Below are 1,068,930 nucleotides of genomic sequence, written 5' to 3' on the forward strand. Positions count from 1 at the left end.
GGGCTAGATCCAACACCGTTTTTTAGCTCATTGCACCATCCCAGTTTCAGAACCTGGCTGTATGCAAATTAGTCTGTTCCTGTCCCAGTGCATGATGGGAACAGGGCAAACCAAACTACAAAAGCCAATTCTTACACTGGGAAGGAAACAAGCTTCCGGGGACCGGTTTCTGGCATTACAGCCGTCTTCGGCCCGGCTTGCTTGAATCCTGATGGTGCAATGAGCAAGGGACTCATGTCTGAGTATACCCTTCCACGCTTAGGGTGGACAAAAATATTTACAACAAGGGGTGGTGAGGGACAGAGTCTCTGAATTAAGCAGAATACTCTCACCCAGTCAAAAGATCAGGGCTAGATCCAACACCGTTTTTTAGCTCATTGCACCATCCCAGTTTCAGAACCTGGCTGTATGCAAATTAGTCTGTTCCTGTCCCAGTGCATGATGGGAACAGGGCAAACCAAACTACAAAAGCCAATTCTTACACTGGGAAGGAAACAAGCTTCCGGGGACCGGTTTCTGGCATTACAGCCGTCTTCGGCCCGGCTTGCTTGAATCCTGATGGTGCAATGAGCAAGGGACTCATGTCTGAGTATACCCTTCCACGCTTAGGGTGGACAAAAATATTTACAACAAGGGGTGGTGAGGGACAGAGTCTCTGAATTAAGCAGAATACTCTCACCCAGTCAAAAGATCAGGGCTAGATCCAACACCGTTTTTTAGCTCATTGCACCATCCCAGTTTCAGAACCTGGCTGTATGCAAATTAGTCTGTTCCTGTCCCAGTGCATGATGGGAACAGGGCAAACCAAACTACAAAAGCCAATTCTTACACTGGGAAGGAAACAAGCTTCCGGGGACCGGTTTCTGGCATTACAGCCGTCTTCGGCCCGGCTTGCTTGAATCCTGATGGTGCAATGAGCAAGGGACTCATGTCTGAGTATACCCTTCCACGCTTAGGGTGGACAAAAATATTTACAACAAGGGGTGGTGAGGGACAGAGTCTCTGAATTAAGCAGAATACTCTCACCCAGTCAAAAGATCAGGGCTAGATCCAACACCGTTTTTTAGCTCATTGCACCATCCCAGTTTCAGAACCTGGCTGTATGCAAATTAGTCTGTTCCTGTCCCAGTGCATGATGGGAACAGGGCAAACCAAACTACAAAAGCCAATTCTTACACTGGGAAGGAAACAAGCTTCCGGGGACCGGTTTCTGGCATTACAGCCGTCTTCGGCCCGGCTTGCTTGAATCCTGATGGTGCAATGAGCAAGGGACTCATGTCTGAGTATACCCTTCCACGCTTAGGGTGGACAAAAATATTTACAACAAGGGGTGGTGAGGGACAGAGTCTCTGAATTAAGCAGAATACTCTCACCCAGTCAAAAGATCAGGGCTAGATCCAACACCGTTTTTTAGCTCATTGCACCATCCCAGTTTCAGAACCTGGCTGTATGCAAATTAGTCTGTTCCTGTCCCAGTGCATGATGGGAACAGGGCAAACCAAACTACAAAAGCCAATTCTTACACTGGGAAGGAAACAAGCTTTCGGGGACCGGTTTCTGGCATTACAGCCGTCTTCGGCCCGGCTTGCTTGAATCCTGATGGTGCAATGAGCAAGGGACTCATGTCTGAGTATACCCTTCCACGCTTAGGGTGGACAAAAATATTTACAACAAGGGGTGGTGAGGGACAGAGTCTCTGAATTAAGCAGAATACTCTCACCCAGTCAAAAGATCAGGGCTAGATCCAACACCGTTTTTTAGCTCATTGCACCATCCCAGTTTCAGAACCTGGCTGTATGCAAATTAGTCTGTTCCTGTCCCAGTGCATGATGGGAACAGGGCAAACCAAACTACAAAAGCCAATTCTTACACTGGGAAGGAAACAAGCTTCCGGGGACCGGTTTCTGGCATTACAGCCGTCTTCGGCCTGGCTTGCTTGAATCCTGATGGTGCAATGAGCAAGGGACTCATGTCTGAGTATACCCTTCCACGCTTAGGGTGGACAAAAATATTTACAACAAGGGGTGGTGAGGGACAGAGTCTCTGAATTAAGCAGAATACTCTCACCCAGTCAAAAGATCAGGGCTAGATCCAACACCGTTTTTTAGCTCATTGCACCATCCCAGTTTCAGAACCTGGCTGTATGCAAATTAGTCTGTTCCTGTCCCAGTGCATGATGGGAACAGGGCAAACCAAACTACAAAAGCCAATTCTTACACTGGGAAGGAAACAAGCTTCCGGGGACCGGTTTCTGGCATTACAGCCGTCTTCGGCCCGGCTTGCTTGAATCCTGATGGTGCAATGAGCAAGGGACTCATGTCTGAGTATACCCTTCCACGCTTAGGGTGGACAAAAATATTTACAACAAGGGGTGGTGAGGGACAGAGTCTCTGAATTAAGCAGAATACTCTCACCCAGTCAAAAGATCAGGGCTAGATCCAACACCGTTTTTTAGCTCATTGCACCATCCCAGTTTCAGAACCTGGCTGTATGCAAATTAGTCTGTTCCTGTCCCAGTGCATGATGGGAACAGGGCAAACCAAACTACAAAAGCCAATTCTTACACTGGGAAGGAAACAAGCTTCCGGGGACCGGTTTCTGGCATTACAGCCGTCTTCGGCCCGGCTTGCTTGAATCCTGATGGTGCAATGAGCAAGGGACTCATGTCTGAGTATACCCTTCCACGCTTAGGGTGGACAAAAATATTTACAACAAGGGGTGGTGAAGGAGTGGTGCTCCAAAGGTGGCTGTGCTAATGCATTTAGCATTGTATATCTTAATCATCTCGGCCGGTGGTCTTTTACCGAGACGTAGAGAGAAGGCCTTTAGTGCACCGACTGTTCTTATAAGGGCCAGTTTTCGGGAATTAACCGCTTCTTTCCAATTAAATGCCTCGTCAATGGTGATGCCTAAATAAGGGTACGTGTTTGTTCTTTCGAGCGGTAGGTTATCCACATAGATTTTCTTTACTTTTTTACCCTTGGTACCGGCGTGCATCACGTATGTTTTCTTTATGTTGACTTTTAGATTCAGGCTGGTCATAAAAGAGCAATAGTTATTTAAAGCCCGTTGAAGCTGGACTGGAGTTTGGACAAGAATTACCGCGTCGTCGGCGTATAATAATGCTGGAATCTGCCGACGACCGGCTTCTGGGAAATCTTTTACATCCTTTAACATTGCAGCCTCTAGACCGTTAGTGTAAAGCGTGAATAGGAAAGGGGCCAGCACGCAGCCTTGTCTGACCCCCTTCTGTATTGGAAAACTGTCAGTTAATTGTCCACCTATCCCAAATCTAACCCTACCCGTGGCTCCGGTGTATAATTCACGGAGAAAGTCGACTATAGGTGGTTCAATCCCCATTTGCAGCATTATAGACCAAAGTTTTGAGTGTTCTACACAGTCAAACGCTGCTGTGAGGTCAACGTAAACCATATGTAGGCAAGATCTTTTTGCATTTATGTATTTTCCAGCCAGTAATGTTAAATTTAGGACTTGGTCCACTGTGCTCAGTCCTGTCCTAAACCCATATTGTAGGTCTGAGAGTGCCCCATGTTCTTTTGACCACTCCTGGAGTCGATCAAGAAGTATGCGCCCTGCCATTTTTCCGATCGAGTCCAGGAGGGAGATGGGACGGTAACAGGAGGGGCTGTCTCTGTTACCCTTCTTAAATATGGGGACGAGTGTCGAGGTAGACCAAGAATCAGGGAGATCAGTCTCCTTCGCCGCGTTTAATACTTTGGTGAGAAGGGGGGACCATAGGTCGGGTAGGAATTTATATAAGTCCATCGGAACCGAGTCTGGTCCTGGTGCTTTGCCAGATTTAGCACTCTTTATAGCCTTCGTCGTTTCATTGATTGTGAAATGAATTGCGAGTGGGTATTTCACCAGCGGAAGGGGGTCCGGGGGAGTTGAGTCTGTAAGTTTGTTCTCTCTAAAGACCCCTGAGAAGTGGTGCACCCAGTCCTCTGCGTTTATGGCGACATCCAAAGAAGGATCGTCATTATTTTCTGTTAAAAAGGGAGTTTTTACTATCTGCCAAAAAGCAGCACTATCTTTTAAAGTACTGCTTTTTAATAGTTCGGTCCAAAGATTTGCTTGTAGTTCCTTTTTTCTTTGTCTGATTGCCAGCATATAAACCTTCCTTAATTTGATTACTTCTTCTCTATTTCTTTTTTTTTTGGCTAGAGCCCTCTTTAAGTCCGAATAGGCTTTTGTACAATCCGTGTTGAACCATCCCTTTCTTATAGTCTTGTTTTGTTTGTTGGGCTTGGTTAATTCGTTTCTTATATTTTTCACGATTTCATAATAATTGTTCATAATCTCTGTTGAAGTAGTGGAAGGGTCTAGGCACTTGTCTATTTCGTTTCTACATATTTTGATTATTCTTGAATTAATGATTTCCGGGTCTATTTTGCTCCATTTTAAGGTGTAGCCGTTTAATCTGTCCAGTGTTATTGCTTCCTGATGGAGCAAGCTAGAATGGGCCTTATCTGTTTTCTTTCGGTGATCGAGTTCTTGATAGGTCCGTCTGAGTGGAAAATGGTTGCTTAATGCGTGATTATGCACCTCAAAGGTCTTAATACGTTGAGCTTTATTATTGGATACTAGTATGTAGTCTATTAGAGTTTCAAAACCTCTGCCATGAAAGGTTGGAGTAAATTGGGTTATGGGCATCTTTATCATGTTGGCGAATCCTATATCTAGTTCAGTCATGATGGCCTGAATGTTGTTGCCTTCTGTGGTATGGGTAAAGTGAGTTAAGCAATTTCCTTCTTCGTCTGTAATCCCACAGATGGAGGTGTCGCTTCTATTACATAAGTGGAGGTTGAAGTCTCCTCCCCAAATTATTGTATGTGAGTCCTTAGCGTATTTTGTTTTAAGATCGTTGGTCTGATTAGAAATTTCGTTTATGACCTTGATCAACTCCGTCGGGCTCATGTTGTTGTAGAAATTTATGATAGTATAAACCTCTTGATTAGTTCTTCGAATGTTAAGGATCTGAAAGTTCTGATGTAATATTACAGGAGTTGTTTCACAGCAAGGCCAGAGGTTGGAAATGTATATTGTTAGGCCTCCTTTGCTTCTCCCTGAATTAGATCTTGTTGCTTGGGAGAAGTATGTTTTGTAACCCAGGAGATGAATTGGGTCATTAAGCCATGTCTCCTGGAGACAAATTACGTCATTCAAGTCAGACAGTTCACGGAAGCTTTTTTCAGAATATTTGGTCCCTAGCCCCGCGACATTCCAAAATAGCACCCTCTTGTCAGGGTTTTCTGCAGTAGCGGCTGATATCGTTTTCAGAACACTAGTTTCTTCGAATTGACTAGGTTGTAATTCAGATGTCGAATTTAGAGCGTTTACCTGCGCCCTTGGGGCGATTTGTAACTCTGTCGAGGGTCTAGTATGAGCCTTGAGAGGATATTTCGGCTCTTGTATCATGATGTGCTTCTGTGATGGTGGTCAATCGACCATCTCTAAGCAACTGTAGCTGTTGAAAGTTGGTATTCCTCCCCATGGTTCTCTGTATGGTAATTGCTGAGCCCTCCTGCCATAGGTATTCCAATCACCCCTGTCTTTGTGATCATGCCCCCATTCTCCCTGGGACCAGCCTCTTTGATTATTTCCATAACCCCAATCACCCTGGTTCCAGCTTCTCTGCCCATAATCAGATTGGTTCCAAGACCAGTTTGAGGGCCAGTTAGGGTCCTCAAAACGATGACCTTGTCGGGGGTAAAAAAAGGATAGGCGTTTTACGTTTATTCCTCCACTATTTCCCAGTGAGTCCCAAGCGCATATGTGATCCACAGCACGGGGATTTTCAAAGTTGACTATTATACAGTCACCTGGAATTGTTTTTGGTTGGTGACCTATCCATGAGGCCCTTCTCACCGTAGTGATTCTAGTAATATAGTTGTGCTGATTAGGTCTGTTAATGTTCAGCCAGTGACGGGTTTTATTTAGTAGGGACCAGGTTGGTTCGTCTGTGTCATTACTTAGTTCTGGGACCCCTGTTAGGATAGCTACGAAAGGGGCTGCCTCCGGTGGGAGGTTTACTGGTTTAGGCCATCTTTTTTTTAAACGTTCAGGTTTGTTGTTATACCTCTGTGACTGGTCATGTTGGGGACTGGTTAGTGCTAATGGTCTAGGGGGGACATTTACTGCGGGAGCATTTACTGGTGGTTGATTTTGTATGCCTGAAGCTAATTTGGGGGGTTCTTGGGGGTCTTAGTTTTTGGTAAGGAAGATGAATTATTTAAATTTTTCACGGGATCTCCAGTTTTTGCGATTAAAGTATTTGTTATAGCCTTATTGTTAGCTGGTTGTTTTGAGTTATTAGTAGAATTTGCGTTATTAAATGCTTTTTTTGGTCCTACCGGGTTTGGGAGAACTTGAGTTCTTAGATTTGGGGGTATTTTTGAGGTAGCAGTTAATATCGCTACTTGCTTCTCTATTATTTCTAGGCTTTTTTTAATAGGTTGTAGCTGGTATTTGACTATTTCAGCTATTTCTTTAAACAGTGAGGATTGTGTATCGACATTGTTGAAAGTTCTTACTGAGGGTGGAACTGAATTTTCATTATGGGTCTGGATGAAGTTAGCACCGTCATTATGGTTTTCAACTATGACTACGTCAGAGTTAGTATTACTGTTAATTTCAGTGACTTCGGTAAATTTGGTGTTGATCAGACTTTGCTCTTTATTTAACTCACAGGATTTTGAATGTAAATTAAATTCAGAGATTGCGGTATCTTTGTTGTCAGGATTTTTTGAGTGTGTTCCTTTATGTTGCGGCTGTTTCGGGATTGCTCCTTCCCTTATCCCTCTTATTTCACTCTGTGTGAGTTCATTTTGCAATAACTGCGGGCTTGCAAAGATGTCAGGGGTTTGCTCAAGACCCTGAGTCAATGGTGAGTCTGATAATTGTGAAGATACTGAGAGGTCAACTGAGTTAGGAATTGCATGAATGTCCCCGTGTGTTTCCAACATGGTTATATTTTGTGGTTGTGCATTTGGCGTTCGTGCCTGTGCTATCAGACCCATTGACGAGCGTCTTGCTTGGTCTAATTCGTAGGAGACTTGTCGGTCAATCAGCATTACTGTTTGATCGATGGTTTGATTCACTTTCGTAATGAATTGATCTATGGGGCCTACTGAGCACGCCATATTTTTAAGTGTTTTGCTCCGGGAGCCCCTTGAAGACATTGTGTGTAGATTGACAGGGCAAATGACAGATGTCGGTTTACTCAAAGTTATAGATCGTGAATACTGTGTAATCCCTCCCCGGGTGGCGTAATGTTCCTTTCTTGGGAGTTTACCTTATAGTAGTTGTTGGGGGGTGGGCCCAGCCCAGTCCTCTCCGGTCTGTGACGGGCTAGGACGGGCCCACCCTTGGCCCAGGCTTCGCCCCGGGCTACGACCCGCGCGCGTCCCACGGTGCGTGTTATTGGACTTGCTTAAATTCACAAAGGAAGAGTAGAGGCGTGGCACTGGGAGGGGGCGCGGCGCGGGCGGGAAGAGGAACCAGCTGTTGATGGTGAATGCTGGTCCTCGCAGTCCCGGGGGCCGCGCCTCTCACCTCCTCTGCGGCCACGGAGATGGTCTGTTACTCCTACAGGTTTCTGTGGTTGTAGAAAGGCTGGAAAGCTACTCCTGTAGCAAAGGGCGATATCTGGCAGATCAGGAACACCTCTGACGAGCGGCTCCCGCGCAGCGGGGGCCGCGAGAGGTAAAGAACGGTCAGCGAGAGGCGTGGCACTGGGAGGGGGCGCGGCTCGGGCGGGAAGAGGAACCAGCTGTTGATGGTGAATGCTGGTCCTCGCAGTCCCGGGGGCCGCGCCTCTCACCTCCTCTGCGGCCACGGAGATGGTCTGTTACACGCACAGGTTTCTGTGATTGTAGAAAGGCTGGAAAGCTACTCCTGTAGCAAAGGGCGATATCTGGCAGATCAGGAACACCTCTGACGAGCGGCACCCGCGCAGCGGGGGCCGCGAGAGGTAAAGAACGGTCAGCGAGAGGCGTGGCACTGGGAGGGGGCGCGGCTCGGGCTGGAAGAGGGACCAGCTGTTGATGGTGAATGCTGGTCCTCGCAGTCCCGGGGGCCGCGCCTCTCACCTCCTCTGCGGCCACGGAGATGGTCTGTTACTCGCACAGGTTTCTGTGGTTGTAGAAAGGCTGGAAAGCTACTCCTGTAGCAAAGGGCGATATCTGGCAGATCAGGAACACCTCTGACGAGCGGCACCGCTGTCAATAGCTCAGGTGTATTTGGCCATGAGTATAGCTTTTACTTCTTTCTTAAAGAGTGTGTTGGATGATATGAGTCTGGTTTCAGGAGGGAGTGAGTTCCAGATCCTGGGTGCCATTCCTGAGAAGGAGCGTTTGTAAGTTTTTTCCTTCCGGAATCTTCAAGGTTTTAGCAGAAGATTGTTTGAGCCTCTAGTGTTTCTCGAGCCGCCAGAGATTGTCAGCTTCTGGGTGAGGTATCCGGGTGAACTCAGGTGAACAGCCTTGTGTGTCATGCAGGCGATTTTCAAATGTATTCTGGCTTCAAAAGGCAGCCAGTTCAGGGATTTCAAGTCAGGGGAGATATGCGAGTGTTTTTTTGACCCAGTGATGAGTCTCGCTGCAGCGTTTAGAGAAGCTCTTAGGGGTGCAGTAGTGGTTAGAGGGAGACCGCAGAGAGCGGTGCTGCCGTATTCTATTCGAGGAATGACTAGTGCTTGTACTGCAGTTTGGAAGTCTTTGGCTGGGAGGAAGGGTTTAAGTCTCCTCAGGGTATTGATTTGGTAGTTCGCTCCCTTAGTTGCCTTGCTGATATGTTGCTGCATGTTGAGATTGGTGTCGAGTGTTATGCCTAAAGATTTTGCTGAGTCCACGATGGTGGGTTGGACATTGAGTGCAGTTAGGTGTTTAAGCCACAGTTGAGTGGTAGAGATCTTCGCGGGAGATCAGAAGGAATTCTGTTTTCAGGGCATTGAGTTTGAGATGATTATCGGCAAGCCAGGATTGGGTGCTTCTGATCGTTGAGTTCAGGAGTAGAATGTCTTTGGGGGATTGTAATTTGAGATATAGTTGGGTGTCATCGGCGTACATGTGAAAGAGTACATTGGATGCTTGTAACAAGGTGGTGAGAGGTTCCATAACTAGGTTGAACAAAGTTGGGGATAGGGATGATCCTTGTGGGACGCCTAACGATACCGGTATTGGCGAGGACATCAGGTTGTTGCTCTTGAATTTCTGCGACCTGTTGTGAAGGAAGGAAGTGAACCACTTGAGAACAGTTCCAGATAGACCCATTCTTGTGTTTAAAAGTTCGAGTAAATTCTCATGTTTGACAGTGTTGAATGCTGAAGATAGATCAAGAAGGATGAGGAGGCAGGTATCATTTTGATCTAGGATTTGAAGGGCGTTGTCTATTATGTGGGTCATGGCAGTTTCTGTACTGTGTCCTGCTCGGAAGCCTGATTGGTGAGGGTTGAGGAGATCAAACCGATCAATGTGTTTAGACAATTGTAGTTGTGCGCATTTTTCCAGGAGTTTGACGAGAGTGGGTATATTGGTAATGGGACGGTAATTGTTTAGATCAGAGGGATCGGCTGTAGGTTTCTTTAGTAGAGGTGTGACTTGACCAATTTTGAGGGAGTCAGGGATGGTTCCTTGTTGAAGTGAGCTGTTGATAATTTGAGTCCAGAGTGGAAGGAGCAAAGGGGTGAAGTCTTTGACAGCGTTAGCAGGGAGGGGGTCCGTGAGGTGATTGGAAGGTTTCAAGGTGCTGAGCAGTTTGCCAATTTCCTCTTCAGAGTAGGTGTCAAAGGATGACCATGTAGCATTGTTTTTTGGATCATTGGGTGCTATGCAGTGGGGTTTGGAGTAAAGGCTTGCGTCAATGAGGAGATCACTTTTTATGTTGTCAGTTTTTTGGATAAAGAAAGCAGCGAATTCTTCACAGGAGGGTGCTTCGCGCCTGGTGCTGAGTGGTTGAGGTTGTTCCTTGGTTTGAGTTCTGATTAGCTCAAACAGTTTTCTCGGGGCGGTTTTTTGCTCGGTCAAGCTGGAGGCTGAAGAAGTCTGATTTTGAGCGCTTTATTTACCTGAAGTAGGCGTTTCTCTTTTCTTTCAGGGTTTTTAGGTGCAGTGCAGAGGGAGCTGATCTCCAGGTGCGCTCTGCCATTCGCACGGCACGTCTATCCTCATTGAGACTCCCGTCGTACCAAGGATTGGAGATTTTAGCAGAGGCTCTTTTTAGCTGCAAGGGTGCAGCCTCAATAATTATTGATGTCATGGCGTTAATATAGTGGTCAGTCAAGGATTGGACGTCCGTGGCGCCGGTAGGAGGGCGTAGGAGGTCGCAGCTACTAGGGGGTAGGGAGTTTGGGTTGAGTTTTTTCAGATCTCTTTTCCAGACTTTAGGCTTGGAGGGGTGCACCGTGTTGAGTTTGACCTTTTCATTGATGAAGAAAGTGACAATATGATGATCTGACCAGTCACAGGGTTGGATAGACTCAAGTTGGATAGCGTCCTCATTGGAGATGATAAGGTCAAGGATAGAGCCTTTCTCGTGGGTCGGGCTGTTGCATAATTGTTTTAGGTCAAGAGCGTTGAGGAAATTTTTAAGGCTATTTACCACCGCATCATTGTGGTCGTTCCAGTGGAGGTTGAAGTCCCCAAGGTATATTTGGGTGTGCTGTCATCTGGAATTGGTTAAGATCATATCCATGATTTGTTGGGCGAAGGTGAGGTTGTCCCTGGGTGGGTGGTAAATGCCGTGAAGAGAGCATATCGGTTTGCCCTCACTGATAATATCGAGGCAGATGTATTCGCAGGAGGTTGGGGAGGGTAGGGAAGGTGCGGTGATTTTCAGAACAGAAAGGTTGTTCCTGTATATGCATGCGATTCCACCACCTATCTTGCCAGACCTGTCAAGTCTGATGATGTGGTAGTTGGGGGGAACCAGAATGTCCATTATAGGTGTAGAAGATTCGGATAGCCAGGTTTCAGTTAGAATGATTAGGTCAAGGTCCAATGTTAGGATGAGATCGGCGATGGCGGAGGAGTGTCTAGAGGCCGATCTGCAGTTGAGGAGAGTGCATTTGAGACGGGGTGTGTCAAGGGAAGTAGAGGGTACTAGTGAGAGGGGGACTTTTCTAAGGTTATTAGGGACGGAAATTCTGTTGTTTAGTGTGGGGGGTCTACGGGGATTAGAATGTATCGTGGGGATGGAGAGGTGTGTGGCGGTTGTGTTGTTTAGGGGAGCTGGGTCATAGGAGAGGAGGAGGGTGAGTGTGTCGAGGTCGGAAAGAGGGTTGCGTGAGCGACGAGGGCGGTTGTTGCGATTGTGGATAGGGATCGCGGTCCACTGTGGGGGGTGTAGGGTGGGAGAGTCGTCCGGAAGGGTGGGAGGCAAGTTGGGAGGGGGGGTGGTGGTGAGTGAGGGGTGTCTGGGGAGTGTGCAGAGTAGTTCTTTGATGGTGTGCATGTCTTCCTTGATGGTGTGAATGTCTTCTTCGAGCTGGAGGAGGGTGGACATAATCTTGTCCAGCGTGGGATAGGCCTTGGTGTTGGGGATGGGCATCAAGGGTGCATGACTGAACTGGGAATGATCGTTCGGGTGGGGGGGTGGGTTGGTGTTCGAGCAGGGCTCCGTGGTGTCAGTGTACGGGTTGGTGTTAGAGAGGGTGGCGGGTTTTGGAGGGATGGGTGTGGATGAAGTAGGGAGTAGGTTGGTGGTGCAGATGAAGGCGTTGGTGACAGGCGGAGAGAGCCGGGTGGAGGTTGAGTGTAAGTTAGTGGTGATGGGGGAGCAGATAGGGTAGTGGGGGCTGAGAGTGGGAGGGGAAATGGGATTGGTGATGGTTCTATTGTGGGGAGGGGGAGTTAAGTTAATAGATGTAGTGAGCTCTGCGTGATTAGTTAGAGGGTGGTAGTGAGGACTGAGAATGGGGGGGGATAAAGGGTTGGATTTGTCGTTATGCGTGTCGTTCTGATGCTGATCGTTCATTAGGTTGCGCTGGGCCAGGGCAAACTCAAAGTCTGGGCTGACCATGAAAGAGTGCCTGCTGGCTACATGACCCACGCAGGCCCCGGTGAACAAAGTACCTTTCCTGGTCGCAAGCAGCAAGATGCGTCGATGTTGAGACCCGCAGGTGCAGGATGCGTCCGTCTTCTCCACACAGTGAAGGTGATGCAACAATTTTGAAGATGGGTGCCGGAGTAAAGAGGCGTTGAGCATTGCGTCGGATTCTGCCACGCAGTCAAGGGGTTGCTTTGATCTCACCAAGCTGCAATGACTGTGTTGCACTGTCTGATGCATTGATCTCTGGAGGCAAAGCAGTGTTCCGAGGTGAAGTGCTAATTTTACTCCCGCAACTGTGATGCACCACTTCAATGCAGACAGGAGATTCGTGTTGCAAGTATCTGGGCTACTTCCAGTGAGCCAGGCACAGGAGCAGGGGTAGAAACTTTGATATCCAGGAGTCTCAAGCAACAGGAGTCAAGCCAACAAGCCTTGGATATCACTCGGAGTGAAGGCAGAGTCCAGGTCTCAGTCAGCAGAATCAGAGAGTAGCAGGCACAGGGCAACAAACAAAAAGCAGGCCTTCCAGATCAGCAGTCCAATTGAGTTCTTTAAGCAGCACAGCAGTTCTTCTGGCATACCTTCAGTTACAAGTCTATAGGTGTCGATTTCATGGGGGTCAGAGACCCAATACTTACACCCAAAAGTGCCTTTGAAGTGGAGGTGACTTCAAGGGGAAAGGCTTTGAAGTGCACCAGCATCCATTCAACCCACTTCTTTGTGCCAACCTATCTGAGCCGGTAAGTTAGTGCTTTGTGTGGACACTAACGATTGAAGTGTAGATGTCAGCTCCTCCCTTCTCTCCTACCCAGGAAAACCCATAGGTTTGCAGATAAATGCAGATGCCCTTAGGATTCCTGTGTTTGTGGCTGTTAAGAGGAAATACACAAAGTGTAGCTGTCACCCACCCCAGACAAGTATTGGAGACAGGCTGCAAGGTACACAGAGCAGAAAGGGTAGTGAAATGCCTACTTTCTAGAAGTGGGTTTTTAAAAACAGTAATGTTAAATCCAGTCTCACCAGTAAGAAGGATTTATCACTACCACTCCAAAGAGATGAAACATGAAGTAGCTACTCCTTTTTTTATCAGAAATTGCCACTAAAGGCGTATAAGGGAATTCCCAATGATAAACTATGTGAGGAGTAGGCCTCAAAGTAACTGGAATCAAATCTAGCTGTTTGTCACAACCAGGGCATGAAAAACATAAAAGCATATGGCTTCTTTTTCACTTACTGAGCACTCTGCCCTTAGTGCTACATAGGGCCTACCGTAAGGGTGACTTATATGTGACCCTGGGTGGTGAACTCAGCTCCGCTTTTAGAGTTTGCGGAGTTTTCTGCACTCCGCATTACATGGAGCTCGAGGAGTTTTTTTCTCGCTCACGTTCGTCAACGTCAAGTTGGCGACCACGAGCGTGGAAAATCCACCTCCCGGTGAGATTTTTCCTCATTTGTGATCTTCAACATCAAGTTGGCGAGCGCGAGTGTGGAAAATCAACATACCAGTGAGATTTCTCAATGTAGTGGTTCAGGTTTTTCATTGCGAGTGGTCGCGTATGCTTTCAACAGTTCGCATTGAGAAACTGCCCGTTCGCGTTGAGAAAGCTGCCGCTCAAGTAAAAATCTACTCGCAGGAAAGCAGGGACTGCTTGCACTGTGCATGGTGCCATTCACAATGATTGCACAGTGCAGACAAGCATCCGGCCCTGTGCAATTACCGCGAACTGCATTTTTCTATCGTACTCTGCCACTTGCGGAGCTCCGCTTAGTGCGGTAGAGTTTTTTTGCACTTCACGTGGTTCCGCGTAGTGCAACTCCGCAAACTTCGCCCAGGGTTACTTATATGTAGAAAAAAGGAAATTTAAGGCTTTGCAAATAGTATTAAATGCCAAGTCAAACTGGCAGTAAACTGCACACACAGGCTCTGCAATGGAAGGCAGGGGACAGGTTTGAATGGCTACTTAGGTGAGTGACACATTAGGTGAGTGACACGATCAGTGTTCCAGGCCCACTAGTAGCATTTGACTTACATGCCTTGGGTATATGATATACCAATATACAAGGGACTTACAAGTAAATTAATATGCCAAACAGGTGTAAACTAACTATACCATGTTTGGAGAAGAGAGCACATGCACTTTAGTACTGATCAGCTGTGGTAAAGTACTCAAAGTCCTAAAGCCAACAAAAACATGGTCAGAAAAAGAAGAGGAGGAGGGAAAAAAGTTTGGGGTGACCCTTCAGAGAGGGTCATTTTCTAACAATGCCCACCTCAGAAAAAAGCATCAAGTCAGATGCCTGGTGAGGTTTAGATATTACAGTTACGGTTATTTATATCCACTTTTGACCAGAAAGCAGCTGGCCTTTCTTACTAACATTTGAAGAGGGGAGAGGATGTGGCCAAACAGACTAGGGAGGTCGATCTCAAATCTGGGTAACCGAGTTCAAGTCTCAGCAATGAGGCTCAACATCCTGGGATTCTCGGCAAATCACTTAATCTCCCATGCCAAACAAAAATGAATGTGTCCTTGTGTAACGTAACTGGTGCTCATCTAAAGCGCTCTGATGCCTTCGGGTCAAGTTTGCGCTATATAAAACTCTGGGGAATAAACCCTTTGGTGCTATGCAAAAGCTCTATATTCACATATATTTCCTCAAGATTCCAGCTTGTTAAGAGCATGACAGCTACTATACTTTGGAATGTTGTCTGTCATGTGTGCTTTCGTTTGAAAAAAACAGCGTGAAAAGAGCACAGCTCCTTATTTGCTGTAGTACATTAACCTTTATTTATACATCAAGCTGAGGAGTTCATCTATTTGTTAGGCTATCATTATTCTTTGAGAAGCATCAGGAAGATGATGATGGGATCTCAGTGTGGGAGAAGTGTGGCTCACTGGTTAGAGCGGCAGACTCTGAAGCAGAGATCGGGCCCGGGACCAGGGTTCAAGTCCCGACGCGTTAGGGTCTTGGGCTCAATGTCCACGGACTCGATAATTCTCGCCTCAATGCCTACTCTAATCATGGGTCCCACGCTGCAACTCTGGGCAATAGCTTGCTCAATCTCCACAACGGCCCCTACAACACTGGGATGCCTGGCTTCACCTTGGGGGTGCCCAGGAGGGGCATCTCCACAGCGTTATACAGCGCCGGGACGCCCCGTAGGGGCTGCTGTGCGCTTTACAAAATACACTACATTTATAAAATACACTACACATCTCTACAGTTTGGTACCATTCACCAGGGTTTATGTTGGACAGCCGAACGAATTGGGCATAGTCCAATGACGTGAATGCCAGATCACTGACATCTACCTCTGTAAATGCTAAGGAGAAAGCAGGTCATATGGGAACAAGGTGGAGAGGGTGGGTGCTACAGGTAGTATCTCAGTATAAGGCATAAAACACCAAATTAAGAGATATAAAGACGTATAGAAAAACAGGCAATAGTCCACCAAAGAACAAAAAGCATCTACATTTATAGACATATGATGAAGTTGAAATCTATGGATGCATACATCCTCCTAGTGCAGTGGTCATCAAATTGTTTTTTGATTTCAAAATCTTTTATTTATAAAGAAGTGTCAAAGAAAATAAGGAGCAAAATACAATCAAAGTGATACAATTGAAGCAAGATAAATACCCAATCAGGGGCTAAAAATAAGATGTAAACAAAATAAGTGCGTATAAAAGTAAAGGTAACGTATTATATAAAACAGAAACCGATTAGGTAAAAGTTACCAGCAAAGCAATAAACAAAAGTATCACTATCAAATTTCGAAATAGAGACAGAGGAGGAAATAGAAGAGGAGAAAGAAGAAAGAAAGGAAGAGCAATAGGAAAGATGAAAAGGGATAGAGGAAGAACAGAGAAGAAGGAAGAAGGAGGATTCCCACAGGAGTAACCCATCATATAAACACATAGGACACCAAGGAGACAGACAAATCAAAAAGGAAACTGAGCAACCAACCCTTGTGATGACAGATCCATATAATCATCCAAAGCTTTCCAAACCCCACTAGAGATAGAAGGAGAGAGATGAGCATGGGCAATTGAAACGTGAGCGCTGCGCAAAAAGGAGACCCACACCCACCATGTATGATAGGAAATCGAAGAAAAGGATTTCCACTCCATAAGTATAATTTTCACCGCAACAGTCAGAAGAAGATCCATCAATTGTACTTCCATGGGATCCAAGGGCAGAGGAATAGGGGCAGCCAGTGGACCCAATAAAATTAAAGGGAAAGAGAGTTGGAACTCAATACCAAAGATAAGAGAGAGATGTTTATGGATGAGGTTCCAAAAAGGCTGAAGCAGGGAACAACCAAAAAACATATGTTGAAAATCGCCCGGCAGCAAACCACAACTCCAACATAAATTGTCATCTTTAAGATTGAGCGAATGTAGACGCACCGGCGTCCAATGAAGGAGATTGAGAGAAAAAAATTTAGACTGCATTAAAGATGGAGCGATTTTATTGCGAAGAGAGAGTTTACCAATCAATTGCCAAGTATCTGAGGGAATATGAGCCGTAATGTCGTGAGGAAAATGGTGTAACCATTTTTGTTGAGCAACCGTCTGTGCGGGTATTGAAGCAGATGATAAAAATTTATAAATCTTGGAGGCAACGTGACCAGATTTAGTCCATATATGAAAAAGGGAAATAGTAGAAGAGGTAGGATGAAGACGTACCTTAGCAAGAGCCACTTTAATTTTAAGAAAAGTATAAAAATCAAGATTTGTTAAAGAGTACTTCGTAGCCAAGGTGGAAAAAGGTAATGGCTCATCAGAAGCGCCATAAAGGTGATTAACAAGAGAGATCCCTTTAGTTGCCCAGTATGACATGTGGACAGGAGTAAGGTCGAGTTTAAATTTAGAATTCCGCCAAATAGACGTCCACCTAGTTTTATGTAAAGGAATTGCCACTTTCTTATCTATTTTCCTGACCGCAGCAATTGTATCTAAAATTATAGAACGAGAAAACAGGATATGTAAAGTAGATGTGGTGCAAAAAGAGGCAAGAGGCAAAGGAGATGCTAAGTCCTGTTCTATGAGCAGCCAAGAAGGAACATGAGGAGATGGAGGAGAGAACCACAAGGCACCTTGAGAGGCCAAAAAGGCAGTTTGGCATTTGTCCCAGTCAGGAAAATTGCACCCACCCATATCACAAGGCCGGCGCAATAATTTGTATGCAATTCTAGCACGTTTGTCGTTCCATAGAAATTTAGATGTCAAAACATCAATTTCGCGAAAAAAGGAATCTGACAACTTAACCGGAAGCATAGAGGAAACAAAATTTATAATAGGGGTGATCATCATTTTGAGAGTCTGGAGACGGCCCCACCAGGAAATATGTTTCGGAGACCATGTGTCCAAAAGACGACGCACTTTAAGGAGAGTCTGGGATTCATTATAGGCAGTAGTGGCAGAAAGGGTAGAACAAAAGTAAATCCCTAAGTATTTCAGGTGGGGAGACTGCCACTTAAAGCCCGCAGAACCCATATGAGAGGGGAAACAGTAGGCATTGAGAGGGAACATTTCCGTCTTATCTTTATTCAGGGTATAACCTGAAACCGATGAGAAGAGGGAAATGGTATCTGAAATAGCAGGTATTGCCAGGGGTATATTATCGGAAAAGATAAGCACATCATCTGCGTAAGCAGCAGTTTTAATACAGTGAGATCCGAATGAAAAACCTGTAATATCTGGGTGTAAGTCAATTAATCGAAGAAGAGGATCAATAGATAATAAAAATAAAAGAGGAGATAAAGGACAACCCTGTCGAGTGCCCTGACGAAGATTAAAAAATGACGATGTAGCCCCATTAACTCTAATGTTAGCTCTAGGTTGGGAATATAAGGACATTACCATGTTAATGAAAGAGTCACCAAGGTTGTGTGCGCATAAAACCGCCCGAAGAAACGGCCAAGAGACCTTGTCGAAGGCCTTTTCCGCGTCAAGGGCCAAGGCCGCGGCAGGGAGTCGAGATCGCTTAGCTGCACCAAGAATATGACAAAAGGTGCGTATATTGTCCCTCGCAAGCCGACCCTTTACAAAACCGGTTTGAGAAGGATGAACAAGATGAGGGATAAGGGCTTCCAATCTTTTGGCCAGGATTTTAGCAAAAATCTTAGCTTCCATGTTAAGAAGAGAGATAGGACGGAAATTTTTGGGATCCGAATGGTCTTTCCCTTCTTTTGGGATCACTACTATAGTTGCATCAGCAGCAGTACCAGAAACAGACCCATCCTGAAGAAAAGAATCAAACACAGATTGTAATTTGGGAACAAGTGTCTGGAGAAAAGTTTTATAAAATAAAATAGGATAACCATCAGGGCCGGGGGCCTTACCAGAACGAGTAGCTTTAATTGCGGTAACAATTTCCTCAGGGGAGATTGGTCTATTTAATAAAATGCGATCATCCTCAGAGACCGACTGAACCGGAACCGATTGTAAGAAATCCCGACACTGATCAAAAGAAGATTGATTAGAGGGAGTATATAATTTGTTATAAAAATCACGAAAGACTTCAAGTATTTCATCTGTTTGGAATTTTTTAGATCCCGAATGGTCAGTAATAGAAGAAATTTGCGAGGACTTAAAGGAGCCAACTTGGAATTTCAGTGTAGCAGCCAGAATTTTCCCAGCTCGATTTTTTAACAATACATTTTTGGATTTTTGCGCTTGTACACCAATATGGGCTCTTTTAGTAACAATAGTATTATGGGCCTCATTAGGATGGCGGTTTTTCCGCATCCTCCGGGCCGGCGGAAGTGTCCGCCGGCCTGGAGGATGCGGAAAAACCGCGGCGGAGACTCCAAAGACCCACCGCCAAATTAGGATGGCTGGTGGGTCTGGAATTCCGTCCGCCGCTTTTCCGCCGCGGTCGGCTTCCGACTGCGGCGGAAAAGCTATAACATGGCAGGCGGTGTCTATGAGACACCGTCCGCCATATTATGATGTTTGTGTAAATATGCTTTTCCGCCATGGAAAAGCATACGGACATTCACTTTGGGGGCCCGTTGCGGGCCCCCTGGGTGAATGGGGGGTGGGGGGTGCACATGGGGGGTACCTATGGTACCCCCCTGCATTTGCGTACACAAAGCAGCAGGCACCGTGCGGTGCCTGCCGCTTTGTGCATGTAAATGCAACACATGCATTTTTAACATTGCGGCGGGTGCAGCTTGAAGCTACACCCGCCGCAATGTTAAAAATAGAGGATGTGACCGCCACCCTGGCGGTCACATCCTAATTGCCATGGAGGGACCGCCGCTGCCCATGCGGACGGTCCCTCCTACTCAGGGGTGGCGGACGGACGTAAGTCCGTCCGCCATCCTAATCGGCCCCTATATTTGTATTTCAGTTGTTTTATTAGCTGTAAACAAGATGAATCCTTAGAAAGTCTAAAAGTGGCTTCCAGAGTTTTGATTTCAGAGGATAAATCTGTGAGCTCCTTTTTAATAGCAGGATTTCTTTTTGACATACAATTAATAACTTGACCACGGAAAGTGCATTTAAACGAATCCCAGAGGACTATTGGGGAAGAAACAGAGCCGTCGTTCTCATGGAAAAAAGTGTCTATAGCCTTAGAAAATTCAGTAACTTGGGAGACAACATGCAAAATTTCGGTATTCAATCTCCAGGAACGAGCATGTGATTTAGGGGCAAAGGATGATAACGTAAAAGTAACCGCCGCGTGATCAGAAATCAAAATAGGATGTATAAGGGGAGAGGAGGAAGATGAAACAAGAGAAGAATGAACAAGGAGATAATCAATACGAGAAAAGGAAGAATGAGGCGAAGAAAAGAAAGAAAAGTCACTACCAGTGGGATTGTGAAGGCGCCATATATCTTGAAGGTGAGTAAAGGAGCACATGTTAAGCATTTGTTTGTGGGATTTAGGGGGGCGAAACTGAAATGCAGAATTCCTATCTAAAAGAGGATCCATTGGTAAATTAAAATCTCCGCCAACAATCAGATTGCCAGAATGCGGGGTGTCATTCAATTTTTTGGTAACCGATTTCCAAAAGTACGGATCGTCAACATTAGGAGCATAGATATTGATCACATAGAGATCATGATGACCATCCGACAGTTTAGATAGCAACCAACGACCCTCAGAATCATGATCAGAAGAGATTATAGACAAGCCAGAATTTTTTGAAATTAATGTAACGACCCCATTCCGTTTGCCCAAGGCATCAGAACAACAAACATCCGAAACCCACTCTTTCTTCAAAAATACTGCCTCTCTGGCAGTGACCTTGGTCTCCTGAAAAAGGACCAGATCAGAAGAGAGAGATTTACAATAATCTAAGAGTTTCGACCTCTTCACCGGATGATTCAATCCCTTAACATTAAGGGATAAAACATTTAAACCCGGCATGGAAGTACATAAAGAAAGAGAAAAGACACCATGGACAACTGAGGAATGGCTGAGGAATTTCCTCGGCCATCGTAGACAGGTCACGGTGTTAGGAGATTACCGCTCTGAGGAAAAAGTCACACAAACAGGGGTACCGCAGGGCTCCAGTTTAAGCCCGGTACTGTTTAACGTATACATGATCCCCTTGATTGAGCTGATTTCGTCTTTTAACATCAGTACTATATCATACGCTGACGATACTCAGCTCATTCTAGTGCTAGACAGGGAAAATGGAAAAGCAGAGGAAAATCTAAAAGCCTGCCTCACCGCAATTTTCATTTGGATGCGGGACAATCATCTAAAATGTAATGCCGGGAAGACCGAAATCATACCCTTCGGCCCCCAAAACCCCTTTTCCCCTAGCCTATGGTGGCCACTGGGGGTGGAGTCCCCTCCGGATACCATCACCACGGCCCGCAACTTAGGGATCAGGTTTGACAGTGCCCTATCTTTCAAACAGCAAGCAGGGGCAGTGGCAGGGTCCTGTTTTAATATCATCAGAGGGCTTAGAAAGTTTTTTGATTTTCTCCCTCTGACAGCCAGGAAGACGGTGACAGTAGCACTTGTAACATCTCGCTTGGACTACTGCAACAGCTTATATGCAGGATTAAATCGATCCGTCCTGCATAGGTTGCAGGTTGTCCAAAATGCTGCTGCCCGTCTGGTCCTAAAATGGCCGAGGAGGTCATCTGCCTCGGCCGCTCTCAAGGCCCTACACTGGCTACCCATTCACAAACGCATACTGTTTAAAATCTTAGTGATTACCTTCAGGGCATATCACCAAAAAGGACCCAAATATTTCCTTCCCTGGTTTAAACAGTATGCACCAACACGCTCCCTAAGATCAGCCAACATGAATTTGTTGCAGACCCCCAAATTCAAACTCTCAACTAGAGGAGGGAAATCTCTCGCAACACTGGGCGCAAAAGCTTGGAATAGACTCCCTCCCAACTTGCGCTTGATCTCTGTTGAGAAGAATTTCCGTAAGGCTCTGAAAACTTGGATTTTCAACCTTTCAGACTTGGCCAGTATGACTCTGGTTTAGACACAGCGTTCTGTTTAGAGGAGATGGATGTGTGAGCTGACTTTTCCAGCCTTCCACCTAGGCTACGGGCTACAAGCGCCAAGATGCTCCTTGGAGTGACAGTCGCGCTATAAAAGTGCATACTTGCTTACTTACTTACTTACAACAGTGAAACAGTCAACCTCACAGAGACATAAAACCACCCAGATAACAGAAGGAACAAAGAAGGAGAAACCATGTGGGGAATCCGAAGAAGAAAAAAAGAAAGAGAAGAAGAAAAAAGAAAAGAGAGAAAGGAGAGAAGAAGCAGAAGCAGGAGGGGAGGCCTAAAAAAGACCAAATTCATACTAGGGAGAACGTGGAAAGGCGAGCAAGGGACCCGTACAAGGATAAGAAGGAATGAATAACAATAACCCCAATAATATACCACGCTGATGACAGGTAAATGAGAGCTGGGAACAAGCAAAAGTATCAACGAATATCAGATTAATATTATAAAGTATCATAGTGTATTTAAGAAAACAGTACAGTCTTAATGAGGCAGTACACCAATAGCAAGAGAAATATTTACACTAAGTAATAATACTAGACAATCTGATAAAGAAACAAAACCAGGTGATAAAGCATGAACAATATATGAATGCATGCAGATAATCATGTATATCCTAGACAAAAAGATGTAATTAAAGAACAAGCTATAACTGTATAAAGTTAAACTGTAGGTAACAGAAATTGAGAATGCCGGAATAGAAAAGCATCGAAGAGAAGAGAGGGAGAAAACAGGAGAATAAAAGCCCAGAAGATAGAAAATGACACGTATCAGGAAAAGAAAAAAAAAACAAGGTATCTATTAGGAATGGATAAAAATCAAGAAAAGAAAAAACCGACCTGAAAAGAAGATGGAGATGAAATAGAAACAACAAGGGCAGTAGACCGAAGAAAGAGAAGAGAAGCGGACATGTAGACATAGAATAAGTAACACGAGTAGGAAAGAAAAGAGAGTCTCGGAAAAGGAAAAATGGGAGAGAGAGGAGTAAAATAGAAGATCGGAACACTGATAGACAAATACATGAGAGCAATAATTGAAAGAGGAACAAAAGGAAAACGATAAAGGCCTAAATCCAAGAAAGAGGGATATTCAAAGAAGACATTGCGAGCACAAGGAGAACAGAGAAACTTCAGCAACAGAGTTGAAGGTCAAGATCAAAATAGAAGCTCAAGAGGAGAGAGGAGAAAACTCAGGCATATAGAAAACCATCACCAAGAAAAACAAATGGAGACATTTCAAGTGCCCGAGGCACCAGGAACATGCGATGTCGCTCTTTGAATCTCCATCTCTATCTCCAATTGGTTGTCCAGGAATGCAGCTAAGTCGGCTGGTTCATCGAAAATTCTAGAACGACCTTTGTAAGTAATGCGAAACTTCGACGGGCCAGAAAACGAAAAGGGAATGTTCATCTCAGAAAGACGTTTCCGAAGATTAAGGAAGCCCTTTCTTCTTATAACCGTATCTCTGGCAAAGTCCTGAGAAATTGAAATTCGATGACCTTCCCAGACGACCTGTTTAGCTTTCCGCATATGAGACAGAATCTGTTCAGTATGTTGATGTCGCAATGGCTTGAAAATTATTGCTCTTGGCTGGGTTGCTGATTTAGATCGAAACGTTGGAACACGATGTGCTCTTTCTATCTCAAAGTCTCTCTGGAATGAGATTTGTAAGGTGTCCGGAAGCCAATGAGATAAAAAGTCAATCATAGACGAAGATGATTTCTCTGTATCTTCCGGCAGACCAAAAATGCGTAGGTTAGATCTACGGTTACGGTCCTCCTGCTCAGTGAGATCTCGTCGCAATGCCGCCATTGAACGCTCTAAGTGGCTGAGGGATCTGGATTGTTTCTGCATACCATCCTCTGCACAGCTGATTCGTGATTCCGTAGCAGATACACGAAGAGAGAGGGCTTTGAAGTCAGATCTAATAGCAGACACCTCCACTTACAGTAAATCGGTATTAGTTTTAGTTGACTGCGCAATATCATGCACTTCATTAAGGCGCGTTAATATTGTGTCCAGAGTGGAGTTAGTATGTGACTGAACCGACTCAGGCGTAGGGGACAATGCCTTAAGCCTCTTAAGCGAAGTGCCAGCATCCTTTGAGTCTTTGTTGGTCGAGGAACGACCCATATTTGCAGCCATGTAGGAGCAGCCTCCAATAAAAAATGCGCAGCCACTTGAGAAGAAGAACAAAAACTACGCAATCTGTGCCCAAATAAAGAAATACAGCACACTGAGCGCACTGGGCTTTAAGTAAATACGAGCGGCGGACTTATATGCAGGGCAGGCAGACACCACAGTAATGCCAGACCCACAAATAGAGCAGCAATGACTTTTAAGACAGCAGCACTGAAGAAAAAAAAAACCAGCGCATGGGCAACTTAGTATCCAGCCAAGCAGCAAGAAAAGAGCAGGAAAAAGGAATAAATGTTACCAACTTGAGGCCTCTTAGAAGAAATGTCCTGGACCACCACCACAACCGGCAATAATGTATCCAAAGCGGCACTTCTGAGGAGAAAAATGCCAGCTGCGTCAGAAGCGGGAAAATGGCGGCCGCCCGTGAGAGAAACAGGCGTCACAGGCACTCAGCAAAGAAAGCATTCAGCTGATGACATGAAGCTCCGAAAACGCCGTCAAACAGCTCCCAGCATATTCCGCTGCAGAAGGCTGTCAGTTCCGCACCCAGGGGCAGTCAGGAAGCGGAGAAAACAATCCGACGGGACACCCTCGCTACGGAGCTCAAGCATGACACGCCATGCTTCAGCGGCGCGCAAGCCACGCCCCTAGGATGCATACATCCTCCTAGTGCAGTGGTCATCAAATTTTTTAATGCCGCGCCCCGTGTAAAAAAAAAAAAAAAAGAAATTCATCAGCCACTCAAACAAATTTTTCACAATTATTTTAATTAATTTAGCAATGTTTAAATAGTCTAAATGTATTTAAACATTAGAGTTGAGATAAGTTCTGTTAGTCCTTTCCCTTTTAAAAAAGTAGTTGAATGTAGAATTAACACCCATACTATTCTGGTCAGCGAGGTCTTACTAAAGTATAGAAGCATAAAAAGTGTGATTAACAGAAATAGAGAAGGGGGGTGGGTTTGAGGAATATTTGGAGACCTTTCCCCTCTGACACACTCCCAGCCAGGATATCAATGATAATAGATGTTAGTGATGAACATTATAGAGTGACTGACCAGCACTCATTTTCTACACTTAAAACAAAACACTGTTATCAGCCTGGCGCTTCTCTTGGCAAAACACGTATGCCCCCTGAGATCAAGTAAGGCTTGCCCCCAGTTTGAAAACCTCTGTCCTAGCGTAGTGTGTGAATAGTGTAAAACACTAACTTTCAAGTGGTCGCCAGGCTCATATGTTCCCTAGCCTCTCTGGGCTGCCAAATTAAGGCAGGCCCAGCCATGGAACCATTGTGAATATCCTCAAAGAACTAATAGCTTATATCTTGGCTATATCTTAATGGAGTCCAGGATGCCTCCATCCCCTAGAAACTTAGAAGAATCTCATATGCAACACTCTCAAAGAGTATCCCCCTCTAAGAGCATGGTGCCACTCCCCTTTCCATGGTGACTACACTAGCCCAGCTATGTATCTTTAATTTTTGCTTTTGCCCCTCCAGACCATCGTCTGGGTCACTTGTATATCTCAGACCCTGACAAGAAAGAGCCTTGGCAAGGCTTCATCTCCTTTGGACTTGATGGGCAGAGCACAGCTCAGATGAGCTTCTATTTTCTTCTCTCACAGTGGTGACATTTTCTTGGGTAATGTTTCACAATTGAATGGATGTACCCTTGTTAAGCTCCTCTTCAGGGTCTTCGGGAAGCTTGTCTGTTATACTCTTTCCTTCCTTGGGCCATGGGTTGTTTTACTTCTCCAGCCAAGCACAATGGCTGTGGAGGGAATCACAAAAGTGCTGTGTCCTCTCAGACCCAGATTTATTAAGGTTTTGTGTCACACTTTTGCCATGCAAGGGGACACAGAGTGAACAAACTTAGAATGAGATTTACCAAGCCCCTCAAAGCCACCTTGCATGGCCCTGCATGGATTGGTACATATGGAGTAATGTTAGGCAATGAAAGTTACTGCCTTGCATTCATCTGCATGGTGAGAGCGTCACCTGGGTGGAGCGTGGGTATTCCCATGCATCCACTCATGTATTGTTAAGCATTCCCAGATTTACCAACACTGGTAGACCTGCGAATGCTTCGGAGTTGTATGCCTTCCTACCAGAGGCTCAACGAGGAGAAATATCTTTGTTTCCCTTCGTGGATACCTCTTTCTAAATGTGCAGCATTCTTCAACACACTTAGAAAGAGGGAAATGCATCTACGGATTGTTTTGTGCAGGAATGTGTCCGTTCATGCACAAAAACAATCCTGCCTGTAATGCAGGAAAATGTGCTCCATGTTGCAAGGGTGCCTGCATTGGTTGTATATCACAGATTGTGTGCCAGCGCAGGCAGAGGGAAGGAATGCGCGATAGCTTGTTAGATATGGTGCAAATCTGCCTTTTTCCCTTTCATGCAGTGCAGTGCATCAGTCTGTAATGCCGTATTACATTGCATGAAAAAACTTAAAATCTGTCTCTCCATGTCTGTGCTCCATAATGATCTTGTCTAGCCCTCGGGTGGATCCTTAGCCAGGGAGTGTTTCTGTTTCGTTCCTAGAACTTTGTATTCTGGTGAATGTGATGAGTAATCACAAGGATGATGGCCACTGTCCTCACCCCTCCAGCACCTACAACTTACCTTCGCAAGAGAGGCCTTCTAAAGGTCTGCAAGTTCACCCACGTATCTCTGCCCATCCTAGCAGGAGAGGGCGCCGCTCACTTATGGTGGCTCCAGTCCTGCCAGTTCCCCCATGGCCTTTGCATTGGTGGGAGATGCTGAGCATCATGGGAATGTGGTACTCCCTCTGCTTTGTGCATGTATCCTCTCTGTCCAATGGCACCATGTATGTATTAGTGTTCATAAAGTGCAAAGAATATTGATATAACAGCACTAAAGACAGCCAGTTCGAGAGAAAAGAAGCAGCTGGCATGGCTTTACAGCAGGCGTGTCACCTAGGAGGAGATGAATGAATGTTTCCATTCTCCCCGCCCTCTGGGTTTCCATAATCACCTTCTAGTCTTAGCGACTAAGAGAGTTATGGTTAAGTAAGCATATCCGAGCACGTCTTTGTCAAATTTTGTGAATGTTTTTGGATGTGTTCTGATGATAATCCGCCTCACTCCCCTGAATGTGGCTCTGCCCATACCATGGAGACGGTACCAGGAAAAGTGAAACACATGGAGGAGTGAAGAGAGAGGGAGGGAGAGGGAGGGAGAGAGAGAGGGAGAGAGACCGACATCCAGGCCTTCTGACTCTCAGGGCTCTCTCAGGTGTTATGTCTCAGGATGCAGCTTGAATATGCAAAAACTCAGGTATTACAATTACCCAGTAATCAGGCATAGCAGGCAAATAGGTCATAATACAGAGGATCTGTAAAGGTGGAGGATGGGAAGCAGAGAACGAAATAAGCAGCATGCAGAGAGTCAATATATATATAACATGAAAGTTGCTAGGCAGCTGCCTAAAGCCTTCACAATGTTTAAAAAATACCATATTCAGAACTAAAATAAAAGTTAAATGTTTTGCAATCCACTTGTGGATTGTGCTGTTGTAGCCAGGAGGTTCCTAATATGATGTGACCAAAATGTCCTAAATCGGTAATCATGATTAAGTCTTCCACTTCTTTGTAAACTTCTCCTGAAGTAAGTGGAGTGCCCTCAATCTCTTCAATGGTTTATGTTTCATTTAAATAGGAATATGATGTCTTCAGCATCCCTAATATCCCGAAGAAGCCCGCTGCCCCAAAAGCTAACAGGGCTCAGCATTCTAATGACCCTATTGGAATGATCAAAGAAATCTACAACAGTCAATCAATGAATCAGAACATTTGTAGAGCGTGCTACTCACCCATGAGGGTCTCAAGGCGCTGAATCAATCAAGGCATGGGGGGGGGGGGGGGTGCTGCTACTGCTTGAACAGCCAGGTCTTGAGTCTGCTGTAGGAGGATGGGGAGGGCGTTCCAGGATTTGGCGACGCGGTAGGAGAACGATCTGCCGCCGCTGGTCATTCTTCAGATATGGGGGACGGTGGCGAGGGTGAGGTCAGTGGAGCGGAGCTGGCGGTTTGGGGTGTAGAAGGTGAGTCGACTGTTGAGGTATGTTGGTCCGGTGTTGTGGAGTGCTTTGAGTGCGTGGGTGAGGAGCTTGAATGTGATCCTTTTGTTGACAGGAAGCCCGTGCAGGTCTCTCTGGTGGGGTGTAATGTGGCTGTGGTGAGGGATGTCAAGGCATTCTGTATGCGTTGCAGTCATTTCAGTAGTTTGGCCGGGGCTCCTGCGTAGAGGGTGTTTCTGTAGTCCAGTCTGCTGCTGACGAGAGCCTGGGTGACCGTTCTTCTTGTGTCGGTGAGGATCCACCTGTCGATCTTCCGGAGCATCCCGAGGGTTTTGTTGAAACAGGAGGATGAGATGGCCTTGACTTGCTTGGTCATGGAGAGTGTTGAGGGCTTGGTCGGTGTGTGCCGGTGATGCACCCATGGCAGTCGACCACCAGGAGTCATCCCAGGCTGAGGAGGTGGAGCTGAGGATGAGGACCTCCGTCTTGTCTGAGTTCAGTTTCAGACGGCTGTTCTTCATCCATTCAGCGACGGCTTTTATTCCTTCGTGGAGGTTAATTTTGGGTGTGCGAGGGTCTTTGGTGAGGGAGAGGATCAGCTGTGTATCGTCGGCATAGGAGATGATGTTGAGATCATGCAGTCTGGTGACATGGGCGAGCAGGGCCATGTACATGTAGGAAAAAGTCGGGCTGAGGGATGATCCTTGGGGTACGGCGCAGATGATTTTGAATGCTTCCGATCGGAAGGGGGGGAGGCAGACGCTCTGTGTTCTGTCAGAGAGGAAGGAGGTGGTCCAGTCCAGTGCTTTTCTGCGGATTCCTGCGTTGAGGAGGTGAGTGCATAGGGTGCGGTGGCAGACCATGTCAAAAGCGGATGAGAGGTCCAGGAGGATGAGGGCCGTGGTATTGCCGTTGTCCAGCAAGGCCCTGATGTCGTCAGTGGCAGCAATGAGGGCCGTTCCGGTGCTGTAGTTGCTGCGGAACCCAGACTGTGATGGGTCCAGGATGTTGTTCTCCTCGAGGTAGTGGGTCAGCTGTTTGTTGACTGTCTACTCAATGACCGTAGCCCGGGTACAGGAGCAGGAAGATGGGCCGGATGTTCTTGAGGTCCCTTGGGTCTGCCTCGGGTTTCTTGAGCAAGGCGTGGATTTTGGCATGCTTCCAGCTCTCTGGGAAGGTCGCGGTCTCAAATGAGATGTTGATGGCCTTGCGGAGGTAGGGTGCGATGGTGGCGCTGGGTTTGTTGAAGATGTGGTGAGGGCATGGGTCTGACGGGGAGCAGGAGTGGATGGTGCTCATGATCTTGATGGTATCTTCGTTGTTGATGTTAGTCCATGCGAGCAGGGGGTTGCTGTGGGTGGTGGCCGTGGGGTCCGAGGTGTCGTTGGCTGCCGTAGTGGTCTGGATCTTGGAACTGTCGTGGATGTCTGCGATCTTGCGGTGGAAGAAGAAGGCAAGGGAGTTGCACAGGTCTTGCGGTGGTGGGATGTCGTTGGTGTTGGAGCTGGGGTTGGAGAGTTCTTTCCCAATGTTGAAGAGCTCTTTGCTGTTGTGTGCGTTGTTGTCGAGACGGTCTTTGAAGGAGGTTTTTTTGGCGGATCTGATGAGGTGATGGTGTTGGCGCATGGTCTTCTTGTGGGCTGCTTAGTTCTTCGGTGTCTGTTCGTGGCGCCATGTCCTCTTCAATTTTTGGCAGTTTTGTTTGGAGGCCTGCGGTGAACCAGCTGGCGTTCCTGTTGGAGGGGTTCTTGACCGGGACGAGGGTCTTGGCGCAGTCAACGATCCAGCATCTGAGGTTGCTGGCGGCAACGTCCGGGTCGCTGGGTATGCTCCGGGCAAGGTTGGTGGTTAGTTGGTCTTGGGTGACTTTGCTCCAGGAGCCGCGGGTGATCTGTTGGGTGTGGTGGTGCGTGGTGGGTTTCCGGAAGGTGAAGTGGATGCAGCGGTGGTCAGTCCAGTGGAGTTCCGAGGTATGGCTGAAGGAGACGTGGGAGCTTGGGGAGAAGATGGCATCCAGCATGTGGCCGGCGGAGTAGGTGGATGTTGTCCCGAGCTATCTGAGTCCGAGGTTGGCGAGGTTGTCAATCAGGGTGGTGGAGTTGGTATCGTTGTTTTCTTGGTGAAAGTTCAGGTCTCCTAGGAGGATGTATTCCGTTGAGGTGAGGGCGTGCGTGCTGATGAAGTCGGCAATGGAGTCTCTGAACTGTATTCGGGTCTGGGTGGTCTGTAGATCAGGGTTCCTCTGAGAGTGGTGTTAGGGTCTGTGTAGATCTGGAAGTGTAGGTGTTCGGCGGTGTTGAGGGTGTCGTCGGTGTTGGTAGAGACCTTGAGGGTGGACTTGTGGACGATGGTAATTCCTCCTCCCACTCCATTAGTGCGGTCTCTGCGGGTGATCTTGTAGCCATCTGGGATGGCTATGGCGATGTCGGGTGCCAAGGAGTTGTTCATCCAGGTCTCTGTCAGGAAGGCGACGTCTGGGGAGGATGTGTCAAGCAGGTCCCAGAGTTTGACGGTGTGTTTGCGTGTGGAGCGGGTGTTCAGGAGTATGAAACGGAGGTGGTTGGGTCCTGTCCTGGAGGGCGGATTGGCGGCTCTAGTGCTGGTGAAGCTACAGTGCCAGCAGGAGAAGGGTTCATGGGTGCTCTTTGGGGCGGCCTGAAAGCAGGTGTGTTCTCGTCTGCGGTTGATTGCGTGGAGGGTGCTGGCATCGTAGCAGAGTCGGGCGTCGTGGCGTTCGCAGGGGTCAGGGGTTCTGGCGCTGGGTGCGGTCCAGACGCGGACGGGCGCAGACAGGCTTGCCTTAGGTGCACCTTCGGCGTACCAGCGGCGCAGACGAATGGGTGAGCGGGGGGACAGGGCAGCAGGGGACGCAGCAGCGGGAAAACGGGAGGGAGGACCGACGAAAGGGAAAACAGAAGGCAAAGGGGCACAAGGAAGGGGAATGAAAAAAAGGATCACAGAGCCAATTACCAGAATATAGTGCAATTAGCAGGAAAGAACACAAAGGAAGGAGAATGAGAAAAACGATCACAGAAACCAAATACCAAAATACAGTGCAATTAGCAGACAGAAAAATTGAAGAAAAGTATAACAGAGTACGGTGCAGATATCAAAAGCAAACCTGTGGCCTACCACTGGCCACCAGGGATGAGGCGCAGGTGGTAGCCTGTGGCTGGTGAAGGGCCTCGAACTTCAGTCAGCAGAAGCGGAAGCTGAGCACGGAGCACGGGCACAGACAGGTGGAGATGCGCAGCATGGGGAGCGACCTGCCAGGAAACAGGGTCAAGGGTCGCTCCCTTAACCGCGCAGCAGCCGCCATAAGAAGGAGAGGTCGGGAGGGAGGAGCAGCTGGGAGGGGGGAGCAGGCGAATGGGTGAGCGAGGGGCGGAGCCGCATGGGATGCAGCGGTGGGAAAACGGGAGGGAGGAACAGCAAAGGAAGGGGAATGAGATAAACGATCACAGAAACCAAATACCAAAATACAGTGCAATTAGCAGACTGAAAAACAGAAGAGCAGTAAAACTGAGTATGGTGCAGATATCAAAAGCAAACCTGTGGCCTACCACTGGCCACCAGGGATGAGGCACAGGTGGTAGCCTGCGGGTGGAGGCGGGCCTTGAACTTCAATCAGCGGGAGTGGCAGCTGAGCACAGGCACGGCATAGGGAGCGACCTGCTACTGTTCGAACAACCAGGTCTTGAGAAGTCTCCTGAAAGTAAGCAGGTCCTGGGTATGTCGCAGGTGGATGGGGAGGGTGTCCCATGTTTTAGCGGCGAGATGGGAGAAGGATCTGCCGCCGGTGGTCATACGGTGGATGCGTGGGACAGTGGCGAGGGCGAGGCCAGCTGAGTAGAGCTAGCGGTTGAGGGTGTAGAAGGTGAGTTACTTGTTGAGATATGTTGGCCCGGTGTCGTGGAGTGCTTTGTGAGCGTGGGTGAGGAGTTTGAAGGTGATCCTCTTGTTGAGAGGGAGCCGGTGCAGGTCTCTCAGGTGGGCTGTGATGTGGCTGTGGCGGGGGATGTCGAGGATGAGGCGTTCTGTATGCGTTGGAGTCTCTTCTGGAGTTTGGCCGTGGTACCTGCGTAGAGGGCGTCGCTGTAGTCCAACCTGCTCGTGACAAGGGCCTGGGTGACCGTCCTTCTGGTTCCGGTGGGGATCCATTTGTAGATCTTGCGAAGCAAAAGGAGGGTGTTGAAACAGGAGGAGGAGACGGCGTTGACTTGCTGAATCATTGAAAGAGATGAGTCCAGGATGAACCCCAGGCTGCGTGCGGGGACGGTGGGTGTTGGAGCAGTTCCCAGCCAGGCCAGCCACCAGGAGTCATCCCAGGCAGAGGGGGTGGATCCGAGGATGAGGACCTCTGTCTTGTCTGAGTTCAGTTTCAGGCGACTGCTCTTCGTCCATTCGGCGACGGCCTTTATACCTTCGTGGAAGTAGGTTTTGGCGGTGGCGGGGTCTTTTATGAGGGAGAGGATCAGCTGGGTGTCGTCGGCATATGAGATGATGTTGAGGTTGTGTGATCGGGCGATGTTGGCGAGCGGTGTCATGTAGATGTTGAAGAGGGTCGGGCAACAGGAAATGTGCACGACTTTCTGCAGACACTTGAATTTCATTTTAGCTTGATCTTATTCTGAGGCGTAAGAGCCTTGGATTATGCATTCCCTTATAACTTAGGGCAGTTTAGCAGTAATTGACTGAGTTGCCCAAAGTACATGCAAGCCCTGGTCTTTCATTTTTTCTCTGTCTTTTCTCTTAAAAGAAGTTTGCATACAATTCTAATGTGCATCTGTTCTCCTGGAGCCATGGCAAAATGGGGCTCCCGTTGTTTTTCTTTCTAATCCTCCTTCTTTTATCGAAGATTAATTGGAAGCAGCAAATCAATCAGTGAATTGGTAATAGTAAGACGATTAGCGATTAGTAAAAGGGCGTCCTTTTAATCATCTTGATGTCTGTGATACAATGGGTTGCGGAAGCTTCATATCTCCACCCTGCCTCCATCTTTAGTTAGCCGAAGAAACTAATATAAAAGATGCTGATTGTAGGTGATGGTTTGTGTTATGTAACATCAATATAATGTTTTAATACTAAACTAAATAATCAATACATTATACGGATGTGGTCAGGGTTCAAGAACAATGGTGTTGCCCAGAAAAAAATGGTGCACAGACATAATATCGACTCCACAATATCGAATGGACAAAATATCGAGTTTTAAATATCGTTTGGAGAAAATATCGACAGGACAGAATATCGACAGCTAAAATATCGTTTTTAAGGTAAGTGAAGTAATATCGACTTTAAATAATATCGAAAGTAAAAAATATCTTTTTTTATATAATATGTAATTATTTATAGTGTTTTTATGTTATAATATGGGTGAAAAGTGTCATTTTATGTTATAATTATTTTTAATTAATGATTTTTTTTAAATTATTGTGTAATTTTATTCTGTAGCGGGTTGTGGGTTTATAGGGGAATAGGGTGGGAAATAATTTAATTATAATTAATTAAATATGTAAATTTATTAATTGGTAGTAATAATTAATTAATTGGTAATTAAATATTATATGTTAATTATTTAAAATTTAATTGGTAATTAATTTAATTTAACTGATTAATTGCTAATTATGTAAATAAAAATAATGTATTTCCTGTAGCGGGTTGTGGGTTTATAGGGGAATAGGGTGGGAAGTAATTTAATTTTTATTTATTAAATATGTAAATGTATTAATTGGTAGTAATATTTAATTAATTGGTAATTAAATATTATTTGTTAATTAATTAAAATGTAATTGGTAATTAATTAAATTTAATTGATTAATTGCTAATTATGTTAAATTAAAGGGGTATTTTTAGGGTTCAGGGTCAGTTTTTAGTTTTTGGGTAAAGGGGTATTTTTAGGGTTCAGGGTCAGTTTTTAGTTTTTGGGTAAAGGGGTATTTTTAGGGTTCAGGGTCAGTTTTTAGTTTTTGGGTAAAGGGGTATTTTTAGGGTTCTGGGTCAGTTTTTAGGTTTTTGGGTAAAGGGGTATTTTAAGGGTTCAGGGTCAGTTTTTATTTTTTTTTTTTTTTTTTTTTTTTAATCAAAAACTTTTATTGAGCAATAAAATAAGAGTTACAGAGATGGGCCTACAACCACATGGGCTGGCCGCTAGTAGCAACGCACAACATAAGTAGCGAACGTTCATTCCCGTGGCCGGGCACAAGGAAGGTACCAATTATTGCTCCAAGCATAGGACAGGACATGACAATTTTATAATAAACATAAAAACAACAAACTCTAAAACAAGGCGAATGCACAGTAATCAAGTCAGCCCTGGAGGCGGAGGGGAAAGCAACTAGTCAGGAAGACAAAAGCAAAGCAATGAGACTCGGCATGGCCGGGGGGGGGGGCCAGCGGGGAGATCAGGAAAATCCTAAAACCATATGAAAAATTTTCGGGAACGTCAGCCTAGGGAGATAGGGTCACATCTGGAGCGTCAACCAGGGGAGGGGCACAAATATCTCCACGATATGCATTCCACTGACCCCAAATCTTCGACCACACCCTGGGTCTGCCCCTAGCCACATAGACGGTCTTCTCTCGGAACATGGACCAGTCCATGTTATCCTCCCACACCGAAACTTCGGGAGGTCTGGATGCGCCCCAAAGTTGTGCAATGTCCCGCTTCGCGACCATGTATCCCAAGGTCGCCCATCTGGTCTGGGCCACAGAATAGTCGGTGGGTTCCCACACGTTCAACAGGCATCGTCGGGCCTCAGGCCGCAGGGTAATACCAGTCACAACAGTCATCACCGCAAGCACATCAATCCAGTAGGCTGCTACCACCGGGCACTCCCAAAGAATATGCAGAAATGTGGCACTCATCCCACAACCACGCTTACATAGACCATCCGGGGAAAAACCCATCACAACCAGACGCGGACCAGTTACATACACCCGGTGGAGGATCTTAAGTTGAACCAAACGGAGACGGGCGGGGATGGCGACCTCTTTCGGAGAAGAGAGTGCCGACTGCCAATCCTCGTCATCCAAGTCCAATCCGTCAGCGACCCAAACCTCCCGAAGTCGGACCAATAAGTCAGCGCGATTATTAATAAGTTTCTTGTAGATAAGGGAGATAGTGCTATCGGGCAGGTGTCCATCCAGTACACGATCCTCAAGGGGAGAGGACTCGGGCAGGGTCACATCAGGAGTCAGAACTGAGGCCAGAGCGTGCCGAACCTGCAAATACCGAAAAAACTCTCTATCACTCAAGTCATATTCTGCCTTAAGGGCCTGGAAAGACTTCACTCTACCCTACACACAGACGTCACCCACTTTACATATCCCAATCATATCCCAGCGGTCAAAGCCCTTAGTAGACCAGAGACACCCCAAACGTTCAGAAGCATAAAACGGGGTCGCCATTGTCAGTCGGTTCTCCCATCCCAAACTCACATTCGCGGCGCGCCACACATTGACTGCGATCCTGGACGGGCCCACAAGATGGCGCCCGGCCGATCTGGAATAAAGCACTCTATTAAAATCCCCTCCCGGCAGCTGGAGTCTATCCATCTCAAAGGCCGGATCTCGACCCGGGGAATACATTACGTGGTTAATGGCAGACAGCTGGGCAGCCCAATAATATCTCTTGATATCGGGGAGCGCCATGCCCCCGTCATACCAAGGAATAGTAAGTTTTGCAAGAGCGATACGTGGACGCCCGTCCCAGATCAGTTGCCTTTGAAGACTCTCGATCTCCCGGAAATAGGTAGCGGGAATGTCGACATAAGAATTTTGAAGCGCGTATAGGAATCGCGGCAAAGACATCATTTTAAAAAGGGCAGCCCTGCCCAGAGGAGACAGGGGTAGCTTACGCCAACGGGCCACATCCAGTCGCAGTCTAAGAAGCGGGGGAAGGAGGTTACGCTCGAACCGGAGTGAGGAGTCCAGCGTGATAAAAATCCCCAAATATTTGAAGCCAGAGTGGACAACCTGGATGGGAAACCTGTCCGGTAATGGGGGCAAAACACCCGAGAGAACATATACACAGGACTTAGCCCAATTAATAACCAGACCCGAGTTAGCACCAAACGAAGTAAGAACGTCGAATAGGACATTTAAAGATTTACGCGGGGAAGTAAGATACAGAAGAATGTCATCCGCGTAAAGCGAGACGCGGTCTTCAAAATCCGGTGACCAACGGATCCCTTTGAGTGAAGGTTCCCATCGAAGCCACGCAGCCAACGGTTCCAGAGCAAGCGCGAAAAGCAACGGAGACAGGGGGCACCCCTGACGGGTCCCCCTACCAAGAGAGAAGGAGACAGAAACTCGACCGTTTACTACTACCTGTGCCAAGGGTTCGGCGTATAACAACTTCACCCAACCAATAAACTCAGGCCCAAAACCGAATTTCTCAAGAGCTGCCCAAAGATAGGGCCACTCTACCGTGTCAAAGGCCATCGAGGCGTCCAGCGAAGCCAAAATGGCCGGCTCCGTCAGTAGCCCCGCCCTCGCAACAGCTCCGTGGAGACGGCGTAGATTGAGAGCCGTGTTGCGATGCAGGATAAATCCGGACTGATCCGGATGAACCAAGCCACTAATGACCGTCAAGAGGCGGGTTGGCAGGAGCTTAGCCATGACCTTGGGTTCAACATTCAAAAGGGAAATGGGCCTGTAAGACAAACAAAGGTCCCGAGGTTTACCTTCTTTGGGAATAACAACTATCGTAGCCAAACGCTGATCATATGGGAGAACACCCCGTTCGCGGGATTCCAAAAACATGGCACGAAGATAGGGTGCCACCACGTCAGGACGTAGCTTGCACAATTCAATTGGCAATCCATTTGGGCCCAAAGCCTTGCCCGAACGGAGTGAGCGAATGGCCGTCGCTATCTCGTCCGTAGTAAAAGGGGACTCCAAAGAGACTCGGTCTAAATCGGAGACACTGGGCAGAGCTATATCACGCAACAAAAGGCGAGAGTCATCAACATCCCGTTCAGACACAGGGGTATAAACCGTACGAAAATAATCCGCAAAACATTCAACTATTTCAACCGGGTCTGTCACTCCCACGCCACTCGAAGTCTGAATCACAGGCACCACACGATTCGCCCTCTCCGTCTTATCCAACCATGCCAGTAATTTACCCGCTTTGTCCCCACATCATACAAGCGACCCTGTTGCTCCCGAAACATAATTTTAGCCGCATCTGTGACCAAAGACTTATAAGCAAATTGCTTCAGACCCAGGGCGTGGAGTTTATCAGATGTAACGTTCGATTCTAGGTCAGCCTCTATATCAGCAATCTCCCTCTCAAGGTCTACCACCTCCCGATTCCTCGCCTTCTTGGATTCGGCAATAAGGGCGAGGGCCTGCCCGCGAATCACTGTCTTAAAGGCCTCCCACAGGGATACAGCAGAGGAGACGGAACCCTCGTTGTCCAAAAAATAATTGTCCAAGGACTTAATCAAGAGATTGCGGGTCTCGGGGGAGGTGAGGTACCATGGGTTGATAGGAGCCACCCGGCCCGCCGCCTCCACCCCCACCTCAAAACAAAGCCAGAGCGGGGAATGATCAGAGATGCCCCGGGGAAGGTGCCTAATCTCACGAACCGCTGGCGACTGCGCCGCAGGCATCAGGAAATAATCCAGTCTAGACAGACTCCTATGGGCCCCAGAGTGGAAAGTGTATTGAAGCTGAGTAGGATGCATAAGTCTCCAGCAATCCACCAAGCCGAACGTATCCAGAAACCCACCCAGCCATTGTTGGGACAAAGGGGTGTCCCTAGGGGGGTGACGATCATGTAGACCGGAGAGCACAGAATTAAAGTCACCTGCTATGAAGAGAGTACTATCAGGGAGGTTCAACAACACACGGCCCAAATCGGAAAAGGTAGAGGTCTGTAGACCGGGGGGCACATAAACGGCAAACAAGGAAAGAGTTCGACCCTCATAGCGACCCACGAGGACGGCGTATCGCCCCCGATCATCGAGGATCACATCATCAATAGCTAGGGGGAGGGAAGCCCGAACAAGGATACCCACCCCCCTGGAACCCGTGGTAAACCCCGAATGTGCGGCGAGGCGATAGCCCCACCTATTCATTGCACGACATGTATTGCCTACCAAGTGAGTCTCCTGCAGAAAAACAATATCTGGAGACAAACGTCGTATACATCGCAACACCACACCCCGCTTAATACGATCCCCCAGACCATTGACATTCCACGAAATAAACCTCAACCCGCTACCCCCCATCCCATAAAGTAACGCCGCAACCCCCCTCCAATGAGCATGACATCAAAAACATCATTAGCAAGATAGAATCGCCTTGAGAACATAACACACAAACATCAAACTTCCCATCCACCCACCCCCCAACAATCAAGAAAACACCCCCCACCCTGCACCCCTGCAAGAAGCTAAGAAGCCACCCCAACATGCAGTGTGCCTGTCGCCCAAGAACCCCCATTCTACAAAAAGACCCCGGAGGAGGAAAGGCTCTGACCCACCCGCCACCCCAACAAGAAAAATAACAAAGAGATCACTCAGACAGCAGAGGCACTTGGGCATAGAACCCCAGAAGAAGTTACTTGACACGAGGACCCGGGCAGAAACAAACAGTTCAGCTCTCTACACCACCCTCAGCACCACCCGGGTGGGCGGCGGACTCAGCCGCAGGAGGTCGGTCCGGCAGGGAGTCCAGCCAGTCATTCACAGAATCAGGCCGATCAAAGAAAAAGGTTCGATCATTGTACTCAACTCGCAGCCTGGTCGGAAAAAGCATAGCGTAGCGCAGTCCCATGTCCCGGAGACGCTTCTTGACTCCACGAAATCCCATACGCTGTTTCTGCACCTGTTGAGAAAAGTCCGGATAAAAGTTCACCGTGGCATTCTCAAAGGCCACCGGGCCCTTCACACGTGATGCCTGCAGGATAGCGTCCCGATCCCTATAGTGGAAGAGTTTCGCAACAATAGGCCTCGGCGGGGCGCCAGGCTTACCCTGGCCTCTATGGAACACGATGGGCACGCTCCACTGCGAAGAACTTACTCAGCCCAGACGGAGAGAGGTAGTTCTGGATCAGGTCCTCAACCAGGAGATCAACAGAGTGCGGTTCTGGATTTTCCGGAACGCCGACCACACGCACATTACAGCGACGTGCCCTGTTCTCAAAGTCCTCCAAGCGCCGGGTCATGAAATCGTTCACCCTACGGAGATTGCCAATCTCTGTCTGTATCTCCGAGACGTCTGCCGTGAGGCTGGATGACTTGAGATCCAATGACTTCACCTTCTCATTGGTTTTAGATAGGTCGGCCCGAATCAAGTTCACATCAATGGCCACGGTGTCGATTTTGTGGGCCAAAGCTTCATATTGTTGACCTATCGTTTCCTTTATGCCAGAAATGGCGCCCATGATGTCCTGCAAGGACGGTTCCGTTGATGCGTCCGCGATGTGATCAACCGCACTTGGGCCAGGCAGGGCGGCTCCGGGGGACCCCTTCGCATGGGTGTAACGGTCCATAACGTTAGACTGGACCGGGCCCCCACGCAGGGGCGTCTTGGTCTTTCGTGTCTCTCGGTCCCCTCTGCCCGCCATGTCGGAAACCGCGCCACCAGGAGACTCACTCGACCCGATGGAAATGGCCACAGGAAAGTAGGGTGTCGGGATCAGAAGGCCGCTGCAAGGGTACCACTAGGAGAGGACCAGCTTGAAAGGAGAATAAGCCAGCCAAAGGCCCGACAGCCGTACCGCGTGCCGGACCCAGCCCAGGCCAGACTCCCCTGCCAGATGTCTCAGTCTGAGGCAGAATCGAAACCGAAACTTAAGAGGGGGACCCACAAGTCCAATCCCCCTGCCGTTGTTGTTCAACTCCGAGTCGGCCAGAGAACCTCACCCAGTCCCGGGCACATCCCAAGGGCGGACCCCGAAAGTTCAAATCGCCATATCTTCGGCGCCCCGGGTCCAAATCAAATTCCAAAAATCACAGGAAGATCAGCCCAGCGTCCTCTACATAAATCCTCGTGAAGAATCAGGATATGTTCAGGATATCATGCCGGGAGTGGCGGGGGTCCGGAGAGCGCTGTGCTCACGCGGCCATCACGGATGCCCGCCAAGCTCCTCCTCCTCTCAGGGTCAGTTTTTAGTTTTTGGGTAAAGAGGTATTTTTAGGGTTCAGGGTCAGTTTTTAGTTTTTGGGTAAAGGGGTATTTTAAGGGTTCAGGGTCAGTTTTTAGTTTTTGGGTAAAGGGGTATTTTTAGGGTTCAGGGTCAGTTTTTAGTTTTTGGGTAAAGGGGTATTTTTAGGGTTTAGGGTCAGTTTTGGGTTTTTGGGTAAAGGGGTATTTTTAGGGTTCAGGGTCAGTTTTTAGTTTTTGGGTAAAGGGGTATTTTTAGGGTTCAGGGTCAGTTTTGGGTTTTTGGGTAAAGGGTTTTTTTTAGGGTTCAGGGTCAGTTTTGGGGTACAGGGGTACAGTGTAAAAATAAAGTAAAATTAAATTTACATTAATTTAATTTAATGAAATTAAATTAAATTAAAATATATTTAAATAATTTTAAATAATTTAAATTAAACAAAATTATTATATACTTACCAATACTTACGTTGTAATGGTAGTGCGTTGTAAAAGTTGCGTTGTAACGTCATATATCCACTGTTGCACTCTTTGCAGTGGGAATAGTAATTTTTTGTCTTTTGTATTTGTACGTTAATAATATTGGCTATTATTTAATTAAATTTTGTTACTATATATATATATGTTTTAAGAAATATGATTAAAAAAATATTATTTTATTACTTGCATTAATTATTTAATTATTAAAAGTTATTTTAAGTATTGTTAATTATATTTTAGTAATTAATTTTTTATATTAATGTAATTAAACATTGTTTTTATTAAAGTCGATATTTTTTACAACTATATTTTTGTTAACGATATTTTGTACTCGATATTTTTGTACTTACCTGTTTGTACATACAAACTCGATATTTTGGTTGTAGATATTTTCTCGTCGATATTTTGGGTAGTCGATATTTTGGTAGTCGATATTATTTCAGTGATCCGAAAAAAATATCCTTTGTTAACTATTGAGTGGGCGGGGAGCGTCAGCCAATGAACGTGCGCAGCACTATCGAGGTAGTGCTTACAACGGCCGTTGGCCGACGGGCGCACGCAAGGGGTTTGATAGAACAGAATGAAAGCAGTCTATGCAGGTTCCTTTAGAAAATGTAGGATACAATATGCTAGAAATGATTTAAAATATTGTGGATTCCTGCTAAACTTCTTAGGAGGAATCATTTCTTTCAGAGGAGGATCAGAACTCATGTCAGTTTGGGGTGGGCCTAGCAAACTGACAGGTTTTCCTTTATCTGACGAGCTCTTACCAGGGCCCTCTTAACAGAATTATAGGCTCCGGGCAAGGCAGTGCACTGGGCCCTGCCTACACAACACTCACAGGAATAAAAATATACATTATCGATAAAATAAACACATACATTCTGGTCCGTGCATAGATTAGCATGGGGCCCCTATGCTCGTAGGGCCCCCGGGCAACTACCCAGTTTTGCCATGTGTTAAGACAGCACTGGCTCTGATGACAATCCACCTCACTGCCCAGAGAGCGATTCCATCTGTACCAAGGAGGATGTATCAGACAAAGTAAAAGACTGGAGGGGAAGGGGAATGGGGTTGACAGAGAATAAGAGACACATACACAGCATGCCCAGGTCTTCCCTAGCACAACTCTCCCAGTCTCTGACGTAGTACAACAAGGTACAAGCAGCATTGTATTATGGATTCTATTATGGATGAAAAACACATAATAGTCACAATAAGAAACATAGTAAGCACATATACTCACCAGCTTTGGAAAGGCCGGCCACACAGACTTAAGCCAAGCTGGAGCAAAGCTAGTGAGTTCAAAACTCAGGAAATGGATCAGGGAAGGTAAAAAGGGAAACACAGCAATACAACAAAGCCAAAGCAGAATCCAGAAGACAATGTTAGCAAAACAGGCAAAGCAGTCATAACACAAAGGAACCATAAAGGAGCAAAATAACAGAGTTCGGGGACAGAAAATAGTAAATGAACTAGTGATGAGCAGAAAGTAAATGCAACATGGAAAGTTGCCAGGCAGCTTCCTAAAGCATCATGATGTTTAGATACAGTGCCTATCTGTTGTGACTCAGAGGTCCTACTATTGACCCTGACTGGTTGCCATTAATGATGTTCCAGCCACCACAGCCTTAGAGGAATACACCTCACTGGTGTTCCCAAATCCAACCTCAAACCCCAGATACCTTTTTGATTTCTGACAGTTCTTTCCATTTAAAGCTCTGTTTGTCATTTGAAAGGATTTCAGAGCAGAAATCCTATGTTTATTGGCATTGGCATATTTTGTTATTGCTTGCAGTGTGGGCTTTTGTTACAGAGAGTTTTTTCAGATCAAAGTAGACATCTGGACGTGTGATGTGGCCGTCTACTGAGCTACGTATTCTCTAATTTCTAAAATGTGAGTTGACCATCCTCTGCATGCAAGAAGGCATTACAATGATCCATCTGTACCATGATTGCTTTGGCCGCCATAAGTGTGGCAGGGTATGCTCAGACGTGAGTCCCTTGCTCACTTTGCCACTGGATTCAAGCAAGCCGGGCTGAAGACGGCTGGAATGCCAGAAACCAGTCCTCGGAAGCTTGTTTCCGGTCCAGGGAAGGCATGGCTTGGCAGTTCGGGCTGGACTGTTCCCATTAGGCACAGGGTCAGACTGATTTGCATATAGCCATGTCTGAACTGGGGTGGTAGAGTGGGCTAAAGAACGGTGATGGATCAAACCTAGATCTTTTGACTGGGTGTGAGTGTTTGATTGGTTCAGATGCTCCGTCCATCACCACCCCCTTTTGTACCGCTTTGGCCGCCATAAGTGTGGCAGGGTATGCTCAGACGTGAGTCCCTTGCTCACTTTGCCACTGGATTCAAGCAAGCCGGGCTGAAGACGGCTGGAATGCCAGAACCCGGTCCTCGGAAGCTTGTTTCCGGTCCAGGGAAGGCATGGCTTGGCAGTTCGGGCTGGACTGTTCCCATGAGGCACAGGGTCAGACTGATTTGCATATAGCCAAATATTTTGCTACGCATCTCTGCCACCTGCACGCATCTTAAAGTCAAGACTTTGGGATGCATGTTGGAGCACACCTGACCATGAAAAGTCAAGTAGAGGAAGTGGTCAGATATACCAGATGCCTCAAGCACATGCTAAGGCAATTTACACAGAGCCTCATCAACGATTTGCAAAAGTTCAACCTCCTTGCCTCAAAACTCAAGCAACTGTATTGGCTTTTACTTCCGGCCCGTATAATCTTTAAGACTAGCCTTATCACCTACAAGGCCACCAGAAACAACGCCCCACATACCTGTCCAAGAAACAAAACCCCTGGGGTGCACAGTGCCATACCAGGAGCCTGCCTGCTACCAAGGATCTGAAGCAATATTCCCACTGACATTAGAACTATGCCTACTCTCCTGCAATTCAGAAACCCTCACTATCAGAAACACTACCCCTACATGTACACCTTACCTGACACCTGCTTCGTAAATATTGATAAGACTCATGTTTCTAGACTCTCACCCAGTGACCAGAATTCCATTGTTTCCCAGCAACATTTCTTCTGTTAAAATAAGGGCATGTATATACATACATAAGATATCAGTTATATACAGCAATTATGGTTAGAGCAATCATGGTACAAAAGGGGGTGGTGATGGACGGAGCATCTGAACCAATCAAACACTCACACCCAGTCAAAAGATATGGGTTTGATCTGGGGTGGCAGAGTGGGCTAAAGAACGGTGATGGATCAAACCCAGATCTTTTGACTGGGTGTGAGTGTTTGATTGGTTCAGATGCTCCGTCCATCACCACCCCCTTTTGCACCGCTTTGGCCGCCATAAGTGGGGCAGGGTATGCTCAGACGTGAGTCCCTTGCTCACTTTGCCACTGGATTCAAGCAAGCCGGGCTGAAGACGGCTGGAATGCCAGAAACCGGTCCTCGGAAGCTTGTTTCCGGTCCAGGGAAGGCATGGCTTGGCAGTTCGGGCTGGACTGTTCCCATGAGGCACAGGGTCAGACTGATTTGCATATAGCCATGTCTGAACTGGGGTGGCAGAGTGGGCTACAGAACGGTGATGGATCAAACCCAGATCTTTTGACTGGGTGTGAGTGTTTGATTGTTTCAGATGCTCCGTCCATCACCACCCCCTTTTGTACCGCTTTGGCCGCCATAAGTGGGGCAGGGTATGCTCAGATGTGAGTCCCTTGCTCACTTTGCCACTGGATTCAAGCAAGCCGGGCTGAAGACGGCTGGAATGCCAGAAACCGGTCCTCGGAAGCTTGTTTCCGGTCCAGGGAAGGCATGGCTTGGCAGTTCGGGCTGGACTGTTCCCATGAGGCACAGGGTCAGACTGATTTGCATATAGCCATGTCTGAACTGGGGTGGCAGAGTGGCCTAAAGAACGGTGATGGATCAAACCCAGATCTTTTGACTGGGTGTGAGTGTTTGATTGGTTCAGATGCTCCGTCCATCACCACCCCCTTTTGTACCATGATTGCTCTAACCGTAATTGCTGTATATAACTGATCTCTTATGTATGTATATACATGCCCTTATTTTAACTGAAGAAATGTTGCTGGGAAACAATGGAATTCTAGTCACTGGGTGAGAGTCTAGAAACACGAGTCTTATAATTATTTACGAAGCAGGTGTCAGGTAGGGTGTACATGTAGGGGTAATGTTTCTTATAGGGAGGGCTTTAGATCTTTCTGAATTGCAGGAGAGTAGGCATAGTTCTAATGTCAGTGGGAATATTGCTTCAGATCCTTGGTAGCAGGCAGGCTCCTGGTATGGCACTGTGCACCCCAGGGGTTTCGTTTCTTGGACAGGTATGTCGGGCGTTGTTTCTGGTGGCCTTGTAGGTGATAAGGCTAGTCTTAAAGATTATACGGGCCGGAAGTAAAAGCCAATACAGTTCCTTGCGTTTTGAGGCAAGGAGGTTGAACTTTTTCAAACCATTGATGAGGCTCTGTGTAAATTGCCTTAGCATGTGCTTGAGGCATCCGGTATATCTGACCACTTCCTCTACTTGACTTTTCATGGTCAGGTGTGCTCCAACATGCATCCCAAAGTATTGACTTTAAGATGCGTGCAGGTGGGAGAGATGCGTAGCAAAATATTTGTTCTAAATATGACATGTTCTTGATGCCTGTCAAGTCATCTCCATTTTAGAGCTAACTAAACTGAGCCAATTAAGCTTCATCCGGTCTTTGTTGTACCAAAAGCAGAATTTAGCAAAGCAGTGTCTCTGCTGATACCACTTACAAATGTAATAAATAGTAGAGTGGCATTTGCAAAGCAGTAATACCCCATGTTGAGACCTCCACAGCAAAATTTATTGGGGTCTTACATAGTGTTTTCTCTAGGACCATCATGTCACTTTGCAGTCATTTAGGAGAGTATTGTTGTACAAGTCAACATGTATGTGTGGAGAAAAACTATGATGAGATATGCAAAACTCTCTGCATTGTTAATATTTTTAGGAAGATCCAATCATATGTCACATTTGAATGTTGGGCTACAATCCATCAAGAGAGTTGTGAGATTCTCAGTCTGGTTTTCAGCTGACAAGCATCGGACATCTGCTCACAATGTGGAAAAGCCACTGTTCAGCTTTACACAATCACTGCATTTTGTAGTCTCAGTTCTTGGTCAAATGCTTGTATGAAAAGTTCAATTTTTAGAAGCGTTCAGAAGAGGTACAGGATTGTCAGAGTTGTCAGAAACTGCATGAGGCATTCCAAAATCTTGTTAATCCCAGAGGTTGACCTGTATCTATTGACAGATGGCTTGTGGGTATATATAGTACCCCAAAGCCTTGTTCCATAACACCTTGTGTATTGTGCAGAGGATTTGAGTTCACACTGAGAGCCAGCGGAGCCTGTATGTAGCATCTTTCTTATGTTTAGGTTGAGTGTCTGCCTGTTTTTTGGGTTTTTTTTAAACATAATTTTTCTGTCAAATAACACGTATAGGGCGGAGCTCTGTGTCCCAGAGACTTCCACGGCATCAATATACATCATTTTGACTTCGACAATTTTCTCATGGACAAAGGAAAAATTCAAAGGCATTACAGATTAAACAAAACAGAAAAAGCATACCCCCCCCAACCTCCATCACACTGTCAACCGTTTAAGAGCAACATAACCAGTCAATACTACAGACCTATGCTCACTATGTGTCACTACCAATAGGCTTCTATCCCACCTCATGTGTATGAGAGGCACACCAGAGGAGAGGGGAGAAATTAAACCCGGTCTGGGCACTGGGTAGGGACAGGTTCTAGTTCCAGGCCACGATAGTCCGCCCAGCGCTTCCAGATTTTATAGTGCTTATGAGGACACCCCCTTGCCACGAAAATGGGAGCCTCCAAGCTCATACAAAAGTCCAGGCCGTTCTTCCATGCACAGACGGAGGGCTCAACTGTTGCCTTCCAGGCCCTGGCAATGTCTTGTTTGGCTAGGGTAAAGCCTAAAAGCATAAGATGGTGTCTATAAACATTGCCCCAATGCCTTCCATGATGTGCAGGAGGACCAATTTGGGCAAACAGGTAAGATACCAATACAGAACTCTGAAAGGCAGGCCATAACCCCCCTCCAAAACTGTGCTAGTGCGTAACAGTGCCACACTGTATGCAACACGGCACCCTCCTCATGCGCACAGCGAAGACACATCGGGGAAGCCACCAAGACTGCTCTCCACAGCCTGACCCTAGTATAATACACCCTAAATACAGGTATTTACACTGGATGAGCCGAAGGCTCATTGCGATGGCTGCCCCATGTGGGGAGGCCAAAGCCTCCATCCAATCTTCTTCCTCCTTTGGGCCCACATCTCCCTCCCACACCTCCCGGAGATGCTGCAGGGACGGGGAGCTATGCGTGAACAGGGACTGATAGATTTTGGAGATCTTGTGGCCCCGGTGATCCCCCATGAATACCTTTGCTTCCACCGGACTGAACCCTGCCAGTGCCTCCAGTCCCTCCAAGCTAGGGGAAATGGCATGTCGGCATTGCAAATATTAAAAACCAAAATTGGCATTATGGAATCTTTTTGCATTTCTTGACAGGATTTCAACACAGGTCCCCGCATAACATCCACATACCATCCGCGAAAGTAGAGATCCTGACGGTGTCTCAGTCGCGGAATCCAGGCAAGGCCACCAGCTGCGGCAGGCGTCCTTTGTGCCATGGAGGGTCTCGCGGGTCAACCTATTCCACCAACCTATCCTCCGTAACGCCTGCCTCCAGATCTGAAAGATAAGCTGTGTGGCAAATGGCAGGGAGCGCCGCAATGGCGAAGAGTATAGAATCGTATGTAGGGTATGGTCTCCCAAGCACCACCGTTCGACAGCATATGCTGGATCAGACCTATCCCCGTACCACCATTCGTTGAGGACCAGCAGATACAAGGCCATATAGTACGAAAGAATATCAGAGGTTGCCAAACCCCCACAGTATGTGGACTGGAAGAAGGTACGTAGGGCCACCCTGCCTCCCAAGAGGAACTGACCCAGGGCTGTGTTGACCTGATGGAACCATCTAGGGGGAATAGGATATGGATGGTTTTGCAACTGATAAAGTAGGCGCGGAGAGAAACTACCTTGAAGATGGCCAAACGACCATAGATAGACAAGGGCATGTGGGACCAAGTTCTAATGTCCTCACGTACCCGATCACACACCGGTGCCAAATTTTTGTCCCAAGATGTGGTGTGCAAATCTGATAGGAACACACCCAGGTATTTCATCCCCCCATACACCACCTGGCCGTGGATGCCCATGTGCCATGATCACCCTCCTCACCCAGGACCCAGAGGGTAGACTTCCACGGGTTCATGTAGAGGCCAGAGGTCTCCCCGAAGACCTGCATGATGCCTGTCCTGTCCAAGTTGGTAAGGAAAAACAACACATCATCTACGTATAGGGCTATACGATCTGACAATCCATCAGCCCATTCTAGACCGGTCACCTGAGGGTCAATTTGCACCTAGGCAGCCAGAGGCTCCATGACCAAAGCGAACAAGTACGGAGACAATGGGCACCCCTCTCTGGTGCCCCGACCGATGGAGAAAACCGATGAGACAGAACCCGCCACGCGTACAGATGCCGTTAGGTCAGTATATAATAGAGTTAGATAAGACAGAAAATGAGGCCCTATGTTCAATCTACGCAGAAGTGCAAATAAATACACCCAACTCAGAGAATCAAATGCACGGTCCATATCCGCAAGCAGATGCGCAGCACGCTCCCCCAAGCCCCTAACTGTCGCAATGGCAACATGAGCCCGGCGGATATTATGGCGGGTCGCCTGCTGGGGCATGAACCCGGCCTGATCGGGATGAACTAGGGAGGAAATTGACTGTTTGGTTTTGCACACATTAACATCCTAACATTTGCCAAGGAAATGGACAACTATACCCACAAGGTAATTTCAAGTATTACAAACAAAATAGGACACATCATTCCTGGTTTGGACTACAGATCATCCTACTACCTTACTCTTAATACAACACATTCATATGATGCTCCATTTTCTCAGTGCAAGCCACCAAGCTCTAGAATGATAAGATTCAAACCATTCAGGACCATTTACACTTCAGAAGAGCTGTGAAAAGACGGCTAGATAGAATGCAGAAGAATAACCGCTCCTTCCAGCACATTCTTCAGTCCAGAGATATGGAACAACCCAGCCAGCACACAACTTTCTATGTAAGGGCTTGCCTATGTTTACCCGAGGTCAGGGTTCTCCAAAGTCGGTCGTGGAGGGCCGAATCCAGGCCAGATTTTTAAGATAACTACATTTATCTAGATGGGGATATACTAAAAATCTGGCATGGATCCGGCCTTTCAGGACCGACTTTGGCGAACCCTGCCCTATGTTTTATATAGAAGTGTAATTAATATAAGTTTCTTTACCTGAAGTGTAATTCGTAGAAATCACCACTGACTAAAAATGAACCAATAATTATTTTATTTTTAATAAAAGTCGCACATGCTGTGGGAACACACCTGGGAGAAAGAAAGCAGGGTGAAAGAAGGAAGGCTGCGGGAGCGATACAGAGACAGGAGGGATATCACAGGGCGGGAGTCCGTGGTTATTAGTGACAGCAGGCGCGCCCGAGGGAGGCGGCAGATTGGTAAAGTGGCAGCCAGTGCGTCAGGCATTACACAACACCCCAGAAAGCAACTGCATAAAAACACGCTCAACGTGAAACTCCGGGAGTGCAGAACCAGTTTTAATAAGGAAAGCGTCGTATCATTGAGCAGTGGGTGGACTCCCTGTCGTGAGTTGAAATCACTCCCACGCCGCTGCGCGCTTCACGTGACTGCGATAATTGCTAACCAGGGAAAGAAAAGGGCGTGTTTTTTTGGAGGTACAATCTCTTGTTTTTGCACGTACAGAACATAACGTCTTGTGTGCGGGTTAAGGCTACTTATGTAATGCCAAATGATACCCAGAGGTAGCTCTGAGCTTTGAAGCGCTATAGATTGAAGACTGGAACTGGAACACACAGAGGCGTGAAACAGCCCCAGAATTAAGCATCACGAGGGCCCGAGTAACGTAAAATGAGGAGGATTCTGTACAAGCAAAATTAATTTGTTTTGTTGAAATGAGGATGGTATTGCATTCCAAAAATGAGACGCTGTCATCCAGCAGCCCAAATATCTATTCTCATGAGCAAGCTATAGTCTGGGACGTTGAAATGCTGGCTGGGCCTGAGGACCGAAGGAGTGTCGTGTCTAGGTACATGTTAGGGAGTTTGTGTGCCATTTTCCGATGCTCTTGATCCTAGGGGATACATTTTGAGAATTTTATGAGTGGAGATGTATCTAGGGATAGCAGATTTCATTAGTGTGAATTTGCACCATTTGAATTGACTTTATCGGTGTAAAATGTCATGTTTGCACTGGTCAGTGGTTACAAATGTGTTGTCAGGAAAGCAATGACATGAATGAACGCATATTACATAATATATTCCGCCCTACATTCAGGTCAGGTCCAGTCAGTTTGTGGTTTCCCATCAGCTACCGAACTACAGAGCAAATAGAAATGCTTTGTGGGATTAATACATGCCCAGAGCAGCAGCGAATCTGTCCAGGAGCTTGTCCCGAGCAGAACACTTTCTGATCAGAGGCGACCGGTGTTCTTATTAACACTACTTCCCTATTCCAAGGCCATGAACCTCTACTGAGCCTGTGGAAATGCTGTTCACATTAAAGGTAGGTGAGCAACTAAGGAGTGAGCCAGATGTCCACTGTGGTTCGGTCCAATGTCCTCAGAAAGCCTAAAGCCAAACGTTAGCTGAGTCGAGACGATGTAGCTTCTACCTCCCAACCTTTGTGCACTATTGCATCATACTCCAAGCCCCCATAGTAGAGAAGGGTCTGGCCAGCCCCTTCAGCTAATAATATTTCCACTATCAAAATACACAAGCATTGGCAAAGCTAATAAGCTCCACCTATGCAAGAGTTGTTGGTTTTGCCAATGTGTTTTAGGCATGTTGCATACCAGCGTGGATGAATGAATGAATGAGTACGCTCTTGTATAGCGCATGGCTACCCTGAGGCATCCCAGCGCTGCGAGACCATGGACAGAAGAAGACGCTCAGTAAAACAAAAATGTCTTCAATCGCTTCCTGAATGCAAGATGGTTCACTTCCAGCCTGATGTTATCTGGGAGTTTGTTCCAGCCCTTGGCGCCATGGAAGGAAAGCTGGCGGCCACCCATGCGGGCTCTCTTCACCCTGGGTACCACCAGCAAATTTTGCTGATTAGATCTCAGGGATCTAGAGGCAAGATGCCGGCGAAACAAGGGCTGGAGGATGGTAGGACCAACATTACTTATTGACTTGTGCGCCATACAGAATGTTTTAAACATGATCCTTTCCTGGATCGGAAGCCAGTGAAGTGACCGAAGTGCCGCCTTTGCCGAGCAGCGTCTGGGAAGATTCATAAGCAGCCGAGCTGCACAGTTCTGTACTGATTGGAGAATCCGGATAGAGCCAACTGGAGCTCCCAGATAGACGGCATTTGCATAATCCAGATGCGATAAAATCAGCGACTGGACCAGCAACCGTCTGGCCTCAAAAGGTAGGAGGGAAAGAACTTTCCTAAGGACCCTTAGCAGTCCATAACAAGTCGCCGCCACCTTCTTAGCCTGAACCTGAAACCCCAAGGTGGAATCTAGCCAGACCCCCAGACTCTTTATTTGGGTCCAGATGCTGTTCAGCATGGCTAAAAGCTATTGGCATAGAGGAGAGTGTTGTGAAGTGGAGTGTTGTAGAGTCGAGTGAAGTGTCTTGGAGTGGAAGAGAATAAAGTACAGTGGAGTAGAGTGGTACAGAGAGGAGTTGAGTAGAGTGTCATAGTGTGGAGGAGCATAGAGTTGAGGGGCATAACGTGGAAGGGCGTACAGTGGAGTAGAGTGGTTTTGAGAGGAGTGTCACAGAGTGGAGTGGCAGAGAGTTTTGTAGAGTGCAGTGGTGTACAGTTGAGTGGTATAGTGTAGAGTAGAGTTGAGTACTGTGGACTGGTGTAGAGTGGAGTAAAGTGGTGTAGAGGGAGTTGTGTGAAGTGTCATAGAGTGGAAAATGGGAGAAAGTGAGAGTATATTCACATGATGATTTTTACCAGCTTGTCTTTTGGGTCTCAGTGCCATGCCACACACCTGGCTCAGTTTTCTCTTTAATTCTCTGGCTTGCCCTGCCTTAGGTTACATGCACGTTGACCATTACTTGAAATGTCTATAATTTCAATCCATCTGCTTGCCGAGGATTTGTCATAGGTTGCTAAAGCACGCTTTTCCTGAATAGTCCAGGACAGGGTTTAGAATAGTAAATTATTGTGTTCTACAATATTCATTTTACATTGCATGTTTACAGCAGTGCTTCTAGACCTCCTCTCCATGTCTAATAAATTCGTAAGGCATTAAGATACGGGCGAGCAAAATAAGATAACATTCAACTCTATTTCTATGCCTGATCTTCCCTTGCAGGTGGAGAAGTGTAACTGAAACAGTTACCTATCAGTCACACTATGCAGTGGCATATCAAAACTTAAGGGGACTTGTCTGCAAAGTGTATTTAAGTCCCCAGCCGTGCTCCGGGCTAAGTCAGGAGCTCTCAGCCGTCACCCGTACATAGTGCTTGAAGAAGCCCCCAGGAGGTCGGGGGGGAGGGGATTGTGGAGTCTGGTGTTACTGATAAAATGGAGGTGAAGACATTTCCTCCAACGACCTCAAAACGCATCAAACACATCCTTACAAATCTGTCCTTTGGAGCCAGAGCAGGCCATTGAAGTGTGTAGACCCTGTCCCTGTATGACCCTATGTCTCCACCACTCATTTACAAACAGTTAGTTTGATTTGAGCTGTGGAAAATCAATTTTCTTTGGACATCCTCTCTAAACTTTTCAGCCACTAATAGCCATTTTGCATGGAGCGATCAGTGGACTTCTGGTTAACACATATTTGGTTGCCTTATTCACCTCTCACAACTTCTCTTTCTAAACAAACTGGCTCTGCATGGAAGAATCAATTGCATTTACAATCTGCTATTTGACTTTCAAAGTTTAATATAACAGCACGCTTCTTCTCTAGCCACTAATCTGGTAATTTCTAGAGCAATGCTAGCCACACATAGTAAAGATATTGATCAGCTTGATATCAAGAGGGCTGGGCTGGCAATCAGCCTAAGGGTCATTTTTTCCAGTGGATTGCAGGATAGGGGGCTGCTTCAGAAAAGGATTGGGCTGCCATAACTCTGTCGTACCCCCATGGCCCCATTCTAGTCATGGCTTCCGACAGTGCAGGCTGATTTGATCTTTTTTGCCAGGGTTGATTTTGGTTTCCAGGCCAGCCTTGGGGATTTCAGCGCATACTTTCCTGAAATGCCACTGGTGCATGGAATACAGCAGCTGTTAACATTTCACCAACCTCAGCCTTTCCTGTTATTAAACAACCTAACAAAACAGCTCATTCTGTGTCCTTTCCTTTCCAATTTGTATCATGTTTTATTTCAGGTTCTACAAGGATCTCACCTGTTGCCAATATGTATTCCTCTTCCTCTCCTGTCTACTTCACTATCCCTATTTTGGTGACACACAACTCAAATCTTTGTGTCAGCAAAAAGTAAAACCACTACCAGTCCCTAAACACCTGCATGTCTGCAGCAGAATAATGAATCACTGTGAAATTACTGGAGCTCATTGAAAGCAAAGAACAAGCATCGCACCAATTTCTAATCCTTCCAAAATAGGCCAGTTATAATGAGTCAGTGTATCTCTATCAGCACCAAGGTCAAATTCTCACGAGTCATCTCTGACTCAGGCATGACTTATACCACTTGGACTGGATCCGGGGTCAGGGCATGCCATCAATATTACTTCTTTCAATAGCGCTTCCTCATTTTCGTTCCCTCCACCCCCAAAGGTCTGTTCGTTAGTGATGGAAGTCATCACTAACTCATGTCTTGACTACACCAACTCTTAACTTGGTCTGACCTTAAAACGCCCCCGAACACTGATGAAAGAGTGTTGCTGGAAACAAGCCCACAAATGCTATCTTTATGACTTTGAAATCAGATCAATTTCTCCGTGTCAAGCTTCGGCTTCACCCACAAATAAATACACTTAAAACCCCCACTATACCTCAACAACGACATGAAATATTTCTGCAACAAAAAAACTATTTCAGATCCCTAAATGCGCAATAGCTTGAAATGTAGAGTACAGATTGCTGTTTAGGGTTCCCAGCTTTGGGAAATGCATCATTTGACATCCGCATCAAAGCTGTTCACCCTGCCTTTTAGGGAAAAAAATATTAAAATTCTCAATCCCTTTTCATTGAAAGAAAGTACCAGAAACTGCTTTGAGGCTATATTATGAAACTCATTCGCTCACTCATCATTTTCTTGAGCTGTTGTATTTCCTTTCATCTTCTTTTTTGTCAATGTTTATTATTTCTGCTGATTTTAAATGTTTTGAATTGTGTATAAACTGCTGTGTTTTGTCTATTGACATGTTAGGTGTTGTTTGTGGGACAAACATGCGCACACAGACACACTGTAGTGTGTATTTACTATTCTAAATCACTGCACTCCTTGATAAGTTCTAGAGAGAATCAAAGAAGAAATTTTTGAGTTTTTACTTTGTAAAATACTTTTTTTTTTATCCATAACTTATAAAAGAGTTAATCATTCTTTGAGGACTGGCCTCCAGAGCACTGTGGTTCTCTCACACCTGTGGTGTTTGACTATGTCAGGGTTTACCAATTCTGTGACTCCTGAGCAATGGCGGCCACAACACAACAAAAGTGGGGTGGTGGGGCGGGATAGGATATTTGAGGTAAAATAATATAAAATAAAAAACCGTACCTGTCGCTGCCCTGACACCCAAGTCCACATTGGTGCTTCTCTCCCGACAGAAGTTAGAAAAGCACAGGCTCACCACCCAATCCAAACGCTGCTATCATGCTATGAGAGTGATAGAGTGTGATGGTGCTCTAAAATTATAGGGGTGCATCATAATCATGGATAGTCCGCACCTGCATATATTCTTGTGTTGTATTAACATGTGATTATTAGAATGTGGTCTAATAATAATGTGATGTTAAATGATAGAAATGTATTTGTGCCATGCAAAGAGAAATGAATTAATATTCATGACTGAAAGTGTAGTCTTTAGTATGCTGCAATTGCTTAACGAAAAGTTTCTGTGTAATGAAATGCATTTTAATTTAAAGGTGCACCAAGATGAAGATTGCACGAAGAAATAATGGGAGGTGTTTAACATGCATTAATTGTAGATGCTATAGTGCAAAGCAATAATAACTCAATTGTATAATTTGATGTGTAAAGGCCTAAATGAATTGTTCACGTTGTAATATGAAAGGGCTATTTGTTTATTCTTACATTGGCCAAACAGTGTAGGCCCGAAAATGTATTTTCCCTGATGTGCTCTCGCATTTAGAAGTAGTCCGCAAATTTTATGTTTATGCAAGGATGCTCTGTTCTCACGTTTCAGTTGCAGGTGGAAGAAGCTGCCAACTAACGCCTTTTGTTTTAGGAGTTAGGCATGGAGGAGATGTACAACATTGTATAAGGAATGTCGATAATTGGGAACCAGTGTTCTTTCTCGCTGAGGAGGCCTGGGAATCAAGGTCAGCTGAAGCCCCACGGAGAAGACGGTGGAAAACTACCTAGGACAGGTATCTGTTAGTAAGGTGATCTGTGGGCTTGTTCTACATTCTCACATTTTGTATTAGGGAAAGTGCCCCAAGGGAGGAGAGCAGAAGGAGACAGGATGAGTTAGGATAAGGGGTTTGGAGATTGATCTGGAAAGGAGCATCTTAGAACAAACTCTGTAGCTTTGGCTACCTGATGTACTCTGTGAATGTTCTTCTTAGGAAGTCTTCACAAGCTGATACCTTTTACTGATTTGGCCTGGGAAATGCTAAGTAGGGATGTCACCTTAGAGATAGTGTAGGGTAAGTCTAATGTTTTTTTTTCTTTAAGATTTAATGATTTAAATGTTGGAGCAGTCCTAGCTTGTGTCCTATTTCTGGAGTTGTTCATTCTTTTTATGATCCACCAAAGCAGGTTGATCCACAGATTTGGTTTTGTATTAGTTCCTATGTATTTCTACAACCTCGTCTTGAGGTGCTTGTATATTCAGTTGTTTTTGGCCTTGTATTAAATCCCCTAAATTGAAATTCGGAATCTGTGATTTTTCTGAGTTACAGTTATTAGTTTTGATAACTAGTTGCCATGAATGATATTCCCTTTTACAATTCTCAGCAGGTAATAATAGATCTGTTGACCCAGACTTCCTAGTAAGTTTTGTTGGTGGAACCCGACTTTATCAAGAGCAGCACCAGGATTGATCTGAGCTGCCTGGTCTGTCGCTCACACAGTGCCTAGGAGCCTGCGGATTTTCTCCAACCCGGCTGTAGAACACAGCCGGGTTGGAGAAATAGAAGTGTGCATGTCACACAGCCGGATAAACTGACATGCGCATTTCTAAGTGCCCACCACTCTTCCCTGTCATGGCCCGGTCCCACCCAACCTGCAAGCACGCCTGAGCTAGAGCCAGTCACAGAAAAATTTCATTATATTATTGTTTTAATATCATTTCATTTTTTTGTGAGTGACTCACTCTAACCAGAGGGGCGAGGCTCTTCCGCCATTATGGTGGAGCCGCCTCTGCTCCTGAGGAAGAGCTTTCCTTATCCATCAGGAAAAGTATAGGGAGAAGTAAAAAAGTTTAATTAACTTGAAAAGAATCAGTAAATATATTTGTATGCTAAATATTATTGTAAATTATTGTTATATATTTTTAATGTAGAAGAAGATAAGCAAAATCCTACAGCACTGTGGGAGGGTGTAGCAGTGCCAATGGCTGACGATATGTGGGGATAGACTTACTCCAGTTCTGTTCTTGATTACATTTATTGATGTTTAGGGTCCTTATTGGCTATAGTAAGTTCAGAAGTCAGACCCCCCCCAGGATATAGCTGCATGGATTAGCAAATTTAGCGGCACAAATATGTAAATTAAGCGGCAATTTTGCGGCATTTTATTTGGCAGTTTTTCCTACAACAAACACAGATATCTTAATTTTTTTTGTTATTTAGCAACATGAAGCTAGGTATATTTGGATTATTTACAATGTAGACACTTTGTTTGGCTTCAAGGCTACATACAGGACATAAACATACTTTAAAATAGGTATGTTTAAGGTTCTGCCGCTCTACGGAAACACAGCTCCAATCCTAACCTTGTTTGAAGGGGTCTTGTTTCTCCCTGGGATGTTCTAGCACCCATGTACGCACCCCTGCTGGGGCACTGCTGCCTCCTGGACCCATGAGGCACAACAATTCTTTCTCAAGTGCCCTAGGGCACAGGATCGTAGTGGGTGGAGGTGCATTGCCACGGCTAATGTAAGGATGTTAAATATCGCTCTGCGCCATGGCAGACATACTGAGGCCTGTAGATGGGAAAATGTGTAATGTTTTGTTCACTGTTAGTTAATATCGCATTATTGTAATATGTTAGAGGATTGATTTGTTCTAACCTTAAAAAGAGATGGGAATGCAATGTACGTGATGTTTGTAAGTTCAGTAATCTTACGTACCAATAAAAAGATTATCAAAATAAAATAAAAAAATATTGCTCTACGCAGATCAGTGGCATGGGGGTGGGTGTGAGCCCTTATACAATACAGCCCCCACCTCAATGTGACTTATAGGTGATGTGTGTGCAGTTTACATCCCACCTGCTTACGGCTCTAACACTGGTACCACTGCACCTGTTGCACCAATGGTAGCTACCGCCCCTGTGTGAAAGCCTTTTCTGTGTTTTTGTGAACCTAGGAACTATTAGCTTCCTCTAGTCGCATGTTCTCATGCTGTAGGAAACCTGCAGGGTGATCTTTTCTTGAGTGTCTTGTCGGGGTTACAAGATTTTCTTAGTGTGACCTTCTACATGGTGTCTTAGAATCCCAGCTAGGATCCTGGGTAGTATCATAATTCCTCAGCAATGCCAGATGACCAGTTCGTAAATTATTGCTAATCTTTAAACTATTACTATTTTAAACAGTTTTCTTTTCTTTTTCACTTCAAACCTCGCGATTTTTCATTTTATGGTTGTTCATCAGGACTTCCAAATTTGAGATGTGTCGGTACTAACATCTCAAGTCTTTCCCCAGTGGTGCTGCAAAGTTGTCAAAGACCCTATAAATATAAGAAAAATAGGAGCCCACAACCTGTGTTACAGGTTGTGGGCTCCTAAAAATCAGCCATAACTGAGGTGCAAAGGGTACATCACAGATCTGGGCCCCTGTGCTACTGCACCTGTTGCACTGTTGACAGCTAAACCCCTGCTGTTCCTGTTTATCTCAAAGTAAGCAACAATCCAGACAGACCTTTCAGTTTTTTGTTTTACAGGTTTATCTAACTCAAACTCGACCGTAGCGCTTTACATGAGCACCAGCTTTTTTTGCTGGTGTATCTTTAAGACACAGCGAAATTGAGTGATTGGTGCAGAATCACAGGGTGTCGCTTGATGCCGAGATTCGAACCTGACATTCCAAACTCGTCAGCTCAGGTCATTCATCCACATACCCTCCCCGTTAATACGCATTAACCTGAGAGAGAGTGTAACCGCTTTTGAAAATGGCCCTGAAAAATCTATTAAATATTGTGAGAGATAATGCCATCAATCCGGTCATTACACTGCTTCGAGCATCTGCTTGCTCACCCCAAAGTTAAATTGTGCAGTGAAACCTCTCTATAAGCAGTCGGGCGGGTCTGGGTGAGGAGTAGGGGAGTGGGAGAGTAGCTGTTAGTGACAAGCGGTGGCAGTTCTTAAATTGCCATGCCTACCTGAGCAGCGGCCTGAAGTACATGCAGTCCGTCCAAGGAGGCCTAACACATCTTTCGTGGAAAACAAATCGCTCCGAGGAACGGCGTTGCCAGGGCTTGGTGGTCTGATGTAAAAGAACAACAAACATGTCTGATCTTGCACTGAGAGCTCACTACTGGTGCGGCGGCGTGGGGCTCAGAGGTTTTCAGGAAAAAAAGGGAGTGTTTAAAATGCTCATGGTTCACCCTCTGCAAGGACGAGATGAAAACAGCTACCATTTTTTTTTTTGCAGCTGGGACACCTTTTTTGCGGCTGACATAGTACATATCGTGGCCATCGCGCTTCTCAGCTGATTTCGCGATTTTTTCGTGAATCGCGAAATCGCGAAAAGCTGGAGGGTCTGAGAAGTGCAGTTTATGAATAGCAATGGCTTTTTCTTTTATTTGTGGGTGCACACCCTTCCTTAAACCCCTCCCATCTAGAAATAACATAAGTATGCTCCTTTTTTTAGCAACTTTCTCGGTCCCTCCCACATTTTCTAAGTAATAAACTTGCAGGTGTGAGGATCTCCCTATAAAAAACAGTAGGAGATGTGGAGGAGTAGATTGACATGCCAAAGTTTGGTCATTGCATTTTATAGTACGTAAATAATAGTAGTGTAGTACTATTTATGTACTATAAAATGCGGTTTGTGAATCGGACTTACATGTGAGTCAATCTGTGCATGTTTATTTACTTATGTGAATAGACTTAACAATTATGTTCTCTTAAACTTTAGTGAACGTCCTGCGGAAGACAAAAGTCCTGTTTTCCACTTTTGGGTTTTCCACCTATTAATTTGGCAGATGTTTCGCTTCTGTCAAGGTGGCAGAGAAAAATATGCCTTGTTTTGATTATTTACCAATGCAACAGGGCTTTCTCAGCCAAAAACTAAATTGTTCATTGGAGGAGCTTTTTGGGGATGAAAACTCTGGCAGAATATTTGCCAATATCTGTATTAGCTAAACATTTAATACCTATAAATATAAAACCGTGGAGATGTTCCCCTGTGGTGGGGTTAGACTGTTAAAGCCAACATGTCTGTGCTTCGATCAAGTTAGTAGGGTGCCCCTAATATGCTGGTGGTGTCTTTTGAATGTTAGGCATCACCTTTTCTCTGGTGGTCTTCCTGCAGGTTACTCTCACTGAAATGGTAATTGATCAATCACTCTAGAGGTAGTCACTAATCTGCCAGTATGGACAGTTTTTAGCTTGGCAAATTGGATAGCTGAGCTGAAGTAGGTTTCATCAGTGTGATATCCACCAATCCGCCAAGCTTATAATATGGAGTAATCATTCAAGCAGTGTAATACTGAGATATCTTCCTCCCAGAATTCAAATTCCAGGGTCAAAAGCTATAACTTTAGATCTTTTTAATAGTGATCCCTATGGATCCAACGTTTAAGGGAAAAGATTTCCACAGCACATATGCTTGAATTAGGATCCCTTGCCTCACATGACACTTCTGAAAACAGATTGTTTGAAAGAGAACAGTGGCAAAGAATTGATGTTAAGGTGACCGAGTAAAGCCTGTAAACTTTCCATTCAAGACGCGTGGGCCAATTTTATAGGCTAGGCGGGTGAACTCAGTGTATTTTACAGTACTGCCCCTTGTGAACTGGTAACAAATGCAGCGATGCAGCACCTTGCCAGGTTAGATTAAGTTTAATACTTTTTTCCAATAAAAATACAAATATTGATGAAATATGACATGGCAACACAAATATAAACATCTTCTGGGTGCTTAATGTGATTTATATTACATGTTTAGGTAACATGGGGTCCTTAGTAGATAGAGATTGCTTCCTGGTGCACCGATCTCTTTGATTTCATGAAACTGGCAGAGCTCAGTAAATTATCCTGGTATAGGTACCTAGAGGTTGGTGATCTTGGAGTGAAATTAAGAAAGTGACTAATGCTGTCCCTGTCATGTAGCTGACCATGCACTGCGAGAATGCAGACAGACTCATTGATGCTGTGACGTACAAAGACAGTTCACCCTGACGTGGTTAAGGAGGGTCATTGTTCTGTTACCATAGATTTATGGAACATGTGCTACAAGAAACTCATGAGCTAGAAAAAAACACTGGGGGTTATTCAATTCGAATTTCTGCAGGGCTTAATGATACGGAGGCATTTAGCCACAACGAGCCAGAGGCAGTGCCCTGAGGTCATCAATATTGTTATACAATCAAGTAAATGCCTCAAAACCATGTGCCGTATGGAATGTGTAACATTCATTATTAAAAAAATAAACAGCACTGAAGACAATCTTGACTAAAAAGACCGTACAGTTTCAAAAGGGAGAAAAGAAGAATTGGCTTTTCAGAAATTAAAGTCTGCATAAAATTGCAGCAATCTGATTGTTCTATGTAATACTGTCAAGCGATGGACAACTTACATATTGCTCAAAATTAACTTGATGTAAATGTGCATTCAGCGGTCTATTCATCAGGTACGTTACATCTTGCGGAGTATAATAATGCCATTTTTAAGGAAGTTATTTTGGGAGTAATACCCTCGTTGTCACTTAAGGGGATACTTAGAAGACCCAGTGATCCATTTGAGACCACCACTAATCACCAAAACATGATATATCTCCAATGGTGAAATAACTAACTGATGGGTACCCAAAACTCAACTCCCAGTGAAGAAGACAGAAAATAACTAAAATATAGAACACTGACCTGAGTTATTCTCCAGGAAATGCATCATGGATAAACCAACCTCATTCCAGTGAGTTACTACAACCAGATAGAGAGAGCTAAAAAAGTCGATAATAAGCAGATCACTGCAGTAAAACCCAAAACAAAAGACAGGAGGAGTTTAGAGAGAATACTAAAACAAAGGTCTCCCTAATGCGTGATAGAATGTTGAAAACATAGCAATTACCCATCATGGCGTAGAGTGGATTGGCATAGAGTGGATTGGCAGTAGAGGTTTGTAGAGTGGACTTGCATGGAGTGAATTAGAGTGCCATAGAGTGGAGTTGCGTAGAGTGTGTATGGTGTGGTATGGCACTGCCATTACAGATAACCCATTTTCAATTGAAATTACCAAAGAAATAAAAAGAGGCAGTATGGGAACACAGGGGGGGGGGGATATAAAAAGACAGTGAGGGAAAAGGAGGAGCAATAAACAGAGATCATGGGGAAAACAGGACATGGAAGAAGAAAATGAGACAGTGAGGTAACAGAGAAAGTGAAAAAATGAAATAAACAGCATGTGAGTGATCTAGAAGAGAAAAATTTAAGATAGACAGTGAGGGAACAGTGGGTTTGTACGGGTCACAGGAGCCCATGCAAGGAACATGTGTTCCTTATCTTCTAGTTTGGAAGTTCAAGTGGCTATAAATAGGGGCCAGGCAGATGGTGGAGAACTGCCCTGTCTGCCCAGGATTTTTGGGAGAGTGAGGACAGAGGGGTGATTACAAAGCAGCGAAGTGGTGCTTGTGTAGCATCACTACACATGCTCTTGCAGCAAGGTTCACTTTCCCACTGCACAGCAAAGTAGGAGGATGGTGGCCACACCCCTCCTTTGCAGGTAGAAATTGAGATCCAATTGTGCACCTGTGTGCTGCTGGAAACAGGTCCAGGGACCCCCCAAGGGACAATAAATCAGAAATAGGCCAGAAGGTTAGCCTTGCAGGGGGCCCCAGTGGCCATGTAGGCCTGCAGTTCTCCCCAGTGGCAGGTGAGGACCTCTACACTTGGGAGCTCTGCAAATAGTTCCTTAGTAAAGGAAGAACCACAGAGGAATACAGATTTCATTAACCAATGGGAATTTTTAGTGACATACTCCAATAATGACGGAGTAAAAGCAAAAGTGAGGATGAGGAAGTGCGGGGAAGGGTTGTAATTTAAAAGGTGGATATCAAGTCAGCATTCATGCTACTACTGGTACATCCTGAAGACATTTAAGGGCATATCTACAAAATAATAAGGAAGCGCGGCACCTCAAGCCATCTTGCAGCGCTGAGCTGCGCCGTCATATTTAAAGCAATACGACGCATCCTTGTGCTTTCCTCAGTGCTGGCACACAATAAGCTACCTAGCGACCACACAGGCATCCTTGTACCAAGGGACTAGGGCCTGCATGGTAGGAATGATTGTGTTTGTACAAGAAGGGACACCTTTCTGCACAAAAAACAATCATTAAGGGTGTTTTCCTGTTTATATGTGGCTGCAGAATGCAGCACACATTGAAAGAGGGAAAAGCGAGGAAAAATTAAGGTCTTTTTCCTCAGTGCACCACTTGCCCTGGGGTGGCGTTGACATTTGACGCATTCCCAGGTTTACAAATTCTTGTAAATCTGGGAATGCAGCTAAATCCATGGGCTCCGTGGGAAGATCTACTGCAACACCGATGAACGCCCCTTCTATGCAGAATAAGACATTGCCTTACTCAATATGTACCATGTCATGAAAAGCCCCAAAAGTGACACTCCAGCAGTGTAAATGTGCCACGGGGTATTGTAAATATGCCCCTTAGTTGTTGGGTCTTCAGGCCCGGAGTTTTAGTGTACAAAGCCATGCCAATGAGATGCTCACGTGCATGTGCTGTGTTTGAGAAATTTAGTACATTCCTGGAAAGGGTGCTGAGGCAGGTGCTGAGGTCTGAACACTACCTGTATGATTTCTTGTTTGTTTGCAAAATAGGTTTGACAGATTTATTTTCACCGCCAGGACTGTGTTGGACATTTTTAGTGTTCTGTTGGCACTGGAAAAGGCAGAATGTCCCAGCACCCGACTGACATTCATGGGAATTGAGCTGGACTCAGTGGTCATGATGTCCCTTCCGCCAAACAGACACACTGGACAAACTGAGGACTATTGTGGGAAGTGGTATGTATTGAGAAGTGTGAACTGAGAAGCATTCAGCACACGCTAAACTATTTGAACTTTCATTGCAAGGTAGCTGCACCAGGCAGGGCAACTGGCTTCTGATTTAAAAGTACTATTTAATCGCCATCACATGTGCAGGATAATCAAGGGGTGGAGTAAGGGCATGCAAGTGTGATTGTGTTTTTTGGAACAGGACAATGGTGTAACTTTTTAACATCTGAATGACCTGATGTTGTGAACAGTCAACATATTTTCTGACACATTTCGAGCTGGGGGATTAGGAGGGATTTGGAAAGGTCTGTGATGTGTTGAGTGGTGGCTGGAAGACTGCAGAGAGAAGAGGCATGCCGAGCCTTTTTGGAATTCTTCCCAGTAGTGCTGCCCATGAGAGTTTGGGAGAACTGATGGACAAGGGCGTGGCATCTGTGGTAGATAATGAAGCTGAGTTACGCATGATAATCAAGTTGTCGACAAAGGACAATATATGTTTCAATTGTTGAGAGAATTGGTGCGGCTTTATTTGCACTGGCATGTGTTGTTTTTTGCTAGACACATTCCCGACCTCAATGGTAAGGTAACTGATGAGCGGTCTCGTTCGCAGTGGGTGAGGTTCCATGGTTTGCCTTGGAAATGGTTCAGCTTCTGACTCTAGTGTCGCAGTATATGTGATTGTTTGGCTTGTAAGTGTGCTACAACTGGCTGAGAAGTTGTTAGCTGAGACACTAAAGAGGACACATCAAACAGCATGGGCCGTGTTTGTGGAGTCAGGGACAGGAAGAGAAAGGGACGAGGACAGGGACTGGTGAACAGAAGAGATGATCTGATTAATTTTCAAATGGGTCAAGTGGAGAGCGGTCTGGTACCAGCGACCACTTCAGGAAAGTTGGTGAGGATTGCTCTCTATGGAAAGTGTTTTTTGGGATGTGAGCCTTATTAGAGTGAGCTAGGAAAATGAAACCTGAAGGAGTGAGAACAGCAAAAAGGGTAAGAGATGTGACAAGAGAGATTGCTGATTACAGGTGATAGTTTGAAGAGAGTTATAGCCAAGAAGGGCTGTACCTGTGCCTCCGCTTCAGCATGTCGGTTGTTTAGGGCGATATTTGCAGTCATTTTTTTTGTGTGTTTAGAGTTTCAGAAGCGGTGGGGACAAAGGGCTATGATGGTTTGATGTGGAATTATGTGGCAGATAGGGTAGACAGGATGGATGTATGGGCACAACGGTGTAAAACTGATTAGAGAGTGAATGGGAAGAAATCTGGCTATGGTTGTCATGTGTGACATAGATTTGGCCAGTGCTTTGTGGGGGGGCGGGGGGTCAGTGGGCTGGCAAAGGTAGTTTGCTTGTAAATAGGATGACAAGTAGGTGACTGAGAGACAGAGTTTGGTGTTTTGAGAGTATTCCTGAGAGAGGGAGGTTTGGACAAGAGCACATCTGTCAGTCATTCCATCAATACTGGTGCAGCAACTGGAGGTGTCCAGTGGGATTTCAGTGAGGACAAGATGAAGAGAATGCAGAGATGGAGAAGTGAGACTGTTTGGGCTAATTTCCTTCCATCAATGAGGCCTTGATGGACAGGGGTAATGAGGTTCTTTGTCCCACAGGCTCGGTAGCACAGCACGTTAGATGGTAGAAGGTTTGGTTTTGTGAACACTCCATCATGCGCTAGGCAGGGCAAAGCTAGGAAGAGTGCTATGTTTGGCTTTGAAGAAGTGGCGGAGCAGTGGAATGGCACTGGAGGAATGAGATGGGGACAGTAGAGGCCTTCTTTGTTGGAAGTGAGAGAGAAAAATTGGAATTGGTGTTGAAATGCCCAGGGAAAATAACCTGGTTGAGTTTACGGGCCTGAAAACTATAAAAATGTTGACAAATATTTAAAGACTAGCAAGGAGATGGATTATGGCAGAAGGTGTTCTGGACACAATTGTTTCCAAGGAGGTTTTAGTGGAAGGCAAGGAAGCCTACAGCGATGAACAGAGTGCGGGGAAAGATCAACAGGGCTGCGCCATGCTGCTGTGAGGTGAAGTAGGTAGGAGTATCTGAGGATACAGACAGAATGACTGGTCCAGGTCAGGCGCGATGACGTTCACCTGCCCATACTTGGCAACATGCTGTATCTAGAGAATCTGATGGAGAGCCTGAGGGACTTCAGTAGTGGTCAGTAGTGAGGGAGAGGTATCAAAGAAAGAACCCCTGAGGGAAGGGTTTTCTGGCGGTGGCTCTGATAATAGAGAACTGGGTGACAGTTAAAGGAAGAGCAGGAGAAGTAGGGAAAGAGTGAAAAGGTGAGACAAGAAGTATGCCTCGTCCTGAGGCAGGCATTATAAATGACAGTGAAGCAGCATGAGAAAAAAAGGAGACTATAAGAGAAGAGGTACTTGTAATAGCCAGATGAGGATGTGAAACATTGGAAACCTAAAGTGCTCCCAAAGAAAGCAGCCTTTTTAGGTCTCACCTAGGCAGCGATTGCGTTGTCTCGTTGAGACATGCAGTATATACCATAATGTGGAAGCTTCATGTAAGCTATCACCCATCTTTTGTATGGCTTAGGTCCTAAATGCAGCCTTCTCATTGGTGTTAGGCTTGTTAGTCCCTCCTCCTGGCAGCCATGTCTATCGGCCCCTTTACTGTAAACACTATTTTGTTCCCATGCCTCCCCATCCCCATCCCCTCCAGCAGCCCATGACTTCTTGGGACACCCCCCCCCCCACTCACCAGTTTGTTCCTTTTTGCCCACCCGTACTCCATTTTAAAATGCAATAGGACTCGCATAAATGCGAGTTCTATTGCATTGCAAATGCTTATTTTTATAGTAGTGCGCATTAACATGTGCACAATGCCTAGATTCCCTGCATAGTCTGGAATCGTGGTGAGAGCCCACCCCGCATGTTGGTGCCTGCTTGGTACAGTGGGAGCCTACCCTGCATTTTTGTTTTATTAGGAGCCTACCCCACATTGCTGATGCCCCGGTGAGACCGCCCCGAGATCCACGAAAACCGGAAGTCAGGTAGACTGCCGGACCAAGGGCAGAGCGAGCCCCAGGAAATCTTACTGAGGGTGCCTGAGACAGCCAGTGGGAGGGCTCTAGTTTACATTTCCCCTCATCCCTCGGTTCCTTCTCTCATCTCCACGTCCCTCCTCAGTCTCCTCTGGGTTTCCCTCTCTTCTCTCTCCGCCGTCCTCTTCCCTCTCCTGTCTTCTCGCCTGCTCCCCTCCCCCGCCACAGTGATTATGAGTCAGAGGCTTCGGCTGTTAGCTCAGAGCCCAGCAGCCCCTGCTCCTCTGCCTGCATGGGAGAGAGGGGCGAGGGAAGCTTCTGAGGACAAATGGGAACCTGGGCTGCTGCACCTGCCGTGTCTGCAGAGGAGCCACAGAAGCAACAGGTACAGCCCCTCACAGGGACGGGAACGAGCCCCCCACACTGCCCTGCCAACACCTGAAAGGTTCACACGACCCTACCCCAGCAGGAGACCCCGCAACCCTCCAAGTCGCCGTCCCACCGAACCCCCAACAGGTACCAGGGATCTCCCTCAACGGGAGCTGGGCCCTCTCTCCTATGGAAGACACCAATGGAATCCATCAGCAGCACAGCAGAAGACCCAGCACCCACACGTGCTGCAGACTCCCTGCAGTTGACAGTACCCACCCCAGCAGGATCCCCAAAGACACCAGCACTCTGATCCCAGCGATCTGCAGCTCCTCACTTCGCCCTGTGACCCTCAACAAGGTGCAGCTCCACAGCTTAACAGGAGACCCCAAACAGGTACCAGTGCCTCACTCTCATAGGTGACAATAGTCACAAGACCCCCCAGCAATTATCCGCACCTTGCCGCAGTATGAAACCTGTAGCAGAAGCCAGCACCTCGTACCCCGCCCTATCAGAAGACCTCATAACAGGTGCCACCTACTGCACCTAACGGAAGTACCTCACTCAGCGGTACAGACCTGCAGATTCAGAGCTCAGTCTGCGCCCTCAATAGGGAAAGAGCACCCAAATGTCTCAGAAGGTGCTTCCTGTACTAACTGTACTACCCCATTGATAGCACCCCCAACACGCACGCCCCTAACTCTGGCAGGTACATCTCTCACCACGGTACCGGAGCAGCCCAGCGGGAGTACCTTGCGACCCCTACAGGTGCAAACTGGCAGGAGTACCTCGCTACACCTACAGAAGAAGGCCAGTGTAAGTACTTTACTGCTCCTACAGGAGCAGCCCATCGAGAGCACTTGACTACAATTACATTAGAAGCCCGCGGGAGTACCTAGCTATGCTTACAGAAGCAGCCCAGGAGGAATTAGCCCTACAGCTGCAAACCGGCAGGAATACCTCGCAACCCTATAGAAGCGGCCATTTGTAAGTGCTTTGCTAACTCTACAGGAGCAGTCCAGTGGGAGAACCTCGCTACGCCTAGAGGAACAGCTCAGCTGGAGTTCCTTGCTATCCCTACAGGAGCAGCCCAGAAGCAGTTCCTCGCTAACCCTAGCGTAGCAGCTCAGCAGGTTGCAGCCCACTGGAAGTACCTCGTTACCCCTGCAGTAGGAGCAGCCCAGCGTGAAAACCTCTCTACTCCTACGGGAGCCGCCCACATCATTACAACCAGAGTGGCTGTGACCATTCTGTATATTGTTATAGATACTATCTAGGTCCTGTCGGCTGAAATTGGTAATTTGAAAGTACCCTGGACGAGGTAATTACCCACACATTGGGATGAGGGGCTCTCATATGTGAGAACCTACAGTAGGGGCATGTTTGTTCTTTATGTGTTTGATGTTGTAAGGGAGAGCACAGATGTGTACCCCTGTAATTCCTCTCTCTTTCCCCCTACCATCCATTGAAAACTGCACAGTGTAATGCTACCTGTAAGAATGGCCATATTCTCAGATTGTGCTCCTGCCGGCAGTACAGGAACACTTTTGGAATAAATCGAAAGCAAGGAAGGCTGCCAGTTATGGGAGCATTTTGGTATTTTTTGTGTTTTACAGATAGAAACACCAGAAGTGGTGTTTGATTATGTCAAAACAAGTGCCCTAAATGAGCTAATGGTTTTCTTCTTGCAAATGGACATTTCTTTATCAAATGTTTCCGGTCTCTATGCAATACATGGTAATTGCAAATACAAAAATGATGCCTTGACAGTTCCACCCTAAAAAAGGCAGGTCTTTCAGCGCAATGCATCAAGCAGCATAGTTGTGGAGGATCTGTGGTCTAAATGTTTCTAACAAATCCACATAATTCCTCTCCACAGCACATACACCCACTCCAATCCAAAACACATGGGTAAAAGATTGTCATTTACATTGCCAATACCTCTATCTCTCACAAAAGCGAGACCAATTTGCATTGCAAATGCTTGTTTACCTCAGGCGTGGTGTCGTTCTGTTCATCTTCCATTGAGGGCCCCGGGTGGATGGGAGGGAACTGCGCTGTCCGCCCGAGTGATTGGGAGAATGAGGACAGAGTTGTTTGGGAATTACGTGGCAGCCAGGTAGCCACCATGGAGCGTCATTGTGCATGATGGTGCAGCAGCCTTCACTTTCCCACTGCACAGCAAAGCACACCCCACACCCTGGTACATGGCTATCCTTGGAAAGATTCTGCTCTCTCCTTATTAAAAATTAATGCAAAAGAAGGAAAGATGCCCACAAAATTGTTCTAGCCTGACGTAGAAGACATGTTGTTTAGTTTGCTCTTTCTAACTGAATTTAGAGAAGGCAGAATCAACCTGTCACTTGTCTCCCTAAGACCATAATATCTTGATAGGGCCAGGGATAGGGGTTCACAGCTTTAGTCAGGATAGGCTTTACCCTATGGGACACTTTTATACCTGCAGGTTCTTTCGCACTTAAGGTTCAAGACGTTTCTTTCTATGTGGTTCGAGCAGAAGAGTTGCATAAGGGAATTTCCAGACAGCAGTTTTTTACTCCACTCCTCAAAATCCAGCCCTCTCAGAATGATCAACTAGCAGGTATAAACACAGCTAAGATGTACATATATTGAAGCTGAAACTTTCTTTCTAAGGCACAAGCATTTCTCTCCACACCGCTGTGATCTACACAGGCGCCATCTCTGCATGTTAGATGCCATCCAGGGTTTCCACTTAGCTTTTTTGACATTCTTCTTCCCACTTTCTTTTCCTGGTGTTTGTCAGCAACTCGACTATTTCAATCTAGACGCTCGATTAATCCGTCATTTGTCGAGGCTCTGAGGCTTAGAGCAGATAGTGTATGATGCACAGAGAAAGTGTTTAAGGAAATTTCTCTGATGTGAAAAGCTACCTTTCAGTAACTTTGCTAGGATTCTCAGCTTGTCTTGAGCTCAATCTAAGCAATATTTTCTGATTCTCTACACTTCTGTTATGTTTGGGACCTTATACTAAGAGCATTAAAAATGGACTTCCCAAATGAAGGTATGGAGCTGGGCAGTTTTGGACTTCTATTTAAATTGATCATCAAATCAGATACAAATAAACAAGAACCGTATGCCTCCTGTATAGGGTCTCCGCCTGTGGTGTATGGCAGAGTAAGTTTAGCCTAAAAACCCTGTCACTTCTAGATCCATCACCATTCATAATCTAACAAGTGATAAAGCAGATATCTCTGCATTTCTCAAGGTGAACAACACATTAGCAGGCTTCGGTGTTAATCAGATGGGGGATTTATATCTTTAGACCCGTTTCATTTGGATATATCGTTTTTGGAACTTTGTCGAGCAAATTCGAATTTCTTTCAAGAATTATCCAGGTCTCGGGAGTACAATGGAACACGTTTTTGGTTTTCAAAACACAATTAGGATTTCAAAAAACTGGCTTTTTCATCTAATAGAAATCCATTTGTTAAAAATAGCAATATGTGTGTACATAAGCGGCGTTCATTTGTGTCCACAGTACCCCTTGGCGTAAACAGAATGGATATCGCTAAGACTCTGACTGTGTTGTCCCGCTGGCATAGCACACACGCACACGACAGCCATTTTAGGTACCACGGTCTCCCTGTCCACGATCGCTCATCAGCGCACTTCCCTGACCCTGCAAGCATCCCCCATGCACCCTGACTGCTCCCGCTCTCTCATGCGCGAGTCATGAGCCCTCCCCTCCCGCATGACTCTGTCCCTAAGAATCGCGTCCCGCGCCTCACCGACACCTCCTGCCCCCCCCCATGAATACCCCTCCTTTGATGACCTCTTCCTCTGAGCCTGAATGTCTGCACAGACCGCTGGTCATCCCTTAGCCCAAGGATACAGTTTATTGCCCATCACTGTACGCACTCGTCTCTCTCGAAAGAAGCCACTATTGACCACGACCGCCCCACCCCCTGAGATTCGATCAGGCACACACATTCCAATAGAATCAGCAGAACACTCAGCCGCATGACAGCCCCCTCCTATTGCATGGAGGATAAGGGCCCTACTGTAGCCACGTGTTGGAATACCTCCATACTATACAAAGTGTTGATTGTAATAAAGGTTGCCTGTGTGCCACCAACCTGTGTATAAAAGACGAAGTCTCAGAGAAACTTGTTAGAGCACCTCCCGAAGACACTATGCGAGTGTCCCAAAGGACAGGCTCTCCTCATGAGTAATAAACCCTGTTCTTGTTTTCCTACTTCCAGTGCCCGTCTCTTTGTTTGGTAATTATTCAAGATGAGAATGAAGAGTCGCCCTGCACCAGCAGCCTGGGCATCGGGTGCGATATGGGCTGACTTTTCCACAATTGGCGCCCAACGTGGGGCCATCAGCGACATAGGGTCCGGTAAGAGAGGTCCAGACGATGGGGTGAACATCTAAGTGATTGGAGTATACCTGCCTTGAGAGGGCCCTCGTCCGGCTGCCGATTGAATGAACTTCACCGATTCTGAACGGACCTCTCTCAAGTGACCTATTGTCCTGACTGGAATCCCCACAGAAATGCTGCGGTAAAAACATGGAGAAAGAGAACGATCGGGCGCTGGAAAAAGGAAGGTGAAGAACTGCCCACATGGTCCGGTCCGGGTAAGGTCGTGACACACGACAAATTGCGAAATTGATTGATTGATTGATTGTTTGATAATACTAGTATTTCCTATTGATTGCTTCTGGGAGATTCTCTATTTGCAAACAAACACAGAATCGCCATACTCTGTTTATTCTTTGCAGATAAGTGAAGGGTAGGCAACGCAAAACTTTAACACGTCGTGCCTATCTTTTTCTCCCCATTGATTGATTGATTGAATCGAGCATAGAATTGTTCGAAGTTGGTTCTCTTAAAGGATCTTCTCTGCCTGCAAACGGGGAAGAATAGGAATATTCTCTCTTCCTTTGCCGATAGTGAAGGGTGGGTAACGCAAACCTTTAACACGTCGTACCTATTCCATTCCTCATTGATTGATTGTTTATCCAAACGTTGACTGTTTGGGAATTGGTTCTTTTTGGAGGTATTCTCTATTTTGCAAACGAGCACAGAAGTCGCCATACTCTAGTCTTTGCAAGTAGTGAAGGGTAGGTAATGCGGACCTTTGTCCCCCGTTGTAATCTGTCATGCCTATCTACTCCCCACTGGTTGATACGCCAGTTTCGCCCGGACCATTTACTAGAGGAAGATCATCTGACCCGACCAGAAAGCACCCCTAGTGAAAAGGACATATGAGATAATAAAGTGATCACTGTAAACTGTTAACAGAAAACTTTAGCATGAAACAATCCGGAAAGAAAGGAATAGGGAAACGAAATCAGTAGGCCACTGATGAACATGAACTTTTATTTAAACAACGAACAAAGAAACAATAACAATACGTAATAATAAAACCTAGTAATGCCCTAGAAATAGGAAACGTTAGAAACGAGAACGGTAAACTGTAGAAAATGAAAGTCAGCAGAACATCTGCCCCCACTCAGGAAAATTCCAAAGTGGAGCAGGGTGCGGCTACGCCCAGCCGGAAGCAACCCATATAAGGCGGGTCCTGCTGCCAACAGTCGGCCAGGAGATCGTAAACGTAGGGTGTAGCCGGAGGAGAGACCGAGGCCAACGGGACCCGGCCAGGGGATTGCCTTGACAACGCTGGAGAGTTGCAGGGGGGGGAATGTCTATGTCCTCGACCCTCCCCTCTCTCTCCCAGTCCGGCCGCGGTGGCACGTGAGAGTTGCAGATAGTCCCGCCACATGCTCTCCCGGTCCGGCCACCAATGGCCGAGGACTGGGGCCGACGGGATCCGGCTGCAGCCGATGAGCCAAGGAACCCGTTCATGGGGCCAGAGCAAGGGGCGTCCGGCCGACATCCACCGGAAGCTCGGCCCAAAGACAGACAGGACGTTTTTTCCTTTTCTCCTTCGTAATGGCAGCGACAACACGCCAGGCGACACTTCTTTCTTTTCTCCTCCGTAATGGCAGCAGCAACACGCCAGGCACCACTTTTTCTTTTATAATGGCTGCGACAACACTGGGGGGATGTCTTGCACATGCCTCCGACCCCCCCCCGTCTTCATCGCCTGGTCCGGCCACAACAAATGTCAAACGAGATGCCGTGGGGTGCACTGGGAGGGAGAGACGGTGCGAACAGGCCTCTCCCGCCTCCCCAGGTGGAAGCTTCCCAGTTGCACCCTCAGCGCTCCAGGCGCCCGGAAAAGGGTTCTTCCACTGTGGCGATGCTGCAACGTCTCGCCCGGCAGGGTGGAGCCCGTCCGCTCATTTGACCCCGCGATCGCCGGTAGCTGCCGAACTTTCAAAATGGCGATCGACCTGGCAAGAGCGGGCCCAGCATGAAGGAATGGTCCGGTCACTTGTTGACTCCACCGTCATAGTTCTCCACAAACTTGAAGATTCTAGAGGAGCCGCGGGAGTCCCCGACTCCCGCAAATACCCCCGATGGGGAGTGACTGCCATGATTGCCCACGGAACGATGGAAATGTAGCCGCAGGACGTCGGCGCTCCCATGCTGTCGCCAGCCTCAGTCTGAATGACTAGAATCCTGCAGACCACAGTCGGATCAGTTCCGGTGAAAGCACAGTATGACCCGGTAGGAATATTGTTGCACCCCCCCTTTTTTTTTGACTAATGGTTCAAACCACCGATCCTTTCTTTTGCCCTTTAACGGAACTTTGGGACTGCCAAAGGAAGCCCTGGGCCCAACCACGAGTTAGTAGACATTTAGACTATGCCTGGTTCTGCCTGACTGCACCCAAAATGGCGCCGATGCAAATGAAACCCTCAACTCTTTATTGTACCCCGATTGCTCACCCTTGATGTCATAGGATATGTATGAAGTTTTTTAAACATATAGATTGATATAGAATGTGTACTGATTGAGAGTTCGAACAATGGATTGATATAGGATGTACACTAATAAATTCAGGAAATGAATTGATATGGGATGGGTACTGGTTATAGGTTCGGACAATGAATTGATATTGGATGGGTACTGATTATGTGTTCAGACGGTAAATTGACATCCGATGGGTATTAAATCGAACATTCGGACAATGAATTGTGTGAGTTTTGCACATCGTGATTATTGAAAGTTGGAAGCCCAACACTTATGACACTCACTCACACTGAAGTCTCGACATGATTTTATTGCGCTTTTTCGCACTTTTGTATGAAATAAACGACCACCGACTCCATTAAAGTTTTCTACTAATAAAGTATCCTCGCATCTACAGTTTCAGCCTGCTCCGTGGCTGGTCCACAGGATTGTAGGCCCGTATTTATGCACCGACATTCTTATTAAAGATTTTTTGAGAAAGCAACTATATTTGTCCGTGTAAATTGATAAAGTCTTGAATGAATAAAGCCTATTTTTCGATGTAACTGAAATATGGGCGGAATGACTAAGCTCGATTAGATAAAAAAGGGTTGAAAAGGTATAGCACATAGAAATATTGCAAATATGAAGGGGCAAATTTTGGTTGTGTATTTTTCCTTTTTATACAGCCAAAAGCAACCGCTGAAGATCCAGGTATTTAGCCCATACTTTATATGCTACCTATATAAGAAAAATCACACTAACGATCCACCTGGGCTTAAACGCCCCAGTTGGCAGTGATCACATCCTGTGGAAATAGGCCGAGTACGCAGTAAGTAAAAGCCTTTCTGGGGTTATGCACGCTAAATGTGTCTATCAATGTAGCCTGCCCTCCCTTCCCTCCTTTTTTCTCTCTCCCTGCAGGTCACCTCGGAATGCCCCTCCTTTTCTCTCTCTCTGCAGGTCACCTCGGAATGCCGATGAAAATAGTGATCCAACAGACGAAGAGACGGGAAAAGGGGTCTGATTATAGTACCTAACCACGACAAACCCCGAATAAAGCAAAAAGAATAATGTACACACATGATTAAGCATTCTTACGTTTAACTAAGTAGGAAAAAGTTTAGGGTATTTCGAGGTAGGGGTTACACAAGTATCCTCCGCCGAGAGGACTAGAGATATTGCCAATATTTGAAAACCTACTACCTCCTTTTCCGCATCCTCATAGGCTTAGAACCAAAAGCTGCCCCATTGCTCTCCAATTATCACCAACTGTTGTCTCAACCTGGAAACGCACTTGCTAAAAATGACTCGAATAAACCGCTGTGAGCATTAGCCCGACCAGGTTAGTTCATGACCAGTTGCCAAAGACGTAAGTGTGTACAATCAAAAAGCCACCAGTAAGAGGTAGCCAACGAATAAAAGGATAAGAAAAAGGTAAAAAGAGCGTAGGATGATAAAGATGCTCGGCATACAGAAAAGGATAATTGTGGCCAATAACTGTTTTATGTTTTGTCTTGGATTTTTTTGTGTATAATACATGTACTGTCTTCCCCGTCTGAGTTTGTGTGTACGTGATGCATGAATCTACGTCATCCCTCTGTCTGTGTTTCCGTGTTACTTAACCCCTGTTGTTCTGTGTTGCGCGCACTGAACGGTCCATTATTGTACCCGCCTCTCTTTCTCTCCCCATGTCATACGTGTACCGAATGGACCATTTAGGGTGCGGTCTCCCTCTCTCTCTCTCTCTCTCTCTCTCTCTCTCTCTCTCTCTCTCTCTCTCTTTCTCTTTCTCTCTCTCTCTCTCTCTCTCTCTCTTTTTCCTCTTTCCAAAAACCCCGTTTCCTCTTTTCAAGTATAAAGACGTTGTGCCCCTCCGGCACAAAACATTATTGGGTTTTCTCGAACACAAAGGTGTTCAGAAAAATTGACCAAAACCAAAGCGAATTGTGACTTGCCACATTACTACCTCTCCTTTCTGCACACGATAGAACCCGAGTTGGTAATGAAGGAAAGGACAGGTTAGACGACGGATGTTCCCTAATCTGGCCTTTTATAAGGGAACTATAGCGTCAATGGCCTTCTGTTTCTCAGTTCGTTAGAAATGCGATCCCCAAATGCCCCGATTGCCCCACCTCCTTGCATCTAAGTGCGGATGTCCAGAGCCACCCCACTTCCCCTGATCGACCCCAGCTCCCTGTTCAAAAGCACCCACGCGCCCCCGATCAACCCTACGATAACGACCCTGCTTGCAAAAATTAGCCGACCCCAAAAAGAGATGTAAGATCGTCGATACTTGGGTTAAAGGGAAGAACGAGTCTCTACATAAAGGACTCGATGTTTGATGTGATGTAATACATTGTGTACAAAAATCCAATTTCTCTTATCATATGTCGCGAATGTACGCCAAAACTAGTCTATGAATTCAATGTGCAATACCCTTCTCCAGACTCCATAAGTGACGACCTTTTGATTGTGACCGATGAACCTATCCCCCACCTACTCAGGCATGGGGATGGATTGAGATGTATATCTATTCTCTCGACCAGTTTTTCTAAAACTTGTTTTTCACCCATTCAAAGATACAATCACCAAAGGAGAGGAGCTGGACGTGACGCACAGCCTGGCCACAGATCATGGAGCACGTGTGACGACCAAAGGTGGAGCCACAGAGCAACGAGACGCGGGACGAGGCACTACTTCCAAGTTCAGCTGATGAAGAAATAAGGGGCTGCCTTGAAGCCCTCGACTTGCTGACCCACTCGTGCCTGAAGTCCCCGTCCCTTTTTTTAGTCCGACTGATGGGCCTGCCTGCTCATTGTCCTTTGCTCCCTTGGTCCCTTGGTGTGTTCAAAGATCTGGCCCCACTCCGCCCTCTCCTCCCTCGATTATTCAACAAACTCTTTCATATAAACTTTGACTATGGACTGGGATTTTGTCACGGAAAAAGAAAGACACGCAGGTGCCCAGCATAAGGCACCCCTAAGAAAATGAGTTAGGAAACAGGACTGTGATCTAACAGCAGAGGACTGATCGCACCCTGCAACCGCCGGTGCTCAGCAGCGCCAACAAAAGAAAACGGACTCTGTTAAAAGACATTGCGACAAAGACCCTCCCCCTTTCCAGAACTTTCTATTCGCTCCTTGACTAAATTACTTGTATTGAATTGAAGACCTCCCTCAACCATTTTGTATTGCCTTTTAAGAAATGTTTCATCGGTCACTCATGTGGTTAGTTGTCCAAAGACCCCCTATCGTACTGGCAAGCCGGAAGGTATCAGAGCGTTCTTTCTGTATATGATGTCACTAGAGAGAGAAATGTGAACTTGATTTTTATGTGTCGAAGCACTTTTTTTGATTCTACCCCGACAGAATATTATGCCGATTTCTAGGCTTATATAAAGAGCCTAACAGATGTAAATTAACATGCATCGTATTCTGCCTATCACATCGACTGTGTAGAAATTGAACGTGCTTATGTAAAAAGTGGCGACTGTTAAAAATAGCAATATGTATGTACATAAGCGGCGTTCATTTGTGTCCACAGTACCCCTTGGCGTAAACAGAATGGATATCGCTAAGACTCTGACTGTGTTGTCCCGCTGGCATAGCACACACGCACACGACAGCCATTTTAGGTACCACGGTCTCCCTGTCCACGATCGCTCATCAGCGCACTTCCCTGACCCTGCAAGCATCCCCCATGCACCCTGACTGCTCCCGCTCTCTCATGCGCGAGTCATGAGCCCTCCCCTCCCGCATGACTCTGTCCCTAAGAATCGCGTCCCGCGCCTCACCGACACCTCCTGCCCCCCCCCCATGAATACCCCTCCTTTGATGACCTCTTCCTCTGAGCCTGAATGTCTGCACAGACCGCTGGTCATCCCTTAGCCCAAGGATACAGTTTATTGCCCATCACTGTATGCACTCGTCTCTCTCGAAAGAAGCCACTATTGACCACGACCGCCCCACCCCCTGAGATTCGATCAGGCACACACATTCCAATAGAATCAGCAGAACACTCAGCCGCATGACAGCCCCCTCCTATTGCATGGAGGATAAGGGCCCTACTGTAGCCACGTGTTGGAATACCTCCATACTATACAAAGTGTTGATTGTAATAAAGGTTGCCTGTGTGCCACCAACCTGTGTATAAAAGACGAAGTCTCAGAGAAACTTGTTAGAGCACCTCCCGAAGACACTATGCGAGTGTCCCAAAGGACAGGCTCTCCTCATGAGTAATAAACCCTGTTCTTGTTTTCCTACTTCCAGTGCCCGTCTCTTTGTTTGGTAATTATTCAAGATGAGAATGAAGAGTCGCCCTGCACCAGCAGCCTGGGCATCGGGTGCGATATGGGCTGACTTTTCCACACATTAGATTAGGACGTGTCTGGACATGTCTATGTTTTACCTAGTATTAACACCTTGTTTACATTTTTCACTCTTCCACATTTGGAAACCGAAACCACACCTCTTAGCAAAGCGGTTGTACTGGTTTGTCTCGCTGCATTTTGGTTTCCTCTTCCACTTTCCTGTCTTATTTTAATCCGCATCTTCTCCTAAAATCTGAAAATCTTTTGACAGTCACAGAAGGCCTTAAAAATCCACTAATATGTGAAGGTACCCTAAATCTCAGTTTTCCCCAGCCCTCCCAGTCCTCCCGTCAGATGTTGGAGCTTTCCAACAAGACTCATGCATTCATGTGAGCATTTATGCTATTTGCAGAGCACAGACCTAGCACAGGGCTTTGGGTGGGAGCTAGCAGATACAAGTGTGCCACTTGGGTGAGGGCATTTGGCCTGAGAAACTATATCATTTCCATAATCATAGATGAGGTGATGCTTGTGGAGGTAATGCATTTTCTGAAGCGCTGGAATGTATATATAATGTGTAAACTGAAGTGGCGGCTGGTAGGGAACGGTGGCGGTGGGAGGTGGAGGGGGAGGGGGTGTAGAAAATAAAAAAATAAACAAAAAATCTTTCCTGCTGGTCACGCTGCCAGCCGCCGCCTCTCTGCCGCCTCTCCTCGTTGCTGGGGAAGCACCCGGGTTATGTTATGTTATGACAATTTATAAAGTGTGTGGATACCCAAAGGCTTCCTAGTGTTGGGCATGAGACATACTGAAAGTAAGAGAGGAGGAGATTAGTCGCACTCATTGAACAGCAAAGTTTTCAGTTTTTTTCTGAAGGTTGCTTCTGAGGCTATGAATCTAATCTCCCGCTGAAGTGTATTCCATAGCTTGGGCGCCAGGTGGGAAAAGGCACTTCCACCCCATCTGGCCCTTTTTATTCTGCCAGTTTTTAACAGGCGTTCAGGCATCTATTGGGAAGGTATAAGCACACCAGAATTCTGATCTTACTGGGCCCTTTGTTATTTATGGCTGAGGCTCTGTGGGTTAGGCAGAGTGCTTTGAAGTTGATTCTTGCCTCAATCAGGAGCCAGTGTAAGTTTCTGCGATGTTTACTCACTGATTCCTGCATTGGAATTTGACACAGAAGTCTGGCTGCTGCATTCCGGACTACCTGTAACTTGTTAATGACATATTTAGGTGTGCAATCTAAAAATCTGATCTACGGTTGAAGTTTTAGTGACGTGATCAAGGAATGTGTGGTTGTTTCCTTTCCCATATAGGGATTAGCTCGAGGATCTTGAGTAGCATTCTTAATAACCCATAGCATTTGCCTGCTAGCTTCCTTGCTTGGGTCTCCATGGTCAGCTCCTTATCCATCCAGAAGCCGAGATTCTTAATTGCAGTGCTCGGGACTGGAGCGATCCTTAGGCAATGTGGCCAACGGACTAGAGGCCTGGGTATACAAAGCGACACCAAAGGGGATGAGGCCTGGGCACCCCAGCGTTACCAAGGACCATCAGTTCAGTTTTGTCTCCATTTAACTTCAGACAGCTCCATGTAATTTTTTTAACCAGTTGTTCAATAGAAGGCGCCAGCTGGCCTGACTCACCATTAGTCCTGGAATCAAGTGACACCATCAGCTGGGTGTCGTCAGCGTACGAGATCACAAAGATGCCATATTCCTGAACCATGTCAGCCAATGGCCGCATATAAATATTAAACAACGTGGGACTTAGGGACGAGCCCTGTGGCACACCGCAAGTCAGTGGCTTTATGTCAGAGAAGAAGTTAGCCTCCATAACTTCGCCGGCAAAGCACAAGGCTTCCCAGGCTCCCTAAGCCAATGACAACTTTGCAATACAACATTGTGATAGGTTCACCTAAGCCAATCACAACGCTGCATTGCAGCATTGTGATTGGTCTGAGTGACATGGTTCAGTGCTCAGACGGGGACAGGGAGCCTGTGTAATGCAGCCTGGGTGTGTAATGCAGCCTGGTGGGGTACATGCAAAGTGCACATGAATGTTTGACCGGCCCTAGACGGCTGGTCAAACATTCATGAGCACTTTGAGGGGGCAAACCACTCCTCCTCTGGCCCGTGCTCTGGCCACCCCTGCTCATCCCCACACCTAGGAATGGAAAAAGAAAATGATAATAACATTTGGTTATTATCATTCTATTTTTCCTCTGCACTGCATTAAAGCAGTGGGCCGACGCTCATCCACCTTAGCGGAAAAGCCACCCCTGGTAACAGACAATGTGCCAGAACTTGCGGACAAAGATTGATATCCAAAGACTTCCATTTTAAACTTTTAGGCACTTATTAAACGTTAACATATCGTTAACATTCATAGACATGGTGTGCACATCTACAAAACATGGATACACTGATTCAAGTAGAAGAAAAGAGATAGAACAATAGTGCTGTGTCATTTTCAAAGCACAGGGATGCATCGCATTAACAACAATATGACGCAATGTTGGGCTTTCCCCTGCACTGGCACACAATTGACTGCCATGCACCAGCACCCTTGTGTTATTTTGCAAGAAGGCCTGCATTGCAGGGGTGATTGTTTTTGTGCAGGAAGGGACACCTTCTTGCACAAAGCAATAATTAATGTCATTTTCCTCTTTCTTACGCATAGAAAGAGGAATAATCGAGGAGAAATCAAAGTATTTCTCCCCGTTGTTCTCACCATTCTGACGCATTCCCCGTTTTTCAAAATGTTGTAAATCTGGGAATGCGTCAAGTTCCATGGAACTCATTGCAACACTCATAGAACCCCGCCTTTCATGTGGAGTAATGCGTGAAAGGGGGCCATATTTACAAGGCCATGAAAAGTCATGCAGGGTGACTTTACGTGGCCTTGTAAATATGGGCAAGCCTTGTTTTCAATATGTCTGGCGAGATGGAAAGTTTTCACTGCCAGCTAAGGTCCTGCATTGGTTGTTACTCCCCCAGTGTGATATATTGAGTTTAGAAGACGACAAGGGTCAGCAGCATTAGCCAATCTAGGTCATTTCAGACAGGTTGAAGTAATCACATTTCTTTATTGGTTTGATGAGGAGACACACAGCTGGCAGGACTGTCTGTGTGGCCAGGACTGGGTTGGTGACGTTGGGGAATAGGGTGTTGGTCTTTTTGGTTGGGAAGAATCAAAGCTTGAATTGCTGTTTTGAAGCCAGTTTAAGAGACAGAGGATTTTATTTCCTGCTGCAGTGCTGACACTCTACTGTCTCGGTCAGAAACAAGGCCAGATAATGTAGTCCAACTATGTAGTTGGGCTCTCGGAGTGTAAACCTTCTCATCAGAATTAACGAGTGAAAGGCTTTTTCTGGGGTTGAGGAGTAGAAGGTGGGCATTTTTCGTTTGTGCATTTATGTGTACAAATAAAGCATACACCTTGCTATCGGACAGTGGAGCATGAGAAATGGTTCACCATTGTGCACATGCAAAGAGATCACGAAGAGGGGGAGGAGCAGGTGGGAGCAAAGGCTCTCGTATCACTGGATGCTCATGGTCGCCGACTGGCTGCCGCCCCCCTCCCTCGAACTCACCATGCCAAACCCAGGACACAGGCTCATGAAACATGGTTAACTTTTGGAAGGCGGGGGTCACGAAACCCCCGGCAGTATTTATTAAGATATAAGATCATAAAAATTTTAATTGCATGATAAACGTTTTATACAAAAATCATCAAGACATTAGATACAATGTTGTCAACAAATGTGAAAGCCTAACCTTAACAGAGACTCTAATACATTTTGTTTCCTAACCGAATCTAACATCCTCATCTAGATTTTTGTATATTAAATTTCTGGCCATATGGCAAGGTCGCTAACCGGTGTCAGGTCCTACAAGCTGCGCCTTACCTAGCGATGTGCGCATGCGTAGCCAGGCCCGTTAAATTACCCGGTCCACGCCGTGAACTCCATTTACCCACTAAAGGAGGGCCCTTACTCTGCGCCATCCGGTGACGTCCTGAGTATGCGCGCGCGGGGTGGCTACCAGCCAAAGGAAAGCGTGACTACTCCAACCCGCGACCCTTTGAAGCACCAGTTACCTTGCCCCTGAAGTTCTAGGAGGTGCCAATGGCCCCTCCCCCTGGGCGGGAACCTCCATGGGATGATGCCCGCCCCCTCAGACCTTAAAAATTAGCTGCTCACCGGTCATGACCTTACCGCATGCCCCACACCTAATAAATACGACGACCTATGGGAAAAATTCTAATGAACAACTACTCTCCACTAAACACATAACGCATCAACATATCTACCAAAGGAAAAAAGGGCCTAAATACCATTGTCACAGCAAAACATAATTCAACACGTAACTATCAAAGGAAAAAATTGGCCTACACACAATTGAACAGCACAACATATTTCAACATTTCTCAGAACATAATAGCCTACAAATTTACAACTAAACCAAATTTATTACCGCACAATCATTTTTGTTCCAGGGATGGTGGGAGGGAAAAACAAGAGGCCCCCGAGCGCGGGGCACGACCGGCTGCGTGGGAGCGTCCAGGAACAAGAGGGTTTCCTGGGCGCTCCCTGCCTCTATATTCCTAAGGGGCCCGGGGGGGGGGGGGCGGCTACGCCCCCCACCCGGCCCCTCCTGCGGCCCGCCCCCCCAACCCGGAAGTCCCATGATGACATCTGGGTCGGGGAGGGCGCCACCCAATCGGTGATGAGGCGCGCCCAGAAGGGCACGCCCTCACCACCGAGAGGCCTGGAGAGGGGGCGGTCGCCGCGCCGCCATGCGGGCGGGGGGGCCAAGAGCCCCCCCTTTTCACATGGTCACCGACTGGCTGCCGCCCCCCTCCCTCGAACTCACCATGCCAAACCCAGGATACAGGCTCATGAAACATGGTTAACTTTTGGAAGGCGGGGGTCACGAAACCCCCGGCCGTATTTATTAAGATATAAGATCATAAAAATTTTAATTGCATGATAAACGTTTTATACAAAAATCATCAAGACATTAGATACAATGTTGTCAACAAATGTGAAAGCCTAACCTTAACAGAGACTCTAATACATTTTGTTTCCTAACCGAATCTAACATCCTCATCTAGATTTTTGTATATTACATTTCTGGCCATATGGCAAGGTCGCTAACCGGTGTCAGGTCCTACAAGCTGCGCCTTACCTAGCGATGTGCGCATGCGTAGCCAGGCCCGTTAAATTACCCGGTCCACGCCGTGAACTCCATTTACCCACTAAAGGAGGGCCCTTACTCTGCGCCATCCGGTGACGTCCTGAGTATGCGCGCGCGGGGTGGCTACCAGCCAAAGGAAAGCGTGACTACTCCAACCCGCGACCCTTTGAAGCACCAGTTTCCTTGCACCTGAAGTTCTAGGAGGTGCCAATGGCCCCTCCCCCTGGGCGGGAACCTCCATGGGATGATGCCCGCCCCCTCAGACCTTAAAAATTAGCTGCTCACCGGTCATGACCTTACCGCCACAGGCCAGCATTGTTAACCGACGATCTGGCCTCCCCTATTCAAGAATTCACCCACGAGCGTGTTCACCCAGTAAATCCTTCCAACCAAGCCCAGATATTATTAGACCACAGGACATTCCCTGCCTCCGTTAAATGGACCCCATCCTTCAGGTAGAACCTTTCGCCCCAGATACACCCATGTGGAATTGTCTGCAACCGGGGGGCTCGAAATAGTTTGTCCAACTGAGTGTTGATCCTCTTTACCGAGTGATTCAAAGCCCTGACCGAGTCCCCCCCTCACCACTGCCACCGAGGAATAAGTTGCGACCACACTACTGTGCAACCCGGGCAAGTCTTGGCCACCCACCCCGCAGTGGAGATGATCTCCTCAATAAGGATGCGCCTCCCTAGTTTTGCCAGGTCATTCTCCCCTAAGTGAAGTATCACCACTGACGGGGTGGTGGGCTGCTGAGTTAAAAGTCCCTGGAAAAAAACCCTAAACTGGCTGAGGCACAGACCCCCTCTCCCAAAGAATGAGATAACACACCCCTTACGCGCCGCCCTTTCCTTACGGTCTCCTGAAAGAAAAACGCGTTCAGCACGCCTCACATAAGAGTGTCCCACAATCCAGATAACCTTTGTCCTGTGTTCTTCATGTTGCTTGTGCTGTGATGGTGCCGATCGCTGACGCCCGGCGGCGAGTTCCTTCCCTGCGTCACAGGTTTGAGAAACTGCAAAACCAAAACATACCAAGCGTGAGCACCAGCTTGTTACAGCATGTCAATTCGTATATAACGTTTATAACATTCAGATGTCCATCTCCCAATACTCTTCACATTTTCAGCTGAGAGACCCCTCAACGCTGCTTCAGTTGCCGCCCCTATCCTAAAGGAGTGGGTGCCAAATTCTTTGGGATCCAAACCCGCCTGCCTGACTGTTAACTCCAGGACTCTCCTAAACTGGTACCTAGTTAATGGTGTCCATCAGCGTGACACAACAGTGCACCCCCCGCCGTGCCCCCCCGCTGCCTGTGGAAAATCTCTACGTGAGAGACCGGGCAGCAGGGGTTGACCCGGGCCCGGTGGAGCACTATGGTGTGACCCCGAGATTCCTGATCTGTTTTGGACCTCTGAATCGTCACCCACATAGTATCCTCCCTGATCTTGACACTAGTCCACTGCAGGCCGCCCAGCTTATCCTTTTTTGATCCTGCCACCAGTTCACCAATCCTCAGGGCCCCATAGAAAGCCAGGGAAAATGCAGCCTTGAACAAAAGGACCTCCCACTGTGAGCTGCAGACCTCGTGCAATGCTCCCAGTAAGGCTGCCAACCGAGCCAATCCTATGGGCCTTCTCGCATCTACAGAGTGTCCCTGTAACTGGCGCCACCCCCTCAAAGCCTTGCGCACTATAAAGGTATTCATGGGGTCTCGCATGCCCTTAGCCTGCGCAAAGAAGGAGACAGCTGCCCTATGCCTGCTTGCCGCTGCCACTGTGCGTCCTTCCGTGTGCATCCATTCTAAATAGGCCTCAAAACTGGCCTCCTGTGCCCATTTAGCTTCCCATTCCTGACCCAAGAAAACACAGTAAGACAAAAACGCCCCTTCGTATGCCGTCCTGGTCCTGGGGGCTAAGCTAGCAACCACGAGGTCCTGTAATCTGGGGCACCAATCTGCCAAAGTACTGCCGGGAAGTGTGCTGGCGAGGGGTCTGCTGCAGGAAGGTGTTCCCTGAAGACCTGCATTTTAAAACGAGAAAGGGAATCGGCTGCATTGTTGAGGATGCCTGGGACATGCTTGGCTCTGAAAACTACATTCCACTTTAAGCATTGCAGCACAATCTCTTTTATCAGACGTAGTATAAATGGACAGCGAGCCCCCTGTTGGTTTATACATTCCACCACTGTCATGTTATCTGACCAAAACACCACTGATTGGTTACATAGGTGTTCTGGCCAGACCTTTAAAGCCACCCATACTGGGAAAAGTTCTAGGAAGCCAATGTTGGTGGTCAGACCCCATGCTCTCCATTCCTCCGGCCACCGCTGGGCGACCCATTTGTTCCCAAGGATGGCACCAAAGCCCACACTCCCAGCAGCGTCTGTCCACAGGCCTAACTCTGCTGATGTAGCAGGGGGACCTGACCACACTACCCTGCCATTAAAGTCCTCCAGGAATGCCATCCATATATGCATATCCTGGCGCACCTCAGATGACAGCCTAGTGCGGTGATGTTTCTCCTGCAATCCCTTCATAGCCTGGGCAATAGAGCGTGAGAATGGGCGGGCCATAGGGATGACCCGCAGTGCAAAGTTCAGTTGCCCGACTACTTCCTGCAGCTGCTGCAAGGAAACCTTGCTCTTACTTAGGCATTGACGTAGAGCAGCCCCAAACTTAGACACCTTGTCCCTGGGTAACCTGAAGCATCCCTCAACAGAGTCAATTTCGATACCAAGGAATTCCAAGCAAGTGGCTGGTCCAACCGTCTTACCCGGTGCCAGTGGGACCCCAAAAGCCCGCATGAGCACGCAAAATTCCTGCAATGCCCAAGCACACTCCTGAGAGTCCGCCGCACCTAAGAAAAGGAAGTCATCCAAGTAATGCATGACCTGCTGGTGGCCCGTCGCCTGTCTCATAGCCCATTCTAGGAATGAGCTAAATGTCTCAAAGTATGCACATGATATGGAGCAGCCCATGGGCATACATTTGTCCATGTAAAACTTGCCCTTAAAAGTGAAACCTAAGAGGTGGTGGTCCAACGGATGTACTGGGAGAAGACGGAAAGCAGATTCAATGTCAGACTTCGCCATTAATGCTCCTCTACCCAGAGCACGCAATAAATCAACCGCCTGGTCAAATGAAGCATACTTCACACTACAAATCTCTTCATCAATCGCATCATTCAAGGATGCCCCCCTCGGGGCCGACAGGTTGTGGATCAGTCTAAACTGGCCTCTCTCTTTTTTGGGTACCACTCCCAGAGGAGAACACACAAAATTGGGGACAGGCACCTCCTGGAAGGGGCCCGCTATCCTGCCTAGCGACAGTTCTTTGGAAATCTTAGCGGCCACCACCTCTGGATTCTGTGCTACTGAAAGTTGATTTCTGCAGTGTGGGCTACCCGAGTAACCCATTGCTGGGATCCTAAAACCTTGAGAAAAACCTTCCTGAAGTAGAGTGGCCGCTGTGCGATCAGGGTATCTATTCAACCAAGGGATCATTGCAAAAATGTCTATTGGCGTTGGGGGGGCCGGCTGGACTGAATTACTCTGGCTTCCCCCTTCCCCTGTGACCGTGGTTACCCTGCTTGTTCCTACACGTTGTCTCGGGGTGGGACGGGTGACCACAGATTGCACATGCATGTCTAAATCTACAGGTGCCCTGAGGCCTTGTGCAGGAGCGTTTATTAAAGTCCCAACATACCCCTTTTCTCTCTGACCCCCCCCCTATTCTTCCCGGGGACCTCACTCCCCTGGTTTGACCGAAAGGGGTGTTGAGGTCTGGCGGAGAACACCCTGACAGCACTGGTAGCCTGTGTAGGGGCTGTGTCCCCTGAGAACTGCTTGTGCCATGACATAGAATCCACCCTGTCCCACGTTAATGATGTATCAAACTCTTTGGCCTTCCTCAAATTAACATCATACTCCTTCCAGGCATCCCCGGTATACTGATCGCTCCACCCCACAATCCTACTCATGTAGCAAGACATAGCTGCCTGCACATTTGGGGGGCGCACGGCCGTGATAGCGGAAAGGACGGCAAACGCCCTGATCCAATTCTTCAAGGTCTCCTCTACCTTGAACCTGGAGCACTGTGCCCTCCATTCACTTGGATGCATCCATTCCTTTAATAACTTAGCCTGTTCCATCTCCCTATTGTCTAATAACAAGGAAAAAATGTAGACATACTTTCCCGCCCAAATCAATTCCTTCACTGCCTGAGACACATGTTGCCCCAAGTTTTCACTCCTGGATGGCACTACGCCGTCCCCCAAAAGGGGCAGCGCCACCTCCTTACCATTTACGGGCACCTGTGTCGATGGCACACTATCTCCGTTCGGCTGGGCGGGACTGGAACCTGCATATGAAGAAGATACGGGCACCGCAGTACTATCAGCCGCCGTTGCAGCCTTAATCTTCTCTACCAATTTAATCGCTTCCGCCGCGTGATCAGATGAGTCAAGACACACACACCCTTTTCGCAGCCAAGGCAATAAGGCCGCTATCTGGGATTCCAACTCAACCGGGACTGGGTCCGGGTTACCAGCTGGCACATTTGGGACCCCAGGAGGGATATCTGATGGACCTGGCGTATTAGGCAATGGGGCCGGTGACGATGGCCCACCCGGGACTGGTACCGGTCCCCCGGGCGCAGGTGGGGTAGGCACTGCAGGTGGGGCCGGAGCTGCAGGGGGCACCGGTGCCACAGGCGCCGCAGGCGCTGGGATCGCTGGCAGAGGTGCAAGTGGAACCGGTATCGCGGGTACAGGCACCGTCGGGACCAGTACTAAAGGTACAGGGGCAGGGGTACTGAACCTCGGCTTTTTTGCCCTGTATTTTTTGGGTGGGGCAACGAAATCCCCCCTCGGCAAGGGTGCCGTTCTCTCCCGCACTGGCCTACCAGATGGGCCCGGGGGATCTGCAAATCTGTCATTCATGCGGGCCTCTAGTTCATCAACCTTCCCCAACTTTTTATTAATTTGAGCCATTTCACGCATCATGGCCTGCATCATCGCCTCCATGCTAGACCCCCTTTTACCACCCCTTTGCCCTGGCATGATTCGCACGCCACTGCCCTACACTCCTTATGTTGACAGACCGTGCACCTTGTACCTTCACCAGCTGGAGGATGTACAGGGGGCTGTAAGCACCATGCAACAGCAACCGCAACGCCCCGGCTTATCCGGTTTGTCAGGGGTGAGTAAACTCTAACGTAGACCCACCCGGCGGCAACTAGAAGCAATGGAATGCTAGCCCCCCGCTCTCCTCTTACCGATAAATCCTGCGTACACCCAGCCGGTATTGGATCAGCAACGACTTCTTATGTCCCCTTCTGTGAGCGAATTGCACCATTAATGTCTATAAATGCCTGGAATAGAAGATTGTATCAATACCGTGGAATATAAGGCAGGAGCAGATTGATGAACACCAAGATTGAAATTATTGGAGGCTTGATCCCCCCCTGTTAACTGTTTTGTGATTTCAAAAACACCAAATTCGTAGGATCATTAAATTGCACAATAACCATCATTTAAATCACGAAAATTTATGATAAAATAAATAACCCCTTCTTTGTAATGTCGATTCACTGATTTACACAAATATTGCCCACTTTCATTAAGGGTCTCCCATCCAGGTCCTGCCCTGGTCGACCCTGCTTCGCTTCCTCCCCGTGTAACTGCACTAAACCCAGCCCGATTGTGACACTATGCGCGGAGAAAAACAAAGCGCAAATGGGGTATTTTAAAAACCACCGATTTAATTCAAACAGTAATCCTTCCCGCGCCGCTGTGAAGGCGGGAAATCCCTCGTACTGCCCAACAAAGGAATTATTACACCGCCGATACCGCCCGGGTCCGCATGTGTACCCAAGCGCCGGTCTCTTCCAAAAATAGACTACCGGCTGGCTCCCAGGTCCCCGATGCGGCGCCCACCCCCGCAAAATACCTCTTCTCGGACCGACTAATCAATTGCTCTCCGACCCGCTCCCCAGCCGCTCCGTGTCACGGTGACCTCAGCTCCAGCGCGATGCCTCGGATGGACTCCGCCCGCGATGCTGCCACGAAGCGCGTGTACATCGGCAGCCCTGGAACCAGCTCCCGGATCGTGAAGCCTGCAAAACAAATCGACAAAAAATTAAAAAACAAGAGGCCCCCGAGCACGGGGCACGACCGGCTGCATGGAAGCGGCCAGGAACAAGAGGGTTTCCTGGGCGCTCCCTGCCTCTATATTCCTAAGGGGCCCGGGAGGGGGGGGGGCGGCTACGCCCCCCACCCGGCCCCTCCTGCGGCCCGCCCCCCCGACCCGGAAGTCCCATGATGACATCCGGGTCGGGAGGGCGCCACCCAATCGGTGATGAGGCGCGCCCAGAAGGGCACGCCCTCACCACCGAGAGGCCTGGAGAGGGGGGCGGTCGCCGCGCCGCCATGCGGGCGGGGGGGCCAAGAGCCCCCCCTTTGCATTAGCAGTGATGGATGAGGCACGACTTGGAAATCTTAGTTTTTAATTCTTTTCTGAAGTGCACGTGCCTGGACCGAGCTTGTGGTGTGGTAACAGGATGTTCCAGATGCTTGGCTCAAGCATGTAAACATCTTGTCCCAGGAACTTTTTGCTTCTCCCTCTATTTCCTTCTAACGCATTGGCTACTTCTTTGGCCTGGTACGGAGGGTCATTGCTTGGTACATGATTGTGGGCAATGGAGCAGGCCCTGGGTCACTGATAGGCTTGTAGGGCTATCCACTGAACAAACATAGCCATCAGACGTCCATCTGAGTGGAGGATGCTACGATGAAATATCTTTAAAAAGCAAAGGAAGCTTTCCCATTAGAGATGTGCAACGTTTTGAAACTTAGTAAGTCGCTGCAAATGTTCAGATTTCTTTATATATCAACTTTGCTAGATTTGCAGAGTGCAAAACTAGCAAGATTAAAAGGAACACATAAAAATGGAGACATTCCGTTGTCCTTCATTTTCTTGAAAAAGCCTTTCACAAGACATGTTTTATCAGTTCCCGATGAGCCACACACTTCAGATTACTCACTGATGAAAGTCTTAGGGCGGGACTTCCGGCAGTGCGAAACTGGAAGTGTGGAGCGCGTCGGGTGGTGTCAGTTGCGTTTCTTCACTGACATTCTGGGAGGACAGCCCTGAAAGACAGTGGGCTAAAAAAAAAGGCAAGAGTGGTGTGGGTTGTCAGTGTGCAGGGAACAGGATGGAGGCGAACCATAACGTTTCTTTTTGTAATATTGTAAAACTTGGCCTTTATTCATGAAAGGTCGAATATGCCAACTTTGCTTATTTACACACACCTGTACTAGTTCTGACACATTCTTCAATATGAGACTGATACCCACAGATGTTCAGGTGATGGGATGGTACTGCCGTCCGTTCACAGTGCTCTCATGGCTCTGGTGCCATTGAAGTGTAATCCAAACCTTAGCTTGTAGTGGCTGATCAAAGCAGTAGCTGCTGAACACATTGAAAAAATGTGAACACTAAGGGGCAGATTTTCAAGGAAATGATGCATCTGCATAGATGCATCAGTTTCCTTGCACCAGTGCCAAATGTCCTTGCACCATTTATTTTATTTATTTATTGAAGTTTTGTATAGCGCTAGCTGGACCCGAGGGTATCGGAGCGCTTCACAGCATGTACAGTTATTAACAAGAAATTTTGGGCGGTAAACAAGAGCAAAGAGCAGAAAGAGAAATAATAGTCTGCAGATCAACAACTTGAGAGCAATATGGAACAGAGTTCAAGAGTGCATCTTCAGGCATTGCTCCATGGCGCAAAGATTAACAGATTTGTCAGAAATACTGATGCATCTATTGACGCATCTGCTGGCACAAAAGTGACGCATTGCTGGAGTTGGTCATGAAAGTCTGCAATGTGCCACAATAGATAGGTGAGTCGCATACAAAAGGCCCTGCGTTATTCCTTACGCCTGATCTGAGCAGGCGTAGTGATTTTGACGCAGTGAAGTCGTAGAGTGATGCAGTGAAATGTTGTAAATTTCACTGCGTCAGTTCTACACGCCCACCCTGCATACATTATACCCGTTGCAGGTATAATGTGACGCAGGGCTTTACAACGTGATGCATCTCCCTAGATGCATCACGTTGTAAATTGGCCGCATTGTTTGCGCCACCGTTGCGACAAAAAAAGTGATAAAATGGTGGCGCAAGGGGTTTGTAAGAGGAAGGAATGTTGGACCGTTTTGGAGACCAATGATTTATCTACAAGGATTACTGACGCTACTTCCTGTTGTCGAATGAGTTGAAGTACAATTGTCTGATACCTGTCCAATAAAATGGGCCTGGTTTGGAACCAGAAACTAATTAAGCTCACATCACCTAGCTTACCGGCCCGAGTATGAATCTTGAACGGCACCAAAGGGGCCAGTAGTTTTAATCCCTCAGCCTTTGGGTCTTGTCCTGTTACTCTTTGTATTTTGCACTCAATGAAAACCTAGCGGTGCAAACATGTTGCACAGCATTAGCGGGCACAAGCACTATAAGTGTATGCCTATTCTCGCAATAATTCAATTGTAGCCTTCCACAACTTATTGCAAAGGCAATTTATTTACTAATATTTACTCCGTCTGACCTCTAAGAATCAATTGATGTCTATTATTGTCAATAAACAATATGACCTGCTTGTTCTGGTTTAGCAGAGAAAAGATGCTCGGGTTGAGCAGTTTGATGCTTCCAGCTGCCCTATCAGGGATCACGAGTAAAGTCCAGTAATGAGAAATATCAGGTGGCTGTGAATGCTATCCTCTCTTGTTGGCCCTCTGGTCATTAATGGAGGGCTTAATTTGAGCCCGTGGTTTCCAGTGCTCGGCACCAGCACGTAATTGTCAACACTGGAGCTTGTGACAGTCTGCCACAAGGTGGCGCTGTCTGGCTTATCTACAGATAAGCACAACAGCAGTTAATTATTAATGCAATATAAATTAAAAACAGTGGTCGAAATGGGGAAAAAAAGTAGGGGAACTGTGGGCAGAGCATCAGGGGGCAGGAATAACCAGAGGATTGGGTCAGTGGGCAGAGTCAGAGGTGTGGCTAGAAAGAGCAAAACATACCAATTTCTTGTATGTTTGGTATTTCACTGACCAGTTACAGCTTAGAACGTTATTTAATGTAACCAATAGATGCACATTTATTTGAGGTTTAATATATGAGTTATTGACAGTAAAATACATTTACAATGTGGGATTTTTTTTCAATCACAGAATGACCCAAATATGCCTATAACTGAAATCATAAGCCATTTGTATCCGAGGAATGCAGTTTCTTTCATCAGCACGTCTCCTCCCTTTTTCAAACCATTTCTGAACATAAAATTCGGGGTTACATTCTATGACTGGAGACCCCACGTTTTGGGGAGCACTATTGATTATATCATTCTGTGCCCTACGGTCAATGCAAAATTGTTGTCCTACATTTTTTATGTGCTTCACGCAACATGTCATGAAGCCAGTATTACATGCCTCTTATTGCCTGTTATTGTATTTAGACATAGCACATAGCACACAAAAGTGAATTTATACACCTAATACAACCCAGACATGTTGGTTTTGCAGATGCTTTAAGCCGTATCAGATGAATGAGATACAACTATTATAATAGTAGTTTGTGTAATTACTACTCAAGGTAGTTAGCATTGGGAATTGCAAATGTATCAACTCTGGAATTATGAGTGTAGGAAGCTGGCCCTGTGTAGACTATACCTTACTTTGCTGTAGTATATACAGAGTCCAGTGGTTCCCCAAAGGCTTACAAAGGTAATAGTAGCTAATACCTTACACTCTATTTGTAGTAGTGTGGGCGAGCAGTAATGCTTTATCGGAGAGTAGTGGTGAGCATTTATTGTACACACTCAGGCAAGAAATGATAGCACACACTCAAAGAAGGAACTCAGACCAATTGTTTGTATAAAAACACTTCTATTATTGTATTTTATTTTTAGAACCAAGCAGGACTTGGTAATGGTAAGTAAAATTGTGATGCCGACCCGAGGGAGGCAAGATGGTGGCTGCCTGAGCGGCCGGTGCAGAGAGCTTACGGCGAGGACGCCAGTCAGCCAGTATGGAATCCTGAATCCTTGACAAACAACGAGTAGCCTATTAGTAACCTACCAGTACCTGGCATCACGAAGGGAAGCAGAACTAAGGTGGAGTGAAGCGGAGAGATATGCGGCAGACCCTCGCTCGGATCGGGTCCTCGAGACGGCGTCTGTGGGCTGTACTGCGGGCGGTGGAGGCTGTCTTCCCTAGCTGCTTCGAGCCAAGAGGTGGGCGGAGTCAGTGGGAACAGCCGCGAAGCTCAACCCGGTGCAGGCAGAGGCGGGGGAGAAAGCAAGAATCCTGCTGTCCCGAGTGTGGTTGCAGTTGGGCAGAATTCAATCAGCAGAGGCAGCACGGAAGTGCAATGGCGCCCAAACAGAACCCCAGCTCTAAAACCGGCAACGCAAGAAAAAAAGCACAGAAAGACGAGGAGGAGGCGGAAATTACAGAACAGCAAAGAAAGAGACAGCAGGGCGCCCCCAAAACCCGTTTGGCTACAGCTACTGTTTTGGAGCTATTAGTAAAGGCCGGTAAGGAGAAGGGGCAGAGGGATCCAGATGAAAGTACACCTGAGGTTGATCATAATACATCAGAGAGCCCAGCTACATCCCTCCCAACGCAAGTATTGGGGGAAGGAGCTGTTTAAAAGAGTCATTGCCTAGCTGCATAGAAAACGCGGCGATATTGTGTGAAGTGGGGATTAGACCGGCCGGAATAGAAGAAATCCCTGGTATTGTAGAAATGCTGTCAGAACACCCAGAGTCTGGATTTGAAGATAAGGTTGATGGGGCAATGGCGGGAGGTACTGGTGATAAGGAGAGTGAGCCCAGTGAGGCTCTCTTCTCGGTCTCCGGGGGAGAGTGGTCTGAAGAGGATGAAGAGCATAGCTCATGCAAGGAGACAGATACTGACCCCGAGAACGATCTGCCAGCAACTGTTATGAAAGTTAAACAGTCTGCTAGGGGGCAAGAGCAGAAACAAAAAGAGCTAATTTGGGATCACTCCTCCGCCCAGCCCTTAATAGGAAGCCCCTTAATGGAACAGACACAACTGTCCCTGTTAGAATCTATTCATCAAGAAATATTGGCACACAGAGAGGAGACGCGGCAGGATAGCAGGAATTCACAGGCGGCAATGAGGAAGATGCAGGGAGTGGTGTGGAAACTCTCTAAAGCCATTGCTACTACTGGGGATAGAGTGACTAATCTCGAGGAGCGTGTAGTGGTAGCTGAAACCGAGGTCGCGGGGGCTGTTTCGAAGGTGGATGCTCAATGCGCGCAGGTGTCGGATATCCAGTGGAAGCTGGAAGAGATGGAAAACAGGCTTAGAAGAAACAATCTGAGAGTTCTGGGTGTTCCGGAGGGGGCCGAAGGAAACGACATAAGAGGTTACATGATCAAATTATTTCAGCAAGCCTTTCCAGAGCTATCTAGTTGGGATTGGCCAAAAGAGCTACAAAGAGTTAATCACTTTCCCTTCAATTTAGGAAGGAACACAAAAGAGGGCGATAAGCCCAGGGCAGTATTGATTTTCTGGGTAACTTTGTCCTTCGACAGGCAATTGCGGATAAGGCAAGACCTGATGCCAAGAGAAATGTAGACGGCGTGTCATTTTTTGTGCGCCCAGACTTTTGCCACGTGACGGTGGAAAGACGCTGGCGCCTTAGAGGGATGATAAAACCCTTTCAGGATAAGAAACTTCAAGCCTATTTGATCAATCATGCACAATTAAAAGTGATTAATGATGGGAAAACGCTGTACTTTTCCTCCGAAGTAAAAGCTAAAGAGTATCTAGATAGTTTGGGCAAATAGAACATTTAATTTGTCAATCTATAAAAAGGCTTAATGTGGTAACAGGGTTAACTCAATGTATCTCTAGATGTATCTCTTGAGTGCTGTTAAGGTTTCGTAGTGTGCAATGTATTTAATGTATTTTCTTTCTTCTTTTTTTTGGATTTCTTTGGCTTTGAAGTTAAAAGATGGTACACTTGAGGGGAGGAGCCAGGACGGCGGCCAAGATGGCCGCATAGACGCTTAGCTCCGCCGCTTGCCCTCGTCTCCCAAACATCCTGCCTGTTATCCTGCCTGCTATCCTGCGCCCGAGCCGCGGCCCCGCGCAGAGGAACAGCGGGGGAGCCCAACCGTCTGACTCCGGTCCACGCGCTGCCCGGGATGGCCGAGTACCGTCATCTTGAAGTCTCCGGCCTCCATCCCGTTTGAGCCGGGACTTCGGGTTGCGTCGCAGCCGCCTCACAAGCGATAAACAACGGCCACGGTCGGCCATGATGGTCCGGTCCCCCGAGTGTGGAACTGAAACCACTTCTTTCGCAGACATCGATTGCGTTGTGGCGCCGGATCTCTCAGCTGCTCCTTACAGACTTTTGGCTAATATCCTGCTACTTTTGGAAGGTATCGCTGTGAGGCGGAATTGATTGCCAGGGCCAGATTTCGGCTGAAATGCGGTGAGAGGTGCGTGATGCTGTAACTAAGTGAGGGCTTAAGTGTGACTCTCCGCGCTTCCTCTGCGAACAGGGCGTTAATTGTTGGAGCCGACCTGCTGCTTTGTTCATTGAGACCCGAGGTCCCGATACACTGACTAAGGGGAATATGGCACTTACGGTGAGAGAGGTTTGGCTGGCCGTCATTGACATGCGCACCGCCCTGGAAGGTGTGTGGACGGATGTGCATCCCACGCAGCTGGTACCTTCTCCTTCTATGGCGCATTTGGGTGCTGATGCACGCAACAAGGAGTGTATGCCTGATTTGTCCCTAGCTGTTGCAACAGTGGACTCCCTAGAGGGTGTTTTACCCTGGATGATGAGACTGGGAGACACAAGATCCGAGACAGTGCTCCAGTTACCCTCTTTGCTTTCCTATCGGCTCCTTTGATTACCAACTATGGACGCCCTGCACTACCGTGGCTGTACCCTGCAGATTACCGGTGGGGTGGTCAGCTGCTGATGGGTGAAGATGGCGACCGGATTCCGGAGCTGGTACACGTCCGTGAGCCCTGGATACAGAGAACTGCTGCGTCCTCACTTCCTGGGGAACCCCTGGGGCTCCGCGATATCCTGAGTGCTCTAGAAACTGTACGTGCCGCCTTGCAGGGCAATGCCCGGGATCTCGAGAGTCGGCTTGCTGCCATTATTCCAGTTGGCCGTGGTTGTCCTGCGGTGCTGGGCACTTCGCCACACCCTGCGCCGGACTGTGATGATTTGCTTACCCAGGTGCCTGCGGAAGCGGTGGAGGATCATGGTTCAGGGGCGGCCGATGTTCTGACCGCGATGGCCCGGAGGGGGGCTGGTGTTCGTGGTTTCGTGCTATGGTTGGGAGGTCGTCCCCGGGCGCCATGTTTGCCAACTCCTTTGTGTTCTGATGGTGTGGCTCTTTCTTCCTTTTTGGAGCTGGTGCTATCGCTCGGAACTGCTGCTTCCGGAGGTCTTCTTCACTACCTTGACCCTGTTTGCTTTGTTGTCGGACGTGCGGAGGTGGTATGGGCGGACTCTGGTGGACGTCTTCCCAATTTGGATTGTTCATACCGGGCGCCTCTGCCGTCCCTGATAGCGGCTGGACTGCCGGATTCTGTCGACCATCTTGATCGCAGGGGGCAAGGTTGAGGGTGCTTTCTGAATTGCTACAGCTCACAGTGCTGGGACTGGAGGGACTAGCGAGACATTGTTTGGAGTCGGATGTTGGTATCTTCTCATCTTTAATTGATCGTGTGGGCAGGACCGAGGATTCTTTTGGGTTTTTTTTTTGGTTTTTGTCTGACTGGTGACAAGGGGGGACACGTTTATAATGGTATCACGGCTAGCGTCCTGCGGCATTACATGCCTTGCATTACTATATATTAATTGTTTCTTATTCCCGAGTTTGATCCGTGTGGTAAATCGCGACAACTCATCCATGCTTGCAGGTGTCTTTTAGATGTAACGTGATGCTTTGAACTGAACTCGATTGGACATTGATGCAATATCTCCTTTGTCTTTGTTGGGTAATATCTGTGGGAGCGAGAGCTATTGTATGCGGGACGGGTTCGACGCTTCTGGGGTGCTGGGAATCGGGCGGGGTGTTCCTTTTCCTGTTTGCTATTCCCCTACGAAATGTATCTTGCTTCGCTATCACTTGCTTAACGTTTCGCCATGGGGTGTTTGCTCTTGCCGGGGGGCAGGGATTCGGGGAGCTGGTATTGATTTGTTGCATTCTCCTCCTCCATCTTTTTCCCTTCCTTGGGGTGTAGTTTAGGGGGCGACAGACACGCTGCTAGTGGGGCTAGGTCGTAGCCATCGGCAGGGGTGTAGGGTGGGGGGGGGGTATTTTTCTTTGTTATTTTCTATGACCATTCTATTTCCCCTTTCCTTTTTTCACAAGACCTGTGGCGTATTCTCCTGATTCTTATCCATAGCGTATTCGGGTGCCCATGTTTGCTCCATATATCCTGTACTTCTGGTGGGCGGGTGTCGGTGGGAGTGGATTGCTGTCATCACTATCTAATTGCTTGCTTTTGATTCATGCTGTATTTGAATCTTGGTGGCTTATGTTGTGCATTGTTTCGTCACTTATTTTGCCCGTCCACGGCTCTATTTTAGTTCGTCTATTGCCACCCGATATGTCTATGTATATTTCTCCTCTTGTGTTATAATAATAAAAAGTTTCAAAAAAAAAAACAAAAAAAACATCTTATTCCAATATGTTATGAAAAAGATAATAAATATATGATATATTACAAAAAAAAAAAAAAAAAAAAAAAAAAAAAGATGGTACACTTTAATTGTCCTCGCCGTAAACTTTGCATTTCCATCACATGCACAGACTAGCTCTGTGCCTCTCACAGCGTGGGGGGTGGGGGTGGAGGTTGTTGGGTTGGGGTGCAGGGGGGAGGGTTGGGTGGGCAGGGGTTGGTGGAGGGGTTGGTGTAGCAGGCTAAAAATTGAAAATGGGAATATAAAATGCACTATTGTTTTGATGGGTATGTCCGGACGAGAAAAGCAGACAACTAAAAACAGTAAGCGACAGGACTTACAGGGTAGTCAAACCAAAAAATATGATGGCATATTGCAGTATTTGTACAATAAACGTGGGAGGTCTAAACGACTGGAGAAAGAGACAAAGACTTGCCCACTTTGTTAAATTTAATAAGATTGATGTACTGTGTCTCCAGGAGACGCATCTTCCTTGGGCGAAGAGGCACCTTCTGTTCTTAAACGGCTTTGAGTTGGTCGCTTGTTCCTCACAAACTACAACGATTAGGGGGGTCGCTGTATTGGTTAGGAAATCTTTGGGCAAGGCTAAAAGAGTGAAGGCAGATAGTCATGGGAGATGGGTTATTTTAGAGCTGGAAATGGGTCTAACACTATGTGCAATTTACGGCTCTAATGGGGATGACCCGGAGATTTTCGACTTTTTGGAGATAGAGCTAGCTGGCTGGTCAGGACCTTTAATAGTTTGTGGTGACCTAAATATTTCGGCCTATTGGGATGATAACTCAAAATATGCAGGTCGGAAACCTAGAGTGTTCAGGGCGATTAAGGCACTTATGAGCTCACTGCATTAGTTGATTTTTGGGGCACTAAAAACCCACAAAATTCGGGTTTTACATACTTTTCGAATCCAGCCCAGAAACACTCTAAATTGGATTATATTTTTATCTCCTCATCCGAAATCAATAGAGCCACCATTACTAGGCTACCAATGGTGTTGTCTGACCACAATCCTTTGGTAATCCAGTATAAAATGAGCTGGTTCAAAAGATCAAAACCTTCTTGGACTTTTGAGAGAAGACTATTGGCAGATCATAGGTTTGTAGCCAACTTAAAGCTTTGGACTGATGCTTTTTTTGATGCCAATAGATTTAGTGCCTCTCGGAATATAGTTTGGGAATCCTTCAAATCAGCTTTGAGAGGTGAGACCATTAGTTTCTCAACTAAATTGAAAAAAGAGGACAGAGTGGAAGAATCCAAACTACTCGAGAGACTATCGGAAATAGAAGAAGATCATGTTAAGACTATAGCATCGGGTGGTGATGGAAGCATTAGTTATAATACCCTTTCTGCTACAAAGGCAGAATTACAGAAATTGATCGCACAAAAGGCATTAGGGGAGTATCAAGCTACAAGGGCCAAACGTTATGAAACAGGCGAACATGGGGGTAGAGCCCTCGCTCTCCGCCTGAGACAAGAGAGGTCCAAAAATGTAATCTCAAAGATTGTGGATAATGGCAACGAATATACAGAAACTAATGATATTTTACATGTCTTTAGAGACTTCTATCAAAGACTTTACGATGAGGAGAATAGAGATAGTGAACAACAGGATATTATTGAAGATCAAGGACCGCTTCTAGATACATTTTACAAGAAGAACTGGATAAAGACATCACCCAATTGGAGGTTATATCTGCTTTACATGAGCTGGCCTCGGGAAAGGCAGCAGGACCCGACGACATTCCTCTAGAAGTCTATAAGAGTATAGAATCCGAAATTATTATCCTACTTGTAGATCTCTTTAATGGGATAGTATGCTCAGGTCAAACCCCAGACTCATGGAAGGAGACGAATATTATCATTTTCCATAAAAAAGGGAAACCTAGTGAGAACCTGGGGTCATATAGACCTATCTCGCTGATTAACTCTGACACCAAGCTTTACTCGAAGATCTGGGCAAGGAGGTTGGGCAGGATCATAGGCGGTCTTGTTTCCCCTTGGCAGCATGGGTTTGTCCCCGGGCATGGCACGACATATCACACCAGCAGAGCTATACCTCTATTTGATGCCCATGCTGCTACGGGAGGGGAGATGGCCATGATCCTGCTCGACGCAGAGAAGGCATTTGACCGGGTGGTCTGGAGTTATCTGTGGGATATTTTAGCAGGAAGAGGGTTTGGACAGAAAATCATTAGGGCACTAAGGGCAATGTACCAAGATCCAGTCGCCAGTGTGACGGTAATGGGGGAGAAATCGACCTTGTTTCCTATAAAGAGGGGAACCCGTCAGGGATGCCCGTGCTCTCCGATCCTCTTCTCCCTATATATTGATCTGCTAATCCAGGCTATACTAGGATGTCCAAGGTTAAGACCTGTAATCTTTAATGGGTATGAAAACAAAGTTCTAGCTTACGCGGAGTACATCGCGGTGTTCTCCTCTGAGCCTCAGCAGGCAATAGAAGTCTTGTCAGATTTGACAAAAAAATTTGGCGCTAGGTCTGGATACTTATTAAATGAATCTAAGACCCAGATTATTTGCACAAAAAAGATCGTGAAGGTTGATCCCAGATTTGTAGAAGCAGCAGTTTATCTTGGGGTGACAATCAATGCCTCGGTTGAGAAAATTGTGGAGGAAAATTATACCCCACTTATCAAATCAATTAAATCTGAGCTGAAAAGGTGCGACAGGCTGCATTTGTCCTTGATTGGGAGGGTTAACGCAGTCAAAATGACAATGTTCCCTAAGATTTTGTATTTATTTCGAGCCATCCCTTTATGTCTGGAGGAGAAAATTATTGCAAATCTGGAATCAATTCTCTTTAAATTTATCTGGCAATTTGGGAAGATAAGACGATCCACCAATCTGCTGTCCCTCCCGAAAGATAGGGGAGGTCTGGCTCTGCCTAACTTAAAGATTTATCATTGGACTTGTCTGCTGACACAAATGACAATGCTCTTCCGGTCTGAGACATATGACAACGACCTAACTGTAGAAATAGAACGTCCTCCTCCCATTTTTGATTTACTGTTAGACAGAGAGGCCCAGGGGTTAATGTTATGTGAAACCAATCGTAAATTCTTCAAGAAGGCAAGATATAAGATTATTGATGGTGTCTGGAGAGTTTGGATGGCTTGTAGAAAGCACTGCAACATCCCAAAAAACAATTCATATTTACATATTTATAGATCCAGCCTCCTCTCAGCAATCGAAGCTGACAGGACCCTTAAAATATGGGGAGAGGTGGGTATTAAAACTCTGGGGCATTTAATGGATGGAGAGGGAGTAGTAAGTTTTGATATTATACAAAGCAGATATGGAATCCCTGATAATCACTGGTTTGTTTATACACAAATAATTCGTATAATGAAGGCTCAGAGACCAAAATTGTTACCTCCCGATGTCTGTCCCTTATTGGAGGCGCTTACTAGAGGGTGCTGCAAAATTAAGATCATATATAAACTTCTTATATCAGAGATCAAAGATGATGTTGATAAGACCGAGGTAGCCTGGGCAAGAAAATTGGGAAACCCAAATATAGATGTTGATAAGGCCCTATTACTGAATAAGAAGATCTTCAGAGCTACAAACTTAAGGGCCCAGCACTGTAAGACAGTATTTAATCTGTATTACACACCGGCGAAACTATTCGCATGGGGGGTCAGGACTGATGATTTGTGTCCAAGATGCGGGAATAGTCAAGCAGACCTACCTCATATGTTTTGTAATTGCAATCTCCTAACACCGATAAAGAAAGAGATCGAAAAATTTTGGGAGGGGCTGCTAGGTCTTAGGATCGACCTATCCCCTACCCTAATGATCCTGGGCACTGATTCTAACCTAAAACTTGGGAAAGAGGAAGAAGCTTTGATCTTTATTTCTGCGGCCGTGCTTAGGCTTTTGATTTCGGCTGGTTGGAAGGATAGTGTGGCCCCCTCTTTCCAAATGTGGCTCACTAGGTTGCTAGGAATCCATAATATTGAGTCTGTACTGTATGAACTAAAGGGAATAAGAACCTGTGACTTTGGAAGAAGACTCTGGGCCCCAGTCACAGACTGGAGGAAATCAAAGATGTAACAATATAATTTAAATATTGTCTTTTAGAGCCTATTAGCATTTGATTACCCGCAGAAGATCAATTTTTATGAATTGGCAATAAGATGTAATTATTATGAATTTGTTTCAGTCGTATTGTATAACCTGAGCTAATTTTTTTTTTAATGTCACATAACTTATTGTATTGTCTAGTCGCGATTTGTTAGTGTCTTTTTAAGAACTACTGCTTTTATCTTCGGATTTTATCAATAATGTTTTCTATTAATTGTAACTGCACTTATATTCCCACAATAAATAAAATAAATTTAAAAAAAAGTAAAATTGTAATTTCACAGACAGGTTGATAAGAATATGCAAGCTGAATGAATTTGACTTTGTTACAGGTTGGTACAATGCTTACAAACAGTTGTACTTACTTTTGGATTACTTTGTGATTAACTTTTAGGTTACTTTTTCTACTCAGTGTGATATGCCTAGATATCACACTGGGACATTTCCTAGACAAAGGTAAGTAAAACATTTGTACATTAAAACACAGTTACTTAGGTTTCCATACAAACACAACTCAACACAGAACTTTTTCAGAGAAAAACAGGCCATGCAATCCTATGGAGGAAAATGTGGTTATCGGTTTGCAGGTAAGTAATTGATCTTGAGGGTTGAGCTTTAGGGGTTAGAACACGGAATCCCCCAGGGTCAAGGATGAACTAAAAAATCACCCTCAGCGGCACTGGGGCAGCTGGGTGCAGAGTGCTCATGCCCAATGATAGCCTATGGGGCTAGGGGCGCCTTTGGTTGGTGGCTGCTCACGGGTAGGCTACTTGGTCTTGGGAGCCAAGCTCCTAGGGTTAAGGTCAGGGCAAAGGGGGTCCCAGGTCAGCACTAAGTCCACAACACGAGCGGTGCCGGGTCGAAGCCATTTGCAATCCTATAGATATTGCCTGTTTTGTTTTTTAGCTGCAGGCTTGGTCCAAGAAGTCTTCCAGGAGGGACCAACAGTTGGGCAGGTATATTTGAGGGCTGGGAGACGTAGATCCACCTCAGGTCCTCTTCTCCAGGGCGCAGGGTGGCCGGATGCAGGAGTGCCTTTTGAGGTCAGATTTCACCTTACTGGGCACTCAAGGTTGAGGGGTCTCTGTACAGAGGCTGCAGTCAATGTCAGGGAGTCCTTGAGGGGTCAACCCATGGAGGATTTGGGCTGTGGATCGCTGGGGGACCTCGCTGGGGCTAGAGGACCACTTGGACTTGGGCTGTAGGCGACGGGTGGACTGGTAGTTCCAGGCATCAGGTTTCTTTATCTTCAGCAGGCTCAGAGTGTTTCTTTGGGGATTCTTTTGAACAGAGCTGCTGTTCACAGGATATCCTTTGTTGAAGGCAGTCAGTCCTCCCAGGGGTTCTGGAAATCGCTGGCTCCAGGACAAGATGACTTCTGGCGCAGGACCTCTGGAAACTGCAGATGGGCTGGCAGGGCTGGGTGGGGCCAAGTCAGTTCTCCTCTGCTGTGCATCTTCTTTCGTCCTTCTTCGTAGGTTGTGGGAATCTCCCTTCTGGGTCCAGGGCAGCCCCCAAATCAAAGTATTTAGGGGGTGTTTTAGGGGTCTCGGATTAGTAACCAATAGGCTACTGACTGTAGGGTGACTGCACCCTTGGTGTGCTCACCCCACGTGGGGGAGTGGGCACAATCCCTAACCCTGATTGGAGAGGGCCTACCATCTGCAAGATGGAAGGCGCTGAAGAGTGGGCTTCACCTCGCCTCTCCCACCTGAGGGTTGGGGTTGGCAGAGGTGGGCACATCTTCTAGGCTGTCCTAATTTTGCCCACCTGTCTTCCTGCCAAAAAGGAGGTGAGGCAGGAAGGGGGCCTGCTCCTGATAGCAGGAGAGCCTGGGGGTGGTGTTGTAAAGACGGCAAGGCCTTTGAAGCTCCGCTGCCACAGATGGCTCTTCCTGACCTGGGGAAGGTGTGAACACCTCCGCCCAGGAATGGCTTTCTTTCTGGCCTCAGAGAGCGAAGGCTCCCACCCCAGGAGTCCAGAAACGTGTCTCGTGGTAGCAAGCTGGTGTATACCAGCCAGGGAACCCACCAGAGGCTGGTTGTTTTTCAGGTGGCATCTCTAAGATGTCCTCTAAGTGTAATCTACAATAAATCCCACACTGGCATCAGTGTACCTTTCTGCACAAAAACAATCTAGAGAGGCTTTTTTCTCCTTCTATGAATAGAAAGAGGAAAAAACAGGGAGAAATAAATATATTTCTCCTTGTTGTGCCTCCCTTGGGAAGGCATAAGATTTGGATGCATTCCCCGGTTATCAAGTCTTAGTGAATATGAAAATGTGTCAAAAACCATGGAAGTTGAGTGGGAATACACACTGCATTGCCTTCCTTGTGCAAAGCAGCGATTTTTGCTGTGTTGCATTACTCCATATTTATGAAATCATTCAACGCCATGCAAAGTGGTTTTGCATGGCTTCATAAATATGACGTTCCGTGGTGCAAGCATGACGCAAGGCCCTCGTAAATATGCCCATTAGTTTGGTGTGCATGCAAATCATGCATTGCTGATCCCTGGTGAGTTGCACTACTACTGCTGGAACCAGGCCAATGGAGACACCAATGGGTGAGGCGGACTGGCCTCAAGGGTCCTGTAACCTCAATGACAATGTCTCTGTTGATCTAGGGTGTGCTGCTTTGTAGGCCTGCCTGCAAGACTGGAGGTAAACCTCAGTATGGATTGCGGTAGACAGGGCTTAAAGGTTAACCCACACTGGGCTCTAGTAGGGTCCACCTGCTAGTGCTAAGAGACCAAGGCTTCTATGGTCTAATGGGGGCCTTCTACGGTCCAGTAGGGAAATGTGCTCCCTCAGGAAAGTGGCCTGTTATAAACGCCTAGATGTGATTACGTTCAAATCATGCACTGCCTGGAAAAAAAATAATATCCTGGAAAAAGCAAACACTCAGAGGGAATGCAAGATTTTGTAAAGCATGCAAAATATAAGTAGGAACAACATGGTTACCTTCACGCTTTAACACTCACTGTTCAGAAATCAATGAGTGTTTTTTGCCTCAAACATTGAGGACACAAATACAGGCCTCCTCCTGTACACAGGTGTGCCTTTGTTGCACTCGTGGACAGCAAGGAAGGGGTTAAGTAGGGCTCAGAAGATAAAGGGACTCTTCAGGAAAATCTAATTTGACTCATGGAAACCCACAAGGGCTTCTCCACATTCATGTCAGCCAGCTAACTGCTCAAACATCGACATTATGTATTCAAGTGTCCTGCAAAGGATACCTTTTGAAGTGTCCGGCTTGGCTAACTCTCCTTCCCACCAAAAACTTGAGTTCTTGAGAGTAAAAGGCAAAAATTATATTTTCACTTGTCAAGTGAAGGATACATCCAACTTTATTTTTTTGGGTGACACTATAGTATGTTAATGATGCTGAAAAGCGTCACTAAAACAATTCACAAACCTAAGAGGTCCCAAAGGTAAAACCCATTGGCTTTGCTAATGCTTGTTTAGATATCTCATTTGCTAAATGGGGCACTTTTAATTTGGTGCCAGACAGGGCTGAACTGGGAACCCAAAGCAGTCCTAGCAAAGAGGTCCCAAAGACAAGACCTATTGGCTTTGCCACTGCTTGTTTTTATATATCATTTGCTAAATAGGGCACTTCTAATTTGGTACCACACTAGGCTGAACTGGGAACCCAAAGCAGTCCTGGCACTTTGTCCATCCCCTGTACGGTGTGTTGCGAGCGAACGCAGTAAGCGTGCCAAACCACTACAAAAGGGACATGGGAGGAGGGTGTTTTCTATCCAAGAAAATTTAGAAAAAATTACATTAAGTGTGCATTCTACAACACATTTTATTATATATTCAATTGTATTGGCATTTAGAGCACAGTAAATGATGACTTTACAGTGCACCAGGATACGACAATCTTGTTGGAGCTCTTCAGTGTTTCCCTCACCATCACCCTACAACACTGCCCCTCATCTCTCCATAGCCTCTCTCACATGTATTTAAATTGTTTTATGTTGCGCCTCTCATACCAGTGTAGCTTTGCACGGCAGGGAGGGAGCAGGAGAGCACCATATTGTCAGAGATCTGGCTCACGTCTACCCTTTCCCTTGCGCCGGCTCTCATTACTGCTGCCGTTCGTCACACACACACCTTATCGCCATAGCATTAGGGTGTGTGAATGCGTCCAGCATAGGTTTTGTACAGGAAGGGTACCCTTACGCATTACTTTTCTGTTATTTCCAGCGCTAAACAAGTTTAGCGCTAGAAAGTAAATTGGGAAAAAAAGATTTTGTGCCAATTTGCGCCACTTTTGTGATGCAAACTCTTAGTAAATCTCCCCCTTAGTGTGCTGGACAGCCCTGCTGGTTTTGTTACTGGGGGATAGTTTTGCAGCCCCGAGTAACAAAACCAGCCTCCCACTCCTCCACCCTCCATCCCGATGTCCATTAAGCTAGTCCATCCTTGGTGCCTGGGCATATTTGTTTTCACAGTCCGACTCTGGATATGGTCCACAAGGGGCTCTGGTGCTCGGGTGTCTCAGAACTGGACACCTCGGGCTGCTTTTATGTTATATCCTTAAAAAAGGTAAACAGTATTTTTTAAATACCACATCCCTAAACACAGACAGAGCAGCAGCACATAATCTATAAAATAAGGAAGGCATTAAACGTTTTCTACAGCTTTTTTTTGTTTTAATGCGCCAAGGTTAGGGAACATTCTGCCACAAATTCCACACTGTAGTTCTCTTCCTCTTCTTGTGGCGTCCTCAGTCTGGGTGAGGGCGGCGCCGCCAATGCATCCTGCTGTGACAAATTATATTAGTCACAGTGGGGTGCAGGCAGGTATCATCGTCTTAATGAGATGTAAATCATTGCAGCAGCAGGGGCATCATTGGAAGCCACTTTCTCATGCTGCTGGATTGCTCTTACAGTGCAAAACGGCTCCTTTAGTGTTACTGGGCAGGCCCCTTCCCACAGACACAGCGGGGAAGGAGGTCCCGCAATTGCACAGGCCGTCCTCGATGGACACCAAACAGGGCTTATAATATTTTTCAAGTTCTGCCCATTCCTGCCGTCCTGGAACGCATTTTAAAAATAAAGAAGTAGGGGAACGGACTTTGTTACATTTAAAAAGTAGGGGCACGCCGTTCCCTTCCGATCCCGCCCATTTCTACCACTGATTAAAAATGACTATTAACTGCCGCCCAAGCCACTCTTATAGCTATGGAAGGGGCTGAAACAGTCCGAATTGTCACACTTGTAGGAGTGTGATGGTTGGTAGCTGTGTTGTTACTATCATTGGCAGTACTGCAGAGGCAACGGGCCCGATTCACAGAATGAACTTAAGACTCAATCCTAAACTTACTACTATTTTGGTATTCACAGAATGCACTTACTACTTTTGGTATTCACAGAATGAACTTACTACTTTTGGTATTCACAGAATGAACTTACTACTTTTGGTATTCACAGAAGTTAGGATTTTGTCTTAAGTTTGTTTTAGAACAAACTTAAGACAGACTTAAGACAGACTTAAGTTGGGATTTTGTCTTAAGTCTGTCTTAAGTCGGTCTTAAGTCTGTCTTAAGTTTGTCTTAAGTCTGTCTTAAGTCTGTCTTAAGTCTGTATCCTAACTTCTGTGAATACCAAAAGTAGTAAATTCATTCTGTGAATGCCAAAAGTAGTAAGTGCATTCTGTGAATACCAAAATAGTAGTAAATTTAGGATTGAGTCTTAAGTTCATTCTGTGAATCAGGCCCAACGTGTGGTGCACGCTGCAGTGGCCTCCCGAAGAGAGCCCTCGCACTTACTGTTTTTTTTTTTTACAAACTAAGCACTGATTCCTATTTCTAATCAAGCTCTATTCAACGCGAATAAAAGGGGTGTTAGGTGGGGGCACTGAGGGTTGTCATTATTCACGTCCAGGTTGCGGTGTCCCGAACGGGAGCTCACAGCACTCTGCGGGATTGAATCCGCCAGAGTGATCGTGTTGCTTTCTGCGCTGTTGATAATTTATTGCCGCAGAGGAAGTCCAACACTTTTTATTTGGCCTCTTGAGATGGACAGAGCGAGAGCGGCTGCTGCAGTAACACAGGTCTGTAAAGATGACATACGGCCGGTCAGGCGGCAGACCAGCAGGGAGAATGTCCCCTCTTCTGGCCGCCCGGAAGGTTTCTCAAGGAGATGTGAGTGAGGTGGTCCTTCATGTAAGAATACATCGGGGTCGGTAGCACCCGCATAATGCTGCTCCGTTTTGAAATTACAAGTGGGGTCTGTTTGATGTCACAACTCGCTTGTAATAGACAAAAAACCCACGAGTTGCCTTAGTAATTAATTGCTGTTGACTGGTGATGCCACATTAGACTCCAGTGCAGTGCTGAGTCACAGCTCTGTTCTGCTTTATATCTTAAGAATAAGCCCTGGTGAAATGTGTGTAATAACGGCGTGATTAGTGTAATTTTGGTAATTTCGCATTGCTCCTTTTTATGAGAAATTCCCGAAATTAGCCTACGAGGCTACTTCGCATCATTGCAAGCTGTTCATGGTAAAAAATGACCGGAAGTGCAATTTGTGGTAAAACAGTACCAGAGACGCACAGGAACCACTCGAAGAGTGGCTGTTGAATGCAGTGGGTTTTTGTGTGCACTTTTTAAAACCACAATGTATCCTCACTTCCAAAAAGCAGTTTTGCATTTCTCGTTATCATTCACAATTGCATGACATTTTGTTAAAATGTTGCTTTATGCTGCAAAAGCATATTACGTTAATTTTGCTCTCACCCCTACTCAAAAACTGTCAGTGAGATTAAAGCCTCGCAACAGACATCTGAATAGCGCATTTTTGAAAACGAATGGATCATTCTGCTCAAATGTCGCAAAAACATAAAACGGTGTTCAAGACAGGTCGGAAACTTCATTGCCTCATTAGGGATGGTCCCGTGCAAAACTCCTGTTGCCCCTTGCTAAACTCTGTTAGCTAGCTGCCCTGTCGTTATTTGTTCCCAGAAATCTTCTGTTTCCTTTTGCCACCTCTGAATTTCAAGCCCCAGTTCCCCCCATGTGCAGAGAGTTTGTGCAGGTGGGTTCAGACCAGGTTATGATTATGCACCTGTAAATATTATCCTTGTACTCGGTGTATAAACAGTCCAAGGAATGGGCAAAAGTTAGAGACACACAGTTTCATGCCTTTGCATTTCACGGACAGCTATGCAGAAACGTGATATTGTTATTTAACAATTTCAATTTGTAGAAAAAAATGCTTAACTTGACATTTTTAAGTGCATCCGTTCAAGTTATGGACATTAATTCAAAATGATGTATATTATTATTTTCTATCCGCAAATATCTTTTTCAAAAACAAATGATATTTTTTTCAGGCGCTTCACCTAATGACGTGCAAATTTGCGTAGTTATTACAATTTTAATAAATGGCTCTATACATAGAGAGTTAGCATAGTTCTTTTTTTGTTTATATATTTGTTCAACTCAAGTGACAGCATTTGAGAGGATATACATTGTAAGTAATACGGTACACCCACATGCACATCACGAGGATGCTTGCAAGTTCCATGGGTTCCATGAATTCTGCAGTACTGTGATCACGTGCAGTTAGGATAATGTTGTTTATACCTAGTGGGCCCTGCAGTATCATACCACTAGAGTACACACCACATCACACTAGCAAAATATACTCTTTGAACTTGCTCACGTTTATCCTCCTCTTTGACTTTTTTCAGCGCTTATTTAATCTCGTGGAGGGCGCATCACAGCCTAAAAACCCCTGAAGCAGTACCCGCTTTCACACTGCACACCACGGCAAGCTTCTCACACTGTCTACCAGTGCCAACATTTCAAATTTCCTACAACTTCGGGTTTTTCATCCAGCCCACTATATGGGCTTCTCATATTTCCTACCAGGGCCAGTTTTCTCATTGTGTCTGCCAGTAGTAGCTTCTTGCAATGCCTCCCAGTTGCAGCTCACTTATTGTTACCTATTAGTTGTAGACAGGAACATTTTCCTTGTTGCCCCTAAGAGCAGTCATGCTTCCCTTCCCACTAGTGACCAGTGGCATCTCATCACATTTGCTAAGAGTGCAAGTATGTGCATTGCTCATCAGTGCCAGCTCCTATTACCGTCTACTAGGACCAGCTTATCAGACTGCCACCAATGCCATATTTTTACATTAGCATAAATGCCATCTTTCTGTGCTGCCCTCCAGTGCCATCTCATCACCCTGCCCTTCAGCACCAACTGCCTATTTTATCTGCATGTACCAAGTCCTCCCACTAGGATCAGCTCTTAACACTGTCAGCCAGTGCCTCACTCTACATAGCAGTGCCAGCTCCACAGCCTAGACACCAGTGCCACCTACTCCCTTGAGCCACCGGTAGGCATCAGATCAGCTCTGGAGAGCGCATTTCACACTATGCGATAGAAACCATTCACCTTGCTACTGCGACTGTCAACAGGAGCGTCAACCAGACACCTACGCCTCAACTAGAGTGCATGGTACCGCGGTACACACAGACATAACTTTGCTTGGCACCAAGAAATCCACCAAATGAGAGCTAATGACACCTGCACCAAAAGGTGTAAAGCTCTGTAGCCTTGGACCAAACCATTGAGCACTCGTGCCCCCTTGTGCAGCCCGATCACAGGGACTTGAGGCTCATAACGTGAAGGACACGGAGTCTCCGCACTCAGGGACAGGGTCTCTGCACTTGTGGCGGAATTTCTGCACTAAGCACTTCAGTGCGGAGATTCCATCCGAGTGCGGAGACTCCGGCCTGAGAGCGGAGAATCCACACTCGTAACTTTACGAGTTGTATGTCCCTTTGTAAATCATGCCCCATAGTGTGCATGGTCACAGCCAGGCTGTTGCCTTCTTAACCCTTGAATGCTAGGTAGCAGAAGATGCTATTTATTGAGAGACTCAACAGCTGAGGGACAAAGGAGATGATACCCCACAAATTACCATTACCTTTGATGTACAACACTCACTGTGGGCACTAATTCAATTACCTACATGGGCACATTGTATACTTTGGTGGTAAGTATATGTAGCCTTGCACTGTGTGTGGGAACACCTGCTCTACTCTAGTGCTCAAGTAACTCTCCTCAGCACTGTGCCACATTCCAAATTCAACTTAGCACCCTAGCATTTTACATTCTAAGTTACTACGAATTTGGTTGACAAAGGCTGAAAGCAAACTTTGTAACAATCTTAACTTTCCTGCACAGTTGTCATTCTGCTATTTATTTGTTTGAAAGACATTCACAGGGATAGTGGAGGAGGGAGGAGTCCATTCTAGGAGGGGGCAGCAGTGGCGGCCGCCACAAGCAAAGGGTTGTGGGCAGTTGCAGGGAGCATGTGAGAGGGAGCTTGCAGGTGGTGCGGAGGTAATAATCATTTATATTTTAAAAATGAACATACCGTAAGCTGCCAGCCGCTTACCACATCGTGTTGCGCCTCCATCTTCTTCCACCCAGCATACACAGGGACAGAATCCCTGTGCAATCCCTGTGCTGCTCTCATGGTATGAGACAGCGTGGGAATAGGCCTGAGTGGGGTGAAAAGACGATCCGCTAGGGACAGGGAGCTGTTGTTTCTCTAGCCCGGCTGTTCAATAGAGCCGGGTTGGAGAAGTGCGCATGTGTGTTTGGCCAGCGTGAGATGGCCAGCCAAACACACATGCGCACTTAAAAGGGCACATAATACTCCTCCTCCCCCTCCTATGCCCGGCCTGTCCTCTTCCCCCATCCCAGCACTGGCTCAGAGATGGCAAACAAAATATAAAAAGATAATAGTACATTGCTTTTTTCATCTGCTGGTTCTGAGCCAAAGGGGCGACGATCCTCCGCCATTGTGGAGGAGCCGCCCCGGAGGGGGGGAGGGGGCAGCAAGCTTTTCATGGGGTCACATGTCAATACAATGTCAATTGCTAGTGAATGAATGAATGAATATTTCTTTATTTGGTTTTTTAAAATTTGAAAAAACCATAAAAGCATTATCAGAAGTTAAAAACCAGATAATTCAATTTTAAAAATGGTTACAGATCAGTATAAAACGCAATGTCCGAGGGGAACAACAGAGAACCCTAACCCTAGTGTCTAATACATAGTAAAACTGAATCTATCTAAAACAATTCATTAAGGGATTATCACAAATTCATTCGGTGGCTATAAATACATTTCAGAAATTTAACTATGTATTTAGAGATCCATTCCGTCTCTATACACTAAAGGCGTAGCAATGCTGGACGACATCTTCTAATACCCAACACTTTTAACAAATTGCTAGTGAAACTGCTACCATGGACTGAAAATCACTACTGGAGACTTGGACAGACATGCATATCTGAAAATCTTGTAGAGCTGGGGATAAGCCAGCACTATTACACACCACCCCTGCCTTTGAGATTTCAAAGCAACAGATCAGCTAGGAAACTAAGGTCGACTTTAAACTGCTGTCACTGTTAGTATGCTTAACTTCAGTGTAGCAGCTACATTTCAGGTATACTTTTTCACAAAAAGCATCATAATAATTGCAGCCATAGCCTAAAGCAGATCACCTGCACCCAAGCCTGTTTCCTCGATGCAAAGATTTCTCAAAGTATGGAGAATGGGAGGTCTACTAATGTGCTGGTCAAACAAGCATTTCACACATCCTTGGTATACTTAGCCCAAGCCACGCCACCGATGAGCACCACAAAAGCAGCAGAACAGAAAAGGCTGCAACAGCTTTAGTATTTATGACAAAGCCCAGGTCATTTTATCCCAGTACAAAGTTTATCCCATGCAAATCTTTTTTCTCTGAAGTTCCCCAAGTCCGCCGATGGCATCACTAGGAATGAACGTTTCAATGATGAGTACACTGGTGTGAATGGGGCGCCTCTTCTCCCATGCTACTCCCTCAAATCTTTATAGGTTCGTTTGAAGAAGCCGCACTGCAAGAAAGCGGAAAGAGAAACCAGAATGAACGAGGAGACATGCATGAAAGCCGTACAAATTGTTAATGCCCAAAGCCAGATGCTGTACATTTTCCATATTTCATTAAAACATTCTGATAACGTTTTGCTAAGGCACAGAGGTGACAGTTTCAAGTGTATTCTTCCTCATGCGGACTCAATCGATATTTACCATTGTTCATGACAAGGTCAGCTCGTCATAAGCACAGCTCCAGTGTACTGCATGATAAGCTGACCTTGTCATGAGCATGGAACAGGTTAAATGTAACACCATTACATGCGCTTAAAACAATATTATAAAAAATACAATACATTATTATTATACAGGTACAATAAAAACGGCAAGTGACTGCATCGTGATCAGAATCTGAACGGCTCACAGCTATGTCAAAGTGCCTAGCGGTGAGCTGCCTCACAATATTTGCCCAAACTTTTTGTCAGAAATAAGCATACATTTTGTAAATCTGGCTTGCACGCTTGTGTTGTTCGAATTCAGCCCCCCTATAACTGCTTGTCCGCTCGTGCGTAATGATAATTGATTATACAGCTGACGTCATGCATTTAATAAAGCCAGCAATATGAATAGACATGGAGTAACGCTTCCTTGTCTGTGACATAGAGCCTGCACATTTCATTGCTGTCAGTTTGGCCAATGTTGAATGCGCGCCAAATCTATGTAGTACAAATGTGCTCTTTACGGTTTTAGAACAGCAGGTGTCAAGGTACGGTTGAAGTTTTAAGCTGGTATAATACTAATGACTTGCCAGGCATGGCTCTTTTTTGGTAATGTGGCTTTATCCTCCAAAAAGAATCGATACCCGCATGACCTTCTTCAGAGCTCCTCTGAAGCATGTGGTCGTCAGTGGTGAGACCACACATTCTCCACCCGTGAAATGATGGAGCGATTCCTCCAAGTAGTGATGTTGAGAAGGACCCTTGCATTTGAAGATCCTCTCATGCCAAGTGAGTGAATCCAGGGTGTCTAATTGTGCTGGGGGTAGCCTGTGGCAAGCTTTTAAAAATGAGCTCCTACTCGCTAGGTCTTGTTTGGTCAAGCCAAAACTCAAGACGTACTTGAGCCGGAGATGTGCAGCTCGGGAGTCTGAAGATATATCTATAATAAACCTTGCCTATTTCCAAGTCTAGGAGTGTGGATAATTTCCCTCTCATGATTTCAATTCCATATGTAATAGCGGGACACAATTTGGCTCGCATAACTTTTAGGAGATAAGTGAATGAGGGGCTGCAATGGCTGGACTAGCCCTAGAGGGCACCAGGCGTTTCCCCGGTGGGCCGCAAGGGTGGGGGCCGGTTTTGGGCCCCTGGTGGGGTCATTTTTGTTACACGGCCATTTTTGCAGCATAGCTGAAATATCACCCCTATAACAAAATCGGCCAAAATCGGCCCTGGCAAACAGCTTGGCCGCACCTCCAAAGCCCCGGGGGGACGGCCTAGCACTTTGCCAGGGCCTGTTTTGTTTCCTAGTCCGGTGCACATTTGATAATGTGTGGAATGCTGTTCTCAGTGACAGTGCGTTGGATATCATTAATTGCCTGTGGGGTATAAAAGAGCCCCTAGTATAAAAAATGATTGCCAGGTACCTGTACTTTGATACGTTTTCCAATTTTTTACCGGTGAAGTTCCATGCACCAGCAATATTAGATTTCCTTGCTTTGTTGAGGGTCTTGTTTTTGCCAAGATTAACCGGTAGTTGGTATTTGATGATAAACGCATGCAGTGTACCGAGAAGCCTCTGGAGACTTAGCTGTGTTTTACTAAGTAGAGAAAGGTGTCAGGATAGAGTAGGTCTGAAAATGGCCGCCACCAAGCTTCGGGGGATGTGCATTGACCTGGTCGAGGTTGGTTGAAATGTGTGAGCTGTGAAGATTAAACAATACGGGGGTGAGCACACATCCCTGATCGAGGCCGAATCCAAAATAAGCTTTACATGACAGCTTAGAACCGGCTCCTAATTGTACATGAAGCCAGGTGTTTGTATACCGGGACACGGTCGCTCTTAGGAGGGTCAGTGGTATACCTAGGTTTTGTAACTTTCTCCATAGGAGATTTCTTGAAACTCCATCAAAGGCAGCCTTGAAGTCCACAAAGAAAGCAGATGAAGTTGATTTGGCTACGAAGGTCCTTTCTATGCAAGTGGTAAGTGCTAAAATGTTGGCAAGTGTACTAGATAATGGGTGGACACCTGCCTGGTTAAGAGGGACGATCTTCATTGTGCTTGCCCATTCAGCCAAGTTCTGGAGTAACAGGATTGAGTTGTATTTAGCCTCGTAAGGGCTATGAGTCGATATTATACAGGATAATTGCTTGCTCCTCTTTGTATATAGGATGAATTATGAAGCCTCTCCAGGACTCTGGTACTGTACCTAGGTGCTGAATTGTGGTGTATAGATTAGCCAGCACTGCAGACCAGAACTGAGGATTGGCTTTGAAAAGTGCCTGCAGCAAGCTGTTCGGGACTGGAGCGCCCCCCAGGTCGGCTTTCTTAATTACTTTCAGTATTGGTTGTTCACAGTAGGCTCTAGGGGGCCTCACTGCATGACCAGCCGGGGCTTTCTCATCTCATCTGACATCATACGTTTCGTTCCTCTGGCCAGAAACCCTCAAAGGGTGTTGTGTACTGACCTGGTAGGTAACAACTGACCCAGGCGTCCTCATTTATGTTCGAATTAAACTCCCTGGTTGTGCCTAATGGCTAAGGCGCTCGACCTCGGACCTGGGGATCTGGGTTCGAGTCTCGGTAACGACGCCAAAACCTCCTGTGATTCTGGGCAAATCACTTAAACTCCTGGGGCCTCAATTATGAGGCTATGCGTCACTTTTACGCCGCTGGTGTGTCATTTTCTGTGACGCACCAGTGGCGTAAAAAATGTGCCTTGTTGCACTATATTTACAAAATGATGCATCTAGGTAGATGCGTCACTTTGTAAACCCCTGTGCCACATTATACCTGCGCCAGGTATAATGTATGCAAGGGGGCGTATTGACGCAAGGAAGGGTCGTAGAAGTGACGCAGTGAAATCTATGAGATTCCACTGCACCACTTCTAGGACGCCGTTGCGTCAAAATCTTGCGCCTGCCTCACAGTAGGCGTAAAACTGACCCAGGCCCTTTCACATGGGGCTTGTCCCATGTGAAAGGACGCATTGCTGGAGTTGCGTCACTTTTGTGACACACTCCAGCAATGCGTCACTTTTGTGCTTACAGATACGTCAGAAATACTGACATATCTGTAACTCCTTGCACCATGATGCGTCATACTGTAAATATGACGCATCATTAGTGGTGAAAGGGGGGCGCAGTGAAAAGTGACGCATCGCTGTTTTCACGCAGCGATGCGTCACTTTTCATAAATGAGGCCCCCCCCCGTGCCTAAAAATGAAAGTGTGTGTCCTCATGTAAAAACGTAACTGGTGCTATGTAAAGCGCTCTCTGATACCTGATTCGGTTCGGGTCTAGTTCGCGCTATATAAAACTCTACATAAAAAAAAAATGTCATGAATCAGCTACCAAAAATCTTCTTTTATTGGCATGCAATATTTTTCTCTTGTACCTTTCTTGGAGCGCCTGCTTGGTTATCCAGACCTCTGTTTTATAGTTGTTCCTCATGCGTCCTACTTTGCACAATTGTGTTGTACTGAACGGATTTTTCTTCAACTCGAGGAACTGTTGAGGCGATTGTTTATCCACGTTTGTTTATAACCTGCTATCTTCCTGGTGTTTTCTGTGATGGGATCGGACACCAGTAGCAGACTGACAAGCTGCTCCCATACTGTGATGCAGTCACTCTTTGTGTGATTGCAGACTTCTGGCAATTTACCGTGCTAACGCGGGATTACTGGTTACTAATTATCTTACCAAATCCCATTTCCTGTCGACTGAATCGTTGGTACCTGTCTTGAGTAAAAGGTAATCTCGCAGTAAACAATCAATTTAAGAACTTACACCACTCTAAATGACCACTGACCAAAATTAAGTTTTAAAGATTTAATATAAAGTCAAAGATAACTGAAGATACAAACTTCTCAAAATGAGATTCAAGAGGTAGATCGGTATCACTATGAACATGAACTTTTTGAATAGTCTGAGTCTGAAAAACAGAATAATCAGTACAAGTTCGAAAACCATCAGGGTTGCCAAAATGGATACAAGTTGCAACCTCAAAGTCATTACAGAAAAGAAAAATTAAGGTTAGTCTGTCCCTACACTACACTAAATGACATCCCTACTTAGCAAGATCTTTACCCTCTAGGTGTCAGCCGTGGTGACTTCCTAAGAAGATCACGCACTTCTCTTTGTCTCTTCTCTGATAATGGGTCTCTCCTGATCAGCCTATCTGCCTACCCATCCGCTTCCTTAGGCTCCCAAAATCATCTGCTCTGCTCTCCTCCCGGGTCACTTTCCCTAATACCAAATCACATTTCCAATAGAAACGCCCCTTGGGACGCCCCTCACGTGGTACATCTTTCCGCGGCAAACTCCATGATGGTACTCTTGAAGACCCTCGTTATAGTTGACCTTGGTTCCCAGGCTCCTTCTTCCGTGCGCTGATACCCCCTGAAATTCCTGGAAACTCCTACAGGCCTGCGCAAGGCGCCACTGAACAAAGTCCCTTTCATTCGAGCTGATTAGGACCCTCGCACCTGCATACAGCTCGTCCTGCAGTGGGCCTCAAATTCCAGACTTCACCATATCTTAGGTCATAAAACACTCTCAGAGCTCCATACTGGACACCTCACGACCTCTCCTCTAACGAGCACATGACGATTTAAACTACATGACATTATCTGTTCTGGCCTACTTGATTTACATGCAGCAGGTTCCTGCACTCTTAAAACGTTAACTTGATTTAAACAGCAAACATTCTTAACTAGCATACGTTTCTAAAATAACACATCTATAAAGCATATACTTTTAACCCTAAGTTCAATAGTACATTTTGAAAGAACCATGTCAACTTTATCTCACATTATTTTAGCAGCACGTTCAGGTTTGCTGTGAATTGCCCTAAGGCCTACACAAAATACTGGAATCCAAAGTTACATTTAATTTGGACATGACTCTTTTTAACATGAGAACATGAGGTTTTCACATATATTCCAACATTTCTACATTTAATCTCACACCGTTATAATTATAGTTACTCTACTTAACATTCTATACGTTTCACTACTGAATATAAACCACTCTGTATATTTCACTCCTGGATATAAAATACTCGTGTGCAAAACATGTTTAAACTAACTACGTGCTTGTAAATATGGCGTACTTATACATTTTTTTTCAAACTCGTGCTCTCTCAGTCCCCCCTTTGATGACCTTCAGGGGTCATCATCACCATGACACTAAAATGTAGAACCTTTAAAGTGAAGACAGGGCAGTACCACTTCTTTTCATACTCTCTAATGCTTTCAGACTCTTATATTGAGTGTCCTGCATCGCTGTCAACTCTTCTTCCTGTTTCTTCATAGCTCTCTGTAACCTATTTGCTCTATACCATTGATACAAACGCACCAATCCCCACAAAGTGATTACACAAATCATTACTATGATGATGGGCTTCAATATGTACCAAACGATACCCTTTCCTAAGTTGGCAAACCAACTTCCAACTTTACCCATTCCATGACCTACTTTTTCCCACACATTTACCTTTGCTAGGTCCTCAATTTCGTAGTGTATGGCAGTGATGTTTTGTATATACTTCTCTAGAGGCTTTGAATTGTCTGGAATGTAAGTACAGCATTCCTGGACCTTCAAGGCCCTACAGACTCCTCCCTCTTTTGCTAACAGAACATCTAAAGCAAGTCGGTTCTGAAGAACCATTGCCCTAATCGATTGCATCTCCCCCTCTATCAGCATCAAGGATCTTGCAGTACTGGCAGACAGTCTATCTACGACTGTAGCTAACCTCCTGATCTTAATGTCATTCATTATCAATCCTAAGAAAGGGAATGCAGCACCTATTACATCTCCAACTACTTCTGCTGCACCCAGCCCTCGCTTCCATCTAGTTGATATTCCTTTCTTAGGCGTGTCTAAATTCTCAACATGATATATTTTAGGAAAGACAACAGCCAGATAGCATGATCCGTACCAATTATCTGGTAACTTCACATAGGCATATCTTCCACATACAAAATATACATTTGGTATTGCTTGCATCCCTTTCATGAAGTTCTTAGAGTAGTACTCCAATTGAAAGGCATGTTCACAATTTACTTGTCCTACATAAACGTTTTCATAATAGGAGTAACTCTTGTGAATGCACAGTTTCCCCCGTTTCTCCTTATCCAAAGCAATTGGACCAATACTACCTTTTCGTTGTTGTGCCCTTTCCTCCTTGGTCCAATCTGTTTCTCCTTGTCCTGATGCCTTCAATATCTTCTGCCTCCTGTATCTAGTATCTACCTGAGCTATAAACTTTTTCTCAACTTCTGATATTTGACAAGTCAGATTGTTGATTCGAGCATGTGAAGTATCTAACGTTCTCCATGGAATAAACCATTTGTGTAACCTGTCTTCGCTTTTGTAGTAGTCCCATTTGTTCAAATGCTTGAAATTCGGAACCTCTGGCAATGTCGAGTCGAAATTCGAGAAGTAATACTCAAATCCGTCTCGTCCATAAAACATACTTAACAATAAACTGCACGTTATCCCATAGGTCAACGGGAGATGATGATATTTGATACCCTCCTCCACCGAAATTGGTAATTGCATACAGACATAGCAATCCTTTACTTCCATGGCATCAACATATTCATAAAGCAACTTAGCATAAGCATTTGACTTGTAATTCCCCTGTGACTCATCCATGTGTAACCTTTTTACTTCTGCATCTAACAACGCTTTGTCTTTCTCATTGATGTTTCCCTTCTCCTTAATAATGGTAGTTCTCGGTGTTGACACTCCCTTATCCTCCTTAACTATGGTTCCATCCCCTTCGTGTCCCGCTAGGAATGAAACAGTTACCACTAAAATTATAAGAGAAACCACTACCCCTAAAAGTATAACAGCTATACATTTTGCCCTGCGGTTCGGGTTGCCAGCCTCCATGTTCTCAAACAGTGTAGTTTTCGACTATCTTCCAGCATTCACTTCCTCTTCTTTTCAAACAAAGTCTTTCTCTCTTGCAATGTCTTTCTTGGAACACTTGGAAGCTTGACAATTTGTTTCCGCAAAACAGTTCAAAGTCCAGTAAAATAGACAACCCTAGCCCTTCTCCATCCGCTAAAAGGAAACCCCTACCATTTTTTTTTTTCTTCTTCCACTCGGCGCTAGGTTATCTTGCAACAATTTACAATTTCTTTTCAAAAGTCTTATTTTCGTCTGAAGTTATGTATGACTCAAGGAGTGACACTACTTCTTCATAAACGTCCATCCGAAGTATCATTCCCTCAGGTTCTGGACAGTTCGTACCACACCATGGAAAGTCAACCTTTTCTAGGATTATTCTCCTTATTTCGCTCAAGACCAGTGGACGGACGAAATTGAGAGTTAGCGTTTTTTCAATTTCCAATCCTGGTACTATCAGTTCTATATCCACAATTACAAAGGGGTCCGTTCTAATCAAGATCACTTTCTTCACCTTTCCAGTTCTGCGCCCCTTTGAAGACATTCACAATATGGTATTAGTCCACAACAATAAGCGCTCCTAGCATTTCTACTACTCGCTCAAGCATTTCCAAACGAAGAAGAGTTCCCTCCAATATTGGATATCGTGAACAGCAAACTGGAAACTCAACTGTCTCTAAAAGCAATTTTCTTATTCCACTCAGAAGAGCAGGATGAACGATGTTGAGTGTCAGCAACCTTTCGGTTTCCGCTCCTGGCAGTAGAAACTTTATTTGCACTGTGATGATCGGGTCAGTTCTGATCAGTTCCACTTCCCTGATCCTCCCTGTTCTGTGTCTCCCAGACATCTGCAACGAGGTAGGTCCAATCGGGAGTAGAGTATCTTCTGCTAGGCACTCGCACCCTACTTGATCTTCTAAGACCCTCCTCGGCTTGATCCTGGATATCTTCTTCTGGATCTGAGTCTTCGGATATAGGAGTAAGCGTTTCTTCTTGGGCCGACCTCAAACTTAGCCTTCTTCTTCTTGCTGGCCAAGTGGCAGCTCCAAGCCTTATTCTCCTATTCCTTGTCCTCCCACTTGGTTCTTGGTCGCTCCGATACGGATCTGAGTCTGAGTCGTATTCACTTCTGCTCTCTCCTTCAGTTGCGTCTTCTGTCTCACTGCCGTCCTGCCTTCGCTCTTCTTCTGAATCCGATGCGTTCCCAACTTCTTCCGACACCTCCTCAGCTGCCCCAATCCCTTCTTGCGACTCTTCTTCCACTTCCGGGCTTTCGTCTGGGATGGGAGCTGTTCCTTCTAGAGGTGCTGGAACTCTTCTAGTATGGGATGCATGGATCCAATTTGGCAGCCCCCCGCACTTCACCGCGGTGTTCGTGATCAGGATTACCTGAAAGGGCCCACGCCAGCGAACATCTAGGCAGTTCTTCCGGACGTGCTTTTTAACCAAGACCCAGTCCCCTGGGTTCAGGTCATGACACAGGTTCCTCGCTGCTGGAACTTCAGCCGCATGCACCTGAAGGGACACAGAATGGATGGCGTCAGACAGTCCTTTACAATAATCCAAGATCAGATCATCTGTAATATTCAATAGAGCAGTAGTTGGAACTGTAGGAAGTCTCATGGCCCTCCCCATCAGGATCTCGTGGGGAGAGAGACCTGTCCTCCTATCAGGTGTGCTGCGCATGCTCATGAGCACCAATGGAAGAGCATCTGGCCAACTCAAAGGTGTGGATGCCACTACTTTAGCCAACCTATTCTTCAAAGTGCCATTCACTTGTTCCACAATTCCTGAAGCTTCTGGTCGATAACTACAATGCAGCTTTTGATCGATATTCAGTGTGGAGCACAACATCTTCACTATTTCGCTGTTAAAATGTTTTCCTCTGTCCGATTCCAAAGAGGCAGGCACCCCGAAGCGCGGTATCAACTCCCTGAGCAACAATTTAGCCACTGTGAGTGTATCGCACCTACGTGTAGGGTACGCTTCAACCCATCTGGAAAATACGCATACAATCACCAACACATACCGAAGGCGATTGACTCTTGGCATCTCGATGAAGTCTAGTTGCATTCTATTGAAAGGCCCCCCCGACCTCCCAATGTGACTCAGTGTGACTGGTGTTCGTTTGCCTACGTTCAGTTGTTGGCAGGTAACACATCGCTTACATACTGATTCTGCTGCTATTCTGAATTTCGGGCAATACCAAGTCTGCCTAAAAACTCTCATCATAGCATCCCTTCCTAGATGTACTGGACCATGTATTTCTCTCGCCATGGGATTAGCTAATTCTTCAGGTAACACAGCTCTCCCATCTGCTGAAACCCAGAAATCCATTTCACTTCGCACACAACCTGCTATTTCCCATGCCTTTTTCTCTGTTTCAGGTGCGTTCTCCTGCATTATTCTTAAATCCTCCCAAGTGTCTACAGTTTCTAACATCATACTTAATTCAGTCTTTTCTTCTGCACCTTCTATTTCCACCTTTGAGAAAGAATAACTTTGTTCCGCACAATAGCGTGCGACTTCATCAGCATATCTATTACCTTGTGACACAAAATCTGTATTCTTAGTATGAGCTACACACTTCACTACTGCAATGTCAACAGGACCTTGTAATGCTTCTATCAGCAATCGCACAAATTCTCCATTTCGAATGGGCGAACCAGAGGAGGTCATGTAACCCCTCTGAGACCACAACTGCCCGAAATCATGAACCACACCGAAACCATATTGGCTGTCCGTGTAGATGGTGACTCTCTTTCCATTTCCTGCTATGCAGGCACGAGTTAGGGCAATAATCTCTGCTACCTGTGCGGAATGTACTCCTTCCAGGCAAGCGGCTTCTACAACTCCAGTAATGGTACAAACAGCATAAGCTGCTCTCAACCGACCAGTATCGTCTCTTAAACATGAGCCATCAACAAAGTAAATTTCATCGGGGTCAGACAATGGCTCATCCACTATATCTGGTCTGGGTTTCGTGCATAGTTCAGTCACATCAAGGCAATCGTGGTCTTCACATCCTTCGCCTTCTATTACCGAAGGTAATGGCATCAAAGTAGCAGGATTCAAGACAGAGCATCTCCTGAGAGTCACGTTTTCTGCGGCAAGTATAACTTGCTCATAACGCGTGAGCCTGCTATTGGTCAGATGCTGCGTCTTCGTCCTGGTCATTAACAATTCAACTGAATGCGGTACATACACCACCACTGGATGTCCCATTACAATACTTTCGCTCCTTTCAATGCTGACACCCGTTGCAGCAACGGATTTGAGACATCCGGGCAACGCTGCGGCTACTGGATCTAATGTAGCCGAAAAGTATGCAACTGGTCTACGGGCATTACCGTGGGTCTGTGCCAAGACTGACAAAGCACATCCCTCTCTCTCACAGCAATAGAGTGAAAATGACTTTTCGTAATCTGGCATTCCCAGAGCCGGAGCACGACATAAATCGTCTCTCAGCTGTAAAAACGCCACCAGACATTCTTCATCCCATGGTACCGGATCACTCACCTCCTTGTGCGTCAGTTTCTGTAAGGGCTTTGCTTTCAGTGAAAAGTTAACTATCCACTGTCGGCAGTAACCCACCATTCCTAGGAACATTCTAACCTCTCTCTGAGTTGTAGGCACATTCATTTTCATTATCGCCTCAATCCTCTCTGGGGACACCTTACGTTTCCCTTTTTCCAACCTGTGCCCTAGATACTGTACCTCTGTCAGACAATACTGCAACTTGCTCGGAGATACCTTATGTCCATTTTCAGCTAAATGATTCAGTAAGGCAATTGAATCTACTTTACAAGCTTCCTCTGTTTCTGACGCAACAAGTAGGTCATCTATGTACTGTACCAGAACCGAGTTCTGTGGCAGTACTAGATTCTCAAGATTCTTTTTCAACAACTGATTAAAGATGGATGGACTGTCTGTGAATCCTTGTGGGATTCGACACCATGTTAAAACGCGATCTTCCATTTTAAACGCAAAAAGGTACCTGCTCTCTTCATCCAATGGGATTGAAAAGAAAGCCTGACAAAGATCTATCACTGTGAACCATTCTGCTTGACATGGTATTTGAAACAATATTACTGATGGATTCGGTACCACGGGACAACATGAAACGACTATGTTGTTAATTTTTCGTAAATCCTGAACTATCCTAAACTTCCCGCTAGGTTTCTGCAAACCCATAATCGGGGAGTTACAAGGACTGCCCACGATTTCCTTCAGTATTCCCTGCTGTATCATTGACTCGATCACAGGCTTTATTCCCGCAATCGTTTCCTGGGACAATTTGTATTGAGGCGTTCTTGGAAACTCAACATTTGGTTTTACCAGAATTTTTACCGGTTCTACCCCTTTAATCAATCCTATATCTTCTCCTGTGAAATCCCACACCTCTGACGCCACTGCATCTCTTAAGTCTTGTGGAAGATCTTCTACAGTCAGAGTAGGATATAGTTCTACACAGAATTTTGAATTGGCCACCTTAAAGGTAGCATCATCGTCGGTAGTCTGTACCTCCACTCCTTGTGGGGTGCAGTATATGGTGCAATTCAATTTGCATAACAAATCCCTACCTAACAGACATACCGGACTCGAGTCACAAACCACAAACTGATGTTCGTTCATGTGGTTTCCAATTTTCACAGACACTGGTTCTGTCAAGGGACTAGTCATTCTTTTATTTGCGACTCCTACCACTTGAATTGTTTCCCCTGACATTGGCAAGTCTGGAACTACCGCTGATCTCAGAGTCGAACGAGTAGCCCCAGTGTCCACTAAGAACGTAGTGGGACACCCTGCCACTTCTGCCTCAACAAATGGCCCTCTCTGATCCACTTCTAGAACTGCCCCGAGGGTACAGTCTTCTTCACTGCTCACCCGTTGTCCTGTCAATGGATCAATGTAATAACATTTTTCTTCCTCGATAAACAGAGGCATTTGTTTAAAGACCTTTCCTCCAGCTGCTATCTTCGGTGGCTGTGGGAATTGGGCCCGTGGAGCCGAAGTCCCCCCTTTGGCCACCTTACTGCTTGGGACTGTCACTTTTTGCACTGGGTCTTCTTGGACCTGCTCTTCTACTTCTAGCTCTCCGTTTTCAGGGTTAAAGGGACACTCGCGTCGCCAATGCCCCACCTGATGACACAGATGACACTTTGTCGTTTTCTTTAAAGTGGCAAAGTCTATCTTAGGTCTCTGCCCTTCTTCATTATCTTTGTTCTGACCATTTGGTTTTCGTCCCATCCCCTGCTTCTGCTGGCCACCCTTCCCAGCGGACTGCATTTGCACCACCATCAATTTCTCCTTTAGATTCTTGGCTTTAGAATCTATCTCGTCACTGCAGTACCTCGCATATCGTAAAATCTCATCTAGTGGTTTGTTCTGCCAACAGATTAAATGTTGCTGTATCATCAAACAAATATCAGGTCTCAACCCCAAGACAAACTTTGACACGAACTGCCCTATGTCTTTGGGATCCATTACATCTAGTCCACTGTATTGCTTGAATGTTTTCAACAATCTTTCATAAAACTCGTGAACTGTCTCCTTGGGTTCCTGCCTTGTTCGGTCTATTTTTACCCAATCTATGTCCTGTGGTGGTACCTTATCTTTCAGCCATGCTATTACCCTTTCATACTTTCGCATGACAATCTCAGATGGTCCATTTGTTCGAGCATCCCTCAATGGTTCAGCATTTGGCCATTCGACACTAGTCTTACAAGGGGTCCATAGATCAGATGGGACCACGATGTCAAACAACGTGTTCAAATCTATCCACAGTACTTTCGAGATTTTAACGAACCTCTCTACCTGCTTATACCATTCGACTGGATTGTCCCGCAACTTCGGAAATGAGTTGGTAAATGCGGCTAAGTCTCCTCTACTCCAGGGCACATGTACATAATTTCCATTTGATATTTCTCGCAAAGGGAATGCCTCCATCTGCATTACCCTTCCCTCAGGGGTCATCACATTTGTACTTCGCCTAACTGTGCCCTTTTTCGACCACCTTTCTTCCCATTTATCCAGTTCTCTCCACACTCTTATCCCTGTTACCAACTCTCTTATGTGTGTTTTTAATCCAGTAGTTCTCTTCTCATCTAGATCTTGGTCTGCGTACTGTAATCTGTGGTTGCTCTGCAATGCCCTTGTCCTAGACAAATCCACGGCATACTTGTCTGCCAAATCAGTCAGTTTTTCATGAAACGCTCTAGCTTTCCTAGTAATATCCTTTGCCATGAACAATAACTCATCCTGTTCATACAATTCTATCCTTTCCAAAGGCAATGTTCCATCTATTATCTCATCAACATCTGATTTTAAACTGGTAACATCAAGCCTTTTTGCCTTTATTTCAGCTTTCAAGACACTCAATTTAGCTCCTTCATCCGCATCTCTCCCATCCCAGCTCCGAGATCTACGTTTAGGTATTGGTGAATTATAGGGAGTCCTCCCCTGTTCCCATCTCTCTAAGTCCCATGCCTTTCCATCTTCTCGGGGTGGGTGGTGAAACACTCCTTCATGCCTCCCAGCCTCTCTCTCTCCATCCTGGCTAGTTTCACGGGATAGAGGGTAAGAGGTTCTATTACTCCCTCTTTCTTCCCTACTTCCCTGTGATTCCTGATTATTCGAGGCGTGGCGGGACCTATCGCTGTTCTCCTTTCTCCAATGTTGAACGTCTTCCCCAAGTGTATGATGAAGGCACCTAAACCTATTCTGAAAAGCCCGTACCGCCTCATCTCCTCCGTTCCCCCAGAGACGGGACATTTCCTCACATTCTACAATCTTAGTATTTTGTTCCGGCTGTTCTCTCTGATTTGTAGGACATGCATCCCCTCTATTCTCTTGACTTTGGCCTTCCCGGCTCTGACTACTCTCGCTGGCCCCACAATGAGATACTGTCCCGTTTCCCCTGCTTTCCCACTCTGGTTCCGTTCTTGTCCTGTTACTCGGAGATACTATGGACCCGTCCCATTCCCTCAAATCAGCTCTTAACTCTGAAAAAGATCTTGGCCGCGGTCCCCTTAGATCCATTGGTCCTCTCGGACCTCCCTGTTCTGAATTGGGACCGACAGTTGTGTCTAATGGGGTGTTCCACGTTACCGAACCTGGTAATTGTTTCCATGCATTCGTCACATTATTCCTCCTTTCCATCTCAATCCTTTCCCTATCCAATTGCCTTTGTTGTTCCCCTCTATCTCTCTCAGAATTATAGATCGAAACTATGGGTCCTATGGTAACAGGCACTTGAAGAGCGTCTGGCAATCCCACAGACTCAACCCTTTCTGTGGTTGGCGTTTTCTGCACCACAAACCTTCCCACTACACTCTGTACAGTGTTGTTTGGAGGTGTTTCTCCGCCTTTGCTAGGTGTCCATTCCGATATAGGGAGTGGTGTATATCCCTCTATCTCATTCCCATCTTCCCTTGCGAGCCCTCTATCTTCTATCAATCCCACTCTCGGAGGTGGTCTATCCATTAACAATCTGTTTATCAGATTGTCCTCCGTCTCGCTTTCCTCGTCTTCTTCCATGAGGTTTCCTCCTCCTGACACCTCCCTCATCGGATACATTTTCTCCACCTCAATAGTCTGTACCCTCCAACGCTTTTCCTCCTCATCCCATTTGGAATCTCGCACTGCCCTTACCGATCGCGTCAGCCTTTGTTGACGCCTGTTCAAATTTCGGTCGTGTGCAGCCTTAATCCATGCATTAAGAGCCTCAAACTGTGTTGGTCTAGGTGAGGGTTTCAATGAGGACATGGTTGCTTTTAGCCGATGTAACACCTCTAACTTAAACGTTCCATACTTCGGGAACTGCATTTCCTCATTTCCTTCCGTAAGCTTATTCCAAGCCCCAATCCACAATATCGTATGCAGCCCTACATTCGTTGCCATATAATGAGCTGGCGTACCCTCTGGGGGAGCCTCTTCCCCGTAATAATGTTCACTTCGTTTACGTTTAAAAATCCCTTTCAAACACTTAAAACACTTCATGATTTCTCTTTTCTCCGCGTTTGTTTACTTCCTGATGATATTCCACCAATCTCAGCCCCGTTCTTACTAACTGGCCTATCCGTACGCGGCTTTCCTCCGACGTCACTCTAGCCGCCCAACCAGAGCGCGGCTCTAGCTAACGTCACACCAACCGCTCAATCAGAGCGCGGCTCTAGCCGACGTCACCCGTCCCCCTTCGCAGCAGTTCCCCTCCTTTCTCAGCTCGTCTCCTCGGTCATGCACGCATCCCATTCATACTCTGAAAAATGATTACTTCCGTCCAAGCGATCACCTTTCTTTGACTGTACGCCCACAGTCTTTCTGTAGTTGTCACCCTAACTTGGCGAAATGTCTTTCCGATTACTTCCAGACAATCGCCTTCTCCGATAGGTTACTCACACACAGTAACTTTCGACCAGCGTCCGTTACTCATACACACACTCTTACACTCCCCCTATCTTGGATCCACGGCGGTCAATGGTACCTCGTGACCTCCGTACTATGGTCGACAACTACCCTGGATGTTCGATACACCCAAAACCACTTAAGCTCTGGCCTGAACTTAAGATTTCACCAGTTAACCCGTTTACCAGGTTACCAGTTTACCAGGTTGCGCGCGCTCACAACCTTCTCTCTTTCACACTACAGGCATTCAACTCCGCAAGACATTACAATACAAATACAACACAAAACACCGCAATCTGTTCACGCATGACCCTTTTTATACTCACTCTCCGATACTGCTGCTTTTCTCGCACCGCCTGCACCTTTCGGCACACGATTCTTCCGCTGCTCGTCTCTCGGCGTCTCGGGCCTTGGGGTAAACTAACCTCTCTAGATTACCTTCCTCAAGAAGATAACCATCCTCACTACCAACTGCTAACGCGGGATTACTGGTTACTAATTATCTTACCAAATCCCATTTCCTGTCGACTGAATCGTTGGTACCTGTCTTGAGTAAAAGGTAATCTCGCAGTAAACAATCAATTTAAGAACTTACACCACTCTAAATGACCACTGACCAAAATTAAGTTTTAAAGATTTAATATAAAGTCAAAGATAACTGAAGATACAAACTTCTCAAAATGAGATTCAAGAGGTAGATCGGTATCACTATGAACATGAACTTTTTGAATAGTCTGAGTCTGAAAAACAGAATAATCAGTACAAGTTCGAAAACCATCAGGGTTGCCAAAATGGATACAAGTTGCAACCTCAAAGTCATTACAGAAAAGAAAAATTAAGGTTAGTCTGTCCCTACACTACACTAAATGACATCCCTACTTAGCAAGATCTTTACCCTCTAGGTGTCAGCCGTGGTGACTTCCTAAGAAGATCACGCACTTCTCTTTGTCTCTTCTCTGATAATGGGTCTCTCCTGATCAGCCTATCTGCCTACCCATCCGCTTCCTTAGGCTCCCAAAATCATCTGCTCTGCTCTCCTCCCGGGTCACTTTCCCTAATACCAAATCACATTTCCAATAGAAACGCCCCTTGGGACGCCCCTCACGTGGTACATCTTTCCGCGGCAAACTCCATGATGGTACTCTTGAAGACCCTCGTTATAGTTGACCTTGGTTCCCAGGCTCCTTCTTCCGTGCGCTGATACCCCCTGAAATTCCTGGAAACTCCTACAGGCCTGCGCAAGGCGCCACTGAACAAAGTCCCTTTCATTCGAGCTGATTAGGACCCTCGCACCTGCATACAGCTCGTCCTGCAGTGGGCCTCAAATTCCAGACTTCACCATATCTTAGGTCATAAAACACTCTCAGAGCTCCATACTGGACACCTCACGACCTCTCCTCTAACGAGCACATGACGATTTAAACTACATGACATTATCTGTTCTGGCCTACTTGATTTACATGCAGCAGGTTCCTGCACTCTTAAAACGTTAACTTGATTTAAACAGCAAACATTCTTAACTAGCATACGTTTCTAAAATAACACATCTATAAAGCATATACTTTTAACCCTAAGTTCAATAGTACATTTTGAAAGAACCATGTCAACTTTATCTCACATTATTTTAGCAGCACGTTCAGGTTTGCTGTGAATTGCCCTAAGGCCTACACAAAATACTGGAATCCAAAGTTACATTTAATTTGGACATGACTCTTTTTAACATGAGAACATGAGGTTTTCACATATATTCCAACATTTCTACATTTAATCTCACACCGTTATAATTATAGTTACTCTACTTAACATTCTATACGTTTCACTACTGAATATAAACCACTCTGTATATTTCACTCCTGGATATAAAATACTCGTGTGCAAAACATGTTTAAACTAACTACGTGCTTGTAAATATGGCGTACTTATACATTTTTTTTCAAACTCGTGCTCTCTCAACCGCATCGTACCATTATCTCAGAAAAGATTCAGGTATTCCATATTACCCTCTTTAGGTTATCCAAGTGGGCATCTTCCATCGGTGAGTTTGCCACACTAAAGGTCTTTGTAGTTATCCGGAGATCAATTATTTGGGGCAAATTACCATACTCTGGCTGATAGTCTGCACTGTAGCTAGCAATTTATTTGAATAAAGCGAGGTTCGATATTGTATAATCAGTGATTGTATTTATAGTTGAGCTAAGGTACATGCAGACTTGTGGCTGATCATCCTTAAAGTGCCCATTTAACACTCTTAAACCAAGTGACATACATGATTCGGCCATCTTTTCTCCCGTAGCATCCCTGTGAGTTCTCTTTAGAGTTGCCTGTTCCGCGATGCCACTCACCGCGACTTTCATAGAGACGCTTTCGTCGTGGCTTTACTGGGGAAGCACATTTAAGTTGGTCACCTCTAATTAGAAGATGGGAGTCATGATGATCGCTTATTAGGTTGGAATAAAGTACTCCAATTTGGCGACTTGTACTGTATTCACTACGGCTTGGGTGTATATATACGTTGACTCCTACAAGAGGCGTGTTTTGTGGATATGGCCAGCCAGTAAATTTTACTGCTTGCATCCAGTTTTCTTCAAGGTCCACTTTTGTGACAGTTATCTCGAGTTTTAAACTTACATAGATTTCCAAGCCTCCTTTCAGCCTCCCCTTAGGGTTTGCACTAAAGGCAGGGTAGTGAAATTACAAAAAGTAATGTAATGGCCAAGCCTCCTACAGTACAAGTACTTGGAAGCTGTGCTAGCAAGTGATAATGTTGCGGTCAGTCAGATAGGAGGATAGTCCTCCCACATTCCATGAGCAGATGTTCAATGACTCTAGGAGGTCCAACTGTGCGACAGCGGTGATTGTTGGGGCTATCCATGCTTTGGGTGCATTTGATAATGCTGCTGCGAGCCAAGACCAGTCAACATTGTATGTCATGCGTTCCCCTTGTGGTTTTTACTGTGAAGACATCAAGTGAAGCTCTTCATTGTCTCCTTGCTGCGTTTCACAATTAAAAGCTGGTTACTACCGTTCCTAAGGGTTTTGTAGACTTTAATATGGCCCTCCTACTCTTGGAGATAGTGTGGCAACATTCAGATTTGATGTGTCCTCTCCTTTTTATTCATTCCTTACATCATCCCTTTTTGTTCTCTCCAGTATGCCACATTCCTACACTCCCATTGAGGTGATATCTTAATTGAGTGTAGTCCATGGGCTGCCACAGTGAAATTATTAGCATGAATAACTCAGGGGCGGCCCATGCAGGGAAGAACGGTGGGGCGAGGTGGGGGACTCGACAGACAACGATGAGGGAAAAATCATTATTTATTTAATTTTCCCTCATCGTCGTATGTTGAGTCCCCACTTACCCCACCACACCGCTGTTACCTGCACGGGCCAATCCTGGAACAACTAACCTGTGATTTTATACCATAATGGCTTAACTGATCTCTGTGACAGCCTGTGCCATGTCAGGGGATGAGAATGTGACCAATGTTGGTTTTGTTTGCTCTAGGCTTGAATAATTCTATGGATATGAGGTCTGTGGACCACATGGCATTCAAGTTGTCTTTCTAGTTGTAAATCCTTGACTATTAAAGGGCTCCCTTGTATTTGTCGCTTCTTGCAGTAGACCTAATGAGTCCCATGTTTTGTGGTCTACTATGGGTTCAAGGCCACACATGTAAAACTTGGTGTCACCTACTGGTATCCCCTCTTCCATCATGAGCAATTTTCCTAGTACCACACCCATTTCAAACATGTTTGGAGCTTTTACTTGAATCATTTAGGGTTTTACCCACTGGGCAGTTAGATCCAGCTCTTGAGTTGTTGTAGAAGCCGCCCTAGTTTCACAGGGGGTAGCTTCTCCACCCTGTGAAGGACTTGGGTGTTTGTCATATGATAGTTGACAGGGGTGTGATCGATATTCCTGACAAATGCTTATTGAATCTCTGCTCAATGACTTTTTGTGCTGGAAGCATGGTTCTAGAGTGGCTACCTATGCATATGTAAGCCTGAGACACTTGGGCCCTGCAGTTTTTCCATCCTGGGGGAGTAAAGCAACTGATCCTTTGTCCCAAGCATGATCCGGCTGTGTTGTGCTCTTATGATGATCATGGGTGGCTGCTTCTGTTGGCCCTACCGGGTCTCCTTGAGATGATATAGTTTTCATTTCAGCCATAAGGGTATTTAGGACCTCCGGGAGAGTACTCAGTTTTTCCACAATGAGAGAAACAGGGCCTGATGGACGGTCCTTATGGTGTCGATTGGGAGCCACCTGCAAATCTTACAGAGCATGCATACGATGTGAGAACAGGCGGACAAGACTGCGTTTACCTGTTTCTGCATAGATGGTGACAAAGTTCCAGGCGTGGTCTGTTGGGGCAGGGGAAGGGCTGAGTTCAGCAGGCCACCAAGTATCATCCCATGGCGAGGTTTTGTTCCCAAAGATGAGGACTTAAGTCTTGTCTGTGTTAAGCTTGAGACAGTTGTCCTTCATCCAGTCGGTGATGTACATCATACATCTATGGAAGTTGGCTCTGGTGGTGGAGGGGTCTTCTGACAGTGAGAGGGTAAGCTTGGTATCGTTGGCATAGGAGATGTTGGTGAGTCTGTGCAATCTGATGGTGTTGGCCCGGGGGTCATGTAAGTGTTTAAGAGGGTAGAACTGAGGGATGATCCTTGGAGAACAGAGCAGATAATCTTCTTGGGTTCCGAGGTAAATGGTGGGAGACGGATTCTCTAGGTTCTTCTGGTGAGGTTTGAGGCGATAATTTTGAGGGTGTATCCCTAGATTCCTATTGGTTGGAATCTGTTGATCAAGATATGGTGGGAGATGGTATTGAAGGTGGCTCACAGATTCAGAAGGTTGAGGGCTGCTGTTTCACCGAGGTCCAGTAGTTGCATCCCTGATGTCGTCAGTGGCTGCAATTAGGGCAATCTCAGTGCTGTGGTTTGCTCTGAATCCAGATGGGGAGGAGTCCGGGAGGTTGCAGTGTTCCAGGTGTTCAGTGAGTTGCTGGTTGAGTGCCTTTTTTAGAATCTTTGCTGGTAAGAAGAGCAGGGAAATGGGACGGTAGTTCTTCAGATCTTCTGGGTGAATGGATAGTTTCTTCTGGAGGGGCCTCACTTTAGGAATTTCTTGAGCTCGTCACTAATTGTCCTGCTCCCCAGGTTGAAGATGTTGTGAGTTCATGGGTCCGTGGGTGCTCCGGAGTGTACGGAGTTCATAATGGAGATTGTGGCTTGAGTTGTGAGAGGGTCCAAACGAGTGAGCAGGTGTTTGGGATTTGTTTTCCTGGGTGTGAGTAGGCTGATGCTGTTGGCAGTGGGAGTTGGGGTTTGAAGTAAATGTAAATGTAGGTGTACTTATATAGCGCAAACCTGTCACCCAAAGGGCATCCTGGCGCTTGCTTAGGGAACCCGTCCTGGTATTCCCCTGTGAGAAACCCCGGCAGGGTGTCCACAAGGTGAAAGCCAGGCATCCCGCCGCGAGGGGCCGTAGTGGAGATTAAGCAAGCTATTGCCCAGAGTTGCAGAGTGTGACCCCGTGATTCGAGTAGGCACCGGAGCGAGAATTGTCGAGTCCGTGGAATTTTGAGCCCGAGACCCGCCGAGGCGGGGAATCGAACCCTGGTCCACGGTCGATCTCAGCTTCCGGGTCTGCCGCCTCTAACCACTGAGCCACGCTTCTCCATAGATGGCTGTGAGCTTGTCATGGAAGAAGTCCACCAGGTTGTCACACATTCTTGGATGGTGAGGAGCTCTTTGCTGTGTTTTGTGCTAGCTTCTAGACAGTCTGCTAGAGCATTTTTCTTTGTTTCTCTCACAAGACGGTGGTCCTTGTTAAGTGGTGTTTTGAAGGTGGTATGATCTCCTGTCTTTTGGCTAGTGCGCCACTACCTTTAAAGTTATTGGCAGTTGTGTTTGGAGGATTTCAGCTCTGCGGTGAACAAGCTGGCTCTTCTGGCCAGTACTTTGGATTTTCCTGGCTTGTCGGGGTTAATTATGTTGGCATATTCTGTGATCCACTGGGAGAACTTGTTCCCAGCCTGTTCTGGGTCAGATGGTGTGTTTTGGAGGTGGGAATCAAGAACGTTGTTCCACTTGTCTTCTGACATCCTTTTCCAGATGCTGGGTGTCGAGGTGGGGGGTGTGGTGCCAGTGTTGGTACATCCTGAGATGGTGAAGTGGACACTGTAGTGGTCAATCCAGGAGAGTTGGAAGACGTGGCTGTACTCGTGGGCCCTGCGATGTGGCTGAGATTGACAACAAGTTGTTGGAAGCTGATGTTGCTCATGCTTTTCAGGAGGTCGATTGTGTTGGTGTCATCGGGGTCATTGAGGTGGAAGTTGAGATCTCCTAGGAAGATGTAATGCTTGGAGTCGATGGCCATCGGGATGATATGGTAAGGGATGGCATTGCAGGATCTTGTGCATGTGATTGCGGTGGTGTTTATGGGAGAGTTCCTCTGATGGTGCTTTTTCAATCTATGTGAAGTTGGAAATTGAGAAGCTCCATTATCAGGTTTGTGTCATCTGGGAATTTTGTGCAGCGGATGGTGTCCTTGTAGATGATGGCAATTCCACCTTCATGTTTGTTGATTTGGTCCTTGGTGTGCTAACTTGTAGCCTTCAGGTGTGGCGATAGTGATATCTGGCAAGGAGGTGGGGTTCAGCCAGGTCTCTGTGAGAAAGTTGATGTCCAGGGTGAGGGATGAGATAGTATCCAAGATCTCCATGGCATGTTTGCAGAGCGATTGTTCGTTGAGTAGAATGCACTGGAGTTGTGCTATGGCAGTCATGGTCAGTATGAAAAGAAGGAGAAAGCAGTTGAAAACGAGGAAAAAGCAAGGAGAAAGCACTCATAAAATGGGGAACAAATAAGGGGAAGACAGGAGCAAGAGCAATGCAGCATCACCGGAAGAGCTGGGCCTGGGACCTGGTGATTTGGTGGTGTTTTATATTTTTAAATAGTTTTTTTGCTTTTAAAGTTAGGCTCCAGTAAATCCTAGGTGAGCTAAACAGAAGCATTAAAAGTACAGGGTTTGTAGAAACATGACACACTTTCTCCTCTTCCAGCAGCGGCACTTTCCTGAAGTCCACCATTGGGTTTGACGACGGTTTCTGACGCCACTTCACACCTATGCACCTGGCTTTGCTGAGATACATAACTTATGTACCATGGTATCTACAGGTGGCGTGGCTCGCCATCCTCTGTCTGCCATGGGGTTTCTTCAGGGTCCACTGGGAAGGGTCCTTAATCTTTAAAACTCTAATAGCGACTTACACATAGAGTTGTAGGGAGCCTGGGGCCGTGTTCCCACCCTGCATGCGTCCTCCATGGGGTCCCTATCTACTCACCTTGGGTGGTTCCTTGGGTTTCCAGTGATTCTACGTCATCTCAACATTGACCTGACTCAAGTCGTAGTTCTTATACCACTTTCTTAGTATATGGTTTGGTCACCCCCCTGGGACCCTCTGTAGCGCTTGCCAGGGGTGCTAGGTTCAGAAAGGGACAAACAGTGTTGGTCAGACGATGTGGTAACCGCATATCGCCACTGGAGGGAGCCTGGCGGTTGCGGAACTACATTCCCCAGAGGCCCAGCAGACACGGAAGCGGAAGCGTTGTGTCGACAAAAGCCTTCGAGGTAACGGCTCGGGGCTTGTCAATCAGGACCTTGAGTGAGAACGGGACGGAGCCCTTGCCTGCTCAGTCGGAGTGGATTTCCAGGTACATTGTTTTACTTGAGCAGAACGAAGTCTGCTTTTCCGCACTTCTAGAGACTGTTTTCTGCATCCAGTTACGTTCGCGAGTCCCCGCATCTATAAGACGGGCGGCTTCGCTATTTTTGAGTGGCGTTTGTGAGACCCGCGCAGGAGCGCGTTGTCGTCTCCGTCACTGGTGCTCTTCATGGGACATTACCTTTAGTGAATCCTGGCGTGCCGGTACCGGTACGTGCTGCACGAAGAGACTCCTTGCTGATTTTGTTTGTTCTTTGTTTATTATTCCTTGCTGATTTTGTCTACGTTAAGAAACCCTTGCTGATTTTGTACTGCCGCCATTTGTCCGGCTGCTCCTGAGGAGGCTATTGTTTCCACTCGGATAACTGCTGTTTCGTGGTTTATTTTCCTGAGGGTTTTTCAGGCGCTCCAGTCCACCACATCAGTTAGTAATTACCCTTATAGAGATGTTATGTTTCTTTGATGCCTGTGCAGTGCTGGGTTTCTAATTGATGGTTCTTGTTCTTTCCTTACCTGCAGTAAACCACCGGGGGTTCTTAGAGACCGGCGAGAGAGTGGGTGGACGGCATACTGACATTCCTTCAGAAGCCCCTCTGGACAACCTTTATTATTTTATCCACTTCCCTTTTCCCCGGGAGGCATATATACATAGTTGTGTTACCCTTACACTGTGTGTTGTGCGTTCTGGAGAGGAGGGGGGATATTCATCTATCCATCGTTCCTGCTGACATCTCTCAGAGGTTAGTGGTATATCACCATTGACGTCGTGACAGATTGACAAGCCCACGAAATTCGTCGGCCTGAGCGATGGATACGAATACTGTGTTGGCTTCCTTGTTGGAGAGTTTATCTGCTCTCCAGCAGGAGGTACATGCCACATGACAGGAGAACGTGGATCTCCGAACGGAAGTGAGTTCACTTAGACGTGAGGTGGCTGGCATCGCTCGGAAAGGGAGGAGTTATATCAGAGAGGGAACGCTTCCCCCCCCCTACTCAAAACCCGGATGGGGCGTCTATAGGGGGTGGGTTCTTTGCTTCTCAACCCTCTAATCCCACTCCTTTAGGTCCCGGTCCCACTGTCCATGTCCTTCAAAATCCAGGTATACCATTAGCGCCTCCTGAGCGATTCTATGGGGACACCAAGAAGTTTGAAACATTTTTAAATCAGTGTAGGCTCCATTTCCTCTGTAAACCAACCGTTTTCGTGGATGATGCATCAAAAACATCGTTCATGATGTCATACATGGGGGGCAATGCTGCCAGTTGGACTATACCATTGATGGAAAGGAATGACCCAGTGCTACACAACTTCCAGGATTTTTGTAGTGAGATGAGGAAGTTGTTTGATGGGAAAACACACATGCTGTCTCTAGACCGTGAACTGATGACTCTTCGTCAAGGATCACAGGATTTGTTGACATATATCACCACCTTTTAATCGGCTAATAGTGGAAACAGAATGGCCCCCTGAGAAGAGAACCTCTTTGTTTTATCAAGGATTACGTGGGGAGTTAAAAGACGTGCTCTCCCAAGTTGTACAATTACCCAAGACATGTGATGAAATGATAGATCTTGCTGTTCAGCTTGACCACAGAGTGCAAGATAGAAAAGGTGATAAGAATAGAGGGGAAATACGTTCATATTTTCCGAAGTCTCGCCCTCCTCCAGAGGATTATTCCAAACCTGGGATGGGAGTAGAACCCATGCAAATCGGAGGGGTTAGGGGTCCTTTGACTCCTGAAGAAAGAGAGAAAAGACGCCTACAAAAGCTGTGTCACTATTGTGGGAAAAGTGGCCATTTCATCAGAGAATGTCGGGCTCGAGGAAAAACGTCAAATCCTAGTATGGGTCCCCGGAAACAAGTCGCCGTAACACAGGAGTCGGAAAACTGAAGAGCCCAAGTACGGACGGGGTCTCCGTCTTGGGTTTGGAAGAAGAGGAAAGGATCCCATTATACCTTGCAAATACCATGCAACCTTCAGTGGCTCATATGAACATTACCATTTCTTTGAGAATAACTGAGGATAATTCGCTTACAGTGTCTGCCTTATTGGATTCAGGGGCCACAGGGAATTTTATTGATCAACAGTATGCCTGGAGGATGGGCATTCCTTATGAGAAGAAAAAAATCCCTGAAATGGTGAAAGCCATGGATGGAAAGGCACTGACCTCTGGGCCTGTTCGATTTCACACAGTACCCCTTGTAATGTACGTAGGTGCGAAGCATCAGGAGATCATACAATTCGACATCATTGACGCTCCCCAGTTCCGCCTGATCCTCGGCATGCCCTGGTTGACCTTACATGATCCAGTTGTGAAATGGGCTGCACGCTCGGTGTCTTTGACATCCCAGTACTGTCGAGAACATTGCTGCCCTCCGGAGGTATCCGGTGAAATCACTGAAACACAGGCTACTCTTCTTGCCCAGGGATGCATAGAAGGAAGGTACTGCTGTGCTACCTCTCTTCCAGGAGAGTACTCGAATTATCAAGATGTCTTCGACAAAAGGAAAGCAACACAGCTACCACCACACAGACCCTATGATTGTCGTATAGATCTTGTTCCGGGGGCGGATATACCCTGCAGTCGAGTGTATGCCCTCACTGAGCCTGAAACGCGTTACTTGAAGACATATTTGGAGGAACACCTTGCTTCGGGGTTTATTCGCCATTCTACCTCCCCGGCTTCTTCTCCACTCTTCTTCATATCAAAAAAAGACTGTGATGAACTCCGAACGTGTATAGACTATAGGTCTATCAACAAAGTGACCATAAAAAATAGATACCCGTTGCCCCTCATACCCGTCCTCTTGGACCAGCTTCGAGGGGCACAGGTGTTTACCAAATTGGACCTCCGTGGTGCTTATCACTTGGTACGAGTGAAGCCAGGTGATGAATGGAAAACTGCCTTTCGTACGAAGTTTGGTTTATTCGAGTACCAAGTGATGCCTTTTGGGCTATGCAACGCCCCTGCCGCTTTTCAGTACTTCATGGATGAAGTATTAAGAGGACTATTGGAAACAATCTGCATCGTATATATCGATGATATTTTGGTCTATTCTCGTAACATCTCAGAACACATTTGCCATGTGAAAACAGTACTGGATCGCCTTCGTGTCCATTCCCTGTTCGCCAAGCTGGACAAGTGCCTCTTTCATGTTAGCGAGGTGGCTTTCTTGGGATATGTCATTAACGCCCAGGGGTTCCAAATGGACATGAGCAAAGTAGAAGCGATAACCCAGTGGGCAGCCCCTATTCATGTTAAATCTGTACAGAGTTTCCTTGGGTTTGCTAATTATTACAGACGGTTTATCAAAGATTTCTCTCGCATTATCACTCCAATATCCAGACTGCTGAGAAAGAATGTACCCTTTGAGTGGACTCCAGAAGCAGATCAAGCATTTGAAACGTTAAAAAGGCGATTCACTCAAGCTCCTATCCTGCGGCATCCGGATCCCAATCTGCCGTTTGTGGTTGAAACGGACGCCTCACAGTATGCATTGGGTGGGGTGTTGTCCCAGCGACATCCAGACACGGGACAATTACATCCGGTGGCCTTTTATTCCAGCAAACTTACACCATGTGAGGTGAATTATTCTATCACAGACAAAGAACTGCTGGCCATTAAACGGGCATGTGAGGAATGGATGCATCACTTGTTAGGGGCTCTACATACAGTCGAGATGTATACGGATCATCGGAATCTGTTATTTCTGAAAACTGCAAGAGCACTGACGCCCAGGCAGCTAAGGTGGTCGCTCTTTTTCTCGGACTATGATTTTATCATTAAATATAGACCTGGACCCCAGAATGGTAAAGCAGACGCTCTATCCCGTAGGGTCGACCTCACAGGACCCCCTCAGGATGACGATACAGTGCCTCCTACCATCCTTTCTCCCTCGGCTTTTCCGGAATCGACGCTGGCTTTTGTGATATCACATGACTTCTTGGAAGATCTTAAAGTAGCTGTGTCTGGAATTGATGGCGCTTCATGGATACAGGAAGATCCGGCACATAGAAGCTCCAAGGATGATCTGCTGTACCATTATCACGCTTTATACGTTCCCTTGAGTACACTCCAGGAACAGATCATGCCTTGGTGTCATGATTCTACGTTGGGAGGTCATCTGGGAGAATACAAGACCATCGCCAATATTGAACGATCCTTTTGGTGGCCCTCGCTGCGAAAAGATGTCAAAGACTATGTACAGAAATGTGCTGTTTGTGCTCAGAGTAAATCCAGCCATTCCAGACCTGTGGGGTTGCTACGCCCCATCCCAATTCCTCCTTCTCCTTGGCATACTGTATCGATGGATTTTATAGTTGAATTGCCCCCTTGTGAGACCTATACCACGATTCTAGTCTTGATTGATCATTTGACGAAAATGGGTCATTTCATTCCCCTGAAAAAGCTGCCTACCTCTTCCGAATTGGCCTTGGTGTTTCTCCAGCATGTAGTGAGAGCTCATGGTATACCTAGAGTCCTAATCACTGACAGGGGATCTCAATTTACCTCTCGCTTTTGGAAAGCTCTCTGTCAGGCATTGCATATTGAAGCTCGGTTATCGACCAGTTTCCATCCCCAGACAGATGGTAAAACCGAGCGGCTTAACCAGTCCCTGGAACAATACTTACGTTGCTTCACACTGCAGAACTCGGGTGACTGGTTCCCTCTGGTATGGATGGCGGAATTCGCCTACAATAACGCAGAACACTCCACATTAGGGTGCTCACCTTTCTTTTGTTCATATGGGTTCCATCCGGATATGCTCCCCTTTGAATGGCCAGTCACCTCCACTCACCCTTCCATTCAGGAGCATCATGCTCACCTCAGGGCTGTATTGATTGACGCTAGAAGCCAATTGGCTCTATCTCAAGCAGCCCAAAAACAATGTGCAGATCGGAAGCGGGTCCCTGAACCCGAGTACAAGGTTGGGGATAAGGTTTGGTTATCAACTAAGAACCTGCGTCTGAAAGGGAGGGGTAAGTTGGCGCCTAGGTACATAGGGCCCTATGGTATTGAGGGGCTGGTTAACCCTGTGGCGGTCCGTTTGTCTCTCCCCCGTTCTTGGCGTCTCCACCCTGTGTTTCATGTGTCTCTGCTTCGTCCCTGTCGGGTGGGTATGCGTCTTCCTTCGCGTCCTGGCCCCGTTGAGGTGGACGGTGATGAGGAGTACGAGGTGGAGGAGATTCTAGATTCCTGTTTGACCCGTGGGAGGTTGCAGTACCTTGTAGCGTGGAAAGGGTATGGGGTGGAGGATAGGACCTGGGAACCTTCCGCCAACGTGCATTGTCCCTTGTTGGTGGAACGGTTTCATGTAGCAAATCCTGGCAAGCCTGGTCGACCGCCGGGACGTCGGTCCTCGAGAGGGGGCTCTGTAGCGCTTGCCAGGGGTGCTAGGTTCAGAAAGGGACAAACAGTGTTGGTCAGACGATGTGGTAACCGCATATCGCCACTGGAGGGAGCCTGGCGGTTGCGGAAGTACATTCCCCAGAGGCCCAGCAGACACGGAAGCGGAAGCGTTGTGTCGACAAAAGCCTTCCGAGGTAACGGCTCGGGGCTTGTCAATCAGGACCTTGAGTGAGAACGGGACGGAGCCCTTGCCTGCTCAGTCGGAGTGGATTTCCAGGTACATTGTTTGCCTTGAGCAGAACGAAGTCTGCTTTTCCGCACTTCTAGAGACTGTTTTCTGCATCCAGTTACGTTCGCGAGTCCCCGCATCTATAAGACGGGCGGCTTCGCTATTTTTGAGTGGCGTTTGTGAGACCCGCGCAGGAGCGCGTTGTCGTCTCCGTCACTGGTGTTCTTCATGGGACATTACCTTTAGTGAATCCTGGCGTGCCGGTACCGGTACGTGCTGCACGAAGAGACTCCTTGCTGATTTTGTTTGTTCTTTGTTTATTATTCCTTGCTGATTTTGTCTACGTTAAGAAACCCTTGCTGATTTTGTACTGCCGCCATTTGTCCGGCTGCTCCTGAGGAGGCTATTGTTTCCACTCGGATAACTGCTGTTTCGTGGTTTATTTTCCTGAGGGTTTTTCAGGCGCTCCAGTCCACCACATCAGTTAGTAATTACCCTTATAGAGATGTTATGTTTCTTTGATGCCTGTGCAGTGCTGGGTTTCTAACTGATGGTTCTTGTTCTTTCCTTACCTGCAGTAAACCACCGGGGGTTCTTAGAGACCGGCGAGAGAGTGGGTGGACGGCATACTGACATTCCTTCAGAAGCCCCTCTGGACAACCTTTATTATTTTATCCACTTCCCTTTTCCCCGGGAGGCATATATACATAGTTGTGTTACCCTTACACTGTGTGTTGTGCGTTCTGGAGAGGAGGGGGGATATTCATCTATCCATCGTTCCTGCTGACATCTCTCAGAGGTTAGTGGTATATCACCATTGACGTCGTGACACCCACTATGTATTAGTGTTATTTACTATGATTTCTTTGCTGAAGTATTGTGTGCTTTGTGCCGATTTCCATGTAGGAGATACTGTAACATAGTAGATAGTGTTATATAATAAATACATATTTTTATAAGTACATTGTGTGGTTCTTTTTTATTTAATCTATACTTTAATATTGCATTCTGGTAAAACAAGCTACTTCACACTCCTTCAAGACTAAGCCTGAAGGCTGCTGTCTCCACATCTACCACTTGGATAGCTTTCTAAGGTTGTCTGAGACCTCCTAAATCACCATAAGGGTTGTCTGGACTTGTGCATGGTGCCCACTTACATTAGTGGACAGCATATAACAGGCCGGCTTCTCACAAGTGTGTTGTCATCCTATGATACAGAACTCTTTTCTACTAAAACTGATAGCTGGCTGAAGTGAAAACCTCCATTGATGTATTCAAAAACTGATAACAGAGCAGAAAACTGGATGCTTCCATTAGCACACAAACACTCACCTTCCACATGATGATGACAATCAGGGCCAGCAGCAGCAGGCCACCAGCTGTGCTACCTATGATTAGTGGCAGGGTGATAAATACGCGGTCTTTCAACAGGATCACTGTGATCTACAAAGATAGAAGTTTCTTTTATTCATAGAAAATTTAAAATTACATATATATAGTTAAAAAAATCTTCAATTGTTAACTAGGCCTGGGCGGTGAACTCCGCTCCATTGGTGGAGTTTGCCTAGTTTTCCGCACTCCGCGGAGCATGAGGAGTTCGCAGAGTGGAGCTTATTTCCTCTCTCGCGCTCTCCAACCTCAAGTTGGCAAGATAAGAAAATCCATCTCCTGGTGAGATTTCTCAACGCGAGTGGTCTTGCAACCGCTCACATTGAGAAACTTTCCGTTTGCGTTGAGAAAGCTGCGGCTCAAGTTGAAATCTACCTAAGTGGTAGAAAAGAAGCAGTGCCCTCTTGCACTGTGCATGGTACCTTTCACACTTATTTTGCAGCGTGGGACAAATACCCAGCACTGAAAATCAATGTGAACGGCATAACCAAGTGCACTCTGTCGCTTGCGGAAGTTCGCATACCACAGCTGAGTTTTTTGGTCACTTTGCTGATTTCCGAATAGCAAAACTTTATGAACTCCGCCCAAGCCTATTATTAACTTAGTGGCCACACTGAGGTACTCTGGCAATTGATACAGAATTGTGCCATTCTAGTATGCAAATTGTGATTCCTTAAATGCAATGTAAAGCACAGAAAAAGTGTAATTTGGGCGTAAGGAACTGCAAATTACCACCAACTTCCAGTTGGTGGTAATTTGCGATTTCTTTGAAAAATGCACTTTTTTGCATTTTTCAAAGTGCCTTGTGGCTCACAAACATGCCCTTTGGGCATGCATGTGCGCCACATGTACACACATGCACATTTCAGGGGTGCAACAAAGTGTCCTTTTGACACCCAGGCACCCTTGAAATTGCATTCTCAATTTTTGATTCTCTAATTGAGAATCGCAAATTGAGAATGTCTTCCCATTCATTCCTATGGGCCTTAAGGCCCATAGGAATGAATGGGGAGAAATTCCTCAATTGCAAATCGCAATTTGCGATTCGTAATTAAGGAATATGTAGGATTCGCAAAATTATTTTCAAGTCCTACATACATAGCGTTTTGCGATTCTCAAAAAGCGATTCGCAAAAAATCGCTATTTGAGAATCGCTAAAGAACATTGTGATACACATGGCCCCAAATTTGAGTTACTTATTTAACTTTGTAGAGCGTGATGTATCATCCAAAAGCCATCCAAGCACTGGAGTAGGTGTGCAGTGTAGGAAAAGGCCCTTTTTTTATAGTCAACCTACATTTCCCCCCAGTACTGATGGTTATGACTCTGAAAGTGCCTGCTGTCCAGACCCCAGGGTTCTCTTCCTAAAAATGATGCAAGTAAATTTGTAACCCTAATTGGCAAGGACGTTAACTCCTTTATAAGTCCCTGGTAAGTGGTACTAAGGTTATCCAGAGAATGGGTGTTAAAGGGGTCACCAGGGCATGGAGCTCTGTTTGTGCCACCCTGCTTGACCCAAGTAAACAGATAACAGCAGGCCTGCCACTGCAGACAGCAGGAACAGTGCAAACTGCTCTAATTCGAATTCGCCCTCACCATAATTGGCAAGGCCAAAGCAAATATCTTTGATTCAACTTGATTCCCATGTCAAGTTTGATGTGACATACACACAGGTGGCTATCTTATAGGTTACCCACCTGGTGCCCCCAGCCTTTCCTGTGCCCTGGCTGACAGCCTGCAGCTGCCGCTGACCTAGACAGCAATCTGACCCCCTGCCAGGAGATGTGAACACTACCAGGTATCAGAAAGAAAGGCCTGTCTGGGAAGGAGGTGAAACCTCCCTCCCTTACAGAATGGCTAGTGAAGTGAGCTAGTGAGCATACACCATCTCTGATATGCAATCAGACTGCCTCCCAAAAGAGGAAAAAGCCCTCACCCTACCTCCAGGCACATTAGCACCCGAGCAGCCAGAAAATTAGATAGGAGGTGTACACCCTCAGAAAGCTAGCCACAACCCTAGGGTTTGCTACCTAGTATGTACAGCTAAAGAAGATTTCTGCCATTTTTAGAAGTGGCAGAATAAAGGGTTCTGGAAAGCAAAGTTTACACCCCCACACCCCAGGTTGTGGTCACTTCAGGGGCGAATTAGCCACAGTGACCTGTAGCCCATTGGCTACTTGCACCCACATTCCTAACACCCCTAAATATACCCCACCCTTAGCACCAGAACCTCAACCCTAGCACCAGAACCTCAGATCTGATTCAATTAGTAACAAAGGACTAAGTCAAAACCTAAGTCTGTACTGCCAGGACCTGCTCAAAACAAAGGTGCGATACTCCGCACCTGTGGCAACCACCCAGCAACAGCATGACTGTGACTACCGCATGGCCAAAGACTGGTTCCCCCAGACAAAGGGACCCCTTTGAGAGCCAAAGTTAACTCCAGACCTCCCTTGGGCTAACTGCATGAGTCTCCTGCAATCCCCAGTTAAAGCACGCTACAGGAACCAAAGAATTGCTGTTCATCAGGCCCTCTGAAGGATCATTCGAATGTAGATGGCTCAGTACATTGTGGGAAGTGTAGTCTTAACCACCAGAAAGTTTCAGGTGGCTACCGTTTTCTCCCAGAGCTCCGCATGCCTTAATATCTTCATGCTGACCTTACTGGTGCTAAGACTTGTTGGTGGCCAGTCAGGCTACCTCCATCTTTGCTCGATGCTGTAACTCAAGGGAACTTCATAGCACCTTCGACCAACCACCTCCGTTGCCCTGTTGTTTACTTTTTACATCTATTTCCTCACCAACACTGTGTAAGTGGTAAAACCAGCTTTCTCTCGCACAACAGCACCAAGGACAGCCAGGCCAACTCTGTAACCGGGCCTCTCATGCCAGGTAAAATTAAGCGGAATACCATGGCTTGGTCCTAGTAACTGCATCACCTTAACCTTCAGTGGGTTCCACGCAACTCAACCTGCAAGTGACTGAATGTTACTAGTGCTTTTTACCATTGACCACAAAGTTCATGTTCTGCAATATATTCAAGTGTTTTAATTTTCCTTCTAAAATCCATAACTCCGTTTATACTCATCCGATTATGTTCATTTTGGTGTCTTAATTTATAGAAAAATCTGCTTTGTTTTTATAAGTTAGGTTCAGATTTCATTCGAATCGTGTCAATTAATAGTCATCCATGTTGGTACTCTAAAATGCTTAACACATTCCGCTAGGAAAGCCTGACTGCTGTGTGCCACTCTATCAATCATGAGCTAGGGATTTATTAGTGTGAGTAGAAAGAACCTATTTTAGGGGCATTGTGAGAGTATTACATAGTGAAGTCTAACCAGACTCCCTGTATAATATCCCACGTTCCTACATGTAGGTCACCTGCTGGGGTTAGTTGAAGAGCCAGGTCTACAGCCTCTTGTGGCATTCAAGAAGCAAGGAGGAGCGCTTGATGTGTGGAGGGAGGTTGTCTGATGGTTTGGATGCAGTGTAGGAGCAGGCTAGGCCACATGTTCTGCTTTTGCGGATACATGGGGTGTGTGCAAGGGAGAGAGAGGCTGAGCATAGGAGTCTGGGGGAATGGTAGAAATGTAGGCAGCAGTTGAGGTATGCTGGTCCTATGTTGTGCTGTGCTTTGTAAACATGAGTGGAGCATCTGTTCATCGGCAGCCAGTGGAGTTCTCTGAAGTGTGGGCTTATTTGTGTGCGACATTAGAGGTCCAGGATGAGTCTTGCTGTTGCTTTCTGGATGGTCTGAAGTCGGAGGAAGAGGTGGTTGGAGATTCCGGCATAGAGTGCGTTGCCGTAGTCTAATCTTTTCGTGGCCAGGGCTTGAGTGACGGTACGCCTGGTGTTCATGGGGATCCATTTGAAGATTTTTCTGAAAAGGCGTAGTATGTGGAAGCAGGGGAATCTGCTTTGACTTGTGAGGCCATGTTGAGTTTGTCGTCTACGATGATTCCCAGGTTTCTTGTGTGGTTAGAGGGTATAAGTGTTGGTCCAAGCTCTGATGGTCACCAGGTGGAGTCCCATGGGGCATTCTTGTTCTCAAAAATCAGCCCTTCCCTCTTTTCCAAGTTGAGTTCCAGGCAGTTGGTTTTTATCCATTCTTCTACGCAGATCATGCGTTTAGTGAAGTTGGATCTAGTCGTGGATGACTTGGACATTGAGAGGATGAGGTAGGTGTCATTGGCATAGAAAATAATAGAGATGCCATGAAATCTGATGGCATTGGTGAGTGCTGTGATCTAAATGCTGAATAGGGTAGGGCTGAGCAATGTTCCTTTTGGGACTGTGAAATTCACATCCTTGGGATCTGATGTCTAGGGTGGAAGTCGTTGGATGCAATAGTGCTGATGCACTTTCAGATGCAAGACTAAGGTATGACTCAACCTGTATTAACCAGCATTTCAGACGTGACCGTGATTATCTCTCCTAATCTTTCAGTGACATGTGAACAATCGGCAACCAGCTCTATCAGCCTATCTGAACCAGATTTTCAACATGATTGACCCTCAGGCACTTACCCACCCCTGCTGGCATTGTACAGGTTTCCCTGCCATGTGATGACTCTTCCTCAGTTCTGCCAGCCTGTCAAAAATGATGTTGACATGTGATAGACCCCGGTAAAATGCTGCTCAGCTTTCAGAGGTACCTTCAGTCAGGCTTTCAGCCAGCAGTCCATTTCCTCTTGCGACTTCTTATTTTGCTGTTTTACTTCATAACTATGAGCGCCCACCTTTCAGCAAGTGACCTGCTGCTTGCCTATAAGCCAGAACTGGTTGTGGGTTTAACATTTCAATGGGTCCATTAGGCAGATGAGTGACTGATAGTTTCCCAAGAACCAAAGACATTGCAGAGGAAGGTTCGGGTGAGACAGTCATCCAATAAAGCAGAATTCGTTTTAGCAAAACAGGTCATACAAATGTTGGCTTGACAAACACAAGGAGTATTAAAAGTATACACACATGGCAGCTGGAGAGATGTGATTCCTTATGAACACATTCAAAATAAACAGAGAGATAAAGGTCCGAACCAGGTCAATGACTGCTGGCTATCAAAATCAGGTATGCAGATGTTCTACCAGTTCAATGGAACACTGACTAGGAAACTGATTCACTTGCCATTTTTGTGATTTAGTGAGGTCACAGCATTACACCTCAATAAACGTTCCTCGCCACTGTGACTGAGGGAGCAGACATAAAGTGAACGCGGTGCAGAGGTTTGCTGACTTTTTATGGATTAACATATTACAATTGACCAAAAAATCAAATGTGCCCCACTTGTCATTTTTATCCAGCATAAAAGATAAAAAGGATGGAGAAAGCTATCAAAACCTGCAATCCTATAGGAAAATCCGCTTGCTTTAAACAAGGAAACTAGGAAAGCTGCATCTGCCCGAATCTTAGCTCTCCAGGACTTGATTTCATAGTAACATTTGGACCAATCCTGCCAGGCACGCCTGCTTGGGAGAGTACCTCTGGAGAGCCTGCAATTCAGAAGAATAACACTAGATGTGGGAGCCTGGGAGTCCATTAAAACGGATTTAAGATGAGTGGAGTCTCGGGAAAACTCCTGAATTACCAACCTAAACAAACGTGTTAGTGAAACTAACCTGAACATTGAGAAGCTACTTCTTCCCAGCAACAGTATACACATCTGGATTACAATTTTAATAATGATAGGCAGTGTACAGCTCTCAAGTAACTGATGACACTCACTCCTAATTGCCTCTGAGAAGCCCTATGTGCTTCCATTCCCTATTAAATATACTTGGACCATTGCTGCCCTCTAGTGGACACATGATTCAAGAATTCTCTACATTGTTGCTTTTATTAAAGGACTACTTCTGGAAATGGTTGCTAACCTTTTACCTTCGTATCCATTTCCCTTCATTTTTGCAGTTTTTCTCCTTTTAATTTTAGATGGAGTGGGCTCTTAAGTTCTTTATTCTTTAATTTTTCTTTTGTGTTTGCTTTTTGCTTACTCAAAACATCTTACAGAATTTCTTTTACTATTACCGTTCTGTGTGGGGTAAACTAACAAAGGTCACATTTATTACAGTTTGCCTCTGTAGAATTCTCAGCTCACAACACAACTGTGACCTTGCCCTCTGATGGCGTACCTACCTGTGGATTTCCCTATGATGTTTAATTACATTTAAATAAACCTTGACTCATAAATATTTACATTCATTTACGTTTTGTATCAATCAAATGCCCAACAAGAAGATTACGATTTCCATCTTCTGTGACATAGTTTAATGGCCTGAAACTGAGGTACCAACTTAATAGCCATAACCTAGGATGCATATGTATAAATATTTTCACGAAAAGCCTGTTTAAGAAATGAATGCTTAACATAGGGCCTGATTACGATGGCGGTGGGACCACCACCGCACCGTCATCCGGCGCATTGGTTATGACCGCTGCATTGGGATACGGGCGTCGGATCTCGGCTGGCGAGGGAAAGACTTTGGGCCTCTTCCCTGGCCCTCCGCTATGGGCCCTGCCCCTAAAACATCTCTGCACCATGTGAGAGAAACTGCATGGTGCCTGCCACATAGGGCAGGGATGTTTGGAATAATTATATTTTATACTGCGGCATGTGCTGCGGCCCGCAGCACACACCTGAATGCAAAGTATACACAGCGTGACCGCCGTGAAGGCGGTCGCATCCTAATGCAGGCAGCAGGACCACCGACATTTATAGCCAGATTCATCAAGCTAAATTGCACTTGCAAAGGGCAAGATTCTCAGAATCTTGCCTTTTGCGAGTGCAATTTTTGCATTTGGGATTCATCATCCCAAATGCAAAATTCGCTATTAAAGAATTCGCACATTTGCGAAGAATTGCATTTAAGGAATCTCTATTTGAGATTCCTTAAATGCAATTCATGAATCATTTTAAAATTGCGAAATTGCAATTTTGGGCCGCTATTTACCGAGAGGTCAGACCGCGTGGTAAATAGCAAAAACTTAGAAAAATACATTTTAATGCATTTTTCTAAGTTGCATGTTACACACACACATGTCCTTTGGACATGTGTGTGCGCAACACCAATGTAGATTACATTTCAGGGGTGCTACAGGGTGTCCTTTGGACACCCCTGCACCCTTGAAATCGCATCCTTATTTGCGATTAGCTAATTGCTAATCGCAAATAAGGAATAACTCCCCATTCATTCCTATGGGCCTGTAGGCCCATAGGAATGCATGGGGAGTTATTCCTTATTTGCGATTAGCAATTTGCTAATCGCAAATAAGGAACATGTAGGAATCGCAATTTTTTTGCAATTCCTACATGAATCCCGTTTTGCAAGTCCTTAATAGCGATTCCTTATGAATCGCTATTAAAGACTCGCAAAACGGGTCTTTGATGAATCTGGCAGTTAGTCAGGTGGTCCTGCTTCGGCATTGTAATCAGGCCCTTATTTCCCATTGTCATCAGTAACACCCATTCAAATAAACGCATTAACAACAGAGGCTTACGTATAGTCGGTCTTTAAAACGCAGTGAATTAAAAAAACTTGCTTATTTTTCTCGTTCTCAGGAATAAGCCATTTGCAGAATAAACAGATGCCCTCTGACTCTCTGGCTCTTTGTAGGTGGCAATAAAATAGGCAAGATAAGCGCAAAGAGACCATTCATGCCTGGAACATTAGATATGCTGTTTCAGATTTGTTAGCATCATCTCGACACACAAAAGCTAAAACTTCACGACAAATGCACAGGTGTTTCCTCAAGCACAGACTCCAACAGTGATTTTACTAAATATGGGATGTAGGAAACTGGCTCTATATATACTACACCAAAATGAGGTATAGTGTGTATAAAGTCCAGGTGACCCCAGAGGTAGGCAGAGGTTAAAGTTAGATAGAACCTTACTCTCTATTTGTGGTAGAGTGGTGGGGCAGTAAGGCAGTATCAGAGGACAGTGTTAAGCATTTGATGTACACACTCAGTCAGCAAATGAATTCACACACTCAAGAACTGAATTCTAGGCCAATTGTTTTTGTATAAAAATATATACTGTTTTATTTTTAGGACCAAGCAAGCCTGGCACAGGTAAGCATTACATACTTTACAGTAATAAGTTGCTGAATGTAGAACAGTTTGAAAATGGAATAGGAATTGTACTTTGATTTACAGGGGATGCAGTAGGTTTCAATACTTAGCAAAAAAAAGCATTGAAATGAATAGGCTTTTTCAGTAAATTACAGGTAACTTACTTTTTACGTTACTTTTCTAACTCAGTGCTGAATACCTAGATTCAGCACTGGGACATTTCCTGCAAACAGGTAAGTAAATAAGTTTTGGTTATTCCTTCGATTTTTAAAGAATATATTTAGATTTCAAAACTTTTTGGAAGAAAATTGTCAATGTTATCCTATGGAGGAAAAACAGGTTATCGGTTCTCAGGTAAATTATCGACTGTGGGAGTTAAGGTTCTGGGGTTAGACTCAGGGGTCCCCCAGGGTCAGTGATGCACTCTGTTTGCACCCTCAGCGGCAATAGGGCGGGTGGGTGCAGGGTGTTGAGGTCCAATGTTATCCAATAGGGAACAGGGGCCTCCGGTTGCTGGCTGCTGACAAGCAAACCCCTGGGTTGTGGGAGCAAAGCTCCTAGGGTTTAGGTCAGGGCAAATGGGGAAACAAAGTAGCACAAAAGGTGCACCCTCAGCTGCACTAGGGCAGCCGGGTGCAGGGTGCTTTTTCGAGGTCGGGTGCCCTGTTGTTTTCAATGGAGAACCTCTGGTTTGCAAAAGCACTGCAGGCAGGGAGATGAAGGACTTCTGGGTGCGACCACCACTTCGAGAGGTAAGTTGGGAAGTTAGGGTTTGGCGAGGCGCTGTCGGTTTGGGCACAGAAGGCTGTGGGGCGTCAGGTGCAGGGGTGCCTTTTGGGGTTGGATCTTCTTACCAGCTCCGGGTCGCGGTTAGGGGGGCCTTCTGGATTTAGGTTGCAGGCGTTGGCTGGAGGCTTGAGGCAAGTCAGGGGTCGCTGGATCTTGGGTCAAAATAGCCACGGTGACCTCCTCATGGTGTTTTTCCACTCATGCTCAGGCCGGGTTCGGTGGGTACAGAGTGGGCTGGATTCGGGGTCTGCGGCTGCTACCAGAGGTTGCAATTGAACAAATCTGGTGTTCATGGGAGAAGCAGTCTTTGGAAGTAAAGGCAGGCAGGTCCTCCAGGGTTTTTGAAGTTGCTGGCTGCAGGCCACACAGGGATCTCACAGGAGCAGGTTCGAGGAGAGACAGGCCTGTAGGGCTGGGGCCAACCAAGTCAGTGGGTGTCTTCCTCTCGTTAGCTGGCTGCACAGCAGTGTAGTCCTTCTTCTTCTTTTCTTCTTGTTGTTTCTGGATCTGAGGAAGCAAGGTTCAGGGTGCCTCTTAATACTAGATTTAGGGGTGTTACAGGTAGGTAAAGGGCAGGGACCAATTGGCCCCTTCCCTGGGGTGGGTACACCCCATATTGTACACTTAAACATAAAGAGAGTAAGGGAAGCTTATTCACACAAGGGTGTGAATGGAGAGTACTCCTGGTCCCCTGGACTAGTATTAGTAAACAAGAAAGGAGTACCACCTCAAGGGATTACTCGAAAGGTGATCTGAATGAGGACAGATGATGAAGCTGGACAAAGGGAGACGGGAGTCTTCCTTAGATTATAATAAACCCCTCACTCACCACCTAGTGGTGACATGCTTCATCATCGGGGCCACCCCGAAGGCCGAGTGCCAACAGGGTGTGCTGCAACACCTGGAATACAGTGGAGCGGGTTCTTGTGAGTGGTGCAGAAAAAATGTTAAAAAATGTCCTGGTATATCTATGACAAATGGATTTTATTTTAAGATTACTGGACATTAAATAAAAATGTGTTGCGATACAATTACAGTGAGTTATGACTGTGTGTATCAGTATGTGCAAGGTCTACATGTTTCAACCCATACTTAGCAGTTAGCCGGGTTTTCTTCAGGACCGAAAGGAAAATGGGGGGTCAGAGTACACTAACACCCTGCCAGCCCTAGATTCCTGAGCCTTATCTACAAAATCTGTAGTAGGCTGATGCTTCAAGACCATAAAATAGGGTATGAAGAAAATATAAATAGACCTGTGGAGAGAAAAGGATAATTAAAATGAGATCACTAAAAGCCTGTAACGTCGTGCAGTGCTCATCACGTGTGTCTCGTGGTTTCCTCACACAGTACTCATTCAGACCTTATCGCATTGTAATGTGAGCTAATTGGGGAGAATTTATTACCCCATGTCAGGAATGCTCCGGGGAGATAGCACACTAAGTCAAAGAAGTGCAGTTTTGGCTCATACACCGGAGTCTTTTTTGATACAACACACCTATCAAAAATTGTGATGTGCTGAGAAATACATTATGCGCACACTCATCGATTTTAAAGTGTGTGAATCGGCCCTTTTCAAAGGTACACTCAAGTCGGAAAAGCGGCGTGAATTATCAAAAATCAAACAACCTTTCTGGTGTGGTTTTATAGATTAAACACAACAAATACGAACAGACACACATAAGAAGACGTACTCCTCACGGGGGTCTTAAGGCATCACGGGATGGAGGGAGGGTGGCCTCCGATTTAGAAACATATTCTGGCGAGGAAAGTAAGGCGAGATTTAGGACGCTGCAGTCACGCGTCTGGAAAAGAACTCCATCATGTAGATGCGAGTAAAGGCAAATGAGTGATGACAGGGAGCCTCGTTGCCAAGGAATAGAGGTATTACTTACAGTTATCCATGAGGAAAAAGGCCCGTCACCTATACAGCTTTCCGTATGCCCGCAATGGAGGGTGCCGGCAGGCTCGTATACATTGACCCTTCCTGGAGGCGGAGTCGCGTCTGTGCACAGCACGTGACTGACTACGGGAGGCGCGGGGGGACAGTGTGCTGCCTCGGTTGCTAGGCAACTACGCAGGGAGTCGGGGTTCGGTTCCTGCTAAATGAAGTAAAATCCTTGACAAGTTTTTCAATTATATTAAATGCCAGAAGTTAAAAGGATATTCAAGGTGTGATAAGCACCGGCATCTGCACAACACAGTGCCAGCTGTAGGAGATGCGAAGGGGCATGGTGCTGGAAGGCATGGGAATGACTGAGCTGGGGACCGAGGTGCGATCCTTACTCATGGGATTGTGTGAAGGTGCCAATGCCAATTGGGATTACAAATGGGAGGTAATGACAGTGTCGAATTCATAGGGACATACATAATAGAGAGTTACTGCCAGAAGCGACTCAAGTAGCGGACAAATAGGAAACAATCAATATATGAATGTGATTGACTAGATTAAGGGTTATAGGCTATAAAACAGTTGCCCAGGGGATATTATCGTTCAGCCCCAGTATGTGGGTAGAAAGTCTATAGACCCATCTTTGTTCTTTTTCGTAAAGACGCTTCTGTAAATTAGGGCCTGGAGTGACTTGTTCGATGACCGTCCAGGTCATGTCATTAGGAGTGTGATTGTTTGAGATGAAATGATCGGTCAATCTCGTTGCGCTTTTCTTGCAGCGAATGGTGCTGCGGTGCTCACATATACGTTGTTTAATTTTTCGTGTTGTCATTCCAATGTATCTTTTTTTATATCTGCATTCGATCAAATAAACAACGTTGCAGCTATTGCAGTTGGTGTGTGTCTCTTGCTTCCACACCTTCCCTGGTTCAATCTCGAGCTCCTTGGTATCCGATGTCAGGTGACACACACTACAGTTTCCACAGCGATAGTGACCTATGACGTCAGGCAGCCCCCATGCTTGAGTGATGGTTTGGTCTCCTGGAGGTCGTTTTATGATTGGTCTGGTGTTTACTAGACTGTCTTTTAGGCTACGTGATCTCTTGAAGGAGAACAGTGGTTTCTCCCAATGGAGATTCCCAGTGTTTATTATCGACCAATGTTGATTTATGCTCTTCGTCACTTGGTTGGAGATGGTGTTATATGTGGTTACACAGGTTAACAGTATGTCTTTATTCTTGGGCACATTTTTCTCCAAAAGTGCCGCTCTAGGCTGGTTCCGAGCCCTCTTCTGGCATTTCCTGATGGTTTTGGCTGGGTAACCACGGATAGTCAGTTTGTTACTTAGGTCAGTAGCCTCTTCTTTATATTCGCTCAATTTGCTACAGTTGCGTCGCAATCTTAAAAACTAACCATAAGGGAGGTTTTCTCTAAGAGGGCGGGGGTGAAAACTCTCGTATCTCAGGAGGTTGTTCTTTGCCGTTGGTTTGTAGTGCATCCGAGTTGATAAATGGTCAGTTTCTTTTGTGATAACGACATCCAAGAACACCAACTCTTTGTTGTCAAAGCAATGTGTGAACTTTAAATGTTGGTCACAGGTGTTAATCCAATTGATGAAGTCATTTAGTAGTGTGACAGGTCCCTGCCAAATTGCCAACACGTCATCAATGTAACGTTTCCAGAACTTAAGATTCTCAAAGAAGGGATTGTGGTTGCTCAGAATGAATTTTTGTTCAAAGTTGAATACGTAGAGACCCGCTACGCTCGGCGCGAAAACACTGCCCATGGATGTACCACCTGTTTGTAAAAACAGGTCTCCTTCAAACTCAAAGAAATTGCGTTTTAATGCCAAACTGACACATTCAAGGATGAAGGCTCTGGGTGTGTTGAAATTCCAGTCGGTGTTATTCAGGGTTTCTTCCAGGACTCTGATAGTGTCGTCCTGAGGTATGCTTGTATACAAGCTCTCTATGTCAAAGCTTAACAAGATGGTTTCATTGTTTATAGTAAGGTCCTGTAACATTCCGAGTAGACTTTTGGTATCCTGTAGGTAGGTCGAGGTACCCTGAACAATGGTTTTTAGAAAAAAATCACAAAACCTAGATAATGGTTCCAGCAGTGAACCAATACCTGAGACGATTGGGCGTCCTGGCGGTGGCAATTTTCCTTTGTGCATTTTTGGCAGGATATACAAATAGGGTATCTTGCCTTCAGACGCACATAGGTAATCTGCTTCTTGTTTTGAGATACCTCCCAAGCTCTCAGCACTTTCCACAAGTTGAAATATTTCTGCCTACAGGTCCTGTGAGGGGTCGGATGGCAACCTTTGGTAGTTCCTGTCATCATTGAGAAGACGTGTGCATTCTGTTCGATATGTATCCATGTCCATGATTACTACCCCACCACCCTTATCAGCTGGTTTGATTATAATGCTGTCACATGATCGGAGATTTTTTAATGCCAGGTTCTCTGCATGGCTCAAGTTGTAGAATGTTGATTTAGTCTCCATTTTTTCAACATCATTATAAACCGCTTGTTCGAAGGTAAATAGTTCTACTGGGATGGTGTGGGAGGGTGGAATGAAACTTGATTTGTTCCTTAATCCACTTTCATTAGGGATTTCTTGTTCCACAGTAGTTCCTTGTTTTTCGAAAAAAGCTTTTAATTTAAGCTTTCTAAAGAAACCTACCAATTCACAGTGTAATTGGAATTTATCCAGGCGAGCTGTGGGGACGAAACCTAGTCCTTTGTTGAGTACACTCTCTTCTAGGGTTGACAGAGGTCTGCTGGAAAGGTTGGTAACTAGGTTCTCGTGTTGCTTGTCCCTGCCTTGTTCCTGGTGTGATCGCTCAATGGGTCCGGTTGCTCCCAGTGTACTTGATTCGGTTGTCTTCTTCTTCCCTTTCCGCGCCCGCCCCTGGATAAAAAAGGAGGCCGGAATTGATTTTGTTGGTAGGATTGTGGTGGGAAGTTTGGTTGGAATGGTGGTTGCCATCCATACATAGGAAAATGGGGAGGTGGTAGGTTAAAGTTGCCATGGAACATAGGTTGATTGTACTGTGGCCATTGGTTTTGAGGTCTACGGCCGCCCCTAGACTTCTGTTGGCCGCTCCCTGTACTTGAGCCACTACTGTGGCTGGAAGCATTGCTTGATGCATCAGAGTCTAAGCCTTGTTTTGCGTGGGTCACATAGTCAGGGTCGGAGTAAGGGTATGTCTTTACGAAGGAGAACCGTTTCAGGTCTTTCTGAAATTTGGTGACCTTCTGTTGCGTTAGATTGTCCTTGTATTCGTTTATTTCCTTGTTAACTTCATCTAGTCTTTTCTTGTATCCAGATATGGTTGTTTTGATATGCGCCTCTGTAGCTAGGAATTCAATCCGTATTTTTTCGGAAAGTCTAAGGGCAGTCTTGAGTATTAACATAATCCAGTCATGAGTGCAATGCCAGGCTATTAACGCCCAGTCCTTCCTGAATGTTGGGTCATCCAGAAAGATTCGTGGGGCATTGGTCACTAGCAGGCCCTTGGGTGCCATGTTGTTCGTTACATATTCTTTCAGAATAGTCCCGTGTAGTATAGTTCTTATTCTGTTTCTTTTCATTTCTGAGAGTTTCTCCCATTCGCTCGTCTGTGATATGGTCTGGGAGATGCCAGCATCTGCGAACCCAGAGGTCTCGCCCATGATGGCGTCAATTTCATTGGTTGTAAAAGTGAGGCCTTGGTTCTCCCCCATCGTGTGCCTTGTGTGTGTGCGAGTAGGTTATGTAGTATGAATAGAAAGGATGCAGAAAATCCTCTCACAGCTGTGCGCTGCCAATATACACTTAAACAAAAAGAGAGTAAGGGAAGCTTATTCACACAAGGGTGTGAATGGAGAGTACTCCTGGTCCCCTGGACTAGTATTAGTAAACAAGAAAGGAGTACCACCTCAAGGGATTACTCGAAAGGTGATCTGAATGAGGACGGATGATGAAGCTGGACAAAGGGAGACGGGAGTCTTCCTTAGGTTATAATAAACCCCTCACTCACCACCTAGTGGTGACATGCTTCATCATCGGGGCCACCCCGAAGGCCGAGTGCCAACAGGGTGAATGTGTGACATTGATCCACATTCTGTCCATCATTGTTGTGTTTGCAGTTACCGCTCTAAGTGTACTGGGGATGCTCAGACGTGAGTCCCAGGCACTCCACACCACTGGAATCAAGCTAGCCGGGCTGAAGAGAGGTGTTACCTCGAAACCGGGCCGGTCCTCGGATGCTTGTTTCCGTTCTGGGAAGGACATGGCTTTTGTAGTTCGGACTGGACTGTTCCCATGGGGCACAGGGTCAGCGCTGATTTGCATATCGCCATTGTCTAACCCAGGGTGGTGTGGAGTGGAAAAACGATGGATTTGGGCCCAGATCTTTGGACTGGGGTGAATGTGTGACATTGATCCACATTCTGTCCATCATTGTTGTGTTTGCAGTTACCACAATAAGTGCTGCAGCACTTAGAGGTCTTCCCTGGTCACAATGCCCTCGGTACCTGCGGTACCATATACCAGGGGTGGACCTGTGGCCAGAGATGCCAATTGGGTTAGTTTTGAGGAAAGGACACAGGCCCTGGGAACCTGATTGACAGAGACCCAGGGCACACCAAGAAAAAGTGCATCAGTAGCCTGGCAAAAAGTAGGGGGGGTTACTGCAACTGAAACACACTTTCCTATATGGAAGAAGCTTGTTTTATGTGAAGAAGTGTAGAACCTAAAATGTTATACAGTGTGTGAGGCTACTAAATATTACAATTCAGACATAGGGGCTGATTTAGTATGGTTATAACTCTGTTACGGTGATGGAGTAAAACATTCCTGCGCCCTGACAGATTAACACACTCTGAATTTAGATGTCCGCTGCCCCTGTGGACATCTCACTGGCAGGAACCACTGTCTAGGCAGTTCCTGTCAATGTATTTAAATTTTGATGGACTGCTTAGTCAAAATGACAGTACTATTGGCCTTGGTCCTTTCTAAAGGGTCATTTCCTAATTTTTTGGCTTCCAGACTTCTGTTTTGCTGACTTCGTTTTTGCTGAATTTAGAACTCTGCACACTTTACCAGTGCTATCCAGTGCTAAAGTGCTTGTGCTTTCTCCTTAAAATATACTAGAAATGGATTATATCCAATTGGCGTATTTGATTTACTTGTAAGTTCCCAGTAGAATGGTACTAGTTGTGGCGGTAAATTAAATTATACGAGTGGAAATGAAGCACTAATTGTGCCACCCACTTAAATAGCCCTTTCAAACTTGTATCAGGTGTGCCACTACACCCTGTGTGTGCAGTTTTTAACTTCCATGTCGACCTTGCAAAAAAACGTTTGCCAGGCCCAAACCTTACTTTTTAATACATGTAAGTCACCAATAGGCCAGGTTAAGCATTGGACAGCCCAGAGGGAAGGTATAGTGTACTTAAAAAATATTACCTGCTTTTTTAGGTTTTACATGTCCTGGTTGTAAAAAACTCTAAAATTCATTTTTCAATACTGCAAGGCCTACCATAGGATAACTTTGGAGTTACCTTATTAGTGATAATTTCTAAATGGGAGCAGGTAACTAGTTCATGTTTGATGTATTTGGAATTATAACAATAATGCCTCTCTCATTGTGAAGTCAGATTTTGAATTTAAAAAATGTAAATGCCACTTGGCATTTTTCTGCCTTAGAATTTTAGTGCCTCCAGTCTGTCTCTGGGTCACATGACTGGGTGTAGCTGACAATTGTGCTTCGTGTATTCCTCCTAGACAGCCTGGTTGGGCCATCACTGACAGGATGGGGGGAGCTCAACGTACACATAGACTAACTTACACATTAATAGTCTATGCCCTTCCTCCACACAAATGGCAACATACTCCCTGTAGTTTGTCTTGGGCCAGGCCAGAGAAGACAGGAAACCCGTGTCTTTCACATGTAAAACTCCAGAAGCTTCTCCCACTTCAAAAAAAAGATCTAGGTATAAATATTGGAACCCAGGCACCAACTTTTCAGTCAACATCTGTACCTGTGGAGACTCTGCTAGAAAGAAAGGCTGCTGTGCTGCTGAAAAGGACTACCGCTCTGCTGAACTGCTGCTCTGAAGGACTGCTGCCCTGCTATGCTGACCTGATGCTCTCTTGTCTGGGTTCGAAGGACTAGACCGGCATCTATTGAACCCAGGACTCCAGAGTAACTCGAAGGGCTAGTTGGCTGGCCGCTGGCTAGAGCCATCAGGACTTAAGGCTCCAACAACCTTAAACCCAACACACGGACTCCACCATCTGTGAGGCCTACCAGGGCAAGCTTTAGGGCTGGTTGTGTGACAATATTTTTTGGCACCCCCACAACCTATGACCGCCTCCTCGGATTCACTCACTACCACCGGGCAAAATAACCCTCATCTCTTTAACCATGAGTTATTACTAAACACAGTGCCCCCCTGAGGTCGGCGCCCCCTCCACAGGTCAGCGCCCAGTGCGGTCGCACATGCCACACTGCCCTAAAGCCAGCCCTGGGACCTACCCTGACAACTGGTGATTACAAAGTCCTGGTCCCATGAAAGTGGGCCTGAAGGTGCTCTGCCTGCCCCTTTGTGGATCTGTGGATCTCCTCTGCTGTGCATTATGAAGCAGAGCAGAACTGATGCATTGCCTCTGCTGCAAGGATTCTCTCAACCCAAGAACTCTGCATCAACCTTGCAGCCTGCATCGGAACCGCCGCTGTGAGAAGCTGCCTCACTTCAGGCCTTCTTATCACAAATCCATCATCGACGGCATGCTCGACGGCGACAGAGGTTCTTGCATCAGAGCCCAGCAGCTCTTCGGAACCAATGCATCACCTCAGCTGCGAGACACATCTTCCACGCTGGACTTTGCAGCAAAAACCCTCATTGATGGGATCCTCAACGATGATGCAGGACTTCTCATCAGAATTTTACAGCTCCTCGTAACAAAACACATTGATTTGGCTACATGACGCATTTTCAGCATGGGACCTTGCAAAGATCTGCAAGCAGGATTTAAGTTAATCTTGTTTAGTGGGTCTAACTGGGTCCCTGTAGCTGGCCGCACTTCAACACAGTTGGCCTGAACTTGTGACTTTGTCACGGTCCAGTGTGACCAGTTGGCGCTTTGTTCTCTTTGGCACTATTTACACATAAATCTTTAAAATTGCAGATCTCCAGGACTACTGATTGGATTTTTTGGTCTTGTTTTATTTACTAAAATACTCTAATGTTTTACATTTTGGGGGGATTTTTCCTGTGTTCCGTTTTTGCTTTATTATTGTTTGATGTTCTGCATAAATTCATTACCCATTGCCTCCAAGTTAAGCCTGACTGCTCTGTACAAAGCTCTTAAAATGCTCAGCCCAGGTTAATTTAGGGGTTGCTCGTGGCTCACCCTGACAAGGATTGTGGTTCCAGCTTGGTTAGGGCTTCACTCCTGGTACCAATTACCCAATTTCTCACAGGTATCATCCATCAAACTTCTGATATGTTTCTATATTTTCAAAAACAAAATTCCAAGGCAGAATTTTGTTTTTGAAAATAGAAAAACTAATGCCCCCACACCATCTGAGTTTTATCCCATAGTTTGGGGGCCACTTTAAAGTTTTGACTGCCCCTTATTGCCAGGATTTACCTGGCAGTGATGAGAAGTGAAAAGTGGACATTTGACTGCCCAATCTAAATCAGGCATGCATTCAAATGGCCAAACCACCAGTGGCCCTCACTCCGTCGTTCATCATGGGAGTAGGTCAGCGATGGAGATGTAGTAGTCCGCTGTCACTGCTGCATTGAAGGTCCACATTCATTCTAAGTGAGGCGAGTGGACCTTCAGTTCAATAGAGAGGGTACTATGTTTCAAAGTACCCTCTCTGCCAAATTCTAAATCAGGCCAATACTTCTTAATAAGAAGGCTTTTGTGTTGATATTTTCCTGCAAAACTACCGCCTTGCAAATCAAGGTACTGGAAACATCTACATTAAAATACATTCACTATTGCTTCATTCAATATTTGAAAAGAACACAATAACTTTGCAGAGATAAAAAATATGCTGCAATGCTTATGCATGTTTTTGTTATTTAACTCTGTTTGTACAGTTCAATACACTTGTGGGTATTTCGAATTTTACAGGCAGGCGGGGAAAATCATAGTGGCAGATATCTCATGAATTTTCCTTACCGTTTCTTTGAGGTTGCTTAACTTTAAGGCTGCATAGAGAGATTGGTTGTAGTTTATTTCAGCGTTGACCACCAAATCTATTTTATCTTCTACCACCTTAGAAACAAGACAGATAGACCATTTAGAAAGCAGGCATTCTGCCAATGGCAATGGAAGAAACAGAAAGACACTGTATAATTAAGTAGCAACCATCTTGACTGAAGAGCCTCTATTGTTCACTTTAATAGAAACCTTTAGTAGCAATTGTAGTGGAATTTCACCATCTCCCTCTGACGCAATTGGAAATATATGCACTTTATTTCAGTGTTTCCTTTAGGATGAACTTTTACATACTCAAGCACCAAGAATAACAAAAAGTGAAAGTGTTACTATAGAATAATTACACTACATATATGTATACACTGTATACATATAAATATATTTATATATATACGTATATATATATATGTATGTATGTATGTATATGTATGATTTAATTTAATAAAGACAATACCTTGACAAGTAACCTACAGCGTATCCAAGAGTCCGTTCTCTCTATGTGGTGCCTGCATGCATCTTGGAGTGTAAACTGATATATATATATATATATATATATATATCACACTCGGCTTCAAAAATTAATTACTTTTCCAAAGAACCGCACTCGTAAATCCAGTTAGGTACTCACACCATCAAGTTTATTTCATCAGAGACAACAGACGCGTTTCAGCCTAAAGCCTTCGTCAGTGTTGATAGCACTGCTTACGCTGACTCGATTTTACATGCATTCCTTCCTGTCACTAAACATTAAAGATGGACTGCAGCGGTGTGGCAAGTTTAAGCGCCATCTTAGAACATGTCTATGTACATACTATTTACATTCTATATGTTCTTTTGCAGTATATCCTGCACATTGCGGCGCTGTGCTTGCTAACACGTTTGTTGGGAAGTGTTTGATGATCTCGCCGTGTATCGGCATTGCTCCAGCTCGAGGGGAGATATTTGGAGTGTGAAGCCTCGCACCCCCGATTTCCCATCAGTCCATCCTGCCATAGATTGGCTAGTGTAGCATGTGAGGCCCTGAATGTAGCAGTGAGTGCCCGGTGTATGCCATGTATCTGTGCGTACAATCCCCTTAGGTTATGTGGTAGTGTTATAACGCGTCATATTTGCTTTGGACATATTTGCATATCCACATTGTGTGCACTTATTACCTTAATTCACCAATACTACAAATTATACCAATATTATACATTATTTACAAAGTTAAACAGGGATCTTCCATCTTCCACATTACTCTTACAGGTTTACAAAGATTCATATGTTTCCGTCATCTCAATTCAATTCAAATTGTCCCATAATACTCGGAGTCCCAGACACAGTTATGATCCCTTATTATTCCGGTGTTCCAATTTTGTCTAGCATTTCATATTCGAGAGGCAGTTAGTGAACTTACTAGAGAGACAATTTCTTTTCTGCAGTTACCTACCTAGATGGACTGCCAGCTCTTCTCCGCTATTAAGCCCCATCGGTACCTTGGTCATTAGGTCTATAATATACCTAGATTCCAGGCGTCTTAGCTTTTTAAGCCTGTCTCCTCCTCTTATACTGTCTGGTACACAATCCAACCCAAAGTACTGTACTTTGGGTTGGATTGTGACCAAGGTAATGTGGAAGATGGAAGATCCATGTTTAACTTTGTAAATAATGTATAATATTGGTATAATTTGTAGTATTGGTGAATTAAGGTAATAAGTGCACACAATGTGGATATGCAAATATGTCCTAAGCAAATATGACGCGTTATAACACTACCACATAACCTAAGGGGATTGTACGCAGAGATACATGGCATACACCGGGCACTCACTGCTACATTCAGGGCCTCACATGCTACACTAGCCAATCTATGGCAGGATGGACTGATAGGAAATCGGGGGTGCGAGGCTTCACACTCCAAATATCTCCCCTCGAAGCTCGAGGGGAGCAATGCCGATACACGGCGAGATCATCAAACACTTCCCAACAAACGTGTTAGCAAGCACAGCGCCGCAATGTGCAAGATATACTGCAAAAGAACATATAGAATGTAAATAGTATGTACATAGACATGTTCTAAGATGGCGCTTAAACTTGCCACACCGCTGCAGTCCATCTTTAATGTTTAGTGACAGGAAGGAATGCATGTAAAATCGAGTCAGCGTAAGCAGTGCTATCAACACTGACGAAGGCTTTAGGCTGAAACACGTCTGTTGTCTCTGATGAAATAAACTTGATGGTGTGAGTACCTAACTGGATTTACGAGTGCGGTTCTTTGGAAAAGTAATTAATTTTTGAAGCCGAGCGTGGTATTAGTGCGGGAGCCCTCAACCGCAAGCTGCACCCGCCCGCGAGTGCCCGTAACTTCTAGTGGGACTTGGAGCGAACATTGGTAAACAATCAAACCATGGAGTACGTTATTTATTGGGTGAGATAAACTATACCTATTACAGGTGTTCCCCCAAAATGGGGCATACCCCACAAATATCCGTACGTCATTGTATTTTTTGGTTTTTTTTTACCTTTAAATTCCAGCAGGTTTAAAATGCTAACATTTACTGTTGTGGTTGTTCTTGCACCCAGTTATGTAGTGAGTGAGATTCAAAAAAAGAATTCTGATAAGTGCGATACTAGAAGTTATCACAGATATCGCAAGTTATTGAACTGATAGCTATGATTGCTCTAGAAAAGCTTTTGAAGGGGAAGGTAATTGCTCCCATGGTGGTTCAAAAAAGGAGTTCTTCTACTTTTAGAGCCAAAGAAAATACCCAAAACCAGAGCATAAAACTACAAATGTTAGATATATTGGAAACAGTGGAGTGAAAGCCTTTGTTGTAAGACATAAACTTAACACAACTATTTTATGGTAAACTCCACCTTTACAAGGTAATATTGTCATATAGTATCACTTCAATAAGTCAATTGCTCTTCTTTTTAAATGCAAATCAAGAGTACTTAAGTTTTAAAGTGTTCACTTTTTCCCCATCATTTGAAACAACTCTATTATTAATAAATAATAATAATAATAATTATTATTATTATTATTATAATAATCGTAATAATAATAATAATAATAATAATAATAATCTGATTTATAAAGTGCCTGGTTATGCTCAAAGGTGTGTCCCTGCACTAGGGAAAAGCCAGGAAGCCAACAGCCCAACAATCCTCACCTTCTAACAGTGACGAAGCCTGAAAGCTTCCACCACCCTATCTTACCCAATACAACCTTGTTCTAGAGCAGACTGAAAAAAACGTGTTTTAAGCCTCTAACGAAAAACTTTTTCCGAAGGTTCCATTCTCAGCTGTAGAGGCAGACAATTCCATTTATTTGCCACAAGGAAACCAAAAGAGCAACTGCCCATCCTAGCTTTGGTTCGTATGGTGGCATTGCACAAGTGAGGCCAAATATCGTGGGACCGGCCATTGAACATTCTATGAAAGAAGCCCCTGGCTTTAAACTAAGTTCTCTTACTGAGTGGCAGCCAATGTAAGGTGGCAAGAGCTGGACCTGCAAATGACCAACAAATGGCGTGCCTCCGCATTTTGACTCCTCTGCAATTTCTGCAGTTTTCCCTTGGTTGCTCCCCAGTAGAGGACATTACAGTAATCTAATTGCGTGATCACCAATGCCTGCACAATGGTTTTCCAAGCAGTTAAAAGGAGAAGGTCCGGGGGGCGTGGCTTGCACGCTGAAAGAAGATGGCGAACCCTGCTTGAGCTCCCCAACATCGCTGGACTCTTCGATGATTTTTTTACCTCTAATGCTGCGTTTGGGATCTGGAGCAGCTGCGGCGTCCCACTATAAGTGTGTGGCATCTGATGGCTGCAATTTTGAGGAGGTTCTACCTTCCCTGACGAATATACCAGGTAGCGCTCTTTTCTAGTATCGGAGACGAGGGCGGCCGCCATTTCAGGTCGCGGCACCCGCGTTATTTTCCGCACCGTACTTCCATGATGCCTGGCTCACCTCTTTGGCTCTTGGGACTGCTTACATGCTCTTTCCTCCTCAGTTGTTGACTTTTTTGTGTTGAGTGGTGCATTTATCATTAATTTAGTCGCAGTGTTTTTTTAAAATTCTTTTCTCCATTGCACTAGCGCGAGCGGCCGCCATTTTAGGTGCTGAGCTCGCGTTGTGCTTCTGTCACGATCTTCATACCGCTGACTGGCCATTCATGCTTATTTTGGTGATTGAGCTCATTGAGGTTATTGGAGTTTGATACTCCCTCTACATGCTCTTGCTACGATTTTATGCCTAAACTTTGGTGCCGCCTGCAATTACCATGCATAAACATTCTGGCTCACTTCACACCAGTGTTCTTCTAATCGGATAATAAAGTGTCTATCTCTTTTCTGGTGTCTGCACCTAGACAGCAAGTATGCTCCACCATGTTGATAACATTGTTTTTGCCTCATTTTTATTTGCTTTTTTGGCCCTTTCCTATGCTATAACTACTATCAGCATTTACCTTATGAGGAATCTTCTTGCAGTTTGACTGTTTCCTTTCACTTTTTGGAGGATTACTTTTGGTCGTAATTTGTCATATTTCGTCTTATATTGGTGTCCAAGTCCATTTTGATCTACATCTTTTTCGCTTTTTCTACAATATAGTGATTTTTTGTGCATTCAACCATGGCCCATGATATTCATAATGCAAAAGCAGCTATATCGGGGACAAAACAGAAGAGACATAAAAATGACCCGCCTTCTCCTATTCACTCTTCTCAAAACCCTATCTTAGACTCTATTTTGGATGAAGTTTGTGGGCTCCAACCTTTCATGACTGCGACCAACGAAAAACTAAAACAAATTGAGGAAAGATGGATGATTGTGGAAGGCAAAGTTCTGGACCTGGAACAGAGGGTTAGTAATCTACAGGACGTAGCTTCAAAAATCCCTCTTCTAGAGCAGGAAATACATAACCTAAAGCTCCATACTGAGGACCCTGAAAATCGTAGAAACAACCTACGCCTTTATGGTCTTCCAGAAAATGTTGAGGGTTCAGATATGGTATAATTTTTACAGAAATTCCTTCCAGAACTTTTAGAACTCCAATCGATGACAATCTCCTCAACATTCAAAGAGCTCACCGCTTGGGTCAATTAAACCCCAATGCCACTAAACCACGGGGCATCATAATGTTATTTCTAGAATTTTCTGAACTGATGCATGTTCTGAAGGCTGTCAAGCTTAAGCGTCGTCTCATCTGGTCTGGCCATAACATTTTCATTTCTCAAGATCTTTCAAATGCAACTAATGCACGTCGCAAAGAATTCCTGGCTCTACGTCCTCAAATGAGTCAACTTAATATTCAACATGGAATCCTCCATCCTTGTCTCTGCAAGATTAATTACAATGGTCGCTCACGCTCCTTTGATGACCCAGGGAAACTTAGACTATATCTGCAAACTGTCTCTACTACTGGAATGGATACTACTAATTGACCTTTCTTTTTCTAGGATCGTTCCTCCAATATCTATTTTATATGTTTGCTTCATGTACCCCATATCTTTTATTTTTTCCCTCACTACATGAGGTTATTTCTACCTACCTTTCTATCTATCACTGAGGTCCATGTTCTTTTGGTGCCACTGTGCTCCTACTGATCCGTCTTCTCTTCCTTTTACAGACCTGGCTGCTATGCCTTGATCTGTTCACTTGCTTTTTCTTCTTCCCTCTTTTCTCTCTTCTATTTTTCCCCCTTTTTCCCCTTTTCTCTTATATCCCTTCTATTGCTATACCTTTTGCTTCTTCTTGTCTTCTTCATATTTTTTATGACTGTTCTGTATTGTTAATTGTATTTGCATTATTTCAGTTGTTTGTTGGTATACTGTACCTTTATATTCCACTTTTCACATATACATTTTTGATGTGGTGTGTTTTTTTTCTGTAGATATACTCCTGATGTGTACTACTCCCGTTCGTGTACTACCCTCCTCTCCCTCCATTATGTGTAAGTTTGTTACGTGGAACGTCCGTGGTCTTGGGAATCCAGTCAAAAGACCAAAGGTACTGTGCCATTTCTCTAAACTTGGTTCTCAAATATCTTTTCTCCAAGAAACACATTGCACTGATGCAAAATCTATTAAGTTAAAAAGACATTGGGTGGGTCAGGTCGTTTATTCTTCTGCCTCTAGTAAGAAGGGGGGTGTAGCTATTCTATTCCATAAATCACTATCAGTCCAAATTTTATCTACACAAAGTGATGATGATGGACGTTGGGTAATGGCAAAGATTGTAATGCAATATAAAACTCTGGTTTTACTAAATATTTATGGCCCTGTAAAACCGGTTCCTGAATTTTGGAACAACATTAAAATGTTACTTTCTTCTGTAGATTGTCCAAATATTATTGTTGCTCGTGATTTTAACCAATGGTTAGATCCCTTTTCTGATCGTTTATCCACATGCAAATGTAATCCAGATAAATCTCACAAAGCATTCCAGTCAGCCATTGCCTCTCGCTCCTTATATGATGTTTGAAAAACATGTAACCCTGATTTGCTTGAATATACTTTTTTTCCCAATCTACATCACACTAGATCTAGGATTGATTACATTTTGGTCAGTAAATCTCTACTCCCTTCTATTCAATCTTCTGACATTGGTTCCATTTTTATATCCGACCATGCACCAGTTCATGCTGTATTAGATCTCTCACTTACCTCCTCTCAATTTAGTCGATGGAAACTCAATAATTTTTTACTATCTGACCCTGTTTGTATTAAAGAGTCTACCTCCTTTATTAATGAATTTTTTAGTTTCAATAATCCAGCTGACACATCTGTTCCTAACAATTGGGATGCTTTTAAGGCCTCATTTCGTGCCTTTACCATTTCAGATGTGTCGAAAAAAAAGAAAAACACGAGGACAAAATATGAAGATCAATTACTACACATTAAACAATTAGAGCATACATATTTCTCCTCTAGACCACCCTCTGCTTTTCATGATTTGATTAGGGCAAAATCTGACCTTAATAAATTAGCTACAATTGACGCTTGTAATGTTTTGCTTAAAATAAAATCCAAATATCATGGAGGTCAAAACAAAGCGGGTAAGATGCTAGCCAACAACTTGAAAATTAAGTCAGAACGTAAAAATGTTGGCCCTATCCTCAATGAATCTATTAACAAATTAGTGTCATCTGATGAAGATATTGCTGAAGTTTTTCATAATTACTATCAGTCTCTATATTCTGATGACACTTTTCCCAATAAACATAATTTGGATTCTTTTTTCTCTGGTCTCCCCTCCCCTCCCTCTACCTGATGAATTTAATGCATTAGAGAGAGACATCTCATCTACAGAGATAACTAATGCTATTAAATCCTTAAAAAAATCCAAAGCACTGGGACCTGATGGTCTCTCTGTTAAATTTTACAATACCTTCCTATCCATTTTTGTGCCCAAACTTTTGACACTTTTCAATTCTTTTATTACAGATGCCAAAGCCTCCGGTTCCTTCATGGATGCCTTAATTTTTATAATTCCTAAACCAGATAAAGATCATTCCCAATGTAAAAATTATCGTCCCATATCTTTAATAAACTATGATTGCAGCAAAATTTTTGCCAAGATTCTTGCGTCCCGACTTGAAACAGTAATCCCTCTATTGATTAAAACTGACCAAGTTGGCTTTGTGAAAGGCAGATTAGCATCTGATAATGCCCGAATGTTCGCTAATGTTATTTCATATGGCAAAAAATACAAGTTACCTCTTGAATGAATGAATGAATTGGGAATTTATATGGCGCAACTTAACCCGGAGGCATCAAGGCGCATCAGATGGAAAAACAACGGAGTGGTCGGAGGCATCTGAAAGAAGCAGATTTTACAGGTAGGATTCTGCGAATAGCCAGGTTTTTAGATTTTTCCAGAAAAGGGGCAAGAGATGGCTGGCCCTTAAGGTCAGCTGGAAGCGTGTTCCACAGTTTAGGGGCGAGGGAGAAAAAAGCCCTCCCTCCCCACCTGGCCTTGACGATCCGGGGGGTCGCCAGAAGATTTTTGTGAGCCGATCTTGCAGCTCTGTCTTTAGATGCCGAGAAGGCCTTTGACAGTATTAACTGGCAGTTTATGTTTACTACTCTTCAATGGTTTGGTTTTGGACCCTCCTTTATTTCTTTTATTAAGCTATTATATCCAGGTCCTCGGGCTAGTATTTTTGTTAATAATCACTTTTCAAAATATTTTTCCCTTTCCAGAGGTGCAAGACAGGGTTGTCCATTATCACCTTTATTATTTATCCTGTGCCTAGAACCATTCCTGGAGCGTATTCGTGCTAATTCACTAATCAATGGCTTCAAACATAATGTTATAGAAACTAAAATATCTGCCTATGCAGATGATATATTAATTTGTATGTCTAGCCCTGTTGAATCACTACCCCATTTTCTCAACGAAGTCCGCTTGTATTCTAGTATTTCTGGATATAAGCTCAACCTCTCTAAAACTGAAGTTTTACCCCTGAATTCTATATGTTACCAATTCATGTTCGCTGATACCAATTTTGCCTGGTGCCCCTCAAAAATCAAGTACCTTGGTATTTGGTTCTCCTCTTCTCCTAATGCTACACTTAAACATACATTTCGTGCATTACTCACGAAAATTCAATCACTTCTCCTTACTTGGTCACCCTTATTCCTCTCTTGGTGGGGCAGATTGGATACTATCAAAATGATGATCGTCCCTCATGTCCTTTACACATTTTCTATGCTACCCATTCGGATACCCCACTCTTATTTCTCTCAAATTAATTCAGCATGTATAACGTTTTTGTGGAATAAGAAACACCCACGAATTGCTCTTAATAAATTCATTCGCCCCAAGGGTGAAGGTGGTGTTCGTTTTCCAAACTTTAAAGTATATCACTCGGCTTTCTTGATTAAGCAATCTTTTGCTCTATCTTTTGATTTTGCCGACATTCCTATTCCTAGGTGGATTGTTTTTGAACGTTCCTTGCTTAAAGACTTTTCATTTCAAAATGTCATTTTTATGTCTAATAGTAATTTTTTATCAAATAACCCTATTCTGAAATATTCTCAAAATCTTTTATACAGCACAATTTCTAATGGTTTTACTCCGTTTCAATGTTTTTTATCCTCTAGTATATGGTTTAATAAATTTCTTAAATATAAAGGTAAATCTGTCTATTACAAACACTGGAAGAAAAAGGGAATTAACTATGTGCACCAACTACTGTCCCACACAATTATTATCCCTTTTTCTGAACCTACAAGTTCAATACCACTTGTCTGACTCTTGCCTCAATTAATATACTTTACTTTCTACTGCCCTACAATTACATTTAGCTACTTTTGCTCTTCCAGTGGATTCTCCATCTCTTATTCCCACCACACCGTTATATCTATTCTTTCCAACACACAGACCTAAAGCTGCTCTTGTATTTAAGCTGTTATTATCAAGTGTTAATGAAAGACACAAATCCCCTGTTGAGATTGCTTGGGAAGTTGATTTGTTGACTTCTTTTTCTATTTCTACATGGGATAAGATCTGGTCTTAGCTATTCAAAGTTTCTGTTGCTGCTCGAGTTACCCAATCTTTGTATTTCATTTATAATAGAGCTATTATTACACCTGTTTGTAATTCTAAATTCTCTTCCTCCTCATCTTCGTTGTGCTGGTCTTGTTCCAATGCTACGGGTACACTGAAACATCAACTTTATGAATGTTCTAATGTTTTATCTTTTTGGAAATCTGTTTGGAATATTTGCATGTCCATTTTTAAATGCAATATTACATTATCGCTACAAAATGTATTTCTAGGTTCTTACTCTCCTGATGTTCCAGAGTTATCACCTGTTTCTATATTATTTGACCTTTATTAGCTTTTAAAGTAATATTATCCTCTTGGAAAGATAATTCTAAAATTTCTTTACTAATTTGGTGGAATTTTATCTGTGATGAACACAGGATTGCTTCTGTTTCTTCTATGTCCCTTTCTCAAAAAATTAAATCTGATCTTTTATGGCTTCCTTTTACGTCTTATCTTTCTACTCATGCTCCTGTACTCTATTTTCTTTCTCTTTTTCTATATGCTTCTTTTCTTTTTACATTTTTGGATATTCTTTCCCCTTCTTTTCCTTCCTTTTTCTCTATCTTTTCTTTTTTCCTTCTTTTTCTTTTTCCTCTTTTCTTTTCTCATCTGTCTGACTCTCATTACTCTCTTCACATTTTGATTATTATTTGCTTATTTGCTTACAGATTTTTGTTATATTGTAATGTGTTTATTTCATGTGTACTTTTTCCTTTTGTATTGTTTTGTTCTGAAAAACTTGATAAAAACTTCTTAAACAAAAAAAAAGGAGAAGGTCCATAATCTTTCTTAGCAGTTTAAGGATGTTAAAACATTTTCCTGTAACACAGGCTATCTGATGTTCAAAGACAACTTAGGATCAAACCAGACTCCCAAGTTCTTAGCCTTTCTCCTTAGGAGCTCGTACAGGGCCCAATACATCAGGCCATATTTTTGCGGTGACACCCACTACCAAGCCCCAACCTGACAGGCTGGGCAACCTCAAGCATTACTTGTCAGGGGAATACATATATATATATATATATATTCACTGAAATAAACAAAAGTAACAGAGACGTTATAGTAAGGCTCACATTTCACTCGCATACAAAACCAGTGAAATTCAGCAGTAATTCACCTGAGCTAACTATAACTTCGGCAGTTTTTGCTATAACTTTTCTCAAATAAGTCTATGGAAAAAAGAAACACAGGCAGTGAATTTACAAAGTGACATTTAGGATTCCGATTATGGCCGAGGAGTGGGTTAAAGAACGGGAAGAGGCAGCTCTGGACATTTTTTTTTTATGATACAGACACAACTGAATCAGCCGCAACGAAATCGACAACCCAGAGTGCTGAGACTGCACAGGATGATGTGAAAATATTAACGATGGAACTAGAAAAACTCCGCAAAAGGGAAGTCTCTAAATGGTGGGAGTGCAAATCATTGAAAAGGTATCTAGATGTGGGGTGAGTGCCGAGAGGATTCAGGATCCTGGTAGCTCCCACATATGAAAACCCGGACCCGGCAATGTTACAGGACTGGGCAGATAACAGCGCGCAGTCGTCGCAAAATATGTTGAATATTTTAATCAAATATGCGGCTAGTGACAGAGATTTTTTTTTACAGAGAATATCAGAAATTTACAAAGAACTAGAATCACGAGAAAATTAGGAAGAGATACAAAAAATTATGAAAGAAATTCAAGCAAAGGTAACAAAAATGAAGGTGGAATAAAACAGATAAAAGCGATAAAATTCCAAAGAGACAGAGATGATTATTTAAATGGAAGAATATATACCATTTAGAAGAAATGTGAGAACATAAGACGCCAACAATTGTCAGCAACGGCGAGCACTCAAACTACAAATGTGGAACAGAGCGAATCAGAATGGAGCTCTGAGATGGAATCAGATGTGGAAAGCAATGCGAGTGGCAACAAGAAAGGCCCAGTACCCACCCCAGTGCAGGAGTTTGTTTGTTTACTAATGGAGCGTATGATGAGCCTGCACCCACGGCGGCCGCGCCAGGAGTGGGTAAAAGGAAAACAACAGATTTGAAAACAAAAAGCAGACGCAGAAAAAACAGACGCTAGGGAAAAGACAGTATAAAAACAAACAAAGAGACAATACAGGCAAAACAGACGACGATAATCAATCTGACCAACATGGAATTAACGACAAAAGAAAGAGATATTTTATCGCTTGGACTTACATATTGCACACAAATTAACTTTGACTACGCACAAACAAGGATCGACCTTTTCCAAATTGTGCGTAAACTGAAATTGCAAAAATACTTTATCAATACGAACAAAAGGAGTACAGAGACACCATCGGGTATGGAACAATTTGGGGCATTGACCACAGCTGACATGGGGTTACTTAGAGACATAAAAGCTTTGAAACAAGAGGATCTAACAAGCCAAATCTCTCCAAATGAAACAGCGTCGAGATCGGAATTGGACATATACCAAACCATACGCACAGCATTCAAGCCCAAATCGATTTTCATGCCCATGTTACCAAAGGATGACCTTGATCTTTTCGCTGACAACGTGATTAAAGACTTAAAAACACTGTCACTCCTAAGCACCAGGGAATTTACCACTCATAACCATAACCAAAGAACCGAGTACAACAACCTAATTAAAAAAATTCAAGCACGACCAGATATCGTGGTGTGGTGGTCGGACAAAGGTGGCAACATAGTCCTGTGGCCACTCACCATGTACAATGACGAGGCACTCTCACAACTACAGGACCAGGAATGCTACAATCGAATCAGCCCAACACATATAGTGGGGATACAAGAGAAGTATCACAATGAACTATATCGCTGGATAGGAATGGAACTGATCAGCAAGCCAGAATTTGACTTTCTCAAAAATGACAATTGTACTTGATACCCAAGGTGTACAAGAAGGCAGAAAAGCCTCCAGGGAGACCAATAATTTCGGCCATAGGAAGCTTATTTGAAAATACGAGTGTTTTTATTAACCCTGGGCGGAGAACTACGCTCCGTTCGCGGAGTTTGCGAATTTTCGGCAACTTCGCAGCGAGCGCGAAGTTGTCGACTACTTCGCAATCTACACCGTAGCGTAGTAGTTTTTCTTCCTCGCGTGCTCAATAGCATTCTCGCGTGCGCGGTAATGACTTACCGTGGTTCTGCGTTCGCTTTCTCGCTTTTCTCTCCCGGCCGCGTTCACTACGATGTTTGGAATCCGGCCGCACAATCCCATGCAACTGTGAGAACGCGATAACGTCATTCGGACGCGCGAACAGGTCATTAGGACGCGCGATCCTCCTTGTAGTGCCATGTTGGTAAGATCGCGTTTCCGAACACGCAGAAACTGCAATCTGGCACAGAATATCTCTCGAGCATGTTAAAATCTTCTCAAAAATGTTCATTTAACCCCTCAGATTGTGATTTGGCTGTATTTATTTGGGTTAGGAGTCCTCTTTTTGTTTCTACTCTTTTTCTCAAGAGAAAGGAAGAGCCCCTGAGTCTCCAACTTCCTGTTCCTGTCCACCAGGCTCCTCCCAGTGCTTTGTCCATGTGGTGTTCACTTTCATTTGGATTCGGAGCTAGAAGGATCACTCTTTGTGTATGTCTGCTGCATCATAGCATTTAATTGGATTTATTGAGGAATTTTGGATTTGAACTTTTCTTTTACAAGTAAGTTTGAGAATTGAGAATTGGTGTACTGTAAATGTTTGTTTGGTTTGTTTTTTTTTAACTACAGTTTTCTGTGCTTCTCAATCTTTCTTAAACATTATTATTGTGGGAGGCCTGTACTTTCATGAGGGGCCAAGTTGTATGTGTTTTATTAAGCTATTATATCCAGGTCCTCGGGCTAGTATTTTTGTTAATAATCACTTTATCATAATATTTTTCCCTTTCCAGAGGTGCAAGACAGGGTTGTCCATTATCCCCTTTATTATTTATCCTGTGCCTAGAACCATTCCTGGAGCGTATTCGTGCTAATTCACTAATCAATGGCTTCAAACATAATGTTATAGAAACTAAAATATCTGCCTATGCAGATGATATATTAATTTGTATGTCTAGCCCTGTTGAATCACTACCCCATTTTCTCAATGAAGTCCGCTTGTATTCTAGTATTTCTGGATATAAGCTCAACCTCTCTAAAACTGAAGTTTTACCCCTGAATTCTATATGTTACCAATTCATGTTCGCTGATACCAATTTTGCCTGGTGCCCCTCAAAAATCAAGTACCTTGGTATTTGGTTCTCCTCTTCTCCTAATGCTACACTTAAACATACATTTCGTGCATTACTCACGAAAATTCAATCACTTCTCCTTACTTGGTCACCCTTATTCCTCTCTTGGTGGGGCAGATTGGATACTATCAAAATGATGATCGTCCCTCATGTCCTTTACACATTGTCTATGCTACCCATTCGGATACCCCACTCTTATTTCTCTCAAATTAATTCAGCATGTATAACGTTTTTGTGGAATAAGAAACACCCACGAATTGCTCTTAATAAATTCATTCGCCCCAAGGGTGAAGGTGGTGTTCGTTTTCCAAACTTTAAAGTATATCACTCGGCTTTCTTGATTAAGCAATCTTTTGCTCTATCTTTTGATTTTGCCGACATTCCTATTCCTAGATGGATTGTTTTTGAACGTTCCTTGCTTAAAGACTTTTCATTTCAAAATGTCATTTTTATGTCTAATAGTAATTTTTTATCAAATAACCCTATTCTGAAATATTCTCAAAATCTTTTATACAGCACTATTTCTAATGGTTTTACTCCGTTTCAATGTTTTTTATCCTCTAGTATATGGTTTAATAAATTTCTTAAATATAAAGGTAAATCTGTCTATTACAAACACTGGAAGAAAAAGGGAATTAACTATGTGCACCAACTACTGTCCCACACAATTATTATCCCTTTTTCTGAACCTACAAGTTCAATACCACTTGTCTGACTCTTGCCTCAATTAATATACTTTACTTTCTACTGCCCTACAATTACATTTAGCTACTTTTGCTCTTCCAGTGGATTCTCCATCTCTTATTCCCACCACACCGTTATATCTATTCTTTCCAACACACAGACCTAAAGTTGCTCTTGTATTTAAGCTGTTATTATCAAGTGTTAATGAAAGACACAAATCCCCTGTTGAGATTGCTTGGGAAGTTGATTTGTTGACTTCTTTTTCTATTTCTACATGGGATAAGATCTGGTCTTAGTTATTCAAAGTTTCTGTTGCTGCTCGAGTTACCCAATCTTTGTATTTCATTTATAATAGAGCTATTATTACACCTGTTTGTATTTCTAAATTCTCTTCCTCCTCATCTTTGTTGTGCTGGTCTTGTTCCAATGCTACGGGTACACTGAAACATCAACTTTATGAATGTTCTAATGTTTTATCTTTTTGGAAATCTGTTTGGAATATTTGCATGTCCATTTTTAAATGCAATATTACATTATCGCTACAAAATGTATTTCTAGGTTCTTACTCTCCTGATGTTCCAGAGTTATCACCTGTTTCTATATTATTTGACCTTTATTAGCTTTTAAAGTAATATTATCCTCTTGGAAAGATAATTCTAAAATTTCTTTACTAATTTGGTGGAATTTTATCTGTGATGAACACAGGATTGCTTCTGTTTCTTCTATGTCCCTTTCTCAAAAAATTAAATCTGATCTTTTATGGCTTCCTTTTACGTCTTATCTTTCTACTCATGCTCCTGTACTCTATTTTCTTTCTCTTTTTCTATATGCTTCTTTTCTTTTTACATTTTTGGATATTCTTTCCCCTTCTTTTCCTTCCTTTTTCTCTATCTTTTCTTTTTTCCTTCTTTTTCTTTTTCCTCTTTTCTTTTCTCATCTGTCTGACTCTCATTACTCTCATTACTCTCTTCACATTTTGATTATTATTTGCTTATTTGCTTACAGATTTTTGTTATATTGTAATGTGTTTATTTCATGTGTACTTTTTCCTTTTGTATTGTTTTGTTCTGAAAAACTTGATAAAAACTTCTTAAACAAAAAAAAGGAGAAGGTCCATAATCTTTCTTAGCAGTTTAAGGATGTTAAAACATTTTCCTGTAACACAGGCTATCTGATGTTCAAAGACAACTTAGGATCAAACCAGACTCCCAAGTTCTTAGCCTTTCTCCTTAGGAGCTCGTACAGGGCCCAATACATCAGGCCATATTTTTGCGGTGACACCCACTACCAAGCCCCAACCTGACAGGCTGGGCAACCTCAAGCATTACTTGTCAGGGGAATACATATATATATATATATATATATTCACTGAAATAAACAAAAGTAACAGAGACGTTATAGTAAGGCTCACATTTCACTCGCATACAAAACCAGTGAAATTCAGCAGTAATTCACCTGAGCTAACTATAACTTCAGCAGTTTTTGCTATAACCTTTCTCAAATAAGTCTATGGAAAAAAGAAACACAGGCACTGAATTTACAAAGTGACATTTAGGATTCCGATTATGGCCGAGGAGTGGGTTAAAGAACGGGAAGAGGCAGCTCTGGACATTTTTTTTTTATGATACAGACACAACTGAATCAGCCGCAACGAAATCGACAACCCAGAGTGCTGAGACTGCACAGGATGATGTGAAAATATTAACGATGGAACTAGAAAAACTCCGCAAAAGGGAAGTCTCTAAATGGTGGGAGTGCAAATCATTGAAAAGGTATCTAGATGTGGGGTGAGTGCCGAGAGGATTCAGGATCCTGGTAGCTCCCACATATGAAAACCCGGACCCGGCAATGTTACAGGACTGGGCAGATAACAGCGCGCAGTCGTCACAAAATATGTTGAATATTTTAATCAAATATGCGGCTAGTGACAGAGAATTTTTTTTACAGAGAATATCAGAAATTTACAAAGAACTAGAATCACGAGAAAATTAGGAAGAGATACAAAAAATTATGAAAGAAATTCAAGCAAAGGTAACAAAAATGAAGATGGAATAAAACAGATAAAAGCGATAAAATTCCAAAGAGACAGAGATGATTATTTAAATGGAAGAATATATACCATTTAGAAGAAATTTGAGAACATAAGACGCCAACAATTGTCAGCAACGGCGAGCACTCAAACTACAAATGTGGAACAGAGCGAATCAGAATGGAGCTCTGAGATGGAATCAGATGTGGAAAGCAATGCGAGTGGCAACAAGAAAGGCCCAGTACCCACCCCAGTGCAGGAGTTTGTTTGTTTACTAATGGAGCGTATGATGAGCCTGCACCCACGGCGGCCGCGCCAGGAGTGGGTAAAAGGAAAACAACAGATTTGAAAACAAAAAGCAGACGCAGAAAAAACAGACGCTAGGGAAAAGACAGTACAAAAACAAACAAAGAGACAATACAGGCAAAACAGACGACGATAATCAATCTGACCAACATGGAATTAACGACAAAAGAAAGAGATATTTTATCGCTTGGACTTACATATTGCACACAAATTAACTTTGACTACGCACAAACAAGGATCGACCTTTTCCAAATTGTGCGTAAACTGAAATTGCAAAAATACTTTATCAATACGAACAAAAGGAGTACAGAGACACCATCGGGTATGGAACAATTTGGGGCATTGACCACAGCTGACATGGGGTTACTTAGAGACATAAAAGCTTTGAAACAAGAGGATCTAACAAGCCAAATCTCTCCAAATGAAACAGCGTCGAGATCGGAATTGGACATATACCAAACCATACGCACAGCATTCAAGCCCAAATCGATTTTCATGCCCATGTTACCAAAGGATGACCTTGATCTTTTCGCTGACAACGTGATTAAAGACTTAAAAACACTGTCACTCCTAAGCACCAGGGAATTTACCACTCATAACCATAACCAAAGAACCGAGTACAACAACCTAATTAAAAAAATTCAAGCACGACCAGATATCGTGGTGTGGTGGTCGGACAAAGGTGGCAACATAGTCCTGTGGCCACTCACCATGTACAATGACGAGGCACTCTCACAACTACAGGACCAGGAATGCTACAATCGAATCAGCCCAACACATATAGTGGGGATACAAGAGAAGTATCACAATGAACTATATCGCTGGATAGGAATGGAACTGATCAGCAAGCCAGAATTTGACTTTCTCAAAAATGACAATTGTACTTGATACCCAAGGTGTACAAGAAGGCAGAAAAGCCTCCAGGGAGACCAATAATTTCGGCCATAGGAAGCTTATTTGAAAATACGAGTGTTTTTATTAACCCTGGGCGGAGAACTACGCTCCGTTCGCGGAGTTTGCGAATTTTCGGCAACTTCGCAGCGAGCGCGAAGTTGTCGACTACTTCGCAATCTACACCGTAGCGTAGTAGTTTTTCTTCCTCGCGTGCTCAATAGCATTCTCGCGTGCGCGGTAATGACTTACCGTGGTTCTGCGTTCGCTTTCTCGCTTTTCTCTCCCGGCCGCGTTCACTACGATGTTTGGAATCCGGCCGCACAATCCCATGCAACTGTGAGAACGCGATAACGTCATTCGGACGCGCGAACAGGTCATTAGGACGCGCGATCCTCCTTGTAGTGCCATGTTGGTAAGATCGCGTTTCCGAACACGCAGAAACTGCAATCTGGCACAGAATATCTCTCGAGCATGTTAAAATCTTCTCAAAAATGTTCATTTAACCCCTCAGATTGTGATTTGGCTGTATTTATTTGGGTTAGGAGTCCTCTTTTTGTTTCTACTCTTTTTTTCAAGAGAAAGGAAGTGCCCCTGAGTCTCCAACTTCCTGTTCCTGTCCACCAGGCTCCTCCCAGTGCTTTGTCCATGTGGTGTTCACTTTCATTTGGATTTGGAGCTAGAAGGATCACTCTTTGTGTATGTCTGCTGCATCATAGCATTTAATTGGATTTATTGAGGAATTTTGGATTTGAACTTTTCTTTTACAAGTAAGTTTGAGAATTGAGAATTGGTGTACTGTAAATGTTTGTTTGGTTTGTTTTTTTTTGACTACAGTTTTCTGTGCTTCTCAATCTTTCTTAAACATTATTATTGTGGGAGGCCTGTACTTTCATGAGGGGCCAAGTTGTATGTGTTTGAAATTTCATCCAGTAGTCCTAGAGGTACCCACGGGTCCACCCATGTTTCTGTGGTGTCTGTAAAACATCATGGATGGCATTGGATTTAATTGCATACTCTGTTGTAGTGGAATTTAATTTTTTTTAGTAAAATTAGGGAGTCCTAATAGTTCATGTAGTTAGTGTAGGCCTGCTTGAGTTCATTTACTTTCTGTGGGTGGCTTGGCCAGGTGGTGGCGGCCATTTTGTGTTTGTAGCCACTGTGTTTTTGCCATAGGCCTCCAAGCTTGTAGCCTACTCTGCCAGTAGACCCAAGGGTACTACTAGAGGCTTCATCATGGGTGCATGAAAGTTGTTCAACTGTTATTGGGGTGTTTAAGTTGTAAGTGTAACATCATGTAGGTCATGGATGGCTTTGGATTAATTAGCAAAATGTGTTTTTGGTGTTGAATTGCAGGTTTTGGGTGTGTGTTGAATAATATGGCTTTTTCTGCGCACTAGGTAACCCTAGAATTCAGCTTGCGTAGTTTTGATAACTTTGCACAGTGCTACAACGTGACCTTACAGTTTTTGTCTTCTTCGCGCGCTCAATGTGCGTGCTCGGGCACGCGATAACGACGTTTTGTACAGTTCGCGCTGCCGAACACGCCGAATTTGCATTCTCGCATGCAATATCTCTCGAGTTGCCTAAAACCTTCCCGAAAATGGTGATGCTGTTCGTTTTGCTAAAGAAACTCCTCAGGTTGTCATTTGCTTGTTGTTTTTGGAGCATGGACCACTTACTGTTTCTGTACTCTATGTACTTTGTTGTTTGAGGGTGGCCTGACCATGTGGGCAGCGGGGCGGCCATTTTGTCAAGCCAAGCATTGTCCTTTTGCCATAGGCATGTAATGTCTGTCTTCTCTTTCTTTTCATGTTGTTGGGGGTGGCCAGGCCATGTGGGGGCGGCCATTTTGTGTGACCTTCCATCTTGCATCAGTTTTTTTGTCGCAGGCCTACAAACTCGTGATTTTTTCTGCCAGTAGGCCTAGAGTCCCAGAGGTAGTCAGCGGGGATGCTTGATGTAGCGGTTTCCATTTTGTCTGTTGAATTTAACATCATTTAGGGCATGGTTGGCAATGCATTGAATTTTCAAATGTGGTGTTTGGGGTGTATTTAACTGTTTGGGTGTAAACGGTAAATGCCTTTGTTGTTTGTGTTGTTGTGTAACTTTCAAACCTTTTAGCCATGGGGATTTTCTTTTTTGCATTAAGCTTTGATGTGTAACAGGCATCCTCCTTTTTCTGGCCATATAGGGATATAGGCCTGCTTGAGTTTATTGTTTTCTGGCCTTTACCCATGTACCTGTGATGAGAGTGCCCATGTGGAGCTGTGGTGGTAGTAGTAGTGTGTTGTTTTGTTTTTGACAAATTGGCCTGTCTCTTGCCATTGTTCCTGTTGGCTTACTACTGTTCACATCCCCATTTCTATCTGCTGCAGGTCACTGATGCTGCATCCATCCGAAATGATGCACAAATTGAGGATAAACAAGTTCCACTTCCGCTACATTCGCATTTGAGTTCTTTGCTATTCTTACTCTTACTGAGTGTACTAATACTTCTAGTAGTAATTAAAATTAAAGCTAACAAAAATCCACATTCGACTGATGTTATTCTGCCTTCTTTGCTTGTAGGTGCACAAAATACTGAAGAAGAGGTGTCTGTCATCATTCATCGCCTGTTCTACTGCCAGACAGACGTCCTTCTGTACTACGTCCCGTGTGGTGTGACTAACCTGACCAGACATCATTCTCAGCAACTTGCGCAACTAAGTGCTGCTGCTGACATCTGAAGAAGATGGGCCCAAAGAAAGCAGGTACCAGGTCCTCCAAGACCAAGAAAGTTGCTGAGAAGAAGAAGGAAGAACAGAAGAAGGAAGTGACACTTAAGTCTGGTGTTGACCCGAAAACCTTTTTTGGGAAAAAAAAGTATGCCTGCAGCAGCAGTGACCGGGGTCCAAGCTGGGGCAAGCACCTCCGCATTAGTGGGCCCAAGCCACCAACCCAGGCCCAAGCAGATGAGTGGGGAAGAGGTAGCCAGCCTAATGGTGGAAAGCAGTGATACTGAGCCTGACGTGAACTTATCGCTATCTCAAAGTAGTACACATTCCATGCAAGAAGGAACACAGTAGAAAAGTGGTGAACAACAACCACCGCCCGCAATAGTAGATGTTCGACCTGAGCCACCGGCCGCAATAGTAGTTGTTCAACAACCACCACCCGCAATAGTAGATGCTCAACGAAAAGAACAACCACAACCACCGCCTGCAATAGTAGTTGTTCCACAACCACCGCCCGCAATAGTAGATGTTCAACGAAAACAACAACCACAACCACCACCTGCAATAGTTGTTGTTCAAGAACCACCACCGGCAATAGTAGTTGTTGTTCCTCCCGAAGTCGGGGCAGTTCAGGAAATTGAGCCTGATGCAGAGCAAGAAGAGGAAGCACCTCATGCAGGAGATCGATTATTTTCCAAATCCCCACCAAGGAAACGGAGGGTTAGTCCATCGAGTTCTTCGCCAAGCATCCCTTCTGATGATCTTGATCTCAATTGGAAGCCACAACAATCTGAGCATGAGAGGGAGAGACATCCCAAGAAGACCAGGCTAGGGAAAAGGAAGGTTCCAGGAAGCCTACCACTTATGGAGTGCGATGTTGAACAGCCGGATAGTGATGGTGATGACGAGTCAGACCCAGTCATCACAAGCATTACTCCTGGCCCTGAGGACATGGAGACCAACATTTTAACCCTAGCGAGAATGGCTGCAACTAGGGATGTAGCACGCATACCACCAACACAGGTCACACCAAAACTACCTCCAGCTTCCATTTTTACATTTGCACAGAGCCGGCAGCGTCCTACATCCAGCACAAGTTCCACCTCAGCAGAAGTAGGTAGTGGTACTACTGCGCAGCCACATAGTGAAATTCAACACACAACCTCCAGTTCATCCGGCATTGGAAGTGGCACCTCTAGCTGGAGACAAAAGTTAAGCTCCCCAGTGTGGGACTTCTTTACAGTTAGCGCAGATGAGGAGAACATTGCTATATGCTCCATTTGTCATTCCTCTGTTAGTCGTGGTAAGCTTGGTACAAACTATGGTACCGGAGGCCAAATAACCCATATGAAAAAACACCACGCAATCAAGTGGGAGGACCACCTACGTAGCATAAAAGCAGGAACCATTAATGTTGGTGGGGAAGCAGTAGAAGGTCCACGGGTCGAACAGGAAGAAGAGGGAGACATTCTATTTGGTAGTGGTACGCTAAGTACCACTGTCCCCAGCACTGCAGTGGTAGATCCCACATCCTCCGCATCAGCAACATCTCAGTGGCACCAGAGTAAGAGTAACCCGCAGACACCAAGGAGTACGGGTGCGAAGTCTGCGACGCGAAGTACTGCATCGGGCATAACTGAAAGAAATACCGAGCAGCGTACCATTGTTAGCATGTTTAGGCAGGAGGGAAAGTACGAGCGCAACCACCCAATAGCACGTTTGTACAATGCAAAGCTTGCTAAAATGTTAGCTCTGGACCTTCTCCCTTTTTCTTTTGTTGAAGGGGTGGATATCCTGGAATTTGTGACAACCCACAGCCCAAAATGGATTGCTCCCAGCCGCTACTATTTTGCCAGAGTTGCTGTTCCAGCACTACACCACGACGTGCTGGAATTGCTTGGACAAGCCTTACAGCAGAGTGCTGTGCATAGTATCCACCTGACAACAGACATGTGGACCAGTTGCCAAGCCACTGATTACATGTGCATCACTGCACACTGGATCTCTTTTTCAGGTGTTAGAGACAAGATATCTGCAGGCATTGACTCTACTGAGATTTTTAATGCTCCTCGCAGACATGCTACTGTAGCCATGTTTGCTATGGAGAAATCCCATACTGCTGCAAACATTTTGGATGAGTTTAACAGCAAGGTCTTTGAATGGCTGCGACCAAGAGGCCTTAACATTGGTTTTGTTGCCACCGACAATGGCAGTGATGTAGTTAAGTCCATGGAAAATGGTCGCTATTTCAGGGTCCCGTGCTTGGCACACTGCATCAACATTGTGGTTCAAGACTTTCTGAAAAATGAAAGCAAAGTCAGCAACTTACTGACCATTTGCAGAAGAATCTGCACGCATTTCAACCATTCTTTTAAAGCCCGGAAGCAGCTACGGGTTATTCAACGTGAGTATAAAATGCCAGTCAAAGCACTCATCCAGGAGGTACCAACACGTTGGAACTCTACTTATTACATGCTTGATCGGCTGTTTGAGCAGTACATACCACTTAATGCGTATGTCATGACAATGACAAGAAAATCAGGGGATCCAACTGTTATTAAAGCCATGACAGTTGAGATGTCGAAATGGGACCTCATTAGATGCCTGACAGAGATGCTACTTCCTTTTGAGGTCTTCACACGTGCAGTCAGCAGGGAGGACTGTACTATGGGCCAAGCTATCCCATTGTACATGCTAGAGCAAGAGCTGAAGGAGGTGTCTGAAACATACGAAGGTGTTGAAGGAAAACTTGAAGCATGTAATTTGGCGAAGGCCTTAGCCGGACGCTTATCTGAGAATACAAGGATTCAAAATAAGATTGTGTCACATCAACATTACATTACTGCCACAATTTTGGATCCACGGTACAAATTATTTGTGAACAGTAATGCAGTAATTCCTTTTTCATAAGGGGATGTTGCCAAGTACAAAACTGTAATAGCCGAGGAAGCCACTGATTTAGAAAACGAACGGCTCTTAATTAGAGGCCTGCCAGTGCCAGCCCAGGACAGTGCAAGTACTACTGAGCTTCCTACATAGTCAAGTTCTTCTTCACAGCATGCGAGCAGTGCGTTTGCTTCCCAGCAGTCACCAACACAACCAATAACAACAACCGCACCAACAGGATCTGATCCATCAGACACAAGCAAAATAATAGCTGCTTGGTTTCTACAGAAAGGGATGGGTAAGTCCGTTGCTGTCGCAAAGCAAAAAGAGGGCGAGCAAACCCGAGCACCAATGAACATTGAGCGGTTGGTCCGGGCCTATCTGGATGACACAACAGAGGTGTTCATGGAGCAAAGCCCATTGGTGTATTGGTATAGGACAAGAAGCCAATGGCCAGTGCTCAGCAGGCTGGCGATAAAGTATCTAGCTTGCCCTGTTGCAAGTGTCTCTTCTGAGCGTGTTTTCAGTGCTGCTGGTGCTATTGTAACTGTGAAAAGGACCAGTCTCTCGCCCAAAAGCGTGGAGAGGTTAACCATGATCAAAATGAATCAGCACTTCATACCACCAGACTACAAAATAGGTGAATCAGAGCTGAAAGAGGAGAGCGAGTCGGAAGACATAACTAGTGGGTTACATGACCTACTTCTGTCAGAAGAACCACCAGACGAGCTGCTCTTCCCTGACAACTAGGCTTTTAAATTGTTACATTCTCCCTTCCTTTATTTCTCCCTTCCTTATTTGTGTGTATCTGTCTTTCTGGCTCAAACTTCAAAACCAACACCATCTTCCTTTCTCTTTTAATTACCTATTGGAGTTGCACATCTGAGCATTTACTGTGCACTCCACTCATCAGAGTCATGTTCCATCTTCCTGACTCACCCTAAATACATTTCCATCTTGCCATACATTGGATGGAGATGGACAATAGTGCAATACTGTAGCCTCTAACAGTCCCTCCATAACAAGTGAAACATACGTGACTATAGCCTTCTTCTGTATTGTTTCCAATCTGAAATGCATCACTGTCTTAAGGCTACACCTCTGTCTGCAGGCATACACAACTCTTCAATGTCAGAACTTGAGCAGGGCTCCAAAATTAAAGTAAACTCGTCATCACTTTCAGAAGGCTCTGCTGCATCTGTGATCTGACAGCCACAAAGAAGAGAAAGACAGGTATATGAAATGAATGATGCCATACATTGCATTGGCTGCTTGCTGACTCAGAGCAAATGTGCATGAAGTAGAACTATACTAGTAGTTTAATATAATAACAAAGTACTTGTGTCTCAAGTGATGGTCAATGTTTCCATGTTGTTTAATAATATGTATCCAATTGTACTCCTACTACTGCAGGTGCAGTCTGGACTTAATCTTAGTCACTCACTACAGACTGAGTTGCTGTTGGTGGTCTGTTGGAGAACACGTACACGTGCCACACTGGATGATGATGATGACCACCATACCATCTTTGCACGCTGTCAGTCAGTTTGATCTGAGATGATTGATGGAATATGTTCAGGAAGTGGAATACAAGGTAAACACACAACCAATCAACAAGAACCACAGCAGTCCTAGGCTACATGTGTGTGCAGTGGTGGAATAGAATAGTGGTATGATTGACTGACATTGACGCATTGATTTAATCACTTGTTTTGGAAAATGCTAGGTTGATGTATATGCCTTTTGTCTGAAACTGTGAAAAATGTAGGTAAATGGAGTTTGGGCCACAGACTCACGGCCCGGTGTTGTGGTATGGCCCTGTAAATGTTCTGTGCTGGCTCCTATCTTGTTGTTCTTTTCGATGACTGCTGTGCAACTAGAAGAGTAGAGTTAATCAATGTATCCAAGCAGCCTCAGTCTGAAAATCTTCTCGCTCACGAGTCTTGTCTTTTTTGCACTGCACCGTAATTGATTTTTATGTTTTCATTCAGTTAACTTATTTTGTAATACCCCATTTCTTCTTTCATCAACACTTACAGGCCGGCCTTTCACCCAGCGCTATTATACGTGGAGCAACAACTCACACTTACCTTACCAATCCCTGGATAATACATTAACATTAGTATAATTTTCATATTTTTCTTTGATTCCTTTTTCCTCTTCATTTATTTTACGCTTGTGTTTGGTAATTGATTATTCACTTAAACTATCTCTTAATTTTCTTTGCTAGCTTTCAGCCCGCTACATCAGGTATTACGGTTTCTCAGAGGGCATACAGCCTAGGCAAATGTCATATTCATAATATCATATATAAAAAATACTTCCTTTGAATTGTGTAATAGTAGTTAAGTAATTACCACTTATTATTAACCATCAAGTTAATAATAAACCTTCATCATGCATCCATTTCGTTTTTCTTACTTGACTTTACATTTATTGGGTAGTAGTGGATCAGCAATCATCGTCTTTATTGTTTTGCTTTTGTTGTCTCCATGCGTACTGTTTTTCTTTGTCAAAACTTTCCCCAAACCCCCGTTCCCATCCATCCATCAAACCCTAACCCTCTTCCACCGGGCTGTGTGGTTTTATATTGAGGTGTGATGTTACTACATTAAATCTACACCAACAATTTATCACACGCTTGCTGGGGCAGATGTGGTGAAAGCAACACTAATGAAATCAAATGTCAACGAGGCAGGGCGAGGATATTCTTCTGCTTGCCCACCCAAGCTCACTTTATGTACTAGTGTACAAGGCAATTAATTTCCCAAAGTGACCCAACGAATAAATCTAAATAATTGCTGGCATTGTTTGAATTTAATTTTAGAGCATTTAAGTTTACGATTTGTATTGTGTTTTAATGACTCCAACGCAACTACAGTTATCTTCTTGTACTTGCCGTCCCCGACACCATTGATTTCTTCGAGTTCGTTTAGCAGTTGCAATATTGTTTGTATTTTTTGGGCAGTATTATGTACTGTAATTTTCTACTTCTCCCACACTCTCTCTCAGGCAAATGACTGTCTCTTTGTTTTTGTTTGCCAATGCTAGTGCCAGTGTCTAGTCTACTACTACCATCACACAACCACGGCATATTCTCCGTTGTCTTGGGAAACCATGCAGCCCTTGCGGTACCAAACTTAATCATCATCAATCACAGGTAAGAAGAGAAGTTTGCTGGGAGGTTTAATGGAGGAGAGGCTGGTAGTACTAATAGGACAAATATAACTGAGTGAGGGGTACCGCATCTATCTGTTTGCATGTTACACATGTGGTCAATTAATAAAGTATTTCAATCAAACACTGGCCGCTGCACTGCATCTAGAGTCAACCTTGTGACGTACCACAGTAACCCCACCACAAAACAACATCATATGTGTAAGTTGGAAATAAATAACATTTATTCATGTACAAAAATATCCTCCTAGTCCTCCTATCCCACCCCTATCCCCACCCTAACCCCAACCAATGTCCAAGTCTAAAGAATGTCCCACAAAAATAACCCCAACACCCAATTCCCACCCACAACAAAAGTATTAAAAAAGGGGCAAATCAACAGGGTCCATTACAATTGGCGGGCTTTGAGGTGTTTGTCCACTATTATCTTGACGCGCTCCTCTAATTGGTCCTCCAGCTTGGCCACCCGGAGGAGAAGTTGTTGCCGAAATGCACGGCACCTGCATTTGCATCCAGGCTGTGAGGGGGTGGCAGATGTTAAATGCCGGCGGTGAGCGGCTGCCTGGCCGCGGCGCCGTACTCCTGCAGGTGGGGCCTTGTTGGGGCTAGGCGCATTGGAAGAGGCAGCAGCTGCTGCCGCCGCCTCTTCCTCCTCCTCCTTGGCCTCAGCCACCAGCTGGCGGTACTCCTCCACTATGGCCTGCAGTTTCCTTTGGCAAGCCCTGGCTGCCAACTCCTTCTGTGATGGTTTTTGAGAAGGAGTATGAGTATCTATAAAAAAAGAAACAGAATTGTAACTGAAACTCTTCAAAATTAATTCAACAGTACATTGTGGCATAGTAGCACTACCAAGCGCAGTACATACAATTGGTGTAAACTTTTAGTATCTATCTAATCTATCCTCCTGCTTCCCCTGCTTGTAGCATTTGTTGAAGTTTTTTCCGGCATTATACTTGACCTAGTACTATGGGTGGACTTGAGTACACAGAACAACACCAGTCTTTTTTGTATCTCCTTTTATAATTTCAAAGTAAGACTCTGCTTCCAGTGACAGTCTCCACCTATGATGAATACAATACATTTAGGGGGCATCCACCCATTAAAAGTAAATGTCTATCATTCTTTATTATCGCCTTAGCTGGTTTCACTTTCACCAGCAACCACCCATGCGTCTACTCCTTCCTTGCCTTGGGTTTCATTGACACAAACTCTGCTCATGATTCTTGCTATCCACTATATCCATGCACCCATATTGTTTTGCCCAACCAGGCCTGCATTTTCTTTCACCTTCCAGTTCTACCCATCCTTCAACAACCCATGCATCGGATTCATATCAGCCACGTGCATGAACCTTCCAAAGTATCCTTCTATGGTAGTCTTATTATTACATCTCTTTAGTCCTTCCTCCTTCCACCCTAGTTCACTTCTTTCCCTTTTTGTTCAACACATCCCTCAAGGTCATCTGATCTGACTTTTAGTCTTCTCCATAACTTTCACAGCTGAGTTGGAGTCTGATAGAAGAGGCCTTGTTTACTCAACTCATACTGGTAATGCTGCAAAGGGTGTCTTCTTCAACCATTGTATATTGTCGAGTACAACTTCAAATTCATACTTTCTTAATAAGTCTCATAGCACAGTGAGGGAAATGTTCCCCTTCCACCTAGTTATGCAAATAAGTAATGAATATAACTTACCACCGCCCACCGCTGAGGTTTCCTCCCCCACTGATGCTCCTGCAGGTGCCGCAGCCACTGTCCCCTCCTAGATGGCAATCGCATTGCCGCTGGCCCCGTCGGTACTGGTGGTTGGTAGTGATTGTGCACCTATAAAAGCAAGTACACCTTTTTAGATGCCTGCACACCTCCCCTATTGTACTTGTTTTACTTTTTTCACCAGGAAGGATGATTGAAAAAACAGTTACGTACAACATAAATCGTTGTAACTAGTCCAAATTGCGTCCTACTGTACAGCAGTCACATTAGACAGAGTTTAGTTTTAATTTTATTAGATGGTCCCTAGGGTCATCTAATCTCTACTCCTACTCTAGTCTTTGGAAAGTTAGCCTGAGCCATATAACCATTTTAGATCCGGGTCTACTGCTTTGCCCATGTTACCTCGCAGCTTGTTGCACAGTAAGAAAGACACCTTTGAGGCCACATGAGTGTTGCATACAACTAAAGAGGTTGACAAACCAGTATTGTTAGTCCCTTTTGCTTATCCATAATGTTGCACTTTTTGCCATGACTGCTAAAAACTGGCATAGTTGTATTCACTGTCTAACATGCAAAATTTTTCTCATAGGCAGATGAGAAGATTGCCTTCTACGAACCAGAGATTTGCAGAGCTTTCGAAAGATGCATCTGTAGCCAGTATACGTTCAACGGTGAGGGGTCTCCCACAATTCACACATTTCTCTATCGTGCACTAGATGTACAAAATGTTTAGTCTTCATTTTGCATGGTAGAGCAGGATATTTTTCATGGAAATACTTACAAGTTACAACAATACAAAGCTTGTTATTAAAAAAATAAAGTTGTTGAACTTGCACATAGACTCTGTGGTATATTTTGAGTGTCTGGGTTGTTGTGGACTGAAACGAGTGAGTGAGCGAAAGGGTGTTCTTCTGTTCTGGGTTGTGTAATAAAATCATTGGGTATATATATCTAACTATCTTTGTGTGGGGGTCGGGAGTGGGACAAATGACCATGACCGAGACACTTAGGTAGGTAGACGGTCATTGGATTGTGGGTTCTTCTGACTGAGTTCTGTGACTAGGTTGTAAGGTGTAAGGTCCAACCTCCCTATCACTAACATCAACATCCTATTTTCTTGTGCATAGTTCTGTATGTGCATGTGCACAGAATAATAACCACAACAGTAGTAGTAGTATACTAACCGAACAAAAATTAGTAGGCAAACATCTGGTTGTGCATTTTGTTGGTGGGAATTGACAAAGACTGGAGATTACAGAGGACAACGCAAAAGACAGGAGTGGACCCAGTGGCTACAGCTATTCTATCACAGCTTTATTAAAAAGAATACCTTAACTAAAGAGTGGCCAACAGGGCAAGCTTAGCTACACACAGTCTAATAGTAGTAGCACAGAGAGTCATAGGGCAGAGGCAGTTTGAAGGAACTGAAAGTCAGGGATGGCATTGGATACCCAAAATTTGGAAAACAAATTTAAGACCAAAGAAGGTTTTGCTAACATTGAATTAGGAAGGAGGCTTAATAGGTTGGAAACAATAAGGTGCGTTAAAAAGTTAGGGAAATATAATTGTTAATAATATAAGCACTGTAGGACTTACTGGGGCCAGCAGCAGGATCCTCGGTAGAGGAGCGCTCCTCTTGTGGTTGTCCCGCCAACTCGGACCCCGTCTTCTTGCCCCTGGGTGGTGCTGATCATGTAAGAAATAATAAAGAAAGAGAAACATTAAGTGCTGTGAAACAAAGACATAATTCAAAAATCCTCTCAAACATTTTAGGAAACAATAATTCCAATAAAATTGACTTTGAAGTATAAATGACTACTGGCTTGCAGGATTCACAGACCGTCTACTTATAGAACACTAATCAAATGTTCCATAAACATTCTGATTGCAGAATATACTAACGAAGCCAGTACCACCTGACCTACACCACCTATTTCAGAATCCAGACGGGCCAATTGTTCAGTAAGTCGGCATTTCCATTTTATATTTTGCCCGCAAACATGCATAGATGAGATGGAGGACACATACATAAATTTGTGCATACACGGAATTGTTGGTTGCTTGCGTCATATGAACTGCTACTGACTGACGTGACCATGCTATTGCTGCTAAGCCTACCACTCAGTAAACAAACTTCAAACCGGTTCTATGGAGGGGTGGGGTAAATAAGAACTAAGCATTCAGTGACAGAGGAGGCGTCATGCAGACCGTTAAAAAAATACGAACTAATACTATCCATCCACCACTATTTCACTAAAGGACAATGTAAGGACTAGACTCCAGCAATAGCATTAACTAACTTCCGTTCTCTAAAAACTCTAACATCAATAATCACCAGCCCAAGCTAGCGCAAAGTTACAAACCAGTAAGAGAAGTGGCGAGCAGCACCTGTGTCATACAATAACAGAAGATTTTGAGACGGAATTGATCTGCAATGTAACTAAGCGCACCAGTAATCGTGTTACTTATTCGTCCAAGAATTATACACAATACTTATACTACTATATTATATATTACATTTTTAATATTACTAGCTACTCACCAAGCCCCACGACCTCGACACCTAGCAGCTCCAACAGGTCCTGCTCCCTGTCCAGAATGTCTGCCCACCGGTGGGCCAGCTGCTGGTGGGTGCGCCGGATATCCGAGCGACGGTAGACTGCCCGGCGCACCTTCCCCCACCGGCGGTGACGCTCCTCTGGGAGGTTACCGAGCCTGGCCTGCCGCCTGCTGCCAAGGTCAAGGGGAGGTGGCGCTGGATGAAAAAAAACAGGGCGGCCACCTCCGCCTCCCCGAAAAGATTCCGGGCATGCACCCCTGCAGGTCTCATTCTGCTGCAAGGCAGCCGGCTCTTAGGCGCAGGCGCCTTGCCCTTCGAGCCGGTTCTGCTGCTCCCCTTTGCCATGGTTCTGGGGTGGAGGTGGAGGTGGAAAAGAAAAGTTAGAACAAAAGGAAAAAAAGTTAGGGGGAAGAAGTAGGAGCTTAAATAAAGAAGTAAAATAAAACAGTAGAAAAGTTTTAAAAAAGGTTGAAAAGTTGAAATAAAATGCAAAATATAAACTTAGGGAGAGAGATAGATGATAAGTAAAAAAAGTAAGAAAAACTGTGAAAATAGGTAAAGATTGCACAGATATAAGGTGGATAGAAAACTAGGACCAGAACCATAGCATAGAGTGTGAAAAACAAGAGGGCCGCGCCTATCGCGACCACGTGGGTAAGTTTGCGTGCGATTTCACGCGAACACGCACTTTGTCAGCGTGAACAAGTAGTTGTGTTCCCGAACAAGACGTGCACCACGCGAACACGTTATACGCGACCCGGAAGAGGTAATAGGGGACGCGAGCGGGCGGGACAATTGAAAAAACAAGATGGCCACGCCCATAGCCCACCACATGGGTAAGGTCGCACGCTACAATCCCCCGAACACGCAGACAGCGCCCCGAACACACACAACGCGCTCCCGAGCAAGAAAAACGGCTCGTGAACGGGTCCAGCAAGCTATTACGCACGCTTGCGAAGCTCGCGTAGTGCAAGAACGTCTTCGCTTAGCTTCGCGTAGCGCGACTACGCATACTACGCCCAGGGTTAGTTTTTATTGACCACTTCCTACAACCACATGTGCGTGAACTACCAGCCTTTATAAAAGACACTGGGGATTTTTTGAGTAAAATGTATGACTATGATTGGAGTGAAGAATATATGTTCATGACACTTGATGTGCAATCATTATATACCAGCATCAGGCATAACGATGGTCTAAGGGCCCTGCAGCACTATCTAGGCAGAAGACCCATATCCCTATACCAACACACATGTATGTTGTTAGAGATGACCGAATGGTGTCTTAAGAATAACACATTCATTTTCAATAGGCTACATTATAAACAAACACAAGGTTCAGCCATGGGTACTTGCTTCTCCCCCAGCTATGCTAATTTGCATATGGGCTGGTTGGAGGAGCAGGTATTGGGGGGTCAAACACCAATAACAAATGACGGACAATGTAGTAGTATACAAAAGGTTCATAGACTATATTTTTATTCTATGGAGAGGGTCTAGTGAGAGTGCAAAAACCTTTGTATCAGAGATCAATGAAAACTGCTTGAATCTTAGTTTCACCTGCACCACAAGTACTACATCAATCCAATTTCTAGACTTAGAACTCTTCATAGCGGACAATAAGATTCAGACACGGACATACAGGAAGCCCACAGCGGGAAATGCAATACTACATGCCCAGAGTTTTCATCCAACCAAACTCAAGGAGTCAATACCATATGCAGAGTGCCTCAGAATGACATGCAATTGTAGCAGGAAGAAAGATCTAAAAGATGCGAAGGAAAACTTATTTTCGAGATTAAGAAATAGAGGTTATAGCAAGAGGACACTGGACAAAGCACAGAAAAAAGTGGGGAAAAGAACAGGAAAGACCTCCTTTTTCCAGAACAGAATAGTCAGAGTAACACCAAGGAAAAAACCACACAAAACACCCCGAGACTCATTACAGGCTACAACACGTACCATGCTAACCTGCGTAAGATTCTAAATAGGCACTGGCCACTGGTATGCAATGACCCAAGTCTAGGTCCTTTCTGCGACAAATCACCGTCAGTCACCTTTAGAAAGGCCAAATCTATGAGGAGCCAACTAGTGTGCAACGCCCCAACAAACATTAAAGGAACCACTTGGCTTCAGGCCCATAAGGGATTTAGAAAGTGTGCCAAATGCAAAGCCTGCAAACATGGGATTAACATCAACGCTGTCAGGCTACCTTTCAGACAAACACCTTACACAATAAGAGGGAGCTTCACATGCAAGACTGAATTCGCAGTCTACGTGCTTGAGTGCACTTGTGGAAAAAGATATGTGGGCAGCACCATCCATCAGGCACATGTGAGAATACTGCAACACCTTAGGGCAATCACCAACGACGACCAGGAATACCCTGTGGCCAGACACATAAACTCGCATCACGCAGGGAACTCACAGGATTTGACATATTTTGTGATTGACCGCATACCCAAGAACATCAAGGTTGGGAATCGGCAACTGGCATTAAGACACCTTGAGTCAGGATACATAATCCTGCTTGACTCAAAGATTTCCAATGGGTTAAACGTGGATGAGGCGCTTAATGTGCACTTCTAGTCCATTAGCTGCTTGGCCCGGTTTTCTTTAACTACTTCGTAAAACATCTGAAACTCACCTACTTTATAATTATTTTTAGAAATATTTGTAACATCACACAGAACACACACCTAGTTTGTTTTCAAACAACACGTTACAAATACATAGCAATTCACAACACAAACAATCATCGCGGTAGTCAGCACCCCATGTACATGGTAACACCCACTGTTATGAACAATACACCGCAACCATGGGACAGGAGATCGCTACTTCCACTGGGAGAAGATTTTCTGCCATTTCTCTGCCATTGCAGGGCCTGTGCGTGCAGTGTTACTGCCGCTGTGACGTGACACCTAAAGTGTGTGCCATGTCTGTGACCCGCCTTATACTGCATGTCAGTCACCGCTAAGCTAGGTCCTAGCTGGTCCTATGGGCCGGGTGCATTGTAGGTAAAAGGTAGGGCATGTACCTTAAGTGTGTGACATGTCCAGGTAGTGACAAGCAGCCATTTTGGTTTCTCTCTGCTGTGAGGCTGCCCTCCCATAGGAATGCATTGGGGATTCCCTGATAAGTGTTTCAGTGGTAATTCCTGATGGGAGAGGAGCGGCGTGGTCAAGTTTGGTATGTTTGGAATAGTAATAATAATTGCTGCGCACTGGTGTGCGCAGATGTATTATCACTATTTTAGAAATGCCACTTTCAGAAGTTGGCATTTCTGTGTGCTATGTGGTGGCCTGCCTGATCTGTATTGCAAGTCTGGCTCTGGAGTAACAAGGGCTGGTGAGGTGTGTGTGGCTCCAGGGAGGGTAGGGTGAGTCAGCGCTAGGATGAATGGGAGATCTGCATTTGGAGTAGTCCCCTGACCCTGAATAGGTCTGTGTCTGCCTAGGTGAATGCTGGCTCTGCCCCCCGTGGTGTGTCTGATGACCGAGCCCCATCTACCAAAGGAGGGTGGAAGCCAGGTAAACAGATTTCTTGAACACCCCCAAGAACCAGTTGAGGCTGGTTCCCCCGAGCCCTGTACCAGTGCAGACAAAGTAAAATGTTGTATACATCTTGGGGCTGTGACCCCATGTAGGTGTGCTGTTTTTGGTGTCCCTGCTGTACTTGCTGGCCCCCAACAGGAACCACCAAGAGGGATTGCCCCTCTGCCTAGAGGGCCCTGTGAGCTGGCCTGCCTGGGCTCTACTCTGCACCTGAGGACTTTGGGGGCTGGACTTGTGGGAAGCGCTCTGGACTTTTGCGCTGCTGAAATCCGTGCTCCTGGACCGGAGGAGTGCTTGTGGCCCTGCAGCGTGAGGCTGCAACGTGTCTGAAGGGAATCCCGGTATGGGCATTCCCACGTGGTTCCAGGAGTAAGGCGAGATCCCACCCTGCATTTATACATTTCAGTGAGGCGGGAGCCCACCCCGCATTTGTGTTTTTTGAAAGCAGGAGCCCATAAAACATTGCGGATGCCAGGTTGAGTGTAAGCCCACCTCACAATTGTGTTACTTAAAGGCAGGAGCCTACCCCGCACTTTTGCACAGGAGAAGAAGAGCGCAGCTGGACCGGAAGTCAGGCATCTTGCCTGGTTGTGGGCGGGGCTAGAAGAGGCATGCCGTGGAGCCAGGAAGGGAGCCGGGTCGACGGAGACCTTGCTCCGTGTGCGCTCCAGGTCAGGGCTGGGTCGAGTGGTAGGCGGGAGCCTACCCCGTATTGGACATCCAAAGCCCAGAGGGAGCACTAGTCGGAAGTCAGGCAAGTCTGCCTGACCAGGGGCGGAGCTTCCGCACCAAGAACGGAGCCTGCCAGGCACACAGCCGGTGCCAAAAAGCTGCTATTTCTGTCTGCGAGGAGGCCCGGTGAGGGGGGCTCCCCCAAAAACGCTCTGTTGTGCCTGTTGCACCAGTTGGCGCAGAAGAGTCCTGGGAATGGGGGCCTGTCGAGGCACGTTGTCGGTGCCTGCCCCCACCTAAGGAGGACCAGAGGTGTCTATGAGGAGCCCCGGTGAGTGGGGGCTGTACCAAGAGCATTGTTAGTGCTCCCAGAGTACGCTTAGTACCGAGAGTGGTACAGGGAAGACCCCCGTGAATGGGGCTCCCTAGGCACGGAGAGTGCCAGTGCTGATTTCTTGTTGGGGAATTTTGGTTCCCCGAGTGGGACCTGAGAGGCACAGTAGTGAGAGATCTAATTTCCCCAGCTGCACCGCGAGAGCGCGGGCAGCGGCAACGTGGGGCATTTCCTTTTGCTTCATGATGAGGAGGGGGTGAGTTGCACCCCACACCCCCAGTGCCTTGCGCACAGTGGTTTTTGCTGCATTGTCAGCCAAGGGGCCAGTGGAAGGCCCCCGTTACGGTGAACAGCGTTTACAACGCAACTTTTACAACAAACTACCTTTACCACGCAACTTTTACAACACAAGTCGTTACAACGACTTGCGCTGGGGGGCGCTCTAGGATAGGGAATAGTTTAATTTACTATCCAACACCTTCCCTACTATCCACGGGGACTGGAGTTGGAATAGTAAAGCGCCCCCCAACGCAAGTCGTTGTAACGACTTGCGTTGTAAAAGTTGCGTGGTAAAGGCTTGCGTTGTAAAAGCATGCGTGCTAACCACATACATCCCCCGTTACACCCTGACATTTTGGACAAAGGGTATTGGGCCCCAGAGGAAGGTCAGTTGGCCAGGGGTCAGTGTTGGTAAGGTGCAAGGCCCTAAGGAGAGGCCTACAGAGGTTGCATAATGTGTTTATTCTTACGAGGTTTGGGCATAACGCGTTTTATGCCTAATGTTATTGCCTAATGTGGTGATGCCTAATGCAAATGTCATGCTATGATGTGTTTGGCCCAAAGTGATGCAGACATAAAGCGTTTATGTTGTAGGTGATAATGTACAGTATTGTGCCAGTAGTAACTGGTTGTGTTATTTGTACTACTTGTGCTTTGTGATGTTCTGACAGTGGCCTGATTTGCCTTGTCGTGTATATAATCTCCTGTAAATTATTACCTGGTGCCTGTTGGCACAGTGTATATGTGTGATAATGATTCTAATAATTTTTGGATAATATAAAGTTTTTTTTAATTATATAACCTTGTGTGGAGTTTCTTTTGTGGTATTCCTAGTGTGTTGCTGCTGTGTGTGTGTTGCGCACACGCCTTACACATTGCCTTTGGGATAAGCCTGACTGCTCGTGCCAAGCTACCTGGGGGGTGAGCAGGGGTTATCTTCACCGTGTAACTTCCTTGCCCTGACTAGGGGGTTGGTTTCTGCCTGGCTTAAGCGCAAGCCCTAGCCAACCAGAAATGATATTTCTAACACATAACTTTAACCTTATGTATTTTTAGTACATTTCTGAGTTTTTTTAATGTAACATAAGATATTATTACCACCAGATTGCCAGACCTAACTATAAATATATATATAGTTGTATATGTATGTGTGTATATATATATATGTATATATTTAGACATGTGTATATAGTTACATACACACACACATATATATATATATATATATATATATATATATATATATATATATATATATATATATATATATATATATATATATATATATATTACCTACTGGCGATAGCCAGTAGGTATATATAGTTAATATTGTTTTCCATAGGGAAATCGCAACATTCTATTGGGAATAACTTTGGCTCCGGTTGAGGAATCTTCCTGAAATTTTCCTTAACTTTGCCTCGCGGCGCTACGGTCCTTCCCTGAAAGTTTGGGGGGGATTCGTGAAGCGGGGGCCGAGATAAAAGGGGGTCCCAAAACGTGTTTTCCCCATGTTAATTTCCATAGGGCGGTTGGACTCACTTTTAGCCCGAACGGCTGAATGGTTTTCCACCAAACTTGGCAAAATTGTAGGGACTGGTAGCCCGATGTGCCTTTGCTATGTCTCAAGATATGTGCTCCAGTGGTTTTTACGAAAATTTACTTTGAAAAAATATATATTGGACTACATTGGGCTATATATATGTTAGAGCCCAAATGTAGCCCAATGTAGCCCAATGTAGCCCAATGTAGCCCAATGTAGACCAAAGATGGCCACCAGAGACAAAAAAAAACAAATGTAGCCCAAATATCAGCCAGATGTAGCCCAACTATAGCCCAATGACAGAATGTCCCAGAGTGTTCTAAAGAACAACTAGAGCGCTAACAGTTTTACTTATGACAAAAGTATGGCACACCTGAAGTCATCTTGATTGGAATAAAGTGTTAACACTTAAAACATTTAATTTGCAAAGGAACAAAATGAGGGGGTTCATTTTGCCATCGAAATTATGATTAGTGCTGAAGAAAGAAAAATTAGGGCACATTTTGAGTGACTTCTCAAATACTCTTATATTTCATTAAATAAATTCTGATATGCAGTCTCCCATGATGGCCACCAGAGACAAAAGAGCCTGTGCTTAAAAACTCTGTTCGCAAAGCAGGCATTTGAGATTTAAAAAACGTTTTAATATAAAAAAACGTTATCCGCTAATAGAATTAGCATTTAAAAAACCTTGCGAATTCAATGAAAAAACCATAGGTTTCAGGCCTTATATAGTTAGGAATTAGCATTTAAAAAACCTTGCAAATTCACTGAAACAACCAAAGGTTTCAGGCCTTATATAGTTAGGAATTAGCATTTAAAAAACCTTTGAAATTCACTGAAAAAACCATAGGTTTCAGGCCTTATATAGTTAGGAATTAGCATTTAAAAAAACCTTGCAAATTCACTGAAAAAACCATAGGTTTCAGGCCTTATATAGTTAGGAATTAGCATTTAAAAAACCTTTGAAATTCACTGAAAAAACCATAGGTTTCAGGCCTTATATAGTTAGGAATTAGCATTTAAAAAACCTTGCAAATTCAATGAAAAAACCATAGGTTTCAGGCCTTATATAGTTAGGAATTAGCATTTAAAAAACCTTTGAAATTCACTGAAAAAACCATAGGTTTCAGGAGTTATATATTTAGGAATTAGCTTTTAAAAAACCTTTGAAATTCACTCAAAAAACTATAAGTTTTAGTGGTGTTATAGTTAGCTGGACATTTTACTCATACAAAACCATTGAAATTGCTCCTATATAGTTAGTTGTACTAACTATATTTCACGCACCCGCAATCCACTGCTGATGATGTCACATATTAGATCATTCATGACATGGTCAGTGACATCACTGATGACATCTCAAATGACATCACTGATGACATCACTGATGACATCATCCACGTGACAATCACATACACCTTTTCATACACTATTACAATTTTTCATCACTCTTTGTAAAATACAGAGTATCATATTTAAATCCATTGTCACAGCAATACAAGTATCTACAAATCTACTCAGTGATTCATAGATGTATACACACATCTAATCACTTACCTATGGATTCACTCATACATGCTGTCAATGAACAATAGAACACTATCAAAAATACTTATACATCTATATCGACATTAAACAACAGCACGCATCCTATTCACATATGAAGTCATCCTACTCACTTATGCAAACAATGGATCATACTTACATATTTACTTAGCAAAACACTTATACAAACACCACTTCTTCTATTCATTTAGATAGTAAGTCATACTTAGTGAATTATAAAATCATTATTACAAGCATACAGTTATCCATACAGTCACTCACACAATCATTGTGTCTTATGTATACTTATTTATATACAACAACTGACACATACACTGCCTTTTATTTTTCTAGTTTGTTGGACCTGTACCATTGAGAAATATATTTGCTCATCACCACACCCATAAAGATATTCACTCACCCAAACAACTGTTAAAACATGTAGTTTTAACTTCATATATCTACTGAATCAACTATTCACACATCTTTGGACAGTCACACCCCCCCACCGAACCACACACACTTTCACACTCCCATACAAATACTCAGTTAACTAATCAATAACTAATATAGACTTTCACATAGCTAGTAACCAACTGTAGAATCAGTTTACACAACAACTGACAAAGTGATACAGATATTCACACAGTTTAGTCACTATCCACTATATTTAGTGAGACATTATAAATTGGTCAAGTAAACAGTCAATTACACTGCTACCAAATCCTCCATCCAAATATCTATTTATATATATCCACTTATTCTTCAATGCAAATTGCTATATATATAATGCATATTTAAATAACGAAGCAAACCACATTCACTGGATGATGTCATCAGTGATGTCATCAGTGATGTCATTTGAGATGTCATCAGTGATTTCACTGACCATGTCATGAATGATCTAATATGTGACATCATCAGCAGTGGATTGCGGGTGCGCGAAATATAGTTAGTACAACTAACTATATAGGAGCAATTTCAATGGTTTTGTATGAGTAAAATGTCCAGCTAACTATAACACCACTAAAACATATAGTTTTTTGAGTGAATTTCAAAGGTTTTTTAAAAGCTAATTCCTAACTATATAACTCCTGAAACCTATGGTTTTTTCAGTGAATTTCAAAGGTTTTTTAAATGCTAATTCCTAACTATATAAGGCCTGAAACCTATGGTTTTTTCAGTGAATTTGCAAGGTTTTTAAAATGCTAATTCCTAACTATATAAGGCCTGAAACCTATGGTTTTTTCAGTGAATTTCAAAGGTTTTTTAAATGCTAATTCCTAACTATATAAGGCCTGAAACCTATGGTTTTTTCAGTGAATATATATATATATATATGTATATGTATGTATATATCTATATTGTCCCAAACTGCCGTGTTTTTCAGTTCGCCAATCCCACGATGTAGCCACAGCAACCACAATGTATTTCCAAAGACCTTAGCAACACTCCAGCCAGAGATAGTAAAGCAAAGAGCGGCACACAAGGAGAATGCACAATTACTTTATTGAGCACCAAGGACAAGACTTGCCCTTGGTGCAAAATAAAGTAATTGTGCATTCTCCTGGTGTGACGCTCTTTGTTTTACTATCTCCGGCTGGAGTGTTGTCAAGGTCTTTGGAGATATATATATATACATATACACATACATATTTGTATAGTTTCTCTGTAAACACAAACGTTAAAAGGATTCAACAGGATACACCTAGGGAATGTTTTGACACATGCTAAGTGGTGTCAACATACTTGTTTCATGTTTCACTTGATCAGTAGTGTGAGCAGGCGTTTTCACATGAATCATGGGCCAACTCATGTAAAGTTCTGTGGCTATATACTTAGCTCACTCTGGGCCTACATGGATTGAGTATAGTGCCAGACAATGCATGATACTTGAATGTGAGTGCTGCTATTTGTGTTCCTGTGTATGGTATATAACATGGAGGCCAGAGTGTTCCATTTTGGAAACACGGGGCCTGGAGAGGTTAGGAAAGGTGCGGACTGCAACCCTCAGACAGGTGTGTTTTTCATACATTGCTAAGGGATGGGGTGGTAACATTAGCTGAAATAAAGGGAGCAGAGCATCCTCTGTGCACATAAAATGCCTATTTCATTTAAGAAAGAGTTGCTAGTCAGTGGGGCCTGGGCACATTGTCGGGGAAATGTTGAGACTGACAAGGTTGGCACTGTGTACCAGGCAAACATAATACAGAGGAAGGCTTATGCTTTTCCTACGAACCTTCATAAGAAATATTTCAGTGTAGGATGACAGCCAGGTGTGATCCCTGCTTACTCCTGTGACCTCTGTTGTGGGTCAATTAGAGTCAGAGCCACTGAAATAAAATGGAGAAGCATGGCATTAAGCAAACTTTGCTAACGCCACGCTCCTCCATTATGAAAACGCAGGGATGCGCCGTATTCGTAAGAATGCAGGGTACCCCTGTGTTTCACCCAACGCTGGTGCTGAGTTCAGCTGCCTAGCGCCAATGCATACCCCCTTGTACCAAAGTGCACGGGTGTCTAAGTTGGGGGTGAGGGGGAAATGATTGCTTATGTGCAGTAAGGTATCCCTTCCTGCACATAAACAATCATTCATGGCATTTTGAAACTTCTTTGTGTTCTGCTTAATGCAGCACACATAGAAGTTATAAAACGTAATTTTTTCTTTTTTTGATTGTTTATGTGCAGAAACTGTCACCTTCCTGCACATAAACAATCAATGGCAATTTGCTGTTTCTTTGTGTGCTGCACAAAGCAGCACACATGGAAACAGCAAAAACAAGGTCTTAATTTTGGCACTGTTACCTATTCATGTTGCAGTGGAACGCCTACCACGATACCCATTGCCCTCCCCTTTCACGCTAAGTACAGCGTGAAAGGGGGCCTTATTTACAGGGCAGTGTTAAGCCACGCTGAGTGGCTTAACATTGCCTTGTAAATGAGGTGAAGCCCCTATCGCCACTACAACGTCACTAAAAGTGACGCCATGGTGGCGATAGAGGCTTGTAAATATGCCCCCTTGAATCTTCTGAAACCTACATTATTTTGACGAATTGCAGCGTTATTCTGAATTTACAAGTAAGGGTAAAAGAAATGCCAAAGAGTCAGGTGGAGGCAACAGCTATGAATATACATTGGTGCATAATATCAGATATATTATAAAACGAGATGTCCGCACTTTACCTGCTGAAGAGCCTCTAAATCCATCTCGGCAAACAAGATAATGTCTTCCTTGCTGGTCACGATGGCGCACTTCACGGCTTGACAGGTACCTGTGTTGCAGGGCTGGAATGAAAACACTGGACAGATTACCAACTGACCTGCAGACACGGCACGCGCCACTCAAACTGCATTTATCTGTCTCGTCGGAGATCAGTTCTACAGAGGCAGCTAACCTAAGGCTAAGTGTCGGCATGGAAATGTCCTCTTGTGGGGATATACGTCCCTTACACCATTTGTAAATATGAGGGTGTTTCCCAAATAACTGACTCACATATTCCAGTACTGTTAGTACTAACTTAAATGTCAAAAATGAGTGTGAAAACCCAATGGGAATAACAATAGTAGGACTTTCCCAAAATTCCCCCTACCTGTTCCCTTACCTCGGACCACCCATGTTCCCACTCTTGAACCCAATGTTATGGGTTGTAACATAATATCTGCCATAATAGCAGATTGTCTGCAGTAGTTAGGCCGGCCTGAAGTAGACACAAATGTTGCAGAGTTTGATTGTATGAACAAACCTTCAAACGTCAGTTGCATATACATCCTTTATAAAATGTCAAGGCAAGTCCAGACAGTGCCAGCTTTTTTAAGGAGAAAACTACATTTATTGAAGATGGCTTCCTTGATTTCCCATAGAGGCACTTTCACAGCCAAAGATTCAAGAAAAATATATAGCACGCAATATACTGTGCATCTTGGCAGACAGTGAAATAGCATTATATATTTTTGTGATCCTCGTCCTCTAGATCACTGTTGTCTCACAACACCACGGGTCTGATTGCAAGTGCCCTTGTAATTTGGGATCACGGCACAAGCAGATGTTTGTTCACATTCAATGCCAGATTTACTAATTTCTCACGCAGCGCTGCGCAGTGCAGTGCAACAACCGCGAATGTGGTGCGAGGAGAGAGCAGGAGAGCGCAAAATGTATTGAAATATGGCACTCTCCTCCCCTTTCCCTAGCGCCGGCGCCACGGAGACACCTATGCGCCATAGTGCAAGGATATCCTACCAGTACAAAATAATATGGGGCAGACTTATGAAGGCCTTGCGCCGCTGGTGCGTCATTTTTAACATGGGAAAAAGTGACGCTCCGGCGGCGGGAGGCCTTCATAAATCTGCCCCTATGTTTAGACTAATTTTAAACGTTTGCCACTTTGTATGGGTGCTGTACAGTACAGCGTTTCTCATTGATAGCGCCTGTTGAAGGGTGTGCTATTTTCTGACGCTAAACCCTGCCTAATTTCTTTAGTGAATTGGGTTTAGCATCAGAAACTTTGGGTGGTTGCATGGGAAAGCCCATGCTCCACCCATGGTACGCCCCTTGGCGCTAAGTAATACAAAGCAGCGCATATGCAGATTCGTCTTACTTTAAGATTAAAATCAGACAAAATGATTTTGCATCGATTTGAGTGACGCACACAGTGTAAAATCTTACTAAATCTGTCCCCAAGTTTAAATGTCAGGATGGCAAACCTCCCAAAATTTAATAGAGGAAAAAGGTCTGGTATTTACAAACACATGCAGATTTTGGTGAAGTTAGCATCAAAATCCGCATGTTATTACCCATTAAAGTGAAAATGCTAGGATCGGTGTTATTTATTGCACCTGAAACATTTCAAACCCAGGACATCAGAGTTTATCAGAAATGCTAAATACCACCTGTTCCACCAAGGCACTTATAAGGTGGTTCTAAATTTAACTATTCAGCAGTGTACCCAAAGAGTAAACCCAAAGTCATCTAAATTGAAAATCTGTGCCTGAGGAGGCCTAGCTCCACAAAATGATGCTTTGTATGGCAAAAGTTATTTATTTAGCCTCCCAACAATTGGCGCAATAAATCACTTTCCTCGTTCTTTCATAGTTTGATTTGGCACATCAAGTATATTTTTGGAAGGTTTTCTTCAATTGGGGCAGAACGAAGCAGCCAATCCCGGAAGCTTCCCAGGTGCCACAACCACTCCCATACTGCATACAAACGCTCCTGTTATATGTCTGTTGAAATGATCTAATACCAACATAGTGAGAAATTGTCAAAAAACTTCCATCAATGCCATTGAATTTAAGTGCGCCATTCTGTGGGCGAGCTCCAGTTCAGAGTTCAGCACGTTGCTGGGGAGCAGGACCCTGCACACACCATAAACGTCGAGCTAGCCCTCCTATGGGTTCGAGGAAAGACGCAAAAATAGTTCAGCATGGCACAGCAGCTTTCGGCAGAAGCAGCAATTTCCATATTTATCTGCCCCCTAGTCTCTACGGCCATATTATCAAGAACAGGCGATAAAATTATCACCGCTTTATCGGCAGGAAACTGCCGCTGGTGTTAACCTGTGCTGCTATGGGAATTCATAAGGGCATATTATCAAGCCCATTATCGCCGCTAACAAGGGATATGAAAGTTGTATCATGAGTTTAATGAAGGCGCTTATATATTTTTTTGTTTCATTAATATGAAGCCAGGTTGACTAACATATCCGATGTTTTTATGTTTTATGGTATTTTGCACGCAGAAGGATGTACTATTAACAAAGATTAATATACATTTTGCGTGATGGTGAGCATATGTCCTCGTGCTTTCCAGAGACCGTAAGTCATTCACAGTCTGTGCCTGCTTCAGCTCGCAATCTCTGCCTGCTTCTGCTCACCAGCTTTAAAATTGCTCCAGCCACAACCCAGTCCCCTTTCTTGCCCCCCTCCCACCAAACTTCGTTCCTGTACTTCCTTAAATCACCACTGACAAGCATGCTTTGGTGTCATAACAGGTCGCAGTTTATTAATAATCACATGTTTATACATTTCCAATGTTCATGGTCATAACCTCTTCTTGTTTAGTATCCTTGCTACACATTTACATGTACTGGTCTTTGCTCTTGTTTTGCTCGCTGTATGAACCCAGCCTCCTCAATTTCCCGGGAGGGGAGGGGAGGGACCCTGTGTCTGGGCCTCTGATTTATGAGTCTAGGCCTCAACTTGCTACTGACTTGGAGGGTGTTCGTCTGGACCTACCTGGGCTGCATGTGCCATCCCGCTCGCCCTGTACCATTTCAAGGGCCCTCCCTGCTCTCAGGGGTCCCTGCCGTGCGCAATCCCAAGGACCTTACTTGAGCATCTACTCTCTTTCCTGAGGCTGAGTCCCTGCATATTTCTCCCCTGGTAACACTGCCTACCCAAGGCCGCCAAGTCATTTCCTCCCAGGTGGACCACCTTGACTTGAAGCTTCCCGCGCCGCGGGTACAGTTGATCCCATTTAATTCTCGAGCGCCCCAACCAGATTATTTGGGTGTTCCGCAGACATATCCCACTGAATTTGCATCTGGACGTTGCCCACTGTTGGGCCCATGTCACATAGGAATGCCCTATGATCCATGACTTCTTGCGCGAATTGTTCAGACCTAAATGGGTGTGGGGGGAGAAATCAGACTCAGTAAAATGTGGGGCGTACGTAACGCTTGAACGCGCTAGATGCCCAGCACCCTATCCCCTCAATCTGCTCACCATCCAAACCCAGTCCAGCCGCAGTGGTGCGCACCCCTATCCTGAAAGAGTGGGATCCAAACTCTTTTGCTGAGAGGCCCATCGAATCCAGAGTCATTCGCATCACTGCTATGAACTGGAAGCGGCTGAGGAATGACCCCTCTCAATGCTTGAAGAGCAGCCCTTCGCTGTCTTCCCCAGGTCCCAAATATTCTTGTAGCTAGCAGACTGGGCAGCAAGCTGCGTCTTTAATGCAGTGTATTCTAGTCCATGTTCCCCTTGCCCGTCTTGGACCATCACAGCAGTATGTCAAGGCTTCCACTGCCTTCCTCTATGTCCCCTCTGTGGATGCTTGCTGACCCTGGCTCAGTTACTGATGCGGCTACCAGTTGGCTGACCCTGTAGGCCCCAAAGAATTCTAGTGTGAATGCTGCGCTAAAAAGCGTTGTTTCATGCCTCGAGGTGCATAACCCTGCCAGGGCCCCCAACATCCCCTGCAACACGCTAAAATGGATGGGGCGCCTGGCGCCTTTCTTTGCCTGTTGTAACCTGCCCCAACCTCTCATTGCCATTTTGCATTGGAAAGACCTAGTTGGGTCTTCCTTTGCATCCATCTTCATGTTGTAGGCCACCACATTTAAGTGTACCTGGGCCCAGGTTTTTATTTTGCCTGACGTGAAAGCCCACTTAATGAACCTTAGGACTTCTTCGCGCGTAACCCTCCGGCCCCCTTCTATTCCTGCCCAGGCCATGAAGGTCTCCCAACATGTACGAAAATGTTTGCAGTTCTTGGGGGCCAGTGCATTGTTCAGAAGAGTCTTCAACAAAGGTCCACCCATGACCACGCTTCCGCTGGCACTGGGGTCCTCACTCTGTCTGGGGCAAGCTCTCGGAATTTCTCCCACTGAAAACGAGAAATGCCAACCGCCACTTAGTTGTCAATCCCTGGGATGTGTCTTGCCCTATGCGCCATGTTGCCCCTTAGCTGGCAGCTGACTAGTTTCCGTAGCAGAGTTGCCGCCGCCAGGCATTTTGCTGATCCTGTGTTAATTGTCTGCACCACTTCGAGGTTGTCAGACCATAGCATTATCTGCCTGTTCGCTAGCTTCTGCGGCCAAATGTGGAAAGCCAACACTATTGGGAGCCACTCCAATAGGGATATGTTCTTGGTGAGCCCGGCCCTCTGCCATGCCGCTGGTCAGACCCACGGTACAAAAGGGGGTGGTGATGGACCAATCAAACACTCACACCCAGTCAAAAGATCTGGGTTTGATCCATCACCGTTCTTTAGCCCACTCTGCCACCCTCGGAAACAAGCTTCCAAGGACCGGTTTCTGGCATTCCAGCCGTCTTCAGCCCTTCTTGCTTGATTCCAGTGGCAAAGTGAGCAAGGACTCACGTCTGAGCATACCCTGCCACACTTATGGCGGCCAAAGCGGTACAAAAGGGGGTGGTGATGGACGGAGCATCTGAACTAATCAAACACTCACACCCAGTCAAAAGATCTGGGTTTGATCCATCACCGTTCTTTAGCCCACTCTGCCACCCCAGTTCAGACATGGCTATATGCAAATCAGTCTGACCCTGTGCCTCATGGGAACAGTCCAGCCCGAACTGCCAAGCTATGCCTTCCCTGGACCGGAAACAAGCTTCCGAGTTTCTGGCATTCCAGACGTCTTCAGCCCGGTTTGCTTGAATCCAGTGGCAAAGTGAGCAAGGGACTCACGTCTGAGCATACCCTGCCACACTTATGGCGGCCAAAGTGGTATAAAAGGGGGTGGTGATGGACGGAGCATCTGAACCAATCAAACACTCACACCCAGTCAAAAGATCTGGGTTTGATCCATCACTGTTCTTTAGCCCACTCTGCCACCCCAGTTCAGACATGGCTATATGCAAATCAGTCTGACCCTGTGCCTCATGGGAACAGTCCAGCCCGAACTGCCAAGCTATGCCTTCCCTGGACCGGAAACAAGCTTCCGAGGAGCGGTTTCTGGCATTCCAGCCGTCTTCAGCCCGGCTTGCTTGAATACAGTGGCAAAGTGAGCAAGGGACTCACGTCTAAGCATACCCTGCCACACTTTGCCGCTTTGGCCGCCATAAGTCATGAAACCGGTGCCAGAAACAATGCCAGAAACCGGTCCTCGGAAGCTTGTTTCCGGTCCAGGGAAGGCATGGCTTGGCCGTTCGGGCTGGGCTGTTCCCACGAGGCACAGGGTCAGACTGATTTGCATATAGCCATGTCTGAACTGGGGTGGCAGAGTGGGCTAAAGAATGGTGATGGATCAAACCCAGATCTTTTGACTAGGTGTGAGTGTTTGATTGGTTCTAATGCTCCGTCCATCACCACCCCCTTTTGTACCGCTCAGACCCACGCCACCCTTCGTTCTCAAGGATTGCTCCGAACCCGAAACCCCCGGCCGAGTCTGTGTAGAGCTCTAGCTCATCTGCCTCCACCCACGGGTCTCGCCATATGTCAAAGGGTAGAGTGTTCTTTTTCACGACTTGCACAGGAACAAATGGCTGCCTTTTTCCCAACTCCTCCTCCAGGATACTCAGAGTCAGTTATGTTAAAAACTTGACCCTCAAGGACCCCAAAGGGGGAAAGGGGAATTGGATAAAATAATACACAAAAAGAGAATGCTCTGGATCTGTTCTTATCTCCTTCTTCAACTCGCCTGGTTAGCTTCCTTCCTAAACTCTCCTAATTCTAATTCTGTAGACTATGACCCTTACCAAACAATCCAAAGACTAGTGCTACTCTTCTGTCTTTTCTTCTCTTGTGTCTTTCTACTCTCGAGCCCCTGGAGTTCAACCTGAAAACATATTTTGCATTTTAACCTTTGCCTTTTAAACTTCTTTATTTCTAATTTATCTTCTCTCTTTTTATCTGGCCTTACCTCCTAATGAAACTCTTAATTCTTTTGATGTAATTACTTCTTTATTTATTTCCTGAGACGAATGCTTGCCTCTTGTTATGTATGTCTTTCTTTTGTTTAATATTTCTTTCTTGTTTTTCAGATACTGTTCCAGTATATCTTTTACTTATACAAGTTAAGTGTTTAGTCTCTATTTCTTCTTATTTATTTCCTTAAGACTGTAAGATAATTTCACTCTTTGCCGCTATTTATAAGTATATCTTTTGATCTCTACAATCCTTGCTCAGATATCTCATTGGTATCTCTCTCACTCGAAGGAATATCAGCATTGACTTATCTGAATTTCTTCTTTGCTTGCAGATTCATACGGAACCGCTGCTTCTGCGCCGACAGCTGCCCAAGTTCTAACTCCAACTCCTGCGGAGAGCCAGACTTCCACAGCTCTTCAATTCCGGAGCCGACAGGTGAGGTCTCCGCTAAACTCCTGAAAATTAGGTCTAAACTACAATACTATAGTTAGCTTAATTTCCTACTCGGATATAACTCTAAACCTCACAGAGCTAATACCCTAGATGGTCTTAAACTACTAAGTTGACAGGAACGTTGAACGCCATCAACCGTCCTTCGTCGGTACTCAGGTGAAGTGCGCATTAGCTTGGGTTTGCGCGCTTCACCTCGATTCTGCACCTGAAACGGGAACACAACACTAGACCGCCGACACGGTTTCCATCTTAAGATTCCGATCGTGAACCGCGACACTCCAGTAGCGGTTCAGGGTTCCTTTCCTTTTGTGTGGCCATTCAATTCCATTCTTTATGATACAACCAATTATCTTTTGCTTGGTTTTAAGAGGTTTGACACCATATTAGGGTGCCATTGAATTCTGACCGGAAATTCTCCTATTGCCCCAAGTACTCCCTCACTCCTTGCGTGATGCGGACCCTGTGGTGCTTTTGTGTCATGCCTCTGGTCAACCATGCCAGTCATCTTGCAAAGGTGTGCCGTGCAGGGATCACCCGCATGGCAAAATTTAATTTTCCTAACAGCTGTTGTATTTCGCCCAGTGTTGCTTTCGTCTGCTGCCTCGAACCTTCCTATGGTGTCCCGCAATTTGGCTACTTTTTCTAGTGCAAACTTTACGTTCCAGCTATGGAGTCCAGTTCTATCCCTAGGAGGGACAGTTTTGTGGTTGGGCCCTCTGTTTTATCCTGTTCTAATGGGATGCTTAGCTCTTGGGTCAGAGTTATGAAATTGTTTAGAAGATTGCCGCACTCACCTGTGCCTGCTCTCCCAATAAAGAGGAAATCATCTAGTTAGTGGACCCGTCCCCCTTTTGGAGTGCGCGCCCCCAGATCCCACTCCAGAAAGCTACTGAAGGCATCGAAGTGCGCGCATGATATCGAGCACACCATTGGTAAGCATTTGTCATAGTAGTATTGACCTTCTAGCTTGAAAACCCAATAGGTGGTAGCTGTCTGGGTGGACTGGCAATAACCTGAATGCTGATTCTACGTCTGATTTTGCCATTAGGGAGAACTTCCCTTCCTGCCTGATTAGAGCTACTGCATAGTCCACTGATGCATAGGCTACTGTGCATGCCCCTTGCTTTAACCAGTCATTGATGGACTCTCCCTCAGGGTATGACACGTGATGGATCAGCCAGTACTTTCCCGGCTCCTTTTTGGGCACCATGCCGAGAGGTGATACCACCATATCTTTCATTGGGGGAAAGTGAACGGGCCAGCCACCCTCCCCAGCTGTACTTCTTTCTCCACTTTCTGATTTGCCACCTCAGGCTTGTCTGACAGTGATTTCAGATTCAGGCGCTCCCAGGCGCCCCTGGGTCCTTTGTAAGGGATTGGGAAGCCTTGTGTGAAGCTTTCGGCTAGCAGCTGTCTGTCTTCTTATTATAGTCTTTTACCAAGTGTAATAGCCTGCCTTCGTTTATGGGTGTCGGTAGCGTCTGTCCCCCGCCCCACGCAACGTTACCCCCAATTAGCAGGGGCTCTGCCTCATTTCTTTGCACCTGTCTTATCCTTGGTGGCCCCTGCGGCCCGTCTACGGTGTATGCTGGGATAGTTTCCCCTGCATGACCCACACGCGTGTTTGAATCTGCATGACGCCGCCCATTTGCACTCGTCTTTATCAAATTTCCAACAGGGCTTACCTGCTTTGCTACTGGCCTGGCTCTTCCCCTTGAAGTCTTTGCCTTGCCCCTCAATCTGCCCTTACTCCCATAGGAACGAAAATTACTCTCTTTTGTGCTGACCCCTTCCCTGGCCACTACCATGTGTTTCGTGAAACCTTCCTTGTCCTGACAGTCCCAACTCATGATTGGCCATATCTGCATCTTCACCCTAAAACCCTCGTCGTATTTTAGCCATGCCTCGCCCTGATACTGCTGCTGCGCCTTGTGTACTTTTGCTTGTATAAGATCAGTGCTGCTGAGCTCTGTGGGAGTTTTTTGATGAATACGCGTGCTAGTGTTCTGAATGCTTTTAGCCAATTCTCTATTGATCTTTGTACCCTGGGTTTACAGGTGGCCGTCTTATCATCGTCCTTCTTGTCCTGTGATGTTAGGTCTAGGCCTGCCTGGTGCACTTCCAACAGTGAAAAGATGTCTATGAACTCCTTTCTCTATATCCTCTCCTTCCGTTAGTGGGATGACGTTGGCCAGCCCTAACAGCTTTGTGGTTGACGGGGGGTCACTTGGGGAAGGGGGCAGTACTTGCTGGCTGGCTTAACGTTAGTGTCTGGCCCCTTGGCCGTCTTGCTCGTACTTGAATTGTCCTACGCCCCTGCTGCACCTGGTTTGCTGCCCCTGACTCCTTGTTTGTCGCCTTTTTTGCATGGCTTCCCTTTTGTGCCCCTTGCTCAGGCATCGGGCCACCTCCTTGCCCCCCTGCATCTCACTTGGTGTTCCCCGGGAATGGAGCTCCTACCCCTGGCTATTGTCACCATGGCATCCATGCTGTAGGATGGGCTGCCCCCGCAGTCTAGGCCTCGCCCTGGAACTCCTGCCACTCTTGCCCTAGCCCTGTCTGCCACGGGGCTGCATAGGCCATGATCCTTGCATTGCTACGTTGCTCACCCCTAGCTGCGTGCCCATATTTACGTTTTGCCCTTGGCTGTTCTCTGCCCTTTGCCCGCTTTGCTTGCTTGTTGCGCCATGCTTACCATTGTCTTTGCCGCCCCTGCTTTCTCGTCTCCTTTGTCCCTCCTGAGGGGCCGCCGTGGTGGTTACTGACCCCTCATTGTCACTGCTCCCATCCGTCTCCGAATTGGACTCCTGCTCCGGTGACGCAGCCCTCCTGCTCCTGACCTTCAGGGGGTTTCCGACCCCTTTGTCTGCTCCCTACCTGGCCTTCGCAAGGGCCGCCATTTTGGCTGTAGGCCCTTTGCCCCTGGCCTTCGCTGGGAATGCCCGCCTTTGCCTCTTCCCCTTTCCTTGGGCCCAATCCTTGATTTGCTGGTCCACCCAGCTCTGATCCTTCAGGGCAACCAGAGACCTGGCCTAATCCAATGTGACTTGCAAGTCATCGTCCAGTTCAGGCCCTGAACCAACTCCACACCTCTTATGGCCTTTTTTCTTCGTCTCCGGTTGCACTTGGTTTTCCCTGAAGTGAGCTGGGGGCTGTGTTTTTCTCCCTGTTGCTCCAGCTTGCTAGCCATTCCTGCCCACCTCTTGTGAGGCACTCTGTTCTGTTGCTAGTTTGATGCTTTGCGGCTCAGCTAGCTTGTTACTGCTGAGCCCCAGGTGCTCTGCTGTTTGGGTCCAATCCCTTGTCTTGTGTGCCAACTAAAACCGCAAACCGAGCACAATAGCCCTAGAATGCTAAAAATCACCCAGGTGCTCTGTTGTTTGGTTCCAGACTTTGGTCTTGTGTGACAAATAAAACCAAATCAAGCAAATTGCCCAGAGTGCTTGCGATCACCAAAGTACACACCAAAAGGTTCCACGCGCTGCTGTCCTCTTCGTTATCCCTCCCGACTTTTAAATCCAGTGGAGATCGTACCCCTGGCGCTGTTCGCGTCTTTTTTCTACTTTCGGGCAGCCACCGGGGCTCAGCTGAGAGCCACGACCAATTCCCCACAGCTGTCCACAGTCTTCCACCGCAGCGTGTGCTCACAGCTGCTCCTTATGCTGCCCAGGGTCGTGGACACTCCTCTAGGCTGCCTGGCCGTGCGATGTCAATTACCTCGGGCTCCTGTGCCTTTAACCAGATCCATGCTGGTGACGGAACCACTCCGTCACCAGCCACGGACGTGCTGTGCTGGTGACGGAGTGTTCCGTCACGGTCCGGCCGCCGCGCCTGCACTGCAGTGATTTTGCGCCTGCGCGGCACGTTCTATTGAACGGGTGGGGCCGTGACGGAACCACTCCGTCACAAGCACAGCGCGCCCGTGGCTCGTGACGGAGTGGTTCCGTCACGAGCATGGTGGCGCTGCGCGGCTCTCCCTCCCCCCAGCACCGTGGCGGAATTACCGCCGCGGCCAGGGGTTAAGGCCTCGCGTTCCTCTGCCCCCCCACGCCGCCCATGCCGCAGCAGTCCTCTCTCGGCCTGGCTCAGCTGCTGGTTGTTCTTCTCCTTCCTCCCACAAAAAGGGCGCAAAAAACTGTTGGCGGCCCATCACTCTTGTTGTCCTCTGCCTGCGCTTCCGCCTTGTGCTGCTCTGGATGCCTTGATGAATGAGTGCAGTCCCGGCTCTGGCTTAGTAGTCCTCAGCAGCAGGGCTCGAGTCGGGGTACCACGTGGGTGGACGGCGCCCCCCCACTTATTTTACTAGGTGGACGCCGTCCCCCTGCCCAGAAGCTGGACTTTCAATTATGGCTTTACTTGCCCGCACGGCCGCCCCCTCGATCTCCCAAGCGCAAATCAGTTTGATTTTACCACTAAAGATCCTTGTGCGTTTGATGTATGCGTGGGGGCACCGAAGGCCTTTGCTGTGATTCTGTGAAGGCCCCCTTGGCTCACCTCACCAGAGAGCTCAGGGGAGTCACTACATGAAGAGCGGAGCTGTGTCTGAAGCCCACTGATGTGTAGCGCGGCCTGTAACAAGAGGTGACTCCCTTCCGTGCCCCCTGTAATGAGAGGTGACTCCCTTCCTTGACATCACTTCCTGTCGTGACGTCACATCCGGTGACACCACCTAACTTTGAGCGTCCCCCCACTTTTTTTTGTAGGACTTGTACCCTGCTCAGCAGTCCTCCAGCTTAGTAGTCCTCAGCAGTCCTCTGACGTGGCAATCCAAGCTCCTAGTATGTGTGGCACGAATATTCTTCCATTCTCTCCGCTGCGATGGGGGGGTTGATGTGCCTTTACTGGGTCCTAGTGGCCCCTTTTAACTCCCCCCTTGCCCTTGCCTACTTGCCCGCTGATTGAGGGGGCCTGTGCTTCTACTTTGGGGACAAATCCTGGCTCCTCCTGCCTAGCTGTAATGTAAACGAGTGGGGGGGGCAGGGCAGGCTTCCCGCCCCCGGTGTTCCACCCTGGCCCCCATCGGGTCCAGCTTCGCCTCCCGGTCCAGGGTTACAAGGTCTTGAAACCTGGGTGCACCCCAGTAGCCCTTTCCACCACCTAGCTAAGGACACAAACTTAGTTTCTAATTATACTGTGTATTATTTTACGCTGTAAACAAGGTGTCTTATGTATTTCTTGTACATGAATGCCATCCTCAGTGTAAGATTTGTGCATTCAAATTATGTGTACATTGTTCTTACCAATGAATCAATACTTTTGTCTGAACGGGAAATACTTGCATCGGTAATGTTGCACTGCGTAGAATTCTGGAAAAGGAAATAAAAAAAAGCATTCTGAGCGCCCTGGGTAACAATAAACATCCCCAAAACATCTTGTAATGGGATTACAAAAAGGTCCTGCTGAAAAGGGATTATTGATAATAATAATATAACATTACAGTAAAGTTTTCTTTTCTATTTTAGCAGACATTTGTTGATTTTGATAGAGATCTCTAGTCCTCATGAGAATGAGAATCATATCATGTATCTACATTCCTGGTTCCCCCTACAAGAACCAGATATCACATAGGTGATGACCTTATTGGTTTGAACAGACAAGATCCAGGACAACATATAATAACAATAATGTCTTCATTTTTCAATGTACTGTGCTGATTTGACGTTACATTTTTTGTTGGAATTCGCAATAGAAATCTGACAAGGAAAGACCGCATAAAATTAGGGGGAAATTTACAAAGGTGGCGCAAACGCAGCATGAAGTGTGTTTCCATTAATTTTTTAATGCAAACCTTGATTTGTGTTGGAACATTGCATAAAGTAAATCAAAATAGTGCTATGGACTACTTTGCTCTACTTTGCTTCAAGAGGCCTGGGTGGTTCATGAGCTGTCAAATAAAACCACCAATAGTTATTATTGCAAACCGTTATCTACTAATATTTGTAGATCGGGATTTGTGCCCAAAAATTACGCCTCCTTAATGTCAAAGCATAGCCTCTGTACTGGAAGGGTATCCATCTAGTACAAAAACTACGCTGGACAGAACGCATACACCCTTGTGCAATGGAGCAATGGTGTGGGCATTAGTATATGGCAGCCTAAAGAGCCCCAACCCCATGGGAGATAAAAATAGCACTCTGTGTTAGTAGATACACCACTGTTTTTCTCTGTCCCTCAGACACAATGCAACACTGCACCTTTGGTTGATGATGGTTTGCGTTGCACCAAAAGTTAGTAAATTTTACACTGTGGCCCAGATGCACATGTCTTCCCGTTTGCATTTCTCATATAGCGACTCCATAGGAATCGCTGTTTAAGAAATGCAAAAGGATATGTAGTAAATGTGCGATTTCCTAATAGCGATTCCTACAAAGTAGGAATCGTTATTAGGGACCCACAAATAGGAAATGCCATTGCATTCTGGCCAATGAGCAAAATAGGAAATGCTTTGCATTTCCTAAATTGAGACTTCCTAAAAGGAAATTGCAATTTAAGAAATGCAAAGCCAAGGGTGCTTCTGGTTTTAAGAACCACCTGGAGGCACCCCAAATTTCCTAGCACTCATATGCCCTAGGGGCATGGTTACCATCGACATCAAGTCAATGGTAATAGCATTGACTAAATGTCCTATTCTCATTTAGAAAATGCTACATACATGTGCTATAGGAATCGCAAATAGGTCATCCCTATTTGCGATTTGAGTGGAAATCGCAAATTGCAAGTGGTTTTGGCACTTTGTACATCTAAAATGACCATTTAGCATTTCTTAACGGTCTGAAATAGCGATTCGGCCTGTTAAGAAACTATTTCGGCTCATCAAGAAGTGCTAAATGGCTTCGTACATGTGGGCTCGCTCGAGTACAAATCTACTCGAGCGGCAGAAAACGACCTCTTGCACTGTGCAAACTGCCGTTTGCAATGATTGCACAGTGCGACAAGCATCTGGTACTGTGCAATCAGTGCGAACTGCATTTTCTCTTAAACACTACACAGTTCGTGTAGCTACACGTAGCGTGTGTAGTGCGCAGTGCACTTCACGTAGCTACGCGTAGCGCTACTATGAAAACTACGCCCAGGGTTATTGCGAACCCGTTGGAATCGCTATCTGAAACTCACTGAGTTTCATACATTGGAAATTGCGATTACCTAATTGCGATTCTCAGGAATTCGCAATTAGGTTTTCACAATTTACAATTTTGATATATGTAGCCCACTATCATCAGCAAAAAGTAGAAGGGCCTCCATATTGGCTACTGATGCCAACTCTTGAGTGACATATCTTAAAGCCCAATTCCATTGGTGTTCTATTTATCATGATAGTAAACCCTTCTCCCAGCAGTACCTAACCAGGGGATGCTGCAATATATAAGCCAACATCGTGTTTCGGCAACAGAGAATGGAAATCTGTACCTGTGTAGACTGCACCTTCTTTAGTACTGTGACTTTGATGCCTTTTATCATAACAGGAATCCAAAGTGTTAATTCCAATTGAGCGCCGTACTGGTTCTCTCCATTTATCTACAATAGAAAACAAGCTTATGAGGACAGACCCACCTTCACATAAGAGAACAGGAAGACCCTATTGTTTGAGGGCACCTACGTTAAACTCGTATTGGATCTCTCTGCTCTTGTTCATCGCTTGGCTGATGTTCACCTCAATGACTGGCCTTGGCCTGCAGACAGGAGCACAAAACATGCTTAACCTAAAATTCTCTCATTCTACTTAATACAATTTCTTAGACTTTGTGACAGAAGCATCACCTAATAAAACAGCACAGTAGGATACAAAAATCAATCAACCTATATATTTAGCAAATAATAGTATACACGTTTGAACGGTAAACAACATTTGCAGCATTGGGGTGTGGTAAGAGGGGAATAAAGGAGTACAGAAAGTTTGTAAAAGAAAAAAACTTGTCATAGTATTAAGACAGTCCAATTGATAACAGTGTGAATTAGGTAAATGCATGACATGCAGCAGGCCCCACTTGTATGTCAAACAAAAGTCAGGGACATTCAATTTATAAAAGTCATAAATGACGTATGTGGTGTGCACTCCGTACCTAGTCCTGCGCTCCTGGTCTCCTAAAGAAATGGACCAAGTATCTCCAGCACTTCCATTTGTAAATTGCTTCTGTAAATCATTAAGTAATGCTATGTCTGTGGGACATTGTATTTTCAGGTACACCTTGGTGACATTTCTTGAGGTGGGAAAGGATCTCAGGGTCCCTTCAGTGGTGTAGCAAGGGTGGCAAGAGTACATTACCCCTAAATGCAAGCAAGGAAATTGAGCCCCCTCGCACCTGGTCTGGGAGCAAAAAACAGCTATTAACTGCCTCCTCATGCCCATTGGGCTTTGGTGCCACTGCACCTTCTGCACTATTGACAACTACCCCTGTGGGTCCCCTGCCCACAGGTTATGAGTATTGTTCATGCTGCCGTATATGAGTGGGGGTTTGGTGGTCTAATTTCACAGCAGGTTAAAAAGGAGGGAAAGGCGAGAGTGGCAGCAGTGGATAGAAAGGAGGTATAAACTCTTAGGAATATCTCCAGCTGGTCTTGTAGTTTGTAGGTTATCTTTTCATATGAAGCTATCTCAAACAGTTCAGTCATCCATTCATTGTACGTTGGGAAAATTGAAGGTCGTTAATGTCTAGGTATGCACTTGTGCTGTGGTTAATGTAATTGACAACCATCTCTTCTGGTGTCAAGAGCTTCCAGGAATCTCAGCAGATTCTAGTAGCATTGCAAGGCTGTCTGATGGCTTGAGAATGATCTCATCATTGCTGTGCAATGTACTCCATGTTTTTAATTCGGAACAGGACCTCAGGATACGTAGTAGGTTGCAGGCAGTTTCAGGCACTTTCAACAAAAGTAGTTATTGATAAGGCCTGGCCGGTGTCCAGTGCCAGTTTTGATTCATTTTGAAAGAACAAAATTTTAGGCTTGCATCTTGTAAACCAGAGTTGTGAAAATCAATGAATATTGACTATTCCTCCTTTCCATAATCATGTTGGGGTATCATCACCTGCATGGCTTCGAGAAACATAGCCTTCATGACTTTGGAGAAGGCATCGGCGATTATGAGCGCATGGAGGCCTGAAATCACTGCTCGGTGACTGTCCCATCAGGAAAAGTAGCCTAAGATTATGGATAGTGCTATTTCCAGGGGAGGAGTTTGAAGTTTGCATTTTCAACAATGGGACATTTAAAACAAATTTTAAACAATGGGAAATGTGACTGTATTTACAGATTTGATAGCTACTCAGCTTAAAATCCTTCCATAGGGTACCAAAGAAGCTGGGTGTGAGTAAGTGATCCAGGGTGTATATGACTTATATCTCTCTCTTGTCCCATATATTTACTTTTGCACTCATATGGACTGTGGCATTTCACCACATAGGGATCCCTTGGTGAATGAAACTGTTCAATCTTTAACCGTTAACTTGTTATACAGATAGATAGATAGATATATATTGTTAGACCTGGCATCTTTGGCGTGGTTTCCCCTGACTTTTTGCCTCTACCTCCTGTATTTTTGACGCTGTGCTGGAATTCGTTTTTGCTGATTTAGATGCTTTGGGCACTTTGCCACCGCTGATCAGTGTCAAAGTGCAAGTGCCTTCAGTAAATTGTAATTGTGATTGGTTATCCATGATTGGCATATTTGTATTACCAGGAAGACTCTAGTAAAGTGCACTGAGTGTGCCAGGGCAGGTGATTCAAATGCTACTCGTGGGCCTGCAGCACTGATTCTGCCTCCCACATGAGTAGCCCTAAAATGGTGTCTCAGGCCTGCCACCGCAGTGCCTGGGTGCAGTTGCTAACTGCTATGCTGCCCTGGCCAGTGTCCACACTGGCCAGGCCTAACCCTTCCCTTTCTGTACACATTGGACACCCCAATAGAAGGCCCTAGATACCCCCCTGGGCAGGGTTAAGTGTATATGAAAGGTAGAGCATGTACTGATGTGTGTGACATGCTCTGGCAGTGAATTACAGCCATTTTCGTTTTTCACTATTGAGAGGGCTATCTTGCCCATAGGCTATAATGGGGAATTCTGAGTATAATGTTTACCCGCATATCTTCCCATAGGAGCAAGATAGAAAATTAAAGTCTGGTATCCCTGAACTCAGAATTTAATAACATATCCTTTAGGAAGGATGGTTTTTAAATACTGTGTTTGAGAACAGCACTTTTAGAAAGTGGCTGTTCTCTTGTCTAACCTTTCTGTGTGCCTTGGCCTGTTTGTGAATTGACTGTCTGGTTTGTGAGTGACAGGGGCTAGGGAGCCCCCAGGAGGGTGGATGAGTCAGCCCTAGGCTGAATGACTGCATCTGCATCTTGAGTGGTGGGAGGGGATAGCACCTGGGCCGGAATAGGGCTGTGCCTGCCTTCCACAATGCTGGCTCCACCTCCTGCTGTGTGGCTGACGACCCTGCTCCTTTCTCTGAAAGGAGAGGAGAAGACAGAAAAACAAAGTGCTCAGGAACTGAGCTGAACTGGTTCTGACCAAGCAAAGGCCTCTCTGCCCGTAAAGAACAAATGAAAGACTGGTATAAAAGGGGCTATCCAAACTACAGAAAATTAAATCATCCTGGAATCAAGAAGGAACCTCTGCCAATGAGAAAGCTAGAAGACTGAAGAGGAAGGACTGTCCTCCTGTGTGTTTGTCGGCTGACCTGCAGCTGCATTGCTGCCAAGGAGAGGGGAAGGACTTTGCTGTTGCTGTGTCCCCTTGCTTGAAGAGATCTCCAAGGGCCTGAGAAGAGCTGGCCTCCTGTTAAGAAGTTCCAGGAACAAAATGACTTCACCCCCAGCTTTCTCCTGAACTCTGCTGTATGAGTACTGCCCTTTCTCGAGTGCTTGATCCAATTGTGGGGCCTCTGGAAGCTGTGCCTGTTGTTTGGGGAACTGGACAAGAAGAAAAGAAGAATATCTGCAATTTTCACACATCGCTCGCTTGCGGAGCGCATCGTCGACAGTGCGAGAAAATTCCAGTCGCCACGAAGATCGTCGCAGCGCCTGTTGCTGCTGCAAGAACCAACGCATCGTTCGCTTGCGGAGCGCATCGCCCCGGTGCGGGAAGATTCCTGTTGCTGAGAGTATTGTCGCAGAGCCTGTAGTCTCTGGGTGAGATCGTCGCACCGCTTGCTTGCGGACCGCATCACGTCGCTGCGAACATCGTTATAGAGCCATCGCATCGAGGGGCCGCGAGAGGAGAAGATCGATGCTGCACTGCGCATCGCCGCCGCACCTGAGACCAATCGCCGTCCCGAAGATCATCGCATCGTGCCTGTGCGAGACGCTTCCTACCGAACCCGCGCACCGGAATCCATACCGGTATCGCATCCCTCCCTATACAGACCTGATTCATTGTAACACGCCCGCTGCGTCCAGCGGGGCTGTTGCATTGCCTCCCCAGGGTCTCAGGAGTGACGCATCGCTTGTTTTTCAATGCTACAGCTTCCATTTGGAACTTTTGTCGCATCCACAGGTACTTTGGGCTAAACGTGAAGCAACTGTGGATTATTTTTACGCAAACCCTAGAACTCTTTTAAAGTCATATTCTTGAACTGTGTATATTGGATTTTTGTCCCTTGTGTAGTTTAGATAAAGATACTTTATTTTTCTAAACTGGTGTGGAGTCCATTTGTGGTGTTTTTCACTGTGTTACTGTGAGTGTTGGTACAAATACTTTACACATTGCCTTTGATAAGCCGGTCTGCTATGCCAAGCTACCAAGGGGGTGAGCAGGGGTTATCCAAAGAGTGTATCCCCCTTACTCTGACTAGAAGAAAGGGTCCCTATTTGGACATTGGTACCTACCTCTGCCAACTAGAGACCCCCAGATCTAATATATATATTTATATATATATATATATATATATATATATATATATATATATATATATATATATATATATATATATATATATATATATATATTTATTTCTGGTTTGCCACACCTCCTGAGAGCTTTACAAAGTTCTTTACTCTGAATGTGGGAATACAGCCAGGGAATGAGAGTACACAAGGCTAGAAAAATCTGGAAAATGGTACTAGTCCTGCAGGTCTAGTACCTTGAAAAATCTCCTCGACCTAACAGTAACCTACTTGACCTCCGTCTCTGAAAGCGGAGCAAATGTGACAAGATAACAAGATTTAAAGGCATCTTTATTGCTCATTTGCTTTGTGAGCAATAAAAAGGCCTTTAAATCTTGTTATCTTGTCACATTAGCTCAGTTTTCAAAGACAAAAGTTAGTATGTTTTCCTACTCGCCAGAAAGGGCGAGTAGGACCTAAAAATAGCTCGACCTCATAAAATTTACCTCGCAAATGCGAGCGGTCGAGTGGATTTGTCGAGCCCTGGTTCAGCCAGGCAACTCAAACATAATTTATAGACATTTCTGTAGATCTGCTCACCTCCCCGAGCTGACGGCAACACCGGCGACCTCAACACCTGGGGCACAGAGCATTAATTAAAGGGAGGGGGACACATGACCCCCTTTCCGAGTCTTATTAGGCCCCGCCAACCCCATCCCCCAGGGCTAAAAAGGGGGGGAGGGACTGCATGGCCATCCTCGTAGAGCCTTAAAAGGCACAAGGACCCCAATCTTCCATGGCTGAACTAAATTTTAGAGGGTGGGGGACTGCAACTAAGCTATTAAGGCCCTGGGGACCCCATTACCCGGGGCCAGCTCAATTACTGAGTCCTGTGGACCCCACTGCAGGGACAAAGTAGTTTCCCTGCCTGTAGAAGCATGGGCAGGAAAACATATGTTTGCTCCTGCCTGATGGGAAAAGTTTTAAAACTCCCACCGGGTGGGTGCAAACATGCCTTCCCTTCTTCCAAAAGCGCAACAGTGAAGACATATCTTCTCTCACTCGACAGGACCTTTAAAAATGCTCCTTCCAGGTGGTAGCAGACACCCTGGTGGGAGCATGCAGAAATACCTGCTCCTGTTGGGCAGAAGCAGTGACTGCTCCTGCACTATGCAGGGAGCTGGCTGGGGCCTTGGGGGCCATGGGGTCCACCTGTTGCCCTCAAATTGCTTCTTGGAGGGTGCCCTGAGAGGGCACAGGGACACCCACCTACAAAAAAAACCCACAAGCCGGAGATGGGTTCCCCAAAGCCTCAATAGACTTGGGAGAAGAGGTGCTCCTGCCCCTCCCCCTTAAGTTAGCTGGTGCCCCAGGACCTATGAAGGCTTGGAGAAGGGGGCTGCGTGGCCAGCTCCCTTTTGCAAAGGAATTCAATGCCAGGGGATGGGATGCATGGGCCTATTAAGGCTTAGGACGAGGCAACAAAACCCACCTCCCCTTTTCAAAGGAATTCAGGCCCAAGGGATAGGGTCTCCATGGTCTATTACAGCCCGGGTTGGGGGAGGGATGCCCCCTCCCCTTTGAGTTAACTGCGGCCCTGAGGGTTGCGGTGCCCAGGGCCTATTGAGGCTTAAGGATTGTGGGGTGTGCACCCCCTAAACTTAACATATGTTTTGGTCCCATTGATGCGGTCCCGGGAGTCACTATTGGCTAGGGAGGGGAGCTGTGTGCCCCTTCCCCTTAATTACAAAGAAAGCCCAGGGGGATGGGTCACCTGGGGCCACTTTTGGCTTGGGGAGGGGGGCCATGTCCCCTCCCCTACAATTAGACTTTGCCCCTGGAGAATGGGGTTCCTGGAGTCCACTTGGGCTTGGGGAGGGGAGCCACAACATAAATATTTTTGGCCCTGGGTGATGGGGTCCCCTTGTCCTCTTGAGGCTTGGGAGGGGAGAACCATGCACCCCACTCCCCATAATTAGTGTATGGCCCCAGGGAATGGGGTCTTTGTGAAGCCCTACCATTCGTACAGCTTGTTATGCCCATTTCTCACTTGGCTCCTATGCTTGCCATCGTCAGGGACTCTATTAATTGACAAGCCCATGAAGCCCAGGGGTAAAGGATATGGTTCCACCTTCTTCCAGGTGTTTCTGGGTTGTGATTCTCATCACCTTTGGTCAGGAGAGCCAGTGGGTCAGGATTGGGTTGGGAACTGGAAATGAGAATGAGCCAGCTTTGATTTCCAGACAGAGCAGGTGTGTGTGTGTTGTTGTATACACTTCCAGGCTATATCTTATATGGAGTCATTAGCAAGGTTGTGTAGAGGCAATTGTGCGGACACTGGACTCCCAGCTGGGACTCATTACTTTGCCCTTTTGAGGGTCAGGTCCTGTCATTCAGGGATCACGTGTCTCCTCTGATACCTCCTCCAAGATAATGACAAAAATGCAGCATGGGGACGCAGCATTTCCCAATCATGGAACATGCAGCTTCAGACGACTAGCCTGATACCCTGCCATTGCAGCACTCCCCAGGTAGGCTTCAGTTCCCCTTTATGCGTACTTCACCATTCCTATCCACCCAGCTCCCAGGGCCAACTTCGAGCGCACATCTTGGCAGGTCATGGCCAGCCCATAGTCCTCAGGTGAGGCAAACCGGTACATTATGTTTTCCACCTGGTGTGTGAGACTTGATTTCTTCACCTTGTGCCTTTCGCCTGTCCCAGATTACTAGGATCCACAGGGGCAGAGGCACTGCTTTCCACTCTTCTTGCCAGCCTGATCCATGGGTCTTTCTCCCAGGTCATCTCCTGGTGGCCTCTTGCCAGCTCTAGCTTGCAGCGGTAACAAAGCCATCTTACATAGGGCAGACTATCTCAGGCTACTAACATTCTAATGTCCAAGAACAATGGTGGGATAGGTTTCACTTCCTGTAGTCAGTTTTGAGGTTCAACTGCAATCTTGGCGGTGCTTAATTTGCGGCGGTGGTTGCCAGTGCAGCCCACAGGCAGTCATCATTGGGGACCTGCACTTATTTTTTCTTATGAGAACTGAGAACAAGAAGGGTAAAACCATAAAAACGCAATGTAAAATATATTTTTACTAAACCAAACCATACAAAGCAATGTAAAATATATTTTTACTAAACCAAACCATTACAAAATCCAAAATAAATTTCAGGACTGTGCAACTATCAATTCCATCCTTCAAATGTTTGTAAACACCTGACAATGGAGAGAAACATAAGAGTAAAGAGTGAGGAAGGGGAAGAAGAGAGTGAATTATTCAATGAGAGATTGGAGGAACACATGATAGGAAAGATAGTGTAGAGGCGAAAGGGAATAAAGGCAGGAGAACAGGGAAAAAGAGTGGTGGGAAATGGCAAAGGTCGTAAAAGAGAGAAAGAAGAAGGTGAAAAAGGAAGTGAATGATATGACAAGAAATTAGGGGGAGAAAGAAAGTGATTGATGGCCTGAGCATGAGAAAAAAGAGGCCGGAAGTTAGAGGGGCTTGAATGATAGAAGCAAGTGATGACGGGGAAGAAGGCACATACATGATTAGAGAGTCTAGGTGAGAAATATAGCAGATTATAGGAGGAGTGAGAGGGATGGGGACAAGTGAGATGAAGGGAGTAGGACAAAGAAATGGACAAGAGAAGAAGGATGGAGTAGAAAACTGAATGATAAAATAGAGAATGGGAAGAAGGGGCCAGATGTAAGCAGTAACGACTAAGCCAGGTGTAGTAGGGAGCTCATGATAGGAGTTCCGAGTACAAGGCAGTGAAGGATAGGATAGAATGTATGTTTATAAAGTGCTCGAATTCCGAAGCGTCTTGGCGCTGATGTAAGTATAAATGGTCCGTCCAGCGTTAAAGAAACTGTGTTGAGGCAAACAGCCAGGTCTTCAGGTCTTTCCTGAAGGATTGTCTGCTTGACTGAAGTCGCACGTCTGAGGGCATTTTGTTCCAAAGTTTTGCTGCACAGTGAGAAAAGGTTCTACCACCCCATCTGCAACATTGTGAAGAGCTTGCGACTTTTTTTGTGGAAAAAGTCCCAAAAATCTATCAATCCTTTCCACATGTGACCCCTGACATCATCTCCACATTTGTTAGAGATGAGTCATGTCCAGCGCTATCTGCTATTCCTGTGAAATTTCTGGAAAAGACCTTATCAGATTGGGTGGCAAAATAAAATCTGGCTCCCCGGCTGACCCTATGAGGCCGCCTCAATTTATTGAATCTTTTGCGTTACTGCAGCAGCTGCTATGCCAAATTGTGAACCTATCTTTTCGAAGTGCCATTGTTCCAGCTGCTTGGAAAGAGGCTTGGGTGTCTCCTGTTATTAAGAAGCCTACTTTAGACCCCTTAAAACCTGTGAATTTTAGACCAATCTCACTCCTCCCTTGGGTTGCCAAGATCGCAGAAGCCCATGTTAACAACACCCTATCTCAATTCCTGAGCTCCCATAATATTCTGGACCCATCTCAGAACGGCTTTCGGCCTGGCCATAGCACGGAAATGGCCCTGCTAGCCACCACTGAACATCTGCGGAGTGTCTTTGATGCCTGTCAAAGTGCAGCGCTGATTTTGTTAGATCTCAGCGCTGCCTTTGACACGGTGTCACACAACATCCTTCTTCGTCGTCTGGAGGCAGCAGGGGTTACCGGTATGGCGCTGGAATGGTTTAGGTCATTCCTTACAGAAAGATCCTTCCGGGTGTCGGCCCCTCCATTCCTTTCGCAACCTTATTCCATCAGAAAGGGGGTCCCACAGGGTTCAGCATTGAGCCCCTCTCTGTTTATTCTGTATGTACAGCCTTTGGCTGCTGTTGCTAGAAGATGGGATCTTACGATGGTGTCCTATGCGGACGATACCCAGCTGGTTATTACCTTGGCTCAGGGACCATCAGTAGCAGCCACCAGATTCAGAGAGGGGATGACAGCAGTGGCACACTGGATGACAGAAAACTGTCTACAACTCAATGCGAAAAAAACAGAGGTTCTATTGGTAGGAAAGAAGGCTGCTCTTTGGAACGAGCACTGGTGGCAAGCGCCCCTTGGTCCTCTGCCATTGCCTAAATCAGTGGTAAAAAATCTTGGGGTCTGGATGGACTCCACGCTTAGCTTCCAGACCCATACTAAGAGAGTTGCTGCCACCTGCGTTGGACTACTAAAGGGCCTTAATCCTATCCTGAAATTGTTCGACCCTGCGGTGCGTCAACTTCTTGTGCAGTCCACGATATTGTCTCGCTTAGATGATGCCAGTTCTCTGCTTTTAGGGGCTAATAAAGCAGAGATACGGCGATTACAACAAGTTCAGAACTCCGCAGCCAGAGCGCTGGTGGGTCTCCCCCGCTACTGCTCGGCCGGGGCTACTATACAAGGGCTACACTGGCTACGTATTGATAAACGGATCCAGTTTAAAGCCTTGTTCTTATCATTTAATGCTCCTGTGCGGTCTTCTGAGCCCGTATGTCCCACACCGACAGTTGCGTTCCTGTGGACAGCACATGGCGACTGTCCCACGGTTCACACGTTGTCGGGCGGGAGGGTCTTCATTTCGGTACCTAGCCGCCAAGCTGTGGAATTCTTTGCCACTACATATTCGGGCTTTGGTGGACCTGTTGGCATTTCGGAAAGCCATTAAAACTTTTCTGTTTTCTTCAGTATAGGAAATGGACTTGATCGCCTGTGCTGTAACCTCTCTGGACTGCCCTGTTTCAGGTCTGACAGCGCCGGGACGCCCCTTTGCTGGGGCAGCTGTGCGCTCTAGAAAGCTTTTAACATTAACATTAACATTAACATTAACATCTCACTCTCCTAATCCTATCAGTGTGGAGAAGACCCCGGTTACTGGATCTTAACTCACGTGCCAGAGAATAGAGCTTGAACATTTTCTGAATGTCGTTGGCTCCTCCTCCATAGAGTGCTTTATGGACAAGGCATAACGTAAGTAAGAGAATGAAAGTAGAGAATGAATGAAAGGAGCAGAGAGAAGGAGGTGGGTAACAACGATCAACAACAACGATCTTGATGTTTCTTACCTAGAGAGGACGGCTGTGAAGGAGTGTTTAACAGGGAGCCTCTTCTCTTGGGTCACAGGAATAGCACCTTCATTGACACTAGAATAAAAAACAGAGAAACGTTGGTCACAGTTCTGTTGGCTGGCTGTTCTACCTTATAGAGCGCCTGGGCATTATTTATTGTAAAGGATATGACTGAGGGTAATTACAGGCTACCAGGGGCTTCTCAAATGTGAGGAACCTGTTTCTGACGTCAAAAAGGATGGTATGGCTGTTCCTCTGGAAGGGGTTGTGAAAGTCACTCAAGAACTGGGACCCACTGTGTCTCACTGGGACCTACAGGGGTAATCCATCTGTGGGCACTTTATCGGAGATCTTTTATCCAACAGAAAAGTGGAGACATGATAGTGAGTCTAAAATGGGGCTGGGAGTACCTGAAGAAAACTTTATTCCGGTTGTCTCCTGCCACAATTAAAAGCAGTGTAACCCGCAATTTACAAAACGGATCTCCGATAAAGTGCCCCTCTTTGAGATGAGCCCGTTGGGTATTGCACCGCCGACCCGACGAGGAGCAGCCCAGATGATGAAGCATGACACCTGAAAGGGTGTGTGAGGGCATTACAATCCAAGAAATGGATTCCCCCTGTAGATCCCAGTGAGTCCCAGTTTTTGAGTGACTTTCACAACCCCTTCCAGAGGAACAGCCATACAATCCTTTTTGACGTCTAGTTCGGGGCACCTGTTTGTGCTGGACCTCCCACTTCTGGCAAGTGGAAATAGCCCCCCACCCAATTTATCCCCTACTTTGAATATAATGAACCTGTTTCTGAGTCATTTCATGGAGATAGACCGTTCATGTTCAAGGTAACCTCTCAGCCTCTGAGTATCCAGACAGCCCCAGACACAAATCATTCCCCTCCTAGTGGCCAACAATTTGGAATAGCTACTAGAAAACTGGAGTGCAAGCCGCTCCAGAGTTACGCTTTCTCCCAAAATTGCCCCCCCCTGTCTGATACTTCTTTCCACTCAGACATCGCACCTCCCACCGTCCATGTAAACCCCTCAGACATGCCACCGACCAACCCCTAACTGCGGCCAGACGCATAATCATCTAACACTAGTGCCAGCATTGATATTAAAGCAGCCGCTGCATCCCCCCACTGCAGCTCAGTTCTCTTCCACTCACCTATCAAAGGCTGGTGGTGCCCTTAATTTCAGACTCCAACGTCAGAAACCAGATCATCCTATGCCTCTCCATTCCCTCTCTCCCTACCCCCTCAGGCCTCATATTGAGCATCCACCCAACACAACCCTTACAGAAGCGGTCCGACCTCGCTAGTAGTCCCGTCCCCCACTACAACCACTTGTCCCAGGTACTACCATAACGCACCTAGTCCGCAAAGACCCCGACAATAATCAGCCCAACCGACGTCTTAAACGACACACCTTTCACCATGTCATTCTCCCCCAACCCCCTCACCTCACCCTACGTTAAACCGTACGGCCCGAACTCCTTTCTGATCAGTCTCCCCCCCAACCTCTCTCCCAAAGTGAAAAAAAACCTCAAACACAAACTGATCAGGCAATTCCCCGAATCACTCTTTGCTGACCTTTACCATTGTTCCACCAAAGGCCAAGTAAAAATGGACCTCATCTTTCACACGGAAAGCCCCGACAGGTGGAATTCCATCCTGAGAGCACAACTCCACATCTCCAAAACCATCAGTACTCCCCATAGCTGCAAACTATCTTTCTCCACCCCTAACCGGAAGGCGCGCTGTGGGAACACCTTTGTGACCATTTACTCCAATGGCACAGTCTTGATTCAAGCCAACAATATCAACCTGGAGTCATTCGATCTCCTCTTTCCCTCTCTGAGGACTACCCTCACCCGCACGCAGCCTCCCCTCCCATCGGTCCCCCCCTTCCTCGACAACCAGTCCCCCCACCAGAACATCCACGCCATACCCCCACCCGCCCCCACCAACACTCACGCTCCGTCTCGACTTCGAGCATTACCGGGCGACCACAACACCCAAGCTAAGTCTCCCAAGCACCCCCCCACCCTTATAAGAAACCAACCACCACATCATGACCCCACCCACCCTCCCTCCAATACCACAACCCCGACCGACAACACAACAACCACCAAAAGTAAGCCAAACACTCTCAGATCTTCGCCCCTCCGTGAAGACCTCACCAAAATCCCCCCCACTCCTCCCCAAGAAGAGACAGGGCGCCGACTTTCCCTGATTGAAAGCCAAGTGGCTACTATAATACAGGACCTGAAAGTCATCCTAAGCAACCTCGCCACATGTCATATGCCGTCCTTAAACCCCCACTTGACCCCTATCACCCCCAACCTCTCTCACCAAACCACTCCGAAGGTTCCGCGGCCCAGCTGTACCTCACCCCCCCTCTCGAACCGAACTACAAGACCCAATAGAACTATGGAAGCCATGTCACCTGTCGAAGCGACCGAGCTGGCCTCTTCGTACACCACCCCATCTTCGCACCCCCCCCAGTCCTCGATCCAAGTAATCACTGGACTCAGAAGTGATCACCCCATCCGGAAACCCCCTAGACCCCCACCCTCCCTCATCAACATCCCAACTATCCCCCTCATGAACGAACCAAAAGAAGAGTCACCCCTGACCAACTGCATGCTCATTAACTGCAGGTCAGCTACTAAACATGCCACGGAGTTAGCGGAATCCATCCTCAAACATGGCATTGATATAGCCTTCATCACAGAGACTTGGCTGAACACCTCTCCTCCAATCATGGATATGCTTGTACCCCCGGGCTTCTCTATAATCAACAAAGATAGGCCAGACCAGAAAGGTGGGGGACTAGCAATCATTCACAACAACAACCTATCTGTGACGGAAATTGACACGTTCAAGTACAACTCCTTCGAATGCCTAGCCACCAACATTATCACCAGTAACAATAATTCACTACTCTGTCATCTCCTATACCACCCTCCTGGCAACACCCCCTCGTTCATGGAACACTTCTCAGACCTGGTCGCCCACTGCTCTCTACGAGACAGCAACAACCTAATTCTCGGAGACCTCAACATGCACTGGAATGATTTAAACAGCGCACCAATACAAAACCTGAACGAACTATTACAGAGCAACGACCTCACCCAGTACTGCTCAGAAGAAACCCACAACAAAGGTGCAATTCTGGATGCCATCATCGCCCAACATAACGTAATCACATTAGACCGCATCCTACCTGTCGACTGGTCAGACCACCACTTAATCTTATTCCGCATCTCCCAACCGATCATGCGCCAACCTCCCATCCAAGACCCTCCCACATGGACAAGAAACCTAACACAGATCAACATGGATGACCTGGAAGAAAAAATAACCACTCTCCTCCCCACCCCCCAGGTTGGTCTCTCCACAACAGACCTCACATCCCACTACAACACAACCATGTTCTCTATCCTAGACCAACTTGCCCCCCTGAAACTGAAAAAATCCAGGAACATCCCCTCCAGATCCTGGTTCAACAAGGACATTAACGACGAAAGGAGGCAGCTTAGATCCACAGAACGTCTATGGAGAAAGGATCCCTCTGCTAACCTCTGCGAAAAACTCAAAACTGCAAGAAGAGTGTACAAAAAACATATCATTAAGGAAAAAACCAGTTTCTTCTGCACCGCCCTCGAAAATGCGAAAAACAGGCCAAAAGAACTCTTTAACATCATCAAGCAGCAAACCTCCAAACCCTCTTCAACCCCAGTGCAGGCCTCCAAAGTTCTATGCGACAACTTCGCAACCTTCTTCAACGAAAAAATCAACAAGATCGAGCAATCACTCGGCACCATCCTCAATCACGCCTCTAAAAACTCAGCCCCAGCAATTGAAACCACCTCTAGCTTGCGTCCCACTAAAACCTGGAGAACCTTCGACCTCGTACCTGTAGCTGAGATTCTCAATCTAATCTCCTCCTCCAAACCCTCTTCACACATCCTCGACCCTGTACCCTCTCAACTGACCAAAAAGCTGAAACTCTCCCTCGCACCACGATGGTGCGAAATCATAAACAGTTCCTTAAAAACTGGCATCATACCAGATTGTCTCAAAGTCGGACAAGTCACACCTTTACTCAAAAAGTCTGGCCTAGACCCCAACGACCTGAACAACTTCAGACCGGTTTCCAATCTCCCCTTCCTAGCCAAACTCCTCGAAAAATGCGTTCTCCAGCAACTGAATCGGCACCTGGACAATATCAACCTGCTAGACCAACACCAATCAGGCTTCAGAAAAGGATGTAGCACTGAAACTGCGATCCTTAACATCGTGGATGACATCCTCAAATCCCTTGACTCTGACCAATGTTGCCTACTCATTCTCCTAGACCTCTCGGCAGCCTTCGACACTGTGGATCACAATCTTCTCATCAAGGCTCTCAAAGACCGAGTAGGTGCAGACGAGGTGGTCCTTCAATGGTTCTCTTCCTTCTTTCATGGTCGCTCCCAAAGGATAAAAATCAAATCCTTTACGTCCGACCCACTCCCCGTCAACAGAGGCGTCCCCCAAGGCTCAGTACTCTCTCCTCAACTGTTCAACATATACATGAAACCCCTCACAACCATCCTACAAAAAGCCAACATACCCTTCCACCTATATGCTGACGACACCCAGATCTACCTGGAAACCTCCTCCATTAATGACATCCTAAGACTCAACAACACTCTCAAAGAAGTTCAACAATGGCTTGCCACAAACCACCTTAAACTTAATCATGAAAAAAACGAAATCCTCCTTATCTCCAACAAAGATGAAAACCCGCAAATCAGAGAGTGGCTGAAAGCTATAGATGCTCTCAATGGCAATCTCACCCTGGCTAACTCAGTAAAATCTCTAGGAATCACCCTCGACCAAAAACTAACCATGACAAATCACATCATGACCTCTGCCAAGAGTGCCTTCCTTAATTTGAAGCTCCTCAACAAAATCAAACCTTTCATCCCACCCACGGACCTCAAGCAAGCCACCCAATCACTGGTGTTATCTAGACTGGACTATGGGAATGCAGTTCTCTCCGGTACAGCTCTCTCCCGCCTAGCCCCACTCAAAACAACTCTCAACGCGGCTGCCAGAATGGTCACCGGAGTAAAAAAGTACGACCACTTATCTCCCGCACTCAGAGAACTAAAATGGCTCCCAGTGGAATTGCGTGCCAACTTCAGAACCGCCTGCCTTACTCACAAAGCCTTACACACAGGGAAACCAGAATACCTGGCCTCCAAGCTCAAGAAAGCCGGCCAGTCAAGAAACCTTAGGAGTTCCAACACCCTCCTACTAATCCCTCTGAAAACACGCAAGCAAAAAACTGCAGCTCGTTCTTTCGCAGGAAACGCACCCAAAATATGGAACTCCATCCCGGTTGACATCAGGACTACTCCCTCCTTCATAAAATTCAAAAGACTCCTAAAAGACTTATACCTCAACCGTACCTTCCCAAACTGAAATCCGAAGTGCACAAGCTGACACCTTGCTGCCAACAGACAATTGCTCCAACATTCCCATCCTCATCCACGCCCCTTAACCCCCTACTCTCCTCCACTCACGGAGGGAAACGGAGCTCAGGACTTTACCCTCGGATCGAAACTACATCGGAACCACTCTACCTCAATGTGCTCCGAGGGACGCACAGCACACTGGAACTTTTGATCACTTACGCTTTCTTGTTCCTCTTTTATGTGTTTTTTCTACTCGCTGTAAAGCGCTCTGATACCTTCGGGTCTGGCTAGCGCTATATAAAACCTCTTAAATAATAAATAAAATGTATGTGAGGGAACTGTGTCCGACTCATTACATGGATCTGGGCCCCTATTAGAATGTGAAGGGCCTGTCTATAAGTTATCTCACGGAGGTACATGGAGAAAGACCCTTCTTGTATGTTGGGAGCCTATCTCAGACCCATTTCTTGGGTCAGGCACATTTGGAATGTGAGGGACCTGTCTCTGACTCATTCCATGGAGCCGAGCCCTTCTTCAATGTGAGAAACCTGTCTCTGATGCATACCATGGAGCTTGACCCTTCTTGAATGTGAGAGACCTGCTTCTGATGCATTCGATGGAGCTTGCCCCTTCTTGAAGTGTGAGACCTGCCTCTGATACATTCCATGGAGATGGGCCCTTCTTGAATGTGAGGGACCCGTCTTTGATGCATTTCATGGCGCTTGACCCTTCTTGAATGTGTGTTACCTGTCTTTGGTGCATTCCATGGAGCTTGACCATTCTTAATGTGCGGGACCTGTCTTTGATGTATTCCATGGTGCTTGACCCTTCCTGAATGTGCGGGACCTACCTCTGATGCATTCCATGGAGCTGGGCCCTTCTTGAATGTGAGAGACCTGCCGCTGGTGCATTCCATGGAGCCGGGCCCTTCTTGAATGTGAGAGACCTGCCTCTGATGCATTCCATGGAGCCGGGCCCTTCTTGAATGTGAGAGACCTGCCTCTGATGCATTCCATTGAGCTTAACCATTCTTGAATGTGAGAGATCTGCCTCTGATGCATTCCATGGAGCTGGGCCCTTCTTGAATGTGAGGGACCCGTCTTTGATGCATTCCATGGAGCTAAACCCTTCTGAATGTGCGGAACCTGTCTTTGATGCATTCCATGGAGATGGGCCCTTCTTGAATGTGAGAGACCTGCCTCTGTTGCATTCCATGGAGCTTGACCCTTCTTGAATGTGAGAGACCTGCCTCTGGTGCATTCCACGGAGATGGGCCCTTTTTGAATGTGAGGGACCTGTCTTTGATGCATTGTGTGGGGCTTGACCCTTCTTGAATGTGCAAGACCTGTCTTTGATGCATTCCATGGTGCTTGACCCTGCTTGAATGTGCGGGACCTGTCTTTGATGCATTCCATGGTGCTTGACCCTTCTTGAATGTGAAGGACCTGCCTATGACGCATTCCATGGAGCTTAACCCTTCTTGAATGTGCGGGACCTGTCCCTAAATCATTTCACGGAGCTTGGCCCTTGTTGAATGTGAGGGTCTCCAAGTTATTTCATGGAGCTGGGCCCTTCTTGCATGAGGGGGAACCTGTCTCTTAGTTCATACAGACAGCTAGATCCTTACTGACTGTGAAAGACCAATTCTTTTACTAAGCAAGAATTGACCACGTACGAAACGCACTATTCTCACAAATAAATAAATTCATGACAGTAGTTTATAAAACCATTTGCCGTGCACCTTAATATCTACACCTTAAAAATAGATCTAATTACTTCTACCCAAAGGAATCTTACATCTTCTTTTGATTAAAGAGTATCTGGTATTTGCATTAGAAACCCTAAATTGTGCATTTCCACCTATTAGATTAATTACTTTTAGCACCCAAATTTTGTCTATATGAGTGAAATCTGTCTAGTAAACAGCACTATTCACTGTCATAACTTGAAATGCAACACATCACACCAGGAAGTCTATGAACTACGTATTACAGACTATTAACCTAAAGAAATCTCCCCCTTCATTCAAGTAGAAACTATTTTCCCTACCTTGCTCATGCCATCAGTGTTGTTTGCAGACCTTATAGCCTTTGAGCAGTGGAAATACGTTTTTGATATAGTGCATTATAGAGCACTTCTGATAATTCCAAGCAGAATAAATGAATTATGTTAATATTATCCAGTTTAAAAGTCATCTGTTTATCACTTTCAAAAGGGAGGACAGCTAGCATTGCCAGCTTTCCAATTCAGACACTGCTTATCCGTGCAATGTTAACAGAAAGCATTTAACTCACTCTGCACACATACCTGATTACTGTTGCTATCTAGGAATCTGCACTTTGCTTTCGTTGCATTCAAAGATTGATAGATACACTATCAAAATGTGGCAGCTATCCTGCCCGCCTGATTACAAGTACCCTTGGCTATAAAGCACTTGTAATGTGGTAGACGGGACACATTTGTGATGGATTATCCCATCCACCAAACTCTAAATAAGTCCCTTGGTCTGAAAATCAGTATCATGTGCTACAGTGGAATTACAAATTTTCGACAGAAAATGTTGCACGAAGGGAAACAAGGATTTCTATCATAATTGTGGCAGTACACTCTCTCAGATGGTGTATTTTAATTATCCACTGCTTGGTATCATGTGCCTTGACAGTGAGGTGTAAAGACACAATAGAGTTTCAAATAATAGTTGGTAAATGTAATTAATAGAAATGAGCTGGCAAGAGTTATATCCTGTAACGTAACATCGGTCTAGATTTTCAGATTTTTATGACAACACGTCTTTTGCATTATAATCATTTTTAAAGATGTCCCTTCTTCATGGCATAAAATATCACCAATTTGACATTTTAAAAGATAAACCTGATTATAAATTCAACAGTTGAAGCTGAGGGTTTCTCATACATATTTCGGTAAAATAAAGTGGTGGTAACAAATTACAGAATCAGATCAAGTCAAAAGTATTCAATGGCAGTAGTGCAAGTAACGTGGTCAGTGTCATGGTGTATTTATGCAAGCATTAGACCCTGAACGATACAAAAGTCCTATTCACATCAAAGGTGCCAATGGCTGCTTGCCAGTAAGGCAAATTATGTTAATATGAAGCTGTCTAAACGACTCTTACATTGGCCTGAATTTGAGGGAAAATAGTCAATACCCTATTTCTTGTAACCACGGTGAGGCTTACCCCCTTGTATTAAATATCTAACAGCTTAATTAAAAATGTATCATTCTCCTGAGAGTGAATTTAAAACATCTGTGTGTTGGCTTGAGTTAAATATCAAGCAAGGAATTGGTTCATTTCAATGTGTATTTCGAACAGTTGCCCTAACATGCTCAGAATAAAAAAACTACGGAGATAGAACATCTCAGAATTTGAAACTAAAATGTATTTCGGTGAGTGGCAGCTGCTAAAATAATTATGTGTGTAGATGACTCAGATATTGGAGGACACATACTTGAAAATGAAACGAGAGCGTCTATAACTTTCAAGGGCAGAGGGATACTCTACTCATCAGGCGTCAGCTGCATTAGTATAGAGGTGAGAGTAAGCTGATTGGGCATGAACCAGTGCTGCTTGAATTTTATCCCAAAAACTCTTTGGAATCATCGTAGGGGAAGCAACTTTTTACTAAAGGTATGATCGGATGGAAATATACCAGAAATGTTGTCCAAACACCCACCCTTTGTCATAGAAAGGTTAGACATGTAAATGAGAAAATGCAACAAGGTTAGTTATTCTTTCTATCATCAAACCCACATTTATATGAACCGGTACAGTATGCTTGGGGAACAAATATGGTTTAGGTGACCAACGGCAAATATTCAGTAAGGCAGCCAGCCTTGTGTGAAACGTTATACTTTGAGTCTGGTAATCCAAAATACACTTTCCTCACACAAAAATGACCACCCTACCCAGCATGCTAAAATTAACATAGAAACATTACATTGTTCCTAGCTTCTAAACGTGTGTTGCTATTCTCTGAGGCGGAAAGCCGGAGAACTGTATTTCTATTCTGTGTTTTTAAAAATTGCACTTGTGTCACTTTACCTTGATTTTTAAACCTCGCCGAGCTCACCTGAAAAAGCCCGATCTAAAGGCGCTTCACAGCCTGACACGACCACTCCTGAGACAGCGACCCCGCGCTGAACAGGGAAACGCCCAAAGGCGGTAGCCACGCCCTCTGCGAGGCCACGCCCCCTCCCAACGAGTATAAAACGCTGACTGAAAGCGGAACTCACTCGTGTGTTGCTATTCTCTGAGGCGGAAAGCCGGAGAACTGTATTTCTATTCTGTGTTTTTAAAAATTGCACTTGTGTCACTTTACCTTGATTTTTAAACCTCGCCGAGCTCACCTGAAAAAGCCCGATCTAAAGGCGCTTCACAGCCTGACACGACCACTCCTGAGACAGCGACCCCGCGCTGAACAGGGAAACGCCCAAAGGCGGTAGCCACGCCCTCTGCGAGGCCACGCCCCCTCCCAACGAGTACTAATGTGCCGGCCATACCAGCGCAGCGGACGAGCGCAGCGGGAGCGCCGTTTGCGCGCCGAGGCGCGCCCAAGGTAAGCCCGTCTGCGCCCGTCCGCGCTCGACCGGGCACAGGGCCAGAACCCCTGCCCAAAGCAGCCAACCCCAAAGTAAAGTACTCACGCAGAGAGCTCCTATGTCTCAGACCACCTACGCCATCTTGCGAGTACACACACGACCTAAATGGACCTTTTAATCGCTGCTCTCTATGTAAGCCAGTTCAGCTTTCGCTCCCCACAAAACCTCACAACCCCGCAGCCCTCAAACTGGCCTCACTAAACTGCCGCTCACTTCCTAAACATTCAACACAAATCAACCACCTAATAGAAGACCTTGAGATAGATGTCCTCTTTCTCACGGAAACGTGGATTACCCCCCAATCACAATCTGACATGGCACTAGCAACTCCACCGGGCTACTGTATTCAGTCCCTACCCCGCCCGCTAGGCAGAGGCGGAGGCGTCGCTATTATCCATCGAGACCACCTCCACTGTAAAACCAGTGAGGCGCAGATTACGGACTCAGAAAGCCTCCACTTCACCATTAAACTGAACCCCACTAACTCACTAATAGGTATACTTGTGTACCGCCCTCCCGGTCCCCCAGGTCCCTTCGCTAGCTCCCTCCTGGACTCTGTCACAACCCAGGCTAACTCCCTATCTAACTTCATGATAGTAGGTGATCTAAATATACATCTGGAAGACCCGGTAGACACGATAGCTAACGACCTGATCCTTGATCTGGCGGCACTCGACATCCACCTACTCAACTCCGGAGCCACCCACATCAGGGGTCACCTACTGGACCCGGTGTTCACCAGCTCCCCCGCGATGCAAGCGAAGGAGGCCCTTCCCCTCCCTTGGACAGACCATTTTCTAGTCCTCTTCCAATTACCTGTTACTCTTAGGAAACCCCAAAAACTTCCCACTTATAGCAAGGATAGGACCTGGTCCAGACTTCCCACGGAAAAATGGGCAAACATTCTCGAAAAGACTACTCCTACTCATACAGAAGACCCGGCTATTGCAGACAAAAAATTCAGGGACTGGATTACTTCCTCCCTGGACCTAGTACTCCCACTTAGAACTAGGGAAAACAAAAATGGCAAACCTGGATCAGCCCCATGGTTCACTGCGGACCTCCGCATACTACGCAAGAACTGCAAAAAAGCCGAGCGGCTCTGGAGAAGAAACTGGCAGCATGCCGACAAAAAAGCCTATCAGACCACAGTTAGACTCTATAAAGAGGCCATCAGACAAGCTAAAACCGCGCACTACGACACGCGGATACAGGAATCTGCTAACTCAGCCAGGGAATCCTTTTTAATTGTAAAGGAGCTGCTTAAAGTCCCCATCACACCCGCTCCCACTACCCCCATAGTCGACAGAAGTAATGAGCTAGCGACTTACTTTAAAGACAAAATCTCTCGTATCATAACATCCCTTCCTCCCTCTGGTGCCACCAGTCACATGGAAAGCCGCTTATACCAGGCGGAAAGTCACCCTCGATCCATACTATCTACCTTCCGGCCAGTAACCAGCTCAGAGGTTGAACAAACCTTTACGAAAATAAAAAGCGGATCACCTCTGGACCCAGCACCACTCAGGTTCCTTAAAACCGTAACCTCAGTCATTATACCCACTGTCACGGAAATCATCAACAGCTCGCTCGCCCACGGATCTGTCCCTGACAACTGGAAGAAAGCTGTGGTAAAAGCACTTCTAAAAAAACCTCAGCTGGACCCAGCGGATTTGTCTAACTACCGTCCAATATCCTTACTCCCGGGTATTAGCAAAATAACCGAGAAACTGGTAAATACACAACTATCCCAGTTTCTTGAAACTAACAATGTGCTCAGACAATCCCAAACCGGTTTCCGTCCGGGCCATGGGACAGACACTGCACTTCTCGCCGTCATTGAAGAAACAAGGCACATATTGGATTCAGGAGGATCAGTGGCAGTGATCCTCCTGGACCTAAGTGCAGCCTTCGACACGGTTAACCACCGTGTCCTTCTCAATAGACTGGCGAATGCAGGGATCACCGGGACGGCACTCAGTTGGATCAAATCCTTCCTTACAGGGCGTACATTCCAAGTGTGGGATGAAAACCATCATTCAGCCATCCTTCCACTGACAAGCGGTGTCCCTCACGGCTCCTCCCTGAGCCCGACGCTTTTCAATGTATACATGGCCCCTCTTGAGGACGTGGTAACACCATTCAACATAAAAATGGTAAACTATGCCGACGACACCCAGCTGGTCGTCTCTTTGTCCCAACTGACCGACCACCCAGAAAACCTGACCAACTGTCTTACAGGGATCCATAACTGGATGAATCACTCATCCTTAAAACTAAATGGGTCAAAAACGGAGGTGATGCTCCTAGGAAAACAATGGACGACCATCCCTCCAGCACTTTGGCCCGACGTGTTTGGGGAAATTCCTCCCCCGAAACGTGAAATTAAGACACTCGGTGTGTGGCTCGAGCCAGAACTTACCATGAAAACACAAGCAATCAAAACCTCGGGTACCTGCTTCGGGCTGATGCGCACGACCCGCAAGATTCTCCCACTACTGCCACCCACCTCCAGGAAACTACTTATCCAGGGACTGGTACTGTCCCGCCTGGACTATAGCAACCTGGTCTACCTAGGAGCCCCCGAGGCCACACTGACGAAGCTCCAGCGGACACAGAACGCGGCGGCGCGCCTGCTTACCAATACCCCTTCTAGAATGTCCGCCAAACCGGCCCTCAAGGCCCTGCACTGGCTCCCTGTGCGCCAAAGGGTGCAATTTAAAGCGATGTGTACTACACATAAGCTGATCAACGGATCTGGCCCTGCGATCCTCAGAAAAATGATCACTCCCTACACAGCAGCCAGACCCTTACGATCCCAAAATGAAAACATGGCTAGCGTTCCTAGATTCAAACGATTTCGGACAGGAGGACGACAATTCTCCGTCCAAGCTGCCACCGGATGGAATGCTCTTCCCCGCTCCCTCAGATTGGAACCCAACTACTTGCCATTTCGTAAGAAATTAAAGGCACATCTATTCCCTAAATAGATGCCCCTCTAAATATCTCTCCCCTTGCCCTCCCCCTCATCAGGATTACAACTCTCACAGCGCGGGGATGCCCTTGGGTCACCAGGCGCTTTAGAAATCGCTAAATAAATAAATAAATAAATAAATAATCTTCATCCGTGCACACATGCCGTTAATCCCTGAATGGTTTATGTGAGTTTACAGTATATACTGCATGGTTGTACTCACTGTTTCCTGGGGTCAATCAATAAGGTGAGTGAAATCATATGATTACACTTGTCGATCTATGTCCCAAAAACACAGGCCTAAAACATCAAGCTGTCATAGCACAATCTTTTTTTTACACAACCATGTTGAGCAGCATCTGATGAGCTGATGCAAGCTTCGGCTAACACAACTCAACACTGCTATGGGAGCAGGATTATGACTATTTTGCATTTGGGAGGCCTCTGTCTAAAGTGGCATAATAGTAGGTGAAAAACAAGGCAACAAATGCTTCAGAGGCATCGCCTGTGACTGAGATTAGTGCCAGCTTCCTTCCATCTCTTTGTTGCCAGTTGCACTCTGTTGCAATAGATACATAAACTGTTCAAGCAGTATAACATTTAACAGACTACATGTTTATTATCATTTATGCAGACCTCACAGTTATATTTCCATAAATTGGCAGCTGTAGAAAGATGTGATTCATTACCTGGACTCGAATTCACACATTTAAGGCCTCATTGCATATTCTCAGCTAACTCTGCTGGGAGAAATAATGGGTCCCTAACCACACGTACTTACCACCTGTTCTAAGGTATTTTGTGTGCTTTGTTTCGTACCTACCACCATGGTGAAGTATAATGGAAGGCACTGAGTTTGGGACCAGACAATTCCAGGCCAGGAGAAGTGTTTTACATTTGTTCAATAGAAATGGGTGCTGAATCTGAGCATTTAAATATTGTATGAAGGGTCCCAAGTCAGGATTAGCTATCGTGAAGGTCTCATGTACAGTCACTTATTCATTGATCTGTTAGCCTGACAATGTATGAACAATGTTTGCCTCTGCACGTGCAATAAAATTGTTCCTTGTAAAGTGCACCACTGTTTCTCATGCTAGCTTCATACCATAGCCTAATAGCCTGTTGTATAGCAGTATACTGGCCATTAAGGGCCTGATCTTTCAGCTCGGACTTGTAGCGAGAGCAGGACTTTAATGTCCAGCATGACATGCTACAATGGGTTACATTGTGATAGAACAGTGGTGGCTCTTCCACAATGGCGTTGCCCCACTGCCTGGCGCAGAGCTAGCAAACAAAACAAGCATTTGCAATGCAATTGGTCTCTCCTTTGGGACCTTATAGTTTTTTTTATCTGTGCAGCATATTATCCTGAGTGATAAAAAACGTAAGAAAGAAAAATGGATTTTTGAGCCCATGATGAAACTATTAAAAGGCCAAACTACATGGCCCACAATGCAGCGAACACATGGTTGAAGAAATCTAAATAGAAGATGGTATCGTCTGTCCTCCAACCAACAAAATGGGGTTGTGAAATGCTAAATAAATGTTTGTTCGTTCCTTGCTTTCTTACCTTTTTTTCTTGTAGGCAATGACGGGTTAAACGGCCCACTGGGGGAGAGGGCCGAGAGGCCTTTCAGATTTAATCAGCTACATTAACACTCCCTAGAAAATATGAGGTGGACATTCTTTCCAGAACACTGCAAGCAGCAACAGTTAGAAGTGTCCAGACTTGACACTCTGAAATAAAGATTTAATTGACTGCTTACACCACTACTGTGAAGTGCCCTGTGTGAGCAAGTGCAGCCCAGATGGCACTGCTACCCCGCGACGGCCGTCAGGGAAGTCAGAAAGGGGTTTATAAGTATGTACATTCCTCTAGAACGAATTTGCTTATTGCTAAACCTTTATGCACAACAGCAGGAACTTCAGCTGCAGTGGGGCTCCTAGGGCTCAGAGTTTTTCAAACTTGGCTTTTGTAGTTGGCAGTGTTTAAACTAGAAGTCAGGGTAAGTGACGCAGGAAGGCACTTTGGAAAATAACAGATTTTTTTTGGGGTGGGGGGTTCTTGGGTACTCCTCAGACTCATCCCATGCCTGGCAGTTTACCCCATCTGTGCCTTTGCATAGGAAAGAGTACAGAAGGTAACACCCCCCCGATGACCAGCTTTAAAGACACACTGTACAGAAATACAGGTCACTGACAAACTACAGGCAGATCACTGGCAGCCTGTAAGATCGTTGGGTCCTGCTGCAACAATGTTTATATTACTCATATTCTGTCCATAATAAGCTAGCTTGGTGGGTTTTTGGCTTGTGTCAGAGAAGTGCAATGACCTGCTCACAGCGAGATAGACCTGTGGGTGGGAATCTCATTGCACCTTACAACTCCCAGGCTCTGCTTACTGTACAAAAGAAAGCACAGTGGGTTCAGCGCCTGTTGCAAGGTCCCGTTTGTACCCTTCGGTTTCCAGGTTCCATCTGCATTAGGTAAGACTCCTGCCACAGGAATGAAATGAATGAATGAATGAATGAATGAAATAATATTTATATAGCGCGTTTCTACCCTAAGGCCTCGTAGTGCTTGAGGACTGCTAGAGAAAGACAAATCAATTAGGGCATATTGCAGAATAGGTGAGTTTTGAGGAGCTTGCGGAAGGCTAGTGTGTTGGGTTCACTGCGCAAGGTGGGGGACAGGCAGTTCAATAGATTCTAGGCGTTCAAGGAGAAGGATCGACCACCCCACTTAGCATGACAGACTTTCATGGTGGTGGCAAGGAAGGCTGAGCTGGAACGGAGGTTTCTTGAGGGCTGATAAGGCGTGATCAGGGAGTGTGAAAAGGCAGGACCAGTTTTCCACATGGCTCTATGAGCCAGGCACATGGATTTAAACTGGATTCTGGCCCAGATAGGGAGCCAGTGCAGCGTCCTTAAGGCGGGTTTAGCCGATTGTCTCCGGGGGATTTGGAGCAGGAGGCGAGCTGCGCTGTTCTGGATCACCTGGAGTCTTTGTAGGGTTGCCTGTGGGCGCCCAGGTACAGTGCATTTCCGTAGTCGAGGCGTGAAAGAATTAAGGCCTGTACCATGATCCTTCTAGCCTTGAAGGGAAGCAGGGGAAGAACTTTCCTGAGCATCCTCAGCAGGACAAAGCAGGTAGCCTCTAGCTTAGCGGCCTGATGGTCAAAGCACAGGGAGCTGTCAAGCCATATGCCTAGGCTCTTAATCTGATGTTTTGGAGCGGGCATTGGGTTGAGGCAGGTGGGCCATAGATGTGCAGTCAGGGGGGATGGCAGTTTACCCAAGAACATGAGCTTGGTCTTGTCGCCATTTAGTTTGAGGTGGGAGAGTCTTATCCAATCGGCTACAGCTTCTAGGCAGCTGCTGAGGGAGCAAGATGAGCCCTCTTGGTGGTTCAGTGAGACCACCAGCTGGGTGTCGTCGGCGTATGTTATCATTTGCATGCCGAAAGGGAGAACTATCTCAGCTAAGGGTGCCATATAAGTATTAAAAAGTGTGGGGCTCAGAGAGGAGCCCTGAGGGACCCCACAACTGAGTGGCCAGCAGTCGGAGGAGGCATTACCTTCAAAGACCTGAAAGACCCGGTCTTTGAAGAATGATTGTAGCCAGGAGAGAGCTGAGTGGGTTACACCTATGCTTTTTAGCCGGCTCAGCGGGATCTTGTGATCTACAGTGTCGAAGGCGGCACTGAGGTCTAACAGGATGATAGCTGCTGAGCCGCCCTGGTCCATGAGTCTTCGAGCCTTTTCGGTTATGGCCAGGAGGGCCGTCTCCGTCCCTAGTCAGGGCCGGAAACCTGTGTGTGATACATGAAGCAGGTTGTTATGCTCTAGGTACTGCACTAGGACGGAGTTAATATGTTTCTCTGTTAGCTTACTTAGCCAGGGGAGAAGGGATATAGGTCGGTAGTTGGCCAGGTTGTAGGGTTCCAGGCTTGGTTTTTTCAGAAGGGCCTTTACCGGGGCGCACTTCCAGGCACGGGGGACTATGCCTGCTAAGATAGAGGCATTGATAATAGCCAGGATGACTGGGCATATGATGTTGGCAACTTGGGGAAGGTATCGGGGGGGACGGGGTCTAGTGGAGAACCCGAGGTCACTCTAGGCATGATTGCCTTTAGGAAATCTTTGTCTAATAGGGGGAACTCTGCAAGGGAGCAACGGGGGATGGGAGGAAGGCCCCTTGTGTCGGACTCAGAGGTGTCGTTCTGAGACAGAGGGAAGGAGTGTGCAATTAGTTAGATTTTTTGGTGGAAGAATTCTGCAAGATTGTTGCATCGGGCAGGTGCATCGTCTGGATTGGGGTTTTCCTGGGGTATGGTGACCAGGGATTTAGCGATGCGAAAGATCTCCTTAGGGGAGTTTGCGGCTGCGCTGATCTTCTCCTCATAGAAGGAGGATTGTGCAGTTTTTATTACTTCCTTATATTTCCTTATTGCCTCTCTGTAGAATGATTTCCCTTCTTCTGTAGAGTTTTGTCTCCAGCTCCTTTCTAACTTCCTACAGGTTTGTTTGAGCTCTCTCAGTTTTGTGGAGAACCAGGGTGCTGTTTTACGGTTAGATCTCTTTTGATGGATCTTTTGGGGATTAGCGTGTCTAATGAGCTTTGGATCCAGAGGTTGAAGTTGTTGTTCGCCCTCTCTGGGTCTGAGCTAGGGGGTGGTAAGGTGTTCTCTAAAAGTTCAGACCACTGGCTAGCGGAGAGGTTTGACCAATTCCTATCTTGTGTCTTAGTGGTGCTCTTGGGGGGGGATGTTAACTGGGATTTTCCAGTTAAAAGGGATTAGTGTGTGGTCGGTCCAAGGGAGGGGGATAGGTGTGTCAATCTGGAGATACCGTGAGTTGCTGAACACGGGGTCCAGGAGGTGACCTTTTATGTGTGTTGGTGTGGAGCCTTTCTGGGTGAATTGTAGGGCAGATAGACTGGATACGAGTTCTTTGGCCATGTTATCAGCGGAGTCATCAAGGTGGATGTTGAGATCCCCTAGAATTGGGTAGTTGGATGGGGAGAGCGCTAAGTTAGCGACCGTGGATGGGAGTGCACTAAGAAATTGACCAGAGGGTCCTGGGGAGTGGTAAAGCAATAGGCCGGAGAACGTAATGGTGGGCGAAAAGTTCAGGGAGAAATTCATGTTCTCACAGTCTGGCAGCTCCTCTATAGAGGAGCGGCACTGCAGATGATCCTTGAATATTATCGCTAACCCTCCCCCTCTGCCGGTTTTGCGATCCGCTCTTTGGATCAAGTAGCCGGGTGGTAGGGTTTGAGTGACGGCTAGGTCTGCTTCAGCCTGAAGCCAGGTCTCGGTGAGGAATAATGCATCCGGGTTAAGGTCTTCTATTAACAGAGGGAGTTCAGTAGAGTGTTTGGGCAAGGAACGACAATTCAGTAGATAACATTTTATGGGAGGGCAAAGGGCGGGAGCTAACACATCTCCTGGTTTGAACCTGAAGTAACAATGGGAGCAGCCGGGGGGGCTGTTAGCAGTGTCTATTGAATGCCAGCATTTTAGGTTCATGGGCCCTGCCAAGCTCCGCAGTGTTTGAACACTGTAAGTAGGGACGCCTCTCAACGAACTGCCAGGGTTCGTGGCCCCTGGTCCCGGTCGGGCGCGGACGGGCGCAGACGGGCTTGCCTTTGGCGCGCCCGCTGCGCGACTTGCATGTTTTGAAGTGTGTGGGTTGCCAGCTGCAAGTATCTGATTGGTGGTTGGGCCCGGAAGTTGTGATTCACTTCCGGAGCCCAAAATCTGGTCCCGCGTCCCTCCACTCAAACCAAATTATTGGCGGTGGACCGGGGAGCAGGGACAGGTAAGAGCAGTGCAAATAACAAAATAGTGCAACACACAATGTTAAAAGATCGAGTTTGGTATTTAAAAGTTATTTAAAAGTAAGAGCGAGCCCTTCTCCGGCTGCTGGTGACGGTGGCAGTGGTGGATTGTGGTGAAAGTCACATTAACAGAAAGTACAGGAGAGGCAGCCTCTAAAGTGAGACGGAGTGTATTTTGGGACATAGAGTAGTACTTCAAGCATACAGTTGCGATCGAAAGTTCAGGTAGCTCAGTGGACTGAACACCAGCTGTGCAGATTTGTCACGAGTTTAAGTCGGTAACTGCAGGTCACCGGTTTGAGTCCTCTAAAGGCTGACAGGCCTTCAGTTTTCCTGGAATCAGAGTAACATCTGGTGAATTGACTGTATTATTTTGTGGGCCATTAACGCCATATAAACAGCAGATTTACCCTTCTGACTTTCTTTACTGAGACGACCCCGGGCTCCGGGTGCAAATCAGCAGCAGAACGTGTGTCCGCTGCTCTGGCTGGGGGCATGCAGGGCATCCCCATGCTGCGGAGAGGCCTTGTCCTCTCTCCAGAGCCACACACTGCTCACGTCACTGAAGAACATTACTGTTGAGTAATGGGTATGTAATTCTCGCAAGTAAATCACTGCGAAGCCTGTCAAGTAGGCGGCTTGAGACAGCAGTCCATGGCTCATCTACCGTGAAGGGGATTAGAACCTTGTATCACTCAGGCCAATTCCACCAGGGAGACGGAGAGCCAAGTGCAGGAGCGTGGACAGGGCTTTAGTGGCACCATACTTCTCGTCCTCGTACAGGACCATCTGCGGAGGGATGGGGAAGGAGGAAGGGAGGGAGGGCTGTCTTGCTTTCAAGGTGACACGACCCTCTCTGCTAATCTGCTGTAACTGCTGCTGACCGATCACTGCCACCCTCCCACCAGTGTCTTCATGTAATGCAACTGGTTCTATGTAAAGCGCTGATACCCGATTCGGGTGAGGCTCGTGCTATATAAAACTTTGTAAAAAAAAGAAAAAATAGGCAATTTGTAATAAACAATGAAGTAAATAGTGAATCCAACAACTGATTGCACATGTAGGCTTCTGGGAAATATGGCACAAATCTGTGTCGGGTTTCAAAATGCCAGAAAAGGGAGTTCTAGTTAATAACCCCGCAGACTGTGTCAATTTAAGAGGACTAGCAATGCACCATTTCTTCCGTCATGGAATACTGAGAGCTTCGCCGCCGTCGGCATGAGGAACCATGAAGAGAAGGGGGAGTGGCAATGTGTGATAACAGGGAAAGCCCCAAAAAACAAGCCTGAAGGCACGGACAACAGGAAGGAGAGTAAACAAGCAGCTCCGACCGGTGACTGGCCAGGTCGGCCGCCGCTTCTCAGCCTGTGCTGTCCCTGCCTCCCACAGTGAATCATCACTGTTTTGTCACGCATGTGTACGATGTAAAGCATCGCACACATGCGAGACAAAGAGTGCAAATACAGCCTCCAATCAAAAAACAAACAAGCACTGAAAATGCAATATGACTCGTACTTACGCGAGCCCTATTGCATTTTAAACAGAAGTGTGGCCATTAAATAAGGCACAAATGGGAGGGGGGAGGGGTTGTGGTAAAAAAAAAAATACCGACTGCGGGAGGGAATAGGGAGCACTAGGGGAACAAGACAATTTTTGAAGTAAAGGGGCTGATAGCCTCGGAAGAACAAAACTGAGGACATGGCCACAAGGAGGCGGGACTAAGAAGCCAATAACCAATCACAAGGCTGAATTTATGATTGCAGCCAATGAAAATTATGGATGGAAAGTGGTCGGAGCTTCCCTCAGCTATAGTGTATACTGCATGCCTCGCAAGGCGATGGCAGTGTGTTGCACTACAACGCTATGCGAGACCTAAAAATAAAATGATGCTTGAGTTCCTGTGCATATGCACCGGGCATGCAGCAGGCCCAAGGGGATGTATTTTTTTAAGATGATTAGGCCTACTGCACAGGGGACATTTGGCAGTCCCAGGGGGGCATTTATTTTTTACCAAGTTCCCCAAAACTAGATACAAATAAATACAAGTAGCAAAAAAAAGTACCGCAAACATGCCTTACAAGTTCCATATTTGTAATGCAAAATGTGCTAATCCATGCTGCTTTATTCTGGGGGATGTGATTGGAAAGTTGACAGCAGTAGTTTTTAAAGCCGGTTGCTGCTCCAATGTCTTCAATGGAGCGGCCAACATTCCAACGTTCTAATAGAGCAAGTGCATTAAATTATCCAAACAAATTTACATCACAACAACAGAAAATGACTTCCGGAAGCAGCTCCTTCATGTGGGTCAAGTTACTGACCAACACTAACTTGAGATACCTCAAATGTTAATTGTAATAAATACCGCAAATTGATGTTTTCTACCTCCTTACGATTTTACAACTTTGTTTGCTGACAATTTCTACAGGAAAGAGGCATGCCCTAGGACAAGTGCAATAGCAGGATGCAGTAGATGGCATTGAAATTATAAGGCCTGATTAGGATGTCGGGCAGACCGCCACCTATAGGCCATCGGTAGCAGTCCACCTGACATCCAGGACATTGTTCCGACCGGCATTATGATACCCGCAGTCAGATCACAGAGGTCAAGGGGAAAGACCACCACCTCCGACAGGATACAAGCTCCCGTTGGGGCGGCGATCGGAAACGTATCTCTACCATGTCGACGGGAGAACTTTTAACTTTCCACAAAAGAATCTAGGACTGGAGTTACAATGAAAATTTTGTATTCCCAGCACCCACAAAAACCTCTGCTGCCTTGAGGGCACAAATGAAGAAACTAAATTGTGCAAAATGCTTTCCACATGGGGTCACATGCACCGAAAACTGCGCCTTTTTTCACTTGGCCTTTTTCAGTTATTTGGCCTTCCAACAGGTGGCGCCCTATAGCTGCTGCCCTAGTTAACCTAATGAAGACACTGGCCCTACTCCATCCTGCGTCTCAACCCCAGAGCAGGGTAAACATTAATGGGTACAATGGCCTTCAAGAAACTAAGGATCCCAGGCAAAAAAGTAATAAAAGGACCTGTAGAACCTCAAGTACCGAGAACAAATGAGCAAACATTTTTATCACTGAGCACGATTCTGCTTCGATATGCATGGCCTTCTCGTCAGCAACATCTGCTGGTGCATCAAGTATATTGCAATTAGAGACTGCTGCCTGGGGTTCCATAGCATTATTTTCTTACCTAGTCACATTGACATCAAATGTTGCTGAAGTCCCTGGAAACATAGCTTCGTCTAATTGCCATGTTATGGCAAAATGGACCTGCAGGTGGAGGTAACAATGGAAATAGTTTAATCATAGTGAGAAAACAATAAAATCACAGAATTTATCCTCATAATCATTGTTTCATTCCCATACTTTACCTTGCAACTCGTTTAACTTTCCTGGCCAGATGCAATGTTATCATTATTTGATTTCAGCAAGAACATACACTTTCTGCAAGGTTTTGCTTAAGACTGTCATTAAAACATTGGCTCTCTTCCTCCCACATGTTTTTACAGTTGAGGCTTGCCTCAACTGTAAAACACTGTGGTGTTCGGCAGTGGTTAATTTGTAATAAACTATAAGTGCCAACCAAGTTATTCCACAGCAGCTGGCACCTCCTGTCACTACTGCTGAATGGCAGTGCCAACCTTACCTACTAACTGTTACACCTGGCATTTCTTGGCGTGATTACCCCAGACGTTTTGCCCCTACCTCCTCTACTTTTGATGCTGGGATGGATTTTGTTTTACTGGTTTAGATGCTTTGGGCACTTTGCCACTGCTGATCAGTGTCAAAGTGCAAGTGCTCCCTGTGTAAAGTGTAATGGTAATTGGTTGAACATGGTATGTTTGCCTTACTAGTAAAGTGCACTATGTGTGCCCGGGCTGGTAATGCAAATGCTACTAGTGGACCTGCAGCACTAATTGTGCCACCCACACAAGTAGCCTTAAAGAGAGAACTCAGGCCTGCCACTGCAGTGCATGCACACAGTTTGTTAAACTGCCATGTTGTCCTGAAAAGTGCACCCACTTATTAGACCTTGCCCATCAGACACCCCTATGGTAGGTCCAAGGTACCCACCGGGCAGGGTGCAGTGTATGTGGAAGGTAGGACATGTACGGAGGTGTCTACCATGTCCTGACAGTGAAATACTCTTCATTTTATTTTTCACTGTTGAAAGGCCATCTTGCCCATAGGACAGAATGGGTAGGCTGTGTAATATGTTTCCAGCCTATCTTCCCAAAGGCTTAAGATGGAGAGGTGAAGTTTAGTGTACCTTAACTCACAATTCACTAACATCTTTTTGTGAAGGTGGTTTTTGCATTGTGTGTTTAGGAACCAATCTTTTAGAAGTGGCTGGGTTTTTGTGCTCTAACATTTCTGTGTCTGTGCCTGGTTGTGGATTGACTGTCTGGATTTGAAAGTGATAGGATCTGGGGAATGTCTTGACCCAGGGGAGGAGATGAGACAACAACAGGCCGACCTGCATCTGGAGTGTAGGGGGCGGGAGTAGCCCCTGGAGGTGAAGAGGCATGGGTTGCTGCCATAAAACAATGGCTCCATCTACTGCTGAGTTATTAAGGACCAAGACCCCACTATCAAAGGAAGAAGGTGTCACTGGCAGGGAAACACCTAGAACTGGTTTGGACAGGGGTCAGTGCCCCCCTAAATACAAAGACTTCAAAGACATTTAGGGGAATAACTATGAGAGCTGAAACCCCTGAACGTTGGAATTGGATTGATCAAGACTGAAAAGGATTGAAACTACTTCATGGTCAAGAGGAACCTCTGCCAAGGAAGACACAGCTGTAGAGACTGAAGGAAAGGACTGACCCTTACTGTGTGTTCTGGGGCTGGCCTACAGTTTGCTGATTTAACCAAGGAGAGGCTAAGGGACTTTGCTGTGTGCTGTGTCCCCCTGCTTGAAAGGACTTTGCTGTGTGCTGTGTCCTGAAGTAACTTGTCCCCGAAGGCCCGAGGTGAGCTGGCTCCCTGTTGTGGAAACTCAGGAACACAAAAGTTTCCAGGTGTGTCTCAGCGATGCTGTGTGCATGTACTTTAAGCAGCCTGAGACCCTCATAAGAATTGCCCTGTGATTGTGGGCACCTGGAGTCCAAGCGAGTCTCACCGACGCTGTGTGTGTGTGTGTGTGCTTCGTGCAGCCTGATCCCTTTGTGAGGATTGTCCTATTATCGTGCACCTGGAGTCCAAGTGAATCCCAGAGACTCTGTGTGCGTGTGCTTTGTGCAGCCTGAGACCCTCCTAAGAATTGCCCAGTGATCGTGGGCACCTGGAGTCCAAGCGAGTCTCACTGATGCTGTGTGCGTGTGCTTCATGCAGCCTGAGCCCTTCATGAGGATTATCCTGTTATCGTGCACCTGGGGTCCAAGTGAGTTTCAGTGACGCTGTGTGCTTGTGCTTTTGGCAGCCTGAGACCCTCCTACGAATTGCCCAGTGATCGTGGGCACCTGGAGTCCAAGCGAGTCTCAGTGACGCTGTGTGCGTGTGCTTTGTGCAGCCTGAGACCTTCGTGAGGATTGCCCTGTTATCGTGCACACCTGGGGGTAGATGTATCAAGATTCCATTTTGCGATTTCTAAATAGCGATTTTTAAGGAATCGCTATTTAGAAATCGCAAAATGGAATGTATGTTGAAAATCGCTATTTTTTAGCGATTTCTTAATCTTCCTTATTTGCGAATTTGCAATTTGCAAATTCGCAATTAAGGAATAATTTCCCATCCATTCCTATGGGCCATTTGCGAATCGCAATTTGCGAATTCGCAAATTGAGAATAATTTCAAGGGTGCAGGGGTGTCTCAAAGACACCCTGCTGCACCCCTGAAATTTACATGTGTGTGCATATGGCGCACATACATGCCCTATGGGCATGTATGTTTGTCACATGCCACCTTCACAGATGCCAAATAAGGAATTTTTAAATGAAATCGCAAATTACCACCAACTACAAGTTGGTGGTAATTTGCGATTTCTTAACCCAAATGCGCAATTTCTAAAACCCACATACATCGCATTTAAGGAATCGTAAAATTTGCGATTACTTAAATGCTTAAGCAAAATAAGGAATCACAAATCGCAAAAAATGCAAATAAGCCTTTTGCGATTCACAAAGGCCCAAATTCGCGAAAGGCTTGATACATCTACCCCCTGGAGTCCTAGTGAGTTTCAGTGACAGTGTGTACGTGTGCTTTTGGCAGCCTGAGACCCTCCTAAGAATTGCCCAGTGATCGTGGGAACCTGGAGTCCAAGCAAATCTCAGTGAGGCTGTGTACGTGTGCTTCATGCAGCCTGAGCCCTTCGTGAGGATTATCCTGTTATCGTGCACCTGGGGTCCAAGTGAGTCTCAGCGACGCTGTGTGCGTGTGCTTTGTGCAGCCTGAGACCTTCGTGAGGATTGCCCTGTTATCGTGCACACCTGGGGGTAGATGTATCAAGATTCCATTTTGCGATTTCTAAATAGCGATTTTTAAGGAATCGCTATTTATTTTATTTTATTTTATTTATTTTATTTTTGGCATTTAATATAGCGCGAACAATTGCCCGCAGGCGTCTCGGCGCTGTACTCTGTAGACTCTCCTAACTTTGGCTTCTTGACTTTAGAGATTAAACAACCATGTTTTCAGCTGTTTTCTGAATGACAGAAGATTTGGCCTGGATCTGATGGATTGCGGAAGTGTGTTCCACAATTTAGGGGCAGCCACCAGAAAGCGTCTATCTCCCCAGTTAACTAATTTAGTACGTGGTACTACCAGATCGTTCATCTTGGCAGAACGAAGTGGCCGGGGAGGCTGATATGGCGTGAGGTCGTCTCTCAGAAATTGTGGGGCTTGTTGGTGCAAGGATTTATACACAATACACAAGGTCTTAAACTTTATTCGGTTCCTTACTGGGAGCCAGTGAAGATCTCTCAAGGTGTTAGTTATTGGTCTAAATCTGGGGACACCCGAGAGAAGCCTGGCCGCAGCGTTCTGTACTAACTGCATTTTTTTGATGACCCTGATTTGGGCATTGGCAAACAAGCCGTTGCAATAGTCTAGTGCCGACAGGACAAGGGCGCTTACCAAGGTCCTGCCTACAGATTCGGGGAGAAATGGCAGAATCTTTTTTACCAGGCGTAGTTTGTAGAAAGCCACCGAGGTCGTCTGGTTGGCATGAGCCATAAAATTCAAGTTATCGTCAAAGGTGACACCTAGGTTCCTCACCTTCGAAGTTGGTTTAGGCAAGGCTCCAAAAGATGATGGCCACCATGCCGAGGACCAGCTGGGGCTAAGGTGACCAAAAATTACCACTTCGGTTTTTTCAGAATTCAGTTTTAAGCGGCTTCCGGACATCCACCGTCCGATAGCCAGCATTCCTGCCTTAAAACTCTCCGCTACTGTTTCCCCATCATTTCTGACGGTCAGAATCAACTGAGTGTCGTCCGCATATGAGGTAAGGTTCATCCCATGCGCTTTGATGGTTTTAGCGAGGTCCGACACGTAGATATTAAAAAGTGTCGGACTCAGGGATGAACCTTGAGGTACCCCACATGGCAAGGACAACTCTGTTGACTCGAATTGTCCCAAGGCGACTGCCTGAGATCTATCCGCCAGAAACGATGCCAGTAGATTCTTGACTAGGCCCCGTACGCCCATCCCCTCGACACGGTCGACCAAAATCTTGTGGTCGACCGTGTCGAAAGCGGCCGATAGGTCTAGAAGCACCAGTAGTGCTGAACCCCCTTGATCTCGGATTAGTCGGATGTCATCCGCTGCCTTAATAAGCGTCGTTTCTGTTCCATGAAACTTACGGAATCCAAATTGAGTTTCATCGAGCAGCTGGTTTTGCTCGATGAATTCCGCAAGTTGAGTGTTCATGGCTTTTTCTGCCACTTTGGCTAGAAATGGAAGGTTAGCTATGGGCCTGTAGTTTTTTAATTCCGTTTTATCTAGGCCAGATTTTTTCAGGAGTGGCTTCAATAAGGTTTTTTTTAGAGGAGTGGGAAAGATTCCAGTTCGGAACATAAAGTTGCAGATCTGGGTTATAACTGGAATCAGGATATCCATTAATGGGCGTAGGGTTTTCAAGGGACAAGGGTCCAGTGCTGAGCCGGATTTAATGGATTTGATGATATCCTGGGTTTGATTTTCTGAGATTTCCGCAAACTGCAAGAACGTTTTGTCAGTATGTGGCCTAATTATATCGTCATTTGTTTATCAGAGGAGGTAAATGAAGAGAATATATCATTTACTTTAGTAAAAAAGTAGGAGGCTATTGAGTCACAAAAATGTTGTGAGGCTGGGGGATTCAGATCAGGAGTTGCTCCTGCAAGTTGTTTAGTTATGTCGTAGAGCATTTTATTAGAGTTACTGCAGTTCTCAATTTGCTCCCTGTAATATTTTTTTTGGGCTTCCATGATCAGAAGTTTATACTGAGTTAAAAGCTTCTTATACTTATCTTTGCTTTCCTCATCATAATTTTTCCTCCAATGCCTCTCCCTATTTCTACAGAGCTGTTTATGTATTCTAAGTTCCTCTGTGTACCAGGGTGCTGAAGGAGAATTTCTGTTTTTAGACATATGTTTGATTGGTACTAGTTCATTGGTAGCATGGACCAGCCAGTCTTGGTATTGTGTTATTGCTGTCTCTGGGTCAGTAGACAGAATGGGTTTAGAATTATCAAGTGATACTCTGAGATTAGGGATGCTAATATCTTTCCATACTTTGAAAGATTCCTGCCTCAAGGGGGAAGGTTTAGGGCAAGGTGCCTCGTTGATTTTTATAGTGCCTAGTATCAAGTGATGGTCTGTCCAAGTCATAGGGAGGACGTCAGTTATTGATAAATTTTGTAGATTGGTAAATATACCGTCTAAAGTATGCCCTGCATTATGGGTAGGTCCCATCACCAACTGTGATAGGCCACAAACCTCCATTTCTGACTGAAGGGCCAAGGTGTCTTTATCTTCAGAACTGTCTAGGTGGAAGTTATAGTCTCCTAACAGTGTTATTGATTTCTCGGTTGCAAGGGATTCTAAGATAGTGGCAATTTCTATGAGAAATCCCGACCGAGTCTCTGGTCGTCTATATAGTAGAACACCTCTGAAGTTATAAGTAGGGGACAGGTAAATATCATACTGAAACGACTCACATGTCGTGGTAGGTATTGTCGTAGTGCGTATTTTAAAAATGTCCGAGCTATTATAGCTATTCCACCTCCTCTTTTGCCTATTCTGTCCTGTCTGTAGGCTTTAAATCCTTTTGGAACGGCTATCACAAGATCTGGATCCGATGTTTTATCCATCCAGGTCTCTGTCAGGAACATTACATCAATATTTCTATCTAATATTAGATCAGCAATTTCTTGCCTGTGTTTAGCCAAGGAGCAGACATTAATAAGAGCAATAATGGGTTTCTGTATTGTCTGATTTTGAATGTCGCTTCCCACCAGTTTGTTTAGGAGGGGGATGGCCGCCTGACAGTGTTTGCAGTTTAAAATAGTGGTAGAGGATAAGGAGTCCAAACTGTGTTTGATACATCCTTCCTTTGGTTGTGGACACAAGTCAATTAGCATAGAGTGTGTATAGGGTGGGAGGCGGGTAAGCTTGGCAAAGCCAGGGGGGTGGCCCTAGGCCCGTGTCCGGCGCGGATGGGCGCAGACGGGCTTGCCTTTGGCGCGCCGCCGGCGCGCCCGCTGCGCCCGCCCGCTGCGCGGACGGAATGACCCCATTATTTTATATCCTGCCGAGGAGGGTGGGAGGCGTCCTGCCACTGGACCGCCAACCCTTTCTCCCTCCAAGATGGCGCCCCTGTCCCGCGTCGTCAGCCCGCAATCGGCCACGCCGGGATGAGGGGGTGAGTGAAGCACGCCTCGGTGCAAAGTAAATCTTGCACTCAAGAGAACTGATTGTGCACAAGTAATTTAAAATTGCAGCCGTTAAAATATATACAACTCTTTAAAATTACCGCAATCGCAAAATGGAATGTATTTAGAAAATCGCTATTTTTTAGCGATTTCTTAAACTTCCTTATTTGCGAATTTGCAATTTGCAAATTCGCAAATAAGGAATAATTTCCCATGCATTCCTATGGGCCAGGAGGCCCATGGGAATGATTGTGAAATATTTCTTAATTTGCGAATCGCAATTTGCGAATTCGCAAATTGAGAATAATTTCAAGGATGCTGGGGTGTCTCAAAGACACCCTGCTGCACCCCTGAAATTTACATGTGTGTGCATATGGCGCACATACAAGCCCTATGGGCATGTATGTGCGTCACATGCCACTTTCACAAATGCCAAATAGGGCATTTTTAAATGAAATTTCAAATTACCACCAACTACAAGTTGGTGGTAATTTGCGATTTCTTAACCCAAATGCGCAATTTCTAAAACCCACATACATCGCATTTAAGGAATCGCAAAAATTGCGATTCCTTAAATGCTTAAGCCAAATAAGGAATCGCAAATCGCAAAAAATGCAAAAAAGCCTTTTGCGATTCACAAAGGCCCAAATTTGCAGAATTTCGGCCTTTGCGATTCGCAAAAGGCTTGATACATCTACCCCCTGGAGTCCTAGTGAGTCTCAGTGACAGTGTGTGCGTGTGCTTTTGGCAGCCTGAGACCCTCCTAAGAATTGCCCAGTGATCGTGGGCACTTGGAGTCCAAGCAAGTCTCAGTGACGCTGTGTGCGTGTGCTTCATGCAGCCTGAGCCCTTCGTGAGGATTATCCTGTTATCGTGCACCTGGGGTCCAAGTGAGTCTCAGCGACGCTGTGTGCGTGTGCTTAGTGCAGCCTGAGACCTTCGTGAGGATTGCCCTGTTATCGTGCACCCCTGGAGTCCAAGTGAGTCTCAGCGACGCTGTGTGCTTGTGCAGCCTGAGACCTTTGTGAGGATTGGCCTGAGATTGTGTGCACCTGGAAGTCAAGTGAGTCTCAGCGACACTGTGTGCCTTTGCTTCTTGCAGCCTGAGACCTTTGTGATGATTGCCCTGCGATTGTGCACACTCGAAGCTCAAGTGAGTCTCAGCGATGCTGTGTGCGTGTGCTTCTTGCAACTTGAGACCTTCGTGAGGATTGCCCTGCGGGCATGTACACCCGAAGCTCAAGGGAGTCTCAGCAATGCTGTGTGCGTGTGCCCTGTTGCAGCCTGAGATCTTCATTATCGCCACTGCCTGGAATCCACAAAGTCGCATCGGAGGCCCAAGTCGTGAGAACAGGAGAGGAGAGCAAGGTCACATCCCCCAAGTAACGTGTGTCACCACCTGGACCGGGGTGCGGGCTCGGAGAGAAACACTCTCCGCCTCTCCCATTCTTGCTGTGCAAGCCTCTGCTTCAGCACATTTTGGGGCTGTACTTGCCGAGGAGTGGCAGTGCCAGGACTGGAGTGCGTAGCTGCACTTTGGTTTACACCATACGCATGTTGGGGGCATATGTTGGCGGAAGCTACGAGTACAGTACGAGTGGAGGAGAGACCGTCTAAAGCACCGTGATCCGTGCTGGAATGTATTACGCATTGCATTATTTCTGCATTACGAACTAGCTGATTGGTGTATTACACATTGCATTATTTCTGCATTACGAACTACCTGATTGTTGCATTACGCATTGCATTGTTTCTGCATTACAAAGTACCTGATTGTTGCATTACGCATTGCATTATTTCTGCATTATGAACTACCTAATGGTTGTATTACGCGTTGCATTATTTCGGCATTACAAACTACCTGATTGTTGTATTACACATTGAATTATCTCTGCATTATGAACCCCACAGGGTTGAGGTATTGTGTATGTTAATGTACAACACCTAATGTGTGCGTCGACATGTTTCGCAGCTAGGCTTCTTCTTCTGGACGGGGTGCACAGATCCCCAACTTACTCACGTCCCTCGAAAATTTCGGATTGTTTACAGAAAAGTGATATTAAACTAGAAAGGCTAGTATGTGCCTACTTGTTTATTCATAAGTATCTGCATTGAGAACCCGAAAGAAAGAGGACAAAAAGAACACAGGAAAAAGCATCTTGTTATTACTGAAGTAATATCCAAAAGCGCAGGTTCAGTGACCTAAACAATTGTGAGGGCAGCAACTGCTAGACATAATTTATCATTCTATTGTAGTGGTGTGCCCTGTAAAAAAGGAACAGAGACAAGACATACACAACACTTAACATAAAACACACGCTCTAATTGATTAACCTGTATAGATACATGGACAGGAATCTAATCTTGTTTAGCAAAATTGGGGAATAAAACAAACAACAATTGTGTGCATACTTGCTGCCAAAGTCATGGTTGGCACCATTAGCCTCCAGAACGGTGGGGTAGTAGTGCTATTTAGCACCCTGTAAAAACAAGGTAGAGTGCTCAGTCAACATGAATGATTAGTATTCTCTTAATTCTTGTGGTTTTGGTGACCAAAGTAACTCAGAGGCTAGTTATACTCACTGCTACACGGGAATTCCTGCGCCTTACTTCCCCCAGCCGCGGCTCCGATGATAGTGAAAAGAGCCCGGTTCCTATGCTTTAAGTACACCCACCAATCACTGTTAATTATTGTTAATTGGCCAAAACTGGGAAACTTGCGAGCCAAATAAGGCATTTCCGGACTCCCGTTAAAGCCGTACTTGCTTCAAGAGTAGTTTGTCTAAAGCGGCACATGCGCATATGCTAGCTCATGGCAGTGTGTCTCGTTTATTGCGCGCGGGTGTACAGCAACCGCGGATGGTGTTGGCGGTGTGCTTTCAGGCAGCAGTATTAAGCCAGTATTAAGCGTGGTCCATATGGAACTTGTTTTCTTTAGTTACAATGCGATTTAATGATTAAGAATATCAATGGGTATTATTTATCATGACAAAAATTACGAAGGCATCATGATGGCTCATATTCAAAGAGACTCACTCTAACTCATGTCAAGATATGCACAGTAATTGCGAATGATGGTGCTAGTACAATTCTTGATTTTAGTCTGGTATCCCTGCGCCTAATGAATAGTCTTGCAGATATGTAGATGCGTCAGGGATAATTTCAAACTGGTCTCTAAAGTTATTTTTTAACTGATTTTTTAACAGGCAGCTCGAGCCCATGTGCGTGGTTTTAGGGGAGTATAAGATTCCTTGTAATTGAGTGGATCACGGACCGAAGCCCCCAAACTAACAGCAGACCTAAAGTGGCCTTTCACCTCCATCGACCCAAGACACCATGGGATGGTAGTGCCGGTGTCATATTGCTGGGGACATAGTTAAATCAGCTGACCTCATGGAATATCATTGTTGAGGCCAATCACGTGGGTGCCCAGCTGTAACACCCATCGTTGCTCTTTTTCAAAAAGGCTTTTCTCGGAGGGTAGTTGTTCAATGATGGTCCAAGTCAGGTCGTTCACACAATGCATTTCATTCAAAAAGTGTGTTGACATTTTTGTTGTGCTCTTCTTGCACCTCACATTTGCTTGTGCTCACTGATTCTGGTTTTGACAGGTCTTGTTGTCATCCCTATATACTCAAGGCCACATGGGCACGTAATCATATATATGACATGTTTACTATTGCAGTTTGCAAACTTTCTTTGATCACATGTTGTCCCATTCCAAAAGGTCAGATGTCTCCTTTACTTTTTTTAAGTGGCAACTGCTGTATTTGCCGCACGGATGGTGCCCCTGTATGCCATGGAGTGTAGGTTGTTCTGGTTGCTTTTTTTGTGGGCGAGTGTGGACTAGGATATCCTTGAGGTTTCAATGTAATTAAGACACTTTCCAAATAAAGTATTAAGATTATTTAATTAACAACCTCGGGACAGCGATGCAGTGAGGTGATAACGAGTCTTCATCTGTCTCTTCACTAAACTCTATATTTCATCTTACGTGTACAAGAAGAGAACATAGAACATACTACACATTCTTGGATCTATTAAAGGCACATCACTACACATCCCCTTTCTTTAATCAAATGAAACCCCTTCTCCCCTTTGTAAGAAGAAAGAAAGAAAAAAAGCAAAAACAAAAAAAATACATAAAAATTGAAATTAATAAAGCTTAAATATATGTTGTACAAACATAATCATCAAATTTCTTTGGTCTAATAATTTTTCTACCACAACTACTTATCTTATCAAAACAATTTTGATGACTTGGCAAATTAGGATTTGTGGTATTATCATCTGAATCATTAGCGTGCTCACTGTCAGGAAACACATGACTAGGGGTTTTAGTATTGACACTATCACCATGATCCAATGTGATCCACCAATATTTGTCATAACATGAATCATCATTGGTGCACAGATTATTGGTGTCATGCTTATTAGAATCATGTGTCTTGACTAAAGCTAATTTACTCATACGATAAATCGATCCATCTCCCAACTGAACAGTGTTCCTAAACACTTTGACAATTTTTTGTGGTTCACTAAATCGGTTTTCACCTTTCACAACTTTCCTACTGGATTTTACTTTTACCCATTGACCAACCTGACCATTTACATCCTTGACTCCATGTTTGTTGTCAAAATATAATTTGTTCTTTTGTTGAGAACTACTTATGCACTCTTTGGTATGATTGATATCCCAATCAATGTTTCCACCTTTGTTCATCCAACCTGGATTTACTTTAGAATGAGGGACTCTACCTCTCATAATGGTAAACGGACTGTTATCAATAGAGTCATGTACAGTGACTCTATGACTTCACACCATTTTCATCAATTCTACTTTTATATCTTTTTTGTTATTAATGGCAAGTTGAATGATACCCTTAATTACTCTATTCATTCTTTCAACAACAGCATTACCTCTTGGATGATATAAAGCTGTAAATGTTTGTTCAATCCCAGCATATTCCATAAATGTTCTCATTTCTAAAGATTTGAATTGAACGCCGTTATCCGTGAGTAGCGTTTTAGGAAAACCTTCCCTCAAAAATATATTCTCCAGGAATTTAATGACCGAACGAGTGTCAACTTTAGAAACTATATCAAATTCAAGCCATTTTGAAAACAAATCCACTAATACAATAATACATTTCTGTGAACCTTCTTCCCATAATATGGGTCCCATTATGTCAAGAGACACATCTTCCTATGGTAAATTTGGACAAGTTAAAGGACACAATGGAGGGTTTAAAGTTTTCATAGATTTGTCTGCTGAAATACATTCCCCACAAGGTCTAACAAAACGTTTGGTTTCAATATCACCTTTAGGCCACCAATAAAGTGATTTAACACACCGTTTGGTACGGGCAATACCTGGATGACCCTCATGACAAAGAGCAATAATTTTACTTGTTAAATAAATAATCTTAATACTTTATTTGGAAAGTGTCTTCATTACATTTTGGCGACGAGGATGGGATACGAACCCACGCGTGCCTTCATCTGTCTCTTCACTAAACTCTATATTCCATCTTACGTGTACAAAAAGAGAACAAGAGAACACATTCTTGGATCTATTAAAGGCACACCACTACATTCTACCTCGCCTATGTGCAAAGAGGGGTTTCTCAAAGTCCAGATCTCCACACACCAAGGTACGCCAATGTTTATTTATGATTTTTGAGATCTCATTGGAATGTGTATTATAGTTAGTCACACAGATGGGTCTTTTATTATTAGGCTCCTTCTGTACTTTTTCTTCCAGGAGAGCCTCTCTGTTGTTGTTCCGGGCTCTTTTCATGGCTTTGTTGATTACAGGGGCAGGATATTTTCTCTGTTTGAGTTTCCATTTGAGGTCTGCTGCTTGTGTTTTATATTCACCTACATCAGTACAATTCCTTCTGAGGCGGAGGGATTGGCCATACGGAATGTTGTCACGAAGGTGTCGTGGGTGAAAGTTGTCATACCGTAGGAGACAGTTTCTAGCGGTAGGTTTAAAGTCAGTAGTTGTCTTTAGAAATCCGCCCTCAGGATAGATCTTTAGATCCAGGAACACCATCACTTCATGCGAGACAGAGCTAGTAAATTTCAGAAATGCATTTTGCATATTGAGCCACTCCATAAACTGTGTCACAGAGTGCAGGTCACCCTCCCAGATGACAAAAATATCATCTATGTAGTGCCTCCATGTTAGTATGTTATTCCTGAAGGGGTTACTTGAGTCAAGCATTTTATGTGTCTCCAAGTAGTGGACATAGAGGCCAGCCAGGTTTGGAGCAAAGGTGCTCCCCATGCTGGTACCTTGGCTCTGTAAGTATAGTGTGTTTTCATATTCAAAAAAGTTGTTCGTTAGAGCAAGGGAAATGCACTCGAGAACCACACCCCTGGGTGTTTGATATTTCCATGGAGTGGAGAACAACATTTTCTCAATGATGTAGAGTGTTTCATCATGTGATAAGCTTGTGTGGAGGCTCTCCTCATCCAAACTCAGTAACAGCTGAGTTGAGGGGTCAAAAGGTAAGTCCTGTAACAGCTGGAGTACCGCTTTTGTGTCTTTCAGGTGGTATGTGTTAGTGGCCTGTACCAGGGGCGCAAAAAGGCGTCAGCAAATCTGGGATAAAGGTTCCAAAATGGAACCGATACCCGAGACAATCGGCCTACCTGGGGGTTTGGCTAGGTCTTTATGTATCTTGGGAATGGTGTAAAAGTACAGGATCTTGGGTGCCTTCTGAATCAGGAAATCTGCCTCTTTTATTGATAGCCTGTTGTGGGCCAAGGCTTCTTCCACCATTCCCAATATCCTGATACATAGTGTCTCTGTAGGGTCCACCTGTAAGACAGTGTAATTCCTCCTATCCGCCAAGAGTCTCAGACATTCATGGTTGTAGGTAGTAGCTGTCTGCACGACAATTGATCCCCCTTTATCAGCAGGTTTTATGATGATCTCTTTGTTGCCTGCGAGTTGCTTGATGGCTTCTTGTTCTAGACTACTGGTATTGTGAAACACATTCATATTGGCTGTGTTCAGTTTCTTCAAATCAGTCATTACTGCTTTTTCAAAATCGAGTACTTTGACGGGCAACACTGCATCAGGTGGAGTGAAAGTTGATTTAGGTTTTAGCCCTGTGTCAGTGAGAATAGAGGTATCTTCTTTGTTTTGAAAGAAGGTTTGAAGTTCTATTTTCCTTACAAAATCCTGCATTTCAGCATGCAGTTTGAAAGCATCCAATTTATTTGTAGGTACGAAACCTAGGCCTTTGTTAAGGACTGTCCTCTGGATGTCGTACAGTGCCCAAGGGGTTATATTGACCACTAGGTCCCCCTTCTGCTGGTGGACGGTTGGTTCTGGAGGGCGCCTGTCATGCTCCTGGTTGCTACTCGGGGGTCCTCTTGGTCCCCTTCTTGCCAATTTACATTGCTCCCCCTCTTGTTCCTGCCCCTTCGGGGTCCCGGGCGCGGTCCTAAAAAAGGTTGTGGCCCGTAGAAACCTCCATCAAATTCTGGGTCCCATTGTTGGTAGTGGGGTCCTGTGGGTGGTGGTCCATACTGATATTGTTGGAATGTAGGTGGGCCTTGGTATGGTTGGTACATCGGAGGGCCTTGATAGCCTCTCCATCCCCTTTGTCTAGGGTAGAATGTTTTTTGTTGTCTTTGGCCCCCTTTTTAATACCTGTAAGGTTGATGCCCACTTGTGTTTGATCCATTTGCGCTGCTATCTGATGCATCACTATCCTGGTCACTCATGGTGTCTTTTGAGAGGTAACCTTCTCTTATGTAGGGAAAAGCTCTCTCATGTGAAAAACGATCTTTGTCTTTCTTTAATTTATTGAATTTGCTCTGTTTAAGAGTAAGTTTAAAATCTGTCATCTGCTGGTTGTTCCTCTAAGCGTTTTTTGAGGACACTATGCGATTGGTAAGACTTGAGCTGTATCTCTAGTTTTTGGATATCAATTTTCAGTTCTTGGGTGATTCTTGTGGCAGTTTTTATAATGAGGACTAGCCAGTTCCTGGTGCAGTGCCACGATATGAGCGACCAGTCTTTTTTGAATTACATATCAATTTGAAAGATGAAGGGCTCGTTTTTAACTATGAGACCCTGTGGGGCCACTTTACCCCTCAGATAATCAGTCATCAATAAGCCATGGAGTTTTAATAAAATAAATAAATAAAAACAAAAAATCAATAAGCCATGGAGTGCCGCTTTTATTTGGGTTCTCCTGAGATTGGTCAGTTCGTCCCAATCTGCTACCTTTAGACCTGGTTAGGTGTTGCTCAGGCCTTCAAAGGGATTTACTGCCGCTAGAATTCAGTCAATCTCATCTTCTCTGAACATGAGGCCGTTTTCATCCACCATGTTCGCAAACTTATTCGTGTAGACTGATAGGTAAGGTGTAGGTGACCTAGGCGCGTGTTATATGAAAACTATGTGTGTAGGTTATGTTCACTAGGTATACTCCCACAGCTATGCACTGTCTGAATAACAAATATAACAACAGTGGAGAAGAGAGAAAAAGTGGATTCATTCTCCCTCTACAGACTTAATTAAACAAAAAGAATCCACATCTAGATTTTATTAGAGTGGCCCCTACAATGGTGGGGAGCACATAGTGTTCTTTAAATACCCCTCACACACCAAAAAGACCCTTGGTGTCGTGCTTTATCATTGGGGTCTTCGCACCCCTCTACGGGATGCGGCGTGCTGCTAACCAGCAACTACGCTTACTCTTAAACAGAGCAAATTCAATAAATTAAAGAAAGACAAAGATCGTTTTTCACATGAGAGAGCGTATCCCTACATAAGAGAAGGATACCTCTCGAAAGACACCATGAGTGAAAAGGATAGTGATGCATCAGATTGCAGCTCAAATGGGTCAAACACAAGTGGGCATCAACCTTACAGGTATCAAAGAGGGGGCCAAAGACAACAAAAACCATTCTAGCCTAGACAAAGGGGATGGAGAGGCTATCAAGGCCCTCCAATGTACCAACCATACCAAGACCCACCTACATTCCAACAAAATCAGTATGGACCACCACCCACAAGACCCCACTACCAACAATGGGCCCCTGAATTTGATGGAGGTTTCTATGGGCCCCAACATTTTTAGGACTGCTCCCTGGACCCGGAAGGGGCAGGAACAAGAGGGGGAACAATGTAAATTGGCAAGAAGGGGACCAAGAGAACCCCGAGTAGCAACCAGGAGCATGACAGGCGCCCTCCAGAACCAACAGTCAACCAGCAGGAGGGGGACCTAGTGGTCAATATAACCCCTTGGGCACTGTCTGACATACAGAAGACAGTCCTTAACAAAGGCGTAGGTTTCGTACCTACAAATAAATTGGATGCTTTCAAACTGCATGCTGAAATGCAGGATTTTGTAAGAAAAATAAAACTTTAAACCTTCTTTCAAAACAAAGAAGATACCTCTATACCCACTGACACAGGGCTAAAACCTAAATCAACTTTCACTCCACCTGATGCAGTCTTGCCAGTCGAAGTACTCGCTTTTGAAAAAGCAGTAATGACTGATTTGAAGAAACTGAACACAGCCAATATGAATGTGTTTCACAATACCAGTAGTCTAGAACAAGAAGCCATCAAGCAACTCGCAGGCAACAAAGAGTTTATCATAAAACCTGCTGATAAAGGGGGAACAATTGTTGTGCAGACAGCTACGGCCTACAACCATGAATGTCTGAGACTCTTGGCGGATAGGAGGAATTACACTGTCCTACAGGTGGACCCTACAGAGACACTACGTATCAGGATATTGGGAATGGTGGAAGAAGCCTTGGCCCACAACTGGCTATCAAAAAAGTGGCAGATTTTCTGATTCAGAAGGCACCCAAGATCCCGTACTTTTACACCATTCCCAAGATACATAAAGAACTAGCCAAACCCCCAGGGAGGCCGATTGTCTTGGGTATCGGTTCCATTTTGGAACCTTTATCCCAGATTTGCAGACGTATATTTGCGCCCCCTGGTACAGGCCACTAACACATACCTGAAATACAGAAAAGCGGTACTCCAGCTGTTACAGGACTTACCTTTTGACCCCTCAACTCAGCTGTTACTGAGTTTGGATGTGGAGAGCCTCTACACAAGCTTACTACATGATGAAACACTCTACATCATTGAGGAAGTTTTATTCTCCACTCCATGGAAATATCAAACACCCAGGGGTGTGGTTCTCGAGTGCATTTCCCTTGCTCTAACGAACAACTTTTTTTAATATGAAAACACACTATACTTACCAAGCCACGGTACCAGCATGGGGAGCACCTTTTCTCCAAGCCTGGCCGGCCTCTACGTCCACCACTTGGAGACACATAAAATCCTTGACTCAAGTAACCCCTCCAGGAATAACATACTAACATTGAGGCGCAACATAGATGTTATTTTTGTCATCTGGGAGGGCGACCTGCACTCTGTGACTCAGTTTATGGAGTGGCTCAATATACAAAATGCATTTCTGAAATTTACTAGCTCTGTCTGGCATGAAGTGCTGGTGTTCCTGGATCTAAAGATCTATCCTGAGGGCGGATTTCTAAAGACAACTACTCACTTTAAACCTACCGCTAGAAACTGTCTCCTACGGTATGACAGCTTTCACCCACGACACCTTCGTGGCAACCTTCCGTATGGCCAATTCCTCCGCCTCTGAAGGAATAGTACTGATGTGGGTGAATATAAAACACATGCAGCAGACCTCAAATGGAAACTCCAACAGAGAAAATATCCTGCCTCTGTAATCAACAAAGCCATGAAAAGAGCCCGGAACAACAACAGAGAGGCTCTCCTGGAAGAAAAAGTACAGAAGGAGCCTAATAATAAAATACCCATCTGTGTGACTACCTATAATACACATTCTAATGAGATCTCAAAAATCATAAATAAACATTGGCGTACCTTGGTGTGTGGAGATCTGGACTTTGAGAAACCCCTCTTTGCGCATAGGCGAGGTAGAAACCTCAAAGATATCCTAGTCCACACTCGCCCACAAAAAAAGCAACCAGAACAACCTACACTCCATGGGATACAGGGTCACCATACCTGCGGCAATTGCAGCAGCTGCCGCTTAACAAAGAAAAGCAGACATCCGACTTTTAGGAATGGAACAACATGGGATCAAAGAAAGTTTACGAACTACAATAGTAAACATGTCATATATATGATTACGTGCCCATGTGGCCTTGAGTATACTGGGATGACAACAAGACCAGTCAAAACTAGAATCAGTGAGCACAAGAGCAATGTGAAGTGCAAGAAAAGCACAACAAAAATGTCAACACACTTTTTGAATGAAATGCATTGTGTGAACGACCTGACTTGGACCTTCATTGAACAACTACCCTCCGAGAAAGGCCTTTTTGAAAAAGAGCAACGATGGGTGTTCCGGCTGAGCACCAAAGTGATTTGCCTCAACGATGATATTCCATGGGGTCAGCTGATTTAACTATGTCCCCAGCAATATGACACCGGCACTACCATCCCATGGTGTCTTGGGTCGATGGAGGTGAAAGGCTACTTTAGGTCTGCTGTTAGTTTGAGGGCTTCGGTCCGTGTTCCACTCAATTACACGGAATCTTATACTCCCCTAAAACCACGCACATGGGTTTGAGCTGCCTGTTAAAAAATCTGTCAAAAAATGACTATGGAGACCAGTTTGAAATTATCCCTGATGCCTCTACAGGACTATTCATTAGGCGCAGTGATACCAGACTAAAATCAAGAATTGTACTAGCACCACCATTCACAATTACTTGTGTGCATATCTTGACATGAGTTAGAGTGAGTCTCTTTGAATATGAGCCATGATGATGCCTTCGATATATTTAGTCATGATAAATAATACCCATTGAAATTCTTAATCATTAAATCGCATTGTAACTAAAGAAAACAAGTCCCATATGGACCACGCTTATCACTGGCTTTTACTGCTGACTGAAAGCACACCGCTAACACCATCCACGGTTGCTGTACACGCGCGCATGCCCAACAACCGAGACACACTGCCATGAGCTAGCACATGCGCAGTAGCCTCACCACGCTTTGTGCATGGGCCACTTTAGACAAACTACTCTTGAAGCCACTACGGCTTTAACGGGAGTCCGGAAATGCCTTATTATGCTCGCAAGTTTCCCGGTTTTGGTCAATTAACAATAATTAACGGTGATTTGCGGGTGTACTTAAAGCATAGGAACCGGGCTCTTTTCACTATCATTGGAGCCGCGGCTGGGGGAAGTAAGGCGCAGGAATTCCCGTGTAGCAGTGAGTTATTGGATGTATGACGTTACAACGCATACTTTTAGATCGCATGCCTTTACAACACGGTATTTACAACGAATACCATTACAACGCATAGTGCTTTTAGGCGCTGGATAGTGATTTATTTAATTTACTATTCCAACTCCAGTCCCCGTGGATAGTAGGGAAGGTGTTGGATAGTAAATTAAATATATTCCCTATCCTAGAGTGCCCCCCAGCGCAATGCGTTGTAATGGTTTGCGTTGTAAAAGTTGCGTCGTAAAGGGACTGCGTGGTAAAAGTTGCGTTGTAAAGGTTGTACACCGTGAGTACGACTAGCCACTGAGTTACTATGGTCACCAAAACCACAAGACCTAAGTAAATACCAAGCATTCATGTAGACTGAGCACTCTACCTTGTTTTTACAGGGTGCTAAATAGCACTACTACCCCACTGTTCTGGAGGCTCATGGTGCCAACCATGACTTTGGCAACAAGAATGCACACAATTGTTGTTTGTTTTATTCCCCAATTTTGCTAAACAAGATTAGATTTCTGTCCATATATCTATACATGTTAATCGACTAGAGCGTGTGTTTTATGTTAAGTGTTGTGTATGTCTTGTCTCTGTTCCTTTTTTACAGGGCACACCACTACAATAGAATGACAAATTATGTCTAGCAGTTGCTGCCCTCACAATTTCTTAGGTCACTGAACCTGCGCTTTTGGATATTACTTCAATAATACCAAAATGCTTTTTCCTGTGTTCTTTTTGTCCTCTTTCTTTCAGGTTCTCAATGCAGATACTTATGAATAAACAAGTAGGCACATACTAGCCTTTCTAGTTTAATATCACTTTTCTGTAAACGATCCGAAATTTTCGAGGGACGTGAGTACGGTGGAGATCTGTGCACCCCGTCCTGAAGAAGAAGCCTAGCTTCGAAACATGTTGGCGCACACATGAAGTGTTGTACATTAACATATAAAATACCTCAAAATCACCCTTTTACCAGTACCAGCACGGGGGCCCATTGCAGTTTTTGTGGAGCTCACGTGCCAGGTACCTTTTTAACTTCACTTTATCTCTCTTTGGAACCCACCACTCACTTATACACACAAACACCCCACATGCACCACACATGCACCAAATAAAAGTGCTCCCATGTAGTCGCTGGTTAGCAGCACGCCGCATCCTGTAGAGGAGTGCGAAGACCCCAATGATGAAGCATGACACCAAGGGGCCTTTTGGTGTGGGACCACTCTAATAAAATCTAGATGTGGATTATTTTTGTTTAATAAAGTTGTTGGATACCCTGGGGACCCTTACGAAGATCCTTGACATAGTGGAGGAGATGAAATCCTCCGGGTCCCTCATCGCCCCAGGCACCTTGTCATCCTGGGCGCAACACGCAGTGGTATTCCTTGGCAACGCCAACTGCGCCATGTCTACAGAGCGACGCAGGTCACTGCTTATTAAGGTGGAACCCAAGCTCAGAGATCTGGCGGATTCCGAGACAGGCCCGGTGGCGCAGATAGGCCTCTTCGAGGAGCCTTTTATTAAAGAACTGGACAGGTTTGTCTATGCCCTCACCTCATTGGACAAGGCGCAGTCCTCCATAAAAAATGTATTTCACACATGTGTTTTCAGAGGGGCCGGCCGAGGAAGTGGCACCAACCAATTTACTCAAAAACAAGGCTCCCACCAAGGCCAGTACCAACACCAGGCAAAATTCGGAAATTTCTATCCTACCAGAGGAAGACGTGGCACGCACAGAGGCAGCCAGGGAGGTGGCGCCCCCAACAATGCCAGAAAGTGTCCTACCTTCTTCCCTAATAAGGGTAGGGGGTCATCTGGCGAATTTCTTCCAGGCTTGGATGTCTATCACAGGAGATGCCTGGGTTCTTTAGACTATTCAGGGATTCCAAATAGAGTTCTACGGGAACCCCTCACAGCCCGTTCCACTGAAACCTATCACCTTTTCTGCGGCGGACGCCTTTTTGGTGGAACAGGAAGTGCAGTCTCTCCTAGTCTAAGGGGCAATTGCCTGGACCCTCTCCCACCCCCGAGGTTTAATCTGCTACCTCGTCTTGGTGGATGGTGGGCATCGCCCAGTGATAATCCCTCCGTGAGTTCAACAAGTGGGTTATCTATCACCACTTCAAGAATGAAGGAATTCACCTTACGAGTTCGCCTACCTCTCGTTTCCTATTTTTCCTCCTCACAGAAGGTTCCTACAATTCTTCTGGGGAGACAAGACCTACTAGTTCACCACTCTGACCTTCGGCCTATCCTCGGGCAGTGGTGCTTCTTGAAGGTCCTCAGGCCGGTGGTGGAACGCCTTTGGGCGTTGGGCATCAGGCTCATCGTATACCTTGATGACATCCTGTTAATGGCTCAGTTTCCTCAAGCTCTTTCTCAGCAGCTTCAGACTGCGGTCAGCCGCTTGCAGATTGGGATTTGGGATCAATGAAGCCAAATTCACCCTGGTTCCCTCCCAGAAGATTTTTTTCTGGGTTTCTTGATCGAATCTATCAAATCTTCCCTCAGTCTCCCCTATAGGAAAGTGACAAAGATCCACCACGAGATTCGGTGGGCACTCATAAAACCGTGCATCTCTCTCAGGCAGGTAGCCGGCATTGTGGGTCTCCTGTTCTCTTCAATACAAGCGATCTTCCCAGGGCCCTTACACTACTGGGCCCTCCAACACCTGAAAGCTGTGCACCTCCACAGAGGTCTTTTGCATTCCCATCAGGTCTCGCTAACTCTGGAGGCCTTGGCGGAGCTTACCTGGTGGCTAGCCAACATGGAAGCTTGGAATGGGAGATCGATTTTTGGTTCAGCGTCAGATATGGTCATCTACTCGGGCGCCAGCAGGGTCAGCTGGGGTGCAAGATGTGGCAAGTTTACCACCAGAGATATATGGTTGTCGCAAGAGCAAAGGCTTCATATAAATTGTTTAGAAATCCTCGCGGGATCCTTCATAATCCATTGTTGGACCAAGCACTCCATCCAGTCCTGCATGCTCCTCAAGATGGACAACGTATCTGCAGTCAGGTACATAAACCATCTCGGAGGCACTCGGTCCAAGGCCCTCTCCGATCTGGCCGCAAACGTTTGTCAGTATTGTCTTGACCGCCAGGTTCCGGTCACGTCGGAATACCTACCCGGTCAGGACAATCATGCGGCAGATTACCAGTCACGTCACTTCTGCGATGTGAGTCTGTGGAAACTTCATCCCCGAGTGCTCAAGAATTTGAACCGCAAATGGGGCCCCTTCTCAGTGGACCTCTTTGCCTCTCTCCTGGATCGTAAACTGCCCAGGTTTTTCAGTTGGAAGCCAGACCCACAAGTGCAGAAGACATATGCATTCCTCAAGACTGGCAGGGGGAACAGGACTATGCCTTTCCCCCTTTTGCCATGATAACCATGGCCTCGGCCCAGGTCCGGCGGCAGAGAGTAAGTGTGGTAATGATCTCACCGATTTGGAGATCGCAACCCTGGTTTCCAGTTTTTCTGGAACTTTCTTGGGATTCTCCAATCCCTCTCCCCCGATTTCCAGCGCTACTCCTCAATCAAGCGCTGCAACCTCATCCACTCATAATGTAGGAGTCTCTGACTCTCATGGCGTGGCGGATTACAGGTGACGATGGGCGGTTCCAGGCCTTTCGGGCACGGCTGAGAAGTTTATGTCCAAAGCCTGGGCGGACGGTGCGGTCAAGCGGTATAGATCCACCTGGAGGAGATGGTAACTTTGGTGTTTGCGACGGAACTGCAATCCCGTGGTAGCAGATGTAACGCACATCCTGAATTTTTTGGTGACCCTGGGGATGAAGGCTTGGCCTACAGGACGATCAACACCTTTCGGTAAGACATCTCTGCAGGTCACTCGGTAGTGGACTGCTCCCCGGTGGGTGAACACCCTTTTGTTTGCCACCTCATGTCGGGAATACGTCTCTCTCTTCCCCCAGAACGCAGGTACTCAGCGCTCTGGGATGTGAACCAGGTGCTGAACCTCTTCCTCTCCTGGCAACCAAACAGGTTCCTTTCCAGGAAGGAGCTCTCGGTAAGTTAGCCATTTTACTGTGCTTGTTCTCCTGTAGACGGGTGTCGGATGTTTGTGAGTTACTTTCACAATTCGCAGATGAACCAAATGCGAGATAAAGTCTATCTCGTACCCGGCCTTTCCAGATTGTCCCAAGTTGTGTGTGGTGTCGTGCCTTAAAGCCTATGAGGAAATGTAAGAGGACTTCCGCCCCCCGGGGAAGCAGCAACTTCTCATTGCTTTGGGGAAGCCACATAGAACTGTCTCTTCACCCACGATTGCCCGCTGGGTAAGGTGGGTGATGCACGAAGCGGGAATTGACCTCTGGGACTTTGGAGCCCACTCGACTATGGAGGCGATGGCCTCTAAGGCATTTACCCTGGGGGCCCGTCTGGAGGACACATTCAACGCTGTGGACTAGTCCTTGGACCCTGTGTTCAAATGGATTTAATTCAAACCGGTTCTGCCAATGGCCCACTTGGTGGTCAGTAAGCTTTAAACAAGCATAATCCTTGCCTCAGGTCCTGACATAGAATGAAACATTTCCTAGCTAGCGTAACAGAAAGTTTCAATTCTATTAAGGACTTGAGGATTATTCCACCCAGAGTACAGCGATTGGCTTCGATTCTTCCCACCCTCGTTCTGGAGTAAGTAACCTCTAAGTTCAATTTCATATGGACTAAAAATCTTACCTGTTTGCAAGTACAGGTTCTGTGATGCTCTTGCATGTCTACTTTCCTTTCAAGGCTAATCCTTAGCCATGGTCGTCCCTTAAAATATGTTATCTGGTTTCAGGTTTGGACACAAATAAACATGACGCTTGAGGGGTCGATGACAGCTGATCTCGCGAGATGAAAGAGGAGGAATGGCCAGGGATGAAGGACTATGAGCAGGCTGAGCTACCCTGATTGGTGGAGCCAAACTCTGGCCAAAAAGTGCATTATGACGATAACAGTGCTTGGTTTTAAATGGAAAAAATGAGTGGCAGTGATTTATATCCTGGCTGGGAGTAGGTGTCAGAGGGGAAGAGACTTCAAATGTTCCTCAAACCTCTCCCTCCCAAACAATAATCACAAAGTGGATACATTTAGGGCCTCATTTATGAGCCCTTGCATCACTTTACGCCGCCGGTGCGCCACTTTTTGTGACGCACCAGTGGCGTCAACAATGCGCCTTGTTGCGCCATATTTACAAAGTGACGCATCTAGGTAGCTGCGTCACTTTGTAAACCCCTGCGCCACATTATACCTGCACCAGGTATAATGTATGCAAAGGGGGCATATTGACGCAAGAAAGGGTCGTAGAAGGGACGCAATGAAATCTATGAGATTTCACTGCGTCACTTCTAGGACACCGTTGCGTCAAAATCTTGCGCCTGCCTCACAGCAGGCGTAAGACTGACGCAAGCCCTTTCACATGGGGCTTGCCCCATGTGAAAGGAAGCATTGCTGGAGTTGCGTCACTTTTGTGACACACTCCAGCAATGCGTTACTTTTGCGCTTACAGATACGTCAGAAATACTGACGTATCTGTTACTCCTTGCGACATGATGCGGCATACGTTAAATATGACGCATCGGGTATGTCGCAAGGAGTGCGCACTGAGAAGTGACGCATCGCTGCTTTCACGCAGCGATGCGTCATTACTCATAAATGAGGCCCTTACACTTTAGTTACACCTGGCCTATCAGAATAGTAGGTATCGCAATGACTTATTTGATTGCTTCTTTAAAAGGGATAAAAAAAACTTTAGTGCAATTTTTAAATATGGTAATACTATTAAACTTTGCCAATTTAACAACATAATTGTGAAACATTGTGGGACAGCGATGATATTTTTTTTTCTTTTACATGAGGGGAGGGAGGCATTAAACAGTTTGAAGATCACTGCCTTAGGGTAAGAAATGCAATGGAACCTCTTTAACTAAGGCACACCTTTGTCTCGCCTCTCACTGTTCTCTATGACTTGGTTATAATAATCCCAGAGATCAGTATATGAACGTTCCAAATCTGGAGCAGCAAAAGTTACTAACCTTTAATTACACTTCTTCATTAGTGATACATTCCAAAGATTCATCTGCCATCCTACCTTCCCTATTTTTAATGAGGCTCTTGTGATTACCTTTCACCATGGGGAGTGAAGCTCTGAGCCTCTTCACTTTATTGGTTTCCTGAAGTGTAGCAGCGGTTTCTTGTCTAGGGAGTGGGGGTTCCGCCCACCCTATTTACATAACCGTGGATTTTAATTGCAAACAGCAAACATGGCCTGCACATTTCTTTTAGAATGCTAAGAAACACAAGCAGCATTACTTAGCATTCTTAAAGAAACCTGGATGCTTTGTAAACAAATGCATGTTTATTGTGGTGAACATCTGTTCACGTGGCCAGTAGGCCCATGTTGAATCTTTGCACTGGGGAAAAGCATCAAAATAACGCCTTGGTAATACTTGCTAATATTGAAGCTAGTTTGTAATCAGGCAGTGACTATCCTTGCAGTTCTATTGCTTTCTAGAAGGAAAAGTCAGTTACAAATATATCATAGATCGCCATTTTACAATATCACGTGAGATTTTTGCAAAAGTATTCAGAGTGGGACCTATAGATGAAGTGAAATAGACATACAAAATGCTCAAAATTATGGGGATTCGTAGCATAAGGATCTTGCCAGATCCTGTTGGAAACAGGAGCGTAGCTAGAGGTGTGCGAATTTTTAAAATGCTTTTGTGTAATTACAGGACGTTTTGGCAAAATTACACAGAATTACAAGTACCTCCGTGAAACGAAAATCCAGCATTTCTGCTGTACATTTTACTCAAAATATGCTCTTGTGTCAATTTTTAAAGCAAGGACTCATTTTATGCTAAAGAATAGTGCAAAAACAAAAGGCCCATGTACAGCTGCTAACGTTGTGATGTTCCTATGTGTGCACTGTAAAGTTTTATTATGAATGGTGCCTAAACATTCCAAAAATGAAAAAATCAGTTGGCTGTACGTCAGGATGGCAGTCCTTTACAGCAGCTAGATACCTAGAGTTTAGCACTGTATGTATGTGTCCACGTAACTAAACTAAAAAGCATCATGATTTCCCACGGCATAAGTAAGGACTCAACATCATCTCCTACGCTGACAACACCCAGCTTATCCTCTCCCTCACCAATGAACCCATAGTCGCCAGAACCAACTCCCACAGTGGGGTGAAGGCCGTGGCCATCTGGGTGACAGATAGCTTCCTCAAGCTCAACTCGGACGAGACCGAAGTATTCCCTCTGGGATTCGCCCCCTCAGCCTGGGTCGACTCCTGGTGGCCCGCCGCACAAGGAACCCCTCTTACCCCCAAGGACCACGCAAGTAACCTCTGCATCATACTGAACTCCTTGCTCACAGTGAACCACCAAATGAATGCCGAATCCTCACCTTGCTTCCACCCGCTCTGCCTGCTACGAAATACATTAAGATGGATCCCCACAGACTCCAGAAAGATGGTTACCCACATACTCATCACAGGCATACTTGATTCCGGCAACGCACTCTATGCCGACGTCACCCAGTAATAGATCAGGAAACTTCAGAACGTTCAAAACGCAGCAGTCATACTGGTTGTGGGCATCCCCTGCGCAGTCACATCACACAACACCTTCCACAACTCCACTGTATCCCAGTCAACAAGAGAATCACCTTCAAGCTCCTCACACATGCCTACAAAGTTCTGCACAACACAGGACCAGCATATCTGAACCACCACCTCTCATTCCACGTACACGCCAGACAACTTTGCTCTGCCCAATTTGCCTCGGCCACCATCCCACAGATTCATAAGAACAGAACCGGAGAAAGTTCCTTCTCCTACCTCCCCATCAAGACCTGCAACACCCTGGCCCTCTACTTCAGACAATCCCTGTCTGTTGCCAAATTCAGGAAGGATCTCAAAACCTAGCTCTTTCAATGAACCTCCACGCCAAGATGGACTTGCAGCCCCCGCACCTTCAGCTCCCCTCTGGTGAGTAACCATGCTATACAAGTCCTGATTGATTGACTGATTGATAAATTGATACATTTAAATGAGGCCCTAAGATGCCAATAGGGAAAATGCAGTATCTTTCACTCAACACTGAATCTCACTGGCTGCACAGGCCTTGTGATTTACTGACTTACCTCTGATTTTCTGAAAATTGGGTAGCCAATCTTGCAGCTCACAGACGACAGCAAGGATGTTGCTGGAGTGGGCTCTGCACACTTCACACTGGGCGAGATGGCAGAAGACGGCTGGAGAAACAATAATATATTTATTGTTAGTACAGAACACAAGAGAATCCCTATCCTCAGTGCTACTAGAATAACCATCTTCCAAACACACCACCAAGTTTTTCTGCAGGAGGCCTGAGGGCCTTATTAATAATGTGAAGCGGGGAAGTGTGAAGTTCTGCTGCTGGCTTGTATTGATGTTGGACTAATGCAATTGTACAGCATCATTTCCAGATTATGGGGCAGATTTATGTCGGGAATGCGCCACTTTTGCGTCACGCAACTGCGGCGTAAACGTGGCGCATCCCTACGACCCATTTACAACGTGACGCATCTAGGCAGATGCGTCACGTTGTAAAGCCCTGCGCCACTTGTGGGCGTTCCGGCGCAGGGTGGGCGTTCCGGGGCAGGTGCTTCTCGCAAAAGTGGCTGAGTGAAATCTACAAGATTTCACTCAGTCACTTTCAGGCCAATGCAGCGTCAAAACCCTGCGCCTGCTTGAAGCAGGCGTAGGTCTTGACGCAGCATTGTAAAGATGGGGCACCCCCGAGCCTTGCTGGAGCTGCATCGCGCTTGCGACGCAACTCCAGCAATGCGCCACCTTTACGGCACAGATGCGTCACGCATCTGTGCGGTTTTTGCCCCATGGTGGATGCGCCAGTTATCATAAATCTGCCCCTATGTATCTTGTACTGGTACAATTTTAGAGTAGCAGTTAGGGTAACAATACAGTGCAAAATTATGATTGTACTCAGGTTCATCCTAGCCTACAAGGCACTCTGACAGGGCTGGTCTGACTGCTCATTGAGTGGGGTGTGTTTAGTTTGTGCCGTTAGTGGACCTGTAGTATAGCCTGGTAGCCAGTTTTTCACTATTGATTTCCCTAATGTTACCATAAACATTGACTGCTGCAATCATGGGCCAGTTGTACTACGGATTACATAGTCGCAAACCAGTCACAAATTGTTTTGCGGATACCAAAAATGGCTGTACGCGATGTAAGACAAGCATTCGCAAAGCAAAAATAGCAATGCGTACGTTTTGCGACCAGTTAAATATTGCACCCAGATTTTGTGAGTCCCAGTTAGGCAATCCCTAATTGCGAGTTGCAAACTGCATTTATAAACGAGTCGCAAATTGCACAAAACAACCCATTTACACATGCAATTTACCACCAAGTCAGAACAGTTGGTAACCAGGCCCAAGCTAAATGAACAACGACATAATGCATCTGGGACTTCTACTATGTCTTCCCTGTACATGATTGTGAAGAGGATTTATATACTGGCTGCTCAGCAGAGGAGGTGGAGACAGGAGCGGATAATCAGAGTCAGGAAGACCATGTTTGAGAAGACAGAGGAAAAGATATACAAACCATACAGAGTAACAATGTGATCTTGGAGCTAATAGCCACCTTAAAGCCACACCTTGAAAGCAGTACGAAGCGCAGCATTGCAATCCCCACCCATGTTTAGGTGTTGTGCTCCCTCCACCTATTAGCCGGTGGCAATTACCAAGATGTGATAGTAGTGGCTGGAGGCGTATCGGAGAGTGCACTTTTGCATTTTTTTAACATAATTTCCTAGATGCCCTGCTCCTCTACATACACCAACACACCCACCTGCCCAGGAATGATATGGAAATGCAAACTGTGAAAATGTAATTCTACTTAATAGCCAGATTCCCACAGGTCATCAGGTGCATAGACCTATGTGTCCACATGTCCCCCATCCCATTCTCATGAATTGTAAGAACACCCATTCCCTGAACATCCAAGTTGTCTGCAATGCAAACAATATCAGAACAGAAATCGTGGCAAAATATCCTGGGAGCACCCATGACTCCTACATGTTCAGGCACAGTGGCATATACCAGTGATTAGAAAGAGGACATTTTGATGAAGGGTATGTACTAGGTACTAAAATGCAATGTCAAAAATGTAAAGGTTCTTCCCCTGCTTCCCTTCAAGGCGAGAAGGATTATGGTGCAAGCTCTCATACTCTCCCGCCTTGACTACGGGAATGCGCTGTACCTGTGTGCCCCGCAGGCAACCATGCAAAAACGTCAAGTAATCCAGAACTGCGCGGCCCGTCTACTGCTCCAAATTCCCCAGAGACAATCTGCAAAATCCACTCTGAGGTCTCTGCACTGGCTCCCTATCCGGGCCAGGATTCAGCTCAAGGCCATGTGCCTGGATCATAGAGCCATGTGGAAATCGGATCCGGCCATCTTGCATTCCCTGGTTACCCCTTACCATCCCTCCAGAAATCTTCGTTCCAGCTCAGCCTTCCTCGCCACGTCCAGGAAAGTCCGTCGCTCCAAGTGGGGTGGACGCTCTTTCTCCTTGAATGCCTCAAACCTTTGGAACTCTCTCCTCTCCACTCTGCGCGACAAACCAAACATACTGGCCTTTTGCACGCTTCTTAAAACTCACCTGTTCAGTTATGTGCCCTAAAACTGATGTGCTTTCTCTGTGTGGTTCATAAGCGCTACTAGGCCTCAGGGTAGCTACGCGCTATATAAATATAATTTCATTCAATTAGCTGGATACACCAAGGCGAGTTAGGAGTATTTTTAGATCCTAACGCTAATCCAACTATACAACTGAGAGATAAAGTTCAATCTGTTGAAAGGAACAGTGAATACAAGTTTGTATCTGATTTAAAGATTGAGTTCCCTAATGTTTTTAAAGAAACTTTAGGATGTCTAAAGGGGTTTAAACATAAAATTCAATAAAAAAATGATGCTGTTCTGGTGTGTTGTAAAGTTTGGAGTGTACCTCTCTCTGTTAAAGAAGATATGAAGAAGGAAATTGAAAAGTTTGAAAGATTGTGGAATAATTGAGGAGATTGAAGGATGTGAATGGATGGCTCCGGTCGTTGCAGTGCGAAAACCTAATGGGGATCTGCGCCTCTGCATTGACCTGAGACAACTCAATAGGTGTGTGGTGGTGGATAGATATCCTTTGCCAAATATTGCTGAGTTATTGGTATTACTTGATGGAGCGAAAATATTTAGCACGATAGATCTCACTTCTGCATATCATCAGATTGAGTTTACATCTTTTATCACACCATTTGGCATGTTTAGATTAAAGAAGATGTCCTTTGGGTTGGTGTCTGCCTCTTCGATATTTCAACACGTTATGGAAAGAGTATTGAAAGATCTTCCTGGTGTATGTATATACCAGGATGATATTCTAGTTTTTGCCAAAATGAGTGTGAGCATGATTCAAGACTTAAAAGTGTTTTGGAAAATCTTAGCAAACATAATCTCGCTGTCAAAGTGGGAAAGCGCAGATTTAAGTCAAGCTCTATCATTTACTTGAGACATAATATTTCGGGTGATGGAGTGAAACCGAAGTCAGACTTGATTGACACAATTTTCAAAAATGTGTTCTCCTAAGAACTAGCTTGAGTTGATGAAATTCTTAGGAATGATTGAGTACTATGCCAAATTTGTGATGGGTTTTGCCTATTCTACAGTCAAAATGAGACAATTGTTACGCAAAGGGGAAGATCTTTTGTGGTCTAGTCTTTGTGAAGAAGAATTTGTTATCATCAAGGAGAAACTAAGTTAAGCTCCTTCTCTAAAAAGTTTTAACCCTGCATATAAATCCATTTTAGTTACCGATGCTAGTGAAAAAGGGTTAGGAGCTGTTCTAAAACAAAGTGGTCGGAATGGCATGCAAACCATAATGTTTTTGTCAAGAAGTTTAAGAGATCCAGAAACTCGTTACTCTTTTTCGAGAGGGAGGCCTTTGCAGTTTTTTGGGCAATATTGAAACTTAAAACATTTCTTTGGGGTTTAGATTTTGAAGTGCACACAGATTATAAACCTTTGATAGAGATCTTTAGCAAGAAAGGATTGGATTTGGTTTCTGGTAGAATAACCAAATAGATTATTAGGTTACAGGAATATAATTTTGGGATCAAATATATTCCTGGAATAGAGAATGGTGTGGCAGATGTGCTGTCACGTTTGGTCTCAAAGGATCATATGGAAGAGGTTGATTATGACGTTGATGATGAGTTGGTATGTGTTGTGGATTATGATATTATATCAGAAAAAAGATGGTCTGAAGAATTGAGGAGTGATGATATCCTGTGTGAAGTGATGTCTTTGGTTAAGAAAGGATGGGTTAATAACAAAGAAGATTCTGAATTGACTAAATCATTTTGGGTCATACGTAATGAACTGTCGGTGGAAAATGATTTCTTATTTTACGGGACAAGATTGGTTCCTCCTATTAGTCTTAGAAAGGAATTAATTGATCTGGTAAATGTTTCACACTCAGGCTTATCAAAAAGCAAAGAAAGGCTTCGTATGTCTTATTGGTGGCCTTGAATGGACAAAATGGTGGAGTGTGTTATAAGAGATTGTATTCCTTGTAACCTGAGTGATAAGTCTAAATGCACGCATGTTCAGCCTATGGTTTCAAGAAGACGTCCTAATGGTCCTTGGCAAGATATAGCTCTTGACATAGTTGGCCCTATACATGTCAAGGAGTCACACATGTTTTTGTTGGTGGTTATTGACATGTATTCAAGGTGGCCAGAAGTTTTCTTTTTATCTGGGATTGATTCTAATAATGTAATCCAATGTTTAAGAAAGTTATTTACTAGGGAAGGATTTCCAGCTACAATCTTAACTGACAATGGGGTTCAGCTTATTTCTAAGGATATGGGACAATTTTTATCTTCTAGAGGGATTGTATATAAGACTTCTTCTCTTTACCACCCAGAGGCCAATGGTATAGTCGAGAGATTTACCAAAGTGATTAAATAAACCATTAAGTTAGCTAAAAGTATGTCTCTTGACTGGAAAAAGGAAGTAATGGGAAAAGTAGAAGAATATAGGTTAACTCCTCATGCAACACCAGGAAAAACTAAATTTTTGTTTTTTCGTGGTAGTATACCGAATACGTGTGTGGAACCATTTTGGGATAACAAGTATGAATTGATAAAGGGGACGGAGAGTGTATGTGATAATAATGAGATAATAAGAAATGAAGAAGAAAAGCTAAACAAAGGAAAATATATTTTGATGCCAAGAAAGTGGTAAAGAATACCCAAGTAAAAATAGGTGATTGGGTTATGATTAAGCGTCCTGGAATGTTGGATAGCTCAGTATCGAAGTTCATTAAACCTATCAAGGTTATCAAGCTTTTTAATAATGCTATTCAAACACAAGACTGTCGTATTTGGAATTTGAATAGAGTAGTTGTAGTTAACGGAAATTTACAAAATGATACAAATGTGAATCTATCAAAGGAGAATCATACTTTCAGTCAAACTAGATCTAATGTAGACAATGATTCTAAAATTGTTAGATGCTCTTCAAGAACAACTAGGTGTCCTGGTTATCTTTCAGATTTTGTTTGAGATTTCTCTTAAGTTTTGTTTTTATTTAGTTCAAGTTTGAGGAAGAGAGATGTGTGGTATTTTACTCATTGTACTGTACCTTTAATGTTATGTTAGTAAGGATTCATGTTATGTTGGTATGGAATCTTAGCTATGTAATTGTAGTACTTTGCATGAAAACATTCCATTTACTGTCAGTTACTTTCATGCCTGTTTGCTGATGGATGGGATCTTATTCTCTTCTCTTGGGTTAAACTACTTGAAATGGAATTCCTGTGTCCTGGATTTACTATACAGAATGCTTCACAGCGCTTCCTGATTTCCTCAATGAAACAGTCGGCCACTCCCAGGGCATTGATTCTCTGTTAGATGTCCCTCATATTTCTGTTTTTTCAGACTCAGGCACAGTCATGGAGACACGACCGAATAGCTGGTTGTGGTTGTTACAGTATTCCTCTGTTAGGATTTTGAGTTCCCTCTCAGAGAACTACAATTTTCTGCATCCAAAGGTCTATTTGGCAGCTGTATGGGCTCATTTGCTCAGTTGGTGTGTGCTGCTGGACTATACACTGCACTCTGACTGCCCTCCAGGGTTATCCAGGGCCACCATTTCTCATCTTGGGGTCCTTTACCTGAATTAGGAAGTTGAAAGGCTCTTTTCAGACCTTGCATTTGCTAATAGAGACCTCTATCGCAAATTGCAACTACAGTCGCTATTTGCAATCTGATACTGACTCGCTAATGGTAATTTTGGTATTTAAGATGCGACTAGTTAGTGAGTCGCTATTTCTGCCCCAGTTTTGTGCGTAGATCAGATTTTGTGACTCTCTAATTGCGAGTCGCTAATAATCGCTATTTGCGAGTCTCAAAATCTATCCCTATTTCTTGATGAATAAAAAACTGCCCTGATTTGCAACATGTGGGGGACTTTTTATCTATCTGGTTTGCTAGTGGGGATCACTTTTAATTTGGTGCCACGGCCGATTTTTTGTCCCAGTGGGATCCTGTTTTTACACTTCAATCTGTGCAAATATTCTGTGGATCTAGCAGAACTGGCGCATCTCCTTTGCTACGCAGCAAAAATCAGAACAGAACCAAGGAATTACCTCTGCTTCAAGGATTCCCTCAGCGAAAGGACTCCACATCAACCCTGTAGCTCACACCAGAACCACCACTGTGCGAAGTTTCATTGACGCAAGCCCTTGCATTGCAAATCTGTAATTGACACCAACCTTGACGACATCGCAGGTTCTCGCATTCCAGCAATGCACCTCTGGAACAGCATGACACATCCATGACGCTAGTCTTTGTATCATAACTCCGTAAGCCCTCTTCGACGGGATGCTTGATGATGACACAGGAGCTCGCACCACAACTTTGCTGCTCCTTGCAACTGATGCATCGCCTCAGCTGCGTAACGCCTCCCTGGAGAGGAACTTTGCAATACTTGGTCACCAGGATTTAAGGTACTCTTTTTCAGCGGGCCTAACTAGGCCCCTATAGCCCATGCTGCATTGTGGTCAGGTGCAACCAGATAGCCATACTTGGCGCTTTCTGCTCTCTGACGCTATTTTTGCTGAAATCTTTTTAAATTGCATCTATTCGGCTCTACTGATTGGATTTTTGTTGTTTTAGTCTTGTCTTATTTATTAAAAACAACTCTATTCTCTAATCTGGTCTGGTGTGGGATCAGCTTATGGTGGGTATTCACTGTGTTACTGTTTAAAGGGTTGCTCAAATACTTTGCCTCTGAGTTAATACTGACTGCTCTGTGCAAAGGTTGAGCACAGGTTTATTTTAGGGTTTGCTTGTGCCTCACCCTGACAAGGATTGGGGGTGCTGCTTGAGTAGGGTTTAACCCCCCCTCAATTTACTTAACTGCTTCCCTCACAGCTTTATGTCAAAGTTAACACATTTAAATGTTATTTAAATGTAATAGGCATATATTATGTATTATGAAATGTAATGAAGAGGCAATCTTGGCAAAGTGTTCTTATACTAAAAGTGTCAACACATATTCCGCTATACTTAGAACCCACTCTATTTGCTATTGATCCTGCACATATTCTTCCTTGATTCAGGAGAAACATTTCTAAAACTATTATTAGTAAACAGCCTTTGCACGTCATCATAAATGAATGCTCTTCTCCCTTCCAGCTTGGAAAGTAAGAATATTTCTGTTTAGATAACAATGGTATTGATAATCTTTCAATACTTGTAAAGCCACTGCACATAGGTTTCTGAATCATATCATTCATTAACACCACATACTTCACAAACGTACATGCAAGACGCAGTCTATTCAGCCCATCAATTTGTCAACCCTTAGTTTCCCATACAGATTTTATCAGTGTAATTACATTTCCAGATCACAAAACCTTTAACCGTATACTCAACTTAAAATCAATAGAGTAAATAATTTTGTGTCTGCGCATGAATTTATTTCATTTGAATATTAAAGTATGTTTCAGGATAATTTAGATTTTTTTGCTGGGGTTTTATAATGAGGGAAGTTTACAGCAAACTCTGGCTTAGTCCACCCAATCGGATCATGGTAGTTATCTCATTGATGGTGTTGGAAGACAGTATTTGTTGCCCTTCATATAGGTAGATGCCAATCTGCATCTATGCTGTAGCAGACAAGTAGCTTATTATTTTGTATTGTGAGATGTGGATCAGTATCATACTTCGAAGCATGTGACTGTTGATCTGCAAGCAAATTCTTTGTTGGATATTATCCTGATCACTGGTGAAGGGACTTGGAGGTAAGATCTCATCTAAGTGTAAGCAACAGATGAGTGGAACTTGATCAGTCTCTGAATTTGATATCCTAAGTACTCCCAGTAGACAACATATTACAGTGAGATGACTAATACATTTCCTTGAAACAAATCATAGTGATTCTATGTATTTATTTTGCTCCTTCAGCATTCAGACTGCTACATCTGGATCTTCACTTTTTTATTGGATTCTCCATGCACCATCTTTTCTAGGAATACCACCACGATGAGCCAAAACAGTGAAATAAATATTGACACTAACCATGACATAGGTCTATGGTGGCTTTATGTATTATCCTATGTTGCACTTAAATTGTGCCCATCTAGTTTGTGATGGTATTTCTAGCATAGATTCTCCTGATTCACAATCATCAATCAATAAAATATCCAATTTCATAGATTGATGCTTCATTCATAGGAACAATCTCATATTCTTCTAACTCTGTATCTAAGTCTTCAAAGTTATTTTCAAAAAGAAGATATTTCCCAAAAGGTGGTGCTATTGGTAAGACAAGTTCATTATTAGTCATCTTAGTGATTACCACTTATTGATCTGTGCTTGGAACTGGTTGCTGTTTATTTTTGGGGGCTTCTAACTGCGACAAATTCTACCACATTGTTGACAGTACTGTCAGCAGTGGCAATGGAAGTTGCACTGTTCGGCTGTAAAGGATGGGCCAAGTGAAGCATGTTTATTATATCAACTGAAAAAAATTGAGTTTGTGTCTTTTCCCTAGTTGCGGTGGTAGAATAACATTTTTGTTCCTTTCATGGCCAAGAATGGCACAATCTCTCAAAATGGTGGGACTAAATGACCTTAATGAACTCAGTAATCTCTAGATAGCCTGTCCACAGCGATTGCTTGCCTGCGCTGTCTGCTGCTCATGTGTCTGTGCAACCACGCATTAACACACAGTACGTCTGCTAATTGCTAAACCCTCTTTTGGGGTCTTCCTTGAGGTGTCCCCCCAGTCTCTGAGCCCCCCGTAACACCTTAGTAAAATTGTGCCTGATCTTTTAACAGAGACCAGAAATTCCAATTTGACTGCCTTTATATTGCCTTCGATCCTCCCTTGTAAATATATTATTCCCATTGATTGCGCCATTTCACTGTACCTAGCGGGCATTTGTGTAACTGGACTACGTGTTCCATCAGGCCGTTTACACGCCTTGCGCATTAAATACATTTGGACACGCCCCCTCCTGCACTCGCGTTGTCAGTCTCTTGCCGTCTGGAGCCCGAAGCACATCGCCGATTCATTAGTCTCAAAATGTGAGTTTGTTCTAAACATTTCTCAACACATTTTAACAGCTAGTGCGTGTGCGTTTCAAGAATCGTGCTAATCCCCGCATCTCCTCTTGATTTCTAGTTGCCGAACCCGCGGCGGCTGCCGCCTGTGTTCGTGCTGTAAATCAATCATTGGCACAGAAAGGTAGGACTTAGTTGGCTTCCCAGTCGCGAGTAATTTAAAACACGAACAGTTTTGTGTCAAGAGACAAAATTTGAATACTTCGTGTTATTTATTTTCTTTAGGCGCACCTCCCGACCTTAGTTACATCAGCAACCCTCATTTGTGCGTTGCACATTAAACATCAAGGTATGTGCCTCTAAATGGGATAACCTTTTTTATCGTTACATAGTGGCTCAGAGCATTTCCTACACAACAGGGACTAACTAGGGTTTATATCACCTTCTTCACAGGTAGCATCCTGATATTCCCAGAATAAGGTATTTATCCATTAATTCACAGTGTTTGAGTTGAAGTGAGGTAGTAGTCAGCTTTCCATTGACACCATGTTTTTAACTCAATTCACAGCGACAACGACCTCTCCAATCCTTGTCCTGAGGAGAACCCTTAGAACTACTCAACGGGTTCGAAACGCGTCGGCGTCCTGTTCCACCCAGATACTGAACTGTTAGGGCACAATAGGAATATAACCCATACACAACTCTACATTGTTGCATAGTTTTGTGTCTTCCTATGTTGTGCATCATATGTTGAACCGCTTTATGTGTATCTAGTGGTGGTCATAACAAGTAGGCTAGTTTGTCATCTTAGTTGTCAACTTGTTTAATTGCATTCAGGATTGGTGCCTCTACAAAGGAATTTTTTTGAGGCATTCTACAGTTGTCTTTATTTATGTTAACACAATTGTTATATGTGTATGTTTTGACTTAATGTATTCTTTATGGTTTTTTCAATGCATTTGTGAACCTTTGTAAATGTGATGTGAATCCTTGTTGTTGCCATAAACATCTTCTCATAATCTTTCTTTATAAAAATACAAGTGACCAAAACACAGATGGTTTGTCAGCCTAGCAATTCATTATACTAGGTGCGGACTTGTTAATCAACTAACACTGCCCGGCAATCTGGTTTGTTTATTCTATAAGAGTGGTCCGGCCGGTCAGAGACAGGACCCAGCCTTTCTTCTTTTTCCCCTACAATCTCTCAAAAGGCAGGACCAAATTATTCCTTCAATCCCAATCCCTTCCCTTTATCACAACTTTGCCAAGTGTCTAAATCTAGCCAATTATGGCATGCGACTTTGTAAATACTTGTGATCTGGTGCATATATTTCACACCAAACAGCATTAAAAATTAATAAGGTTCAAGAAAACATGTTTTGACATGCTGTTTAAAGCTCTTTGTTTTCTGTGAAGGTTTAGCAATTGTGTTGTGCCCTTGTCTAGAACACTCACAGTCAAGAATTATTTTAACATAATGTTCACTCTCTCAACTGATAATTGGGGAATTACTCCCACCTCAGCAGCTGCTCACCAGTGAAAGCCTACTCCTGATTGGAGTAAAATGAATGAACTCCACTTATTGCTACTAAGTATAACTTTTTGGACTGCATGAGCTGTAGTGTGGTACTGTGACCACACCATCATAAAACGTGCAAGAAGTTAACCGCTACTAATATCTATGCATATTTATCTATCATCTGAAATGGGCCCACACGGTCCTGATATTTGATTTAGAGCAAATGCACTGCTTTCGCTAGTCTGCGGTGGTCTCACAATGGTAAATTGCTGCATTTGTTGACAAACATTACACTGTTAAATGTACTCTCTCATTATTTTAGACGTTAAAGGTCCCCAATAATGCTCTTTCATAATGTGTAATGTAGCAGACATTTTCGTATGTGCCCAACCTATTCCCTTATGAGCTGCATCAAATGGGCTCAGTATGCTGCGATCCCTTATCTTGGGAATGTTGACAGTGTAACAGGGATTCTGCGCAAAACACAGAACTGTGCACAGAGACTTAGGACCTCAGTGAATTAGGGTGTGCCAAAACTCACCTTAGTACCCAAAATCCCCAACCAGACTAGCAATCAATGACACATTAGCTCTTCGTCCTATAGCAAAGAAACCAATGATTAAACAACCTAGAACATGCAACTTAGAACCAACTCAGGAATGGTGGGAAGTGAGAATACGTTCATACCAGTCCACAACAAGAGTAAAATAGAGACACGGTTAGATTAAAATGTTTATTTTAATGACGTGATCTCAAGCGCAGTATTTTAATCAACATCAGCATACATATGGATAATAATAATATGGACAGCATGGTTACAATTCCATTAAATACAAAGCGAGGAATCACATTACAATGATAGTGTAAACAGGTGATAAAAGCGCCTATTTAAAGCACCCTCCCTATCTAGGAACTATGTATTATAAAACTATAGAAGGTCTCTGGTGTTTTCTTAGGGGGATCCTATTTACCTGTCCGCTCAGTAAGTGTAAATTACATCAGGATCGGTTAGTCTCTCTGCATGCCTGGAATCTTCCAAGTGTGTTCAATTCTGGCAAGTGTGCTATGATAAAGCATTTTAACCCTGAACTGTTGTTCCTTAGTTAAACATTATGCTGATGTCCATGACTTATTAGAGGAATCCGCCCGATGTTCTCTTTCTCACAGAGACATGGCTCTCGAATGACATGACGGCAGAGCCAGTTCCTGCCCTTCCCCCAGGCTATTGCATCCTTACTGCGAACAGGGAATCTAGAGGAGGGGGAATGGCAATGATTTTTAAATCTTGTTACCCCTGTACTTTTGTTAAACAAGCTATCACAGGTTATGAATGCGCTCATTTTAAGATTTCCCTGAGCCCTAATTACAGGATGTCTGGTCTCCTGGTATATCGGCCCACTGGCCCTTTTAGGGACTTTAGGACTGCCCTCGCAGAGACAATCAGTGCACTTGCACTTAATACGGCTAATTTTACTGTTACTGGAGATCTGAACCTGTATCTGGATAATTGTTAAGACATAGATATGGTTAACTTTATAGCAGACTTAACGGCCTGCCAGCTTGTTCAACTGGTGTCAGGCCCTACGCACATTGCTGGCCAACTCCTGGACCCAGTCTTCACGACCATTCGTTCACTACTAGTGCACACGCCCATCCCCATGGGGTGGTCAGATCACTATCTCGTCTCCATGTCACTCCAGAGTTTATCTCCTTCACAAAGTGAGGTTTGGTCGACCGCCCTCAGATGCCCATGGTATAAATTGAACTGGGAACAATTTGATGCTTGCCTTACCACTACCTGCCCTGGTCTCCCGGCAGATACCAATGAGGCCTATTGAGTGTTCTCTGAGTGGATTCGAAAGCCAATTAGATAGATTAATCCCAGAGAAATGGTCCGCCAGTCGTAAATCCAAATCCAAATCCAAATCCAGTCCTTGGTATAAAGATGAGCTAGCAGTGACCCGTAAAAACTGTAAAAGGTTGGAGCGCGTCTGGAGGCAAAAGTCATCTACCGGACGGCAATTAAGAAATATCACAGGGCCTTCCAATCGGCCCGTGTGGCTTATTTCGCCAAACAAATCCGTGAAAGCGACAACCCCACAAAAAAAGTGTTTTCACTACTGTCTAGCCTTCAAACCCAGCAGACCGCGGGTCCAACTATCAAATCTAATGAGCAGTGCGAGGACCTGGCCACCTTCTTTATCAGTAAGGTGGATACCTTTTACAGGTCCTTTCCCTTGTCTCCCAGCAACACACACACGGTCCAAGGTTCTCCTATTGTCAAAACCCTTGATACCTTCCCACCTATTCCCGCCGAAAAAATGCAAATATTTTGTAATAAAGTCAAGTCTGGCTCCCCTTTGGACCCGCTCAGACCGGACCAATTTAGGAAGCTGTCCCCTACCATTCTTCCAGTCATGGGTCAAGTGATAAGCGGGTCGCTTGCCACGGGCACTTTGCCCAATGCCTGGAAACAGGCCATGGTGGTACCCTTGTTAAAATAAAAAACTCTCTCGATCCGGCCAAGGCAGAGAATTATCGCGCTATTTCACTGCTCCCCTGGGTGGCAAAGATTACTGAGGCCTATGTCAACTCCCTCCTGTCGAATTTTCTGATGAGGAATAATCTGCTTGACCCCGCCCAGAATGGCTTTCGACCGGGTCACAGCACGGAATTGCCCTCCAGATCTCTGGTCTGCTCTGGACGCCGGCCAAACGTTGGCGCTGATCCTATTTGACACGGTGTCCCATGCCATTCTACTGCACCGTCTGGAGGCGGTCAGCATCACCGGACTGCCTTTGGAGTGGCTTGCCTCCTTCCTCCGGGAAAGGTCATTTGTGGTGGCCGTTCCCCCGTTCGCCTCGGGCACCACCCTATTAAGCAAAGGGTGCCACAGGGTTCTTCCCTCAGTCCTCTGCTTTTTAATCTCTATGTGCAACCTCTAGCCACGGTAACCAAGAGCAGAGGACTGACTATGGTCTCCAATGCTGATGATACCCAGTTGGTGGTAGCACTCTCCAATAACGCCGAGCAGGACGCCCATAAGTTTCAGGGCGACCTGCAGGCAGTCGCCGAGTGGATGACCGCCAACTGCCTTCAACTTAATGCCAGCAAGTCAGAGGTACTACTGGTGGGGAAGGACCATGGTCAGTGGTGGCCGGGAAGCCTTGGCCGCGCCCCCCTTCCTAAGGAAGCTGTAAAAAATCTGGGAGTATGGCTTGACTCATCTCTCGACTTTCGAGTCCAAACTAAAAAAATGGCAGGCACCTGCTTTGGACTCTTATTGGGGCTTCGTCCTCTTCTGGGGTTTTTTGACGCCCCAACTCGGCAGATCATCATTCAAGCCTCTGTTCTGTCTAGACTCGACTATGCCTCATCGTTATACTTAGGGTCTAATAAGGCAGACATTTTGAGGCTTCAAAGGGTTCAGATCGGGGCTGTAAGAACCCTTTTGGGTCTGCGCAGGTCTTGCTTGGCGTCTGGTGCCATCCGGCGACTGCATTGGCTGCTGGTGGCCAGGCGCATTGAATTTAAGGCTCTATGTATCGCCTTTAAAGCCCTGAAATTGTCTTCTCCTGACATCCTGGCACAGCTTATTCTGCCCTATGTTCCCTCACGCCATCTTCGTTCCCAGAGCCAACACCTGGTAGTTGTCCCCCGAACACAGAGAGCTCGTGCTGGTGGCTGTTCATTCCGCTGCAGAGCCACCCTCCTTTGGAATTCACTTCCAGCTCAGATCTGGGGCCTTAACAGCTACCTGGAGTTTAGGAAGGCCATTAAAACCTACCTGTTTCCTACACCATAGTCTCTCCCTCTCGCCTTTCCATCTTGTCAGTTGTGTTGCTGCTAGCGTCGGGATGCCCCTTTGCTGGGGCAGCTGTTTTGTGCTTTACAAGTAATGCTAACATAACATAACATAACATAATCCTACTTGGCTTGCAGCTGCCAAATTGTTGTGTCTAGAATGTGTTACACGGAAACGCCGATAAACAGGCTAGCACGTTATGATAACCTTGGCGGCTCAGCACTCACTGTACAGACTGGGGACACGATGTATGTCTAGAGATATCGAAACAACCCTTTTCTCATGCATAGACCTTCGTGAAAGCTAATTCAGCAAAAAACAGCTAAGCAGTGTTGTGTGCAAAAAGCAGCAAAAAGGAAAAATGGTGTTTTAACTTCTAATAAGCCATGCTAACTTAACATGCACGCAGAAAGAGGCCCATAAACCACACTACAACAGTAGAGAGTCCATCTTGTACCAGGAGAAAGTTGCACTTCTACAACAAACTAGAATTCAGGTCTTCTTTGTTGTGTGTTGATTCGACTCCTGAGTGTACATCCTGGGGTTGATCTTAGTTCACAACCAAGTCATTTCTGCTACTATGCATAAAGCAGTAACATGGCAGCTTTAGCATCCCGATTAGTGGCAGAATTGTCTTAGAAGTGTTTTCCCTCCCTCTACTGTGCATTGGACAGCCACCAATGTAACCTACCTTTGGAAGGCAGCTATTCAAGCCCAAAGTGATTTAGCTTTTATCATCTTTCTCTGTGAGTTTTTGTAATAATTATTTTCTAATTATTCAAATTCACATTGTACTCTTGTACACACAATGATGAATTTTTCTCTATGAGTCTGGGAACTGAGTTATAAGGTGTTGCAAGACTACGAGGAGAGCTATTCAATAGTTTAGTCACCTTAGGGCTTCATGTGTACACATTTCATTTTAAATTCTGAATCCTCAAATGTTCCCTGCACAGCTACACAGGCTATGGTGTACTGGTGCTTTGCACCTATAGTAATGAATGTGTGTGCTGACTCATCAGTATAAAACATCATGCTTATGCAACAGTCTCACATAGGAATTACTTGTTGGTATTGAAAGAATTCCTGTGCTTGTAGAGTAAAATTATACTGAAATTGCACATCTGAACCGGCCTGACTCACAGCCTATTACTCTCAGTACACATGTAGTGCTCAGGTATTTAAAATGTGTGCTTTCATAGCAGCTTTTAGTGATGGTATAGGTGTTATCACTATTTATTTCATACCCATTGTAAGGGGCCATTCTTAAGGTTTGCACTGCAGTGAATCTTCTCTCTACTGGTGCACAATACTCTTGCTGAAGAATACAAATATGATGTATATGCAATTGGTATGGTCTGTCTTTCATTACTCAAAAGGTAAGCAAATATCTATCAACTGGGAACTATCCTAAATAATAAATTGCATGAAATGTATTGTCTTCACAAATGTACAACAACAATCATATCTCTCTGCAAGTCTATAAGGATTTTAATGTGCTTCCCTTTTTCAATCTTTCACTATGTAGGAGTGATCATTTGGTATAATAGTATAACGATCTTTGCATAGTGTGGAGATACAATCGACTGAATAACATCTAAAATGATTGTAGTTTCTTAAGAGAATTAGGGTCTCTAGAGTCCCACATTTTCTTAGAGACTCAGATGCATATAATTCAACTTGCAACACACTTCAGCGAGTATTATCCCTATTCTGTTTACAAGTTTTCATGTAAATTATCATAAGTGAAATATTCGTCAACAACATAAGAGACTACGTTCTTATTGTTTTGCAGTAACTCAATATTTTGTGCTAAACATTCTTAAGTGTCAATCTTGTAAAGCCATATTATGTTCCCACTCTTGTGAAGGAAGTTGAATAATATGGTTAAGGGTTTGTACATTAAGTGGAAAATCTCTTTGGTTTGTCTAGTGTGGATTTGTGTATCTTGCATGTCATTTGCATAATTAATCTAGTACTGTGTGTATTTTGTACATCATATGTTTTATAATATTGACGACAGCCTCAGAGGTTTGGTTTGCAAGAGGAATTTGTGTTTGCAAAACAAGATTTTGTTACTGGTTAGGAATGTTCAAAACTAAAGCTAACACATATTTCACAACGTTCATAATTATAAGGTGTTTCATCACGGCTAATATAGAATTTTTAATAAATACCAAAAAAGGAAACAAAAAATTATAAAAAAATACATGTGTGGGAATGGACCATTAACAAGGAGATATCAACAACAGCGAAAAATACAAGGGGGGATTTGGAGAAAAAAAGGGAGAGCACATGTAAAATGTGATACATTTAGGGCAACATACTAGAAATTAACAATTTAGAAAGATTGATTACAATACATGTGTACTAAATATTTTGTAATTTATAAATGATGATGGTCCTGAACAGTCTTAAATAACCACATCTATTTTTGTGGATTAGATTCAGAATTAGGTTATAGGTTAAGTAAAGGAAGCATCGGAGGCAGACTTAGAGATATTTAGAAAAAACAAAAAAGTGGTTAAACAGGTTGATCTTGAAGTTGAAATTAATAATATTACATAAAAAAGAAAAAGGGTTGGTCCCTTAGTGGCCAATACTCCAGCTCTCTTCACATAAGAGGAAATGGCAGTCTGTGGGGCGAGTAAACGTAATTAGATGAAATCAATGTAGAAAAGATATTATAAAAAAAAGTTATTTATCAACTTGGATAATTAAAATCATCTGTGCTCTGAGAGTCTTTACAATGATAAGAGCAAAAAGGACATAATAAGGAAAGTATTGAAATGAATGGCCACTTTTTACATGATTCACAAAAAAAGACGCGGTCCCAAGATAAATGTGCCATCTGTCTTACCAATCATAGTGGTTCAATAGATCAGCAGTTTAGGTGTACTAAAGCTGTGCAAATATTTTCTGGAGGAGTTTGTAAAAGGAAAAAAGAAAAGAGCACTGTGAATAAAAAAGTTGTATCAACTTGAGAAAACTTAAAGTTTAGTCAAACACTCACAAAATACAATGGTAAGCCTACTGTGTAGTTATAGCACCTCAACTCATTGCTGGAAAGTTTTTGGGGTGAAACATCAGATGGGGCTGGGAAAATTGGTGATCCCAAAGCACTTTTTCCCTGTTCAATTTCCACAGCGAATTTTGAACACTGATACAGAAATAATGGCTGAACAGAATTGTACCAAATTTGGCCTAACGCTAGATCTTTACGCAGAAAGTGTACTTTTTGTGTTTTGGAGTAAATCTGTTCAGCCATTTTAAAGAAATTAAGGTAAAAAAATTAAGATATCTAACGCCGCAAAACTTCAGTGGGAGTCCCCAAGTACCAGAATATATAAATAAATCATTCTGATTGACAGAGAGGGGTTTCCCATTAAAGCCTTCGGTCCCATGGGACCACTTCAGATCGTGTAGGACTGAGCAATCTTATTGGCTGGCTGCAACAAATATTGTGATGGCCATTTCAAGACTCTGGGACTCAGTTTCATGAACTGAAATATTCAATTGAACAGCCTATACAGGGCAGGTGAAGGCAGCCCTGTGCCCTTTATAGTTATAGGGGGTACTACTTCATACTTTACCTTCTAAAGATTTGGATAAGAGGGGAGGGTGCATTTCTTCTCAGCACATGTGTTGCTACTTCTGTGCTGACTTGCAGAAATGCACACACAGAGTCTCAAATTAACAACTTTGCTTCCTTCTAAGCTAATACTGTACAAAACAAGATGGCCTTGTGGCTGGAAGCATCATACACAGCGGAAAGTTCCTTCGCTGTCTTGTTTTTCTTAACCCTGTCAAAATTAGGTTTCAACAATAAAAACTTGGTGATTGTGCACACATTTATGAGAATTACCATTCAAACAGTTACCATTCCAAACTATTTTTTAATAATATATTAGTGTGGCCATTTTGTTACAATAAAGTCTGGCTTGTATGTAACATGTATGTATTAGCCGGATTCCCTGTCAAACACGTCAGTAGACCATTGCAATCACTTTTTCATGCCTCAAAGAATCCGCAAGAATCAGGAAATATATGAAGCCACCTTCTACAAAATCACTGTGAATATAGCCTAAAACAGAAGCAAACTTAGAAAATAGTGAATGTTTGAGTATGTTTAAAAGATGGTCCTGGGTTTAGGATGTCATCTCTTCCAATCAGAGAGGGAGTACAAGGGGGGCAGTCATAATTATGAGATCGGGTAGTGGTTTTAAATTGGAAAGTCACCATACAGACACATCTGGGAGGTGGATATTGGCTACTATCCAGATACAGAATAGGGTGTTTGCCTGTGCTAGCTATTATGGTCAGAACCAGGATAACCCAGATTCGTTAATTAAATTGGAGGCCGCCCTAAAGTAAAATATGTTACTCCTTCAAATTCAATGGCAACACTCAAGACGATGATTCAGGAACTAAACTTAGTGGATGTTTGGAGACTTAAGAGGGGAGATAAGAAGGGATATACCTTCTTTAGCAAGAAATTTGGACATCACTCCCGAATTGATTATTTTTTAATAGATCAATCTTTACTTGAGTGAGTCGAAAAGGTTAAACATCTCCCTGCCACCTCATGATCATTCTGCGGTCTGTCTCAGGAAAAGAGGGCAATAATAAGATGGACCCTCGATCGGACGATTTTATTAGATGAGGATGTTCAATCTAAAATGCGGGGGGAGGTCTCAACCTTTTTATTAATGAATCGGCAAAGATCCAGGTAATTTGGGAGGCCTTTAAGGCTTGTTTGAGAGCTCTAGGCACTTCTATTATGGTAGGAAAAAATCGTAGTTCTAGGCAGCGAGAGAATGACCTTCTGAAAAACATCCAAATAAAGGAGTCAGAACTTCAAAAGGTGTCTGTAGAAGCTTTTAGTAAACTTACCCTTCTCACTAAAGAGTTAGAACCTCTCCAACAAGAACATCAGGTTTCTTGGATAAAATCATATTAAATAGATGGAGGGTCAGTAAACTCCAGTATTTTTCATATGGTGGACAGAGTGGTAGGCTTCTTGCTTGGAAAGCTAAAACTGATAAAGCTCGAAACCAAATAAGTAGCTTAAAGGAGAGCGCAACTAGTCATATAGTAGATACTAATACAAAGATAGTGGCTGAAGTGCGTAGTTATATGGCCAAGTTATATAAAGACGATATTATGCCAGGGTTGGAAAAAAATGAGGAATTCCCTCCTTGAATGCACAACAAAGAGATTTGCTTGCTTCGGAGATAAGCGAAGAGGAGACGGATGGCAAGAGGGAAGGCCGCTGGGCCAGATGGCCTCCCGATAGAAATATACTTTTCTCTCGAAGATAGTACGGTATCTGTATTTAAAAACCTTTTTAACATTATATTGAGGGATGGGGAGGATCCCCCGACATCTTGGGCCGAGGCAACAATAGTTTTAATTCTAAAACCAAATAAGGACCCTGTTGAACACGGATTATAAAGTGTTCACTTGGATATTGGTAGCCAGGGTCGCCAAGACTATCAAGAGTATAGTTCATAGTGATCAGAGGGGTTTTGTTCCTGGAAGGCAATTCAATGAATTAACTTATACAATGCTCAGTGTAATTGATCTGGCTGAATCCTTTAATCTTCCTATGACAGTAGTGGCAGTTGATGCCGCTAAGGCGTTCGATCAGGTCCACTGGTCTTATCTTTGGGAGACTCTAAAAACCTTTGGATTCCCTAAGAATCTAATAAAAGTTGTTCAGTCATTATACAGTGCACATACAGCTAGAGCCTTAGTTATGGGGAGCTAGCAGATTGGTTTACCCTTATGGAGGAACTAGACAGGGATGCCCTTTGTCCTCCCTTTTATTTAATATCTATATTGAACCTTTTCCAGCTCTAATTAGATAAGATACCTCTATTCTTCCTTTTAGATATAAAGATCTCGAGGTTAAATTAGCTTTATATGCGGATGACCTCATCTTGTATGCCCTTAATCCTAAGGAGGCTATCTCTAGTTTGATGATCAAGGCAGAATTATTCGGGAATGTTTCGGGGTATAGTGTAAATAGAGATAAAACCAAAATGTTGGAATTGGAATCAACCTTCTCAGAGCCCTGGGATATAAAACCAAACGAGATATCTCAGTATTATAATTACCCAGAAGTTACTTGATGTCCCTATGGTTAATCGGAGGCGGATCCCTCAGGAGGTGGGGAAATTATTGATCAGATGAGCAAATCTCCCTCTTAACCTATATGGCAGGGTCAACTTGATCAAAATGATCGTACTTCCAAAAGTCACCTTCCTCTTTAATACTAGACCCCTCCCATTTGATAAGGGTGAGGTGGAAAATGTACAGGGTAAGATTGGCAGTTTTACTTGGGCCTCTAAGGGTTCTCATATATCCTGGAAAAGGTTAAGGAGAAAGCTGGAGAAGGGGGGATTGGCTCGTCCGGATTTGTGGGTAAATGTACATGTTTTTCATTTTAAGAACTGTCGGGTTAAATAGACCGGATGACTCTGTATTAGGTATCTTTTATGGGGCAATGCTCAGCGATCTAGGGAATGAACAAGGGCAGTCCCTTTTTAAGTTTGGGGACCCACAATTTTTCAAAAACGTTAGATTGAAGATCCTATTGCAGGCAGTGAAGAACTGGGTTTATATTTGAAAAAAACTTGGAATAACTTATTATTCGGATCACGGTCCAATTCGGGGTAATCCTGGTACCCCTGTTTGTTTAGACGATATTCTTAGTTTACCATTCAAGCAAGCAGGTATCTACGATGGGGAGATTTGAGAACAGGCACGGATCTGGTTGCTTGGGAAAGTTTGATGTCAAGCTTCGGGGACAACTAACCAGATTTAAAATCTGCCTGATGGCATAGGCAAAATTGGGTGGAACAGATGGATGACTCTTGGTTAATTCAAGCGATGAAACTTGATGGTATTAAAAAAGAAATTGCCTTGTGGTATTGAACCGTTATTGAAGCGGAAGAGGATATAGATCAGGATATTCAAAAGATCTGGAGTGATGATATTACTAATACTAACCTGTGTGAGGCTTGGATGGCCTCATTTGCACTGCTTCGAGAGATAGTCAAACCTGCCTTTTTAAAAAGTAATCACCTTTTTACCTTGTATCAAGTATATTGGTCCCCAGCAACATTAACAAAAGTTACTGCAACTAGTATGTTTGTTCAAGGTGTCAAGATCCCTTAGCAGATGATTACCATATGTTTTTAACTTGCCCAGAGATTACTAAATATTGATTGGACGTTTGTGAATTTTTGTCGGATGTTACTGAAATTCAGATAGAAGTAACCCCCTTACTTATATTTTTCGGAACAGGCCAAGACAATACTTTTTCTTCAAATAAAAGGGTTGCAAGATTAATATTTTATGTTATCTTATTGGGAAGATGAGAGATTTTTAGATCTTTGAAATCAGCAATTACACCCCTTTTCTCTGAGTGTAAAAGCAAAATAAGACATTTCAGCCAACAGGATATGGCATGTGATTCAAGAAGTCGGAAGAACGTTTGGGATATGTTGGTCGATTGGTGTCAGAGGGTCCAATGATTAAATCAATAAATAGCTGTTGGTCTGGGTCCCCTTCTTCTGTATGTCATGTTTGAGAAGGGTTGGAGTGGAAGCAGCTAGATTTCTTGTGTGGAATGACTCTATTCCCGTTTGGCTGTTGCTAAGGCAAAGGGATTATTGCCAACAAGTAAATTGGCAGAATGAGGACCAAAAAAAAAAAAAAAAAAACTGATGCAAAGCACAATTCAAGCAGGCAATGCTGGTCCAGCTTCCTGCTGAACTTTCACTGTAGCATTCAATTGTTCCCTGTTCTGGCATTCGATTGACAAGCAACACTTCTTCAAAAGAGATGAAAAGATCATCGCATGAAACTACAACACTAAATATACAACTTAGAATCCCTCATGAATATTGTCAATGCTTCGGAATCTCCCACCTACAAAATTCGATTGTCATCCATTGAAAAGTCTCTATATGGAGATGCCTTCATACACCTCATCGTCAGAGTTAAAGTCTTGCTAAATTAATGAACTTTTCAAGGCATCATCATAACAGGATCCTCACACTGCGAAAAAATCTCAACGTGAACCCAGCCAATTTTCCCAATTTGCCCCCTGATCCCTCTTAATCAAAAACATTGAGAAAGCAAGAGCCATTCAACTCAAAAACAATCTATTACAAAACTACCAATTGGGATTCAGACCATCCTGAAGGAAAGACCACTACATTGCACATAGTTGGCCATGCTATCTTGATCATTGTCAAGTATGATCCAAGGTGGGCAATGTGCTGGTTACCAACACTAAGGTGGATTATGGCCTTTAACCTTTTACTCTATAAATGTTTGCACCTTTGACCACAGCTAAATTATAACTAGCTCCTCTGGACTTACGATTTTAATTTAAAGTGGCAAAGTTTGAAGCCCAGATTTCAAAATGGCTATTTTTGTTGTAAGACATTCAATTTGTAACTTGCCACCCATGTGAATGTGAAAGCCCCCAAGACCTTACGCAGAACAGATCTACACAGCTGCTTTTTCAGCAGAAATGAATGCACCCCTGTTTAGTTATTACTACTGTACTGACTTTTCGTAATACTTCCCCAAATGTGAGATAAATGAGGTAGCTAATACCTACAATTCCATCTCAATGATTCAGTGGGCCCCACGCAAGGCATATTTTTAGGGCCACCTGCTTAGAAGTATTTTTAATTGATTACCCATTTTCCTTTGAGTCAAACCCTAATATGTTATGTTAAACGCTCTGAAAATGGGCTACAACCAAACAACTGCTTAGTGCCAGCTGTCCAAATAATGCCAAAAGAAAGCTTGTACAAGAATTAATAGTCATTTCTTTTTGCGTTTGGATCTATATTTTTTGGTCATGCAACAACTAACTATATTTCATTAGACATTTAGTCAGCCTGTTATTCCCATTGTAGGAAAGAGTTTAGTAGACAAGTGCATAATAATGAAAATGTCATATGCACATAGCGCTTTATTTGTAATCAAATACAAATCCCACTTCACAATTGGTATTCACATAGCAGCAGAGAAAAGCTAAGCACTGCTTTGTGGATTTTCAACTTTCCATCAGGTAACATTTGATAATTTTTCTCGTAATGCTCTTTCTCTACCTTGCCCGCCTCTATTCTTTTAAAGTTTGCCCTTTTCTAGTTAGACAGTGTTGGACTTGGCCCTTCTGGCAGGTTCACCCCTAAACCTTTTGCTTTTAATTGTGACCTGGTGTTAGTTGTTTTTGGCTTCTGGCACTTTCACTGTGTTCCAGTGTAAAGTGAGTGCACACTCTGAGTGCGTGTGGTGAGATTGGCCTTCCCTCCCATAGGAATGCATGGGGAATGTATGTGTCATGTTAGTTCCTGATGCGTGGGGAGTGCAGGGTCGAGTCTGGTATGTGAGTACTCGTGAAAGTGAATGCTGCGCGATGATGTGTGCGGCGTTCAGGTGTCTAGTGTGGAAGTGCCACTTCTAGAAGTTGGCATGTCTTTGTAATAAAGGTGAAATGACTGTCTGGCTTGTGATTGGCTGGAGATGGCTGGTGTGCCTGGCTCCAGGAGTCAGGATGGGTCTGCCCCGGTGGTGAATAGGGAGATTGACAGCCAGATGGGTGGGAGGAGTGCACCTGAGACCTGAATAGGGCTGGGCTTTCCCTACACAATTCTGGCTCTGCCCCCTGTGGTGTGTCTGATGTCCCTAGCCTGGCCAGTGAATGGGGGGAGGGGCTGAGCATAACAGAGTGCTCCAAAACCAGCTGTGACTGGTTTTTCCCCCACCCTGCACCCTCAGACAAAGGAAAATGTGTATATAAAAAGTGGCTGTGACCCCTTACAAAATGTTCTTTCCTGATCCTACCTTGAGGGGGGCCTGCTGCAGCTGCTGGGCGCCAGGAGGACTGCCACTGGGGACTGCCTCCCTGCCTGGAGAGCCCTGTGAGCTGGCCCTGGGCCCAGCCTTTGCCCCCCCTTTTTCTGCCTAAGGATTTTGTTCCTAAACGTTGCCTGCCAGCCCCTGGGATTGTTCCCCCAGAGCAGGGCTGCTGTGTTCCCCTGCAGCACGGAGCTGCGAGCGTGTTAAGGGTGCCCCGACGTAGGTATTCCCTTTGTCTTGGTGATTTACAGCGCGGGTGCCTACCCCGCTTATCTGCCGCCTTAGCCCACGAGCGGGAGCCTACCCCGCATATTTATACGTTGTCCTAACCCCTGGAGGGTGCCCACCCCGCCAGGGACCTTTTCATTTAGGCGGGGGCCTACCCCGCATTGCCCCCGTTAAGAGAAGAAGGTCCGCGACCCGCCTGCTTGTAGGCGGGACCTCGCGGACAGAAGCGGAAGGAAGTGCCGCATTGAGAGAGCCCGTCTCCTGAAGCCGAGAGCATCGGTCGCGAGAGCAGCGAGGCTCCCCGAGTGAAGGGAGAGCCCCACAGCCCAGGATGAGAGGCCTGCAGGTTTCCGACGCGAGAGTCACCGGACACCGCCCGGTGAGTGAAGGAGGGCTGGTGGGGGTTCCGCGAGGGTGCGAGTGGAGCCGGGTCCAAGCCGACTTCTGTCCTGAGATAGAGCAGCCCCGTTGCCAGTGGGCCGCTCCTACAAGCCCAGAGTTGTTGAGAGAGGCTCCCAGGCACAGTGGGGCCTGTACTTCCTTTGGGGCTGCAGCATCTGGGCATTTCCTTTGTTTTCCGAGTCCCCAGAGGGGGGACCCCAACGACGGGGGCAGCCTGTATTTCGAGCCCGAGAGGCTCCAACGTTAATACCTACATTTGGGGGGCATTTCGGGAGGTAGAGCGGCCCGGCTGGCAGCGGGCCACTCCCCCCACCGTGGGCAGCATTTTCTTTCAAGCCACGAGGCCCGGGCATTTTGTGCATAGAGCCCACGAGGCTCCCACGTGGTTTTTGGCCCCTACAATTCTTTAGAGCCCCAGAAGGAGAGACAGGAGGCACGCTAGTGCCAGGCTCAGTTCTCAAGCTGCCCAGCACTTAGTGGGCAGCTGCTTCATTTAGGCCTGATCTTTTGCGCAATCTTCTGTGGCTGCCTGCACAGCCTGCCCTGACTTTGCTGGACACAGGGAGTTTCAGCCCCTGAGAGGCCAGTTGGCCTGGGGACAGTTTACGTGTTGTGCCCTTGCGTGTGGTACATGGTTTTGCCCCATGTGATCATTGCGCAATTGTGATTACCTGCCTAATGTGATTATGTCATATGCAATGCTTTTATGCCTATACCCCTAAATGTATTTTTATGCTTAGGAGGGTGTTTTCCTAATTTAGGTGAAGCTAGTGAGTTCATGGTTCCCTGCGTGATATTTGCCTAAGTTGTTTAGGATTGCGTAGGTGGTACTTACCTTTTACCAGTGGTTACTAGTTGTGTGCTAAATTTGCTATTTGGTGCTACAGTTATTATATGTGCTATGTTCTAAGTGCTATTCCTACAAAGTGCTATTTCTACAAAGTGCTATTTCTACCAAGTGCTTATTTCGGACAGTGGTCCATGTGGCCCTGTCCTGTGTACATAATCCCCTGTAAATTCTGCCCGTGCCTATGGCACATTGTAAAGTGTGTGTTTATTATCTAATGTGTTTGGTATAATACAAAGGCTATTTTTATATATAACCTTGTGTGGAGTTTCCTTTGTGGTGGGCCTTGGGTGTTGTCGCTGGTGGGTGCGTGCGTAAATACTTAACCTACATTGCCTCCGGGATAAGCCTTACTGCTCGTGTCACGTTGCCTAGAGGGTGAGCAGGGGTTATCTTTGGCGTGTAACTCCCTTGCCCTGACTAGAGTGGTGGTTTCTGCCTGGCTTTGTTGCAAGCCTTAGCCAACCAGAAATCCCATTTCTAACAGAAAGTTACATCCCAATCTGCTTATGTGGAGAAATGGGAGGGGCAGGAGACAGGAAAAGGAGCAGTCAAGGGACTGATGTAGTGAGAGAGGTGAAGTGGAGGGAGAAGGGAGTCAAACAAATCAGAGGTAGAGAGATTGGTGAAGTACAAAGAGACATACAGTGGAAAATCTGAGATAGCAAAAAGAAAGATACAGAGATCTAGAAACAGTAGTGAGTAGATAAAGATATTTATTATTAATATTAAGGAAACTTGTAATGTGCACAGCTACCCAGAAGGTTTTTCCCTGCGTAGGGCAGATGCAGGTATGGTGTCCAAGTGCATAAGAATAAAATAGCCAGGTCTTCAAGATTTTGTGGAAGATAAATAATGAATTGCAGTTTCTTAAAGTTTCAGGAAGAGAATTCCAAAGTTTTAGACCAAGATAAGCAAAGGAGCGACTTTGTTTTAAAAGGGCATGTCCAGTAATCTAACCTTATTTGGTGGTGGGGATCTAGCAGAGATACTGATTTAATAGATTGTAAGGCAGCTGGAAAAGATGCAAAATCCAAAAGGGACCACTCAATCAATTTGTTGCCACACCTTGCCTTAGTTGCCGTATAATTTGCCTCCACCAAAGGCAATTCAGAGTATGCTTGTGGAAGTTAGAATCTACATTCAAAGAGTCTTTAGCCAACTGTGAGTGAATATTTTCCACCTTCTGAATAAAAACAAAGCTAACTCATCACATTGGCGCTGGGAAAGAAGGGGAGCAGGAGAGATAGTACTAGCATCTGATTATTCCTTTACTACCTTAAAGAGAGTTTGATGGCATTATATGTGGCATGAGTGGACTTACAGAGGGCATGATAACATTTTAATGACTCCCTATATTTGATCTTGGCCTCTTCAGCGCACAACTTCCTTCAGCATCTTTCATGCTCCTTGCAGTGTTTCCTTTCTTTTTTGTGTTCAAAATAGTTTATTACTTTTTATAATAAACAATGACAATACAAAAAATGGCACTATAAAAAGTACTCAATCGGAATGCATAGATATAAAGAACATTTAAATTTAAACAGGTACAATATAATATAGAATTAGTATTACAAAAAATTAAAAGGGAAGGAGAAGAAACAGGTATAAATATGCTACTAATAATCATTTACTACTATCAATTAAAGACTAAAGCAATTATAATATCAATAAATAAGTAGAGAACAATATATTTTAAGATAATGAATAATAATCAATAGGTTTCCAAACTAAATGATAGGAATTACAATTATGATTCATACCATTTAAAGATAACTGGGCTCCTCTTCTAGTAAAAATAACCCACAACTACCAAACATGAACAGATAATAACGAAACATCTTTCCAACATGTTGTAATGGATTTTAAAGCAGCTGATAACAATTTTTTTTAAAGTTTACCTTCTAAGTAGGGTAATTTTTGAGAAAGATCAACAGATTTACAAATTAACAATTTAAATGAAAAATCTTCATGGATATTAGTTATATTTTTTTCATAACATCCCAAACTTCTGTCCAGAATTTAGAAACAGAAGGACAATCAACACACATATGTTTTAACAAACCAGGATGTAAATTACAATGCCAACAATTTGAAGTCGGAAGAAGTTTAGCTTGAAACAATCTTAATGGAGACCATAGACAATCATATAAACTATAGGAATTAGTTTGATGAAGCGAAACAGGTAACCATCTTGAAATATTATTAGGCCAAATTATTTTCCATGTATCATGAGAGAGAGAGGTTGAAAGTTCATTTTTCCAAAAAGTTGAAATCACATTAATGTTGTTACCTTGAAATGCAATCATTTTTTTTTACATTAATGAACACCATGAGATAAAGTGGATACAGTTTGAATATAAAATAATAGCTCTAATTTAGTATTTGAAGGTATATTTTGAGGAATTGAATCTAATATAGAATTACAAAAAAAGTTCAAATTTGAGGAAATCAGAAAAAGGTAAATGACATTTTGCCTGTAAAACGTCAAAGGATATAAAAGTATTATTATTGCAGACATCTTTGAGACAAAAAACACCAGCTTTAATCCATGAATGTCAAAATCTGACATTTCTAGAATTTTTTTGTCGTGGGTTATACCATAATGACATATCTTCAGTAATTTACAACAAGGGCTGGTGATGGACAGAGTCTCTGAATTAAGCAGAGTACTCTCACCCAGTCAAGAGATCAGGGCTAGATCCAACACCGTTTTTTAGCTCATTGCACCATCCCAGTTTCAGAACCTGGCTGTATGCAAATTAGTCTGTCCCTGGCCCAGTGCATCATGGGAACAGGGCAGACCAGACTACAAAAGCCAATTCTTACACTGGGAAGGAAACAAGCTTCCGGGCACCGGTTTCTGGCATTACAGCCGTCTTCGGCCCGGCTTGCTTGAATCCTGATGGTGCAATGAGCAAGGGGCTCACATCTGAGTATACCCTTCCACGCTTAGGGTGGACAAAATAATTTACAACAAGGGGTGGTGATGGACAGAGTCTCTGAATTAAGCAGAGTACTCTCACCCAGTCAAGAGATCAGGGCTAGATCCAACACCGTTTTTTAGCTCATTGCACCATCCCAGTTTCAGAACCTGGCTGTATGCAAATTAGTCTGTCCCTGGCCCAGTGCATCATGGGAACAGGGCAGACCAGACTACAAAAGCCAATTCTTACACTGGGAAGGAAACAAGCTTCCGGGGAAGGGTATACTCAGACATGAGTCCCTTGCTCATTGCACCATCAGGATTCAAGCAAGCCGGGCCGAAGACGGCTGTAATGCCAGAAACCGGTCCCCGGAAGCTTGTTTCCTTCCCAGTGTAAGAATTGGCTTTTGTAGCTTGGTTTGCCCTGTTCCCATCATGCACTGGGACAGGAACAGACTAATTTGCATACAGCCAGGTTCTGAAACTGGGATGGTGCAATGAGCTAAAAAACGGTGTTGGATCTAGCCCCTATGAATCAAGGAGAAAGAAGGACAAAAGAGAAGACAAACAAGCATAGAAAAGACAACAACAAATAAACATTACCAACAAGTTTGAAACGCACACACACTTTGCAAGCATGACCGAACCGTAGGAGCCCTGTGTGGAAATAAACAGTAAATTAGTCAGACTTCTCAATCGTGGACGAATGTCTGTGAATACCTTGCGAGTCTTAACAGTATCCTTAGCAAAATCTTGGTGAATTAATGTTTTATTACCATTGACCAATAAGGAAGGAATTTCCTGTGCTGCTTTCCTTATCAAAATCAAATGATGGTGACGTAAAACCTTGAAAATCATTTGTCTTGGTTTTGTGTGGTGAGGATTATGATGAGACGGAATCCTGGGTGCTTTATCTATTTCAAATTTCACCGGAAATTTGATATTCAAAAGACGAAGTATCACATTTTCCAAATATAATCTGCTATTGGAACCTTCTACATCTTCTTGCAAATTAAAAATACGTAAGTTGTGGGGGGGGGGGGGGGGCGTGGCCAACAGCCGACAGGAATGGTCGCCTGCTAGTGCGGCTCCCGGACCCTCGCTTGAATATCCGGCTAATTGATCCGTATCTGAGCACAAGACTCCCTGCAGAAGGGGAGTATTGACACTGGCACCTGGTGAACGCCCTGGCATCTCCAAATAGTACTCTTTGTCGGAGCTGAGGCAGTTTGGACGGCGGTGGAGTCTCTTCCTCGGAAGGCTCCAGGTAAAATGGCGGCCTAACAGCGCGGCCGGACTCCACACAGCGGCACTCCGGGAACCCTCCTTGCTCATCGGGCCTTCAGTCTGCAATCGGGGGACCGCCGGAGGTGGCGGAGCGCCCTTCCCGACTGCTGGGACCAGCGCGACAGGTGCTAGAGGGCCGCACCGAGGCACCGGAGGGAGTGCTGTGGGTGGCCGCCTGCTTCGGACGCTCCAATCACGGTGCACCCCGGCTTTGCGGCCTACTCCCTGGCCGCCGGACTTCACCATTCGGAGCTCAGCTCCTTTAGCGCAACACCCAGGTTGCTTCCTCTAACGGCCCCAGACCCTTGGTCTTGCCTCACGAAGGTGCTGAAGGCGCAGACTATGACATAGTGACCTGCCGACCTCCCTTAAGCTGGTGGACTCTGCTCTCGGGCCTGTGCTCACGCCGCCGCAGCGCTCCCGGCCCCTACATTACAGCCGCACTGCTGACCCCCGGAACCTCAAGCTAGGGGGCCAGCCTCTGATACGACCTAACACCACTGCATAGCTTGTGGCCCCCATTGCGGGTGTGGAGGGTGAAGGACTCGGGCCCAGAAGGTACGTGGGGCATGTGTGAGTGTGCCCCTGGGAGCTCCCATATCGGCGCTTCGTGGGGGGCCCTTCCCGACCTCCATCACTGTTGTGTCTCACCGGCAGGAACCCCAGGGACCGCACAATGTTGCATGAAAGGTGTGGGACGTGCAGTGATCTCCTCAGCGGGACAGAAGTGTTGACTCGAGGGCCGCCCCCATACCGGACGGGCATTTGATGCCCCATCGACTGGAGCCATTTCCCCTCTGTTGCCGCTGCAGTGCTTCTTGGGGGATTGCGGCTGTCTCCTCTAGTCTCTTTACACGTGGGCTCGGCTCTCACCGTCCCTCCTGTGGCTCTTTGGTTGCGTTCCGTGGGGGGGTTCCGTGGCTACAGCACCGATGGCTACTGGGAGGAGCAGCAAAGCCTCCACGCAGAGACAGATAAATAAACTTTCGTGGGGGGCTAAGGGAGATGGTGAGACTCCGGCACCTGACGCCGCCTCGCAGGCGGTCTCCCCAGCTCCATCAGCAAAACCCTCACCCTAGAGGATGTTTTGGAGGCGATAGCTGGAGTCCGGTCTTCACTGGAGACTCGTATAGATTCCGTAAATATAGAAGTGACACTGTTGCGCGCTGACCTCCGCAAAATGGACTCCAAAGTACGTGATGTTGAGGTGAAGACTGCAGCGCTTATCGACGATACCTCCACCCTGCAGTAGCAAGTGGCACAACTCCAACAGCAGCAGAGGCAGATGGGGGACCTCCCGGACGATTACGAAGGGAGGGCAAGACGGAACAACATCTGTATCCTAGGAGTGCCCGAGAAAATGGAGGAACCCGCGGTGGACCTCTTCGTTGGAGATTTGATTTTGAAACATATCCAGCCCAAGAAACTGTCGAAATATTTCTCAATCGAACGTGCCCACAGGGTCCCCGGAGGTAGGCCAAAGCCAGGGCCCCCTCCCCGACCCATCATTGCACGGGTCTTTAATTTCAGAGACCGAGATGTCATCCTACAGACGGCCAGAGCCGGTGCACCGTTACGAATCGATAACGCCCATGTCACATTCTTCCCAGACTTCACAGTCAAAGTGCAAGCCAGAAGACGCAGTTTCCTAGACGTCAAAAAAGCGCTACATGACCAACACATACAATACTCCATGCTATTCCCAGCCAAACTTAGGGTGGTATCAAAAGGACGGTCCTGGTTCTTTGAAGTGAAGTGTGGGACTGGCTGGAGGGATGCCGCCGAGCGTGCCCGACTTCAGGTAAACAAACAGCATCTGGCTCCCGCTCGGAGCAAGATCCCCAACCCGAGAGCCCTGAACTGTTCACCGCGGTCACCCAGGAGGAATGATGTGTGGTCTGGGACACTTGCGGATGGTTTCCTGATGCTTCCTCGCAGATGTCGTGAGGTCCAGTATGTCTGTTTCTTCTTCTGAGTATCTACGGACAGCTTTGGACATGGTTACGATTCCTGAACCCTGAGGTCTCCCCCCTCTTCCCCTCCCCTCCTTCCTCCTCCTCTCCCCTTTCCCCCCCTCCCCTTCACCCCCTCCCCTTTCATCTTCCCTCTCCTGTTGGCTGCTTTTTGTATTTCATGCTAGTATGCACCAGATAAGGACCTGCCATACCTCGATTGACTGGGATTATTGAAGTTGTCACCAATTCAATTCAAATAATTTGTATAGCGCGCTACATACCCAGAGGGTCTCAAGGCGCTTGGGGAAGGGTTGGCAGTTACTTGTCGAATATCCAGGTTTTAAGTTGCTTTCTGAATGCTAGGTGGTTCTGAGTGAGGCGAAGGTGAATGGGAAGTGAGTTCCAGGTTTTAGCCGCCAGGTAGGAGAAGGATCTTCCTCCCATGGTGGTTTTGTTGATACGAGGTACAGCAGCAAGGGCTTGGTTGGAGGAGCGTAGCTGGCAGGAGGGGGAGTAGAAGGAGAGTCGAGTGTTGAGGCATTCGGGTCCAAGTTCATAAAGTGCTTTGTGTGCGTGGGTTAGGAGGCGGAATGTTATCCTCTTATTGACGGGGAGCCAGTGGAGGTTTTTCAGGTGACCAGAAATGTGGTCATTACGCGGGATGTCTAGTATGAGTCTGGCTGAAGCGTTCTGGATGCGTTGGAGTTTTTTCTGAAGTTTTGCGGTGGTACCGGCGTATAGGGTGTTTCCGTAGTCCAGTCGGCTTGTAACCAGTGCGTGGGTGACCGTTTTTCTAGTTTCGGTGGGGATCCAGCGAAATGTTTTTTTGAGCATGCGAAGAATGTTGAAGCAAGATGAAGAAACGGCGTTGACTTGTCTGGTCATCGAGAGTGAGGAGTCCAGAATGACGCCCAGGTTCCGTGCGTGGTCTGTCGGGATGGGTGCTTTTCCAAAGGACTCTGGCCACCAAGAGTCGTCCCAGGCAGAGGGGGAGGTACCTAAGATAAGGACTTCTGTTTTGTCGGAGTTCAGTTTCAGACGGCTGTGCTTCATCCACTCGGCTACTTCTTTCATTCCTTCATGTAGGTTGGTTTTGGCGGTGTTAGGGTCTTTGGTGAGTGAGAGGATCAGTTGAGTGTCATCAGCGTAGGAGATTATGTTGAGGTTGTGTTGGCGTGCGATGGCCGCGAGGGGGCTCATGTATACGTTGAAGAGGGTGGGACTGAGTGAGGATCCTTGTGGCACGCCGCAAGTGACTTCAGAGGCCTCTGACTTGAATGGTGGGAGGCGGACTCTCTGCGTTCTTCCGGCAAGGAACGAGGTGATCCATTCCAGTGCTTTTCCTTGGATTCTGATATTTCTGAGGCGTTGTAGGAGGGTGCTATGACAGACTGTGTCGAAGGCTGCGGAGAGGTCGAGGAGGATGAGGGCGACTGTGTCTCCATTGTCTAGAAGAGTTCGAATGTCATCTGTTGCTGCGATGAGTGCGGTCTCAGTGCTGTGTTTGGCTCGGAAGCCGGACTGTGAGGAGTCGAGGGATTTGTTGGTTTCGAGGAAGGCGGCGAGCTGGTTGTTGACAGCTTTCTCGATGACTTTGGCCGGGAATGGAAGGAGCGAGATGGGGCAGTAGTTTTTGAGTTCGGTGGGGTCCGCTGTGGGTTTTTTCAGAAGGGCGCTGAGTTCGGCGTGTTTCCAGCTTTCCGGGAAGGTGGCGGAGTTGAGGGAGCAGTTGATGACGTCTCTGAGATGTGGTGCTATGATGGAATCTGCTTTGTTGAAGATGTGATGAGGGCATGGGTCTGTGGGGGATCCTGAATGGATGGAGTTCATCAGGCGGATGGTGTCCTCAGTGGAGATTGGGTTCCAGTCATTAAGGATGTTCAAGGGGGGTGAAGGTAAGGCAGAAGGTTGGGTGGGTTGGTCTCCGGGTTGGTTGACGAAGCTGTTGTGGATGTCTGCGATTTTGTCGTGGAAGAACGAAGCTAGGGAGTCGCAGAGGGCTTGAGAGGGAGTGATGTCGTTGGAGTTGGCAGAGGGGTTGGTAAATTCTTTGACGATGTTGAATAATTCCTTGCTGTTGTGGGTGTTGTTGTCTAGTCGGTCTCTGAATGTGGCTTTCTTGGCAGTTCGGATCAGTTGGTGGTGTATGCGGGTGGCGTTTTTGAAGGCGTCCCTGGTGCTGGTGTTTGGGTCTTTTTTCCATGTCTTCTCAAGGGAGCGACAGAGTTTCTTGGATTTCTTAAGATCATCGTTGAACCAGGGGGCGTTTTTGCAGCCTAGTTTGATTTGACGTTTTTTCAAAGGTGCTAGGTTGTCGGCGCTGTTGGTTAGCCATTGATTGAGGTTAATGGCTGCTTGGTTGGGGTTCGAAGAGTGGGCAGGGGGGATTTGAAGAAGCGATGAGGAGATCTGGTTGATGGTGATTTTGTTCCAGTTTCTTCGCAGAGTAGGTTGAGGGTGGTTGTGGGTTGTGGCCTTTTTGTAGATAAAGTGGACGCAGCTGTGGTCTGTCCAGTGGAGAGCTGTGGTGTGACTGAAGGAGATATGTTTGCTGGAAGTGAAGATAGGGTCGAGTGTGTGACCTGCGTAGTGAGTGGGGGTATTGACAAGTTGTTTGAGTCCGAGGTTGGCGAGATTGTCCAGAAGGGTGGTGGTGTTGCTGTCGTTGCTTTTTTCCAGATGAAAATTGAGGTCACCCAGTAGAATGTATTCCTCGGAGGGGAGGGCGTGAGGGGTGATAAAGTCAGTGATGTCATCACTGAATTGTGCACGGGGTCCTGGTGGTCTGTAGAGGAGGGTGCCTCTGAGTGTGGTCTTGGGGTCGGTGTGGATCTGGAAGTGAAGGTGTTCGGCGCTAGCAAGGTTGACGTCTGAGCTGGTTGAGATGCGGATGGAGTTTTTATGGACGATAACGATGCCTCTTCCTGTTTGGATGGTGCGGTCCTTACGGATGATCTTATAGCCTTCTGGGATGGCAATGGTGATGTCTGGGGCTGAGGAGGCGTTCATCCATGTTTCTGTTAGAAAGGCGACGTCCGGAGAAATGGTGTCTAGTAGATTCCAGAGGTCAATGGCGTGTCTGTGGACGGAGCGGGTGTTGAGCAGGATGCACTTCAGGTGGTTGGTGTCGGGTCTCTGTTTGGTGTTAGTGGATGAGGAGTTGGTCTTGGTGCCGTCAAACTTGCAGGAGTTGCATGTGAAGGGTCCATGGGTGTGTCCAGGGGCGGCTTGGGTGCAGTTGGGAAGTCGACCGGGGTTAAGGGCTAAGAGGGTGGAGGCGGCGTATGTAATGCGGGTGAGGTGGATGGGGCGGGGGGCAGGGGGTCTGGCGCTGGGCGCGGGCTTAGCGCGGACGGGCGCAGACGGGCTTACCTTTGGCGCACCTTCGGCGCGACCACTGCGCATGAACGCTGCACGAGAAGACATCTGACATATGTGGATAGAAGAGGGGGCGGAGCGAGGGGCTCTCACATGGGAGGCGGGGGCGGGGTGTAGGGACTGGCTCAACAACAAAATGGACACGTAAACAAAGATAAGCAGTACGATATTGGGGCACAGTCGGAGTGACGCTGTGGAATGGGCAGTGGTAATCAGGCGAGTCAGGCAATAATGCAGTACCAGGCAGCAACAGGCAATGCGAGCAAATGCGAGGAAATCGAATCAGTGGGCGGTAAAGCGCTACGATCGCAGGCAGCAATGAGCAGAGTAGTGCTACGATACCAGGCAGCAATGGTCAGAATGGCGCTACGATGTCAGGCAGCAGATCCCAGGCAGCAGATAGCAAGCAGTAAGTCTGGAGGATCAGGGAGCCTTAGGAGCGACGACCGCTTCCGAGGAAGGTAGGTTGGTCACAGCGCTTCACCAAACGGGCCGGATCTTTGGAGTCAGTGGGAGGGGCTCTCACATGGGAGGCGGGGGCGGGGTGTAGGGACTGGCTCAACAACAAAATGGACACGTAAACAAAGATAAGCAGTACGATATTGGGGCACAGTCGGAGTGACGCTGTGGAATGGGCAGTGGTAATCAGGCGAGTCAGGCAATAATGCAGTACCAGGCAGCAACAGGCAATGCGAGCAAATGCGAGGAAATCAAATCAGTGGGCGGTAAAGCGCTACGATCGCAGGCAGCAATGAGCAGAGTAGTGCTACGATACCAGGCAGCAATGGTCAGAATGGCGCTACGATGTCAGGCAGCAGATCCCAGGCAGCAGATAGCAAGCAGTAAGTCTGGAGGATCAGGGAGCCTTAGGAGCGACGACCGCTTCCGAGGAAGGTAGGTTGGTCACAGCGCTTCACCAAACGGGCCGGATCTTTGGAGTCAGTGGGAGGGGCTCTCACATGGGAGGCGGGGGCGGGGTGTAGGGACCGGCTCAACAACAAAATGGACACGTAAACAAAGATAAGCAGTACGATATTGGGGCACAGTCGGAGTGACGCTGTGGAATGGGCAGTGGTAATCAGGCGAGTCAGGCAATAATGCAGTACCAGGCAGCAACAGGCAATGCGAGCAAATGCGAGGAAATCGAATCAGTGGGCGGTAAAGCGCTACGATCGCAGGCAGCAATGAGCAGAGTAGTGCTACGATACCAGGCAGCAATGGTCAGAATGGCGCTACGATGTCAGGCAGCAGATCCCAGGCAGCAGATAGCAAGCAGTAAGTCTGGAGGATCAGGGAGCCTTAGGAGCGACGACCGCTTCCGAGGAAGGTAGGTTGGTCACAGCGCTTCACCAAACAGGCCGGATCTTTGGAGTCAGTGGGAGGGGCTCTCACATGGGAGGCGGGGGCGGGGTGTAGGGACTGGCTCAACAACAAAATGGACACGTAAACAAAGATAAGCAGTACGATATTGGGGCACAGTCGGAGTGACGCTGTGGAATGGGCAGTGGTAATCAGGCGAGTCAGGCAATAATGCAGTACCAGGCAGCAACAGGCAATGCGAGCAAATGCGAGGAAATCAAATCAGTGGGCGGTAAAGCGCTACGATCGCAGGCAGCAATGAGCAGAGTAGTGCTACGATACCAGGCAGCAATGGTCAGAATGGCGCTACGATGTCAGGCAGCAGATCCCAGGCAGCAGATAGCAAGCAGTAAGTCTGGAGGATCAGGGAGCCTTAGGAGCGACGACCGCTTCCGAGGAAGGTAGGTTGGTCACAGCGCTTCACCAAACGGGCCGGATCTTTGGAGTCAGTGGGAGGGGCTCTCACATGGGAGGCAGGGGCGGGGTGTAGGGACTGGCTCAACAACAAAATGGACACGTAAACAAAGATAAGCAGTACGATATTGGGGCACAGTCGGAGTGACGCTGTGGAATGGGTAGTGGTAATCAGGCGAGTCAGGCAATAATGCAGTACCAGGCAGCAACAGGCAATGCGAGCAAATGCGAGGAAATCAAATCAGTGGGCGGTAAAGCGCTAAGATCGCAGGCAGCAATGAGCAGAGTAGTGCTACGATACCAGGCAGCAATGGTCAGAATGGCGCTACGATGTCAGGCAGCAGATCCCAGGCAGCAGATAGCAAGCAGTAAGTCTGGAGGATCAGGGAGCCTTAGGAGCGACGACCGCTTCCGAGGAAGGTAGGTTGGTCACAGCGCTTCACCAAACGGGCCGGATCTTTGGAGTCAGTGGGAGGGGCTCTCACATGGGAGGCGGGGGCGGGGTGTAGGGACTGGCTCAACAACAAAATGGACACGTAAACAAAGATAAGCAGTACGATATTGGGGCACAGTCGGAGTGACGCTGTGGAATGGGCAGTGGTAATCAGGCGAGTCAGGCAATAATGCAGTACCAGGCAGCAACAGGCAATGCGAGCAAATGCGAGGAAATCAAATCAGTGGGCGGTAAAGCGCTACGATCGCAGGCAGCAATGAGCAGAGTAGTGCTACGATACCAGGCAGCAATGGTCAGAATGGCGCTACGATGTCAGGCAGCAGATCCCAGGCAGCAGATAGCAAGCAGTAAGACATTGGGTAGGACTACAGATGCTGTCACGCTCAGTATGTCCTCATTTTCCAGAGCTTTGTAGACTTTGACTTGTCAGCTGGGGACATTTTCAGGCCCTGCACGTATTTCACTATGGTGTCCTCCCCCCCCCCCCTCCTTCCTTCCCTCTACAGTACGTTTTCAACGTCTGTGGCTCGCCATTGGGCCCCTAGGCTCTATACGGTATGTCTTATCTTGCCACGAGTTGCATTTGACCCTTGAAGTTTATCGCTCAATTCAACTCCTCCACTCTCAGGCGAGTGGTTTCACAGGCTTACCAGCCTCCCCATTTATGGTTGGGAGGGCGACAGGCAGGGACGCGGGGTGGGGCGGGGGGAAACTCCGCGTTTGGAGTCGTTAGCTCTTTTTATCTTTGTTCCATGGATCCTGTCACAGACTAGAAATTCAGGTTCAATGGTTTCCTTTGTTTTCTTTTATTGTTCATACGCTTTGCAGAGTCCTCCTCTCCGAAGGGCATGATCGACGCCGCCGACCGACCTCAGTTGCCATTCTGTCCTTTAGGGATATTGTTCCTTGTTCCCGATTGGTGGTGCAATACCTCAAACTTCATGCACCTGATCTAGTGCTTCTCCAGGAGACACACTTAATGGGCAACACCTGTCGGGCACTCCACCTTGGGGGGTACAAGCTATTGGTGCACGCCGGTTTCACCTCTGGCTCCCGCGGCACCGGTATCTTGGTTAAGAAGAACCTTCCACCTGCACAAAGACATGGGCTGACCCCCTTGGCCGCATTGCAGTGGCTGAGGCCACATGGGAAGGGCGACACCTAAACATAATCTCGGCCTATAATCCGCCAACGCTGGGTAAGGACGCCCTGACGACCTTAAAACGACTGATCTTAGACCTCCCACAGGGCACTTTACTTATCGGCGGAGACTTTAATATGACTATGGACGACACTGTTGATAGACACCCCCAACGGGGCTCCCATAAACAGAGTTCGGACCTTAGGGAATTTTCGCAAGCAATGGGGTTAGAGGACCTGTGGCGGGCGTCTTACCCTTGCACTTCCTACTACACGCATTATTCTAATGCCCATAATAGTATGTTCTGTATTGACTACCTGTTCTGCCACACGTCGGACATGGGCCTTTTTCTTGATCCACAGGGACTCCCCCGAGGCATCTCGGATCACTCTCCTCTCACGGTTCGACTCACTTATCTGAGACAGGTAACCAGAGGGCCCATAGTCATCAACCCATGGATCATGAAAATCCCTGGCATTAGAGACGGTCTGCTGGAACACACTGAATATTATTTTGCAGAAAACCTTGGTTCGGTTCAATCGGCTGTTACGATCTGGGAGGCATATAAGGCCGTTATCAAAGGGAGAGCGCTAGCTCTTAAATTGGGCTACCAACGGAAACAGGCCGAGCTGCTGCTTTGGACTGAATCAGAGTTGCTTTCCCTAGAATCTGACCTTGCCACTACCCCGTCCGAAGAGACGGACGCTCGTCTTCGTTTGAAACAGGCAGAATACAAGACACTGGCCATGGAGAAGGCCCAGGCGAAACTGTTACAAACCCGCCACCGGGTCTACGAGCTGGGAGACAGAGCAGGTAGAATGCTTGCCTGGCTGGAGCGTCGAGAACAAGGCTCTAGATGGGTTCCGTTACTACTTCGCCCCGATGCCTCGCGCATTACAGACCCTCTGGACATCGCTGAGGCGTTTGCTGACCACTTTCAGGCAGTTTATTCCTCTAGAGCATACTATTCTGCAGACGAATCCCGCCTCCTTCTGGAGGAAATGCATTTGCCCACTCTCTCCGACCCCGATAGGGAAGAATCAGACGCGGCTATTACAACTGAGGAGCTTACGAGCGCCCTCTTTGTGGTTAACTCGGGCAAGGCTATGGGACGTAGAATTCCTTAAGGGGATGGCCCAAGAAGTGATCCCGCATCTGAAGGCCATGTTCGAGGAAAGCCTCGAACGGGGCAATCTGCCACTGGACCAACGCCTAGCCTCAATAGCAGTCATCCATAAACCTAACAAGCCAGCCACTGAATGTGGCTCATATAGGCCAATCTCTCTCATTAACACGGAGGTCAAGATTCTGGCCCAACTCCTATCGACCAGACTCCTCACGGTCCTCCCTTCCCTAGTGCAAGATGATCAATTCGGATTCCTTCCGGGGAGGAACACGGCACTGAACCTTCGCAGACTACATAATGTACTGGGCAGACAACCCTTCATACAGGAAGATGCCGCAATTCTGTCCCTCGATGCCACCTTAGCGTTCGACTCCATAGAATGGCCCTATCTCTTCGAGGTCCTGAGGCGGTTTGGTTTTGGCCCGAATTACATCAAATGGGTCAAACTGCTTTACACAGACTTGTGGGGCCAGGTACGAGTCAACACCCATACCTCCAGACAATTTCAGCTGCATTGAGGTACAAGGCAGGGATGTCCCCTTTCCCCTCTTTTATTTGCGCTCACGCTGGAACCCCTGACCCATTGGATCCGTACGGATGCCTCCATCAAAGGTCTCCGATGGAATGAAGACACAGTTGACAAAATCTCTCTATATGCAGATGACATCCTGGTATATGTCTCCTCCCCTAGATCCTCCATAAATAGCCTGTTTCATGTAATTAGGAACTTTGGGAAATACTCTGGTTTCTCAATCAATTGGTCCAAGTCAGCCCTGTTTTGTCTTCATGGTCCTCCACCTGTTCGCCCGAAAGAATTCACTATTGCGACAGCCAAAGACGGCTTCAAATACCTGGGTATATTTGTGACTCCAGATTCTAAACTCTTTTATGATCACAACTTGCTGGGCCCACTTCAGCAGCTCCGCAACGATGTTTCCCACTGGTGTACGCTGCCCCTGTCCCTCCCGGGCAGGGCGGCACTTTTCAAAATACTGACACTCCCACGTTTTTTGTATGTCCTTCAAAATTGCCCATTCCCAATTGCTGACTCCTTTTTCCGTACGCTAGATGATGAATTGCGACTCCTCCTGTGGGATGGTAAGGCACCTCGAATTGCCCTGCATAAACTGACTCAGGGATGGTACGATGGGGGTATTGCCCTGCCCAACATGCAACTCTATTATTGGGCCTCCCAACTTGTGGCCACTAACTCCTGGCTCCATGGCTCGCCTACCAACCCGGCCTATCATTTAGAGCGATACCAGACAGGACGGGAAGGATATCTAGGCACCCTTTATGGCAAATTTTCCCGAAACCGCTACGTGGGACCCATGGCACAAACCATTGCTATCTGGCACAGGGCTACTAGGAGCCTAGGTTGGTCTGACGTATTCACCAAGGCCACCCCACTCTGGGCCTCCCACAAACTGGGCTCCCTCTGTCACCTGAAAGGGTTTGACAGATGGGACACGATAGGCATCTCTACCCTTGGGGACTTGATCCACAAAGGTAAATTGTTGACTTTTCCCAAACTTCAACAGAAGCATGATCTGGCCCACTCCGAGGCATTTAGGTACCTCCAAATAACACATGCTATCACTACCTCAGTACCGGACCTCTCTTCCCTCCCAGAGGCCTCCCCCTTAGAGGATAGGCTACTCTCAGAACCACTCCAGATGAAAGCCATATCCTGCGCCTATCGTAAACTGTGCAACAATCTGCCCAACTCATTCCAGGCCCTACGGGATAAGTGGGAGGGAGACGTAGGTGACTTAGACGAAGACGACTGGAGGACAGCACTGATGTCCCCCAGGGAAACAGCGATAAACCACTGTTTCAGACTGATCCAATTGGAAATTCTACACAGAACATATATGCCTGCCCCCCTCCTGGCCAAGTTGGGAAGACGCCCTGATGAGATGTGTCTCCGCGGCTGCGGCCTCCCTGGTTCCTTTTATCATGTCCTATGGGAATGTCCCGTTATCCAACAGTTTTGGGACAGGGTGGTTCGCAAAATGAATGATGCGGTGGGAAAGCCCATCCCTCTTTCCCCTAGGGAGGGGATTCTAAATGTGTGGGGTCCCACAGACCTTACGGAGGTGGAGCTTCAGTGGGCGGCTTTGGGCTTCCTGCTGGTGATGCGCGCAATAGCAATGCATTGGGGCACCCCCCAGAGGCCTCTCCTGGTAGGATGGGTGGCTGAAATGGATAGGTGCATGCTAGCCGAGAAATCTGTATACAAGGTCAGAGGATGTCCCAAGAAGTGGGATCAAAAGTGGGGACATTGGAACTTGTTTAGAGGAGAGATCTGTACCTCTCCCACTGTGGACATGGCACTGGATAAGGTTGGATCGAGACGACGTGATGATCCTTAGGTGATTGTTTCTTGTATATGTCTGATATATTTGATTCTGCTTTGTTTACTTGATTTATTGTATGACGACTCTGCAGTTGTTTTTCTCAATAAAATGTTAAATCAAAAAATAATAATAATACGTAAGTTGTATTGCCTGTCGTGATTTTCCAAATCCAGAAGGAGAGCAGACATTGGATATATTTTTGCCACAAACGGTGCAACGGCATCGATTTTAACTTTATTGCCCTGGATTTTGATTGAATTATCTGAAACCTTCATTGACATACAAGCCATATCTTTGCGTAGGTTTTCAATCTCTGACGCTATTATATCAGTGCTAGAACAAAGTGCTTGAATTTCATCAAGAATTAATGTTAAGGAAGATTCACTAGATTCCAAAACTTTAGATTTTATTGGAGGAGGAGAAATATGTTGTTTCCTCTTATTCTGAGGTGTTTGAGCATTTTTATTCTCCATTTTCCTATTATAAAATTTAAGGATGTACATAAATGCAAAGTGAAGGAAAAGGAGATTACTGCAGAAAAAAATGCTTCAAAAAAGGCTGGTGCAGCAGCTAAAACAGACTTGGGAGTGGTTAGGCCGAAGCCAGGCCCTTTCCTGAGCAATACTCCAAACCCCTGACAGGAAAGCTGGGTAGTACCTTGAAGCAGTGTTCGAAGATGAAGCAGGAGGGAAGAATACACCGCTTCCGATTTCGTGCAGACCGGAAAAAACACCACAGCAACAGGTAAGACCTACAGAGTACTGATACAGCATTATGAATAAATATTGTAACAAGAATTCGTATTTAAATCATCGAAAACTGGCTGTTCCAACAAGGAGCTCACCGGGAGGCAGCCACTTTGATTCACGTGCTCGCACGTCTCTGCCACGTTCCTTTTCTAATTTAAGTGCATCAGTGAACCAGGGGGGCTGACAGGTAAATTCTACCCACAAATTTGGGAGCAGTTGGCAGAGAAACATCAATAGTCACAATGAAGCACTAATGGTTTGCGACTTGCTCCAAATCAGTCTGCTCATTCAGTGCCAAAATGTTAAGTTTAGACCAATTCCTAAATTCTGATTTCTAGTTAGAGTGTACTTTAGGAAGATGCGGAAGAGCCTTGACCCTAAAAGGCATATGTAGCAGTGAATTCATTTATTCATGTTTCATGCTTGTTTTGAAGTTTACATGCACCTATAATCATGCATTTGAAATGCGCATTGAAATGCTTGTCTACAAGTCAGTTTGAATAAAGGCCTTAGATTTGAAATGCATTTTGCTTGCTTTGCGCGTTCTTTCTTTTTCAGGTGCGTTCTCATAATTTCATAGTCAGAGAAAGGAGTATGGTTGTATTAGTTATAGTGAGGTCTGAGTGAAGAAATCTTGACAGGAGTCTGGAGAACTAATGAGCTGAAGAAACCTCCTATTCATTGCGAGTCAGGAACAGAGGGTTACTGTGACTGTCCAAAATTTGTGGGATGGGAAAGTCTGGTGAAGTTGCCATTGCACAATGTGAAGTTTAACACCATTGGTCCCTGGAGAGGTGGAGAGAGATACGACTGTTGTTGGAGTATCTGTATGTTTTAATTAATGTATACACTGTTAGTGATCCCTTTGAATTTTGAGAGGTACAAACTTCTCTGCTTTTTTCTTCTATTCGTGCTAATGTATGGCTTTGCTCTAAACACTTATCACTTCAGAAGATTTCTACACAAATCTTCACTATGCAGGCACCTTCCCATTTTCCTGTATTCTTTTAGACCTTTCCTTATGATCTGATCTCACTTTAGATTTAGAACTCCATTCATGTTTAGGAAGGAGAAGCGGAATTTCCTAAAGGAGCAACAAACCCTATTTTTCGGTAGCTGTATTATTCTGACTGGATTTATGTTAAGCTTTATGCTATCTAGTCGGAATTCGCTTCTGCGCCTTAACTTGCTGGTTATAATTCCTAATTTTATGATATGTTCCTGATTTTTGCACTTACTGGAATGATTATTAACTTGTAATAAACCCACTTAATTGTATTTACTGATTCTTGGTCCTTATTGTGTGGCCAAATGAACTACACAAACTGTAAATTGTTTTATTGAATGTTGACTCCCTTCTGCCTCTCAATCAACCAAAAGGATTAATCAGATGAGAAATGGTAACTGCTCTTTAGCATGCTCACAGAGCTGATGCACAAAGGGGAACATACTTTTGAATATATTTTCATTTTTTTTGCTTTTAACATACTACAAGTTAATAGTAAGTTTACGACTGAGTAGACTTCTCAGTCGAGCCTCAGAACTCCGCTCACAAAAACCCATGGAGGCACAGCTGAGCCCACCAGTAATCTGGGAAGTGTAATGTCAGTATTGTTAACTATGGAGTTTCCTCTTTTTACTCACACCACCTCCAAGGTCTGGCTGATAGTTACGTTAAAAGGAAAAGAAACAGATAGGGTGAAGAGATGAGCATGGTGGCCCTGGTAAAGAGGTGGTGCTTCTGACCTATAGCCCTTTCCTGCCCCCAAAAGGCCAATACAAGGCAGACATGATAAAAGACACCCTTATCCAACATCTAGCCCAACACCCTTCCACTTGACTCTTGCGGTTGGCAAACTAGCGAGAGGCATTTTGGAGGGTCACGTCATATGAAAGGAGGATTGGCCTGCTCAAGATGGCACAGGGGAGGTTAGACACCTTGGGGTAAGCTTACAGGAAGGTGCAGAGAGAGGCCCAACGTGCCAGCAGGTCTTACATAGCATGACTAGTCCCAGTATATTGCTTGCCCAGGATCACAGACTAAGGAATACACACTGAAGATCTGAGGTTATCAGAATTCTATCCTTGAAAATACATTTCATGAAAAATACATCGTAATCAAGAGAGCCTAGATTATTTCATTTCATCAGCATAAACCTGAGTAACAGCAGGTCCAGTCAGTTGCCAAACTTGAGTATAACGTGTGTACACAACATTTGTGCATAGGATGGGTAGTGGCGGGAGGTAGGGAACCGGGGTGGCAGGGCTTGGGGGGTTGAAAACAACAGAATATAAACAAAACAAATGCTTACCTTTTCACTGCAGCTGTCTCTCCTCCGTCATCTCTCCACTTCTCTTCCTGACTCTGAGTCCGAAAGCAGGAAGCACACAGGCTCTCCTAAGCCAATCATGATGCTGCTGTCACCAGCATGACAGCAGTATTATCATTGGTTTGAGTGCGGTAGTTCGGCGCTCAAACAGGGAGTGGGAGCCTGTGCATGTTCTCCACCCAGGCTAGGCAATACAGGCAGTGGAGAACATGCAAAGTTTGCATCACTGTTTGGCCGGCCCAAGACAGCCCCCAAACCGTCATGCGCACTCATGTGCACAAACCACTCCTTCTTCCTGTGATACCATCCCCACCCCTCCTAACCTAGCCCCATAGCTATGACAAATAAAATGATGAAAATATTGTTATTATCATTTAATTTCCCTTTTTCCACTGCTTAGAGAGAGGTGGGGCGACGCTTCTCCGCCTTAGCGGAGGAGCCACTCCTGAGGATGGATAATACATATGATTAAATGTAAAAGTTGGCAAAAAGTGCAAGTGCAATTCCGTCAAACTTAATTGCTTAAAGAACAAAATGTGCAAGGTTATTGTCATGTTTTATTCACTGTAACATCTTAAAAGTGTGTATAATGATGTGAAATTCTGCTATTGCAGACTATATTGAAAGGATATGAAACTAATAGCATATGGTGCAAATACCCAGACAAAGCCCAATGATAAAACCTAAACACAGACCACCCGACAAATAAGGACACTCGGGGCAGAACTATACTGTATAGGCTACCTCAAGTCAGTCCGAGACTCACAAACAAGTCAATTTAGCCCACTTTCAAATGTGCAGCGGGTGCCCGAAGCTCGTCCATCAAGTTTGGTTTACCACTTTACTGGCTTAAAAGCCCCGAGCTCTACCGACACTTGGGAATGAGTGGGTGATAAATTGCTGCCCTGGTGGACTCAGGAAGAGCACAACCAAAAGAGGAATGGCTCTCACCTAAGAGCTTCCGAGCCACCCTTCCTCTTTCTCCCTCACAGGCATTACACAAGGAAAGCCCATTAGAAAGCGTGTAATAATAGACTACGTGTTTACCCATTAGTGCTGACTAAGGTCCTTCCCAGTGCTTCATTTGGGCCTGTGTCTGCCAGTGCTCAGCACGAGCACTTATTTCATAACACCGGCAACTCTTTCTGACTGTCCGACACTTGACGGCACTCTTTGTCCATTTTTTTAACAGAGCACATCCACAATAGTTAGTAACAATAGGATACACATTAAAGAAATAGAAATACCAGGTCGCATAGGTCATTCTGACAGCTTGGGCAGCCAGGTATTTATAATGGGTAAGATGGAATGGTATAGTTGGAGTGTGATTGTTAGTGGGGATCGATGGCACTAGCATCCAGAAGATTTGTCTAGGGCAGTGGGTGGTGCAATATGCGGGTGAAATACCTTGGGCCTTGCGATTATATTAAGCACTAGTCCTGCCCCAACAACATAGAGGGGATGGTGTTCATAGTGCGCATGCTCACATATTGTTCACACACATAGGAATGTGCTCTCCATGCCACTGGAATCAAGCTATCCTGGCTGAAGAGGGGTGAAACCCCGATACCGGTCCGCGGATGCTTGTTTCCAGTCCAGGGAGGACCTGGCTTGGCAGTTCGGGCTGGACTGTTACCATGTGGCACAGAGTCAAGACTGATTTGCATATTGCTCAGTTCAAACTGGAATGGCATGGTGAGCAAAAAAGTCGATGGATTTAGGCCCAGATCTCTGTACTGGGGTGAATGTATGACATCGTTCTGCATTCTGTCCATCAACTGTTGTTTTTGCATTTGTCACCCCCGAGTGTGACGGGTATGCTCATACTTGAGTTCTGCGCTCTCCATGCCACTGGAATCAAGCTATCCTGGCTGAAGAGGGGTGAAACCCCAAAACCTGTGCTAGGATGCTTGTTTCCAGTCCAGGGAGGACCTGGCTTGGCAGTTCGGGCTGGACTGTTCCCATGTGGAATAGTGTCAAGACTGATTTGCTTATGGCTGGGTTCAAACTGGAATGGCATGATGAGCAAACAAATCGATAGATTTTGGCCCAGATCTCTGTAATGGGGTGACTGTATGACATTGTTCTGCATTCTGTCCATCAACTGTTGTTTTTGCATGTGTACCATACTCGGTGTGTACACAGGAGTGATTTGGTCTACCTGGCACAGCCTGACATTACCAATGGCTGATAAGCGGGATAAACCATGCAACCATCCAAGCTAGCCCCGGATTCTACTTGGCTCTTTTGATATCAGTAAGAATGGTCAAAGATTGACAGAATACTATTTGCTCCCACTGGGTTGTCTATTGTTCCCTCACATATATGAGGCCTCAAGCCACCAGAATAGTGGGCTTCTCTGCCCATAGGCCAATGCCAGCTCACATTACTAAAACAAGAGCAGTTTGGAAGGTACTGCAGGACAATGAAGGAATTTGACACCACTCTGTGGTAACAGGTCTTAAAATCTGCAGTGAAATTTATGCTCTGACTACATCTGAGTTGGTGACATCTTTTCGGAATTTCTGTAGTTAGCGTTACTACAATGGTGAAAAGCCTGGTTTGTAATCACATGATATTTTTATATATGTGCATTATTCCCTGGTGATTAAATCTGAGACATATAAAAGAGAATGCGCCCTCACTCAGACATCAATCTTAAAATGTCACATCTGATTTTACTCAACCAAGTCAAGATGTTTTTGGCAATGCTTTGCCTCAAGGTGATTCTGCGTTTTTGTATAGGTTGGCCAGCTCTATTCCCACGCCCTACACACAAATTGATGCTGCCAATGCCTGCAAGGGTGACATTGACCATGTTGGGCTCAGGACTTTCCAAATAATTTGAGCGCCCCCAGTGAGTAGATGCTCTGCAAACTGACTTGATGAAGTATCTTTCAACAGAAACCAATTGATTGATATCCTCCCATGTTCTTTCACCCTCTCTTCCAGCTATTTGACACATAGACACAAACTATATACATCAAAAAATTCAAATGGAAACTGATCTGCAGAGGCAGCGACTGCTGTAGCATACCATGCAAATGTAAGGGGGCAGTCTTTCTACCGTTTGAGAATGTGTAATGCACATTCCCAATCCAAGTTTCAAACTAACATGAACTTGCCGAATACTTTTTCTTACCTCCATGATCTTTTTGACCTGCAGATTCCTTGGGTAAGTCAAAATCAGGGTTGTCAGATAGGAGTTATCTTCATTGTTCACCAGGGAAAGGTTCATGAGTAGGTTTTTGGTGTCCCCAACTATCAGCTCCTTCCTAAATGTAGGAAAGAGAAATGAGCTCATTGGTCAGTTTTACAACAAAGACAAATGCTCTTGTGAGTAAGTAATCCAGTAGCTGAAGGTGTAGTTATGTAAATGTAAAATGATACTTGTATAGCGCACTACTCACCCGCAAGGGTCTCAAGGCGCTTGTATGAATACCGCTGTGGAACCCATCCTGGCTTTCCCTGTGAGGTGTCCACTCCTGGGCACCCCCAAGGTGGAGGCCAGGCCTCCTTAGCCTTGTGGGGGCCGTTGTGGAGATTAAGCAAGCTATTGCCCAGAGTTGCAGAGTGGGACTCCATGATTGGAATAGGCACCGAGGCGAGAATTATCAGGTCTGTGAAATTTTTGAGTTCAAGATCCGCCGAGGCGGGGAATTGAACCCTGGTCCCGGGCTAGACCTCTGCATCAGGGTCTGCCACTCTAACCATTGAGCCACACTTCTCATGTAGGTTTATTCATTATAGTAGAATGGTAAAGAAGGCCCCACCGGGAGCAGCGTCCTGCTGCTCAGCCCCACTCACTCAAACTGACCACTCATTCAAACCATGCATTCACGAACATTCTGATTACATCACACACACAGGCTGAGCAGCAGGGAGAAAGGAGACACAGAATAGTACAGAATACAACACATCTCCCTCCTTCAAACAAAAGAAACAAAATAAAGTATGAGGGAAGAAATGCAGTATGCCAAAAAATGACAAAGAAAGAATATCCAAATAAGCAGATCAACAGGAAATAGGATAAGATGATTACAATTCTAAACTGCAAGCTGAATAAACAAAGGAAAGATATCGGAAACAACTTTGACACAATGCAGAATAAAATGGATGGAAATTATACAGTGGCAAAACAGTGTTAAAGTGGAATGTCGGACAATGAAGATAAATGCAGAATGATGATGAAAACATCACACCATACAGATAAAAGAAACACCAACAACACACCACAACTCGCACTAAATATAAGAGCAATATAAGACGTTACAGAGACAAGAAACGTCAACATCACATCACAACTTGTACTAAATATAAGAAAAAATCTCAGACGTCACAGAGACAAGAAATGTAAACATCACATCACAACTAACACTAAATATAAGAAAAATCACAAACGTCACAGAGACATCACCTGACAAAGTACCAAACATATACCACCATCCTTCAACACAAACAAACCCTGAATGTCACAGATCATGTCAGTTGGCCAGACTGGCACGAAAAGCAACAAACGGAGAACCTAGGGCTAGATGTAGGTAATTCCGATTTACCTACTCTTAAATACCGAATTTTACCGATACATATGTGCATGCACACCTGAATTCGGTATTTTACCACACAATACGATTGTGTGGTAAAATACCGACTCTTAAGGGCCTGTGGCACTGTGAACTGTGCCACCTACATTTGGAATTACATAATCGGTATATTTACCGATTTGGTAATTTACCGAATCGGTAATTTTACCGAATCGGTAAATATACCGATTCTGTAATTTTCAGCCCCCTACATCTGAAAACCCGAATACCGGTCGGAAACGGCCGAAATCGGCCGTTTGCGACCGGTATTAGGGCTCCTACATATGGCCCATAATCTTAAAAATGAAGCCCGAAAAAACAACAAACGCAGAAGCGCAGCAAAACAACACACCCACACAACCCGGTACACAGAACGGGGTGTATGACTACCTAGAAAGCACACCAAGGCAAAACACACAGCACAGGATACATGACTCCCCAAAACACGTGGGATGCAGGACTCTTCAAACACAAACCAAGGCAAAACACACTGCAAAGGGTACGTGACACCAAGCGCATGGGGTACATGACTACCCGAAATGCACGCCAAGGTAAAACATACAGCACAGGGTACATGACTCCCCAGTGCATGGGGTACATGACTCCCCGAAATGCACACTAAGATAAAACACACAGCACGGGGTAGATGACTCCCAGGGCACAGGGTACATGACTCTCCAGCATAACGCAGATCAAGGTACAACAAGCAGGACGGGGTACATGACTCTCCAGCGCACGGGTTACATGACTCCCCAAAACGCACACCAAGGTAAACACACAGCACGGGGTACTCCCCAGCGCAGGGGGTATATGACTCTCCGAAACGCATACCAAGGTAAAACACACAGTACGGGGTACATGACTCCCCAGCACACTAAGGTAAACACACAGCACGACTCCCCGAAATGCACACCAAAATAAAACACTGTACAGAGTATGTGACCCTCAAAATGCACAAGCACACGCAAAAAAAAGTAACAAAACGTGTAAATTCAGCACTACAACTACTTCAGCAAACATTGCACACATAACATGTTGAAAGGTAGTCTATGTATCAACAAAATATAAGTGAATAACTCCTTACTGCAGATAACAGCTCATTAATTTAGGCAAAACACATGGCAGGCACACTTATCTGCTTAGGCAGAGGCTACACATTTGAGAAGGCAACGCAATAAATTAAAATAATTAAAGTAGACACCGTTGTCAGAAAAAGCGCAGAAAGATTCGTGCTTGGCACCGCTCAGATGCGTTTTTTAAGATTGACTTGGAAACAGATTGTTCAAGATTGAGATGGGAGAGGGGCGTGGCTAGCAGCCAATGGTAATGGCGGCGTAGCTGCTGAGCTCCGTATGAAAGGCACTCTTTCTCATTAATCCGCTCAATCATCCGTTATGTAGCGAGGTCCCCGGGGCCACAGCTGAAGTCCGGAACGGACCTGCATACACCGGCGGAGTCGGGAGGCGCTCTGAAGTGATAACCCGAAGGTGGCAAGCGACGGGCCCTGTGGGCCTTTGCAGCAGCAACAAGCCGCGACTCACCGCATTTCTGGAGCCAGGCGGAAGTGGTTGCAAGCCGGGCACCGCAACACCGAAAGGACCCCCTACCCCAGTCAAGTCGGGGGACGGCCACCTAAAGTACCTCCGACAGCGAGATACAAGCAGCAGCTGTATGCTTCATGTTCCCGGAGGCCACGGGGAGGCACGACAGTCCCGAAATTGACCACCGAAACCATTGGGCGATCACGTGTGCAGCGATCACTGGCTACCACGCAAATATATCCAGCGTCTCTCTATTACATTGTGCCCCCCCCCGGCGGCGAAGTGATGCCAGTGGAGGTCACGATGGTAACCGTAACACATATCGGCCCCACCTCACAGGACTTGCAACTGCAGAGACATCAGGCTGGGAGAGTGAGGGGCAGCAACACGCGCGCAGACCACACCGGCATCCCTACACAGCAACAAAGAGAGAAGGCATACCTGCCCATTCTGGGGGTGAGGGCGCACAAAGTACATGGCCAACAGTAGAACCACCCATCGGAAAGTCCACTGGCCCATACAGTGACGAGCAGGTCAGCGAATGGTGGCTGTGGCGGGAATATGATCAGGAGCCCCCCCCCCACCCTGCCTCTCTGCCCCACATGACTTTATGAACTCGGAGACCTGGTGCAAACTGCATCGCGGGCTGCTTAAGCTCCATTATTGCCCACGATAACACTGTCATCGCCACGTTGACGGCTCAAGCAGATGCCTGCGACGAGTCGCTGGGACGTGGTGCACCCTCAGAAGAGCACGAGCACCCACCGGGTGCAGCGGGGGGACCACTGCCGTGACCACCGGCCCATACCATCTCTCATATAGACTCTGCTTGGTCGCCTGTCTCCCCCCACACCAGCCTTACAACAGCAAACCTCCTGGAACAGACACCATGGCGGGTAGAGGCCCAAGGAACCAATCAACGCAGGTGAAGGTGGACAAGTATGCATACGAGAAGAACAACTCGCAACCACCAGACGGACGTCCATCCACGGGGAAAATACCTGACGGAGATGGGGCAAAAAAGGTCACATTAGAAGACATAATGAAAGCATTATCAGCGGTCCAGATGACCGTGGGGACGATCTCAACAGACGTTTCTTTACTACGGGCGGACTTCCACAAAATGACGGAGCAGATCAAGGAAGTAGAAACAGTCACAAAGTCACTGGTGGAGGACACGTCAGAATTACAGAGAGCAATGGCGCGAATCGAGACAGAAAATAAACTCCTAAAGGAGAAGCTGGATGACCAAGAAGGGCGCTCAAGGCGCAATAATGTGCGAATTCTCGGTCTTCCTGAAACGGAAGGGCCCCAGGCTATGGACTTATACGTAGAAGACTTAATCAAAAACAGACTACAACCGAAGGGATTATCCCACTTCTTTTTGGTTGAAAGGGCTCATAGAGTCCCAGGTGGCAAACCAAAGCCGGGGGCGCCCCCACGGCTGGTACTGGCCAGATTGTTCAACTTTCGCGACAGGACCACAATCCTACAAGAGGCAAGAACATCCCAGCCGATCCGTGTCCACAACTCCACACTTGCATTCTTTCCAGCCTACACTGCAGAGGTGGCCTGTCGCAGGAGAAGCTTCATGGAGGTCAAACAAGAATTGAGGGCGCGAGAACTGCCCTACTCCATGTTATTCCCGGCCTGGCTCCAAGTAGTAGCTGACGGTAAGACGTGGTTCTTCGACACACCAGAAGCGGCTCACGACTGGTTGGAAGGTTGGCGGCAGGTAGTAGCGCAATGGCACACCAACAGGAATCACCGCCAACAACAGGAGGATGACCACGTTGGATCTCAAGAACGGAGACGAGAGGGGCCGAACCGCTCACCAAGACCAGGGATGGAAGAAAATGATCTGGAACACGAACATTGACCTCTCGGCTCCGACCGGCATTGATACTGTACCGACTAGTGAATTTGGCCCAGCTCTGGATTCTGGACTGAGGCGTGCCCGGGGGGACAGCGAGGGCTGCCGCCTCTATGGTCCTTGTACTCCAACAAGCAAGTACAATGGTTTGGGTTGGGTAAAGCACTCTGCTACGTTGGGGTGGCGGGCGGTTCCAAGTCCGTTAAGCAGGGAGGCAGGGAGGTGGGTGGGGCAGGGAGGGATAGTTATGATTTGTTTATGTTTAAGTGTTATAGCAAGGTTTGATGACAGGTACACACTGAGTACACGAGGAGAGAGCAGTTGCATCACGACTGAGGTAGAAGAGACACATATGGCAGGTCCGTGACTACACCACAAACGCTTTGATGTCAACACACGACAGCGATTCCGCAGCATCTGGTAGGCCCTCCTTGACATGCACTCCGCAGGGTAGCACCCTTTACGACATGACACAAATGACCCCCGTGCCTCCCTTGAAAATACTGTCATGGAATGTAAGGGATCTGGGGGATAAAATAAAGAGGCGTCTGGTACTGCAGGCCTTGAAAAGACATAGCCCAACAGTAGTCCTTCTGCAAGAGACTCATCTCACAGGGAGGGCTTGCCAAGCGTTGGACAGACGAGGGTACAGAATGGCGGCGCACGCTGAGTTTACTTCAGCCTCAAGAGGAACGGGTCTACTAATCAAAAAGACCTCGTCATTTATAATACTGCAGACTAAGACAGATGACAAGGGTCGCTTTGCTGCGATTCAAGGCCAATGGGAGGGGAAACTTCTGAACATAGTCTCGGGATACGTGCCTCCAGCGCTGCAGTCGGTGGCACTGCTTGCGCTGGGAGCATTTCTCTTAACCCTACCCGAAGGGGACCTCATTCTAGGAGGTGACTTTAACACTGCCGCAAACCTCAGGTCCCTCCCGATTCCAGGGCTTTCTGGAGGCGATGGGACTAATAGACGTCTGGAGGCATACTCACCCAACAGCGAACCATTACACATACCACTCCATGGCACACAATAGTATGTCGCGCATAGACTACTTTCTAATGGTGGGAACTAGTTTACAAAATGTCGAAGAGGTGGAAATCAAACCCAGGGGCATCTCAGACCACTCTCCTGTGCTGCTAACTCTCTCGTGCAGGGAGAAATCCTGCAGGAGAATATACCCCATCTACCCTAATTATTTGAAAATCCCTGGCACACGGAAAGAACTTAAAAACACTACTAAGCATTTCTTTGATGAAAATACAACCTCTGTAGAATCACCGTCCATACTCTGGGAGGCCTATAAGACGGTCCTCCGAGGACAGGCTATAGCCTCCATCACAGGGCATAAACGATCCCAACAAAAAGAGCTGGCTGAAGTAGAGCTCACCTTACACACGGCACACGTAGCGCACATGGCAGATCACTCCGTGACCTCGACCCATGACTTACAGCTGCAGCAGCGGTGCCACAGAGACTACTTGCAGCACCGGGCCGTAACCTACATCACTGCTACGACACACAAAATATACGACATAGGAGATAAAGCGGGGAAAATATTGGCATGGCTGGATAGCAAAAAGAGAGGGCCCAGAGGGATACAACAGTTGTACTCGAAGGCAGGTATCCTACAAACGCATCCGGAAGAGATAGTTCATACGCTAGCAGACCACTTCGAGGAAGTCTACACTCCAGACCGGGAAATACTAGAATCCGAAGCACTCGACTCGCTTTGCCATACAGAAACCCGTACCCTCCCACCCGGGGTGGTCACGCAACTAGAGGCAGACCTCACGACTGAAGAGCTACACTCTGCCATAGGAGCTATACAGTCTGGAAAAGCGTTGGGCCCCAACGGGATCCCCATAGAATGGTACAAACTCATGTCTGATACGCTGAGCGCGCCACCGCTGGCAATGTATACCGACAGCCTAGCAACAGCAGTGCTCCCGCTGGACCAGCGCACAGCAACGATCGTGGCGATTCCCAAGCCGGGTAAACCCCCCACAGCATGCACCTCCTACCGCCCGATATCACTCCTGAATGCGGAAGCCAAAATCTTGGCGAAATTACTAGCAAATCGGCTAATGCCCCACCTCCCCCAACTGATCCACCCGGACCAATCGGGCTCCATGCCGCACCGCAACACGGCTTTTAACCTCAGACGGGTTCACGGAGTGCTGGTGCGGGCTCCAACACTTTCAGAGCCGGCCCCTTTGCTAAAAGGCATTAGGGGGACCGCGGGATGGGAAGACCGCATCTCCCTCTACGCCGATGACATGCTGGTATATATGACAGACCCCGCCCATAGTATACCTGAGCTTCTCGAAATCTGCAATGCACACGGGAAACCATCAGGATACACGATAAACTGGTCCAAATCGGTTCTATACATTCTAACAGGTCCAGATCAGTCGCTACCAGCCGATTGCCCGGTCGTGATAGCCAGAGACTCATTTAAGTATTTAGGCATACATATCACTGGCGATGCGGCAGATTTCTTTAGTAAAAACCTGGCGCCCCCTCTGGAGCGACTGAAGCGTCCTTACCCCTAACATTGCTGGGAAGAGCGGCACTATATAAGATGATGGCCTTACCGCGGTTCCTCTATGCTCTTGACAATGCATCATACCCGATACTGCCACAATACTTTCAACAAGTAGCGGCACAGGTCTCGGCTCTGCTGTGGGGCAACCTACTGACACAAATAGCCCAGATTAAACTAAATAGGAGCTGGTATGATGGCGGGATTGCATTGCCGAACCACCAGTTATACTATTGGGCAACGCAACTTAAAACCATCAATCACTAGATTCACACACCCCAAGACGATCCGGCATACCGAGCAGACAGAATGCAATTAGGTACAAATAACATGTTAGCGGTACTCTACAATAGAAATCAGGCTATGAAACTAATAGGGCCCACAAAGCAGACGGTCGCATTGTGGTATAAGGCACAGGCGAAATTAGGATGGAAAGGAACTATCACCAAACTCACCCCGCTCTGGGATTCCAGGGCGTTGGGACAATTAAGGAGTAGCAAGGGCTTTACACAGTGGGATAATATCGGAATTTCCACGGTGGGGGACATGTGGGAAAGGGGGACGGTGGTTCCTTTTGCACAACTCCAACAATAATATGAGTTGGGTCCGACTGAAACTTATAGATATGTGCAAATAAGACATGCCTTACTAACGGCAATCCCAGCGGGTACTGACATCCCAGAGGCCTCGCCATTGGAGGACCGTCTACTCACTGATTTCATGCAGCAGCACGGAACGTCCCTCACATATCGGAAACTCCTTAACAATATGCCCGACCCTACACTTAGGCTTCGGGACCAATGGGTGGAAGAGGTGGGAGATATGGGCGAAACAGATTGGTCGGCAGCCCCTAGGGAGGTAGGCATATCGGCCAAATTCCGACTGGTGCAACTAAAAATAGTACATCATGTATACTACACCAGAACCACCTTACACAAAATAAACCGCGCGGCGCACCCATTCTGACTCAGGGGGTGCGGGGAGGAAGGTACACGCTTCCATACCCTGTAGGACTGCCCGATTATAGTAGACTACTGGCGTCAGGTCCTGCGCACTATTTCACAGACGCTAGAGGTTTCCCTTTTGCCCGAACCACGGAAATGTCTTCTAAATGTATGGGACCCCACTGATCTCACATGCTATGGTCAAACCTGGTGTAAACTTGGCCTCATGGTTGTATAGAGAGACATAGCACAGAGATGGGGCGTGGCAGACCCCCCCACGTTGGCGCTGTGGTGTAGGAATATGGACCTGGTCATGGTAACGGAGCACACAGTTTATGAAACCAGGGGAAGCCCACGTAAATGGAATAAAATCTAGACACCTTGGAACGCCTTCAGGAGGGAAATATGTGAAATGCTACCAGAGGAAGATCTAGATAGTTCAGATGATGAAGACGGAGAGGTGTAGAGATGCAATGTACTCAGGAACGTGTCTAGCTAGACGAGAGTCATATACTGTAGCTGCTGTCTTAGGAATTGATGCAGTGCCTAATTTTTCATGATTGAAAGTACGGGCTATATTGCGGATTACTTAATTACCAGACTCTTCCTGTTCGAATGTAACTTGCTTTTGTAAACACTGTCACGAGTGCCAATGTTCTAATCAATGAAAAAAATTAAAAATTAAAAAAAGAATGAGATGGGAACAGGGTTAATACAATACCTCCAAGCACGTCACAGATTGTTCAAGATTGAGATGGAAACAGGGTTAATCCATGCGCTATGAAACTGCACAACAAGGAGTAACTTAAGTTGGAGAGAAAACACATATCTGAAATGAAACTGTGTGACCACACCTTTAACGACGTGAAAATTTCCAGATGTCACAGGGTGCATGAGGTTAAAACAAAAGTACCGGTAAGCTTCTAATGTTGGAAATAATTTGCAGGAGTCTGGTGCAGTCCAAACAGTGAAAGATATTCATCCTAGTCACTCGCACTTTCTGTGTAAAGAAGTATATCATCAGGGAAGCAACGCTGCGTGGAAATGACGCGATCATCGCAGCTTGTGTCACAATGAAAGTCAGGAAAGAACATCACAATATCCAGAACACAGCTGGTGCGCAGCACATGGAACACAGAATCGAAGTGAGGTAACCAGGAGAAGACGTCACGAAGGTACATGGAATACCAGGAAAAGGAATCCAGTCTCCAACGCGGTTCCAAGGCTTGAGGTAATCTGCTCGAGCTTGACTGATTTGAAAACTAACACCCAAACCGTTAATCCCTCAAAGTGCCAGGCACGCCTCCATTATTAAAGAAAATGCTTACTGTTGATTATTGCCATGCCATAAATACAGGCTACAAGGCCAATCCTTATAGAAAGAGGTTTCGAAAGTCAATCCTTAGGCACATATCGTAAGCTTCAATTTGAAATAGATGCACACATTGTCATTTTTTGGGAAATGAGCACAACTTTTGAGGCAGAATAAACACAAAATCCATTACTCCAAACACGGAATCATTCCCAGTCCAAGTAGAGCTCACACAGACTGAAAACTTTCTAACGCCTACAGGGACTGAATTTGATTGATTTTAGATGTCATACTATGTTTTCAAAGCAAACCAATAACATCACGCTAGGGCACGATTAGGTCAGGCAAAGTTCAACAGCATGACAAAAACAACGGTCTAAGCATTCAAAGTATCAGTAGGTTGGCTGTAATCCAGAGTATCAGCAGGTTGGCAGGAGGTTTCAAGGCAAGTAGGCCATACGATGTCCAACGCCCAAAACATACCTTTGGAGGCTGTCTGTTGGAGAAGAGACCGTTGGAGCATCAAGGGCGTTGACAAACTGATCATCAGGCTTGGCTAGCAATCATCTTTGTAGTTTCTTATTTCATTTCTTTTCTCTGCACACATTGTTTGTATCAGGTCGTCGCCACTTTTGCAACAAAGAAAGTGCTCTTGTGAGTAAGTAATCCAGTTGCCGAAGGTGTAGTTAAGTAGGTTTATTCATGAGTAGAATGGTAAAGAAGGCTCCACCGGGAGCAGCGTCCTGCTGCTTAGCGCCACTCACTCAAACTGACCACTCATTCAAACCATGCATTCATGAACATTCTGATTACATCACACACACAGGCTGAGCAGCAGGGAGAAAGAAGGAGACATAGAATAGTATAGAATACAAGAGTCAGTCAGTCCATGAGAAATTGCTATCTTTCTCTCTGTTTGAACATGTGCCTAGATCTCTACTAACCCCACGCAACCAAACATCAACAACCAGTAGCGGCCCGTGGAGGGAATTCCGTTGGGTGGTGAGGAGGGCGGGGAGGGGAAGGGTGCGGGGTAGTAAACACCGGAATATGGATGTAGAGAGGTAAGTAAACATTTAAATAAATAAAATGACTTTCGTTGCACGAGCTGCATTGTAAAATGCGATGCAGCACGCACAACAATTTTTTATTTATTTATTCAAATGTTTTTCTTACCACTGTACATCCATATTACGGTGTTTACTCCCCCCACCCTGCCCCTCCCCCGCCCTGCATCACCATCCCACAGAACTCCCTCCACAGGCCACTACTGTCAACAACCAAGATTATCATTTAAGTGGTGGAACGCCCAGAACGGAACAGAAAGATGCCCATTTCACCAACACCCTATTCTGCCATAATAATGGCCAATAGGACTATTGTAACACAGACTACAAGGGGCAAACACAGGGAAATTCACACCTATTTCTATGGGACAACTTGTGATCTCACTAAGCTTAAATAATCCTATGGTTGAAAGAGAATTGGGAAAGGTTGATAAATCAAGAAAGTAAGCAGTCTACTCAACATGTACTCTAGGTATTTAAGATTTGAAGCTCAGTTTATGTCAGTTTAATTTACCTTGGGAGAGGGTGGTGGGTAATATGGAGTACGGATTACATTTTATTCCTTTGTGGAAGATACTGCTTGCTTTTTCAGCAATGCTTAATTTAGATGGAAATGAACATTAGCATTTAAACCAATGCCGACACGGGCAGGCAGCAGCCATCGAAGGCATGTTATTTTAGAGCTTGGCTCTTTTTAAACAAAGTAAACTGAACTTGAGACATGTTTTTAATCAAGGACTCACCTTTCTTGGCGGACTGGGGATCCTTTCTTCATTGTTTTGGGAGGCATTGAGTGTTTTGGATTGCCTTCTCAGTCTGCCATGACAATTTTCCCATTTGAGCAGAGGAAGCCAAACCACTTTCCTCACTACCAGTTTGATGCCACAAATGTCAATCATCAAGCTAGTTGTTTGAACAACATTAGCATTTAAACCTATGCTGGCACGGGCACGCATCGGACGCGAGTTGGCATGCCAAAGGTAAACCCGTCTGTGCCCGTCCCTGGCCAGACAGCGCCAACCGCCAGAACCCCTGACAGTTTTTCCCACCTAATCTAAACAAGTACTGCATTAAGGAAAATAAATAAACAAGGTAAGAAGCCTGCATGCCCTCGCATTAACTGTAACATAGTGTAACCTTTTTTAAAATGTAATAACTGCCAATTTTTAATCATCCCTTGCTCCGAAAACTGAAGCAGGAAAGTGGATACTCAAGTATTTAGTAAGGTCAAGTCCACTAAGGGCAGCCATGAAGTTAACTGTTTACTTCTTAATACGAGATCCCTAATCAAACGCTCAGTGGAGTTTGCAGAGGTATTGAAGCAGAACAATACTATTATTGTCTTTCTAACGGAAACATAGGCTGTAAAATCATCCAAACCGGATTTTATAACTTGCCTACCAAGCGGATAATTAAAGCAGACTGGACAGATCTCTAAGTAGAGGTGGAGGCTTAGCCATCATTCATCGGAATGATATAAAAGTCACATATAAACCCCTTGTCCATCTTCATTATGAAGCCTTACTTTTCTCACAAAAAATTCAAATTCATTTTTGTTTAATGGATTAATCATTTATCGCCCCACCCCCTGGGCCGAAAGAGAACTTTCTTAACGCTTTACTGGGCTTTATAGATATATATGTACTAAGTATCCTACTTTTACCATCCTGTGGGATTTTAATTGTCACTTAGCATGTTTGGAGGATAAAAATACTGACCTGCTCATTGACAATCTCATACATTTTGACTTTAAACAAGTAGTTCAATAATCCACTCATTCTGCTGGTCTGAGATTGGATGGTATTTTTTCCAATCATTCAAACTACTACCTCTGATCTGGATGGATCATAAAGTTATACTGTTTAAACATCCCTACTCCCCTAAATTGACCAAACTAGAACTTATGTGGTGAGTAGGAACAGGGCAAGGGCAAGAAAATTGATACAATGAAATTTGATAACTTATTAAAAACACATTACCAGTAGTTAATGATGATCTAGAACAAGCCTTAGAAATGTGTGATTCATGGATTAATGTGTGCAGTGTCTCAACTAGCACCCAGAGAAAGCAGTATAAAATATTGGAACATGCCTTTTGCCCCATAGTTCTCACAATATCATAGGGACTTTAAGAAAAGATGTTGGCACCAGGAGCAAATGTGGGAAGGCAGTGTAATCAAGAGGATGAATTAAAATATAAACATCTTATAAAGGAGTATGAAAAGCTGATTAAAACATCTGAAACATAATATTTCACAGACAAAATAAAAGTAGCTAGCAATTCTTCAAGGGAATTATTAAGAACAGAGAAATTCCTTTCTTCCTTCATAGATAAAAACAAGGTGACACCTAGTCAAGTGTCTAATTTTTTCTTTAACAAAGTTAACACAATCTTTCAAGATTTCCAAGGTCATTTTATTGGTCAAGGTCATATTCCAGGTACTATCAGTGTTACTGATACCTTAAACTTGCACTGTCCCCACCCCGGTCCTGCTCTTGTTCACTCATCTTAAAGTAGAAAATAACGGTTTCTCTTTTAAAAACGCTTAAGTCAGGATCCCCAAATGATCCCTTTCCTCCGGAGGTACTCTATACTGTCACAGATACAGTCATTGGTCACCTCACTAGTATCTAAATAATATAGTGAATTTGGGATATTTCCTGACAACATTGAATAAAGCATCTATTTTACTCTTGATTAAAAAAGCATCTCTGGACTCCTCCGATGTGAAAACCTATAGACCTATTGCACATTTACCATTACCAGAAACAATATTGGAAAACGTGCTGAATTAAGAGAGTATCTCCTTTTAGATTCCCCAAATCTTTTTTTTATACCACACAACACAGTATTAGACCTGGACACAGCACAGAGTCAGCTCTCCTGGCAGCTAGAGAAAAGATCAGATCCATTGGTGATTCAGGAGAGAATGTGGTCTTAATTTTATATGACCTTTCTACCGCTTCCGACTCAGTGGATAGCCTCCCATTATTTAATTGTCTTGAGAAAATAGGCATAAAAGGCTCTGAAATTGATTTCATCCTTTCTCACTAATAGAAAGCAAGAAGTGATGCTCAAAGGCTATACTTCCACTCTTTTTAACCTTCTCTGTGGAGTCTCTTAAAGGTCTTCCTTAAGTCCAACTCTTTTTAACGCATACGTCACTCTGCTTATTCAACTGATTAGAGCACATGGTTTTTCGGTCTGTTCTTATGAGAACAACACATAGCTAGTGGTAGGAATTCCATCTAAGCCAGAAAACGAAGCCTTGCAGCACATGCATGAATTGTATTGGGCACTGGATTAAACAAACTCTCAGAGGTTTTGACGTTTGGCAACAACAGTACTTTTTGGAATTCCACCTGTTGGCCATCTAATTAGGGTTTACTGCCAACTCCAGCCCAGAAGGTGAGAAATCCGGTTGTCATTTTTGACAACAGATTAACCTTCATAGAACATTCAAACCGGGTGACCTCCTTCTGCATTTTCACATTAACATTTTTAAAAAAGGTCTTATCATTCTTAACTTTAGAAAATAGGAAAACAGTAATCATTCCCTTGGTATTTTTAAAGATTGATTATTGTAATGCACTATTTGAAGGATGTCAAGCACGTCTTCTTAATAAACTTCAGACGCTGCAAAATGCGACAGTGAGAGTTCTGTTGAAGGTACCAAAATTCTGTTCAGTTTCCAAATCCATTAGGGAACTTCATTGGCTTCCAATTAGGGAGTGGATCCAGTTCAAAGCCCTTTACTGGGCGCATAAGGGTCTACATCAGTGGTTCCCAAACTTTTTTGACCTGTGGCTCCCTTGACCTAATCGGCAGTTGGCCGTGGCTCCCCACCATTTTTTTACCGGTGGGTGGGTGGTATGTACCTCCTGTTATCTTCCTTAAAGTAATTGGGACGCATTCTTTCACTCATCCAACCCTCCGTTCACTCATCCAGCCATCCGTTCTCTCATCCATCCACCCTTTCACTTCACTCATCTATCCATCCTTTTGTCCATCTACCCCCTTTCACTAACTCATCAATCCTTACATCCACCCTTTCACTCATCCATCCATTCACCATTTCACTTATCATTCATCCATCCACCCATTCACTTGCCCATCATCTACCCTTTCATTCATCCATCCATCCATCCTTTCACACACCCATCCACCAATTCACTCACCCATCAGCTGCCCTTTCACTCATCCATCCATCCTTTCACACACCCATCCACACTTTTACCCATCCATCTACCTTTCCACCCATACATCCATCTATTTACCTTTTCTCTCATCCATACTTCCACTCATTCACTCATCCATCCACCCTTTCTTTCATTATCTATCCATTTCCCCTTTCATTCATGCATTCATCCTTTCAGTAATCCATACAGCCATTCAGACATTCCTTCACTTATTTACTCACCCACCTTTCCACATTAAGAGCTGAGCCTTTGTCTGCAGAGTTGCAGGCAGAAGAGGCCTATCAAGAACGAACTACAGCAAGGGGTGGGGAGCGGTGGGGGAGAGTTCACTATGCCCCTGCACATAGGCAGACTGAAAACGTAGAAGTCATGCATGATGCACAGTGCCAGGATGTGAGGTTACTGTAACATGGTGTTGTTTCCAGGGCTTTAAGCGGTGTAAAAAACCTGGGGGGTCTCTTCGAAGGGGGTGTTCAATGTAATTACGGGTGTGGTTTAAAACACCTAGGCTAAAAATCTGCGCTTAGCACAGTGTTCCGAGCGACTGGTATTATGTTGTTTATGTCATTGCATCCAGATATATAATACAGCAAGTATCATTGCACCAACAACAAGCCAGGACTATTGGCTTTGTCAATGGTTGCTAGTTCCTTAAAATAAAAAGCAGCAACCATGGCTTTGTTGAATATAATATTGAAAATACTTCAGTTGAAAAATGATGAGACAGTGAAAGAACGATAACCTGTTCTTTTAAACTTATTTCACAGGCTTCTTTAAATGAAGTGTTCTCTAACATTGAAGCATGGGTGTTTTACTTTTTATCTAACAGAAGTCCCTTCTGTACACTGAGGCAAGAGGCCCCCACCACATGCTTGAACACCCCTGACTGCCCCATTGTCATTCTGTATGTGGCAATCAGCCCCATACAGAATTTCAATGGGCGGGTGGGGCTGCTCTTGTGCTCCTGGAGGAGTGCGAGGCGGCTCCAGCAGCGGGGGTGAGGCCTCTCACAGGGGAGCAGCGCTGCTCCCTGTGATGGCCAAAATGACAGATAAAAGTGGTCACCCTAGTGTGCGCGGCGCCCCTGGCACCTCATTACGGCGCACTGGGGTGCCGCGGCGCGCAGTTTGGGAACCACAGGTCTACATCATGACGGTCCAATCTTTTTGCAGGAAATTGTTTACTGGTACATTCCTCCACGTTCTTTAAGATCTAGTACAGCTAACAAAGTACAAATAACCAGAATAAAAAAAGCTCATTGGGGTGGAAGAAGTTTTTTCTATATGGACGCAAAATGGCGGAATCTACTGCCGTAAAATCTACGAGCTCAACCAAATCTTTTGAAATTTAGAAAGGGTCTGAAAACCAGCTTTTTCTCCTTGGGCCAGCAGGTTGGTAGCCCTTAAAAGATGGGTTTGCTTTTGTATTCAGAATATTGAAAATATTGAGAGTTCTCGCCACTGGAGCCAAGATGCTCATTTTTGGGTAAAAGCGAGCTTTATAAACCTTTTTAAGTCAACATACCATAGCATAGGTTACATGAAAGAAATCAGAGGACATTTTATGGTGAAGAACATGTGGTCATAACTCTTAAAAAAGTTATAAACTGCACCTGCAGCTACACATCCTCACATGGGAGGTGAGGAGGTGATTTAAGAGTTTTAAATATTAAAAACATTCAAGAAGTGTGGCTGTAAAATTGTGTGAGTCCTATACTTACAGGCATATTGCAAGCAGGAAAATGTGTAAATTACTTTTAACGCCTGTGCGAGGGCATTCCACTGACTGAAATATACCTGTTGTACACTCCGACATTACATACTGAATAGCCATAGCTTTCAGTTATTCTAAACCTGTTCCCCTTGCACACCCAATTTCACCAAGAAGCCTGAGGGGTACTATATAAGCCAGGTCAGCTCACACCCACCAATTTAGATGGTGCTCCTTTATCATTTCCACTCTGGAAAAGTATTTGCTGGTGCCACTGGCAGGAGCACATTTCTGTTCACATCAGGGAGGGAAGGGATCAGAGAGTAGTGTGAAGGTACTCACACACACTAATGTTTGTGGGTGTTGCAAACGCTAGGAAAACTAAAAACATAAAAGCCCCTTCCAAGCTCTTGGGTGGGATTTACTTATGCGTCATATTATACCTTTGTGCAATAATATTGCACCTAGTAAAAGGATTTATAAGGGGAAAGGTATCCTTTTCTAAATATCTTACATTCATAAACTAAGCCATCTGTACATGACTCCGGCTTATGCATCCAAGCGGCTTTGTAATAATAATACAAAATTCTTAGGCCTCTAGGCACCATATTGATATCAATGTAGTTTTATGAAGAGCTTGCCTCCAACCACTTTGAGATTTTTGTTCATTTTAATGTTTCTAATTTCTTTAATTCTTCTCCTTGTCTTTGCATTTGATTGGTCTTTTTTTTCCTTGGGTGCTCCAGGACTCTTTTTTCTCGAGAATAAAGTGAGAACAGCCGCTCTCCTTTCCGCTTCTTCCTCCATAATGCACGCACAACTACTGTCAAGCAATCCTGATACGGGCTGGTTGTGTGACTCCCCTGTCAGAATGACCAGGTTCTTTCTGCCGTGTCTCTGTTGTCTGTCGTATGGAGCCTCTGAATAGGAATAGGCTCAAAGAAAGGAATAAGGTGTTTCAACTGGGAGGAATGTCCGATCGTTAGTATTTAACAATCTTCATGCCTCTTTGTTTCTTCCAACACTGTTGGGTCTTTGACGGGGTGCAGCGAAAGCCTGTCGTTGTCACCAGTACTACGGGTAAATGGGAGCACTGTGCACCCTTCGATGCCCAGCGTACCCCTCCCGCACCGGGACAGAACACACAATGAGAACGGGCTTACCTGAACACCAACTGCATGAGCTAGGACCTCATAGATTTTATTCACAGCGTCTTGCTGCGATCAGGACTAATCCTGTATGCAGCACTATTGAGGATATGTTCTATCTGGGGTGTAACTCAAAGTGTGTATCATACAACACTTGTTGATTACGTAAACTATGAATGTGAATATTGCCATGTCGATTGATAATAAGATACATTTATGTGTTGGTTTTTCACTGTGACTACACATCGTGTACTCAATCAATTAGCATTCATGCACAGACAAGACATTATAAGATGGCCGCCATAGTAAAAGCATTTATTAGTTTGTTTCACTTCCGGCCGGAAGCTGTCTCATGTAATTGGTTTGTACTTTGTACGTGATCAAGGCTGCGGGGCAGCCGAAATGTGTTGTGAATTAATCAACTTCTGTCACTTTATATATGTATATATATATATATATATATATATATATATATATATATATATATATATATATATATATATATATATATATATATATATTCACTGAAAAAACCATAGGTTTCAGGCCTTATATAGTTAGGAATTAGCAATTAAAAAAACCTTTGAAATTCACTGAAAAAACCATAGGTTTCAGGAATTATATAGTTCGGAATTAGTTTTTAAAAAACCTTTGAAATTCACTCAAAAAACTATAAGTTTTAGTGGTGTTATAGTTAGCTGGACATTTTACTCATACAAAACCAATGAAATTGCTCCTATATAGTTAGTTGTACTAACTATATTTCGCGCACCCTCAATCCACTGCTGATGATGTCACATATTAGACCATTCATGACATGGTCAGTGACATCACTGATGACATCTCAAATGACATCGCCAGTAGGTAATATATATTTATATGTGTGTATATAGTACCTACTGGCGATAGCCAGTAGGTATATATAGTTAGGATTGTTTTCCATAGGGAAATCGCAACATTCTATTGGGAATAACTTTGGCGCCGGTTGAGGAATCTTCCTGAAATTTTCCTTAACTTTGCCTCGCGGCGCCCCGCTCCTTCCCTGAAAGTTTGGGGGGGATTCTTCAAGCGGGGGCCGAGATAAAAGGGGGGTCCCAAAACGTGTTTTCCCCATGTTAATTTCCATAGGGCGGTTGGACTCACTTTTAGCCCGAACGGCTGGATGGTTTTCCACCAAGCTTGGCAAAATTGTAGGGACTGGTAGCCCGATGTGCCTTTGCTATGTCTCAAGATATGTGCTCCAGTTGTTTTTACGAAAATTAACTTTGAAAAAATATATATTGGGCTACATTGGGCTATATATATGTTAGAGCCCAAATGTAGCCCAATGTAGCCCAATGTAGCCCAATGTAGCCCAAAGATGGCCACCAGAGACAAAAAAAACAAATGTAGCCCAAATATCAGCCAGATGTAGCCCAACTATAGCCCAATGACAGAATGTCCCAGAGTGTTCTAAAGAACAACTAGAACGCTAACAGTCTTACTTATGACAAAAGTATGGCACACCTGAAGTCATCTTGATTGAAATAAAGTGGTAACGCTTAATACATTTGATTTGAAAAGAAACAAAATGAGGGGTTTCATTTGGCCATAGAAATTTTATATATATATATATTCACTGAAAAAACCATAGGTTACACACCAGTTATAGTTAGGAATCAGCATTTAAAAAACCTTTGCAATTCACTGAAAAAAACATAGGTTTCACACCAGTTATAGTTAGCTGGAAATTTTACTCGCATAAAACCATTGAAATTCCCACGTTATAGTTAGTTGGACTCACTATAACTTGCACGTCTGCAATGCACTGCTGATGACGTCACATATTACATCACTCATGCATATATTTAAATATTTAAACATTACTCGCTAATATATGTATTCACTAAGATACACTTAATAAGCCAGTTAACCAATCAATTTTTTTTTAAAAACACTGAAAAAAACCATAGGTTTCAGGCCTTATATAGTTAGGAATTAGCATTTAAAAAACCTTTGAAATTCACTGAAAAAACCATAGGTTTCAGGCCTTATATAGTTAGGAATTAGCATTTAAAAAACCTTTGAAATTCACTGAAAAAACCATAGGTTTCAGGCCTTATATAGTTAGGAATCAGCATTTAAAAAACCTTTGAAATTCACTGAAAAAACCATAGGTTCCAGGCCTTATATAGTTAGGAATTAGGATTTAAAAAAACCTTTGAAATTCACTGAAAAAACCATAGGTTTCAGAAGTTATATAGTTAGGAATTAGTTTTTAAAAAACCTTTGAAATTCACTCAAAAAACTATAAGTTTTAGTGGTGTTATAGTTAGCTGGACATTTTACTCATACAAAACTAATGAAATTGCTCCTATATAGTTAGTTGTACTAACTATATTTCGCGCACCCGCAATCCACTGCTGATGATGTCACATATTAGATCATTCATGACATGGTCAGTGACATCACTGATGACATCTCAAATGACATCACTGATGACATCACTGATGACATCATCCACGTGACAATCACATACACCTTTTCATACACTATTACAATTTTTCATCACTGTTTGTAAAATACAGAGTATCATATTTAAATCCATTGTCACAGCAATACAAGTATCTAAAAATCCACTCAGTGATTCATAGATGTATACACACATCTAATCACTTACCTATGGATTCACTCATACATGCTGTCAATGAACAATAGAACACTATCAAAAATACTTATACATCTATATCGACATTAAACAACAGCACACATCCTATTCACATATGAAGTCATCTTACTCACTTATGCAAACAATGGATCATACTTACATATTTACTTAGCAAAACACTTATACAAACACCACTTATTCTATTCATTTAGATAGTAAGTCATACTTAGTGAATTATAAAATCATTATTACAAGTATACAGTTATCCATACAGTCACTCACACAATCATTGTGTCTTATGTATACTTATTTATATACAACAACTGACACATACACTGCCTTTTATTTTTCTAGTTTGTTGGACCTGTACCTTTGAGAAATATATTTGCTCATCACCACACCCATAAAGAGATTCCCTCACCTAAACTGTTAGAACATGTAGTTTTAACTTCATATATCTACTGAATCAACTATTCACACATCTTTGGACAGTCACACCCCCCCCCACCGAACCACACACACTTTCACACTCCCATACAAATACTCAGTTAACTAATCAATAACTAATATAGACTTTCACATAGCTAGTAACCAACTGTAGAATCAGTTTACACAACAACTGACAAAGTGGTACAGATATTCACACAGTTTAGTCACTATCCACTATATTTAGTGAGACATAAATTGGTCAAGTAAACAGTCAATTACACTGCTACTAAATCCTCCATCCAAATATTTATTTATATATATCCACTCATTCTTCAATGTAAATTGCTATGTATATAATGCATATTTAAATAATGAAGCAAACCACATTCACTGGATGATGTCATCAGTGATGTCATCAGTGATGTCATTTGAGATGTCATCAGTGGTGTCACTGACCATGTCATGAATGATCTAATATGTGACATCATCAGCAGTGGATTGCGGGTGCGCGAAATATAGTTAGTACAACTAACTATATAGGAGCAATTTCATTGGTTTTGTATGAGTAAAATGTCCAGCTAACTATAACACCACTAAAACTTATAGTTTTTTGAGTGAATTTCAAAGGTTTTTTAAAAACTAATTCCTAACTATATAACTCCTGAAACCTATGTTTTTTTCAGTGAATTTCAAAGGTTTTTTAAAATCCTAATTCCTATATATATATATATATATATACACACACATACATACCAGCTACGTTTGTACAAAGAGTACAGCACTCACGGGAGTCTTCTGGACCAAATTTTTGGGCACAGGACACACACAAGATGCGTTTTGGGCGACCGCCTTCCTCAGTACAAAGCGGCAGCCGGAGACCACGCCATTAAATACAATTACAAATTCATTGGTGGTTGCGAGGTGACACAATCAACAAAGGACTAACCTCCGTGTTACAATCATTTCGGCGATCTTAGAACATGCAATCTATCATTCATTATTGCAGTCTACTTAGTGCAAATTCATTGATTCAAAAATACTTTCGCCCTGGATTGTCAACTAAAAAAATGCAAAAATGCAAATTATGATCATTGTAATCAAGTAAATCATAAACAAAATATCACCCTGGGTGGGCATATAACTCTGTACACATATCTGTAACATTTAATAAATTTCAAGGACACATTTGTTATTCTGCCAATAATCGGCCTGTCCTAAATTTATCCTGGTCAAAATGGCACTAAATTCTATGGCTACCCCTTACACCTTACTAATGAATACACAAATAAACTAAAGCTAAGGTGACCTGAATTTAATTATATGGATTCCTATATACATATTTACAGACGTGCAAACCCTACTTCAGATTACCAAAATCTGGTACCCTCCTCCTCAAATAAAGTCAGAGATGTACTGCCAGTTCCTCTCCGCTGTTTAGACCATGGGGCATTTTGGATTGCAGGTCTAAAATATATCTCAACTCTAGTCTCCTTAGCCTCAACTCTCTGTCCCCCCTCTTATGTCATTGGGGATGTGACCAGACAAAAATAACGTAACAGGTCCCTGTCACTCGCATGGTAAATCTCAAAATGTCTGGCCACTAGATCATTTATATCCTGAGAGGCAAAAGCTCGGAGATGCTCCAGAATCCATATTTTTGTCGGGTGGATGGTACTTCCGACGTACCGAAGTCCACACAGACATACTGGACAGTAGACAGTGTGGCTGGTATTGCAGTTCATGAATGTTTCTATCTCTTTCGGATTCTGAAATCCTGGTATGTTATATGTTGATACCTTTTGACTAAATTTGCAGGCCTTACATCTCACGCATGGAAAAAATCCTTTCACAGAATAGAAGCATGATTGCTTGTACAAAATGGCTCTGTACCAAATGGTCCTTAACTGACCGATTTCTCCTGAACGTAAGTAGGGGCGCTTCAGAAAGATTCTCCCCTAAAATTGGATCAGCTTTGAGAATGTGCACATTTTTCCTCATATCTGATATCGTTGGCCCCACTAGAGAAATCAGTGATCATTCTGCATTGACTCAGTAAATTGTTGTAATTAACGGAACTTTTCTTCTTTACACTGAATGCTCCACTAATCAGTTCTGCTCTCAATTTGGTGTCGACCTTCTTCTTTGAATTCAGTAGGGTTGCCTCTGTGTAACCTCAGAAATGAAACCTAGCCTTGTTTTCAGCAGCTGCCACCTGGAAATCACATTCACGTGTGCAGTTTCTTTTTATGCTTAACAGTTCCCCATAGGGGATACTGTTCTGTAATTTGTCCAGGGGAACAGCTGCTGGCATGTAGTATCAAATTGCCCGCCGTGAGCTTGCGGTTTTAAGTAGTGCAAAGTTTCCCATCGGATTCAGACATTTAGGTCTAAAACATTTACAGATGTTCTACTTATTTCTCCTGAAAATCTCAAATTCAAGTTATTGATGTTGTTGGTTTATAAAATCTTGAGCTGATCTTTCTGTTCTACTATAGATGATAAATAGATCATCAATATAGCGGTTCCAACTCACCAAGCTGTTGGTCCACTCCGGGCTGTTATCCGACCAGGCCACCTGCTTCTCCCACCAGCCCATAAAAAGATTTGCGTAGCTGGGGGCGAAGCAGGTGCCCATGGCTGTGCCGCAGATTTGTCTGTACAACAGTCCCTGGAAAAGTAATATATTTTTATTTAGACAATAATTCACAAATTCCAACAACATCATATTGTGCTCCATGTACTTTAAGGAGTGACCGTTCAGGAAATATCTTATGGCTTCAAGGCAATTTACATGGTGTATACTCGTGTAGAGACTTGAGATGTCCAAGGTTATCATCACAAAATTGTCTTCCCAAGATATACCCTCAATTTGTTTAAAAAAATGTCTTGTATCTTGGATATAAGAGACCAACTGAACCACAAAGTCAAACAAAAAATTATCAATAAAAATGGACATGTTCTCTGTCAAAATCCCCTTTGAAGAAACAATAGGACGACCTGGTCGGTTCACAGTGTCCTTATGTATTTTTGGGAGATGGTAAAATGTCGGGATGCGTGCGTGCTTGAAATTCTAAAAGTTATATTTCTCAACACTCAGCATTCTTTTATATTTCCATTTATTGATCAGTTCTCGATATTTATGTATGCTGTTTGTATGCTCTTTCATTGCAATAGGTATGTAATTGGAAGTATTCTGAAGTTTGTAATGCTTTCCAACAGTAGTGCTCCACTATAAACAACGTTACCGCCTTTATCTGACTGTTTACATACGATTGCATGATGTTTCTGTAAATTTTGAAATGCTATTCTTTGTAGTTTTGTTAAATTACTTTTCACTTTTTGTTCATTTCTATTGAGTCTCAAACCATTCAGATCATTGATCGTCAGGTCCATGAATATGTCCACTGCATCATTTGGTAATTGGGGGATGAACATGGATATTGATTTGAAAGGACTCCTCATACTTTCTTTTTTTTTTTTTTTTTTTTTTTTTTCTTTGGTATCCTCATCTGCCCAACACACGTCCTTTAGATACAGTAAAGGCCCCCCGACCAGCTCACTGCCGTTGGGAGCGATGCCCTGAGAATTGAGCCGCTACACGCCTAGGCAGAAATTTTTATGAGTTGGTGGGAACAACCATGCATCTTGTGACGATATCTCCGAGCAGCTTCGTGCCAATAATTCCAGTATTTAGGTGTCAGAATCTGGGCGGACCACCATACTGAACCATTAGATAGGTGGGCTTAATCATCGGATGTTTGGGAAAAAAAAAAAAAAACCCCAAGAGGCAAGGAGAAATAACACAAAAAAAAAAATACAAAAAAAAAAAAAAAAAAAAAAAAATATCACTTCCACTCTGTCAGGAATTTCCAAAATGTGAGGTTCTGGACTCTACATGATCTTTTCAAATCTACCTTGGAGGTTTCATAAAGTGAGGTTAGCCATGCTGAGTGAGAGGGAGGGGTGGTGTCCACCCAGTGCATGCATATCTGCCGTCTTGCCAGCAGAATGGCATAAAATATAAAGGACCGTACTGCCCCAGTGATGTTCTGGTCAAGACCAAGAATAACAAGTTGTAAAGTTAAGGAGATATTGGTCTTAGTAATTGAATCCAAAGTTACTTTGATCTCCATCCAAAAAGTAGATACGTAAGGGCAATCCCAGAACATGTGTACGTCGGAGGCTGCTGGCAGTAGGCATTTGTTGCAGCATTTCCCCTCTTGGTATTTAGATAGACGTAAAGGAGTGAGATAGGCCCGATGTAGAGTAAACAGGTGGTTTCGTCTAAGCCAAGCGGGTTTGACCAATTTATACAGAAGGGAAAAAGATTCTGTCCACCGGTCCTCGTCTAATGACGCAATTTCTCTACCCCATAGCTCCTTTGGGAGATGAAAGTCACCATCTATCTCTTCCAGTATGGACCAATACCAAAGAGCCACCTCTTTGCCCCCTGTCTGTTTTTCGACGAGCTGTTGTTCTAGGAGACTAATTCTCCCGGTATTAGAATCTTTCCTGAATAGTTCTGTGGCCCAGCTATTCATCTGCGTGTACTTAAATCTCGACAGTGTCAGCCCTACTTTCTCCCTAAGGATATCCCACCGTATCAGTATACCTTCATAAAGCAATTCACCCCATCTAGAAAGCCCAGCTGTAATTAAGGGGGTAGCCAGAGAATCTTGCATGCACAGTGGGAGCCCTGGGGAATCCCAAATTTGAGCATAGTTAGAGTAGTACGCCAACCCCACTTTGCGTTTGATTTGTACCCATAACTTAAGTTGTGTTAGTAGCGTTTTCAACCTCACCTTCTTGAAAAATTTTCGATCTCCAAACTTAAACAAAAACCCATCTAATGGAAGGTTTGCCCCTACCAGCATTGCCTTAAATAGCTTCCCATTTGAGGTAGTATCTGGTGACTTCAAAAGCATTCTTGAATGGGAAAGCTGGAATGCCCAGGAGTAGTACTGCAAATCTGGGAGAGCCAGTCCACCTTTTTCCCTCCTCCTCCTCAGTTTTTTCCAAGCCAACCTTGTCGCCTTATATCCCCATACGAAGGAATTAATTTCTTGTTGGCACTTAAGCAGTTGTTTTGAATCTAATGCAAGGGGAATTGTATTAAAAATAAAAGTCAATTTCGGAAGGATAGACATCTTTACGATGTTCACTTTCCCAAAAATTGATAGTCTAAGACCGTCCCAAGATCTCAAAAGGGCCCTACATTCTCTGGCGACCAGATCTAGGTTTGTTTTAGCTAAGACTTCAATATCTTGTGTTATTTTAACCCCGAGGTAACGCATTGAACATACAGCAGGCGCCATCTCAACACCCAGATTGGCAATATTCCATGTCATTAGCTCAGTCTTATCAGCATTGATATCATAGCCAGAAATACAACCAAATTCCTTGGCCCTTTCGACCACTATAGGAAAAGCATTCACTGGATCACTGGTGTAGATTGCAATGTCATCGGCGTAAAGCCCTACTTTGCTTTCCCATCCGCCAAATTTAAATGAGGAGATTCTAGAGTCATCCCTGAAAGATTGTGCAAGTGGCTCAATGTATATGTTAAAAAGTAAAGGGGATAGAGGGCACCCCTGTCTTGTTCCCCTGGTAATCAGAAAAGGCTGGGTACATACACCATTGACCATAATACTTGCTCTAGGATTTGCGTATAGGAGTCCAATTGATCTCCGAAAATTTGGACCGAGTGCGAATTTCTTCATGGTCTCATCTAAGTATGACCAGTTTACTCGATCGAACGCTTTAGTAGCGTCGAGGGTCATAATGGCCAAAGGAAGAGAGAATGTAGAGGCTATATCCACTGCTCCAATTAGGTCGTAGGTAAGATCTGAAAGTTGTCGACCCCTTATGAAGCCCTTTTGGTCGGTGTGGATTATTGAGCAAGCCTCACGCCCTAGCCTGTTTGCCAACACAGCTGCAAAGAGCTTATAATCGCTATTTAAAAGCGAGATCGGCCTATATGAGCCGCACTTGGTTGGGTCTTTTCCGGGTTTCGGGATCAGGACAATAGTCGCCTCGCCCCAGGATTTAGGAGGGGTCACCCCGTTTATTAAGATGTCATTAAAAAGCCTTGTAAGGACCGGAACTATTTCGGGTGCTAAGACACGCAATAGTTCCCCAGGGAGACCATCAGGGCCAGTTGCCTTACCCCTCTTTGCCTTATTAATACTTTCCCTCACTTCTTCCTCTGAGATAGGCCTATCTAGACGATCACTTTGTTCAGAGCTAAGAGTGGGTAGACTAATCTTCTCCAGCCATCTGGATTTTGATGTCGGGTCCCCCAAGGTCTCTTCCTTATATATTCGCTGGAAAAACTCCAGAAATGCTTCTCCAATATCTTTGGTGGATGATCTTTCAAATGTCTCTCCCTCTACCGTTATATGTTTTATATGTTTTTTTGCCTGCTCAGATTTAATTTTCCAAGCAAGAAGCTTGCCCGCGGATTCACCGTATTCAAAGTTGGAGAGCTTACTTGCTTCCCATCTCCGTGCGACCCTCTCCTGGAGGATATTATCCAGCTTCTCTTTTAGGTCTTTACGTTGTACTTGTTCCCTGTTGGTTCCATATCCGGAGCCGATACGTTGGTCCAGTAATGCTATATCTCTTTCGATATTGGCGATCTTAGCCCTATATATTTTCCCTCGATAAGAGGCCCTGTTAGTTATGTAACCTCGCAAATAGGCCTTGTAGGACTCCCATACTGTATTTAACTGGGTAGAGTTTAAATTAGTGTCCATAAAAAATTTGGTTTCTTGGATGAGGAGGTCGATTTCTTCATCTTCTAAAAGAATCGTACGATCAAATGACCATAATGCCTGAGAAGATTGCTGGGCCAATTGTAGGGAGAAAAATATAGCGGAGTGATCTGATAAGTGTGAGGGCAGGTATGTTAGATCCTTTAGGGGGTCCCTTAAAGAGTAGCTGAAAAGAGCGTAGTCAATTCTCGACTTGTGGTTGTATTTATAGTTATGATATGATACGCCGAGAGTCTCTCCAGCCCTCTCCCTCCATGGATCCGCCAATCCGAGCGCCGACATAACATCCCCCAGTACCTGCCTTGATTTCTTGTAGGTTAATGCCTTTGAATTGGGGGATTTATCTAACTTTGGGTTGAGTACCAAATTGAAGTCTCCCATCCAAATAATTGGACCATGAGTTGTTAGTAGATGGTTCTGGATTTTATTCAGATACGAGGGATCGTCCTGATTGGGACCATAGTAACCAACCAAGTTGTATGTATTGCCCTCAAGACTAACTTTAGCGCATAGCCACCTCCCACTAAGGTCCTCCTCATAGGCGAGAATCTGGGCTCTTATTTGTTTTTTAAAGATAATTAATATACCACGAATATTCGCATTGTGGTTAGTGCAAATAAAACAGTCTACCCATCTGATTTTGCTCAACATATCCCTCACTTCATGTTGAAGAAGATGTGTTTCTTGGATGACAATGACCTGTGCCGGAGAGTCCCTCAGATATTGCAATATTCTATATCTCCTGCTCTTAACACGCAGGCCATTGACATTCCAAGACAAAAATGTTATTCCCATCAGCTGTTATCCATGCCCTTACCCCAGCTCATTAAAGAATTACATCTCCCGATGTGGGTCGAGCAGGGTATACATATACTTGCTAAGAATTGTGTGTTCGAAACGGTGATTTGGCAGTGAGGATAATTTATAGTTTTGCCCCTTCCCCCCCCCCCTTCCCCTCCCTGGAAAACCCCCCCTTAGTTAATCTGGACGTTGGTGCCAGATTTGTCCCCTTAAGGAGCATCCCTTGCCCAGGTATATTACATATATATAGTATAGCCCGGCATAGTTAGATAGTTTTTTTTTATTTATTTATTTATTTATTTATTTTTTCCCCTTTTTTTTTTTTTTAAGGGAAGCCGTCATATTTATATTTAAGAGAGTGATAAAACAATAAGTGGGTAGTTATCACCTATTTTTTACCAGATCAGAGATGGAACTCTAATAGTTTTTCCTTTTTATTTGTTTTTATATATATATTAACAGAGCCTGCCGTGCAGGTGAAACGGGTCTCTCGTGTCTCCAGGTTGAGGGTGACCTGACCCATTAAAGAAGCCATATTTTTACAGCCTCGTGTCCGAGTCTACCTAGTAGGTTAGTTCTGAGGAGGCAGGATTGATTGTTCACATATACATCTATGTGTACACACATACTTACACAAACATTCATATATTTTGCTTTCCCCTCTTTTTTTTTTTTTTTTTTTTTTCTCCTTTCCTCTCCTTTTCTCTTCCCCCTCCCTTCTTTTTTTCCCTTTTTCTCCTTTAACTCTAGACACCCTCTGTAAAAAAAACAAAAAAAAAAAAAAAAAAAAACACACTCTCCCCCAACCATACCTTGTTCTTTTTTTTTTCCTTTTCCCCTTCCTTTCTTCCCTTTTATTTTCCCTTTTGTGTGCTCCCTTTATTTCCTTTAATCATATATATATATATATACGCATATATATACACATACATATATATATACCATTATTTTTTTTTTTATTTTTTTTTTTTCCTTTCCTTTTTTCTTTTTTTTTTATTCACCCTTATTTCCCTGCCTCCATATCATATATCTCTGTATCTCTGTATCTCAGTGTCTCCTTACTATCTACCACTAGATGTTATTCTGTTGATGAACACTGATAGATGACAGAAGTTCATCTGCCTCCAAAGGGGAATGGATGTTATGCATTTTATTGTTATACATGACCCTTAGGAAAGCAGGGAACCTCATCTGGACAGTGGCTCCGAGGGCCCTAAACTTCTCCATTTTCTGACCTAACTCCCATTGTCTATCAAGAGTGGTTTTCGATAGATCAGATCTAACTACATAAGAGAAGTCAGGAGCTTTTAGAGCTGTAGATTTCAGAGCTAAATTCAGTATCTTCTCTTTAACCGAGTAGGTTAGGAAATTGACTAGAATCTTCCTTGGTTTAGTTCTCCCCTGTTTTAAACGGAACGGATCCCTGTGAGCTCGTTGAATGTCTTTTTCCAGATCCTCCACCGATTCCTCCAGGTTCAGAGAGTCTTTCAGCAGGGAAGCAACAAATGTTTTCATTTCACCCCCTTCTTTACCTTCGGGAACTTTCAAGATTCTGATGTTATTTCTCCGTGAATAATTCTCCAAGGATTCCACTCTCTCCTTTGTTGCATTTCCATCCCGCCTTAAGTAGTTAATTTTCTCATTTGCAGAGTCTAGTTTGGCTTTTAATTCAGTTACTGAGCTTTCAAGAGTATCTGTCCTCTCAGATAGAATATCTACTCTCTTATCAAGGACGTCAAGCGCCGCTTTTATCTCCTGCTGATTGCGCTTAGATTCAGCGAACCCACTTTTAATCTCATGTAGTAGATCATGAAGTGAGATCCCCTCCTGCGCCTCCGGGGACGCCCCCACCTTATCCTGAAGGGCTGAGAGTCCGACTTCCTCCGGAATATTATGGACAAGCAACCCTGAAATTGTATCAGCGACTCCTACAAGGGCAGACCCTTGAGTGTCATCTTTACTATTCATCTTTACCTCTTGAGGTTTACAGGAGATTTCCAGGATCTGTGGCAGCACCTTGAAGTATGATCTAAGTGAGGGGGTGAGCCTCACAGCACTATTTTTAGTGTTTTTAGCTTTAGCTTTAGCACCTAATTTCAGGTCTTTTAATCCTCTTGAGGCCGACGACCGAGGAGTAGTGGCTGCAGTGGCTACAGTGGCAGTGGCAGTGGCTATATTGGCAGAGTCAACGAAGTGAACCCCAGTAAAAACAAAAATAGGAGGACCCTGGATAGCCTCACTTGGACCACAGTCTAGGTCTTTGACTCCCCCCCTTGCGTTATCAGGATCCACTTCAGTAAAAGTATCAGCAAAGATGTTATCAACAGCGGCATCAACATCAACAGCGATATCTCTGGCTAATATCTGTGTCTCAACATCACCAGGCACTGATATCCTGACACCTTTTCCCTCTTTACCACCTTTAACCCCCTCACCCCCTCGGCCGAACACCTTACTTGAGGTTAACACTTGAACAATTGTTTCTCCTGTTCCTTCCTCCTCTGGTGCTGCTTTAAGCCCGGGTTTTGTTTTAGGGCGACGAATCCTCTGGGTTTTCTTTTTATCCACGTTGGGAGCTTCACCTAATTGTGCTCCTTTATTTGCAGCAAGACAGTTTGGTGAGAGATGAAGGCCACTAAGACCCCCAAAAACACCGCGAGCAGCCGCTCTGCGGCCCCTTCGCAGCTCCACGGCTGCCTCCACCCACCGGGAAAGAGAGGTGGTAAGTGGGACCTCAAAACCGCACATAGGCGTTACCGTTCAAGCTTAACTCACTGTATGAAGAGGGGCTGAGGCTGAAGCCTGTACTGTCCCTTTAACAGGAGGCTGACGGGGTCTGTGTGAGTCTTATGCAGCGAGTCTATGCAGCCGCCTTACCCCCCCTCCCAAGAGAGCTGACGGACAGCTGAAAAGTCAAAGAGTCAGGAAATCAGCTCCGCGGCAGTCCCGCATGGGCAGGCAGAGCCACCAACTCCCGCCAGATCAGAGCGGCTCCCGCCCGGAAAGGGTGCCGAACGCCAGGCACTGAGAGAGGGAGAGGTGAGACGCTGAAAAAAGCTTTTCCGTGAGTTCAGGATTCGGGTTTCTTCAGTCAGTCGGATTGCCGGTTGCTGGATTCAATCAAATGTCATCCGCAATCGTCCCAATCATCAGACTCCAAACGCGGGCATCTTTTCCATTGTAATAGGAAAAAAAAACTACCGGTTCTGCCGGTAATGACACGGTTTTCTCTGGGCTTGCAGGAGCTCCGTAGGAGAGACGCGACCTGTCCTAGCCGGCGGCCGCCATGTTTTCCCCACCTGCCCTAATACTTTCTTGTGGCACACTAAAAGCTCCCCTTATGTCAGGTCTAACTGTGCCATCGCCATCACTAGAGGTACCTTCCTCCCGTAAATACTCCAAAATCGCTAAAGTACTTAGGTCATGGCCAGTTAACAAATCCAAGCCCACATCTCCTATTTGTGCTTGATTGACCTGATTTCTTGAAACTTGAGTTTTAAAAAACGTATAAAGTTTTAATTTTCTTGTATATTTAAAAAGGTTAATCCTCGTTTGAGCATACTCAAATTCCTTTGACGGACAGAGCGACAAACCAAATTGTAAGACAGTTTTTTCCTCTTCTGCCAGGATTCTAGGAGTCAGATTGACAATGGTCAAATTGTCACTGGTTAGCGTTTGGTTCCCTGTTTGGTCCTGTTGACCCATGGCGATGCATTGCTTGCACTTGTTCCAGCCTCCCCTTCTCGTTGGACGTTTCTTTTCGGTTCGGACGGCTTGCCTTGTCCTTTGTCCCATGTCTGTCTGATGAGGCGAAATTCATTGTGAAAAGGAGTCGGGGTTTCACTAGTCATTGGTTGTAATGCCCTTGATTCGCCCAGCTGTTCTGAGTCAGTAACATCAGATTCAGAAGTCTCTTGATGTTCCAACGCTCTCTGATTCCTGTTGCTCAATAGCTGGCGGCCTGGAGCATCGATACACGAATGTTAAACACCCAGCCCAATTCGTAGTCATGTGCATCTATTTCGAATTTCTCCTGCTTTCTTTGTTTAATTTTTTGTTCATTACTTGGTAGTCATTTTTTCATATTAGTCATTAATTCTTCCACTTCGTTCTTATCATCGTGGGCTGCTATTCGCTCTCCAGGTTACTTATTTCATCCAGAGCACAAGCCCGGTCACTCCAGGCATACTTCACTAGAATTACAAGCATGCCTTTGGAGGATTCTGCCGAGTGCTTAGCCCATTCTTCGAGGAGTGCAGGATCTGGGTTTTCGTAGGGTGGAGCAGTATCAACACACAGCCCACGTGGTACTCTTTGCACATCTATATAATTCTGGAGGGACGTGACCTCCTACCATTTGCGGGTTTCTATCTCGTACAGTCTTTACAATTTGAGAAACTTCGCTTTTAAATCACCTTCCCATGGTGCTTCATTTTTTTTGTTTGAATATATTTTATTAGTTTTCCAATATACATTTTCAGTACACAATTATGCATTATGTAAGAGGAAATGGTACATATAATCTTCATAGCTCCATAGCGACAATACAGTATGGTAATGATACATGATGGGTCATTGAACACATATCACGGTTCTCGCACCAAAACTGATAAGATATATGAGAAGGGATGTATATTTCTAAGAGTGTGATGTCGTATGGTGGTATTGACAGTGTAGCTTGGGGTATGGGGATGAGATGTGGTATGAGGCGGCATGTTCGCGCGGTTGCGCGTCTTCCCCAAGTCACTCCCGTCAACCAATGTGTAATGTATCCCTCATTTCATGGTCATATCTAGAATGTTGTGGATCAGTTGGGTATCAGTAACTAATATAATATTCACAACTGTGTAACTGGCATGTCACAGGTAAAACTGCCTTGACATCCGAACGGAACCAGGAGGGGAAATTGAGGTCGGGACAAAATAAAAGGAAAGGACTTGCCAACATTGTGAGGTGTCGGGGGAAGAAATTAAAAAGAAAGAAAATAACTTAAAACGGGGGGGTAAGAGTAAAGGGCTAGTAGAACCAGAAGAATATCAATGTGTGTCCGTGGAGGTGTGCCTCCGAGTCTGGGGCAAGAGCGTGTGGCAGGTTGGGCCTTGTGAAGCGCGGGTCTTTCTCAGAGGAGGGGGGGGAGCGGCTCAGTGATGTCCAATAGGTACCGGAATGTCGGTGTCGGGAGGGCGGGGGTCCTGAGCTTCTGTCATGTTGCATCTCTACAGTAGCACTTCTCAGTGTAATCATCAGTTATGTCTTTCACTTATCTAAAATGGGAAGGTATCGATAGGGGCGTGAGGGTGTCTGCCCCACCTACTGGTCACGGACGGTCTAGAGAGAGGTATAATGTAAGTGATTCCTTGATCTAAACTCGCTTGTTGGAAGGATTTCAGGGTGTCATCCCAGAGTTGCGCAATGGGGAACTTCATGTGCCCCGCCGTCTCCTCCCTGTGCAGTACGACGCTCTCCGCTCTCGCCCAATTATCAAACGAGGCATACCAGTGTTTGGCTTGTGGGGGTTCGCCCTTCTTCCAATGTTTGGTGAGTAAGCATTTGGCTGTGACGAGGCCAGGTCCCAGAACCAAGCCGGTACCCTGTTGAGCTTCGTCCTCTTGTAGAGTCCCAAAATACAACCTTCCCAGTATGTGTGTATATTGGGGCAAGCCCAAAGCATGTGTAATATGTCCGCGTCGACCAGGGAGCAGCGTGGGCACGCAGTAGTGGTAACCGAGAAGTATTTGTTGATTTTGTCTGGCGACAGGTATGCGCGGTGTAGTATATAAAATTGTATAATTTTAAAGTGGGAGTTGCGGGGGACATTAACTGGGCCAGCCAGTACCACAGTACCATTGTCCATTCTTTATCCGTCCATACCCTCTCCCTATCTGCCGCCCACTTGCCCCGTAGCTGTTGAGTGGAGTGTTGTGTGTGCATAAGGAGAGCCTGCGTTAGCCAATGGATTACGTGGGACCCATTGCCCATAACATGGAGGTATTGTATGAAGTGGTGTGTTGGCAGTTCTTCAGTCATGTCTCCCCAGGGGAGTGCAAGTGTGCACAATGGACGCATGAAGGAGAATCTGCCCAGCTGGTAGGCCCGTATCCCTGGCCATTGCCCCAAAGGTAAGCAGGACGCCGTCCGCGTATAAGTCACCCAGCATCTCCACTCCCGCCTGCACCCACCTCTCCAGCATAGCCTCCGTCACCACTCCACCCTCTCGGGGAGTGCCCAGCAGCGAAAGCGCTGGGGCATATGGTTTCACCTCGCGAGCCAGTTTCAAGCAGCACAGAAAGCATCTGCGAGCTACCACCACATGCAGCTGCCACGGGCAGGGGGTCCTGGTCAGGGGGTGAAATAACATGCAGACCTGCGTATGAGTCCAGGTTGTAGCGTCTGTAGCGGTGTCACCTAAGTTTCTACCACTCAGCCATCCCGTCACCCATTGCATCTGTGCTGCCAGGTAGTACAGTTCCACGTTGGGAACCGCGAGGCCCCCAGCCTCGGTGGGTACATAGAGCTTTGCCAGCGCTACGCAAGGTCTCCCAGTGTTCCAGATGAGGTTCCGGAGTGAGGTTTCTAGCTTTCGAAACACCCGGGTCGGTACATATACTGGAATATTCCCATAATAGTATAATAGTCTTGGTAAGACTATCATCTTCGTCAGTGCAACTCGGCTGGGAACGTTCACAGGAAGGGTCTTCCAAAAGGTTATCTGCGCATGCAGGGAGGAGATAGCCCGGACCAGGTTCCCCTCCAAGATGTCAGATGGGGCTCTATATATGTGTATTCCAAGATACCTAAACGTGGTAGGGTACCAGGTAAGTCTCCCGCCATTAATGCAGATGTCGCACTCCTGCATATCTGGGCTGAAGGAGTACGCTCCAGATTTGGTCCAGTTAACTTTGAGTCCCGACATGGCCTCAAAAGTACGGAAGGTGTCAGAAAGAGGCTGCGGTATACGAGTCAGGTCTCTAATGTATAGGAGTAAGTCGTCTGCGTATAGCGAGACCGCATGTAAACCATCTGCCAGTGGGATCCCCCACTCCACTCCCTGCATCCTGAGCAAGGCTGCAAGAGGTTCCATGGCCATTGAAAAGAGCAGTGGAGACAGGGGGCAACCCTGCCTAGTGCCTCTCCGCACCCGGATGGCGTCAGATAGCAGCCTGCCCGTGCGTACACGCACGGTTGGTTTGTGGTAGAGTAAACCCACCATGTCGATGTACTTGTCCCCAAGGTCATATTTCTCCAGCACTGCCCTAATGTAGGGCAACTCGACGGAGTCAAATGCCTTCTCGAGGTCCAGTACGAGGCACCCCGATCGGGGCCATTGGTGGGTGGCATAGGCTTGCACTCTAAACAGCCTATGGATGTTATAGGAGGTACTGAGCGTAGGCATAAAGCCGTTTTGGTCATGATGCACGAGAGTCGAGACTAGGGGGGCCAGACGCTGTGCTAAGGTGGAAACCAGTATCTTGTAGTCAGTGTTTAGCAGGGCCAGCGGTCGGTAGGAGCCCATGCATGTGCCATCCCTACCGGGTTTTAAGATGGAGATAAGCGTGGCTTAGTTTAACGTGGGGGGGAGAGAGGAGTCCTCGGCGGCAGCTGCGTACATTTTCAGCAGCTCGGGAATCCGAATGTCAGAGCAGGCTTTGAAGTATTCGGCAGGTCGCCCGTGTGGGCCAGAGGACTTACCATTCGACAGGGCGAAAATGGCGGTGCGTAGCTCTTCGGGCGCAAGCGGCGCCCCTAGGTCGCCTTGCAGCGCGGCAGTCAATCTTGGTAACTGTATGTCCGAGATATAGTTTACGATGTCCGCGGCGGAGACCCGCAGTTGGGAGCGGTACAAAGCCTGATAGTGACCCGTGAAAGCCGCATGTATCGTAGCTTGCGTATACACCACCTCGCCCCTGTCGGTGCAGATCGCCGATACAGGCGCTGATCTATCTTCCTGTTTGATGAGCCAGGCCAGCAATTTCCCAGGCTTATCACTGAGATGATGCGTGCGTGCGTGCCGAGTGGGCTGCATAATTAATAAGGCAAAGCCGCTCCAGGAGCCGCGCGTGTTCCACGCGTGCTGTAAGTAACGGCCCATCCGCGCCTCCTACCGCCTCCTGTTCCCGTTTTAGCAGGTCTGCCTCTACGTGCGTCAGTTCTCCCTCCAGCTGTTTCTGTATGTGCCCCTGCATGCCCAAGCAGTGTCCCCTGATCACGACCTTAAAGGCTTCCCATTCAATCTGGGGGAGGACGCCATGCCGGTGTTATCTTCAAAGTATTGCGCTGTTTGCGCCGTGAGGGAGTCACGGAAGGGGGCATTAAGGAGCAGAGCTGGCTGTAATCTCCAAGTGGGAATGGGCGGGTGTGGGCGCCCCCATGCTATGGCAAGTATGTGTGGGTTGTGGTCGGAGTGGGTGCGGCCCATGTAGTATGTGTCCGGGCTAGGGGGAGAAGGTCCTTGGATATCATATATCTATCTAACCTCACGTGCAAATTGTGAGCTCCTGAGTAGTAGAAATACACCCTAGAGGTGGGGTTATGAATACGCCAAATATCGTGCAGGTCCCATTTTGTTGCCCAGTGGGTGAGAGCCTTCATAGCTCCATGTGCTGGTGTACCGGCCCGGGTGGGGAGGAGCGATCTAGTGTGTCGTCAAGTATGCAATTATAATCGACTCCCGTGCCAGGGTGCTAGCTTCTTAGCTGCGCAAAGAAATCTCCCTGGTCCGTGTTTGGGGAGTATAAGGAAGCCAGGACCACCGGTTGTCCATCCAGCCTGCCCTGGACGACCACAAATCTGCCCTCTGAGTCTGTGTGTGATTGTGTTACCGTGAAAGGAGTCCTGGGTCTCACCCATAGTAGCGCTCTGCGGGCATAGGAGGAGTATTCCGTGGCGTAGATTTGCCCGCGCCATCTGCGGCGTAGTGTTTGCACTTCGCGCTGTTGAAATGTGTCTCCTGTAGGAATGCGATGTAGACCTGATGGTGTTTGAGGTAGGAATAAATTTGATACCTGCGCGATGGTGTGTGCATTCCTCTGATGTTCCAGGTGCATATTTTTATCTCTGTCATTTTACTTTGCTAAGTGATCCCTGTGTTCATTTCCCGCCACTCTTCTACCCCAGGAGCCCGCCCCCGGAGCCTCCGCGCATTTCCACTGCCTCTCCACAGAAACATTTTCATTGACATTAGGATGAAATTCTCAAAGTAACAAAAGGTTCGTAGGGTAAAGAACATAACAGGCCATAGAGGACTAAACCAGTAAAGAATACCAAAAGGTCGGTTGCTAAACATGCCGCCGTCCAAACTCTCAATTGAGGTAATTAACCTTTCAGTTCAGGGAGTCGCTTTGTGATAGGCATAGCTGTGGTGTTTTAGTAGTATGGCCAGCAAGAGAGGCCTCGCCCCTCCCCAGGCCGCAGGAAGCAAACGTTGTCCGGCAAGATGTATGATAAACTATCATGGCCTGGCTCGCTATGCATATGTCTATTCTAGGCCGGTCATAATTAGGCAAGGTATACAGGTTTGTGCGCCTCGTAGAGGGCCAGGCTGCCCAGTGTCAAAGCCCAACTGTCGGGGGCAGTTAAAAGTCTTCATTAGTGCAGCGCCGTGGTACCGTTCAAGCTTCGAGGGTAGTACTCACTGCGCTCCATGTCCATTGTCCCACGGTAAGGCGAGGGTCATGCCCCAGGCATTTGCTAGGCCACCATACAGCAGAGCTATGCGTTGAGGTCAGAATCAAAAGCGCTGCTGTTCCGATGTTCCTCGTTGAGGTCCAGTAGCACCCATCAGTTTATCAGATCCGCTGTCTGTGGTGTGACATCTGGTTGTTCCATGGACATGTGAGAATCATGTAGCCCATGAATAGCCTCATCATCACTCGGGAAGGCCCGAGGGCTGGTGTCCGGGGCGTGGTACGATACTGGGGAGCTGCTAATTTCTGTCACTTTACGGAGTGCGTCCTGTTGCTCAAGAAGAACCAGTTCCACAGGTGGGGAGAGGTCCATTGATTCCCGTGACTGGTGGACCGCTGGTGATCTACGCCTGTGGCGCCGCTGCAGTCCGCGAGCGCGTGTCGTTGCGGTGGACCGCGGTGCTCGTCTGGGTGCTGTATCCACGCCGCTGTCCAGCCAAGCTTCAGTTTCCTCCGGATTAGTGAAGACGTGTGTTTTGTCCTGTGCCACCACTCTCAGCTTGGCAGGGAAGAGGAGGGAATATTTGAGACCTATTTGTTGCAGCCTCAGCTTCACAGCAAGGTATGAGTGCCGCTGGCATTGCACCTGGACCGTATAGTCGGGGGAAAACATTATTTTAGAGTTGTTGATCTGGACATCCGCAAGAATTGAGTCGAGATCACAATAGTTCAGAATCCGAAGGAGCAGTGGCCGAGGGTTATATCCCGTGGGAATATGCCTCGTCGGTACACGGTGCGCGCGTTCCACCACAAAGTGCGGTGACATGGTGCCCCCCGGCAGTAGGGTCCTCAGCCAGTCTTCCACGTGTTGCGTAGGTTCTTTGCCCTCCCAACGTTCCGGCACGCCTACTATTCTGATGTTGTTTCTTCGCGCCCGCCCTTCTGCATCCTAGGCGCGGTCTTCTAAGAATTCCACTCTGTTCAGGAGATCTCTCACCTGCTTATCCGTCTGGCTAACTCGGGGCTCAAGGTCTGCCATAGCTCCCTCCAGCGATGTCGTGCGATCTGCCAGTTTCTTGTGGTCAGCTCGAAGATGGGTGAGGTCAATTGCAACGCTGTCTATTTTGGTCTCTAAAGAGGTGCGGGTGAGTTGGAGCGATTCTTCCAGCCGCTCCATGGCAGCCAGCATAGTGTCCAGTTTAGTCGCCACATGGTCGTCATCCGCAGGTTTCGGGAGTTTGTCCATATTCCCCTTGAGCTGTGCACTTCCAGTGCCAGTGCATGTCTTCACACCCCCAGACATGAGCAGAGTGATAGGCAACGGAGCCCACAATGTCAGCCAAAACCCCCAGCCGCAGGGGCCGCTTCAATAGACGACCCGGGTAGTGCAAGTCCCGATGTGTGATGGTGCTATAGGGCCTCTGGGGTGGTTGGCGCTCCTGACGCGGCTATCTCATGCTGTCTCCAGCCTCTGATATGTATGGCCCCGGTGGTTCGTGACTCCGGGCGTCGCCTGTGAGTGCGTGGGGGCGCCTGCAGGTCAAGGATAGCTGCTTAGTGCGTCCGCAGAGAATGCCAGCTGCCGCTGTATCGTGTCCAGCTCCTACAAGTGCGCCTGCACGCAGTGTCCACTAGTCGTTGGCCCCCCTCCCCGTTGTGGAAGCCAAAGCACCTGTCGGGGTATTCCCTGGCATGGTGGTGCCAGTCCTGTAAGCCCTGGGCATCTCCCATTGGGCGAGGGAATTGGGGGGGGGAGGCAAAGGGGCGTTATGCTGCAGCACCTAGGTCCGATGGCGGGCTACAGCGTGGTTATGGCGGTATTCTGTGGCAGCTGTGGCATGGGCTGCTGCCGTGTGTAACCCCTGCCAGCGTGGGGCTCCGCCTCGGTGTTGGGTCCCTCTCCTGGGGAGATTGCGCCTTCCTCCGCAGTAAGGGTTTAGAGGTGTCAGGGGCAGTCCCGCATTCCGGGCCCCCCTCAGGCTTCAGGCGGCAGGAGTTATGGGGTGTGGGAGTGCCAATGCGTGCCAGTAGTTGCCGGGACCCTCGGGGCACAGGTGCGGTCTCTTAGGTGTAAATGCGGGTCTCTGAGAGGCTTCCTGCGCCTCGCGTCGTAGACCTTGCCCCCAGGCCCAGTTCCCCGCTGCAGGACCCAGCCTCCTGAGGTCGCGCTTGCTGGCTAGGCGCCTCGTGGTATGGCTACGATACCTGCAAAGGGTCCACAGCCGGCGGGGATATCCGTACAATGCCACAGCTGGCGAAGGGGCAAAGAACAGCGCCTAAGCACTTTACCCGCAACTCACAGGCAGCTGCACTCCGATGGGCGCATCTCGTGACAGTCACTGCGGGGGTTGATGTAGCGATATGCCCTCGTTCACATTGGGCTCCAGCTCGGCCTGTGATGTACCGTCGCGCTCACCGGGTGTTCATGCCTCTCATAGCAGCGGCTCCTCGCAGGCATCATGCGTAGCTCTGCTTCGGGGTTTCTCTCAATTGCGGACTGCAAATGCGGGGTACCGGGGCGCTGTCGTGTGCCTGCGGCAGCTGGCTCCCCTGGGTGTCGGCTCGCCTGCTCAGGTTTGCTTTTAGGCCCGCAAGGGGCCTTCGGCGTCTCGCGTTGCAGGCTCCGTCCCCAGGCCCAGTCTCCAGGCCTGATCCCCGGCCTCACTTAGTCGCGCCCGCCAACCAGGCGGCGCGGGATGCAGCTATAATGTCTCTGAGGGGCCCGGAGCGGCTAGGGGTGACCAAATTTCACCAGAGCCGGTGGAGGGGCGGAGAACGATGGCCGGTCACTCCGCCTGCATTTGGGGCCGGTTACGGATAAAGGTATCAGAGTTTCAGCCCGGGGAAGGGGAGCTCAGGCCGGAGCTCTACCCGTGTGCGACTGCCGCCATTGCGTGCCTAGCCATGCCACCTTCCCATGGTGCTTCATTATGGCCAACGTTTCCCCTGCTTTGATGGTCACGTTTGCTTTTAAAATATCGATGGCGGCCTTGCGGCGTGCCACGTCACTGAACTGAATGATATTCAGTAGTAATAGTTTGTGCTTAGTCCCCCTCGCCCTGCTGCATTGTTAAATTCAGCATGTACAGGGTACAGATACAGTTAGTTCCCCTTACCGGGTTTGAAGCTCTCACGCGCCTCTGGGAACATAATGCAGATGCTGCCGTGCTGCAGGCGCTGCCACATTATCCAACCAGGATTCCTGTCGTGGCGCGCTAGCGATCCTGGATTCCGGTGTCTTGGGCTTCTTCGGTAAGGTTGCAATTATGGCTCCATTAGGTAGTGGTGGTGCAGGAATACTTTGACTTCTGCTCACAAACTCCACCACAGTTCCTGCACTCGCGGACGGTTGCTCTGTCGTGCGTTGGTAGAAACGCGTTCAATATACCGGCTACGTTTGTACAAAGAGTACAGCACTCACGGGAGACTTCTGGACCAAATTTATTGGCACAGGACACACACAAGATGCGTTTCGGCGACTGCCTTCCTCAATTCAAAGTGGCAGCAGGAGACCACGCTATTAAATACAATTACAAATTCATTGGTGGTTGCGAGGTGACACAATTAACAAAGGACTAACCTCCCTGTCACAACCATTTCGGCAATCTTAGAACATCTAACATTCATTATTGCAGTCTACTGCAAATTCATTGATTCAAACATAGTTTCGCCCTTGATGGGCTTCTGCCACTGTACTAGTCTATTTACATTGTCAACTAAAAAAACGCAAAAATACAAATTATGATCATTGTAGTCAATTAAATCATAAATATATACATATATTTATATAAACACACACACACACAGATATATATATATATATATATAGAAATATTTATATATATATAGTATTTCCTCACTTGTTATTTCCTTACAGAAAAGAGAATGAGCGTAGACCCAAATCGGTGCATATTATTTTTCATTCTTTAGTTGCCACCAAGCTAGTCCGCCATGACGCGCTTCGGCCGTCCCACGGCCTTGATCACATGACACGGCTCAAAACTGTGAGAACTGTACTTAAAGTGCTAGTGCTAGATTTGCATCAATTGACATAGACAACATATTACTCTAATATACTCTAATCATGGGTCCCACTCTGCAACTCTGGGCAATAGCACAACGGCCTCGAAAGCGCTAGGATGCCTGGCTTCACCTTGGGGGTGCCCAGTTAAGGGGCATCTCACAGGGAAAGCCAGGAAGGGTTCCACAGCGGTATACAGCGCCAGGATGCCTGAAAGGTGATAGTGCGCTTTACAAGTATACATACATACGTACATACATACATATGCATTGTAAACATATCACTCTAAATGATACATTGTAAACATTTAAATGATTGTCTGTATGAATATTTGTACAATGCAATACATTATTTGGCATTATTTGCAAACAGATCACTGTATTGCTCAAATATGTAAATAACCCTAGACTCTGCAAGGACAGTGTATTCACCTGATATCTGCTTAAATGCATTTTTGAACTTCCAATCCTGCGAAGTCTGTGAGTCAAGTAATGCAAAGAATTTGTAAAGTGCATGAACTAAATATACTAAATAGGTGTTGTGATGCCCTATGGAATTCAAGTGCAATGTGAAAAAGTGCAATGTGCTTTATATTGTCGTACATCCTACATAGTTTTTGCTAAGACGACAATATGATTTTCATTTAAAGTGTATAGATGCACTGAATTATATGATCAGGTAAATCTTGAAGCATATCCTTATCTTCCCATTAATGATGGGCTTTGAATATTGTCTAAATGGAATATGCTTATGGATGCAGATCTGATAGGGGCAGGATACATGGATGTAAACAAATGGATGTAAACAATATCACCAAATGAGATCAAGCAGCTTGGGGTGCAAGTTTTTGGATAATATATAATAGTGTTCTGGGACTTCATTCTTTATATTAATAGTTCTAGCCTCTATTGCTAAACTACATAAGATAATTCATATATATATTCACAATACATATATTCATAAAATACTTAATATAAATATATATAAATAAAAATATGTGTCTTGATCTCATGGTCACAGATATTAAAATATATCTATATGTTTCCTCTTTTAAAGACAGAAATTATTGTACATAATTGTCAGACATATCAATTTGATTATGTGGCACAGATCTATACCCGATGATATTGACCCTTCCAAGTTTGTAAAGTACAAATAGTGTGTCAATCCTGAGTCATAAAAGAAAAGTTACATCAACATTTCATCGAAATTCATACAATTGTAAAATCATATAAATACCCATAAAAGATGATAAAAACCTCCTAAAATTACAATCTGATTTTGTAAAAAAAAACCAATATAAACATTAAAGGATCTCAAATTCATAAATAGGTATGCAAATCTTCTGTGTTGTTAAGACCTCCTGGATGCTTAGAGTCAAATTCTAAAATCTATCTGGTTTCTATGCGTCTTAATTTGCCTTCCGGATCCACACCTCTCTTGTAGGGCGGTACCGACTCTATAGCATGGTACTTGAGATGTCTGCGGTCACTATCATGGAACTCTTTAAAATGTCTAGCAACCGGATAACTGCCGTTGTTGTTAGTGATGGCCCTCATATTTTGCAAAATTATTTTGTGCACTGCCAGCTTTGTGCTACCTATATATTTTAGGGTGCAACTGCATTCTTACACATATACTGAATATTCAGTCTTGCATGTAAGATGCTGGGTAATATTATGTGTTTTGTCATCAAATGCAGTGCGGTAAGTGCTGGTGTTACCACCCTGCTGACATGCTTTGCATGTTGTACATCTAAAAAATATTTTCCTTGTTCTCAACCTTGTTGTTCTTCCCTGATCTTCTCGGCTACTTCTTACCTATGCATTGTCCATACTGGTTGTTTTTCCAAAAGAAATGGAGGGATTATTAGGTAGTAATTTGCCTATAATGGAGTCATCACGTACAGTAGGTCAGTTTCGTGTGATGATAGTTTGAAGTTGTTTTTCTTCTTTGGAGAAACCTAATATGAGTTTGATTGGTTCCCCTGTATTTTGTCATCAGACTTTTTCTTGTATTGTAGCAGGTCTGACCTCGTCTTTTGTTTAGTTTAGTTTTTGTACCGCTAGATTTAGTTATAGCCACTTCAATTACCTTGGTTTTGTATCCTCTTGCTAAGAAGCGGTTACAGCATTCTGTTTGTATATTATCAGCATCATCCTCATTGCTGCATATATGTCTTATGTGCAGCATTTCACTGTATGGAATGCTGTTGATAAGGTGAGTGGGAAGTGCACTGGATGCATGTAACAGCATGTTGCCTGCCGTAGGTTTCCTGAATAATGTGGTCATGAGACAGTTATTCACTATTTTGATTTGCACATCTAAAAATGTAACTTCTGTTTTACTCATAGATATGTATGCGCAATTTCTTTTCTATTAATTTAGGGAATGCAATGATACATCTGAGCTTTCTAAAATGTAATTTTGGAATAGTCGTTTCCACCCTTCCAAAATCCTACTTTTTTCCTTGTTTTGCTTATGTCAGAATGGCAATAGTGAACCTAACCCTTTCAAAATCAATCAATCTCTCTAGTGTTGGTCAGGCTGGAGTGAGAATAGTAAATCTAACTCCTTCAAAGTTCAGCGCTTTCCCTACTGTTGGTTATGTTGGAGTGGCTATTGGAATTCTGACCTCTCCAGAATCCATCACTTTCTCTGCTGTTTTTTTCTCTATGTGAAACATTTTTCACAAGGAGAAGAAAATATATAGATGTTATGTAGGGTTTTCAAAGTATGCTGATCCCTTTGAACTCACAAAATAAAAACAAGTCATGCAAACCCCAATCAGAAGTTATAAGCACTTACTCTGCGAATTCTGTGGACAGCCTGAGGTCTGCAACACATACTGCCTTATTATTACAGTCCTTCATATAGGGCAGCTGGAAGGAGACAATAACACGAAGAGTGAACAACACTGTGTCAGCCTATTATTTTACTAATATTATTGATAAATGCCTAATTTGTCACATAAGTGGATAATCAACTCAGTTTCTGTATTAATGTATCGCTTTTAAAAGCAATCAGGTAATTGCAGTGTTCTCCATATTTCTTTCCATTTGTTAGCTGTTATTTTGACCTATCTTGTGGTTGCAACCTGATAACTATGCCCACCCACATGTGTTCTGTTTAAAGAATAGCTATTTTAATTCCAAGATTGCTGATTTGGTATACCAACTGCCTGTGTGCAGAATCCTGTGCAGCTAACACATAATGTGATTGCTGATTGCAGGACCGTTGCCCTGTTGTCCGAAAGATAATGCAGCTTTAAAATGTAACGTTTGCTTGGAAACTGCTATTAAAACTAAGGGCCACATTACGATGTTGGGCGGAAAATATTCCGCCCGACACCGTCTCGGATTCGGTACCTGACCAACTTGCAGTCGTGGGTTCCTCCGGACCAATTGCGATGCTTCCTAACACTGTTCAAAAGGACTCCAATTGGCTTCTATAGGAGCCTATGTTCCGACCGGCTACACATGCTCCTATGTGGAAAATCAGTGTCTGCGGAAAACCTTGTACCCATTGGCGAGTACCCTATGGTGCCTGCCAAACTGTGCATGGTTTTACAGGAGGGTCCCTTGGGTACCCCCTCAACCCCAAACCGGAGAACTCAGGATGCATATATGACTTTAGAATGTAAACATTTACAACATATGCTTTTACAGTGTGGTTTTTACATCGCAGCTACATTACAACGCATACTTTTACAACACATGCCATTATAACGCATTTTTAGAAGCTACATTTACAACACATACCATTACAATGCATAAAAATGACTATTCACACACCAGTGAGTGCAACAGTAGGGAAAGTGTTGGATAGCGTAGGGGTAAAAATGACTATTCCCATGTACCCCAAAACTCATTCCCAACCTAAAATTAAAAAAATCTCCATAACTTACCTTATAATGCATTGTAATGGCATGCGTTGTAATAGTATGCGTTGTAATGGCATCCGTTGTAGTGAAATGCGTTGTAGTGGCTGCATTGTAATGGAATGCTATGTAAAGGCAGTTGAGTTGTAACAGCTGGGTTGTAAAGGTAGTGCATTGTAATGACTGCTTTGTAATGGATGTTTCCCCTCAGGATGAAGAGGTGCTTGGGAGGGGCCCCCAAAGTCTGTTTCTGGCAGCCTTTTTGAGTCGGACAGACTAAGCAGGAAAGGCTGTCAGAATCCAACAACGTAACCGGTCGGTCGGAAACGCTGTCGGTAGAACTGTACTGAACGCCTCAGACCGACTTGGATTCTCCGATTGCTGGTCGGGACCGATTTGGAATGACTGAATGGTTCCCCTTTCAACCGCGAGCATCTTAATCGGTATATGCAGGTTAGATTTCGAACCGGGGGGGGGGAGTTATGACTCAGTGTAGGGGAATCCGACTGACGGTCGGAGGCTTTCCGACCGACATCGTAATGAGGCCCTAAATGTACAGTGAATTTGCAGTTAAAAGGTAACCTGGGTCGAATTGGCTAGTGGTACAGTTATGGTTGTTTCATCAACACTCACCCATAATTCACTCCTTGGTAGGAGCTTCCTTTACACCTACTAATCAAAGGATTGTCTGCATAAAACCCTTGATGTAGAGTGTGAAGTCTTCTGGGGCCTGCCAAGTGAGACATCCTGGCCTGAATGAAGTCTATAGCAGGTTTGCTCAATCAGAACAGATGCCAGATAGACTCAATAGAATCATGTTGTTCAGCTAGAGGGCTGCAGAACTGGAAAGGCTAGAGGTAAAGCCGGAAGGTAGAGGCTTGATCAGCTGACAAGGGCTGCACCATTGTTGAATTTTGGTGCATAGAGAACTCAGAATATCTGAGATAGTTTTCATGCTACAAAACACGTACGCAGGATATGACGAGCATAATTCTGTTGAGAAATTGAGAGGGGATACCTGTGCTCTTGTTGTGGATATTGTGGATGACTGGTTTACCCTTTAAAAGATCATGCTTAACCTAAAACAAGGTGAGAATCTGGCAGTAACTGAAGAAGAAAGAAGACTTCTCTGAGACCTATGCCGAAAAAGTTCTACCTGCCTGCCACAATTATTTCCAGCTCTCAATCAATCTCTGCTTCCAGCATTTTGCTCCAAGACTGGTGAAGCTAGGGTCTTGCTGACCCACATGGCAAAGGTGTTTAAGGCACTGCGAGGAAGACTACAAAAAGTTATATTTTTTATTTGTATTTATTTTGATTTTGACAGATCAAACAAATGGCAGGAACTAATCTAACTTCAGGGTATCATAAGTAAAAGATCACAGCACTTACACAAACAATATAATAGCAAAGTCAACAATAAAAATGCTTGTAACACAAAATGTAAACAGTAAAATCACTAGTCATCAACAGAACTGAAATTCCAGATGCCCAATTGTTCAGTGTACTTTTTGTAGATATGAAACCTGCATTTCAGGCAAACCTCTTGCAACTTAAACAAATGAACAGAAGTCTCAGAAGCAGGCCTTGAAGAATTAATACTTTTTATTCCAGTAGTACCTCTTCCAGAACATGTTGAAAAACTTTGAACTTTGTGTAAAACCTCCACGGTATAACTGAAACAATCTGCAGGGTCTCCTTGAAGTAAAAGCAACACAAAGGGGTGAAACTTTACTGTTTTCGACCTTCATGGCACAAGGTTTGAGTCTACAGAGGGACTGCTTGATTATCACATCTGATTTAGGCAGATGGAGCCTGCACATAGAGCCGGCATTCACAGGGCTGGCCTTTTCTAAAATAGTGCCCTGCGAGTGGGCTGAGAGGTAAATTAGGCACCCTTGCTGATGGTAGTGAATTAAAGAGACAGCAGGGGGTCCCTTCCATAACATACTACAGAATTCAAACATATCTAGGTACTCAAAAGTATGGCATCCAAAAATGAACTTGGATTACAATTAAGGAGAAAATAATGTTTTCAGAACATGAGACTGGTGCTAAAATTCAAAACCTATTGCCAGATGGATAGGGCCACCAGCGGAATGATAGCTGTCGAAAGCGGTACTGAATGCATTTCCCGAAGAGAATTGTTCCAGATCCAACTTTTCTACAAAGTTAACGTACAAATAGCAGGATCATGGCTGCGGGATTTAACACCCAAATTAGGTATCCAGAAAAAAAAACAAATTTCAGGGCTTGTACTTCACCTCGTGGTCAAAATTCTTGAGCGAACACTCACAGAAGGAACCTAGGATACGTATTGGAACCACCTGCTGTCACTAGCAATTGGGGGACCATGGGGAACACAGCAATGGCTTAAATGGTTGTGCCATGCTCGTATCTTCCTAATCTGGAGTCTTTTCAGTTTTACACTGCCCAGCGATGGCTCCTGGCCAGTGTGACTGGTATTGGGGGGTTTTGGCCTAGCAGGGAGAGGACATCAGAGGCACGCAGCCACACAGAGTAACAGTCTGGGCTGGAAGTCTCAAGACGACCTCCGTCCATTTATTTAAGCTCTCTGGCCACGCCGGGCTAGAGAGTGATACAATGTGTGTAAGCCCTTGTGGGCTGCAGGTCCAGGGCTAACCTCTCAATGGAATCTAGACCGCTAATTCCCATCCCAAGTCAGTGTTCAAACTTAATTGCACAAATCAACACATAATGTCTGTGAGTCTTTGGCTCGGTCTTGGATTGGGTCTCAGGTTGTACCTTAGTTGGTGGCTTCGTTAACTTTCCAGCAGACTGCCTGATGACGAGGTGGTGCTGTCATTGGCAGTGGTTGTCCCGGTGTCTGTGACCATGGAGGAGGACGGGTCTGCCATGACTTGGTTTTAGTCTGGGCGTGGGGGACTGCTTCCCGCTGTTACTCCCCCTCTCTCCTCAGGTTTAGAAGACACCCTCTTGGTGTCCGACCTGTGTATCCTCTTGAACCAGGATATGCTTTCGGTGATCGTTTCATCACCTCTTTGAGTGGGGATGGCGGTACCATTGGTCTTCAGCACAGTCCATGGTCAAGGTTTGTGTGCAGAACTTCCCTTTGCTGCGATGGTTCCGAAATAGTTCAGTGCATCCTGGTGCAATGACCTAGGTCTTCACTCTTCTCCTCCCCCTGGCCCGTTCATTGTTTGCGGTTCGTCGTGCTTGGGTGTCGGTGATATTGTAAGGTACGGGGACCCAGCTGTCAGCTGAAGAGTTGGTGTCCCGACAGGATCCAGCCAACATCAAGGACCAGGGCAATCTCTGGGTTGTGCATTGCAGGGTGCTGCGAGAGTCCTGCAAGAACCTGTGCAGCACGGCCTCTTGGTCGGACTGCTCGGACACTACGACTCGGGTTATTTTGTTCAGTGTCTGCATGGAGCGTTCAGCTTTACCATTGGCTTGCGGCCATTGGGGAGTGATGCGGTGGTGATGAACCCCAAGCTCCAACAGGTTCTTGAACTCGGCCCCTTGGAACAGGGGCCCGTTATCGGTCTTGATTTAGTGGTGCAACCCAAAAAGCGCAAAGGACTTCTCTAGGACTGGTTATAGGTGAACGAAAGAGGTGGATGCGATTACCTCGGCTATGGGGGATTTTGTGTAGCTGTCGATCAGCACGAATGTAACTCTGCCATCCAGAAAGCTCCCAAAGTCTAGACTTACTCGCAACCGTGGGCCGGATCGCCAGGTCATATGTTATTACCGGTGCGGGATGCTCTTGGCTGCTTGTGAGTTGGCAGGGCCTGCAGTTTCTCACGAGGGCATCTACAGAGGTTTCAAGCCCAGGGAACCACACTTTTTCTCTCATCTGCAATTTCATCCTCATGGTGCCTTGATTCCCTTCATGGGCTAGAGCGCCAGCTCGTTCTTGGAGACTCTCTGGGATGATGACCCTGGATCATCTCAATATCACCCCATCAGCAGCCACGCTTAGCTCAACCCGCACTTTCCAAAACTTTCGTAGCCAGTCTTTGTGCATTTCATTCCAGCCATTCGCACCGTTGAGGCAGTCTTCACAGGAGCATCTGTGAATGGAGTTCAGCACTTTCATGAGCACGGCATCTGTGCTGGTTTCTGTTCTGATTTTGTATTTGGTAAGTGCCTGCAGACATGCCCATTGAGACACCATTTTAACGTATTCTTCCGTCTTTAGTTCTTGGTCTCCCCGTCTCCAAATGTCTCCAATGGGTGCAGTGACAGAAAGTCTGCCAGGTTCTCTGCTCCTGGTCGATAGACTAGTTCCATTTGGTAATGCTGCAACTGTATCGCCCAGCATTCAATCCTTGGAGGGGGTGTGGTAAGGTACCTCTAAACAGCGTGACCTGTGGTTGGTGGTCAGTCACCAACCTGAAAGGGTGTCCACTGACGTACAAGTGGAAGTGATTGCAGGCCCACTTGATCGCCAACGCTTCCCTTTCAATATGGGAGTAGCAGGCCTCCACTGGGGTGAGGGCCTTACTTGTAAAGGTTAGCTGGGCCCACTTCTCTAGTTCTGTCTCTTGGGTCAGGGGCACTCCTAGACCAATGGGGCTGGTGTCCACTAGGACCTCGGTCCAGCGTTTGGTGTCGAAGTATGCCACGGTGGTCTTCTCCAGAAGCACCGCTTTATTCTTTTGGAATGCTTCGTCTTCTTTTTTGCCCCACTCCCAGGTGGTGTCCTTTTTTGTTAGGGCAAGCAGCGGTACAGCGAGCGTGGCCAGGTTTGGTATGAACCGCCCGCAGTAGATAGCCATACCTAGGAAGCTTCTGGTCTCTGATGCTGTTGTCAAGCAGGCGGTACAAAAGGGGGTGGTGATGGGGGGAGCATCTGAACCAATCAAACACTCACACCCAGTCAACAGATCTGGGTTTAATCTATCACCGTTCTTTAGCCCATTCTGTCACCCCAGTTCAGACATGGCCATATGCAAATCAGTCTGACCCTGTGCCTCATGGGAACAGTACAGCCCGACCTGCCAAGCCAAGCCATGCCTTCCCTGGACCTGAATCAAGCTTCCTAGGACTGGTTTCTGGCATTTCAGCCGTCTTCAGCCAGACTTGCTTGAATCCAGTGGCAAAGTGAGCAAGGGACTCAACGTCTGAGCATACCCTGCCAACTTATGGTGAACAAAACGGTACAAAAGGGGGTGGTGATGGACAGAGCATCTGAACCAATCAAACACTCACACCCGGTCAACAGATCTGGGTTTAATCCATCACCGTTCTTTAGCCCACTCTGTCACCCCAGTTCAGACATGGCCATATGCAAATCAGTCTGACCCTGTGCCTCATGGGAACAGTCCAGCCCGAACTGCCAAGCCATGCCCTCCCTGGACCGGAATCAAGCTTCCTAGGACCGGTTTCTGGTAGTTCAGCCGTCTTCAGCCAGGCTTGCTTGAAGATAGTGGCAAAGTGAGCAAGGGATTCAACGTCTGAGCATACCCTGCCAACTTATGGCGAACAAAGCGGTACAATAGGGGGTGGTGATGGACGGAGCATCTGAACCAATCAAACACTCACACCCAGTCAACAGATCTGGGTTTAATTCATCACCGTTGTCGGTGCAGGGGCTTGCTGGATGGCCTGTGACTTCCGCTGGTCTACCCTGAACCTGTCTTGGCTCAATGTGGTGGCGATGGTGCTCTTCTACGGTTTCTGAGTGTATTAGAATGTCGTCGCTGACATTCAATACTCCTTCAAGTCCTGACAGTATTTCTGGGACAGTGTTTTAGAATATCTCTGCCGATGACGAGATCCCAAAGGTCAGCTGCTTGTAGCAACGCAGGCATATGTGGGTCGAGAAGGTTGTGATATACCGCCTCACATCAGCTAACCTCAACTGGTGGTACCCTGCATTGAGGTCCAGTTTGGAGAACCAGCAGGACTTGTTCAGTTCAGCCAGGATGTCATTGACCGTTGGAGTCAGGTGTCTTTCCCGATTGATCGCCTGGTTGGACAGGCACATGTCGATGCATAGCCGGATCTTGCCTGGCAGCTTTCGCTTCTCCGCTAACACCATGGATGAGACCTATGACATTGGGCCGGTAACCTTCTCTATGACTCCTTGCTCTTCGAGGTCATGGTGTTCTTGTTCAACAAGTGGCTGGAGGTGCAAGGGTATGCGCCGGTGCCGCAAGGCCACTGTTTTCACTGCCTTCCCTATGTGGAGTTTTATCTGGCCCTTTTTATGCTTTCCAGTCCTTGGAATAGCTGTGGGAATAAGTCTAGAATGTCTCCTGTCAGTAGGGTCTTGAATGCTTGGCAAACTTGACTAGGCGAGATCTTCGGCTGTGTGACTTCCTACTAAGATGGCGGCCTCCCTGTCGACCACATGGAAATTTGTGGTGATTTCATGATTTTCTGATTTGACTTGTACTGTCATTTTACCCTGGAGGGGTAGTGGTGTTTTACTGCCGTAAGTGAGGATCCTAACATGCAATGGGACCAGCGCAGGCCCTGGGTTTTGGCGTTTGTACTGTTGGCACCCCATTACATTAACTGATGTTCCTGTGTCAATCAAACAGATAAATCGCACACTCAAGGAACTGATACAATGTAGCATGTTTTTTCCCGTTTGATTCTAGATAACAATCGATCGAGAATTTTCACAAACAAAGTGAGCTGATTAGTTTATTTATTCAGAACAACTTCTGATGGCGCTCTCCAATTGATTCACTACAGAGATAATTCGACACAAATAGAAGCAGTAAAACAAGTAAGCAACTATTTTTAGCCCTGATTCAGTTTTGGTAAATAAAGAAGGCCCACTTAAGGACCCTGAACTAAAGCAATCCTATATTTTCATTTCACGTCCGATGCTCAATTGTTATACTTGGCAGATGAAAAGGAAGCTCCCTAAAATTTCAGGTACCATATTAGTCAGGGTGCCAGAATGTGTACCAATAGAGGTAAAGGGCAAAAGATAGTAAACAAAATTTCCTTGGTTTTATTACCGTTCACAGATTACACCGTGTATCAATCAGCCCTGATGAAAATCCCAAAAATTGTTATGGGATTGGAAACGCGCCGGCATTTCCGTTAGATCCAGAAAGGTGTACAAATTAATCCCAATTTCTGATGAGGGTGCAGTCAACATCTAAATCCCCACAGAATTCTAGATATTTACCTTTGGATGCTTTCTCTGTTTAAATCTTTATACAAGGAGGAGCCTAGCGTGCGCCTAAGATGGCCGCGTAGGTGAGCAGCTCCGCCGGGACGGAACTCTCACCCCAATATCCTGCAACTATCCTGGCACACTGTCTCGCTTAACGGACAGCGGAACCCCGTGGCAACATCCTGCTGCAACTCTCGTCCCGCTGCGAGACCGGGGACCGGAGCATCGCGCCAAATAGTTCCTGGCCTCCAAGACACCCTAAACCAGGGGCTCGAGTTGTTGGCACTGCAGGCCGCGAGTTCAACAACACCCGCGGCCGTGACCGGAAGTGACTCGATGCTCGGAGCTTCGCCTGGCTTATTTTCTGGAAGGAAGGAGGCGGACCTACTTGCACGACCGGCGGCCCCTTCCGGGCTGCACCCGCCCAGGCGGAGATTGTTTGCGGACGGCAGGGGATCTTGTGGGCTGATTGGACGTGGTCTGACTGCGGCGGCTGGGGCTCCGAGGCTCTGAAACGGGCCGTGTTAGTGGTGGCCGGGGCTCCGGTCCCACTCGCTGGGCGGCTGTGCCCTTAGACGCCCCCCCTGGGGCAGCTCCGGTCCCGTTGTGCTGTTGGGGGCGGGGGCACTGTGTGAGGATATCGGGGGCCTTCGGGACGCCCTGAGCCAGGGGCTCGAGTGGGAGGCACAGCCGGCCGCGGATCCAGCTACTCCCGTGGCCGCGATCGGAGGTGGCCGGTTCCCTCGAAGCTTTGTCACCACCTGCACCGGAGTGAAGAGGTGCATTGTCCGGGCTGACCCGGAGGCCCCTGGGCTGCGTTGACCGCGTGGACACCGAGAGCGGACACTGGGGTGCCCTGCAGGATGGATCACGGCTAGAAGGGTTTCTAGAAATTTCAGAAAAAGGCGCTCTGCCTGAAGTGTACGCTGGACAGTGTGTGGCAATGAGTTTTTGAGTGTGGCGCGTGAAGAGCGAACGGATTAACCCAAAACCATTCTAAGACAATCAAAGATTACCCAAACTGTAACACAGCAAAGCTCTCGCAGCCACAAAAACAGTGTAAATTTAAGACAAAATGACAATTGGTATTGGTACAAATGAAAGACAGCAGCAGATCTGTTTGTTCAAATTCTTTTTCAATGATGTTTTAATTGGATCCAAGCTCAGCCGACACGTGTTTCATCGTGTTAAAGTGGAGTCAACACGACTCTTCAGGGCTGATGAAAGTAAATAAAACAATTGTATAGTAACTTTCAGTAGGTTGCAATTGTTACATGGATTTATAACATGTATGTGCATGAAGGTGATAGTGACGGAATATTAAGTGCCTTCGTGGTCGTTTTTCGTGATGTTTAGACCATGCACAAACACAAGCTCATCCTGGTAACGGTGGTGAATTGTGAATAGTGTCAAATTTGTACTTAACCAGATGGCGTTTCTATATAATAGTGAATATCGTACATAAACTCCTATAAGGTTGCATCAAATAGTTGTCTCATGCTCACTAGAAATCAGCGTTTGTGGGGTGTCAGGGTGTATGAGTGTATCAACGAAATAAGCAATAGGCATGCCAGTGGAATCTCATGCTGTGAGTTGGTGATATGTATCCAAAGAAAGTAGCAGATAATGCATACCTAGTGGATAGCTTCAGGCATCCACGGTTAGATGCGTGAAACACTCTGCGCGGAGAAATGGCTTGTCTATGTTAAGAATAAAAAATGTACACATGAATATGTATACATGTTACACGGGAGAATGATAAGCGCGGGCAAATTCGTGCTTCTAGCAGGGTGCACACTGTGAAGAATGTAAAGGCTCACCCTGATAAGATATTGGCGAGTCTGCCAATATAACTACTCGATCAAACCCTGGTTCCGGGTTCAGGAGTATCTCTAGCACCGGTAATTTATGATATGAGCACACAAAATGTTGCACGTCTGCATTCGACGATGACTGCATGAAAATGAAAAAAGAAGGAAACACGCTGTTTTTCAAAAGGACACAAACCTCTAAACCAAAGTATACAGAATTTAAGTAAAAGGATCGCACGGTGCATACCTATACACGAGTGCGTGAATAGCTGAACCGGGAGGGGACCCGACTGCAGGAGTTGCGCGTTCTGCTTGAGGGTATATAAATCTTCACGGGTAGCGTTAGGTTCAATCTTTAAAAAAATCACATAAGAGGACTTTAATTTAGGATCGTCATTCTGTACAGAGATCATGAGGATCAAAAAGAAATACGTCGATATCCAGAGTGTTGCCTCTTACCTGACAGTCGAAGTCCCTCCTCCGTTGATTCCCGGTCGCCGTGTTCCAAGGACGGACACGTGACCGGAAGTCGGAGGGCCTTAAATAGTCTTCGCAAATCATTGCCTGGTATGCAATGATCATATCTCATGTCCTACTGAGACCGCCATCTTAGGTGTGTGCAAAACGGTAGTTAAAAGCCTCAAATCCAGTGCAAAAGGGCGCACAGGTTAATGTAAGGTTCGAAGAAAGGGGTTTGTAGGCGTGAGGGCATACTAGGTTTATCCCTCCAGGCAAAAAAAGAGCCAAAAATTAATGAAAAATATATAAAACCAGAAATATATATATTGTATAAATAAAAAGTATGGGAGAAGCGTAAACCATAAAAAAGTAATAGTGGTTTACCTTGACTTACGCAACAAAGCTTGCGTGAAGCTCCTAAGATGATCCCGTATGTCAACGGTCCATTTCAGAAAAGAAATCGAACTCAGTGTTTAAGTCCGTTCCAGGATCTCAAACACGAGAGCTAGCTCTTTGTATTATTTAGCGCTTGACGAAAATGATTCCTTATGTGAAATAATAAAACGACTGTAAAGCGATAGGAGAAAAGGGAGAAACAACATTTATAACCCAAAGGTGGTAGTGAAAAAAAGGGGTGACCTATGTCTTGAGCACCCTTAAATGACAGAACATAAATCATGCTGTGACTCGTGACATTCAAATTCATTGTAAAAAACACGTCATTATGTCTCTCAAAAGGTTACGTGTAATTCTAAAAGTTGATGAGGCCACAGTTAGGTATTTCTTCATAGATGCCAAAGTTTTACAGATATCCATAACATAATTGTGAAACACAAGCAAAAGAAAAAACAGCAGTTCAAACCAAAGTGAGTTCATGTAGACATATTTACAATGAGAACGTTCATGCAGTACCCATTGAGTCAGACAATTCCCATCTCTTAACTTATTGTAAAGTTTTCATATAATAAAGGTTAAAGATCAACAGCAACATTCTGTAAATCAGAGGGACGGTTAGTTCCCTAGGAAGAATTGAAGCTCCTGGTCATAGTTGAGCCCGTGTTCCACGCATTGCAAACGCATGATCCACGTGGCCTCCCTACGCCTCAGAGTCAGTTCTCTGTTTCCTCCCCTAATATTTGGGGGGATGACGTCAATCCCGAAGAAACGTACCTTTACTTCATCCTCCAAAGGTTGACAAGCTGCCACATGCAGCGCAACCGGATATTTGGGATCCCTTTTTTGGATAGCCCGTATGTGTTCCGCTAACCTCTCCTTAAGCGGTCTGATAGTGCTGCCTACGTACATCAAGCCACACTGGCACTCAATAATATACACCACGTATCTGGTTATGCATGTGATGTTGTGTCTGATTGAATATGTACAACCATCATGGCCTCTGAATGTCTTGGTGCCATGTTTACACCACACACATAACGAGCAAAAACCACATTTGTAAAAACCCAGACTGCGTGTAGTAAGCCAGTTTGTGGCCACGGTATTGTGTGGAACAGTAGGGCTAAGCTTATTCTTCAGTGTACATCCTTTCTTATACGTAATGGCTGGTCTGTCTGGTAGCCATTCTTTTAATGTCGTGTCCTCCAATAACATTTTCCAATGTCTATTGAAACTCCTGGAGATTGTTTGATGTAAAGCATTAAACTCAGTAATGAGTCTAATTTTCTGGGGAGAGGAATCTTTATTGGTACGTTTCTTTAAACAATCTGGTCTCGAGGCACGGCGAACCCTTGCCTCTGCAGAGTCTAGAGTCCGGAGGGGATAGCCTCTATTCAAAAATCTGTTTTTCATGTTATTAAGACAAACGTCAAATTCTTTAGGCTCGCTACAATTCCGTTTAGCTCTTAAGTACTCACCATAAGGTATGGCCTGTATCTGGTGTGTAGGATGGGAGCTGCAGGCATGGAGAATTGAGTTACAGGAAGTGGGTTTCCTATAGAGTCTGCTGTGGAGTTTACTGTCTTTAATGTAAAATTCCAAGTCTAAGAATTCCATCTTTTCTTTGCTGAATTGCATAGTGAACTGTATGCCCCAACTGTTTCCATTGAGATAATTGAAGAAAGAATTCAAAGAATCTATTGTGCCAGACCACAGAAGAAAGCAATCATCAATGTAGCGTCCCCAAAATAAAATGGAGTCAATATGTTCAGCACCTTTAGAGCCCCAAATGAGATCAGATTCTAGGGCCCCCATGAATAGATTCGCAAAGGAGGGAGAAAATTTCGAACCCATAGCTACCCCCTTTATCTGTCTAAACCATTTGCGGTCAAAAATAAAGTCGTTGTTGTTAAGAATGATTTCCATCATTCGAAGTAACATCTTCGTGTGAGCCCACAGCGAAGCTGGACGGTTTGAGAGAATTCTCTCAATTGCCTGCATCCCTAGTTCCGGATTGATGCTGGTGTACAGAGACACCACATCCATTGTAACTACAATAGTTCCAGGTTGCCAGTCAATATCCGACATCATTTCTAAAATATGTTTCGAGTCCTGGATATAGGATGGTAAGTTCTTCACTAACGGACCTATGAAAAGGTCCACGTATTCCGCTAGTCTTTCAGTGGGACCCCCAATGCCTGAGACGATAGGTCTACCAGGCGGGAATGCTAAGTTTTTATGTACTTTCGGAAGGGTGTATAGCCAAGGATAGGTTGGTTTAAACACTTTCAGATACAAGTATTCGTCATCGTCCAAGAGGCCAGATTGTTTCCATTCAAGCAAAAGTTGATTAATTAGAATAGTCAGAGGGCCCATAGGGTTCTGGGAAAGTGGTTCATAGCAAGAGGTGTCACTCAGTTGCGTGTAAATCTCATTATTGTAATCAGACAGATTCATCACAACAACATTGCCCCCTTTATCCGCCTCCCTAATGATAATGTCCGAATTATCACTAAGGATAGAGAGTGCAAGACGTTCGCCTTTTGTTAAGTTGTCCTTGTATTTAAATTTATCATTTAAGCTCTTTATGTTTAGTTTGTCAATGTCTTCCAAAACACGTTTATGGAAATTGTCTATGCTATTACCCCCAGAAAGAGTAGGGGTCCACCTGGATTTACTTTTAAGACCACTGGTCTGACTGTAGTCTGTTTCGATATCTAGTTCTTCTAAAAGCCTCTCCATGTCATATGGGCTCTCTTCCCTGTCTGTTAATGAAAGAAGCAGATGGGTTGCTTGAATATCTTTAATAGTCAACGTTTCTGTGTCACATACAGCAGGAGAAGGCCTAGATTCACCAGTAGCTTTAGATTTACAAGAAAAATACTTTTTCAATTTCAATTTGCGTACGAACTTGAAAATGTCAATTTTGCTCTGACAGACATCCCCAGTGCTATGTGGATTAAAGTTTAAACCCTTACCAAGTAGAGAAATCATGTCAGGTGTCAAAGGAAAGGATGAAAGGTTTATTACTTGGACAGTGTCATCAGGGTCAACTAGTTCTTCTGTGTGCCTGATCTGAGTTTTTTTCGATAATCTTCGTTTGAGGCTACGCCTACCCCTGTGGGTTTTGGGTCTGTGGCGCCCCTGGTGAGTGTTGACCTGTTGCCCTTCCTGATACGTTCCATCTCTAAAAAAAAGGGCATATTAACGAGATCGGCGTTCTCTGATCTCTCATTCTCTGATTCTACCAATCCTACAGAATTAAGTGAGGATGTGCTCGAAGTTACTGAGCTGGCTGCAGTGGATCTGCCCATTTGGGAGCCCTGTCTGGGTTTGGGAATCAGTGAATCATATTTCTGATCATAAGTATACACCCTCCCATTCTTGTAGTCAGACTCGTCCCTTTTAATCTGTCGAGCCTTCCTGGTTTTGATGTCTGCCTGATGTCTTAGAAGAATTTCATCCGAGGTGGTGTAATTTTTTACAGTGGATTCTGGTTTGTTAAGATCTTGAATTTCTTGTTCCAAGGTGGATATCTCTAATAATAGTTTGGCAGACTTTCGTTCTGCACTCTCTATTAGTATGTCCATAAGGTTCATGGAATTAAGGTTGAGAGACTCTTCCCACTTGACCATGAGGTCAATGTCTAGATTATCATAGATGGGAAAAGTCTGAGAACGTAAGCCTCTGGGAATTTGTTTAATACGTCTGTAGTATTTCAAGGTGGTTCCATCCCACCACCGTGAGTTCTCCTGTTTTTTTAGCCTCTCGTGTTTTAGAAACTTATCCCTGAGACCTTCCACAGGCGCAGGACCTGTAGTGGCAGATGCCTGGTGTGTGGGCATCCCTTTGGCAAGGTTATCGAAAAGGTCCGCTGCTACCTTGTCCCTATTCATAATGGGGAAGGAGAGAGTTGAGATGATATATAAAAAGAGCGTGGAGGCAACCAATCTGAAAACAATATAGATCACGGCTAGAAGGGTTTCTAGAAATTTCAGAAAAAGGCGCTCTGCCTGAAGTGTACGCTGGACAGTGTGTGGCAATGAGTTTTTGAGTGTGGCGCGTGAAGAGCGAACGGATTAACCCAAAACCATTCTAAGACAATCAAAGATTACCCAAACTGTAACACAGCAAAGCTCTCGCAGCCACAAAAACAGTGTAAATTTAAGACAAAATGACAATTGGTATTGGTACAATTGAAAGACAGCAGCAGATCTGTTTGTTCAAATTCTTTTTCAATGATGTTTTAATTGGATCCAAGCTCAGCCGACACGTGTTTCATCGTGTTAAAGTGGAGTCAACACGACTCTTCAGGGCTGATGAAAGTAAATAAAACAATTGTATAGTAACTTTCAGTAGGTTGCAATTGTTACATGGATTTATAACATGTATGTGCATGAAGGTGATAGTGACGGAATATTAAGTGCCTTCGTGGTCGTTTTTCGTGATGTTTAGACCATGCACAAACACAAGCTCATCCTGGTAACGGTGGTGAATTGTGAATAGTGTCAAATTTGTACTTAACCAGATGGCGTTTCTATATAATAGTGAATATCGTACATAAACTCCTATAAGGTTGCATCAAATAGTTGTCTCATGCTCACTAGAAATCAGCGTTTGTGGGGTGTCAGGGTGTATGAGTGTATCAACGAAATAAGCAATAGGCATGCCAGTGGAATCTCATGCTGTGAGTTGGTGATATGTATCCAAAGAAAGTAGCAGATAATGCATACCTAGTGGATAGCTTCAGGCATCCACGGTTAGATGCGTGAAACACTCTGCGCGGAGAAATGGCTTGTCTATGTTAAGAATAAAAAATGTACACATGAATATGTATACATGTTACACGGGAGAATGATAAGCGCGGGCAAATTCGTGCTTCTAGCAGGGTGCACACTGTGAAGAATGTAAAGGCTCACCCTGATAAGATATTGGCGAGTCTGCCAATATAACTACTCGATCAAACCCTGGTTCCGGGTTCAGGAGTATCTCTAGCACCGGTAATTTATGATATGAGCACACAAAATGTTGCACGTCTGCATTCGACGATGACTGCATGAAAATGAAAAAAGAAGGAAACACGCTGTTTTTCAAAAGGACACAAACCTCTAAACCAAAGTATACAGAATTTAAGTAAAAGGATCGCACGGTGCATACCTATACACGAGTGCGTGAATAGCTGAACCGGGAGGGGACCCGACTGCAGGAGTTGCGCGTTCTGCTTGAGGGTATATAAATCTTCACGGGTAGCGTTAGGTTCAATCTTTAAAAAAATCACATAAGAGGACTTTAATTTAGGATCGTCATTCTGTACAGAGATCATGAGGATCAAAAAGAAATACGTCGATATCCAGAGTGTTGCCTCTTACCTGACAGTCGAAGTCCCTCCTCCGTTGATTCCCGGTCGCCGTGTTCCAAGGACGGACACGTGACCGGAAGTCGGAGGGCCTTAAATAGTCTTCGCAAATCATTGCCTGGTATGCAATGATCATATCTCATGTCCTACTGAGACCGCCATCTTAGGTGTGTGCAAAACGGTAGTTAAAAGCCTCAAATCCAGTGCAAAAGGGCGCACAGGTTAATGTAAGGTTCGAAGAAAGGGGTTTGTAGGCGTGAGGGCATACTAGGTTTATCCCTCCAGGCAAAAAAAGAGCCAAAAATTAATGAAAAATATATAAAACCAGAAATATATATATTGTATAAATAAAAAGTATGGGAGAAGCGTAAACCATAAAAAAGTAATAGTGGTTTACCTTGACTTACGCAACAAAGCTTGCGTGAAGCTCCTAAGATGATCCCGTATGTCAACGGTCCATTTCAGAAAAGAAATCGAACTCAGTGTTTAAGTCCGTTCCAGGATCTCAAACACGAGAGCTAGCTCTTTGTATTATTTAGCGCTTGACGAAAATGATTCCTTATGTGAAATAATAAAACGACTGTAAAGCGATAGGAGAAAAGGGAGAAACAACATTTATAACCCAAAGGTGGTAGTGAAAAAAAGGGGTGACCTATGTCTTGAGCACCCTTAAATGACAGAACATAAATCATGCTGTGACTCGTGACATTCAAATTCATTGTAAAAAACACGTCATTATGTCTCTCAAAAGGTTACGTGTAATTCTAAAAGTTGATGAGGCCACAGTTAGGTATTTCTTCATAGATGCCAAAGTTTTACAGATATCCATAACATAATTGTGAAACACAAGCAAAAGAAAAAACAGCAGTTCAAACCAAAGTGAGTTCATGTAGACATATTTACAATGAGAACGTTCATGCAGTACCCATTGAGTCAGACAATTCCCATCTCTTAACTTATTGTAAAGTTTTCATACAATAAAGGTTAAAGGTTAAAGATCAACAGCAACATTCTGTAAATCAGAGGGACGGTTAGTTCCCTAGGAAGAATTGAAGCTCCTGGTCATAGTTGTTATAAATCCATGTAACAATTGCAACCTACTGAAAGTTACTATACAATTGTTTTATTTACTTTCATCAGCCCTGAAGAGTCGTGTTGACTCCACTTTAACACGATGAAACACGTGTCGGCTGAGCTTGGATCCAATTAAAACATCATTGAAAAAGAATTTGAACAAACAGATCTGCTGCTGTCTTTCATTTGTACCAATACCAATTGTCATTTTGTCTTAAATTTACAGTGCCCTGCAGGATGGTTGGGCGAGATTGATCCGGCAGTGGCTGGGGCTCCGGGGCGCAGCTGTGAGTCGTGATTGCGGAGGCCGGGCCCCCTTCCTACAGGATAAGCGAGGGCTGAGGTGGCTGATTAAGAGGCATGACCTCCAACACGGAGGATGTTGGGGGGCCCTAGGAGACGTCACCCCGCCGTTACCTGCGGTGCACTACTGGACGACTCCGGTCAGTGGCAGTGGCCCCGGAGGCGAGATTACCTGCCCACCCCCTGAAGGAAGCTCCTGAGGCCTATTTTTTTAATTGCCTCACTCGCGGGACTACTGTCTCAGCATCCTTCCCCCCTCTGGGCCCCCCCCCCCAGGATCGCCTGTGAGTGGGCAGTGAGAACCAGCAGGTGAACAGTGGCTATCCTGGATCATAGACTAGCCGGTCTTGATAACGGTTGGTGTCTGGAGGTGTTTGGTCGTGGGCGGGGGGTGAGGCCAGAGGGTCGACCTAGTACCTGGGAGGCGGTGGATGCTGGGTTGACGGAGTCGGAGGTGCTGGGGGGTTGGGGCTGTGGGCACATCTACTGTGCAGGCCGGTGTGGTGGTGGACACTCTGCGTGCTGTTGGGAGTCCTGACCGAGGACTAAAGATGGCATCCAAACCTGAAACCGAGAAGCCCCAATCCCGATTCTCCAAGGGCTCTCGCTATGTCCAGGCTAACAAACTGGACCGCTACACAACGTCCAAAGGGTCCCCGCAAGACTTGAGGAAGGTGCAAGACTCAGGGAAGGAACTGACTGGCAAGCTGGTAGAGCCGACGCTTCTTGATGTTATGGGGGCTATAGATAGGGTTAGAACATCCCTAGGACAGAAAATGGAGTCGCTCGATCATAAGTTAGATACTGTAACCATCGAAGTCAACCTCATCCATGCGGATCTCACCAAAACTAGTGAGAAGGTCAAGTCCCTTGACATCAAAATAACGAGTCTGACAGACGACGTGGCCTCATTGCAGCTGGAGATGTGGGAGCTCAGGCGGGCTGGGGAGCTTGCAAGCCAGAAGCTTGACGACTATGATGGGAGGGCTCGGAGAAACAACGTCAGGATAGTGGGAGTTCCCGAAAAGGCCCCTGATTTATTCGTGGAGGATCTTGTTCTTAAACACCTTCAGCCCAAAGGACTGAGTAACTTCTTTACAGTTGAAAGGGCACATAGAGTCCTGGGCGGAAGGCCATGGCCGGGGGCTCCCCCACGTCCACTGAGTGCGAGAGTACTTAATTTCAGAGAACGAGACGCTATCCTGCAAGCCTCCAGGTCGGGAGGCCCTCTGAAATTCGAAAATGCCAATCTCTCCTTTTTCCCTGATTTTACACAAGCAGTCCAGAGACAACGCCAGGGTTTCCTGGGCATCAAGAAGAGACTCAGGAAGAAGGGTGTGAAGTACGCCATGATGTTCCCGGCCCGACTGCAGATTGAGCTTCATGGGAAATTGTGATTTTTTGAGAATCCTGAAATTGCCTCAGACTGGTTAGACGCGCACCCTGGGCCAAAGTCTGGGATATCGGGGAATATGGAGGGGGTGAAGTGCTACAGCAGGAATAGGGGCGCGACCCTGGGAATGTCCACGGGGTGTCCGATATATGTGTCTTTTCATTATGACTTTAAGAGATGTGTGTCATTATTGAAAGGGAGTTGAGGGGTGGAGGGGTGGGAGGTGGGGGGATGTCCTTTGGAGCTGTCTTCCTCCTCATTACTATCTTTAGTTAGTGGGTTAGTCAGAGTGTGGGGCGACAGGCACACTGCAAGTTGGGGTCAGGCGTAAGCCAGGAGCAAGGGTGCAGGGTGGGGGGAGGAGAGTTGGGAATGTTTTTTCTTTATGTGTTGTTGTATTTGTTGGTGTGTGCTTGTGGGTTCTTTTGTTATTATTTATTGAACTCAGGTGATAACATTGTTGTGATTTGCCTTTTGCATGGGTCCAGTGACACAGAATAGCTGAGGGTCGGAGATGAGAGTGTTGAGTTGGAATGTGAACGGCTTGGGTGACAAGATCAAGAGAGGGATGGTTGGTCAACTTGTCAGGCGACATTCCCCAGATGTCATTTTATTGCAAGAGATGCATTTAGTCGGGAATAGGTGCATGGCCCTCCACAAGGGAGGGTATAAATTGGTGGTACACGCTGGATTCACTACCGGATCTAGAGGTGTCGGTATCCTGGTTAAGAACTCGTTTCCCCTGTCGGTGCAGGCCACGTGGATTGACGAAAGGGGTAGATATGCCGGTGTCTCCGGACAGGTTGGGGGCCGGACGATTACCTTTCTATCTATGTATGTACCGCCTGGCCTCCAGACTGAGACCTTTCAGGATTTGAGTACTATATTCCTTACACTGCCCCTTGGAGGTCTAGTCTTAGGTGGTGATTTTAACTCAGTAATTGATGGGGAGGTCGATCAAAGTCTACCCCGGGCGCTCAGACAGACGCAGAAATGGCTCTCAGAATTCCTTGACACGCTGGTACTGGGGGACAGTTGGCGAGTACGTAATCCGACGTCGACACACTACACCCATGTCTCGGCTGCTCATGGCAGCCTGTCTAGGCTGGACTATTTGCAGCTTCCTGCGGCGATGGCATCCATGATCCAGGAAGTGAGATATCTCGGTCGGGGAATTTCTGACCATTCCCAGTTATGGCTTTCCCTCGCTCTTGAAATACCGACCGTGGGTAGAGTGGCTCCTATTGGTGCCTGGCGGTTAAAAGACCCTCCTATTAAGAAGGAGATTCTCCGGATGTCAGACCGGTATTTTATGGAGAACACGGGGTCGGTAGATTCTGCGCAGTCCCTCTGTGAAGCATACAAAACGGTTGCTAGACTAGAGGTGATATACTGTCTTTGGTGTCAGGGAAGAAGAGGGCAGGCCATGCAGAGGTGGCACAGAAAGAGACGGAAGTTATACTTCTGGAGGGGAAGGTAGCTAGGTCACACACACAGGCAGGGCTCCATTTGTAGCGACTACGGGAGGAGGAGTATAAAAATCTTGTCAGGGATAGAGCGGTGGCTCAGCACAATGCCGTCCAGAGCCGTATCTACGAAGAACACGGCGACAAAGCAGGTAAACTGATCGCATGGCTCGAACACGGGGAACGTGCGTCTAGGTTGGTACCTGAGCTGGAAGGGCTAGAGTCACGCAGGATCACAGAGCAGCAGGCTGTGGCAGATGAGTTCTCTGACTACTACCGGAAGGATTATACGGGCGGTGGTGACTTCACGAAAATGGATAATACCGAAATGATTAAGGATATAGTTATGCCACGCCTGTCGGAGGAAAACAGGAGATATCTTGATTCTGCATTGTCAGATGGTGAAGTAGCCCAATCAATTAGGCAGATACGGTCGGGTAGGGCGACGGGCCCCAATGGGATACCTATTGAGTTGTATAAGTTGAACGCTAATAAACTTGCCCCCCATATCTGTGCCATGTTCGTGGAAAGCAAAGAAAAGGGGGAACTCCCCTATGATCAGCGGTGGCCAATATAGTGGTCATACACAAAGCAGGCAAGCCTCCGACACAATGTTCCTCCTATAGGCCCATATCGCTTCTTAACGTGGAACCCAAGATACTTGCGAAACTTCTGGCCACTAGATAGATTAAAGTGCTTACAACCCTGATCCACGCGGATCAGTCCGGGTTTATGCCGCGCCGTAGCACGGTGCTAAATTTGCGAAGGCTACACGGAGTCCTCGGAGGCTCCTCAAAAATCCATGAGCCAACGGTGCTGGTATCCCTTGATGCCACAATGGCATTTGATAGGGTGGAGAGGAGGTATCTGTGTGCAGTGTTGGCAAAGCTGGGCTTCGGAGATGAATTTATCGGTTGGGTACGCCTGCTGTACGCAAACCCTCTGGCTAGAGTGGTCGTCAACAATTGTAAGTCCAGTGACTTTCCGTTAGTGAGGGGCACCAGACAGGGGTGCCCACTGTCTCCACTGCTCTTCGCGCTCGCTATGGAGCCACTGGCAGCCTGGGTTAGATGGGATAGATCGATACGGGGTTTGAGGTGGACACCTGACTGGGAAGACAAGATCTCCCTGTATGCGGACGACGTTCTGCTTTATCTCACTAACCCCAAGGAATCCTTCCGCAACTTTCTTGATGTGCTTGTTGTTTTTGGCAGTTATTCTGGGTTAGCCATTAATTGGGCAAATTTGGTGCTCTTTGTGTTGGTGGGAGACCCACCGGTGATCACCGCGTCGTGCCCTATGCATATCGAGACGACAGGGTTCAAATATCTTGGTATATTTATCACGCTGGATCCGAAGTTACGGTATGATAATAATCTGGCTTCTCCACTGAGTAGATGCAGGAAAGATGTGGAGCGCTGGAAGGCTCTTCCACTCTCCCTGCTCGGGAGGGCCGTCCTCTTTAAGAGGATGGCTTTGCCTCGGTTCTTGTATGCCTTGCAAAACTCGATGGACCTAGTACCGGCCGCATACTTCAGAGAGATAGAGGCTCTTCAGAGACAGCTCATCTGGGAAGGTGGGGCCTGAATTGCCTTCAATAAACTGATCCTTCCGTGGTATGATGGCGGGATTGGACTTCCATATTTGCGGAAGTACTATTGGGCCTCACAGCTGGCCGCGGTGAACCATATTGTTTATGAACTCCCCGGAGATCCGGGATATGCTATGAACTGGGCGGGATGTTGGATCGAGCTTTGTACGCTAGACCCGGGAGGTTTCCCTTGACTGTCCCGACCGCGCACGCGATACAGGTGTGGCACACAGCCAACAGGTGTCTTGGGTGGCAGGGAAGGTTGACACTCGCCACCCCCCTTTTAAATTCTGAAAAGTTGGGCAGTTTTGGGGGACTAAGGGATCAAAGCAGTATAGTTTACACCACAACAAGTACTTTCGTTATCTGCAGGTTAGACATGCCCTTACCACACATGTTCCCATGGGTACCGAGCTTCCGGAGGCATCTCCTCTTGAGGACTGTGTGCTGGATGGTCATATTCCCGAGAAAACCATCATGTTGATCTATAGGAAATTAGTTAACAACTCGGAGGACCCATTGGTGCGGCTTAGGGCTCAGTGGAGTGCAGATGGGTTCGAACTTGACGATGAGGATTGGACGGAGGCGGTGTTGTCCCCTAAGGTAGTTGCTGTCCAGATGCGGCTCCGGTTGGTGCAGTTAAACATATTGCATAGATCCTACATAACGGGGCCTCGTCTGGTGCGAATGGGGAGAGCTGAGAGTGGAGTTTGTAGAAGAGGTTGTGGAGAAGTCGGTACATTGATACATATCCTTTGGCATTGTGATGCGATCCAGATGTATTGGACAAAAGTCCACGAGGAGTTGGGAGATCTTCTGGGTGCAGAGATGCGACCGATTCAGATGTCTGCTGAATGTGTGGGAGCCAACCAACTTAAATGCGTACCAGAAACAATGGGCGACTCTGGCCTATATGGTGGCCAAATGTAATATTGCTCAACTCTGGGGGGCCAGTCAGCCGCCCGAATTAATAAATGGGCGGAAGATCTTGATTGGTGCATGTTCCGAGAGAGATCGGTGTATGTGGGCAGAGGTTGCCCGCAGAAGTGGGGGAAGGTTTGGGCTGCGTGGAATAGCCACCGAGGAGAAATTTGTGAGCCACCCGCAACGAGATTAGACTTAAGAGCACAGGAATCCCCTTGACCTTACTACTGATCGTTGCTATTTGATCCTGTATTGTGCCGATTTGAATTCATGCTTTGGAACCGAATGCACTCACCTGAGAGTTGATTTCTTTTTTTGTAATGTCTTTTTTGTTTAATAAAAAAAAAAATTTTAGCCAAGTAAAGGGCGTGTTACAGAGAGCGTGATTAATAACCAAAAACCTTGAGTTGTACTGGTGTATTCTTTTTAATGTATTGCAATTTTTTGTTTCACCTTGTTTCATGTGTTTCACATTGATTTGTACAGTCACATGTATTTGTACATTTCACTTGTCACAGCTATTTCACCTAATCATTGAGATGTGCATCTTGGAATGCCTTATTTGTAAAATTTGAAATGAGTGCCTATAACTGATATGAATAAATGCAAAATGTTAAGCATTGTACAATGACTAAATGCATTGTTACTTAGTCTGCTTAATTAAACAGCAGCCTATAAAACTGTTGACAGGGCACCTTTGTTCATTTAAACTATTTCACGTCCTACCCTCCCCACATAACAGACGTAACCCCCCTTTAGATACCCTGTGTCAATCAGAGCGGTGACCTGGGATCCGGCGATCTCGAGGGTGCACGTGGGCTGTGGGCGCCTCTTCCGTTTGAGGTCACTGGCAAATGAAATAAGGTAGCACTCGCCTTCTCCATATGTAGATGAGTCTTCCAGGTACTGCCTTTGCTGCACCGAGGCTCTGGGCGTCTCTGGTATTTTGGGATCCTCAAGCGATAAGTGCTTGACGGACTTGGACGGTGCCCCCGGGTTGCTTTATCCTAGGTACGTATGGCATCTATTCTTTCGGTTTTAATCGTTACTGGTTTCTCCGCTTGTTGGGTTATGGCGATGTCCATCACTGTCGCTCTGGCGTCAGATAGCTCATGCGACCGTGCCATCCTAGGGATGTCTTCGAGGTTGATTCCTGGTTTTTGCAGGATGAGGGTCCGAAGGTTCTTGTTTTGGCACCCCTGGATTACTTGGGCTCTTACGTATTTTTTCTGGTCGTTGTCCTCGCATGTAGTCGTCAGCTCTCATAGCCATGCATGGAATGCATCCATGGACTCCCCTTTCCTCTGCCGCGCTAGGAGCAGCTTGAATCGTTCATAATCGAGGTTCAGCTCAGGATCGAAGCGCGGGTTCAGGGCCCTGACTGCCGTGTTGTAGTCATTGGGTGCCCCGATGTTGGGTAAGTGAGCAAACAACTTATATATCTCTTTCCCTGCAAAATTCAACAGTAGGGACCTCTTGATTGCACTGTTGGTTTCCCAAGTGGCTGCGAAGTAGTTGTCTAACCTGCTGATCAAGAGGGTCCATCTGGGGGATGTGGTGGCTGGATCTATTAGCTCGCTGAATGGGGGCAGGGCATTTATTTGGGAATGCTGCGGCGTGGGCTACATGACTGGGTGCCCCGCTTGTTGTATAGGCTGAACATTCTGTGGTGCTGCCACTGGCGTCCTTTCAGTCGACACACTGCCCAGGACGTGTGGGAGGACTCCAGCTGATGCGTGGGAGCAGGAGAAATGAAAGGCAACCACTTTTGCACTTCTAGCATGAAGTTTCATACACACTCAGGGTGCTGGCTGGAGGGTGTACTGCATGTGCGCCTGTCTCCTCTTCATCCAGGCTCACAGGCTCCAACTGGGCTCTCGTATGGAGCATCAGAGGCGTGATGAGCATGGCAGCAGAGGAGTGGGGCCCAGGCAGGGGACACTACCTGGCTCGTGGGCGTCGTAGGCGACAGCACGCTCGGCCAACACAGGCCACGTAGCTTGCTTCGGTGGAGGCTAGATGGACACAACACACATTCCGGGCTCTTGCTTGTGGCAGTGTGCCCTCCACCTCGCTGATCCACAGGTACAGGAGGTTAGTGAGGGATGGGTGTAGAGAGTAGCAGCACGTGGGTTGTGCCGTGAAGGATGCCCACCCTCATCGCCAGTGTGACAGGCCTTGTGTGGTTTCGTTCTAGCAGGGAGAGGACAACAGAGACATGCAGCCACACAGAGTAACAGTCTGGGCCTGAAGTCTTGAGATAACCTCCACCCGTTAATTTAAGCTCTCTGGCCATGCCTGACCAGAGAGTGATACAATGTGTGTAAGCCCTTCCGGGTTGCAGGTCCGGAGTCACCCTCCCTGTGGAATCTAAACCACTACAGCAAGGTCGCAGTAAAACAACTTTTTCCAGAGCCCTAGGCCTCCTCCAGCAGCTTATTTCAGCCCAGTTGCTGGTAGAGATATGTTACTGCGGATGAGGCAACCAAACAGTTTGACAGTTACAAAATGCACCCAGACAACCCAAAAGAGGTTCACCCCAGCTTTCTCCACGAAGGAATAGTGTCAGTTGTCCACAATTGGTCAGTGTATATTCCAAGGGGACAGACTGTTTCTTTTTTTTCTAGTCAGTTATGGAGTGCCAAATGATGTATATTCGAGGAGTGAGGGCAAGGTATTCCATCAGGGTTATCTTGTCACCGGGCAGTTATGCACACTGTCCTTCTAAAGCATCAAAAGCGCATTGCTCAGTCTTTTGTTCTCCTGCCTGTGGCTGACGTAGATTGAATACACCCTCCTAGATTGGGTGCATGGAAATTCAAGGTGAAGCTTTATGTAAGGGTCATGTCTTTGAGGTTAGAAGACGGGGGACCATCCTTCTTTTTCGATCTTTGATGTGTCTTCGGAAAAGGCACCACCTACACTTTACATGAACACAGCATGAAGTACATGCAGACCGCTAGTCCCAACTCACCACATACACATGTGTTAGTGAAGCAAAATAGAAAAAGTGTTCTGGGTGCATTATACTCAGTGGGGGTCAGTGGCCCTTTTCTTTGTGGTACAAGTTAAAAAGCCAACTTTCCTTCACATCACATTTCAGTCTCACTGTGTCATGCTGAGGGGACAGTTGATGCCCTCTAATATTGGTGGTAGTACACTTTGAGTGTCCCACTGGCCACCACAGACATGCCCATTTCTGCTGAAGTATTAGAAAAATGGAACTCAGACTGTACTAACAGATTGTCAAGTTTACTGAGACAAAGATACAAGGGACAATCAGAAAAAGCAACAAAGAAAAAAAAATTGTACTCAGAGTGCTGGAACATTCAGTGCTGCAAATTCGCAAAATATTGAATGGAAGAATGACACAATTTATGCATTACTTCTAGTTAATTATTTTTCCTATGATATCTAGTATTCCCTAGCTCCCTATATAGTCTACGCAAGTTATTTCGAATTTGTTTTACAATTGAAAGAACTACATGCTGTAAAGTTACGTTAATCAAAGCTTATTTTTCAGGATTGCTTTGAAGACAACACATTTCCAATTGTGGACAACTGACACTATTCCTTCGTGGAGAAAGCTGGGGTGAACCTCTTTTGGGTTGTCTGGGTGGATTTTGAAACTGTCAAACTGTTTAGTTGGCACAGCCTTCGCACCTTCTCTCTTACCTAGAAAGGGAGAACCTTCTTCGCGCTTCCCAAACCTGGTTTCCTCCAGGACATGGAACGGAAACTGCCTTATTAGCACTTGTCGAAATAGTCTCCACCTGGCCTACAAGAATGGGCTCTATGCCTGCCCCTAAATCAGAGATAAAGAGCCTTGGTGTCTGGCTTGATTCCGAGCTCGGTTTTAAATTCAAGCCAGAAAGGTTGTTTCCTCTTGCTTTGGCATTCTAAGAATGATGTGCAAAGTGCTCCCCTTGTTACCACCTCAGGTCAGAAAGCTTGTAGTCCAGGCGCCTATTTTATTAGGCTTGGACTACAGAAATGCCTTGTACCTTGGTGCCCTTAGCTTGGTGCTGGCCAAACTTCAAATGGTGCAGAACTGTGCGGCTAGGATTCTCATGGGAATTTGTAGCCGCCAAACAGCAAGGCCGGCCTTAAAGGCTCTCCACTGGCTTCCAATACTGGAAAGAGTCCAGTTCAAAGCCCTGTGCATTACTCACAGGCTGATAGGAGGGAAAGGACCTGCAATTATTTCATCCTTGGTCCAGCCCTACCTAGCCAATAGAGCCCTTCGCTCTAATGATCTTCATCTGGTCTATGACCCCAGAATTAAGAGGGCTAGATACGGCGGCCGTTCATTTTCTTACAACAACACCAAACTGTGGAACTCACTCCCTCTGCAGCTACAAAAGGAACCCAACCATATGGCCTTCCATAAGATGCTTAAAACTTGGCTTTTTCCCAAATTATCCCACCTCAGCTTTAAACCAGTAATGCCCACAGTGCTGGGATGCCCTTGGGTAACCACGCTCTTTATAAATATTGTTTTCATTTCAGTTGAGTGGAACAGTCCACCCTCCATCACAGCACCCAATCAAGTTTTATTAAGTGCAGAGGCGGACGCCTCCTAATATCAATAAAGTCCGTACCTCGAAGTACCTCTGGGTGGTTTCATACTTATCCAGGATCGGAGCTGGCAGATCCCTCTTCCGATCCACCGTCAGGGAATAGCTGATGCTGATGTTGATGCTGGTGAAACAGTCATACTTGCATGGCTATAAACATTTAAAATATGAAAAATAGTATGTTAAAGTTGCATTTCCTATTTATAGTAGGATGCTGAGAATTCATGTGTAAACAAAGATGTACAATGTAAATAAATCAAAATACATGGAACCAAACGACGTCCATGTTTAGCTGGCTCGTAAAACACTCGATTGACAAAGAATGGTTTCAGTTTCCATGGTGATATGATCTATCAATAGATTTTATAAGGACAAGAATGGACTTGTTGCTTCAGAGGAAGTCATGCACTATGGACATTACGCAGGTCCATATTCTTTGGCTGACACCAAAGATAAAAGAAAACACCGGAAAAGTCTTCCTAGTATAATTTTTACAGGATGCAAAACATGGTAAACTGAGGTTCATTAAAGAACAGTAATTACATTTTTAGAGGCCAGCGTAATAGGGGGAAACAGCGATCATTTTTTGAAGATTATTCAAAAGAGTAATCACATCAAAAAAGATGCTTAACTTTTGATGTAAGAGGACCATTAACATACCAGATGATCAGTAGGATTAAAGACTTGCATTGCAGTATGAATTATGCCCCCCCACTCTATTACTCTATGTGAGAATTCTAATTGGTAGATTTACAAACGTTTTACAAAGGCGCTTAAGAGGCGCAATCCAACACAAACGTAATGCCTATTTACTAAAAACGATAGAGGTTCACAAGCTCAATGTTAAGTTAAGTTGCACAATGTCAGTGCAACGTCTAAAAGATTAGTAAATCAATCCATGTTAGGGTTATCTGATATATACTTGAATCTGACTTAAAAAAGGGAATTTGGATCAGCCCCCTGTGATTATTGCAAGGTTGGAAGTGTTAGTCATACTATGGAATATAGAGACGGTAAAGTAGTCTGTCAGTTTTGAATGTTCATGGCAGATGAGTTTGACCAGCGATTGTTGAGTTTTCCTAGTGATGGTCAGCAAACTCTGTTTTTCTCCCTTTGTGCTCTAAATGATGGTGACCACATGGTCCCTTCAGCTATTGCTCTTTTGAAGAGTTTTTCACATGTTGGATCAGACCAAGGGACAACATGTAGAGAAATAAAGCAGCACATGCTGGATTCAGTGGTAGGATGGGCCAGGGCTAGAGTGGTAGAGAAAACAACAACATCCCTAGTTATTACAATATCCCGGCTGACATACCCATTGACTGTGAGGGGAGACCCTACCTCTTAGATGGAGGCACATGAATGTAGTGATTTGGCAACCATATTGAGTTATCCCTTCATACTCAAGTGCCTCATCGGAGAACCTGTAACGTACAAAGAGGGCTAGACACCCCTTACCTATTGATTTCAGACTGCTCACCCTGTCCTGATGATGATCTTGACTATATAAAGATGGAAACGTCGTTGACCCTCCAATGAAAATCCCTCATTGTATTTATCGTTATGGATTTCTTGTTGTTGTCTCTGTGATATTCCATGTGTCTTCACTTTCACCTAGTCACGTTACGTACTTTTGTCACTCATGTGAGCACCTGAACATGTCTGTAAAAAGCTTATTTGCAATCTCTATGATTAAAAGTGCACATGTTGCCCTACATACAGTGCTCCCCAAGTTATTTAGTAACTGAAATATAAACCCCCCATCCCCTTTTATGTATCACTGGACCTAGGGGCCGATTAGGATGGCGGTGAATCTGCATCCTCCGGGCCGGCGGAAGCCACTGCCGGCCTGGAGGATGCAGATTCACCGCCGCGGCCACAGAAAACACCCACCACCAGATTAGGATGGCGGTGGGATTGCGGTGGGACCAGCGGCAGACGGCAGGTCCGTCCGCCGCTGATCCGCGGGGTGTGGAGGGTTATTTGGTGGCGGTGTCTGCAAGACACCATCAGCCAAATTACGATGTGCATTGAAAAATGCTTTTCCACGGCGGCTTTTCCGCCGTGGAAAAGCATGTGGTCTTTGGTGTTTGGGGGCCCGTTGCGGGCCCACAGGGTGTCGGGGGTGGGGGGTGCACATGGGGGGTATACATGCACAAAGCGGCAGGCACCGTGCGGCCACAGAAAACACCCACCGCCAGATTAGGATGGCGGTGGGATTGCAGTGGCACCAGCGGCGGACGGCAGATCCGTCCGCCGCTGGTGCGCGGGGTTTGGAGGGCTATTTGGTGGCGTTGTCTGCAAGACACTGTCAGCCAAATTACGATGTGCTTTGAAACATGCTTTTCCACGGCGGCTTTTCCGCCGTGGAAAAGCATGTGGTCTTTGGTGTTTGGGGGCCCGTTGTGAGCCCCAAGGGTGTCAGGGGGTGGGGGGTGTAAATGGGGGGTACCTATGGTACTCCCCAGCATTTACATGCACAAAGCGGCAGGCACCTGCCGCTTTGTGCATGTAAATGTAAAACATGCATTTTTAACCTTGCGGCGGGTGCTGCTTCAAGCAGCACCTGCAGCAAGGCTAAAGATACGGGATGTGACCGCCAGGGTGGCGGTCACATCCTAATTGCACCGGAGCGACCGCCGCTGCCTCTGCGGACGGTCCCTCCACCTCGGGGGTGGCGGACGGACACAGGTCCGTCCACCATCCTAATAGGCCCCCGAGTTAGGCCACCCCTGAAACATTGTACTCCCTACATACATTACAACGCCAGGTTCACCTAACGGGGTACCCTTGTTTTTCTTAACCTTGCAACTGGACAGAGAAGCATTGTTCAGCACCTTTGCACTTTTACACATTCTTAGCTAATCATTTGAAATATTATTTAGATATAGACCAGAACTTTCGCGACCTACCAAAAATTGTCTCACGACCCATTGGTCAATCCCAACACACAGCTTGGGAAAAGCTGCCTTAATCCAAATGTAGAAACACTTAACTGGCTCCAAGGTGCAGCCAGGTACTAGATGGTCCTAAACAAGACAAGTGGAGTGTTAACAAGAACACCTGCATCTAACTGCACTATCAGAAAACAAAGAGGGGCTCTCTGTTTTGTAGATGATATGCCACATGACCTACTGAGACTACTGATCCTTTCTGCTGCCTATTAATCTGTAGACCATGGCAAGCTGCTCCAACAGTTGAGAGAATCACTGCTCTATAATGTATCAAATAATGTATCCAGAATCACACTTTTCAAGTCAAAAGAGTCAAGCAAGTGGTCCAGGATTAGGGCTGCATGTTGTGTACCTGAGAGAGCTTCCCTCTGGCATTGGTGTTTGGCCAGTGCTCGGTTACAGCACTACCTACAGCTCCAGACGTAAGCTGTATACCTGGAAAGGGAAATTGGGAATAAGGTTAGGGACTACAGGGTGGAGACACCTCATCGAATGATGCCAAAACAAGGTGCGGACTCAAGAGTAATGCTGCTGAAATTGTCCCCTGTGATGGCAGAAACAGCAAATATATCAGTAGCCAGTCTTCAGGTCCCACATGGCACCAAATTCCATGTATCCTGCTTCCTAAGAATCTCCACTGCCTGCCAGGCATGTTGCAACATAATCTACAACGTCTCTCTAAAACGCTCATTAACAAAACTAATCAGCTGGAGCATGCTGTATCATTAATAAGCAAGAATATATGAAACATGTATTCGTAGCAATAAAGTGGCTCCTAAAAGTTCAGATTTAAAGTTAAATTATCTGCGCCATGCAGACAAGTCCCTGGTAAAAGCATTATGTTCTAATAAAGAGTCTGCACTCGAAGGGCTGCTGCTCGTCCAGTGATTCCTTGGACACCAGGACCCCACACTCCATCATAAACATCTTGACCAAGAGCAAAAGGTGTAAAAACACACAAAGGAGAAAGAAGAGGAAGGAAAATTCTGAACAATCATCACAAGGGAGAATACAGGAACCTGTAAGAGTGAGATGAGGGGACGGAGAGTGTCTAGTAGTGGATTAAAGAGGCATGAGGTGGATTCAAGACTACCCTTCAAGTGCCAATATTTATTAGAACCGGCCGATGGGTTCCGAGAAGAGCTTTGGGCACCGGCCTCATCCTCTTATAAATTAAGCACTGCCGCTCTCTTTTTCATCTGTGACAGAAGCGTTGACACTGGACCCACACCTTAAATGGATGTAGTGCCCCTCTTCCCCCCGGGAAAATGCCCAATGGGAAAAAAGGCCAATCCGGCTCTGAATAGAGGATAGGAATTTAGACATTCTATATTACGACCCCTGAATCAGAGGCAGTAGCATAACTGTTTTTACCCTTCTAAACCTTCAAAGGTTGGTACTGGACTCAGTACATTGTGCACCTCACACATGTTCTTGCTCAGCTACAAGTCCACACTCCCCGGCCAATCATTCTTAGGGGCATATTCTCAAGGATCTATCGCTGAGTTATTGGCACTTTATCGCAGCCAAAGTCACGATAAATGGACCGTCCCATTCACAACCTGGTGCTAACAGCCGATAACACCAGTTTACCTGCAGTAGCAGCCGCAAAAAACATCTCCACAGATGAGCACAGCAACTATTGCTATTGCAGAGTAGGCGTTCCTGTGCAAAAAAACGCAAGCCCCGAGAGGGCAACAATGCTCACCGCCACCACCCCCAGGACACCACCCCCCCACCGGATCACTGACACAATATCGACCGAAAAAATATCGACCTACAAAAAAATCGACGTGGGAATATCGTAGACAAGAATATCGACAGCCTATCTAAGACATGGTAAGTACAAAAATATCTAAACTAAAATATAGATGTCAAAAATATCGTAATTAAAAATATAGTTTATTAATAAAAAAAAGTGTAAAATAAAGTAAATAATAGATATAAAACAAATAAACATAGTTAAAAATATTTAATAATGTTTACAATTAATAAATAATACCTATACAATAAAATAACATTAATTAAACATATACATAAAAATCATAATATATACTTACTTAATAATAAGTTTGAATAATTATTTTAATAACTTATAAATTATTAAAAAACATTATAAATTACAAATACATCTACACACATAAAACAATAATAAATAAAAAGTAAATAATTATATTTAATAAATTAAAACATTTAAATATACTTTCAATAATTTTAAAATTAATAATATACTACATTATCAAAAATAATAATACAAATATTAAATAGCTAAATAAATAAAACTACTATTCAAAGTCCCCAAAAAAACTACAGTAATGATAACATTTGATAGTGTAACACTTAAAATTACTATTCCAACTTCAGAAAATGCAACAGTAGGGAAAGCGTTGGATAGCGTAGGGGTAAAAATTACTATTCCAACTCCAGAGGGGGCAACAGTAGGGAAAGCGTTGGATTGCGTAGGGGTTAAAATTACCATTCCAACTCCAGAGGGTGCGACAGTAGGGAAAACATTGGATAGTGTAGGGGTAAAAATAAATATTCCAACTCCAGAGGGTGCTACAGTAGGAAAAGCGTTGGATAGCTTAGGGGTAAAAATTAATATTCCAACTCCAGAGAGGGCAACAGTAGGGAAAGCATTGGATAGCGTAGAGGTAAGAGTTACTATTCCAACTCCAGAGGGTGCAACAGTAGGGAAAATGTTGGATAGTGTAGGGGTACAAATTACTATTCCAACTCCAGAGAGGACAACGGTAGGGAAAGCATTGGAGAGCGTAGGGGTAAAAATTACTATTCCAGCTCCAGAGGGTGCTACAGTAGGGAAAGCGGTGTATAGCGTAGGGGTTAGAATTACTATTCCAACTACAGAGAGGGCAACAGTAGGGAAAGCGTTGGATAGCATAGGGGTAAAAATTACTGTTCCAACTCCAGAGGGGGCAACAGTAGGGAAAGCATTGGATAGCGTAGGGGTACAAATTACTATTCCAACTCCAGAGAGGACAACGGTGGGGAAAGCATTGGATAGCGTAGGGGTAAAAATTACTATTCCAACTCCAGAGGGTGTTACAGTAGGGAAAGCGTTGGATAGCGTAGGGGTAAAAATTACTATTCCAACTCCAGAGGGTGCAACAGTAGAGAAAGCATTGGATAGCGTAAGGGTAAAAATTACAATTCCAACTCCAGAGGGTGCAACAGTAGGGAAAGCGTTGAATAGCGTAGTGGTAAAAATTACTATTCCATCTCCAGAGGGTGCAACAGTAGGGAAAGCGTTGGATAGCGTAGGGGTAAAAATTACTATTCCATCTCCAGAGGGTGCAACAGTAGGGAAAGCATTGGATAGCGTAGGGGTAAAAATTACTATTCCAGCTCCAGAGGGTGCTACAGTAGGGAAAACGTTGGATAGCGTAGAATTTAAATATAACATACTTATAAATAATTTTTGTAATTAAAATAATAAATAATTTATTTTTTAATAACTCTACATCATTTACAAATACTCATTAATAATTATTAAAAACATAATTAAAATGAAATAATTAACAATAAAATATCAATACATTAACAATAAAAAATACCAATAAATATTAAATATTACATATTAGTCACCAAATAATAAATATTGATCAATAAAATATTTTTCATTACAAAAAAATGTATTATTTAAAATTAATTCACAATTAAAAAATGTTAGACGATAAAATGATTTTTCATACCAAATAATACTTTTTATGAAACATTGATTACCAATTAATTAAAAATATTTTCCAATGAATACAAATTAATTACCAATTAAGAATAGTGATTGCCAATTAACAAAATTAATTACCAATTAAAAAAATAATTACCAATTAAAAAAATTGTTTGCCAGTTAAAAACATTAACTACCAATTAAAAAAATTAATTATCATTTAAAATAATTAATTGGCAATTCATAATTAATTAAAAAGAAAGTAATTATCCATACCAATAAATAAAAATAAATCATTAATTAATTACAATTAAATTACTTCCCACCCAATTCCCCTATAAACCCACAAACCACTACAGAAATAAAAACAAAAATTAATTAAAATTAATTTATAATTCCTAAAAATTAATAATTAATTTAGTATATTTAAATTACTTCCCACCCTATTCCCCTATAAACCCACAACCCGCTCCGGTACTAAAACGTAACATTTACTTAAAAATAACATTATTAATATATAAAAATAATACACATATAATTTAAAACAAGTAAAATACTTAAAAAAAATTACACATACATAATAAAATACATATTGCGATACTTATGAGAAAAGGGGTTGAAAAATGTGTTAGAACCTCCGCTGATAAATGGGGGCGGTGGGGACTAGTGGAAATAATTATAGCGGGTAATAAATTCTCGTTATGTTGTTTATATGGTCCAAATCTGGATGATAATGAGCTGTTTGACACAGTTAATTTAGAACTTGCCTCTTGGTCCCAACCCCTTATTCTCTGCGGAGATTTAAATATTCATGTGGAATCTGAGTGCAATATTAGGGCACTAGGGAGATATAAAGGTCAGAAGGTCAGGACGTATAGAGCTCTGTGAGCTTTAGTATTAGGAAATGGGTTATTTGATGCTTGGAATAAATGTCAACCTATTGACCCTGGTTACACGTTTTTCTCATCACCACATCGGAAATTTGTTCGACTAGATTATTTTTTTATTTCTTCCTTTTTGTGGAGAAGTTTAATATTGATATTATGCCCCAAGTAGTTTTGGATCATAATCCTGTTATATTAGTATCGCTGCCCTCTCCGATTTTTAATTTAAATTGTCAATGGTCGTTTCAAAGGAGTCTGCTTCTAGATGCAAACTATTTATCACACATGTTTAAAATTATTCAAGATTTTTTTTCGCGTAATAATGGTACAGCCTCAATTCAAACCGTTTGGGACACTTTTAAATCAGTAATAAGGGGGGAAACCATTAGTTTTTCCAATTTTCGGCGTAGGAAAACCAAGGAGGATTTACTCACAAATCCGATAAAGTTAGGCAGGCCGAACTGAACCTAGTTACTAATATTAGATGTGGTCAGGGAATTGAGGAAGCTCAACGTCTCTTAACTATCGAACGGGCTGTTTTATATGCCTATTTAGTTGATCAGGTTGCTATTAAATATAAACAACATAAGGCAGAATGTCATGAATTTAATGAGCAGACTGGTAAAATCTTAGCTCAAAGGCTAAGACAAAAAGCTGTTATGAACGATATAACAAAAATTGTTGACTTAGAAGGCGCAGTTCAAGAAACCCAAGCCGGGATATTAAAAGTGTTCAGTGTCTTTTATAAATTATTATACAATAAATCGGATAATGCTGGTACTGAAAATAGGGATCCATTGGACTATCTGATGAATATTGATAATTCCCCGATTGCTGATGCAGATAATATACTCTTAGGTGCCCCAATTACCTGGGACGAAATTGAAGCTGCTATTTTGGGGTTAGCTTCAGGTAAAGCGATGGGGCCAGATATGATCCCTCTGGAATTTTACTGTGTCTTCCGAAATACACTTAAACCCGAGTTACTCAAGATCTTTCAACAAGCTTTTCAAGGATATTCACCAATATCCTGGTCTCTGGCTACTATAGTGATTTTTAAAAAAGAAAGTGAAAGATGGAGAGGAACTAGGATCTTATAGGCCGATATCGCTCATAACATCAGATAGCAAAATGTTCCTGAAAATATTAGCTAATAGACTAGAAGACATAATGCCAACAGTAGTTTCCAAGATCCAGCACGGCTTTATAAAAAAATACTACAGATCATGTTAAACGGATTATTACTCTATTAGATTGGGCGCAGGCCACGGGATCCCCAGTCGGCTTAGTTCTGCTGGACGCTGAAAAAGCTTTCGATCGGATCGACTGGGGGTTCCTGTGGTCTGTTTTGGTCTGGAAAGGGCTTCCAAAAGAATTTATCTGTGCTGTGCAGGCATTGTACACTAATCCTAAAGCAGCAATTTGGATAGCTACTGACACGTCTGACCCTTTTCCGATCACAAGGGGGACAAGGCAAGGGTGTCCTTGTTCCCCCTTGCTGTTCGCGCTATATATCGAACCTTATTTAAACAGATTAACAAAAGAAAGTGGGATCCCCCCGGTTGTATTACATCAAATAGACTATAAGGTCTTCGCCTATGCGGACGATGTTGCGATCATCATGACAGATGTTGCATCTGCCCTACCTAAAATTAGTGAACTTGCTCAAGAATTCGGGGAACTATCTGGATACAAATTAAATATTACGAAAACTCAGGTAATACATTCGGTTGTAGGCAGACCGGATGGTACAGTATTCGCTTCTACAGCCTCTTACCTTGCTGTGACAATTTCAGCTAAAGTGGAAGACATTGTTAGGCTTAATACAGATTCATTACTGCTTTCTGTTAATCGAACCCTTGAGAGGCTGAATAATTTACATTTATCTTTATATGGCCGTACAAATGCTGTTAAAATGATTATATTTCCTAAATATTTATATTTATTTCGCACCATACCACTTTTGTTCCCCTCGGCTTTTTAAAATAAATTAGATAGAACTGTTTCTAGGTTCTTATGGGGCTTCCGTAGAGTTAGAAGATCTTTAAGATGGTGTGTAATGCCAAAAACTAGAGGAGGATTAGTGTTTCCGAATTTTCGCTTATATTACTGGGCAATTTTTCTAAAAACTATGGGTATCTTAATTTTTCCGGATTTTAAGTTGGACGAAGCTGTGGCACCCTCAATTTACGAAATGCTACTTGGAGCTGAAGCTCGACTATGTTTGCTCAGGTTTATATAACCGAGTTACTATAAAAAAACGAAGTTCAAAGTTTTGATCTCGGCGTGGGAAATTTGGAAACAATTTAACAAAAGGTTTTGTTTTTGTATAAAATGGAATTATTACACGCCTTTTTTGGGGAACCCTCGACTTCCTGAAATCTTTAGGGACTCTGTTATGCAGAGGTGGAATGATTTTAAAATTTGTTCATTCGGTGATTTATATCAGAATGGGCAATTGGTATCATACTCCTATTTACAAGATAGATATAGTCTCACAAGAGGAGACTTCTTCAAATACCTTCAAATCCGTAGCCTCCTATAGTAAAAATTTCTGCAAAATTCCAGTTTTATGAGCAAAGTGGAGGTGTTGGAAAGCTGCAAAAAGCTTGGAAAGAGAAAAAGCAGAATTGGCACGATATATCAACTGATGCTAAACAGAATTAAAGACGATTTAGAGGTCTATAATGATAAATGGCGAAGATATCTTAGAAGAGTCATTTCTTGCAACTCGACATGTTCCTAAGCTGCCTGTAAGTGTCTTACACATTGGTCTGCATGCTGTGGCTGTTTCCTTGACCGTACTGACACGCAGATGGTAATAAAGTCTACGCAACTTCACTAGTGTACAACAGTGATGAGTGTTGATTATAATTACAAATCGTTTGCCTCCATGAGCATTGTCCATACACAGGGAGGGATTGACTCATGCTTGTAAATTGGGGGTGAATCCCTATTGACAGCTCCACCTCTGTGATCCAGACAGTGTGGTCTGGATAGTTCCTGGCAGACCTGAGCTCTTACTTGTCTCCAGCAATGGGAGTATGGTGTCCATCTTCAAGCCATGTAGATCAAGGTTATCCATCAAAACAGACTGTGTCCACACAGATGTGTGTGAGTAGGCATGCAAAGAGATGTTCTGTTGTCACATGTGATGGAGGACACCACTTCAGGACTGCTACTGAATTTGACATTTCTACACATAGGCCTATTTAATACATGGACGTGGGGCTACGTTGAGGGTAATGAGATTGTTGTTCGTGTGCAATGAGGCCACAATTAGTTCAGACCTTCAGTCATCTAATTGGCCATGAGGGTCAGGGTCAAACATGTGCATTGATAACATTTACCAGGGTGTACCTTTTAGTGAAATCAATGTCCCCTACATTCATCAATACTTTTATACATGAGTGAACATAGACATGAACACCTGTGTGATTTGGAATGTTCTATTCACATTCAGGGGCGTGTCGGAGCTGTAACAGAACATGGCCATTTCAAGCCCAGATTACATCCAGTGGTGGGCCAGCCAGAGTCCTTGGGGGAATGCAAAGGTAATCTGAAGAGGAAGAGTTCAGTCCGCAGCCGGATTGCTGGGTCATTGGTACCAGAGCAGATATGGCAGTCCACGTTGGGGTCCAGGTGAATGTCGCAGAGTTTTTCGGGGGACAGTGGGAGGTGTTGCTCCACGGCATGATACATGGGGCTGAACCAGGCAGGGACAGGCCATATGGTGGGGACGGATGCTACTACCTCCTTCCTCACACAGTCATTACCCTCCTCATCTTACTCCTCTGAGACGTCTTCTGTGTCCGGTGTGTGTGTTGGTGTTATGGCTGCATCACTGTGTGCCACTGACACATCAGGGTGCGAAGGTGATAGGGCTGCATCACTGTGTGCCAATGACACGTCAGAGGGCGGAGATGTGTGTTGAGGTTCCTACAGCAGCCATCTGGTACTGGCTCAGTGGCAGCAATGGCAGGATGAAGCTCTGCAAGGCATGGAAGATCCCAGCTACATCTCGCTGGTGTTCAGCCTTGGCAGACCTACCTCCAGGCTGCATCAGCTCCATGGTCTCCATTGTCCTCCCCATCTGTGCCATCTCTGTGCTGTCATCGCTGGAGCCTGTATGACTATACAGTTCTTTTATCCGAGTAATGGCCCCAGCGATGTCAGCCAAGGAATGTTGGTGAGCATGGCGCGGACAGTGGGTGTCCGTTAGGGACTGTAAGTGGTCCATGATGGGATTCAAATACCCAAGTATGGCATCGAGTTTGGCTGCCATGAGGTTGAACCTCACCTGCAGCTGATCAGCCATCTACTCCTGGCACCCTAACACACGGAGTTGGAATTCCATGTGTTGGTCGTGAGGGTCCTGGGAGCCAGCCTTAGTGGTGTGTGCTTCTTGCTGTGTGGTCTGTGCAGGGTGTGGGGTTATCAGGATGCAGCTGGGCTGCCCTGCTCCTGGGGGTGGGGTGCCCATTAGCCTTTGGAGGGTGTCTGAGCACATGTGCAGAGTGTCCTCTTCATCATCACTGAAGAGATGTGTGGTCTGCTCAGCAGGAGGTGTTGATTGTACCTCTGCAATGTAAAGGGGAGATGTAGGTTAACAGTGTGTTCCATGTATGTTGTGCCATTGTAGATGTTAACATTCAGACTGCATGACAATGTACATTGTGGCTGTGTTGGTGAAACTGGCTATTTGATTGGAGAGAGTGGACATTGCGACTACATGATGGATGTGTGGTTGTACTCATACATTATCATCTCACGGGCTGGATCGTAACGAGACCCCCCGTATGACTTTGATAGTTCACTATCTCTTTGGTCCTAGCGAGATGACTCTCCCTTGATCTCCGCCATGTCGCCCTCATGCTGATATTGTATAGACTTTAACTTGCTACCATGTTTTCCCATACTCTCCCTACCCTGCTTCGACCTACCTGTTATGTTGATGCTTATTTGTATCCGTTGTGAAGCGCACTGATACCTTCGGGTCTAGCAAGCGCTATACAAAACTTAAATAAATGAATAAATAAACAGTGTCATGCAATGCCAGATGGGATTGGCCAGTTTCTACACACGAGCGGCACCAGTTGTGTCCTCTGTCCTTTGGTGTAAGGGTTGCACTTTGTACCACATTGTCATCAATGTTGATGTACTATGATTGCTATGTGTGTGCGCTGCATTGTTGGTGAGTCGCCCCTGTAGCTCTGATTTGGCGGCCCTTTATCCCTTTGAGTCGGTGTGCCTTTGACTTGTGTGCTTTTTGGGTGCTAGGATGTTTGCGACTTGGGTCATTTGTGCTCTTGGACACATTTTGTACTCTTGTGTATTGTTTGTCTGCAGATGTGTTTTTGACGTCATGCGTTGTAGGTGCACGTGGATGTGTCAGAGTGTGACCTGCTCCTTTACAGATGTGGTCCACACTCAGCCACCTCAATGTTGTGTTGTGCACCATGTCATGTATTGTGACTGCAGCCATGCTATCTTTCATGCAGTGTCACTTGCATTGTCAGTGTGGCTCACAGAGCTGCTGCTTTTCTGGATTCAGCACATGTGTATGGGTAGGTTGTGACATTGGTGATATGGAGTGGGCGCATTGTGCACATTGTGGGCAGGGGCCTACTTGGTGTTTCTATGTGTGCTGCAGTGTGCCAAGGGTATCAGGCACATGTCCCACACTCATTATGAATGTACAGTGTGCTGCACATGATAGTGCATGTGTGCCATTGTGCCCATCTCCTGCCGTCCCCCCAGTCCCTGGCCGTTACTCACCCTGTTGCTCTTGGGTCAGGTCATATCGAGCGGTGTCCAAACCCCCAACTCCTTGACCGTCTCCACACTGATGACTGTAGCCACCATTTCCTCCAGCTCATCCATCTCTTTCTGTGGCGCAGGACTCCAGTCGCCTTTGCTGCCTTCCTGTTGGCAGCGAGTTTCTGTTTGGTTGCGCACTTCATGCCAGCGCTTCTTGACCTCCTCCATTGACCTCCTTGCTACTCTGACTGCATTCACGTTGGTGACGATGGTCTGTCATATTTCCGTTTGTGTTGCCAATGATGCAGTGGCGGTGATGAACAGTTGTTGGTAGTGTTCTATCACCTCTGTGACGACGATCCGGTCTTCCTGCGGACTGAACCCCATCTTCCTCTTCCTCTTCTCCTTGTCCTTCCCCAAACACGGGGTTCCTGGCTGGTCCTCCGAGGGGCTTGTGGGTTCGTGTTGTCCTCTGCACTCGGTCCGTGTGCATCCATGGTGCTACGCAGTTTGATTTGGTTTTGTTGTGTTTTTTTTTTGCTTTTATAGTGCATTTTCCTGCATGATGCATGGGAAATGCAGGCCTGTCACTGGTTGTCGCTGACTTTTTGTTTCGCGATTTGGAGCATCGCAGGTTTTTCCGCGTTCGTGTTTTGCATTTTTTCGGCATTGCATTGATTTTAACGCGGTCATTTGACGCGTTATCGTGGGACTATTGCATGGTGCCACCAGGTTGAGAATACTACGTTAACAAGGCATTGTTTTCCCGTGAGAGACTCCGATATGCAAAGTTGCATTAAGCTAAGTTTGTGATGATTATCACATGTTCTTGAGAATATCCCCCTCAGATTCAAACTCTTCCATGTTTACGGATAGATGTGAAATGCTGAGTTATACATAAATACTTTATTGTTTATTGATAATTTTATCTAAAAAAGTTCAATAGAATAAAATAAATGCAGAGGTTACTCACCAGCACCACCAGCGTGTGGTTTGTGCACTTATGCTCTATGAAGATCTTGTCTGTGTGTCTGGGTTCATTGGTGCCTTCAAACATGATCCTTTTCTGCACCATGCCGATATCCAGGTCCATAGTATAGGCAATGTGTGATTTCTCCGTGTCTGGGGAAGGTAGCAACAGAATGGAATCAATTTCTTGATTTGATTAATACTCAGAGAGATATTATTCCAGCAGCCAAATTTCATAATGCACATTCTTCAGCACTGTTTCTGGACACCTGTGCCCTGTGTTTGTTCCCCACTGGGCTGTCTTCCTACCAGTCCTCCGTGGACCTCATCATACAAAACGTTCCCAGTTTGTGTTTAAGAAATATGTGTGTGTTGAGGTCCTGCTGCAGAGATCTGTGCAATACCAACAATCACAAGGTCAAATCTCCGAAAGGAAGACAGCACTTTGGTCCTCTGAGGTCGATTTATCTTATTGAGCATGGTGATTAAGCCTGAACTAATGAGACAACTGTGGGCTATATATGGGGTTAATATTAATATTTTCAGGTAATTTTGATAATGCAAATCAGCTCACATTCCTCAAATTATACTAGGAGCTGTTGGACCTGGCCCTTTTGGCAGGTTCACCCCTAAACTTTTTGCTTTTTCCTAGCCTGTTTCTGGAACCTGGTGTTGGTGATTTTAGGCCTTTGCGCACTTTTTCACTGTGGTACAGTGTAAAGTGCGTGAGCTCTCTGTGTATGTGTGGTGAGTGACCTGCCCTCCCATAGGAATGAATGGGGAATATGTATGCCCATGGTAGTTCCTGATGTGTGGGGAGTGCAGGGTCGAGTTTGATATGTGCGAACTCGTGAGATTGAATGCTGCGTAATGGTGTATGCGGCATGATTGTGTCTAGTCTAGAAGTGCCACTTTTACAAGTTGGCATATTTGTGTAGTCTGTGACTGGCGTGTGATTGGCTTTTGAGCCTGGCCCAGAAGTGCCTGGGCCTGCTTGTGGATTGACTGTCTGGTTTGAGGATGACAGGGGCTGGGGAGCCCCCAGGAAGTTGTCTGAGTCAGCCCGTGGATGAAAGGCTGCATCTGCTGCCAGGGAAGTGGGAGGAGATAGCACCTGGGAGTGAATGAGGCTGTGCCTGCCTGCCACAATGCTGGCTCCACCTCCCCGCTGGGCGACTGTCACCTCTGTCCCTGATACTGAAAGGAAGTCCCTATAACCAGTTCTAGCTGGTTCTCACACTGCCTGCACCCTTTAGACTTCAAAGACTTTTTTCTGTATAAAAAGGGGCTGTGTCCCCTTCCAAAATGTTCTTGTTTTTTTGGACTTGAATCTTGCCAGGGGCGTGCTGCTGCTTGGGCCCAGGGGAATCCCTGGGCCGTGCCCAGCCCCTGGACACCTGATGGACTTTCCTGGATGCCTGGAGGACTTCTGGGGGACCCCTCTGCCTTGCCTGGGCTGATTGGGGGGACTTTGCTTTGCCCCTTGGAATCTCTGGGGCCTCTGGCAGCATGGAGAAGCTGCATTCTTTTGCAGAGAGCGCTTTATTTTTACTTGAACCTTCTTTGTTGCCTGCTGGTGCTTGGGAGCGCTTGATTTGTATTTCTAGCGCCTGGAAGCGCTGTGTTTCCCCTAGCGCTTGGGAGCGCTTTGTTTTACTGCTAGCGCTTGAGGGCGCTTTTTCTCGACCTTCTAGCGCTTAGGAGCGCTGTATTTTGCTTATAGCGCTGGACGAGCTGAGCTTTCTTGCCCGTATTTATTTAATTATTTACGAGTGCCCACCTCGATTTATTGGTTAATTTTTTAACAAGCCGGTGCCCACCCGGCATTTTTCCGAAGCGCCGCTGGTGCTCGAGGAGGCCGCGCTGGGATTGGCCCAGCCAGCCAAGCCTCCCGCCGCATCATCAGAAGAGGAAGTGATGCGGGCCGCCTGACCGGGGGCGGGCCCCGCATGACGGAAGTGAGGCGGGGAGAAGAGATGAAGCATGGCGGCGCCGGTGTGAGCAGGGCTCCCGTGTTCTGGGGAGAGCCCTGCTGGTGTCCCAAAGAAGACTTGGTGTTGCGGCCTGTGGCGGGGCTCCCGTGTGCTGAGGGAGCCCCAAGAGAGGAAGAGGGTACATGGCGGCTGGGTGGCAGGGCTCCCGTGAGCTGAGGGAGCCCTGCAGCATCTGAGGGAGAAGCCGCCCGGAGGAACTGGAGATGCGCCGGTCTGTGCGGGGCTCCCGTGAGAGAGGGAGAGCCCCGCAGGCGCCACCGAGTGCTGAAGAAGGCTGGCGTCCCGCGTCGGAGTCCCGGTGAGTGGGGGCTTCTTGTTGTTGGGTGCCTTGAGGCACCGTGCCCTGTCCTAGTCTTGAGTGGCCCCCGTCTGGCAGCAGGCCACTCCCACCTTGCCCCGCATTCTGTTTCGAGCCCCCGAAGCCCCGGGGCATAATGGTGCCAAGTCCCCCAGAGGAAGGGGGGACTCCAACATACGGGCGCACTATTCTTTAGAGCCTGAAAGGCACAGGGGGCATCTCTGTTGCTCACGAGTCCCCAGAGAGTGGACTCCAACGTTGGGACACATTTTTTTTTTTTGTTTAAGAGCCCCAGTGGGGGTCCCCACGGCCAGTGGTGCCGATGCCTGGATGACAAGGGGCATAATTGTTTTAGGAGCCAGTGTGCTCCCCGGGGGCATATTTTGTGTAGAGCCCCGTGTGGCTCCAACCTGAACCAGCGCCTATTTGTACTTGCAGAGCCAGATGGCTCAGGGTGGCGCAGGGGCTAGTGAGAGCCCCTGACGCAGTTTTGTCCAGCTGCCCAGCAATTAGTGGGCAGCTGCCACGTTTAGGCCCCCGACTTTTGGACTACAGGGCGTCCTAGCCCCAACAAGGCCAGTTGGCCTAGGGACTGCCACAGGTAGTGGTTTATGTAAGGTTTTGCGCAATTGTGTGGTTTTTCCTTGCACCTCTGAATGTTTTAGGCATCATGTGTTTTTGTGCTATTGAGTTGTGTTTTCTTTCCTGGCACCTCTGAATGTTTTTAACGCATCATGTGTCTTCCTGGATGTTACACCTCTGAATGTTTTATGCATCATGTGTTTTCTTTCCTTACACCTCTGAATGTTTTATGCATCATGTGTTTTCTTTTTCCCTACACCGCTGAATGTGTTTTTGATGCATCATGTGTAATGTGTTCTTGCTTCTACCCCTAAATGTATTTTATTCTTAGGTGGTTGTGTTTTGCCTAGTATAGTTTATACTAGAGAGGTTATGTGTCCATGCGTGATCTAGGCCTATGGTTCTTAGTATTGCGTAGTGTGTACCTACCTTTACCAGTAGTTACTGGATGTGATTTATAATTGTTATTTTGTGCTACAGTGATTTTATATCCTTTTATTCTAATTTCTGACAGTATTTCTATTTCTAAAAGTGTTGATTCTGACAGTGGCCCATGTGGCCCTGTCCTGTAAATAATCCCTTGTGAATATTGCCCGTGCCAGTTGGCACAATGTACATGTGTGATTTCTATCTGATGTTTTTTGACAATACAGAAGTTATTTTTATATAACCTTGTGTGGAGTTCCTTTTGTGGTGTGCCTAGTATGTTGTTGCTGTTGTGTGCTGGCGCAAATGCTTTACACATTGCCTCCGAGTTTAGCCTTACTGCTCGTGCCAAGCTACCAAGGGGGTGAGCAGGGGTTATCTTGGCTTGTGACTCCCTTGCCCTGACTAGAATGGTGGTTTCTGCCTGGCTTTGGCGTCAGCCTTAGCCTACCAGAAATAGCCAGTTCTAACATTGTTGGTCAGTGGTGCGGATTTGGACTTGTGTTTGCGCAGTGCCACAGAGACAACTGGCTACATTACAAAACTCTGCATTTTTTAGATAGTCACATGTTTGGGATTATTGTTTATGATTTTGTTTTCCTCAAGAGTGTCATTTTCAGATGGTGTTCCTGCGCTTTATGTTTAGTGGCAGATGAGAGAAAATGACAGGGCGGGACTCCAGTAGAGGGAGAGTTTCGCATAGATTAGGAATCCCTTTCTGGGTCCAGTGCCCAATTCCTGTCCCTGTGTGGGTAGATGGAAGAGAGGCAGTGTGGAGGAGAAATGGCTTGCTTGGGAGGGTGGTTATCCCCTGAGTGTAGTGTGTGTGTCTGGATCCCCCAGTATGGTAGGATCCAGTGGTGGCAGCTTAAATGTGTCCAGTGTGTGAAGTCCCATTCCCAGTTCCCAGAGTATGGTGCCTGGTGCTCAGTAAGAGGGGTACAGGTTGAGAGTCAGGGGCAGTGAGGAACTGTCTCACCAGTCTGGAGGGGGAGTGTGTGGATGAGTGGTGTGTTGAACTGGAGGAGTTGGTGTGAGTTTTTTTTAAAAGGAGCTTGCACAGGAGGGGTACCCCTGGTGGTGTGCAGGAGGTCCTGCAGAGGCACTGGACAAGAAGGTGGATGTCTGGCAGTGTGCTAGATGTCTTGCAGAGGCATTAGAGAGTGATTCTAAAAGTAGTGGCCTGTGTATCTAATGATCCTGTGTAGGTGAAGAGGTTCATGTGTAGCCCAGCTAGGTCCCAGTAGGATGGTAGGGGTATAGGGGCTCACGTCCTGTCTCAGTGGAGGCGGAGTGAGTGTGGGACGGTGTGTCCCACGTTGGCCCGAAACCCTGTCTCAGGGCCTGGAGGGTTCCTTAAGGGAGCGCCAGGTCAGGGGCCTAAGCTGTACTTACAGGTCATTTGAGAAGGATCTTCCTGTGTCTACAGGACGGGGAGTGTCTGTAACCAGAACTCCAGTGGTCCTGGTGTTGAGGGGTACCGTTCCTAAGTGGAGGGTGCAGAACTCTGGAGGGGGGTGCAGAGGGACGGTGGACTTCTGACCCCGGTACAACCTGAGTGTTTAGATCCTAGGTTGGGAGATTAGGAAGCTTCCAGGTCAAGAGGAAAGGGGACTTTGCTGTGTGCTGTGCCCCCCCACCTGCTTGAAGAGGGACTGTGCTGTGTGCTTTGTACCTCAGAAGTGAAATAGTTTCCAGGTGGTAGACCAGTGATGGAGTGAGGTCCTGATCTGGTAGGAGAATTGTGTTCTGGTGAGTGCTTCCCTGTGAGGGTGCGGAACCCCAGAAGTAGAGGTAGGGTGGGGCATGCTGCCCGTGACCTCTGGTCAGCCTGGGGGTGTGGTCCCTCGGTTGGAAGATCAGTGGTAGTTGTAGCTACACTGAGGGGCCGATTCTGATCCTGGATTTTTATTTTCCATACAAACAGGGTTTGTATTTTTTTCCATACAAATTGTAAAAGTTCCTTCCAACCCGTGTAGTACGATTCGTACGGGAAAAATACATACAGATCGGCCCGATCCTTACAAATCGTTTCGGGAAAAGCTGTACGACACGGACTCGTAAAAAAGACCATACAATTTGTAAAAAGGCTGTCCAACCCGTCAAGTACGATTCGTACCGGGTTGTCAGCATACGATTTGTATGGAAAATGGCCTGTATACAGGGAATTACTCGTACCGGGCAACAAAGCGAACCCCTATACGCCTCGTACCCTGGTATGACTCGTTCTGGGGGTACGACTCAAACCGGGTCCCCCCACATGCGAGTCGTGTGTATGGTGCGTACCCCGACATCGGGCATGTACGCAAAGTACGTACGCGATTTTTAGGGTACGGAGCCCCAAAGTCGCGTACGTACACACCATACCCCAAAATCGCGTACGTACGCACTGTACCCCAAAATCACATATGTACGCACTGTACCCCGAAATCACGTACGCATGCACCGTACCCCAAAATCACGTATGTATGCACCGAACCCCAAAATCGCGTACATACGCACCGTACCCCAAAATCGCATATGTACGCACCGTACCCCAAAATCGCGTTTTTGGGGTACGGTGCGTACGTACGTGATTTGGGGGTACAGTGCATACATACGCGATTTTGGGGTACGGTGCTTACATACGCGATTTTGGGGTACGGTGCATACATACGCGATTTTGGGGTACGGTGCGTACACGACCAGTACCCCTTCATCGCGTATGTACGCACCGTACCCCACTTTCCGTGCCATCCGTACGCACCGTACATACGCACCGTACCCCTGTATTCATGGGGTGTACGACGCGTACATGAGGGGGTCTGTCTCGTACTGTTTTCGGGGCGTACAAGGATTTTCCGGCACTTTTTGGCTCTTGTAAAAAAAGAGCTGTATGGAGTGCCGTTTGTACGAATCGTACTTGCCGGGTTGTAAACTGCTGCCGGGAATACATGGGACCGTCGTGTACAGAGCAATCCGAATCGGAATCGCTTGTATATACGAGTTGTATGGTCTTTTTTACAATTTGTATGGAGTGCGTCTATTTGTACGGATCGTACTTCCTAGGTTGTAGGGGCCTCCTTACAAGTACGAGTTGTATGGGGAAAACGCTCCATACCACGATTTGTACAGCATTTTTCCAGGATCGGAATCGGCCCCTGAGAGGGAGAGTGGAGAATGGCTATTGTGTGCCAGGGGTTACTGCCCCCACTCTGTGGATTGGTCAGGACCTGTGAGATTTGGATGGCCTATGGCCTGGTCCTGGCCGTGGATGACTAGAGAGTACCAGTGGGGTGTTCTAGTTGTGCCAAAGAGCTTTTGTTGAGAGAAATCTATGTGGGTTCAGAGTGGCGAAAAACCGGAGGGTGTCCCTGCCTTGCGGGCCCGTGTCCGTGTTTTGTCGCCCAAAGCAGTGAAGCCCATCAGTGGAGTGATTGGTTTACCCTGCGTTTTGGCTGGAAGGGGGTTGTGTTGGACCTGGCCCTTTTGGCAGGTTCACCCCTAAACTTTTTGCTTTTTCCTAGCCTGTTTCTGGAACCTGGTGTTGGTTATTTTAGGCCTTTGCACACTTTTTCACTGTGGTACAGTGTAAAGTGCGTGAGCTCTCTGTGTATGTGTGGTGAGTGACCTGCCCTCCCATAGGAATGAATGGGGAATATGTATGCCCATGGTACTTCCTGATGTGTGGGGACTGCAGGGTCGAGTTTGATATGTGCGAACTCGTGAGATTGAATGCTGCGTAATGGTGTATGCGGCATGATTGTGTCTAGTCTAGAAGTGCCACTTTTAGAAGTTGGCATATTTGTGTAGTCTGTGGCTGGCGTGTGATTGGCTGGTGAGCCTGGCCCAGGAGTGCTTGGGCCTGCTTGTGGATTGACTGTCTGGTTTGAGGATGACAGGGGCTGGGGAGCACCCAGGAGGTTGTCTGAGTCAGCCCATGGATGAAAGGCTGCATCTGCTGCCAGGGAAGTGGGAGGAGATAGCACCTGGGAGTGAATGAGGCTGTGCCTGCCTGCCACAATGCTGGCTCCACCTCACCCCTGGGCGACTGTCACCTCTGTCCCTGATACTGAAAGGAAGTCCCTATAACCAGTACTAGCTGGTTCTCACACTGCCTGCACCCTTTAGACTTCAAAGACTTTTTTCTGTATAAAAAGGGGCTGTGTCCCCTTCCAAAATGTTCTTGTTTTTTTGGACTTGAATCTTGCCAGGGGCGTGCTGCTGCTTGGGCCCAGGGGAATCCCTGGGCCCTGCCCAGCCCCTGGACACCTGATGGACTTTCCTGGATGCCTGAAGGACTACTGGGGGACCCCTCTGCCTTTCCTGGGCTGATTGGAGGGACTTTGCTTTGCCCCTTGGAATCTCTGGGGCCTCTTGCAGCATGGAGAAGCTGCATTCTTTTGCAGAGAGCGCTTTATTTTTACTTGAACCTTCTTTGTTGCCTGCTGGTGCTTGGGAGCGCTTGATTTGTATTTCTAGCGCCTGGAAGTGCTGTGTTTCCCCCTAGCGCTTGGGAGCGCTTTGTTTTACTGCTAGCACTTGAGGGCGCTTTTTCTGGACCTTCTAGCGCTTAGGAGCGCTGTATTTTGCTTATAGCGCTGGACGCGCTGAGCTTTCTTGGCCATATTTATTTAACTATTTACGAGTGCCCACCTCGATTTATTGGTTATTTTTTAACAAGCCGGTGCCCACCCGGCGTTTGTCCGAAGCACCGCTGGTGGTCGAGGAGGCCGCGCTGGGATTGGCCCAGCCAGCCAAGCCTCCCGCCGCGTCATCAGAAGAGGAAGTGATGCGGGCCGCCAGACCGGGGGTGGGCCCCGCATGACGGAAGTGAGGTGGGGAGAAGAGACGAAGCATGGCGCCGCCGGTGTGAGCAGGGCTCCCGTGTTCTGGGGAGAGCCCTGCTGGTGCCCCAAAGAAGACTTGGTGTTGCGACCTGTGACGGGGCTCCCGTGTGCTGTGGGAGCCCCGAGAGAGGAAGAGGTAACATGGCGACTGGGCGCCAGGGCTCCCGTGAGCTGAGGGAGCCCTGCAGCATCTGAAGGAGAAGCCGCCCGGAGGAACTGGAGATGCGCCGGTCTGTGCGGGGCTCCCGTGAGAGAGGGAGAGCCACGCAGGCGCCACCGAGTGCTGAAGAAGGCATCTCTGTTGCTCACGAGTCCCCAGAGAGTGGACTCTAACTTTGGGACACATTTTTGTTGTTGTTGTTTAAGAGCCCCAGTGGGGGTCCCCACGGCCAGTGGTGCCGATGCCTGGTTGACAAGGGGAATAATTGTTTTAGGAGCCAGTGTGCTCCCCGGGGGCATTTTTTGTGTAGAGCCCCGTGTGGCTCCAACCTGAACCTGTGCCTATTTGTACTTGCAGAGCCAGATGGCTCAGGGTGGCGCAGTTTTGTCCCAGGGGCTAGTGAGAGCCCCTGACGCAGTTTTGTCCCAGCTGCCCAGCAATTAGTGGGCAGCTGCACCGTTTAGGCGCTTGGGATTGTCCTCAGCTGCCCAGCAATTTGTGGGCAGCTGCCACGTTTAGGCCCCTGACTTTTGGACTACAGGGCGTCCTAGCCCCAACAAGGCCAGTTGGCCTAGGGACTGCCAAAGGTAGTGGCTTATGTAAGGTTTTGCGCAATTGTGTGGTTTTTCCTTGCACCTCTGAATGTTTTAGGCATCATGTATTTTTGCGCTATTGAGTTGTGTTTTCTTTCCTGGCACCTCTGAATGTTTTTAACGCATCATGTGTCTTCCTGGATTTTACACCTCTGAATGTTTTATGCATCATGTGTTTTCTTTCCTTACACCTCTGAATGTTTTATGCATCATGTGTTTTCTTTTTCCCTACACCGCTGAATGTGTTTTTGATGCATCATGTGTAATGTGTTCTTGCTTCTACCCCTAAATGTATTTTATTCTTAGGTGGTTGTGTTTTGCCTAGTATAGTTTATACTAGAGAGGTTATGTGTCCATGCGTGATCTAGGCCTATGGTTATTAGTATTGCGTAGTGTGTACCTACCTTTACCAGTAGTTACTGGATGTGATTTATAACTGTTATTTTGTGCTACAGTGATTTTATATCCTTTTATTCTAATTTCTGACAGTATTTCTATTTCTAAAAGTGTTGATTCTGACAGTGGCCCATGTGGCCCTGTCCTGTAAATAATCCCTTGTGAATATTGCCCGTGCCAGTTGGCACAATGTACATGTGTGATTTCTATCTGATGTGTTTTGACAATACAGAAGTTATTTTTATATAACCTTGTGTGGAGTTCCTTTTGTGGTGTGCCTAGTATGTTGTTGCTGTTGTGTGCTGGCGCAAATGCTTTACACATTGCCTCCGAGTTTAGCCTTACTGCTCGTGCCAAGCTACCAAGGGGGTGAGCAGGGGTTATCTTGGCGTGTGACTCCCTTGCCCTGACTAGAATGGTGGTTTCTACCTGGCTTTGGCGTCAGCCTTAGCCTACCAGAAATAGCCAGTTCTAACAGGAGCCTTTTGACCACTGTTTCCAGGTCACAGATTAAGAGCTTCCTTCTGCTTCCCTGCCCCAGTCTATTTACCTGTTCGCCATCTTGTCTAACACTCCTGCAGTTTGTTTGTGCTTTTCTCTAGGACGCCATGTTGTGCTAGAAGTGTCTTTTCTTCCTATGCACCTGCACACATACCTTTCCTCACATATCTTCCACCACCCAAAACCTCTGCATAGACTGCCCCTTCCCCATTCTGCACAATATAACCACTGTGTTGAAATATCAGTTGCGGATTGTTTATTTTGCTTCTTCTGGTCCCCCAAGCCCATCACATGTCCTTCACCATCCTGCCCTTCCCAACACCACAGCCACCAAGTTGTAGTGGTGGTCAATGTTTGTGTTTTTTTCTGTTCCTTTTGTCTATGCCCAATGCCATACCTTCTGCATCAGCTGCTCCTGTCTCCGGCTCCTGTCTCCTCTCGTAGGTTGTGCTTTTTAGGACTTTCCCAATCCTCTCGACCTTCCGACTTAGTTGTTTGTGGGCTCTTTGTCACTATACATTGCTTGATCCATCTGGATGCAGTAGAAGTGAGAACGATGGTTCTTCCCCACATTTGCCCTAATTATGTCAGGGGGAGGGGGTTGAGTCCACCCAACACTGTTTCAGAGTGGGAACCGACCTAAAGTATTATGGTGCAGTCACAAACTGCCATTTTTTCCTGCAGCACAAGCTCCCATAGAGAAATGGGAGTTTGTGTATATCCCTGCACCGTACAGCATGGTGCAGGGATTTGAAGGGGGGCACCTTAGGTCCCCAACCAGAGGCCTCTGAGGGAAGTCTCTTTCCAACAGGCTTTCCAGGTCGGATAGCCTGACATGGAAAACCTGTCAGAAACCAACATCAAAATCCCCACGGCAGAAATGCGTATCAAAGGGATTATGTGACAGTTTCTGAATGGTGGACGGGCTCATTGAGCCCGTCAGAAGCCAGCTGGAATGACCGGCCGGTTTAAAGTCCAACCGCCTACATTGTAATTAGGCGGTCCAACTTTAAACCATGGATGTCAGTCGAAGAGCCTCTGAATGCATCAGCCGACATCCTAATGACCCCTCTGTGATTCCCTGTTGTCTCTTTTTGTAACCCTCTTTTGTGGGCCTCATTACAAGTTGGCTGTACTTTATACCGTGTGGCATGGTGCAGGTATTTTTAAGGGGGCACCATAGGTGCTCCCTCAGGCTCCCAACCAGCGGCCTCTGAGTGAAGTCTCTTTCCAACAGGCTTTCCATGTCAGAAAACCCGACATTGAAAACCTGTCACAATCCAACATCATAATCCCTATGGCGGAAACGCAGTATCTAAGGGATTATGTGGCGGTTTCTGACTAGCCGACGGGCTCCTTGGGTCCATCAAAAGGCAGCCGGAATGACCGGCCGGTTTAAACTCCAACCGACTACATTGTAATTAGGTGGTCCAACTTCAAACCATGGATGTCGGTCGAAAAGCCTCTGACTGCACCAGCCTAAATCCTAATGATCCCTCTGTGTTTCCCTGTTGTCTCTTTTTGTACCCTTCTTTATGTGGGCCTCATTACAAGTTGGCTGTAATTTGTTATGGATTTACAGAGGGCCAGAAGATAAATTACCATCTGGTTTCCCATCAGTAAGATCAGGCCATTATGAAATTCCCCCAAAATGAAAAATAACTGCTTGGACCAACATTTACTGGGTTTTTCACAGTTTAGGCAAAACATCTGTATACATTTTACACCGATCCAAGCAGGCAGAAAATGTCTGTCAGACTGCCTTTAGGGTGTAAGGGGGGAAATCAGAGGTGAAGAGACCACTTGTGCCTGTTTGAGCGTACCATTATCTGCTCCACAGACTGCCATGGGTGCCAGACTTTACTTATACCCACGATCCCTAATCAGGCAGCATGACTTACAGTCCCTGGTCTTCCGTTACAGAATTTTCACAATGGGAAGTTAATTCACCCGGATTTATCACTCCAAATAAAATAACCCAACTTGTAAGTAAGTACTGTGTCTTTTCCTTCTTCCTTGCTTCATTCTCCTTGATTTTTTCATTCACTCTATGGTGCTCAACTGTCTTGAGTCTTTCTTCCGCCTCCTGAGTTTCTCCAGTGGCTTTTTTCACTCTCCTCTCTGCACTTCCTATGTTGTCCCTTCCTTCCCCTTCAGCCCTTATAGTATCTTTTCTTTCTTTACTCACCTGTCATTCAACAATATCTCTGTATATTCTTTTCTCACTGACACTGGCTAATCAGGCATCTTGACCCTGTAGCAGAACACCAGCAGTATGTGTGGTTTTGCATATTTTCACGCTTTTGGTTTGATCAATTCAACGGTCAACAGAGATCCGGCCCCTAGGCTATCTTCCTTATTTTTCAATTCAATTCCAAATATAAACCCATAGCTACATGGGCTTAGATGCCTCGGGGCAGGGTGTGAATTGGTCCAAGACCTGCCCTTTCCAGTAGATCCAGACTGCCTACCACAGCACTTTGTAGTGGACATGCATCCACTCCGCTGGCACTCACGCACCTTTAAGTACCTTGGGATTAACATCTATCAGAGTCTTCAAGATATTGTTTACGGCAATCTGACAAGAGCCATTGCCTCCTTCGGTCCCCTGTTGGTTTTCTGGTGTACCTTACAGCTTACAGTGCAGGGCAGGGTGTGCCTGTTGAAGAAGGTGCTGCTTCCCCATCTTCTTTATAATTTTCGTAATCTGATGTGAGTATACCTCAGAGCACATTATGACCATTACGTGCCACGTCAGGGGGTTTCATCTGGAATAAGGCCTTGGGGCTGCCACCTTCGAACACTGCTATCTGGCAGAGCAGTTGCAGTGGCCTGCTCACTCATTGGCGGAGAGGCTGGTAGAAGGGCTGGGTGAACCTGCAAGAGTTCCAGCACAGCATCTGGTGAGGAAAGCCACAAAGAAGTTTGATGCCACTGCATCCAGAAGGAGAAGAGACCCAAGCGACTAGACATTTCACCTGCATAGTCCTGAAGATGGTACATGCTGGTGTACCCAGAAGAAGAGACTCCAGCAATGAAAAGTCCCAACTGCATCATTGGAAAGAAGGTGCATGCTGAAGCACCAAGGTGAAAGAAGAGAAGGAAGTGTAAGTGTGACCTGCTAGTTCCCACGAGGAAATCTGACGACTGATCAAGCTCAAGAGTGGCCAGGCATGAAGACACACCTGAGAAGACCCTGGCCATTGATGGAGCGCATCTATCCACATGAATAAGCCACTGAGCTTTAACTAGTTGGCCTGGTGACAGCACAGCAGGAGAAATGCGAGTAAGCCACAAGTATGTGGAAATCGAGTCTCTGTCCCAAGCCCATTGGGAGAACCAGGAGTAAGCCGCAAGTTGTCTCCACCTGTCATACAGGTTCACCACATGACTAGCAAACCCCATCAAGCCAGCCCCTAACTAGTGTGTCAGTGGAGTCTGACACCATTGCTATACCAAAAGAGAAGAAGCAACAGTGTTGCTCAAAAGAAACAGTCAACCAGCGACTACCTTCATAACCGGGCCTGCATTTTGATCCCGGTGGCGAGAGTGAGTCTTGACCAGGACCCATGCATCCAGAAGATCCCTGGCTCTCTGCGCCAGCTTTTGTGACCTGAATTACTTGGGTTAAATTATGAATGTGAGAAATGTCCTGTTGCAGGCAGCTCTATCAGTCCATATATCCACAGCTGTCTTGCTGATTGATTCTAGATACTGATGGACTAAATAGTATCCAGTTTATATTTGTTTTGTTTCCACAAGTTGACCCTTTTGTTTGGATTTTGGGAGGAATCTACAATCTTGCTGGACACCTTATGAAGCAGCCCCTTCCTAGGGGCAGTACTTACTATGTACACCCATCTAACACAGGCGCCACCAGTCAGGTGACCCTGTTCAAAAAGCAGCCTGGGAGCATGCACTCATCACACTAGCATTCGTGTTGTTATTTTACTTGATATGAGGGCCTAGGGTCCACTACTTTACAGCGTAGTCTAACACACCTTAGAACAAAGACTCTGCCTCAACAGAACTGCACAAACTGAACCCTGAATCTTGCAGGAACAACATGTTTTCCATCAACATGATGAATGTGCCCATTCAGGTCTTTGTAGCTAGCAACCATTTTGAATTTAGTAGTGTAGGTTGTTGGTACTGGGAAACACCTCTCACAACACAGATAGCACATCCGCTGCTGGGGACCTCTGGTTCACATGTATAGGAAGCATTGGATTACTTCTGTCAGGGATTCGGAAAGGATACATAGAAAAGAGAAGGAGAAGAGTCTGCTTTGCTTTACATTCGTTCAGAGGGTGAATTTCTTTCATGTCAAGGTCATAAATTCAGATGCTTGTCATTCATGCAGTACGTCAGCAGAGCCATGACAGGTTAGTAAAAAACGATGGATTTAGGCCCAGATCCTTGTACTGGGGTGAATGTATGACATTGTTCTACATTCTGTCCATCAACTGTGTTTTTTGCAATTTTCACCCCGAGTGGGCTGGGTATGCTCAGACGTGAGTCCCAGGCTCTCCACACCACTGGAGTCAAGCTATCCAGGCTGATGAAGGCTGATAGCCAGAAACCGGTCCTTGGATGCTTGATTCCGGTCTGGGAAAGACATGGCTTGGTAGTTCGGACTGGACTGTTCCCATGAGGCACAGGGTCAGAGCTGATTTGCATATAGCCAGTGTCTAACCCAGGGTGGTGTGGAGTGCAAAAAAACGATGGATTTAGGCCCAGATCCTTGTACTGGGGTGAATGTATGACATTGTTCTACATTCTGTCCATCAACTGTGTTTTTTGCAATTTTCACCCCGAGTGGGCTGGGTATGCTCAGACGTGAGTCCCAGGCTCTCCACACCACTGGAGTTAAGCTATCCAGGCTGATGAAGGCTGATAGCCAGAAACCGGTCCTTGGATGCTTGATTCCGGTCTGGGAAAGACATGGCTTGGTAGTTCGGACTGGACTGTTCCCATGAGGCACAGGGTCAGAGCTGATTTGCATATAGCCAGTGTCTAACCCAGGGTGGTGTGGAGTGCAAAAAAACGATGGATTTAGTCCCAGATCCTTGTACTGGGGTGAATGTATGACATTGTTCTACATTCTGTCCATCAACTGTGTTTTTTGCAATTTTCACCCCGAGTGGGCTGGGTATGCTCAGACGTGAGTCCCAGGCTCTCCACACCACTGGAGTCAAGCTATCCAGGCTGATGAAGGCTGATAGCCAGAAACCGGTCCTTGGATGCTTGATTCCGGTCTGGGAAAGACATGGCTTGGTAGTTCGGACTGGACTGTTCCCATGAGGCACAGGGTCAGAGCTGATTTGCATATAGCCAGTGTCTAACCCAGGGTGGTGTGGAGTGAAAAAAAACGATGGATTTAGGCACAGATCCTTGTACTGGGGTGAATGTATGACATTGTTCTACATTCTGTCCATCAACTGTGTTTTTTGCAATTTTCACCCCGAGTGGGCTGGGTATGCTCAGACGTGAGTCCCAGGCTCTCCACACCACTGGAGTCAAGCTATCCAGGCTGATGAAGGCTGATAGCCAGAAACCGGTCCTTGGATGCTTGATTCCGGTCTGGGAAAGACATGGCTTGGTAGTTCGGACTGGACTGTTCCCATGAGGCACAGGGTCAGAGCTGATTTGCATATAGCCAGTGTCTAACTCAGGGTGGTGTGGAGTGCAAAAAAACAATGGATTTAGGCCCAGATCCTTGTACTGGGGTGAATGTATGACATTGTTCTACATTCTGTCCATCAACTGTGTTTTTTGCAATTTTCACCCCGAGTGGGCTGGGTATGCTCAGACGTGAGTCCCAGGCTCTCTACTCCACTGGAGTCAAGCTATCCAGGCTGATGAAGGCTGATAGCCAGAAACCGGTCCTTGGATGCTTGATTCCGGTCTGGGAAAGACATGGCTTGGTAGTTCGGACTGGACTGTTCCCATCAGGCACAGGGTCAGAGCTGATTTCCATATAGCCAGTGTCTAACCCAGGGTGGTGTGGAGTGCAACAAAACGATGGATTTAGGCCCAGATCCTTGTACTGGGGTGAATGTATGACATTGTTCTACATTCTGTCCATCAACTGTGTTTTTTGCAATTTTCACCCGGAGTGGGCTGGGTATGCTCAGACGTGAGTCCCAGGCTCTCCACACCACTGGAGTCAAGCTATCCAGGCTGATGAAGGCTGATAGCCAGAAACCGGTCCTTGGATGCTTGATTCCGGTCTGAGAAAGACATGGCTTGGTAGTTCGGACTGGACTGTCCCCATGAGGCACAGGGTCAAAGCTGATTTGCATATAGCCAGTGTCTAACCCAGGGTGGTGTGGAGTGCAAATAAACGATGGATTTAGGCCCAGATCCTTGTACTGGGGTGAATGTATGACATTGTTCTACATTCTGTCCATCAACTGTGTTTTTTGCAATTTTCACCCCGAGTGGGCTGGGTATGCTCAGACGTGAGTCCCAGGCTCTCCACACCACTGGAGTCAAGCTATCCAGGCTGATGAAGGCTGATAGCCAGAAACCGGTCCTTGGATGCTTGATTCCAGTCTGGGAAAGACATGGCTTGGTAGTTCGGACTGGACTGTTCCCATCAGGCACAGGGTCAGAGCTGATTTGCATATAGTCAGTGTCTAACCCAGGATGGTGTGGAGTGCAAAAAAACGATGGATTTAGGCCCAGATCCTTGTACTGAGGTGAATGTATGACATTATTCTACATTTCGTCCATCAACTGTGTTTTTGCAGGTTAGTAAATGTTGCACAGTTGATGATGAGACAGCGGACAGCCTTAATGGCATCAGAACCCCTCTCCTACCACCAGACTTTGCTGACATGTGCCAGTTATGCTATTGGTGGTGGTGGTGTGGTATTTGTGCTGGTGTTATTTGTGGAGATTGTGGTACACGTGGCCATGCTAGGGTCACTCGCATCATGACAACAATATTTAGAAAAAGTCTGATTCAGTAAAAAAATTATATCTTTTTCTGTACACAGTTGATATTTGAGAAAAATAATTCAAAGTGGCAAAAAGTGTAATGTTTGAGTGTTCTTTATAGCTGTAAAATAGTCGCTAGTATATTGTATTCTAATCAATAAATTAAAAAAAGCACAGGAGTCTAAATATTTTCTTGGGAGGCTACCACCCCCTTCCAGCCATGGCGCAGCACACTCTGACCAATGGCACAGGTTACATCCACCAGGGATGTGTCCCATTTCCTCTGCTGGCACCACCTGCTGCCTGTAGAGACGCCACTAAAAGTCTTTGGTGCACTCCCTACTACTCTGGCATGTTCTTTTGGATATCCTGGGTTTAGCATGGCACGAGACAGAGGTGAGGCTAGCCTCCACGGACGGTGTTGGTACATTGTGAGAATTCCAGTGCTGGAGGGTGAAGACCCAGTTTACAATGTTAAGAGTACTGAGACAGGGCTACACCTAGAAAAACCTTGTTAGCAAGGAACTGCTGATGAGTTCTTCCTGAGAACTGCACTTTGGATGGATGGTAGGGGCGAGGTTGGGAGTGTTGTTCCTGTTGTTCAATTTGAGAAAGATTCTAGGACAAGCCTGCCCTTTTGTCTGTCCCTACTATTTCTTTATTGTACTCATTTTGTGGGTACTCATGCTTGGAGGCTGTAAGAAGCGTCACTTTACCCAGAGGCTGTGTCTGGAAGCCAACCTATGAAGGACTTGAAAGAGAACCGAACCAGTTCTGCATAACAGACATAGCAATATCATTTGTGTGTAGAAAGCAGTATTTGGCTCATAAACGTTCATTTTGCTTTTGAAATTGAAGATGATTGTTTTGTTTTCAATCAGAGATTGCATTGAAAAATTATTTTCTTGGCCTTCAGGGTGAAGAGTTTATACAAACAGGACTAGGACTACTCTACGGAGAGAAGCATCACATGCCTAAAACAGTCAAACTGTTGTGTGGACGCACAACCTCATTGGATTTCTGAATGAGTTTCATACACAAAAGGGAATATTTACAAAGAAATGTCAGTGCGCGATGTTACGCCAAATTTGTCAATGCTGTGCTCCGTGCTCCGGCATTTTTAAAATCCAGGGATGCGCCCCATTCACAAGAATAGGGTGGAACCCTGTGTTTCCCCTAGCTCTAATTCTCAAAAAAAGCTGCCATTCTTCAAGGGTGCCTGTGCCGCAGGAGCCAGGAAGGGTCACCTTGCTGCACATACACAAGCAATAATGGTGATTTGCTCTTACATTGCACAATGCAGCACACATAGAAAGAGCAAAAAACAAGGAGAGATCAATAATTTTTCCTTGTATAATCATTCTAAGACCAAATATTCCCTGGCTTTAGTTTTTGGCGCTGCCCCAGGCTTGTAAATCTGGAGCAGCTTCAAAAAGAAATGGGTGTTGCAGTGGAAAATCTACTGCAACACCCATTGCACGCCCCGTGCCACAAAGGACTGCAGAGGAAGAGGCGTATTTGCAATGTGGTGTTGAGCCATGTTAAGTGGCACACTGCCACCTTGTACATTTGGGGAATGCTGCTAGGTCACCGCAGCAGCATAAAAAGAGACGCTCCAGTGGGATTAAGGGCTTGTAAATATGCACAAAAGTCTACCATTTCTGCTACACTGAAGGTGAAACAAGTATGACAACAGGAGTCAGAAATGCGGGGACGGAATGCGTGAGGGGTGCTGGTGGTGAAGGATCTTTGGATGTTCAACAGGCGAGCCATGAAGTTCTGGGAGAACAGCCAAACAGGCAGGTGCTGCAGATGAAGCAGTGGACACCCACCTTTGGATTTTGTATTTCTTAAACATATAGTTCAGTGGGTTACCAGTCAACTGCTGAAATCTGAATGTATGCATTGGGCTGTATGCTCAAATACAGCAGAGGTAGCATCTGCACTTGACGGTACTTATGACAGTCTGCCACATGGTGGCTCTGACGGTGTAGTTTAGAGATGCGCATAACATCTGCTGTTTAATTAATGATTAATTCCTGCCACCCAAGCCATTCTTATAGTTTTGGAGTCCTGGAATAGTCTGAAATATCACACTTGTAGGAGCGTTATGGTTAGTAGGCCTGGGCGGAGTTTGCGGATCTCCTCTGTGCGCAACTCCACAAAGTGACCAAAAAACTCCACTGCCCTTTGCAGAGTTCCGCATGCAGTTGAGTGCGTTAAGTTGGGCTGTTTAGCAGATTTTTAGCACAGGGTGTCTGTCCCACAAAGGAAAATCAGCAAGAACAGCACCATGCACAGTGGAAGAAGGTACTGCTTGTTTCTGCCTCTCGAGAAGATTTTCTACAAGAGAGGCAGGTTCCTCAACGCAAACAGATGTTTTTTCAATGTGAGCAGTCACGACCATCTGCGACCGCCCACAATGAGAAATCTCACTGGGAGGTGCTCTAGCATTAGATTTTCCTCCCTTAGGCTCGTCACCTTAACGCGGGTGAGCGTGATCAAAGAAATATCAAAGAAATAACTCCGCAAACTCCACGAACAGAGTGTTGTTCACCGCCCAGGCCTAATGGTTAGTAGTTGTGTAGGTATTGTCACTGGCAGCGATGGGTGCTTTTAGCTACAGCGGACCCCTGACGAGAGCCCTGGCACATATTTTATTACAAATTAAGCACTGGACTGAAGTAATGAAAAGGCTGTATACGTTGCCTTTTCCATGATCCTAAGCAGGGTGCACAACATTAACACTGCAGTTAGAAAGCAGTACAAACTCAGGGGCTTTTGTGGGGGTGGATTTCACTGCCGAGGATGAGGGGGTAGTTTTAACTTGAGTGACCTTTTCAAGTAGGCCAGGGCGACATTTAAATAATGCCGGTGTAATTTGTGCTATTTTGGGAATTTCACAATAGGTTGGTTAGAGTAAAACACAAAGAACCGGAACAAAAGCAGCTATTGTTCACAACAATTGTGGTATGCAAAAAGTGTGTCCTCGATTAAAAAATTGACACGATGATACATTTCTTGCTAAAATATAGCGCTAATAGATGGATTAAGGTTTTGTGAAATTGTGCAGCATTTTCCAGAAATGTTATGTTATGTTATGTTAAAATGGTTCTTTTATAGCGCACGGCTACTCCTAGGAGTGTCCCGGCGCTTTGACAAAAACCCGAGAAAAAAAGAGACCGGGGCAGATGCAGGGCATATCAGAAAAATCAGTGGGTGAAAAGCCAAGTCTTCAGCTCCTTCCTAAAAGCCAGTAAATTACTGATTTTCCTGAGGGAAACGGGCAGAGAATTCCAGCAACGAGGCGCCAGACATCGGAAGGATCGACCTCCAATTCTAGCGCGCCTGATGGAAGGAACAGAGGCCATAGCCAAAGAGGCCGATCTCAGAGTTCTAGAAGGCACGTAGAAGGTCAGTCGCCTCCTAATATATCTGGCCCCTACATGGGGTAGCGCCTTAAAGGCAAGAGTTAGTACTTTAAAAGTAATCCGTTTAGAGACAGGAAGCCAGTGGAGCTTTTTAAGCAACTCCACAGCACTCACTCTCTGCTGAAGGCCATAGATGGCCCTTGCGTCGGAGTTCTGCACCACCTGAAGGCGCGCCAGGAGACATTTTGGCAGACCCAGGTAGAGCACATCCGCATAGTCCAAGCGTGAGCCTATCAGTGCCTGCACGGTAATCTTTCTATGCTCAAAAGACAAAATTGGGAGGAATTTCCTTAGCATTTTCAAAATGCCAAAGCATTTCCCTGAGAGTTCCCGAATCTGAGGCCCAAAAGAAAGGCCATCATCAATCTGGAAGCCGCGGTTCTTTGCTTTGGAGGAGGCATCTGCCGGTGGGTACATGTTCCGAGGCCACCAGGCCTTCCATCTAGGATCAGAAGAGCAGCCAAAGAAAAGCAGTTCCGATTTATCGGAATTACATTTCAGACTGTGCTGTTTAAACCAGTCAAAGACCGCCCCCAGACAACTTCTGATCCTAATACCATCAAAGTCAGAACCCTTTGTGCGGGTGAAAAGGAGCTGGGTGTCATCAGCATAGGATACGATCTGGGCACCAAACGACACCGCCACTGCCGCCAGAGGGGCCATATAGATTTTGAAAAGGGTGGGGCTTAAGATAGAGCCCTGCGGCACCCCACCTCCAATGGCGGCACATCGGCGGAGAAAGGTGGCGCCCAGACCGTTTGTCGGCGGCCAGCCAGAAATGACTCAAACCACTTCAACACCGTTCCACGTAATCCGATCTCCCAGAGTCTTAAAAGGAGACCGTCGTGTGGAACAGTGTCGAAAGCCGCCGACAAGTCCAGCATAACTAATATGGCCTTTCCTCCAGTGTCCAATACTTCCCTGATGGCATCGGTAACTTCAATAAGAGCGGTATTCGTACTCATATTGGTAAGAAATGTTGTATAGTTACGCAAAAGTAAATTACACAAATTTCGTACACACTTAATTTCAACTTGTTTGCTCCCAGCAAGTTCAATGTAATAGGTGAATACAAAAATGTAGAATACACTAGTATGAGGTGTCGATCCCGGATACTAGACTACAACATCACAGTCCAGATGACAGGCGCATCAACGTGTATCGAAGTGGGTTTGCACTGTTCCCACTTCTCCCAACACTAACCTTAGAGATGGCTTCTGCCATCAAAATATAGGCTTTCCACTGAAGTGTCCACTGGAGCATCTCACAGGTTGGTCATTTCTGGAGGGCGTGCACCTGGCAGCATTCAGCCCCAAGCAAGGTGAAGAAGGTTGTCAAGTTTATGGCAGGGGAGCGGAGTGACTGCCGGTAGGTTTTTCCAAAGTTCTGCAGTCTTGGCTGAGACACGAGGAAAGTTGTGGTCCAGGGGATACCCAGTTGCTGGTTGTTGTCCTGCTCAAAGGACAGGTGAGGTGCCAGGAGGTTGTGATGCACTCAAAAGGGGGGCACTTCAGATATTGGAGACAGAAAGAAACAAACTACCACTACGACATAGAGCCAGATTGTAACTGAAGTTCCTGGTGCTTTGCAAATCAGAATAAACTGAAAAGCAACAGGAGGGAGGCTCTAAACCTAATGAAAAGGAGGTGCAGGGTGGTCACACACTCCGATCACCACACACATTTGAGAATGGGTGCAGATTATAAAGCACGTCTGTCTTCAAAAGAGCACATTCTTCCATTGCATCTCTTTGCCGTGCAGAAAATACAGCCTTTCACTTGCTCATTGCTGCTGCCCATGGAGTGCACGATGAAACGCCTGGACACCAGATCAATGGGTAAGTGGGTGAGAATGCATGGGAGTGAAGAGTTCGGATTCATACACACAGCTCTATGCCTGTGGCTCATAGATGATATAAGGGAATGATGGCAAGGAGCTTTGATCCCACCTATGGGTACCCTTCAGCGACATGAAAAAAAACTACAGAAACACAACAGCAGGGAAAATGCTAATTCTCAGACAGAATGCAAAATAAAGTAAAAAAATGTGAAATGTGAACAGGGACTGCATCGCTGACATGGATTACCATAAGGTGTTTTGGTCATTGTTGAGAGGTGCTGTGGTAGTCGCGATGGGGGGGTCGCAGTGGACCTGTTAGGTTGCCACTCCAATGCACTGCAATCACTCCATAAAAAAGTGAAATGGTTTATTAACCAGATAGTAGCATGAAAGTGAAGAAGAAATACCCCTATTGGCTGTTCGAAAATGTGATTGACAATGTCTCAACAATGACTGAAAGAGTCTATTCCAAGTGAGTCAATAGTTAAAGACAGATAACTCATACCCTCTCCGTATCTATTGTAACAAATAAATCATGCATCCAGCAACACTGTTAACCCAGCGCTAAAAACCTTCAGTGCAATGATTCATTCGGGTTGTGGCACGTAAGGAGAATGCCCACCCACTCTTTGGCGAGTTGGGCAGTTCCTGGGTACTTTCAACACATGTTATAAATTGAGTACCTGATTGACTGAAGTGTAAGCCCTGGTCAAGCAGTAACCACAGTCCCAGGCAGGGTAAAGTACCTGCAATCCCCAAATTAACCTGTGCTCTCCCTCTGGTACCTTGGCACAGAACAGTCAGGCTTAATTTGAAGGCAATGTGTAAAGTATTTGTGCAACAATTCAAACTGTAAAAACAGTGAAAACATAACACCAAAAGATTCCACACCAGTTCAGAAACATAGAGAATATTTCAATAAGTAAAACAAGACCAACACAACAAAAATCCAATAAGCAGAACTTGAGTTAGGAATTTGTGAAGAAGCGAGGAGAGGCAGTTGACTCCTGGTTTGCCGCCCGTGCTGAACGCTGCGTGATCCCCCACTAGATAGCGTGCTTTTAATTAAAGCTTCTGTATACTGCTTTTAATCTATTTTAAATCAATGTTATCCTCTTACCTGCGTTTGTTGCACACCCATTGCTTGGGGACTTTGCCCTCTGCCCCGGTCCACCGCGGCAGGAGCCGTTTGAGTGGAGGGAGGGGCCAAATCTTCCTCATCGCAGCTGAACCCAGTTAGGGCGGGGAAGGGGCGGAATTCTCCCTAGGTCCTTCTATAAAAACATGGACCAGCGGACGCGCAGTGGAACGAGGAGAGGCAGTTGACACCTGGTTTGCCACCCGCGCTCAACGCTGCGTGATCCCTCATAGATAGCGTGCTTTTATTAAAGCTTCCACGTACTTTTAAGCTATTTTAAATCAATTTTATCCTCTTACTTGCGGTTGTTGCACAGCCATTACTTGGGGACTTAGCCCTCTGCCCCAGTCCACCGCGGCAGGAGCAGTTTGAATGGAGGGTGGGGCCACATCTTCCTAATCTCAGCTGAACCCAGTTAGGGCGGGGTACGGGCGGAATTCTCCCTAGCTCCTCATATAAACACATGGGCCAGCGGCCACGCAGCAGAGTGAGGAGAGGCAGTTGACTCCTGGTTTGACGCCCGCGCTGAACGCTGCGTGATCCCTCACTACATTTTTTTAATTTTTTTTTATAATTCTTTATTCGTGATTGTAAATACGAAGCATGGCATTTATGGTACATCTCATATATTCAACAATCACGGTTTTCCTTTTTCACCCCAACAATTGACAGTGATAGAGTCTTTTCTGGTATCGTTGTATCAGGTGTCTCTCCCAACCGATACACCCTGATGTACCAAGTGTCGTAACCCCACATGGGGCATTTGCACTGATCATCCACTGTCTCCGTAACTAACTGAAAAAAGCAGTTCAACCCCCACCCTCACCCCAACGTCCCACCCTACACCCACCCCTCTCCTGGTCGCTGTAATCACTCATCAATGCATTTCTAGTACAAACTACCATACTACGGAAGTGGAGGTCAATCCAGACACTTAATCCTATCCTAGTACCACCTACTCCCCGAGTTCTATACTCAGTGTGTACCCTACGGTCTATCGTCCTGGGACGGCAACAGATCTAGCCCGTCCAGCTCCAACAACAGGGCCTCCCAATCAATTGCTATGGGATGTTTCCGTTAGCCTTCCTCCTCCTCTCGTCTAAGGGCGACTCCCTCCGCCCTGCCCCATTTCACTACATCTCTCTGCCATACCACCGTGCTAGGGGCTCTGGGGGATTTCCATCTCACCGTCAACACCCCGACTGCCAAGAGGAGAGCCATGTCTATGAACCTCAGTTTAGCCTTCATTGTTTTAGATCGTTTGCGGACTCCCACTAAACAATATAGGACTTCTTCCTGTATCTGCATGTGTGTAATCTCGTGTAGTGTCCTGCATATCCCATCCCAATATCCCCGCAGCTGTGGACAAGACCACAGCATATGGAGGAAACCCGCCTCATCTCCCTTACAACGTGGGCAACAGTGGGGGGAGTTTGGGAACATTCGGTGGATTTTCTCTGGAGTCAAGTATGGCCTGAATAAATAAAAAATTTACGTTACGTGAGACCCTTTTGGGGTGTTCCAGCATCATCTGTCAGGCTTGATCAGTCAGCTCTCCGCATCAAGTGCCCAAGTGTCCCTGAGTGTGGTAAGTGGAATCGCTGCGTGTTCCCGGATCCCTATATATAGCCAACACACCAAGTGGCTTCCTGTCCCCATGATATACATTAGATGTACTAATTCGTGTTGTACAGGTGTGAGTCGTAATGGCGCCCAGGTAGTCCTAATATAGTGGGTCACTGTGGCGTGCAAGAAATACAGTCTGGGAGGGGCCCCCGTGGCCTGAACAAAGGCATCGTGATCTAGTAGGGCTCTATCTCCAAAGAACGCCCCTATCTCCTCTACCCCCGTCTCCGCCCAACGGCGCATGTGAGTCGTGTGAGCCTACCCTGCGGCGTCGGGATACCTAGTAGGGGAATATTCCCTGCATAAGGTGTCACTGATGCGGTATAAGACAGGGCCTTTCTCCAGCAGAGCAAGGCCATGCGCAGGAGTGGGTGGCAGCTCCAAGGAAGCAGACTTCTTGACAGCAGCAGGTTATGTAATTCCCCTCGGTCCAACCGTTCTGTTGTGAGACCGATCTCGTGTAAATTTCTACCGGCGACCCAGTAGGACAACCACTGAAGATGGCTGGCGTAATAGTATCCGCGAAAGTCCGGGACTCCCAGGCCTCCGGCTCGGGTTCCCAGCTGGAGTTTACGGAGACTAATGCATCTCCGACTGTTCCCCCATATTAGGCCGATCAACATGGTGTTTAGTGTGTTAAAAATGTGTTGAGAGAGAAGCACAGGCAAGTTTACAAAATAATACAATAGGCGAGGGAGCATGCCCATCTTGGAGATCGCTATACGCCCCATGACCGACAGGGGTAATGAGGTCCAAAATCCAATACTACTACGGAGACCGGTAATAGCTCTTTTTATATTACCATCTATTTGGTCCTCCGGCGTCCTATAACCCTGGATGCCTAGATATTTAAAGGTGGTCTGCGCTACCGGGATCCTGTGTGTTCCAAAACGTATTGAGGGGGGGGTGAAGCGCTTCCCAAAAATAAAAGCCAATAGATTTATCAGGGTTTATGGCCAGACCCGACACTACCTCGAACCGGCAAAAAATGTCATAAAGCATCGTGTGATCCGCTTCCAGGTCCCGGAGATACAACAGAATATCGTCCGCATAGACGGATATCACGTGATCCCTCACTAGATAGCGTGCTTTTTATTAAAGTTTCCATGGACTGCTTTTACTCTATTTTAAATCAATTTTATCCTCTTTTCTGCGTTTGTTGCACAGCCATTGCTTTGGGATTTTGCCCTCTGCCCCGGTCCACTGCGGCAGGAGCTGTTTGAGTGGAGGGTGGAGACAAATCTTCCTCATCTCAGCTGAACCCAGTCAGGGCGGGAAGGGGCGCAATTCTCCCTAACTCCTCCTATAAACACATGGGCCAGTGGATGCGCGCAGCAGACGTGCCACGGGTGTGCAAAAGGTTTACCTAAGACAAGCCCGTCTGCTCCAGGCCCGCGTCCAGCGCCAGCCATGCTGCCCGTTTACAGCCAGCCTCAAGACTAACATTTACAAGGGACCAAATTCTTGTACATAGGTACAGAGGCTGCCCCTATCCTACACGTTTTAATCCCTGTACATTAACTCATAATACCTCCAGCCAGAGAGTTATCCCCACTGTAAAGTCTGCCTATTTAATTTCAATCTTAATAATAATGACTCAACAAAAAAGTGTAAACCCGTAGAAAGGACCGCAACCTCACACCCTATGATAACCTGTAGTGAGGCAAACATAGGTATAAGAGCATGCCTGATAAACTGCAGGTCCCTCCCCAGGCATGCCAATGATATCTGGCTATTACTGGGAACCAAAACCTGGACATCGTGTTCCTAACCGAAACTTGGCTAAGAGAAAGCACCACTCCAGATATCTGTCTGCCATTCCTGAAGAATACAAAATAGTTACTGAAAATAGAGCAGGCAATAGAATCGGGGGTGGACTAGCCATTATCATAAAAAAGCATTGGGACATACCTCATCAAATGGTTGATTCTACAGACTTGATGGAAGCAACATCCTTTAAGGTGACCATCTCCCCTACGCTTACCATTGCAGGAATGTTGATTTACAGACTGTCTGGCTCCAAACCCACTAAGCTATGGAATATCTATGATCTGATTGCCGACCATTCTCTGAAATACACCAACTATCTAGTCTTAGGAGATCTCAACGTCCATATAGACAACTCCCAATGTCCTTTAGCCTCCCAATTAGTTGACACTCTCAAAGGACTAAACCTTAACCAAGTGGTCACCACATCCACGCATATAGCAGGACACAGCTTAGACCCCATCTTTACCAATGCCCCCAACCTAGTAGCAAAAAACCCCATCCCTCTTGCATGGTCAGTTCACTATCCGATAATATTTAACTTAACCTTCACCACAAACCTAGGCTATAATGAAAGCCAGACAGAAACTGAGAGAAACTAGCGGAAAGTCACACTGGATACCATTGGTCCTTTACTACTTAACACACCTTTATTATATAGTGGAGAACCCAATAGTGATGCTGTAACCTTCAATCATTGGGTCACCTCTGCTCTAGACACGATAGCCCCCATGGAAATCATGACTTCAGCCAGACATAAACCATCCGCTCCCTGGTTCACGCAGGAACTACAAGCAGAGAGAAGCAGCTGCAAAAAACTTGAGCGGACATGGCGCAAATATTACAGCATTGAAATGAAAAACATCTATAGGAAAGCTGTGAACCAATTTCATAAGCTAAAACGCCTCGCCATAAAAACTCATATAGTTAACCAAATAAAACAATCTGACAATTTTATTGAAGAAGTCTTTAACATTGTCCAAAACTTCATGTAACCTGATACAATGAAAAGCAACATTACTCCATCTGCTACTCTCTGCGAGAACCTTCCGGTCTTTTTTGAAGAAAAAATTCAAGATATTTATGCCTCGTTCACTGAGACTGAGATCCCCAAAACACTCTCACCCCCCAGTAGTCTGGTCGGACTTTTGCCCTATCAGCAATGATACCTTATTCAAGCTAATGCAAAAAATTAAATCCGGCTCCCCCTTGGATCACTACCCGGCGAGGTTTTTCCAACTACTGACCCACCTGATTAATCCTCCGTTAAATTTGCTGGAACGCATCCTTAAAATCAGGTTCCTACCCGTCTGTCTGGAAAAAAGCATTCATTCAACCCATCCTCAAAAAAGAGGATGCCGACCCAGCTATACAAAAAAATTGCAGACCCATCTCCTTACTCCCAGCACCAGCCAAGGTTCTGGAGAAAGAGGTACAGAAACAGTTATCCAGCTACCTAGAATCCAATAAACTGCTGCATGACACACAATCAGGATTCAGAGCTGGTTACAGCACTGAGACAGCACTGTTAGAGGTAGCTGAAACTAGTTGAGAAACCTTGGACAAAGGATGCTGCGCAATGCTGGTGCTGCTTGACCTGTCGGCGGCGTTTGATATGGTGTCCCACAAGATCCTTCTTGATAGGCTCAGGTAATTAGGAATTACTGGGTCTGTATTGGCCTGGTTTAACTCATTTCTTGAAGGGCGATCCAAAGAACAAGACTACAGTGCCATGTTTCATCACCCCGCCCACTGATCTGTGGAGTGCCACAGGGCTCAGCTCTTAGCTCAACCCTTTTTTAATATTTATCTTGCCCCCCTAGCCCCACTGATTGAGTAACATAACGTTAGTGTCATCTCATATGCTGATGGCACACAATTGATGTTTTCTCTTAAAGATCACTTGGAGGCAGCTTTTATTAAATTCAGCCACTGTCTGACAGATATCTCTACTTGGACGACAAGGAATTGCCTGCGGCTTAATACCGATAAAACTGAAGTACTTTTTTTAACCAACCGTGTCCCTCCCGCCCGGAACTATGGTGGCGTTCACAGCTCAACCCTCCCCCATGCCATGTCTCTTCAGCAAGAAATCTGGGATTTCAATTTGACAATACCCTGTCATGTAAAACCCAGATAGGCCATGTCTCCTCTGTATGTTTTTGGAAATTAAAGGCACTTTGGAAATTTCTCCACCTTCTACCAATGGAATGCAGAAAAACAATTGTCCATGCATTAGTTACATCGCGATTGGACTATGCCAACAGTCTATATCTAGGCCTACCAGCCTATCTTTTCAGAAAGCTGCAAACAATACAGAACACAGCGACAAGGCTCATTAGATATGTCCCTTTAAGACATCGCATTTCACCACATTTCCGTAGCCTACATTGGCTACCAGAGAGGCAAGGGACGGAATTCAAAGCTCGCATCCTTGCTTACAGAGCAATAAATGGAGTCGGCCCCCACTATCTACGAAAAAGAATCTATAAATCACACCAAACAAGAAATCATCTAGAACTCCTTTTTACCCATCGCTATGCCAAAGCCAGAATGGGCGGATGCTCATTCTCTGTTAAAACCACGTCTCTCTGTAATGCCCTACCCTTGCAAAATAGAAAGGCCACTTCGGAATCTAACTTCTGGAAGCTGCTAAAAACTCAGCTTTTCAACCTCCCGTAGTTTCATGCATGCCTTATTCTGCTAAACCTCCTACTTCGCCTGTCTCCACTTAGCGCTGGGACACTCCCGTTAGGGGTAGCCATGCGCTTTATATGCTACATATTATTATTATTATTTAAGAATAACCTGTAAAATAACTCTTAGAAGCAATAAGCCCTTACTTGGAATAGCTGGTTACGCCAGAGCGGGACATAGTCAAACGTTCAGGCAGACTACGATAGAGCACGGGCCAGATACAGGGACCCAGTGAGGTACGCTGAACACAAGTATTTTAATCTTGGCTGCGTCAACATCAAGGATGCATGGTGCAGACAATACGATGCGCCGGTGCTGATCCATGCAGCAGCAGTGATGTCTTGGTCCTCATCTGCGCAGCAGCAGTGATGCGTCGGCTCTGATAAGCAGAGTGCTGAGAAGCAGAGATTTGTTGTTGAGGCTCCCGTCGACAAAGATGCGCTGGCTCTGCGCTGGGAAGAGCGTCACACAGTGGTGGTTCCGAAGCTGAAGCATCGGGTCTGATCTATGGAGCAGCAACAATGCGTTGGTGTTGTTTACACATAGCAGAGGCAATGAGCTGGTTTTTGATCCATGCAACAGGGGTGATGCCCTGTTCCGAGCCATGCAAAAGTGGCGATGCATCGGTTTGACAGAAAGGATCGGTTCTTCTGAAGCAATCACCTTAGGCCCACTTCCAAGGGTCCAGGACTGGGGTGGCACCACTTGGTAGAGCAGACTCACAGATGGCAGAGCCCAGTGCAGAAGCAGGGTAGTTGTAAGTGCCTGAGATTTCAGATAAGGAGGCCAGCTAAGTAGTCCTTGGAGTCACTCTGAGTTCTGGGTTAAAGTGATGCAGTCTCACCAGTCAAGAGGTTAGCAGGCAGCAGGTCAGCACAGCCAAGTAAGAGTCCAGCAGAGTGGCAGTCCTTTCAGCAGCACAGCAGTACTTCTTCTTGGCACAGTATTCACAGACCAGAAGTGTACTGAAGTGGTGGTGTCTGAGATCCAGTCACAGGTGCCTTTGAAGTAGGGATACTTCAAAGAGATGCCTTTGAATTGCACAGATGCCCTCTCTTCTTGCCCTTGGCTCTAGACTCACTACATAGGGGAATTCAGCCCTTTGTGTGTGGATAGGACACTGCCTATTCTTTTGTAAGTGAGGCTGTGTCCAGCTCCTCCCTCCAATCCTGCCAGTATGGCCCATCAAGTCACACTTAAGATGCCATTGTTTGTGGATGTCTAGGGAGAATACAAACCCCAACTGTCACCCACCCCAGATGTGATTAGAGACAGAAGGCTAGCACCAAATGAATAAGGTAAGAAAATGCCAACTTTCTAAAAGTGGTGTTTTCAGAATTGCAATTTAAAATCCAACCTCATCATGTTAAGATTTTATATTGTGATTCCTGGGACACCAAACTTGAAGGGGCCATCTCTTCCATTTGGAAAGTACCCTCATAAAATTTGGAAAGTACCCTCATAAAATATAATAAGGCAACTCCAATGTTATCCTATGGGATAGACAGGTCTTGCAGTAGTGACAACCCCATTTTCACTACCAGGACATGTAAACTTAAAAATATATGTTCTGCCTTTTAAATACATTGCACCCTGACCTCTGGGTTGCCCATGGCCTAACCTAGGAGTGGCTTACATGTATTAAAAAAGAAGGTTGGGGCCTTGCAAGAGGTTTAACTTGCCAGGTCGGCATTAAGTATGGGCGGAAAATTTGTTCCGCCCACAGAATTTGCGAATTTTTGGCAATTTCGCGATCCGCGAATCGCGTGAAATTGCCCAAAAATCCCCAATTCGCGAGTTGGTAGATTGTTTTTTCTTGTTCGCGCTTCAAATATACAATCTCGAGCACGCATCATTGACTTACCATGATTCTGTGTTCGCTGATGAGTTTTCCGCCCTGTTCGTGAGCGCTGCGAGATTTTGGTAGCTGGCCGAGCGACGCCGCGATAGCAAACACGTCATTGCGACCCGAAACAGGAAATTGCGAACGTGAACACGTCATTGCGACTCGAAACAGGAAAAAGGCATTGCGAGTAGGCTGGTTAAGTGGAAACAACATGTTTGCGACCGTTGCGACCGCATGCGCAGGTTCTCGTTCCCAAACTGGTAAAAAAATCTCGCGAACTTGCAAAAAAAAAAATGCAAGCTCGCGGAATTTGCCGGACTTTTGCGAATCACGATTACGAATTCACGTGAATTCGCGTATCGTGAATTTGCAAATTCCTCCCATGTTTAGTCGCCATGGCAGTTTACATTTGCACTCACAGGTTTTGGAATTTGTGACCTGAGACATGTTTAAAAGGGTACATAAGTGGGTGGCACAATCAGCGCTACTGGCCCACTAGTAGCATTTAATTTTTAGGCCCTGGGCACATGTAGTTCACTTTACTAGGGACTTATAAGTAAATTAAATATGCAATTGTAGGTAAGCCAATGCTGCCACTTTTTAAAGACTGGTTAGCAGTGCCCAGAGTCCCAAAGCAAACACAAATACATTCACCAAAAAGGGTAGGAGGAAGGCAAAAGGTTTTGGTTGAACCTGCAGAAAAGGCCATCTCCAACAACTAGTATGAAGCATCAAGACAGTCAGTGTCAGTTTTACAGTAGAAAGATTTGCCCATTGGCAAACAGCATCTACCTTACTCTTATTATTCTCTTTCTGTGTCCCACTGCAATTATGTCTGTCTTTCCCTTTCTTCTTTAATATTTTCTTTTCTACCCTTTTTTGTGCATAAAGTTCCACCTCCGTTAGTGCACAATAAATACAAGTTCACACAGGTTGTTTTCAAAAGGCAGTACAACACAATCTCTGTGTCTGAAGATGTTACCTACCTATGTTTTCAAAAATAGATTCTATCCTAAAGCACAGCATCACATCCATGGTTTTGCGGTCCGATGTAATTGGCACAATACGCGGCTGGAACCCAGCTGTGACATTGAATCTCACAACAGGCCGTGAGCTAAAAAGGAAAACAATGAAAATGATATTGGTTCTTTTTCAAATTGCAGCATTTTTATTTGCATTACAAAGACAGTGGATAATTACTTCAGATTTGAGACTTGCCTGACCTTGCATGTGTCTGGCCTTCTGAATGTGTGGAGTTTGGTTATTGTAGACCTTTCAACTAACCCTGGGCGAAGCACTACGCTACGCTCGCGGAGTTTGCGAAGTTTTTGCAACTTCGCACTACGCGAGCTGCACGTTGCACAGTGCGAACATGCGTAGTGCAGCGTAGCGTAGTGCAGCGGTCATGTTTTGCTTGTTCGCGGTCCTGAACGTCATGTTCGCGACCGCGAGCAAGCAAAATGACATCCCGGCGAGATTCTCAACGTGAGGAGGTCAGGTTTCTCATTGTGAGTGGTTGCACATGCTCGCGACCGCTCTCAATGAGAAACTACCTGTTCGCGTTGAGAAAGCTGCCGCTCGAGTAATAATCTACTCGAGCAGCAGAAAACTACAGCTCGCACTGTGCAAGATGCCGTTTTCAATGCTTGCACAGTGCCGGATGCTTGTCCGCACTGTGCAATCATTGAAAACGCATCTTGCACAGTGCGAACATGCTACTACGCAGCTCGCGTAGTGCTACGTGAAGTTCGCGTAGTGCGAAGTGCACTTCGCGTAGCGCTACTATGCGAACTACGCCCAGGGTTACTTTCAACCCATGCTACCACACTATCCATGCCCTGTCACTAAAATTCAATTCTTAACCTTTTCTTTGTTACTGCCTGACCAAGATGTCCTTCACATGCTATGTCATACAAACTTTTATGTGCATCATTGAGTTGATGATGATTTGGTCAGCTACTGTAACAATGTGTTGAATGGCCTTAACACACTTGGTAAAGTGCTCTCTCTCCTCCCACCTTTTTTTATTAGAACTAAAACTGCCTTCAACGCTTCATTATTCTCCGTTGTACAACACCACTCTGATTTGTTAAGAGCTCCCCATCTTCACTCCACCACATCCTCCAAACTGACCACATCTCCTTCCCTCCCACCATAGGTTACCCCTTCCTCATCCCCACAATACCAAAATTGTGTTCTTGCAACCTAGAAGCCAGTCTTGCAAGCCTTGCAGAACTTTTTGCTGTCCCAATGCTTATGGCCGGTGCAACGAATAATCTTGCTTACCCACACATAAGTCCCAAAATATTCTGCACCCCAAACTGCTACCAAGGGGTCCTTCTCAATAACAGAATAATGAAGTTCAACCGCACTCATGTAGCATAAAGAAAATGCAAAAAAAAATTCAGAAGCCCCCAATTTTTGCAATAACACTGCACAAATACCAGCATCCACATTTACAATGGTGTTATCATTGATGTCAAGCGATACAATGACATCTGCACCACAAATCTCTTCCTTTTTGTATCCCACCAGCACCCATTAACTAATTTTACAGCATATTTATTGAGGTTCCTTAAATTTTGAAAGCCCTTATATTACCAAAATGGGATTTTTAATTTGTACCCAATCCTCAGTTTTCAATTTATACTTTTCATCAGTGTTTTTGGTCTCAGTTATTTTTATATTTCACTCATTGGAATTTTTGTTTGCTACTTCCTACGCATCCTTTATATTGCCGCCCTCATGGAACTACTTTGTCATTAAAATGTCTATAGCTCCTTGGAGGCTTTCATACCCCACATTAGTTCAAAATTGTCTTAGAAATAGCTACATGTGGTGTTGTATGGTAAGATCACACTAGATACTTAACAGCTTGATCGACACACATGTTGTTCCTGTGTGGTGCTTGAATGCACTCCACTAACACCATGTTAAAATGATTACTTGTGGGTGGTACAAGGGAGTTCTGCTGTGTTTAACCCCATGAGTATTCAGAAAATAAAGCATTCCACTGAGACAAACTGCACACCGTCATCAATTAAAACGTTTCCTGGGAAGTCTTCTCTGATAACATTTTTTAAGGCAATTAATTACACTTTTGGCAGTGGGACAACAAATGGGTCCTAATTTAACTTACCTGGACAAATGATCAATTATAAAAAGAAAATAATTCCTGTTATGAGGTAGCATATTAAAAGGTCCTAGAAAACCATTTCACAATTTTTGCATGCTCTATTAGGTGAGGGAACAAATAATTCAACTACCCCTTCAATGACTAGTGCTTTATCTCTAATACTGCATCTTACACACATTGTACAAATTCATCAATTTCACTACTCATTCTTGGCTTCCAAAAATCACTTCTTATCTTCCTCTTGGTAATGGTTGACCCTAAATGACCTGTATGGGCTGGAGAAGCTATTCTCTGTATGACACATACAGAAGGTACTAATTTGTCCCTCCCATCCCCATTCCACCCTCAATGGATAATTCTTAAGACACTTTTCAGAGCATCTGCAGATTTGTTGATACTTCATCCATTAATAAAACTGGAATAAACCACACCGTATGAATTGTTGGTGCTGCTCCCTCTTTAAGCTTGATTTTATTTTGAAAACCCTGTAAATTCCCAATAGTGTGTTTCACCTTTTTACCTGACAAAATGTCCAATAATGGTCAGGGATCCATTTTCAACACAAATGGTCTTCCCCACATAACTTGTTTACATTTCTCTACACTCCATACATATGCAAGAAGTTCATTTTCAGTTGTGGAATATTTATGTTCCACTGTACGTAATGCCCTAGGACCTATAGTGTTGTCATGTGTACCTTCACGTTGTGACAATATGGCCCCTAAACTTGGGAGTTTGTGGAACTTTATATATCCGGCTCTCTCGGCCGGGAGGAGCACCGCCGCATACTTAGCGGTTCTGCTGCTGTCCCTTGTGAGATAGCGAGTGGATCAAACTTGGCGGGTGGCTGAATGGGGTAAGAGTGTCCTGACTTGCCCAAATATAATTCAAAGAGATATTGTGCCAGCAACCCACAGTGGTGTTAATTTTGGACATCCAGCCCCTGAATGCTTTATGATATTATTTACCTGATTGTTATTGGCATATATAAAGGGAGGACGCTGATTAGTCCTTTATTGGTTTTCTTCGCAGCAAGCAGTATACCTATGATTAAGGGCAGGAGCTCAGGTGAGATGTCCTTCACATCTAACATGGGCTTCAATTGGAATTCCATAGAGCATATTATCAAGCCCATTATCGACGTTTTAGCGGCAGTTTTCTGCCGCTAAAGCGGCGATAATTTTATCGCCTGTCTGGATAATATGCCCCAGGGTTTTATGGAGTGAATGGGAACGTCCACTTCTATCGTCTACGAAATGTCCATTAAAAGGGAGGGTAGCTTACATGTAAGTAAAGACTATTTAAGGGGCATAATATGACGAAACAGGGTTAAAATTATCGCAGCTTTAGCGGCAGGAAACGGCGATAATGGGCTTGATAATATGCCCTTGTGAATTCCCATAGAAGCCCGTGTTCTGGTGTGAACATGGGCTTCTATTGGAATTCTCAACGGCATAATAACAAGCCCATTATCGCCGCTTTAGCGTGAGTTTCCTGCTGCTAAAGCGGCGATAATTTTAACGCCCTTCTTGATAATATGTGCATAAGTAACTCTGTCCATAGGAGGGCACAGTGCCGTCAGAGTAGTGGAGAAGTAAAAAACCTTTACGCTTCCGCACAGAGAAGAAATGATAAAAATAAGGAGAAGAAAAATCCCTAACACTACTGACGTGACTTCAGGAACACAATCATATTGAAGAAAGTTAGACTTCTGTCTTATTGTCCACTCTCTCTCTCTCACTCTCTTTCTCTTTTCTCTCCACTCCTTCCACTTAGATGGATTCTAGTCATGAGATTCTCACTTTGAAAGTTGTTAACAATTTATGCCATGTAAAATGAGGACAATGGTTTGAGCAAACATGTGGCCTATAGTAGCCCCATTCTTTTCAAAGGTGACTGTAAGCTGAAATTTCAGGGATGGAACTCGTCCACCTCAGTTACATTACTTTACCTTCCACTGCCTCATCCTCCCTCCTTGCATCAGACCACCAGTGATTGTGCTTTCCTTTAGGTTATACACAGTAAGAAGCCACTGAACACCATTTACAACCATCCTCATGACCCACCGCAACATAAGCATATGTCCAACTGCCCCAACGGTAATGTCGATGTAGCCATCTTCAGTGAAGTCCAAACCTGAGGCAATGGATTGCCCAAAAAATTTCAGCCCCTTGGAAACTTCCTTTGCTCTGATTCTCTTGGGGAATAATAAGAACAGATGATAAGTTGTAATGTTAAATAAACTTGGTTATGATGATTTCAGCATAACACATTGATCCAAACGACATCTCAATGTTTTAACAAACAATTACATCAATAGCAGTGGGATACTCTGTTCACAAAAGACATGCCTAAGCTGTTTAGCTTTACCATATTGGAGAGTCACTAATCTCAAACCTTAGGTGTGCATATGCAGCGCATCTGAAGACTATAAGTTTGGCAGGACTGGTTGAATAGTGTCAAATGTTTTTTTGTTGATGAATCTAAGATTTTGTGAAAGAAAAAGGATCTTCCAAAAGAGCAGGGGTGAAATGCCTTTGCTTCAGACCGCCCCTATGCATACCTAGCAATCCTTACAACTAAAATGACACTTTGAACTGGATTTTGAAGCAGGAGCATTTCTGTAGGTAAAGTTTTGATTACTGTGGACATGAGGGAAGGAGGGCCAGCACTTCTTGAAGCCCAGCAGACTCCTTAGCAGTAGTGTAACATTGAATTCTATTGGTATTCATATGAGCTATATCATTACAATTGCTGGGTCTTCAATTAATGTATCAAGTCTTCCCAAAACAGTGTGTGGGTGGAGAAGGGGGGGTGGGTCATTGCAAAATTAGTATAAAAGGTCCAAGGGCTGGGTACCTGTCAAATCACGGAAAGTCTTCTGCCAGGCTAAGGGAGAAATCTCCGTCCGCCAGTAATTATATCACGCCCAGTGTCATAACTTTGTGTAAAGGTGCAATACTTGCCAGTTCAGGATTAGTACATATTAACATTAACATTCTAAATTATTTCTTCTCTTATTTACAGATAATGGGCAGGATTCACAAAAGTAATCTGAGACAAAATCCTAAACCTAAGTTTAACTGAGACAAAATCCTATCTTTAGTACTAGAATTTTGTCTCAGTTAAACTTAAGTTTGTCTTAAGTTTAACTTAAGACCAAAACTTAAGATTGACTGAAACAAAATCCTAACTTTAGTACGCCTAAATGCCTTCTGTGAATACCAAAAGTCGTAAAGTTAGGATTTTGTCTCAGATTCCTTTTGTAAATCCGGCCCATTGTCCCCAAAGCAGTATTTCTTACCACTGCTGTGAACTGTGGAATACTTGGTGTTCTTCTCGTCTTTTCTTCAGCAATTGCCTCTTTACCTTTCACTTACAGTTTACATATGCAGGTACGTTTATGAAATGCAATTAAAATGTTGGTGAAAAAAGGTTACCCAGGACTGGGTGAGTGCCATATTTGTAATTACTTCCTGGACACACCCACGGTGACTCCCACAACTATAAACAAGTACATTAGCTAGGCTCTTAATTCAGAGTCTTACCCATTTTTTAACTTTCATGGATATGGTGTAACTTATGAAAATGTGTAAGAAATGGCATCATTAAGCCTCTGATCTGCCAGCTGGAATGGGGAGGTGTGTAGAAAAAGAGGAAAAGAAAGGAAAAGGAGGAAGAAAGAAAGAAAGAAAGAAAGAAAGAAAGAAAGAAAGAAAGGAAGGAAGGAACAAAGTAAGGAAGGAAGAAAGAAAGAAAGAAAGAAAGAAAGAAAGAAAGAAAGAAAGAAAGAAAGAAAGAAAGATGGGAATTGCAGAAAAAACTGGGAAAATAAGGGAAAGGAATGCTAAGACAACAAAAAAATTAATTTAAAGAAAGAAAGGAGGGGAGAAGGGTAGTTAAAGGGATTGAAGAAGGAGGAAGCAAGAAAGAAACAAAATATGAGTCAAAATAAGTAAAGATAAAGCCTAGAAAGAACGAAGGGGAATGACGAAGGCAGAAGAAAAAACAAGAAATGAAAAAAAGAAAGGTAAAGGGGAGAAGACACAAAAAAGGGGAGATGGAAGGAGGGTAGAAGAGAGAAAGGAGGTAAAAAGGAAGAAATAAAGGCACTAAAGAACGAACAAGAAAGGTGATAGGAAAGAAAGTGTGGTGAAAGTGAGAAGACAGAAAGAAGAAGAAGAAAAAAGAAATAGAGGGAAGAAGGAGTGAGATTAAAGAAAGAACAGTGTAGGAAGAAATGTACTGGGCATCCTTAGTATAATGCTGGTCTCATGATATGGTGGCCATCATAGGCATATCATCAACATCATTTCCATTAGCAAAGCAAAGCCATGCTTGGGCGCTTATTATGAGTGGACTGGTAAATAGGGTGATATTTCTTGCACCTAATCCAATTGAACTCTTGGAATTTATTGGGGGTGAGAAATACCACGTAATTACGAGTTTTGGGCAAATAACTTATATGTTCTTCTGGCATTTACTATATTAAAATCCACATAGTCCAGTAACAACCAGGCATTTTCCCAAGATAAATATCAACATGTTCGACCTGCTCATAGTCATCTCAAAACTCATAATTGCGATGTTTGCGGTGATCACAATTAACCGGGTTGTTCATTCTGAGGGTCTATATTGTAGAGGCAATCTCTAACATATGGTGTCCACACACAACTGTTTATAAGCACCCAGGCATAAGGGGAATCTATTACGCTGAGTAGCAGATAAAAAATATTAACTAAACTATGCTGATTTCTAGACTGAGGAGCCCTGCATTTACACAGTGTTAGTACTGCCAAGCAAAAGTAGTTGAACAAGAACTAGTGAGTTCGCATGTCATGACATGCTCAGCAATCCTACCTGAGACCAGGGCTCTAGAAGCCCAGAGTTGCAGCCATTGTAGATGTACACACTCCCTGAAGAGCTGTGGTCGTCAGAGTCCACCTCCATGGGCGCTCCAATAGCGATGTCCGCGTAACCATCTCTGTTGATGTCATTGATTGTGGATATGGCAAAGCCGAACCTTGCAAAGGTGTAGCCTACATGGCCATTGAGCGATTTCACAGACGTGAAGCTGTACTGTAGAAAGCATTTTCAGGGTTATTTCCAGCGTCCACATACCAACAGCTTGACAAAGTCACTTTGCATGTTGCTTCTAAACATAGGTGCTTCTTATCTGAGCATTCCAAAACCAATATCACTAATAATACACACAGCAATTACAGGTTAGCAATCCTAAAGTCGGTACATTTTTGGGAAATTGACTATAGGCAGCAAGCACAGAGTTTTTGTTCACAATACCAATAAATGTATTGAAGGTTCGTCTTGAGGATTTTACCATTGTTGACTGGCATTGTGGAGTAAGGTGAGAATTGTATGTCTGTGGATGTTACTGTCCTACTTACTGATTAGTGTACTATTACATCATTGAATACAGACACTTGTATATATAGGCATATGTTGCAATCTCTTGGGATTTTTATTGCATTACCAAGGAAAACAGGGTTTAATAACAATAACTGTGGGTTGCTAGATCATTGTAAATGTTTCCGACGATTCCGTATACACTTTGGACCACTTCCAGCCCGGTATCTACAATTAACAATATGCTGTTGAAATATGCATGTACGCGTTTTTTTAATCGACATTATTTATTGATTTTGTCAAAAAGAGATAACAACAGTTACACAAACAATTGTCATCCCCAACCATGTCACATAGAGGTACTGTCAGTACAGGTGTGTCAGTCAATATAACATGTCCTCCTCCACCTTTTCATCACATCTGCATTTCTTCAATCACTCCTCCTCGGCCACCGCCCACTCAGTTACATCCGCCGCCCATCTCTCCACACGCGGCCCAGCGTGACCCAACCAGGTATCGCCCCTCCCCATTTAGCCAATGCAATAACAAATGTAAGAACTAAAGCTCCATTTTCTGGCCCTTCCACAAACAAACATCATCCAACAGGCACACAACAGGATCTACCCCAACAGACGTCTGCACCATGGTCATCACACATACCATAACAGTCCGCCAATATGCAAGCAAAGCAAGGCAAGTCCAGGCCAAATGCAGGAAAAGGCTATGGAGCCCGGCATATAGGACAACTAATCAGTTTACCAGGGTCCACTTTATGTAGGAGCACTGGTGTCACATACGTGCGGTGCCGAACATTAAAGTGTATATGTTTAAAACTAGTGTTACATGATAAAGGTTATACTAATGCACACATTCTTGTTCACTGTGTATCCTAAAGTTGTATCCTCTGCTCCCCTCCCAGGACACCCGGGTAGGAAATGGGACGAGCTCTCAGTCCACCATCATGGCTCTTTTTAACGGGAGACCAAAGGGTGCCCCCACCCACTTCCAACAGTCCTGGAAAAGTAAGTGACATGCATGGCGCCTCCAGGAATGTGGGCCAGATATCCCTGACAATGGCTGTTGCACTGGCATGTTGTAGAAATTGTCCAGACCCTACAGGAAAGCAATCCCATGCTGCCTCAAACGTAAGAAACTCCTAGTTGCCTCGCAACGGCCGCCTTCAAAGGCAGACATATCCGCTGACACTGACCAATGCTGGTAAATCCAAAAAAGGAAGTCTCTGGAAAATGGGTCCTTCCCCAGTACTACCTTTACAGTTCATTCCCACATAGAGGCTGTGTGTCTAATAATGTATGGCACTGGAGTCACATTCCACCGTACCCCCCCCTAATCAGTAGCTCTGGGAGGGACCACTCCCTCCCCTTGACCTGCAAGAGCGATTGCTCCCAGTTGCCCCACTGAGTGAGCCAGTGCCCAGCATGCTGAATCTGGGAGGCTAAGAAGTACAGTTCCAGGTTGGGTCCACCAACCCCGCCGGACTTCCTGTGAATAATCCTAAGCAACCAAAATTCCCCAAATGGATCCAAATGGTACAACAGGAAGGGGAGGGACCATTGTGGGGCTGAGAGATAGAAAAGGGTATCTGACCCCACTCTGATTACACACTCAGACATGACCAGTCGCATCTGGATGGCCAGTGGTTCTAACGCTAAAGCAAAAAAGAAGGGGGGAAACGGGCAGCCCTGCCGTGTACCTCTGCCCACCACCCATGGATCTGACCATAATCTACCCACCTTTACCCTAGCTGTGGGTTCCCTATATAAAAGCCACACTCAAGCACAGAAGTGCATTTCAAACCTCCTAAAGTAGGCCAGCCGACTGTGTCAAAAACTTTGGCTATATCAATGGAAAAAACGGCAATTTTCACATCCCTACCTTCCACCTCATGTTGCACATGCCGCCGTAGATTCATAGTGGTACAAAACACATTGGTCTCCATGAATTAACTGTGAAATCACCTGGTCCAATTGGTGTACGCTTTTATCTGTGTTTATCATCGTAAGTGCGCTATAGGGGGGCGCGGCCGAGGAGGAGACCAAGATGGCCGCCTCTTGCTGAAGCTCCGCCGGCTCGGGGAATTTAAGACCCGAATAATGCGGTAACCCCCGATCCTGCACCGCATCCACACCTGCGATCCTGCAACACATCCTACCCAGCTCGACGGGTGCAATTTTGGTGGTGGAAGAGGCAACGGATCCGACGATACGGCGTTCTGGTCGGCAGCCGAAGGAGGCGACGGTGGAGGCGGCGGCGCGGAGCGCAGGTAGGGCGGGCTGCGTGTGTGGCGCCTGGGCGGACTGCGAGGCCGGACCGCGATAACTCCCGCGACCTAGGGGCTGGGGGCTCGCCTCCGCGGCGGCCCTGCTGAGCCTCGGCTCCCTCTGGGCGGCGTTGGGCGCCGGACCCGCTGGCGGGCCTCTGGCCTTGGAGGCGGGTTTAAGCCGGGAGCTCGGCGGGGGCTGCGGCGGGAGGCGTAGGCCCGGCGCTAGGGGACGGGTTGTTTGGCGGCCGGACGGCGGGACTGCCCTGGGGGTCTCCGCGGCTGCTGCCGCCCTGCTCCGTGGCTGCGTCGCTGCTGACCCCGGAGTGCCAGTACTGGGTGACCGGACGCGCCGCAAGGCCAGACTGACCACGTGGGTGCCGGTGGTCAATACTGCTCCAGGCTCAACCGGCTCACACCCCACCCTCCGCCACTCATTACTGCCTGGGATTTGGCCCGCGTTGCGCCATAGCTTGCCTCCAGCGACGGTGTTTGGTCCGGCACGCACCACAGCAGACTGGTCAGCACAGAACCCACTGCTGCGGGAGACCGAACCGACACTCCACGGCCAGGGTAGGGTGACCCTGCAACGCGGCCGCGATGGTGAAACGAGACCTCAATCAGCGTAAGCTGACCTTTCCGGGAGCCTCCCTCCCCATCGCTGACCCCCCTCCTGAAAAGCGACTTGAGGCGTCTGGGGGTGCAGAACGAGAGCATCCCACTTCCCTCATGACGGCCATGATGACGGAGATGAGAGCTGGTTTCAAGGCGCTAGATGGGCGCTTCGACAATCTGGAGCGCCAAATGGCGGACATGAGCACCAAGATCCAGGCACACGACCGACGCCTGGACCTGGCAGAATCCAGAGTCTCGGATGTGGAAGACGGCGCGGCAAAATCCTTGAAACGGCTGGAGAGGGTGGAAAGGATCCTCAAAGAAGTGGCGGTCAAGAATGAAGACCTAGAGGCCCGGGGACGAAGAAACAACGTACGAATCACGGGCCTGGCAGAGACAACGCAAACTGGCCGGATGGACACATTTATCGAAAAACTGCTCATTGAACTCTTTGGCCGGGACTCCTTCACTCAGGGTTTTGTGGTAGAGCGAGCTCACCGATCACTGGGGCCTAGACCCCGAACTAGGCTCCCACGCGCCCGATCATTGCCTGCCTCATGAACTTTAGAGACCGAGACGCTGTCCTCCGAGCAGCTCGCGAACGTGGAGAGGTGCAATGGCAGGGAAACATGCTGTCCTTCTTTCCTGATTTCACATTCACAGTCCAGGAGGCGCGAAAAAAGTTTAACGGAGTTAAGGCCACACTACGGAACCTGGGCCTGCGATACGGAATGCTCTACCCGGCTAGGCTCAAAGTGGACATCGGAGGTGGATCCCGCATTTTCGAGACACCAACGGAGGCTCAGGAATTTTGTCAGCACTATAAAAGGCGCGAGGAGGACGGTGCTCGATCTGGAACACTCCCGCAGTCCTCCCCAGTCAGAAATGCTTCCCAAGCCAGCAATGATTTATTTGCCAAGACGGGCAACGGCTGACCGTTGCACCTAGACTTACAAGGCCGAAGTTACAATCTGTTTACTTATCGGTCACCCGACCTGGTTGGGCTACACGCACTTGGATTCTTTTTTTGATCTGGAGTTCCCCCGACCGGCGTGGCATTGCCACACCCCATGGCGGACGCCATTGTTGTCTTAGTACTCTGTTTCTTAATGCAACCGAGCTTATTTCCAGAACTGTACATTGCTACCCTTTGCTATGTTTGGCTCGCTGCATGGTTTATGGGGATGTGCCTCCACGGGTTCTTCGGAGGCTGGGTGGGGGGAGGGGGGGTAAGTTTATTGGTTAGTTTGATGTTATTCTATATTCAGATTGTGAACACACACCACAGTCCATCGCACACTACGACACACCCTGACACACCTTGGAACAGATATAATGATCCCGACGATCATGGTTGGACGGCCCAGGCAGACTGACTCGACTTTGATTACCCTGATGACGTGGAACGTGAGGGGACTAAATGACACGAGGAAATGTAGGCAAGTCTTCAACTATTTAGGCAGGCACGCAGTTGACATTGTGTTTCTACAGGAAACCCATTTAAACCCAACGGGGTCCCGGCTCCTGGCTAGGAGTTGCGGTTCACACCGCTTCTTTTCAGATTTTAGCAGATACTCCAGGGGGGTGGCCATCTTGGTACATAAAAGACTACCCTTCATACCGCTCTCCACAGTAGCAGACCCGGAGGGCCGGTACCTGCTGGTGACGGGCTCCCTCTTGCATCAAACGATCACACTGGTAAATGTGTACGGCCCCAATACTGATTCCCCCGGCTTCTTTCAGGAGCTCCAGGCGAAACTGACCGTGACAGCCACGGGCCACGTGCTTGCCGGGGGTGATTTTAATTTGCTCCTTAACCCGGCACGTGACGGCACCTCGACTGCTACCGACCCCAAAAAACACTCCAGACCAGTCCTGGTGGACATCTGTAATGACTACTCCCTCATAGATATAGAGGCCAGGATGCATGGGAAGACCCCGGAATACACACACCATTCTGGCTACCATAACACATGGACACGTCTAGACTACTGGCTACTATCACCCGGGGTGGCGTCTTGGGTGTCATCCCACACTACACTGCCGCGCACGCTGTCAGACCACTCACCGGTGGCGCTACAACTAGTCTTTCCACGTCCTGGCGGCTCTGAACGGCAATGGAGATTTCCCGGTAAAGCCCTGTCGGACACTGTCTTCACCGACACAATCCGCACCGCCATCATTGATTATTTTGAACTGAACACGGGGTCGGTCGACACACATGCAACCTTGTGGGAAGGGTTTAAGGCCACCATCAGGGGAGTATCCATCGCCACTCATGTGGGTGTCCTTCGTTCCATTCGGTCCACCCTGACACGCATAGAGAATGATATCCGACTTGCAGAAAATGAACAGCTGCGTAACCCCTCTGAGACGCTAGATGCGCGACGCCTTTCACTGCTGCTAGAGTTCCGCGAGGCGGCTGACAGGGAGCTCCATTTCCTTGCTACGCAATACTCAGCGCGTCAGTATGGGGAGAGAGACAGACCCGGGAGATTGCTGGCACACCTACTCCGCCCTCCAAGGCAGGCGCACTACATAACAGAAATAACATCACCGGAGGGGAGGACACTGCGCACTACCCCCGAAATATCCCACACATTCCTGTCCTATTACACTTCCCTCTACTCCTCAACGGCTGCCACAGACCTACGGGCCCAGGGCTCGTACCTCGACGAAATTGCACTGGTCTTTTTGGAGCGGTATATGCAGGATTTCCTTGCCCACCCAATCACTGCTGACTCGGTGGTGGAGGCCATAGACGCTCTACGAGGCTCCGCTGCTCCAGGCCTCGACGGCTTTTCGGCCGATTTTTACAAGGCCTTCAAGGAGGAATTGGTGCCGGAACTCCTAGAAGTATACTCCGAAGCGTTGGAGACGGGTATCTTGCCCCCCACATTCCGGGAGGCAGTGATCATTTTGCTCCCGAAACCCGACAAAGACCCAACACTTTGTGGCTTCTATAGGCCCCTTTCGCTGTTAAATACAGATTATAAAATCTTGGCAAAAATAGTGGCCACACGATTGGCCCTTTTAATGGAATATATCATATCCCCCGCGCAGTCAGGGTTTGTCCCCCATCGATCCACCTCGCTGAATCTACGTACCTTATTCGCGATACTCCATCGTGTAGACCCCAACATACCGGCAGCCGCAATACTCCTCGACGCCGAAAAAGCGTTTGATTCCTTAGAATGGCCCTTTTTCCTGTCGGTAATGAGACGTATGGGCATGCCGGAGTGCTTCATCTCCACCGTGGCATTGCTATACACCAAGCCCACGGCTCGAATACGCCTGAATGGCACCATCACGGAGTCATTCTCCCTGTCCAGGGGCACGAGACAGGGGTGTCCATTGTCCCCCCTACTATTCATATTGGCGATGGACCCCCTAGTCCGTCACTTCCAAGAAAAGCATAGTTTCCGAGGCCTACAATTTCGCACCGGCCCGTTGCTGGCATCCCTATATGCAGACAATCTAATCCTTTATGTCCGCACACCTGCTGACAACCTAGCACCGCTCTTAGAAGAAATTACGTGGTTTGGCACCTACTCGGGATTACGCGTGAATTGGCGCAAATCCCTCATTTTTCCGTTGACTCCCGCCACCCTCCCTTGGGACTGCGAATACCCTTTGGAATGGTGTGACGACTCGGTGAAATATTTAGGCATTCACGTTCACCTTAATACAGTAGACATCATTCGCCTCAACTATGGCAGGGCACTAGACTTTTTGGAAGATAACATTGATAAGTGGCTCCGGCTGCCGCTCTCTATGTTGGGGTGCATTGCTATAGTTAAGATGGTGGTGCTGCCCCGGTTTCTGTATTTATTTACTAACATCCCGGTGCCTCTCACGAAAATATTTTTTACACAGCTGCGAACGCTACTACTGCGGTTGATCTGGGGCAGCAGATCCCCTCGAGTTGCGTGGCATGTGCTGACCCTGCCCTACGAGAGAGGAGGCCTGGGGGTACCCGATTTTTACCTGTATTTTCTGGCGGCCCAGTGCTCCTTTGCATACCCCTGGTTCCTCCCAGATGCGCGCATCCTTTTCCTAAGGCCCGAGGCAGATCTCGTTTTACCCCACCCATTGGCCACGCTGCTCCCGAAGGGTGTCCCGCGCGACCCCCAGGACATCCAAACGGTGTCATCCACATGTTGGGCGTGGGAGAAACTCAGAAGACTATTGAAACTAGATATCCTGTATTCCCCGCACCTCCCCCTCCCTAATGCACACTGGCTTCCAATCACCGGCGAACAGGTGGTACGCACTACCCTCTCCAAGTTCGGCCTCCACACGTTGGGGGATCTGTTCCCAGATGGCCACGCCTTCAGCTTGACAGAGGACCCCCGCCTCCAAGACCGCACTTTTATGGACTCATTTGTTCTGTCTCGGATGCGCTCCTTACTACGAGCATCATTCCCCACCTTCCCGCTGGCACCGGAGGAGGCCCCCCCCCTAACCACGGTCATACAACACTCCTCGGGGGCGCACATGGTTGCTATGATCTACAGACTCAGCATAGCTGCCACTCCCGCTGCAGATGCGAGGGTCCGCCTGGCATGGGAAACTGACTTGGGGAAACCGATCTCAGATGTAGAGTGGGCGCAGTGCTGCGCAGTGACTAAAACAGTATCATTGAACACACGACACAAACTCATCCATTTTAAGTTTCTGCGACGCCTGTACCACACCCCTGCTCTGGCCCACAGGATAGATCCCACGCGCTCCCCTGATTGCCCGAAATGTAAAACCACAGGTGCTGATTTTGCGCATCTCTCATGGACCTGCCCCAGACTGAGGGACTACTGGATACAGGTACACACCACATTTGGTAAAGTATTGGGTATCCCACTGACCCCGACGCCTGAAATTGCTTTGTTAGGCTTCGTAACGAACTTCCCTCTTGCGGTTCGGAGACTTGCTACATTAGGTTTCTTGCTGGCCAATACTGCTCCAGGCTCAACCGGCTCACACCCCACCCTCCGCCACTCATTACTGCCTGGGATTTGGCCCGAGTTGCGCCATAGCTTGCCTCCAGCGACGGTGTTTGGTCCGGCACGCACCACAGCAGACTGGTCAGCACAGAACCCACTGCTGCGGGAGACCGAACCGACACTCCACGGCCAGGGTAGGGTGACCCTGCAACGCGGCCGCGATGGTGAAACGAGACCTCAATCAGCGTAAGCTGACCTTTCCGGGAGCCTCCCTCCCCATCGCTGACCCCCCTCCTGAAAAGCGACTTGAGGCGTCTGGGGGTGCAGAACGAGAGGATCCCACTTCCCTCATGACGGCCATGATGACGGAGATGAGAGCTGGTTTCAAGGCGCTAGATGGGCGCTTCGACAATCTGGAGCGCCAAATGGCGGACATGAGCACCAAGATCCAGGCACACGACCGACGCCTGGACCTGGCAGAATCCAGAGTCTCGGATGTGGAAGACGGCGCGGCAAAATCCTTGAAACGGCTGGAGAGGGTGGAAAGGATCCTCAAAGAAGTGGCGGTCAAGAATGAAGACCTAGAGGCCCGGGGACGAAGAAACAACGTACGAATCACGGGCCTGGCAGAGACAACGCAAACTGGCCGGATGGACACATTTATCGAAAAACTGCTCATTGAACTCTTTGGCCGGGACTCCTTCACTCAGGGTTTTGTGGTAGAGCGAGCTCACCGATCACTGGGGCCTAGACCCCGAACTAGGCTCCCACGCGCCCGATCATTGCCTGCCTCATGAACTTTAGAGACCGAGACGCTGTCCTCCGAGCAGCTCGCGAACGTGGAGAGGTGCAATGGCAGGGAAACATGCTGTCCTTCTTTCCTGATTTCACATTCACAGTCCAGGAGGCGCGAAAAAAGTTTAACGGAGTTAAGGCCACACTACGGAACCTGGGCCTGCGATACGGAATGCTCTACCCGGCTAGGCTCAAAGTGGACATCGGAGGTGGATCCCGCATTTTCGAGACACCAACGGAGGCTCAGGAATTTTGTCAGCACTATAAAAGGCGCGAGGAGGACGGTGCTCGATCTGGAACACTCCCGCAGTCCTCCCCGGTCAGAAATGCTTCCCAAGCCAGCAATGATTTATTTGCCGAGACGGGCAACGGCTGACCGTTGCACCTAGACTTACAAGGCCGAAGTTACAATCTGTTTACTTATCGGTCACCCGACCTGGTTGGGCTACACGCACTTGGATTCTTTTTTTGATCTGGAGTTCCCCCGACCGGCGTGGCATTGCCACACCCCATGGCGGACGCCATTGTTGTCTTAGTACTCTGTTTCTTAATGCAACCGAGCTTATTTCCAGAACTGTACATTGCTACCCTGTGCTATGTTTGGCTCGCTGCATGGTTTATGGGGATGTGCCTCCACGGGTTCTTCGGAGGCTGGGTGGGGGGAGGGGGGGTAAGTTTATTGGTTAGTTTGATGTTATTCTATATTCAGATTGTGAACACACACCACAGTCCATCGCACACTACGACACACCCTGACACACCTTGGAACAGATATAATGATCCCGACGATCATGGTTGGACGGCCCAGGCAGACTGACTCGACTTTGATTACCCTGATGACGTGGAACGTGAGGGGACTAAATGACACGAGGAAATGTAGGCAAGTCTTCAACTATTTAGGCAGGCACGCAGTTGACATTGTGTTTCTACAGGAAACCCATTTAAACCCAACGGGGTCCCGGCTCCTGGCTAGGAGTTGCGGTTCACACCGCTTCTTTTCAGATTTTAGCAGATACTCCAGGGGGGTGGCCATCTTGGTACATAAAAGACTACCCTTCATACCGCTCTCCACAGTAGCAGACCCGGAGGGCCGGTACCTGCTGGTGACGGGCTCCCTCTTGCATCAAACGATCACACTGGTAAATGTGTACGGCCCCAATACTGATTCCCCCGGCTTCTTTCAGGAGCTCCAGGCGAAACTGACCGTGACAGCCACGGGCCACGTGCTTGCCGGGGGTGATTTTAATTTGCTCCTTAACCCGGCACGTGACGGCACCTCGACTGCTACCGACCCCAAAAAACACTCCAGACCAGTCCTGGTGGACATCTGTAATGACTACTCCCTCATAGATATAGAGGCCAGGATGCATGGGAAGACCCCGGAATACACACACCATTCTGGCTACCATAACACATGGACACGTCTAGACTACTGGCTACTATCACCCGGGGTGGCGTCTTGGGTGTCATCCCACACTACACTGCCGCGCACGCTGTCAGACCACTCACCGGTGGCGCTACAACTAGTCTTTCCACGTCCTGGCGGCTCTGAACGGCAATGGAGATTTCCCGGTAAAGCCCTGTCGGACACTGTCTTCACCGACACAATCCGCACCGCCATCATTGATTATTTTGAACTGAACACGGGGTCGGTCGACACACATGCAACCTTGTGGGAAGGGTTTAAGGCCACCATCAGGGGAGTATCCATCGCCACTCATGTGGGTGTCCTTCATTCCATTCGGTCCACCCTGACACGCATAGAGAATGATATCCGACTTGCAGAAAATGAACAGCTGCGTAACCCCTCTGAGACGCTAGATGCGCGACGCCTTTCACTGCTGCTAGAGTTCCGCGAGGCGGCTGACAGGGAGCTCCATTTCCTTGCTACGCAATACTCAGCGCGTCAGTATGGGGAGAGAGACAGACCCGGGAGATTGCTGGCACACCTACTCCGCCCTCCAAGGCAGGCGCACTACATAACAGAAATAACATCACCGGAGGGGAGGACACTGCGCACTACCCCCGAAATATCCCACACATTCCTGTCCTATTACACTTCCCTCTACTCCTCAACGGCTGCCACAGACCTACGGGCCCAGGGCTCGTACCTCGACGAAATTGCACTGGTCTTTTTGGAGCGGTATATGCAGGATTTCCTTGCCCACCCAATCACTGCTGACTCGGTGGTGGAGGCCATAGACGCTCTACGAGGCTCCGCTGCTCCAGGCCTCGACGGCTTTTCGGCCGATTTTTACAAGGCCTTCAAGGAGGAATTGGTGCCGGAACTCCTAGAAGTATACTCCGAAGCGTTGGAGACGGGTATCTTGCCCCCCACATTCCGGGAGGCAGTGATCATTTTGCTCCCGAAACCCGACAAAGACCCAACACTTTGTGGCTTCTATAGGCCCCTTTCGCTGTTAAATACAGATTATAAAATCTTGGCAAAAATAGTGGCCACACGATTGGCCCTTTTAATGGAATATATCATATCCCCCGCGCAGTCAGGGTTTGTCCCCCATCGATCCACCTCGCTGAATCTACGTACCTTATTCGCGATACTCCATCGTGTAGACCCCAACATACCGGCAGCCGCAATACTCCTCGACGCCGAAAAAGCGTTTGATTCCTTAGAATGGCCCTTTTTCCTGTCGGTAATGAGACGTATGGGCATGCCGGTGCTTCATCTCCACCGTGGCATTGCTATACACCAAGCCCACGGCTCGAATACGCCTGAATGGCACCATCACGGAGTCATTCTCCCTGTCCAGGGGCACGAGACAGGGGTGTCCATTGTCCCCCCTACTATTCATATTGGCGATGGACCCCCTAGTCCGTCACTTCCAAGAAAAGCATAGTTTCCGAGGCCTACAATTTCGCACCGGCCCGTTGCTGGCATCCCTATATGCAGACAATCTAATCCTTTATGTCCGCACACCTGCTGACAACCTAGCACCGCTCTTAGAAGAAATTACGCGGTTTGGCACCTACTCGGGATTACGCGTGAATTGGCGCAAATCCCTCATTTTTCCGTTGACTCCCGCCACCCTCCCTTGGGACTGCGAATACCCTTTGGAATGGTGTGACGACTCGGTGAAATATTTAGGCATTCACGTTCACCTTAATACAGTAGACATCATTCGCCTCAACTATGGCAGGGCACTAGACTTTTTGGAAGATAACATTGATAAGTGGCTCCGGCTGCCGCTCTCTATGTTGGGGTGCATTGCTATAGTTAAGATGGTGGTGCTGCCCCGGTTTCTGTATTTATTTACTAACATCCCGGTGCCTCTCACGAAAATATTTTTTACACAGCTGCGAACGCTACTACTGCGGTTGATCTGGGGCAGCAGATCCCCTCGAGTTGCGTGGCATGTGCTGACCCTGCCCTACGAGAGAGGAGGCCTGGGGGTACCCGATTTTTACCTGTATTTTCTGGCGGCCCAGTGCTCCTTTGCATACCCCTGGTTCCACCCAGATGCGCGCATCCTTTTCCTAAGGCCCGAGGCAGATCTCGTTTTACCCCACCCATTGGCCACGCTGCTCCCGAAGGGTGTCCCGCGCGACCCCCAGGACATCCAAACGGTGTCATCCACATGTTGGGCGTGGGAGAAACTCAGAAGACTATTGAAACTAGATATCCTGTATTCCCCGCACCTCCCCCTCCCTAATGCACACTGGCTTCCAATCACCGGCGAACAGGTGGTACGCACTACCCTCTCCAAGTTCGGCCTCCACACGTTGGGGGATCTGTTCCCAGATGGCCACGCCTTCAGCTTGACAGAGGACCCCCGCCTCCAAGACCGCACTTTTATGGACTCATTTGTGCTGTCTCGGATGCGCTCCTTACTACGAGCAACATTCCCCACCTTCCCGCTGGCACCGGAGGAGGCCCCCCCCCTAACCACGGTCATACAACACTCCTCGGGGGCGCACATGGTTGCTATGATCTACAGACTCAGCATAGCTGCCACTCCCGCTGCAGATGCGAGGGTCCGCCTGGCATGGGAAACTGACTTGGGGAAACCGATCTCAGATGTAGAGTGGGCGCAGTGCTGCGCAGTGACTAAAACAGTATCATTGAACACACGACACAAACTCATCCATTTTAAGTTTCTGCGACGCCTGTACCACACCCCTGCTCTGGCCCACAGGATAGATCCCACGCGCTCCCCTGATTGCCCGAAATGTAAAACCACAGGTGCTGATTTTGCGCATCTCTCATGGACCTGCCCCAGACTGAGGGACTACTGGCTACAGGTACACACCACATTTGGTAAAGTATTGGGTATCCCACTGACCACGACGCCTGAAATTGCTTTGTTAGGCTTCGTAACGAACTTCCCTCTTGCGGTTCGGAGACTTGCTACATTAGGTTTCTTGCTGGCCAAACGGGAGGTAGCCTTGCTCTGGGGTTCCCCGAGGAGCCCGACAGTGAAGTCCTGGTTGAAGAGTTTGGCCTCCTGCAAGGTGAACTGTGAGGAATATTCCTCCACCATCCCTACGTCTTCTAGGCCCCGAGACATTTGGGGTCCTTACCGCACATACATTGCTAAGCTCACAGCAGAACGTCAGGAGCAATTGGACAATCACCTGTACCCCGAGGGAGTGGGCTAGTGTGTTTGGTTGTAAAAAGTACTGCACGGGCATGGCATGTCGACTGCACATGTCGGATGGGAATGATGTGGAACCTGGGGCTATTGGGAGGCTGGGTTGGGCCGACTGAGGATGTCAACATTCCCCCTTTTGCCGTTTAATTACTTTGTGTTTGCTTAGGCGCCGGGAACTGGGAGTCAAAAATGACCTGTACTGTATTCTGGTGTGTTTTCTTATCCACTGCTGATGGTGTATGTGTGATGCTCCTGAAAATGGTAAATAAAGTTTTTTAATTTTTTTTAAAAAAAAAGTGCGCTATAGGAGGACGGATCTGACGCATCAGACACAGGCTTTGAGACCATTGAGCTGCAGCCATCTTGCATAGGTGGAGGCATCACCCCAGCATCTCTGGCCTAAAAATATACCTCCAGTAAGTGCTGCATAAGAATGGGGGGAAACGTCTGATAAAATTTAGAGGGGAAACCGTCACTGCCAGATGCTTTCCCCCTAGGTAAGCAGGCAATTGCCATCTGGATTTCTTCCAGAGTGAGAGTGGCATCCTGATCCTGCACAGCAGCCTCCCCCAGATTCGTAGAGCAGCCAGGAAGGCAGCAACTCGCTCCTGTGTTGGGCAACCACAGAGCACTATAAATCTTCTCCAAATGGGACTTAAGGGTGTCCACTATCTCGCTTTTTGTGTACACCCCCCACCCCTAGGGAGAATTAAGGTGAAGAATGGGAGGGTGAGCCACCTCCTGCTGTTGGCTCCAGGCCAACAACTGCCCTCAGCTGTACCCCTCTCTATGGAGGAGCTGCCAATAGGATTTCAAGGTGTACTTCTCCAGCCAGTCCCCACACTCAACAGAATCATCAAATTAATTAAGGTATAAATGTCCGCAATCTATAAATAATATCGTGTCAGGCAGCAGTCTGTTTTTTGTCTTCATGACTGATAAAAGAAATACAGATCTCACCCGATGATCACACTCCACGGTCGGGCCTGAACATAGACTTTTGGCGGGAAGGCAGGCCTTTATACATCCGGAACAAGCATTGACCCCTTGTCATAGTACCTGAGCAGACAGACACATGCTGTCCTGCTACTTGGAAGGATTGCCACAGGCTGAAGTTGATTCATTCTCCATAAGAGGTAAGCGGGCACACTCCCTGTGCTTGAATGCTGTCAACGCGGTGCTAAATCATGCTTTCCCCGAGCGCACATTTTTTAATGCATTGACCTCTTCTTTTAGACACCAAAGTGAGAATATTCTCACCCTCCATATGAGAAAAGTATGGCCTCGTCGTGATTGACAACAGAAGGAAGTAACCTGCTTCCATGCATGCGCTCAGAATCGGAACTTGGTAAGTGCTGACCCTTTATTAAATATATGTTCACCCCATTATAAGTGTCCCCGTACTATTACCAATGCACATGCTACCTCCCCCTCTCTACGGACCCGTCTTGACAGCGCTTTGATCGTGCCATCTTCCACACACGTGGATCCTTACATTGTGCACATTCACGTGATAGCCTGCTCACCACCCACCTCACACTTGGGGTAAGTTCCAGGTCTGTTCCAAGTTGCAATACTATGTCATGCCTCCAACCCCCACTTTTTGAATGCTAATTACTCGTTTTTCTCACGCGTGTAGCTCCCGGCTGGGACCCATATGACTATCCCCTTCTTATCCTTTACACAGTGCCACACCCTCCAAACGAGCCAGTCCATTATCCTTCAGGTACTATACAACCGAAACCTTAGTTCCACCACATAATACCAGTTGTTTAAAATGAGCTACATACTGACATTATCCCTCATTTTCTCATAGGTGTCCCTACGATGTTATGTTATGTTATTTTATTTTGTAGAGCGCACAGCTACCCAATAAGCGTTTCCCAGCGCAAGCCATAACAGAAGCTAGAAGATATCGGAATTAGCAATGTTGGTTAAAAAAACAGGTTTTTAATTGTTTCCGGAAGACACGAAACAGCTTCTCCCACCTCATCCCATCAGGTAACGAATTCCATAAGGTCGGCCCAAGAAGAGAAAAGGAGCAGCCTCCCATTCTCGACAATTTAAACTTCGGGATTTCAAACAGTTCTCCTGATGACGAGCGAAGTAGGCGCCGGGGGTGGTACTCATGAACCAGATCTTGTAGATATTTGGGGGCAGAGCTGATCTTTATTCTGAACATATAGCATAAGGCTTTACATTTTATGCGGTGTTCTACCTTAAGCGATCATCGGTCCTGAAGAGACCCTACACTGCACACAGGGTCGAAACACCGTCGACAAGTTGCATAAACGAACCATTGTTCACCAGCACTGATCACTGTATCTAGCGCTGTATACTGTACTTATATATGTAAATGGTCATTTATATGAAGCATTGGAAACCTTGTATATAATTCACATAAATGTAACTAATTTTCTAGGTTCCGTTTTTAACGGGGACACCTTTCACTCAGAACTATATGTTCAAATGTATTAATTTGTAAAAGTATTTCATTTCAAGGATTATATAAATATTTTTTGATTCAAAAACAAATCAGAGGTGTATTTGCTTCCTTCTCTTTCCAATATCACTATAACCCAATATATTGCCATTTTGCTCATATACATTGAGATTACTGCATTAAGTGTCCACAGGAGCCTCTGTCTTTTGATAATAACAAACTGTGGAACAGGCGTCTCCCTTGCAGTTCTAAAAGTCACACCCCCATCTCTGTAGTTCAGTATCAGAGCAATGAGGGGCCTCGGGGTGCCCAGAGTAGGGGCTGGTGCTAATGCTATGTGCACCTGGTCTATAACAAAAAAGTTGGACAAGTTTCTAGGGTGCATTGTATGTCTTACCAATTGTTTCAGAAAGTGCTTGGCGGCCTGCTCCTCCTCTCTTTTTTGATAACCCAACAGGCATATATTGTTCCTCCACTATCATCTCTGGTTGTCCTCCACTTGATGAACCAGGGTGTCAAAGACCTCCGTCAGCCTTGAGGCCTGTTGCTTGAGCTGTCGTACCAGAGTCTGCAGGGAAGTGATTCCACATTCTCCACTTTGTACACCACCTTGCAGAGGTTCGTCCATAGCAGATTGACTCCAATGGACACCTCCGCAGTTTGACCTTTGAGAGCCACTCCAGACCCCTGTATTGACTGCAAGACGTTGTCATCTCATGATTCCTCCGGTCACTCCAGGGAATGTTATGTGGTGCCCGAGGGGTTCTGCTGATTGAGTCTATGTGTGGCTGTTGCAAAATCATCTGTGCCCTGGCACCCCCAACGTTTTGCTGAATGGTGCTGGTGGTAAATGACTCTGATTGATCCTGGTCTCTGCCTAACCAGGCCCAGGGCCAGTGCTATGCTGAAAGAGACACATTTAGAATACAGTGAAAACAGTTACATACACTAGGGTACACTATGGTATGGAGTACCCCTGTGATTGGCCTGGCCTACCCTATCACACCCCTTTAAATAATAGGGCAGGGGGATGAAAACTACCTAGCAGTCCCTAGTCCACAATATGGAATAGCAGTTTAGAGGCCAGCGACTTTTTCTGCACTTGCATGTGTGCACTGCTGAAGCCTGTGGTCCGTTTAAAAATAGCCCTGGGTGGCAGGACTGCTTTTAAAAAGTAAATTGTGCCCAAAGTCGACTTTGGTGTTTTGTCATTTTGGTGTCATTTTCAAGATAAAGATACGTTCTATTTTTATAAATTGCTGTTGGATTTTTATTATGTGGTGTGTCCTAATTATTTACTGAATTGGTGTTTTTAAATGCTTTTCATACCTGTCTTTGAAGTTAATCCTGCCTGCTCGCAGCCAAGTTACCAAGGGTTGAGCATGGGAATCATTTTCTAAGACCTATGCTGAGTCCTATAATGTGTTAGTGGCCCTATTGCCAGTGGAAGACCTACATTTACCCTACCAATAATCCACTTTCCCACAGTGGCCAAGCAAGGGGTGGTGTAATGGTCAATATTATTCTCTTGCTGTTGTCTCTGGGGTCTGTCCTTCTCCAAATTGCTGGAGAGACAGTGCGACTAGTAAGTACCAAGAATTCAAAGTCCAGGATGTTTAAGTTCCCACAGTGCCTGTCAGGCTAAGTAGTGACTTCCAAAAGGGAGATTAAATGCTGTGCAAGCCCTAAAGCCTAAGCATACAATCTGTCCCCCAATGGTCACTCTCAAAGCAGCAGAGGTGCAGAGCAGGTTCAGGTCCACAATAGGCCAGGCACAGGGACCTCCAAAGGGAAGAACCTGCACTGGGGCCGCAATGATGCCCAGTCTTCAGCCACACAGCAGCAAGGCAGTTCTCAGGCAAAGAGGCAGGCCAGTGGTCACCTCAGGGTCCAGTGGGAAAGACGAAATACATATGAGCCAAGGGTCAAGGGATCGCGCCAAGTCTCAAAGTATCCTGTTCCCTCCAGCAGCCCAGGAGACCCAAGCATCCAGATGGGCTCCCGAAGCAAGGACCCTCTCCCACAGAGCAGTATTCCAGGCCAGCCGGGGGTTATGCAGCACCAGGGCACTCCCACACTTGTCACCCTGGCTTAGAGGATATAACGGGCCTGGGAGGTCACTGAATATTATTTCAATAATTGCGGCTTCCAGTGAGTATAGTCATAGACCCACTGTCTATGAGCACTCACAGTTGCCTCCTCCGAGCTCCCATCAACTGTGCCATCTCCTGGATGCCAGGGCTGCTCACTTGGGAGGGATGTCTGTAAAAGCAAGGTCTGTGGCACTCACAAGTCCTGATGGCTACTTCCTTCGAGTGAGCGCACTGCAAGGAGTTGCTCCTGCTACCTCCAGCATAGCCACTATGCATATGGGCACTGGCTCTGCCAGTCCCCAATGCTCCTGCATCAGGAATCGGTTTTCTTGCCTCTCCATCCCACAATTGCAAAAGAGGGATGGAAAAAACTCAGGCACACCGCTCTGTCGGGTCCCCAATGGGGGCAGAGCTGATCTTTATTCTGAACATATAGCATAAGGCTTTACATTTTATGCGGTGTTCTACCTTAAGCGATCCTCGGTCCTGAAGAGACCCTACACTGAACACAGGGTCGAAACACCGTCGACAAGTTGCATAAAGGAACCATTGTTCACCAGCACTGATCACTGTATCTAGCGCTGTATACTGTACTTATATATGTAAATGGTCATTTATATGAAGCATTGGAAACCTTGTATATAATTCACATAAATGTAAATAATTTTCTAGGTTCCGTTTTTAACGGGAACACCTTTCACTCAGAACTATATGTTCAAATGTATTAATTTGTAAAAGTATTTCATTTCAAGGATTATATAAATATTTTTTTATTCAAAAACAAATCAGAGGTGTATTTGCTTCCTTCTCTCTCCAATATCACTATAACCCAATATATTGCCATTTTGTTATGTTATGTTATGTTAATATCATTTATTTTGCGCACAGATGCTCCAGATAAGGAGCGTCCTGGCGCAGGGAATGGTGAACATAACACAACGCAAAAAGGAACAGAAAAATGAATATAAGGAAAATTAAAACAGATGAGTTTTCAGGGCCCTACGATATACTAATAAGTCCTCTAAAAGGCGGATTTCTAAAGGGAGAGCATTCCAGAGGGTCGCAGCTCTCACACGAAAAGAACGACCGCCCATCCGGCTGAGCCTGAAGCGCGGGAGAACCACAAGGGATTGCCCGAGAGATCTAAGAGAGCGAGTCGGGACATAGGCCGATACGAGATTATTAAGAATCTCAGGTGCCAACCCTTTTAAAATTTTGAAAGCAAGGCTAAGGCCCTTGAAGTGAATTCGGCTTTTGATCGGCAGCCAGTGTAGGGACCGCAAAGTATTAGAAGTGGGACAAAACCTTGGCAGACCCACCACTGCTCTCGCAGCCGCGTTCTGTACGCGTTGTAAGCGAACGATCTCCGATTGGTTTGCTCCCAGCAGGAGCGAGCTGGCATAGTCCAGCCGGGAGATAATCGTCGCTTGAATGACCAACTGTCTTGTCGGAGCATCCAAAAATTTGAGCACCGGCCTTAGCCCACGCAGGACACCAAAGCAGCATGCCGCCACTCTCTTAGTGTGGGTCGTAAAGCAGAGGGTGTGATCTAACCACACTCCCAGGTTTCTGAGTTCCATCACTGGTGTAGGGGCCGGCCCTAACTCAGGAGGCCACCAGCTGTCCCCCCAGCGGTCCGCTCCCCTCCCAACGATCATCACCTCAGTTTTCTTCGCGTTCAGCTGGAGACAGTTGTTATTCATCCAGCTGGCCACCTCTCTCAGCCCATTTCGGAACCTGGGGGCATCCTGCTCGACATCCCCGCTGATCGTAACCGCTAGCTGCGTGTCGTCGGCGTAAGAGACCATGGTTAGGCCCCACTGCCTGGCGACATCAGCCAGCGGCCGCACGTACAGGTTGAAAAGCGTGGGACTCAGCGAGGTGCCCTGAGGGACCCCCAGGTCCAGCTGATGGTGTTTGGACTGAAAAGGAGGGGTGGCAACGCAGAAGGAGCGATCGCTGAGGAAGGAGCGGAACCACTGCAGAGCAGAGCCACAGATGCCAATGTCCTCCAGGCGGTGCAGGAGGATGCGATGGGACACCGTGTCAAAGGCAGCGCTAAGATCTAATAAAATAAGCGCTGCCGTTTGACCTGCATCCAACACAATCCGCAGATGTTCTACCATTGCCAGAAGGGCAGTCTCCGTGCTCTGACCAGCACGGAACCCATTCTGCGTGGGATCGAGGACATTGGCCCGGGTCATATGCTCAGAGAGGGCCAGGTTGACGTGCGCCTCCATAACTTTGGCCGACCAGGGAAGCAATGAAATAGGGCGGTAGTTTTCCGGTTTTAAAGGATCCAAAGATGGTTTTTTCAGGATCGGAGAAACCACCGCCTGCTTCCACTTGACAGGAACAGAACCTGAGGTCAGAGAAAGGTTAATCAGCGAACACACTACCGTGCGCCCCTGAAAAGAAGGATCTCTAAAGAGGGCAGGTCTAAGCGGGTCCGCGGGAGAACCGGACTTGACTCGCTGTGCCCACTTGACAAACTCATCCCAGGAGAGAGTAGGAAGAGAGTGTAATACCGGGCAACTGCAGGGACCGTTCAAAGGATTGGAGGGCAACGTCGCACTGGGGAACGACTGATAGATGTTCTTGACTTTCTCCAAGAAAAAAGCGGCTAGAGTCTCACAATGGGAAGTAGAACCATCCACTTGCGGATCCGCTCTCTTAACCATCAGATCTTTGAGGGTTTTAAAGATGGTCTTAGATGGATTAAGACTGTTACGGAATTCCGTCGCGTAGAACGCCGCACGGGTTCTACAAATGGCTCGGTGGTAGAGCTTGACGATTTTGCTCATATACATTGAGATTACTGCATTAAGTGTCCACAGGAGCCTCTGTCTTTTGATAATAACAAACTGTGGAACAGGCGTCTCCCTTGCAGTTCTAAAAGTCGCACCACCATCTCTGTAGTTCAGTATCAGAGCAATGAGGGGCCTCGGGGTGCCCAGAGTAGGGGCTGGTGCTAATGCTATGTGCACCTGGTCTATAACAAAAAAGTTGGACAAGTTTCTAGGGTGCATTGTATGTCTTACCAATTGTTTCAGAAAGTGCTTGGCGGACTGCTCCTCCTCTCTTTTTTGATAACCCAACAGGCATATATTGTTCCTCCACTATCATCTCTGGTTGTCCTCCACTTGATGATCCAGGGTGTCAAAGACCTCCGTCAGCCTTGAGGCCTGTTGCTTGAGCTGTCGTACCAGAGTCTGCAGGGAAGTGATTCCACATTCTCCACTTTGTACACCACCTTGCAGAGGTTCGTCCATAGCAGATTGACTCCAATGTACACCTCCGCAGTTTGACCTTTGAGAGCCACTCCAGACCCCTGTATTGACTGCAAGACGTTGTCATCTCATGATTCCTCCGGTCACTCCAGGGAATGTTATGTGGTGCCCGAGGGGTTCTGCTGATTGAGTCTATGTGTGGCTGTTGCAAAATCATCTGTGCCCTGGCACCCCCAACGTTTTGCTGAATGGTGCTGGTGGTAAATGACTCTGATTGATCCTGGTCTCTGCCTAACCAGGCCCAGGGCCAGTGCTATGCTGAAAGAGACACATTTAGAATACAGTGAAAACAGTTACATACACTAGGGTACACTATGGTATGGAGTACCCCTGTGATTGGCCTGGCCTACCCTATCACACCCCTTTAAATAATAGGGCAGGGGGATGAAGACTACCTAGCAGTCCCTAGTCCACAATATGGAATAGCAGTTTAGAGGCCAGCGACTTTTTCTGCACTTGCATGTGTGCACTGCTGAAGCCTGTGGTCCGTTTAAAAGTAGCCCTGGGTGGCAGGACTGCTTTTAAAAAGTAAATTGTGCCCAAAGTCGACTTTGGTGTTTTGTCATTTTGGTGTCATTTTCAAGATAAAGATACGTTCTATTTTTATAAATTGCTGTTGGATTTTTATTATGTGGTGTGTCCTAATTATTTACTGAATTGGTGTTTTTAAATGCTTTTCATGCCTGTCTTTGAAGTTAATCCTGCCTGCTCGCAGCCAAGTTACCAAGGGTTGAGCATGGGAATAATTTTCTAAGACCTATGCTGAGTCCTATAATGTGTTAGTGGCCCTATTGCCAGTGGAAGACCTACATTTACCCTACCAATAATCCACTTTCCCACAGTGGCCTAGCAAGGGGTGGTGCAATGGTCAATATTATTCTCTTGCTGTTGTCTCTGGGGTCTGTCCTTCTCCAAATTGCTGGAGACACAGTGTGACTAGTAAGTACCAAGAATTCAAAGTCCAGGATGTTTAAGTTCCCACAGTGCCTGTCAGGCTAAGTAGTGACTTCCAAAAGGGAGATTAAATGCTGTGCAAGCCCTAAAGCCTAAGCATACAATCTGTCCTCCAATGGTCACTCTCAAAGCAGCAGAGGTGCGGAGCAGGTTCAGGTCCACAATAGGCCAGGCACAGGGACCTCCAAAGGGAAGAACCTGCACTGGGGCCGCAATGATGCCCAGTCTTCAGCCACACAGCAGCAAGGCAGTTCTCAGGCAAAGAGGCAGGCCAGTGGTCACCTCAGGGTCCAGTGGGAAAGACCAAATACATATGAGCCAAGGGTCAAGGGATCGCGCCAAGTCTCAAAGTATCCTGTTCCCTCCAGCAGCCCAGGAGACCCAAGCATCCAGATGGGCTCCAGAAGCAAGGACCCTCTCACACAGAGCAGTATTCCAGGCCAGCCGGGGGTTATGCAGCACCAGGGCACTCCCACACTTGTCACCCTGGCTTAGAGGATATAACGGGCCTGGGAGGTCACTGAATATTATTTCAATAATTGCGGCTTCCAGTGAGTATAGTCATAGACCCACTGTCTATGAGCACTCACAGTCGCCTCCTCCGAGCTCCCATCAACTGTGCCATCTCCTGGATGCCAGGGCTGCTCACTTGGGAGGGATGTCTGTAAAAGCAAGGTCTGTGGCACTCACAAGTCCTGATGGCTACTTCCTTCGAGTGAGCGCACTGCAAGGAGTTGCTCCTGCTACCTCCAGCATAGCCACTATGCATATGGGCACTGGCTCTGCCAGTCCCCAATGCTCCTGCATCAGGAATCGGTTTTCTTGCCTCTCCATCCCACAATTGCAAAAGAGGGATGGAAAAAACTCAGGCCCACCGCTCTGTCGGGTCCCCAATGGGGCCCGGTAATTCCTTCATGTCCATCTCCGGCCTCCTGGTGTCACCAAGTTGGCACTGTCGGACAAGGCAGACGGGACAGCCAGAGCAGTATATTAGAATCTCCAAGGGGGCCTCCGCTGCTGCACAACTAGGGGCCCCTGTTCAAGGCCCCTCTGACCAAGTAAGGACACCCTTCAATGGCCCTTGCAGCACTCAGGCACTCAGCTGTACCAGGCCCCAGGCCATGCGGGACGCACAGCCATCTCGGGTCCATGGCAATCTCTGCTGGAATGGTTGTAATTCAGCTGGCACCCCCCTATGCAACACAGGGGTGTAGGAGGAATGGGTTATGGCAGGTAGGACTTAGGGAGCTTTGGGTGCGGTAGGATTATGCAGGACTCTGTGGCAGGGAGATGGAGCTCACTAAGCTTTCAGTATGTTAAACTTGAGTTCAACTCCTGGTAGCTGTGGCACAGAGCAGACAGGCTTAACATGGAGAATATGTGTAAAGTATTTGAAAGTGCCAAAGCAGTTAAAATGTCATTGTTTCAGACAGATCGCGATGGAGCACCAGTCACAAACATCTAGCAGGTTTGTCCCAGTTAAAAATGTTCCTTTAGAAGATAGGATCGGCAATAGCAGCTGAAATTGTCCAGCAGGGCAAGGTTGCAGGCTTTATCTAAGGAAGCTCTCTCAAAGCTAGGCAGCCGTTTGGACAACTCCTCACTGAAGCTGCTGATTTTGGCAGGTAAAGCTCAGAGTGGGAAACATTCAGATTTCAGCTGGACACTATTTGCACCTTCACCTGGTTAAGATTTCTACACGCATACACTCTCTTTTTCGGAGCTCAGAAACCTTTAGTGTGACAAATGTAAATGTAAATGTGCTGGATTTGTAAAGCGCACGGCTGCCCGTGAGCGTCCTGGCGCTTGCTTAGGGAACCCGTCCTGTGATTCCCCTGTGAGAAACCCCGGCAGGGTGTCCACAAGGTGAAAGCCAGGCATCCCGCCGCGAGGGGCCGTAGTGGAGATTAAGCAAGCTATTGCCCAGAGTCGCAGAGTGTGACCCCGTGAGTTGAGTAGGAACCAGAGCGAGAATTGTCGAGTCCGTGGAATTTTTGAGCCTGAGACCCACCGAGGCGGGGAATCGAACCCTGGTCCACGGTCGATCTCAGCTTCCGGGTCTGCCGCCTCTAACCACTGAGCCACGCTTCTCCACCTCCACAAGGCTACAGGCTGTATATGATGATGTTTTCCATGAAGTCCGGATTCCTTCTTGTTGCTAAAACTGATTTGCTGCTGTAGAGAAGCTCCAAGCGGGAGAAACATGTTTCTTCAGCAGAGGCCACCAGCAGATCCAGTCCAGGTCCAGGTACTTGTTTAAGGACAAGCCCTGTACAACTAATGTACTTCCTCGGTCCACATGAGTCCTGGGCCCACCCTAATTGGTCTTCTTGCAAGGGGGAAAACAGCTCCCCAAACGCAGGCCATTGTTTCAGTGCTAGAAGCAGTTTTCACACCTCATTAATGTGTCATGGCCTTCAGCAGAAGGTAATTTTCCAAAACTTACTTTTTCTAAATATTCAGAAAAGATCTAACTTTACCATTAGATTGGATATTAGTAAATATTAAAATAAAGGTTAAATCATTTTCTAACTTTTGTGGTCTCGTCACTGCAGGGACATGGTAACATTAAGGGCCTCTTTACGATGCCTGCCAGAAAGGCTCCGAGTGGCATTCGGTTTGACTGAACCCGTGTCAGAAGCCAAGTTTCTGACTTGCTCGGAAACATTTCCGACCGTCCGAGTACGATATAAGGTAGTTGGTCAGTCATTCTGAATCGATTTCAACCGGCATTCGGAGAGTGTGAATTGTAGAGCTCTACAGGCCACATTTCCAACCGACTGATTACGATGTCGGATTCCGACAGCTGTTCCGAATCGGTCTGCCCGACACGGATCAGCTGTCAGAAACTGACTTTGAGGGCCCGTAGTAGGCCCCACTTCACCCAGAGGCCTCTGGTTGGGGCCTGAGGGGGTACCCATGGGATACCTCTTTTCAAGCATGCACAGTGTGACAGGCACCATGGGGTGCCTGCGACAGGGTGCAAGGTTTTCTGCAACCACCCTGTTTTTTAATAGGAGATTGTGTTGTCAGTCGGAACGCAGGCTCCCATTGAAGTCAATGGTAGTCCGACCGATCGATATTCGAAACAACATAATCGGTCGATTGGGCTCCCCAAATCCGAGTCTGTGGGAAGCCATTCTGACAAGAAGTTCCGACCAACTTCGTAATGAGGCCCAGAATGTATATGGTTCTCATGTTTAAATGACACTAAAACCACTGGTACCACGTGACCACCTGACGGGGCACGAATACCTATGTACTACGGGTAGCGAAAGAACTATTGAAAATCTTAACTGAACATTTGTCCAGGTAAACGATATCGCTATGAATGAGTCGTCCTCGTAAGACATCCGTTTAAATATTAGCAAGCTATTTATAGATTATTGGCTTCTTTCAACAGATTATATATCTTTCTGCTACAAGAGTCTGTTTCTTGCCTGCTGAGCTTCTATACTTCAGGTACCATTCACATATACGTTTGGTTCACAATAGGCACTTTCAGCCACGTTAACAAGGTATTAATATATCGTGTGATTTTTCCTCAGAAAACGCACTCCTTCAACCGTGTGAGTCCGATACTCGCCATTGAGCTTTAAAAATTCAGGTACTTGCAGTACAGTTACTAAACATACAAATTACGAGTAGTATCGTGTTATCATGCATAAGCAGCGTAGCGTGGTAGCAAAGTGATTGAGAGTACTCTTACCTGTTTGTTTTAGGACTCCTCCGCTCACAGTGTAAACAGCCATCATTCTTTCTTCGCTTTTTTAAGGTATGCCAAAATTCTTTGATACTTCTGCTAGGATATGTGTAACTTTCGTTACATGTAGTAGCTTTCATTTCCCATCAGTATGTTTAAAAATAACTTTTTGCGTTTGCTTCTGGTTTTCTAGTCTTTTCATGATTCAGATTAGAGTGACTTCATTGGATCTTTCAGTCAGAACTTTTACCTAGTTGTTGGTAAACCATTTTTACTAAAACACCGACATATGTGCAATTTGGTTTGTTAAACTAGAAATTAATAACTCTGTTTAACCCATTAATTTGTCTAACTAGAAACTCATAACTTAAGTCAAATTATTTGAATGCCATTAGACCTTATGTAATTGATCCTCTTTTTTTGACTTGATAATTGATAAATGAATGTTATATTGATATGAACTTTTTTACATTGCAGTTCCCCTGAAGAAGAGATCAGCCGATCTAAAAATGCATTGGGATTTACAACTGTTTTTTGTTATGATGTAAAGAGAAATTATATGAGATTATCATTTGTGATTATTGTCAAGAGACACATATGTATGTGCATATGGATTTACACAGTATGCTGACAATGTATTGCTTTGTTTATGTAAATAAATCATAATAATATTGAGATTAGCAACAAAAGCTTGATAAATGATCATTATTTGTGCATAAGATAACTACACTTAAAGTTAAATTAGTGGCAGAACCCTAGAGGTTAGCATTTGCAGTGCAGGACGGGTCCGGTGATAACTCATCACCCATTACCAGTTCTCATGTTTAAATGCCATGCATTCTACCTTGTGGGTGAATTATAAATATTTAAAAGGAAGGTTTTTCCTGGTCAAACAGTTTATTTTGACAGGTCAGGCTGCAGGTTAAATGGCAGCAGACAGGCTAAGATGTTATGTTATGTTATGTTATATTGAGTTTATATAGCGCACGGCTACTCTGAAAGAGTGTCCCGGCGCTTTCCACAGGCAGCTCGGTGTAGAATAACACAACAAGGAACAACAGATACAAAGAAAGAAAAGAAAAACCCACCAGAAAAAGCCTAAAGATTAAAAAGCCTAAAGATTAAAAAGCCAGGTCTTCAGGGTCTTCCTGAACTGAAGCAGACTGGAGGTGCTGCGTAGCGCCAGCGGAAGCGAGTTCCACAACTGAGGAGCCTTGAAGCAGTGCGGGCCTTCCTCACACGCGGGACCACGGCATTAAAGAGAGATTCGGACCGCAGTGAGCGGGCTGGGCGATATAAGGCCAATCTTCGCTGCAGGTATCCCGCACCTAAACCAAACAATGCTTTGTGCATCAGCGTCAGGGATTTAAACATGATCCGCTTCCAGATAGGCAGCCAGTGAAGCGTATGCAGCAACCCAGCAGCTCGTGCACGCCTATGCAGGCCAAAAATGGCGCGGGCAGCAGAGTTTTGTGCCACCTGCAGGCGCTGGACCAGATAATCAGGAAGGCCAAGGAAAAGGGCGTTGGCGTAATCCAACCTGGATCCAATGAGCGCTTGCACAGTAATGCGCCTATGCTCCACAGACAGCAGTGGTAGAAACTTGCGGAGCATCTTCAGAATGCCGAAACAGGTGCCAGCCAGCCCAAGGACATGAGCTCTCAATGAAAGCTTATTGTCCAGCTTGACACCAAGGTTTTTGGCGACCTGTGATGACTGTGCGGGAGGACACATGTCAGACGGCCACCATTGCCGCCATTCAGGGTCGGTGACACAGCCAAAGAATAAGACCTCCGACTTACTGGAGTTGGCCTTCAAACTGTTCCGCTGGAACCAGTCGAAGACCATTCCCAGACAGCCCGAATACTCTCACCATCAAATGCCTGGTCTTTACCGCATGTGAAGAGGAGTTGCGTGTCGTCGGCGTAGGACACGATCTGGGCCCCATAGGCCTCCACCGCAGCCGCCAAAGGGGACATGAAGATGTTAAACAACGACGGGCTCAACACAGAACCCTGTGGAACCCCGACTCCCAATGGCGGCATCTCGGCGGAGCTCTGGGAAACCCAGATCGTCTGGCGGCGGCCTTCAAGAAAAGATGTAAACCATTTGAACACCGTCCCCCTAATGCCGATGTCATAAAGCCTGGCGAGAAGCATCTCATGGGGGACGGTGTCAAAGGCCGCCGACAGGTCCAACATGACTAACATGGCCTTGCCGCCCACATCCAAGGTCTCCCTGATGATCTCCGAGACCTCCAACAACGCCGTTTCCGTGCTGAAATTAGGACGGAATCCGGATTGGGATGGATGGAGCAGATTGTTGGCTTCCAAAAAGCTCGACAAGACGCCATGGACATGTTTCTCTGTGATCTTGGCCAGAGCCGGGAGAAGTGAAATTGGCCTATAATTGGCCAGAACCTCGGCATCAAGACCAGGCTTTTTCAGGAGGGGGATTACCATCGCCCTTTTCCAGGTGCGTGGGACACTCCCCTCCCTCAAGGAGGCATTGAGGATAGGGTTGACCAGGGGGTTAACCACCGCCGCCATCCCGGCCAAAAATTTGGCAGGGCAGGGGTCTAGTGGCGAGCCTGATTTAAGACTGGCCAACAGCACCCGGGACGCATCACTGGAAACAGCTGGAAAGTCTGACAGCACAGCGACAGGCATGGACGGTAACCCATGTCCTGCCCCGGGGCCGCAGCAACCCTCCTCCGAGCTCTCCAAGAAGGAGGCCTGAATCGCCTTGATCTTGTTGGTAAAAAAACTGGCGAGATCACACGCCCACGCATCCGATGATACTAGCGGGGGTGAATGGGAGCTAGGGGTCGTGAACTCCTTCACAATGGTGAAGATCTCCTTACAGGAGTTCGCCGACGCCTCAATCCTCCTAGCAAGATATTCTTTCTTAGCACCTAGGATGTCCCGGTGATATGCCTTCACAACCGCCCTATAGGCAATTTTAGCCTCCCCGTCGTACTGAAGGCGCCAGGCCCGCTCAGCAACCTTACATTGGCTGCGAGCCACACGCAGCGCCTCCGTGAACCACGGCGCAGATTGCCGTATTACCGTGGAGCGGGGGGCTGCCTTAGGGGCAAGATCCTCCAACCTTTCAGTCAACCACAGCTGCAGAGCCTCAGTGTCTCTTTCCAGATCCCCCGAGAGGTGGCAGGGATGTTCCGTGAGCGCCTGCTCCAACATATCAGGCGTCACTCTGTGCAACGCTCTCGAGGCTGGTCTAGGCAGCGTTGGGGCGCTGTTGTCCGGCCGCCCATTCTCCAGCACGGAGAACCTAATCAGCCTATGGTCCGTCCAGAGCACCGGCATTCAATACAAGGGAGATGCCATATCTTTCTTCCCGGATTTCACCTTAGCAGTGCAGGTCGCTCACCATGAGTTCCTACCGCCGAAACAACTTCTGCAAAAAAACAATATCAAATATGCCAGGCTTTATCCAGCTAAGCTCAAAATCATCCTAAACGGCAAGGTTACTCATTTCACAGACGCAGAACTGGCTCTTAAGTTCGCCAAACAGCAGGCCCAAAAAGAAAGTTCACAAGAAGATCACACAAGCTCCTAAACGGTTTTTGGAGGTTAATAACAAGCTGGAGAATGTGCAATTCGGTTTCCACCCAGGACATGGAACGGAGACTGCTTTGGTAACAGTTTTGGATGACCTTCGAATGCGGGCAGAAAGGGGACAATCAGCTATACTGATTCTGCTGGACCGGTCTGTGGCGTTCGATGCGGTTAACCATGCAGTCCTTTTAGCAAGGCTGGAGGGAACCGGGGTGGTGGGTGTGGCCCTTCAATGGTTTCAATATTATCTGGCTAACAGACGGCAGGCAGTGGGTCTTCCCCATTATCAATCAGACTTTGTTGATGTAGGGCATGGTGTACACCAGGGGTCCGCTATCAGCCCAATATTATTTAATGCTTATATGAGCCCTTTGATATGTATTATCGAGTCACATAATGTCAGCCTTGTGAATTATGCTCTGCTGATGATACTCAGCTTATTCTGTCACTGGAGGGAGATCATGCTGTCTCACTACAAAATGTTCATGCCTGTATCCAAGAAACGGTACACTGGCTGAGAAATAACTCCCAGTAATTCAACGGCGATAAAACTGAGATTTTATGCTGTGCGCCAGGTAAAGTGCCATTCGCACTTCTGACTGGCTTTTGGCCTATCCCCACGGATACATCTTTGGTACCCGCTGAGACGGTACGCAATCTAGGAATCAGCTTTAATGACAAGCTGAACCTAGAGACTCAAGTTAACAAGATTGTGGGAAGTGGTTTTAACCTCGTTAGAGTACTTCGGAAGATTCTTCCGAAGCTACCTATCAGGCAAGAGCTCAAGTGGTAAGGAGTGTTATTCTGAGTCGTTTGGACTATTGCTACACTTTGATGCTGGATTCTCCAAGGTACCTGATTGGGATACTCCAGAGAATCCAGATTGTGGCGGGAAAGCTTGCTTTACTGAGACCACAACGTTTATCAGCATCTCAGGCTTTGGCGGACCTGTATTACAGAGGATACAATTTAAATCACTCTGTATTGCTTTGAAGGCGCTGCACGGGCTTGTCCCTAAACCGTTGTAGAGCAAATTTGGCTGGTATGTTCCCACCCGCAGCCTTCGCTCCTCTTCAGCTAACCTGGTAAAAATACCCAGGATCAAAAGAGCAAAATCGGGGGGAAGAGCCTTCAGCATTGCAGCAGCCCGGTTATGGAATGGTATTCCCACTGACCTGAAACATGTGCATGACCTGCTGTTGTTTTGTAAGAAAATAAAAACGTGGCTCTTTCCTAGAGTATAAGCATTTTTAAACACAGTTTGGAACCTTTGCGGTACTTATGGTGGTAGTGTACATGTATCTCAGCGCCAGGATGCCCGTAGGGTTACAGTGCGCTTTATAAGTATGGATAACAATAACAATAACACGGCAGAAGAGCAACTCAGTGATAATCACAGCGGGCAGGTGCTCCTCTCCTTGATGCCCCTTCAGTCCCGATAAGGAAACATCCCTTAATACCCCTTCTACAGGATGGTGGTGCCTGCAGCCGAGCGGACAGGCTCAACATGCGCACCTTTGCTGATCTCTTTTCAGGGGAGCTTTTTTGCCTCCCACCGATGGCACCTAACGCACCACTGGACACATTTCGATACTACCAATTGCGAGCAACGTGCAGAAAGATCTTCCCAAGATTCCCAGCACCACTGGCGACCCTTCCCGCACTAGAATATACCTACACTGTCTCTTCATCGCGGAAACTTATCCCGTCGCTGTACCAGAGTATGCAACGTTCCTCGCCTGTAACACAAACACCAGCTCAAGAGGCCTGGGGGGAAGACGTTGCTCTTCCACACTCAGGCACACAATGGTCATTTTGTTGCGGCCAGCTCCAATTACTGTCCCCAAATTACAGGCTGCGTCTCGATCATTTTAATTTTGGACACCGCACCTATTGCACCCCAGTGTTATTGCTACAAAATGGGCATATCACAATGCATATGATGCCATGCAGATGCAGCAGATTTCATTCATCTTGCCTGGCAATGCCCAGCGGTTGCAGCGTATTGGGTGGAGATCTTTCGGGTGGTAGCGGAAGTCATACAATTACAACTGTATCCCTCTACCCTAATTGGACTATTGGGGCATGTGGCAGAGATACCCAAAAGGCCTCGCAAACTCACCGCTTTGCTATTACTCCACTCCAAATGCAGGGTCCAATGTGCTAGGGTGGCACCCTGGTGCCCAAACCGAGAGACTGGATAAAAGACATTGCTTACTGTCACGAACACTTATCGGACTACTGGGACTTAATGTCTCTGTGATCTCGACTCGTGACATTTGGGAACCGTTTCTCAGTTAGATGCGCCAACAGGAACCGAACAGTAACCCGCAAGACCCCCATTAGATAAATGATTAAAATGGATGCCCCTTGTCTCTGAACTCATATTGTATAAGGTGCTGTCAATATACGGAATGCCAACTGTGAAATTGCATTGTTTAATTAACTCTATGTAGGAATGTACATCAACGCCAACACTATAAATAAAGTAACAAAAAAATAGATGCTAAGGTTACACTGTCAAACCAAGTGAGCACTGTGGTAGGGATCTGTGTGGACCTTTGAGACAACTCAGGAAGCTGGTACCGTTCCTATCCCTCTCAGCTCTGTGCACTGTGGTGACTGCACTGATTGTTTCGAGGTTGGACTACGGCAATGCATTATATATTGAGCTACCTGACAAGCTGTTAGGTAAGCTGCAAGTAGTAATGAACGACGCAGCAAGATTCATTTTTACGTTTCCAAGATGTTCACATGCCACACCACTACTGAAGCAGCTCCTTTGGCTCCCAATTAGGCAGAGGGCCAGGTTTAAGGGCCTATGCACTGCACACTAAGCTCTCTTTGGGCAGGCACCTCTTAAGGGGACACATGCCAGGATGTGACCTCTGCTCGTCCAAGGCAGGCATGCTGTCCTGCCCACGGTTTGACAAAGCCACAATGGGAGGACAAGCTTTCTTAGTTCTGATCCCCCAACTGTGGAATAAGTTACCAGAAAGTATGCATAGGGAAGCTTGTCTCCTTCCATTCAGGTAAAAAATAAAGACTTTTTTGCTCACCCAGGCTTGGGGACAAGATGTGCTCTGACCGGGTAAGTACACTGATTGGTAACTGCTGATAGGGTTCTGCAATTCTCTCGGGAGTGCTAAGAGACTGTTGGTGATTATGCACTATACAAATGCCACTTAACATTAACATTAACAACAATTATACAAACAATTTAGAACATATACAATTAAAATGAAAACTAAAATACATAAGGATAATACAAAAAAAACGATATTTTTACAACTATATTTTGTAAACAATACTAACAATAAATATATTTTTGACAACGATATTACTAACCTTAAAAAAATCTTTATTTCTGCAGCACAATATTTATGCATCACAATAATAAAAACTTGATATTTGTGTGACTCGATATTTTTGACTCAATATTTTGTCCAAATGTCATTTTTCTTACCTGCTGATCAAATTTATAGATATAGACTTTTCCTTCTTCTCCTTTTATATGGTAGAAAGGGGCTCCAATGAGAAGGTAGTCTGTCAAACCATCCATGTCTACATCCAAAGGACAAAGCTCAGATCCAAAGTATGACCCCACCTAAAAGCAAATGAAGAAAAGTCTGTCAGAGAGATGAACTCATTTCGTCCATCGCACAGCTCAAAGAATCAGCTAGACAAGGCCCCCAGACTCTGGTTCAAGGTACAGTACCATGCTGTAAGTGTGAAAGGTGCACACTAGTTCTGGAAGGCTTGATGCTAGAGGAACCCATGGCAGACAGCAGACCCACTGGTTGAATGATGGTGCCATAAACATATACTGTATAAGCTTTTTCAAGATGTATGGACTACTTGTACCCAGTTTATTGTAGCTCTGTGTCACCACACTCCGTTAAAGGTGATCCAGTGTAAATATGATGATAAAGATACGTTTGTCCAAGCTAGGATATGTTCCAAAAAAGAACTACTGAACTTCAGAGTCAAAACCACCTACAAAAATACTGCTTCAAATAAATAGTTCTGAGTAGGACACCTCTTTAACAAGAACGTTCTTAACTAATAACGTTGCCAGCGATCTAAAGAATGAGGTTTACAAATTATTTCTGAAGCTCTAACTCAAAAACTCCACAGCTGAATTAGGGAAATGGCCCCCATTTCTAGTAATTTCCCCAATCCAGGTCCCTTTACGGATACTTAAAACTCACTGTTACTACATTGCACTAGCAAGATCCAGAGGCCTAGCAAGGTTGTCATGAGTTCTAGTGCAAGCAAGCAAACATCATAATAATCAGGAGTCAATGGTTACCCCTGGTCTCTGGCCCGTTGACACTGCACCTGCCGCTGTAGTGACAGTTATGCCTCTGCAACACCTTCATGGTGAGTGACAAGAATAACTCACAGCGAAACTCAAAGACAAACTCTATTGTATGTCAAGAATGGAACCTACTCCCCCACCTACGTACACCTACGAGAATAAATAGTAACTCCTGTATATAGTTGAGGTATTTAAGCAACCCTTTGAAATCCCCTTTAACCAAGTTGTCTACCACGCTGCTCTAGAACAACAGCTTCCCATTATGTAATCCCCTCCTTATCTTCACTCTGATTCAAAGAAATGGGATACATTTTCTTCCCCTCTAGGATCGTCACATAACTACAACCTATATTGTTGATACGGCTTCCTCAGCGTGGATGTCTTTTTATTTCATAAGGGGGCGTGGGTCACAACTGTGAGTCGTATAATCTTTGGCGCATTCAAATTTTACATATTCGTTACTGTATAATAATTTGTATTCACTTCCCTTGCTTCCATCATAGTCTTTTTTTTTTTAGGCTAAATTATTCTTCAATAAGAAACAACATCCATATATATTTATTTTTTTTAAACTTTTTTTATTGAAGTTCTTGGTAACAATTTAATCAAAACATAAAGAACATATTTACGAAAGAGGATACAAACAGGCCTTCACATTCTTGTCAAAAAATTGAAAACAAATTTTCTTCATCCCCTTTTTTTTCTCTTTCCTTCCTTATACACAGATTAGTCAAAATACAGTCCCCAAATGTTTTCAAACTTTTTTATCCCCCAATTCTCTGAGCATAAAGTTGTTAGCTTTTTCTAACTTTCTTCATTTTTTGCAACCATTCTTGAAACAAGGGGACCTGGGTTGAGCGCCAATTCTGCAGTAATAGCGACCTAGCCACTGCCATTATAATGTATAGCAATTCTACGGGATAATCTGAGGATTTAATATCCGGGTCAAAGCCATACAACATTAGTTTGACATTCCAAAAAATCTTATAGAAAAGCGAAAATTTCATTCCAAAATAGCTTAATTTTATGGCAGTGAACCATTGTATGAGACCAGTTGGCTGGGTCATAATGTAGACATCTGAAGCAATTGGAGGAAGTATTTGTATACATTTTGGCAATGGCCGCTGGGGTACGATATAAAAGCCATTTGCAAAAAAAAAGCATTCTGCGCCAGTTGGCTCCCCTCAGTAAACTGAAATTAAATTTATTAATGGTCTTTCAAGTGTTAAGGGATAGCCCGTGGTTCTCCTGTTTCTGCCATTGTTTAATTGCTTTAGAGCTCAGATCTCCTTCTTTACTCTGTGCTAAACAGCGTTTCCATTCCCCCGGTTTCTTTATCCGTACATCCAGAAAAAGATTCTTAGTCAATTGTGTAGGATTGCTAATATGTAATGGATCTATTTGTACCAGACTTTTGTAAATCAGATTGTAGGAGCCTATTAACAAGAAATTCCCCTCAATAAAGCATGCCATTTCTGCTAAGGATATCCAGGATCCATTCCTGATAAAATCTGACAGTATGGTAAACCCAGCGCGCTCCCAATTTGCAACTATTCCCGAACCAATTTTAGTCCCTATAAATGAAAAAACACTCATCAGGGGGATTTTTGAATTAAGGAAGGGAAGAGAATATCTTTTGAGCATAGCGACGCGTCTTTTAAAAAAACAATTTAAAGTCTTGTAGCGAACAAATTTGGGTGATTTGGGGACCTGAAGAGGAGAGGGGATTTGAATCTCAAGACAAATTAAATCATAAAAAAATGTATAAATAAAGCCTGACCGAAGGTTGCGTTTTGAAATCTGGCCAAATACTGTGCAAAATAAGCATTGTAATATTCTTTAAGATTGGGTAAAGAAAGACCTCCGTGTTCTGTGTCCTCATAAAGTGTCGCTATTGCGATTCGAGGTGTCTTTTTAGCCCACACAAAGCCTGAAAACATGGATTCTACTTTTGAGAAAAAAGTACCCTATCAGAAAACAGGAAATGGTAGAAAATAAAAAATTAAATAGGGGAAGTATGGACATTTTTATTAGTGCGACCCGACCAACGATTGATAATGGCAACGGGTTCCACCGTGCAAACATTAAACGCACCTTCTGAAGAAGAGGGATAAAATTAAGAATATATAGATCTTGAACTGAAAAAAAGACCCCCAAATATCTTTTAGGTCTTTGATTAATGCAGCCACCTATATCAGGATGTAGTATTGTGTCTCCCCCCCACCCCCCCAAAGATCAGAATTTCCGTCTTTTTTTTGTTAACGCGATAGCTGCCTAAGGCCTCAAATTTTTCAAAAATCTGTAAGATCTGCATTTGTGATTGCATGTCGGGCTTAATTAGTAGCATAATATCGTCGGCTTATAATTTAATTATAGCCATGGAAGGAATCGGGGGGGCGATACTCAGACAATTCCGAATTGCAGCTGCTAGCGGCTCGAGGAAAAAACTAAAAAGAGTACGTGACAAGGGGCAGCCTTGCCTTGTACCCCGTTTGACTGGAACTGATCCTACCATGTCTGCATTGATTACTACGTTGGCTTTAGCACCAGTATAAAGATTCTGAATTAAATTAATGATTTGTTGTGGGATCCCACAATGCTGCAAAATAGTAAAAAGTGTTGCCCAGACCACCAAATCAAAAGCTTTTTCTGCATCAAATAATAAAATTAAAGCCGGAACTCCCCGTGTCTCAAAAAATCTAGGGCCTCCGTCAAATAATGTGTGTTTGTAACTAATTGTCGACCTGCGATGAAACCGTTTTGATCAGGGTGAATCAAATCTGCGGCAATATTATTAAAACGTATCGATAGTAATTTTGTAGTGATTTTGTAATCGGAGTTTAATAATGTAATAGGCCTATATGAATTGGGGCCCTTAGATTCTTTCCCTCTCTTCAAATTGCTCACTTCGGTGCCTTCCTGAAAAGATTCTGGGATTTTGCCACCGTCCAATAGAGAATTTAATAATAACAGCAAAAAATCAGAAAAAGAGCTGAAAAAGACCTTAAAAAACTCGGCAGGAAGCCCATCCGGGCCACAAGCCTTGCCATTTGGGAGGCCCATCACCACCAACTCCAATTCTTCCTTAGAAAATGGGCTCACCATTATCACTTGGTCTACTTGTGTAAGAGTAGGCAATTCGTGTCTGCCTAAAAAATCGAGTAATTTTTGATGATCAATAATATGGTGCTTGTCATAAATCATTTGATAGTGAGAGAGCATTATTGATCCAATTTCTGTCGACTCTGATGTCTCTCTATGTGTTATTGGGCATTTTAAAGAACGTATCAAATGCCAGGCTAAGAATTTACCTGTAAAATTACTTTCTTCATAGATTTTTTGTGTTTGTCTATGAAAAATTTCTTCGCTTTGGGCAAAGAAATTGGCAGTGAGTTCCCTCTTAGCTTCATTTAATTGATTTTGGACGCTACTTGAGGGATTACATTGTCGTTGCGCATTTAAAACCTGAATTTGTTGTTGTAATACATTTCTTTTCTCTCTAACGGAAGACCAGTCTGCTGCATCTTTCCCTATAATTACCCCCCGAATAAAGGCTTTCATGGAATCCCAGATAATATGAAGAGGGGCCGTGCCGATGTTGCGAGCAATGAAATCTGTAATCTCTGTTTTTAGTAAAGCAACCCAGGTTTCATCTTGTAAATGTGACTTATTAAATACCCATCGTTTAGGAATTTTTATGTTTTTCCCCAGATCAAACTCGATAACAAGAAACGCGTGGTCAGAAAAACCATTATAAAGAAACTTTTGATATAAAAAATTACGTTGCCTGGAGACAAGAAAAAAGTCAATATGGGAGGACTTAAATCTCCCAGACCAACAAGTAAAGTCTTTTTTTTGTGGATTTCGTGTTCTCCAAGGGTCACACAGGTAAAGTATTGTCATATTATTAGATATAGATTTAAACGATTTAGGTTTAAGCTGTTTTTTTAAAAGAGTAGTGGAATCTAATTTAGTACTCATAAGAATATTAAAATCCCCTCCAATGACAATATCTCCTCCCACCATTAGCAAAGACTGGAACAGATCATCATAGATCTGGGAATTATCATCAACTGGGGCGTAAAAACTAACAAAAGTGATCGGCCTTTGTCTATTTTTCACCTTACATGAGGCCCAGCACCAACGACCTGAGCCACAGTCTTCTGTCTGTAAAATGTCAACACCCATATTTTTATTTAGAAAAAGAGAAACTCCCTGCTGGGATGTTGTAAACGAGGAGAAGCCCCGATATGAGGCCCATGATTTAAACATAGAGAAATCGTCTATTTTGGCAACTGGAATGTGAGTCTCTTGTAGCAATATTACTGCAGGATTTTCAGTTTTCATCCATGTCTCTATAGCTTGCATTTTTTTCTTATTATTTACTCCGTTGACATTAAAGGAAATTATTTTAAGACCCCTACTAGTAGACATTCAAGATTATAAGAATAAACATTTCTCAGAGATGATGCACATTTTCTATTCTGCCTCTTTTCCTTATGTTGCATATATCTGGCCAACAAAAACCATAACACAAAAAAAACCAAACAGCAAAAAGTACCTAAAACGTCAAAACTTTTTTCAGCCCCTCCATCCGTGTTCCCCCACCCCCTCTTACCCTCACCCCGTGGCCCATCTCCCACTCCTATTTTACTACCCCACGCCGGCCACAGAGCCTTAACCCCTAGCATTGAGGTGTCTTGTTATTACACCCCTTAACCCCCTGAACAACCTTCCCCCATCCCCGACCCCCCCAAAAATAGAAAGAAAGAGAGAAAAGGCGCATTCAAAAATAGTCAAATCAAATCCTTCTAGTCACAGGACATCTTATTAAGCAGCGCCTCTGCTTCATCGACATCTGTCAACATGTAAAATTTGCCTTTGACTAGAACTTTTAATTTTGACTGCTGAGCAATCGTCGCTTGGGCGCCCTTGGCTCTGAACAGCTGAAGGATTTTTACGAATTCCTTCCTTCTCCGTGCCCCAGCAGCGGACATGTCCGAAAAAATTCGACACATTGTTGTTGCATTAGCGGAGAACTGTCTCTGTTTAATGGCTTTGGATAGAATCGTCTCTTTCACTCGGACATCCGCAAAGTTCATCAAAGTAGTACGGGGGAGCATAGAATTAGGAAAGCGATGAGCCCGGGTGATCGTTAAGTCTCCCTGGAATTCAGGAACCACTTCATGCGTGAGAAAAGAGGTAAACCACTGAACCATATTCGACCCCTCTATTCCTTCTGGAACCCCTACTATTCTTAAATTGGACCTTCGGTTATAATTTTCCAAATCATCCAATTTGGTTTCTAAAGCCTTAGAGGTTTGGGACACGATTTTAACTTCCCTCTTAATCTCCGTCGTTTGATCCTCGAGACAAGAAATTATGCCCTCAGCTTCATGTAGGCGAGCGGGAAAAGTGGACACCAAATCCTCGATTTTGTCCAGTCTTTGATGGATCACGGTCAGCTCAGCTTTTTGAGACCGTTTTAATTCCCTCACCTCGTCTAGAATCAGATTCAGCATGTCTTTGACTGTCATCTGAGTCTCAGTATCCATTTCTAAGATGGGACTACATGGATCCACAGCACCCGCAGATTTGAGGTCGAGTTGCGTTACTGCGGGATTTACCAAAACATTTTCTGCTTTACCTTCGGATGATGAGCTTATTTCTACAGAAGGTAAGAAATTAAATGATATTGTATCAGCTGACTTGGATGTTAAGCCTAGTAATCCAGGAGGAGCAATAGCTGTAGGTGTTGAAGGTACTTCTGAAATATGGCTTGAGCCCGTAAAAACTATGGGTTGTAGCGGGCTGCTAGGTGCCACCATGCTAGACTTCTTTTCAAACAGAGGGAATTGTTTTGAGATTTTAAGTGCCACAGGCGTCTAAGCTTTTCTATCTTCTTTCAGGTCTTTTTGGATGGATAACCCAATCTGAGCCACCTCAGAAACAGTATGATTGTCCAGCACCTCCGCAGGCTCCCCTGAAATCATATCTCCTGAGTTGATAGGAGCCGATGCGGGTGTAGATTTAAGAGGTTCGTACAATTCACCTGAAGTCTCAGAGGAATGAACGGAAACCTCGTCCTTATCCGCATCTTTATCTGTTTAGTTACTTCGGCTTCGGCTGCTTCTCTTGCTTGTTGTTGACGAGCTCTAGCTTTAGTACGCGCGTTTAAGAGTTTGCCCATAAGTTCTCTGGAAATACTCTCAAGTGAAATCTCTGGACTAAAAAAAAAAAAACCTCATCCAAAAACGTCGGATGGTTTTAGAAGCAGGGAAGAGAAAAAAAAGAAGAAGGGAAGCCTCAAATCTGCTGTCAGCAGTTTTAAATCAACAGTCAGCTAATCTTAAAAATCACGAATGCTGTGAATGGTACTTGAAAACTTGAATACTTGAATACTTGAATACTTGAGTGCTTGTATGCCCCCGAAAAATACACCAGGCGTCTCGTTGATGTTGGATGCCGAGCGCGTGGGGACTCGTTATCCCAACTCAAAGGCTGCACCAGATGACAAGGGGCCTGCGGCGGCGGAGATGAAACCGGCTTTACACAAAAAAAAAGAGATAGCAGCAACTTCCAGGTAAAGTTCAAATAATCTTTCTTTCCAAAAGAAGAACCAATTCCTGATTTAACTTCATCAGGTTATCAGTTTTTCAGCTGTCGTTGTTAATGGGTTTTTCGCCAGTGTCTTTTTGTGGGTAAACCAACGGTACTCACCGCAGGCACAGCAGGATTTATTCCATGATCTTCCCCCACGAGTAGCCGTGGCTCCCGTATAGTCCTCCAAAAGTAGTCCCCCCCACACAGCGGCCGCGCCTGATGGCAAAAAGGCTTGCGGTGGCGGTGGGAGCAGCTCCAATACTGGGAGTGAAGAGGTAGCGAAATAGTCGAGAGTTCCAGGTGGGTCTATATTCTCCCACGCAACGATGTTTCAAATCACAGTAATGCTCCTTCAATTGCGAGTGCACCAGCCGGTTTCATTAACGTGCCAAGATCAGTGAGTTAAATCTGCTCAGCGCATAGCGTCAAAAGAACAAGAGCAGCCCGAGCGCCGTCCTGCAGCCGCCATCATCCTCGTGGGGGGGAGGGGCGAGGGGAAAAGGATGCTCAGGTGCTACATGGAGGCGTGGATCTCCACCGTAGCAGCTCCTCCGTCAAAAAACTTCCATCATAGTCAAGGGCCATGTGATGTCACTTCCTGTAACATTGGGAGATTAAGGTGTGAGGTATCTTCTATCTCTTCCGTTGTCTGTGGCCTAGATGGAGGGAGTACATGTGCCTGTTGTGTTCTAGTGTTCGACGCCAGCGGCGCCAAACGTGCGTAGCGTAAGGCCACGTGACCCCTGTTAATATAGGGTCCAGCCACGGACGTACGCCAGTTGGCGGCGACGTCCGGACCAGTACAGCATAAATCCTGTGTCCGAGTGTTTATTGCCTGCCGAGCGAGCTGCCACGTGTTAGGCCTCAACTGCGCTTAACCTACCCAGCAAACAGCGTACCTGGTAGTGGTCCCGATAAGTCCCCCGACACAACAGTGCCCATTCTGTCCACCCCACCAGCAACAGTCCAAAACATTTTCGGTCACATCTCCACAAAATGAACATGCACTGTTGCATGTTGCAGCCGCACACACATTGAACTTAACCAATAAGCTACTGTCTGCTAATTCAGTTTTCAAAAAAATTCTGCTCTTGCCTTCTACTGCCAAGGCTGCTGAACCTGATACTTTTAAGACTTCGCTGAGAACATTCTGCAATCTGCATCAGTGCCAGGCAAACATGTTCTTTGTTACACTTGTTAGTCGTTCTACAGTGTTCCCACAATTATTTCAGAAGAAATGTTTACAAACTGCACCAATTGCCACTACATTCCAAAGAAGCTGCGTTAGAAGAACCAGCACCCATGCTGTAAACATTTTGAAGTATCCTAATCATCTAATGTGCTGACACATGCCCTAGATCAGGGCGGGACAGGCCTTTTAATCCATCCTGCGAGCACCTGCAGGCCGAGTTCTAGAGCAAAGGGCTCCTCCTGGGGCCTTATTCACTTCCCAACAGCTCTCAGCGGTTAATTGCAGCAGGCACACGGAGGCTTCCAGAGTGAGGGAAACAGAGAGAGAATGAGGGGGAAAGATAAAGGGAAAGCGATCAGAGGGGGAGAAGAGAGAGACGAGAGGCGAGAGAGAGAGAATGGATGAAGGGAAAGAGAGAGTTTGTGCTCGGAGGTCAAGGGAGAAGGGCTCGTTTAAGCATTTCCCAGGGCTGCTTCGTTTCCCCAGTCCAGCCTTGCTCTATATCAGACCACATTTCCGCTAGCTGCTCCTAGTCGCAATCAGTGGCCAGACGACCCTACCCACAGTGATAGATCCATGGGGCCTCATTTATGCGGTTGTGCGTCACTTTTACGCTGCTGGTGCGTAACTTTTTGTGACGCACCAGCAGCGTAAATAATGTGCCTTGTTGCACCATATTTACAAAGTGACGCATCTAGGTAGATGCGTCACTTTGTAAACCCCTGCGCCACATTATACCCGCGCCAGGTATAATGTATGCAAGGGGGGCGTTCTGACGCAAGTAAGGGTCGTAGAAGTGACCCAGTGAAATCTATGAGATTTCACTGCATCACTTTTAGGACGCCGTTGTGTCAAAATCTTGCGGCTGCCTCACAGCAGGCGTAAGACTGACGCATGCCCTTTCACATGGAGCTTGCCTCATGTGAAAGGGAGCATTGCTGGAGTTGCGTCACATTTGTGACACACTCCAGCAATGCGTCACTTTTGCGCTTACAGATACGTCAGAAATACTGACGTATCTGTAACTCCTTGCGACATGATGCGTCATACATTAAATATGACGTATCATTGGTGTCGCAAGGAGTGCGCAGTGAAAAGTGATGCATCGCTGTTTTCACGCAGCGATGCGTCACTTTTCATAAATGAGGCCCATGGCTTTTTGCGCAGTCTTCTCCAGCCCTGCCAGGCTAGTGGATGGACTCTCTGCCACCTTAAGACTTTAGAGTGGTGACACCAGGTTCCCTCGATTCTGGGGTGTAAATCACCTGTTCCCCTGGAAGTCGATGAATGAGATGGTAGGAGTGGATGTCCTTTTCAAACACCAGCACTTTCCCGGTATTGCTGTGGCGAGGCGCTCCCGATACATACAGGGGCTCTTTATTCTTCTGCCGCCCATGTACTAAAGCCAGCGAGTATCCTGAAAAACATAAACATAAACATTCAGAAACATCATTACAATCTGTGGAATAACTTGAACATTGATCTAAATGTGCATCATCAGCTCTTTATGAATCCTAAAGTTACCACTAACTGTCTAGGGAAGAAAAGCAGGATATTTAGGGTCTGATTGCAATTACTCAAAAATAAAATAACCTTGTGGTAACATCCTCCCAGTGTCATGCAATTATGAGTAAAATCCCATGGTACTGGACTTATCATGTGAAACTGGATTTAGCAGTCATAAAACCCCAACAGAATTCCAAATTCCTTTAGGTTTAAAGCGCACATCAACCATCTACCCTAAGGTGGTAAATCTATGCTGAGGCCTAAGTGCGGGGTGATGATGGCAGAAGTTGCCATGGGGTGTGGGGGGCAAACTAGAGTCTGAAGTGGGGGATCATTGGATACTCCCAAGCCAGAAAAAAGGGGAAAAAAGCCAATGAGAATGTTTGTGTAAAGTAACCACCCTGCAGTATATGCCATGGTGTTCCAGCCCAGCCGGGAACAAATGTGTGAACACCAGCCCGCTCAGAGTCAGGCAGAGTGGACTTCAATGTCTGGACCGGAGGCGAGGATTATGCTTTTCCTTCTTCGCTCTTTAATCAATGAACAAAACACAGCAGCAAGAAAAGCTCCAACATAAGCTCCAAATCCCAGAACAAGAATAAAGCTTAAAACACATCAAAGAAAAACACTTAGATTTTGCGTAATAAACTACAAATCCCATCAGTCCATCAAGATAGTGCACAGAGTAGTCCTTGGCCAATGTCCATGACAGGTAGATAGGACGTCCCTCCTGTGACCACCTCCTCTTTCTTCGCTGCTTCACAGCCAGTTGTGTTTTTTTCTCTTCTCTTACATTATTTAGGCTTTTGTTCTAATTGTTATGAGGAAAACAACCCGCCGGAGCCTTCCCTGCCGCCTTCCCTGCACACCCAGGGTCCCTGGGTCCGTACCTTTGCCCCACATTTAAATAATAACGCCCTGAGGGGTCCGTATTGAGGCCTTGTACCGCGTTTGACGCCTGAGGGTGATTTTAGCTCCGCGAGTGGTTTGCTCGCAGCAGGAGATACCTGCATTAATTTGACTCTCCTTCCCGCTTTGAGCAGCACGCAGGGAGGCGGCAAAGACCCGGGGCCTTATTTATGAAGGCCTTGCGCCGCCGGTGCGCCACTTTTAAAATGGGATAAAGTGACGCACCGGCGGCGCAAGGCCTTCATAAATAAGGCCGACCGTCTTGTAGAGGGTGGGTGCGCTGAGGGGTGGGTGCTGCCCCATATTTTCAGTTTTTTAACCGGTCCTAAAGCTTTCCAGGCCGTGGTCTGCCCAAAGAATGCTGTTTATTCCCCAACAGCTCTGGTCCAGTGTCCCAGTCCTACTGGTACTAGCGTTGTGCTTGGTAATAGCGCCCAGAATGGATCAGGAGGAGTATTTCGAGGAGGAGGAAACTCATCAGTACTTAAACGATGATGAGTTTTACAATGCAGTGGACAGTTCGATATATCGCTGCGTCACGGAAGTGGTAGGCCCCATGGAGGAGCGCTTGTCCGCACGCATTGTGCAGGAATGTGAAAAATTGGTGCAGGCCCATCTAGGGACTTCTGGGAACCCCTCTACCCCCGCAGGGGATAGTCCCTCAGCCCCCAAGAAGGTTTGCAGGGAAGGGGTTTCTGGGGTGGCGCAGGGTGTGGACAGGGACACCTTTGAGCGTTTACGTGACTTTTTTTGGCTAAGGTGACCGCACCCACCCCTGCGCCTACGCCGGCCCCAGGTCCCTCAGGATCAGGGGACACAGCACCCTCATCCCCTGGTGGGATGTCCCCAGCAGACATGGATGATGAAGATGGGTCGGTGCATTCTTGGTGCCCTTCTGGCTCTGCCGCCGAGTTGCCCCAGGATGAGATAATGCATCTGCGGTCAGCAGCTTGGACCCCGGGGGACAAGGTGGCAAAGTTTGTAGCGGGACGCCTCCGCAAACCCCTGGAAAAGGAAGCAAGAAGCTGTCTGCACGGGGAGTGCCCTAGGCCGACCTTGGAGGGAAAGGTAGCCCTCACACCAGAGCTAGACCTAAAAATGGCCACCTTCCTTGCGAAATTCGTTAAAGATCCTCGCAAGGGCATTGACCCCTCCTGGCACTCCTGCCAGGATAAGTTGTTGGATGCCATAGGCCCCATTACAAAGATCCTGAATAAGGCGGAGCAGGCGAAGGGGACAGGTGCTGCCATCTCCCCCGACATCCTGTCGAACTGGGCGCAAAGGGTGGTCCTCTTTCTAGGGAACGCCAATTGCGCCCTCTCGACCGAACGTCAACGATCGCTTCTGATCAAATTAGACCCAAAGCTGGGGGACTTGGCCTCCTCAGAGGCGGGGGCAGTGCCCCAAGGGGGCCTCTTTGGGGACACCTTTATAAAGGAACTGGGAAAATTTGTCTCGACCTTTACGTCCCTAGACAGAGCCCAGTCGAGCATTAAGAACGTTTTCCAACAACGTTTCTCTCGAGGGGATGGTCGCGGTGGGGGCCGCGCGACCGGCCTTGGCGGTCAACCATTTGTCAACAAGGGTCAAGGCTCCGGGTGAGGTCAATATAACACCTCGGCCAATTACACAAACTTCTACCCCACCAGAGGCCAGAGCTTCAGAGGTCGATGTGTATTCAAGAACTCCTCTGGCAACAACAATTCAAACGGTGAGTGTAATCTCGGTGGATCAAGTCCGCATTGGGGGGCGTCTAGGCCTTTTTCCGGAGGCTTGGGCCGCAATTACGGCAGACGTGTGGGTCATGCAGACAATCTGCGGTTATTGCATAGAATTTTACGATCGGCCTCACCAGGAGAAGCCTTCACGTCCTATTGTTTTCTCACTGGCCGACGCGCAGCTGGTCGATGAAGAGGTCTCGGACTTGCTTCGCAAGGGGGCTATTTGGTGATCAGCTCGCCATCCCGCTGTTTATTTTAGCAATCTTTTTTAGCAATCTCTTTCTGGTATAAAAAACCCATGGTGACAAACATCCAGTGATCAACCTCAAAGAGTTCAACGGCTGGTTGATTTACTGACATTTAAAGATGAAGGGTATCCATCTTCTTCGGGACGTGCTGCTCCAGAACGAGTGGATGGTCCGCTCGGACCTCAAAGATGCGTACCTGGTGGTGCCCATCCACCCCCGCATCGCCGGTTTCTCCAGTTTCTCTGTGTTCGAGTTTACCGCCCTTCCGTTCGGACTTTCCTCGGCGCCTTGGTGCTGCACCAAGCTCCTCCATCGAGCCATGGAATTCTTGAGAGGCTAGGGGATTCGGATGATCGTCTACTTAGACGACATTCTGTTGATGGCCCAATGTCCCAGGAAATTGGGGTTTCAGCTTCAGCAGACGGTCTATCTGCTTCAGGGATTGGGGTTTGTTATCAACAGGGACAAGTCCATCCTCTCCCCATCCCAGAACATTGTGTTCCTGGGGTTTGCAGTGGACTCAGTTCAATCCACCTTAAGTCTTCCATCCTGGAAGGTGGGAAAGATTCGCCACATGTTGCCTCAGACGATATCAAAGTCCCACACCTCCCTCCGCCAGATTGCCGGGGTGGTGGGGCTACTCTCCTCATCCATCCAGGCAATCTTCCCGGGTCCCCTCCATTATCGGGCCCTTCAACATCTCAAGGCGCATCATCTCAGGAGGGGCCTGATGTACGATCAGTAGGTTCCCCTTTCGGACGAGGTGAAGGAAGAGATGGCCTGGTGGCTCGCCCATATGGAGGCCTGGAACGGCCGAGCGATCTTCGGTCCGGTTCCAGACCTGGTGATAGAGTCCGACGCCAGCAGGGTGGATTGGGGCGCCGTTGTGGGGACTTTTCCACAGGCGGCGCCTGGTCCTCCGAGGAGCAGGAGTTGCACATAAACTGCTTGGAGCTGCTGGGGGGATCCATCGCAGTGCGTTGCTGGACCAGGGATTCAGTTTGGTCCTGTGTTCTCCTACGAATGGACAACGTCTCGGCTGTTCCATACGTCAACCACCTGGGCGGTCCTCGGTCCAAAGCCCTAGCAGACTTGGCAAAGGACTTTTGGGATTATTGTCTGGCTCATCATGTGTCTGTGACAGCAGAGTACTTACCAGGCCAAGCCAACCAGGTTGCGATTTGGCACTCCAGACACCTGCGGGACTCCAGTCAGTGGAAACTGGACATTCAAGTTTTCCGGTGGCTGGATGGTCTTTGGGGTCCGTTCTCTGTGGACCTCTTTGCGTCGTGGTTAGACCACCAGCTACCGCGGTTCTTCATCTGGAGGCCGCATCCTCTCGCGGAGGCCACGGATGCATTTCTCCAGGATTGGTGTCAGGAAAGAGCCTACGCGTTCCCTCCTTTTTCGATGGTGGTGCTGGCGGCGGCCCAGCTTTGCCGTCAGGAGGCAGAAGTGGTGATGGTGACACCCTTCTGGAGGTCTCAAGTTTGATTTCCGGTTCTTCTGGAACTTTCTTGGGATTCTCCAATCCTACTCCCCCGGTTTCTGAGTCTTCATCTCAACACGGACGGGGATCCCCATCATCTGGTAACGCAGAGTTCTCTCCGCCTCATGGCATGGCGGCTTTCTGGCGCCGTTGGTCGCTCTAAGGCCTTTCGAAATCAGCTGAGGATATCCTGTCAAAAGCCTGGGCAGTCAGTACTGCAAAGCGGTATCGCTCCGCCTGGAATATATGGACCCGTTGGTGTCTACGACGGGACTTGGTCGCAGGCGTAGTTCCAGTGCTGAATTTCTTGGCAGAATCGGCTTCAGCCGGCCTAGCATATCGCACTATTAACGCGATGCATTCGGTGATTTTGGCAGCTCACCATACAGTGGAGGGGGTGCTGGTCGGATTACCTCCTTTCATTTGTAGGCTCCTGAGGGGTATCCACCTCTCCTTGCCCCCAGAACCGTTTTACTCGGTTCTCTGGGATGTCAATCTAGTCCTGAATCTTTTTCTATCATGGCAACCTAAAAGGTGTCTTTCTTTGAAGAAACTGTCAGCAAAGTTGGCAATGCTTTTGTGTCTGGTGTCCTGTCGACGGGTTTCGGATGTACGGGCTTTGGATATCTCGGCGAGAGTTTTTTCACCGGAAGGGGTAACCTTCACGTTGGGGCGTCGCACAAAATGCGCGTCGACGGCGATTTCGTACCCTGCTCCCAAACTGTGTGTGGTTCAATGCCTGAAGGCATATGAAGAGTTGACTCTAGAACTTCACCCTCCGGGCAAAAGACAATTGCTTATTGCTTTGCGGAAACCACACAAAGCAGTCTCATCTCCCACCATTGCCAGGTGGGTGAGGTGGATCATGCAAGAAGCAGGTATCGATACGAAAGTGTTCGGCGCCCACTCATCTAGAGGGGCCATGGCTTCTAAGGCTTTCTTCTTGGGAGTCAGTCTGGAGGACTTGATGCGGGCTGTGGATTAGTCCTTGGATTCCACTTTCAAAAGTTTTTTTTTAAAACCTGTGGTGGACATTGCACATTTGATGGTAAGTAAGCTTTAAACTACCATAATCTCAAGCCTCCGGTCCTGACATAGAATCGAAATTTGCCTAACCTTGTAACTGTAAATTTCAATTTTATTAAGGACACAGAGGCGAGGATTATTCCTCCCAGGTCACCTTCCGAAGCGATCCCACCCATACTACAGAAAGAAGTCCGGTTTATTCTATTAATCTGCTCAAGAATTGTGATATGGTAATGTTGATTTTACTTGGAGCGTATGGAAGTATTTTTTACACCGCTTACACTGTTGTATTTTTTCCACTAGGAAATAATGGTTTGAAACAAGACCAGTAGGGTTATGGCGTGACTCGCGCGAAGAAAGAGGAAGTGGTCACACGAGGGACGTCCTATCTACCTGTCATGGACATTGGCGAAGGACTACTCTGTGCACTATCTTGATGGACTGATGGGATTTGTAGTTTATTACGCAAAATCCGAGTGTTTTTCTTTGATGTGTTTTAAGCTTTATCCTTGTTCTGGGATTTAGAGCTTATGTTGGAGCTTTTCTGGCTGCTGTGTTTTGTTCATTGATTAAAGAGCGAAGAAGGAAAAGCATAATCCTCGCCTCCGTGCCCTTAGTAGAATTGAAACTTACCATTACAAGGTTAGGCAAATTTCGATTCCGTATGGTCATTCTACTTAACGTGGCTCATAATCAGGGTCTAAGTGTGACAGGACTGACACATCTGTGCTGTACATTTTGAGTGGGACAATGAATGATAGATTTAAAAATTAAATATTATTTTACTGTTTTTGAATCACCAGCATGAAAATACATTTTTTCATGCATACAAATAAGGACACAGACCCAAACAGCGATCAATAAAAGCATAACCATGACACAATAGATTTACCAATGTTTGAATAACTATTCACCGCATGTCAGGGTCACACACTATTTTATGAGCAAACTTTAAAAAATAATTCATATATTTATTACGTTTTGTATAAACAAGCAGCAGATAAATTTGCTCCTTTACTTGTGAAGGTAATCCATATATAAATTGAAAGCTGAGTAACATCCTCACAGTGAGAAGTAATTAACTTAATATCTGAAGAAAATAGAAAATCAAATACTTTCTTGTGAGGTTGAGAAAGGTGCGAAAGCAATTAAAAAAAGATTGGCAGAAATGACTGAGGTCCCCCCTACTACAAGTTATGCAATCTTTCTGCTGTGCCGCCTGGGCCTAGTACCCTGCCGAGCAGGTGGCCCTTACCATCTGTCGCATTGAGACTTTCCCGCTGGGCTGACGGTATCACTGCGGTGGAGTGATGACAGCAGTGCGTGACACTGGCACCACGGAATGCAAGGCTGGCCAGACTGCTGGACAAGCCCACAATGTGATTACAGCCAGTCATCCCTATGTTGTCATTTGTGAAGAGCTGCTTAATATAGGACAAACCGGAACCAAAGGTATTTGAGTGCTTTACATGTGTACCAGTGCCAGTACACAAGGGGCACAATTTTAGGGCACATTTACTGCCTTTCCACGGACGCTCACATGGTGGTATCCCTGTCACGGAAAGGTTGGCGGAAAGGCAGAGCGTAACTAGGCCGGTGGGAAAAATGACGGTACCGCCGCCATGGCCCACCTTTGCCTCTCCCGCCGCGGGAGCAGAAATGTCACTGGTGGCACCAGTCACTTCACAATTTGGCATTCAGACCGCCAGGGAAGAGGGCGGAAGGCTGCTGAAAAGCAACACTGGTTCCCTTATCATCACAATCAGCCCCTAAGTTGTATGATAAAACATCTGAAAAATTATGAATCGTTATTATAATATTCCAAACACAAGACCAACTTTTTGATACCTGTGAACAACCAAATAAGATATGTTTTAACAAATCTTCAGAAGAATTACAATTTCAGCAAGTTGAAGATTCTGATAATTTAGATTTAAATATTTTTTGAGGCGCCCAGTAGCAGTTCTTTAGCACAATATGTTAGTCTGGTATAGAAAGGCAGGTAACTGGCCTGAGGTACAAGATAACTAAATCCACTAATTGTCATTTTGAGATAGAGATTATGAGAGTTTATTATTCCAAAACTTACAATATGTAAGTAAACAAGATGTTTTAAAATATTGTAATATTTATATATTTAAGAAATAGCGTGATCAGTGCTGGCGAACATTTTTAAACAACTTTCAAGATCTGAAGTAAAGATCACTGGAAAAAGATGGGAAGAACTATTCAAATTGGTGTTGCATAATAGGTAATATTTACGGCAGTCTTATAAAGGTGTTTGGTATCTATATTTCAATTCGGAGAATGCTAAAAACCTATCTCCCTGGTAAGTAATATGTAGGCAGATAATTCTACCCTCAATACAGGAATGCCACAACCTAAGAATTGCTTTCAGGGAAATGTAATTTAAGGATTATACCATAAGCAGGATCTTTTAGTAGTAGCAATATTGATTTTCAATACGGAATCCAAGTCTAAGAGTGCCAGTTTAGTTATTTTATTTAAGGAGGAGAACTGTGGCAGTACATTAGAGTTATTCATAGATAATAAAAAAGGTAATGAAATTGGATGTGTAATGTTTCTTCCAATTTGAAGCCATTTGGGTACATATTTTATGATGAAAACGCTTTTATAATGAAAAACATTATGTGCCTTTTTTATAAGAAAAGCCTTATTGTGTTAGAGAAAATTTAGTAAACCAATACTGCCAAGTGGTTTACAGTTTCTCAGGTAATTGCCTTTGATCCTAGGGTTTTGTTATTCCAAGTAAATTTGGATATTGCGCTCTCTATGGATTTAAAGAAGGCTATAGGAAATTGGAGAGGAAGCATAGACAAGGCACATCATCATTGTCAAACTATTACTATATTAATAGCTTCAATTTTACCCACCAGTTCAAATATAGTGAGGACCATCCCTCACGTTTTTATTTCAGTTTAGTAAGAGTGTGATGAGTTTTATAATTTTGTCTTTACACCAAATACTGTTGCAGCAGTAAATGATATCTGAGGAACATAAGAAATGTTGTGGAAGTTTTTTTCTTAATGTTTAAAGTATAACCTTGAACAGTAACATAGTTATTTATGTGATCTAATGGAAGAATCAGGATCTTTTACAAAAAATAAGATGTCATCAACATATTCAGAAGTTATGGACAAAGTTCCAGCAATTGAAGCCTCTATATCAATCTGAGTGTCTTAAAAGACAGAGAAGGGGTTCAATATCACATATCAGACTATCAGAAATAATAAAGGCGATACAGGGAAGCCTTGCCTATTACCACTGTATAGTTCAAAAGATGATGAAAAAGATCCATTAAGATATAGTTGGGCTGAACGCTGAGTATATAAAGCAGATACTATTCTTCTGAAGTTATCACCAAATTGTGCAAATAACATAACATTGACCAATAATTGCCACTTAACGTTATCAAATGTTTTTTACGCATCTGATGCCTTTGGAAACTTGCATAGATGGAAAGGTCTCTATTAGATGACATATTAGCCTGGTAATGTGAGATGAAAATCTATCTTTTATAAAGCAAGCCTGATAAATATCAATGATGAAAGATTCAAACAATTCTGTTGGCTATTGTCTTGACGTATAGTTTGCTGTTTCAGTTTATTAAGGAGACAGTTTGAATATTAGATGCTACAGTGGGGTCTTAATCAGGTTTGGGTAATCTAATCATCAAAGTTTCAATAAATGAACCGGAGACTTGACCTTTCTCACTAAATTCTGAAAAGAGAGGGAGTAAATGAGGAGTTAACTGCAACAGGATGGGTTGGCCAAATTATGTAGGTATCCCAGCAGGACCAGATGCTTTTTACTTTTTAAGAGATTTTATTACCATATTAAGGTCTTTGATAGTGATAGGATGATCTAAACATAATTTATCAGAATGTGAAAGAACAAATAAATGACAGATTAATTTCAGCACAAGCCATAAAAAAGCAGTAAATAGAATAAAACATGTAGATGCAATATGACACTGCATAAATACATTTTGAATCACAGTTAAAAACTTAATAGGATAATAAGATAACAGATACATCTAAAACGTCTCTTGTTTACAATGTGGGAGCTTGAGAGTAACTTTAGGATATCCTCGGTCTCCGTGGAAAATAAAAAACGTTTCCCAAATTTACATGAAGTGCGACATTTCTTCTAACTACCTAAGTATTCGGAGTGCACAGGCTAGGGGGAAAAAAATGACAAGAGATCAGTATGATAAATACAGAACATGATAATACTATTATTAATTTACTGCCTCCCAGTGTTTACCAGATTCCAAAAAGTATGTTGGTCCCCTATCTTAGTTGCAGCTAGGAGACCCTCCCACTGCCTCTATTTCCATTCCTTTTTGGCTTCTGCAATAACTTTTTTATATGCCACCCTCCTGAGAGGAATCAGCCTTTCATCTAACCCCAGGTGTTGTGGGCGTAGCGGGGCTACACAGAGGTCCACGGAGTTGCAAACAAACTCTGTGGCACTCCGCTCCGCTACCATACGCCACCTGCCTCCACCCCCCTGCCCCCACCCCTCTATATTGTCAATTAAGTCTACATTATGTACTAGTAAATTTAAACCACCTACCTGGCTTGCTGCATGCCCAGGCTGACCTCCTCCTCGCAGGATCGGTAATCCTTGAAAAAACTGCGGATGAGCGAGCACCCGCGCCATGTGCACTTTTTGTGAGGAATGAGCATGCGTGGGTGGTGCGCGCGCCTGCACAGTACTCTCAAGGATTATCGATACTGCAAGGAAGATGATGCGGGCAGCCCGGGGACGCTGCATGCCAGGTAAGTGGTTTAAATTTACTAGTAGAAAATGTAGATTTACTTGATAATATAGGGGAGGCGGAGGCGGGGGCTGGCCAACTCCACTCCACTGCGGAGTGTGAGGAGATTTGCCTTCTCTGCATTCTCTGTAGAACATGGAGGAGGCAAATCTCAGCACACTCCGCGGGCGGAGGGCTCTGCACGAGGTTACTTTTATCCTGTTGCCTAATGGAGGCGAGCAAATCACACTTCACCTGTCTACAAGAGCAAATAAACCACGACAGGAGATTATCTCCTACCCACCACTGTTGTGGCATCCACCTCAAAGTGCTTTTTACGGTCCTCAAACAAAGGTGTATGCAGTTTCCCTATCTTATGTAGAGATCACTCTGGGCTAAATTTAGGTCAATGTTTAACAATGTCCTGAAAGAATTTCAACTAGCTTGTACACTGGACATAAATGCTAATGGGAGTTAGCCATCCTACACCATTTGACTCTACGCCGATTGGGAGCTAATTGTAATCTGCTGTTGAAGAGATCAGAGTGACTGGCTGACCCCTTGTGCTCATTGAAGGGCACATTGAGGACTAGGGCATTGTGATCACTAACATACCTAGATATTACTATCACGTCACTAAGAGATCCCCACAGCCCTACATCTACCAGTATATATTCTACAAGGCTAGTGCAATAGGCCCAATTATAAGTGTGTTTTCCCTCTCTATAGGAGGTAGTTCTGCCATTGCATGCTCAAATGCAGTAGTTAAGGGCTAAGGCATTTCATTGAAGAGTCAGGGAGGACCCCTTTCTAATAGGAGGCATTGCTAATTCTGGAATAAAGCAAACACTATCTTCCTCCTAAGAAAGATCATAAATTCTATTGTCAAGGGGCTCAAATTGGCAGTTAAAATACACGCTCACTATTTAGAGTGTGGCTTCCGACAGGTATAGTAAATGCAAGGACAGCATTTCAACAGCTGAAGATTCCTGCCTATTCCCCACTGGGTTAGGGTAGACATTGTATACAAAAATAACCAAAGAAGGGGCAAAAGTTAACTAATACATAATATGTCCTCATTAGTGGTGTATTCTCCTTAGCAATGCACCCAAGGGTTGAAGCGAACCCAAATTGTGAGTCTCTTTGACGGTCTGCTATTACTCTTCGGTATATGCTCTTTTATTAAAATTATCATTGGATACGTGATGCGCCTTTGTGGGGAGCCAGGTCTCCTGGAAGAAACAGAGATCATGTGGAGATAAAATGACCCCAATCAAGGAAATCCAATTTGAAACCTACTCCAGCCACATTTCATGAAAAGGTTTTTATGTGAGGCATGGAGTCAGTGTGCAAGGGGGCAACGATATTTGATTCACATTTGGAATCACAACTGGGGCAGCAATTAAAGGCAATTACCTCCCTTCTATCTTCTCCTTCCTCCCAATAACAATAAAAACATATTTGTTGACATGATTTATTTCCCTTTCACTCTAATAAAAACCAGCTCTGCTGTAATCAGACGTCGAAGCACACCTTGGAAGCATTCGGTTTCCAGGAAGGGAATCCAAAGATGAAACATGTCACCAACTAGGTTGGTGATTGAGGGTTCTTTTAAAAACCCTGAAGGTTTCTTCTGCATTTCCATAAGTGAAACACTCTAAAAGATCCTTGGCTAGGTAAATAAGGTACTCGCTCTTATTTGGTATATATAGTCAAGGGAGTACAGGCGAGCGCTCTTTCTCTCTCTCTTTTTCCTGTGTGTGAAATTTTAATTACCCCAGAGTACTCAAAGTAATTTCAGTAATTATCCATTAATGTTGTGTGTCAAAATTACTGAAATTATGCGAGTATGACAGCTTGAGTAATTAAGAATAATTTGGGGTAAAAATCCTACATCAAGAGCACAGGAACAACGAAATATGAGAGAGCCAGCAGCTTCTGGCTTCTACTGTTTGTGGCCTGTAGCATTTAGTGCTACTTAGTAAGCACCAAATAAATCCCAAGGGCCATTATGGCTGTGAGAGGGCTTTTGCAGTAAAAAGTTAGCCCTAAATGCTACATTACACTTCGCACATAAATATGCATAATTAGGAGTCATTTTGCTGTAATCACGAGTAATTACGCAAGCGAGTATTATGCCAGTTACACCCACCCCACCTAAGATAGAGGAGCAAAGGTTTCTGGATGATAAGAGAAAGACCTCTGTCCCTCGGTCTAGGTCCACTCTCTCCCGCAGCTCCGCTGTGCCGTCTGTTGCCTCCAGACCCCAACCCCTTCCTTGGGAGGTTCGAGGCTGCTCCGGCTCCTGCGCCTGCTGCCCTCTCCAACTGGGACCAGACTGCCTGCAACCACTGTAACGTTTCTCAACCTTTTTTTCTTAATTCTTTTCCTCTTGTGCCACTGTTATTGTGCCCATCTGTTTCTTGCTATAATTCCACCACTGTTTTTATTTTCTCGTGCCGGCCTGTTCCTTTCCCCTCTCACCACTGCTGCCCCTGCAGCCCCTCGCCCCCTGGAATTCCCCCCCGAATTCCCCCGATCCTGCCTCTCCTCCCTCCCACCTCCCCTACCTAATGGCGGCCGCTGTGCGGTTGCACCACTGGCGCGCCAAAGGCAAGCCCGTCTGCGCCCGTCCGGGACCCTACCACGGCCAGCGCCGGGAACCCTGAACCTCCCACTACCCATCGCTATGATACCACCACCCTCCTGGCACTTAACCCTGGAACACTTAGACAATGCCAACAGGCCTCACCAAACACGGCCCATGGCCAGTTCTCTTGCCTCTACTGCTGCCAGACCCTCACCCCCACCCCGGCCTCCAACACTGCCGACCCCAGCACCAGTGACACCATAAAATGCATCCTCTTCAAAGTACGCTCCGTAGATAAACTCGCCATGAAAATCTGGAACCTACTCGACTCTCTTTTGCCCGACATCGCCCTCTTCACAGAGATCCGGACCAACACGTCCTCTGCCCCCACATCAGCATCGCCATCCCAGACGGATACAAGATCCAGAAGAAAGACCGCCTCAATCACCCAGGAGGGGGCCTCACCATCGCGCACAAGAGCACCCTCCGCCTCACCACCTCCAGCAAAACCTTCCCCTCTGCCGAACACCTGCACATCCAGATCCTGTCAACCCCCAGAGCCACACGCAGAGGAACCCTCGTCTACAGACCCTCCGGCCCCAGAACACCCTTCGCCACCAACATCACCGACTTAATTGCACCCCGCACCTCGCCTCAACAAACTACATACTCATTTGAGACCTGAACTTCCACCTCGACAACCCCAGCAACCCCAACTCCACTATCCTTCGTGACAACCTCACCAGCATCGGACTTAAACAACTCGTCAACACACCGACCCACAGAGTAGGACAAACCCTTAACATCATCTTCACGGCAGGATACAGCATACAATTCATCCACACAACGCAGCCATTATGGACCGACCACCACTGCGTACACTTTTCCATCAAAAAACGCAAGGCACCCAACCCAGCCCCACGCCCACCACGAAGGAACTGGAGCAAGGTTACAGACGAGCAACTATAATTCCACCCTCACCCGAGACAACCACACCTGGGCACCCGACGCAAACAACGCAAACAATGCAGCCAGAGAACTCCGCACCTGGATCTCCAACTGCGCAGATGAGCTCACTCGCTACGCAACTCCGACAGACAATGCCCCAGGAAAGCTGCCTGGTTCACTACCGTTCTCCAAGAAGCCAGACACACCTGCAGGTGCCTGGAGAAGAACTGGAGAAACACCAAGACAACCGAAAACGATACCACCTACAAGGACGCCATGACGGACTACCACAACCAGATCTGAGCCACCAAGAGGAACTTCCACAACAAAATCCTGGCCAATTCCACCAACTCCAAGGAACTTTTCAGTGTCATTCAAGAATTCACCAACCCATGCAGCGAAGCCACGGACATCACCCCATCCCAAGACCTCTGCAACAAGCTTTGAACCTATTTCCACCTCAAGATCTAAAACCTCAACGACAACTTCATTGACCATCCACCAGGCACCTTAGATGGCCCCCACACCCCAGAGACACCAGCCAGCCCACCATCTCTAACTGGACACCGATCACGGCCGAAGACACCGCCTCGACCATAAAAAGCATCCACTCGTGGGCTCTCACTGATCCCTCCCCCCTCACATCTACTACAGAGCCGGGGCTGCCATTGCACCCGAACTACAACGCACCATCAACACCACCTTCAAAAAAGGCACCTTCCGAAACAACTGGAAGAGTGTATAAGTCAGACCCCTGCTCAAGAAGCCCTCAGCTGACCCCACCTACCTCAAAAACTATCAGCTCATCTCGCTCCTCCCCTTTGCAGCTGAAGTTGCAGAGAAAACAGTCAAGAGGAAACTGACACGATTCATTGAAGAGAACACTGTCCTCGACCCGTCCGAATCCCAATCTGGATTCCGAAGCTAGCACAGAGACCGACCTACTCGCGGCACAGACAACATCCGCACCCACCTGGACCAAGGCCACTCTGCAGCCCTCATCCTACTCGACCTATCAGCGGCCTTTGACACGGCCTTCCATCGCACACTAGTCGCCAGGCTACATGACGCAGGCATACAACAGCCCTGGACTGAATCCAATCATTCCTCAGCCAAAGGATCAGACTCCCACCCTTCCTCTCTGACCCCTTGAAATTCACCTGTGGAGTCCCACAGGGTTCATCCCTGAGCCCCACCCTCTTCAACATCTACATGGCCCCCCTCGCAGCCATCATCAGACAACACGGCCTCAACATCGTATCCTACGCCGATGACACCCATCTCTTCCTCTCCCTCACCAAAGACCCCACCACTCCCAAACTCAACTTCCTGAAAGGAAAGCAAGAGGTCGCAGTCTGGATGACAAACAGCTGCCTGAAGCTCAATGCTGAGAAGACAGAAGTTCTCGTCCTTGGTACCACCCATTCTACATGGGACAGCACTTGGTGGCCGACTGCCCTCGGAAGCCCACCTACCCCCTCAGACCACACCAAGAACCTTGGCATCGTACTCGACTCATCACTCATCATGAACCAACAGGCCAATGCCGTCACCTCCAGCTGCTTCAACACCCTCTGCATCCTCCGCAATACATTCAAGTGGATCCCCCCTGAGTCAAGAAAGACAGTCACCCACGCACTCATCACCAACAGACTGACTATGGAAACACACTCTACGCTGGCATCAACAAGTCCGTACTCCACAAACTCCAGACCATTCAGAACACTGCTGCCAGACTCATCCTCGGCATCCCCCGACACAAACACATAAGCCAACACGTACGAAGTCTCCACTGGCTCCCCGTGGAGGCAAGAGTCACTTCCAAAATCCTCACTCATGCCTACAAATGCATAAACAACAACGGACCCAAATACCTCAACAACAGAATCAACTTCAACGTACCCAAAAGAAACCTCCGATCTTCCAACCTCACACTGGCCGAAACCCTGCGCATTCACAGAGCCAGAGTAGGCAGAAGATCCTTCTCTCACATTGCGGCCAAGACCTGGAACAAGCTACTGGCAGACATCAGACAAGCCCCCTCTCTGAACACCTTCAGGAAGACCCTCAAGACCTGGCTCTTCCGCACATTTAGAGGCACAACACCTAGATTTAATATATCTGTAGTTAGATTTTTCCTGTAGAACCACATATATTAACTATTTGAAGAACCCAATTACCAATTTCAAGTTTCACATATATGAAACGACCCTCCCGCACAGAACGTTTGTCCAATATTTGTAGAACTAGCTTTTTAGAGAATAAATAACAGGAAGAAAGGAGAGGAGACAAAGGGGCCGATTACGATGCCGCTCGCAAAGTCTCTGACCGCTGGTTGGAAGCTTTCTGACCGCAGTCGGAGGCTTTCCGACCAACATGATCGGTGTGCGGTCCGACTGCTGAAGTACGATGTAGCTGCTTGGAGCGTAAACCGCCCGGTCATTCAGATGTGCTCCGACCAACTTTTGGAGTCTCCCGGCCAGTTGGACCCACAACTTAATCCCCTATGGACGGCGTTTCCGCCGTCTGGATTACAATGTCTGTTTCTGACAGCCTTTCCATGCCAGCCTTTCTGGCAAGGAAAGGCTGTTGGGAAGCGACTTTGGGGGCCCCTAGCAAGGCCCCTTTGCCTCCGTGGGCTATAGTTGGGGGCCAAGGGGGTCCCTAGGGTGCCCAACTGTGAATCCATGCACTGTGGGCAGGCACCATGGGGTGCCTGCCATCCGGATGCAGGGTTTTACACACACCTCCATTTCTTTATGGGAGCCTGGATTATGGCTGGTTTATGGCCGCTGCACAAGCTCCCATAGAGAAATTTGCAATGTAATCAGGCAGTTGGAACCATTGACCGGAGGTCGGTCAGTATCAAGAACATGACAGTGCTGGCTGGAGGGAATACCGACCGACATCGTAATCGTCCCCTAAATCTCCCACCCATCCATTTTTCATGCGTGTTAAAATATGTGGTTCCTGTATTAAGCAAATAGGTACATAATCTAATGTCTTTTTCCATTTGACAGGAAGTCATAAGCCTTTCACATTTAAGGATACAATTTTAAAATTATGAGACTTAGCCATATGATGTGAGGATCAGAGGTAGCTAGTTTATCTACGAAAATGGAATCAAGCTACAAAGAAACAAAAGAAAAAGTAGACAAACAGATATGGAAATAAAAAGACCAAACAAACAAGCATAATATAACAATAACAGACAGTGAACAGATATAAAATGTGAGAGACATCAAGACACACAAATAGGACAGCAGCACCACCAACCACCTAAAATAGATGTGTTGGACCCATCCCTTTTGGCAGGTTCACCCCGAGACTTTTTTGCTTTTTTCTAGCCTGTTTCTGTGACCTGGTGTTGGTGATTTTAGGCCTCTGCACACTTTTTCACTGTGGTACAGTGTAAAGTGCGTGAGCTCTCTGTGTATGTGTGGTGAGTGACCTGCCCTCCGATAGGAATGAATGGGGAATATGTATGCCCATGGTAGTTCCTGATGTGTGGGGAGTGCAGGGTCGAGTTTGGTATGTGCGAACTCGTGAGATTGAAGGCTGCGCAATGGTTGATGCGGCATGATTGTGTCTAGTGGAGAAGTGCCACTTCTAGAAGTTGGCATATTTGTGTAATTTGTGCCTGGCGTGTGATTGGCTGGTGAGCCTGGCCCAAGAGTGCCTGGGCCTGCTTGTGGGTTGACTGTCTGGTTTGAGGGTGACAGGGGCTGGAGAGCCCCCAGGAGGTTGCCTGAGTCAGGCCGTGGATGAAAGGCTGCATCTGCTGCCAGGGAAGTGGGAGGAGATAGCACCTAGGAGTGAATAGGGCTGTGCCTGCCTGCCACAATGCTGGCTCCACCTGCTGCTCTGCGACTGTCGCCTCTGCCCCTCACACTGAAAGAAGTTCCCTATAACCAGTTCTAGCTGGTTTTCACACTGCCTGCACCCTTTAGACAAAGGATTTTATAGTATAAAAAGGGGCTGTGTCCCCTTCCAAAATGTTCTTGTTTCTGACTTGAATCTACCAGGGGCGGGCGCTGCCAGCCCCTGGATGCCTGGAGGACTTCTGGGGGACCCCTCTGCCTTGCCTTGGCTGATGGGGGGGACTTTGCTTTGCCCCTTGGAATCTCTGGGACCTTTGGCAGCATGGAGAAGCTGCATTTCCCTTCAGAGAACTTGTTCTTGCTTTTGCCAGGGCTTATTATAGCCTAAAGCGCCTGGAAGCGCTTTGTTTGCTGTTCTAGCACTAGGAGCGCTGTGGATTGTCATTTAACGCTGGGAGCGCTTTATTTGCTTTGCAAGTGCCCACCCTGCTTATGGTTGCCCTAGCGAGTGCCCACCTCGCTTATTTGTGATTATATTGTCCCCTGGCAGGTGCCCACCCTGCCAGGGACCTGGCCGCTATTTTTATACTTTAACTCGAGGGAGCCCACTCCTCGGTTAATTCAGCCCCAGCCTACGAGTGCCTGAAACGGGCCGCCGCGCTGCCCGCGACGACCCGGAAATGGTTGGCCGGCCGGTCAATTGCAGTGCGGCCCGGCCGGAAGTCCCGCCCCGCAGTCCGGGGAGAGAGAAGAAGATGGCGGCGGCCGCTGTGGGGCTCCCGTGACCAAGAGGGAGCCCCGAGAGAAGGAAGCATTTTGTTTGTTGCCGGTCTCCCGGCAGAAGAAGGAGACCGGAGATGTGCCCAGGAGTTGCTGGCTGGAGGAAGTGATGTGCTCCCGCGGCCCGGGGTTCCCGTAGCTGTGGAGAGCCCCGGGGCCGCCAACCTGGAAGTGCGGCCAGCCGAGGAGAAGGAGAGAAGTGTTGCGGGGCCCCGGCGGAGAAGTCCTGCACCGCCTGCCCCGAGGAGCCCCGCAGAAGGACAGCAGCCCGGTGAGTGGAATCGGGCTGGGGACTCAGGGCGGGTGAATGTGCGAGTACAGCACTCAGGGCGGCCCCGAATGGCAGTGGGCCGCCACAACGATGTCTAGAGCGCAGGAGGCTCCCGTAGGGGCATGTTTGCTTTAGAGCCATAAAGGCTCCCACAAGGTCCCCATTGAGTTGCAGAGCCTCCACGAGTGACTGGGGACACCTCCATGTTAGAGCCAGAGAGCTCCAGTTCTGGGGGCATGTGTTGGGTCAGAGCCTGCGAGGCTCCAATGTGGCGCAGATGTGATTATGAGGACCTGTGTCTTGTCCCCAGTGTTTAAGGGGACAGATTTATTCTTAGAGCCCGTGGGGCTCCAATAGATGGCGCAGATTTGTCCTAAGGAGCCAGTGGACTAAAGGGGCACCGTTGATTGTCCAGAGCCTGTGCGGCTCCAGCATTTGGCCGCAGTGGTTTGTGTCAGAGCCTGTGTGGCTCCAGCAGTGGGCGCAGGTTGCTCTGAAGGGTCAGTGAGGACCCTGTCACAGTTTTGATTCCCATCTGCCCATCAATTAGTGGGCAGTTGCACCGTTTAGGCGCTTGGGATTGTCCTCAGGTGCCCAGCAAGTAGTGGGCACCTGCAACGTTTAGGTTTTGCGCCGGTGGCGCACCCTTGACTGGCGCTGCATTGGCAGCGTGCCCTGACATTCTGGACACAGGGCTCTTTAGTCCCTTTATTAGATGGGGGCTGGTATGTGATTTTATTTAGGCGCAATGTGATTATCTAAGTTATGGTAATTGCCTAAGGTGAGGTTTGCGCAATGTGATGTGGTGCTAGGAAATGTAATGCATTTAATATGATTACGCACCTTAATCTTACACCCCTGAATGTTTTTATGCATCATGCGTTTTTGCGCTTTTGAGTTATGTTCTGGCACCTCTGAATGTTTTATGCATCATGTGTCTTCCTTATTATTACACCGCTGAATGTGTTTTTATACATCATGTGTTTACCTTTTTTTCCTACACCTCTGAATGTGTTTTGATGCATCATGTGTAATGTGTTCTTGCTGATACCCCTAAATGTATTTTATTCTTAGGTGGTTGTTCTTTCCAGTACAGGTGGTCCTAGTGAGGTCCTGGTCCCCTGCGTGACATTCTCCTAAGGTGGTTAGGGTTGCGTAGGTGGTACTTACCTGTTACCAGTAGTTACTGGTTGTGTGCTATTCTTGCTAATTTGTGCTACAGTGATTTTATATCCTTTTATTCTAATTTCTGACAGTATTTCTATTTCTAAAAGTGTTGATTCTGACAGTGGCCCATGTGGCCCTGTCTTGTAAATAATGCCTTGTGAATATTGCCCGTGCCAGTTGGCACAATGTACATGTGTGATTTCTATCTGATGTGTTTTGACAATACAGAAGTTATTTTTATATAACCTTGTGTGGAGTTCCTTTTGTGGTGTGCCTAGGATGTTGTTGCTGTTGGGTGCTGGCGCAAATGCTTTACACATTGCCTCTGAGTTTAGCCTGACTGCTTGTGCCAAGCTACCAAGGGGGTGAGCAGGGGTTATCTTGGCGTGTGACTCCCTTGCCCTGACTAGAATGGTGGTTTCTGCCTGGCTTTGGCGTCAGCCTTAGCCTACCAGAAATAGCCAGTTCTAACAAGATGGAAGATAGTAGAGTGCAGTATGCAGAAAAATAGGTAGCCAGGTAAGAGTACTGATAGTTTTAAGAGATCTTCTGAATCATAAGTTTCTATCACCACAGGATTATGGAGATCCAAGTAGTTAATAAAATATGATGGGTTATAATGGGTGCTAGAGAACCATGCAGCACAATAGCCACTGTTTAAAGTGGTTGTGCTAGCCAAGTGATTAATCCGCGAATTTACCAGAGTCAGAAGAGGGCTCTTCCGACATTGATCTGCAGCCTACTTTGGCCTAGTATGTGCCCGGGGACTTGCGCTCCTGCTATGGACCTCAAGGGCCTGCATCTCACCTGGCTGTGGAGAAGGACAGGGCCAGTGCTTGACACTGGTGTGTGAGGAGCAAGAGGCTTTCCAGTGGAGGCCCGCCTACAGAGCACAGACCATGTAAGTGGAGCTGTGGCAGTGCGGGCCCATCTTTCTGTGCGGCCACATTAATGGATTAAGCCAAATCGGAGTGGGAAAGGCCAGGCAGGACTGAGGATGAAGCCTGAATGCGACTAGGGGGATCCCTGGGCGATTCAATGGGCCCAGTGGGGGCTAATTGGCTATCTGTTTAGGCACTCTTGCACTGCCATTGCAACACAAAGCCCTGGACGAGGTCTTGTGCTCTCTGAGCAGCACCTGCTGTATCACAGGCCCCAGAGGATCAGCGTCCAGTTGCCTTGACCATGCAACAATGCTGAGGTCTCGGCTGTGCTGTGGCCCACAGCGTGTGAACCTTGAGAGAGGGAGGGGGCGAATACCCACAGGTGTTTTCGAGAACCCATGGGACCTTGGGTCTGCACGTGCCCTCCTTGTACCATCTGTGAATCTAGGGTAATGTGGGTCTTGGCCCCTGCAGGCAGACTGCTTGCTGACCACCATAGCATTCATTGGCTCTTTACTGCATATCTGAGTTCCTCTCTGCAATAAGTGAGCAAAACAACCTACGATCTCCTTTGGAACCCCAAGGCTACTGCTATGAATAAAATGGACACCTATATCGAGTCAATGTTCCACTTCTTGTTCGGAAAAACCATGTTGTCAATGCTTGCAATCGAGTCCGCCCATTGCTCGCTTTGCCCTCAGCCCCACCCGGCGTCCCATTGTGGCCAATAATAACTAGGGGTGGGAGTTCCCAAAAAACTCGTACTGCTGCATGGCAGAGCATTTCCAGCACGCGACTCACCAAAGTTAAGTTGGCGAGCACGAGCGAGAAAAACTGAGTGCTGGGAGTGACCCAGGTGCGATTTCTCAACGTGGGTGGTCACGGCAGGTTGAGAAAATCTTCTTGAGTGACAGAAAGAAGCAGCTCTTGCTGGTAACGCGCTTGCTGTCGTTCATGCTGATTTTTTGGGGAGAACAAGCTTCCGTTGTTAAAAATCAGCATGAGCAGTGTGACGTGCCGCAATTCCGCCACTTGCGGAACTCCGAAGAATCTCGCTGAGTTATTATGCAACTCCATGGAATTCCACGGAATAAAACTCTGAAAGTTCCTCCCACCCCTAAATATACCCACCTTACTACCAGGACAGAGCTACTATCCAGTACCAGGGCAACTTATGATCCCGTACAATCAGTCCACAAGGAATTCCTACTGGCCAAGCATCTCCCACAAAAGGCTGCGGTTGCGTACTCTCTCTACCTGGCCAAGCTGTGAATTTCTCTTAATGACAGACTTCATCTTTTCACAGATCCCAAGGCTGCTTTGAAATTTTTGCGCAAATTAGTGGCCTCTTGGGAGACCCACGCACTTCGCCTTGGTTGTTCCGGTGGCAATTTCAGCAACAATGATTGATGGTGATTTTGAAGGGACTACATTGGATCGACTGGGGAGGGGTGGAGGACTACTAGACACGCAAATTAGAGCCTTCTTCTGTGGCTAAGGTGCCATTAAACCATCCGGTCCGCTGTTGACTATCTGCAGATATCCCTATTTGCATATGTTGACCTTGACCCTAAGCCGGAGTCCTGCTCTCGCTTCAGTTTTTGTCACGTTTGGTCTCTGATATTTCTCTCTCTCATCCTTGCCCATCCAGCCTGTAATTGCTGGCCTGTTCACTAGGCTAACTGATGCCCCGTGGTATGACTTCCATGGCTGGCCATGCACACTTTGCTGCGAGCACGCAGGGCACATGCCACTTTAGCAGTACTGCAAGGACACATGCCTCCCCACTCATCAACAACCTCCTGTAGGTGTATGACCTGGAATGTCTGTGGACTGAACTATCGATGTAAGGTTCGCAGGTGCTGAGTTATCTCAGCAGACATCACATTGATATCTCTTGCATTCAGGAACTTCATCTAACTAATGTTAAGCATCCCCAACTTCATGCCAGCTGATGCCCGCAGAGTAGCCGTCTGCAAAGGTCTCTTGTGACATATGGACATGTCTGTAGGTGACAAACAGCATAGATACATTATGTTACATGCCATCTTTCGGCTCACCCTGGCATCAGTATATGGCCCTGAAGCTGATAGCCCTGATCTCTTTGAAGGAGTGTGGGAACTGATCTGTATTGTGGAGCCTGGGCCTGTACTCTGGGGTGGAGATTTCAACATAATTCTAGACCACCCATTTTTGATCAGTCAAGTGACAGGAGACACTCACATACTGGGGCAGCAGCTCAAGTCCACCTCATCATGAGGGACCATGACCTCAAGGACATATGGAGAATTAAACATACCCAAAGAAGGGAGGGTACTTGCAAAGGCACCGCATGCAACACTTGGTCTAAAATTGACTACTGGTTAGTAACGAAGGATGCTGTCTCTTGGACCACTACAATTGAGCACCTTCTCAGAATACCGTATGATAACAGCCAAGTTCTTCTGGAGTTTGTCCTCCCTACCACCCTTAGAGACCAATGTTTTTCAAAAGGCTATGCTGACTCTGGTCCAGATGACTCTGCTACTCTCTCCAGTTTAATGTGATGAACATGTGAGGGCACTAGTCAGGTACAGGTAGGGAGACTGTGTTTCAATTGCTCTAACCAAGAACAGGGGAAACGTATTTCAGGTACTTTCCTTGGGTTCAAATATAAGCCAACTGCTCAAACAAAGTGAAAAGCAAACCCACTTCATTCATGTGGTCAAAGTTAGAGGTAGAGATAACCGCTGATGGCAGCTCCAATATCCATTTAGTATTAGACCTTCCTACACACTTTCCGGTCTTGCACTTGTAATGCTTCCTAGTGCCAAGCATCTCAGGCACTCTTTGGTTTGGATTGTCCTTCATAGTTCTCAATGAGACCTTACCAGCACCAATCTGCAATCATCTGTGGTCTACAAGTGACCCCAAGTGGCCATACGCCAGCACAGATTGAGGTAGCATGCAATTTCTTTCCGGGCACACTACAGGGGTGAAAGTAAATTCTTCCAGTAACAATCTTCATGGTCCTCTATCCTAGGCAGCCTATATTTTGTGCAAGGCATTTCCAGTACCTCTTCTCTCCTTATCTGCAGCAGTCAGTGGAATACTTACCTCAAGGTGTTTTCAACTCAGTTTACTCTGGGAGATTGCAAAATTCCAGGTATACTAGCTGGCCATTAAAGACCCATAGTTAGCCCAAGTTTGCAGCCAGAGTTGGTGCATTGAAAAGGACCAGTTCTAGGGCCAGTTTCAGGGAATCACTCACTTTTGTTTATTCCTCTGAGACTGATTAACCCCTAATCTATGAAATCAAGTGTCAGCAGGGAGGTGCAAGGGAGCTGTGAGTCCCTGTAATGGAAACCCAAAAGAAAAGGCAGAAAGATGGTAAAGCTTCCCAACTCAGCTACTTTTCAACCTGTGGGGGTAACCAGTGTTTTATTTTTAAAAGAAATTCAATAAGTGCCAGTGACCCAAACTGGGAGGTAGGCCTTATCAGACCTACTGCGACTCGGAGACTCCTCCCCCTCTACAGCAGCCTACCCATAAGCTTTACTGTCAGCATGGTGGGTGAGCAACAGCTGGGAAAGAGACGGAGCTGTAACTCTACTTTAATTTCCATTGTGATTTATGGAACTAGAAGAAGGGTATCCAATACACTGAAATAGTGGAAGATCACTGTGTTGGATGACCTGCTATTTCCAAGCTCATACGAAATAAAGCAAAGACTAATGGGCTGTCTCCCATTGCTGAGACAAGGATCGGGAAAGTGCAGATGTGGCAAAGAGTTTGGGACTTCTGAAATAAGTGCTAATGGTGTCTCAGGCAAACTCCAGCACAAGGTATCCTTTGTGGGTAAGACTTCTGGTAGGAGAAGTGAGTAGAAAAGAGGGCAAAGCTGTTCATAAACTTCTATCTAGTATGCTTCACAACCTAAAGTTTGGTACACACAGTAGACCTCAGGAATGCTTGGAAGAAGACCTGCCATTCACAATGCTGATTGGCAGGCTCTCTTGAGCCTCCATCTTATGTATTAGTCACATACAAGAAATCCAGAATGAATTTCTGAGTTGCAACAGTACATATGTTCTATGTTCATACAAATACACACAAGTAGGGTAAACATAAATAAGTCATCCATGCCCCACATAATCGATGGGAAGGACCCAATTGCAGGTGTCTATCAGACACATTTAAACAGGGGAGGACAGTAGGCAACACTTCCTTTGCAGGCCACAGATGAAAAAAACGTGTCCTGTATACGTTGAACTGACAGCCTTCACGCTCAGTAAAGGGGGGTATACATGATGTACCATTCTAAATCAGTGAATACAGCTCTGGAACTTGACGCAGGATGTCCAAATTCTTTGGAGCCATGTGGTGGACCTTTTCCATCCCAACAAATCCTATTACAGACTAAGGGCAATCAGTCAGTTAGTTTGTATAGCTTCACAACATTAGATAAGGACCCTAATCACTGCATCAGACACACGCACCTTGGGCCAGATGTACGACCAACAAAATTGCGCCTCGCAAATTGTGACTCTTTTGCGAGGCGCAATTTGCCATGTATAACAGTGTGTTTCACACTGTTTGCGATTCCCAATGGGGTCCTAAATTGCAAGGCTCATTAATATCAATGAGCCTCTTGCAATTTGCGAGCCCATTGGGAATGACAGGCCCTCCCAGGTATGGTGGCCTGCTGGGCTCAGCAGACCACCATGTCTAGGACTGCTTTTAAATAAATCAGTTTAAAAAAAAAATGCAGACTGCATTACCATCCTCTTGTAGAGGTTGGTAATGTGCGAGTGTTTTGCGCCCGCAATTGCGGTTGAAAAACAATCATACATGGGTTAAGGAGTCGCTATTTGGAAGGAAACGCCCCTTCCTAATAGCAAGTCTCCAAACACTTTTGTGTGTCACAATTTATTTGCGACTCGCAAAATTGTGTTGGTACATGGCCATACCAATTTTAGCATGTGCAAATGGGTCGCTAACCCGTCTGCGCAAGCTAATATTGGTAGTACATTTGGCCCCTTGAGAAGATGAGTTTTCAAAGCCTTCATGCACCTGCTTGCACAAAATCTCTCCAGGCCTTTACTCTCCCACAGCATTCCCTCCAACATCTGAGCTGACAGCCTCCTGTCTGCCCCGAACTGTGCTGTTGCCTTGTCCTGGCATTGCTTCCTCAGGTGTTTTGCCCTGCTCCTACTCCATTTGCAAATGTATCTGCAAGATAACCCTGCTTAGCAGCGTCTCTAGTGATAGTGAAGTGTACGTTTGAGGTCTGTTTACTGTTGTTGGTTTTAGGCCAGTAGACATTTGACCTTGCTTTCCTGGCTCTATGTCTAGCTGCTAGTGCCCTGGATTGGCTGCATCACTACGATCAGAATGAGATTCACTAATGTTCATATTGCACATTAGCCAAGCCTTGTCAGGTTTACCAGTGGCACATTAACAAATAGTTCCAAACATTTAACCCTATTGCCCTCATCAAATTAGATAATGTAGCTTGTAAGATGTAGAAAATATATATCCAGTTGGAGACATTTGCGTACTAAACCTTCTTTCTGTGGTCCTTTATCCTTATATATAGCTGCCTGGTAACTGGAAGCACGCTCTTGGGCTACCTTTGCTGAAAAAGAATGGTTTGGATCCCCTTTGCTGGTCTAACTACAGGCCTGTATCTCTTCTTCCCACCTTGTCCAAAATACTAAAAAAACACATTGATTCTCAACTATCTGCTCATGTGAAAGGGCATATGCTATTTCAAACTTCCCAATCTGGCTTCTGCTCTGGTCACAGCACAGAATCAGCTTTGTTGGGGGTCACAGAGGACCTTAGGCAGCAGCTTGACTGTAGGGCTCATCCTGTTGGATTTGAGCGCTGCCTTTGATACAATCTCGCACACTACTCTGGTGGAGTGCCTAAAAAGCTCAGGAATTGTAGGTGTAGCCCTGCAGTGGCTTATTTCTTTTTTAAGCAATCGTTAATTCAAGTTTCTTCCCATACTGTTAAATCAACCTCTGTTGCTTTAACATCTGTTGTACCGCAGGGCTCGATCCTGAGTTCTCTGCTTTTTAATCTCTATATTTGCCCCTTGGCAGACATTGTAGAAAAATCTGGGTTGACCATTTTTTCATATGCAGAGGTCAAGCAGATTATTTTTTCTCTGACACCTGGTCAACATTAGGATCCTCCAATACTCAAACTTGGCCTGCGGAGCATCTCCTTGTGGATGTTCAGAAACGCTCTAAGATTGAACGGATCTAAGACGGAGGATCCCTGGGAACAATCCTGAGCTCTGTGGAGCCTGCCATTGGCCTGTCTCCCTGGGACCTTTGCCGGCTCTGGTCCCCAAGGTTAAAAACTTAGGATTTACCATTGACTGTAAGCTTTCTCTGGCTGCCCAACTCTCAAGAGTCACCTCTTCCTGCTTTCCGAGTCTCAAGTGGCTAAAGAAAATCTTCTGGCTCATTCCATCAGCTGCTCAGAGAACTGTCTTGCAGGCATTGGTGATCTCCAGACTTGATTACGGTAAAGTACTGTATCTGGGTGCGGATAAGACCTCTGTCTGTCATCTCCAGCTCATTCAGAATACGGCAGCTCATCTGCTTTTTCTGTTGCCTCGTCACACTTCTGTTTCCCCTTTGCTGCATAAACTTCACTGGCTCAAAGTTAGTAAGTGCATCGAGTTTAAGGGTCTCTGCTATATGTTTAGAGCTCAGCACAGCTTGGCCCAGTGCACATATGTAACCTTGCCAAGCCTTATTATCCCTCTCGCAATCTAAGATCGGCCAGTCTTTCCCTCTTATCAGTTCCTAGAGTGTGGTTTACCCATATGGGTGGCCGCTCTTTTCATTCCTGGAGCCAAAACTGTGCAATTCCCTTCAGTTGGAAATGAGAACTTTTCAATCTCTCTTGGCCTCCTGGAAAAAGCATAAGCCATTTTTTTTAGCCAGGCTTAAATGCCAACTGACCTCCACCAACCTTACTGCTACCGCTTTTCAGCGCCAGGAAACCCTGTTAGGTAGCTATGCGCTTTACCAAATTTTCAAACAAATAAGTTAAAATCTTCCGGAAACAGCTATATAATGAAATCGTAGTAATGTTCGGAGGTATTGCTATATTGGTGCAGTTTAGAATTGTCATCCAATACTCTTCCTGAAACCACTATATGAAGAAATCGTACTTAGCGCAATATTGTTGCAGTTTGGAGTTCTCACCCAAAAATTATTTATCCTAATCTTACAATTATTCCGAAAATGCTACGTAGCCAAACTAGTACGCAGATGCCCGTTCTCAAAAGAGATAATTAGAATGTAATCAAAACCATATTATGTATCAAAATGTATCAGTAAGACTTAAAATATAACAGACATTAAGTGGTAAGAAAACCTTGTATTCTTCGGTGCATAACAATTATTTCAGATAATATCCTACATAAAATTACTCCCTTTTGTTACATGGGCAACTTCATCGCATGATCCACTATGGCTGAAAGGGACTGGGCCCTCACATTCCTATTCTTTTATAAGGGAGTTCTAAAACATTTCTTAGGGAGCAAAACAAATGCATTTCTTAGTCTCATCAGAATAATCTAATCAGAGTGTGTTATAACCTGACCTACTCTCTCACCTCGCTGTTCACTGTTTCTCAATACACTCCTTATTCACAAAATTAAGGCTTAACTCTCTGTTTACGGCTCTCTTTACAAAATTTGCAAAGAGAACTCCTTTATAAAAACTGTGATGCTCTTTAACATTATGCCCATTCACAGTGTTGGAATGAAGCACTATTGCGGGTAATGTGTAATTATCATGTTTCAAGTCAGAGGATAAAATATGTAATGTGGGTACATTTGGATAAGCACCAATATGGAGGCCTGGAATGTATTGAGACATGTAAGAATATTAGATGTAAGGCAGGAAATATTATTTGTTATGTGCCAGGACACTGAAAATTGTTTATATGATGTTATAATGTACTAATGTATTATGACAAGAAATGGTTTAGTAATTTTGTTTCTCTGTCTCCTATAGTCTTTGTTTTAAAATATGTCCTGAAGAAGGTGGTGTGAACTATATCAGTGTCCACTGAAACGCCCTGTCGAGAGATTTCTGTTTTAATTAGTATATTTGGTGTAAACAGGAAATTATTCTTGTATCTTAACAGTATGTGAATGTAATAGGGGATGTTTAATTATTGGATGTGCTTTAACATAAACAAGAGGTGTACTTTCTAGTTATATAATAAATAATATTTTTTAACTATAGTGAGACAGAGATTGATTTCATAATGGGTGTACATTGTTTATGATGTGTATTTTTGGGGATATGTTTTGATCTGCATAAAAATAGTTGCAATAGAGAAGTTAAGCACAAAAAGCAAATTGACTTTTACTTGTTGTTGTAAATTACCCTGTCCTTTCTTTCCAACAAGGGTGACGCATAGTACTACCAACATACATTTTGTGGCATTTGCACAATAGGATGTATATCACAAATTTGGTACCACAGTTTATGGTATCCCTAATCGCAAAAGTTGGACTATTATTGTAGAAAAGGATGTAACCTTGTCCTTTGCTAATCCGCAAACTCGACAAAGACCACATTTTTAAAAGCCTTTATTACTACAAACCAACAGGGTACAACGTTTGAAGAGCCAGGACAACAAGGTCTGATAATATTTCTTAATGTACATCCCTTATGAAAAATAATACAGGGATTTGTGGAAATATAACCACTAATCACGGTACATACTCTTAAAAAATGCCAATGTGTGTTTAAAATCTTACAGAGTTTATCAACTTCCACACCATAAGATGTGATGGGTCATATTGTATCATGGGTGTTAAGCTTTCTCTTACATGTATCTCTCAAGGTATTTCCCCTATTTATTCTCATAGCTTTAACACTTGCGAATGCCCCTCTTTGTTTTGCATAGCCTCTTGTCAGAAACCTCTGCACAATATCATGAACATTCTGTTTAAATTCACAATCCAACAATTTCTTCAAGCTCATACCATTTCTCCAAAAGGAATAGCCAAGGGCTGATTTCTCAGGTGTGCACTATATGAATGTAACACTGAATTATAAGAAGTTTCCTTACTGTACATTCAACTTTGAAGTGTCATTTAGTAACATATGATTCCACATCCAAAAAATGTATACTTTCTTTACCGTATTTCAACATAAAAATCATATTGTAAGAATTTGAATTCAGATATGCAACAAACTCAAACAAATCATTTAAGGATCAGTCCAGATAATCAAGATATCATCTATGAATCATCCAAATAGTAGATGTATTCTATAAATTTTGCATAACCCGGGCACCAGACCTACCCCTTCTCAAACCAACCCATAAACAGGTTAGTGTAAGAAGGGGGAAATCTGGAATCCATTGCTGTTTCACATGTTTGTAGTACCAATGTCCATTATATAAAACACATTGTTCTCAAGAATCAAACAAACCATGTGTAATATCACACACATATGTGATAATAATTCAATGGGTCTCTTATTAAGGAAATGTTCCATTGCTTGTAAGCCAAAATCATGCAAGGTATTTGTACATGAAGACACAACAATTAGAGTGGCCAATAGTATGCCTTCTCCCCAAGAAATCTATATATATAAAAACGAAAGTATGTCTGTCTGTCTGTCTGTCTGTCTGTCTGTCTGTCTGTCTGTCCTTTATGCATTGCTACAGCATTCATCCGATCGCCATGAAACTTTGGGAAGTTGTTGAGTACACTCCCGCGAAGGTTTCTGGAATACATTTTTTTTAAATATAGGCCCCCCAGGGCCCTCATAATCTTTTGAATTCAGATGTACGCACCAGACGGAAAAAAAAAATTGTGTATCCACAAGCACTCGAATAAATGAATAGAATTAAAACGACACTTTGAAATGTTTTCCATATTAAAATAAATACGTTTCAATAAAAATGACACAATGTAAAACGAATGTTATCATAACGAGTTTCCTTGAATTTCCTTTCTTTGGAGATCGCAGCAACGCGCGACGGGTAAGCTAGTATCACATAAAAGATTAAGGACATGCTTAGTGTCCCTAACAAAAGATGGTAAATTAAATATATATGGTCATAAGAATATAGCAACAAACTGTGAAATCCTCTCTGTTGGTCCCCCTACACCCAAAATAACAGGGCTGCTAGGAGGAAAGCAACCTTCTTTGTTCATCTTTGGAAGAATATACAGACACGAGTACCTAGGTTTACTGATTTTCAAATGCAAATATTCATCATCTGACAATAATTCTTTCTCATGGCACTTTTTTAAGTTCACCATTAATAAGGGAGGTAATTTATGCACTCTTCTGCATAATTTGTCTTTTGGGCGTGAATATTTGATCACGTGTCACATCAAAATATATTTACGTAACAATCAATTTGGATCTTGAGCTCACCTATAGCTGTAATCTGGATATCTTTGTTACTAATTTAGAAAGCTTATTTACCCACTGTATGTTTATGTGAATTTCCAGTTCTTACAGTGCCTTTTTTAATTTATACTTCACTGTGTATTTATTTATTGTTTCAGTCGAAGGCAACATGGTGGAGGAATTACATGTATTAATTTGATGTAAGATTGTATTGTAATATATTATATTAAGTATCTTTCTAGCCCTGATGAATTAAACCGGAGTGCTATTGAGACAAATCAGGTGTTGGCTACTGTTTGGTGGAAATTACAATATGCTGACCTTGGCTTACGAATAAAGAACATAAGAAGATTTCTGACTGGTGTTGGAATGCTTGAGATTGTTTCTTTTGTATATGGACATTGTCTTTTTCTTCATCTCTGAGCACCCAGTCACTTTACTTGTAATTATATGTAATATTTATGTTTATTACATTTTAAACTGAGTGTGTGTATGCCAAAGTTACCTAGCCACCACCTTCTTGCTTTGTCATGTAGAGCTTGAGTGTCGGTCCTGACTTCTCACATTACTTTGAACATTTATATGCAATAATTGTTGACGAAGATTACAATACTTTCACTATGTGAAGTGCTTCTTGAATCCCTCTATGCTTGAATTTAATTATGAGCTCACTTACTAAATAAGAAATGCTGACTTTAAAATGAATATATTTGCCTTTTTTCCTGAGGCTAAGCACTGTTTCAAAGCTTGGTGAGATGGATGCTTGCTATGATTGTCACCAATGTAGCCTTTACAAGTTTGTCAAGAACATTCCTTAAAGACATAGTTACTTTTATCTCTTCTTCTTTTTAGGAAAAAAGGGGAATCTAGCTTTTCACTTCAATCCATGAAGCGAAACAATGTAAATAAGTTCGGTGTCAAACAACATGTGTGGACAACATAGATTGTTGTTTCCCATGACAAGACTGGGAAATATTCTATAACTTACTAATTTGTACCTTCTGAGTGGAAGAATGATCACGTGGCAATTAGACAATGGTGAGGTGACAACAAATGTCATATTTGGACTATTGAAACAATAAAATGTGATGTCCCTGGGAGGAGAAAAGTGCTGGTTCTTGATGCAGGATTGCTTATGGATTTTACTGCAGAGTCCTTACCCTGCCCCTTCTAATGATGCTATCTTGCTGATAAACTTGCCAGAAGGACGATTTGAAGCTGTCTGGTGAGAGGGAACTGATCAGAATTTCATGATCATAGCTCTAGTCCCCTTGCCATGCCAATGGACTTTCCCCTTTAATGAACTTTATACAGACATTTTGTCCATGCTAAGAGAACTCTTTTTAATCACCCTCCTGCCTTTAGGAAACCTTAACCTAAAGCATCCTCTAATGGATTTCTTCTATTCAGCAATAGATTTATACTAACTAAATATGGGGTTTAATACTACATGTTGTGAGACCCATGACAAAACTTCTTAAGATGTAACTTGATTCCATTGATTTTGGATCTTTAATACAATAATCAGATAATCTAAACATTTTCTAAGTTTTTTAGTAGGTGTCTCAATGTTCCTTCCATAGAAACTGTGCTTTGGTTTGCAATGCATTATAGAGACAGTCATAGGCTGTTTTCAGAGCATCAGGTTCTACTACTTCTGTTCTGCGTTGCTATTGCAAAGCTACTGGTTTGTATGATTCTTGTTAGACTGAACTTTTTCAGAAGGTTTGATCTCCTGTCGCCATCCTTCACATTTATAGTATGGTCCTGAGGTCCCGAATTCTGTCACTAACTTGTGAGTTGGTTACCAATTAATTGGTCCTCATTGGGTGGCCAACATTTTGACACTTTGCTTCTCACCCCTCACCATGACCAACAAGGTCCATCGGAGGACCAATGCCTGTGGGTAAATTCAGGATCTGATTAGAAGTGACTAAGTTTAGGTTTGGAAACATTGATTTATTTGGGCCCTGACCAAATTTTCACTGCAACATCCATTTCCCATTTCCAGCAATCTTTTCAAGGAAGCAGAACTGTATGGGGCTCTTGGGTACCCCAGATAGATATCCCTAGCAGTTCCAACCAGTTTCTCATACTGCAGGAATGGTCCCGGCTCAACCTCAAATACCTCCAGGGCTTCTTTAAAGATTATAAATTCCTAGCCCGTGTGAAAATCTCCAAGGGTGTGACATCCCCATCCCTCCAAACCTACTACTGACATATCTCTAGCAATGTTGGGGAATGGTTACAACCTTAACTATATCTTCCTTTATAGCTGCCAGCCATGCTCTGCGCATTGGAATAATATATCCTATAGATTTAACGTAGGACTGAGGTCGACTAGGTCTCTATCGAATATAGTAAACTTAATAGTGAGTGCCAGCTAGCTCAGAGGTCACTAGAAACGTTCTCGAATTCAAAAGAAGGGATTCGTTTCTGACAATCTCATGAACATGACAACTTTGTTTCCCAAGAATAAGAAATATATCTCTCAGAGTTGTAGAAACAATAGATAAGTATTTCACTCAGTCAATCGTGCATGCTTCGTTTCAACAAATTTGTAGAGAAATAGAGAGACGGGCGTTTAAAAAAAAAGGTTTATTGAACAGTCTGCTTTCTCATACAAGAGATGTGAACTGCTACAATCATTATGCAGACTGCAAAGTATAATGCGTACAGCAAGAATAGTATTATGAAATAATACTGTAAGAGCATTGTATGGTTTCTAAACCATATAAAAATACATACATAAATATACAGCCTAAATTACTCAACTGGTGCTTCTAAAATATGCCTACCCCAGTGTACCTAACCTAAGTCTCGTACGTGGGAACAAGTAAGTATTGTGTAGCATAGGTTTAGTTGTTTTTGCCAAGAATCTACCAAAGGTTTCACTAGGTTCTAATCGGCTCCATATCTTAGTTAGAATGAAGTAGGTCTGGTATCTCAGTCTCGGGACTCTATTTCCCAACACCCTGCAAGGGAAGCTTGGAAACACTGGAGCTGGATTCTCGGCAGGAGAAGGGCAGCCTCTTAATCAGTGCATCAGCTGGAGAGTCGGCTTCCTTCGGTACTTGCTGTAGCAAGCTGCGTCGGGCAAGTAGATAGTCGAACTGCTCCGAACCACTGTGTCTTGCTAGAGCAAGTGAAGGTATATTTAGACCTTGAAGGTATTTAGGAATGCCATAGTTTGACATAAAGTCGGGCATATGAACGTCAGGAAAGAACCCCTAGGTTGCAAAGTACATGAGTTCTTGGACAAATCAATATTCAAGCAAGGGGAAGTTCCCTAACTGCTTAAGCCAATTTTCTAAGAAATCGTTGTGACATTTGGTACGGGTGGAAGTAGCTATGCTTGTATTTGGGTAGCATGGGCTATGCCTAAATAAGGGATTGATTTATTTGCCTATATAAGGGCAATGTGAATTGTACCTATATAAGGTGATGAATCAGGAAAATTCACTTGGAGTTTAAAATGCCACACAGCAGTTTGATCTCCTGTCGCCATCCTTCACATTTACAGTATGGTCCTGAGGTCCTGAATTTGGTCACTAACTTGTGAGTTGGCTACCAATTAATTGGTCCTCGTTGGGTGGCCAACATTTTGACACTTTGCTTCTCACCCCTCACCATGACCAACAAGGTCCATCGGAGAACCAATGCCTATGTGAGTAAATTCAGGATCTGATTAGAAGTGACTAAGTTTAAGTTTGGAAACATTGATTTATTTGGGCCCTGACCAAACTTTTGCTGCAACATCCATTTCCCATTTCCAGCAATCTTTTCAAGGAAGCAGAACTGTATGGGGCTCTTGGGTACCCAGATAGATATTCCTAGCAGTTCCAACCAGTTTCTCATACTGCAGGAACGGTCCTGGCTCAACCTCAAATGCCTCATGGGCATCTTTAAAGATTATAAATTCCTAGCCCGTGTGAAAATCTCCAAGGGTGTGACATCCCCATCCCTCCAAATCTTTTACTGACATATCTTTAGCAATGTTGGGGAATGGTTACAACCTTAACAACATCTTCCTTTATGGCTGCCAGCAGTTTTAATAGTTATGTAGCTTGTGTGAAGTAAATGGACTACAGGTGGAGGAACTCAATTTTATTCTGTAATATTGACTAGAGTAACACCTTTTGCTGAATTCAAAATTACACAAGTAACACAAATAGTGTAAAGGAATTTGTTTCTTGTGTTGCACAGATGAAACTTTTGTGTAATGTTGCCCTGAAAAAACAAAACTGATAACTTTTTTTGAGGAAATGATAGATTTTCACAAATGGATAAAGCGTGTAAAATATACTTCGTCCACAATGGTTGCATGAATATTAAAACAAGTAAATTGCAGAATTACTATCCTCTCTGATTTTGACTTTACCTAAGTAGCTGTATTTGGCAGAGTGTGCTTCTTCCCCAGTCTCATTAAGAAAGGCCACCTCATACTTATCGTCTGCTTTCTCAGTGCTGTACCGCAGAAGACCACCAGACCAGTCAAAGGCACCAACTGCTCCGAACAACAGGGATTGCTGAGGAATATAATGTTTAATGTTAGACGAATGCTCTCAATCAGTTGTCTCGCCAGCAGTTCCGGCCTACAGTTGAATACTTTGAAACACTTAGTAAAATGAAGACCGTAATTGGCACATTTTAGTCCCTTTAGAGTGGGTATTCTGCCAGCTACTTTTAGGCGTGCACTGGGCACTTCCACACTTAGGGCCTGATTTAGAATTTGGTAGACATTATAGTCTGCCACAAATCTGGTATAGTACAGTGTCTACCAAAATTATGGTCCACGCGCTCTGTTAAGAGTCAGGTGGATCATAATGCTTCCTCCAGTCGAAGTCTTCCACTGCTTTGGGTGCTTGTTTTGTAAAAGAAAAAAAGGCTACTGAAAGACCGCTGAAGCATGGCGGTGGCATCTCTGAAGGCATGGAGATCTCTGCTAGGCAGGTGGGGGTCTCAAAATATGCCCGGCAATAGTCTGCCTGGACGGCAGAGGTCATTATCCCCACACCCCTGGAGGATGATGGGCTGCCCACCAAAGCCTAAATCAGGTTCTTAGTCAGGTACAAAGAAGAGTTCAATGATGACACACAGTTCAATGATAAGTGTTAAAAAACAAACAGAATCATGGAGAGAGGTAGTGTTTAACTGGTGCTAATGTTTGCTGGTGATAGGTACCAGAACTCTTTTTTGGAATTGGTGCTTAGTCTTCGTCAGTCATTGACCAAGTTCAAGAGACAGGCCTTAAAGGGAGAAAGAGGAAGGAAGTGGATATGGGAGAAAAGAGACATATGGTGATATCAGGGATAAAAAATAAATCAAGAGAGAGTGAAACAATAGGAACTGTAGGATGGAGGCATGAAGGAGCATGCATTGGAATCACGATTGGACAGCCTTTGCATTCTGCAAACTCAGCATTCAGCAGTGCAATGGTGTGCTCCTAAAATATCCTGGAAGAGTTGACATCAGGTCTTCTAATAATAACATAATTCCGTACCGCCAGACTGGGTTCATAATATCCACCGGCACGATCACGAACATCGTTGCAATTTCTTTACTTAGGGACGCCGTCTGCGGGGAATATCCTTTACAACGCAACTTTTACAACGAAGTACCTTTACGACGCAACCATTACAACGCAACTTTTACAACGTCTTGCGCCGGGGGGCACTCTAGGATAGGGAATAGTTTCCAACACCTTCCCTACTATCCACGGGGACTGGAGTTGGAATAGTAAATTAAACTATTCACTATCCAGCGCCCCCCCAACGCAAGTCGTTGTAACGACTTGCGTTGTAAAACTTGCTTCGTAAAGGCATGCGTTGTAATAGCATGCGTTGTAACGTCATACATCCCCGTCTGCACATCCAAATCTCCATTATACTTCTGCTACATTGATTTGAAATCAGCCTTCGACTGTGTAGATTGAGGAAAATTGTGATGGAAGTTAGCAGGTTGGGGTATATCACAGAATCTCTTACACATGTTGATAATGTTACATAGTGACAAATGGGTCCAAATCAAAATAGGAGCAGGCACACATCTTTCTCGGAAAATTCAAACTACTCAAGGCCGTGTCCTGGCACAAACTCTATTTAACCTTTTCATGGCTGACCTGACGGAAATGTTACAATCATGTAACCCTCATACCCAGAAATTAGACAGTAGTGGGTCTAAACAGGTCCAGTTACCTTTTTCTTCAAGTTTTTAAAAGCTGCAGCTAAAACTAAGCCTTCCTTTTTAATTGCTTCCTTCTGTGCAAGAAAGTTCCCTTTATTTTCAATAATTACTCAGAGGTATTTGTATTCAACTATATTTTTCATTTGCTCTTTACCCATGAACTAAGCCTGTGTTTGTGTTTTTTTGACGTTGTAGCACATGGTTTCCATTTTGCCATAATTGATCTTCAGGCCTTTGGTTTGCAAATAGGTCGTCATTGTATCAAGGAGTTGTTGGAGCCCCACCAAGTGCGGCTCTCCAATACTAAGTCATCGGCATATAGGAAGCATGATATTGGTTTAGCCCCTAATTTCTGGGTATGATTGTAACGAATTCGTCAGGTCAGCCGTGAAAAGGTTAAATAGAGTTGGTGCCAGGACACGGCCTCGAGTAGTTTGAATTTTCAGAGAAAGATGTGTGCCTGCTCCTATTTTGATTTGGACCCATTTGTCACTATGTAACATTATCAACATGTGTAAGAGATTCGGTGATATACCCCAACCTGCTATCTTCCACCACAATTTTCCTCGATCTACACAGTCGAAGGCTGATTTCAAATCAATATAGCAGAAGTATAAAGGAGATTTGGATGTGCAGACGGCATCCCTAAGTAAAGAAATTGCCACAATGTTCGTGATCGTGACGGTGGATATTATGAACCCAGTCTGGCTGTACGGAATTATGTTATTATTAGAAGAACTGATGTCAACTCTTCCAGGACAGTTCTTTCGAAGTATTTGGCATCAACATCCATTATTTGTTATAAGCTGATAGTTTGCCAGGAGGGATCTATTCCCTCCTTTAAATATAGGAGATATGATCTACCCCTTCCAGGACGCAGGGATAATTTGTGTGCTCCTTACTTTGGTAAATACTGGTGCCAGAGTTTCAGCCCAGAAGTCTGGCTTATATTCGAAGTCGGCAGGAGGTACTTCATTTGAGCCCGGGGCTCCCTCTTTCCGTCCTTTCATTATCTGTTTTTTGATAGTTACTGTATTTTATCCTAACAAGCCCTTATACCGCCTGTCTGAAGGAATTACCTGAAGATTCGTCTGTGAATATTTTTCTGATGGATCATTAAAGTAGGTTGTTAAGTAGTGGACCCACAAAGCCTCTGTGATATGTGAATTTACTCCTCTATTATTTGTGTTGAGGAGTTGGTTTACAGTGGTCCACATTTTTGTGCCATTTTTACATTTTATATTGGTAGTGTAATTTGGCCCGTGGAACATTGTCTTTATGTCTCTGGATTCTCCATTTTAGCTTTTTGATTCGTTTTTTGTTTGACTTCAGTGCTGCAAAGGCTGTTAAGTCTCCCGGCTTTCTCCTTAGCGTCCTAAGTGCTTTGTTAATTCGAGATTTGTAGTCCTGAAATCTGATATCATGGTTTGCAGTGGAGGCTTCTTTATATATTTTGTTGTCACCTTTGGATTTTATTGGTTTAGAATGCTTTTCATAAAGTATACCAGTGAGCCTTTCCCACATGTTTACTGTTGTACTTTCCTTGCTTGAGATTTCCTGGAGCGTATCCATTACAGTTTTGTGTAATTGGGCAAGCCTGACCATGGTGCTCTTAATACGTCTGCAATTCACTAGATAAATATGGTCTGTTATATCCCTTATATACATCGAATGGGTAATATATGGGGAAAATGTAACTTCTTGTGGAAGATGGTCACTGCCGGATCTATCCTTAATATGGAATAAGCAAATGTGTTGAAATATAGTCAGAGCGACAAATGTATAGTCCAAACACGAATTAATGATATTAGAATGAAATGTAGCATTAGGCAGGTTATCTCTTTGAAAGCTACCATTTACGGCCCTAAGAGATAGATGTTCAAGAACATCCAGAATTGGTGACCAGTTTTTGTCCATTTCCTTAGTGTGTTGCTGCCCTGGTCTTTATTTCCCAAAGTGCAGACTGGGAGATTAATAGATCTCTCACTGAAGAGCCCATTAAGTATAGATTAAAATCCCCAGATATTATGAAGTGTGTCATACACTCTGTCTCCAATATTCTCGTTAGTTCGTGCACTAACTTTTTACTACCGTTAAGTTTGTTTTTAGGGTGAAAATAAGTATAAATCAAAATAACTTCAGTTGCGACATCCTTGATGTTTATAGTACACTTGGTCACATTCATTCCTGTCGCCTCTATATCTAGAGTTGTTCCTGAGACTCCACTAGCTATCGTGATAAATGTAGCCAGCCCACCTGACAGATGCCCATGTTTTGCATTTTATATAGCTGGTGTGAAGAAGCCTATATATCCTTGTATAAAGACAGGTTTCACTAACCACGTTTCCTGGAGGAAAATGATATTGAAAGATGCTAGATAAGTATGCAACTCTGGATCAACTAATTTGGAGTTTAGGCCATTTATGTTCCAGGAGTACATACGCAGCAGTCTGGTGTTGGGACTTTTTTGGTTCATTCGAGCTGGATTTTGTCATGGTGAAATACGAGTATTACTGTACTAACTACATCTTTAATGCCTTCTTGCAGCTTTTCCCGGACAGCCCGCTCTAAGACTCGATGGAATTTATTTGAGAAACACACTGTGTCTGTGGAGCCCATTGTACTAAGGTAGTTTCTTCCTTCGGCGTATCTGTTAACCCTTTTTGTCCTTGTGGTAGCAGGAGCAGTGGGAATCCTATCCTTTGTCCGTGGATAACCTTTATTCTCCATTTTTTGAGTGCTGGACTGTCCGCAAGAATTCTTTTTGCAGTTTAACTTGAAGACCACGTGGCCTTAGTTACTTCACCCCCAGGTGCTGCATCTGAGTACTCAAATTGTATTGTGGCCAGGTCTTTTGTTGTAATATTGCTTCGATTTGGAATAGCTGGCAACAGTCTTAAAGTATTTCCCCTGTTTAGGACGTTGTGCCCGCCTCTAGATACGTATTCCGAGATCAAGATTAGAACTGAGGTGTTGGTCAAATCAGTTTTTGCTTCAGTCTGAAAGCTTTCTAAGTTGGAACTTGTTTTGACGTGATCTAGTACCTTGGAAATGTTTCCTTGCGGGCTCAAGCTAGGCACTGTAGGGGCATGGATGCGGCTAAAATGGTGGAGGACGTACCCGGGTAGAGCTCTGCCGGAGGCTCCCCCAAAACGGGCCCTGTAGTATACATGTAGACGCCGCAGGGGACCCCTACCGGGCGCAAACACAGCTGGAGCAGGACCTAGATCCTCGATGCCAATTTTGTCCGGTTTCGAACCTGCCCCGTGGAGACCAACCTGGCGAGCCGGCCGGCGATTCCTTCGGTGGGCATGGATTAGGCGAACCCGAGGATTAGCCTTGCCTTCAAGGCCACAGTCGATGGCGTAGTGGAAGCAGTCTGGTGAAGACGGCGATGACCCTTTACCCTGTGACTGCCTGGTGGGACCCTTGCAGAGGGGAGGTGAGAAGCACCCAAGCCCCCGTCAAATGTCCCCCACTGGACTTTGCCAGCTGTAATCTCTGGGTTGGCTGTTAACTGATGGCCTACGCGTGAACGCGCTGCGGGTGGTGGCGCCTCCTGCTCCGCTTACTTGGCCGATGCCCTCACGACATGCTCTGCTCTGCGCGCCTCAGCTGGCAGGGAGAACCGGAGACTGTTGATCCCGCTGAAGCACAAGCGGGCGGCGAGGTGGGTCTGCGGCCCCAGCGGGACTAATTGAGTGGATCATCTGCGCTGCACCCCCCAGGTAATTTCAGAGCAAATGTGGAGCGTGAGTTGCAGTGACTGGACGGTTGCGAGGAGATCATCAGAGCCGCATTTGCACCCGAACTGACACGGGGGCCAGGTATAAGGAGGCGGACTGTGGTTACCTGCCCTGCTGCTGACTTCAGTGCCTCTCATAGCTGTGTGTTGTGGAGCAGCTGGGGCTCCAGTTACCCTGTTGGTGTGTGGCTGCCACTCAGATCCCCCGGGTGAGCTGATATCCGGTGCTGACACAGGAGGGGGGAAATGACAGACGATGCAGCTGCCCGATCTGAAAACATCACAAGGGCCCCCATGACTTAATTTAACAAAGGAGTCCCCCACCACAGAGATGCCTGCTGTGACTTACGAATATGATCTTGGTCAGGCTGTACCTTCTGTGTCACTACTCAAGGCACTGTGGGTCATGCTACTGATGTATGAAAGTGCACTGGTGACTGGACATTGATATCCGGCATCCTGGGAACCAGGTGTGCACTATGTGGCGGTCGGTGGCGGTGATCTGCGCCTGCGCTGCCTAGCGTCCAAGTGTGAAGGTGTCTGTGACTCTGCTGGGCTGCTATTAAGAGGATACATAGCTGCAACTATTATATTATACACTGTGATCTGCACCGGTTGCTCAGGGGTTCGCTGAACTGTGGATGCAGAGTCATCTCCATACTGGAGTGCTGAGCCTACATGCTCTTATGTGGGATGCCTGGGTGATGTCCTGGAGTGAGACTGGCTGGTACCTGTGGATACCTGCACTACAGATACACACCACACCTGCCCCGACCTGGGGCGAACGCCGACGCCAACACTTGTAAGTGGTCCAAAAAAACTGAGGGTTACGGGTGGTGACCAGGCTGCGGTGCACATACGTGTGCGAAACAGCAGTGCTCTACCACTGAAGTGTCGGACTGTGGGTTGGGCGCTACTACCACTTACAACCTCCAGGGACTGGTGTGGGCCCTGATGTGAAGTGTGCGCCCCCAGTGGCGGCGTTTGAGATCCTATCATATACAAAGCGGCAAGTGAGTGCGACATCGAAGACTCATGTCGGGTGGCATCCGGGCGCGGACGGAATGGGGGAACGCAAGCCCCACTGCTGCCGCGTAAGCCTAAAACGGACAAGATGGCGAAACACGAACACGAAGATCAAACGGCAAATAAGCTGGACGCAGTGCTTGCTGCGATGGAGCGGCTGGAAGAAACTATTAATCAGACCCGCACCTCCCTGGAATCTAAGATTGACAAGGTGGCAAGCGACTTAACTCATCTCCATGCGGATCACAGGAAGCTAACGGACCGTACTACCGTTCTGAAAAACACGCTTACTGACATTAAACCGCAGGTGGCCCAGACTGACAAACAGGTACAGGATTTGCTCAAACGAGTTGAGTTCCTGAAGGACGCTGAAGGGCGGGCGCAAAGAAACAACGTGCGCATTGTGGGTGTACCGGAACGCTGGGAGAGAAGGGGGCACATGCTGCACATGGAAAACTGGCTCAAGGACCTGCTGCCGGAGGGTACCCTCTCGCCTCACTTTGTCATGGAACGTGCACACCAGGGCCCTGCGAGGCCCCCCCTCAGGGTCGAAACCAGCAGTCCATGCTTCTCCGACTTCTCAACTACCGGGATCGAGACTCCATCCTCCAGGAAACCAGTAAACTGCTAGATGTTCACATAGACAATCATAAAATAATGTTCTTTCCAGACTATACTATCCAGGTACAGAGGCAAAGACACTCCTTTATGTCAGTGAAGAAACGTCTTCGGCAACACATCCTGAAATATTCTCTACTCTTCCCGGCACCCTTGCGGGTGGTAGCTAGTGATAAAACGCACTTCTTTGCTACACCGGAGGAAGCAGAGGACTGGCTGGACACCTTCACAGCTGCGGAACCTCGGGATGTCTCCGTGTTGGCCACCTTGCCAAAACTGAGGGGTCCATTCCGCCGCCGATGGAGAGAGAGAAGGCCGATGGGAGTTCAGACGCCACCCTCTCCGGCAATGGGACCGCACACGGACTTGATTCTTAGTGGACAACGAGATGCCCTACAGGCGGTAGCGGAGATCAGCGGTTCTTTGGGCACTGAGGAAGCATCAAACTCCAGCCAGCGCGACCCATCAAGTGACGATGAGCAGGTATATGGACTACAAAACTCACAGTACTCGACTGAACAGCCAAACATCACTTCACAGACAGCTGACAGCATCATATAAACATTGCAAAATTCTATCCTTGATTAGACTCCGTGATGAGCATAAATGTCAAGTACAGAACAAGATTTGGCCATCGGGAACTGTCCAGCGATGATGAACAGATGTATGGTCTTCAAAGCTTGCAGGACTCGAATGACCAACCAGCTGTTACTCTGCAGACAGCTAATAGCATCATAGGAACGTTGCGAGACCGCATCCTTGATTGGACTACTAACAGAAATATTGTGAAGTATATGTAAATGTGTCCGGTCGTAAGTTTTGTATTCATACACGGAGGCTGCACTTCGACCACCGAGTCGCCTACGTAGCGGTGAGTGCCATTATGTTATGGGGGGGATGGGTTTGATTTTATTTTCTGTCACAGCTGCGTCGGAGCCAGGGTATACCATTGGCAAGGGGGGGGCCCCGAGCTGGGGGCAAAGTCTGATTACATTGTGCTATGTTGTGCCTGTGGATGGGGAGCCTCTGGAACATGGGACTCATATATTGTTGATTATCTGTACGTCATAGGCAGCGTACCCTCCTCAGGTCATTTTGACTGTTGCCTCTTCTGAGGGTTTGGACGATTGCTTGTTGCACCATTGCCCTTTTAGTATTTTTTTTTAATGTTTACGTCATGGTATTGGTTTGTTATGAGATATCTTTTATTGTACACCTATTTAGCTTGTCGAAATATGCCACGAGTCATCATGTGGGGGAGGTTGTGCATTATGGGGTCATGTATGCTAGGTGAGTATGATGGGCTAATGGGGACGTGTTGTGGGTTTGTGTACTCCAGCAAATATGTCAGCAGTTAAAATTGGTACGTGGAATGTGTGAAGTATGCACACACCATCACATAGGTATCAGATATACTCATACCTCAAGAGACATCACATAAAAATAGCTCTCTTGCAAGAGACAAATTTGAACAAGTCTGAGATCCAATGCTTATATCGCCGCTGGCGAGGCCAATTATATGCCACAGGAAATTCAGCATATGCTAGGGGCGCGCTAATCGGGGTATGCCCAGGGATCCCACTTAAAATGACACAATCGTTGATAGACACGGAAGGCAGATACGTGGTGGTGAGGGGCACACTGGATGGCAGACAGATCGTGATTGCATTAATGTATGCTCCCAACACCGACCAGTCAGCCTTTTTTGATGATATGTCTCGAGTTCAAGCGCCGTGGCATGATGTCCCTATGCTTCTGGGGGGGACTACAACAACGTCCTTGACGCCACACTGGACCGCTCCTTTCGGCCCCTTCCAGGCAAAACCACGTATACTGCTATGAAAGCGCTGATTAATTGGGCAGTGGCGACTGAGGGACGTTTGGAGGCACCGCAATCCCCATGACAGGGTGTATTCTTACTACTCTGGTGCGCAGGGTTTACATGTACGATTAGACCGGTACATGCTTTCGGAAGAATTACTTCCACATGTGCCAGGGGTCTATTATTTAGGAAGGACAAATTCGGATCATAACCCACACATATTGGAGGTCTTGTGGAAGCGCCCCCAGCCGCCAATCCCAACCTGGCGGATGCAGCCGGACATATTGCTAGATGCATCCTTCCGAAGTCTGCTGGCCACCCATATATTACATTACTTCGAGGAGAATACTGGCACCGCCATTACTCCCCAAGTAGAATGGGATGCGTTTAATGTAGTGGTTAGAGGTGAGTGTCTGGGTATACAGGCGGGAATGCGTAGACAACTAGAGACTGAGCTTACACAGCTTGAAACTGACTTGCTCCGAAGGGAGGGGGAGGCTGTGGAAAATGAGGATGGGTCGCTGGCGCGGATTAGGGCGAGCATTCCAGATTACTTGACCGACTCCGCAACCTGAATTACGTAGCACACTCAGCGCATACCCATCAGGTGGGAGACAAACCTGGCAGGTTGTTATCGTGGTTAATACGACAGGATACCGTCACCACACCCGTGACGTCTATACAAAGCACACATGGCGACATAGTTCATACCCAGAGAGACATACATGATGCCTTTGTGGAACACTACACCACAATGTATAGATCCTTCCTGCAGGCTACAGACACGGACATACGGGAGTTTCTCTTTACCCCGACGCTACAGCGGGTGACAGAGCATCAGCAGGACGAACTGGGTGTTCCTCTGCTGCCGGATGAACTGCGCGATAGTATATTCTCTCTATCGAACGGCAAATCCCCTGGTCCGGATGGGCTATTGGCTAAATTTTGTAAGGCCGACCCAGATATATTAATACCGGTGCTGATGCGGGTGTACACAGCGGCCCTGGATGACTCAGCCCTTACACTTACGCAAAACGAGGCAATGCTGGTCTCTCTCCTGAAGCCAGGTAGAGACCTTGAAAATCTCGGCTCCTATCGTCCCCTGGCTTTGCTAAACACTGTTTACAAATTCCTTGCCTCTGCCCTAGCTAGGCGTATATCCCCGTTTGTACCAGCCCTGGTCCACTGCGATCAAAATGGATTTGTACCAACCAGAAGTACCTCTCTTAACATCCATAGCTTATTCAGAGTTCAGAATTATGCCCATGATCTAGATGCTTAGTATTAGACTTTGAGAAGGCCTTTGATTCAGTGGAGTGACCCTATCTAGCAGCGGTGCTGCGCAAATACGAGCTAGGGGACGGGTACTTACAAATGGTGCAGTTATTGTACCAGCAGCCCTCGGTACGGTCCCGCACAAGCAAGCTCATGTCTGATACGATCAGGATCAGACGTGGAACTAGACAAGGATGCCCTTTGTCCCCGTTGCTTTTCTCCCTTGCCATGGAACCTCTGGCGGCTCTACTGCGAGAAAGCGGAGCAGTCTGGGGTATACCCCTGGATGATGGTCTCTACACGGTGTCCTTACATGCTGATGATATGCTGCTGGACGTGAGAGACTTACAAGATATACCGCCAGCTATATCTAACATATTTTGTAGGTTTGAGGAAGTCTCAGGACTCAAGGTAAACTGGGCCAAGTCGGGCGCTTATTCTTTTAGAGAGAATGTGGGCGCAACTGATATAACAATCAACGGCACAGCGCTTGCCTGGTACCCAACGATGTTTAGATATCTGGTCAATTACATCTACAGATCCCTTGCGGACATACTATAGGGCAAACTAGTGCGCGCCATCTCCTCCATACGGGTGCAGATGCAATTCTGGAAGACACCGCCACTCAACATGATGAGTCGCATCACCCTGACTAAAATAATAGTGCGGCCCAGACTATTTTAGTATTTTGCAAATCTGCCGGTATATGTCCCTGTGCGGCTGTTCTGGGAGCTGGAGGGGTTAATCAGAGGTTTAATATGGAACCCAGGACGGGCCAGGATAGCGCTGCAAAAATTGTATGCGCCGCTGGAAGGCGGGGGCTTGGCAGTTCCTCATCTAGAATTGTATTACTTAGCTGCGCAGTTGCAGTGGGTAGCAAAGTGGTTAAGCGGCAAGAACCTGGCAGATACCGCCACTGAGTCGTGTTCATGGACGCAGACACAAATCTATAGCTTATTCCACGCACTGGCGAAATCTCCTCGCCCGACACAGTTACATATTGAGTTGGCCCACAGATGCTACCGTAGGAGCCTGAAACTTACAAAAGTCACTATCCCCTATGCCCCAATACTGCCACTGGTCGGTATGCCTTGAGGCAGAGACTTTGTAACGGACGTAGCACTGGCGCCCTGGAGTGAGGCAGGAGTGGAGACGCTAGGAGATTTATACACGGATGGTACCTTGGTGCCCTTTGCAACCTTGACAGCGGACACTGGACTGCCAGTGGGTCAGTTCCTTCTGCACGCAGCCATCATAGGGACATTGACACTGACATGGGGAGATTTGACAATTGAGCCACAAAAACATCAGTTGTTACAGTACCTGCATGTGATGGGGGAGGGGACGCATGTGATTCACTGGCTAGTGCAGGCCCTGTTTACACATGTGTTGAAACCACCACAGAGACTCAGGGCGCAATGGGCTGAAGACAGAGGTCAGCCCTGGGCAGATTAAGACTGGAAACGGGTCCTGGCCAGTGCTACACACATATCGCGTAACTCACGTTTCACACTCATACAAAACATATACAATGCACAGAGCGTATCTCTCGCCAGACAAGATGAATAAATATTTTAACACCGCCGTCACTGTGTGTCCAAGATGCCATCTACTATACGCTGACCTACTGCACATGCTATGGTCCTGCCCCCAATAACGGCAACTCTCACCAGTAGCATTAACACCGAAGTGCCACACACATGGGAGGTTTGCATCCTGGGGATTTACAAGCATACGAAAGCCAATAAAGTAAGCTCTAGATTCTGTGACCGAGGTTTAATCACCGCAAAATGGCTGGTAACCAAGAGATGGAAACATAAAGACCCGCCGGAGGCGCCCCACTGGCTAAAATCTCTAGAAAATTGGGCACAGGCGGAGAGCACCATTCTTCATAGAGAAGAAACAGCTGGGCTGTGTAAGTTTCCCATCGCACAGGCCTGGGACGACATTCTGAAAACTTTTGTACAAACTAGCATAGCATTGCGCGCTCCCCCCACACAGCGATTGGGAGATGAAGCCTGAAATTATACCTGGAGGAGTGGATGGGTCGTGTACACAAGGCACCATTGGGCATGGCCGTTATACTGGGCAATGACCCCACATTCCTTCATGAGTCCACATAGACACGATACAGGATGCCTTGGCACCCACACAATTATGTACTGACTAGGAACAACGACCCGATTCTATACTGCGCATGGCCCTTGACATGACCTCACTTGAAAGGCACATACCGCACTAGACACATGTTTTTTGGTGTACCTGATATCTCCTTTTCTTTTATATTTCTTTTAAAGTTTTCTGGTTATGGTTTGAAAGTAGAAAAACAAAGATATCTTGCAACCGCGAAATTGTTCACTTCCTGTCACCTGTGCCTGCATATTGTTATTCAATGATTGTATTACACACAAGGGGTACGAAATGGGGTTACTAGACATGTTTACATCTGACCAATCATTGCAGTGAGAAAACCTACATGATGGATATGTCCTGCCTCTCAATAAGAGGTGACAGTATACATGGGTATCGTATACTTCTATCAAACTGCCAATGCACGCCACCTTTTGCAAACCAGAGGTAAATTACGCTGTGCTCACTAAGTGGTAATATCTAGGACTATATATGTAATGTCACAGTGATATTTATTTTGTGTATAAGTGCAATATATACCTATGCTTGATTTATTTGTATCGAGAAAATAATAAAAATGTAATAAAGATATTAAAAAAAAAAAAAGCTAGGCACTGTAATGTTTGCAGAGTCTCCGAGGGATATAATGGGTTGAATGCTGATGGAAGATGTGGAAACTGGGTCCACAATCGGTTTTCTAGTTGATGATATTTCAGTCTGCGTAGAGATGTTATTTCCGATTTTTTAGGCAAGTACCTCATCCCATAAGCTATTTCTATCCCCTAAGACACTGGGTGTTGTGGATAGCATTTTTGGGTCAGCCGATACCTCAGTTTGAGTTGTCATAAACTTTGAGGTGGTTGCTTGCTGTACTGGTAGAGTATTGTTGGGGTCCTTATGGATACTAGCTACTGTTAGAATTTGAGTAGTCACAGTAGGTTCTTTACCTGGCATTGCACAAATTGGGTCTAAATAGCACGATGCTGCCTTTTCCTCTTCTGCCTGTATGGACCCAGTTACCCTTTGCATCGCTTTGGCATCCGGTCGTGATAAGGTCTCAAATAAGGGATAGAGTTCCACCTGGCCAGTAGCTTTTTTGTTCCGTCCCTTTCTTTTTTGTGCACCTCTATATTTAGCATTTCCTTTTTTTTGGGTCTGGTTCACCTTCCCCCATGTTTGGGTGTCCACATGTTGACTGCCCTTCTTTAGTGTTGTTTTTTCCTTTGTGGGGGGGGGGGTCGCATTGGGTGCTGATTGCGTGCTTAAGTTGGCCATTTCGTCACTAGAACCAAAGGGGTCATCCATCATGAAGTTGAGACTAACAGGGTCTTCTAATTTGGTCGTATGATTGGCCAGCCTCCCAGGTTGTTTGCTTTGTTTTAGAATTTAGTAACACTCAGATTGTATGTAGTGCAAATTGTTTTTATGACTGTCTTTTAAAAACACACACTTCACAGTTTAGCTGGTAGGTCCCTTAAAATACCGCTCAAAAAGAAAAACTGTGTCATCAGGAAGCATAATGTTATTCCATCAATTAATGCCAATACTTTCTTCCAAGCACCCTTTCATTTGCAGAGTAACCGTGTGTGCATATTTATATTTCTTTCAGACAAGCAGGCACCCTGGCAAATAGGATTGTTTAGCTGTCTGCCTGTCCCTCAGTTTCACAGCATAGTAGTCTCCCTGCCTTACACTTCAGATGATGCATTTAAAATCTTGGAATTAACCATCCCGGGACACTTGTATTTCCACAAAAAGTAGGAGAATTATTTTTCTAAAATTAAAACAGTAGGGGCACATCGTGCCCCTCAGCCCACCCCCACATCGACTAATGGTTGTTTGTACAACTGAACCTCAAAACTGGACAGAAAGTAGTCACATGGCCATTGGCCCAGGTATCCCACAATAAGATAGTCTGCTACAGTGAACTTGTGTTTCGGCAATTTAAATGCATATCTCATACAGTCCTAAATAAAACATTTCAGGACAATGGTAACATTTCATACCCTTCAGCTGTGGCAGTTCTGACCAGAATTGCTCCTTTCTAGTGTTTATCCCTTGCTTTAACCATTTGAAGTAATAATTATTCCACAATGTGAATCAGCATCATAAATTCTAGACCTTGGGTTCTGATGGAGCCAGGTTTCATATAAGTAGAAACTTGCTTAGATTTAGCCCCCTCGAAATAACATGTAACTCATTAACCAATATGTTTTGTATTATTAACAATTGCATTACACAACATTTCTAGTATCTAGGGGAAGCTTGCGTATGTGCTTTTACTAACAGTAACCCAAGTGCATTAAAATGGCCGCCGAAAACGCGGGAACTCTTTTGCACATGCGTCTGCCACATCTATTTGGTGTGAATTATCTGTCGCTTTTGGTGGAAAATTCTTGCAGCTGCGCACTAGTATTAAAGATGGCCGCATCATGTCTCACACACTGATGCACATGCCCCTGCTTGAACTAAACTTTGTTCGTCCTGCTTAACTATTAATGCTAGAGTTAAAATGGGGTTAGAGTAGAAATAAGTGGTATACACAGTGCATTCATTTATTTTCGCATTCTAATGTGTCTCTCTTTGACTTTAGTAATAGCTCGTATTTGGGCCTGAAGGGTGACATGTAATGCCATATTGAATTCCCTCTGCGCATGTGTCGAGAGCAGTGAGGGACCTTGAGCGGTGGCATTGAACTCCTACCAATGACCGTCTTGCCTGTGATGTGCCTGGGAAGATGGCCTGCAAAAGGATGACAACTTGCAAATTTATTTTAACATTGTATACTAAATGAAATAATATTGCTGGGTGGAATAAAATGCATGGGAAAGTAAATTATGGGCGGGAAAATTGATCAACTTTATTAAATAGAAATGATCTCATACTGGTATGGTGTGATGACCTCTCCTCATCTTTCTGACCAATCAAATAAAGAGAGTATACAAATTTGCAACATTGGGGGGTGGTACATTGCCCTGGAAAACAGTATAACTAAACTTGGCTTAGTCAGTTAGATTGTCCGACTTGTTACAGACCTGTCACTGACCCAACGTATGCTGAAGGGGAATCGAGAGCAGAGGGCTGGTCGAGCACTCTGTCAGAAGAATCGAGGTTTCTTTGAGGGAGGAGAATTGATTATCCAGTCGGGGTCCGAGAGTAGCCAGAGAAGGGTTGTGACGCTGACATTGCACTTAGCTGAGGATACTTGTCCTGATCTGCACCTGTCCTGTCCTGTTGACACCTGATTTTGTGGGAGCCCTTCTTCTTTGTTCCAGCTCGTGGCCAGGGTAGGTCTTCGCACCATTCTGGGTAAATATAATCTATGTGGTATGTCCGTTTCCCTTTTTCAGCAAAAGTTCCCAGGCATACACAAACGTACTAGCAAGTACACATGTAGATAGAATTATCTACAACAACATTAGCCAAACTGCTTTCTCCAATAAAAATTGGTTTTAATTTCTCAGATATTCATAAAAAATTTTCATATGATAAAAGTACATTACAATGTTCAGAGTCAATGCAAACTTCATTGTAACTATACATGATTTGTTAAGATAAAAATTTTGATAAAGATGTAATATTAAACCCTTTGAGGAAGCGTGGTCTTGTCAAGTTAAGTCGGGGCGGGAGCACAGGCGGTCAACAGCGTCCCCAGCTTTCTGACAAAGCGTATTCTAATACTGCCAAATGAAGATATGCCACCACATTCGAGATATTAAATACTTTGATATATCTATGACTGGGTAAATTCGCTGTGTAACTCGCCTCTAGAAAATTGAAACTCAATACGCACCAACGCCCATTTGAGACACGCTATAAGAACACCGATGGTACAGTCCTGAGGAAGACACTACTTACGTGTCGAAACGCGTCGACAGGAAACCATCAATTTTAAAATCTTTATCAAAATTTTTATCTTAACAAATCATGTATAGTTACAATGAAGTTTGCATTGACTCTGAACATTGTAATGTACTTTTATCATATGAAAATTTTTTATGAATATCTGAGAAATTAAAACCAATTTTTATTGGAGAAAGCAGTTTGGCTAATGTTGTTGTAGATAATTCTATCTACATGTGTACTTGCTAGTACGTTTGTGTATGCCTGGGAACTTTTGCTTACAATTATTCTCTACCCTGACCCAGGATTGCTATTTGCACCAGGGGGCTCCTGTTATTTTTCATAGCGTTTCCCTTTTTCACCCTTCCCAGGTACCAATGTCTAGAACTGTAGCTCTAAAGTCTTGCAGAATGATTGCTTTAATAATTATTTTCTTACTTGAAAAGTCTTTAGTTTCACTATTGTGACGGCTAACTCAAAAAATATTGCATAGATAAAGTGTTTAAAACTTCCCCGAGTCTGTGGTTATTTCATGAAGGTAAAAGTTATTCACTACCTATCATGCTAACACCTTTTGATCCTTAGGGCTTAGAGTACAGGTGACAAGGATTGGTAAATCATGGTGTACAGGTAGAAGTCGGTGCACAGACATAATATCGACTCCAAAATATCGTTTGGACAGAATATCGAGGAAAAAATATCGTTTGGACAAAATATCGACTGGACAGAATATCGACAGCCAAAATATCGTTTTTAAGGTAAGTGCAGTAATATCGACTGTAAATAATATAGAAAGTGAAAATATGTAAGTATATACTATAGATAGTAAAATACATTGTTTTTATTTTTAGGGTTCAGGGTCAGTTTTGGGTTTTTGGGTAAAGGGGTATTTTTAGGGTTCAGAGTCAGTTTTGGGTTTTTGGGTAAAGGGGTATTTTTAGGGTTCAGGGTCAGTTTTCAGTTTTTGGGTAAAGGGGTATTTTTAGGGTTCAGGGTCAGTTTTCAGTTTTTGGGTAAAGGGGTATTTTTAGGGTTCAGGGTCAGTTTTCAGTTTTTGGGTAAAGGGGTATTTTTAGGGTTCAGGGTCAGTTTTCAGTTTTTGGGTAAAGGGGTATTTTTAGGGTTCAGGGTCAGTTTTCAGTTTTTGGGTATTATTTTATTATATTTTATTACTATATATATATGTTTAATAAATATGAAATAAAAAAATATTTATTTAACTTTCATTAATTATTTAATTATTATAAGTTAATTTAAGTAATTTTAAGTATATTTTAGTAATTAATTATTAATATTAATTTAATTTAACACTGTTTTTAGTAAATACGATATTTTTTACAACTATATTTTTGTAAACGATATTTTGTACTCGATATTTTTGTACTTACCTGTTTGTACATACAAACTCGATATTTTTGCTGTAGATATTTTTTCCTCGATATTTTGGGTAGTCGATATTTTGGTAGTCGATATTCTTTCAGTGATCCGTAGAAGTCCTAGAGAGAATACAATTCTGATAGGCAGGAGATTAAGCAGGATTACCAGTTCAAGGTGTGAATGTTTATGGGCCCAGGTGAGTCTGGTAAAATTGAGCTGGTAATCCCGCGCCATCAGTTCACCAAAGTGCTATATACAAGATCAGTTGACTGATAAAAGAAAAACGTGCATACCTGGTTAAGTATCTGACTGCTAAAACCCAATTCTGCCAGATCAAACTGCAGGACATCTCCAGTAGTGCCTAGGAAACAGAAAACATGATCATTGACTACATGAAAGCAGGCAGCTGACATGTTTGGAATAGTTTTGTCGTTGGGTTTGTCTTTTATAGTCAGACATGCAGATTTTCCACTGGAGGACAGAAAATCAACATTCTATTCAATACACAGAGACTGTTACCAGGCAGCAATATATGCTTTATTGCACCACACTAACTCCTTTAATGTACCATGCACAGTAGCTCCTTCGAGGGACATAGAACTCATCATTCCAAAGTTCAATAAAAAGACTGAGCACCCAGCCATCTTCCTTCATATGGTGGCCGCAAACACAATACTGAACAGCAAAAGGTTTGATTTCCTAAGAAAACTTCTCTTCACCTTCGCAACACAATACTAATATTTTTGGACTCCACCATACCCTCTCTGTACATCCGTGGAATTCAACCTTAAACTGCAAGAAAAACAACCAGATAAATGTTGAAAGGACTCTGTAAATATGGCCAGGAAAATGTAGCCTCCGTGTCTTTAATAAAATGCAGATTTTCTGGCATCCGAGTCAAGGGTAACCATCACTTTATTTGCCAAAGAAGTTCTAGGACATTCTGACCTTAACTTTATAAAAATATCTTTTGGAATTTGTCTACACAGCCACAATTCAATGTACTCAGTTACATGATTAGCTGGATTCTACATAGGTGAATGGGGATGCTTTCATTAAAAAGAATAAAAAATGCTACTGGTTTGGGGATCTTTTTCGCTCACCTCCAGATTAGTAACCCTTTCATCCTAAATTTTTGAATCCTGATCCTTTTACTCAAAGTCCGATGAATAACTGATCTCTACTTCTGTAGTGCTAGATGACTCATTGCATCGCACCACAATATGTTTCTCCACACAAACGTATAAAGCTGGCATTGCCATTTAAACTGCAGGTAAACCCAAACCAAAAATGTTCTGCATCAGTACCATTAAATATGCATCTTTCAAATCCATCTTTACCAATCTCTTTCTTTCAACATATCTCTTAACTCCATACGTGCTAACTCTCCCCTCCCCATTACTGAGCCCTTTCCTTTTTTTCACATTTTGTGTTTTCTTGGGCATAAGCCTTCATAACTTTTTTCGCAAATGAGAACCAGGCAAATTGTAGGTCCTTTTTCCAACAGGTTATGAATTCTAAAGGTACCCAGGGTTTGCCAATTTCCCTGAAGGGAACTGAGAAAATAGCCAAAATGTAATATTGTTTTTTTTTCTTAAATGGAAAGTGCGGTGCATGAATGTTTATGAGTTTTTCTTTTAAAAAATTACATCAACAAAGGTTGCTGTGCAAAGATCACCCTCTTCTCAGTTTAAAAAAACAGGCGTAGTTGTTTTTACCACAATGTTTTGTAATTTTCTATATGGTAGTCAATATTTTCTAATTCTGTGGTATCTACCTACTGGCAGTTTGTGGGGGAAAGAAGTGTGAAACTCATGGTTGAACACAGAAACCACGTTTAAAAAGTAGACAGACTACTGAATTCAGCAAGAAGAGGCTCTACATCACCTATGGTTTTCTCAAACAAACTAATGGCCCTATTACGATTTAGGGGGGCGTACCGTCTCGGAAATGGGACCGACCGACCTGCTGGTCGACTGTCCTACTGCCTCATCAGCCGGCTTACAATGTTCGACGGCTTCAGCTGGTGCAGAACCAGGCCGCTCGCCTAGTCTATAAATTGACCAAGTCACATCACGTCACACCGCTTCTAAAATCCCTTCACTGGCTCCCTATTCGTGAACGTTCATTGTTCAAAATGGGTTGCATTACCTTTCAGGCCCAGTCAGGATCTGCCCCCACCTTCATCTCTTCTGAGATAAAAGCCTATACCCCTGCGAGGGAATTGAGATCTTCTTCCCAACATCTGTTGATTGTTCCCCGATTTCGCCGAAAAAAATGGGGAGGCTCCAAATTCTCCACCATTGCCCCCAGTTTTTGGAATTCACTCCCGCTTCATCTTAGGTCTCTGAACCAATATTCTCAGTTTCGAAAAGCTTTAAAAACTTTTCTTTTTTCACAGGCCTTCCCCGTATAAATCTTCTTCTGTCTTCCGGGCCCCCCCCCCCTGCTAATTGAGGCTCAGTGAACCACAGCGCCATGAAACCGTAAGGTGTACGTGCGCTTTAGAAGTGATTTAAACTCAAACTCAAACTCATGATGTGAACCAGCCGTAACACAAGCTCCAATAGAGGAATGGGAGCTGTGTTCTTCCCTGCACTGTGTGGCAGGCACCTCACAGTGCCTGCCACACGGTGCAGGAATGAATAGGGGGTACTGTAGGTGCCCCCTTGGCCCCCAACATGAGGCTACAGAGGCAGGGGGACCTGCTAGGAGCCCCCATACTGCCTCTCCAACAGGTTTTCCATGTCGGAAAGCCCAGTATGGAAAGCCTGCCAGAGACCGATTATCATAATCCCAAGGGTGGAAATGCCGCCGTTTGGGTTTACAGGCCGGCCTCCGACTGGACGACCAGCTCAAGGAGCTCAAGAAGCCCGTCGGTAGCCAGCTGGAATGACCGGCCAGTTTAATTTCATACTGCCAGTGCCGATGGAGCTGGCTGTGTGAGTGCCGAGCTCCGTGTCGGTCCCCACAGAATCCTGGAACAAAGAGCCCTAGCTGCCCGCCTGCGGCCCCGGGACTCGTGGATTGCGAAGTTCCCAGGCCGGGGAGCTGCCTGGCGATCAGGGGGGCATGCTTTGAGTGCTCCTGGGCTCCTGAGCGACCCGAGGTGGTAACAGAGGAGGCGCCACAAAATGGCAGCGAGCCGAGGAGGTGCGTCTGGGCCTCCAGAGGTCGTGTTGTGAGGTGGCTGTCGGCCCGGCGCCGTGGCTACTGGGGCTTCGGAGGAGCGGCGGAGGAGAGCAGCGGCGCCTGCCTAGAGCGTGCTCAGGGTGCATCATTCCCACAGCGGATTGGAGGTGAGCGGCTCGGCGGGTGCGGGGCGGCGATCTGCAGGCAAGGAGTGCTCGGCGGCCCGAGGCCTAGAATCGGCCCCCCTGCCTACCTGCAGGCCCCGGTGAGGGGGGCGTGGCCTGTCTTGCGGCCCTGGGCTGAGGAGGTGACCAGGAGGCCAGGGGACGGTGGTATCCCGCGAGCTGGGTCCAAAGTGGATGAGGGCGCGGGATGGGAGAGAGAGCCCATCTGAGCGCAGCGCAGCTGCGGATTGACTGCCTGGGGGTCGCTGCAGGAAGGGTGCCATACGGGCGCCGGTCGGAAGGGGGGCCCCGGTGATCTGGGACATGCTGGATGACGGCAAATGGCGCATTGAGGAGGGGAGCTGGTGCTACTACCCTGTATGGAGGACCCGGCGAGCAGGGCAACGGTAGAACGAGCACATGCGGTTGCTGTGCTGGAGAGGAGAGTATACCTGTGCCGGCGCCCACTGGCAGGAAGTACGTAGGCTGGTGGGAAATGGACCACATTGATTACCGGGAGAGGTGCACTTGCTGAGTGGGGCTGCGGCTTGCACGGCAGGACAGCCCTGAGGCCCAGGGAGAGCAGAGCCGCGGCTGTACCACCCTGTTGTTGGAGTTGCCTGGAGAAGGGGTTTGCAGTGCCAGATCAAGGAGGAGGGAGCCTAGATTTGTAAGTAGCTGAATGCCCTCAAGAAGTGGATAGGGGCGGGCCATCTTCACATGGTACCACTGGGTGACTGAGAGTGGCCCTCTCTGGCGGGTGGCGCACCCCGGCTCTAGTGGGGCCGCGGAAGAAGGAGGAGTGAATCTGGGAGCCTGAGCGGCAGAAGCGAACGTACTCCCACTCTGCTATTGTCTTACACCATGGACCATGGGGAAGCCAAGGGGGAAGCAGGGCGGATCGGCCCAACAGCCAGAGGGCGAGCAGCAGGCCCAGGGTGAATTGGAGGGAGCAGAGGAGGCCCAGGACCCGCAATTGCAGTGACAGTTTGATCGTGTCCTAACGGCGATAGCGGAATCCCGAACAGCCCTGCAACAGGACATTGCGCAAGTAGCGACGGGGCTTTGACTATTGCGGGCGGACCACTCCAAGCCGGTGGACAGGGTGAAGCAAGTTGAAGGGACATTGCAGGAGGTAGCGCCGGCCCAAAAGGTATTGGAGAGCAAGATGGTGGACGCACTGGACCAAATTCAAGCGCTGGAGAAGCGGGCAGAGGACGCCGAAAGCCGCAATAGGCGAAACAACATTTGCGGGGTGGGGCTGCCGGAGAAAGTGGAGGGGTCAGATATGGTGCAGTATCTGGAGCAGTGTTTGCAGACAGTGGTGGCAACTGAGGGCTTGTCTTCCTTTTTCACGCAGGAACGAGCACATAGGGTGCCTTCCAGGCCCCCGCAGCCGGGACGTCCCCCCCGCCCGGTGGTGGCTAGACCCCTACATTACAAGGACAGCGACTTGCTGCTCCAGAGAGCACAGACTGAAGGGCCGTATGAGGTTGATAATAGTAGAGTGACTATATTCCCGGATTATACTCTGGAGATCCAGCGCCGTCGTACTTCATTCCTATCAGTGAAAAGGGAGCTGCGATCGGAAGGCATTCAGTACTCACTATTGTTTCCCGCAAAATTGAAAATCATGCTTGATGGTAGCACTCTTTTTCATGACACACCAGAGGACGCATGGGCGTGGCTAGAAACCTACAGAGCTGGTGCGGATCGAACGGAGAGGCAAATACAGGAGCTCTCGGAAGGGCTACCCCAGCGGAAATCGCAGCGCCTTCGCCGTAGGCGACCGAAGGTGCAGAAGCCGTCTCAAGCTCAAACTGAACTAGGGAAACAAGATGCACTGGAGGCGTTATCTAGCAGTCAGGCTATGCAGACACCAGAGGGCACGGACACGGAGGAAGAAAAAACACAGTCAGACACAGAGACGTCGGAGGTTGGAAGTGTTCGGATGCCACAGGTCACCCCGGCCACAGCAGATGGACTCATAGATGAGTGATAGTTCATATGTATGAGTGCTGCGACCGGAGAGTGGGAGAGGGGGTTGCAAATGGTCCTTGTATGAAGTTGTGATAAAGTGCTGGCGCCGAATGGCGAACAGGGAGGGAATGCTGGGTGGCGGCCCTGAGGCAGGGGAAAGTCCTCATATTGTGGTGCTGTGTTAATTAGAAGACTGGCTGGCAGGTGGGGTAGCAGGCGGGGATTTATTAGGGGGCCTCAGCAGAGTTAATATGCGTGAGAGAGCGGTCACCCTTCGACACCAGACCCCCCCCTGTAGCCCTTAAGGTGTGCCTGTGGTGGCTACCGCTGGGCTTAGGTGTGTGGCGTGTGTGAGTATGGTTTGAATGGGGACTAACAGCTTTGTTTTAAGACCTGTTCTTGGTAGGGTGGGGGGGTGGGGGAGATGGGGATGGGGTTTGGTTCTGGGGGTCACCGGTGTGATTAATTATGTCGATGGAAGGAGGAAGAAATTGCAATGTGATAATGGGGGCAATACCTGATTTAAAATGTATTACCTGGAATGTGCGGGGACTACACACGATGACAAGACGACACAAGGTTCATGCACATTTGGTTAGGAGGGGGGTACACATAGCACTACTCCAAGAAACGTACCTCACGAAGGCAGAGGGCTTATTGCTGCAGCGTAGATGGAGGGGCCAGGTTTATAACACGACTTACTCGGCATTTGCAAGGGGGTACTGATTTGGATCACGGCGGGGGTCCCCTTCCAGGCGCTTAACCATACAATAGATGGTTTGTTGTGGTCAAGGGGCGCCTTTATGGCAGAGAGGTATCCTTATGTAGTATCTATGCTCCTAATGTTTACCTGGCACCATTTCTGGACCGAATGTCAGGCACCCTTGCGCAATTCCTGGTGGGCCCAATGATAATGGGAGGGGATTTCAACTCGATTGCAGACACACTCATGAATAGGTCTCATCCCCCCTTGGCAGACTCCCCAGTTCACAGGCTGTCCAAGTATAGGGTTGATTGGCAGGCTCGGTGGCATTTGGTAGATGTGGGGAGGTTGCACCACCCGCAGGATAGGGATTATTCCTATTTCTCAGCATTGCACGAATTCCATGTTCCGCTAGACGCCATTCTGTGCTCCCCATCGGTGGTGTCTTCGGTGACCCAATCTGAATACCTCACGAGGACTCTGTCTGATTATAACCCATTGTTGGTTAAGTTACATTGGACAAGGGACAAAGCTGCAATTCCCACATGGCGGCTGCGTCCTGAGACGCTAGATGATCCGGTGTTTCGTAGTGATGTGGAAGAAGGGGTAGCACACTACTTCTCCGAGAATGTAGGAACTGCTACTACTAGGGCGGCGGAGTGGGACGCCTTTAAAGTGGTGGTGCGAGGTTGTGCATAAGTAAATATGCTGGAGTAAGGAAAACCCTGCTACAGGATGTCGAGACGGCAGATGGACGGTTAAGGTTAACGCAACAGGGGAGGCCGGAGCATCCGGTACTCCAGACCGAAGCAACAGAGGCCAAGGAGAAACTGGCCGAGGAGGTAGAAAGGCTCCGCTGCTTTGATTATAGGAAGTATGTGGAGAAGGCTCATGCAGATAGCGATAAGGCGGGGACACTGCTGGTCTGGTTGGCAAATCCTATACTGAGGGGCTCCCCGATCTTGGCCCTGGGAAAGGGTGAGGGCTCCATGATCTATACCCAAAGGGAGATTATGCAGGAGTTCTGGAAGTATTACGAGCGGCTGTACGAGAGTACGTTAACGGCAGATGAAACTGAAATTGAATCTTTCTTGGGAGAAGTGGCACTTCCTCAAATAGATGAGGACCAGGTGAAGCATTTGGGTCGGGACATTACCCTTGAGGAGATAAGATGTGCCATCAAACAGATGGCACGGAATAAGACCCCGGGGGTGGATGGGCTACCAGTTGAATTCTATTTGCAATTTATAGATGTACTGGCGCCAAGGCTCTTAGAGGTCTATAGAGAGGCACGGGAAATAGGACAGCTACCGGAGACGATGCGGGAGGCCCTTATAGTTCCATTATTGACGCCGGGGAGGGATATCACAGACAGGGCAGCGTATCGCCCTCTATCAATGATGTCCACGGACTATAAGATACTTAGTAAGATCCTGGCGTTGGCCCTGATGCAGCATGTAACGAGCCTGGTGCATGAGGACCAGGCTGGGTTCATCCCTACCAGGAATACAGCTACTAACGTGCGAAGACTGCTGAGGGTCTTGGGGGAAGCTTGTGAGGGCTCGCCCGGGGCGGCAATCCTTTCTGTAGACCTAGAGAAGACCTTTGATAGCCTCGAATGGCCGTATTTGTATAAAACGTTGGGCTGTTTTGGACTGGGCGAGGCGTTTGTGAGATGGGCGGCGGTGTTATATTCCACAGCAGTGGCGAGAGTTAAGGTGGGGCAAATGATTTCCTCCAGGTATGCAGTAGCTCGTGGGACTCGACAGGGTTGGCCACTTTCTCCGTTACTATTTGTTTTGGCAATAGAGCCGCTGGTGGCGCGGGCTCGATTAGGACGGTGGTATGAGGGCCTAACCTTTAGAGGAGACCAGCAACACATCTCCCTCTACGCAGATGATTTGTTATTGTTTTTGGCGGATATGGGCGGGGCACTGGCAGGAACAGCACGACTGTTATCAGACTTTGGGGCGGTTTTGGGATTGAAAGTTAACTGAATAAGACATGTCTATTCCCAGTGCAGCCAGGAAGGGGGATTCCCGAGATGTCACGGGCCGTGAGATGGGAACCATCCTGCTAAGCGTACCTTGGAGTTCATATTTATCATGGCGCTAGTGATATACTGGAAGGGAATGTAGAGAGATGCATACGGGCCCTAAAGGGGAGTATGGCGTTTTGGGGTGCCCTTCCACATTCCGTGATGGATAGGATAGCGTTGCTTAAGATGGTGGCTCTCCCCCGGCTGCTGTATCTTTTTAGAACACTGCCTGTATGGGTGCCATGCTCGGTGTTTGCCAACTTGAAGTCCATGATGGTGGGGTTCATTTGGGGGTCAGGGAGACATAGGGTGGCCCTCAAAACATTGATGAGGACCAGAGTGGAAGGCGGCCTAGCAGTGCCTGATTTCGAATTGTATTATATAGCAGCGCAGCTACAGGTCTTTACACAGCCGGTGGTCTTAGAGTTTAGGGGCCCTGACTCTGCCAGAGGGGGGGGGGAATCCCGAGAGATGTCCTGTCCTTTATAGCACTGCAGCAGAAGTTGGACCTCAGAGACCTTACATTGGAAGAAAAAACACCGAGGTTGTGAGGGATTGGGAGCAGGGAGGGCTCCAAGTCCTGGGAGACTTATACGAAGATGGGGAGCTGTTGTCATATCAGGTGCTGCGGGAGAGGTTTGATCTCCCCGGGGGAGATTTCTTCATACATGCGGCCCTAACACGTGCGATACAGAAACATTGGAAAGAGGGATTGACCGATTCTAAAACTACGATGGCGTGTCAGTATGCGATGATGGCGGCTGGCACTTTCAAAGCAGTTACATGCTTATATTCGATGATGCTGAATGAAGGTTTGGTCCAATTGGACAGACTGCGCCTAAAATGGGAAGGGAGCATTGGAAAACCCATACCAGAGGCCACATGGGGCAAATACAGCGTAGGGCATGGAAGGGAACTAGGAACGCCCGGTTCCAGCTGGTGCATTTCTTTATTCAACATAGAGGCTATTTGTCACCGGGGAAGATCATGGAATATTATAATGCTAGCAATGTGATGTGTCCTCGATGCGCCGCAGTGGGGGCAGACCTGGAGCACATGGTGTGGAGTTGCCCGGCCTTGGGGACCTATTGGACTGAAGTGGGTGATCTCCTAAACCTAATTACAGAACGCCAGCTGGTTTTTGATATGGCTACTTGCATACTACACTGGTTTTCTCATACCCCCAAGACGAAGGTGACTAGTAAGTTTGTAGATATGGGCCTAATAATAGCAATACTGGAAATTACGATGCGCTGGAAATCAAAAGAGGGACCCAGCGGTAGGAGATGGAGGGGGGAGCTGCTTAAGTGGGCTAGTAGTGAGGGAGCGGTTTGTTATCAGGTGGCGATTCGACAGAAAAATGAAAAGGCGATAGAAGTGGTGAGAGCTTGGGAAAAGATTTCTTCATACATGCGGCCCTAACACGTGCGATACAGAAACATTGGAAAGAGGGATTGACCGATTCTAAAACTACGATGGCGTGTCAGTATGCGATGATGGCGGCTGGCACTTTCAAAGCAGTTACATGCTTATATTCGATGATGCTGAATGAAGGTTTGGTCCAATTGGACAGACTGCGCCTAAAATGGGAAGGGAGCATTGGAAAACCCATACCAGAGGCCACATGGGGCAAATACAGCGTAGGGCATGGAAGGGAACTAGGAACGCCCGGTTCCAGCTGGTGCATTTCTTTATTCAACATAGAGGCTATTTGTCACCGGGGAAGATGATGGAATATTATAATGCTAGCAATGTGATGTGTCCTCGATGCGCCGCAGTGGGGGCAGACCTGGAGCACATGGTGCGGAGTTGCCCGGCCTTGGGGACCTATTGGACTGAAGTGGGTGATCTCCTAAACCTAATTACAGAACGCCAGCTGGTTTTTGATATGGCTACTTGCATACTACACTGGTTTTCTCATACCCCCAAGACGAAGGTGACTAGTAAGTTTGTAGATATGGGCCTAATAATAGCAATACTGGAAATTACGATGCGCTGGAAATCAAAAGAGGGACCCAGCGGTAGGAGATGGAGGGGGGAGCTGCTTAAGTGGGCTAGTAGTGAGGGAGCGGTTTGTTATCAGGTGGCGATTCGACAGAAAAACGAAAAGGCGATAGAAGTGGTGAGAGCTTGGGAAAAGCTGGTTCAGTCGCTGCTTACCCAAACAACTGTTGTAAACAGGGAGTTAGGTCCTGGGACGTACGGGCAGCTGGACCATATGTAAATCTTAGAAAAAGCGTAGTGCTGGCCGTACAAATACTTTGTAACGTCTCCTTAATTGGAGTAACAAATCACCTATTGATTGAGGATTTGTATGGTATTTTTATTTATACCTTATGAATTATTCATTTTCAAACAACACATTATAGTTTGACGAAAAAGACATCCAATATGTACACAATTATTCAAAAACTCAACAGTACAAAATTATGACACTACTACTAAGCATGGGCGGATTTTGCGGATCCACGATTCACGAATTTGCGGATTCACGGATCGTGGATCCGCAAAATCCGCGGATTATGCGGATCGGCGGATTTGGGGGCGGGGCTTCCTCGAGTGTGTGGGCGGGGCCAAACGGACGGGGCTTCCATGCGAGCGCGCATGCTGCTTGTGTGTATAATAGGTCAGAGACCGATCAGAGCAGCAGATTAAGAGACAGAAGCTCGGGCGGGGCCAAACGGACGGGGCTTCCATGCGAGCGCACATGGCGCTTGTGTGTATAAAAGGTCAGAGACCGATCAGAGCAGCAGATTAAGAGACAGACTCGTGCTCGACACATCTGCCCAGCCTCCACAACGCTCACGATTATTTTTGGGCTGATGAATGAGTCACTGAATTTAAGCTTCAACTAGGGCACATGCGTTATTGATATCTGCAAGTGTTTCCTGTTGAGGTTTATTTTTTGTGCCAGGACCGTCGTGCCATAATGAACCCTGCCCTTCATATTTATTCAAGAAGACACCACCGTTTTTCCCCATGTAAATAATTTACGATGGCGCCGGCAAGCTGCCAGCGCCATCCTGCAAAAGTTACTTAATTAGCTTCAACAGGAAGCTCCAACTGATAAAATAAAGCAGGTGCTCGAGCCCCTGCTTTATCTTATCTGTTAGAGCTTCCTGTTGAAGCTAATTAAGTAACCATTTGAGGATGGCGCTGGCAGCTTGCCGGCGCCATCGTAAATTAGGCATTAGGCTTGAACTTTTGACCGCAAAATCCGCTCCGATCGCGGATTGCGGATTTTCGGTGAATTCGCGAGAGTTCGCGGACCGCAGATTCACCGAAAATCCGCAAAATCCGCGATCGGAGCGGATTTTGCGCTCATGCTTAACTACTACATAAAACATGAAGCAAAACATTTCATATGCACATTTCATATGTACATTTGCACAATATTCAAATTTGGTCAATATCATATATACATTACCAAAATGTTCATATTATTGATGCAATTCCAATCAAGGAATGGTGAACACAATTAAGAGAAAATCAAGAAGAAATCAAATGGAGAACAGATGAATCAGTAACATGCACAATCTTAATCAGTGAAAGAAAAGAAAACACTGAATCAATGTTTCAATCATTCAAAAGTGCTATTCTCCAATAGGCCGACGCGTTTTGAACTCGAGATATGAATTAACGGGTTCTCATCAGGGCTGGGTGATTTTCCTGTTTGATTTTGTGCAAAAAATAAAGAGAAAAATATATACATGAGTTCCTGAATTAAAAAAGCCTCTGTAAAAAGCTCCAATGTGAACTGTAATTATGATTCAACTGAAACCCTATAGAAAAAGTGCGACGGCCTTTTGTAAGGTAACCCCATCATAATTACAGTTCACATTGGAGCTTTTTACAGAGGCTTTTTTAATTCAGGAACTCATGTATATATTTTTCTCTTTATTTTTTGCACAAAATCAAACAGGAAAATCACCCAGCCCTGATGAGAACCCGTTAATTCATATCTCGAGTTCGAAACGCGTCGGCCTATTGGAGAATAGCACTTTTGAATGATTGAAACATTGATTCAGTGTTTTCTTTTCTTTCACTGATTAAGATTGTGCATGTTACTGATTCATCTGTTCTCCATTTGATTTCTTCTTGATTTTCTCTTAATTGTGTTCACCATTCCTTGATTGGAATTGCATCAATAATATGAACATTTTGGTAATGTATATATGATATTGACCAAATTTGAATATTGTGCAAATGTACATATGAAATGTGCATATGAAATGTTTTGCTTCATGTTTTATGTAGTAGTGTCATAATGTTGTACTGTTGAGTTTTTGAATAATTGTGTATATATTGGATGTCTTTTTCGTCAAACTATAATGTGTTGTTTGAAAATGAATAATTCATAAGGTATAAATAAAAATACCATACAAATCCTCAATCAATAGGTGATTTGTTACTCCAATTAAGGAGATGTTACAAAGTATTTGTACGGCCAGCACTACGCTTTTTCTAAGATACCCAAACAACTGAGCAGAGGATGGAACAGGAAGATGGGGGTGCGCTGGGGTAGTTGTAGACCCAAGATGGAACATCCTGACTCACTATTATCAAAGACCTCAGCTCTAAATTTGTTTTACTTGGAGAGCACACCGGGGAGGGGGGAGGGGAGGATAGGGAGGGGTTTTTCATTTGCTTAGTTGTTAAAATAGAATGTGAATAGAGATGGTTGATACCTTGTTATTGGAGGGTTGATTATGCACAGATGTTTATTATTGCAATCCAGGGGGAAGCTGGTCTGGAATCGCCAGTAGCAGGACTGTATTGGAGTATTGGATACGCATGTTATAAGTCGGTGGGAAGGGGCATGTATAATTATATACCTACGCTCTTTGTTTGCTGAACTGAAAATCAATAAAAATTTGATCACACAAAAAAAAATGAGGCCCAGAGTTGGCTGATGCCTAGAGAAATCTAGCAACCCCAGAAACTACTGAAAATGAAACACGCTGTCTAGGTTGGTGTGGCTAACATGGATCCCATCACCCTTTCTTACCCAGAATGCCCCACAAACATCAGAGTTTTACAAAATAAAAGATTAACTTTAATTTTTTAAAGGGAAAGCTACAGAATTTATTGAGATTGACAAAAGTCTTATCACCGTTCGGTCTCACACTTCTGATGAAAACAGTACACTATTTATATTGGAGGGCCTATCAGCCACAGATTTCATCTGTGCATGTAGTGTTGTGCTGGGATCTGTATGAATGTGTGTAGTATGTATGGGGATGGTGTCATTTGTATGTATGTTTACGGATAAAAGTGGATTTTAGTTCCTATTGAATTGAATCAGCCATATGTATATATTGTTCAGTCATCACGAGGAATGTTGTTGTTAACCATGTATTACAATAAAGAAATAGTTTTTCTAATAATAAATATATTTTGAAATACAAAGAATGTTTTGAGACACATTGTGTAATGGTATAGGACCCAGGGTATCACCAAATGGTGGCCAGTAGCAAAGTAATATAGGTCAAGTGAGAGGTTGCTCAGTATGTAATTGTGTTTTTCCCCTTACTCCCAGACCAGCTCATTCGTTCTTTTCAGGGCGTGCCTTTCTTACTCAAAGCCCCAAAATATAACATGAAGACATCAAGATTTCTCCTTGGAATTGCAATCATTCTCGGGATGTGGGTAGCTGCGGTTTTTGGATCTACGGTCAGCCAGCACTCAGGTAAACCAACCTACCTTGGACATTTCTCAACACAAAACACCCGGGGGAATCGAGGGTGGTGTGGCATGTATGGGTCCTAGTACTTTTTCTTCCCCTAAATATCATGCTCACATTAAATCTTTGTTAAAACACATACATTTCTCATGTGTTTGTGAGAGAAAGTTCCAAACTCTGCGGTAATTGGCAAAGGTTCCACTGCCCACCATTCCCACACTTTTCCTGATAAAAACGGTACACCGCCTCATTGTGTGTGGACAAATTACAAGTGTGAGTTGCTGGGCAAAACTTTGACCATGTGAAGTCAATATGGTGTTAGTATGCTTTTCAATTGTTTCGTTAGCCTGCTTTTATGGCAATGAAAGAAGGCTGATAAAACGTTGTCCTTTGGCAGGACTGTGTCTGAGATTTCTGTCCAAAAAAATCAGAAAAATATTCTTATTTTTACCCATACTTTGACATTAACAAGGCATTCTGGGTACCCACACAACCCATGCAACCTTGTGGTTCCTGGGTCACTTGTTGTGAGAAATGCCCAGGATTAGTAAGGTTCCTTGGATGTTGGCTGACCCCAGACAAAATGTAGAGGCCATCCCTGATAAAAGAGAAAGGAAATTGGTTGTTTTAGGTCTTTTTTTATGTTCATGGGGCATTCTGTATAAGAAACCCTGCTGGGATTCATGCAAAACACCATGGATTCCCCAGTTTCTCTAGGCTTTAGAATTGCCCAGGGGTGTTAGGGTTTCAAGGTGTCAGCTAACCTTGGGCTGAAAATTTCCAGCTATTCACCTGTGAAGTGTAGCATCATGCTACAAATAAATACAGACACTTCTTGATGCTTTCTATGGAACTTTATTATCTGCTTCCAACACATTCCCTGTCCCTACTCTAACTGCCCTCATCCTGTCCTGTCTCCTCCTCTTCCCCTCAGCCCACCTAGCTCCGCCCACCCCAGCCACTAGACTGTCAACTATATTACATCTCCCCCCTTCTTAACAAAATGAGCTTAATGTCTTCAGTGTTCGCAATTCTTCAATCCACCACACGGGTCGGCGGACAGCCTGTTCTTCAAGCCTCAGTAGTGTCGAATCAGTGGTGGGCTTGGTTTTGGTCAATCTTTCCGTTGCCTTAATCAGGGCATTATTGACCACGTTGCGTGTGAACTGTTTACTCCCACACTCCACAGTCATCATGTTCCCTTCCTGTGGTGTAACTGTTGGTTCAGATGCTCGGTCCCTTTCATGAGTGGATAATGTTCTGGTCCTCTTCTGGGCACCTGCATCTACTTTTACTTCCTCTTGTCTTGTCCGGTCGAGGGCAACACTGTCCTCCAATGCAGGGTTATGTATACCAGACAGTACGGTACTATCTGACGAACTGTCTTGGTTTGGTTCGGTAACTCATCCGCCGCATGTACTTTTACTTCTTTTTGTCTAGTCCGGGCGAGGGCAACACTGCCCTCCAATTCAGGGTCATGTACACCAGACAGTACGGTGTTATCTGACGAGACTGTCTTGGTTTGGTTCGATAACTCATTCACGGCCTCGGGTTGTCTGGCGAACTCGTGGGCTATCTGTGCATAGGCATGTCTCTCTCTCATCTGATGATCTCTCTCTACTGACATGTCCGGCTTTCCTTGCGGAGTGGCTGGCTGGTCCCTTCCCATCCGGTGACTAAGGTCCACTGTCTCTGTTTTCCTTTTGTAGGTCCTTTGAGTCAGCCTCGCGGACCCCTTCCGGGGTGACGGTGTCTGAGCTATGTCCGGATATACTTGTGATTCACATGACAGGTTGTCTTGTAGCGTGACTGAGTATTCAGAGACCTTAGTGTGTGACATGTTGCTCTTGACGGGAAGGAGGTCCTTTGGTTCCATGGTGCGTTCGGGTGGTTGACGCCATGGCTGTTGTCGGGACCATGACTCGGTCAACTTACGGGATCGAACAGACGTCCTCTCTAAGTCAGAGAAGTCTTTTGTCGACTTCCAGGATCGGGCAGACGCGCTCTCTGAATCAGAGGAGATCCTGGCCATACCCCTTTTAAAGGATCGGACAGACGCGCTCTCTGAACCAGAGGAGTTCCTGGCCATAGACGTGCTTTCTGGGTCAGAGAAGTCTTTTGTCGACTTCCAGGATCGGATAGATGTGCACTCCGCATCAGAGAGATCCTCCTTCCCATTCCTTCTCAAACGTTTCTTTGAAACGGTCTTGGGTAATGGATTTTTGAATTCCGTAGTCCGTGACAAATTGTTCTTTCCCTTTGAATTGTCTTTGAGATGCTTCTCCGTCTGCCTTTGTTGGAACATCTTCAATGCTGTCTCATTTGGGAGGTTGTTTGAGGATCCCGTGCTTGTTCCTTGTGCTTGATCCCAAGCTTTTGCCTCTTTGTCCTTTCCCTTTGAATTGTCTTTGAGATGCTTCTCCGTGTGCCTTTGTTGGAACATCTTCAATGCTGTCTCATTTGGGAGGTTGTTTGGTGATCCCGTGCTTGTTCCTTGTGCTTGATTCCAAGCCTTTGCCTCTTTGTCCTTCTCGCCTGAAGTTAACACTTTCCTCTGCGTTTCTTCGTTGTCGCGGGAGCCCTGGATGCATGGATCTTTTCTGGTTCGTTGCTGTGGAGGATCAGTCTGTCTTGTGCGACCTGTTTCTCCTTCACGCTTGTTTGATGCTCTAACACCTCTGATCTGGGGGTGATGCGTTCTCCTGCCAGATGTTTCCTTGGACTCGTCTTCACTGCTTGGTGACTGATGTTCCTGCGCCGACCTCCGGTGTTGACCAGTGCGACCCCTTCTTCTATGGTTTGTCTTTCTCTCCCACTTGTTGTGCAGGATGCCCCCTTGTCCAGGAGTGCGATCTGTCCCACTTGACGCTCTTTCCTCATCTGAGTACCGTGTGTCATACTTTGAATGACTCCTTGAGGAACTCCTGGGGGGTGAATCACTCCTTGGAATTGTCTTTTGGATGGTTGACTCTGAGTCATCTGACTCTGAGTAGTCCTTGGTTGACTTTGAGTAGTCGGACGCTGAAGAATCTGACTCTGAGTAATCCTTGTCACTTTCTTGGTCACTGTATCTTTCCCGTTGTCTTTTTGCTGGTCTGCCTTCCCTCTCTCTCCTTTCAGCTTTGTTTGTTTTCCGAGTTCTATCTTCCCAAGTATCTTGATGGTTTGCTCTCAGGTGCACGTCCTTCAATCCGTCTCTTGCTTTGATTTGCATTCCAATTTCGGCCTTCTTGATGATTTCCTTTAACGACCAATGCCCTTGCAGGATCTTGCGCTTTGTGTCGGGGTTTGTGCAACCTTCAACTATCCGAAGTCGAACCGCATCCTCATTTGTAAAAGTGTTGAAGTGGCAGCCTCGTACCAGACTTTGTAACCGAGTGATGAAATTTGGCAACGGTTCGCCTGGTTCCTGCCGTGCTGTATTGAAAACCATGCGATTATGATCCACATCTGTCTGTGCGTTGAGATGGGCACAGAGCTCCCTTTGTAGTCTTTTATAGATTTCTGTTTCCTCTTTGGAAAATGTCCTGATTGGGCATCGGCCCTCAGGACCCACCAGATGGAGGAGTAGTATCAGACATTTTCTCTCTCTTTGCTCACCATTGGCTTTTAAGAAATCTTCCAATGCTTCGAGCCACCAGTGTCGTTTGAGATCCGAGATCCAATCATCAGTCTGCACCGCTGGGGGCGGTACTTCAATGTATGGAGTGACCCGCTGTGTTACGTCTCCTCCCGCCATGAGAGAGGGAGATTCTGGTCAAGGTCTTTGGTCTGTTGTTTGCTTCGAAATTGATAGTCTTTGTAACCATCACAGTATGCGCCGGTGAATGAACTTGGATGGTTCTACTCTCTCCGGGGTCCTCTGTAGGACTGTCCTCCTCTGGGTCTTCTGCAGTTCTGCCCAGCAGCTCTTCTCCCTTCGGCGCTCTTCGGTTTGTGCTCAGTGTCGTCTTACTGCGCATTCGCTTGCGTTTCTCAATGTTCGCGTTTCCACCCGTGCTGACATTTGTTTTTGTCAATGCATGTTTGGTAAGTCACTCTTGTGGTTGCTTGTGCTTGTTAGTTGATTCACTCTCGTGTTTGTATGTGCTTATTCTGTTTTGGTTGCCAAGACTTGTTCACGCGCCGTTATCCACGCTTATTTATTTACCTTACCAATGCCTATTTCTTGGCATTTACCAGTGCTTGTTTATTTGCACAAACCAAGGCTTGCTTGCTTGTCTTTGCCAATGTTTGTTTGGTCTTTGCCACTGCTCGTTTATTTGCATATTCCAATGTTTGTTTATTGTCATGTACCAATGCTTGCTTGCCTTTGCTAATGTTTGTTTGGTCTTCGCCAATGCTTGTTTGGCCTTCGCCAATGCTTGTCTGGCCTTCGCCAATGCTTGTCTGGTCTTCGCCAATGCTTGTTTGGTCTTCGCCAATGCTTGTTTGGTCTTCGCCAATGCTTGTCTGGTCTTCGCCAATGTTTGTTTGGTCTTCGCCAATGCTTGTTTGGTCTTCGCCAATGCTTGTTTCTATTATGTTCGCCAATGCTTGTTGCTAAACTCAGCTCGCCTGACCTCAAAATGGCCGCCTACAGTTTGCACAGGGAGGATGTCCCAAAAGTTGCCTGACTCAAAGATGGCCGCCGTGGTTATCTGCAGGCACTACTTTCTCTCTCTTCATTCGACCCGATTCTTCACCCAGGACTCACCGGCAGTTGCTCCTAGGGTTAGCATACTCCGGATTTGGCTCCCTCTGGTCAAGGCTACAGTCAGGTGAGGTTGGGGTGGGCTCCCGCCTCACTTTGCAGGGTCAATCGGCGGCAGCGTGCCAAAACCCACGCATCCGGAGTGAGGTTTTCCGACGTCGGGCTCCAATTTTACCGCGCTCATCAGCGCTTGGCAGTGGACCTTCGCGGGGGCAGTCCACACCAGGATTCACTCGTTTCTGGCCACAGCAGTCATCAGGTGAGATTGGGGTGGGCTCCCAGCTCACTTTCTCAGTTTCCACGCTCTTGGGCCGACAGCATGCCAAACCTCACGCATCGGGCGTGAGGTTTTCCGACGGCACCCAAGCTCCGGTTCCGGCGCGTTCAGCCGCGCTTGGCAGCAGGCCCTCGGGGACAGCGTCCTCTTCACCAGGGCACTTCTTCACTCACTGTGTGGCGCTGTACAGGGTCGGAGTGGGCTCCCGACTCCTGTTTCTTTCCGGCTGCTGGGTTACACACACTCGGCGGGACTCGCACTTTCAGCGCCACAGGGTTTCTTCGACCGAGTGTTTCAGCGCTCCCAGGTCGGGATTTCCTCGGGGTTCCCTGGCTTCTTTGGGGTCGCGGTCACTTGTTCTGGCCACAATCATCAGGCCTCAGCTTTACTCAGCAGCGGAGCTCTTCCCTCAACGCTGCATGGGACAGGGTGCCTGTATGTGGTCTCGTGGGCTGCAGTCAGTGTCATCCCACCCTCGTCGCCAGTTGTAGCATCGTGCTACAAATAAATACAGACACTTCTTGATGCTTTCTATGGAGCTTTATTATCTGCTTCCAACACATTCCCTGTCCCTACTCTAACTGCCCTCATCCTGTCCTGTCTCCTCCTCTTCCCCTCAGCCCACCTAGCTCCGCCCACCCCAGCCACTAGACTGTCAACTATATTACATGAAGGAGAGAGGGAATTCGGTGTTTTAAGCATATGCTAGACATTCGCAGGGCTCTCTGAGCAAGTAAATGTGCTAGGATCCATGCAAGTCCCACCAGCCTCTATTCCCCTAAGGCTTTAGGTTCCCAAAATGCCAGGGATTGGTGGGGTTTCCTGGCTGCCAGCTGACCCAGACCGACTAATGCAGCCATTCTCTTTCACAAATGTTAGGAAATGGGGATTTCTTTGGACACTGTTTTTACAAAGGAGCTTCCGAGCAGGGGGTAAGCTACCCCATTTTGCCTCCCACTGGGGCAGAAATACTGTCTCATTCACAGGGTGGCTCCCAATGCCAAGACAGTGCAGAAAAAGGTAGAAGTACTATCTGGTGCAAAGGGTGGGACCATATGGCAAGACAATCCACTCCTTTTTCTCACTACTTTCTTTGTTTGGCGAGTGTGCTTTCTTATCCTTATCTGTTGGGTGGGTATATTGGGCCAGTTTCTTCCTATATGCCTATTCTGGGGAATTGGGGGACAGAAAGCACACCACATCCTCAGGGATAAAAAGTTAGAAACAAAATGGGGGTGGGACTTGCCCAATCTGACACTGGATTTCAGCCCTCACTCCCTGGCACCAGACCGTCTTTCCACCTTCCGAGGAAGAAGGTTGGGCGGTTTAGCTCCTATTGTCTGGCCCTGGGAAGAGGGAAGTAAACTACACACCAGGGATTTTGTCCCAATAAAAGAATGGTGTGGGGCTCCAGCTAGTTTTAGCAGTGGGTCCTATATCTGGCCATGATCTTTTTGCCACCTTGAAGAGGCAAATTCCTCATTTCTGCACACTTGTCATGGAGATGGCTAAAGTATATGGGTTGTAGATCCTAGAGTGGGGCAGAAAGACTTTATGGGCTCCATGAGTGCAGGCTGTAGGCTAATGCCAGGAGGTAGCATAACCACTTTATTCTGCTGAAAAATATCCTGTGCTGAGAAGAGCACATTAGCAAAAGACAGAGTTATGGGATAAAACTGCAGGTCTGTCTTTCACTGGAGAAAGACTGGTCTCTCTTTGAAGTCGGGGATGTCAGGGGAATCCATGGAACTCCTGTGTCCCCCATCTAGGCTGTGGGGTTTTAGGTTTAAACCTATAATAACTGATAAAACCCCACTGAAAGAAAAATAGCCCTCACCGGTGAAAACATATAAACACTGAAAATACACCTGCACAACCACAAACTAAATGCCATTCAAAGAAAGGAAAAAGAAAGTGAAAGAGTCATTTTGTTCTTACTGAAGGGGTCAATAAAATGTAACTTTGTTATACAAGCTAGCAGTAAGAAAGTCTGGCTAACATTATTCTGCTTGAGTTTTGTTCTATAAGGATGCCACTAAAATATTGTTTCTTCTTCCTTTTACTTTTTTCAGTTTTATGGCCTTTGGTCTAAAGATGCAGGGTTTAGTTTCACGTTTTAGGTTTAGTTTAATTATTGTATAAACTGTAGAGAATCAGGACATATCAAACTCACATTTGATATTTTGGCTGCATTTGATTCTTTCACTGATAGGTAAAATGGCTAGTTTCATAAAAATCTTTCCTAATATGTGTCATCACATTTACCAACAGAGAATGGGTAAAAACCCTTAGTACATCAGACCATAGTTTCTAGTGGGTCAGTATTGATAGTAGGCGAATTGCCAACACCTCAGGCTTTAAACATTAAATGCAAGGTATAGTGACAAGTATATATATATCACCAAGCATCTGGGATAGTGGTGAAAACGTGACACCAGACCTTTTGAAAACATGGAACGCAGTGTCACTTGTTATGCTCTGCAAAAAAGGTTCTTTCCAAGTTCAACAAAGATTGGAGTGATATTGTTTGTATTTGTAGTGATTAAGCTATGTATATAAAAAATTTGTGTGATGACCTGTCAAAATTGATACCCGAGCTTAAGTGATTCCCTGTAGGAGATCCTTGCCATTTGTTAGATGGTATGCTGAAAGCATCTTTACAATCTTCAGAGTTAATGAGGGATGCTTTGACTTTTTAGTCCATTCTAGTTCACTGTTTTCTTATGCCCAGGAACTAAAACTCAAATATTTATCATTTTGTGCTTTATGTGACATCAAAGAAAGAGTCATCCCAACTGTGTCCCTTAGCTGACGGTTCTCAGCCCAAGGGGCTATGAATGCTGAGAGGGCCTTTTCACAGAAGTTTACATGGGAAGGAAAGCGCGAGCGCACATGACCAAAGACTCACTGAAGAAGTATTGTATGGTGTACTACAATAAGAATAATTTGCAAAATTCTCTTTGGACCTTATATACACTATACATACACTGTCTATATACCGTGTTCTTTCAGTGCAGAAAGCAAGCAATGATAAAAGCAAAACATAACATAAACACCGGAAAAACACTTTTTCTGTTGTTTTTAGTGACGTGAAAATGTGTAACCACTGGTAACAACTGTTTTTTAAGATATTGAAAACACTGAAAAAACCCCACCAGAATTTACCAAAAATAGAAACTGAAAACAGGACAGCCTACCCCCATCCTATTGTGTTTTGGCACACACTGACTACCTCTATGTAGTGCACAGTCTGTGCACCATCCAACAGTTTTTTGCCTCTGTGCCGAAATTTGTAATAGAGCAAACCCAAAGAGATGATAGACGGAGCACAGAAACGTTTCAGACACTCACCTCAGTCACAGATCTGGGTTTAATACATCATTGTTCTTTAGCTCACTTCACCACCCCAATTAAGACCCAGCTATATTCAAATCAGTCTTGACTCTCTGCCTCCTGAGACAGTCCAGCTCAAACTACCAAGCCAGGTCTTCCCTGTACAGGAAACAAGCATCCTGGGACAGGTTTCGGGGTAACACCCCTCAAAAGTCATTCTAGCTTGAATCCAGTGGCAAAGTGAGCAAGGGACCATAATTATCTCTGGACAAAATACCAAGGATGTATGTTAACAACATGACTAGAGTCTGATATGGACCTTAAGGAAAACGTAGTGACATCTTCTCGATTGGGAATTAAACCATGGCAACTAAGGGTAAACAAAGCAAACACAAAGAAATGATGGACGAAGCACTAAAACATTTCAAACACTCACCCCCAGTCACAGATCTGGGTTAAGTGCATCATCATTCTTAGGTCACTTCACCACCCCAGTTCAGCCCCGGCTACATGCAAATCAGTCTTGACCCTGAGGTCTTATGGTAATACCCCTCATCAGCCAGGCGAGCTTGAATTCAGTGGCAAAGTGAGCAAAGTACCCACGTCTGAGCATACCCTGCCAACTAATGTCAACTTATGGTGAACAAAGCAAACACAAAGAGATGATGTCGGAGCGCTAAAGTGACACCCCACTCCAGTCATAGTTCTTCTGGGTTGAATCCATCATCGTACTTTAGCTCACTTCACCACCTCAGTTCAGACCCGGCTATATGCAAATCAGTCTTAACCCTGTGCCTCATGGGAACAGTCTCGCCTGATCTGCCAAGCCAGGTCTTTCCTGGACCAGAAACAAGCATCCTAGGACCCTGAGACCGGTTTCCAGGTAACACACCTCATCAGCCAGGCCAGTTTGAATCCAGTGGCAGAGTGAGCAAGGAACCCACATCTGGGCATACTATGCCAACTTAGGGTGAACAAAGGAAACACAAAGAGATGATGGACGGAGCGCAGAAACTTTTCAGACACTCACCCCCAGTCACAGATCTGGGTTGAATCCATCATTGTTCTTTAGCACACTTCGCCACCCCAGTTCAGACCCGGCTATATGCAAATCAGTCTTGACACTGTGCCTCATGGGAACAGTCTAGCCCGAACAGCAAGCCAGGTCTTCCAAGGACCGGATACAAGCATCCTGTGACCGGTTTCCGGGTCGCACACTTCATCAGTCAGGCTAGCTTGAATCCAGTGGGAGAGTAAGCAAGGGAGCCTCGTCTGGGCATACCCTGACAACTTAGGGTGGATAAAGCAAACTCCAAGTGATAATGTACGGAGCCCTGAAGCTTTTCAGACACGCACTCCCAGTCACAGATATGGGTTGAATCCATCATCGTTCTTTAGCTCACTTCGCCAATCCTGGTTAAAACCCGGCTATATATGCAAATTAGTCTTGAACCTGTGCCTCATTGGAACAGTTCAGCCCAAACTGCCGAGCCACGTCTTCCCTGGACCGGAAACAGGCATCCTGGGGCAGGTTTCAGGGTAACACCCCTCATCAGCCATGCTAGCTTGAGTCCAGTAGAAAAGTGAGCAAGGAACCCATGTCTGGGCATACCCTGCCAACTTAGGGCAAACAAAGTAAGCACAAAGAGATGATGGGCGGAGCACTGAAACTTTTCAGACACCCCACCCCAGTAACAGTTCTGGACTGAATCCATCATCGTTCTTTAGCTCACTTCACCACCCAGTTCAAACCTGGCTATATTCAAATCAGTCTTGACCCTGTGCCTCATGGGAACAGTCTAGCCCAAACTGCCAAGCCAGGTCTTCCCTGGACCGGAAACATGGGGGCAGGTATCAAAGTGAAACCCGTCATCAGCCAGGCTAGCTTGAATCCAGTGGCAAAGTGAGCAAGGGACCCATGTCTTGGCATACCCTGCCAACTTACGGTGAACAAAGTAAACACAAAGAGATGGACGGAGCACTGAAACTTTTCAGATAACCCACCCCAGTCACAGTTCTGGGTTGAATCCATCATTGTTCTTTAGCTCACTTTGCCAGCCAGTTCAGATCTGGCTATATGCAAAACAGTCTTGACCCTGTGCCTCATGGTAACAATCCAGCCCGAACTGCCAACCTGTCTTCCCTGGACAGGCAACAAGCATCCAGGGAACACCTCTCATCAGTCAGGCTAGCTTGAATCCAGTGGCATAGTGAGCAAGGGACCCACGCCTGGGCATACCCTGCCTACTTGGGGCAAACAAAGCAAACGCAAAGAGATGATGGACAGAGCGCTGAAACTTTTCAGACACTCACCCCCAGTCAGGGATCTGGGTAGAATCCATCATCATTCTTTAGCTCACTTTGCCACCCAAGTTCAGTCCCGGCTATATGCAAATCAGGCTTGACCCTGTGCCTCGTAGGAGCAGTCCAGCCCAAACTACCAAGCCAGGTTTTCCCTGGACCGGGAACAAGCATCCTGGGAGCGGATTCCTGCTAACACACCTAATCAGCCAGACTAGCTTGAATCCAGGGACAAAGTGAGCAAGGGACCCATGTCTGGGCATACCCTGCCAACTTAGGGTAGACAAAGCAAACAGAAAGAGGTGATGGACAGAGCACTGAAACTTTGCAGACACACACTCCCAGTCACAGATCTGGGTTGAATCCATCATGGTTCTTTAGCTCACTTCACCACTCCCTGTTCAGACCCGGCTATATCCAAATCAGTCTTGACCCTGTGCCTCATGGGAATAGTCCAGCCCGAACTGCCAAGCCAGGTCTTCCGTGGACTGGAGACAAGCATCCTGGGGCAGGTTTCGGGGTAACACTCCTCATCAGTCAGGCGAGCTTGAGTCCAGAGGCAAAAAGTGCACGGGACCCACGTCTGGGCATACCCTTCCAACTTAGGGCGATCAAAGTAAACACAGAAAGATGATGGACGGAGGGCTAAAACTTTCCAGACACTCACCTCCAGTCACAGATCTCGGTTGAATCCATTATCGATCTTTAGCTTACTTCGCCACCCCAGTTCAAACCAGGCTATATGCAAATCTGTCTTGACCCTGTGCATCATGGGAACAGTCTAGCCCAAAATGACAAGCAGGTGTTTCCTGGACTGGAAACAAGCACCATGGGACCGGCTTTGGGGTAACACTCCTCATCAGTCAGGCTAGCTTGAATCCAGTGGCAAAGTGAGCAAGGGATGTGGAAATCGCAGGAATTACTGTTAGCACATGCTGAAGTCATTTTGTTTATGGCATCCATTTGCATTAGCCATGTGTTAGCCATGTGATTCTGCCATCTTCACTGTTCCCTGCCTTCCTATTCTGCTTGAGTAATAAACTGTAATTAACTCCTTCAGTACTGAGCCAGAGCACTGTGCATGCTCATAAAGGCTTGTAGCTGCTAGAATGCACCTGCATTAGAATGTAACTGGCAGGTTGTTTTAAATGACTAAGCTGTCCTATGTCCCCTCAGACATTGCTGAGTAAGAGGGTTTTTTATGCCCATGTCAGTTGATAGTTATTCTTGTACATGCTTGTACCTCCTCTTTGAGTCTCCATGCTGATTCAGCAACAAAGTAGGTATATAAACCCTATGGTCCCTGTATTCCTTGTACTATCTCCTAGAGGGCCCGAGGGTGCAGTTTCGATGTAGTCCCACTCATGAGTGATTAATGAACTTATTTTTTTTGATATTCCAGCCTCTGTGCCAATTTGTATCTTGTTGGTTTAAGGACCAGTGGACTGATAAGGGTGAACCCCCGCAGCAGTGAGCCCCTAAAAAGGCTTATTTTTCCACAAATTGGCACCCGAATAGGTACTCATCGGAGACGCAGTCATCCAAAAGAGCGGTCTTGACGGGGGAATGGAATCTATTGAAGAGGTACCCTGCACGAGGAGACCCTTTGTCTTTTCAGACCAACGTGTTTTCCGGTTTTCCTAATCTGACCCTCCAGGTGATGGCCGATCCAACTGAGATCCCTTTTGCCCCTAAAAAGGCTTATTTTTCCACAAATTGGAACCCGAACAAGGACTCATTGGAGACGCGGCCATCCAAAAGAGCAGTCTTGAAGGAGGAATGGAATCTACTGAGGAGGTACCCTGCACAAGGAGACCCTTTGTCTTTGCAGACCAACGTGTTTTCCTGTTTTCCTAATCTGACCCTCCAGGTGATGGCCGGTCCCAACTGAGATCTCTTTTGGCGTAAGTATTGCAGTGACCATTAGGTCAACCCAGAGCTTGGCAGGTGGAGGCTGGAGACTTTTGTCACTCAGTAAAATATGTAAGTAGCGATACGGAGCGCTCTTGAGTGTTCCGCCGGGCAATTTGGTAATTCCGTCTCTTCTTGTAAAGGCTTGGGGGTTTTACCATATCTTGTTTTGGGTGGGTCTGCAGACCCCTGTAATAGTCATGCCTTCTGATTTGGGTAAGACACAGAGTTTTTGTGAACACTCTGTCAGACCAACTGGTAATTCAGCGTATTTTGGAAAAGGTCTAAGGCTAGAGCCTGTCTTCTTTGGTGAGGTCACTGAAGTGGAACTCTTGATTTTGGATTTGCTGGCCAAGATTCTGCTTTTTTTTATTGCAATAAACAAAGGCAGGCAATGAGGAGATTTTTGTCTCTATTTTTTACACTTGAAATAACTACTATTTTATTATTCTATTAAGTTTTATTACAATATTTTTGGCATGCCTGCTCTTAGCCAATTCGTAGAATGTGTTGCTGTCTTGGAGGTACCAATATTTATTTAGAAAGTAATCAGCTAGCTCCCCTAGAGAGGACACTTAATAGGTTTATGTATATTAAATATGGTATTTCTTCCATAAATGTATAGTACACTATGGGACAAATATACAAAAAAAGGATCCTGATCAACGATGGGCAGTAAATGGGTCATCTGCATTTAAAAGATTATATGTTTGATTGTGTACAATTGTGGGGATTTCACTCCTTATGATATTTGTAACATGGAACGGTCTTTGAGCTGTTTACTTGTCTTGGTGCAGTCTCTGGACTGCGTTTGAGAGCTCTTTTGTTTGTAAATATGATTTACAATTGGATTGGTTTGAGTGCAGTCTGTGGGCTGCCTCTTGTTTTTGTCCTGGTGTTGATTTGTGGGATGACTGTGTGTTTGGGTGCCTATGAGGATTGTGGACTGGCACCAGTGGTAATGCTTGTGAAGTAGTTGTTTGAGTGAGTAGCGACTGTGCCCTTTGTGTAAGGATGGCTTACCTTTGCAAACTGTGTTGTGTGTTATAAGTGTGTGGTCCCTTTTCGAAAATGGCTGGAATGAGCTCAATTTGGTTTGCTGTCATCATTGTGTTCTGCAGATGCCATTGGAAGAATGACACTTTAAATTTCAAAGAATGAATTATATAAAATATGTTAAGTAACTTCACGCTACTATGACAAGTAAAAGCAGTGACAAAGTATAGATGTGTGAACATTCAATTATTATAATACCACAATGGTAACAAATTAGAATTAAAACTCAAAGCAGAATTGCCTAATATTCTATATAAAAAGAGAAACTGTTATCTCACAACAAATAAAGTGCTTTGAGACCTATTGGGTATAGCAAGAGTTATATAATGTTAAAATAAACTTTATCTAGAAAAAAAGGGCACTCAATAGGGAAAAGCAGGCCTCACAGAGAAAAACTAATTTGTGTGTTGTATACAACTAGGACTTAGCAAAATTAAAATAGATGCCCAACATTCTGTTAGTACTGCCTATCAGCTGTGCAAAATGTTACAACACTATCTATAGATACATCATATTAAGTATTAAAAGGCATTCACATTATATGAGTAATTGGTTGCTGCTAAAATAAAAGCGTCCTTCATTTACCACACTGCCAACGATAGATTGTGACTGGCTTGGAATGCCTGTTTTTTAACTAAGCCTCATTCTGGGCACCAGAAAGAGAGCTTTTAACAGCTGCTCAAGTTGTTTGTCTGAAGGAAGCTGTCTGTCAGGGCAGAGATCATAAAACACAGCTGAATAAATAACACAGGCTTTACCAAGGCACAAGCTATAAATAAACGCTGTGGCAACTAGGTTTTAAGTTAGTACAAAATAGCATAAAAACACGCGCATTATGGACGACTAATTTTGAAAGTTAGAAATACAGCTTCATTATTGTGGATGAAAGAGAAAGGATAAAAGTAAGGACTTTCTTTCTTGTTGCTTTCCTAAAAAGCATATCTGTGGATCTGATGGTAAATAATTACTGCTTTTTAAAAGGTGAATGAAATGTTCTGTGTTTCAGTAACGCTTATGTGCTTAGTTTCAAAACAAATTTTGTAAGTGTTATAAATAAATGCATTTAAAGGCAAAAGGAAAGGAATGAGGCGCGCTTTTCATATGTAGAAACAACAAAAGGGTTAGTGATCATTTTTCTGGAAATGACTACATGAAGAAAAAATATTAAAAGTCACTGCACTAAAATCGTTTTTGCATTATCATGATCTTTATAATGTCTAATAACATCACTGTGAAAAATCAGTAATATCTAGCACTGTAGAAAATTACCCTGTGCAAATTGTGCATTAGATTTCAATGTTTAAATGGTTAAATATATTGTGCATCAAAATTAAAAAGGTGAGTAACAATGACAATATTACTGTCTCTTAGTGACAAACTTAAAACGTAGCATGGCCTAATGGCTGCAGGCAGATCCTCCAGGATTTCGCGATTTCGAGACTTTCAAAATAATCGCAAAATTGGCACTTTTGCAAAAAGGCCGCGCTTTTTACAAAAGTGCCCGCAAAATCAGGTGTTGCAAGCACCTCGGGGGCTGATTAGTGGTTTAGTTGAGTACTATTATGGATTAATACTTTTTAACTTTTCTTCAGGCGTACTTACATCGTGGTTGTGTTCAAGACGTTTGTTGTATTTGGCACCAAACATTCGACTATTTCAGTATGGCATTATTGAAGTACCTGTGTCAGAATTATGTATGCTCTTGTTGACCTGTTGACCTCCTTTCTGACTTTATATAATTTCAATCAGTTTACCTTTGTGTTGCCTTTTATATAATGTCCATCTCCATAGGCTTAAATCAGTCTGCTCCCGTGCATTCTGCTTCTCTTGTGCAATGATCATTTTCACACGCTTTTTGCGGGCTCTGTTATTCAGAATAATAGGTATCTGGGATATTTCTTCAAATACCAGACATTATAGACAATTTAACATTAAGAAGTTCCGCGTGTCATTTGTTCCTTTCAGAGTGGTGATTTTGTTGTTGAGTCGGTGAATCTTTTTTTGGCTTTAAATAAATGTATTTAGTCTGCCCTCTCTTTTCATATAATGTTCATGTTCACAGGCATTCTGCTGCTGTCCCGTTATTCATTACGGTGGGCATTTGGAACAATACCACACCTCTTTGAAGTGGCTTATGTCCACTACGATAAACAATGGATTTAACACAGATCTGTTGAACGGGGGTGAAAGTTTGATTTGCTCTGCATTCCGTTCATCATCTTTGTGGCTTTTGCTGCCTCACGGTAAATTATTAGCCAATAGCTAATTTCTGCAGAGCCACTCTTATTGTTTCTTAACATGCCGAGTTCACTTGGCAAAACATGGGCTTGCTCCCTCTTGTGCTGATTGTCTCTTACATCAGTAATCTGTTTTATGGCTGGGCTACTTGCTCCTTACCAGTGTATAAGAGCTTTATTTAGCTAATTTTTCTATCTCCACATGGCCCTCCTACTATAACGAGGATGGCCACAAGTGTTCGCTCCCTTTCATCCTTGGCAATCCCATCCTAATATAGGGTCTTTTACTATTTATCTTTTTTACTCTGTGAGGCACTTAAGATATTAGGGCACATGCCACAACTTGGATGTTTGCATGTCTCTCTTTGTTGCAACTATGCTTGCCTTGGATTCTTGTCTCTTTTTAGGTTTCGCCTGGCGTCCGCTGCGCAGCAGCGTTCGCGCAGGCGAAATCTGTTGATCTACAGTATGTGGCAATGTCCCGACTTAGTCTACCATTGGCTAGCTCCATAAATGGAGGCTAGCCATTGGCAGACATTGTTGTCCGTCACTCTTTGCCCGTCCGGACGCGAATCGGGGGCGTTCCCGTGTCTTTTTTAAGTCCCGCCCCTTTTTTCGTCACGGCTTTCTGTCACCTGCCCTCCGCCCCTTTTTTCGTCACGGCATTTTGTTTTTGTTGTGTTCATTACGAGTATGAGAGGTAAGACTTTTTTTATTATTTATTTTTAGTAACTGCTAATGCTAATGTGTGTTTAATGCTGACTCTTTACTAATGTGTTTATTTTGCTAATCGTATGTTTATTTCTGTGTTTTTCAGGTCCAATATGGCCCGTGGCGTCTCCGTGCAGCTGTGTGCACTGCTGTGCACGAACTGGTCCCGATATGCTGCTGTTTTGCTGTTCGAGGTAAGGCATTTTGTTTATTGTGCTAATCTTATGTTTATTTCTTTCTTTTTCAGGTCCAATATGGCCCGTGGCGTCTCCGTGCAGCTGTGTGCACTGCTGTGCACGAAGTTATTCCGACTGGTATGTATGCTGCTGTTTTGCTGGTGCAGGTAAGGCATTTTGTTTATTGTGCTAATCTTATGTTTATTTCTTTCTTTTTCAGGTCCAATATGGCCCGTGGCGTCTCTGTGCAGCTGTGTGCACTGCTCTGCACGAACTGGTCCCGATATGCTGCTGTTTTGCTGTTCGAGGTAAGGCATTTTCTTTATTGTGCTAATCTTATGTTTATTTCTTTCTTTTTCAGGTCCAATATGGCCCGTGGCGTCTCCGTGCAGCTGTGTGCACTGCTGTGCACGAAGTTATTCCGACTGGTATGTATGCTGCTGTTTTGCTGGTGCAGGTAAGGCATTTTGTTTATTGTGCTAATCTTATGTTTATTTCTTTCTTTTTCAGGTCCAATATGGCCCGTGGCGTCTCTGTGCAGCTTTGTGCACTGCTGTGCACGAACTGGTCCCGATATGCTGCTGTTTTGCTGTTAGAGGTAAGGCATTTTGTTTATTGTGCTAATCTTATGTTTATTTATTTCTTTTTCAGGTCCAATATGGCCCATGGCGTCTCCGTGCAGCTGTGTGCACTGCTGTGCACGAAGTTATTCCGACTGGTATGTATGCTGCTGTTTTGCTGGTGCAGGTAAGGCATTTTGTTTATTGTGCTAATCTTATGTTTATTTCTTTCTTTTTCAGGTCCAATATGGCCCGTGGCGTCTCTGTGCAGCTGTGTGCACTGCTGTGCACGAACTGGTCCCGATATGCTGCTGTTTTGCTGTTCGAGGTAAGGCATTTTCTTTATTGTGCTAATCTTATGTTTATTTCTTTCTTTTTCAGGTCCATTATGGCCCGTGGCGTCTCCGTGCAGCTGTGTGCACTGCTGTGCACGAAGTTATTCCGACTGGTATGTATGCTGCTGTTTTGCTGGTGCAGGTAAGGCATTTTGTTTATTGTGCTAATCTTATGTTTATTTCTTTCTTTTTCAGGTCCAATATGGCCCGTGGTGTCTCCGTGCAGCTGTGTGCACTGCTGTGCACGAACTGGTCCCGATATGCTTCTGTTTTGCTGTTAAAGGTAAGGCATTTTGTTTATTGTGCTAATCTTATGTTTATTTCTTTCTTTTTCAGGTCCAATATGGCCCGTGGCGTCTCCGTGCAGCTGTGTGCACTGCTGTGCACAAAGTTATTCCGACTGGTATGTATGCTGCTGTTTTGCTGGTGCAGGTAAGGCATTTTGTTTATTGTGCTAATCTTATGTTTATTTCTTTCTTTTTCAGGTCCAATATGGCCCGTGGCGTCTCTGTGCAGCTGTGTGCACTGCTGTGCACGAACTGGTCCCGATATGCTTCTGTTTTGCTGGTGCAGGTAAGGCATTTTGTTTATTGTGCTAATCTTATGTTTATTTCTTTCTTTTTCAGGTCCAATATGGCCCGTGGTGTCTCCGTGCAGCTGTGTGCACTGCTGTGCACGAACTGGTCCCGATATGTTTCTGTTTTGCTGTTAAAGGTAAGGCATTTTGTTTATTGTGCTAATCTTATGTTTATTTCTTTCTTTTTCAGGTCCATTATGGCCCGTGGCGTCTCCGTGCAGCTGTGTGCACTGCTGTGCACGAAGTTATTCCGACTGGTATGTATGCTGCTGTTTTGCTGGTGCAGGTAAGGCATTTTGTTTATTGTGCTAATCTTATGTTTATTTCTTTCTTTTTCAGGTCCAATATGGCCCGTGGTGTCTCCGTGCAGCTGTGTGCACTGCTGTGCACGAACTGGTCCCGATATGCTTCTGTTTTGCTGTTAAAGGTAAGGCATTTTGTTTATTGTGCTAATCTTATGTTTATTTCTTTCTTTTTCAGGTCCAATATGGCCCGTGGCGTCTCCGTGCAGCTGTGTGCACTGCTGTGCACAAAGTTATTCCGACTGGTATGTATGCTGCTGTTTTGCTGGTGCAGGTAAGGCATTTTGTTTATTGTGCTAATCTTATGTTTATTTCTTTCTTTTTCAGGTCCAATATGGCCCGTGGCGTCTCTGTGCAGCTGTGTGCACTGCTGTGCACGAACTGGTCCCGATATGCTTCTGTTTTGCTGTTAGAGGCAGACTCCTGGCTTGACGTAGATGGCCCAAACTCTACTGCTCTCCTATCCCTTCTCATCCGCAGACGAAGTTTCCCCTCATGAACCAAAGCCCCTGGCAACGGGCGGAACAAGCGCCAGGAAGAAAAGTAAACAATCGCCGGCGAGATCAGACCCAGGTGGACCCGACTGCTGTACATACTCCCCGGTGAGCGGCGCTGTGAGAATTGTTGCTACGTGCAGCGGAGGCACCCGGTGTGACTGCCCGAGAGAGACCGGGATCCCCTGCTGTGTTGGACGATGGGGTTGGTGCTTCCACCGAAGCTACTCTGCCTTCCCGTCCTGAAGCACTTAGAGCTGGGTTTAGTATCAAACACTTGTATTGGTTTGCTTCAAGCAAAATGTAGGGGTCGGCCAGTCACGTAGCTGTTTTTTGTTGCTGGTTATGTTGCACTTAAACTCCAAATTGTTATCGAGCAGATGTTGAATTGATTGTATCTCCGGGGTTAAACACCTTTTGTACGAAGTGCTCGAACGCAATTTAGAGAATGATGTGCACCCACAATTACAAAACACCTCACTACAAGTCCCAGAATGCATTGTGCAGTTTGCTAAAAGCATGCATGCCATGGGGCCACTTGACAGGCAGGGGACCCATATCGAAGTCCGAGAGCAGGGTCACTGTAAACCCAACTTTTGTCAGCCAGAGACTGGCCTCGCACATCACAAACCGACTCAGGGGCTGTTAGAGTGGCCAGAAGTCTGTAAGGCACCAATGCCCCTGCGTAGGGTTTCAGATAGCAAATCAGTGCATTCTGGTAGCTGTAGTCTTCGTCTGCTTTGCCAAATAGAGTTACATTAATAATTCCGAAACGTAGATTGCAGCGTTGTACTGCATTAGAAATGGCAGTAAAGACCTCTGTGAAAGCACATAACCTAAAATACCCGAGACCGCGATGTCATGATACGCGGAACAAGCAGCCCACCCGTAGCCCTGTAGTTCCGATCCCTAGTTTTTGAGCCTTTCCTGGGGGTGCCCTTGGGGGGGTGGGGGCAGAACCGTGGTCACAGCGGTCTGAAAGGTGTCTAATGAAAGGTAAATTAACTCCCTATCTAAGGCCGGGCCGGGTCTTACCACTGGGCATTAACAGCAGGGACTGTGAAATTCAGCCAATGGCCCAGAGAGGGGGGGAGGGAGAGATGGGGGCTTGAGAAGGGATTATCAATGTACGCTCCGCAAACGGCCTTCCCTCCGTTTAACCTTTGAGGAGCTACCAAAGCCAGGCCCCCTCCCTCTGTGTGCTAATGGAAAAAGCCCTCTCCAGCCGCGCGATGGTCCCTGAGCCTGTCCTCGCCTTGAGGTGCGATAACCACAAGCCCCTCCCCGTCCGTGTCCCCCCCAGACCCCACTGTGGCTCTGCTGCAGGCCCCCAGTCACGGAGGTGGAGAGGGCACCTCCGGGAAGCCCTGTCTCAGCCATCCTCCCATCGAATTTGCTTTTACTTACCAACCATGTGCAAAGCCACCATTACCGCCAAGATTGAGTGCTTTGTGGGCAGGCCTGGTGGAAATACACTAACTTAACACTTCCCGAGAGGTCAACGCTTCTGGTTGGACCTCGTGTTTTAAACAGTCTTTGTAAAGCGCCGTGCTGCACCCGGGAACCGGGTGTGCGTTATATGAGACACCTTATATGCATTACAATATAGAGGGTGACGTACATAAGCTGAGACGGGGGGAGGGGAAATCTGAGCACGCCGGGGTAACGTGGATGCAATGCAGCCACAAGGCGCATGTTCACGGGAACTAAAAAACACGTGCATCTTATTCTTGACACCAAGTTGCACAAATGTTTGATGCTCCATTGCTTGCACATGTGCAAATTAAATAGGCCGCCTCTGATTTCCCAACAATGCGCTTTCCCGGACTTGGTGCTTGTAGCTGCAACTTGGGCTGCCCGGTGGCACGAGCGTGAGGTTTGGGGGGCGGAGGGGAGAAATGTCACAGCCTGGCAGAGGAAGGAATGCAGCCCGGGGCTTGTCCGGAGCTGCCCAAGAGGAGCGTTTATTTGTAAAATAGGAAGGTAATCCGCCGCCTGAGCCAGTGCCATGGTGCTCACGGTAGGTGTTTTGGCTTGATTTGAACGTAACTTTTTTAGCCTGGTAGTTGTGCGGACCGGCCTTGGTTCCCTGACTTGTTTACCTAGCTGGCTTTGGTTTGCCTCCGTGTTTTCACAAGTGGTGAATGGTCTGGAAAGGGGATAGCTGGGATGCGGAGTGCGGCTGAAAGAAAGAAATGCCTTTTTTCCCCTCTTGGACTCTGTACTCAGGTATTTGAATTTCAAGGCAGGAAATGCTGTGGGGGTTAGGGGATTGGAATGCGCACATTCTGCAGCGCCATCTCTTCAGGGTAGATTATCCTTTGCCTGGTGTTGTTATTTGCATGTAAATGAATCCAGGGCCCCTCTGCTCTGTAGGGCGGTAGCTGAAGGGCGTTTTTGACATGAACCTGTCACGTTGCTTCTAGATGCTAGAATAATTGAAAAAAAATAAAGACTCAAACATGTTAAGGTTTTTTTATTGTTTTATAAGGCTTTTGTGAAAAAACTGATGACAATCAATTTTTATTAATCATTGCAATGTGTGGCTCTGTGTGTGCGGCTCTGTGTGTGTGTTTGGCTCTGTGTGTGTGTGGCTCTGTGTGTGTGTGTGTCTCTGTGTGTGTGTGTGTCTGTGTGTGTGTGTGTGTCTCTGTGTGTGTCTGTGTGTGTGTGTGTGTCTCTCTGTGTGTGTGTGGCTCTGTGTGTGTGTGTGGCTCTATGGCTCTGTGTGTGGCTTTGTATGTGTGTGTGTGGCTCTGTGTGTGTGTGTGTGGCTCTGTGTGTGTGTTTGGCTCTGTGTGTGTGGCTCTGTGTATGACAATGCCATTTATTTATCTGTTTGCAAGACAAACACATAAATAAAAATGTTGTCATTTACAATGCCAATAGCTCTAACTTTTGCAAAGGCGAGACCGTTGCATTGTAAATGCTTGTTTTGGTTCTGCGATGCGTGTAGGCCGCTGATCAATTAGGGGCTACATAGTGCCGTGATGCAAGTCTTTACGTCGCTCTGCATTGGGCCCTGTGCAGTCACCGATCAGGAGCTGAGGTGTACTGAAATCAAGGTTCTGTGTTGGATTCAGTGAAGCCGCCAATAAGGTGCCACACTGTGCTGTGATGCATGGCTCTGCGTCAATCTGCTGGGGAACTGGTGAAACCCTCAGGTCAGCGGGAGAGAACACTCTGACTCCAAGCAAGGATCCAGGACCTCAAGGACAGCCCTTGGGGTTAGGACTAACTCCCACAGAGGCAGCAGGATGAACAGCAAGCCTGTGCAATTGTGCTTGGCTTAAACTATGCTCCAAAATGTTACCACACAGGTGAATATAGCAAACAAACACTCTCAGACACTTTAAACATGCCTATTTCAAATTGAAATACTCTGCTAAAACAGTTTTCATTGATGTAAGGTTGAAAAGGAGCGATTATGAGTAAAATAAAGTGCCACAAAAATGCTGCAAAATTTCCATTATTGTGCCGCAAATTGTCCATTTTTGTGCCGCAAAATGTGCTAATCTATGCTGCAATATCCTGGGTGGTGTGTGTAGTGTCAAATACAAAGGCTATTAAAAGTTATGCAAAGAGTAGCTGTACAGACATGTGAATTAAATTGGAAGCCTTCATGAAAACCTTTTTGTGCACAAGAATTCTGGGTGCATTATAGCATTAAGAAAACTAACATTTTAAGCAAGTTCTTCGGGTGCTAGAAAACGTTTTGCACTGGGATAAAAAAAATATGACAGCAAAAAGTACATCCTACCTTTCAAATATCACCACTGGAGTCAGCCCCTCAGTCATGCTTCTCAAGAGTTACTTTGAACTGTGATGGCCACATAGGGATAGCCTTGCTCAGACAGGGTACAACAGGTTTAAGGGTCAGAGACCAAGTTCTGTATTTAGAACTGACTAGCACTACTGAAAGCAAAATGCCCACGCAGGGAGTTTTTGAGCATTTTTTTTATCTCAGGTTAGCCTCTGTGACAGTGTGTGATTTTCACTTTTAGGGGCCTATATTACACTATGAAAGCATCACAGTGTTTCTTGATGTGTACATGTACATATATAATTGTGTAAATGCAAGTTGTACATTTAGTCTATACAAATAAATAAATAAACAGGGCAGTATTTGATTGAATGGGGAACATATTCCTTTTCTGCAGATTTGCTTCTATTTTGGTCTACAGCAAATAACACGTGTTAAGCAAATGCACACTCCAGTGTCACTTGTTCTAAATAGGAAAAACATAGATATAACACCTGCTTGTAATGTTGAAGAGTAGTTTAACAATTTAATTAATTTGTATTAATTAAATATCCTGATTCTAACATTGTAGGATAAAACACTACAGGCAATATAAACGTTTCTCTAATGATGTCTGAGGCTATAATGTGCCTAGGACAATTGGGGTCAATTCATTCTCAATTCATGTTAATAATATTTAGGATATCGTCATTAGTAATTTAACTATATTTAAGAAGTGGAAGAATTTACTTCGTTGTTTCAATGAACTTATGGCCTTGATTACGCCTTCCTGGAACAAGAATGGACACCACAGATCTGTTTTAGGTAACAATAGCTAAAGGAAATATTGCATATTCTGTTAGGAGCAGATGGGGATATAACTGTTTTCTTGAGAAATAATACAAGTGTAGGAGATATGCAGGGTGGGGTTTATCCTATTGAATAACATTATCATGGGGCAGCAGCATCTGTGGGCCATGTGCAGAGAACAGCTCTGCCATGCATACAGAAATAATGGTTTTAACTTAAGATTACTGTGCCAGGGCTAAGATAAGAAGGCAATGAAATTAAGCTTGCATTCATGCGCCATCATGTTAAAACAGTACAATAGCTAAAGGAATTGGTAGTTGGTTATTGGATTAATGTTTTTTTAGTTAGCTCAATGTTCTTGTATAGTAAAATTTACAAAGTGGTACAGTCCAATAGTATTGGATATGGGCTCCTTGATATGGATTCCCCAAGCTATTTACCTCCTACAAGTCTGTTTGTGCCCAGCTGCTGTAGTGGGTAAATATTGTCGACAGGTTGTCACCTGCTTAGGTTACCTACTGTCAAAGGGGGGTAGGAGAGTAACTCCTGGGCAAATTAAAGGTAAGCACAATTAAGTAACACACTATTTTTTGGGGGGTTTGTTTGTTGTTGTGTTCTCTCTCTCTCTCTCTTTCTCTCTCACTCTCTTTTTGGAGCCTGTCTAAGCTGTCTAGGAGAGGCTATGAGACAATTCGTTGGGCTCGCTTTTGTCATTCATTTCACAGGATGCTGTGAATATGTTCTTAAATAAATAGAGACAACACACCTCACCAGTGCACATCTAATTGGCAATTAAGTAATACTGCTTGAGCAAATTGTTAGAATTAACAACATGAATAAATAAATAAGCCACGTTACTGCCCATCCTGTCTGTAAACTCACAAAATTGGAATTAGATAAGGATGAAAGGATGGGTAGAATAGACTGATGTTCCCTTGTTTGACCTTTAAGGGGAACTATATGATTGGGGATTTTTGTTCCAAATTCCCAGGTGGCAACACCATTATTGTTGATGTTATTACAGCACTACATAAGTTGTGGAGGCATCACAAGTCCCCCATTAGTTAGTCCATATAATCAAGCTGACAACCCTTGCTAGAGCTGGTGAATAGGTTTCTACCCTGAATATGATATTACATAGCCCAGATTGTGAAAAGTATGATACATATGGTTCACAGTGCTGGGAAAGAAGCCCATATGCCATTAGTACACATTTTTAAGAACAACATGTTCTTTTGCCTGTTTTCTTGTCTGCCACAAACAAGTTCTGCTGGAAAATTCATGTACCTACTAGGTTTAATTTATCAGTAATTCATGTAATATGGATCTCTGTTACATTCATAGGTTTAGAGTTTCCCGCTACTCCTATAATATGAGAGCATGGTCATAAAGGTCAAAACATGGTTGTTCTTATGCAAAGAAAATAATTTTAGAGGTGTCTGCAGTTTTGCACAATAGTGAAAGTTCACAAAGTAGGAACTGTATTGTGAAAGAGAATAGTTGTTTTGAAATTCCTTTTCTTTAAGGTTCTTCAGAAAATTAATATAGGGGTGTTTTTAAATAGGATATCCTCTTTTGATTGATTATTTGTATGTTGTGTCTAAAGATTTCTGTTCTGTTCACTAACAGATATCTGAAGCCCTACAACCATTGTAGGGCTTGGACATCAGATTCAGCCTGGAGACTCAGCACAAGTCCAGATTGGAGCTGAGGTGAAGGGAACCAGCACAGGTGCTGCTGGCAATTAGGACCACAGTGAAGCTAAAAGAGGCACAGACCGATAACAAGAGGAGGTTTTGCGTGAGGTGACACCCTCTGAAACAAGGGTTGCTACGGATCTGTGCAGCAGGCCTCTGAATTCCGGTCCCCAAGTGAAAGCAAGTCTGCACCTTTGTTTGTTGATAAGGAGGTGCCTGGGCACACTGGTACAATCTGGGGCTCCGACAAAAGAGCAGTGCGCCAGCGGAGCAACACAAGAGTTAGGGAAGAATTTGAGTTCAGGGTATAGGTACTGTCCCTCTGGGGCCTGTTAGATTAGAGTGAAGAATACTGGTGCACTGCCTGAGACACTGGACAGGATTGTTGAAGGTATTTGCCCTGGAAGGTGATTGACATATCCTGAAAGAAAAACGTTCTACTTAGCTTGGGCTGTGATTGTTTTTCTGGGTTGCAAGTTGTACAGCGGCATTGTGGGAAAAGTGAACACTTGATGAACGATAAGAGCCTGCCAGTGAAGCTCAGACGGACACAGGGAGAAGACTCCCCTCTGGCTGGTTGTACAGTGGCTTCAATTTCCCAAGTACTTTTTTTGTTAGCAATGTACCTCTTTGGTCGTCCCATTTTTGAGGAGGAGCAGCCCTTTGCGGCTCCTAGTCCTAATTCCCATTGCCCCGTTTGGTCCTCCTGGTCCCCCAAAACAAAGATTGGTTTTGTGACAATATGTGTATTTACTTTAATATTTGAATTTTGAATATTGTTCTGTCTGCAAGAAAGATATTTTGTGCACACTTTGATGAATACTATTCCGTCCCGCACATATCATTGGCACTATTGTCCTCATAAAGAAGAACACAATGTTAAACAAAATGTTTGGAATATAAGTGCCCGACTAGTAACTGATCAAAAGACTAGTCAACTGATGTTAGTGGATATAAGTAATAACTTTCATGTTCCCTCTATTGCATAGCGATGTCTTCAGCTATTGCTAAAAGGACTGTTTGTGGAAATTGCAGGAATTATTGTTAGCATAAGCTAAAGCCATTTTATTTACTGCATCCATTTGCATTAGCATGTGTTAGCCATGTGATTCTACCATCCTCACTGTTGCCTGCTTTCCTATTCTGCTTGAGTCATCAACTGTAGTTAACTCCTTCAGTACTGAGCCAGAGCACTGCGCATGCTCAGAAAGACCTGTTAGAATGCACCTGCTTAGAATGTAACTGGCAGGCTGTTTCAAATGACTAAGCTGTCCTATGTCCCCTCCCACGTTGCTAAAAGGTTTTTGTCTGCCCATGTTAGTCGATAGTTATTCTTGTATATGCTTGTACCTCCTCTTTGAGTTTCCATGCTTATTCAGCAACAAAGTAGGTATATAAACCCTATGGTCCCTGTATTCCTTGTACTATCTCATACAATGCCCGAGGGTGCTGTATCGATGTAGTCCCACTCATGAGTGATTATTGAACTTATTTTTTTGATATTCCAGCCTCTGTGCCAATCTCTATCTTGTTGGTTTAAGGACCAGTGGACTGATAAGGGTGAACCCTTGCAGCAGTGAGCCCCTAAAAAGGCTTATATTTCCACAGGGACCCACATCTGGGCATACCCAGCCAACTTAGGGCAGACAAAGCAAACTCAAAGAGATGATGGCCGGAGCACTTAACTTTTTCAGACACCACCCCCAGTCACAGATCTGGGTTGAATCCATAATCATTCTTTAGCTCACTTCACCAACCCCATTCAGACCTAGGTATATGCAAATCAGTCTTGACCCTGTGCCTAATGGGAAGAGCCAGCCAGAACTGTCAAACCAAGTCTTCCCTGGACCGGGCACAAGCATCCTGGAACCAGTTTTGGGGTAACACCCCTCATCAGCCAGGCTAGCTTGAATCCAGTGGCAAAGTGAGAAAGGGACCCACATCCGGGCATACCCTGCCAATTTAGGTCAACCAAATCAAACACAAAGAGATTATGGACGGAGCACTGAAACTTTTCAGGCACTCACCCCCAGTTACAGATCTGTGATGAATCCATCATAGCGTTTTTGCTCACTTGACCACCCCAGTTCAGACTTGGCTATATGCAAATAAGTATTGACACTGTGCCTCATGGAAACATTAACACCATGTGCTGTGATAAAGCACAGGGCAAAGGCAATGTTTTCCATAATTTGCATAGGCATGGCATGGGCCACTCATTAAAAAGGGCTATAGTACTTCTATGAGACTTCCTGTAATACAGCTCCTCGTGCCAAGTAAGCTTTATACCGCACAGAGGGTAGATTGAGGGTAAACTTGCAATCTATGGCGGGAGTGGAGGGTAGAAATACTATTGGAGCTAAGGGTTAGGGAAGCACCCAGATGCCAGGACACACTGGCCGCCACCACGTTCTGTTAGTTAAAAAACTATCTCTGGTGTCTAGTTTGCTTTTTGGCTTCCAGCTGGGCAAATAGATTGTCCTTTTGTTATTACTTGAATAAGTCCTCTAATGGTTCTTTCTTCTTTCTTGCCTCCTCTGCAAGCCATCCTGCAACTCAATGCAGTCTCCAACACCCCTAGGATCCCATGTAATTGACTTTCATTTTTTTTTTTTTTTAAATACTGCCCTTACCAATATGTGCGTTGAAATAAACTCTCCATACTCACTTTGGGTTCTGCACTGCATTTCACAATATCCTCTTGAGGCCTGCCATCTACTACTCCTTCCTTTCTGTAGATAAAAACCTGTTGCGATTTGAAATCAAAGGATAGCTGCTCTATTCTACAATTGCAATAAAGCTCTTGACCAGAAGAGCATCCCCTTCTTCTGACCTGTCTGAAAAAAAATTGCTACCAAGCACCTTTCTTATTACATACTAAGCTTTATCCAAAGCTGTGAACTTATTTACATTCTTCCCACTATTCATAACCAACATTTTTCAGGGGCATGGCAAGAAGACAATTGGTTGATTTGCATGTAAGCGAGCTCTGCTAGATTACACCCCTCGCTGAGTCAGTGGGGGGACAACTCTGGTCAGTAAAAAAGCAAGAAGCTGCAACAAGGAGTAAATGGAGTTGTATCCTGAAGCAATGTTGGCTGTCACAGCATCGTGGCCTGGCAAGCAGAAGACGCCACAGCCTCAGGTGGACAGGGGCTCCTCCATTCCACTATAGGAGTTCACATGACTGTGGCAGAGCAGTTGGGGTGAAGGGATGCGGCTGACACTGCAGAGGCTCACTTGTCCAGAACAGCCCTCATCCAAAGGCAACCATTAAAGTAATGGGGTGACCGAGAAAGGTACTGGACCCGGGTTTTATACGATATAGAAAAATTGGTCCGAGAACTCTATATTTTGTGAGACCTGAATAAATCAGTAACCTTTATGATTCAACAATTTCAAAAGCTTGTCACAGCTCTATTCAATAAATGTATCTTTTTACGAAAAACAACAAAAAACATTTTGAAAAAGCAACAGCAAAAAACACAGTATCCAAACAGGAACAATTTTTAATTTCTACTGGTCAACAAATGAATCATTTTTTTTGGGAACTTTTTCGAAGTTAATATCAATGGTTGCCCCAATTTGAGCGTGCAAATAGAAAAAGAGTTGTGAAAAAATGTGTGAGAGATTAAGAAAGAAAGGAATTCATAGAAAATATTTGTGACATAAAATATTCAAAACAATTTGTACATCACAGTCCGGAAAATCAATTAACCGTGCTGTTCAACCTGGCCAAAGCAAAGCAAATTAAGTCAAACTTTTTCTAAATTTTCAAGACACATCAATGTCAATTTGGTGTTTGCACATCAATATTAGAAAGAACACATTGGTCCAGGTTTTTACTAAAAGTGTCGACGTTTCGACTCATCTTTTCGGCCTGTCGGTCATTTAAGCCTGGGCCATGCGAGTCTTCTTCAGGACAAAACTGAAGGGGCAAACCGGGATCATAGATGACCCTACAACGAAAAGCATTTAAATCTATAAGCTGTTGCTAGGACATATATAAAAGTAATACCCTAATCTATCTAAGTTGCTTACCCTCGCAGGAAATGAAGTGGTACTTGTTCCGACGTTCAAAAGGATTAGTTCAATCTTATAACAATAAGATATAAAATATATCACACAATAGGGAAAAACTTAATCCCAATGTGAGAGTCCTAAATGATAGTGGGACTACAATATCAATATTTACCTAAAAACACTTACATAGAGAAATGAATCCCTCAAAGCGAACACGGTCCTCGTCACAGAAATCAAGCTGTAAAGAATAACAAATAGCTTTAGGTCCCTTCATCACCCCACAGGGGTTATAATAGGGAAGAGGTATTAAATTGCCCAATTGTACCTTCTAGTACTCCGTGTATCTTGTATGCTTAATCCTTAGGCATATAACGTTGGCTCAATTACTGAGTCCTAAAGAATGTGGCCCAATTCAATATGTGGGTGCCACTGTCGGATGCAGAGCCCTGCAAAAATAATGGAGCCATAGTTATATACTCCACATAAGCCGATAATACCACACCGAACAGCGTAGTGAGGAGATCGACTGTACCTGTCTTCTTCTCCTTATGTCTTCACCCACTGTATTAAAAACCAAAGTCGGGACTCTGCGATTCAACAGCCATTATCTGTAAATAAATAATAACCGAGCAGCATTAGAGACAATGCGCTGGTATTAGATCTTAACTCTACTCAGCCAGCACACAGGTTATTATTCACGCTTACCAGATATCTTTTTTGCCCATGTATCCATGTATAGTTCCAACAAAATTATTCCAGAAATGAAGTCACGGCAGTGTGTTTACAGACAGCATTTCTAAGTAAATAATTACCCAACCGGCATTAGAGGCAATGCACTAATATTTCGGCTTAACTTTACTATACCAGCACGAAATTATCAATCGTGCTTACCGGGTATAGCAGTAGTCTCCCCCAAAGTGTCCACGTTGTCTCACAGTATGTCAGAGCAACGCCCGGCCGCCATGCACGTTACCCTTGAATGTTGCGGTGAGAGTGGTAAACACCAAAAAAGGACTAGTGCTCCTAGCACCCGGGAATGGAGGGCGAATGCGGATTTTTAATTGGTGCACTTTTGGGAACCCGTTATTAAAAAACATTGGGGAAATAAAGCGGGCACCTTGCCATTGTAATTCTGAATATTTAAATCCTATTTACAACCACGATGGTTAAAAAGACTGTCCGCCATCCTGAATAGGGATCATATAGTTTAGCCCTGCGCCATCTTGGAACAGGACCGCGCGAATAACCACGTGTAGTACGTTCTTGTGTTTGTGACCCAAATCGATCAACTCAATCTTAATTATTCTGTAATCTGTGGACAATATATTAACCACCATATAATTAGAAAAACTTTCAAAACATCTTCTGAACAATTCCTAAACGTGGGCCACCATCTTGATCTGGGATCACAGAATTGGACAGTGATATTGAACAGACACATTGTTGCCACCCCACTATTTGCTGGCAGGGGCTATAAAACAATTATGTACAAACACAATACAATTTTATGTAGTTTAACAAATGTACATTCAAAAGCTGTCATAACAATGGCTTATACAATACAGATAGATCATAATGTATGTGGTGATATGTTACCCGTGTTATAGCCCTATTACAGATAACGCGGGTAAGATCATTCATAATCCTATAGCTGAAATGTGGATCACTACTGATGCTCAGAACGTGATCATACTCGCAACAATGACACCTGTCTATTAATCTCTTCTGATTCATTCAATCCTTCATTCACGGTGTCCAGTTGGTGTACCCATTTACATTCCCTTCTGCTTAACACACCACTAAAGTCGCCAATTCTTGGATTGACCTTTACCTTCTCAATGATCCACCACCTTAAGCTATTAGCTTCATGTTTGAAGGTGGTAAAATGTTCCACTAAGGGCGCCCCTGTTGTTTTACAGCGTATGCGGCTCATGTGTTGTAAGATGCGGCATTTCACTCGCTGTATAGTCTGGCCTACATACATCAATCCACAGGGGCATAAGATCGCATATATCACCCCTGTGGAGTTACAATTGCTGTGTTCTTTCAACACATATGTCTGATCATTCTGGATGAATGTGGTACATTCTGTTTTCAAGGGACATGCTTTGCACGTCCCACATTTCATGTGGCCCATCACTGGAGGAAGGCCCCATAGTGTAGTTTGCCTCTCAGTCTGGACAGTTGGTAAAAGGGATTTTATTAGATGGTCCCTGATATTTCTTCCCTTCCGAAAGGCATGAAGCAGGGCACAAGTCCACCTACTTCGTCTTTCACTAGATGCCAATGTCGATGTATTGCCTTCTTAATGGCATTGCTCTTAGTATTAAATGTGGTCACAGACACCAGTCTTTCCTCACCATTCACTTTTTGTTGTACATCCAAAAGATGTTCTCGTGGTTGTGCCACGCCCGCTTCCGGGCCTTCCTGAGTAAACTTATAGGGTACCCTCGTTCACTTAACCTGGCAATGAGTAGTGAGGATTCATCAAAGAAATCTTCTTTCTTAGTACAATTTCTCCGTAACCTCAGCAACTGCCCGAAGGGCAGGTTGTCCCTGAGGTTACGGGGATGATGGCTTGTGTATCTAAGAAGCGTATTTCGCTCACTGCTTTTTCTATACAGGGTCATGTACAGACTACCTGAATCAGCTTTTATTTGAATATCCAGAAAATTAATTGAAGCATTATCAAACTCCAATGTAAATTGGATGTCTACCAGACGTGCATTCAGCCACCCATGCTTTAGAAAGGCTAGAAAAACTACCCGTGAATTTGATATATATACTCAATGAACAAAACTTGATAAAGTGGCACGTGATATAAAAGTATCTGACAAAAAATCTACCTACCCCTACCTCCAGGAAGGCTACTACGTAAGAGATCAGAGAGGTGGCCTAGCCAGTCGAGGGAGAGGAGGTTATAAGAGGTATAATACCTTCTCTGGTTCCTCTTTTGATAGTAGCTCGGACAGCGATTCAGAACGTCCAGGGACCAGTACAGGCCCTGTCAGTAACACCTTATTTCAGAGTTATCCTGAACAGCAACCTTTTTTAGCCGAGGACCAATGGTGGGGCCAACGAGGGAGAGGCCGCCCCTGGGGGAGACCCAGGGGAGCCCGCAATGTCACTTGGAACCAGGGTACGGGCAGAGGGAGGAAGCAGCAGAACTTCCAACATGACTCTCATGGCGACATCAGGACGAGACAGAATCACTACAGATGGTAGTGCATAGACCGTATAATCCGGTAATTAACCTATCAGACTATCAATTGACTCCAGAAGAACAAAGTGTCCTTTCCAAGGGTTTATCCTTTGTCCCTACGACTCTGCCTGATAGCTTTAACCTGAAAATTGAACTGCAACAGTTCAATTTTCAGTTTAAGTTGCGACTTAAACATTATTTTCTTAAGATCCCTTACAACTCTGTGTTCTCAGGCAGTGGTCTGAGACCTCCTTCGAAGTTTAATCCCCCGTCCCATTTGGTGGATAGTAAAATACGAGACTATGAGCAAGTGGTACTGCGAGATGTTGACCAGGCTCTTGTGAGTCGACAATATGTGTTGCACAATATAACCAAACAAGAGAAGACTGCCCTGTACACTCTTAAGAACAACACTGAAATCGTAATAAAGCCTGCAGATAAGGGTGGGGCGATCGTTGTTCAAAATACCAACAAATATACGTGTGAGATACTCTTGCAACTAGAAGTGGTAGGCAATTATGCTCTACTGAGAACAGATCCAACAAAAGGGATCAGTCAACACATCAGCAAAATAACTAACAAGGCTTTGGAGGATGGAATTATCAGTAAACATGAGTTCGAGTTCTTGAATAATAAACACCCGCGGATGCCTACGATATATACCCTTCCGAAAGTTCATAAACGGTTGGTGGACCCCCCGGGAAGACCCATCATATCGGGTTGCAGTTCCCTACTTGAACCCCTGTGTAAATATATAGATGTTTTCTTAAAACCCATAGCGACATCTACTCCTACATATTTACGCGATACAACTCAGACAATACAGTTGGTAGATGGACGAATGTATAACCAGCAGTCATGTCTTCTAGCCACAATGGACATTACGTCCCTATATACGAACATTCCCCAACAAGCTGCTCTAATTTGTATTGGTAGACATCCAATTTACATTGGAGTTTGATAATGCTTCAATTAATTTTCTGGATATTCAAATAAAAGCTGATTCAGGTAGTCTGTATACGACCCTGCATAGAAAAAGCAGTGAGCGAAATACGCTTCTTAGATACACAAGCCATCATCCCCGTAACCTCAGGGACAACCTGCCCTTCGGGCAGTTCCTGAGGTTACGGAGAAATTGTACTAACAAAGAAGATTTCTTTGATATATCCTCACTACTCATTGCCAGGTTAAGTGAACGAGGGTACCCTATACGTTTACTCAAGAAGGCCCGGAAGCGGGCGTGGCACAACCACCGAGAACATCTGTTGGATGTACAACAAAAAGTGAATGGTGAGGAAAGACTGGTGTGTGTGACCACAATCCTAAGAGCAATGCCATTAAGAAGGCAATAAATCGACATTGGCATCTAGTGAAAGACAAAGTAGGTGGACTTGCGCCACCGCTTCATGCAGAGCCACTCTGCCTGAAGGATTGCAGAGCCACTCTGTTGCCACCTTTGCTAGAGGTGATGAATGGATCTATCACCCAAGGCATCTTCCCTTTAGTATGGAAGAGGGCGATAGTCAAGCCATTACTCAAGAAACCCACGCTGGACCCGGAACAGCTGAAAAATTTTAGACCTATTTCGCTGTTACCCGCTCCCGCAAAAATACTTGAGTCTTACCTTAATTGTCATCTTTCCACTTTTCTAGACTCATCTGGGTATCTTGATGGATCCCAACATGGCTTTCGCAAAGTCCATAGTACGGAGTCTGCGCTGATCATGGTGGTAAATAATATCCGTATGAAGGTAGATGCTGGACATACTACGGTACTTGTCCTTTTGGACCTTACCGCAGCATTTGATACCCTGTCTCCCTCCATCTTAACATCTCGGTTGAGGGAGGCAGGGATCTCAGGTGTGGCTCTTAACCTCCTGCACTCTTTTTTACAACATAGAGAGCAGAGAGTCAAGCTCGGCGAATTTCTATCCCCTGTCAAATCCTTGCAATGTGGGGTGCCCCAAGGGTCGGCCTTGAGTCCGACCCTATTTAACATTTATGTTGCACCCCTTGCGAGGTTAGTAAAATCTCAGGGGATGGAAGTGGTGTCATACGCCGATGACACTCAAATCATGGTGTCATTAGCCCACTCAGTATCTACATCTGCCGCCAACTTCAGAACCTGTATGCAGACAGTGTCTGACTGGATGCTTCAGAATTCTCTGAAGTTGAACGGCGATAAAACCGAGATCCTGGTCTTTGGCAAGGACCAGGATATTTGGTCTACTGAGTGGTGGCCGTCTACGCTGGGAACTTGTCCATCTCCTTCCCAGTCAGCCAGGAATCTCGGCGTTATTTTCGACACCTCGCTGTCTATGACCCTACAGGTTAATCGCACGGTTGCTACCTGCTGGGGAGTTATAAAAATACTCAGGAGAATTCTTCATTATCTCTCTCTCCCAGCACGGAAGCAGATAGTAGTGGCATTGGTGGGCTCGAGGTTGGATTACTGCAATGTACTATATGCAGATGCCAACAAGGGGCTCACCCAGCGGCTACAAATTGTACAAAATGCTGCGGCCCGTTTTGTCCTAGCACTCCCAAATACTTCATCTGCCACTATGGCCAGAAGGACTCTTCACTGGCTTCCTATTCAACTGAGGATTTCCTTTAAAATTCTTTGCTTAGCCTATAGAGCTTTATCAGAAAGATCTACGCATCCGTTAAGCGCCTTGCTTACTCCCTATCAGCCGGGGAGAGCGCTTAGATCTGCTGAGTTGAATTTGTTGGTCGTCCCTCGAGCCAAAAGAGCACGATGGGGAGATAGGGCATTCTCAATTGTTGCACCAAAGTTGTGGAATTCTCTCCCCCAAGATATTAAGACACAGTCCTCTCTATCCTCTTTTAAAAAGGCCCTAAAAACCTGGTATTTCGTCAAGGCATACCCGCAATAGTTGTATAACTGCATAGTGGTATCTCTAATAGCTGTTACTGTTTGGTTATGCGCCTTGACGCCCATTGGGCTTCGTTACGCCATACAAATTGCTTTTAATAATAATAATAATAATGCCTTTCGGAAGGGAAGAAATATCAGGGACCATCTAATAAAATCCCTTTTACCAACTGTCCAGACTGAGAGGCAAACTACACTATGGGGCTTTCCTCCAGTGATGGGCCACATGAAATGTGGGACGTGCAAAGCATGTCCCTTGACCACAGAATGTACCACATTCACCCAGAATGATCAGACATATGTGTTGAAAGAACACAGCAATTGTAACTCCACAGGGGTGATATATGCGATCGTATGCCCCTGTGGATTGATGTATGTAGGCCAGACTATATAGCGAGTGAAATGCCGCATACGCTGTAAAACAACAGGGGCACCCTTAGTGGAACATTTTACCACCTTCAAACATGAAGCTAATAGCTTAAGGTGGTGGATCATTGAGAAGGTAAAGGTCAATCCAAGAGGTGGCGACCTTAGTGGTGTGGTAAGCAGAAGTGAATGTAAATGGATACACCAACTGGACACCGTGAATAAAGGATTGAATGAATCAGAAGAGATTATTGGACAGGTGTCATTGTTGCGAGTATGATCACGTTCTGAGCATCAGTAGTGATCCACATTTCAGCTATAGGATTATGAATGATCTTACCCGCGTTATCTGTAATAGGGATATAACACGGGTAACATATCACCACATACATTATGATCTATCTGTATTGTATAAGCCATTGTTGTGACAGCTTTTGAATGTAAATTTGTTAAACTACATGAAATTGTATTGTGTTTGTACATAATTGTTTTATAGCCCCTGCCAGCAAATAGTGGGGTGGCAACAATGTGTTCAATGTCACTGTCCAATTCTGTGATCCCAGATCAAGATGGTGGCCCACGTTTAGGAATTGTCAAGAAGATGTTTTGAAAGTTTTTCTAATTACATGGTGGTTAATATATTGTCCACAGATTACAGAATAATTAAGATTGAGTTGATCGATTTGGTTCACAAACACAAGAACGTACTACACGTGGTTATTCACGCGGTCCTGTTCCAAGATGGCTCAGGGCTAAACTATATGATCCTATTCAGGATGGCGGACAGTCTTTTTAACCATCGTGGTTGTAAATAGGCTTTAAATATTCAGAATTACAATGGCAAGGTGCCTGCTTTATTTCCCCAATGGTTTTTTAATAACGGGTTCCCAAACGTGCACCAATTAAATAACCGCATTCGCCCTCCATTCCCGGGTGCTAGGAGCACTAGTCCTTTTTTGGTGTTTACCACTCTCACCGCAACGTTCAAGGTTAACGTGCATGGCGGCCGGGCGTTGCTCTGACATACTGTGAGACAACGTGGACACTTTGGGGGAGACTACTGCTATACCCGGTAAGCACGATTGATAATTTCGTGCTGGTATAGTAAAGTTAAGCCGGAATATTAGTGCATTGCCTCTAATGCCGGTTGGGTAATTATTTACTTACAGATGCTGTCTTTAAACACACTGCCGTGACTTCGTTTCTGGAATAATTTTGTTGGAACTATACATGGATACATGGGCAAAAAAGATATCTGGTAAGCGTGAATAATAACCTGTGGGCTGGCTGAGTAGAGTTAAGATCTAATACCAGCGCATTGTCTCTAATGCTGCTCGGTTATTACTTATTTACAGATACTGGCTGTTGAATCGCAGAGTCCCGACTTTGGTTTTTAATACAGTGGGTGAAGACATAAGGAGAAGAAGACAGGTACAGTCGATCTCCTCACTACGCTGTTCGGTGTGGTATTATCGGCTTATATGGAGTATATAACTATGGCTCCATTATTTTTGCAGGGCTCTGCATCCGACAGTGGCACCCACATATTGAATTGGGCCACATTCTTTAGGACTCCATAATTGAGCCAACGTTATATGCCTAAGGAATAAGCATACAAGATACACGGAGTACTGGAAGGTACAATTGGGCAATTTAATACCTCTTCCCTATTATAACCCCTGTGGGGTGATGAAGGGACCTAAAGCTATTTGTTATTCTTTACAGCTTGATTTCTGTGACGTGGACCGTGTTCGCTTTTCCATGGAGGGATTCATTTCTCTTTGTAAGTGTTTTTAGGTAAATATTGATATTGTAGTCTGTTGTAACTTGTGTTTCCCTGCTGCTCAGCTTGTATGTATGATGTGTGGAATGTTAGATGATTGGAATGTTGGTGTGCTGTGAATGTCAGTTGAGTGAGGGCTGAGCAGCAGGACAGCTGCTCCTGATGGGGTTATCTCTATAACTTATAACTTAACATCTTATCTAATAAAATAACTTAAGAACCTACAGTTCCAGCTTCTTTCTGATTACTTCATTTGGCGACATCTGGTGATCACTGTCAAGAAGAAACTACGCGTGCAAATTTTAAAAGTAACTATAAGGAATTATTATTAGTATTGGACTGGAACTAAAAAAAAAAAAAAAAAAAAGTCAAAGCCAGGTTGAAGACTGGGATGAAACTGAAAAATGAAGAAAAGTTAACTACAAGGTAAATGACCTTTATGCTTATCGTACCATTGGCTAAAACGTTATTTGGCACAAAAGAAAAAAAAAAAACCATCAGTGACCATGCCATCGGTCGCCCTAATACCCAGAAGTGCCAAATTGCGTTTATCATAGCCATTAAGTCAGCTGATTGGCAGTTTGAATGTAGTTCGGGGGCAAGGAAAAATCGAGCCTCGGTAGTGAATGTTACACTTTGACAGCTGCTGTGTCATTGTATGTGGATCGAGGGCAGTTAAATCGAGCCTCAGAGGAGAGTGTCGGTTAAAAAACTGCTGCTCTGTTCTTCGAAAGTGATCGGGGGCAGAAATCGAGCCTCTGTGTAGTTTGCCAGCTGCTGTGTGGTGCAGATGTAAAATCGAGTCTCGGAGTCTACTTGGAAAAACCAGCTGCTGCCTAGTTTGTTTATGTTTGTAACTCGAGCCACAGAGGAAAGTTTAAAATGACCCTGATCTGCGTGATATGTCAGCGCTAAAAGAATGATTAGTACCAGCTGCAGTGTATGTTGAAAGCTGTTTGGGAGCAAAGAACTAGCCGGTGTATGGATTTATTTTCAGTTCCTGTTTCATCGTCTCTTGTGGAAAAGTAAAGTGAGATCAATGCCACTTACGCGATAAAGTGCGGGGACAGTGTTGTTTCTAAAAAAGGAAGAAGAAGAAGTGCGTCATTCACGTATTTTATTCAGCGAATCTTGCTTGTTACCTGAAAGTGGGACCAGTTACCGTTAGTGCGTCGTTTGAAACTGGGCACTTACCACGAGACTCTGTTGCATGGAGGAATGCTGCCATCGTCATCCTTCGTGAGTCAGAAGCCGCAGCTCATAGTGACCCATTCAGTTACGTGTTGACGTCTTCGCGCATCTCTCAATTACGTGATTGCAGCCATTACTCTTTCCACAGCAACAATGACGGTTGCCTAGCAACGTGAAAGGAACACGGAGAAGAGAGGCGGCATGATCTGTCTACTTTTCGTGAGTAAACACCGAAGTAGTTGTTGGGAAGGAGAGGCAGTCCATGAGGCCTTTGTGCGTCTGCAGCGGTTTTGAGGGTAACGTTTGATTTTAGGAGCACGAGCCTGCATGGGTTGAGACAGTCAGGACTCAAGAAAATAATTGTGGTAATTAGTGCTGCAGCGTATTAATCCAACACTACTCAGGGAAATCAATGTTGAACGGCCAGTTCCACAGATGAAAACTGTTTCGAGGAGCTATAGGGCTCAAGTTACAGGAACTGCATAGGGGTCCAAGACACTACACTTGAAGTGACCATTTAAGGAAAGTGCCCTGTATCTGCGCATGAAGTGATTATTTAAAGGAAGATGTCCCAGAAACTGCACCAGAAGTGACTGTGCCACTGCAACTGTACCTGAAGTGACTATAAAATGGAATGTGTCCCAGACATTGCACCGGAAAAGTCTTTTATGTGTTTATGTTGTGTATAGATTGCTATATAGTCTTATTTATGAGTTTGGTGGGTTTGGGCGTAGGTTTTTGATTTACCAAGAGCTGTTCCACATTTGTGGTGTGTGTGTGAGTTGGCGTCAGGGTTGTTAGGCCACTCATTAGCTCATGTTTGTGGGGGCTATGTAGTATATGGTCACCCCTTGGTTGTGTAGTTTGGGTGTTGGTACTAACGTAACAAGAGTTGTTCCACAACTAGTGTTGTGTGTGGGTGTGTCTAGATGTTAGGCGACTCATTAGCTCATGTTTGTGGGGGCTATGCGGTATATGGCCACCCCTTGGTTGTGTGGCTATGTGGTATGTGGTCACTTGGTTATTTGGGGGCTATGCTGTATATAGTCACTCATTGGTTATTGTGTTTTGGTGTCGGTGATTGTTTCACCAAAGAGTTGTTACACAACTGGTGTTGTGTTTGAGTGTCTCTAGATGTTAGGCGACTCATTACTCATGTTTGTGGGGGCTATGTGGTATGTGGTCACCCCTTGGTTGTGTTGTTTGGGTGTTGATGTTAATTTAGCAAGAGTTGTTACACAACTTACGTTGTGTGTGAGTGTGTCTGGATGTTTGGCGACTCATTACTCATGTTTGTGGGGGCTATGTGGTATATAGTCACCCTTTGGTTGTGTTTGTTCCCAATGGTTCTTGCGTGTGAGTTGGCGTCAGGTTGTTAAGCCACTCATTAGCACAAGTTGTTTGCCGCATATGTCCAGTTTGGGTTTGTTGTGTGCACGTGGTTTCCCGGCTACGTTGTACTTGTTGTGTGCATGCTAAGGTATGCTTAGGTGTGTGTGTGGTTTCCCGTAGTATGGATGAGTTGTTGCGTTAAGTTTGTTCCTTTGTGTCTTGCTTGTTATACTGGTCTGGCCAACTTGTATAATTAGTGGCATAAGGATGTAGGATGAAGATAGTTGTTCATTTCAGGAAGGAATGCGGATTGTGTTTAAATTATTTTGTTTGTGTTGTCCATTTGTACTTTGGTACATTGTTTTAATATCTTTGACTATGTGTACTAGAGTGCATCTTATTGACAACCATTTTATTGCTTTATGCAATTGTACCCATAACGAAGGGAGATATGTTGTAACTTGTGTTTCCCTGCTGCTCAGCTTGTATGTATGATGTGTGGAATGTTAGATGATTGGAATGTTGGTGTGCTGTGAATGTCAGTTGAGTGAGGGCTGAGCAGCAGGACAGCTGCTCCTGATGGGGTTATCTCTATAACTTATAACTTAACATCTTATCTAATAAAATAACTTAAGAACCTACAGTTCCAGCTTCTTTCTGATTACTTCATAGTCCCACTATCATTTAGGACTCTCACATTGGGATTAGGTTTTTCCCTATTGTGTGATATATTTTAGATTCTTATTGTTATAGGATTGAACTAATCCTTTGGAACTTGGGAACAAGCACCACTTCATTTCCTGCGAGGGTAAGCAACTTAGATAGATTAGGGTATTACTTTTATATATGTCCTAGCAACAGCTTATAGATTTAAGTGCTTTTCGTTGTAGGGTCATCTATGATCCCGGTTTGCCCCTTCAGTTTTGTCCTGAAGAAGACTCGCATGGCCCAGGCTTAAATGACCGACAGGTCGAAAAGATGAGTCGAGACGTCGACACTTTTAGTAAAAACCTGGACCAATGTGTTCTTTCTAATATTGATGTGCAAACACCAAATTGACATTGATGTGTCTTGAACATTTAGAAAAAGTTTGACTTAATTTGCTTTGCTTTGGCCAGGTTGAACAGCACGGTTAATTGATCTTCCGGACTGTGATGTACAAATTGTTTTGAATATTATATGTCACAAATATTTTCTATGAATTCCTTTCTTTCTTAATCTCTCACACATTTTTTCAGAACTATTTTTCTATTTGCACGCTCTAATTGGGGCAATCATTGATATTAACTACGAAAAAGTTCCAAAAAAATGAATAATTTGTTGACCAGTAGAAATTAAAAATTGTTCCTGGTTGGATACTGTGTTTTTTGCTGTTGCTTTTTCAAAATGTTTTTTGTTGTTTTCCGTAAAAATATACATTTATTGAATAGAGCTGATCCCCTGTCACAAGCTTTTGAAATTCTTGAATCATAAAGGTTACTAATTTATTCAGGTCTCACAAAATATAGAGGTCTCGGACCAATTTTTCTATATCTCATCCAAAGGCAGCGCCAGTAAAATCTCACAGGTTGACTATGTTTTGAAAGTACGGAGTGCTGAGAGAGGGCCACGGATTGTCCTCGCTGTTTCCTGTGGCCATGTGACAAAGGGGGGAGGACCTTTCAACTGTCTGATCAACAGGGAGAGGCTGCAGTGATGACGCTCGGGCCATGTACATCTGCTGAAGTCTATCTCAGGTAAAGGATCTGTCCTACTGCTTTTTTGTCTACGCTGACAACAGATGGTAGAGATACTGACACATTAACTCTAAAGTGAAATCGGGGTAGGGCTCGCACTGTGCTGCCTTAAATTACATATATTAGGCAAGCAATGCTGGAATTATTACACAGGAGTGCTGTTAATATTGAAAAATATGATGTTGATGTATTATTATTAAGGGCTGGTGAAGGTTCCTAGGTTTAGAAGAGCTCGGATGGGTGGGCGCTCCTTCCGAGTACAGGCTGTCCAACACTGGAATAGACTCCCATCCAAAATGCGCTCAGAGACTTCGGAACGCATCTTACGGAAACAACTAAAAACCTACCTCTTCCCTCCGATTAGAGAGGGAGGATGTTAGTATGGGAAAAGCTGGAGGGAATGATTTGTTCTGACTAACTGGTGCTAGCCACAACATAGCGCGGGGACACACTGGCCTCAGTGTAACCAAGCGCTCTACAAGATTTATTATTATTATCAACACAATATATGTACATAAAACAACAAACTTGAATCTCCGTTGTTGAGTTCACCTGATATGACCTCCCCTTAAACCCAGAGACAGAAACTTGTGGTTAGGCAGGCCCTGTGACCGAGGCCTGAAGCAACTGATTGACAGATCAAAGGGGAGGAGATTGGCTCGAACAAAACACATTTGGCCACAGGGACGCATGTTCCCGAAACACAATAAAGTCAGATGCCACACTAAGGGGCCGATTAGGATGGCGGACGGAAAGCGTCCGGACCGCCAGTCTCGCGGGAAATGACCGTCCGACCGCACCGTGGGGAAACCGGCGGTGCTATTAGGATTCCCCTCCAGCAAAACCCGACCGCGGCGGATGGTTGTTTCCAAAGACCGCCGACCGCGGACGGACCATAGAAAAACCGACCACTGAGGACGGAGTTGCCGCGGTAACAGGCCCAACAGCCGACAGTGCAGCGGAGTCCGTCCATGGGCTGGCTGTGGTGTTTCGTGGGCGGCGTGTGCCTGATGCGGGGGGTGATTGTGCTGAGGTGGGACTGGTGTGGGTGCACTTGTGTGTGTTCCTGTCCCCACCAGGGTGTCTGGTGTGGACAGGTACCAGTGTTCATGCATGCTGTGGCATGGTATGTGTGTATTGCATGCTTGCGTACCTGCGGCGGGGTCCACGCCGGTGCATGACTTGCTGGTAGTGAAGTAGGGACAGGACCGGGAAGGTGTGTAGGGCAGGGTCCATGGCACTCAGGTCCGTGCGCTGGGTCTCGTGACAATGCTTTCCCTCTCCGTTGTGGTGCTTCCGCCGTCTATGAGATGGAGGTGTTTCCGCTGCGGTGTTCTGGTTTTATTTTGCGACATCGTAATATTGCAGACGGTCCGGACGTCATTCCGCACGGCGGTGAGCCTGGATTGGCTCCGTCCGTCGTGGTGTCTGGTGTGTTCCAGCGGCGGTTCACGTTTTTACGCAGCGGATGGTAAATGTGCCCAGTTCCCCTTCCTAATATGGCTGACGGAAGGCCTACTGCTGGCGGACGATGTGGTGCATTTTCCGCCGCCTCCAGCCCAGCGGTCATGCATCCGTCCGCCATCCTAATCGCCCCTAAGTTAGGAACACACAGCCAATCAGAACACAGCATGCACACGACAAACAGTGATAACGCGCTGTCCATACCGGACATCTGGACACGTACCCACTGGCCCCACATGGCGTCCATGAAAGGTTGAGACCCACCTGCGTTTCTTATCAAAAGATCAGATTTATGGCTCTGTGACTAGTCCCAGAATTCTGTCTCCAAAGGAATGTACAAATGACTTTATGATGTTTCATGTACTGTATGAAAGGACAGTTGAATCCCTATTGCTTTGAGACATTCTTCAGACCCTGACTCTGTTGCATGTTCTCCTGGTTGCTACGATTAATTAAACAAGCTGTTCCTATTTTGCTAAATGCCTCTTATCTTTTATTTGTTTAAGGTAAATTTGCATTCGAGTACAGTGCCCACTGCTGAACTTCGGTGAGACCCAACGTTATAGATGGACTCAATCACTGCCAACAGTGCAAGGCATTCATTGCCCAAGTGACTGGAAACAACATGCTGTTTGAAACTAGGTGACAAGCAGTGACACCCATAGATCAAAGGGGAGTCTGTGGGGGCTTTTTTCATAAACCTTGTAGAGTTTAGTATCTCACAACTGTCCTCCCATTTTTGCAATGTGTGGCTGCTGAGGGGAAGCGCTTCACAATAGCATTCTTGTAACTAGGATACTGCACAGCTTCCCTCTTTAAACAAAATGACCTTCTTACAAAACAACGGACTAAACAAATGTATGACAATAATAGAAATAAACCAAACTACTCATAATCCTTCGAATATGCAGATCCTCTGGAGATTCTTTTTTCTGGAACTCAACCAGCTATACGTGCAGGCTTTTCAGATACACCAGAACAGGGAGACGAGGAGACTTCCTCCTGGGTTATTCCAAATTTAATCAGTCTATCTACAGAACCTGTTTAATTAGACAAAGTGATGACCTTTCTGAGATTCCAGATTTTTCCATCATTTGTCGTCACAGTATTTAAAAAAACCTTTAACAGTTTGTTAATGTACCCTAAATTTAGACCATTGTGTAGCATCCACCAGACATCGTATCTTCACCCATTTACCTACATCCACAAACATGTTATCCATAGCATGCCTTCTATGGAAACATTCTTTCCTCTCTTTCATTTTACATACTTCACATTTTCTACAGCCATCTTCTACCAATACCTGCATCAAGCCTTTACCCCAGGTCATCCATTCTAAAACCAATATAGAATCAAGCCTCTTTCCCTGAAAATTCAATGGGAGGCTGACCTATGGTAGAAAGTGGGATCAATCTATATGCTACAGTACAAGACTGTGTCTCTTTGTCTCTTTCCTCCAATACAAGCCACACTGCTTGGCAATTTGGTACCTTTCCATTATAGTCCTGTTAAATCTCTCTACAATTCTACTGGTTTGTGGATGTTATAGGGAAGAATTCTTATAAACAATGCCATAATACTTAAGGAAACTCAACATTTCTTACGAACAAAATTAAATTCCATTGTCCGACAATGTACTCTCTGGAACCCCTCCCTCCTGATCACATTTTTTTTAACCTCATAACAGCTCTGAAGATGTGGCAGAAACACAGCAGCAAATCTTAGGTCACACTGAAAACAAATCAGCCACTACAAACATGTAAGGCGTTGCATTCTCACCCCTCAAAGGACCATCCATATTCATAACTATATCCTGCTAATGTCCTTGAATTAAACTCCTACATTCCTTGAGAACTGTCCATACATTCAACATTTTGTCACTCTCTTTACACTTAATACACTCACAAATGTTCCTCTCAATCTCCAAATCCAAACTTGTCCACTAGTAGTTCTCACAAATTCCTGTCTCATTATTTACCATCCCCAAATGTCACTCATGGGCAATGTCAAATACCCTTTCATGTAAACAATTAGGTGTACCCAGCCTATCACCTCTAAATAGTAATCTTTCATTCAGAAATATTTAATCTTTAATGAACCAATAAGGTTTCATCAAATCCTTGATATGTTTTGTATTGGTCAATCTTCCCTCAATAATTTACAACACTGCATGAGTATAACATCTTGCTCCAAATCCAGTTGCCATTCTTCTTGCAATATGCTTCCAACCACTATGACACAAACGTTTCAAATTTTCCAAATATTATCTTAAGGACTACCCTCATCACTACAGGTAACCATCACTAACCTTGATAAATAAATCAAACACACAATTGTCCATGCCTGGGATGTACACCCTAGTTGTAAAAATTAGCTTCAAGGGTACATGGTCTGTCCAGACTAAAAAATGAACACCTCACACAATATTCCTGAATTTGTGATGGCTCAACGTACAACAGGTGCCATCCGTTCAATTACAGAATACGTCACCTCTGACTATTTAAAGGCAATCTTTTTTTCTTATCCCTCAATCTCTTGTACAAGTACTGCATCCAAAGCTTTGTTACTAACATCAGTATTGAGTTTGGTTTTTCTTCCCTCTACAAAATCACTCAAATCTGGGGCATGGTTCAACCTTGACATGGTTATTTCTGAATTTTTCTCACGCTCCTCAGACCACACAAATTCCATATTGGTCTTACAGAAAGCTTGATGGTATAGGTTTCGTACCATCAGATAAGTTCCGTATAAAACCAGCATACCATTTGACCATTCCCCAAAAAGTGTGAGCTTCATCCTTGTGTGAAGTTGCACAAAGATTATAAATGGAATCAACCCACTCTTTTTTTAAAGTTTGATCTCATCTTTAGTTATACAGTGACCCTGAAATGTTATTTCACTCTTTCCAAAAACACATTTTTCAGCATTCAGAGCTAAGCAAGCTTTCTTGAATTTGCCCAGCACATCACAGACATTTTCATTGTGATCATCCAAATTTGACCCAAAGTTTAAACATAATCTTGAGAACAATGCACTCCTTTTAAACTTCCTTGAATGGATTGCATCACCCTTTGAAATATCGACAAAGATGAAGCCTGCCTAAAGGTCATTCTAAGAAATTTGAAAGAAACCATAGTTGTAACGAAACTAGTCAGTTTGTGACAGTATGGATGCAACCTAATGAATGTAAGTAAGTAAAGTTTAACTTTGACTTTCAATTTGCAATCAAATACTTCCTTAAAAATAACATAGTAAGGATGGCAAACATCATAGAAACCAATGAGTTATTGGCCATCAACTTCTGTTACCAAATTGCAACACAACTTCCTCACAAATGTCTTTCACTGCACTAGCTTCCTTAGATTTTTCTGAACTTTTACAACATTTCATAAAATAGCATTTCCTGCATGTGTCTAACACTGTGGGCACTCATTATCATTGGTCATGTTCCCCGTTACTCTGCACCTACAGCTTTGACCTTTGAATACATTAGCATACCTAGACACGACACTTTATTGCTGTGGTAACCATCCATACACTCCTTTTTTAACTTCCCCACACAATTTATCAAGTGTTCTACTGTTTTAGCAGTAGCAAGAACATCCTCCAAAAGTGGCTTGTCATTTAACCACTATTCTTCTGGGATCATCCATGACTGCTTCTTTAGAGTGCGGGGGCACCGCCCTTGTTTTTTTCTGAATTATTGCACAATGTGTTGTATTGCCATCTTTAACTCTAATTTTAAAACTAGTATTGTGTTAAAGTTGGCAGTATAATGTCGCAATTCAATATTAGCCGGCTGTCATTCTCTAACCCTCGTTTTAGCAAGGGCCACACCATCAGGCACAGTTCAACAAGCACATGTGCAGTATTTTAAGCAGGATACGGGCTTACCTTTGCCAAGCCTATGCCTGCTGTCTTGGGGGGTCTTCAGAGCCTCTTCTTTATGATGCACAGAAGTGTGATTTTAAAAGGCAGCCCGGGCACTTTGGGCTTAAGCCCTGTCTGTGCCTGCATGCCAATCATCGTGCCTCTGACTTCGGAGTCCTGTGCAGTTACCTACGCTTCACTGCACATCCAGCACAGGACGAAAGCACTGGATCCTCACTCATACATGCACCCTGCCCACTGGTAAGCCCTTCTTTCTTTAACATGCGGTATTGTTTAAGTTTAGTTCATTAAATTATTACACTGATGTCACTGTCAGCCTAACAATTTAATGCACTAAACAGAACACTTTGCATGTTGAAGAAAAGCAGTATTACTTCAACATACCGAACCGTTTAAGTTTATTGCTTTAAATTATTATACTGGGGGGTGTGGCCAAGATGGGGAGCGGGAAAGGCGTGTCTCGTTTGTCTCCAGGCTCCCGTCCGCACGCCGAGCCGCTTCCCGGCGCTCCTGAATAGCCAAAGACCCTAGGATGTGAAGGGGAAGAAGCGTGAGTACGGGGGACGAGCCACAGATACAGCAGTGGAGTGGGCAACACCAGGAAAAGAGCTCAACAGATGCCAAGGGGTGGCCCAAAACGGCGGCGCAGACCCCAAACTGAAAACAGGGGGGTGTCCGGGGGTCGGGAATATCCTGGAGTGAACAGACCTGTGGAGCTCCAGAGACTACTTGCAACGCAGCGAGAATTGCGGCGAGGGCTTCCCTTGGTGAAGGAACCCACGCCGTAAGCTGCGAGACAGAGGCGGTTTAGGTGAGGTCAGCGTAGTAAGGCCGGAGTGCACGGCCGATACGAAGGAGACCGGACTGCAGTGCGCTTAGTCGGAGCAAAGCAGTAAGAGGTGACGGCACTTAGGAGGCCACACATGAGGCACAGCAGAGGGAGGGTTTCCAGCTGGCGACAAGCCGAGGAGCCTTCACGAGATGAGAGGGCTCAAATAACGTAGAGCACAAAGGAGGGGGAATGCCCTGATTACACCAGATAGGGCAGTTTGGACCCGCTCCCCTCAGATGCATGCAGAAGTGAACTAAGAGGGACGATAGACCAAGATAGTGGGCGCGAAGGGTCCCAAGACTACAACAGGCTCTCAGCCAAGGAGGGTACACAGAACGCAAGAGCCAAGGACAAATGTAAAGGCACGAAGGGTGCAGCAATTAGGCGGTTGGTCAACTGTGGTTACTAGTGAAGGTTATTGGCGGATCCAGCACAGAAATAAAAGTAATCATTAGCAGGTGACAGGCACGCCCATATTGCTGCATTGTCCTGAACCACATAACATCACTAGCCCATATTCCGTGAGACTTGAGATGTAGGGATAACCTGAGGAGGAGAAGGAGGGACAGGAGGAATCTGGTCCACATGTTGCATGGGCGTCCAATCTGACAGTGAGGGGCCCGTGCACAGAGGTGGTAATCCTGAGATATCATATCAGTGGAAAGGGCAGTGAGAAGGAGGCCGGAGGGACACAGCGTGGGAGCAGACAAAATCACTGGCAAAGACCCTACACACTTTCAACTGAAACGTATCCCACTACAAAAGCGCTACAATAGCTGCACAATACCTGGACCAGCGATGTCTACAACACGTGGCAAAAAGATAGCAACGTAAAGGACATGTTTACTGAGATTACTGGGGCATGGAAGGAGATGGGGAGGATTGCTGACCGTGACAGGGGGACAAGAAATGGAGACCGTCTAGGAACCGGTCATGTGGAACTTTTTGGAACATCTGTTCTTCACTCTCAGGAAAGATCTGCAGGCTCTTAGAGGGGACTTTTCCAAAGAGATAAAGTAAGTGCGGCAGGACCTTGATGCAGTAGGGGAAGAGTCGCCAGCAAGGAGGAACATGAGATGGGCTGGGATTAAGAGGTGGAACCAGTGCAGCAGGAGGTACTTCGCCTCTGGGCCCAACATATAGATATCCAAGCCCATGCGGAAGATTTGGAGAATCGTTCCCTAAGAAATAACATACGGGTCAAGGGCGTGCCTCCTAAAGAAGAAGGAACGAATGACACTCCGTACCTCCAGGGTCTCTTCAGGCACATCCTACAGGTGCCCCAAGATTTTGAAATTAAAATAGACAGGGCCCATAGGGTAGGCCTCAAAGGTAAGCACCGGAACCTCCCCCTGATATCCTGGCATACTTACCAGACTTTCAGTTAAAAGAACAAATACTAAGGAAAGCGTGAGATGACCAACCACTGGCATATCAGGGCCACACCATTGCCCTATACCAGGATCTGGCTACGATTACACTGCAGAAATGGCAGTATTTCAGGTCAGTTACGACACACCTCCGGAATCAAGGCATCACATATTCACGGGGACACCCTTTTCAGCTTACCTTCAGGTGGAACGGTAAACTGCATCAAATTTGGTCATTGAAGGAAGCGTGACGCATTCTTGGTATTGAGAACCCCCAACAGGAAGACTCAGAGAGTGGTGATAAAAAGTCACAAGGAGAGCGGTGGAGACATGTCCAGGGAGGCAGACTTTCGGATATGGTGTTGAAACCAGACTAGGAGACAATCGCACAGGAGAGACAGGCTATCTTGAACTCCCTGTCCAATGAGTCCAGCTCCAAAGATGACGTTTGAACTGCTGCAGGGTCAGAAAAGTGAACAAAGCTGTGCTGGGCGGGTGGCCGGCAGAGCTCAAGGGAGCTGGGGGAGTTTGCTGGCCACAATTTGCACCCTACAAACTGGTTTACCAACGGTACTCCGACTGGTTCTGCGGAGCCTGGACTATTTTGGGGTATGTTTACTTTTGTTCTAGTTCGGGTTAGGGAGGGAAGAAGGGGGAACCGGTATTCAGAGGTTATGTGACTAGACGTATTCATGAATGCTATCAAAGAACAGGAGGGAGGAGGAGGGGGCGAGCAAGGAGAGTTGGGAAATGGGTACGATTCGGGGCTTGGATGAGCAATGGAAGCAAACACCCGAAAAGTCAAGTGAGTTTTTGAAAGTCCTCTCACTAAATGTAAAGGAGCTTAACAATCCCATTAAAAGAAGAGTGATTCTCTCCTATTTAGAAAATTCTGAGGCAGATGTGTGCCTCCTACAGGAGATGCATCTACTGGCCAAAAATTGGCATCGACTGCGCTCGAGGGAGTTCCCTCATCAGTTCTTCTCCTCAAATGTAGAAAAGAAAGCCAGAGTTGCTATCCTGATTGCCAACCATTGCAAGGGGGAGGGGAAAGAGAAAGTTTCTGAAATAAAAGGGAGGCTTCTGGCATACACAATCCAATTTGGCTACGAAACTATTGTACTGGGTTCAATATATGCCCCCAGTACAGGGCAGGAGGGCTACCGGAGGGCGGCAATAGTGGAGATCACGGATACGCAAACTCTCATATTGTTGATTGGTGGGGACCGGAATCTGGTTCTAGATACAGCCTAGGACAGGTCTAAGGCTAGCTTCAATCAAAAGGGGGAGATATCAAAGGAATGGAAGGAATGGCTACAGCAAATGGGTTTGGTGGACTTATGAAAGGAGGCCCACCCCCATGCATCACAATATTCATTCTTCTCTCATGCCCACAGGTCCTATGCCCGACTTGGCTATTTTTTAGGGACAGAGATTAACAAAGTGGTAAATTATTTGGACATAGAGCCCGTGGCCATCTCAGACCATGATGCAGTGACTATTCAGATACAGGTACCACCACAACAGAGGAGAGTTGGATGTTGTAGGCTCAAAGAATACATGCTCCATCAGAAGGCAACAACTTACCAAATGCATTAACGACTTCTAAGAAATTAATGATTTCCCTGAGATAGCTGTCACTACACTCTGGGAAGCTATGAAAACATTAGTACGGTGAGAATTAATAGCTATCATCGTGGTGGAAAACAAAGAATGCAAAGAACTACACACACATCCGCACAAGTTCGAGAGCTGTAACAGTTACATAGCCGGATTGGGGTGCCCAGTGTGTGGCGACAGCTAGAAGCAGCAAGGGCACAGTTAGCTGGGATTGATCTGGAAAGAGTGGAAAATGCAGCGATTAGACTAAAACACTCCTACTACATTGGGGGGATAGGACAGGGCATTTAATAGCAAGGAATCTCCAGGCCCAGCAACAGCACACAAAGGTACACTCACTAAAGAGAGGGGGACAGGGGAAAGCTACTGGGGATTAGGAGATAGTCCAGACCTTTCGGGAGTTCTACGAGACACTATACACAGAAGAAACTCCATCCGGATTCGACATGACATCATACTTACAGAATGTTACAGTGTCCAAAATAACACCGGATCAGGCAAAATCCTAGGACGATCCAATACGAATTGAAGAGGTGGGCACCGCGATTTTGCGACTTAAAATGCTCAAATCGCCTGACCCGGACATATTGCTCACACTCTTCTATAAATAATTTTGTCATATCCTAACCCCGATACTGACAAATTTATATAACTCCTTTGGGAGCCTAGGATTGATCCCTTCAACTATGCTGGTTGCGGCAATAGTGGAGATCACGGATACGCAAACTCTCATATTGTTGATTGGTGGGGACCGGAATCTGGTTCTAGATACAGCCTAGGACAGGTCTAAGGTTAGCTTCAATCAAAAGGGGGAGATATCAAAGGAATGGAAGGAATGGCTACAGCAAATGGGTTTGGTGGACTTATGAAAGGAGGCCCACCCCCATGCATCACAATATTCATTCTTCTCTCATGCCCACAGGTCCTATGCCCGACTTGGCTATTTTTTAGGGACAGAGATTAACAAAGTGGTACATTATTTGGACATAGAGCTCGTGGCCATCTCAGACCATGATGCAGTGACTATTCAGATACAGGTACCACCACAACAGAGGAGAGTTGGATGTTGTAGGCTCAAAGAATACATGCTCCATCAGAAGGCAACAACTTACCAAATGCATTAACGACTTCTAAGAAATTAATGATTTCCCTGAGATAGCTGTCACTACACTCTGGGAAGCTATGAAAACAGTAGTACGGTGAGAATTAATAGCTATCATCGTGGTGGAAAACAAAGAATGCAAAGAACTACACACACATCCGCACAAGTTCGAGAGCTGTAACAGTTACATAGCCGGATTGGGGTGCCCAGTGTGTGGCGACAGCTAGAAGCAGCAAGGGCACAGTTACCTGGGATTGATCTGGAAAGAGTGGAAAATGCAGCGATTAGACTAAAACACTCCTACTACATTGGGGGGATAGGACAGGGCATTTAATAGCAAGGAATCTCCAGGCCCAGCAACAGCACACAAAGGTACACTCACTAAAGAGAGGGGGAAAGGGGAAAGCTACTGGGGATTAGGAGATAGTCCAGACCTTTCGGGAGTTCTACGAGACACTATACACAGAAGAAACTCCATCCGGATTCGACATGACATCATACTTACAGAATGTTACAGTGTCCAAAATAACACCGGATCAGGCAAAATCCTAGGACGATCCAATACGAATTGAAGAGGTGGGCACCGCGATTTTGCGACTTAAAATGCTCAAACCGCCTGACCCGGACATATTGCTCACACTCTTCTATAAATAATTTTGTCATATCCTAACCCCGATACTGACAAAATTATATAACTCCTTTGGGAGCCTAGGATTGATCCCTTCAACTATGCTGGTTGCGGCAATAGTGGTACTACCAAAACTGGGAAAAGGTAAGCAGGAATGCGGGTCGTATAGATCGGTATCCCTTCTCAATGTAGATTTTAAATTATTCACAGGCATATAGGCTACAAGATTAGGTCCACAAATGCTGAATCTAATAGAACCTGACCAGGTAGGGTTTATTCAAACTGGGCAAAGCAGAGTTAATACATAGAGGATTCTTCGCTCAATAGATAAGGCCCACCAAATGAACATGGAGGCGCTACAACTGACTGTTGATGCCGAAAAGGTGTTTGACTAGGTGGATTGGAGATTTTTGGAACAGACTATGGTGCATTTTGGGTTGGGTGACAGGTTTCGGGAATGGGTAGGTTGCTGCTATGTAGCACCTATAGCCTCAATTAAATTCAATGATGTCTCCTCTAGTCCCTTCTTTATTCAAAGAGGCACCAGGCAGGGATGCCCGTTGTCGCCCCTCCTATTTGCACTATATATTGAGCCCCTAGCACAGAGAATTTGAGACAATCTGGAGGTTAAAGGGATAGAGGGGAGTCAGACCCTATTAGTTTGTACATGGATTATTTCATAGCGACGTTGGAGGAACCAAAGTGATCACTACACACCTTTTTAAAGGAACTGGAGGTCTTTGGTCATGTTTTGGGTTTCTGGGTAAACGTTGGCAAATCACTGATCCTCAATTTGAATCCAATGAGTCGAACCTCCCGGAACGGAAGGGACTAGATCTTGGGGATTCGGGTGGTGGAGTCTGTTCCAGACCCAGGGCTTGAACTGGCGGCTACGATTAATCAGACAATCAGATTAAACTACGAAAGGCTAAAGCAGCAGATTAAAAAGGAGATAAGTAATTTGGGGCGACATCAATTATCGCTCTTTGGGCGGGTGGCGGCGATCAAAATGACTCTTTTACAGAAAGCATTGTACTTATTTCAGACTTTGCCGGCACTCCCACCAGAAGGGGTCCTTACCTCACTGCAGCAAGAAATCAATCGCTTTGTGTGGGGCGGGGTCCGGCCACATATGAGAAAAGAATTAGGATACATGAGCCCAGAAAACAGGGGTCTGGGGATCCCAAACGTATTGGATTACTTCAAAGCAGCCCAATTGAGATACTTGGTGGAAAGGAGTAGGCCTGAGTCTGAAACAAGATGGCAATTCCAGACAGAGCACTAGCAGGGATTCCTCTATGGAAGGTCCCCCTTTCTGAAGTAGTCGAACACACCTCAAAGCTTACTGAGGTCACCGATTACAAAATCTGTGATGAAAGTATGGGAGGGGGTGGCTACTACATAGAGGCTCACGACATTCCCATCACCTATGACACCTCTGTTTGGGAATAGAGAGCTCACTACGGGAATGGAGGATAAGGCATTTCAGGCATGGCACGACACCTCATGCAGATCAGTAGGCACCTGATTAATTTGATGGGAATAATTTCATTTCCACAGATAAAGGAATATTATCGGGTCCTGGCAAAGGAACGGTTAAGATAGATGCAATTACGATATTGGGTACTTCAACCGGGTATACGGCCGCAGGCTAGCTGCAAACTGAAGCAATATGACGCAATATGAAAAATGGGCACTCAACCAGAGGAGGTCTCAGTAGCAAATAAGGTAGAGAAAAATCAGGGGGAAAAGGCAAGCTAATCAAAAGAAGATTTCTCTACCATAACACTTAGTATACGCAATAAGTCGCTAATATATAAACACCCAGGAAGCTGGCCAAAAAGACAGAGGCATATCACAACGCACAAATTAGAAACATATCAAAATGTAATAATAATTCATAGCATCTTATTTGTAAAATAAACGTATATAACATCCCACGCCACACTCACTCACACATTCATACCAACAGATTCATACACTCACGTACCAACACATCCTGAAAATCAGGAATTCAATCATACTCATACTAGCAATACAAGCTATAAGAATAAATGGACCAATTTAAACAGATAACAATAACAATGGTTATGATCTCAAAGCAGGTCAATACTCCAACATTCAGGTGGCACAAAAAATATATCCAGTGTCCTCAAGATACATTGAAATAGGGGTGATAATCAAGAATATAGAGTATAGATCATAAGTTTAGATGTGGTCTATAAAGTAGAAACAACGCCGACGCTCGTTTCGGTGATTGACCCGGGGCAGGTCTCACCTTCCTCAGGGCAGAAAGGTCCAGAGACAGGGCTGTGGGTCAAGCCAATCTCGGGAGACCAATTTAGGAGGATCTTAAGTTCACAAACAAAAAAGACTAGAGTCAAAGTGGAGTACTAATCTCTAGAGGAGACCTAAACAGTAATGCAGGAATCTAGACACAGAGGAAAAACGTCCATTCCGGCTAAATGCAATATATATAGAGGAAGGGAAAGGTCTGTCCTTCGCATGTATTAATGGACTCAAAGTTCCATCTTGGATATTAACACTGGAGCCCGAACGTAAATCAAAATAAATTCAAAATACAAAATCACAGAAGTACCTGCCAGACAAATTCAATTAAACCTAACTGAGAGGTCATTCAATATTAACAAATCAGCCCCATGGAACAGACATGAAACAGAAAATTACAAAAGTATAAAGATTTTATTGCATAATGTGCGCTTTCTTAAATATATAAATAACAAACAAGGATAGTCATTTTTTTATATTGTATATACACAATTCAAAAGACATTGTATACCTTAAAACGTCCCACATATCAATCTCATACATAACTTTCAAACCACCAAATATACCACACTTACATACATTCCATACCACATACAAGCCACAAAGTTAAAGTACAGGACAGCCACAGGCTGATCAGGATGTTACAAATAAATATAAGCCATCGGGGAGGTGGAAAAGGGGTCAGTCGAGATATCCCCGAATGAACAAACGCTAACGCACATTTCGGTATAAGGCCCCAGCTGGGTCTACACCTTCATCAGGGCTGAGAGGTACAGATCACAGTGGGGCACAATCATCTGTAATGGAAACACACATAATGTTCAGGATAGTGATATTGTATGATAGATCAATTAACACAGGAACAGGACGAGACGGCGTTGACTTGCTTGGACATCGTGAGGGAGGAGTCCAGGATGAATCCCAGGTTTCGAGCATGGTCCGCTGCCCTGGGCGGTGCCAAGGGCAGGGGGCCACCAGGAGTCGTCCCAGGCAGAGGGAGAAGGTCCCAGGATGAGGACTTCCGTCTTGTCTGAGTTCAGTTTCAGACGGCTGAGCTTCATCCATTCCGCGACGTCATTCATTCCTTCCTGGAGGTTGGCTCTGGCGGTGGTGGGGTCGTTGGTGAGGGAGAAGATCAGCTGGGTGTCGTCGGCGTAGGAGATGATGTTAAGGTTGTGGTGTCGTACGATGGCTGCGAGGGGGCCCATGTAGACGTTGAAGAGGGTGGGGCTGAGCGAGGATCCTTGCGGAACGCCGCAGATGACCTCGGTAGCTGCGGATCGGAACGGGGGCAGGCGGACTCTCTGGGTTCTTCCGGCGAGGAACGAGATGATCCACTCCAGGGCCTTCCCTTGGATTCCGGTGTTGCTGAGGCGCTGTATTAGTGTGCGGTGGCGTACGGTGTCGAAGGCTGCTGAGAGGTCCAGGAGGATGAGTGCCGCTGTTTCCCTGTTGTCGAGCAGGGACCTGATGTCGTCTGTAGCTGCGATGAGGGCGGTCTCGGTGCTGTGGTTTGCTCGGAACCTGGACTGCAAGGGGTCCAGGGATCCGCTTGTCTCGAGGAAGGCGGAGAGTTGTTTGTTGGCGGTCTTCTCGATGACTTTGGCAGGAAAAGGGAGAAGTGAGATGGGGCGGACGTTCTTGAGGTCCGTGGGGTCTGCGGTGGGTTTCTTCAAGAGGGCGCTGAGCTCGGCATGTTTCCAGCTCTCTGGGAAGGTGGCGGATGTGAAGGAGCTGTTAATGATGTCCCGGAGTTGGGGTGCGATGATGGAGTCGGCATTGTTGAAGATGTGGTGTGGACAGGGGTTGGTGGGGGAGCCGGAGTGGATGGTGTTCATCGTGCGGGTGATGTCTTTGGTGCTGACCGGGGTCCAGTTGCAGAGGGTGGTGGGGGGCACTGGTTCGGTGGTTGGGTGCGTGGTCTGTGCTCCGAAGCTGTTGTGTATGTCGGCGATCTTGCTGTGAAAGAACGAGGCGAGTGAGTCGCAGAGGTCTTGCGAGGGTGTGATGTCGTTGTTGCAGGCGCTGGGGTTGGAGAGCTCTTTAACGATGTTGAAGAGTTCCTTGCTGTTGTTGTCCAGACGTTCTTTGAATGTAGTCCTTTTGGTGGTGCGGATCAGCTGGTGGTGTTTGCGGGTGGCGTTCTTGAGGGCTGTCATGTTCTCCGTTGTCTGGTCATGGCGCCAAGCTTTCTCGAGGGTGCGGCAGGTTTTCTTGGAGTTTTTGAGGTCGTTGGTGAACCATGAGGCTTTCTTGCTGCTGGGCCTGCTGGGAGGGTTCTTCAGAGGTGCGAGGTCATCGGTGCAGTTGGTGAGCCACTGTGTGAGGTTGCGGGCTGCTTCGTTGGGGTCCCTCGTGTTGGTGGGAGGGTTCTGGCTGAGGGAGGTGGTGAGTTGGTCGGCGGAGAGCTTGCTCCAGCTTCTGCGGGGAAACTGTTGTGGGTGGTGGTGGGTCTTGCTTCTCCTGAAGTTGAAGTGGACGCAGCTGTGATCTGTCCAGTGGAGTCCGGTGGAGTGGCTGAAGGAGATGTGCTTGCTGGAGGAGAAGATGGGGTCTAGCGTGTGACCGGCGTAGTGGGTGGGGGTGTTCACCAGTTGCTTGAGTCCGAGGTTGGCTTGGTTGTCCAGGAGGGCGACGGTGTTGCTGTCATTGTTGTTCTCCAGGTGGAAGTTAAGGTCTCCTAGGAGGATGTAGTCTGAGGAGGTGAGGGCGTGCTGGCTGATGAGGTCTGCAATGGCTTCGCTGAACTGTGTGCGTGGTCCCGGGGGTCTGTAGACAAAAGTGCCCCTGAGGGTGGTCTTGGGGTCGGTGTGTATCTGAAAGTGGAGGTGCTCGGCGGCGGTGAGGGTGTCGTCGGTGTTGGTCGTGATTCGGATGGTGTTTTTGTGTACGATGGCGATACCTCCTCCGGTTTGGTTGACGCGGTCCCTTCGGGTGATCTTGTAACCCTCCGGGATGGCTATGGCGATGTCGGGGGCTGAGGAGGCGTTCATCCAGGTTTCTGTGAGGAAGGCGACGTCTGGTGCTGTTGTGTCGAGGAGGTTCCAGAGTTCGACGGCGTGTCTGTGGACGGAGCGGGTGTTGAGCAGGATGCACTTGAGGTGAGTGTTGCTGGTGCCTCGCCTTGCGGGTGCGTGCAGGTCCGGAGGCAGGTGAAGGGTCCACGGGTGCGTTTCGGGTTGGTCCGGTAGCAGGCGGGGTTCCGGACGGCCTTGAGTGCGTTGAGGGTGGCGGCGTCGTCGTAAGTTCGTCGCGTGGGCAGGCGTCATCAGGGGCCAGAGGTCCTGGCACTGGGTCGGTCCAGACACGGACGGGCGCAGACGGGCTTGCCGTAGGCACGCAAGGGAGGAGCAGCTGGGTGGCGGGAGCGGGGCGGCGAATGGGATGGAGGGGAGGCGGGGCCACATGGAGGCAGCGGCGGGAAGGACAAAAACAGGAGGTGGGCGGCTCAGTGGCGGCTGGGCCGTCCCAGGCAGGCAGCGGCGGTGGCAATTAGCAGCTGATCTCACCGGTAGGTAGGCAGGTAGGCATCAGCGCGTGGGGGCAACCTAGCCTGGAGGCAGGGTCAACGGTCGCTCCCTTCGCCTGCTACGCGGCCCCCTTAAGTGAGGAACCGGGAGGGAGGACCAGCTGGGTTGCGGGAGCGGGGAGGCGAATGGGCTGGAGGGGGGGCGGGGCCGCAGGGAGGCAGCGGCGGAAAGGACAAAAACAGGAGGTGGGTGGCTCAGCGGCTGCTGGGCCATCCCAGGCAGGCAGCGGCGGTGGCAATTAGCGGCTGACCTCACGGCAGGTAGGCAGGTAGGCAGCAGCGCGTGGGGGGACCTAGCCTGGAGGCAGGGTCAATGGTCAACAATTCCTTTTCTTCCTTTTCCATTTTTAATCGATTTATTTTATCCATGCCCAAATTTGCTTCAAGAATAATTGCACACAGGAGGTGTTTCCACATGTCACGACTTTATTTACAAATGCACCCAATGCATTTCGGGAAAAAGGATTTCCCTTCGTCAAGGGTATCTATAAAAAACCCATAAACACAGCACCATTAGTTTTTTTAATATTTGCCACTTTACATCTATGCACAGACACAATGCCTCTCATGATGCTTATCAATGACCTAATGAACTATATTTATCTATTAGTAGCGCTGCATGCACATGAACACTCAACTTTAACTTTCATCATGGTTCACAAGCGGAAGCCTCGATTCGATTTTACTGCTTCTTTGAGAGAAAGACACAACATATCTCTTTACATTCTTGGACTCCTGCCATTGACCCCATTAACCCCATGTCAGTCCTAAAGCTTTAGTAACACAAAATAATTGCGAGCGCGCTTACAGTGACAAGGATAACTTTAAAAACATCAGTCTGAGACCCGAGTTCAATCCATTTCTAAATTGTTATGGCGAGTGCCTCTGCACATTTTCATTCACTGTGGCGTTTTAAACAAATGCAATCTCCCGCCACCATGTGTAGCTCCTCCCCATGCCTTCATGGCAAATGAATTCAAACATGCAGGGGCGAGAAGACCCTCAGAGAAAAAGTCGCAGTCAGCGTCCAGGGGTGGGGGCCAAGAAAGGCGGAACAGCTTCTGATACAAGGTCCCTCGGCGTAACCAGTCCTCATCTGATCTAGAGACGATGAGGACTGGTTACGCCGAGGAACTTTGAGTCCATTAATACATGTGAAGGACAGACCTTTCCCTTCCTCTATATATATTGCATTTAGCCGGAATGTAAGTTTTTCCTCTGTGTCTAGATTCCTGCATTACTGTTTAGGTCTCCTCTAGAGATTAGTACTCCACTTTGACTCTTGTCTTTTTTGTTTGTGAACTTAAGATCCTCCTAAATTGGTCTCCCGAGTTTGACTTGACCCACAGCCACGCCTCTGGACCTTTCTGTCCTGAGGAAGGTGAGACCCGCCCCGGGTCAATTACCTAAACGCATGTCGGCGTTGTTTCTACTTTATGGACCACATCTAAACTTATGATCTATACTCTATATTCCTGATTATCACCCTTATTTCAATGTATCTTGAGGACTCTGGATATAATTGTTGAGCCACCTGAATGTTGGAGTATTGACCTGCTTTCAGATCATAACCATTGTTATTTTTATCTGTTTAAATTGGTCCATTTATGCTTATTGCTTGTATTGTTAGTATGAGTATGATTGAATTCCTGATTTTCAGGATGTGTTGGTACGTGAGAGTATGAATCTGTTGGTATGAATGTGTGAGTGAGTGTGGCGTGGGATGTTATATACGTTTATTTTACAAATAAGATGCTAATTAATTATTAATACATTTTGATATGTTTCTAATTTGTCCGTTGTGACATGCCTCTGTCTTTTTGGCCAGCTTCCTGGGTGTTTATATGTTAGCAACTTATTAGGCATACTAAGTGTTATGGTAGAGAAATCTTGTTTTGATTAGCTTGCAAAATGAAAAATGGTAAACAATAAAACAGAACGACAAGGGGTTGATATCGGAGCTCTATAATATGCTCAGACAATCAGTTCCAACGCACTTCACACCTAGCCAGAAAAGATGGGCAAGAGAACTTGGCAGAGAGTTATCTCAGAAGGAATGGGAAGGGATTTAGTAAAGAGCGAAACACACAGCACGCAATGTGGCCAGTATTGAAACGGCTATGAAAATAGCCACGTACTAGTACCTTACAGCTGTTTGCCTTAATAGAGGTAACCCGGATAGGAGTCCTTACTGCTGGAAAGGTTGTGGGGAGGAGGGAACCCATGTGCATCTACCATGGAAATGTCAGACTTTAAAGACTTACTGGTCGTTAAAGTCTTAGAATCTTAGATGACAAAGATGAACAATTCGACACACAGATACCAAGACTACTAGTGTATGTGGTGCTAGGTTTACCCAACCCGATAAAACATATCCACTCAAAAGCTGTAAGGGACGACAGATGGGGTTAGAACTGTGGGCAGCTCTTCAAAATATCCTGACACATTGGGGGACATCAACGCCACCCACTTACGTAGGTGGCTACATAGGATATGGTACATCCTAGGAATGGAACGTATTACGGCCTCTGTGACTAGTTCTGAAAATGCACTTCAGAAGGTGTGGAAACCATTTTTAAAGTTGTTGTCAACAGATTTTAACGAAATCACTCGCTCAAAGTACTTGAGCCTACTACGCTTAACGGATCTGGAGTTAGAGACCCAAATACCTCAGAACAATCAAAGTGCGATATCGCCGAGCTCTCAATGAATACAATATGAATAGTAATAGGATTACTGGTAGGGTAGGGGGGTGTTCAATTTATTGGTTTTCTTTAAGAACTGGGACTTGCGATACAATGACGATACGCATATTGTGTTAGAAACAATTGTATGAAAACTGCATTAAGAATGTCATACGAGCATTGGATTTTCAAAGATTTACGCTGTATGTAAAGCAATTTAGAGTTTATTGAAGAAAGATGATGTATCACACTCCCCTTAATGATAATAATAAAAAAAGATTTAAACATAAATTATTATACTGCTGCCACTACCAACGTAACGTTAATGCACTAAAATAAAATGCTTTGGCATGATTGCTTTAAAATCGCAAGCATTTTAGTTTAGTGCATTAGATTGCATAATTCAAGAGGTATATGTTAGTAATGGTAGCCTCTAAACGTGAACAGTTTTTGCCCCTCACCAACCTGATGACGAAGCCAGTAAACACAGAAAGACAAGTTTTTTTATCATATGCACCTAAAATGGGGTCTAGGTTGCAATGCTAGATGGAGCAATACTATAGTCTATTGTTTCAGCATAGAACCCATCCTGAAGTATTTTAAGATGCTCAAACAGTCCCAGGTTCCCACTTGACCAAATTGTGTGATCCTGGCCAATTTGTTTTATTTCATTGTGCCTCTTTGTACTCTATCATCACGTTTGATGAAGTACGTTAATTGCCTACAATCACACAGTGTGATGATAAAGGACAAAGAAGCATAGTGAAATAAGGCAATTGCCTAGGATCACACAATTTGGTCTGGGGAGGCTGGGATTAATGAGAGGTTTCTTGCTTTAATGCCATCCAATTCAGCTACTGGATGGATACTATAAACATTGTGCTGGAAAATGCACCATTACGCAGAAAAATATAAAATATTTTAAAGAAGAGAACCTTACCGAAATCTCAGGAAAAAAGCCCAGCTTGTTTTCTATGGTTACTCACCAAATTAGATTTATTGGTCTTACACCCTTCTACTCAAAAAAGAATGATCACTTATTTGCTAATCAGTTAAAATTCCAAAACTGAATAGCAAAGCTAATTTCCTGAGAGCAGTTCTAAAGTCTTCAATTGATTTATTCTTTTTCTGAGACCTTAGCCCAAATTGGTATCTCTCCAAGATTGTGCTGGTTCATGGCAAATAATGAAAATACAGTTTTTCGATAATTCAAACTCATTCAAGCTGTGTTCCCACTCACAAATCATATCAGGTAAGTTTTACAGAATATCCTGTCTCTCCATACCTATTCCTTTCTGCACTTTAACTGCTACCACATACCCTTGCATAAATGATTTAAAAAATCCCAATTTCCCCCATTTGACTGTAAATTTACTGAGATGCATTAGAAAAAACGGTGGAGGTGTGACGTTCTGCATACCTCAAATATCAACTGACGGTTAACTAGATAAGGGAGTAAAGATAGTAGCAACAGCAAAATCCAAAATTATGGTAATACAAAAAGAACAAGCAATAACATAAAATACCTATTGGCGTGTCTAACATAGCCAACTTGATTACATAACACAACAAGATCACTAAATAAAATCTTTGCTGGCAGCTCAACCAATCCAAAATGGCCACCACGCACACCAGGTATGTGTGTTTAATTGGTGAGTTTTAAACACACGCAAGATGACCAACACATATGGAGAGTGCATAGGTTTCTACAGTTAGTGGGGTTTACTTTGCTGATCTGATGGCTAAGTCAGGCAACTCACCCAATACGGTAGAGCAAGCCGGTGATGTAGCACGGCAGGGCCTGGGTATGACTAGGCCGCAGCCGCACTGAAATAGAGACACGAGACAACTGCTTTCACTCTCGTGGTCGGAAGACCCCGAGCGGTGTTCGAACGTTTATTTATCCCCGCAGGTCGAGCCCGCCCGAGGGGTGTATGGATGTGTGAAAACTGCAACATTGTAGTAGAGGGCCCGGGTGGCTCTCTACATCCCTCCTTTCTTTCGGTTCCAGACCACCAAGTCCTCCCAGTACATGGAGACGTATATACAAAGTCCTTCAGTCTCTGACTTGGCGCAGGATTCGGCCGTAGATCATACTTCTGGCTCCGGGAGCTGGAACCGGCCAGAGCACTGGACGGAATACCCTCAGACAACTCAGGTACTGTGACCGGATAGGTCGACACAGTAGCATCTGCAAAGTTTTGGCTTGCCCGCCTTGTTGTCTCCAGTGGCGGACTCCCCATACTAGGAGAGAGAGGGGGAAAGGAGCTCGGAAGTGCCTCTGGATAGTCAGACACTTCTTGGCCAGGCTCACTCTCGCTTGTCTTCTTGAAACTGGACATCTTCCTTGTTACAGAGTGCTGCCCCTTCTGAGCAGTGAACATGGTCCCTTGAACGCCCACGATGTTTCACACTTCCAGCTCGTAGGGCGTCCGGAACATCCAACCGGGGTGTCGGTCTTTGATCACTAGCCGGTCTCCCACTCTTAGCTGAGGTTCTTCTGCCCAACGGGCTTCGCTGGCTTTTTGGTTCTTTGTCTTCCTCCTTGCTTGAACCGCCTCATTGTCCCGCTCCACGGGCTCCCTACGTTGGGTCTGACGGGATACTGTCTCATGGGGCCCGTTTGAACAGTAGATGAGCCGGCGCACACTTGGTTGTGCTGTGAGGGGTCTGTCGATAAGCACCAAGGAATTGGTCTAGAGCTGTCTTGGCATCTTCTCCTTCATCCACTGCGATGCGCAGTGCTTGGTTGAGTGTCCGTATCAGACGTTCCACCTCTCCATTAGCTTGCGGCCATAACGGAGTGATCTTCCGGTGGCGAATCGCCGTCTTCTCAAGGTACTCCTAGAACTCTCGGCCCTGAAAAGGGGGTCCGTTGTCGGACTTTACCTTTTCAGACAGCCCCATCATTGCAAAAGTCTTGTCCAGGACCCACTTCACCTGGGGTAATGCCGGTGACGTCACTACTTCCACGATGGGAAACTTCGAGAATGAGTCAACTATGACCAGCATGTGGCGTCCATCTGGGAGGCTCCCAAAGTCTATGCTGATGTGTGTCCAGGGGGTCTTGCTCGGTTCGTCAGTGATCACAGGTGCCAGTGCTGGATCTCCTCTGGTGATCCTACAGGAATGGCACTGCCTCACCATCTCCTCCACCATGGAGTCCATCACGGGGAACCAGACCTTTGTTTCGCAGCCAAGCCCTCGTCTTTGCCATCCCTTGGTGGCCAGCGTGCGCCAGTGTGAGAATCTGTTTCTGCAACCTCTCTGGGACTACTATCAGGTGTCCCCTTAAAATTACTCCTTGTTCCCCCATGCTGAGTTCATGGCGGACTTGCCAGAGCTGTTGTCGGGCATGGCTGACTTCAGGCTGGAGGATGCGGGCTCCATCCATGAAGTGTGCCCATCCATTGCTCTCCAGTGCCTCTCTCACTCGGGATAGAGTGTGGTCTTCCTGGGTAGCCCGGACAATTTCTTCAAGTGTCATGGCTGTGGGGCATGCCCCTTGTGACACCATGTTGATGAAAGCCTCGGTGTTGCATGCATTCGCTGACGGGTCTGATGGCATCGCTGATTCTGAGTGACATTGTGGTAAATAAATAAATAATACCCTATTTTTGACTAGGCATATATCATAACAGATAGCTCAATAAATAAGAGTCAAAATTCGAGGTAGTAGGAGTTTCTGCAGGTTTATTACAGCATAAGGACAGGATCAGGACAACCTGCATAGACAGGGGCCCAGCAGCTGCTGGGGCTGGGTCTGGGATGAGCGCGCTAACTTTTAATAACAATACACGGGCATATATACATAGCGCGAACACATAGCATTACATTGCAGTAGGCGTAGCAGTGGGTGGAGCAGAAGGTGTGACGCGTAGCAGTCGCGAAAGATAACAGTAAAAGTAGGTGTAACTGGGCGTATACATAGACATGTGGTGCGGACGTAACAGAATATGTCATGAATGGGGCGGAAACATTGGAGGGGGCTACCTAAGGAGCCGGGACCTCTAACCTGGTGGTGCGCGTAAACTGGCAATGACGTATCACTAGGAGAAGCTGGGGGCTATGAACTCTGTGCTAGGAGCAGAGACTAAAGTCTGGAGGGTCGGAGCGACATGTACCTAAACTCTATCTAGTATCTGATGTTTAGAGAACATGTTGATATAAACTAGAAGTCATGAGGGGAAAAGCTAACTTGACTCTAAGACTGGACCATGCATTATTCTACATGTAGTGCGTGATGAAGAATATTAAATGACCAGTAAATACAGTATTTCTCTAACGTGGAGACGTGAAGGCTAGACAATGACGGAAACTATTGATGCAGTTCAGTAGCTTAGGAATGCAGAGAAGGAGGACTAAACTGATAGCTGGAATCATAACATACTCTTGGCAGACTCAGAGGCAGAGCCAGGCTGCACCGGGCACTGTGAGGCAGGAAGTAAGTGAAGGGTCGAGGATACAGGTGGGGGCTGTATCGTTCCTCAGCGAGGCTTCAGGAGACAGGAGCTGAATCTGATGTCCAGGCCCTTTTGAGGCCTAGAAACGGGGACTTTATAATGGAATAACGTGCACACTGGGGAACGTGGCAACATTACTTTACATAGGCCTGATATTCGTAGTATTCACGAGGACTGGAAACTGGCATACTAGAGGTGGACACAACTATAATTGCGTCATTAATCGGACATGGGGAATAACATATGCATATTGGTCATGCACACATAACATATGATGGATGACACGTAGGGACACAGAACATGGCAAAATTTACTTTTCCACATTCCCTCCTTGTCACTACGTTTCCATCAGGAAACATCAATATTCATGATACCATCTATCATTTCATACAGTACCATTTGCTCATCTCGAATTGTCTTGAAACGGGATTTAGAACGGGGCTTGGGACTAGGAATACAAGAGGTAGCACAAATGCCGCAAATCGCAGGGCCACATTGTATACAGAGGCAGCAGCTGAATATGATCGCTACTGCAATACCTAGAAAGGACAGGACTTTCCATCCCCATGCGGAAATTATATTCCAGAACCAACCGGACCATGTCCAGGTGCCTGGATCTTGGTGTAACAGATGGGCAATTTTATGAAGTCTGGTTATAGCTGAATAAACAGACGGCGCGTTATTAGGAATGAAAATGCAGCAACTAGATCCGAGAACTCTACAGGCCCCGCCCCTATCGGCCAGTATGACGTCAAGGATGAGACGATTCTGTAAAACGACAATTCTCATAAAGGATTGCTCTTCGGTTAAGTTACCTAGAGCGGAGGCAGTCTCATCTACTACTGCTTCAAGGGTTCTTGTTAACCTACGGATTAGCTTACTGTTTACAACTGTACCTAAATAAGGGAACACACCTTTATCTATATCAATGAATTGTTCTGCAGCAGTTTCAGTATAATCGACAATCGGGAGGTTTCTCTTGTGTCTAGTATGTACTAGATGTGTGTTTCTATGATAGTCAGGTGGGGCTAGAAAAACTGGTGGCAGTAGGAAGGCAATGTAACAGGTTCCCTCCCAATCGAGGGGCAGATGAACATATGCAGTTTGACCACAAACAAAATAAGAATGACGTGAAGCTTTAAAATTAGATTTCCCACTGTCACTATACTGGATAATAGTAGTACAATCACTATGTCCTACGTGTACAGAACCATGACTACGGACACATAATTCGCCTTTGACTGGTAGTACTGAAATAGCAGGTGAGTCTGGAGTAGTATCAGACTGGACATCTATGACATCTTGAGTAGGGTCCTTAACTGTCATACATGTAGTCGGATCTGGAGTGTGTGTCAGGTTAACTGGAATGTCTGGAGTCTGTGCTGTAAGCTTGGCTGTGCGATCTGCTAGATCATTGCCTTGGGAAATAATGTCAGTAACTTTCGTATGTGCTTTGCATTTCATGATAGCAATGGATGTCGGTAAATGTATGGCATCTAACAGAGCTTGAATAAGGAAACCATGCTGAATCTTGGTTCCATGAGAAGTCATGAAACCTCTCTCCTGCCAGAGCACTCCGAAGTCGTGTACAACTCCAAATGCGTAACGTGAATCTGTGTAAACATTAACTTTCAGGTTCTTGGCGTGTATACAGGCTTGTGTCAGAGCAACTAGCTCTGCTGCTTGAGCGGACAGGGTATCAATACGGTGTGTTTCAATAACTTCAGTGTCAGTAGTCACTGCATACGCGGCGACTAGTTCTCCTGTACTAGTTCTCATACATGAACCATCCACATAAAGTGTCAGGTCAGGATCTGGTAACGGAATGTCTGTCAGGTCTTGTCTTGGCTTTGTCGTAATATTGACTACTTCCACACAGTCATGTGTGTCAGGGTTTGAATTAACTGATGGTAACAGTGTAGCAGGATTCAGGACGTTGCAGCGTCTAATTTCTATGTGTGGCTGAAACAGTGTCAATTCATAACCTGTTAAACGTGCAATTGTCAAGTGCTGAGTTTGTGTTCGGTTTAAAAGAACTTCTACGGAGTGTGGAACTTGTACTGTCAGGGAGTGTCCTAAAACTATGGAATCACTTTGTCTGATAGCTAGTGCTGTGGCTGCAACTGACTTGAGGCACGCAGGCAACGCCTGGGCGACTGGATCTAATGAGCTCGAAAAATAAGCACAGGGCTTGTATTGACCTGCTTGATCTTGTGTGAGAACAGATAATGCTGTACCTTCACGTTCTGTGACGAAAAGTGTAAAAGGCTTACTGTAGTTCGGTGTAGCTAGAACTGGAGCTTGGCATAAAGCTGTCTTTAACTCATTGAAACTAAGTGTATGTTCAGATGTCCAAGGGAGGACAGTCGATACGGCTGCCTCCTGTGTCGTTAACTGTATCAGTGGCTTGGCTAGAAATGCATACTGGGGAATCCATTGTCTGCAATAAGAAGTAAGGCCGATAAAGGCACGTACCTCCTTCTGGGTTCTGGGCTGGGGAAGACTCGCTATCAACTGGATACGGTCTGGTGTCAACTGCCTACCCCTCTTGGACAGCAAGTGTCCTAAGTATACCACTTGCTGGACACAGAATTGAAGCTTCGAAGGGGACACCTTGTGCCCCATCTCGGCTAGAAAATACAAAACTGTAAGGGATGCTCGCTCGCAATCACGTTCAGAACGGGCTGTGATCAGTAGATCATCGACATACTGGAGCAGGGCAGTGTCAGTTGGCATGTGAATATTGTCTAGTTGTCTCTTGAGTGCTTGACTGTAAATACTAGGGCTTTCTGTGAAACCTTGAGGAGCGCGTGTGAACATATAGCTCCTTCCATTTAAACAAAATCCGAAAAGAAACTGGCTGTCTGGATGAATGGGAACACTAAAAAATGCATTCTTGAGGTCTATGACAGTAAAGAACGTGGCTTCGGAATCAATGGCTGTTAACAGGGAAGAAATATCTGGGACAACTGGGTACTGTGGAATAATACATTTATTAAGCTCTCGTAAATCAATCACTAATCGATATACTGGGGGTGCATTTGGATCAGTACGTTTCATGACTGGAATGATCGGAGAATTACATACATTGGAGTCAGTTTCTACAACTACTCCTTGAGCGATGAGCTCGTCTATAATTTTGGATAAGGCTGCTACAGCCTCAGGTGGCAATCTATACGGTCTGATTCGTGGTAACACTACACCTGGTTTGAGAGTCACACGATAGGGTGTGATTTGCATGTAACCTACATCAGTTGGACCTTGCGCCCATAAATGCTGCGGAACATTAGACAGTCTTGAATCAAAATCTCGTAATACATAGTGACCCTTAAAGTCACGTAGGAACAGTCGTATTCCCTCTGGGGAACAGCATATGACTGCACCCAACTCTTTCAGTGTCTTAATGCCTAATAGATTTTCTGGACATGACTTAGTAAGTAACAGATCAGTAGTGCGGGACAATGGACCTACTTCTAGAGTGACTGGCTTAGATATCTCGTTAACGATAGGTTTTCCTGAAAATCCAAGGGAAACATTTCTTGAGCCTGAGAGCGGAGCCCCTGGAACTTCGGCATGACTAATTGTGGTCCTACTTGCCCCTGTATCAATCAGAAACTTTCTGTCTTTCCCTAATACTTGACTGTGAACATAGGGACCTTCTTGATCTACAGGTATCTCGATGAGAGGCAAGCCTACCTCCCTCTCTAGGCTGTTTCATGAATATGGCTGGTACTCTGGATACTCAGACTGCGCATACTGGTACATCTGCGATGTGACATGCTGTGTTGCAGCAATAGGCTGCGGTACTGTAACTGTCTGTGGTGCATTCTGTGGCTGAGGAATCTGTGAAACTTGTTCTTGTCTAGGCGGACGTGGTCTTTCTTTAGTCTTACCAGTAGCTATGTTATGTTTCAGGACTGCACACTCATTTATAAAATGACCTGGCTGTTTACAATAATTGCAGTTCCCTTTAACGGGAGCTGCAGGATGACTGGCTTGATTCGGACCCCTCTTCTGACTGTCTTGAGGAACAGATTGTGCAACTAGCACTTTCATTTTCGTATCTTTCATACGTTTTCTTTCGTGTTCTTGCTCTTCCCTGATTCTATTCTGGTGATACTGAAGCATCTGGAGCATCTGGGACGGAGTATTTGCTTGCCAGGTGCTTTCGACTTTCAAAACTCGGTTTTTAATTTGTGGACTTGAATTCTCGACTAATTTAGTAACAAAAAGGTGAGGGTATGACTCACTACTTGTCTTGAGACCACTGTTGATACTGAAACATTTTTCAAATCTAGAATAAAAATCACTAATATCTTCATCTTGCTTCTGTTTACAGGCTGAGATTGCATCCCAGTCTTCTTTTCTCGTTGTTAATAATCTGGGTAAAACTTGAATTAATAATTCTGGTAACTCTTTACATTTATCTCCAAGACCGGTACCTGGTACTCGTGCCTTGTCTTCAGCTTCTAGAGCTGTCCAATCGATCTTTTTCTCTCCCACCTCCCATTCTTTTTCCTTTAGCTTTTCATACACCCCTGCGGGTAGCAGAACTTTTAACATTTTAATGATATCTGGGTATGTGTATTCTCCCATACGGAGCATGTCTTTTAATTCTCGATGGAACCCTGCTGGATCTTTGTCATGACAGGGAATTAATTTCTTCATCTCGAGAAGTTCCATCTTTGTGATTGGAGTGTATACAAACACTCGTTGCATTTCGCCACCCGTTCCTTTAACTGGGTGGACTTCTCGTAACGGATTCTGTCTGTCTATGTAAAACGGTTTACTTTCTGGGGGTGAGACATGAACAAAATGCGGGTTCAAGAATGTTCTATATTTGTGACGCTGTTCTAGAATGACACTAATTAAATCGGTACCTAGACCTCTCCATTTGTACTGGAGTAACTCGTTCAGGACATCATGTAACGGACCTGGATCAGAATGCTGACCCTCATACAGAGTAATGAGGTGCTGGATCATATACATACCCACCAGTCGCTGCTCGGCTGGGGGCAATTTCAGAAACATTTGTGCCACTATTTCGTCTGGAAAAGTGGTAGAATCAGTAATCCATCGGACTGCTGATCGCACTAGTTCTTGTTCATGCATAGTACTTAATTCACTGTAACCGATTCGTGATCTCAGAATGTGATCGGTAGCTTGAAATACTTGTTCTAGGGAACCTTGTTCTGGAGCTGGATGATGAAAAATAGACTTGGGTTCTAGACGTAAATGGCGATCTGGAAATCTAGATTTTCCTACATACGCTATTCTAGCAGAATTCTCGTCGTCTTCCTCTTCAGGATCAGAGGTACTTTCTTTCTCGCTTACTTGTGCTGCTTTACGCTGTTCGTGTATCTTTATTATTTCTTTACGGATTTTCTTGTACATACTTTCCATGGCACCGACGGTCTTGTGCTTACCCTCGGCTATATTATCACTCCACCTTGTCAGGATTCTCATTTCGGCAGAATCTTTAGACGGGTAATCTTGTTCTCTTATTAGACAATTAATCAGAAACTTTAATATCATGAGCTGGATCTCGGCTTTCCTTTGAGACATGGCTTCGTGAATACTTTCTGGATCATCCCCTGTACGGATGAAACGATATATTCTGTCTAGATCTTCTTTCATATTCGGTAAGGTGACTAGATACTCGGCCACCTTTCTTACGCGGAACGAATATAAAACCATATTATCCTCGCCTGGGACTGGATCATAGACACATTCGGCAAGGGATTTTCTTATTTCTGCTACCGTCTGATGTCTAGGCGTACGCTGTGACGCTTGTGCATGTAATTCGGCTAACGTTAAACGCTTGTGTGGCGGCGGGGTTTGAGGAGGACCTCCTCCTGCGGCCCCTAAACTAGAATCATCGACGGACATTCTTCGTGGCGGAGCGGGAAGTTGAAATGCTGGCTGGACCGGGGGTACCGTAGCAGGTGTGCCTGATTTACAGGGACTGGCGGAGCGCGAACAGGATTTGCATATTCTGGGACTGTGTCGTCCAAATAGGACGAAATAAAAATATCAGCTGCGGTCTGTTTGTGACGTAGCTTGGTCGGAACTAATGGTGGCGGGAAATTACTGGATGCCTCTGGGGTCGCTTTTGGCAAGCCCTCGGCAAGAAGAGGATACATACCCTTAATAAGGGCATGCCTCTGTCTGTCTGACTGTTCGGCTTTGACTTGTTCACCTATCTCGATTAATTCTCTTTCTTGGGCTCGTTCTTGGGATTCTCTACTTAACTCTGACTTTCTGACTTCCTTTTCGGTTCTTCTATGCGCTTCTTTACGCCATAACTCGATGGCATCTTTCTGTGACTGTCTGGCTTTCTTTTTCCATAATGCTTCTTCTACTCGCATGATACATTCGGCATCCCATGTACCCGATACAGGCCATCTATACTTTTCTTCTAACTGTTTGGTATATTCTACCCATAAATCTAGATATAATATGGCGCTTATGCCATGTTTCTGATACATAAAATGACCTGGACTGTCCCTCGGCGGAACGGGAACTGCTTCTTCTAATAAACCCTTTCTAGTTTTTAACTGACGTAACTTGGAAAAGAGCGGCATTGTAAACTTGAATCGGAACACAATACAATACACAAAGAACAATAACAATTGGGAAAACAATTCAGGCATACCACGACATTGAAAATACATTAAACAATATCATAACATAACAGTTCGAACAGAATATTACCTGGAATACTGAGAACAGAAATACAAGAATTTTCTCGAGAACGGAACAGACTAGAGTTACTGGATGCACTGCTGTAACAGTACGGAACATACCGGTCCCATAAAGGGACGCATCAAGACCCGTATCCACCTAGGTGAACACTTCGTTTGTGAGTCTGGGTACCACCAACCCACGGACCAGGAGTCAATTTAGATTGGTCCTGTCTAGATACTACCCCAGCAATGGTACTCACCGGGCAGCACGGAACGGAAAGCCTCGGACTGGACTGGACTGATGACGACGAACTTCGGACTTCGGACTTCAGTTACGGGTGGGCCTCCGGATACCTCGGACCTTGGACTCTCGGCTTGGGCTCTGGTCGGGACTCGCCGCGTTCCTCCACCGTCTCGTTTGGATGCTGGACCGCCTCCTCCGTCTCCTCCGTGGGCCTGAGGGATACTTGAAGCAGAAATATCTGCACTTGGCCAGTATGGTTCCGTCACGACTGCAGAGGGTCAGGGGGTCGGCGTGGCTTCACCGACGCGTGGGGAAAGGGCAAGTCCCTGTTCGGGCGCCATTATGTGGTAAATAAATAAATAATACCCTATTTTTGACTAGGCATATATCATAACAGATAGCTCAATAAATAAGAGTCAAAATTCGAGGTAGTAGGAGTTTCTGCAGGTTTATTACAGCATAAGGACAGGATCAGGACAACCTGCATAGACAGGGGCCCAGCAGCTGCTGGGGCTGGGTCTGGGATGAGCGCGCTAACTTTTAATAACAATACACGGGCATATATACATAGCGCGAACACATAGCATTACATTGCAGTAGGCGTAGCAGTGGGTGGAGCAGAAGGTGTGACGCGTAGCAGTCGCGAAAGATAACAGTAAAAGTAGGTGTAACTGGGCGTATACATAGACATGTGGTGCGGACGTAACAGAATATGTCATGAATGGGGCGGAAACATTGGAGGGGGCTACCTAAGGAGCCGGGACCTCTAACCTGGTGGTGCGCGTAAACTGGCAATGACGTATCACTAGGAGAAGCTGGGGGCTATGAACTCTGTGCTAGGAGCAGAGACTAAAGTCTGGAGGGTCGGAGCGACATGTACCTAAACTCTATCTAGTATCTGATGTTTAGAGAACATGTTGATATAAACTAGAAGTCATGAGGGGAAAAGCTAACTTGACTCTAAGACTGGACCATGCATTATTCTACATGTAGTGCGTGATGAAGAATATTAAATGACCAGTAAATACAGTATTTCTCTAACGTGGAGACGTGAAGGCTAGACAATGACGGAAACTATTGATGCAGTTCAGTAGCTTAGGAATGCAGAGAAGGAGGACTAAACTGATAGCTGGAATCATAACATACTCTTGGCAGACTCAGAGGCAGAGCCAGGCTGCACCGGGCACTGTGAGGCAGGAAGTAAGTGAAGGGTCGAGGATACAGGTGGGGGCTGTATCGTTCCTCAGCGAGGCTTCAGGAGACAGGAGCTGAATCTGATGTCCAGGCCCTTTTGAGGCCTAGAAACGGGGACTTTATAATGGAATAACGTGCACACTGGGGAACGTGGCAACATTACTTTACATAGGCCTGATATTCGTAGTATTCACGAGGACTGGAAACTGGCATACTAGAGGTGGACACAACTATAATTGCGTCATTAATCGGACATGGGGAATAACATATGCATATTGGTCATGCACACATAACATATGATGGATGACACGTAGGGACACAGAACATGGCAAAATTTACTTTTCCACAACATGACAGATAATTGGCAGGGTTGTGGGTCCCTGGACGGTAGATGACCTTGAAGTTGTACGACTGCAACTGCACTGCCCACCGTTCAATCCTCGGGGGCGCCAGCCGAGATGAGCCTGCAAATAGCGGGAGTAACAGCTTGTGGTTGGTCACAACGTGGAACTCCTGCCTGCATAGATATAAGTGGAAATGTTGGCACGACCACTTGATAGCCAACGCCTCTCTCTCGATTTGAGTGTACCTGGTCTCTGTGTCAGTGAGGGCCTTGCTTGCGTAGGCAACTGGTTTCCAGATCTCAAGGCCGTGTTCCTGAAGGAGGACCGCTCCTAGACCCACTGGGCTGGAGTCGACGACCAGTCCCGTGCGCCGCCTTGGATGGAAGTAGGCCATTATCGTCTTGTCCAGCAGCCCTGCTTTGATGTCATTGAACGCCTTGTTGGCAGCCTTCGTCCACTCCCACTTGTGATCATGGATTGTTAGGATCCGGAGCGGCTCCGACATGGCAGCGAGGTTAGGAATGAAGCGCCCACAGTACGTGGCCATGCCGAGGAAGCTCCTCACTTCAGTGGGGTTCTTTGGCATGCTGGCTGCACGGATGGCCTTCTTAGGCTCCACTAGGAGTCCCTCTCGGGTGAATTTATACCCGAAGAAGTCAATTGTTGCTTGGTAAAATGAGCACTTGGAGTTGTGCAGGGTTAAACCACAGTCTGCTAGTCTCTTCAGAGTGGCTCAGAGATGATTGTTGTGGTCCTCTAGCGAGTTCAAAAATACTAGTATGTCATCACTAAGGTTGATCACGCCCTGCAGCCCAGACAGTGCTTCTCGGATGGCATTTTGAAAGACTTCGGCTGCTGATGACACCCCTAAGCTGAGCCTCTTGTATCTTCGGAGGCCGACGTGCGTCGAGAAGGTGGTGATATACCTGCTCTCTGGCTCCAATTTCAGCTAATGGTAGCCGGCGTTCAGGTTCAGCTTAGAGAACCACTTGGCTCCATTTAGGTCTGCCACTATGTCATCCAATGTGGGAGTGATGTGACGTTCTATCTTTACAGCGGTATTTGGCAGCCTCATGTCGACGCAGAGCCGGATGGCTCCAGGTTGCTTGGGTTTGGGAGCCACAACCAGCGGGGACACCCATGGGGTTGGGCCAGAGACCTTTTCAATCACGTAGAGATCTTCAAGCTTTTTCAGCTCTTCCTCCACTTACGGGCGAAGATTGAATGGCACCCGCCGGTGCCTGAGGGCCACTGGTCTTACCGAGGGGTCAATGTTGAGCTTGAATTTCTTGCCTTTGAGCTTCCCTAGTCCTTTGAAGTGAGCCGGAAATTCCTTCAGCATCGCTTCGGCATGGGGGTCATGGATCTGGTTGGCGAAGAAGACAAGTCCTAGGTCCTCGGCCGTGTGACAGCTGAGCAGAGTCGCTTTTCTTCTCTCAGTGATGTGGAACCTGGTCTCAGTAGAGTAGCTTCCGCTCGCAACTGTGGCCTGAATGACTCCACGGAAAGGAAGAGGATCAGTCCCTCCATACGTATATATCCAGGCATTGGAAGGTGCAAGCGGGGGTCGAGGTGACAGGCGGTCGTACTGCTCTGAGTCCATCACGTTGACAGATGCGCCGGTGTCAATGAGGGCTTGTACTTCTGTGCCTTCGACTGAGACGGAGCACATGGAAGGTGGTCTTCGGCGACGGTCCGTTCTGCTAATGTATGACACCACAAACACTTCCTCGTCCTCATTTTCATACATCGTGAGTTGTTCCTGCAGCTGGTCCTCCACAGTTGATGGTGGATCGTTGAGAGAGATCTGGTGAACGCCTTGTGGCATGCTTCTGGGCCTCGATGACGTTTGTCTGAACCGCCCGCCGCGGAATACCTTGGCGTAGTGATTCAGCTTGCCACAGCAGGAGCATGTCTTCCCTTTCGACCCACAGATGGCCTTCCTTGGGTGATCTCCACAGTATCCACACTGTCCTTCTGGTGGCTTTCTGGGTGCTTGGCGAACTGCGGTGGGGCATCTCTGGATTGCTTCAATCCTCTCCTCTTTGATCGGCTGGTGCCTGGGCGCATGTGAGGCGGCAACCGCTCGGACGTCCGACAGCTCGTGGGAGCGGGCCAGGACCAGGAACTCGTCCAGCGAGATTCCTGGTTGCCAAAGGATCAGCTTCGGCAGGAGTTTGGAGTGGCATCCCAGGATGATTTGGTCCCGTATCTCTTCCCGTTGGTCTGTGAATGTGCACGTGCTGGCCAGCCGGCGTAGCCATGCATAGAACATGTCGACAGACTCCGAGTCCTTCTGCCACACCCTCTTGAACTTGAACTTTTCAAAATCGGGGTTGAGTTGGGGGTCAAAGTGCCTGTTGAGCGCGGCGACCGCCGCTTCATAGTCATCATCATTTCCCGTGTTGGAGAGTGTCTCGAAGGGGTCATAGATCTCTGAGCATCCATAGTAGATGAGGAGCGACCGTTTCATGGTGCCATCTGTTTCACTTGTCCCCTTGAAGTAGTGGTTGAGTCGTCCAACCCATGCTTTCCATCTTGGCGCAGCCCTGGGGAGGAGCATTGGCACCTCCACCTGGATTGTTTCCTCCATCTTGCTGGGCGGCAGTGCCAGCCGCCGGTGGGTTTCTCATCATGGCGGTGTGTCGATGCACAGGTGCGAGGGTGTTGCTTGAGTGCTGAAGATCTGTGTCTGGTCATGCATGTCAGCACGTGGCCACATGCCACAGACTGCCCTGTGACTTCATGTACGTGCAGGTGGCGATTCTCTCTCTGGCGCTGTACTGCAGGAAAAGAGAAACATGTATGTTTCAGGCTCCTGTGTGCCCTGCCCTGTTTTTCTTTTCCACCTCCAGTTTTTTTTTTCACTCTCTCTCTCTCTCTCCTCTGCTGTCCTCCCCTTAACCAGCCGACTCCAGGGGTGTGGTCTCGCATTAGGTTTCCCTAGCTGAAGTGGGATGAAGTGGCTCAGTAATTCCCTACTTCCCCTTGATGTAATTTGACTTATCGCTGTGTATTCAGGGTGTAGGCAAATGTCAATTGAAAATGTGCTGGGGCTTGGGGCAGGCAGCAGATGGGGCAGCCCAGTCCCGGGGGTCTCGCCGATGGAGAGCAGGTGAGCGGACCAGGCACAGGCTAGCGGGCCCAGATGCGGCACCAGGAACTCAGGAGGCGGGAGTGGACACGTCCTCTGGGCCTGCTCCGTGCAGGGGGGGCAGACGGGATGACCCAGCCACAGCTAGGCGCACAATTCATTGCACTCGCGCAGCGGGCACTCACCCCACGTGGAAGAGGGCCGCAGCGAGCACCGCCGGGTGAACGCGATCCCGTTGGGTAGAGAGATGCATGGGCGGGCGCAAGCAGAGCAGCTCCTGGGGCGGAGCAGGCAATGTGGCTGCAGAGGCCGCAGGATGCTGAGCGGCAGCAGAGGGAGCAGGTCGACATGGGTGGGCTCCGCACGCTCCTGGCAGGTAGGCAGACATGCGTGGGGTGCGACCGGCCTCATCGTCAATGTAGTGTGGCGGGGCCGCAGCAGCGCTGAAATAAAAACACAAGACAACTGCTTTCACTCTGGTGGCTGGAAGACCACGAGCGGTCTCCGGCCGTTTATTTATACCCTCGGGTCGAGCCCGCCCCGAGGGGTGTATGGATACCTGAAAACTGCAACATTGTAGTAGAGGTCCCTGGAGGCTCTCTACAGGTGAGATGTCCAATTTTCCCAGAAGTTCTGCTTGTTTTTTGCTCTTTCACCTCCTCACAGACATTCCAACTAATTCTTTGACGGTCCGACAGTACCAACACACATGGAGACAAGGACACAGAAGTCTGATCCAGTTGATGAGAGTCCAACAATGCCAGAGGTGGTGATTCCCCATCACAGCACATTGAATGTGGAGATGGCACTCAGGAGATCCAATTGCATATATGCTGTGTGTTAAGGCGGCGGCAGTCTGATCCGATCCTCATCTCATCAGTGGAATAAGGCCAATAAGCAGGTAATAGATGCAGGAAATATTTTCTTTAATAATTCCTCGTCCACCAGCCACTTTGTTTAACTGGCACCTCCCTTGATTCTAGAGCACTAGAATCTTTTTTTTTTTATTGAAAATAAGCAGCATTGTCAATTGTCGCTATTCATAATTCATATTAATAATTCCTATACATTATTAATTATAAATACATAGATAATTACTGGGCAGCATCAGAATATCTCCCAACTCATAATTCATATTAACATTTCATATACACTTCTTATGATATTTAAATACACAGTTATTTAAGCAGCATTCCCAATATCTCATAAATCATATAAATATTTCATATATATTATCCATGCTATATAAAAACTTAGGGGTCGATTACGATGGCGAACGGAAGGACGACCGCCGTCCTGGAGTAGGCGGAAAATGACTTTTTTCAGTCCGCCTGCCGCGGGCACTCCGTCCGCCATATTAGGATGGGAAACACTGTCAAATGTCCGTATGTGGCGGAAGAGCACGCACCGCCGCGGAAGTACACCCGACCCCGCGGCGGACGGAACCAATCCAGAGACACCGCCGTACGGAATGACGTCTCCGACCATCCTCCAAATCACGATGGCGGAAAACACACATAAAATCGCTGCGGAAAAACAACCTGCCTGAACACGGCGGAATCACCACAGCGGAGATACAACACATTGCAGAGATACCCACCACAAGCAGATCGCCGTCATGGACCCAGCGCTACACGCATTTCCGATACTCTTCGTGCTCCACCACCAGCAAGTCATGGCCCATCGCCGATGATGACGCAGGTACGCCAAAACACCAATTGCTGTCGGAAGGGGGATACCTGCCAGGGCTGTGACGTAGGGAGGGGGAGTGTCATGTTTGCGAAACTGCATTTACGATGGCACCAATATAACAACAATTCAAGTACACAACCAGGAATGACAACGACAAACCACGACACATGATTGACTTGCTTTATTAAACATAATAGGGGTATAATCGTATACTACCCAAGAGCATGGGCACTGGGTACAACAGAGCAGGTACATCTGAAGCAGCACATGAGGGCACAATGCAGTATGAGAACAGCAACAGGGCAGTGTTTATAACAGAGCAGGTACATCAGAGGCAGCACATGAGAGGGCACAATGCAGTATCAGAACAGCAACAGGGCAGTGTTTACAACAGAGCAGGTACATCAGAGGCAGCACATGAGAGGGGCTAAGTGCATCAACAGTCCATGGCAAGGCACAGGTACATCAGAGGCAGCACATGAGAGGGGCTATGTGCATCAACAGTCCATGGCACAGAACAGGTACATCTGAAGCAGCATATGAGAGGGGCTAAGTGCATCAACAGTCCATGGCAAGGCACAGGTACATCAAAGGCAGCACGTGAGAGGGGCTATGTGCATCAACAGTCCATGGCACAGAACAGGTACATCTGAAGCAGCACATGAGAGGGGCTAAGTGCATCAACAGTCCATGGCAAGGCACAGGTACATCAGAGGCAGCACGTGAGAGGGGCTATGTGCATCAACAGTCCATGGCACAGAACAGGTACATCTGAAGCAGCACATGAGAGGGGCTAAGTGCATCAACAGTGGATGTATGACGTTACAACGCATGCTTTTACCACGCATGCTTTTACAACGCGGTTTTTACAATGCATACCATTACAACACATATCGCTTTGGGGTGCTGGAAAGTGAATAGTTTAATTTACTATGCCAACTCCAGTCCCCGTGGACACTAGGGAAGGTGTTGGATAGTAAATTAAATCTATTCCCTATCCTAGAGCGCTCCCCAGTGCAATGCGTTGTAATGGTTTTCGTTGTAAAACCTGCGTTGTAATAGCACTGCATGGTAAAAGTTGCGTTGTAAAGGATGTTTCCCATCAACAGTCCATGGCACAGAACAGGTACATCAGAGGCAGCACGTGAGAGGGGCTATGTGCATCAACAGTCCATGGCAAGGCACAGGTACATCTGAAGCAGCACATGAGAGGGGCTAAGTGCATCAACAGTCCATGGAAAGGCACAGGTACATCAAAGGCAGCACGTGAGAGGGGCTAAGTGCATCAACAGTCCATGGCACAGAACAGGTACATCAGAGGCAGCACATGAGAGGGCACAATGCAGTATCATAACAGCAACAGGGCAGTGTTTACAACAGAGCAGGTACATCAGAAGCAGCACATGAGGGCACAATGCAGTATCATAACAGCAACAGGGCAATGTTTACAACAGAGCAGGTACATCAGAGGCAGCACATGAGAGGGCACAATGCAGTATCATAACAGCAACAGGGCAGTGTTTACAACAGAGCAGGTACATCAGAGGCAGCACATGAGAGGGCACAATGCAGTATCATAACAGCAACAGGGCAGTGTTTACAACAGAACAGGTACATCAGAGGCAGCACGTGAGAGGGGCTATGTGCATCAACAGTCCATGGCACAGAGCAGGTACATCTGAAGCAGCACGTGAGAGGGGCTATGTGCATCAACAGTCCATGGCACAGAACAGGTACATCAGAAGCAGCACATGAAAGGGGCTAAGTGTATCAACAGTCCATGGCACAGAACAGGTACATCTGAAGCAGCACAAGAGAGGGGCTAAGTGCATCAACAGTCCATGGCAAGGCACAGGTACATCAGAGGCAGCACGTGAGAGGGGCTTTGTGCATCAACAGTCCATGGCACAGAACAGGTACATCTGAAGCAGTACATGCGAGGGGCTAAGTGCATCAACAGTCCATGGCAAGGCACAGGTACATCAGAGGCAGCACGTGAGAGGGGCTATGGGCATCAACAGTCCATGGCACAGAGCAGGTACATCTGAAGCAGCACGTGAGAGGGGCTATGTGCATCAACAGTCCATGGCACAGAACAGGTACATCAGAAGCAGCACATGAGAGGGGCTAAGTGCATCAACAGTCCATGGCACAGAACAGGAACATCTGAAGCAGCACATGAGAGGGGCTAAGTGCATCAACAGTCCATGGCAAGGCACAGGTACATCAGAGGCAGGACGTGAGAGGGGCTATGTGCATCAACAGTCCATGGCACAGAGCAGGTACATCTGAAGCAGCACGTGAGAGGGGCTATGTGCATCAACAGTCCATGGCACAGAACAGGTACATCAGAAGCAGCACATGAGAGGGGCTAAGTGCATCAACAGTCCATGGCACAGAACAGGTACATCTGAAGCAGCACATGAGAGGGGCTAAGTGCATCAACAGTCCATGGCAAGGCACAGGTACATCAGAGGCAGCACGTGAGAAGGGCTATGTGCATCAACAGTCCATGGCACAGAACAGGTACATCAGAGGCAGCACGTGAGAGGGGCTAAGTGCATCAACAGTCCATGGCAAGGCACAGGTACATCAGAGGCAGCACGTGAGAGGGGCTATGTGCATCAACAGTCCATGGCACAGAACAGGTACATCTGAAGCAGCACATGAGAGGGCACAATGCAGTATCATAACAGCAACAGGGCAGTGTTTACAACAGAGCAGGTACATCAGAGGCAGCACATGAGAGGGCACAATGCAGTATCATAACAGCAACAGGGCAGTGTTTACAACAGAGCAGGTACTTCAGAGGCAGCACAAGTACGTGGGTCAAGCGCCCAGTCCCAAGGACAGTAACAATGCAAGGGTGGTTTACAATGGACAATCGAGACACAAAGTCCAATAACATGTGAGTGATGGGAGCTACACCTCACAGCACAGAATCTGGTGGACTGCTTGAACTAGTCGCCTCGGACACACTGCCAGCACCAGATACAGGAGTGTGAGACACAGCCACAGCTCGAGTGACTGACACATGAGCCATAGACCCAGACACACTGCCAGCACCAGACACAGGAGTGTGAGACACAGCCACAGCTCTAGTGACTGACACATGAGCCATAGACCCAGACACACTGCCAGCACCAGAAACAGGAGTGTGAGACACAGCCACAGATGTAGTGATTGACACATGAGCCATAGACCCAGACACACTGCCAGCACCAGAAACAGAAGTGTGAGACACAGCCACAGCTCTAGTGACAGACACATGAGCCATAGACCCAGACACACTGCCAGCACCAGAAACAGGAGTGTGAGACACAGCCACAGCTCTAGTGACTGACACATGAGCCATAGACCCAGACACACTGCCAGGACATGTCCCTGTACAGTGACCAACAAATACCATGCCAGCATCTGACACATGAGAGTGGCTGACACACACAGTGCCAGTACCTGAAACAGGAGAGGGCACAACTGACACAGTGCTACTACATGATGCATGACAGTGAAAAACAGACACAGTGCCACTATCTGACACATGAGAGTGAACGGCAGCTAACCCACTAGGACCACTGAAATGATAAGCCACAGGGCTGTATGGGCCAGGAGGCAGGGTGGCTCTGGGAGCTGGGGACAGCTGTACTGGAGCGACATTGGGGTGGTCAGGTCTCACTGGCGTGTGTCTCCGTTTCTTTGTGAAATGTAGGGGCACCCTGGACATGACTAGACTGGTAAGTGTTGTGGCCTCATCAGACATCAAAGAAGGATCATGTGCTTTTGGTGGTCTGCTCTCTGGGGACGTGCTGGACCCTGCTTGTTGTTTGCTGTGGCCCTGCCTTCTGCCCTCTGCATCATGTGTAATGGGGGATGCAACAACAGTGTACTCCTTATTCTGCTTCTGCGGGGTGTGGATGGGAGTTGAGGTATGTGGGGACTCCACCGCTGACACATGTGTTTTACGTTCCTTCAACAACATCAGCCTCAGGGCAGCCAGGGGTGATGTATGCCTGTCCTTGATGGAGCTCGTGTCCATGGGAGAACCCTTGGCCCTGGGATGTGCCTTGGACGTAGGAGGTGTCCTGTCTCTGGAATGTCCCTGATCCCTGGGCGGTGCCCTGTCCCTGGGAGCAGACTTGTCCATTGTAGTGTACCTGTCCTTTGAAGTGTCCTTGTCCTTGGGAGTGTCCCTGCTCCTGGGAGGTGCCCTTTCCTTTGAAGCGTCCTTGGGAGTGTCCCTGCTCTTGGGAGGTGCCCTTTCCTTCGAAGCGTCCTTGTCCTTGGGAGTGTCCCTGCTCTTGGGAGCTGCCCTTTCCTTTGAAGCGTCCTTGTCCTTGGGAGTGTCCCTGCTCTTGGGAGGTGCCCGTTCCTTTGTAGTGTCCTTGTCCTTGGGAGTGTCCCTGCTCTTGGGAGGTGCCCTTTCCTTTGTAGTGTCCTTGTCCTTGGGAGTGTCCCTGCTCTTGGGAGTTGCCCTTTCCTTTGAAGCATCCTTGTCCTTGGGAGTGTCCCTGCTCCTGGGATGTGCCCTTTCCTGTGTAGTGTCCTTGTCCTTGGGAGTATCCCTGCTCTTTGGAGGTGCCCTTTCCTGTGTAGTGTCCTTGTCCGTAGGAGTGTCCCTGGACTTGGGAGGTTCCCTTGCCTTGGGAGTACCTTTTGAGGGGGATGCGTCTGTTACATGTGAATCTTTTTCCCCCAACGCCCCTTGAGGATCCTGTGTGTCAACTCCAGTGTAGCTCATGTCATGATGGGTGAAATATTTTCCTGTCCTAGGGGATGGTGTTTGTGCCCTCCGTGCCCTGCCTTGCTGTCTGTGGCTGCTTCTAGTGCAATACCCCGAAAATGACGCCTGGTCTGAAATTTCACTCTCCCCTGAGACATCTAGTGGTGTGGATGGGGGAACAGAAGCAGCACCCTGTCCATGCGACTGAAGAATGGCTGACGACACAGTGTTTGCTTATGACTGAACTGTTCTGTGGAGACCAGCAACATCGCCATGCATCCCCTCCATGAATGCTACCACCTGCCCCAACTTCCTATCGTGGTCTTGGAATGCATTGATCATGTTGGTCTGCCCTACACACATCTGTCGCAGCAGATCAACAGCCTCAGCACAAAGTGCACTTTGTGGCACAGGGGCAGGGGCAGCAGTGCCTGCGCCAAAGGCAACTCTGCTCCACCTACTCTGGCGAGCACAAGCAGTACTTGTTGCAGTTGGTGGCAGTGTGGGCCCTGTGTGCTGTGTACCGACTGAAGGTGTTGATTGCCCAATCCCTGTCTGTGACAACAGTGCTGACTCACCACCACTGTCTGAGGATGAGGAGGATTGTGTCTCCACATGTGAGTCCTCAGGGACGGTTCTGTCCCCTTGTCCGGGGCTGCCCTCTTCAGAGTCAGTCTGCGTGTGTGTCATCTCGGATCCGGATGCATTGCCACCACTCATCTCCGTCGTCTGTGTGTCAGTGCCCTCGGCCATAGCTGGAAGAGAGGGAAGAGATGTTAACCTAAGTGCCACACTCACGTGCTGAAGGTTACAAATTCACACCTTTCTTTACAGTCGATTGACATGTAGCACCCATCCTGCACACGAACCACCCCTACCAGACATCCTCACATCAAAGAACCGTGGGTGTCTGTGAAACATGTACTTCATACAAACAGGGCAAGTGCATACAGACCATCACACATGTCATGCCATGGGACCACAGACCTCAACGGCATGTCCTGGAACCCTCAACTACAAATCAACTGGTATGTCCACCTGGCGGACATGGGTGCTAACGCTCACTCCGCTAATGGCACCAACATGCAATTGATGCAAAACATACGCACCACGGATGTCACTACTGTATCTGAGCACCAATACATGCATGCACTCACAAGTTACAGACACATACAGTCTGCTTACCGCTAGTTTGCTGTTGATCCCCTCTCAGCAGGGCGGACAGGTCAGGATGCGTCACAGCAATTATACGGTGCATTAGAGGGGTCATGGTGCGTCGGGCAAGGTGGCTTGATCTTGGAATAATCCCCAGTGTCATCTCTGCAACATTCTAGCTGAGCCTGGATATGTCGTCCCAGCGCTTGTGGCAGTGTGTGTGTTGTCTATTGCACACCCCCACTGCCCGTACATCACGTGCTATGGTCCTCCACACGGCCTTGCGAAGGTGCAGCTTGACCTACCATGATGGGAGACAAGAGGGGAACGTCAATGGACAGTTTGACATTCACAAACATCGTAGAAACACGTATCTTCATACAGCCATGCTCAGTACAACACATGTGAAGGTCCCACAGCACACCGCCAAGCTTGCAGAAGCCAGGAGTCAGTGACCACCTCATGCCCACCAACATGTTACCCACTGCACTTACCACCTGTCCGGGGGCACCGTAGAACCGTTCATAGTGGCTGAGCACACAGTCCACAAGGACATCCAGCTCCGCTGCGGTGAAGGGACGAGACCGGATCTCTCGCACTCTCTGCATGGCAAGGTCCAGGACTGTGGCACAACAGCAGCAGTTGTTGGATAGCTCAGGAGCAGCAGGTCGAGGTGACGGTCGCAGGCAGCAGTTGTTGGATAGCTCAGGAGCAGCAGGTCGAGGTGACCGTCGCAGGCAGCAGTTGTTGGATAACTCAGGAGCAGCAGGTCGAGGTGACGGTCGCAGGCAGCAGTGGCTGGAAGCAGTGAATGTGTGCAGAAGATTTTCACACATATATAGGGCCCTGAGCTCATATCTGTGGCACACGTCTGCAGCAATTGGTTTTCCCTGGATGCATCATTCAAAAAGAGCCAATGACTCGCCCTGGTGTGGCGGTGCACGGGCTTCCGCTATTTTTGAATGCGCTTACGCGCCCCGCGTAACCTGTTTCCATTGGCTACATGTGCACGGACCGTCACGGTCACACACCGGCAACCGCATGTGCACGCTACCGCGACGGTGCATCATTTGAAAATAATCACTCACTGGCGCCGCTATGGCGGTGCACGCATTCCGCGGGGGCGGTGCAGGCTAACACTACATTTGAATATGCAATTTGAAATGGCAGTTGATACCCCCCTTACAGTCACATTGCGTCACCCACCGCCGGTCCTGGCCGGTCACCCACCTCCGGGTGCTGGCAGTGGGTGAGCGGCCTGTGCATTGAGGTCACCATGGCATGGGTGGCCCTGGCCGGTCACCCACTGCCGGGTGCAGGCCGGTCACCCACCGCCAGTCCTGGCCGATCACCCACCGCCAGTCCTGGCCGGTCACCCACCGCCGGGTGCAGGCCGGTCACCCACCACCAGTCCTGGCCGGTCAACCACCGCCAGTCCTGGCCGGTCACCCACCGCCGGGTGCAGGACGGTCACCCACCACCAGTCCTGGCCAGTCACCCACCGCCAGTCCTGGCTGGTCACCCACCGCCGGGTGCAGGCCGGTCACCCACCGCCGGGTGCAGGCCGGTCACCCACTGCCAGTACTGGCCGGTCACCCACCGCCAGTCCTGGCCGTTCACCCACCACCGGGTGCAGGCCGGTCACCCACTGCCAGTCCTGGCCCGTCACCCACCGCCAGTCCTGGCCGGTCACCCACCGCCATTCCTGGCCGGTCACCCACTGCCGGGTGCAGGCCGGTCACCCACCGCCAGTCCTGGCCGGTCACCCACTGCCAGTCCTGGCCAGTCACCCACCGCCGGTTGCAGGCCGGTCACCCACCGCCAGTCCTGGCCGTTCACCCACCGCCAGTCCTGGCCGGTCACCCACCACTGGGTGCAGGCCGGTCACCCACCGCCAGTCCTGGCCGGTCACCCACTGCCGGGTGCAGGCCGGTCACCCACCGCCAGTCCTGGCCGGTCACCAACCTCCAGTCCTGGCCGGTCACCCACCGCCAGGTGCAGGCCGGTCACCCACCGACAGTCCTGGCCGGTCACCCACTGCCAGTCCTGGCCGGTCACCCACCGCCGGGTGCAGGCCGGTCACCCACCGCCAGTCCTGGCCGGTCACCCACCGCCAGCACCCGGCAGTGGGTGACCGGCCAGGACTGGCGGTGGGTGACCGGCCAGGACTGGCGGTGGGTGACCGGCCTGCACCTGGTGGTGGGTGACCGTCCAGGACCGGCGGGCAGCGGTGGGTGCTGCAATGTGACTGTAAGGGGGGTATCAACTGTCATTTCAAGTTGCATTTCAAATGTATTTGTTAACCTGCACCGCCCCGCGGAATGAGTGCACCGCCATAGCGACGCCAGTGAGCGATTAGTTTCAAATGATGCACCGTCACGGTAGTGCGCACATGCGTTTTGCGGGGTGTGACCGGGATGGTCCTTGACCATACAGCATATGTCATGCTTAATTGCTGTGTCAACGATCATCTTCTGTGTTGGTGAAAGGCGTCCCCAGATGGCATATGTACACACACTGCATGTCTCCGCACACATGTAATGTTCATAGTTTTACATGTTGCAAGAATAATGATGTCAAGTCAATGGACCGTGTCCACGTGTGACATTCATGTCCATTTGTTGCATGTGTGCTCATACTGTTGACCTTGTCAGTGGTTAACAAAGGCTAGTGATGTGCACCCAAGTTGCGTCAGATGTGCATGGCGACGTGTTGACGTCTTGGTTTTGCGGACACACGTTTCCATTTGTACACATCTACACAGTACATCAAGGGTGTGTACCCACATTCAGAAGCTGTTGTGAGTGTGTGGTTTGTGTGTGCAAGTAACAATGATGTGGGTGTACATGCATTCTGTGTATGCGTGTCTGTTGTTGTGTGCCCATGCATGTCATGTGAGGATGCCCAGCATTGTAGGTGGGGTCATGGGTGCATGAAGACAAGGAGGGTGTGTTCCATGTTCATGTTGTGTGTGCACATACATGTGTGTCTGTGGGGATGCTTGTCCACATTTGGGACCTCAGTCATGTGTTGTTGCCAGATATTTCAACATGTGTGCACGTTACATTGGACATGTTTGCACACATGATGTTGTTTGTGGTTGAACATTGAGTGTGTAGTTAGCTGTATTGCCTTATATATTGGTCACGTCACACATATAATCACTGTCTGCAACATGTATTATTTGCATTGTGTTGGTCAAGATGTGATAGTGTGGCACAGCTATGCGTTGTTGGTCAATTGACATCTGCTACCATCTACTCCCACACAGGAGGGCTCCAAATGTGCATCGACCATACACTGTGCTGGAGGACATGGTTAACGAGGAGGTGATCCGCAAATTCCGGCTTGATTGACGTAGATTGCAGGAGCTTGTAACACAATTGTCACCTCATCTGCAGCCACGCAGGACATATCCAGGAGCTATTACACCCACAGCAAAGGTGATGGCGGCACTTCACTTCTTTGCAACTGGCACTCTCCAGTACACAGTTGGTCATGCCGGGGGGATGTCACAATCCATGTTCAGCATGGTACTGCGGGATGTTCTGAATGCCATGATGCATTACAAGGATGATTACATCCATTTTCCACGTCCGGCAGAGTTGGCAGCAGTCAAAGGGGACTTCTATGCCCTGGCCCAGATACCACACGTAGTGGGTTCCATTGATGGTACACATATTGGTCTCATTCCACCCCAGGCACGTGAACCTGTATATAGGAATCGGAAGCACGACCATTCGATCAACGTGCAAGTGGTATGCCTGGCTGACAACATCATCTCCCATGTGTGTGCCAGATTTCCCGGGTCTGCCCATGACTCCCACATTCTGCGGAGCAGCATTGTCCCCCAACTGATGGCTAATCTGCGTCCAGAACGTGCGTGGCTTGTAGGTGAGTGTGCTGTGAGGACAATTGTGTTGTATGTGTGGCATGGTGTTCCCTCCAATCCTGGTAATTATATTTGTGTCTGTCATCCCCCCACCTAGGCGACTCTGCGTACCCAAACCGCCCGTGGCTGCTGAGCCCCATACGGAATCCTAGTACCCCGGGTGAAATGCGTTATAATGATGCCCATGGGAGGACACATCGAGTGATAGAACCTACTTTTGGACTGCTGAAGTCTAGGTTTCGCTGCCTTGATAAAACCGGAGGGGCCCTGCCATACTCACCAGGCAAAGTATGCCAAATCGTGATTGTCTGCTGCATGCTCCACAACCTGGCCTTGCGCAATAACAGTGAACTGATCATGGACCCTGAAGACCAACAGGTTGCTCCGCCTCCCATCCCACCCATGTCCACTGATGAGGATAGTGGGGAGGAAGAAGGTGTGGACCAGAGGCGTCAGCTCATTGATCGCTATTTTCCTTGAATGTGAGTAGCTACCTCTTGTGCAGATAGACAATGCGTGATGGATGTTTGCTGGTGATGTGTGGGTGTGGTGTGTCTATGCTGCCTGTTCGGGTATGTTCTGTTTGCAGATGTGTGTGTGAGATGTTGTACATGCAATGCTCCTTGATGTGTGTCCTGTGATCCACTTAATTGGTGATGAGTGTGGTTTGTGGGATGTTGCAGTACAGTGTGTTGTGATGGTCGTGAATCACTTTCCTGACCTGTGCTTGTTGTTCTCTCATTATCCCTAGGTCACACCCACAGAGGCATGATTCTCCAGAACATTGATCCCTGCACCTGGTAATGACAATTTATTAGACAATCATGTGATTAAAACATGGAGGTCACACAGCATAGAATGTTAACGTGGTGTTTATTTACAGGTTGTGGATTGATGTTGTTGCATATTTACGAGTAGGTGTTGGGGGGAAGTGAGAGTTGAAGGTCATGGCAGATGAAAACACCGTGGGGACACCACATTGCGTGATGTCCACCTAGTCCAACAGACGTGTGCCAATGCTTTGCATTGTGGGGCAGGATAGTTGACAGGGTGAATGGCAGGCTCAAGGAAGGGTGAAGTCAGTGGCGGCCCCTCTTCGAGCGGGTAGATGGTGCACTTCCACTGCTCTCAGCTGCATCCAGCCTGGGACGGCCCCTCCGTCTTGGAACCAGAGCGGAGACAGCTGTGGGGAAAGGTTGGTCAGGGTCCACCTCCCTGTCCGTGGCCTCAGGTGATGGTGGCGGTGGTGTTGGTGACCTGTCCCGCTGAGCACTTGGGTGAGGGGGTGGTGGTGTGGCGCGGGACAACCACTCCCTCCACAGAGCAGTTTGCTGGCCCATGAGGTCCACAATTTGGCCAATGCGAGTGTCGATGGACCGCAACAGCTGGCTGCTCTCTTACGAGTCTTGGTAGGCCCGATGGGACTGTGCCTGCGACCGCTCATAGGAGGCATTGACTCTGGCGATGGCTTCCAGGGTCTCGGCCCCAGGATGGGGTGGGTCTCCTTCCCGACCTCGCCTAGCAACTACACTCCTGGTTATGAGCCTTGGCCTCACCTGTGTCCTCTCCCGCCCACTCTCCCTGCTAGCCTGGGATGTCGATGGCCCATCATCGGGCGATGGGTCAGGCAGGGTGGCACAGGCAGGAGTGGTGGTGGTGGTGGTGGCGGGGTGGTAGTTGCACAGCTCACAATTGCACGTGTTGGTGTAGTGACACAGGCCAAGGTGGTGGAGGCCGGGATGTCCTGGGAGCCTGATGGCCCTGGGAGTCTGCTTGGGCCAGCATCGTCCTCTGCACCCGAGCTGTCAATGGGATCGTCCCCAGAGAGTCCTGGCTGTGAGGGGGGTGACTGGTGCTGGCAGTTGCTGCTCTCGCCGGTCAAGTTGCGATCACCTGAGGGACAAGATTTTCACAATTAATGCTGTGGACATGACATGTTTTTAGTAGCAACATTACAAATCACATGGAAAGAGTCATCATGTTGTTGTGGTTGACAGTACAGGGCAATATGGTGGCGTGGAGTTGGGAAGGCAATACTTGGATGTGTGTGGTCCTGTCATGCTATTGGATGTTCCCCCTGAGAAGATGTCTATCTACCTGTCAGTTTGCAGGAGGAGATGCACTGGTCACCAAATGGTGGGCGGACTCAATCGTGCTCTGGGGTGAGACATGGGTGCTGGTCTCTCGCACCCCCCACCCCCCACCACCCTCCCTGTAGACATGGGGACCTGTTGGGAGTTGTAGTGCTGGTCTCTAACACACCCCGCCCACCTCTCTCACACCCCACACCACCCTCCCTATAGACATGGGGGCCTGTTGGGAGTTGTAGTGCTGGTCTCTAACACCCCCACCCACCTCTCTCACACCCCACATCCCCCACCACCCTCCCTGTAGACATGGGGGCCTGTTGGGAGTTGTAGTGCTGGTCTCTAACACACCCCACCCACCTCTCTCACACCCCACACCCCCCACCACCCTCCCTGTAGACATGGGGGACTCTTGGGAGTTGTGGTGCTGGTCTCTAACACACCCCACCCACCTCTCTCATACCCCACACTCCCCACCACCCTCCCCCTAGACATGGGGGACTCTTGGGAGTTGTGGTGTTGGCTGCTTTGACAACATGCAAGGCTGGGAACGTAGGAGGCAACATTTGTGTTTGGTCATGGTGGGTGCATTTGAGCCCAGGACTTCACCTTTGGGTGACTATGTGGCACACATGCATGGATTGGTGCCAGGGAGATGTGTGTTGGCAGTTGTGCAAGGCAGACCATGGCAGTGTGATAGTGGTCATTGGTTTGTCCTTACCAGCCTCTAGTCCCTCCTCGATTCCTTCCAGGCTCTCAGGGTGCAGTATGCCCAGCACCTTCTCCTCCCATTCTGCAAATGGTATGGGCTCCGGAGGAGTGCCGCCGCCAGTGTGGTGTGCCCGCAGGTGGTTCTTCGCCCTGATGCCTTTCACCCTTGCCTTGAGGTCGTGCCACCGCCTCTGGATCTCGTGTTTAGTGCCTGGCACGGTCCCTGACGCATTGACTCTGGTCACTATCCTGTGCCACATGTTGTTTTTGGTTGCCAAGGTGGTCTGCTGGACTAGGGTGCCGAAAAGGTGTGGTTCGACACGGATGATTTCATCCACCATGACCTTCAACTCACTGTCAGTGAACTTGGGATTTTTCTTTGGTGCCATGGTGTGTGATGTGCAAGGTGTTGGTGTGGTGGGGTGGGGTGTGCAGGTGTGTGGTGTGTAGGGATGGCATTGTGGGGGTTTGTGTGGTGGGTGTGTTTGTGTGCAGGTTGTATGTGTGTTTGTGTGTGTCTGCTGTTAGTGGTATTGTGGCTCTTGCTTGCAGCTATGCTGTGATGCAAAGGACTGTGGTAGTGGGAGGGATTCATTTTATACTCTGTGTGGTGGTGGTGTCCCAATGGTTGTTGGCAATCAGGTGTTCTGTGGGTGTGGTGATTTTGGTGCATTTTTCGGTGCTTGGGGGGTGTCATTGGGGCGTGTAGTTGCTGGGGGTGGGTGTTTCAGGTGGTTGGGTGTTCTGTTTAGTTTATATTCTATTTACTTCCGTCTGCCATTTTGTAATCAGTTTGACAGCAGGGATGGTGTTTGTGTGGTCCTTCCGCAGTCATGGTCCGTTTGGCGATGCATTGTTTCCGCGGCGGTCAGGGACGGTGGTGAGTTCCGTTGGAATGGCGGCGTTATCCTAATCGCGCAGCCGGATTCTCCGCAGGTATAGTGAAGGTTGGGCCTGTTCCCGCGGTCATGTTCGTCCACGGCGGAGGGTGTTTCTTTGCTACCATCCACTTACGGCGGTCTTTGGTGTGGTCCGTCCGCCGCGGACGGTGTTTGATGTGATCCGTCCGCCGCGGTCGGAGTTTCTTGACATAAATATCCTAATCGCAACCACGGATTCTACGCGGTGCGGTAGGGAGTGATTTTGCCGCGACCATGGCGGACGGCACCCGTTTCCGTCCGCCATCCTAATAGGCCCCTTAGTTAGTACTTTATTATAAAAAATTCATAATACATTGTCAATATTTTTATGTGAAATGACCCTAGCTAGGGCCAAACTTAAGTAGTCAAAAATTAATTCATGACCTAATTGTTCTTACCCCTTTCCCCAACTTTACCAGATTTTGCTAAAATGCAAAATGGTGCCTACTCTTTTTGCATAAAGGTACTCATGGTTATAATACGTACCCATCTTATTACCCCATTAAGTCATGGTAGGTACTTTTATTGAGTTGCAATTTGCTAAAGTTAAAGTCCTAGCAACCAATGGAGCTATAAAACAAAGCTGATTCAAGTTCATAGGGAGATTGTGAATACCTGAAAGGGTGCCAAAAAGAGCCCCAAGTGGCTCAGGTAAAACCAACTGACCTGTCCACTTATTCATTTCCTTAACCCCTTGCATGCTCATGACAGCGCCCGGCCGCCATGAGTCACGGTGGGGGTGTGCTCACGGCGGCCGGGGGCCGTCCGAATCCCTCACAGTATGTAAAATTTGCAGTACATGCAACCGGTAAAAGATAAAGGTCCAGGACCCACTCACTTTAGGACAGGCGAATACCATAGGCAGTCAGTCCCCTGGCTGAGATCTCCATCAAACACAAGAGCTATCAGCAGTGTGATACATTTTCTGAAATTTTACTGGTGTATAATACACAATCCATTTACAAGAAAAGCCCATACGCTTAAAATTAGCCACTCAAATGGCTTTCCTACTAAACCGATTGTAATAATCCCAATGTGTATGGCATTGCTTATTCTGCTAATATGGTTCGATTATAGCTTAGGCCCGAAATAGTGAAGCAGAATCCTGTACCAATTGCCGGTTCCACGAAGCCATGAAATAAAAAAGGCATTATATTTTCAGCTTCCTCATTCACCTCAACCCGATTGCTTTAGCATAAATGCTTAATTTGAGTATAGCTGTAAAAAAGGGATGGACTAACTGATGTACTTTCACGATTAAGTGTTTGGCATGTTATAGGACAGTTATTTCGGGAAAAAGTCCCCTAAAGTATTAATTCTTTTCGTTTCTCAGTGTGCTAGTATGGAGCGCCCCAAACTCAAACCCAAACCAGCACAACTATCTAGTTTCAGTTGAAGGTGCAAATATGGAATCTTATATTCAAGCCAGATATAATTAAAGTATTCCTCTAAACTTTCTTATAACGTGTGCGCTTTGGAAGCTTGGGGTCACTAAAAAAGATACCTGATCTATTTTTGCTATTTGTAACATAATATGTAAATAATAGTTGTGTGCAATTGATATATTTTTTGACGCAAAACTCAACCAGTTTAAAAGTGCAGCATGATAGAAATCCCTAAAACAGGGACGAGCTAATCCTCCCTCTTCTTGAGTCAAAGAAAGTACAAAAAGCCAGTCCCTGGGTCATTTTAATTTCCAAATAAAAAGTGGATCTCGCCTTCTAAGGCCTCAGAAAAAGCCTAGTAAGCTTAATCGGCACATTTGAAAGGGTGAACAAAAACAGAGGTAATGAATTGATGATTGTGAAAGGAAGCTAATCCTTTTGTTTAAGTAATATGCAAGCTTTCGTTAATAAAGGTGCATAGTTAAGAGTATATAAGTCGCTATAGTTTGTAGTCATCTTAATCCCAAGAGGACATTTGCATAGTTGTTGAAGTATCTCTGTGGAGCTGTTAAAAATTAAAGCTTCGGATTTTTCTTCATTCATTTTCCATCCACAGTTGTTTGTTGAACATTATCCTTATCTGCCTCTAATGTAAAACAATATCTTCGGCATATAGCTTAAGTTTAGGTGTGCCATTAACAGGTGGTTTAATAGCTTGATCTTTGATGAAGAGGGCAGGCCAAATGCTCTATAAATAGCGCAAACAAGATCGGTGACATAGAGCACTCGTAAAGCATGCCGCGATTAATACTTAAGTCTCCCGCTGGTGAATTATTATTCACTACAGTTGACCTTGCCCTTGAAAATAGCATTCGTAGCATACGAAAAAAGCTCACAAGAAAAGCAAATCTATGAAGGATTGCAAAAAAGACTACCTATTCAACTAAATCAAATGCTTTTTCAGTATCGAGCATAATGGCAGTGGCATTCTGAATTTGGCGGACGTAGGGATTGAGACTTGAATGCCTCCTAACCTTCCCTGTAGTGCCTCGTGAGAGCTGCCCAAAGGGCCAGCATACATTTTTAGGTAGAACTTCTGAGCCACTTCCGACTGATGTATTCTGATATTATTCAAAGGGTAATTAATTGTTTGAATACAGTTGTGATTAATCCTACGTTTGCTGACCAAGCAAGAAATCTACCTACAAATTCACTTTCCTCATATCTTTGCTGAAGATATGAGGAGTAGCTCAAAGCTTCTTTTGCAAAAAAAAAAGACACAAAACCTCTGCTTAACTTCTGCCAATAATTTCTGCATCTTACTGCTTGGGTCCTGGGTATATGCCTCTGTGGCATTATCAACTTCTCTACTCAAGTTAACATGTTCTATTTTCTCTTCCTGTCTATGGCGGAAGAAAAAGCAATAACTTGTCCTCTAAAAAATGCTTTAATACTTCCCGGGCCACAAAATCTGACACTAAATTGATATTAAAATTTAAAAACTCCACCAAATTACTTTTCATCAGTTCCACCCAGTCCTCCTCTGCTAGTAATGCCTTATTGAAACTCCATTTAGCTCCTGAACGAGATTTTTCCAATGGAATAGTTAAACTGATCAACGAGTGATCCAAAAACATGCTATTCAAAATATCTGCATCCTCGCTTGCCAAAATATACAAAGTTAAAAACAATCTATTCAAGACACAGAAACATAGCACTTGGAGTAACACGTATATTGTTGCAATACCTCATTCTTCGGGAGCCAGGGGTCTACGAGACAAAAATCATGAACTAAAGCTCGAGGGCACTTATGGCTCTAGGTTTGTTTTGTTGCCTGTGATGGAGCAGGGGAGAGGCAAAAATGTTTGTGTACCCCTTGTAAAATCAATTTTGAGTAACTATAAAAGAATTAATGGAATAATGCATGAAAATCAATCAACAAAACACACTTAGACATTTTAAATTACAGTGGGAAACTAATGGGTATTTGTAAAGATAACATATTAATAATTGTGAACGAGTCACATTAATATAGTGCTATAATAATACAATTATATGCAAACAAGTATGTGTGTTTAAGCTTTTTATAGAGAATTTATATGTTGTGGCAAAAGAAATAAAATGCACTTGGTAAGTAAAATAATGCTATTTCGTTGCTTGATGCTAGGTAACAACTAACTGGGAATATTAGAAGGATGGGAGGTAAACAGTAAGGCTATAATTCAACTTCTAATGTTCTGTTTGTTTTTGCATTAGTTCTCATTGAGGTCTATGCATGCTCACGAATGTCGAGTAAATGGAATGGCCTGTACACGAAGTGAATGATGTCAAGGTCAGCTTGGCCTAGGGCACGGAAGTATGCCAAAAGATGCCCGCATCTAAAACCGTGTGAAAGGAACAGTAAGGATGAAGAATAACAAATGATGTAACAAAAGGAGAATGGCAAGCATAAATCGGAGATGAATGCTATGGGAACATTTTGTTGATGATTTTGCAAAAATACAAACTGGTATGAACACAGAATGAATGAGGTGATCATCACCACACCTCTAATGGACCAATCAGAGTGAACTGTGGACCCTAAAAGTTTAATTTTTAAGTTAGATATATAGAGAAAAAGGGTATAAAAGAGCTTGTTCAAAAGGGGAAAAAAGCTTGCTCTACTGATCTTATTTTACACCACGACATGCTGTTGGTTTGAACTATTTTATGGTGCTAGAGATTTTGAAAATTTTTGGACTTTAACTTTGATGGAGCAAAGTAGAATGATTGAATGCAGCATTTTTATTTTGGAAGGGAGGCATTGAGGAAAAATAGAGAGACAGATTTGGAACCTGTGTGGCTCTGTTATTTTTCTTAGCACAGATTGGTAATGTATTTCCTTAAGTTTCATTTTCTATAACATGCATTAAATAAATTGCTTTAATTTTGTTAGTCTAAATAAATCTTTAAAAGTCTTTTTCTTAAATGAAGTAGATTAAATCAATATAAAAATGTAAACTCGAGTCTGTTTTTTTATTCCAAGAAATGTTATGACAGTATAACATTGCTAAAGTTACAGGATTACTACGATTAAGCTGGTCTCAGTCTCCATCACCTAACTTCTACTAGATGATCCATTGACCAAATAGTTGAGTACCTTGATAAGTTTTCCAGGTAATATGTTAGCATACGTTGAGTACTATAAAAAATGTATATAAATGTATAAAGCATAAATAATAGGTACCCCGCTAACCAGCAGCTCACCTTCTTTGTCCCTGATTCAGGAGTAAAGGTATGTTTGTGTGTGTGACTCACGGTGTTATGGTCCCCACCGATGAGTACGAAATAATTGCTCCTGAGTTAAGTGAAATGTGTATTGAGGGTTGTTGAAGAGCAGCACTGGATCAGATTTCTTGGTAGTAGAGGTCTGGTTTCTATAGATTAGTTTGGAGATCATTGATGTTTTGTGTTTTAACACTGCATGATGAGTCTGTATTACGTTATATGTAGTCGGAATTTTGAAACTTCTGGGAGGTAGGAAGTTAGTCACTCTGTCTGCAGGCAGAGGAAATATGTGGCAAGAGAAGTCGCACTCTACATGGTCTGATTTCATGGGGGTAACATCGTCATGTGTTATCATTAGGGACTTTTTCCGTATGAAAGTGGTGAATGTATAGTGAAGGCAACCTGTGAAATTTCGGCCTTAAGCACTCCTGTCAATTGTGCACTCCAACTAAAACTTATCCCTGAGAGAGTAATAGGTTTTCCCCTAAGCTTGAAAGAAGGGTAAAGGTAGAGGGAAGTGCTACTTTATCGGCAAAACTGAAATTCTGGCGTAGAGAAGAGCTAAGCGCTTTCTACTGGAAAGACAGAATCCTTGTGAGTTTGGACAAACTATCACTTTGATTTTAGTGAAACAGACTATGGAAATGTTTTGTGTCGTAACTAACTGATTTTAGTTGTATAAGATTTAAATATATTGTGCCGATACATTTTGTAAAGGAGGGGTCAGCAGAAGCAGGAGTAGACACTGACATGACAAGAGTCGAGCTGGGATTGGTTCACGTGATGGTGACATTTGAAGTTCTAATAGGTGTGTTAGTGTGAAGACGTGCTGGGATAGGTCAGAAACTGTGTGACGAAGATTGTGCCGATTGGCGCATTAGTGTGAGACGCGCTGGGATTGGCCAGAGAATATCAGTACAGATCGAAAGAAAATAAACAATCGTTTTGAGACAGAGAATTGATAAAAATGGATTATTATTATTTTGAAGAAGACGGGAAAAAACCTTCATGGTTTAAGAAAATAAAGAATTTATTTAAAAAGGACAAGAAAATAGTGACAAGAGAGGAAAATTACTTCCTCCACCGAAAACGCCAGCATCATACATGATGACGAAATATTGCTATCATACTTGAATATGGTTAGAAAATTGGGCAAAATACACTAAAGATGATGGAGTATTGCCATTTCCAGAAACAGGTTAATTTAGTACAGCAGTGTTACGAAATTTAAGAGAGAAAATGATGAGACTTGAGCCGAGACCTAGACCAACACAATTTGAGGCTCTAATGGAATGGGAAGACGAAATGTATGAATACGAGAAAGAAAGATTTCAAGATGTAAGAGAGAGTAGAAGCAGTATAAGAGGATTATGGGGATCGACTCATGAGAGTAGGACGAGAAGATGGAGAAATGCTAATATGTGGGATGGTATGTATCCAATGCAAACAGTAGAAGAGAATGTAGGTAGAAAATGCACTGGAAAGAGAAATAATCAGGTTTCAGAGAGAAGTGGATACGGAATGAGTGATACAAAGGATGAGTTGCTGGAAAGCATTCTAAATAGAAGACCTCTGCCATATCAGTTGGCTTCTACAATGGTAACTCCAAATGCACCGCCGATGGAGAATGATATAATAGAAATCCCGAAAAGACATTTAGAAGAAAAACATATTCCTGAAAAGCCAGAATGTACGCAAGCTGAAAAAATAAGTACATCAGAATTAGAGAGATCAACAAAAGAATTTAAAGAGAAAATTAAGGAATTAACTAAAATGTAGAAGCTGTGACAGTACCTGTAACGATAGGTCCTGTAATACCAGTTTTTGAAAATCAGAAAATAGATGAGCATTCGTTAACTATTCCTTTAAATTCAAGTATGCAAAAAGTCAGGGAAAAGATTTATCCATATCTAAATGAAACCAAGAGTACTGTTAGGACTTCACCACCTAATTTGACAATGAATCAGAGTCCAATATATAAAATACCCATGGGAGCAGAGTCAGCAACTGAAACTCCGGAGAAAAGCTTGATTGACTTGGATTTAACCAAAACTTCAGTAGGACCATCAGCTGAATAATTAAATGATTGTATTAAGACATTACAGCAAAAAGATACAGAACCTAAAGTTTTAGATGTGGTTAGGCTAAAAATAGATATGGAAGATTGATAGGAACAATTGGAACAGAAAAGTAAAAAACATATCAAAATGAAGAGCTGATATTTATGAGTAAAAGTATAACATGGAGAGGTAAAAATCTTCATGACAGATTGGAGGAACTTGCAAATAAAATAGGTATAGAATTTGCAAAGGTAAAAATGTTGCAAAAACCATACAGAGTAGATTTCACTGAAAAAGATATAGACAATGTGAATACAGTAGGGAGGTTGACCCAAATAAAAGAACTAATTGTATTGCTGAGGAAATGGGGAGATGTAGATCGATGGAAAATTAGATCGACAAAGAAAAAGGAAGAAACCAGTGATAAAACCTCGTTAGCATTCCCTGTTAAGGAGAACGAACCAATAGTAAAAAAAGAATACCCTATGAGAGAAATACCAGGAGGAGGATATGTACATGTACCTTGGAGTAGACAGGATATATTGTCATTCCCAAATGATTTTCCGGGACTAAGAGAAAAACCAGTAGAATGGTAAAGACAAGTAGATAGGTTTGTGAAGGTATCAAAAGTGTTGTGGGAAGATATTGACGGATTGTTTGACATAGTTGTACCAGCAGATTTATGGACTGAATGTAAAATTACCATAGATTGGAATACCCAAGAGATGCAAAAACAGGCGCACCAGGTCCAGAAGAAATGAGAAAATATGATCAAGTAATAACGTTTTTGAAGAATGAAATTCCACCAAAAGAAACTGATTGGTTGAAAATTGATAGAACTACCCAAGAACATAAAGAATCTGTACATGCATATTATGAAGGATTGCTCTCAGTTTTTAAACAATATAGTGGGTATGAAAACCTAAGTGAGAAAGATATGAGTCATTTTGTATATAAATTTGTGTTTGGATTGAGACCCGAAATAGGAGACATGATAATACACTACATGATGTGTTGGCAGTCCAGTTCAGTAGATGAGGTTTTGAGATATGCAAAGTACTGTAGTGCTGATATTGAAGCTAGACAGCGTAAGTTGAAAGAAAAGCAATGTGGGCACAAGTAAAGGTCGCATAACAACAAGAAGCACGGATTACTAACCAGAATAATGATGGGAGTCAAGTAAAATTTAAAAATATGAATAGAGGAAAAGGACAGATGAATATTGATGAGGCTAAGAAGAAATGGTCATGTCATAATTGCAGAAAAATAGGGCATTAGATGAACGAGTGTAAGTTACCCCAAAGGGTTAATCTAGAAAATAAATCATTGATTCCACAGGTGCAGAAGGAGGTACATCAACAGTCTCTACTACAGCAGCAGGTAGTAACACAGCAAAATCAGGTGCCGTTACCACCTCTTCCACCGAGTTTTAATCTACAGAAATACAGTGCAGGGACAGGATTCTACGACGGAGAACAGGTAAACAGATAAAAAGATCACCGTGTGTGACTGTTGTCCCACAGTTTTAGTTAAAATCGGATGGAAATGAATCAGATGAGAGTTATTGACGGTGCCTAGGAGAGGAAGTGGAGTGCATGCTTGGCGCAACTCTAGAGGTAGATCAATCTGGTCCTTTTAGAAATGGAAAGGTGAATGGTGTAAATGTTACTTTCCTAGTGGACACAAGTGCTACTCATTCTACGGTTAGATCAGTAGAGATCCAAAACCTTCCTCTCTCGGGTGATGAAATCCAAGTTGTAGGTGTGACAAACAGACAGATTAAAACTCATTTGACACTACCTGTAGAAGTAGAAATTGGCAATTACAAAGAAATGCATCGTTTTGTGGTATGTGACAGTAGTCCTGTGAATTTACTTGGACAAGACATATTGTGTAAGGTGAACTGTGCCATTTACTGTTCACCAGATGGCATAGCTTTCTAAACAGCAGATGATGACAGTTTCTATAAAATGACCATGTCAATAGTTGATACAGAAAGAAGTGAAACATTTCCAGTATTTGACAGAGAAAATATCCCAATAGAGTTAAAAGAAACAGTTAAAGAAGAAGTGTGGGATTTCAAAGGAGAAGAAATAGGGCTAATGAAAGGAGTAAGTCCTGTAAAAATCACAGTAAAAGAAGATGCTGTATATCCAGATATCCCACAATATAAATTGACACCAGAAATAATCGAAGGAGTAACACCAGTGATTGACAAAATGATTGAACAAGGAATTCTGAAAGAAATAATGAGCAGTCCATGTAATTCACCAATTATGGGGATGAAAAAGCCAAATGGCACATTTAGAATAGTGCAGGATTTGAGAAAGGTAAATAAAATAGTTGTCCCATGTTGTCCGATTGTACCAAATCCAGCAGTGGTATTACATCAAATTCCACATGATGCAGAATGGTATACTGTTATTGATTTGTGCAATGCATTCTTTACAGTTCCATTGCATCCAGATAGTCAGCCGATTTTTGCATTTTGGTTTGGAGAGCGCATGTTGGCATGGTGCTGAATTCCTCAAGGTTATCCTGAAAGTGAGGGTCTTGGCGTTTAAATCGGGTTGGGCCTAGGGGCTGGTTACTTGCAAGGGAACGACACGCGACGACATACTGGAACTTCAGGTAACATGGAAGACTGGAACTCCAGGTAACATGGAAGGGAATGATTAGTTTGGTGTAGACAGTCCATCGCTACTCGATGTTTGGGGTCGTCTATTATACTGACTCTGCCTCTGCCTCTAGAGCTGCAGAATTTGATGCTGTTTCTCTTTAGCTAACTTCTTTTTATGGTTAATTGCAAGTCTTCATTCGGCCTTTTCACTCGTATTCATGCAACCCGCAAACCAGGAATTGAGCTCTGGTGAACAACCGAAACAGCAAACAGCACTTTTATCCGTTTTCAGCACATCAGGTTTATAGTGAGTGACTCTGAAGGGGAGTACTGGGGTATGCGGTTAGGAGGGCTAACTGGTTTCACATGTATTGCGTTTTAACTGATAAGGGTTGTTACGTGTGCGCGCGGCTGTTTTTGGTGCATTTTTTTTATTAAACTCACAGTGAGTGATCTCACTGGGGAATGCTGGGACTTGTAGTCTGAAGGGGTACCTGGTATTGCATTTTCAATGACCTAATAGAGTAGTTTGTTATGTGCACATACTGCTGTTTGTGCGGCTTTGATATACCCTTTGACCAGCCTATGACTGAGATACTTTATGGATGTTATTCAGTTCCAACAGGCCCGGGACGATGGACTACGCGATGTAATGCATGCGGTGGTCAAGACTCGTATTCGATAATGATATCATCCAAACTCACTTTTTAAAGGTAAATTTCAACCTCTGTAGCGACTCATTGCACCTCACGACCCAGATTTTCTTTCCCCACTTTTTTGCTTGTTTACATCAAGGGGCTCTTTTTGGGATATAAACGAGGCCAGTTGGAGTGGTTTTAAATGTGTGATTAGGACTGCTCTTTTTTCTCCTTTAGTTACCAGTACACGAGCATCCAAAAGGTGACGCAAACGTTGCTTGTAACTGCAAGTTATCTCCTTGACTTGCACCGGATTTACCTGATAACGGTATGGAATACATTTCTGGTTGAATTACATCATCTAAGGGGTCGGTTTGTGTGGAGGGAATGTGTTACTGCTATAAAACAGCTAACCTGATTATAGTGTGCAGATTTACAACTCTCAAGTCAGGGAGAACTATCCCACACACTAGATTGTTCAGCATAGTTGATCTGCTTGGCGCATACCGCTATAACCCACTCCCCCGTCCATTTCCGCTGGCCTCAATCCTGGTGACAACACTTTTTGTGTTTTCACTTTCCTTTTTCCTTTTCTCTTCCCTAAATTATTTTTTCTTTCTCTCTCGTGTACACATTAATAGGTGCTTTCGTCTTCTGTTTTGAAGAAAAGACCCCCTTCTGTTGTCACTGTGGCACCGTTTTTCGCCTGTGGACGTTTTTAGTTGGAACCACAGGTGGGTTGCTTAGGAGCCGTGACTTGTATGCTGCAATGACCATACCATCTCTCGCTTTTCTATTCCAAACACAAGCTTTTATGCCTTATTGGTTGTTCTTCTTCCCCCCTGTGTTTAATAGACATCCGGACAATGCTTTTTCTGTCTGCTTTTTTTACCATCCTTAGAACGTGGATCAGTGAGACACCATTTTTCAACCCAACTACAGGCGTCATCAGCCTCTGGAACAAAACTTGATACTGTAAATTTCCAGCTTATGTTGTCCATACATGGACATGTCATCCATTTCTATATTCATTCTGACTGTTGCTCATCCCCTCTTCAATTTTTCTCTTCTGCTGTTATGGTATACTTTTAGGACTACTAGGATGACGGCAGGCTTCATTACTATACAATGTTCCGTCTACAATTGAAAAAGCGACATCATCGCACATGCTTACTGTTTTGGGAACTGCGATCGGACTGATTACTATCTATTTTTTTCGGTAAGCAGCCATGACATTACAGTCAAGATTTGGGGTCTCCTGAGCTTCCCGCATTTGGTCCGGCCCACGCATGGAATAAGAAGAACCACACTCTAGCACTTTTCTCTCTAGTATTCCATTTTTCTTTTCATGGTTCTTTCCTCCTTTGACCCAGCTTTGAACTCTCTCTTTCTCATCTGTGTTTACATCTCTTAAGACCTTTTCCCCCTGTAAGTGTCTCCCCCCCTTTTTTTTAAGTCCTGGCAGGGATTTCGAGCCTTGAACGATGTCTATATTCTCCAATGGGTCAGGTGACAAAATGGGTCACAAGTGCCCCATTGGGAACCAAACTGCCGCCCAATGGGCTTCATGCAGTTTTGACGTTGAGACTGAGGTCATAAGATGTATGTGTTTTTGTTTTATTTTTTTAATAATATTTAATATATTTTCTGCTTCTGTTTTCAGTACATTGTGATGAATTTTCTCTTCTCTATTTTTTTGTTGTTTCCTATTTTCTTGTGCCATGTTTTTGTCTATATGCATTTGTTTTGTTGCTATATATGTTATTTATATATTTCTATGTCTCATTTCTGGTTTTAGCCCTGAGGAAGCTCTCAGTGTGGGAGCGAAACGCGTTGGCTGATATTGTGATCTGATTGATTTTAAAAGCAAAACAAGCGTTCCAATAAAGAAGTGATTTTTCCACATAACTTTGGCTACCTGGACTTTGTGAGCTGTGCACCCCCAACGTAGTTTATCGTTATACTGAAAGTCCTTCAATTTTTAATCAGATGCTAAAAAAATCATTAGAAAGTTTAAACATGCCAGGAAAATCAGTATTGGTGCAATATATTGATGACCTATTAGTGGCATCAAAGACAAAAGAAAGTTGCATTTCAGATACTATTGAGCTGTTGAACCATTTAGCAGAAGGAGGACATAAGGTGTCCCCTTCAAAATTACAGTTCAGGCAACAAGAAGTACAATACCTAGGTCATAAGATTGGAAAGGGAGTGAGGAAAGTGACCTCAGAAAGGATCAAAATTATCAGAGGGATGAGTCCACCAAAGACACAGAAACAAGTAAGAATGTTTTGGGGTATGGTTGGTTACTGTCCTCAGTGGATAAGTAGATTTTACTAATTGCAAAACCGTTACAGAGATTGACAAGAGGTGATGTAAAAGACCCTATAGTGCTGATTGAACAAGAAATGGAAGCATTTGAACAATTGAAAAACAATCTATGTGAAGCACCAGCGCTAGGCATGCCAGACTATGAATTGAATTGTATTGCAGTGAGAGAGAGGGATGCGCATTATCAGTTTTGATTCAAAGACATGGAAGAATGAGAAGACCCATTGCATATTTTCAGCAGTATTAGATCCAGTAGCAAGAGCATTGCCTGGGTGTCTGAAAGCTGTTGCAGCCACAAGTTTGAGTCTTAAACAAGGTGAAGGCATTGTGATGGGATATCCGTTTAAGGTGCATGTGCCACATTCAGTGGAAATACTCTTAACTCGGACAAAAACACAGTATATGAATAAAAGTCGCCTGACCAGGTATGAAAAGGTGATTTTGGGAGCAGACAATGTGACAGTTGCAAGATGTGTCAATGTGAATCCTTCCACCGTGTTACCTTATTCTTTGGATGTGGAAGTAAAAGATGATATTAATCACAAATGTTTGGATGTGCTCGAGTATTGTACTAAACCAAGACCTGACATTAAAGATGAACCTTTAGAAGAGTCAGATTATGTGCTGTTTGTGGATGGTTCCTGCTTAAGGACAGATTAAGGAACTTTGAGTGCTGCATATGATGTATGTACAGTGGCAGATGTCATGGAAGCAGCTTTTCAGTTTAAAAGCATATGGATGCTTCTGGTCAAACCGGGTGATTCTGCCTGGGGTAGATTGTTGGGTGAAATGGTGCGAGTAGAAGGGGGTGGAGATGGCGAGGCTTTTCTGTACAAGTTTGGTTCGCCTAGGTTTTTCAAGCGGGTGCGCCTGAAGGTACTGAGGGCAGCCTTGGAGTTATGGTATAGGCTTAGAAGGTGCTGGGGCATTGGATACCATTCTGACAATGCCCCTGTCTGGGATGCGCCGGGATTGCCGGACTGCCTACAGGACAGTTTGGCATTGCCGATAAGGAGGGCAGGCATCACAGTCTGGTTTGAACTGTTAGACTCCGGGGGGATACATCCATGGGAGTACCTGAGGGCAAAGATCGGGCCAGGGCTCTCAAGATTCAAATATATACAGTTAACATCATGGTATGAGGCAGCAAAGGGGGAGATCAGAGGGAATAGAGAGATCAAAGCTTTGTGGCATCCATCCTCCCAATGAATAAAGAAATCTCTGTTTGGTAAAATAGTCTGTTGGAGATGGAGGATCACGAGATACCCCCCTTAGCATCAGTATGGGTGGGAACCCCTCTCGGGCAGTCAATAGAGTCATTGTACGAGCCATCCCTATCGATCTTGTACAAATATGTTAAGCCTGCTTGTTTAAAGAAAAATCATTTTTTTGTGATAAATAGACTTTATTACACCCCCGCGAAAATCGCAAAGTTCGCCCCAGATCCAGCTCCCAAATGCCCTAGATGTGGGACACCTCTCCCAAGCGACCTACACATCTTCTTTGAGTGTCCAGCTCTTGAAAAAATTTGGACTGAGGTGGGGGACAACATTCGAGACATTTTGAATACCAACATAGTGATCAATATGTCATTGGTGTTTTTTGGAGACGATGGCGGTCTCAGTCAAACCCTCCCTCAGAAGGCCAGAGGGCTATTAATTTATCTGATTCTGCTGGCCAGAAGGGAGGTGTGCAGGAAGTGGAAGGATCCCCTACCGCCGCAAAGAGAGGATTGGCTTAAAGCCGCATTCTCTATGGCCCGCTTAGACTATGATGGTGTGGAAGACAAGACAATGAACATCTGGCACCCCTTTGTGAACTGGGGCAAGAATCTAAGACTAATTTAATATAAATGGTCTAATGATTACACCAGGGTCCCTTACAAAGATGGGGATCGGTCGGACGACCCAAGTGAGTGCGGTAAGCCGTGGGGCCCACAGATCATGAACGCGGCTTCATAAGACCCGCAGAGGCTTGAAAGGTGAGATGAGGACCAAAAAAAAAAAATGGAAGCATCCTGTCTGAATTGATTCGAGCATGCAAGTTGGGAAAGCATGTCCGAATTACCATAGTGACTGATAGTATGGATTCTCAGTGGTCCATGATTATGGGCAACTGTGGTCTCAGAGAGGTTATATGACCTCTGCTGGATCACCTATCCGGAATGGTGAATTTGTGAAGATGTTGCTTGAGGCAATACAGCTGCCTAAAACCATTGCAGTAGTAAAGTGTGCTGCACATAAGAATGGAGATGATTACATTACTGAAGGCAATAGATTCGCAGATGTGATGACTCAATATGGTGCCAGAAATTCGGCTTTAATCAATCGGGACAGAGAAAAAGAACATGTGTCAAGTCCTTTAATGCTTACTAACGTTGTTGAGACTTGTCAGGAAGTAAAACAATTGCAGGATGAGGCAAATGATGAAGAAAAAGATAGGTGGAAAACATTAGGTTGTAGACAAAGAGAAGAAGATGAAATGGGGGTGTTCAAAGATGAAAGACCAGTAATTCCTGATAGCATGATCTCAAATATGGCCTGAATGTACCATGTACACATAGACAGGGACTCTATGATCAGAATGTTCAAGCAAACTTGGTACAATCCCAAGCTCTGTGTTATTGTCGAGAGTTTGTGTCAATGTTGTTTGACGTGCCAGCAATTGAATCCAGGAATAAAAACTGTTGTGAGTTTGGGAACCATTGGACGGGAGGGTGGTCCTTTCACACAAATACAATTGGATTTTATCAAAATGCCACCATGCAACAGACTACGTTATGTATTGGTGATCATCTGTCTATTTTCAAGATGAATAGATGCTTTCCCTACCAGGAGGAATGATGGAGTGACTGTAGCAAAACTCTTGTTAAGGGAAGTGATACCGAGATACGGATATCCAGTAACTATTGAAACAGACAGAGGCAGCCAATTTCAAAATGAGTTCATACAATTGATTTATGAGGCACTGGATATTCAACAGAAATTAGATTGCGCTTACCGACCAGAGGCTTCTGGGGTAGTTGAGCAGGTTAATAAGACAATTAAGAACAGACTTGGAAAAATGTGTTTGGCCACTGGACTAAAATGGCCCAATGCTTTACAACTTGTTTTAATGATCTTAAGAACCATTCCAGACAGCAAAGACTGGTTTAAGTCCACATGAGATACTGATGGGACGAGTAATGAGAAAAGGATTTGTACCTGTCAACAAACTGCTAGCCATAAATGATGATATCATATTGGATTACTGCAAGGGCTTATCTGATACAATAAAGTCTGTGTTTCACCAGGTTGGAACTGATACATGTACTAAAGAAAAGCATCAACCTATGATTTAAGACCTGGAGACCGGGTCCAAATAAAAGTATATAGAAGGAGAAATTGCCTAGTACCGAGGTGGGATAGACCAAGGCAAGTGATTCTGGTGGGCACCAGAAATGTGCAGGAGCTAAAAGGTGAGTGCATGCAAGCCACACCATCCGAGTACCAGAACCTGAGAATCAGCAATGGGAAGAAGAAGATACTAGTTCAGATTCTGATGCAGAAGGGACAGCTGACAAAGTTCCAGATATGAAAGATCGACCTGTGAAGCGACATCTGGAAATATCAGATTCAAGTTCGGCATCAGAAACAGAGACTGAAATAATTGAAATTCTGGATCTTGAAGATCGACCTGTAAGTCGACATCTGGAAAAAGAGAAAACCAGTTTGGATACTGAAAAAGAACAGAATAAAACTGGTAAAGGTGGAAAATCTGAAAGTCAAAAAAAAGGTTCGGAAAGAAGAAATATTGATCTTGAAACTGGAGAAAAGGAAGTAACTCACGATGAGGATGAGATTCCAAGTACCAGTTATAAAGAGATTCCTTGCAAAAGAACTGAATTGACTGAAGAAAAACAAGACTCAGAAGCTGAACCAGAAATAATAAAATTCTAAATACGAGGAAATAAAGATAAATCTGAAACTGAGTCTGATGAAAGTGATGAAGAGACTACTCTAAGAAAGAGTTCCAGAAAAAGGGCTTGGAAAGTTGGACATGAAACAATTAAACCAGTGATTAAAAAGTCCACAAAGGGTTACAATTGGCCTGCAGAGATTAAAGGACTAATAATTCTAACTGATAAATGTATATGGAACACCACAAGAACAAGTAAACGAAATATCTAGCCAAGAAGGTCAAAAGGAAAAAAATAAAGACATTTTACAAAGACCCAAAAGAGTAAGGGGACTTAATCAAAAGTATAAATCACCTGAGTGGGTGTATATCTCTTCACCTGACATACCGGAAGTTGAAAGTAACCAAGAAAATCAAAGTGACTCTGGTGAGTGAAATAGACAAAAAGATATTATGTTTTGAAAAATGAAAAAGTGAAAGTGGCAAACCAAAAGAAGAGTCAAACTGAAAAAGTTGAAATAACAAATTTAGGAAGGACACTTAGGGGCACATTAGGATAGTGGGCGGGCTTCGTCCGCCCACCATCATATCGCGAAATGGGACCGCCCGCCATAAGGGCGGAGGTCCCGTGGGGGCCATAAGGATGCACCTGACATTGTGGCGGTCGGTGCACTCAGCACCGCCCGCCACAATGCACAATGCCAGGAAGGCATGTAGTGCACTTCCATGCAGATAACATACTAATAATTGTGAACGAGTCATATTAATATAGTGGTATAATAATACACTTATACGCAAACAAGTATATTTGTTTAAGCTAACCCTGGGCAAAGCACTACGCTACGCTCACGTAGTTTGCAAAAGTTTGCGCAACTTCACACTACGCAAACTGCACGTAGCACAGTGCAAACATGCATAGCATAGCGTAGTGCAGTGGTCATTTTTTGCTTGCTCACGGTCCTCAACGTTAAGGTGGCGACCGCGAGCAAGCAAATTACATCCTTGCAAGACTTTTTCCTTGCCGATCGCGAGCATGGAAAATAAACCTCCCGGTGAGATTCTCAACGCTGGGAGGTTAGGTTTCTCATTGTGAGTGGTCGCGCATGTTCGCGACCGCTCGCGATGAGAAACTACCAGTCCGTGTTGAGAAAGCTGCAGCTCGAGTAAAAATCTACTCGAGCGGCAGAAAAGTACAGCTCGCACTGTGCAAGATGCTGTTTTCAATGATTGCACAGTGCCGGATGCTTGTCCGCACTGTGCAATCATTGAAATCGACATCTTGCACAGTGCGAACATGCTACTACGCAGTTCGTGTAGTGTTACGCGTAGCTCGCGTAGTGCGAAGTGCACTTTGCGTAACTACGCATATCGCTACTTCGTGAACTATGCCCACCCCTAGTTTAAGCTTCTTATAGAGAATTTATATGTTGTGGCAAAAGAATCGAAATGCACTTGGTAAGTAAAAGAATGAATGCTATTTTCGTTGCTTGATGCTAGGTAACAACTAACTGGGAATATTAGAGGGATAGGAGGTATACAGAAGGGCTATAATTCAAAATCTAGTTTTCTGTTTGTTTTTGCATTAATTCTCATTGAGGCCTATGTGGCCTAACGGGTGAAAAATGGTTGGTGACTGAAGTTTTGACATCAGTTTGAAAGAAAAGGCCTCCACACATGCGTGCTCACGAATGCGGAGTAAATGGAATGGCGTGTACGCGAAGTGAATGATTTCCAGGTCAGCTTGGCCTAGGGCACGGAAGTATGCCAAAAGATGCCTGCATCTAAAACCATGTGAAAGGAACAGTGAAGATGAACAATAACAAATTCTGTAACAAAAGGAGAATGACAAGCATAAATCAGAGATGAATGCTATGGGAACATTTTGTTGATGACTTCGCACAAATACAAACTTGTATGGACACGGAATGAATGAGGTGATCATCACAACCCCTCTAATGAACAAATCAAAGTGAACTGTGGACCCTAAAAGTTTCAATTTTAAGTTAGATAGTTGGAGAAAAAGGTTATAAAAGAGCTTGTTCGATAGGGAGAAAAAAACTTGCGCCACGAATTTTGTTTTGCACCACGTCATGCTGTCAGTTTGAACTATTTTATGGTGCTAGAGACTTTGAAAATTTTGGGACTTTAACTTTGATGGAGCAAAGAAGAATGATTGAATTCAGCATTCTTATTTTAGAAGGGAGGCATTGAGGAGAAATAGAGAGACAGATTTGGATCTGTGTGTTATTTTTCTTAGCTCAGATTGGCAATGTATTTCCTAAACTTTCATTTTCTTTAACATGCATTAAATAAATTGCTTTAATTTTGTTTGTCTAAATAAATCTTTAAAAGTCTTTTTCTTAAATTAAGTAGAGTCTGTTTTTTAATTTCAAGAAATTCATGACAGAATATAATTGCTAAAGTTATAGGATTACTATGATTAAGCTGGTCTTAGTCTCCATTAACTAACTTCTCCTAGATGATCCATTGACCAAATAGTGGAGTACCTTGATGTTAAGTTTTCCAGGTAATATGTTAGCATAGGTTGAGTACTATAAAAAAATGTATATAAATGTATAAAGCATAAATCATAGGTACCCGGCTAACCAGCAGCTCACCTTCTTTGTCACTGATTCAGGAGTAAAGGTATGTGTGTGTCTTGCTGTGTTATGGGCCCCACCGATGAGTAAGAAATAATTGCTCCTGAGTTAAGTGAAATGAGTATTGAGGGTTGTTGGAGTGCCATGCTGGATCACCTGATAGACCATGATGTGTCTATTGCTAAATTCTGAATTGAATTACAATCCCCACCTATTATAATATAGCCCGTTTCACCTTGCAGAAGAGAGTGCAGTTCTTGTAGAGCCTTGGGTAAGACTTCAATAACACGGTAATAACTTATCAAATTATATATTTCCCTAATAGTTTATACTTTAACTAAAATCTGCCTGGCCACTGGATTCCGTACTACTTTAAGAACTTCTGATTGAACTGTACTCATTATCAATACTATCACTCCTCTGATTGAGGCTTGAGCTAAAGCAAAAAATGCATGTCGAATCTGCAGGGAAATACAGGGTTGCAAACCATCATTTTCTAAATGCGTTTCCTGCAGCATTATTATATCTGGCTTTAAAGATCTAAATCAGGCTAGCATTTCCTGCATTTTAGGTCTATTGTGTATCCCGTTAGCGTTGCATGATATAATTTTCAAACTATTATGTGACATTGGGCAGTCTGCTTCAGTTTCAGCTTAACTGCTGCTTTTTTCTATTTTTACCCTCCTGCCTACCCCTCACCCGTGAACCCTCCCATCCCCCTCAGCCCCTAAATACCCTCACCCAATCCCTCCCTAAGTCTGACGTGCCACAAGCATCCCCCTAACTCACCACCCAAACCCCACTATACCCCTACCTCCCTTTGACCCTTATACTTAAAGTGGTGCCTTGGCATGGCACCAGGAAATTGACTGAGGCTACTCAAGGCATCCCATAAAAGAAGAGAAAAAAATGGGACCCCCAAGATGAATCGGACCCATACTTTTATCAAAAAGTCCAAAAATTCATAGGTGCAGCTACATTAAAACATCCTTACTTCTGCAATCTTTTCTTACAATACGTTTTAGTCACTAATTGGCTCAAGAGCTCAATTTACTGCCCCTCCCCCCCTTTCTGCCCTGATCGGTGAATTACCTGCAAGAAGTCACAGGCCTGCTCTACGGAATGAAATGTTTGAGCCCAGCCCTTAGGAATCAACAGAGTGTGCCATAACAAAATCCCGGTAACCAGTATACTACACTTTCCTCTCTCATGGAGGAGAAAAATATGCAGAACTCCACTAGCTCCATGGAGAAACTTTGCAGGAACACCCAGGAAAATGTGATGAGAGTTTCAAGGCCATGATTGAAATTAAATCTGCTGTGGAACCAAAAATCTACTATTTAACGTTGGACATGGGGCTTCTGAGAGCAGACCATGGGAAATTGATAGACAGGATGGGAACAGCAAATCCTTGTTGGTGGGAGTATGACCTTCACTCGTGGATGATCCCTCGCAGTGTGAAAAGATGTGCTTCATAAAAATTAGAGTGGCTGAAGCTGAAGGGCAGTCACATCGTAACACCATCAGGATAGGTAAGCTATGAGAGCGCACAGAGCGTTCAAGTATGGAGCTTCTATTGGAGAACTGGCCAGTGGCCAATGTATTAGGGTGTAATCATTCAAATATTTTCTCATTGGCATGTGCAAATAGTGTCCTCAACAGACTGCGCCCTTGAGCCACCCCAACCCCTCCAAGGCCAGTGGTGGCCCACTTACATGACACTCTGTTCTAATTCACCTTGAAACAACCTTGTAGAATCCGCAGGACACCCATTTTCAGAAACCTCTAGGCATTCTGTTATAAAATGTTCATCCACTTTGGAGTCTTCATCCTCCGTATTCTCTGCATCCTTGCTTTGTGGTTCTGTTATTTCATGATGTCTACAGACAACAGAACATTGTTTCCACCTCCACTGTACAGCCTGAGCTCCCAGACTGTAGTCCTACGCCCAGTGGCACTAGCCTGGTTTAATACATTTGGTAATTCTGTCACAAATGTACATTTAGCACGACACTTATCAAATTATCACTCTATTATCCTCAAATGTTGTGAATCAGATACATATCTAGGATAAGCAAAAAGAGGCAAATGCTTAAAGTACATCATAAACTTTGAGGGGATAGTGGAACATTGGATAACACAAAAAGAGCGTGTGGGAATAGAAAACCCCGGCACACTATACATATACAATTTTTGTCATCAGCAGATATCCTTGCAATGTAAATTAATCATTTCAAATATAATTTACATTCAAAATTACAGATTAAATAGCTATAATGCAATCCTGTAAACAAATCCATATACAATTGTAGCTCTACCCAGCACCCAAACCTTCTAAATAATTGCATTACCCAACATAAAACAACTTAGAGCTCAGGTCGGTGACATTATCTATACTACTATTATAAAGAGAGAACTGTGTCCTTTGAGCCAGGTAAACTCGAAAAGTACACCACCAATCACAACACTCAATACAGCGTTGGAAAGGGGAGGTCCAGGAGATGGACATAGGCTATACATTTGGGCAACATATACATTACAAAGTGAAAACAATATTCGGGGTAAAGTAGTTCCTTTTGAGCGTTCTTCTGCTGTTAGGGAGTAGCATGGGCGTGTCAAACTAAACCTGTGGGCGGAAACATTGCCATAGGGGCATGGCCCATACAATGTCACTCGCTTCCAGGGGATGCGAGCTTCAGGCACACAGAGCGCAGCAGGCACACACAAAACACCGCGAGTTCAGTAACACAGAAACTCACTGCATGAAGACAGAAACTCGTTGCAACATTGAAGCATCTATAGAAGTAAGCGATAGTGACGGTGGGCACATAAAGAGCGTGGGCGTGGGCGGGTGTAACTTACTGAGGGAGGTGACATAAACAGCATGGGCGGGGGTTTGAGAGACGTCGCCATGTGTAAGTAAACAGAAAAATTATTCACATATGCCATGAATGTAGAAGTTGATGTGTATTCACTTCAGGCAGACACACTCGGCGCATCAGTTCTGTAACTACGCCTTATAAGGGGCGCAGCTTCCATCAACGGCGCGGCTTCCATCAACAAGACGCGTTACGTAGGAACGCTACATTCATGGCTTGCTTATTGCTATTACATACGTCACAGCCTTCACGGCGCTACGCAAAGGGTTCCCTAAGGAAACAGGCACAGACTCGACGCTCCTGCTGCTCCCGCTGCTGGCCGTCTCCTGCAGCGGTGCTGCCCCCGCCCCCTACTGCCCCGGACAACGTCGGGACGGGCTGCTAGTATAACTCATAAAGAGACAATTGAGACCCCACCACTACTTAGGAAGGTACATTTTTGTGCAAAACAACACAAACACACAATATTATTATTACACACCAGAGGAGTAATGTATTTGTCAGGTCAAGGGACATTTTGTATAAAATAGCAGGACCTTATTTTGCTCTTTAATACGCCATGCTATAAAGTGCAAATACAATCACAGGTTTCACTTCTTTTTCAAAACCTACCCTCCCATATGTGTATATAAAGGCTGATATATGGTTGCAAGGTATTTAAACTTGTTCGATCAAGCACCTTCTTTGAAGCATAATTTCCATTAATGCTGCCCCTTTGATCATCAGTCCTAAAACAATGTTTGAGCTTCTATTGTTGACCCAGCGTCATATGCAGAAAATAAGGGGAGCAAGCATTGTTGACTGACTTTATCAAACATTTTGTGCAAAATGGCAAAACGTGGTTAACAGTATATTTCCCTCTCCAAGAACAATTATGGGTAAATTAAATCTTTATACTTCTCAACCCCTAATCCCCACTTAACGTAAGGTAGCCTGCCAATTGGCTACCTTCTCATATGGTAAGGATCCTTTCCTCAAGTCTACAAGACCAATACCAATTTTTAACTATTTCTATTGAATTCGGACCAACCAGTGTGGGATCCTTCCAGATATGCTCTAACTGCAAAGTTTTTTAATGTTTTTTTATCTTGTCCAGCCAATTGCTTCTACTACTACCTGCCAATTCACCGCTTTCTAGATAAATTCCTCCATGTCCTATGTAAAGGTACCCAGTACAGTACAGGTTTCAGGGCTACCAAAGCAGCTATGATATGATACCTAGATACCTAAATCCAGATATGAGGACAGGTACTAGGTGAATTCTTGGAAAAACGAAAGGAATAGAAACAACATTGAAGGAAACCAAATCATTGAAAGTCAATTTTAAGGAAATACAAAAAAATCTAATATTACAGGAAACATTTTGAAGGAAAGATCCTTTTAAGGAAAATCGAAAATTACATTAAACTTGGATGGAGTTTAGGACTACTGCGGGGAATGTGACAACTTTTTAGGGTTCACTGCTGAATGGTGTTTATATGTGTGGGATGTTTTTAGCTTTCAGGGACAGGTGGATCGTATGGGTGTCAAGAGGTTTTAGGGTTCATGGATGGGCATAGTTTAGGGTTATTGATGGTTTTGAATGTTCAAGTTTCCGTAGTAACTGGGGTGGTAAAGAATTTTTAGAGTTCAGGATGGGGGGTTTTACTGCGGTGAGGGGTTTTAAGCATTCAGGGACGGGTGGAGTTTAGATGTAGAAAGGGATTTTTAGGGCTCAGGGATGAGTAGTTCAGGGGGATGAGTTCTTATGGATGGTTGGTGTTCTCCATGGATGGCTGGTGTTTAAGGGCCGTGAGGGTTTTTTAGAGTTTCGGGATGGGTGGAGTTTGGGCATGCTGAGGTGTTTTAAGCTGTATGGAATGGCGTAGAAAGGGGTTTTAGGGTGAAGGAAGGATGGGATTAGGGGTAGTTAATGATTTTGTGGTTCAGGTATGGTGCATTTGTGGGATAGAAAAGGCTTTTAGGCTACAAGAATGAGCGTAGTTTAGGTGTGTTGAGGGGTTTTAGAGGGCAGAGATTAAAAGCATCTGAAGTAATTGTCTGACGATGTAGACAATAAAATATGAAATAATGTCCCATGAAGTAAAGCACTGAAATAAATATCTCCAACAAAAATATTTCTCAAATTAAGACCTGCAACCATTGCATTTACACATAATACATAAGCATTCAAATGCCATTTGGACCAAAAAGACTTTCTATGAATTGGTTTCCATGAAATCTCATTCATTCTGATAATTTCCATTAAACAGTTTAGATGAAATGGTTTCTCAGTAATGGTATTCCATGAAAGAATTTTTCTATGAAATCCCATACAACCATGAGGACAGTAGCAGAGTGCCAAGGTCTAATGCCAACAAGGGCCTCGAGAAATGATTCACCATAGATTGCAAATTATTTTGGTTTAAAAAACTCTGCACCATACAATGCAGCAGATACAGCGTTCTGTCTATTGATCTGCAGATATAGACTTATTGATTGGCTACATGCCATTTGTTTGAACCAGAACACAGACCTTAATGTTTATAATAATGTGGTATATGCCCTATCCATGTGCTATCAATCTCAATTGTTTCTCAAAGCGTATATTCAAACAATGGTAGTATGGTACACATTCTATTAATTCGCCATGCACCCAGGGCCTCCTTTTTAGGGGCTGATTTGGCTTTATTAACATGCTTTCATGCTTTTATTTTCTTGGTATTTAAAGCTAAATGTTTTTGTGCAGTTGTTTGTGAAATATTCCAATAGTTTATGTAAAGCATTCTCAGTTCACCGTAGCAAAATTGCATCACCTGGAAAAAAGAGAATCAGGACTTTTTTCCTGCGATTACATGGACATCATTTAAAAATAGCCTAAAAAGGCCTTTGGCTAGCACACATCCCTGCCCAAATACTTTCCCAATCGAGAAGATGTCACTACGTTTGCCTTAAGGTCCATATCAGACTCTAGTCATGTTGTTAACATACGTCCTTGGTATTGTGCCCAGAAGATAATTATGGTCCCTTGCTCACTTTGCCAATGGAGAAAAAACAGCAATGGACCGCACACCGCTAACCCCTCATCAGTAGAGAAAGTCAATCGGGGTGGAAGAGAAGGCCGCCTCGTAACCGCCACGGGCCTCGTTGCCCAGCACCCAGGTGCGTCGTCCAGAAGCTCGTCAGCTTGGGAGGCTCAAGGGAGCCCTTATGTAGAAAAAACAGCAATGGACCGCACACCGCTAGCCCCTCCTCCGGGTCGCCCCTAAGCACTCTGGTATGTGCAGTGCCTGAAGTTCGAAGAATTACTGAAAGTTCGTAAGTGGTTCACCTATGTAGGTGCAAGTAGATACTTGTTGTTCCCCCGATCTCTAGACCCGGGACATGGCCCGGGTTTCGGGATATCTTCCCTCATCAGTAGAGAAAGTCAATAGGTGTGGAAGAGAAGGTCGCCTCGTAACCGTCACGGGCCTCGTTGCCCAGCACGCAGGTGCGTCGTCCAGAAGCTCGTCAGCTTGGGAGGCTCAAGGGAGCCCTTATGTAGAAAAAACAGCAATGGACCGCACACCGCTGCCCCTCCTCCGGGTCGCTCCTAAGCACTCTGGTATGTGCAGTGCCTGAAGTTCGAAGAATTACTGAAAGTTCGTAAGTGGTTCACCTATGAGGGTGCAAGTAGATACTTGTTGTTCCCCCGATCTCTAGACCCGGGACATGGCCCGGGTTGGCGGCCTTCTTTTCCACCCCTATTGACTTTCTCTACTGATGAGGGAAGCTATCCCGAAACCCGGGCCATGTCCCAGGTCTAGAGATTGGGGTAACAACAAGTATCTACTTGCACCTACATAGATGAACCACTTACGAACTTTCAGTAATTCTTCGAACTTCAGGCACCGCACATACCAGAGTGCTTAGGGGCGACCCGGAGTAGGGGCTAGCGGTGTGCGGTCCATTGCTGTTTTTTCCACTTTGCCAATGGAGTCAAGCTAGCCTGGCTGACGAGGAGTGTTACTAAGAAACCGGTCCCAGGATGCTTGTTTTTGTTCAGGGAAGACCTGGCTTGGCAGTTCGGGCTGGACTGTTCCCATGAGACACAGGGTCAATACTGATTTGCATATCCCTGGGTCTGAGAACTGAGGTGGCAGAGTGAGCTAAAGAACAATGATGGATTCAACCCAGATCTGTGACTGGGGGTGAGTGTCTGAAAAGTTTCAGCACACCATCCATCATCTCTTTGTGTTTGCTTTGTTTGCACTAAGTTGGCAGGGTATGCCCAGATGTAGGTCCTTGCTCACTTTGCCCCTAGAGTCAAGCTAGCCTGGCTGATGAGGAGTGTTACTCCGAAAACGGTCCCCGGATGCTTGTTTCCGGTTCAGGGAAGACCTGGCTTGGCAGTTCGGGCTGGACTGTTCCCATGCGACACAGGGTCAAGACTGATTTGCATATAGCTGGGTCTGAACTAAGGTGGCAGAGATAACTAAAGAACGATGATGGATTCAACCCAGATCTGTGACTGGGGGGAGTGTCTGAAAAGTTTCAGCACACCGTCCATCATCTCTTTGTGTTTGCTCCCAGCTTATGAATTGAGTGGCACAGTTTCCAAGCACTTAGGGTCCTCCTATATAAGTAGCAAGGTACTAAATCAGACTCCCGTGCTTTGTTCCTTTTAATACTTCAAGTAGGCCCTTTCTATTGCTGCTACCAGCATTGCCAATAAAAGGTTAACACACTCGAAACATTCTATTTCATATTTAGGCATTCCTTATCGAATCAGCTAGAGCTGCCGGGGGTGTCCTGGCTGGATTTAAAGGTTTTAACAGAAAGTGACCATAACATTTTTAATTCTGTCAGTCTGGATTGGAAGGATCCAATGATTACATCATCATCTCCCAAAAGATTCATCAAGGATAATGTTGTTGAATCTTAATACTAATGCATTAGCAACGGGGTTTCTTTCTGATATTGTCTGTGATTCTAGCAGACAGATCTCCTATCATTAGTTGGAATAAGATCTGCAGAGTGATCAACATTTTAAGAACTTTGAAACAGAGAGGATAGAAAGTCTGTGTATGTTTTTGTCTGTGTGTGCATTTACAAATCCCTTGTGAAATCCGACACACAACTCACCATACTCAACTGAAAGCACCTTTACCAAACTATTTGCACGAGAATTCCTTTATTAGGGGGGTGTAACACCCCCAAAAAAAACCTGATTATCAAGTGACTTCTTGAGCTGGGCATTGCAGACTAGTGCTTAATCCACAGCCCACACATGCTTTGTAATTTCAGTTTTCAGTATGAGGGGCTCTTTATTTCCGAATCCCTATTTTAGACGAACAGAAAACGTAAAACTTTTTTCTAGAGTCTAAACGTCAGAAGCATCTCTGCACTGTATTATAGAATTAGCATTTCTCTATTTATACCTATCCAGGGAGAATTTTCTTTTCTAGGGTGCAAGCTCCTCAAATTAAGATCACGCCTATGTTTTATTTAGTGTAGGCCAATGCGAATAAAAACATCTACAAGCACTGTGCTACTGTTCATGTCAAAAGTAATGAACAAAAAAATTGCACTAACTTTATATATTTACATTCAACATTTTTAGTCTATAAAGCAAACTGCTGGATGTGTCAAGCCTATGTACCCTTGCACACATCTCTCAGCAACTCTTTGTACATCTTTATGATACAGTTTCTTTCCCCTTAGGAGACATGTTTGTCAGTCACTCTGTTTATCGTGGAAAATCGAGCCAATTTTCTGGTTCCACATTCTTATGTCTGGCTGGCTTCAGCTTTTTTGTCTGCCAGAACTCATGTGATGGCAAAAAATAGGGGCCTTCAGTATAGACATCATACCTTACATCAATATCTTCCTAGCATAAGACTTGTAATTAATGCCTCTATCCAACAAAAACTACTTAACGCATATTGGAATATTTCACTAATATAACTCCATTCTTCCCATATTTTGGTGAGGTTCTTGGTAGTCACATCAAATGTAGGACGCTATTTGTTTAGAAATACATTTTTATAAGATATCTTTATGGTCTGTGTTTTGATGTCTCTACATGCTTTCATGTGACTTTCCTGCAAGCACTTGCTGTTAAGTTGCTTCTTGTTCAGTCCAGGCTGCACTTCAGCTCAGCTGCCAATACTATGGGCCTCATTAGGATGTCAGATGAACCGCCACCAACAAGTAATCGGTGGTGGTCCACCCAACATCTTAAAAAACTGTCCAACCTCCTGATTAAGATACTGGTGGTCAGAGTGAAGCAGGCAGGGAGAAAGACTGGTACCTCTGACAAGCTCAAGGAGCACGTCGGGTGGAGGTCGCACAATAATCCCTACTATACAGGCACTGCCATAGGGATTATGAAGCCCATTTCCCACAGCCTTTCCATAGCGGTCCCACCGCCATGGAAAGGCTGTCGGAAAGGGACTTTGGGGGCCCCTAGGAGTGTCTACGTCCCTGTGAGCCTCTGCTATGTGGCTACAGGGTACATGTGGTGCCCCCCAAACATCCACGCACTGTGTACTAGGCACCATGAGGTACGATGCATGGATATTTAAAAACATGCCTTTTACTACTGAAGCTGTGGCCCTTTTCCGGCCGCAGCACAAACCGCAATAGTAAAAGGAATGTTTCCACCTGCTTACACGGCGGTCACATCATAATATGGCAGGTGGAGCCACCGGACGTTCGTCCAACCACCATTGTAATGAGGCGTAATATGTTGGAGCTTAAGTTAGTACTAGCACCGTCGCTGGTGTATGCACCTATTAACCACAGCAGCCCTGCAGCTTAGCCTCAGTCATCCCGTCATCCTTTCAGATGTGTATGCACCAAAAATAGAAATTGAAAACAGGAAAGCCCAAATATACTGTAAATGTATACAGTTCCTAAATTCTTAGGAAATGACTGAATCAATTTTATGTGAAGAAAAACGTGTGCATCATATTTAGGTTGTCTGTTTATATGGGCTCTGGCCTTAGAGCCCCTGTCCTCGTCTACTGACAACTGCTATCATGGGAAGCAAGGATGTGTCCTTACCCTCAATTCCCACAAGTTTCTGTTCGAGAGCAGACAGCAGCCCATCCAAAGCTGAGTAGTTAGTGACTCTGAAAAGATGCTTGTCATCTGGGTCTGATGCAATCAGCTGCAGCTCATCCATTGCTTTCATTGAGTTGAAGGCATTTCCCACCTGTGATGAATACAAAGGATAATTCAATCAAGTCACAACATAACAATTATCTACTATCAAAAGTTCCGAGACAGATTCATGGTCAAGAAATACAGAGAATGATGCCATTCTACTACTTATAACAATCATATTGTAATCCTTACCCTGTCTCTCAATTTATTTGTACTTCTTTACCCAACTTCCATCATCTACATCTAGCCAGTCAATATTTTTAGAATGCCCTTTTGTACAAGGTATCATCATTGTGAAGATAATAGATATATATATACATTGTTTCTGTTGCACACAGTAGATCGTTTGTTTCAAGGTGCTCATTGCTGCTTATTGTCATGAACGTCATGTTTACAGGGTATGTCAAGTCTTCAGCTGGTTGTTTGGTTGCTACAATGACCATGCCTTGTTCAAAAAATGCATATTAAAAGCAACAGAGGCTCAAATGTACTGTTGCACTACATGGGTACTCTTGCAAAGCCAAGCAACACTTTCTAATGCATAGATGTTTGTGGAAATCACCTTCTAATGCCAAAATAGATTTTACATTGAAAATTGACACAATTGCAAACACCAAAATGTTCTACATAGCAAAGTGCAAATGTCCTGATAATGCATGCAAAGTTGCGGAGATGAAAGGTGAAAAGCAACATGTGTAACCTGCACTCATTCCCCTGTCATAGTTGACCTTGGTTACACCTTGCGACCATGGATGATGAGGCCCTGTGCAAATTCAATAAACCTAGCAGAAGTTTTCTTCATCACAGCACACAGAAGAACATATAGGCCCTAATTAAGGGGCCCATTAGGATGGCAGGCGAATCGCCCCCGCTGGGCCAGCGGTAGTCACCACTGGCACGGCGGGGGCGAACCGCCCGCCATCCACACTTCAAAGACCCCCCGCCATATTAGGATGGCTGGGGGTCCGCAGCGGATGGAAAAACCATCCGCCGCTTTTCCGCCGGTCGACACCACCATCCACATTACGATTACTGCGGAGATCAGCCTTTCCATGGCGGCGTTGCCACCATGGAAAGGCATGTGGTCTTTGCCTTTGGGGGCCTTTAGCGGGCCCCCAGGAAGTTGGGGGGTGCACATGGGGGTACCTATGGTACCCCCCATGCATTGGCATGGACAAAGTGGCAGGCACCACGCAGTGCCTGTCACCTTGTGCATGCCAATGCACAATGTGCATTCCCAGCATTGTGGCGGGTGGTGCTGTGAGCACTGCCCGCCACAATGCTGGGAATAGGGGTTGCCCCACCACAGTGGCCGTGGCATCCTAATTTCAGGTGCAGGACCGCCACACCCCTTGCTGACGGTCCCGCATTCCGTTACGGTCTGCCCGCCTTTGTAATGGAGCCCTATGTGTTTGGCGGTCCATGAACTGCCAAACTCACTGTGGCATGGCGATGATGGTCGGCCATCTCTACACTGGCGGTCCGACCTCTGTATTACAACTTTGGCGGTCAGGCCATCATTGTACAACTGCAACCACCAGGAACCCATGTTCCCAAGTGGTGCCACTGTGGTCAGGGGCTCACAATATGCTGGCTCACAATTTAACTTCTCATGCCATCTATCTGCTCAGCTGGAAATAATGAAGATAGCCTGGAGAGTCACCCCCATGCTACACAATTTTCCCTGTGTTCCCACTTTTAAAAATAAATACAGATAGGAAACACATTGGGGCTAATTATGAGTACGGCGGTCCTGGGACCACAGTACTTGTGGTGGAAGTCCGACCAATGCCACCCATGTGGGTCCACCCGCTGTGTTCCAAGAGTGATGATCAGACTACCACAGGACAGCCACCTGCGCCTGGATCCAGGAATATACTGGCACCGCTGAGAATATTCAGAGTTGCATTTCTACCGCTTATTTCATGGCAGTGACCCCGCCATAAAAAGGGTGGCAGACATGCAGCCCCTGGGCGAATTTGCACTGAAATTATACCCTCGTTCCTGCACAGCATGACAGGCACTAAATGGTACATGCCACACTGTGCAGGCACTCTCATTGCAGCGGTCTGCTATTAAGGCTCTCCTATTAGTCTAACACAGTGGCCACCATTAGACCTCCCCAGCCCCACCTGCCCCCCCTGGATTCAACTCAGAATCCATTGGGCTGGTACACCATGGGCTTGGTGGTCTTCCTGGGAGTGCAGCAGTGGCTGTCCACCAGGAGAACCACGAGCTCGTAATCAGGCGCATTGTTTTTCTGTTTGTATTTATCTGTAAACAATTAGGAACCTTACATATAATAATTGACAATGCATATTCTTTTATGAAAGCTGGGTACAGGGGCAGCCCTTTGGGGCCTGGACTCCTTTCAGCAGAGGCCAATACTTCTTGCAGCTTGTTGTGTCCCTGTAGCCACACAGGATCCCACTGACATTTGGAGTTCAGTTCTTTGTTCTGGGTACAAAAAGGAGCAGGTCCAGCCCTTCACTGCTCCTGTCACATCACAGCAAACAGGGTCCAGTCCTATTCTGTTTTACTGCTGGTTCAGAAAGTGTTCTGAGGAGGGTTCCTTGGGGTGTCACATTTATGTCTGGCACTAGTCAGTGGGTGGAGGTGAGTCCCGGACATTCTCTAACCAATGGGGGAAAACGGTACACACGTTTTTAGAACTTCCTGTTTGTCCTATAGCAAACAATCCTGCAGTGTCTTTCACTCCTGAAAGCGAAGGTGGGAAAACCCTTTCTCCCTTGTGCAGAGCTCTTCTGTCCAACAAGAGGTGTGGCCAGGTAAAAGAGCAGTCCCCACCACTGTGTAAACTTCAAACCAGTTCTGGGGGGGATATATCTTCTTTCCCACTGAGTTTGGCGCCAGCTAAGGTTGTGTCGGTCTTGGGGGCAAAGACTTTCGATTCTCCAGCTCTCCCCTCCACCCTAAACTATCAAAGAGCAGGCTTCAACACAATCACTTTCAAGTGAATTAAGTTTAGGGGCCCTTGGAGCTGATAGGAATCAAAGTCCTTCAACTAGTCCATTCTGTCACCAGTTCAAAGCCACTGTTCTGCTCTAGGAACAGTTGCCACACTTCATTGAGGTCAAGCACTAGTTGAGCGTTACCACCACCACAGTTATCACAAACACCACTATTACCACTATTACCACTAATGACTATCATCATTAGTACAACACCATCACGACCATCACCATGACCAACATTAAACTACCATTATTGCCACTATTATCACCACCCTCACAATCTATACAAACACTATTATTACCACTACTACACTTCCAACACCGTATGAGAAATTTGGCATGAACTTAGGCAAACAGCATTTGTACATGCGGGTGAAGTGTCTTCAATTTCAATTCAGACCATTTGTTTGTATCGAAGACCATCTTGTGTCATGGGAATGTTATGTGTTTGCTGTGGATCAATGTTAGGATGTAGACAGTAGGAGGTAAGTTTTAGTCTGTGGCATTAATCTTAAATGTGAAATGTTATATTGTTTGAGATGAACTCACCCCTATTACATAGCGCTCAATGTTCATCATCTGGGTCGAGCTGATTACTGTTGTCAGGTTTCTTTCATCCATGAAAGTCACCCCATCGGTCAACACAATGATGATTTTCTTTGCATTCTTTTTTGAACCATGTTCTTCTATGAAGATGGAATCCCTGTGAAGAAACACTGTGGGGTTAGTGACTAGGGCATCACAGCTTTTAGTAGCAACACAGAGGAAAGAAATAGGAAAGCATTGTAGAAGAGGATGCTCGTAGACATTTGAGCTTTCCTATCAGGCTAATGTGAACATCTGCAAATAGGACATCAGTAAAGTTGACAACACAAATGTAAGGGCAATAGTTCTAGGTAGGAGGCCTATAAATCTTAGCACTGACCTCGGAGTTTACTCAGATATAAACCCCACTAACTTTTGTAACTGCTTCAACTAACAAGACTAAGGACATCATTACGATGCTGGTAAGACTCTGGTCCAACCTGCACCGTAATAGAAGCGTGACCACCTGAGAGGAATTTGGCGGTCCCGCTGCCCTTATTACAATGTGACCATCTTCACTGCAGCCACAAAGTGTATATGTTCTATTGTGGCTTGTGCTGTGGGCACAATCTGCAATAGAAAATGTACACTTTAAAAACATCCCTGCACTGTGTGGTGCCTGCCACACAGTGCATGGATGTGCCCCCCAGGCCCCATAGCGGAGGTCGGTCACTTTCTGCCTGGTTCTTGCTTGCCATGAAAGGGCAGGTGCAAAATGATATTCTAATCCCTACGGCGGTCCCTGAGCAGGCACTGTCCCTATTGTAGGGATTACTGAATCTCCGACTGTCCAATGGGCTCCTTGAGCCCATTGGAAAGTGTTGGAATGTCCCTACGCCTGCTGCTCTGACCGCACACATTGTAATGCGTTGGTTGGGCCACAGCAGTAGATGACGGTCGGGCCGCATCTGATGAGCAGTCGGATGCAGACCAAATGACCCTCTAAACATTGTTCAAAGAAGACACCTAGGTTAAAAGCTGTGCCACTGGAAGAACACGCACAAGTAATGATATCTCACACTCCCCTTAGCTGTAAAGAATAAATAATATTAATTTGACAAATATTTCTCGCATGTGCATTCTTCCTCCTGCACATTTTCTTTGTTATGATGCATATCCTAAATTCATTCTGGATCTGGAAAGTTCGGAACTATTCGAGTGGCACTTTTTATTCCTGATGTGAAGGCAGACTTATTCTAACATCGATCATACTATATCTCCTCTCAACATATCTGTTCAGACTTATTTACCATAACCAAAATCCAGTGAATGGCAAAACTACATCAGAAACAGTTAGATCCAACTTGGAAAATGAGCAGATAAAAAGGAATTTTAGGGAAAGGGTTAAATGGATCAGTCAAAAAAAGTTACAGAGGGCTAGTGAGGTGTTCTCTTCAAGGATACTGTGGTATCTAGTTGCTGGTGTGCTGTAATAGAATGTTTGGGCCACATTCCATCCCCAGTGATGTTATTAATGTAAGGTTCTGTTCTTGTCAGTTGAGCCTGGAGTTTCAAGCTGATGGATGTGAGGTGCTCCTCTTACTTCAACCTATATGTTCCTATTTTACAGATACCATATACCAACAGATTTCCTATCTTATCAGAGACCCAAAGAATAAAGCTATCAACAAATTGGAGGAGGGAAAAGGAGTAAGTGAATTCAAATGTAAATCTACATCCAATAATTCTGCATGACCGCTTGATAAAAGGAATTTCTTCTCATGCAACGGAGTGAACAGTGTAATGTGTGAACAGATGACCACATATCCATCAGACAGGATGTCCAAGGAAGAAATATCCATCTGAGGATCTGAATTCACATCAACCTGGAGTGGGCCCTGAAGCCTTCTGTGATTTAATTCCTACTAAGTTGTTAATATAGGTTGAGAAATATTACAATCTGGCCACCTTAGAAATGTCTTTGCACCATTTTGCATCTGTGAAACACAAAAGAACTGGTGATGAAAGGTACACCATTTTGTTCGAGAGACATAGAAACTCAATACCATTTTAAAGTCAAACCAATGGAACCTTCCCTCTGTTTTAGAAGCAGGTGCCATATGGAATTTTGAAATAACTGCATGCAGACTGAGGGCCACAGAAGGGCATTTTCTCTCTGAAACAGGTGAGATAGAAGCTTCTGCAGACAAGACCTGAAGCTCGCCCATTCAACCGGATGAGGTAAGAAAAAGAAAGGGTCTTCATTATCTGGATTTTCAAGTTCCATGAGTACATTGACTCAAAATATAATGATTGAGGGAAGCCCCCATTAAACAGTTAAACCCCATATTCAGGTCCCAGTGTGGAACCACGTGCTGTTGTGGAGGAAACCTATTCTCCCAGACTGCCTAAAAACGGGTCAAGTTGCCCCCATAATCAAAAAACCCACAGCAGATAGATCAGACCCAAACAACTTTCGCCCAGTGACCAACATCCCACTACTGGCCAAACTAATAGAAAAATGCGTACAGAACCAACTAAGCCAACACATCACCAAGTTCTCATTGCTTGACGAATGCCAATCAGGATTCAGAGCCGGACACAGTACGGAAACAGCGATCCTTCATATTGTTGACGATGCGCTACAGGCACTTGACCAAAACAGAGCATGCCTACTGATTCTCCTCGATCTATCGTCGGCCTTCGACACCGTAAATCACGAAGCATTATTGTCCAGGTTACGGGACAGGATGGGTCTGACAGGAATTGTGCTGAAATGGTTCATCTCTTTTCTACAGAACAGATCACAACGATTCCTGGTCAACCAATCACTTTCACCTCCATGCCCTATTTCAATCGGAGTCCCTCAAGGATCAACGTTATCCCCAGATCTGTTTAACCTTTACGTTGAACCGCTCACAGAAATTCTCCAACAAGCACAGATATCGTATCACATGTATGCAGATGACACGCAAATATATCTAAAGATCTCTTCCCTAAAAGATCTGGAACGAGTGAACAAGGCTTTAAAAATGGCTCTACAATGGTTAATCACCAACCAACTGAAACTTAACGCCAACAAAACGGAGTTCCTACTAATCTCACCAGCAAGGAGCCGTACGGAAATAAAGGAGTGGACGAAAGTGGTAACTGCACTAAACTGCACCCCAACATTAATCAAGTCAGCGAAATCTCTAGGAATCACTCTGGACGAGAATTTAGACATGAAAGCCCACATCAACTCAATGGCCAAGAATGCCCGATTCCACCTGAACTACTTAAGGAAACTGAAACCATTCATCTCAGAGGCGGATCTCAAATTAGCTATCCAATCCTTAGTTATTTCTAGGATTGAATACGGCTGCACCACCTTAGCGGGATTACCAAAAATGTCCACAGCACCACTGAAAGCATGCCTAAACGCTGCGGCAAGAATTATCACCGGATCCAGGAAATATGACCATATATCGCCACACCTGAAAGCTTTAAATTGGCTACCCTATGAAGCAAGAATCCAAATGAAGATAGCTTGTATCACCCATAAAGCGCTACACCACAACACTCCAGGATACCTAGCGAAGAAAATCGAGCTATCGGGAGGGAATCGACCAGCGAGGAGTACTGGAGAATTTCTATTACGGCCAGCCTTTTTCCACAAGAAAAAAACTTATGATAGAGCGTTCTCAGGAGCTGCCCCCAGAATATGGAATTCAATTCCTCCTATCATCAGGAAGATCCAAAATGTGGCATCATTTAAGCGAGAAGTAAAGAGCTTTCTGATGAAGAAATACACTACCTAGAATAGATCAGTCATGATCTGACAATTGACCTAAATTTCATACTTGTTTACACATTCTATCTCTGATAGAAATAGTTCCACCTCTCCCTTTATTTATCATTTACCTCTTATTATCTACCTCTTACTTGTTTTCCGTATAACTGTCTGATATATATGTCTACCCAGAATAGATTGATCACGAAATGTCAATGACCCAACTATTGTGATAGAAGTATACCCGCCATTGACTATATTCATCATCTACCTCTTATCATCTACCTCATATTTGTTGTCTGTATAACTGTTGATATATATGTCTTTCCCTACGCCTTCATATGTTATTCGTTTTGATGCCCATATAACTGTTTTAGATACATGTCTGTTGCATACGCCTATATGTTAAGCGCTCTGATACCCACGGGTCTTGTTCGCGCTATACAAAACTTTCTAATAAATAAATAAATAAATAAATAAATAATATTCAGTAGCCTTTTCAGAAACTGGAAAAGCATAGACATCAGGAAATATAAACAATGTTGCAGTGTCATATTAAAGCAGATAGGACAACCAGAAAGCCTTGACAGTGCAGGGCAAGCTAGCAACAATAGAAGTTCAGAAACTGTACCAAAAAGACATAGCAATGACTCAACCTGTATGCTATGGCCCAAACTCAAAACCTTTTCCAGTAGGTCAAAAAGACAAGGGGAAGATGTAGAGTAGGGTATCTAAAGTATTCTCTAATAGTCCCAATTTCTGGTATAATTTTCCGATTGAGCATCCTCCTGGATTGGCTTAATAGTTCAGAGTAACATGGCATTGTTGCTTCATCCAGAACTATGAGGTTCATGGAAATCCCAACTAACTTCAATTTCTTCTAAAACAAAAACGATCAGAGGAAGCAGTCTAGAAGCACCCAGGAGCAGAAAGTCTCAGCTAACAATCAGATTACATTCAATTAAGCCCTGCTGGAGACATTTTCTTAATATTCATATGAGACCCAAAGCATCAGTCATGAACACACAAACTTGATATTTTGGTACATCCATGTCATGATGTCATGCTGCCTGTATATGGTTAAACTTTGTCAGAAGAAAATAGACATATTTCTGGCATTTTCCAACAAAAGTGAAAATGTCTAGCGCAGCATGAACCTGCCTTTGGAAGCACTGAAGCTCAAACTCCATGAGACGATCACCATCATATTCATTCAGTCATTCTTCCAGTACTCTATTCATAGGGACGGAGGTTAGAAAATGCATTAGAGTGATCCCTAATTCTAGACACCTGTTCCACAAGTGGTGTGGCCAAAAAGGAACGGCACCCTTTCATGTAAGCCTTTGAATTTCTGACGCCATCTGACTTAAGGAGCCATGGAGGGATTCCTCCCAGAGGTAATATATCCTCCATGAGTATGAAGTTAATTAGAGCGTATGCTCTTTCCTCAGATGAGCTTTAAGCAAATTTGTCAATCATTGTGTCAGGTTTAGGGGTGTGTAGCACTCCATAGCTTTGACCACAGCTCACCTGTAAGAGGAAAATATATGAAAGGATTCCATATAATTGGTGGCAAGCTCAAGCTCAGCTAACCTGTGCAGACTACATGTTTTGCAGAAGTCAAGACGAGCACCTATCTGAGGAAATTGAGCACATAATTGGCATTGCACTCACTGTTACAAACTATATTGCGGGGTCATAATTACAGGGAGATGGCCCCCAAAGTTTGCTCCTGCAAGAGTGTGTTAAAGTTATGGTTCTCTGACACAATATCACAACCAAAAATATCATGATACAGAAATATCATGTTAAAAATATAATTGGAATGGGAAGTACAAAAATATGTTTAAAAAATCGTTTTACACTCATATCGAAAAAATATATATAAAAATATTGGTTTTAGTGTGTATATATATATGTATATTTATATATACATATGTATATATATATAGTTAAAGACAGTAAATATGAAATATTTAACATAACATTAATACAATGTACATTAAATATGTTTAAATATATATATATATACATAAATGCATACTTAATTTAAACAAACACACACACATATATGAATGTGCATATATCTATGTACACATATAATATATAAAACTATTACAAAATATATTAATTATAATCTATATTTTAACCTTCTAAAGGTTTTTAAATATAAACATATATATAATATAGTGTATATAAATATATAAATATATATATGTGTATGTATATATATATATATATATATTTACATACTCAGAAAAACTGAATAATAAATGTAACAAATTAACTGAATTTCTTAAAAAATATTTCAATTTAATTGCACATACAATGTAAACAATAGCTAAACAGGTTTTATTAAAACTATTTTGGAAAGTTATATATATCTAAAAAAATATAAAAATAAATACAAAAACACATAATAACAATACATTTTTAAATAATACTAAAACTCGATTAAACTCTAATAATTATAAATATACTATTCCCATTACAGTATGTGCAATAGTAGGGAAAGCATTGCACCGGAAAGGATAACATTTACTATTCCCACTCCAGTCAGTGTGTGCAACAGTAGAAAGCTTTAGACACTAGAGGGGTGAAACTCACTGTTACCCCTTCAGTCGGTGCAAATGTAAAGAAAGCATTGGACCAGGAGGGGTTACATTTACTATTCCCACTCCAGTGTGTGCAACACAAGGGAAAGCGTTGGACTAAGGAGGGGAAAAATGTACTATTCTCACTCTGTACCATAATATGTGTATTGGTAAAGCACCCTAAATTATCTTGGTGCTGAATAATAGATTTTTATTGTTACCCAAACTCAATGTTACTTGTTTCATCAAACTCAGAAAGATGAAAGGTGGAGTGGACCCATAAGGATTTGAACCTATGACCAAGAGATCAAACACAGGCCCCTACAGTGGATGCATTAGCCACTAAGCCACCAGACCCGGCTTTACAACAGTAGAGAGAGCATTGGATTCAGGAGGGGTTAAAACAATTAAACTCTAATAATAATAATAAATATACTATTCCCACTAAAGTATGCGCAACAGTAGAGAAAGAGTTAGACACTAGAGGGGTGAAACAGTAGAGAAAGCATTGGACCAAGAGGGGGCAAATTTACTATTCCCACTCCAGGGTGTGCAATACTAGGGAAAGCATTGGATGTAGGAGGAGTAAAATGTACCATTCCCACTCCAGTGTGTGCAACAGTAAGAAAAGCATTGGACTCCAAAGGGGTTACATTTACTATTTCCACTCCAGTAGGTGCAAGATTAGGGAAAGCGCAGGACTCAGGAGGGATCACATTTGCTATTCTCACACCAGTTTGTGCAACAGTAGGGAAAGTGTTAGACTTAGGAGGGGTTACAATTACTTTTCCCACTCCAGTCTGTGCAACATTAGGGAAAGTGTTGGGCTCAGGGGTAAAATTTACTATTCCCACTCCAGTATGTGCAACATTAGGGAAAGTATTGAACTCAGGAGGGGAGGCGTTAGAGTCAGGAGGGGTAAAATTACTATTCCCACTCTATTTATGGTACAGAACAGAGAGAGTACTTTACTTTAAACAAATAACATATTTGAACAACTCTTTCAAATACCCCAAAATATAAAATTATAAATATAAAAATTGAATGTCTAAAAATAAAAACAAAATATATAATTTTGTTTAATAATTATTATCAATTAAAGAAATATTATTAATATCAATGAAATAGCGCACTATGTAATTTTTACTTTACCCCACAGTACTTAGTTAAATCGCGATGTGCCGGATTTGCAATTTATGGCAGTACTTGATTTGCCTCTGTAATAGCTATTGAATTCTAGGGCTTCATATATTTAGACATGCTTCTTTATGTCTTTGTTTAGGAACAGTGGACACGGGTTGTGGACAGACACCCTGTGCAGTTACCCAAATACTGAGTAAGTGGGCCCGCTGCTGGTACCAAAAGCCCTTTCTTTACCTTTACCATAAGGAATTAGCAAACAGCCACATCTCCGGTTATTCAACACACCGGTATTGATAGCACTGTCTTTGATATGGTCCATTCAGGACCCAATATCCAATGCATGCACAAAGGATTAGTACATGACTTATACCTATCAATGTCTAAATTGTTGTGTGTTCCATTGGTCCCACATTCATGTAGATAATGTTTCTCTCTTTTTTTTTAACCGAGCACAGAATTTACCTATCCAGGTAGAAATAAGAAGGATAGAGTATTTTTTGCACAAATTATTTGATGCTATCAGGAAGCACATCACTAATTTTGGTGAGTGCAGTTTCTTTACAACTTGAAAGGAATAACCAATATGACTAAATGGGAATTGAATAATTGTGTATGAAAGAAGTGTGTGAACGAAAGAGTCAGGGTCTAACTATGATCCACCATACCCGTTACTGTATTGACAGATGCCCTAAGCGGGAGGTTTATGTCTGCTCTATTGGGATTTGTTTTTGGTTTTTTAAAGGAATTCAGAAATATATTCTAAATGGCTGGTTAGTTCATGGAATGGGATATAATACTAAAAATCTATTTTTATATATTTCTTCCCTATTGTTCTTTCTTCTTTTCTTAGATTTGAACTATTTGTAGTTCCTTTAAGAGGGAGGTTCTTATCCCTGATACACCTTTTTGGTCCAAAAGAAGGTGGGGGTTATAGTGCCAAGACCACCAAAACATGTTGACGCTGTTCAATTACTGAATCCAACTATGAAAAAAATATTGCAAAAATAATAATGGACAACAATAAAGATATGAATTCTACGTAATACGTTGGATCAGGTTTTGTAACAGTACCTCCCTAGCTGTGCAATAGGGTCTTCCTGTTAGGTCTTTATAATGTTTCTTCTATTGTATATTTCTGTATACATTTTTTTTATTATAACTGATAGTTTGCTTTTATGGTTTATATGTGCACCACAACAAAAGTAAGGAGTTGGTTTTAAATGTAATTGGATTTACTGTGCTCAGTATGAACTGTTTTAATGCATATCAGGGTTATTGTTTTTTTAGAACTGAAAGACAACTAAGGTTTTTCAATGAAAACTGTGATGTTTATAATAGGAGTCTGGTTTTTATAAATATATGAATAAAGCCTCTCCAGCAACATTCTTTGGTGTTTTTGTTGAATGATTTCAGTATATGTGCACTCCCCGTTGTTTGGGGTCTATGAGTCTGATTGAAGTTGTACTAGTGTGAATTTGAGTTTGTTTTCCTCTCCAAGGGACTTATATTTTTTCCTCACTATTATGTAGTGCCCTGGTCCCTTTGGTTGGTGGGGCCTCCTCTCTTTTCTACTCCCTACGAAACAAGCAGGTGGAAAATAAGGCACAAATTTCCATATAGGACATCTGTGTCACGAAAACAAATATTAGGCTCCATTCATCCTTTTGTAGACGCCCTCTGCGATGATTGTCATCATTGTTACCACAAGACAAAGTCAGCATTGAGCTGCTTCCATGCCTTCTGGTGGCAGTGAAAAACTATTTAAATCTAGTCTGCCTTTAGTCCTGAGTGTTTTTTCAATGAGACCAGGAAACTTCAGGAGGAAGATATCCTTTATTAACACCATGCTTGCTTCCCATTTATTGATATACAAAGCTGCTTCGCCAAATGATTCCGTTCAATAGGCATATTTTCTTTCAAAATTATATAGGATGAACTCTTCCCATTTTATCTTGGCCGTTTGGGCACTTGATTTAAAGCTTGAAAAAACCTGGATCAGAAGAAGTGAGCTATAACCTGTTTCCCAGCAGAGCCAGTGCATGATTCTATGTTTGGTGCCTGTTGTGACCCGGTTATTCAACAAGACATAAGTACTTACTTGGATATTTGAACTCATACAGAGTCAACTATTTTGAGGCCTAGCTTGACACCACAGATTTCGCCAGACCTTCTGAGATCAACTGAAAAAGCTTTAAGAGTTACTCATGGAGAGGGGTTTTGACTCCTATCAGTTGATTCCTTTAAATACAGATTTAATACATATTTTGATTTAGTAGATGTTCTGTACTTCTACTCAAAAAGTGTTTGTATTACAATTCCGGTCTTGTTCGAAAGCTTATGAGCAATACAGTAGGTTCTGAAATGGTTATGGTGAAAAGTCTATGTTACCAATTGTCACATGCTATAATCTGGTCTGTGTAATGAAACATCACAAAAAAGGAAATAGGGCCTACTTATTTATTGTGAATAGCACTCTACATTTGAGGTAGAAGATTTGCACGATGAGAATCCCTGTTAGGCTCACTTGGCGAGAGTGTATTGTTTTGCCAACTGAACTTTTGTACATATATATAACCAACGATGAGGCTGCAGAATTTGTACAAACACTCAACACTAACACTTTTAATCTCTCCTTCACCAGTCACACCAGCAATGTGGTAGTTGACTTTCTTGACCTTAAAGTCAAAGTTGAAGGTAATATTCTTACAACCATCCTATTTAGAAAAGAGACTGCAGGCAATAGCCTTTTGCACGCCCAAAGCTGCCATCCAAACAACCTCATCAACTCCATACCATTAGGCGAATTCTTGTGTGCTAAACGCAACTGCTCTACAGATGAGTACTACATGAAAGAAGTGCTTGTCATGACAGAGCGCTTCAAACTAAGAGGATATACCAACAAATGCATTTCCACAGCTGTCAAAACAGTTAATGCGAAAGAGAGAGGTAGCCTGATCACAAGTCAAGATAGGAACACTAATCTTTCTGAATCATTGACCAGTAGATTTATCACTGATTTCCATCAGCAATCAGGTAAAGTGAAACAAGCCATGGGGAAGTTTTGGAGTGTACTAAAACTCGATAAAGATCTTGTAAAGGGAATTAGTGAGCACCCCCAAATAACATATCGGAGACCGAGATCCCTTAAGGATATGCTATGCACTACACTTGTGCCAGGCACCAATAAGAAAAATCCAGTAAGAAGGTTCTACGTTTGCGGTAAATGCAAAGCCTGCCGCAATAGTAAGAATCTTAAAGAAGTGAAATTGTCTAGTGAGTGTGACAATTTTAAAATCTTGAAACATGTCACTTGTCTCACTGATTATGCAGTTTATTACCTCAAATGCCCCTGCCAACTCTACTACATTGGCAGTACAATACACCAAGCTAAGAAGAGGATATTGGAACATATGCGGGCCATCACCAAAGGGGACAAGCAATACCCCATAGCGAGACACTTTGCTACACATCACAAGAGTAATGCCTTTCTACTCTCTTTCTGTGTTCTGGAAACAGTCCCTGTCAGGGAAAGAGGGGGTGACAGAATTCAGGAACTTAGGAGACTAGAATCCAAACTCATTATTAAGTACAGAACCATGCAACCTGAAGGCCACAACCTTGATGAAGAACTTGCTGTGCATCTGGGTTAGACAATTCTATTTGTATCTGTATCCGTTCTCATGATTGTTTTTTAATATTGTATGTGAGATGCTGTTTTACATGTTTCAAGTCACATGCTCATTTGTTTTTATCATTTTCTTATGCTTACAGATCTCTGGGAAGTCTCAATAGGAGAGTTTATTTACATGACCACGGAAACAGCACATTGAAAGCATGTATAACTGTTGAACTTGAGTGTGAGGAAGCTCAGCACTGCCTGTGGTGACAGATTAAGCTTTGGCTTCGGGTGATGCCGTCGATTTATGCCCACTGGGGCAGGACTCTGCTTAACAGTACTGGTTGCCCACTTGGGCTATTTTCCATTATTCATTTGACCGAAAGTTGCATCTAATAGCAATTTGAGTTCCTTTATTATATATTCTTTTGAATTTTTTGGGGCTTTTTGAGGCCCACCTTCAATTGTTGGAAGCTTGCCCACTTGGGCGATATTTAAAGCTTTATGTTCGATGCAAGTACGGAAGAATTGGCTGTTTTTGCATTTTTTTTTGCATTTTGCACTCAACCATGAAATGTGATGCTTTATTGTTCCCTCCCTGGCAGATACACAAAATGACAAATGTATTTTCCATTACTGCCAGTTTGACTATTTTGTCAGTACTTAATTTAGATATCACCTTACAGGAGGTCCTAAGTAGTATCAGGGCTAGTAAGGGCGGTAAGGCCCAGGGACCCGATGGTGTCCCAGTTGATGTATACAAATTTGCGCCCGAGACTTGGGGGCCAGTACTAGCCAAAGTTTTTAATGCTGCTGTTCGCTATACTATTCCGTGTACCTGGTCCGAATCTATAATAGTTCCAATTCATAAAAAAGGGGACCGAGGAAACGCCAAAAACTACCGGCCAATCTCGTTGTTGGATTCGTCGGTCAAGATCATGAGCCGTGTACTCCTCGTCCGATTGGAAGAATGGGCAGAGTCTAACAAAATAATGACAGACTGCCAATATGGGTTCAGGAAAGGGAGGGGTTGCATTGAACAATGCTTAAATCTGGAGCTACTGATCGGGAAATACACCCGTGCAAAAAAGGGTTCACTTTACCTCTGTTTCGCTGATCTGAGCAGCGCTTTTGACCTGGTGGATCACGCCATACTATGGACTACCTTGCTAGAAATGGGAGCACCCAGGGAAATTATATATTTTCTGGCCCGTTTATACGAGAGGCTTAGCTCGAGTGTCCGGTATGGGCCTTCGGGCGAATGCACAGATAAATTTAAGGTCAGGAGAGGTATCAGACAAGGGTGTGTATTGGCACCCTTCCTCTTCACTCTGTTCATTAATGAAATAGACTCGATCTTACAGAGGGCGCCAGCTGACGCACCTAGAGTAAACACAAGTACCATCCCCGTGTTACTCTATGCGGACGACGCTGTGTTGCTCTCTAGGACTCCCCGGGGTCTACAGCTTTTGATAGATAAATTTGTGGCCTTTATTGAGAAAAGAAAGTTGGTCATTAATAAAAGCAAGACATTTGTGATGGAGTGCGGAGCTAGTAAGGTAAAAATTAAAAAGCCCTATAGGTATCTCATTGACGGCCAAGTGGTGCAGTCTGTGGAAAACTTCTGCTACCTGGGAGTTAACTTTTCCAAAAATGGCCACTGGGATGTCGAGCACAAGGTGGTGCGCGACAAAATGATCAGGAGCGCCAATGGAATATTTGCATTTGCAAGTAAATTAGGTAGTAGAAGGCCTAAAGAAATGCTTAAGATTTTTGAAGCTAGGTGTCTCTCGGCTGCCCTCTACGGAGCAGGGATATGGGGGGTATCTAGGGTAGAATCCCTACAGGTAGAAGAGAATATGTTCCTGAAAAAATTGCTGTGTCTCCCGACCTCTACTGCTAATAGTTTGGTCCATAAAGAACTAGGACTACACCATATAAACGATCTATTATTGTTGAGACCTTTGATGTTGTGGCGTTCAGTCTGGATAAAAGACGAAACCTCATTTAATAGGGCCATCATCGAGGATTGTTTACGCCTAGACTATTTTCTTAAAATCCCATGGATCAAGTACACAATTGATTCTTTCTCTAGTGTATTTGGGCTTAACGTTACATTAGATCACTGTTCTGCCTCGGATCTCTCTAAGGAGAGTCTGAAATCAATTTTCTTAAATCATTGTGCAGAAAGACGAGCTACGGATGATCTTAAACTTTCCACTTGTATACGTTATAACCATTTGAATGAATTTGTGGGCCTACACCCTTACCTCATCCAGGTGACTAAAGGGCAACACCGGTTTGTTCTCACCAGGATGAGGATGGGTACGGTCCACCTATTGGTTGCATTCCCTGAGATTAAGAAGCGCCCTACTGGTCCATGTCGGTGCGACAATATTTCGGAACAAAGCACAGAGCACTTTCTACTTATATGTAACCTGTATAGCGAATGTCGTAAATTCTTTTTAAAACCTTTATTTATTAAATTTGGAGCAAGAACTGTTAAAGCGGCAATGAAATTACTTTTTAACTTGCATCACCCTGACATCTGTTTTTACACGGCTAGTTTTTTACTTAGGGCCATCAGCTATAGGAAAAGCATGATTTTTTAAATATATTTATCAAATTTCTTATTCCATCTTATTTATTGGAAAAAAATTTAAGTGTGTTATTTGATTGTTATATGTATCTTACTGTATTTGTAGCTGATTGCGATTGTCAAAGTGTATTTTCTTTTAATATGTATTGTATGTATGTACTTTTATGGACATGATTTACATGCTTCCGAATAAAGTTTTTGAAATTGAAATTGACTATTTTGTTGAATTTCATTTTGAATTCACATTGATGAGTTATGCAATCACTGTAGTACTTATTTTATTTATTTTTGACATCCATGAATTAATTGATTTTTGAATTATGTGCTGTTGAATCTGTGACACCATGATTTAACTCCATGAAGACTTCAGCGAGTCTGTTGTTAATGTCTACAGGTATCACATGAGTACCATGTGACCTTTATTTAAACCAGTGTAAACAGCCGTCTCGTACTCGTGATAAAGAAGGCTTGACCTTCGAAACGCATCGAGCGAAGCTGTCCTAAATAAACACGCTTTCGACTAAATTGAGGCCCGGACAATCCTTTCTTGAAGTGAAAGTAAAGTGGTGGATATATATATATTCACTGAAAAACCATAGGTTTCAGGCCTTATATAGTTAGGAATTAGCATTTTAAAAAACCATTGAAATTGCTCCTATGAAGTTAGTTGTACTAACTATATTTCACGCACCCGCAATCCACTGCTGATGATGTCACATATTACATCATTCATGACATGGTCAGTGACATCACTGATGACATCTCAAATGACATCAATGATGACATCATCCAGTGAATGTGGTTTGCTTCGATATTTAAATATGCTTTATATATATAGCAATTTGCATTGAAGTATGAGTGGATATATAAAAATAAATATTTGGATGGAGGACTTTAACAATTTATAGTGTCTCACTAAATATAGTGGATAGTGACTAAACTGTGTGAATATCTGTATCACTTTGTCAGTTGTTGTGTAAACTGGTTCTCCAGTTGATTACTAGCTATGTGAAAGTCTATGTTAGTTATTGATTAGTTAACTGAGTATTTGTATGGGAGAGTGAATGTGTGGTTCGGTAGAGGGTGTGTGACTGCCCAAAGATGTGTGAATAGTTGATTCAGTAGATATATGAAGTTAAAACTACATGTTCTAACAGTTGTTTGGTTGAGTGAATATCTTTATGGGTGTGGTGATGAGCAAATATATTTCTCAATGGTACATGCCCAACAAACTAGAAAAATAAAAGGCAGTGTATGTGTCAGTTGTTGTATATAAATAAGTATACATAAGACTCAATGATTGTGTGAGTGACTGTATGGATAACTATAAACTTGTAATAATGATTTTATAATATACTAAATATGACTTACTATCTAAATGAATAGATGAAGTGGTGTTTGTATGTGTGTAGCTAAGTAAGTATGTAAATATGATCCATTGTTTGCATAAGTGAGTAGGATAACTTCATATGTGAATAGGTTGTGTGCTGGTGTGTAATGTCGGTATAGGTGTATATGTATTTTTGATAGTGTGAGAAGTTGGCCTGGTATATGATGCTCACTAGTTCTAGTGATCACCTTGTACCATGCCAAGCAACCCTTATGATGATTGGTTGTAAGTCAACCTTGTAGACAAGCTAGCCTAGGGGTAGCATGGACTAAGCAGTCTTAGGCTAAACTCTGTAAAGGCATGTGAAGCAAGCTGTTTTACCATACACAATCCCCTTGAATACCAAATGAAAGGACACCACACAGATATATATTGAAAATATATATATATTTATTTACTACAAATATCCCCTATACTCTTTATGAGCACAGAAGCATATGCGTTAAAACAAAACACAGTTTAAATATACAAAAGTTGCACGAATATGGATGAGCCCTAGGGGCCACCTAAACCATATACTTAAATAGTGGTATAAGGACCACTATGGGGAAAGGAAAGAGGCCTAGGGCCTGGGGAATCGCTGGAGCTGTTCGGGACTAGCAGTGATGAAGTCGGGAAAGGCCCGCGGGACTCGGGTGCAGCGCTTAAAGCGCACGCATGCACCAATGCAATGTCAATGGTGCGTAAAAGTTACAAAGTTAGTATTTAAGGAACCTTCCGATGGACCTACAAGGATAAAACTTTAGACACAGGCACTAGAGGTGTACACCAGTGTGGGAACACCGGCGTTGCTGAGTTACCTCACCCACAGGAAGCGGGTGCACAGGTGCGAAGTAGTGTCGGGTTTCTTCACGCAGGTCGATGGTGCTTGGAGCTGAAGATGCTGCATGCGGGTCGTCGAGGAGAGTTCCGGTGGATCCAAGGGTGGATCTTAAGAGGTGAAGACCTGAAAGCAGAAGGGACAATGTTCAAAGTCACTAGCCAGTGACTACCGTGGAACCAGGATGGAACCAGGCGATGTCGGGTGCAAACAGGTGAAGAAGTGAAGATTGTCTCTGCAGCCACGTGGACACGAAGAGGTCAAGGACGTCCAGGCGTTGGTCACATGCTGTCCCACAAAGGCTCTCGCTGTTGGCGGTGTCGGCTTCTTGATTGGAGCAAACAGGCCTTGGCTAATGCAAGCCACGCAGGAATCGATGCAAGCTTCTCACTCGGACCAGCAAGGTCAGAGCGGGTGCTCCTTTTCAGGGGAGCAAGGGCCAGTCTGGAGCAACCAGACCAGTGGTGTAAGTTGTAGTTTTCGTCGCCAAGATGGCCGCTAGCCACGTGGCAAGTGGCCGGGATGGCGCGTCGAGTGGCAAAGTGCAAAAAGGCCCCACGCAGATCGTGGAGATGCTGGGGGGCTGATCTTCGGTGCAAATGCTGCTCGGTGTCGGGGCTTCTCAAACCCCAAAGCACAGCGTCGAGGGTGCCTCGGGTGCTGCGCAGTCAGCTTCTCGGGGGTCTTCCAAGATGTCCGGTCCCACGTCTCTCGGTGCCTCCACGGGTCTCTTCTTTTCAGGGACTATGGATCGGGCTCTGAGATGTCTGGGAGTCTGGGTCTTGTCAGGCTCTGGGCTCGGGCTCCGGCGGGAGGCGGCGGCAAAGCAGATGTCGAGTTGCTGGTTGGTGCCTGTATTCACAGGGTGGTCACTCCTTGGCCACAAGGGAGATTCTCTTGCGTCTTCTGTGCAGCAGAATGTCGAAGTCCAGTCTTCTTCTTATTTTTAAGTCGAGTTCAGGATGATCTGAAGTCCTGGGACACAGCTCCTACTCTTATTCGAATTCTAGGGGCCGGATCACCTACTAGGTCCCTCCTCTGGGTGGGACCAGGAAGGGGGGCGGTTACACCCCCTTTCCTTTGTGCGTTTCGCTCCAAGGCTGGGGCTGGAGAGCCCCAGCACAGGTTTGAACTGGCAAATGCACAGGACACCTTGTGTGCCCAGGCATGTCTGATTCTATTCAGCCCTGTCCTACCCAATACCCAAAACCCTGTCTGGGGTGGTGCTAGCACCTCCCAAGGCAGGAAACCCTTTGTCCAAGCCACCCTCGCTGGAAGGACTCCCAGCAGCAGGAGGTCAGACTTGTGTCTGTGGTGGCAGCATCCATTTTGTGATGCTGAGGCTCATGTTTAACTTTACCCGGGTTTCAGGTTATGTACATGTCGTGTCCCTCTAGAAGGGTGGAATGCTACCCCCGTCGCCAGAACTGGCGAGGGGGTAGTATTCCAATTCGTATGACACCTTACTCGACATGTTTTGATAAAGCCAAACCAAAGATAGCATTTAACCGCGAGGTTCATAATGCACTTAAGAGTATACGGTATGGCAGTATCATGGAACAGCTAAAGGACGTGGTTCCGAAAGCTGCAGACAGGCTCAGCTCATGCCAGAGCGCCATCTCACATATTTCCAAGCACTCTGCCTCCAGGATTGATGAGGCCTTCCATAGGAGTGGCTGATAGGAACATATGTGCCCATTTTAGGTTAGATATAGATATACTATACCTAAGTAAGGGGTGATTACACCGACTTACCCCAGCTGAGTGATCAGCTACTTGTGTCAAATATGGAGGCCAGGGTGTCACAATACGTGCTGCAGCCCCAGGTAGGCCTTGGAAGCACCTATGCCCTGGGTACCTGGGGTACACTGTTACAGGGGCCAATAAGGTGAACCAGTTCCAATTCGTAATGCACCTAATGTGCATTGGCATTAATTTAGAGAGAGAACAGCAGGCTGTGGGTCTGATTAGCAGGCCCACAGCCACATTAAGTCATAAACCAGTGAAGCAAAAAGCAAAAATTTGGGGTGACCATAGGATAGCAGACCCTACTCTCCTACACAACCCCCCCCAAACGCAGGGACATTAGACTAACCTTGACCAGTTGTGTCTTCATGTTCTAAGTGGAAGTACCTGGAGAGACCATCTGCATTACCATGGTCAGTCCCTGGGCGGTGCTCCACTGTAAAGTCCATCCACTGTAGGGAAATGGACCACCTGAGCAGTCTGGGGTTTTCACCCTTCATATGATTAAGCCATAAGAGGGGCTTATGGTCGGTCTGAATCTTGAAGTGAGTGCCAAACAAGTATGGTCTCAACTTCTTCAGGGCCCACACCACAGCAAAGGCCTCCCTCTCAATGGCTGACCAACGTTTCTCTCTGGGGGTCAGCCTTCTGCTAATAAAAGCAGTGGGCTGGTCTTGACCATCTACATTAAGTTGTGAAAGCACAGCTCCCACTCCCAACTCAGAAGCATCTGTTTGGACAATGAACTCTCTTGAGTAGTCAGGACTCTTCAGGATAGGTGCAGAGCACATGGCCTTCTTCAGGTCATCAAATGCCTTTTGACAGTTTACTGTCCACTGAACCTTTTTGAGCATCTTCTTGGATGTCAGATCATTACGAGGAGTCACAATGGACCCATAGTTCTTAACAAACTTCCTGTAGTACCCAGTCAGGCCCAAGAAAGCTCTGACCTGAGTCTGGGTAGTTGGAGGGGACCAGTCCTTTATGGTCTGGATCTTACTCTCCTGTGGTTGAACTTGGCCTCCACCTACAATGTGGCCCAAGTATACAACTTTACTCTGCCCTATCTGGCACTTGGTTGCCTTGATAGTGAGGCCTGCCTTTTGCAGAGCCTCTAGCACTTCCTTCAGGTGGACCAGGTGATCATCCCAGGTGGAACTAAAGACAGCAATATCATCCAGATATGCTGCGCAAAAGTCATCCAACCCAGTAAGGACTTGATTCACCAACCTTTGGAAGGTGGCAGGTGCAGTTTTCAAACCAAAGGGCATCACCACAAATTGATAATGCCCACCTGGGGTAGAAATTGCTGTCTTGGCCTTAGACTCCTCAGCTAACCTGATTTGCCAGTAGCCAGCTGTCAAGTCAAATGTGCTCAAATACTTGGCAGAAGCCAATTTGTCTATGAGCTCATCTGCCCTTGGAATAGGGTGTGCATCTGTCCTGGTGACAGCATTGAGTCCTCTGTAATCCACACAGAACCTCATCTCTCTCTTTCCATCTTTGGTGTGAGGTTTGGGGACCAGAACCACTGGGCTAGCCCAGGGGCTCTCTGAAGGCTCAATGACACCTAATTCCAGCATCTTTTGCACCTCAGTCTTGATACGATCTCTGACATGGTCAGGTTGCCTGTAAATCTTGTTTTTCACAGGAAGACTATCACCAGTGTCCACCACATGGGTACACCAGTTAGTCTGACTGGGTGTCAGGGAGAACATATGTCGATATGACTGCAAAACTTGTCTGCAGTCATTTTGCTGACGTTCAGTGAGGCTGCCATCTAAGGCCACACCATCAACTGAGCCATCCTCAGGGTTCTGAGTCAGCAGGTCTGGGAGAGGGTCACTCTCTTCCTCCTGCCCTTCATCTGTAGCCATGAGCAAGCCCATGTCTGCCCTGTCAACATATGCTTTCCGCCTGTTAACATGGAGCACCCTGTGGGGGCTCGTGGGAGTTCCTAGGTCCACCAAGTAGGTAACCTCTCCCTTCTTTTCAATGATAGTATGGGGTCCAGACCATTTGTCTTGGAGTGCTGCTGGGGCCACTGGCTCCAACACCCATACTTTCTGTCCAGGCTGGTACTCAGTCAAGACAGCCTTTTGGTCATGCCAAGCTTTTTGTAATTCTTGGCTAACCTCAAGGTTTTTGGACGCCATCTACATGTACTCAGCCATCCAGGAACGGAGACCAAGTACATAGTCCACTATGTCTTGCTTGGGCTTTTTGAGAGGTAACTCCCATCCTTTCCTTTATCAAACACAGGGGTCCTCTTACAGGGTGCCCAAACAACAATTCAAAGGGGCTGAAGCCAACCCCCTTTTGTGGGACCTCTCTGTAAGCAAACAGAAGGCAGGGTAGAAGGATGTCCCATCTTCGCCTGAGCTTTTCGTGTAATCCTTTGATCATACCCTTTAGGGTCTTGTTAAATCTTTCAACAAGCCCATTGCATTGTGGATGATAGGGAGTGGTGAACTTGTAGTTGACACCACATTCCTTCCACATAGCTGTTAAGTATCCTGACATGAAGTTGGCACCTCTATCAGATACTACCTCCTTAGGAAACCCCACTCTGGAGAAAACTCCAAGTAATGCCCTGGCCACAACAGGAGCTGTTGTGGTCCTAAGTGGAATTGCCTCTGGGTACCTGGTGGCATGGTCCACCACCACCAATATGAATCTGTGCCCAGATGCTGTAGGGGGATCCATTGGTCCTACAATGTCAATCCCCACTCTTTCAAAGGGCACCCCCACCACAGGTAGTGGTATCAGGGGGGCCTTTGTGGTACCACCTGCTTTGCCACTGGCTTGGCAGGTTACACAGGAGCGACAAAACTCCTTGGTATCTTCAGACATGTGAGGCCAGTGAAAGTGAGAGACAAGCCAGTCCCAAGTCTTATTCTGGCCTAGGTGTCCTGCTAAGGGAATATCATGGGCCAAGGTAAGAAGGAAGCCCCTAAATTGCAGAGGTATGAACAACCTCCTGGTTGTACCAGGCTTGGGGTCTCTACCCTCTGAATAAAGGAGCCCATCATCCCAATATACTTTATGGGTACCTTGAGCATTCCCAGCAGCCTCAGCAGCAGCCTGCTGTCTGAGGGGTTCAAGAGAAGGACAGGTTAACTGAGCCTGCCCCAAGTCTGCCCCAGAAGGTCCCCCTGTCCCCAGAAACTCAACCTGATCAGGTTCAAGCTCTTCAAGGACAGTTCCTTCAGGGGTCTCAAGATCATCTTCCTGTGAAGGCTGATCCTCACTTGTAGGCAGTTGGGAAGGCACAGCCTTTATCCTCCTGGTCTGCTTCTTGGAAGGTGCTTGGTCCATTGTTCCAATCAATCAATCAATCAGTGACACTTGTAGAGCGCGCTACATACCCGTAGGGTCTCAAGGCGCTGGGGGGTGGGGGGGGTGCCGCTACTGCTCGAACAGCCAGGTCTTCAGCTTCTTCCTGAAGGAGAGGTGGTCTTGGGTCAGGCGCAGGTCGGTCGGGAGGGAGTTCCAGGTCTTGGCGGCCTGGTAGGAGAAGGACCTTCCTCCTGTAGTCGCTCTTCGGATGCGGGGGACGGCGGCGAGGGCGTGGTTGGCTGATCGGAGGTGGCGTTTTGGGAGCGTAGAAGTTGACTCGGCTGTTGAGGTAACTCGGGCCTCGGTCATGTAGGGCTTTGTGTGCGTGGGTGAGGAGGCGGAAGGTGATTCTTTTGTTGACGGGGAGCCAGTGAAGGTCTCTCAGATGTCCGGAGATGTGGCTGGTTCGTGGGATGTCGAGGATGAGTCTGGCTGAGGCGTTCTGGATCCGCTGGAGTCTCTTCTGGAGCTTGGCGGTGGTACCGGCGTATAGGGCGTTGCCGTAGTCCAGACGGCTGGTGACGAGGGCCTGGGTGACGGTCTTCCTGGTCTCGGTGGGGATCCACCAGAAGATCTTCCGTAGCATGCGTAGGATGTTGAAGCACGCCGAGGAGACGTTGTTAACTTGCCTGGTCATGGAGAGGGAGGAGTCCAGGATGAAGCCCAGGTTGCGTGCCTGGTCTGTCGGTTTGGGTGCGGTGCCCAGGGCGGGAGGCCACCAGGAGTCGTCCCAGGCGGAGGGTGAGGAGCCCAGGATGAGGATCTCCGTCTTGTCCGAGTTCAGTTTCAGGCGGCTGATCGTCATCCACTCGGCTACCTCTTTCATCCCTTCGTGCAGGTTGGCTCTGGCGGCGGCGGGTCGTTGGTCAGGGAGAGGATCAGCTGGGTGTCGTCGGCGTAGGAGATTATGCTGAGGTTGTGTTTGCGTACGATGGCCGCGAGGGGGCTCATGTAGACGTTGAAGAGGGTGGGGCTCAGAGATGATCCTTGGGGGACGCCGCAGATGACTTCGGAGGCCTCTGACTTGTACGGTGGTAGGCGAACTCTCTGTGTTCTTCCGTCGAGGAAGGAGATGATCCATTCCAGAGCCTTCTCCTGAATTCCGACGTTGCTGAGGCGCTGCACTAGGGTGCGGTGGCAGACAGTGTCGAATGCCGCGGAGAGGTCCAGGAGGATGAGGGCCGCTGTTTCTCCATTGTCCATCAGGGCTCGGATGTCATCGGTGGCGGCGATGAGGGCGGTCTCGGTGCTGTGGTTGGCTCGGAAGCCGGACTGTGAGGGGTCGAGGGATCCGTTCGTCTCGAGGAAGGCGGCCATCTGCTTGTTGACGGTCTTCTCGATGACTTTGGATGGAAACGGGAGAAGCGAGATGGGGCGGTAATTCTTGAGGTCGGTGGGGTCCGCTGTCGGTTTCTTGAGTAGAGCGCTGAGTTCGGCGTGTTTCCAGCTCTCCGGGAAGATGGTGGTGTCGAAGGATGTGTTGATGATGTCTCGCAGGTGGGGTGCGATGACAGCGTCGGCCTTGTTGAAGACGTGGTGAGGGCAGGGGTCGGTCGGTGATCCGGAGTGGATGGAGTTCATTGTGCGGATGGTGTCTTCGGTGCTGATCGGGGTCCAGGCGTGGAGGATGGTGGTGGGGGGTGGTTGTTCGGTCATGGTGTGCGTTGGTTGGTTGTTGAAGCTGCTGTGTATGTCCGTGATCTTGTTGTGGAAGTATGAAGCGAGGGAGTTGCAGAGGTCTTGCGATGGGGTGACGTCGTTGTTTCCTGCGCTGGGGTTGGAAAGCTCTTTCACGATGTTGAAGAGTTCCTTGCAGTTGTGTGCGTTGTTGTCCAACCGGTCCTTAAATGCTGTTTTCTTGGCGGCGCGGATCAGCTGGTGGTGTTTCCGGGTGGCAAGTTTGTAGGAGGTCCTGTTGTCCGGTGTCGGTTCCCTTTTCCAGACTTTCTCGAGGGCTCGGCAGTTCTTCTTGGAGCTCTTGAGTTCGTTGGTGAACCATGGGGCCTTCTTGCTGCCGGGTCTGCTAGGCGGGGTCCTCAGGGGGGCGAGTTCGTCCGCGCAGTTGCTGATCCACTTCGTGAGGTTGTCGGCGGCCTGGCTGGGGTTCGCTGAGCTGGCAGGAGGGTGCTGGCTCAGGGAGGTGGCGAGCTGGTCTGCTGTGATCTTGTTCCAGCTTCTGCGGGCGGCCTGTTGCTGGTGTTGGTGGGTCGTCGTTCTCTTGAAGGTGAAGTGGACGCAACTGTGGTCCGTCCATTGAAGCTCTGTGGCGTGGCTGAACTCGATGTCTGTGCTGGAAGAGAAAACTGCGTCGAGTGTGTGTCCGGCGAGGTGGGTGGGGGTGGACACCAGTTGCTTGAGTCCAAGGTTGGCGAGGTTGTCGAGCAGGGTGGTGGTGTTGCGGTCGTTGTTGTTCTCCAGATGGAAGTTGAGGTCTCCCAGGAGGATGTAGTCAGCGGAGGGGAGGGCATGCGGGCTGACGAAGTCGGCGATGTCCTCGCTGAATTGTGTGCGTGGTCCAGGGGGTCGGTAGATCAGAGTGCCTCTGAGGGTGGTGTTCGGGTTGGTGTGGATCTGGAAATGCAGGTGTTCGGCGCTGGTCAGGGTGTTGTCGGTGCTGGTCGTGAGACGGATGGTGCTCCTGTGGATGATGGCGATGCCTCCTCCCATCTGGTTGGCGTTTCGGTCCCTCCGGACGATCTTGTAGCCCTCTGGGATGGCGATGGCGATGTCGGGAGCTGAAGAGGCGTTCATCCAGGTCTCCGTGAGGAAGGCAACGTCAGGGGCTGTGGCGTCTAGGAGGTTCCAGAGTTCGATGGCGTGTCTGTGGACGGAGCGGGTGTTGATCAGGATGCACTTGAGGTGGGTGCTGCTGGTGTTCGTCTTGGCGGGTGCTGGTGCGAGGCAGGTCCGGATGCAGGAGAACTTGCAGGCGTGGCAGCTGAAAGGTCCGTGGGTACGTCGTGGAGTGGCTTGGTGGCAGTCTGGGAGTCGGCCGGTGTTGAGAGCGGTGAGGGTGGCGGCGGCGTATGTCAGGCGGGTCGGTCGGGGTCTTCGTGGGCCAGGGGTCCTGGCCCTGGTCGCGATCTGGTCGCGGACGGGCGCAGACGGGCTTACCTTTGGCGCGCCTTCGGCGCACAATCGGCGCACCCGCTGCGCGTCAACGCTGCGCGTTCGCACGGTCGCCATTTAAGGCGAAGTGCGCGGGTGGGCGGAGCAGCTGGGAGGCGGGAGCGGGGAGGGTACAGAATAGAAAAAGGGCGGGGAAAAGCGGCGTTGGCGGGAAGGGAGGGCGGAGGGCGGCGGGCAACAAAGGAAGGAAAGGCAAAACACGGGGAAAAAGAGATTACAACAAAACAGGCACAAATAATCGCAAAAACAAGGGAAAAATCAGATTAAGACAAGCAGGCACAAATTCACGTCAAAACAAAGGGCAAAAACAACCGCAGCGGCGGCAACCGGCAAACGAGGCAGCAGCGAGGCACAGGCAGGCAAGGGGCACACGCAGCAGCTGGTGGCCGTGCGGCGCGGGGGTGTCCCACAAGTGGGTCACACTCACCTGCGTCGCACGGTCGCCATTTAAGGCCAAGTGCGCGGGGGGGCGGAGCAGCTGGGAGGCGGGAGCGGGGAGGGTACAGAATAGAAAAAGGGCGGGGAAAAGCGGCGTTGGCGGGAAGGGAGGGCGGAGGGCGGCGGGCAACAAAGGAAGGAAAGGCAAAACACGGGGAAAAAGAGATTACAACAAAACAGGCACAAATAATCGCAAAAACAAGGGAAAAATCAGATTAAGACAAGCAGGCACAAATTCACGTCAAAACAAAGGGCAAAAACAACCGCAGCGGCGGCAACCGGCAAACGAGGCAGCAGCGAGGCACAGGCAGGCAAGGGGCACACGCAGCAGCTGGTGGCCGTGCGGCGCGGGGGTGTCCCACAAGTTCCAAGGATCCAAGACCTGAGGTTCATACTGTAACCCTGGGCGAAGCACTACGCTACGCTCGCGGAGTTTGCGAAGTTTTCATAACTTCGCACTACGCGAGCTGCACGTAGCACAGTGCGAACATGCGTAGTGCAGCGTATCGTAGTGCAGCGGTCATTTTTTGCTTGTTCGTGGTCCTGAACGTCATGTTCGCGACCCCGAGCAAGCAAAATGACATCCCGGCGAGATTCTCAACGCGAGGAGGTCAGGTTTCTCATTGTGAGCGGTTGCGCATGCTCGCGACCGCTCTCAATGAGAAACTACCTGTTCGCGTTGAGAAAGCTGCCGCTCGAGTAATAATCTACTCGAGCAGCAGAAAACTACAGCTCGCACTGTGCAAGATGCCGTTTTCAATGCTTGCACAGTGCCGGATGCTTGTCCGCACTGTGCAATCATTGAAAACACATCTTGCACAGTGCGAACATGCTACTACGCAGCTCGCGTAGTGCTACGTGAAGTTCGCGTAGTGCGAAGTGCACTTCGCGTAGCTTCGCGTAGCGCTACTTCGCGAACTACGCCCAGGGACTTTTTGGCCTGTGACCTGGACATGTGATGATATCCCTAACATCTCTGCATGTACAAAACTTCTGACCATAGAGAGTTCTCCAGGTCATTGCCCAACAAACATTCTACTGGGAGATCAGCACTAACCACAACTCTTTTTAGGCCGGTTACCCCTCCCCAGGAAAAGTTAACAATTGCCACACTATGTGTAGTAGTGACATTGCTGGCATTGGTCACCAGGTAATTATCACCTGGTATGTATTGGCCAGGGTCCACAAATCTAGGTGTCACCATAGTGACACTGGCACATGTGTCCCTGTAAGCTTGAGCCACTTTTTCATTAATCAAAGGTGTCTGCCTGTACTTGCCCAGATTACTGGGACTGACAGTAGTGGGAAAATCTATTTCCACATCACAGATCAGAACAGCCTGTGTGGGGGTTCTGACTAGGCCAGACTCTCCCTCAGGTCCCAAGGTGATACCCACTACTCCCTTAGTTTGTGGACCAACACTGCTAACTGTACTATTGGGTGCAGGTGCCTTAGGGGCTGCAGTGTTGGGGGCTCCACCCTTTTTACACTCACTGGTCCAGTGAGAGGTGTTTTTACAAGTACTACACCAGGGTTTTCTTTGACCTTCTTTCTTCTTCTTCTTGGAAGTTTGGGACCCACCCTCAGTATTAGTTTGGGGCCCTGTTGAAGACTTCTGGTCTTTAGTTTTCTGCTCCCCACCCTTCTGGTCTGTTTTCTTTTGGTCACCACCCTGGTTCTGGTTCTGGTTCTTTTGCTTAACTCTGGTTCTAACCCATTTGTCTGCCCTCTTTCCCAATTCTTGGGGAGAGGGTAGATCTGAGTCAACCAAATGTTGATGCAACTGCTGGTTCTGACAGTTATTTAAAATCTGTTCTCTCATAAGCAAATTGTACAATCCTTCATAGTCTGTAACCTTACTTCCCAGCAACCAGCCCTCCAGAGCCTTAGTGGCACATTCAACAAATTCAGACCAGTCCTGAGTCTGTGTCTTCTGGGTGTCTCTGAACATTAACCCGTACTGTTCAATGGTTAAGCCTAACCCATCAATCAGAGCACTCTTCAGGACCAGGTAGTTTCTAGAATCCCCATCACTAACTGTGAAGAGTCTGTCTCGGCCTCTACCTTCAAAGGAGAGCCACAAGATTGCTGCCCACCGCTCCTGAGGGATCTGCTGTACTCTGCAGGCTCTCTCCTTTGCTCCTGGTTAAGTCCACTTGGGGGTCTGAATGGGTTGGACCCACTTTCAGTCCCAAATAAGCTTAAGTTAGCCTGGTTAAGCCTGCTGACTAACACCTGACTATTTCTCTCATCATCAGACCCACTTTCTTCCTCCTCCTCCTCTTCTTCCTCATCCTCAGGCTGAGTATCCCCAGAGGTCTGGTTTTCCTCATCTATCTGGATGACAGGGACAGGGGCATCAGTGGTATCATCTTCAGAAGGAGAGCCTCCATCTCCAGTCCCTGAGGGGCCTGGTTTGGAGGTCTTTAGAGCTTCAGACTTTTCTAAAAGCTCTCTGAGGTGATCTGCTGTAGGGGTAGGACCCGGTTTGATTCCTCTTAAGGAACACAGCTGCCTCAATTCTTTAAAGTTAAAGATAGCAAATCCTGATGGTGCCCTTGGAGGGTCACTCTCAACAGAGATAGGTCCAGTGGATCCCTCTGCTCCAGACATTGCTTTAGTGTGGGTGGATATGTTGCAATCTACCTACACTGGTGTTTACCTACTAAACCTATCTAGTAGTTGTAGTCAGGGTGTGCTACACCCTATCCTCTACAACAACTAAGTTCAGTAGAACTTAAGTATACTAGTCTTGTTTTAGTGTACCTATCAGGTACCTGTATGATCTTTCAAATGATACTCTCAAAGATTGTAATGGTAAAACAACAGCAAGCTCAAATCCCAATCCGCTGCTCACCAATGTGAGAAGTTGGCCTGGTATTTGATGCTCATTAGTTCTAGTGATCACCTTGTACCATGCCAAGCAACCCTTATGATGATTGGTTGTAAGTCAACCTTGTAGACAAGCTATCCTAGGGGTAGCATGGACTAAGCAGTCTTAGGCTAAACTCTATAAAGGCATGTGAAGCAAGCTGTTTTACCATACACAATCCCCTTGAATACCAAATGAAAGGACACCACACAGATATATATTGAAAATATATATATATATTTATTTACTACAAATATCCCCTATACTCTTTATGAGCACAGAAGCATATGCGTTAAAACAAAACACAGTTTAAATATACAAAAGTTGCACGAATATGGATGAGCCCTAGGGTCCACCTAAACCATATACTAAAATAGTGGTATATTGACCACTATGGGGAAAGGAAAGAGGCCTAGGGCCTGGAGAATCGCTGGAGCTGTTCGGGACTAGCAGTGATGAAGTCGGGAAAGGCCCGCGGGACTCGGGTGCAGCGCTTAAAGCGCACGCATGCACCAATGCAATGTCAATGGTGCGTAAAAGTTACAAAGTTAGTATTTAAGGAACCTTCCGATGGACCTACAAGGATAAAACTTTAGACACAGGCACTAGAGGTGTACACCAGTGTGGGAACACCGGCGTTGCTGAGTTACCTCACCCACAGGAAGCGGGTGCACAGGTGCGAAGTAGTGTCGGGTTTCGTCACGCAGGTCGATGGTGCTTGGAGCTGAAGATGCTGCAGGCGGGTCGTCGAGGAGAGTTCCGGTGGATCCAAGGGTGGATCTGAAGAGGTGAAGACCTGAAAGCAGAGGGGACAATGTTCAAAGTCACTAGCCAGTGACTACCGTGGAACCAGGATGGAACCAGGCGATGTCGGGTGCAAACAGGTGAAGAAGTGAAGATTGTCTCTGCAGCCACGTGGACACAAAAAGGTCAAGGACTTTCAGGCGTTGGTCACGAGCTGTCCCACAAAGGCTCTCGCTGTTGGCAGTGTCGGCTTCTTGATCGGAGCAAACAGGCCTTGGCTAATGCGAGCCACGCACGAATCGATGCAAGCTTCTCACTCGGACCAGCAAGGTCAGAGCGGGTGCTCCTTTTCAGGGAAGCAAGGGCCAGTCTGGAGCAACCAGACCAGCGGTGTAAGTCGTAGTTTTCGTCGCCAAGATGGCCACTAGCCACGTGGCAAGTGGCTGGGATGGTGCGTCGAGTGGCAAAGTGCAAAAGGGCCCCACGCAGATCGTGGAGAAGCTGGGGGGCTGATCTTCGGTGCAAATGCTGCTCGGTGTCGGGGCTTCTCAAACTCCAAAGCACAGCATCGAGGGTACCTCGGGTGCTGCGCAGTCAGCTTCTTGGGGGTCTTCCAAGATGTCCGGTCCCACGTCTCTCGGTGCCTCCACGGGTCTCTTCTTTTCAGGGACTGTGGATCGGGCTCTGAGATGTCTGGGAGTCTGGGTCTTGTCAGGCTCTGGGCTCGGGCTCCGGCGGGAGGCGGCGGCAAAGCAGACGTCGAGTTGCTGGTTGGTGCCTGTATTCACAGGGTGGTCACTCCTTGGCCACAAGGGAGATTCTCTTCCGTCTTCTGTGCAGCAGAATGTCGAAGTCCAGTCTTCTTTTTATTTTTAAGTCGAGTTCAGGATGATCTGAAGTCCTGGGACACAGATCCTACTCTTATTCGAATTCTAGGGGCCGGATTACCTACTAGGTCCCTCCTCTGGGTGGGACCAGGAAAGGGGGGCGGTTACACCCCCTTTTCTTTGTGCAGTTTCGCGCCAAGGCTGGGGCTGGAGAGCCCCAGCACAGGTTTGAACTGGCAAATGCACAGGGACACCTTGTGTGCCCCAGGCATGTCTGATTCTATTCAGCCCTGTCCTACCCAATACACAAAACCCTGTCTGGGGTGGTGCTAGCACCTCCCAAGGCAGGAAACCCTTTTTCCAAGCCACCCTCGCTGGAAGGACTCCCAGCAGCAGGAGGTCAGACTTGTGTCTGTGGTGGCAGCATCCATTTTGTGATGCTGAGGCTCATGTTTAACTTTACCTGGGTTTCAGGTTATGTACATGTCGTGTCCCTCTAGAAGGGTGGAATGCTACCCCCGTCACCAGAACTGGCGAGGGGGTAGTATTCCAATTCGTATGACACCTTACTCGACATGTTTTGATAAAGCCAAACCAAAGATAGCATTTAACCACGAGGTTCATCATGCACTTAAGAGTATATGGTATGGCAGTATCATGGAACAGCTAAAGGACGTGGTTCCGAAAGCTGCAGACAGGCTCAGCTCATGCCAGAGCACCATCTCACATATTTCCAAGCACTCTGCCTCCAGGATTGATGAGGCCTTCCATAGGAGTGGCTGATAGGAACATATGTGCCCATTTTAGGTTAGATATAGATATACTATACCTAAGTAAGGGGTGATTACACCGACTTACCCCAGCTGAGTGATCAGCCAGTTGTGTCAAATATGGAGGCCAGGCCAGGGGTGGCAAAATACGTGCTGCAGCCCCTGGTAGGCCTTGGAAGCACCTATGCCCTGGGTACCTGGGGTACACTGTTACAGGGGCCAATAAGGTGAACCAGTTCCAATTCGTAATGCACCTAATGTGCATTGGCATTAATTTAGAGAGAGAACAGCAGGCTGTGGGTCTGATTAGCAGGCCCAGAGCCACATTAAGTCATAAACCAGTGAAGCATAAAGCAAAAATTTGGGGTGACCATAGGATAGCAGACCCTACTCTCCTACAGATAGTGTTTTATTATTCATTGACAGCATGATTGAGTGAATCTACAGGTAAGTGATTAGATGTGTGTATACATCTAGGAATCAATGAGTGGGTTTTTAAATACTTCTATTGCTGTGTCAATGGATTCAAATATGATACTCTGTATTTTACAAAGAGTGATGAAAGATTTTACTAGTGTATGAAAAGGTGTATGTGACTGTCACGTCGATGATGTCATCAGTGATGTGATCATTGATGTCGTTTGAGATGTCATCAGTGATGTCACTGACCATGTCATGAATGATGTAATATGTGACATCATCAGCAGTGGATTGCAGGTGCGCGAAATATTGTTAGTACAACTAACTATATAGGAGCAATTTCAATGGTTTTTTAAAATGCTAATTCCTAACTATATAAGGCCTGAAACCTATGGTTTTTTCAGTGAATTTCAAAGGTTTTTTATATGCTAATTTCTAACTATATAAGGCCTGAAACCTATGGTTTTTCCAGTGAATTTGCAAGGTTTTTTAAATGCTAATTCCTAACTATATCAGGCCTGAAACCTATGGTTTTTTCAGTGAATTTGCATGGATTTTTAAATGCTAATTCCTAACTATGTAAGGCCTGAAACCTATGTTTTTTTCAGTGAATTTGCAAGGTTTTTAAATGCTAATTCCTAACTATATCAGGCGTGAAACCTACGTTTTTTTTCAATAAATTTCAAAGGTTTTCTAAATGCTAATTCTATTAGCGGATAATGTTTAAATATGTTAATATCCTTGTGGGAACAGCTGAGCAGCCGTAGAGGGTGAGGGTGTTTCTACCCTGCCCCCTTTTTGCATTCTACACGTTTGTTTTTCTGCTTCTTTTGTGCCTCGGTCTACCGAGCACAAGATGGCTGCCCAAACTTCCTGGTTTGGAGTGTTCAAAGCCAATCAATGCAGCCCATGCTCGGAAAGGTATGAGCGCACTCCTGATTGGCTGGCACTCGTCTGTCAACATTCCAAACTGTCAAAACCAAGAAGTGTTGGCCACCATCTTGTTTCTCAGGAGGACTGAGGCACAAGAGAGCCCAAAACAATATTGGAAAATGGGGCAGGGTAGAGATCCCCTGACCCCCTAGCCCTTCTCAGGGGGTCCCAGAAGGACCACCAGGGCAAAAAAAATATATATTTTTTTTTAAATCGCGGGTTTTTTTCTGGCCCTTGGGGTTCTTCTGGGATCCCCTGAGAAGGGCTAGATGTACTATGGAAAATTGCATGGGGAAAAACACATTTTGAGACCCCCTTTTTCTCTGTTTTCCCCTGTGGTACGCTCAGGGTACGCGTACGGATAAACGCACATGTACGTGCACATGTACGCGCACATGTAACGGCGCCCTGAGTGTACTCCGTGAAATTTCCCCCAAAAAATAATAGCTTTTTTGCCCTTCGTGGTCCTCCTAGGCCCCCCTGAGAAAACCTAGGGGGTCAGGGGGTCTCTACCCTGCCCCCTTTTAAAGTTTTCCCCTTTTGTTTTTCACCTCTTGTGTCTCGGTTCTACCGAGACACAAGATGACGGACTCTCCGGACCATTTCGAATGTTGACAGACACCCGAGAGCCAATCAGCTTTCCGCTCGCGCACTTCCGTGGCGCGCCGGGTGCGCTTACCGGTTCGCGTACCCAAAGCGCTCCGAGCGCGCATATAGATATATATGTGTTTTTGAAGTTAATTTTCCTAAAAACCACTGGAGCGATTTTCACCAAATATAGAAAGGGCACTACTACGTACCAGTCCCTACCATTTTGCCAAGTTTTGGTGTAATTCCGTTCAGCGGTTCGGGCTGTAGCCGTGTCTAATCGTCCTATGGAAATTAACATGGGGAAAACACATTTTGGGACCCACCTTTTTTCTCTGCCCCCGCTTGACGAATCCCCCCGAAACTTTTGGGGAAGGAGCGGAGCATAACTGGCCATCTTCTTTGAGAAAATAGCGTACATTCATTAACCGGCGCCAAAGTTATTCCCAATAGAATGTTGTGGATTTCCAATGGAAACTAGGTCCTAACTATATATACCTACTGGCTATCGTCAGTAGGTAATATATATATATATATATATATATATATATATATATTCCACACAAAAAGAAATCGTGGCACTCTTCTTGATAATTCAAAGAATTTTATTCAGACTGTGCAAACCTACGCGTTTCGAACCGTAGTTTCTGTTCACGGCAGTTTTGTACATTTTGGCCCTCTTTAGTTTCTCCTTTGATATATGCAACACCCTTATTCATTACTGGTGCATTGTGGGTCATGTAGTTTTTTTACATATTTTGTTTAAACTTTATTCAAACACTCAAAATAAATTTGTATTTATATATTTACATTTGGTGGCTGTGTGTCATAGCGGTGCAAATTACATTACACAAAAAGCACGCCTTGCTGAGAGTACAGTATTTAACGTGACAGCACTCCTGGCATAGCCAGGAAAGCAGAGGTCCATACTTTTCTGTTATAAGTGTGGACCTAGTGTGTAGTGTTATGACTGAGTGTCTTTAACCACTACAGTGCTAGCGGGGTTTCCCGCTGTGCGCTGAAGGTTCATAAATCCCACTTTACATGACAAAGCCAGCTCGTCATGAGCGCAGCGCAAGTAACACCCATGACGAGCTGGCTTTGGCATTAGCGTGGAAGGGGTTAAAGATTTACTAGGGCTGAGTGCCCTGGCCACCGCTATACAACCACCCAACCTACTGTTATGTACTGAGATTTAAAGTTCCTTGTGTTTTTGAGAATAGTACTTTAGTCCATGATTCACACAAATCGGGTAATGGAAGTCTCTTGGTTATCATTTTCCTTTTTCCTTCTTTCTTTTACTTTTCTTCATGAGTTCGCAATTCTTGACGCTACAGGTGAACGTACATCTACTCGTCCCCGTTCAGACCTAGCGGTTGTTTGGTTTTAAATCTCATTATCAGCTTTGACTCAAGTCTTCTTAACTTCTGCATTCTGTTTCCTCCTCGTTCATGTTTTGGAATTGTTGCCAGACCAAAATATTTCACATCTGTCCATGTTTTTCCATTATGGCATGTTATGTGTTTAGCCATTGCGTTGGTTATGATCCTTGTTAAGGATTGCACGAACATGCTCCATAATCCGTTTTTTGAGTGGACATACGGTGCTGCCGATGTATTGCTTGCCGCAGAAGCATTGGAGCATGTAAACCACAAAGGAAGATTCACAGTTAATGCTGTCTCTGATTTTAAAGTTTTTGCCCATAGTATCCATGAGATTTTTCATATTTTTTCCGATCTTGCATGCCTTGCATGTTGGGCATTTCGTGAAGCCTTTCGCTCTAGCTGCAAGCCAAGACGCTGGTTTCTTCATTTCGAAATGACTACGTACGAGGTGATCGGAGATGTTTGGCGCTTTCCGATACGATGTTAGAGGACGTTCCCCTATTGTGCTTCCAATGTCAGGGTCTTTTTGCAGGACGTGCCAGTATTTTGTCAATATTTTTTGGATCTTGTAGCTCTCTTTATTGAAAGTCACTACCATCTGTTTTGAGTCTCTTCACTTGATCCTCCAGTTCGTATTCTCTGCTTTTTGTCTTTCGTTAGTAAGGTCTCAGCTCTAGTTTTCTGTCTGGCCTTTATTACAACTCTATTTACATCTGATGGCCTGTATCCTCGTTGTGCAAACTGCATTTTCGTTTCTGCAAACGTTTTTTCCATTTCGGAATTCTCAGAACAATTTCGCTTCATTCTTAACAGTTCACCATATGGTATCCTTTTTTTGAGTTTTTCCGGGTGAAAGCTTGTACCATGTAATAAACTGTTTGTAGCAGTTTTCTTCCTGTGTACTGTGGTTTGTATTTTATTGTCTTTGACATAAACTTTTGTGTCCAGGAATTCGATTCCTCTTGCACTTGTGGTATAAGTAAATCTCAAGCCCACATTATTGTCATTCAAAATAGCAAAGAAGGTGAGAAATTCTGATTCAGTGCCCTTCCACAGTAGGAATAAGTTGTCAATAAAATGCAGCCATAATGCTACGTTTGCCATGTGATGGTCGTTTTCTTCCCTCCAAGCTATGCTCCTCTCCCACCACCCCATCACGAGGTTAGCATAGCTTGGAGAGAAGGAAACTCCCATCGCCGTTCCACAGCACTGTGCATACATCTTCTTATTAAAGAGAAATATGTTGTCATGTAGGCATAGTGTTATCATTTCTTTCAGCATTTTGGAGTGTTCCAATTCATCCATGGGTCGTTGTTGTAGGAAGTGTTGAATTGCCTGTACCTATATCATGGTTAATGGAGGTGTACAGTGATATGACGTCAATGGTCACTAAAAGATATGTGGGTTGCCACTCTGTGTTTATGAGTATGCGCAGAAAGTCTCCAGTGTCCTTTATGTATGAACTTAGTGTGGGTACAATCGAAGCTAAAAAATAATCTACGTAAGTTGAGATGTTCTCATAGAGGCTCCCACAGCTGGAAATGATGGGTCGCCCAGGTGTTTTCTTCAGAGTTTTATGGACTTTCGGGAGGAAGTAGATAGTGGGAATGATTGGACTGTCCACCATTAAAAAGTTTTTTTCATCCTCTGTTATTAATCCCTTGTTCTGCCACAGCTCTAATTTGTTCCTCAAATCCACTATGAGGTCTTCAACTGGATTCTTCTGTAGAATTCTGTAATTATTTGTATCATTTAGCTGGCGCATGGCTTCCTCTATATAGTCAGTTTTTTCAAGAATGACTATATTTCCGCCTTTGTCGGCGGGTTTGATTTCGATGGTGTTGTTGTTTTTCAAGGATTCAATTGCCATCCGTTCTTTCCTACTTAAGTTTTCTCGTTGTTTTTGATTAACATTGTTTCCCAGTTTGTCTAGATCTCCTAATACAAGCTCATAGAATGTTTCAATTTTGTTTCCAGGATATAGTCCAGGACAAAACTTTGATTTCTTTTTTAAATTTGTCGTTTTACGTTTGCTGGTTGTTATTTCCATCTCCTCCAGAATTTGTGTATTTGAAATCTGGGAGCCCGTGATTTCATTGGCCAATTCATATGCCGTTCTGAGCTGAGGTATCTCTGCTATCGTGTACGCTCCTTCATCTTCTGCTCTTATGTTTGAAGTTTGAGTGGTTCCCTTATTTGCAGGGAATTTTTTGAAAAATTTCTTAAGTTTCAGTTTTCTTATGTATTTGTAGAGATCTATTTTGGTGTAAATTAGATCATAATGGATTTCCGGGCAAAAAGAGTGTCCCTTGTTGAGGAGGCTTTTCTCATCTTCTGTTAAGGTGTATCTTGATAGGTTAATCACTAGATCTGGGGCTTTCAGTTTGATGATGTTTATTTTCTTGTGACTGTGCGCGTTCTCAGATTGTATCTGCTGCCTCTGTCGTTTACTTCGTCTTGTTTTTCGTTTGTATCTCTTGAGGGAATCAATCCCCTTCCCTTTGCTCTTGTTCGTCCTGCCCCACGACCTCTTGTTTTCCACCGAGGTGTTTGCTGATCTTGATATAGCAGCTTCATCTCCTCTAAAAGAGAACTTTTTTGACCCGGTTGTCCTCTGCTCTCCCTCACTCAGATCTGACTCTGATTCACTCATCGATTGGCCAGATGTTAGGTCAATACTTGATTTCCATTGTTGTTTGAATATTTCGAATCCTTTCGCGAACGTTAAGATGGTTCCAAATTCATAATCATCTTCGTCCCTGCGGAATTTGCATTGTTTTCTGTTTTGCACTTCTTCTGTTGTGATTCTAGCTAGAACCCTAATTCGATATTCCCGATTTAGCCCTTATATGGTTATAATAAATAGTATCCTTATAGAGGCATAAGAATCATATCCATATTCATAGCCCATGCAATCCAAATACGGCAAGGCTACTCCCATAGACTCCTAGAAAGCACAACGTGTTCTTTAAACAAACCAAGCCTCCAGCAGCCCGGGAATTCCCCCTGCTTTTGTTTTGATTTGTACAAGAACTCCTGGAGTCCAGAAAGAACTGTTAGTTCTTAGTGACGTCTTATGTCCAACCTTACGTCAAACCCGGCACCTTTCAGGTATAAATATACCAACGTTGCCTTAAGCAAACACACGGTGGTTTGGAGCAGAGCGGCTAACTACTTGCCCGAGGCCCAGCTGATGCGAGAGCCGAAGGAAGCCGCCCCTCTCTTTTGACGCACTGAGAAAGATGCTGTCTTTTTCTCCAGCCGAGAAAATCCAGCTCCGGTGTTTCCAGTCACCCTTGCGGGATGCTGGGATATCGAGTCCTGAGAGAGAGATACAAGACCTCCTACATTCTATTACCAAGGTACGGAGCTGACTAAACCCTTAAGAGAATTCTTGATTCAGATTCCTCGGCAAAAACCAACTTAACTTAAACTGCAACTTACTTACACCTTCCCACGTATTAGGCTTAGGTCAGGTACACCGGGGTAGGCGTATCTTAGAAGCACCAGTTGAGTACGTTAGTCAATGTTTTTATGTATGTATATATTTTATTCGTTTTAAAGTATCATATGGCTAAGAAACCATATCAATGCTTTTACAGTATTATTTCATAATAGTACTTTTACTGTACTCACTTTACTTCATGATAAGTATTGCAATCGTGGCAATTCATTTCTCTTGCATGAGAAAGAAGACTGCTCAATAAATAACACCTTTTATTGAAAACGCCCGTCTCTCTATTTCTCTGCACTCTGGTGAAACTAAGTATGCACGATTGACTGAGTGAAATAACCGTCTATTGTTTTCACACGACTCTAGAGATACACTCTTTATTCTGAGGGAGCAAAGTTGTCATGTTTATGCGGTTGTCAGAAGCTAATCCCTTCTTATCTAAATCAGAAGAATTAACTCTTTCCTGAACATTCGAGAAAGTTTCTAGTGACCTCTGAGCTAGCTGGCAAAACTAATTAAGTCTAATATAGTCAGTAGAGACCTAGTCGACCTCAGTCCTACGTCTACACTGCTGTTTATATTATTCCAATGCGCAGAGCCTATTGGGAATATAGGAACTACACTACATGGCGCCCAACGTTTGGTAAGGCGATAATCTAACGCAAGACATTAGGGTAACTCAGTCGTGCTTTTCACACAGACCCTTTTCCCGTAAATACTCCAAAAGACGTCTGGAGTGGGTAAAAGGTTAATATCTGCCGGAACTTAGTAGGAAGAGATTCCCATGTATTAGTTTTTTGTTTAGTCAACGTTGAAGGATACAGTGTTCCAAAATATTGTGCACCTAATCTTTGTTTCCCTTGAAACTTGATCTGCAACAAAACTTTCTGTCAGTAAAATGGGGGAAAGTGATGATGAAAGGGAGAAAGCTAGATTACCAGCACAACTCCTAGCGATGACACAAGTCTCCAAGAAAATGACCCGAATGCTATAATCATTCCGGTAAATGTAAGAAGAACTATAACTAAAAAACGTATAGAAAATGGAGTATCATCACGAGGTAGTACAGTCATATTCGTGGTAGAGGCCCATGAATATCGGCAGACGTAGGTATTCTATTCATGGATACATTTTCCAGCAGCACACGCTGTGATACACGAATTCCACTATTACAAAATAGAGGAATCTCCGGATGAATACACTCCTTTCGAGGACATTGAAATCCCACTAACTTACCAATAGCACCTGGTCTGGTTTAAAGGCGCCCTAAAACATCAAAATCACATCACTAGGCTAGGTCCACTAGGTACACCAGGAGCCACGTGGCCGGTTCTAGCCAGCTACACACCACATCCTGACATTGAAAAGATGTCAAACGGAGAACTTTTAGCTCAGCTAAAACAACTAATCAAAATACATAGACAATTGGTCCAATATGTCATGCGGACTTCAACAGTCCAACCAGCAATAATAATTCCACAGAACCCCTCACCAGGGGAACACAAATAAAATCACACCACAGAATATACAAAAAGCCATTGGCAAAAAGCCAGCAAAACGGGAACAGATTCCATTCTGGTTAGCCCAAAAAATAACTCAAATAGAGGCAGTATTTCCTGATACTACACCTCATGACAAACACAGAATTCTGACTATCTGTCTTCCAATGAGGATCGCACCGCATGTTGAGGACTGTGACACTTGGGGCACAGTCTTTGCTTCGATTTACACAAAAACATATGGTGTTGCGTCCATGGCGGTTATACCAGATGTGCTAAGACAGATTCAAAATTAATACAGTCCAGAACCTGCTTTAACTCTGGGTATGAAATTACTGAAAGACTTCAAGCAGGTCTCGGCTATATTATTAGCCAACATAAAAGGAGAAGCAGCATCTGTGGCGATCCGCCAGAAATTGAAAGAAACAGATATAGCAGAACAACCTTTTGAACTTGCCAGAATCATAGAAAAATCCTATGAAGAACTAGGAAGAGATAGTTTGGGTGGGAAACCAATAAAACCCCAACTACTTGAAAATCCTGGAAAAACATTTATTACAAATAATCTGAACACTCCAAAAAGGAGTTGGGATGGAAATAAACAATACACTCGCAAAGAAAAACAATTCCAGTCCAGAGGAAGGTCTCCTCAACGGAGAAATAGATCTCCAGAACGAGGTGGCAAGTCTCCCCAGAGGGAGCCCTCTGAGAAAAGATCCAACCTTAGAGATAGGGATAAATTAAGAAAACCTCACAGATATCAAGATGTTGATACACCTCCATCTCGATCTTTTCAGACTTCCTCACAGAAATCGGAAAGAAGAGGACGGTCAGAACACAAGGAAGAGCACGTCAAGTCCAACGACAAGGAACCTGCTCATCAAAGTAAAAAGTTACAATTTCCAAAAAAGAAGGTAGCCAGTATTAGAATAAAACATGCCGAGGATACTGAGGACACAACTGAAAAAAGGAGAATGGGCCCAGACAAAGCTAGACAGCGCAGCAGAAGTAACAATAGCTCGCAAGATCCTGATGAATCTTCTGGTGACAGTGGACACAAATGAATACATTCAAGTGGAAACTGCAGACACCAGAGTTAGCAAACCCCATAAATTATACGAAATAACATTGCATATAGAGGGGGACAAAACTAGGAAAATAAGGGGTCTCTTTTGGGATAACCTTTCCAAGGGCTATGATATTCTTCTAGCTGAGAAAGACTGGCCACCAGAGTTTGTCAGGGGGTGCCCTCATGGTGAAGAAATGATTATGCCTGCCTTCTCAAATCATATTATAATTCATAAAAAATACACATTTGCAAGAAAATGGGCAGCAGCCCAAGCTCCTGCATTATATAAAAATCATGTAGGATGGGATGAGGATTCTCCTCCTCACAAAATCCAGTTAAAAGGTCAACCTACTGCACAAAGGCAGTATCCTGTTAAGCAAGAAGCTAAAAAGCAAGTCAGGGAGATCTTAGATCAACTTGAATATCAGGGGGTGATTGAAACATGCACCTCACAAATGAACAATCCTTTGTTTCCTGTCTCCAAGCCAGACAATTCATATTGTCTAGTTTTGGACTACAGACACCTAAACTCCTGCTGCAAAACATTTGCAGTACAAAACTCACACAGTGCAGCACTAATGAATAACATTGGGTGCAAAAAATATAAAACGACATTAGATATCTCAAATGGCTTCTTTTGTCAAAACATTGCACCTGAAAGCAGGTATTTGACCGCTTTCTCAATAATGGGGTCACATAACACTTCTGTCGACTCCCACAGGGATTCAAGAATAGCCCAGGATTATTCTTAGCAAGGGTAACAGAGTTACTACAAATATATGATGATGAGGCATTATCTTATGTCGATGACATCTATCTCACAGATGATGACTTGGAGACACACTTGAAAAGAGTGAACACCATAATACTTGGGTTCGCAGCTGAAGGGTACAAATTCAACTTTAAAAAGTCACAAATTGCTCACCTAACTGTCCTGTTTTTAGGATATGAATTATCAAGTGAAGGCAAAAGCCTAGCAGACAACTTCTTAGAGAAGTGCGCTGTACTCCAAGCTCCAAAAACGCTGAAGAATTTACAATCAATACTAGGTTTCCTGAATTTCGGAAGAACATACATTCTAAATTATGCGGAGAGAGTTAAACCGCTCTATGAATTAATAATACCTGATTTCAAACCAATAAATTGGACTCAGAAACACACAGAAATTTTAAGATCATTACAAACAGACATGTTAACTAAAACAAAACTGCAAACACGCGAAAACGTACGCAACCTTGTAATCCGGATGTATGACATTACAACGCATGCTTTTACATCGCATGCCTTTACAACGCTGTTTTTACAACACATGCCTTTACAACACATAGTGCTTTGGGGCGCTGGATAGTGAATAGTTTAATTTACTATTCCAACTCCAGTCCCCGTTGATAGTAGGGAAGGTTTTGGATAGTAAATTAAACCTATTCCCTATCCTAGAGCGCCCCCCAGCGCAATGCGTTGTAATGGTTTGCGTTGTAAAAGTTGCGTCGTAAAGGCACTGCGTGGTAAAAGTTGCGTTGTAAAGGGTGTTTCCCTTGTAATCCGAGTCATCCCAGGAAGATGCGGATTGACGTACCTAACCTCTAATGAGGGAGAAACGGTACCAATAGCTTACAAATCACACTTATACACACAAGCTGAAATAAAATTCAGTTCTACTGCGAAAATTCTAATAGCCGTTCATACTGCTGTAGCAAAAGAAAGAGTCCAAGCCCAAGGCAGGAGGATATCTGTTTTAACAGCAGAATCAGCCCTTGAGGTATTAACAAGCCCACGCAATCTAAATGCAGTGGCATTAGATCCAAAATGGATACAATGGGAAAATTCTCATGCTGCAGAAGACGTGAAAAACTATTTTGACCCGAAAATGAAAAAACTAGAAGATCTAGAATATGAAGAAGAATATCCTCTGCCAATCGAAATTCTGCCTCTCGAACAGTACACATGTGTAATCTACATGGACAGATTTGCACAACACTACGATGTAGAGAAAAAATCCTACAACGCAGCGTGCGGGATTGTTAAAGGTCGCTGGCGCTTTGGTAAATTCAGACCAAGAGTCACCAAGACTGATTTACTCAGAAACTGTTCAGCTCAGCAAGCTGAAATAAGAACTTTAAAGATGGCACTTGAAAATGCAGATCGTGAATTCCCGACACTGATAGTGTGCGATTCGCATTTCTAGGTCAAGTCTTACAATAATGACATGCAGACATGGATCAAAAACGATTACAAAGATGACACAGGTGCCACAATAAAGCATAAAAAACTTTGGGAACAGGTAGTTCTTTTGCAGACAGAACTACACAAGCCTCACGTGATACATACACTGAGTCATCAACGTGATGGCGTTCACGTTGCAGGGAATTCATTGGCTAACAAAGCCACAGCGGAAGCAGTTCAACTGGCTTCCGTAGCCACAAAAAAGCGTTCTAAAAAACACATAGACGGAGAAACCATGCTGGCGGTAAAAGCCTCATTAAAAGGTGACTATGCAGCATTACCTCTCGGCTATCCACACAATAATATATACATAATTGATGCAAACTCCGTTGCTTTTGCTCAAATCCCTGGAGTGGGAGATAGAGTAAATCCAAACACGAACAGGAGAGTCTTATTAATAGCAGACGCACACATGGGAGAAGGTCTAAGGCACCAAGAGATCGTGAAATCTCTAAAGGAATTACAATCAGAATTACAAATTTGCAAAGGATTGTCCAGACTGCAACAGAGATCGCAGTTGTGAACCGGACCAGACTACTGCCAGGACTCCTTTATTAGAAAGCATCAGGCTATCTATACGCAGAAATCCAGCCGGAGAAATGTGTTCCCATAAATATTAAGACTAGATTCACTTAAGATGTGTCCCCAGCGCTCGGCTGACGCCAGGACTGTTATAAAAGATTTGCGAGTCTTTATCGGCACATACGCAATTGGCATGCTACATTTTGACCAGGGTCCTGCGTTTAGCTCTAGGGCCTACAAGGAGGCCATGGCCAGCATGGGCATTGCATTGCGGTACTCTTCTCCATTCCATCCTGAGGGAAATGCGGTAGTGGAAAGAAAAAATTAGGACATAAAGTAATCTATAACGGCGAGGGTATTAGGTTCGGGTGATGGGTGGGTCAAATATTTAACAAGTGTCCAACATAGTCCTAACAATCTGCCAAGAAATTCTCTAAAAGGTCTCACTCCCTACGAACTATTGTTCGGTACTAGAATGCATATTCAGGACTTAGATAGTCACACTTCAGTGGTAGAAGAAAAAGCCTTTGATATCAAAGACTGTTTGGCTGTTTTACAGGACTTAAATGAAACAAGAAGAAGTCTGAGTAATATAAAGTTAAAGCCAACAGCCACTGAAGAAAAACCACCTGTCCCAGCAAGACCTGTCTGGATTCCAAAGATTGGGGATCTGGTCAGGGAGAAGATCGCGGTGAAGAAGGAATTTGGGCCTTCTTACAGAAAAGCAGTACCTGTCTTAGCTGTCAGCGGAACAAGATCAGTAGTACTACCGCCCCTTGCTGGTAAAAAGGAGAACCGAGTTGTATCCATCGACCTGGTAAAACCACAATCATGTGGCCAATAATAAGTAGTAGGCCCAGTGGACTCCCAAGAAATAGCCGAAGACCAAATTTTGCTACAATCCAAGAGGTTTAAACTGAGAGACTAATCACTTTTGATAAACCTGCAGTGAATAAAAAAGGACTATGCAACAAAGCCATGGAACTTGTGCCTCTTTAAACCCAAATTGCAACAGTTCGTCAAGAAACACCTGTCTACAACGATGTAGCCTCAGACTATGCTAATGAAACAAAGAAAGATCCAAAGGCAAATGAAAATCCGGAAGCAATTCCAACAATTGACAGAACTCCCTACAGCTAGGTCAAATCTCCCCCATTCTTAAAAACCCCACCGCTGACCCTAATGACCTGAACAATCTATGCCCTATCTCTAACCTTCCCTTCCTCTCCAAAGCCCTTGAAAAATGTGTCCTGTCTCAGTTAGACAACCATATCCTCTCCTTCAATCTCCTTGACGTTTTCCAATCGGGTTTCAGATAGGGATGCAGCACAGAAACAGCGATGCTCAATATTACTGATGAAATTGATCGCTCTCTTGACAAAGGTGATTCCTCACTACGTATCCTCCTTGATCTCTCGGCTGCCTTTGATACTGTACACCATCCCACCTACTTAACACCCTCAAAGATCGCTTTGGTTTTGAAGGCACTGTACTGAAATGGTTCTCCTCGTTCCTCCAAAATAGATCACAACAAGTTAAGCTCAGTCACTGCCTATCTAAACGGCAACCTGTCTTGTGGAGAAGCGTGGCTCAGTGGTTAGAGGCGGCAGACCCGGAAGCTGAGATCGACCGTGGACCAGGGTTCGATTCCCCGCCTCGGCGGGTCTCGGGCTCAAAATTCCACGGACTCGATAATTCTCGCTCTGGTGCCTACTCAACTCACGGGGTCATACTCTGCGACTCTGGGCAATAGCTTGCTTAATCTCCACTACGGCCCCTCGCGGCGGGATTCCTGGCTTTCACCTTGTGGACACCCTGCCGGGGTTTCTCACAGGGGAATACCAGGACGGGTTCCCTAAGCAAGCGCCGGGACGCTTACGGGCAGCTGTGCACTTTACAAGTCCAGCACATTTACATTACATTTACATTCCTCGGGGTCCCTCAAAGTCTATCCTCTCTCCAACCCTATCCAATCTTTTTATGGAACCACTCACCCTCATTCTCAAACAAGCCAAAATCAACTACCACCTCTATGCCGACGATACTCAACTACACTACAAGATTAAATCCCACAATGACATCCTTCACCTCAATGACACTCTGATCAAAGTCCAATCCTGGTTCCATCGTAATCATCTCAAACTTAACCCTAAAAAAACGAAATCATCCTTTTCACTCCCAAAAACAATTTCCTGCCCATTCAACTTTGGATCAATGATATCAATGCACTTAATTGCTCCCTCTCCACCTCCAATTCTGTCAAATCCCTAGGTATCAACATCGATCAAAACCTTACTCTCATCCCCCACATTAAAAAAAGCAGCAAAAAGTGCTTCTTTCACCCTGCACCACCTCAAAAAAGTTAAACCTTTCATTCCAGCTGATGATTTCAAAATGGTTGTCCAATCTCTTGTCCTATCCAGGATTGACTATGGTAACGCCACTCTGGCCGGCAACCCTAAAGTCCACCTTGAACCGATTAAATCTGTCCTCAACCTAGCTGCCAGACTAATTTCTGACTGTAAAAATGTTTGAAGGTCGATCAATCAATCAATCAATCACGGAATTAGTAAAGCGCGCTACTCACCCAAGGGTCTCAAGGCGCTGGGGGGGGGGTCCGCTATTGCTCAAAGAGCCAGGTCTTGAGCTGTTTCCTGAAGGAGAGATGATTCTGGGTAAGTTGTAGGTGGGTGGGGAGGGAGTTCCATGTCTTGTCCGCCAGGTAGGAGAAGGATCTTCCTCCGGCGGTGGTCTTGCGGATGCGTGGGGCTGGCGGAGCGGAGCTGGCGGGTGGGCGTGTAGAATGTAAGGCGGTTGTTGAGGTATGTGGGTTCCATGTTGTGGAGAGCCTTGTGTGTGTGGGTGAGGAGTCTGAACGTGATCCTCTTGCTGATGGGGAGCCAGTGCAGGTCTCTCAGCTGGGTAGTGATGTGTGCATTACGCATAAAGCCCTTCACCAAAACACCCCCTCTTACCTTTTAAGTAAACTACAAAAAGCAGGGTGCTCTAGGTCCCTGAGGAGCACAAACCCCCTTGTCCTTATCCCTCCTAAACTTAAATATTAAAATACCCAATCACATGCATTCTCTGGTAATGCCCCTACGATCTGGAACTCACTCCCCAAAGACCTTCGCTGCAACCCCTCTTTCCCTCTCTTCAAAAAAAGACTCAAAATACTTCTCCTCAATAATTATTATTAATAATAATAATAATAATAATAAAAGCATTTTATATAGCGCCTGGTTACACTAGAAAACAGTGTGTCCCTGCGCTTTATGGAACAAGGACTGAGCTGATCAGGGAAGGCTAGGGGGAGAAGAACTGAAAGGGGCCTAAAGGAAAAGATTATGTTTTCGGAAATAGGTATGTTTTTAGTTTTTGGCGGAATTTGTTTTCTGATGGTTCCATTCTAAGTTCAATGGGTAGTGAATTCCACTGTTTACTGGCCAAGTATTTAAAAGATCTACCGCCAATACGTGTCCGGTAGATTCTAGGCACTTGAAAAAGCATACTGCCTTGGGATCTTAAGAGTCGTTTGGGTTGGTACTTGGTCAGTAGTTTTTGAAGATATATTGGTCATTTTCCTTGGGCAATATGGTGAGTCATACACATTGTTTTAAATGTAATGCGTTCACGTATGGGTAACCAGTGAAGGATGGCTAAGGCACGCTTCCCTGAAGATCTTCTAGATAGGTTGAGTGCCAGACGAGCAGCTGCGTTTTGAACGCACTGCAGGCGCTGAAGGCCTTTTTTACTTAATCCCACATACAGTGAGTTGCTGTAATCAAGATGGGGTGTAACTAGAGAGTGGATTAGAGTTTTCCTATTAATTGCGGGGAGGGAGTCCAAGGTTTTGCGTAGAGTCTTAAGGATTCCATAGCATTTGCCCGCAATTCCTCTGGTGTGGTGTTCGAGAGACAGGGTTGAGTCCAATCTAACCCCTAGGTTTTTCACCTGCTCGGAGGGTTTAGGCATGGCGCCAAGTTCAGATGGCCACCATGCAGACGACCAGATGGATGGAGTCTTCCCCAACACAAGAAGCTCAGTTTTATTTGCATTTAGGCATAGGCAGTTGGTATTCATCCATCTGGCCAGGTCACTGAGGCATGCCTAGAAACTAGCTGAAGCTTCCTCGAGTGGTCGAGACAGTGTCACAATTAGCTGGGTGTCATCCGCATATGACACTATCTCGACCACATAGGCCTCAGCTATCTTAGCCAGGGGTGCCATGTACAGGTTGAATAATGTAGGGCTCAATATTGAGCCCTGCGGCACCCCATGTCTGAGTGCTCGAATTTCCGATTTATGTTTAAATTTTGTTTATTGTGCGAATTTCCGATTTATGTTTAAATTTTGTTTATTGTGCGAATTTCCGATTTAAAGGGAGGACAATTAACTTGGAATTGTCTATTAGCCAGGAATGCGCGCATCCATTCGTGCGCCAGACCACCTATTCCAACTTCGCTAAGGCGTGAGAGCAGTATGGGATGGGAGACGGTGTCAAATGCCGCGCTCAGATCTAATAGGAGAAGCGCAGCTGTCATCCCCTCATCTACTCTGCCTCTCAGTAGCTCTGTGGAAAAAAGAAGGGCTGATTCAGTAGAATGGCATGTTCTGAATCCTGACTGCGTGGGGTGAAGACGGTGGCCTTCTTCTAAATGCTTTATCAATTGGGCATTAACTATCTTTTCCACCACCTTAGCGCAGAATGGTAAGAGTGATATAGGACGATAGTTGTCCAGTTGGGTTACACTCGTTTGGAATGATAATTTAGCCATATGGCTTATATGGTTTACCAGTAATTCAGCCTGGTTTTTAAAGATCTTAGGACGATCTTGGGGTTCTTAATGCTACTGACTTTGACCCTGCTCATTACCTCGCTGCTCTGATTCGCTCTTTCACCCAGCCCCTCTCCCCCTTCCATCTCACTCTCCCTCACTTCACCCCCTTCTATAGCTCTAATTTCAACTCCCCCTATCCCCACTACTATTCCTCTTTTCCATAAGTCCCATCACTCATGTAACGCAATGTTTCTATCTTCTTTTTAATTTTACTGTTCATTGTCAATTATATATTGTATCTTAATATGTTCATGTTTATCACTATGTAAAGCGCTCTGATACTCTTGGGTCCAGCAGCGCTATATAAAAACTTTTAAATAAAAATAATTGTTACTGAACTCACTTTGACTGTTGTTATTGTTGCTGCAATAACATGGATTGTAGAGGAAGTAGTTCCTGTTCGAAATCTGCTGGCTGCTACACTCCTGTTCCCACTGAACATTATTACTTTACTCTTCCTTATCATGCACAGAAGCACAGAATGTCCTACCTCAATAACACTTTCATTCAGATGTTGCACTATTCACACAATGCTACAAATGTTACCAACTGCTGGATATGTGGAATGATGCCAGCTCATCAGAAAAAGGGAGGAACGTCTTTTATTCCCTTGCCGTTTTGCAGAGCCTGGTTTGCATTGTTGTGGGCTTCCGAAGTTGCTAACATTACTTATGCTGATGTAGGAAGGCTAAACGCTCAATTGAATAGGGTTTGTTACCCTGATGAGGAAGGAGATCCACAAGCTAACTGAACTGTATGGGAAATGGAGGAGTATTGTTGAGGAGATTCCCTATCACTCGAACAACCAAGGAAAATTGACCTTATGTTATTGCTGTCACTAGAGCTCGAGCGGATCTCTGTGTGAGCAATATTGGCAGTATACCTGTGGGAAAAAGTGACTGTACTTTAGTGTTGAATATTACTGGAATGAATAATAGCAGCTTTTTGTCTTCACTTAATTCTTATTTCATTTGCGGAAGAAAAGGTTATTATCATCTACCTATTGGTTGGTCAGGTAGCTACTAAGTGTCCTTTTTGCTTCCACCTCTGTTTTTGGCACCTGCATCTTACCATAAAGACAATAAACTGTATAATGACATTTCTAAGAGTCGATTCAAGAGAACAATAATGATGAGGTGGATCAAACTGATAGTATATTGCCTTTAACTTGGGACTATTCTTCTTTTTTGGTGCACCCTTAACCAGCCGAAAGATCAGACGTTTGACATGTGTTGCAGAGGCTGTAACCAATCAAACAGCAATGGCACTTTGAAATATCACAAAGAACTACAAATTGCGAGAATTGTGACACTCTTTCGAGGAACTCAACACTCATAAGTAACTGGATTGTAACCAGCAATCTTTACTGTCTCTTCTTACCTGACTGGCAGACTACGGTCACCTGGGAAGCTGTGCTGGCCATCGGAGGAGGCCCAATCGTCTGGAGTCACCCCCACCTTCACCGGACTGCTGCTGGCCATCGGTGGAGCCCGAGACGGATGGCTGGAGCCTGCTGAAAGTCCTGCAGTCACCTGGGAAGCTGTTGTCTGGAGTCATCCCCACCTTCACCTGACTGCTGCTGGCCATCGGTGAGCCCGAGACGGATGGTTGGAGCCTGCTGAAAGTCCTGCGGTCTACTGGAAAGATGTGCTGGCCATCGGAGGAGTCCGATTCGTCTGCAGTCATCCCCACCTTCACCGGACTGCTGAAGACTGAGTATGCACTGGGTCTGCACCTGGAGTGCTGGCATCAATGCCCAGGTGAAGCGTCCGGAGTGGAGCCCTGGGGGCGGACTGGGCAGTGCCTCGCGGAGCGGTCTGGGGGCGCCCGCGACAACTCTCATCGAGGCAGACTGGGCACCCGACCCGAACCCCTGGGTGTTTCACTGCATCCTGCAGCCATCTTCGCCCATCGCACTGCCTTGTCAAAGGCTCCTGCTCCCGACAACGACGACACTATCACCCTCGTCCTGGCCCCCCGGCTGCCCGCTGCCCGCATTGGCGATCCTGGTCCTTGCTTCGCGGATCTGCCCGCTGCCCGCATTACTGATCCTGGTCCTCGCCTCGCGGCTCTGACTTCCCGAGGCCCCCTTGCTGTTCCCGGGACCTTCGGGAGCAGACCCGCAGACTGTGCCAGATGATGCACACAACGATGATGACCCCGATGACTGCAACAAATTGCCGATGACACCAGCATACTTGCTACACAGGAATGCAACAAGGTATTGTCTCTGCTCCGTTTTTGATTTAGATTTTTGACCATTTACCCCTCTGAGAACTATGGCCCAAAATGGCCGGGGTCATAAACTGCAGCAATAAATCGCCTCCATTACTACGCTCACAAGGCTGAACAACAACTCTGCCTGGCACTGGGATCACCAAAATAGATATAGGACTTGTCCTCTCCACTCAGCAAGCTAGAAACTGGACTATCTCGATCTGCCCCGGATTAGAAAGCGAAACTGGTCTACTCCCCTGGTCTCAAAACATAATAACAAACAGAGGACTACAATACTTTTCTCTATCTTTCCAACTTTTCGGCCATCTTAGACTAGTCATTCCTCATTACTTAACCATGCCTAAGGAGTCATCCATTTTAGACTAGTCATTTTCTCTATTCCTCCATGCCCACTTTTTAGCTTAACCACCCACACCTTACTCGCACTTAAATGTAAAAAATGTAAATGTAAATGTAAATTGATACTTGTATAGCGCACTACTCACCCACAAGGGTCTCTAGGCGCTTGTACGAATACCGCTGTGGAACCCATCCTGGCTTTCCCTGTGAGGTGTCCACTTACTATAGCTCTGTATCTACACCTACCCACATAACCTCCTTCACCTACCTACACCTCTACTCCCAACATGGAACCCACGGGCAAGCACACATATGAAATTAATTCCCCCCACCAAGCTCCCCCAAAAAACCGCCAAACGTTTTAAACACAACTTCTTGAAGTCCCATCCTGAGACCCCCTTTATGGACACTTACTTCTCACTTATTAAGGGAGCCAAGAGCACTGATATTATCTTCTACACTATACGTAGAGCACAATGGAGAAAAGCGTTCCTCACCTTACTCACTATCTCCGCCACCAGGAAATCCGCTCATGGCCTAACACTTTCCACCGCACCATCCCAACTCTTCCCAGCTAGAGCAACCATCACTATCTACAACAACTGTATTATCTTAACTCAATCCACAAACAGGAACCTTGACCTATTCGACACTTTCAAAGAATATATCTCCAACCCTCCGACTTTAACCCATCTGACCTCCAATCCTAGCACCATTGACTCCACAGCGCCTCCTACCACTAATCGCCTATCCTCCCCCACCCTCCCCCTTCTAACCTAGCACAGCATCAGAACAACACACCCCTCCTCCCTCCCCCCAGTATTCTAGTCAATCACCCACCCGCTACAGTAACCTCACACCCCTCAATCCCAGGCATAGATCACTCCTCCTCTTACATCCTCCCCACCCTCACTCCCCCCGCCCTCCACCATAACCCTCCCCTCCCACTACCAACTGTACTCTCAGAACACCCCACCTCCTTTAACTCCACTCTCCCTCCCCACAACAGGACCATCTCCCATCCCATCTCCCCCCTTTCTGAGACCCCACTACCTCACCTGCACCCCCGCCACCCCTAGCCTACACTCATCCCTCAACTTCCCTCCCCCTCCTACCACTTACCCCCGCCCCAATAACACCGACCCCCTCACTAATCTAATCACACCCCTCCCCCCCAACTTTCCTACCCCTCCTACCACCAACCCCCTCACTTATACCACCAACCTCCTCCCTAATCCAACCACACCCCTCCCCCCAACTTCCCTCCCCTTCCGAATACCAACCCACTCACTAATACCACCAACCCCTGCACTAACACCACCACACCCCTCCCCCCACTCCAGTACCCTGGACACTTACTCACCCTCAGTGCCGATCCCCAACACCTTTCCTAATCCCACGCTGGACAAGATTATGTGCACACTCCTCCAAATCAAAGAGGATCTTCACACCTTCAAAGAGTTACTCTTCATACACCCCAGACACCCCCTATCCACCACTACTTCCCCTCCTAACAAGTCCTCCACCCATCCTACTCACCCTCTCACACATAAATCCCCACACTGGACCTCAATCCCCGCTCGCAATCCCACCAACCGCTCCCGACGTACCATCAATCCACTTTCGGACCACGACATATGCACCCTCCTCCGCTCATATGACCCAGTTCCCCAAAAACATATAGCCATCACACACCTTTCCATCCCCACGATTCACTCAAACCCCCTTAGGCCCTCCACACAAAACAACAGAGGCTCTGTCCCTAATAACCTTAAAAAAAGTCCCCCTCACGCTAGAACCCTCTACCACCCTTTTCACCCCTCGGCTCAAGTGCACACTACTCAATTGCAGATCGGCCCCTAGACACTCCTCCGACATCGCTGATCTCATCAAAACACTGGGCCTTGACCTAACCATTCTCACTGAAACCTGGTTAACTGAATCTTCTACACCAATCATTGACATTCTAGTTCCCCCCAACTACCACATCATTAGACTTGACAGGACCGGCAAGACAGGCGGTGGAATCGCATGCATTTATAGGAGCAACCTCTCAGTTACTAGAGTCACTTCCCTCTCTCCTACCTCCAGTGAATACATCTGCCTCGATGTCATCAGCGAGGGCAAACCTGTATGCTCTCTACACATCATCTACCACCCACCTGGGGACAACCTCATCTTCACCCAACAACTCATGGACACGATCACAACCAATTCCGGACGGCAAAAACACTCACATTTTCCTTGGTGATTTCAATCTCCATTGGAACAATCACAATGACGCGGTGGTAAATAGTCTCAAAACTTCCTCATCGCTCTTGACCTCACCCAAATCTGCAACAGCCCCACACATGACAAAGGCTCTATCCTCGACCTTATCATCTCCAAAGAGGACTCTACCCAACTTGGGTCAATCCAACCCTGTGACTGGTCAGACCACCACATTATCACATTCTTCATGAACGAAAAAGTTAAATTTAACCCGGTTCAATCCACCAAATCCAAGGTCTGGAAAAGGTACCTGAAGAAACTCAACCCCAACTCTTTACCTTCCCACAGCTGCAATCTCCTCCTTCCCCCTACCGGCGCCTCAGACGTTCAAGCTCTGACCGACCACTACCTCAACTCTATGACCTCAATAATCAATGAGGCCGCCCCCTTGCAACTGAAGAGAGTCTCCACAAAGATCTCTAATCCATGGTACGATGGTAGACTCAACGAAGATAGACGTGCCATGCAAATGGTAGAGCGCACCTGGAGATCAGCCCCTTCGGCATTGCACCTTAAAGGTCTTACGAAAAAGAGAAACGCCTACTTTAGGAAAATCAAGCGCTCAAAATCAGATTTCTTCAGCCTCCAGCTCGACCAAGCAAAAAACCGGCCAAGAAAACTGTTTGAACTAATCAAAACACAATACAAGGAACAACCCCAACAATCACATAGCATAATGGGCAATATACCATCCTGTGAAGACTTCTCTGATTTCTTTAATCTAAAGACTGATAACATAAGGAGCGATCTCCTCAATGACGTAAGCCTTCACTCCAGCCCCCACAGCATAACACCCACTGAACCAAAAAATAATGCCGCATGGTCGTCCTTTGACACCTACTCAGAAGAAACAATTGGCAAACTGCTCGGCACATTGAAACCTTCTAATCACCTCACAGACCCCCTTCCTGCTAACGCTGTAAAGGACTTCATCCCATTGCTCCTCCCACTTTGGACCAAAATTATTAACAGTTCACTTCAACAAGGACTCATCCCCGACTCCCTCAAAGTGGGACAAGTCACGCCTATACTCAAGAAACCAACAGCTGACCCTACTGACCTAAACAATTACCGTCCTATTACCAATATCCCCACCCTGGCCAAACTGTTGGAAAAATGCGTACAACTCCAATTGACAAAACACATTGATCAGTTTGACCTCCTCAACCCTCATCAATCAGGCTTCCGAGCAGGACACAGTACGGAAACAGCTATGACACACATAATTGATGACGCCCTCCAAATCCTAGATCAAATCGATACCTGCCTCCTCATCCTACTTGATCTCTCCTCAGCATTTGACACCGTCAAACATGAGAACTTACTCGAGCTGTTAAATATCAGAATGGGTCTATCAAGGACTGTACTCAAGTGGTTCACTTCTTTTCTGCATAACCGGTCTCAGAAATTCAAGAGCAACAACTTGATGTCCCCACCTGTGCCTGTAACATTAGGCGTCCCACAAGGATCTTCCCTATCCCCAACATTGTTCAACCTAGTCATGGAGCCACTCACCACTTTGTTACAAGCATCTAATGTACACTTTCACATGTACGCTGACGACACCCAACTCTATCTCAAATTACAATCCCCCGAAGACATCAAACTTCTGAACTCAACGCTCAGAGACACCTAATCATGGCTGGCCGAAAATCACCTCAAACTCAATGCTCTGAAAACTGAGTTCCTTCTGATCTCACCTCCCACGAAAATCTCCACCACTCAAACATGGCTTAAGCGCCTAACTGCACTCAATGTCCAACCTACCATCGTGGACTCCGCGAAATCCTTAGGCATAACCCTTGACACCAATCTCAATATGCAACAGCATATCAACAAGGCAACTAAGGGAGCTAATTTCCAAATCAATACTTTGAGGAAACTTAAACCCTTCCTCCCAGCTAAGGTCTTCCAAACTGCAGTACAAGCCCTAGTCATTCCTCGCATAGACTACAGAAGCGTCGCCCTTTGCGGACTCCCCCTTTCAACAACCACACCCCTAAGAGCCTCTTTGAACGCTGCAGCGAGACTTATCACTGGATCAAAAAAACGCTCGCATATTTCCCCTGACTTAAAATCCCTGAACTGGCTGCCTTTTGAAGCCAGAATCCATCTGAAAATCGCCTGCATGACACACATGGCTGTACACCACAACTCTCCCAGCTACCTCACTCAGAAGCTGACAATATCAGGTGGCTCAAGAGCCACTAGAAGCACAAAAAATCTTCTTCTGAAACCTCGAAGATTACGGAAGGAAAAAACGTACAAACGCTCCTTTTCAGGAATGGCACCCAGGATCTGGAATGCACTCCCTCCAGAAACCAGACTTATCTCCTCCACTGCATTTTTCAAGAAAGAAGTAAAAGCTATCCTCATGGCTAAATTCACCTGAACTTTTACTTTGGATCTATTTGAGACTCTCCAGCTACTTGTACTATTTGTTTTGTCTGATCGACTATGCTCCTTCATGTACCTACCCTATTTTTCTACCCATTTATTACCTACAGCTATTCTGTGCTCAAAAAGTCTGTTAAACACTCTCTTGTTTTTCTTACCCCTTGTTTTTGTAAAGCGCTCTGATATCTGCAAAGATCTTGTTCGCGCTATATAAAACTTTCAGAATAAAATGAATAAACTCCAAACTAGGATGGTCCTTGATGACATCCTGGCTGACTGTGGTGGAGCATGTCGCATCATTGGGAGTAGCTGCTGCATTTTGATCCCTGACCACTCCCCTTCTGTTTTTGATGCAATTTCCGAGATACACAAAATAGCCACTGAAATCCATCAGGATTCAGGAACATGGACTTTGACTGGATGGCTATGGAACAGGTTTACTGTATGGGGCTGGAAATTACTGTTAGCTCTATGTATATTTGTTGCTATTATTTTCACTTGTTGCCTATGTTTCCAATGCGGCCCGATGCTTTGTTTCCTTTGTGTTTCTACTTGCACCTTGTGTATACCGACTAAACAAAATGCTAAGAATGTAAATGCCTGATTAGCAAGTGATCAAGAAATCAATGAAATGCTGGAGATTGACATAAATTATATTTTTCACATTCCTTCGAAAGTATAAGAATATATCTTCAGCAGATGCTAAAAGGGCTATCTGTGGAAATCGAAAATAATTTCTGTTAGCATAAAGCTGAAGCCATCTTGTTTGTGGCATCCATTTTGTTAGCTATGTAATTCTTCTGTCTTCACTCTTGCTTGCCCTTCTATTCTGCTTGAGTCATCAGCTTTAGTTAACTCCTTCTGCACTGGTCAAAAGCAATAATGTACTGCACAAAGGCCTGTAGCTGCTAAAATGCTTGTGGTCCTACATTTAACTGGCAACTTTTTCTGGCTGCTGTAAGCAGTTCTGTTCCCCCTCCCACTTTGAAGACTAAAAGTGATCTCCTATCTGCCCATGTTTGTCGGTAACTATTCATGTGTGGGCCTGTACCTTCTATTTGTAACTACGTGCTTTCTCTGCAACAAACTCAGTATATAAGCACCATTGTCTGTGTATTCAATGCACTACCTCCTGGAACACTTGAGAGTGTTGTATAGACGTAGTCCCGCTCATGAGTGATTAATAAACTTGTTATTTGAATTCCGGCTTCAGTGCCAATCTATATTTTGTTGGTCTACGGACCAGTGGACATAGAAGGGTGACCCCTGCACTGTTGTGCTCATTAAAAAGCACATTCTCACAATTGCACAGTGCCGGATGCTTGTCCGCACTATGCAATCATTACGAACGGCACCTTGCACAGCGCAAGCGATCCCTGCTTTCTTTTATTGCCGCTCGAGTAGATTTTTACTCGAGCTGCAGCTTTTTTCAACGCGAATGGGCAGTTTCTCAACACGAGCAGTCGCGAGCATTCGCTACCACTCCCAATGAGAAACCTGACCCCCGCGTTGAGAAATCTCACATGGGAGGTTGATTTTTCCATGCTCATGTTTGCCAACTTGATGTTGACAATCGCGAACGAGGAAAAATCTTGCCGGGAGGTTGATTTTTCTCATTCGCGCTCGCCAACTTGACGTTGCTGAACGCGAGCGAGGAAAAAACTTTGCTCCACTACACGGGGCGAAGTTTTTCGGAACTCTGCGAGCTCCTTGTAATGCGAAGTTGGGAAAACTCCGCAAACTCCGCGAGCGGAGCCGAGTTCACCGCCCTGGGTTACTCTGAAGGCTTTTGGGGTGTAGTGGAAAGAGACTACATTAGTGTCCACCCACAACTAAGACTAAAATCCTCTATGTAGCCGACCCTGTACCCAGGACAAACCAGGAGGCATACCATCAGGTAGGAAGAAAGCAAGGCCTTTCAGCATCCAGACAGGGTATGCACAGTAATTGATATGACATCCTGTTTCCTCCCTTTCAAGTACACCAATGTGTTGCATGTGGCCCAAACAGACTTGTCAAGCAGGATTTGAAATAGTGGTGTTAATAGGGTGTTTGGCGCTCGCCCATCTGTTGAGCTCCAAGGAGTCATCTCTGGGCATACATGTCAACCTGTGAATTACAATGACATTTTAGATACTGTCAGGGAGGAATTTCATACATTATTACACCTTAGTCAGGCCAAGTAAAGGATGCAAAAGCTGGCAGATTAATGCAAATGACCTTCCAGGAACACAAGGCAGGCAAATGGTAACTTTTTAAAAGTCACTTTCCTTTACATTTATTGAACATCGGTCTTCACCATTGAATTAGGATTTTAATAACCCTTAAAAATGTTTACAATTCCCAATGAAAAATAAAAATAAAAATGTTTTCAATTCTAGCTGATCTCATTTCTAGTTAGCATTTTAATTTCTACTCCAATTTTCTACATATGGCAACTAGGCCTGCCACTGTGAAAATAGCTATTAAGGCTTATCACTGTCACTGTAGCTAAATGGTAACATAAAGGGGCTCATTAAGATGCCGGGCGGAAAGCCTCCGCCCGACACTGTCTTGGATTTGGGACCGACTGACTTGTGGTCAGCGGTTCCGACCACCGGATTATGATGCGACTGAAAACTGCTCAATTGAATTCCCATTGTTTGTTATGCGATCTTGTGTTACGCCTGAGAACCGGCCGTAACACAGGCTCCTATGAGGAAAAGGGGGTTGTGTTTTTAAACCCTGCACCCTGTCGCACAGTTTTACAGGGGTTTTACAGAGTTTTTAGGTACACCCTCAGCCACCAACTATAGGCCGTGGGAGCTAGGGAGCCCCTAAAGTCCCTTTCTGAAAGCCTTTCCGTATCTGGAAGGCCGGCGCAGAAAGCCTGTTGGAAACAGACATTGTAATCCTTACGGCGGAAACATCGTCCATAGGGTGGTATAGTGTGGTTCTGACTGACAGGAATACTCGACTAGTCGGTCGGAACCGAGACGGAATGACCAGCCGGTTTATGTTCCTACCGAGACCATCGTAATCTGGCTATCAGTCTGTAAACCGACCGATTCAGTCAGAAGGGCTGCGACGCGGTCAAGAAGATTCCGACTGTCGGATGGAGGCTTTCCACCCAACATTGTAATTGTTGCATTTTTAAATTCCATGCGCTTTATTTTGTGGGCTATCGGAGTGCACAGGGACCTAGAAAATCTGCTTCTAAGCATGACAGTGGCTTGCCTAAACATTTAGTGGTTAAGTGGTAATATTAAAAACAGTCAACTTGAAAGGACTAACTCAAAAAGGGAGTTTGAGGGTAGAATTTTGAACAACTTTGAAGCTTTACATTCCAAAATACAATACAGAAATAGTATAATGTAGATACAGCAGCAATCTCATTTAGTTACACAAAAGTAATTTGCCATGGAGGCTATCAAATTCAGAGTAAAATAATAATAGGCATAACATCAAACAAATGGTAAGTCTCAAGCATGCAGCCAAATTCAGGAAGAAATTGTACAGCATCTCTAGAAGAGATGAAAAATAACTGGCACCTTCAAATTTAAAGGTTAAAATACATTTTATTTTGCATATAAATGAGTAAAATTACTAAGTCAGCATGGTTGATGCTTCGCATTTTAAAATGTCACTTTACCCTATCAACTTAACACTAACCTACTTCATGAATATTAATTCACCGCTTCTGACCTAATGTCATCTGTGTTAGAACAAACCAGTAAGATCAACAACAGAAAATCATTGTGGATGAATGCAATTCAGTATGCAAGCTGAAAGACCTTAGATATTGTATCAAAAGGCTCCCTCTAGTGAGTCCTTTGAGAACAGTGTCCTACCGAAATGAACAACCCATATCTTGCTGCACATAGTGTCAAGAAGAAATATCAACACAGAATGAACATCACGATAATGGCAACCATTTTGAACAAGATGGTGTCAAGGCTTAACTAAGGCCTAGGTAGGTCTTAAACAAGAAAGACACTTCAACACATCCTGAGTTTGTTTTTACTGCAATACCCCAATTGCTTTATACATGTGGGAATCAAGGGCAGAGCAACTGATATTAATGCACATTTTAGTTAGAGCGCACAAAAGTCCTACAACGAATAGCCTACATTAGACTGACTTATTAATATTTGAAAGGACAGCTTTTAACTGTAAAAAAAGGGCTATTTTGACAGGTAGGGCTGCAGATTTATAATACAGCAGTCAGGCCTCAATGGCAGTGCTGAACCCATTGTTTCTTGTCACCCTAGTGAATGACACAATAAGTACTGCAGTCATCAGGTGACATTTAACTTTCCATGCCAATGGGTGCAATTTCTCACCATATACTACGGGTTTATAGGAAAGTTAAATACACTAGTCAGGGATTAACCAATTTGTACATGTTTTCGGGGGTCATAGCACATACACTGGGCACTGGACAGCATTGCCCCAAGGTGCAGAGTTCACAGACCAGAAATGAAATTGCGCAAAAAATGGGGGTGATCATGCAAAAAAGGCATTTTTCACACATGGGAAAAATTATATCCGATGCTATTGGTCTGATCTGTTTATCAGAAAAGATTGCAACAAGGACATTATTCATGTTAAAACCAATAGCCTTTTAGGGCGGAATGTGATTATACTGGTGGTTCCATTGTGGCAAGTTTTATGCTGTATACAGTTGGCCAACATTGGTTATGGTGACAAGCCAATGATAAATACTGCAGATCTGATTGCTTAGTTGGGAAAAGTTATGTGAGATGCCTTATGTCTGTGCTGTTTATTATGAAAAGCAATGGCAAATGCCTTACTTATTTATAGTGAGTAACATATGTTAAAGACAATAGAGCTTTATTGCACTCGGTTAAAACCAGTGGCGACTCATCGGCTCTTTGAGCAGAGCATAAAAATAAAAATAAATGATAACACCATTGTTATTATCATTTTATTTTTTGTAGGTTTGTGGCTGGGTTAGAGCAGGGCGTGGCTGGCCAGAATAGGGGGCTGAGGTATTTGCACTCCCTAAGTGTCAGCCAAACAGTCATGCGCACTTTGCATCTTTCCCACCAGGCTTTAGTGCACAGCCTGGTGAGGAATATGCAGAGACCCCCATCTGAGCGCCAAACCACGGCACTCAGACCAATCTCAATGCTGAATTGCAGTGTTGTGATTGACCTAGGGGAGCCCGGGTGATTCCTGCATTGGGACTCGCCAGAGAAACAGAGACACAATGGTGGAGAGACGGTCACAGCGGCTATGAGGAGGTAAGTGTTTTTGTATTTTTCCCCTGGCCACCCTGTTCCCTGTCAGCCGCTACTAGCTAAAACTACTACTTAGGAAATTTGGGGCATATTACCAACAACTAGCGATAATTATCGCTATGTTGGCTTAGCAGCAATATTTTTATCGCCGAGCTGCGGCGATTTTTATTGCTTAGGAACCTTGCTATTATCAAGGTTTATCTCCTAAGCGATAAAAATCGGCCGAAATGTATGAATATCGCTGAAAAGTCAGCGATATTCATGCATTACCGAGCTAATGCTCTTAGCCATGTTATCCACCTACCATTGGATAACATGGCTAAGAACTGCTCAGGGGCAGGTGTTAGCTTTTGGAGCTATTTGCGCTTAGCGCGAATATCTCCAAAAGTTGGTAATAGGAGATAGCGATGTTAGCGACTGTTTCCAGTCGCTAACATCTTGGCACGCCCACTTTGCATTTCATTAGTGATAAATTTCACTGACATGCAAAGCGGGGCCCAAGATGGTCGCTATCTCCAGCTAGGTAATAGGGATATAATTTTATCTCCGCTTTCTTGGCTTTTAAAGCCAAAAAAGCGGAGATAAACCCCCTTGATAATATGCCCCTTTGTTACATCGAATCTAACAGATTATTGTAGTAGGCAAGGATTTTGATATTTGTTACTCCCCTCTGATAAGCCCTAGGGGGGTAGGGGGGTAGAAGATTTGCCTTTATAAATCCTTGTTAGGCTTCCTAGAAGGGGTTGCATATTGTTTTGTCAACTGTACATTTTATAAATGCTTGTAAATATATGCATACATTTTAGCAACATATGTGTTTAAGTACTTTTGAGATCAGGTCTGACAGCATTAGCCATCCGTTTTGCTTGTGTGATAAAACAAAACTCACATACATTTATAGAAGGTCTGTGGGTCAACCCTCTTCAGCCACATATGCACATCTACCAAAACCTGGGTGTGCTGCAGTGCCAGGGTTTGTGCCAGTCACTTTACCTTTGCATTTTCTACTTTTCTACACTCCAAATTTGTTGTTCCTTCATTTTTTAGTTGCTTGCCAGCTCCACACACAATGCTGCCAGACCACTTGGTTACTGCTCATTTTCTCTGCAGTGTAACACATCCTGCTTGCCCACTGTTTCTAAAATGGGAAACCAACTTGAAGGGTATTGTCCACGGTGTAAGACTGTTTTACCGTTCCAAGGTGACCAATACATTTAGAAACAACTTGTAAGCCATCTTGGATTAATACAGCATTGATTCACTATAAACAATTCCATTCTTAGACGACCACTCACCATATTTCATTTTTGATATATTCTTAATTGCAAGCACAGGCCCGCCATGTTTATACAGCAACATTTATCTTTTTTCTATTTAATATCATTATGATTTGTATTGCATATGCTTGCTTGTTTACATGTTATTGTCGATGGGTGAGTTGATCAATGTAAGAGTGACAGAGGGTATAGGGTATGAGTACAAGGATGAGTTAAAGAGTGCATGTTTGATGAGGTACAGAGCACCTAAACTCATCAGCAAATGAAGAGGCAGGTTCAATTATAAGATAGACCTACTAGTATTGCCAAAGCTTGTTTAATATGCTTTTTCTTGCTGGTACTCACATAACATGCTGGATTGCAGAGGCTGTTTTGGTCACATTGCCCACCTGCTTGATGTCTTGAACTTTACGCAGAGCTGCTTGGCTGTCCCGGCTCTGTCGCAGGTCGAACTCTGTTCTGATTTCTGTTCCATACTGCACTACAGCGAACTCGCACTGCAACAGAATGTGAGAGAACAGTTTGCTACATAGGTATAGGAAAGACCCCCCCCCCTAACCACCGTAGTGCGTGAGGGCCACCACAGTTCCCAAACATGGCAGAGGCCCCTCGGTCAACTATGCACACGCAGATCAATAAGGCAAAGTAAAGAAAAATTACTGCTGGCACTAGGATGCAGCCTGCACTGTGGAAACTCCTGGTCAGTGAGCAGAAAGCTACAACGTTGCAACAATTTTGATCAATTGTTGTAGTATACTATATATAAGGCTCTGCAGAGAAGGTAAGCCCAAGAATATTTTTGTCCTTGAGCATGTGACTGGGGAGGGAGGGAGACAGAAGTAATAGAGACAGGTAAGTATGTGTGTGTGTGTGTGCGTGTGTGTGTGTGTGTGTGCGTGTGTGTGCGAGCATGGGTGTGCCCATGTGTGCGTGTGAGATCTGCTTTGACAAATACAGCAGAGGTGAAAGTATGACCCAGGGTGTAGCTTGGTTAGGAAGATTGGGGGGAGGGAATGAGTTTCAGATTTACCGACAGTTAGGTTTGCATATAATGTTTATATGCATTATATGACAAGCAAAGTGCATGAGAGGGGCCTAAGCGGCAGTAGAAAGGAAAAGGAAGGCGGATTAGTAGGAGTACCAAGAGAGACAACACAATATTTTGTAAAATAACCAATATTTTTGAGAATTTTCAAATCAGAGAGGAAGAGAGTGTGTGTGCATTTTGTCTATGTATATAAACATTTCTGATGCAATCCGACAGACATCTCATCATACCTGACTGAAAGAACCTGTACTCAACAATTTCTTGGAAAATACATTAATTAGGTGAGTGTAACACCCCAACACCACCCCCTCAATCAACACCCCTGAGTATGACAGACCAATGGGAGAGTAAAGATGACCAATAAAAGAGAGGTGACAATTCAGAGCAAAAGGTGGGTGTGAAAGAGAGGGGATTAAAAGAGAGACAGATTGGGAAATAGGGAATGGTGTTATACACATCCCCTCTGTCCTTGTGGTGAGGGTGGGATCCTGCCTTTGCTGTCCTGATGGTGGCCCCTGAGGTACCTGGCAAATGTGTGTGTTTGAAAGAGCTTCCAGTAGACTAACAGAGTAAGTTCACCATGAGGAGCTGTTGGGGAGTTGTGATCCGAAACCATCAGGGCACACCAAAGTTCACATGAAGTCATACTTTGTTAAAATGCTGATGTCCTGGGTGTTGTGTGAAGCGTGAAGCTTACAGAGCCTACAGACCCCTTTTATCTGTGGGACTAGTGCAGTCCATGAAGCTCCCACGCCCAGACTGTCCATAGACCCCCCTCTATGTTTGGAGCTATCGCTATCTACGGACCACCCTAGGAGTAGAGCTGCCCTACCTCTGTCCACAGACCTCCCCCATTTGTGTGGAGCTATCACTGTCCACAGAAAATACCTTTTGTAACTCTGTACTGACCTGTTCCCCGCAGTCCTAGCTCGCTGATCAGACATCAGTCAATTGCTCACAACATAACTCTGTTCCGAGCCCCTGAAATGCTATCCAAAATCATGAGATCCACCAAGCTCCTCTAACAAGGCCTCTCTGTCCTAACTGTTGTACCACTACTGACACACCACCAGAGTTCTCACAATAAACCAATGGTGGGGATTGTACTAGATAAGATATTGAAGCTCAGAGATATGTCAAACATCAATCATCTATTGTTATGCCCTGCATGGAATACAAATATCCTGTTGCTGTGACGGCTATACTAGTCCGGTCATCTTGGACACTAGTAATGACAAATCTAAGCCTTTTACACAACTCCTCTTTCCTGAGTGCAAAGTGGAGTTACTGGAATATTTGTATGGTCTTAGAGATCTGACTATCATAATACATTTCCAGTTTAGTATGGACTCTGAGATTTCAAGTCCCACTCCACCCACAGCCCTGTGGTTTTCAGAGACTAACAAAGTTTCTTCAATACACCTCTATTCTATCTTGCATCATGCACTAGCATTTTAACATACACACATCTCCCATAATTCATCTGCAGCCTGAATTGAGATATACACCGACTCACTAGGAGCTCTTGCAAACTACCTCTTTGCTGACTTACAGAGTGCACTGGTATTTCAGTGCTATTTAGTGGAACAGGTTGTAACAGTTTTCTTCAAAGCTATATCAAAGTTTTAAACTAGAGGGTGTAAGGCCAACACACCTGTTGCAGAGATCTATGTACCCTGTAACCTGTAATCACAGATACATTCCGTTGTTATTATTCAACTCAATGAGTAATGAGATCCACATTGAAAATATTGAGCATATAACAGTTCAATAATTCTGCTCTCAGAATCACCAGCACCATGGAGATCTTTATTTTTGCGATGCAGAATTACTACGTGATTCTAAGCTATTACAGAATGGGGAACAATGTCGAAAATTGGTGGATCTGTACCTATTTTGGCATAGCATTTCCAAAGTCCGGGACATTTTCTGGGGACTAATTCCGCTATTTCTGATCTTGCAGGGTTGTCCTAAGAAAAATCCAGGGAAATTATATATGAGGTAATACTTCACACCAAATCACCACATTTCCTGTAATACCTATTTTAGTATTGATATTCGGTGGCCACTGTTAATAAGGGCCTAAGACACTGGCTGTTTAGAAGTCACTATTGGAAAATAATAAATATACTTTAGGGGGCTCCATCTGTGTACCTTTTTGTGGGACCACCAAAGGTTTTGTCATGCCAATGGTTTGTTAGTGAAGCTGATATGAAATTCTTCAACAAAGCAAGAAACACTGTCATCAGATTATGGAATCATGTGAATTTTTTCCCATCACAAGCAACTTTTGACATCAGTTGCCAACCCAAAAAAGTGCTAGTTTGCGCGCACCATGTAGTTGCCAGTTAAGGCAATCTCACCAGCAGAAAGCTTGTGATAGAACCTTACATGCGTTACCCATCAACCACTACAGTGGGAAGCAAATACAATGCTCTACTTAACCTACCTCTAAAATGTGACGCTGAATGTACTTTCCAACAAGCATTCACCAATTAAATGTTGTCAACATGAGATGTGATGAATGTCAGGATCTAATCATGTCCTTATTACCAGGCAGTGTGTGTATCACATGTACCTTGACTCCAGTGTGATGGGCTTTGGTGGAAGTAAGAAGGGTGTACAAATTAGTAAGTGAAGATGGAGGAATGCATATGTCTTCCTGACGTTTGTTTGCACTAAGTATGGGCGAATTTTGCGGATCTGCGGTCCGCAAATTCGCGCGAATTTGCAAAAAAATCCGCGAGTTCGTGAAAAAATTCACGAACCTTTTCTTTTTCTTTTTTTTTATTTTTTATTGCAAGGTCATATAGATATCTTCAATACCAATACATATATGCACCTACAACCCTGAGGCCGGCTTACAATGCGTTATGTGGATGTTCCATTTACATATATTCAAACCTTCCCCGGGCGTTGTGGCATTATCGGTCATTTATGGTATTTAATCAAAAGAAGCGGATTCAATACATGCATAAGTTCAGCTTGCATTTTTGTGTTTTATGTATAACTAAAAAAACTCCACACATGACTCGGTATGTATACATGTTATATTAGGTTTGCTAACCGGTATCGACACCACCCTGTGTGAGATCATTTCTGCAACCCGTATTGAGTTACGCCCTGCCTCTTAACCCCACCATTACTAGGCCCCGTTGCAGCGAACTAATCCTGTAGTCCTCGCGTATGCCTCCCTCCGTAGCCCTGCGCCGCTATTCAATGTCCTCCTCGTCCTCAGAGCTATCAAGATCTTCCTCCGGCAATGGGTCACAAATGTCTCCTCTGTACGTGTTCCATGGTTGCCAAACCCCATTCCATTTACGCGGATTAGCTCTCAGTTTGTAGACAGCCCTCTCCGTTAACATGAGCGTATCCATGTTTCTGCTCCATTGTGCCAAGGTTGGGAGTTCTGTTGCCCCCCATTTTTGTGCAATGTCTCGTTTGGCCGTCATGAGGCCTATCGTGGTCCAAACCCTCCCATAAAATGTTAAATCTGTAGGTCCCCACACGTTCAACAGGCATACACGTGGGTCTAGTGTCAGTGAGGTGTTAAGTGCTTGAGCGATAGTGCGGAGTACCCGCTGCCAGTAACTAACAATGCGCGTGCAGCTCCAAAGTGTGTGCATAAAAGTGCCCTCCTCACCGCAGCCCCTGAGACAATAGGGATGATCAGCCCTCTGCAATTTGTGTAGAATAGGTCTCGTATAGTATACCCTATGTAGGATTTTTAGTTGTACCAGGCGGAACTTAGCCGATATACCGGCCTCACGCGGGGATGCAATGGCAGCGTTCCATTCGGAGTCATCAAAATCTCCGACATCTTCTACCCATTTGTCCTTCAATTTCCCCAGTGGGTCAGGTAGATTATTAAGCAGCTTACGATATGTTAAGGAGGTGGCCCCTTCCTGCATGAAGTCTGTAAGCAGACGGTCTTCCAGCGGGGAGGATTCTGGGGGTGTCATATTCGGTGGGATCGCCGCCTGGAGGGCATGCCTAATTTGTATATACCTATACAGCTCAGTGTCCCCCATTTCATACTGTTCCTGAAGGGACGCAAACGGGATCACGCCCTCTCTAGTCCACATGTCCCCCACTGTTGATATCCCAATGTTGTCCCACTGGGTGAAACCCTTCGTGCGCCGCAAGTGTCCCAGTGCCTTGGTGTCCCACAGTGGTGTGAGTTTCGTGATGGTCCCTTCCCAGTGTAGCCTCGCTTGCGCCCTGTACCATAGCTGCACGGTATGTTTGGTGGGTCCTATGAGTTTCGCCGCCGTACCCTTATGATACAGAGGCTCCAGTAAACTGTTGGTGCCCAGTTGTGCCCTGTCCGACTTGAAGGCCGGGTCGTCCTGCGGGGCATGGACCCACTTGTTGAGGATCTTGAGTTGGGCCGCCCAGTAGTACATCTGCATATTAGGCAGTGCAATCCCGCCATCATACCAGCTCCTGTTAAGTTTCGTGTGGGCTATTCGGGCTGGTCGATTTCCCCATAGTAAACTCGATATTAGGGCAGTCACCTTCTGGAAATAGCTGGCGACTACTAATGTTGGGGCGTTTTCAAGTATGTATAGAAAGCGCGGTAGCGCCATCATTTTAAATAATGCTGCTCTGCCCAGCAATGTTAATGGAAGTTCCTTCCAGTGCTGCACATCATGACGTAGCCGAGTTAGAGGGGGTTGCAGATTGAGTGCTGTAAACTCCGAGGCGTCTCGGGTGACATATATTCCTAGATATTTAAAGGAAGTTTGAGCCACCTCCAAGAGGGCAAGATTCCGGAAGGGGGGTTCGGCCCTTCGAGCTCATAGAGTATCGATTTAGACCAGTTAATAGTATAGCCGGACACTCGCCCATGTGAGTTGCATAGGGCCAGGAGGTTCGGAAGGCTATTCTTCAAGTCCGTGAGGTAAATCAACATATCGTCCGCATACAAGGACACTCTATCTTCCCAGTGCCGATTCCATCTGATCCCCCTCAGAAGCGGTGTACTTCGAATGGTAACCGCCAGTGGTTCTAGTACCAGAGCAAAGAGGAGGGGCGAGAGTGGGCATCCCTGCCGAGTTCCCCGTCCCAGACGTATATCACGCGACGTATGACCATTTGCCACTACCCTAGCCACTGGGTCTTTGCATAGTAACCTGATCCAGGAGATAAAGGTGGGCCCGAACCCCATGTGAGTGAGTACTGCGAAGAGATAGTTCCACTCCACCATATCAAACGCCATTTTGGCATCCAATGACAGTATCGCTGCTGGTTCCTTCAACAGTGGGGTTCTTGCCAGTACTCCGTGCACCCTACGAAGATTCAAGGCCGTACTTCTGTGTGGCATAAAGCCAGACTGGTCCGGGTGGATCAGCTGACCTAAGAACGGCATGATCTGTTCGCCAGCACTTTTGCTATTATTTTGGCCTCCGGGTTCAGGAGCGAGATAGGCCTATAGGACTTACAGTCGTTAGGCGGCTTACCCGGCTTTGGGATGGCCACTATGGTCGCCATCCGCTGATCCGGGGGCAGCGTACCTTTTTCTCTACTTTCCTCATACATCTGGAGTAGGGGTTTACTCAGAGACTCCGACATGGTTTTAAACCATTCAATGGGCACCCCGTTAGGGCCCAGAGCCTTACCCGAATGGAGGGAATTGATTGCCAACTGAATTTCATCAGTTGTCAAGGCGGCATCGAGATTCTTCGCCGCCTCCTCAGTCAGTGTCGGCAGAGGCACGTGGCCGAGGGCGGCTCGGGCCTCTTCCTCCGTCACTACTACCATCGGGGTATATACTCCACTAAAGTGTTCGGCCAATGCATCTACAATTTCTTCCGGCTGAGTATGTACTAATCCATGAGTGTCAATGATTTGCAGTATTCTCCTGCCTCCCCCCTGCTTCCTGTCCAGCCATGCCAGGAGCTTACTGGCTTTATCCCCAATGTCGTAGACTCTGTGTTTAGTAGCGGCTATGTCCGCCATGGTAACACGCCTTAGGTGGTCGTTTAGGCGGCGTTGGTGTAGCTGCAAGGAGTGTAGTGTGTCTTCTGATGGGTCAGCCATGTGGGCGGTGTTGGCCCTTTCGAGGCCCAACTCCAGCTCCAAGCCTCCCTCTCTTGCGTTCTCTTGTGGTTTGTTATCACCGCAATGGCTTGCCCCCTGAACACCGTTTTATACGCTTCCCATAATACTGAAGGGGAATCTACCGAGGACTGATTCTCCTCAAAATACAGTCGGGTTGCCTTCCTCAGATCTTTACTAATCGCTGGAATTTTAAGATACCCCGGAAATATCGGATAGACCCTCTTGCGCTTGGTGCCGGCACTAGACACGGTTAAAGTGATCGGTGAATGATCCGAAATACCACTCGGTTGTATCTTTGCTTCATCAATGGTAAGGAGACCGTTCCCTAGTGTGAGAAAGTAATCTATCCTCGAAAGGCTATTGTGCGTCGCCAAGTAGTAAGTGTATTTCTGCTGCTCCGGGTGCAGCAAACGCCACACATCCACTAATCCTTGCACTTCCAGAAAAGTCTGGAGCTTGCTGGGGCCTTCTGTGTGTGTTCTTACTGGGAACCGATCAAAGGTATTATGTAGTGTTGTGTTAAAGTCCCCTCCTATGAGTAGTTCTCCTTCAGGGAGTTCTAAAAGGAACTTGCCAAGGTCTGGCAACGCCACAGCTTGTAGCGCCGGCGGGATGTAAACAGAGACCACGGTCAGTAGCCTACCCTCCCACTGGCCGTGTACCGCCGCGAAGCGGCCCTGGTCGTCAATCTTCGTGGATTTCACTATGTATTGGGAGGATTTTCGCAGCAGTATGCCTGTGCCGCGAGACCCCGAGGTGAATTCTGCGTGTGCAATCATGCGGTATCCCCGCCTATCCAATGCCTGTGTGGCCGCCCCCACCAAGTGTGTTTCTTGCAAAAGAACCAGGGCGGGCCCCTGCCTCCTAATTCCCTGTAGCACCAGGCCTCTTTTAATCTTATCGCCTAGGCCCCTGACGTTCCAGGACATTATTTGTAGTGGGGCTAGCGGGGTGAGACTATTTATCCTGGCCATGGCAATCGCTGGTAATGGGGCCCGGGAAGAGCCGGAGGGTGCAGGCTATCCCGTGTCCCGTGGAAGGATCTCGTCCGGTAGTGGGTCCATCCCCCTGTGTGCGAGGTAGTGTGTTTGGGAAGGCACCAAGCGGGTGCAACGCCAGCATGCCTATTGTCATGTGATCCCCCCATGTCATGTGGTGCTGTGCAGAGGCAGTGTCATACCAATCAGCATGTGCATGTGTCAATACCTTAACTTTTAGGACCAACTGGTCCCTAACATTAACCATCCCCCTTCCCCTACTCACCCCCCTCCCTGCCCCCCTGCTATACGGACTCAAAACTGCCCGCCCCCCCAACTGAGCAGAGTGCATGCCCCAACCCCAAAACATTGTACTTGCGCGTCGGGGTGAGGGACTCTCCGCAGTCAGCGGTCCCTCAGTTTCCTCCCCGGAGGTCCATCACCCAGTGTCCAATGGCGGGCTGTAGGCTCGCAGCACGATAGGTCTTGCAAATTGTCAAACCTGGAGATCATTGATCTTCGTTGTCCTTTTCCCCGACTTCGTCTCTTAGGGGTGAGCCGCTTTCCGGGCCCCCTCCCGATGCCTGGGATTCCGGATGATGCCCGGCGTTACGGCCCTTCGGATACCGGTTGGATCGCCGAGGGTGAGGGCCCGGCCTCCATCCCTCCAGCCAGTCGTGCACGGATTCTGGGGTATCAAAGAACCATGTTTTATTTTCTGCTACCACCCTGAGTCTGGCCCGGAAGAGCATGGAATATGGGATTTCTCGTGCTCTGAGTTCTTTTTTCACCTCGAAGAAGGTTCTTCTCCTACGCGCGACATCCGCTGTATAGTCAGGGAAGAAAGCCACAGTGGAATTCTGAAGTCTGATGGGGGGGACGTCCGGGCTGCCTGCAAGATGGCATCCCGGTCCCGGAAATTGAAGAGCCGGGCAACAATAGGCCGTGGCTCATCGAGCTTCTCACGCAGTACCTTGTTGTCCGTCGCTAACTTCTCCACCGCCTGCTGGAGTTCAGAGACATCCTCCACAAGGGATTTTGTGACCACTTCCACGGCGTTGACTTTCTCCGACATCTTGTGGAGGTCAGCTCCGAGCAACGTTACGTCCGTTGAGATCTAGACCACCGTCGTCTGTAGCTGTACCAATGCCTGCATCACGTCGTCCGGAGTCGCCTTCTTACCCCCTGGGGCATCCGCGGATTTGCCTCCCGTCTCTCTTCCCGTTGTGGGGGAGGTAGCTGGCTTGTCGCAAGCATAGCGGTCTATGCGGGTCTGCGTAGTGCCACTCTTCGGTCCTTTTCCGGCCATGCCTGTGGTCTTCGTAGCTTTCAGGCCTTTCCGACCCAGCTTGTTCGGTCCATCCACCCGCAACAGTTGCAGTGCGTTGGCGTCGTTGCCCAGGGAGCTCCCTTGCTGTCCACAGGCGCTAGTGAGCTGAGTCCTGCCAGGCTCCGTAGGCCCGTTCTGCTCTTATGCACCAGGTGTGGTCTACAGGGTGTGGTCCGACCCACCAGCCGGGTGCAGGTATGCTGCTCAGTCCCCACGTCCCTCAGGGTGGGTTGCGCTCCCACTAAAGTGTCCAACTTTCGGCCGGGGTACCCAGTCGCGCCGCGGTGCTAGTGGTTCCTTTGCGTCGCCGTGGGAGAATAGCACTGGTTGTCGGGTGGCCGGCCCAGGTGTCCTCAAGTCGAGCGCACACACAAAAAGGGGGGGTGTACCTTACCCCCCCGCTCCCCGTGTATTGTGCCGTTAGTCCCACCGGCGCGGTGGATGGCAGGTTGCCAGCGGCCGCTGGGGTCGTGTAGCGTCCTCGCCAGTGCTTAGTGTGCGGCAGGACCCTTATCTGCCCGCAGCGCACTCGGACCCCCGGCTGCTGACGGCGGTGTTCACTGTCCGGTCCGCTTGTGTTGTCTGTCTCCAACAGCGGGGCAGCACCCCGTCTCGGTCTGCTGGTGTGCACTAACCTCCGCCGGCCAGAAAATGGCGGCTGTCCCTTGCAATCCGCAGCTTCCCTCCGTGTGCGGCGGCCAACCGTGCACTATGCGGGTCCGGAGGCGGCGGCCAAGGTGGGCAGGCGCCGCCACTCTACCTCCGACCGCAGGCAGTGTCCAGTCGATCAGTGCGCATACTGGGTCCCGGCAGCCTTTCTCGACGTGCGGGCACTTCCGGCGCAGGACCCCCGGAGCGGTCTCACTTCCTGCCGGGCTAGTTGTTCAGGGAAGACCCCGGCTCGAACAGTCTGAGCGGGCCAGTCCGCAGCTCCGATGGCGATTGGTCTCCAGACGTCGGATTTGGACGCCGCTTCTCGCCACCTGCACCGCCCGGTCCTGGGCTCTGGTTCCCCCCTTCAGGGCTCGAAAAAGGTGCCGGATTATGTGCCGGATAGTCGGAGAGGCCGCTTCAACTGCAGAGCCTGTCCCTTATGCTGCCGCCATCATCGGCTGCTAGCCACGCCCCCACGAACCTTTTCTTAATGGCATACCAACATCATTTCTCAAATATTTATTGTGTCTTTCAAACATATATTGAGCATTTCCCAAAGAAAAGTTGCACACCAAGTGAAGCTAGCACAAGTACTCTCAAGAGATATTCTGCACTATTAACCTCCTCAACTTTAAACAGAGCTTGTTTAAAGAACTGCACCACCCTCACCATATAAATGCAAATTTCAACAGCCTTACAGAGTATAGATCACCATGTAAACATATATGTGATTTCATAATAGATATACATCTTCAGGCCATCTTTCCAAAAATATGTAGTTCTCTACATATTTAAGTACACTCAAGTGTCTCATCATACATATCACTATCTGCAACCGGTAAAACCATACCTCCCGATCTAAACATATGCAAAGTGGTCATATAAGTTGAAACCCACATTGAAAAAACACTTCCTAATACATACCTAACAAGTATTACTACTTTATAATTCACATAAAAGCACACCACATTTTCTTATGTTTTATTTATGACTTCACAACTCCTGTTTAATAATGTGACTATGAGTACTACAGTTCCCAGAATGCAAATAACATAGATCTGTCTGAACTGCACATGATGCTCAGACATTTAAAACATTGTCATTTATAAAGGCTTTGCTTATGGTAACTTTCGACAGTACCAACATCTTAAACACATACACGATGCCACATACAGTTCATCTGATAAATAGTTTTTTACATCACTGCAATACTATTTTTTTTATCAAACTCCCTTATACCTCTTCATTTCCAATGTAACTTTTTTTAACTAATTATAAAGGTATATACAGACCAGCCAATTGAGGTTGTGGCTTATATTGTTGTTTTAGCTCTTTCTTGATAGGTTTGACACTGTTAAAATTTGTAAAAGCGAAGCACAAGAATGATACACCTTTCTCATAGAAAGCAACTATAAAATGGCAACATCTTCAACTTTCCACTCTATGATCATGAGAAAGGCAGCACAAGGTTAATCCTTTCCCTCACTTTCAAAACGAGGTTCCTGTCTGCGATATTTAGCTTTATTTTAATTTTAAGTTAAATACTGCACAACAGTTTATTGCATACTACTGATTTGGAAACTAAAGTTTACCATTACTTAAATTGTGATTCAGCACTCCAATAGGTCAAGATATTAATGTATTTGCCAATATAAGCAATGTAAAAAAGGCCAACGAATTAAGCAGGTTCTTTTTTCTTGATTTCCTTTTCTTAAAAACAACTGCAGCCAACGCGTTTTGACCCAGAAGGTCTTCTTCAGGGCAATTAAAATAGTAGCAATATTGATGCGACGCTGAAGAAGCGGTCCCAGGTTATACCAATAAAAATCCATGACTTTAGAGGAATGATTTATGGGACACAGTCTATTTGAGAATCTACTGAATAAACCACACTAAGTTGCTAACAAATAATATAAGGTCCAAGGGGCACTCTTATCTTAGAGGAACCAATAAGAACTTCAATATAAAGCAAAGAAATGAACTAAGAAATATTGCTACTATTTTACTTGCCCTGAAGAAGACCTTCTGGGTCAAAATGCATTGGCTACGGTCATTTTTAAGAAGATTTTAAAATAAAGTCCTTTTTTGCTGACTATGATTATACTATCTTTCAGTGAATATATATATATATATATATATATATATATATATATATATATATATATATATATATATATATATATATATATATATATATATATATATATATATATATATATATATATATATATGAAGAAACACTCCTGTTCCGTCAGTGATCGGCGGAACCAAACAGGTATGGACCTCTGGCTATCCTTTTCCAATGTAGCGAGTGGTAATTACGAACAAAAGAATCACTCCTCAAGTGAGTTGCAGGATGACGTATTTATTCAATAAAAATACGACGCGTTTCACTCCGCTAGGGAGCTTGTTCACATAACGTGCTCAGAAACACTAGGACAATTTATAATAAAAATAAAAGTGGGACAATTCAAAAAAGTGCACGCCCTCTCTGCATTACTGATAAACATAGTAGACAGACTTGTTCTTTTTTAAAAATTCATGAAAACGCAAACAAAATGATGTTATCTAAACAGGCTTTGCCATTGATCAACAATTGTCACAATCAAAAATAAAGCATAGCTAACATGTATATGCAAAATGAACAACATATATTAATACGTGTTGACAAATTAGAAAGATGTAAATAAGAAAGGCCACTGAATACTAGCCAAAAGATGCAAAAAACAGAAACTTCCAAAGAATAACGACATGGTGCCAGAAAATAGAAAGTTTCAAGAATTTACATGAAATGTTAAACATGTTGCGACATAGTGCCTTGATACTGACTTGATAATATATACAGAAAACACATATCAAAAGAAGAAATGCCATATATATGTGTCGAAATCAAATTCATTTAAAGATTTTAGCATTGCATATTTAATAAACTACCACTAAAATAAACAACATCAAATATGTTGAAAAGTCACAAAATTGATCAAAGATTGCAGAATTTGTATTTGAATGCGTTAGACAAAAAATTGTGCTGTCATAATAGAAAGTGACCAGTGCAGTGATAACTTATATAAAAAAGAAGGCCAGAGTAGTTCAAGCTGTGACCCACAAAAGAAATTAAAATTAAAATAGTGTACAGCAATTTGATGACACGCTAGTGACAGCCTTACTAAATATATTCAAACCAAATGTAGAAATGGCAAAACAGATTAGTGCATTATAATAATCTTTCTACATAAGTCAAAAAAATACAATAGTCACCAGCCGGCGACTAAGTATAAATGATCGTACCCTAGCAGCAAACTAAGAGTTGAAAACATAGAGTGTATCAACATACCCAGTACCAAAAGGATGTTTAAGGACTAAATGAGATGTGAAGAGATGTTATAGAAAATTACTTAAATCCTCCGTCAAATTAAGGCCATTGGGGGCCTTAGTATCAAGAGACAGTATGAAATGTGATTCTTTCTGCCTGAGTAGTTTCATACGGCCCCCCCCCGGCCGGGCTGAGGTACCGTACCCAAAACAGTGTACTCAAAATCTGTTAGTTTTTTGTCATGCACCGCCCGAAAATGCCTTGCTACAGGATAGGTATTATCGCTGTTAATGATTGCGCGAATATGCTGGAGAATGCGCTGGTGTACTGGGAGCTTGGTGCTCCCAATATATTCGAGATTGCAGGTGCATCTCAGTTTATATACAACGAATTCAGACCTGCAGGTTAGATGTTCACGAATCGGCACCGGCACCGGCACCTCACTAAATGCTGTAACATAGTGGGTGCTGTTTTTGGCGAAGGTACAAGCGCGGCAGGAGGTGCATTTAAAGAACCCTGTTTTATTGACAAAGCTTTTTTTAGGGGGATTTTCAGGCGCTGGCCTATCCAATGCATCACACATGGAAGGCGCTCTTCTAAGAGTTACAATTGGTGTGTTAGACAGCAATGGTCCAAGGATAATATCCGTTAGTATTATCGGCCATTCTGTACATATAATACGTCTGATCTTACGCTCCTGTGTACTGAAGGTAGTTATAAGTCTCACAGTGCATTCAGAAATTGGCATGTTAGACACCTTGGGCGCAAGGAGTGTTTTGCGGTCTATTGAGCTGGCTTTCTGAAGAGCTTGTTCCAGAATGTGATTGGAATAGCCCCTATTCAGGAAGCGCTGTTTGGATTCATTAAGACAAAGATCTAATGAGTCTTTGTCACTGCAAATTCTGCAGATGCGTACAAACTCCCCATAGGGGATGCTGCTGATGGTATGAGCTTGGTGGGCACTCCGAGCATGCAAGATTGCATTGCCCGCTGTAGATTTGCGGTGGAGACGGGTTTCAATTTTGTTGTTCTTTATAAAAATTTGAACATCAAGAAATTCTGCTACATCAGTTGTTACAGTAGATGTAAACTTAAGATTTAGTGTGTTAACATTCAGATCCATCACAAATGCATTAGCCTCCTCAACTGTCCCCCTCCAAATTATACAGACGTCGTCAATGAAGCGCCAATAATTGACAATGTTAGGTAGCCAACGTTGGTGCGTGGTCCTGAGCTCGTGCTCCTCCCACCAGCCCACATGCAAGCATGAGTAACTGGGGGAGAAGCACGAGCCCATCGCCACACCACGCAACTGTTGATAAACATGGCCCTGAAACCGGAAAACGTTAGCGGTGAGGCAAATCTTAATAATTTCGATTAGCATGTTGTTATGATCCCGAAAACAAATGTCCCTTTTGCTCAAATAGTATTCACAGGCGTTTATACCTTGATGATGGTTAATAGAGGTGTACAGTGACTCAATATCCATCACTAGGAACAAATAGTTAGCACACCATTTCACATTCATAACCTTATTGAGAAAGTCCGTTGTATCCTTTAGGTAGGATGAGAGATTTGTCATATGTGGTTGCAAAAAATAATCCACATATTTGGAGAGATTTTCATTGATGCTTCCGATGGCAGCGATGATGGGGCGCCCCGGTGTTGGTGTCATTTTTTTGTGTATTTTAGGGAGAAAATACAAACTCGGCGTAACTGGATGCTCATTGTTAAGGAAGCTGGATTCATCCTTTGTCAATAACCCTAGTCTCTTCCACGCATGAATTTGTTTGCGGGTTTTTTCGTGACTCCGTGTCATGGCAAATTGGGTTGACAACAAATAGCAAGAGGTGTCAGATAAATGTCTCTCCGCCTCAATGATGTAATCTTTTGTTTGCCATAGCACCGTATTTCCTCCCTTGTCTGCATTTTTAATTATTACATTGTTGTTTTTTTGTAATTTACTCACAAGCTGGTGATATTGGCTGTCATTGTAGTTTTGTTGTTTCTTTTGGATCGTAATTTCCCTATTCAGTGCTTTTAACTCTGTTATAACCCTATCACTGAACACATCTACTGCATCGCGTGGCATTAATGGCAAAAATTTAGACTTGGGGCGAAAAGGCGTGGTGACTGGACGCCTGACATTAATTCACTGGCTCACATTAGGAATAGGTTGAGAGTCATTATCATATGCCAAATCAAACAAGTTCTGCAAACCAGTGATGTCTTGTACCTGAAGGGATGGCCCTGAACCCTCAGGTATCTCCACAGTCGTTTTTTTACGTCTGGATTCCAGTTCAAAATATTTGATCAATTTAATTTTGCGAATAAATTTGTAGACATCTATTCTTGTCTGATTGTAAGAGAACCTGTTGGGTGGACAGTAAGAGAGCCCCAGTGAAAGTAGTTGTTGTTCAGCTTTAGTTAACATGAGATCAGTTAAATTAACGACAGTATTCTCAACTGTGCTTGTCATTTTCTCCAATGCTTTTTTGCTTTCCCTTGCAAGATATTTACGTTTGTAGATCTGCCTCCTTGAGTGCCTGCGCTGGCTGATTGATTGCCTTTTTTTGATTGAGGAATCCGGGGGCACAGAGAGTAACGCCGGTCCTCGCTGACAAAACTCAGCTCCTCAATTAAAGAAAAGTTGTCCCGACCACTGATGCCAGGAATGAGTCTCACTGGCCCACCTTCTTCATCACTGTTCGAGGTTAAAGAGTTAACTGACAGACTAACGCTGTTGTCGGCTTGTAAAACAATATTGGAAGTTGTAGGTTGATCACCAATTGGATTGCCACTATTTAACAAAGCTTTGCGTTTAAGATTGTCATATTTACGGGAGAAAGTAAAGATTCTACCAGTGGCATAGTCATTTTTATCCCGTGAAAATTATATATATATATATATATATGTTGGGCTCGCAGTAAGTTTCTGCATGCTGCTTTTTAAATATCTCGCTGAGTGTGTTTTGTCCCTGAAGCATGCTGGGACTTGTAGTTTCATTTTGAACATATATTTACCTATAGTAGGTTAAAAAGCAGCATGCAAAACTTACTGCGAGCCCAACATGCCTCTGGTGACTTCTGATGAAGAGGTCAATACCTCAAACGCGTTAGGTCATGGATAATAAAGACACTGAAATAAAGCTGCAAGTTTCCTGAAGAAAGAAAAACGAGTAGTTTTACTTGCTGTTGTGTGCGCTTCAATGCTCTTGGGCATTTGTTTGGACATATATATATATATATATATATATATATATATATATTACCTACTGGCGATAGCCAGTAGGTATATATAGTTAGGACCTAGCTACCATAGGAGATCCGCAACATTCTATTGGGAATAACTTTGGCGCCGGTTGAGGAATTTGCGTGTAATTTTCCAAAAATGTGGCCAGCTCCGCTGCGCTCCTTCCCTGAAAGTTTCGGGGGGATTCGTGAAGTGGGGGCTGAGAAAAAAGGGGGACCCAAAACGTGTTTTCCCCATGTTAATTTCCATAGGACGTTCTGACAAGTCTACAGCCCGAACCGCTGAACGGAATTACACCAAACTTGGCAAAACTGTAGGGACTGGTACGCAGAAGTGCCTTTGCTATATTTGGTGAAAATTGCTCCAGTGGTTTTTATGAAAATTAACTTCAAAAACACATATATATCTGGGCGGAGCCTAACCACACATCTCATCGTGAGATCTGATTGGCTGTCAGCACTTCATCCAAGAAGTGTTGGCAGCCATCTTGGGACCAATATACATGATAGCACCTCATTAAAAAGCATTGTAGTTAATAGAGGGTTTTAGGACTTTAGTTACATTATAAATCATTTGTTGATGGTACCATACTCATTTTAGGAATTGTGGTGTGTTCTAAGGTGATTTTACCATGTGAAAAAGCCTTCTGCTGTGATATCATGAATCATGTTTGAAAGAAAACTATTATCTCATGCTTTTCCCACAGTGGTTTGGAAGGGAATCTATAAGCTAAACGGAAAGAATATTTTCTGTAAATTCACATTATCTTTCTCAGTCATGTGAGAATGAAGTCTGACATTCTCAGTAAAACATGTACATCCAACAAGGACAGAGACTGTAAGTAGATTCCTTTGTGTTCTACTGCAGCCTCCTAGAGTGTTCTAAAGAACAACTAGAGCGCTAACAGTCCTACTTATTACAAAGGTATGGCACACTTGAAGCCATCTTGATTGGAATAAAGTGGTAACTCTTAAAACATTTAATTTACAAAAGGAACAAAATGAGGGGGTATATTTTGCCATAGAAAGTATGATTAGTGCTGCAGAAAGAAAAATTAGGGCCCATTTTGAGTGACTTCTCAAATCCTCTTCTGACATGCAGACTGAAACATGCACTTTGAATACCAGTAGCAGACTTCCCTGGTGAGCAGTAGCTTTACTACAGTGATCTAATGAGCAACTAGAGTGCTAACATTCAGAATGTATGGCAAATGTGTGACACATCTGAATGCCTTATTGATGGAACCAAAGTAAACAAGCATTGAAAATGCAATAGATCTCGCCCTCGTTTCAGTTAAAGCCATTCTGTTTGTAATGAGGTGGCTTTTTAGCTTTGCTTTTATTAGTGTTTTTTAAACTTTCATGTAAATAACATGCATATGTATGCATATATGTATATGGCTGCATGCATTTATATTTGTATTTATATAGATATGCAGATTATATATGTTTATATATGTATATATATATATATATATATATATATACACATACATATATATAAATGCATATGCATATATATATATATATGTGTATATGTGTGCGTGTAGAGAGAGGTAGAGAGGTAGAGGTGTAGAGGTAGAGAGGTAGAGGTAGAGAGGTAGAGGTAGAGAGGTAGCGACTAGTAGAGAGAGAAGTAGAGAGAGGTAAAGAGGTAGAGAGTAGAGAGTGAGTAATAGAGAGTAGAGGGTGAGTAGTAGAGAGTAGTAGAGAGCAGTAGAGAGAGTAGCAGAGAGTGAGTAGTAGAGAGTAGTAGAGTGAATAGTAGAGTGAGTAGTAGAGAGTAGTAGAGAGTGAGTAGTAGAGAGTAGTAGAGAGTAAGTAGTAGAGTGAGTAGTAGAGAGCAGTAGAGAGTGAGTAGTAGAGAGTAGTAAAGAGTGAGTAGTAGAGAGTAGTAGAGAGTGAGTAGTGGAAAGTGAGTAGTAGAGTGTAGTAGAGAGTGAGTAGCAGAGAGAGAGAATAGTAGAGAGTAGTAGAGAGTGAGTAGTAGAGTGAGTAGTAGAGAGTAGTAGAGAGAAAGTAGTAGAGAGTGAGTAGTAGAGAGTAGTAGAGAGTGAGTAGTAGAGTGAGTAGTAGAGAGTGAGTAGTAGAGAGTTGTAGAGAGAGAGTAGTAGAGAGTGAGTAGTAGAGAGTAGTAGAGAGTGAGAAGTAGAGAGTAAGTAGTAGAGAGTAGTAGAGAGTGAGTAGTAAAGAGTGAGTAGTAGAGAGAGAGTAATAGAGAGTGAGTAGTAGAGAGTAGAGAATAGTAGAAAGTGAGTAGTAGAGAGTAGTAGATAGTGAGTAGTAGGGAGTGAGTAGTAGAGAGAGAGTAGTAGAGAGTAGTAGAGTAGTAGAGAATGAGTAGTAGAGAGTGAGTATTAGAGAGTAGTGGACTAGGAGAGAGTAAGTAATAGAGAGTAGTGGAGAATATTCCAAAGTTTGGCACAGCACCACTTGCACAATAAGTCCAATCAAATCATATCACTTAGAGTCCTTATTGAAGCGCTGAATCTTGGTGTGTATTCAAATGCTTTTATTTTCCTTAAGTTTATGTACCACAGCCAGCCGACATGTTTCGTTCTGTACAACAGAACTTCTTCAGGGCGTTCTTATTTCCTTCAAGTTATGTCGGTATCCTGTTGTCATATAACTAGATATTTCCTCGAAATGTTAGACGAGACGTAAGTACATTCTTATTCAAAGTGACTAGGTATCAATTTTACCCACACAATTCGGGCAGACTTGAGTAATTTATAGCATCCTCAAAGTCAGTCTTTCAAAAATTCCAAAGTATAAGACATGATAATCCAAATCCAAATGTTTCTCAAGAAAAGTCATTTTCAATCGTTCGGAATATCGGCGTTTGGGGAGATATGACCCAGGGACCCCCAGTATGCAAGGGGAATTAGCCCCCTCTCTGCAAATGCGCCAGTGGCCTGCGTTGCAGAGAGGTGTAAAAAGGGGCAGAGCCTCATTACACCTCTGTGCAATGCAGCCCCCTGGCGCATACTGGAGGTTCCAGGTGGGCTAGTTGGCCCCCAGGGACCCCTAGTATGCAAGAGGAATTAGTTCCCCCTCTTCAAACATGCACGGGGGCTGCGTTGCAGAGAGGTGTAAAAAAGGGTGTGGCCTCATTACACCTCTCTGCAATGCAGCCCCCTGGCGCATACTGGAGGCTCCTGGTGGGTTAGTTGGCCCCCAGGGACCCCCAGTATGCAAGGGGAATTAATTCCCCCTCTGCAAACGCGGCAGGGGGCTGCGTTGCAGAGAGGTGTAACAAGGGGCATAGCCTCATTACACCACTGCAATGCAGCCCCCTGGTGCAATCTGGAGGTTCCAGGTGGGCTAGTTGGCCCCCAGGGGCCCCCAGTATGCAAGGGGAATTAGTTCCCCCTCTTCAAACATGCACGGGGGCTGCGTTGCAGAGAGGTGTAAAGAGGGGCGTGGCTTCATTACACCTCTCTGCAATGCAGTCCCCTGGCGCATACTGGAGATTCTTGGTGGGCTTTCAAGTCTTATATAGTAAGGAATTAGCATTAAAAAAACCTTTGAAATTCACTGAAAAAAACATAGGTTTCAGGCCTTATATAGTTAAGAATTAGCATTTAAAAAACCTTTGAAATTCACTGAAAAAACCATAGGTTTCAGGCCTTATATAGTTAGGAATTAGCATTTAAAAAAACCTTTAAAATTCACTCCAAAAACTATACGTTTTAGGGGTGTTATAGTTAGCTGGACATTTCACTCAATCAAAACCATTGAAATTGCTCCTATATAGTTAGTTGTACTAACTATATTTCGCGCACCCGCAATCCACTGATGATGATGTCACATATTACATCATTCATGACATGGTCAGTGACATCACTGATGACATCTCAAATGACATCACTGATGACATCAATGATGACATCATCCACGTGACAATCACATACACCTTTTCATACACTAGTAAAATCTTTCATCACTCTTTGTAAAATACTGAGTATCATATTTGAATCCATTGTTACAGCAATACAAGTATCTAAAAACCCACTCAGTGATTCATAGATGTATACACACATCTAATCACTTACCTGTAGATTCACTCATACATGCTGTCAATGAACAATAGAACACTATCAAAAATACTTATACACCTAAATTGACATTACACACCAGCACACATCCTATTCACATATGAAGTCATCCTACTCACTTATGCAAACAATGGATCATATTTACATATTTATTTAGCTACACACTTATACAAACACAACTTCATCTATTCATTTAGATAGTAAGTCATACTTAGTGAATTATAAAATCATTATTACAAGTATAAAGTTATCCATACAGTCACTCACACAATCATTGAGTCTTAGGTATACTTATTTATATACAACAACTGTCACATACACTGTCTTTTATTTTTCTAGTTTGTTGGACATGTACCATTGAGAAATATTTTTGCTCATCACCACACACATAAAGATATTCAAACAACTGTTAGAACACGTAGTTTTAACTTCATATATCTAGTGAATCAACTATTCACACATCTTTGGGCAGTCACACCCCCCCACCGAACCACACACACATTCACTCTCCCATACAAATACTCAGTTAACTAATCAATAACTAATATAGACATTCACATAGATAGTAACCAACTGGAGAACCTGTTTACACAACAACTGACAAAGTGATACAGATATTCAAACAGTTTAGTCACTATCCACTATATTTAGTGAGACACTATAAATTGGTCAAGTAAACAGTCAATTACACTGCCAGTAAATCCTCCATCCAAATATGTATTTTGATATATCCACTCATTCTTCAATGCAAATTGCTATATATATAATGCATATTTAAATAACGAAGCAAACCACATTCACTGGATGATGTCATCAGTGATGTCATCAGTGATGTCATTTGAGATGTCATCAGTGATGTCACTGACCATGTCATGAATGATGTAATATGTGACATCATCAGCAGTGGATTGCGGGTTCGCGAAATATAGTTAGTACAACTAACTATATAGGAGCAATTTCAATGTTTTTGTATGAGTGAAATGTCCAGCTAACTATAACACCCCTAAAACGTATAGTTTTGTGAGTGAATTTTAAAGGTTTTTAAATGCTAATTCCAAACTATATAAGGCCTGAAACCTATGGTTTTTTCTGTGAATATATATATATATATATATATACATATGTATATATATATAATCACTGAATAAACAATTAACCCCTCTCACGCTGTCATGAGCCACGGTTTTCGTGTGCTCATGACGAGCTAAGCTTGTCACGGCCGTTAGAACGCTCACACGCGGGGATAATTCCCCTGCTGTGCTGAGCATTCTATTGAAACGAGCGTGGCCGTGACGAGCTCAGCTCGTCATGAGCACAGGGGCGCTGTGCGCGCCCCCCCACCCCCCAGCACAGCAGGGGAATACTGCCAGCAGCGAAGGGGTTAATAAAGTAATGTTATAGTTTTGTGAATATGTCACTGACAACATTAATGTTTTGAACTAAAAAAAACACATAAATTTAGCAGCAGAGCTAACTATAACTTCTACTCCCCCATGCACTGCTTGTGACCTCACATATTACATAACTCACGACATGTATATGTATATATATGACAGCACTGATGACATCACAGATAACATCTCAAGTGACATAATTGACAACATCACTGTTATTAAATACTCTGGTTCCAGGGGCATAGGGTCCCAATGGTTGAAATTGGCTTGCCGCCACACTTCCCTTAAGAAATTGAATGGGTACCAGGGAGCCGAAAACACCTCGGGGAGGACGGCTGCATGGCCTGTACCCTTAAATATACCCAACCCCAGGGGATGGGGTCCCCGGAACCCTAAATCGGCTGGGGAGGGGGGCCGTATTGATGACCCCTCTCCATATATTTAAAAATAAAATGGGGGCGCCCATTTATTTTTGTTGGAATCCCACAAGATGTGTCAATTCTTTTTTATTTTGACCCCAGGTGAAGAAGGTCCCACTGAGTCACATCCATGGGGTCCAGGAGGGCAGGGTATCCCTACTATTCCCCCTTATATTATTTTTTTCAAAGTTAAGGATAGGGGACTAAGTGTCCAAGTCCTGTAACGGCTGCCAGCAACATTTTTCAGCAGCTTGCAGCCAGTCAGAGCACTCGCTTCCGCAGGAGTCAGAATCCCGCAGGACGAAAAGGACCCAAGGAAAGTAAAAGCACCCAGGGCCAATCGGTATCCTCTATTTATAAATTGGTGCTCTTGTGATACCCTCCCAGGAGTCCTTCAGACCCAATCGTCCAGTTTCATAAATATTTGTTTACCTTCATTTCTCAAAAACGACAACGGATTTACTCTAAATCACAATAAGGACACTCTTTGGCCCAGGATCTAGCTTCCTGCCATGTTTGGTGCAATTCTGTTCTTCTGTTTTTGTGATAGAGCTTCTTAGATAGGTCTATGGAAAATTCATGGGGATTTTCTGCTTTGGGACCCCACATTTTTCTCTGCCCTCTCTTTACCAACCGCCTGCTTCAATTGTGCTCTGTGACCTGAACTGCCTTTCACCTCAACTGCTGACAGCTGGCATTGTGACATCAGGACCTGACTATAATAACTTATAATAGTCGAGTTCTGACATCTTTTCTTTATAATCAGCGACTGAGTGCATCCCTAGTTACCAATTATAAGGAAATTTGCAGTGTGCATTTATATAGGGATTTCAGAATTACATGAATTATATGTGCACACACACACCCACAAAACACTTACCTTCAATATACTTAAAGGCGCATGCATGACAAAGGCATGCATGGTAAAGGCATTGCATGGTAAAGGATTACTCATAAAGGCATTGTTTGGTATAGACAGCTTTGTAAGGACTGTTTCCCCTTTTACATACCACGCCCCCTGCTATACTGGTTAGCAGAGTCCCAGTCCAAAGAATCAAAAACCCAGCAGCTACTGTCCCAACACATTTGGGTGATTATACAAAAAGAGACCTTTTCCTACACCAGCTATATTTATCATTGCCCCTGCATGCTCATCGCTTTGTTACAAACCAAACTAAATTCTGAGCATCATTCATATACCACACCTCCTGATTATTCGTTGTATGAAATCTTATTGCCACGTTTACACAATTCCAATTTTGTACCAGTCACACCTAGCATACTCTCCGTAAACTTATGATACCACCGTTTGTTTCGGCTATACTTATAATGTATCCCACTTATTTATCACCCTTGCAAAGCATTACCAGCTACACTAATCTGGGATTCTCCAGTTGTAACCTAAAGATTACCAGCCACACTAATGCCTATAGCATCAGTTACCCACCACACTTTTCTGTAAGTTATATTAAATTCAGCTTGCCTGGAAATACATAAAACAACCAAATTACTATCTACCCTAAACCTTACTTCCCAGTTACAAATCATTCTTATTCTTTGCAATGTATACAAAACACTTTTCCTTAATTCCATGCCACACATCTTTGTTGACAGCCATATGAAACAGTACTCCACAGTTATATATCACACCAACTTAGTACCAGCTATACTAAACGATACTTACCAAGTTACACATCATATTGCCTAAGCAGGCCCGGCTCCAGGAATTTTTAATTGGGTGGGCCAAGGACGCATTTGGGTGGGCCACTGCGGGCTAGATTTGTCGCATATATGTCTAGGCAGGCCTGCTTCAGGGTCCTCCTTTACCTCTTCTTAGTCTTACAAGGCCCAGTAAAACTCACTCTTTTCCAAATCTCTTTTTAATGTTATCACTCACAAAAAGTATTTTTTCTATGTAATGTTCCTTTGATGGGAAGAGGAGGTTTCTGAGGTGGGAGTATCAGGCAAGTGACACTTCTCGGGCTCCCTCTGTGTGAGCCTTCAGGGAGAATCCCTCTTCATTACTACCTCCACCTGACCACAGACTCTTCAACGCACTCCCTTACAAGCTTGATTAGCCACTATTCCTCTCCAGTGCACCTTATCTCACAGATGACTTTGGGCCTCGCCCCATGTCAGGCACCATCTCCCGGTAAAAACATTAGTAAAATCCTCTTCATACTTAAAACATTGAATAGAGCAATAAATATAATTAGCACGCACTTTAAAGTATGTTCCACAGTGGCCCTTATGGCCCGACTGCTAATTAAATAAACAAAAACAGAAAGGCCATGACAGGGCCGGCTTCAGCGCTGATGCAAAAGTCTTTTTTGGCGCTGCACCAAAAACCTCTTTCTCCATAAATACCTTTACTACCACCTTCCAACAGTGTACCTCATCCATCCATGCCCCCCCCTATTGACCTCTTCCTCGGATTCCCTCACTGCCACACGCCACAAGTGCCCCTCATCTCCCCATAGCCCCTCCCCTTTATGACCTCCTCCTCGGATTCCCTCACTGCCACCCTCCCCCAGTGCCCCTCGTCTCTCTGTAGCCCCTCCCCCTCATGACCTCCTCATCAGACTCCCTCAATACCACCATCCACCGGTGCCCCTCATCTCTCCCTAGCACCCACTCCACCCCATGATCTCCTCTTCGGATTCCCTCACTGCCACCCTCCACCAGCGCCCCTCATCTCTCTGTAGCCCATCCCCCTCATGACCTCCTCCTTAGACTCCCTCACTACCACCCTCTACCAGTGCCCCTCATCTCTCCCTAGCTTCCCCCTCCACCCCATGACCTCTTCCTCGGATTCCCTCACTGTCATCCTCCAACAGTGCCCCTCATCGCTCCATAACCCCTCCCACTACCTCCTCCTCGGATTCCCTCACTGGCACCCTCCACCAGCGCCCCTCATGTTTACGTATCCCCTCTCTCATATGCATTTAATTTGTTGTATAACGCTGCTCATATCAATGTAGTGTGTGTCAGTACTTTACACCACGCACACACTTACAGAGACAATGAATCATGCAAGTATGTAAATCAGTCTACAGGGAATGTCACATAAGCCAATGAGGATTACAAGGTGTAGGAATCATAGGTCATCCATTCTGGTGGGTAGTATATTTTAAGAGGGTTTGGTCTGGGGAAACACAACCTTAGGATTTAAAGAGTATTCCATGGGGGTCAGCTTTACTGATAAAAATGTATATCTGCCCAAACATACTCATTTTAGCAACATTAGAATAATGAACAGACTAGGGAAGTTCTAACTATATCACAAAACAAAAAAAGCGAAGATCTAATTATACCATTCATGTTTGTTTGCAGCTCTTTGGTGGCAGTTCATTGTTCACTGCCTTTTGTTAGGATTGTAACTTCTGAAGTAACACAAGGATCTCTGTGACAAAGGCAGTAACCCACTGAGCTATCCACATAAAATACAGTGCGTCTACATTTAAAAAATACTAACAGACAAACGATTGCTCTAAAGCAGGATCATTAATCACCAACTTTATCTGGGCATTGCCATTTTGTATTGTTTTATTGTTGACCAGCATCGGCTATGATGAAATGATAAAAACTGTTTAAATGAAGCACATACGAAGTATGTGTCCTGCTGGGCCTGTGCAGATTTTAAAAATATTTTTTTTTGTAACACATTCTCTTACCTACTCCACTGTCATACTTTGTGTCACAGCCTTATGTGATAAGCAGCTGCAGGGGTCAGGGGGTGACTAGGAATAAACAGACCACTTTTCCCCTGCGCTGCATAGAAAAAGAAATAGAAATATCAACGCAGCAGGACATAGGCAAAGGTTACCAAAGGTTACCGTTGTCAAAGAAAGGATTTGTCCCCTTTCACCATGCAGAGATGAAGGGGTGAAAAAAGTAAACAAAGCCTAGTTAACATGTTAATGGTCTTTTAAAGACCTGTTAAGTACTTTGGTGCGGCCGCGATAATCTTAAACTGTCTGTGTGTGTGTGTGCGCCCGGGAAGCTGTGTCCCTGGGCTGACACGCACGACCTGTGCGTCGCACGCCTGCCTTCAAGCCCTCACTGCGAGGGCCAAGGCTCCTGTTTGGGTGGGCCAGGCTCATCTTTGGGTGGGCCGGGCCCACCCGGCCCACCCGCTAGAACCGGGCCTGTGCCTAAGTACATAATTAGTGGTTATAATATCACTCTACTAGTTCCAATCAAATAATAGCTATGTTAAACTCAGCTCCTTGGTTACACATGACATATCATTTGCATTGTCATTACTCTAGCATATCCACCAGTCACATATCACACTTCCACATTTTGAGGCTGTATGAAACTCTACCACCCAGTTACTCATCCTATGCCCTTCTTATCAGCCATACTAAAACCAAGAACTCTTCTCTACTGCCCTACTTATTAGTCACTGAGTCTCATTGCCAACTTCACTAACCATCATTACCTTATCAGGCATACAAATGTTTTTCATTTAATTAGCTCTGTTAATTATCCCCTTCCATGCGCCCATCGGCCGTAGCGAGCACTACCTTCGTAGTTCTGCGCATGTCTGTTGGCTGACGCGGTCCCGCCCACCTAATCAAGCCGCCACACCGTGGCAGAATTGCCGCCGCATTTAAGCGGTTAAAACTCTCCCAGTTACGCATCGCACGTTCTTAGCTACACTAAATCCATCTCCTCCCATCTTATTACCTGCGACCAAACCCTACTGTCATAGTAGGACATAGCATATGCAATGAAATTGTTCCTTCCCAGATAAATATGGCACCTTCTTGCTTCTAGATCAGTGCTTCCCAAAGGTTTTTGAACCACAGCCCACATTTTAGAACTACTAACCTATGAAATTAACCTAGCTTTAATGAACATGAGCCAGGCAATATTTTAATTAAACTATAGCATTGTGTAGGGAAGCACTGTCATTTGCAAACAGCACATTTTCCATTGAAATGTGCACTAAATTTCCACAGACATAAAGTTTAAGTGATTAAACTACAATGCACGCAAATGATAATCTGCGGGAATCAGATTTCTGTGAATATTTAACATTTATGTATTTCCACGTAAAGTGTTGAGATTTGTTTTGATCCTACTAAAATCTTTGTTTACATCACACCCCACAATTACCAAAGCTTCTGCTTCTTTTTTGTTTTCCTAACTGCTGAATTTGTACAATTAATTTACAGGTATTTACGTGCTGTGGTGTGTAACAAACATAACATTATACAGCCTTCCCTTTCTCACTCTCAGTAACCAAGCAAGATTGTCTCATAGTTTAATATACTTTTCTTACTGTGGCAGCAAAGTAAGAGAACTTTGTAAACAGCAATCCATATGATAAAATATGCAGCAATTTGTCAGAAGACACAGCGTGACAAGTGACCTCTGTTTACGAAGCGCAGCAAATGTTAAAAGATAAATGCAGAGTTTAAAGGCATCTGTATTTATTGCTTGGACTTTTACAACCCACCAAATATGGGCTAACAACCGACCCACAGTTGGAAAAACACTGCTCTAGCTTCTAAACTTTCCTTTCTCCGGAACACCAATTTACTGCTGGCCACTAAACTCTAATCTCTTTCTTCCTTTTCTTATTCTTCCCACTCACTGAACACTGAGGGGCAGATTTGCAAGAAACTGATGCATCTGTAGAGATGCGTCAAGTTTTCCTGTGCCAGCCTGAGATACCCTTGCACCATCTTGGATGCACCGTATTTACAATATGATGCACCATGGCGCAAGGATTGACAGATGCGTCCGAAATTCGGACGTATCTGTTGGCCCAAAAGTCACGCATTGCGGGAGTCGTGTCGCAAGCACACCGCAACTCCAGCAATGCATCAACTCATTGTACTGCATCCCTCCTTACGCCTGCAAGGTTTTGACGCAGTGGCATCCTAGAAGTGGCCCAGTGAAATCTTATAGATTTCACTGCATCACTTCAACAAGGCTTCCCTGCACGGGAAAGCCCACCCTGCATACATTATATCCAACACAGGTATAATGTGATGCAGGGCTTTACAACGTGACGCATCTCCCTAGGTGCGTCAGGTTGTAAATGGGCTGCATTGTTCGCCCCGCTGTTGCGTTCAAAAAGTGATGCAATGGCGGCACAAGGAGGTGTTAGGAACTTGTAAATCTGCTCCTGACTATATATACAGTCTACACAAGTTTACTCATCACTCCTTTTAAAACTCTACTCAATCTTTATATCTTCATAATGTCACGGAGCTGTATTCCACACCATGAAACCCTCTACTTCAATAACACATCACAATTAACTGCTTTCAACGATAAAGCTCTTCTCCTGTAATAAAGCATTACACCATCTTAGTAGAAACTGTGAGTATCTTATTACTGCTTAAGAAGCACCTTCACACAGGTAGCGTCAATGGCACATAACTCTTCATGTTAGTAACTTTCCTTCCAGGTATCCAAATTCAGATACGTTTCTTTTGAAGTGATGAGGGATTCATATTTTGCTATGTATCTGCACACATTTTACACAGTCATCTAAATAACACTTCCCTGTAAGTTTTATTTTGGTCTCGATTAATACATCAATGACACTGCCTAAATACTGTATAAATTCTTGAAATGTGCTTGTGTTCTTGAACCCAGTGATGAATCCTGCCTAAATTGTTTTACCTCCAAGCATTTTTCCCAAAATGTCTTCATCATGTTATACATGAAATCTTTGGCTCTCTGAAAATCCTCAGGCTCAATGCTGCCAGATCCATCCAGAACAATGGCCACCTCTGTCCCCGACTCTGTTTCAGCAAATAAAGGAAATGGTTATTTGGCTTTGTAGACTAATATTCTTGAGCACAATGAAAATGATCAGACAATATATCCTGGTGGGATTGAGGGCATAACAGGGCTCATCACTACTTCAATTAAGAAAAACTCCACTCGGTGTCTGTTTCTAAATAGATACACCATATATTAACAGCAGATATAGAACCACCATGCCCATAGAGTCTGCCCACCTCTTTTATTTGGTAGCACACTGAGGCTGTGTGCCTTCTCTAGAGGTACTCTAATGTCTGTGTTAGAAATTAAGTTGTTGGTTGAGGGGGTGTAAACCTTAGTCAAACAGCAACCACACTCCCAGTCAGGGTAGGTGTCAGGCAAATCCTTAATTAATGTTTTGCTCACCCACCGGTAGCTTGGCACAGAGCAGTCAGGCTTAACTTAGAGACAGTGGGTAAAGTATTTCTGCAAAACCTCAGACAGTAAAACAGTGAAAACACCACACAAAAAGATACCACACCAAATTAGGAAAATAGTTGTGACTTTTATAAATAAAAAGAGACCAAACAACAAAAATCCTTTAATTAGAACTTGAGATATTGATTTTTAACCCCTTCCATGCTGCCGTCGGCCATAGGCCGATGGCAACGCTACCTCGCTGGTGCTGCCGTCGGCCAATAGCCGATGCGGCCCCGCCCATTTTGCAGAAGTGCCGCACTTCCGCAAAATCGCGGGCGCAGTAGAAGGGTTAAAGGTTTTAAGTGAAATTAGCGCTAATATGGTTAAAGTGCTAAAATGGAATATCTCATCGCTCTGGATCCTGTACAAAGTCAAAAGCTCAGGCTGAGATCGATGGAGCGCAGGCCGGATACAGGGACCCTGATTAGTCTGCTGAACACAAGTACCCTAATCTGATGTTGCGCTGCGCTGCGTGGGTTTGGATTGAGGATGTACCACTCAGCAGAGGCGTTTTACCTGTTCTGAAATGTAGCAAGGATGGTTCCAAAGGTGTTGTGCCAAATCTGCTGCATGCAATGGCATGGAGGCACTGTTTTCACTCCATGTACAGGTGAAGATGTGCCGCTTCTAGCTCTCGCCACATCAAATATGTGCCGTTTTCAATAATGATGGCAGCGTCCAGGTGCAGTTGTTGGTACGTTGGTAGTCATTTATGTCCCTGCGACTACAATCAGAAGGCAAGCCAGCAAGCCCTTGGAATCAATCTGGTTTCAAGTGATGCAGGTCCAGTTCTTCTCACCCAGGAAGGGTAACAGCAGGTAGACGGCAATCACAGCTAGGCATGTGTCCTTCACAGCAGCAGTCCAGCAGAAAAGCAGTCCTTCACCAGCACAGCAGTTGTTCTTCTTGGCAGAGACTTCACAAGACCAGAAGTGTATTGAATGGTTGGTATCAGATGTCCAGTACTTATGCCCAGTTGTGCCTTTGAAGTGGGGGAACTCGAAGGAATGTATTTGAATTACACATAGGTCCTCCCTTCCTACCCTGTCTCCAGACTCACTACAGGGAGGTAAGCAGCCCTTTGTGTGGGGACAAGACACAGCCTATTCCGATGTAGCTGTGAGGCTGTGCCCAGCTCCTCCCTCATATCCTACCATGATGGCCCATTGAGACAGCCCTAAGCTCCTAATGTGTTTGGCTGTCTAGTAGGTATACACAAAGCCCAAAGGTCACCCTCCCCAGGCATGTAACAGAAAAAGGCAGCAGGCACTAAATGACTAAAGAAGAAAATGCCAACTTTGTAAAAGTGCTAATTCAGAACTGCAATTTAAAATCTAACTTCACCATAAGATGTTATTTTAAATTGTGAGTCCATAAACTCCAGACTTGAAAATATCTATTCACAATTTGAAATTAACTTAAAAAGTGTAATAACGTAATCCCAATCTTATCCTATGGGAGAGATAGGCCTTGCAGTAATGGCAAATGTATTTGAGAGTTGTTTACTACCAGGACACGTAAAGCTTACAAATACATGCCCTACCTTTTAAATGCATTGCACCCTGCCCTCTGGGTTATCCAGGGTCTACCTTTGGGTGATTTATATGTATAGAAAGTGAAGGTTTGGGCCTGGCAGAAGGTTTATTTTGCCAGGTTGAAATGTCAGTGTAATCTGCACACACAGGCTCTGCAATGGAAGGCCTGAGACATGGTTAGAAGGTTAATTAAGAGGTGGCCAAGCAGTGCTGCAAGGCCACTAGTAGCATTTAATTTGAAGGTCCAGGGCACATGCAGTGCACTTTACTAGGGACTTACAAGTAAATTAAATATGCCAATTGGGCATAACCCACTGTTACCATGTTTTAGGGAGAGAGCACATGCACTGGTTAGCAGTGGTATAGTGCTCAGAGTTCTAAGGCCACAAAAACAAATTCAGCAAAAAGTGGAGGAGGGCAAAAAGTTTCAGGGTGACCCTGCAGAGAGGGACTTTTTTAACAGATGATCTCAACTTCAGCAAATGTTTCTCTTTCAATGGCATTCCACCTCTGTTCTAGTGGAAGTAACCTCCTAATAATGAAGGCTAAAGTTTGGTCTAGGGCCCATTATTCATTTGTGCTACGACTGCCCCTATGCCATGCTTTGAAGTGGTTGTATGCACTATGAATTGTGTGGAGAAAGCAGGTGCCTTGAGTAAAGGTGCTGTACTCCTGATTTCTTTAAGGGTACGAACGGTTTTCTGACAAGCCTCTGTCCAGATCACCAATCTGGGCTGCTTCTTAGACGAAAGTTCTGTTAAGGTGGCGACAATGGTGCCACGTCCCTTAATGAATCATCTGCAGTGTTGTGAGGCCCAGGAAGAGCCTCACCTCTGTCTGAGTTTTAGGTGGTTGCCTGGCCACGGTAGTCTCAATCTTGGCCTGGAGGGGCTGTACCTTCCACCCTCCTTCCAGGTGACCCAAGTACACCACAGAACCCTGCTCAATCTAGCACTTACTGGCCGTGATGGTCAGGCCTGCCTGTTGGAGAGCCTGAAGCACCTTTGAGAGGTAATGCAAGTGTTCCTCCCAGCTGGAACTGTAGACAGCGATGTTTTCTAAGTAGGCCACCTTACCAGCCTGGATCCCGTTAACCAAACTTTGGAAAGTAGAAAGGGCATTTTTCAAGCCAAAGGGCATCACCTGAAACTGGAAGTGGCCCTATGGGGTTTAAAATGCTGACCTCTCTTTGCTCCCCTCAGTCAGAGCCAATACCCTGATGTTAAACCATAGGTACTGAGGAATTTGGAAGCGGCAAGCCTGTCAATGAGCTCACCAGGTCGGAGGACGGGGTGTGTCAGACCTGATAATGGAATTGAGTCCTCTGTAGTTCACCCAGACATGGAGTTCTGGATTGGCCCCCTGTGGGGCAGCCTTTGATAACAGCACCACAGGGCCGGACCAGGGACTGTTGGAGGGCTCATTCACCACTAATGCCAACATCTTGGTGGCTACCTCTTTGATGCTGGCCCTCACCCTGCCATACAAACTGTACATTTTGTTCTTCACAGGTGGACAGTGTCCAGTGTCAAAATCATGAAGCACATATGTGCGAGTCCAGGGTGAGTGAGAACATTCTGCTGTTGTGAGTCAAGGTGAAAGAGAGTCTTGCACCCTCCACTGACCTATCATGTTCATGTACAGAGAGGAGGTCAGGAAGAGGCTCACTCTCCTCTTCCACCCCCTACTTTGTCACAAGGAGCATGCTCACTTCGACCTGTCACAGTGAGGCTTGAGTCTGTTCACATGGAGCACCCTTAAGTGGTTCCTAGGGGTCTGGCGATTTGCCAAGAAGGTAGACAGATTCTCCCTTTAGCTCCTTGATTTTGAATGGGCCGGCCCAGTGGTCCTAGAGAGCCCTGGGCTCTACTGGTTCAAGGAACCATACTTTCTAGCCAAGTTTTAACTCCACCAGAGTGGTCTTTTGGTATTACCAGAGCTTAAGGGCTTCTTCACTGGCCTAAAAGTTACCTTTTGCCTTTTTTTCAGAAGTGATGCATCTGGTTGCAGAGGGCCAGCATGTAATTAACCACATCTGAAGGGGTTTCCTGGGAGTTTGCTTCCACCCCTCCCTGATAAGGCTCAGAGGTCCCCTAAGAGGGTGGCCATAGAAGAGTTCAAAGAGGTGGATCAGACTCATTTCTGTGGCACCTCCCTGTAGGCAAAGAGAAGGCATGGCAGGTGGACATTCCACGTATGCCTCATGGGCTCAGGCAAGCCCTTATTCATGGCTTCCATGGTCTTATTGAATCTCTCCACAATGCCACTGGTCTGGGGCTGATAGGGTGTGGGGAACTTGTAAGTTACACCACACTCATCCCTCATTGACTTCATGTACGCAGATATGACGTTAGTGTCAGATATTACCTCCTTGGGGAATCCAACATGGGTAAATATTCCCAGAAGAGCTCTGGCCACTACAGGGGCAGTCACTGACTTAAGAGGGATGGCCTCTAGGTAGCGGATGGCATGGTTCACCAAGACCAGGACTAACCCTTTGTCTTCGGTGTATTGGGGTCCCATGGTCAAATGATGCTGATGCCAACCCTCACAAAGGGGGTTTCAACAATAGGTTATGGAATATGGGGAGCGTTTTACTATTGCCCTGGATTTCCTACTGGCTTGGCAGGTGGGACAGAACCTGCAGAATGCAACTGAGGCTATCTTAATTTGGCGCCAGTAAAAGTGGTAGACAACCCTGGTGCAGCTCTTATCTTGCCATAAATGTCCTGCCAGGGGGATATCGTGAAACAACCCCATTAGGAAGATTCTGTAACATGGGGGACCACAAGCACACAGGTTCCCCAAGCACCCGGAGTCTTAGGCTCGCTAATGAGAAGATTGTTTTCCCAGTAGATAATGTGACACCCAGAGACTCCACCTGCTGCATGGGGTGAGGGAGGCATGTCAGTTCAAGCTCAGTCTCAACATAGGGACACTTCTGCACTTTGAAGAATTCTTCCCTGGTGGCCTCACCCTCAACTTGCCAGCTAGCAAGGTGAGATAGGTCACCTAGGAAGGCAATGTCCTCCCTGGTTGGCTCAGGGGCCTCCTCCTCATGGACATCCTCAACCTTTACCATTGGAACTTCAAGGGCTGGGTTCCCACACCCCTTGTACACCACCTTGGCAATTGTCAGTGATATTGTTCCAGGGTCCAGACACTCTTTACTCCCTTTGCAGGAAGCCATGGACTGCGTGGTCATACAGACCCACTCAGGCAATCCTGTCAACTCCACGTGTGACCTGAGCTCTATCTCCTTCCAGGCAGTGTGCTCCAGCTCACTGCCTAACAGACAATCTACAGGCATGTCAGGGCTCACAGCTATTTTCAGAGAACCTGAGAACCCCTACCCACTCAAAGGGAACCAGAGCCAACAGTAGATGACTCTAACGAATGCCAGGGACTATGAATTGGTAGAATGTGTTCAAAAGGACTTGTTTTGCTGACACCAGCTGGCACTTGACAGTAGTCATACTGGCTCCTGTGTCTCACAGAGCCTCCACCTTTTGCCTATTGTTGGTGACCCATTGCCTATACTTAGAAGTATTAGCATTTATATAGGCTTTTGGCGCCATCTCTTTTTCCCCCAGGAAACTAGAGTCGCTTCTGTCTGTCTCCCAGAGCTAATTGTGATTACCTCCTTCCTAAGTGTTAAACTTGCCAACCCCGATGTCTACCCTCCGATGGGGGCTGTGCCTTCTTGTAACATTTGGAGTTTCCCTTGTAGTGACCTTATTTGTAGCACCCAGTACATTGGGATGCAACCCTCACTGTCTGCTTGTCAAATAACCTCTTCTTTTTAGTATCAGACTTGGACTGGTTACCACTACTCCCTTGAGAATTATTTGGGGGCCTTTTGAGAACTCCTTATTTTTTTTAACCCTGGGCGAAGGACTTCGCTACGCCCACAAAGTGGGCGTAGTGTTGCCTACTTCGCCGTTTGCAAAGTAGGCGAAGTAGGGAACACTACGCCCACTCCTTGGGCGTAGCGAAGTTGCCCGCCACCCGCCTCCCTCCCGCCCTCCCGAACATACCTAATTTAATTAAATGGGCACATATAAATAAATAAAAGGCACTTACCTTGTCCGCGGCGTCCCGGGGCTCCCTCTGCTCGTTCACGCCGCCATCTTCTAACCAATGCGCATGCGCGCCGCCCGCTCATGCGCATTGGTTAGCAGACAGCGGCGTGAACGAGCAGAGGGAGCCCGGGGACGCCACGGACAAGGTAAGTGCCTTTTATTTATTTAGATGTGCCCATTTAATAAAATTAGGCATGTAGGGGAGGGAGGCATGCGGCGGGTAGTGGGGCTACGAGAAGTGCGCAGGTGGGCATAGATTCTTGCCCACTTTGCGTAGCTTCGCCTAGCCCCACTACGCACACTACGCCCAGGGTTCATTTTTTTAGGTTTTTTCCCCCACTCTTTCATCTGGTTGGAACCCAGACCACCTTTGTGGGAGTCCTCCTAAGATATCTTTTCATACACTCTGGTGCTAGCTCATTGGTCTGCCTCCTCAGCAAGTTTCCTAGGCAGGACAATGGCATATAGTTATCTTTTATTTTGAGATCAACCGCCTTCTGGCATTTAGTCAGCCCGTGCGTTCATGTGCGCTGCTGCTGCTCCGTGTCTCATTACAGTGCACTTTGAAGTCAGGAGAAAAAAACACTATTGAAAAGTCAAAGAATGTTGGGGTTAGATCTGGCACATGGTATTGTTCTGTGTTATCTTGGCAAACAGGTTGTGGCATCAATAAAACTGTAAATGAGCCACTGACATGGCTGAAATACGTTTTGTCTGGCAGACAAGAGCACATTTGCAGGCATGTACTCACTTGGTATTGCATTCAGAGGCACTTAGATGTCCTTTCACTTTACAGTCTGACAACAAGACAAGATCAATCAGGCAACTCAAGGGGTATGGTGCAATGTGATGCCATAAGTCTGATCATTCAATTTACAGGACCAAATCTGGCACCAACAGATGAAAGGTGAATGTGATAATATCCATTGCATCGTTTGGTGGCCAGAAGCATTCTGTACTTCTGTGGAGTGCTAGGAATTGCTTTGAAGTTGGTGGAAATTGATAGACCCTGTCAGCCCCTGTTAGCTCTTTTTACCCCCACCTCTGCACCCTTTTCAGAAGGGGACTCGGTCTCACAAACTGTAGTGTATCACATTGCTCTAATGCTGTGAGTTTTCACAGACACAGACTGCTCAGGGCTATGCATAATGCTGAGGGCTGACCACATTCTTGTGTGCAGGTTTTTTCCAAAAAGCATGTATTGATGTACTACTAATGTCTGTGGCTTGCAGAGTGCTGGGGACCCAGCATCCTCGTACCTGACCAGCACCAACAGAGAGTCCAGGAGCAAAACCCAGGCACGGCACATGCAACTGCCACAGGAATGGACCCGCAGTGCTGTGCTGCCCCATTGTGTTTTAGCCATCTCCCGCAGCTGGACCTCGGCTCTTCCCCTGTGTCCAGGCCACTCGCAGCCCACTGATGCCTTCTAGAGCATGGAAGACCTGCACTCTCCAGGACACAATGCAGCAGCAGCAGCCCGAGGCCCCACCTGAGGTGTGGAAGATGGAGCAGCCTGTGTGTGCAGTACCGACAAGGAGCAGCACTGTGTAAGGTGGGTTGGAGGGGCAGCTGACCTGGATGAGCTCCTGCTGGGCCCTCAGGCCCCACAGAGCCTGGGCATGCAGCCCCCACTCCAGCCCACGAGGTCCAAGAACAAGAGTAGCTTCCAGATTACCAGTGTAATTTCTTTCATCCTCCAGCCATTGCCCTTATATTGTTGTAAATAGGGGTGGCTGGGCGATACTCCGCCCACCCACGGAACTATGCAGAATTCTGTGCAGTTCTTCAGTGACTTCACTGAATTCCATGGAGTGCACTGCCAAGTCCTAGTTGGGACCATAATTCCCACATTGCGCCTGACCAAATCCTTAAAAGTCCAATGGACGCACTCCATGCTTGGGACGTCTTGGTGGAGATGATGTAGGTGGGCTCTGTTAAACTGTAGCTTTCAAGGAGTCCACTGCTTATTACTTGAAAAGGCAGGCAAAGTCCTTAGGTCTGTAGTTTCAGAGTGTGCAGCAGGGGCAGTCCTTCAGAGTGCAGAACATTAGGGGGCAGATCAAATTTCCAGCAGGGAAGTCCTTCTTATACTTCTAGTGTCAGGCAGCTCTCCCATTTGTATTCACAGTTTACTGGTGTTAAGCAGGTGGGCATCACTGATCAATGAAGTGCAGGGTGCCACCCAGGTGTATGACCACTTCCTCCAAAGTGCGCCATACTTTTGTCCCAGAAAGCACCATTCTCTTAACATCCAGAATGGAGAATGTTTCTCCTTTGGCATCAGATCTGGCTAAGCCAACCCATTGTTGTGGCTAAGTTTAACTACTACACCCCTCTCAACCCCCTGACTAATCTAATCACGGAGGTTCCTATGTGGCTGGGGGTGCAAGATGTGAGGGTCAGCCTGTGCTGGTCCCAAACTGTCTTTCTCCCTCTGAAGACCAGTTTGGCTCCCCAACCTCATCCTGCCTCTTTACTTCTGCAGCTAAAGTTCTCCACCCACAGGAAACCATTGTCTACTCCAACAGGACACTTCACACCTTATCAAGCAGCTCTGGCTCAGCCTGGGAAAGGCTAGCAAATCAGGAGGGGGAATCTGGAAAGCTGGATTTTGGCTCAAAGAAATGAAAGTTTAATAACTTATTTTCCGTAATAATTATTATAAATCTAACAGTGGCAATTTGTTGGGTTTATCTTAACTATTAATTAGATTTCTGAAAGTATATTTTAGGTGGCTCCTGTCAATATTTTTACTTCAATAAAATATTGCAATGTTAGCCTGTGGAGCCATTCACTACATTGGGGAAAATGTAATTGGCAATTTTTCACTAGCCAGGGATTATAAAACATATTTTATAATGTCCCTGCCGATTGGTACAAGGCAGCCCACCACTGGGCTCTTAAGAGAGACCTTAAGGGTGACTTATATGTATGGAAATGGGGTAGTTTGAGACTTTGGAAGTACCTTTATTTCCAAAGTTGAATTTGCATATAATTAAACTATTAAAACAGCCAGCAAGATAGGGCTGGCTTTTAAAATGGCAGCAGGTAACAAAGCAGTGCACACTCTAGTGCAGAAAATCTACTGGGCCTGGAAACCTCTAATCAATCAAGCAGGGAATTGTAAGCGTGCTACTCACCCATGAGGGTCTCAAGGCACTTAGGAGGGGGGGGTCCACAGATCTGTTTAGCCAAAGAACCAGGTCTTGAGGGTCTTTCTGAAGGTGTTCAGGGAGGGGGCACATCTGATGTCTGCCGATAGCTCATTCCAGGTCTTGACTGCAAGGTGAGAGAAGGATCTTCTGCCTGCTTTGGCTCTGTGAATGCGCTGGGTTTTTGCCAGTGCGAGGTTGGAAGATCGGAAGTTTCTTTCGGGTATGTGGAAGTTGATTCTGTTGTTGAGTTATTTGGGTCCGTTGTTGTGTAGGCATTTGTAGGCGTGAGTGGGGATCTTGAAAGTGACTCTTTTCTCCATGGGAAGCCAGTGGAGACTTCGTAGGTGTTGACTGATGTGTTCGTGTTGGGGGATGCCGAGAACGAGTCTGGTGGTGGTGTTCTGTATTGTCTGGAGTTTGCGGAGTAGGGACTTGTTGATGCTGGCGTAGAGTGCATTTCTATAGACCAGTCTGCTGGTGATGAGTGCGTGGGTGACAGTCTTCCTTGACTCAGGGGAAATCCACTTGAAGGTCTTGAGGAGGGTGTTGAAGCAGCTGGAGGTGACGGCGTTGACCTTGATGCTGAGGTTCTTGGCGTGGTCTGAGGGGGTAGGTGGGCTTCCGAGGGCAGTCAGCCACCAGGTGCTGTCCCATGCAGAAGGGGTGGTACCGAGGATGAGGACGTCTGTCTTCTCCGCGTTGAGCTTCAGGCAGCTGTTGTCATCCAGACTGCGACTTCTTACATTCCTTTCTAGAAGTTGAGTTTGGCAGTGGTGGGGTCTTTGGTGAGGGAGAGGATGAGCTGGGTGTCGTTGGCGTAGGATATGATGTTGAGGCCGTGTTGTCGGACGATGGCTGCGAGGGGGGCAATGTAGATGTTAGAGAGGGTGGGGCTCAGGGATGAACCCTGTGGGACTCCACAGGTGATTTTTGTGGGGTCGGAGAGGAAGGGTGGGAGTCTGATCCTTTGGTGTCTACCGGGGGGAATGATCGGATCCAGTCCAGGGCTGTTTCTTGTATGCCTGCGTCATGTAGTCTGGCGATTAGTGTGCTGTGGGAAACAGTGTCGAAGGCCGCTGATAGGTCAAGCAGGATGAGGGCTGCGGAGTGGCCTTTGTCCAGGAGGGTGCAGATGTCATCTGGGGCAGCGAGTAGGGCGGTCTCTGTGCTGTGGTTGCTTTGGAATCCAGATTGGGACGGGTCGAGGACAAAGTTCTCTTCAATGAATCGTGTCAGTTTCCTGTTGACTGTTTTCTCTGCAACTTTGGCTGCGAAGGGGAGGAGCGAAATGGGCCGATAGTTCTTGAGGTCGGTGGGGTCAGCTGGGGGCTTCTTGAGCAGAGGTCTGACTTCTGCGCGCTTCCAGTCGTCTGGGAAGGTGCCTGTTTTGAAGGTTATGTTATGTTATGTTATGTTATTTTCAATTTATATAGTGCGCGTATACCATAGGTGTCTTGGCGCTTCCAGTACTCCATACTGTGTTTCAGAACAATAGTACTAGAAGAGCCATGTCTTCAGTTGCTTTCTAAACTCCATGAGCGTTGACATTTCCCTCAGGTGTCAGGGGAGAGAATTCCACTCCTTTAAAGAATTATAGCTGAAACTCCTACCTCCCCAGTTCACTTTTCTTATTCTGGCCGTAGGCATCAGATGGGTGTTTGCAGATCTCAAGGATCTGTTTGGGATATACCATTTAAAAAGATCCCATAAAAATGTTGGGCCTTCTTTATGGAGGGATTTATGAGCTATGCACAAGGCTTTAAATTTTACCCTCTGGGCAACCAGCAGCCAATGAAGGTCCCCATTCTAACCGACTGATATTTAGGTATGTCCAAAACGAGTCTTGCAGCGGCATTTTGCACTGTTTGCAATTTTTTGAGAAGAGTAGACTGGATGTTGATATATAAGCCATTGCAATAATCTAGTTTAGGTAGGACTGGTGAAGTAACCACCGTCGTTCTGGATTTAAGAGGCATAAAAGGGCATATTTTCCTTAATTTGTTTTGCATAAAATATGCAGAGGACACCACTTTAGATACTTGAGGTTTTAGACTCAACTTATAATCTATAATGATTCCCAGGTTTTTCGGTTTGGTCACAGGTATAGGAGGGGGGCCGAGATTATCCGGCCACCACTCAGGGGACCAGGGTGGAAAGAGATTCCCAAACATGATCCCTTCCGTCTTGGTAGAGTTTAATTTCAGGCAGTGATCACTCATCCAGGTACTGAGTTGGGTCATACAATCATGGAGCTTAGTGGAAAAATTAATATCCTTGTCCATTGATGAGATAACCAGTTGGGTATCATTGGCATAGAAGGCAGGAATCAGATTGAAGCTTCTGATTAAAGGGGCCAATTCCGCTACATAGATATTAAAGAGCGTGGGGCTCAACAAGGAGCCATGCGGGACTCCACAAGGCAGTGTAAACGATGTTGATTTAAAATTTCCCAGATGAATTGATTGAGTTCTATTGGACAAAAAAGAAATCAGAAGGGAGAGAGCAGCTCCTCCAATTCCTATAATTTTTAAACGCTGCACCAGAAGATTGTGATCTACCGTGTCAAATGCAGCGGATAGGTCTAGCAGTATGAGAACTGCTGACCCACTGCTATCCGAAGAAGATCGAATTTCTTCTGTAGTTTTTATCAGAGCCGTTTCCGTACTGTGATTGGTTCTAAAACCAAATTGACTATGGTCCAGATCCTCAGTATTGGTGATAAAAGCAGAGAGTTACGTATTTATGATCTTCTTTATTATTTTTGCAGGTAGCGGAATTCTAGCAATGGGTCGATAGTTGGTTGGATCAATTGCATTAAGATTGATTTTTTTAAAAGAGGAAGGATGCAGGTCTGTTTCCAAACAGAAGGGAAGGACCCTGTGCCAACATTTGGTTAAACAATTTGGATAAATAAGGTCCTATAAAATGACCTATGCTTTTTAAAATTCTAGGGGGGCAGGGATCTTCTGGAGACCCTGATTTAGCCATAGAGATGAATTTAACTATTTGAGTTTCTGAGGTGGGGGTGAAGTTAAGAAAGAGTGTTTTGGCTGTGTCTTCCTACCCTATCTTCTCGTATGTTTTGTAGGAAGCAAATAGATTAAAAATGTGATTCACCTTGGATCTAAAAGTATGAGCAAGTGTATCGCAAAATTCTTGGCTATGATTGGCAGAATTATCATTTATACTTGAAGTCAAATGTTTGACTGTTTGAAAAAGTTCCTTACTTGAGTGATCTGCTTTTTTGATTAAAGAAGTATAGTATTGGCTCTTTTCACTGATGACTTTCTTTTTAAAGTCTGAGAGCAAAGCTTTGTATTTGACTTTTTCTGGTGCTTCATAGTGTTGCCTCCATGCTCTTTCTTGTCTTCTGCAAGCCTGTTTATCCAATCTTAAGGCTTCAGAAAACCATGGGTCTGAAGGCATTTTCCTATTTTTATTAGTAGTCACACTAGGGGCAAGTGCAAGGCAGTTGGAATCTAGCCAAGAGGTGTATTTTACAGCTGAGGAATCTGCATTTAACTCCAGGTCAAGCTGAGTTTGGGCTAAATGGTCTACTAATGTTAGAGGATCAATGCAATGCCAGTGGTACTGGTAGGAGCCCTGCTTCTATAATCTCCTAGAGGGGGCTTATATCTAAAAAGGATAGCATGATGGTCAGACCATGTAAGCTGAAGTGTCGGTATATTATGAAGAGCAGGATTATTGGAGAAAAGACCATCAAGAGTATGACCTGCTAGATGCGTAGGTTCTTGAATAAGCTGTCTAAGACCCAACTCGGGCATCAACTCCAAGAGCTCCTTCGTGTCTTTGTCCTCCAACATTTCTAGGTGAAAATTCCAATCACCCGAAAATGTAAAGCATTTGTGTTGGAGACTTACAGCCTGATTCATGTACGGGCCGTTTTGCGTGTCCCTAATAGCGATCAATAGCGACTCGCTATTGAGGAAACGCAAAACGGCATTCATGTACTTTTCGGAGAAGAAATAGCGACTCGCATGCGGGCGCTAAAGCCGTTAGCGACCCACAAAAAACGCAGAATAATCGCTATTTCCGGCTACCTGCGATCGGGATTGCGACTCGCAATCCCGATCGCACGAGATTGCGCTCGCAATCCCGATTGCACGGGATTGCGAGTCGCATTCTCGCGGGATCTGGAAAACGGGAAGACGCATTCCGAGCACCGTGATGACATCACAACCAGGAAGCAGCCAAATCCCACCCCCAAACACCACAGTGACGCTATCAGTCGACTGTCCACGACGGAAAGCTGCCACCAACCCGCCGTTTGCGCATCCCGACCCCGCCGAAATAGCGACCGCTATGTCAGACGAACCGCAGCCCGGACCCAGCAACAGCGCTGGCCGCAAGCGCAAACTGAAATTCTCCGAACAGGAGCTGGAGAACCTCATAGAGGGTGTGGTGGCCAACCACGACCAGCTGTTTGGTGCAAACTCCCGGAGGGTCCCAGAGCAGGAGAAGAGGAGGATCTGGGTGGGGATTGCCGCAAGCGTGAACTCTGTGGGCGTTGCGGACAGGTCCCTGGAGGAATTAAAAAAGCGGTGGTACGACCTCCGAGGGCGTGCCAAGGAGAGGGTGGCGGAGCGCCTTGGTGAGGCATCAGGCACCGGAGGTGGTGGACCGACTGTCCCACCCAACACCCCCCTGGAGGACCGGGTAGAGGACACGTTGGAGAGGGAGGCGTGTGTTGGCGTGACCCCTCTGGACTCCTCCCGCCCCACCCAAGACACCCAAGGTAAGTGGCATGCGACTGCGACCCTGTCCCCTATGACCGCCCCTGACCACATAGGCTCACTCATTGGCCCTTAGTCATGCCGTGCATCAGGAAATGCCCTGAAGCATTGTGGGAGACGTAGTATGTCCACAATGTAGTAGTACCACAATGCGGCCCCAAAGGTTCCAAAGTGCGCATATACACAGCCACCCAGGGAATGACACCCAGCATGCATGTAACATCTGCACGTCTGACAGTCACATGCACCTAATGAGTATCCACTTACCCTCACAGGTGCGGGAGATAGCAGCGACAGTGAGAGGCTGCTGATCGACGAGGAGGCCCAGGAGGAGGAATCCCTACCTGCTACCCAGCCACCAGCCCCTGCGGCAGCGCCAACACCAGCAGCCAGGCCACCCACCTTGCCTGCTGCATCCGCCTCAGGCCCACCGGCTGCCAAGGCCAGGCCACCCACCTTGCCTGCTGCATCCGCCTCAGGCCCACCGGCTGCCAAGGCCAGGCCACCCACCTTGCCTTCCGCATCCGCCTCAGGCCCACCGGCTGCCAAGGCCAGGCCACCCACCTTGCCTGCTGCATCCGCCTCAGGCCCACCGGCTGCCAAGGCCAGGCCACCCACCTTGCCTTCTGCATCCGCCTCAGGCCCACCGGCTGCCAAGGCCAGGCCACCCACCACACCTGCCGCACCTGCAACACCAGCTGCTGCAAGACCTGCAGCTCGTCCACCACCATCTGGGCCAGCCACATCCGCTACACAGCGGCCTACCACCAGGAGGGGCAATGGCCATTTCCACGCCTGCATGAGTGTGGAGCGGCGCATGCTGCGTTTACACCAGCGCCAGTCGCAGCAGCAAGGAGCCATCCAGCTCCAGCTGCAGAAGATCGGCCGCAATGTGGCGGGAGTGGGCGAGAGGGTGGACCGCATGACGGCGGCCATTGACCGCATGGCGACGGCTATGGAACACAACACTGCAGCGCTGGTGAAGCACCGAAGTGTTGCTAGCAGGCGCCACCACCAGTTGCTGAGCCGGCTGTCTACCTATAGCCGCTCCAATTATGCCTCGGCAAATGCCACCACCCTGCTTGCGCGGCGCTCGTTAACCCAGCAGCACCAACTCGTCCAGTGCTGCGAGGATATTACCCGAGTGCTGGAGCATTTGACAACCGCCGTCACCGCACTGCACGCACCTGTGATTCCGGCAATTGTGGGGGGTGATGATGCTAGTGAGGGTGCCTCTAGTGTCAGCAGCCACTCTGCCACGCAGGCCCCCACACCTAGGCGCAGCACAAGGGCTGCCCCAGCTCCAGCTGCCCAGGAAGAGGAAGAGGCTCCCAGGCGCCTGGGAATTGTGCGCCGGAGGTGCCAATGACATTGTGTCAGGGACACAGGCGCAGGCTGAACTTAAGCCTGCCATGGAGCGTCTCATGCAGTATGCATGAATACTGCATTTTGTAAATAGTTGTTACGGAGACCCATATATTTTTTTGTGATTCAAACAAATACATTTATTTTGGTGCACACATACGCCTTGTGTAATCATTACAGTTTGCATGCAATTGTGATATGTGGGGTGGGGGAAGGGGGTGGGCTAGAAATTGTTAGCTGTGATGTGGTTGCGACGTCTGTGGCCTTCAGCTGGGTTCTCCCCGCGTGCATGGTGCGCATGTGCTGGTGGCCGGTCGTCCCCCTCAGATTCACTGCCTGAGATGTCAACTGGTATCCGGCGCTTGGTTGCAATGTTATGAAGCATTGCACAGACAGCCACAATGCGGCAGCACGCTGCAGGACTGTAATACATGGCCCCACCTGTCTTGTGCAGTATACGGAACCTGCTCTTGAGCAGGCCAAATGTCCTTTCAATACAGTTCCTTGTCCGGATGTGCGCAACATTGTAGCGGCGTTGCTGAGGTGTGGCAGGGTTGAGGTAAGGGGTCAGGAGGTATTCCCGTAGGGCGTAGCCACTGTCACCTGAATGAGAGGAGCAGATGTTGATTGCCTGTGCAGCGCAGTTACTTCATAGCAATGTGACATTGTCGACAAAGTGTACTTACCAAGTAGGTGTCCTTCCACAAACTCTCCCCTGATCAGTCGTGTGTGGAGTCCGCTGTGCCTGAAGATAAAGGAGTCATGGGTACTCCCTGGGTACTGGGCCACAATGTCAGTGATGATGGTCTTGGCATTGCAGACCATCTGTATGTTGAGGGAGTGGTACGACTTCCTGTTGCGGTACATATACTCCGTGCCAGCTGGTGGGCAGATGGCGACGTGGGTACAGTCTATGCAGCCAAGGACATGGGGAAAATGGGCAACATTATAAAATTGTAGTTTTGTGAGGTCCAAATCCTGTTGGCTCGTGGGAAATGTGATGTGCCGGTGGAGCTGGGTGAGCATGCCGTCAACAAAGTGTGGAGGCAGCGTGACATGGTGGGCTGGGAAATCCCCCCAGCAGCGGCTACTATGCCCTGGAAACTGCCGGATGCCAGGAGGTGCAGGCTGCACAATACCTGCACATGTGTGGGCACAGAATTGTTTCGCCTTGTTGGGTGCTGCATGATGGGGTCGAGTTCTTGTATCAGCCAGGTGATCATTTCCCCATTCAGCCTGTATTTAGCATAAATCTGTTCTCTGGTTTGCCCCAGCAAGGTGACCCGCTGCCGGTAAATCCTTGCCTGCCTCATGCGTCTCCTCCGTGCTGCTCGCTGTAGCCTTCGCCGCCTCACCACCATGTACATCCCAGGCATTGTGGAACGCCTATTGCTGCTGCTGAATGTCCTTATGTGTGATTGGTCAGGCCTGGACCTGTTGGTGATTGGCTAACAGTTTTTCAAATTTTGGTTAATCATGGCTTTTATGGTTACCACCTGCTTTGAGTTGTCCTTAAATTGCGCCGCGCTAATGTGCGATTTAGCGATTTTTCGCTAATGTATTTCTTTCATGAATGCCGATTGAGACAATATTGCGTTTCGCTATTCAATTCGCAGATTCCGTGGTTGGTCGCTATTTCATTATCGCTAATGCTCGACTTCCCGGAGTCTGCGACTTTTACAGCGTAATCGCTATTCCGCTCGCTATTATTTTTTTGCGATTTCGCTATTTCGTACTTGAATGCCGATTCCGTGTTTTGCACCCGCAATTGCGTTTTCGCAGCCATTGCGGGCGCTATTTCGCTTCATGAATCAGGCTGTTAGTTCTACAACTGGGCTTAAATTTGCTAAAAAGTTGATTCTAGAACCAGAACGATAAATTAAAAGACCATTAAAAGTATCTTGTCCATGGAACGAGATTTTTATAGTGAAAGGCCTCGCAATCGGGGGAGCGGACTACTGAACAATAGGTACTAAATTCGGTTCTGTGAATTAGTGTCAGGCCGCCCCCTCTACCCAATTGCTTGTCGTGCCTAAACACTGTATAGCATCAGGGACAGCAATGTTGAAATTGGGATCCGAAGTGTCATTGCCCCAAGTTTCGGTAATAAACAATACATCTATTTTATTGTCAATAATGAGGTCATCTATTTCATAGCTATGCTTTATAAGTGACCTTGAATTAATGAGAGCTAACTGTAGGTGGAGAGGTGTGGCGCCACGGCGAGGGCGACTGACGCTGGATCCTGGGGAACACAGATCGTTCCCCGGCTCCGGCGGCAGAGGCCTACCCAGCACCATGCGACTCTGGGCAATAGCTCTCTTAATCTTCCCATCGGCCCCCAGCCCTTGAGACCCCTTTGGGGTGATTTGTGTGCTATACAAGTACTGAATTTACAATTTATTTACAATTTTAGGTAACTGGACCTGGAACTTGAGTCACTGGCATGAAAAACTGTAGCATGATTCAATGTTTTTGTAGCTTTATTTTGCACCCAAACATTGTGCATAGTCATATTTTAACAGCTCTTCCCCCGTGAATAAATTACATGACTTCTGTCTGGGTGGACGTAGTGCCCTAAGGCGTTCTCCTGTATAGCTTAATCTAGTCTTCCCTGGGCCAGGGGTTCTGGCCCTAGGCCGGGTCGTGGCGCGGACCGGCGCAGACGATCTTACCTTTGGCGCGCCCGCTGCACATCCTATCCAGCGCTCTTCTAGATAGGCATGTCTGGCCACTAGACCGCTAACCTGGGCGGAAGTAGGAGCCCGGAAGTGGTGTTTCCCGAGGTCTTCCCTCCGCAGCAATCGGCAAAGCCGCGGCGTACCGGGTAAGCCTCAGGGGGAGTGACAGATAAGTGCAAAGTTACTATATTTAAAAACGGGAACCATTTAAAATACATTTGTACAAAAAACTATTTTAAAAAGAGCTTTACTTTAAAAATTGAGCCTAGTGCAAGTTGGCAAAATAGAGCCATGAACGGGATTGTGTGCAGGTAAGCAAAACAGAAATAGCAGGCAACCTACTAACGGTCAAGAAGCAGCAGTAGGAAACCGCTGTGCATCCTGACCAGCGCGCTTCTAAATAGGCACTTCTGGCCACTAGACCGCTAACCTGGGCGGAAGTAGGAGCACGGAAGTGGTGTTTCCCGAGGTCTTCCCTCCGCATCAATCGGCAAAGCTGCGGCGGACCCGGGAAGCCTCAGGGAGGAGTGACAGATAAGTGCAAAGTTACTATATTAAAAACGGGAACCATTTAAAACACAGTTGTGCAAAAAAACAATTTTAAAAAGAGCTTTAGGTTTAAAAACGGAGCCTAGTGCAAGTCAGCAAAATAGAGCCATGAATGGGATTGTGTGCAGGTTAGCAAAACAGAAATAGCAGGCAACCTACTAACGGTCAAGAAACAGCAGTAGTGGTGTTGATGGTGCTTAGTAGTTCGGTGCGATGGCGGCTGCGGCTCTGTGGTAGATGTGTGATGGGCAGGGGTCAGTGGGGGCCCCCGAGTGGATGGTTTTCATGTTCGAGTCGGGGTCTTTGGCTGTGATCAGTGTCCAGTTGGAGATGGTGGGCTGGCTGGTATTTCTGGGGGGCAGGGGCCATCTCTGGCACCTGGTGGTGTGGAAAGTTGTCAGCGATCAATGTTAGCATTTAGCCGAAGCCATCCTGTTTCCGGCAGCCATTTTGTCTGCCATGTGCTCGCCATGTGCTCTTTCCTATTTCTCTGTCATTTACCCTTGTGTTCTGCTCAAAAAGATTGACTATACTTAGCCTTTGCTACTCTGCACATGCTCAGTTGAGCTTGTAGCTGCCCATGCACCTGTTTAAGTCTGTAACTGTCAGGATGTTTCTACTGAAGTCAGCAACTGTTAACTCCTCCTTCTTTGTTGACTGTGCATTTCTGTGTGACCATTAATGTATGTAACTCTCCTATGTGTGCTTGTACCACCTTCTTTTGAGCTCCTGTGTGGGTATAAAAGACCCATGGTTCTTCTACTCCTTGTGCTACTTCATACACTACCGAAGGGTGTTGTGTGAATGTAATTCCACCTGATGAGGTTAATAAAATATCTTTTTACTATTTCAGCTTCTGTGCCAACTTCTATTTACTGGTCTGAGAACTTGCGTGCAGAGAAGGGCAAACCCCTACCACTGGTAGACCTTGCTGAGGCCCTCCTCTACAGTGGATGGTCGATGAAGTTGTCGTAGAGGATTTTGATCTTGCGATGGATATAAGTTCAAAGCTTGTCGCAGAGGTCTTGAGATGGGGTGATGTCTGTGGCTTTGCTGCGTGGGTTGGTGAATTCTTGAATGACACTGAAAGGTTCCTTGGAGTTGGTGGAGTTGGCCAGGATTTTGTTGAGGATGAAGTTCCTCTTGGTGGCTCTGATCTGGTTGTGGTAGTCTGTCAAGGCGTCCTTGTAGGTGGCGTGGTTTTTGGTTGTCTTGGTGTTTCTTCACTTCTTCTCCAGGCGTCTGCAGATGCGTCTGGCTTCTTGGAGAGCGGTGGTGAACCAGGTGGCTTTCCTGGGGCGTTGTCTGTCAGAGATGCGCAGCGGGTGAGCTCGTCTGCGCAGTCGGAGATACAGGTGTGGAGTTTTCTGGCTGCGTCGTTTGCATCTGGTGCCCATAGGTGGTTGTCTCGGGTGAGGGTGGAGTTAAGTTTGTTCATCAGTAACCTTGCTTCAGTTCCTTCGTGGGGGCGTGGGGCTGGTTTGGGTGCCTTGGGATTGTTGATGGCAAAGTGTACACAGTGGTGGTCGGTCCATGGCGGCTGCGTGTGTGGCTGAATTGGACGCTGTTTCTTCCTATGAAGATAGGGTCGAGGGTGTGTCCTGCTCTGTGGGTCGGTGTGTTGACGAGTTGTTTCAGTCAGATGCTGGCAAGGTTGTCACGAAGGATGGTGGAGTTGGGGTCCCTAGGGATGGCGAGGTGGAAGTTCAGGTCTCCAATGTGTATGTAGTTTGTTGAGGTGATGGCGAGGGGTGCGATGAAGTCGGTGATGGTGGTGGCGAAGGGTTCCTCGGAGTGTGGCTTTGGGGTGGTCTGTATCTGGAAGTGCAGGTGTTCGGCGGAGGGGAAGGTTTCGCTGGAGGTAGTGAAGCGGAGGGTGCTCTTATGGGTGATGGCAAGGCCCCCTCCTGGGTGGTAGGGGTGGTCTTTCCTCTGGATCTTGTATCCGACTGGGATGGCAGAGTGCTGATGTCGGTGGCAGAGGATGCGTTAGTCCAGGTCTCTGTGAAGAAGACGATGTCAAACGAGAGAGAGTCGAGTAGGTTCCAGATTTCCATGGCATGTTTGTGTACGGAGCATACGTTGAAGAGGATGCATTTTAGGGTGTCGCCGGTTCTGGCGCTTGCGGTGTTGGAGTCTGGGGTGGCAGTGAGTGTCTGGTAGCACTGGAGGCAGGAGAACTGGCCATGGGTCGTGTTCAACGAGGCCTGTTGGCATTCTGTATGTCTTCCAGGGTTGAGTGCGAGGAAGGTGGTGGTGTCGTAGCGATGGGTAGCGGGAAGTCCAGGGTTCCTGGCGCTGGCCTCAGTCGGGTCACAGACGGGTGCAGAAGGGTTTGCCTTTGGTGAGCCCGCTGTGAGTGTACGCTGCGTGACCGCACAGCATCTGCCACAAAGTAGGGGAGGTGGGAGGGAAGAGAGGCTGTGAGGCTGGATTTGGGGAATTTAGGGAGGGGAGGGGCTGCAGGGGCAGCAGCGGCAAAAGCCGTAAGGAACAGGCAGGCATGAGAAAATAAAAACAGTGGTGGAATTAGAGCAAGAAACAGATGGGCACAATAACAGTGGCACAACAGGGAAAAATTAAGAAGAAAAAACGGCTGAGGAAGGTTATGGTGGTTGCAGGCTGTCTGGGCCCAGTTGGAGTGGGCAGCAGGCGCAGGAGCGGGCAGCAGCCACAAACCTCCCAAGGAGGAGGTTGGGGTCTGGAGGCAAGAGACGGCACAGCAGAGCTGCGGGGAGAGAGTGGACCTAAACCGAGGGTCGGAGGTCTTACCTCCCTGCCTTATTACATACAAGAAACTTATTGGTAGATTGAATCCCCCTTGCCTTATTACATACCAAGGTCTGTCATTGCCAATTATAGTTATATCTAACCACATTCTTCTAATCAGAGCACAGGCCCTGGTTCTGGTTAGCAGAGCCCAGGGCACAGTCAGAGTCATAAAACCAGCACCTAGTAGTCATGATGGCGTCAAAAAGTGGGGGGGACACTGCCAAACTGATCCTGATGTTCCGCATGTTCCAGGCCTGCTGCAAAGTCTACTGAGTCTGTCTTTTACCTGATGTGCTGATAACTAGCATCTGCCTAACCCAAGTCTTATTCAATCATGCAACTTAAATTTGATTTAAGCACCTTCCGTCCAAAATGAGTCATAACTTCACTTTTATTCAGTACTGGTAAAACACTCAACAGAAGCCAACACTAACCGTCATCGTCGTCCTCTTCACCAACGTTGTTATTGTTATTGAAGTTTCCATGGGCATCACTGATCTGGTTTACCCCTCCAAATCTGGAGAATGTGGCTTAAACAAAGAACAGACACACACCTTCATTTTCAAAATCAAAGAACAATTTTAAACTCAGTCAATTTACTTTTAAGTTAATAGATGCCAATGTTTTTGTTAAGAGGAGTGAATTTTGACACCAGGTATAATCAATGAAAATGCAGCAACAAAACTTCAGTTGTAGAAATTTTATGGTTACAATTCGAAATCTAAAGAAACATTCTAATACCCCCGTTATTCTAAGCAATGCAACCATATTTCTTTTGTTTACATTTTTTATAGAGCACGACACTCATCCCAAGGGTTATCACGGCACTAGGAGAGTTAAGAACCTGGAATGAAGATTATTAGATGCCAGAGACATCAGCAGGCGGAACCTGAGCGATAGACAGCAAGGAATACCTTCCCTCATAGACTTACGTATGGCCTTGCAGGATGCCCAGTAGCCCCAGTGTCCAGAGTATGGCCTTCTGCTATGGTCTGAAACCTGGAAGCCTGTGTCCCTGTTTCAGGTGCATGCTTGTCAAATTCAAGAGCTGTGCCCATATTAGAAATAGTAAGGAACAAGTAGAAGAAAAGATGGTGCACAGTGGCTGGAAGTAAGGTTTTACAGCTTAGTATATTCTCAGAAGAGATCAGGCATGTACAAATGTGGAACGCAAGGAAACTAGCATAAAAGTTATTGTGAGAAATGTATTGAGCAGTTAGCAGCAGCATTTGAACAAAGATAAAAAAATAAACTGCCCATTTGCGCCCTCCAATGCTTCCTCAAGGTAATCAATATTTAATTATGAGGCATTGATATCTGTTGGAAATGGCTAAGCATTCAGATTGATAGAAAAGTAGAAGTAATATATAACTACTCGGCGTCCCCAGAGGGAGCCAAACAATGACTAAAATAAATATTCATAGAAAAATTACTTACACCGTAGTAGTGGGCAATGCAACACTATACGATAAAAATCTGTGCTTGGATACACTGCACTCATTCCTAAGGCCACCCATTATCATTTGCAAATACTTATAAAAAACTTTCTACTAAATTACCATTTCACTTTTCAGTTAAAAGTATAGTAATAAACTTTGAAAAGGGAAACTCTCTAAAATAAAGAACAAGCATTTACAATGCAATGGTCTCGGCATTATTAAAGGTAGAGCTATTGGTATTGTTTATTGTTTTTTAAGTTTTTTTCTAAATCATAAATAAATAGCATTATCTTTTTAATTTGCAATAGCTTAATCGTTAAATAAATGGTATTGTCATTTACAATGCTAATAGCTTAATCTTTTGCATATGCATAACCTATTGAATTTACACATACATAGCCACACACACATACACATACAGAGCCACCTAGATAGAGTTGTTCACAGTCACCTACACACACAGAGGCACTTACAAAGAGCCACCCTCACACAGACATTGTTACTTACACATAGTCACCTACAAAAAAAGCTATTTACACACCTACACAGAGGCACACATTCACACACACAGAGTCACACACACAGACAGAGCCACACACATAGACAGAGCTACACACACTGAGCCACACACACACACAGAGGCACACACAAGACTTGACTTGCCCACTATTTGCAGTGGCGATCATCTCGTTTTTCCTGCCACCATGTGATATTGCCTCCTCGTATGGAGACCCTGTGATGGGAGCACATATCACACGGTGGCACCGTGTGAGCTGGCAGGTATGGTAATTGGCCAATCCCTTCTCGCTGTACCTCAGCCCCTGATCACTCACACCTTCCCTCATAGCCTCCTGGCCCATTCTTACTCACCTATTCGCCTTGTGATTCGGGTCCCTCGTCACGTGCATCGGTTTTCTTTGCTCACCCCCAGTCCCTTCTCCTTGACCCCAGTTATCATGACCTTGTCAGATCTCATTCTCAGCACTCCCAGAGCCCGCTAACCATTTTATTATCTGCCTTCTTCTTAATAGCCCAGAGTTGACTGTACCCTTTCTCAAGGGTGCTATGGGCCCTGGTACAGGAAATGCCCCATCGCCTTTATTTTGGCTGAACTGAAAATACAGTCAAAAATGGAGTTCAATGGATCCGTAGAAAGCCCAACAGAGCCCTGTGCTACTACACCAGCTGCACTGTCGATTACTCTGCTTCAGCTGCATTTTATCTGACTTGTCACTGTCAACAAGCAGCACCATCGCGCTTTTGATCGATCTTCTCTTACTGACACAACATGCCACACAGAAACATAACTCGCTCGCCCCTTTCTCTTCCCCAGCACCCTTAAAGTCTCTTCTCAATGCCCCAGCACCACTGCCCCCAGTATGTTCATCTGCCCGGAGTTCAGATAAGGTCTTATATATGTCGCCCATACCAATTGTGCAGACCTCTCAACCTCCAGTGACGGAGCATACAACTGAGGCATGAGTGTATGCAAGTGTGCAGAGAGGTCCTGGCGCCAGCCCATGACCGGGGCAAACAATAACCCGGCTCCGACCGCGATGGAGAACCGGGTCACCTCCAAGCATCGACCCGCTGACACAGGGCAGACGGCAGTCAAGAGGATCCACTGCTGCTGATGGCAATGACCCCCATCTCAGCAGTGAAAAGGCTAACTAAACGTATAACATTACAAACACATGTGGCTAAGTCGAATAGGCACGGAAATGTGGACTCGATCCCGATCCAGAGCCCCAATGACTCAAACCACCCGGACCCATGGACAACATGTTCAATGACACTATGAATAAATAAAATAAATACTGTGGGGAATGAACCAATCGTGACACATCACGCAGCCAGGAGGAATCGGGCACAGCGAGCTGCTCGGCTCTCAGCAGCAAAGTCCCGTCCCGGGGGGAGGTGCCGAAAGTGGAGGGTGGAGAGCTGCATCTCAAAACCCCACCTAGGAGGTATTTGTCCCTGAATTCCTACAACCACCCCATTATGCCTGCTTTGCATAATTTTGCATGGGGTTGAAACGAAGTAAGGCTATACACACCCACGGAATTCTAAAGCTGGAATGACACAGAAAAGTAAAAAGAACAAGCGCCAGCGGCGCCAAGAGAGCGAACTGCAAGCAGCGGGAGGGGGGGCGGGTACAAACACAAGGACAGCGGGAGGGGGCGGGAAAAAGACATGGCACATTGGGGAGGGGAGGACAAAAGGGGAGAGGTAAACCTCGGAAACTGTGAAAACAAGCACCAGCGGCGCCAAGAGAGCGAACTGCAAGCAGCGGGAGGGGGGCGGGCACAAACACACGGACAGCGGGAGGAGGGCTGGAAAAAGACATGGTACATTGGGGAGAGGAGGACAAAAGGGGAGAGGTAAACCTCGGAAACCGTGAAAACAAGCACCAGCGGCGCCAAGAGAGCGAACTGCAAGCAGCGGGAGGGGGGCGGGCATAAACACACGGACAGCGGGAGGGGGCGACAAAAGGGGAGAGGTAAAATAAAACAAAGCCAGACCGTGTGTAACGCGGACGCACGGTCCTAGACAGGCTAGCTGACAACAACACAAAAATAAAATGGCGGCCGCAACTCCGAAAATTTTCGGATTCGGGGGCGTGTTTGGCCGTCCTTAAAAGTGGAAAGAACAGCACCAACACGCCCCCGAATCCGAAAGAGACAGAGCTTCTTTCGAGGGACTCCTCTCTCCTCCAATGGCTGGCCTCCGTTTAGGAAGCCAGCCAATGGAGGAGAGACGAGGAGAGAGGCGGGTTTAAAGCACCCACTGAAAGACATTAATTCTCCGACTTCCGGCTGGCAAGCCAGCCGTCGGTCCGAGACCTAAAAAGTGGCTATTCTAATTTGTTCCAGACAACCATGAAAGGTACTTTACAAAGGGCCAAAAAGATTGCATTTCGGAAACTTGCTGTTGACAAAGCAGAGGAAGTAGACAAGTAAAGGCAAAGCCAATAGGTCTGGCATTGGCTGCTGACCTGTGGATTTTCCAATTCATAATTTGTTTGTTGAATGTTTTGTTCACATGCACCCGTTGTATAAATAAAGCATTCTTGAAAAGCAAAAATATATAAATATTTTTTAATGTAAAGACACACATTGCACAGCAGTCTGTGGCACTGGTAGGGACAACTTATTGTGTGGCTCTGCATATTATTCAGGAGCAGAATGCCGTCTCTCGCAGTCAGGTAAGGGAATGGCTGAAGTGAGCTGACTAGGATGACCAACTGTCCGTAATTTTTACGGACTGTCCATGAATTTACTATAATGTCTGTTGTCCGTGTAGGAAGTTTTCACGGACGGCATTTGTCCGTAATTTAGGCCTTTGTGCTGAAGGCCAAATGTTCAGAAGTTGAGCTGGCTCAGCTGAAGCAGAAGGGAGAGGGTCTCGTATGAGGTGATTCAGAGGGAGGGACAGCCAGGCGGATTTCCTGGGGCATTTTCTTTAAAGAAATGTAAATGCGGGCAAGTGGTTAATCTGCCTGTGTAAAGGCTGCTTGAAAGTGAAATGTTTGCTATGTTGGCTGACTCACTGCCCATGCACCCCCTCCATTCATCTCTCTGACTTGCTTCTTGTGGCTTTCTTGTCCTACTTTAAGTGAGGCAATGCAGTGATATGTTGTGAACTTGAATGTAAGAATGTATGCTATTTCACAGATGTTTTATACTAAAGCAAGCAAATGTAAATGTAAATGTGGGATACTTGTAAAGCGCACTGTTACTCTACCCGAGTGTCCTGGCGCTGTAGACCGCTGGGGAACCCGTCCTGGTTTTCCCTGTGGGATGGTCCCTTTCTGGGTATCTCCAGGGTGAAACCAGGCATCCCTGGCGTCTGTGGGGGGCAGTTGTAGAGATGAGGCAAGCTTAATGCCCAGAGTTACCGAGTGTGTTCCCTGGTTAGAGTAGGCACTGAGGCGAGAATTATCGAGTCCGTTGACCCTGGTCCAAGACCCTGCCGCGTCGGGAATTGAACCCTGGTCCCGGGCTGTTCTCTGCTTACAGGTCTGCCGCCTCTAACCAGTGAGCCACACCTCTCCATCAACAACAACCTCTCCAGCAACAACAACAAAAGCTCCATTGTTAAGCAAGTAACAAGGATAACAGATTAGGACACATACTAGGGTGACCAGAATTTTAAAGTAATAAAACGGGACATTTCACGAAAATAGTAGAAGGACTACCGTTTTTAGGTCTCGGCTAGCGGAGGCTAAGCACATGTGCAGTCTCGCTAGCGAGACTTAATGACTCTGAGTAGCGAGGGTAAACCCCGCCCCTCTTCTCCATTGGCTGGCCTCCTAAACGGCGGCCAGCCATTGGAGAAGAGGTCTCAGTGACGTCATACTTTCCATCTAAGCCCCATCCTTTTCGGATTGGGGGGCGTGTTTTTTAGTTTTGTTCTACCCTCTTCTCCATTGGCTGGAATGTAAAAACAACAGTCAAAAACACGCCCATTGTTTACATTCCAGCCTATGGAGAAAAGGGGAGAAAGAAAAACACGCCCCGCCTGTCGCCCCTCCAAGGCTCTTCGTGTGCCTGTTGTTTTGCTTTCTGTCCTTGTACTCGGTTGCCTCCTCCGACCTCCTGGTGTCTTTCTCGGTCTAGCTTGGCATCTCAGTGGCTCCTTCCCTTCAGCCCCTCTCCCTCCAGCTCTCCTGCGCACCCTCGGCCTGTTCTCTCAGCCCCTCCTGGCCCGGCACCGGTCCCCTTGCTGCGCTCTCCTCAGTTTACTTCTGCCTATCCCACCGCCACCATCTTGTCTGCAGCCTTCGGCTAGGATGGTGCGCTGTGCCCCGAGAGAGGACGGGCCGTTGACGGGCTCAGTCCCTGGCTACCCCCGCGCTACAGCCAGCCGTGCGGCCGCTGTTTATTAATAATAATATTTGTTTGCCCTCGGCTGACGCCACGAGGCCTCATCTCCCTCGACCCAGAGCGGCGAAAGCGCACCAGGCGGTGGGAGGCAGGTGCTGGGCTATTGTCAGCGAGCACCGCAATGACAGGGAGGGGAGAGCAGGGGGCTGGGAGTGGGGGAGGAAGGGGGAGAGCGGGGGTGGGGTACAGGGCAAGGGGACTCGAGGGGTGCTCAAACATTACTGTGAGGAAAGGGGTTGCCTAGCGAACCTGGAAGTCCCAGGAAATAAATGCCAACTCTTCGTTTTCCAACAATGTTAACATAATTAGTTTTCCTTTTCTCCCTCTTTAAAGCAGACATCAAACCCCACGCAACACATATGTGTCTCCTTGCCGCAACATTTCCCTTTAAGGCGTTGTCCAGCGTATATGTTGATGTATGGGAGCAGTTACACTAGGCTTGACTGGGGGATGGGCCGGGGCTTTAGAGAGAAGAGAAGGGCCCTGGCATAATTTAAAAGGTGCCCTGGGAAGGATGGGGTGCGTCGTTGTGGCAGAAAGGGAGAGGAGCCTGGGAGGGACATGAGAGGCACAGAGCCTGGGAAAGGAGGAGGTACAAGGAAGAGGGAGTCTTGGAGAGGTGTATGTCTGCAGAAGTATGACGTAATCTAGTGGGGCCCCTTTGCCGTCCGACCAACTTCCCGGGAGCCTGTCATGGCTCCACTGGGGCCGGTGGGCTGATGCTCCATTCCAGCCAGGGTAGGCATCCGCTCCCTCTGCAACCGATTGCCCCCACTCCACCGAACGGTGTGGGCAAGGCAGACGGGGATCTCCCAGAACCCCAGGGACAGTTACAGGGCCTGCGCCCTCCTTGGCCTCTGAGCTTTCTCGCACCCGTGCCCCGTCTTCTCCACTGCAGTCCCGGGGTCTTTGGTTCTCCCCCTCGCGGCAGCGGCTCTGTGTGTGTGTGGGGGGCTCTGTGTGTGTGGGGGGCTCAGTGTGTGTGTGAAGGCTCTGTGCATGTGTGTGTGGCTCTGTGTGTGTGTGGGGGGGCTCTGTGTGTGGGGGGGCTCTGTGTGTGGGGCTCTGTGTGTGTGTGTGTGTGGCTCTCACCATCTTGTCTGCAGCCTTCGGCTAGGATGGTGCGCTGCGCACCGAGAGAGGACGGGCCATTGGTGGGCTCAGTCCCTGGCTACCCCCGCGCTACAGCCAGCCGTGTGGCCGCTGTTTATTAATAATACTATTTGTTTGCCCTCGGCCGACGCCGCAAGGCCTCCTCTCCCTCGACCCGCAGCTGCGCATGTACACCAGGCTGTGGGAGGCGGGTGCCGGGCTACTGTCAGTGAGCGCCACCATGACAGGGAGGGGAGAGCAGGGGGTTGGGAGTGGGGGAGGAAGACAGAGAGTGGGGGTGGGGTACAGGGCAAGGGGACTTGTGGGGTGCTCAAACATTACGGGGAGGAAAGGGGTTGCCTAGCGAACCTGGAAGTCCCAGGAAATAAATGCCAACTCTTCGTTTGCCAAAGATGTTAACATAATTTGTTTTCCTTTTCTCCCTCTTTAAAGCAGCCATGAAACCCCACGCAACACATATGTGTCTCCTTGCTGCAACATTTCCCTTTAAGGCGTTGTCCAGCGTATATGTCGATGTATGGGAGCAGATACACTAGGCTTGACTGGGGGGATGGGCCAGGGCTTTAGAGAGAAGAGAAGGGCCCTGGCATAATTTAAAAGGTGCCCTGGGAAGGAGGGGGTGCGTCGTTGTGAAAGAAGGGGAGAAGAACCTGGGAGGGACATGAGAGGCGCAGAGCCTGGGAAAGGAGGAGGTACGAGGAAGAGGAAGTCTTGGAGAGGTGTATGTCTGCAGATGTATGACGTAATCTAGTGGGGCCCCTCGCTGTCCGACCGACTTCCCGGGAGGCCATCATGGCTCCGCTGGGGCCGGTGAGCTGATGCTCCATTCCAGCCAGGGTAGGCGTCTGCCCCCTCTGCAAGCGATTGCCCCCACTCCACCGAATGGTGTGGGCAAGGCAGACAGGGATCTCCCAGACCCCGGGGACAGTTACAGGGCCCGCGCCCTCCTTGGCCTCGGAGCTTTCTCACTCCCGTGCCCCGTCTTCTCCACAGCAGTCACGGGGCCTTTGGTTCTCCCCTTTGCAGCAGGGGCTCTGTGTGTGGGGCTGTTTGTGTGTGGGGGGCTCTGTGTGTGTGTGGAGGGGGGCTCTGTGTGTGTGGGGGGCTCTGTGTGTGTGGGGTGCTCTGTGTGTGTGTGGGGGGCTGTGTGTGTGTGTGTGCGGCTGTGTGTGTATGTGTGGGGGGGCACTGTGTGTTTGTGTGGGGCTCTGTGTGTGTGTGGGGCTCTGTGTGTTTGGGCTCTGTGTGTGTGGGGCTCTGTGTGTGTGTGTGGCTCTCTGTGTTTGTGTGTGTGGCTCTGTGTGTGTGTGTGACTCTGGTGTGTGTGTGTGTGTGTGACTCTGTGTGTGTGTGACTCTCTGTGTGTGTGACTCTGTGTGTGTGTGTGACTGTGTGTGTGTGTGTGTGTGGTTCTGTGTGTGCGACTCTGTGTGTGTGGCTGTGTGTGTGTGTGTGTGTGTGTGTGTGTGTGTGTGGCTCTGTGTGTGTGTGTGGGGCTCTGTGTGTGTGTGGGGGGCTCTTTGTGTGTGTGTGTGTGGGGCTCTGTGTGTGTGTGGGGCTTGTTGTGTGTGGGGGGGCTCTGTGTGTGTGTGTGTGGAGCTTGGTGTGTGGGTGGGGGGCTGTGTGTGTGTGGGGCTCTCTTTGTTTGTGTTTAGCATTTGCGAGAGATTAAGCTATTGGCATTTGTAAATGACAATGCCATTTATTTATCTGTTTTCAAAACCAACGCATAAATAAAAATTTTGTCATTTACAATGCCAATAGCTCTAACTTTTGCAAAGGCGAGACCGTTGCATTGTAAATGCTTGTATTTCAAGCGAGCGCACAGAATGACAGCGCTCCTCAGCAGAGAATTACAGAATAGGCAGCTAGAACATTCATAAAATGCATTTTTTAAGCCCAGAAGCTTGCCTGTTAATTAGATTGCTTTCTTGAAACAACTTCGAACTATCCCTGCTCAGTAAAACATAAAAAGCACCTCCCATAGTTTTCAGCCACCTACTCTCTATCTAAAAACCAGGACAGGAGTTAAATTTTACTGAAATTTGCCCGGACAACAGGTGATTTTGAAACATCTGAGATGCTATCGGTTTACCAAAGGGCTGCTTTCTTTACATATTTAGTTCTGGATCTAAAAGGTAATACAGAAAATGTTTTATCATCAAGTGGCATTTCTCTACCTGATGATCAAATATATTTCTCTGCCCCTGAGCTGCATATTCATTATATAGTTTGCGTGCCATTTCACAAATTGCATGTAAAACCACTACAAACACTCGCTTCTTGCATTAATCTTTCCTAAATTGTCCTATCACTGAAAGTTACAGCAAATCCCACTGGCCAAAATAGTTTCAAGATCAAGGTAGTATAGAAGAGCGGTATCTCCGCAATTTGGATGAAAGAGAGCAAGTAAAAGGTCTTGATTTACTGGGTAATGTAGGTGGAATTCCTTGGGGAAATGGTGCAAGGTCAGTTGTACATAGATGTTTGTAAAAGTTTAATTGCAAAATATTAAAGAGGATACTTTTATCAATCATTTTATTTTGTGTAACCGCCGTGCCTAAGAAGTGCTCGCTTTGCCATTACATCGAGATTCAACATTTTTAAAGCATTTCCACTGCATTACCATGACAATCCCATAAATGGCAAAATATATACACCATTGTTGGAATTCATGAAAGGTGGGTTATTTTGACTGAACAATGTTAATCACTACATCATCCTTTTGGCCCTATATAAGAAATCCATTCTGGAAACTAAGAAGGCTTATTTCTCATCCAAAATCCAGTTCGCCGAGAATCGGCCAAGAGAAATTTTCGACATCATCCACGATCTAGCCTATTCCGATAGGGCCTCACTTAAACCTTCTCCCTCTCAACTCCTCTGTGATTCTTTTAACTCTTTTTTTCTTGACAAAATTAGCACGATCAGAGCTAATATTCCCCCCCCATCCCTTTCCTTCACTAATCCCTCCTGTCCTCCAGCAGTAGCACGACTAGATTCTATTCCTCCACTCACGGTTGATTCCTTTCTGTCCCTTCTACCTCTGGTCAAGTCCGGTTCCTCCCTGGATCCTTGTCCTACTTACATCCTGAAACAGATTTATTCCTTTTGTCCCTCACCACCCCTTATGTTTCTGAACAGTTCGCTTTCTCAGGGTATTGTCACTCCATCACTCAAATCGGCGGTAATTGTACCTATCTTAAAAAAACCTGGTTCTGATCCCTCTGTCTCAGCCAACTAACGCCCTATCTCTCTTCTGCCCTACCTGGCCAAGGTACTGGAACGCCACGTAGTAAGAACTTTGAGCGCCTTTGTGGAAAGGAACAGTGTCCTGGCCCCCAGGCAGGCTGGCTTCCGCCCTGCTCATTCGACAGAAGCCGTGGCTATATCTGTCCTGGACAACCTCCGGGAGGGTATGGACACTAATCAGCCCCAGGCCTTGGTCCTTCTCGATCTCTCCGCCGCATTCGACACGGTGGACCATGCCATCTTACTTTCACGTGTCGAGGCGGCGGGAATCGGGGGGTCGGCCTTGGTTTGGTTATCCTCCTTTCTGAGTGGCCGCACTCAAGCAGTTCGCTTGGGCGATTACTCAGCTGACTTCCGGTCCGTGCAGTGTGGGGTCCCCCAAGGCTCCTCACTGTCACCCTTGTTATTCAATCTATACATTGCCCCCCTCATTTTTACTTTACAACAGCTGGAGGTCTCTGTATACAATTATGCTGATGATCTCCAGCTTATTTTCTCACTATCCCCTTCCTCTGCGTCCATATCCAATTTTCATTCCGTTATGACCTTCATTCAGGACTGGATGAATCACAACCACCTGAAACTCAATCCCCACAAAACGGAATTGGTGTTGACAGGTGGTTGCTCCAGTCCTTGGTCTTCTCTCTTTTGGCCCCCTTCTTTAGGTCCCCCACCTACTCCTGTTTCCTCTGTAAAAACCCTTGGCTTTAAATTTAATGATCAACTTTCGCTTCACTCCCAAGTTAGTGCAGCTGTATCTTCAGCCTTTCTCTCCCTTCGGACAATCCGCAAAGTTTCCCGGTTTTTCACCCCTTCTGCCCTCAAACTTATACTTCTGGCAATGGTGACGTCCCGCTTGGACTACGGCAATGCCCTTTATTGTGGCATGCTGGCGTACCTCGTGAGGCGTCTGCAGTTGGTCCAGAACCAGGCAGCTCGCCTGGTATTTAACTTACCCAGATCACATCACGTCACCCCCCTTCTTAAATCTTTACACTGGCTACCCGTTCAGCAACGTGCCCTTTTTAAACTGGGCTGCATTATCTTTAATGCTCGGTCCGGCTTTGCCCCTGCCTTTATCACCTCTGCAATCCACAACTACACCCCGACTGGAGAATTGCGCTCAGCTTCCCAACAACTCCTTATTGTCCCCCGTTTCAAACGAAAAAAATGGGGAGGATCCAAGTTTTCTACTGTGGCTCCTGCATTTTGGAACTCTCTCCCGCCTCACCTGAGAGTTTGTTCCCAGTACTCCCTTTTCCGTAAAGCCCTTAAAACTTTTCTTTTTACCCAGGCATTCCCCTTTTAATTCGTTCCTTGGCTCCTAGGTTTTCTTGTCCCCAGGGTTTGCTGTACTACAAAGCGCCATGAAACCGCTTGGTGTACGTGCGCTATAAAAACACTTTTAAACTCAAACTCAAACTCTAAAGTAGAGCTGGCTTCAAGGCTCCAACTTTGTAGTAAGAGCTATTAAAGTAAAAGCAGAGTTCTGGGGACTGTAACTGTGGATATCATCTGCCCTTCTATTGGGCTGCACACGTGAAGACAGGCTGATGTGTCTGCTCAGGACTATGAACTGTAAACAAATTATCAGACTGGACAACCAAGTGCAGTAACTATATAAATAGATTAGGATCATATGAAATACCACAAAAAGACTTGCACAGTTGTGCAAAGCTGCGCGCGTACTGAAAAATGTGCACGGTTCCTCAACCAAATATAAACTTATTTTGACTCGTACTTATGTTGGTTGTATAGTTAATTACTTGTATACTATTGCACGACCTCCTCTGATCTGTCTATAAAACGTACCTTTTGGTGCAGATTTTGGTCCTGAATTTTGACCTTCTGTCTGAATTTTGGTCCTGAATTTTGACCCTTTGTCCTGAATTTTTACACTCACCGACCTGAATTTGCACCCATGCCAGCGCAGCTGACCTGTGCCCCATGCGGTGTGCTGTGGTGGATGGAGGCAACATGTAAATGACACTAAAGGAGCCCAATGGATGAACAGAGCTGGCTGAAAGCCTCGGTCAGTAAATATGTACAGAATTAAATTAAAACCAAAATGTATTAGCTAACGCCAATCCCAAAGCAGGAAAATGTAAAGGACCAAAGTATTTTTCATTTTTTTTCCTCTTCATCATAAGGAGTGTTCAAAGTGGTTGGATACTTCATTGTCATTTGAATAAGAAATAGACACAACGCTAATGGCTAAGGGCCAATACATTGGTGCTAAAAGGAGATTGTATGGTAACAATTTACTAATATGCACTAGACTGCTAGTTACCTGATTTACATTTATTCTTTAAAGGAGATATTTTAAATGGATATTGGGTAAGGTAAAATACAAAAGTGCATGCTCCAGAAGGCAGAGATAAAGATTATCTATAAAATGGCGTATCACTTTGATTTAATAGAGATGCAGAGAAACGAGTAGCTTCCCGGGTAAGATTTCTGATTTTAGTCTTTTTCATTCAATTACATTAAAGTCATTTTCATTTAATTACATTTGGCGTGTTTTTTGTAATGTGTCCTACCTTTCGGTTACATCAGAGGTCTTGATTGGTATCTCGAGTGTGCAACCAGCAGAAATAATGATGGACGGGGTTAAAGCATGGATCACAGTGGGTGTGTTTCTCAACAGGTGATCTGCTATCATAGGCTTTGACAGACCATCAGGTTGGTGAGACAGTGAATCTGAATAGTTCAGTTTTCTGAAACACATTTAAGTGTGGTTCAAATTTCCAGTAGAGGTGCTCCTAGGGATCTGTCTCTGTATTTTATTTGTTTGAATGAAGGTAGCTGAATCAAATTGGCAAATGATGAGCAGAGAATTCTCACTGGTATGGACTTAATTTCTATAATTATGTTGGTCCTTTAACCAGAAAGACTCTCTGAATGCTGGAGAAACTTTGAATTTATCCGGTCTTCAACCAGTAGCCCGTGAAGAGCGTTCACAGCATGCTTGATACGGTCTCTTTCCAGACCGTGGTAATGTATATTGTGGGAGGGCGGTACAATGGAGTTATGACAGTCCAAACGGACAGGACAAGCGCTTTGTTCAGCTCTACACTATAGTCAGATTTCAGCAACAGGAGGATTTTAGGAAGTAGGAAGAGTTGGAGATTGATCCATTTGACACATGTATTGGCTTGTTTAGGAGTATCCCCAGGTGTGTAGTTTGCGAATGACACATGAATTCATACGACTTTTAACTGACAAAATTATATGTGACACGTTATGAGTGTCTTGACGGATCCTTAAATGATTAAACTTCTCTAACGATTAAACTCCTTCTAGTAATTCCACAACCATATATTCATATTTTTGACTACACGAGTTTCTTGAATCTATAGCATTTGTTGATAGTCACCAGGAAGTAATTATTGGTGTATTTGAAATTAATGAAGCCTTAGTGTCCTCCAAACTTGCTTTAGAGAAAGTCTTTAAAGTCTGAAAAAGATGGCCACGTATGTGAGAGAAACACACTAAATGCTGGACACATTTAGAACAGGAAACGAAAGACTAGTAGGCCAACTTGCTATCCTTTGATTTATGAAACCTCAGTAATAATCCCAAATGTGACCCACTAGGCCAGTAGCATTACAATTCTAGGCATCTCCCTGTGCCTGAAATTATGGCCATCTCTTATGTAATATGGATATTTTAAAACGCGATGGCTCAGTCTGCTGGATTGTACTGTCACAGTCACATATTCCCTCCCTCCTGTTACTTGCTGGTTTGTGTAATTGAGTCTTAGCTAAACACCACTGTTCTATGGACAGCATGTCATATTTCAGATGCTCCAGCTGCAGTAATATTGTCTGTAACTAACGCAACTATATCAAATACCTAAAATAAACATAATTAACCACTGCTGACAGGATACTGAATTAGATTTGAAGGCTCAGTTAGACAGGGGCGTAGCTTGGTCAGTAAGACTGAGGGGGAGGGGTTTGAGCTTTAAATTTTCCGTCAATCACCCTAGCATATTATGTTAATCATTATTTCAGAAGTAGCGCACTAGAGGGGCTTAAGGAGCAGTGGAAAAGAAAAGGGCGTGGATTGTTAGATGGTACTTAAAACAGAATAAAAACATTGTGGTGTGTGTGTGTTTTTGTCTGAGTGAGTAATTAAAATCCCAGGTGAAATCTGAGAGGCACCTTACCATACTCGACTGAAAGCTCCTGTGCCCAACTGTTTATTAAATACATTTTATTAGGAGGATGAATTCCCCCTCCCCCTCCCAGCTACGCCCCTGCACTAAGAGTATGTAGCTGTATTCCGTTATGCCAGGCAAGAGGAGGCATGTACTCTACTGCCCTGGTGGACAACAGTCCACCATATTTAGATATGCAAGTTTGCTGAGCGGGCGCCATGTTTAATGTGGCTGTTCTGCAAAGTTAGCTTGTCAACAACACTCTCCTAACGCAGGAGTTTATTCTCAGCCCTGGCTTTTCCAAGCAATCCCGAACAGGAAAAAACAGTAAGTCGTCCACTCTAGATAGGCTGGATGGTCTGAGGTGCTAAGACCCATGACACGAACTACTTTGGGCCTTCGGTCTAAGGTGTCTGCCTTTCTAGGCCAGCTGGGGCACTACCAGCGGGAGCACGATGTTCCGCCTGACTCTAAATAGAGCGGGTGGACCGTCAGTTTGGCAGACAGGGCACTCTGCCATGTGGGTGCACTGCTAGAGAATTGTGTAAATTGAATTACTAAATGAACTTACAGATTCTTGTAATGAATACATGCAGTTGAGTCCTTTATATTATTAAGAAAAAGACAGAAAGGACATCAAAGTGACACATGTGGGAGGACACTATTTGAATTTTAAAAACCTTCTTCAGAAGCCTTTGCTCAAACCAGAAGAAGAAACAGGCTGTAGATGGATTGTATGGCACTAGCCTTTCAAGCCTAGAAAGCCAAAGTAGGCTACCGTTTGTTCTTGTAATGTTCTGACATCTGTTCCATCTGATGCCTGCGTTGGTCAGATACTAGCATCCATAATGTAGGTCTCTGAAATGTATCCCATGGTACCCGGGCCAAATAAATGGAAAATGATCAGGAAACCCTCATCGATAGATAGGGGTTCATATACTCCCTTTAAACAGTCACTGTTATTTAAAGGAGAGGGTATACATTACATTTCTCACTTTCAGAATAATACTCCATGGCATGAAATCTTTGAAGAACTTTGCTAGCACTGTCAGTGATCCAGTGTCACCCAGGGGCCTCGCCTTACACCTACTTTCCTGACACATCCAATTACTCTCTTTTACAATCCTACTAAAGCCAAATCTTAACCATCATGTACTGTAAATTGGCTCGATCTGCCGAGCTATTTAAATTCAATGGTTAGACATCTGAGAGTAATGGGTCAAGTCAAGCAAGTATGTCTGCACTAACTTTTGGATTGTAAAAGGTTAACTCGTCAGTGCTTTGTGATCACCTTCATTAAAAGCAAATTGAAACTTTGAAATGAATTGTTACCGAATGACGCTTACCTCTGCTTTTAATATAATCCCCATTGCCGTTGTTGTTGTTTCTGTTTCTGTTTCTCAGGCCTTCCTCAGCTAAAAAGCAAATATGAACATTTCAGCATTATTTTCGTACATTTGGTGTATAGATCTTTTGCACGTCAAACATTGTTTTAAATACTTGCAGTGGTGCATTATGGCTATGAGCAAATGTTGCCAAATATTTGTCTGTGAACCTCACTCCTGGCATGTTTAGGGAAATGATAGTCTCTACATAAAGGTGTGGGTGGTAAGCCATGCTTTTACGGCTTGGACTGCAAAGCTCCGGTCTGTTTAATGCAAAAATACAGAAATGTTCTTCTAATACTTCTAAAAAATGTTTATAGTTAGAATAATTGAATCTGACACTCTAGACTCCTTAATCTATTCTTATTTTTCTTATACCTTCTAGGTGGTATTCTCTTCCCCGGGTGGAGTGGCTCTTGCGAGGGCTTTATATCTGACAGGTCCTGATGAAGGTGGCCTTTTATCATCTTGCAGCCACCGAAACGTGCCGACCACTGCCCTGAGAACATCCTGCTTCTTGCAGTTTTTGTCTTTGGTCATTCCAATTACATTGTTACTCTGTAGTTGAGCTCCCCAGATATGTTATGAATGTGAAGGTTTGTCTGGGTGTGTGTGAGTATGGTTTGAATAGGTTGTTGTGAATTTGATTTGTATTTCTCTACCAGGGCTTATCTGATTCATTTGCATTTATTGTTTTCTTATTTTGTGATTATTTATGAATTTATAATCAATGTTGATGAAAATGAAAAAAAGCACATAAAAACATGTAGAATAATGAAAATATTTTTTTGACAAAAGAAATGAAATAAAAGAACATATTTTTATAATTGTTGAAGAATTTTTCTAGTGGGTTAACAAGTTGGTTTGGGTGCTCACCTTATGTATTTGGATTAATTCAATTGTAGAATAAATTAGGCCTAGAGGGAGATCATTTTCTTGTCTTGATATGTTTCTCCTCTTCTCACTGACCGTTATCTGCTCTTTCAGAGGGGGTCCCCTACTTACTGCATTAGTAATCAGATGGTGAGCAATTTGTACACACCTGTGGGTTGCACACCATGGCTTGGGGAACGCCACCCGTGCATTTATTCACCTGGTCAAAGGTTGCATGCAGGTGGCATCCAAGTTTGGGGCACACCTAATAAAGGCGCTTGGTCCACTAATGGGATTTACTGGCCCAAATGTATTTGAGTATGGACTTGAAGCTACGCCCACTCTCCACCCATATTTTTCATTGGCTTAAGTCACTGTCCTTTGTAAATTCAGGCTTCTGATTCATCAATAGGCCTATTAGTCCCTCCTTAGTATCGCCTTCTCTTCATTTGTCACCACCCATGAACACTGGTCCTTTCACTTCTTTTGTTACACGGTCTGTCATATTTAGTCTGTAAGCACTATTTTCTTTAATGAGTTTCTCTTACTGCAGGCATGACATGCTTTCCTGCAACATTCAGCGAGCCATGCACACTTTCACTCTCCAAGCAGACCAGGACTATGGTTGCCATATCTTTGAAATGAAATACGTCTCGCATTTACAAGAGTTTGAGCTATTAGCATTGTGAATGACAATACCTTCTATTTATGTGTTAATTATCAAAACAGATAAATAAAAGGCTTTGTCAATTACAATGCCAATAGCTTAAACTCTTGAAATGTGAGACCTATTGCATTGAAAATGCATGTTTATTTTCCTGGTCAGTTTGGGTGGGTGTAGGGGCACTTGGTGCATTACTTCAGTAACCATGGCTGTCTGCATATGCCTTGCCAAGGTGGACCTAAAGACAGAACCCAAGAAATGCTGTATTTCCCTAAGCTTGCTCATTTTGGCATGTGCAGACTGTGCTATGCATGCTGGTGTGTGCAAAGGCAGGTGGTAGATAAAAACACTCTTGCAAGTGAAGGTAGAATGTCAGAAATGTGAAATGCCTAGCCTGGTGAGCAACGCAAATGTGACGTTCGAACAGCATATCAATTGTATATCTTTTGGTGCTATGGTGGATGTGCACATGGGTCCAGAGTGTGTAGGGGCTTCTTGCATGTACTTTGCATGGGGGCCCCCTCAAGTTTCGTTACACCACCATCTGGCCTCTTAATTGCTGCAGCCTTAGGCAGTATCGCAGCACAGCCGTGCCTGGCCCCTGCAGCAGTACTGGGAAGTAGACAAAGCTCCAAGCGGGCAGGCACAAGCCCGTCCTACACCTGAGCCACCTCACCTCACCCTCGACCTGCTTCTGACCCCCTTCCTTCAACTTCATTCATCTACATAAAGAGCAGAACATGCCAGCTTTTTTTTCCTACCAATATGGGGAAAAGATACATGATAAAGGACCCAGTATTTCACAGTCTTTCCAATTATTGCCAATTTCAGGGGGAAAAGCCAGGATAATCAGTTGTTTATAGAGGTATTTGCAACGCGCACAGCTACTCCTGAGAGTGTCCTGGTGTGGCTTTCCTGTTTTCAGTTTCTATTGTTGGTAACTTCTGGTGGGGTTTTTACAGTGTTTTCAAGTGATTTCAATACCTTAAAAAAACAGTGGTTATCAGTGGTTGCACATTTTAGCGCCATTAAAAATCACAGACACAGTATTTTCCGGTGTTTATGGAACTTTTTGCTTTTATTATTGCTTGCTTTCTGCACTGATAGAGCATGGGATATAGACTGTGTATTTGAGGTAGGGGTGAGCGGAAGGGACTATCACGGAGAGGCACGGAGATTAAAGCAATCTCCGTGCCTCTCCACGATATTTCCATTTCGCGAGACTGCCCACCGCCCGCCCGCTGCCTGCCCGCTGCCCGCTTCCCCCCCACCTTATTAAATTAAATTAAAAGGCTAAATATAACTTTAAATCAAACTTACCTTATTGCGCCACAATCTACCCCATCGCGGCTTCATCTTTGGAAACTGCGCATGCGCGGGAGCCTGCGCATGTGCAGTCCTGGCCAGGAATGCTCATGGGCAGGCTCCTATGCATACGCAGTTTCCAAACATGAAGCCGCGATGGGGAAGATTGCGGCGCAATTAGGTAAGTTTGATGTAAAGTTATATTTAGCCTTTTAATTTAATTTAATTTAATAAGGCGGGCGGGAGGCGGGTGAGAGGTGGGAGGCAGGTGGGCAGGAAGCGGGAGGCAGGCGGGTGGCCAACTTCCGTTCCGCCCGCGAATGGGCGGAAATTTGCCCCGTTTTTCCGCCTTCTTTTCGGAAGGCAGAAAGTGCAAATTTCCGCCCATTCCGTGGGCGGAACGGAAATGTCCACCCACCACTAATTTGAGGTCCAAATGCATTTTTACAAATCAAACTAATCGTAGTATACAATACTTCTTTAGTGAGTCTTTGGTCATGCACGCTCGCTCTTTCCTTCTCATGTAAATTTTATCTGTGAAAAGGTCCTCTCAACATTGACTCTTGAGAAGGGCTATGCCACAGCAGCCAGTACACAATTTGCTAACTCTGGCCACGGACAAAGCTTTCCATGCCAATACTGGTACACCTGAAGATTGTGATTCTCTGCGACAGGTTCTGCAACATATGTGTTCAACTGGGCACATATGCCCTCAGAGTTATTGAAGCGGACAAAAATGAGGCAGCACTTTTAAAACTCTGGAGAACATTTCCCTTTATGGAAGGGATCTGAAGATTGTGCAGAGTACCACAGTGAGGCTTAATTGACTTCAAATGCCATGGTTGGTGAAGGGCTAGTTCTCATACTTTGTCAAATAAAAGCTCTTGAATTGCTTCTCAACATTTCTTTGCTTACCAAGTGGCAAGCACTCTAACATGGAACATGTTGCAGTGCCAAAGTCACTAAAAGTGTCACTCAGCTTACTCTCAATGAGATGTTACACATCTACACAAATTATGCTGAACACTTGGCAGACAAGGGTGTTTTCAGATTTTAGTTTTTTTTATTATGTCCACTACAGCAGTCATGCTTTCCTGTTAAAATCTAAGAATGCAGTAGAGTGTACTTTTTTTCACATGTCTCTAAATATGCAACTGAAGATGTTCACATTTGTTGCCTTTGGCATCATCACTCAGCAAATGTTCTGTAAACGGTTGTCACTTCGATAATACAGCATTCACAGGCTGTAGGACTGAGAACCACCAGCTAAGTGAAACAGTTGGGATAACTCTTCCTTTGATGGCACACAAAGCACACAATGAGAAATATTTGTGTTTTAGTTCCCACTCATAACAAAACAGTGCACCAGAATGGACTGAAAAGTCAATAGCATTCTTTATTAACTCTGAAGATTGTAAAGATGCTTTCAGCATACCATCTAGCAAGTGGCAAGGATCTCTTACAGGGAAGCGCTTCAACTCAGGTATCGATTTTAACAGGTCATCACACAACTTTTCCATATGTTATGTTATGTTATGTTATTTGAATTTTTGAGCGCACAGCTGCCCCAGCTAAGGGGCGTCCCGGCGCTATAACTGGAGAAGGCAACATAACTAATAACACAGAAAGAAATTAGGAGTGATTAATAAGGCAGAGGAAAGAAATAAGTTTTCACAGCTTTCCTAAAAGCAAAAAGATCATCCAGGGTGCGAATATAGGCAGGAAGTGAGTTCCATAGCGTGGAGGCCAAGACCATAAACGATCGGCCGCCCAATCTACATCTCTGGAATCAGGGGACAATTGCCAGATTTTGGCCAGCAGAACGAAGACTGCGTGATGGAATATACAAAGACAGAAGGTGCTGAAGGATGATAGGGGTGTCGGATTTGAGAATTTTGAAGGCAAAACAGAGGGCCTTGAACTCTATGCGCCTGATTACTGGCAACCAGTGCAGATTGTAAATTGTACTACGGGCTGAGCAGAAGCGCAGCAGGCCCACCAGGGCTCTAGCTGCCGCGTTCTGCACCCGTTGAAGTCGCGATACTTCCGCCTGGTTGGCACCCAAGAGCAGTGAGCTCGCGTAATCGAGCCTCGATAGAACGCTAGCTTGGATTACCATCTGGCGGGTGGGGGAATCAAAAAATCTGAGGATAGGCCTCAAACCACGCAGGATGCCAAAGCATGTGGATGCCACCTTCTTAGTATGGACCGAGAAGGTTAGTTTGGAGTCTAACCAGACGCCAAGATTTCTGAGTTCAGAGACCGGTTTAGGAGGAGGTCCCAGCTCCTTAGGCCACCAGCTGGCACCCCACCAATCAGGATGTTTCCCTAGCACCATCACCTCAGTTTTGAGGGCGTTAAGTTGTAAACAGTTGGAAGTAAACCAACTAGCAACAGCCCTCAAACCATCCGCAAAGCTCGACACCAGTTGGTCAGAGTCCCCGTTAAGAGCCACCGCCAACTGGGTATCATCGGCATAAGATACCATAGTGAGACCCCAACTCTTCGCAACCTCCGCCAAAGGTTGAACATACAGGTTGAAGAGAGTGGGGCTCAATGCCGAGCCCTGTGGAACTCCTTGAGTGATGGCATGGGACTTGGATCTGAACAGTGGCACTACAACCTGAAAAGATCGCTCCGAAAGGAACGATTGGAACCAATCCAGCGCCCTGCCTGAAATGCCCGCCTCACCAAGCCTTCGAATAAGAATGGTATGAGATACAGTGTCAAAGGCGGCACTAAGGTCCAAAAGGACCAGTGCCGCCGTTTGACCTGCATCTAGTACAGAGCGGAGATGTTCGACCATAAATAAAAGTGCCGTCTCTGTACTATGTCCAGATCTAAAGCCATTCTGTGTAGGATCTAATAGATGTACAGATTCCAGATGGTTTGTTAAGATGTTATTAACATGGGACTCTGTAATCTTTGCCACCCAGGGAAGAAGGGAGATAGGTCGATAACTCTCCGGCTTCAACGGATCCAATCCAGGCTTCTTTAGGATGGGCATGACACAGGCAGCCTTCCAACAAGGAGGAACTAAGCCGGTGGTAAGGGATTGTTCCACCAGATGGCGAATGGGAGGAAGGCAAAAGGACGCCGAGTCCATAAACTGGGCAGGTCTCAAAGGGTCATCTGGTGAACCAGACTTGACCCTGGCTGCTAGGAGATTAAACTCCTGCTCCGATGGTGTAGGGAGAAATGCCAAGCACTGCGAAGTACGCAATGTCGAAATCGTAGTGCCAGGATCAGCTTTGGGAAAAGAGCGATAGATGGCATTTACTTTTTCCACAAAGAAGCTGGCTAACGACTCACAGTGAGCAAGGGAGCAGATCTCCGTAATAGGAAGTCTGTTCGCTGTGAGCTCCTTCAAAACTTTAAAAACCAGTTTGGACAGGTTAGAGCTCGCCTGAAACTCCCGTGCATAGTAGTCAGCTCGGGCCCGGCAAACAGCTCTATGATATTTCTTTACCTTGGCCAAGTAGCATACTTTCAGGTCTTTATCATAATTCTTCCTCCATGCTCTTTCGGCTTGTCGGCAGGTGGCTTTGATACACCTGAGTGCCTCCGTGTACCAGGGGTTAGGCTGAGAATGTCGATTCCTGCTCCAACCGGCTGGGATTAATACGTCAAGGACTTTAACAATCCAGGCGCAGAAGATGGTATACCCGGTTACAACGTCATCCGTGAGAGCCAGAGGTGTAGTGATCAAAAGACGATGGAAAATCTCCAATTTGAGCTTTTTCCAGGGCCGCCTGAAAGATGTTTTCTCCGGCTTCCCAGTAGATTGTATCACCATTGTGACAGAAAGCTCAATGAGGAAATGATCACTCCATCCCATGGGTCTAGGGGGTAAAACCTCGGCCAGTTGCAAATTTGTAAAAACCGGATCGAGGATATGGCCTCCCTCGTGATTCGGATGACGGACCAGTTGGAGTAGCTGAATCACTGCAAATACAAAAAATGTCACTCCAATCTTTGTTGAACTTGGTAAGTACTTTTACAGCAGCATTCCAAGTGACACTGCATTCCATGTTTTCCAAAAGTCTGGTGTTATGTTTTCATCAGTATCCCAGATGCTTTGTGAATGCACTCTGTTCACATATACCGGTCGCTATAACTTGTATTGGATGTTTAAATCCTGGGGTGTTTGGCAATTCACCTACGACCAATACTGACTCACTAGAAAAGGGGGCTGATGTATCAATGGTTTTCACCCATTCTCTGTGGGTAAATGTGATGTTACATTGATAAAGATTCTTATAAAATCTACATTTTTCCTATCAGTGAAAGACTCAAATGTAGTCAAAAAATCTAATATGATTTAGATATTTTCTGATTCTCTACAGTTTATAAAATAAATAAACAACACCTAAAACATGCTTCTAACCCCTGTATCTTTAGACTAAAGACCACAAAACTGAAAAAAGGCTGAAGAAAAAATATTTTAGTGACATCCCTAAACAACAAAACTCAAGCAGAATAATGCTAGCTCAGTCTTTCTTACTGCTACCTTATGTAACAAAGTTACATTGTATTAGCCCATTCACTCTCCTTTCCCTTTCTTTGAATGGCATTTAGTTTGTGGTTGTGCAGGGGCTTTTTCAGTGTTTATATGTTTACACTGGTGAGGGCTATTTCCCTTCTGGTGGGGTTTTATCAGTTACTATAGGTTTAAACCTAAAACCGGAATTGGAGATGCTTGCCTTCCAGTATTTCTAAACCAATAACTGGCACTCTTATAAGCAGGCCTATAGAACATTAACACCAGAGTGAGGAGGCAGCACAAGTCTACTTTTGAGGCTCACAATATGTCTGCGGGCTGATCTTTGCCTCTTTAGCAGAAGCAAATAAAAAGAGATGGCATGCAGAAAGGATAGCGGTACATGTATTTTAATAAGTGCAGGAGCAGCTTGTATGATAGTAGTGCGTTTGAGCTGATATGGCACATTATTTCCTGATGCACCATACACAGGGCTTCAAACTCAATGTATTTCACCAGTGGAAGCCAGAGGTGTAAGTCTAAGGTAGGTGGAATCTGATTATGGCATCCGAATGACATCAAGAGTGCAGCTCTGGAGGACATTTATTTAAGCTGCAATATACAATATTTTCGTAATGCAGATGTGATGGTAATAGCGAAATGCTTGTTTTACTGTGTGGGATAATTTGAGGTAGAGAAAGACATCCTTTAGGCTTCTTAGGTGAAAGAAATCCTTCTTAGCCCCTTCATCAATCTGTGCGCTCACATAGAATGGGAAGTCAAACAGGACACCAAGGTTTTTCACAATCTGTGCAGGAGGGACTATTTTTTTAATCTGTTGTTTGTCTATCCTTGACAAGAAGTCAGTGAGTCCATGATTTTCTGATTGATGGGTTGAGAGTCCATTGTTTTAGAGTCAGTAGATAGCAAATCTAAAACAAGATATACCGATCAGTAAATGGTTCCCACCTTTAGAGGTCAGTTCAAGCATCATATCTTTTCAGTAAATCAGGGAATTGTAAGCATGCTCCTCTACCGTATGGGTCTCAAGGTGCTGGGGGTGGGAGGTGGGGTGGTCCGTAGGTCTGTCTAGCCGAAGAGCTAGGTTTTGACGGTCTTCCTGGAGGTGTTCAGGGAGGCGGTTCATCTGATGTTTGCCGGTATCTCATTCCAGGGCTTGGCTGCAATGAGGGAGAAGGATCTTCTGCCTGCTCTGGCTCTGTGGATGTGCAGGGTTTCAGCCAGTGCAAGGTTGGAGGAGTGCAGGTTTCTTTTGAGTATGTGGAAGTTGATTCTGTAGGTATTTGGGTCTGTTTTTATGTGGGAACTTGTAGGCGTGGGTGAGAATTTTGAAGCTGATTCTTTTCTCCACTGGGAGCCAGTGGAGTCTTTGTAGGTGCTGGGTGATGTGTTCGTGCCGGGGGAGACTGAGGATGAGTCTGGCAGCGGTGTTCTGTATTATCTGAACTTTGCGGAGTAGTGACTTATTGATGCTGGCGTAGAGAGTGTGTCCGTAGTCCAGTTTGCTAGTGAGAAATGCGTGGGTGACTGTCTTCCTTGACTCAGGGGGATCCACTTGAAGGTTTTGTGGAGGATGCAGAGGGTATTGGAGCAGCTGGAGGTGACCTGGCGTTGACCTGGCGTTCATGGTGAGTGATGAGTTGAGTATGATTCCGAGGTTTTTGGCGTGGTCTGAGGGGATAGGTGGGCTTCCGAGGGCAGTCGGCCCCCATGTGCGGTCTCATGCTGAAGGAGTGGTGCTAAGGATGAGGACTTCTGTCTTACCATTGTTGAGCTTCAGACAGCTACATACAACAAGTCCTATGCACAGCATATGAGTAAATAACAATACAACACAGGTTTTGTTAATCAAATGATGTAAATGTAGTGTACTTGTATAGCACACGAATCAACCCCAGCTGGGGTATCTCGGCGCTTGTACGAATACCGCTGTGGAACCCTTCCTGGCTTTTCCCTGTGAAGTGCCCACTCCTGGGCACCCCCAAGGTGAAGCCAGGCATCCTAGCGTTGTGGGGGCCGTTGTGGAGATTAAGCGAGCTATTGCCCAGAGTTGCAGAGTGGGACCCATGATTAGAATAGGCAGCGAGGCGAGAATTATCAGGTCCGGGAAAATTGAGCCCAAGACCCGCCGAGGCGGGAATTGAACCCTGGTCCCGGGCTACACCTCTGCATCAGGGTCTGTTGCTCGAACCATTGAGCCACACTTCTCCACCTGGTGTAGTTTTTCTTGAAATTTTTGCTTTTAATGATGTGTCTCTGAGCAAGCCAGCCTACACATGTTTTGTAGTGGGTTATTAAAAACCCTAGACTTCTTCAGGGCTGGAAGTAACATGGAGAACAAACTTATGTCACAAATATGTAAATCTAGATGAAAGTGCTTACAATGAAACAACACACACCTTTTAAAGAGATTACAATCAAAGGTGTACCAGGGAAGTTCCTGGATATGGAGAGAAGCACCAAAGTTCAAAGTAGGTTTGTCAAAGAATATTGGGGAAAGGCCAAACGTATACCCTAGGAACCCTCGTGATGACCTGGTGAGATAGACCTAATGGTGTGGGTGGATGACGGAAAAAACGTATTGAGTGATGAGTGAAATTCTATTTTCGAGTCTGCTGACTACTGTGCGGTGGGAGACAGTGTTGAAGGCTGCTGATATGTTGAGTAGGAGGATGGCTGCGGAGTGGCCTTGGTCCAGGAGGGTGTGGATGTCGTCTGTGGCGGCGAGTAGGGCGGTCTCTGTGCTGAGGTTGCTTTGGAATCCAGATGTGAACGGGTCGAGGATGGTTTTTTTTTCGATGCAGCATGTCAGTTTCCTGTTAACTGTTTTCTCTGCGACTTTGGCTTCGAAGGGGAGGAGCGAGATGGGCCGATAGTTCTTGAAGTCGGTGGGGCCGGCTGTGGGCTTCTTGAGTAGGGGTCTAACTTCTGCGCACTTCCAGTCGTCTGGCAAGGTTCCTGTTTTGAAGGTGCTTTTGATTGTGCACTGTAGTTCAGGTGCGATGGCGGCCGTGGCTCAGTAGTAGATGTGAGGGGGGTAGGGGTAGGTGGGGGTCCCCGAGTGGATGCCTTTCATGGTTGAGGCGGTGTTTTATGTTGTGAACGATGTCCAGTTGGAGATGGTGGGCTGGCTGGTATCTCTGGTGGATGGGGGGCCATCCGTGAGGCCTGGAGGATGGTTGATAAAGTTGTTGTAGAGGTTCTTGATTTTTAGGTGGAGGAACGTTCCAAGCTTGTTGCAGAGGTCTTGGGATGGGATGGCGCTGGGATGCTCACGGGTTACTACGCGCTCTACAAAAACCTTAAATAAATAAAAATGTCTGTGGCTTCGCTGCATGGGTTCGTGAGTTCTTGAATGACGCTAAAAAGCTCCTTGGCGTTGGTGGGGTTTGTGAGGATTTTGTTGTGGATGAAGTTCCTCTTGGTGGCTCTGATTTGGTTGTGTTTGACTGTCATGGTGTCCCTGTAGGTGGTGTGGTTTTCGGCTATCTTTGTGTTTCTCCAGTTCTTCTCCACACGTCTGCAGGTGCGCCTGGTTTCTTGGAGAGCGGTGGTGAACCAGGTAGCTTTCCTGGGGCGATGTATGCTGGAGTTGCTCCGCGGGGTGAGCTCGTCTTCACAGTTGGTGATCCAGGTGTGGAGTTCTCTGGCTGCTTTGTTTGCGTCAGATGACCAGATGAGATTGTTTCGGTTGAGGGTGGAGTTGAGTTGCTCATTGGTAACTTTGCTCCAATTCCTTTGTGGTGGGCGTGGGGCTGGTTTGGGTGCCTTGGGTTTGTCGATGGCGAGTGTACGCAGAGGTGGTCGGTCCATGGTGGTTGCGATTTGTGGCTGAAGTGGACGCTGTTTCTTGCTGCGAAGATGGGGTCGAGGATGTGTCCTGCTCTTTGGGTTGGTGTGTTGACGAGTTGTTTCAGTCAAATGCTGGTGAGGTTGTTGCAGAGAATTGTAGAGTTGGGGCCGCTGGAGTTGTCGAGGTGGAAGTTCAGGTCTCCAATGAGTATGTAGTTCGTGGAGGCGATGGCGTATGGTGCGATGAAGTCTGTGATGGTGGTGGAGAAGGGAGTCCGGGGGGGTGTCTGTAAATGAGGGTTCCTCGGTGTGTGGCTTTGGGTGTGGTCTGGATCTGGATGTGCAGGTGTTCGGCGGAGGTGGTGAGGCAGAGGGTACTCCTGTGGGCGATGGCGAGGCCCCCACCATGTGGAAAATGACAATGTATATGTACATAAGCGGCGTTCATTTGTGTTCACTCATTACCAACTGCATGTGCCCTAAGACTCCGAATTTCGAAGCTGAACGTACGAAAGCTTTGTATGATATCAAAATACGTAATATAATGGGGATAGACATAAATTGACATGCTGGCTAGATATGTTGAAAAGGGAGGACTGTTAAAATCTGGATTATGGCGTAAACATTATCGGCGCCATCTTGTCCTTTTCAGATCCATACGTGCGCGTAAGCAGCAACCATTTTGATTACCACGGCCTCTCTGCCAGCGTCTCTCTCTCCCCCTCACTCCCCAGCCTCGCAAGCATCCCCGACAGCCCCCGGTCTCTCATGCATAGGCCATAAAACCCTCTTCCTCTGCGCGACCCTACTCTAAAAGTGACACCCCTGCCTGACCGACACCCCCTGCATTCCTCCCAGGAACACCCTTCCCCTCTTCTGATGACCCCCTCCCGGCTACACCTGGCCTCTCGACCCGGTCCCAAGTCATAAAACAAAGCCTCATGGATGTACCCCCCTGGCCCTGCATAGCGAAACGTGATACACCAACCGAAGTGCCCGATCTTATCTCCTGCCCAACCTTAGATCTGACCACCCCCTCTTGCCCTCGTGTCCTGTTGGAATGTCCGGCTGCAAGATTACAATCACATGTTACATTTGGGAGGGGAAACGACATCCGAGCGACAGGCATGGGAATAGGCCTGAAGCTGGGATTCCAAACGTGCCTTTTCGTACTTCAAAGTTTCTTTATTGCAATAAGGAATGTTTGTGCATCATAAACCTGTGTATAAAAGACGGAGCCTCAGAGAAACTTGTTAGAGCACCTCTTGAAGACATTGCGCGCGTGTCCGAAATAACAGGCTCTCCTCATGAGAAATAAAAATCTGTTCTTGCACTCCCGCTTCCAGCGCCCGTCTCTTTATTTGGTAACTGATCGAAATGGGAACTAAGAGGCGTCTTGTGCCAGCTACCTGGGCATCGGTTGTAATTTGGGCTGTTTTTCCTCAATTGGCGCCCAACGCGGGGCCCATCAGCGACATAAGGTCCGGTAAGAGAGGTCCAGACGATGGGGTGAACATCTGAACGATTGGAGTATACCTGCCTTGAGAGGGCCCTCGTCCGGCTGCCGATTGAATGAACTTCACCGATTCCGAACGGACCTCTCTCAAGCGACCTACTGTCCTGACTGGGATCCCACAGGAATGCTGCGGTAAAAACATGGAGTAAGAGAACGATCGGGCGCTGGAAAGGGAAGGCGAAGAACTGTCCACACGGTCCGGTCCGGGTAAGGTTAAGTAGGACGTCTTTACGTCCGATTGATAGGATGACTTTATCCATCTGATTGATTGATTGTTTATATTGGAATCGGTATTTAAATACTGGTATTGTTCATTGATTAGTTCATTTAGCCTTGGTTGCTACTTGAAGTATTGTTTCTCTTTGAGACATTCTCTGTTTGCAAACAGCGACGAATAGGAACGTTCCTCTCTCTTTGCAAATAGTGAAGGATAGGTAATGCGGACTTTTGTCCCCCGTTGTAATCCGTCATGCCTATTTTTCTCCCCACTGATTGATTGGTTGCTCTGTTGCTCTTTGAGACATTCGCTGTCTACAAACGGGGAAGAATAGGAATATTCTGTCTCCCTTTGCAGATAGTGAAGGGTAGGTAATGCAGACTTTTGTCCCCATTGTAATCCGTCATGCCTATCTTTCTCCCCACTGATTGTTTGTTATCGATTTTTATCGATTATCGCTCTTTTGAGATATTCCCTGTCTACAAACAGAGAAGAATAGGAATATTCTGTCTCCCTTTGCAGATAGCGAAGGATAGGTAATGCGGACTTTTGTCCCCCGTTGTAATCCGTCATGCCTGTTTTTCTCCCCACTGATTGATTGATTGTCTGGACATTTATTGTTCAAGGAATAGTTCTTTTGAGGTATTCTCTGTTTGCAAATAACGTGGAATAGAAATATTCTGTCTAGTCTTTGCAAGTAGTGAGGGTAGGTAATGCGGACCTTTGTCCCCCGTTGTAATCTGTCATGCCTATCTACTCCCCACTGATTGGTAAACTAGTTCCACCCGGACCATTTATTAGAGGTAGATCATCTGGCTCAACCGGAGGGCGCCCCTAATAAAAAGGACATATGTAAAATACGAAGTAATCACCGTATCCTGTTAACAGAAACTTTAGCGCAAAAACACACTAGAAAAGGAAGGAAAAAGAAATCGAGCAAAATCAGTAGGCCACTGATGAGTTTTTTGACTTCGCTAGAAATAAGAAATGTTAGAAATAGCCCGCAATAAGAAACATGAAAGTGGTGAGAGAAGCCAAGCTTGATATCACGGCAGCCACGAGGTAGCTAGGCTCCGCCGCCCCTCACTGCTCCAAACATGTCTGTCCCACCGCCCGCCACGCCCAATAACGGTAACATAAGATAGATACAAGTCAGCAGATACCTACCCCCATTCCGGAAGCTCCCGAAGTGCAACAGGTCCACGGTTACGCCCATCCGGAAGACGAGGCCTCGACACGTGCAGGGCGGGGCCCGGCTGGCCGCCATCGGCCGGAGAGGCCGTGGGGTGGATGGCCCGGAATGTACTGGTCTTCCCATCCTCTTCTTCTGGCGCCTTGCAGGCCACGGGGGGGATGTCTTGCTTATGCCTCCGACCCCCCCCCCTCTTCATCGCCTGGTCCGGCAATCACGAATGCCATCGGCCGGAGAGGTCGTGGAGTGGATGGCCCGGAATGTACTGGTATTCCCATCCTCTTCTTCTGGCGCCTTGCAGGCCCGGGGGGGGGATGTCTTGCTTATGACTCCGACCCCCCCCCCTCTCTCATCGCCTGGTCCGGCCATCACGAATGTCAGCACCAGAAGACGGCGTGGGGTGCACTGGGAGGGAGAGGCGATGCGGACGAGCCTCTCCCACCTCCCCAGGTGGAGGCCCCTCAGCTGCACCCCCAACGCTCCACTCACCCGACAAGGGTTCGTCCACTCTTGCGGTGCAAAGCCACGCCCGACAGGCTGGAGTCCGTCTACTCTTGCGATCCAGCGACTGCCGGTTGCCGCGGAACTCATAAAATAACGGTCGACTCTTGGGAGATTGGGCCTGGCGTGCAAGGATGGCCAGGTCGCTTGCCAGCTAGAAAATGAGTCCCCAGTCCAGAAGCGTTCTCCTCAGCTTTGAAGATTCTATGAGAGCTGCAGGGGCCCCCGACCCCCGCGCCCCCCCCCGATGGGGAATGACTGCCATGATTGCCCGCGGAACGACCAAGACGTAGCCACGAGACGTCGGCGCTCTCATGCTGGCGCCAGCCTCAGTTTGAATGACCAAAATCCTGCAGACTACCAATTTGATCAGTTCCGGTGGAACACCAGTATGATCCGGTAGGAAAGATTGTTGCCTCCCTCCCCCCTTTGACTGATGGTTCATGTCGACGGCCCCTTCTGTTGCCCTTTAACGAAACTTTTGGACTGCCGAAAGAGGCTCTGGTCCAACCACGAGTTAGTGGAGACATTTTGACCTGCCTGACATTTGGACCTGCCTGACCTCACCCAAAATGGCGCCGGTACAAATGAAACTCGCAACTCCCTGTTGTGTCCCGGTTGCTTAGCCTTGATCGCATGGCGGGAGGGGATGGGTACTGATTGAACACTTGGAAAATGAATTGATGTTAAGTTCTGACGCGTCATTGATTACCGTATTATTGAAAGTTCGAATTTTCGACACTTATGGTACTTGCCCACAATGAATTTTCGATATGATTTTATTGCACTTGTCGCACCTTTATGAAATCAACGGTCACCGACTCCGTTCAAATAAATATCCCCTCATGTACAGTTCCAGTCTGCTCCGTGGCCGGCCCACGTGGTTGTAGACCCGTATTCGTGCACCAACATTTTTGAATAAAGGTTTTTTTTTGAAAAGCAAACATAGTTGTGGCGCTTAGATTGGTAAGTTTTGAATAAATGGCCACTGTTTCCGATATAAGTAAAATACAGGTGAAATGAAGCAACTCGATTACTTAAAGGTTAAAAAGCAAAGTACACAGAAATATTGCAAATGTGAATGGTCCAGGTTTGTTGTGTGTGTGTTTTTATATATATTTTTATTTTTGTGCAACGTAAAGCAATCGATAAAGGTTCCGGTATTTAGCCTTTACTTTATGTGCCACATGTATCAGGGAAATTGTTTCAGATGCCCCTAAGCCACTCCGAAGGAATGCCACCTAGCCCCTCTAGTTTCCGTGCCTGATGAACAAAAACGACCCTGTACCACTGTAGACCATCCCCCCTCCTCGAAGGAGAGCACGAGTTCACCCCCCACTTTACACTGACTGCCCTTTGTTTTGACCCTTCCCTACACACGATCCGTAATACCACACTTGGGCGATCTATGCAATACACAGTCCATCAATGATTATCTCTTCCGCACTACCGGTCCCTCTGGGCTTAAACGCCGAGATGAAAGGGACTGCATCCTGCGGAGATAGGTCGAGTATGTGGTAAGTAAAAGCATTTTCGGGTTTATGCGCGCTGATGTGTTATAAAACGCTGCCCCCACCCCTTCTTTTTCCCTTCTTTTCTGCAGGTCACATCGGAACGTCGACTAGAGTATGGAGAAGACCTACGCAACACGCCATGGTTCCGCACGGAAAAATTGTATATTGTCTATGGGGACTGCCCTGAGAACGTGACGAATTTGTGTGATATGAATGCACGCGTGTATGCCCTGATGTGTATAGCTCGACTGAATACACGTTGCACACGTTTGGAGTGATAAGAGAAATGTTTTATGTATGACTTAACTGACGATCGAACGGCAATGGAATGGGGAAAAGGGGTCTGAACATGGTGCCTATACACGACGAACAAACAAAGATATAGCGCTCCCTTACTTAGAAACAACTGTCTCCCTCTCTGAACCCAGCGACTGGGAGGGTGGCCTGAAGCAGAAACTTGGCGGGTTATTGCAGTATGACAAAATATGACTCCAACCAGCACCCCAAATAAGCAACCAAGAATGACGTGCACCCATGAGTAAATTCATACGGTAACTAAATAGGGAAAGGTTCAGGAATATTCCGGGGTGAGGTTTACCCAAGTACCCTCCTCCTGGAAGACTAGGAATATTGTCAATGTTTAAGATTTACCACCTCCTTCTTGCACCCTCATAGACATGAAACTCAAAGCTGCCCCATTGTTCTCCCGACGGACACCCTCCGTTGCCTCAGCCTGGGTACCCATTCGCTAAAAATGATTCGAAGATCCCACCGTGAGTATTAGCCCAACCAGGTTAGTTCCCGAACAATTGACAAAGGTGTAAGTATTTGCAACCGAGGCCACCAGCAAAGGCAGCCAGATGAATTAAGTAGGATACTAAGGATGCGCAGCATGCAGGAAGAAATATTTTTGGCCAAGTACTGTTCTATGTTTTGTCTTGGATTTTTGTATATAATACATGTACTATTCCCCCCCCCCCGCCTGAATTCATGTGTACGTAATGTATGGATCTACGTTGTCCCTCAGCCTGTGTTTCTGTATAACTGGACCTCTGCTGTTCTGTGTTGTGTGCGCACTAAATGGCCTATTATTGTGCACGTTTCTCTCTCTCTCTTTTTCTCTCTCTCCATGTCGTACGTGTACCGAATAGTTCGTTTAAAATGCGGACGACTCTCTCTCTCTGAGGGTCCCCCTGTTCCCTCTTCCTTTTTGTGGTAACGTTGTGCCCCGCCGGCACAAGCCTAATTGGTTTTCGAACACAAAGGTGTTCGGCAAAATTGACAGAAACTAAAACAATTGTAATTTGCCATATTACTACCTCTCCTTTCTGTAAAATGATGGAACTTGAATTGGCTAAGAAGGAAAGGACAGGTAAGACGACTGATGTCCCCTAATCTGGCCTTTTTTTATAGGGGGACTATATGTCAGTGGCCTTCTGTTCTCAGTTCGTTAGAAACACGATCCCCAATGCCCAGATTGCCCCACCTCTCTGCACCCAAGTACAGATGTCCAAAGCGTCCTCGTTTCTCCTGATTGACCCCAGCTCCATACCCCGAAGTATAACTGATGACCCTGATTAACCATTGCTCCCCGAGAAATTAATGTTTAGCCTCTGTCCCTCTCTCATGATGATAGAAGACTGCCAGGGCTTGGGTTAGAAAGACGAGTCTCTACCGAAGGATCCGATTTCGAGTTTGATGGAATACGCAGTTGATAGGAGTCTGACTTCTCTCCATATACGTCATGAATGAACGCCAAATAGACTTAGTACGAACTCAGTAGAAATGCCCGCATACATACTCCATAGTGATAACTTCTGACCGTGACCGATGAACGTATCCCCAACTACTTAAGATTGGGGGCGGAATTGAAATGTATAAATGTCTTCTCCTGCCAGTTCTCTAATGCTTGTTTTGTACCCATTCAAAGATACACAATCACCGGAGGAGAGGAGCCGGACGTGACGCACAGCCTAGCCGCAGATCATGAAGCACATGTGACCTCGACCAAAGGTGGAGCCGCAGAGCAACGAGACGCGGGACGAGGCACCACTCTCAAACACGGAAAATGAAAGGATGGAGGGCTGCCTTGAAGCCCTCTGCTTGCTGACCCACGCGTGCCAGAAGTCCCCGCCCCTTTGAGCCCGATTGATGGGCCTGCCTGCTCGTTATCCTTTGCTCCCTTGGTTTGTCTCAAAGATCTGATCCCACTCCGCCCTCTCTTCCCTCGATTATCCGACAACCCCCCCCTTTTTTTCACATGGATTTTGACTCAGAGAAGAAGAACAGCATTTAGGTAGAATAGGGTTTGCCGCGGAAGGAGAAAGAAATGCAGGTGCCCAGCATGAGGCACCCTTAAAAAGATTAGTTAGGAAACAGGACTGTGGTCTAACAGCAGAGGACAGATCGCACCCTGCGACGTGTAAGGATGGATCCGAGCTGGACCTATAGCTCCACCACCGGTGCTCAACAGCGCCAACGGAAGAAAACGAACTACTAGAGCCTACCAGTGATGGCTCGCTGCTAAAAAGACACTGTGGCGAAGACCCCCCTCCCCTTTCTGAACTTTCTACCCCCCCCCCCTGACTACTTGCTTGTATTGAACTGAATTCCTCCCTCAACCACTTTGTATTGCTTTCAAAATGTTTCATCGGTCACTTTTGACTGTACATTGATACCGCCGGAGAGAGAGTCAGAACATGGTTCCATAATGTGTCGGAACATTTCCTTGATTGACTCTGACTGAGTAGTATACCAATCTCTAGACTCGTATATATAACACGACAAATGTAAATTCATCTGTATTGCACCTCGTCTATCGCATCGACTGCACATGGTTATATGCAATCCGCCAGTATTGACAAACGCTATTTCATTGACCACACATGGCTATATGTACACCCCGTCAGTTATGATAAACACGGAAATGAACTAACTTATGTTAAAAAGCGGCGACTGTGGAAAATGACAATGTATATGTACATAAGCGGCGTTCATTTGTGTTCACTCATTACCAACTGCATGTGCCCTAAGACTCCGAATTTCGAAGCTGAACGTACGAAAGCTTTGTATGATATCGAAATACGTAATATAATGGGGATAGACATAAATTGACATGCTGGCTAGATATGTTGAAAAGGGAGGACTGTTAAAATCTGGATTATGGCGTAAACATTATCGGCGCCATCTTGTCCTTTTCAGATCCATACGTGCGCGTAAGCAGCAACCATTTTGATTACCATGGCCTCTCTGCCCACTCCCGATAGCCAACGTCTCTCTCTCCCCCTCACTCCCCAGCCTCGCAAGCATCCCCGACAGCCCCCGGTCTCTCATGCATAGGCCATAAAACCCTCTTCCTCTGCGCGACCCTACTCTAAAAGTGACACCCCTGCCTGACCGACACCCCCTGCATTCCTCCCAGGAACACCCTTCCCCTCTTCTGATGACCCCCTCCCGGCTACACCTGGTCTCTCGACCCGGTCCCAAGTCATAAAACAAAGCCTCATGGATGTACCCCCCCTGGCCCCGCATAGCGAAACGTGATACACCAACCGAAGTGCCCGATCTTATCTCCTGCCCAACCTTAGATCTGACCACCCCCTCTTGCCCTCGTGTCCTGTTGGAATGTCCGGCTGCAAGATTACAATCACATGTTACATTTGGAAGGGGAAACGACATCCGAGCGACAGGCATGGGAATAGGCCTGAAGCTGGGATTCCAAACGTGCCTTTTCGTACTTCAAAGTTTCTTTATTGCAATAAGGAATGTTTGTGCATCATAAACCTGTGTATAAAAGACGGAGCCTCAGAGAAACTTGTTAGAGCACCTCTTGAAGACATTGCGCGCGTGTCCGAAATGACAGGCTCTCCTCATGAGAAATAAAAATCTGTTCTTGCACTCCCGCTTCCAGCGCCCGTCTCTTTATTTGGTAACTGATCGAAATGGGAACTAAGAGGCGTCTTGTGCCAGCAGCCTGGGCATCGGTTGTAATTCGGGCTGTTTTTCCTCAACCAGGGCGGTTGAGGCAGTCTTTCCTCTGAATCTTGTATCTGTCTCGGATGGCGGTGTTGATGTCGGGGGCGGAGGATGCATTGGTCTAGGTCTCTGTGAAGAAGGCAATGTCAGGTGAGAGGGAGTCGAATAGGTTCCAGATTTCCACGGCGTGTTTGTGCACTGAGCGTACATTAAGGAGGATGCATTTTAGGGTGTCGCCGGTGTTGGTGGTATTGGGAGTCCGGGTTGGCAGTGAGGGTCTGTAGGCAGTGGAGGGAGAACTGTCTGTGGGTCGTGTTCGGTGAGGCCTGTTGGCATTCTCTGCGTCTTCCGGGGTTGAGTGTGAGGAGGCTTGTGGTGTCTTAGTGATGGATGGTCGGAGATCCAGGGTTCCTGGCGCTGGCCGCGGACAGGCACATATCGGCTTGCCTTAGGCTCTCCTTCCGCGCGCCTGCGGCGAGCCCGCTGTGCAGCGGCCAGCATTTTATAGGGGAGGTGGGAGGGTGGTACAGCTGGGAGGCAGGAGCGGGAAACGGCATAGAGGAGGGGCCACTGAGGCAGCAGCAGCAGGTGGGGGAGACAGGCAGAACAGCATGAAGAAAAAAACAATAAGGGCACAGTGAGAAAAAGGCAAAAACCGGTGCAACAAGGCAGTAGACAATCAAAACAATCAGGATACAATGTGGCCAAAAAAAGCAAGAGAAGTACAACAGGAGGCCACCTATGCTCGAACCCTGACCTGCCTGGGCAGAGGCACAGCATGGCAGACCAGAGCTACTGAGGGAGAGAGCAGGTCCCTGTCCTAGGTCAAAGGTCCTGCTTGCGCTCACCACGCAGCGGCTGGCATTTTATAGGGGAGGTGGGAGGGAGGTACAGCTGGGAGGCGGGAGCGAGAAACGGCAGAGAGGAGGGGCCACGGGGGCAGCAGTGGCAAACGGGTGGAATGGCATGAAGAAAAAATAATAAGGGCACAGTGAATAAAAAACAGGTGCAACAAGGCAAAAGACAATCAAAACAATCAGGGTACAATGTGGGCAAAAAAGTGAGAGAAGTATAACAGGATGCAACCTAGGCTCGAACCCCTACCTGCCTGGGCAGAGGCACAGTGCGGCAGACCGGAGCTACGAGGGGAGAGAGCAGGTCCCTGACCGAGGTCCCTGAAGGTGTCTTGAAATCTCAGTTGTCTAAAAGGAGTGTACACAATAAAGAGCCTGCACAGCTATTGGGCACATTATGGGAAAAGGAAGGAATCAGTATACTCAAAAAACACTATCTTTGGTGTAATATGGGAAAAGTTAGGAATCAACATGTTCATAAAACACCAGTAAACTAATTTGTTTTGAGACTGGGAATACTGTCAAATTTACCAGATACGAGGACCTTAAAAAATCAAGACCAGGTTAGATATTGAGTTCTAGGAATAAGCTAAATTTCCTTTTCCCCCTGTGGTAAGCAAACTGAGGACAATTGAGGTATTTCCATGTCTACCTGCTGCAGATTGGAAAAAGGGTGAATACAGCTGAAACACCCTTTAAACAAGGATTCCTTTTTTCTGGGCATTGAAGAATGCAAGGAATGAGGAATTATTGTGCCACCAGGAGCTGTCAGAGGCCGCCATTGAAAATGACCTTATGGTAATTACATACATTTAATTACAATGGCCAGCACCTGATAGCATTCTTCAAAGAAGTGTTCCTGGCAGAGGAACTGAGGGGCATATTTACTTGCCCCTATAGCCAACAGAACATAATTTTCTTTTGACGTTGTGGTGATAATAGAGGCTTGCCTTATTTGCAAGGCAGTGTTAAGCCACTTAACGTGGCTTGACGCTGCCCTGTAAATGAGGCACCCTTACATGCTACACTTAGCGTGAAAGAGGTAGGCAATAGGTGTTGAGATGGGCTTTCCGCTGCAACACCTGTTGATTTTGATGCTGCCCGATATTTAAAAGAGTGGCGTAAATATGGGGCAGAGGTAAAATTAAGACCAGGGAAAACCTTGTCTTAACAGGGCACAACAAGTAGAAATTATTTTTCCTCGTTTTTGCTGTTTTTATGTGTGCTACATTGTGCAGCACACTGAAAAACAGCAAAACGCCATACATGATTGTTTATGTGCAGGAGGGTGCCCTTGTGCAGCACACATAGAAGTTACAAATTGGCATTTAAGATTGGTTATGTGCAGGCAGGGCCGCTTTCCTGCACATAAACAATCATTCCTCACAACGGAGGCAGACTTGCACTATTCTGCAAGGGTGCCTGAGTTGGTGCTGGGCAGCTAAATTACAGAGCAGGTGCAAACGGAGGGCTGCACTGTACTGTTGTAAATACCGTGCATCCCTGCATTTCAGGAAGTGGGTGAGTGCTGTGTTAAGCCAAAAAGGCTAACACTGCGCTACCTCACTTCTTTGTATATATGACCCCGAGTGTGGTGCCAGCCAGCCAGACAAACTCTGCGCACAGATTTCCCTGCCCAGAAAGTTGCTTTGCAGTGCACTGTCTAGAGTCCTGGCAATGTATTCACCTTAATTTACTTAACATTAAGGTAAAAACATTGCCTTGCGCCTCGAAGTGCTTTCAAAAGCAACTCTGGTTTTAAGGACTTTTTTCTTCCTGTGGAATAGCTTGTCAGATCCATTTCCGCTCCACTGGAGGAAAACAAGCATTGGCATAGCCATTAGGTCTCGTTTTTGGGACCTTATAAGTATTTAGTTATGCAGCACAAAATCCTCGGTGCAACAACATCAACTGTTGCATGGCTAAACACTTATAAGGTCCCATGGGCTCGTGGGAGCGAGTAACACTGCAGCGGTGGAAGAACCGACACTAGATGCAGCTCTGGGTGGTTTAGGTGGGATTAGGAGGTTTTCATTTGCTGATCTTTGGTTCTAGTGGGGGTGTAGTGGAACAGGGTATCAGGGATGTACTCAGTGAATATCCCTAGCACTGTTTTATACACAAACATCAAATGTGCATGGGGCTCTGGGTCGTTCGAATGTACAGGTCGAGTCGTTGCACTAGGAGTGTGCCTAAGGGGTTAGCATGTTCCTGTTCTCCTTTCTTGGCCTAACACAATAACCTCTGTAAGTTAGACCACATTGAATTAAAATTAAACCACAAACAAGTTTTTAACCACATGACCTTTTATTTCAACAACAGCTAAGTCAGTTCGAGGAATACAGGAGACTCTAGGTGGCTGCCTTTAGTAGCCGGTTGTCACTTTGAGCAGCATTAATAGTGGGCATTAGGGATGAGCTGCAAAATTCAGCAGAGTCCAGGAAGATACGCACGCGTTTACAAACTTTGGTGAAAGCATTAAAATGCTACTAAAAATGAAAGCCCTCGACTAAGAGGAAATATGCCTGGAGTAAGAAAGTAGCTTGAACGCTGCATTTCTGCTGCTGGCACTTTTTAAAAATACCATAACCCTTTCAAACGGTTATATGGAAGGCTTGCAGCAGAACAAGTATGAAATCGTAGACGGAAAGAAAAAAATTTCAAACTTAGACGCTTGAGGCCTCAATCATTAGAAGTCAGCATAACTTTGAAATGAGTCAGCCCCTATACCCAGCCTGGATGTACAATACTGAAAATACTGTGTAGTTTACAGGAACCAGACCTTTCAGGTAAAGAAAATCACTGGTGGTCCTATGACACGTTCTCTTTAAACTGCTCTAATGTTCTTGGGTCGGAGTGGGCGGGATCTGAGGGGCATGACATACCCATACTTTTTTCATTCAATAATAACAGTTCCCTGACAGAGACGTTTTAAGGCATGGGCCAAGTGGGCTCTGGGCCAGGGCTCCCGCCATCCCAGAGGCCCCAGTGTTAGGCTTCGGTGACAGTCCTAGACTGTACAGAGGTTCTAAATAAGCAATTTGTTTTACTTTTTTCCGTTTTTCTTGGCCAATCCAGGATGCCCACACATTTCGGTCTCTACCTGAGAGATGATGCTGGTTAAACCAAAATACCCATTAGGTTCTGGTTAGATTCATAAAGCGTTTAACATTTCAAAGTGTATAAGACCAGCTCAAATGCACCACCCTTTGCCTTTATGCCATATGCGACGTGCTTACTGTGTAGTACAGATTGGCATTGAATGCCACCTCATTCTTTTTAGAGCTACTGATAGACAGGTGCAATCACAGCCTAACACCACCGACCAGACTGAGTACCAGTCCCACACAGAATGGGGATTGCAGTCAACAGAAATCACCCATCAGCACTGTATGCTTGAATGATAGTGACAGACAAACTACACCACATATTGAGGGCAGAAGGTTTGGACGAACCACTAGTCTTTCTTCTTTTCTGGTGCAGTCCAGTGGAAGACAGCTTTCCTTGAGGTAGGGCCCCAGGGTAGCATACAGGTGTGGGCCAGATGTCAAAGTGCACAGCAGCATTATATGCTCCCTTCTTGACTGCACCGACCATGTGGCGCCGCTGCTAGGCCAGTGCAGTCACGGAATGGTGCCAACTTGGGAATACCTGTTCCTTGAACAGCAGGGACTGGAGTGCATTAAACAAAAATGCACCCTCCATATGTAAAGCCCAAAAGATGAGACACCACTCCACTGCAACATCTGCAGCAGGCTTGTTCACACCACTCATCTTTCTGCTTCACTGGTGCTGGTCAGCCAGTAGGAAACTTTGTTGCAAGGCTGTGACCAGAGGTATGCTGTCCAAGGAAGAGTTGCCAATGAGCCCACTGTAGTTGCTGAGGTAATCATTGAATTAAAAATGTATAATAAATTCAGATTTGCTGCGAGTAGGAAGGACCAAATAGGTTTTGTCCCCCCTTCCCCCAATCCTTATGATTTCCCTGAGCTCCATAACTTTTTGCGAAAATACAACTGTCCTGGGAGTATTCATTCTAAGAGCTGAAAAGCTTCAGCTAAAATGTTAGGCATGGAGTCTCCTGGGCTGTGAAACAAAGGGAGGGTCAGACAGCAAAAACGTGCCTGCTTAATTTAAATTTAATTGTGGGTTTATATAGCGCTAGGAATCGACTCCCAGAGGAGTATCTCCACGCTTCGACTGCTGGGGAACCCGTCCTGGCTCACCCTGAGAGAAGGTCCCTGATGGGTATCTCTAAGGTGCGACCAAGCATCCCCGGCGGTCCGTTGTGAAGATGAGGCAAGCTGATGCCCAGAGTTGCCGAGTGTGGTTTCTGACTAGAGTAGGCACCGAGGCGAGAATTATTGAGTCCGCTGACCCTGTTCCACGACCCTGCCGCGTCGGGAATCGAACCCTGGTCCCGGGCCGTTCTCTGCTTACGGGTCTGCCGCCTCTAACCAGTGAGCCACACTTCTCCACGTGAAAAGAAATGTAATTAGGCATAACTGGTTAATCTGCAAATGTAAAGGGAGCTTGGAAGCCAGTATTGGCTTTAATTGATGGAATCACTTGAAGCTTTCTGAGGACGCAGTTTTTTTCCCGAGTAGTATTGCAAGGGAGTTACTAGCTGAGCATTCTAGTGTATGGCTTTAAAGAACAATTATACATGTACAAAATACACTATGTACACTCTGAGTATTACTAAAATCTATATTTTGAAAGACTATTTAAAACTGTTGGTGCATTTTGTAGCAACCTCTTTCATACTGTGTGCAATGCAAGTTTAAAATAACTACTTACACATTCACAGTATTTTGTGTCAGTTTAGGACCTCGTAACACTACACATACACAAGCCCCTATTCTCCACTGCACCAATCAGAATTAAATTATGTGGCTCTCTGGTTACAGACACAGACCTATGCAGTGCATTAACTACTAGCTGTTTCTTAATGTACAATAGTGCATTTCCCACTGATTAACTTAAGTTGCATTTATTTTTCATTTAAGCTGCGCTTTATTTTATATGTAGTTACGTGAAGGTGAAAGACCGAAAAAAGTTACAGAATAGTTTGCTTTTTTAGCCACACTTTTGACCCCACCCCTACAGGCATTCACCAGACCCACTTCTCACACATCATCACAGTTCTCATACTTTTTATAACTGCACTTCGACCACTGATCTTGGCCCTTGCATACTTTCTGAACAGTCCGGTCTCTAAAAACACTACTTACGATTGTTCAGATCTCTTTATATGCCAAATAAATGCATAATAAAAAATGAATTTTAATATATATATTGCTTCAACACCCCATCAGGTGTAACAAGCGCTAAATAAATGCAAACAGTTTCCCTCTTTTATCTCTCGGCTATCCTTCTCAGTCCAAATAAATGAATAACCTATCCACCACTCAAATTATTTTCATATTTCACTATTCATCACAAATTCTTTATGGGTTCTGGAGTAGCAAGCTACTCGCCGAAAAAGCACTTCGACGCCTCGTCAGGGGTAGTAAGCGCTATATAAATACAATACAAAACTTTTCAATTTAAAGAAGTAAATGTCCTGCCAATTTAAACCACTGCCCGTACTACAGTAAGTGGTTCAGTCCCCAGCTATACTTCATGCAGTTAGATCCACTCCCTTTCACAACAGATCAGGCAAAGGCCTTTAAACATTAAAGTGCCACGCAATGTTCAGGTTAGGAGAACTGAAAACAATATATTTGTTAAAAATGCAATATCAATAGCAGGAAAGAATAGGAGACTAAAATTCTCTGCAAAGGAGCTGCTCGAAATAGCCTTCTTAAGGTGCCAGTGAAATGCCTGTCAGTCTAGAATTCCTTGGTGATGCCTCCTCTTTCATGACCTTTGACCTATCCACACAGGAGCCACTTCCCTACAGCTGCCCACATTAACTAAAACAATATTTAAAAAACATAGTATTTTGAAAGGAAGCCTGTGGCAATCACCATGACCGAGTTTCCTGATCATTAGGTAGAAAAGCCCTCTTGCAACTCCGAGGATCTTGTGTAACCCATTAGGTTTTTACACAGTGAGCGTGACTGCTCTCGGATGATCAACCCAGGTCACACCCAACAGCTACACAAGCGGGCTCTCTTGTCTGCAGCTCTGAGGACAGTTTCAAACGAACGACACCTGGGCAGGTAGAAGACTTTAACCTGCCTTAATTTCATCTAATTATGTTCGGATTTTTAAGTGCTACATCATTTAGGCGCTTCAGTAAAAATACATAATGAAGATAATCACTGAGCGGGTCGGAAATGCCAATCAAGGGCCTGAAGATGGCAGATATGAAGAAAAGTTGCAATTTAGCAGCCCCAAGACAGCTATCTGTCAATCTTTCTTACGATGGATTCAGGAATTTTAAGCGTCTGAAGGGAGAGCCTTTAACAGTTCTTTTTGTCAGGGGTGACCTTAAGAGATGCTTGGAAGGGGGTGGGGGGGGGGGGGGGTCAATTTAACCCAGCAGTGGTTCGTCCTGCAGGCTCTTAAAATGTACGTTGGACGGTTTACCATTTGCTCCCAGCTCAAGGGTCCTTATGTCACCGGAATAAGACGAGGATTACCATTATGAAGAGCACAGGCTTTTACTTTCACTCGGGCACCAACCAGTCCAAACCCTGTTTTGCAAACATGGTGCTGCCAGGGGTGCGGCAGAAGTTGGCCGCGGAGGTCAGACAAGTGAGGTAAGGCCAACGGGCAAAGGGGAGGGTGTTAAATAACCTATCACCACCCTCGCCAACAACCAAAAACCAGCCAACTCTGGAACTCAGATTATAACCAGCAGCATTAGTATAACCAGCAAGGCACTAAAGGAACATCTGAGGCAAAAAAATAAGTGCGTGTGCGCGTCGCGTTTAAAGTAAACAAGCGCACATGCCTCGCGCGGCAGCAGGGGGAGTGGAGAGAGGAGGGGGCCTGCGCCGGATTCCCTCATGGGAGCGAGCAGCAAGGCGCAATAATTAGTAACATATGGTGCCGCTGCTCGCTGCTCGATCCCGCAACGGAATTGCCAGATGTGCAATCGTTGCCATTGGAAGCAATGCAACAAGTGCACGTTTTTGCCTGCAAAGGTGTAGCGATGGCTAAAGGTCTTTTTCATAAGCAGCGCATGCGCACTGTGTAGGCGAGACCTAAAAAGGGGGAGAGAAACGCATGCGTTTCACTATCTGAATAGGCATATGGTCCACGTCTATTGTATTTGGACTTGCGATTTGGAAAAGAAAGGCAAAGTAGTATAACTCTTTTCATACCAATCTTTGAAAGATTAATGGAGGTGCTATTCTGAAGGCCCACTGTGAAGAGCGAACACTGTCCATTCATCTCGCCAGTCATGCTTCTGAACGGCAAACTCTTATGCTGCACGCAGGTCTATCAGAAAAAAGCACAATATCACAATTAACAATAACAACATTAAACATTTCATACATAATTTTATCTGAATTCTAATTTTAAAAAGTTGTTGGTTTTAAACGTATCATGTAATTAATGTTTAAAACTAAGTTAGTCTTGTCAATTTGCAACAAGAAAGCAGCTCATAATCAGTCCCTGAAAATAAACTCTGACACTCTTGGTCACATTTTTCATAAGATTTTAATCTGGAGTTAGCTTTTGAAATTCCAACACTTTTGCTCGTAATTTAACAAATTGTATGTGTTTTATGTGACTCGCAGCACAGTGCTAACATGGTGTGGAGATTCTGCGATTTTACTCACAAACCCGGAACAATAACAGCCAATAAGTTCCATTCACAACTCAGTCATTTATGCAGCAGTGCAAGTAGTTCACAAATGTACTCACCAAAACTGCGTTGGAATGTCTTGCAAGAGATACGCTTGGCCAAGCAGAAGGTTTCTGCAAATATGTTTCTGTAAGAAGAGGTCAAACAGAAGCATAATTAACAAGCATTTGCAATGCATAAGGTCTCGCATTAGGAAAGTTTGAGCTATTGGTATTGTAAATGACACATTTTTTATACATGTGTTGGTTTTGAAAATAGCAAAAATAATAGCTTTGTCATTTACAATGCCAATAGTTATAACTTGTGACACCTATAGCATTTGTAATGCAATATGTGTTGTATTCACGTGACTTAGATGTATTGATATTACAAATAACAATGGCTTTGAATTTTTTTAATAATTAATACTTAAATAAAAGTTATTGTAATTTATAATGGCAATAGCTTAACCTTTTGTAAATAACTTTTGTGAAGAATATGTTCAGTGTATTTTATTGTGACGAAAATCCAAGAACAGAAGTGAAATACTAACCTCTTTTTGTGACATTTGTAATAAAGCTTGAAACATTGAGAGATCATATTTGACCCAGTTGTTGGTAAATGGTTGCACAGATTGATGCTGTGGTGGGGCTGAGAGATGTTGTGGTGGCGACTAGTGATGCTGTGGCATTCAATGATCCTGTGGTAGCGAATAGTGATGTTGTTGTGCCCCTTAGTGATGCTGTGGTGATGCGATAGATAGAGTGAGTGGGATAGATAGATAGAGTGAGGGCGATAGATAGATAGAGGGAGGGCGATAGATAGAGGGCGATAGAGAGATTGAGTGAGCGAGATAGATAGATAGATAGGAGTGAGGGCGATAGATAGATAGACAGATAGATAGAGTGATGGCGATAGATAGATAGAGTGAGGGCGATAGATAGATAGATAGAGTGAGGGCGATAGATAGATAGATAGAGTGAGGGCGATAGATAGATAGATAGAGTGAGGGCGATTAGATAGATAGAGTGAGGGCGATTAGATAGATAGAGTGAGGGCGATTAGATAGATAGAGTGAGGGCGATAGAGTGAGGGCGATAGATAGAGTGAGGGCGATAGATAGAGTGAGGGCGATAGATAGAGTGAGGGCGATAGATAGAGTGAGGGCGATAGATAGAGTGAGGGCGATAGATAGAGTGAGGGCGATAGATAGAGTGAGGGCGATAGATAGAGTGAGGGCGATAGATAGAGTGAGGGCGATAGATAGAGTGAGGGCGATAGATAGAGTGAGAGCGATAGATAGAGTGAGGGCGATAGATAGAGTGAGGGCGATAGAGTGAGGGCGATAAGATAGAGTGAAGGCGATAGATAGATAGAGTGAGGGCGATAGATAGATAGAGTGAGGGCGATAGATAGACAGATAGAGTGAGGGCGATTAGATAGATAGACTGAGGCAGATAGATAGACTGAGGGCGATAGACAGAGTGAGGGCGATAGATCGATAGATAGTTGTGTGTGTGGTTGTGTGTGTGGTTGTGGTTATGTGTGCATGGTTGTGTGTGTGTGGTTGTGTGTGTTATGCTTTGTTTTGCTATGTTTTGTTATGCTATGTTTTGTTGTGTTTGGTATGCTATGTTTTGCTAGGCTATGATATGTTTTGTTTTGTTATGCTATGCTAGGTTTTTTTGCTATCCTATGCTTTGTTTTGTTATGCTATGCAATGCTTTGTTGTGTTTGTTATGCTATGCTTTGTTATGCTATGCTATGTTGTGTTGTGCTATGCCATGCTTTGTTTTGCTATGCCATGTTTTGTTATGCTATGTTTTGTTATGCTATGTTTTGTTATGCTATGTTTTGTTATGCTATGCTATGTTTTGTTATGCTATGCTATGTTTTGTTATGCTATGCTATGTTTTGTTATGCTATGCTTTGTTATGCTATGCTATGTTTTGCTATGCTTTGTTTTGCTATGCTATGTTTTGTTGTGTTTGATATGCTATGTTTTGCTATGCTATTATATGTTTTGCTATGCCATGTTTTGTTATGCTTTGTTGTGTTTGTTATGCTATGCTTTGTTATGCTATGCTATGTTGTGTTGTGTTTTGCTATGCTATGCTTTGTTTTGCTATGCCATGTTTTGTTATGCTATGTTTTGTTATGCTATGTTTTGTTATGCTATGTTTTGTTATGCTATGTTTTGTTATGCTATGCTATGTTTTGTTTTGTTATGCTATGCTATGTTTTGTTATGCTATGCTTTGTTATGCTATGCTATGTTTTGTTATGCTATGCAATGTTTTGTTTTGCTATTCTATGCTTTGTTTTGTTATGCTATGCTATGTTTTTTTGCTATCCTATGCTTTGTTTTGTTATGCTATGCAATGCTTTGTTGTGTTTGTTATGCTATGCTTTGTTATGCTATGCTATGTTGTGTTGTGCTATGCTATGCTTTGTTTTGCTATGCCATGTTTTGTTATGCTATGTTTTGTTATGCTATGTTTTGTTATGCTATGTTTTGTTATGCTATGCTATGTTTTGTTATGCTATGCTTTGTTATGCTATGCTATGTTTTGCTATGCTTTGTTTTGGTATGCTATGTTTTGTTGTGTTTGATATGCTATGTTTTGCTATGCTATTATATGTTTTGCTATGCCATGTTTTGTTATGCCTTGTTGTGTTTGTTATGCTATGCTTTGTTATGCTATGCTATGTTGTGTTGTGTTTTGCTATGCTATGCTTTGTTTTGCTATGCCATGTTTTGTTATGCTATGTTTTGTTATGCTATGTTTTGTTATGCTATGTTTTGTTATGCTATGTTTTGTTATGCTATGCTATGTTTTGTTATGCTATGCTATGTTTTGTTATGCTATGCTTTGTTATGCTATGCTATGTTTTGCTATGCTATGTTTTGCTATGCTTTGTTTTGCTATGCTATGTTTTGTTGTGTTTGATATGCTATGCTATTATATGTTTTGCTATGCCATGTTTTGCTATGCCATGTTTTGTTATGCCATGTTTTGTTATGCCATGTTTTGTTAGGCTATGTTTTGTTTTGCTATCCTATGCCTTGTTTTGTTATGCTATGCTCTGTTTAGTTTTGCTATCCTATGCTATGTTGTGTTTTGTTATGCTATGCTATGTTGTGTTTTGTTATGCTATGCTATGTTGTGTTTTGTTATGCTATGCTGTGTTTTGTTATGCTATGCTATGTTTTGTTATGCTATGCTATGTTTTGTTGTGTTTTGTTATGCTATTTTTTGTTATGCTATTTTTTGTTATGCTATGTTTTGTTGTGCTTTATTACGCTATGCTTGGTTATGCTATGCTTGGTTATGCTGTGCTTGGTTATGCTGTGCTTGGTTATGCTGTGCTTGGTTATGCTGTGCTTGGTTATGCTGTGCTTGGTTGTGCTGTGCTTGGTTGTGCTGTGCTGTGCTTGGTTGTGCTGTGCTTGGTTGTGCTGTGCTTGGTTGTGTTGTGCTGTGTTTTGCTGTGCTGTGCTGCGTTTTGCTGTGCTGTGCTGCGTTTTGCTGTGCTGTGTTTTGCTGTGCTGTGTTTTGCTGTGCTGCGTTTTGCTGTGCTGTGTTTTGCTGTGCTGTGTTTTGCTGTGCTGTGTTTTGCTGTGCTGTGTTTTGCTGTGCTGTGCTTTACTGTGCTGTGCTGTGCTTTGCTGTGTTTTGCTGTGCTGTGTTTTGCTGTGCTGTGCTTTGCTGTGCTGTGTTTTGCTGTGCTGTGTTTTGCTGTGCTGTGTTTTGCTGTGCTGTGCTTTGCTGTGCTGTGTTGTGTTTTGCTGTGCTGTGCTGTGTTTTGCTGTGCTGTGTTTTGCTGTGCTGTGTTTTGCTATGCTGTGCTGTGTTTTGCTGTGCTGTGCTTTGCTGTGCTTTGCTGTGTTTTGCTGTGCTGTGCTTTGCTGTGCTGTGCTGTGTTGTGCTGTGCTGTGTTGTGCTGTGCTGTGTTGTGCTGTGCTGTGTTTTGCTGTGCTGTGTTTTGCTGTGCTGTGCTGTGTTTTGCTGTGCTGTGCTGTGCTTTGCTGTGCTGTCCTGTCCTGTGCTGTGCTGTGTTTTGCTGTGCTGTGCTGTGTTGTGCTGTGCTGTGCTGTGTTTTGCTGTGCTGTGCTGTGTTTTGCTGTGCTGTGCTGTGTTGTGTTTTGCTGTGCTGTGTTGTGTTGTGTTTTGCTGTGCTGTGTTTTGCTGTGCTGTGCTGTGTTTTGCTGTGCTGTGTTGTGTTTTGCTGTGCTGTGTTGTGTTTTGCTGTGCTGTGTTGTGTTTTGCTGTGCTGTGCTGTGTTTTGCTGTGCTGTGTTGTGTTTTGCTGTGCTGTGTTGTGTTTTGCTGTGCTGGTAAGGGCATGTGAGGGTGTGTGTGAGGGGGTGTGAAGGTGAGGGTGAGGTGTGTGAGGGGTGAGGGCGTGAGGGTTGTGTTGTGTTTTGCTGTGCTTTGTTGTGCTGTGCTGTGTTTTGCTGTGCTGTGTTGTGTTTTGCTGTGCTGTGTTTTGCTGTGCTGTGCTGTGTTTTGCTGTGCTGTGTTTTGCTGTGCTGTGCTGTGTTTTGCTGTGCTGTGTTGTGCTGTGCTGTTTTGCTGTGCTGTGCTGTGTTGTGTTTTGCTGTGCTGTGTTGTGTTTTGCTGTGCTTTGCTGTGCTGTGTTGTGTTTTGCTGTGCTGTGTTGTGTTTTGCTGTGCTGTGCTGTGTTGTGTTTTGCTGTGCTGTGTTGTGTTGTGTTTTGCTGTGCTGGTAAGGGTATGTGAGGGTGTGTGTGAGGGGGTGTGAAGGTGAGGGTGTGAGGGTGAGGAGGTGTGTGAGGGTGAGGAGGTGTGTGAGGGGTGAGGGGGTGAGGGCGTGAGGGTGAGTGTCTCCAATGAATGTCACTGCTTCGCCTTCTTTGAAAATGTTCAGTGCTGCAAATAGAGCATGCCGCCCTAATTATCACAGCATGAGGCCCCAAAGTGATAATTATCACAGCATGCAGAGAGCCGCCCCACGCTGCTGGAGCACTCAACTGCACATTAATTATAGTTGAGTGCTCCAGCAGCCTGGGGCGCCTGTTGACATGCTGTGATAAGTGGGTCTCATGCTGTGATAATTGTTGCCGCGCCTGAGGAAGTGGAGACTCCTGCTGGGATAATTGGTCTTGTGGCGCCTCAGGAAGTAGAGTTTCATGCTGGGATAATTGGTCTGGCGGGCTTGCAGCGCCTGACGTCCAACAAACGTGCACAAGCTGCTCAACCTTGAAGCGCGTTCACAGACCTGGGTCGGCTCGTGCCCAGGTCTGTATCGGGCTCGTTCACAGCTGTTACTCCCTTGACAGGGAGGAAGGTGACTATAGTCTCGCTGGCGGGAGCGCGTCGCGCTCCAACGCCAGCTCGACCTAAAAATGTACGGCTGGTTTCAGTTACAAAACTGTTTTCTGCGGCTGCGCTTGCTGTCTGAGTTGCCGTCTGACTAATGTGCATTAACATTCTGGTTATACAGCATCACTATTCGCGTAGACTTGTACACCTGCGGCTGAACATCACAGATTGCATTCGAAATAGAGCAATTTATCACTATTATTTCTGGTTTACATATAGCGCTGGTGCGATTATGTACCAGCTCGAATGACAGGTGTAAAAAACATATTTTGCAGTGATCGGTGGGTACAAAACATTGGTACAATCATAGGTGTAAAACTACACTGGCGATAATGTAATCTACCTAATTCAGAAATGCTGCTGCAAATCTACTTATATCGAAAATTGAAATAAAAGATAAATAACTTTTCAGTGCTTAATGTATATTTTACTTCTGCTCATATACGTACCTGCTGTATATCTGATTGGTAAACGGCATCTCTGGGAACCATTGTTGTTCACTGTGGTGCTCAGTTGCACAGTTCAAAAGTGCAAAGTTGGGTGTGTGGCCAAGATGGCGGCGTGAGCGGATGTTTTTGCTCGAGCTCCGTCCCCGCCGGGCTCATCGCATCTTCACAGCACCTGCATTCTTGGTTTTTATCTCTGGATGCTCCCCCCTGCCGAGGAGCATCGACAATACCTCTGCGCCTTATCGAGGGCACACCGTACCCTCTCTGGAGCAAAGAGCTTAGTGTGTAGCTCTCCCCCAAGTGCTTGTGCCGCCGCACTGTCCGGAGCAGGGGGCTCTTGGCTGCCCGACTGAAACACTGCCTGGCACCTCTCTGTCTCGGCGATGGGGCACTGGGCGCGACCCAGCTGGTACTGCATCTGTGGATCCAGGACTGAAGCAAGAGAGCTGCACAACTTTGAGCCTGGAGGTGCGGTAGAAGATCCAGACCCAGACCAGCTTATCTACGTTGCCAGGGTGCTGCTGAGCTCAGTGGGCGGACTTAACTTCTATTGGTGGGGCTGCGGTGGGATGAAAACTTGTATGAGACCTCGCCAACACGGAGTTTGGGTGTCGCTTGGCCTCGGGTTGAGGTCTGCCGTGGCTTCCCGGGTTTGGCGTTGACTGTTGGTCCCCTGGAGAGCTGCTGTCTGGGACACGATTGCAGCAGCCGGGAGAGTGTGGTAAGCGGCAGCGGGCCCAGAGCGCATTTTACATTTTAACTGCACAGTGATGCATGCTATCATCAGAGGCGTAACACAGGCCCCTGCAGCCCCCGCGGTACGGGGGTGCCCCTCACCATCCAGGGGACCCCGTCACCTCTGCTGGGGAGCTCTAGATTGAGTCCGGAAGGGGCCTCTTCATGTACCCTGCAGGGGGGCCCCCTCAAGGTTTGTTACGCCGCAGGCTATCATCAAGGTGCGGGGGAGAGGATCTAGAGTGAGTGGCCTTTGGAGACGGGCCGAGCTGCCTGAATGGCCCCCTACTCAATGAAGACAGGCTGAAGCGTGCTAGTTATGAACAGCCTGCATGATATTGTGCCTCTCTGAAGTGCTAGCGCCTGCTTGCTTTTTACGGAGACCTGCCAGTGGCGAATCCCATATGGCCCGCAGTGAAGAGATCGAAGGAGGACGAGGGGCTTGACGCTGAATTCGAGAGCTAAACAGACACGGTGGTTCTAGAGTGCACCTCCCATTGTTTCCCTGCTGCCTGCTGCTGGGATTGTCTGTTGCCCTGAGGTGGAAGTAGGCCGAAAAACATTTGAAGCTGCAAATTTGGAGAATTGGACATAGATCCTCCCTGGGCCAGCACCTCAACTGGGAAAGGAATACAACAAGAAGGCATCAGTTTGCATTGCCTCTTCACCCTTTGAGCCACACTGAGAGCGCCTCGGCCATGTCAACCTACCCTCATTAAAGCGGCTACCACACACATGAGGGACAACTACCAGGGCCAAATCATGGTGAAGGCCAAAAATAAGAAAGAGCGCTCAGTGCGGATCTCCTTGTGCAGTCCACCGGGGATACGCAAAGCGCTGGGCAGGCTGCAACCAGAGAAGGTGCTGTTAGGGTGGTTACCTTTGAGTTCCTGGAGTCCCTATTCGCTTCGCAACGCAAATACATTCTGGCCATTAAATCGGACCTGCAAGCCTTCCTCTGAGAGTTGCAGAGGGATATTGACACGGTGGGCGAGAGAGTGGCGAATCTTGAGCATTCCGCGATGGCTAGAGACTAAGAAATTGCCGATTTCCAGCAAGAGGTCATACAATAGCACGACCTTCAAGCTCATATCAGAAGACCTAAAGAATAGGTCAAGAAGAAACAATGTCAGAGTTCACTGAGTCTCTACAGGGGCAGAAGGTGAGGATCTAGAGGGATATGTCGAGGCAGTGTTCCAAGCGGTTCTGAATGCCCCGGCGGAGACAACAGTTAAATAGATTGCTGTCATCGAGATAGGTCCGCTCGGCAACCCAATCGTCCATCGGCGGATATCCTAGTTTGCGTAAATGACTTTAAAGTGAAGGAGGAGATTCTTAAGGCGACAAGGTCCAACCAACTGCTACAATTCAGAGATCACATGCCACAGCTCCACCAAGATTTGGCGGCCAGCACTCTTCAAAAATGGAGAGATTTCCAACCTGTGACCAATCATTTAAGATCAGCTGGTATAGCTTACTCCTGGGTCCACCCATTCCGCAGCATTTTTCGCTATGAAGGGATACTTCAACAACTCTGCTCTCTTGCAGCTCCGTTCTCTTGCAGAGACCTGCAAACTGTTAAACCTAGATGTTGATAGCTTGGTCTCACAGTCTTCGGTCAAAGGGAATAGGGCTCTGACCACATGCCAGCGGGGCCATGGTCTGGGGTAAGACTGGACCACTTACGACCTGACCCTGCAACAATGGTCAAAGAATGATCTGCAGTGCTTCGGACACTCTCCGGAGTAGAAGGGGATTCTCTGGACTCTAATGACTGAGGTATTGGTGGATGGGTGCGCTGCTTAGTTTGATTCAGCCTGGGGGGGACGGGGTGGATTACTTTATTGATGGGAGCTGCCCCTAGCTCTCTTGGCTGCCCCCAGATTTTGTGCCCCCCCCCTTTGGGATGGACACTATGTACTTTTGTTTGCATTCGGATTAGTTTTGTTTTAACTGTTTTTGGGTGGGAAGGGATACCTCTCCGGTAAGCCTCCTAGAATATCCCCTTCAGAAATTGTCTCTCATGGTATTTTCAAATGATCAGCAATCAGCATACATTGGCTCCCGATACGACAGCGCATCAGTTTTAAAATATGCTGCACGGTTCACAAATGTTTATATGGGAATAGCCCCAAATATCTTTCCCAATCTGTTGAACTGTACCAACCCTGCCGTTCGCTTCGATCAAGCAATCAAGCCCTGCTGAAACGCCCTGCAACAAAAAGAGCTAGGCAGGGAGACCGAGCATTTTCATCAGTGGGCCCTGCCCTATGGAACAAACTTCCTACAGAAATGAGGGTAAACATCAATCATTTGGCCTTCAGAAAGGCGTTGAAAACATTCCTTTTTCAGGAAGCATTTCAGTCCCTCTAACGCACCTTGAAGATTACGATCTTTCCCTGGCTAGCAAAGCGCGGAGATACCCCTTGGGATTGATTCCAGCGCGATACAAGAAATTAAAATAAATAAATAAATTTCCAGGGCTTGCTAAATCTCAGTGCTCAGTGGTACAAAAACCTAATATACATAGACTCACTACCCCTACCAGGCATATGGAGATTAAAATTGTTAGCCTCAATGTTATCAGCCTTAACAACCCTGTTTAGCGGAAGGCGATACTCTCCCTACTTGAGCAATCCGGGTTTGATATTTGTTTGCTTCAGGAGACTCACATACTCTCAAAAGATACTCACAGGATGCTAGCTAGAGGGTTTCCCTGTCAATACTTGTCCCCCGGGGAGGGTAAGAGGGGCGATGTGGTCATTTTGTTTTCCAAGTGCTTTAGGGGCACTGTGATGGGCTCTTTGGCTGAGATTAAGGGGCGTTTGTTAGGTCTGAGGGTACGGATGGGTTCTTATCACTACACTGTAGCTTCAATCTACTCCCCTAATTAGCAGCAAGAAGATTTCTTGATGGAAGCAATTGCCAACACACCTGATCCTGAAGTAGCGGTGGGCGGAGACCTAAACTTGGTGATGGACTTGGAGATGAATCGCTCCGGATCGAGGACTGGGGGTGCGGGAGCTCTGTTTTACTCTGGTAGGGAGTCGCTAGAGGAATATGGTCTAAGAGACGCCTGGCGTGGCCTGCGCCTCAGCAACCACGACTACACATATTATTCTGCGGCACATAAATCCTACGCTCGCTTGGACCACTATCTTGTTACTTCTGCTACCTGGGAACACACCCAGGCCTCCGCTATTGAAGCCCGGTCATTCTCTGAACATGCACATATCACTCTGACTATGCGCACTTCCTCCCCTGCACCTTCACCACCACATTGGTGCCTGAAAGAATCAATGCTGTCGTCCCCGGCAGTTATAAAAGCGCTACGAACCACACAGACAAACAGGGGCGGTTTCTCGTTAAGGGCGTCGGGGCTCCGCCCCCTTTACTTTATCGGACACTGCCAACAATAACCAAGTTGTTTTATTCACTGTGTTAACATTTAATTAATGCACACAGCCTAAACACGCATCATTCGTTTATTTTTCTCAGGTTGCTGCACACTGCCTGCCACTGACTGCGATGAGGAAGTCTGCAGTGACGCTACCGCTGAGTGACAAAGTCAACAGAATTTGCCGGGCTCACGATCTCACAGCCCCGAGGTCTGTGATGTCATGAGCTCGGCAAAAACATAGACTTGTGCACCAGTCTCCACCCCCTTTGGCCGTGGGCATGAGATCAGCCCTGGGCGTTTTACAGTGAAGCCCTGTAGCGCCAGGACTTCACGTCAATCACGTCACCACGGGAATTGGTGACACCGCCCTTTCCCAACTCGTCACTGTGACGACTTGGGAAACAGAGGGGAGAGCAGAGAAATTGAGTCTGCGCAGACTCGAGGTGGCTGCTTCCCTGTCTGTACGTTGTGAGTGACGCCATTGAGCTCCAGCGCTTCACACGTGGGCTCAGAGCAGCCAGAGAAATAAACTCGTGGACCTAGGACTTGTGTCATGGGCTGTCACCAGCAGGCGAGTTAAAGTATTTTGTTTCCGGAGTTTGCCTTATAATTTTTGTCAAGTTTCCTTCATTGGGGCCTAGCCTCACGTCTCCCTTCCCACACATTCTTCTTCCTCCCACGGTTCTACGGCGGTCCGAAGATGACGACTCCCCTCCCTCCCATTGCTGTTCACTCGCTCCGTTCCTCACTGGCCCTCCTACACAAGCTGCCAGCCAGCTCTGCGCTCCGTGATTATGATTACACTGCAAAACAAGTATTTGCAATGCAATAGGTCTCGCATTTACGCGAGTTTGAGCTATTGACATTGCATATAACAATGCCTTTTATTTTTCTTTTCGTTTTAAAAACATTAAAAAAAGGCATGGTCATTTACAATGCCAATAGCCTAAACTCGTGTAAATGCGAGACCTATTGGATTGCAAATGCTTGTTTACAAAAATGGAGACTCACTTTCAGCAAAGCGTGGCGTCTGTAAGGTTTGAGGTGGAGGGCCTTAGGCCCGCATGTTAGGCGCAGCAATGACCTGACACAGACACCAGATGAGGGTAGTGGGAATGGCCACGAGCACGTGCGCTCGGCCCCTTTTATTGCCAGCGTCATGTGACACCATGACGTCTGTGGTGGGTGGGTGTAAAGTGTAATACAGACACTTGAACACTAGAACGTGTCCATGCTAGGACACTACATCCCTCCCATTTTTTAATTGCAAAGACCCACATTCAGAAATCAACCTGTGGGGAAAATAACATGTATCAGGATGCAGTAAAGTGTTCAGCTTCCGCAGTGTCTTTCAATCCGCCGCTGCTTGGAATCACAGATGGTGTTCAACCTGTTGCGGGTAACATCAGTTCACAGTGGCACCGGTTTGTGGTGCTCGATGGAAGCAGTCTGTTGATGACTCTGCGACCAAATTGTCCTCACAGTCCTTCTTTTGCTCACTTCCATGGCGACGGGTGCAGTTATAGTTCTTGTGGTTCGCCGGGGAATGATGCACGATTTCCGGCCTGGGCCTTAGCTTTATTTGTAGTCTGTGTCCTACTTGGCAAAAGGCAGATCCGTTGCAAGGCATCCCTCTCACTAGGATGACCCCTCTCGTCGGTGTTCCCCTGCCACGGGATATCCTTGAGGTCCTCTTCTCGGATTCGCGCTGGGCTGGATGTGTCCACATCAGTTGTTCCTGCGCCGCCGTCAGTGGGGGTATGGAAGAGACGATGTGTCTCACCTCAGATTCCGCAGCCTCATCCCAAGGTAGCTGTTGGTTTCTGTCTTTGCTTGCGATGTCTTCGCCCTCCCCGGACCTTTCGGATGGGCGTCGGAGGACCGTCTCTCGTCGCGGGGACTGCGTCCCGGAGGCCTCTGCCCCTGGGTCACCACGGCTGGCATGTGTCCAGTGTCCGTGTGACCCCAAAGGTGGATGTCACCAACGGTCTCGCTTGCTCCTCTCCGCAGATCCTGGGTGTGCGGAAACATCGTCTGTCAGCTGGTCTTCTTTGCCACTGGTGTTCTTCCGGCCTGGTCTTCTTTGCCACTGGTGTTCTTCCGGCCTTGTGCTCCTCGCACCGTTGTCCTGGCACTTGTCGCCTTCCTTCTCTTTGGGAGTGTGAGAGGTCTTCCTGCACTCCTCTCTCTTTCCTTAGTTAGCTCGCTGTGGGGATGTTGCTTCGCACTGACTTCTCCTTCTACTCTTAACTGTGGCAACAGGCCACATGGATATGCTTCCTTTTTCACGGTGGCAAACGTGCCACTCAGATCTCTCCTTTTCTTCCTTCCTTTTCACGGTGGCAAACGTGCCACTCAGATCTCTCCTTTTCTTCCTTCCTTTTCACGGTGGCAAACGTGCCACTCAGATCTCTCCTTTTCTTCCTTCCTTTTCGCAGTGGCAGACGTGCCACTCAGATCTCTCCTTTTCTTCCTTCCTTTTCGCAGTGGCAGACGTGCCACTCAGATCTCTCCTTTCTTCTGCATCGCGACATCACTTGGACCGATCTTGTGTCTTCTCTTCTGACCTGGGTCCTCCATGCAGTGCGCGCACGCTGCATGTGTACCCCTGGTCTTGTCCCCGTCGGGGACACTTTCTCCTTCTTCCTCAGCAGCCAGAGTAGGTGTCGCGAACCTTCTTTTCTTGACGCTTTCTTTTCTTGATGGTTGTTGGTGACGTTCGGGGGTCCATGTTTGTAGACTTGTTCATGGTTGAACGTGCTGGACCGGTTGGTGGTCCACTTCTGCCGATGCCTGGCAGGTTGCTTTCGGTCGTCCTGTCGGACTTTGCGCTACAACAGTTCCTGGGGGACCCGTTGTGGGTCAGCACTTGATGGGCGATCATTCTGGGGATCGGCTCCTGGGAGGCGCCATGGATCTGTCGCGGGTCGGCACTTGATGGGCGATCGCTCGCGAAGATTGTTCTGCACGATGGCGTTGCATGCATTCTTCTTTCTGCTTGCGGTGGCTGTGCGTCGCCACGTGGCGCGTTGTTTGCGCACTTACTGTTCAGGGTTCTGGGACGCCTGTTGCGTGACGTTGGGTACTTGCTGCTTTGGCTGTCGTCGGGTACTTGATGCTTTGGACCGTTGGCGGGAGTAGTTGATGATCCGGTGAGCGCCTGTGGCCACAAGGCGTCGCTGCTCTCTCCGTCCTTTGATCGCGGCAGTCGTTTCCCTGGACGTTCTTCTAGTGCTTGGCAGTCGTTTCCTCCAGACGTCAGTGATTGGATGCTTTGTGAGGCATTGGTGCCTTTTCCCACGTCGCGTTGGAAGTGGCAGCCGCCGACTCCTTGCTGGTGTGTGTGGGTGTCACTTGCGCTGTTGCGCAGTTACTTGCTGAGTGAGAGGTTGGATGCTTTCTTGCTGCGGGAGTTTAGACGCTTTCGCTGTCACTTGCGCTGTGGAGAACTTAGTTGCTGCGTGAGATTTCTTGCGTTGTGCAATGCTTGTTTTAGTTCATGTGGAGGTAGGTGCACTTTTGCATTTGGCCACTGGGTGGCAGTGTTGCAGGAATTGTTAGCAGTCTGTCTTGTCTTCCCCTGATGTGCACTCTATTGTCACAGTGCACAGGGGGCTGGAGCTGCTGCTGCTGGGAGCTGGTGAGTCTATTTCCTTTACACTTTTGGAGGCAGAAAGGCACAGGCGCCTCACAGTTGGTGGATTGCTGCAGAGGGGCACATGTTCAGGTGCTTGCCGGGTGCACCGGCACTTTGCTTTCAGCGGTGGGAGTGAGCAGGCTTGATAGCTAGGCAGTTCTGTGAGTAGGTGTGTCTAGGGTTCTTGCCTGGTGCCCCGGCACTTTATTTACTGTCTCAGCGGGAGGGGCACGGGTAATTTCACTTTTTCCGGCGCTGGCAGCTTATGGACGCTTCATTCCTCCACCAGGGAGCCGAGGAGGTGGGGCCCACTTATACTCGGCGGCTCCGGCCGCATGCAGGCTTTGCACCCTCTCCACCCTCCCCGCTCGCGGCAGCCTCCGGCAGTCCTCGCGCGGGCGGGGGGCGCATTGATGCTTCTCGCTCTGGTGGGGGAGCGCGTTGCTCCGGTCACTCTTCCTGGAGCGGGGGCGCCTGAGGCAGACCGCGGGTAGGCTCCGTCGGCTCTGCCTTTGTTTAATACTTATGAGGCTCCACTCTTCGGTCTCCCGCCGCAGCAGCTTCACATTGCACAAGCTGCGCGGCGGAGACCTGCCTTGATTGTCGCAGGCCGCGGGTGGGCTCCGCTGGCTCTGCAGTGACTGTACTCGCTGGGGTGCTACCGGCAGGTCGCGGGTGGGCTCCGCTGGCGCTGCTGAGTCTATCTTCGGTGGGGATGCCACCGGCAGGCCGCGGGTGGGCTCCGCTTGGTCTTGATCACGTCGCGAGGGGGGTCGGGAGGCGGTTAGCTACTCCGCTCCCTCCCCCTCGTTGTTGACGGGTGTTGCGGGTCCGGTCGCGCTTCCTCACACCGCCATTAGTCTCTGTGCCCCTGCCGCTCAGCACACACGCGGCGGGGGCGGGGGACAACTCGGGCAGGCCGCGGGTAGGCTCCGCTGGTCCTGCTTATTCAGTGGCACAGTTCATGGCGGGCACTTCGCCCGTGGGGCTCACCTTCGGCCGGCGGGCCAGATGCTCCGTCGCGGTCGCGGCGGGTGGGCTCCGCCCGGCCCGTGTACCTCTCCGGTGGGGTTTTTCAGCCACGCGGCCGTCACAGGTGGGCACTGGGCGGTCCGCTGTTGCTTGGTGGCACTCGGTGGTGGCGGTCGACGCGGGTGGGCTCTGGTCGGCTTGCTGTGGGGCGCCGACGTGCCCACCGGCTTCTCGGCGCGCTGCGCCCAGCTGCAGGGGATGCTCTCTAGGCGGGCAGCTCTCTTCCCCTTTTCCTTCTTGATCAGCCGAGGGTAGTGGCACGCATGGGCTGTACTACCGGCCTCGTCGCCATTGTAAGGTTTGAGGTGGAGGGCCTTAGGCCCGCATGTTAGGCGCAGCAATGACCTGACACAGACACCAGATGAGGGTAGTGGGAATGGCCACGAGCACGTGCGCTCGGCCCCTTTTATTGCCAGCGTCATGTGACACCATGACGTCTGTGGTGGGTGGGTGTAAAGTGTAATACAGACACTTGAACACTAGAACGTGTCCATGCTAGGACACTACAGCGTCAAGACAAGCAATCGCAAAAGCAACAAAAAAAAAAAGTTAATCACTCAGAGCAAAAATGCAACACGAAATCAGTCTCAAGTTCTGGTGTAAATACACACATCCACGAGTATTACAGTAGCATTTAGTACCTGTGAGCTACGAATCAAAAGTGAAATAAAGGAATGAGAACTGCCCCAAGACCCTGAGGGAAATGAAAGGGGCACATTATATTTTCCTTTAAAGAGCGAAAGTGTCGGCCCGCTCGCTGACAACTGTCCAGGACACTTTACAAACACACTTGACAGTAGGAGGGCCTGGCTTTTGGGTAGAGGAAATGTTTTCTCAAGCTTTAATCCATTTTTACAGAACAGGTACTCCCTGAGCATCAGCAGTACACGCATCTCTGCACAGAGCAAGCTGACCTCATAGAACAAATAAAGGCAGAGGAGGAAACTGTGCTATCCCGAGACGATGTGGCGCAGCGACCAGAGCTGCCAACTCGAAAGCTGGAGTTCCGGGTTTGCGTCTCGGCTTCGGCTCAAAATCCTATGAATCTTGAAAAATCACTTAATCTCCCCGTGCCCAGACAGCGCCTGGATATCCTCACGTGGTGATAAGCCGTGCTATATGCATCTTCAAATTAATTAAAAAATCCTTCCACAGAGAGCATGCCCGGCAGAAGTGGAACATTTCCTGACACAAACTGGAGCAGCAGTGTGGGAAAATGTACAAGCTTCCGTGACTGACCGGACACCTGAAACATGCAGCAGCACATACATGACACACACACGCAATTTCCAACCCTAAAGATCAGCCCAAAATCACGTGCGGAAAGTAAACTTTTGAAGTCACTAATAGTTCATGCAGACACTCACTGTGTCCTTGTGCATGATGTGAACAGTGTACAATCCCAGGTAAAAGGGGTCTTTGTTCTCAAGTCTGTGACAAAATACATTAAATTGTAAATGGAGTACAAAACATTGTAAACATTAAACATATTGTTTTAAACAACAACGTCACCATTACCTTTAGATGTTATTTTCCTAAAGAACATGAAACAAGTATAACATAGCCCAATATTAGGTCACGTCAATGAATAGACACGGTGACATTCAAATAGCTCACAGCGGAATTTGATGATACCAATTTTACATTCATTACCAAACTCAGGTGTTCTATTTTACGTTACGGTACGTTGATTTGCTTCGCTTTTTGGAAAAATCTTTTGGGGGATCTATGCTATGGACGTCTGAAGGCAGGGCATTTGACTGAAATGAGATGGTCTCTCAATTTTGAATCATTCACATTTTAGCAACCAGTGGAAAGGTCTTGTCCATATGGGACACTGTAGTTAAGTTTTGCGACTGGGCAGGGCCAGTCTACTTTGGTATCAATTATATACTGCGTTGAACGCTACCCTTTTCTGTGGAGGGGTTTTCAGTCCACACAAAGCAATGAGTCTTTAAGTCTTTCTGGGAGCTTCCCTATACTCAACTGTTTTTAGGTGCGAGTTCGTTATCCAAGGGGAAAACAGCAGTCATTGCCGGTTTGTTTTTAAGTGGGGATGGGTTTCACCTGTGTGGGAAACACGATCGAGAGGAAGTGTCAGCCAGCTTTTCAAAATAGTTTAGACTACATCTTAGTCGAAGACTAAGTGCCCACTGTGCCTCATTCACATTATATAGTTTTGTTTTCTTGGCAGTGCATCTTCACTTAGAGTTAAGTGCCGACAGTGTGAAGGTCTCCCATGTTTCTGTGGAAATTCTGTTAGTCTTGGAGCCCAATTCTAGTACCTATTTTACAGATCGTAGTGTTAACTGAACTAGAAGTCAACACACTTGTATAGTGTACCGTGATGCCCTCAATGTCGGAATGAAACCATACTCTAAAACCAGTTAGTGTATTGGGAGAACACAGAAAGGACGACAGCAGAGTTCACACACATTGAAACTCGTGTACTCTGGAATTCGGGAAATACGTAATTCAGTCACTGGTAGAGAAAGAAGACATTTTCAATAACCTGGGCTTTAAAAGTGTTAGATGCGTGCTAGAATTGCAGGTATTTGGTTGCGAAGGGAATATTGAGTGAGCACCTCCGTGTTGCTTGCGGGCACATGACAGTTCTCCTGATGAGCACAGTCTTGCTAAAAGCGTGCTGAAAAGTAAAAGTTGTCTCTCTGCTTTTCTTAGACAGCTGCTGCTGTTGTTTCTTCTTTGATGTCTGATGCACTCTAGCCTCGGATTGGTAATCGGTTGCCGGACAACCAAGCACTTCACACAGTTCTGACGTGACACATCTGTCTCTTTATCTCCAACAATAAACGCCGGGAAGAGGTTAAGGTGGCTGGGAAGGCAGCTGATATGAGAGAAGCAAGGCTGGTCTAGGGCAAGCGGTAACACGGAGCTGCCTGAGGTGCCGCCTGTGCAGGGGGTAGTTTCTCGCCATTAAGCACATTGCCCCGTTGCCTACAGACGACTGTTAAACAGATCACGCTAGCATGTTATCTCTCAATACACATTTGTGAAAAATAGTGTTTCCTTTTATACGCTTTGCCCCGCGCCTGTGAGAGGCCGACGTGTAAATTCATCTATGCTGGCCATAAAACCGCGATTTTAAAAGGGCAAGTAATATTTTATATGCCGATGTTTATAATGAACAGTATTTAGCAAGGCTCTGGGAGATTAGCGCTGCATGTGGTCCAGTTACCAGTTAAAGTTGTGGTGAATAGATGTGCATACAAACTAACAATAACAAGTTAGCACATGCGCTGTCCCAGGATCTGCGGCTAGTGCCCACATCCGGGCCGGGGAGGAGACGGGGGTGGGGGCGCGAGGGCAGCTCGCGCATGCGCTGTCCCTGGATCTGCCGCCGTAATTAAGGGAATGCTGCGAGAGTCGTGCGGTATGGAGGGGGCTACTAACTCGTGCAGGTGCCACCGGCGCTCCAGAAATGATTGTCCCCAACAGCATTGAGGAGCGGCTATCAGAAGCAGGTAAGAGGGAGAGGCCCGCGGGGGCCTGCGCGCACGTGTGTGTGTGTGCAGGACCGTGTGTGTGTGTATGTGCATGCGTGAGTGTGGCTGTTGCGCGTGCGTGCGTGCGAGTGTGTGTGTGTAAGCCCCGCGTGTGTGAGTGTGTTGAGTGTGGCAACCTGAGAAGCTGAGGCTCGGGGCGATATCCCCGGTAAGCAGTGTGGGCGGCCCCCGAGGGGAGAGCAGTTGTCCTTCCAGCACGAACCCGAATTGCAGTGAGGTGGCTGACCCACTGGAGGGCCGCGCGACTTCCACAGGCGTGTATGTGTATGTGCTTGCGTGTGTGTGATTGTGTGTGTATGTGCTTGCGTGACTGCCTGTGTGTGTGTGTGTGTGTGTGTGTGTGTGTGCGTGTGTGTGTGTATGTGTGCGAACCTCACGTACTCAGAAACCGAAAGCACTCAAGCTGTCTCCAGCAAGCTGCCAGCAGTCCGGTACAGAGGCACACTCACGAGGCCAAGTCTGAGACAGCAGAGGCGCGGAACCGAACGCTGTCTTAGATTCCCAGGGAACTGAAAACAAAAGTTGTCGAGCTAGGTGCATGCTTCGCATGCGCACTCTAGCTCGACCTAAAAAGAGATGGCAGCCGAGCTGGACAGCTGTTGTGAGCTCAGGCAGTGTGTGGGAGAGAATAGGGGGCCCTTCAAATGGTAGCTGCCTCTGCAAAAGCGCACCCGAAAGTGGAGCCCTTCAGTTGGCTTTTCTTATTAATCATTAACACATGATGTACTAAGTAGACACTTGTTGCTGGACAGATGGCACAAGGCAGTGCAAACAGGTTTTAAAATCAAGGCAAGACCGTGGCTGTGTAGGGTGGAGGACAGGGACCTGTGTTCTGACTTTGACTGACTGTACGCATCACCCAATATGAGTAATTCCCTTTGTTGCATTTGCTATAACGTGGTCATGCCGTTTACACTGTGGCATGAACTGAAAATCTGGCTCTTTAATCTCCCTTCATCTGTCTGCATCACCTCTTCTTTCTTGTTTACATTGGCTCCCAGCACAAGTATTTAAAGCACTCTGCATTCCATTACCATGCCTTTACACCACAGGGAACTGCGAGAACTCGACCCAAACCTATTGATAATAATCTGGTTTTACATGGCAAATGTCTTGATAATCATTTATTTCGATAATGGTTCGTGGTTAAAAACTATCCTTTGTAATTTTAGTGTTATAAAGTGGTGCATTATTGTCATAGCTTATTAATCAAATGCAATTCATTTTTGAACAAATGGCATTTGGAACGCATATAGTTAAAAGCGCTTTCATACATGATAATGAAGGAAGAGTTTTGGTAAGGTAAAATATCTGTCAAAGTTCACACAATTTAAGTGAGGAAGCCCTGATTTATTGGTGAAAAGCGGTCAAGGTGGCAACCCTTAGGCTGAGTCTTGTCGGATGGCATTTCAGCTTGTTGTCTAACCTCTCCCCAGGGCTGTAGCGGGTGACAAAGTATGAGCTTGCTCTGTAGTGGAGCTCAGGGAATGGTGCAAGCCTAAGCATAAGGAACTCTACACTTGCGTCGTTTTCGACATCAGAGGTGTACCCTGCAGCACCCAAGCTGTTATAACAAGAATATGTGGCAATACTACCAGAACGTCACCTTCCCTTCACAGTGTCTGCGCAAAGTAAAGGCCGAGGCACTGAGGCAGCATTTTATTTTAGAAACACAATGTGTTCACGCTCGACTTTGCTCAAGAAAGCTCTGATTTTATGACCAGTCTTTATTTTTTTCATATTCATTCATATTTGTGTGTTGGGGAGAAGTGGGAAAGTGTTAGTATTACTGCTAGAAAAACTGTGGAAACAGGTTCAAGTCTCGGCGTTGCGTTGACCAACTATTCTGCGATTCTTGGCAAATGACTTAATCTTGCCAAAAAATATGAATCCGACCTTGTGTAATGTAATTTAAGTTGTGGTCAAAGAAGACAAAGATCATGAAATCCCCTTGAAACGTAGCCTTATGTTCTATCTGCCTACATTAACACCACAAAGCTTGGCATAACAATGTTATGCCTATTGCCAAGCTTTGTGGTGTTAATGTAGGCAGATAGATGAGAGACTGGCAAGCGGGCAGGGTACCAGTGAGGGAGAGCGGTCTAAGAAGCAGGCTGGTAACTTACCAGCCTTACCACTCGAATCGGGTGGTGCTGAAGCATCTTGCTCGCTTTAATAGTAAGACATCCTTTAAGTTTGTATTGCTAGATGGTGGTTTATGTATTAAGAGGAACAAAGCAAGAGTTGTTGTGAGGTTACATCTTACCAACAAGGATTTGCAGACTTTTATAGCAAGGTTTTAGATGTATGTTATTTTTAATCTTTTTCTATATATGACGGCAAGGCCTTCTTCAATTCTGCCAATACAATTGTGGTTGATGATGCCACATTCAGGCATCATGACTTTGCAGCATGTGCATGCAGAGTCTTTGTTTAGCTATATTTCTGTTATGGTGGCGAATACTGTTAATGGGATAGTTTGCTGTCTCGCATCTATGAATCATTATTAGCTTTCGTGCTGCTTGGTTGTATTGTGTGTACATCAATATTACCCTATGTCCTGTTAGGCTGTGAGTGACCGTTAACACATGCAGTATGTTTTCTCAACGTACTATGACCCAGCACCAACATCAGATAAGGAACTAATTTGCAATTAAATATTGCCTTCTAAAGCTTGGTCAGTTTATTTTCTTATCATGCAGAAAGAAAAAAATGCCAAAACATATACGCTTGGTACAAGATGCAGCAGTAGCATAGCGAATGTGTCATTAGCCCTAGTTCAAGGAAGGACATGCGCCCGTGGCTACTGTTTGAATTATAAAATACATCAATAATCAGAGCTCAGTAGGTCCGGTTCCACCGCACCTGCTGCACCAATGGAAACTACATCGTGGAACTACTTCGTTTTTTTTCGGATACCACTACTTGACAGAGCTGTCTGAACTTCTTCACCCACAGACCCACACACTTCATAAGCAGTACTTTCTGTAATGTTCCCAGGCGCTGTTGTTGTTTGTTTTCCTGGCCCACTATTGGCCTGGCACGTTCTGTGATCTTTCAAGTATTGACTCACCATACGTAAATGATGCTATTTGTGTTAGAGTCCATTTTGTTTCCTAGTGACAGACTGTTATTCTCCATGCCAGAGTCCTGACAGGAGGGAGTCATTTGTAAACAAATGAAAAAAGAGACCTTTGTTAGTCAGAGAAAAATCAAAGGCAGGATAACCATTTTCTTTTAACTAGCAAGCTTAGCAAAGTCATTGTATTTAGTAAATACAAAGAACAACGTATTTGCTTGAAGGTTTCTCTTGGCGTTTCATTGTCTTGCGATCTGTTTGACAATGGCAATGGCAGCATGGATGATCCAAGCTGTGCGATCACGTGGCCTGACTCACGGTGTGCGCCGTGATTAGCTTACCTCACCTCATAGGTGATGAGCTCAGAGCAGGCTTTCTTCCAGAATCAACACCTCCTAGCACTAGACAACAGCTCAGAGTGAGATGGGGAGACAGCAGAAAGAAAGAAACCAAAGAAAAACTACTGACTAGAAATGCGACAACTGAGAGAGTTGGGGAGGATAGAAATGTGGGAATCAGAGGCAGATTATTAAGAGGCTGCTGAGAGAGGTGGAGGCAGTTGAAAGAAAGGCCATAAAGAGATAGAAGTGAGAGTCAGCAGAAAGAGCCAGAGAGAGTTAGAAAGGGGAGAGACAGAGGAAGATAAAGAGGAACGGAGACGTTACATAGAGACATCTGAGAAAGGGGGTGGTAAAGACAGGTGAGAGATAAGGAGGCCGCAGCTGGTGGGAAAGACTTTCGAGAAAGAGAAGGGGAGCCAGCCAGGAGGTGAAACAGACATCAGTGATATAGGTAAGGGAAAGAGGTAGGAGAGAGATGAGAGGAGAGACTTTATGTTATATGACACCACTTTATTGATGTAATAACTGCACTTTCAGAATTGCTTTATTAACCTTCCTGCTTTCTCAAATCTGCTTGAAAATGCACCATTTGTCCACTCTTTTTTCAAAATTTTCTCGGGGGGAACCCTCCTTAGGGGGTTCGGGCTCGCACGCTACGCTCGCTCGCTACGGTGAAGTCCGATTAACATTTTGCGCCTCACCACTTTCAAATGTCACCAGCCGCCACTGCAGACAAATTACATTACACTTCACATGACAGATCCACTGCACTGTCCTCACTATGAGAGGCACTTAAATTGATCGCTTGGGAGCCCTAATTGCTAAAGCTGCACATGAGAATAAGATTTGAAGGGCTAAAAGGAAGGAGCTCGAATTGAAAGTAAAGGAACTTGAGGAAATGTAAAAACGCTCTGGAGCCCCTGGGATCTGTAGACAACTTGAGTATGAGGCGGCTCCGCCTTCGGTTCCTAGATCTGGATATAGCTGAGCATGCTGTAACGCGACTGAAGCATAAATACTATGTGGGAGCAAATAGAGGGGGTCACATGCTAGCAAATTGCTTGCAAGCAACATACGCAAGCAGTAAAAATGGTGCTGGGAGCCCTGGCGGTGGAGGTCTCCAAGGATCTTGGCAGATTGCAGATGCCTTTCAGACCTACTTCTCAGAATTATACTCTGCTGAGCCCTTACTCCCCTCAGATCCATACGCCTATGTTAACGGGGTGAAGGTCACCCCCCTCCCGTCTAGCTCCTATCAGTATTAAGGAAGTGATAGTTGCTATTGCCCAATTAAAGCTTTTGAAGGTGCCAGGACTAACCCTGGGTGGAGCTGGTGGAGCGGGACTACGCGGAAGTCCATGTAGTTGGGGGTCAAACTCTGTGCAACTCCGCTCCGCCGTCCCCCTCCAGCCCCCCTAGTAAGAATTCAATGGAGAAAGACATTAAATGGAAAAAATAAAGACTTACCTTGACTGTGAGAAATGCGCATGGGCGGGTGTGCACACATGCACAGATCACCATGAAACGCGAGGAAGAGGAGTACGACAGCCCAGGGACGCCACGGTCAAGTTAAGTCTTTATTTTTTCCATTTAATGTCTTTTTTTATTTAATTTTTACTAGGGGGGTGGAGGAGGCGGGGGCTGATCAACTCCGCTCCACCGTGGAGTGTGCGGAGAGTTGCCTACTCCGCATTCTCCGCAGAACGCGGAGTAGGCAAATCTCTGCAGAGCTCTCCGCCCGCGCTTAGCCAGGACCCGATGGGTTGGGTGCAGTCTTTTATAAGACTTTTTGCACTGAGTTGGCTCCCCTGCTCACTTGTTTGTTCAATTCATTCGCGGATACGGTACACTTACCGAATCGAAGCTTCAAGCCTCGATTACCTTAATATCCAAGCCCTGTAAGGATCTCATGTTTTGCAGCTTATATAACCCAATTTAATTGTTAAATGTCGATGTGAAGCTATTTGCTAGTATCCTTGCACAGCGACTGAACACTCTTTTCCCCGGCCTAATGGATCCAGACCAGGCTGGATTTATCCCTGGTCGACAATGCAGGACAATACCAAGCGGATCTGCCATCTAATCGATATGGTACAGCGTTCCTACAAGGAGGCCTTGTTATTAGTGGTTAATGCCGAGAAGGCCTTTGATTGGGTGCACTGGCCTTATTTGTCGGTACCCTAGAATGCTTCAACATGGGCATGTGCTTCCGCAAGTGGATTGTGAGTATATATAGCTTCCTTAGCGCCTCGGTAAAGGTGAACGGAGTACGAACTCGCGGTTTCGCAATCGGGAGAGGTACAAGGCAGGGCTGTCCCCTCTCACCATTGCTCTTTGCTCTCTACATGGAGCCCTTTGCACAAAGACTCCGGGGCAACCCCGACGCACCGGGCATTCCATTTGGAGCTGACCGGCATTTGATCAACCTATATGCCGATGACGTTATATTCTCCATCGCTCATCCCCTGACTTCTCTTCCAGCTATTGTGGCGGTCCTGCACACCTTTGGTGGAGCATCAGACTTAAAATCAATTTATAGAAGTCGCAAATACTGAACTTGACTTCTAAACAGACCACCCTGGGAACCTTATGGGCTCAGTTTGATTTTGATAGGGTGACAGAGGAAATTCCATATCTAGGGTTGGTCCTCAATACGAGCCTAGCAAAAACATCCAATGCAAACTATTCTAAACTGCTTGCATGCATACGAAAAGACTTGGCGCAATGGTGGCGCCTGCCATTGTCATGGCTGGGTGGGCTTGCTGCAGTTAAGATGAACGTCTTACCAAGGGCACTATATATTTTCCAGACTCTTCCCCTCCTCCTGCCCTCAGGTGTGCTCCCTAACATCCAAAGAGAGATTGAGTGTTTTATCTGGAGCCCGGTTTCCCCTAGGCTGCAGAAAACTCTATTGCAGTGCCCCATAAGGAAATGGGAACTGCTATATTCAGGTTTCTGTACTACGATACTTGGTGGAATGGAACCGTCCGATGATGGAAAAATGCTGGGTATTTATGGATCAGATGGTTGCCAGATGCCATGACGCCAAAAACCCCCTGTGATTCTGGGCAAATCATTTAATCTCCCCATGCCTAAAATGAAAGTGTGTCCTCATGTAACGTAACTGGTGCTATGTAAAGCGCTCCGATACCTGATTCGGTTCGGGTCTAGTTCGCGCTATATTAAAAAAAAAAAATGACCATATATGTGTTTTCTAATCTTATAGGGCGGCCCTCTGGGGGCAGCGATATGGATCGCGTGTGTGGTTATTAAAGTTCAACTTGCGTATCCCAATACATTTTTTTCAACAAGAAGTTGTATGTTGTACGTAGATTTGTATTCAATCCATGAATATATCCTTGTATTTAAACAACCCTTAAATCATCTTCTGATAACTATCAGACTGTTTTCATGATGTTCCCAATGCATTTCGTGCACATGGCACTTCATCAGGGGAAATCTAAAACAAAACAAAAATGTTGTCTACATGACGGACCATGTCCAAGAATCATACGACTGATTCTAAAGTGATACACTTTTAGATGTTACATGTGTATTGTAGTTCCCAAACAAAACGTTGGTGCCATGCATAGTGTTAGTGTCTTCGATCTTGCCAAATGATCATCTTTTAAATTTCGGATTGTGTCATATGCCGATGACACGCAGCTGGTTGTCTCGCTATCGCGGGCACCGGATATTGCTGCATCCAACTTCGGAGCATGTATGCAGGAGCTTGCTTCCTGGATGGCCAACAACTGCCTGAAGTTGAACGGCAGCAGGACTGAGGTGCTCGTGGTGGGGGGAGACCCGTCTGTGTGGTCATCTACATGGTGGCCTTCCTGCTTAGGCCCAGTCCCGAGTCCGGGCCCCCAGGCTAAGAATCTGGGGGTATGGGTAGACTCGGACCTTTCATTTGAACCCCAGATTAGACGTGTGGTGGGAATGTGCTTCGGCGTCCTCAAGGGACTGCGTAAGACCATGGACCTTCTTCCTATGGAAGCTAGGAGGACGCTGGTTTATGCACTTGTCACCTCACGTCTGGACTATGGCAACATACTGTATTTAGGGGCCACAGCTAAGAGTCCCTGTCGGCTCCAGGTGCTGCAAAATGCGGTGGCTCGGCTGATCCTTAGGCTCCCTAGAAGGGCCGCTTCAAAAAAAGCCTTGGACGCTCTCCATTGGCTACCTGTTAGGAAGCAGATAGTGTTTAAGGCCCTTTGTATGTGCCACTGCATTATTCAAGGCTCCGGGCCAAGGCACTTGCAGACTCTCATCACGTGTTACAGGCCTGTTCGCTCTCTTAGATCTACCGGAACTGGCCTGGTGTTGATTCCTAAAGTCAGGAAAGCTCGGATGGGTGGCAGATCTTTCCAGCTTCTGGCGGCCAGGAATTGGAACAAACTCCCTACTGAGCTCTGGCTAGAACCTTCTGAGCAGAGGTTCAGAAGAGAGCTTAAAACATATTTGTTCCTTCACTAATAGACCTTGGCACTCAGTCTGGGTATGGGGTTCTGAATCTCTCACTTACTACAGCGCGGGGACACGCCGGTGGGCGTAACCAGGCGCTTTATAAATTTCCTTATTATTATTATTATTATTATTATTATTATGGAAGTAAGTGTGGTTACCTAGGGCCTCGCATGCTTGGGGGCTGTACTCTTCTGCGATAACGCGGCCAACCTTACAGGACTGGGATAAGGTGGTCTTTTATTGATTTATGGCTTACTCAGAGAAGGTTACGGAGGGGTCAGAAGGGGAGTGGGGGGTTAGGTCCCTCTAGTGTGGATCTAGAAGTGTTTTTATGTTGTGTTACTGTTTATTTGTTTATGAAAAGGCAGACTTTTCGACTCAGTACCTGTTGTTTTTGCCTAATGTTTTTATTATAAGGCCACCTCATACTGTTGGCTTTTGGTCACATGTACTGAAGTTAATATGGACCTGGCCTCAACTAGCCCCCCCTTTTCTCTTTGTCGACGCGGCTGGCCCAGGGTGGGTTGTAGGCACCTTGCAGTGTATTTACTTTGCATAAGAAATACTATATTTTCTGGTTACCTTTTATCTTGATGACCTCTAACGCAGCCGGCCCATTGGGTTGTAGGCAAAGATGTGGTGTAATGTTTTAATATATGCTTTGCTAATAAAAAACAATTTAATCCAAAAGTGCAAATTTATCTAGTGTGTGCTTTACAGTTTCTGGCTCATTTAGTTTGTTTACTATATAGGCATGAGATACATATTACATAAGATTCTTTTCCTCTTCTCTGCACTTGTTACTGATACATATTGGTTGTCGAGAAAAATGCGTTATTTTTAGGCCTAGCTTGTCCATATCTATTGCTATCAATTGTTTGCATTTACAGTGGGCCTGGTTCTGCCCTAGAGGAGTATCTCTCTCTCAACCAATGCCATTAACTTTTTAATTGTATCATTTCACTTCCTTTGTTGTGTGCTTGCACTGCAATACATGATGCACACTCAATCATCTGACGATGTTGGCTAGAGGCGTCATGCAGGTGTTGAAGAGGGTGGGGCTGAGGGATGAACCTTCAGAGATGGCGCAGATGGTGCTTGTGTGTTCCAAGGTGATGGGAGGTAAGCAAATTCTCTGTGTAAGTCTCGTGAGGAATAATTCAATCCATCTGAGTACATCTCCCTTGATCCCAACCTGGTGCAGTCTTTTGATGAGTGTGTAGTGGGAAACGGTGTTGAATCCTTTTTTGACCTGAGCTTGGGATCTTAAGATGGCTGCCAGATTGTATGTCACTTGTAGCTAGATAAAGTTGGATCAAAGGTCGGATTGGCCCATAGGGCAATCAGGCAGTACCCAATGGGCTGGTCTAATAGCTTGGTGTGTGGGCCATTTTTGAGCTGTTTGCGGGCCTGCATTATGGCCATGTGGGCAGGTTTTTACTGTTGATTATCCTGATAGTACAGCAATCATTCTCTGCAGCAATCAATATCTGCAGCATACACAAATGCATGCAGGCTCCCATACCTTGCAAAATACCCATAGTGTGTGTCTTTACTATCAGGTTCCCTAATAGTGGCCACGTTTATTTTGGTGCCAAGGGCCTTTTTTTGACAAAGTGTGATCTGTTCTCAAGATGGCCGACGTCTCATGAGATTAAAATGAGTTTTCTGGCAGCTACACTCATCTCTTGCTTGTATTTTTAAGTTAAGCAATGTTTATTAGTGTATTTGATAACTGATTATTGACATGCCTTAGCTTATTCCCACATAGATAAGGGCTTGATATTACATTGAAATATATCTTCCAATGATAGTACCTTTGGTTCATACATGTTCTAGAGACATCTCTAATATGAGGGCATCAGGTTATTGTTAATTCTGCCAAAATAAATGCACACTTAATATTTTACATATGTTGGTAAGCTTGAACATATGTTCTCCATTCATCTCAAAGCAAACACATGGAGATGATGGAAGGAGCACCAAATCTTTTCAGACACCCCCCCCCCCCCAGTCACAGATCTGGGTTGAATCCATCATTGTTCTTTAGATTTTATTTTGACACCCCAGTTCAGACCCCACCATATGCAAACCAGTTTTGACCCTGTGCCTCATGGGAACAGCCCAGCCCGAACTACCAAACCAAGACTTCTCGGGACTGAAAACAAGCATCCTGGGACTGTTTTCAGGGTACCACCCCTCATCAGCCAGGCTAGCTTGAATCCAGTGGAAAAGTGAGCAAGGGACCCACGTCTTGGCATACCCTGCCAACTTAGTGGGAACAAAGCAAACACTAGGAAATTATGAATGGCACGTTGAAACATTTCAGACACTCACCCCCATTCAGAGATCTGGGTTGAATCCTTCATTGTTCTTTAGGTCACTTTGCCACCAAAGGTCAGACCCAGCCCTATGCAAATCAATCTTGACCCTTTGCTTCATGAGAACAGTCCAGCTCAAACTGCCAAGCTTAGGCTTCCCTAGACCTGAAACAAGCATCCTGGGACCAGTTTTGGGGTAACACCCCTCATCAGCCAGGTTAACTTGAATCCAGTGGCAAAGTGAGCAAGGGACCCACGTCTGAGCATACACTACCAACTGCGAGTGAACAAAGAAAACTCAAGGAGATAATGGACGGAGCGCTGAAACTTCTCAGGCACTCACCCCAGTCACAGATCTGGGCTCAATCCATCATCGTTCTTTAACTCACTTCGCCACCCCTGTTCAGACACAGTCATATGCAACTCAGTCTTAACCCTGTGCCTCATGGGAACAGTCCAGCCCGAACTGCCAAGGCAAGTCTTCCCTGGTCCGGAAATAAGCCTCCTGGGATCGGTTTTGGGGAAACACCCCTCATCAGCCAGGTTAGCTTGAACCCAGTGGCAAAGTGAGCAAGGGACCCACGTCTGGGCATACCCTGCCAACTTAGGATGAACAAAGCAAACACAATGAGATAATGGATGGCACACTGAAACTTTTCAGACACTCACCCCCAGTCACAGATGTGAGTTGAATCCATCATTTTTATTTAGCTTACTTCGCCACCACAGTTCAGACCCAGCCTTATGCAAATCAATCTTGACCCTGTGCCTCATGACAAAAGTCAATCCGAACTGCCAACCTTTCAACTCAGTCCACAAGTACTGCTGCTCTCAAGTATCACCCTTTTGAATGAAGAGCACCAGGGGGTCCACAGCACTGTAAGAAATCAAACTCCAATTTATAGAGAAGGAGCTTGCCCACTTGCATGATGCCAACTAGCTTTCCCTTTGGGCTGTGTTATCAGCTTTCAGTTGTCCCACCTGTGATAGCCCGATCTCCGCACAATTTAGAAATATAAACTTTGAACAAATCAGTCACAAGTGTCCAAAAACTAGGGTGACATTTTCAATCAATCCATCCCTTCATGGATCTCTTTTATGAGGTGGTTCTTTTTAAGCATAGCTGACAACTTTGTGCCTCAATAGAAATAAGAAAGAAGGACAATTTGGATAGTAAAGCTGCACTTCTTTATATATTTCGTCACAAACTGATTTTTACGCTTTTTCCGGTGGTCAGCACTGTTTAAGTGTATTGAAAAACAGGGGGTTGATAAAGGTCTGTAAGCCAATAAGAGTGCCAGAGAATTGTTTATCAGAGGGGTATCATTATGAGCATGTCCTGCATTTAGCATAGAATCACATTTGCTGCCTCCTCCTCTTGGTGTTCTTCCTCCTGTTTTTCTTGATTCGCCTCCTAATCCTTCTGCTTCTCAACATACTCCTCCCATTCTGTCTCTTTTCCTCCACTTAAATATCTTCAACATCCTCATCCTCTTCTTGCTCTACATAGTCCTTCTCATCTTGCCCAGCTACTTTTCTAATGACCAACCCCCTCTTCATTTTCCTCTCTTGCCCCTCATGGTCCTCTTCTGGAACCTGCGCCTTCTGGTCTCTGCCTCTTCAAACATCTGTTCTTCCTCTGGACTCTGGTCCAAATCTCCATAGTCTTGATCCTCCTACCTTCCTTTTGATTGACTTGGCCTGCTCCTTATCCTTCCTATAGTTATGGTCCCCTCCTGGTCCTTCTTTGCCTGGTCATGGTTATTCTCTGGGTCATGGCTAACCTTGGGCGTAGGACTAAGCTACGCTCGCGGAGTGTGCAGAGTTTGCACTACTACGCACTACGCGAATTGCATGTAGCAAAGTGCAAAAACGCGTAGTGGGCATTTTTTGCTTGTGGCAGTCCTCAACATCAAGTTGGCGACCGCAAGCGAGCAAAATCAACATCCCGGTGAGACTTTTTCCTCGTTTGCAATCAGCAACATCAAGTTGCCGAGCGCGAGTGTGGAAAATAAACCTCCCAGCGAGATTCTCAACGCTTGGTGGTCAGGTTTCTCATTGCGAGTGGTCGCTTATGCTCGCGACCACTCGCGATGAGCAACTACCAGTCTGCGGTGAGAAAGTTAATTATGATGAACAAAACTACAGCTCGAGTAGATTTGTACTCGAGGGGCAGAAAACAATTGCTTGCACTGTGCAAGATGCTGTTTGCAATGATTGCGCAGTGCGGACAAGTATCCGGAACTGTGCAATTAGTGCGAACAGCATTTCCCTATAGCACTATGCAGTTTGCGTACCTACGTGTAGCGTGCATAGTGCGAAGTGCACTTCGCGTAGCTATGCTTAGCGCTACTACGCAAACTACGCCCATGGTTAGTCATGGCCCTAAACTAGTCGTTCAGCTTATGGTCCTTCTGCTCCTCCAAACCATCCTTGTCCTGATCCTCCTTTGTGGCTCTTTTACCCCTGGTCCCAATGGTCCTAGTTCTTCTGGTCTTGTTCCTCCCTCTAAATCATGATCTTATTCCTTGCCCTTCTGCTACTCTAGGTTCTCATCCCCTTGGATATGTTCCTTGTAGTCCTAGTCCTCCTGGAGTTGTTCTGCCTAGCCCCCCTGATCTTGGCCCTCTTGGTTTCACTGGCCAGTTTTTTCCACTGAAACTGGTGCACCTGAACCCGCTGCCCCGCCCCCATCCAGGTCTCCATGCACATCCTCATTTTATGATTCCTGGTGCTCCTCATCCACCTTTGGTGGTCCGACTCCTGAAGTAGTCTTGGTCCTCCGTCTCCTTGCCCTTTCCCTCCTGATCCTATTTTTCATTTTGCTCCTAATTCTCCTGGGCCTCCATGTACAGCTGTGTAACAGGGTCGAATCCCAGCCTCTGCTCACCATCCTGTGAAATCCAGAAAAAGGCCCTGTGTCTAAAATAAAACGTGTAACTGTGTCAGTTGTGAAGCGCTCTTACATTCTGTGCCAGGGTTTGTGCTATGTAAAACTGCAAAAGAAAGAGATAGACAACCCACTAACCTTTGATGCTAGAAAGAGATACTCACCTAGTGGCTGCATTGCACAGTGTGAAACTATAACATTTTAGGTCACCCCCAGCTTGCCTGCTTGACCAAATTGTGTGATCCTTGGCAAATACTATATTTAATCGAGCTTCCTTTTGGTTCTATAACACTCAAGAGAGCACCATCGTATATGAGCTCAGGATGTGCGTTATACAGAAACCTCTCGTGTTTGATTTAATATCCTATAATGTTGTTCCATCTATAATCGGAATCTACACCACATGAGGCTGGCTTGACTATCATTTCATCAATAGGATTGTCAACACTTAGGGGTAGTAATGTTTAACAATGCATGTTTAAAATACTACTTTTAATAAATACTACTCAAATAACCGCGTGTATTGCGCTAAAACGTTTCCCGAAGACAGCTTATCATATTCTAATATGATTTGTTACATGATTTACACGCCAAATATTTTTAAGGCTCGGCTCGAGGCGCCGGCTCTTAGAGCCAGAGCCGACCCTTGCCTCGGTCCTGGTTCTTGGCCACCTCGCTCCTGTTAATAATGTGTCATCTCTCTGCTGGTCTGCCTCTCCCATGTAGTGGAAGGACAGTTCCAGTACGAATTTCACCTGCAAATGACTTAAATAAATTCAGCAGTATTTTAATTAGTTGTGTTCATCATAATTAACTTCTCATTTGGTGTCTATGTGACCTGCCAGTGTGTGCCCTCCCTTGCTGGCTCCAGTGATGTTCAGCATTAAATATTACACAATTGTGTTTAAAACACTTATCCCTTTGTGCTTTATGGCAGCCCTAATCCTTATGTTTTATAGTAAACGTCGAGGTTCGCTTGATTAAGGACATTAATTTTGATGATGAATTAATAAATAACTTTTGTGCTCGATCTCTTAGACAGCCAATGTCTTACGGCTTAAAACGTTCTTTAAAAAAGTAAGTTTAGTGAAATATGGAAACATTAACTACAGGTACGGTGTTTTACCTTTGTTGCATTTTTTATCAGTCAAATATAAACATGTAATTTCCCATTTTAAGCGCTGAATGTTTGAGAGCAGGAGCCCCAATACTTTTAATACATCACATAGGACGCAATTTATAGGTTTACTTGTCAATAGTTGTGACACTCTTTTCTAAAATTATATGGGAATGCTTGGTCATTTTTGCCCTCTACTTATTCATCTGTCGGATACTTGAAGCCAAAGTATTTATAGATACCGAAATGCATTATAATATGTGAGTGTTAGAATTATTTTATTTTCAGGCAGTGGCACATTTGTACACTGTACACATTTTACACAAACTGACTATTCTCGGGATTATACATGCATGGAAAAATGTTCATAATATGTTTGTAATGTTTATGTGTTGCTCGTAGTCCTTGTAGTAACAAATGTGCTTAAGTTGTCATTGCTACCGAAAAATGCCGTCTATGTATATGGACAAGGTGTTTTTTAGTGTAAACTTCTTTTTGAATATTTCAAGGTCTTTCTTCTTCATATTGTACCTAGATCACAACACAAAATTAAATACCAAGCTCATATTGCACTAACATTTCATGGCCATGTTCCTCCGCCTCCTAGTTTTCCCTCTCCTCCTGGTCCAGGTCTTTTTCCTAATCCTTGCGGATGCTTCCAGGTCCCTGGCTTCTTTCTGGTTCTTTCCTGGTCCTCCTCCTAGTAAGACAAAACACAGTCCTCTGGCTCCTGGCCTTACTCTGCCTGATCCTTTGCTAGTCCTTCTACATGTCCTGGCCCTCCTGGTTTCAGTCCTCTTGATAGTGGTCCTCCTTCCGGTGCTAGCCCTATGCTCCTGGACATGAGTTTCCATAATTTTGCACGCAGAAAGACAGACGCCCCAGGACATAGCCACTTTCACAGGTCACAAAGTGCTCAGGGGTTGCTCCAAGACATGAATCCACATTTCACGACTCAAGCCTGATGACAACCAGAACAGAAATATCTCCTCAAACAATCGAACCTACCTCTAGCAGTAACCATTTTTTCACATTTACAATTCGTCTCTTTTGACGTCACTTCACATCTGTAGACGCCATCAACAATTTGATTCTTGGTGCTTTGAGACGGTGAGGTCACTAGGATCCTAGAGCAGTAGAAAGAGAGCTGTGGTTAGGTTTATTTTATGTCAACTCGTGATAATTACTGTACTTTTTCTGTTGTGAAAGGTCATGTTCTTGTCTTGAGAGGAGGACAGCTGTTCATGCTATGAGAGGTGGATCGCCGTGCTTCTGCTGCTAGGGATGGATGACTGTTCATCTTGAGAGAGATAGATGGCTGTCTGCACCAAGAAAGATACAAGGAATCTACAGAATGACGGCTCCTCTTGTTATAACAGATGAAGAGCTTTTATAGGTATAGGAAGGCAATGGCTCTTCATCACATGACAGAGGTACAGCTGTTCATATCACCAGAGAGATGGCTGTTCCTGTCATGGCAGGTTTATACTTAATTGTCTATGTAATGTGCAGGGGTTAGGTGTGCACTGCCATCTGAATGGATATTCTGGTAAATGGGTGAATGTGCATGTGACCAGAGGTAGAGCGATGGACGGCTTTTTATTTTGAGAGGCATCTGCGGGTGGAAGGTTGCCTCATCCTGAGAGGTGTATAGCTGTTATTGTGAGTACCACTAAAGATAATATTTAAACAAAAGAATGTTTGAATTTATTCTGTAAATTTATCATATACAAGTACCACATATGTTAATTGATTCATACTTTTAGCGTCATCAAATATTTGTCCTTCACAAATGTACAGCCAAATGTCTTCCTTCCTCTAACATTCATCACAACACCTCTTCTACTTTCCTGCATATAATCACATCTTCATTAGTGCTAGTACTAGTGCTCTCAGACACTTCCTTCTTCTACTCCTACACTTGAGCCTACATCAGAACTTCATCAGCCCTAAAGGTCTCTGTGATTTCACCTGCCCTTGATCATATATTTCACCATCAGACTTAAAAGAAGATTGCCCTTCACCTAAACCATTATCATAATCACAACATAACCACTACCTTTCTGACATCTGTTATCATCAACATTATTGCCAACGCTACTATACACTTTCCATCAGGAAACTACAACATTGCCCCCTTCACCAGTGACTGTTGTGCACAATGTATTAACTCTCTATGCTTCTCTTTTGCATCATTCTTCGCCAACAAATCTACACTCTTATTTCTCCTATTCTTCATCTCTTGAGCTATCATCATCAGACCTCTTGCTCCCTCATTTTTTCAGCACATCAACACCTTCAGAAGCATTGTCTGCAAGCAGACATACACACACATCATGTACTAACATTTCATCATCTTCGTCAATCCTTCCTCAAACTCTTCATGGTCATCATAATCATCATCTTGGTCACCACTCAACATCCCACGCCTTTGTCCAACACGTCAGAATCACCAGCAAACATCATCCTTCAAGTAGCTATCAATCATCAACATCACAGCAATGGTCGCCCATCTTCGTTCCTTATTTCTCTTTTTAATTCTCGCAACAACCTCACAATTAACCTGTGACAGAGTCTGGCTAGAGACATGTCTTACCAATTTTTGGTTCCATCATTGTGCTGCATAACCTTGTGCCCGAAGAGGGAATTCTTAACTGCATAGCTCCACACCTTTGCTGTGTCAATATTGAAAGTCCACATCACTGCTGTATCTATAAAATTCAATGGTGAGTAAACAAGCTGTAACTTCCATATCGGGTTGGACAACCCTACAAACACATTTCTAATTTTAAGATTTAAAATAATTCCTCTGTTTCTGAATCTTTTCCTGCAAACAAATCAAATAGATCTATATATAGCAGTATCAGCCCTCCCTTTGAGAAAACAATCAGAGAGATATTTATGTGTTTGCTACATTCAATACTCTGTGAAAGAAAATGCAGTTAATCTTTAGAGAAAAACATAGAACAGAGAAATTCCTATGTAATGCGCAGTGCAATACAATATGACTAAATTCTTGGAATGACCATATCACCTGTCAATGGCGGTGCAATGCTAATACTCTTAAATATGTTGATGTCTACAGTGAGACTGGTGCTTGGAGTAGCAGGAATGATAGCCGACTGCATTCTCTCCTTAGAGGCATCAAAAGAAAGCTATGACTGGCACAACCTTATCAGCTGGAGGGAAGTGACTGGCGTTTTCCAGATGGATTGTTTTCCCCCCACCCCCTGTAATGCCTTCAGTCACTGTTTCTCATGAGCCCCTCATTGTAATGTGTGTTTGCTTGAGTGTGCATCAATACGTGCAAGTGTCCAGTGAACATATATGTTGAGCTGCACACCACACTTCATAAACTACAATATGTGTATTTAAATATGTAGCTGCTTTCTTAAACCTTCTTATGTGAGCAATCTTCCATTTATGTATTGGTGTTTGCTCCATGACCAATAAAATAATGAATGAGCTAATGTGTAGAGCGCATGGCTACTCAACAGTTTCCCCGACACTAAGGACTACTGGGACGTACCAAAAAAGAAAAGCCTGACCGAAAAACCCACTGTAAGACAGAACAAAGTCATGTTTTTTCAGTTTCCTGTGACAAGCCACATCCGAAGAAAAAGTCCGACAGTTCCTCATTCTAGGGGAAGTTGGTTGCACGCTTTAGCAGCCACAAAAGTAAAGGACCCCCCCATCCCCGGTTTCTGGATAGTTGAGTATTCCTAATAATCAACTTTTCCAACGTTTTGGTGAAAGCCGGAAGCAAAGAGATAGGCCTACAATTACTGAAGCTCTTAGGATCTAGTGATGGCTTCTTGAGCAGAAACACCTTAGCCTGTTTAAAAGCAACTGGCACAATGCTAGACAATGATGAAAGGTTAAATACTGTATTTAACACCAGGTTGAACAACTCTACTGCCAATGTTAACATCGCAGGAGGATTTTTGTATGACTAACAGAAGGATCACCTGCTATATATTAGACCAGGTTAGCCAACATTTGAACAAAACAAGCAATCTTAAGAATCATTCTTAGGGTCACTACACATATTGCACTCACATCTAGAAACTATGTTTAAAACGTTTTATTCATAAAAATGAATCATGTGCCTGGTTACAATCTAGTACAGAAATTAAAAACACTTTGATAAAATGAAAACAAGGATTTAAAAAAGTCGACGCGGCGTTTCGGTGTGCAGTTGTTTCTACCTTCATCAGGATGTTATAGTTTCTTTATTAAAATCTAGAAATGAAAAACAATACTTTAGCGTACTAACATTAGTTGTGGACCCTATCTTGTTCTCTGCTCGTAAAGTTAATTATATCTTCGCCTGTTGATATGGTGGCCTGCCATGATTGCTACGGCCATTGATATTAATATGAGCTAAATGATGGAATTAGAAAAGAAGCTTTTGGGATTTTGCCTGTTACACTATGTCGTATTGACTGTCATACTTGCTGCAGCCATTAATTTAGTATGGGCTAAATGGTGGAATTAGAAAAGAAGCTTTTGGGATTTTGCCCTTTACAATGCATCATGTTAATGATAGATGTATTAATTCATACCTTATTCAATCTAGTAGGCTATGTCTTATCACTTTCATAGTCCTTGATCCACTTCAATGGGTCACTTCAATGGTAATGTTGAAGTCTACGCCTTTTGCATGGGCAAAGAAATTTTTGTAATTAAACACTTATTTGATTGTAACTTATTAACAATTATACAGTTAGTACATTGTTGATATAATACCTTCATTTGTGGGTTCTCACTTATTTGTTTACGTTGGAGCCACCGTCTTATAGTCTATAGATAGTCAAGTGGGTTTTCGGCTAAAAACATAAAATAATGTAAAATAAACTTCTGTCTGGAGTTGTCTATTAGAAAGTCTTCTTACACTAGTTAGTAGCATTATTTAAATTTTGCTCACAGCGATTTAGGTCCTATTGATGCAGTCTATTGGTATGGTTCTTTTGATTAGTGTTAGTCTATTCATCCATTTAGACCTCAGTAACTGAAACAAAATAGAATGACAACGGGGGATTCAGAAATTCGCTCGTCTACTATTCATCTTGTATTTCAGTACTCATGGACTACCCTAAGGGTTTGTTTCATCATGTAGTACCGTGAGGAGCAGAGCCTCCATTTAACGTCAGTGTTATAGAGAGCCACTATGGGCACATTGTGCAGACACCCGATCGTTTCTACTGCACTTATCTGTATGTCGTTATATTTATATTATATATTGTCTTTAGCACTCAGAACTTTCAAATATATAACGGGTACAGGGTCGTCGTGCCAAAGCGAGCCCATTGCGGTAAAGGCGATGTTAGTTCTAGGTATATTTCTTACTCCAATAAGAAGTTTGTCTAAATATCTTAATTATGTTTCCAATTGGAATAAGTGCAGCCTTCCATTATCGAAATCACTGAGGCTGATCATGTCATATGGCGGCATTCTGAATATATCAGTAAGAACTATTATTGGCGGCCGCTTCTCTATGCTTAAATCTATCGGGCATATTAGTTAAACGCATGATACACGGGTATGGTCTCTCGTTACGTACCTCCTTGATCTTTCACGGCCTCCCCGCTCCAACGAATAACCCGGAAGTCTTCGAAAGAAACAATTCCGTTTGTACATACTATTTATTGCCCCCGCTTCGCGAATTACCCGGAAGTGTTACACTTGCGGTACCGACGCACGATTTATATTTTACTATGGTATTGATTTGATCGTATCCTATTTTCTATTAGGAGGGCATTCGTCTCAATATACCTGCTAGGTTAAAAGTATGTGCACCTTTCTCTAAGTGTACCGAAAATTATCCTGCGGAAACCCATCGCGGGCTCGCAGCCATCTTGGAACGGAGAGGAACAGTTTCTAAATTGAATCAGTGGTACTTAATCGTCACTGTATGATCGAAGGTGAAATATATTTTAGATATAAAGTGACTAATTTTCTGCATCCTGGGAAAAAATAATAAATAAAGCATTTAATTAACACATATTTCATGAATACCATAGATAAATGTTTACAATTTCCCTCCTCAATGCATATGTATTACAATACAAACTAACTTTATATTACAGACTGCAAAAGACCTTATCTACGTTACTGTTCCTTAATGTGTGAGTCTTTCAACTTGAAACGGAATACCATCGTAAACATATATCGTAATGGTGACAAACGTTCTAATGTATATTTCCATATGCTACTAGAACATTACAATTCCATTTTACTATTATTACATTGTGCTACATACTGATCGCGCTATAGGATTTCTATAAGTTCTTTAAACAGATGTTATCTGTATTATCTTGTTGGTAGATTCAAGGTATACATTTTTCCATTCGCAATTTGGTACAAGAACACAATTATAAGGCCATGAATTGGGTTTGTTGTACAGTCTTATATCATCTGATGTCTCCAAACAGCAGTGTGTATAGACGTTTTAAGTGCATTCAGTATAGTAGTTATATAACATTCATGTGGTTGTCAGAAAAATAATTATATATTTCTTTGTTTGGTATGTATTATGGGGCCGGTTAGGATGGCGGTGAATCCGCATCCTCCGGGCCGGCGGAAGCCACCGCCGGCCTGGAGGATGCGGATTCACCGCCGCAGCCACAGACATCACCACTGTCAGATTAGGAATAGTGGTGGGATCGCGGTGGGACCAGCGGCGGACGGCAGGTCCGTTCGCCGCTGATCCGCGGGGTGTGGAGGGCTATTTGGTGGCGGTGTCTGCAAGACACCGTCAGTCAAATTAGGATGTGCATTGACACATGCTTTTCCACAGCAGCTTTTCCGCGGTGGAAAAGCATGTGGTCTTTGGTGTTTGGGGTCCTTTGCGGGCCCCCAGGGTGTCGGGGGTGGGGGGTGCACATGGGGGGTACCTATGGTGCCCCCCAGCATTTACATGCACAAAGCGGCAGGCACTGCGCAGTGCCTGCCGCTTTTTGCATGTAAATGTAAAACATGCATTTTTAACCTTGCGGCGGGTGCTGCTTCAAGCAGCACCCGCCGCAAGGTTAAAGATAAGGGATGTGACAGCCAGGTGGCGGTCACATCCTAATTTCACTGGAGGGACCGCCGCTGCCTCTGCGGACGGTACCTCCACCTTGGGAGTGGCAGACGGACGCAGGTCCGTCCGCCATCCTAATAGGCCCCTATGTCTTTGGTGTACTTGCCCACTCTGGGTCGTGGTCATCAGTCTTACACCCTGTATCTTAAAACCACAAAATGCTTGGGCCTTACTATATCCCTGATTGATGTTTTAATGAATTATGTTTTCCCATTCTTCTTTATTGTTCAGGCCACTCTTGTACGTGTAAAAAATAGGACATATAGAATTGTTCACGCTTTTTCCTTTGTACAAGACTGTTCCCTCCTCTCATGCTGTGTTCCAGTATTTCAATCCCACACCACTTGAGCTCATCTATTGTGTGGTTGTTAGAAATCCAATGTTCCACGAGGGGTGCTGTGTGTTTTTTTGTTCTTATTGCTGATTTGTGTTCAGTTATTCTTGTCTTAAGTTCTCGTGAAGTTTCCCCTATATATCCCTTTTTACAAGGACATATGATTAAATAGATAGCATCCTTTTTTCTACAGTTGATGAAGTGCTTTATCTTATGTGTCACATCATTATATGTGACCACATCACCTTTTATCAAATTGTTGCAGTTTTTGCACATGCAACAGGCAAAGTTACCTACTAGGAGAGGGGCATTATTAATGCTTGCTTGTTTCAGTCCTTTCTCCTCTCTGTAGGTATGTACTAATCTGTTCCTAATGGTTTTATTTCGTCTGAAACTAAACATAGGTTTAGCTGGTGCTTCCTTTTGTTTCTCATTCAGTAGTTGCCAATTTCTATTAATTATGTTCTTTACTTGATTACTTGCACTGCTGAAATTGGTAACAAAAATTAGTTGATGCTCATTTTTGGCTTTGCTCTCAATTGTTCCACTGAACAGGGAGTCTCTATTATAATATTTGGCTCTCTTATAAGCGTGTCTTATTCATTTTCTTAGGTAGCCTCTATTTTGTAATTTCTTTGTCAGAACATCAGCATGTCGATTAAAATCTTTGATGTCTGTACAGTTACGGCGTATCCTTAGATATTGTCCGAAGGGAATGTTGTTTTTTTGGCTATTAGGATGATTACATCCATAATGCAGCATTGTATTACGGTCGGTAGGTTTGGTGTACAATTCTACTGTTAACTGTCCATCTGTATGTTTAATTTTAATATCTAAGAAGTCTACACTTTCTTTGGCATAGTTAGAGGTGAATTTCAGATTGTCATCCCCAAGGTTCAACCAATTTATGAAATCGTTCAAATCCTCCTTACTACCTTACTACGAGAATATCTCGTGTTGGTCCCGTTATATTGACGACGTTTTCTTCCTATGGACAGGGACAATTGAGGATTTGAACGATTTCATAAATTGGTTGAACCTTGGGGATGACAATGTGCACCTTCTTGTGCACATTCACTTGTTTTCAGTGCAGTATTTGCCCAGGTTGTACACAAGAGCTCTTGTTTAACGCTGTGCTCCTCTGTCGAGTTGCTACACAAACAACTCCTCTGCCGAGTTAGACATCACACTCCGGTATCGTGTGGACGGAAATCTGCCCGCTCGCGGAACTCAGTGGAATTTGGCAGAGTTTTTGGGCAATTTTGTGGAATTCCGCGGAGTGAAAATCCTCGAACTCCGCCCAGGCCTAATGTATATGAGGGTTACTCCCAGGGAGAATTCGGCTGTTATGCATATCTTGACTGTGAGGTATTCCATGTAGCTGGTAGGAAGTGCAACTAATGTTATCTCTGACTATGATGATGACTCCACCTCCAGACATGTGCTAATGGTCTTGCCCGGTGATCTTGTCGCTAGAATGAGGAACTGCCTTTGGCTGTTGAGGAAATGATTAGGTAAGCCTCCATCATGAGGCAATAGACCTTTCAGTTAAATGCATAATGCCTTTCTCCCATGAAATACTGGGGGGTCAACATTAGCCAACAAATAGTGAGGAAAGCAGTGCCATTCTAGTCCTATTAAATTTTTTCTGGACAGCCAGAAGTTTTCCCTCAATACGTTCGACAAAATATGAGTCCACTTAGAGCGTTTCATGTTTTCTACAACCCACAAATAGAACACAAGACCCTGTTAACTAGGGCTTCCACCATAAGTATACCCTCCCAAAATGGAGAGTGCTTACTGAGTTGTCAATCAGGGACAGCTGAAGAGCATTACACTGCCCCTCTCTATACATTTGATCAGTCCCCATAGCCAGGCCCTTAACATCCTTCTGCATGCATCTTGTGTGTTATATTTGAGTTTATGTGTATTGTCCCGAGGCTACGCCTGAGAGAGGTCATATTTAACATAAAACATCTTTTGTGCCTCTGCGACAGGAAAAGCCCTACTAGGACATAGTAGTCTGACTTAAACTAGTTAAACAATCTCGGAAGATCTACTCCCAGATCTGCCTTCAGATAGTTTATCTTCCCTCAGGATATCTGAATTACATGAGGTCCAAATCTCTTGTAGACTCTGTAGCTAACTCTTTCTTATTCCTTTGGTACTTCACCAAGGACTGCTTGCCAGTAACAGAAACACTACTCAGAAAAAGCCACTTTTTGTTGACAAGACTATACCTGTATTTCCCTCAATTGTGAACACTTCAGAAGTAATCTAGGGAAACACTCTCCATTTTGTTTGATATTTTTTCTAATTTTCTATCCTGACACCCCATTTTGTTTAGCCCTGTGTGTCTGCCGGTGCTCCAGGTGCAAATACTGCTATCCTAAACCAGTGCGTTAGATTAATCTGGATTTCTATTGCATCTCTGCTACGTCAGCATGCACGAGCACCTGACCAGGATCAAGAATATGTAATGTGCTGCCCTTCCTATAGCTCAACAACAAAGAATAAACTGAGGACTCTGGAAAAAATAGTGCTTCTATCACTCACCCGAGAGACTCTTGATCTACGTTCCTACCACAGAATGTGTTTATATGATTAAAAAAGCAGCCTTCTCCAGTCAATGTATAATGTCTCAGCAACTGGTGGCCACAATACTTTGAGTCAGCAGTTGCTTGAGCTGTCTGGCAGAGAAGAACTGTCTTTTCCTTTAAGAGAACGTGTTTCTCCTAGAACGCGTGGCTTGCATGAGTTTTTTTTTTTGGGTCGACAAATGCTTCTTATACATCTGATCTACCTAGAAAGATGAGGATAATGAGCGACTCAGTGGGAAGAAAAGTTAATCGCTGGCTTGAAGAACAAAAGCAAGGCCCAGTCTACTGAGTCCTGGATAGAGTTGGTTTTGAAAGAGTGAGCCGCCCAGAAACCATGATGATCTTATAGCCTAATTTGACATATTACTTTTCTTAGCATCAAAACCAACTTCTAAAGAGACCGGATCTGGTGTGTCATTTACAGCATGTATCTTAATTATTTAAAGAAGAGGCCGTAATATCCTTCCTAGTGTTATTAATAATCATCAGATCATACATATTTTTTTAGCAAGGTGATTTCTTGCCATGCTGAACATATACAGGATGCCACAGAATGCTGAATGAACAAGGGATCCACTGATCACATATTTGAAGGGAGTCCTTGCAGGATATGATATCTGCATTTTTTGATAATGCATTACCCAGTTTCTTCTTGGTTGCCTGTACAGAAGGCAAAATAGCATAAGGTGTATTATTTTCTGTAAAATTACGTGATTGCATATGAAAACACCAGAGAAAAAATTCCTGTTTTCCCAATTCATAGTATAATAAATAGATGCTTCAAAGTTTAATAAATAGGTTCTTATCTCCAGTCGTGATCCTAGACAGAAAAAAATGAATGAAATCAAACCCTTAGCCAACGGGCAATAACATCAGGCTCCTTTGTGATATGAACTAGTCTATCTGTTCAGATGGGTTTGTATTAGAGGTTCGTTCACTAGACCTATTTAAGCTTAATTATGGCAACTCAAGAATAAACTAGGTTCCATTAAAGGCACCACTTCTAAACTAGTCTCAAGAACTGCAAAGTCTGGACACATAATCCCAGTCCTTATCACTCTTAGAAGCTCCCAATTAAAGTAATTTGTTATTCAAGCTGGCCGATATAGTTCACAAAATACTCTACTGTGTAGCCATAAACAAGCTTGCTCTAACATTCGTGACCTTAGGAAGTTCTCGCTTCAGTCAGAGTGCTGACTCTAACTTGAAACCGCTGTTTTCAGAAAATTTAGAATTTTAAGGCAAATGTTCTCTGAAAGTATAGATGCCAGATTATCAATCCCCCAAAAATCGATCGATATATGCACCCTGACCATCACATCGACATCCAAAATATTGTCAACTATTGATTTACTACTGTTAACGTCACTCTGTCAACATTATGTCAGAATATATGTGAAGACGGATTGTTATTTCAGTGATGAAGGCTTGGTGCAGCACGTCTGAAACTGCATCCAAAGTGAGGACTGCCGTTCTCCTTCTATGAGGACAAATTCCTTCGAGGCTATTTAAAAAAAATATCTTAAATCCTACTTTTAAACTCCTTACTAAGTATGACATACCTTGATGTCATTACACTGATACTTAAGTCCGATTTGAAATGAGTACATTTCTCTGAACTTGTGCACAGTAAATGTTTCTAAATTGTCTGCTATTTTGTTGAAATGTTATTTTTAAGTCACATTGTAGATATCTAAGCTAAGTTACCGTAACATAGACCTGTGTTTATTTATTTGCACTATGTTACACTTGTGTAGCTGTGTATAGTGCTGTGCAAGCCGGTTTACTCTGATTTGCGCTACAATTAATCACAAATGATATAATATTTTGTATGCCATGGTGGTGAAAATAAATGTGGTCCAATAAAATTATATTAATAACTACCTATTCACACATTTATTGCTGTAACGTTAAGTTTAAATTCCATTGTATTTCCAAACTATGGCAAAACCATATGAGCGAAACACCATATGTACTGCCTCGCAGATTGCATGTTCTGGGAAAAACAACAACGTTCGCTAGAATTATGAGGTCTCTACAATTTGATTTTACCTAAATGCCCAAATTTAGCCCCTGTATCCCGAGGTTGATCAAATAACATTTTTAACAAATACACTTAAGAAAAGGCTATGGATGGCCTAGATGTGTAGTCTGTAATATGCTATTTAATACACATTATTGATGGATGGATTGGGCACTAGGTACCACGCAAGTCCTCGACTCTCAATAACAATGGCCCCTCCCATAATAAAACATGGTAATAAACAGCATAGTACACTTTACACATCTGCATATATACTGTATATAATGTCATTCAAAGTCTATGGTTAATTCCTGGCGTGTTTTTGATGCAGGTGTTGCTGCCAGATCGTTGAGACAAGCCATGCACGAACCACTATGTGGGTTAGTTTGATTCATTAATTAATACATATTGGGCTCCATGCAAATGTATCCAATATTTGCATAAACTCCAGCACAAGCAGTAATGGGCATGTCATGGGCCAGGTGAAACAAGGCACTCTGCTATTGGTTCACTTCTGCCCCTCGAGCTCTTCCTGCTCTTTGTGTGCACAGCAGCAAACCAGCTACTAATCACTGGCCCCAATAATGCACTTTACATGTAAATTATTGCTGACTTTGCACAAATTAATTGTATCGTACTTTATTTACAATCCTTTGCTGATTTGCACAAACTGTTTCAAACTTACATTTTGCACTATGCCATTCAAGCTGCTAGTTTTTAGGCCCGTCCAACCCTTTTTAATGTGATTTTATCTTTGTATTTTGTATCTGTATTGGATGATAATGTATAATCTATATGTTTGAACATTTATTGTATTTTTGTTGGTGGTGATGAATGGTACTTTTATGGATATTCTTATCCGAATAAAGATTTTTTGACTTGACACTGGCCCCAATCAATAATCATCTGGTGAAGGGACCACCTACTCCAGATGGGCCCCAGGGCCACTGCACCTTTAATTGCTTGATGGCTTCAACTTTTTGTTCCGCTGCACGGTTATGAAAGTGGTTACGATTCATACACAGCCCAGTGGGTGAGAGGCCGGCTGGGCCCTTCCAGGCGTCGGAGGAATGTGGTATTTATTCAACTTCCTGTCTCGTCAGAGGCTGAGACTCAGAAGTACTAGCACATTTACCGAAAACTGAGCGCACATGGTGGGGCTGAAAAATGAGGTTGGAGATGAGGCTGGCGGTCGATGGGCACTCGGGGGCTCTCACAACATAAACGTAGCCTGTTGAAGGGGACCTGTAACTCGCATCGATTCAAATTAAGTTTAATAATGTTCTTCTCCTATGTTTCTCTATTTGTATATATTTTTGTGTCAATGGTGCAAAATAAATGTTTTAATTGTTGTTTTGAAACAAAAAAAGTACAGCTATTTGCTTTAGGGCATGCGAAAGTTCAAAATGCATATGCCCTTTTCTAAGTAGCAAGAACAGTTTGCAGGAGTGATGTAGGCCCTAAAAAAGGTGTAAAAGTAGCTATTTTTGTTGTAAGCGTGGTATCCGGTGAGCTTGTGCCCAAAGTACCTCGGCTGACGCTTGCGTCATCCGTTTGTTAGTCTGCTCTTGTTTCTTGTGGTGAGCCGCATCCTTCCTCGACAAGTTCTGATATGGCTTGATATGGATCAACTTGAGATCTGAAATCATCATGGCTTCCACAGGGCTTAATTTGATGTGCTTGCTGATAGGGGCCAATGGCACTTATTTTTTGGGACCAGCACTTTGCAAGAGGGGAAAAACACAAATCAGAAAAACCCGTATGAGAAATGCAGCAAAACCAGCACAAAGGGAGAAGCAGGAACCTGCAAGAGCAAGAAAAGAGCTTTGGGACCCTTAAAAGTCTAAGGAAGACTCTGAAGTTCTTGCCTGTGAGAGCCCGACAAACCTTGGTACATGCACTAGTCACATCAAGGATGGACTATGGCAATCTTCTCTATTTAGGCACCTTGGAGAAGAATCTCAATCGCTTACAGGTCCTACAGAATGCCGCTGCCCGATTAGTGCTTGGACTACCCAGAAGAGCCGCTTCTGCAGCGGCCCTCCGGTCTCTGCACTGGCTCCCGGTCAGAAGCAGGGTAGAATTTAAAGCACTATGTACGTGCCATCGGATCATTAACGGGAGATATCCTCTCCCACTGCAAGGACTTTTGACATCTTACGAGCCTCCCCGATCCTTGAGATCCTCCGGCTCTGGACTCCTGGCTGTTCCCAAGGTGTCTAGAGCACGGATGGGTGGGGGACATACCTGAGCTCCAGTACCTGAATCCAGCCGTGAGGGCAACGGCTTTTGCGGACAGTACTCTCTCCTTGCTGCTGTGGGACGGGTGCGTCCAGCGGCTCCATTTTCGCGCCGTGAGGGAAACGGCCACGTGAACTACAACCCCCAGGTGCCCCGGGACCCGCGTCGCACTTCCGACGCCACCACCTGCGACCGGAGGCGCTACAAAGCGCCGGAGCGGCAGGAGCTCCGTGTGGGGGACATACCTGAGCTCCAGTACCTGAATCCAGCCGTGAGGGCAACGGCTTTTGCGGACAGTACTCTCTCCTTGCTGCTGTGGGACGGGTGCGTCCAGCGGCTCCATTTTCGCGCCGTGAGGGAAACGGCCACGTGAACTACAACCCCCAGGTGCCCCGGGACCCGCGTCGCACTTCCGACGCCACCACCTGCGACCGGAGGCGCTACAAAGCACCAGAGCGCCTCCCGCCCCGCGGGACGCGCGCGGGCAGCGCCGGGAGAAGCCCGGGACAAGGGCGGGGCCGTCTGCGGCCGTCCGAGGCCGGGCTGGGCCCGAAAATTTGGCCTATTTGCTGCCCCCCATGTGGATTTACAGATTGGTAGGCACCTTGACTTTCAGTACTAATTCATTTTGACGGTTAAGTAAGTGCCTGATTATTGTTTCTGGTCTGTTACAATCATGCCTAGTGAAACTAGAAGTAAGGCAGCGGCGGGCGGGGCCAAGTTGATTGGCACACTTGACGATTTTATTGTCCGTACAAATACGCTGATAGATCAGGGAATAGTCCTAATGGAGAGGAGGGTGTCCCAGGATCTGGCGTTTGCAAAGAGGTCCTCTATGGGCCACATTGCGCAGGCTCGTACTCCAGGACGTGCCGCGGCCCAGACTACTTCTGAGCTGATTCATGTTGAGGTCCATAATAATATGATTACTCAACCCGAGCTTGGGGACTCTGTTCAAATTGATTCTCAGAAATTGCCACCTTCTGGTAATATTTTGATTTCCCCACAAATAGACACCCAGGCAGAAAAGACGATTGTTGATTTACAAGGGGCAAGGGAGGGAGCCATCCCAAAAAAAAGGCATATTCAACAAATTCCTAATCTAAATAAGACAACTGTGCCATCTGTACATAGAACAGGACCGGTACAAAGTACAGAACGATTAAGTGGAATTTCTGGAGAGGCCTTTGGGGAAGGAGTAGTCGGTCCACTAATAATGCCTATGACCATCATGGACTCTACCCTAGATGACACATTGGCGGATATATTTAATAACAGTTCGTCTCCAAATGGCACTGTTGCTAATTTAGACAGGGAAGATCTTAATAAAGAAAGGGAAGATCCCTTTATAATAACATTAAAAAACTTAATTAAAGCCCTGTTGTGCCCTTTGGAAATTAAGCTCCAGGCCATGGAATTACAATTAAAAGCAATGCACATGGATATAACAGCCATGTGCGCGACTATAACTAAAAATCCCATACAGCCAACCCTTCCTCAAACTAATTTACCAATAACTACAATAACTATAGCAGAAGCAACTAATCCTACTTTAAAAGCACCTGCACTAAAACCGTGTATTCCAATGATTAGTAAAAACTCTATTAAACCTACTCCAGCTGTAGAGGTAAATAAAAGTAAATCAGCTATTCCAACTAGTTCAGTTGAAAAACCCATCCAAGACAGACAGGAGAAACGTAGAGTGATTGATTTACCACCAGATGCCTGCCCATATGTAGTCATTTTAACGGGTGTCCCTGAACTAGCAACCCAAATGAAAGAATCATTCTGGGCACTTAAAAATAAAGTGTTTCACTGGTTGAATTCAAACCACCCCCTCCCACCTAACTTGCATAGTAACTTAAAGATGGTGGAGCGTGCTCCTTGGGTGGGGAAAAGTACAAAAAGACTACAAGGGGACTGTGTGGTGATAACCTTTGACAACCCGAGATCAGTGGAATATATTTGTGAAAGGTCTAAGGGTCAAAATGGGGCAAAAATTGTGGCAAGGCCGCTCTCTTTCTTTTACATGCCTGTGCAGCATATGGATAATAGATGGAGCTGGATGAGGGGCTCTAACTCTGCACAGGGAGGATGGGGAAACAAAACACGGAATGACTCAGTTCACAATGCTTGGGGGGAAGAGGTAAATGATGGTTGGTCCATAGTTAAACGAAGGAGAGGGGGAATAAACTATTCAGACCAATACCGACATAATGAATGGAGGGACTTCCAACAAGCTCCGTTCCCTATTCCTTGTTTCAATCGATTCAGCAACTTGGAGGCTGTAGATTGACAGTCAGATATTCAGGTAGTAAAATCCCCTGTGTTTTTACCCACCCAAAGTAACCCATTGGATAGCCCCGGGCTGACTCTTCCACTTACTGTGACCCCAAGGCAGGAATCTGGAAAGAACCCAATACCTGCAAATGATGTATTAAATGTGGCCAATATCTTGGTAAATGAGGTCGAAAATTCCAAAGAAATGGATACCAGAAGTGTTGAAAGTACGCACCGGAAAAAAGATACATGTTCCTTAATGTTCTGGAATGTGGCAGGACTTAAAACAAAAATCACCAATCCGGACTGGGAGGGCGTGATAAAAGATATAGACATTATGGCCCTCCAGGAAACATGGGCCACTGACCAGATACATTTGAATGGTTATAGAACGTTTTGTACACCAGCGATTGGGGCTAGACATGGGAGACCAAAGGGTGGCCTGATAACGTACCTGTCGAATAGCTTAGTATATGAGAGGGTACGCTTTTATTGTAAGTGTGAGTTTTACCATAAATTAGCAATAGACACTAAAACTGGATTGCGTTTTGTAATTATAAACTTTTATAATAATATTCCAGTTAATATTTCACGTGACATTTTGAAAATGTTAGCGATTGACCTACAGTGTGAGTCTGACAGCAATGGAAAGGAGGTAATAATGTTGTGGGGGGGTGATTTTAACTGTCCATTATGTACAAAAGGTTCTAAAGGAATTTGTGGTATAATGTTGGAGCAGGATGTCAATTTACCACATTTTAAACACACAGAGACCGGGGATCTGTTGAACGAATTATTATTTGATCATGATCTGGGATTTGTTAATGAATTAACTGAGCAGTCAATACCCTTTCAACCAACTTTTATTGGGAGGGGAGCATCCACTACGATAGACTTTAGCCTCTGGTCTAATGGCTATGGTCGTAAACTGGTTAGTTATAAAATAATGGATGCACCACTCAGTGACCACCTACCGCAAAAAATTGAGATTGAGAACCTTTTCTTGGCCTCCTATAATGAGCAAATACAGGTTGTCCCAGACATTATATTAGGTAGACAGAATGGGTACACCCTCAAGTGGAGTAAGGTGGTACCTGAAGACTTTCTTAAAAAATTGTTAATTAGCTGCCCCGAAAATTTTGAGATCTGTCTAGATGAGGAGTCCGATAGTGAAAGTATATTAGTTAATTTTAATATTATTGCTTCCACTATCAAAGAGAACCTACTTTTAGTATCAAAAAATGGTTTAACGAAGGGTACAAGATGGTTTGATAGAACCTGTACTAAGGCTCTAACAGATCTTAAATATGCATTACATAAGGATCCGCGTGATGCTGTAGAGATAAGAACCCTAAGGAAGGATTATAATATGGCCCTAAAAAACAGAAGAGATGCAATTAAAAAAGGTGTATGGGAAGAACTTTGCACAGCCTCACAAACAAGGGATGCATCCGCCTTCTGGAGGGTGGTAAACGCCCCCCTACCATATGAAAATACCAAAGCACGGTTGGAAATTGCGATCAATGAGGATAGCTGGGTCACGCATTTTTCCACCTTGTATACGTCACTAGATGAGTTAGGAAATACTGGGGTAAACATAGAAGGCGAATCAGTTGAGGAGGAAAGTGAACTCAAAGTTACACTACCAGAGATTGTTGAAAGCCTGGGAGCGACCAAGGGCGGAAAAGCGGCGGGCCCAGATGGAATCCCGGCTGATTTGTACAAGTCAAATATCGAACTATGGGGCCCGATACTTGTACAACTTTTTAATGCAGCTCTCGTAAGGGGATTGAACCCTTCCTGGTTCACTTCAATAATTGTACCCATTTACAAGAAGGGAAACAGACAAGATTGTGACTGCTATAGGCCAATTTCCCTTCTGGATTCGTCAATAAAGATCCTCGGCAGAGTGATTTTAGTTAAACTGCAAAACTGGGCGGAGGAGGCGGGGGTAATTAGTGATTTACAATTTGGATTTCAAAAAGGCATAGGAACAATAGAGCAGGGATTAAATTTGTTCCTGATTCAGCAGAAACATACTGTGATAAAAAGGGAGCGCCTATATTGTGCATTTGTTGATCTTACATCAGCTTTCGATTGTGTGTCCCATAGTAAATTATGGGACGTGATGTCACAATTGGGCGTGGAAAAGCCGATAATCCAATTCTTAAGGGACCTATATGCAGGAGCATCAGCTGTTGTACGTTTTGGCAATAAGGGGGAATGTACCAGATCTTTCGGAATAGGTCGTGGAGTGCGCCAGGGGTGCGTACTGGCGCCCTTCCTATTTCTTATCTATATAAATGGTCTGGAAAAGTGCCTGCTGCAAGAGTGTGTGGACATGCCTAAGATCGGAAAGAGATTTATTCCTACACTCTTGTACGCAGATGATGCTGTTTTGATGGCACGCACCCCCATTGCCTTACAAAAAATGTTAACATCCTTTAACCAGTTTATGCTTGATCTTAATTTAAAAATAAACTGTAGTAAGACTTTTTCAATGAACTGTGGCATGCGCACCAAAAAACAAATGAAAACAATGTACATAAATAATGCCCCCTTAGAAAGAACATCTACCTTCCCATATCTTGGAATTTTGTTTCACGAAACTGGTACATGGTCAAGTGCGGTGAAGGTACGAACGCTCTTGTTCTCTAAAACAATCATGGCATTAAAAAGTTTTACACGTAAATTGGGAATGAAACCAATCAGGGAAATTTTAACTGTGTACAATGCGACGTGTGTATCTGTGGCACTGTATGGAGCTGGCCTCTGGGGTTATACCAATATAAAGTCACTTCAGATAGCCGAAAATAAATTTTTAAAGAACATCCTATCACTTCCAGAGAGTACAGCGAACTCTATATGCCACGATGAGTTGGGGATGCCCTATATTACGGACACAATTAGAGTACAACCCGTCTTACTATGGCATAGAGTATGGACAGTGAACGAATGTGTATTAAATCGAGCTATAATACAGGATGTCTTAAAATTGGGGAGAGCAAATGTTGTTGAATGGCTAAATTACATCAAAACGTTTCTTAATGAAATAGACCGTTCACTTTATTACAATGATCCGCCTTCCATGGTAAATATTTCTAGAAAAGATCTGAAGATACTATGTATGGAATTCCTCAGAAATAGAAGACAGCTTGATGAATCGAATAAAAATACTGTCACTTCTCATCAATTAATTTTAATAAGTGACAAATTACAGCCATATTTAAGTTTATATATGCGCAATTTTGAGAGATTACTTTTGACACGTTTTAGAGCTAACATTGTTTTTAGATTATTTACCTTCCCTGTAATGAATTCATGGTCCAAAGAACTCCCTTTATGTCCCTGTGATGAAATATCTATGCAATCAAATATACATGTTCTATTTTTTTGTAAATTCTATACGCTGCCTCGTAGAAAATTGATCGTCCCCATTTTAAAGGAAATGAATGTGAACAGATGTCGCCTAGCATATCTAGAACTGCAAAAAATGGACAATGTTTTTACTGTGGCTTCATTAATTGAGTATTTTAAACTGGTTTTTAAATTTAGGAAGTCGCTTCGCTTGAACGAACTGTAACAGTGTAAATACTATGTATTGTTTTAATATCCTCCTACATTGATGTAAATACTGTGAACTGTAAATGAAATATGACTGCTGTTGCTTTTATGGTTATACTTTTTAGCCGAATAAAGTACTTTTTGACTTTGACTTTGGGTGGAAGATCTTTCAGATACCTTGCAGCCTCTAGATGGAACAAGCTACCCATGGCACTGCGATTAGAGCCATCAGAATCAATTTTTAGAGCTAAGCTTAAAACTGCTCTATTCGCTCAGTAGGTATGCCGCTTCTGTAAGTTCCAGTAATAAAAGTTTCTCCTCAGCGCGGGGACACGCCGTTGTTGCGTCACCACGCGCTTTATAAAACTCCCTAAATAGAAAAATAGAAAAAGGAGCAGGGAGTGTTTGGTAGTGGATTAAAGACTACCAGCCTTGGTATTTAATTCACAGACGTTTAATTGCACCAGCTGCTGGCTTCTCAGCAGAGTAAGGTGACCACATAGCATGGAGACATATTCTGAGCACGACGGTAAAACATTCAGGACGAAAATTCTAGACAAAGGGTCAGAATTCAGGACAAAGAGTCGATTTTACAGACATATCCAAGGAGAGGTCAGAACCTACTTCTTTTTCAGTGCATTTATTTACTGTTTTCTACACAGCACTAATTATTTACTAAGGTCTTTATTTAATTGCCTCTGGCTATGCTACTTTCAGGTAGCACATTATGTCCTTGTTCAATAGAAAATGAATGTCCTTGAGCACGGTGTCAAAGGCATCCAGGGATGGCAGCTCCCGGAAAGCGGTAGTGGGGAGGGGGTAAGGAGGGACGAGGGTTTAAAAAAAAAAAGTTCAATTACCGGCCCCCGTCCTCTCCATCATTTTCCTGGCTTTTAGACTACAAACAGGAAGCAGGAAGTACACAGCCTCCCCAAGCCAATCACAACGCTGCAACGCAGCATTATGATTGGTCTCAGCGCCGTAGTTTAAGCTCAGACAGGGAATGGGAGCCTGGGCTTGTTCTCTACCCTGACAGTAATGCAGCACGAGTGGAGAACAGTCAAGGGCACTTATAGGGTGCCACCACTCCTCCCCCCTGCGCTGCCTAGCCTAGCCCTGCACCACGTCGCGACTCTGCCTCAGCACGAAAAATAAAATGATAATAAATTTGCGTTATTATCATTTTTCTTTTTCCTTTTTTGAAGTGCTGAAAGGCAGTGGGGTGACGCTCTTCCTCCTAGCGGATAAGCTGCCCCTGAAGGCATCACCCATACCCAAATCTATCTAATCTTTCTTGAAGAGAAAGCAACATTTTATTTAGGTGTTTCAAACATTTTAAATCCATGGCAAACAGTTTGGGAAACATTAATGTAAGTTACCCTTTGCTAGTTTAGATAAGTGGAACAAAAACATCTGACTCATCTCAACCTCCTGTGGATGTTTAACCTAAAAATAATTAACGAGCAGAGCAGATGGTGTGGGCGACAGTCTCACACCAAATGTAAGGATGGTATATACCCACAACGAATATGCCTCTTCTCTCCGCATGTTATTCATTATTCTGCATGCTGTCACAACGCGGTCGTAACAACGACTTGCGGAGGTGGGGTGCTGGATGTTGGAATAGTAAAATGTACTATTCCAACTCCAGTCTGTGCGGACACTAGGGAAGGTGTTGGATTTTGAACCCAACACCCCCCTCTCCCACTCCGCAAGTCATTGTAACGACATGCGAGTAATGGTATGCTTTGTCACAACGCGGTCTTTGTAACGACCGCGTTGGGACAGCATGCGGGGTCACGGATGTGAAGTGAAGGTGCTTTACCACCCACGACTTGTCTATAGTCTCACTGCACTTGAGTGTGACTCTGGGACTCTACATTTATCTCAGACTACCAATTAAAGAGAATTAAAGAACAGGATGAAATCAAGATCAAATAGGAGATCCACAACAACAGATTCAAAGGGTTGTTGCTAAGAACCGGATGAAAAATTAAGAGAACAAGGTGGGTTTATTCCTAAAATCAGACAAGATTACCCCCCATAAGTATCGGAAAGTATTGTACACACGCTGATTTATTTCAGCAGAGAGGAGAGAAACATAAGAGGCACTGTCAAGTGATTGAAAAGGCAACTATGCCGGCAAACTACTGCCGCAATAAGCCACAGGTTGTGCATGTGAAGGAGCAGGGGCCAGACCCCTTGCAAGATTGTGCCTAGGGCAATTGCACACTCTGCCCATTTCCTAAAATGGTTTTGTAGTCGAGCCAAGGCCGAACCAGTGACCTGGCTCATCCCTAAGTGCCAAAGTACATGCAGAATCTTCAAAATACTTGGGCTGTAAATTACACAAACAAAATGTAAGAATGTGATAAAGTTGTTATAATGTAAGAAGTATCTCTTCAACATATGGTAGTATTTTTCCCTTTATTTACAATTAGATCCCATATTGAACATGGGAATTAGTTACATTTTGATACCTAGGGATTAATATCTACCATTCCCCCACTGATTTGAAGGACAGAAATCTGGGCAGAGTGACATGTTCCCTCTGAGCCCAGTTTGCTTTTTGGTCTTCTCCACCACTTTCAGTAATGGGCTGCGTGGCTCTAGTAAGTACCCCAGTTATTGTATTATATTATTTAGCAAACCTCCCTGGGTCATCCCTCATTTCTTCTTCAGACACCTTGACATGTCCCACATCTGATTTGGGGTCCTGGATGCCACCAGGTAGCTCTTTCCACTTTAAACCTACCTGTGACTGTGGGTGGATTAGCACTTCTAGACTTAGAACACGATTTTTTAGCTGCACAGTTCCAATAGGTGTTTCGCTGGCTGGCTAGCCAAACCCTGCATTAGACAGAGTCTACTCCGAAAGACTTCAAGGAAGGCTTACTGCACCACTCATTGTTTCTTACTGACTGTCCTACCCAACACCACTCAGGGTTATTCCACATGACTTTCTCTTGCCTATGTAGAACCAGTGAACTCACTAACATGCAGAAGCCCTATGCTCCTGTAGTAGCTTTGCTAATCCTCCCCACTCACACAGGATGGCTTCCCTCAGGACAACTCCATCAGTGCCATGCTGCAGACCTCTCAAAATTGGGGGATTTGCTTGTTGACAGTGAGCTACTAATTTCCAACACTTAATGGCAGCCTAAAGTACTCGTCCGGGTCACAAACACCTTAAAAAATCATTAAATGCCATATTTAATGTCCGCCATCGAACACCAACTCCACATGAGATGTACCAGATGCTCTACACCATTGGAACCGGTGGCAACTGATAAGATGGGCTTACAGTTCTTTCCTGCAACATGGAAACCACTCCACGGCTTCCCTCCCTTCTAACTGGGAGACTGACACAGGTAAACCTCTGCACAATGCTGAGGGGGTTTGTGTTTACTGCAATGTTCCCACAAAGTATCCTGCGACTACCATTTTAAGTATATTCAATTTAATATTCTGAATTAAGCATCCTTACATCTGGTCAAAATAACAAAACATACTTTGAAGCCACAGCTGCATGTCTTCACTGTATGCAATTTGATGCCGGTTTGCTTCATATGTTTTGGTCTTGCCCCATATTGCTTTTGTGCTGGCACAGAGTTCTCAAGTGGCTGTTGACCACAATGGGCCATGTACTAATGAATTTCCAGAAAGAGGTCCTATTGGGCGCATTCCTCGCCCTAAGTTCGAGAAACCCTCCATTGAGATACTCAAACTGGATATTTCTACAGCAAAAAGAAAATTCACTGCACGAGAAGGATTCATGTCCTATGATAACGTTAAATTAGACCAAGGTCTCCCTCTCTTGGTTTCAATATGACAGCACCCTGTTACATAGGGAGGAATGAGCTGGCATGAGAAAATATTTTATTGTACAGGTGTGAGACATTTTGGCGAGGGCTTTAAAAACTGTACCAAGGATGTTACTCTCCCTTTGTAATTCACCCCTAAACACGCTCTCTTGGTTTCTAAATACTATTAGTTTATTTCACATCTAAGCAACTACGCGGGCAGTGGTCTAAGGGCACCTGTCTCCGACACACTGTCATGATGTCCCCACTAGAACACTTTCTTCTAAGCACCACAGGGTTCCTTGCTGTGGTTCACTGTCCCGATGATAATGGCAGCGGTGACTGGGCAGAGGGGTAGGGATGGACAGTTTATTATGGGTCAATTGTTGCAGAGGAAAATGTCAAAACTGCATGCTAACTCTTCATAAATAACTCAGCAAATCTATTGCAACATAACTGGTTACTGTCATGCTATGTAACCTCTTTTAGCATACAACAAACAACCCTCCCTCTTGACAACAATAGGAGTGAACAACGTGAACCAAGTGAGCCAATGTTTGGGTTTCCTTTACTTCATGGCCTAGAATATTGTTATAGATGGGGAACATTACAGGCTGATAAAACATACAAGTGAGTATTTTTGCACACAGTCCATCTTAAACTGAATTATGTGAAAGTGCTCTCAAATATCACTATCACGCAAATTAGACACATGAAGTACAATTATTTGATTTAGATCACACAATTTTGTCATGCAGGGAATCCTGGATTTAAACCCAGACTTCCCGCTGCACTTAAGTCACTGACTAGAATAATTTATTTTCCTCAATCCCCTTTAAAACCAGAAGGCAGTGGTTTTGTACTTTTCTGTAAGTTGAGTAGTTCTGTGTTAAATAAAAAAAAAGGTCCATAACAAAGATAAGGGAATGAGGGACAGCATATGCTAACATCGCTGGCTTTTTAAACATTATATATTGACTGAAATTTTGAGCCAGGTTCGAGCCTGAGCCTGGCTCTGGTGCAGCTCGCGGTCCTGTTATATATAAAACCTGCACAAAAATGCACAAGGAAGTAAAACCAAAGCCTTAACATTAGGGAAGACAAATATATACCTATTTTATGGATGATTTGTACAAACTGAAACTAAAAACCTGGCTTGCCCGCTTCCATTGTGTGATCTTATTCAAATATTTTACTTCACCTTCATTAATGCATATGAAATCTCTTTCAAATATGTCAGTTCTGAATACCAGATGTGCAAAAACCGATTGGATTTTTATTTATTAGAATATATTGTGAAATATAAGCATCAATGCCTCTCATTAAAGAAATACACTTCTTTTGACTTTGAAGCAACTTTACCATATTTTACGTGAGGATCGTTATATGATTTACATAGCAAACATATCAGGGCTCAGCTTGTGTATGGGCTCTAAGATCCGAGACAGACCCTTGATTCGCCTTTGCTCTCCTTGTTAATTTGTTGGCTCATCAAACTCTAAGCTATTCAATGCAGCAGTTGAAGTGCATTAAAAAAAGTATGGACACTGCAATGGGGACGGTGTTATTGAGCGTGGAGTGGGAATCATAGGTGTGGCTAAAAAGAACAAAATATTCAGTAACTATTTTGATGATCTTTCACTATCAAGTAACTACATAAAAAATTATGCACACATTAACTAAAAAATAAATGAGAATTAAACCAAGCAGCGGGAAATTGTTGGACCGGACAGCCTTAGGGTTGTCTTCTCCAAACCTTTGGCCTGTTTACCTCACCTTTTTGCTGATTTCTTTTTGTTGGCCTAAGGACTCTGGGAACTTTACCAATGCTAAACAGTGCTAAAGGGCATGTGCTTCTCCCCTAAAGCATGGTTTGATTGACTTAATCACAGTTGGCATATTAAATTGATCTATAAGTCCCTAGTAGAGTGTGCTACTTGTGCCCAGGGCCTGTAAATTAAATGCTGCCAGTGGGCCTGCAGCACTGATTGTGCCACGCACATCAGTAGCACTCCCTTTAAACATGTCTCAGGCCTGCCACCGCAGAGTCTATGTGTGCAGTTTTTCTGTCATGTCGACTTGACATTTAAAACTCCTTCACCGCTCACTTCTTTTAATACCATACAGTTGCCCAATTAATTAAAAACTAGTCTTTATAACAACTGTAATGGTTTTTCAATCACTTTCACTACTCACGGGCCCCCACTCAGCTTAGAAGTGCACCCCTGTTGTCAGGTGTATGCCTGCCCTCTATCAAACCGAGTTTTAGAGGGCGAGGACGGCCTATGATGAAGCATGACAGCAGGTTGTGCGTGAGGCCAGTCCTACACTTTTTGTGAGATGCCCCCACTTCACACGCATCTCTAAAAGACCTTTAGAAATCCCAACTAGGGGCAGCCCCATTTCTTCCACTTTTCCCAGAATGTCAGTGTAGGGGCTTTCCCCACTCGACCTCCCATGGAGAAAGTAGGGTAATTACCTAGGGTAAGTCCAGAGAGACATTTTCTCGGTTTTTATGTGGAAGTGTAAACAAGTATGAATGACACGTGCTTTGCACTTAGATACCACCACGCGCGATAACAATTGGGGTGATGTATTGTAAATTGCGTTACAACCGACAGAAATCCACAAATCATGCGTGTGTTTGTCTTGCTTTTTTTCTATGGGCAGATTTTGGAGTACTATACCGGCAGGGATAATGACAATACACACCCTATATAGTGGGTGGTCTTTATTAACTCACATTTAAATATAAAGACAGAGCCCCATAGATACATGGTCCTGACAAATGCTAAGTACCCTTCAGGGACACCATGCAGAAATATGTTGACCACTACCATCACTGTGAAGGGATAATCAGTTCCCAAGTCCTGCTCACTTCTTTTAATACCATACAGTTGCCCAATTAATTAAAAACTAGTCTTTATGACAACTGTAATGGTTTGTAAATCACCTTCACTACTCACGTGCCCCCACCGAGCTAGGAAGTGCATCCCTGTCGTCAGGTGTATGCCCGACCTCTATTAAACCGAGGTTTTAGAGGGTGAGGACGGCCTATGATAAAGCATGACACCAGGTGGAGTGTGAGGCCAGTCCTACACTTTTTGTGAGATGCCCCCACTTCACACGCATCTCTAAAAGACCTGTAGAAATCCCAACTAGGGGCAGCCCCATTTGTGTTTACATTTAAAAGTCCTTACCAAGCCTTAAACTATCCTTTTATTATATATAATTCAACCCTAAGGTAGGCCCTGGGTAGCCCATACGGCACATGCTGTATAATTCAAAAGTAGGACATGTACTTTTAAGTTTTACATGTCCTGGTGGCGAAAAACGTCCAAATTCTTTTTTCACTACTGTGAGGCCTATCCTTCTCATAACATTGATATTTCCTTATTACACTTATAAACTGTAATTCCTGATTGAGAAGGAGTAGCTTTGTCATGTTTCATATCATTAGAATGGTAATGATGAATCCTCTTTACTGGTAAAGATGAATTTATCACTAACCTTTTAAAAATTAAGGGCCCGATGTAGGTAAATGGCATTTACCGATTTGTAAATATCGAATTTTACCGATTCGGTATTTACAAATCGGTAAATGCAATGTAGGTATATTTACCGAATTTTTTTCAGAATCTGTAACATTCGGTAATTGCGATTGATTCCTATGGGCCATGAGGCCCATAGGAACCAATGTCAATTACCGAATCGGTAAATACCGATTCGGTAAAATTACCGAATTTACAAGGGGGACAGGGTGTCACTTTGACACCCTGTTGCACCCCTGATTCAGGCGTGTGTGCCATGTGACACACATACATGCCCACAGATGTGCATGTACACAGAAATTCATTATTTACCATGCAATAGTATTACATGGTAAATAACGAATTCTTAGGGGCCTGTGGCACTGTTTCCAGTGCCACCTACATATGGATTGACCCATTTGGTAAAATTACCGATTCGATATTTTACAGAATCGGTAAATTTACATATTCGGTAAATTTACCGATCCTGTAAAATATATGCCTCCTACATCTCAATCACCAACTACCGGTCGGTATTTGGTGACCAAATAATCAATGGGGAAGGATCACTTGTCCTGCATGAACCAGGGTATGCAAGAGAAAGGTAAAGTGTCTCCGATAAAAAACCCTCATGCACGTGTTGGGAAGTGTGGGTAGCGGTATATCTTGATTCTCCGCTCTTCATACACGTGTGTGCATAATCATATGGTTAGTTTTTGTTTACATTGTTTGTCCACAGGTACATTTTGATAATTTCCCTTTTCTCACACTTGTTTGCAATAGTACTGTAGACTTGCGCCTCTCTCACTCACCACGATTGGTCCTGAAGAAAGCCCATAAGTCCGAATTCGGGCAAATGGGGCTGAAACATGTCGGCCATTTTTATTATTCACTAAGTGCTAGCGCGTTCTGAAATCCTAATCTTTTCAATAGAACGCACAATTTTTGAAGCATTCCCCTAGAGGGGCTACCCAAACCCAGCATTTTAATTGAACACTGTCCACATCACTGGGTCACTACTGTTTTTATCATGGGTAAGATCCTCCTGGTGGAGGCTGCATACCAAAATACTAACCCTATGATTATGCACACACGTGTATGAAGAGCGGAGAATCAAGATATACCGCTACCCACACTTCCCAACACGTGCATGAGGGTTTTTTATCGGAGACACTTTACCTTTCTCTTGCATACCCTGGTTCATGCAGGACAAGTGATCCTTCCCCATTGATTATTTGGCTTGTAATTAGGAAACTGAAGGATCAGTATTTCCTCCTCCCCCCTTTGATTAGCAAATGTTAAGCAGCGCACAGCTGTGGGAGTATAACAAGAATCGGACTCTCCTGAAATCCAACTCGGATTGAATCCGTTGCCCTGGTAAGAACCAACCATGGCGGAAAACTTTGGATTAAGTTACACGACTGAAGAAATCGACGCAATACTAGCAAGACCCCTACGGTTCCTGGAGAGTGACCTCACTCAGACTCTAGCAAGCACCACAGACTGGGACGAACTTACTGAAATAAAAAAGAGCAAATAAGAACTGCTGTTCATGGCATAGTCATGACAGAATATCTAAGAGTAAATGTGGCTCCCAGAGGCCTCTGGGTGACTAATGCTCCCCGTATTTTTTTGAAAGATTTGGCGTTCAGAAAGGATTGGTCGGCTATATCCTGGAAGTGCACAAGGGACTATTTAGTCCTAATCATCAAAACTGCAACCAGACTAACAGATGAACTCACCATCAAAATTGAAATTCTAGAAACAAAATTAAATAACACAGTCAATGTAACGATTTACAAAAAGAGACTTGAGGAAATAAATAAAGAGATGGAAGATACTCAAGAATATCTCACCCAAACAAAGCTGCAAAAATTGGCGAAGGAACTTAAAAGATTCTCCCTTGAACGTGTACACCCTTATAGCAATAAGGATTACAAATTTAATGACAATGCATCAAACTATGGGTCAACTAGCGGATCCTCAGGACATGGATCGGACCAGAGTGGGGACGAATTCCCCAATTACAACAGAGGAAGACCCCAGAATAGGAGAGGCAATCGCAGAGGCAGAAACTCGTGGCGTCCTCCATTCTTTCAGATGCACAACCCAGGAATGCCCTTCCAACCTTTTAACCCCCAATTTCAAGGTTGGATGAATCCGTTCTTTCAAGGCCCCCCACCAATGAACCAGCAAATGCACCATCAACAGGGCCAAAATTTCCAACCAAGGGTTTCTTTTTTAGGGAACGGCCAAGCACAACAACCAGGGAGAAAACGAGGAGTAACCTGGTCCGATCAGACCCGTCAGGTCCAGACGAGGAGCGTGACGAAAGCCAAGACAGGACCAGGCACAACACCCTCATCGTGAATTTGACGGATAAAGTTTTGACAAGAGAACAAGAGAACATCCTGAATAAGGGATTGGGATACGTCCCCACTCCAAACACCGACATTTTCAAAACAAAATGTGAACTGGCAGAGTTCTGTCGCAAACTAAAGCTAAAAGCCTTCTTTAAGGATCAACCAACCAACACTTCGTACGGCGACACACCACTGAGGAACAAATCTACCTTCTGTCCGCTGAACTCTCAGGTCCCAATCGAAATCATTACCTTTGAGCAAGCCATCATGAGAGAAGTGGATGAAATAGCTCTGAACCCACAGAGACCATTCCACAATATAACAAGGGCTGAACAGACAGCACTAGACAAATTGAAAAACGATGGCCAAATCGTCATTAAGCCGGCCGATAAAGGCAGAGGTGTAGTTATATTCTCTGCAGCTGGCTATGACAAGCAGTGTCTGATTAGAAATTATTGTCTGATGAGAAATTCTACGAAACATTAACCATAGATCCCACAAACAGGTTACAAACAACTATAAGGATGATGGTTGACGAAGCTGAAGTCAACAACTGGCTATCCAAAAAAGAGGCAGAATTTCTGAGAGACTAGATCTCCAAGGATCCCCTATTTCTACTCGTTACCGAAGACGCGTAAAGCGCGAATGCCACCCCCAGGACGGCCAATTGTCTCGGGAATTGGGTCAGTCCTGGAGCCGCTTTCCCAATTCGCAGATTATTATCTGAAACCGTTGGTACAGAAAACGCCGACCTACCTGAAAGACACCAGGGATCTTCTAAATTTACTCAAAGACGTCGAGTACTCACCGGACACCATGATGCTGGTAGGGCTCGATGTGGAAAGCCTCTATACAAGCTTGCCCCAACAAAAGACCCTCAATATGCTGGAGACAATTGTTTTCAACTCAGACTGGCCACACAAGACACCAAGACACTTCGTCTTGGAATGCGGCCGTCTCGCCCTCACAGAGAACTACTTCCAGTACAAAGAGACTCTATACTTGCAATGCCACGGAACATCGATGGGCAGTACCTTTGCCCCTAGTGTGGCAGGGCTATTTGTGAGTACCTTCGAAAAGACACACATTCACACCGAAGCCAACCCCTACTTTCGTCATATACTGATTTGGAAGCGGTATATAGACGACATTCTGGTAACCTGGAGTGGTATTGAGGAAAGCCTGAAGGACTTCCATACCTGGATCAATACGAAGGATGACTGCTTGAAATTCACCTATAGTGCTGATAGACAGAGCTTGGATTTCCTTGACATTACCATCTATGCAGAAAGAGGATTCCTCCAGACACGCACTTTCTTTAAAGAAACAGCTAAAAACAGTCTGTTATCTTTTAAAAGTTTTCATCCTCGTCCCTTTAGGGAGAATCTTCCCTACAGCCAGTTCTTAGGCTTCGAAGGAACTGTAGCAAAAACACTGAATACAGAGCCCAAGCAGAAGACCTCTGTGAAAAATTGGCAGACCGTGATTACCCTAGACAAGTGATCAATAAGTGCAAAAAGCGAGCTCGCAATCAAAACAGAGAGGGACTTTTGGAGACATCTACCAGAACAGAACCAGAGGGTCTGACGACGTGCGTCACAACTTACAGTCCAGTGACTGATAAAGTAAAAAAGATCGTCAACAAGAATTGGAGGATCCTGACGTCTGGGGCACTCTCATGGCCGAAACCCAGGTTTGCCAACAAACGGAGTTGTAACCTGAAGGACATTCTTGTCCACACAAGACCACCACCCGCCAAACAACGTGAAAGAGCATACCTATGGGGTAATGCTCCAATCACTGGCCACTACCCATGTGGCTCTTGCTCAGTGTGTAGCTTAACCCAACCAACAAATGAACTACAACTTCTCACAAACTTTAAGTGGAAGATACTAAAACACACTAATTGCAACACCAGTCATGTGGTGTATATGATCACCTGCCCCTGTCATTTGAGATACATCGGTATGACATGCAGAAAAGTTAAACAAAGGATCGGAGAGCACCGGAGGAATGTAAAATGTAAAAGAAGCACCACGAAAATGGCCAGTCACTACTTAGAAAAAGGCCATACAGTGGAAGAACTTAACTGGGTGGTTTTAGAAACCCTAGAGAATAAGGACAGCAATGCCAAGAGAATCCTTTTTGAAAAGGAACAGCGCTGGATCCATCGTTTGGGCACAGATACCAGAGGTCTGAACAACAATATCCCCTAGCTAAGTCTGTCGAGTTAAAGACCGCCAGAGTTCCAACACAAAAGCGGGAAGTTCTCCAGACACAACTCGAGTACAACTGTGGTATCCTGACCATTTGAGCAAGAACATTGAAATCCACATCAGGTCCTGTCCAAAACACTGCCCACCATAACCGCACCTTAAACAAACATAAGAGAATTGCCAAGACACAGGAGTCCATGATTCAAGGCATCTCTTCTCATGATGATTGCCAACATTCTATAAGGGTCCGCAATGAAATCCCCATAATCCCCATATCAACGATGCGAGATATGATCGGTACTGCACCATAATCAACTTTGCTCGTTTTACCTCGTGCACGAGGTTGCACCTAAACAGAGCTCTGTATTTGTGAATGAAACATGAGCCTAAAGCTAGTGAGTCTCGAATCAACATTATTCCCCCTGCCCATGCTTATATCTAAAGAAGCATGATATCAATAACATAATATCCAAAGACATCAACATCTGCATGCAAGTCCCTTTTCTCTTTCTTTCCCTCCCTCGCTCTAATATTGCAATGTAAGATACAAGAAACTAGTTTCTGGAACTTTTAAAACTAACCACAATTTACTCTCAGAAAAACGTGATCATTTAAATAATGATTCGCTTACAAACTATTAATATAGACAAGCATTGAAGGTGCAATTACATTCACAAACTAGCGCGTATTCCGCTAGTCCTATCTCTAGCTCTATCATCATCGAGCAGTCAAAATCAACCCGGTAGCCCTGCACGGCTACTTCCGGGTAACAAGAGGCAGCTTCAGCGTAATGCGAGGCGCGAGGAGCGGAGCGTTAGGTATACGGCATCAGCTGAGACACCCCGACTTAACCGCAAGTATTTTGATATCTGAAACTAAAATACTCAATCCTCTCTCGGGTCTAGCCCCCTCGAAGCCATTATAATACCCGAAGGAGGTGTAAGTTCTCTACACTTCAGGTATGTGAAATTGCAACATCACTCGCACTAGCAGCTTCACACGTGTTATGAGCACGCATGTTATCAATAGCGTTTTTTTTAAATACTGAGGGTTTTGGAAATACATTTTTTAACAGCGCATGAAAAAATTGACTTTGCATGATCACACAATTAGCATATCATTATTTATGCATGTGAATGCTACCTCCTGTATAGAATATGAACACTATCAGAAAAGCATTTGTGATTGATTAGAAACGATCAAGTTTTTTGATTCTGCATGACCACAAAGGAATATACCAACACCAACATAACCGAAATCCTTTGCATGGAACACATTTGTGGAGAAAGAGAGAGTTGACACTGCCAGTTACTGGGGGCTTATAAAGTATTGTCATTTTAAGTTGCGTCAAAATTGACTTCCTGAACAGTAGTGAATTACTACTTTGTGTGTCCCCATTTACCCCTACCCATGTTTGTTTTATGTCATTACATTTGTTAACGTTGTTTGTACACAGGTACATTGAGACCATTACAAAGAAACAGGTTGATAATTTCCCTTTTCTCACACTTGTTTGCAATAGTACTGTAGACTTGCGCCACTCTCACTCACCACGATTGGTCCTGAAGAAAGCCCATAAGTCCGAATTCCGGCAAATGGGGCTGAAACATGTCGGCCATTTTTATTATTCACTAAGTGCTAGCGCGTTCTGAAATCCTAATCTTTTCAATAGAACGCACTATTTTTGAAGCATTCCCCTAGAGGGGCTACCCGAACCCAGAATTAATAAAGTTCAATATCTGGCTGTACGGGTATTTTTAATTGAACACTGTCCACATCACTGGGTCACTACTGTTTTTATCATGGGTAAGATCCTCCTGGTGGAGGCTGCATACCAAAAAACTAACCCTATGATTATGCACACACGTGTATGAAGAGCGGAGAATCAAGATATACCGCTACCCACACTTCCCAACACGTGCATGAGGGTTTTTTATCGGAGACACTTTACCTTTCTCTTGCATACCCTGGTTCATGCAGGACAAGTGATCCTTCCCCATTGATTATTTGGCTTGTAATTAGGAAACTGAAGGATCAGTATTTCCTCCTCCCCCCTTTGATTAGCAAAAGGTATTTGGTGACCTACATCTGGCCCTATATCTTTAGAAAGATGTAACTGCAACAAATGATGGACGGAATTCTAAATGATTCAAACATTCTTCCCCAGTCAAGAGATCTGAGTTAAATCCATCGTTCATGTACAGACTACGCCACCCTAGTACTTTGGACCCAGCCATATGCAAATCAGTCTTGACCCTGTGCCTCATGGGAACAGCCTAGACCGAACTGCCAAACCAAGTACTCCCTGGACCGGAAACAAGCATCCTGGGACTGGTTTTGGGGTATGTCACCCTTCATCAGCCAGGCTAGCTTGAATCCAGTGGCACAGTGAGCAAGGGACCAATGTCTGAGCATACACATCCCACTTAGGGTGAAAAGTGTAACTGCAACAAATGATGGACGGAATGCTGAATGATTCAAACATTCTCCTAGGATGCTTGATTCCGGTCCAGGGAGGACTTGGCTTGGTAGTTCAGGATGGACTGTTCCCATGAGGCACAGGGCCTAGACTGATTTGCATATGGCCAAGTCTAAACTGGGGGGGCATGGTGAGCAAAATAATGATGTATTTAACCCAGATCTCTAGACTGGGGTGAATGTTTTGATTTGTTCTGCATTTCATCCATCAATTGTGTCTTTTACTTTTAGAAATATGGCAGTTTGCTGCTCTTAGCTCTGTGTGCCTGGAGTATGTCTTCAATTCACATCTGGAGTGGGTGACAGCTAGACCTTCTGTATTCCCTTTAGACAGCCACACACAAAGGGAGCTTAGGTGTGAACATGTGAAAGTTAGATGTGCATGTGAAAAACACCACACCCTGCCATTTGGGCTGCTTAGGACCTACTCTAGGGTTGAGTTACATGTTTTAAAAAGTAGAATTTAGGTCTAGCAAGAGGTTTCTTTTGCCAGGTCGAAATGGCAGTTTAAACTGCACACACAGGCTGTAATGGCAATTAGATTTATTTAAAGGGCTACTAAAGTGACACAAAACGTGCTGCAGGCCCACTAGTAGTTTTTATTTACAGACCATGGGTACGTGTAGGACTACTTTACTGGGGATTTACATGTAAATTAAATGTGCCAATTGGGTCTAAGCCAATGTTACCTTTTTTAGGGAGAGAGCACATGCACCTTAACACTAGTTAGCAACGGTAAAGTGCACTGAGTCCTAAGGCCAACAAAAATGAGATCAGCAGAGAATGGCAACATTTTTGGGTGAAGACCACCCTAACGCTGACAGATTTAACACAGTGCAATAGGTCTGTGAATATTGAGGATGTTTTTAAAGATACACCCCTTCTTGGGCCACCAAATTAACTTTTAAAGTGTCACTAGCATTTGGATTATGCTGTAGTTATGAGTGTTTTCGTTAAAACATTTAGACAAAGTGGGTGTTCTCGAAAAAAATGTGCACCAACACAGCTGGTGCTTTGATTACAAGTTGACAACTCTACACAGGGGTGAGGCAGGATGTGTGGAGGGGGTGAATGATCACAGCAGAAGGTGTCTTATACTGTGCAGTGGCCTGCCATATATTTGGTACTGTTTGTGTGATTCAAAGAGACACAGTGAGCTGCGATTTGCAGTATTTTACAACATATCTGTTTTCACTTCGAGTGGCACTGAAGACTGTGATCAGTTCGAAGGGGATATTTGATTGCATAGTTTCTATCACACTTTGATGTGAGAAACCAGGAGATAATGATATTTTTGCATTTAAAACGTTACACTCTCACCAGAGAGAGGTTTCAGTTCCACTCCTTCTCTCCAGCCCTTTTCACATGTTTGTCCCTTATCTTTCATAGACTTCAGCCAGACAAGAGAGGAAATCCTGTCTGCATCACTAAACATATAACATCTCTAAAGAAGGTTTAACCCTTGAGATCTTGTGAAATGAATGACGTGCGTTCTTTTCGCAATCTTTGCATTAAAGAGGAAATAAGTTCATTCAATGTGAGAGAAAAGGACGTTTTTACAGCACAAACATATTATGGAATAGGCACCCTTCATCTTTACAGCCTGAATGTGTGTCTTTAGATCATCTACAATGATTTCTTGGAAAGAAACAGCATTGGTGGATGTGTTTTTAGGACTTTAGAGAAATACCGGGAGGCAATCATAAGTGGGAACTAGGAAGTTACTGTTTTCTAGTTTTAGAACAATATTAGCAATAGTTGTACTTAAATAATTGTTTATACCTGCTTAAAATGGTCCTTCTGCTGAATATAACTGTGTCTGCTCTTGCAACTGGGAGAAAGTAGTGCTGTATCCCTTTTTTCTACCTTGCTGATTAAGGGGGCCATTTAGACCTTGGCAGACATCATGCTGGTCCCCAGGGAGCAAAGTGCATGGGCTCCACCTCCCGGGCCCTTCTATCCTATTTAGAGATTTCCGTTTTTCTAGTGGAGGTCATTAGACTACCATGCACATGATTTCTATTACTGTTGGTCAATCCAAAAGGGCCACTAACTGGTTTCACAATACTAAGAACATCAACCTTAACACTTTAAGCAACTCAGCTAAGATGGCACTTCCGGACATCAGTCCCAATTCTGACGGTATTGACGTAACTGCCCAATGTCCCACCAACCTTTCTGTCTTTATAGACAACTTAGCACCACTTCAAAACAAAATGAAAGGGTCCATACCATCTGCCCAGGGTTCAATAAGTCCCTCTATGATGAAAAGAAAAATCTAAGGTACCTGGAGAAGAAATGGAGACAGTCACTCTCTACGATTAATCTTTCTTATATCCGAGAAGCTAGATCATACAACTACAAACACATTATTTGTGAAAAATTGAAATACTTCAGAACCCTCCTTGACTCTTAACAGACCAAAGAAACATTTTGACTTAATCAGAACTACCACAGATCCCTCCTCTTCAAACACAAAATTTGATGACTCTCTCAAGAAAGCATCAAGACTTCTTCAATTCTTCGATACAAAAGTTAATTTGCTCCTTGCCAATACTTCACATCCAATCTCACATGAGGAATGCAAATACAAAGGCTCCTGGCGCAGCTTTGACGTCATCACCTGTGATACCCTCCTCAAGAACATTTTAGAAGCAAAACCTTAGAATCACTATCTGGACCCTAACCCAAGCGACCTCTCAATAGACCTTTACACCCACACGCTCCCATTTTCCACACTCTGTGGCGCTTACTGGAGGTACCTGGTGAGTTAGTTGGACCCCAGGGATCCTCAGAATTCAAGGGGACTTAATACCCCAACTTAAAACGTGCCACAGGCGCGTTTGCAATCAATCAATCAATCAATGACATTTATATAGCGCGCTACATACCCGTAGGGTCTCAAGGCGCTGGGGGAGGGGGGGTGCCGCTACTGCTCGAACAGCCAGGTCTTCAGCTTCTTCCTGAAGGAGAGGTGGTCTCGGGTCAGGCGCAGGTCGGTCGGGAGGGAGTTCCAGGTCTTGGCGGCCAGGTAGGAGAAGGACCTTCCTCCTGTGGTCGCTCTTCGGATGCGGGGGACGGCGGCGAGGGCGTGGTTGGCTGATCGGAGGTGGCGTTTGGGAGCGTAGAAGTTGATCCGGTTGTTGAGGTAGCTCGGGCCTTGGTCGTGGTAGGCGGACTCTCTGTGTGTGAAGGGAGGGAGGGAGGAGGGGTCCTGAGGTTAAATGTGTGCAAACACGCCCTGTGGCGTGTTTTAAGTTGGGGAATTAATTCCTCTTCAATCCTGAGGGTCTGTGGGGTGCAACTAGCCCACCACGTACCTCCAGTAAGTGCCACAGAGTTGCATGGCAGATAGGTGTAAAAAGGGGCATGGCCTGGACCACCTCTCTGAAACGCAGCCCTCTGGCGCTTCCTGGAGGTACCTGGTGGGCTAGTTGGCCCCCAGGAACCCCAGTATTGAAGGGGAATTCATTCCCCAACTTAAAACACGCCACAGGGTGCGTTTGCAGAGTGTTGCTGTGAGGGGGCGGGGCTTCCGGCACGATCGCAAGTTGTTTTTTTAAAGATTTTTTTGGGAAGGGGGCTGTGTCTTTTTACTGTTTTTGGGTCCTGGGGTTCCCCTCCTCCAGGGCCTGACCCCCATTAAAAAAAATATATTAACCGGAAGGGGGGTCATGGGCCCCCCTCCCTTGGCCAATTCCGGGCCCCGGGGACCCTATCCCCCGGAGCATGGCCTAACATTTTTATTATTATGGATGGGGGCTGCATGGCCCCCTCCTCAGGCCATTTATGGCCCCGGGGGCCCCATGCCCCGGGGCCGGCCTTTGCGTGCTTTAAAAAAAAAAAAATTGGTAGGGGGGCCGTGTGGGCCCCCTCCTCAGGCCACTTCTGGCCTTGGGGACCCCATCCCTCGGGGCCTGGCCTCTCGTTGGGGACCATGGGGGGAGCCCCAATGCCCCCACAGTCCCAGCCGGCTCCCCGCCTCCTGCGGGAGCCAGCATTGCTTTTCCACACTGTGAGCTGCTAAGATGCAGCTCCCCGTGTGGAAAAGCAATCTGGTTTGGATTGTGGAAGAGAGAGCAGGTTAGCTAGGGCTGGACCCTACAAGGTTCAACCTTGGTAAGTAAACCCCTCCAAGTGCAGACGTCTCCTGTGCAAATACAGTCGTAAGGATATATCCTTACCTAGCAAGGTTGAACCTCGTAGGGTCCAGGTGATATTTATCCACCGAGGACTAATAATATTGTCGACTTCTATGCCCATTAGTGCTACAGTGAGCTACAACTTTTTACTTGCTATATTTACCATATCTGAAGGATTGGGACATCAGTGTGGGGCTAGATTGGGTCCCAGTACTATTTTGCAGTCTGGGGTCTTTATTTAGCAGCTGAATGCCAGTGCTGGCAGTGGTACTTAAATCTTTGTTCTGATCACACACTTTTGGTATCCTTATTTGGAGCCTGGTTCTACCTTCATTCGATGCGCTGCAGTGACGGATTGTCCACAGATTACAGTTTGCCAACATTCCCTAAATGTTTGCCTTGATAAAGTCTGTGTATCAGACGAAACACGTGTCGGCTAATCGTGTGCTGGGAATTTTACATTGCTGGGACTTTAATAAAGGATACAAGAAAACTTTGTTGACGATCCGCTTGGATTATTTTGAACCATCGGTTTAACCGATGGTTTAACACCATCGGTTTAACACAGATGGTGTTAAACCTCAATTACATGAGGCTATGTGTCCCCGAGGTAAGGTACCTCCCCATTATCAAAAATATCAGAAATATAGTGAATACAACAAAAAAGCCCACTCAATAATTGAGTTCTAGGACAGAAGAATTGTAAAAGGGTTTCATTACGAAATTCAAAAGTAAGGCAATACAGAAATATTGCAATGAGGGTTCTCTGTAAATAGGGCAACACATAGGAATGCAAAATCAAACATTAGTCTAAGTCCCAAAGGTTAAGTAACATCAGAAGTAAAATGGACAGCATCCCTAGTATGACAGGAAAGTATTTGGGACTCCCCCAAAATCTAATATATGCCAAATATCGCATATATTCCCTCGATTATAGTTGCAGAGAGGTGGTCCAGGCCATGCTCCTTTTTACACCACTCTGCCATGCAGCTCTGTGGCGCTTACTGGAGGTACGTGGTGGGCTAGTTGGACCCCATGGACCCTCAGATTTGAAGAGGAATTATATCCCCAACTTAAAACGCGCCACAGGGCGTGTTTGCACACATGTCACCTCAGGCCCATATGAAATTAACAGAACTGCTGAATCAATGTGGTGTGAGCAAATGTTTAATTTCATTATACGAATCGATTTCATTCCAGCATGAAGCTCTCTTCCCTTTGCATTGCCTTCAAATGTATTCAACCACACCTATCTTTTCTTTGCACTTTGTATGTTCCCACTCATTCTTGGAAATTCCAGCTATGTCTGACCTTGAAAGCTCCTAAATTATGAAATTCCCTCCTCCCATCTCTCTATAATACATTCAAATTGTCTAGTTTTTAAATCCAACTTCAATTTTCCATTTTCGTTATTTATTCCCACATAATCACTTCGTAAACTTTTTGCCATGAGTCGCCGTCATACGGTTTAGACTCAAACCAATCAATAAATTGCACCGAAGAGTATGGTTATTATAGCTATTGAAAGCAACGGTAGACTATGCAATTCAGAAAGTGGAAAAAGGACATAAATGTTCTCTAGAATGTATTTTTTAGCCAAATTAGAACATAACATCTTTCATCAATTTTTATCTAGAACTGTGGCAGAACAGTCTTGAATAATTCACAATTGAAGTACTATATTGTAAGAAATTAGGTTATTAGTAACCCTGGGCGCAGTTCGTGAAATAGCGCTATGCGTAGCTACTTAAGTGCACTACGCGAACTGCTTAGTGCACTGTGCAAAATGCTGTTCGTACTGATTGCACAGTGCCGGATGCTTGTCCGCACTGTGCAATCAGTGCAAACTGCATCTTGCACAGTGCAAGTGATCGTTTTCTGCCGCTCGAGTAGATTTCTACTCGAGTGGCAGCTTTCTCAACTCGAACTGGTAGTTTTTTATCGCGAGCATACGCGACCAATCGCAATGAGAAACCTGACTGCCCCGCGTTGGGAATCTCGCAGGGAGGTTTATTTTCCTCACTCGCGATCGGCAACTTGATGTTGCTGATAGTGAATGAGGAAAAAGTCTCGCCGGGATGTCATTTTGCGTTCTCCTGGTCACCAACATGATGTTGAGGACCGCGAGCAAGCAAAAAATGACCCCTGCACTACGCTACGCATGTTTGCACTGTGCTACGTGCAATTCGCGTAGTGCGAATTAGCGCTAACTACGCGAGCGTAGCATAGTGCTTCCCCCAGGGTTAATTATTAGATGAGAGGGGTGGAAACTCCACTCAAATAATGAACACAAACCTTGTCAGGGTGAACCACAGAAGTCAATAAATTAACCTGTGCTTAACTCTATGGTAGCTTGGCACAAAGCAGTCAGGCTTAATTTATAAACAGTTTGTAAAGTATTTATGCAGCACACAACCAGTAAAAAAGTGAAAAATACAACATAAGAACAATCCCAAACCAATTTAGGAAAATTAATTAAGTTTTAATAAATAAAATGACACCAGAATGACAAAAATCTAATCAGTAGACCAAGTCAAAGTGAGACATTCAGGCCAACTGTGATGGAGCACAGGCCAGGTACAGGATTGTGAATAGCCCAGTGGGAGTGGTACCTTATGTCCTTCATGCGCGGTCCGAATGGCCTTGCTTTGCAAGGCTTCGCCTTGCTCGGAGTCGGTTACGATGCAGCTTTCAACCATATGACGAGACTTTGTGGGATCGGTTCTGGTGAAGCTTCCAGTTGGAAGGCAAGACTTTGTGTGACTCAGTGTTGGATCTGACAAAGGCTTTAGGTAGTAATGCAGGGCTCTCTGGGGCTCGACGTTGCTCTCTGTTGAGGGGGCAGGGCGCATGTGGAAAACACTATAGCTGCTTTTATTACAGGGGGCCGATATTGAAGTTATGCTGCAAACCCGGCCCCCGGTAACAAAAACAGCCTCTCAGGAGTCCAAAAGCAGCCCCCAACCTGGTGGCCCACTGGGGAAACACACAGTGCACGCTACGGCCAGTCCGGCCCTGGCTGCACGTAGAGCCCTCTGACATGCAATCTGGGTATTGGACAGCTACTCCCAAGTCATTCTTGTGAGAATTTGGCCTGGTATATGCTGTCCACTAGTTAAAGTAGGCACTTTGCACCAGTCCAACTGACCTTTATGATGTATGAGGTCAAAATAACCTTTAGAAAGCTATCCTAGGGGTATCTGTGGAGAGCAGCCTTTAGGCTTAATCTTGAAGGAATGTAATGCAGCTTGTTTTACCATAATATCACCTTTAGTATAGTTATAAAAATATGGATTTATTTATATAACACTCCCTATTATCCTCTACCTGAGGGTACAACACAAAGCACACAATACTTTAGCAAAAAAACAGTTTTAAGTAGCACAATACACAATGGGCTCCAGGGGGGACCAAACCATATACTAAAATAGTGGTTTAAGAACCACGACTGGAGTCGAGACAATGTCTAGAAGACGTAGAATCGCTAGGACCCCAAGGAACCACCCAAGGTGAGTAGAAAGGGACCCCATGGTGGATGAGTGCAGGGTGCTAACACACCCGCGGGCTCTTTACAATGGGGAAGTCGCAGTCACAATTTTAAAGTTTAAGGACCCTTCTCGGTGGACTTTAAGGAAACCCCTTGGAACTTAGAAGGTTGGAGAGCTACCCCACCTGTGAATACCAGAGTACCTGTTACCTATCCCAGAGGTGCTTGGTGCATAGTGGTGTCGGAAACTGTTGTCGTTTTCAATGGAGGGGTTCAAAGAAGAGCCGCTGCAGGGAAAGAAGAAAGTGTCCATAGGAATCCAAGGGTGGATTCGTGATGGAAGGAACCTGAAAGCAGAGGGGACAGAGTCTGGGTCACTTCAGGGTGACCAGGGACTCGCTAGACAAATGCCCACCGATGTCGGGTGCTTCAGGTGCAAAGATGAGATTCTTGACTCTGCAGCCACGAGGTACAGGAAACTTTGAGGATGACTAGAAACCGGATGTGAGCTGTCCCACAAAGGATGTCGAGTGCTGAGGGGTCAGTGTCTGGCTGGAGCACCAACAAGCCTTGGCAACATCAACCCACGAAGGAAGGTCATGCAGGTTACCGTGTGGACAAGCAAGGTCCAGGGGACTCACCAAGCAATGGGGAGTCAAGGCACATCTGGAGCAATCAGGAAAGCCCAATAAAAATCAAGATGACCCTCAAGAGATTCCACAGGTCGAATGACTAGGAGTCGCAAGTGGAACTCGAGCAAGATCACAAGGTCCACGGAGCAATCGGTGCGAGTAGGTCGGAGTTCTTTGGTGAAAATACTGCTTAGGGTCAGGACTATACAGAATCTAATGCACAAGCTCTGGAATTGCCAACAAGCATATGCACTTGCAAAAGTATGCGTTGTACAAGGGTTCGGGTTAGGCGGTCCCAACAAGGGACACTGGCCTCAAACTCGATGAGAGGGTAGCTCAATCTCAAGGAATTTCAGAACCCACCTCCTGTGTTGCTGGAGTCTTTGGAGTCCGCAAGAGCTCAGGATCAGCAGACCAGTCAGTAATTAGTCTGCCTGCGAATAGAGGAGAGTGACTCCTTCACCACAAGGGAGATTCTTCAGTTGTCCTTAGTGCTCCACAAGTCCTGCAGGAAGCCTGCATGGTGCAAGGGCACAGACGATGCTTTTGATGGAGAGAGAGATGAAGTCGGGCCCAGTTGAAGTCCAGGAAAGTCCAGAGTGTCCAGACGGTCGAAGGTCAGTGGTTTCTTGTTTCAGAATCGTGTCCATGTCAAATCTAAGGTCCTACAGCCAGGTAAGCCCTTATTTATCCACATGAGAGGGTTGGACAGATTCAGGGGACCCTCCTAAGTGAGGGTCAGGACAGTGGGGAGGTTACTCCCATGTCCTTTGTCCAGTTTCATGCCAGAGCAAGATCAAATGGCTCCCAGAACTGGTTTGAGCTGGACTATGCACAGGGACACCAAATGTGCTCTGGGTACAGACTTTCAGGCACTTTGGAAGTGCACCCACCCAGCCCCAATACACTAAATCCTGTCTCCAAGGTGGTCAAACCTCCCTGTGACAGGATGTCTAATGTGCTGGCTTCCTCTGCTCGAGCTAGGCTCAGCAGCAGGAGGGAAGAAATGTGTCTCTAGTTGGCAGCATCCATTTTGTGCTGGCAAGGTTGAGAATGCTGGCCACTAGAAAGACCAGTGACCCCAAGAAGCTCACTTCAGAAGGGTGGAATCATACCACCCACACCGGTCACCAGTGTGGAGGTATGATTCCAAGGTGTTTGATACGAAACACAACATGTTTTGTTTCAGCCGTTTACTAGATAGCATTTACCGCAAGGTTATAATGCACCTCTACCTATATGTCTGGCTGAGTCACAAGCAACCTGGGAGAATGGTGACTGAAGGCTGCAGATGGGCTCTGCTCATTAAAGATGACATAAGAAGAGATCTGTGTCAAGGACAACAGAACAAAGCAAAAGAGGGATATCTCACGCCTGTGGCAAAGCTTCTGGAATTGCCTGATTGCGACTCGTCCTAGGCTATCATTCCGGGGGGTCTGGGCAGCATATACCAGTGCACTATCAGAGTCATAATCATCAGCATTTGGGGGGGGCGTGGCTTGGAGGCGAGTGGAGTTGGCTGCGTGAGCGCTGAGCTCCGCTTCCATCCCCCCATAATCCTGATTTACATCAGCTCTCTGGAATGCCCGATACCACCGAGCGATATTAGAGGAGTGCGGACCTGCCCCGGCTTCTGCCCGACAACGGACAGGCCACTGGCTGTGAGTTTTGAGCAGTTTTTCGGCCTGAGAGTGTTCGCAGTGATGGAGCTTAAAATGGTGGCAATGTTGCTAGAGGAAGATCGAGTCTGCCACTGAGGCTGCAAGGAACTGCCCGTCGGAGGGGTGGAGCGCAGCAGGGTCCAGCGCGCTAGTGCACTGAGGGACTGGTTGGCGGGCTGCCCGTTGTGGAGTGCAAAGAGAGCGTGAATTGCTGCACCTGGCGTCGTGGGTGCGAGACGTAAGGGCAGACCGTAGAAAGTAACAGGTGAGAGGGGAGAGTGCGGTGCCTGCGGCCCTGACCCCCGAGGACGTCGCCACTGAAGCAGCGAGACGTGTGGAGAGGAGCAGCTGCTGGGTGACATACGGCTGTGCGAAGGAGACTTCAGACCTGCTGTGGCAAGTGAGGTGAGGCCTAAACTGTGTCGTGGAGCACAAGGAGATCCTGGGTTGAGGCACCCGGTATCGCGGGTGCGGACCGCAGAAAGTGGCAGGCGAGCGGGGATGGCGCGAAGCCTGCGGCCCTGGTCCCCGGAGGCGGCGTCATTGAGACTGCGGGACGAATGGCGGAGAGCGACTGCTGGGCAATACACGGCGGAACGGAGGCGACCTCAAACCTGCCACGGTGAGTGGGGGGCGGCTTGAACTGTGGCCCCAGGCCGCGGAGGCGGTCGCGGGACCGTGGGGATGGCTGCGGCCTGCAAGCTGTGGTGGGGGCGGGGGGAAAGAGCCGGCAGACAGAGAGGACACCAGCTGCGAGGACCACTGGAGCCATTGAGCAGGACCGGGATTAGGAGTGGGGAGCACCCCGGTATTAGCGGGACTCACGCCTAGCCCCTGCGGCCGTACACTCCATTGGGGAAGAGCGCGACGGGCAATAGCGAGGAACAGCTAACGAGTGGCGAGTGCCCGGATTTGTGCACTGGTGCAGTTCCGAGCGGACAAGATCGGGTGAGGCTCCGGGTCGCCCGGGAGAGGGGAGTGCAGATACCAACGTTTCCTCCCATGGTGACGCCAAAGGACAGGAGGAGCGAACCCTGAGTTGGCACGTATGGAGGAGCACATAGAGCGGGGTGCCGAAGGCAGCAGAGAAGTAGGGTATTAGCCGCCTGCGGAGATCCGACACGTGGCTCCTTTACGCTGGCAGCAGCTCGTTTGTAGGACTGCGATACATTGCTGATTGAAGCCGGGGAGCGTTGGGCCCGGTTCTGGTAGGGATCTCTGGCCCAGAACTGACAACGGAGACGGACATCCGATCCGGTGCATTGGGACATTTGCGAAGGTGAGGGGGCTCTCCCGGCAAGCAGGACTTCTGAACTCGTTCGTGAAGGCCTAGGCCATTGACAGTCCCCCGGGGAATTGGGGCACCGTGGCAAGCCCACTTGTGCCTGACCACGCTCCGTAGGCCCAGGACATGGGGAAACCAAGGGGGAAGCAAGGAGCGGGAACCCAACCACCGGATAGCGAAACGAGGTCTCAGGCCAAACTAGATGAAGCGGGCGCATCTCAGGATCCTGGTATGCAGTAGCAGTTTGACAGGATACTGGCGGCAATAGCGGATTTGCGCACAGCCCTGCAACAAGACATTGCACAGGTGGCGACGGGGCTGGGGCTCCTGAGAGCGGACCACTCTAAGCCGGTGGACAAAGTAAAATAGGTGGAGGTTACATTGCAGGAGGTAGCCCCAGCCCACACTGTGTTGGACAACAAAATAACAAATGCACTGGAAAGCATACAGGCATTGGAGAAAAGGGCGGAGGATGCGGAAAGTCGGAATGGACGAAATAACATCCGAGTGGTGAGCCTGCCTGAAAAAGTGGAGGGGGCGGACATGGTGCGGTACCTGGAACATTGGCTGAGCACAGTAGTGGCGGCGGAGGGGTTGTCACCATTCTATACACTGGAACGTGCGCACAGAGTACCAGCTAAACCGCCGCAACCGGGGTGTCCCCGCCGCCCGGTGGTGGCTTGGATCCTGCATTATAAGGACAGGGATCTCTTGCTCCAGAAAGCGCCTTATCAAGTTGACAATAGTAAAGTGATGATACGGATTATACATTAGAAATCCAGCGCCGGTGCGCGTCCTTCCTAACAATTAAGAAAGAACTGCAGTCGGAAGGCCTTCAATACTCGCTGTTATTCCCAGCGAAGTTGAAAATAATGTTGGATGGTGACACGCTTTTCCATAACACTCCAGAAGACGCATGGGCGTGGCTGGAAACTTATAGAGCTGGGATGGACCACATGGAGCGGTGCCTTCAGGAGTCCCTTGGGGGCCTCCCCCAACGCCAGTCACAACGCCTTCGACGCAAGCGACAGGACAGACGGAAGCCATCGCAGGCACAAACTGAGATGGAGAGACAGGAAGTGCTGGACGCGGTGATGGCATTATCAGGTATACCAGTGCTGCAGTCACCCGGGAGTACAGACTCAGAGAAAAACAAAGCGCAGTCGGATGCAGAGGCTTCGGAAGCGGAGAGTATTAAAATGCCGCAGGTTACCCCGGCAACGGCGGATGGACTCCTGGATGAATGGTGGTCTACTTTACAATAAATGGTGGAGGGAGATGTGGGTCGGATGAAGGAGACTTGCTTGAAGAGCCTGTGTCAGTTGTGGAAGGTTGTTGGGAGGTGGGACTGTGGAGTTTCTCGAGAATCTTCGTTGGGCCGGGAAAGCACCTCTATAAGCAATAACCTCCGGATGTATAGTAAAGTGCAAGGGTCAGAGGAGTTAGCTGTGTTTGTTTGGAGGATGGAGGCGAGGTTACTATTTGGACGCAAGTGGTCACTCATTGGCGCTGGCCCCCCCCCACAGCCCTTAAGGCATGCCTGCAGTGACAACTGATAGGTTTAGGTGCGTGTTACAAGTTGAAATGGTTTGGACGGGGACTAGCAGTTTTGTTCTAGGTCCTGTTTTTGGGGGGCGGGGGAGAGGAGGGTCGGGGAAGGGTTGGGGCGTGATGTTCACCGGTGTGTTCAGCTTTTTGCAAGGAGGGTAGAATCGATTGCGGTATGGCGATGGGGGCAGTACCTGATTTGCGTTGTGTCACATGGAATGTATGGGGACTACACACGATGTCAAGGCGCCACAAGGTCCATGCATATTTAGTTAGGAGAGGTATACATGTAGCATTGCTTCAAGAAACACACCTCACTAAAGCGGAGGGACTGGCATTGCAGCATAGATGTAGAGGGCAGGTTTTCAGTACCTCATATTCAGCATTTGCGAGGGGGGCACTGATCTGGATCAGGGCGGGGGTTCCCTTCCAGGTGACTAGGCAAATGATAGACTCTGAGGGTAGATTTGTGGCGGTTGAAGGGCGTTTGTATGGCAGGGATATAGCGCTCTGTAGTATTTATGCACCAAATGTGTATCAGGCGCGCTTCCTGGATCGGATGTCTGGCGCATTGGCGCATTATCTGGCAGGCCCGATATTGCTGGGGGGAGATTTTAACTCAATAGTAGATCCCTCTCGAGGCAGGTTGCATCCTCCCTTGCCGGATTCCCCTGTACACAGGCTATCCAAATATAGGTTGGATTGGCAGACCAGATGGAACCTGGTGGATGTGCGGAGGTCGCATCATCCGCAAGACAGGGATTACTCATATTTTTCAGCGCTGCACGAACTGCATGTTCATCTGGATGCGATATTATGCTCAAAGGCGGTAGTGTCCGCCATAGCCCACTACGAGTACCTTATTAGGACACTATCTGACCGCAACCCATTGTTGGTTACCATGCACTGGACGAGGGAGAGGTCTGACATTCCTACTTGGAGACTGCGCCCCGAAACATTAGAGGACCCAGTGTTCCAGAGAGAAGTGGAAGAAGGGATAATGCATTATTTTACTGAAAATGCAGGCATAGCTTCTACCAGAGCAGTGGAGTGGGATGCATTTAAGGTGGTGGTAAAGGGACTCTGTATTAGTAAATATGCTGGAGTGCAGAGGGTCCTGTTGCAGGACGTAGACAGAGCAGAACTTAGATTAAGATTGGCAGAACATGCAAGACCTGAGCGGCCGGATGTGCAAACAGAAGTGGAGGAAGCTAAGGAAGCAGTGGCCACAGAAGTAGAGAGATTGTGCTGCTTTGACTATGGGAGTTATGTTGAGAAGACCCATGCGGAGGGAGATAAGGCGGGTACGCTGCTGGCGTGGCTGGCTAATCCGACTCAGAGGGGCTCCCCGATTATGGCACTGGTGGCGGGGGATGGGGGCGCAGTATACACGCAGAAAGAGATTATGACTCGGTTTCAGGAGTACTACGAGACACTGTATGAGAGTAAGTTGGAAGCAGGAGAGGAGGATATCGACTCCTTTTTGGAGAGCGTGCCGTTGCCACAGCTGGAGGAGGAACAGGCGAAGCACTTATAGAGATATGGCGATCGAGGAAGTTTGGAGTGCAGTCAAACATATGGCACGTAATAAGACCCCAGGGGTAGACTGATTGCCGATAAAGTTTTACTCGCAGTATATAGTCTTGCTGGCACCAAAACTGCTGGAGGTCTATAGTGAAGCCCGAGAGTTGGGCCAACTACCGAAGTCGATGCGTGAGGCACTCATTATCCCACTGCTGAAGCCGGGACGGGAAGGTATGGATACGGCTGTGTATCACCCGTTGTCAATGTTGTCCACGGATTATAAGATCCTCAGTTGAATCCTGGCTTCACGCCTGCTGCAACATATGACCAGTTTAATCCATGAGGATCAAGCCGGGTTTATCCCGTCTAGGAATACCACTACGAATATACGGAGATTGGTGAGAATTTTAGGGGAAGCCCGCATTGATTCGCCCATGGCCACGATACTGTCAGTAGACATAGAAAAGGCTTTTGATAGCTTAGAATGGCCATTTCTATATAAAACAATGGGGTGTTTTGGGCTGGGAGACGCCTTTGTGAGATGGACAACAGTGTTATATACTTCTGCAGTGGTGAGAGTAAAGGTGGGGACGACGATCTCGCCCCGGTATGTAGTGGCTCGTGGGACTCGGCAGGGTTGTCCACTGTCCCAGCTACTATTTGCTCTGGCTATAGAACCTCTCGCCGTGCGCGCCCGACTAGGACAATGGTACGAGGGCCTGACATTCAGGGGGAAGCAACAATATATTTCGCTATATGCGGACGATTTGCTGATGTTTTTGGCGGACGTGGAGAGCACACTAGCGGGGGCGACACTGTTGCTTTTAGATTTTGGCAGCATTTCCGGATTAAAGGTGAATTGGGCTAAGACATGCTAATTTCCAGGGAGGGCGGTGCCTGCAATGCTGCGGGCCATGTGGTGGGAACTGTCTTGTTTGGCCTTTCTTGGTGTGCATATATATCATGAGGCCGATGCTATCCTGGAAGGAAACATAGGGAAGTGTATACGAGCACTGAAGGGCAGCACGACATTCTAGAGTAATCTGCCGTTGTCCGTAATGGGGAGGATAGCCCTGCTGAAAATGGTGGCACTTCCTAGGTTGTTGTACTTGTTTAGAATGTTGCCGGTGTGGGTGCCGTGCTCGTTGTTCAAGCTATTGAAGTCCATGGTAGTGGGGTTCCTCTGGGGATCAGGGAGACGCAGAGTGGCGCAAAAGACACTGTTGAGGCCGAAAGCAGAGGGCGGGCTGGCGATTCCTGATCTGGAACTTTACTATATAGCAGCGCAGCTCCAGGTCCTTACACAGGCGGTTGCAAAGGAGTTTAGGGGCCATGAGAACCTGAGGGGCAGAGGCATATCAAGACATATCCTATCCTTTATCATATTACGGCAGCGGTTGGACCTTAGGGATCTCTCATTCGAGGAGAAAAGGCTGAGTTTGTGCTGGAATCAGAGTCAGCGGCGAGCAGGTTTATCACACCCGTATGCCCCTGAAATTCCACTGGGGATGGTTACAGCATTGCCCCATGGTGGAGATTGGTCGTCCTTGCAGGAATGGGAACAGGCTGGGATCCAAGTGCTTGGGGACTTATATGAAGATGGAACGTTGCTCCCCTATCGGACGCTGCAGGAGCGATACGATCTCCCTAGGGGAGGATTCCTGGTGCACGCTTCCCTGGTGCGGGGCTGCAAAAGCATTGGAAGGGGGGATTGGTCGAGCCTATGACAACGATGGCGTGTCAGTACGTGGTGATGGCGGCAGGCACATTTAATGCAGTTAAATGCCTATACACGAGAATGCTGAATGAGGGACTGGCTCCTCTGGATACATTAAGACTAAAGTGGGAAGAGGGCATTGGGAAACCAATGCCAGAAACTGTATGGGGACAAATGTTGCGCAGGGCGTGGAAAAGCACCAGAAACGCACGATTTCAGCTGATGCATATTTTCATAATACACAGGGCATATTTGACGCCTGATAAAATCATGAGATATTTTAACATTGATAATGCGGTTTGTCCTAGGTGTGCTGGGGTAGGAGTGGAGCTAGAGCACATGTTGTGGGAGTGCCCGCGCCTGGGGGATTATTGGAGTGAAGTGGGAGATCTCTTGAATCTAGTTACAGAGCGCGACTTAGAATTTGACATGGCCACGTGCATACTACATTGGTTCCCACATACCCCCAAAACAAAGGTGACGAGCAAATTTGTAGATATGGGACTGGTGCTGGCGGAAAGAGAAATAACAATGCACTGGATATCCAGCGAGGGTCCCAGTAGTACGAGGTGGAGGTCAGAGCTGCTTAAGCGGGCTGGTGCGGAGGACACTATTCGGCTTAGGCAGGCGCGATGCTTGAACAACGAGAAAGCATTAAAAGCGGCGAGGGCTTGGGGGGGAATAGTTCAATCCCTGGCCAACCAACAGTCAAGGGAAGCCCGGGAACGAAGCGATTGAGTGCAGGAAAGACACTGAAACACCCTAATGGGGGAATCCTGATTATCGGTTAACACGCCCCATGCGCAATACATCTACAGATATATGGAACACACCGGTGACGGGGGAGGGGGGTGGAAGGAATGGGGGAGGGGGGAAGGTAGGGGAGGTGGAGAGGGAGGAGGGGGGTGGTAAGGGGGTTAGAATAGTTGATGGTTGGAACTGTTTAATATGACTTTGAGTAGGAAGTATATTGAAACTGTGAGCAGAATGTTTAGACTATAGTTGCAGCAAGGCCCGGAACATGGCGGAATAATTGGTTTACTATGAAGATCTATTGTTACCATGGAGGGTTTGGATGGGTCATGGTGGAAATGAGTAATAAATTACCTGAATGTTGTGCTGTAAAATAATAAAATATGTTTAAAAAAAAATAATAATCAGCATTTGGGCACCAAGTGGGGAGAGGGGCGACCTAATAAAAATGGCACTTTCCGACAATCAGTACAACAGAACTACTGAAAATTGTCTATTTCATAATTGCAACCCTATTTACATTTCACATTACCTTAAAGGTTCAAATGGAGATGGCTATTTCTGAATAGGGTCGGAGTGCATACCGCTGCGGCCTCTTCTGCCACTTTGCAATGTGCCTTTCAAAAACATCGTGACCTGAGGCAAGGCTCAGTGCACTAACTGTGCTCTAAGATTATCAGTTTTCTGGAACGACTCGAGATCAGCACCGGTGTACTGCAGACCACGCTCATCCACCACTCCTAGGGAAAATGCTACCTAAGCAATAATTAATGGGGGCTTTAAATATCCTACAAATGCCTCAGTGATTACAAATTAAAGCAATTTATTTATCACCAAATGTTGTGCACAGGCTTTACAGATAATTCAATTAGTCATGTTACATATAACCAAAAAAGAACATTTTGAATAATAGGCAGTGTAAGAAATTACCCTATGTTTGTTGTGGTCTTCCAATTTTTGAACATCTGGATTTCCTTGCTTTAGAACACTGTGCACTTTACCACTGCTCAACATAAGTGAAGTGCTCGTACATCCCTTCTAAAATATATGCTGTACATTAGGGCTATCTATTTGGCCTACACCTACTGCATGAAAAGCTAAATGCCATGTGGACTGTAGTGTGCGTTTTACACCAACCACATGTACAACAGAAATATGTTTTGACCAGGAACTCCACTGTTTTCTGTCTAGACTGCAGTTTAAATGCAGTGCAGTGACACATGGCATAATGCCCTTACCATGTAGGAAAGGCCTTTTTATGTATTAATTAATCATCTCTAAACCATACCTTGTAATTCACAGGACAGGGTGGTAATGTGTAAACATAAATAGAGCACACTGCATGTAGGATTAGTGTGCTCTCACAGTGAATACAAACCTAAAGCTATTTCACTATGTAGGCAAGGCAAGACATTTTAGACCTAGGCGGCATGAAAACCTTTATGTTTAACCTCCACATAGGAAAGGTTGTGACACGGGGGCAAGATGGCCGCTACAGGGTTGTAGAGGAAAGTCGCACATCACTCCCTCTCCAGCCTAAAGAAATACCGTCGGTACTCTGAGTACAGATAGGATGCTGTCCCATGGGCTGAATCTACTGCATGCAAGGAGCAGTATTGGTGGAGAATTCCGGATAAAGCAAGCGGCCTTGGCAGCGCTGCGAGTCTTAAAAAACTACTGGAGGAATCTATACAGCGGCACTAAACCAACCTCGGGGATGTCTCAGCGCACGAGACACGAAAAGGAAAAGGAGAAGCCTTTGCCGGCTTCAACTGGCATGATTAAGGGGCCAGGGCAACGAGACGGCTCAGGACCAGGGGCGATACCAAAGATGCCTACCATAAGTAAGAGATTGACCCCTGCAAGCAGCGCGATGTCAAAGGCTCAGCAGAAGAAAGCAGAAAGAGCTGAAAAGGAAAAGAAACTGGAGCCAAGACTGACACATGCAGCGGCGATTAAAACAGAGAAAGACTCACAGCAAGATGCCGGTTCACGTATAAAAGAATCAGCTACCTCTCAGCGGGTGAACCCCCTGCCCAACAAGGATATTACTTTAAGGCAGCCTACCTTAACGGAGTCTTTTGCAGCTAAATCACTGCCTAACGTCCCTGGACAAGTTGAAGAGTCAGCCAGTCTCCCGATGAGTCATCCCTCCTCGGAAGACGTTGGGTCGGAGAATGCCGTCCTCGAGGACGCAAGCGTCATGGTTGCTGAGCAACCGGTAGGAGCGGCCCCGGAGGACAAGCTTCACGCGGAAACTGTTCAACACACAGAAGGAGCGATGAACACACCATCGGTGAGGAAATTTCTTGGCAAGACAAGAAATGACCGATAGAGCCAGGCCAGATTCCAAAAAAACATATGAGGGGGCTACATTTTTTGCAAGACCCGACTTCTGTCACGTAACAGTTGAAAGGAGATGGAAGTTAAGGCAATTAATCACCCCCTCCAAAAACAAGGCGCAGAGGCATACTTAATGTTTCCGGCGAAACTAAAGGTCATTAGTGGTGGACAGACTAGGATGTTCTTCTCGGAAATCAAGGCAGGTGAATTCCTATTGGAACTTACTGAGCAGCACAGGGGGAGAAACAATAGAGGGAAAAGCCCCGCCAAAACCCCATAGGGCAGATATAGCTCATAACAAGCTCAAAATACTCAGGATAGATTAGTAGGCGCGGGAAGGAGAGGGAGGCGACACTACAATCTACAGTGGCTACACATAGGTCATGCCTGACCTATTTGCCTGTAAAAGGGGGGGGCGGGAATTCAGGGGGAGGGTGTGGAGAGGGGGGAGCAGGGGGATGGTGACGGTTGTTTGGGAAGTACAGCACAAGAGGAGAAATTACATAGACACAATTTTTTTGGGGGGGGTAAATGCACTGACTACACTAGCAGAGGGGAGGAATAGGTGGGTTACCAGTAAGGAAATGTTTAGCAAGTATAGATGGCATTAAGGATCGCTACCATAATTATTTGTGGTTTAAATGATGGGGGGAAAAGACAGAAAGTGGCTGCTATGTTAAGAATTTTGAAATTAGACGTAGCCTGCCTCCAAGGGACTCATATAGAGGAGAACAATAAATTTATGTTGGATCAAATGGGCTTCGATGTGCTTGCACGCACAAGGCAAGGAACTAAGACAAGAGGGGTGGCCATATTAGCCAGGAAGGGTGTCTTCAAAATTAAAAGAAAAAAAGAGGATCAATGGGGGAAATGGGTTATGATCGAAGGAGAATCAGCGCGGGATCCAGCACAATTGTTTCTGTTTATGGCTCTACTGATGAACCAGATGTTTTTGAATTTTTAGACCAGGAGCTGCCTTTGTGGTCGGAACCAATCATTTGCTGCGGGGACTTTAATATCAATGGTCTGGCGGGTTTGGGTATGACGGGAGGGGGCACATATGGGGGACGGAAGAAGAGAACGTGTAAAGCTATATGTAATCTAGCGCGACACAATGTATTGGTGGATGTCTGGGCTCAGAACAACCCGCTCGGGACAGGGAGCACATACTACTCGGCGCCACATAGGATGGTGGCCAGGTTAGATTACTTTTGGATCTCAAGCTCTCTGCTTAGTGGTAGCCAGCTGGAGAGGCTTCCCAAGATACTGTCGGATCATAATCCGCTCGTGTTAACTCTCCCGCCGGGCATCAGGGGGTTAAGAAAGCCTTACACCTGGACTTTTGAGAGAGGGCTTTTAAGAGAAGAAAGCTATATTAATAGGATGCGGATTTGGATTCGGCAGTTCTGGGAGATTAATAAGGGCTCAGCCTCCGCTGTCATGGTCTGGGACGCCTTTAAGGCCGGAATTAGGGGGGAAACTCTGTGCTACAAGCTCCAGAGGGCCAAGAAAGAGAAAGTTGAGATGGATAAAAAGCTCAGTGACCTGGCAGACTTAGAAGACCGCTTAATCCTCGCCATTTCTAACCAAGATCCATTAGAGGATATACTACTAAAACTAGAACTAAACAAGGCAGAGGCTAGCGAAAGTATGGCAAGGAAGGCGGCAGGTAATTACCTGGCTAAAAAGGAAAAATGTTACGAATATAACAAGAGGGTAGGGCACCTCCTAGCAATCCGTACTAGACATAATCTGGCGGCAGGTGAAATAAAGGAAATTAATAATGGGATGGGAGGCGTTGTAAATAAAATAGAAGATGTTCGGGAGGTTTTTAGGAAATTCTACGCTGCCCTATATGATCGGAGCCTTAGTAACACAGATTTAGAAATAACGGAAAACCTCGCAGATATACCACATGCAGTGTTACAGGAAGAGGGGAAAGAGGAGTTAGATCTTACACTGACCCTACAGGAAGTACAGGAAGCGGTGGTTAATCTCCCCTCTGGGAAAGCTACAGGCCCGGACCAAATTCCGGCAGAATTTTATAAAACTTTTTGGGACACACTGGGGAAGGACATGCACGAGACTCTTATTCAGGCACAGTTAGGGAATTCAGTTCCACACTCCTGGGCAGCGGCGGATATCATAGTGATACTTAAGAAGAATAAACCCCCGCTAGAACCAGGGTCTTATAGGCCAATTACGCTTATGAATGCGGATGCCAAAATTTTCTCCAAGACTCTGGCACAAAGGTTAAGCAGGGTTATTGAGTTTTTAGTTAGCACGGGTTTATTCCAGGGAAAGGGACCACTCAACACATAAGACAGATGATCACTATTTTAGATGCTACGGGGGTCGCAGGGGACCTTGTCGCAGCTGTATTCCTGGATGCGGAGAAGGCCTTCGACAGGGTCTCCTGGAACTATCTGTGGAAAGTGCTGGAGTGGTTTGGCATCGGCAAGGGTTATATTAAAGCAATCCAGGCTTTATATCTAGACCCAACTGCGAGAGTAAGGATCAATAAAGGATATACTGAGACAGTGCAGATAAGGCGCGGGACAAGGCAGGGCTGTCCAGCATCGCCCCTACTGTTCGCCTTGTACATTGACCCTATTCTGCGTAGGTTAGAAATGAACAACATTATCTTCCCAGTAAAATTGCATGGCAAAGATTACAAAAAGTTCGCGTACGTGGACGATGTAGCCATTACCACAACAAACCCAGAGAGGGCTATACCGGAGATAGAGAAGGAGGCAACAAACTTTGGGGCAGTCTCGGGATATCTGATAAACAAGGGGAAGACGCAGATAGTACAAAACAGATTCATGATACATCAAGATACTAGAGTGGTTGAGGAAGCCACATATTTAGGGATAAAGGTTACCGCTGATCTAGACAGATTGGTAGAGCTTAATATGGGACCCCTATTAATAAAAGTAAAGGAAAACACTGAAAGGATGCACAATTTACATTTGACCCAGATGGGCCGTATAAACGTGATCAAGATGATCACATTCCCGAAGTTCTTGTACATGTTTAGAGCCATTCCACTGCTCTTTGACCATTTATGGTTTAATAAACTAGAAGCAATACTCAATAGATTTATCTGGGCGCAGGGAAAGACCAGGAGAGCCTATCGATACCTTACATTACCTAGGGAAAAGGGGGCATGGGGGCCCCAGACTTTAGGCTATATTACTGGGCTGCAGCCTTGCAGTATTTTCAGGGGCTTATAGGGAGCGGGGGAACCGAGCAAGGTTATGACACATCTGGATTCACTAATGTATATACTGCACTGCTGGGTGATGGGGCAAAGAACGGTTTTTTGAACACAATTGATTTTAGCTACTTCAAACATACAAGGTTCAAGACATTACGAGCTGCATATAACATCTGGAAGGCGGTTTAAAAAAAAGTGGGCTTAGGCAGATATAATAGCTATACACGGATGTACACGAATCACTCATTACCAGGGGATATTTTTAGGGATACGGTCATGAGGGACTGGGATAACAAAGGGATCAAGAAGGTGGGGAATCTCATGGATCAACAGGGGGGTATCTTACAGTTTCATGATCTCCAAATAAAATTTAAGTTAACAGGCAGTAGCTTCTTCAAGTACCTGCAGGTAAGAAGCTATCTTTTAAATAAACAGGGGGGCGCACTAGGTTTCGGACAATGTCGCATAATGGACTACATAGAGCGCTGTACTCGCTGTACAATCCGGCAGCTTTATTCAGAACTCTATGCATATAACATTGATGATAGGGTAAAATTTGCCACGAAGTGGGCAGAGAAAGTGGGATCACAGCCGGAGGGATTACAGCTCTCGTTAGACCTGGGCCGTACGGTTCTATGCTCAGCAACTCTACAGTCGCAGCACTATAAGACCCTGTATTCGCTTTACCATACTCCTGCTAGAATTGCACAATGGGGTGGCAACTCGGGAACAACCTGTCCGCGTTGCGACTCAAGTAATGCAGACATCGTTCATAATGCCCACAATTGTATTCTCTAAAGGTTGCTATTGAGAATTTTATTCAGGGTTCATTGGGATTAAAGGTTAAGCTCTCAGACGAATTAATAATGTTGGGGGTGCTGGCAGGGGTAGAGGGCATACCCACGGAGTTTCTGTTTATGGTAACCCAGTTTATTGAATATGCATAGCAAGGTCATGGCTTGATAGGGTACCACCAACCTTTCAAAACTGGGTTGCCAGGTTACTCTCTACCTATAATTTGGAAAAAGCAATATATGACAGAAAGGGACAAAGAGCTAGAACATTGGGCGGGAAGATATGGCAACCTATAGCTAAATGGAAAAATGCAATGATCAATGGAGATCTGATTGATGCCGCTTCTGGAGAAATACCTCCCACTACTGTTTAAAAAATGTAAATATTTGGGTTCCACGATTGCTATTCATGATGCATTGTTAGTTTGTAAATATTTGTGTCATGGTAGAAATGTTATAACTTGTATGAGTGTGCTGTAACACTCACTGGATTTTTTGGAAAAAATTTAAACTTTTAATAAAAAATATTTAAAAAAGGAAAGGTTGTGACACGTGGTTCCCAGGTTAATTAATGCTTTTAAATCTGACTTAAAGGTGAAATAAAATTTTCATAGCTTAAACCGAGACGTCACGCTATGAAAATGTACTTTAAGCTGCTTGAGCAAAACAGGCTTAAAACCAGGTCTGCCACCCATCCCCTGATCACTCCTGCAGCGCTGGCATACATGTTTTAGGCTGGGATAGCTAACAGCTTTGGCTTAGAGGACAATATCTTGCATCTGGCCCCAGTGAAGGCAAATAGGTTTAAAATGTTTACCATTTAGGAGGGAATAGGTATCTGGGAGTGGAAAGGAACAGGCAGCAAAAGAAAGGTTAGTTTTAGCACTACCTGTTTTGACTTGGAGATCCTAGGTGGGGTGTTCTACTATTCATACTTACCTACCCTCCTAAACAGTCATCCCACAGCCACAGTAGAAGGAAAACACCATGTTGACCCTGTCAGGTAGGGGCCAAAGGGCTGAAGACAGCCCTGTCTGGTGGCAGCTGGGTCCTGCATTATTGAAACTGGAGCTCCTGGGTGAGTCAAAGAGGACGTGCTGCAAAAGGAGGTGGGAGGCTATGAGACAATTGCTAAGACTAGGTGGTAAAATCTATGCAATGACTGCCAAAAGCACAGGTTGAATAAGGCACCACCACCACAAGAAAATTCCTGACACTAGGAAGACTCCATCTGAAGTGCAATATTTATTGAGATTCCAGTGGCCACATTGAGTCAGCTTTCCTGCAGAGAGGCTCCTGCTGCAATTTGTAAAGAGACAGTAAATGACAAGATTGACACCCCAATGGGAAATATGGGCACATGAGTGAAAAATAAACTATGCCAACTTGAGAGACTATGTGAAAAGGAATTGAGATAATTGTGGGAAGACCCATCATTACAGAAATACATTGAATCAGATTAAATACACCAGGTGACTATAAATATATACCACAATGTTCTATGAACATTCCAATCCTTAGGCGCTTGAAGAATGGGCAGCACATTGCGCAGCCTCATCAAATGGTGTGGTTAAAATTCTGGTGCAATATGCATGGAGCGATAGAGACAGTGTTTTGCAATAAACGAACAAATTAAAAAATTGGAGAATGAACTTGTACGATTGGCTGATCAGCAGACAATGAGTGAATTTAAATACTATTTGAATGAAAGACCTTAAAATTCTAAGAAGAGATCAAATTGAGAACACAACAAAAAGGTATGTGCGATAGACAGGATTATTTAACAGGAAGGAATTATACTTTTTAAAAATAAGTTGATGGACCGTGAAGGGTGCACAAAGGTATAGAAACCGTGAGACACAAGAAAATAGTGCAGGGGAGTCAAGCACAGGAAAAACTGAGACACTGGTGCTATAGGAAGTGATCAAACTGAAACTACAGTGAGGTTCCTGAGCTTCTCTTTTTTAGATAAGTTCAGACTTCTGAGACAGACCTAGTGGAAACCCCAATAAAGGCACTGCAAATCAAAAAATAAGGAAGACAAGAATAAAAAAAATCAAGAGCAACAAAAGGAATAAAAAATGTCACAAAGGATAACAACGAGAGAAATACGAAGAGGGGAGCAAGAAAGTAAGGGAGGACAACTATAGCACTGTCTCAATTCAACGTAAAGGAAGATGACTGTGATAGAACTAAATCGTGGACCTACTTTCTATCCTTCCACATAGATCTACTATTCTAATGCCCGAATTGAGCTATTCAAATTTGTGAGGAAATTAAAACTAAAGAATGTACATTTGCTGTCCAGAATGAAGGCATGAGCAACTCATACTCCCAGTGAACAAATTCTTGAAAACAATTTAACTTTTAATGATATAGAGATACTGGAAACTTTGGACATGTAGATAGAAGAGTCATCTACCCAAACCAATAATTCAGAGAAACGAAGAGATATCAATAAATTATTGGAGATTTTAGAAATTCAATAAACAAGTAGTGGAAGTTGTCTTAAATGCAGGTCGAGACATATTACACTCACATGACAGGATGCCATATACACCTCCCAGGAAGCTACCATGAAGGCACTTAAACATTCAAGAACTAAACACAAAAATGCATAAAAATATAATCTACTTTGGTCTCAATAGTTAGCATTGAAAACATTAGACAATCAAACTATTGTAATTAAACCCTCAGACAAGGGGGGCAATATTATCATATTAGACAGAGACATTTATATTACAGTCGCACACATAAAACTCCAAGTCTCTGGATATTATGACCTGATGTATAAGAAAACCTATGTATCTACAATCCGTAAATATTTTTACTTTCTTATGGATTGGAAGGACAGAGGCAGATAAGAATGTGATGAATATAAGTCTCGCAAATGTGATAACACACAAGTGCATACATTTTATCCCTAAATGCCTACATTTTATAGTTTACAAAAAGTACACAATGATCCCAACCAACCCCCAACCCTGGGCATCCCATAGCGTCATCCAAACAGAGTTTAATTGAAAACATGCCTATATACATAGGCCACTATCTGATGCACCCTGTACAAGCACTAAATTAATATGTCTGGGACATAAGGATTTTAAACAAAAATAAGGGAGGTAGAATGGGAAGAGAAATTCCTAGTGATTACAAATGATGTAAAGAGGATGTAAACATACAACACAAGGAGGAAGTTGAAGTTTGAGCACTTTACAATTACAGAAAATCTGTTTGTATTTGGTGGTGAATTCTATCGATGGGCCGCAATGGGTATCTGTTTCGCCCACGGCTGCGATGATTTGCTCATGGGCTGTGAGAGGAGCATGTAGTCTGGGCAGATGACATGAAGCAATAGACAGATCTCATAATCCTCTAACTCTGCTAGACTGATGACCTATTTGCCACCTGGAAAGAATAAGAAATTGGCTGGCATTTTCTCCCTAAACTTCATAGCAACATACTGAATCTCAAGTTGACAACAACTATAAGCAGATCCCAGGTGGAATAGATAGATTTGATGGTGATGGTAGGACACAATACATTAGAAACCAAACTATCTAGAATCAACAGCAGGTAACAGCAGCCTGAAACAAATAAAGAGGAGCATCTCCTGTGGGGCTCTCCTGAGAGCTACAAGTAACTGCAGCACAGAAGAAGCCTAACACCACAAGGGAGGACATGATCAGTAGGTTCCACTCGAGGGGATATCTGGAACCTGTCTTCTCAAAAGCTATAAGCAGGTTAACGAATTTCCACCAGGAAGTTCTATTGAAAGAGAGGACACATGACGCTCAGGACCCAACTGTTTGGGTTGTAGTATCAAAAACACGAAAAGTGACAAAGGAGTGTTTAGACATCGGTGAGTACTGACTCGTCTAAATGCAACACACAGCAAGTACTTTGGTCTGTCCCTCAGTGTTGGAAAATGCTGTCAGTCTGCAGGAGAAAAAGGTGACTCTGTTGCTAATGAAAGCAAATATCTGTTTAGGAGGAAAACCTCTTAGGTGGCATGCTCCTTCTTAGGGTACCTCCTCCTGTCACACCATTATGGTTAACTGAGTGTCGTGGGCTACAACTTCCTTAGAGGAGGGGTTTTTCAGTTGGTCACCTCCAATATGTACTGAAGGTATGGACAGTGGTGCAGAATGCAAAACGAGAAGGTGGAGCGTGAATTAAAACTGCCTCTTGGTGTAACTCCACTACTTTATTGTGTCCCCAAGGGATAGGATTAAAAACAAAAGATAGGGAAGAACTTGAACCATAGTGTGAGAGTGTGATCAACATGTTTCTGCCCTCCTATATTACCTGTAAAAAGGTGTGTGGCATGTTTCATCGCTCTGCTAGAGGGGCTGCTCATCATAAAAGAAAAGAAAAGGAGGTAGTAAAGATAAATAAAGTACAACCAATGGTTCAGTAATTTGGAGTGTGAAACTACTGTTATCTTGATCCTGAATACTAAGGTTGTGGTCTCAACTCGAGGCACGTTAGCAGAAAAAAAGGAAATGGTTATGACTTCAAGGTTCCCTATCTCGTGGTCTGCTACCGGGTGAGTATTTTTGTGTCAGTGGGAGACAGACATAAATACTAATTGTGTGCTGCAGTATATAATACCATACTGTACAGATGCATCTGTAGGGTCAAGGTTGCATATAAAGAACTGGAACAGCCTCACAAGTGAAACTATCATAGATAAGGTGTCGTGTATTTCTATAGGTTCTGAATCGATCCCCCTATTCCTGACCCTATTCTGGTTAAACTACCTAGCTAGTTAACTAACAGTCAGCCCATGAGGCAAGAAATCCCCCATGATGCAGATACCGTTATCTGACGCAGTCACACTACGGCACAGGAACGTGTTATCTGATTAGGTCATAACGCTTGAGATCTAATTAGACAAGCGACATTCCTCCAGCCCCTGATAAGGCATACGACGTTCTCATAACAAATCAAACCTATGACAACCTGGATAATCCGTGCGGCCATTGTTTTGATTTCACAGAGAACTTTAGTAAAGAATGTGCTAACGAGCAAGCCGTATGACATCTTTATTGACGTACCTATGTCCATCCTTACGTCAATCCCGGCACCTTTAAGGTATAAATATTGCCGACCTTGCCCTATGCAAACACACGCGTGGTGACAAGACGGAGCAGCCATACTTGCCGAAGCCGAGAGCAGAAGCAGACCCCGCAGGCAGCAGCCCCGCCTTCCTGACGCGCTGAGAGACGCGCTGCTATCTCAAGCCGAGAGACCCAGCACCGGCGTTTCTGGGCAGCCCTCGCAGGCAGCCTGGAATATCGAGAGCAGAGAAAGAGATACCATTCCTCATTCATCCTAAATTCCAGGTACAGAACTGAATAACCCCTCCTAGAGAATTCTTTAGTTATTCACTTGGCAAAAACAAACTTAACTTAAACTGTAACTTTCTATTCCCGCCCACGTATTAGACTTAGGTCAGGTACACGGGGTAGGCGTATTTAGAAACACCAGTTGAGCACGTTTAGTCAAATGTATATGTGTATGTAAATATATTTTAATCATTTTAAAACATCATATGGCTCAGAAACCATATCAATGTTTTTACAGTATTATTTTATACTATTGCTTTTAATGTATGCACTTTACTTAACTATAAGTATTGCAATAATATCGATCCATTTCTCTTGTACGAGAAAAGAGACTGATCAATAAATAACATCTTTTATTGAACACGCCCGTCTCTTCCTTTTCTCTACATTCTGATGAGACTAAGAATGCACGTACTGACTGAGTAAAATAATTGCCTTGTGCTCACACGACTCTTGAGATTGACTCTTGATTAGGGGAGAGCAAAGTTGTCATGTTCTATGGTTGTCAGAAACTAAATCCCTTCTTGTCTAATCAGGGGAGTTAATCCTTCCTTGAACATTCGAGAAAGTTTCTAGCGAACTCTGAGCTTAGCTGGCAAACCCAAAAATTAAGTCTAGCATCGACAGTAGTAGACCTAGTTAACGTCTGGCCTAGGCCTTTACTGCTGTAGGTACTATTCCAATGCGCAGAGCCTATTGGGAAAATAGGAGCTACACTACATGGCGCCCAACGCGTTTGGAAAGGGCGATAAAACTAACGTAAGACATTTAGAGTAACTCAGTCGTGCTTTCTCACTCAGACCCCTTTTCCCAAATACTCCAAAGACGTCTGGAGTGGGTGAAAGGTTATAATATACTCCAAAACCTCGCAGGAGGGAACTCCTATGTATGGTTCTTGGTCTAGTCAACGTTGAAGGATAAACAGTGTTCCAAAATATTGTGCATCTAATCTCTGTTTCCATAAAGAAACCTGATCTGCAAATAAACATAATACCATCCTGTCAGCAAAATGGACAGCGATGAAGAACGAGAGGTTACTAGATTAGCTACTGAAATAGCAGATGCTGATGCTACCATGCAAGCAGCAGACGCGGATATAATACTCATTCCGGTCGCCAAAAGGAGATCTATAACCTTAAAACTTATAAAAAATGGACTGACACCTAGAGGTGGCACAGTCATATTCGTAATCGAGGCACACGAATATCGGCAGACAGAGGTATACTATACATGGATACATTTTCCAGCAGCTAATACTATAACAAAGTACTTCCACTATTACAAAGTAGAGGAACCTCCTAATGAGTACACTCCTTTCGAGGAGGTGGAAGTACCACTCAAATTCCAAGAGCATTTGCTCTTATTTGATGGCGCCCTAAAACATAATAATCACATTACAAGGCTCGGTCCTTTAGGAAGACCAGGAGCAACGTGGCCGGTCCTAGCCGGATACACACCATATCCAGACATCGAAAGAATGCCTGCAGCAGAGCTGTTAATACAGCTAAAACAACTACTAAAAATTCACAGACAATTAGTTCAGTATGTAATGCGGACTTCAACAATTCAGCCAGCGATTAAACTTCCACAGCTGACCCCTCACCAGGGGAACACAAATAAAATTACACCACAGAACATCCAATCCTGCCTAGGTAAAGTTCCAGCTAAACGGGAACAAATACCATTCTGGTTGGCACAGAAAATTACCCAAATAGAGGCGGTGTTTCCTGACACCACCCCATTAGAAAAACACAGGATTCTGACTATATGTCTCCCAATGGGAATCGCACCACACATTGAGGACTGTGACACTTGGGGTACAGTGTTTGCTTCCATCTACACAAAAACGCACGGTGTTCCATCCATTTCGGTAATACCAGATGTGCTAAAACAAATTCAAGATGAATACGGTCCAGAACCTGCTTTAACTCTTGGTATGAAATTACTAAAAGACTTCAAGCAGGTCTCGGCTATATTACTAGCCAACATAAAGGGTGAAGCAGCAAACGTGGCGATCCGCCAGAGGTTAAAAGAGACAGATATAGCAGACCAACCAGCTGAAATTGCCAGAATCATAGAAAAATCCTATGAAGAACTAGGCAGAGATAGTCTAGGTGGAATACCAGTAAAACCGCAACTGACTACAAGTCCAGAAAAAATATTTTTTAATAATAATAATAATTCACCAAAAAAGAACGGGGATGGGAACAAACAATCCAATCCCAAAGAAAAGAAATTCCAGTCCAGAGGAAGGTCTCCTAGGCGAAGAGAGAAATCTCCAAACCCGAGACAAAGGTCACCCCAGAGTGAACCCTCTGGGAATAGATATAACCTTAGAAATAGGGATAATATTAAAAAACCTGATAGATATCAAGACATTGATACACGTCCCTCTCAATCTTTTCAGAATTCCTCGCAGAAATCGGAAAGAAGAGGACGATCAGAAGAGCACGCCAAGTCCAAAGACAAGGAACCTGCTCAACTGAAAAAGAAATCACAATTTCCAAAAAAGAAGGTAGCCAGTATCAAGGTAGTTAACAATGCCGAGAATACTGAGGACACAACTGAAAAACGGAGAGTGGGCTCAGACAATGCTAGACAGCGCAGCAGAGGTGAGCATAGCTCGCAAAGTCCTTATGAATCATCTGGAGACAGTGGACATGAATGAATACCTTCAAGTGGAAACTGCAGATACCAGAGTTAGCAAGCCCCACAAAATATACGAGATAACATTACGTAAAGAGGGAGATAAGACTAGGAAAATAAGGGGACTATTTTGGGATAACCTCTCAAAGGGTTATGACATCCTTTTAGCTGAAAAAGACTGGCCACCAGAGTTTGTCAGGGAGTGCCCTCATGGCGAAGAAGTAATTATGCCTGCCTTCTCGAATCAAATCCCGATTCATAAAAAATACACACTTGCTAGAAAGTGGGCAGTGGCCTTAGCACCTGCTTTATATAAAAATCATGTAGGATGGGATGAGGATTCTCCTCCTCACAAAGTCCAGTTAAAATCACAACCAACTGCACAAAGGCAGTACCCAATTAAGCAAGAAGCTCAAAAAACAAGTAAATGAAATACTAGATCAGCTAGAATACCAGGGGGTGATTGAAACTTGCACCTCACAAATGAACAATCCTTTGTTTCCGGTCTCCAAACCAGACAATTCATATCGTCTAGTTTTGGATTACCGACACCTTAACACATGTTGCAAAACTTTTGCAGTGCAAAACTCACACAGTGCTGCACTAATGAATAACATAGTGCGCAAAAAATACAAAACTACCTTGGACATCTCCAACGGATTCTTTTGTCAAAACATAGAACCAGAGAGCAGATATTTAACAGCTTTCTCAGTAAATGGCACTCAAAAACAATTCTGTCGGTTAGCCCAGGGGTACAAGAACAGCCCGGGGGTATTCTCAGCAAGAGTAACAGAATTACTACAACTATATGATGATGAAGCATTATCTTATGTCGATGACATTTACTTAACAGATGATGACTTGGAAACTCACTTGAAAAGAGTGAACACCATAATACTTGGTTTCGCTGCAGAGGGTTACAAATTCAACTTCAAAAAATCCAGAATTGCCCATCTGAAAATCCAGTACGGAGGATATGATTTATCAAGTATTGCCTGGTTGACAGTCTTTTAAGAACTAGAAGAATTGGAAAATCTAAAATATGAAAAGACGTACCCTCTGCCAATCGACATTCTGCCTCTACGACATTACGCCTGTGTAATCTATACAGACGGACATGCTCAACCCTCCGTTTGGGGAGAACATGCATACAATCCCACATGTGAGATCACAAGAGAAGTGTGGCGCGGAGGTAAACTAAGACCTCTATTAACAAAATCACACTCAGTAGAAACTAATTCAGAACTGCAAACTGAAATAATAGCTTTGAAAATGGCGCTAGATAATGCGGATCGCGAATTCCCGACACTTATAGTGTCAGATTCATATTTCTGCGTAAAAGCATATAACAAGGATTTGCAGACATGGATTCAGAACGGTTACAAAGATGACACAGATGCACCAATAAAGCAGAGACTTCTCTGGGAACAAGTAGCTCTTTTGAAGAAAGAACTACCAAAGACTCACGTGACTCACTCACTGAGTCATCAACGTGATGGCGTTCACGTTGTGGGGAATTCATTGGCTGAGACAGCCGCAGCGGCAGCCACTAAATCGGCTCCCGTAGATCGAAAAAAGCGTACATTAAAATACATTGACGGTGAAACATTGCTGGCGGTGAAAACGTCATCAAAAGGCGACTGCTCAGCGTTACCGATCAACTATCCACTCAATTATACATACATAATCGATGCAAACTCCGTCCCTTTTGCTCGAATCCCTGGAGTGGGGGATAGAGTGATTCCAAACATGGACAGGAGAAACTTGTTAATCGCAGACGCACACATGGGCGAGGGTCACAGACACCTTAAATTAAAAGATTCTCTGGAAGATTTACAATCACGGTACTAGTGGCCAGGCATGAGCCTCCATCTTACCATCTTTGTAAAAAACTGCCCAAACTGCAACAGAGATCGCAGTGGGGAGAGAAGCAGTTTAATACCTCGTCGTATCAAGGCAGATAATATTACCAGCAAAAAGAATGGCTTGCGATTAACATATACAGGCTAGTTCCCACTTATAATGTAGATCCACAGCACTCAGCTGACGTCCGGACTGTTATACAAGATTTGCGAGTCTAAATGGCATATACGCTAAGAGCATGCTACGTTCGACCATTTTTTTTCTTTTTCTCAGGCAATCCAGCCTGGGGGGGGAAAGAATGGCCAAATGAGCACAGCCCAGCGGGAATCTTCTCACTTCCTTCCTTAGGGTATGGGATGGTGTAAAGAAAAAACCAAGACAGAAAGCAATCTATAATAGAAAGGATATTAGGTTCGGGAGCTGGGTGGGTCAAACATCTAATAAGTGTCCAACGTAGTCTAAATAACTTGCCAAGAAATTCTCTGAAGGGATTCAGTCCGTACGAATTATTATTCGGAACTAGGATGTTGATCTCTGACCTTGATAGTCAGACTTCAGTGGTAACAGAAAAAAGCTTTGATGTCAAAGACCGTTTGGCTATTTTGCAGGACTTAAACAAAACAAGAAAAGACCTGAGTAACATACAGTTGAAACAACAGCCAACAACCACTGAAGAATCACCACCTGTCCCAGCAAGACCTGTCTGGATTCCAAAAGTCGGGGATCTAGTCAGGGAGAAGATCGCGGTAAAGAAGGAATTTGGGCCTTCTTACAGAAAAGCAGTTCCTGTCTTGTCTGTCAACGGGACAAGATCAGTTGTACTACCGCCACTTGCTGGAAAAAAGGAGAACCGAGTTGTATCCATCGACCTGGTAAAACCACAACATGTGGCCGATAACAAACAGTAGGCCAAGTGGACTCCCAATAAGTAGCGGAACACCAAGGTTTGCTACCAGTACAGAGGTCCTAACAAAGAGGCTCATCACATTCGAAACGCCTACAGAAGAACAACAAGGACTATGCAACAATGCAATAGAACTTAGACCTCTGAAAACCCAAATAAAGACATTTAGCAGAGAGACACCAATCTATACTGAAGTACCAAGTGAAAATGCAAAAAACAAAAATCCTGAACCAATTGGAACAATTGATAGAACTGCATCTGGTTACTTCATCAACTTCGATGATTCCTCTGAAGGCTTCAGCGAACAAAAGACACAGCCATCATCAAAATCCTTTAAAGACAAAGCGAAGGAACTTTTGAAACAACTAAAAGAAACATATCTGATTTCTCCATGGATTGAATTTTGGGTGGGTTTTGGTGCATTTATCCTCATACTTTGGCTCATCATGGTATTTACTTTGGGACGCTTCATTGAGGGAAAATATGCTAAAATGGACACAGCAAGTCAGAACATCAACTTGGTCCTCAAACCACACACATCTTCACACGTCGAGAAAAGAGAACTTTCTTCAGAACTTTCTTCAGCCAACTTCACAGCAATTCCAATACCTGGTGGGGTAGCCTGGGACAACACTGACTATGAAATGTATGGTCCGGTCGAGATCCTGAAATATCCACACCAAATTAAGATCTCTTTGAGTGACTTTGCAAAACCAAACTCATTTGCTGATGATTGGGACTTTGAAAGTATAAACAATATGATGTCTGACTTAGTAATGTCTGCTAAATTTACAAAACATGATTATTTGCAAGGTTCTACAAATTATGATAGTATGTATTGCTATAACCACTATGGTAACCATTTCTTGCATAAATCTGCACAACCTAGAAATGTTTTAAATTTTAATCAATGGGAACATTGTGCTACACCTCCAAAAGGGAGCTCTAGAACCGTTTATGACAAATATTCATACTTTCAAGGTTTTAACACTAGTAATGCTGAAACATTTTATTATAAATTGTCAAACAAGACAGGGACCAAAACCATGATAACCAACACAAAATTGATTTATTCTGATTCATTCTTTGAAAAAATGAATACTTTTGGATTCGATTATTGGGACAAAAATGTTGATTTGAAAAGTGTTTGGGGTACAAAAGAATGGCAAGTACAGGGTATAGAAGCTTTGTTTAGAGCCTGCATGATCCCAGAACAAATGATATTTTTAAATGACACTGTTCAACAAACCACCTGTCTTGGCTTAGCCAAAATCAAAGATTTAAATAACCCGTCTATTCCAAAGCCAACAATGTTTAGCAATAACTCTGATACAGATGAAGGAATAGACATAAACCATATACTTAACCAAAACAGAACACATCCTGATTGGAAACAATGGTTGATCTGGCCCACAGATACAAATAACTGTCAAGATAGATTCCTGAATAAAACACAGGGTTTCAAAATGACCAGGCCAGACCCTAGATATCCCCAAAGACATCACCCAGGGATAATAACAACCTACAGTGTGGGCAAATTATGCCTTCAATGGCTACAGTCTTCCACACTGCCTGAAATTAAGCAACACCTAACTTTACTTACTGATGGTGCTGACTTGCGTGATTTCATAATGGGACCACGCAAACAGCGTCAAAAGCGTTTCATAGCAGCCTCTGTATATGCAGCATACAATGGGGCCTGGAAGGTTACTCAAATTGAAACAGCAGAGAGAATACATGAAATTGATCGTATTAATTTGGAAAAATCACTTTCTGTAGTGGACAATGGGTTAATGAATCTGTCCTCCAGAATTTTTTCATTGGACAGCATTGTGTCTTCAGCAATCGATATATTATCGCAAGACTTACTGTTATTACAACATGGTCAGTCACAATTGCGTTCTATTGTACAGCTTGGCTGGACGTTACAAAATCTGCGTTCAGGCTACGTGCCTTGGCGTTTAATCAACACAACGTCACTATTCCAAATCTTTAACCTTACTGATAGACAAATCGGTATGGCGCAGAAGGGTGCTGATTATACAATCTTGAGCATTGAAAAACTTGAAAGATTACCAATGACAATGTCAGAACGACCTGTCAGTGAATGGATAATCCACGGAATCATAAATATTCCAATCTCAACCTTCAGGTTTCAATACTGCCAAAAATATATACAGGCTGGCATGTACGAGAAATTGGGAAAGGGGTACCTTAAAACAACTTGGAACCTGCCCTATTCACATGCATGTGTCAGTAACAAAGGACAGAAAGTGTTTCTTAGTGGCAACAATTGTGCTATGTCACTAAGCGGCACACTTCTGTGTAACGGTATTAGTTTGCACGGAGCCTGTGAAGGGAATTCATACAACCTTTCATGTCACCAGCAAGGCGCACCTGCAACTGAAATAGAACCATTCTTTCAAAGACTCTATAATGGGAGTTACATTCTTATTGTAGACTGCAGATGTTGTAGTCTTATGCCCGGGACTCCTTATCTCGTCACTACGACGGCGAAGGTCAAGTGCTGTGGACGTTCTTTCTTCCCCAGCTCCTTTCCAGACAGGGAGGCAAGGGCATGGCCCGGTTTGAAAATTACTTCTATTCGAATAGACACTTTAAGCAGAATGAAAACAGTGCTTCTTCAGACGCCTACAAGGCTCACGTCATCTAAAGAAACGTATGATCTACAAGTCGCAAGGACGACTGCAGAGATACATACATTATTATCAACTAATTCCCCCGTACATTTCGCGGAAATCCTGAGCGAAATCTTAAATATTTCTGATACCACAGGGGTCTCAAAGGTATTTAAGACAGTATTTTCGATGGCATTAACACCATTCAAAGCCATACTGGGTATTTTTCCAGATTTCGTCCATTCGATTTTTGGCGGACTTCCCTTGATCCTGGGACTAATTGCAGGAATCCTATTCCTAGTCCTTATTTTTCGTTATGGCAACCCATGTCACAGAACAAACTCTCACGACAATGGAAGATACGATCCTAGCCATTGGATACCGGGGCCGGATATCAAAAATCCTGGGACTCTCCCGGCTTAGAGACCTGAACATGACTTGGTTTCTATCATTTCGACCAATGTGGCAAAGGTGTGTTTTACCTGTACTAAGGTGTCTGCTATGCGGAGAAGAATGCGTGTTAGACACCTGTCTGACACTACAATCGGATGCGCCGGTGGATGCAGATACACTGCTGGTTCCTACCAAGGTTCACGCTTTGTGCTGCCCTCAAAGGCTGCCAATTCTGATGACGGCATTCCTGGAATCTTCACCACTGCGATTGAAGAGTAGTGAAGTTCAAGATGAAAGCAACATCGAACAGGTACGACCTTCTGTCAGCAATGCAAATCAGAATGTCAATGCAGACAATCATGCGCATGAATGCATGGTTACCCCTATTTCCGACTTAGTGGAACTTTCCCATGAAGCTGTTGACAGTTTTTTCGAAAGCCTGAATGATATGATGTTCTCTCCGGAACAGAAATAGAGACTTTTGAGTAAACTCGCACACGGCGTTCCCTGAATCCGGCCTTCAACTTAAAAAATAAAGTCACATGAACAATTACAATCCAGTTCACGGACAGCAACCTTTTTCAGCAAGCCCTTAAAATATTTTTCTATATATTTTTTCCACGGGACACTGACCTTCTGCTTAAAGTAAGAAACTATTCCTAGAGAACTAAGATTTCTATTTTTTTAGATACTTTATAGACTTTATATAGACTTTAGCTGCCCGCTGGTATGTTCACAATATATTTTATGTGATGAAATGGTTTCGACTTTTTTTCTGTATAGCCGTATTAAGAGCCATTTCATGTGTATTTCTCATATACCAACATGCAATAATGCATAACAATGCGTGTTTACTTTTGCATTTAATTCATAGCTTAAGTGCATACAATATATATGACTGCAATTTTTCAGTATATTTGAAAATTTCAAAATGCATTTATGTATTTTGGGGTGGTAAGGTATACACTATACTCTATAGTATGTTGTACTATGTTATACTATGCATAGATTAGTAGATGTGACCATAGTTAGCGTGGAGTGGGTGTCGTGTATTTCTATAGGTTCTGAATCGATCCCCCTATTCCTGACCCTATTCTGGTTAAACTACCTAGCTAGTTAACTAACAGTCAGCCCATGAGGCAAGAAATCCCCCATGATGCAGATACCGTTATCTGACGCAGTCACACTACGGCACAGGAACGTGTTATCTGATTAGGTCATAACGCTTGAGATCTAATTAGACAAGCGACATTCCTCCAGCCCCTGATAAGGCATACGACGTTCTCATAACAAATCAAACCTATGACAACCTGGATAATCCGTGCGGCCATTGTTTTGATTTCACAGAGAACTTTAGTAAAGAATGTGCTAACGAGCAAGCCGTATGACATCTTTATTGACGTACCTATGTCCATCCTTACGTCAATCCCGGCACCTTTAAGGTATAAATATTGCCGACCTTGCCCTATGCAAACACACGCGTGGTGACAAGACGGAGCAGCCATACTTGCCGAAGCCGAGAGCAGAAGCAGACCCCGCAGGCAGCAGCCCCGCCTTCCTGACGCGCTGAGAGACGCGCTGCTATCTCAAGCCGAGAGACCCAGCACCGGCGTTTCTGGGCAGCCCTCGCAGGCAGCCTGGAATATCGAGAGCAGAGAAAGAGATACCATTCCTCATTCATCCTAAATTCCAGGTACAGAACTGAATAACCCCTCCTAGAGAATTCTTTAGTTATTCACTTGGCAAAAACAAACTTAACTTAAACTGTAACTTTCTATTCCCGCCCACGTATTAGACTTAGGTCAGGTACACGGGTTAGGCGTATTTAGAAACACCAGTTGAGCACGTTTAGTCAAATGTATATGTGTATGTAAATATATTTTAATCATTTTAAAACATCATATGGCTCAGAAACCATATCAATGTTTTTACAGTATTATTTTATACTATTGCTTTTAATGTATGCACTTTACTTAACTATAAGTATTGCAATAATATCGATCCATTTCTCTTGTACGAGAAAAGAGACTGATCAATAAATAACATCTTTTATTGAACACGCCCGTCTCTTCCTTTTCTCTACATTCTGATGAGACTAAGAATGCACGTACTGACTGAGTAAAATAATTGCCTTGTGCTCACACGACTCTTGAGATTGACTCTTGATTAGGGGAGAGCAAAGTTGTCATGTTCTATGGTTGTCAGAAACTAAATCCCTTCTTGTCTAATCAGGGGAGTTAATCCTTCCTTGAACATTCGAGAAAGTTTCTAGCGAACTCTGAGCTTAGCTGGCAAACCCAAAAATTAAGTCTAGCATCGACAGTAGTAGACCTAGTTAACGTCTGGCCTAGGCCTTTACTGCTGTAGGTACTATTCCAATGCGCAGAGCCTATTGGGAAAATAGGAGCTACACTACAAAGGGCACTACACATATATCCCAAAGTCACATTCAGGGGAGCCCCGTTCCTTAGGGACCATTTGGTATATAACCACTTTATCAACAGGCAGCAAAATGACTGGCTGCGACAAAGGAAATGTTTTTTCACCTGTTCCAAAAGTAAAGCTGTAACAACAGCAAGAACAGAGACAAAAACGAGGTACCATCTGGATGTGGAGAAAAACGTATTACCAAATATTTAACTTGTAATTCAGACAATGCAATATATTGTCTGACCTGCCCATGCAAAGAGTGGAATGTATGTAGCGCCATACAACCAGGGGAGTATTAAAACACATGAGAGTCATCACTATCAGGTTCCTACCTACCCGGGTGCATGCCACGTTTATTTGGGAGCATTATATAGTGCGAACTCGACCCAAAAGTATGAGAGTGTTTTACATAAGCACCAGTTGCATTACAGACCTACACATTCATTTTGCCCAGAATCACAGGATGTTAAGTGTCCCTGCCGAGACTGGAACCCGGTACCCTAGCTTCAAGGTTGATTGCTCTAGCCGTTCTCTTCAAGGAGCAGCTGAAGAGTAGCATAGATAGGTTACAATTTCATTGCATAGACAGATTCTATTTAAATGCCAGGGGGTGGATAGAATTAGAGCTCTTAGAAATCTAGAATGATGATATATCATCGAACAACATGCCAATGCCCGGAAGGGGCTCAACACTGATGAATAATTGGCAATACATGTGCTGTACGTTTTCTCTCTGCCTAAAATGGGTTATAGTTACAGATTTCTGAATTTGAACGTACGGCAGTAGGACTGTGTTGAGATCAGCATAAAATATTCATGCAATAGAGGGAGCTACCTGCACACCAGAGCGAGACACATACAGGCGTTTGACCTGGACATTTGCTTCAAAAGAAAGAGTGATGAGCTTATTTGGACTCACAAGAGGATAATTAAACTTTAATATATAGATGTTTTATTTTACTAAATGTACATTTAATTGAATGTATAAGCTTTTCAGGGTATTGACACCGTGTTAACAGTCTACTTTCTATGTTTAATCAGGAATATGGTATGCCTAAATCCATCTTCGCATTCATTTTTTTTTTACACTTGTGCACCTATAGAAGAGAATGGACTATCAGCTCTCTTAGGCTCAAGGCTTTAGAAATTTCCCAGTGTCCAAAAACCCATGTCTCCGGCTGCATCCGTGGCCCGAATGAATATTCGGCCACGGATGCAGCCGGAGACAGGTTTATATGAGGGGAGTTGCCAAGTATTAACTCTTCACTTGGCATGAAGAAACATATCCCGGCCGTGAGCCCACGGAAGCGACAACTCCCGCTTTGACACGGGTTTTTGGACACTGGGAAATTCCAGGACGGTCCATTGTAACCGTGAGTTTTGGAACACTGATTTTACACACCCCTAGGTTAGGATACACCTTAGTGAGTGTATACCGCCAGGGGTGCACACTGGTCCTGATGAAAGCTCGGCTGATCTAAGCCAACAATGAGCAGAAACATGTCGACCATTTCTCAAGGACACTAATGGTTCAAACTTATAACCATTTGGCGTCCACTACATCGTTTTAAATGAAGGCAGTCTAGTCTCCAAATAAAGTTTTTTTCGAGACACTGGCTGTTTTTTTTTAACATCAAACAATCACTTTCCTTTTTTGCACCTCTCAAAATCACAGGAAACCAGCTCCACTGTAACATCAGGCATTGAAGCACACCGGGCAGACATTCGGTCTACCCGGTGGGAACCCCATGATGAAGCATGTCAACGACCGGGTCGGTGAGTGAGGGTTCTTTTTACTAACCTGATATATCCCCCCTCACTAACCCTTCACCGCCTTCCTCTTTTGGTATAAATTAGTGTGCTTAACCCTTAGAGGAGTCACTACTGCGAAAAATTGATAAAGCACACTTCTGATCACTCTTTTGTTGTTTAACCTAACTATAACATACGCACACCGACACCCAAACACACACAGACACACAGACACACAGTAACTATGAAAAATGTAACTAGGCAAGAAACCATACAATCACAGCAGATGGAACTACACTAATTGCAAATCTATTGTAACAGTCTAATTTTGTAACTATACCAGCAATTTTACTGGGCAAATATACTATTTAGCTACTTCAGTGATATCCACGTAGATTAATTAGGGTTTGACGCATGCTAGACATTCGGGATTTCCACATAAAAAAACTTACATTCAAAGATTATGAAGGTTAGAGGTTATTTTGAAAATCCAGCATGATTCCAGATTTATATGCTGTATGTCCCTAATCAGTACTAAAAAGTATATGTTTCAGAAAGGCTTTTCTTTGAGTAAGTAATTTATTCGAGGAAATTCAGGAAAAAGGCAAGCGTAGGTACATCTATGTACTTCCTATTAGTTGCTACTCAGACCCAAAGCAACTGTAAAGACAATATAATTATACAAATATAGTTTGTATCTATGCAGCTTTACTGACAACGCTTCTATGCCCATATATTAATTATGTTTAAATGAGTAACTGTGTTAACTGTACTATGTAACCATGCGAACTATGTAGCTATTGTCTATGTGTACTTACTATGTAACTATACTAACTATGAACTTTAATATATAACTATACCTACAATGTACCAATCTGACTATGTAAGTTAAGGGAGAAGTGCATAAATACAGAGTGACATAGTTAGTTCATTTAATAGAACATACAGTGCTCTATCACATTATGTACTCCTCAGCTGACCAAGAGTAGGCAAGTATATGGGGAGGATGGTGTGCCTTACAAAAGAAGGATTATTTAAAATAATAGCTGTCTGGGTGGCATCAAAAGGTACAACGGGCCAAATCCTGTTTAGGTTGTGTGGCACATAGTTGACACCAGCACCTCCTACCCTGCAGGGTATTCAGTACTGCTCGCACCCTGTCAATGGCAACTAGTACAGACCTCCGCCCATCTCTTCTTGCAACGCCACAAACGTGGGCAATAGAAAACCAGGGTCAATTGACTTTGCCAATGCGTGTTTGAGTTTTTCACAGACAAACGTCCCTTGGAGAATTCCCATTCAAATTATTCCAGATCATTTTTTGAACCCTTCTTACAACTTTGTCCCCCTTTATTTGTTTTTCAAGATATCTGGTATTATTACCTGAAGACTTATTTTGCAAAGCTTAGTGCTTATTGGTCTCAGTTGAGACGAGGCTATTGGTGATTTGAAGATGGCTTTTCCTGTGGACTGTTGTGTCACTCTCAACCATAACCACAGAAATGTGAAAACCGCATCTGTAATACAGATGTAACTAATATTTTCTATAATGTTTTCAATAATTCTGTCCAGTGGACTCTTGTGTCACTGTCAACCTTAACCATAGAAATGTGAAAACCATGTCTGTAATACAGTTGTAACTAATATTTTGAATAATATTTTCAACTTTATACTTGGCATCATAGAGAATACCATCTAGATTTTGTATGAATTTCCGAATGTTTTTTGTGTGATTTTTGGATTTGCCCAGTGTCTTGATGGGTATGTAGAAAATATCTCCAAGTATAATTGCCTCCCACATTATGATTACACTTAAGAAGTGTCATGAGGAGTAGGACAGCGCTAATATTAATGTCTTACTTTGAACTCTTATGCGAATCTTACAAGACGAGTGTAATCCTTTACATAATATGAGGTCGCATGTTGACAAAAAGACAAATACTTGGTTTTCCCTGAGGTTGGCAGATGGAAATTAGAAACTCGTCAAACAGAAGGGAATGGATAGAATTGTACTGTCCTGAACTTGTATCAGTTCATTTATTGAAGTCCAACATGTATATACAGAACATAAAGGAAGGGAAAACAGCATATTATAACAACAGAATCTCTCAAGCATCGAATCTACTAAAAATAATATTCTGAATTATTAACGATCACTGCTCCTATGCCTCTGCTCACATTCTCCCATCACAGATCATGCACAATTATTTAACTTCCATTTTTTACAATAAAATCTCAAATTTAAGAGATACCATCACTTCAGAAGGAATTTCAAAACCATCCATGTGTCATATGTTGCCTGTGCTGGACTTCAGCCCCTCTAGACTGAGTGGTTTTGCAACTATTTTGACGAATGTCTTCTAGATGTTATTGCGACTAGTCGCCCATTGCGCTCGGATAAATGGTTATGCAGTTTCAGTACTTTGATTCCAAATAAACTGCTGATTGTCTTTAACAAATCACTAAAATCTGTCCCTTTTCCAGATATTTGGTAAATAGGGTTAGTAGCATCTCTGTTAAAACAAAACCTTTCACTGATTTGATTTGAATAATTGCATCACTGCTCTCCTATTGGTACAAAATATTCTAGAAATATGGTGTTGCTTAAATTCAAAACTATTATGGAGGGGAAAGCATTCCTGACATCTTAAGGCAGGGTTCGGCTCGTAAGAAATACAGAATTTGTAATAGTTTCAGTTTTGGATGACTGTCCTAGACTATAGTCGTATTTGTGTCTTGGTCTTTCTAAAGCATTTGACACCCGGGATCACACAATCTTATGTACCAGGCTTAGGTATGTAGGTGTCTCGGTCAGTGTATTGATGTGGTCAGTCTCTGACTTGACAGAACGCCAACAAACTGTATCATAACCATCTTATAAATCCAAAATCCAACGCTCTCATTTAAGGTGTTCCCCCAAGACTATACTATTGCCTCTTATATTCAACATGTGTATGTGTTCCATAGCCCACGTTATAACCCAGGTTGGTGACAAAGTGTACATGTGCATGAATGAAAACAGTTGATATTTGGGTTTGCGGTTGCCTGTCATTTACCTCCTTCCCAGCCTTGTCACACAGTCTACATTAAGTAAGCTGGTGAATGTCACAAATTTTAAAAGAAATTGAACCCTCAAAAATGGAATGTCTGTTTCCTGTGAGGCGCTTAACTTCGGAGCACTTGTTTCGGCCGACCGTGATATGCCGTTGCCCCGTTCTTTCCCCTGTGGGATGCAGTCTAGGCATATCTGGATTCCAGTCGATATCTTGGTCCTAAGTTTATAAGTTCTTGTTTCTTTCAGTTTAAAACACTAGAAACATGCTCCTGGTAACTGAAGATAGATCTTATATTCCTATCATGAATGCACTTATACATCTTGTCTTGACTATGTAACACCATCTATTCATCATCCCCAGGAAAACTAATCAATCAGTGATTCCAAATGCTGCTGCCCACTTATCTGTGGTATACCTAGAAATGATCACATTTGTCATTTTGAAATCAATTACATTGACTGCCGGTCATACTATGGTTATCGTCCATAGAGAGGTCCTTTCCAGAGTTTGTTGCTTCTAAATGTAGTTGGAATGGGTCCAGCTGCAAGTTACGGGCTAATAAATTAAATACATTTTAATAAATTTAATAAATAAATACATTTTAACGAGGTTCCTTGCTAATATGCCCCCGAGTTTCCCTGTTGACAACTGAGTGCCAGTGGGGGAATGGCGATTATTCGGTCCCATCGCTCCTTTCCCCGTTCTCTGATATCCCCCACGTGACCTCTGAAGGAGGTGGAAGGATATGTTACGCAGGTGTGAGCCAGGTGCTTCCGGCTCATCACAGCAGGCGGCAAAGCCCAACTGCAGAACGGGGCCACATTTCACCGACAGCTTTTTTTTAACGGTGTCAGCCCGGAGGACTGCAAAGCTTCACGCAGACAAAAATTGCAAAGCTGCAGCCTTTGCAACTTCTCCCACAGTTACCATGAATATATTTAACTCGGCTCGTTGTTCTAAAAGTTTCTAGACACAACGAGCGCACCAAAGCGTCCCTGCAATCGAATTTCAACAAATTAATTCATATTTCACAGATAACTTTTATTTGTCATTTCCATTAAAAAAATGCACTTAATTAGATGTCAGTCCACATTGGAAATATGTTCCACCGCTTTCTAAGCATCAACTCTACATCCAGCTTTACACTTTCCTGAAATCAGTTAGTTTAATACATTTCACAGCATTCCATTATAATTAGATCAAAAGGATGTTCATGCTTTGTTAAATGTAATACATGCCTAATTCATGGATAAGCAAAGCAGTCGTGTTATGAACGTCATCGATGTTGAAATGCAGCAGGCCCAGCCTAGCTGCACTCTTTGCACTGTTGTGAGAACCTTGGGGCATATCATCAAGGACCGGTGTTAAAATTTACGGCGATAATTTTAACACCGGCCCGTGATAATATGCCCCCATGTATTTATTCTTATCTAACATGGAATATATGGAACCTCTGCACCTTTTGTAGATAGACGTGGACAACTCAGACTCAATGCTTTAAACTCGTCTTGCCAAAACTAGATTTACTGCTCCTAGACATGAACTTCAAATACTGTCGACATTTTAAAGAAGTTACTTAGGAATCAGGGGCCATATTATCAAGGTCAGGTGTTAGAATTATCGCCGTTTTATCGGCAGGAAACTGCCGATAAAACGGCGATAAGGTCCTTGATAATACGCCTTTGTTAATTCCCATAGAAGACCATGTTATGGTGTTAACATGGGCTTCTATGGGAATTAACAAGGGCGTATTATCAAGCCCATTATCGCCGTTTTATCGGTAGTTTCCTGCCGATAAAACGGCGATAATTTTAACACCGGGCCTTGATAATATGGCCCCTGGTTTCGTTCTGAAAAAAACCCCATCCTTCCTTGCAGTTCATGAAGGTAGATGTTACGTCAGAATGTTAATAATACAAGGTGATGGGGGCATGCATCACAGATAAAGAGGCGAGAAAACTGGCATTTGTGTTTTTGATTGCCTGTCTGGGAATTATGGATAAGGTTTTTCTGGGTGTTAAATTAAGGGTGTGTGAGTTTACAATTTCCCTTACGAAGTTACACAGCAATGACAAAGCTTGAAACTTCTTTCTGAAGCACTGAAAGTTTAACTTCATCTTGAAAGGGCAGATTTTGCGAGAGATTTTACTGCAAAAGGTGAGTTTTTTGCTTCCACAGAACCTTGATTGTGTATCATTTTCCACGACTATTTTATAAAACGTCCATCCAGTTCGTTCACTTGGTGAGCTTTTTTTTTTTTTTTAATCACAAAATAAGAAACCAACATTACTAAAAACAAACGTGAGTGCAAAATAATGTATGGCCATGCAGAATTACTAGACCTGTAAAGTGGGAAACATAAAATTTACTCACTGACGAGCAGGACGAGAATGCGGAGTGCAAGAGCCCTCTTCATCATGGTTGTCGCCTGTCAGCTTTGTGGGGACTAAAGTGATGCAAGCCCCGCCGCAGTAAGTGTAGACAGGCTCCGAGCTACGTCTCGGTAACTTCTGCTTTCCACCAGACAGCAGCACCCCCAATGTCTTCGCCGTTGTTGGTCTGTGGATTTCCTCTGTTGTGTGCATCAAATAACATATTATGATTGGCGTTCCCTGGGCTATTTGAAATCCAGTCACTTTCAGCTCACGAAGCAATTTTGACTAAGTCTCCCTTTGTTTAATTAACATCACCCTCTTAATAAAGTTATCAATTCAGCCCTGGAGTCAGAATACAAAACATTGTACCAGTGCAAAAATAATAATAATAATAATAATTTAAAAAAATGCACCAGCTGACTAACGTGACTTACCCACCGGTCCAAAAATACTTATTTGCGTTGTTTGGTCATTCATTGTCATACTGATGCTGTCAATGCAAGTGTCGGTGCAAAATTATATATTACATAAGCGAAGTCGTACCTATGAATTTAAGGGTGACACCTCACACCAAAATACATTTGCTGTTTACATTTGAATAAATATGTCTCCTTTCAGTCAGTATGCACCAAACTAGGGGGTGAACAGTGGTCAAAATCCAAGCTTTCAGCGTGGCAATTTTTTTAACTTTTCAAAGTCTAATTCCTTTTTCCATAGCAACCTTTCTTTGTGTAACCCTCTGACCACGTCATTCTTACTTGTTCTTAATGTCATGATTACTCATTCTATGACAGGACGGAGGCTCCGATTATGCTTTCTCTATTTCTTTACTGAAGAGACAGCAGCCAATCAGTACACAGTAAAGAAGAAAACTACAATACCCATGAGTACACATCTAGTATAAATAGGGTCACAGAGGTCATAACTTCCTCTTTCTTTGCTGCTTTGCAGCCAGTTAAGTGCCTTTATTCTTATTACTGTTACTTGCCTTATCGCTGGTACTGTGCATTTGTTGACCGCTTTGTGCGCTTTGTATTTGCCTTGTGCGCTTTGTTTCATTCCTTTTCAGCGCATTGCCTATTGCCGTTTGTGTGTGGCGCGTGGTCTTTCTGTGGCTTTGTTGCGGCTCATTCGGCTTCTCGGCCTCATTTCCAGAGAGCATGTGTCACCTCTCTAACGGACGCGCTGTGCAGCGTCCTTTTGTTTCAAGTGGAGCGGGAGTTTTCGGAGCTGGAGAGACGCGCATGTGTCGCGCGTCCCTCCTATCGGCAGTCAGCTGTTCACGCATGCGCGACAGCATTTGTTTACTCCTGGTGATGCCGCGCATTCCAGCCAGCGCTCGTCTCACACGGAGGATTTTCAAGTATTTACTTCGACGTGCCCAGTATTTCCCTGCCGCTTGAGCTCCTTGACGCCCCTTTTGCAGTATAGACTAAGGGGTTGTAACAATTTTTGCATAGGCTCTGCCTAGAGTGCTCAGTGCAAGCCTTCCCTCCACTCTTATTATTACTTTACTTGACAGGATTTATTCCTGCACTTTTGGCTTGCATTAGGGGTACCACTCCCCCAAATTCGGCTTTGGCCATATTTAAACAAGTTTCCATACTTTAAACTTTTTCTTGTGGGCACTGCTGTGCAGACTTTGTCGCCATGGCTGATTTCTATGATGAAGAGGGGTATGAATATTTTAATGAGGAGGAGCCTTCTGCATCCATGGATGAATTTATGGGGCAAGCATTATTCCAGGCGATTGCGCCTTTGAAACGGCATTTGACGGAATATGCTGCGCAACAGGGCTGGTTGCCTCCTTCCTCTGGGCGCGGTAAGAAGTCGCCCAAGAACCCCCATCGTTCCGACTTTGCGAAGTTGGCAAAGACTTTATCTTCTGCACCTGCAGCTAAAAAACGTCCTACTCCTGCCCATGATACTCCTTCATCTGATTCGGACAACGGAACATCTTCTTCCACATCCTCTTCGAAGCCTTCGAGGCCGCCTCCCTCCAAGAAGGCCAGGAAAGAACATTTTGTGGATGCCCCTTCCATACCACAAGTCTTGACTTTTGATCCATCGGATATTATCCATCCGAACTCCTCCTCATGGCTGCCCTCACCTGAGGTGGCGCAATATGTCCAGCAACACATTTGCACCCCTTTTGAGAAGGATGTGCGGGCGCGTTTGCGCTCTGAGTGTCCTCGCCCAGATCTCTCACATAAACTTGCGGTCACTCCTGAGGTGGATACGACAATGATCACCTATATGAAAAAAAAAAATCGAAGGATCCCACTAAAGGTTTGGATCGTTCTTGGCGCACATGCCAAGAGAAGCTTTTTGATTTGTTGGGGCCTATCACGAAGATTCTTGATCTGGCTTACCGAGCTAAGGAGTCTGGAGCTATGATTGACCCCGACGAGCTAGTGGGGTGGTCCCAAGCGCAGTTTGCATTCTGGGCAATGCAAACTGTGCTTTATCTATTGAACGACGCCGTTCCATTCTCATGAAGCTAGATTCAAGGCTGACTGATTTGGCGTCTTCGGAATCGGGATCCCAGGCTCAGGGCTTGCTTTTCGAGGCTCCTTTTCTCAAAGAGTTGACGAAGTTTGTGTCCATGTTCAGTGGATTGGATAAAGCACAGGCCAACCTCCGTAGAGCCTTTCGTCCACTTTTTGGCAGGGCCGGACGAAGGGGACGTTCGTACGGCCATGGCGCGGATCAGGCCACGCAGCGAGGCAATAAGTCCCAGAGAGGAAATCAATCTACCTCCTATAATAAGTCAAGTTTCTATCCCTCCAAGAAAGGCAGAGGAAACTACGGCAAAGGCGGTTACAACGGTAACCAAGGAGGACGACAAGATTCCGCCTCAGGTGAGCTTGATTCTCGCTTCCAATGTGGTTCTGGGGGGCAGAATACAATTTTTTCTACACAATTGGCAATTGCTCTCAAACGATGCCTGGGTGCTGGAGACGGTACAGGGTACAAGATAGAGTTTTACACTCGCCCTCACCAGCATCTTCGGCCTCACCCTCTTGTTTTTTCCCAACAAGATCGAAGGGTTATATCCGCAGAGATCGACTCCCTTCTGGCCAAAGGGGCCATCGTGTCCACGACTCCTCATCCCCGAGGCTTCGTAAGCAAAGGGGGAGGGTCTTGTTTGGTCCTCAATTTTAAGGATTTCAAGGGCGGAGTGATATACTGCCATTTCAAGATGGAGGGCATCCATCTTCTGCGAGACCTGCTTCGGGAGGTGGACTGGATGGTTCGTCTAGACCTCAAAGATGCCTATCTCTCGGTGCCGATTTACGCCCCTCACCGCCGTTATCTTCAATTTCAATGGCTCGACAATTGGTACGAGTACAAGGTTCTTCCTTTCGGCCTGTCTTCAGCTCCGTGGTGTTTCACGAAGCTTCTTCGCCCGGTCATGGAATCTCTGAGGTCTCGCGGAGTTCGTCTGATAGTCTACTTGGACGATATCCTTCTTTTGGCGCAGTGTCCTCTCCTTCTATGTTCTCACTTACAGTGGTCCATGGATCTCTTACAGTCTTTGGGTTTCCTGATCAATCCTCTGAAATCCGACTTTTCTCCATCTCAGTCGATAGATTTCCTGGGCTTTCAGATCGACTCTGTCTCTTGCCAACTTCTTCTGCCCGGACAGAAGATAAGGTCCATCAAGAGGGACTTGCGTTTCTTTCTGGCCAAGCAGACTGTTTCATTACGCTCAGTGGCTAGCATTGTAGGCCTCCTGTCCTCCTCAATCCAAGCGATCTTTCAGGGCCCTCTGCATTATCGAGCGCTTCTGCGTCTCAAGATCAGACATCTTCAGAAGGGTCTGCGATATTCCGATCATGTTCCCCTTTCGGAGGGTGCCCGAACGGAGATGTTGTGGTGGCTGGACCACATAAAGTCTTGGAACAGCCGGGCGCTGTTCGGGAAGACTCCCGATGTTGTGATTGAGTCCGATGCCAGCCTCTGGGGTTGGGGGGCCCGGTGTGGTGCGATGGCAACGGGAGGTCATTGGTCACCGGAGGTACTGTCTTTGCACATCAATTGCCTGGAACTTCTGGCGGGTTCCTTCGCGATTCGGTGTTTGTCCCCTCATCGGACAAATTGTTGCATTCTTCTCAGAATGGACAATGTCTCTGCAGTTCGTTATGTGAACAAACTGGGGGGTACCAAGTCGAAGCTTCTGTCGGAGATTGCGAAGGACTTTTGGCACCTATGTCTGCAACGCAGGATCACAGTTATTGCAGAATATCTGCCGGGTGTCTGCAATCAGATTGCGGACTGGAATTCTCGTCATCTACGCGACTTCAGCGATTGGAAGCTTCATCCTCGGGTCTTCCGGAGCTTGACTCGCATTTGGGGGTCTTGTCAGCTGGATCTGTTTGCCTCTCGTCTCAACGCCCAGCTTCCCCAGTTTTACAGCTGGCGCCCAGACCCGGAGGCCCTGGCTACGGATGCGTTTCTCCAGCCTTGGCCTCCTCTCCTGTGCTATGCGTTTCCTCCTTTCATAATGATTTCCCGGGTTCTTGCCCGGGCGCGTCACTTCTCCTCAGAACTTGTTCTGATCACCCCTCTCTGGAGGGCCTAGGCGTGGTTTCCAGTTCTTCTGGAGATGAGTTGCTCGACGCCGCTCCTTCTTCCACACATGTGGAACCTGCTTTTGGATCCTCTTCACAATGCTCACCCTCTGGTGTTGTCGGGTCAGCTCCTGTTGGTAGCTTGGAGGATTTCGGGGGACGCTGGCAAGTCCCTGGATTATCGGGAGACGCTACCCGATTTATCAATGAAGCTTGGGCCCCCAACACACGCAAGCGATATGCGTCTAGTTGGAAACGCTGGTGTGATTGGTGCTCACAGCGGTCGGTGGATCCCGTTTCAGCAGAACTCGCTTTGATTAGCAATTTCTTGGCCTCCATGGCTTCTTCTGGTCTGGCTTACAGGACTGTGAATACCTTTCGTTCTGCCATTTCGGCAGGTCATCTTCATATTGATGGCAAGCCAGCGGGAGAACATCCTTCGATTTCTAAGTTGCTGAAAGGCATTAGGAAGGTTAAACCTCCTTGTCCCAAATACGTTGCTTTGTGGGATGTGTCTGTTGTACTGCGTTTTCTTTCTTCTTGGCCTTCCAATTCTTTCTTGTCCCGTAAACAACTTTCAGCCAAGCTGACTATGCTTTTGAGTTTGATATCCTGCAAACGGGTTTCTGATGTGCGGGCTTTGGACCTCGCTGGTCGCACGTTCTCCCCTGAGGGTGTCACTTTTGTGATTTCTAAACAAACGAAATGTAACACCTCCTCCGTTTCTTATCCTTCTTTTCCTCACAACCCTCAATTGTGTGTGGTCCAGTGTATCAAGGATTACGAGGTAAGCACTGCATCTTTCCGACATGATTTGCAGGGTCTGCTTCTTATTGCTTTGCAAAAGCCTTTCAAACCTGTTACTCCAGCTACGCTAGCACGTTGGTTACGTTGGCTCATGCAGGAAGCGGGCATTGATACTTCCTTGTTTGGGGCTCATTCCGCTAGGGGAGCTATGGCTTCAAAAGCCTTTTCTATGGGTGCCAGTCTTCATGACATTCTGAGGGCTGCGGATTGGTCCTCTGAATCTGTGTTCAAGATGTTTTACTTTAAACCTATTGTTGATGTTGCATCTGTAGTGGTGGATCAGCTTTAAACAAGCATAATCAGAGCCTCCATCCTGCCATAGAATTAAAAATTTGCTAACATTCGTGCCAAGAATTTTCAATTCTATTAAGGACAGGAGGCGAGGATTATCCCACCCTGGTTATTCTGACTGATAATTGCATTGTTCTTTACAGTTCTGATGTAACTTGTTTCTGACTTTATTATGCAATGTTTTATGCAATATATCCCGCCCTCTCATGGTTTTTTCTTCATTGAGTTGTGGGTATGGGTTTTACGGCTTTGTTTGCTATTTCAGGTTCCGACCTCAAATGAACATTGGATTCAGCGTCTCCAGTTACTGCTTTGGTTCGTCCCTCTGGTCCTTGGATTTGCCTGTTTACTTGACCTGTGGATGTCCTGCGGCCAGATGTTCTTCATGGATCCTTGGTTTTTTCTTCTTCGATTTTGACTTTCATTATTTCACTGTTACTGACAAAGAAAGAGGATGTTATGACCTCTGTGACCCTATTTATACTAGATGTGTACTCATGGGTATTGTAGTTTTCTTCTTTACTGTGTACTGATTGGCTGCTGTCTCTTCAGTAAAGAAATAGAGAAAGCATAATCCTCGCCTCCTGTCCTTAATAGAATTGAAAATTCTTGGCACGAATGTTAGCAAATTTTTAATTCTTACTTGTTCTTAATGCTGTGAAATTCCTTCCCGCCCTTGGTGACATGTAAGCCAAAATGCGAGTATGCGGTGTGCATGTACAAATACTCTCTGTTTTGTTTTAGGTCCGCAGTCTCTAGAGAAAAATAAGAGAAAAAATATCCAGCGTCTAAATTTAGAAATTATAGAACCACGTATCTGCAAATGAAGAGAAATGGGAAAAACAATTGAAAGATAGGCCCAATGCAGCTCCATCGCCATGACCATGAAAATTGTAATTGCATTAATATAGCGCTTACTACCACAGATGAGGCGTCAAACCACTCTTATAGCAAGTAGCACGCTACTCCAGAACCCAAAAAGGATTAGTTGTTGAATTAGTATAGGGGAATGTGAAATTCATTTGAGTGGTTGATATGTGAGTTTGTTATTTGTATTGAAAAAGGAGTGGAGGGAGAGAAGAAATAAAGGCCTGCATTTATATAGTGCTTGCTACCCCTAATGAGGTGTTGAAGCGCTTTTGGACAGGCTGCATACTACTTTGGAACCCAAACAGGATTAGTGGGGAATTTGTATAGGAAAATATGACATTTAGGGCCATATGTATCAAAATACCCATTTACGATTCTCAAATAGCGATTTTCAAGAAATCGCTATTTGAGAATCGCAAATGGGTATGTATGTACAAAATCGCATTTTTTTTGCGATTCCTTAGAATTCCTTAATTGCGATTAGCAAATTGCGAATCGCAATTAAGGAATACTTTCCCATTCATTTCTACGGGCCAGGAGGCCCATAGGAATGAATGGGAAGTTATTCTCAATTTGCGATTGGCAATTTGCTAATCGCAAATTGAGAATAATTTCAAGGGTGCAGGGGTGTCCAAAGGACACCCTGTTGCATCCCTGAAATATGCATGGGTGCACATGTGGCGCACATACATGCCCTACGGGCATGTATGTGCGTCACATGGCATTTTGAAAAATGCAAAAATTTGCATTTTTCAAGGAATTCGCAACTTACCACCAACTAGAAGTTGGTGGTAATTTGCGATTCCTTAAGGGCATTTTGCTAATTTTTTTTGTTACATACATTGCATTTAAGGAATCGCAAAATTTGCGATTCCTTAAATGCAATTGCAAAATAAGGAATCGCAAATTTTGCGAATCCTTATTTTGCACCAGTTTTGCTTCATACATTCCATTTAGCAAATTCACATTAGCAAAGGCCGAAATTCTGCGAATTTCGGCCTTTGCGATTGCGAATTTGCATGATACATATGGCCCTCAATTTGAGAGGTGGACATATTAGTCTGTTATTTGGATTGAAAAGGAATATTGAAGGGATGGAAAATGGAAAGGGTCTAGAAAGTTTTTCTTTTCTTTTTCGGAATTAATAGCAGTAGAAGGAGGTTTGGGATTAGTAAAGGGGAGGTGAAGGGGGGAGAGTCAGAGGGAAAGGTTTAGAAAGGCATGTTTGGGAGCTCTGAATAGTAAAAGAGGTATGAGACGATGCAAGGAGGGGTAGATGAGGGAAGAGTGTGAAAGGGTTATTTTGGGGATTATAGCAGTGGAATGGGGTTTATGGTGAGTGAGAGAATGGAGGTAGGGGCAATTAGAAACAAAGCAATAAATGTAAAGATACATAAGTACATAGAAAGTATATATGCATAAGAAGGTAATATATGTAGATGTAAGTTGTTTTTTAATAAACTTAGACTCAAGTGTTGCTGTACTTTTAGTGATTTTTTTGTACTTCAATAGTAAAGCAATTGTATATAAATAGTTAGGGTAAAATATTTACTTCTTTATGTAGTCACCTATGTACACGTTAAACATGGAATAATATAACTGTAAGCAATACATTTATTTGTTAAGCAGAGCTAAGGAATATCTATATACTTAAACACATAATGATTATACACGTTTATACAAAGCATTACACATATGTATGTACACATCTATACTCCAAATAAGTTCTTATATACAGAGTGATATGCTGTATATTTATGTTTGAGCTTGGTGGTTATGTGGGGCAGAGCCAAACCTTGAGTAGTCTTCTGAAGATAAGCGAGTTATCTGTGAATCTTATGTTTGGGGGTAAAGAGTTCCGTAGTTTGGCTGGTTGAACAGAGAAGGAGATGACACGCATGTATTTTTTCTTGTATAGTGGGATTTTTAGGCGAGTTGCCAATCTATAGCGGAGGTTCCTTTGTTGAATATATTTGGTGATTTTATTTCTGATGAAGAGTGGTCCAGTTCCATGTACTCCTTTGCTGGTGATAATTGTGGCTTTATATGTAAGAATAGTCTGGCAGCAGAGTTCTGAATCTGTTGTAGTCTTTTCATAGTTGTTAAAGGTGATTCGTGGTAGAGGCTATTGGCATAATCAAGTTTAGACCAGACAAGAGAGCCTGTACCTTTTGTGGAAATCCCTGGTGGGGGGAGATGCGTCACAGAGTTTATACAGTAATGAACCTTGATCTTGATAATTTGTCCACTTGGGCATTCATTGCCAGCTTGGAGTCCATGGTAATTCCGAGGTTTCTCACTCCCTTTGATACTTTAGATGGTGTTCCGAAATCATCAGACCAGGAAGCGAGTGGGTCATCATTTTTCCAATTGCCACACATGCGTATTTCCATTTTGGAAGCATTCAATTTGAGATGGCTCCAGTCATCTATTGATCCAAGGACAATTGAAAATTTTTGAGTTTCCTATGTCTTTGGGGCTTTCCAGTTTAAAATTATTTGTGTATCATTTGAATAGTTATAAATTATTGAATCACGCACTCCATAATGATCAAATTGTATCTGTATGTAGTCTTTTTCATATATTTATGTGCGTGCATTGAGGTATCGTCCCTTAAACCCAGGCGTGTCAAATGATTGCAGTTGCACCTCCCCACTGGGAAGTGTCCTTCAATACGCACTGCCGTGCATCAAAAGATAATGGTTTAATTCAAATAATCTAAAAAGATCCAATGTTGCAATCCATGCCTCTTTTTTATTGTATTTTGCAAAAAGTTTTATGCTCATTACTTTCATGAGGTCATTATATTTTGTTCACAAGTCCATAGGTGATTAACCTTGCTGCTTTAAATACATTCATAATAGCCCCAATGCATTTTGGTCAGACAAACCACCCTTCTTCAGGGGATTAATTCCTCAATTGTATGTGGATTAACGTGCTCAACCGGTGATCAAACTCGAACGCAGATTCTGAAAACCACATACAACTGAGGAATTAACTCCCTGAAGAAGGGCTGTTTGTCTGTCCGAAATGCACGGGAGAGAGTTGGACAGATTCAGGGGACCCTCCTACGGGAGGGTCTGGACAGTGGGGAGGTTTTTCCATTCCATGCCCATTGTCCAGTTTTGCGCCAGAGCATAAACCAATGACTCTTATGACTGGTTTGAACTGGACTATGTACAGGGATACTATTAGACTTGGCCCTTTTTGCAGGGTCATCCCTGAACTTTTTGTCTTCCTCCTGTATTTTTTCTGACCTGTTGTTGGCTGTTGTTGGACTCTGGTCACTTTACCACTGCTGATCATAGGCCAGAATAGGCAGTTTGATTATAACATTTTATAATCCTAACTGACTCAGGGAACTAGTTGAAATTCGAGTTTAGTATGCCTGAACTCAGAATGATAAAATACATCTTTTAGTGAAGGCGGTTTTAACATTCTGTGTTTGAAAATACCACTTTTAGAAAGTAGGTGTTTTCTGGCCTAACTGTCCAAGCCTGCCTCTGCTAGATTGTGTATTCCTTGTCTGGAGTTTAAATGACAGGAGCTGGGGGATTCCAGGAGACAGGGTGAGTCGGCACAGGGCTGAAATGAGCTATTTTCATGTAGATGGGTGGGAGGAGTTGCATGTGGGACCTAAATAAGGCTGTGCCTGCCTTCCACAATGCTGACTACATCTCCTGTGGTGCGTCTGATGTCCCTGGCCCACACTGTCAAAGGAAAGAAGAAGTTTTGTTAACAAAGTGCTCCAGGACTGCACAGAACTGGTTTGGACTGGGTACATGTTCCTCTGCCTTCAGAGGAGAAAGGATTTACCAGTATAAATATTGGAACGCAGACCCAAGAACTTTATATCACTTTTGAGAAACAAGAAGAACCTTTGCTGAGGAGAGGAACCAGAGAAACTGAGGAGGAGAATATCCCTGAGCTGAGTGCTGTTTGGGGGATTGGCCTGCAGTGGTTGCTTGACAGCCAAAGAAAGGAGAAAGGACTTTGTGCTACTTTCAAATCAACTTGTAAAGGATATCCAAGGGCTTGAGATAGAACTTGCCTCCTACTGAAGTCTCTGGGACAACAGACTTAACAACCAGCTCCCCTACCTTCCCTTGCTGGGAATTGAAGTGCCTGCTGTTGAGCTGGGCATTCTAAGAGACTGGGAGCTGGAAGCGTGACTCAAGATGAAGAAGCGTGTCGCCGCCGCAGCCGTTGTCGTCGTATCACCTGAAAAGAGTGTCTCAGTCGCAGAAGACGCCGTTGCATCACATGAGAAGAGTTCCGCCGCTGTTGCCATTGCATCACCCAAAGTGCCTCGCATCACTGGAGCAGAGTGTCGCCATCGTAGCAGACACCGTTGCATCGCTGGAGAAGCATGTCGCAGGGCCTGTCGCGGCTCAGAAGAATTGGTGAGTCACCGCACAGCCGTCGGGCATGCACGCATTGTTGTCAAATCAAGAAGACAACGCCATTTTGTTTCATTGCACCGGATCTTCTTCGCATCGTAGAGCTGCGGGTCGCATTGCCATGGAAGCGCAGTAAGAAACCGAAACATCACCTCCCCACGCGGAGAAGAACCGATGCATCCCCTACACAGCAGTAGGGCCCGACGCATCCCCGTTCTTGCGTGTAAGGAACCGACTCATCACCTTCCCTGCAACACTTTTGTTGTATAGCGTTGCGCATCTAAAGGTACATTGAACTCAAAGTGTCGCATTTTACTAAAGAGAACTAAGCTACTTCTACCATTTTTATAGAACAGTGTTGTGGATTTTTGTTGTTTGTCGTCTTGTGTTAAGTCTATATAAAAATACTTATTTTTATACTACAACTGGTGTGGTGTCTATCTGTAGTGCTGTCACTCGGTTGCTGTATGTGTTCACAAATGCTTTACACACTGCCACTGAGAAAAGCCTGCCTGCTTGTGCCAAGCTACCAAGGGGGTGAGCAGGGGTTATTTTAGGAGTGTACCCCCTTACCCTGACTAGACGCAAGGGTCCCTATTTGGTCAAAGGTACCTACCTCTGCCAACTAGAGACCCCCAAATGTAACAGACACCAAATGTGCCCCTCATGCAAGCACACCCACCCAGCCCTAATACAATAAATCTAACTTACACAGGCTGCAGTGGCAGACCTGTAGGTTTCATTTTGTATGGCCTTTCAGGGGTGGCATAATACATGCTTTAGCCCATGGGAGGCCTCTGGGGTACCTATGCCCCGGGTAAATGGGTACCATATACCAGGAATTGACAAGGATTCCCCAGTATCCAATCTGGAGTTACCTAAGTACATATATAAAACAGGTTAAGGAGAAAGCAGATAGACTGGAGTCCTGATTAGCAGGATCCCAGTCAGACTAGTCAAAACCCAGCACAGCACCAGGTAAAAAGGGCGGGTAACTATGCAGAAAGAGCCTACCTTTCTCCAGGGTCTAACACAATATCACCTGCCTCTACTATGGGCAGGAGGGTGCTTACTAACAGTCCACCTAATTGCTAAAGCACTGAGGGCCTTTTGTGCCCCCCACGCACCGCCTTGCCCAAGAATCAGAAAAGCATTTTTTATTGCCCTAACCCAAATCTTTTAAAGCGCTCTCTTCAAAAGCAATGTGTTGTAACAACTGTGAGCAGTAAGGTAAGTTATGATTGTTTCCAAAAATGAAATGTTGGTCTTAAACCGATACTGCGGTTTACTGAAGAGATCATTTAATTGCTGCTTACAAAAGTAGCATGGGTTGTTTCCGACTAGAGGTTTGTTGGTTGTATGTGTCCTGGTGAAGAACTTCAGACCACAGTCTGTGCACTGTACTCAAAGTTATACTGCATGCAGTACTCACAAATATATAATGAGTTATTTAGCTGATTCATCATGTTTAGTGTCAAGAGCATTCTGAATATGTTCTTTTGTTTGCATTTGGATTCTGGTGCCTTAGATATGTAGGCGTACATTTATTTCACGTGTGTGGCACAGGAAAGGAAATTGAAACATGTTTCACGTTTCTGCCACTACTCAGGAGAAGGTTGCACCATTGGTTTGCATCATACCATAAATAACGTTGGAGTGAGCATGGTAAACTGATAAACTTTGCAATAAATGTTTAACAATACATAATATTCCAGAAAATGGACAGGCTCCATAGTTTGATTAATCTCTCCAAACACAATGGGTGCATGCACAACAAAGTGTTCTGCCGAATGTAAAAATTAAAATATATATATTACAGTTAGCATTATCTTCGTAACTCTTGCAGTATTGTGGGCCTCTATTGGTCAATGGTGGTAATTCTAGAGATAGAATTGGCATCCATGAAGGCAACACTTTGTGGGAAGCTGGCATTATGGGATCATTAATGAGATATTGTGGCAATGCATGGCATGATGTAATCACCCTAACCCAAATACTGTTGCTGGCTTAATGGTGGCAATTCCTGACATATTATGTACCAAAATACTAATCTAAATAAATGTGAATGCATTAAAGTTCAATCAGGATCCCAAGATGGATCAGTGCACGTCAACCCATAAAATGCGAACATTAATGTAAATGATTAGTCTACCATCCCTTCACAACATAAGACAGATTACATTCCCATACACTGACAATAGGCGGTGAAGCGGCTGCCAAGAGTAGATTTTTCTGTAAGGGGGCTGCACTATCCAAAGTGTCTACTTTTTCCTACTTGGGGGTGTTGTTTGATGATTACGGGACCTGGGCTGCATAAAGGCAACTAAAAACGAATACATTGACAAGAGCCGTTGGAGATGAATGGGATTTCACCAAAAGATTGGGACCTAAACCTATACCCACCCTACTCAAGATTTATAAAGAAAAGTGCATACCTATGTCGACATACGGGTGCAATGTTTGGAGTAATAAGGACATGAGGGATATTCCGGGGGCTGAAAATAAATGTATGCGCTACCTCCTTGCTGTCCCGTCATGTACCCCTGCTTCATTTTGAATGAGTAGCTTGACTTGGGGAATATCTCTGATCACATCGCTGTCGCACCACTGGTATGTTTGTTAAGGATCTGGTCGAGTTCCTCTACCACCCTGATTCAGACAGTACTAGCTGATTGCATTTCTCTTGACGGGGCGACTCATATCCCGTGGCTGAAATATATTAAAGAGTGAATGATGGCTTTGCATGCGAAGGGCGACCTTAAGCAGTCACAAACAGATATCCTGGGCATCTTTCGCGACTATTATGCGGGAATCTATTGAACCCCGCTGCCAGTCTCACCACTAGTGTTAGACCAGTATTTTCACTCCCTGCCATTGCCCGAGATTCCACCGGAGGAAGGAAAGGCGTTGGAAGCTAAGATTAAATCCCCAGACGTCACTCACGCGATCCGGGCCCTGGCACGACGCAAGGCGCCGGTAAATGGATGGCTTTCCCCTCGAATATTATGCCACTTTCTCTGGACAATTGACCCCCAGACTTGTTGCTATGTATGAGGACCCACTACAGAGAGGGGAGCTCCCGGGTTCACTCAGGGAGTCTACCCTGATAACCTTTCTAAAACCACACAGGGGCCCCACTCTCCCAGCATCAGATAGACCTATAACATTACTCAATGCAGATTGTAAGATACAGGGGAAGATGCTGGCCAATCGATATACCCAGGTTCTACCTCAACTGATCTACCCAAACCAGAATGGGTTACTCCCTAGGCGAAGTGTATCGCAAAATCTACCTAGGCTCTTTCATATACAGGATAGCGCAAGGGACTACTTCCCACGTGCTGCATGCCTTATATTGAACCTCGAAAAGGCCTTTGATACATTGCTATGGCCATATCTCTTCGCGGTTCTCCGTAAAGAGCGTGCTGGCCCGAATCTATTGGCATACACACAACTTCTCTACAAGAGCCTTACCACCAGGGTGAGAGTGAGGAAGTGCTTCTCAAATCCGATTCAGGTGGAGCGTGAGCTGGAACAGGGTTGCCCCCTGTCCCCCCTCCTCTTTGCTCTGGCGGTTGAACCATTGGCCATTAGGTTGAGACAAGGGGGGGGGGGCCTGGGGCATTCCAATTGCAGACACCGTACACAGTGTATCGTTATATGCTGATGACCTCCTGATATATGTGAAGGCTATCACAAGTGATCTAACGCTGATCTGGGAAATATTGCAAAGCTTCGCAGGAGTCTCAGGACTTAAGGTCAACTGGGAAAAATCTACGGTCTTTCCCCTGAGTCCCCACCTGGCCCTGTTGGAGATACTGGTAGGACCCCAAATCATAGGATGGAGCGCAGCGGCACCTCGATATCTAGGGGTGAGATTATACCATTCACCTGAGGACCTGTATGAGGGAAACCACTGCAAAACGTTAGCTGGGTTACAAGCGGCAGTTTCCTTTTGAAAGACCTTAAGCTTGGCCCCCATAGGACGTGTGGCCCTAGCGAAGATGATTATGGTTCCTAGACTGTTGTACTCCTTCGCTAATCTCCCAGTGATACCGCCCGCTCTTTTTTTCGCGAATTGGAAACGCTACTTGCCACTTTGATATGGAGTGGTGGCAGGCACAGAGTCGCCCTTCATACCCTCTACTTACCCACCACGCAAGGGGGTTTGGGGGCCCCCTCCTTTGAGGGCTATTTCCTGGCAGCACAGCTTCAATGGTTGTCTTATTGGACAGAAGACAGGCATGCAGAGGAATCATTCACTACTGAAGGTAGGTTGCTGCTCCCGGCTATCCGGAGACTGGTGATGCCGGGCACTAAGCCTTTGCATACAAACCCCTACCGATATCCTTCTCCGGTAAATGCATGATGCGCATACACAGCATGTCAAAGGGTCGACCTCTCTATTCTCCGCTGCTCCCGTTAGCCGGTTTCCCGCTCCAGGAGCAATATTATACCGCTGGAGCCCTCCGGGGGTGGACGGAATGCGAGGTGACGGAAATGGAATCCCTGTTTGAAGATGGGCAACTGAAAACATATGCCCAAATTATGGAAATTTACGATCTCCCTCCTGGCCAATTCCTGGTGCATACACGTTTAGTAGATAGCGCCCGTCAATGTTGGGACCTTACAGAGGGTGAAACACCAACACATCCGGTATTACATACAATCCTGCGCATGGGGGTGGGCAGACACTTAGGGCCCCGATGTAGGTAAATCTAATATACCAATTCATAAATACCGAATTTTACTGATTCGGTATTTATGAATCGGTAAATTAGATGTAGATAAAAAATCAGTAATTTTTACCGATTCGGTAGGATTCGGTAAATACTGAATCGGTATTTGCCATTGATTCCTATGGGCCTTGAAGCCCATAGGAATCAATAGCAAATACCGATTCGGTAATTACCGAATCAGTAAAATTACCGAATTGACATAGGGAACAGGGTGTCACTTTGACACCCTGTTGCACCCCTGTTTCAGGCTTGTGTGCCATGTGACACACAGACATGCCCTTAGGGCATGTCTGTGTGCCACATGGCACAGGTGTACATGCACAGATGTGCATGTACACAGGGATTCGTTATTTACCATGTAATAGTATTACATGGTAAATACCGAATCCTAAAAGCCCTGTAGCACTGTTAACAGCGCTACCTACATTTGAAAATACATATTCGTTAATTTTACCGCTCGGAAAAATTACCGAATCGGTAAAATTCACAAATTCTGTAAATTTACCGATTCTGTAATTTTACCGATTCGGTAAAATTAACAATTCGGTAAAATTACCGAATATGTATGTTTTAAACACCCCTACATGTCAATGTCCAAATACCGGTCGGAAACGGCCGAAAATCGGTATTTTCGGCCGTTTCCGACCGGTATTGCCCTACCTACATCTGGCCCTTAGTCACGTGGAATTACAGGGCGATACAGGAACTGATCACGGGAGTATGACCCAGGAAGAGTACTCAACGATAAGGAGTGGGAAAAGGCTTTAGAATACCCCAAAAAGGTTTCCAGAAATGCGCAATTTAAAAACATTCAATTCAATATCCTTCATCGTGCATATTTAACGCCGCATCGACTTCACCGTTTGTTCCCGGATACACATTTCGCCTGCCCCAGATGTCATACCCCCGAGGCGAACTTCAAACACATGTTCTGGGACTGTTCCATAATCCAATATTTTTGGGGGAGGGTCCATCAGGTGCCTCAGGCAACAGTACACCTCACGAATATTGACACACGGGAGGCATGTGCCCTGGAGGTCTTTCGCAGGCGGGAGACAGAAAAGGTGCAGTGCAGATTTGCGTCCTTGGCCGTACTACTGGCGAAGCGGGGAAGAGCAATGCACTGGGGGCTCCGGCAGGGCCCCCGGAAGCGGCCTGGACTGGCGCCATTAAAAAATGAGGGGGCGAGGGGAGGAGCTACGCTATGAATCAAGATGGCCGCATAAGCTCCCGGCTCCGTCGACCTCCGCCAACAGCTCGATTATCCTGTCTTTCATCCTGTCTGCACACCTGATTTTCTTGTCTATGAAGGTCTACTGCTTCCAGAGGTGCAATCCCGAGATTTCTACCTTATCGGCTGACGAAGATACGCCGTGTTTCTATTCTCGGCCTAACATCGTGTTGAAGCCGGGGCCTCGATTTCTAGACTACCCGAGTCGGAGTTGAACAACATCGGCCGTGAGACCCGGACTGAGCCCGGTCTCCCGAAGAGTGCCTGAATTGTTGATTTTTCTGACGATCCTTTGAACGATCCACACCCGGGACACGCCAGCGTGCCACGCCGGCTGCTGTGGTGGAGGCCCGGCGCCCGGAGCCCTTTCTGCCCCTTGGGGGTCGACGGGCTGGGTCCTCCCTGACGGCGAAGGTGTGTTCTATAAGACGAGGAGCGCCCATTATTTGTTATCAGATTTACGTGGCCTGTGACTCCGGAGCAGCCGGCCTCCGGGGTCCGAACCCGGCTCTGTCACCTACCGAGAGGAGATGGAGCAGACGGAGGGCACGCCATCACTACGGGCCGTTGTGGCCGCCATTGGGGCGCTCCATTCGCACACAGTCGCTGTGTTCCGGACACTGATGGTGAAAGTGGACGGTATCCTGGCACCTGAGGACGACACCTCGTTTGGTCTCCAGCTGGAGATGGTACCAGCGATGCATGGCATCTCAGAGGTCGGGGTCCCTGTGCATCGCCCGGACTTTATGATTCTCGACGGTCCCCTATTGCCGGCTAGCCAGCCCGTGCTTCTCACTAGTGTCTTTTGCCTGACCCTGCTGCCACCCATCACTTCTATGGACAAACTTCCATGAGGCCACGAGTTACTTGCTGATGGTTTCGGATGCTCGCTGTTCTTGGACATCTTTCCTAGTTCGAGCCATGTACTTTTATCCTGTTTTCGATCCTCTTATGCTGCAAAGAACTTTTATGGACGCTCTGCCTTTTCCATCAAAATGGCGGCTCGAGTGGCAAGGACTCTTAGGACGGACCGTACTGGCCAGGGCTGAACTTTATCGCTGGGTTCCGATATAATAGCTTTTCTTAATGCCGGGGTTGTGCCTATATTGTGATGGGAATTGGGTGGCTGTTATTTATCCTACCGTGACTGGTTTGTATAATTGCTGAATATTGGTTTTATTGTGTCTCCGGGTGGTTGCTGGTGGCGGTGGGCATGGGAGTCCGGGAGTGTGTCTGCTTTCTCCTCCTCCGCTTTCTCTTTTCTTTCCCTCTCCTTTGGGGCAGTTCCTGGGCGACAGGCACGCTGTTAGTGGGGTAGGCCGTAGCCATTACAGTGGTGTAGGGTGGCGGGTGTGGGGGGGGGTTTGTTATTTTAGTTTGTTTTGTTCTATGGTCCCTTTCTTCTTTTTCCGTCTGTCTCTGGGAGGGTTCTTTACCTCTTTAGTAGGGTTGGCTGTCTTTCTTTCCCTTTTTCCTTTCTTATAAGGCTTCTACACTCAACTATGCCTTTAGGTTACTGGGGGGCGAGTTTTCAGAATGGTGCTCTGCTTTATTGTTTGCTGTCGTATTGTTTTTGCTCTAGGTCCGCCTCGGCGACTGTATTGTTTTGACAACTGTGTGGTTCATCAACTGATTCTGTTTGCTCTGCGGGGTACGTCCCCCCCCTTACCTCTTCTTATTTTATTATGTGGTGTGACGCCATTGCTCCTGCAGCCGTTCCTACTCTACATAACTTTAAAAAAACGAAAACCTCATATATCCTTATGCTTTGCAGTGCGCACTCACACATGACGTATTTTTCGGTCGTGTTCTTGTTTCTACATCCTGATTCATTTGATACGCTTGCGGCCGGCCCCTGTGGTTGTGGGCCTGCGCATGTAATACTTTGCAAGTTTCAATAAAGGTTTTAAAAAAAAAAAATAAATAATAAAATGAGGGGGCGGCGGAAGAAGAGGCAATAAGGGATGAGGAAGTGAAGGGGATCCGTAAACATCCCATCTCCATGGAGTGGGCACAACTCATGTTTCAATTCACACAGGGAATTACGCAGGCTGACTCCCCCGAAGCAACTCAATCTCAATCCCTAACCCCACCCCTGTCCCCACGCACACAAGACAACGAAGGCACGTTATAACTGGAAGAGGAAGAAGGCCCTGACTCAGTGTGCAGGGGATAGTGTCCATAGGATGTTGCGCGCCACGATCAACCGAAGTCACAGATACCTCACATAAGACATGAAACCAACTAAAGTGATAGATAATTTGCCACAACATAGAGCCCCCCTGACCTCCCCTCCATTCCCTATCTTTCCCCTAGTTAATGGTTATATGTTTACCCATCTGCCACCTTAGGCAGAGGCTCTTAAATATTAGGAACTCAGACAGGAGTATACAATGCAGAAGTGCACAGTGATAGAGTGGGGGACTACTGATTATCTTGCTCCCGTGCCAAAACCAACACATGCAGTCACCGAACACTGATCAGTCCATCCTCCCACACACTAGTTCACTAGAGATTCAGTATCCATGTAATTGTGCTCTCCTGAGCTGGAACTCTTATGTTATGTGGTAGAATGGATATGTTACACAATGTGGATATGGACTTTTTTTGATTTTGTTTATATGCAATAACACAAAATGTATGCCAATATAACATGAAATTCAAAAATTCCCAATAAAAGAAATTTAAAAAAAATAAAATAAAAAAAAGAGTGAATGAAGGATTTGGGCTGTCCAGACTTGTATAGCATACCTAGACCACTGGGACCGGCAGCCATCAGGAATGTCAAAATGAAATTCTTAGCCAGGCAGCAGGCAAACAGGGAGGGCTTGGAATTAACTACGGTCTCGATGAGAAGGTATGCAATTATAAGTCTGTCCGCACAGCTACAGCCCTACCTGTCATTAGTTACCAATGCACAACACCGCTTTGCCATAACAAGATTCGGGTTGAATCAGGTGCCTTGGATTTTAGCCTTTCCCAAGGGTTATTCTATGCTAGGTACACTAAAACCGTGCCCCTGTGACAGCTTCTCGGAACAGGATACTTTGCATTTTATATTTGTTTGTGAATTCTATGCCCCCACTTAGTAAGAAACTTATACTGCCACTATTGAGATAGACCAACCTTACTCAAGTTAGACCTGCAGTAATTTTTCTGCAAATGCTACCCTCCCCTGTGGTGTGCTTTGGGGTCGCAAGCTTTCTGTTAGAAGCCATGAGATTTAGGAAGAAGATGCCCTTGCAGTAGCGATGTAACTTTGTTCAAACATGGAATCTGTATTATTTGCCTTTTTAATATATTTTAAAATAATAATAAAGAGTGTTGTATTTTTCTAATGTATTGATATCTGTTGTTCGTCCTTTCTAAAATATATGCTCTAAAGTAGTTGCAGTATTTGTAACTATGTGCTTGATAGACCCTCTGTTGGACAAGGGTATCCCCTCTCAATGTATCAACAGTATTTTAAAGTTTTAAGGTGTTTCAATGGTTAACTTTTATGGCTTTTACTTGCCGAATAAAGTATTTGTGAACTGAACTGAACACATTTTGTTAACTTGCAGCTTCTGGAGAGAAGATTGAGCAAGGTAAAACTTGTTACTTCAAGTAGCCACTTGTTTAAAATGTTTTACTTGGCCATTTATTTTAGGCTCTCTGAATAGTTTTGCTTGCTACAAAACCAATTTGAGATTCTAGAGCACAAGATGAAATATCAGGTGTTCGGGGGCGTGGTTGGGCATTGTTGATATTGATAAACACGATGTTGATGTACACTACGATACAAGTAAGTTTGTTTAATAACGAACTTGCATCTCCGTTGTTGAATTCAGCCACTATCACCTGCCCCTCAATCCTGAGCCAGGAATCCATGGTCAGGCAGGCTCTGTGACTTAGTCCTAAAGCAACTAATTGACAGATCACAGGTGGGGGAGAAGGCAGGTAACCCTTACACAAATGCGACAACAGGGAAACCCACATCAATACCGCAGATTCGCAGCGACATCACATTGGTCTCAGAAGATTGGCCTCAATAAAACACATTAGGCTGGAGCGGCGCATGTTCCCAAAAACACCATGAAGTCAGATGCCACACTAATTTAGGAACACACAGCTAATCAGAACACAGCAGGCACATTACACGTTGTGATCACGCGCTCCTCGGACATCTTGACATGTACCCACTGACCTTGCAAGGTGTCTGCACGAAGTTGATGCCCACCAACGCTTCATATCAAATGACCAGATATATGGCCCCATGATTAGGCCCGTATGTCTGTCTCCAAAGGAATATACAACTGTTTTATGACACAATATAGAAGTCTGATCCACTCACAGAATCGCTGACTAAATCTCAATTGAGTCAGGGCAGGAAATAGATAGGGCCACCCAATACTGTCAAATGCCCCACACGCGTCGAGAGCGAGCAAAACCGCCCTCCTGACACTTTGGGTTATGTGCAGTACGCAATACCGGTGCCTGAGGTTAAGTTGAGTGCTTCTATGGGGCATGAATCCTGTTAGATCAGGATGAACTACAGAGGATATCACTGTTCTTAGTCTGTTTGCCAAGGCCTTCGTCAGCATCTTGGCCTCTATGTTCAGCAGAGATATGGGCCTATATGAACTACACTCCTAGGGAGGTTTGCCTTTTTTTGGAATAACCACAATAGTTGCCAGTCGCTGGTCAACTTGCAAGCAACCCTTCTTCCTGCCCACCTGAAACAGAATGATCATTGGTGTCTCTACCTTGTCCATTTTACCTGTTTATAGCTCAGCCGGCAGACTCAGTGGGCCAGCGGCCTTACCAGATTGCAATTCTCGAATAGCCCCCTCTTTTTTTTTACCATTCAGTCCTGTTCCATCTCCCATCTGTCAAAGCAGAAAGAGGAGGGAGAGGGAGATCCCTAAGAAGCTTAGTGCAGTCGTCTCCCATATTTTCGGAAGTTGACATATACAGTGTCTCATAATAAGTCGCAAAAACCTCAGCTATATCGATCCCGGTCGGGTGTGCCAGCCCCTCAGGATTCTGAAGGTTGTCCCTCTTTTCTAGCCAGGCTATTAATTTGTTCACTTGATCTCTGTCATAGAACCTACATTGCGTTCCTATTGCATGCTCTCTGAATTTGTTTTCAGCTAGATCTTTCAGTTCTTTTGTATGTTTTTATGTTGTAGGGGAGAGCCTGGCATTTCCTCCTGCAACACCAGTGACTCCAACAGAACAATCTCACTTTCGAGTTCATCAGACCTTAGTCTTTGTTCATTCTTTACCCCAACTATCAGTGTCTGAAAATGGCCTTGTATTACAACCTTAAAGGCTTCCCAGAGAGTGCTTTCAGTATCCACTGTTCCCTCATTCTCCTGAATGTATTGATCTGTCTGTTCCTGTATCTTATCTATGAATGTTTTATCTTGTAGCAGGACCTAAGCCCGGGAGTGGTCTGATATGTTGTGTGCCTTGTGTATTGCACCCCTGAAATAACCAGCTTGTGTTTGGTGAGTCAAATGATGGTTCATCTGGGAGTAACTTCCATTGGCGGCTGACAGGTATGTGTATTGACGTGCTATGGGGTTATGGTCACGCCTCAGGTCTATCATCCCCATTGCATCTATGAAGGCTCTCAGCAGTTCTGGGCAGAACCAAACACTCTATCTTTTTCTGGGTCCATTGAGGCATTCATGTCGGTCCCAAGTATGAGGTTGCCTTGTGGCATGTCGAGCAGGAAAGACCTAAGTGCTAGAAAGTTCTTAGCATATAGCCTCGGTGGTGTGTAAGGTGAGCATATGCTAAGTGTATGACACTCCCACGTGCCTGTTAGTGCCATGTATTTGCCAAGCATATCGTTCTAGGTGCTGCCTGGGACAAAGGGCCCTAATGTCTTAACGAGGATGGTCATCCCTCTAGAGCCCGAGGTGAATCCTGTACTCCCAAGAAGAGTATACTCAAATCTATTGAGTGCCTGATAGGTGTTACCATTCAAATGTACATACTGCAGGAGGACTACGTCTGGTGCTGCAGAACTATTGTGTGTTTCATGTTGTTACCAGAACTGTTTATTTTCCAAAGGACATCTAAATGTTAGGTATCAAGTGGCCAACCCCCCATGCCCTGTATTCCTGCATCACCAAGCAAAACTCAATTAGTGCATATAATCTAACCGTTGAACAACAATACAATTGTCTACCGATAATAAATACCTCCCATCCTGCTGCCCTGCTCTGTAGGCCTTGAACTGCCCACCTTCCAATTTTGCAGAGTGCCTGTCACCCATCCAAAATCATCAAACTATCTAGAGTTGGCCGTCACCGCCATATCAAGCTCAGCAGCGCTACGTCTTACCTCAATGACACACTGCAATATCTTCAGAACTACACAAAGAGAGTCTCATTAGTATTTCCTGTTCTTCATTTTGCCATATGAAACAATCACTTTCTACACCCTTGAGGGCACCATCTTATTCGGGATATCTGATCCTCACGTGTGCTCCCAGTGTCTCCCACACACTGTTCAATTTTACTCAGTTTACATAGTCAATTAGCTGCACAGTACTATTATTTAGAGGGACTCATTGATTGATGGTCCAGCAGGTTACTCTCTACCACTCGCTCATTGCTGTGTGCTTAATGGTTGTCTTCTCGTCGCTTGTCTGGGCGCCCCTTCTTTCTCTCTCACTGAGATTCGCCGACCAAGATTGAGCCATCCCTCAATCCACTCCCAGGTCTCGCCTGAGATGGTGAAAGGCCATGTCTTTCCTTCGACCACCACACAAAGCATTGCTGGATATAACATCATATATTTAAGGACTTGAGCATGGAGGGCCTTCTTGACTTCATCAAAGTTATGCCGCTGACCTTGTACCTGTAGTGTGAAATCCAGAAAAAGATTAACCATTGCATTCTCAGAAGTGAGGTCCCAGTGGAAGCGGGCAACCTGTATGATAGTAATAGCATCACACTCACAATGGTTTATAATGCGTGCCACAATCATCGTTGGTGGAGCTCAGGCTTGGGCGGAGGTACCTGTGCTCTGTGTGCTTGCTCAACAGAAAAGAAATTAGAAAGGCGCTTGGGTCTCTATCTTTTTCTGGGTCCATTGAGGCATTCATGTCGGTCCCAAGTATGAGGTTGCCTTGTGGCATGTCGAGCAGGAAAGACCTAAGTGCTAGAAAGTTCTTAGCATATAGCCTCGGTGGTGTGTAAGGTGAGCATATGCTAAGTGTATGACACTCCCACGTGCCTGTTAGTGCCATGTATTTGCCAAGCAAATCGTTCTAGGTGCTGCCTGGGACAAAGGGCCCTAATGTCTTAACGAGGATGGTCATCCCTCTAGAGCCCGAGGTGAATCCTGTACTCCCAAGAAGAGTATACTCAAATCTATTGAGTGCCTGATAGGTGTTACCATTCAAATGTATATACTGCAGGAGGACTACGTCTGGTGATGCAGAACTATTGTGTGTTTCATTTTGTTACCAGGACTGTTTATTTTCCAAAGGACATCTAAACGTTAGGTATCATGTGGCCAACCCCCCATTCCCTGTATCCCTGCATCACCAAGCAAAACTCAAGTAGTGCATATAATCTAACCGTTGAACAACAATACAATTGTCTACCGATAATAAATACCTCCCATCCTACTGCCCTGCACTGTAGGCCTTGAACTGCCCACCTTCCCATTTTGCAGAGTGCCTGTCACCCATCCAAAATTATCAAACTATCTAGAGTTGGCCGTCACCCCCATATCAAGCTCAGCAGCGCTACGTCTTACCTCAATGACACACTGCAATATCTTCAGAACTACACAAAGAGAGTCTCATTAGTATTTCCTGTTCTTCATTTTGCCATATGAAACAATCACTTACTACACCCTTGAGGGCACCATCTTTTCGGGATATCTGATCCTCACGTGTGCTCCCAGTGTCTCCCACACACTGTTCAATTTTACTCAGTTTACATAGTCAATTAGCTGCACAGTACTATTATTTAGAGGGACTCATTGATTGATGGTCCAGCAGGTTACACTCTCCCACTCGCTCATTGCTGTGTGCTTAATAGTTGTATTCTCGTCGCTTGTCTGGGCACCCCTTCTTTCTCTCTCACTGAGACCGCCGACCAAGACTGAGCCATCCCTCAATCCACTCCCAGGTCTCACCTGACATGGTGAAATGCCATGTCTTTCCTTCGACCACCACACAAAGCATCGCTGGATATAACATCATATTTTAAGGACTTGGGCATGGAGGGCCTTCTTGACTTCATCAAAGTTATGCCGCTGACCTTGTACCTGTAGTGTGAAATCCAGAAAAACATTAACCATTGCATTCTCAGAAGTGAGGTCCCAGTGGAAGCGGGCAACCTGTATGATAGTAATAGCATCACACTCACAATAGTTTATAATGCGTGCTACACTCGTCGTTGGTGGAGCTCAGGCTTGGGCGGAGGTACCTGTGCTCTGTGTGCTTGCTCAACAGAAAAGAAATTAGAATGGTGCTTGGGTCTCAGGGTTTTATGCATGAGGTCCTCAAGATAGAGATCTACACTGGGACACTCCACCCCCATCTCAGGTACCCACATGACCCTGATGTTATTCCTTCGTGCTCTACCTTCCTGGTCTTCTAGCTTTGCCGTCATCACCATGTGCTGTTTTATCAAGTACTGGACTTGCTCTTGAAACATTTTGGGATATGGACTGAAGCTGACTGATGTGTGTTTCTGCAGCAGTAACTTTTCTAGACATCTTTTTAAAGTCCGCCCTAAGGAGATTTAAATCTATGGTCACAGCATCCAGTTTGGGTTCTGGGCTAGATTTGAGGTTGTGGATGGCCGATATTATGGTGTCAAGGAATGGCTCTGCGGGTTCTGACTGTTCCTTGTCTGGTGAAGACGTTTCTGGCATTTGTCTAGGCACCGCTTATTTGTCTGTTTTGTTGGACTGACTGAAAAGGCGCCCCCTTAGGTCTCACCATAACCCGGTAGAAGAGGCATCCGTGTTGTCTGCTTTACCATGTCTAAACAAATCAATAAGGATTACAGCTCTGAGCGCTGCTCAGGTCCACCACCACTCCAGATGCGAGCTTATCCGTATACTCTTGGCGGTCCATCCATCACCATATAAATCTTGTCCCCTTGACCTCTGTATCCCCCATCTTGAAGCCAGGGCCACCGGAACAGCAGCTCAGGCGCGCAACCAGTTGCACCATTTGCACTTTAGGATCGCCATTGCCTGCGCACATCACTCCTTCGTTGCTGCGCCTATGTGCAGTGTCTCTTGGCTCCTCTCCTTCTCACTCCCTCCTCCCAGTCACCGGGGGGGGGGGGAGGGGGAGGATCCACCTAGGTCACGTTGTGATCAGTGCTTGAAATGGAGGAATAGAAGTGCAGGTACTCTATAGCAGAGTACCTGCTTGTTTCTGAGAAGTGCGGGTAGTCTCCAACTGAAAGTATTACGTTTTTCTTGAGAAGTGCAGGTACCCCTCTTCTCAAAATAAAAAAGTGCAGCCACTCAGTACCGATCAGTACTGGCCCATTTAAAGCACTGCTTACAATCATTAATAAAGTCAATAGTCCTGGGGCCTCATTTATGAGGCCTGGCGTGAGGTTTGCGCTTCCGATGCGTCACTTTTTGTGACGCATCGGCGGCGTAAAACATGCCTCCTGATGCGCATTATTTACAAAGTGACGCATCTAAGCAGATGCGTCACTTTGTAAACCCCTGCGCTACATTATACCTGCGTCAGGTATAATGTATGCAGAGGGGGCGTTCACCCGCAAAAAGCCTCGTAATAGTGACGCAGTGAAATCTATGAGATTTCACTGCGTCACTTTTAGGACGCTGTTGCGTCAAAATCTTGCACCTGCCTCACAGCAGGCGTAAGACTGACGCAAGCCCTTTCACATGGGGCTTTCCCCATGTGAAAGGAAGCATTGCTGGAGTTGCGTCACTTTTGTGACACACTCCAGCAATGCGTCACTTTTGCGCCTACAGATACGTCAGAAATACTGACGTATCTGTAACTCCTTGCGACATGATGCGTCATATTATAAATATGACGCATCAATCATGTCGCAGGGAGAGCGCAGTGAAAAGTGACGCATCGCTGTTTTCACGCAGCGATGCGTCACTTTTCATAAATGAGGCCCCTGGATTGTTGTAGGTTATTATTACTTGTGTTATATATATGGATGAATGGACAGAAGCAGCAAAATACCAGTGGGCCAGCACACTATGCTAAGCACGAATGTTTAGCCTTAGTGTTTTAAGACACGCCCGTAATTACAGCGTCCACGCCGCTGTGAGAGACCCCGTGGTTTTTTCATACCACTTAAAGTAGGGTGACCAGAATTTTAAAGCCAAAAAATCGGGACATTTCCCCAAAATAGAAGGAGTACCATTTTACTTCAACCCAGCGCACACAATGACAGCGCTCCTCTGCAAAGAATTACAGAGGAGACAGTAAGAACATAAATAAAATACCATTTTTAAAGCCAGTCTCTTGCCTGTTAACTAAATTGTTTTCTCATTATAGCTGCTAACTATCCCTGCTTTGCAAAACATAAAAAAATATCTCAGACCGTTTTTAGGCGATCCTTTCTAAAAACCGGGTCATGAGTTTAATTTCCTGAAATCTGCCGTGACAGCTGGATGTCCGGGCAGCATTAAACAGGTTCAGCCATAGAACCCTCTATATAAACCAGTACCTACCACAGAGACCCAGTGTGCTACAAATTCAAACAAACGGATTCGGTACAGATGCGTGAGGGTGACCCCCTAGCTCCCGGTCACCAGCGCTAAGCTTTTCACCTACAAAGCAAAGATTTTTTTAGGGGGTGTAAATTAATTTAATGGAAGCTAAGTAAGACTATTCTGCAGTGCCCACGTTTTCGCTGTATCTGCACGCGGCTCACGGGCCCTATCAAGGAACAAGAGCAGCTAGAGGTGCCATACCTGGAGGTTCTCAATCTGGAATCTGACGTTTTCCAGCCAGGACAGGGAGTCCGAGGGCCCCGCCATGTCTCCGTCGGGCCTGCAGGCTGCAGCTGCCTGCTGGATCAGGGAAGCCGTTACCAGGCGCGGTTGCTACAGCAAACCTCGTGAAACCGTCTACGGCTCTGTACTGGCTCATGGCGAGTTTCTGTTTTTTTTTCTTAACTCTGTCTAGTATTGATCAGAATAGAAGCAGGAAAGAGGCGCCTCCTAAAGATCGGGTGTTGTGCAGCACCCCTGCTCGCAACGTAAACATGAAAATGATGCATCGCTATTTATCTTTAAAATGGAAAGGTCGAGCATCGTCAGAGAGGAATGCTCTTACTGTACCCGCACAGGTACAGCGACATGGTACTCAGTGCCAGGGTTGGATTGGGATTGAAAATCGCCCCGGGCATGCAAAAATAAAATCGGCCCACATTTGCATAATCACTTCTCAAATCACTGCTTAGGCGTAATCTTATAAAAAAAACTTTAGGAGGGGGTTAAAAAAAATGCACTCGTTAGTTTACACTCGTCAAACAAGTGAGGCCACTTCTACTCAGGCCCCCTGTTCCCACTCAGTATCTGCACACATTAATGGGCCGGCCCGAGAGACAAAGGGAGTGACACCACTGCTAAACGGAGGTAATGAGCGCCCATCCGCCTCCAGAAAGGCCACTCAGACACCTGTAAGGTTTGGTGAGGGCGCTAGGCCCTCATTCTGGGGATAGATAAATGAGACACGGACACAGTGTTGGGGATAGGTAAATGGGCCATGAGCACGTTAATTTGAGCCGGAGCTTGCCGGTGCTTAGCACCGGCACCTAATTATGAGGGCCGGGTCTACAGTGAGTCACCAGTCACGCATTAAGATTAAGTGCACGGCACCGTTATTATTTAAAATGACACTGGCACAGAGAGAGCGTGAGCTGTGTTTAAGTTACACCCCTCCCCCCCGCACCCCCCCCGGATTACCGTCGTGGTTGTTCTGATCATGTAAACACTTACTGTGTGTCTTTGGTGACGACGTCATGTTAGGTGACTGATTCTTAATTTCTCCTCACTAGTCTTTCACTTTCAAGACTTCGCAGATCACTGAGTTGGGCAGCAGGGCTTTGTCTTGACCTGGGGGCTGGTCTTCTGCAGGGGTTGGGGCCAGTGTTCTCAGATTTTTTAAGCATTCTATAGCCCAAAGCCAACCAAAAAGTAGCCCAAAGTAGCCCTATATTGCTACTTTAAGGAAGGAGGGGCAGGGACAGCGTCAAGCAGGCGGTGAATGCATTGGAATTGATGTTGCAGCAGGCTGGCAAGTAAATATATGTCTAATAAAGCGCTTTAACATACTACTTTGGTGGAGCGCTGTATATATATTTATAATCTGGCAACTAGCACATACCAAAATGTTACCGCACAACCGGGAAAAATATAGCCCAATTGTGCGTGATCTAGCCCAATCTGGCATCCCTGGTTGGGGCTGTGTGCTCAGCAGAGGCAGCGACGCGTGCGCAGGTTTTGCAGTTCAATGCGCGCGCACTCGCTGCTTTAATTTTGCCACGCACGCCCGCCCCAGCATACCCGCACGGCCGCACCCCATTGACCACTAGCACCATCTAACTCCTTCAATGCTGCCGTTCGGAGTCTGCGGGACGTTGAGACGGACTACTATCGCTGCAGTACATAGCTCTGCTCACCAGGTGAGGGCGGGCGAGCGAGGCATGGCCTGGGGGGTAGTAGGCCGGCGGCCTATAAATAAAGGTGCGCAGGTGAGGCAGGGCAGGGCCTAGCAGGCCGCAGGCGCGGTGACGTTTTTTTTAATCATTATGTGTTTATTGGTCTGGTGTGGTGTGATTGTCATGATGGCCTGGGGTACGCCGGCGGCCAAATGATCATTATTTAAGAGTTTATTCCTATACTTTTGCCCTTCAAAAGCCCAAAAAATTAGGTTTAAAAAAACTCCCGGCACATTCAGAGCCTAATCATGATTTGAAAACATAGCCTGAAAGCCCATTATACACAGAGACCCAAGATATTGAATCACAGCATGTGAATATTAAAAGAACTGAGATAAATAACGCCCACTAGTCTACATAAACATAAAGGTGTGCGATCAGAGACTTTCACTGTCTGCAGTAGTGCAGCAGTGGCTATTGTTGCGCAGTTGCGGGCCGGCCCGGGCTGCCTGGATGGATCAGTACTGGCTCTGGCTGGCCCTGTGATGGATTCAGTTTCGGTTCAGGCAGGCTGGCTCATCAAATCTGTGGGGGACTGGATTGGGGCTGTGTGAGCGGCAAGCAGCGTGCGCAGTTTTTTCAAAGCAATGCGCGCACATTCACTGCTTTGCCACCACCACACACACCCCAGTATACCCGCACTGCCTCAGAGGCCCGCTCACAGCCTTGTCTGGAATGAGGTACTACTAACTGGCTGCACTGAGGTTTAGCGTGGAGGGAGGGGAGTGAAGGGCTTTCAAACTTCTTTCACATAACTAACTACACAATGAGCATGATACACACACTTGAAGTTTCTGCATCGCCTGCATCGTAACTGTTACCTGCAGCAGTCCCTTAGGATGGGGCCCGTGGTGGGGTCCGTTGTGCTGGGATGGTTCGCCACAGGCCACATTTAAAATTTTCTACATCTCGCATGCCCCGGGGTGATACGATTTTGAGAGGGCAGGGGTATTGATTCTCCACTATAGATAAATTACTGGGCATGCCCGCTGCAAACTTCTGTGGTGTGTCTGTCTCTTGAGCTACGTTATGATTATGGATACATGCGTGCGTAGATTATTTTCAAATTGCCATGCCCTGGCAGACACGCACCGACAGTCACCATCAGTTCAGGTCGACATCGATGGCTGGCAGCAGCAGTAGACCTATTAATAAAGGCAGGCAGCCCACCAGTTACCGTAAGTAGCCAAACCAATGCTGCTTGCTTGCTAATAAAAAGCCTTACACCCCATCTGACTGGCAGCCGAGCCAACACTACATTTTCACACGCAGCGCCATGCCACCACTTGCAATTACCGCCATTTCCAGCTTAGTACTGGTAACTAAATGAATGTCTCTGCTTTGTTCTGTGAAGCATTTACTGCGAAAAACGTTTACAAATTATGAGTTAGGTGGCAACTGCTGAAAGTGCCCATAACTGACAAAAGATACATACTTTTTAATGTAAACACCAACGGATTAAGGTATTCATGGCCAAAACCTCCACTCCTCGTGTTGGCAACGCATAAGTTGTTAGGAAACAACAGTTGGTATGTCCTGAAAAATATGCGCCACAACCTCGCCTCCTTGTCCCATACCAGCCTACAATGCTCAGTGCACCAAACGTTCCTAAACTAAACCCCACAGTGCAGAGGCAGTGCCCCAGTTCTCCCTCGCCCTCCCTTCACCCTCCCCTTATAGCGCGAGCTGTGCTGAAATATCGACCTCGGCCTCAGAGTGCGGAACAGGAATGAGTCACCCGCTTGCGGGCTAGCAGGCAGGAAATCACTGCAGGTCAGAAATGATTGAGGGTTACCCTGGGCCTGCTTCTTTGTGACTGCCACTGTGCTTGCTTCTAAGAGTCGATGTAAAGTATGGTAAACCTGTGAGCAGTTCAACACTGGCAATTCGGGGCACTTGGTTTCTGGCCAATGCTGACGTGTCAGGCTAACCTGCATTGATCTTTTTGTTCAGGTGCTCTTATATCGCGGCTGTAAAACTAACAAATGTCTAAAACTATAGAGTGGGCATTCAGTCCACCCACTTCAACCACTGGCTTTCTTCGACTAGCCTCTTTGAGCCATGGGCTTGAGACTTTGTAAACCACATCTTGTCTCAATCCTGCTGAGCAAACATCTCTCTCCTAATGTTATTGGCTGCCTCACTGTATCCCCCCTCTGCTCCAGTTCTTGCATTGAGTTGCATAAAGGACTACATTACAACTGTTACCCTTTCTGCCTGCTCCCACTGGAATCTTCGCAAGTATCTCTCTTTAATGTGGTAATGCCCCTTGTGTAAGCAAATTAAACCCAGATCTACTGCCTTTGCTAATGATTGTGCTACTTACCCTTACTGCTCATCTTCCCATCATTTCATTTCCTCTGGATATGTAAATAATTTAAACATGCTAATTTAAAGGTCAAGGAAGAGTAGATATAACTTAATCTAGAGGAAATTGAGCGTAAACTGACAGGGGAGAACGTCGCAAGGACAGACCCCCTGATCTTAGGAAGAGTTCCATCACATCAGCCAAAGTGCTAGCCATAGGGCATCGAAACCCTCAGGAACTTCCATAGAGTGCACTTGGAGCTGGGTGTATCATAGGTGTTGCTTGCGTTCCTTTTACATGGCCTATGATGCCCATCACAGTAGCCTCCCAGGGCACCAATGTGGCCTTCTTATTAGCAAAGCTACTATCTTGCCATACATGGGAAGGAGCTGATCTCTCTAGCAAGACAGTGACAGGAACAGGTGTTGCCACAGTGCAGGATGATCTTGCCACCGTGATGTCCTCAATGTGATGTGGGGTAGGTAGCCATGTCTTATCAGATCAAGGAGGGGATGAGTGTCTTTAGTAATAGGAAACAATAGGGTGGGGTAAAGGCACCATTGTAATGTGGAGAGAAGTCAGTAGGTGATGGAGGGTAGTCATTCGCTTGGTATGAAGTGTGAAGTGAACTGAGGCCTGGGCTCTCAGTGGAGAGTTTTATTTGCCAGGTAGTGAAGTCCTTCTGCTCTTGTCGCAGTGCACCATTCGCCTAGTGACAATGACACCCTCTGCATAGCTGCCAAGGTTTCAGATTCCAATGAGTGCCATTATCATAATTTCAGTGCAATTATGAGTGACATTTCAGTGAGTATGAATGACACTTTCTGGAGAGAAAAATCAAGCAATGAAGATGAGAGAAACATGTAAATCTCAGACATTGCACCCATTTGAGCATTGAGGTTGTCTGACTCTTACGTTTTGAGCTGAATCATCACCCTTTATTAAAGCATCTGCTACATTATGCTCCCAAACAGGGCATTGCACGTCCATGATTGTTCAACACCTCTGAGCGTTGTTTGTAATTCTTAGGACAAGGTTATGCTGAAAATGTACCCTATTTTGCTCCGGAGCAAAACTATTTCTCTAGTTTGGCCTGCAACAAAACCTGAGTCCAAAATATCTATAATACGTTAGGCCTCCTATTTTTAATCCCTAAATTCATTACATTGAAGTTTATTTCTCAAATGTGTAAGTTTGGAACCTCCTTTCAAAACCGTACTATGAGGAAGGTTCCCTTGCTGAAATTCAGATCTGGTATTACATCTGACTTTTAGATGGTCCAGTTGAGGATGTGGGTGGAGTCAATAGAGTAAGTGGGTGGAGTCAGTGGAGGAAGTGAGTGGATTCCCGAAAAAGTAGGTGTGGCCTCGGACAAACATTTGAGCACCTGCACTTCATATTTTACAAATTAAGCACTGGCTCAGCCCCTTTATTGGCCAGGGTCATGTGCTCTATGACGCCTGGTGGTGGGTGGGTGTTAGGTGTATTGTTACAGCAGGAACTCAGACACTAGACCGTGTCTTACGTCAGTACATCCCTCCCAACCTTAGTTAATAAAATTACACTAACTAAAGTTCAACCTGTGGGAAAGAATACAGTTCACACAAAACCCATAATTCAATCACGATGACTCCCACGTAGTCTTCTTTACCGCCGGTCACTTCAATTGCTGGCAATGATGGCTCTTCTTGCCTTGGCAGACTTGCAGCTTGTAAGTGGGCTTTACAGTCTCTCTCGCTCTGTTCCACATCCTGTGAACGTGCTGTAGTATTTATAGCCGGTCCCAAGTGTGTTGCTTTTCGCGGGACCGTCCTGGTCAAAGTGCTCGGTTTTAAACTGGCGTCTGTCCTTAACGGGATCTTCAGTTGCAGGTTATCCCTCTCACGGATACCCCTCTCTCGTGGGTGTCCCCTCTCACTGGACGACCCGGAGGCCCTTCTGCCAGGCTTCCACTGGACTGGTGGACATGCCGCCTTGCCTCTTCAACATGTTGAAGGACGTCGCTACGGGTCCTCTTCTCCGTGTCCGAGTTCCACCTGAAAGGGTGTTGTTGGCACTGGTTCCGTCTTGTGCGACCTTCGGTCTTCCAGGATCTTCAGCGCGAGCGTCAACAGTCCGTCTCTCGTCGGGGATCCGCTGCCACCGGTGTCCCTGAGGCCTCTGCCCCTGGATTTCCGCGGCCCTTGTGTCCGTTCCATCCCAGAGGTGGGTGTTGCCAACAGACCGGCCTGCTCGCTTCCGTCATTCCTGGATGACTGTCGGGTTCGCACGTGGATGCTCGCTTCCAGTGATGTTACTTGTGTCCCGGTCGTGCGTGTGGACTGTTGTGCACCTCTCACGTTCTCCTCGGTGTTTCCCCTTTTTGAGTGTCGTAGTGTCTTGGTCCACACTCCTCGTGGTTTTCGCAACGCGGTCTGGTCACCTTGCTGTCTTCCTCTTCCTGGCCAGACTTCTCCAGGCAGCGTGCACTCCGCCTGCTTCAATCCGGTCTTGTCCTGGTTCACGGACACTGTCTCTTTCAGTCTGTGACTGAACCGGGCGTTGCGATCTTCTCTCTCTCTTTAGACGTTACATGTTGACTTGTGGTTGTTGAAGTTCGCTAGTCGCTGATCGTGGACTGACTTGATGTTCGAACTTCTGGGACCTCTGGCCGGTCCACTCTGCCGATGATGGCAGGCTATCTTTGGTCCTCTTGCGGGATACTTGCTGTGTTGCGGTTTGTTGACCCTTGCTTCGGTCACCTCCTTTTGCGACCCCCGGTGGGTCGGCTTTTGGTGCGGCCATCTTGCTGGCCGGCTTCTTGGGTGCGTCACGTCGTGTGACCGTCCGGGTTCTTCGTGCGACCGTCTGAGGGGTCGGCTTTCTTGGGTGACCAGCGGGGTGGTCTTCTGCGTGAGTCCTCACACTTTGCTGACTTCGGTTTGGTTGCTGTTTGCTCCGTTTTGGTGCTTTAGCGTTGGCGCGCTTTTGTCCGCGCTCTTCCTGTGCTTCTTTGGGTGCGGAGGGTTACGTCACCGCTCCGAGCTTCTTCATGTTCAGGTCGTCCCATTACCTCACGGGGTGTGCTTGCTTTCTTCTCGGGATCTTGGAGCAGTGTTGGCGATCGTCGCGCTTCCTCACTGTGTCGCACTTGCCTGGTGGGGAGTCTCGTGGTGGTGCTCCTTTCTCTTCCTGCGGTGTAGCGACAACCTGTGGCCATCAGGTGCTGCTCCGCTGTCGTTGGTCGGTCTCCGTTTGGCTTAGTGCGTCCAGTGGTCTGTGCTACTGCTCCGTTGTCCTCCTTGATGCTGGGAGTTTCGGCACTCCTTGCGCAGTGCTGGGTTGTCCTGGTGGGGCTCACTTGCAGTGGAGTGGCGTTCCTGCGCCGGTCTGGCATTACTGTGCAGTCATTTTCCTACTTAGCAGTCCTTATTGTGCCTTAGTGTCCATTGATGCATTTTCTACTCCACTGGTGCTTTTGTCCTTCAGTCAGGTGCTGCATTACTTTCCTTCTAGCACACAGCTGCCTGCTAGCTCATGTCGCTCCATGTAATTGTTGCTGCCATAGCCTTTTATTGTGTGGGCGCAATTACCTCCTTTGGCCGCTAGATGGCAGTGTTGTATTCATTTCTGATGCCCCGGCAGCTTTGTACCTGCTGGGGATCTTCGTGCTGGCTCTCGGGGATTTTCGCTTGGTGGTGACCCCTGTTTGCCGGCTCTGTCCCAGGACTCCCGACGGTCCCACAGTCTTTAATTACCCCGTGGGCTGGGCATCTCCTCGGACGGCTGCGCTGCAGCAGGACCGCCTCTACCTTCGGAGTGAGTTTTTATTTTAATTTGTCTGGGCCGGGCAGGCGGGCAACTCTGCAGGCTTTCTTGTGTCCGCGCTGACTTTTCCTCAGCGGGCTGATTGGGGGTCTAATCGCGGGTGGGCTCCGTGTTACTCGTTAGTGCCCTTTCCTGAGGCTCTTCTACCTCCGCTTTCGCTTTGTTGCTTTGAGGGGGAGCTCTGCAGTGTGGGGTCTCCCTTTTGCGGGCCGCGCAGGAGGGTGCCGGTGCAGCTCTCGCCGGCCGCAGGCCAGACGCTGCCTTCGCCTTCTCCTTCCCCCGCCCACAGCAGCTTCCCAGTCTTGCGCTGTCCGGAGCCGGGGTGAGGGGGGGTTAGCACCGCTGCCCCTCTCTTAAGTCGCTACATGGGGGAGGGTGACGGCACTGTTCACTTCCACACGGCGGGTGGGCTCCGCTGGTGTGTATGGGCGCTGCAGGCCGCTTTCTAATACCTTGTGCAGTGCGGGGCTCCTGCTGGCTCACAGCCGCTCCGCGCCTCCTCTCTGACTCTTACCAGGGCAGCATAGGGGGCAGTTTTCTCTTGATGCGGGTGGGCATCGCTTGCATGTAGTCTCGGTGGCGCTAGCTGGTGGCCGCCATTGCTTCTCTTGCGACATAGGCGGGTGGGCTCCGCTTCACTGCACAGTCTTACGAGGGGGGTCGCTTCAGGCTCACCCTGCCCCCGAAGCTTTTCAGAGCGCACGGGCTCACCTTCGGCCTACGGGTCTTGTCATCAGCGCAGGTGGGCTCCGCCCGGCCGCACTCCTCTCGGCGGGGGTCAATTTGTCGGGGCCGGCGCAGGTGGGCTCTGGCCGGTCCACCCTTCTCTCGGGGCACTTGCTCGCCCGGGGCCTCTTCATCCGCGTGGGTGGGCTCCGCGTGGATTTCTCACAATGGGGGCAGTGCAGGCTTGGTGGTGTTAAAATCTAGATCGTGGCATAAACATTATCGGCGCCATCTTGTCTCTTTTCATATCCATGCGTGTGCGTAAGCAGCAGACATTTTGAATGCTATGATCTCTCTGCCTACTGCCGATAGCCAGCGCGTCTCACCCCCTCACACCCCGGCTTCGCAAGCACACACCACCCCTTTTTTTTGACAGCCCCCGGTCTCTCCTGCTTGGACCCTAAACGCACCTCCAGCGCGACCCTGCCTCCGAGCCACATCCCGTGCTGAACCCCCCCCACACCCTTTCATCTCATTCATAAAACAGGCCCTTTTGATAACCTCTTCCTCCTTGCCCTATTGTTCGGCCTGATCCCAGGCCATCACTTAGCCCAACAGATGCAGTTTATTGCCCCTACAGTAGGACCTCGCCTCACTCATACTTTTATCCCTCTCAGTTTGCAGACAGAGAATCTCCAAGAGAACCAACAATTCGGAGAGTAATACTAGTATTTTCCAATCAAACAATCAAATATTTCCCAGTTTGTCATGTTACACGACCTTACCCGGACCGTATGGACAGTTTCTCGTCTTCCGCTTCCAGCGCCCGATCGTCCTCTATTCTCCGTAATTGCTGTGGCACTCCTGATGGTTCCCAGTCAGGACCGTAGATCACTCGAGAGAGGTCTGATCGGAACCAGTGAAGTTCGGATGATCGGCTGCCAGACGAGGGTCTATCGGGCAGGAGCTCTTCCCGATCGTTGCAGTCGTTCACTCCGTCGTCGGGACCTCTCCCACTGGATCCACGTGTCGCTGATGGGCCCCACGTTTGGGACGCCAATTGATGAAAAGGGGTTCAGGCAGATCAGGTCGTTTACCCCTTTCTCTTGGTTTGCCCGGGCGATAGCCGCTTCTCACCCAACTCACGATTACCCAAATAAAGAGGCAGGCGCTGGAGACTGGAAGGCAGGAAACAGGAGTTTATTTCCGACGGAACAGAACACGTCAAATCAGACAACAGAGTATCTTTTCGAGGTGCTCTCTCGACATTTCTGAGGCCTGGCCTCTTATACACTGGTTTATTACTTTATTACATGCAACACATTCTTGGTAATGCTTTGAAGTACGGAAAAGGCGTCTTCGGAATCCCCGGTTCAGGCCCGTTCCCACACATATCTACAGTAGGAGTCCCCACCCCTAATCTCAGCATGATGGCAATCGCGCAGCTGGGCATTCCGCTGGGAACAGAAATGCGGGCAATCGATCGGATCTAGGGGTGTGAGGGCATTGATTAATCCCCGCTCCTTTGAAGTGAGGCGAGGTCCTACTGTAGGGGCAATAAACTGCATCTGTTGGGCTAAGTGATGGCCTGGGATCAGGCCGAACAATAGGGCAAGGAGGAAGAGGTTATCAAAAGGGCCTGTTTTATGAATGAGATGAAAGGGTGTGGGGGGGGTTCAGCACGGGATGTGGCTCGGAGGCTGTCAAAAAAAAGGGGTGGTGTGTGCTTGCGAAGCCGGGGTGTGAGGGGGTGAGACGCGCTGGCTATCGGCAGTAGGCAGAGAGATCATAGCATTCAAAATGGCTGCTGCTTATGCACACGCCTGGATCTGAAAAGAGACAAGATGGCGCCGATAATGTTTATGCCACGATCTAGATTTTAACAGTCCTCCCTTTTCAACATATCTAGCCAGCTTGTTAATTTACGTCAATCCCCATTATATTTCTTATTTCAAGGTCATACAATGCTTTCATGTGTTCAGTTTTGAAGTCCGAAGTCTTAGGGCACATGCAGTTAGCCTCAGAAATGTCGAGAGAGCACCTCGAAAAGATACCCTGTTGTCTGATTTGACGTGTTCTGTTCCGTCGGAAATAAACTCCTGTTTCCTGCCTTCCAGTCTCCAGCGCCTGCCTCTTTATTTGGGTAATCGTGAGTTGGGTGAGAAGCGGCTAACGCCGGGCAAACCAAGAGAAAGGGGTAAACGACCTGATCTGCCTGAACCCCTTTTCATCAGGTGGCGGCCGACACGGATGGGCTCCGGTCGGTCCGCTCTTTACTGTCCAGGCCCGGGGCTCGTCTCACGCCCCGCGGGCCTCTTCCGGCGGCCGGCGCCGATCCTGCGGGGAAGGGGGGCGTGACGTCGCCCTGCCGCTCTCTCCTCTTCCCCCACGAATTTCTTCAGCTGTGGCACGCGTGGCACAGCTTCCGCCTCGTCGCCATTGTAAGGTTTGGTAAGGGCGCTAGGCCCTCATTCTGGGGATAGATAAATGAGACACGGACACAGTGTTGGGGATAGGTAAATGGGCCATGAGCACGTGCGTTCTGCCCCTTTATTGGCCAGGGTCATGTGCTCTATGACGCCTGGTGGTGGGTGGGTGTTAGGTGTATTGTTACAGCAGGAGCTCAGACACTAGACCGTGTCTTATGTCAGTACAACACCCACTGGGCCGCTGGCTGTATTTCAACAATAGACCCAGCGCCCAAATGGCCTCCAGACTGTTAAAAAAAGCAGCCCACAGCAGAACTCGGACACCGGCCCCTCGGGCACTGCCCGAATGCCCACGTTACCAATCCGACGCTGCTCAGTGCTTTAAATGGGTTAAAACAAGTGGAGGTACTCATTAAAATAGATGTGTGGCAAGTGGGCGGGGCTAGAGGTGGCAAGTGGGCGGGGCTAGAGGCGGGACTAAGGGCAAAATATCATCATACATAATGATTTCTGTACCAGTTGCAGCACATATTAAAACACATGAGAAATGTGTTTATGTAAAAAAACACAGATTAACTCATAACACATAATGAAAGGCATGATGGCACTTTCACCCCAATGGTCGCAGCGCACCTGATTGACAGTGCAGGGTCTTTCTAGAGACCCTGTCCTGTTATTCACAGCGTGACACAACCCCTCTCACCCCCCCTCTCACCCCCCCTGCAGTTTGGGGGCATTGAAATGGGCAATGCTGGAATCTTCACCAGCAACTCTGCAAAAGAATACTTGAGCCGAGTTAATTACAAGCTCCTCGTTAGCAGAGCGCCCTCTGCCCTACACTGGAGCAGAAACCTAACTAACCTGAGCCTGCGGATCAGGGTACCGGTACTCTCCCTGGCTACAGAGAAGTGCTGGTACTGACGTGCAGGTACTCAGTACCGGTGAGTACCGGCCCATTTAAAGCACTGGTCGTGATAAGAGGGTGGTGGGAACATTCACAAAATGCTATGTCCCACAAGTTCCCAGGCTGCAGCCTTCAGGGTTTGTAATGGCAGCACAGGAACCTTCAGCTCCTGCAATCATGGCAGGATGGCCGCCTCTCACCCCATATGTTCTTCAGCACGGCAAGCCCCTCCCAGGCAACTCAGCTCATGCAGCTAATTTTGTATCGAGGCCTGCTTTTCCACTGCAGGCCTCGCATGTACCTCCGTAATTCAGGCGGCAGGTGGGAGGGCATCCTTGGGTCTGGCTGGCTTTATTATCAGAGCATCTTGGGCAGCCCTGGATGGGGCTGTCGCCTACCTCAAAGTGGCCTCCAGCAGGGTAGGGCTTCTCACCACAGCACATCGTTGAGCCCCGCCCCAAGGTTCAGCCCCAGAACACAGACGAGCAAACCCCATTAGCTCCAGGCACTACTTTGGTGTAGTTCTGTTTGGAGATTGGTACGGATGATGGGGGTTAATCTAAAGGCTGCTGTGGAACTCCTTTAGGCAAGGGGGGGCCGCTCGGCCCCCACACACGTATGGTGGGGCCCGGCTTCCCCCCTCCCCTGTATCCTCGATGGTGGTGCATGCCCCCCCCTTCTTGCCGTGTCTTGATGACGCGGCTGGGGGGCGTCTCACCACCGATTGGTGCAGGGCCCCACCATTGACCCGGAAGCAGTAAGAGTGCTTCCGGGTCAAGGGGAGGGGCCAGGTGGAGGCAGCCCAGCGGGCGCTGGACAGCTCCCATCACAGGAGAGGTTAAAAGGCCTGGGGAGCGCGGGAGGCACCCTCTGGCACCCGCGCTCTCCAGGCTCGCTCCATGCCCCTCAGCTAGGGGCTGAATAATTTTCTCGGTTTTAATTCACAGGCTTCGTACAGGCGGCAGGCGGCGTGTACAGCTGACCGTGGTTCCCCCTAATGGCTTGGTTGAAGCTGAGGACATCGGAGTGCTTTCTTGGTGAGGTTGGCCATCGGTAGGCACCCGGAGTCGCGGTGAAGAGTAAACTTGGCACCGGAGCTCCGCATACTGCCCCGGTCATTCGTTGGAAAATAAGGTTGCGAAGCAGGGTCCGGCCGGGCAGTAGGTGGGTGGGAGACCAGTGAGGCATCATATAAAGTGTGTGTGTATATATTTGCCATTGTACTGTTTGCCTACCAGTGTTTTTGGGTAGTGGTTCGTTGCAAAGCACTGGGCTGCTAGCTTGGATCCACGCTCAGCAAAAACAAGTGAAGCAGGGTCGGCCCTGGTTAGTACTTGGATGGGAGACCAAATCTGAAAGCCTCCCAGTTGCTTCCATATATTTGAATTACAGGGGGGAATTTCAAGGGTTAGCTAGGATTATATTACAACAGGGGGTTTTATGTGCTATCACAAGAAATATCAAAGACTGTTTTGCTAAACTTGAATCCCCAAGGCCTAGTGGAATAAGGCAAGATAGTGGATGTTTAAAATTGCACTGACTGTGAATAGTGTGCAGAATGAAGTTTTTTTTTTTTTTGCAACTGCGAGATCCATTGTCTCTTGGCGCCAGGACTGTGTTCTAACTTTTTTCTAATCGTAGGACTGCATTCGTGGGGCGTTGCGGACGGAGCTGCCGAAGAGTGCACGGTGGGCGTCGCGATCCGAGGACACGGGCAGGCCTGCATTTCACTGCTTATGTCGTGCCGCCGGGCTAGAGTGCATTCGCCCAAGCACCCAGGCTAGCTGGTATGTTGCGGTCACAGGTGCGTGGTGCATCCAGCCTGTGAGCCTCCAACTTTGATGCAGGTACAAGGCACATTGTGCCCATAGGTGTGTCATTGTGTTGCAGTGTAGGTTTGCAAATCAAAGACAAAGGGGAATGTCTAGTGGGCGGACTGCAAAAAGTTCCCGCATGAAGTTCATGTTTCAAAGCATGATGCGCAGAATGTCAGCTATGGACAGGAAATTAGGGAAAAAGGATCAGTTGGGGAGGAGCGTAGCGGAGATGAGTCAGAGGTTTGAGGCTCAAGCAGGGCCATCTGGGAGTCCCAAGCGGGTGATAGTGCCCCCTCAACCCAGGGGGGAACTAAATGCGTTGCCTAAGCGGGGCAGAGCCAAGAAGAGCTATGGTCGGGCCCCCAAGTCACGGGTAGTAGGGGGGTCACCTGGGACGGTCCCCAATGGAGTGCCCTCATTACCTGAAGCGCCCTCACCAACTCCGCCAACCCCGATAAGTGTACCGATGGCACCGGCTCCAGCCACGCCGCCGGCACTCCCAAACCTAGTGCCACCAGTGATACCAGCAGCAATTCCAGGGGTCCCAGGGGTAAACCCGGCGCCGTCCACGGTGCACGAAATAGCATCACCCTCCCCGGTCAGTGAACCCTCTGGGGTTGGTCAGGTGCCCCCTGAATTGGCGGCACAGATAGCGGCAGTACTCCCCTGGTTGGGGATTGGGGGGATGTTACCCTCCTCGGCTGATCCTTCGGTGGAGGCGCAAAGATCATGGTGGCTAGGGGTGGTGGTGGAGTGCCAAGCGCACCAATTTCTCCCCAAACAACAGGTTCAGCCAGCATGCGGGGAAGGACAAGAGCTTAAAACCAACCCGAGTCCATGAAAATGGTAAGGAGGTTGCTTTGCCGGTATTAGGCGAAGGTACAATACCCTCCAGGAGGGAGAGCCTGGCCCAACATGTTTCGCAAGGGGTGAAAGAGCTGATTTGGGAGGGCAAATTTGTGAACATATTTTCAGTGCTAATTGATAACAGAGAGATGGAGTATGCCAAGTCACAAAAAGATTGGATGTTTCCTAGCGAATGGCGGTCTCAATTGGCTAAATTCAGGGTGGAGGAGACACTGATTAATTGGATTCGAGCCTTTTCTGTATTTATGGCAATCATCGCGGAACGTTCACCCAACTTGCAGGCAGAAATGGCTTGTTACCAGAGTAGAATTACAATGTTCAGTGACAAACATGGGGGGGATGGATGGAAAGAGTATGACATAGCTTTCAGGAAAGCTAGAGAATTTGACCAATCATTATCCTGGGATAAGATAGATGCCATTTCATGGTATGGCCAGTTTTCATGCGGTCAATCAGCGGGGGTGGGTGCAAGCTGGAACAAAGACTATCCCACCAAATCCCAGCAGCCCTTTCGGCCAGCGCAAGGGGGTGATGCAGCCGGTAAGACCAGAGGCAGAGGGGATCGTAAGGGCGTGTGTTGGGACTTCAACAGACGAACATGCACCAGGGCAGCGGGCACTTGCAAATTCAAACATGCATGTTACATATGCGGGCACTCTTCCCACCCAGAAACAGCATGCCGTTCAAAAGGTAACACCTCGGGAAACAGGGGGAGAAGGAAACAGGATTAGGGGGAACATTGCGGGTCGCTCACTCACCCATTGACGTGCTGGCTATGATTCCTTGGCTGAACAGGTACCCAGACCATGCCTCCGCAAGGATGCTGCAGGAAGGTTTCTCACATGGTTTCCGCATTCCAGCGGGGGATATACCGGGACGCCAGAATGTAGGAACCAGCTGTCAATTAAAAACAACCCAGTTGTAGTGACGTCAAAAATTGAGAAGGAGCTGCGCCTGGGTAGGATAGCGGGTCCCTTCACTGACATCCCTGTACCTAATTTTGTTTGCTCACCCCTCGGGGTTGTCCCAAAGAAAGAAAAGGGTGAATTCAGACTCATACATAACCTCTCAGCACCTAAGGGCGCATCTTTGAATGACGCAATAGACGAGGGCATTTGCAGCGTCAAGTATGCGTCTTTTGACCAGGCAGTAGAGATGTTGAGAGTTCTTGGTCCCGGGGCATTGATGGCGAAATCAGACATTGAATCAGCTTTCCGACTGCTGCCAGTACATCCCTTGGATCAACACCTGCTAGGTTTTTCCTTTGAAGGCAAATACTATATGGATATGTGTATGCCCATGGGTTGCTCGGTGTCATGAGCCTACTTTGAGACATTCAGTTCTTTCCTGGAATGGGTTATGAAGCACACAACAGGGCATCATCATGTGATGCACTACCTGGATGACTTTCTTTTGCTGGGGGCAGCGGGCTCACAGGAGTGTGCGTGGGCAATGCAGGAATTTTGCGTGCTCATGCGTGCCTTTGGGGTCCCGCTGACGCCAGGAAAAATGGTGGGACCAACAACATGCTTGGAATTCTTAGCCATTGAATTGGACTCAGTGGAGGGTTGTTTCAGGTTACCTAAAGAAAAGATCACGCGATTCAGAGCAGCCCTACAGCAATGTTTGGTTAAAGAGAAAGTCACGTTACAGCAGCTGCAGCAGACGGTGGGACAGCTGAATTTCGCACTAAGAGTTATACCGATGGCACGCCCTTTTTCAAGCTCAATCGCGCAGGCCATGAAGGGCCTGCGGGACAAACACCACCACACTAGACTGTCAGTTGAGGTTCGCCAGGACATGCGGATATGGATGGCATTCCTGGAGGATTTCAACGGCAGAGTGTTGTGGTGCGGCCCCCCCACTATGTTGGCCGAGTTAGGTCTATGGACTGACGCTGCTGGCAGTGTGGGTTTTGGTGCCATACTTGGCAAAAAGTGGGTGGCACAACGGTGGCCGGAGTGGTGGGAGGAAGGCGGCTTGGCAGCAAACATCGGGTTTTTGGAACTCTTTCCAATATGGGTTGCACTAACGGTCTGGCCTGAACAATTGTACAGTCAATCTGTGATCTTCTGGTCAGACAACATGACTGTGGTGGAATGTATCAATCAGCAGGCAGCGCGGTGTAAGTTTATACTCCGCCTCATGAAGGAGATTGTGCTAAGGTGCTTGAAGTTGAATGTACAGTTCAGGGCCAAACATGTACCAGGGGTCTTGAATAACGCAGCTGACGCACTCTCTCGCTTTAAGATGCAGGTATTCAGGGAACACCTACCATCTGCAGAGACTACACCGACATACTTCCCAACAAGACTCTGGCAAATTGGTGCCCCCGACTACAGAACCTCGTGGTAGCCAGCCTAGCACCCAGGACCAGGTCTGCCTATGAAGGGGCGTTTATGTCTTATTGTTGTTTTTTGGGGCAGGACTGGGAGGTTAAGTGGGAGCAGGAGGGGAATTTTACCTCGTACATGGACACATTACACAGAGAAGGGCGCTCAGGGGCGACAGCTAGCAGGCACAATGCGGCCATCTCTTTCTTTGCAAAGCTAGAAGGTGCTAGGGATCCCACAAACAGTTTTTTAGGACGCAAGGTATTGAGGGGGTGGCGGCGCTTGCAAACAAGCACCGCCAATTCCAGACAACCAATAGGTTTGGAGCGGTTGGCAGTATTATTGGATGCCTTGTCTGACATGTGTAGCTCCCCAGGGGAGGTACTCCTATTTCAAGCCGCATTTTCGTTGGCCTTTTATGGGGCATTTAGAGTAAGTGAGCTAGTGACGAACAACAAATTAGACACGTTAGGGGTCTCCAGCTCGACAACACTAAGATAAGGGGTGAGTCAATGTGGGTAACCATACGGAAATCAAAAACTGATCAGGAGGCCCGGGGGATAGCCTGGTACTACACCGGGCACCGACCAATCCGTGCTGCCCAGTATCACATGTAGAGGCATTTATCAGGCAACGAGTGGGCGCGCCAAGGGGATCATCTATACTACTATTATAAAGCAAGAACTTTGAACCTTTGAGGCGGGTAAACTCGGGAACCACAGCGCCAATCCACACACCCGATACATCATTGTAATCGCCAGGGTGTGCAGATGGACATAGGCTATATAAACTATAAAAATATGCGTTATTTAAAAAATTTACCTTAAAAAAAAAAGTAGTCCCTTCGAAGTAGCGTCGGCCGCGACCTGCGTGCTGACGTTAGGAGCGCAGGGAGGAGCGGCGGACATGGCGCGGGGGAGGAGCGGTGACGAGCGGCGGACAGGCGGGAGGAGCGGTGACGAGTGGCGAAGCGGTGAACTGAGGAGCGCGGGGTAGGAGCGGCGGCTCAGGTAGGGCTCCGGGAGACCCACGGACATTGTCGGGGCAGGCGGGGGTCGGGTCAGGCGGGGGACGGGGCCGGCGGGGGCCTGGGCTGCTGGACAATGTCAGCGCGGGCGGGGGTCGGGGAAGCCTGATTGCTCCCGGACAAGGTCGGGACGGGCTGCTAGTTGTTAATACATGCAGATGGTACCCCATTGACCAGGTTTCAGTTCAAAAGGGTATTGGCAATGGCAATCAGCAAGGTGGGTTCGAATCCCAAGGATTTTGGGACACATTCATTCAGAATAGGTGCGGCACTGAAGAAACAGGGAGAGGGTTGCATGCCAACAGTGTGAAGAGGATTGGGAGATGGTCTTCGAACGCCTATAAGTGTTATGTGTGGCTGCACAGGTTGTAAGGTACAACTAAATCACCCTGACACCTGCCTTGTTGTTCTGTTTATCTTCCAGTTTCTCAAACCTGTGACGCAGGACGGAAACCGGGTCATCAACAGCATCCATCATCATCACGACAAACGCAAGAAGACAGAAAGAGGACACCTGAGGTGTGGGTTGTTGGTCACTCATATGTTAAACGTGCTAAACCCGTTTTCCTTTCAGGTGAATTTAGACGGAGGGGGGAGCATGGGGGTTTCAAGATTTCCTTTCATGGTAAAGGGGGCTCTGCCTTCATCAACTTAGGGGCTTCATTTCAGAATTACTGGACAGACACACCCCACCGCCCTCGGTTGTTATCTTACACCTGGGGGGAAACTATTTAGTTAAATTGGGAAGAAGGGTCCTGCTTGAAGAGATTATCTCAGTGGTTGGTTGGCTGGCGAAGTTGTGCCCGGGCTGCACCATAGTGTGGTCTCAGTTGATACCTAGGCTGCAGTGGAGGGGGGGCGGGGGACTCTGTTAGGGTGTTGAATCACTCCGTAAAGAGGATCAACAACAAGATAGAGAAATTGTTCCGAACGCCTCAATTGCAGAGTATTCCACAGGGGTGCATCTGGGGGGATCATTTATACTTGCAGGATGGGGTCCACCTGACTGAGACAGGCAATGAGTTACTAACGAAGAATATTTTGGCATGGTTAGAGAGTTTTGCGAGGTAGGTATGACCTTTCAGTGTAGGAGTTTTGGGGGGGCCAGATAGGCGGTCAACTACACTGGCCTGTGGCAGTAAGGTCATGATCAGTGAGCAGCAATTTAAGGTCCATAGGGGGCGGCACCATTCTCAAATGGGGTCGCCCAGGGGGAGGGGCCAATGGTCTCTCCTAGTACGTCAGGGGCAGGATATCCGCTTGGTTGGAAGGGTGCGGGGGAGGGAGTCACGCTTTCCTTGGGCTGTTAGCCACCCCGCACATACACTATGACGTCAACAAACGGCGCGAGTGAACGGGTCCTCCTTTTTGGTTTAATGGAGTTCCCGGAGCGTACGGGGTAACCAGGAGAGGCACGTACTCTCCCTGTAACCAGGCCCTGGCACGCATGCGCACTCATTCGTGAGGGCGTAGCTGGATAACAAGGATCTGACACCGGTTAGCGACCTTGCCGTAGGCCCAAAAATGTTAGGATGCAAAATTCATATGTAGGATGTTAGATTCGGTTAGGAACACGCTGTATTAGACATTTGTTAAGGTTATCCCTTCATACCTGTCTACATTGCTGTAAATCTAATGTCAGAATTTTGCATATTAATGATTGTGTAAATAATGTTTATTTTAACAATTTTTATTTCTTTTCATATTTTAATAAATCCGGCCGGGGGGTCGTGAGACCCCCTGCCTTCCAAAGAAAACTCCTCGCATGGCTAATTAGTTTAAGGGTTGATGTGGTGGTGTACACGACAGGCAGGGGGTGGTCGGTAGTCCCAGACCCTAAGGAAAGGGGGGGGCGCTCGGCCCCCATGCACGTATGGCAGGGCCCGGCTTCCCCCCTCCCCCGTATCCTCGACGGTGGGGCGTGCCCCCCCTTTTTGCCGCATCTTGATGACGCGGCTGGGGGCGCCCCACCATCAATTGGTGACGGGCCCCACCATTGACCGGGAAGCAGTAAGAGTGCTTCCGGGTCAAGGGGAGGGGCCAGGTGGAGGCAGGCCAGCGGGAGCTAGACAGCCCCCATCACAGGAGAGGTTAAAAGGCCTGGGGAGCGCGGGAGGCGCCCTCTTGCACCCGCGTTCTCCAGGCTCGCTCCGTGTCCCTCAGCTAGGGGCTGAATAATTTTTCCAACCACCAGCCCTTGAAGCAGAAGTTCAGTTTGAACGTTAGTTGGTATTACCCGTGATGGTACTATGATATTGTAAATATGTTTGGTGTGAATTTTTCCTTAGGCCTTTTTTCCCCTTTTTTACAGGCGGTATTATTGAAATGTGAACAATTTTGTGTGCATTGAAGTGTGTGTACTTGATTTTGTCCTTAGGCCTTTTCTCCCTTTCACAGGTGACTTATTTGTCGTATTTATTGTAATCCTTGGTCAGGCGGTAAGGTCATGATCGGTGAGCAGCAATTTAAGGTCCTTAGGGGGCGGCACCATTCTCGAATGGGGTCGCCCAGGGGGAGGGGGCAATGGTCTCTCCTAGAACTTCAGGGGCAGGATATCCGCTTGGTTGGAAGGGTGTGGGGGAGGGAGTCACGCTTTCCTTGGGCTGTTTGCCACCCCGCACATACACTATGATGTCATCAAACGGCGCGAGTTAAAGGGCCCTCCTTTTTGGTTTAATGGAGTTCACGGAGCATACGGGGTAACCAGGAGAGGGACGTACTCTCACGGTAACCGGGCCCTGTCGCGCATGACACCGGTTAGCGACCTTGCCGTAGGCCCAAAAATGTTAGGATGCAAAATTCATACATAGGATGTTAGATTCGGTTAGGAACACGCTGTATTAGACATTTGTTAAGGTTAGCCCTTCATACCTGTCTACATTGCTGTAAATCTAATGTCCGAATTTTGCATATTAATGATTGTGTAAATAATGTTTATTTTAACAATTTTAATTTGTTTTCATATTTTAATAAATATGGCGGGGGGGTCGTGAGACCCCCTGCCTTCCAAAGGAAACTCCTCGCATGGCTAATTACTTTAAGGGTTGATGTGGTGGTGTACACAACAGGGAGAGGGTGGTCGGTAGTCCCAGACCATAAAAACACGCCCGAGTCATTTTAATTCTGTTTTGTGATTGGGGTTTTTAGGGTACAGTTCGTTGTTTTATAGGTTTTGTGTGCTCGATTGCCTCCGCCTGTCCTGCCGGAATATAAGCACAGTGTTATGGATGGTCTGTCTATATGAGGAATTGAACCCCCTGACCAGCGAACTATGGTGCTACCTGAACCCTCACTTATGGCGTCCACCTTGACCTAAAATTTTATCAGTTGGAACATCAGGAGCCTAAAAGCACAGCCAAGCACTAAAAAATCCACTCACACTTGAAAAAACAACTCACACTTGAATAAAAGGGAGCACAGCGCCGAAAAGGAAGTGATACATAAGAGATGGTGGGCCAAATATATGCCACATCACACGCTGACATCTATTCGCAGGAGTGAAATGGATACACAGAGAATTCCCAACCTCCCTACAGGTCAAGCAGGTTTAATATGACAAATCTGCCATGACCCATGGGAACAAAGGGACGGGAACTGGTGGGCGTCTGTCTGCCACTTCAACTTCTGAGTTGTCTTGACCACAAATATTTAAGAATCAATAATCACAATGGAAGCTGATTATCTACGAAGATTTTCATTATGAAATTACCTGACATCCCTTCCTCCTGTGTTAGATGTGCCGAGGTTTTCCAGGAATGCATTCACTGTATCCATATGTTCTCCAATGAGTGATGACATCACAAGATGCTTACACAGAATAACCTAAATTCTTCTCCTCATGGAATACATAGGGGACACTTAAACAAAACAAGCAAAGCTTCATTCAAGTAACCCTTGTAGAATTAATTTCCAAAACAAATGTAAGAAATTTCTCAAGGTGTGCAGTATGAAAATGTCAGTCTTTCTGCACATAAATATAAGTTATTAACATCAAATATTGTGTAACATAAATATAAGTCATTAATATCAAATATTGTGCTTTTGTTTGTTTTTCTAGACCTTTTGCAGCATGGGTAGAACATACAAACTCCCATTCAAAAGCCCACCAATAATCCGTCAGATATATTATATAGTTTAAGTCAGGAGCCTGAAGCACGTAACCAAAATGAAGAGTTTTCAGCTTTTTAATGTTGTTTTTCTCCTTTGTCTTCCAGGTAGCTGCTTCCAGTAAAATGTCCAAAGAGAAACGAAGCACAATGGACCCAGCAACTATGGTCGAACCCAACATCAAAACCGCAATGACCTGGAGTGGTGGAACGCTGCTCCGTAGCGGTCACTTCATTCATTCATACTCGCTGGGAACCTTCCCTGGTTTTATTGCCAGTCTACGCGGAATTTCTGAATCTCAGATTATTTACAATATGGAATAGTTTATCCACTATCATCGCTCCCATGCTCTGTTGCATTCTCCTGTGCTGACCACACTGCGTGGCATTTTAGCATCATTAATCAGAAGAGTGCCCCGTTGATCCAGCTTTATAACTTTGTGTTTAATATCCTGAACTATCGGCTACATTGTACCATCTTTTAAATATCAGAATTTCGCCATACATACGGAGGCGGACCGCTTATTACTCCATCTAGGTACTATCTCGTGATTTCTTCTTTTTTGATCATTGCCTGTATGAACTCAGCCTGGCCCCTGGTGTTATCCTCCTGTTTTGTTATAGACGGTAACCTGATGAAGGCCCACAAGCCAAAACGCGCATAGTTCTTTACTCTACCGCATTGCCTCTATAATGTTTACTGTTGTCTATTGGTGATTTTATTGTACTATGTATAGTCATTAAATCTTTTGCAGTATAGTCTATGTTTCACAATTGAATGTATATGAATATATGAATAAGATGAATCCTAAACATTCAGTATCATTTTTATAAATTGGGAAAAAATAATTAATAAAATGGATCAATAATTCTTTTTCTATCACCCATGTTTCACTGATTATAATTATATGAGATGTTCTTATTTCACTATCATTGCTGTCACCTAGATTATATGTCTTTGTCATTTATGTCCTAACTTAGCTATAGATTGCTTTCTCAAATGGAACTTTGCTGGAGCAGCAGGACACCGAAACAACAGGTGAGTGATTACAAAATGCCTGCTTCCGGAATGACGAGCAGTAGTTTGTGGTGCAGCAATCAGTCTTCAAGGTTGCATGCTTCACCCACTAAAGGGACTGCTCCACCTGCGGGCAGCAACTGCAGTGGCCCCAACAGTACACACCCCCACAGTTCTCCCAACTGACATGGGTTTATCAGGATAACAGCGATGAAAAATGCATAGAAGACGAGGAGCGTGCACATGAGATGCAGCTTTCCAAATACAATCTTCTGATCCATATACTTTCCAATGACTCAGATAGTATAGTCTATGATGTATTCTTTTAGAATCCATTATTGCTTCCACTTCATATTTAGGTTCATCATCCACATCGAAAGGGAAGCACAGTATCTGGGGCAGAATGTTTTAACGACACATGAAACACAGAAGGCACTCGTATTTGTGGGGTAATTCTAGTCCCTTGGCAACGTCATTGACCTTCTTTACAATTGGATACTGGCCTATAAACCAAGGTTGTAACTTCTGCAGTACTTTCAAATTAAAATGTTGTGTGGATAGCCAAACTTGATCACCAACGTGATATCCAGGTCTGGGTCTATGATGTTTATCTGCATATCAGTTCTATGCAAGTTTAGCCTGATCCAAATGGCTTTGTGCTGGTAATTGAAAGCCGTTGATCTGGTCTAAATAACCCTGAACCATTGGGACTACAGTAGCAGAGGAAAGTGACAAGGATACGAAACAAGGGTGAAAACCATAATTACATTGAAAGGGAGTGGGTTTGAATGAACTTTAATGCATATTATTATAAGAAAATCTTATTACCCACACAAATGTATCCTAATCCGTAACATTGAATAAGACTTGACATCTTATATGTTGTTCTAAACATTGATTCACTCTCTGAATCTGACCATCCCTTTTGAGGATGATAACCAGTAGGTAAATGAATCTCGATCTGTAAAACTTTGCACAAAGCTTTCCAAACCTTTGAGACAAATTGGGGGCCTCGATCATATACAATTATTGACTGTAAACCATGTAAGCTTTCAATAGATTGTAAAATAGTGTCTGCAAGTTCTGTTGAATTAGACACACTTGATAATGGACTCAAATGAGCCATCTTGGAAAACATATCGACTGTAACCATGATTGCTGTATGGCTGTGTTCGAGCATCGGTAAATTAGTTATGAAATCCATATAAACAGTAAGCAATGGACGTGGAGGAGTAGGTAGTGGATGTAACAACCCTGCTCGTGCTTGATGTATGTCTTTGCTTTGTGCGTATACAGTATACCTTTGAAAGAGCTATTTAGTGTCAAGAACTAAAGTAAGCCACTAAAAATGTCACCAAACGAAATCTGAAGTCTTCTTTTCCCTTGCACAACCAGTTAATGTTTGTGCATGACACCATTGCAGTGTTTGGGGCCCAACGGGGGTGGAGGGAGGAGGCAAACAGCACCGACCAGAGACTCAAAAATAGGTGTGATAAAGGCCGCTTTATTGGAAGCAGGTGCACCGTACACAATGAAAACCCTTGGCCTGCGCCGTACAAAACTAAACCTCACTAAATATGTAATTTCCTGACAAACCCCCCACCCTCTCCCCTAAACTGGTTCCCCCAATCCACAAACAGGAATCAATTAGCAATAACGTCAATTTGCCTCTCCACCTGGCTAAAGACTTTATTGTGCTTGACCTACCCCCCGATAATCCAAAAACAGATCTCCTACACTTCCCCCATACAATAGGAAGAACCGCCACTCGAAAGACGTGCTAACGGCTTTCGACCCCCCTACGACTCCTGCACTTTTGGGTATCTGCGCACACCAATGGCCTGATCCAGAGCCTCCTTCAAGTGTACCACATACAGCTCCATTCCGTACTGACAGGTGTACCCCATCCTCCCTGAAAAAATCCACTGCCCCGTACCTAAGCTCCGGGTGCTCCATCCTTTCAAAACCTTCTTTCTCCCCAAAAAGCCTTCATTTCCTTGTAAATTTCCTCCGGGTCCTACCTATGGCCGCTGGCCTCTCAGCCCCTCTCCAAACCCGTCTGGGACCGAAACTCTGACCAAATGACATGACACCCCGCCTACCTGCCCCGTATCTCTAACAGGTCCCTCTTCACTTGTTTAACCAACGCTAACCCTTCGCACGGAACCAAGGCCACGTCTGGCACACTCTCCCCTTTACCACTTCACACAAAGCCGGCAATAACGCATGCCAGCGCATGCCCCCTTTCCTTGCCACTGACAATGAAAAAACCTGTCGTCCAATTCCAACTTCTAATTCCGGGGCTTGACCCAGTCCCCCTTTCTGCTCGCTTTATAAATGAGTGTCCACCAATATAAATCTCCAGCGCCACGGCAGTTGGCCTCGCCCCTACACCTGAAAAGACACACATGTGAGAGGCGAGAAATTTCCTTCATGTCATTTTTTCACCCCCCGCAGCCTGACAGACGCCCGCTAACAGTCCGAACTCCAGGGCCTGAGGCCTTCCCCAACCCTGACGCGCAGCCTCCATTGCCGCCCCACTCTGAAGGTATGCCTCCGTAACGCCTTCGGGTCCTCACCCATACACCATAGGGCGTGCCGCAGGACCCCCAACACCTGTGCCGCATACACTCTGTCACCTCCTCATCAACCAAACCCCCCCTGCCTTCCAACCGCTGCGTCCCCCATTCCCCCGCCGATGGCGAATCGTCACCCCCGAAAGCCCCCGTCCATCAAATCCAACCTGAACCGCACCACCTGCTCCTGCTGAAGCCACCGATCTCCTGCCTAACTGCTCCCGACCGCCGCAACTCCTCCCATGTCCGCTCATAGCCACACCATGGAAATGCCCCATGAACGCCTGTCCCAAGCAAATCCCCCTAAATCCCCGCGGACAACCATAGTTGATGATGCAGCAGCGTTAAACCGGACAGCGTCAGACCCAAATGGCGACCTTGCCGTCCTCCTGTCCTCCGGCAGGCGTGCTTCCATGGCCACCGGGTCGAGCTCTATACCAAGGAATGACAGCACCGTACTGGGACCGTGCGTCTTCTCTGGCGCCAGGGGCATCCCCAGGTAAACCACAAGGCCCGTAAAACTGTCCAGCTCCGCTAGCAGTCTGTCGAAACCCGGCCGTCCCACCAGAAAGAAGTCATCCAGATAGTGCGTCACCGTCCAGAGCCTGTACGCCAGGAAAAAGCCCACTGCAAAAAGAACTGAATGGCTCAAACAGCGCACACGAAATCGAACATCCCATGGGCAGTGCTGTCACCTCCCATGACAAAATTGCCGCCCCCTCATTCTCTGGCAGGCGGGCTTCCATGGCCCGGAGTCGAGCTCTATACCAAGCAAGGACTGCACCGTTGCCGTCCTCTTGTCCTCCAGCAGGCGTGCTTCCATGGCCACAGAGTCGAGCTCTATACCAAGGAATGACAGCACCGTACTGGGACTGTACGTCTTCTCTGGCGCCAGGGGCACCCCCAAGCCACCCACGAGGCCCGTAAAACTGACCAGCTGCCGCTGGCAGTCCTTTGAACCTGGCCGTCCCACCAGAAAGCAGTCATCCAGATTGTGTGTCACCGTCTCAGAGCCTGTCCGCCAGGAAAAAGCCCACTGCAACAAGGAACTGAATCGCCCAAACAGCGCATGTGAGATCGAACATCCCATGGGCAATGCTTTGTCCCCAAAAATGCCCCCCGTCAAACCGGTTCCCCACCAACCGGTGATCCTCCGGATGACCCGGAAGCAGCCAGAACGCTAACAAAGTCATCGACCGACGTACCCCCCGACCCGACCGCTGCTGGCTCAACCAAGACTGACCGTGCTCCTTCTTGAGCACCACCCCGATAGGGGAAACAATCAAACCTGGCAGCGGTGGCTCCAAAAAAGGGGGGGCCATCATCCGGGCCCCGCTCACCTCCTTAAACAACTGCCCGCACTATCCCTGTGTTCGCATTGACGGCTTTAAATTCTCCACCCACCCGGCGATCCGCGGACCCTCGACCCAAGCCAAAACAGCCTCACGAAATCCCCGTCGCAACATGGCCGCATCCCCTGTCCTCGGATAAGCCGCCCAGAGGGGCTCGAGATGGTCCACCCTAACCGGCGACAAGCCTATGCCAAGAACTCTCGACCCCCTTTCCTACCTCCCCACATCCCACCTGGCACCCCTTCACATACAGCGCCATTCCCAGGCGCACCCCAGGATCCCAGTATCCGCACCAACCGACAGCCGAGGTTTACCCAAACCACTTCCCGCTCTGCCACCATCCTTACCTGGCGTCATGGCCGGCATCGTCACTGGATCCCGCCGCCTAACCAGTGGAGCCGGGGGGGCTGTCACTCTCGGCACTCCTTGCCTTGGGCATACCTGAAACACACTACCAACACCGTTACTCTGCTCCCCCTCCACCCCCTTCCCGCATCTTCCCCTCCTCCTCAGAATCCTCCACATAGTCCAATTGCACCACGTCCTCCTGCCCAGCACTGGGCCCATCCTTCCACTCGTCCCCTAGTCCCCCCTTAGGGGCTCCGTCCTACTCAACCCCGCCTCCTGCCGACAAACCCACATCAAGTCCCCCCGATCCAAGCTCTCTCTCCTCTCATCTCCTCCTCCACTCCTCCTCACTTTCTCCTCCCCCGGTTCAATCATGGATGGACCAGCTGAATCTACGAAACAATAAACCCATCATTGTCGACAGCGCAAAATCCCTTGGAGTCATACTCGACACAAAACGCAATCTACCCTCCTAATTAATTCAATTGCAAAGCCTACTCGATACCAACTGCGCCTTCTTAGGGGGATTCGTCGCTTCTTCCCGGAGCATGACCTTAACAACCCTGGTCCCATCGGTGGTCCTCTCCAAGACTGGACTACTGCAATTCTCTTCTTACCGGCCTCCCCAAATCCCACCTGTCCCCCCTTAAGTCTGTTCCCCATTCAGCAGCTCGCTTCATTTATGGGGCCAAAAGACTCTGCTCCCCCCACCCTCCGCTGGCTTCCCATCGGTGTGAGATCTATCTACAAGACTGCCCGCATCACCCACAAAGCCTCGCACTCCTCCTCCCCTCGCTATCTGGCGAATAAACTGAAACTCTCTGGAGGCTCTAGCTCATCACGAAATGCGGAAAATCTACAGCTTGAACCTCCCACTTTCAAGAAGGAAAGATCGATGGCCCAATCCTTTTCAGGCAACGCAGTGAGAATCTGGAACTCACTTCCGCCTCAGCTCCAGACCACCAACTCCTCCCAGGCTTTCAAAACAGACCTCAAAGTACTCCTCCTTCAAGACACTTCCAAACTTAATTCATGCCCTCACTATTACCTGCAGGAAGACCCTTCAGTATGGAAAATGTTTATTCTTCCTGACTATGGAAGTGCCGTCCACGTGTGTACGTGTGGTCTGTGAGACTGCCATTATTGCAGTAATACCCTTCACATCACTGTTCCCTTGTAACACACTGTTTGCTACCTCTTACATTTTGTTTGCTTTCAATACCTTCGCAAGTGCCACCATTGCCCACGTAACGCTTGCTCTTGTGTTCGAGTGTCCTCCATTTATTGCAGTATTATACCTCTACTTGCACTTTGCCCGCTTTTGTAACCTGCACAGTGTCACTTTTTCTCCTGTAACGCACCATTTGCTACCTCTTGTATTTTGTTTGCACACGATTGTCACTTTTGCCTCATGTAATGTAACTTTGCTTTTGTAATTCGTTCACTTGTAATGCTCCTGTATCGGCCTGTTCCTATTGTGAAGCTCTCTGACACCTTCGGGTAAAGTTTGCGCTATATAAAACGCATAAATAAATAAATAAATAGTACTCCGCATCTGATCAACAGCCTCTTGTCTCCATCCCCGACCCCCGGCGGCCGCCCCGCTTCCCCTCGCGCTTCCAAGAATGGTCACTCATGGGAGCACGACCGCCCGTACCAGGCAGAGCCGGCCCATCCCCTCGGTCGAGTGGAGTCGCATGCTGCTCTCCCGAGCGCCTATCCCAGCGTCCCTGCCAAGAACAAGAGGTGGGATCCAGCATGTGCCGGGGAAGAAACAACCCCCCGCCCCCTGAAAGCCCCCACCCCCCACGCCCGCCCCCACCTGCCGAAGGCCCCCCTCCGTGCCTGTCGTGCCTCCAACCCACCCGCACCTGCCCATCCCCCGCTCCCCACTGGACACCCCACTCCCCCACTTGAAGGCCTCCCCCCGAAACAGGCCTCCTGCCCCCCCACACGCCCCGCACTCCTCACCCCAACCCGTACCCCCTGTCGTACACTCGCCGTAAAACAGCTCCCCCCCAGCCCCACCCTCCCCCCAGGCTCTCAACCTCTGACCCCCCGCCCCACCTAGCCCAACCCATCACTCTCCTGGCCGCCCGCAGAGAGGGAGACCTGCGAGGCCCCACCATGCTCACCTCCCCCTCGGGGACACCACCCCCCCACGCCACTCTCCCCCCAGCCATTCCTCCTGGCATCTCCACGTGCAACCTCCAACCCGTTCCCCCCCGTCCGTGGCCCCGCCCCCCTTCCGCTCATGTAAATGCCGAGGAGGCTCAGCCGCCGCCACCCATGATGAGCTCGCCCCTTCCCTCTTGCCCCGCACCCTGGCCGCGGCACGACCGCGCCACCCTCTAACCCAGCCCCTGCGGTTCCCCACCCACCCACCTCCTACCTGGGGCGTGCACGCGGCGGCACCACCGCCAAGCCTGCTGCAGCGGCAGTTCCAGCGGCGTGCCGCGGCGGCCTCACCGCAACCGCGGGCCACACCAGTCCCTGCTGCCCGCCTCCTCCATGACCCATGGTTCGTCGATGCGCACCGTCCGCCTCCGCTCCTCACTCCACCGACAACCACGACTCCCAGCACCAAAATAGGCCCCCCCGTGGACAACCAAAAAGACGACATTGCCCAACGCGACGTGTCAACAATTACACAACATAACAAACAGCGGCCAAAATAATTACATCCGCCACACCCCCGCCCGGCTGCTGTGTCACAATACACCAAAATGGTGGCCTATGACACAAAATGGCCGGTTTAAAAAGGAAACCAGCCCAAATGCAGCCCAGCCTAAGGCTACCAACTAGCCCAAAACCAGCCCACATACGGTGCTGGACTCTACTCCCCCCTCCCCCGGCCCCAAAACCCCCGGGGGTGGCAGGCCTTCCGCTGGTCGGCTGCCCCCCAAAGCCCTATTGTTGCTCTAAGGCAGTTGTGGGAACAAATACTTTTTCTTGTGTGTAAAATACCTAATTTGTTTATTATCATGACTCTCCATTACCTCGTCTTCTTTGGTTTTCTGTGCTGCAGCTACCTCAGTTAACAAGCATTTACAATGCAATGGTTAAGCCTTTGTTAAAGTTAGAGCTATTGGCATTGCTCTTGACATTATTTTTATTTATGTTTTTTTTAAACATAAATAAATGGCATTGTCATTTACAATAGCAGGGCAGGGCCCAGGGAAGGGGGGGCGAGGAGAGACGAAGGAGAGCTGCGGGCTCAGGAAAGGAGGGGGGGCGAGGAGAGACAAAGGAGAGCTGCGGCTCAGGGAAGGGGGGGGCGAGGAGAGACGAAGGAGAGCTGCGGGCTCTTGTTGTAATGCTTGCATGGATGAGTTGGTGGATGCATGGATGGGTGTATGGATGGGTGTATGGATAGATGCATGAATGGGTGGATGGATAGATGCATATATACAGCCAATCCCTCAACAATTTATGCAATCCACCAACCCATTCAACCAACAACCCATCCATGCATCCACCCATACATCCATGCATCATGCATACATCCATCCATCATGCATCCATCCACCCACTGCGTCCCACTCCGACCCCTCTAAATATAACTCATTTTTTCTGTATATAGAGATGACTGTATTCACTAGTATATGCAGTAGACCTTTCTACTCTAACATTCCTATGTGACTCTTGCAGTACATCTACTCATATCCACAGGTTCCAAATACTTTAATACAGCCCTAGTTCATGCTTCACACAGAGGGCTGGAGCTGAGTATTCACAGGTCCCAAATACCTTAGTACAGTCCTGGTTAATGCTTCACACAGAAGACTAGAACTGGGTATTCACAGGTTCCACATACTTTAATACAGCCCTAGTTCATGCTTCACACAGAGGGCTGGAGCTGGGTATTCATAGGTTCCAAATACCTTAGTACAGCCGTGGTTCATGGTTCACACAGAGGGCTAGAGCTGGGTAATCATAGATTCCAAAACCTTTTCAACAGCCCTGGTTCATGCTTCCCACACAGGGTTGAAGATAGGCAGCCACAGGTGTCAAATACTTGTGTACAGCCCAGGTACATGATTCCTACAAAGGGTTGGTGAAGGTTGCCCACATGATTCCAAATACTTCCGTGGAGCTCTGGTTCATGCTTCCCACACAGGGTTAGATATGTGCTCCAAACACCTTGGTATACCCTGGTAGCAGAGAGAGCGCATCGGATGACTCAAATGGTCCTATTACATTAATATGGTTATGACTCTTGCTCCACACAGAGACCTATACCAGAGGACCAAGGGTCACTGGTAAATTTTGAGAGCATCAAGTAGTGACTGTTACACAGCAGGAGTTTAGACACAATCCCTGAGGCGGTGTCACCTTTGCGCAGCTTTAGTCACTGCTCTATCTGGGTCACTGAACTCGATGATTCGCAGAGCACTTCACCCAAGTGTACCCCTGTGCTATCAGAGGGGTCGCATGCCACCCTGCAGATTTATGATTCTAAATTAGGTTCTCTGCCTGCAGCAAGTCTCCTTACTGCCTTAAACTTCTTATTAACAGGAGGCAATATAACACATTTCACAGAGAAAAATAATTCTACTAAAACTTTTTTCACAAACAAAATTCATGCATGCCACACTTACACTCCCACGAGATTTCAAGACAAAGCCCACTGCATGAAGAATTTGCTAATAAAGGATCATCGACTCCAAGACTGCTGCAATGGTTGGGCATCAATGTGAAACACTTTAATTTGTTAGTGTAATTATGTGCAGAAATTCTGCAGCTTTTAGAACAAGCCAATGTAAAAGGCAAACCCTCGGTGCTTCAGGGATCACGGACGGCTTCACATGGCCTCTGCGAGCGATGGGCCAATCCCAGCGCGGCCCTGAGGCGAGCCCCCGATGACGTCAGAGCTCCTTGACCAATCGAAGCACGGCTCCCTCGTGCCAGCAGCCTATCAGAGCACAGCTCCTGCGTGCCAGCCACCAATCAGCTAGCTGCCCCTTCGGTTTGGTCTCCGTTGCTCTGGAGATGCGGGCGGCGATTTCTAGGGCAGTCTCAGGCCCGGGCCGCGGCGGTGGAACACAGCAGGGTTACCTCACGGCAGGGGCGCTCACAGCCAGGAGTTTTTAGGCCACAAAAGCGGGGGCTAAGGAGAACGATCTCGGCCTCGGTAACTCCTAAGCACTCACCTGGACTTCTTCCCTTGTGCCGTCAATGCCGGCCCAGATTCGGGGGCGTTCCCGACAACAGGCTTTCGGCTGACGTAGCCAAAAGGGAAAAATTCTCGGGAACGCCCCCGAATCTGGTCCGAGATTGACGGACAGAGCCTTCTCCCAATGGCTAGCCTCCATTTATGGAGCTAGCCAATGGGAGGAGGGGGCGGATACCCGACCCCACAGACAAAAACATAAGATTTTGCTAGCGTATGGGTACTTCGTACGCATTGGCTAGGCAAAACCTAAAAAGGTGTCCTCAGAAAACAGTGCTCCAACAATACATTCTGGGGATATTATAAAAGGACACTCTGTTTCACGTTCTTTAGCCTCATGCCCCAGGGGGTCCAATACCACTGTCATACAGGTGAGACCTCCATGGCATGTAGGGCCCAGGAGGTTGGTTTGTTTATGTGGGCAGTGTGGGAGCGGTGTAAACAGCACACAGATCTTGATTTGTGAGCACAGAGGGGTACTTTGTAGACAGCACTATTGAAACTTCACTGTGTTTTGAACCATTAACACAGATCTGGTACCAACCTTTCACCTTGGCACAGACGGGGTTCCTAAACAAGAAGAGGAGATGCAAATACTTTACTATAAGTTGGCAACAGAGTATTTGATTGACAAGCACCCAGGAAATAGACCAGTGAGATCTTAAGGGGACCTTTGAGTATGGAGTGGGCTTTTATAAAACATTAAACTATTTATGTTGTTGTCACGTTTTATACAAAAAGCAATAATTTATGTTGTGTTTCCACTGCAGAATGCTTTTTAAACGACTATTGACGGTGCCTGTTTGATGAATTTCTGCAGTCCCATAGGTAGATAAGGATCCACAACCTTGAGAGCGAGCACACTATCCCGTCTGCCGTATTTTCTACCATGCCTTCCCTCCTCTCCATCACTACTGCAAGTCGGGCTGGCGGAAGTTACTATGCGTGCCCTTCATTCCCTCTAGTGCCACATGAACTTCATGCCAGGAAAAGCTCCACAAGGCTTTACACTCTTAAGTATTAATTGCAGATCTTTGACACAGTCTGACAGACTACCAACTGAGATGATAAAGAGCTTGATGTACTCAAAAGTAGCCTTCTGGAAGTGCATGCCACTATCAGTAGAGTGAAGAATTAAGGTAGCAAAAATGGTGGCACTCCCTTGGCTGTTGTATTTCTTTTCTACGCTGCCGTATATTGTTCGACGTCATATGTTCCCGGAAACTGGATTATTTGATGGTTACCCAGGGAGCGGGTAGGCTCAGAGTGGCAATGTCCACGATACAGCATCCCACAATGAAGGGAGTACTGGCATCGCCAGATCGCAAGGCCTACTACCTGGCGGTACAGCTCTAGTAGTTCAACTAATAAATGTATTCACAAATGGGTCCTGACGGAGGCACCATAGGCTGGGATGCAAGACTCTAAACCTTGTTTCAGGCCCGCAACTCCCAGGTGGACACATCTGGGGTAAGTCTCCAGCACCTAGCTGATTTTTTTCATCTAATTTGTGTATTTTGGAGACTCTCCTATAAAGAACATTTGCACTTGACAGGGGAAACCTATTAACCTATAGGTGGATTGTGTATTCCCTTTTACCTCATATCTTGAGGATGAAATGATAAGTATTTTAAGGCACATCATGACCAGTGTGGATATGGCATTGCAGCGTGACGCCCAATGCACAAAGGGCTTTAGCTGCCAAAACCCTGTTTTTGACAGCTAGTAATTCCAGCAGTTTGACACAATCTGGGGCAGTCTCTAGCCCTGCACTACATTTCCAACTAGCTAGATTGGAGAAACTATCCAAAATTGAACTTAGTGAATGGCGGGAGGTAACATTACATTTCTGCAAAACTACCTCAATGCTGAGATGATACCTCGGGGACTGTGGATATTTATTATTCCCATGTATAATAACCCTGATTCTGCCATGGTAGAAGAACAGATAAAGCATCTCACAGCCTGCTCCAAGACAATGCTTAATATTGTGATCAGATACACGTGGTCTGATGAGGATAAGGCACTAAATGAGACTGTGCAAATCAATGTGTAGTTAGCTGTACAGAAAGAACAGGGGCATATTGCCAAATTTGAAGCTGACATGGAAGCACAGCTGGAGAAACTTGAGACATACATTAAAATGTGCAAACAGAGGAAATACAGAAAGGATCTGCAAGACTATGCCACTGACCACATTTTGACATTCAATAAAAAGTAAAACAGCACCTATGACAAAACAGGCTAAAACGTATCTGTTCAGATAAAGCATCCCATCAAAACCATGGGTTCAATCAGAGAAATGCTTGAGGAAATTAATACATTTGGAACTGGTGGAGCGAGTACATCGGAAAGTGAAAACACCAATAACAATCATTTTCTACCACAATTTCACTTCCTGAGGTGGGGGTGAGTAACAAATCAACAGAGGAAGAGGAGCAAGAGGTTGAGAGAGGCACAAGAAGAAAAATAAGAAATCCCCTAGGAAGAGGAGACAATGCAGGAAACAACCCCATGGGAATCTCCAAGAGGGGTCCACTGGCAGGAAAATGACTATGGTGAACAATAATTTTATCAGCCTATCTGACAGACCTCTGACACCTACAGTCTTCAATGTATTATGCTTTGGCTTTTCCTTTTGCCCTACAGAAAGATGTGACTTTGTAAAAAAACAGGATTGACATTTTCAAAGTGAGCAGGCACCTGGAGCTTAAAAAGCTTTTAAATTGGGTATAAAGTCTAAAGAAACCTAATCAGTGACCATGAATAACTAGTGGTTATGGTGACCTGATGGTGGGGGATGTGGACTTTCCTACCACTATATATGAACAAAATGAGAGTATTGAGCCCAAAGACGATGAGCAAATTCTTAGAGAACTTAACATTTCTTATGATCTTAATGTGAAAATTCATTTCAAACCTACGTCTAAATTTACACTTACCCTATCTTTTTACATACTCAATGCTTTTAATGAGAGTGTAATTGCAGATAAGAACAAGAAAGTACCAGAATAAGGAAAATGTCTCCTGGAATCAAAAAAGCTATTGAGAATTTAGCTGAGGACACCAAGATGGTCATTAGGCCTGCTGAACATTGTGGTAATACCTATTGACATGTACATTACAGACGCCGAGAGACAATTGGATGATATCAACTGTTACGAAGTAATCAGCCAGGCTGATTACAAAAGCACCATAGTAACATTTTGGGAGCTGCTTTCTACATGGAAAGAAAAGGGGCTTATTGAAACTGAGGAGTACTTAAGAATACCCAGTCAAGATTACCAATCCTTTACTTACTTCATAAGGTTCATAAATTCATTGAATCCACACCAAGGTAATCAATTGTATACTCGAGGAATAATCTCCTTTAAAATACCTCTTGGTACATTGACTTTTTCCTCACACCATTTTGGACACCTGCTCTGCCCCCAGCTACTGCAGCGTGTTGATGGGCAAGAGGGAGTAGAATGTGTCCTCTGTCCCTGAATTTGAAAAAGGCATGAATAGGGTTGTCATGTGGGTTAGATTCATAGAGGACTTATAACTTATATATAAGTTATATGACAGGGCAGTGAGACACAAGTCAAACGCTTTGTAGATCGTTTGAACACCAATAACTACAATTTGGAGTTCACTAGTACAATCAGCGGAACCAGTGTAGTTGTCCTAGATGTTAAAGTTATGGTATCGGGTGATACACTGATATTCAAACTGTACAGAAGGCCCCTGGTGGGCAAAAGTGTGATGCATGCTTTGAGTAGCTTTCCAAGTCATTTGGAAGTGGAGCATCCTTTGCAGAGAGTTCATTAAAGCAAAGCACAATTGCAGCTGTAACAAGGGCTTCCAAGCTGAGCACAAAAGTTATGCTGGAAAGATTCAAACAATGTGGTTATCCTGAATTGGTGGAAGCCAAAGCAACACTTAAAGTTGAATAAAAATCTGTCTCTGAATTACTGTTTGGTCCCAGCAAGAAATCCTCCAATGACGAGGAGGGCCCAATCAGAATGATTAGTACTTTCAACTGTGAGTCTCGCACTGTTAGTAGGGTACTTACGCGAAACCGAAATGTACTCAGTTGTGACCCAAAGATTGGCGACTCAATGGGTGAGAGACCTGCTACCATCTATCAGAGAAGCAGGTCCTTGCGAGATGCCCTCTTTCACAGTGATAACACCAACCTTAGCCCGGTAATTTAAGCGGTTCATAGGCAGCAATTACAAAATTTGCTCTAATTTCGCCAGTTAGTATGGCTATGAGATACTTTGCAGTAGGACACACAGAAACATAACACAGTTTATAACTTTAGCACCAGTTATGTAGTGTATGTGTTTGAGTGCCCTTGTGGTCTAAGATATGTGGGGATTACGGTCCACCTGGTACGTAAGATAATACTAGAGCATAGATGTGCTATCTCAAAACATAATACGCACTAACCAGTAGTGAGACATTTTGAACAATACCACTATAATGATCAGAATCAGCTGAGATTCTATGGCATAGATAAACTCCAATCCTTTTAAATTATTGATCCCAACTCCAAAAGCTCCTGTTATTTAAACTCTAATGAATTGCTATATATTAATTTAGTTCGATTTTTAAACCCCTCTTGTTGATGAAATTGCTAGCCCTGTTGTGTATAGCAAGACATGTGGTTTTTAATTGAGTGATGTGTAATAGTATGGATTTTAACATTGTTTTTCTGCTCTCTTTTGTTGTAGGAGAGAAAGGGGCTCTCTAACCTGGCTTTGCAATGTTTGTGAGAGGCTGTCCAGGTATGGGCACCCTACCCTACTCTTCCACAGAAAAACTGATGATTCACTTCACAAGGGTTCGAATTTATGTTTACATTTGTTTGGCACATTTCTACTTTATGGTTTGGTTTGTTGGACTGCAGTTGTGGATCAATTGTACAGCTAATCCTGAGATGGCTGGACTCTGTTCCACTCAAGTGGTATTTGTGGACTTTAGAACCCTACCAGGGATGTTACCCATTAGATTGTAAGCATTTGTGCACTTTGATTCAAGCAACACAAAAGTACTTATTTACTGGCTAATTCTATTTTTGCTGCATTCCTTGGCATACTCTGTGTGCTTGTTACAAAATAGACCTCGCATGGATTTGGCCGATTTTTCAATCCATACATTTACTTATGCTTTGGATCTATCGTAAGCTCACAACCTTTTATCTTCTATAGCCAACTGGGGCAGTATACAATATTGGATTGGTTCACTCAATATGTCTGACAACTCCCACATGTCAGTACTCATGTATGCTTGGAGCACACAACAGAAGTGAGACTGTTGTGATAATCACTCGTGCGGGCATATTATCCCGTAACAATGTTGTAGTGCTATCTTAGTTAGTATGAAGCACTACATTTAAAATGTGTATGTATTATTTACCATTTTCTCAATTAGGGTGCTTTGTATTCGCACTATGTGATGTTTGATCAAGGCCAAGATTGCCAAAACTCTTTGCAACCAGTGGTGCCGGATGATTCTATACTCTTTGAATCTAGTCCTGTGTGTGTGTCTTTATCATTACGAATTTGAACATTTTCTGAATGTGTGTATATGCATACACACAGACACACACACATATATGTATGCATATATACACACACATATATATAAAAAATTTGCAATTCAATTAAAAAAAACATTAAATAAATTGCCAATCAAACAACATATAAAAAATTAAAAAAACATTTAAAATAAATATTGTAACACATTTTAAGAATTACTATAAAATTTAAATCATAAACAGAAATTAATAAGAAATATATTTTACTAATATTAGGAAAAGTACTGGACTCTGGAAATAATAGATATCCTATTCCAACTCCAGTTTATGCAGCAGTAGAGACAGTGAAGGACTTTGGAGAAGTTACATTTATTATTCCCACTCCAAATAGCACAATAGTGTTATACTTTTGAGGGGTAATATTTACTATTTCCACTCCAGTCTGTGCAACAGTAGGAAAACATTGGATTTAAGAGGAGTAAGATTTACTATTCCCACTCCAGTCTAAGCAACAGTAAGAAAAGCATTAGATTCTGGAAAGGATACATTTACTATTCACACTACAGTCAGTGCAACAGTAGGGAAAGTATTGGACTTTGTAGAGGTTAGATTTGCTATTTCTACTATCTACATAAAATCATCAGGCAAAGTGATGGAATTAGCAGTGGTTTGATGTACAAATCCCACTCCAAACAACGCAATATTATGCAGTGTTGGATTTCGGCGGGTTAAAATGAAATATTCCCACTCCTCTTTGTGCAACAGTAGGGAAAGCATTGGACATCCGAATGGTTAAATTTACTATTAACTTCTTGATGTTATTAGGATATACAATGCATATTCCTAAACAGACTAAAACATTTGTAAGCATTGCTCTCCTATTAGCGAAACATAGAATTGCTTGCAGATGGGGGCGGGGAGAGCTCCGAAATTCAAAGAATGGATACAGGATCTTGTGTACTGTCAGGAACAGTCATCTATATATGCGGAACTGTTACCAATGTCCTCTAGGCCAAAGGATGTCTGGGGTCCGTTACAGACTTATTTGATGCAAAGTGATGAGGGTGACTCTGTGGAGTCTACAATGCCTAGGGAAGATGGGACGGGAGAATTAAATATGTAATTCTGTTTCTATGACATATGCAGGTAATAGCGCTCCTGTAGCAGAACGCTATCGCAAAATTATTTCTTGCCAGTTGCTGCTGATCCACTTCGATGTTATGCCACTAAGAGCAGTAGTGTTATGTATTGGTACTTGGGGTACTGTATTGTTATATTTTGCTCCCTCATGCTCACTCTGACTGGAGAACTGTGATGCCCCATTGCTTGATGGACTGCCGTCCCAAAGATACTGAGTGTTTGTACTGGATGTCGGACAATTGTGATATCACCTTATACTGTATGCTTATGAATCTTGTTTCTAAAGATTGTGTAGTTAATGTACCGAGTTGGATGAATCTGTTACACTACTAATGTATGTATAGTGCAAAATGTCCTCAAAATAAAATAATTAAAAAAAACCTTCTAATTAGGAAATAATTGTTATGTAAATATAACTTATTAACTTACCACCCTACACCTCTACAAACCTAGCAAACCACACCTATAATATACCTAAAATAAATAATTATAACAGAATTAACGTGATTGATAAGCAATTACATAATTAACAAAGAATTGTTCATTAATTATTACTCAATTACCTTCCCACCCTATAACCCCACAAACCAAGCAGCTCACACCTTAAATATATAAGTATTGCACTATTTACATAATTATTAAGCAATTAAATATTCAATTATACAATCATAAATATCATAACTCAATTAAGACTTCCCACCCTATACTCTAACAAACCTAGCAACCTACAACTAAAATATAAGAAAAAGAAATCAGTATTACATGATTTATTTAATTAATAATACATTTAATATTCATCAATAAATAAATAATTAATTGTTAATTTATTATTGTCTAATTTACTTCCCACCCTATACCCCCCTACAAACCTGGCAGCCAGGCTCACCTAAAATGTAATATACAAAATCAAGATCAGTGCTGCACCACATGAAAAACAAAAAAAGTAATATTCCACAGCGGAATGTATCACAGTTTGAAAATACCAATTACTGCGCAATCCAATTGTGTTTTTCCCTTTATTGTTGTGTCATGTCATATACATAAAAACATCAGCCACCACGTTTCATCCAGTAAAACAATGGACTTCTTCAGGGCTGTAAGTTAAATAAATACATATACATTGTAAACAAACTATCCAAACTCACTGTACATTAATATACACCTATGTACAACTCTAAATGCGTGACACATCGTTGCAATTAAAAAAGATCAAAAGACAAACCCATGACATCTTGTTTATGAAATGGAGGGAACAGCACATTGCTGGTCCATAACAAATAAGCCTAAAGAGCTATACAGCTTAGACTGAATATGTTTCTCCATAGATACCCTCGCAGTGCTCTCCGCAAAGGTTACAAACATTTTGTAAAAACCATAAATCGTTCATTCCTTTTGCGCACGTGCATCATCCATACAATAGATACCTATAATATAGGCCCAGTTTGTATCAAGGTGCGGATTGATCCTACAAACAAATCTGAAAGGAGAACCCTGCGCTAAGTTTGAATGGGAACATATGAATCTCCGAACCAGTGGCGCATAGGGTTTAAAAGCTGAGCTCTAAATTTTTTTAACGTCTGCATTTGTCGAGAAACAGAACACCACCGGATAGGTGGAAAAAAAGAAATAAGTGGAAAAAAAGAGAGAAAACCCCACCCAACCAAACCCACAAAAACACATAGGATTATAGTATTGTATGTGGAGAGGGATCGAGAAGTAAACCCCCCGCGACCAGCGCTGGAGGAATCACATGTGCGGGGAGACACCCAGGCCTACACCTTGGGGAATCATATATTAAATCAGGAAAAGATGTAATGCCCTTAGCTTGGGATTGCATGCAATTGAGGGAGTCCTAGCTCACTAGTGGACTCCAAACACAATCGAAGCCCTTCCAGGAGTCATCAACGATGTCGGACAATCGCTCCATGGCCAATGCTCGCCATAAGCGTACATGCCATTGTGTGAGTGAGGGAGCTTCCAGCTTCTTCCAGGCTGCTGCCATAGCCATCTTGGCTGAACCTAAACATAGCCACATGACGTACCGGTCCCCTTGAGTCTAGTATTTGAGAATTGGATTGCGAACCCCTAAGAGTATATGTTCCATGGAGTTGCCAATCGGGTACCCCAGTATTAGCTTAATCTGGGAGAGTATTTCTTTCCAAAAGGGCTGTATAGCCGGGGAATCCCACCATATATGTTTAAAGTTCCCCAGAAGGCCACAACCTCGCCAACAGCGATCTGTCATTTTGGGAAAAATTGAGTGTAGTTTCTGTGGGTATAGGTACCAATCATATAACGTTTTATAGTGAGCGTCTCTCAGAAAGATGGATCGATTGTATATCGCAGTATCTTTATACAGGCATTCCATTGCTTGTCTGATGGCGCAATAATGTTTACAACTATATTATTGAAAATTATATTTACAACAACAAAGATAATCTAAACAACAATATTACTTACCTCAAAAAACGATATTCTCAACAACAATATTTATGCATCACAATATTTCGGTCTCTCGATATTTACAACTCAAAATTTTGTCTAAATACGTTTAATCTGCTTTTTATTAACTGTTATGACAAAGGCAATTGAACTAGCTTATTGATTAAAGCATTTGTTAAAGCAAGTAAGCTTTTCGCAGTTAAATGTTGTCACAATGTGTGACAACTATAGACACATAATTAATTAACATGTTACATCACAGATTACTGTAGCAGACAAGGATTGAGGCATTGAATTTGCACTCTTACAAATCCTGGGAGCTTTCACTGTGATGATTCTTGTTAGGTCCTATTGAGAGCGGATGTATATAGGTCTGCTGGCTTTATTTCTCCTCATTTATTGTTTTAATAACTGTATTCATGACAGTTCCCAGTTTATGTACACTTGAATAAGCCAGTGCTGGGTAAGGTGTAAAGCCAATGGAAATGGGTTAAGGGTTAATCAGTTCTTTGGGAAAAGTGATGCCAGATTTCAAGGGTTTTATCTGCTTATTAGGAAACATCATAACACCTACGTTTTGTGAAAGGTACGTGTTAGCCACAACAGGCTTTTAAAGATGTGTTTAAATTACATTGTGCTAAAACCTGTAGGGAGAAATTATGTTACATTGAATTTCACAGATAATCGTCTTAGGGTTGTGGTGATGGTGATTCACCAGACCAAACCATGGAGAAATAAATATTGCGATACTCCTTTTTAGTCTTCCTTTGTAAAGATAGTGTTTTGCTTTTGCAACTTTATTGTGAATCCCAAGACGGACCCCAAGGACCTCAAGATCTTTCGGCCCATCTCCCTGCTCCCCTTCCCGGCGAAGGTCATCGAGAAAATCGCCAACATACAGCTGACCTGCCACCTCGAGGACAACAACATCCTAGACCCATCCCAGTCCGGATTCAGCCAAAACCACAGCACCGAGACAGCCCTCATCGCTGCCAGAGACGATATCCGGCGCCAACTAGACAATGGCCAGACCTCAGCCCTCATCCTCCTGGACCTGTCAGCCACCTTCGACACGATCTACCACCGCACACTAAGAACACGCCTCCAAGAAGCCGGAATCCAAAAGAAGGCCCCGGACTGGACCACGTCCTTCCTCTCCGGCAGAACCCAGAGAGTCCGCCTCCCACCCTTCCGATCCGAAGCCACTGGCATCATCTACGGCATACCCCAGGGCTCATCCCTCAGCCCAACCCTGTTCAACGTCTACATGGCCCCCCTCACACAAGTAGCCCGCCAGCATTACCTGAACATCATCTCCTATGCCAACGACACCCAGCTCATCCTCTCCCTCAACAAGGACTCGCACACTGCCAAAACCAACCTCCATGAGGGAATGAAGGCCGTTGCCGATTGGATGAGGAGCAGCCGCCTGAAACTGAACTCGGACAAGACGGAAGTCCTCATCCTCGGAGCAACCCCCTCTGCCTGGGACGACTCCTGGTGGCCAACCACACTGGGGACAGCACCAACACCCACAGACCACGGACGCAACCTAGGATTCAACCTCGACTCCTCCCTCTCCATGTCGAAGCAGGTCAACGCCATCTCCTCCTCCTGCTACAACACCCTCCGCATGCTCCGCAGGATCTTCAACTGGATCCCAACCGAAACCAGAAGATCAGTGACCCAAGCCCTCGTCGGCAGCAGGCTGGACTATGGCAACGCACTCTACGCAGGAATCCCGCCCAGACACCTAGGACGGCTGCAACGCATCCAGAACTCCTCCCCCCGCCTGATCCTCAACATTCCTCGACGCAGCCACATCACCTCCCACCTAAGAGACCTGCACTGGCTCCCCGTCAACAAGAGGATCACCTTCAAGCTCCTCACCCATGCACACAAAGCACTCCACAACAACGGACCAGCCTACCTTATCAACAGACTCAACTTCTACACCCCCGCCCGCCAGCTACGCTCCGCCAGCCTCGCCAGCGGCATTTCCTGATCACCTGTGCATCTACCTGAAAATGACTGTGTGTAAGTGTCAGAATTGGTTGGCTAGTCTTTTACTGTTCAATTATCTCCTATAGTTCCCCCTCGATTGTTTTGCTTTTCCTCTTTGTATTGTAATATTTCTTAGTATGATGCTACAGCTCTCCAGACAGTGCTAGCAGGTCCCTTGCTTGTTGCTCAATTCATCTGCAGTGCGCTTTATCCCACATGGCCACTTCCTCCAAATCAGGATGCCATGATCGAATGCTGTTGTCCCTAGTGTATCATTGTTTTACCATTCCAAAATGGCTAACACATTGGCTAGAAATGTGGCGCATATGCCTGAACTTTAAAACAGTGACAGACTCTTTACGCTACCTCTGCAAGACTGACACCCGCTGCTATGTTTAGTTTTTTTAAATATATGAATTTCTTTATTGACATTTTTCAGTTGCATACAAAATATGTTATAGCAAATATCATAATACCTCATGTAATGATAGTATAAGGCAATCCTCTGTGCCACAGTGTGTTGGAACAAAAAGGGACTGTGTTCAGGATAAAAGGCCCCGTACTGGGAAAATATAACAATCCATCATCCCAGTCGTCAGTGGTACAACATAATGCAATATCATAGATCCAACAGGGGCAATTTGTAAAAGAAACAATATGGGGGGCTAATAATTATGACCTGGGTTATTAGAACATGTCTTTTATTATGAAATTATATAAATCTTGTGTATTTTAATCTAAAATGCACGTGTTTTTATGTAGAATGTACTTTTATGGACAGAACTTGGCCAAATAAAACTTTTATTGACTTGACATAGATCCAACACAAAAAAGCAAAAACAACGTACCTATAGATACAAAAATGTAAGTTACCAGACACCAGTTCTGGTGTAATCAAAACCCCTCCGGCCACCCCACCCCCTGTATCTTCCATGTACCTGTGAGAAGTCCTGACTACTGTTCTGAGACTATTAATCATAAATCCTCCAAGCATATTATCCAATGGATTCAAGTTAAGAAGTATCCCCATCACACAGTATCTTCACCCTGAGATCCCGCGTAATTGGTTAGGTGTAGACATCAAATTCCAACTTTCTATCTGCTCCCCATTGGAAGATACACTTGTAAGATGTTACAAGGCAGCCCCAGTGCTAATATATGGGAGAAATAGGCCTTGCTGTAGTGAAAAAATAATTTAGCAGTTTTCACTACCAGGACATGTCCTGCCTTTTAAGTACACTGCACCCTGCCCATAGGGCTAACTAGGGCCTACCTTAGGGGTTCCTATATCCCCTTGGCCGCAACGGTAATTCTGCCGTGGCGCAGAGGGGGGGGCATGCTTGTGACGGAACCAGTCCGTCATGAGCCACAGGCGCGCTGTGCTTATGACGGAATGGTTCCCTCACGGCTCCGCCCACTCACTAATTTGCCCGCACAGGCGGTGAATCAGTGCCGCGTAGGCGGAGCGGCCGCGGCATGACGGAACCACTCCATCATGAGCACAGGGCGCCGGTGGTTCGTGACGGAGTGGTTCCGTCACTAGCATGGAAGGAGATATATAATAAAAAAAAATGTTTGGGCCTGGAAAGTAGGTGAACTTGGAAGGTCAAAATGGCAGTTTAGAACTAAACACCAACGCTCTGCAGTGGCAGTCCTGATACAGGCTTGAAGGACTGCTCTTGTGAATGGCACAAATAGTACTACAGGCCCACTAGTAACCTTTGATTTACAGGCCTTTGGTACACACAGTGCATGATACGATGGACTTACTACTAAATCAAATGTGCCAATCATCAAGAAACCAAATCCCATTACATTTTAGACATAGAGCACATGCACTTTAGCACTGATCAGCATCCCTCAGCATCAAGGCACATTTGTGTGGGCCTGAATGGAAATCCTGGGGCTATCCATTTCAGGGCACCCTGGGCGTAGCCCGAGTAAGACGTATCAAATACCTGCTTGCGCCACCTTTTCCACAGGCACCTTATAGAGTCTCCCCAGGTGTAGGTCTCCTGCAGAAATTCCGCTGCTATTCTATATTTCCGGTGGTCTGCACACAACCTGTTTCGTTTAGCAGGATTATTCACACCCTGCAAACTCCATGTTGTTAGCTTGTACTTAGTTCCCTGACCGTCCATGTATAAGCAGTAAATAACGGCTATTTCCTTGTCACCTGGATTCAAGATCAATGTACCACAATCTGTGACCCTTGTCCATGGAAGCTATCGTATCCTTCTCATCTGTTCATAACATTGCAATCCTAAAGAAAAAGTAACTAGAAATAAATAACAAAACCTCTCACTCCTATCCCACCCACGGGAAGTAGAAACTAATCCGTCCCAGCTCGATTGCGGACAAGAGGGCCGTACACCATGCCCCAGTTTCCCATCCGAACCCACCTATCCCAACTAGGTGAGCACAAAATGTAGGTTCTGACCAGGACACCAGATCTTCCACTAGTCATAAGGGCTCAGCAATCTATGTTGGTCAAGCACCCGCACTGTCGGGACCCGGAAATTTAAGTATTACAACCGGGTGTACACCCCGGTAGCTATGAAGTGTTCCCAGAAGTGGAACTGCTGAACACTGAACAGTCTCTTCTATATGCATAGTTTGACTACAGCTTGTGGCTTTACCAGAGACATAGGGCCATTGTCCACACAGCAAGCATCAAGGGGCCATTAACCCCATCGCAGTGCCATCAATATGGGTCTCCTGCAAAAGGCACAGGAGGTGAGTAAGGGCTTTGTGTTTCCTATGGGCTTCATCTCAGCCTGTAGTGTGCCGTCTTTGCAGACTAGGATATGGTCCGCTCTTTGCTCATCAGGGGCCCCCATCTGCGTTAAGGGAGGCAGCTCAGTTGCGAGTTGATTGCCCTGGTCGGCGATGCCTCTGTTCACGCCATTCGATGTTCTAGTCCTCCTGCCTCAAGCCTAAGGATTCTATCCAGTCAGGTGTCTCCTGCTGAGTTTCATGGAAGTACACCTTTCCATCATGTTGGACACAAAGCCTGGCCAGGAGCATTAGGCTGCATTTTATGTCATGTTCTCTCAGCCTTTTCTTAGCCAGAATATAGCTTTTGTGAACATTTTTATAGTTCCATCCTCATAGCGTGGGTGGGCACGGGCACGTAAATGTTGGAGGACTACGTTTCTGTCTCTATAGTGGTCCCTATAGTGGTTTATGTCCATGGCCATAGTGTCCATTTTGCTTTCCAGGGCCTGTATTGACTTCAAGATTTTAGCAGTGCACTGCTGTGGTTCTCGCCACTCCAGAGATGGCCAGCCTACCTTTCCCCCCGCCCTGGATATAGGGCCAGGTACAGTGTATTGTAGAATTTTCTTTTACTGTGCTCTCTTCTGGGGCTTTTCTTTTACCATTTTGAAATATGTTCAGGGGTGGGTAGTCACAGGGAAGACAATTAGGCCTATTGACTACTGGGGGGCACCATGCCCCTGTCAATCTCCAATTTCACACACAGCCTCTCAGGTTGTCACCTTCTGAGCAGTTCACACTTCAGGGTGCCAATGCCTGGAGTAGTGTTCCTTCAATTGGAGTTTCAGTTCACGACTGGCAGCAACAGCCTCAAAATCCTGCATGCGGCAGCCAGCTCCACAGGAGAGTGATGTTGCATTGGTAATGGGGTTAGGGACCTGGAGCCCAAGCAGTAGGGTCCAATTATCACAGAGACGTTGTCAGCTGCATACTCCGGCACTGGAGACCCCCGCCACCACCTCATGAACATATGTCCGTCTCTGTTGCAGCACCGTGTTTCTTACCCCAATAGTAGTGTCTAAATATCACTGCCTCGGTGTGGGATTTACACTTCGGCAATGCAGCACCCTCCACTTTTGTACAGTGTGTGGCGGCCTTGTGCACTCCAGCACTTTGCACTCTGGTGTGGTTCTGATGGTCAGAGCAGCAGCCGTTCCTCCGCTATGGCAGAGGAGCGTCTCCCCCCTAAAAACATCAGGAAAGGAAAAATAGAATGTCACTCATTTTATTTTTCCTTTCCTGCAGAGTCTTGGGGGCGGGGGCTGGTAGTGACAGGCACTGATGGGAGTGGAAGTGGACTCTCATGATGGTTTGGCCGGCCGACTCAGGCCAGCCGAACAATCATGTGCAGTGAAAGGTCTCTCCAACCCAGCAACACTGCTGGCTTGGACAGAGCAGGCACAGATTTACAGTCTGTCCTGGAGCACAAATTGAGGATGCTCAGGCCAATCCTGAAGCTGTTCTCTGCCCGAGAGCAGCTTCAGGATTGGCCGCAGGCCTTCCTGAAGAGGTGAAGAAGAGCCGACGGGATGGCTGCAGGTATGTTTTTTTTATTTGTTATTTTTTTTATTCCCTTCCCCCTGTGACCCCAAGTTGCTCTGCCCCCCCACACACCGCCCGCTCTTCCAGCATACCAGCCTCTCCTAGGTCAGAGACAGGTCCCCACCCAGGCTCGTCTCACATATTAGATCTGTATGTTGCGACCAGGTCGCCCACCCTGGCTCATCTCACATTTTGGATCTCTCTGTTGGGACCAGACTGCCTCATGTGCAGGAGAATTCTCCAATGCCAGCTGCCATGTCCTGTAGTTGCAGTAGGGTGACCAACCATCCGTAAATTTTACGGACGCCGTTTGTCCATAATTTTGGCCATCACAGGGAGCAGCAGTGCTCTCCTGTGAGAGGCCTCAGCCCCCCTTGATGTGGCCACCTCGCACTCCTCTGAGCACAAGAGCAGCCCCTCCCGCCCATTGTCATTCTGTACGCTAGGTAATTGCCTCATACAGAATGTCAATGGGGCAGTCTGGGGGTGTTAAAGCATGTGGCAGCCTCCTCCTACCTCCGTGTACAGCAGGGCAATCTGTTAGAAAAAAAAGGTAAAACGCCAATGCTGCAACGTGAAAAAAGTTTATTTAAAGAAGCCTGAAAAACAAGTTAAAAAGAACGGTTTATCGTTCTTTTAGTGTCCCATCATTCTAGAACTGAAGTATTTAAAATAATATGTTCAACAAAGCCATGGTTGCTGCTTTTTTATTTTAAGCAACTAACACCCATTGACAAAGCCAATAGTCCTGGCGTCTTGTTGGTGTAATTATACTTGCTGTATTATACATCTGGATGCAATGACAGAAACAACATAATACCAGTCGGGCGGAACACAATGCTAAGCACAGATTTTTTTGCCTAGGTGTTATAAACCACACTCTTAATAACATCGAACACACACTTTGAAGAGACCCCCACGGTTTTTTACACCACTTAACCCCTTGGCCACGACGGTAATTCCGAGCCACGGGCGCGCTGTGCTCAGGACGGAGTGGTTCCGTCACGGCCCCGCCCGCTCATCAATTCACGCGCACAGGCACGGAATTAATGCCGCGTAGGTGGGGCGGCCACGGCGTGACGGAACCACTCGGTCATGAGCGCAGCGCACCTGTGGCTCGTGACGGAGTGGTTCCGTCACTAGCACGGAACGGGTTAAAGCCGTGGAAACAACACCATGTCACACTCACCTCACATCCTGGCACTGTGCATCATGCATGACTCATGACTTCTACGTTTTCAGATTGCCTATGTGCAGGGGCATAGTGAACCCTCCCCCACCCCTTGCTTTAGGAACTACAGCGAGGTAAAGTTCTTGATGGGCTTCTTCTGTCTGCGACTCTGCAGACAAAGGCTCAGCTCATAATGTGAAAAGGAAAGTAAATAAGTAAAGGAATGTGTGAATGGCTGGATGGATTACTGAAAGGATGAATGGATGAATGGAAGGGCGAATGGATAGATAATGAAAGGATGGATGGATGAGTGAATGAGTGGAAGTATGGATGAGAGAAAAGGTAAATAGATGGATGTATGGGTGGAAGGGTAGATGATGGGCGAGAGAATGGGTGTATGGATGAGTAAGTGAATGGATGGCTGGATGGGTGAAAGGGTAAATGGCTGGATGGGTGAGTGAATAGATGGATGGATGACTGTATGGATGGATGGGGTGAAAGGGTGGGTAGATAAATGATGAATGAGTGAAAGGGTGGATGAAGGGATGGATGAGTGAAATGATGAATGGAAGGATATATGGTGGATAGGTTTGCAAATGGTTGAATATGTTTGGATATAGATGGGCACACAGATGGAAGGACAGAATGAATGGTGACAGACTGAATGATGGATGAAAGAAGGATTAAACCTTGTAGCACCCGTTATCTTAAGTAACATTTCCTATACATTGACTTTCATGTTAATATGAGTCATTGTCTCTACATAATGTGTGCGTGATGTAACTTACTACGACACCCTGCCCTAGCTACTTGGGATGAGTAACACTATAAAAGAAATTAAATACACATGAGAGACGGTCTAAGTGAAGATGAGGGGCACCAATGGAGGGTGGTAGCAAGGCCGGACTGGCAGGACCGGGCATCGGGTGTTTCACTGAGAGGCTGGAAAGGGGGGGGAGCGGTTTTGTTACTGGGGGCTGGCACTGCAAAACTCCTTGTATATCCAGTAGTTTTCAATCAGCAATAAAAGCGGCCTCACTTATATTCAGGAGTGGTTCACCATTGTCCTGTGACTAATGTACCTGCTGGAGCGAGATGCAAATTTTGAATCGTCTAAGGTAGCAAGCTGAGGCCATACTGAAAAACCGTGACATGCATGATTGTCTCAACCTAATATAAGCTTATTTTGACTTGTACTTAGATGGCAGTCTATTTACTTACTTTTATACTATTGCGCGACCACCTCTGACGTGTCTGTAAAACTTACCTTTTGTCCCGAAGTTTTGTCCTTAATTTTGACCTTTTGTCCTGATTTTTTGTCCTGAATTTTGTCCCTTTGTCCTGAATTTTTACACTCACCGTCCTGAATTTGCACCTATGCCAGTTGGTCATCCTAAGTTGCAGGAGACAATTATATCACAGACGCGAAGCCACCATCTTCTGTAGCGGCATTGTGCGGCTCCACACCTTGGTGTACCCTCAGTGATACACACCAGCAGCTTTATAAATATTCTTGGGACCAGTCTCTAATGCATTAGCTGTGTCCGCCTCTGCATGTTGCAGCCATTTGTGTGTACCTCGACCCCAGGCCGCGCCACCTCGTCCCAGTATCGGGTGACTAGGCGTCCTGGATTTGCCCGGACTGTCCCAGTTTTTCACCAGCAGTCCCGGCAGATTTCATGAAATTTAGCTCATATCCTGATTTTTAGAGAGGGTTGACTGAAAACAGCTGGAGGTGCTTTTTATGTTTTACACAACAGGGATAGTTAGCAGTTGTGTCAAGAAATCAATTTAATTAACATGCATGCTACTTGGTTTAAAATTACATTTTATGTATATTGTTACTGCCTGTTCTGTAATTCTCAGTTGAGGAGCACTGTCATTCTGTTCGCTCACTTGAAGTAAAATTGTAGTCCTTCCTCTTTTTTGTGAAATGCCTCGGTTTTTTGCTTGAAAAATTCTGGTCACCATATCTCAGTAGCCCCGCTCCTCCCCAGGCTGCCTCCAAGGGGGTCAGAACCGGAGCCGAGTGCTTCTTGTTTTGATGTTCAGAGACCTCCCCAAGGATCCAGGATCAGACTCAGGGCTGCTAGACACTCATGCCACCCATTGCATGGGAACAAAACCATTGGTTGCTGGAGAATGAGGAAGGACGATGCTATACGTGACAGGCGCTCCGTTAAGGCTCGGCTAATCGTCCATCTTGCTTGGCCACGCCATGTTTAGTTTTGTTCTTGCAAGCAGATGTCCACTGTGTTTAGACACTAGACATTTTTCTTTTTTCTACTTGTATTATTTTATTGTACATATGTCGTTGAAATTGTGTGTGTATTATTGCGATTGCTAGAGTCATTGTATGGATGATAGATGAATGAGTGCAAAGATGAATGACATTTATGATGACCTATTGAATGGCTAAACTCGTTAATGACACAAGAGGCATTTACTTTCATAGGTCTGACCTGTTGGCATTGGCAATTCTTGTTGTGTGTTGTAGGTATTCAAACGATAGCATAAGGACAGCGTTGCAACATTCCACCAAATGTTTGTTTGTTAATAATTTGACTTAGGTTTTTTTTTTTGTCCTCATAAACCTCTTTTAATAGGAAGAAAAGACAATGTTGTTCTTCCGCTTTTGCACATCTTGATGGGCCTTAGACGCCTCTGCCCTTCTTATGCTCTTCAGCAGTACAGGTATGATGGTATAAGTAGTTTTCCAGCTCTTCCCCTCTCACTTTCCCCAACCAGCAGAGCAAAATAAAAAAACACCGCCAAGCGAGGCCTTAAAGGCATAATCATTGGACCATCAAAAAAAAAAGAAAATCAACCACTATCGTTTACATTGTCACACCATTCAATAAAGGGCAGCCAAAAGTTCACCTCTCTAGAACTTTTTCCATCTAAAATAGATATATATTTAACCAAACTCAGCAGATCATCTAGACTTGCAGAGAGAGGAGACACCCATAGTTTACAGATTTCCCTTCGCGGCAACAATGCAATATAGAAAATAAGCCTTGCCTGACCCTTAGTAGGTTTTATTTCTGGCGCCATCAGGCCAAAGATAACCAGTAACACGCTTACCTCGACTTGAAGCTTGATCATTTGGGACAGCGCTCTACTTACTTCCCTCCAGTAAGTTTGAAGTTTCACACAGTCTAAAAACATGTGGACGTCATCCGCCTCCTTATTACCACATTTTGGACAGGGGACTTCACCTCTCCTCCCAAACTTCGACAACTTCAAGGGTGACCAATACGCTCTATGAATGGAAAAGAGATGATTTCTCCTCAGATGCGCGGATGTAACTGCTCCCAGTTCTGACCCAACGCTGTGTTACCGCGCACGAAAGAGGTACCTAATTCTATGGTGCCGGTTCCATGGGAGCAGACTGTTGGGGCACCCTAGGGACCAGGTTAGGGTTGCAACACTAAGAGCAGGACCAACTGGCCTGCCCATATACTGACCTCCAGACATAAGGTTGTATATTGTCACTAATTGTGTGTAGTACAGCCCCACTTAGGTCCTGAAGAATTGCATAGAACGCATGAAACATGTTGACCTGAATTGAAGGTAGTAGATTCTCTACTGTATCTTTGCACCAGTACGGATTTCCCCTCTCACTAATTTTAATCAAGGTAGTCAACCACGCGAATAAAGTCCACAGTGGATTGCCTAACCTTTTTTAATTCACACAGGTGACCCTCCTGAGTCGCTCAGAGGCGGTCGCTCCCCACGCTCCCTGGACCCTGGTATCGTAGCGCTATTACGCTGCATTGTTACTGTCTGCCATCAGCTGATTTGCGCATCGCTCGCTCTGCCTGGATTTACATTGTTACTGTCTGCTATCAGCTGATTTGCGCATCGCATCGCTCGCTCTGCCTGGATCTAAATTGTATTATTGTAATTTGCTTGTGCTTGCTTTCCGAGATCTTAGCGCTGCATTGTTGTGCTCTCATTGCCCATACTATTATCATTAGGAGCTGCTTGGTACGAACAGTGAAGCACATTGCACCCCACTGATCGCACTGCTCGATAACTCTTCTGTTCCCAATTGTGCCTCTGCCCATTACAACTTCGCCCTGTTTCGTTTTTCATTTTCAGCCATTTTGGTGTTGTTGTGTATCGTAGCCCGGCCCTCCGCCCCGCCCCCGCCTCCCAGCTGCTCCTCCCTCCCACAGATAGTGGTAGTTTCGTGCCGTCCCTGCCTGAACTGTGACCCTCCTGAGTCGCTCAGAGGCGGTCGCTCCCCACGCTCCCTGGACCCTGGTATCGTAGCGCTATTACGCTGCATTGTTACTGTCTGCCATCAGCTGATTTGCGCATCGCATCGCTCGCTCTGCCTGGATTTACATTGTTACTGTCTGCTATCAGCTGATTTGCGCATTGCATCGCTCGCTCTGCCTGGATCTAAATTGTAATATTGTAATTTGCTTGTGCTTGCTTTCCAAGATCTTAGCGCTGCATTGTTGTGCTCTCATTGCCCATACTATTATCATTAGGAGCTGCTTGGTACGAACAGTGAAGCACATTGCACCCCACTGATCGCACTGCTCGATAACTCTTCTGTGCCCAATTGTGCCTCTGCCCATTACAACTTCGCCCTGTTTCGTTTTTCATTTTTAGCCATTTTGTTGTTGTTGTGTATCGTAGCCCGGCCCTCCGCCCCGCCCCCGCCTCCCAGCTGCTCCTCCCTCGCCCCTCCCCCTCCACTATCCACTTATGACAGATGCCTTTGCGCGCAGCGTTAATGCGCAGAGGTCGCGCCCCAAGCGCGCCGAAGGTGCGCCAAAGGTAAGCCCATCTACGCCTGTCCGCGCCTGGACCGCGCCCAGAGCCAGACCCCCTGGTCCCCGCAAAACCCACTCCACCCGCATAACGTATGACGCCGGTACCCTCTTTGCCCTCAACCCCGGTCGCACACCACAATGCTGCAAAGCTACCCCAGGACTCACCCATGGACCATTCGCCTGCCACTCCTGCAAGTTCACCTGCATCAGGACCCACACCAAATCCACCTCCCCCAAACACAACTCCGACTTTAACCACCTGAAGTGCATCCTGCTGAACACCCGCTCGGTCCATAGACACGCCACGGAACTCTGGGACTTACTCGACACTACATCGCCGGACGTCGCCTTTCTTACAGAAACCTGGATGAACGCCCCATCAGCACCCGACATCGCCATAGCCATCCCGAACGCTTACAAAATCATCCGAAAAGACCGCATCAACCAAACAGGAGGAGGCATCGCCATCGTCCATAAGAACACCATCGCATCACAACCAGTTCTGACGACAACCTCTCGGACGCCGAACACCTTCACTTCCAGATCCACACCGACCCCAGGACCACACTTAGAGGCACCCTCATCTACAGGCCACCAGGGACCCGCACACAATTCAACGAAGACATCACTGACTTCATCAGCCCACATGCCCTCACATCCGAGAACTACATTCTACTGGGAGATCTCAACTTCCACCTGGAAAATAAAAACGACAGCAACACCAACACCCTTCTGGACAACCTGGCCAATCTCGGACTCAAACAACTTGTCAACACCCCCACCCACTTAGCCGGACACACGCTCAACCCTATCTTCACCTCCAGCAAACACATCTCCTTCGATCACGCCACAGCTCTCCATTGGACGGACCACAGCTGCGTTCACTTCAACTACAAAAAGTCAACGACCCACAACCCCCCACAACCTATTCCTCGAAGAAACTGGAACAAAATCACCGCTGACCAACTCTTCACATCGCTTAACCAAAACCCTCCCGCCTTATCATCGGACCCAAACCAAGCTGCCACCAAACTCACACAATGGATCACCCACAGCGCTGACGAATTAGCACCCTTGAAAAACCACCAGACCAAACAAGGTAGCAAAAAGGCCCCCTGGTTCAACGATGACCTTAAGAAATCCAAGAAGTTATGTCGTACCCTCGAGAAATCCTGGAGAAAAGACCCAACCACCGACAACCTGACCACCTTCAAGGACGCCACCCGCAAACACCACCAATTGATCCGATCCACCAAGAAATTAGCATTCAAGGATCGACTCGACAACAACGCCCACAACAGCAAGGAACTATTCAACATCGTCAAAGAATTCTCCAACCCCACCGCCGGCATCAACGACATCACTCCCTCCCAAGACCTCTGCGACTCTTTATCCTCTTTCTTCCACAACAAAATCGTCGACATACATAACAGCTTTGAAATCAGTCCGAAGAACAGACCACTCCATCCACCCCCGAATCAAAACAACACTCTCACAACCTCTGCGCCTGGAACCCAATCACTACCGAAGACACCATCCGCCTGATGAACTCCATCCACTCAGGTTCACCAACCGACCCGTGTCCCCACCACATCTTCAACAAAGCAGACTCCATCATCGCACCACATCTCCGCGATGTCATCAACTGTTCCCTCAACTCCGCTACCTTCCCGGAAAGCTGGAAACATGCCGAACTCAGCGCCCTTCTGAAGAAACCCACAGCAGACCCCTCTGAACTTAAGAACTACCGCCCCATCTCACTCCTCCCATTCTCTGCGAAAGTCATTGAGAAAGACGTAAATAATCAGCTCGCCGCCTTCCTTGAATCCAACAACTCCCTCGACCCCTCACAGTCCGGCTTCCGAGCCAAACACAGCACCGAAACCTCCCTCATCGCTGCTACAGACGACATCCGAACGCTACTGGACAACGGAGAAACAGTTGCCCTCATCAGTTGCCCTCATCCTACTTGATCTCTCCGCCGCCTTCGACACGGTCTGCCATAGCACCCTCATACATCGCCTCAGAAACGTCGGAATAATAGGAAAAGCTTTGGACTGGATCATCTCGTTCCTTGCCGGAAGAACCCAGAGAGTCCGCCTCCCCCCATTCATATCAGAGTCCACCAAAGTCATCTGCGGTGTACCACAAGGATCATCACTCAGTCCCACCCTCTTCATCCATCGCGCGACAACACAACCTCAACATCATCTCCTACGCAGACGACACCCAGCTGATCCTCTCCCTCACCAAAGACCCAAACACCGCCAAAACCAATTTACACGAAGGAATGAAAGAAGTAGGCGAATGGATGAAGAACGTTTAAAACTAAACGTTTAAAACTAAACTCGGACAAAACAGAAGTCCTCATCTTAGGATCATCCCCCTCTGCCTGGGACGACTCATGGTGGCCACCGGCCCTGGGTACAGCTCCCATACCTACAGATCACGCACGTAACCTGGGCTTCATCCTTGACTCCGCCCTCTCGATGACCAGACAAGTCAACGCCGTATCATCTTCATGCTTTAACATCCTACGCATGCTCAAAAAAATCTTCAGTTGGATCCCCACTGAGACAAGAAAGACAGTCACCCACGCACTGGTCACTAGCCGACTGGATTATGGAAATACCCTTTACGCCGGAACCACAGCCAAACTACAGAAAAAACTTCAACGCATCCAAAACGCCTCAGCCAGACTCATTCTGGACATCCCGCGTCATGCTCACATCTCCGATCACCTGAAAGACCTCCACTGGCTCCCCGTCAACAAGAGAATATCATTCCGTCTCCTTACCCACGCACACAAGGCCATCTACGACCTAGGACCCGAATGCCTCAACACACGACTGTCCTTCTACACACCCGCCCGCCAACTACGATCATCCAATCAAGCCCTCGCCGCAATTCCGCGCATCCATAGATCCACCATGGGAGGAAGATCCTTCTCCTACTTAGCGGCCAAAACGTGGAATTCTCTCCCCACTCACCTCCGCCTTACACAGAACCACCTCTCCTTCAGAAAACAGCTAAAAACCTGGCTTTTCGATGGATAATACACCCTCCCTCCCTCAAGCGCCTTGAGACCCTCTGGGTGAGTAGTGCGCTATACAAATTCCTGAACTTGAACTTGAACTTGAACACTGACCTCACGACTACACCACCACTTGCGACCACTTCTACCCTCTCACCCGCATGCACAATAGTGCCGGAACAAAAGATCTCAGTTTAAGAGCCCCTTCGCGGGTGCCCGTCAGACATTGCAGCGCCAGTCTGACGAGGAACAGAACCCATTTGATGAAGCATGACACCTAGCTTGCTAGGTGTGTGAGGGTTTTAGTTCCAAAAAGGGAATTTTCCCTTCCACCTTCCTTTTTTGCTAGACGCACTCCTCTCCGTACCTTGATCATATTTGGGGAACTTTGTACCCATCTTGTGTTACATTTCGTCTGGGCTTGTACACTGCACCCTGTTAAAAATAACCCTATCACGGTTCCCCCTCTTTGTTGATAAACTAGTTGTCAGCATGTCACAGCCACTCTCTGAGGGCAGGTTTGCACGCACACCACACCCATCCGGCACAGGCCATGTGACCCTACAAATATAAGGGGCTGATGACCTCACATACCCCTCTGCCGGTGGGGACTGGATAACGGACCCGAGGCCTTGAGGCCAGCATGGGTCTACCACCATGTGGTGTTGACTGGGGTTGAACAGGGTTGGTGGCACACGCTGCATTGCGGCCGGGACAGGTACCCTGCCACGGGACGCTGACTGGGGTTGAACAGGGTTTGTGGCACACGCTGCATTGTGGCCGGCACAGGCACCCTGCCACGGGACGCTGATTGGGGTTGAACAGGGCTTGTGGCACACGCTGCATTGCGGCCGGCACAGGCACCCCACCATGGGACGTTGACTGGGGTTGAACAGGGTTTGTGGTACATGCTGCACTGTGGATGCACAGGCACCCCGCCACAGGACGCTGACTGGGGTTGTACAGGGTTTGTGGCACAAGCTGCATTGTGGACGGCACAGGCACTCCGACATGGGACAGTTATCGAAAGAAGAGAATAAGATCCAGAGATCCTGAGACTGGACATATATCCCAATTACTTAATGGAGGAAAGGTTTGCTCAAGGCTCTGGACCTCCCCAGCCTTTAAAGAAGCAAAAGTGAAAAAAGGTTTGTGAGCATGTATTCCTCCTTTTCCAAATGTTTCAATTTGCTCCCATCAATAGGTAGTTTATACTTAATTCCACAAGGTACAGCATGACCAATTAGATTGAGTGAACAAGATTCCTTTTATTGATGAATTGCCACTGAGTTTTCTCCATTTTCACTCATTTATTTATTATACAGATATTTTAAAATCAGAAAGACAGAACAGCCGACACGTGTTTCACCCTGTGTGGCAGGTAAAGCCAGGGCTTTCTCAAGGCTGTTGATTAAAAAGAGACAAAAATAATAGTATAGGACGAAGAACGCAGGTTTAGATCAAGTAATTTAAAAGATGAAACGGTGACTTTGGGTGCACTGAGTCATTGGCACCTTAAGCTGCTGAGTGGGTGTGCAGCCTGCGGTGATACCTGTCCCGGCGGTCTGGACTGCTCAGGATTTTTGTGCCTTGCTGTACCGCAGTGTAGGCCGAGCCAGTGGGCTGCACGGGACTAACGCCACATGGCCTCGATTCCGGGATCACAGAGATAGTAGCACCCATTGGTCTGAGTGGATGTGCAGGCTGCGATGTTGCCGGGTGCCCTGGTATGACCTAGGTCATGGTGTAATCAAGACCCAGCACCAGATGTGGACCTGGTGGCCTGCGAAGCATTACTGCGTGGTGTGGAAGGTGCCATGTCAGCGGGCCCCGGGCTTGTGGCTTGCAGCCGCACGTGGTGGGACATGCTGTCTACATGTCGGTGGCAGAAGGTGAGCAGTGAGGTTCAGGTGTGCATGGGTGGGCATGCTCCGATGGGCGGGGGGAGAGACTGGGATGTCTCTGCCTTGGTGGGCATGGGTGGATGGGCAACACTGTCTTTTGCAAGTGTGTGTACCGTGCCAGTCATGTATCTGGACTCTGTTTCAGATGACGGCTCTGACTATGATGTGTGACATGGCGTACTGCTATACATACCGGCAAGTGGTTGGGGACAGACCAGTGGCAGCAGGTGAGCAGTATGGCCTGCGAGCGCAGGGGTGGCTCTCTCTCTCTCTCCTCCTCTCTTTTTCTCTCTCTCTCTCTCTCTCTCTCTCTCTCCCTCCTCTTTTTCTCTCTCTCTCCCCCTCTCTTCTTCTCACTCTCTCTCTAATCTGCTCTTCTCTCTCTCTCTCTCTAACCCTCTCTTCTTTTCTCTCTCTCTCCTTTGCTCTCTCTCTGGCCTTTGATGTGTGCAGGACACACCTCCTCATCATGTTTTTTGTCTTGCAGGATGTGGCCAAAAGATTGTCCCGAGGGGAGCCGCCATGTGTCTTCATTTAATTTCTGTGCTGATTTCAACAAAGTTTCATGGGTTGCTTCGAAAGTGAACATGTGATGCTCATTTCTGTGGCATCACATGCATGTCACCAGTTGTGATTGTACGACATCAAGCAGATTATTATGTAAATGTTTAGGTGTAGCTGATGTGTCATGTCTTTGGTCGGGGGTGCCAGGGAGGGGTGGACCTGGGTGTGGTGTCGGGGGGTGTTGTGGCCCTCTTGGGTGTCTGTGCTGCATGTTCAGTTGCTTCATGGCATCTGTTCGTCTTCAGGTGTGGCTGTGGGATGGGCTCCCTTTTGTGGTGCAGGCTGTGGTCTGACTTTACACCAGGTCAGAGCAGGTGTTAATTTCCAGCTGCTAACGTGCCCTATCGCGTGTTTTGTGTTCTTATCGCCAATGTGGCTGGTTGTTGTGAATGCTGAGGTGTTGTATTGTCGCAGGGTTTTGCACGGGAATGCCTACTCTGTACCTCATTAGCGGTGGTCCTCTGTGGTGATGTTTTTTGCGGCTGCTATCGCGGGAAAACTGGTGCTGTGGGCTGTTAGCACAAGCTTGTGAATGGGATGGTAAATTTATCATGACTTTGGCTGCGATGAAGTGCCATTAATTGGGCGATAACTCCTTGTGAATATGCCCCTGAGAACGCAACGATAATTAGATAAAATTTGTGTTAAAAATGTAAGTAACACAGAGCAATAGAACAGGAAAGTGTGACTGGGGCCAATCTCAAGAAAGTAATAAACAACAAGGCCCACCATAGGACAGTTAATTAGTTGTTTGCTTAGTAGTAAAATGGTAGAAACAGTAAAATCATGACATACACAGAACAGGAAATAAATATATGGATTTAAAAACTGGTTAAAAGGTAAATTAAAAAAGTATTTTTGCAATGTCCAAAGTGTTAATGTTGTAGGTTCAGAACAGACCTTCTAATACCAGATAGCGCCAAAAAACTTGGCTACAGTGCAAATTACTACTAAGCTAGCTACGGATTTTAAGATGTGCTGCACCTCTAAATGGCACCGGATACCAAAGCATTTGCAAATGGGAACTAACCATTTGGCCCTCGGCCGTTTGTACAGTGGGCATGCAGAAAATATATGACCAATTTATTCCACAGCACGAGGACAGCCTAGGCAATATTGTAAATCATTAGATGCTGAATGTCAAGAGGCGGTAAGAGCGTTCCCTGGAAGCGTACCAGATATGAATTGTATAAACAGCTTCCTATCCTGAGGAATCGTGATAGCATCCAAGTAATATTCATATGACGCAAGGTGTTTAAACTCCCAAAACTCAGTGGTTAAATGGCCCAAGGTGGAAATGAAACAGAGTACTCTGCAACCCAGTGCCAATAGTATTTCTCAAGTGATTCCTTAGTAGACAGCCCTTCACAATCCCTTGATTCCCACAGGCCCTCTAGGCCTTTCGCGGTGAGCAAATATTTCACTTCCTGCAGCCAAGAGATCTTCTTAAATTGATCAAGTGCCTGGACTTCATAAATGGCTGCCGCTTAAGAAGACAGCTCTGGGGTTGATTTTAAGTGGAGCCAGAATAGCAGCAAGCGTAACTTGGCCTTCTCGGCAATGGTGGCTTGTCCCATCTCCAACCTTAGTGGGTGGAGAGGGGTGCTCTGCGGGAGTGAAAATTAGGCCCTCTGAAACATATTCTCTGTAGTCAGCAAACCTTCAATTTTCTCAAATTTCCACAGTTCCACTCCATACAAAACTGAGCTAGTAGGCAGCGCAGAACAGGTAAGATGCAATCTTGCCAAATTGATCTGAATGATAGAAACCATGTGGTATTCAATTCTCTTAAACAAGTTAATCGTAAAATTTTGACAATGCGCTCACGACACTTCATCGCCAGTAGAGTTGTCTCCATGGTGAACTAAGCGTCGCTTGTGGATTGACTTGCCATATCGCAGCAGTGGGAGCTGCTATCGGTTTGCTGTAAGAGGACTTATGCTCATTAATCAAGGCCCATGTATCTGTGTATGCTGCAAAGTGAGCTTCAGTATCTGGTGCTTCCAGGAGATGTCATCGGAGAGAGTGATCCCAAGATAATCAATGGTACTCACTCTATCCAGCGAGACTCTGTCCAGCGTTAGCTTTCCTTTATATAACTTGTGTGGGTTCAACATTAAGAGCTTTGTCTTAGAGGTTTTAACCACCAGGCCTGAGAGTCACAGAAGGCCTTAAAACGGTCCAGAAGCAGTTGTATGCCTCTGGTAGTCTTAGAGCCTAGCAGGGTATCATCAGCAAACAGCAAGGTGGCCACTTTTTCACTTCCTAGGTTTGGGGCATCTGCATGCACCTCAGAAAGGTACTGGATAACCCCATTTATAAATAACGAAAAGAGTGTGGGTGCCAGTACACAAGCTTACCGGACCCCTTTTTGACTTTAATTTGTTTAGTGAGTTGCCTTTGATTGACCCAGCGAACTCTTGCATAGTTAGACTCATGAAGGTGGATGACAAGTGCTAAGATCATGGGAGGAATACCCATCTCTTTGAGAGTAGTCCAAGCTTATCTCTAGGAACTAGGTCGAAAGCAGATCTTAAATCAATAAAAGCTACATAGACTACTTTGCCCAATGGTCACCGTTTTCCAGAGCAGTAATACGAAAGGAAATGCCTCATCAATAGTACTTGTTTTTTGCCTGAACCCATCTTGATATTCAGACAAAATATTGTGGTTGGTAATCCAGGCTGTATTTTCAGGAGGAGTGTGCATGCAAAGACCTTCTGCACACAATCAATTAAGCTAATAGGCCTATAACTAGAGGGTACGGATCTATCTCCCTTCTGTGCTGCACAGACGCCGAGATTATTGCTGCTGGCCACTCTGCCTATTAAAGCCACCGTCTGCATTATCTTCCTCATACTAAGTTTATTATCTTGGCACTATATCTATTTGTGTCCTAGAGTCTCTCCTTACTAATGGAACACCAACAAACAACGTGTATATATTTCTGAGCCCTGAAGAAGTCTCTCCTGAGACAAAACGCGTTGGCTAAATTATATTTTTGAATATTGAATATTAACAACTGAACGTATTTAGCAATAAAGAAAACTTCTTGCGATCATAAGAAAAATATGGACCTGCTTTTTCTTCAAATCATCATGGATACTTGATGTTTCAATGAACCTTAAATACGATTTATAATTGATGTGTGCTGATTCCATTTTCTTTGTGATTATTTTTGGGGTTGAACCCAATAGGAAGTAGAGAGGGGTGCACTTCCTGGTTTTTAGCATCATCACCCTACTGTTAAGCCACTCTTAGTGACAGGTGCTGGGTCATTGCCTCAATCCTCTTTGTTTTTGGTTTCTCATGTCTTATGTATTTATGTGGTATAGAGCCCCTCAAATATACTATTGAATACCCATGTGCCCTGTATTGTGAGCCGAAAGAAATACACCTTTTTGTGCACAACTTTATAGAGTATACTGTTTGAAACACAGGTATTCAAGTATTTGTATGTTTATTTTCATTTAACATGTCACTAGGTAAAAGCCTAGACATACATGCATACCTTCACAAACCTGGTCAGACTTAGAACAGTGAACAGCAAAACACACAAGATGATGGACGGAATGTTGCACAATGGCAAAACATTCACCCCCAGTCACAGATCTGGGTTTAATCCATCGTTATTTTGCTTACCAAGCCACCCCAATTCAGAAATGGCCATATGCAAATCAGTCTTGACCCTGTGCCTCATGGGAACAGTCCAGCCCGAACTGCCAAGCCATGTCACCCTATGTGGGAAGGGTATGCCCAGACGTGGGTCCCGTGCTCACTAAGCCACTGGAGTCAAGCTATCCTGGCTGTAGACGGCTGATAGCCAGAAATCGGTCCTAGGATGCTTGATTCAGGTCCAGGGACGACATGGCTTGGCAGTTCGGGGTTAATTTAGGGGGAGTGGAGGCTGGGGCTGGCTAACTCCACTCCACTGCGGAGTGTGCGGAGGAGGCAAATCTCCGCACACTCCACGGGCGGCTGTGTGTGCAGCTACGCTGATGACCGCATATGGGGCATATATATGCCCCGGTTTGAAAATTAACTCACTTGCCTCCTGACACTGCTGCTATTATCACTTCCTCCATTTTAGCTGCTGTTTGCCACCTCTGGGAGCAATCATGCCATGCCAAGCAGGTGAAGGGGCCCCTGCCTTCTCTACAGAGGAGCAGGAGAAACCTGTTGATGTGGTCTCTGTATGGCAAACTCTATGACTCACCAAAGGAGGAGGTAAATAACTCACAAACATATTTTACTCTATGCAGCTCCATCCTTTCCATTCCCATAGGCTACATTGTGCCTCCCAGAGTGTATTATGATTACTGTTGTTAATAATTGATGATGGACGGAGCGTTTGAACAAATCAAACACTCACCTCCAGTCAACTGATCTGGGTTTAATCCATCACCATTCTTTAGTTCACTCAGCCACCCCAGTTCAGACATGGCTGTATGCAAATCAGTCTGACCCTGTGCCTCCTGGGAACAGTCCAGCCCGAACTGCCAAGCCATGTCTTCCCTGGACCGGAAACAAGCATCCTGGGACCGGTTTTCGGATTCATAATCCTCATCAGCCAGGCTATCTTGAATCCAGTGGCCAAGTGAGTAATTTTTGATGCCCACATAGGAGAATCATGTAATGATCTGTGCATATTGTGTACTTAACATTACTATTGTGGTGCCTTCACATATCCATGCATTTTAACTTTTAATGGAAACTATGGTTGATTTGCTTATCAGAGCATGGTAAATGTGCATTCAAATGTATAGGGTTTACTGCAATTCACTCAGCCCAGATCAGGGCTAACCAAACAGATTTCTGGGAGCTCACAGACCCATTCAGAGTGCCACACTACCCTGAGGCTGCTTATTGAATGGCTATAAGATATAAATTTATGATTTGTTGCAGCATGTGAAATGTGAGGTTCATGCGGCATCAGTATGCACAACCTACAGAGAGCAAGGCCTAACAGTGAGCTGTGCCCAGTCAGGGCTATCGTCCATGCTAGACCAGAGTAACACTGACAATACTAATGATGCACAGAGTAATGCCCCTGTAGACTTGCTGCTCCTTGGATGTTCCCAAATATAGTTTTTTGGACCACTTCTAGCCCTGATACATTTTACATGGACTACATTAGGAATGGTGACTACGCTAAACCCCATACCTGATACTTCTTCCAAGTGACCAACATTATCCATGTGTGTCCTTTACTTTTGACAGGCCCCTTACACCCACAGCTCTGGTGTATTTTTCTATAGGTAATTGCATTGTACAGGCCTATTGCACATGTGGCACATTAACAGTGCAGAGAGTTGGTTACTGCTGAAGCATTTCTGATATGTCAACAACCATCTTTGTTACAATCAACATACCGTGGCATGTTGAATGTCATCCCTGTAACAGTACCACATATTTCAAAAGGTGTTTCATGTGATGGCAATACATACCACACAGACACAAGTAGAAGTAGTATGATGTCCCATTAAGTGTTCCACCTGTCCACACATACTTAGAGAGGTGCTCTCAATGACACACATGCCACCCCTTTCTTTGTGACCTAAGTCTTAGGATAGAGTTCATACTATGATACTAACCTGTATGGACCTAATGCATGGAGTAAATGGGCCTGGCTTGAAGGTGTCTGTGCAATCATGTTAAAGTAGTTTAACCTTCAGGAACTCACAATGGTATCTTGTGTTTCTTTTTATCTCACATCACAGTACATGTAGGATAGGACTGGCCTACATGTTGTTAGTGGGCTGTCTTAGTCAGTGTAGGTCATCACCAGGCTTGATGATAGTCATCAGATAACTACAAAAGTGTTCAGTCATGTCATGTCAATATAGTGCTTAGCATGTGAGACTGACACATGTAGTGTGTGAACAATTGATTAATGCTTGTGCTGGGTGTAGACAAAATATGTGTCAACCAAACAGATATCGTAAAACTAGCAGTTATAATCTGTGTATGTGTTAGACCTGGTACCATTGGCTTGGGTCTCCCTTCCATTTTTGCTGTTGCCTCATGTGTTTTTGCTGGTGTTAGATGCTTTGGGCACTGCTGTCCAGTGCCACAGTGCAAGTGCTCCCTATTATAAATTACTGTATTAATTCGTGATTCCATGATTGGCTGATTTGGTTTACTTGTCAGACCCTAGTACAGTGCACTGAGTGTGACTAGGGCTTTAAATCCAAATGCTGCTGGTGGGCTTGCAGCACCGGTTGTGCCACCAACAGAAGCAGCCTTGTAAAATGTGTCTAGGGCCTGCCATTGCAGAGCCTGTGAGCAGTCTGGTACTGCCATGTTGACTGAACACGTGCACCCACTTGCCAGTACCTAAACCTTCCCTTTTCTTCATATCAGACACCCCTATAGTAGGCCCAAGGGCAGGGTGCATTGTAAGTATAAGGTAGGGCATGTCCTAGTGTGTGTGGCATGTCCTAATAGTGAATTACAGCCATTTTTATTTTTCACTATTGCAAGGCTATCTGTTCTCTATAGGCCAGAAGGGGCAGTTAGATTATTACATTTTATAATCCTAACTGACTCAGGGAACAAGGTAGAAATTCGAGTTTAGTATGCCTGAACTCAGTATCATAAAATTCATCTTTTAGTGAAGTTGGTTTTAACATTCTGTCTTTAAAAATACCACTTTTAGAAAGTAGGTATTTTCTTGTCTAACTATCCAGGCCTGCCTCTGCTAGGTTGTGTATTCCTTGTCTGGAGTTTGAGTGACAGGGCTGGGGAAGTCCAGGAGACAGGATGAGTCAGCCGAGTGGTGAATAGAGAGATCTGCATCTAGATGGGAGGGAGGAGTTGCACCTGGGACCTGAATAGGACTGTGCCTGCCTTTCACAATGCCGGCTTCACCCCCTGTGTTGCGTCTGATATCTCTGCCCTGCACTGTGAAAGAAGAGAAGGAAGCATGTCATCAAAGTGCTCCAGGGCTGTGCTTTCCCTCCACAATGCTGGCTCCACCTTCTGTGGAGTGTCTAATGTTTCTGCCCTGCACTGTGAAAGGAAAGAAGGAGTCATGTAAACAGAGTGTTCCAGAACTGGTTTGGACTGGGCAAAGGCCCATATGCCCTCAGAGGACAAAGGATTTTGGGATATAAATATTGGGACCCTGATCCCAAGAAATTAGATCATTTTTGGACTACAAGAAGAAACCTCTGCTGAGGAGAGGAACCTGAAGAAACTGAGGAGAGACTATCCCTAAGCTGAAGTGTTACTTGAGGGATTGGCCTGCAGTGGTTGCCTGACTGCCAAAGAAAGGAGAAAGAACTTTGTGTACTTTATCTTCAACTTGTGAAGTATCTCCAAGGGCTTGGAAGACAGCTTGCCCCCTGACCGAAATCTCGGTCAGGGGGCAAGTAGACTTCACCAAGTAGACTTCACCATCCTTTGTGGATTGCTGATGGAAACGCTGTTTCAGTGGCTACAGAGGCAGGGTGTTGTGACCGACTCTCACGACCGGCCCGGTGTCCCGTAGGCAACGCATCAAACAACGTCCGCATCTTGCAATGTAAGCTCTGAGCTCAGCAACTCCGTCCTGAGGCTGTCACCGATCCGTTGCCTGCACCGTAACCTGTGGACACCGTGACGTGCAACGCCTCGCTACACCGACTTGTACTGGTCTGACTGCCGCGGTCACTGTTGCTGACTTCGGGTCCTGTGAACGCATCGAAGTTCGGCACCACCTCGCGCGCTTCGCGACGCACCGCCCAACTCTTACCACTGTCCAGACTGGTCGACGCCAGCTCCCGAACTCCGGCTGTCGCTGCACCGCAAGCTGCAAGCACCGCAACAAAGCACCCTCTCACCCTGCAATGTACGCCTTGGACCCACCGATTCCATCAACGGACCGCTGCCTGCACCGCATCAAGGGACAACGGGTCCTGCAGAGCTTTATTTTCTGCACCACGACGAACGCCTCAAGTAAAGGTACTGTGACTGAGTCTGTCGACATTTGAGTGGGCTCGAACCGACACAGTCCGCTGTATTTTTTAGACTGTGTGTTATTTCAGCAACACTGTAGCAGGACAGGGCTACCGACTCGCACAGAACTTTGATTTAAGCCTTTTTAAGAAGAACTCTTGATTCCTAATAGTATTGTGGATTATTTTTGTCGTTTATGGTCTTGTGGTAACTCTACATACAAGATACTTATTTTTATAAATATAAAACCTGTGTGGTGTCATTAGTAGTGTATTCACAAATGCTTTACACACTGCCTCTGAGATAAGCATGCCTGCTCGTGCCAAGCTACCAAGGGGGTGAGCAGGGGTTATAAGAAGCTGCTTGAATCTTAGCTGGCGCGAGAACCGCGTTTTGAATAGCACTGGAAAATGGAATTAAAATTGCTTTTATGTTGTTAATAGAATTTTAAAATTGTTACCATAACTTTTCGCTGCTGCACGAACTGCTGTACCAGTGGGAATTGAATTGAGGGGGGAACTCTTGCATTCTAACTTGCCGCCATCTTGCAAGTTAGCGCACTAGTCGCTCACATCACCAGGGCTATATTAAGCCAGATGATGCGACCGCGCAGCGAGTAAGAAGCTGCTTGAATCTTAGCTGGCGCGAGAACCGCATTTTGAATAGCACTGGAAAACGGAATTAAAATTGCTTTTATGTTGTTAATAGAATTTTAAAATTGTTACAATAGCTTTTCGCTGCTGCACGAACTGCTGTACCAGTGGAAATTGAATTAAGGGGGGGAACTCTTGCATTCTAACTTGCCACCATCTTGCAAGTTAGCGCTCTAGTCGCTCACATCACCAGGGCTATCTTAAGCCCGATGACGTGACCGGCTATACAGCTATCCCAAATAGTTTAACTAGCAACGCATTCAAAAGGACACCTCTTAGAACCTATTTTTTCTGGTCTGAAGGAACTTTCCTGCCAATCACCTTTATCTATTCCTTGGTCGGATCATTTCCTTATTCCTTTTTCATGGTCCCCTGCCTATGTCATTCCCCCAACTCAATTAGTTAAAACTAAGTCCCGATGCTGGTCAAAACTCCCATTTGACTCCTGGACGGCAACACTGGAGAAATCCAAACCTGTTTTTATATCAGATCCAATAGTGGCCAATGTGAAATTTAACAATTGGATTAATAATTCTCTGGATTCAGTACTCCCTAAAACTACTTTCAAGCTCCTAACAAAGCTGTCTGGTATACCCCAAAGCTTCGAGAACTGAAACAATTGTGTAAGAAAGCTGAAAGAAGTTGGAGAAGGAATTTTTCCTTAGAAAAGAAGCAGGAATATAAGAAGATCATTACAACTTATAAAATGGAAATTAGAAACACCCAAGCTCTCTACTATTAGAAGACTATTGCTTCTGCTGCTAATTCATCCCGAGAAACCTTCAAAATTGTTAAGAATCTAATAAATGACCCCTCATTCTCTGATCTTTCGGCCTCATCAGACCAGCGATGTGAAGAAATGGCAGAATTTTTTCACAATAAAATTAAGAATAATTACGAATGTTTCTCATCCACCGAAGGACTTATTTCCCTCCAACATGATAAGCCCTCCATAGAAGGCAAGGAAATAAGTCGAGCGACCTTTCCTACAATGGATTACAACTGTCTGGTTGATCGAGTAAAAAGCGGATCACCTAATGACCCCGCACCTCTTAGCATCCTCAAGCAGGTAATAGAGACAGTTGGTCCTGTCCTTCTAGATGTGGTTAACTCTTCAATTGTGTCCAGAGTAGTCCCCCCGCCCTGGAAAAAAGCAACGTTAAGGGCTTTGCTGGAGGAATCTACTTTGGATCCTGACTGTCTCACTAACTACTGTCCGATTTCTCTTCTTCCTGGAACTAGCAAAATCCTGGAGAAACATATAAATACTACTCTTTATGCCCACTTAGAATCGGATCATCTTCTCCATCCAACCCAAACAGGATTCCGTCCCGGTCACGGCACTGAGACAGCTCTTTTAGCTGTCCTGGAAGAATCAAGAAAAATTCTTGACTGGAGGATCTTCTGATGTGATTTTACTTGATCTAAGTGCGGCATTCGATACGGTGAACCACCGTATCTTGATTGACCGTCTTAGAAATCTAGGGGTGACGGGAACAGCACTAACCTGGTTGAGGTCCTTCTTGGAAGGGCGTTCCTTCCAAGTATTTGAGAGTGGAACCCTGTCTAAGTCTTGGCCCCTCTCATGCGGAGTCCTACAGGGCTCTTCGCTAAGCCCTATGCTTTTTAATGCGTACATGGCCCCATTGGCAGAAATCATACAGCCATATGGAGTAAATATTGTGACATGTAAATGTGGGATTCTTGTAAAGCGCACTGTTACTCTACCCGAGTGTCCTGGCGCTGTAGACCGCTGTGGAACCCGTCCTGGTTTTCCCTGTGAGATGGTCCCTCTCTGGGTATCTCCAGGGTGAAACCAGGCATCCCCGGCGTCTGTGGGGGGCCATTGTAGAGATGAGGCAAGCTTAATGCCCAGAGTTGCCGAGTGTGTTCCCTGGTTAGAGTAGGCACTGAGGCGAGAATTATCGAGTCCGTTGACCCTGGTCCAAGACACTGCCGCGTCGGGAATTGAACCCTGGTCCCGGGCCGTTCTCTGCTTACAGGTCTGCCGCCTCTAACCAGTGAGCCACACCACTCCGTATGCTTATGATACTCAGCTGGTGGTTTCACTCAACCAGTCTGACTCATCTACATCTTGCCTCTGTACTTGTCTTGAAGAAGTGGTCAAATGGATGCATTACTCTCATTTGAAGTTGAATGGGGATAAGACGGAGCTTATGCTCCTTGGTAATCCTCTACTATTCAAACGAACGGAGATGTGGCCGATAGCAATGGGTTCAGCACCTGTTCCCAAAGCAAACATAAAGAGTTTGAAATTCTTGCTGGACTCAGACCTTACCCTTAAAGTCCAAGCCAGAAAGGTGGTTGCCGCCTGTTTCAATTTACTTAGAATGCTCCGTAAATTGTTGCCTCTACTTCCCTTTTAGGCAAGGAAACTGGCAGTCCAAGCGTTTTTTCTATCACGCTTGCCCTTTAGCAATGCACTCTATTTGGGTGCCCCAGAGGCAGTGCTTTCTAAGCTACAAATAATCCAGAACTGTGCGGCAAGAACCCTCATGGGAACTCCCTATCGACAGTCAGCTAAACCTGCTTTGAAAGCCCTACACTGGCTGCCCATTCGGGAGAGAATCCATTTCAAAGCTCTTTGTATTACTCACAAATTGCTTGGAGGGAATGGACCAAAGATTATCTCCCCTTTAACTAAATTTTATCAAGCTAACAGACTTCTAAGATTGGATGAATTGCACTTGGCCTGTGTCCCAAGGATTAGAAGAGCCAGAAGTGGAGGTCGGCTTTTTTCCTACAATGCCGCCAAGCTTTGAAATTCCCTTCACATCCAGCTACGGAATGAAACTAATCACCTGATTTTCCGCAAGCTGTTGAAGACCTGGCTCTTCCCCAGATAAGTTCCACGGGCCTCTTCTTACTTCTAGCGCTGGGAAGCCCATCGGTAGCCATGCGCTTTACAAATGCTACTTCTTTTCTATTCTATTCTATTCTTTTAGGAGTGTACCCCCTTACCCTGACTAGAGGAGAGGATCCCTATTTGTCACAAGTACCTACCTGTGCCAACTAGAGACCCCCAAGTCTAACAGTATGTATTTATTGTATCCATGCAGGTCAATACCCATTAGACGCAGTCCATTTGGAAAGCCATCGCCCGGAAGGTGCGGACCTTGAAGGTCTTTCACGTGTGCAGTGTCCATTGTCATAAGAGGTGGGAGGACCTGAGGTGCTGGACAAGAACGATCGTGCTTGATGGACACGGGGTGTGTACCATACCATGAACCCCCCTAATGGTCCGCATACTGGTGATGGCCTACCCAGAGCTTGTTGGGCAGTTGAGAGCCCAACAGCAGCGACCAGGGGGTGAGCCGTGGCCAGAGTCATATGTTACATTGCCAACTTTGTATGTTACAGGCAGGCATTTCCTATAACTATATCAATATTGGGAGGTACTCATGTCCGCCACACAAGAAAAGCCACTGTTTGAGTAGGTCTGGTGGTAGATGCATGCTGATGGGCTGTGCCTATCGTCTTTATGACCAGGAACACAGCTGAGTCCAGTCCACTACCAATTTCTTGACTTGAGCAGACACATGCTGTGGGTGACAATTATCCCCAACAGGGCACTTGTCTTTCTCTTGTTAGGAGTGATGTTCCCTCACTACTGTCTCTCATGTGATGGTGGCTCTATTACATGTGACATGGCATACAGTGCACTCTTTATACATTAACTCGACAACAATTCCCAGTGGTGGGGGCATGGCTTGGACGCCGATGGGAATGGCGGCGTGAGCCCGGAGCTCCTTGCCCGATCCCTTTAAACATCCTGATAATCTCCCTACGCAGTGGCCCAGACCGGGTGAACTGGGTCTCTGCGGCATCCGCATTGGGCAGATCATCGAGGGCGGAGTAGCGGTGGCCTCCTGCGCGGCTCTGAGAGTGTAAAAATCGGGCAGGTGCTGGTCCGTGAGAGACGGCAAGATGGCGGCGGAGCCCAGATGTTGACGAGCATCCGAACTAAGGAACGTATCGGGGCCAGCTGCGGAACTATCGCATATGAGCAGGTGCTTTGGAGGTCTGCAGTGGCCACAGGACATGAAGTGGAGCGGTGGAGGCGGGTCCTGTGCCCTGGGCCCTGAGGTCCGTGATAGCTGGTGGCCGGGCTCTGCAGATGGCGACCGTGCGGCGGTTCTGCCGCGCCTATGGGGTGCTGCTGCGGAGAGTGCGCTGGAGCTGAGTGCCTGCCTCTTCGACGATGCACGCTGGCTGGGAGACGTAGAAGGCGGAGATTGCCGGGGATACAAGGTGCCCTATGGTGGTGCAGTGGCTGGTGGGCTGGTGACCCCGTGTGAGGATGAGCGCAGCAGTCACAGACTCCCGACAGCGGTGCCAGAGTGAGTGGGGTGCGGTGTGCCCGAGTCCTGTGCTGTGGAGGTGGGGCGGGGGTCGGGCGCACAGCGCAGCAAGCACCTAGGCGAAGATGTGCGACTGCAAACAACGGGCCCCGGGAACATTGCTGAGCTGATGCGGTGAGGGGGCGTGAGCAGTGCGGGTGTCTTCCCCTGGGCGGCGGCTGTTGGCGAGAGAAGCGTGACAGCGGGAATTGGACTTTAGAGCCAGCACCGCGACCCTGAATGGGTCCCTGACATCCATTGTGTCTCCCGAGCGACTGAGACCTCGGGCATGGGCGTCAGTGGACAAAGGCCTCGTCTGTGGTACTGTGTGCTCCAAAAGCATCTTGCTGGTTAGAGGAGAGGGCGGGAAGGCTGGAACGCTTCCTTTCATCTAGCCGGGTGACCTGAGGATCAGTATTGCCGTTCTGCCATGGGACATTCTGCTAGAGGGGAATCAGCGGGTGCGGCCTGCATGCATTGAAAGTGCTAAACATGGGGAGGAGCTTGGCGGGCATCCGTGATGGCCGCGTGAGCACAGCGCTCTCCGGGCCCCCGCCACTCCCGGCATGATATCCTGAACATATCCTGATTCTTCACGAGGATTTGTGTAGAGGACACTGGGCTGCTCTTCCTGTGCTTTTTGGAAGTTGATTTGGACCCGGGGCGCCGAAGATACGGTGATTTGAACTTTCGGGGTCCGCCCTCGGGGTGCGACCGGGACTGGGCGAGGCTCTCTGGCCGTCTTGGAGTTGAACAACAACGGCAGGGGGATTGGACGTGTGGGTCCCCCTCTTAAGTTTCGGTTTCGATTCTGCCTCAGACTGAGACATCTGGCCGGGGAGTCTGGCCTGGGCTGGTTCTGGCGCACGGTACGGCTGTCGGGCCTTTGGCTGGCTTATTCTCCTTTCAGGCTGGTCCACTCCTAGTGGTACCCTTGCAGCGGCCTTTTGGTCCCGACGCCCTGCTTTCCTGTGGCCACTTCCATCGGGTCGAGTGAGTCTCCTGGGGACGCGACTCCCGACATGGCGGGCAGAGGGGACCGAGAAACACGAAAGACCAAGACGCCCCTGCGTGGGGGCCCGGTCCAGTCTAACGTTATGGACCGTTACACCCATGCGAAGGGGTCCCCCGGAACCGCCCTGCCTGGCTCAAGTGCGGTTGACCACATCGTGGACGCATCAACGGAACCGTCCCTGCATGACATCATGGCCGCCATATCTGGCATGAAGGAAACGATAGGTCAATAATATGAGACTTTGGCCCACAAGATCGACACCGTGGCTATTGATGTGAACTTGATTCGGGCCGACCTATCTAAAACCAATGAGAAGGTGAAGTCATTGGATCTCAAATCATCCAGCCTCACGGCAGACGTCTCGGAGATACAGACAGAGATTGTCAATCTCCGTAGGGTGAACGATTTCATGACCCGGCGCTTGGAGGACTTTGAGAACAGGGCACGTCGCTGTAATGTACGTGTGGTTGGCGTTCCGGAGAATCCAGAACCGCACTCTGTTGATCTCCTGGTTGAGGACCTGATCCAGAACTACCTCTCTCCGTCTGGACTGAGTAAGTTCTTCGCAGTGGAGCGTGCCCATCGAGTTCCGGGAGGCCAGGGTAAGCCTGGCGCCCCGCCGAGGCCTATTGTTGCGAAACTCTTCCACTATAGGGATCGGGACGCTATCCTGCAGGCATCACGTGTGAAGGGCCCGGTGGCCTTTGAAAATGCCACAGTGAACTTTTATCCGGACTTTTCACAACAGGTGCAGAAACAGCGTATGGGTTTCCGTGGAGTCAAGAAGCCTCTCCGGGACATGGGACTGCGCTACGCTATGCTTTTTCCGACCAGGCTGCGAGTTGAGTACAACGAACTAACCCTTTTCTTTGATCGGCCTGATTCGGTGAATGACTGGCTGGACTCCCTGCCGGACCGACCTCCTGCGGCTGAGTCCACCACCCACCCGGGTGGTGCTGAGGGTGGTGTAGAGAGCTGAACTATTTGTTTATGCCCGGGTCCTCGTGTATAGTAACTTTTTTTGAGATTCATTGCCTAAGTGCCTCTGCTGTCTGAGTGTTTTTTTTGTTATTTTCTTGTTGGGGTGGCGGGTGGGTCAGAGCCTTTCCTCCTCCGGGGTCTTTTTGTAGAATGGGGGTTCTTGGGCGACAGGCACACTGCATGTTGGGGTGGCTTCTTGGCTTCTTGCAGGGGTGCAGGGTGGGGGGTGTTTCCTTGACTGTTGGGGGGTGGGTGGATGGGAAGTTTGATGTTTGTGTGTTGTGTTTTCAAGGCGATTTTATCTTGCTAATGATGTCAGGCTCATTGGAGGGGGGCTGCGGCGTTGGTGTGTGGGGTGGGGGGTAGCGGGTTGAGGTTTATTTCGTGGAATGTTAATGGTCTGGGGGGCCGGGTGGCTCCTATCAACCCATGGTACCTCACCTCCCCCGAGACCCGCACTCTTTTGATTAAGTCTTTGGACGATTATTTTTTAGACAACGAGGAGTCCGTTTACTCTGCAGTATCCCTGTGGGAGGCCTTTAAGACAGTGATCCGTGGGCAGGCCCTTTCCCTTATTGCTGAAGCCAAGAAGGCGAGGAATCGGGAGGTGGTGGTCCTTGAGAGGGAGATTGCTGACATGGAGGCTGACCTAGAATCGGGTGTTACGTCTGGTAAACTCCACGCCCTGGGTCTGAAACAATTTGCCTACAGGTCTTTGGTCACGGATGCAGCTAAATTGATGTTTCGGGAGCAACGGGGTCGTTTGTACGATGTGGGGGACAAAGCGGGTAAATTATTGGCATGGTTGGATAAGAAGGAGAGGGCGAATCGTGTGGTGCCTGTGATTCAGACTTCGAATGGTGTGAGAGTGACAGACCCGATTGGAATAGTTGAATGTTTTGCGGATTATTTTCGTGTGGTTTATACCCCTGTGTCTGAACGAGATGTTGATGACTCTCGCCTTTTGTTGCGTGATATAGCTCTGCCCAGTGTTTCTGATTTAGACCGAATCTCTTTGGAGTCTCCTTTCACTACGGACGAGATAGCGACGGCCATTCGCTCACTCCGTTCGGGCAAAGCTTTGGGCCCGAATGGCTTGCCAATTGAATTGTACAAGCTGCGTCCTGACAAGGTGGCGCCTTATCTTCGCACCATGTTTTTGGAATCCCGGGAGCGGGGTATTCTCCCATATGATCAGCGTCTGGCTACGATAGTTGTTATTCCCAAAGACGGTAAACCTCGGGACCTTTGTTCGTCTTACAGGCCCATTTCCCTGTTGAATGTTGAACCCAAGGTCCTGGCTAAGCTCCTGGCAACCCGCCTCTTGACGGTCATTAGTGGCCTGGTTCATCCGGATCAGTCTGGATTTATCCCGCATCGCAACACGGCTCTTAAACTACGTCGTCTCCACGGAGCTGTTGCGAGGGCGGGGCTTCTGACGGAGCCGGCCATTTTGGCTTCGCTGGACGCCTCGGTGGCCTTTGACACGGTGGAGTGGCCTTATCTTTGGGCAACTCTCGAGAAATTTGGCTTTGGCCCTGAGTTTATTGGTTGGGTGCAGTTGTTATACGCCGAACCCTTGGCACAGGTGGTGGTAAACGGTCGGGTCTCTGTCCCCTTCTGTCTTGGTAGGGGGACCCGTCAGGGGTGCCCCCTGTCTCCGTTGCTTTTCGCGCTTGCTCTGGAACCGTTGGCTGCGTGGCTTCGATGGGAACCTTCACTCAAAGGGATCCGCTGGTCACCAGATTTTGAAGACCGTGTCTCGCTTTATGCGGATGACATTCTTCTATATCTTACTTCCCCGCGTAAATCTTTAAATGTCTTATTTGACGTTCTTACTTCGTTTGGCGCTAATTCGGGTCTGGTTATTAATTGGGCTAAGTCCTGTGTATATGTTCTCTCGGGTGTTTTGCCCCCATTACCGGACAGGTTTCCTATCCAGGTTGTCCACTCTGGCTTCAAGTATTTGGGGATCTTTATTACGCTGGACTCCTCACTCCGGTTCGAGCGTAACCTCCTCCCCCCGCTTATTAGACTGCGACTGGATGTGGCCCGCTGGCGTAAGCTACCCCTGTCTCCTCTGGGCCGGGCTGCCCTTTTTAAAATGATGTCTTTGCCGCGATTCCTATACGCGCTTCAAAATTTTTATGACGACATTCCCGCTACCTATTTCCGGGAGATCGAGAGTCTTCAAAGGCAACTGATCTGGGACGGACGTCCACGTATCGCCCTTGCGAAACTTACCATCCCTTGGTATGATGGGGGCATGGCGCTCCCCGATATCAAGAGATATTATTGGGCTGCCCAGCTGTCTGCCATTAACCACGCAATGTATTCCCCGGGTCGAGATCCGGCCTTTGAGCTGGATAGACTCCAGCTGCCAGGAGGGAATTTTAATAGAGCGCTTTATTCCAGATCGGCCGGGCGCCTTCTTGCGGGCCCGTCCAGGATCGCAGTCAATGTGTGGCGCGCCGCGAATGTAAGTTTGGGATGGGAGAACCGACTGACAATGGCGACTCCGCTTTATGCTTCTGAACGTTTGGGGGGGCTCTGGTCTACTAAGGGCTTTGACCGCTGGGATATGATTGGGATATGTAAAGTGGGTGATGTCTGTGTGAAGGGTAGAGTGAAGTCTTTCCAGGCCCTTAAGGCAGAATATGACTTGAGTGATAGGGAGTTTTTTCGGTACTTGCAGGTCCGGCATGCCCTGGCCTCAGTTCTGACTCCTGATGAGACCCTGCCCGAGTCCTCCCCCCTTGAGGATCGTATACTAGATGGACACTTGCCCGATAGCACTATCTCCCTTATTTACAAGAAACTGATTAATAATCGCGCTGACTTGTTGGTCCGACTTAGGGAGGTTTGGGTCAGTGACGGATTGGACTTGGACGACGAGGATTGGCAGTCGGCACTCTCTTCTCCGAAAGAGGTCGCCATCCCCGCCCGTCTCCGTTTGGTCCAACTTAAGATCCTCCACCGGGTGTATGTGACTGGTCCGCGTCTGGTTGTGATGGGTTTTTCCCCGGATGGCTTATGCAAGCGTGGTTGCGGGATGAGTGCTACATTTCTACATATTCTTTGGGAATGCCCGGTGGTAGCAGCCTATTGGATTGATGTGCTTGCGGTGATGACTGTCGTTACTGGTATTACCCTGCTGCCTGAGGCCCGACGATGCCTGTTGAACGTGTGGGAACCCACCGACTATTCTGTAGCCCAGACTAGATGGGCGACCTTGGGATACATGGTCGCGAAGCGGGACATTGCGCAACTCTGGGGCGCATCTAGACCTCCCGCAGTTTCGGCGTGGGAGGATAATATGGACTGGTCCATGTTCCGAGAAAAGACTGTATATGTGGCTAGGGGCAGACCCAGGGCGTGGACGAAGATCTGGGGTCAGTGGAATGCATATCGTGGTGATATTTGTACCCCTCCCTTGGTTGATACTCCCGATGTTGCCCTGTCTCCCTAGGCTGACATTCCCGAATAATTTTTCATATTGTTTTAGGATTTTCCTGCCCTCCCCGCTGGCCCCTCCCCCCCCCTGGCCATGCCGAGTTTCGTTGATCTGTTTTTGTCCTCCTGATTAGTTGCTTTCCCCTCCGCCTTCTGGGCTGACTTGACTAATGTGCATTCGCCCTGTTTAGTGTTTGTTGTTTTTATGATTAATATAAAATTGTTCTGTCCTGTCCTATGCTTCGAGCGATAATTGGTATATGTTCTGTGCCTAGCCACGGGAATGATTGTTTGCTACTTATGTTGTGCGTTGCAATTAGCGGCCAGCCCGTGTGGTTGTAGGCCCATCTCTGTAACTCTTATTTTATTGCTCAATAAAAGTCTTTAACCAAAAAAAAAAAAAAGAAAAAAAAAAAAGAAAGTGCTAAACATCTGAACCTGGCAACTGATAACTAGAGCTTTGGCGCCACCTTGTGGGGGACCGGCAGTGGGGGCGACAGGCCGCCGCATACGCTGGTTTCTCAGAGGAAATTGCGGTTTTGTGGAAGTGGATGGAACCGGCGAATCTGCTGAACAGCTGCATAGATTAGGAGCCCGACTGCCGGCCCTCTGTTAGAACTGTAGTACGTGATCTCAAGGGGGGTCCAGCAGCAGCGATGAAACCCAAAGGCAGGAGGGACGACCCAGCAGCCCTGGATTGTGCTGGGGGTGCGGAGCTCGGGGCCGCGGGGGCGGTGCCGGACCCTGGCCTAAAATTACAGCTGGATAAGATCCTAGAAGCTATTGCTGCATCGAGGGAGGCCCTCCGACAAGACATTGCGCAGGTGGCAAATGGGCTTGGGCTACTGCGAGCAGACCACGCAAAATTAGCAGATAAAGTCAAAACGAATGAGGACATCCTCCTGGACTTGGCGCCGGCCCACACCGCCCTGACAGCTAAAATGGCAGATGCTTTACACCGCATAGAGGCGCTGGAGAAGAAAGCAGAGGACTCAGAAAGTTGTAACAGACGTAACAATATTCGCATGGTAGGCCTTCCCGAAAAAACAGAGAGGGCGGATATGGTTGCCTACTTAGAGACCTGGTTCAAGACGGTGGTCGCGCCTGAGGGACTGTCAGCCTTCTTTACACTTGAGAGAGCACATAGGGTGCCGGCGCGGCCGCCGCTGCCGGGCCGTCCCCCCGGGCCAGTTGTAACCAGGCTGCTTCATTACAAAGATAGGGATCTAGTGATTCAAAGAGCGCGACTGGCTGGCCCCTTTGCAGTGGGGAATAGTAAAGTAACAATCTTCCCTGATTACACACAGGACATACAGAGGCGCCGTGCGTCATTCCTAGCAGTCAAGAAAGAGCTCAGGGACGAAGGGATTCAATACTCGTTGATCTTCCCCGCCAAGCTACGAATTATTGTGGATGACCGGACACAGTTCTTTTTCATGCCAGAGAAAGTGTGGACATGGCTGGAAACCTATAGGACGGGCACTGATCGGAAAGGACAACAACACTCGGGGATGCTCAGAGCGCCTCAGACGCGGAAATTCCAGAGGCTGCGGAAAAGAAACAAAACTTTGCGGCTCCAACTTCAGTCACAGGTGGCGGAACGACAGGGGGCATTGGAAGCGACAGTTGCGATAACTGGATCGCAAACAACTGAATCGGTGGCAGGAACTGAGTCGGAGGAGGATAAGTAGCAGTCGGAAGCTGAGCACTCTGAAACAGACAGCAATAAGGGCCCGGATTTCACGCCCAGAACTGCGGAGGGAATGCTAGATGAATGATTAAATTGAGGGACTGTAGGAGGTTGCTGCATTTCCTCTGCATAGTGGGCTGTATGATTGCGCCCAGGAGAGATGTAGGGGAGTACTGATTCTGCGAAGTTCATGTGGGATCGCAAGGCGGCGGAGTGTGTGGCTGGCGTGGCCGCCTGTTGGAGCCAAGCGACCCCCCAATTGCCCTTAAGGCATGCCTGTAGTGGCTACTACAGGGTATAGGTGTGTGTGTGGTAGTGCGATTTGGATGGGGGCTGATAGTTTCATATTAGGTCCTGTTCTGGGGGGAAGCGGGAGGATGTTGACGGGATTGTTGTTGTTTGGGGGGGTAATTTTGGGGTGGGTGGACACATGTTGACGGCCAGGAAGTGGGGGACTGCATACAATGGGAACGTTATCTGAATTGCGCTGTATCACATGGAATGTTCGTGGACTGAACTCTATGGTAAAGCGGCACAAAGTACATGCGTATCTAGTGAGGAGGGGCGTCAACATAGCACTACTTCAAGAGACTCACCTTACTAAGATGGAGGGGCTGGCACTACAGCGCAGGTGGAGGGGTCAGATCTTTGGCACGTCGTACTCGGCGTTTGCCAGAGGGATGCTGATCTGGGTGAGAGCGGGTGTCCCTTTCCAGGCCATGAACCACATCCAAGATCCGGAGGGCAGATACGTAGCAGTGGAGGGGAGGCTGTATGTAAATGTAAATGTATTTGAGCTTGTAAAGCGCACTGCTACCCGTCCATAGGTCTCCTGGCGCTGTATAACTCTGGGGAACCCGTCCTGGCTTTCCCTGTGGGATGGTCCCTGCTGGGAGTCCCCAAGGTGGAGCCAGGCATCCGTGGAATTGATGGGGCCGTTGTGGAGATTAGGCAAGCTAATGCCCAGAGTTGCCGAGTGGAACCTCTGATTAGAGTAAGCACCAAAGCGAGAATAATCGAGTCCGCTGACCAAGGTCCACAACCCTGCCGCGTCGGGAATTGAACCCTGGTCCCGGGCCGACTTCTGCTCTCGGGTCTGCCGCCTCTAACAGTGATTTTTGAAAAACAAGAACAATTGCCAGTGCTGAGAGCCTTAAATGAACGGCAACAAAGGACGACTGGTGATTATGAATATAACAAGAAACACCTGCTTTATAAATTGCAACCAATGAATTTTTTAATTCTTTTCTCAGAATTCTTATAAATTTTTGATGAGCACGAAACAGTTTAGTACATGGGAATACAAAAAAACATTTATATACACTATATATACATGAACAATGAAAACACTTCAGTACAATATTTACATTGCAGACACTCTTGGCCAATCCAATCACACATCAAATCATTCAGACAATAAACAAACAAAAAATGGTAGGTCTCGATGTCAATAGAGCTTTCAGAGATGGAATTTCAGATGAAGTATGGCTAAATCAAAGTCTTTTTAGCGAATAGAAATGGGCACAAAAAGGTCCCTTATTAACTTAATGTACGTCCACAGAGATGTTATTAATCCAATGACCCGAGACCAAGTGGGTCGACGCGTTTCGAATCTCGCGAATGCCGAGATTCTCCTCAGGACCAATAATGCAACTTATAGTCTTCGCGTGAAGATCCAACTAAGACTGTATTCCCACCAGGATTAATGAGCTGGGGCCGCTGTGTTAACTTTCAATCCCTCTTCTTCCAGGTTTAGATCCAGACGGCTGCTGAATCGCGCCCGCTTGGCACGTCGGTTAGGTGCTTATGGCGAGTCGACTCGTTGTGTCCCTTGCCTCACTCAGGAATCGTGTGTGCCTCTAACAGTGAGCCACACCACTCAACTGTATGGTAGGGATGTTGTGCTCAGTAGCATTTATGCACCCAACATAGATCAGGCACGATTCCTAGATCGTGTGTCAGGGGCATTGGCACACTACCTAGCTGGCCCAGCGATAGTGGGAGGGGACTTCAACTCAATAACAGACATAGTTCTCGACAGGTCACACCCTCCATTGGCTGAGTCTCCGGTCCGCAGACTGGCTGGGAAGCGCTCGGAGTGGCAGGACAAATGGGGGCTGATAGACGCCTGGTGAGGGCGCCACCCTCGGGATAGGGACTACTCCTTTTTCTCGGCTTTGCATGAGTTACACATTAGGATAGATGCTATACTGTGCTCCCGGTCCGTTGCCTGTAGGGCGGCACACTCTGAGTACTTGACTAGGACCATATCCGACCACAACCCCTTATTACTGACCCTCACTTGGCAGCGGGAGAAATCTTCCATACCCTCCTGGCGGCTACGCCCCGAAACACTAGAGGATCAGGTTTTTCAAACAGAATTAAAGAAGGGCATTGAGCATTATTTTGAGGATAACCATGGGGTGTGGGAAGTGCTTTTAGATGATGTGGCCAAAGCAGAGGACCACCTACGGGAAGTGGAAAAGCAATGGCCTGAAAGACTGCCACTACAGGCGAGGCTCCTAGAGGAGAAGGAAGCAACGGCAGTTGAAGTGGAGCGATTGCGCTGTTTTGATTACTATCGGGCCTGAAGATGAATTGGCGTAAGACATGCCTCTTCCCGTTGCGACCATGTGTACAGCCACCTCCGCTGTTGGGGATGATGAAGTGGGAGCCGACGTGTCTGACATACCTAGGGGTCCGAATATATCATGCACCGGCAGACATACTGGAAGGTAATGTGGGGCGTTGTATCAGTGCCCTAAAGGGGAGCATTGCATTTTGGTCTACGCTCCCTCTATCGGTTGTGGGAAGAGTGGCCCTCCTTAAGACGGTGGCTTTGCCCAGGCTGCTTTACTACTTCCGGACTCTGCCAGTCTGGGTCCCACCGCGAATGTTTAAGGAGCTGCGCTCCATGGTCACTGGCTTTCTGTGGGGAAATGGACGGCGGAGGGTAGCATTGACTGCCTTGATGCGGCCTAAGGCTGACGGCGGGATGGCGGTACCTGACTTCGAGCTTTATTATTTAGCTGCCCAACTGCAGGTACTTACGCAAAATGTTGCACCGGAATTTCGGGGTCCCGACCAATTGCGAGGGGCAGGAATACAGAGGCATATCCTTTCGTATATAGTTTTACAAGCAAAAACTCAATTTAAAGGACTTGACGATGGAAGAGAACACCCTGAGACTCTGCTGGAATAGGAGTCGATGCAGAGCTGAGGTGGAACATCCGTACGCACCGGAGATCCAGTTGGGGATGCTAACAGCATTGCCACACGGTGAGGACTGGTCCCCCCTTATGGAGTGGGAACAACGGGGACTTCACATGGTAGGAGACCTATATGAGGAGGGAGGGCTGTTGCCATGTGGCGGTAACAGCGGTTATTCGAAAATATTGGAAGAAGGGGCAGGTGGAACCGGCAACCACTATGGCCTGTCAGTATGTCGTGATGGCCGCGGGAACTTTCAAGGCAGTTACATGCCTTCATTCTAGGATTTTGCGTGAGGGACTCTGACCACTAGATGGCCTTAATTTGAAATGGGGGAAGAGCATAGGCAAACCGATACCCGACACGGTATGGGGTCACATCCTGAGGAGAACGTGGAAAGGGAGTAGGAACGCGCGCTTCTAACAAGTGCAATTTTTCATCCTGCGCCGGGCTAATTTGACCCCTGGGAAGATTCGGAGGTATTTCCAGGTAAATGACGCAGCATGCCCCAGGTGTTCTGAGCAGGGGGTGGAATTGGAGCATATGCTCTGGAACTGTCCAGCTCTGGGACGGTATTGGGCGGAGGTAGGGGAGCTCCTAACTGAGATTACAGATAGACATTTCGATTTTGACATGGCACTGTGCTTGTTGCATTGGTTCCCACACACGACCAAGACTAAGGTAACCAGTACATTCATTGATTTAGGCTTATTCTTAGCAAAGCGGGAAATCACCTGGCATTGGAAGTCGCAGGAAGGGCCGTCGAGCAAGAGATGGGGGACAGAGCTATATAAATGGGCAAGTAGCGAGAGTTCCATTAGGTTTCGACAGGCTAAGCGCACGGCCAATGAAAAGGCTCTAGATATGGCTAAGGCTTGGGACATGTTGGTGCAGGCTCTGCGGGTGTTCCAGCGGGAGGGGGAAGATTGAACTGTTCGAACTGTACATGCGATACTTACACAGGCGCACTATGTCATGAACGATGTCCATACAGCTGGTGTGATGTTCTGAACAATGTACTTGAAATGTGCCCACACCAAATGCCAAGAGGGGGGAGGAATCCAGGGGTTTAGTTGGGAGTAATCTTGAAGACATGTTTGACGACTTTAACTGTGGTGGAAGCTATATTGGTTTGTATGCTGATTAAAATCAATAAAATATGTTTAAAAAAAAAAAACAATTCCCAGTCGTAATTTGGGATTTAACAGTGACATGAGTGTGAAAACATCACTGGGGCCATCAGAATTAGTGTTTGTTGCCCAGTTGACATTTCCCTGTTGTTACTTCATCTGCAATGGTGTTTGAAGATTCATTCACTGCCTGGTGACATGCATCTTGGAGTGTGATGTTGAAATGTGAGAGCTTACACTCAGTCTTACAAGGTAATTTGTGTTTGCTCTACCAAATGATGCTGTGATATGCCATCGCATTAAGAATATAGTGATCCTACCTCTTCATGTCATAGATATTTACAGGCATACAACAACATTCAAAGGTGTATTGGCCTGTAGCAATGAAATATATGAATGGTGTTATCACCAGTACTATGAGACTAGGAGATGTGGCCTGCTGGATGAACACCAATAAATTAAAACTGAACGCAGGTAAGACCGAGGTGGTCTTTTTCGGCAAAAATACACGCCCCCCCTCGGACCTGTGGTGGCCACCTGAAATGGGCCCCTCACCGACCCCCAGTACCAATGCAAAGAACTTGGGGGTGAGATGGGATGACAGTCTCTCCTTCTCTTCCCATATTCAGCAAATTACATCAGGGTGTCTTCACAAACTTAGGAATCTCCGCAAGTTTCTTTCTCTTCTACCAGAAGATTGTCTCAAAATGGTAGTCCACGAGACTGTGACATCCAGACTAGATTACGCGAATGGCCTCTATCTTGGCTTACCAAAATATTTGGTTAAACTTTTACAGATCGTGCAGAATGCAGCTGCGAGACTGATAAAGCACATTCCTTTTAGACAGCATGTCTCTCCGCATCTGCGCGACCTGCACTGGCTCCCAGTGGCTAGCAGAATCAAATTCAAAGCCTTGACCCTGGCGTTCAGAGCTCTTAGGGGCACTTGCCCTAACTATTTAAAA

At 45.8% G+C, this 1,068,930-nt stretch overlaps 1 protein-coding gene and 1 long non-coding RNA gene across 3 annotated transcripts; both read right to left on the reverse strand.

Moving 5' to 3' along the window:
* Positions 1–111,587: 111,587 nt before the first annotated feature.
* ITGAE (integrin subunit alpha E) lies at positions 111,588–956,485 on the reverse strand. Of its 2 annotated transcripts, XM_078679952.1 has the most exons (32): positions 956,305–956,485; positions 877,872–877,986; positions 876,284–876,402; positions 843,013–843,080; positions 842,466–842,583; positions 814,246–814,314; positions 798,482–798,577; positions 776,588–776,709; positions 747,781–747,932; positions 686,962–687,115; positions 683,336–683,486; positions 548,875–548,942; positions 530,941–531,088; positions 495,291–495,442; positions 485,376–485,516; positions 452,104–452,322; positions 449,310–449,440; positions 445,094–445,221; positions 413,044–413,192; positions 398,809–398,934; positions 371,240–371,313; positions 326,354–326,486; positions 277,562–277,672; positions 250,459–250,538; positions 228,355–228,432; positions 218,094–218,166; positions 217,904–218,011; positions 215,737–215,802; positions 203,620–203,721; positions 161,747–161,842; positions 142,753–142,863; positions 111,588–112,584 (listed from the first exon to the last, which is right to left on the reverse strand). In XM_078679952.1, exons 1-32 carry the CDS (start codon positions 956,348–956,350, stop codon positions 112,543–112,545), a joined length of 3,546 nt encoding a protein of 1,181 aa, XP_078536078.1. In that variant the 5' UTR covers positions 956,351–956,485; the 3' UTR covers positions 111,588–112,542. The 2 variants fall into 2 exon arrangements, with proteins under 2 accessions (XP_078536078.1, XP_078536079.1); XM_078679953.1 differs by lacking the exon at positions 215,737–215,802.
* LOC144824528 (uncharacterized) lies at positions 188,934–191,619 on the reverse strand. The gene is made up of 3 exons (XR_013609000.1): positions 191,544–191,619; positions 189,930–190,058; positions 188,934–189,006 (listed from the first exon to the last, which is right to left on the reverse strand). It is a non-coding gene; the product is annotated as an uncharacterized LOC144824528 (long non-coding RNA).
* Positions 956,486–1,068,930: the final 112,445 nt, after the last annotated feature.

This window comes from Lissotriton helveticus, chromosome 3_1, assembly GCF_964261635.1.
Source record: "Lissotriton helveticus chromosome 3_1, aLisHel1.1, whole genome shotgun sequence".
Lineage (NCBI taxonomy): Eukaryota > Metazoa > Chordata > Amphibia > Caudata > Salamandridae > Lissotriton > Lissotriton helveticus.

Coding starts and splice junctions, on each gene's coding strand:
- ITGAE (XM_078679952.1), bottom strand. CDS start 956,350: ATGATGAAGAGGGCTCTTGCACTCCGCATTCTCGTCCTGCTCGTCA. Junction 485,517..495,290: donor ATCGACTTCCAGGGGAACAG/GTGATTTACACC, acceptor ATTTGCTTTTAG/GTGGGGTCATACTTTGGATC. Junction 445,222..449,309: donor GGACATATGCTTATGTTGCG/GTGGGTCATGAG, acceptor TTTCCTTTTTAG/CTCACGGCCTGTTGTGAGAT.